Source organism: Schistocerca gregaria, chromosome 1, assembly GCF_023897955.1.
Source record: "Schistocerca gregaria isolate iqSchGreg1 chromosome 1, iqSchGreg1.2, whole genome shotgun sequence".
NCBI lineage: Eukaryota > Metazoa > Arthropoda > Insecta > Orthoptera > Acrididae > Schistocerca > Schistocerca gregaria.
Genome location: NC_064920.1, coordinates 323,021,352 through 324,174,784, shown reverse-complemented (window position 1 = coordinate 324,174,784; position 1,153,433 = coordinate 323,021,352). Strand labels below are relative to the sequence as shown.

The window sequence follows — 1,153,433 nt, the reverse complement described above, 5'->3', positions numbered from 1 at the left end:
TTTGTCATCGCATTTCCATAAATCAATGTAAGAAAAAAAAAAAGGGGTAGCGTCTTTGATTAATAATCAAAATGTCTTCGGTCCCGGGTTCGATCCCCGCCACTGCCTAAATTTTGATAAATAATCAGCATTGGCGGCCGAAGACTTCCGGCAAAAGAAATCAGCCTCATTCTGCCTTGTCAAAGAGAGCGGAGGAGTGGATAGAGGTTCAGGGCACTCTCTTATCCTAGGGGTGGGAAATTACCCCTAACGGCGGAAGAATCAGCAATGATCAACGACAAGAGGATGCAGAAGGCAATGGAAACCACTGCATTAAAGACACGTAACGTGTATTCACAGAAGTGTCATGATGATCTCTCCATTGGCAAAAGATTCCGGAATAGTCCCCCATTCGGATCTACACGAGGGGACTGCCAAGGGGGAGGTTACCATGAGAAAAAGATTGAATAATCAACGAAAGGATGATGTTCTACGAGTCGGGGCGTGGAATGTCAGAAGCTTGAACGTGGTAGGGAAACTAGAAAATCTGAAAAGGGAAATGCAAAGGCTTAATATAGATATAGTAGGGGTCAGTGAAGTGAAGTGGAAGGAAGACAAGGATTTCTGGTCAGATGAGTATCGGGTAATATCAACAGCAGCAGAAAATGGTATAACAGGTGTAGCATTCGTTATGACTAGGAAGGTAGGGCAGAGGGTCTGTTACTGTGAACAGTTCAGTGACCGGTTGGTACTAATCTGAATCGACGACAGACCAACAACGACAACGATATTTCAGGTAAACATGCCGACGTCGCAAGCTGAAGATGAACAGATAGAGAAAGTGTATGAGGATATTGAAAGGGTAATGCAGTATGTAAAGGGGGACGAAAATCTAATAGTCATGGGCGACTGGAAAGCAGTTGTAGGGGAAGGAGTAGAAGTAAAGGTTACAGGAGAATATGGCCTTGGGACAAGGAATGAAAGAGGAGAAGGACTAATTGAGTTCTATAACAAGTTTCAGCGAGTAATAGCGAATACCCTGTTCAAGAATCACAAGAGGAGGTGGTATACTTGGAAAAGGCCGGGAGATACGGGAAGATTTCAATTAGATTACATCATGGTCAGACAGAGATTCCGAAATCAGATACTGGATTGTAAGGCGTACACAAGAGCAGATGTAGACTCAGATCACAATATAGTAGTGATGAAGAGTAGGCTGAAGTTCAAGACATTTGTCAGGAAGAATCAATACTCTAAGAAGTGGGATACGGAAGTTCTAAGGAATGACAAGATACGTTTGAAGTTCTCTAACGCTGTAGCAAAAAATGGTTCAAATGGTTCTGAGCACTATGGGACTCAACTGCTAAGGTCACCAGTCCCCTAGAACTTAGAACTACTTAAACCTAACTAACCTAAGGACATCACACACATCCATGCCCGAGAAAGGATTCGAACCTGCGACCGTAGCAGTCGCACGGTTCCGGACTGCGCGCCTAGAACCGCAAGACCACCGCGGCCGGCGCGCTATAGCAATAAGGAATAGCGCAGTAGACAACACAGTTGAAGAGGAATGGACGTCTCTAAAAAGGGCCATCACAGAAGTTGGGAATGAAAACATAGGTACAAAGAAGGTAGCTGCGAAGAAACAATGGGTAACAGAAGAGATACTTCAGTTGATTGATGAAAGGAGGAAGTAGAAACAAGTTCCGGGAAAATCAGGATCACAGAAATACAAGTCGCTGAGGAATGAAATAAACAGAAAGTGCAGGGAAGCTAAGACGAAATGGCTGCAGGAAAAATGTGAAGACATCGAAAAAGATATGATTGTCGGAAGGACAGACTCAGCATACAGGAAAGTCAAAACATCCTGTGGTGAAATAAAAAGCAACGGTGGTAACATTAAGAGTGCAACGGGAATTCCACTGTTAAATGCAGAGGAGAGAGCAGATAAGTGGAAACAATACATTGAAAGCCTCTATGAGGGTGAAGATTTGTCTGATGTGATAGAAGAAGAAACAGGAATCGATATAGAAGAGATAGGGGATCCAGTATTAGAATCGGAATTTAAAAGAGGTTTGGAAGACTTACGGTCAAATAAGGCAGAAGGTATAGATAACATTCCATCAGAATTTCTAAAATCATTAGGGGAAGTGGCAACAAAACGACTATTCACCTTGGTGTGTAGAATATATGAGTCTGGCGACTTACCATCTGACTTTCGGAAAAGCATCATCCACACAATTCCGAAGACTGCAAGAGCTGACAAGTGCGAGAATTATCGCACAATCAGCTTAACAGCTCATGCATCGAAGCTGCTTACAAGAACAATATACAGAAGAATGGAAAAGAAAATTGAGAATGCGCTAGGTGACGATCAGTTTGGCTTTAGGCAAAGTAAAGGCACGAGAGAGGCATTTCTGACGTTAGGGCTAATAATGGAAGCAAGGCTCAAGAAAAATCAAGACACGTTCAGAGGATTTGTCGACCTGGAAAAAGCGTTCGACAATATAAAATGGTGCAAGCTGTTCAAGATTCTGAAAAAAGTAGGAGTAAGCTATAGGGAGAGACGGGTGATATACAATATGTACAACAACCAAGAGGGAATAATAAGAGTGGACGATCAAGAACGAAGTGCTCGTATTAAGAAGGGTGTAAGACAAGGCTGTAGCCATTCGCCCCTACTCTTCAATCTGTACATCGAGCAAGCAATGATGGAAATAAAAGTAAGGTTCAGGAGTGGAATTAAAATACAAGGTGAAAGGATATCAATGATACAATTCGCTGATGACATTGCTATGCTGAGTGAAAGTGAAGAAGAATTAAATGATCTGCTGAACGGAATGAACAGTCTAATGAGTACACAGTATGGTTTGAGAGTAAATCGGAGAAAGACGAAGGTAATGATAAGTAGTAGAAATGAGAACAGCGAGAAACTTAACATCAGGATTGAGGGTCACGAAGTCAATGAAGTTAAGGAATTCTGCTACCTAGGCAGTAAAATAACCAATGACGGACGGAGCAAGGAAGACATCAAAAACAGACTCGCTATGGCAAAAAAGGCATTTCTGGCCAAGAGAAGTCTACTAATATGCGACCTAAGGGAAGGTCGGTTAGGGTCTGAAGAAATGTAGCACACACCGGAAAGTGCTGACCCTACATCTTACATCAGATCATAGGTTAAAGGAAGGAAAATTTAAGTGTATACCATTTGTGCTAAAGGGAAAGCTTTTGGCAATATTGACTGGATTACACTTTTTCTAATTAAGGTAGTAAGGATAAAATACGGGGAGCAAAAGGTTATTCACAACTTGAACAGAAAATAGATTAGTGATGTAGTATTCGAAGGGCATGAAATGAAAGCAGAGTTTGAGGAAGAGACTTTAGACTAAACATTTATCACCAGTTAGAGAGACAAATGGGCGATTTGGAAGGGATTTTAAGTTCACGGAGAAGAAATAAAACCTCTTATATTTACCAAAGACGTTGTAGAAACAGCAAGACTTTGAAGAGCAGCTGAATGGAATGGATAGTGTCTTGAAAAAAGGTTACAAGACGAACATCAACAAATGTAAAACAAAGGCAATGGAATGTGCTCGAATTAAAGGAGACGATGTTGGTGGAAAATTGTTTAATCAAGGAGATCTTAAAAGTAGTTGATAAATTTTGCTATTTGGCCATCAAAATAGTGACGATACCAAAGTAAAGTGGATACACAATGGAGATCAGCAACAGCAAGCAAAATATTTCTATGAAAGAGAATTTTGTTATGTAATATAATTTCAACTGTTAGGAAGTCCTTTATGACGTAGTTCCTGTTGTGTGTGGGCTTCTATACTCCGAAAGCCACCCATCGGTGTGTGCCGGAGGGCACTTTACGTGCCACTGTTATTACCTCCCGTTCCTGTACCAGTCGCGTATGATCCGCGGGAAGAACGACTGCCGGAAAGCCTCCGTGCGCGCTCGAATCTCTCTAATTGGGTGATGAACATTTCATATCGAAGCTATAAGAGAAACCTTAAGATTAGATGGTTAGTTCAAGTAATTAATGTGTACTTACTGAATCGAATTGGGGAAGAATGAAATTTATGGCACAACTTGAGTAAAAGAAGTGATCGGTTGACAGAACACATCCTGAGGCATCTAGGTTCTGGCAATTTGGCAATAGTGGAAAGTGTGTGACATAAACATTGTATATGTGGAACAAAGCATGAATACAGTTAGCAGATTCAAATGGATATAGGTTATAGCAGTAATCCAGAAATATGGAGCTTGGAAGGGATAGGGTTGCGTGGAGAGCTCCATGAAACCAACACAAGAACAGGAATACCAGCCTATTTACTCTGCAGGTGCCGGTGGAGTGGAGTGTATCGGGTGTGGAGGGCATAAGTTGCTTCGTTACCTACAGGTGGCGCGCTTCTCACAGGTTGTTGTTACCTGTTGCGTCAAGTCGCAACGCTCCAACGGTGGCCGCTGCCCAGTGGAGCAGCGCGGGGGTCGCCGCTGCCAGGCGCCGCCACAGGTGAGGCGCACCTGTCGGCCAGGGCGGTCAGTCGCCACCCCCGCCTGCCACCGCTGCTTCTCCGGCCAGCCTCAAGGAACCACAAGACTACTTTGTGTTCATGCCTCATAACGTTCGACCATAAAAATAATAGACTGGCCCTGACGTCATTTTCGTGGCCCCAACATATCTGGGCTAAAGTCACGTGAATGTTGGCAAAACATGGTTGTTTCGTGTTGCGCTTACGGCTGTACTCAGGGGAAATGGCGTTACATTTCACGTGTGTTTCTAGGATAGTGCAGATGCGTTTGTTGAAATCTGCTGAAGTAACTTTTACATGTTTTTTACACTTGAGATTAGATTAGATTAGATTAATACTTGTTCCATAGATCATGAATACGACACTTCGTAATGATGTGGAACGTGTCAGGTTAATAAAAGATGTCTGTACAAGAAATTACATTACACAAAATATTGCATGACACTAATGATTAAGTTTTTTTTTATTTTTTTTTTTTTTTACTTACTTTATATCTAAAAATTCAGCCAATGAGTAGAAGGAGTTGTCATCTAGAAATTCTTTTAATTTATTTTTAAATGTTAGTTGGCTATCTGTCAGGCTTTTGATGCTGTTTGGTAGGTGCCCAAAGACTTTTGTGGCAGCATAATTTACCCCTTTCTGTGCCAAAGTCAGATTTAACCCTGCATAGTGAAGATCATCCTTTCTCCTGGTGTTATAGGTATGCACACTGCTATTACTTTTGAATTGGGTTGGATTATTATCAACAAATTTCATAAGGGAATATATATACTGTGAGGTTACTGTGAGGATCCCTAGATCCTTAAATAGATGTCTGCAGGATGACCGTGGGTGGGCTCCAGCAATTATTCTGATTACACGTTTTTGTGCAATGAATACTTTTCTACTCAACGATGAATTACCCCAGAATATGATGCCATACGAAAGCAGTGAATGAAAGTAGGCATAGTAAGCTAATTTACTGAGATTCTTATCACCAAAATTTGCAATAACCCTAATAGCATACGTAGCTGAACTCAGACGTTTCAGCAGACCATCAATGTGTTGCTTCCAGTTTAACCTCTCATCAATGGACACACCTAAAAATTTTGAAAATTCTACCTTAGCTACAGACTTCTGTTCAAATTCTATACTTATTACTGGAGTTTTGCCATTTACTGTACGGAACTGTATATACTGTGTTTTATCAAAATTTAAAGAGAGTCCGTTTGCTGAGAACCACTTAATAATTTTGTGAAAAACATCATTTACAATTACATCACTTAGTTCTTGGTTTTTGGATGTTATTACTATACTTGTATCATCAGCAAAAAGAAATAACTTTGCATCTTCATCAATGTGTAATGGTAAGTCATTAATGTATATCAAGAACAGTAAAGGACCTAAGACCGAACCCTGTGGGACCCCGTGCTTGATAGCACCCCAGTTTGAGGAATCAGCTGTTTTAACATTACACGAACCACTTATTTCAACTTTCTGCATTCTTCCAGTTAAGTATGAATTGAAATAGAGTATCACGTAAATTAAAGTGTTGAAAGTGATGCCTGTAAAGTCAGACATTTTGGAAAGTATCTGTGATAATTCGGTCCCTCGTTACCACTCGTAGGTTCCCTAAGGACGAAAACCGAAGGCAGCTTTGGATACAGGCCCTTAAACGGAAAAACTTTAAGCCATCTGCACACACGCCCTTTTTAAGTGATATAATAAGGTAAGAGCACCCAAAGTCGACACAAGAAGAGAATGATTTTCTACCTTCTAATACTATTAAATAAATGTAGGCTCCAAAATTATTTTCTGAAACTTCAGAGTCTCACCTTACATCCAAAATATCATTTTTTTAAAACTGATAGTTTAAACTTTTGTAAAAATAGTAAGAACTTAAATAGCGGCAACTATTTATTCACAACCGATACAAAATAGTGACATGTTTGCACCTGTTACTGTCCTTCAAAGTAGTCACCAACGTTGCCAGCGTTGTGGAAGGCGTAGTATACCGTTAGCGGAGCCCGTTCTGTTGGTGCGAATGGAGCGTCTGAAGCTATGGTGATTCTCGTGAATGACTGTGATGGTGTTATCCTAACGCATTACGTTCCTCCAAGGCAGACCGTCAATGCACAGTATTACTGTTCGTTTTTGGAGCATCATCTGCGACCAGCTTTCGACAGGCAGTAGACAGCTCCATTCGCACCATCAACACAACAGGCTCTGCTAATAGTATACTACGACATCCACATGGCTGGCAACGGGTTCTACACAACGCTCGTGGCTACTTTGAACGACAGTAACAGGTGCAAACATGTAACTCTTTTATCGGTTGTGAATAAGTAGTTGCTACTATTTAAGTTCCAGCCCTCGTATTTATACTAATAATCAACCCCAGTTTAATAACAGTCAAAGTTACATATATGCTGACGATTTCGCACTATGTTTCCAGAGTGAGACCATGGAACAGGAGATACTAAGGCTTATCGCTTCTTTGGAAGAATTACTGTTGTGCGATCCACTTAAAATGGAAGGAAGTGGCTTATAAGGCGCTTGTTCATGTACCTGGGATCCCTGCCAGGTGCGACTCACAGACAAGAGCTCGTCATATTCGTGTGCTCACTGACGTGGTGCTCACAAATAAATGCGCTGGCTCGCTAGAAAAGCGAAGGCACCAGGGGGCGGGACTACAATGTCATCTAGACTAATTGTAGAGCGCGGCTACATCCAGTGCACCCTCGACGGGAAAATCGCTCGCGTGGGTAGAGCATTGGCGCTCAATTAAAATGCCCACTCTCCGATCTCCCGTCTGTGTTGACTCGGATTCGTTTGTCTGCGGCCGGTGATGCCTTAGAGCCGCCGTTGCTCTTTCCCATGCCATGTCCCGCGTTTCTATCAATAAGTTTGTCACTAACACTTATTTCGACTGCTTCTTTAACGGTGGAGTCACAGTACGTGCACGTTGACTAAAGCATCTTTGTCTCTCTGTAGTTCACGCTATGTCCCGTGTCAAAACACTGTTAAGCAACAGCAGACTTCTCTGGCAGACCCAGTCTGGTGTAATGTCTATGTCCTGCACTTCTGCTTTTAACAGTGCGACAAGTCTGTCCATGTGTGATAGCTTTTACTGGCACTTTTGCCATATTCCGACAAGATGACGCATTTACTGCGATACTGAGCGTATCGTCGTCTCCAGAAGGATGCACCTGATGAAATATAACGGAACACAGCTGCACTCTCAAATCCAGCCAGTTTCCTGAACACCTAAGAAGAGCGTGAGAGTACAAGCGCCAGTTCTACCGCAGCCTTGTGGGCCGCCTAATATACGTGAAGAAAAGTTTCCACCTTGCCCCATTGTGAGCAATATAGGAGCCCCGACATATTACCTAGCAAAACATCTGGCTTCTCTTCTGAAACTTTCAGTACGAAATGGTAACATCACATTCGAAACACAGAAGATTTTACACAGTGACTGAAAACTTTTCATCTTTAACCAGCTGACGTTTTAGTGAGTTTCGATGTGTTCTATTTGTTCGCACGAATACCTCTGGTGCATTCACTACAACTTATCTAAGCTGGAGGAGAACATCTTACAACAATTCAAACATGTGCATATCTTGACTTGCTTTTTATGTGGTGAACAATATTTTGAGCAAACTGACGGTGTTAAGAGCATAAACACTGGAAGACTGAATAGTGGTGAAACGTTGTGTGAAGTGACGCATCACGGTACACGTAGTTGCTAACCTTTTATTGGAAGACTTCGAGCAAGAAGCGCTTATGTCGACGGAGTTGAACCCTAAATATTTTTCGATATAAGTGTACGACACCTTTGTAATATGGTCACAAGGAGCAATAACGGTTCTGGCATTTCTGGAACACCTTCCATCTGGAACGCCTTCCATCCGAGCATTTGTTTCACAAGGGCAGAAAAATGGAAACCTCCCGTCCTTAGATATCTTCGTCTGCAGAAGAGCAGAAGACAGTTCTTCGGATCACAACCCCACATGATCTTTTTTTTTTTTTTTTTTGGTTATCAGTCTACTGACTGGTTTGATGCGGCCCGCCACGAATTCCTTTCCTGTGCTGGCCTCTTCATCTCAGAGTAGCACTTGCAACCTACGTTCTCAATTATTTGCTTGACGTATTCCAATCTCTGTCTTCCTCTACAGTTTTTGCCCTCTACAGCTCCCTCTAGTACCATGGAAGTCATTCCCTCATGTCTTACCAGATGTCCTATCATCCTGTCCCTTCTCCTTATCAGTGTTTTCCACATATTCCTTTCCTCTCCGATTCTGCGTAGAACCTCCTCATTCCTTACCTTGTAAGTCCACCTAATTTTCAACATTCGTCTATAGCACCACATCTCAAATGCTTCGATTCTCTTCTGTTCCGGTTTTCCCACAGTCCATGTTTCACTACCATACAATGCTGTACTCCAGACGTACATCCTCAGAAATTTCTTCCTCAAATTAAGGCCGGTATTTGATATTAGTGGACTTCTCTTGGCCAGAAATGCCTTTTTTGCCATAGCGAGTCTACTTTTGATGTCCTCCTTGCTCCGTCCGTCATTGGTTATTTTACTGCCTAGGTAGCAGAATTCCTTAACTTCATTGACTTCGTGACCATCAATCCTGATGTTAAGTTTTCGCTGTACTCATTTCTACTACTTCTCATTACCTTCCTCTTTCTCCGATTTACTCTCAAACCATACTGTGTACTCATTAGACTGTTCATTCCGTTCAGCAGATCATTTAGTTCTTCTTCACTTTCACTCAGGATAGCAATGTCATCAGCGAATCGTATCATTGATATCCTTTCACTTCGTTCTTGATTGTCCACTCTTATTATTCCCTCTTGGTTGTTGTACATATTGTATATGACCCGTCTCTCCCTATAGCTTACCCCTACTTTTTTCAGTATCTTCAACAGCTTGCACCACTTTATGTTGTCGAAAGCTTTTTCAAGGTCGACAAATCCTATGAACGTGTCTTGATTTTTCTTCAGCCTTGCTTCCATTATTAGCCGTAACGTCAGAATTGCCTCTCTCGTGCCTTTACTTTTCCTAAAGCCAAACTCATCGTCACCTAGAGCATTCTCAATTTTCTTTCCATTCTTCTGTATATTGTTCTTGTAAGCAGCTTCGATGCATGAGCTGTTAGGCTGATTGTGCGATAATTCTCGCACCTGTCAGCTCTTGCCGTCTTCGGAATTGTGTGGATGATGCTTTTCCGAAATTCAGATGGTATGTCGCCAGACTCATATATTCTACACACCAAGGTGAATAGTCGTTTTGTTGCCACTTCCCCTAAAGATTTTAGAAATTCTGATGGAATGTTATCTATCCCTTCTGCCTTATTTGACCGCAAGTCCTCCAAAGCTCTTTTAAATTCCGATTCTAATACTGGATCCCCTATCTCTTCTCTATCGACTCCTGTTTCTTCTTCTATCACAACAGACAAATCTTCACCCTCATAGAGGCTATCAATGTATTCTTTCCATGTATCTGCTCTCTCCTCTATATTTGACAGTGGAATTCCCGTTGCACTCTTAATGTTACCACCGTTGCTTTTAAAGTCACCAAAGGCTGTTTTGACTTTCCTGTATGCTGAGCCTGTCCTTCCGACAATCATATCTTCTTCGATGTCTTCACATTTTTCCTGCAGCCATTTCGTCTTAGCTTCCCTGCACTTCCTATTTATTTCATTCCTCAGCGACTTTTATTTCTGTGTTCCTGATTTTCCCGGAACATGTTTGTACTTCCTCCTTTCATCAATCAACTGAAGTATTTCTTCTGTTACCCATGGTTTCTTCGCAGCTACCTTCTTTGTACCTATGTTTTCCTTCCCAACTTCTGTGATGGCCCTTTTTAGAGACGTCCATTCTTCTTCAACTGTGTTGCCTACTGCGCTTTTCCTTATTGCTGTATACTTATGAACCAAGAACTGCCATCACCCATCTCAACGCAGTGGCATTTACGGTCTCGTTCATAGGGCTACAGTGTCTCAGATGCAGTATCTGCTTATCGGTAGAGCTTAGCCATCTTCGCTCTGAGTTTGTACAAAATGAGTAATAAATTAATCTCAAGAACAACCAGTAATATAACTCAACGAGAATGGTTTTTCCACCCTAAGTTTGGTGGTGTGTCCTTGAAGATCGGCAGGCTCTTCAAGAAACATGAAAAAATATGGCTACCGCCCTTCAGTGTAATTGCAAATGATGCTGTTTTTTGTTTTCAAAAAGATAACCCATGTCTAAGGAGACGAGGGATATATACCATGTGATCGAAAGTATACAGACACCACCAAAAAACATACGTTTTTCATATTAGGTGCACTGTGCTGCCACCTACTGCCAGGTTCTCCATATCAACGACCTCAGTGGTCATTAGACATTGTGAGAGAGCAGAATGGGGCGCTCCGCGGAACTCACGGTCTTCGAATGTGGTCAGGTGATTGGGTGTCGCTTGTGTCATACGTCTATACGTGAGATTTTCACATCCCTAAACATCCCTAGGTTCACTGTTTCCGATGTGAAAGTCAAGTGGAAATGTGAAGAGTCTTGTACAGCGCATAAGCGTACAGGCCGACCTCGTCTGTTGACTGACAGAGACCGCCGACAGTTGTAGAGGATCGTAATGTGTGATAGGCAGACAACTACTTAGACCATCACACAGGAATTCCAAATTGCATCAGTATCGACTGAAAGTACTATGACAGAGCCGGGAGGCGAGAAAACTGGAATTTTATGGTTGAGAGGCTGCTCATAAGCCACACATCACGCAGGTAAATGCCAAACGACGCCTCGCTTGGTGTAAGGAGAATAAACATTGGAAGACTGAACAGTGGTAAACGTTGTGTGAAGTGAAGCATCACGGTACACAATGAGGTGATCCAAATGGCAGGGTGTGGGTATGGCAAATGCCCGGTGAACGTCATCTGACAGTGTGCGTAGTGGCAACAGTAAAATTCGGAGGCGGTGGTGTTTCGTTGTGGTCGTGTTTCTCATGCATCCCTTGTTGTTTTGCGTGGCACTATCAGAGCACAGGCCTACATTTATGTTTTAATCACCTCTTTGCTTGCCACTGCTGAAGAGTAACTCGGAGATGGCGACTGCATCTTTCAACACGATCGAGAGCCTATTCATAATTCACGGCCTGTTGCGCAGTGGTTACTTGACAATAACATTCCTGTAATGGCCTCGCCTGCACAGAGCAGTCACCTGAATCCTATAGAACACCTTTGGGATGTTTTGGAACGCCGACTTCGTGCCAGGCCTCACCGACCGACACCGATATCTCTCCTCAGTGCAGCACTCCGTGAAGAATGGGCTGTTGTTCCCCAAGAAACCTTTCAGCACCTGATTGAACGTATGCCTGCGAGAGTGGAAGCTGTCATCAAGGCCAACACCAAACTCAGTTCCAGCATTACCGATCGAGGGCGCCACGAAGTTGTAAGTTATTTTCAGCTAGGTGTCCGAATACTTCTGATCACTTAGTGTAGAAAAGCATACACTGACCGTACATGTCATACTGTTAAACATAGGTGCACTGAATATAGATGTCACACCAGATTGGGTCAGCTGAAAGGTCTGTTGAACACAGTCTTGACACGGGCCATAGAATGAACTACGGAGAGACAAAGATCCTTTCGTCCGTCACCACGTATTGGGGCTCTATCATTAATGAAGCAGTTGAAATACAGGTAACTACCTGATTCAAAGAGACACGGGATTTCACCTCAGCAAGGCGTGATAACCAGCATTGGTGGCACTAGAACAGCGGCGGCTGCAGACCAACGAATCCGAGTCAACACAGACGGGAACCGGAGTGCGGGCTCTCGCCGGTCGGAGTGGGCAGCGTTTCTAGGCGCTACAGTCTGGAACCGCGTGACCGTTACGGTTGCAGGTTCGACTCCTACCTCTGGCATGGATGTGTGTGATGCCCTTAGGTTAGTTAGGTTTAAGTAGTTCTAGGGGACTGATGACCTCAGAAGTCCAGTCCCTGGGCCGCGATTTGCTGCCGCGTCTTTCCCGCTTCGCGAATGTGAAGATCGAGGGTCGTTTCCGAGATTGGGTACTGGATGTTACCGTGCTCTACCATTCGTAGACGGCCGAGGTGGCCGAGCGGTTCTAGGCGCTTCTGTCTGGAACCGCGAGACCGTTACGATTCGAATCCTGCCCTCGGGCATGGACGTGTGTGATGGCCTTAGGTTAGTTAGGTTTAAGTAGTTCTACGTTATAGGGGACTGATGACCTCAGAAGTTAAGTCCCATAGTGCTCAGAGCCATTTTGAACCATCTACCATTCGTCTTCGATGACATTATAGCTCCACCCCTGGGCACCTGCAGTTTTCTAGCGAGACAGCACATGTATCGGCGACGCCGGGCAGCTGTCTCGTTGAAATATTGTGAAACTTTGACAACATTACCCGACGCGACCCCTTGAACCAATCGAGCATACTGCAGCTAATTGTGAGAACTGTAATAAGTAGCTCGATTCTATTTATTACACTACACAGGGCAGTCCACCTAAATGTTCTAGCCCAAAGACATCTCGAACAAAAATAGGTACTGAGGAAATGCTTTCACTGATATGAATGTAAGACAGGGGCTCATGAAAATATATATTATGAGACTTTATAAAACGGAAACAAATGTTAGTTTCAACACAAACTTACGCAATCAATAATATCAAAAACTACTTGGTTGCATCGCAATACGCCAGTTATATACCAATGAACTGCAAAGCGAAGTTGACGCTTGATATAAACGAGACACTCCACTATTGCATTACTCGAGATGCAAGTGTGACCACTATGTAGCTCACAATCGTGATGTGACTGACGTACATAATCATACGAGTGTCATAACACGGTTCCTGCCACAAAGACTAATATGTGTGGATCGCGCTTGCATCTCGGTATGTGCAACAGCGTCTTGATTCGCTTATTTCGAGCGTCAACTTCGCTTTGCAATTTATCGGGATGTAATTGACGTTTTGCGATGCAACCAACTCCATTCCTTTTATAATTTTTCGTGTTATTGATTGGGTAAGAAATACTGCGGTCTGTCTGTTTAGAAAAACGTAAGTTTGTGTTGAAACTTATATTTTCTTAACGTTTACTGTATCGGCTACTATTCATTTTCATGACCATCCGTCTTACATTCACACCTGTGAAAGTCGTTTTTGAATGTTTTTGTTCAAGAAATATTTGTCCTTAAACGTCTAAGTGGGCCATCCTGTGTTTATTGTATAGTAAAATTATAAAACACAACTTCGCTTAAAATTGTACTCTTTCATCCAGTTTAAAGCAAAGTGTAAAGGGTCCGTGAAGGACAGCAGTAGTTATGAGAATAATAGTACGTCGCTCGATATTACACTGCCTTAATGTTACATTATTGTTATTTTATGGTAACATTGTAAAAGAACTACATTTAATCAACTTGTCATTCAGTAACTACACATCTCATTATACAAGTGACGTAATCCGAATGTAGCGAGATGTGATCAAAAGAGTGAGTGATTTACTGTAAGAGGGGCTAAAAATGTATGAGAATTCATGGTAACCACATCTATCAGTGCCCATAGTGTCTACTTCTACTTAACAGAAGAGAATGAGAGACAGGTTGATCCTTACCTCAAAAGATTTTAGTTACCTGGCGAGTCATAATAGGTCGTTATAGGAACTTTCAACAATGCTACAATCTGTGCGAATGTGTAACAGCTCTTTTTTATATAAAAAAGAGGCAACCTGTGTAAGCGGAGCTGAGACGAATCAGAAATCATTGTAACAACGAATTGGCTTGCAAAAGGGGAAATCCACTAAGTAACTTTGACAAAGAGCAAGGTTCTAAGGACCGGTACCTGGACACCAGCGTACCGGAAACGACCCTTAACGTGCTAAAATGGTGAGCATATATGAAAAATGATGGAAGGATTGTGTAGTCACGAGTGGGTGACAAGGTGTTGTACGTCCTCGCCTCATCACAGAATACAGATGTCAGATACCTGTCCACACTTTAACGCATTATAGGTGGTGATTTATAATAGATCTGACAACAGAAAGCAATGCTTACGCAGGCACAAGTGTTCAGTCAGCCCACGTGGCTGTACATTGGGTTATGCAGTTGACGTCCATACATAACCGAACGAAATCTTCAGTTACGATTGGAGTGGGCTTGATATCATCGAGGCTGGCCTGTGACTCATTGGAAATTTATCGCCTTATTAGATTAACCACGTTCTTTGCTACAGTAGGTCGGTTTTCGTATTCACATGCCACATCAACCAGGTGCACTGCTGCTGAAAACATGCGGCACGCTGCAGATGCATGCTGGGCTTGCACTGGCACAGCGGTGGATTCGAAGACACTGTGGACTACGTGAACATTATTGCTGATCATCTACATCACTTCATGCTTGATATCCTCCGTGACGACAACCTTCTAGCACGACAACTGTCCGTTTCAGAAGTGTGGAATCGTGCTGCAGTGATATGAGGAGGATAACGTGAATTCACGTTGACGTCTTGGCAATCGGTTTCACCTTATATGAACCCTACGGAACACATTTCTGTGCTATTGGGCGCCACAGGCTGTAATATGCGGAAATTGCGTCACTTGTACGTTGACAAATCAGAAAATTACCTAAGAGTTGTTGAATTCAGACCACGCAGAACCACCGTGGTATTGCGTTCGAAAGAAGGACCAAGATGTTTTAGCCAGGTAATCTCAATATTTTTGTTTACAATTATTGTCGACGTTTATTGAATAAAGCTGAAAAGTCCGTGAAGCTTTTCGTGGACGACGCAGTTGTCTGTAACGCGAGAAGGCTGTTGCTAAATGCAGTAATTAATATAGAAGTGCGACAGTTGGTTTAATGACTGGCAGTTGGCACTGAACACAGATCGCAATTAATAAAATGTTCCGGGCCAGTATGCCGTTTTCGAATAGATTTCGCTTTAAAACTGGCCACGGAAGCGCAACGTTGTTTTCAATGTGACCGACTATTACAGTAAGATTAACGACTTATTAGATCCGCAAACAAATAGGAAAATAAGAAAAGACCCCACTGAGAAAGATCTTATAGCTGTTACGCGAGTGATAAAGAAGTCCTCCATCGCTCAGAGCGTTCATAAAAGTCTGTTCAATTCAGTTACGCTAGCACCAAGACTTCATGGACTGCCATAGCTGCAGAAAAAACATGTTCCTCTAAGGCCTACAGTATGTGAAACTGGTTCGCCCACCTATTCGATTGTCAAGTTCTTGACACCAATATTGCGACCGTATGTGGGCCGATCGGATGTGTATATCAAGAATTCAGAACATTTTATCAGTAAATTAAACGGCATTGTAATATAGTCGGAGGGCATATAATTTAGTTTTGATGTGGTGTCACTATTCACTATGGTTCCACTCAATGAAGTTTTGTAACAGCTGAATCGGATTTTTCCTTCCGATGTTGCAGAACGGGTAAAATATTGGTTCAGAATCACGTGTTTCAAATGGAAAGAAGAATTCTATGAACAGAATGATGGTGGAGCCCCTTAAGCCAGTTATAGCGAACTTCTTTATGGAAAAATTCGAGGAGCAGGCATTGGAAACTGCGAACAAGAAACCGAATATCTGGTTACGTTACGTAGACGATACGTTTGTCCTATGGTGACGTGGCAGGGAGAAACTAGGTCGTTTTCAGAAAAATCTGAACGGGATCAATCCGAAGATTCAGTTTACCAAAATGGAGGAGTCAGGCGGAAGATTAAATTTTCTTCCTGTACTAGTTTTCAAGAAAGAAGATATTAGCATGGGCCACGTGATTTACCGAAAACATACTTACACAGACCGTCACCTACACCAAGATTCGAACCACTACCCACAACAAAACCGAGTCACCATAAAAACGTTGGTGGATAGAGCAAGGAAAATCTGCGAACCACAGCTGTTTGACGCAGAATTAAAACATTTCACCAATGCATTGATCAAGATTGGTTCTTCGTTCACTGTGGTGGAAAGAGCGTTAATACCACCACGCAGGAATTATAGCGATGCTCAAGCGCCGGTGAAATCGAAAGTTTTCCTGCCATTCATTAAGGACGTGGCTAACCGCATAGGAAAAATCCTCCAAAGGCTTAACATCACAGTAATGTACACACCTACACGGAAGATTCAAGGTAATCTAAAATCGGCCAAAGAGGCTCGACAACCACTGGAGAAAGCTGGAATTTATAATTCCGTGTAGCTGTGGTAGCTGTGAGGAGCTGTACGTAGGTACTACAGAAAGGACTGCCAAAAAAGGACTCGAAGAGCACAAGGGCATTGCAGAAGAGGAGAGACAGACAGATCAGCTATTGAGGAACATGCCTTACAGCCAGGGGACCACTACATTCATTTTGATACGACTCAAGTACTGGCAGTCACAAACGGAAACCATGAAACGCTATAGAGAGAGGCCACAGAGATTGCGGAACACTCCAGGAATTTCAATAGGAAGGAGGAGGGCGCGAAATTGAATGACATTTGGAATCCGGTGCTGAAGAAGAAGTGTACCAGTCTTCCACCATGGGATGATAGCAAAAGCGGACGACGGCAGTCGACAATGGCAAATTGCGCTCTCGTATTCAAAGCATGTGACGTCACGCCGCTCGCGGAAGGGGAATTTCACTGTAGTCAGTAGCGAGCCAGCGTGTGGACCGGACATTCAACAAAGAAAATGACCTCCGCAGATGGCAAAGAAACGCAAGAAGAAAAAGAGATTCTAAAGTGAAGTCCATTCCACCACCGCAAAATAGCCCGGAACATTTGATTAATTTTGACATTTCCGGCCTTGAAAGCTTACATTTTACATTGGACGTAGACGTAATGCGATCGATAGCTCGCGCATGTCTGATAGAACACAATCTTGGGCGTGACCGGGGCGTGGCACTTTTTCCGCGAATGGCGTTGCGGCCTTTTTCCTGGGGAGGCAGCAGCACGGACAGTACAAGTGTGTGGTGGCTGTTTGTCCTACCTCCCGTCTGCCTACCAAGTTTGCCTGGATGAGCATATTCCGCACACGAGGGACGTGCACAGGAAACAGGAGTGGACACGTTATTGCTTTGGCCGACCAGATTTGGAAGATGGTCGTCGTCATCCACGGCCGGCCAGTGTGGCCAAGTGATTCTAGGCGCTTCAGCGTGGATCCGCTCGACCGATACGGTCGCAGGTCGCAGTTTCGAATCCTGCCTCGGACGTGGATGTGTGTCATGTCCTTAAGTTAGTTAGGTTTCAGTAGTTCTAGGTTCTAGACCTCAGATGTCAAGTCCCACAGTGCTCAGAGCTATTTGAAACGTCATCAAAGCAACTCCCAGTGGCTCAAAAGTTTTCCGCTGTTTGTCACCGCACAACGGCTTTGGATGGCCGGTGAGCTAACTTCAGTTCGTTGCTTCTGTGCTGAGACCCCGCTACGTTATTAAAGACTGATTGATATTGCTCCCCACTCTGAGCTTGATAGTTGTGACTGAGTCGGTCCCTGCAGTTTGTGTCTTGCTGCCTCTATATCGGACTCTATCGGATTGGGTTCAGCCTCCTGATGTTGTTATTCTCCGTTCCTGTGTCTGGTTCAAATGGTTCAAATGGTTCTGAGCACTATGGGACTTCACTTCTAAGGTCATCAGTCCCCTAGAATTAGAACTACTTAAACCTAACTAACCTAAGAACATCCCACACATTCATGCCTGAGACAGGATTCGAACCTGCGACCGTAGCGGTAGCGCGGTTACAGACTGTAGGGCCTATAACCGCTCGGCCCTGTGTCGGGCCAAACATTTGAGGAACGTGCCGCTCGTATGGAAACAGATTGGCTTCAATTTGGCAATTGTCATAGAGTTGTGATTTCATTGCATGTTTTAAATTATTGGTATTTTGAACTACTTGAGGTTAGGTAATTTTTTTCTTCTTTTACGTTCAATAAATCAAGTCACTTTCTTTTGTTATTTGGTGAGGTTGACGAACTGTTCGCGTCTCCCTTCCACCTATGTTTACCGGCCAGCATGACAGTTAAGTATTTACCGTTACCGCCTCGTGGCATGATTTGAAACTGGATCTCCGTTAGCTGGTGGTGGAAGGGGAGAGGAGTGGTTGCCTTGGCCAGTTACCGTATTATCTTTTCGCTACGCCGCCAGCGTGTAATTTGATGACTTAAGTTTTTACTCGTTATATTTAAAAGTTACTTCTCTGTTCATCAGGCTATCATTATTTGCTTGTGCCTTGAGGCACGTACTGGTTGCTTAGAAAAGGAGAAGTGTGGTGAGAAGCGTATCGGGCCTGCCCTGAGTAGGTTCGGGGCCGTTCATCCGGACCGCATTGCCGGATGGATGGTGATTTCTAATCAAGCAGCTTTAATTGCTTTGGTTTCCTTTCAATGATCTCCTTTTAGATAAACCTGATTTATTTTCGTATTATAGTCAAAAATATCGTTTATTGCCTGCCTGTTTTTAAGTCTGTTTTCCAATCACGTTATACTTGCTGTAAAACACTTTTATTTGGGGCAGTCTTGTGTTTTGTACTTAATCTTTTACACAGATTTTTTTACCCATTGTTAGCAATTGTTCTTATATTGCTTTAACTACGTGGGCGGCTTTGTCTTAAGGTTCTGTTGATCTACTTGGTGAAGTAACTTTTCCTGAGGAGCGTTAATAAATGTCTTAATAAGAATGATGTTCAGTCCTTATTTTGCGCTGTAACTCCACTACCAGGCAACGTTATGCCAATAGTGCGTACCACTAACCATTAATGTTCGCTTAAACAATTCGTCATGAATTGTCGGAGACAATAAAGTAGCTAAGCGTCCGATGAGACCACGTAAAATTAGTTATATGATTAGCAGATATGAGCCTGCGTTTCGTTGTAAAAATCCAAGGGAAATCCATCTACGATACACGCTGCTTACAAAATACTCGTTCAGCCGATTCTGTAATATACCAAATTATTCTGTAAACCTTACGTGGCTAAATATAGAATGACAAAGGGAAGATCCAACATAATGTGATCCACTTCGTCAGGAGATAATTTAGTAGGTGTGAGAGCATTACGGGGTTCTCCACAAACTGAAGCGGTTCATCACCTTGCGAGGCTACCGTCGATGGAGATGTTTCTTCTGCTGTACCTTTGCACGGGGTAACCTAGCAACGAGTGCTAAAGCATCCCACTAGTGTGCGCAGCATGCCCCGACTGCCTCACATGAGAGTGCTGCGTGAGTGGACTCACTCTCAGAGTGTATTCCTCGTTTAGTGGATTTGAGTCTAGCTAAGCACTGTGATTCGAATGCTCCGACGGAGACATAGTCGTCGTTTACTTATGCTGGATGTGAAGTATGATGCCTTTATCTGCCTTCTGTCAATCTGAAGCACCGTTAGAGGAGACACTCTCGTTACATTACATCAGAGGAGACCTTACCACCAACACGTCGTAAACTGAACGGTAAGGCTAGTGTACAACACCGGCGGTTACCTCCATCCATCACTGCATCGCGACTGTAACACCAAATAAAACTTAATCCGGCAGCTTAAAACTGCGTGCTTGCCCAAAACTCGAACTCGGGACCTTTGCCTTTTGCGGGCAAGTGCTCGCAGAAAAGCTTCTGTGAAGTGTGGAATGTAGGAGATGAGGTACTGCGAAAACTGAAGCTGTGGGGATGGGTCGTGAGTCGTGCTTGGGTAGTTCAGATGGCTGGCGGGCCTCTGTAATAAAAAAAGCTGAGTGAAAAGATCAACAACGAACTTCAATGGATGTCATGTGACATCCGCTACGACGAAATACAACGAACCATAACGGCAAAAAAAGATGGTAGCGCGCTTGTTTACGAAAGGCAGAGATCCCGAGTTGAAGCCTCTGTCTGGTACACAATTTTAATCTTCCAGGAAGTTTCATATCAGCGCACACTCCGCTGCAGAGTAAAAATCTCATTCTCAAAACTTAATCCGCTTCGAGAAATCGTTTTAAGTTTCTCCCGTATACCACGCCAGAGTGACTTGGATGTTTTCTGCTTGGTCATTGCAAGACTGAGTTTTTTTGTCTAAATAGCTAAGCATGACTTGCTCTCTCAGGGTCTCTGTAGCTCTGTCTGTCTCTAGTTATGTTTTAAATTGTAATGGTTATAGCTTCCGTAATAGAACGTAAAAAAACCAAATAAATTATGGAAATTCTGTTTGAGATTATGACTGGTTTTCGAAAATTGAGTACACTACCTCTTATAAGCACCTGTGATCTAAGGGTAGCACCTTTCATTAATAATCAAAACGTCCACGGTTCCAAGTTTGAATCCCACAGTCGCCTGAACTTTGAATAAAAATCATCAGCAATCCGACCGAAAACCTGCGGCGTAAGAAGTCACACTCTCTCAGCCAATAGACTTCTCAAAAGGGGGGATGAGCGAGCAGAGGTTCAGAGCACCCTGTTGCTCTTGGGGTGGGAAACTACTGTAAAGGCCGAAAAATCAGCAATTATCAAGAACATGAGGATGCAGGAGAGAACTGACATCACTACATCAAATACATACAATGTTTATCCATAGGAAATGCGGATTGCAATTGAAAAAGTGTCATGATGATCTCTCCATTGACAAAAGATTCTGAGTAGTCCCCCATTTGGAACTCCGGGAGGGGGTGGCAAAAGGCCCGTGACCATAAAAGAAAAAAACATTCAGTAGCAAACCAAAAAATAACGTTCTACAATTTGGGGCGTGAATTATCAGAACTTCGAAGGTGGTGCAGAGGCCACAAATTTGAAAAGGGAAATGCTAAGGCGCAGTCTAAATATTCTGGCAGTCACTGTAGTGAAATGGAAAGAAGATAAAGATTCCTGCTCAGATGAGTAATGGATAACATCAACAGCAGTAGATTCAAATGGCTCTAAGCACTATGGGACTGGGATCTGAGGTCATCACTCTCCTAGGCTTAGAACTACTTAAACCTAACTAACATAAGGACATCATACACATCCATGCCCAAGGCAGGATTCGAACCTGCGACCGTAGCAGCCGCGCGATTCCGGACTGAAGAGCCTAGAACCTCTCGGCCACTGTGGCCTGCCATCAGCAGCTGAATATGGTTCAACGGAGGTAGGATTCATTATGAATAGGAAGGTAGAGCAAAGACTGAGTTATCGGGAACAGTTCAGTGACGCGATTGTTCTCAACACAGCCAACAACAAACCAACACGAACAACAGTAGTTCAGGTATACATGTCGACGTTGCAAGCAGAGACAGTAGAGTTAGAGAAAGTACATGAGGATATTGAAAGATGAGAATCTAATAGTCGTGCGGGAGTGGAATGCGATTGTAGGGAAGGAAGTAGAAGAAATGATTACGGGACAATACGGGCTTGGTATCAGGAATGAGAAAGGAAACAAATTAATTGGGTTCTGATATAAATTTCAGGTAGTAATAGCGAATACCCTGTTCTACAATCGCAGGAGGAGGTATACTTCGAAAATGCCAGGAGATATGGGAAGATTTTAGTTAGATTACATCATGCTCAGACAGAGATCTCGAAATCAGGTATATGACTGTAAGAAGCAGATCTCAGATCACAATTTAGTAGTGATGAAGAGTAGGCTGAAGTTTAAGAGTCTAGTTAGCAAGAATCAATGATCAAAGAAGTGGGATACGGATTACTGTAAAATGAAGAGATACGCTAGAAATTCTCTGTTACTGCGACAAGGAAGAGCACAGTAGGCAGCTCAGTTGAAGAGGAATGGACATCTCTAAAAATGGCAATCACAGAAATGGGAAAGAAAGCTGTAAGTACGAAGAAGGTAGCAGTGAAGAGACACGGGGTAACACAAGAAATACTACGGTTGATCAACGAAAGAAGGAAGCACAAAAACTGTCTAGGAAAATTCAAGAATAGAGAGATATAGATCCCTTAGCCAGAATGAGAACCAAACTATGTTTCCTGCAGGCTCCACCGCAAGCTGTGCTTTTAATGCAAGATGACAATTCGTAGTAACTTGCTACGTTACACACCCCTCATGAACTGAAAATTATTTTCAGTTACATCGAGGTTCATATAACGGACAAATTATTACCTCAACGTAATTTTATCTAAATAGACGAAACTTAATTACCCAAGGATTCTTCAAAAAATTCTGAATGCTAAAAAGATTATTGAAAAAAGAGAATTTACGAAATAATTAAAAATGGCTCTGAGCACTATGGGACTTAACATCTATGGTCATCAGTCCTCTAGAACTTAGAACTACTTAAACCTAATTAACCTAAGGACAAACACGCAACACCCAGTCATCACGAGGCAGAGAAAATCCCTAACCCCGCCGGGAATCGAACCTAGGCACCCGGGCGCGGGAAGCGAGAACACTACCTCACGACCACGAGCTGTGGACTGCGAAACAATTAATCCTGTTACAGTAATAACATTTTTTCTACAAAATTCAATTTTTTTATTATTTTCAACAAAATAAATGTCCATTTTCTAAAAATTATTACAATTGAATTTTTTATCTCGTTCACCTTTACTTTTCCATTTTCAATGTAAAAATAAATTTGAGTAATGAAAAAAAACTACTAAATTACTGCTCTGAAACAATATTTAAAACGCACTTTGTTGGATGTCCTTTATTACAAATGTAAGCTGTTCTGAAATTTGGTATGGTGAGCATTCATTAGGAAACTTTAAGAACATTACGAAATCTACACTATGGTGAGGTCGTCTATATTTTTTAACTAAGTTCACTTTTTCACAAAATTGAGGGGAGCATTTCCCATATTTCACAAAATTTTTCGCTGTTGTGAGAGACTACAAAAATTTGTGCACTTACTTTTCGATGAAACAGCATGGGAACTTGTTTTCACTTTTACTCTTACACTATCTCCATACCTGGGCACTTTAGAAACATCAACGTCCACTCATATGTCAGGTACAAGTGGCTCTCGTATCTAGTTTACATAACGGGTGTACCCGTAAAACACAGTACCTCTAAGCCAAACAATCACTACTTCGCTTCTTGCAAAGAACAATGTTATACATGTCTCTTCCAAATACGTACACTATATGTTTCTTGACATAGTCAGTATATTTACAAAGACAATTTTCTGGATGACATTGACTTTGCCTACCCAGTAGTAACATTACTCCATTGAACTATTATTCAGTATAAATTCTTCTTCAGAAAAAATGTTTTTCAGAAAAAAGTTAACTAAGCTTTGCCAATCAAAAGTAAGTGGTACTATCCCTATATGTACCTAGCTCAGATTCCAAACCATCGATCATTAAATCCACTCAAGAAAGTTACTGATGAAAAACATCTGCCTTTACTATATAATTTCTTTGCTTCTGATCATAAATCTTTCCAGTTTTACTCTCAAATACTGGTAAACACATTTCTCAAATTTAGGAAATCTTTACATATTAAGGCTAAGCGTACATATTATATATAAATATACAATGAATGAAAAGTTACTGAAAACTGCCTCAGTTCGCAGTTTTCATAGAATACGCAACCAGTTCACCTTCATTTTGCACGAAGTCTGTTGGCTTTGTACATTGACAATCATAATAGTACTGCCTCTGTTCTGAAACTTTTAACATAGGTAGAAACACATTTTATCTCACTTACATTTTACATTATCTTATTCTACAGAACTTTCATATATTCTTCTCACTCATTCCTCATCCACTACTGAGTGTGTTAGCACAGTCCAAAGAGCTGAATTGTGTTCCAAAATAGATTGCCAATAACTCTCATCTCCCACAAAACGCTATGTACACTATATACATAAGATAGCGAAGAAAGAAAAACGAATAGGAAATAATATTGCCAACAACTCGAGATGTATGTTGTTCGTCAAACATCTGACATCTCAGAGAATGAGCGTCCTCTGAGGCCAGTTAGTTACTACTGTCCCCATCATCTTTCTGTGTACACTTCTTTAGTTAAATAACGTTGCGTAGTCCTAATGTTTTATGTGTCTTACAATACTCTAGTCTATAGGCATTTGCATGAGGCTTGTTTTTCTGTTCCGTAGCCACCTCTGTTAGCGTAGGAAATTCCGTTAGCTCGAAAAATAAATTATTAGAAATAATCCCACACACCAATCCTACAGGTGCAAATCCAGGGGTTACGTGCTTTACTGATTAACGACTTCTTCAAAATATCCAAAATAGTTGGTCCAACCTGAGCGTTTCTTATGGCAATATTTTCTGCAAAATCGGTTCACATCCTTCACTATTCGTTCACTCATATTACCTTGTGGGAAATACGCATAAATCTTTGTATGTTCAATATTTTTCTTTCTCAGATACTCTTTAAGCCTCTTAGATACAAACTGACAATATATCCATTGGTACACAAATGATCACACAATATTTTCCCGTTTACTAACCATTACTCTGGAATTCGCCTTTTTAATGAGGTAAAGTAAAATACTTGGTGAATCCATTCACTAGCACAAATACTTACTTAAACCCACCGCCTACCCCCCCCCCCCCCCTTGAAGCAGTCCAAACAGATCGACTGCCACTAAATCTATCCTGCTGGTCTACTGAATAAATTTGCCTCTGTACTGTTCTGTAACTAGCTCTCACCTTCTGAAATCTACCACAGTACTCTAAATGCTTTTGAACTCTTCTCCACATGTAGTTGAAAATTACACTTTCAATCAATTTTTGAATACAGTTTCGGTTCCCCTAATGGCCATAGTGATGTATATAATTACTAAATCGACATGTTGCTCTGCATAGCAACATCATCAGTCCTCCCTATCCTTCTTTCTTCGTCTAAACAGTACCTCGTGATGCAGTCTATAATATTCTGCTAATTTTGGAAAATTTGGATGACATAATCAGCTTTTAACTAATTTCAGCTTATCATTTTGTTTTTTTCTCTCCTAATGTCGTTAAAAATTCTCTATTGGACTTAACATATGAGTTCATCAGGTCCCTAGAACTCAGAACTACTTAAACCTACCTAACCTAAGGACGTCACACACATCCATGCCCGAGGCGGGATTCGAACTAGCGACCGTAGCGGTCTCGCTGTTCCAGACTGAAGCGCCTAGAACCGCTCGGCCACAACGACCGCCCACGATGGGTGTCCGGCACATTTTTCGCTGATGGCTAGATGTGAGTTGCAGAAACAATTCCCAAATCGTTGGATTGGACGTGGAGGAGATGTGTCGTGGCCAGCTCGTTCGCCAGACTTGGCGCCTCTGGTTTTTTGTTTGGGGGTTCGTAAAAGACATTATTTATAAAGATGTCCCATCTACACCTGAAGATATGCGACAGAGAATTGTCAGAACATTTGCTTCGATAAGTGCCGATGCGATAAGGAATACCATTCAATCCATGATAAGAATATTGCAGCAATGCATTGATACCAATGGTATCACCTTCTGTAAATGGAAATTCATTCCACCTTTGTGACCATCGTTAAACTTCAAAGAGCTTATTGTTACACGTCATCGGATTGTCTCGAGCCGGCCGGAGTGGCCGAGCGGTTCCAGGCGCTACAGTATGGAACCGCGAGATTGCTACGGTCGCAGGTTCCAATCCTGCTCGGGCTTGGATGTGTGTGATGTCCTTAGGCTAGTTAGGTTAAAGTAGTTCTAAGTTCTAGGGGACTGATGACCTCAGCAGTTAAGTCCCATAGTGCTCAGAGCCGTTTTCGCCATTTTTGATTGTCTCGATTGCCGCTATCATAAAATAAGTGCCAAACTATAGTATCCTATTTAAAAAGCAAAGTTGGCCTTCATATCTCTGACGCGACCCCATGTAGCAACAAAAACCAACGTCACACTATGGCCCCCCTTGTCCAATGAAACTTTTTCCCACAAACGTTTCAGCACCTATTCGCAGTTATTCTAGGTGGCAATTGTTAGTGACTCAGCGTGTGCATAACAGGAATGTGAAAATGCAAGACTACATATAAAACTAACCAAATGTCAGTATCTAGGTTCCTAATCCATATAAGAGTCGTATCATCAGCTTTCATGAGGTCGCTCCAATTCCCCTGGAAGGAAAGCAATGGGCATTCATCTCTAACGTGCTTGATTATCAGAAACCGGAGACTCTGTAGTATCACATTTGTAAAGTGAATCTGGACACCGTCTATGCTCAGTGAGTGTTCTGTCCAATTTGACCCATAGTTTCCTGTCGAGTTCTGCGCCAGCAGTATCGCAATTATACTTTCGGAACCACTCATGCTCTGCAGGATTTTCAATCAGTTGACAGCTCTGGTCGCACAGCTCTCTCACCCCGATATTACTGATCTCCTTGCCGTAATGGGGAGTTTCTTGAACCGAGTCTATTTCGTCGTAAACGTGGTATGTCTTCTTGTATGGGTCATTCCAGGTTCTCCTGTAGTTTGCGGTATTCCCTGAGCATGGCCTCGCTTCTACGGGTTGCGGGTGGACAGATGTTGCTCAGCAGAAGAAACGCATGAGTCGGTGTTGGTCGCACTGCCCCAGCTATTAACCGCATAGTGTGGTTCAATTGGACGTCGATCATGTAGGTGTGGCAGCTGTTCAGCCAACCCGGGGCACAAGACCCGGCTGCTGAGAAGTCCAGCGCAGTGGATAATGTTTGCAAGGTATCTGATGAAGCTCCCCATGTCATTCCACACAATTTTTTAACTATATTGTTACGAGCTTTTATCTTGGCAGTAGCATTTTTAAGATTTTTCTATATGAAAGGGCGCGGTCACTGGTGGCACCAAGGTCCTTAGGGTACTTGTTATGGCACAGAGTGCTCCGTTAAGTTTCACTCTGAGCTCCGCATTAGATTGTTTGTTTGTCATATGAAATGTACATACTTCAGTCTTACGTGTTCTGGGTTTTAGTCGCCACTTTCCAAACTAGGCGGTCATAATGGCTATATCTTCTGTGAGAATTTTCTACGCTCGTCCAAGATCCTTGGTCCTACAAGCAAGAGACATATCTTCCTCGTAGCAGAATTTTGTTGACCTGGTATTTGGGAGATCGGAGATTTATAGGTTCTATAGTAAGGAGGCTATAACCGAGTCCTGTGGCAGACCATTACTTAATTTCCTCTCTTTGCTCACATTTTCTCCCAAGCAAACACTGAAATATCTATTGTTTAGCGTGGTGTTGATGAGAGTTACAATGTTTTAGCGTCGGATTTCTTTTTAGTAATCTGTATATCATTCCTTCTCTCCAGACTGTGTCATATGCCCCGGATATGTCTACTATCACGACTGATGTCTTCACGTTTTCTGGGAAACCAGCCTCTACGAAAGTTGTTAGGGCCAATATCTGGTCGCAATGTCCTTCGCAAGTGGGAGTTGAAATTAACATCGTCCACACACGCAGTTATTCGCTGCAACAATTCGTTACCTAGTACATCGCCGTGACGAAAGCACATACACTGGTATTCAAACCAGTTGGAACTACTTTATACTAGTAACATTGTCCCTCAAACGGAAAAACTGTATACTTCCGTGATTCTTTTGCCAAAGGAATATTCCAGTAACCACAAGTTATATCAAAAGAGATGAAAAATTTAGCATATTTAAGTTTCTGTATCAGTTCCTCTGTATTTTTGAGCCTGTCACTTACTGGTATCTTTATTTTCATCAAATCTGGCGTTCTTGGAGACCATAACTAAGCGATTATTATATACACAAATGCCCTTTTCGACTACGTTACATTTCAACATTGTCTGAATCATTTCCCTTACCGCTTCTTTATCCACCTCAGAAATCACAAATGGTTATTTACAGCTGGAATATTCTTAATCTCTGACTAGTCCTGGCAGATTTGAAAATTCGTCCCGGTGTTTCCTTAAAACCTGTTTTAGCTTCTTTTCTTGGGTTTCGGTCAAATCCAATAACTCCTCTACCTTTTCTTCAATTCTGATCCTGATGTTTTCTATTTCATCGGTTCCTTTTTCCATATTTATTGTACCTCGCAATATCCTCTTTTTTCCTGCTGCAACGTATAAGTACCTCATACTGGTCACCTTCCAGATATCGCTTTCTTCCTCCAAATGGCACTGTTAAACGCGTTCCATCTATGGCAATGACAGCCTCAAAATTTCCAAAATCGTCTTCCCTTTGTATTTTTGCGATAAATCTGCCCCAATCAACATCTCCACACTTAATCCGAAAATTATCAGAAAGTTCTGGTACGGTTGCTCACACTGAATCTTTATATGTAACACGACCTCATGAGTTACTGGTTTCTTAGATTTACTTGTGGCTGCTACAGTGTTTATTCTGGAGGTGGGAATAACAACTATTTCATTCCGATAGGAGTAGCATCTACAAGATTTTTTGACACTGTGGATACATCTGAACCACTGTCAAGTAAACAAGAAACTTTTTCACCAAAACTGCAGCTCTGGTACCGGTTATAATGATGATTCTTCAACCGTTTCAGGATCTGGTTCTTCGAACAAATTCCAATGTACCTCACGTCTATCGAATCTTATACCTTCTGCGGAAATAACACACATATTTATGGGGCTTCTTCATCTTTAATTGCAGCTCCTTTAATTAATCTGTCTTCAGTGACAAGTCAAAGCTCTTCTCCAAAAAGTCACCTTCTCTAATTCTCTCAGATTCTGCAACACTTCCTTCTATGTTGTTATAATTTTCAAAATAACTCCCAGCTTGATGTACATCTGCAGTTGCGTCACTATCCAATGAGTTTTTTCCACTCTAATTACACGTTCCTCAATACATGAAACTGCTTCATCAATATCAGACAGAATCTTCTCTATCCTACCTAAAACTTCATCTGCCGCTCTACTTTCCTCCTCTGCTATACTCTCCCCACATACAATACTTTCTTCGACATTCCCTATAGGATCCTCTTTAGCGTTGTAGTTCTCCGTTAGACTAAGATCCTGCTCCACAATTCCTTGTTAACCTAGTTCATAGAATCGCGATTTTCGTCTAATTTTTCATAAAATTCTGCCTCGTTTCCGTGAAAAGTAAATCTTCTTATTTCTTACCATTCCCCTGGTATTTTATAGTACATGTACCACTATTGTGTTGTTGTGTCGGTTGCTGCCTAACAATAGGCTTTTATAGAGGATTTAAGCTACGTTATGGCAGTCTGCAAAGCTACAGGCTGCTATTAGTTTTCCTCATCGCCTACCCTGCCATTACCAGCTGTCTGGAATGCTGTCCTACTCTCTCAGATGATCGCTGTTGTAATACCTATTTAGATTAAAACCCTGTCGTCCTCTGGAAATTCTTCTGTGATTGTTATATCTGCGCACCTATTCTGTTTACTTGCACTTCATATTGCTAGTAGGAACTCTATAATCTCTATTATTATTTTCTCTTCTTTCAAAAAATTCCGTATCCTTTCCAAGTAACCAATGAACTTGTTAATGTCCTCTCTGGGCGCAGAAAACATTTAATTTCGCTAGTACTAAGGCAACTTGTTTTCTAATCCCATTATAATTTGCTCTAACTTGGTAGTCATGAAAGACAAAGTAGTTACCCAACTCTGCACAAACCTCTTAATAGTGTCTTTTTTTGGTTAAAGTTTTCACCTGACCGAAAGCTATTTAATACTTCCATCTTTTTTTTACAGTATTCCTCAAAGAAAGCCTTTTTAAACTTCCCATGCTGTCATACATGTCTACAGCTAAATTTCCCCAAACACGAACTTCTCCCATAAAGTTAAGTACCTCAAAGCCTATTTTCTGTTTTTTCATTCCTTGACCTAGGCAACATGTCCTCAAAATCACTCCAGATCTCTTTGATAAGCACGCTGTCATTGTTATTAAATCTCAAAAACTGTGTGGAGTTAACACAGGCAATTTCAGATGGTTGTGCAGCACTATTTATTATTAAATGACCACTACTGATAGTAATACTCTGCTCTACATTTATTAGTCCAATGTTATGCTCTTGCAAATTATCATTTCTTGCTGTACTAAATTCTGACAAGTTAATTTCTTAATTACTCTACACACACGCCCTCCAAACACTTTACATTTGTCAGCTTCCTCCTACATTTTATCAGCAGAATTTTATGCTCCTTATTACACTATTCTTCACCATGATCTACTTGGGCCTGTAATTTATTGAAATGAGCACTTAACTGTTCAGCTAGCTGTTTATTACCTTTAGCAACTTGCTTTATATATGTAGTTAACTCACCTTTTACTGTTACAATATCATCTTCACTCTCTCGTTTCGCATTACAAATTTGGCCTCTCACGCTTTCATTAAGCTGTGATATTTCATTTTTTTACAGCACCACTTAAGCCTGAAATTCTGTGATCCACTTCCCACTGAATTTCCTGTTTCAAATTTTCCAGTTTATTATCAAATTCTTCTGATTGTTTCATAAACCCTTGATTGATTTCAGAAACTAGACCACTTGTACTTTCCACATCAGATCCAAGTTCATTTATTTTTGTATATATATTACTTACATCCATACCAAGTCAACTTGTTTTAATTTTCATTTCATTACTCAGGCCACTTATTTTACTGTTCATTCCATTCATAATACTGCTAATATCCCCCATCTGTATCATGATGTTTTGGAACACGGTTGGAATGCTAAATTCCTGCTCACCAGCCTACAATGCCGGCTCTATTTTCGTTTCACTGACAGTAAAAGGCACTAAAATAACATTAGAACCAGGTGTCTTTTACCTATTTATTTCTTGAATAGGAGTACTTATAATTTTCTAGGAGTACTTCAAAATACGACTCCCTTTTCATTTCCTTCACAAGATCTAGTGCCAAATTAACGTCAGCATCCACCGTATTTTGCTCATTAATTTGATTGTCATTAATTTATTGTCATTAATTTGAGACACAGCAAAACTAAAGTTCCCTCTGCATGTACTGAATCATCAAAATCTACAATTTCCTTGCCTTTCACTTATCGCAGGCGTATCACTTTTCTCTATGTTGACAAGATTCTTTCCACATTCACAAAGAAAACGAAGCAAAACACTATTTAGCTTTTTCTCCACGTTATCGGCACAGCGAGATGCTATTGCGGGTCCGTCCGCAAAGGCTGCCAACTCCAATCCATTATCTGGGACTGCAGAGCACCGTCCGTGGCTGCCAACTGCTCCTGCTGCCTATCTGCTACGACTCGCTGTTCCAAGCTGCTTCCGTCGGCGTTCCTGTAATTCGCTGTCCTCCCTTCCTGCTGTGTCCTGGCCATCAGCAAATGTTGTTCACAGTACGTGCATTGAGTATAATTCCTTCTATCGCTTCAATTCAAAATTTTATCTGCACACACGTGGGTCTTTCTATCACGACTTTCGTACTGCTGCTTTTAAAGATGATTCTACACTGAACTTTACTTTTCCCGGTCGCTAGATGCACCAATGATGCGGGGCGGATCTCTCTCCCACTATCCTTTAAACAATCTGTCTACTTACCTGGATAGGCTCCAGGTTGTCTACCCCTTCACTCTGCGATGGTAGTTACTGGTTTAGCCGATAAAAGCAGCATTGACAAAAATTAGATTAAATTCTTACCACGCAAACACCTCTTAATTCCAGTCCATGAGCAGTAGCTGGAAGTTAGTTAAAAGTGTCGAGTGTTCGGGATTCTTGCATGACTCGTTTGAAAAAATGTCTGAAATTTACTTTTAGATAGTATGTTGCTCTGAAACAAAGAAAATGGCTATCAAGTCCGTACATAAAATCCAGACATTAATTATACAATGTTACTGATTGCCCCAGTAACAAGTTCACATTCAAAAACAGCCACAACATATTTATTCCGACCCGATATTTTAAAAGTCCTAAACAGTCGCTGACCGACGACTACTTGCGAGTTAACACAGTCAGTTCTTCAGTAGTTTTCTTTTACAGAAGTGCTCGCCATAATGTCCCGCAATTTTCACGAAATACGGTACGCAGAGTTTTTCTACGATTTGCAATGTTCACAGGCGAAATATCCTAAAATAAATCAGTCACAGAGGTCACGCTTTCACAAAATACTTAACACTGCAGTCGCTTTTCATCCACTTCACGAGAACCGACCAAACACGCCGATTTCTTCATTTTTGTTGAGATTTGATCAGCGCGATTTAACATAGGTGTTTATCAGAATAATGCTCCGTGCGACTATTTAGACTCGTAGATCCCAGGCACAAAGCCCTAGTCAAATGCGTGGGAAATGCTGAACTCCTATTGTCTAATGTGTTAAGCACCCAATCAGATCATCTCGAGTACTTCTATACTCGCGGTATTTGTAAGTCTAGCCAGTCAGATTAGTACCAGTAATTTAGACTAGAAATCTCGTAATTCGGAAACTCAATAAAATTTAATGAAAACAAAATAGAATTCCTATCCACAAGCCGGCCGGAGTGGCCGTGCGGTTCTAGGCGCTACAGTCTGGAACCGCGTGACCGCTACGGTAGCATGTTCAAATCCTGCCTCGGGCATGGATGTGTGTGATGTCCTTAGGTTAGTTAGGTTTAAGTAGTTCTAAGTTCTAGGTGACTGATGACCATAGCAGTTAAGTCCCATAGTGCTCAGAGCAATTTGAACCATCCTATCCACAACATAAATTATTAATAATTTTAATACTCAACACGCCTTCTGGCTGCTTTTTACAATATCAGCCTCACTCGAACGTAAGTCACAAATTCCCCTACGGCACAAAAACTTTCTCACGCTTACATTTACGTAGTTTTAATAAAATATCACATTCTCAGTTTATGCATGTCCACCATTCACTTTTTCAGTCTCTCTAAAGCACTCACACAATCAAAACACAAGGAAATAAGAATTTCAGAAAATTTCAGAAAATTAGGTTATATGAACCTGTCTTCTTGGTTGCTGATGCCGTAGCACGCTTATTATGTGTTTAGCTAAAATCCGAAAGTATTGAAGTTATTGTTTTGATATTTTAACAGTATGGTAGTGTTATCCATAGAATTTGGTGTACCAAGTATGAAAAAGTTAGATTAAAATTTTATAGTACTTCTTCAGATACGTAGACAGTGTGTAACGCATGGCAAGCTACGCTTTCAGTAAAAGATGACAACTTGTAATAATTTCCTACGCTACACTGGGTGTGTAGCAAACGGAGTATGTCAGGCTGGAGAGCCTGAGGAACCACAATACGTGGCTGGTCATTATCGGTGCGAAGAAAAATGACACCTTGGTGAACTGCAGTTGCGTGACGATGGACAAAATATCGGTGAACCAAAGACCTACGAATCTGTCTGTCTGAATGCTGCCAACCAGTGCGGATGTCGTGCAACAGATCGTGCGAATCAAGATCCCTTGCAATTTTTCGGTGATTAAGCGGAAAGGTTTGCAAAGCATCTGCATTGGCATGCGCAGAACTGGTACAATACACAATCTCATATTGGCAATTCGACAAAAGAAGACCGTTGAAGTGCCTTTGCTGTACGAGTTAGAACTGACTGAGTAGGCTAAACAAAGGTTGTAGAAGTCTACGTTTAGTTATCAAGAATAATTTTCTGCCAAAAAGATATTGGAGAATCTTAGTGACACCATAGGCAACTGAAAGAGCCTCCTTTGCAATTTGCGAAGAGTTACATTGAGCTTTGTTCAATAACTTCGAATAAAAGGTAATCGGCCTATCAATAGAACCAGATTTTTGCGACAAAACTAAACTGATGCAGTAAGTGCAAGCATCCATAGCCAATAATACGAGTTTTACTATATCAGTCGATCACTGAGCGTACTATCTTTCGAGTTCTGAAAAACGGACTAACGCTCCTGCGACCAAACAAAAGGAGCATAAGACGATACAAGGGAGCCGCTATTTGAGAAGAGTTAGGAATATATCGGATATAATAAGTGAGCTTTTCTTGCACACATTGCAAATCCTGCACACTGCGTGGAGGTGGAAGGTCACAGATACCAAGAAAATGTGATAGCAATGGCTGAACATCCTGTCTATTAATGACATGTCCTAAGGACTCAAGTTTAGTCTGAAGAAACACGAGTTTGTGTGAGACCAGCTGCAGACAACACTTGAAACTAAGTGCGAATATTACCAATGTTTTCTTCAGGAGAGCGACTTGAGATGACGATGTCATCTGAATAATTCGAACAAAAAGGAACTTTTGCAGTCAGCTGTTCCAGAAAGCGCTGAAATATAGGGTGGTGGGGAGGGGGGGGGGTGGCGGAAGGGGATGGAGGGGGAGGGAGCAGTGCCAAATGGCAGTCTCAAAAATGTGAAAAGGCCGACATGAATGTTACTGATAAAGACCTCTTGCGGTTGCTCATCGAGAGGTATTTGTAAGTAAGCGTTGCGCAAATCAGTGTTGGGAAAGTTGGGAAAGTTGCGAGCAGCACCCAATTTATCCACGAATTCTTCAGGCCGCGACAGTGGATAACTGTCAGTGACTGTTTGAGGATCGCCGTTTTTGGCAATAATGGTTTCTAAGACCGCGCTGTCTTTCGAAGCAGTAAGTTGCTGAGACACCTGCTCTCGATGAGCCTTAGGGACAGGACGAGCTCTGACAACCGTGACTTTGAAATGGCTGACATTGTGACATGGATAAGAATATTATTTGCTTCCCCTAAATCCTAAAGTTCTGCACATAACTTAACAATACTATCCCGATGATCAAAGGAAGAAACAGGAATTACATTGTCCTGAATGCCTAACTCAAACAAATCAAAAGAGTCTAGACCAAAAATATTAGTACTGCCTCGGGAGAAGAGCACCGTAAATGTTGTCACCGGCCGGTGCGGCTGAGCCTTTCTACGCGCTACAGTCTGGAACAGCGCGACTGCTACGGTCGCAGATTCAAATCATGCCTCGGGCATGAGTGTGTGTGATGTGCTTAGGTTAGTTAGGTTTAAGTAGTTCTAAGTTCTAGGGGACTGGTGAGCTCAGATGTTAAGTCACATAGTGTTCAGAGCCATTTGAACCATTTTTTATTTTCTGCAACATCCTTTACCATTACAACACTACTTGGTTGATTTTTTTGCTTCCCAAAGTTGCTTACAGTGAGTAGTATCGGGAGCGGGAGAGCAGGAGTATCTTTGAGAGACAAACATCTTCGAGAAACATAAAGGTCGTGGTCTGTGGTGCTTACGACTCGTAACAAACGTTAGGTGGACGTTGGACAGTTGCGCGATAGGTTTAATACAGTCTATGCGGCACCAAGGTTATCAATTGACTAGCCACTGGCACCGATACATTATTTGTTTCGTTCGATTCTCCATGATCATTCTAATTAAATATGCATCTACACGGACGGATCGAAAGTCAAGGACAGAGTTGGTTACACTTTTTCACATGCAAGGTGACGCGAGCAGCACTCTCTGTTGGCGACAAAAAGATTTTTGGGATAGCACAAGGATATGCCTTTTAACAAACTCATGGAGTCGCTACAGATCAGAAAGATCGTCGTGGCAAGAGATTTGACGTATCGCAAAGCCTGATGTATGAATACCAACTCTGCAGTGTATACCGAAGAGTTGCGTAGTTGGTTGCCATTCCTCACATCTCTAGCCACGACGAATTTCCTAAGTATAGCGACCCCATCTGTTGTTTAGAAGGCATTTCCTTGTGCTTCCCAAAATTTTTTGGTCACCGACTTCCAAAACACAATGGATGATCTCTACAGCTCTGAAAAAACAGTGGCCTTCATCTGGACACCGAGCCACATAGGCAATCCAGGAACTGAATTCATATTACATTCCAGCATTCGGTTTAGTCAGAGTAATAAACTGCTCCACCGACTATGCTAACTTCAATAGGATGCCATTACGAGTCTGGGAGTAAGAGACAGTGGCTGTAGTGGAAGTAATCTAATTTTTTTATTTTCTTGCGGTATCACCAGGACAGGCTGTTCCAGATAGGGGCCCCAATTTTCTTTTCAGATGGCAGGGGAGAAGGATTAACTGTCTGATGACGCGATAGAAGAACAAGGGGAAACTGAAATGAAATACATAAGGGATCCTGTGCTAGAGTCGAAGATGAACAGATAATTTGGAGAGTTTGCATCACATAAGGCGCAAGTCTTTCAGGATTTCGAAAAGCACTGGTTGTGTGACAATTAAACGATTATTCTACTTTTCTTTGAAGAATATATTTATGGAAGAATGTAACCCACATAGTTCGCAAGAAAGAGGTGGCGGGTAAGTAGGGTAACTATAGCACAGTTACCTCCTCGTAATTACAAGTTGCTGAATAGAATAGTATACGGAACAGTGGGAAGAATAATTGAAGATCTGTTAGATGACGACTGGTTTTAGAAACGATAAAGGAGCCAGAAAGGGTGTTCTGACTTAGTGCTTAATAATGGGAGAAACATTTTTAAAAAAATTAAGTCTTGATAGGACTTGTAGACCGATAATAAAGTAAAATGGTGCAAGATGCTCAAAATTATTAGGGAAGAAGGTATAAGATAAAGGGAAGGTGAGTAGTATGCAGTGCGTGTAAGACTCAATCAGAAAAAATATAAATGGAACAATGAAGTGCTCCGATCAGAAAGGATGTAAGACAGGGATGTAGTGCCTTACTCCTATTCTTCAATTTACACATCAAAGAAGCAATGATGGATGTAGCAGATATCTTCAGGAGTAGGATTAAAATTTCGGATGAAAGGATATAAATGATTCACTGGTGACATTGCTATCATCAAATAAAGTAAAGAGGAATTGCGGGAACTATTGCATGCCATGCACAATCTAGTGAGCACATACTACGGACTGAGAATGAAACGACGAGAGACGAAATTAACGACTAGCGGAATTGAGATTAATGACAAACATAATATGAAAACTGATGACCACGACGCAGAGGAAGTGAGGTAATTCTGTTACCTTGAAGCAAAATAAGAGATGAAGGACGTAGGAAGAGGATGATGGGAGATGTGTAAAAACATCAAGGAGTGGCATCCGTGCAGACTCAGGGAACTGTAGAGGGTGACAACTATGGGAGAAAACAGAGATTGGAATACGGCCAACAAATAATTAAGAACGTTGGTTGTAAAAGGTACTCTGAGATGAAGTGAGTGAGTTCAGTTGTTGTTCGAACAGTTCCGAAGTAATGTGCTCCGAGGCACCACAGATTCTTACGTGGTTGCGCTAGCTAAGCATACCCTACTGTATGCTCTTAAATGTGAGGCTATGAAATAACCATTATGAAACCTGATGTAATCTGATTTTTCCTTATTTCAAAATGACGTTTTTCGTATAACAAATTTACAGGTGACGATGTCTTGAAAAATGGTTGAAATCTACCCCAACCAATGGTATCCACAGATGCTAATAGTTCGATTGTGGCAATTTCAAAATACAAAGCAGTAGATGTACCTAAAGTATTGCCATGAAAAACTTATTAAAAGATTTTGGGGGTTTTAATAGCTACCATCAAAATATTGTACTTTTTTTCTAGTTGTTGAATCTCATATCAACTTAAAATTACTTTTTTGTTTATTATTACCAACAATGGTAAGACAGCGATTTAGGAATCAGGTTTTAAATTGTAAGACATTTCCAGGGGTAGATGTGGATTCTAACCACAATCTATTGGTTATGAACTGTAGATTAAAACTGAAGAAACTTCAAAAAGGTGGCAATTTAATGAGATAGGACCTGGATAAACTGACGAAACCAGAGGTTGTACAGAGTTTCAGGGATAGCATAAGGGGACAATTGACAGGAATGGGGGAAGGAAATACAGTAGAAGAAGAATGGGTAGCTTTGAGGGATGAAGTAGTGAAGGCGGCAGAGGATCAAGTAGATAAAAAGACAAGGGCTAGTAGAAATCCTTGGGTAACAAAAGAAATATTGAATTTAATTGATGAAAGGATACAATATAAAAACGCAGTAAATGAATCAGGCAAAAAGGAATACAAACGTCTCAAAAATGAGATTGACAGGAGTGCAAAATGACTGAGCAGGGATGGCTAGAGGACAAATGTAGGGATTTAGAGGATTATCTCACTAGGGGTAAGATAGATACTGCCCACAGGAAAATGAAAGAGACCTTTAGAGAAAAGAGAACCACTTGTATGAATATCAAGAGCTCAGATGGAAACTCAGTTCTAAGCAAAGAGGGGAAAGCAGAAAGGTGGAAGGAGTATATAGGGGGTCTATACAAGGGAGATGTACTTGAGGGCAATATTATGGAAATTGAAGAGGATGTAGATGACGCTGAAATGGGAGACACGATACTGCGTGAGGAGTTTGACAGAGCACTGAAAGACCTGAGTCGAAACAAGACCCTGGGAGTAGACAACATTCCATTGGAACTATTTACGTCCTTGGGAGAGCCAGTCCTGACAAAACTCTACCGTCTGGTGAGCAAAATGTATGAGACAGGTGAAATACCCTCAGCCTTCAAGAGGAATATAATAACTCTAATCCCAAAGAAAGCAGGTGTTGAAAGATGTGAAAATTACCGAACTATCAGCTTAATAAGTCACAGCCACGAAATACTAACGCGAATTCTTTACAGACGAATGGAAAAACTGGTAGAGGTCGACCTCGGGGAAGATCAGTTTGGATTCCGCAGAAATGTTGGAACACGTGAGACAATACTGCCCCTACGACTTATCTTAGAACATAGATTAAGGAAAGGCAAACCTACGTTTCTAGCATTTGTAGACTTAGAGAAAGCTTTTGACAATGTTGACTGGAATACTCTCTTTCAAATTCCAGAGAGACGGCAGGGGTAAAATACAGAGAGAGCGAAAGGCTATTTACAGTTTGTACAGAAACCAGATGGCAGTTATAAGAGTCGAGGGGCATGAAAGGGAAGCAGTGGTTTGGAAGGGAGTGCGACAGGGTTGTAGCCTCTCCCTGATGTTATTCAATCTGTATATTGAGCAAGCAGTAAAAGAGACAAAAGAAACAAAAGAAAGATTCGGAGTAGGTATTAAAACCCACGGAGAAGAAATAAAAATGTTGAGGTTCGCCGATGACATTGAAATTCTGTCAGAGACAGCAAAGGACTTGGAAGAGCAGTTGAACGGAGTGGACAGTGTCTTGAAAGGGGTTATAAGATGAACATCAACAAAAGCCAAATGAGGATAATGGAATGTAGTCGAAGTCGGGTGATGCTGAGGGAATTAGATTAGGAAATGAGACACTTAAAGCAGTAAAGGAATTTTGTTATTTGGGGAGCAAAATAACTGATGATGGTCGAAGTAGAGAGGATATTACCTATAGACTGGCAATGGCAAGGAAAGCGTTTCTTAAAAACAGAAATTTGTTAACATCGAGTATAGATTTAAGTGTCAGGAAGTTGTTTCTGAAAGTATTTGTATGGAGTGTGGCCATGTATGGAAGTGAAACATGGACGATAAATAGTTTGGACAAGATGAGAATAGAAGCTTTTGAAATGTGGTGCTACAGAAGAATGCTGAAGATTAGATGGGTAGATCATGTAACTAATGAGGAGGTATTGAACAGGAAGGGGGGGGGGGGGGGGGGAAGAGGAGTTTGTGGCACAACCAGAAGATGGGACCGGTTGCTAGGACATGTTCTGAGGCATAAAGGGATCACATATTTAGCATTGGATGGCAGCGTGGAGGGTAAAAATCGTAGAGGGAGACCCAGAGATGACTACACTAAGCAAATTCAGAAGGATGTAGGTTGCAGTAAATACTGGGAGATGAAGAAGTTTGCACAGGATAGAGTAGCATGGAGAACTGCATCAAACCAGTCTCAGGACTGAAGACAACAACAAACAATTACGAACCAGCACTATTAAGGTGTAGATTTAGTGAGAGATAATGATGATGAAAGATCTTTTAAGACGCCTGACATCAGGGTCTTTAGTACTCATACTGAAATCTGATGAGACGAATATGATTCAAAGGGCTATTAAAAACCTTGCTAGGGACTGATGACCCTGTAGTTTGGTCCTTTTACTCCATAAAAAACCAAGCACCAGAAATCTTATTAGAATAAAAAATATTTTTTGCAGCTTCTCATGTGACATATTCACACACAGAGTACCCTTTTCATGAATTCTTAAGATGTATTAGGCTGATGTCAACTGTACCAACTACGTGGAAGAGATAGCTGATGTAATAAAAGCATATAGGCAGTGACATTAATTGGTTTGCTAAATTTGGAAGGAGCATGATTTCTTCGAATTTTTGAGGATGATTCTTCCAAAGTCAGTAAAAAATTTTTGAGTATGTAGCTTGTTGTGTAACCTGTGTAGAGATGATCTTATTTTGTTAATATCGAGTATATCTTCCATGTGGTGTATTGAAACGCATAGTCCCCAAGTTCCACAAACTGGTGCGTTCCCTCTCCGGAATAGAATGCCATCGGCCGAATGAGAAGGACCTGTCTGTATGATGATGGATCAATGCCTTTTCATCCAGCTTCAATGAAGCAATAACAGGATGATAAAACGATGCTGCCATTCCCTAAGACACTTCATTTGTGAAACTATTTCAAGATGGTTGCATTTCCCTTCCGCCGAGAAGAAACCTTACAAAATGAGGAAGCAGTAAGGAAAATAATGCAAATTTTACACTCAACTGGAGTAAATCCGAGTTAGTTGGCACCAAGTCGCAATCCGGCGCCACGCACGTGTGCCAGGAGGGGGCCCCGCAGCCCTTAGCTCTTTTTCTCGCGGCTTCCTGCCACCCCCGGCGCTTCCGGCGTCCGGCAGCCGCCGCCGCCCGCCGCGGCCATAATGACCGCGGGAGCACTATCAATTAACGGCCGCGTCGCGATAACGGCCAATTACGCACGCCGTAACTGCGACTCTGCATATCCGCCTAATGCCGCGCGGCTCAGCCGGCTGTGCGCCACCTCCCCTCCCCCAAACCATACCCCCCACAACCCCCGTCTACAACCACCCCATCCCCTCCCCGCTGGCTTAACAAGGGAGGCAGGTCATTCATCAGCGGCAGCCATTGTTGTCGCAGAGGCTCGGCTTTATGCAAATCGCCTTTCTTTATTTTGGGCCCTCTCCTCCGCTGCGCTCTCTTCTCCTTCCCTCCCCTCGCTTCCTCCACCACTCCTCCTCCTCCTCCTGCTCCTCCTCCTACCTCGCCCACTTGGACGCTGTCTGGCGGGGCCCTTTAAATGGCTTTCCCCTTCAGCCCTGGACGGATATGCCGCGGCGGGTGAAGTGTTCGTTCCTTAGAACGCCTAAGCCCGCCCGAGGACGCTTTTCTTTCTCACAAAGGAGGAGCGCCGCGGCAGGACCGCCGCTGACTGCTCGCCTCTGACAACGCGGCGCGCCCCTAGATGCCACTTCCTTCCTTCCTTCCTTCCGTCAGCTGCAGCTCTAAAAGTTCCCGCACGACAACACTTTGATGCAGGAATCCAAATTGCTACTTGGCGGAATGACTGACTGTTCCCATAAAAAGGGAATTAAAGTCAACAGCTTAAATCGTGTACTGTCCTGAGCTCGTGGAAAGTCCTTTCTGGTCTAACTGCACCTTAACAGTCTCATCTCCTGGTGTAACCAGTGGTACCTCACCATCAACTTCGCAGTAACAGCTGTATGTCTCGTTCTCTCACAGGCCCAAAACTCAACCGGCCGCGGTTCTAGGCGCGCAGTCCGGAACCGTGCGACTGCTACGGTCGTAGGTTCGAATCCTGCCTCGGGCATGGATGTGTGTGATGTCCTTAGGTTGGTTAGGTTTAAGTAGTTCTAAGTTCTAGGGGACTGATGACCACAGCAGTTGACTCCCATAGTGTTCAGAGCCATTTTGAACCCAAAACTGAAATACCTTGGGCTACCCTACAACCCCCACCTACTAGTTGCCAATAGGCAAATACTAACCTGACGAACATTGGGGGAAAACTTTTAAGTATGCTGTCTAGGTTTTTATGATGGTAACGCCACGTAACACGTAAATACTTAACTTTAATCCATCAATGACGAACGTCGGACTGGACGGTACATATTTCACAATATCAATAGTAACGGATAATGGCGCCTTGCTAGGTCGTAGCACATACCGTAGCTGAAGGCTATGCTAACTATCGTCTCGGCAAATGAGAGCGTAGAAGTCAGTGAGCCATGGCTAGCAAAGTCGGCTGTTCAACTGGGGCGAGTGCTAGGCAGTCTCTCTAGACCTGCCGTGTGGCGGCGCTCGGTCTGCAATCACTGATAGTGGCGACACGCGGGTCCGACGTATACTGCCGGACTGCGGCCGATTTAAAGGCTACCACCTAGCAAGTGTGGTGTCTGCGGTGACACCACATAACACTCTGTATGAAAATCACTGACTGTACTGTGTGCAGTCTGTGGCTGGTTTGCATTGTTGGAATATTCGCTATTGTAATGTTGGGCTGTTTGATGTGAACAGCATGTAGCGTTGCGCAGTTGGAGGTGAGCCGCGAGCAGTGCTGGATGTGGGGAGAGAGATGGCAGAATTTTAAGAGCGGGCGATCTGGACGTGTGTCCGCCAGAAAGAGTAAATTTGTAATACTGGTTATCATTAACTACTTTATATATATATATATATATATATATATATATATATATATATTAGTCCTGGAAATTGAAATAAGAACACCGTGAATTCATTGTCCCAGGAAGGGACACATTCCTGGGGTCAGATACATCACATGATCACACTGACAGAACCGCAGGCACATAGACACAGGCAACAGAGTATGCACAATGTCGGCACTAGTACAGTGTATATCCACCTTTCGCAGCAATGCAGGCTGCTATTCTCCCATGGAGACGATCGTAGAGATGCTGGATGTAGTCCTGTGGAACGGCTTCCCATGCCATTTCCACCTGGCGCCTCAGTTCGTGCTGGACGTGCAGACCGCGTGAGACGACGCTTCATCCAGTCCCAAACATGCTCAATGGGGGACAGATCCGGAGATCTTGCTGGCCAGGGTGGTTGATTTACACCTTCTAGAGCACGTTGGGTGGCACGGGATACATGCGGACGTGCATTGTCCTGTTGGAACAGCAAGTTCCCTTGCCGGTCTACGAATGGTAGAACGATGGGTTCGATGACGGTCCTCGCCGACACCCCAGGAGCAACAGTGTCCCTAATTTGCTGGGAAGTGGCGGTGCGGTCCCCTACGGCACTGCGTAGGATCCTACGGTCTTGGCGTGCATCCGTGCGTCGCTGCGGTCTGGTCCCAGGTCGACGGGCACGTGCACCTTCCGCCGACCACTGGCGACAACATCGATGTACTGTGGAGACCTCACGCCCCACGTGTTGAGCAATTCGGCGGTACGTCCACCCGGCCTCCCGCATGCCCACTATACGCCCTCGCTCAAAGTCCGTCAACTGCACATACGGTTCACGTCCACGCTGTCGCGACATGCTACCAGTGTTAAAGACTGCGATGGAGCTCCGTATGCCACGGCAAACTGGCTGACACTGACGGCGGCGGTGCACAAATGCTGCGCAGCTAGCGCCATTCGACGGCCAACACCGCGGTTCCTGGTGTGTCCGCTGTGCCGTGCGTGTGATCACTGCTTGTACAGCCCTCTCACAGTGTCCGGAGCAAGTATGGTGGGTCTGACACACCGGTGTCAATGTGTTCTTTTTTCCATTTCCAGGAGTATATATATATATATGTGTGTATACGTGCCTTCAGTAGTTTGAATCTTTTATTTAGCTGACAGTATTGGCGCTTGCTGTAATGCAGTAGTTCGAGTAATGAAGATTTTTGTGAGGTAAGTGATTCATGAAAGGTATAGGTTATTGTTGGTCAGGGCCATATTGTTTTGTAGAGATTATTGAAAGTCAGATTGGGTTGCGCTAAAAATATTGTGTGTCAGTTTAGTGTTGATCAGAATAAACAAAGAATGAAATGTCTGAGTATGTTCAGTTCTGCTCAGCTGTTTGAAAATTAAATAATGTAAGAGGTTTATCAGCACAGTACTTCATAAATTTTTCTAAGGGGTGGTTCCAAACTCTTTGATTCTCATACGTGATTACAGTACCTGCTTCCACCTCGGCCAGTGGTGTCCATTGAGCATGCGCTGATGTGCTACACCACGCTGCAAATATCACACCACATGCCGTCTTTCTTCGGTTGGGAGCCGGAAATCGCACTAAAATTACGTCTTTTCTCTTCTAATGCTTTATGGTATGCTATCCAAATGAAGCGGAGTAAAACATGTTGCGTAGCGCTCTCTCCGTGATAACGCAAATCCAGTGTCAAATACTGAAATGATAGTCAGCCACACTACGATCAAATCTGAGTATTTCCGACTGCGCGTGAACCCATCTGACGTCCCTACTAGCACCAACGGCGCCAGGTTGATAAGAACATCAGGTCAGTATTTTTGAAACTGAGTCTACAGTATTGTGTATGTAACATGGTGAATTTTGTAGATGATCTACTAAAGAACTTTGGTAGAGAAAGTTAGAGTTAAAGAGTTCTGTAGGCTTACCCCAAATTCAGAATTAACAAGGGGACAGCGCTGATTGGGTATCACCTATTTGACTCAAATTCCGTGAGTAGAAGCGGGTAGATAACTTTTCAAGTTTGTAGCATACGTCGCATGAGTGGGACGAAGGAAAGGGTAAGATTTACGAGTAGAGTACGAGTGGTTTTTGAGCAACTCATAATGGGTCAGTGCCTTGACCCACAGGCACGCCTTCCAGACAACCAGTTATGTGTCGCCTGTGATGTTCTGGACACGTACGAGCATCACCTGGTGTACGGATCTGCGCTATATGTCTGGTTCTTTGTGCTACAGATGCTGGCCTTTATTACCCTTATGACTCCTCATAGGATACGTCTTCACCTGCTATTCTTTCCTGGCTCTAAATACTTCCCACAAACGAAGACAAACTCTGTGAAGTGGATTTGTGGAAACACACTTCAATATTTCTTTCCTGACGGCGAGAAAAATGTCCTTGATTTTTGGCACTTCCTTAGTGAACCACATTGTTCAGTCGTCCGTAGTCTGTAGTATTTTTCTTAACTCACCCCGGAGTTGGGGTGTTCATGCAATGAGAAGATGAAGCACGCTTTGGCCACTCTTAGCGCCGGTTGTTCTCTGATCATTGGAACATTCTTCTCAGAGAATCTATTCACCGATAATCCCACCGATAATGACAAATTGACGCTCCCTCATCCTCGCGATGTCGGTTTATGCTTGGTGTTGGTCAACTTCTCAATCCCTACTCTTTCCTTGGCCCCTGGACGAAGGAACGGGACACAATGGCCAGGCTTCGTGTTACGACCCCTGTCCACTTTGCCCACGTCCCTCCCATCAGGCGCCAGGAAGGCTTCATTCGAAAGAATATCATTTTACTTTTTTTTGTAATGTTACACTAATAATTATAAAAATAATATATATTTATGCAGTTCAGTTCATGTACATAAAATTTAAAAAGGTTGGATCTGCGTATCTGATTTTCGCAACGCACTTTTCTGCTTTCCATGTTTGTTAATTCGGTAACAGTGATGTGTGAGGTACAGGAGGTAGTGAAAGTTCTACGAAATATTAATGCATCAATTAGAAAAAAGAGGAACTCAGAAACATATAAACAACATTCTTGATCGTAATTTTTTTCTATTTTCCGTATTTCCCTTTATTGCTTTAAAGTCGTGGAGATATGTGCCTCTATACAACTAACTGAAGGCAGATTGTTTATTGCCATACGCGTTTCGCTTCTTTTATATGGGAAGCATCATTAGTGGCCTGCAATACATGTTTCGTTTTATACATACAATAAACGTATTATATGGTAGGTATAATATCCTGCTATATTATATTTTGTCGTGTTTTTCTCTTTTTTTTTCTTTTTTTGGTTAGAATCAGATTTTGTAGCACAAATTTCCTAATGTGAACTTAACGTTCAGTGTTATCGGTGAAATAGTAAATAACACCAAAAGATAAGTTCGGTGTTCGGTGTTATCGGTGAAATAGTAAATAACACCAAAAGATAAGTTAACATTACGAAATTTGTAGGCTACAAAAGCTGATTGTAACCTAAAAAAAGAGTAAAACACGACAACATGTAATACAGCAGCATATCATATCTACAAACATAATACGTTTATTGCATTTAAAATGTATACATATATTACAGGCCATTGATGATGCTTCCCAAATAAAAAAAGCAAAAGCGTATGGCAATAAACAAACTGCCTTGAGTTAGTTGCGTAGACAGCACATACCTCCACGAACATTCTTGATGTTAAAGAAGGCGGTACAGCTAATAGTGACACAACATTAAGTCGTGGCTTTCATGACGATATTATGAAACACAAGAGGATTATTTTTGTAATATTTTAGCAAATTAGTAAACTTGTAGCGATTCTCTTGTTTCCCAGGTTTCCCAGAGTCCATGATTCACTTCCATGTAATCAAGTATTCGAAAAGTACATTCACAGAAATTTATTCCTCAAATTAAGGCCAATGTTTGATACGAATGAACTTCCTATGGCCAGGAATGCCCTCGTTGCCTGTGCTAGGCTGCGTTTTATGTTCACCTTGCTTCGTCTCTTATGTGCTAGTTTGCCTCCACGTTATAAGAGCTCCTTCACTTCACTGATCACCCATGTAAGTTAACGTAGTTCAAATAATCTTTCAGTCCTCCCAATGAATGATTTCATGTGTTTCAAATGGTTTATTTGATGAGCGAATAGCGGTAACAGTTCCACCGACGGCCAGCCCATACTGTGGCCGTGACTCGCGTGGTTGCAACTTCATTGTACACTAGCCGTTCCTCTACCGAAGCAGGTTGCGTAGGTCTGCCTACTGACCAAGATGAGAGGAACGCTAGCTCCTTGTGCTCCTTACCACGCACGACTATCTTAAACGCCACTATTCATGTGGAACCGGGCAAACCGGCTATAAACCACGTTATGCGGCTCAACGGGATGTTCCAATTCCGCTGAGCTCAGCTCAGCTCACCTGGCGAGTAATATCGACCCATTCGCTGAAGAAATAGCCACTCATGCTGAAAACGATTCCGACAGGAAATCAGCAGCCCGTCGACAGTGAAAGACACTTCCACGGATCAGTGTCTACGGCGGTAAAGAGACAGTCGTATTTACTAATTTGGAATTGGTCTGGTGAGTGGAACATTGGCACAGACTAGCACTTTGTGTACAACTATCATATGAACTTTGAGCATTTGTATTTCTGAAAAAATCAGTGTTTTCTACGTAGGCATTTGTAGTTATTTCAGAAGCAATGTGTGATATTTATGTGTGTGTGATATTGTTTTATGGGAGCGGCTCCCCTGTTCGCACAAACATACGAGCGGCACCTCGTACGCTGTTGTCAACGTACGTAAGTCACAGTACCCATATCGAATGGTGAGGTAGTTACTAAGTCCCCGTTTGGGGGAAATACATAAATAAAAAAATTTAATTTCCTCGAATTTAGTCACAAGCCTTTTTTTTAATAAAATTTCCGACCGTTTTAAGGTCACGATATTTCAGAATCACTGTAACTGGTTTAGTTGCTAAACAGATATAAACTGATACAACCTCTAGGATAGTTAGTCGTGTGACTGAAATTGATGGCGACAAAATAGATAATATAACAGCTTTTGCTGGAATACAGTGACGTTTTTTAAATACATTCAGCCCTGACTAAAGCTCGTGCAAAATATGTACGCACTTGTAGCGCTGTCTAGTTTCTATAGAACTTACATACTGCTGTATTACGATTATTGTGGCAATTGTAACCGACGAGGCTTACTGGGCTCAAATTCAGATTTATACCTTTGTGCTGTAATGAGTCATTAACTGTGGCACTCGAATACATATCAGTCCCTGACTCGAAGAATTCTCCCGTTTTCCTGCCAACACTGCAGAAGTTCTCCCAAGACGTAATTTCTACTTATTGTCACTTCCTTACTATTGATATGTCAATGGAGTCAGGTGTTTTATAAATGTTTAACCGTTGTTCATCTGACACCATACTGAGTACTTTAACGGCGTTTACAGTTACTGTTTGAAGTGTTTCGACTTTTATAATGTGATTAATTTTCAAGATAAGTACGGCACGTTCCATCTGAGGTATCTGTCTCCTTGTAAAACTCCAGCTTTTCGAAAAAAATTCCCCTGGCGAGGAATCGATAAAAGCAAAGAGTTTTTTGGCGGAATAGCATTCCAGGTCGTCCATATAAACAAACAACGACAGCCCTAAAGAATTAGTTTAAGCGTAAGTGTTTTGCAAACCAAGATTACACTTGTCTTGTGATATTTCAGAACTACAACACATAAAACACTCTTTCCTTGATAGCAGCGCCACGCATACAGTCAGGCCGAGCAACGTTTAACCTCCTCTCGTATTTACAAAACATCGATATCTGTGAATCCGTGTCCTGACTCCTTGTTGTAAGTCAATGACAGCTAGGCTGAATACAGTAAATAAAAGCCTTGCGCCTTTGAATATTTAAAAATGAGCAATTAGCGTTCGTGGAGTCGTAGCGCATGCTCCGTTCACACCAAGGTGCGACGTCTGAATATGGTCTAAAACTGACTGAAACCTCATAAAAAGAAAGAAGTTTCTTTCGGTTGTGACTGCTCATTTTCAGTATGAAGCAATATATAGCATCTGTGTTCCACGAGAAATGTTCTCAAAAATTACGCATTGGATATGTTATGTACACTGCCATTGCGATCGTCAGTAACGTTTACGACGTATCTCGTGTCTCGTACAACCTTTGTAGGTATGGTACTGGGACTGGCGTGGATCACCGGTGTGTGTGTGTGTGTGTGTGTGTGTGTGTGTGTGTGTGTGTGTGTGTGTGTTTGTGTGTTGTGTCTGCGTGTGTGTAAAGAGAGTGAGTGAGTGAGTGAGAGAGAGAGAGAGAGAGAGAGAGAGAGAGAGAGAGAGAGAGTGAGGGAGAGACAGAGGTTGCGTGCGGATGCGTTCGGACCCGTCCTAAAGGAAAGGACGTGAGTAAGCTGCAGTCTCAGAAGTGCACTGATGCTGATTGGTGAAGCTTGTACTTGTGTCTCAGCTAGCCTACTTATTTTCTTAAGCATCTTTCATTTGGAGTCCCATCTTGGGGGAAGCCTGTCCCAAGGCAGAGTAACCCATGTGAAACATAGACCTGAAATCGGCACCAGTAGCCTAAGGAGCTAATCCCTCTCCTACAATGGCTTTTATTTCCCATTCACGTCATACAGTTGATCAGTTTCAAATGAAATGGAACATTCTCTCATGCGGTTCATGTTAATAGAGACCTTGCACCAGAGTGCATGTATGATACGCTGCACTCACGTAAGCCCTTTGTGTAGGACCTTTGTTGTTCTCAGCGTGCTGCGTAAGAGTAGTGCTGTCAATAATATCATAATGCGTTATTCCCGGGATATATATTAAGAATTTTTTTGAATTTGTAGGCTATGTACTCTCATTCTACAGTTCTCCTAATTAGCACGCTCTCGCCGAGAATTCCCCCCGCCCCTCCCCCCCCCCCCCCCCTTAAACGGTTCATTTGAAAGGCAGACCCCATTGAGTATAATTCGTGACTTACATGCATCGTCCACTGTCACGATCTGGGATATATCCTACTCATATTAAGATACACAGTAGTCATATTAGGTGGCTGCTAATTTTTTTCCAACATACGCAGTTCAATCCTGGCGATGTATTGGTGTCATAATGCCTCTTGTGAATGTCCAATGCGAAAATCTTTGATTAATGAGCGATATGGAGGAACTTTATACAGGATGACCAAAATAAAACGGAGCCAGGAGAGATATTATGAAAACTACCTAAAACGTTCCGAATGCCAGAGTACATGACTCAAGCCAAAGCCAGCCCGCAGAACTGTGATAAAACCTCGCGATACCGGTTAGCTGGAAAAGTGACACTGATAAAATTGTCACGACATTGACAAGATAGACCTGCGTCTCTAACCTTAGGTTTTTCTGTTCTTCGTGAGACAATGCACTAGTTGATATCTGGCTGTGGTTTCTGAGTGAGACCTGGTTTATGCTATCCATCTATGTGAGTTTCATAACGGGTGCGTTAAATGAGCGTTGCATAGTGTTAAGGATGTTGTCTGAGAGCAAGGAAAACTGTTTACTCGGGCCGTACGGGAGCTAACATGAGGTAGATCAGCTTGATGCCGCACGTGCGCGTACCGTGAAAGGCGGTGAAAGGTGTTAACGAAATCAAGAGAACGACTGTAAGGACAGAGGACACAACCAAATGCGAAGAGCCGAACGGAGCGATTTGTTCCAAGTAGGCCGCGGACGAGCATCACAGCTGCAATCAAATGTGAGCCTGTTCCAGTATGTAGCGCCTTTAGCGGCGACAACACGCAGCCCGCATTGCGGCTCACTGCCGCGGCACAGCCTGGCGCAGCGTGTAGGGACCGCATTCCAACAGCAGAGGCCGGGCGGTTTCATTATCCTCCCATATACACGCAGCACACCGGGCATCGTGAGATGGCGAACCACACAGTTCAACCGATGTTCAGATGCAAAAGTAAGGAACACGTTTACATGTTTATAATATAATTTTTCTCCTCTGAGTGGTCTGATGAAGGGCACTGTGAAGTCTTCTCCTGTCCCAGACTCTTCATCCAGAGCATCACTTCCACCAACGTCTTCGAAAATTCGTTGGATATATTCCAATCTCCTTTCACCTGAAGTTTTTCCCCAATTGCTTACTCTAGCACGATGATGCCTTATCACATGCTGTGTCATTCTGTCCCATTTTCAAGTCAAGTTTTTCCACGTACTCCTCTGTGACTCCGTAGAGAACCTTACTATCGCTTATTAGGAGTCAACCAGTGCTTTGGTCTAAACACTCATTCTCGCACATTTCTTTGCCTCATATGATGACCTATGTTCGTTACTCATAAACTGTTGATTACAAATGTCCTCTTTTCCTGTGTTACTCAGCATTTTATGTCCTCTTTCCTTAGCCCAGCGTACGTTACTTTGTGCCAGACCTAGAAAATTCCTTCACTTCGAGTGCTTTATTGGTCACCAACTTTGATGTTAAACTTATCGCTAATTTTACTATTCATTATTTTCATTTTCTTCGGCTTACTCTCTCTCCGTAGTGTATGCTCATTAAACTGTTCATTCCATTCAACACATCCTGCAGTTACTTCTCAGTTTCACTAAACATAGCGATTTTTAGCAAATCTTGTGATTGACATCATTTCACCCCGAATCTCAGTTCCTCTCTTGAGCCTTACTTTCATTTCCATCATTGCTTCATCGACATATACACTGAACAACATGGAGGAAGGACTAAGTTCCCATCTTACACCGTTTTTAATCCTAGCATTTCGTACTTTGTCTTCCACTCTTATTGTTACATCTTGATTCTTGTACATATTTTTTCAACTTTCCCTGTAGATTACATTAACCTTTCTCCGAATTTCGAACATAATTCACCATTTTCAACTCGAACGTATTTTCTAGGTCAACGTATCCAATTAAGATGTCTTGACTTTTCTAAAGTCTTACTTCCATGTCTGAAATGCCTTTCCAGCGCCTTTATGTTTCTAAAAGCCAAATTAATTTCTATCTATCAGATCTTTAATTTTCTTCCACATCCCTCTGCAAATTACGCTTGTCAGCTACTTGAATGCACAATCTGTTGAGCTGACTAACCGGCAGTACTCGCACTTACCGTCCTTTACTCTTTCCAGGATTGGTAGGATATTTTTTTTCAAAAGCCTTATGGCAGTTCTCCAGTCTCAAACATTCCAAACACCGACTTGAAGAGTCGTCTTTTTTGCCGTTCTCCCAATGATTTTAGAAATTCCGAAGGAATGTCGTCCATCACTTCTGCCTTATTTGATCGCAAGCCTTTCAAATCTCTGTTAATCTCTGACTGTAATACAGCATCCCCTGTGACTTCCGTGTTGAGCTCTCGTTTTTCTGTCATGTCATCAGGAGAGTTCTCCCCAGCGTAGAGAACTTCAATATATTTTTTAAGCCCATCCGCTCTCTTCTGCGCGTTTAAGCGTGAAGTTATCATTGCAATTTTAATGTTGCCGCCCTTGCTTTTAGTGTAACCAAAGATTGTTCTGACTACTAAAAATGCTGATTCGGTCCTTCCGACCGATTTCAATTTTTTCAACTTTTCCTGCGGTATTTCGTCTAGGATCCTCTACACTGCCTGTTTATTTATTTCCTAAAAACTTATATTACTGTATTCTTGACTTTCCCTGAACATCGTTGTAATTTCTCTTCTCGTCGATCAGCTGTAATACACTCCTGGAAATTGAAATAAGAACACCGTGAATTCATTGTCCCAGGAAGGGGAAACTTTATTGACACACTCCTGGGGTCAGATAAATCACATGATCACACTGACAGAACCACAGGCACATAGACACAGGCAACAGAGCATGCACAATGTCGGCACTAGTACAGTGTATATCCACCTTTTGCAGCAATGCAGGCTGCTATTGTCCCATTGAGACGATCGTAGAGATGCTGGATGTAGTACTGTGGAACAGCTTGCCATGCCATTTCCACCTGGCGCCTCAGTTGGACCAGCGTTCGTGCTGGACGTGCAGACCGCGTGAGACGACGCTTCATCCAGTCCCAAACATGCTCAATGGGGGACAGATCCGGAGATCTTGCTGGCCAGGGTAGTTGACTTACACCTTCTAGAGCACGTTGGGTGGCACGGGATACATGCGGATGTGCATTGTCCTGTTGGAACGGCAAGTTCCCTTGCCGGTCTAGCAATGGTAGAACGATGGGTTCGATGACGGTTTGAATGTACCGTGCACTATTCAGTGTCCCCTCGACGATCACCACTGGTGTACGGCCAGTGTAGGAGATCGCTCCCCACACCATGATGCCGGGTGTTAACCCTGTGTGCCTCGGTCGTATGCAGTCCTGATTGTGGCGCTCACCTGCACGGCGCCAAACACGCATACGACCATCATTGGCACCAAGGCAGAAGTGACTCTCATCGCTAAAGACGACACGTCTCCATTCGTCCCTCCATTCACGCCTGTCGCGACACCACTGGAGGCGGGCTGCACGATATTGGGGCGTGAGCGGAAGACGGCCTAACGGTGTGCGGGACCGTAGCCCAGCTTCATGGAGACGGTTGCGAATGGTCCTCGCCGATACCCCAGGAGCAACAGTGTCCCTAATTTGCTGGGAAGTGGCGATGCGGTCCCCTACGGCACTGCGTAGGATCCTACGGTCTTGGCGTGCATCCGTGCGTCGCTGCGGTCCGGTCCCAGGTCGACGGGTACGTGCACCTTCCGCCGACCACTGGCGACAACATCGATGTACTGTAGAGATATCACGCCCCACGTGTTGAGCAATTCGGCGGTACGTCCACCCGGCCTCCTGCATGCCCACTATACGCCCTCGCCCAATGTCCGTCAACTGCACATACGGTTCACGTCCACGCTGTCATGGCATGCTACCAGTGTTAAAGACTGCAATGGAGCTCCGTATGCCACGGCAAACTGGCTGACACTGACGGCGGCGGTGCACAAATGCTGCGCAGCTAGCGCCATTCGACGGCCAACACCGCGGTTTCTGGTGTGTCCGCTGTGCCGTGCGTGTGATCATTGCTTGTACAGCCCTCTCGCAGTGTCTGGAGCAAGTATGGTGGGTCTGACACACCGGTGTCAATGTGTTCTTTTTTCCATTTCCAGGAGTGTATTTATTTTGTGACGCAACGTTTCTTCGCCAATAACTTTCCTGTACCTACAAGGGTTGAACAAGAACATGTAAATACTGCGTAAAATGCGTGTTTGAACATAAATGCCGGTGCGGGCCATGTCTGCAGTTTACGTTATTGTATCTGACCACGAGCGACACCAGTGCAAAGTCCTCAAAATGTCGCGGGCATAATAGAATTCTGTTTAGTTGTGGGTGCATTATGTAGGACTCACTGCAGGCTGAATGTTGCACTCGTGAACTCCATCAGCACCAAAACAAATCCAAAGAAGCCGAGAATTTTAGATCGAGCTGGAATTCCAAAATTACTCGGCAATGATACAAATGCCAGTAACAGGAAAACGTGCTCGAGAGCCATAAGACCTTGTCTGTAGAGTAATAGAAGGAACTCATTTGGTCGGATGATTCTTGTTTCACACTGTATCCAGCTTCTTGCCGAGTGTACTTCCCAAGAGTGAAACATAGTTTGTTTATCATTTATACAACCATATCGCGCTACTCCATGGGTGCATGATAAGATCGCAGTACTGACAAGAATTGCATCACCATGACGTGGCACAGTTTTTGTTCTCCAGTGGCGATGCTGAGTTCGAAGGTGACCTATTCAGGCAACTCCCGTCTTCCGTAACTGGTTTCGTGAGGACGATGATGAATTATTACGTCTCCCTTGACCAATCCATGTCACCAGTTCTGTGACTATTAGGAGAGAAATGTGCGTGATCAGTATATATCTCTACCTGGACTTGCCATTATTTTGCAAAATTAATGGTTTAAGATTTCCTTTAAAACCATACAGGAACCTGAGATGACTGGGAGCTGGTTTGAATGCTAGCGGTGTCCTACAACGTATTACGCATCATAATGTGTTTTCGTGTTTCCATAGTTTTGTCCATCCCCGTAAATTTGTTTATGCAACTGCCGTGATTGCTTTTGTAGAGATTTCCAACCGTCTTAAATTTAAGTTCCGGCTGTGGTACTACATTCCACAGTATTTAAAGCCGTAATGAATTTCAAACGCATCTCATTCTTCTTCAGTACTTCAGTATTTAATTACTTTCCACATTTATTCTTCCTGACGATTCTCTTAAATGTCAGTGTCAGTAACATGATACAGAATTTGGGGTTGACGTCACTAACAGAAAGGCGTTTCCCATTGCGGCGGAATTTCTCACGAATCCCAATTGTCTCCTCCGAATGCGAAAATATTTGTAAACATAGAATTGTATCGTCGACTATCGACAGTCGCCTGTCTGCTGAGGGCAAAGCAACAGTGGGGAGTTGTGGCGTAGCTTTCGTGGAGCGTGGGCGGACTGTTGTCTTGATGCCGTGGCTGCAGCGCGTATCTTACAAGTTATGGTGAAGTAATTACAATGTTTGCCACACTAGTGTTGCGTTTAGTTTCAGTATTCAAGACGCAGTATCTACTTTTATTCAAAAGGTGATGTTTCTCGGTTTCGTGTGTCACGTCGGGAGAACAACAATCAAACGCGCCGCGATGGTTACGGAAAAATAATATGAACTGGCATGATCCTAATTGCAAGTTCTAGGTGAAAGAAACACACTGACTGACTGGCTGAATACCGCGAGCGCAGGTACTTTCTCGTTCGTATATCGTATCCGAAATTTTATGGAGCATCCGCGTCGCAATTCGGTCACGCGCACGCTCGTAATATAAGGTATTCAGTTGAAACTTCCTGGCAGATTAAAACTGGGTGCCCGACCGAGACTCAAACTCGGGACCTACGCCTTTCGCGGGCAAGTGCTCTACCATCTGAACTACCGAAGCACGACTCACGCCCGTAACTCACAGCTTTACTTCTGCCAGTATCTCGTATCCTACCTTCAAAACTTTACAGAAGGTCTCCTGCGAACCTTGCAGAGCAGGCACTCCTGAAAGAAATGATACTGCGGAGATATGGCTTAGTCACAGCCTGGGGGATGTTCCAGAATGAGGTATTCAGTTGTTTAGTACTGTTGGAAGAACTGTCCCAATCCTCGACTGATAAAAATCCGTTGAACAGTGATTATTTTGTGTTCCATGTAACGCGCTTTTGCATTGCATGTCATTATTGTGCAGTAATGTTAATTGTGAACAGTTCAGCCGCACATGTGCGAATTCTACCAGATCAACTTCGTATCGTTGGTTTGAATGGCTCCTATCGCTGCTAAACAAGAGTTATTGCAGGACAGGTCATAGGAGCTAGTGCACAGGGCAGAAGATGACCCTCTGCGGGGAGGACCAGGTACGTGGGTTTAGGCACACGGTCGTTAAATATCCAGCCCCATTCCTGAGTCTAGGGAGTGTTGTACAGTCACTTGTGCTAAAGGCTAGCTTTTCTTAGTACCGCATATCCACCCCCTCCCCCCCCCCCCCCTCCGGGCGTGTTAGATATTTTGTTGACGCCGACCAACACACGGAGAAATGATCGTCAAATAAATTAAAAGAAAGCACTCGCACGAAAAGATATGTGTTTATCTTTTCGTGCTGTTCTAAATTGAAATAGGGTAAACCTTGGTAACTTCGTAACAATATGCACAATGTTATTATAAGTTGATTCTACATTCTCTCCGTTATGATTTCATCAGATAAGAATTTTCTAGGTTATTTCGTGATACCCCTTGGTAAGTTCATGACATTACTTGGGTAATTTCGTGATAATGCATTAATTAAATAATGACAGCATTGTATTTCTATAAAAGATTTTATTTTGCCGTTTTACGACATTCAGGCTTATATATGATTCTAATGTTAAAGTACTGACGAAGTAATGAGCAAAAACACTGCATTGCAGTGGCGTAGCGTGAGGGGAGACTTTGAGACTTAGTCTCCCCTGTATTCGTGCTTAAAAAAGATGCAATAGTATTTCATAACAAAAATATAAACAACTCTCTACTAAGAGCACTAAATGTGCGAAGCCATCAGTTTTGTAGCCCGCGCCGCAGCATCCTGAGTATTGGTGTATCCGCCTGCTTGAGACTCGACTGCTCTCAGTCTCCTCCTCCCTTCCCCTACCTGGCTGTGTGCACCTGAGCGTTCTCGGCTCCCCTCCACTTCCCTCTTCCCCGAAGGCCTGTGCGCTGCACTTGCTAGCAGGTATCGAGACTAGTCTCTGCCGCTTCTATGCTGACTTTTAACACGGAAGTGAACAGTCACGCGGTTTGTGTTCGTAGTCATTCTTGTGTGATTTTAGTGCATATTTTCGTTGTGTCGCCAACATGTGTGAGCCATCAACTGAACACCTTATAGAATTTTTATTAAAAACGCCTTTTTCTACATTAACTTACGAAAAAAGTGCGAATTGAAGGACAAACGACCTACTCCTATACTCAGTGTAGTTTTAAATGAAGCCAAACAAAAACGCACTTTCCAGACAGCCTGCTACGAAAAGTATGCTTGGCTGACTGCGAGTGCAGTTACTAAGAGATTATATTGTTATATATGTCTTCTGTTTGGTGGCGAAAAGGAATGATGCAATGAGGGCATTTGTAAAATAAAGGAAAGCATAAAAGCATCAGATATCAAAACGTCACCGACAGAACAAAGAATCGTTTCACTTATTGAGTAAAGGTAGAATTCAGCACGCCCTTTCTGAAGCCGTTCATCTGACAGCAATAAAATAGAACAAACAAGTTGCATCCAGCAGGAGAGTATTGGCTCGTGTTATTGAGGCAATTGTATTTCCTTGTTAAACAAGAACTAGCCTTTCGCGGCCATCAAGAAAACGAATCCTCCAGCAACAAAGTTATCTGGAATGGTTTGCTTTACTAGCTCAAGGAGAGCAGTTAATCCGAGACTATTTGTCATCATCTTCAAACCTTTAAAGGAACTTCTCCAGATATACAGAATGATGTAATAGATATGATATCTCTGGCAGTTAATGAGAAAATAAGATCAGAAATTCGGAACTGCAATTTCATTTCGATTCAGGCTGATGAAACATTAGACGTCTCATGCAAGAGTCAAATGAGTATAATATTCAGGTATGCAATAAACGAAGCAGGCAAAAAGGAATACAAACGTCTCAAAAATGAGATCAACAGGAAGTGCAAAATGGCTAAGCAGGGATGGCTAGAGGACAAATGTAAGGATGTAGAGGCTTATCTCACTAGGGGTAAGATAGATACTGCCTACAGGAAAATTAAAGAGACCTTTGGAGATAAGAGAACCACTTGTATGAACATCAAGAGCTCAGACGGAAACCCAGTTCTAAGCAAAGAAGGGAAAGCAGAAAGGTGGAAGGAGTATATAGAGGGTCTGTACAAGGGCGATGTACTTGACTACAATATTATGGAAATGAATGAGGATGTAGATGAAGATGAAATGGGAGATACGATACTGCGTGAAGAGTTTGACAGAGTACTAAAACCTGAGTCGAAATAAGGCCCCCGGAGTAGACAACATTCAATTGGAACTACTGACGGCCTTGGGAGAGCCAGTCCTGACAAAACTCTACCATCTGGAGAGCAAGATGTATGAAACAGGCGAAACACCCTCAGACTTCAAGAAGAATATAATAAATCCAATCCCAAAGAAAGCAGGTGTTGACAGATGTGAAAATTACCGAACAATAAGTTTAATAAGCCATAGCTGCAAAATACTAACGCGAATTCTTTACAGACGAATGGAAAAACTAGTAGAAGCCGACCTCGGGGAAGATCAGTTTGGATTCCGTGGAAATACTGGAACACGTGAGGCAATACTGACCTTACGACTTATCTTAGAAGAAAGATTATGGAAAGGTAAACCTACGTTTCTAGCATTTGTAGACTTGGAGAAAGCTTTCGACAATGCTGACTGGAATACTCTCTTTCAAATTCCAGAGATGGCAGGGGTAAAATAAAGGGAGCGAAAGGCTATTTACAATTTGTACAGAAACCAGATGGCAGTTATAAGAGTCGAGGGACATGAGAGGGAAGCAGTGGTTGGGAAGGGAGTAAGACAAGGTTGTAGCATCTCCCCGACGTTACTCAATCTGTACACTCAGCAAGTAATAAAGGAAACAAAAGAAAAATTTGGAGTAGGTATTAAAATCCATGGAGAAGAAATAAAAACTTTGAGGTTTGCCGATGACATTGTCATTCTGTCAGAGACAGCAAGAGACTTGGAAAAGCAGTTGAATGGAATGGACAGTGTCTTGAGAGGAGTATATAAGATGAACATCAACAAAAGCAAAACGAGGATAATGGAATGTAGTCGAATTAAGTCGAATGATGCTGAGGGAATTAGATTAGGAAATGAGACACTTAAAGTAGTAAAGGAGTTTTGCTATATGGGGAGCAAAATAACTGATGACGGTCGAAGTAGAGAGGATATAAAATGTAGACTGGCAATGGCAAGGAAAGCGTTTCTGAAGAAGACACATTTTTTAACATCGAATATAGATTTAAGTATCAGGAAGTCTTTTCTGAAAGTATTTGTATGGAGTGTAGCCATGTATGGAAGTGAAACATGGACGACAAATGGTGTGGACAAAAAGAGAATAGAAGCTTTCGAAATGTGGTGCTACAGAAGAATGCTGAAGATTAGATGGGTAGATCACATAACTAATGAGGAAGTATTGAATAGGATTGGGGAGAAGAGAAGTTTGTGGCACAACTTGATAAGAAGAAGGGATCGGTTGGTAGGACATGTTCTGAGGAATCAAGGGTTTACCAATTTAATATTGGAAGGCAGCGTGGAGGGTAAAAATCGTAGAGGGAGACCAAGAAATTAATACACTAAGCAGATTCAGAAGGATGTAGGTTGCAGTAGGTCCTGGGAGATGAAGCAACTTGCAAGGGTAGAGTAGCATGGAGAGCTGCATCAAACCAGACCACAACAACAACAACAACAACAACAACAACAACAACTGTATTGCAGACAAAATTGAGGAATGATTCATTGGATTTTACGATATTTCTGGAGATAAAACTGCTGAAGATTTGTCGAACATTGTTCATGCAGTATTGTAGGAATGGAATGTGGAAGAAAAAGTGGTTAATCAAACATATGATGGTGCTTCAGTAATGGCGGGCAGAGAACGAGGATAACAACAATTGGTCACGAAGTTCTGTCCCTAATCGCTGTTTATTCATTGTTACGCACACCAACTGAATTTGGTACTGTTACATGCCTCCAAAATCATACGACAAGTACGCCTATTTGTAAATGATCTCACTGCATTCCATTCGTTTTTCACCAAATCATCAAAATGAACTGTATTGCTCACTGAGAAAGGATTTAAACTGCCACATGTAAGCAACACTCGCTGGATCTTTCGTTCCAGGGCACTTTCAAGAACATCTAGTTATTTCTCAAAGCTATATAGTGTTTTTAATTACATATTTGATGATACAGACTCTCAGTGGGACCCAGATTCTTTGAGCTGTGCTGTGGAAATGAAACGACCGATGGATGATCCTAAGTTTGTCTACTTGCTTTGCTTCTACCGAGGGTGCTTTGTTTATGTTTATCATCTCTTTAATGTTCTTCAGTCAAAATCCGTCAGTATAACTGCTTGCCACGACGAAATAAGAACTGTTTTGAGAAACGTACAACAATTAAGAACGGAAACATTCGTTGATTAATACATTAAATGCCGATTGTGTTTGAATGGCAACTTATTACTCTGTGACAGTCAAAAGACATCTCTCAGGGCACTAACTTATGAGATACTGGATTTGCAAATTGTTCAAATGGAAAGGTTTCAAGACTTTCCCCAAATTTAGTTTGTTGTACTTTTGAACGAAAAGTGTTTCCTGAACTATCAAAAGGAATTCCCAAAGTTGAAACTGCTTCAATTATTAGAACAGTACCTTTTTTTTTTAAACAAGAACAACTTGAAAAGGAACTATGTAATATAAGCGCTGATGAGAAAAAAAGCTTATCTCTAAGAATTCTCTTAAAGTACATTGTCAATAATGATTTAGACTCCGTTTACGAAGAAACAACGAAGTTCCTGCGTTTGCTTTTGACCCTACCCGCAACTACAGCAAGTAGTGAACGAAGCATGAGTGCTCTTAAACGACTGATGGATTGTTTAAGGAATTCAATGTCCAACATCCGGCTGTCACGTTTGAGCACGTTAGCAATAGAAAAGACACTACTTGGAGAGCTATCCAGTAATCAGATCTTTGTTGACTGAGTTATAGACTTATTCGCGAAAATAAAAGACAGGCGCATAACACTTGTGTACGAGAAAATATAAGTGCTTCTTCTCTTGTTGCTGGAGTTCTACAAATTTGTCATCATTTCTTGAACAAACTAGTTATTATTATTGTTAGTGGCGGTAGTAGTAATAGTAGTAGTAGTTGTTGTTGTTGTTTTATTTGGTGCATTTATTTTCATTTGCTTCATTTATTGTTTATTGTAGTATTTTGTCTCCCTGTAATAACTGCAGAGTCTCCCCAGCCTTTACAACCACGCTACGCCACTGCTAAATGGAAGTTACTGATTAAACGAAAGCCTCATTTTAGTCTTCATCAGAAAGGTTTTGACACTTATTGCACATCCTCGCTTTCTTCAAAAGTATGTTGATACCTCGAATCGTAGCACATTAAACAAAAACTACACTGAATCCATAGTGCCCCTGATTTTTCCCTCACGTCTTCTAAATAAATGTGACCACAGGATCCACAGATATTGTCAGCCTTCGTCCTCTTCTTTGTCACTCCAGAGGTCCTGAGTTGTGGATTTAACGTATGTTTCTTTCGTGGCCTGCCCATAAATCAATAAATTTCATTAAAATAGATAAACAACAACTCAAAGAAACAACAGCTCTCTTAATGAAGCACGTGAGATAATATTTTAGAAAATGCATAGGCGTACCTCTGGTTCTTTTGGGAGCTGCTTCTTCAATTGATGTCAGACATTTTGCCTTTCTCCTCCGCTTGCATTTGTTCCCATCATCTGTTAAGACAGTTAGAGCAAGAAGTTCATTCACCTCTGAATGATTTTCTGAATCATCTAATGCTGGTTCCCGATTGTCTTATGCAGGTCTGTCTGTCAGCTTTGATGTTGCTATTGCCTCATCAGTCACAGAGGCAGGATTAAATGGATATGTCCCAGTCTTCCTAAAAGCTGATATGATGGTCTCAGGACTGAAAGCACTGTAGTAAGCAGGTTTCAACCATTTTTGGAAATCAGATCTGTTGGGTCTGAGACCTGGATTCTTGACCATGTAGCTATTTAAAGATTTTCCCCATGATCTTTTAAGTTGCCTATATGCCCCCACATCCAATGGTTGCAGAATGTGAGTAGTGTGAGAAGGAAATGTCAGAAGAAAGATCTAGTTCTTCTTCGCCAGATCAATGACCTCCTCTGAAATATGGCATCTATGGGAATCCATTACTAAATTATAGGTCTTGCAGGAGGTATACATTGTATGAAATGATTGAACCATTCCAGAAAAAGTTCTCCATTTATCCACCCTTGAAGTGTTATTTGCAGAGTATCCACGTAGATGTAGATGTAGAGTTACTGCTCATCATTACTAAATTGTGATTTGATTCCATAACTGCTCCTGGGTACGCCTTACATCCCACTGTATGATTTCTCAATCTTTATCTGATCATGATGTAATCCAGAGGTTGTCTCCCTGTGTCTCCCGTGCTTTTCCAAGTATACCTCTATTTTTATTCTCTGTTACTAAACTTGGTTGCAGAACTCAGTTTCTATTTCCCCTCTCTCATTTACATTACGAAACCCGTATTCTCCAGTTACTCTTTCTCCTATTGCTTTCCGTACTACCCCAGTCAAATCCGCCCTTATATACATTGACTTACATAATGAATTTCCTCATACATTTTTTGTATCTCTTCGTCTTCTCCTTGTGACCTGATCTATTGCCGTCGGCGTTGAAATGCTTTCTATTCTTATGACAACAGATCTATCCTGTCACTGAACCGTTCACAGTAGCTCACTCTCTTCCCTAGCACCCTTATTCATAACGAATCGTTCTTCCATTACGACATTTTTTGCTGCTGTTGATATAATCTCATAACCGTCTGACCAGAAATACTAAATTTCTATCCATTTCACTTCACTAACGTGTGTATCTTCTTTTTTTTTTTTGGGGGGGGGGGGGGGGGGAAGGGTTACTAGCTTCGTTAGAGTTCAAACTTATGACATTCGGGCTAATAGAATGTTAGCCATTCGTTCGTTATTGCATCTTTTTCTCATGGTCACCACCCCACTGACAGTCCCATTCCGGATATCTGGATGGGGGTGTAATCTGGAAATGGAGGTATTGACATAGCTTTTCAATTCCAAGGGAAAAAGTGTAACCTAACCCGCCTATTTCACGAGTGAGCTAGTCGTTTAAATTTTATAACACGCGAATCGCGCTAGTCGGATTTTTTAATGTTTTCGTAATAGGGAAAGAATATTTTTAACTACGAAAACAACGATTAGTACCTAATTATGGAAAGAAAAATAGCCTTCAAATCATGATATCATCTCACAAGTTGGTTCATTTAATTCGTAATTTTATAAAGAATCATACTATCAATTTTTATAATGATCGGTTCTATTATTTTTAGTTAGACTGCACGCAAATGTGAAAAAGTCATTCCGAGATAAACGCATTTGAAAAATAAATTCTCGGAAACTAGGAATTCAAGGAAGATAACAATAATGTAAAATGCTTACCGATTAATCTGCGATTCCAGCGCCATATAGCAATCCTTCTTCTTCCTCATAGACTTCGTTTTGCGCTTGCAGCAGTGCTTTCCGAGCTTTCGAACCTTCCTTAGATTCCAATGAATTACGCCGATTCTGCCGGTTCACGCGCTGGTTATCCATTTGTTCGGAATATTTAATGTTTTACTTGCCCATTCAATTCCTGCCTCGTTCATGACCATTTCTGCATTGAATAAGCTCGCTGCTAAATAAGATATCAATTCGATGACTTTTGGTCCACAGTGCAAGTGTTTAGGAGCTAATTGCTGAATATTGGAAGGAAAACTTTCATTCGCATTTTGTGTGTCTCCAGTAATTCATCCCTTGATAAATCTCCGTATATAGGGATATATGCACTAGGTTCTATGCCTATAAAATCTAAACGAATGCGAATTTCGCTTTGAAATTTTGACAGCGTATTCTTGGATAGTTAAGCTAACGTCTTATGCAATAAAAATGGGATTTTTTAAACCACGTAACGTGATTCCCCCTTAAGTAAAAAACAAAAAATCCGCCGTATCGTCCATTTACACATCAGAACGTCGCTGCCTTGCATAGCCACGGAAAGTCCCCTATTTTACACTTTCAAATTGTTACTATTCTCCTGATTCTAAATATTTTAATTAATTTGTTGACCACGTGTAGACTACGAGAATATATTGTTAAATTTTGCGCAGTTAATTTTTGCGTGGATCTCTCTCCAAAGTCTGATGAGGATAATGGCGTTAGATTTTCGGTACTTTTGGAACGCAACAAAGGATGTTTTACTGAATGATCATTTCACTACCTACCTGGTAGTTTTATCTTTACCAAAGCAGCGAACAGATTGTATACTGGTATAATATTACCGTACTTCTCTTCCTCTGTTAAAGGTAGTGTTTCTACAAAGAGTTTTGGTCGCCAGCTGTGAAGGAACAGTTTAATACTTCAGAATAAATTTTATTGTTACTGAAATGCACAGATTTTATTGTTGAGTATTCTTGGTATCAAGACGGTTGCAGTCTGCGAAACTACTACACATCTCAATGGTTACGACCTTAAATTTGCAGTTATGAAATAACGAAAATTAAATAACTGGAAAAACTGTTAAACTAATCTCAAGATCAATATAGATTCACATCACCAATGCGACCGGTACATGTCATTAGAATACAAATGGATTTACAGCTGTTTTTTACAGCAAAATTAACATTTGCTGAAATTACAAAACCGTGTCATTGCCATGTTATACGAAAGTTAATACGATGTTCTGTCCATTTACCTTTACATAGTATTATTTAAGAAACAGTGACAAGGAAACAGGGTAGTGTTTATGATGCTAGTAGAATGAATTTAAGCAAGAATTTTAATTAACAAAATCTGTTCCATGATGGCATACGAAATTTGGAGTCAAATATTCTGTTTAGTTCTACCTAGTTAAATTAATAAAATTCCTACCTTGTTTATATCAGCTATAAATGTGCTGTAGTTGAAGATTGCAGGTTGATAATTGGCTAGGCACCTCATGTCTGCTTCTAGATGCAAATAATTAAGTAAGACCACTTTACTTGATGGACCCATTGTTCGTGATGGAGCATTGGTCGGAATTTCATAATCGATTAACGATAGATAACATTGCTTTCCAAAATCCTCAGTTTCAAGAGACAACTTAGCAATGCAAATGCCGGTACCTCACCATCTTTATCACGAATTTATATAGTTGTAGCACTTACAAAATATTAACATTGCCAGACATGTCACAGCTACGTCTGTAAACGAGGCTACCTTGCCTGCGACTGCCACTTTTTCTCTCCTTCCACACTACTCGGCGCCAAGGTCATTCTCACAAAATGGTTTTCAAACACCGTAGAGGATCTCCGTCTTTCTAATCACCTTACTCAAAAGTTTAAGTCATTTCCAAATAACCTCTGAATATTAACGTCTTTGTAAGTACTGTAAACATTCATCATTATGTTCTTAGTTTCTTCAACAAATGATTATTCACTGAATTCCTTCTAATCGATTTCAAAGACATTTAACATTGTTCGTAAAATCGGTACCACAAATATCAGTTCTTCATGGTTTCACTTTAATTAATTTTAGTCACATTTCAGCACATTACAGAAGGAAGATAGAATGTAATTTACTGTCGACAACAACGTCGTAGCAGATAGAGCAGAAGTTAGGATTACGGAGGAATGAGGAATAAACTTGTTGTGTCGTTTTCTAAGCTACCATCCTGACATTTTTTAAAAGGATTTAGGGAAATCGCGGAAGCCCCAAACCTGGATCGCCGAATGAGGATTTAAACCTTTGTCCTACCGAAGACGAGTTCAGTATGCTGGGCAATGCACCACCTGGCTCGACTTGTCACATATCATGTGAGGTCGCATTAAGTATTTTCGGGAGCAGTTTTCCCATCCGAAGGCTTTCTTTTACGCCGTTTCCAGAACGAACGCAACTTCTTACACCTGTAGTATTCGCCTAACATTGCTCATGATTTCTACTCAGAAATTAAGCAATGGCTCGTTCCAACCCGAGTACACGGAAGTTTTGATTTCCAGTCAAACATGCTGCTCCTAGACTACGAGGAAAGCTACGAACGCGACCCACATGAACGAACTGTGATTGTCGATACCGTTATGGTATGGTTACTGAGACAATTATTGGCTTGAAATAATGGACTATTTTAGTACCAATTAAAGATACTGTTGTTTTAGTCAACTGGAAAAATTAACAGTCATCCAGTTGTCAGAACTGCATTTGTTCAACTTTGACCTACGTTTCAATACACGATTTTCTTCTTCAAATGGTTCAAATGGCTCTGAGCACTATGGGACTTAACAACTATGGTTATCAGTCCCCGAGAAGTTAGAACTACTTAAACCTTACTAACCTAAGGACATCACACAACACCCAGTCATCACGAGGCAGAGAAAATCCCTGACCCCGCCGGGAATCGAAACCGGGAACCCGGGCGCGGGAAGCGAGAACGCTACCGCACTACCATTTTCTTCTTCAGAAGTACATGCTGTTACCTGTGTTATGTATATTCCTCCTGACGTCTTTATGATTCATTGTTGTTGTTGTGGTCTTCAGTACTGAGACTGGTTTGATGCACCTCTCCATGTTACTCTGTCGTGTGCAAGCTTCTTCATCTCCCAGTACTTACTGCAACATACATCCTTCTGAATCTGCTTAGTGTAGTCATCTCTTGGTCTCCCCCTACGGTTTTTACCCTCCATGCTGCCCTCCAATACTAAACGTGATCCCTTGATGCCTCAGAACAGGTCCTACCAACCGATCCCTTCTTCTGGTCAAGTTGTGCCACAAACTTCTCTTCTCCCCAATCCTATTCAATACTTCCTCATTAGTTATGCGATCTACCCATCTAATCTTCAGCATTCTTCTGTAGCACCACATTTCGAAAGGTTCTATTCTCTTCTTGTCCAAACTATTTATCGTCCATGTTTCACTTCCATACATGGCTACACTCCATACAAATACATTCAGAAATAACTTCCTGACACTTAAATCTATACCCGATGTTAACAAATTTCTCTTCTTCAGAAACGCTTTCCTTGCCATTGCCAGTTTACATTTTATATCCTCTCTACTTCGACCATCATCAGTTATTTTGCTCCTATACTAGTTTAAGCGGCTCATTTCCTAATCTAATTCCCTCAGCATCACCCGACTTAATTCGACTACATTCCATTATCCTCGTTTTGCTTTTGTTGATGTTCATCTTATATACTCCTCTCAAGACACTGTCCATTCCATCCAACTGCTCTTCCAAGTCCTTTGCTGTCTCTGACAATCACAATGTCATCGGCGAACCTCTACGTTTTTATTTCTTCTCCATGGATTTTAATACCTACTCCGAATTTTTCTTTTGTTTCCTTTATTGCTTGCTCAATATACAGATTGAATAACATCGGTGAGAGGCTACAACCCTGTCTCACTCCCTTCCCAACCACTGCTTCCCTTTCATGCCCCTCGACTCTTATAACTGCCATCTGGTTTCTGTACAAATTGTAAATAGCCTTTCGCTCCCTGTATTTTACCCCTGCCACCTTTAGAATTTGAAAGCGGGTATTCCAATCAACATTGTCAAAAGCTTCCTCTTAGTCTACAAATGCTAGAAACGTAGGTTTGACTTTCCTTAACCTTTCTTCTAAGATAAGTCGTAGGGTCAGTATTGCCTCACGTGTTCCAACATTTCCACGGAAGCCAAACTGATCTTCCCCAAGGTCGGCTTCCACAAGTTTTCCCATTCGTCTGTAAAGAATTCGTGTTAGTATTTTGCAAAGTTTTGTCAGGACTGGCTCTCCCGAGGCCGTCAGTAGTTCCAATGGAATGTTGTCCATTCCGGGGGCCTTGTTTCGATTCAGGTCTTTCAGTGCTCTGTCAAACTCTACACGCATTATCGTATCTCTCATTTCATCTTCATCTACATCCTCTTCCAATTCCATAATATTGTCCTCAAGTACATCGCCCTTGTATAGACCCTCTATATACCTCTTCCACCTTTCTGCTTTCCCTTCTTTGCTTAGAACTGGGTTTCCCTCTGAGCTCTTGATGTTCATACAAGTGGTTCTCTTATCTCCAAAGGTCTCTTTAATTTCCGTGTAGGTAGTATATATCTTACCCCTAGTGAGATAAGCCTCTACATCGTTACATTTGTCCTCTAGCCATCCCTGCTTAGCCATTTTGCACTTCCTGCCGATCTCATTTTTGAGACGTCTGTTCCTCCTGCCACCGAACTTCACTAATTCCCACTATATCTAACTTTAACCCATCCATTTCCCTTTTTAAATTTTCTAACCTACCTGCCAGATTAAGGGATCTGACATTCCACGCTCCGATTCGTAGAACACCAGTTTTCTTTCTCCTGATAACGACATCCTCTTGAGATCCGAATGGTGGACTATTTTACCTCCGGAATATTTTACCCAAGAGGACGCCATCATCATTTAATCATACAGTAAAGCTGCATGCCCTCGGGAAAAATTACGGCCGTAGTTTCCACTTGCTTTCAGCCGTTCGCAGTACCAGCACAGCAAGGCCGTTTTGGTTATTGTTACAAGGCCAGATCAGTCAATCATCCAGACTGTTGCCCTTGCAACTACTGAAAAGGCTGCTGTCCCTCTTCAGGAACCACACGTTTGTCTGGCCTCTCAGCAGATACCCCTCCGTTGTGGTTGCACCTACGGTACGGCTATCTGTATCACAGAGACACACAAGCCTCCCCACCAACGGCAATGTCCATGGTTCATGGATTCATTACAGCCTTGAATACTTGTGCACGTAGAAATTTCACAAACATGGCTGTATTCAGCAACTGTGTGTACTATCATTTGAAAAAATAAACAGTTATCAGTTGCCAAAAGTTTATATAAACTTTACCTACAGGGTATTTCAAAAATGACCGGTATATTTGAAATGGCAATACAAACTAAACCAGCAGCGATAGAAATACACCGTTTGTTGCAATATGCTTGGGACAACAGTACATTTTCAGGCAGACAAACTTTCGAAATTACAGTTGTCAACAACAGATGGCGCTGCGGTCTGGGAAACTCTATAGTACGATATTTTCCACATATCCACCATGCGTAACAATAATATGGCGTAGTGTCTGAATGAAATTACCCGAAACCTTTGACAACGTGTCTGTCGGAATGGCTTCACATGCAGATGAGATGTACTGCTTCAGCTGTTCAATTGTTTCTGGATTCTGGCGGTACACCTGGTCTTTCAAGTGTCCCCACAAAAAGAAGTCACAGGGGTTCATGTCTGGCGAATAGGGAGGCCAATCCACGTCACCTCCTGTATGTTTCGGATAGCCCAAAGTAATCACACGATCATCGAAATATTCATTCAGGAAATTAAAGACGTCGGCAGTGCGATGTGGCCGGGCACCATCTTGCATAAACCACGAGGTGTTCGCAGTGTCGTCTAAGGCAGTTTGTACCGCAACAAATTCACGAAGTATGTCCAGATAGCGTGATGCAGTAATGTTTTCGGATCTGAAAAATCGGCCAATGATTCCTTTGGAAGAAATGGCGGCCCAGACCAGTACTTTTTGAGGATGCAGGGACGATGGGACGGCAACACGGGGCAGGTTCCCCATATGCGCCAGTTCTGTTTATTGACGAAGCCGTCCAGGTAAAAATAAGCTTCGTCAGTAAACCAAATGCTGCCCACATGCATATCGCTGTCATCAATCCAGTGCACTATATCGTTAGCGAATGTCTTTCGTGCAGCAATGGTAGCGGCGCTGAGGGGTTGCCGTGTTTGAATTTTGTATGGATAGAGGTGTAAACTCTGGTGCATGAGACGATACGTGGACGTTGGCGTCATTTGGACCGCAGCTGCAACACGGCGAACGGAAACCCAAGGCCGCTGTTGGATCACCTGCTGCACTAGCTGCGTGTTGCCCTCTGTGGTTGCCGTAAGCGGTCGCCCTACCTTTCCAGCACGTTCATCCGTCACGTTCCCAGTCCGTTGAAATTTTTCAAACAGATCCTTCATTGTATCGCTTTTCGGTCCTTTGGTTACATTAAACCTCCGTTGAAAACTTCGTCTTGTTGAAACAACACTGTGTTCTAGGCGGTGGAATTCCAACACCAGAAAAATCCTCTGTTCTAAGGAATAAACCATGTTGTCCACAGCACACTTGCACGTTGTGAACAGCACACGCTTACAGCAGAAAGACGACGTTCAGAATGGCGCACCCACAGACTGCGTTGTCTTCTATATCTTTCACATCACTTGCAGCGCCATCTGTTGTTGAAAATTGTAACTACTGTAATTTCGAAAGTTTGTCCGCCAGAAAATGTACTGTTGTCCCAAGCATATTGCAACAAACGGTGTATTTCTATCGCTGCTCGTTTAATTTTTATTGCCGTTTGAAATATACCGGTCATTTTTTAAACACCCTGTATGTTTCCTTACCACTATGAATATCTTCTTCGTGTACTTCTGAGGAAAATACGCGTAGAGGTATCAAAACCTAGGTCAGTTTTAAATAAATATACATACTTCTGGCAACTGCTTGGCCCTTTATTTTATCAACTAATGTTACACACAGTTTCCGTTAATAGTCATGTTGAAAATCGTGAGTTGTTGTAGTCTCGGTCTCCACGAAAACGTACTGCTTCTACACCACGTATTTAATTGTGTTTATTTTGTGCTTTCCTCCACTATTACATACAACGTTTTACCCTTTTTGTAATTATATCAATAAGACCGTCTTCTCTCTCAGACACCGGTCGTTGTCTGGTGGAGAGAAAAGCAGAATCACTTTCAGGAAGTTGTCCCATAGATGAAATCCATTTCCTAGCATTCTTCAGCTTGACAACTGCCCTGTCTTCTTCAACATTCGATTTAGGGTTTATTTTTAATTCCCCTTTGATGATAACGGTAACAGTTTTGAAGACTTACAGGACATGTTGAATCTGATGGTTTTCCGATCATAGAATATGAATCGAGAGTAAAACAAAGATAAGAACGTTGAGGTTCATGAGAAGTTATTTTATCGATAAGCTTAACCTCAAAATTGTGGTCGGTATAGTAGAAAAGTGAAGATACTTTGCTGTCTTGGTAGCAAAATATAGCCTGTTCTATGAAATTTCGGGCCACCTACCGGATTCTAATAATTTGCTGCCACTATATTTCGGCACAGAGTCTTCTGGGCGTGGCGGAAGCACACCGAGCTTCCTTTTAGGACGCTTTTCTAGAGTGCATACGCTCCTGCTGAAAGTTTGAGGGCCTGCTGCGAGCATCCTCCGTGCTGAAAGCGCGTGTCATCGATAATGTGAGGGGTAGTCAACTGAAAACGAGACAGATACAAAAAAGTAAGTTTTATCGTTTAAAATTAATCGCTATAGCTCTTAATACATTTATTCTGATGCGAGACAAGTCGGTCCAAATGTCTCAATGGAAAAATGTTTGCACTCCTTCGTACACAGCAAATCGACGGCAAAGATTGTCTTCCTCCTGGGCTTCAAGAGCGTGAAATCGAGTGAGGACAGATTGGGGCTGTATAGAAGATGTTTAAAGGCTTCTCGGCGAAACTCCTGCAGCGAAGTCGAAATATCATTGGCAATATATTGGTGGGGCCAATATCATATTTCCGTAGGCAATCGCAATGTTTTTCCATCTACATGAAAATATTCGTTCCGATTGTAATGGCCTCAGACAATCGTATTTCTATTGATCAGTTGACAACAGGAGTTTGAAGTATGTCCAGAATTTTTGTTGCATTATACCTTACCGAAAGACCAATAGACAGTGATAGCGGATTTAATAGTTTGGAGGAGGTGAGTCTGCCGGTGGTTCAAACTGCTGTCTCCTTCTGTTCCCTAACACCGAAACCTAGAAATCCAGTGACACAATGCGGCGACCAGTTGAAGGAGCCTTAAAGGAATCATAATTTACCATCGAGAAACCGAGTCTAACAGCCCTTACTCGCTTGCTCTTATTCACTTCGACACTGAATTCCATTTTCTCTGAATTTCGGTTAACTAATTAGTATTTGTACTTAAGTTAATTAATTAGCCCCTCTCATAAATTAAAATACACGGTCGCCTTTAGAAAGTAGCGTTGAAGAAACCACTTAATTTGATAAAAGAAAAGTAATGCAGTAGATTACTTCAGGTTGCGAAAAGGATTATATATTTGAGAATTGTATTTAGTACACCTCAACTAAAGAGATAGCTACTGAACTAATTTCATTGTGCCTAGACCGTGGTCTAGATAGGCAATCTGTATCCTAAGGCACAATAATATACTCTAAATTGACGATTACTAAACGCCATGAATTCCTAACTGCTTTTCACCTCTTTTTTTATTTTATTTTTACAGTTAGTGGCAGTGCAGTACAAACGGCTAAGACAAAGGCAGTATTGCCATTAAACCATCCACCAGAAAGCTTAGTGATACTAATAACAGATTTTAATTTGAACAGCTTGAGTGTATCAGAATATGATAGTAGCAGTTAGCTTTGATTTTCTAAATTAATGAGAGTCTTTTGTAAACTAACACGAATCTGACGAACTTGGAAAGCTCTTATTGTGTCTTAAAACAGGGAAAAATAAAATTACTGTTGTCGGTGTTAAATCCCGTTCCAAACAATTGAAGAGACTATGCACATTTTACAGTTCTCTCACTCTCTCTCCATGAATTTAATAAAACGCTGACACTATTCAATTACTGACAAAAGCTTTAAATCTGCAAACAAATTTAAATTTCAAAGATCCACTAGGAATCACTACAACCTATCTTGTGGAAGCTAAAGTGAAACCATATAGTAACTTTAACATGTTGCGAGGTTTCAGTTAGATTATAAATTATATCATTTAAATAGAGTTGGGGCCCCTCCACGCCCGCACCAACGTGGTGACCAAACCAAAAGTTCTACTGTCACCTCAGTCAACATGTTAGTTATGTAGCAAGTTGATCACGGGATGTTGGGCTCTGGTGTTATCCGTGCGTCTGGGTAAGACTACGCATTAACAGGGTCCATCAGGTGAAAGATAGTGGAGGACACGTGAGTGAGGGTAGCGATTTGAAAAGCATGGGGGAAAAAAGTGCCAAAGCTCGTGCAGTGGGAAAAAACCTCTACGACAGTGGGTTCTGTACTAAGAGCAGTAGTGGCTTACTAGCTGCGATAGATCATGCAAGGTTGAATTGTTTAGTATGCATTATTACCGTGGCAAGCGGTGGCGATGTATCCCAGTTGCTGCAGCCGCTACATTCCTAGAAAAATCAAGATCGTTATATAGTAGTGGGAGATCGGCCATAGATCATCTCACTGTGTGGGGGATGTGTGGAGCTTGTCTGCATGCAGCGTACGGTACGGCTTCTCTGCGTGGTGCCAGTTATTCGGCAGTGTATTCCAGCTGGATATCCAGTAGTGGCGTCTGATTAACAGGGGCTCGCCTGTACCGTTATGTTTGCGTATGCTTGGCCATAGATGTTAGGTCCTTACAAGTATGTCTTTTGGTCTTTCATGTTTCCATCTATGGTTGTGGTCGTAGTTCCCCAGATTCAGAATAAACGGGTTCTGTGAATGTCTGGAACTTCTGTATAGTCTTGTGGTGAGTTTGTGGATTACATCCGTAAGAGTCTCAAGTCGGTATTCCCGGTGAACGTCCGCGATACGTGTGTATCGTGGAGCATTGCTTATGATTTTGAGCTTTGTTTTGTATGAGCTGGCGTTTAGGCGCAGCGTATCCCCAGACAGGAGCTGCGTACGCCATCAGGGGTCGAATAAGTGTCATGTACACGGACCTCGACATCCTTCTGTTCAGTGTGCTACGCCTGTTGAGCATAGTGTAGAGCTGTTTGAGCGTCGCACTTGCTCGGTTGGACATGTGTTGTATGTGGTCCCTCCAGAGTAATTTCCGGTCCAGCCAGACACCTAGGTATTTGGCTTTCTCACGGAAACGTATTGGGCGTGCATGTAGAGTTATTGGTCTGCCGTGTCGGTGTTTGCGCATTTGCTTCGGTCTTCTAGTGAACAGAACGGCTTCGCACTTGTCGACGATTAATCTAAAACGTCATTTCTCCAACCAAGGCTCAGCCACTCTGAGTGCAGTCTGTAAGCGTGACGTAATGTTTGAGGGTTTCCAATCTTGCGCAAAGATGGCTGTGTCATCCTTGTAGATTGCCATCGTTGTGTGTGTTTGGGAGATTGTTTATGTAGTAGTTAAACAGTAGGGGCCCTATGATGCTTGGGCACTCCCGCGTGTATACCGTGTCGTGTTGATTGTTTTCCGTGCACGTCAGTGTTGAAACACCTGTCTGTGAGGTATGAGTGTATTAGACGCACCAGCCCGTCGGGGAATCCTGCGTCGCTGAGTTTGCGAATGAGGCCGTTGTACCATAGACGGTCGAAAGCCTTTTCGATGTCCAGGAACACCGCCGCTGTTGCTTTGTTTGTGTTGAAGCCATGTGTTATATGTTCAACGATCCGTAAGAGTTGTTGTGTTGTGGAGTGGTGATTCCTGAAGCCGAATTGCTCCTGTCTCAGGATGTCATTTGTTATGCACTGCCTAGTGATGCGTTTGAGAATCACCTTCTCAACAATCTTACTGAGCGAGCTCAGAAGGCTAATGGGTCGGTAATTTTGTGGGAGGCTGTGGTCTTTACCCGGCTTCCTGAACATATCAGGACCTTCGCTGTCTTCCAAAAGGCGGGAAAGTGTTGGTGTTTTAGTATGGCATTCGTTATGTGTGTTAGGTTCTCAGTAGCTTTATCCGTGAACTCATGGAGGACACAGTTTTGATTGCCATCATGACCAGGGGCTTTCCTAGCAGCGGAATGCATTATAGCCCAGGAGACTTCGGCTGTGCTAGCATTGTAGCCTGCAACTCCGAGCAGTCTGTGAATCCCCGAGACGTTAATAAATTCTTCTTAAGTCTGTGGAATAATTCAACGCATATAAAAATCTGATTATGCCTTTGATTACAAGCGTGATTCGGAGTTAATCAGTTTGATACATCTCGTTTTGAAAAAATTAAAAGAGAATACATCATTAATCTTCTGGTTATTGGTACTCCATGACGTCATGGTAAGTGCAGAAGGTCCTTTGCTGCCTCAGATCCTCCACATGTCATGACACTAATCACCGCTTTAACGTCCCGGTATGGCACAAAGATCATGCGGAATACTAGAGACAAAAAATAACAAAACACACGAAACAAGAGCCGCTCCTTACCAAATCTTCCCACAAAATAATGAAACTTTTAACCTCTGTATAACTTTTCCAAATGAACAAGTGAAGATATCGTCTGTCAATAGAGTCTGTTCATTTACGCTTTGCAAGGCATCCCAGATATAATCAAAACTGTTCATGTCTCGAGAGTTTGGTGGCCAACGGAAGTATTTAAACTCAGAAGAGTGTTCCTGGAGCCACTCAGCAGCAATTTGGAACGTGTGGGAGTCGCATTGTTTTCCTGGAATTCTCAAAGTCCGCCGGAAAGATCAATGGACATGAATGGGTACAGCTGATCAGACAGGATGCTTACGCACGTGTCACTTGTCAGAGTCGTATCTAGACATAATAGGGGTCTCACATCACTCCAACTGCACGCGCCCCATACTATTACAGAGCCTTCACCAGCTTGAACAGTCCTCTGCTGACATGCAGGGACCATGGATTCATGAGGTTGTCTCCATACCCGTATACGTCCATCCACTCGATACGCTCTGAAATGAGATTCGTCGGACCAGGCAACAAGTTTCCAGTCATCAACAGTCCAACGACAGTGTTGACAGACCCAGGTGAGTGATAAAGCTTTGTGTCGTGCAGTCATCAAGGGGACACGAACGGGCCTTCGGCTCCGAAAGCCTATATCGGTGATGTTCCGTTGAATGGTTCGCACGTTGACCTTTCTGATGGCCCAACATCGAAATTTTCAGCAATTTGCGGAAGGGTTGCACTTCTGTCATGTTGAACGATGCTCTTCAGTCGTCGTGGTCCCGTTCTTGCAGGATATTTTTTCGGCCGCAGTGATGGAGATTTGATGTTTTACCGGATTCGTGATACTCACGGTACACTCGTGAAATGGTCGTATGGGAAAATCCCCACTTCATCCCTACCTCGGACATCCTATGTCCCTTTGTTCGTGCGCCGACTATAATACCACGTTCAAAATTCATATATGGATAACCCGCCATTGTAGCAGCAGTTAACCGATCTAACAACTGCGCCAGACACTTGTTGTCTTACATAGGCGCAGTCCATCACGGCTCCGTAATCTGCCTGTTTACATACCTCTTTATTTGAATACGCATGCCTATACCAGTTTCTCTGGCGCTTCAGTGTATATTCAAAATTGGCACGAGATTTCCTCCTCAATCAACGAAATGATTCATTTTCAAAAACCCCGGTTACAAAGCATCTAGGAAATCTCGCATCCTTACAATGTGTATATAGACTAACGTCGTTACAATACCAAACAATCTTTCGTTACTTTTACTATATTACTGCGACAACTTAAATATGTGTCTGAGGTGTATGCTTTCAGACACTAGAAACCACAATACAGATATCTTCAGTTAACTAATAATGCCTGGGTCCGTTATTACTTCATGACATTTAATAAACAGTGAAATAAACCACTTCTACTATAACAACCAAAATTCGGTGAAAACACACTTTCTGACAGACATTTTCAACGAAATACGACTTTCTATCTCAACATGTAGTAATTCCATTAAAATAGATTTACTTCCCAGTTTAATGACTTTGAATGAACGCCTTGTTATGAAGAACGGTTCAAATGGTTCAAATGGCTCTGAGCACTATGGGACTTAACTTCTGAGGTCATCAGTCCCCTAGAACTTAGAACTACTTGAACCTAGCTAACCTAAGGACATCACACACATCCATGCCGAAGGCAGGATTTGAACCTGCGACCGTAGCGGTTGCGTGGTTCCAGACTGTAGCACCTAGAACCGCCCGGCCACTCCGGCCACCTATGCAGAATGGCTGAGTGGATTTAGTATATGGACCAAACTGCATAACAGACAAAAAATATTTTTGCCCTGTATTGTTCAAATTAGCAAAACTTATTTATCTGTACCCTGTTACAAAATTAACGTATAAGTTGGATATATCCTGCCTTTCGGCGTTCGTGGCTTCCTGTAATACATATGACATACCTATATATACGTTATCTTGTTGAAATATCGCAACGTACATTTTTACTCTTTCTGCTGTACCTGATGTAGATAATCTATTAGGACCGGAAATTTCTATCTAGAGTAGGAAACCTCCTAAATAATTTCGCTCTAATAGTATTCTTTCTTCAAGTTATGGATTGGCCAAACTTTTACGAGAGCACTCGCGACCTTAACGCTAACCACCGCTTATTACAAACTGACTTTATGCAAAAAACAAAAATCACATACCACTGCTCAGTCTTTTACTGAGTTGTTGTGAAGCACTTCTTACTAAGCATTACGACCATCAGACTATTAACTACTCAAAGTTCTGACTCCGTAGAACTATCAGCTCACATCTTACTGCATCGATGACCTACTTGAGGCTGTTTATTTGTCTCTCCGTACATTCAGCGCGTGCGATACCTTTTCACGCCCTCCACATTATTCTAGGTGAGGTTATACATCAAATTTTACCTTACCATTTTCTTTCATTTATCGCCACACAATTTTATTGCTACAATGACAATAACTTGCAGCTGCACTTAGGTTGAATTTACGTGAAACAATTTCAGCAGAAGTTTTATAAAAATATGCAAGAAAAATCTGAAAACATTTTATTGTTGTGTTAATTTTAGCTACTGTAGGTTAGTTAAATGGTATTCCATGGTGTGCTCCTGAACTGTGCCCGTCGTTTGCTCTGTATATGATTTGCCACATTCACACGTTTCCTTATGAACACCTGCATTGCGAACTATGAGTCGTTTGTCACTGGTCCAAGAAGCACAGAGGTTTCTGATGGAGGACGAAATATCACTTTAATCTTATGCTTTATTAATACTCTTGCCATTTTCGAGGAAACGTTTCCAGTGTGTGGCAGTTATGCTGCTACCCTGAAGATCTCATCCTCTTCCCTCCGGTGGCGTTTGTAGGTTTCTGTTGCTATCTGGAACTGCTGAAATGGATAGCCATTTTCCAGGAAGAGAGCTGTGAGGCGTTCCAGTACTACTTAAGCAGGATTTCTATATTTCCACCGGTGCCAGTATACACCTGAAGACGGTCAGAAGATCTGGCACCCAAATATCTTACCAGGCAAGTTAATGAGTTCCAGCCGTTCAGCTGAAATACAGTGGAACTATCTGCACGCTTCGAATGTTTTAAATTTTACAAAATATCGCCTGACGCACGAAGCAGGGACAGCATACGAAGCGGTATAGCAGAGGCAAAGAGAGCGTTACTCGATACAGAAAATCTATTGTTATCAATAGTAGGAGGTTTCAATTTGAGAAAGAAATAACTGGGGGTTATAGTTTTGTGAGGAAGTGACTAATGGAGTATACGCGAACGACAGAAAAAGAGATCTGAACCGTCTAAGATATTTAACATGAGGAAGCTGAATGTTATGTGGACTGATAAGAGAGGGGGAAGTTCTCTGCAAAATTTGTGAGGAAATGTATCGCAAATACTGACTAGAAGGAGAGTAAAGATGACAGGACATGTCCTGAGACGTTAGCGACTAGCTCCCGTTGTGCTAGAGCAAGCCATTGAGTACAAACGTTGTAAAGCATGAAAATGAGTAGACTACATACAAATAACGGCTACTGATGTTGGAGGTAGATGCACATCAAAAATGAAAGGACGAGCACCAGAGAAAGAATCATGTTGGGCCGCATCCATCTAATCGGAAGACCATGGGCCTCAAAAGTGAGAGGAGGTTGTGAGCTACCTGCCAGCTAAATTCTCCGCAAACCCTAACAGCTGACGACGTTTTATGTATACACACGATGTTGTACAATGTCTGTTGCAATATTCCATTATACAGCTATCAGTATTATTGCTATTTCTTACTTAGTTAATTACGACGATCAGTACGAAAAATCTGTGGTAAGAGCCGACGCACTAGCTGAAAATCATTTGGCGTACGACGAATCTTTACTGTCACTTTCTTGCAACGAACTCTTCTTCTGACAGTAGATAGGTCTCGTAAACCATATACCTCGCGTGCCGCAGAAAGAATGGGAAAAATATGAAATGTAAAAGTCTTGGCGCCCAAGGATATGGTACAATTCTACCGGAACATTTATTCCAGGAATGACCATCTTATCGGTGGAGCCACCTGTAAACAGCGTGTAACATTAGGCTTTTATATTTTTTAAGCACTCACTTCGGACAACGTAAGATGCAGGAAAAATACGCAAACAATATCAGTACTAACACGAAGGTTACGAACGAGAGACCATTTTGTCTTCCTTGTAATACACTACTGGAGCTTTTCTTACACAAAACTTTATCGGCAATACCATTTACAAGGCAGTGACAGAAGATGGGGCAGTCCCTGTGCGTCAGACGTCTCTTCTGACGCCGTTGATTCCTAGATAATAAGGAATTTGGTTATAATTTCAAGCAACCTTCATTATAATCAACGACCTGTTCCGTTAAGTAAATAAATACAGCATCAGGCTAACCCTTGATATCTATAGCCTACTGGGTATTAACAAAATCTTCTCGGTTCTCAAGCCGCGTGAATTCGAATGAAACTCTCAATCTTGTGTACCAAAACTGGTTTAACGTGTACGGTTCTTGCGCGATTCATCTAGATGACAGAATGGTCCTTTATTGCAACTGGTGACGTTTATGGCAAGAAGTACCATCCGTAACCATTGAAACTTTTCTGCCAGTTGGGTTCACCGTGCTGAAATATCCCTTAGTGGATATAGCAGAAAGAAAGAAATGCTATCTAACTGACAAAAGATGTGTTTTACTTATTTATGTGTTGCTTTCTGAAACCTGCCCTCCTGCGTGTCAACAGAAGGTTGCACGATACATTCAGTACATTGAAAATGCACTACACAGTAGTATTCCTATTAATCTTAACAGTAACAAAAATATTAATTTATACAAGTGATCCCCCGGGGCCTGGCGCAGTAGCACTATCTGCGGCCGGATGACTTCTTTGACGTAGCGGTAACAAATTGTATCTACAAACATTGATGGTGAATAAGTTTGTCTATTAGTGGAAATCTGATCAAAATTCCGACAGCATGTACTGAGGTTAGCAATCACATCCAAACAGTGAAGAGAGAAATGTGGCATAAGTGTGTGTGTTTGTAGATTCTCGTCAATCGTCACTGCTATTCGAATTTCGAGATGTCTCTCCAAACGACAGTTAAATACAGGACAGATGAAATACATATGTAACACGTAATAATACAATTATAAATTATACACACAACCCTCTTCCATGACTCGGTCTGTTAGTGAAAACGATCTCAAACTCGTTTGAGATTAGCCTTCCCATAAAGACAGAAAAACATGCCAGAAGACTTTATAACACATAGAGATATGAATGGGTTTAACCTTTTGGCTAGCCGAGCGGTTTAACGCTCCTTTCTGAGGATTCAGGGAGCGAATTTACGACGAGTGCTTCTAAACAAGGCAGACGAGATATGGCTTTTAGTCGGCTTCCTACATCCAAATAGCTTAATATCAGGCTGGTACCTAAGTCCCGACTCAAATGTTTAGAAATCGTTCTCCGTGTTGAACATCAGATTACTCTATGCCAGGGTCGGCCACTGTGTGGCATCTACATCTACATCTACATGACTACTCTGCAATTCACATTTAAGTGCTAGGCAGAGGGTTCATCGAACCACAATCATACTATCTCTCTACTATTCCACTCCCGAACAGCGAGCGGGAAAAACGAACACCTAAACCTTTCTGTTCGAGCTCTGATTTCTCTTATTTTATTTTGATGATCATTCCTACCTATGTAGGTTGGGCTCAACAAAATATTTTCGCATTCGGAAGAGAAAGTTGGTGACTGAAATTTCGTAAGAAGGTCTCGCCGCGACGAAAAACGTCTATGCTGTAATGACTTCCATCCCAACTCGTGTATCATATCTGCCACACTCTCTCCCCTATAACGCGATAATACAAAACGAGCTGCCCTTCTTTGCACCCTCTCGATGTCCTCCGTCAATCCCACCTGGTAAGGATCCCACACCGCGCAGCAATATTCTAACAGAGGACGAACGAGTGTAGTGTAAGCTGTCTCTTTAGTGGACTTGTTGCATCTGCTAAGTGTCCTGCCAATGAAACGCAACCTTTGGCTCGCCTTCCCGACAATATTATCTATGTGGTCCTTCCAACTGAAGTTGTTCGTAATTTTAACACCCAGGTACTTAGTTGAATTGACAGCCTTGAGAATTGTACTATTTATCGAGTAATCGAATTCCAACGGATTTCTTTTGGAACTCATGTGGATCATCTCACACTTTTCGTTATTTAGCGTCAACTGCCACCTGACACACCATACAGCAATCTTTTCTAAATCGCTTTGCAGCTGATACTGGTCTTCGGATGACCTTACTAGACGGTAAATTACAGCATCATCTGCGAACAGTCTACGAGAACTGCTCAGATTGTCACCCAGGTCATTTATATAGATCAGGAACAGTAGAGGTCCCAGGACGCTTCCCTGGGGAACACCTGATATCACTTCAGTTTTACTCGATGATTTGCCGTCTATTACTACGAACTGCGACCTTCCTGACAGGAAATCACGAATCCAGTCGCACAACTGAGACGATACCCCATAGCTCCGCAGCTTGATTAGAAGTCGCTTGTGAGGAACGGTGTCAAAAGCTTTCCGGAAATCTAGAAATACGGAATCAACTTGAGATCCCCTGTCGATAGTGCCCATTACTTCGTGCGAATAAAGAGCTAGCTGCGTTGCACAAGAGCGATGTTTTCTGAAGCCATGCTGATTACATGTCAATAGATCGTTCCCTTCGAGGTGGTTCATAATGTTTGAATACAGTATATGCTCCAAAACCCTACTGCAAACCGACGTCAATGATATATGTCTGTAGTTAAATGGATTACTCCTACTACCCTTCTTGAACACTGGTGCGACCTGCGCAATTTTCCAATCTGTAGGTACAGATCTATCGGTGAGCGAGCGGTTGTATATGAGTGCTAAGTAGGGAGCTATAGTATCAGCGTAATCTGAAAGGAACCTAATCGGTATACAATCTGGACCTGAAGACTTGCCCGTATTAAGCTATTTGAGTTGCTTCGCAACCCCTAAGGTATCTACTTCTAAGAAACTCATGCTAGCAGATGTTCGTGTTTCAAATTCTGGAATATTCCATTCGTCTTCCCTGGTGAAGGAATTTCGGCTTGTGATCCTGGTATGTGGGCCGAGCTCGGCCTCTCTCGCCTTTGTCCGGTTGTGCTAGGTACAGCACGTCACTCTGTTATTATAGAGATGTGGCATGTTTCGGTCGGCACAACTCTCTTCATTTCGGCAGAATCGTGGTGCCAGCACTGTTTACCACCAACTGTTTGCTCGTGGTATGAGAGTTAGCAGGTCCAGTGGCTGTTTGCACAATCTAGCAGTCTATGGTCACAGCCCCTTGAAACCGAATGGGAATCACAGAAAAGAAGAATGGAAATTCTCAGTATCTACCGCGGAGTCACATAACCGACGGATGCTGCAGATTTGCTATGACACAACGTTAAAATGCCATGCAGAAATAATTTTAAGCTTTAGTTAATGCAAGATCAAAAATTTACGACGATCGCTAGACAGGATTCAGTCTTCAGGGACATAGCTGCCAAGAAGGGAAAGAAACCCAATGTGCACTCCGTGTGCATACCGGGTGGAGTCATTCCAAACGTGGAACTGGTCCTCCTGGATGCCATGAAGAGCACAGAGTGCAACCAACTTCAGGTGGTGACTCACGTCGATACCAATAATATGTGTCACTATGGATCCACTATACGCAGAGGCGCTACTAAGTATAGCAAGGGCTGTGTGGCGTGGACTGGTCGGTTTTTTAGGTCAGAGGGTCTCGGGAAAACACAAGAAGGGCTTCAGTCACAAAAGATGCAGACCAAAAACAAAAACTTTTCTTCTGAATCTATGCATAATTGAAAACCATGGTTAAAATCCTGAAAGCATTTTCGGAGATTTGTCTTCAAAATTGGTCAGAGAAACGTGTAGGGAACTTTAATTTAGTAATATGCGTAGATAACTTTACAGTAAGTATATATACAATTCACTGGATTGCTATTGTTTGGATAATGAATTTTGAGTCCCCTACCCATTCCAAAACTTGGAATATGAGGTAATTTCTATACTCACATACAAAGTAACCTTAAGCTATGCAATCGGTTGTGTTTCCAAATAAAGGATCTTTCATGCAGCTGTTTGCGGTTTCATTCCATAAAATAAAGATCATAATTAATTATGATGGACACAAAATATGTAAAGATTCAAAAATGAATATGAATGTATTACGTTGCTTCTAAGGTCTGTCACTGTGGATATTTCTTTTGCTGGCCTTCACTTTGTGACTATCTGTGTACGTTTTGGGGTTTTTCCTGCACTGTAAGAATAATGCAGAAAATGCGCAGGTCACTGTAGGTGTACACTATGCTGTCCCTACATAGACAACTTGCATCTATAGTATTTGTAGCGTTCTGGTTAGTATGGGACTGTGTAAATCTCGACCAGTAGGATTCCGTGTGAGTTTCTTGCATGATGTATCTGATTCCACTTGTGCTGGTCTCCGCATCGGCACTACTTGTAAACGCTGAAAATCCCCACTGATCGCAATCAGATTCAATTCTTGTATAATATCACCATACCCCGTTCCTCTATCGTTTTGCAATGCGGTAGCATTGACTTGGCATACGCTTCGTTCTCAACTACACGATATGTATCAAGCGCTCGCTCCTACACCCATCCTTCTTATCATAGCAGCTCTTAACTTGTCAAGGTATAAATCAGTCTGAGGGCCCGCATCTCGTGTTCGTGCGGTAGCGTTCTCGCTTCCCACGCCCGGGTTCCCGGGTTCGATTCCCCGCGGGGTCGGGGATTTTCTCTGCCTCGTGATGGCTGGGTGTTGTGATGTCCTTAGGTTAGTTAGGTTTAAGTAGTTATAAGTTCTAGGGGACTGATGACTATAGATGTTAAGTCCCATAGTGCTCAGAGCCATTTGAACCATTTTTTCAGTCTGAGGTGATAACACACCTTCTGTGCGGTAGACATCTCTACTGTTGCAGTACGGTTGACGCAAAGAACTTGTTTTTCGCCAGCTGAGTGCCCAGAGACGCCGCACCGCACCAGCCACGCTGGTGTCTCGCAGATATTCTGCCGCCAGCTTCCTTTGTACCCGCCAGCAGACGATACGCTCTGCTCTCGGCAGTAAAATTATTATTTTCCCCGAAGCAGCACGACTGTGAGCGTGAAGAGGCAATAAAATACAAATAAACGCATAAATTGGCAGTTCGTATGGAGGGGCGCGCGAATGCGAAGTGCTATTTCGCAGATGGTAGAACAATGGGTTCAGGCAACAACCCAACCCTGGAGGCGTCCTGTCAGATAAAATCTAAGAGCTGTGTCGTTCATGGTATTTTTTTATTTCCATTTAACTTTATCCTCTCTACTCCTGTGTTTAAGTTCATTACATAATTTTTCCGTTTAATCCGTGGGCTAAGAAAAAACGTGGGGAAAATACTGGTCTATTAGTTATTCAACGAAAAACTGAAATCTCCTCCCGAACAGGCCACGAAGGCACAACGGTACCGACCGGCCGCCGTGTCATCCTCAGTCTATAGGCGTCACTGAATGCGGATATGGAGGGGCATGTGGTTAGCACACCGCTCTCCCGGCCGTATGTCAGTTTCCGAGACCGGAGCCGCTACTTCTCAATCAAGTAGCTCCTCGTTTACCTCACAACGGCTGAGTGCACCCCGCTTGCCAACAGCGCTCGGCAGACCGGATGGTCACCCATCTTAGAGCTAGCCCAGCCCCACAGCGCTTAACTTCGGTGATCTGACGGGAACCGGTGTTACCACTGCGGCAAGGCCGTTGGCTTAGTTATTCAACACCTTAAAAAAAAGTAGCGGCCGTCTGAACATTATCCATCGTATTCTGAAACTACAAAGACTGTAGGGGCCATTCCTGTAAGGACAGTATACAACAATCCTTGGAAACAGAAGACTGGTTGTGTTTGATGCTTATGAATGTAGAATTTAGGACCGGTTCCGGTTAGGTAGAGTTTCCTGGATCCTACAGTTCACATCATGCTTGATCACTCCTTGTTCCATGTCATTAACGCTGCTTGCTTTGTCTAAGAAAGACTTGTCTGATGGAGGTAAAAGAGTTTGGTAGATAGGTTGCTAGTACATATCTCTTCCCCCCGTTATTGTATATGATTCCTGAGTGGGAGGATCTGGTAGCAATAACGTGCCTGCTGTTCAGCCACAAAGATTTCTACCTAGAACTTAGAGCTTGCAAACAAATGAAACTGACGATAAATTCAGCTTATAAACAAGTGTTCTTCCCTTTTAAATTATGACATCGATGGTAAACGTTATAGTGCTATATATTGTCAATGACATCTTCGGGTCGAACAGAGAAGCTGTATCTTCTCACGGCTAAACAGGTTGCTGGATTTGCGAGGAGGAAATTGGAAGCATTTTGTGAGACCAACGTCTTTTTCGAGGGATGGGACGCATATTGTAAGACGTGGAGCGCTTTTTAGTAAAACTGGGCTGGTTACTCTACGATAGGAAGGATGGATGTACGATTAGACAAAACAATATTTAGATAAAAAGAAAAATTGGAGACATTTTAAGAATATATGTCAATGACAGACGCAACACAAAAACAGAAAGATGTATGATCAGGGAACAGTGAGCTGTTTTCGGCAGTGGTGAATCGAAGGGCCGTGTATGGAAAGGTATGGAGGTTTAGTCGAAGTAGACTTCCATTTGCATTTTTAAAAGTAGGCAGGGTGTAGCTACTGCATAGAGATGAGGATTACAGGTTGGAGCATTGTTTTAGAGGTGGTAGCATTTTGCAGTTCAGACGCTGAGTTGATTTTACAGCCTTGGTTTACACTGTCATTAAATGTAAGACGTTTGTGGTAACGGTGAGATTGGAATCAATGACGTTTTACACAATGTCAAGGGAGATACATTAAAGATTAGATCAATATTTTATGCATGTCGTACGGTACTAAGAAACACGACTAAAGAGTTCATCTGGATTGACTTTCCACAGTTGAAACATCTCCACTGTTCTGGAAAACGAAGTACCACATGATAATGCTTCAGTGGGATGCGACGTTTTGTTTTGGCTAATGTAGGGGCGAACTACTGTGCCGTGGCGAGTGTTTCAGAACTTAAAAGTCTACCAAGACTGCACCCCTAATACCATTTTTTCTTTTGAGGAGTGTTTAAACCGGGAGAGGAAGATTTCTCTGGCGGCATATTAATTAAACCAGCAAAGACTTTTCCATTTTTTTATGACCAAAAGGCAACACATTAAAACAACCCAATTTCAATTACAGTAAAAACTCCAGTAGTATCGTGAATTGTTCCTGCTGCTGCTACTATCAAGGCAACCAGATCCTCTTCTGATGCAACAGGAGCTGCGTAAACAAGGTTGGGCGTGTCTCCTCACACAAAAAATTCAGAGGTTCATATCTGGGGATCGAGCAGGCCATGGTACAGGACCACTACCGCAATTCCACGTTTCTGGGAACCGTCGGTCGAGGAACCGACGCACACGACGACTGAAATGTACCAGAGCCCCGTTATGTTGGAACCACATGCGTTGTCTTGTAGTGAGCGGGCGTCTTCCAGCAATGCTGACAATGCTCTGTCGAGAATATTGTAATAGTGCCTGCCATTTAATGGCCTAGGTAGCAGATACGGTCCAATTAAACAATCCCCAACAACAGCGACCCACACATTAACGAAGAACCGCATTTGATGAGCGCATTTGGGTTATCCTCACTCCAAACATGCGAATTGTGCATGTTGAAGACTCCATCAAACCCGACCGTTGCTTCATCCGTAAACAACAAAGGGAATGGAAGTGTAGGGTGCATTTCGCACTGTTCCAGGTATCACTGCGAAAAGTGTGCCCTGGGTGGATAATCAACTGGTTCCAGGTTGTGGACACGCTGTAAGTGAAATGGACGTAAAAATTGCTCTCGAAGGTCTGTTCTTACATTCATCTGATTCGTCCCCATGTTACATGCAATTGCACGTGTGCTGATTGAAGGATCCCGCTCCACATACTGAAAGACAGATTCCTCAAATTGCAGCGTTATTTCCGTACGACGGCCTCCCTGTCCAGGTAATCTGCTAAATGACCCGGTCTCACGCAGACTTTTGTACACAGCAGCAAAGGTCATATGATGCGGGTACGACGATTAGGATATTGTTGTTGATAAACCCGCTGTGCAGCTCGTCCGTTGTGGTGCGCTACGTAGTATGCACCAACCATATGAGTGTACTCACACCATGTGTATCGCTCCATTAGTAAACAGAGACAATGCACTACTACACTGGTGGACAGCAGTTGCCTACAACTGAAGAGCGTAATACCCCCTCTAACAACTGAAGAGCGTAATACGGCCTCCACCGGTTTAAATAATGCTCGTAGAAAGAAATGACATTCGGCAAAAATATTTGGTTTGGTGTCCCCAACAACCTCCCACAGTTTGTCGGTTTAAATACTTTTCACCCTGTACAAATGAAGAATTAATTACGCACTTTAGTTTTCTAGGCGATAATTAAACATTTAACCCCCGGATGTTGACAAGAAATACGGACATGGAGGTGTGCACCTATGATGTGGGTGTCCCTCTTACATGAAGTTTGAAATAAGGTTCTAAAAAGCAGTGAAAATTATTTGCATGAGAAGACATTGGAGAGTTACGGAGATTCCATAAAAATGTTTATACAAATATGTTTTCTACAAGTTTCAAGGATTCGCATTTCTTCTAAAATTATACAATTTTCACTTAGGTTCAAAAAAAATGGTTCAAATGGCTCTGAGCACTATGGGACTTAACATCTTAGGTCATCAGTCCCATAGAACTTAGAACTACTTAAACCTATGTAACCTAAGGACATCACACACATCCATGCCCGAGGCAGGATTCGAACCTGCGACCGTAGCAATCCCGCGGCTCCGGACTGAGCGCCTAGAACCGCTAGACCACCGCTGCCGGCTAGGTTCAAAGTAATACTTCACCAGCGCCGTTGAGTATCGTGCTACTATTTACAGCAGGGATTTAAGCAGTGTCGCTGCTCGCAGTGAAGTGCGGTGCGCCTGGGCTCAAATACGTTCAATAAGAACTTTTCTATGCCTTCTGAAGTTGCTACTAAATGATATTTCATTCCGTTGCATTCGGCGTAACGCCCTGGCACACTTTATAGTTCAAAGTTGTTGTGTATCTGTTAGGTGAAGAAGTAGAAGACCCATACTAAGAGTTGTGGCTTCAGGAAAACCGCGAAGCACAGGAGAGGATAATGATTAACGGTTAACAGAAAACAGAGAGAGTTACAAAAACACACTGACAAGATTATGTAAGTTTCCAGCGTGCGTTAGAAAGTAAATTGAGGATAGGAACTCACCACTCCAGCGCCACAGAGCAAAGAAATTACAGGTGAACAACGTTAGTCATGGGCCATCCGTCATCCGTTCACCCCAAACGTGCGTTGTAGCGCTGACCGACTACACACTGAACTATCGTAGTAGGTTTGACATTATTCACGATTTTAGATGGCACCTGTCAAGTCCTCCACGTCGCAACAACATGGTCGGGACCGCTAAGCGCAGCAGTAGCAGAGGCGTCAGCGTTTGATGAACCTCTTACGCTGTACCTTGTCCATGTTCATTCATCTCTGCGCGAATATATCTGCGGGAGTGTATATTGTCGCAGGGCTTTGCACACACACACACACACACACACACACACACACACACATACACACACACACATAGAAGCACTCATAATAATGTCGACCCATTACAAGCGCTACATATCTGCACTCCTACTGCTTCTGCAGTTATCAAGTCAATAATCAAGTTATTCCCACGTTTGGCGCAGCATGTCCTTATCACTGTGTTCAAAAGCGCTGTTGCACACCCTCAGTTTGGAATGTTTGTTGATAGAGAAGGGGTAGACGCTAAATCTGTCATGTAATCCCACACAAAAAGTCACATGTGGTTAGGTCGACTTCTATAGGCTACTTGCGAAACTCGCTTGCGTGTAGTCAACCAGTTCCGGACTCACTACAGGGCCACCCGTTGATTTCTCCTAGGAGAAGCTTCGTGAAGCTTCAAACTTCGCTTACCATCGCCAGATGGAGTTGGCAGCTGGTGGATCTTTGTTGAATTTTGTTGACAGGCGTTATTGCACTGTTGCGGCAAACTAATGTGAATGCATTTCAAGCACAGTACACCCTTTCTCGGCGCTTGCCGCCATCTTACCTAACTGATAACTGCCACACTCTCGTGGCCGAAATATGAAGTGCGGCTGCAACAGCACGAAACTTTTTAATTTTTTTCTGTATGAGTGACTAGATTGTGACACTATGTCAGTTAATGTAGATAGAGTGAATTTATAAAATCGCTTCAGTCATTTATAATTTGTATTGCTCTTCTTTCCCCTCAAGTCACTATATCACCATATTGACGGATCATTGATGGTTTGTGCTGGGTAATATCACCGGATCCCCTCCCCCCTCCCTTTTTTAGTGAAATAGTGCCATGAACTTCTCTCCTCTCCAGTTAGATTCAGTGCCTCATCATTAGATATCCGAGCTACCAATCTAATCAGCAGTCTTCTCTTGTGCCACCTTTCAAAAATTTCCATTTTGCCGAGCGAGGTGGCGCAGTGGGTAGCACACTGGACTCGCATTCGGGAGGACGACGGTTTAATCCCGTCTCCGGCCATCCTGATTTAGGTTTTCTGTGATTTTCCTAAATCGTTTCAGGCAAATGCCGGGATGGTTCCTTTGAAAGGGCACGGCCGATTTCCTTCCCAATCCCACCCTAACCCGAGCTTGCTCTCCGTCTCTAATGACGTCGATGTCGACGGGACGTTAAACACTAACCACCACCACCACCGCTTCCATTTTCTTCCTGTCAGAACTCCCGTAGAAGACTACAATCCAAACAGAAATCATCAAAATTACTTCATGACAAAAATTTATGATATTAACAAATCTCTATTTTCGAAGAACACTTTTCATCCGATTCCCACTCTACATTTTATATCCTCTCAACTTCGGCCATCGTTAGTTATTTTGCTGATCGATAGCAAAAGCCATTTACTATTTTCAGTATCTCATTCACTAACCTACTGCCCTCAGCATTGCGTAGTTTAATTCAAACACATTCCAGTGCCCTTGCTTAACTTACATTGACATTTGTAGATTTTCAGAGTTATCAATGTTGACTGCAATAAACTCTTTCAAAGTTTGAAGAAACTAAGAATGAAATACTGGGACAAAAATTACATTTGCAACTTGTGCAGAAACCACCTCTTTCTAAGAATGTCACTTAAGGGACCCGGGTTCGATTCCCGGCTGGGTCGGAGATTTTCTCCGCTCAGGGAATGGGTGTTGTGTTGTCCCCCTTCTCATTTCATCATCGTCAGTGCAAGACAAGTAGAAACCACCACTGGAATCACTTCCCTAGACGCTCATGCGGTAGACCTCTCTGATGAGGCTTCCCAATGACACGACCTGCCGTAAGGCAGAAAACAAAGTTCTCTTTTTAATCCAAGCATAGACTGTCTATTTTGTTCTACTGATCTTCCAGGACTTCCGCCGTCACTGGCAGATTTACGAAGCCATCCCCTACGTCAAAGTTTTTATTTCTTCTTTCTGACTTTAATCCCCTTTTCAAATTTCTCCATGGTTTCGTTTAATAACTGCTGAATATACAGATTGAATAATCGTGTCTCACTCTCTTCTGAAATACTCCTTTCCTTTCTTGTCTCTCAGCTCGTATAACTGCAGCGCGGTTTCTGCACAAGTAAATCTATTCCTTGTATTAAATTCTTGGTTTCTTCAAACTTTGAAAGAGTATATTGCAGTAAACATTGATAACTTTCTGAAAAACTACAAAAGATGTAAATTTTCTGCAATCAATATTCAAAGAAACGTCGTATGATCAATATTGCCTCGTTCCTACATTTCTCAGGAAGCCAAACTGATTTTCTCCTAGGTCGGCTGCTATCAGTGTTTTCTTTCCTCCATAAGTAATTTGTGACAATATTTTGCAATCAGTCGCCTCCAAAAAGCAGCGTGCAATTCTGATGCTTCCTCTTAACGCCACCTGCGATCAACAATTAGCAGAGCAACCAACAGTTGGTACCACTTTGAGCGAGATCTTGAATGCCTTGTGGCCCACGATAGCAGCTGAACGTTCTAAAGCCGACTCTGGGTGTGTACACCAGTTTGGCGGACAAAGCCCCGTTCTAGCAACCATTGTTGCAGTAACCTGCAGGGCGCGCTCAGTCTCTGTTTGAAATGGCCCTTCGAGGCACCTTGCCAGGCTGAACAGTACACAACAAGGCACTTTGTCCCGTTCACGATTGGAGACGTAGCGCGTTAGCTGAACTACACCGAGGGCGCTCACGTACTTCTACTTACAACACAGGGATTGTTGTCCGCAGCAATTTAAAAGTATGGAATTCCGCGTGGTGTTCGGGATATACCTGGCAGAAATAACTATTAAGTACTGCGCGGCAACATAATGACACAAAACGGGCAGATCAGACACAGTCAGAAAAGTCTTAGGTGAGGAAATACACACCCTGTTGTTGTTGTTGTTGTCTTCAGTCCTGAGACTGGTTTGATGCAGCTCTCCATGCTACGCTATCCTGTGCAAGCTTCTTCATCTCCCAGTACCTACTGCAACCTACATCCTTCTGAATCTGAATCTGAATCACACCCTGAAAAATCTCAAAAATTCAGTGCAGAGTGAATTCATAGCAAAGGGAGTGGAAGAACTATGAAAAGGCTCCTGCATTGTATGAGCTTTTCCCCAACATGAGGAAGCGAGTGAAGATGAAATGGGTTGTATTGTATTGTAATGTATGTTAACCGGGGGGCTATAAACGACGGAGAGGCTCCGTCCCCGCCGCAGCCGCAGTGGTACACAATCCCTCGACGGCTACCGCAGTCCACTTCACCCCTCCGCCGGCCCACACCGACCAGGGTTATTGTGCGGTTCTGCCCCCGGTGGACCTTCCAGGGAACGTCTCGCACCAGACAAGTGTAACCCCTATGTTTGCATGGTAGAGTAATGGTGGTGTACGCGTACGTGGAGAACTTGTTTGCGCAGCAATCGCCGATATAGTACAGCTGAGGTGAAATTAGGGGAACCAGTCCGCATTCGTCGTGGCAGATGGAAAACCGCCTAAGAACCATCCACAGACTGGTCGGATCACCGGACCTCGACACAAGTCCGCAGTGAGGATTCGTGCAGGGGACCAGGCGCTTCTTGCCGCCCGGAAAGCAAACCGGGCGGTAGAAATGTATTAATCTCAGCCAGAGCATGGTTCATTTCTAACCCCCCATGGGCCTTACTCCACTCATTTGCTGCATACAAATCTCGTTCAGAAGGCTGATTGTGCCTGTAGAGAGAGAAGGGATCCCAGAACACTCATTATTGTACTCTGACCATTGGTCGCAGGAAAGCCGACTAGGGCATTCACACTATGACATGACTCACTCATTTAGACACCAGGCTGCGAGGAATGACCACATTGACCGTGCAGACGGAATATCTACAGCTTCGCATGAAGAGTACTTGCCGTGACGAGGGTACAGGCAACAACGAGCTCAAGTGAAAAATGATTCCACAGACAATACCGGCGACACAGGTGTCAGTAGTACTGGTAGAAGATCAGCAACACATGCGAAGACACACAAACATAGAATTAGGACTAAGTGTGTAGTCATAAAAACAAATGCTCATAACACATTAATATCACGTTGTAAGAGGAATGTGCAAATGTAGAACAGCACACGCGGTATGTAAAGGAACCTAGCGTAGATGTAGAATCAAGCCATCGGAGGGCGAGAGACTCAAAGTATTGCTGAGACACTCGCCCTGGGATAGCGAGTATTCAAAGTTCAGGCAGAGGCTGTCTTTCTGAGGCACTCCCTCCTCGACAGCATCAGTGGTAAAGTTCTATCTTTTTTTATGCTCTTAATACATAAATTGTTAATTCTAAATATTGCCGATTCCTAATTAGTATTAAACTGAGAAAGCCAATACCGCGTTGGTTCACCTGGGGTCCTCATGCTTGGCATTGACTAATAGGGTAGATGGATAACCTTCAGAAAGATACCGTGCCAAATTCTGTTCTGTTGGTGCGTTAGATCGTCAAAATCCTGAGCTGGTTGGCTGGTCCTTCCGATAATGCTTCAAAATCTCTCTATTGGGAAGAGATCCGCCAACCTGATGGCGAGGGAAAGGTTTGGCAAACACGAAGACAAGCAGTAGAAACACACGGATCGTGGGGGCGGGTATTATCTTGCTGAAATATGAGCCCAAGATGGCTTTCCTTGAAGGGATACGTCGACGATATTCTACACTCCGTTTTGTTGTCTTTCATGGTGAGCCGTCCTGGGTTTATATTTCACCAATGTGATGCCCGCCTGGACACGACGCGAGTCTCTACTGGTTGTCTTCGTGCTTGACAAACCCTGCCTTATTGACGAGGTTGCCGGGTCTCTCCCCAATTGAGAAGCTCTGGAACATTATGGGGCAGAGTCCTCCAATCAGCTCGGTGTCTTGACCATCTAACTCGCCAGTGGGACAGAATTGGGCGCGGTGTGTCTCAGAAGGACTTACGACAGCTGTCAGTCAATGGCAAGTCGAATAACTACTTGCATAAGGGCCAAAGATGGACCACCGAATACTGATTTGGTCAATTTGTGAAGCTCTTTCCCTTGAATAAAACATCCGATATTTCTGAAATTGCAATGTTTTGATTCCCTATACTTGGATATCACATTTACCGACATCCGTCTCATTCGGATACCTCCTTTGTGGTGTGTCTTTTTTTCTTTTCTTAGTGTGTGTATAAAGCTGCGTGACTGTTAGACTTTCTTAAAATAAGAAATCAATTACGCTTCATGTTCTGTAAACGCTGTGAAAAGATGACCTGTCTTAGTAACTAGATGTCATGTCATCTGCAAAACGCAGCAAATAAAATGAGATACATAAAATAAAAATAAATTCCGCGAGTAGGTCGTGAAGAACAGGGACTGCCAAGCTGCAGTCGTGTCATGTTCTGGTATTGATGTAATTTGGATGTGGGCGTTGGATCATCACACTTGCCACTCGGTCGCTGTCAGCTTCGAGACCTTGGAACCTCCCCATTTCATTCAAGTAATTTCTCAACTGCCTTCTGGAAGCTGAGTTCAACTCGTTCCGGTCCATTCACAGAGGAAAAGTCCCGGGAACTGAAATGGGTTACCCAGCACCGAAGTGAGAGACGCCTACGCCTGGGCTATGGAGGAGGACAAGGCTGTGATTTCCTGTGGTCGATGTCTCCGATAAAACAACTGTCTACTACGGAAGTTCGATTGTTGTTTTTAAGCAATTTTTATGATATGCAGTATAGTGACGCCTAGTATCGCATCATCTCTATCATCTGTACAGCTAACGAAAACTAAATTTTATTTATATGAATGCATGACTTCTCTTCTTTCGGACACGTATGAAAGAACACGCTCCATGCATTCATATAAACCGTCAGTGCAGATACACACTGCGTTCGACCTCTAGCGGAAGTCTAAAATTTTCGAGCTTTGAAGACATGGATAAGTGATGGCGCTAGGTGCGGAATAAAAAAAAAATGTCGTGTGACAAGGGCCTCCCGTCGGGTAGACCGCTGGCCTGGTGCAAGTCTTTCGATTTGACGCCACTTCGGCGACTTGCGCCTCGATAGGGATGAAATGATGACGATTAGGAGAACACAACACCCAGTCCCTGAGCGGAGAAAATCTCCGACCCAGCCGGGAATCAAACTCGGGCTCTTAGGTTTGACATTCTATCAGCTGACCACTTTTTGTTGTGTTTTTTAATCTCATTTAATCTCATTTTGTTCGTTTTAGTTCGTTGCATCTGCTCAGGGCGGACGTCCCAATACACCCGTTTCAGTTCGTTGTTGATCCATTAACTCAGGTTTTTTATTATTATTACTTCAGAGGGCAGCTACCCCTCTGACCGAACATACTGAGCTACCGTGCCGGCGATCACTCAGCTACCGGGGGCAGAGAGGTGTGGAATGTGATGTGGTTAGAGAGCGAGTAGAAATTGTTCGCGCATTTGCGATAGCCACTATGTCCAGGTGGCGCTGTGGTGAATGCAGCTCCCTCGTAAGCAAGAGATGCCAGGTTCGAGTCCTGGTCCGGCACATATTTTCCCTCGTCTCCGCTGATTCTGCATAAGTCCCAATTCAGCAGTTCTTTCCCTTTCCTTTTCTTTTCCCCCCCTCTCCACCAATTTACGTAAAACTAAATTCTACGCCGTGAAGAAATCACTACCCTTGTCTACTATTATTAAACAAAACTGCTGTTGTGCGTAATGTAAATCTACGCTGTACCGCTTTCTCTGTTGGTGATGCCCTGCAGACTGGCTATGTTTTGAAGTCGCCTGTATGTTGACAGTTTCGGACAGTGTAGCGTAAACTTCACGGCTCGCCAACCTAGTCTGCGCAGTGCCAAGCGCAACTTCTTCGCGCTCGAAAACACGAAAGCACTCAGCACGCAGGGCTAGGCGTCTAGTAGCAGTGGACAAGCGGGACGTGGTGTCCGCACCGGAAAACAGAACAGCGTTATAATTCGGGACGGGCCGTCACATAAAAACGGTGCCAGCAAAAACAGCGGAAGAGCCGGGTGGCAGTGGGGGAAGCCGGGGGGAGGGGCGGCGGTGTGGGGCGATGCGAGTGACAGCGGCGCGCGTCGGTGTCGGTGTCGGTGTCGGTGTCGGCGGCGCGATGAAAAGTTGCCGTGACGGCGGCCCGCGCTGCGGCTGACAGCGGCCGCCGCCGCCACAATTAGGGGCGCCGCGTCCGTCACGGCCCACTCGTGGCTGTAATTACCCTGGCACGGCCAGGCCGGGCAGGGCGCGCGCAGCGTCACACGACACGCCACGCCACGCCACGCGCCGACAACTTGGCCGCCGCGCGCTCACTATTTCCATTACTGGCGTCGCCCGGGCGCTACCTCTGAAGGGCTGCGTCGGCTGCCAGGCGAGCAGCGTGGGGCTGCGCAGACGAGCGACTACCCGTGTCGCTTCGCCGCGAGTTCCTCATCACGGAATGGACACGAATCGGCTATGCCGGCCGGTGTGTCCGAGCGGTTCTAGGCGCTTCAGTCTGGAACCGCGCGACCGCTACGGTCGCTGGTTCGAATCCTGCCTCGGGCATGTATGTGTGTGATGTCCTTCGGTTGGTTAGGTTTAAGTCGTTCTAAGTCCTAGGGGACTGATGACCTCAGATCTAAGGCCCAGAGTGCTCAGAGCCATTTGAACCATTTGAATCGGCTACTGACGGGACGGCAGCTGGGAAATGCACCTGCCTGGCCCCTAATCTGGCTATTTTTTATTTATTTATTGTTTGAGACATCAGTCCTCTGGTTTGGTGCGGCCCCCCACGAATTCCTCACTACATCTAAATCTACATCTGCATCAACATTTATACTCCGCAAGCCACCCAACGGTGTGTGGCGGAAGGCACTTTACGAGCCACTGTCATTACCTCCCTTTCCTGTTCCAGTCGCGTATGGTTCGCGGGAAGAACCACTGCCGGAAAGCCTCCGTGCTCGCTCGAATCTCTCTAATTTTACATTCGTGATCTCCTCGGGAGGTATAAGTAGGGGGAAGCAATATATTCGATACCTCATCCAGAAACGCACCCTCTCGAAACCTGGACAGCAAGCTACACCGCGATTCAGAGCGCCTCTCTTGCAGAGTCTCCCACTTTAGTTTGCTAAACACCTCCGTAACGCTATCACGCTTACCAAATAACCCTGTGACGAAACGGGCCGCTCTTCTTTGGATCTTCTCTATCTCCTCCGTCAATCCGATCTGGTACGGATCCAACAATGATCTGTAATACTCAAGTATAGGTCGAACCAGTGTTTTGTAAGCCACCTCCTTTGATTTTCTAAGGTCTCTCCCAATGAATCTCAACCTGGTACCCGCCTTACCAACAATTAATTTTATACATTGATTCCACTTCAAATCGTTCCGCACACATATTCCCAGATATTTTGCAGAAGTAACTGCTACCAGTGTTTGTTCCGCTATCATATAATCATACAATAAAGGATCCTTCTTTCTATGTATTCGCAATACATTACATTTGTCTATGTTAAGGGTCAGTTGCTTCTCCCTACACCAAGTGCCTATCCGCTGCAGATCTTACTGCATTTCGCTGCAATTTTCTAATGCTGCAACTTCTCTGTACACTACAGCCTCATGGAACTTCTGACACTATCTACTAGGTCATCTGTATATATTGTGAAAAGCAATGGTCCCATAACTCTCTCCTGTGGCACGCCAGATTTTACTCTAACGTCTGTAAACGTCTCTCCATTGAGAACAACATGCTGTGTTCTGTTTGCAAAAAACTCTTCAATCCAGCCAGACAGCAGGTCTGATATTCCGTAGGCTCTTACTTTGTTTATCAGGCGACAGTGCGGAACTGTATCGAACGCCTTCCGGAAGTAAAGGAAAATAGCATCTACCTGGGAGCCTGTATCTAATACTTTCTGGGTCTCATGAACAAATAAAGCGAGTTGGGTCTCACACGATTGCTGTTTCCGGAATCCATGTTGATTCCTACAGAGTAGATTTGGGTTTCCAAAAACGACATGATACGCGAGCAAAAAACATGTTCTAAAATTCTACAACAGATCGACGTCAGATATATAGGTCTGTAAATGTGCGCATCTGCTCGACGACCCTTCTCCTGTGCCAACCTCCTCACAGTAGTACTTGCAACCTAAGTCTCAGTTATTTGCTGGATGTATTCCAATCTCTATCTTCGTCTACAATTTTTGTCCCCTACTGCTCCCTCTAGTATGGAAGTCATTCCCTGATGTCTTAACAGATGTCTTGTCATCCTGTCCTTTTTCATTGTAACTGTGGCCTACATATTTCTTGCCTCTCCGATTCTGCGCAGTGCCTCCTCATTCCTTACCTTATCAAATGTTTAAATGTATGTGAGTTCTTGATGGACCAAACTGCTGAGGTGATCGGTCCCTAGACTTACACGCTACTTAAACTAACTTATGCTAAGAACAACACACCCACCAATGCCCAACGGAGGTCTCGAACGTCCGGCGGGAGGAGCCGAGCAGTCCGTGACATGGCGCTTCAAACCGCACGGCCACTCCATTACCTTATCACCCCACCAAATTTTCTGCATTCGTCTGTAGCATCACATCTCAAATGCTTCGATTCTTTCCTGTTCCGGTTTTTCCACAGTTCATCTTTCACTACCATACAATTCGTGCACCAAACGTACTTTCTCAGAAATTTCTTCCTCCAATTAAACCCTACGTTTGATACTAGTAGACTTGTCTTGGCCAGGAATGCGCTGTTTGCCATTGCTAGTCTGCTTTTGATGTCCGCCCTGCTCCGTCCGTCACTGGTTATTTCATGCCTAGGTAGTAGAATTCTTTAACTTCATCTATTTCGTGACCATCAGTCCTGATGTTAAGTTTCTCGCTATTCTCATTTCTGCTGTTTCTCATTACTTCCATCTCTCTTCAGTTTACACTCAAACCATATTCTGTACTCGTTATATTGTTCATTCCAATCTTCGGATAATATAATTCTTCTTCACTTTCACTCTGTATAACAATGTCATCAGCGAATCGTATCATTGATATCTTCTCACCTCGAATATAATTTCACTCCTGAACCGTTTTTTTTATTTTTTTATTTTTTTTTATCTCCACCATCGCGTCTTCAATGTACAGGTTGAACAGTAGGGGTGAAAGGGTATATCCCTGTGTTATACACTTATTAATGTGAGCACTTCCTTGTTCGTCGTCCACTCTTATTATTCCCTCTTGGTTCTTGTACATATTGTATATTACACGTCTCTCCTTAAAACAGCTAACCATTATTTTCCTCAAAATTTTGAACATATTGCACTAATTTTTCATTGTCGAACGCTTGTTCCAGGTCGACAAATTCTATGATTTTTCTTTAGTCATGCTTCCATTATCAAACGCTACGTTAGAATTGTCTTTCCCTTCCTAAAGCCTAAATGATCGTCATCTTACATACCCTCCATTTTCTCTGTACTCTGTCTCATAGTCATCAAATGTGTTGGTTACATTCCGTGATAAAACATAAATCTGTAGACTGTTATAATTAGTGGTCACGAGAATGCGCAGCGTTAATTGACATAGAACAAGGTGCCATTCCTAACAGTCGTTACGCATATTTTCTCTGAATTTCGGCAGATATCAGAACTCTGTTTTCGCTCTCTATAGGGGGTTTCTTGCGACGTTCAATGTCGACTGAAAGCGTCGGTTTCAAGAAAGAAATTTGCACTCTGCAACAGAGTATGCGCTGATATGAGATTTCCTAAGAGATTAAAACTCTGTAATAACGAGTTTCTGAACAGCGCACACTCCGCTTCCAGGGGTGGTATTCTTGCAAGTTCCGCAGGAGACCTTCTGTGAAGTATGGAAGATAGGAGATGAACTACTGCTGGAAGTGAAGCTGTGAAGACGGGTCGAGAGTCGTGCTTGAGTACTTCAGTTGCGGCGACACGGCAGCTAAGCCTATTCGGTCAGAGGGTTCGCTGCTTTCTGTAATAAAAAGCTGTGTAAAGGAATCAGCGATGTACTTGAATGAGTGTCTTGTGACCAAATGCAACGAACAATAACAAAAATAAAAGTCGATGGGCACTTGTCCGTGTAAGGCGACGGTCCCGAGTTGGAGACTCGGTCCAGCACTCAGTTTTAATCTGTCTGTAAGTATCAGGCGTCGGTTTGTTTCCCGTTATAAACGAAATTATTTTTATGGGGGATTTTAGGTGCCCATTCGACAGCGCAGTCCCCAGTCATTCTAGTGCGATGTTTTGTTTAGCAATATGTAACACCAGTGGATCGGCCCTCTACCAAAACTACTGCAACGATAATTTTGGTACACTACATAAATGATATATAAATAGTAGGTATTTCCGTAGTACTGGTGACATCGGTAAGGAAAGAAAGATAAATCAATGCGTAAGAGACAAACAGGGAGCCGACGACGACTCTTTTTTTCTTTACATAGTTACTACAAACTGCAGTTTATAAGAAATGAAAATTAACTGCTTGCGTAGCTTCTGCTGTTTTATGCATGTTGTTTTTTGAACTCAGCAGGACGTTTTTCATCATGATTAAAGACAAGAGCTTCTTTTTACTATCGATAAATGCAAAAGTTATTTATGAATAAGAGAAATATGTTTATATAAGTTCTACGAAATATGCAAGCGATATCTGATATATTTTTGCTGCAGTTCTCTTTTACTTTATCTTTTTGTTAAGGAAATTGCGTTTTCTAACGCTATATGATAAATCCTTATTCTGTTCTTTTTTTTTGCAACAACACTCCTCTCTACCACGATTCAAATTGTAAGTAGGCTGTTCAGGTTTTTTTATTGGTAACGCCAACTCTAATGAAAATCACTGGCTGTGGTGTGTGCAGTCTGTGGCTGGTTGGCATTGTTGTAATACTCGCCATTGTAGCGTTGGGAAGTTGGCTGTTAACAGCACATAGCGTTGCGCTGTTGGAGGTGAGCCGCCAGCAGTGGTGGATGTGGGGAGAGAAATGGCGGAGTTTTGAAATTTGTAAGACTGGATGTTATGAACTGCTATATATATTATGACTTTTGGTGATATTAAGGTAAATAAATTGTTTGTTCTCTATTAAAATCTTTCATTTTCTAACTATCCCTATCAGTAGTTAGTGCCTTCCGTAGTTTGAATCTTTTATTTATCTGGTAGTAGTGGCGCTCTCTGTATTGCAGTAGTTCGAGTAACCAAGATTTTTGTGAGGTAAGCGATTTGTGAAACGTATAGGTTAATGTTAGTCAGGGCCATTTTTTTGTAGGGATTTTTGAAAGTCAGATTGCGTTGCGCTAAGAATATTGTGTGTCAGTTTAAGCACAATTTTTCTAAGGGGACGTTTCAAAATGAAGTTTCTGAATAAAACCAGAATTTAACATCAACATTTCAGTATTGCAATAAAACTGTTTACTTTTAAGAACAAATATGTTCCTGTAGTGTACCCAGCCCTTTAATATCCTCAATCAGTTTCTAGACAGTTCCAGTTTTAGTAAGACACTGATCGCATTCGTAAAGAAACCAGTCGGAATGGGTTAACACCTGATAGGTATGCAACACATGTAGTGTACAAGTAATGCGAGAATGACCCTAACAGACAAACCTGCTACGAAAACTAGGGTATTCTATGGCTACTTATCATGGTCTATGATAGACTACGGTAGTTTACAACGCTAGTCAGTAGCCAGTCCTCCACAGCGGTAGAACTCCGTCCTGGCTTGTGCTGACTGCTAGCGACAGGCGGCAGCGCTACTAAGCGGCTGCTGGAGTCAGTGTCGGATGAGCCTTGCAGCAAGAGTTAGCAAATAGGGAGTCATGCGTCTGTTTCAGAAGTTTTGCAGTTTCGATATGCATGGTGTTTTACCTACCGTCCAATGGACGGACGGTGGTGTCCAGTCAACAAAGAGTAGTAACAATCTTTGTTTTGGCCACACTATACATTTTGTGTCTGAAGTTGACAACACCGCAAAGCCGACAGCGGAATTCTGTAACGTTTTCAAAGATAGCAGTAATAACCTGATCAATTAGAATAAGATTCTACTGGTTACCTATAAGAAAGTAATTAACAGATACAGTGTTTTTTAGTAAGTTTACTATCACAGTCATTTGTTCCTTCTACGGCATATTTACTTTCGCTCCAGTACTTTTGATACCAGCTGTCAAGAGCGACGGTTCGTTTCTTGTTGACCCACTGCAGATATGCCACTTGATGTGGGCCTGTGAATAGTGGCCTATTGCGAGTGAAGTGAATTGTTTTGCCATAATGTAGGCTATGATAAACAAATGAGATTGTGCGACAACAAATTACTATTCCAGTTGTCTGGTGATGAATAATAGTTTACGAAAGTACAAAAAAATGGTTCAAATGGCTCTGAGCACTATGGGACCCAATTGCTGTGGTCATCAGTCCCCTAGAACTTAGAACTACTGAATCCTAAGTAACCTAAGGACATCACACACATCCATTCCCGAGGCAGGATTCGAACCTGCGACCGTAGCAGTCGCACGGTTCCTGACTGTGCGCCTAGAACCGCGAGACCACCGCGGCCGGCACGAAAGTACATGGTACCTAAATACGCACCTCGCAGTGACTATGATTTCACGGAAATGTTACAGATATGCCTCCAATATATATCTCACTTCTGCATAGGTAACGCCATGTCCATACACAACAACACGTAAATGAAAAAAAAATAGATAAAAGGACTGTATACAAGAGCGACCGTCTTCATCCGTTAAGAAATATGAGGGCCATTCAATAATGAAAGACACAAATTGATCTGAAAAAAAAGCGTTCATTTTTACGAAACAATACTTTTTCTACTTTTCAATATAATCCCCTTGAACATTTATGCTCTTGTCCCGACAGGCTACAAGCTTTCTTATTCCGGCTACAATTAACACTTTATCTTGATGTTTGAACCAATTTCCCACAAACTTCTTCACGTCCTCGTTGTCCTGGAAGCTCTTCCCACGTAATGCCTCCTTCACTGCACAGAAAAAATGGAAATCACTAGGTGCTACATCAGGACTGTAAGGGGGATGAGTCAGTACTTCCCAGACCATCTTGTTGATGGTTTCACGGGTTAGTCGAGCAATATGAGAAAGTGCGTTATCTTGCTGGAGAATCACACGTCTCCTCTGAGACCCACGACATTTCTCTCTCTCTCTCATAGCTGGCTTCACCTTGTTTAAAAGCAAATCAGAGTAGTATAGGCTGGTGAACGTCCAATCCATGCTTCGTCTTTTTGATTCTGTCTCATAATAGGGAACCCAATTTTCATCAGAAGTTAAAATTTTGTTGAAGAAGTGCTCACCTTCTCTTTCATAACATTCCTTTAGCTCTGTGCACACTCTCAACCTTGTTTCCTTGTGTAGCGGTGTCAACTCCTTTGGGACCCATCTTGCACATGTTTTGCGATACTTCAGTTTGTTGTAGACAATGTTATGAACTGTACCAGTACTAACTTGAACCTTCTCAACTATCATTTCCACAGTCCCACGGCGGTCGGCACGAATAAAATCCGTTCGACTTTCGAGTGAGGCAGCTGAAACTCGAACTGCTCGGCCAGAACGGTGTTCGTCAGTCACTGAGTCGTGACCATTAATGAACTGCTCTACCCACGTGTAAAAATCTGCACGATTCATACTACCTTCACTAGCAACTTCAGACATTCTACAAAATACAGGGAGGTCCATTGATCGTGCCTGGGCCAAATATCTCACGAAATAAGCGTCAAACGAAAAAAAAATACAAAGAACGGAACTTGTCTAGCATGAAGGGGGAAACCAGATGGCGCTATTGTTGGCCAGCTAGATGGCGCTGCCGTAGGTCAAACGGATATCAACTGCGTTTTCTTAAATACGAACCACCATTTTTTATTACATATGCGTGTAGTACATAAAGAAATATGAATGTTTTAGTTGGACCACTTTTTTCGCTTCGTGATAGATGGCGCTGTAATAGTCACAAACATATGGCTCACAATTGCAGACGAAAAGTTGGTAATAGGTAGGTTTTTTAAAATTAAAATACAGAACTTAAGTACGTTTGAACATCTTATTTCGGTTGTCCCAATGTGGTACATATACCTTTGTGGACATATCATTTCTGAGAACGCATACTGTTACAGCGTGATTATCTGTAAATACCACATTACTGCAATAAATGCTCGGAATGATGTCCGTCAACCTCAATGCCTTTGACAATTCGTGTAACGACATTCTTCTCAACAACGAGTAGTTCGCCTTCCGTAATGTTCGCACATGCATTGACAATGCGCTGACGCATGTTGTCAGGCGTTGTCGGTGGATCACGATAGCAAATATCCTTCAATTTTCCCCACAGAAGGAAATCCTAGGACGTAAGATCCAGTGAACGTGCGGAAAATGGTATGGTGCTTCGATGACCAATCCACCTGTAATGAAATATGCTATTCAATTCCGATTCAACCGCATGCGAGCTATGTGCCGGACATCCATCATGTTGACAGTACATTCTGTCATACAGTGAAACATCTTGTAGTAACATCGGTAGAATATTACGTAGGAAATGAGCATACATTGCACCATTTAGATTGCCATCTATAAAATGGGGGCCAATTATCCTTCCTCCCATAATTCCGCACAATACGAACCCGCCAAGGCCGCTGATGTTCCACTTGTCACAGCCGTCGTGGATTTTCCGTTGGCCAATAGTGCATATTATGCCGGTTTATGTTACCGTTGTTGGTAAATGGCGCTTCGTCGCTAAATAGAACGGGTTGTAAATGACTGTGCCCAGTGGCAGAACGGTACACGACGTTCAAAGTCGTCGTCATACAATTCCTGGTGCATAGAAATATGGAACAGGTGCAATCGATGTTGTTGTAGCATTCTCAACACCGACGTTCTTCAGATTCCGGATCCTCGCGCAATTTGTCTGCTGCTGATATACGGCTTAGGCGCGACAGCAGCTAAAACACCTAGTTGGGCATCATCATTTGTTGCAGGGCGTGGTTGACGTTTCACATGTGGCTGAACACTTCCTGTTTCCTTATGTAACGTAACTATTCGGCGAACGGTGTGGACACTTGGATGATGTCGTCCAGGATACCGAGCAGCATACATAGCACACGCCGGTTGGGCAAATTGATGCCAATAGCCATACATCGGCACGATATCGACCTTTTCCGCAATTGGTAAACGGTCCATTTTAACATGGGTGATGTATCACGAAGCAAATACCGCCCGCCCTGGTGGAATGTTACGTGATGCCATGTACTTATACGTTTGTGACTATTACAGCGCCATCTATCACGAAGCGAAAAAAGTGGTCCAACTAAAACATTCATATGTCTGTACGTACTACACGAATATGTAATAAAAATGGGGGTCCCATTTGTCCCTCCTATCAACTCTGATCCTCACTCCCCCTCCTTTCCTCTGTCCTTTTCCCGAGCTCCCTCTCCCCCCTTCCATCCTCTTTTTTCCCCATCTCCCCTCTCTCTGCCCCCTTCTCTCCCTTCCCAGCAGGGTCAGGGATTTTCTCTGCCTCGTCCTTAGGTTACTTATGTTTAAGTAGTTCTAAGATCTAGGGGACTTATGACCATAGATGTTGAGTTCCATAGTGCTCGGAGCCATTTGAACCAACCTTCTCTCCCCCGACCCCCGAGTCCTTTTGCATTTCCCTCCTCTGCCTCTTCTCATTCCCTCTCACATCTGCCCTGCCCCTCTCCCCCTTTATGAGTCCTCTCCCTCCTTGGTTCCCCCTCTTTTTTCGTTTTTCCCTTCCTCCCTTCTTGTTGTTCCCCCTCCTCCAGGTCCCCCCCCCCCCCCCCAATCTGCCTTTGATTCGGTAGTGTCATCTCTGTGCCGCCATTTTCGTGCAGTGTTTTACAGTAAGTGTTCCGTGTTGTGTTTTTTGGGAAGTGTTGCGAACGGCCATTATACTGTCGCTGGGTGTGCCTTTTATCTCTTGCGAACAGAAACCAGACTGTCGCCATGTTTATTAATTGTGTGTGTACTATGTTACTTGTCTGATTCCTGTGTATATTTAACACTGCCAACCCCTTTTGCTTTCTCTTTTAACTTTCCACATTTATTCGCCATTTAAAACTTTAAGTCACCGTCTTATCGCCTGTTTTTCTTGTTTCTTTTCTTCTTACTTAAAAAAAAAAAAACGTCTGTAGGCTGTGGAGCAGCGTACTAAGCTGAAAATCAATAAAGAAAAAAAAAAAAACAGAACAATGTTGATACATCAGCTGGTCATATCTTATCCCAGTGATGCCAACATAAATCAATAAAAGTACCAAACTTGCCCTACTAACAGGTTTTCCCCCATACCAATTTGTCTCATTAATTACTGAATGACCCTCGTACTACTTAGAGGAGAAGGGGAATGAACCTCAGAGCAAGTATGGAAAAAGTGAAGGAAGAGAGACAGCTCCCTGACGATGAGAGAACTTGTGAGAGTATTGCCGAAGCGGTAGTGTGGGCACGCTACCGACGCCACGGCAGGCACGCAGGCCCGGACAGCAGCTAACTCGTCGCTGCCTGCTGATCAGAGAAGCGTCGCGCATCGCTCTCCGGCCGCCAGCCGCGCCACTGGAGCGTACGGAGGGCGACGCGCGGGCCGCGCCGATGGCCGCCAACTGGATTACGCGCGCTGCGGGATTAACGAGTTAGGCGCGCAGTCGGCCGCTCAAGTTGTGCGGGCCAGAAATTGCGTTTGCTCAGCTCCCGCGCCTGCCTCGCCCGCTGCGTCTCGTTACGTGGCCACTTGCCCGACGTGCGCGACACGTAGCTCAACTCCAGGGGCGACGTGCTCTGCAGCGGCCGCCGATCCGGGGACATTTGGAACCACATCGACAAAAGCGCTGCTTGTAAATCGTTCTCAGGATAAGAAAGCTGCCTAGTCAAATTCAAATGGCTCTGCGTACTATGGGACTTAACTGCTGAGGTCATCAGTCCCCTAGAACTTAGACCTACTTAAACCTAACTAACCTAAGGACATCACACACATCCATGCCCGAGGCAGGATTCGAACCTGCGACCGTAGCTGTCGCGCGGTTCCAGACTGTAGCAGCTAGAACCGCTCTGCCACCCCAGCCGGCGCTGCCAAGTCCTTTTCAAAGAAAACCATCCGTGCGTTTTCCTTAAGCGATATAGGGGAACGAAGGAAGAGTTAAGTCTTCATGACCAGAACAGCATTTTAAACGGGCACTGCACGTGAGTAGAATAAATACCAGTAAATGTTCTCTTTTACAAGATACAAGAGGAAGCCACGACATTGGGATCACAGGTATTTCCTCAAACTGTGAACATCTTCAGTCGGCCATTAAAGCAACATAATTTACAAGTAGTAAGACGCACTACTCTGGTAATTCCGAGAAAATCGCAAGAGGAGTTTTATGCTTCCATTATGTAACTGATATATCTGTACGTAGGTTCCGGACGTTAGGTTCGTAGTGATCAAGTGATTAGCGTTCGTGCTACGTAAGGTGAACGAGCATGAAACTACAGCTCAACTCTCTTTCAAACCTTCATTTTTGTAGTACAAGTGGAAACTCTGTGATATTCAAAAAAATTGCACCTACACTATTCGTTCATGCTACATTTGCTGCTCTCACCGCTACGCAGGTATAGTGCCAAATTCGGCCTGCCTCTGTGTCTGCAACTCGAAGCGTCGAGGTGCAAAGTAGCTCCGAGTACATCTATATACATCTACATGGATTCTCTGCAAATCACATTCAAGTGCTTGGCAGAGTGTTCATCGAACCACCTTCACAATTCTCTATTATTCCAATCTAGTACAGCGCGAGGGAAGAATGAACACATTTATCTTTCCGTACGAGCTCTGATTTCCCTTATTTTATCGTTCCTCCCTATGTATGTCGGTGTCAACAAAATATTTTCGCATTAAGAGGAGAAAGTTGGTTGTTGGGATTACGTGAGAATATTCCGTCGCAACGAAAAACATCTTTCTTTGAATGATTTCCAGCCCAAATCCTGTATCATTTCTGTGACACTCTCTCCCACATTTCGCGACAATACAAAACGAGCTGCCTTTCTTTGGACTTTTTCGTTGTACTCCGTCAGTCCTATCTGGTAAGGATCCCACACCGCGCAGCAGTATTCTAAAAGAGGGCGGACTAGCGTAGTGTAGGCAGTCTCCTTAGTAGGTCTATTACATTTTCTAAGTGCCCTGCCAATAAAACGCAATCTTTGATTAGCCTTCCCCACAAAATTTTCTATGTGTTTCTTCCAATTTAAGTAGTTCATAATTGTAATACCTAGGTATTTAGTTGAATTTATGGCTTTTAGATTAGACTCATTTATCATGTAACCGAAGTTTAACGAGTTCCTTTTAGCACTCATGTGGATGCCCTCACATTTCTCGCTATTTAGGGTCAACTGACACTTTTCGCAGCATTCAGATATCGTTTTTAAATCGTTTTGATCTTCTGATGACTTTATTAGCCGATAAACGACAGCGTCATCTGCAAACAACCGAAGACGGCTGCTCAGATTGTCTCCAAAATCGTTTACACAGGTAAGGAACAGCAAAGGGCCTATAACACTACCTAGGGGAACGCCAGAAATCACTTCTGTTTTACTCGATGACTTTCCGTCAATTACTACCTTACCAGACTGCATATAAAAGGGATTTCGCAAATCACGACTGGCATAAATTTTCAGGAAACCTTCATGCGTTTCTCCATTTACTTGCTGATTGTTATAAATACGTTTGTTTTAATAATTAAACTTAATCAAAAATAGTAATTCACTAAAACTTCACGAACATTCACGTCTGTTTTTTAATTACATTATTTCTCAAATGTTATATAAATTAAGTAATATGACTGAAATAGCATGACCGAAAACGGCCGTTCCCGTCTGACCACCGAAGATGAGCGCTGTCGGGGTGGGCTAGCAGTTAGATGGGTGACTATCCGGTATGCCGAGCGCTGTTGGCAAGCGGAATGCCCTCAGCCCTTGTGAGGCAAACTCAGGAGCTGCTCGTAAAATGACTTACGCCCGGAGAGCACATGGCCCTCCAAATACTCATCCAGTGATACCTGTGGACTGGAATGACACGGCAGCCGCTTGGTACATTTCGGGCGGAGTTAAGTTTAGTAAACAATATGACCAGTTGTGAAAAAAATATAAATTAAAAATTAATGTTGAGCGGAAGTCGAACCGGCGCCTCATACACTTTGCCTTACGAATCTTGAACGCTAGCCAATTAACCACCAGGACCTGTAACATTGAGGGCCCATGCACACATACATTCGGTAAATGACAGACACGTAAAACTTCTCTTGCGATTTTCTCGGAATTTCCAGAGCAGTGCACCTTACTACTTGCAATTTTATTGTTTTAGTCGCCTGCTAAAGGTGTACAGAGTTTGAAGTAAATCTGTGATCCCAGCGTCGTGATAGTTGCAGACAACACGATGCGGTATTGGAGCTGAATAACAGCAAAAGAATACATTCGAAAACTTAGGATAACGACACACAGGGTAATCGGGAATCCCCGTTACAATCTTTTATGACTTGTAGAAGGAATTGGATATAGACTCCTGGAAATGGAAAAAAGAACACATTGACACCGGTGTGTCAGACCCACCATACTTGCTCCGGACACTGCGAGAGGGCTGTACAAGCAATGATCACACGCACGGCACAGCGGACACACCAGGAACCGCGGTGTTGACCGTCGAATGGCGCTAGCTGCGCAGCATTTATGCACCGCCGCCGTCAGTGTCAGCCAGTTTGCCGTGGCATACGGAGCTCCATCGCAGTCTTTAACACTGGTAGCATGCCGCGACAGCGTGGACGTGAACCGTATGTGCAGTTGACGGACTTTGAGCGAGGGCGTATAGTGGGCATGCGGGAGGCCGGGTGGACGTTAAGCCGAATTGCTCAACACGTGGGGCGTGAGGTCTCCACAGTACATCGATGTTGTCGCCAGTGGTCGGCGGAAGGTGCACGTGCCCGTCGACCTGGGACCGGACCGCAGCGACGCACGGATGCACGCCAAGACAGTAGGATCCTAAGCAGTGCCGTAGGGGACCGCACCGCCACTTCCCAGCAAATTAGGGACACTGTTGCTCCTGGGGTATCGGCGAGGACCATTCGCAACCGTCTCCATGAAGCTGGGCTACGGTCCCGCACACCGTTAGGCCGTCTTCCGCTCACGCCCCAACATCGTGCAGCCCGCCTCCAGTGGTGTCGCGACAGGCGTGAATGGAGGGACGAATGGAGACGTGTCGTCTTCAGCGATGAGAGTCGCTTCTGCCTTGGTGCCAATGATGGTCGTATGTGTGTTTGGCGCCGTGCAGGTGAGCGCCAAAATCAGGACTGCATACGACCAAGGCACACAGGGCCAACACCCGGCATCATGGTGTGGGGAGCGATCTCCTACACTGCCCGTACACCTCTGGTGATCGTCGAGGGGACACTGAATAGTGCACGGTACATCCAAACCGTCATCGAACCTATCGTTCTACCATTCCTAGACCGGCAAGGGAACTTGCTGTTCCAACAGGACAATGCACGTCCGCTTGTATCCCGTGCCACCCAACGTGCTCTAGAAGGTGTAAGTCAACTACCCTGGCCAGCAAGATCTCCGGATCTGTCCCCCATTGAGCATGTTTGGGACTGGATGAAGCATCGTCTCACGCGGTCTGCACGTCCAGCACGAACGCTGGTCCAACTGAGGCGCCAGGTGGAAATGGCATGGCAAGCCGTTCCACAGGACTATATCCAGCATCTCTACGATCGTCTCCATGGGAGAATAGCAACCTGCATTGCTACGAAAGGTGTATATACACTGTACTAGTGCCGACATTGTGCATGCTCTGTTGCCTGTGTCTATGTGCCTATGGTTCTGTCAGTGTGATCATGTGATGTATCTGACCCCAGGAATGTGTCAATAAAGTTTCCCCTTCCTGGGACAATGAATTCACGGTGTTCTTATTTCAATTTCCAGGAGTGTATAATATTGTGAAAACATGTTTGCTCCAGTGGACAGCATAACTGGATACTTAAATAATCTGAAAACTTAGATGTTAGCATATTAACCACTGGCAGATTATCTGCGTATCCAGTTATCCTGGCCACTGATGTGATATATACAGGGATCGTATTCAACTTCTTCCGCCTCAAGCTGCGACTGAACATGAAGCATTGAAGCACTGAAAGTGGTTGCAACAAAATAAATAAAATCATAAGGACGGCTGTAGGCGTTTTATTGTCTCACAACAGTAAACGGCCGTCGTCCCAAAGACCTCCAACCAAGAGGATGGAAATACAATAACCTGGCGTTATTTGACATAAATCCTACCTCTCGGACCTGGTTCGTGCCTCATTGAAGTGTCTATGAGTGTTGGAGCAAGATGGTCGAGCACACGTTTGCACAATACCCCGACATGATCTTTCTGTACTGCGTATCTCACAGTAATCGAACAGATGTTTTTGGCCTTCATCAATATCTTTATCAACATTGCCCTACTACATCGCACACTCTGTAAGTAGGCTGTTTAGGTTTTTATACTGGTAACGCCACGTAGCGCTCTGCATGAAAATCAATGGCTGTGCTGTGTGCAGTCTGTGGCTGGTTTGCATTGTTGTTTGCCATTGTAGTGTTGGGCAGCGGCAGCTGGATGCTAACAGCGCGTAGCGTTGCGCAGTTGGAGGTGAGCCGCCAGCAGTGGTGGATGTGGAGAGAGAAATGACGGAGTTTTGAAATTTGTAAGACTGGATGTCATGAACTGCTATATATATATTATGACTTTTGAACACTGCTAATGTAAATACATTATTTGTTCTCTATCAAAATCTTTCATTTGCTAACTATGCCTATCAGTAGGTAGTGCCTTTAGTAGTTTGAATCTTTTATTTAGCTGGCAGTAGTGGCGCTCGCTATATAGTAGTAGTTTGAGTAACGAAGATTTTTGTGAGATAAGTGATTTGTGAAACGTATAGGTTAATTTAGTCAGGGCCATTCTCTTGTAGGGATTACTGAAAGTCAGATTGCGTTGCGCAAAAAAATATTGTATGTCAGTTTAAGCACAGTCATGTATAATTGTTCAAACGGGACGTATCATATGTCGACCCTTAGCCGAGGATACCTCACTGGAATCTTCTGATTTTTTCTTGTAGTTTCTGTAATTAGTGTAGCTATTGTTTATTGCTAGCGCGTAATTATAGAGAGAATATCCTTTGTAGTTGTAGTTTTTCATTGTTGTATAGTAAAACAGTTGTGGCATGCATGTAGATTTGCAGCAAGTATTTCGCAGCTGCGCTTGCAATTAACGAGATATTATTTTCAGTGCTATGTTAATGTGTTCTCTTATTTTTGCTCTTCAAACTGTGCTTTTCTGTGTTTCTTGTGAAACATTGTGACAGTAATGGCGTGTGAAAAACGTAATACTAGGCTCCAAAGTAAACAGAGAAATGACAGTGAAGACGAAAGCAGTGTGTTAGCGCAGCCGAGTAATGAATTAAATAATGTTCAAAGTAGTAATTTGGTAATTGTGCATAGGGAAATGGTGCGAGCGGCACATAATGGCGTAGACAGTGAAACAAATAGTGAACAGGGAAGCATTATCGATCGATCGGTCGGCAACAGCTCGCCTCAGGAATCCGAAATGACAGGGCACAATCTTGCAAATACTGTAGATTCAGGTTTTGCGTCTTCACCGTTTTCTCAAATAAGTCAAGACACATTTTCTGCTTTTCAAAATGAGAATATTGCCGGTTCAAAAGCACTGCCGAATAGCGCTGAGGAACACGTTTCAGACACCAGTGCATTGTTATTACAGTTAATGCAACAAATGGGATAAAGGCTACAAAAGTTAGACACAACGCTTGAACAAAATCAGAAACTATTGGGACAAAATCTTCAAAAGTTAGACACAATGGAACAACACCAGAGACAAACACAGCAAAAGCTTCAAAAGTTAGATACAATGGAACAAAATCTTCTGAAGTTAGACACCACGCTTGAACAACCACGTGAAGATTTAACTAATGAGTTACATAACATTGAATCAAAATGTCAAAAAGTCTGTAATGACGTAAAAACACAAATTTGTGAGCATTTTCAACCTATTTTTTCATGGCATGAAAATGCATTACAGAATCACGAAGAAGCCATAAAAGAACTGCAAACTATTGTTCATGAAAATCATGAGACCTTGCAAGCTAAAATTGACTCAGTTGCACCTACCGATTCGGTTACGCAACTTGCAAAAACTCAGGAAAACGTAAAGGACACAGTAGATAGGATTTCAACACAAATGGACACTCTGAAACTTGGTTCAGAAAAACACACAGAGGGAATAATTTCACTATCGGATAAAGTAGCCGAACTTTCAGATCGGTTCACTAGCTTATCTACAAAGGTAGATGATGATCTGAATGACACAAGACCTGTAGCCTTCACTGACACTGAAGAGTATGAACAAATTAGAAAATTCAAACAAAATCAAAATCAAATCAATACACAGCACAAAAGAGAAATCCGGGAAGTACAAGGTCAGTTGGCACAAGTAAGACATGAATTAAATATTTCAGAGGTCACTCGCGCTTCAGTAAGGGAAGAGGGACATAGAAATACGGAACAACCACAAAATAATAGCACAGGACACTTCGGAAATTATGAAAGAAATTGGCAAGGCGCATTGACTTTTGAGATGGAACCTCCGAAACGAAGTAACATTGAGCGATGTGCGACTCGCCGACCCGATGATTTTGACTATAAGCTGTTCATTACTACACATAAATTCAAAACATTTAAGAATTCTGGCAACGACATTCATCCACAAGCATGGCTTCATCAATTCTTTCATTGTTTTCCTTCCAACTGGTCATAGCAGCACAGAATAGAATTTATGTGTGGCTACTTAGAGAATGAATCAGCTGTAAGAAGAATGCGATCGGTCGTTCACGATTGTCACAATGAAGGAGAATTTTATCATGCTTTCCTCTCAGCATATTGGTCTCAAGCTACACAAGACCGAGTAAAACATAGCATCATAATGATGAAACATTTCGAATAATCTGAATTTTCCAGTCTTGTGAAATATTTTGAAGACATGTTGCACAAGAATCAGTAATCAAACTACCTGAACATTTACGACATATTGTTTTGGCAGGACGTTGCAAAGACGACATTGAAGCTTTTCAGGGACTGTTACAAGAATTGGAAATTGACATTGACAATCGCGGGACGCGATAACAGGAATACAACAATTACAGGTCACATCCGTCACAATTCCGCGATGATAGAATTAATAACTGGACACGACAAGGCTATTCTCACAACACAAATAGTGAACAAAACAGACACCACCCATATGACAACCACTGGCAGGGTAATAGTTACAGAGAAAGATCGCATTTCCATGGTAATGATTGTTACAGAGAAAATCGTAGAAACAGACAATATGGCAACCACAACTATTATTATCACGGGAGACGGAATAACTTCAGACGCAACGTCCCACTGTGCAGTGATAATTCACGGAGAAATTCTCCACCACTTAACCGACAAGAAAGAAACTACAGGAACTACCCACATGACGACAGACGATATGATTGTAACGACAGACTTGAATTGCATCAGAACTGGCGAGATTCAAACAGAGCAGGGCACTCTCGACAAGATGAATTTGTAGAAGTTAGGTCTCTTAATCCTAATATCGACGCGCGCCAACAAAGAGACAGACAATGACTCGCACCGCAGGCAGCCACGTGCGCCGGATGGCTCCGAGAAAAATAACTTAGACGCTAACCATGAAAAAAATTTTAGCATTCCTTACCGACGTACACAGCATGATAATTGCTTTTAAGTTGAAACTCTGCGCACTAGAAAGGGTAAAAGATTGCATCAAATTTCACATGTAGAACCGTTTATTGAAAGATAATCTGCTTTTTAACTTAATCGTTGCCATAAAATTTTTCACTTCGCGCTACTAGTACGCGTTCTCGCACTTTGAAACTGTTATCATGCAACCATGTTTGAAGTTAACTATCTAGCCTAGAACCTAGGGAACATTATTAACCAGAAATTACGAATGCGTTTTTATAGTGAACAGATGACACAGTGTTGTTATTTGTACATTCTTGCTTGTTAGTTGCACTATCACGTAACGACTATCAGGCTTACATACTTAGAACATATACTGCTAATGAGATTTTAATGCAACATTTTGGTTTCCTTGAAAAGACATTCCTTATTTGAAGTAGTTTCTGTGAGATTAAAGATGACTTAGTATTTGGTTTCTTTGACAGCTACACGATTATATTACGACGCTACTAATGTGTGACACAATTTACATTGTTGCTTTTGTGGTGTATCTGTTTTATATCTGCACAGTTTTTATGTATTATTCTGGAAAGTAAAACACGTTTTAGTAGTAACTTTTGTGGTATAGCTACAGTGAGACAGCCTTTTATGTAGCACAACAATACGTTACGGTGTAGTACTTTCTTGATCACGGCAATAAGCGTAACAACTACGATATCTAGACGCATAGCATTTCACTTTTGTTTATTACGAGGTAAGTACATTGACTTCCACAGACCTTTGCTTACAGACGACGATAATTACGACACTTGGCACATTTTTTTACCCTTAAGTAATGACAGATATTATGTTACAACATGACGCAAAATTTTGCGCTCCAGGACACGCATTTGAGTGATTAATATTGTACTTCAAACACTTATTTTTTTTTTAAATTTGAGTTACAAGGAAAGTTTTCCGTGATACATTTCGTTCCATTGCTGTAATCTGTAACACCTGAGGGTATAATTACATTAATCCTCAGGGAGGTACACGCTTACTTTGTGCACCATGTGTATGGCAAGCACAAGGAGCCCTAGCTAATATGGTATTTGCTTATACAACTTTACACATCGATACCATATGTCAGAATTACGCAGCTATCTGATCATTTAACTCAGACAAATATTAATTTTACTACATCAGTGACAGATGTTTACGTAATTACACAGTTGGATAACTTCACACTTATGAAATTGTATTTTGTCTGTACTTTGTGAAATGTTCATATTTTTTCGGAACAATTGTGGTACTATGAGAGCTTTGAATGATGTATTTGGTATGGGATCATGATTTTTAAAGAACGTTTAAGGTAGATGACGCTTTTGACATGAGCAGAGAATTTTTTTTAGGTTTTGAAATTATTGGAGGAAGCTACGACAATTTTGAGATTTTGCTGAGGTTTTATGATGTTATGATGACGACGTGTATTACGCTTTTGCGGTATGTTTATGATCAATAAGTTGATGCTCTATGAGGAATTTGATTATGCTACGTATTTATTATGATGAAATATTGAAGAAGTGTCTACGAATATCTATATGTGTAATAAAGGAAGGAATAATGAGTAGTGGTTAGGGACTCTGGTTTGTGAAAAAGGATGTTGGAAACCGAGAATCGTGCTTTAAGAGTTATGAAATGTGTGTATATGCGTGAATGTATCACTACGCTGGCGAAATTTTTTTGGAGACTGTTATATTTACAGGATTTTGTTTCTACAGATTTGAAACGCAAATTCTCCACCTGTGAAATTTTTATATGAGACTGTCACTGTAGTGCAAACTGGTGTCGTAAATATTGCGGTAAGAAAGTTAAGTGACCACCTGCAGGTAATGCGTCGTGGGTACCCAGCTTCGCGACAGTCACCTGGAAAAAAGCATTACTGTGTGCCTTTCAGAGGCACAGGTGGAGAAAAGAAAAGAGGCCATAATCCTCACTATTGCCATTCCTTTGTAGAAAGCATCGCAAATACACGCTCAAACTTGAAAACATATGATTACACTTTGGAGCTCTTAATTTATGATATTTACTAAAATGCCTAATGAAATAATGAGAAACATTTTTACGTCTATTGTATTTCTAGTTGAGAGATTGCTCATTTGTTTAATATCTAGTTTCTAGCTGCATTGCAGCATTGGTTAAAATAAAATTTAATACATGTAGTAATATAGATATTTTATGCCTACAGATCCAGTAAACAGTAATTATATGATCTACTTCCAAAAAAAACGAGGGAGAACAAAAAGACATTTCCCTTCACAGGAATTGCATACATAATATTTTTAAGATTCGTGCCTCTGCTTTCCACGTTTATGCCAATGCATCAACTTCTCCAGATGCTTTATAACTCTTTAGATTTCTTCTAAGATCTGGTATTTCTTTGAAATTAGAAGGTTTAGAATATGGAAAGTAGGCAGCAGTTCAAAGTTCTCTGTACTGTTCAGTGCTAATTCTCCACTTTACACTGAAGCGCCAAAGCAACTGCTATAGGCATGTGTATCCCAATACCGAGTTATGTAAACAGGCAGAATACGGCGCTCCGGTCGGCAACGCCTATGTAAAACAACGTCTGGAGTAGTTGTTAGATCGATTCCTACTGCAACAGTGGCAGGTTAACAATATTTAAGTCAGTTTGAGCATGGTGTTACAGTCGGCGCACGAGCCATGGGACTTAGCATCTCCGAGGTAGCGATGAAGTGGGGATTTTCCGTACGACCATTTCACGAGTGTATGGTGAATATCAGATATGCGGTAAAATATCAGACCTCCGACATCGCTGTGAGTGGAAAAAGTCCTCCAAGAACGGGACCAACAAATATTGAAGAGAATCGTACACGTGACACAAGTGCAACCCTTCCGCAAACTGACGAAGATTTCATTCCTGGGCCATCAAAAAGTGAAAGCGTTCGATTAAATGAACGAAACATCATTGATATGGACTTTCAGAGGCCCCAGTCGTGTACCCTTGATGACTGCACGACACAAAGCTTTGAGCCTCGTCCGGGCCCGTCAACACCGACATGGAACTGTTTATGACTGGAAACCTTGTGCCTAGTCGGACGAGTCTCGTTTCAAATTGTATCGAGCGGATGGACGTGTACGGGAATGGAGACAACCTCATGAATCCATGGACCCTGCATGTCAGCGGGGGACTTTTCAAGCTGGTAGAGGCTCTGTAATGCTGTCGGGCGTGTACAGCTGGAGTGATATGGGACCCCTCATACGTTTAGACATGCCTCCGACATGTGACACGTACGTAAGCAGCCTGTCTGATCACCTGCATCCATTCATGTCCGTTGTGCATTCTGGTGGACTTGGGCAATTCCAGCAGGACAATGCGACAGTGCACATGTCCAGAATTGCTACAGGGTTTATATACTTCCACTGACCACCAAACTCCCCAGACATGGACATTATTAAACATATCTGGGATGCTTTGCAACGTCCTGTTCAGAAGAGATCTCCACCCCTTCGTACCCTTACAGATAGATGGACAGCCCTGCAGTATTCGTGGTGTCATTTCCGTCTCGCACTACTTCAGACATTAGTCGAAGGTATGCCACGTCATGTTGCGGCACTTTTGCGTGCTGAAGGGGGCCCTGCACGATATTAGGCAAGTGTACCACTTTCTTTGGCTCTTCAGTGTATAATCTGTTATGTTTAATTTTTTTTTTTTTTTTGGTCAAATTGTATGTGTATCGGGAATCTTAGCCACAATCGATATGTGAAGGATTCTTACAGAGAATGCAGGCTTTCGCGCTTCTTCTTAAAAAATTTCTTTTATTTATATCATGCAAGGTGAGATGAAAATTCTTTACTAGACTTAGGTAGAAAATTATTAGCTCATGGAACGACCCAAAAGGAAAGGCAATGATCAGTTTTATTATTCAGAAAAGGTATGATTATTAAAGGCAGGTGAAGGCACTAGTTTTTTTCTTTTTTGTTTTATGTTTTTTTTTTTCGTCAAGTGGGTGTTCACTCCTGTGAACTAAATTTTCCCCAGTGAACTGCAGGTGAATGGCCCGTGTCCGTCAGCCGGCCCGGTCTCCACATTTCTCCGCGCTCTGCCTCAGGTGTGGTGGAACATTGTTAAATTCCCTTTGTCTTCCGTACGGAACATGGATTATTCGAACGGTGTTGAAGCAGTCCAATGCAGCAATTACAATTTCCTACTGACTCTTTTTCATGACATCGCCGTTAAATATCGCTTGGCAAACGGAGTGTTTCGCGTGTGCAGAATTGGTTTAGACTAATATTACAAACTGAGTATATTTAATAGTGCGCAACGTTAAGGATTGACTTTTGCCGTTAGCAACTTACTATACAGTTTTTCTGTTTTACGTGAACTGTGATTATGGTGAGATTTAAAATACTATTGTTAGAAAGGATATTTTGTATTATTTCAATTTTGGATCAATTCGGAAGAATGTAAAGGACTTGATCGTTACAAATGTAGCTTAACCTTTTTCAGAACAGAAGCAGCTTTTGTCAAAGAAATGTGTTATAAAATGCACTGTAGTAATTCCTATCTTTTTATTAATTTATGGACCACGCCCGGATTTTATTGTTGCCTTCTTTGTATTTGTCGGATCAATTTGCATTATTCATCGGATTTCTATTGGTGTAGCCTTCTAGAGGGTTTCGTACCCTCCCTTCGTATTCCAATGCACTCGTTTTGTTGTCATTATACTACATCTGTCTGTGCCATCCGTCACTATTACGTTCCCATGTCACTCGAGCCAATGATTCGGTCTTTTTCAAAATCTGTAAGATGACGGTAATTTGCACGTTCACATCCAAAAAGAATGCTGTGTTTTCATTTCCATTTGAAAAAGTAGAGAAACGTTTGACATATTCGTAGACATTATAATACACACACAATTCTTTGGTTGTAGGAATGGATTTCTAAAATAAATACACGGAAAATAATTGGGAACAAGAATGAAATTTTAATTAATTTAGACCACAAGTATAGTAATTATAATATGGTAACGTTCGGGCCCAGATTCTGACTGTGTAACACTTCCGATTTGTGTCGGTGTATCAGAGTAATTGTGGTGTAAATGTCAGTCATAGCACTTAGATCTCTCAATTCAGCTGTTCGCACCGAACTGAGATTTTACGTCAGAACAGGAACTATGACTCTATGCAATCTGAACGATATAAGAATTGAAAATAAGTCATATTATTCCATGCTGGAAAAGACAGACTTTTTTTTCTTCTACAAACCATTCATCCATTCATGGTGTGAGTCAACAGGTTCGTGTTACTTAAAGCCGAAAAACGTCGGAAGGTTGCATTTTGCCTGAAACAAATTTCAAATTATTCCACCAACTTACAAATACGGGATCATTCGCAACAAATGCTGGTGGTCTTGGCATTTCTTACACAGTGGAGGTGCAAGTGTTGTGGCGTGTAAAAGACGATAGCGTTACAAACGGGTGAATAGTGGCAGCTGCAGTTTGCTCGGTCTTTGCGTGAGCAATTACTTTACCGTATCACTTATACCACCCGCAAGCTCACAGCTCAGTAGGGCAATGTGCGAAACTACTCTTCTGTCAGTTGATACTGACGTAAAACGCTGAAGATTATGAGCTCACAAATTACTTTTTATTTACAGTTAAGTGTAATAATAAATTAAGATAATAAACACGCCTTATCGAGTGGTCCTAGAAGCAGTGCGTAACTATCGCTTTAGGTTCAGCTTTTCAGTTGTGTACGGGAATTACGGGATGAGTCCGGATGACCGCCCACTTTACCAAACACATTAACAGGTGCTGTTCATCACCAATTCATACGCAACAAATTAACCTCACTATTGGAGAAAGTTTCTTGTTCAGAAAGGCAACAGATGTGTGTGTAAGCCGAACGGCAAATGAGCACTGCTTTTTGTGTGACCATGGGATGAATGTTAATCCACATAACTTATAAAGTTCAGTCCCACCGGCAGGAATAGCATAACAAGTCGATACGACTGCAGCGTTTCGCACTTACCTTGGCGCTCTGAAATAAAGCACGTGTTTCTCCTTCCAGCCACTGCTCCAGTATTCTGTAATGGAACTCTGGACAGGTACCTAAGATCCGGGTACGCACTACGAGGGTCCACTACATCGCATGGTGACTTTTTGTGGGAGTGTCTGAATTATCCATCTTTGTACCTCTCTTTTCAGCAACCTGGGTGAACTGTATGCCACAATAGTAAATGCATGCAAAATACGAGACTAGTGTGACCACATTATAGGTTCCGACACGACTGGGGGCGGCGCTTTATGTAGTCTTCAAAATGGCGCGTCCCAAGCACAGAGCTGTCATTTAGTTTCCTTTGACGGAAAACCAGAGCGTCTCAGATATTTACAGGCGTCTCCAGAATTTCTGCGGATGCCTGGCAGTGAACAAAAGCACAGTGAGTCGTTGGACGTGGCGCCTGTCGCCATTGCCAGAAGTTCGCGCAAACCTGTCCGATCCCCCCTGTGCCGGCCGACTGCGCACAGCTTTAACTGCTGCAGTGCTGGAACGTGCGACACTCTCACAACCGAACACCTCGCTACTCAACTGGACATCTCTGTGGGTAGTGCTAACACACACTTCCACCAGTTGGCGTACTCAAAGGAGTGTGCCAGCTGGGTTTCTCGCAGCCTGGCACAAGTCCATAAAGAGCTCCGAAGGATCAACTGTGCGGAACTGTTTGCGCGTTACGGGGCAATTTTTTGTCGAGCATTGTCACATGCGATGAATCGTGGGTTCCTCATAAAACGGCAATCCATGGAGTGGCGCCAAACCACCTCTCCTGCGAAGAGAAGGTTCAAAGGCACTCCCTCAGCCGGTAAACCCATAGGGCTCTTAAGGAGATATTCTGTTTGATGTCCTGCTTCATGGTACAACAATCTACTCTTAAGTGCGCTGTGATACCCTCGGGGACTGAAGAAAAGATTTCAGGGTGTCCGTCGCCACAAAAGTACAAACGTACTTCCCCTTCTCCACGGCATCGTAAGGTCTCACGCAAGACTGCGCACCCGAAAGGAGCTCACCAAACTTCATTGGACTGTTCTTCCTCGTCCACCATACGGTACGGATCTCGCACCTGCCGACTTCCATCTGTCTGGCCCAATGAAGGTTGCACTTCGCGGTAAGGAGTGGATGATGGACAGGTTACTAATGCAGCAAGACGTTGGTTCCGACGCCGACCAGCAGAGTGGTACCATTCGGCCATACAGGCGCTGCTACTAAGGCCGTCGGCACACGGATCATGCATCCGAGCGTTGAGCGTTGAGCGTTCAGCGTGCCGAGTTTCTGACGGAAGAACGTGGAATAGAACGTTCGGGAGTCTTCCCGAACGTGCCTGGTAATATCTAGCAGGTCAGATATTCTGAGCGTGCGTCTGAGCGTTGACCAATGAGATGGCACAACGCCCCCTACGTCACACGCACGCCGTCGCCCTTCAGTAAAGAATTGTGATGCGCCATATTGGTACTCATATCAAGCCTATACGTATATGCCGTTTCTGAGCACCAGCAAATTGATAATCACTCAAAAACCTGTTATTAACTGTGTGATTCGTTGCAAAAGATAATGAGAAACATCTTATTCGTGGCAAAAGTGTTATTGTAACTTGCGTGTTATGAGAGTATGCCATTTGAAGGCAACGACACACTGAGGATCCACCAAAAACGCATTTTCTTGGTACAATTTGTTATAGTTTAATTTCAGTTAGTAACATAGCTATGATTTAAGGTTTTAGCTAGTGGCAATTCATGAGGATTCGCCTGGCGCAGTTTGTTGTCAGTTTAGCGTAGTGAGTAGCAATACAGACTTCTGTCGAACTGTATGAAATACCGATGGTTCGCGTCTCGACAAGTCTAATTTTTTTTCCTAACATTCGCGTAATAGGTTTCGATGCATTATTATTGGTTTAATACTATATTATGTTATGTGAATATAAGAAAAATGATACATATGGCTCTGAGCACTATGCGACTTAACTTCTGAGGTCATCAGTCGCCTAGAACTTAAAAACCTAACTTACCTAAGGACATCACACACATCCATGCCCAAGGCAGGATTCGAGCCTGCGCCCGTAGCGGTCGCTCGGTTCCAGACTGTAGCGGCTGGAACCGCAAGGCCACTCCGGCCGGCTGTGAATATAAGTTCACCTTTTATTGAGGAGAGCGTGTGTTCTATTGGCTTAATCTACAGGACAGCTTGCTCTACCTGTATAACGATATTTTGCGCCTTTTTCTTTTACGTTTCGTAATTCACATGTTGCAAAAATTCTGCTACTGAATAGGAACAGTCATCAAGTAAGAATGACCAGAGGGTTTTACTAAAATGTGGGAATGGTGTGGCCGAGTGGTTCTAGGTGCTATAGTCTGTAACCACGCTACCGCTACGGTCACAAGTTCGTATCCTGCCTCGGGCATGGATGTGTGTGATGTTCAAAAATGGTTCAAATGGCTCTGATCACTATGCGACTCAACATATGAGGTTATCAGTCCCCTAAAACGTAGGACTACTTAAACCTAACTAACCTAAGGACATCACACACATCCACGCCTGAGGCAGGATTCGAACCTGCGACCGTAGCGGTCGCGCGGTTCCAGACTGAAGCGCCAAGAACAGCTCGGTCATCGCGGCAGGCTGTGTGACATGTCCTGAGGTTAGTTAGGTTTAAGTAGTTCTAAGTTCTGGGGGACTGACGACCTCCAAAGTTACGTCCCATAGTGCTCAGAGCCATTTGAACCATTTTTGGGAATGGTGAAATAATGCTCATCTTATGTGGAGAACTACTGCAAGTTTGTGTCACACTGTTTGTAATAGAACTTTTATAAGACTGTGTCCTTACTTACTGGACATGGTACTTCCTTTTCATCTTAAAACATGTATATGGATATTGAAGATTTTAATTGTTTATATTACATATAGAACAACTTGAGTAGCCTCTAGGCAATGGAGGAAATGTGGGAATTTTACGCGCACCCGTTTAGTAAACAGTGTCTTTTAAGAGCTAGAAGCATCCCGCAACTGCCGCCGGAGTGCTCTGTGATCGTGCATAGCACGTTGGTGACCACGTTCCGTACGCACAAGTCGCGTCGTTCCTGAGCGTTCAGCAGCTTGTTGAACTCTGCACGCTCAACGTTGACGTTCTACAGCACGGTCCGTATGCCGATGGCTTAAGGTGGTGTAAGGATGTCGTATTGAACGGAGATTACGTTGGAAAAAGAGGGTTTTGTAACCGAAAGAATAGGGAATAATAATGGAATCCTGAATAAAACCAATCTTTCAGAAGAAAACGGTATTGCGTTATCATTTGACGCACCTCGTAGTTTTCTGTCTTCATTCATTTAGAAGACACGTTCTTGTGAAGTGGAACGAACCTCTTTGAAACACCCTCCGTATAACAGGAGGTATATGGATAATAAAGTGATAGCGATCCGCTCTGTCGCAATCAGAGACCAAAAACCTTGATGCAGTCTAACCAAGTGGTGCCTCACTTGCTCTATTTGTGGTCGAGGCCTGTAACGTTTTAATTTTCTTGCTTTCTTTGGGCTATGTCACGCGCCTACGCGGGGTCCACCCACTGTGTTAGTACGGTAGTTGCAGAGGGTGGCCTGATGCCCTACCTGCAACCCCCCCCCCCCACCCCCCCCCCCCCCCCCCCCACGTAAGTATTGTACCCCCAGCTGCCTGCATCGAGCGTAGACCATGAGATAGTGCGAACGTGTTCAAATGTGTGTGAGTCGTGGAACTGAGACGGAAGGTGGGGACCAGCCCGGTGTTGACCTAGCGGGATGTGGAAAACCGCCTAAAACCCACATCGAGGCTAGCCGGCTTACCGGCCCTCGTCGTTAATCAGCCGGGCGGCTTCGATCTGGGGCTGGCACGCCTTCCCAGGTCCTGAAAGCAGCGCATTAGCCCTCTCGGCTACCCTGGCGGGCTCCTGAAACGTTTTAATACTGAATGTAAAATAAAAATAAGGGTATTGCACGTCAGTCCATGCCTGATGTCGTTTTCTCTAAATGTCTGTCGACCTAAAGAGAAGAATGAGCGAGGTATTTATATGGGAGCTTCTTGTCAACTGGTTGTCCGATTTACTCTTTATGAAGCAATTAAAAACAAAGCCGTTGAGTAGTAGATCCACATTCTGGATGGAGCGCAATACCAGGCGAGGGCCGTTGGCAGCGGCGTCACTGCTACTTGGGGTAGCCAGAGTGGCGGGTCAGCACAGTGGAGGCTGCGCTGCGTGGCACGTGGGCGTAAAGGCCGCGGCCTGCGCCCCGACAGCCGCAGCCGCAGCAGCCGCCGGCAAAGCGACAATTACGCCGGCGAGGCACCGTGCGTTCAGCCGCGGCCGGCGCGTTTTCATTACGGGAAAAGTGGCAAAAATATTGGCGCTGCTGCGGCTGATTACGCTGGTCGCTGCAATTACTTCGCAGAAGAGCACCCTCTCCCCATCTCTTTCCCTCTACTTTTCCACAGAAATGCAACCGCTACTCACTACCCTCGTAACTGAAGTCCACACGAGTGGAGAGGGTAACGCCAACGTCGGTCGCCGTTTAAGCACCGTTTACCGCCCACGAGAAGTGGGTCAGGTTTTCTCGCTCGTAAACAGCACCTTAGAAGCACCACACGTAAATACACATTTTTTTGTCTTATGGTGTCAACGTGTGCTGCAGTATGGATTACTCATAGCACAGTGCTTAAAATCCACTGCAGGAACTAAAGGGCTGAAACTGAGTTTCGGAGTGTTACAAGCACGTTCTTAAGAGATGTCTGGAGTCTTGCTTCGTGATCTGCATTTCAGATTTTTCTGCATTTATGTTATTCTCTCATTAATGAAATAACCCTGTGACCATCGGCACTATCTTACTTCTGTTTCTAAACCGCATAATTTTTCTTGAATGTTTGAAAACTTTTTTTTAAACTTTAGCTTGAATAGAGAATGTTCAGCTTTTACTACTGTCGTGGATTTTGTTAGAGACATCACGACGCTTTTAATAAAGATATTATAAACATTACTTGTTGTGGAAACAGAAAGCAAATGTCATTAGAAGAAGTGCTTTACTTTTTAACACTTCGTTAGCTATACTTCTTACTCCCACAAAAATGCAAAAAGGCAAATACCATTAGAAAAACTGCTTTACTTTTTAACACCTCATTCGCCACACTTCTTATCCCCAGAAATTGTGTTTATAAGGACCTTACAAATGTCTAAGAGTAGACATGGTTTCCTATTCGTCAGGTTAAAGCGTTCAGTCGGGTGTCTTTAGCGTTGCCTTGACAGCAGTCACTGAACTAATTTTCAAGCTCTACCGTCACATCATGCCGTGGCCAGAAATTTTGTACGTACTCAAATATTTTGAAACGCCGGCCTTTTTCTTGATTAACGTCTTAGCCTGCACAATGCCTTCAAGGAGTAAGTCCATATTGTGACTTGACTTGATTCCCTTTTGCACCGCATTGTATGCGTTAGTCGTGGCAGATATTCCACTGAAATCTGAGACGAATCAATTCTATGCATTCAGTTATACACTGAAGAGCCAAAGACTCTGACACACCAGCATAATATCGAGTGAGTGCCTCGCGAGCACGCGGAAGTGCCGCAACACGACGTGGCATGGACTCGACTAATGTCTCAAGTAGTGCTAGGGGGAAGTGACATCTTGAATCCTGCATGGCTGCTCATAAACCCGTAAGAGTACGAGGAGGTGGAGATCTGTTCTGAACACCACGTTGCAAGGTATCCCAGATACGCTCAATAATATTCATGTCTCCCAGTTTCGTGACCTGCGGAAGTGTTTAAACTCAGAAGAGCGTTCCTGCAACCACTCTGTAGCAACTCTGGACGTGTAGGGTGTCGCATTGTCCTACTGGAACTGCCCAAGTCCACCGCAATGCACAATGGACATGAATGGATGCAGATGAACAGACAGGATGCTTACTGACGTGGCAGCTGTCGGAGTCGTATCTAGACTTATCAGGGGTCCCACATCACTCCAGATGCACCCACCCCAACCATTACAGAGCCTTCACCAGCTTGAACAGTCCCCTGCTGATAGGCAGAGTCAATGGATTCAGGAGGTTGTCTTCATACCCGTGCACGTCCAACCGCCCGATACAATTTGAAACGATACTCCTCCCACCAGACAACATGTTTCCAGTCATCAACAATATAACCAATGGCCCAGGCGTGGCGTAAATCTTTTTGTCGGGCAGTCATCTAGGGTACACGAGTTGGCCTTCGGCTCAGAAAGCACATATCGATGATGTTTCGTCGAATGATTCCCACGCTGACATTGTTGATGGCCCAGAGTCGAAATCTCCAAGAATTTGCGAAAGGATTGGACTTTAGTCTCGTTGAACGATTCTCTTCAGACGTCGTTGGACTCGTTCCTGCAGGTATTTTTCCGGCTGCAGCATTGTAGGAGATTTTATGTTTTACCGGATTTCTGATATTCACGGTACACTCGTGAAATGATCGCACGGCAAAGTCCCGTAGTTCGAACGTCGACCATAACACCACGTCCGAACTAACTTGATAATCTGCCTTTTTAGCAGCAGTAACCGATCTAACAACTACGCCAGGCACATGTTGTGTTATATACGAGTATGAGGACCGCAGCGCCGTATTCTTCCTGTTTATATATTCTCCGTTATTTGAATATGCATGCCACACCAGATTCTTTGGCCCTTCAGTGTATTTGACATGGGAGAAGGAAGTAAATCATTCCCATATCTTTACGTCAGAATGATTTCCAAAACAATCTTTCATTATTTTAATTTTAGACAAGACTTCCGTTGACTGATCGATTTTAACAAACTTTTCACTTTCCCTTACCGTTTTATTTTGTTATTTTACTCCAGACGCTCCTAATCCTTGAGGACATTACACCATTCGTCCCAGTCACGTCACGCTCCTGTAATTACTGTTGAACAGTTTCTTTGATTGTGCAGTGTTTACTTTCCGAGTATCCTCTTAAAATATACAATATACCATGACGTGAAACAATTCCCAACTACACTGGAGCCTCCACAGTGGCTCATGCCTTTGTTTAGCATCAGTATGAAACGAAGCGACTGGCAGGCAACATTAATGTATCCTTCTGCAGTCAGAAAATCATTTAGAAAACCATGGAATGCAGTAAGAACACGGAACAACGATGGCAGTCGGTAGGTAAGCGATCAGCAGACATCTGAGTTCGACCAATTCTTGATATCCAAACCACCGAAGTAAAAGCGATAGTACCTTGTAAGGAGGCTACAATTTCACACACTATAAACACTCATCTACATACTTTGCCATGATTTACAACCGGAATTAGGTGTCATTTGATAGGTTTTATATCGCATAAATGAATATTTAAAGAAGACTGACATTTTCACTTGTCTTTATTATCAAAACGGCGTAATGAATGAGTGCCTATACTAGTAGCGATTGGAACGCCAGTGGAAATGAAACGACAGGCGTAACTCAAGCCCAGGGTGGAAAAGTCCGCACAGGTGTGTTGGTCCTGCTTCAGAGAGGAAGTGCCAAGACGGACGACCTGGGCATCTGAGAACGAAAGCACAATACAGCGGCAGCCGGCCAGTATTGTAGTGGAGGCCAGAAGGATAACCGGATAATACTTCGGAAACTCTGAAAATCTTGGACGCAGCAGAGAGGAACGAGGAAGCGTTCTGAGGAAAACGCAGGTTGGGTTATTTCCGAGGATTTTTACTCCGATAAGCGTACCATTGTATGAGTATAGGTATTTCCTCGCAAACTTTCCGCGCTGCACGACAAAAGACTAAAATATGGTTGGTCGGCGTTCGGAAGACTCTGTAGAGAGGGAGAATATTCCGTGGTTTCGGGAATATGATGCACCTTCTGAGTTGCGAGGGAGGGGAGCCGAGCTTTGCTGGGAAGCCAGCGGTGGAGAGACGAGGTCTTCCGTTTTGAGCGCCCGGGTTTGACGGTCGCCCAGTATCAGCTTTTGTTGGTACAGGGACTTTCTGTCTTTGCTCTCAGGAGATTTTTGGTTAGAAAGGTTTGGCACTGTACTGTTGCGAACTTATACGATTCTGGACTTCTCCTCCGGCTAAGGAGTCGTCGTTGAGTACACATGGTTCAGTGATTGAGAGCACTTCCTCTGTCCATACTCACTTAGAGACGTTATCCGAATTCCGTCCTTGTGGCTGGGAGTTCGCGTTTCTTGTCTGTAGAACACAGAGAGGAGAAGACAGTATTAGGTTATAATAGAGAACCGCCTTCTGCTGTCCTAGTGTTTAAAAAGTTTTATTTTTTGACTGGGGTCTTTCTATCGTCAGAGACGTGTACGAGAACCATCACTCCGACGCAAGTGCTCTACCAGCTGAGCTACCCAAATACGACTCACGATCCGTCCTCACAGCCTTAATTCCACCAGTACCTCGTCTCCTACCTCCCAAACTTCACCGAAGCTCTTCTGCGGACCTTGCAGTACTAGCACTCCTGGAAGAAAGGATATTGCGGAGACATGGCTTAGCCACAGCCGGGGGGATGTTTCCATAATAAGATTTTCACTCTGCAGCGGAGTGTGCGCTGATTCTGGAATCTCATTCTGGAAACATCCCTCAGGCTGTGGCTGAGCCATGTCTCCGCAAAATCCTTTCTTCCAGGAGTGCTAGTACTGCAAGGTTCGCAGGAGAGCTTCTGCGAAGTTTGGACGGTAGGAGACGAGGTACTGGCGGAATTAAAGCTGTAAGGACGAGTCGCGTGTCGTGCTTGGGACGCTCAGTCGGTAGAACACTTGCCCGTGAAAGGCAATGGTCCCGAGGTCGAGTCTCGATCCGGCACACAGTTTTAATCTGCCACAATGTTTCATAGCATTGCACACTCCGCTGCAGAGTGATAATCTCAAACTGAGGACATGGGCTGCAAGTGCAAAAGATGGCAAAGAACAGGGATTCGGGGCGGGCCGCCTCACACCAGAGACGACTGAAGACTCAAAAGAGAGAGAGTGAGAGAGAGAAAGGCCCGTCAGTGACACTCTTAATCAAGGAGTGTAAGATGAAATGTTTGTTAGAAATGAGAATTTTACAAAACTAATTCCAAGAAACTCGTAGTGCTACAAATAATACATTACCCTACGAAGACTCCAAGCTACGTTATTCGTTCAAATAAACATTGTTCGAAAAGTCGAGTGTGTCACTGTGTTATCTTGAAACACACGTTTTCCACGTTCTACATACGCTCCCCCTTTGTGAGACCCCTAAGAACGCAGAGCAGTCCCTCATTCGCCTACGCAGCATTGCGGCGGGAGAGACCAGCGGCTGCTTCTTGCTGGAGGGCTGAGACCGTCATGTTCTGTCCCAAGTTGGCCGGCGCACAACTAGATCTGCCCGTGATTAGTGGCAGACTGCTGCGGCGGATCCAGAAATCATTAATCACGCAACTGAGCCGGCGCGGCGGTCTGACGTGAATGGCTCGGCGCCTTCACTTTCCGCCTCGCATATTGATAGCCTTTCCACCAAGTTCTGAAGTCTCGCCGTGCCAAATTGTTTCCTCACAACACTCGCTATTAGCAGGCAACGTCACCCACTCCTTCGGAAAGAGAGTCTGTCACCTCGATGTGAGTAACGATGGGTGGTGCTCAGGAGAGCATTATACTCCACCTCATAGTGATATGTATGGTTACAACAAATGCTTTAATTCTTCTATAAAATGTGGCAATCTCAGCGAAAGCCAACGAGGGATCAACTATGCTTAGCTCTAAATACGATAAAAAGTCATTTTTAACCAGAGAAATGCACAGGTTCCTGAACATTCATCCTAAAGAAAATTTGTGGTTTGCAACTCAAAATTAGGCTATACCAAATCTGTAATTACACTGTCAGAATATGTTAGGCCTTTAGCGTCAAGTCCCTGTCGCGCACGGAAGCTTTCCGGCAGTCGTTCTTCCCGCGAACCATACGCGACTGGAACAGGAAAGCGAGGTAATGACAGTGGCACGTAAAGTGCCCTCCGCCACACACCGTTGGGTGCCTTGCAGAGTATAAATGTTGCTGTAGATGTAGATTCATATTTTTTAGTGTTTTACTGACATTTCTCAAAGTGAATTGTTGATATATGAAATATTCTTGCTCACTCTCAGTATTCGTCCAAGTCCATACGATGTAAGCTATGGTACCATCCAACGTTAAGCCTCGCCTGAAAAGAGGAAAATGGGAAGCAGAGAGACATGCAGTCACTGCATATGATCGTTAAATTTTCCACAAAGCATATTGTTCTATGTTCATATGTCAGGCGCTTTCTGTCCGAATAGGCATGTCCATAAAAGATAATTAAAAGTAGAACATTAGTCGCTTAACACCTCAATTATTTCTGTACTTTCTTATCGCTAGAGAGTAGTATTGTACATGAAAAGCGAAATATTGCGTATTTTGTACAGTAATAATTTATTTTATTAACAAGTTATCAGCCTACAAGGAAATCACCGGAAATGAACTATCATCCTGAAAGAAGGTACAATATTTGTGAATAACATTGAGAAAGGTATTACAAACTAAGAGTGAGGTAAACGTCATTTTTCTTAGTGTAATGAAGGTGTGTTTACAAATATTAAATATATGCAGTAAATAAATAAAAAACAAAGCAGAAAAAATTGAACACTGAAGCTCCAAGACATATAACAGTTCAAATTAAATTAACAATAAAATAAAATTAACTCGAGACAAGAATAAGAACAAAGAAGAATAGCTTGACGGGGTATTACATATGTAAGGTGATACAGAAACAGAGCCAGGCTTTTAAACAGTTGTAACAGGAAACGCATAAAGTACATTACATCTCAGTGCCATGAAGAATTTCTTCACTGTAGGAAGGATGTACGTATTATAAAGCAACAGAACATATGGAGCACATAGAGAATCACATTGAAATAAATACACACAAGAAATGGAGAAATAGACTGGAAGAAGTAGTGTGGGAAGCATTGGAAAACTGTGAGAATTAAGTGAAATTTATAGGAGGGAAAATATTGAACTGTGTTTGATCGTTTTGTATTAAACCAGGACTGTGTGCCACATTGTTGATTTTCAGGGCTACCATCAGAATTTGTTCTTCCTGTTTGTTTACTAGGTGCACACCATGCAACTATGGCTGGTAGCTATGGGCCTCACTATGCGTTCAAACTAGTTACAATGTCTGTGCCTTATAGAGCAACATAAAAGTTATCGCAATTAGGACAAATAATTTTGTATATCCCACAGTTAGCTAGTAATCAGATATTATCTGTATATGTGGATATCGGGCGACCACAGGTCTAGCAATCACGCACTGCTCCCACAAACAACCTCCATTTCTTACTGTTATGTGCCCGATTCTCAAGGTGACCACAGTTCTCAAGGATACCAAGTCCTTCGCCGGGTCGTCATTCTCACGCTTGGTCGTGTTAGGGATGTCTGGTGTTTGATGTAAAACATCATCGGTATGGGCTATCGGAGCCGAAGGACCAGTCGTGTACCCTCGATGTCAGCACAACAAAAAGCTTTACGCCTTGCCTGGACGCGTCAACGCCAACATTGGACTGTTGATGACTGGAAACCTGTTGCCTGGTCGGAAGAGCCTCATTTCAAATTCTATCGGGTGGACGTGTACGAGTCTGGAGACAACCTCATGAATCCATGGATCCTGCATGGCAACAGGGGACTGTTCAAGCTGGTGGAGACTCTGTAATGGTATGGGGTCGTGTGCAGGTGGAGTGATATGGGATTCCTGATATGTCAATATACGACTCTCACAGGCGACACTTACGTAAGCATCCTGTATGATCACGTGCATCCATTTATGCCCATTGTGCATTCCGCCGGACTTGGGCAATTCCAGCAGGACAAAGCAACTCCCTGCACGTCCAGAATTCTACAGAGTCGTTTCTGGAACACTCTTCTGAGTTTGAACACCTCCGTTGGCCACCAAATTTCTCAGACATGAACATTATTGAGCATATCTGGGATGCCTTGCAACGTGCTGTTCAGAAGAGATCTCCAGTCCCTCGTACTTTTACGGATTTTTGGACAGCCCTGCAGGATTCATGGTTTCAATTCCCTCCAGAACGAATTCAGACATTAGTCGAGTCCATGCCACGTCGTGTTGCGGCGCTTATGCGTGCTCGTGGGGCCCCACGGGATATTAGGTAAGTACTTTCAGGATTGCAGGGCGTCAACAATCGTAAGTATCGAAATAATTATGAAAAATCCGCCTCGATTGCACATACTACCTGGCGTTTACCTAGGTTTCAGCGTGGGTGCAATCGAGGCGGATTTTTCATAATTATTTTCTTAGGTAAGTGTACCAGTTTCTTTGGCTCTTCCGTGTACATTTTCATCTTAGTGTTCACTGATATTGAATTGGAGCTGAGTGTCTCACCGATGGTATGCAGGCATTCCATTCCCGCTGCTGTTCTGGGTATGCTGTTGACACTGGTAAACCAAGATCGTAAGTATCAGAACTGTTGAACTTTCTTGAACTTCAATCCACCTATGTCAAGAAATTCTTCCTGTTCTTGCCTTCTTCCTAATAGCAGGAAATCGATTTATCATGATTCACCTACTGTGCGTAGATGTCCAGTTTATGGCACATTTCTTTCAGTTCATGGTGAGGTTAACTTTGCAGTATTATATCTTCTGCATTTGCAAGACAATTGCAATAACCATCTGCACTCCAACCCTCTCCTGTTGCCTTCTTTCCCTTGTTACTTTCTCTAAGATAAGATTGAACAGATCTCTTGAAAGAGCATCCCCTTATTTGTGACCTGCCTCATGTTCCGGATGTGACCTCTTCGGAAACGTACTGCTGCCCTTGAAGAATTTGTATACGTTTTCACCGTTCTCACTATCTTCTCAAGGATTCTTAAGTCAGAACTGCATTGTATAGTTTATTCCTGTGGATTCCATTATATGCACGTTGAAAATCGAAGAACTGACTATAGATATCGTCATCGTAGTACCAGCGTCTTTCAACCCATTATCCTACAGTGAAAATGAGATCTACTGTCTGTCAATGTGGCCGAAAGCTAGCTTGGTATTCCCGTACGTGGTTTTGTATGTGTGGTTGTAATTTTCTGAGGTTATTGATGACAGTACCTCGTACGTTACTGTCAGAAAGCTGATACGTCTGTAGTTATCACATACTACTTTCTTTCCCTTCTTGTACATCGAGCATATTATGCCCAATTTCCATTCTTCTGGCAATGTCTGTTTCTTCCAGTGGAAGCTCTCACCTCCATCTCTGGTTAATTCTCCTGTTGTTTTTTTCTGCCCTGGGGCGTCTTTGTTCCTGAGATTTTGGTTACAATCTCACATTTTCTTCAGTCACTTCTCAATCTTATTCATCTTTCCTTTCCACAATGGTGTCTGCAGTATATTATAATAAAAAAATAGAATAATAAAAAATAAAATGTGGCCTTTCACATACATGGAATTAAAGAGATTATTTTTTTGGCACACGGACAATGGCAATAAGCTGGGCTATGCCTGTAAACGGGGAAAGAATCCCTTCACATTAGTTCCACATAAATTATATAGTGTTTCTGTTGTGGTATATTTATGCTTACCAATTAATAATATTATGTCCAATCACCGTATCTATCTACAAAATCTTGACCATGTTGCATTAACCGGATCTTCGTAAATTTTCCGAAGTACACAGGTGGGCTTCAGTTCTTCTTATTTCATTACTACTTGCAATAATAACTCATACGATCTTTCAGTTAATAAAATAATACTATATTCTTCTGTTCGATGCACATAGAAAATACAAACTCTTCACTTATTCACATCGCCCAAAATGGTGGCCTACGATTACGCCCTAGGATAATTTTCGTCTACCTCCGTTCACTAGGAGAGCTCAAGTCTTTCCCCCAACTAAGGAACAGGAAAAATACCTTTTATTTTTATACCTTTTATATCCTTTATTTTTATATCTTATATTTTTAACATCTGAAAATCAAAAATACATGACGGTAGGAACAGGCTCTTCGCTGACCTACCGCTTCACCTTTTCTTTTTGCCTTTAATTAAACCGACAACATAAAAGAAAGAAATACAAAAGGTCCATCACAGCACATAACTGTTAATCTGGATGTGGACGATTCAAAGGTTCTAAGAACTATTCTTTACATCTTCCTACGATTATTTCCTTGCCATTTATCAAGTTACTATTCTTATCTCTAATGAAAAACGTTGGGCTCTGAAATCCACGTTTCCGACTTTTTATGCAGTTTGTCACGTTCCCTCTTTCTGTTTATTTAGGTTTGATTTGTTTGATTGTTATTCTTTATTTCTATTATTCGGAATCTTTTTTTTATTAAATTGAGCCTGAAACTTACGTAATAAATACTTGGCGTGAAGTACGATTTGCAGCATAAACAAAAATTAATTTCGGAAATGTAATCCACTGAATATTAAAAGTAAAGCTTTTGAACAACGCGCGTGACTGACTAGATACATTCAGAGGGTACGTACATTCGCGTGCGAGTGGTTGCGGTCTGATGAGAAATTTTCATTGTGAAATAATTTCGTCTTAACACACTCGGAGATTGCGAACGTACATTCAGAGTAGAGGCACGTACGTTCTATCATTCCCCGTGGCCTGGGTAAAAGAATGGCAATTATTTAAATCTAAGAGTATTTCTTTTGCATCGGACTAGTATTTTTATAAGAAAAAGAAGATTGCAGGTTCTGAATGTCTCGGCAAAACGAATCGGAAGTAATTTTAGCGGCCACGAAAGGAAAGTAGAGAGCACAATCACGTACCTCTATTGTTGAGCAGCGCCGTTTTGCAGATCTTCGGTTCCATCTAAAACTCGCCTTCTCTGCTTAACATAAATACTCCATAGGCATGGGAATAAGGCTTGTTGTGCGATGAAAATAATATAAAACACATCTTGCGTCTTTTAACTCATTCATTTACCACACACACACACACACACACACACACACACACACACTAGTAATTAGACAGTACGACATCCCACCAGCCCATCAGAAAAAAAGTAGTCGTTCAAACAAGAAATAAAAAACGAAGGGCGAAATTGTTCCTATGTCTCTCAAAGATAAAAAGTTTACCAGATATTTCTCTGGTGTGTCACTGGAACAATTTTTCAGCACCTCTGCGATTAAATCACAATATTTTCAGTTCCTTTACAAGTTCAAAAATTGCCTAGAATTCTTGTTGCGGCTCTCTGCCTCAATTTATTCTAACAATCTGTTCTCAGGTATCGATTTGTCTCCCTTCTGGTGTAGAAAAAATCATCCCTTTCCTGCTTATTTTCTTTGTCAGCCACCCATTTCTCCCCTATCTTTCTACTTTGTTCTGTAGCCTTCTGCCACGTCTAATTGAAGCATTCTCACCTCCGCTATACTTAGTACCGTGAACATTATTTCTTTCCACTTTTCCCCCCAGTTCTCTCTTGCTTTCAGGTTTTCTATTGTCTCAAAAGGTGTTTGATTTCTTCCGAAATCATACAGGTCAAGACTGAATGTGTCACATCACTATTTCAAAGTTTGCTGAAAAAAATATATGTTGAAGTTCCAAATTATACCTGTCCAGAACTACAACATTTTGATTTACGGAAGATGAGTTAAAACGTTAGCAGACCTCTATAAATGGAAGTATTTGTGAAAATGTCACAACGAAAAGGAAAATTCAAAAATTGTGTTAAAGGAACCAAAAGCGAAAGAGATCTGTAGTTCTTTCAATAAATACTTCGTTCCCATAACTGTGAGACATGATTAATACATACACAATCCTGAGGTTTTTTAGTTTTTATTTATTTATTTTAAATAATTTATGAAAATTTGTAATCCTTTGCGAATTTCAAAATTATATTATAAAAATATGAGTAGTCATAGGATGCTAACTGTTCTGTGAAATGATAAAATGGAAGTCCTGCTAGCTATAACATTAATGCGTGAAGTACTTAAACTGTCAAAATATTTGTATGTAAACAGGAAAGAATTTAAAATTTTTTGGTTATTTAGAAATTCTGTTCTAAATGTTCTAAGAATATCATGGTACGTTAGTTGGTCACTGTACCTAGGCAATGCACTATTATAGTCGGTAATACTTATTTGTCTGTACAAAATGTGAAAAACGTTTTAGGTAGACCTAACTCTACTCTCAAAGTCAATGGACACTTAAATACTGAAATTGATCGCTGATTTTAGGTGCATGTCATGCTAAACTGCTATTTTTGTATCAAAATAATTACTTTACAACACCATAACTGTGTGAGAAAACAATTCATAATTTTGTCTGAAAGCATTTTATAACAAAACAGAGATATAGAATATTTATACCTGTTTTCTTTTTATGATATTATTCACAAATTGTTATTGTCTTCTGTCATGATTTTACTTCTTTATGACTTTCCATGAATTAAAATTGCTACAATGTAACAATCAACACTGCACTGTTGAAAAGAGTTCATTTGGTTTTTCATCTTCTTCTCATTGAACTTGTACAGCCCAGGTGAATTGGTACATGCATAAGGATGATCCAACAAGAGCAGTACTTGCGAAATGTGAACTACTCACTGATATTATGATGATTGCCATTTGCAAACATTAGCAGGACTATGAGGTGTCATAAAGCAGACTGTTTTATCTTGCAGCTCTTCAGAGACACTTATTATGTGTCCGACCCACCACTGATTGTCATACACACACTGATTGTCATACACACAAGAACTGAAATGGCTCACTCTTAAGTCATCTAACGTATACTGTGGTCTCTGCATTTCATACGTGGTAACAGGCTGCATTTCGTGCAATCTATGTGCCAGCCCAGTAGTGACTTGATTGAATTCTTACCACAGACTTCATAGCAGACCACTCTTCTCTCTTTTTTTAAATGGAATTCCCTTAATGTAGTTTCACATAGAATTAAGAGTTTCATTGTTACTGATTTTGATATGATGTGTACAAATCTAGCAGTATCTCTTATAGTATCAACATCTACGTGGGGAAGGTTAAATCTTGTTGCAAAATGTTTACAGAGACCTGCTACCCCATCACATGCGCTTTTTCCATGACCTGTTGCTGAAAATAACTATTTTTTGCCTTAATTTCTGTACCACAGTGTTGACAAACTTAACGGGCTGAAAGCTGTTTTTAAAATGAGATGCTGCACCATATGTAACATGTATATGTTTAGGAAATGCATGGCCTCTAGATGCTGTGTCAGTTATTATCATGCTGAAAGCGTACTATGCACGTGCATTGTCACGAATGAGGTCATCACAGACAATAGCAAAACAGTGCGATGTTCCAAGGTAATCAGTAACACATTTGAATGTTGATACCTATGATGTGTGCCAGTGGTAAAATGGAATTTTTTTCTGCAAAGCAACAGACTAGTTACCAGCAAAGTTGAAATGAAAAACTAATGTGTCAACATTCTGGGAAGTGGCTGATTTTACTTCTGCTATGGCCTGTCTCTGAATCCTCTGGATATGATGGTGAGCTATTCCTTTGATGACCCAATGCCTAACCTGTGTAACAAACTTCTCTGGCTCTACTGTCTTATTCACAAACTGTTATCCCTCCCACAATGGAAAGCTTACGTCATTTTCAGTATCCTGAATTTGTAATGCTTCAACAGTCATCACTTCAGCACCAGGACACACTGCACACTCCTACAACCAACATTTATCTTCCGGCTCTTGACATATACACAAAAGCATCTGTGTACTTTTTTCCTGTGACATTGCTTATGGCGAAGCAAACAAATTGCAGATTATTGCTGTAAATACATGTGCTTAGTTCCTCCACTGGCTGCCATTATATCCGTTTTCGTCGTAAGGAGTAGAATTTTGTAAGAGCAATTTTTAAATTCGGTTTCCTCTTTTTTCATTCGGAGATATGCCCCTCTTACAGATATTATCAAACATATCTCTAATTTTTTAACTCTTTCACCTTTTTGCTAACAGACATAATATCAGCCTGGTTAGAACTTTACCTGCTGGAATCTTTGTCAACACTTAGGTAATATTCCAGTAAGGGTACCACCTTGCAACGAATGCCAATGTAAGAAGAACCTGGGCATGCCCAAATACCTTTCTCGTTCTTTATTTTACGAGCTTTTGAAATCAAATAATATACGGAAGTAGGTAGGTATTTCTGTACCTGCTACTTAGAGTAGCTACCTGGTATCAGTGTCAGCAACTGAACCTTCTCAGTATAGGTGGCTTCTGAGATAGCAGTATTTAGGTTTTCAAAGCACGCATCACATTTCGTGCACATATCACTATCTTCAAGTTCGGCATCAAGTGCATCTATGTTACACAGAGGTTTGAAGATTTTGTTAGTGTAGAACTTATTTCAATTTCTTCCACTTTAATTTTTACATGCTGTTTTCTTCTTCTGCTTCTTACCTTTCCTGGACGTTCAAGGGGTGTATAGTAGGGGCTACAGAAGACATGCTAAAATTCAACCCATCAACATCTTGCAGCAGCTGCACTGTCTTCTTCAATTTAACATTCTGGTGATGGTGATGCTAATACCGTTACTTGAGGACCAAAATATTTCTGCGATACCTCTGACAGACTTCCAACAACAGTGAAGTGTTTTGCTCTTTTCTTAAACACCATCCTCTTACGTCTTTTTTCATGGTCGACACACCTTACTCTTTTACAATTGTATTTCCTCACTGGAATTGTATCTAATAGAAAGTTAAAACCAAACACAAAACTGAAAACAGAATGATTTATATGCAACTTCTCACTCGTTGTAAACAGAAGAGCACTAGAAACAGTGTTTCCAACATGCATACTTCACATTAGAAATTCAGGATACGAAATATGCGGGATATAAAAAAAATTTGTATTGCATTGTATTTCCTCACTGAAATTGTATCTAATATACAGTTAAAACCAAACAAAAAAACTCCAAGCAGAATGGTTTACGTGCAACTTCTCACTCGTTATAAACAGAAGAGCACTGGAAATAGTGTTTGTAACACGCATACTTCACACTAGAAATTTAGGATACGAAATATGCAGGATGTAGAAAAATTTTTAACAGTTTACATTGAAAAATATTGTCCACTGTGTTTGCAGTGACTGCTAGCATATTAACCAAACAAAATTTTGTGTAATTCTCAAAAGTTTTCGGAATTTTACTCTCATTTCAACACATCCTTTGACGCCTCTTCAATGGAAGTTAGTACCGTGATACCCAGCGATAAAATCACGCAGGTTTCTTGTGGGTGGCCGAGGAACCCATTCCAGACACACCGCCGCTCATAATAGACACGGAAAGGTCTCAGAGTGTGGCACAAAGGGAGGCAACGAAACCACTCCTTTCCTTGTGGCGTTGATTCCCACACATTTCGCAGTCGAAAACGAAAGCTCGCAATGCTATATGCAACAATACGACGTTCTTGTAAACGTTCCACACTGTTGACACCTCCCAACAGTGGGCATTTCGAGCCTACTCTGACACCGTGGGGCAGCAACGCCATTGCTCATGATGTGACCTCTTTTTAGCGTAGTGCAACAGTCAGTTTTGTTCTAATGTAAACGATAGAACCATTACGGACCGTTCAAAACCATTCGACAAAATATAGTGCAGCAAAAGGTGTTTACGCTTTTTCAGCACTCCAGTTGCTCAGTTTTGGAGGTTGCAAGATTAACATCTACGTGAATAAAACAGCAACCGATCCATCTAAGCCCCCCCCCCCCCCCTCCGCCCCTTCCCCAGATCAGCAGCACCCTCGCTGCCACCCAAACAGGCTTCTTCAGAATCGTAAATACGTGTGCCCTTCAGAAACGTCGACACCTATTCGGGCTCGCTACTGCTCAAGCACCTGACGGTCAGGCACTCCCTATGACACCACTTAGGTGCGGTCTGCCTATTTGCTGGAGCAGCCCCGAGGCTGGTGTCCACGTTTCTGAAAGGCACACATTTTTAACGTGCTCAGCAAAGAAGGTGCATCGGGATACCGAGGTGTTGCTGATGTGGGGGTCTTAGAGGAACACTTTGCTGTTTTATTCACGTGTATGTTAATGTTCGATCACCCCATGACCACGCCATAGAAGGGCGCAAAACACGAGGGCTAAGAGGGCCTATTGTGGTGAAGTTTGACGTCAGCGTGACATAATTAATCCACCTTATATATTACATGAATTTCTTACCTGTGACCTTCTTTCCATATGTGTCAACACTTTGCTGTCTGTAGTGCCGTCGATCCCAAGAGTGATATCGCAGGGCGCCATACTTCCGCACCATTACAGAGCAAGGTTTGAGCCAAATTTTAAACTTATCCATCTCATGGGGGAACAATTACTGGCCTTCGACTGTTGTGACTCTAACGTGGAATATAATTGTGTAGTTTCTCGTTTTCTGCTAATATAAAAAGGGAGTGGTACCCCGTATAATCAAGCTGATTGCAAATTTAATAATTACTAAAATAAACAGTTCATCGCTATGAGTTTCTTACAGCCTCAAGATTACGGACAAACGATCTACATACTGTTTTCCATGCAGGGGACAAGAACAGGAGAAGACTACTGGTTGGTGAACATTTATTAGGACGTATGCGTTCCACTCAAAGCGGTGGAAGGAAATAGGCACATCGCGAGTACTGCAATCTTAGTACAAATGAGATCAGTGACACGACATCTGTGGTAACACAGAGGAGGTATGAAGGAAAGAAATGCTTTGAGGAAAGAGGTTTATCATACTCACGTATAAATCACCATATCTCTCCCTCACGCTCTCTCTTTTTCAACTTTCCTTAAAGCAGAATGACAGTTTCACTCTTCAGTGAAGTGTGCGCCGATATCAAACTCGATCCAGCATACAGTTTTGATCTGCCAGGAAGTTTCTTGCCGTAAAGCGTTTGTAGTAACCGTATGTTGATGCTACCTGTAAGCATGAAGCTATAATAAGTGGTCATTCATTTCATCCCACTCATCAGCTTGTCCAGGTCTCTCCTACCAGGCTCTAACTTGGGTTAAGGGGACCACACCCTGCTTATCTAACCCATGTTAATTTAGTAAAGTATTTGACCCATTTCTAAAAAGACTATTTTATGCATGACATTAATTATTTTTACTGTATGTTACATGATGCTAATAGAGTCAACTGTACTAAAATCTACTATATCCATTGTATACTTTTTAAGAAATACTTTTTTAAACTTATTAACAAAAAATATTACGTTTTTACTGCAGAAAATATTTTTTGTGAAGTTCCTAATGGCGAAATATTAATGAGGTGACTTTTTATGTCTCTGAAAATTTCATTCATGGTAGTTTCTGATAAAGTGGGGCATATGTAATGAAAATTTTAGTTTGCGCGAAATTGACTTTAAAGAAAAAAACTTTGAAATTTGTTACTCACAGTTAATTAAAACTGTCCTGTTGCATATGATGGCCCTTCTTTTACCTCTAGCAGGTCTTCCAGGTTGTTTTTCACCTTCCTGGATGTTTTTCTTGCTTACTTGGCCATATTAGATGCAGGCCTGTCTGCATAGCCTATCCTCATTTTATCGCAGTGTTGCAGCCCAGTGATCATATTTTCACCAGGATTAATTCCCAGCTTTTTCAGTACCCAACACTTTCCAATATTACCACAATTGAATGTAATAACAGCATCATGAACTCCTAGTTTCATTCTATGCATTCCTACAAATGACGTTTTAGGATGGTGGTTCCAAATTATGCTGTTGAAACATTCATTTGGGTTCTGTGTCTGCCCATGCAGACATTTCCTTAGAAGGTCAGGATGAGCCAAGTCTCTGAAAATAGGTTTAATTGCTGTAATAACAGCAGTAGGAAGAGAATTCTGGTGAGAATAAGATTCTCCAGTTGCCTGAGACTTTTTGTATTTGCACCACGAATTTTCCTGTGATGGAGACAATCCATGGCATGGCTTACCATCAGTAGAGGACGTATGGAAGAATATGGTCCAAACATCTCTCTTCATTGACTCCAGATTTTCTTTATTTCCCCTAACTGCGTGGCCATCGTATACCCGCAAGTTTTCTATTCCAGTTTTAGTTCACCGACTATGTGCGGTCAATAATTTTCCATCTTCTAATTTTTTTTCTTTTCATATTATCAGTTAGTTTTCTCATCCCTGTTCCCAAAAGTTTTTGAAAATGGCCTACACATTCTATTATGCTAATAATGGCATGTCCATGTGGTTTACAGTTCACCACTTCGTTGTACGCCTTACTGTCACCATCGCCCAAATATTTGGTGTGGCGTATGCCTCTTGTTTCTACGGAGCGATGAAATATTTGTTGCACTTGATGAACTTCCGTACCACCGTGCACTTGTTCCTCTAAAATTAGCCTCACAGTTGTGTTCTTTATGTTCATTGACTTTACAAGATTTGCTATACTTAGACATCATCTCCACATCGAACACATTGCCGGTGTGTACACTCGTGCGAGTCACTACTTCATTGAGAGAAGTATGTCCTCTTTTATGCCAACTTCCATCAAGTGCAACTGTAGTATCTGAACATCCATAATTTTCTTCCACTGCATCCGTAGCAGCCATACTTTCCTCACTGACCTCACCTATAGCTTTCTCTAATATTGTAGTCAGTTTTCAAATTTATTGGGTACTTGATGTAAGTTCATGACTGAACAAAACGTTCTCCCTGCAGTCATGCCCTTGTCAATGGATCGTAAGGCACAATCTAATGTAGTATTGATTTCATAAAGGCCACTTGCATCAGAAATGAAATCACAGCTAAGCATTTAGTGCGAATTAAATCGAAAGCAATTGCTAGACCTTTTCTGCCACTGGCACTCCTACAAATTTTCACACTCTGTGACTCACCACACTGTCTACATTGTACAAATTTAGAAATTACATCTGATAATATTCTCAAATTTATAATAATGTTACTGCACCCCTTGTCACTTACAATAACTTCGTTGTAACTCTCTTGAAATGCTGAGAGCTTCTTTGTTGATGCACTTGTTGAAGAATTACAATTATAAACATCGTTGCCAGGCGACATAACCTCTTGTACAGAAAGCTTTCTAAACTTGTTTCCTCTAAATTCTAGTTTCTTGAAAATGCCTTCACGTTTTGTCATCTTAAATAATCACAACAAAACACACGTAAACAAGCACTGCAAACGTAAGTATAACAACTACTCGTAATCACACTTGAAGAAAATTAACCGCGTGTTTGAAAGCGTGTTGTTTGCAAACAACAGAAACAAAAGAATACCGACCGTTGCATTCCAAGGATAGTCAACACACTCAGGAGTAAATAAAAATCCCTAACGAGCAATGTAGGGAATATAAAGATCTAAAGTATAAGCAGAAAAGTGGGTGACAGAAAAGTGGGCGTGGCACGTAAAGGCACGTGGTAGGAAAATGCTCTCTAAATGCTGGAAAAAAATTTTTTTCAGCAAGATCCTTTTCAGAGTACTTAAATAAAACCTTAATCTATCGAAATATGATTTAAACAGAAAATAGATTTCTTTCAACCTGAACCACGGTGTGGTCCCCTTAAAATGCTTCGACTCCAGTCTTTCCGCGACATCGGGGAAGCATCCAGCGTGCTTGGCGCCACAGCGGCTGGCTGGCAGCGGAGCTCCACGTAATACACTTGTCCGCCGTAACGTATCACCGACCAGCGGCCGGCGGCCGCGACTTGCTGGTGCAGTAATCAACTTGCCGCTTCATTTGAGGCGCGCGCGCCCCTGCGGCCGTGATAAATTGCTGGACGCCGGCCGGCGCCGACCAGCGACCCACGCTGCCCATGCGTGGCTGCTCGCCACTAACCGCACACCCGCCTCAGCGCGTTACGTGCGAGACGTACCAAAGCCCATCTGGGCGTCCGCAAGCAGGTACGAGGTGTGACACATAGTCACTCAAAAAGCATGCGCCCATCTTACGAACAGCTCGTAGTATAGAGAAAAGGCGCTGATTTGGAAGCAGAATGAAAAGTTTTAGAGCCTTGTGAAAGTATCGACGTTGCTAGAACGGGATCGGGCCGTAGTTATTCGGCTGGTTTTAGAGACACAAGTTAAGCAGTTGGTCTATACAGGGTGGTCCATTGATAGTGACCATGCCACATATCTCACGAACCAAGCACCAAACGAAAAAACTACAGAGAACAGAAACGCGTCTAGCTTGAAGGGGAAAACCAGATGGCGCTATGGCTGATCCGCTAGATGGCGCTGCCTTACGTCAAACGGATATCAACAGCGTTTTTCTAAATAGGAACCCCCATTTTTATTACATATTCATATAGTATGTAAAGAAATGTGAATGTTTTAGTTCGACCACTTTTTTCGCTTTTTGATAGTCACAAACGTATAAGTATGTGGTATCACGTAACATTTCGCCAGTCTTTGCTTCGTGATACATTACTCGTGTTAAAATGGACCGTTTACCAATTGCGGAAAAGGTCGATATCGTGCCGATGTATGGCTATTGGCATCAATTTGCCGAAGCGGCGTGTGCTATGTATGCTGCTCGGTATCCTGGACGACAACATCCAAGTGTCCGGACCGTTTGCCGGATAGTTACGTTATTTAAGCAAACAGGAAGTGTTGAGCCACATGTGAAACGTCAACCACGACCTGCAACAACTGATGATGCCCAAGCTGATGTTTTAGATGTCGCGGCTAATCCGCATATCAGTAGCAGACAAATTGTGCGAAAATCGGGAATCTCAAAAACGTCCTTGTTGAGAATGCTACATCAATATCGATTGTACCCGTACCATATTTCTATGCACCAGGAATTGCATGGCGACGACTTTGAACGTCGTGTACAGTTCTGCCACTTTGCACAAGAGGAATTATGGGACGATGACAGATTTTTTGCACGCGTTCTATTTAGCTACGAAGCCTCATTCACCAACAGCGGTAACGTAAAACGGCATAATATGCACTATTGGGCAATGGAAAATCCAGGATGGCTGCGACAAGTTGAACATCAGCGACCTTGGCGGGTTAATGTATTGTACGGCATTATGGGAGGGAGGAGAATTAGCCCCAATTTTATCGATGGCAATCTAAATGGTGCAATCTATGCTGATTTTCTACGTAATGTTCTATCGGTGTTACTACAAGATGTTTCATTGCATGACAGAATGGCGATGTACTTCCAACATGATGGATGTCCAGCACATAGCTCGCGTGTGGTTGAAGCGGTATTGAAAAGCATATTTCATGACACGTGGATTGGTCGTCGAAGCACGTTCACTGGATCTGACGTCCCCGGATGTCTTTCTGCGGGGGAAGTTAAAGGATATTTGCTGTCGTGATCCACCGACAACGCCTGACAACTTGCGTCAGCGCATTGTCAATGCATGTGCGAACATATCGGAAGGCGAACTACTCGCTGTTGAGAGGAATGTCGTTACACGCATTGCCAAATGCATTGAGGTTGACGGACATCATTTTGACCATTATTGCATTAATGTGGTTTTTACAGGTAATCACGCTGTAACAGCATGCGTTCTGAAAAATGATAAGTTCACAAAAGGTACATGTATGACATTGGAACAGCCGAAATAAAATGTTCAAACGTACTTACGTTCTGTATTTTAATTTAAAAAACCTACCTGTTACCAACTGTCCGTCTAAAATTGTGAGCCATATGTTTGTGACTATGATAGCGCCATCTATCGCAAAGCGAAAAAAGTTGTCCATCTAAAACATTCATATTTCTTTACGTACTACACGAATATGTAATAAAAAGTGGGGATTCCTATTTAAAGAAACGCAGTTGATATCCGTTTGACCTATGGCAGCGCCATCTAGCGGGCCAACCACAGCGCCATATGGTTTCCCCCTTCAAGCTAGATAAGTTTCGTTCTTTGTAGTTTTTTCGTTTGACTCATATTTCGTCAGATATTTGGCCCGGTCACGATCAATTGACCACCCTGTATAATCGATATGTGAGTGATGTAGAGAGAGAGCAGACGGAGATGAGTTGGACAGCGGAGTTGCGGACTGAGCGGCGAGCCCGGGGGTGGCGCGGCTGGCTTTAGGTACTTGCACTCACCAAGAGAAAACGTATCGAGCCAAGCAGTACGCAATCCCTTGGCTCCGACACACGCAGCAAGGAGAGCGGTGGAGTAGGAGCTAATGATGAGGTAAACAAAGCGGGGACGGAAGCTGTATTCGTTAGTTGCTGCTCAACTATCCTATATCACCAGCCGTGGATTGATGAGACGTCAGTGAGGGCAGGGAAATGCGTAGCTGATGTTCGACTACGAGCTGAGGCAGACGGTACGTGAATCTTGGTAATCGGCAGATTCAATAACCAGTGAAGGGGTGTTTTTGCCACGTGATTGTGCTCGTGAACGTAATTAAAGTGTATTACAGCTCTATTCAACACATGTATAATTTGACTGTCAAAGAATAGGACTGTTGCACTACTGTAGCTGACGATTGGTAATTTGATTAACTGCGTTAATTTTTGTTGTCTTGTTGACGTACAGTCAGAGAGAAAGAATAACGTCTGAAGTTTTGAGAAACAGACCGATCAAAGTGGTGAGTAATTCTACATCTACATCTATATTCATACTCTGCAAGCCACCTGACGGTGTGTGGCGGAGGGTACCTTGAGTACCTCTGTCGATTCTCCCTTCTATTCCAGTCTCGTATTGTTCGTGGAAAGAAGGATTGTCGGCATGCCTCTGTGTGGGCTTTAATCTCTCTGATTTTATCCTCATGATCTCTTCGCGAGATATACGTAGGAGGGAGCAATATACTGCTTGACTCCTCGGCGAAGGTATGTTCTCGAAACTTCAACAAAAGCCCGTACCGAGTTCCTGAGCAACTCTCATGCAGAGTCTTCCACTGGAGTTTGTCTGTCATCTCCCTAACGCTTTGGCGATTACTAAATGATCCTGTAACGAAGCGCGCTGCTCTCCGTTGGATCTTCTCTATCTCTTCTATCAACCCTATCTGGCACGGATCCCACAACGGTGAGCAGTATTCAAGCAGTGGGCGAACAAGTGTACTGTAATCTACTTCCTTTGTTTTCGTATTGCATTTCCTTAGGATTCTTCCAATGAATCTCAGTCTGGCATCTGCTTTACCGACGATCAACTTGATATGACCATTCCATTTTAAATCACTCCTAATGCGTACTCCAAGATAATTTATGGAATTAACTGCTTCGAGTTGCTGACCTGCTATATTGTAGCTAAATGATAAGGGATCTTTCTTTCTATGTATTCGCAGAACATTCACACTTGTCTACATTGTAATTCAGCTGCCATTCCCTGCACCATGCGTCAATTCGCTGCAGATCCTCCTGCATTTTAGTACAATTTTCCATTGTTACAACCTCTCGATATACCACAGGATCATCCGCAAAAAGCCTCGGTGAACTTCCGATGTCGTCCGCAAGGTCATTTATGCATATTGTAAATAGCAACAGTCCAATGACACTCCCCTGCGGCACACCTGAAATCACTCTTACTTCGGAAGACTTCTCTCCACTGAGAATGACATGCTTCGTTCTGTTATCTAGGAACTCTTCAATCCAATCACACAATTGGTCTGATAGTCCATATGCCCTTACTTTGTTCATTAAGCGACTGTGTGGAATTGTATCGAACGCATTGCGGAAGTCAAGAGACACGGCATCTACCTGGGAACCCGTGTCTACGGCACTCTGAGTCTCGTGGACGAATAGCGCGAGCTGGGTTCCACACGATCGTCATTTTCGAAACCCATGGTGATTCCTACAGAGTAGATTTCTAGTCTCCAGAAAAGTCATTATACTCGAACATAATACGTGTCCCAAAATTCTACAACTGATCCACGTTAGAGCTATAGGTCTATAGTTCTGCACATCTGTTCGACGTCCCTTCTTGAAAACGGGGTGACCTGTGCCTTTTTCCAATCCTTTGGAACGCTATGCTCTTCTAGAGACCTACGGTACACCGCTTCAAGAAGGGGGAAAGTTCCTTCGCGTACTCTGTGTAAAATCGAACTGGTATCCCATCAGATCCAGCGGCCTTTCCTCTTTTGAGCGATTTTAATTTTTTCTCTATCCCTCTGTCATCTATTTCGATATCTACCATTTTGTCATCTGTGGGACAATCTAGAGAAAGAACTACAGAGCAGTCTTCCTCTGTGATACAGCTTTGGAAAAAGACATTTAGTATTTCGATCTTTTTCTGTCATCCTCTGTTTCAGTACCATTTTGGTCACAGAGTGTCTGGAAATTGCTTTTAACCATCAAGTTTAAGTTAAATGTTGAGTATGTTTTATATAGTTTTTAAGTGGATATAAACGCTTGCTAATGACAAAAGAAGCTTTATAAATTTTGTGCTTTATTCTAAAACTAATTTGTGTATTAAGTTTTAACTTTTATTAACTGGTTTTCAATATAAAATTGAGAAGATAATTGACTTGTGTAGACAATATTCCGATAAATTAATCTTTTCGCCACGAATGAAGTAAAACGATAGAACAAGGTACAACTGTGCAGCACTGTTTGATTCGAGTTTGCGCTGTTACTGTCAAATAAATGTTTTCAATATTACTCTTGACATTCAGTAAACCTCCATTACTCTCCACATTTTTAAATTCTTTTCCAGCCATTGTTCAGTTTTATTTTTGTAAGTCATAGCATGTGAGGCGACTGGTTTATTGGTGCGTTTCGATTACAATCATCATCATAAAATCAGTGCAGGGAGAAGAACTTCATACATACAGTATGGGAGTCGTGTGAATGTGACACATCCCAAAACGTTTTCGAATGTGTCTCATTCATAGGACATAAAAACAAACATTTTTATTCAGCGTCCACGTCAGCACTGTTTATATTACCTGGCTACTAGGTCAAAAATCTCCAGAAACCTAAGTGTGTTCTCGCATACACGTTATATATGTAACCTTTACCTCGTACGCCTACCTTTCGCTGCTACCAGTTTCAGTCCAAAGATCCGCGGGTCAATCCTCAGTCATGGGATTCTTTTCAACACTTCGCGCGTCTTTCATTTCTGGGAAAGATTTGTTTCGGAAAATATCAAGTTTCTAAGGGATTCTGGATCTCACGTTAAATTTCAATTTCTTCTAAAACTAGCTTGGTAAGTCATTTGAAAAACAGCAAGGGAAGGGCACGTTGTTTCCAACCGATCAAGCCTAATGTCGAGCAGAGCTTCATTATTTTTTCTTTTTCATTTAGGTGGAAATCAGGTTGTGCAAAATCTCGTAAATACGTTAAATGTTACAAGCGGTAATACTTATTTCCCGTCCATTTTCTCACTCCAGAGCCTTCGTGAGTCCATGTGTTGTCCTGACAAATGAATTCATATTCTTCGTAGTCCAGGCACATTTCTACTCTTTTTCCTCATTTCGTCCAAAAGAAACACCCACAGTATTCATTAATTATTGTTCTACACCTTGCATCCACGCAATTACAAGAATTCACTTTATATCCTAGGAAACACTAAATAGAAATTCTACAGAAATTGACTCGGTGTCCTTCAGCGCCCGCTCTAATATTCCGAGAAATACACATTCTCTCGGCTTCTCTCAGCTCTGGGAATCTGCGTTTAATGGAATCCAGTGCGCTCTGTGAAAGACAGCAGAGTATCAAAGGGCGTAATGGACATCGGTAGCCAAACTCGGCTATAAATAGCTGCGCGAGACCCAGAATTGTTGACAGTCTAATTGGAGTCCAGACAGCGAGTGCAGTCTACATAATACTCGCAGTACCTGAAGAGGACGAATGAGTCAGTCGTTTAAATGTTGTGCTGAAAATGGAAACAATAACTCGGCAGAACACCTGGGCGCACATGATTAAACTTCAAATGTAGCTGTGCTCTCTTTTTTTTGCTTTCGGCGATCACATATAAAAGTTAACAAAGCCTGCACAAAACACACAAAGCCTTTATATTAGTCCTATACGCGAAATGTACTGATAGGGTAAGTTGCCTTGGGAAATGGTAAGGTACAGGAGATAAGGTACTTTACGATATCAGAACAAAGTTTTATTAGCTTATTCTTCAGGAAAATGACGAATATAAATAACATATTTTTATGTTTCATCATAAAATAACATTTACTGGGTTTAATAGTAGAAGGGAATATCCACGAAATTATTAAAAAATGCAACCGATTAATAATCTTTACCTTCAATGCCAGTGGTACAATTAAACAACAAAAATAATAAAAGGTTAACAAATATTAATTAGTCATTCTTGTTTCAAAACAATAAGTGAACTAAACTTCTGGTTGATTGGCGTTGGCATAATGAGCCGACTGGCGCCTTGGAATGGTAATAACAAATAGACATGATAATAAATAACGGACTACTATAACAAACAGTAAGCAACAGAATTTAAAAAATCCTTTAGACAGTTAAAAAGATGAATTTAAACACACATCAAATCTGTTCACTACTAGCAAGGGAGATACAAAACATACGTTTCTATAACTGTAAAGCATTTGAAATTACAGAAGAATGGAGACAAAAAATCAATAGTTGAATCCTGTTAGCTATATTCTGCTTTAGCACTCCCGAAATCAGCATAGCTTAAGAACAACGACCAATATTATTATAAAGATCCTACGGCTGAGGTAATATTAGAACCTGCTTTCACTCAGAGTAAATGACACTGCTGAATGAAAACACAAAATGTCCAACACTACTAACGGAATTAAACTGAACTTCAGAGCCGAATTTCCCGTGAGATCCGAAGAACAATGTTCAGTAGAATGTTGGCAGAAAAATAATTTTCCTCTGTGACAGTCCTGGAATAACGAAATTCATACCCGTCGTTGTCGTGCGCACATGTTAATGCAGTCGGGTTCGCTTCCTCTTTAAGTAGCTTCTCAGAGTTAACCGCCAGAGCTGGACTGCAGGAAGTCCGTCAGAAGCAAAGCGCCCAAGGAGAAGTCTGCCGCTAGGCGACAACAGGCAGCTATATTACCAGGTAGCATACGCCCCTTGCCCCCCTGGGCAAGGAAGGTAAACACTTAACGGCAATTCCAGCACAGATACTGCCACACACGCATTACCTATCCCACGTTCTCGCACGGGTCACTTTCTGTTCTGATACCCGTACATTAGTAGCTCTTCGACTACCATCGAAACACGGATACCGATCGAAGTGGCGCAGTGGTTATAACATTGGATTCGCATTCGTGAGGACGATGGTTCAAACTCGTGTCCGGCCATCCTAATTTAGGTTTTCGGTGATTTCCCTAAATCGCTTCAAGTAAATGCCCGGATAGTTCCTTTGAAATGGCAGGGTCGACTTCCTTCCCCATCCTTCCCTATCCAATGGGACTGATGACCTCACTGTTTGGTCTCCTCCCCAAATCGACCAACCAACCTACCACACCGATGGTCTAGTAGGACACATGCCGTTTGTCAACTGGGTGTTTCCGCAAGAGCGAGCAAAAATTTGATAGGACATAGAGGATGCTCCACGGCCGGTGTGGCCGTGCGGTTCTATGCGCTTCAGCTTTTTTTTTTTTTTTTTTTTTTTTTTTTTTTTTTTTTTTTTTGAACCTGGGTCGGAGAAGCCACCTTAAGGAGATAATAGGAATAAACGCACATTACTATGTAATTTTTTATTTACATTAGTTAACTGCAAATACCACCATTAACACAATGAACGCATCATTTGTGCAGTATCAAAAAAATGTGCTGAAACTGACGGCCATCAATCTCAGTGCAAGCATGACATCGGAGAACAAGATTCTGGCGCACACTGACAATTATCACGGTATGTTTCGAATCACAATTCTGGCAACTAATTCCATCTCCACCAGGGTCTCATACACAAGTGTCCTTAGACATCCTGACAGGAAAAATCAAGGGAATTCAGGTCAAGTGACCTCACAGACCATGGAATAGGATCTCGCGTTCCCGTCCAGGGACCAGGAAATACTGCACCGGTACTACCCCATCGTGTTGCACGGTACATCTCTGGGTAATGAAAGGTTTCGTTGATTCATAAAACTTGCTGTCATGAGACGACGTAAATACGATTCAACAGACCCAGCTTAGGCACAAATAAAGTAAACAAAACCTTCATGAATACTTCCCAGTAATCAGGCTCATCCTCCTTGTTTCCATACAGGATATAATAAATGTGCATGTAAATAAACAGAACTGTACATGTAAACTTGAACGCATATTAGTTGTAAACAAGCTCGAAAACAGTAATACTAGACAAAGCGGCAGACAAGTTTACTTCCTTATCCACTTAAGCTGGCTTCTCTGACACCAGGTTCCCTACCCTAAATTGTTTGGTGGACCATTTCCTACGTCCTGTTACTGTTTTCACACTCTTACGGAAATACCCCGTATGCATTCATGTGACTATGTAGGTTTTCATGACGTTTCAGACAAGCGTACACAGGTGTTTATTCAGTTGTCTATTTCTTGCTAAAAATGAAGCCGCACATTCGTCTTAAACGTTCAAAAATTTGGGATACGATTCAGTGGGCGATAATCTGTGCAAAACTGGGAATTTATGACAGTAAGGTTACTGTCAATATAAGGAAAACAAAATGTCATCGACAATTTCTTTCTGGGGCTTGAAACTTGATTTGGGAGAGAAATAACTGCGGGTGCAACTAGTGCTCTGGAGGGACACCACTTACACTTTATATATCGACCGCATTATCGATTTTACTCAGTATAAAGAAATTCACATTCACAAACACTATACCTTTATATTTCTGGTCTGTGACGTAGCGTCCCAGAGTTAAATTAAAAATAGATCTCATCCCTAGTACTGACCTAGGTTGTAAGGTACATGTCAGAACTTGTAACCCCTAACAACCATTCCCAGTTGGGACCCCCTCCGCCCCACTACCAGCTCGCTTGCTATTTGGTTGTGAAATTACCTGATTTTTGATTATGTTATTACTCGATCAAGCCACTCCACTTTTCAGGGTAGGGAATGATAGGTATTATTAAAATAGACGCTCTGGATCAAGGCCAACCAAGAATTCGGCCCGCCGTCCTTGCCCTGGCATGAATGCAATAGCGCTCAGCATCACTGCACATTTCCCCCAACCGCCAAGCCACGTCGTCTGAGTGCAAGGAGGGGTCAGAGGGGGAAATTGTGAACACGCCGCATTAAGTGGCAGTCCAATCACTCTCCAAGCTAATAAGTTTTGTGTTTCATGTTCACAGCAACCTAGATCACGAACAAAACAAATTTTCAGTATTATTTAGTCGTTTTTCGTGCTCTTAAGACATAATATAAAGCTGCGCGGTTCAGCAGCGCGGGCTATGAAGCCTCGCCACGGTTGGCACGGCTTCTCCCGTTGGAGGTTCGAGTCCTCTCTCTGGCATGGTTGTGTGTGTTGACCTTAGCGTAAGTTAGTTTAAGTTAGATTAAGTAGTGTGTAAGCCTAGGCACCGATGACCTCAGCAGTATGGTTCCATAGGAAGTTACCACCATCACCACCACCACCACCACCACCACCATAATATATTTTTTTATTCGTATACACATTGGCATATGGACAGATACAGACAGTTTCACAAATTTTCCGCAATCAGGTTGCAACGTAATCGTCAATTATTTACGTTCATGAACGAATAAAGGTCTTTCACACAAATATGTCGATCGAAGTACAGTATCCTTGTAATTCTGTTTTGGAAATTTGTGGTAAGGTCTTATGGGACCAAACTGCCGAGGTCATCGGTCCCTAGGCTTACAAACTACTTAATCTAACTTAAAATAACTTACGCTAAAGACAACACACACACCAATGCCCGAGGGAGGACTCGAACCCCGCTGGGGGGGCGCCTCGCGAACCGTGACAGGACGCCTCAATCCGCGCGGCTACCCCCCGCGGAAGTAATTTTTTCAGGACGACAATGAAGTCTTCACAAGTCACGTTTTCGTTGACAGCAGCGATCTTAGGAAACTTTGGTGTGTTTGTCAGAATGTCTCCCTGTTATTACATGATTTTCTTATTACGAGGTGCATTCAAGTTCTAAGGACTCCGATTTTTTTTCTAATTAACTACTCACCCGAAATGGATGAAACTGGCGTTACTTCTCGACGTAAACGCCCTGCAGACGTACACATTTCTCACAATGCTGACGCCATGATTCCATGGCAGCGGCGAAGGCTTCTTTAGGAGTCTGTTTTGACCACTGAAAAATCGCTGAGGCAATAGCAGCACTGCTGCTGAATGTGCGGCCACGGAGAGTGTCTTTCATTGTTCGAAAAAGCCAAAAGTCACTAGGAGCCAGTTCAGGTGAGTAGGGAGCATGAGCAATCACTTCAAAGTTGTTATCACAAAGAAACTGTTGCGTAACTTTAGCTCGTTGTGCGGGTGCGTTGCCTTGTTGAAACAGCACACGCGCAGCCCTTCCCGGACGTTTTTGTTGCAGTGCAGGAAGGAATTTGTTCTTCAAAACATTTTCGTAGGATGCACCTGTTACCATAGTGCCCTTTCGAACGCAATGGGTAAGGATTACGCCCTCGCTGTCCCAGAACATGGACACCATCATTTTTTCAGCACTGGCCGTTACCCGAAACGTTTTTGGTGGCGGTCCATCAGCGTCCATCAGCATTCGTGGCACCCACCTGGATGACACTTTTCGCATTTTCAGGTCGTCATGCAGGATTGTGTGCACAGAACCCACAGAAATGCCAACTCTGGAGGCGATCTGTTCAACAGTCATTCGGCGATCCCCCAAAACAATTCTCTCCACTTTCCCGATCATGTCGTCAGACCGGCTTGTGCGAGCCCGAGGTTGTTTCGGTTTGTTGTCACACGATGTTCTGCCTTCATTAAACTGTCGCACCCAGGAACGCACATTCGACACATCCATAACTGCATCACCACATGTCTCCTTCAACTGTCGATGAATTTCAATTGGTTTCACACCACGCAAATTCAGAAAACGAATGATTGCACGCTGTTCATGCAAGGAAAACGTCGCCATTTTAAGTATTTAAAACAGTTCTCATTCTCGCAGCTGGCGGTAAAATTCCATCTGCCGTATGGTGCTGCCATCTCTGGGACGTATTGACAATGAACGCGGCCTCATTTTAAAACAATGCGCATGTTTCTATCTCTTTTCAGTCCGGAGGGAAAAAAATCGGAGGCCTTAGAACTTGAATCCACCTCGTAAATGCATCGGCATAAAATCAGAAAGAAGTTGTTTCCCACCTTGCAGTGTCTTATTGTGGGCAGTGTGCAGTCCACTTAAAATGCCAGATCTACAATCCATTCCAAGTGTTCTAATTTTCAACATAATTCTCATCTTTTCTTCTGTCTCATTTGCACATTTTCAATTATATTACATGTTTCCATGCCTCTGGATCATTTTCAGATCTAGTTGCGTCAGATCCATCTTCTTTACTCAGAAGCACATACTTCTAATTTTTGTTCCTGAACTCCTTTCTCCTTGATAAATTCAACAATAGCGAGTTTTCAATGAAAATCGCTCCAGGCATGCACCTTGACTTAACCAACGTACTTTGCAGTAATACATGAGGTCTCCATACTCTTCGTCCAGTTCCATCGGAAAGTGTTGCAACTGGAAGTGCGACACTTTTTTTGTGTTGTTCTGCTCTTCAGTCCAGAGACTAGTTTAATGTAACTCTCCATGCTATCCTGTAGAATCTTCTTCATCTCCAAGTAACTACTGCAGCCTACATCCTTCTGAATCTGCTTATGGCTTCAGAAATTTCACTATTCACACCGAAAACTTGTCCCATGCTGCATATCTGAAAATTTAGCACAAAGTGCTTCTTGAGATACAGAACAATAAAACTTGTCTCTTGGTAGTTCTTTGTTTTTTCAGTGTCAATTAAATTTTTAAATTCTTTCTGCATGGTAACGTAATCTTGTTTCATGGCACTTTTACAGTACTCGTCGATTATGCGACTGCGTAATATATGACGAGATTACTAATCCCTCTGTTCTGTCACTCCCATTCATTTTTAAAGGCTTGTGTTTTTGTGTACACAGCCATTGTACTCGTGAATATCCTTCATACCACAAACAGCGATGGGTATACAGCACTGACATCACGATTCTACCGAACTCAAGAGAGATGCACCTACCGAAAAATGCTGCACCTTCGTAGTCACACGGCCTGCACACCCCGCCCGTGTGAAGTACGGCACGCTGTGCTACGGCTAGCTGCACGGTTAACGCCAGGGCCGGCCAGAAATTGTGCACGCGTGCGGTGCTCCTGCACATGTCCAACTTCCGGGTCACAGCGTGCACGCCGCAGCCGTCAACGTTCATGTAGTGCATGTTTCTAAGCACAGATGTCGCTTTGTCCACTTGCTGGGATACTCTGCACCGGCGCATTCTAGTGCTCTTTCCACAGCTTGCAAGCCAACCATGGGAAGGTATTTCGCGTATTAAACATTTAAAATACTGTGACAGTCTACTCATTGAGACGTCTACTTTTATGTTAACAGTTTAACCCAGTAAGACTTGTAATACAGTTGACAACCGTGGGTTTTTATTAAGGCAGCTTGACTTACGGCACGTAAATACGCTTAATGTTTTTCAGCTAGTATTTAAGAAAGAGAGCACTTAGCGACTTCCAACGAACCTTATTCATGATTTCAAATAACATTAAACTAATGCCAGGTTTCCTACAACTAATTCTCGGTGCCCTCAGTTACACCCACATCATTTCTGTCTCGCTGACCTCTGAACAGAATGATAACCGCAGACCTCTCGATGATCACCTGTTATTTCAATACCAATATTGCTATATCTTTAATCAGTTCGGTCTGAAATCTGCATAATAACCGACAGTTAGATGAATGTTATGTTTTATCGACTCCAGCTGAGCGTAGCACTTAAAAAAAAAAAACCTCTAAACGTAAGTATACATTGAACCAGTCGGTTTAATGACCAATTTCCCTCTTGCTTGTACCACATAAACAGGGAAGTGGAGCCACTGCCGTTCATTTAGGACACATGTCTAATAACAGATCTCGCTGTCGCTCCCTGTCGCACATGTGCAACACTTCCGCACGTCTGCACACTGTGGAGCGTTTGGACTGCCCTGGTTAACGCGATGCTTCCCGAGCGGGAAGGCGTGCCGGTCCCCGGCTATAATCCGCCTGTCGGATTAGTGTCGAGATCTGATGTGCCCGCCAGTCTGTAGATGGTTTTTAAGGCGATTTTTCCATCTGCCTCGGCGAATGCGGGCTAGTTCCCCTTGTACAGTCTCAGTTACACTATGTCGGCGATTGCTCCGCAAATACTGTCTCCATGTACGCGTACCCCATAATTACTCTACCGTGCAAATACTTGGGGTTACACTGGTATGGAATTAGGCGTACCTTGGGAGGGAAGGCGGGAGGGTGGTGTCCACTGGGGGCCGAACCGCACAATAATCTTGGGTTCGGTGTGGAGCGGTAATGGGATGAGTAGAATGCTGTAGCCTACTGTGGGGTTGTGAACCACTGAGGGCAAGGGCGGGGACGAAGCTCCTCCGTCGTTTCTAGTTCAAAGTTCAATGCACGATACACGGCACGCTGTGGCCAACGCTGCACAATATCAAAGATGAAAAACATGTCCCGGTAATAAATTACAACGCTTTCAACCACCCAAAAATCTGCCTACGTTTCTTGCAGAGTTTACCTTGGTCATCAGGCGAATATCTACACGTAGAGTTCCCTACGGGGCTACTCCCAGCTTATAGGAATTTTAGGGCGTAGAGGACGAAAAGGTTACATTAGCCCATCCCCAGCCTACTACACTCCTGGAAATTGAAATAAAAACACCGTGAATTCATTGTCCCAAGAAGGGGAAACTTTATTGACACATTCCTGGGGTCAGATACATCACATGATCACACTGACAGAACCACAGGCACATAGACACAGGCAACAGACCATGCACAATGTCGGCACTAGTACAGTGTATATCCACCTTTCGCAGAAATGCAGGCTGCTATTCTCCCATGGAGGCGATCGTAGAGATGCTGGATGTAGTCCTGTGGAACGGCTTGCCATGCCATTTCCACCTGGCGCCTCAGTTGGACCAGCGTTCGTGCTGGACGTGCAGACCGCGTGAGACGACGCTTCATCCAGTCCCAAACATGCTCAATGTGGGACAGATCCGGAGATCTTGCTGGCCAGTGTAGATGACTTACACCTTCTAGAGCACGTTGGGTGGCACGGGATACATGCGGACTTGCATTGTCCTGTTGGAACAGCAAGCTCCCTTGCCGGTCTACGAATGGTAGAACGATGGGTTCGATGACGGTTTGGATGGTCCTTGCACTATTCAGTGTCCCCTCGATGATCACCAGAGGTGTACGGCCAGTGTAGGAGATCGCTCCCCACACCATGATGCCGGGTGTTGGCCCTGTGTGCCTCGGTCGTATGCAGTCATGATTGTAACGCTCACCTGTACGGCGCCAAACACGCATACGACCATCATTGGCACCAAGGCAGAAGCGACTCTCATCGCTGAAGACGACACGTCTCCATTCGTCCCTCCATTCACGCCTGTCGCGACACCACTGGAGGCGGGCTGCACGATGTTGGGGCGTGAGCGGAAGACGGCCTAACGGTGTGCGGGACCGTAGCCCAGCTTCATGGAGACGGTTGCGAATGGTCCTCGCCGATACCCCAGGAGCAACAGTGTCCCTAATTTGCTGGGAAGTGGCGGTGCGGTCCCCTACAGCACTGCGTAGGATCCTACGGTCTTGGCGTGCATCCGTGCGTCGCTGCGGTCCGGCCCCAAGTCGACGGGCACGTGCACTTTCCGCCGACCACTGGCGACAACATCGATGTACTGTGGAGACCTCACGCCCCACGTGTTGAGCAATTCGGCGGTACGTCCACCCGGCCTCCCGCATGCCCACTATACGCCCTCGCTCAAAGTCCGTCAACTGCACATACGGTTCACGTCCACGCTGTCGCGGCATGCTACCAGTGTTAAAGACTGCGATGGAGCTCCGTATGCCACGGCAAACTGGCTGACACTGACGGCAGCGGTGCACAAATTCTGCGCAGCTAGCACCATTCGACGGCCAACACCGCGGTTCCTGGTGTGTCCGCTGTGCCGTGCGTGTGATTATTGCTTGTACAGCCCTCTCGCAGTGTCCGGAGCAAGTATGGTGGGTCTGACACACCGGTGTCAATGTGTTCTTTTTTCCATTTCCAGGAGTGCATATCTCGTGATGAACATACAAAGAAAGATATGCAAAAAAGTCATTAAAATTCTGAATGCTAAATTAAACAGAGTAGAACAGACGGTTAAAAGGTAGTAAAACGTCTGACTTGCGTTTATACTAACACCAATGTATAAACAATATTTCACTTGAATTAGGACCCTTTGCCTTGCAGAATTATTCTATTGTGATGGGATTTAACACTTCATGAATGGTAATGACTCAAGACGACTTCGGCTAACCATGAGTATTTGTGTAATTTTGGATACATTTGGCAGTTTGATCATTGCAGTTTTTTATGAGCCAAACACATTGTTTTCTCATAACGGTGTCCTATGCTTTTCATCGATTTCTTAATCACTAGACTCCCCAGTAGCCCCTCTGATATAAAAGAATAAATAGAGCCCGATAACTGCAACACAAAATCTAATGAAAAGAAAAATGGCTCTGAGCACCGTGGGACTCAACATCTGACGTCATCAGTCCCCTAGAACTTAGAACTACTAAAACCTAACTAACCTAAGGACATCGCACACATTCATACCCGAGGCAGGATTCGTACGTGCGGCCGTAGCGGTCGCGCGGTTCCAAAAATATAATGCAGAAAATATTTTGGATGTAGTTATTGTTTTCCACTACAGGGCACCGCGGAGTCAAAACGTTCAGCAGAAGATTAATAGTTAGCCCTAAAACTGCAGTGCAGCCCTGTCATAATGAAAAAAGTGTTCGGGACGGGTAATGGCGAGAGACATATATGTCTTCTGTTTAGCGATTGGTTTCAGATTCAAAACTTATTTTAATAAACTAATTCGTCATCCAATGACAAAACAGCTTCCTGCTTCCTTCGGCTCCTCTTTTGTCTCCAAGCGAATTCCGTGTACAGTTTTCAACGAGTGATGTTATAAAATCAACAGAACAAGAGACATAACCAGAATACGTTTTAAGCGCTAACTCTTTTTTCAATGTCTATGAAGCTTCCTTTAAAACACCATCGAAAGGTTATTCTAAAACTGAAAAGTGGCTGCTTTTGTTTTGCCACCTTTAAACACAACAGATATGTACAATACTTACATATGGTTACTAACAACAATAAACTGAGCAAAGACCTACATTTCGCGAATCACAGCATCGATATCTCTGTCGCTCGCCGTTACTTCTTCTTACTGTAGAGAAGTAAGAGTTTCTCTTTGGCAGCTAGAACATTTCTCACTTACACAAAGGGCTGTGCAGTTTAGAGAGAATGTGTCTTAGTCTTTCTCGAGTCAGATGGCGTGACGTCATGGACAATTGCCCCTGATTTTACATGCAGTTAGATGCACTTGACAGAGAATCATTCTTCCGAAAACGGTTGAACGTGTCTTATGCAGGCAGCAGCAAGTGGAGTCAGTACAACGTAGCCGAGTCTTTTAATGTTTCCCTAAGGTTTCAGTCAAGTAGTATAAACGTTATCGTTCAGTTACAGCGATGCTCCGTTTAACCGGTGCCATTTTTTTTATTGGGTGTATAATCTATATTTTTGCGACAAAATGTCACTGCATGGTGTATGGTACGTTGCAATCCGCTGCCACGTATTCTAATCGATGTCTCGGACGATTAACTGCAGTTTCTTGTTCGTGTAATCGCTGGCAGTAGCTCTTAGTGCTAATCGTGAGGAAGGACTTACCCAAACTCAACTTCGGCGTTTTTCAGTTAATGAGCGATAATACAATGTGGCCCGGGCAAAAGTAATATTAACGAAAGTCCCAAAATTATGTATAATGACTTTTTACAAAAGTAATCAATAATAATCCAAACAAAGAATATAGACCTCCCTATCTGTCCCTAATCTCGGATGCCAGAGAAAATACCTAGGAACTATATATTTTTTATTTATCTCTACTAAGACTAATGATTGTTTTATTACCAAGCAAATAAATTTATTCTTCATAAATCAAATCTACTCAGCAAGAAACATAAAAACTGAGATTAAATTTATAATATTCTTATCATTTTTATCCGAAGCCATGTACATTAAGATATCAGTTAACCATTATGGGACGAGAGCATTTGAATGTTTTGATTTGAAGCGGCGATTTCTTCAAGACCGGCGGCAAGACGTGATGGTTCCAAATGTCATCATTTGAACTGGTCCTCTATTCCAGGTTTTTCGTATTTCACTCTTGTATTTTTATAGCTCCTAGTGTTTGCACAGAAATTGTGTGTTCGTTACAAAATGATTTTGAAATGCACGTGCCGGTCGGTATGTAAATTCTTTCGTGGAAGATTATCTGACGTTCTATATAATTCTTAGTAGAACTTGGAACGCGCAATTTATATTAACACGAAAAAAAGAAGAGCGCAATGCCTGATATTCTTTCTGTCTTATCCACATGTAGAATAAATGAGTATGACCCTTCAGATAAACTCTGTAACACGCATGACAGCCAGATAGTTCGATTAATGTGAAGCTTCAGCTGTTGACCATTAATACTGGCCACTGTGATATGTCGTACACGGTGAACCACAACTCCAACGACAAATATTGAAAGGAAGGTAATAAGAATCAAAACAAGAAAAAGATGTCCAGTAAACATGAGTTCTAAAATGCATACCTAAACACCTATAAACAGTTGTTCATCTTTGATTCTGTGAAACATGTTTACTTTAATATAAGCTCTTTGCTTTCCATATTTTGGGAGGAGGTAGTATGAACTTCTTCAGAAGAAGAGACTGAGCTGTTACACCTTCTCTTCGTTTCTCCACTGGCCCCGGAACCGACTGCGGTCAGGCAATGCGACCATAATGGTTTCCTGTACCACCCGGAATTGAGCTAAGTCTCTTTGCAGACATAATAGGTGTTGGTCATATTTGTCAGCGACATCTCTATTTCAGTTTGTCATTTTCTGCTTGCCAGTCAATTTGTGCGACGCTAGTCACGGGTAGACGTTAAGCTTCCAAAATTTTTCATGGTTAATGCGCTTCGCACCGTTCTTGCTACTACTCGGTTCAGGCGCTAATTTTCTGACAGCATCTGTAGCACTCGCTTGACGTTTCCATATGCTTACTGACAATAGACGTGAACTTGACCCTTCATCAGTGGTTTCTGTTGAATCCAGAAACTGTCTAAACCTTCTGTAAACACATTTTATGTCCACTAACATTTCGTTAACTTGTTCCAACGTCGTGTACATCTCCACTGTACTGTTTCTGCTATTGCTAACTAAAAAAAGGGTATTTTTACATTATGTTGACCACAGTAGATAACTCTGACTTTGTAGGTTGCCTAGTGCTATATCATGCATCTCAGCTTATTTTTCCATGCACAACCGAACAAGTTACTATTTAGATAACTGTTCATTCCTCGAACTTCCACTACGCGGCTTCTTTTACGTGACAGTGTACGATTGTATCCGTATTCTATGGCGTGAAAAAAATGTCTAATTCTCTCGATGCATGTCTCCAAACATAATTCAACTTTATATTCTCCCAAACATTTTGTGGACACGAGCTTATTGTAGCCGTCTGACTGTATGATACATTTTTCTGTTTAGTTGGCTTGTTCATGGAGTGGATTGTATGTACATCGTGTTTGTCATCCAATTTGCCTTTTTTTAAAAAATATATTACAACAAGAGCGGATGTTATCTTTACGTTTCGTGTGAATGAATAATGCGGGCAGCGCGCAATGCATGCCCGAGTGGGCAGGGCTAGTATATGGCCACAGATGGCTGCGTGCCGAAGGCCATCATCGTTCCGAGGCGTGCCCGTGGCGTCCACAGAATTCACAAAATCTTTCATTGAATGTAAATTTTTTCATTGTTAGGTGATGTGTCGTTTTGACACCTAACAAGAGATTCAGTCAGTCTGCGTTACAAGTTCAAAGGTATGGTATGTAATTTATATACATTAAACAGATGTGTGGATGTTAGTCGCCGATTGCGTATTGTGAGTCAGTGGAGTTCATTTTTTCAACCATTCAATGAGGGTGACTGAGATTTGCTCTGAGCTACAATGTTGGCTGAAACATCTTGCGGTAAAAGATCTGGCGGTAAAAGATCTCTTCTTATATTGGATATGTAAGGCAACGACATGCCAAGATGAGAACATCCTGTAACGGTTAAGGAAATTACGACACCCAATGAAACCGAAGTAGTCCGAGCGAATTTTACGACGAGCAGGCATGGCCATAGTGAGTGAAAGCATTCGCTTTACACGGAGAGAGCTGAACAAAAATGTCTGTACCGTGCTCGCCTGTCACCAGCATATGGCAAATACATTCACATGAATGGCATTCAACCTTCTCTCGAAAATAATAATCTGCAATATTTGGATATTTTTAGGATGGTGCAACAGAGTCCGCAACTGTAAAATGTAGTTATATTAAATTTCAGCCTCAAGTTGCATAAGCAAATAACATTTACCTAGGTTTCGGCTATAATAATGAAGCCTTCTTCAGAAATGTCACAATATAAAATTAAATTAAAACGTGCTAGATATTGTCAAACTTCTATGTTGACATTTCTGAAGAGGGATACATTGTTATAGCCGTAACCTAGGTAAAGTTTATTTGTTTATGCAACTGGAGGCTGAAATTTAATATAACTACGTTTTACAGTTGCGGACTCTGCTGCACCATCCTAAAAATATTCAAATCTTGTAGATTATTATTTTCGAGAGAAGGTTGAATGCCATTCATGTGAATGTATTTGCCATATGCGGGTGACAGGCGAGAAGTGTACAGACATTTTTGTTTAGCTCTCTCCGTGTAAGGCGAATGCACTCACTCACTATGGCCATGCTTGCTCGTCGTAAAATTCGCTCGGACTACTTCGATTTCACTGGGTGTCGTAATTTCCTTAACCGTTACAGGATGTTCTCATCTCGGCACGTCGTTGTCTTAAATATCCAATATAAGAAGAGATCTTTTACCGCCAGAGAAGGTTATCGAAGGTTTTTAGAAGTTATACACACATAAAGAAAACAAGATAGATTTAAAACTGTGTGCCCGACCGAGACTCGAACTCGGGACCTTTGGAAGGTAGGAGACGGATACTGGCAGAAGTAAAGCTGTGAGTACCGGACGTGAGTCGTGCTTCGGTAGCTCAGTTGGTAGAGCACTTGCCCGCGAAAGGCAAAGGTCCCGAGTTCGAGTCTCGGTCGGGCACACAGTTTTAATCTGCCAGGAAGTTTCATATCAGCGCACACTCCGCTGCAGAGTGAAAATCTCATTCTGGAAGATAGATTTAGCTTTTGTACACATTCCTTTGTTCCAAAATTCCCCTAAAACATGGTGCGTGCACCAAACGTGACTGTCAGTACTGACTGCAGGTATGCACACGCACCAACATCGGTGTTAAGGTGTCTCCTTCACAAAATACGACCTTATATGGGGTGTAGTACTGTTTTAGTGGGGAAACGTCATTGTAATGTAGCTGTACTCCTAACTTGTGCTACTTGGGATTATTTTCTTGTAAGTGTGACACTGCCTGTGATATCTATCTTGGGTAAGTAGGATTCGCTAGTCAGGTATCTATCGTATTCTCAGTTAGCCCTTGCTGTAATAGTCCATTAGCTACAACAATTTGTTTACCTGACATATGGATTAGCCTTTATCCATATCTGACTGGCATAAGATGTATGAGTTTATTAGTGCTTGTTTAACTGCATTGAAATCATTCGTACTTTCTGCTGCCCATTACTATATGGCGTTTTTCTTAACTCTATTGAGTAGAGCTGGTCTGTTAATCAACTGATCAAGAACAAATCAGGGAAACAATGAGCACAGACCAAGGACAGTTTTCAATTGTATCTTTGTTTGCGGAAAAGGAACATTTTTCATTGCACTCATCTTAACTGGATCTGGAAGTATGCCTTGCGACATACTATGTCCCCCAAATTTTTCTGACGTTTTTCGCAAAATTTTAAAATCTCCTTCCCAGGTATGCGTAGTTACTAAACTGTCATCCGCATAAAACGTTACAGTCTCAACTACATCTGGGCCCAACACATTGTCAAGCCCGGTAATAAATACGCCAGAGCCAACGTTTACTGGCAACGTTAAAACGTAAAATTGTTAGTTTCTACCTGCAAAGACTCACTGAGAGCCAAATTAACACGTATAAGCATGTGAATTCAAATACAGAGATGTGTAAACAGGCAGAATACGGCGCTATGATCGGCAACGCCTATATAAGACAACAAGTGTCTGGCGCACTTGTTAGATCGGTTTCTGCTGCTATAGTGAAAGTTTATGAAGATTTAAGTCAGTCTGAACGTGATATTATAGTACGCGCATTAGCGAAGGGACATAGAATATCCGAGGTAGCATCGAAGTGCGGATTTTCCCATACGACCGTTTCACAAGTGTACCGTGAATATCATAAATCCTGTAAAACATCAAATATATGATATCGCTGCTGCCGGAAACAGATCCAGAAAAAACGGGACCAATGACGACTGAAGAGAATCGTTCAACGTGACAGAAGTGAAACCCCTGCGCAAATCGTTGCAGATTTCAACGCTGGACGATCGACAAATGTCAGCGTGCCAAACACTGAACGATACATTATCGATGTAGGGTTTCGGAGCCGAAGGCGCACTCGTGTACACTTGACGACTGCACGATAAAAAGCTGTATGCCTCGCTTGGTCCCATCGACACTGACATTGGACTGCTGACAACTGGAAACATGTGGCTTAGTTTGTAATTGTATCGAGCGGATTGTCGTGCACGAGTATGGAGACAAACGCATGAATCCTTGGACCCTGCATATCAACAGTGGATTATTCAAGCTGGTGGAGGCTCTGTAATGGTGTGGGGTGTGTACAGCTGGAGTCATGTGGGAGCCCTGATACGTCTAGATACGACTCTGACAAGTGACATGAACGTAAGCAATCCTGTCTGATCACCTGCGTTCATCCATGCCCATTGAGCATTCCGACCGACGTGAGCAATTCCAGCAGGACAATGCGACACCCCACAGTTCCAAAATTACTACAGAGTGGCCCCAGGAACAAGGTTTAAACACTTCCGCTGGCCACCATACCCCCAGACATGATAATTATTTAACATATCTGGCATGCCTTGCAACGTGCTGTTCAGAGGATATCTCCACCCCGTCGTAGTCTTACGGATCTATGGGGAGCCCCGCAGGATTCATGGTGTCAGTTCCCTCCAGCACTACTCCTGAGATTAGTCGAGTCCATGTCACATTGTGCCGCTCACGGGGGCTCTACAAGATATTAGGCAGGTGTGCTAGTTTCCTTTGCTCTTCAGTGTAAAAGCACTGTATTTCCTGGATTCAGGAATTTACTTTACTTGCCAGTAAGACCTTTTCAAATCGATGCTGGTGAGGTACTTGACACCTAGAAATTCCTGCAATTGTTCTTCCAAGGTCTACCACCTACAGCTACAATGATTTTATTTATCACACGGATGTCTAGCACGAGCTGAATGCTTCCATTAAGTTTATTCACAGCATAAAGTACGGTGAGATTGATGGTGCAGTTATTTTCAAACCAAGCACCGAGTGAGGTGTCGCTATGGTTAGCACACTGGAGACGCATTCGGAAGGAGGCCTGTTCAAAAATGCGTCCGGCCATCCTGATTTAGGTTTTCCATGGTTTCCCTAAATCGCTTGAGGCAAATGCCGGGATGGTTCCTTATAAAGGGCACAGCCGACATCCTTCCTCATCCTTCCCTAATCCGATGGGACCGATGACCTCGATATTTGGTCCTCTCCCACAAATCAACCAACCGATCAAAGGAAGCATGTGATTAATCTCGTCCCTCGCAATGTTTCGCTTAGTCCAGGATATTGTATGCGTGTTGTAACAAGAAACGTCATGAGCACGAACTTCCATTTATACATATAAGTCTTGATTATAACTGTATTCCGTGTAAAAATTTGTATATATTGTAGTGACAGATCATATAATTTACCTTTTTGTGCTCACTATCTATCGCAGTAGTTCTTTAATCTTATTGCTGAAGAGTACTTTCAGATCTGCTACTTCACTAGTTGTGAATGAACAATCAGTATAGTTGTCATCTTTGCCTAACAATTGTACTTTATAACTCAGGCGTAATTTACCATGGCTTAATTCTTGCCTGTTCTGAACCGCTTCTGTTGTGTCGCCGTGGTGCATTAAGTAACATTACGCTGATGAGAAATCAATAATTGCGTCTAATTGATCCAAAAACAATCTATCCCTATCACACAGTCTCTAAGTGATCAGTTACAATGGATGGCCACACAGTTACTGCATTTCTAAGCTACGCTGTTTCGAAAACTTGCATCCAGACGTTATTACACTCATAAGCCGGGATTTCTGAACAGTCAAATTCGGAAGTGGGCCATGTTCCATCATCCTTCTGTATAGATTATTTGACACAGTACATATGACTGCCCCCATATCTAATGTGACAGTAGCGGGCACACCACAAACAATTGCTTGGGTCTAGCCTGTATTATAACTGTTTTTAGTTCACGTTCCCCATTATTTCCATGAGATAACACGTCGCGTAAGTTTGTATCTTCACTGTATGTTAGTAGCAGTAATGGTTCTGTTTGTTAACTATTTTGCATGTACTGTTATTCTGTATTAGTGTTGCACGACAGGTTGTTGCCGTTGGCATCGTTGTTGTTGTTGTCGCCCTCTCCTCCCATCATAAAATTCCCGGTCGATATCTCGAGGTGATATGTGACCATATTTAGTTTGATGGGCCACTACTCCAGTAGCTGTGGTTCGTTTGTCAATTCAATTACACACACATCATAATATGGTTTGCATCACCACGGTTCCCAGAACTCCTAAAGATAGACATTGACTGTGGATACTGTAAAACTGACACATTCTCGTTGACACTAAACCCGCCCAAAGATGCAAACAACCATGTATGAGCAGAGCCTATTAGACGGAGGGGGGCCGACAACCGATCAGTTCCAAGTTATTCCACCAGGAAGGAGGTACACGGCTCTTGTTGTCTGTAGTTAAACAATGCCTCGACGGTCAATACGGCGGTTCTATCGCGTCCACATTGTTACTTTGTGCCAGGAAGGGCTCTCAACAAGGGAACAGAATCGGAGTGAACCAAAGCGATGTTGTTCGGACATGGAGGAGATACAGAGAGACAGGAGATGTCGATGACATTCCTCGCTCAGGCCGCCCAAGGGCTACTACTGCAGTGAATGACCACTACCTACGGATTATGGCTAGGAGTAACCCTGACAGCAGCACCACCATGTTGAATAATGCTTTTCGCGCAGCCACAGGACATCGTGTTACGATTGAAACTATGCGCAATAGGCTGCATGAAGCGCAACTTCACTCTCGACGTCCACGGCGAGGTCCATCTTTGCGACCACGACACCATGCAGCGCAGTGCAGATTGGCCATGCAACAAGCCGAATGGACAGCACAGGATTGGCATCACGTTCTCTTCACCGAAGGGTATCGCATATGCGTTCAACCAGAGAATCGTACGAGACGTGTTTGGAGGAAACCCAGTCAGGCTGAACGCCTTAGTCACACTGTGCAGGGAGTACAGAGAGATGGAGGTTCCCCGCTGTTTTGGGGTGGCGGTATGTGGGGCCGACGTACGCCGCTGGTAGTCATGGAAGACACCGTAACGGCTTTACGATATGTGAATGCCATCGTCTGACCGATAGTGCAACAATATCGGCAGCATATCGGCGGGGCATTCGTCTTCGTGGAGGACAATTCGCGCCCCCATTTTACACATCTTGTGAATGACTTCCTTCAGGATAACGACTTCGCCTGACTAGAATGGCCAGCATATTCTCCAGCCAAGAACCCTATCGGACTGCCTCGGATATATTGAAAAGGGCTGTTTATGGACGACGTGACCCATCAACCACTCAGAGAGATCTACGCCGAATCGCCGCTGAGAATGGGACAATCGGGACCAACAGTGCCCTTATGAACTTGTGGATAATATGCTACAACGAATACAGGCATGCATGAATGCAAGGGGACGCGTTCCTGCGTATTAGAGGTACCGGTGTGTACAGCGATCTCGACCACCCCCTCTGAAGGGGTCGCTGTATGGTGGTAAAACATGCAATGTGTGGTTTTCATGAGCAATAAAAGGTGCAAATCATGTTTATTTTGATCTCTATTCCAATTTCCTGTACACGTTCCGCAACTCTTGGAACCGAGCTGATGCAAAACTTTTTTAATGGGTGTGTATAATCCCCATGCCAACAGCGACTTTTTTTTGGTGGAGAAGTCTGGTGCAGATTTTATTACAAATATTCTTGTCCTGTTCTGCCACCCCTTGTGCAGTTTCCCTAAACAGTTTCCCATTTTCTCGTGATGAAAACGACGAACATGCGCCAGGCTTAATTAAAAGCCAAAGCGAAAATTCGAAGTTCTAGTATCAACGTAATGGCACAGGTTACTAATGCTGGAGTCGCTTATAGCAACTACACCTGTAAATCTAGGTCCACCTTTTAATAATAACTTTGTTGCCTATCACCATAATGCAACAAGATTGGTAGCATAAGTTTTCTGTGGCGTATATACGATAATACTTAAAACTGGAAGATTGAATGGAATAAATTGTTACACAAGTTTACAGAAAACTAACAGCTTACGCTGGATTTATCCGACCACGCCTTGTAAAATAATAAAGCCGTGATAGGCCATGTTTTTACCCAGCTAACGAAACATTGGTTCTCTTCAGGCTATTAGTTTTTCGGAATAATATATTTGTTGTCATCACAAAAGACTGTATACTGTTGCAGGAATCAGTACGTAAAACCTATAATTTAAGAAAGGCTTAATTGACCTGAACTCCACTATTGACGAACATAATCCACAACCTAACCAAACCGCAATAAGTATGTGTAGCCTCTTAATTTATAGTTCATTTAATTTTTACGTAAATCCAAGTGGAAATTTCATAGCATACAGTTATGTATATACTTATTTATTTATACATACGTTTAACCTGAGGAAATTAGGGCACTGAGGCCCTTTCCTACATCCAAGCAGACATCCTTAGTCAGCTGTCTCAACCTACACGATCAGTTATGCAGTTTTCAATACAATGTTCGTTTACAGCCATTTTAATACATTTTTGAACAAGAGATTGTGGCCTAGAGCTGTCAGAGTCCCCTCACCTCCAAAACGGTTTTGATGATCTAAACTGTAGTAGTATGACGGTGTTTGATCCTGCAGATTAGACATGTTATTCAAGTTTTGTGTGTATTGTGGCACATAGCTGCAAAATGACCAATGTTTATGATTTAAATCTGCTTTATGTTTCTGCAGTGTGCTGCTGCCTTCTTTAGAACTGATTGCTTACACTTCTCAAATAGAAATATCGGTTATGCTCACACTCTCTTCATATTTACTTTAGAGCGTGCATTGGTGAATCAGGCGCTACGCTATGGATCAAAGCCAACGGAGAGTGTTCTGCATCCTCCGTACAGCCACAGAAACAGCGAGTAACTGTATTGATATCCACTGTACAACGCTCAAAATCATTCTTCAGTGTTTCCCGAATGCGAACCGAAATTCAGCATTCTGGAGCACTCCAGACTCTCTGGAACGCTACATAACTCTCTACCACGAAAGCCGTTGTCTGCGGTTTTCTCAAACACTATAAATTTTTAACGTAAGGACAGAGTATGCTGATACTTTCATTATATGTGTAACAAAGTTGAAACATCGACTCCGACGGCAAGTATCAAGAGATTATAAATAGTACGAGACATGACTTTCTGATAACCCCTCCTGTGCTTATCTTAGTGCAGAGCACAAGATTTCCTCTTACAGCAGACCCCTTGTTTCGGTATCTTCATCCGCTTTTAGCATTTCTGTCTACCAAGCAGGAGACCCGGGTACGAGTCCCAGCTAAAGCACAAATTTCCTCCCCCCATGAACCATGGACCTTGCCGTTGGTGGGGAGGCTTGCGTGCCTCAGCGATACAGATGGCCGTACCGTAGGTGCAACCACAACCGAGGGGTATCTGTTGAGAGGCCAGACAAACGTGTGGTTCCTGAAGAGGGGCAGCAGCCTTTTCAGTAGTTGCAGGGGCAACAGTCTGGATGATTGACTGATCTGGCCTTGCAACATTAACCAAAACGGCCTTGCTGTGCTGGTACTGCGAACGGCTGAAAGCAAGGGGAAACTAGAGCCGTAATTTTTCCCGAGGACATGCAGCTTTACTGTATGATTAAATGATGATGGCATCCTCTTGGGTAAAATATTCCGGAGTTAAAATAGTCCCCCATTCGGATCTCCGGGCGGGGACTACTCAGGAGGATGTCGTTATCAGGAGAAAGAAAACTGGCGTTCTACGGATCGGAGCGTGGAATGTCAGATCCCTTAATCGGGCAGGTAGGTTAGAAAATAAAAAAGGGAAATGGATAGGTTAAAGTTAGATATAGTGGGAATTAGTGAAGTTCGGTGGCAGGAGGAACAAGACTTCTGGTCAGGTGACTACAGGGTTATAAACACAAAATCAAATAGGGGTAATGCAGGAGTAGGTTTAATAATGAATAGGAAAATAGGAATGCGGGTAAGCTACTACAAACAGCATAGTGAACGCATTATTGTGGCCAAGATAGATACGAAGCCCACACCTACTACAGTAGTACAAGTTTATATGCCAACTAGCTCTGCAGATGATGAAGAAATTGAAGAAATGTACGATGAAATAAAAGAAATTGTTCAGATAGTGAAGGGAGACGAAAATTTAATAGTAATGGGTGACTGGAATTCATCAGTAGGAAAAGGGAGAGAAGGAAACATAGTAGGTGAATATGGATTGGGGCTAAGAAATGAAAGAGGAAGCCGCCTAGTAGAATTTTGCACAGAGCACAACTTAATCATAGCTAACACTTGGTTTAAGAATCATGAAAGGAGGTTGTATACGTGGAAGAACCCTGGAGATACTAAAAGGTATCAAATAGATTATATAATGGTAAGACAGAGATTTAGGAACCAGGTTTTAAGTTGTAAGACATTTCCAGGGGCAGATGTGGACTCTGACCACAATCTATTGGTTATGACCTGTAGATTAAAACTGAAGAAACTGCAAAAAGGTGGGAAATTAAGGAGATGGGACCTGGATAAACTGAAAGAACCAGAAGTTGTACAGAGTTTCAGGGAGAGCATAAGGGGACAATTGACAGGAATAGGGGAAAGAAATACCGTAGAACAAGAATGGGTAGCTCTGAGGGATGAAGTAGTGAAGGCAGCAGAGGATAAAGTAGGTAAAAAGACGAGGGCTGCTAGAAATCCTTGGGTAACAGAAGAAATATTGAATTTAATTGATGAAAGGAGAAAATATAAAAATGCAGTAAATGAAGCAGGCAAAAAGGAATACAGACGTCTCAAAAATGAGATCGACAGGAAGTGCAAAATGGCTAAGCAGGGATGGCTAGAGGACAAATGTAAGGATGTAGAAGCTTATCTCACTAGGGGTAAGATAGATACTGCCTACAGGAAAATTAAAGAGACCTTTGGAGAGAAGAGAACCACGTGTATGAATATCAAGAGCTCAGATGGCAACCCAGTTCTAAGCAAAGAAGGGAAGGCAGAAAGGTGGAAGGAGTATATAGAAGGTTTATACAAGGGTGATGTACTTGAGGACAATATTATGGAAATAGAAGAGGATGTAGATGAAGACGAAATGGGAGATACGATACTGCGTGAAGAGTTTGACAGAGCACTGAAAGACCTGAGTCGAAACGAGGCCCCCGGAGTAGACAACATTCCATTAGAACTACTGACGGCCTTGGGAGAGCCAGTCATGACAAAACTCTACCAGCTGGTGAGCAAGATGTATGAGACAGGCGAAATACCCTCAGACTTCAAGAAGAATATAATAATTCCAATCCCAAAGAAAGCAGGTGCTGACAGATGTGAAAATTACCGAACTATCAGTTTAATAAGTCACAGCTGCAAAATACTAACGCGAATTCTTTACAGACGAATGGAAAAACTGGTAGATGCGGACCTCGGGGAGGATCAGTTTGGATTCCGTCGAAATGTTGGAACACGTGAGGCAATGCTGACCTTACGACTTATCTTAGAAGAAAGATTAAGAAACCTACGTTTCTAGCATTTGTAGACTTAGAGAAAGCTTTTGACAATGTTGACTGGAATACTCTCTTTCAAATTCTAAAGGTGGCAGGGGTAAAATACAGGGAGCGAAAGGCTATTTACAGTTTGTACAGAAATCAGATGGCAGTTATAAGAGTCGAGGGGTATGAAAGGTTGGGAAGGCAGTGAGACAGTGTTGTAGCCTCTCCCCGATGTTATTCAATGTGTATATTGAGCAAGCAGTAAAGGAAACAAAAGAACAATTCGGAGTAGGTATTAAAATCCATGGAGAAGAAATAAAAACTTTGAGGTTCGCCAATGACATTATAATTCTCTCAGAGACAGCAAAAGACTTGGAAGAGCAGCTGAACGGAATGGACAGTGTCTTGAAAGGAGGATATAAGATGAACATCAACAAAAGCAAAACGAGGATAATGGAATGTAGTCAAATTAAATTGGGTGATGCTGAGGGAATTAGATTAGGAAATGAGACACTTCAAGTAGTAAAGGAGTTTTGCTATTTAGGAAGTAAAATAACTGATGATGGTCGAAGTAGAGAGGATATAAAATGTAGACTGGCAATGGCAAGGAAAGCGTTTCTGAAGAAGAGAAATTTGTTAACATCGAATATAGATTTATGTATCAGGAAGTCGTTTCTAAAAGTATTTGTTTGGAGTGTAGCCATGTATGGAAGTGAAACATGGACGATAACTAGTTTGGACAAGAAGAGAATAGAAGCTTTCGAAATGTGGTGCTACAGAAGAATACTGAAGATAAGGTGGATAGATCACGTAACTAATGAGGAGGTATTGAATAGGATTGGGGAGAAGAGAAGTTTGTGGCACAACTTGACTAGAAGAAGGGATCGGTTGGTAGGACATGTTTTGAGGCATCAAGGGATCACAAATTTAGCGTTGGAGGGCAGCGTGGAGGGTAAAAATCGTAGAGGGAGACCGAGAGATGAGTACACTAAGCAGATTCAGAAGGATGTAGGTTGCAGTAGGTACTGGGAGATGAAGCAGCTTGCACAGGATAGAGTAGCATGGAGAGCTGCATCAAACCAGTCTTAGGACTGAAGACAACAACAACAACATCCGCTTATGGAATTCTAGGAGTAATATTTATTTCACTCGGAGTACCTACTAGATTCTGTGACGATTAATGACGACTGATGTTTGTTTTAACACTGGTATTTTTTAAAAGATGAGTCATATTGTAAAAGTATATTAACCTAGCTGTAAAAAGTATCAACAAAAACTGATATTCTTCGTAGTGTTTCAGTTTATGCTCGTGTAAGTATAGATTGATAGGATGTTGACAGACATTCGTGAGAACCATATAGGATATTGCTGACAATTATTTTAAAACGTGTATTTCTTATACCATCTACATACAATGTTTTAAGCTTGGTGTTTCCAATGTTGTAGTTAGCTCTTGCGGTGTTGAAGAAAAAAACTGATTATTTGTTGATGATGTTTTTCTGTCGGCTTACCGTCGTGACATTTTCCTGGGTGTAAATAATGTCAGTGTGCTTTGACAGCAAGTACAATTTTTGGAGTGGTGCTCCAGCAGTGGATACCGAGTGTACTCGACAAACAGATCGGTGTGCATTCTAAAGGCAAATATCACTGTTGGCGAATGAAACAAATTGCACCGCATTTTTTTATTTATTCTTTGAAGTCCAAATATTTTTATGACACACGAGAGAACTGATTACGTCACAACAGCACCGTGGGGATTTCCGGCAACAATTCATCGAAACTGTTAGTATTTCCTGCGCAGTGTGCTGATGGCATCAAATTGGCCAGACATATATCGTGGTGGTTAATGACAATAAACTAGTAATTTAGCCAGTGAGGAAAAAGGAAACTGCTGGGAAGTCTCTAACACGAACACATAGTTTTAGCGCGGAGTGTCAACCACTTGTTAACTCACAGACTGATAGAAATGACATGATATACATAAACCAATACTTTGCCGCCAGACAATAGCATGCAGTAATACCATGTGAATTCAGTGGCGTTGTATTTCGCTGTACACAGCAAATGAATACATATTTGAATGTATGACGTTAACCGGATCGATCAGAATGACAGAGGACAGCGGGGATAGACAATTTCATAGAGTGCTAATCAGGTGTCACTGTACACACTGCAGCAGAATCTATAAAACAATAGGTAGTGAGGTATTCGCTAACTGCAGGACGAGTCAGCAGAGACGGCTGTGTCGTTGACTTCTGCTTTCTTGTTCACAATCTACAGCAGTAATTTCTTGCAACAGATTCAGCCTCCTGAGACACGTGGCGAAGCCCAGGCCATACACCGCTGACTGAAACTGGGTGCGGTGCCCTCTACAGTGGTGGGTAGTGAACTGTCATCGTAACAGTGGTTCTGTACTGATGAGCAGATAAGGCCAAATGTTGGCGTGACTACTGCAGTCGTCCGCACTTATCACCAGTGGTAGGGGGTAAAGAGCATCTTCGCGAAACGACCTAGGCACAGCACAGATGGTATTGGATATTGTTCTGTGTCTTTGGGGAAATAACTGTCTTCTGCACGCATCATAGCCTTTTACAGCCATTATCGCAACAGTATATGGCCAACGGAAGAACGACCGTTCATCAATTAGTTATTCCATAGTTCGCCCACCCTCCTTCGACAAAGCTGACTATTCCATATGTCCTCTTCCACTACCGCACCAGCATCCGCCGGTTCATTCCAAAGCACGCAGTCGTCTTCACGTAGAGATGAAGCAGACGAATTACAATGCATATGGAACACCTACCGCAGATTTTTGCTTTATGGTGTACGAATCACGTTTTCCTCCTTGTGTACTGAGAAAACTAAAATTTTCCCTTTTATCAGTACACTTCCTTTTCTCTTATTTAGTGACAACGTAGTGTTCCCACACTTCAGTGACAAACAGTGAGTGGTACAAGCACAGGAATTTTTTTTTACTGTGGAACGTACTGTTTTTGGTCATGTGTCTTCTGACTGGTTTGATGCAGCCCGTCACGAATTCCTCTCCTGTGCTAAACTCTTCATCTCAGAGTAGCACTTGCAACCTACACCCTCAATTATTTGCAGGATTTATTTTCAGGCACTATGTTTCTCTGCAGTTTTTGTCCTCTACAGCTCCCTCTAGTACCATGGAAGTCATTCCCTCATGACTTAACAGACGTCCTATCATTTTCTCCCTTCTCCTCATCGGTGTTTACTACATGTTCCTTTCCTCTCCGATTATGCACAGAACCTCCTCATTCCTTAACTTACCTGTCCACCTAATTCTAAATATTCATCTATAGCACCACATCTCAAATGCTTCGATTCTCTTCTGTCCCAGTTTTCCCACAGTCCATGTTTCACTACCACACAATTCTGTAGTCCAGACGTACATTCTCAGAAATTTCTTCCTCAAATTAAGGCCGAAATTTGATATCAGAAGACTTCTCCTGCTTTTTCTGTAATTGGTTATTTTACTGCCTAGGTTCCAGCATTCCTTAGCTTTACCTACTTCGTGACCATCAATACTGATATTACGTTTCTCGCTGTTCTCATTTCTACTGCTACCTTCGTCTTTCTTCAATTTACTCTCAGTCCACATTCTGTACTCATTAGACTTCACTTTCACTCAGGATAGCAATGTCATAAACAAATCGTATCATTGATATCCTTTCACCTCGAATTTTAATTCAACTCCTGAACCTTTTTTTATTTCCATCAATTCTTCCTCGATCTACACATTGAACGGTAGGGGCGAAAGGCTACATCCTTGTCTTACACCCTTTTTAATACGAGCACTTCGTTCTTGGTCGTCCACTCTTATTATTTTCTTGTGGTTCTTTTACATTTTGTATCTTACCCGTCTCTCCTTATAGCTTACTTCTATTTTTCAGAATTTCGAATATCTTTCACCATTTTAAGTTGTCGAGCACTTTTTCTAGGTCGACAAATCCTATTAACGTGTCTTGGTTTTTCTTTAGTCTTGCCTCTGTTATTAACTGCAACGTCAGAATTGCCTCTCTCGTGCCTTTACCTTTCCTAGAGCCAAAGTGACCGTCATGTAGCGCATCTTCAATTTTTTTTTCCATTCTTCTGTACACTATGCGATCAAAAGCATCCGGACACCTGGCTGAAAATGTCTTGAAAGTCCGTGGCGCCCTCCATCAGTGCTCGTGCTTTTAATGCCACCAAACTGTGTTTTGACTTTCTTGTATGCTGAGTCTGCCCTCCCGACAATCATTTCTTTTTCGATGTCTTCACATTTTTCCTGCAGCTATTTCGTCTTAGCTTCCCTGCACTTCCTATTTATTTGGTTTCTCAGCAACTTGCATTTCTGTATTCCGGAGTGTCTCGAGCATTTTTGTACTTCCTCCTTTCATTGATCAATTGAAGTATTTTTTCTGTTACCCATAGTTTCTTCGCAGTTACCTTCTTTGTAACTATATTTCATTCTCAACTTCTGTCGTCGCCCTGTTTTATTCCTTTTCAACTGTGATGACTATTGAGCTATTCCGTATTGCTGTATCTATAGCCTTAGAGAACTTCAACCGGATCTCATCATTCCTTAGTACATCTGCATCCCACTTCTTTGCGTATTGATTCTTCCTGACTAATGTCTTAAACGTCAGCCTATTCTTCATCACTACTTTATCGCGAACTGAGTCTGCTCCAGGGTAAGCCTTACAATCCATTATCTGATTTCGGAACCTCTGTTTGACCATGATGTAATCTAACTTAAATCTTTCTGTATCACCAGGCCTTTTCCTAGTATACCTCCTCCTCTTGTGATTCTTGAACAGAGTATTCGTTATTATTAGCTGAGACTTGTTACAGAACTCAATTATGTTTCTCCTCTCTCTTCCGTTGTCCCAAGCCCATATTCTCCTGTAACCTTACTTCTACACTCTCCCCTACAACTGCGTTCCAGTCTCCCATGACTATTAGATTTTCATTTCCCTTTACGTACTGTATTACCCTTTCAATATCCTCATACAGGTTCCCTAACTCCTCATATTCAGCTTGCGTCGTCGGCATGTATACCTGCACCATCGTTGTCGGCGCTGTATTGCTGTCGTTTCTGATAAGAACAACCCTATCACTGAACTGTTCACAGTAACACACTATCTGCCCTTATAAAATGACTTTTATCTTAATAATATCAATATTTATGTATGTGTTTGGAGAGGGAGAGAGAGATTCATTATTGATTGAGATTTTTACTTCAAGTCGTAACTGGTATCTGAATTTTGACTGTTGCCTCCTTGAATGATCAGCTTCTTCACCGGTTGGTGACGTATTATAATTTGGAAAAAGTTATTGTTCTTTAAGGTATAAAATACGACTCTGTTAGTTACTTGGCCGTATTGCGGATAGCCGTGAGCCCAAGTTTTCGTAGCTATTCATACCTAAGGGACCACTGTTGTTAGTAAATAAGATCAAACAGCAATCTGCTTTTCGTGCCAAAAAGAGATTGCTTAGCACACAAACTTCCTTCAAACTACACGTCCTGCTGCATCAAAATTGGTCAGTGGAGTTCAGCACCATACTTTGATAAAAGAACATAATCCAATTACTGCAATTAAGAAATCTACATCTTCATCCATACTCCGCAAGCCACCTGACGGTGTGTGACGGTGGGAAATTATGAGAGGTTGTTACGTATCCAGTGAAAGCTATAGAGAATGCATTTCCTTTCCTGTATTTCAGTGAACTTTGTACAGTTACAGTTCTGTCAACTGATAGCCGGCGACGACAATGAAGTTCACCTTCTCCCCCCCCCCCCCCCCAAAAAAAAAAAAACAAGATATTTCTGTTCTTCACTTCCAGAAAATTTGTATACATAAATGTTTGGCAACAATTAAGCATACTTTACTCGGTTTTATGACTGAAATAGCAAATTTTCATTAAATGTAACAAAACGTTCTGAGCGAGTGCCTAGCAAAACGTCCTCTTTCTACAAGATACAGGTTAACTATTGTTACGGGAATTGCGCGCCACAGAGCCTCCCGGTGACCTGGCGCGCTTCACTTCACTTCAAGTACCCTCCGAATCAAATTTACAGTTACGGTATTTACAAACGTTAATGAACTTCTCAGAAAGAAATCAGGCATAAATTAGTTTTAAAAAAGGGCAATGAGGCTCACATAACATTACACCCTATCTTCCTATTAGCAACTCATCTGACCAGAAATCCTTGTCTTATTTCCACTTCACTTTAATAACGCCTGCTATATATATTGAGGTTGAGCCTTTCCATTTCCCTTTTCAGATTTTGTAGTTTCCCTACCACGTTCAAGCTTCTGACATCGTAGAACGTAATCCTTCTGTTAATTATTTAATCTCTTTCTCATGGTAACCTACCAGTTGGCTGTCCCCTCCAGGAGATCCGAATGAGGACTATTCCGGAATCTCTTGCCAATGGAGAGATCATCATGACACTTCTACAGGCCACACGTCCCGTGGACAGACGTCCAGTGTCTTTAATGCAGTGGTTTCCATTGCCTTCTGCATCCTGATGTTGGTTCTTCTACTTTTAGGGGCAGTTTCTCACCCCTAGGACAAGAGTGCCCTGGACCTCTGTCCGCTCCTCCGCTCTCTTTGACAAGGCTGTTAGCACAATGACGGGTGACTTCTTATGCCATAAGTCTCCATCCGCCAATGCTGATTATTAATCAAAATTTAAGCAGCGTCGGGATTAGAACGGGGGTCCTCTTGATTACGTATCAAAAGCGCTACCCCCCCTTTTTTTTTAAATCTCACTTTGTTCGTTTTCGTTCGTTGCATCTGCTCGGGGTGAACGTAGCAAGACACTTGCTTAAGCTCGTCGTTGATCCATTAACTCAATTGTTCTATTGCAGAGGGCTGACCGAACACGCTGGGCTATCGTGCCGGCTGTCCAAGACCACGGGCACAAACAAAGCATGTTCAAGGGAAAAAGCTATGAAGAGCGAATAGTCGTCTGCAAGTCATCGTGGAGCGCTGTAGTGCTTATTCTAACAGACTGAGAATCACGGCTTGGTTGTTTTTACAATAGTAAAAGATTTCGTATTTTTTGGTGGCTTATAGTTTCCCATCATCTTTAACAAGCAACATTTAGAAGGAGGAAGTTTCACTACCATAATCTAACATATTGCAAAGAAAATCAATAATGAATTACGACGGTAGAGGAAAATCCCTCATCTCGTGAAACATTTTGCGGTCGCATCTGTTCCCCAACATTTTCCATATTCCTGTTAGGAAAACCGAAAAGACCGAAGGCTGTTCAGCAGCCGGCTCTTAATCTCTCACTGCGCTTAATACCTCCGAATTAATTACTACAGCCGGCCGGGATGGCCAAGCGGTTCTAGGCACTACAGTCTGGAACCACTCGACCGCTACGGTCGCAGGTTCGAATCCTGCCTTGGGCATGGATGTATGTGATGTCCTTAGGTTTAAGTAGTTCTAAGTTCTAGGGGACTGATGACCTCTGAAGTAAAGTCCCATAGTGCTCAGAGCCATTTGAACCATTTTAATTACTACGTTTGTTGTGCATTTGCATTATGTCACGAAATACGTAACTGCTCGGGAAATGTGGTCAGTTCTAGTGGAAACTGAAGCAATGCCCACTACATTCTAAACATACTCACAACAAAAGGATACAAGCGCTGTTTAATCAGTGCAACTTGCTAGCCATTATATAGCGTCCTCAAGCGGAAAGATGTGTGAAACTGTGTAAAAAGCCATTAGAATGAATATGTATGACATGTGTACGATGTATAGTATATGTTTTGCATATTATATGACAGATGTAGTATGTGAGCCGCCTTTGTGCAAAAGTAATAATAATCATTATAGAATGTAAGAAACAATAAGACATGTACCTTTGTTATGATAATCGCAGAAATAACACTTATTATTAGTTGAGACTTTGATGCTGTTCATATTATTAAAAGCGCCATTACAAAAAAAGTTCGGCCTCTCCGTTAGTAGCTGCCTCTGTGATCGTTTGAATGTGTAGTTCGTAAAGTCTGCTATACTTGTCGATCAAAAGGTGTGTAAATTTTACAAATATCTTAATACATGTATTAAAAATACTTGTTGCAATTATTTAATATACATCAGTACCGCTCCACGTCAAATAATCCAGCCCTTTTCAGAAATTAGCTCCATTTGCTACTACAAAAGGAACATAGTTAATGATCTGCAGCCGCTGCCATTACTAGGCACATTTTAAATTATCCAAACTGGCGCGAAAGATTGAAGAGAAATAATTGAAGAGAAATAATTTAAAAACTTTCCACTCCACCACTGCGGGAGACGAGAATATATCTTTCAAATCACTTTTTTGGTTGATTAATAAGGAATAGCACAGATAGCGTTTGGCTTGAACTTGCGTCGGAAAATAGAATTTTGTTTGCCTAATGCTAATGGTTTTCTCGGTTAAAGGCGTTGACGTAAGGAAATCAGATTAACAATTGCAGAATTTCTAATATTTTCAACTTATTTAACTAGAATAATAAGTAGACGTAAGGAAATCAGATTAACAACTGTAGAATTTCTAATATTTTCAACTTATTTAACTAGAGAAATAAGTAGACGTAAGGAAATCAGATTAAAAACTGCAGATTTTCTCATATTTTCACGGCAGCCGTACATGTGCCTAGCTACTAGTCTAGAAGAGACATAAAAAAACTGAAAATGGAGAGCTAAAATGTAAAATATTAATAAAGCGTAATAGGTAATACAGTATATTTCCTAAGTGCAATAAGGGGACCTCAGCCTCATCACGGAAAAGACCCCACGCTGTAACACGATCTCCTCCGTACTTCACTGTTGGTACTACTCATGATGGCAGGTAACAGAGTCCTGGCGATTGCCAGGCCCAAACACTTCCAACGTATTTCCAAAGGCATAACGTGATTCATCACTCGAAATAAGTTTTTCCAGTCATCCACAACCCACTGGTAACGCTTTATACACCACTTGAAGCGTCGCTTGGCGTTGACTGCAAAAATATGTGACTTATGAGGAGCTGACCGACCATTGTAAGCTATTCTTTTAACCGGCAGTCACTGGGCTGGCTGGACTGATGGTAGTTACTCACAAATGATTCCTTCCACTCATTTCTTGCTATCGTCTGCATCCGAAACAGTGCTCAATGGTCCGTTATTGTCAGTAAAGAAGGTCCACCTCTCTCAACATACATGTGGATATTCTTTTGCATTCCCACTTCACAATCACATCGCCAGCAGTTGAATCAGGGAGCTTTAGAGGAGTTAAAATGTGCCGAACGGGTCTGTTTCTTAGGCGACATCAAATGACCAATCCTCATTGTAATTCACTGAGCTCTGTGGCCGACCCATTCTACAGTTATTCTGCATCTCTGCTGACAACACGGTAACCCCACCCCCTCTTATTATCCGGGTCAGTCCGCCTCTCGTGATATTAATAGTCAATTTCACTTTATACAGGGGTGTACGGATTATCAGATGGTGCACAGGTTGCATCATTAATGAGTATTTAAAGTCAGAACGGACCTTCTGCAGGACTGGTATGCATCAATACATGGAGCAATTATAAGTTTAATCATAAAGGTTATTTTTTGGTATTTTGCAAATGTTTTGTTTTCAGTACGCTATCGATAATAGTGTAATCCAGTAGCAATAGATCTTCTCACTTATTTATGCGCAATGCTTTACATTCACTTACTTTCAGGATCAACTGCCAGTCTATACATCAATCATCGGTCCTCTGTTGGTCTTCCATTGTATCCCAACAGTCATCAGCCATTCGAACCGCCATATAGATAACAGGATCGCCAGCGATAGCCTCATAGAGCTTCCTGCATTGTTCACTTCTTTATTTTTGCATGCTGCAAACAGTGTAGTTTACTTCTGGTATTAACTTTACATCTGATGAAAAAGGAATACCGACGTCAGCCGCTTGTGTGCATTGAAATAATTCACTAGCGACAAACGATAACTTCTACTGGACCGGGAATCATTCCCAAATTTCCCGCGTTACGTGAGAGGTCGCCTTAACCACTTCGACTATCCGAGTAACTTCCCAGCGAATAATATTGTCAGCTTATCGCACAATATTTCCATAGCCCAGCCCTGTCCACCATTTACATTGCTCGCAGCGTTTTGCACGATTATGACAAGAGGTCGGACCTAGGCTCCAACCACACTGGAGATATCATAAAACGCCGTCAACGTGTGTATACATTACTGTTATATTTGTGGTGTCTGTTCTTTGTGATATGTACAAAGCGATAGACACTATACAATCACTAGTATACCGCCGTATATATATATATATATATATATATATATATATGATAAAAGAGAAAAATCTACTTCAGCCGCATAAGGGCACTGAAATAATTCAATGGCGACAAGTGAAAATTCGTGCCGGATTGGAACTCGAACCTGGATTTGCTGCTTTATGCAAGCTTCGGCTATCTGCTCACAGCTCCCACCCAACCCAAATTCGCAACTTGTCGCACACTACTTCCGTAGCAGCATTTAGCACGATCCTGCAAGAGGTTGGAGTTGGGTACATCCAGAATGAAGATAACATGGAGTGCTATCAAAAATACATATTAGTAGCTTAACATCGGTTGATCGGTAGCTTAACATCGGTTGATTTCTGCCTGACAGGACGTCATGAATCCTATCACAGATCTGGTCTGAAACCCTGTAACCCTTATTCTGTTCACTAAACTACAGCACGGAACTGTATGTAATACCATCCTTACGTTAAGGAACACTGCAAACAATATGGACGCTATTATCTGTAGCCCTCTGACCTTCACAGACGAAAAGAGTGAGCCGAGTTACGCGAAGTTTCTGTATCCGACTGTTCGCAGCCCACATCGTCTCATCTACAAATATGAAAATCTTGGTAGAGACTAATGAACTCTCAATATATTCTGATGTACCCGTTTATAATAGAGCAAATTGCTGACTAATTCATCGGCTTGGGACCAGAAATCAGTTTCTTTACCTTGTGTTAGTGTTTGAGTGTAAACTATTAATAATTATTTATACCATGCGTAAATGCTTCAAATGGCTCTAAGCACTATGGGACTTAACATCTGAGGTCATCAGTCTTCCAGACGTAGAACTACTTAAACCTAACTAACCTAAGGACGTCACACACATCCATGCCCAAGGCAGGATTCGAACCTGCGACCGTAGCAGCAGTGCGGCTCCAGACTGAAGCGCCTAGAGCCGCTAGGCCACAGCAGCCGGCTCATGCGTAAATCTCTCATCAGAGTGTTTTTCTATAAGTTATGAAGTATGTTCCAAATTTTAATAGTTTTATGTGTAATGTACAAAAGTAAATTAAGAAACAAAAAAATCTGTTGAAAATCACTTATGGCCGTTAAAAAGGAGTTTGACTCCATTTGATAGCATTTTTCAAATTTGGAATCTGTAATAAGCTCACTAGATATTATCGAGTTCTTCACGGAATTAAAAAGTCGCACTGATTGGTAGCTAATCTTTTGACATTTATTCTGACCCGAATTTACGATTTTGCTGTTATCCACTGCGGTTCCTAACACTAGTGGACTTTATTACCTTTAATCACTGAGACTACTCCTGGGACCTCTCCATGGATCCCCATGTTTACTAATAAAACATTAATACTTCCTCATTCTCATCTGTAAGAATGAAACTCTTCCTCCGAGATTAATGTGGTTAGTAGTTCTCCCCGTCGTCGCGGCAGCTCCTCGTACCTGTTGCTGTTGTGTAAGTGCAACCGTGTGGATAAATGCCAAATTCGCCATAGGCTTGGAGATCTGGCACTCATATCCGAGGGAAGACAATCCGGCGAGATGTTGAGTATCGGAAGGGATTCCAATGGCACCACAGGTTTCACAGCTTTCGCCACAGAATACTCGACGTCACTACATCTTTGAGCAGTCATCTGTCCCTTTGTCGAACACAGTTTCTAGCAGTTTCCGGATAGCGACCAATTTATCTTGTGACTGCACACAGCATGCATTTCGTACTGTGTACAGCTGTCTGATATCATGAACCAGCAGGTCTCTTCTAGGCAGATCAGAGACTAATTCAGAAATTACATGCAGACCGCAACAGGGTATGGAGTTGCTCGATTGTGTCGCTACGGGCTAGGGTAAATATAAAGTGTTAAACTTAAATAACAAAACATAAACAAGAAAAATAAGAACTAGCTCTAGAAAGTCAGCTAACGTGGCAGTAACCACTTCGATACACCCAACTCTTAGAATAAAATTAATAACATTAGCAAAAACAGATATACTGTTTATATCTTCTCGTACGTACTTAAGAAGACTACGAAATCAAATGACGTACACGAACTAGGCAGGATCCTGCTGAGGGCTCCTGTTTTCTCTGCAATTGGGTTATTACTCAAAGCAGAATAATTCCGGAAGCTCTATCAATTTTATACAAAGAGAAATGCAGGAAGTGACTGTCGTAATTCTTTGGCAAACGTCCCAAAGCTCACCTGAGCTGAGAACACAGAAAAAAGGCCAAAACCAGTAAAGCTGATGCTAAGTAATCTCTTCGTAAGTAATTGTAGAGTGTCTTAAACTCTGCGTTACATCAATCGACACATACATTCAGCAACATTCGACATTGCTGTATTAACTATATTAGTTGCTTACAACGGAACCCCATAGACATTGTGATATCAGGATCATTATACACTGGGTCCAGAAGGAAAGGTCAATAGTCAGGGATAACACAGGTATGCTTACTTGAAACAAAATACTTAATGTGGACATATACTCTCATCCAAATGGTTTGACGTTTTATCGTAGCCCAACCCATCTCGTTGCTTTCAACCTGTTTGTTTGGGATGTCCTTCCGCCGTTAAACTGGCCCATTGAATGCGCAGTGGTACATGGCGTATTGTCAGTGTGGTAGAGCGAGAAACTAAGCGTGTGTTGGAGATAACCATCGGTTAACTGTGTTTGTACGGGCGTCCGCTAAATTCCACGATCCACACTAATGAAAAATATGCAGATATAGTGTATGTTTACGGATTCTGCGATGTTAGCGCTCCTACTGCCTTCCTTCGACCAAGCGGACGGCAATATACGTCCAGCGTGATGGAGCCCCTCCACTTTTTACGAGACGTGTAAGTGAACATCTCAACCGCAACTTAATCACTGGGTTGGTCGCCAAGATCACCAGAACTTACGCCATCAGGCTTTTGTTTAAGGAGTTAGATGAAACCTGATGTGTACAAAGAAGGTGAAAACGCGACATAAATTGCTCGATCGCATCGTGGGTGCTGATGCCCTCATTAGGGAAGGTGCAGACGCAGACAAGAAGCAAAATATGTTCTCCCAAGAGCACACAAATCCACTGAAGTTGAAGGGATATTCGATCTCTTGTGCATGTAGACATGTGCAGTCTGACAGTGCTGAATTTCATAGTAAGTAAATGAAAATGTACCTCGAAAACCCTTCAGAAGAAGACATATTCGTAAGTAAAGTCTTTTACTATAAATTATAATTCCCATAGTACCTCTGAATATTGACCGTATCTACTGGGACGCCCTGTATAGTGTCGTAATTAGAATCACCTCTGTACAACTTTTTCTATCAAGAACAGAGAAAATCTCAAATTTTTGCAAACCTCTACTCTCCGAGTGATAGCTTGCGTGTTTATCTTCTATTCTCACCTTCACGTAAATAAACATGGCCTCCTTTCGTTGTGCTTGTGGAGTCCACGACACAACAAGATGTTTTTTACCGCCTAACAGTTAGTCAACTATTATGATGCGTTTTGCAGTCATGTACGTACAATCGGCTTATCCTCGTATAACGAGTCCGGCCATGGCGTGCCAAACTTGACACTTGTAGCGTCTGCTGGCCGAGGGCAGGCCAAAGGCCGGCGTGTCACTCGGCTTTACTCAGTCCTTCTCGGAAGTACACGGAAGCACGACATTTCATTTACCATTACGGTGTGGTATTTTTCGGTCGGCACAACTCTCTGAGTTCGGCAGAATCGTGCTGACAGTGCTGTTTAAATTTCGCTAACTGTTTGTGGTATAAAAGACGTTCACAGGTCCAGTGGCTGTTTGCTAAAAGCCGGCCATAGTGGCCGAGCGGTTCTAGGCACTACAGTGTAGAACCACGCGAACGCTACGGTCGCAGGTTCGAATCCTGCCTCGGCCATGGAAGTGTGTGATGTCCTTAGGTTAGTTAGGTTTACGTAGTTGTAAGTTCTGATGACCTCAGAAGTTAAGTCCCATAGTGCTCAGAGCCATTTGAAGCATTTTTTTAGTTTGTTAAAAGACAGGTAGTCTAGTTATCTGTCGTCTCAATCCTTTAAAATAAATGAGAATGGCAGAAGAGAGGGATGAGTATTCTCAATTCGCATAAGAGACAGGTATTGCATATTCCTTATGAAATGACGTTACGATACCATGCAGAAATAATTGAAAGATTTAGTTGACAACGAATGACCAAAAACTTACAACGATATAAAGATTGGTTTCATTGTTCTCTACATTAAAATATGTAAGTCTTGAGCACGTAAAGAAATTTGGGGAGCGGATAGTAAAATTTCTGAAGTCGCTCCCATTGTTCCGTTGTCAGTTTCTACAGTTTTCAATAGAACTGAAAGAAAAGTATGAAGACTTCATGTATTACTGGAAAAGCACATTGCTTAAGTCAAGTGACATGGCTGGAACGATTTTTTGATTTAAAACTCACTATCGTTCAATTAATGAAGGAAGAAGGAGTGCAGGAAGGAAAATTAGAATATACATGGTGGAGTACAATATTCGAACTGCACACTGCCCACAGTAGAACACGGCAAGGTAACATCTTTTTAATTTGCTGGCGGTGCACTTAAAAAGAACGTCGCGTAGTTGAAGGGATACACGGTGACAAAGGCACTCTTGTTCACTAAGCTCACTGGTGTCAAATAAAACGCGAGACTTGAGAAATTCACTGTGGCTTTGAAAGAATTACGAGGGTAGTTCTATAAAGATTTTGTGGGTGCTGTCGATCTTGCATCTGTTCCCGAACTGTTTTCGAGACTGTTTGCCTTCACTGTTCAAATGGTTCAAATGGCTCTGAGCACTATGGGATTTAACATCGGAGGTCATCAGTCCCCTAGAACTCAGAACTACTTAAACCTGACTAACCTAAGGACATCACACACATCCATGCCCGAGGCAGGATTCGAACCTGCGACCGTAGTGGTCACGCAGTACCAGACTGAAGCGCTTAGAACCGCTCGGCCACCCCGGCTGGCCCTTCACTATTGAAAGCGCCACTGTGCACGTGCAGATGACCTGCGAGGTAATTCCAGTTTTCAAGACAAATCCTAGTATTGATGTTGACATCTTCTCGGTTATTAGGCCGCATCATATTTCTTCTAAAATGATCGACGTTTCGACCCCTCTGCTGGGATTTTCCTCAGGATCTTCTGGTGTCCGCTGCTGCTAGAACACTGTCAGAGACGAGAGTCGCGTCGTCTTATACAGGGGAGTTTTCTCGTGTTCGTGGTGGAGAAGAGATAGTATTGGTTAAAATTCATATTGCTACCATTGGTGGGTCATAGTCATAGGCAAGGGACGTGACACTCGTCTCTGACAGTGTTCTAGCAGTAGTGGACACCAGAAGGTCCTGAGGAAGATCCCAGCAGAGGGGTCGAGACGTCGAACATTTTAGAAGAAATATGAAGCGACCCAATAACCCAGAAATCTTAACTTCAGAGACAACGGCCAAGAAAGCCTGCAGACTCACATAAATCATAGTATGTTAAAATTGTCCAGGATGTCTACACTGCTTTCCCCAGGTAGAAGTTCAAACTCTCTACAATAAGGTTGCAAAAGTGCATTTCGATCGACAGATCTGTGTGAAAGAGCTTTTCGCTATTATGAAACTATATAAGTTGTAATTACTGGGCAACTTGAGTGTGGAACTATGTGAAATTGTCTCCGTCCCTTCGACAGTTTGTACCAATAAAATCTGTATTATGTCTTTGGAGTAACGTAATAATTAAATAATAGTGGAAATTTATTTTGTTGGTGACCTATGTTGTTGTGAGATGTGAAATATAAAACCAATTAGCATGCAGTGCGACGGCGCTGCCATTTATATGCGGCGGGTTGGTAGTTGTTTCCTCTTTCCCTTCCTTGCGCTAAAACAGCGTGGTCTGTCGGTGGGGGAAATGTGAAGCGAGGCTGAGCTCCTTGGCACTCGGGCCCGGGAATGGACTGGGAGCCAAAATCTTGGCAGCCGCTGGTGTATATGGTAACACACAGACATTCTGAAATATTTATGTGCCTCAACGTTCAATCCAGTCTGCTTCTCCTGGATAGGACACCTCAGCAACATTCTCATTACCCAAATAGACTAACTATAAAGAAATTCATCTGATCCAGTATCCGAATACCTCCCAGGAGATAATAATTGTTTCGGTTAAGAATTTGAGCTTACATAAGTACAAGGTACTTACCAAACGGTTTTCCAAAATGAAGCAATTGTAAAAGTAGAATGACAGCAGTGGGTACCTGCTAGAGTCACCCGTTTGCGTTTGTTTCTACACTCTACGATTACACTCCAATCAGCTCGCTTATTAATTTAATATTGTCTGCCCTATGTTAGGGACACACCAAATAGCAAAATTAATCATTTGCCAGAATTTAACTGGTGATGAAGTGTTGTTGGATGACCATCCAACGCAATCATAATCCTTAAAAATATTAAGACCATCTGAAATTTAATTTCTTGTATAGTAAAGATACCAAAACTTTTTCTCTGCCGTCACGAATGCTGAGGCAGTCCGAATCGAAATTTTGGATTCTCAACCTCCAGAATAACAAGTTCTGTTATGTCCTATGCGTTTTACGAGAATTGCAGATACTCGCTATCTAACTGATTGAATTCGTTCATCTGCCGAAAAGCTTCAGATCTTTACTGCTTTCTGTTTATGCTTTCTCACAGAGAGCAGACCATGGGAGTGGATTATTCGTTGCATTTATGAAGATTAAATTAGTCTGCAGGGCACTGGATCCTTCTTCCGCTGCAGCAAGTGAAGCGGGCGACATGCTACATTCGTATGTAAGCGCGATTTCCATTGCTCGGAAATATGAAACTGCAATAGAAGAACGTCGAGTATAGATCTGTAGCTGGAAGTCATCGCGGCGTAAGGGACAATTTGTCTTCGTTGGAACAATATACCGCTTGGAACCAGATACCTGAAAGTACATATAGACTGAAATGAATAAGACGACTAAAGCAAAATGAAAAAGGTCAGGTCATGTCGTTCAGTCGATTTACAGTCTATATCATAGAGAGTTAATTCCGATGAAAAATGCTAGGAAACATAAAAATGAGGAACATCGTACGTTGTAAAAAATACTCAAGTGCCTTGACGACTCTTCCAGCTTGACCAGTGAGAGGAATGAATAGGTGTCCCGTAGTCACAAAAAAAGATGCAATGTACTGGCTCTGTGAGTTGTGTCATTTTCAGAAGCAGAGTTGATGCGGGTCGATCCCCTGAGAAAACTGCTAGATTAATCTCGACTTGATTACGTTCCATGGTCTTGATAACAACGTTATCGATTTTTGTAATATTAATTTATACGTTATGGTCGTGACTTGTGATAAGATTATCATCATATAACCACAGGGGCTCCGTAAAAATAAATCAGGAAATAATCTGGCCAACAATGACTCTTATAAACGGGTATTCGGAATAACAGTGATCAGGATAACATACAAAAGAAAAAAAAAACAAAATTTAGGGATGTACTAGGGGAAGATCAGTTTTGGTTCGAAAACGGGGAGATACCAAGAAGCAAAACTATCGACTGAAGCATTCTACCCTGTTTACTAACTCTTATTCATGTGCTACATCTGACATGACTGTATTTGTTGTACAAAGTGTATATAACGTATTTTTTTCAAAATTAAGGGAAAGCCAATATTTAGAGAGTCACTTAATAATTCTTCCAAAAACATCTTAAACAATCTTTCTTGCTGATTTCTCTCCAACAGTATTCATTACAACACCGGTATCGTGTGCAAAAAAGACTAATTCTGTTTGACGAGTGGTAGGTGGCAGGTCATTCACACATACACAGTGACGGAAAAACCGTAGCACCAAAAAATAATTAATGTAGAGTAACGAAATTTCGGGAATAAATCTGGCTAGGTAACATACATATGTGATTAACATTGCCAGATCACAGGTTAATGTAATAGCGAGGTTAGCTATTGCAAATGTGAAATGCCGGTACATTAATAAGCGGTGTAACCACCAGAATGTTCAATGCAAGAAGTAGACGTGCATGCATTTTATTGTACAGGTGCCGGACGTCAGTTCGTGAGTGCGCGTTCGTATCTGTTGCACTTTGTCGGTCAATACAGCGATGGTTAATATTGATTGTGGATGACTGTTAATTCATCATCTGATTATGTCCCATATGCACTCTAGCAGACCAAGTCAACATGTCGACGCTCTGTAGCCTATGTTGATTTAGAACAGAGGTACGTGTGTGACCATTGTCCTGCTTCAACACATCCCCTGGAATGCTGTTTATGAGTGGAAGCACAACTGGCATACAATTTTTCAATCAGACCATAACTCGAGGTGTAGGTCTAATGTGACTAGGCCGCAAGCAGGTTGGTAACAGGTACTCAATTGGCCTCCTTCTAATCAACACATGGCCATCCCTGGCACCGAGGAAGAAGACGTTTCCATCAGGAAACACAACAGACCTCCACCATGCCCTTAAATGAGCTCTCCCATCACTGGAGTCGCAAATGGCAGTGGTTTTGTGTCAGTGGAAATCACGCTACCGGGCGCCTGGCTCGGAGCTGTCCTTAAAGTAACAGATGTTTAACAGTTCGTTATGTCACTGTGGTGCCAACTGCTGCTCAAATTGCTGCTGCAGATGCAGTATGATGCACTAGAGTCATACGCTGAACATGATGGTCTTCCCTCTCGGTAATGCCACGTACGTTTTCGAGATTACTGCGGCCAGAAATCATGTCCGCTGGCTACATTCCTGCCAAGCCTTTGTGCAGTATCGCAGAAGGAAGATACAGCTTCTCGTAGCCATATTACACGATCTTTTTAAAATTCAATGAGGTGTTGATATGAGTTGTTATGCCGGAGCCAAAGTAGCCTCTAAAGGCCGGCAACCCATATTACACCACAGAGGAGTGGGTTGTCTATGTCCAAGGCATCCCAAAAGCACCATCATATACACCGACTATTTACATGCAACATAATGGAAACAGACATTCGGATCACTACTTCCTGCAGGGGGAGCTAGAGCCACGGCATGCAGGAAGCATCACTACGCCAAAACCTGATTGGCTGCAGACAGCTATTTAGGGGCTAGAACCAGCCCTGAAGTTCACTTCACTCCGGATGCCGACCTCGTGGACTTCGTCTCTGAACTGGACTTTTAGTCGTGTGCCTGTTACCACGAACCACTGTGAAAAATTGCGAATTTTTAGTCGCAACAGGAGTAATAGCGTGTTTTCTACTTAAAGGCATTCTTGAGTAACATCAGCCCACCATCTTCAATCTCAAAGGTAACTAACGACCACGGCCATTATAGCGTGCACTATAGCGAACCTGATTTGCATCCTCATAGCGGCGCTACTACCTTGTGGGACTTCCTTCGTTATATCTCCCCTTTCGGCTTTATTTGAATTATTAAGCACAACTGTTTACATTCTTTTTGTTGAACGTGTGTACAGTAACCACTGCGCCATCCGGGACACAGTGTTATCAGAACTGCACGGACCGTCTCGGTAGGCCACACGGCCGATTCACACTCACACGGAGCACCACCTATCTGCATTCGCTAGTCGCCGCTGATTCCAAAAATATGTTCAAATGTCTGTGAAATCTTATGGGACTTAACTGCTAAAGTCATCAGTACCTAAGCTTACAGACTACTTAGCCTAAATTATCCTACGGTCAAACAAACACACCCATCCCCGAGGACTCGAACCTCCGATGATTCCACTTAATGTCCAGCTGCAGCTGATAGCAGTCATCCCCGTCAATTTACATTTAGTATTTCACAGATGCGGGATCTGCCTGGTGTTTGGTGTTTCGAAGGAACAGACACGATGCATTCAAATAATTCCATGAAATACATGGTATTACAAAAAGGTACGGTCAAACTTTCAGGAAACATTCCTCTCACACAAAGAAAGAAAATATGTTATGTGGACATGTGTCCGGAAACGCTTACTTTCAATGTTAGAGTTCATTTTGTTGTTGTTGTGGCCTTCAGTCCTGAGACTGGTTTGATACAGCTCTCCCTGCTACTCTATCCTGTGCAAGCTTCTTCATCTTCTTCATCTCCCAGTACCTACTGCAACCTACATCATTCTGAATGTGCTTAGTGTATTCAGCTCTTGGTCTCCCTCTACGATTTTTACCCTCCACGCTACCCTCCAACACTAAATTGGTGATCCCTTGATGCCTCAGAACATGTCCTACCAACCGATCCCTTCTTCTGGTCAAGTTGTGCAACAAACTTCACTTCTCCCCAATCCTATTCAATACTTCCTCACTAGTTATGTGATCTACCCATCTAATTTTCAGCATTCTTCTGTAGCACCACATTTCGAAAGCTCATTTTATTACTTCTCTTCAAATCGCATTAATCATGGAATGGAAACACACTTCAACAGAACGTACCAGCCTGACTTCAAACACTTTGTTAGAGGAAATGTTTAAAATATCCTCCGTTAGCGAGGATACATGCATTCACCCTCCGGCGCATGAAATCCCTCATGCGCTGATGCAGCACTGGAGAATGGCGTATTGTATCACAGCCGTCCACAATACGAGCACGAAGAGTCTCTACTTTTGGACCGGGGTTGCGTAGACAAGAGCTTTTAAATGCCCCAATAAATGAAAGTCAAGAGGGTTGAGATCAGGAGAGCGTGGAGGCCATGTAATTGGTCCGCCTCTGCCAATCCATCGGTCACCGAATCTCTTGTTCTGTTGTTGAGAAGCGTACGAACACTTCGACTGAAATGTGAAGGAGCTCCAGCGTGCATGAACCACATGTTGTGTCCTACTTGTAAAGGCACATATTCTAGCAGCACAGGTAGAGTATCCCGTATGAAATCATGATAACGTGCTCCATTGAGCGTAGGTGGAAGAACAAGGGGCCCAATCAAGACATCGCCAAAATGCCTGCCCAAACGTTCACAGAAAATCTGTGTTGATGACGTGTTCACACAATTAATTGCGGATTCTCGTCAGGCCACACATGTTGATTGTGAAAATTTACAATTTGATCACGTTGGAATGAAGCCTCATCCGTAAAGAGAACATTTGCACTGAAATGAGGATTGACACATTGTTGGATGAACCATTCGCAGAAGTGTACCCGTGGAGGCCAATCAGCTGCTGATAATGCCTGCACACGCTGTACATGGTACGGAAACAACTGGTTCTCCCGTAGCACTCTCCATACAGTGACGTGGTCAACGTTACCTTGTACAGCAGTAACTTCTCTGACGCTGACATTAGGGTTATCGTCAACTGCACGAAGAATTGCCTCGTCCATTGCAGGTATCCTCGTCGTTCTAGGTCTTCCGCAGTCGCGAGTCATAGGCTGGAATGTTCCGTGCTCCCTAAGACGCCGATCAATTGCTTCGAACGTTTTCCCGTCGGGAAATCTGTCTCGATACACACGTACCGAGCCACGGCTATTGTCCCGTGCTAATATATACATCAAATGGGCATCTGCCAACCCCGCATTTCTAAACATTGCACTGACTGCAAAACCACGTTTGTGATGAACACTAACATGTTGATGCTACGTACTGTAGAGCAATGAGTCGCATGTCAACACAAGCACCGAAGTCAACATTACCTTCCTTCAATTGGGCCAACTGGCGGTAAATCGAGGAAGTACAGTACATACTGACGAAACTAAAACGAGCTCTAACATGGAAATTAAGCGTTTCCGGACACATGTCCGCATAACATGTTTTCTTTATTTGTGTGTGAGCAATATTTCCTGAAAGTTTGGCCGTACCTTCTTGCGACACCCTGTATAATTCAGCTAAGAGAGTAACATGAAACATACACGATGTGAAACGCCTTGGAAAGATCACAAAAAATTACCAGTTGGTGATATTTCATTATTTAAGGCTTGCAATATTTTGCTAGGCGCTCGAAACTGTTTCCCCAGTTTCAGGAAATGTTATGCATTGCTGTTGGGGAAGCGGCAGTGTTGGAGACATTACCGAGGCCACTAAGTCAGCATGGAGGGCCGTGGGCGGCCTTGTATGCCGGCCAGTTGCAGCAGGGGCAGTCGGTGGCGCAGCTGCGGTGCCATCCCGCGTAATGAGAGGACGCGGCCATCGGGACACAGTCCGCCCTGCGCCCCCCCCCCCCCCACCCCCTTTCCCCATCCCCACGCGACGAGGCCGAGATTTAGCGGCCGCCTGAAATACTGTGACGTGGAGCGGCCGGGCCCGGGCCGCGGGCTTTAATCAGGTTTCCCGGAGTAATGGCGACAAGACATTTCTCCTCCGCCCGGCCCGGCTCGGCAGCCCCGTAAAGCACGATCTGGCGCGGCGACGCCCTGCTGCGCCGTGCGGCTGCACTGCTGCTAACAGCGGCGTCCCGCGTGCAGCGCTGCCGGGGCTTATTCTCGCGACGCACAGTAACAGCCTAATCACGTGGCGCCCGGCCAAGCCGGCGCCCGGCCTGCTGTTGACATAACACAGAGGCAAGGACTGCCAATCACATCAGTTTCACAAGAAGAACACGCCAAGTTCCATAACCACATTTGACAGATGTTTGTTATTCCAGATCATCAGCACAGCATCGTCACATACATTAAAAATAAGGTATAGAATAGGCCATCTTATTTTTCATCTGTGTGACGAAGCTCTGCTGATTATATTTACATGTTTTGACGGTGCCATTAAGGCCTTTTCACTTTAGGACATGGTGTAGAAACCTGAGGATGGTCACTACGAACTGAAACTGGTCATCGTCAAAAGAATTGATTTTGTGATCAAAGACTGGAATAAAAAACATTTGACAGTATTGGATCACTGTTCGTATACCCGACTATGTCGCAGCTGGTGAAACATTTCACAGAAACGTCGCTCAGTCGAAGAGGAATCAGAAGTGGCTAACACACGTCTCCGACTATCCGTAGATACTGACCGTTTATGAAGAAAACATTGGTCAAAGTTTTCCATGTAATTTAGACGCGTTTTGGCGCGTGTTAGCTTCACGTAGAAGATTTTTCCCCCTCTTTTTTCAGTCCTCGGTCTTCTGACTGGTTTGATGCGAACCACGTCGAATTCCTTTCCTGTGCCAACCGGTTCATCTCAGAGTAGCACTTGCAACTTGCGTCCTCAATTATTTGCCGAGTGTATTCCAATCTATGTCTTCCTCTACAGTTTTTGCCTTCTACAGCTCCTTCTAGTAACTTGGAAGTCATTCCCTGATGTCTTAATAGATGTCCTATCATCCTGTCCCATCTCCTTGACGGTATTTTCCACATATTCCTTTCCTCTCCGATTCTGTACAGAACTTGCTTATTCCTTACGCTATCAGTCCATCTGATTTTCAACATTCGTCTGTAGCACCACATCTCAAACGTTTACATGACGTTAACTTTTTCGCTGTTCTCATTTCTACTACTTCTCATTATTTTCGTCTGTTCCGCTTTTCCCACAGTCTATGTTTCACAACCACAAAACGTTGTGCTCCAAATGTACATTCTCAGAAATTTCTCCCTCAAATTAAGGCCTCTGATGCCTTATTTCGTCTGTGCTAGTCTGTTTTTGAAGTCCTCCTTCCTCCATCGTTATTATTTATTTTGCTGCCTACGTAGCAGAATTCCTTTACTTCATCTACTTCGTGACCATCATTCGTGACGTTAACTTTTTCGCTGTTCTCATTTCTACTACTTCTCATTATTTTAATCTTTCTTCGATGTACTCAAAATTTATATTCTGTACTCATTAGACTGTTATTTCCATTCAGCAGATCTGTAATTCTTCTTCACTTTCACTCAGGATAGCAACGTCATCAGCAAATCTATGGTTGACATCCTTTAACTTTGAATTCGAATTTCACTCCTTTACCTTCCTTTTATTTCCACCATTGTTTCTTCGCTGTACAGATTGAGCAGTAGACGGTGAAGGACTACATTCCTCTCTGACAACCTTCTTAATACGAGAACTTCCTTCTTGCCGTCCACTCTTATTTTCCCTCTTGGCTCTTTCACATATTATATATAACCCGTCTCTCGTTATTGCTAATCCCAATTCTTCTCAAAATTTCGAACATCTTGCACCATCGTATATTGTCGAACGCTTTTTCCAAGTCGACAAATTCCATGAAGGGTTCTTGATTCTGCTTTAGCCCTGCTTCCATTATCAACTATAACGTCAGAATTGCCTCTAAGGTGCCTTTACCTATCCTAAAGTCAAACTGATCGTCATCTAACATATCATCAATTTTCCATTCTTCTGTATATTACTCTTCTAAGCAACATTGAGGTATGAGCTGTTAAGTTGATTATGCTATAATTCTTCCGCATGTCAGCTCTTGCACTCTTCGGAATAGTGTGGATGATATTTTTCCGAAAGTCATATAGTATGTTGTCAAACTCATACATTCTACACACCAGCGTGAATAGTCGTTTTGTAGCAACTTCCCCCGCAGTGATTTGAGAAATTCTGATGGAATGTTATCGGTCTCTTCTGTTATTTCATCTTAAGTCTTCCAAAGCTCTTTTCACTTCTGATACTAATACTGATCCTCTGTCTCTTCTAAATCAATTCCTGTTTCGCCTTTTATCGCGTCAGGTAAATCTACCCTTTCATAGAGACCTTCAACGTATTTTTTCCACCTATCAGATATCTATTCTCCATTTAGCAGTGGAATTCCCGTTGCACGCTTTATCTTTCCACCCTTGGTTTTAACTTTCTACATGCTGAGTCAGTCGTTTCTTTTTCGATTCTTCGCACTTTTCACACAGAAATTTCGTCTTAGCTCCCCTACGCATCCCATTTATTTCATTTGTCAGTGACTTGCATTTGTGTATTCCTCAATTTCCCTGAACATTTTTATGCCTCCTTCCTTCATCAATCAACTAAAATATTTCTTCTGTTACCTATGGTTCTCTTGCAGTTACCTTCTTTGTACGTATGTTTTTCTTTCCGGCTTCTTCAGCTGTACTGCCTTCTGAGCTACTCCTTATTACTGTATCTGTAGCCTTCAAGCGTATCTCTTTATTCCGTCGTACTTCCATGTCCCATTTCTTTGCGTATTGATTTTTCCTGACTAGTCTCTTAAACTTCAGCCTACTCTTTATAACTACTACATTGTGATCTGAGTCTATATCTAATCCTGGTTACGCCTTACAATTCAGTATCTGATTTCAGAATCTCTGTCTGATGCAGAATAACTGAAATCTCCCTGTAGCTCCCTGCGTTTTCCAAGTATTCCTCCTCTTAACGTGATCCTTGAACCGAGTATTCGCTATTACTAGCTGAAATTTATCATAGAACTCAATCCTCCTCTCTGATTCCATGTACCAAGCCCATATTCTTCTGTAACCATTTCTTCTACTCCTTCCCCTACGACCGCATTCCAGTCGCCCGATGACTATTAGTTTTTCTCTCCGTTCACGTACTGTGTGACGCTTTCAGTATCCTCATATACTTTCTCCACCTCTTCATCGTCGACTTGCGACGTCGGCTTGTATACCTGAACTATCGTTGATGTTGTTGGTTTGCTGCGCATTCTGATAAGAGCAACCCTATCAGTAATGCACTCTCTTCCCTGCCTTCCTATTCATAACGAATCCTCCTCCCGTTATACCATTTTCTGCCGCTATTGATATTAGTCTTCTTCCCATTTCACTTCACTTACCCTTACTATATCTATACTGGACCTTTCATTTCCCTTTTCATATTTTATAGCTGCCCTACCACGTTCAAGCTTCTGACATTCCACGACCCGACCCGTAGCACATTATCCTTTCGTTAGTTATTCCACCTTATTCTCCTGATCTCACCCCCCCCCCCCCCCCCCCGCAGCCTTGGCAGTCCCCTCCTGGAGATTATTAGACGAATGTATGTTTCTTATCAAGACAGCTGGTGAAGGGCCGTTACATTAATTGTAAAATTATAGCTGGGTTTCACAGTGTCATACATTTGCTACACTGAGGTGACAAATGTGGGATACCCACCAACATCGTGTCGATCTTCCTTTTTCAAGGTGTAGTGCACCAACTCGACGTGGGATGGATTCAACAAATCTTTGGAAGACACCTGCTGAAGTACTGAGACTCTATAGCCCACCATTAATGCGAAATTGTTGCCTGTGCAGGATACAGTACACGAAGTGACCTCTCAATTATGCCCCGTAAATGTTCGATTGGATTCATGTCAGGCGATCTCGGTGGCCAAATCATTCACTCCAATTATCCAGAATGTCCTCGAAACCAGTCGCGAACAGTTGTGGCCCAGTGACATGACATAATTGTTTGGCGGCACGAAGTCCATGAATGGCTTCAAAAGGTCTCCAAGAAGCCGACCATAACTATTTCTAGTTAATGATCGGTTCAGTTGGATCAGAGTAGCCAGTGCATTCCATGTAACACAGCCCACGTCATTATGGAGCCACCACCAGCTTGCACAGTGGCTTGGCGATGACTTCGTGGGATCTTGCTGACACTCAAACTCTATCATCGGCTCTTACTAGTTGAAATCAGGAGTCATCTGACCAGTCCATGGTTTCCCAGTCGTCTGGGATCCAACCGATGTGGCCATGAGCCCACTAGAGGCGTTGCAGACGGTTTCGTGCTGTTAGCAAAGGCGTCGGTCGTCTACTGCTATAGCCCATTAGCTGCCAATCTCGCCGCACTGGCCCGACGCATAGTTCGTCGCACGTCCCACATTGATTTCTGTGGTGATTTCATGCAGTGATGCTGGTCTGCTAGCAATGACAACTCTACGTGAACGCCGCTGTTCTTGATCGTTAAGTGAAGGCGGCCAGCTACTGTGTTGTGGTGAGAGCTAATTGAAGCGCCAGCTGAACCCGCTGGGCAGAACAGGTGATTAGGATTGTGGAAAGGTCCAATTAAGGTTGGGGTCAGTTTCACGTTAAAACTGTAATTTATTGTAATTTAATAACACATTTACAACAAAAGCGGCACATAGCCGAACTTTTACAACTACGAGTTTTAAATTCCAAATCTTTCATGGCTGAAGGCCTCCCAACAAGAAATCTTAAAACTCAACAAGGTAAATTTCATGTGAATGAAAACAGACAGTTACAATTACAAATAAAATTTTATATATATATATATATATATATATATATATATATATATATATATATATATATATATATATACGAGATGCAATACAAACGGCTGAAAGCCCATAGTAAAATTTTTTCGAAATTTTAAAATAAATTACCATAACCTTTCAATGGCAGAGGGCCGCAATGTTTAAACATGGAAGGTAATTTTAAGAATAAGGTTCCAAGCCGCAATATTTAAGCTTGAAAGGTAATTTTAAGAACAAGGTTGCAAAGCTCAAGACCCACAATTAAATTTCCAAAATTTAAAAAAGTATAACCATAAGCCTTAAGTTTTATGTATCTGAAAGCGGACTAAAAGAAAAGACAACGGCAATAACGGCAAATATCCACTTCCTGGAATTCAAACTTACTTACATAAAACACAGTAAAACCAAGAATTTTTCTTTTATCATTGGCTTTGATAGACTATAAAAAGATAATTAATCACCGGTGAGAAATACAGTAAAGACAACAGCACTCAGAAGCCTTCAGGGGGTCGGCCTTCACTTAGGTGAGACAGGTGGTGAAGCCAACTACACTTGATACTACGGAACCAGATCAAGGGACAGCCACGGACCGACCGACAAACGACTTGCTTGCCACCAATCAATACATGAGAATTCAAACACAAAATGTTACGGGCGTAATTATTCACCATCAAATATGTATATGTAGTAAGCTGTCAAAACTACACACCGTGTTTGACAATGACAACAGTTGAGGAAAGGACACACTGCCTGAAATTACGTTAGTGTCCTGGGTCAGTAACCGGAACAGGGTGTAAAATACATGACGGCGGGAACACGAGCCACGCACGGCTCACCAATGTTGAAATTTGATGTTCTCGGGACACTCTTGACACTGTGGATCTTTTAATAGTGAATTCCCTAACGATTTCGGAAATGGAATGTCCCATGCGTCTAGCTCCAACTACCAATCCACGTCTGTTAATTACCGTCGTGCGGTCATAATATTGTCGGAAACGTTTACACATAAATCACCAGAGTACGAATGACCGCTTCGTCAATGCACTGCCCTTTTATTCCTCGTATACCATATACTTCCACCATTTTTCTATATGAATGTGGCTTTTGCCACCTCACTGCATGCAAGATATGTCTGTGTGATATTTTCAGATCTTGCAATCTTTTTAAATTCTCGTAATCTCGTGTTTCATTCTTACATAAATTATTATATTATTTCTTATATTTTACTGTTAAGTTTACTCTTCAGACAGTTTTGGTACATTTCCCTGGATGATACCGATCGTTAAATAGTTGTAACACAGTAATTCTGAACATCACGAGCATCGCACGATGTCATATTCGCCACAGTGACTTTTCTTCGCATGAATCATAGTCAGAAAAGAAACGTCATTATCATTGATTAAGATTTCACGCAATGGTTATAACTTTGCAGCGAACAGCACATAACGAATCAGTTTACCAAAAACTATTGTTTGCAGTTGATTATGAATCAAGATACACCACAGGAGTTTCACAGAAAACTATTTCAAATATTTTTCTCATTAATTTCTTTTTAATTCATTCAACAGTCATACATTCAGTAGAAAAATAAGGACAATATTATTTCAGTACAAATGGGGGAGCATTCGTTTAGTAATCTTCTACGGACATGGGTAAATAAATGAAGAGTAAAATTAAAGTAATAATCGGGTTTCGTACACGGAGCTCAAAACTGTGAAGCCGTGACACTAGCCACTACGCCACCACTTCTGCCTTACCATTTACCATGTAAAAGGCACATAAAGTAACTTACCTCGAAAACGTTGATCGCCGTTTTCCCACACATGGTCGGATAAATAGCCGTATAAGCCGAAACAGGTATTCGCTTATTCTGACTGACCTCCGACGCGAAATTTCTGGGCAATCGTGCTATGGCGCTTGCTGTATTCTCTTCAACGACTGTAACTCCAAACATTAACAAAATGTTGGAAAATGAAAGGCTGGCCTTTCTACATTAAATAGAAAATTGTTTTTTTTAAGGAATGAAGTAGTATAGAGGTATCTCATTGAACATGCTTTCTGCTCTGAAGTTCTCAAATGATTCAGAAGACGCAGCTGGTTAACATAAAAATTACAGGAGGAACAAAGTCGACCAAAAAAAGTGTCATGGTTTTACAATGCAGATCAGTTCTCTAAAATCATAATTTGGTACAACAGCTGTATGTCACTTCTTTATTGAAACCGAGAGCCCTTCCTCGGACCTTAAGAACGCCATAAATTACAGATCATATATCTAAACATGAGCATTTGTACCCATAACCCCCTTATTCACATGTTCTAAAAAAATTTAAAAAAAACTGAAACTAGGAATTAGGAAAACAGCTGACTTACACATGATCCACTACTGTCATTTTTTGGATCTTTCAGCAGCGTCTGGTGGTTGAATATCCACAAACTACATAACATTTTAAAGAGACACGGACTTAAAATAGGATACAAAACAGAAAACTCAGCAAAGAAGAAACTCAGAGTACAGGAAACACCCAGACTGGAGAACTATTCTTATTCCATGGACGAATTTTCATTTACGCACTGGTATCTTGTAAACAAAGAAAAAAACTAATTTTTAAATGAAATTTCGTTACTATAACTAAAATAACTAAAATATTGAAATTTTGATTGCTTTTAACACTGGTCACTTATACTGTCATTCAATCTGATTCGTTCCACATAACTTCGATAAATCGCTCAAATGAACTATGTAACGTGTAACTATGAGAGACTTTCAATAAATAATGTAATATCAGTTGAAAAAATGTGGAATATGTTGTGGGACATCGTGGAATATTCCCGCTTCAGCACCTATTATTTCATGATGTTCCGATAAGTGGCGGTGCTATACGTAGCCTTCAAATTGGCGTCTGTAGCGAGGTGCGTTCTAAGCAGAAGACTGTCATTGAATTTCTTTTGGCGGAAAACCAGAGCACTGCAGATATTCATAATCAGTTACCTATGGGATCTGACACCGTTCCTCACAAGCGACTTCTAATCAAGCTGCGGAGCTATGGGGTATCGTCTCAGTTGTGCGACTGGATTCGTGATTTCCTGTCAGGAAGGTCGCAGTTCGTAGTAATAGACGGCAAATCATCGAGTAAAACTGAAGTGATATCAGGTGTTCCCCAGGGAAGCGTCCTGGGACCTCTGCTGTTCCTGATCTATATAAATGACCTGGGTGACAATTTGAGCAGTTCTCTTAGTATGTTCGCAGATGATGCTGTAATTTACCGTCTAGTAAGGTCATCCGAAGACCAGTATCAGTTGCAAAGCGATTTAGAAGAGATTGCTGTATGGTGTGTCAGGTGGCAGTTGACGCTAAATAACGAAAAGTGTGAGATGATCCAAATGAGTTCCAAAAGAAATCCGTTGGAATTCGATTACTCGATAAATAGTACAATTCTCAAGGCTGTCAATTCAACTAAGTACCTGGGTGTTAAAATTACGAACAACTTCAGTTGGAAGGACCACATAGATAATATTGTCGGGAAGGCGAGCCAAAGGTTGCATTTCATTGGCAGGACACTTAGAAGATGCAACAAGTCCACTAAAGAGACAGCTTACACTACCACTCGTTCGTCCTCTGTTAGAATATTGCTGCGCGGTGTGGGATCCTTACCAGGTGGGATTGACGGAGGACACCGAAAGGGTGCAAAAAAGGGAAGCTCGTTTTGTATTATCACGTTATAGGGGAGAGAGTGTGGCAGATATGATAAACGAGTTGGGGTGGAAGTCATTACAGCATAGACGCTTTTCGTCGCGGCGAGACCTTTTTACGAAATTTCAGTCACCAACTTTCTCTTCCGAATGCGAAAATATTTTGTTGAGCCCTACCTACATAGGTAGGAATGATCATCAAAATAAAATAAGAGAAATCAGAGCTCGAACAGAAAGGTTTAGGTGTTCGTTTTTTCCGCTCGCTGTTCGGGAGTGGAATAGTAAAGAGATAGTATGATTGTGGTTCGATGAACCCTCTGCCAAGCACTTAAATGTGAATTGCAGAGTAGTCATGTAGATGTAGATGTGGCAGTGGACAAAACGACGGTCAGTCACTGAGTGAGGTTCTGTCATTATAGATAGAAGGTCACGCAAATCTGTCCAATCACCCACGTACTGGCCGGCTGCACACAGCTGTGAATCCTACAATATTGCAACATGTGTACTAACTCATCTGAAGTTACTTACGGATCATAATAAGACACCTCGGTGATCAACTAGAAGTCTCTGTTGGTAGTGCTGTCACACTCGTTCACCAATTGGACTACTTTAATGTGTGTGCTTGCTGGTTTCCACGCAACCTAAATAAGACCATATAGAACAACGAAAGACCACATGTGAGAAATTTCTTGCGTGTCATGAGGCTGATGATGAAAAGTCTGTGCACCCTATAGGAGTGTAAAAACATTCATTGGACAGTTCCTCCTCATCTATCCTACAGCTCGGATCTCACACCTTCCAACTTCTGTCTGTTTGGCCCAATGAAGGATGCACTTGGTGGAAAGCAATATGTGGGTGATGAGAAGGCTATTGATTCATAAAGATGTTGCCTCCATCGTGGATCAGTAGTGTGGTACCATGCCGGCATGCTGACCCTGCCAGTAACGTGGCATAAGGTAGATGCATTGAATGGAGATTACGCTGAAAAATAGGCTTTTGTAGTCAGAAGAGTGGGAGATAGCATTGTGTATTGAAATGCTGAATAAAACCAACCTGCCCTCAAGGAAAAAAATGTTGCATTACTTATTGAACATCTCTCATAACCAAGTAACTCGCACCTATTTCTTGTATTGGTTACAGTGTCATTTTCGTACCATAGATATGTAATATACCTTCTTTCTGTCTTGTATTGGTTACAGTGTCATTTTCGTACCATAGATATGTAATATACCTTCTTTCTGTCTTGTATAAAGTCTTGTACATGCATTATCACCTACACAGGTAATGCCCCTGGTATGATAGCGAGTTTATTGTGTGTAAGTCAAAAAGGTATAACGATGTGTATCAGCCGTGCGGACTAGCCGAGCGGTCAGAGGCGCTGCAAATGGTTCAAATGGCTCTGAGCACTATGGGAGTTAACTACTGAGGTCATCAGTCGCCTAGTATTTAGAACTAATTAAACCTAAGTTATCCTAAGGACATCACACACATCCATGCCCGAGGCAGGATTCGAACCTGCGACCGTAGCAGTCGCACGGTTGGGGCCTGCGCGCCTAGAACCGCGAGACCACCGCGGCCGGCTGAGGCGCTGCAGTCATGGACTGTGCGGCTGGTCCCGGTGGAAGTTCGAATCCTCCCTCGGGCAGGGGTGAGTGTGTTTGTCCTTAGGATAACTTAGGTTAAGTAGTGTGTAAGCTTAGGGACTGATGATCTTAGCAGTTAAGTCCCATAAGATTTCACACACATTTGAATTTTTTCAATTCTGATCTGTATTAAGAGTTTCATTTAATGTATTCATGCCGTGGAAACAACAAGACTCTATGTTTTTTTTCTGTCATTCTTATGCTTGGTTTGATAAGAGCCATAATGATGTAGGCCCACTCTCCCATGCCAGTCCGTTCATCTCACGGTAGCGCTTGTACCAAACGTCCTCAGTTTTTGTTTGATGTATTCTAACACCTATCTTCCCATAAATCTTTGGCTCTCTTGGCTCCCTCCAGTACCACGATAGTAATTCCATCATGTCAGACATCCACTCTCCTTTTTCTCCTTCTAGAACGTGGCTTCACATGTTCAAATGACTTATGTGAAAGCGGATGGATGAGCATCGACTGTCGCAGATATTTAGAGAGGTGTCCATGTCCACCCTGTCATTTTTAACGTAAAACTGCAGCAAGTAGGCTCTCTGCAAGGGAATTTAAAACCTCGTTTTTCAGAACACACACACACACACACACACACACACACACTCTGAAAGCACTAGCACCAGCAAACAACCAAGATAAACGACGCCAGTCGTTACCGATAGAGAAAATTACTAAGCAACAGTTGAGACAGCAATCTGTTCTTCTGTTTTTGACGAGTGATAGAGCACGATTGCTCACAGAATGTGAGCAGTAACCTCCATCTCTATGTACATGGTTGCTTGCTTAATAACACTATCCTATAGCTGGAAGCACATGCCAGTATAACTGTATGGTTACATCGCATAAGGTGACTGCTGCAAAGACCATGTTCTACAACAGCGGATATGCTGGGCTGTTGTAAGCATGTGTGACTCTTGCGGAAGGACTACGGCAGGCACAGGCCTTACGCAAATCAAGATCAGTCGTGACGGAACCTAAACAAACCGTGGTCTTAGATATAGATCAGAAAATGCATTTCGCATCACATTTCTGTACAATAAGACAAATCAACTTGGAGATGCTCCCTGCGTAAGATACAAAGCCTGTAGACCTTGGAGCCAATTCGGTGCTATCTTCACTCAATGTGAAATGTACAAAACTGAAGCTGTACGGTCTGGTATGGGACGTACCTGGATAGCTCAGTCGGTAAGACCATTTCCCACTACAGGTTAAGACTTTTGTCCGGCACGCAGGTTTATCCAACCACAAAGTTTCTAATTACATATGTTTGGAATTTTTCATACAGCTGCCTTGATGTATGATGCTCACATTTACTTCAAGTAAATTGGTGGTCTTTCATTCACAGTGAGAGTTTGACTCATTTTGTCGCCAGTACTTTTGTTTCCCATTCATCTATATTTCCATGTGCGTATGGAATGTAAACTGCTGCGAAGTGCATGACAGAGAGTACTTAGTGTTGTAGCACAGAGGGAGTACTGTGATGCCAATTAATTATGAACAGTGTGTTCAAAGGTGAGCACTGACACAACAGCTGACCTCCGAAGCGGCCCACACTTTGCGCCAACTTGTTGCAAGGTGCTCATAACGGCACGTCGACGCACCATTGCGCCAGTCAGCGGTGCATGCATTCGCCGCCAGGCAGCCAAAGTCACCGGGACGTTATTTATACTCGCTGATCCAGTCGTCAGGCAGGTTGGGTTGGAGCCAGCCACCGTAACCGGATGGTTAGTTGTGCTGTTGGATCCTCCAGCACCCACTGGGTATCCATCATCATCGCCAGCCCATTACCCCCACATGAAGATTCGAAATCCATTGCCAGCACAACAGGGACACTGTGGGTCGGCGCCAAGAAGGTGCGCCATTGGACGAAGACGTGCACCAGTATCTCCCCTAGCTTGCTCGAAGTATAAAGAGTTTTCCTGAACGTCGTACGTCTTGGTGCAGCCACCCTCTCCTCCAAAGGATTCTTGTCTATCTCCGCCAGCACATCGAACCCAAAACGCTCAGGTGGGAGAGCGGAAGGCCGTCTTGAAAAAAACCGAAGAACTGCTGTCTTTCCACCTCTCTGTACATGCCATTGCTCATCAGGCCACAACATTAGCACCGTACCACATGTGAGAGTTTATTTCCGTTCCAATCGCCTATGTAGCGATGGAAGAATGACTGCTTAAATGCCTCTGTTTACACTGTAATCAGTTCAATGTGGGCTTTGCAGTACCTCAGTTGTATAACCACAATGGATTTTGTTTCTCCTGCAATTTGTACGTTCACGAGCCGTCCTTCAATGATACATTGATACTATTTGTCTGCTTGATGATGTTGTAAGATCGAAACCAGCCGAAAATAATGTGGTGGTTTCTAAGATGTCATCTGAAAACATTTTCAGTAAGAAACCTTTCTAATTCTGGAATCTTTTAAAGCAACAGTTTTTAAGGTTAAGGGTCTGAAGTATATTTCTAAATTCTTTATATAAAACTGGTTTTTGAAAGACTGTAAGTAGGTCTTCAGTGAACGATCAGCGTATGTCTTGAGACGTATGTCATTTCACATTTTTCAGAATTCTTATCTAATTGCCTTGATCTATGGCTTTCAGGAAATCATGTGCAAATATTACCAGATGAGTTTCGCAAAATCTGATTTTTTTCCGGAACGTATACTGGGTGGCATGGAGGAGCCATTCTCTTCGAGACATCTGATTACATTGAAGCTCTGAGTATATTATAAGATACTATAACACATGGACTTCAGTGAGATTGGACAATAATTTCGTGGACCTGCTACCATTCGTTTGTAGAGATAAGTCACCAGTGATTTCTTCACATTGCGACATGAGCATCCGTTGGACTGTATTGGTTGTGGCGTCACACTCACAATACGCCGTGGGTATTGTCTGTTGATAGAAGGAAATCTTTGGCCTAGAGATGGTACGAGGGTGAGTCAAATGAAAACCGTAAAAAAAATTTTAATTTTATTTATTGTGCAGAAGTGGTACAAAGCTGTATCACTTTTCAACATAATCTCCCCCACTTTCAATGCAAGTCCACCAGCGCTTACGAAATGCATAAATTCCTTTAGAAAAAAAAGACCGGTTCTAAGCTGCTTCGTCTGTATCCACACACCGAGGTGATGCATTGCTCTGGTAGAATTTTTCTTTTTACATGGGAGTGTGTTGTTATGATAGTGTTTTGTCTTCCTGTATAATGCATGCTGGAATGTACTCTTAGTGCAACATAGTCGTTGCTCACTTTTTTTAAAAGTAATAGTAGATTGATTATAAGGGAATTATACATCTCTCTCCTCCTAAGACCTACTGATACCACTTGCAAGAAATACACATCATCCATTTGCTCAGTTTGGTTATCGTGTTGTTGTTCAGCTGTATCAACATTACATTATTAGCGAAGTCTCGCAGTCACCATAGTGTGTGGAACTTGCTAGCTGAATGTGTCTTTAAGGACTGTTGGATGGCGTTAAGTGTTTATTTTGTAGTATATTCAATGAAATAATCAACGTTCTTATTTCAATATTCATTGTAGCAAGCATACATTCATACTTATTTACTTGGAGACTTCACTGATTCTAGTACTATATCCACTACTTGCATTGTTGCCATCAGAGTATTCATTTTAAAGGTAAGTCCACATAAAGTCGACGCACTATGCTTGATGTTAGGTAAGGTCTATCAGTACAATATTCACTACAGCAAGCGTAACAATCACACCTGGAGAGGGAGTTTATACTTACTTAGCTGGAGGTATCACTGATTTTCGTACTATACCCACTATTCACACTGACACAGTATTTGTTTTAAAAGCATAAGACTACATCCTTTACATGAGGTGAGGTGAGGTCTGTTGGTACAACATTCTTTGTAGCAAGCATCAGCATCATACCTGTGGAATACACGGTGGTAATACTTCATGCAGCAGATGAGTGTTCATGTTTATTCAATCAATTTTTTTGAAATAAATGAGCTGACATTACAGCAGTTGAGCTGTTAAAAACGGTAAAGTTTTAGGCAGGCACACATTGCAAGTAGCAAGTGACCTGTCTAAAATTCCTCCACCGTCTAGTCCTTTGCCAGCTGTACAGCAGGAACTCATCCTTCCATAGTATATGAGAAAATACACACACACACGAAGGTGGTATTCAGTACAGTGGAGCATCTGGAACATCTACCAGACAGCCTTCAGACAACTCACCTGAAGCAATGTCTGTTATAGCCGCAAGCAGTGGTTGAGGCTAGCTAGTGCAGGCACTGCTCTCCACCTGTGGCAGGGGCAGAGCGGGCCAATAGGCGCACAGTGGGACGACTAGTATAGAGATCCATGTGTATCTCATTTATGAGGAATGTATTATTGGATGTATTATTTCAGTGCTGTTCCTGCATGAGACTGGTTAGCCAAGGACCATTTTCAGACAGCGCCAGTATATCCACAACGTTTGAATGCGCAGTGCTACTGACCGTTCAGTTCTTGGATGATGGATTGTCAGGTACTCCGCTATTACTCCACGGGGGCCCAGTCTTTCCAATCAATCCGTTGAACGGCTTTAGGGAAGCGTTTTGAATCTTTTGTCCTTCTGCGACTGATTTATTGCACACAGGAAACAATATACCACTGTCAGCTGATGGGTCTTTTTGAGTACCATCAGTGAGTACATGTCTGGAAAACCGTTATCCCTACGTACAGTGGGGAGGAGAAGAAGGGAGGATAGAAGGTAGGAGGAGAGGTAAGACTGGTTCTAAGCTGCTTAGTCAGTGAACACACATGCAGCAGCCACAACTCTCTCCTGACGAGATCTTTTTGGGTCGGTTTTTGTAGTACTTGTGTTATTAAAATGATTTTTCTCAAGTCGCAGTGCATATGATGCATAATTATCTGTTGTTTACAAGTGACAGTTTTTTTACGATTTCGATGTGTAACTAGAGCGGTAAAATACACTCCTGGAAATGGAAAAAGAACACATTGACACCGGTGTGTCAGACCCACCATACTTGCTCCGGACACTGCGAGAGGGCTGTACAAGCAATGATCACACGCACGGCACAGCGGACACACCAGGAACCGCGGTGTTGGCCGTCGAATGACGCTAGCTGCGCACCATTTGTGCACCGCCGCCGTCAGTGTCAGCCAGTTTGCCGTGTCATACGGAGCTCCATCGCAGTCTTTAACACTGGTAGCATGCCGCGACAGCGTGGACGTGAACCGTATGTGCACTTGACGGACTTCGAGCGAGGGCGTATAGTGGGCATGCGGGAGGCCGGGTGGACGTACCGCCGAATTGCTCAACACGTGGGGCGTGAGGTCTCCACAGTACATCGATGTTGTCGCCATTGGTCGGCGGAAGGTGTACGTGCCCGTCGACCTTGGGACCGGACCGCAGCAACGCACGGATGCACGCCAAGACCCTAGGATCCTACGCAGTGCCGTAAGGGACCGCACCGCCACTTCCCAGCAAATTAGGGACACTGTTGTTCCTGGGGTATCGGCGAGGACCATTCGCAACCGTCTCCATGAAGCTGGGCTACGATCCCGCACACCGTTAGGCCATCTTCCGCTCACGCCCCAACATCGTGCAGCCCGCCTCCAGTGGTGTCGCGAAAGGCATGAATGGAGGGACGAATGGAGACGTTTCGTCTTCAGCGATGAGAGTCGCTTCTGCCTTGGTGCCAATGATGGTCGTATGCGTGTTTGGCGCCGTGCAGGTGAGCGCCACAATCAGGACTGCATACGACCGAGGCACACAGGGCCAACACCCGGCATCATGGTGTGGGGAGCGATCTCCTACACTGGCCGTACACCTCTGGTGATCGTCGAGGGGAGACTGAATAGTGCACGGTACGTCCAAACCGTCATCGAACCCATCGTTCTACCATTCCTAGACCGGCAAGGGAACTTGCTGTTCCAACAGGACAATGCACGTCCGCATGTATCCCGTGCCACCCAACGTGCTCTAGAAGGTGGAAGTCAACTACCCTGGCCAGCAAGATCTCCGGATCCGTCCCCCATTGAGCATGTTTGGATGAAGCGTCGTCTCACGCGGTCTGCACGTCCAGCGCGAACGCTGGTCCAACTGAGGCGCCAGGTGGAAATGGCATGGCAAGCCGTTCCACAGGACTACATCCAGCATCTCTACGATCGTCTCCATGGGAGAATAGCAGCCTGCATTGCTGCGAAAGGTGGATAAACACTGTACTAGTGCCGACATTGTGCATGCTCTGTTGCCTGTGTCTATGTGCCTGTGGTTCTGTCAGTGTGATCATGTGATGTATCTGACCCCAGGAATGTGTCAATAAAGTTTCTCCTTCCTGGGACAATGAATTCACGGTGTTCTTATTTCAATTTCCAGGAGCGTATTTTCTGTCAGTTGTGGTAGTGTGTACACACTAGCGATAGTTTACTGTCCCATGCCTTCTCATCATGTGTCTGTGTACAAGTTCCTTAGCTGCTATACGCTTGTAGATCGGTAGGATGTACACTTCAGAGAAATACAGATAAAAATTTATCCGGAGAGGCCCTTAATGACTAATTAAAAGACTTTTCAAAAACTTTAACAAATATTCACTGTGCTAAAAATACAGTGAACCATCCTACTTAGGGGGAATTAAACCCTTCAAACGTATAATGAAATGCTTAGAATTTGACAATAGTAAAGCTACACCTAGCTGCCTTTAAAGAAATTTTAAAATAGAGTTCACAGTAGTAAGATTACACTGACCTATTCTAAAACTGAATATACAATCTTCCAGATCAATTTCAGTTCAGGAACAGAACATTCAGACTTACAATTTCCAACTTTTAATCAGCAAGCAGTAAGTTCCATAGAACACGACGTGCTGGAGAGGACTAAGAACCTGGGCACAACCAATCCTAATCAGATAACAACTATACCGACGTGGTGTAGGAAAATGTAGTACACTGCGGGCAGTGGAGCTTTTACAGCAACCACTAATGTTGAGGACCGAAGAGCAACCTCTAAATCTGTAACGTTCGAATAAAGCTACTCACCAATGTGGATAGTAGCCACCAGAGCAGCTCACATGTTCTCAGTACTAACAGCAGTTTCGTGAGACGCCGCACATTGCCCCGATGAAATCCAGTTCCGCCATGCGAAGCGCTGCTCCTGCGCAGCATTCGCACAGCAACTGGCCGCTCCAGAGTCACCACTGCTTTCCGGGCACGCTCTTCGCCCGCGACGCTCCGCCCAGCCCCACGCCTGCCCGCTGTGTGCCAAGGGTGAACGCCGACTGTCCACTGGCTCCCTCTCCAGACTCTCCTCACGACCCTGCGATGGCTCCCCCTTGAGACCCAGTCAGACCAAACAGCCCACTGACAGACGCATACCCACGAGGTAAAATCTGTGGCCAACGTTATGGACGTAACGTACCTGGAGTGCGCGTATCAGTTTTGTGTTTCATGTGTTGTGACTTTCATGTGGAAATTTGAAACTAAATGTGAAATTTTGTTTCTGACAGAATAGCTGTTAACGCCAAGCCGCGTCATTTAACATCCTAGGTATCAAATATGATATTATCCAACATATCAACGCTTCTGGACACTGACGCCATCTTAAAAGGCCAAGTGAACTTCTGCAGTTTGTTTATTGTCACCTACCTTGTTCCTGAATTTACTCTGAAGAGTCAAAGAAACTGGTATAGGCATGCGTATTCAAATGCAGAGATAAGTATACAGGCAGAATACGGCGCTGCGGTCGCATAGTGTATTTAAGACAGCAAGTGTCTGACGCTGTTGTTAGAGCGCTTACTGCTGCTAGAATGGCAGGTTATCAAAATTTAAGTGATTTAAGTGGTTTTGAACCTGGTCGTTACAGTCTTCGCACGAGCGATGAGACACAGCATCTCCGAGCCATGAAATGGAACATCAAATCTCCGACATCGCTGCGGCCAGAAAAAGATCCTCCTAGAACGGGATCAACGACGACTGAAGAGAATCGTTTAACGTAACAGAAGTGCAACCCTTCCACAAATTGCTGCGGATTTCAATGCTGGACCATCAATAAGTGTCAGCGTGCAAACCTATGGGCTCCCGTATCCTTGACGACTCCTAGACACAAAGTTTTACGCTTCGCCTGGGCCCGTAAACATCGACACTGCACTTTTGATAACTGGAAACATGTTGCTAGGTAGGACTAGTCTCGTTTCAGATTGTATCGAGCGGATGGACGTGTACGGCTATGGAGACAATCTGACGAATCCATGGACCCTGCATGTCAACAAGGGACTGATCAACCTGGTGGAGGCTCTGGAATGGCGTAGGGCGTATGCAGTTGTCTGACAGGTGACACGTACGTACGAATCCTGTCATATCGCCTCGTCCATTCACTTCCATTGTACATTCCGACAGACTTGCGCAGCTCCAGCAGGACAATGCGACACCCCTCACGTCTAGAATCGCAACAAAGTGGCTACAGGAATACTCTTCTGAGTTTAAACACTCCCGGTAGCCACCAAACTCTACGGACGTGAACACTGTTGAGCATATTCGGCTTACCTTGCAACATGATCTTCTTGTGCAAGCGCACACACTATGCCCGAAGTCGTACGGGACTTGGTAGATTAATCTGCCACGAGTAATGAGTATGATGGGCAAACATCTCTTAGGCGCACTACGAATGTAGTGGTATGTACATGTTGGGAATGTGCGTCTCACGGGGAGCGTGCAAGGGATAAGTCCTTGCAGTCGCGCTTTCCTCTGTGCCCTCGGTGGCTCAGATGGATTCTAGACCCACTTGATGAATTTTAAATGCGTAACTCTATGATTCAGATTATTATTATTTGTTATTTCTTTTCAGTTTGTTTAGTTAACTTAAGAAGTGGACCATTATTTTCACTTCGCTTATCAGTTATTTCAAAAAATTTTGTAGTATCTTGCATTTGTAAAAATTTGTCTTTAACTTCCAAATTAAGTAAATTAAAACCTAAAAAAAAAAGATGGATAGAGCGTCTGCCATGTATGCAGGAGATCCCGGGTTCGAGTCCCGGTCGGGGCACACATTTTCAACATGTCCCTAATGAAGTACATCAACACCTGTTGGCAGCTAGGGTGTCCATTTAATTATCGTTTCATTTCTAGCAAACCAGCATGGTCATCTACGGTAACTGTTCTTTCGGGAATATATACTATCGTCATGTACAGTGAGAGATTCTTTTAACGAATTTGAAAGCACTATTGTATCTGCAGATTCTAGAAATAACCCCTAAAAATTTTGGTCGCACGTAAAATCTATGAACGCTAGAAATAATTCAATACCTTTTCTTGCTGACAGTACGGGTAATGTAACTGGTGATGATAAACAGAAGGCCGAAATTCTGAACCTAGCTTGTATCTGGGATTTTTCTATCCGATGACACATGCGGTTGGATAGAAAGTTTTCTAACAGGCAGGGAGCAGTATGTCGTCCTAAACAGGGTGACTTCAACAGAAACAAATGTAACTTCAGGTGTGCCCCAGTGCACCGTAATAGGTCGTCTGCTTTTTAAGATACACATAAACTATCAGGTTGATGGTATTGACAGCGACATTAGACTGTTTGCCGATGATGCTGTGTTCTACAAGAACGTGGTATCACATGAAAGTTGAGAACAAATCAATGAGGATTTGCAGAAAATAAATGCGTGGTGTAATGACTGGCAGTTACCTCTCAATATTAGCAAGTGTAACTTACTGCGTATAACAAGACGAAAATCCCCACTAATCTACGAGTACAGAATAAATGCCCAGTCTTTGGAAGCGGTAACATCAGTGAAGCATCTGGGTGTGACTATTCAAAGTGATCTCAAATGGAATGATCAGATTACAAAATGGTTCAAATGGCTCTGAGCACTATGGGACTTAACATCTGTGGTCATCAGTCCCCTAGAACATAGAACTACTTAAACCTAACTAACCTAAGGACATCACACACACCGATGCCCGAGGCAGGATTCGAAGCTGCGACCGCAGCGGTCACGCGCTTCCAGACTGAAGCGCCTAGAACCGTACGGCAACACCGGCCGGCCCGATCAGATTACACAATTAATGGGTAAGGCGAACTCTAGATTGCAGTTTATTGGCAGAATCCTGAAGCAATGCAGCACTTCAGCAGAGGAAATAGCTTACAATACGTTAGTTCGTCCAGTCTTGGAGTATTGTTCGTCAGTATAGGACCCTTACCAGTTGGGTCTTATTCAAGAGATTGAGAAGGTCCAAAGAAGAGCGCCAAGATTCGTGGCTCGTACATTAAGCCATCGCGAGAGCGCTACAGATCTCATAGAAAGTTTGAAGTGGGACACACTGGCAGATGGACAGCGCGCTAAACAGAAGGGACTGCTCACTAAATTCCGAAATCTTATCTTCACCGAGGATGTAGTGCATACGAGGAGGGACCCAAAAGAGACCGGGTTGTTGTCATAAAAATGTTATTGATGAACCTTATTACAAAATAATTTCGGTCACCTTCAAAATACTCTCCATTACTTTGCACTTGTCAAGTCTCTTTTCCCATTGTTGGAAGCATGTTTGGAACTCTTCAAGTATGTTATTGTCCAGTGCCCTTTGCGAAGCTGTTTTTACCGCCTCCACATCGTCATAAAGCTCCCATTTAAGCGTTTTTTTCATTCGTGTAAATAGGAAAAAGTCACACGGGGCTAGGTCCGGCGAATACGGAGCGTGGGGAACGACAGGCCGCCTCTGAGATGCCAAATAGTGGGTCACTCTTAAGGCCGTGTCTGCTGGAGCGTTGTCGTGATGCAGAAACCAGTCAACTGATCGCCAAAGTTCCGGGCGTTTCCTCCTCACATCCTCTCGCAGACGCCTAAAAACATCCAAGTAAAAGTGCTGGTTAATAGTCTGGTCAGGGGGTACGAATTCCCTATGCACAATTCTACTAACATAAAAAACAATGATCATCGTTTTCACATTTGACCTCACTTGCCTTGCTTTTTTTGGTCTGGAAGAGTTGGGAGTCCTCCACTGGCTTGACGCTTGCTTGGTTTCTGGGTCATACCCGTAACACCAACTCTCATCCCCTGTAATGACTTTGTTCAAGAAGTTTGGATCACGTGCAGTCTCTGTTTTCAAGTCCTGACAGACATTCATGCGGATGGTTTTTTGCTCCAATATGAGAAGGCGCGGAACAAATTTAGCAACAACACGTCTAATGTGCAAACCCTCACTCAAAATCCGCTGGCACGAGCTCCAACTGATTCCTGTCTCAGCTGAAATTTGGTATATCGTTTGGCGACGATCCTCGTTGATCTTTTGGCTGACCTTTTCAATGTTCTCCTCATTTCGCGATGTTGAAGGGCGTCCAGAACGAGCTTGGTCTTCAACACACATCTCACCACGTTTAAAGCGCCCAAACCACTCGAAAACCTCTGTGCGGCTCATAGCGTCCTCCTGGAAACCTTCCTGAAGCATTTGGTGTGTCTCCGTTGCAGTTTTTTTAAGCAGGAAACAAAATTTCACACACATTCTTTGTTCTTTTAAAGTTGCCAAAACGATTCCGCAGAGGTAACCCGACAACAGTCAGAGAAACACAATACCACACTTGCACGTTCAGCTCTACACTGAGCCGTCTGCACAGAGCGGGGGGGGGGGGGGGGGGGGGGGGAATAGGATTTTGGCGCGAATTGTGCCCACCGCCATACACCGCTTGGTGGTTTGCGGAGTATATATGTAGAGTGGGATTCCAAACTACCTGCTGACTACCTGCGCTCCCACCAGAGGCGTCGCGTGGCCGCGCCCCGGCTCCGTTCACGATTCGTGTGGCCGCCGCGCGGGCTGGCCTGTTCTTCCGCGGACGGCCTTGCTGCGCTGTCCCCGCAGACGGGAGCGGCGGTGAGCCCCTTATCACGGGGAGGCAGGGCGCGCTTCGCCCACGCGATGAATATTAACGGCCGCCCTCGCCCTCGCCCTGGTAAACCGTCCACCCCGGCCAGATATATTTCCTGCGTAATATACATCGCTATTTATTCGCCCATCTAGCGTACTCGTAACTACAGCTTATGGAGCCGTCTCGGTGCCGGAATTTTTCGTATCAGCAGCCGCAAGCAAACATGTCGGCTGTTTGGTTGCCAGCGCCCCGTAGGGGAAAACGCGAGTAAAACAAGTTATCGCGTCTCCTCTCGCGGCAGTAAAACAGCCTCTGACTATCGGCGGCTGAAGAGTACTGACAAACACAGCAATGTTTTAGAACTGTCTCTTACCACTAAAATCTCCATGTTTGTCGATGCATCTACAACCGAATAAATGTTACTGTCAGTTATAAATAAAATCTGCATTCACATCCATATTCGACGAATCACTGTAAAGTGTGTGGCGTTGAGTTTCAATGTATCGTAATTTATAGATTTTCGTATATGGAGTGTACTGTCTGCCATCGGTTCCCCCTAAATGGCAGGCAGCATGCAGAGGTCGCCGCGACATATCCGGCCATGGATTCCCACTCCGGATTTCTGTTAGCTCCAGCTCACTATATAGGCCCGGCCGGTCGAAGGCAGACCAGTCTTCGTCCGCTGCTAATGGCAACCGCTATAGCAGAGTCTACGAGAAGATGTCACCGAAGCCGCTGTACTGCACCGCCGATCGAAGTACCAACCGACCGAGAGGAACCACATCTCCGGCTAGATCGACGGACGTCTACATCTATTGTACAGCCAGCTATTGTATTGTACAAGAAGTTACGTTCAATAAACTGTTGGAGAATACAACATGGAGTGTGGCCAGCCACAATTTGCCTAACTTTACCACAGAGATTTCCACAAAATTACGGATAATTATAACTATACTTTACCTATTTAATACGTTAACCACGTAAACTAATTACCGTATGAGTGCCAAACTTGGTAGCATTAAAGTCCACTGTATGTGGTGCATGATTTCCATGCGTCACAGCGCCACCGTGCAGGTACAACTATGGCTACCAGGTTCCGTCATCGCGATTCATAGTCTCACACATCTAACCAGTCGCAGTGCACTTTTTGACGTGTCAACGTGAGCTTGGACAGAATGAGCGGGGCATCATTAGTGAAGCTCTATTATCAAAACAACAGTAATGCTGCAGCTGCACTTCGACAGTAACAATGGCTGAAAAGATTAGGGGAAGGGTCCTCTTTTTCCAACTGCTGCGTGGAGCATGGTGAAGAAGTTCGAATCAAATAGAGAACTGTGCGTCGATCCGTGCAGAGGCCGACGACCGGTTGCAACACAGGTGGTTGACGAAGCCGCCGTTGCTGTGGCAGACAACGGTGCGCGCAATTCCTGATCGTCAGGCAGTGCGCATGCTATTTCACAACAGTTGAACATCCCGTGATCTCCTGTACGGAAGGTGCTTCGACCCATTCTCAAATGGTATCCGTACAAGATCCATATCGTACAGTAATCTGCACCTCATGTCGCACAACTACGTGTTGACTTCGCTCTCCACTTTCTCGCGAGGACTGAAGTTAATGAGGAATGGCCCTAGACCATCCCGTGGTCTGAAGGGCGAGTTGAACACACAGAATGTCCTAGTGTGGGGTTCTTCATCTCCAGACACAGTACATGAGGTTCCTCTACATGATGAAAGTGTCACTGTAGGGTATGGCTTCGCAACTGCGTTCGTCTTTGGTCCTTTCTTTTTTGAACAGGTTGGTACTCAAGGACCAAAGACCTGCAGTGTGACAGACCAGCATTACTGCAATTTGCTTCGTCAGCATTTTATACGCGCCCTACAGGAGAGAGAGGCATTGAACTCAACAGATGGGGCACATCTGGAAACGATTAAATTAACAGCCGATCGTTTGCAAATGCTTCGCCGGCACGATCATCTGATCTCACTCCCTGTGATTTCTGGTTGTGGGGCTACCTGAAGGAGAACATTCCATTCACACATGTGCCGATATGAATCGAAGCATATCAACATAAGTAGCCAGCATACCTATGCACATGGTTCGTTCTGCTGTGCAAAATGCAATCCTGCGCTTTAAGAGTCTTCTGCACACTGAAGGGCGCCATATTGAGCCCCTTTTGTAGCAGTAACGTTAGCGGTATGTTATGGTATGGTGTACCGTAGTAGCACATTAAAAGTGTTTGATTGAATTGATTCTGCATCATTTCTCTTCCTCATGTCCCCGATGTTAATGCTATCAAGTTTGGTACTCGTAGGCTAATTAGTTTCCATGTTGTACTGTGTTAAATAGGGAAACTTTCATTATAACCACCCAGCAGATAAGTAGAAGGATGACCAATATTGTTATTTATTGTCTTGAAAGAAAGTTCCTGAAGTTTGATTAGCATTATTCACCTGGCATTCGGTGTCACTCTTCGAGTGTAAGTCAGTCAAGAGTTTACACCGTTTCTGTTGCATTATGTCTCAAGTTAAGGAAGTCTGTTATCGCTCACAATCATTGTAGACGCTCGATGGCTTCCGTTACTTCGACATGATGAGGGTCACATCGACCCTACATATACTACATACACATGACTTCATTCAAATGTGAGGGCGATCTAGAGTAATGTGAAATGTAGAAGTAAAAATCTAAACTGTCAAGCTCTCTAATTATAATTTTACTTTGTGACGACCAGTTTCGGCAAATCTGAATTGTCCTCATCAGATGTTAAGCAAATACATCAACATATACATCAGTGCTGTGTGTTCTTTCGGAAAAGTTAGAAATAACAGACACCACAACGGTATGTACAATTATAGCGACGACTGCAAATGATCCCCTCAGTGCAGATGTACAGTGTGAGGTAACGGGCGTGTTGTGGCGCCCTGAAAATATTCTAAGTTCAGAGTTGGCGTGGCCGTGCTGGGGCCTCTCGGCGGGCCGGACACAGCTCGTCGGCGGCCACATGATGCCCAACGTTAGCCGGGGTCCATCAGCTGCATGGCTGGGAATTCCATGGTGATGCTGTGTCGATGAAGGAGACATGTAGGGAGTGGCAGAAATAGTGGGCTTTGTGAAACCTTAGCGGCAGACATTTCATACTTCATATAGAAATTAACAGTAGCCAGAGGAATCATGATACCTCAAAAAGAAACATATGGGTGCATTGCCATTATTTGCACTACGATTCTGATGATGTAATCAGTTTTTCAAAATCTTTGTTAGTTTAAAATTTAGAATCTGACAATAAATTATACAAGTAACACCCAGCAACCAGTTTCCAAAATATAAACGGTTCATCCGATGTTGCCGATCGACATGTCTTCAGAAAGCTGTTAATGTAAACTTAAATTGGTATAAATTACAGGAATGTGACTTGAATAGTACATGAGTTATTGGAGGTCAAAGTGGCCGATTACTATCGATCGCGTCAGGCCATAAGCACTCCACAGTTACACGAAAAAATGTTGGCAGCGTGCTTATAAATATAGTTATTCATGTATGTCTTTGTTTATAGCCGATATATACTATTCATGAAGAAATTGGTCGAACATTTACTGTGTTTTAGAAAGCACAGGGTCATTAGGCTACTGGCCTACTTATGCTTGCTATTCCTTTAATATATATTTACTTGATTTGTTTATGTATTTATGTGTTAGAGCGTGTTTATGGTCCAGCCGTAGGAACATTTTTTTTTTAAATTTCAAGTTATTTAAATGTAAGTCCAATATTTCGAATGTGTTTCAAAATGTTTGTGAGTTTGCGTTGGCTTGGAGACATGACGGGAGCACTATTGCCAATGACATCGTTGGAAGGGAGTGCGGCGCGAAGGTCAGTAAGGCACAGGAAGCGGAAAGACTAGAACAGTCGCACAGGACGCGACGGACGCACAGTCGCGGGAAAGACTTGGAGAGTGGAACAGTTGGCGCGTGGTCGCGCGAGATAGAAACATTTCGTAGTGCCGACTCAGCTCTTGTGTGATCTCCGTGGCTTCAACAATGAAGACGTAGTATGTGTTTATAAGTGAATATCTCGCGAGCTATGTTGTTCATAACTAATTACGTGCAGTAGGAATCTACTGTTTCCTTGTTATTCAACTTATATTTAATTTAATTGCTTGACCATCAACACCAATAAGTGTTTCGCAGAAATATACCGCATTCTCAGAAGTACTTCTACTATCGTACTCATCATTTAAAGTCGTTAAGATAGTACCTGCAGATTTTATTTAATTGCAATCTTTCATTTATAAATTTCTGTGTTACATTCACAGTTGCCGAGTGATAGGAACTTTCGACCATGCAGTTCATGGTATATTCACATTGTATACTGTAGACTCAGCAGTATTTTGCCTGTAATGCGGCAACTACGTATCCCAGCCCCTAGACAACGAAACCAGCCAAAACTTTTAATATTTCAACCCTGGGTCTGCGGGTGCATAGTTGCGGACCACGTCATTTTTTTTATTTTTTATTTATGTCCTTGAGGCTGTAGTGACCACAGACTGAATGGCATACGGTCAGTGCAGCTGCGTAGTAAGGAAAAGACCTGACTTCGAATGCAGGTCTGAGAAATTTTCAACTTCTCCCATTGATATAAATCAACGCCCAGGGGCAACTAATGTCTTTAATTCCTTTATGTCGTAAATACATATGCAATGAGATATATTTGCAGGAGACCCGATGACTATAAATTAGATTTGCCGAAACTGGTCATCAAAAATAAAATTGTTATTAGCGATCTTGACTGGTGAAGCTTTTACTTCTATATTTCACATACATGTATATATCTATACTTTGGAGTCATCTTCCAGTGCACAATGTAGCTTAACACTATTCATTCACACCCTTTTCCGTCCCAGGGCGAATGGTGCGTGGGAAGAACGATTGTCAATAAATCTCTGTACAAACACTAATTTCTCTGCACTGTAATTCTTAAGGATTTTTTGCCCCATTAGGTCGCAGTATGTGCGCGATACTTTAGAAGGGTTACTCTCTCTTACCATATTCTGGGGAAACTATTGATACGAGATATGTGTAAATGTCAAAATGATTAAAAATGAAAGGAAACAACAATAGCGACAAAGCGGTTTGAACAGGAGCGTTCATCCAATAAATATACTGCCACTTAACATAATTCGCATCGAGCATGATATCGCAACGAATGCATACCACAATTATAAGTTGTTCCATACGAGTTCTTTTCTACAGCTGGTCCAGTTACAAAGCAGTGTTACACACCTTCCAGTGGCTGTACAGACATTAGACAATCTCAAATCGACTATTTGTAGAGCAATAAAACCACCTCGGTAAACCTTTGCAGTGATAATCATAGTTCCTTTACACATGAAGCGTCATGGTGGTACGGTCTAAAACACGAATCTTCCCTTTTTTGTATTTGACGTTAACCAAGAAATGCCACGAGCAATTGTACTATGTTTCTCCCCTTTTGTGATATGTCACTTTCTTTTAAGAGAATAAAATAACAAAACTGTTTTCAAACAATATTTTAACACTATATATACACTCATCCTCGACGAACGGTATGTTTGCGTCTTTCCTCCTGATATTTGGAGGGAACCCATACCATCGTGGTAGTGCGAGAAACCGACTCTCTAAATTATGGTTAACTAATGATGAGTTTAACATACAACTTATATACCTAAAAGTAAATACACGTTCAACCGAAAACTGAAGATTCATATTATAAGGAATATAGAAGTGAGGACAACTTCCCTTTTACACTGAAGCGCCAAAGAAATCGGTATACGTGTGCGTATTCAAATACAGATATATAAACAGGCAGAATACTTCGCTGCGGTCGGCAACGCCTATATAACACAACAAGGGTCTGGCGCAGTTGTTACATCGGTTACTGCCGCTTAAGTGGCAGGTTATCATGATTTAAGTGAGTTTGAACGTGGTGTTATAGCCGGCGTACAAGTAATGGGACACAGCATCTCCGAGGTAGCGGTGAAGGGGGATTTTCCCGTACGACCAGTTTGCGAGTCTACCGTGAATATCCGGAGTCCGGTAAAGCATCAAATCTCTGCGGCTGGAAAAAAATGCTGCAAGAACGGGACCAACGACGACTGAAGAGAATCGTTCAGCGTGACAGAAGTCCAATCCCTCAGCAAACTGTTGCAAATTTCAATGCTGAGCCATCAATAAATTTCAGCTTGCGTACCATCAAGGAAACATATGGGCTTTCGGAACCGGAGGCCCACTCGGCACTTCATGACTGAACGACACAAAGCTTTACGCCTCGCCTGGGTCCGTGAACACCGACATTGGACTGTTGATGACTGAAAACATGTTGCCTGATAGTAAGTGTCTCGTTTCACATTGTATCGAGGGGATGGACGTGTACGGGTATGGAGACATCCTCATGAACCCATGAACGCTGCATTTCGGCAGGAGCCTGTTCAAGCTGGTGGAGGCTCTCTAATGGTGAGGAGCGTGTGCGGTTGGAGAGATATGGGATCCCCTGATACGTCTAGATACGAGTCTGACAGGTGACACGTACGTATGCATCCTGTCTGATCACCTGCATTCATTCACGCCCATTGTGCTTTCCGACGGACTAGGTCAATTCCAGCAGGACAATGCGACACTGCGTATGTCCCGAATTGCTGCAAAAGGGGCTCCAGGTACATTCCTGAGAGTTTAAACACTTTCGTTGGCCACCAAACTCCCCAGACATGTACATTATTGAGCACATCTAGGATGCTTTGCAACGTGTTGTTCAGAAGAGATCATCACCTCCTCGTACCCTTACGAATTTATGGACAGCCCCTGAAGGGTTCATGGTGTCAATTCGCTCCAACGCTACTTCAGACCTTAGTCGAGTCCATGTCACGTTGTGTTGCGGCACTTCTGCCTGATACGGGGGCGCTACTTGATATTATGCAGGTGTACCAGTTTCTTTGGCTCTTCAGTGTAGAACACTCTGCGAAACTAGTAGCTTCAATTGAATTCCTAGTGAAGAGATTTACATACACCCCAGCTACCGAGGGTCAGATACATAGCTGCTACTAACTGCTGTATAAATTTTGTAGTGGAACACACCCACATGGTCGGTGACGTTGAGGAAACAACAGAGTAGCCACAGTCTGCGTGTTCACCTCAGTACCGAGAGAAATTAGCACCAGCATTGTCTGCCGGATTCCCTACAGCGACCATCAGGATTGATATATAATATTTGAATACGCGATGTATTTTCCAGACTTTTCAGTTACACTACTGTTTCGATGCTGACTAACGGCCGGTGCGAGGGATTTTCTGTGTGTCAAATCGGTTAAATTGTTTCAGGATTCTGTGACTGCTCGACTTATGCTGCCAAATGACTTGAGCGATGCAGCAGCAGTATGCAACCATTGGCAACGGGCTGCCCGACAGCATGGCGAAAATGAACCGGCGGTCAAGGAACGCCACATTGCGCGCGTTGATGAAGGACATTACTTTAACAAAACAAAAAATAAAACATTCGTATTGTACTGTCATGTATGACGTACAGAATATCCATAACTGAATTTCCAGTTTCCAAACGCTGTAGAAAAAGAACCACTGCTCACAATGACGTCAAATTTGAACAGCATATTATTGGCGCAGGGGGAAACGCTATGGAACAAAAATAAACTTTAACAACAGCTGGCACTGTAAGTGCGTTAACGTAAATGGGGTCGGCTACAAATGACAGCAGCGCGGAGTGGTCGCGCGGTTTGGGGCTGCATGAAACGCACCGCGTGGCCCCTCCCGCCGTAGGTTCGAGACCTCCCTCGGGCATGGCTCTGTGTATTGTTCTAAGCTTACGTTAGTTGAAGACCTCAGCAGTTTGGTCCCTTAGAAGATGGCACACATTTGAACATTTTTGAACAAATGACAGATGAATCGCAATACGAAGTTATGACATTACACCATCTGCACTGTTCAATGTGCGTGCATTCCTAAGCTTCGGCATTCAATAGCTGTGGTACTGTTCGCCCCCCACGGCAAGGCCGTACCACATGGATGGGAAAAATCATTTTTTGTCCTGAGGCCAGAAGCTGCAAGAAAAAAAATGACATCGGTTTTTAATTGTCCTGTGGCCAAAAACCGCATAAAAATCAAAATGACGTCGGTTTCCAAGTTACTTGAGACGGGCGCAAGACATGTTCAATACGCTGTCCACCGTTTTCTGACACAAACCAAAATCGAGAAACAGCATGTTCTATAACAGATCGCTGTGTCTCGGGGATCACGTTCAGAATGCGTTGCGAAATGTGTGACTTCATTTCAGCTATGTTCGTAACTAAAGCACGGAACACAACATCTTTTAGATAACCCCCCAGCCAGAAGTCATATGGAGTACGACCAGGTGATCTGGACGGCCAGGCTGCAGGGAAATGATGCCTGATAATTCTAGCAGTTCCGAATTGCTTCTGCAGCAGCCGCTTCACTGGCTGTGCAATGCGAGGAGGAGCGCCTTCTTGCACAAAAATGCTACCCAAACATCCAAGCTGTTGAAGGGTTGGAACGAAGTCGCTGCACTAAGGACTCTCATAGCGTTTAATAGTGACGATGCAGGAGACAGAACCCGCAGGACTCATCGGCTCAAAAAAAAAAAAAAAAAAAAAAATTGGCCCTATAATAAACGAGGCCATCAAACCACATCACACCGGCACCTACTCAGAATGAAGTGGTAACGATTTATATGCGTGCGAATTTTCCGTTGCCCATATTCTGTGATCCTGTTTATTGAGATGTCCTTGGAGATGGAAATGGGATTCGTCTGTTCAGAGGAAGTTCCATAGTCAATCATAGTATCGTTCCATGCGAGCAATAAATTCACAGTGAACGTTTGTCTTGCTGGCAGTTGAGCAGAAAGCGACTCCTGAATGTGGGTGATTTTGTCTGGACAGCACTGCAGGATGTTTCATAGGATTTTGTGCAGTATGCTCGCAGGCATGTCCCACTTTCGGACAATTCCTCGTGCACGGCATGTTTGCACACCACCGCTTGAACCAACCTGCAATGCTGCGACGTATCCTTGACTGCCCCCATTCATAAGAACCTGTCTTTTTGAATTTTGTAATCTTTTCACCCTTAGCAGACATCGGATCCTCGACGGTCCGAAAATTCTGCAGTTCAGGGCTACTGACGCACAGTCATCTTTCTTGTAAAAGAACTTCACCAGGAGCGCGTGGTAGTCTTGATGGGCGTCTCGGGCGAAACCTGAGCAACAGCTATGAGCCACGTGTCAATTGGCGTGCATATTCTGACGCTTACAGCGCCAGCTATTGGTCAAATTTTTCGCTTTTCCTTTCCATGACTTTCCCCCCCTTCGTCAATAACATTCTGTGCAAATTGGACTCCATTCTGAGCAGTAGTCCTGCTTCTAAATTGTTTTGAAACTGGAATCTTAATTATGGACAGCCTGCATTGTACTGCATGTACATACCAGGCCAGAACGAATGATATGAGTATGAATTGGTTTTAATAGCAATAGATATACGGGGAGTCAACGGCAATGTAACAAGAAGAACAAGATTGAGTTGGTTTATTCGAAGTTTAATACTGGTGAGCTATGTTCTTACACTGCAAGGGAATATTTGCATGAAAGTGAAAGTTCGTTTTTTTCTGAGAGTAGAAATTTGAAAACAGTCGTAGTGGTCGCGATTTCTCTCTCATGAGAAACCGAGTCAGAAAATTCAATCATATCAGGGCTTGTTGTTATTGTTGTGGCTGTTGTGGCCTTCAGTCCGAAATCAGGTTTGATGCAGCTCTAAATGGTACTCTATCCCGTGCAACCTCTTCATCTCCGAATTACTGCGACGTACATTCTTCTGAATCTGCTTAGCGTATTCATCCCTTTTTCTCTCTACGATTTTTACCCTCCACCCTTCCGTCCCTTGATGCCTCAGAAGATATCCTACCAACCGAGCCCTTCTTCTAGTCAGGTCGTGCCACACGTTCCTCTTCTCCCCAGTTCTGTTCAGAATCTCCTCATTAGTCAAGTGATATATCCGTCTCTGTAGCACCACAAGAGCTTCTATTCTCTTCTTGTCTAAGCTACACGTATTTATCGTCCATGTTTCACTTCCATATATATGGCTACATTTCATACAAATACTTTCAGAAAAGACTTCCTGACACTAAAATGTATACTCGATGTTAACAAATTTCTCTTCTTCTAGAACGCTTTCCTTTCCATCGCCGGTCTACATTTTAGATCCTCTCTACTTCGACTATCCTTTATTTTGCTGCTCAAGTAGAAAAACTCATTTACTACTCTCAGTGTCTCGTTTCCTACTCTAATTCCGTGAGCATCACTTGAATTAATTCGACTAGATTCCTTTATCCTCGTTTAGTTTTGTTGATGTTCATCTTATATCCTCCTTTCAAGACACTGTCTGTTCCATTCAACTGTTCTTCCAGGTCCTTTGCTGTCTCTGCCAGAAGTACAATGTCATCGCCAAACCTCAAGGTCTTTATCTCTTCTCCCTAATTTTAATTACTGCTCCAAATTCTTATCTGTTTTCCTTTACTGCTTTCTCAGTGTACAAATTGAATAACTTCGGGGATAGGCGACAAGTCTTTCTCACTCCCTCCTCAACCACTGTTTCCTTTTCGTGCTCCTCGACTCTTAAAACTGCCTACTGGTTTCTGTACACATTGTGAATAGCCTTTGGCTCCCTGTATCTTACAACTGCTACTTACAGCACCTGAAAGTATACCAGTCAAAATTTACAAAACCAATCTCTAAGTCTACAAATGCTATAATCGTAGGTTTGCCTTTCCATAACCTAGCTTCTAAGGTAAGTCTTAGGGTGAGTATAGCCTCACACATTTCCACGGAATCCAAACTGATCTTCCTCAAGGTCGGCTTCTACCAGTTTTTTCATTCGTCTGTAAGGGATTCATGTTAGTATTTTGCTACCGTGACTTATTATACTGATAGTTCGGTAATTTTCACACCTGTCACTACCTACTTTCCTTTGAATCGGTTTTATTGTATTCTTCTTGACGTCTGAGCCATGGCTGGCTCTCCCAAGGTTATCAGTAGTTCCAACGGAATGTTGTCTACTGGCGGGGCCTTGTTTCAACTTAGGTCTTTCAGTGCTCTGTCAAATTCTTCACACAGTATCATATCTACCATCTCATCTTTATCTACGTCCTCTTCCATTTCCATAACATTGCTCTTAAGTACATCTCCCTTGTACAGAACCTCTAAATACTCCTTCCGCCTTTCGGCTTTCCTTTCTTTGCTTAGGACTGGTTTGGCTCTGAGCACTATGGGACTTAACATCTATGGTCATCAGTCCCCTTGGACTTAGAACTACTTAAACCTAACTAACCTAAGGGCATCACACAACACCCAGTCATCACGAGGCAGAGAAAATCCCTGACGCCGCCGGTAATCGAACCCGGGAACCCGGGCGTGGGAAGCGAGAACGCTACCGCACGATCACGAGATGCGGACAGACTGGTTTAGCATCTGGGGCTTGTTATAAAGTTAGTGATTACTAAGGGATGTAGTTGGGCACTCATGAGTTGTATCTTCTTGGATCGATCATAATATCTTGATTCAATGGAGTTCATGCAGGCCGTTGGTTACGTTGATGCATTACAGGCCTAATCACCCAGAATAAGCTACAGCCACTGGATACGAAATTCGCCACACTGGCGACCCTGTCCTGGGTCTTGGCTATCTTTACGAGAGAGCGCGGGTTAGGAAATCACTAGGCGGCCAGCGGCAGCGTGGCAGATCCAGTCGGTTACGGAGTGCGCAGCAGGCGCTGCTCAACTCATATCTGTACAGGGGGCAGACCAGGCATACCTCGGTACGGCTGCGGCAGCGCCTGGCGAGACTGGGGCGGCTGCGGCGGCGTGGCGATCCAAGCCTAGGTCGGAGCTCTGGCTTTAGCGAGTTGACGAGTCACGGTTGGTGCGGCTGCAGTGTTGATAAGGGGCAATATTCAAAGTTTCTGGGTGTGAGCATTGATGATAAATTGAATTGGAACAAACACATTGATGATCTGCTGAAACAGGTTCAACTACTTGTGCTATTAGGGTTATTGCTAATTTTTGTGATAAACATACCCCTAAATTTGCCTACTATGAGTATTTTCCTTCACTATTTTGATATGGCATCATATTTTTGGTTTTTCATCATCAAGAGAAAAAGTATTCATTGCACAAAAGCGTGTAATGTAATCAGAATAATAACTGGAGCCCATCCAAGATCACCCTGAAGACATTTATTTAAAGAACTCGGGATATTCACAGTAACTTCGCAATATATATATATATATATATATATATATATATATATATATATATATATTCATTTACTGAATTTGTTATTAATGACCCATCGCAATTACAAAGTAATAGTGAAGTGCACAGTTAAAAAACTGGAACAAAGTATGATATTCACTATACTGGGTTAAATCTTGGCACAAGCTGCCATTAAAATCTTCGGTCATTTGCCAAATAGCATTAAAAAACCTGACAGATAGCCAACCAATATTTAAAAACAAATTAAAACAATTTCTTAATGATAACTCCTTTTATTCAACACATGAATTATTAGATATGAAGTAGTCACTGAAAAAAAATTATATTGTGTAATGACAGGTACCATATCATTACGAAATGTCGTATTCTTGATCTATGGAACAAGTGTTAATGTAATGTAATAATGTACTCAAGGTGACTGCCGAAGAGCAATAAATGAATAAAAAATAAATGAATAAAAAAAATTACTTAATCTTTGACAGGCTGAAGCATTACGACGTGTTAATCTAAGCAAATACTGGTTTGAAATGCACATTAATGAAGTTTTAGAGGTTACAGAAATATTTTACAGCGTATTCGCAGCATATTGTATACGGGAACGTGCACCAATGCTAGTTAATAATGTGTTAAAGGACGTCAGTAATGAAGCTGAATTTAGGTGAAGCACGTCCGAGATCTTATTGTATGTTTTAAATAGAAGTAATGCTCTAATTCAGTTCAAACATTTAGGGAGGATGGAGAATGTATCATAGTTACATTGTTTTCAGATTACAGCTGATTCCAATGTAAGGTTATCGTTGAATTGGCGTTAGCACACCTGAACATCAGTTGGCGTAATGTGGAAAAACGATTTAATGTCATTATGTGATACATATTGGTCATAGCTGCTTGGGAGGTGATTATTGAGTGCATAAATCTCACGTGGTATTACCTTGATGAAACATGGGTTAATCAGCATATTCCACGAACACCTGCTGGAAAATGAGTGATGGTACTGGCGGTTTTAAAGTTCCCACAGGAAAAGGTTCCCGGATACTTACTCTGCATGCTGGCTCTTCTTCTGATTTGGTTCGGGAGAGTAAACTTGTATTTAGGTGTAAGAAAAACGGTAGTGACTATCATTCGGAAATGAACGCTTTCCTTTCAAGTAGCGCATCAGTGAACAATTATCGCCATGCCATGCTTCGAAGGCGATCATTGTAATTACCATGCCAGTTATCATTCAGCTGTTACAGAGAAAAGACCAAGTACGAAGACCAGGAAAAGGGATATTGTGCTCTGGCTAAAAATTAAAAATATTCCGTTCAGAATAAGCCAGACACGTGCTGAACTCCTGCATCTCGTTAATTTATAAAAGTCATGCGACAGAATGTAAAAATTTCACTTTCTTGCAGGTGAACGTGGTCTCACAATTTTGAAACGGTTGTGCAAGAAGCAATAAACAGTGCCCCCTTCAGCGTTGCCACACTGTGTGCGACACACTGAAAAGTTTCAGAAAGAAGATTTTGACAGTGAGATGAAGATGTATAAAAGACTTGAACCTGTCATCCTAAATTTACAATCAGATGGTTCGGAAATGGTGTCGGAAATCACATGATATTACGATGTAGACTTTGAAACAAAGTAAAGTAGTAATCTTTCTTGGTTTTAAAAATTCATGGATTAAAAATGTTTTCGTCAGTGTGTCAGTGGCGTACATAGCACACGATGACTTCCAAGCTTTCATTCATTAGGAATATGTAGCCTATAAAGTATTCAGACTGTAATGTCCAACGCATTGCCCAAGGAGGAGTTCAGCGTTTTCCAGTGTGTTGTATGTTCTAATTACTCGCAAATTTGTGGCCAAATAACTTCGTCAAAAACTTCAATACTTCGACAATTAAATCCCTGTAATTTTCAAGGTACGAATTGGAAAATGGCTTAAAATGAAAGGGCGTGTTACAAGTCGAGATATCGGTGGTTTTCCACATTATCGATCATTCCATCGAGTCATTCACAGAAGATATTTAATTGTTTGTTTGGGCAATGGACCATAAATGCATACTGCCTGTTGACACCGCAAAATATGATAACATAGTGATAATTTTTACGATAGTCTTCTGCACTAGACTTTCCTACCAGTATTTCTTTTTTACAGGTAGTGATTTACACTCAACTGCAATGAAATACACCCACATACGCGCATAATACACTTTAAGAAAAGTTATATGGTGCAGAAGCAGTTGTCAAACAAATACAATGATTTCGGTTGTATTTTGAAGTTTATTTTGTTGTGTATTACATTTTCAATTATAATATACTTCAAATGGCAATCAATGAAAATTATAATCTTCTCGTTAGACAATCACCGTTTTGAAAAAAAAATTGCAGTTAACGTCTTCACGTAGCTGGGTCAGCTGTTCCTTCGTCTCACAGACGACTGCTGTGGAACAGTGGATGCAACCTCAAACATATGAAGTAAGATTTCTCTCCTGTAGAAGACTGATCGGAATCGGTTTTAAAATGTATTACTCCCTGATAGATTTGAACCTATAATGCGATGTTCAAGTGGTTCAAATGGCTCTGAGCACTATGTGACTTAAATGCTCAGGTCCCCTAGAACTTAGAACTACTTAAACCTAACTAACCTAAGGACATCACACACATCAATGCCCGAGGCAGGATTCGAACTTGCGACCGCAGCGGTCGCACGGTTCGAGACTGAAGCGCCTAGAACCGCTCGGCCACTTCGGCAGGCTTATAATACGATGTACCGAAAGTAAATGAACCTGATTGTTGCCCACAGCAACACAATGCGGCAACACTGATTTTCTGCACGCTCTCTGCCGCCACACACGTGGAGACCTCATCCCCTCCACGCTTCCCAATCGCTACGCCTTTACGCGCGAAAGCGCCACCCTGCGTGATGCGTGCTATAGTAAGTATTAAGTTTACAACCAGTCTAGATACTGTTTGCCAATACCAGATGTTCGTGTGTGTGACTGATGTATCAGATCCTGGCTAAGGCAGCACAGATAAAAGGCTACAAAAAAAAATGTGATAAGCATGTTTAGCTCCTGTTAAAGCATTCATATTGTAAAGCTTAACACTCCCTGTGATGCATTGTTGAGGTTCATTGTCACAATTCTTTGTAGTGGACTCTTTATGGCAGATTTCTTCCCCATACCATGCAAAAAATCGTGTCAGCATCTATGTTTGATTCAAGGATGGTGGGCGAGGGGGGGGGGGGGCGGGGGAGGGGGGCTTAATATGAGTCGTCTGGTGCGTCTGCTGAAAAAACGAATCAAAGTTGCTGTAATTACAGAAGGTGTTTTTCGGAATACGTTTTACTTGTAGCATAAGAACTGAAACACCACATATTTTGGATTTGCAGTTATTTCGCTCTACAATTTCTCTCAGACGATTGCAGGGAACCTCTGGTTAAAAATGTTTGATTTTTCCAAACCGTAAGTCTCCGTGGTCCAGGGATAGCGTCTTTAATTCATAATCAAAACGACTTCGGTCCCGGGTTCGATGCCCGTCACTGCCTAAATTTTGATAAATAATCAGCATTGGGGGCCGAAAGACTTCCGGCATAAGAAATCAGCCTCATTCTGCCAACGGCCTTGTCAAAGAGGGCGGAGGAGCGGATAGAGGTTCAGGGCACTCGTTTGTCCTAGGGGTGGGAAATTGCCCCTAGAGGCGGAAGAATCAGCAATGATCAACGACATGAGGATGCACAAGGCAAAGGAAACAACTGCATTAAAGACACGTAACGTGTATCCACAGTCCTCCATTCGGATCTCCGGGAGGGGACTGCCAAGGGGGAGGTTACCATGAGAAAAAGATTTAATAATCAACGAAAGGATAATGTTCTACGAGTCGGGAGTGGAATGTCAGAAGCTTGAACGTGGTAGGGAAACTAGAACATCTGAAAAGGGAAATGGAAAGGCTCAATCTAGATACAGTAGGGGTCAGTGAAGTGAAGTGGAAGGAAGACAAGGATTTCTGGTCAGATGAGTATCGGGTAAAATCAACAGCAGCAGAAAATTGTATAACAGGTGTAGGATTCGTTATGAATAGGAAGGTAAGGCAGAGGGTGTGTTACTGTGAACAGTTCAGTGACCGGGTTGTTCTAATCAGAATCGACAGCAGACCAACACCGACAACGATAGTTCAGGTATACTTGCCGACGTCGCAAGTTGAAGATGAACAGATAGAAAAAATGTGTATGAGGATATTGAATGGGTAATGCAGTATGTAAAGGGGGACGAAAATCTAATACTAATAGTCATGGGCACTTGGAATGCAGTTGTAGGGGAAGGAGTAGAAGAAAAGGTTACAGGAGAATATGGCCTTGGGACAAGGAATGAAAGAGGAGAAAGACTAATTGTATTCTGTAACAAGTTTCAGCTAGTAATAGCGAATACCCTGTTCAAGAATCACAAGAGGAGGAGGTATACTTGGAAAAGGCCGGGAGATACGGCAAGATTTCAATTAGATTACATCATGGTCAGACAGAGATTCCGAAATCAGATACTGGATTGTAAGGCGTATCCAGGAGCAGATGTAGACTCAGATCACAATATAGTAGTGATGAAGAGTAGGCTAAAGTTCAAGACATTAGTCAGGAAGAATCAACACGCTAAGAAGTGGGATACGGAAGTTCTAAGGAATGACAAGATACGTTTGAAGTTCTCTAACGCTATAGCAATAAGGAATAGCGCAGTAGACAACACAGTCGAAGAGGAATGGACGTCTCTAAAAAGGGCCATCACAGAAGTTGGGAAGGAAAACATAGGTACAAAGAAGGTAGCTGCGAAGAAATACTTCAGTTGATTGATGAAAGGAGGAAGTACAAACATGTTCCGGGAAAATCAGGAATATAGAAATACAAGTCGCTGAGGAATGAAATAAATAGAAAGTGCAGGGAAGCTAAGACGAAATGGCTGCAGGAAAAATGTGAAGACATCGAAAAAGATATGATTGTCGGAAGGACAGACTCAGCATACAGGAAAGTCAAAACAACCTTTGGTGACATTAAAAGCAACGGTGGTAACATTAACAGAGCAACGGGAATTCCACTGTTAAATGCAGAGGAGAGAGCAGATAGGTGGAAAGAATACATTGAAAGCCTCTATGAGGGTAAAGATTTGTCTGATGTGATAGAAGAAGAAACAGGAGTCGGTTTAGAAACAGGGGATCCAGCATTAGAATCGGAATTTAAAAGAGCTTTGGAGGCCTTACGGTCAAATAAGCTAGAAGGGATAGATAACATTCCATCAGAATTTCTAAAATCATTAGGGGAAGTGGCAACAAAGCGACTATTCACGTTGGTGTGTAGAATATATGAGTCTGGCGACATACCATCTGACTTTCGGAAAAGCATCATCCACACAATTCCGAAGACGGCAAGAGCTGACAAGTGCGAGAATTATCGCACAATCAGCTTAACAGCTCATGCATCGAAGCTGCTTACAAGAATAATATACAGAAGAACGGAAAAGAAAATTGAGAATGCGCTAGGTGACGATCAGTTTGGCTTTAAGAATAGTAAAGGCACGAGACAGGCAATTCTGACGTTACGGCTAATAATGGAAGCAAGGCTAAAGAAAAATCAAGACACGTTCATAGGATTTGTCGACCTGGAAAAAGCGGTCGATAACATAAAATAGTGCAAGCTCTTCAATATTCTGAAAAAAGTAGGGGTAAGCTATAGGTAGAGATGGGTCATATACCATATGTACAACAGCCAAGAGGGAATAATAAGAGTGGAAGATCAAGAACTAAGTGCCCGTATTAAGAAGGGAGTAAGACAAGGCAGTAGCCTTTCGCCCCTACTCTTCAATTTGTACATCGAGGAAGCAATGATGGAAATAAAAGAAAGGTTCAGGAGTGGAATTAAAAACAAGGTGAAAGGATATCAATGATACGATTCGCTGATGACATTGGTATCCTGAGTGAAAGGGAAGAAGAATTAAATGAACTGCTGAACGGAATGACCAGTCTAATGAGAACACAGTATGGTTTGAGAGTAAATCGGAGAAAGACGAAGGTAATGAGAAGTAGTAGAAATGAGAACAGCGAGAAACTTAACATCAGGATTGATGGTCACGAAGTCAATGAAGTTAAGGAATTCTGCTACATAGGCAGTAAAATAACCAATGACGGACGGAGCAAAGAGGACATCAAAAGCAGACTCGCTATGGCAAAAAAGCATTTCTGGCCAAGACAAGTCTACTAATATCAAATACCGGCCATAATTTGACGAAGAAATTCCTGAGGATGTACGTCTGGAGTACAGCATTGTATGGTAGTGAAATATGGACTGTGGGAAAACAGGAACAGAAGAGAATCGAAGCATTTGAGATGTGGTGCTATAGACGAATGTTGAAAATTTGGTAGACTGATAAGGTAAGGAACGAGGAGGTTCTACGCAGAATCGGAGAGGAAAGGAATATGTGGAAAACACTGATAAGGAGAAGGAACAGGATGTTAGGACATCTGCTAAGACATGAGGGAATGACTTCCGTGGTACTAGAGGGAACTGTAGAGGGCAAAGACTGTAGAGGAAGACAGAGATTGGAATACGTCAAGCAAATAATTGAGGACGTAGGTTGCAAGTGCTACTCTGAGATGAAGAGGTTGGCACAGGAAAGGAATTCGTGGCGGGCCGCATCAAACCAGTCAGTAGACTGATGACCAAAAAAAAAAAGTATCACATCACAGCCCGATGATGAGGTGGTTATCTTGTCATTATTGGTCATATTTATTACGATATTTGAATTTCTCACTGGCTGTTGATCGAAGAATATGCAGTGAATTAAGAGAGCGAATTGCGACTGATAATCCGAAGGAAGCAGATATCGGCAGCCTGAAATCTCTTCACATCGAAATTTATTTCCACATCACACAGATGAATGCTGTTAAAAAAGCGAACGAGACTTGGTACTATTAGATGAAAGTCTTCTGGAACACCGCCAGTTCCAAGTATTCATCCAGGAAAGGAAGACCGTGTACCTGATCGTTTTTCTTAAATTGTTTAAGACTGCTTTACCTAGAACCTGGATCGATGGGCAAAAGATCAACCACATAGTAGGTTGCATTCAAGTTAAAGCTTCCGGATGGGCAGCTCAGACAGTAGAGTATTGTAATGATTATGAGCAATTTGAACACGCATTTTAAACAAAAACAGGTTTACGACCCAAAATTTTTCGACCACCGCCAAGTAAATAACTAAACATGGCCCCCTGCTGAGACGGCACAGTTTCGAGGCGAGATGTTTTGCGCATATTAAAGGCGAAGTTTCCGTACGAGGTACTCGTAAAGCTGGTGCAAGTAACCGAGACGGGCACTGAGTACTTCAGGAGTCTGGTCTCGATACTTAAGATCTGATACAAGAAAATACGTGCTGTTCGCGGAACGATAACAGCGGCCATTCGGCTCACGCGATGCCGCCTCGCCAGTATGACGAACACAACTCGCACCGCGAGAATTTTATCATTTACGTAGCGCTGGCGAATCAGTAGTCGCAAGCGAATTCGGCACAGCAAAATTACGATCCGAACTCGCCCAACCACAAAAGAAACAAGAATAGAAGTAGATTTCATCTTGGTTACAATGGCAGTAATAACAGACGAAATGGTTGGCATGGAAACGGCCACGACAAGTTAAACCATAATTACGTAATCGACGGACTGATTTTTCAAATAGAAATGACAACTAATGAAACGGACAATAGCGATGGAATGCGCCGAATAATGATTCAGCTAACACAGGGAACCCGCCTACATTTAATGTCAAAAACAGCAGAAAACCAAACGACGCACTGAACCACACAAGTCGTACAGCACGGGAAGACTGCCAAAGACATGTAAATATAATTGAAGTGACAAACTAATCACGCTATTGAGGTAGTGGCCCATCAAACTACATACGGTCAGATCTCACCTCCAGATGTCGATCGCGGATTTTAGGGCGGGAGGAGGGAGCGACGACAACAACAATAATACCAATGGTAACAACCTGTCGTGCAACACCGATACAAAAACACAGTACAACCAGTGCTGCTACTAACATACAATGAAGACACCGACTTACTCGACGAGTTGCGAAAATACTGGGTAACGTGAACCAAAAACAGTAATAATAGCCCGGTTCTAGGCGCTTCAGTATGGAACCGCGCTAACGCTACGGTCGCAGGTTCGAATCCTGCCTCGGGCATGGATGTGAGTGATGTACTTAGGTTAATTAGGTTTAAGTAGCTCTAAGTTCTCGGGGGCTGATGACCTCAGATATTAAGTCTCAGAGTGCTCAGAGCCATTTGCTCCAGACGTAAGACAGGCCATGTCCAAAGCAAAAGTGTGCCCGTTACTGTCACGTTAGATATGTGGGCAGCCATATGTTCTGTGTCACATAATCTGCACAAAAGGGTGATGGAATGTGGCCCACTTCCGAACTTACCTGTTTAGAAATGGTGGATTATAACCACCGTTGGCGCTGAGTGTAACAATGCCTGGATGCAAGTTTTCGCGACAGCGCAGCTTATAAATTGAGTAATGGTATGCTCATCCATTGTAACTGATCACTAGTCAGAGACTGTTTGATAGGGGTAGATTTTTTGGGTCAGAACGACGCAACTGCTGATTTCTCATCAGCAAATGTTACATCATTGCACCACGACGAGACAACTGAAGCTATGCAGAACAGGCAATAATTGACCCATGGTAAATTACGCCAGAGTTATAACATACAATCGTTAGGCAATGATTACAACTGTACTGATTGTCCATCCACAACTAGTGAAGTAGCAGACTTGAAAGTACTCATCAGCATTAAGATTAAAGAATCACTGCGATTGATAACGATAAGGTAAGTTATATGATCTGTTACTACAATATATACAAGTTTTTACACGGAAAACAGGTATAATCACGACTTATGTGTATAAATGGAAGTTCGTCCCCATGACGTTTCTTGCTACAACACACATACAATATCTCGGACTAAAGGAAACATAGAGAGGGACGAGATTAATCATATGACTGCTTTCGTTGATTGGTTGATTTGAGGGAGGAGACCAAACAGCAAGTTCATCTGTCAGATCCGATTAGGGGAGGATGGGGAAGGAAGTCGGCCGTGCCCTTTATAAGGAACCATCTCGGCATTTGCCTGAAGAAACTTAGGAAAAAAAGAGAAAACCTAAATCAGCATAACCGGTCGCGGTTTTCAACCGTCGTCCTCCCGAATGCGTGTCATCTGCGCTAACCACTGCGCCACCTCGCTTTGGAATTTGTTTGAAAATAATTGAAACATCAATGCAGCGTACTGCAGTCCACTTCATGCTGTGAATAAACCTAATGGAAGCATAAAATCTTTGTAGCTGTATGTACTAGACTTGGGAACAATTGCAAACGTTTCTTGGTGTCAAGTACCTCACGAGCATCAGGAAATACAGTGTTTTTACTCTGAAGAGCCAAAGAAACTATCACATCTGCCTAACATCGTGTAGAGCACCCGTGAGCTCGCAGAAGTGCCGCAGCACGACGTGGCATGGACTCGACTAACGTCTCAAGTACTGCTGCAGGGAACTGACACTATGAACCCTGTAGGGCTGTCCATAAATCCGTAAGAGATCTCTGAACAGCGAGTTGCAAGGCATCCCAGATATTCTCCATAATGTTCATGTCTAGGGAGTTTGGTGGACAGCGGAAGAGTGTTCCTGGAGCCATTCTGTAGCAAATGTGTGGGGTATCGCATTGTCCTACTGAAATTGCCCTCCGTAAGAATGAACAATGAGCATGAATGGAGGAAGTTGATCAGACTGGATGCTTACGTACGTGTCACTCGTCTTAGTCGTACCTAGACGTATCAGGACTCCCACATCACTCCAGTTGCACACGCCCCGCACCATTACATAGCCTCTATCAGCTTGAACAGTCCACTGCTGACATACAGGTTCCATGGATTCATGAGGTTGTCTCAATACCCGTACACGTCCCAACCGCTCGATACAATTTGAAACGAGACTCGTCCGACCTGGCAACAGGTTTCTAGTCATCAACAGCCCAATGTCAGTGTTGGTGGGTCTAGGCGGGGAGTAAAGCTACTTGTCCAGTCATCAAGGGTACACAAGTGCGCCTTCTGCTCCTGAGACCTATATCCATGATGTTTCGTTCAATGGTTGGCACGCTGCATTTGTAGGTAACCCAGCGTTGAAATGTGCAGCAATCTGCGGAAGATTTTCACTTCTATCAAGTTGAACGATTCTCTTCAGTCGTCGTTCGTCCCGTTCTTAGAGGATCTTTTCCGGCCGCAGCGATGTCGGCAAATTGATGTGTTACCGGATTCCTCATATTAACGGTACACTTGTGAATGGTCGTGCTGGAAAATACCCACTTTTCCGCTATCCCGGAGATGCTGTGTCCCACCGCTCATGCGCCTACTATAACACCACGTTCAAACTCACTTAAATCTTCATAACCTGTCTCTGTAGCAGCATTTACATATCTCTGTATTTGATAAGATATGTCTACACCAGTTTCTTTGGCGCTCAGGGTATCTTTGAAGGTAGAAATTAACAATTTTGATTTTTAACTTTAGCAATAATCGTAAGCTTATCACCGGCCTTGACAATCTTTAGGACCCAGACCTACTTGAGACTGTAACATTGTATGCTGATGACATTCTAATAACCACGCATACCTGGGAAGAACATTTACACATTTTGGGAAAAACTTTAGAAAAATTTGCTTGGGCAGGAGTTATGAAAAACTTGGAAAAGTCTCAATTCGGTAGAGAAGAAATCAAGTTCTTGGGACATATTACATCGCATGGCATACTTCCATATACAAACAAAGAAACAACTGAAAGCTGTCCTCGGTCTGTACTGTTTCATCGATTTGCTCTTGAACAGTTAATTAATAGTCCACCTCTACTCACAATGGTTAAGAAAAACGCTGTATAGTTACGGACAGCAGAATGTACGAATGATTTCAATTCAATTAAACAAGCACTAATAAACTCGGACATCTTATGCTATCCAGATATGGATAAAGACTAATCTATATTACGGGTAAACAGGGTATTGTAGCTAACGTAGGATTACCGGAAGGACGAACTGAGAACCCTGAAGCAATACGACAGATACCCGTCTACGAATCCTACTTATGCAAGATAGATATCACAGTCAATATCACAGTAGCAGGAAAGTGATCCCAAGTAGCACACGTTAAAAGTACAGTTACAATATAATGACACTACCCCACTAAAATAGTACTGCTCCCTCTATAAAGTCGTATTATGTTGAAGGAGACGTGTGTGGGTAGCTCTAGACAGTACTAATAGGCGCATTTGGGACTCACATCATGTTTTGGGGCAATTTTGGAACAAAGAAATGTGTACAAAACCTGAATCTTTTCTGTACATGCAACGCACCATTCATCGATTTCTGCGCACATGTATAATCTGTCAGAAAACTAAACCAGTCATTGTGAGTAGCAACAATTAATTACATGCCATTTTACCAATGGCACTTAATGATGTATTTTCAAAATTCATGAAGTTGTACGCATCTCTGATTACTACATTCCTGTAATAGGAGAACCTAAAGCCTTACAGTCAGACAATTCATTTTATTTTACATGGTAGAAAGGAGAGAATTTCCACGACAGAGTGATATAAAAATAATCTTCATAGTGCGATTCAGCTCGCAAGCCAATCCTAGTGAAACAGTGTTTCGCGGACTTAAACCGATTCATGCGGCCCTACATACCAAAAAATAGGATATTGGTACAATATTTAGAATTATTTTTAGAATTATTTGAACAGGTAGTAATTCATCTTCGAATATAGGACACGCAATACACTTCTACAGACATAATGTTAAATGATAGATAAGAAAACGAGTGCTAGTATCCTCTTCCGAAATTTCATAGGAAATCGGAAAGTACGAAGAAAAAATTACAACTGTTTTAATTGTACTCTCTCGGGATTCACATCTTTGAAAGCTACAATATGATTTAAATCTGAAAAACGTACAGAAGTACGAAAAAGGAAATTATGGTCTGCTTAAAACTCGCCCAAAAATCATCAAAGGTTTTGCGACGAAACACCAAGTGAGCATTACTATACAAAGGACCATATATTATTACTCTCATACCTCATACCTGTATTGTCAAACACTAGAAACAACAAAATTCAACAAATTTCTCCATATTGAGAATCAGTGAACAGCAATATCGGAAGGTAAGTACGTCCACACAAATATGCTTCATAGCACTCTCCGAACAAAACAAACGCACTGAACACTCTGAGTATTCATGTCATTACAAACAAGTAAATTTCTTAGAGCACGGACAGGTATCCGCAATATTGAGGCTTAACGAAGGTGAATTGTATTTATTGTTCTACGAATACACATGTATTTTCACTTTAGAAATATGTACTGCGGCACAATCAAAACTTAACATATGTTTTCTTTTTACGTTTATTTGATTAATTAGATGCTTTTTAACTGTCAAAGTTTAAAGCTTATCTTCCTGAATGCAGAGATGCATTTCAGAATGAAACAAGGATACATCGTACGCTATATACACTCCTGGAAATGGAAAAAAGAACACATTGACACCGGTGTGTCACACCCACCATACTTGCTCCGGACACTGCGAGAGGGCTGTACAAGCAATGATCACACGCACGGCACAGCGGACACACCAGGAACCGCGGTGTTGGCCGTCGAATGGCGCTAGCTGCGCAGCATTTGTGCACCGCCGCCGTCAGTGTCAGCCATTTTGCCGTGGCATACGGAGCTCCATCGCAGTCTTTAACACTGGTAGCATGCCGCGACAGCGTGGACGTGAACCGTATGTGCAGTTGACGGACTTTGGGCGAGGGCGTATAGTGGGCATGCGGGAGGCCGGGTGGACGTACCGCCGAATTGCTCAACACGTGGGGCGTGAGGTCTCCACGGTACATCGATGTTGTTGCCAGTGGTCGGCGGAAGGTGCACGTGCCCGTCGACATGGGACCGGACCGCAGCGACGCACGGATGCACGCCAAGACCGTAGGATCCTACGCAGTGCCGTAGGGGACCGCACCGCCACTTCCAAGAAAATTAGGGACACTGTTGCTCCTGGGGTATCGGCGAGGCCCATTCGCAACCGTCTCCACGAAGCTGGGCTACGGTCCCGCACACTGTTAGGCCGTCTTCCGCTCACGCCCCAACATCGTGCAGCCCGCCTCCAGTGGTGTCACGACAGGCGTGAATGGAGGGACGAATGGAGACGTGTCGTCTTCAGCGATGAGAGTCGCTTCTGCCTTGGTGCCAATGATGGTCGTATGCGTGTTTGGTGCCGTGCAGGTGAGCGCCACAATCAGGACTGCATACGACCGAGGCACACAGGGCCAACACCCGGCATCATGGTGTGGGTAGCGATCTCCTACACTGGCCGTACACCTCTAGTGATCGTCGAGGGGACACTGAATATTGCACAGTACATCCAAACCGTAATCGAACCCATCGTTCTGCCATTCCTAGACCAGCAAGGGAACTTGCTGTTCCAACAGGACAATGCACGTCCGCATGTATCCCGATCGACCCAACGTACTCTAGAAGGTGTAAGTGAACTACCCTGGCCAGCAAGATCTCCGGATCTGTTCCCCATTGAGCATGTTTGGGACTGGATTAAGCGTCGTCTCACGCGGTCTGCACGTCCAGCACGAACGCTGGTCCAACTGAGGCGCCAGGTGGAAATGGCATGGCAAGCCGTTCCACAGGACTACATCCAGCATCTCTACGATCGTCTCCATGGGAGAATAGCAGCCTGCATTGCTGCGAAAGGTGGATATACACTGTACTAGTGCCGACAATGTGCATGCTCTGTTGCCTGTGTCGATGTGCCTGTGGTTCTGTCAGTGTGATCATGTGATGTATCTGAGCCCAGGAATGTGTCAATAAAGTTTCCCCTTCCTGGGACAATGAATTCACGGTGTTCTTATTTCAATTACCAGGAGTGTATAACACGTATTTCAACTCAGAACACTGATTAATGGCAAAATAATCTGCCAGCTTTGAGAAGCAAACGAAATGACAAAGTCGTATAGTGCAACCCACTGCTGTTTCATTAGTGTATCTACTGCACTCACATGTTACACTATGGACTGCTCATCACTCTGGTACGAGAACAAAAGCACGTGTGCACACCTTGCACGATTTGGACTGCACTACCAGTAATAGTAGTACACTCACGCTAAGATAATATTAAGCAATAAAACTGTAGTGTATTGTTGATATGCGATGATTTTCTTCTACTCTTTCAGTTGAACTGTTTAGTATTCTGTACTTTGTCGCTTTGGTATAGGATGATGTGCGAGTATGTTCAAGCACTCATGCACTTTAAGTAGATTTGTGTACCAGTGATTATCTGTGACCTATCTGCAAAAATAGTGAGCTCATGATAGTAAATCTCATTTTAAGAAATGTGAATACTATTTCCAGATAACTCAGTGTAAGAAACTTACTTAAAGCTTGTCAGTGGCAAACGTAAGGCAGATGACTGGGAAAATTAGTTAACAGTATGGTAAAATGACTTGGACCAGAAAATTTGTGAGTTAAAAGCCATAAGATAAAGGACAATAAATAAATGTCTAGTGAATAAATGTATTCAGTATAAAGAAACGGTGATCAGCAAACAAATAAAGAACAACACGTCGTTAACTGTGCTCGAAGAACTGAAAGCTCTTCAATAGGGCATGACTCTGAAGGAATCCATGAATTTGCCTGCACGAAAATTTCACAGAAGGAACCAACACAAACTATGACAAAGAGAAACTTCACGTGAATGATTTACTTTGTTTCCAACAGTAACGCGGCAGCCAAGCTGCCGGTGTGTCGAAAACAAACTTAGCATTCTCGATCGCCAGTGAAGCGACAGACATTATTGTACGTATAAATGACTACATTAACATGCGACTTTGGAAGATGGGTTATGATTCAAAGACACTTATGTGGCTCACTAACCTTTAACTACTATCGATAGAATAAAGACTGTCACATTCCAGTGGCCGCGATTTTAACTACTATCGATAGAATAAAGACTGTCACATTCCAGTGGCCGCGAGGGGTAGCCGCGCGGCCAGAAACGCCGTGCCACGGTTCGCGCTGCTGCTCCCGTCGGAGGTTCGAGTCCGCGCTCGGGCATGGGTGTGTGGGTTGTCTTTGGCATAAGTTAGTTTCAATCAGATTAAGTAGTTTGTAAGCGTAGAGGCTGATGAAAATGGTTCAAATGGCTCTGAGCACTATGGGACTTAACATCTGAGGTCATCAGTCCCCTAGAACTTAGAACTACTTAAACCTAACTAAACTAAGGACATCACACACATCCATGCCCCACGCAGGATGCGAACCTGCGACCGTAGCAGTCGTGCGGTTCCGTATTGAAGCGCCTAGAACCGCTCGGCCACCGCGGCTGGCTGGGACCGATGACCTCAGCAGTTTGGCTCCATAGGAATTTACCAACATTTCCAAAAAACGTCCCAGTAGTCAGAATCTTAAATTCCACCGAAGTAAAGATGTACTTGTACAATGGGTGAGGTTCAAGTTTTGAAAATCAACTGCGTAAGATAAAAAAAAAACATTTGAAGACATTTTGATTATTTTTCGACCATGACTGTCTCAAGAAATATTTAAAGGTTTTTTAAATTACCGCTACCAGTCACAGACTTTGTCAAATACTGTATTACTTATTTATTTAGCGACCTCAGAACGAGACTGCCACGCCAAAAGAGCAAAAGGCTATGTAGCCTCAGTATGACCTTATGGTAAAATTGTTTTTGTAATGCCATTTAGCCTGAAGATGAGCTATTCCCTCGAAACATGTCGCTAAATAAATAAGTAATACAATAGTTGACCAAGTTTGTGACTGTTAGCGGTAATTTAAAAAAGCTTTACAAAAGTAACATTGCATTATTGCGAATAATATAACAAATTTTAAACTTATAGTAACTGTAATAGTAAAGAAATCTTTGTATGATTTACCCATATTTATGTTAATAATTTTAGGTGTTTCAGTTTATTGTATACACTGAATCTTGCAACCCCTTCAGAGAGACTGATGCAGTGGTACAATTGTTTCAGGTACTCCTGGAATCTGGAACAACAACGTGAGAGCACATGACAACTGGTAAACAAATCTACGGGACGACACTTACCGCGCGGACGCGGAATCAGTAACGAGGCATGCACACTGGACAGCTGCCCGTCGTCTGACAGACCAGACGAGACTGACCTCACGCCCCGCCACACTTTGCACTGTGCTGCGTCTTGCGGCGAAAGCTGACTAGTACTTAGTCTTCGATACGGACGAAAAAAAAAGAAAAGAAAAGACGAACATTGCACCGTAATTCGGAATAACACAGGCGTGCAATATCGGATGATGTCTTGAGCATCCGTCAAGGGATGTTGAATTCGTTGCAACATGGCGATTTGCAAAGCAACAACGCTGACACATTGTAGTTGCACAACCACTTCGAATGCCCATTTGTTGTTTACAGTTGTTAGTTCAAGCGGCCACTGCGCTCACGTCGCTTATACGCCAGGAATAAAATCAGTCTCGGAGCTCTTTGGATGGAATGTGTATATTGAAGACTGTAGTGACGTCATATTAATTTTTATCGACTTCAAGTGTAAATAATTTGAATACCGCATTTATGTGAATTAAAGATGTAGGTCATGTTCTTCCAAAATTTCAGCTTAATCGATCAGCAACTTTTCAGTGAGTGACTAAGATACAAAAGCAGACATACCAACACCTCATTTTCGTGTACTGACAAGGGAACCATCAGACGTGTTCATCGCGTATCCGATGAATCTTAGATATGCAGTAGACGGACTTGCCCTGAGTACGTGGATGGGAAGTTTTCATACGACGGTCCCTAGTTTCCGAGAACATGAATGTTGAAATTTTATACATACAGCTCCTATGTCCGAAACTTCAAACATGTTTCGACCGAGTCAGCGTAGTACAGTGGCTACGGATTGTGGCTACTGCGAGGCAATACGGGCTCAAACCCTGCCCATGTACCTTTTCTTTATTCTTCTTTCAGTTTATCATACAGAACATATTTAAATAGCAAATGCTACACGAAGTTATTCAAAACTAATCATTTTCGCCATATTAATTTCATTAATAAGTCACGGCGGCAAAATAATAACACGAATACTTTACAGATGAATAGAAGAACTGGTAGAAGCCGACCTCAGTGAAGACCAGTTCAGTGTGAATTCCGTAGAAATATTGGAACAGGTGAGGCAATACTGGCCCTACGACTTATTTTAGAAGATCAAGGAAAGGCAAACCTACGTTTCTAGCGTTTGTAGACCTAGGGAAAGCATTTGACAATGATAACTGGAAACTTTCTTTCAAATTCTGACGGTGGTATGGGTCAAATGCAGGGAACGAAAGGCTATTTACGATTTCTACAGAAACCAGATAGCAGTTATAAGAGTGGAGGGGCATGAAAGGGAAGCAGTGGTTAGAAAGGGAGCGAGACAGGGTTCTAGCCTATCTTTTATGTTATTCAATCTATATATTGAGCAAGCAGCTTTGCGGCATGCCAATGACGCTGTAATTCTGTCAGAGACAGCAAAGGACGTGGAAGAGTAGTTGAACGGAATGGACAGTGTCTTGAAAGGAGAGTATAAGATGAACATCGACAAAAGCAAATCGAGGATAATGGAGTGTAGTCGAATTAAATCAGGTGATGCTGGGGGAATTAGATTAGAAAAGGAGACACTTAAAGTAGTAAATGAGTTGTGCTACTTGGGGAGCAAAATACCTGATGATGGTCGAAGTAGAGAGGATATAAAATGTAAACTGGCGATGGCAAAGAAACTGTTTCGAAAGCAGAGAAATTTGTTAACATCGAGTATAGATTTAAGTGTCAGGAAGTCTTTTCTGAAACTATTTGTATGGAGTGAAACATGGGCGATAAATAGTTTAGACAAGAAGAGAATAGAGGATTTCGAAATGTGGTGCTACAGAAGAATGCTGAACATCAGACGGATAGATCACGCAACTAGTGAGCAGGTACTGTACAGAATTGGGGAGAAGAGGAATCTGTGGCACAATTTGACTAGAAGAAGGGATACGTAGGTACGGAATGTTCTGAGGCATCAAGGTATCACCAATTTAGTCCTGGAGGGCGGTGTGGAGGGTAAAAGTTGTAGAGGGAGACCAAGAGATGAATACACGAAGCAGATTCAGAAGGATGTAGGATAGAGTAGGTGCTTGGCGATGAAGCAGCTTGCACAGGATAGGGTAACGCGGAGAGCTGCATCAAACCAGTCTCTGGACTCAAGACCACAACAACAAGAACAATTTCATTAATACGAGTAAATAAATTTGAGCCGTAGCGGCTCATTTCAGCTTCTCACTGTCGATAGCTTCTAGCTGGTGTCTCACCATCTGGCGCGTATAACTGCCTCGTGCGGTTGTCGTTGCCCTGGCTAGACTTCTAAAGCGGCGTCGGAGAGAAAGCCCTTCCAATAGCACAACAAAGGCAGCTGACGTGTAGCTTTCGCACAGTGTGGATTTGGGGCCAGCAGCAGTGTTTGGTGTAACAGACACCCGGGCCGGATCGGCACTTCTTTGCCGGGTCGTCGTTCACTCTTCTTCGCCAGGACTGGGTAGAAGGCAAAAGGTTTGTTTCGACTATGCTGTGCTTTGTGCACCGATTTCCAGCTCCGCAAGTTGTTTGAGCTGATGTTTCGCGTTGATATTCACTGAGCCGTCACGAAAGCCTTTGTTACTTTTCTCTATGTGATTCTAGGACAAATTTATTACTCTGCCTTCTCTGTGTGTACCGAAGTGACTTATCTGCTGACCAGGGTTCTCTCCTATATCAGGGGTTTATGAAATTATAGTTTTGTTTTAAATTTTGGGTATTGTTTTTGAATTGTATTATTGGCGAGAATGAACTTCTTCTGAATTTTACTATTTCTTTTAACTGTGTTTTAGAAGCTGGTGTGCTGTCCAGTATTATTATCCAGCCCTTTAAGTATTTTGTGTTATGACCTCCAACTAACGGCAACACCTTAGCGAGTTGTTATTTATATTCCTTCCTGGAAGAAATTACAGCTCACTTTGAGTAATTCTCTTTTACAACTTACATTTTCAGCGGGGCCTATCTCCTAGAAGATATGACGTTATTGGAAGGGTTATGTGAGTGCAATCGTGGTTAAAAATAACTCTCAGTTGTAGTGTTGTAGTGCGTGATTTAGAGAGACATTTATGTTCGGTGTTTGTTGAAAACACCAACTAAGTTGCCGGGAGAGCTTTCCGTGATGGCGGCTTCCTGTCACGTGGACCTGGCTTGCGTGGGGCCGTGTGGACGGGTCTCGAGCATATACGAGCGCAGCTTGCTATTTGTCTGCAGTGGCGTGTCCTGACTGTCTGTGCTCAAGTTCAGTACCTTATGTTGCCTGATTAGTACTGTAAATGAAATTTTGCTCTCGGTCAATAGACCTTAATCTGATTAACTAACCTTGCACAGGGAATGTCCCCTATAATGTTATTGTTCTGTTTAATACATATTGTAAATTTAATCTAAATTTTATTCTTAATTATATGGCGTAAACACTTCGGGTAAGCCCTAAAGACTATCTGCTATGTCTTATTAATAAGTTAATTTTTATGTTTTGGTGGTTTGCTTAATGTATTGGTTATGATCTCGCTTGCAGATATTTATCTACAGGTCAGTTTTAAATGTTTGCTGGTTTATTTAAAAAAAAATATTTAAATTTTGTTAAAGACCAATATCGTTAAAGTCTTGTCTTCTTGGATCTTGATTGAGGTCAGTAAAAGATTATTATTGTAATTCTCAGTAACTGTAGTTATTCACTATTTTGAACGCTTTTCAAAAGTGTAAATTTAGCATCGCGAATTAACTTGGAATTTTTTTACCTGTTTTGCTTCAAGGGGCTTGTTGTTACTTTGAAAAATAAATGTTTCTTGTCAAAAGAACAAATGATGTTAGTTAAAGGGGCCTAGTCCTTACATGTCATTTTCCGGATGCTGGTAATTCCCGATCTCACAATCATTACACCAAATTTTCTTCTAATGCGTATTACGATGTGGTTCGCGTTTAAAATTCCCAATATTTGGACAGCTCCAAAGAGTCCTCGGAGATGGACGAACTGGAAGCAGTTACGGAAAGATTCCAGATACCGACGAAAGTACTCATCCCTAGCTTTGACCTTGACTGTAATTAATAGCTGACCAAATCCGCTGCCAGTACCACTCGATGCACAACTTATCGCTTGTGGAACAAGGAGCGAAATCGGAGGGGAACAAGATTAGTCCTTCCTTCACAGCACAGTATACTGTTACCGATTCGGGAAATATATTCCGTTAAGTTTTCTCATGCATGCGGGTACCATCGGTTAAATTTGTTCGGTTTTCTCAAAAAAGAGTGGACGATTTGGCTCACAAATAAAAAAAAATCTAATTGTAATTTGCACGGAATCGGGGAAGCACACAATAATGCTGTACGAAGAGTTTTTCAAATGTATCATTCTTCTGTACGTGGGAGAAGAAAAATTTCTTTACATTACTAACCTGTGGAGAGGGTACACTGATTAGACTCTTAACTATCGAATCTTTGTAGAGTGTAGACTAAAGAGAATCATGTATTTGCATTTGCACCGTAATATTTATCCCAGCCAAATGTACTCCACTTTTCCAGGACTGTGATGTTTATTTATACAGCCAGGTAAAGTTTTTCGCAAAAAAAAACAAATTACTTCCCGACTTGCTAAAGGCTAATAGAGAAATCGGTTTGAGGAAATATGCGGTAAAAATATGTTCTACAATTCTGCATAAATGTAATGCAACTGCTTTCTCAGAAATGATTAAACACCAGTGGATTGAATCGCACTTGATCGAAGACAGAAAAATCTTTTTTTAAATTTAACCGAACTGTGTTCTCCGGTTCCGCTTCTGAAAAACCCGCGCGTATACCAATTAAATATGTCTGGTTCTATACGAATTCACGTTTGTCTTGCTTTTGCGAGTAATATCATCCGACATTATGTTGGAGCACAGCAACGGTTCTGCAACCTATACTGCAACAAATGGTGTCACAGCTGAAGAAAGTGCGCTGTGATGATTGCTTTATTAATGAAACCGCCAGCGTGGTACCTGCTAACCTTAGCTCTTGCATTATGCTCTCGCGGTTGAAACACAGTTTACGTTTCGGAATTCGTAGGTGTGGATAAAACTTCTTCTTCTTCTTTCATAATTATCTAGGCCATAGGCCTGTTCCGTCTTCTAAGTATCCAGCCAACTTTTTCTTGGTCTTCCTATGAATCATGTACTAAAGATTTAAAATTTGAGGCTTGTTTTGGTGCTCTTGAACCTTGCATTCTTGGCACATGGTCTAACTGGCTTTCTCGATTAGACTTCCCATTTGTAGCTTATAACCCGAACTATGCTCTTACATCTTCGTTTCTTAGTCTGTCTAATCTTGTACTGCCCGCAACTGCCGCTTGAATTCTATTGTCTTGCATTTTATCAGTCGTCCAGATTTCACTTCCTAATAGCAATGAGTGGGTGTCTTTTCTCACTTTATTTCTGTATGTTCTATTGATTGTTTCGCATATCATTTGATATTTGTGTAGTTTTTTGTTAATGTCGAGTTCATTGCGGTAGCTTATAACATTTCCGTAATAGCTGAAGTGACTAAATTGTTCAGTGGATTTGTTTCCAAGTATAATCCATTTGAAATCCACCAATTTCGTTCTTGGAACGGATATTTTCACATTATTCTCTTTAGATATCTGGTTCGGTCTACAGGTGGATATTTGAAGCGAACTGTACAATGGCAAGGACGTCTGCGAGAAGCATCCTGTTATAAAATATTTTATGTGACAATCTGAAGCCCAGATCAATTTTTTTGTTTCTATGTTTCAATCATATCGTCAATGTATACATTAAGAAGTGTGGGTGATAACCTACACACTTATCGAATCCCTTGGTTTATCAGTATGTCTTCTCATGTAGCATTGTTAGTCTTTAGTCTTCATTTTGTACCTTCATACAGGCTTTCTATCACCTTTACTATTTACTGGGATATCAATTTCTGTGTAGTATGTTCCATAAGATGTTCTATTTACATGGCGAAGGCTTTTTGTAAGTCTATAAATGAGGTTTGCGTTTCCCTATTGAACTCTCCTCTTTTTAGGACAGGATCTTGCTTTTCTGAAACAATTTTGTGCTTCAGATGATAGCTTTTCGCCGATAATTTGTAGTCGTTGATTTACTATCTTCATCTAAATCTTATACGCTGTGTCAACTAATGTTATACCACAATGATTACTGCATTCATTTTGTTTGCCTTTTTAAAAAATTGAAATGACGTCTACAATTGTTCATGGTATTGGGAGACGTCTTTGTTAACACATATTGTATAAGTGAGTAAGTCTCAGTTTTAAAAATAGTTCCCGGTATTTACGTAATTTGGCGTTTATTCCTTCGTGACCTATGGCGATTATGCCTTCGGGTTCTGTTGCTTTCCGTCTTTTTTTTTTTTTGTTTTATTTACGGCCTCGTTTGCTTCTTCGATCGTTATGAGATCGTCGTCGTATGATTCATCCATTTCAGAAGGGTCTCTCTCTAAAGCTTTGTTTTCATTACACTAGAGTTGTTTATAATGTGCAGCCCATTTATATTATGGTACTATATTTAGATTTTAGTTTTATGGAGGTGCTGTATCATCTTGAAGGTTACGGACGGTCTTCCTTGGATGTCATATTCAGTTCTGCTCACGAACCTATGCCACGATTCTTCTTTTGTTTTCTGACGATGGTTTTTACTTTATTTCTTTTGTCTTCATATTCCTGTTTCGCAGATTCCGATTTCACCTATAGACTTAACTGATACTCTCGCTTCCTTTCCTGGACTGCTTTTGCCATATATTCATTCCCTACTCTAAGTCTCTTCTTTCTTTTTTTTCGTCCTTTCTTCCGTGACTTATTTCCAAAAGTTCCCACTGTTAGACGTACTGGATCATTTTCTCTTCTGGCACTTAAATCTTCGTAGATTAACAGGTTGTTCGTTTTGTCGTATTCATCTACTTGTCTTTGTAGGGTTTTATAAAAAGCCTTAGCATTTTTTTTCCATGAGCATCCTCCCTAATCATAGATGCTCGCGATCACTTGTGAACTTCGACGTTACGATTCTGACGTTTATGAAAGTATAATTTTTGATTATAGGTTACCGTTTTGTATCACTAATATAGCTACTCCACTACTTGTTCTTTTGCAACTTCCTACACCGCTGCAAATCATTAGGTATCCACCTAAATTTTCTTGATTTCTGTTGCAATGTTAATGTTTCTTTCAAAATGGTTCAAATGGCTCTGAGCTCTATGGGTCTTAACTTCTCAGGTCATCAGTCCTCTAGACCAAGAATTACTTAAACCTAACTAACCTAAGGACATCACACACATCCATTCCCGAGGCAGGATTCGAAGCTGCGACCGTAGCGGTCGCGCGGTTCCAGACTGTAGTGCCTAGAACCTCTCGGCCACCCTGGCCGGCAACGTTTCTTTGTTTCAGTTGTTTTCATAGCTATTTTCCTCATAAACCCAGGCTTCTGACATTCCATGTCGCAATGTTGAGCTTTGCCATTGTTACAAACGGTTTTTCCTTTTTATGCTGAAGTCCCAGGTATGGGATGTCACCCCGTAGCCAGCCTAGAAATGTGATGGCGCTGCTACCTTTTCATGACTGACTAGTAATTTTTGATAAAGGTTTAGTTCCTCTAGTCTTGGTCAGCCAATTATCTACCATCAAGGCAGCATCTGTTTAATTTTTCTTTGAGATTATTTACTTTAAGGAGGCTGGCTTCAGCATGTCTGAGTTGTTTCTGTACTTGACTGAGTCCTCGCAGAGGTCGTCTAATCTGAAGCCTTCTCTTCGTTTGGTTCAAGATCTTTCTGGCTTGGGCGACCGTCTCATGGTATAATGGGACAAGCAAACCTTGCAAGATACCTCGTGTCGGAGGGAGAAAGAGGTGTGAATTTTGATTTAAATTCTATAAATGAAATGCAGGGAGTGCTGTTCAACATATAAGTGGTTTATTTAATGAAACTGCATTAAACGGCACATGCAATAATTATTGAAATTTTATCAAATTCAATTAACAATCACTGACAAATTATTAAAATAATGATAAACAAAAATAGAAAATTTGGGTCGCCAGATACTGTAGAAAGTATAAAAAAACAACAAATAGAATTGAATTGGCACCAACAGCTCACAACAAGTGAATTATATAAGGTGCCTGCCCTGGTATTTGCCTTTTAACATGAGCATTGTATGCCTTCATTCTAATTTAACACATAAATAAATTACGCGAGACGGGTTGACCTAGTGTATTAAATGAGGAAGGAATAATAAAAAAACAGCTGAACATATGACTCTCTTAACGCGCAAACGGTGAATACTATGCCTTGCGTCTGTATGAGCATCTAACACATTGCAAAGAAATTGAAGGAAGCGAAAAAGAACGCGCAGCTAGGAAGGCGGGCGTTTTCTGCATTACCATGTTCATAGCGTGGTCGGCGTGGAGGTGGAGTCGGCAGATTGCGTGTGGCTGCATCAAGACTCTACCGGCGTCGTAGTTGATAGCGTGTAACATGCCCTACGCAGAAAATAGTGACCACTGGAAGTTCACATTACTGGACGACGGTATGCGTCCATCTGCAAGTGCAAACCTACGTGAAACTGCATTAAACAAAGCACAAAACTGTTGTAACAGCACTACCGTCATAGGACTTGTAGTAAGCCAAAATGATCCTGAGTTAAACTCTTGATAACGCGCACAGTGAGTGAAGCTCGCCTACTTCGATCTAACAGACTTTGCTCTCTAGGCTGTTTGCGACGAATGCAAAGCGCCTTGTCTCCTGAAAAGCGATAAGAGAATCGTTGCGACTTATCGCAAGCAGTCAAGACTGAACTCGTGCCTCCTCAGATGCAAAATTCGGAATGCCCAATACTATTGACCTCCTCGCACCTGGAGAGAGAGAGCCGCTCCCCTCCAGCGTCTCGTCTCCGCCCTTCCGCAAATTATGTAGCTCGTACTATTTTTCAAAGCGAACATGAGATTCTTGCCAATGAAGAGGTACCTTTCAAAATTTCCTCCCTCCTTGCCGTCGCTCTCCGCGAGGAAAAGAGAGCGATACCCGGTGTGAGACAGAGTATACAAATAAACCAAGACTTCTCCCTTTGAGTATTGCCTCTACGTTCCCTGGTGTTCTGCTCGCGGGAAACGGCCAAAATTCCTCGAGCCACCTGAGATACTTGGACACCCAAGTCGTGCTGTTGTATTCAACTCGCCGCTCTGTCCGCGTTACCTAGAATCGTGACAAAACTGTTTTTCGCTCTTGGTTTGTAGTTTCCGCTGCCTCAGGCACACGCGCGAATTTCCAGGGCCTCCCTTGGCAGCGTGTTGATGTATGCACCGTCTTCGCCTGCCGCTAACCCTCTGGGGGCCTGCCCTCTGTAAAGCGTGCCGATATGGGCGCGCGACCGCCGCTCGCCCGTGGGCACTACCTGTGTCCACCTGGTCGCCGGGCTTCCCATCCAGGAACGCATCAGAAGAATTCCTTTCATGCACAAAGTGAACCAATTTTCTAAAGAGAAGAATCATAGCCCTTTGCCGATGATTAATGAGACAATAATTCACCTCCATCACACTTCATATATTACAATAAACTAATGACTGATTTTAAAAGCAGTTATCTCCTTTAATTATAAACATGAAAACCTTTGGCGCTTTTCAACCTCCTCACCACAGTATGGTGGCAGCTCTCGAGTTCAACATCGATTTCCTTGGAAACTATGGGCCGTCACATAAACCCTCGATGGCCAATCACTCAGGACAGGTTTCTCTACAACAAAAAGAAAACTCATTAAAATCTGTGAGGTGTGATCGTCCCCTCGTAAGGACAGAGGGACTTGACTAAAACCTGGAAAGAAGAGATTCAAACAGTTTCGGACATGATTTTTCTGAAGGGTGATGGACATCATGTGGACAGATAAGAAATGAGATCATCTGCAGAACTGGCGAGGAAAGGACAACCATAATCAGGAGAAGGGACAGTGTGAAAGTATACGCGTTTTGACATCAGAAAATAACTTGCATTGTGTTGGTGAGATTAGAGGAGCGGAGATTAGAATAGAGATAGTAAATAAGTGAGGGCTTTGGGTGTAAGATCTACTCTGTGATAAAGAGACTGGTGCATTAAGGAAATCATGGTGGATCGCACCAGACCGGTCAAAATTCTGATGACACAGAAATGAAAGAGGAGCTCAGTAGATTCCTTTTTAAAAAACCCTCTGCATGGGCGGTCTGCTGCTGTACTGAAAAGGCAAGCATCTAGCCAACAGATCGTCGATACCGCTCATCATTTTCACAACTGCACTAAGTACTTAATTGCTGCTCCAGTACGATGCGCTTCTCAAGCGTTTTCGAGAAATGGAAATGAAAGATTTTTCAAATCTGTTGAAAACTATACGAAAACGCCGCCTATCAAGCATCAACCTTAACCATTACTGCTTTCGAGAGATCAAAAAACAAAGTCTTCTACCAAACGCTTGTTTCACAACAACGAACCATGTTTCTTGGAAAAGGAACAATAGTAAATTTAATGATTATCATAGTGTATCATCTACGTATAAGTATAACAAAGAATCGTGATGAAATAACTTATTTATCGATATACTCACACGCACGTAAGAAATATATCACAATGAAGTCATTACTGTTACAGCTGATGACAGTTCTACACACATAGCATAAAACAAGCACATTTTTTGCTTCTCACTTGCAGACACAACCATTTGATTTTTAATCAAGACAGAGGGAAAAACGCTTTAGTAACATTTAAAGAAAGGCAGCTTAGGCATTTATTCTCTGTCACAAACGATGTGTATTTCAATACTGGTATGAATACAGAATATTTCAGGTGATGCAGTACCGGGAAGTCATTTCAATACTGTTGTGCATACATGAAATTTCAGGTGATGCAGTACCGGGAAGTCAAGAGTAGTGTAATCTCCAAGAGACCGGACTGTACTGGGTGACCATAAAGTCTTTCTCTGATTACAGAAAATGTTTTCGAGGAACTATGGCAGATGCAGCTATGTGGTTTGTCGTAGTTGCTTAACCCATGTGGTTCTTGTAAGTCTACTTCTACACATACTCTTATAGCATATGATTTCTTGTTACAACCGTTGGTAGTATTTCAAAAAATGGTTCAAATGGCTCTGAGCACTATGGAACTCAACATCTTAGGTCATACATCCCCTAGAACTTAGAACTACTTAAACCTAACTAACATAAGAACATCACACACACCCATGCCCGAGGCAGGATTCGAACCTGCGACCGTAGCACTCCCGCGGTTCCGAACTGCAGCGCCAGAACCGCTCGGCCACCGCGGGCGGCGTTGGTAGTACTTCAACAAGATTATGCGTCACCGCACAAGGACTATTTGTTCGTCAGTTCTTGGATTAAAAGTTTCCAGGCAGATGGATCGGTAAAGGCGGTTCGTCACCGTGGCCACCACGTTAGCCGAGCACACACCTCCTGTCATTTTGTGCGGTTACCTTGATGATAAAGTGCTCATTTCGACAGTTCCGATGTGCAAATTCTTACAAAGAGAATACGAGATGCTGCAGAGTCACTAAAAGAAGAGATGTTCTCAAAGACATGAAGGAAAATTCAGTATCACTCAGCCGTTCTATGGGCAAAAAAATAGAGCGCATATAGAATAGTGTTCATAAAAAGTCTGGAGTTAAGCAGTCAAATGCGACAAACTGCATGTGCTAACACTGGATTCCTCTTTGACCTGCAACATTAGATACATTCTGCAGTGACTTCGAAAAATTTTTGAGTTATCATTATTATTATTATTATTATTATTATTATTATTATTATTGCTTGTCATAAAATCATGATCTGGTGTAGCGAGAAATAAATGGTATATATAGAAGGTTAGCTAAGACCGATGCTCCACCGGCCAGTGTGGCCGCGCGGTTCTAGGCGCTTCAGTGCGGCACCGCCCTCCTGCTACGGTCGCAGGTACGAATCCTGCCTCAGGCATGGATGTCTGTGATGTCCTTAGGTTAGTTAGGTTTAAGTAGTTAGTTCTAGGTCTAGGGGACTGATGACCTCAGATGTTAAGTCCCATAGTGCTCAGAGCCATTTGAACTATCTAGGGGACTGATGACTTCAGATGTTAAGTCCCATAGTGCTTAGAGCCATTTGAACCACTTGAACCGATCGATGCTCCCTGGCTTGCGCACTCGTCCAGTCTTCAACAAGCTTGCAAAACTTTGAACTTCGATTTCAGAAAAATACTTGATGATCATTACATTTTTCACATCTAAGAAGTTACTACAATAGTGCTAAATATGATGCAAAGCAGTGACCCATTGTAAGTGGCCTTGCTTACAACACAAAAGTGCACAAATTTGCACTACAGTCCATTTAAGTGCAGTTGGCATTTGACAGCTAGCGAGATGATTCCATGTGCCAGCAGCAGCACAACCAATTGGAGACAGGCACTGTCAGCTAGCAGTACGCGAATCGTGTAACATTTAGTGTTGCGTACCTTACGACGTATGACGGATGAATGTAGTCAGAACATCCCCACTGCATACTACTAACAAAGGGATTATTTCTTAAATATGTGAGTATCTCGAAGAGATCTTACATAATAGAAACTACGATGTTGTCGTCATTGGTAAATGTTCATCACAAACAAGGACATAACTGAAGGGAACTGTCATGGTTCAAAATGGTTCAAATGACTCTCAGCACTATAGGGACTTAACATCTGACATCAGTCCCCTAGACTTAGAACTACTTAAATCTAACTAACCTAAGGACGCTACACACATCCATGCCCGAGGTAGGATTCGAACCTGCGACCATATCAGCAGCGCGGCTGAGTGTGATGGGATTGCACTTGTTTTCTGTTCATGCTGTCGCAGAAACATAGCAACAAACTTATAGGCATTGAGAGGATGTCTTGAGGAATAAATCGGGGATAGGGAACCATATCCAGAAACGTCATCCAACGACACTACATAGCGTGGAAGTTACAGGCGCCTGCCACTAGGTCACCCCTTCGGCAGTAAATGTGACTTTGTACACTGATGGGCCGTAGGCGGAACGTCTCGCAATGCTTTTTGTTAATCGACTGCGACTGATTACCACGATAGCCAGTGGAGAAGATGGATCCAGCAGCTGCATAGACAGCCTTGACTCCTAATAATGCGATAATCTGTTGCCTCAGTGGATGGTGGTTTCAGACATAAGCCGGCAACTGCAGTTCATTTTTCTCCTGAAACCATCTAAAATGTGCAGTATTTGTCGGTATAAAGGAGAAAATCACTGCAGATGGAAACCTGTGTCCGAAACCGACATTCATTAAGGCTACAGAGCATGGTATTCCCTGGAGACAAGGCTATCTATGCAGCAACCAGCTCCATCTTCTCCACTGGAGATCATGTCAATCACTGATTACTAACATTGCGAGATATTCGACCCATGGTCCGTAACTGCATAAGGTCACGTTTGTCGCTGAAGGGGTGCCCTAGTGGCAGGCGGAGACGCCTATAATTTCGATGCTCTGTAGCACCATTAGATGAAGTTTCTACACCTGGTTTCCTATCCTTTTTTTGTTGGTCAAGCCACACTGTACAACCCGTCGAAGTTTGTATCAACATTTATGGGACACCTGGTGTTGAAAAACGATTTTACAGGGAGAATTAGCAGCGATCTGTAACTGGTTGCTGATGATTAGTGTAAGGAACGGGGGTTGGGGGGTTGACTAGTGTTAACGTTGAGTTACTGTAGATATATATAGAGTGAGACAATTTCTCTTTAGTGTGATGAATTGCTCCTTTCGTTGAAAGCAGAAAACTTTCTTTTCGTGTACGGCAAGAAAAAGGAATAAAAGTGAGATAGTGTTAATATTTTATTTTTCTTTACCTCCTCTGCATTAATGCAGATGACGTGACACAGAGCACATTTGCACTGTGCATGCAGTACACATGAGATGCATAGTTGTTTCCACTGTCATGTGTGGAATACATAAGTTCTTGTACATCTCACTAACGTGCTGTCTTCATGATGATGATGTCCCCAGCGCAGAAAACAGCATGCAGGTCGTGGATTCGTTTTCTTGGCGCTGAAATTAACTTCGCGAGGAACTGCTGCTACGAATAAACTATAACTCATTTCGGATGCCACTCGCGTTTTTATTGATATAGACACGAGAAACTATTCTTGATCACAACGTATTGAACACATCTGTCTAAAATAACAAGAAATAATCGGCAGTAATATCTTCAGTCTTTTGTTTCAGTAATACTTTGATTTTAATAATTTTGAAATTACTGATTGATAGCTTGCTGTTGAGAGAGGTTTATTTTAAAAAATGAAGTAATTTGGATGACTGGTTTAATTAATAACAGCAACTACAGTTTAACATTTTGGGGCGCTACTGCCGAACACAGCAGCCAGTCACAGACCAGCAGCATCATGCAGGCGGTCTTTCTCACGGGAATGGTACCGAATCTAACATCTGTCACCGGTCACACACACTGCGTCATCTCTATGCTTCTTGCAGCTCCACTGCCCTGGGAATAGCTTCATGGAGCCTAATGTGATGGCTGAATAAGCCAGAAGTATTACACGTGACACACAGTTGTGAAAATTTAGTGAACCGGCATTTGCGGCTGTTTGCAGTTCTATCTATGGCTGCCAACGTACAATTCGCGTAAGGACCGTGCAGGCAAGACTAGAGAAATTAGAATTCGTATGGAACCTTATAGATAGTTGGTTAATGCTTCCTTCGATTTCCGAGTGCAACGGGGAGGGGATTGACTAATAGTAATAGGAGGTACCTTCCGCCATACACCGTGTGTTGGTTTGTGAAATACGAGTATGTACGTAGATTTAGACAGGAGATATGTTGAGATTTATGTCATACATGAATTTTGGAATATACAGGGTGAGCACAAAGTCTTACCCTCATTATAACAATTTATTACAGACCGTTTGACCTAATAATTTACATTTGATGCCGTTACTTAGGTTAGTGGAGAGGGGAGTAATGTCCGGATCGGTGGATTGAAAGGATCTTTATTTTACAATTGCCATTACCAACTTTGGCCCATATAAAGAGGTACTCATCAGCATTTAATTTCTTCTTCTTCCTAGTACTCAAAACAAATGGCATGCTTGGAACTAGAGTACCATAAGGCTGTTTAGCCAACAGTCCTGTAGTCTCCGAAATACTCCATGTCTTCCAAGTCAGAATGTTAACATCAGGAAAAGCTTCAAGGCCACCATAATCTGCTTGATTGCCCCACGCAACAGCAAGTGTGAGCCAAGTACTACCTTCAAACAATGCTTGTACGTCACAGGTAAATTTCAGATGGAGTCCACGAAATACATTCGGACCTCCAATCAACTGCTGTTTATTAAATTGACCAGCAAGGTCAATATCAATAACCTTCAAACTGCGATAGACAGGTACACTGCGCCGCCAGCGACGACCCCAATGCACGTCGCAGAGGTATTGCTGTGGCACGTTAACACCTTATGGTACTCTAGTTCCAAGCATGCCATTTGTTTTGAGTACTAGAAAGAAGAAGAAATTAAATGCTGATGAGTACCTCTTTATATGGGCCAAAGTTGGTAATGGCAATTGTAAAATAAAGATCAACACCCTGGCCACCCCGTTCTCCAGACATTACGCCTCTTGACTCTTTTATGGGGATATATTAAGGACAGAGTCTTCGTCGTACCAGTTGCTGACGTCGACGAATTGAAGGCTGGGATAAAAGCTGGTGTGGGTACTGTGCGCGAACTGGAATACCGCCTCGACATTCTCCGAGCTACCAAGGGAGCACACGTTTTTACTAACGTAAGCGGCCTTAAGGAAAATAGTAACACTAACCTATGTAACAGCATCTAATGTAACTTATTATGTCAAATTTTTACAGTCAGGGCACGACTTTGTACTCATCCTGTAAGTTGATTCTCGTAGTAGATATGGTCTTGTTACAATACAAATATTGATGTAAAGTGCAAAACACCATCGTCTTCAGAAGCAAATATATATCAAATAAGATGTAATATGCCTCTTTGGAAAGGTCCATCATTGTATATCAAAGAAATTATTTGTATTTCATTGGGATGAATATGTATGTAGTATGGAGTGTTAAGTTTGAACCTGTTTCCCCGCAAGCGGAAATTTTCACCTGTTCCAAAAACAAATAATAAAACTCATGCTCTAATTAAAATAAGGAACAGATTTTTGGCTTACGTAGAGGTACTATAGAGATTTATACAGTTCGTGAATGTCATAATTTTTACGTGAGTTTTAGAGTAGATGAAGTGAACCGTGAATTTACTTTCAAATTCTTTAAGAAAAGAATTTACTTTATTTACTAGCGATTCATCAAGAACATTAACAGACTATGTGAGCGTGGAAGTAATTGCTAAGGAGTAATTGAAGGAAACAAATTAAATTTCAACCAATGGAAATTTTATTCATAAAAGCCTTTTCAAAAACAGATTTAAAATTTATAAGCATGAAAGCACCCTCGAAATATCAAGTTACAATTATTCAGAGGCCGAATAAATTTTTTTGTTACAGTAGGAGCCTTCGGGCTGAGAAGCTTCCGCTCCCTTTCAACGCGGCCGTAGTCACGTCGGCTCACAACGGCCTCTGAAAGACTACACTGGTGCAAATCTGCAACACACCAGATTACTTTAAACTAAAAATTTTAACATCTCACACAAACACATTACGTATGCACTCCGTAAGAGGAATGGAAATGGTACTAAAACTCACATTTAAAAAACTTTATTTGCCACCGAAAGTGCAATTTGTTTTTATAAAAGATTTGTACGGTGGAAGGGTGGCAACTTTACAAAAACGATTATTTAAATAAAACCCATGAAATTCAGACTTACATAAAATGTACAACATGCTCTACATTACACATACAGCGCCTCGCAAGATGATAGGCAAGATAAAACATATTTCAGGAATTCGGCCTTTAATTCTATAAATTCGTTAACACCGAATCCGACAAACATGACAGAGGCAGCTAGTAACGTATGGCAGACCGACAGACAGACACTAACTGCCTGACAAATGCGGAGGAGAGAGACGAGCAAGCTGGGGACGAGAGACTGGCCAAGAAACAAGTAAAGTTAAACAAGTGAAATGAAACAGCATATCTCGAATCACTTAACTTCTAATAACTGCCATATCTGGGGAAGAACTGGTGCAGCACCCCTTAAACGTTCTCCCGAACCGTCGGCTGCCAGCCGCTTCCACGAACGCAGTGTAAGTAGGCCACTGCCACTTAGCGCTCTGTATGAAAATCACTGGCTGTGCTGTGTGCAGTCTGTGGCTGGGTGGCACTGTTGGAATTTGCTACTGTAGTGTTGGGCAGTTGGCTGTTGTAATGACACATTCCGACGCAGAGACATACAATACCTTAAAGGCTGCGCCAAAGATTAAACTGAGAGGCATGTAGATTATAGTCTTTGTAATGTTCACGTTGAATTCTCTTTTGTTTCATACTCCAAGAAGGAGCTAAGAAACACTTTCGATTGTTGCCTTGTGGAGGACGGACGTAATTTTGGAGTGTGCGGAAAGGCAGCCATATTGTTAGCAAATTATGGTTTGTGCGACGAGCAGAGCAAGTCTTATTGTCTTGTGAATAAGTGAGAAGTATCGAAGTGCTACGAAAATTATTTAAAGCGACGTAGCATTATATTCCTTGGTTTCCACCGTCTTCGTGAAGTGAACCGATGCCGACTTAGGAAGATACACACGGTCAACAAAGAGAAGAACACCGATGGCGACTAATGAATTAATATTGTGGCAGAAGAACTAATTCTACGTCTAAGGTGAGAACTCTGATTAAATCAACAGTGACGTATAATTCAAAAAATGTAATTAATCGGAATGGTAAATTATATTACAGGCAAATTTCACGCAGCACTGAATTTGTCCGCATTCAAGCCGGCCAATACAGTCCGTAAAAAAAAAGGCCTTTCAAAAATTCTGAAGTCACAATTTCATGTCCATAACTTTTCCTCTTTTCAAAAAACCAATAAAATTTTACTTTTTTTATTTATTTCGCCACACTCGCGACCGCTGACAGGGACAGTGCTGGTGGAGCAAAGAGTTAGTACTTGATTGTTGTACTACAAAATAAGGTGAAACAATATTAACTGTATAAACGGATGGCACAATAACCAGAAGGAACAAGGACAAGGATTTACAAAACTAACGTAATCGTGAGTGACGCAGCTCAGTCGGAATTAAGGTAGGAAAGCGCAAACGCATGCAGCGGCTGCACCATGGCTTAGCTCCACTTAAAGTAGAACCTTTTCCTTTTCATATTAAAATCCTGGTCGTGTTCTTGGCAACACACAATTACACTTTGATAATTACTTTTTTATGTTCAACAATAGCAGAATTAGAAGACGTAGTGCGCCATCTTGTAAATTTCCGACGCGCAACAAATAACGATCTTGAGATACTTTTATTAATTCGAGAGAATTTGAAGATTCAGATAAACAGTAAAGTACAGATAAAAATATCTTCACAATGGAATCGCAGAATTTTAATTTGACAAATGTTCATGGACACGGCACCGATTCTGACAATAGTGACGTAAATGATGACACAATTAGTTTTTCAGCACAACATAATGTAGAAGTAAATACAATTCAATTGCACTCCACAGGGATTAACAATAACGAAACACTTGCAAATGAAACCTTGTACACAGTCGATGAAGCATCGATTACCAGATCAGATGAAAATATTTCGCGTGAAATCAGTGAACCTAGCCCGGTTTCGATTCAATCAGACTGTGGTAGAGAAACAATGGTTACATATAATGGCATAAATACAAACACACAACCTTCGCCAGTTACACTTGAGGCATTATACAGTCTGATGTCAAACGTGAGCGAGCAATTATCTGATTTAAAGATCAATCACAACACAACGAACACAAAACTGGCGAATCTAGAAATCAGCCACAACACAACGATCACAAAACTGTCGAATCTAGAAATCAGCCACAACATGACAAACACAAAATTGTCAAATATGGAAATTGGGTTCCAACAGCAGTTTTCAAGTGTAAACACGCAATTTAAAAATATGCACAAACATTTTGATCAACGCTTAAATAAACTCATCAATGAAACCGATCAAAAGATCGATGACAAAGTCATCAAAACAGTCAATAATGTATACAATGTATTGGCAAATGATTTAGAAAAGAAATTGCCAGATCTTGCAAACAGGAACAGGAACTGTCAGAAATTGTAGAAACACACAATCAAACACAAACGGTACAAAAAGAAATACATGAAAATGTACAGGCTATTCAATTAAATTTAACCAGAGTACAGTCCGCATGTGAAGAAACACCTGACCAAGTCAATAAAGTTAACGAAGAAGTCGATCTTCTGAAACAGGAGACTGGACGTATAAAGGCGGACATTATCAAAATAAATGAAACTTTAGAAACCGGTAATGTAAATGAATCAATAACTGACCAGGAAACAAAACTTTCTGAAAAATTAGGTAATGAAATCAAAGTAGCCGAAGACAGAATACGCAAGAAAATTGCTGGTAGACTGAATGTTTCAAATGACTTGCCTGCGTCAAGCAACAGGCAGCGCGACACTTATTCGCCCGCGCCAGATCACGATGTCCATAACGCAGAACATCACACACCCAGTCCGGCGTATGTGCACGCACCGGCGCAGGCAAACAATGGCTATTCGCCAAACGCGGTGCTACGACACGCAGTAGGCGTGCCGCCTTGCATCTCAACGATTCTAGTCGATGAGAGCCTATTGAAACATAGACAGTTTTCTCCACAGAATCCAGAAAAACTCATCCAGTCGTATTCGTAAGAGCATTTAAAAATGTCTTACCAAGAAACTGGACTGAGGCACAGAAGATTAGATATGTAGTAGGCTTCACACAAGGCGACGCACTTTTGTGAGCCACAGACATGGCTGAACAGTGCGTCACCTACGAACAATTTGAATGGGCTTTCTTGGAGAAATATTGGTCAACTGCGGTCCAAGAAAGACTGTGACGTGAGGTATTCAACCCACAGCCGTTCAACCTAAAAAACGGCGGGTTGAGAAAGTATTTCGAAAAGTATTTGAATAAGACGAGCTATTGGAACAATCCAATACCGCAAGTAGATATTCTCAAATTTCTGAAAAACAGACTACCCGCGAACTTACGCGAAAAATTAGTAACCATATCGGAGAACGACCTTGAATACTTTCCTTCTGTGCTTGACTCAATTGATCTAATATATGAAGAAGAGCCGAGCACAAATAATCGGAATGAACACTCCGTAAACAATAAAAACAACGGTAACGGGAATGATTTTAATGGCAATGGACAAAACCAACACAGTCGGCATCCGTATGCGACAAGGCCAAATAATGGAAACTGGAATTACGGAAATCGGAGGAATTCGGCGCCACAGAGACGTGAAGACCGAAGATATAGTACAGATTACGGTCCACGCCGGTATGGAAATGATAGAAATCACGTGAATGATTGGTCAGGTCCGCGTTATGAAAGGCGGCACACAAATGAAAATTACAATAGTTACGGTAATAGGAATGACCGACTAAGGAGAAACAGCAACGGCCAGTCGCAAGAAAATGTTGCACGCAGCGACCCGGAAACTAATTGGTGACAGAATAACCACTCAGTACACTTCGTAGAGGTAACGGACAGTAATGAAGCAACGCCGTTGTCTCCCCCGGTAAACAACAATCGGTCGTAATGAGCCCCCACCGGCCGATCGATTTGACAACAGGGGGCACAAATAACCACACATTACATCTTCAACAATTATTTTTAAGATATGGTCAGGATGCTACCGTAGAAGAAGATCTATGTGAAGAAGAGATGAAAGCACTGAAGAAAAGTGACCTCGTGCAGGCTGTAATAACAGCAAAGATAGGAACTATAATTACCAACGTAATTTTAGATACAGGCGCATCTACGAATATTATTTCTAACAGTTTATTTAAAGAAGTTTCGAAAGCATTAAAAGTACTAGTGTTGCCAAGGGAAAATTGTAAAACCTTGACAGCTGTAGGTAACAAGTCAAAAAGTATTAAGTGGCAGACGCAAATACCTGTTACCATTAGCGATGTCACGATAAACTGTACATTCTTAATCGTTGACAAATTAATATTCAATTGTATTTTAGGTATGGAAGTTTTCCGGCAGTATAAAGTAAACATCGACGTAGGCAGTGGATTTTGCTGTTTCCGAGTGGGCAGTCGTAGTGTCGAGGTCAATCTTATAAAGTCAACAACAGAGCGTAATGGCCAATTACAGAAACAAGCTGAAGTAAAATTAGTTTACCCAAAAGTGTTATTGATAGATATTCCTTTCCCCGAACAATTAGACACGGAAATAATTAACGAACAGGCCGCCAACGAGAAGGTAAGAAAATCCACTTCTCTTTCAGAAACTCAACAAAATGAACTAGCAGATCTTATTTATGAATACCGAGGCATTTTTAGAAAACATACTTGAAATTTCAGTTAAACATCGAAACTAGTAATCAACTGGGGGCATATGCCAGCTAAAAAACGCATAGTTAAGCACACCTAAGGAAACATGTGTTACTGTGAGTCTTAACACTATAAAATAAACCATACGGTACTTTTGTAGTCTAACTCAGTTTACTTTTGTAGTCTAACTCAGTTATTTAAGAGACAGGAACAAAGACAAATTAGCGCGAAGGTCAGAGTTTGTTCGTTTGAGACGAGCAACAAACCACGCGTTAAAGTTGCAATACAACGCTCAGTTGGCGAGCACGCGATAGCGGCAACGCAAGACGAGGGCATTGGCCGCGCTGTAGGCAGCGAGCCGGGGAGAAATCTTTCCCCCCTTCCCTGACCGATCAGCTGAGTGTATACAAAGCGCGAAGGCGCATGCGCGGTCGAGTCCAGACGACACGTGACTCATATTACACGATGGCGGCTATCACAAATAATGTTCACCAACAATGCAGAGTTTTCTCCGCGCTTGCAGTCCAGTCATGGTACATAAGTGCGCATGCGCGGAACGTTGAAGAGTTTTGAGACCATGCTTACTATGAGACACAGTGACGAGAGCCATTCAAAAATAAGAAAGAAAAGGATACACAAGTCTTGTAAATAGTAGCTTAGAAAATTAAATTATAAGCTGGTATTACGTAATAAAAGTGAACATACAAGTACATACTGGTCATGGACGGTATTGTCATATTATATTATGTTGAGTAAAATCTTAGCTTCTACGGAAGGAGAAAGAAAATAGCACAATAGAAAATAAATAAATAATGCAGATATATAACCGGAAGAAAGGCTATGTACACGAGAACAACACACAATTACATATAGGGAAAAAGCAGCAAAGAGGAAAGCAAAGAGATAACGCATACGTTTACGTTACACAGTAGCTAGCGATTTTCAGAATGAACAACAAGGTAAACGCGTAAAATTTTGTGACTAAGGAAAAGAATGACACAAGCTATAAAATAGGAAAATAATAAACAGATCTATGCAGGTGAGTAATGAACTGAATCGCTCTCAAAACAAATACCTAGGATTTATAGAGAGAGAAACACATTAACTTTAGGAAACACCTAAAGCACTCAGCAAACAACTTTATAGAATATATAAGCTATACACGAGGTTGCATGTAGGAAAGCTAAAGTGTAAAGGACGAAAATATGGAATGATTGCGCATTAATGGACCGTAAGGCAGTTATGTATGTAAGAAGAAATATTTAGTTGTAAGTATTATTAGTATGAGGGGACGATGCTCAGCACACGCTGAATTATTTTGGAATATTAGGGGAATGGTGCAGGGTACAGAAAAAGGGCCCCACCAGCAAAGTATATTATAGTGGTAGTTATTTTTTGTGTGTATAAACGTATGTATGAATGTGTGGAAAGCGAAAGAAGCTCTTACATGTACGGAACCTAAACAACATAGAAGTGTATGAGGAAAATGAAACTCTAAGACAACCTCGTATAAACATGTATACCTAACGTCAAGAAACATCTTACTTAAAACCGTAAGACTCTACGAGTTTACGAGAAAATACGAAAAACCTGATACACAGTGCAACATAGCGATGCTTCACTCATGTATGCAGAAGGAAGGTATGAATTACTTTACACGCTTGACATATGAAATGATAAATCATGTCAAAATTATATCTTTCATACATATAACGATTTACAGTCACAAAGAAAGAAAATGATATCACCGCTATACGAGAAACAGGTAAGTAGTGTGATCGACGACCTGTAAGCAATGAAATCGTCTATAAAATGAATTATGAACAAAAACTTCATACAGAATTTTATGCTGCACTGAAGCTATGAAAGTCGGATTATTCGTGTACATAGATTTTCATGACAACCGATGCATTAAAATGTCTGTATTTTTTCTCCCATGATAACACAAGACGCATTTAGTGCACTTTAATTGAAGATGATACACGCACACAAGGGCGTGCCGCTACTATGAAACACTGTATATAGTAATAGTAGTTACACCCTGAACTTCAAAATTTTATGTTTATATGTACATGTTAACGTAGGGCGTTTTATTAGAGGTAATGATTTACAAGCACACCAGAACGTGCTTAAGCACAACACACTGTACATATTAGGGTTATGCTGCATATAAATGATTACTTCGTGCATTTTCAGATTTTATACGTAAAAACCGTAGCATACACTAAGTCGTTGCCACTACCCTGAGTAGAAGGTAGAAAATTCCCATCCCAAGCTTCAGTGGAGCGGCTACAGGTGTGTTCTCTGCACGCTGTGGCATGTCGTTGTGTATGAAGAACACGTAACGGAGGTAAACCTTAACTTATACTCGAGTTCAAGAAGGAAAACAAAGGACTTGTTCCTTCTAACAGATTAATGGAAAAAGGTGTGTGGTTCAGTAAAATCCAAGACGAAGAAGCCACTATGAGTGGTCAAAAATTTTTCAATTTTAGTCGATAGTTTTTTCCTGTAATTAATGTAACCAATGTATTGTATGTGTTATATGTTATACCATTGTATTTCATGCCAAGTCCCGTGACTTACAAATTTGTGAATACTTATGTACATTGACCAGAAGTATTGAGGGGAATGAATCTCGGTACAATAAGTAAACGGGGTTAATGCGAAGAATTAAGTGTGGTGATAAAAAAGTTTCGATCGCAATACTCACAGTTAAAGTGGTGTGTGTAGAAATTAAAATTGTGCAAAGTAGTGCTACGTTGCAAGTGTCAGCGAGCCTAAACAAGTGACATCGAAAATTGAGGCTTGTATCGTCAAACGACCCATGGCGTCACAATAAGAAAGGGCAATGCCAAACAAGTTTGACATGGTACGCTTCTTACCTGGAGCAGCATCGACGGGATCGTCCTCCGCCTCGCACAGAGTGTGGTGTGTTCTTCGGGGCACATATTCCAATGTACCTCGTCGTATGCAGTGTAAGTACTGGAAGAAACTACAAAAAGCACACGCACACTGAGGTTCGGAAGTCTCCACGGTACCCGCACGTCGGTGTATATTAAGTGCACTGGCGCGCGTATTCAACCATCGTCGCCCGCTAACGGACGACCAATCAATCATGCGCGCTTATCACCCGCCCATATTCAACACTGGGGCTAGCGAACAAAGCTCGTCGCCCCAGAATAAATACAGAAAGCAATACGAGGACTTAATTTTCACCTCTGATGAGGAGGGAAACATTTGTAAATAACGTTGTATTCATTGTATATTTTATTGTACAAACTCTACTACATGACGTCGTTTTCTCAGTATTAACCAGAACTTTGTATAGTAGGATTAAGGTTTGTAAATATTAGCGTAAGTATAAAAAAAACTGACACACATCCAGTAATACCAAAGAATTCACAGTGCCATGAAAATGAGACAATAACAATTAAGTTTGTAAATAAAAGATCCCAAACCTATCAATTGCAAGGTCGACTACTGTATCCTGTCAACCAAATAAAATTTTCTAGCGACAGTATACAGTAGGGGGGGGGGGGAGGCACTTGTAATGACACATTCCGACGCAGAGACATACAATACCTTAAAGGCTGCGCCAAAGATTAAACTGAGAGACATGTAGATTATAGTCTTTGTAATGTTCATGTTGGATTCTCTTTTGTTTCATACTCCAAGAAGGAGCTAGGAGACACTTTCGATTGTTGCCTTGTGGAGGACGGGCGTAATTTTGGAGTGTGCGGAAAGGCAGCCATATTGTTAGTAATTATGGTTTGTGCGACGAGCAGAGCAAGTCTTATTGTCTTGTGAACAAATAGTAGAGAGAAGTATCGAAGTGTTACGAAAATTATTGAAAGCGACGTAGCATTGTATTCCTTGGTTTCCACCGTCTACGTGAAGTGAACCGATGCCGACTTAGGAAGATACACTCGGTCAACAAAGAGAAGAACACCGATGGCGACTAATGAATTAATATTGTGGCAGAAGAACTAATTCTACGTCTAAGGTGAGAACTCTGATTAAATCAACAGTGACGTAGAATTCAAAAAATGTAATTAATCGGAATGGTAAATTATATTACAGGCAAATTTTACGCAGCACTGAATTTGTCCGCATTCAAGCCGGTCAATACAGTCCGTAAAAAAAGGCCTTTCAAAAATTCTGAAGTCACAATTCCATGTCCGTAACTTTTCCTCTTTTCAAAAAACCAATAAAATATATTTTTATTTATTTATTTCGCCACACTGTTAACAGCGCGTAGAGTTGCGCAGTTGGAGGTGAGCCGCCAGCAGTGGTGGATGTGGGGAAGTGAGATGGAGGAGTTTTGAGAGCGGATGATCTTACATTTGTAAGAATGGATGTCATGAACTGCTATATATATTATGACCTTTGAACACTATTAAGGTAAACACATTGTTTGTTCTCTATCAAAATCTTTCATCTGCTAACTATGCCTATCAGTAGTTAGTGCCTTCAGTAGGATGAATCTTTTATTTAGCTGGCAGTATTGGCGCTCGCTGTATTGCAGTAGTTCGAGTAACGAAGATTTTTGTGAGGCAAATGATTTGTGAAAGGTATAGGTTAATGTTAGTCAGGTCCATTCTTTTGTAGGGATTATTGAAAGCCAGATGGCGTTGCGCTAAAAAATATTGTGTGTCAGTTTAGTGTTGATCAGAATACGTAAAGAGACAAATGTCTGAGTATGTTCAGTTTTGCTCAGCTGTTTGAAAATCAAGTAATGTAAAAGATTTATCAGCACGGTAATTCAATAATTTTTCTAAGGGGACGTTTCAGCAGGAAGGCGCGCCGATCTCCCGTCTCACGGCGTCGCAGCTAGCGCCGGCCACACCGACGTCGTGGGTGACTCCTGTTGCTCTCGTGGCCGCCGCGAAACCACTACGCCTCGCTAGACGGCGCGGCCACTGGACTCACGTGGCGACCTCTCACGTGACGACGCTCAAGACGGACTAGTCATCTTGTGTCCCAGTGCGCGAACGACCAACCGATCGATCCGACCGCCAGTGCCCATTGCCTTAACAAACTCGAGCAGACTGGCGGCCTTACACATACTAGCACTCAGGACGACAGACATACTAACCGCCTCACTAATGCGGACGAGAGACAGACCAACTTGGCTGACCAACTCACCAGACTCGCCCAGACTGACAGACTGCCCTAGCTGACCAACTGCCTCCGACTGACTGACTCCGAGCTCATAGCGCCCCTTAAATGCACGTGAACAGGCAGCCTTTCCCCTTTCCCTGAACAGGGAGACACCAAAGCTGCGATTGCCACAGCAGCGCCACCGCCAGAAACGGAAGCCGACGGCTTTATACTACGCGCTGCGGCGCGCTCTTCAAACCAGCAAATTTTACTACGGCTCATGGAGACTTCAAAGCAATTTTCTATCACCTCGGAGAGCGGAGCGCTATTTGGGGCTGCCTGCAGGCAGTAAATAGTCCTGCGTTTCGCAAGAGGATATAAACTCTAAACCTCAATTGTCGTGTTGTTGTTGTTGTCTTCAGTACTGAGACTGGTTTGATGCAGCTCTCCATGCTACTCTGTCCTGTGCAAGCTTTTTCATCTCCCAGTACTTACTGCAACCTACAACCTTCTGAATCTGCTTAGTGTATTCATCTCTTGGTCTCCCTCTACGATATTTACCCTCCACGCTGCCTCTAATGCTAAATTTGTGATCCCTTCATGCCTCAAAACATGTCCTACCAACCGGTCCCTTCTTCTTGTCAAGTTGTGCCACAAACTCCTCTTCTCCCCAATTCTATTCAATACCTCCTCATTAGTTATGTGATCTACCCATCTAATCTTCAGCATTCTTCTGTAGCACCACATTTCGAAAGCTTCTATTCTCTTCTTGGCCAAACTATTTATCGTCCATGTTTCACTTCCACACATGGCTACACTTCATACAAATACTTTCAGAAACGACTTCCTGACACTTAACTATATACTCGATGTTAACAAATTTCCTAGCCATTGACAGTCTACATTTTATATCCTCTCTACTTCGACCATGGTCAGTTATTTTGCTCCCCAAATAGCAAAACACCTTTACTACTTTAAGTGTCTCATTTCCTAATCTAAGTCCCTCAGCATCACCCGACTTAATTCGACTACATTCCGTTATCTTCGTTTTGCTTTTGTTGATGTTCATCTTATATTCTCCTTTCAAGACACTGTCCATTCCGTTCAACTGCTCTTCCAAGTCCTTTTCTGTCTCTGACAGAATTACAATGTCATCGGCGAACCTCAACGTTTTTATTTCTTCTCCATGGACTTTAATACCTACTCCGATTTTTTCTTTTGTTTCCTTTACTGATTGCTCAATATACAGATTGAATAACATCGGGGAGAGGCTACAACCCTGTCGCACTCCCTTCCCAACCACTGTTTCCCTTTGATGCCCCTCGACTCTTATAACTGCCATCTGGTTTCTGTACAAATTGTAAATAGCCTTTCGCCCCCTGTATTTTACCCCTGCCACCTTCAGAATTTGAAAGAGAGTATTCCAGTCAACATTGTCAAAAGCTTTCTGTAAGTCTACAAGTGCTAGAAACGTAGGTTTGTCTTTCCTTAATTTTTCTTCTAAGATAAGTCGTAGCGTCAGTATTGCCTCACGTGTTCCAACATTCCTGCGGAATCCAAAGTGATCTTCGCCGAGGTCGCCTTCTACCAGTTTTTCCATTCGTCTGTAAAGAATTCGCGTTAGTATCTTGCAGCTGTGACTTATTAAACTGATAGTTCGGTAATTTTCACATCTGTCAACACCTGCTTTCTTTGGGATTAGAATTATTATATTCTTCTTGAAGTCAGAGGGTATATCGCCTGTCTCATACATCTTGCTCACCAGATAGTAGAGTTTTGTCAGGACTGGCTCTCCCAAGGCCGTCAGTAGTTACAATGGAATGTTGTCTACTCTCGGGGCCGTGTCCCGACTCAGATCATTCAGTGCTCTGTCAAACTTTTCACGCAGTGTCGTATCTCCCATTTCATCTTCATCTACATCCTCTTCTATTTCCATAATATTGTCCTCAAGTACTTCGCCCTTGTGTAGACCCTCTATATAATCCTTCCACCTTTCTGCTTTCCCTTCTTTGCTTAGAACTGGGTTTCCATCTGAGCTCTTGATATTCATACATGTGGATCTCTTTTCTCCAAAGGTCTCTTTAATTTTCCTGTAGGCAGTATCTATCTTACCCCCAGTGAGATAAGCCTCTACATCCTACATTTGTCCTCTAGTCATCCCTGCTTAGCCACTTTGCACTTCCTGTCGATCTTATTTTTGAGACGTTTGTGTTCCCTTTTGCCTGCTTCATTTACTGCGATTTTATATTTTCTCCTGTCATCAATTATATTCAATATTTCTTCTGTTACCCAAGGATTTCTACTAGCCCTCGTCTTTTTACCTACTTGATCCTCTGCTGCCTTCACTACTTCATCCCGCAGAGCTACCCATTCTTCTTCTACTGTATTTCTTTCCCCCCTTACTATCAATTGTTCCCTTATGCCCACCCTGAAACTCTGTACAACCTCTCGTTCTTTCATTTTATCCAGGTCCCATTTCCTTAATTTCCCACCTTTTTGCAGTTTCTTCAGTTTTAATCTACAGTTCATAACCAATAGATTGTGGTCAGAGTCCACATCTGCCCCTGGAAAAGTCTTACAATTTAAACCCTGCTTCCTAAATCTCCGTCTTACCATTATATGATCTATCTGAAACCTGTCAGTATCTCCAGGCTTCTTCCATGTATACAGCCATCTTTTATGATTCTTGAACAAAGTGTTAGCTATGATTAAATTACGCTCTGTGCAAAACTCTACCAGCCGGCTTCCTCTTTCATTTCTTAGCCCCGATCCATATTCACCTACTGTGTTTCCTTCTCCCCCTTTTCCTACTCTCGAATTCCAGTCACCCATGACTATTAAATTTTCGCCTCATATGCCAACGAATTTAAACTCGAATACAATTATGCGGGTCTGTAAACAAAACGAGCGTCAAAACGAAAAACGGTATCATCGAAGAAGATTATTGATTGGATTAGCGATGCCTAGAAATCATCGCGGAGGTATTAAGCTAAAGGAGGTGACGATCGTGGGGCTGGCAGTCCACTTGAAACAGTGTGTGCCATAAAGAAGGAGAATCCGCCAAGACGCCGTTGGGGCCTGCTGGTGTGCGGCGCCGGCCAGAGGCGGGCAGTTAGTTGGCCGTGGAAAATGCGGCCCGCCACGCCACGCCGCTCCGCCCCACGCAGCCGGCCGGCTACCTGTTGATTTGCACTCAACAGGTACGAGCCCGCGGGCTCCGCTCCCACACGGCGGCAGTCGGCCGGCGCTCTGTGGCGCGTCGCTGGTGGAAATAGCAGGCGGGCCGGCCGCGACGCCTCTCCCGCCGAATATAACTTTCTGCACTTTTTTATTTATTTATTCATTTTTATTTTGGGTAATTAGATTTCTGGTTTGTTTGATGCCACCTGCCACGAATTATTGTCTTGTGCCAAGCTGATCATGTTATAGCAGCTCTACCACTACGCGTCTTCAACTATTTCTTATCCATGCAACAGCTGTTAGTTTGTTATAAGATGTGGCTGCATTATGTTCTGCAATCTACACTACTAGACATTAAAATTGCTACAGCAAGAAGAAATGCAGATGGTAAATGGGTATTCATTGGACAAATACCGAGTGATCAAAAAGTCAGTATAAATTTGAAAACTTAGTAAACCACGGAATAATGTAGATAGAGAGGTAAAAATTGACACATATGTTTGGAATGACTTGCGGGTTGAAGTTATCGGGCCTTTTTTCTTCGAGGAATTGCGTGATTCTGATTTTGTAACTGCTACCGTGACGGGTGAGAGGTAAGCCGATATGTTACAGAAACGCGTCATACTCAGCTTGGCTGATAAACACCTGCTGGAACGTACGACGTTTATCCAGGATGGCGCTCCACCCCTTATTGCTAGACACGTTAAAGATATCTTGCGCGCGTCGTTTGGTGATGATCGTCTGCTCAGCCGCCACCTACGTCATGCTTGGCCTCCTAGGTCCCCAGACCTCTCTACGTACGATTATTGGCTTTGGAGTTACCTGAAACTGCAGCTGTATCGTGATCGACCGACATCTCTAGGCATGCTGAAAGACAACATTTGACGCCAATGTCTCACCATAACTCCGGACATGCTTTACAGTGCTGTTCACAACATTATTCCCCGACTTCATCTATTGTTGAGGAATGATCGTGGACATATTGACCATTTCCGGTAACGAACATCATCTTTGCTTTGTCTTACATTGTTATGCTAATTATAGCTATTCTGATCAGATGAAGCGCCATCTATCGGACATTTTTTGAACATTTGTATTTTTTTTTTTTTTTGGTTCTAATAAAACCCCATGGCATTCCATGCATGTGTGTCAATTTATACCTCTCTATCTATCTACATTATTCTGTGATTTATTCAGTTTTCAAATTTATACTGACTTTTTGATCACCCGGTATATTATACTACAAAAAAAATGGTTCAAATGGCTCTGAGCACTATGGGACTCAACTTCTGAGGTAATCAGTCCCCTAGAAGTTAGAACTACTTAAACCTAACTAACCTAAGGACATCACACACATCCATGACCGTGGCAGGATTCGAACCTGCGACCTTAGTGGTCGGCCTATTATACTACAACTGACATGTGATTACATTCTAATGCAATTTGGGTGCATAGATCCTGAGAAATCAGTACCCAGAACAACCACCTCTGGCCGCAATAACAGCCTTGATACGCCTGGGCATTGAGTCAAACAGAGCTTGGCTGGCATGTACTGGTACAGCTGACCATGCAGCTTCAACACGATACCATAGTTCATCAAGAGTCGTGACTGTCATATTGTGACCAGCCAGTTGCTCGGCCACCATTGACCAGACGTTTCCAATTGGTGAGACATCTGGAGAATGTGCTGGCCAGGACAGCAGTCGAATATTTTCTCTATCCAGAAAAGACTGTACAGGACCTGCAACATGCGGTCGTGCATTATCCTGCTGAAATGTAGGGTGTCGCAGGGATCGAATGAAGGGTAGAGCCATGGGTCGTAACACATCAGTAACTTTCACTGTTCAAAGTGCCGTCAGTGCGAAGAAGAGGTGACCGAGACCTGTAACCAATGTCACCCCATATCATCACGCCAGGTGATACGCCAGTATAGCGATGACGATACACGCTTCCAATGTGCGTTCACAGCGATTCCAGAAAAGACTGTACAGGACCTGCAACATGCGGTCGTGCATTATCCTGCTGAAATGTAGGGTGTCGCAGGGATCGAATGAAGGGTAGAGCCATGGGTTGTAACACATCAGTAACTTTCACTGTTCAAAGTGCCGTCAGTGCGAAGAAGAGGTGACCGAGACCTGTAACCAATGTCACCCCATATCATCACGCCAGGTGATACGCCAGTATAGCGATGACGAATACACGCTTCCAATGTGCGTTCACAGCGATTCCGCCAAACACGTATGATACTGTGAACAGAACCTGCATTCAACCATAAAAATGACGTTTTACCATTCGTGCACCCAGGTTCGTCGTTGAGTACACCATCGAAGGCGCTCCTGTCTGTGATGGAGCGTCAAGGGTAACCGCAGCCATGGTCTATGCTGCTGCAAACGTCTTCGAACTGTTCGTGCATATGGTTTTTGCCTTGCAAACGTCCCTATCTGTTGACTCAGGGATCGAGACGTGGCTGCACGACCCGTTACAGCCATGCGGATAAGATGCCTGTCATCTCGACCGCTAGTGATACGAGGCCGTTCGGATCCAGAAGGCGTTCCGTGTGACCGACTTGAACCCACCAATTCCATATTCTGCTAATAGTCATTGGATCTCGACCAACGCGAGCAGCAATGTCGCAATACGATAAACTGCAATCGCGATAGGCCACAATCCGACCTTTATCAAAGTCGGAAACGTGATGGTACTCATTTCTCCTCCTTACACGAGGCATCACAACAACATCTCACCAGGCATCGCCTGTTAACTCCTTTGTGTATGAGAAATCGGTTAGAAACTTTCCTCATGTCAGCACGTTGTAGGTGTCGCCACCGGCGTCAACCTTGTGTGAATGCTCTGAAAAGCTAAACATTTGCATAGCACAGCATCATCTTCCTGTCGGTTAAATTTCTCTTCTGTAGCACGTCATCTTCGTGGTGTAGCAATTTTAATGGCCAGTAGTGAACATCTACGAGGGGCGTCAGTAAGTAATGCAGCACATCTTTTCCTAGAAGCGGGTTCGGTTCATTTAGAATTCCAATTAGTCATGTTATTCCAACCTCTTTTGGCTACAATCTCCTACTTTTTAACACAATCACCTTTCATTGCGACCGCCTTACGCTACCTTACTGGGTGGGCCTGCGTCACTCCATTGGCCGATATCGGAGTCAGCGTCTTGCTGCATCAATCTCATCCTGATCATCCATGTACTGCTTCCCTCGGAGTGCATCCTTCATTGGACCAAGCAAATAGTAGTCGGAAGGTTCGAGATGCGGGCTATAGAGTGGATGAGGGAAATTTATCCAATGAAGTTCTGTGACCTCCTCTCGGGTGTGCAGACTTGTCAGGCCTTGCGTTGTCGTGGAAAAGGGGAAGTTCGTTTGCGGCTTTGTAGCGACGAACAAGCTGAACTCTTTTCTTCAATTTCCTGAGGGTAGCGCAACACGCTTGAGAGTTGATCGTTGCACCGTGATGGAGGACATCAATCATAATAACCCCTTCAGAGTCTCAAAAGACCATCGCCAGAATTTTACCGGCCCGGCATTTTTCGGAGTAGAGGCGGGATAGCACCACTCCATTGATTGCCGTTTTGTTTCTGGTTCTATGTGGTGAACCCATGTTTCACCGCCTCTGACGATGTTCGAAAAAAACTTGTTATGATTAGCCTCTTTATGCGCAAGCAGTGTTGCACAGATGGTCCTTCATTGCTCGTTATGGTCTTCTGTTAGGTGACGAGAAATCTAGCAGGCAGACACCTTGAAGTACCCCAAATAATGGACGAGTGTGTCATCACTGTCAACAGAGACGTCCAGCTGAGCAGCAAGATGTCTGATTGTGATTCGTCGACCACCTCGAACGAGAGTGCCCGCTCGTTCCAAGACTGCAGCAGTCTCAGCTGTGTGTAGTCTGCTGGCACACGTGAGATCGGACAGGTTCACCTGATCTTGTTGCGATGATGACAGACGCCTTGCGCAACGACTCACCGTGCTTTTGTTCACTGCCAGGTCACCATAGACATTCTGCAAACCGATATGAGTATCTCCGATGCTCTGCTTTTACGCGAAAACAAAATGACAGCTCTGTGCTTGGAATGCACCTCAGTTACAGAGGCCATTTTGAAAGCAATATATAGGAACGCCACCCAGTTAAACATGAAGCTACAGGTACTGCCACCGGAATGTTCCACGATGTCCCAAAACAAATTCCGTATTTTATCAACCGACACTGGCCGAGTAAATATGTCTCCCATTGTTATTCAACGTCCCTCGTACATCTACACCTATACATCTTGGCGGAGGGTATTTTGTGCGCCAGTGCCACAGTTCTCTGTTCGTTTTCCAGTCGCTTATGGTTCGCGGGAAGAACGATTACTGGTAAGGCCCCGTATTGGTCTCTTCTAAGAACACACGCTCTTGGGACTTTAACAGTAGACTACACCGTGATGCAGAATGCCTCTTTTGCAGCGTCTGCCCTGGAGTTTGCTGAGCATCTCAGTGACGCTTTCGCGCTTCCTGAATAAACCAGTAACGAAATATGCTCCTCTTCTTTGGATGTTCTCTTACTCTTCTATCAATCCTATCTGGTACGGATCGTATACTGAAGAGCAATGTTCAACTATTGGCTTAACGAGTGGTTTATCAGCTACTTCTTTTGTTGATGGAGTACATCTTCTGAGGATACTTCCAATGTATCTCAGTCTGAGGTCAACCATTGTTGTTGTAGTCTTCAGTCCTGAGACTGATCTGATGCAGCTCTCCATGTTACTCTATCCTGTGCAAGCTTCTTCATCTCCCACTGTAGTCTACATCCTTCTGAATCTGCTTAGTGTATTCATCTCTTGGTCTCCCTCTACGATTTTTACCCTCCACGCTACCCTCCAATACTAAATTGGTGATCCCTTGATGTCTCAGAACATGTCGTACCAACCGATCCCTTCTTCTAGTCAAGTTGTGTCACAAGATCCTCTTTTCATGGGAAGTAGTGATCCTGCAGCACTTCCCAACGACATCCCCGAAGTTACTTTTACATCGGCTACCTGCGTTCAAAAAGACATGGTATAATATGTTTTCTAGAAGCTTTTCAATTAAGTGACTCAGCTTGGATGATTTTCCGAACCCTCGCATTTTGTACATTAGGCGGCAGAGCAGAAATGTGTCGAAAGCCTTCCGGAAGTCGAGGAACACCATTTCTATCCAAGCGAATGTATCCACTACTTTCTGGGTTTCGTGGACTAACAGAGAGAGGTGGGTGCCCACGATCGTTGTTTTCGCAACTCGCGTTGGCTCCTACTTAATCTGAACACACAGTCTTCTCATGTAGACTGTTTGTCACCGAACATTGTATAGACCTGCAGCTTTCAGTGTACCCGTCTTCTCTACTATCTCGCCGGAGCAGTGATGACTGCCGCATATATTCTGCCAATAATACTACAATCAAGACATGTGTTGCGTGACACTCTCGCTGAAATTAGGCGTGTGTGTGGGAACCTTAGTTGTGTGGAAATTCACGTGAAACATGGACTGTGGGAAAACCGGAACAGAAGAGAATCGAAGCATGTGAGATGTGGTGTTTTAGATTACTTTTGAAATTAGATGGACATCTCTTCAGAATCAGCGAGGAAAGGAAAATATGGGAAACACAGACAAGAAAAAGGTACAGGATGATAGCATATCTGTTCAGCCATCAAGAAATAACTTCGGTGGTACTGCAGGAAGCTGCAGAGGGTAATAACCGTAGAGGAAGGCAGAGATTAGATAGAACAGATCCAGCAAATAATTGAGGACGTTGGTTGCAACTGCCACTGTGAGATGAAAAGCTTGGCACATGAGATGAATCCGTGGCGCGTCGCATCAAACCAATCAGAAGACAGATGAATAAAAAAGAAAAGAAACAGAAACAGTATCGGGAAATCACTCAGCACCCACACTAGCGTTTTTACGGCACTCAACAGTGCATTACGCATTGTATTCTAACAACGCTAAGGCCGCAGATTCACGCTCGACCACCCGATCAACTGAAGATGGCAAAGAATAAAAATGAGGTCATAGAATAAACAGGATTCAGCACTAACACTGCAGCACAAACGAAATAACGTCTTTATCACACAGTAGATATGTTCCAAACTCAAGCTTCCCCTGCTGATTTTGCCAGCTGCAGCTCCCCCTAACCATGCAAGTAATTTCCTGATGTTTCAACACATCTCCTATCGTCTTATTTCTTCTTCTTGTCAGTGATTTCCATGTGTTCCTTTCATCGCCGAGTCTGCGAAGAATCTCCTCACTCCTAATTTTCTCAGTCCAACTGATTTTCTACATCTTGCTTCGCTTCTTTTCTGTCCCTCTGACCATGGTTCACCGCCACACAATGCTGTACTTCAAACGTACATTTTCAGAAATTATTCCCTCAAATAAAGCCCACAGTTTGATGCTAGTTGACTCCTTTTGGCCAAAATGCTCTATTAGCCTTTGCTGGTCTGTGTTGTTTTGCTTCCAAGGTACCACATTTTCTTCACTTTGTGTACTTGGGTGTCACCAATTTTAAATTTAATTTAATCGCTAATTTCATTTCCATTACTCCTGATCACTTTCGCCAATCTTCGTTCTACTCTAAATCCATAGCTTGTGCTCACATGGCCGTTCGTCCAATTGTAGTGGATACAATCGTAATTTCACATTGTTATCATTTTCAGAATACATAATGTTCTAGTAGCATATTCAACGTAGGCCGTGAACGAACACTTCTAAAAATACGAAGCTCATCGTCCTCGCAATTAGTTTCACATTTACAGAAGACAATTAAAAACTGGCGCACACTCCAGTGTAGCTTGAAAGTTTCCTGTTCATTCAGGAATTTCATTTTTGCGAGCAATATTTTGCGTTTTGCAGATCGCGGCAATTACCTTGCGTATCTCTACTATACTACTCTTCGATTGATCGAAATAAGCTCTTTGAGTAACCTGTTTCTGTGTACACCGGAACATTTTCGCATCTGTGTAAGACGTGTTTATCTATTAGCCAATGGTAAGCTTTCGCGGATTGAAATCTTCGTTCTTTGAACGGTCTCCCGCCATCCATCTGTTTCTTGTGCTGTTCGTTGTTCTGTGTCGACTCGAGATAATTTTGCTCTGGGAGGAAGACTGCCTTTGTCTCGTGTCGATTTGATCTGGATTGGATGTGCGACAATAATGAAGAAATTTGGTGACGTTGTTTCAGTTGCTTGCCGTGGAGAAAGCTCAGTTGAAGTCGTTAAGTATTTCGGAAATGTTTGCTAAATTGCTGGACAGTTTTCTCGCGATCACTCCACAATCAGGATTGCGGCAGTATTTTTCCGCACGGTGAAATGAAACCTCGCAGGTTGCTCAGTGTCGACTAAATAGAAGATAATTATAGTGAGGAACGTTATCTTTTCAATTCATCATGCCGTACACTTAAAGTTTTCATCCTCTACAGAATTGCAAAAAAAATTACTGTCTTAAACGACGTGTAACGAGAACTTAGTATTGGATTGCTCATGTGAAATTCACGCATGTTTGTTTTGCCTTGAGGACCCATGTGGATTTGCAAATTAGTTCCATCCTTTGGTAACTACATAAGCCTACATAGAAATCAATGAAATCCCTTTGGAATTAATTCTACCTGAATCTTGTCATTCCTTTGCCACTTGCATGTTATTCAGTGTCATGCTACTTCACCACCATGTTGCTTTTAACTTCAGTTTGTCAGCCTATAGCTGTATGGCTGCCTGCACTACCTATTTACACCTGCATCTACGTATACATGAATACTGTGAAATTCACACCTATGTGTTTGGCAGAGGATGCTTCCAACAACTTAGAGATTACTTCTCTACGCTGCTTAAGCAAGATATCTTTATCGTGTGAAAAGTGGTACCTGAACCTGAACAATAAAATATGTGAGACCCTCCACGTGAGTACTGAAAAACTCTGTTAAATATCAATTACAGGATAAATCGCACGAATTTTATGATTGTTGCTTTCCAGCATCACGTTACCTCGCAAGACATAAGATTTCCCCCCCTAGTTTGTTTCGTTCGCGTGTTTTATACACTCCTGGAAATGGAAAAAAGAACACATTGACACCGGTGTGTCAGACCCGCCATACTTGCTCCGGACACTGCGAGAGGGCTGTACAAGCAATGATCACACGCACGGCACAGAGGACACACCAGGAACCGCGGTGTTGGCCGTCGAATGGCGCTAGCTGCGCAGCATTTGTGCACCGCCGCCGTCAGTGTCAGCCAGTTTGCCGTGGCATACGGAGCTCCATCGCAGTCTTTAACACTGGTAGCATGCCGCGACACCGTGGACGTGAACCGTGTGTGCAGTTGACGGACTTTGAGCGAGGGCGTATAGTGGGCATGCGGGAGGCCTGGTGGACGTACCGCCGAATTGCTCAACACGTGGGGCGTGAGGTCTCCACAGTACATCGATGTTGTCGCCAGTGGTCGGCGGAAGGTGGACGTGCCCGTCGACCTGGGACCGGACCGCAGCGACGCACGGATGCACGCCAAGACCGTAGCATCCTACGCAGTGCCGTAGGGGACCGCACCGCCACTTCCCAGCAAATTAGGGACACTGTTGCTCCTGGGGTATCGGCGAGGACCATTCGCAACCGTCTCCATGAAGCTGGGCTACGGTCCCGCACACCGTTAGGCCGTCTTCCGCTCACGCCCCAACATCGTGCAGCCCGCCTCCAGTGGTGTCGCGACAGGCGTGAATGGAGGGACGAATGGAGACGTGTCGTCTTCAGCGATGAGAGTGGCTTCTGCCTTGGTGCCAATGATGGTCGTATGCGTGTTTGGCGCCGTGCAGGTGAGCGCCACAATCAGGACTGCATACGACCGAGGCGCACAGGGCCAACACCCGGCATCATGATGTGGGGAGCGATCTCCTACACTGGCCGTACATCTCTGGTGATCGTCGAGGGGACACTGAATAGTGCACGGTACATCCAAACCGTCATCGAATCCATCGTTCTACCATTCCTAGACCGGCAAGGGAACTTGCTGTTCCAACAGGACGATGCACGTCCGCATGTATCCCGCGCCACCCAACGTGCTCTAGAAGGTGTAAGTCAACTACCCTGGCCAGCAAGATCTCCGGATCTGTCCCCCATTGAGCATGTTTGGGACTGGATGAAGCGTCGTCTCACGCGGTCTGCACGTCCAGCACGAACGCTGGTCCAACTGAGGCGCCAGGTGGAAATGGCATGGCAAGCCGTTCCACAGGACTACATGCAGCATCTCTACGATCGTCTCTATGGGAGAATAGCAGCCTGCATTGCTGCGAAAGGTGGATATACACTGTACTAGTGCCGACATTGTGCATGCTCTGTTGCCTGTGTCTATGTGCCTGTGGTTCTGTCAGTGTGATCATGTGATGTATCTGACCCAAGGAATGTGTGAATAAAGTTTCCCCTTCCTGGGACAATGAATTCACGGTGTTCATATTTCAATTTCCAGGAGTGTATTTTGTCTAATAACTCCACATATCACCTTCTCACTTAACTGTTCACGTGTCATCGTAACTTGTATTTCAACTGTCTTTATTTTCTTGAACTCTACCTTCCCATAACTAGTATGTAGAGTCTGCGAAGACATTGTTGGAACCGAAACGCTGTGTACCCACGTAGACGAGACAGTGGTTGTTTCAAGCCATATTTCACTCTCGTGACTTTAGTTTTTAGTGACTTGCGTAATTAAGCTATGGTGGACGAGGCGATGGTTCCCAGAATTGACACTGGCTCATTTTCAACAACATATTTGTCCAATTCATACTAATGTTCCATTTATAAAGAACACGAAGTTGATGGAACAACGGGAGTTCCTTCAGCAACTTAATGATCCATTGTCACTGAATTTCATGCATCGTACTAAAGAAGAGGTACTACCCTCTCCTTCGCTTAACATGGTGAGTTACTTTTATTGGCGGTGGTTGTGGTTCAGACAAATGCTTAAGAATATAGAGTTCCGTTTGTGTTCTGATGCACGCCTCTGAAAATTAAAAGGGGCAACACCATGAAAAGCAGGGCTAGATGCATGGTGTAGTAATCGTCGTAATTCTTACTTATTTTATCTCCCCCAGTTTTGTCAACCACCACATAACATTTCAGATAATACATAATCTCAATAAGTGTTTTGTGTTCTCTGCTGTATACCAAGTTTCTTCACTGACTAGGAATATTAATTTCAATTTTTAGGTTTGGATGTTCTTTGTTGTACAGAATGAGGAGGAAACGATAATAGGATACGTAAAGCAGGGATGATGATTGTGACAAATGTGTAACACATCTGTCGTCAATAACATTCATGATATTTGAAATACAGAAGTAGAAACTTCAATGGCCAACATTCGTTATTATAGTTTTATCTTTGATGACAAGTTTCGACAAAGTTGCCGTCGTCGGATCTGTAAAGAATATAGGTTGAAAATGACAAGCATAATAAGATCAGACATAATGAGGTGGCGCACATATTTTCGCGAATGAATGTATACATCACACCTTATGCCAACGTACCTCAATGAACCTCTGTCATGTGTAAAGTACATCATATAAAGCTGTAGCACCTCATATCAGGAACATGCAGAAAGTGATACATACCCATGTCAATAATAAAACAAACTTACATAAGATTCATGCATGCAAAACAGACTGCACAAGGTCTTATTCACGCAACAGATAAAAGAAGACTAAAGATCACAAGTCAAGAGTAAAGACGTTGCAAACTATCAACAGTCCGCACTGTCGTGATAAACATAGAGAAGTATAGTCGTAACATAAGTCAAAAGTTACACCCAAGGAATACATAAACAATACAATTTATATTTTTGGTGTGCAATTTTATAAATAAGTAATTCAAACCAGAGTATATTGGAATAAGAAGCCATTTTTTAAAATCTTTTTCTAAAAACTATTTAATTTAATGCTTATTTTATTAAAAAAATTTGGAATCAAAAGCACTATAAAATCAGTCAGTATTGTATATCAACTGAACTAACCTACTGCACATATAGTGAAAACAGCTATGAGGCATAAAATTACCAAATATGCAGCAAACAGCCTCAAAATCATGTTTTATTTATTCACTTTTGCAAATCGATTTCAACTGGTTAACAGGCATCATCGGTGCTTTCAACCAATATGTGCCCTGAGTAGTAACACTGTATTAAGCAGAAGTCAAACAAAGTGATATATCGAGAATGTATCACTTTATGTTTGACCTCTGCTTAAGACAATATTACTATTCAGGGCACATATTGGTTGAAAGCACCGATGATGGCTGTTAATCAGTTGAAAGCGATTTGCAAAAGCGAATATATAAAACACGAATTTGCGGCTGGTTGCTGCATATTTGGTAATTTTATGGTTTACGGTCACTGCATGGCATGGGAATTACATGGAGCCGGTGGGCTCACACGCTATGAGGCGGCTACGCTTTGAAACTTATATCGGCACTGAATAAGCATACAGAAGATAATTCGAGGTCCATTTGTGAAGAATACAGAAACATTGAGTGGTGTACGTCAGTGTTATAGACAAACAGCAGGACAATACAACATCTAGATGCTAAAGTAACATGGTGCTCGAACTTTAAGCTTGGTGTAATAAGTGTCTAGTATAAGATCATAAGTTAAATAATTAGTAACTGTACACAATAATTTGCGGTATAGTGACAGAAGTGTAATATCAACGTAACTGCAGTCAAACTATACGCAGGTACATTAGAACAACCGTAAAAGTTCTAGATGTACGAATGTATAGAGCCATTAAGACAAGGAAGGATATCAATAATGTAAAATATACCTGTAAGTTACACTGTTCAATTGACATAGCATCCAAAAAAAAAGGGGAACATGTAATACTGTAACAAAGAGTGCATACAAGATGTCGATGCTACCGTAACGCAAACTTAGACCTTGAGCACCATCTTTCCTGTCGTTCGAGAAAACTTAGATCCTTGCTTTATACATAAACCGTTTCCAGAGTGCATAAATTAGATTGTAATGTCTGTCAAATGTTTTACTTAGAGCAAACCAGCAGGATGTTCAAGACTAGATTTAACAAAGGCTTGTTAACAAAAGGTGAAACAGCGTTTCGCCTTTGGTTAATCTTCTCGAAGAGTTATCAATTCTTAAACATACATGCACGATCAGTCATCAACTGCTTGATAATCAACTGATTAATAAAAATTAGAATTATTTCGATTCCATGAAGACAATTTCCAAAATTTTTAGTTTTTAATTTTAATTGATGAAGTTATTTGGTGTATTTAGGTTCGCATGGTTTATGCTACCTACTTGCTACTGCATTTTTATTGAGGGCAGGTTTAACTGTCGTTATGGCTGCTACGTGCACGGCCTACTGGTTTTCTATGGAAACTTTCTTCCAGTTTTTGTATGGTATATCCCACTAAGATTAGTTATTTAGTACTGTAATTTCTTCTTTTTGTAGATTGTCGTGTTCAGTTGCCTGATTTTTAATTTCTCTCGTATGCTTTTATTTAGATCTATATTTTAAAATTACCCATACACGCCATCTGTGTGACTTTCCGGCATTAAGCAGCACGAGGCACCTAGCCCATTGTATAACTGTTAACATGCTTGACGTCTTCAACTGTCACACAACTTTGAAATTTAGAAAGACCTGAAAGTTATCTAAATAAGTAAAAATATGAAATGTAGTACTCTGTTTCTGATTCTAAGCTCTCAACTGTAATAATAAATCAAATCCTGTGTTGTGAAAGCAAAGCTGCACTGTAATAACAATTAACTTTTACATACTGTAAAAGATAGCCATCTGACTGCAAAAATTTTGAACAGTATAAACTGCCTGAGTTATTAACTTGGACATGAAACCTAGAGTAATTGGCTTTGCAAAATCTGACCACAAAAACTCTCTCTGACTAACATAAGTTGGATCTGACTGAATAAACAAAAAAAATCATAATATTCTCTTCTTACCTCTGGATAACGCGTTGCACTACTGCTCTGTCTTGCACGCCGCTATGGTAAAGCTGCAAATTACTGTATCTACACGGAGACACTCCTGAGGTGCTATGAGTTCTCTGTTAATTGCAAATCGAACTGTTTTTCGAACATACTTGGTTTGATGATCCTTTAAAAAATTATAAGAGAAAGGTTGGTAAGAAAATGAAATAAGCGCATAAATGACGACACCAAGATTTTTGTATACTGTGAAAGGTGCTCGACGCACTTTTTAAATTTAATGAACTGCTTAATATCCAAACAATACATTTTTCTGTCTCTTAAATCTAGCAACTTTCAGTACAATAACGAAGTTAGTTTGAAGACGCAGCAGTAGTAAAAAAAAAAAAGTAACATCATTATTGTATTTACCTGATAGTCCATTAGACCTCTTCCCACACAAATCAGTTTCATAATCAGGTTTATTGATAAATTGAGTCATTAAATTTGAATCATAATATTGCCGTAGCTTCCTCACTGCAACACTGCTTAATATTATCAGCCTAACTCTAACACAGCTTAACTTTGATTGCCTCGCTCTACCAAAGATTAACATTGGCTGCTCCTCTGTGACCTTGCGCGGCTCAGCGATACTAGTTTAACTTTTGCGATACAGCTTGCAACATCACTGCTCGCTCACATTCGATTCAGATAACAAATTATACATGACAACTATCAGACCTTGATCCCGCACTTCTTTATTTAGCGTTACGAGTTTTAGAATTTCATCAGACAGAAGTTGTAGTACAAAGAAATTAAAAGTACCAGTTACATACATAAGTATGCACATTAGTGATCAGTATATCGAATTTTTAATTTTCACAATTAATATCAGACTTACATTTAAATCAAGCGTTAGTAAAAGGCGAAAGTGAGCACATAGACTGAATATAATACAGATATATTTTACAGAGTTGTCGATTCGAAACGACCAGTACCAAACTGTTTGTGGCGTATAAGCTATCTGCGAAATAAATGCCAGTAGGTGGCGCTAACATTGACCGTGAAAATGAAATCAAAGAGCAACTTTACCAAGTAACCATTCTGTGATATGTCACCATACTGACAACTCCTTCAGTACAATGTAGTATATTAAAAGCCATTTAAGTTGTTAGTAAAAGGAAAAGCTTGTTGACAACGGACAATTTTTCATGCAATGCGACAAACTACACGTCATAACATTGCTTCATGGACAGCTTGGCAGAGCTAAATTTACGCCATTTTTTAGGAAAGAAACTCATATGTTGACATTACTTCTAATTTTCGTCGTCACGTACTACTATGCACGACGTGGAAGAGATATTCTTTAGTCAGTATTTACAACAGAAGACGCATTTGCGACCATTAATTAAACATACAACCGATATAATTACAAAATAAAAATAAGATATAAGTTGGAAACAACTAAATTTACAGCCACCGCATGCCAAAATGTTACTTAAGTTGACCGAATGTAGTCATATTAAAATAGTCAACTACACAATAAATAATACAGAAAAGGACCATTCAAGTAAGCCTAGATGAGTAGCAACAACTTGAAATAAAGCAAAAGCCAGTATTATAATTAATTGTTTTAATCTTTTAAAGTGTAATGGCATAATAATGTTATTTGAGTAAGTGGTGGCTGTTCCTTCGAATGGACAGACATCAGGCATATCCCGCAACTGTGAAACACTATATTTAAACTGAAGGGGAATTACTGCTTTCAACTGCAGCGGGGCATTGAGCGGAATCAGCGGCGACGAGCGGAAATTTATACCAGACCAGGGCTCAAACCTGGGATCTTGTGCTGAGTAACCAGTGTGGTAACCTCTGTGCAGTGCTATTACACAGCGTCATCGCATCTGCACGGAATAAGGGAGTATGAATTGGCCATGAGGGGGACAGAGACAGCCCTTGCAGTTGTGATAAACAAATATCTTAATTTTGTATGTTTACAGTCATCAGTAATATCATACTAATGAATATGTATTTTCTTTTCATGTTCTTCGACATTTGAATTAATTGAGAGGATGAAAAGTGAAAGAAAGAAATTCAAATCATCTAAAAAATTGGAGCTGGCCAGTTATACTAAACTATATCACGGTATTATTCAGAGAAACTTTTAAAGGTAAGGATGTATATGCATGTGTTCACTTTCAGGTCCTTTACCAGCAAGCTTACGCTACATGCGTACAGAATATTTTTTGAACTGGCTATAGATAGACGCAGCGCGAGTACGTGCTGTACAAATATTTGTGTGTTTAGTTATATGTTCTTTTTTAATTTTGTGTATTTTATGTGACGTTTAACAATAGCTTTGCAAAATGTTCAGGCCAGAGCGAATGGATATTCCTGACGCTGAGCAGAAAGTGTGCAAGACATAGATATTACAGTGATTCAGACTGTACTGACAACTGCAATTCCCACGCGGGATGCAGAAACCCAAAGCACGTATAAATGAAAGTATTCCGGATTCGGAGCAGGATGCAGTACACAGTAGAGATATGTTTACTACTTCCAGTAGTGAAAATGTTATCAATACTTCTGTGCAGCGGGCATCGCCAGCTGCTCCTCTAACACAGAATGTACCAGGAACAGATTTAATTACTAGCCTTTTACAAAAACTGTATGTAAGAGTGAAAGGGCGCGAAGACAAGCTGGGTTTATTAGAAAAAGAGCGTGAAGCCAAACAGGCTTTATTACGAAAAGAGCATGAAGAGCGACAGGCTCTTAAGGAAAAACAACTCCTAATCGAGTCTGAAAAGGAACAAGATTGAAAACAGGCTGCATCAGAAAAACAGCCTGAAGCCCGACAGGCTGCATTAGAAAAAGAGCGAGACGCTTAGTAGGAGCTTAGGGAGAAGGAAATGATCAAACAATTAAAACCAAGCACTAGATGTAGTCGTAGATGCTCGCGATAAAGCTGTCGTGGAGAATATTAAGGAGGGTATAGATAGTATTGGCGAAGACATCACTACTTTGCAGTCTAACTGCAAAGACTTGCCGGATGAAGCAAAAAAACTGACGGCGGATCTGTAGGGAATAAAAAATCTCTCAGAAGGTCAATTTGAAAAAAAGTTACTTCAACTGTGGGAGAAATGAGTGCACAGTTGAGGGAGACAATCCGGAGGGAAGTAAAGGAGGACATAGAAAGTGCTAGAACAGAGGTAGCTTTTGTCAATGGTGAAACTTTCCAATGTTTAAGTGAAGAGCTAATATTTGGGAAATCACACAGTCTGCATTCCCCATGTGGCCAGGTACACTACAGATGCGGATCGGAGAACCTCACAGGCAAATGCGTAATGAAAACAACACAGAGCGAAATGATGTAAGCCACACTGTTCCTCAGTATGTTAATATATCAATAGTACCGCCTATGTATGAATCCGTAAGTAGGAATGAAAGAATTCCGTGTAATAACACCGGCTATGAAACGAACCGAACTATGTTTAACACGGAACCAGGCATACAAACTTTGACAAACTTTATGCAAGTAGGAAAGTTTAATCAAACATCGCCAGTTCCAAACTTTCAATGATGACAAATTAATATCCACCCAGTGGTATTCATGAAGAATTTCCGAAGTGTTCTGCCAAGATCATGGACAGAAAGGCAGTAAATGCAGTTTCTCATCTCACATGTAACTGGAGATGCATCACTATGGACACTCCAAGTTGCAGAGATGTGAAACACATTTACGGATTTTGAGAAATGCATTTTAGGACGGTTCTGGTCTACATGTGTGCAGGAAAATCTTAGGAAACATGTATACAGCCCAGAATTATACAATCCCAAAGGGGGAAATCTCAGCAGATACTTCGAGAATTGTATTAACATTAGCTGATACTGGGATGAACCTATTTCTCTTAGAGACGTTCTCAGACCATTAAAGGCTCGTCTTCCCAAAAATATACGAGAGAAATTAGACAATGTTCCTGATACTGACATGGAGAACGTCCTGTCAGTAACCGATTCATTGAAACTCATACAGCAGGACGCAAAGAAATCGGACGACAACTGGAGTACTAATAGTTACCGTAATGATAATAACAGCAGAAACGGCGGTTTTAGGCAAACACCGGAAACAAAGGTCAGAACAATAACGGTAGGCCAGAATCTAGTGACAATGTTAGTAACTACCAAGCTTCCAATAACAACAATGGAAACTACCAGAACGGTAGCAACAACAACTATAATAGAAAATGACAAAGTAATAAAAATATGAAGATTGCAAATGGGTCGCGGCAGAATCCCGGAACCTGTGATTGTATGCAAAATGTAGCGCCGCCACCGTAGCAGCCACAAAACGTCCACATAAATCAGATGTCGGCGATACCGATGCCAGACTGTGACCAACTGCAACACAGGCAGTCGCCGAAAACATGTGCATCACCGAATCAAACGCAGTCACACGGTGTACGCATTGCTGATGTGACGGAAACTGAGCAAAGTTCGCATTCGCAGGCATAAAACTGTGGGCGTCGTCAGTCGGTCCGCGGCACAGAATGGATGCACAACATAACGGCACTTTGCCACGTTGCGATATAATGAGAGGGATGGCATGAAGCAGGAGTTCTCTCAGGAAAACCGTAATTGTACGAAAGACCAAGGGGGGGGGGGGGTGGTACAAGTCGCTGTTAACGGTTGCATCAACGGTGTTGATATACAGTTAACTATAGGTAAAGGAGCGTCTATTTCAGTCACTGATTTTTCGCTGTCTGCTTGTTATTGCTCGCGTAACAACTAGTATATCGATAAATGGATGAGACAACATATATTTCTACGAAAAGAACCCTGAAATACTTTTTAGGCATGCTGTGCTGTGACTTTCTTTGGATCATTACTTTCCAACAAAAAAAAATATATTATGATCTCATTATTCTGGATCTGGCTTTCTATAAAGGGAACATTGTTTCGTTACTGTGGCTTCCTATAAACTTTAACATATCTTTCTTACTTTACTGTTATTGAAAAGGTTACCGAAAATTATTTCGTTATCAATACTGGTGTTACAGTACGCAGTGTTTGTTCAACATCAAAATTTTGCAGTGGAGTTTTGTTAACAGTAAAACACCAATAAGTACCACGACTAACACGAGAACATGAGACTATTATCAGAGAAAAAATGTTTTTAATATTATGTTTGCCAGACCAGAACTACGCAGAGCAAGATTTCTTTTATGTCATGAAGGTAAATTATCTGTTTGCACTGTTAATACAATATCATCCGCTGCCCGTGTCCACCTGTAAAACATCATAAAATCTGCTGCTCTGACCTGCAGCCCCGAATGCTGAATGAAATAATTTTAGTTTATTATTACCTCTCCGCTTCTTTGCGGTATGATTGGATTCATTTAATGCAGTTTGAATGCGCCGGGGTAACGGCTCGTTCGTTCGCAGCGCAGCTCTGCACCACTAATAATATTTAAATAGCTAAAAATGTCTTAAAAGGATAGGATAAAATACCAGGCAACCTTATTACAAACCATAATGCAAGTTTTCGCTAAGTAACTCTATTCAAAACATTTAGACAGATTGAATTCTTACACACCTTTACAAATCAATGCCTAATGGCGTCCTTCTCTCAATCTTGACACATGAATGCTACACAAACATACAATATAGCGTCACAGGCTCTTCCTACTCACGGAACTCCAAAAAGACGACAGAGAAATTAATGCTCGGTCAGTACTATTTGTAGTCGGTGTGATATATTTTCATCTTTGTTTGATATTTAATATGTTGTGTTGGCAGAAGAGCCAATACCGTGTTACTAGAGGAGGCCAAAATGCACGCGTTTTAGCTCACGCATGCTGGCGTGAGGAGGGAAGAACTATACTGACGTGAGGTCTGGAACATGACAAGGAATTCAGAAAGAGGACGTAATTAGTTTGATACTTAACTTTAATCCATTAATGATGAACGTCGCTCTTGACGGCACGATTCACAATAGTATCTGTTAAGAATACATTCATAGTAACTGAATACGGCGCCTTGCTAGGTGGTAGCAAATGACGTAGCTGAAGGCTATGCTAAACTGTCGTCTCTGCAAGTGAGAGCGTATGTAGACAGTGAGCCATCGCTAGCAAAGTCAGCTGTACAACTGGGGCGAGTGCTAGGGAGTCTAGACTAGACCTGCCGTGTGGCGGCTCTCGGTCTGCAATCACTGATAGTGGCGACAAGCGGGTCCGACGTATGCTAACGGACCGCGGCCGATTTAAAGGCTACCAACTAAAACGTGTGGTGTCTGGCGGCGACACCACATAGTAAGTATCGTCTGTGGTGGTTTCAGTACTCCCCGACACAGATATTATCTTTAAAAAATATCGTTACAATAATTATATACAAGTATAAAATATGATACATAATGCTTTCTCTTTATTACATAAAGTTCACAAAATCATTGTCCACGCAATTACAATCATCCAATCCAATTATTCTTTTTTTTTACCACATATAATATGTGTTTTGCCAGGAGACTACAGATTACTGCTTCTTCAAGCGTATCAATCACATCAAAAATTTGCTATATTCCACGTACAAAATTGTAAGGTTGTGGCGGCTATTATTGCTAAAAGTCAAATGTTTAAACACCAAGTCCAGGCTGACGTCATTGCCAGAAAGGGAGCCATTTGTTGCACTTTTCTATTAGCAAATAATTTGTCAGTTGCTATGGACCAGGGATGGGACTTTGTGCGCAAGAGGGACCCGCAGATCGATCTCTCACAAAAGTATAAATCAAAAGCTCAATGTACTGGCATGGCGTCAAGGTGAAATGCGTACAAGCGGATGTTTTACTTCACACAACAGCCGAGCAGAGGAAGGTTATTGTGATACGTATAAACGTATCCCATAACGAAGAAGCGCGTAATGTGGATAATTTAGCTAAAGTAGTAGTGTCAGATTACCTAAGCGCCGAGCAACAGCGTGAGCTAGTAAGCTTACTCCGCTGCTACAGTGCAGTATTCTCGGAAAAACCAGTGGTGTAGTGCACGAACATCAGACCTACTGTTGTGCAGCTTATTCTGTGCCGTGGTCTCAGAAAGAGGCAGTGATGAAGGAGCTACGGAAAATGCTGGACAAAGTGGCACTTACTGCATACAGGGTCACATAAGATAGTAAACATGTCACATGAAGAATGTTTTGTCCTCGCAAATCCAGACACATTGAAGGTAAAATGACTTTACCCTCACGCTGACTTAAAACGATTTGTAGTTTAATAATCAACATTTCGCTGTGATCCATGTAAATAGTAATTAGTGGTTATTCTCTTGTTGTTAGAAAGTAAGTTTTATATTTATTATGTACATAGTAGGTGTAAACACAAGTGCAAACACTCTTCAAGTGTGCAAAACTTTGTGTACTAGAAATATTCTTGTCCGTCAGACTCTTTAAAGAACCTTGATTAAATGAATATATTTGCCTCTCTTCGTGAATTTAATATCCAACTTTGTTTCTGTAAGTAATTGTGTCTCTCTTTTACCTTTGTGTGTGTATGTGATGATTTGAACGTGTTTTGTAAGAAACCCAGTACCTGAATAACTGACGAAAGTATACTGAATTCGTACTATGACTATGAATGTGCATACCACGTACGCTAGGCGCATTTGCGGCAGACTTGCGGATACCGGTACATGTTTACCGCTTTGTAGAGGCACAATTCGGGAAGATTTTTGTATGGTTGTTGTTTGGAGTCGTGTTTAGAATCGTTTAAGACGTACGTGTTTTTCATTTTTTGCTCGCGCATATGGGTCCTCTTTTTATCACGTCAAAGGATGAGGCCGAAGATATGAGTCTGCATGAATGAAAGCAACATTGTACAGCATACTCGAAACTTATAGCCCGTTCGACCAAGTGATCTTACGTTCTGCCGAGGACACGTTTCTTTGACGCCAATTCTAATTGTAATTGACTACGAAGGCTTTCCCGACGTAATAATTGATAATATCCACTCAGGTGTGCAGAGGGATCATAATGTCATCTTGACACAATATTTCAGCGGTCCATCTCCTCTTCAGGTGAGAGTGCTGATATAAGATCTCGCCACTAATTGTAATTGATAGTGTAAGAGTGCTTCAACTGTTAATTTTGACAAGATGTGTTTCACTCGCCAACTAGAAAATGTGACTAATGAAATTGGACACTGATTGTACTAACATGTGATAGTGCCCACGTTAAAGTACGTAAAAAGGAGAGTGATTACTTGATTTATGCTAAGCATGAACTGTATATGACCGATGCTTACAGCGCAAATCTGTAAGTGGAATGATAAAACATTTCGTATAAATGTGATCAGTGATGAAAAGAGACGCCCTGTGAGTGCCTTTCAGACTCTTTACGTGAATGAAAATACATTTATTTATTAAGTAACTTTACACCTAAGTAAAATAACAACCAAAACTTGTGTAGGAATGAAGTTGCGTAGGTAAGCGTGTGCAGTGTCAAACCTTATGGAACGGACTGTATCAGTGCAGCGGGCAACAATCAATGTTTTGAAATCGTCGCACCGTAGCGGTGCGCAGTAACTATAACGGAATGTAGACGTAATTAAATTCAGTCACGTGCATCGCTGATAGACACCACAAACAATGAGCTGTGGTGCTGTGTGCATTATCAATTACAGCACTTCTGCCGGAATTAAGCTGGACTACGTAGTGAAAATACAGACACACACAATCATTAAAATACTAGAGACTACGAGCGAGTAAAGTGTGTATCGGAACAAATACTAATTCCCTTCCATGCAGGCTAGTAAAGTATTAGCTGTGTGAACTGATTACGTTTGCTCGTTGTTTCACGCAGTTTGATGGTACGAGCTCCAGAGTAAGTTGCAGCTGGACTTCATAGCACGGAGAGCGGCGCGGGTTCCATCCTGCCTTGCTTTCTCGCAGCCGGACCGGTGAGCAGCGTGAGCTGTCTACCATCGCGTAATAATGTAAAGCAAGAATGAAGACTAAATGCGAACATTTTAGGTTGGGCTTTACCATGATTGTTATTGACATTAAATGAAACAACAAAATTTCTGTTACCAGTCAGTGTTTATTTATCTCCACGATGCGTTTCAAAGGTTTAAACCTTCATCATCAGGTGGACTTGCATTTGTTAATATGGCATTTGTGTATGTGTTGTGTTGCGACTTTTTCGAGGAACTTGTGGCACTGTCTCCAGTGGTCACAGGTTCCTTTCACTGTCGCAACACATCACATGTATATTGTAATTTTTTTGCTTACAAAATCAGATCCACCTGATGATGGAGGTTTAAACCTTTGAAACGCGTCGTGGAGATAAATAAACAGTGAATGGTAACAGTAACTGTTACTTCGACGAAAGAATTGCTAATTTGCTATACAAACTTGGCATTTATTTTCAGTCATACTTGGGTTTTATCCAAAACATTATAAAGGATCTGATTTTTAACAACAAGTGTACTATTTTTCAAATTGAAACGATAACTGGTTGTCTCGTTCCATATTTTTCTCAATAAATTCCGGTACAGGAGAATTATAGCGAGAGCTTTTATTCTGCAGAATTAAGACTGTGGGTAACAAGCAGAAGAGGATGGACCAAGCGGTGTTTGTTTATTTATTTATTCATTGATTTTTATTAAGTGTGTGCCACGTTTTCCTGCATCTTTTGCCTTAAGCGACCTTGGACTGTAAGAATCAGATATTATGTGAAGTAGCAGAAAGCTTTGGTCACAGGTCGTAGCATTACACGAGTACAGTGGTTCTGTGGTAGGATAGTACCAGCCCCTAAACGCGAACAAGTTGGGCAGAGAAGGTGAGCAAGTCAGGTAGGAGAGGTGACAGAGACATGAGTATTGGCTCTGTTAGGTTGGCGAACCACCCTCTCCACCACCTTTTGAACGAACAAGGGCGGGCGAGGTGTCCGCAGATGCACTTGTTCCTGGGTAGCGGCGCTGGACAGCCGTGGAGACCCAGCTCTCGATTTTGGTAATGTTAATAAAGGTATCAGAATATCTCAAAACTCCTCATTAATATGGTCCAGATGTTGAAATCAGGTGTGATATTACCACGAACCCCCCCCCACATAAGGGAGTTTATTTTCATAATTTAGTCAAACTTCAGTTGAAGTTAGGGTTTGTGCCTTGGTCAGGCCACGCACAATGGGCCTTAAGCTCGCGGTCGGTGTTTAACGGAACTCACGTCATGTATTTTAATGTGGTATTTCTCTTACAGTAATATTTTGGGGGATTTTTATTTATTTTTTATATGTTTCCTTTGTGTACTTGCTTTCCCGCCACATGGCCATTTGGAGAAACCGCCACATTGGTAAACTGCAGTTTCGGTCTGAAAATGTACAGTAGTCGAGGGAATAACCATACGATAGTGGGCGAGTGTAAGATAAAGGAGGAATAATCTTGTGCATCCATATTTTTTTTTGCATGTCTGTTGGCTACCGCTACTTGGCCACATATGTGGAATAGTATTGATGTGATAGTTAGTTAATGTTCCTTGTGCCCCCCCCATAATCATTTGATTCGCCTACAGTGAAGTGAGTTACGTATAATACACGGTTTAGACTCCATTATCTAGGTAAGTTCAGTTTTGTTGTCCATTGATGGAGTAAAGACTTGCAAAATTTTCCCGCCATATGATAGTAAATGTTCTCTCCCTCGAGTTCAGTAACGTGGTGTTGTTTCTGAAAGCAAGACTCAGTCATAGTTAAGTCCACCACTTGCTACCCTTTCATCAGAGTACTTTTTAACGAAAACTGAAATATTTAGGCAAATACCCTTACGCCCTGACAGAGTTTGCTTATAGTGTCTTTACTGAACTTGTTCTGCGTGAACTATAGTAACTCATTGTAATAAGCTTGGGTTTAAGTATAATTGTGTGCCTGTATAAAATAACATTGAATCCAGGTCTGCGCTCCCCCTCTCCCTTTCCATAATTACGTGGCGAAAGTAAATCATGTTAACTAGGACCAGTTGTGATGATATACACTCCTGGAAATGGAAAAAAGAACACATTGACACCGCCGCTCCGGACACTGCGAGAGGGCTGTACAAGCAATGATCACACGCACGGCACAGCGGACACACCAGGAACCACGGTGTTGGCCGTCGAATGGCGCTAGCTGCGCAGCATTTGTGCACCGCCGCCGTCAGTGTCAGCCAGTTTGCCTTGGCATACGGAGCTCCATCGCAGTCTTTAACACTGGTAGCATGCCGCGACAGCGTGGACGTGAACCGTATGTGCAGTTGATGGACTTTGAGCGAGGGCGTATAGTGGGCATGCGGGAGGCCGGGTGGACGTACCGCCGAATTGCTCAACACGTGGGGCGTGAGGTCTCCACAGTACATCGATGTTGTCGCCAGTGGTCGGCGGAAGGTGCACGTGCCCGTCGACCTGGGACCGGACCGCAGCGACGCACGGATGCACGCCAAGACCGTAGGATCCTACGCAGTGCCGTAGGGGACCGCACCGCCACTTCCCAGCAAATTAGGGACACTGTTGCTCCTGGGGTATCGGCGAAGACCATTCGCAACCGTCTCCATGAAGCTGTTCTACGGTCCCGCACACCGTTAGGCCGTCTTTCGCTCACGCCCCAACATCGTGCAGCCCGCCTCCAGTGGTGTCGCGACAGGCGTGAATGGAGGGACGAATGGAGACGTGTCGTCTTCAGCGATGAGAGTGGTTTCTGCCTTGTTGCCAATGATGGTCGTATGCATGTTTGGCGCCGTGCAGGTGAGCGCCACAATCAGGACTGCATACGACCGAGGCACACAGGGCCAACACCCGGCATCATGGTGTGGAGAGCGATCTCCTACACTGGCCGTACACCTCTGGTGATTGTCGAGGGGACACTGAATAGTGCACGGTACATCCAAACCGTCATCGAACCCATCGTTCTACCATTCCTAGACCGGCAAGGGAACTTGCTGTTCCAACAGGACGATGCACGTCCGCATGTATCCCGTGCCACCCAACGTGCTCTAGAAGGTGTAAGTCAACTACCCTGGCCAGCAAGATCTCCTGATCTGTCCCCCATTGAGCATGTTTGGGACTGGATGAAGCGTCGTCTCACGCGGTCTGCACGTCCATCACGAACGCTGGTCCAACTGAGGCGCCAGGTGGAAATGGCATGGCAAGCCGTTCCACAGGACTACATGCAGCATCTCTACGATCGTCTCCATGGAAGAATAGCAGCCTGCATTTCTGCGAAAGGTGGATATACACTGTACTAGTGCCGACATTGTGCATGCTCTGTTGCCTGTGTCTATGTGCCTGTGGTTCTGTCAGTGTGATCATGTAATGTATCTGACCCCAGGAATGTGTCAATAAAGTTTCCCCTTCCTGGGACAATGAATTCACGGTGTTCTTATCTCAATTTCCAGGAGTGTATATTCCAACAGACACACGGCTAGTTATTGAAATGCCATCTGTATTGAATAAATATCAATTAACCTATACCCTCTACGGATTATTTCCTCCCTTCATCATAAAGAATAGGTGAAAGTCAGCACCAAAGTTGAATGCTGGGTCACGAATGTAAATAACGGCTCTACGCTCTCTATTAAGCCCTGCATAGGTGCCTTCTGTAGTTGTTCTATAAAAATATAGCGTTATCCGTTGCTTTCAAATTTTTACCGGTGGATAGATTTGACAGTGTCTAGCAAGAAAATTAGGATTGTGTCAGTATATTCGCATTGTGAAGGGACAGATCAAGATAAGATGGATAGTTTTTATGAGGCACTCAGTGATGTAGTTGTTAGAGTAAAGGACAAGGACAGTGTTCTGCTCCTGGGTGATTTTAATGCCAGGATTGGAAATCGAAAAGAAGAGTATGAAAAGTTTATGGGTAAATTTGGAGAGGATATGGAGGCCAACAGGAACGGGAAACAACTCTTGGATTTCTGTGCCAGTAAGGGCTTAGTAATCACAAACTCCTTTTTTAAACATAAGAACATTCACCGGTATACCTGGGAAGGCAGGGGAACCAGATCTGTCATTGACTATATAATAACAGATCAGGAATTCAGGAAGACTGTGAGGGACACACGTGTACTCAGGGGATTCTTTGATGACACTGATCATTATTTAATCTGCAGTGAAATTGGAATTGTGAGGCCGAAAGTGCAGGAGGTCAGGTCCATATGTAGGAGGATAAGAGTGTAGAAACTTCAGGATAAGGAAATCAGGAACAAGTACATAACAGCGATCTCTGAAAGGTACCAGTTAGTTGAATGTAGTCAATTATAGTCATTGGAAAAGTAATGGACAACGTACAGGGACACAGTACCAGAAGTGGCTAAAGAATGTCTTGGAACAGTAGTGTGTAAAAGTAAGATGAAACAAACAGCTTGGTGGAATGACAGAGTAAAGGCAGCCTGTAAAAGGAAAAAGATGGCGTATCAAAAATGGCTACATACTAGAACTGAGGTAGACAGAGAAAGTTATGTTGAAGAAAGAAGCAAAGCAAAAGAGATAATTGCAGCATCCAAGAAGAAATCTTGGGAAGACTTTGGAAACCGGTTCGAGACTATGGGTCAAGCTGCTGGAAAACCATTCTGGAGTGTAATTGGCAGTCTTCGAAAGGGAGGTAAGAAGGAAATGACAAGTATTTTGGACAGGTCAGGGAAACTGCTGGTGAATCCTGTGGATGCCTTGGGCAGATGGAGGGAATATTTTCAAGAGATGCTCAATGTAGGTGAAAATACGATCAGTAATGTTTCAGATTTTGAGGTAGAATGGGATAGGAATGATGATGGAAGTAGGATCCCATTTGAGGGAGTGGAGAAAATAGTCAATAGATTGCAGTTCAATAAAGCAGCTGGGGTGGATGAAATTAAGTCTTAGCTCACCAAATACAGTGGAATGTCGGGTCTTAAATGGCTGCACAGGATAATTGGAATGGCCTGGGAGACGGGGCAGGTTCCATCAGACTGGACAAAAGCAGTAATCACACCAATCTTTAAACATGGAACAACTAAAGAGGTATCTCTTTAATCAGCGTTGTGGGTAAAATCTTCTCAGGTATTGTTGAAAGCAAAGTGCGAGTATTAGTTGAGGACCAATTGGATGAAAACAGTGTGGGTTTAGGCCCCTTAGAGGTTGTCAGGACCAGATCTTTAGCTTACGGCAAATAATGGAGAAGTGTTATGAGTAGAACAGGGAATTGTATCTATGCTTTATAGATCTAGAAAAGGCATATGACCGGGTTCCTAGGAGGAATTTATTGTTTGTTCTACTAGATTATGGAATAGGAGGCAAACTTTTGCAAGCAATTAAAGGTCTTTACATGGATAGTCAGGCAGCAGTTAGTTGATGGTAAATTGAGTTCATGGTTCAGAGTAGTTTCAGGGGTAAGACAAGGCTGTAACCTGTCTCCACTGTTGTTCATATTATTTATGGATCATATGTTGAAAACAATATACTGGCTGGGTGAGATTAAGATATGTGAACACAAATTAAGCAGTCTTGCATATGCGGATGACTTTGTGATGGCAGATTCAATTGAAAGTTTTCAAAGTAATATTTCAGAGCTAGATCAGAAATGTAAGGACTATGGTATGAAGATTAGCATCTCCAAAACGAAAGCAATGTCGGTGGGAAATAAATATAAACGGATTGAGTGCCAAATAGGAGGAACAAAGTTAGAACAGGTGGACGGTTTCAAGTACTTGGGATGCATATTCTCACAGGATGACAACATAGTGAAAGAACTGGAAGCGAGGTGTAGCAAAGCTAATGCAGTAAGCGCTCAGCTACGATCTACTCTCTTCTGCAAGAAGGTAGTCAGTACCAAGACTAAGTTATCTGTGCACCGTTCAATCTTTCGACCAACTTTGTTGTATGGGAGCGAAATCTGGGTGGATTCAGGTTACCTTATCAACAAGGTTGAGGTTACGGATATGAAAGTAGCTAGGATGATTGCAGGTACTAGTAGATGGGAACAATGGCAGGAGGGTGTCCACAATGAGGAAATCAAAGAAAAACTGGGAATGAACTCTATAGATGTAGCAGTCAGGGCGAACAGGCTTAGATGGTGGGGTCATGTTACACGTATGGGAGAAGCAAAGTTACCCAAGAGACTCGTGGGTTCAGCAGTAGACGGTAGGAGGAGTTGGGGTAGACCAAGTAGAAGGTACATGGATTCGGTTAAGAATGATTTTGAAGTAATAGGTTTAACATCAGAAGAGGCACCAATGTTAGCACTGAATAGGGGATCATGGAGGAATTTTATAAGGGGGCTATGCTCCAGACTGAACGCTGAAAGGCATAATCAGTCTTAAATGATGGTGATAGTTAAACCCTCCCGATAGAAATTATTAATACCCAGCAATAACTCGCAGGGGCCTGTAAGTTCTTGGACCGCACGAATCTGTTAAACCATTATTAAAGAGAGTAGCTTGCAGGAGCTGTAGGACACGACAAGCGACGGTAATCTTTCTACCAGGTAAAGTTATAACTTTAACAATACCACCACCAGTACGAAGGTTACATTGCAAATTGTATGACAATTTTTACGAAAAACATTGGATTGAATTTATGATCTTCAATGAACTTTGTAAATTTCGTTAAAAAACTGTTGTATTTTAATGAATTTTTGTAAACATTACAAAGAATCCTATACATTCAGAGCCTGTTGACCTTTGTGAAAAAGTACAGACACATATAAAATAGTTTGCTCAACACAAGTCAGGTGACGTAGTATGTAGGTTGGGAGGTGGTTTTAACCCTGGGTTTTCCACAGTCCCGAAACCCATATGGGGGAGCAAAGACAAATATAGTTCCAGGAAGTCTACAAAGTATTTTCCAGACTACATCATAATAAAATACACCACTAGTAACACAGCAATAACACAAATATTTTCTGCAATGACCACAAGCTGTTTTACACTAAATGAAATACAGAATTTATGTGATCTTGCAGCCTCAAGTAATGTAAAACCTGCAATTGCAATTCAGTGTCCTCATGTATGAAAACTGCTGCGACTGTTAGTAATATAATAAATGAACTTGTGACATTTCGAATTACGTGGCCTTTTAAGACATATTTTTTCATGTAAATGTCTTAACGACTACAATGTGTACAAACGTGCTGAATATGGATTCTCACGATAATGTGCCATTATTGATAGGGAAAATTTGTTTGTGTATCTATGGGTACATACTTATCACAGGAAATGTTACGCGAGGTTGAGCCGCAGGAGAAAAACGAGCATTTGGATACAATGCACTGTTTCGTACACAGGGATATGGTCAGCATTAGTAAAGTAAATGGAGAATTTATGGTTCCAGTTAGCCTGGATAATTTCGGAATGGAGAACGCGACTCTGGCATTGGGCTTAGTGATTGCTGTATTGGATATTTTGGATACACAGGTCGTATATCAATCACAGAAACAAGCACACCGTTAAGGTGAGTCATCTCGAAGGCAGAGACTGGCGAGCTATGAAAGCAGTGTTATTAGAGTTTGAGGTTTTTCTTAAAGAACAGGGTCCATTACTCATGATTCCTATTACCCAACATTGCATACCAACAGGGACTAAGCTCAAGCTTGTAAGAAGTTGTACCACATACTGAAGCATTTACAACTGGTCATGGAAGAATTTATCGACCAGCCACTCCCTAAGGAGCTCACCCAGTTAGCCGTGCGGACTAACGCGCTGCCTGCTGAGCGGATTAAGTATCGAGTCCGGTGTGCCGGCCAGCCTGTGGGTGGTTTTTAAAGCGGTTTTCCATCTGACTCTCGCGAATGCAGGCTGGTTCCCCTTATTCCACCTCAGTTACAATATGTCGGTGATTGCTGCACAAACACTGTCTCCACGTACACGTACACCATAATTACTCCCACCTAAACCTTCGGGAGTTACGCTCGTCTAGTATGAGACGTTCCGACTAGAGGAGGAAGGGGGGGGGGGGGGGAGGGAGAAGGGAGGGTCCACTGGGGGCCAAACCGCACAATACCCCTGGGTTGGGTGTGGGCGGCGGTGGGGTAGGTGGACTACTGTGGGCTGTTGTGGGGTTGTGAACCAAGGTGGACTACGGCAGGACGATGCCTCTCCGCCGTTTCTATGTCCCGGTTCAATGCACACAATACACTCTCAGAAGGTATTATAGAAACCACTGATAGTGCATAGGGAGCACCTGCGGCCATGGTCCCGAAAAGGTAGACGGATGGCAACAAGAAATATCGCTTTTGTTGCGACTACAAATATTTAAATGTGTGAACATCAACCAGCGCATATCCTATACTGAATGTCACAGAGATACCTGGCAATTTGGGCAGATGCAAATGCTTCTCTACAGTGGGTTTGCATAGTGGATACCTCCCGACGGAGGTAAAAGCAAAACATAGACCTAAAACAGCATTTCCAGTCCTATAGGAATTTTCAGTCCATTCGATGCTACTTCCGCTTAAAAACGAACTAGCGACATTTCAAAGATCGATAGATGGAGATTTCTGTGGCGTGAAATCTGGAAGGTACATAGTGTTCCTTAATGATTTAAAAGCTTTTTCGCAATATATGCACAAACATATGAAGCGTTCGGAAAAAGTATTCGATACCCTAAGAGCAGTGTGACTTTTGCGAAATAGTGACAAATGGAAATTGCCCCGACTCAAGTTAAGTACATTGGTCATGTAGTTGGTGAGGAGAGTGTATGAACTGATACCCGTTTAGTATCAGGAATTTCGGTGTTTGCAAGTCCACAAACTGCCAAACAGTTATAATCTTCTATGAACCTCTGTAATTCTCTCCAGTTATAGACTTTCTGTAAATTACTCAACTACTAAATCATATGTTAAGGAAAAGGATCAAATCTGAGAGTGAGTGAGTCGGGATAGTGGTTTATTTATTTATTCATTTATTTACACGTCAAGTTCCGTAGGACCAAATTGAGGAGCAAATCTCCAAGGTCATGTAACGTGTCAGTACAGGAAATTACAACATAAAAGTGGTAATAGATAAAAATGAAATCTTTATGAACCCGAAAAAAAAAATCAGTCCATACGTTTAAGTAAACGCAGTCAACAATACAACAAGAATCAGCTTAATTTTTCAAGGAACTCCTCGACAGGAGTGGCCCATGAGGAAACTCTTCAGTTTCGATTTGAAAGCGCGTAGATTAGTGCTAAGATTTTTGAATTCGAGTGGTAGCTTATTGAAAATGGATGCTGCAGTATACTGCACGCCTTTCTGCACAAGAGTTAAAGAATTCCGAACCAAATGTAGGTTTGATATGTGCACAGTATTAACTGAATGAAAGTCGCTTGGGAAGAAGCTAATACTCTTAACAAGAAATGGCAGTAAGGAATACATATATTGAGAGGCCAATGTCAAAATACCCAGACTCGTGAACAGGGGTCGACAAGAGTTTCGTGAACTTACACCACTTATTGCTTGAACTGCCCGTTTCTGAGCCAAAAATATTCTTTTAGAAAGGGAAGAGTTACCTCAAAGTATAATACCGTACGACATAAGCGAATGAAAATAAGCAAAGTAGACTAATTTTCGTGTTGAACTATCACTCACTTCTCATACCGTTGGAATAGTAAAAACGGCACCATTTAGGTCTTTGAACAAGATTCTGAACGTGGGCTTTCCACGACAGTTTACTATCTGAACACCTAGAAATTTGAACTGTTCAGTTTAACTAAACATATGCCCATTCTGTGAAATTAAAACGTCATGTTTTGTTGAATTGTGTCTTAGAAACTTTATTTTCTACAAGCCATGAACTTAGGTCATTCACTGCACTATTTGAAACCGAGCCAATGTTCCACACAACATCCTTTACTACCAAGCTAGTGTCATCAGCAAACAGAAAAATTTTAGAGTTACCCATAATACTGGAGGGCATATCATTTATATAAATAAGGAACATGGAGTGGCCCCAACACTAATTCCTGGGGCACCCCCCATTTGACTGTACCCCATTCAGACCCCACATCACAGCCATTCTCAACATTGTGAATAATAACCTTTTTCTGTCTTTTGCTATAGTAAGAGGTGGACCTGTTCTGAGCTACTCCCCGTATTCCGTAATGGTCCATCGTCTGGGGCAATATTTTGTGATCAACAAAATCAAACGCATTAGTTAAATCAAAAAATTTGCCTAACGTGGGAAACCTTTTTTGTAACCCTATCAGTACCTCACAGAGAAAAGAGAAATAGGATTTTCAGTTGTTAAACGACTTCTAAATCCTAACTGTACATTTGATAGCAAATCATGTGTTATAAAATGATCAATTAAATTACATACATAGTCTTTCAATAACTTTACCAAACACTGATGGCATAGAAATAAGTCTAAAATTGTCTACATGACCCCTTTCTCCTTTTTTATAAAGTGGCTTTACTACTGAGTACTTTAATCGTTCATGAAACTGACCATTCCTAAAGGAAAAATTATAAATATGGCTAAATACAGGGCTACCATGTGCAGCACAGTACTTTAATATTCGGCTAGGCACTCCATCATAGCCATGAGTCTTTAGTCTTCAGTGATTTAATTATTGACTCAATCTCTCCTTGTCAGTATCGCAGAGGAGAATTTCCGACATCAATCTCGGAAAGGCATTCAACAAGAAAGTTACATGATTCCCTGTAGAAACTAAATTTTTATTTAATTCACCAGCAATGTTCAGAAAATGATTCTTAAATACTGTACATATATCTGATTTATCAGTAACAGAAATAGTTTTACTTCGATCTGACTTTATATCGTCGACCTTGTGATGCTGGCCGCACACTTCCTTCACAGCTGACCATATGGTTTTAAATTTATCCTGTGAATTACTTATTTTGTTCGCATACCACATACTCTTTGCCTCCCTAATAACATTTTAAGCACCTTACAATACTGCTTGGGAAAGAGCATCCTATGGCATACGTTAAACAGAACAGGAAGCAATTACTCTACTACAGACAAGGAAATGTTATTGCTGATCCATGGGAGCATATACATTAGATGTTATTATAGAGGAAAACTTCGAAGTAGTAATGGATCACCCTTCCTCAAAGCAGCTATTGGTCTTCAAACATCCCTCTATCAGATTAATCAGATGGATACTTAAATTGGGCGACTTCTATTACACAGTTGTTCACAAAGTTGGGATAAAACATACAACAGCCGAAAGGTTGCACTATTACAATCTCTTCGAAAAAGGGTGAGGGCTGGAGGACTCACTGAGTGAGAATGGTCAGATGATGTGACTAGGGCTGTTGATAAGATAAAGATATATCCGTAGTTATCAAGAAGTATTGATATATACCAGTGCTGTGTTTTCACCAGTATATCGATATCGAAATAGCATTTTTGCGAGTACCGGTACCTTTATTTTATATTATACTTTTTGCAATTATCGATAAATATTTGAAGTTTCTCTTTTAAATTGTAGCAGAACATTATTTCACTTCCACTGTGTGTAGGTGTATTACTACTTTTTGAGCTTTCATCACGTCCAGTCTTTCTCTTTGACTGCGTGAAGCAAGTACAGATGGCACAAAATAAAAGTCCGATTGCACTGGGGAGTGGCGGTGTGAATCGAATAACAAGATATCCGATGTGAAAAAAATTGCACACCAGGTGCTAGTGCGCTATTTCTTCATTTCGACATTCTTCAAAAACAGTTGCTGAAATTGATGAACAAAAATCTAAATAACAAGATTGCTCTTTGCTGTGGGCGCCGGCCGGGGTGGCCGAGCGGTTCTAGGCGCTTCAGTCTGGAACCATGCGACCGCTACGGACCCAGGTTCGAATCCTGCCTCGGGCATGGATGTGTGTGATGTCCTTAGGTTAGTTAGATTTAAGTAGTTCTAAGTTCTAGGGGACTGATGACTTCAGATGTTAAGTCCCATAGTGCTCAGAGCCATTTGAACCATTTTTGCTATGGGCGGAGACGTAAGGGGAAATGCTGACGTTATCGACTTTTCATACTACCAACAGAAACTGCAACGTTTATCTTTAGCACGCAATTTTGATACTACAACTGCTACGTTGCTGACGTTTGCAGAAATGTAACACCAGGGAAGTCGCATGATGTGCTCCATCCATCGAAACCTGGTATATGACGAAACTGAACGGTGGAGTACAGGTCATCTTTTACTGTTCCACTTACCTGCAGTTACTGTTGTTAACAAAGTGGTTGTCGCCAAGCGTGAAACGTGCATCGTTTCCTTTCAATTCTTGCTCTAAGAGGGATACGAAAATTGCTAGCTTGTTGATGTTCAACATATCCAACAATAAATTAATATTTAAATTAAAGCCTGGATGTATATTTACAAACTGCAGCCGATTTATTGTTTTGGCCCTTACGTCGGTATTTCTCCCATCGATATATCTAGATGTCGACAATTTATTATCGATATATCAAATGCTACCATGAGGTGTTTTTAAATATCGATATATCGGATTCCCGAAATTTTTAAAAATATCAACAGCCCTAATGTAGACTGCAAGAAATTTACACGCAGCTGCAGTTCACAGAGGAGGAAGGCTTACTTTGCAGAACTACGAAATACTGATCACGTATGGTAGTTCCGTTGTTGCTAAAGAACATCATGTTTTGTCATGTCGTGGGTACCGAAGAGCGACTTACAGGATAGTCGCGAAAATGTTTTGGCGAAATACAAGGAAATCTTACGTGCATAAGTGTGTGTAACATTGTAAAGTATGCGCATTTTGGTCAGACATCGTCTAAAAATTAACACCCACAGTCACTGACCATTTTTCGAGATTGTATCTACGACTTTCTTTCTTGATTGGCTTGAAAGGGGAGGGGAAGGGATCAAACTGCTTGGTCATCGGTCTCTCCACCGTCAATGGCTAACATGTTTGACTAATAATCACAAGGTCCTAAGTCTCAGGATCAAACCTCACCACTGCTTAAATTTTAAATCAAAATCATAAGCGATGGCGGCCGAAGGCTTCCGGCATAAGAAGTCACCCTCGTTCTGCCAACGGACATTGAAAGAGGGTGGAGCGGTGGAGAATCTGCAGTGAGGAACGCTGGAGTTGTCATCCGATGATGTCCCATATGTGTTCGATTGGAGACGGGTCTGGCCAAAGCAACATGTCGACACTCTTTAGAACATTTTGGGTTACAAGAGCGGTATGTGGGTGAGCGATTGGAAAACACTCTCTGGAATGCTTTTCATGAATGGCAGCACAACGGGTCGCATTAACAGACTGATGTACAGTTCTGCAGTCAGAGCGTGTGAGAAGACCGCGGGATTTCTCTTGTTGCAATACGAAATAGCACCGCAGGGCATAACTGCCGGTGTAGGTCCAGTGTGTCTAGGCAGCAAACAGGTTCAAACGGGCGATCACCTGGCTCTTTCTAAGCAGCACACGGCCATCACTTGAACCGAGGCAGAACCAGCTTTCATCAAAAAATGCAGACTTCCACCCTGCCCTCCAATGAGGTCTCGCTTGACACCACTGAAGTTGCAACTGGTGGTTGTCTGCGATTAGTGGAACGCACGCCACGGTTCTGTCCTTGAAGTAACCGATCTGTAACAGTTCGTTGTGTCACTATGGTACCAACTGCCGCTCATATCACTCCTACAGATACAGTACGATGCGGCAGACCCACCTGCTGAACACGATGGTCTCGCCTCTCGGTAGTGTAACGTGGCTTTCTCGAGTCCGGTCACCGTGCGACAGTACATTCTCGTGACCCACCTCTGCCAGTAACCTTGTACAGTGGCTAAATTCCTGGCAAGTCCTTCTGCAATATCGCAGAGGAACATTCAACTTCTGGTAGCCCTATTACACGACATGTTAAAACTCAGTGGAGTGGTTGCAAAGCCATTTTTGTCGCCTCAAAGGCATTCTTGACTAACATCGATCTACCACGTCCAATTTCGAAGATAACTAGGCTTACAGTGTATATTTAAAGCAAACGTTGTGCCACTCTTTATGCGGCTGGTACGGAACTTGAACAGAAATCTTTCAGATGTAGAAACACGCCTGCTAACTACTGACTTAAGTTCTACCTCTACATATGTATTCCTCTAGCCACCAAGGGGTGTGGGGCTGAGGGCACAATTAGCGTCAAAGTCATATATCCCCCCACTGTTCCACTCGCGGGGAAAAACGACTGTCTGAACGCCTCTGTACGAGCTCTAATTTCCCTTATCTTTGTATGGTGATCATTGTGCGATTTGAAGTTGGTGGTAAAAATATATGCTCTATATCCTCGGGGAAGAACGGATTTCGGAATTTAGTGAGCAGCCCCTTACGTTTAGCGCATCGTCTATCTGCAAGTGTGTCCCACTTCAAACTTTCTATGAGATTTGTAACGTTTTCTGATGGCAAAATGTATCAGTGACGAATCTTGCCACTCTTTTTTGGACCTTCTCAATCTCTTGAATCAGAACCAACTGGTAAGACTAGACGAACTAACTTTTTGTAAGCAAATTCCTGTGTTGAAAGACTGTATCGCTTCAGGATTCTACCAACAAACCACAATCTAGAGTTCGCCTTGCTCGTTACTTGTGTAACCTGATCACTCCAATTGAGATCATTTCGAATAGTCACACCCAGGTACTTGACGGATGATACCGCTTCCAAAGACTGGGCATTTATGTTGTACATTAATGTGGATTTTAGCCTTGTTATATACAGTAGGTTACACTTACAAATATTGAGAGATAACTGCCAGTCATTACACCACGCATCTATTTTCTGCAAATCCTCAATGATTTGCTCACAACTTTCGTGTGATACTACTTTCCTGTATACTTCAGCATCATGGGCAAACAGTCTAACGCCACTGTCAGTACCATCAACCAGATCGTTTATGTAAATCGTAAAAAGAGTGGACCTATTACGCTGCCCTGGGGCACACCTAAAGTTACGCTTGTTTCTGTTGAAGTCACCCCGTTCAGGACGACATACTGCTCCCTGCCTGTTAGAAAACTTCCTATCCAACCTCATATGTCATCGGACAGATCGTAAGCGCGCACATTTTGGAGCAAGCGACAGTGCGGAACTGAGTCAAGTGCCTTTTGAAAGTCGAGAAATAAGGCATCAACCTGGGAGTCAGTATCTAGAGCCTGTTGTATATCATGCACAAAGAGGGCCATCTGTGTGCGGGTTTCTGCAGATGAGCTTCTCAGAGTCTAGAAAGGTCATTATATCTGAACACAAAATATGTTCCATGATGCTACATCAAATCGATGTCAAAGAAATTGGCCGGTAATTATGTGCATTCGATTTTCTATGACCTGAGCTATCTTCCAGTCCCGTGGAACTTTCCACTGTTCCAATGACCTCTGATAGATGAGGGATAAGAATTGTGCTATATTTGTAGCAAAGTCAACATATAATCTTTCAGGGATACCGTCTGGGCCAGATGTCTTCTTGGCGTCTAAGGATCTTAACTGTTTTACAATCCCAGATACACTAAACACTATGTGAGCCATCCTTGCGTTTGTTCGATAATTGAAAGGGGGAATAGTGCTGTTGTCCTCTACTGTCAACGAGTTTTTGAAATCTAGGTTTAGAATTTCGGCCTTCTGTTTATCATCATCCGTTACATTACCCGTACTGTCAGCAGGAGAAGGTATTGAATTATTTGTAGCATTAATAGATTTTACGTACTACCAAAATTTTTTGAGGTTATTTATAGAATCTGCAGATACAATATTGCTTTCAAATTCGTTAAAAGTATCTCACATTGACCTTTTGACAGCTACTTTCATTTCGCATAATTTCTGTTTGTCAGCTGGGCAGTGACTACGTTTGAAATGACTGTGCAAAATTCTCTGCTTTCTCAGCAACTTCCTAATATGTTTGTTGTACCAAGGTGGATCCTTCCCCTCCCCTATATTTTAGATAGGCACATACTTCTGTAGCACACGGTCGACAATACCTTTAAATTCCAACCAAAGATGCTCAATATCTTTGTGTCCCGCGGTGAATGTTTGGAGCTGACTATGAAGATATTCATTAATACCACCTTTTATTTTTATTTTATTTTTTTGCTACTTCCACTGACATAGAAGCCACAACGACATTATGGTCGCTAATACCTTCCTCTACATTAACATTCTCAAAAAGATTAGGTCTGTTTCTCACCAAGATATCTAATATGTCGTAAGACGTGTATATTTCTATTGTCTATTGTCAAACCACAATTTATGAAAGATTATATTTTATTAATAGGATTAAGTAGGAATAATTAATATTTGTCATGTTGGAAATAATTGTGGTAGCAGGGAATGTCTGCACCAAAGTATTGTTGGCAAGAGAGACCGCAAATTGATACAATTTTAAAAAGGGCGGGAGAGAACGCTTATGGATACATTTTAAGAAAAGAGCGGGAAAGACCGCGCATTGATACATTTTGTAATGGTAGCAGGGATTGTCTGAACCAGAGAGCATTGTTGGCAGGAGAGACCGCACTTTAGCGTTCGTAGGAAGTCAGTAGTAAGCGAGAACTGGAGCGAGTTGGTAGCAGGTCTGAAGCGAGAGGTTGAGAGAAGCGGTGTTCGTGCCAACCACCAGCTATGATTTACAAGAGATTATAAACGGATGTGCAAAGGCATCAGCTATTATCACAAGAGGAACTAACATTATTGAATAAATTTTTTGAGAAACTCAAGACCACTGAAAGTATGTTTGCACAATGCTAGTTGTAAGATAACTGTAAAAAGTAAGTCCCATTTGAACGCTGGTAAAATCATTTCATTCAGAATATATTAATTTTTGCCAGCACTATTGCATTACAGATTATAATCCATTCCAAAAACTATCAACGTAAAACTTTGCAAAATTTTATTGTTGTCAAGAAAAAGTTTAAGTATGAATTACGTAACTTCAGTCAAAGTAATTAAAGAATAACGTCAGCTTTGCTATTAAAGAATAACACCAGCTTTGATAATAAATACAGCCACTTATTATGACAGCCCACCAGCAGCTGATAGAGTATAGTAAAACAGAGTAAGTGTATTCATGTCGCAGTTCGATGTAGCAGCCAGATGGCGATCCAGTAACAGTAAAAAAGGTGAGGAACAGTTTTGGGTTATTGCAGGTAACGACTGAGGGTCACGACGGCGACACATTCAATGTTTCGTCGAAATAATCAGCAAACCACTTTTAATAAGCAGCATTTAAATTTGTATGCAAAGATTGAGAAAGAGAATTAATTTCAAAGGGAAGATTTCATTTGATATTATTAAGCACGAGATAGAAATGCTAAGGAAAGGTTTCATAGGTTATTGTAGAAGGAAGGTTGTTTAACAAAAGAGATAGAGAGTAGACGGTTGATGAGTAAACGAAAGAGATATAGAGGAGTCGGGAAAGTTTCAATGTTCTAACCAAATGCTCAAGGTTGTATGTTGAGAGCGCTCCTACAATAACTTCACTCCTAGAATAACTTCATAATACTAATATTTTGGATATTTATTTCCTATGTTCAAGACTTTCCCTGAAACCTTCTGTGACGTTTATTGCGGATGCTGGTAGTCTATAAAAACATCCTAATATAACGGTTTATGTCGCACATCTCCTGCTTGGTTTTGCGATTTTTTTCCGTCAGTGTACGAATGTATGGAAAACACTGACAAGAAGAAGGGACAGAATAACAGGACAATTGTTAAGTCATCAGGGAGCAACTTCCATGGTAGTAGAGGGAGCTGTTGAAGGTAAAATGGTAGGGTAAGACAGAAATTATGATACATACAGCAAATAACTATAGACAGAAGTGTCAGCCGCTACTCTGAGATGGAATGGTTGGCACCGGAGAGGAATTCGTGGCGCAACGCATAACACCTGTCAGAAATCTTTTGACTTAAGAAAAAAATAAACAGCAAGATAAGAAACTCATGTGGTGGAGGATACGAATTCGACTATCCATAGGCACACAAAATGGTTCGTATCATCTGTCACTAACCCAAAACCCATAGTCACACATCACCTCCATCTCTTAGCCACTGTTTTACAAAATATCTACCGATTCTTAATACCACAGACCTGTTTTCAGTCACCTCAGCATTTAGTTCTAACCTCATCTAGTAATCTCCTGCTCTCAAACTACTTCCTAACCGCCAATACATTAAATAAATATTTCGTAAAGACGCATCACTGCTCACAGATGCACATGCCAGCATTACCTACAGTACCTGACAAACTCTATCCTTTCAAGTGTTTGTTCTTGTCGTTTATAATCCATCACACATTTTATATTCCTCAGCAATGCTAACCTCCTGAATCCATCTTCTTTTCAGTGACCTTCTGTGTTCATTAAGAATTTTATATCTATCCTCTTCCAAAACATCTACGAGTCTTAAATCAGCACATTCCGTTCTCTCTTCCAACTTGTTTCCTGATTATCCGTTTATGTGCTAGACACATCTTTTATAAGATTTAACTATCTTCTATGATATACCCAAACGCCTGAAATTAAGGCTCCACTATTAATTAATACAGAAAACCTACGCGAAAACAATCTTCCTGTCCAACGAATGCCTCTTCAGACCTATTTCATCTTAAGATAAAGTCTATCGCTCTATCTGGTCTTTGAAAGAACTCTACTCCATTTTACTTTCACATCCACTTAGACTCTCTTGCGCGAATCATTTGCCGTACACTCGTACACTGAAGGGGGAAAAAAATCGCAACACCAAGCAGGAGATGTGCGACATAAACTTACGTTAGTAGTTAACAGGTGTGTTTCTACATCTGAAAAATGATGTCTATTCAAGTTCCGTACCAGCCGCATAAAGAGTGGCACAACGTTTGCTTTAAATATACACTGTAACGGTCGTAAGCCTAGTTATCTTCGAAATTGGACGTGGTAGGTCGATGTTAGTCAAGAATGCCTTTGAGGCGACAAAAATGGCTTTGCCACCACTCCACTGAGTTTTAACATGTCGTGTAATAGGGCTACCAGAAGTTGAATGTTCCTCTGCGATATTGCAGAACGACTCGCCAGGAATGTAGCCACTGTACAAGATTACCGGCAGAGGTGGTCACGAGAATGTACTGTCGCACGGTGACCGGAATCTAGACAGCCACGTTACACTATCGAGAGGCGAGACCATCGTGTTCAGCAGGTGGGTCTGCCGCATCGTACTGTATCTGCAGGAGTAATATGAGCGGCAGTTGGTACCATAGTGACACAACGAACTGTTACAGATCGGTTACTTCAAGGACAGAACCGTGGCGTGCGTTCCACTAATCGCAGACAACCACCAGTTGCAACTTCAGTGGTGTCAAGCGAGACCTCATTGGAGGGCAGGGTGGAAGTCTGCATTTTTTGATGAAAGCTGGTTCTGCCTCGGTTCAAGCGATGGCCGTGTGCTGCTTAGAAAGAGCCAGGTGATCGCCCGTTTGAACCTGTTTGCTGCCTAGACACACTGGACCTACACCGGCAGTTATGCCCTGCGGTGCTATTTCGTATTGCAACAAGAGAAATCCCTCGGTCTTCTCACACGCTCTGACTGCAGAACTGTACATCTGTCTGTTCATGAAACCCGTTGTGCTGCCATTCATCAACAGCATTCCAGAGAGTGTTTTCCAACAGGATCCCGCTCACCCACATACCGCTCTTGTAACCCAAAATGTTCTAAAGAGTGTCGACATGTTGCCTTTGTCAGAACCGTCTCCAATCGAGCACATATGGGACATCATCGGATGACAACTCCAGCGTTCCTCACTGCTGATTCTCCACCGCTCCACCCTCTTTCATAGTCGGTTGGCAGAACGAGGGTCACTTCATCTGCCGGAAGCCTTCGGCCGCCATCGCTTATGATTTTGATTTAAAATTTAAGCAGTGGTGAGGTTTGATCCTGAGACTTAGGACCTTGTGATTATTAGTCAAACATGTTAGCCCTTGACGGTGGAGAGACCGATGACCAAGCAGTTTGATCCCTTCCCCTCCCCTTTCAGGCCAACCCACCTTGACGGTGATGTAAGAAAGTCATAGATACAATCTCGAAAAATGGTCAATGGATGTCTGCCCAAAATGCGCATAGTTTGCAATTTTACACACACTTATGCACATCACATTTCCTTGTATTCCGCCAAAACTTTTCCACAACTATCCTATAAGTCGCTCTTCTGTTCCCACGACATGACAAAACATGATGTCTGTACTTCGTAGAGCTACAAAGTAAGCCTTCCGCCTCTGAGAACTGCAGCTGCGAGTAAATTCCTTACAATCTGCATTTGGACTGTTGATATTTTTAAAAGTTTCGGTTATCCGGTATATCGATATTTAATTATACACAAAGTCAACGTTCGATACATCTGAAATACATTTTTCGACACATAGAGATACCGACGGGGAAAATATCGACGCAAAGGCCAAAAGAATAAATCGACCGCACATTCTAAATACTCAACTGGCCATTAAAATTGCTACACCACGAAGATGACGTGCTGCAGACGCGAAATTTAACCGACAGGAAGAAGATGCTGTGATATGCAAATGATAAGCTTTTCAGAGTATTCACATAAGGTTGGCGGCGGTGGTGACACCTACAAAGTGCTCACATGAGGAAAGTTTCCAACCGATTTCTCATACACAAATAGCACTTGACCGGCGTTGCCTGGTGAAACGTTGTTGTGACGCCTTGTGTAAGGAGGAGAAATGCGTACCATCACGTTTCCGACTTTGATAAAGGTCGGATTGTAGCCTATCGGGACTGCGGTTTACCCTATCGCGACATTGCTACTCGCGTTGGTCGAGATTCAAGGACTGTTAGCAGAATATGGTATCGCTGGGTACAGGAGGGTAATACGGAACACCATACTGGAACCCAATGGCCTCGTATCACTAGCAATCGATGACAGGCATCTTGTCCGCATGGCTGTAACGGATCGTGAAGCGACGTCTCGATCCCTGAGTCAACAGATGGGGATTTTTGCGAGTCAGAAACCATCTGCAGGAACAGTACGACGACGTTTGCAGCAGCGTGGACTATCAGCTCGGAGACCATGGCTGTGTTTACCCTTGGCGCTGCATCAAAGACAGGAGTGCCTGCGGTGGTGTACTCAACGACGAACCTGGGTGCACGAATGACAAAACGTCATTTTTTTTAGGATGAATCCAGATTCTGTTTACAGCATCATGATGGTCGCATCCGCGTTTGGCGACATCGCGGTGAACGCACATTGGAAGTGTGTATTCGTCATCGCCATACTGGTGTATCACCTGGCGTGATGATATGGGGTGTCATTGGTTACACATCTCAGTCACCTCTTGTTCGCATGTACGGCACTTTGAACAGGGGACGTTACATTAAAGTCGTTTTACGACCCGTGGCTCTACCCTTCATTCGATCTCTGCAAAACCGTACATTTCAGCAAGATAATGCAAGGCCGCAGGTTGCAGATCTTGTAGGGACTTTTTTGGATACAGAAAATGTTCGACTGCTGCCCTGTTCAGCATATTCTCCAGATCTCTCACCTATTGAAAACCCCTGGTCAATAGTGGCCGAGCAACTGGCTCGTCACAATACGCCGGTCACTACTCTTGATTAACTGTGGTATCGTGTTGAAGCTGCGTGGGCAGCTATACCTGTACACGCCATCCAAGCTCTGTTAGACTAAATGCCCAGGCGTATCAAGGCCGTTATTACGGCCAGAGGTGGTTGTTCTGGGTACTGATTTCTCAGGATCTATGCACCCACATTGCGTGAAATTGTAATCACATGCCAGTTCTGGTGTAATATATTTGTCCAATGAATACCCGTTTATCACCTGCATTTGTTCTTGGTGCAGAAATTTTAATGGCCAGTAGTGTACACTTCCATATTTTTATTTATGTATTATTTTTATTGTTAGATATTTTATAACATCAACAAGCTATCAGCCTTCTTATCCCCCTTAGAGCAAGAATTGAAAGGATAACGATGCACTTTTACGTTTAGCGACAACCACTTTGTTAACTAAGGTAACTGCAGGTAAGTTGAACAGTAAAAGATTACTTGTAGTCCATCGTTTAGTTTCGTCAAGTTTTCAGATGAGGGTTTCACTCTGCATGGCCAAAGCCACTGGCTGACATGGGCAGAAGAAATCACCTTTCTTTCGAGGCTCTCACTGTCTGCAGCAATGATAACGGTAATCTTCTCGGTTTCCTTTATGATTCACTTCTTCGGAATGTTTTATACATTTTATGCTTAACGTTAGTGGTAAATTTACTTTATTTTCACTAGCAGGTCACATAGTATTATGTGAAATTATTTTCACGCGTGCGATCTGTTTGAGAATAACGAGACATCAGATCATGAAAGAGCGCCCATTCGCTTATGACACAAATTTTCCAGCAATCGGCATATGATTCAAAATTACGCAGCAGTTAAGAGGAGAATAAAGCTTTTTCTTTTTCCATATGTGTAGTTTCCCTTCAAAACTGAGTACCACTTACTAGACGAAGTGAAAAAATTCCTTTACCTTGGAATCAAACTAAAGACTGAGGGGCAAAGAAAGGAGACCTTAAGGAGTAGATTATAAGAGACTAAAGGAAGTCTACCGTTATCAGATGTACGCCTCAAATTGAGTAAGAAATCACTGACAGTTTACGTCAGGAGCACAGTATCGTATTGTTAAGCAGCTTAGGCAGAAACTTAAAGGGACGATAGTGACTGGAATTTTTGCAACAGTTAAACGAGGACATTGATTGTAATTGCCATTGGAGATGGAGAGATGTATGAGGCTACGAAAAGAAACGTGCATAGTCCCGCTTTTGGAAAACCAGTCCCTCGTCCTAATACATATACTATATTTCTGTTACTCTTCAGCTCAATCGCGCTTATCAGTAATCTTACGCTCGTCACTATAGGTTTAAGTATTTGATTTCGGAGAATTCCAGCCTCTGTTAAGAAGAACTTGTCTATAACATAAGACTTTTTGTTCGACGTTCCACGTTTCCCAAAACACTATTACTAATCTAACTTGTTCAGAAATAAAAAGCTAGTGTCATCGTCACCTTAAACCTGTACTTAACACGTGAGAACAAAGCTCAGTCTCTTCAGGCGCTGGCGTAGCACAAAATCCCACTGATATTGTCGTAGATTGTGGCAAACGACACCTTGTTCACTTGAGAGAATAATGACGTTCTTTGTGTTTCAATCAATGGATCCTCCTGTAACTAGCTGATCCCGTTCTCATCTGGGGCAGACCAAAACTGTCTGTCCACAATTACACTTCGTAATTGCAATTAGATGGATTCTGTTAAACAGTAAGCTTGTCTTCGAGTCGACTTATTCTACTGAAGATTTCTTGTAGTAGCTAACAAAAACACCGGAATCCACGCAACTACTTTGGAGTGTTCTGAGTAGTATTACCCTCCACAAAAAAAATGGCACCAAATCGGAGTAAAGCCGTTTCCTAAATCAGTCATAAATACCAGACAATAATGCGTTCAATGATATCTAATCAAACCAACAATCTGAGGCTAAATTCCACCAGAACACAGGCCATCTCTTTACACCCCAGCGTTTAATGGGTGTGAACAAAATCACAGAATTTTATTCACTACTGGCCATTAAAATTGCTACACCAAGAAGAAATGCAGATGATAAACAGGTATTCATTGGACTAATGCATTATACTAGAACTGACATGGGATCACATTTTCACACAATTTGAGTGCATAGATCCTGAGAAATCAGTACCCAGATCAACCACCTCTGGCCGTAATAAAGGCCTTGATACGCCTGGGCATTGAGTCTAACAGAGCTTGGATGGCGCGTACAGGTACAGCTGCCCATGCAGCTTCAACACGATACCACAGTTCATCAAGAGTAGTGATTGGCGTATTGTGACTAGCCAGATGCTCGGCCACCATTGACCAGACGTTTTCAGTTGTGAGAGATCTGGAGAATGTGCTGGCCAGGACAGCAGTCGAATATTTTCTCTATCCAGAAATGACTGTACAGGACCTGCAACATGCGGTCGTGCATTATCCTGCTGAAATGTAGAGTGTCGCAGGGATCGAATGAAGGGTAGAGCCATGGGTCGTAACACATCAGTAACTTCCACTGTTCAAAGTGCCGTCAGTGCGAACATGAGGTGACCGAGACCTGTAACCAATGGCACCCCATACCATCACGCCAGGAGATACGCCAGTATGGCGATGACGAATACACGCTTCCAATGTGCGTTCACCGCGATGCCGCCAAACACGGCTGCGACCATCATGGTGTTGTAAATAGAACCTGGAGTCAGCCGCAAAAAAAAAAAAAAAAAAAAAAACCGTTCTTCCATTCGTGCACTCAGGTTCGTCGTTGAGTACACCACCGCAGGCGCTCCTGTCTGTGATGCAGCGTCAAGGGTAACCGCAGCCATGGTCCATGCTGCTGCAAACGTCGTCGAACTGTTCGTGCATATGGTTATTGTCTTGCAAACGTCCCCATCTGTTGACTCAGGGATCGAGACGTAGCTACACGATCCGCTACAGCAATGCGGATAAGATTCCTGGCATCTCGACTGCTAGTGATACGAGGCCGTTGGGTCCAGCATAGCGTTCCGTATTACCTTCCTGAACCCAACAATTCCAAATTCTGCTAACAGTCCTTGGATCTCGACTAACGCGAGCAGCAATGTCGCAATACGCTAAACCGCAATCCGACCTTTATCAAAGTCGGAAACGAGTTGGTACGCATTTCTCCTCCTTACACAAGGCATTACAACAACGTTTCACCAGGCAACGCCAGTCAACTGCTGTTTGTGTATGAGAAATCGGTTGGAAACTTTCCTCATGTCAGCACGTTGTAGGTGTCGCCACCGGCGCTTACCTGGTGTGAATGCTCTGAAAAGCTAATCATTTGCATATCACAGCATCTTCTTCCTGTCGGTTAAATTTCGTGTCTTTAGCACATCATCTTCGTGATGTAGCAATTTTAATGGCCAGTAGCGTACGATACACCATCCTTCGCGGACTCTCGAACTTCGACACTAAACTAGCGCAAACCAGACGATGACTCGCCGCCCAGTAATCTTACAGCCGATTATCCGCGGAGCAAACAGTCCCTCGGCCAGTTATCTAAATTGGTACAACCCCTAACTTGCTTCTCAGTCAGACTGGTACGATAATAATACACAAAACACACATGATTAGGCCATAATTGAAGTTCAGTTACGGAAGTCCGTTGTGGACTGTAATTATCATATGGCAGAGAAACTTGGTAGATATTCTAGTGCATTAAAGTGGAACCCGTTTAAGCCGGAAAATAAATTAGTTCCAGTTTCTGCTATCAAGTGCATATCTGGTACTGTGAATGCAAAAAACGCATAGAGAAATGTTTCCAGATGTAATAGATTAGGAATGGGACATGGGCAGAAAAGGTGAAACAAGTGAGAAAGGCATAATTTTGTGTCTACTACGAACCGCCGCTTACACAATTTGGTGAATATGAACACTAGCGACGTCGACGAGATGCTGCATTCGTAAAACGAAGTGATGAACAGTTGCTTGCAGCATTTCCGGTGGTATTTGAGCAACGCGTTCCAGTATACTTGCGTTCAGGTCAGCTAGAGACCGAACGTGTCTCTGGTAAACGTGTACTTATCCCTAGAGCCAAACGTCACATGGATTAGATCAGGTGATCTTGCCATGTATCTCGAAAATCTCTGGAGATAACACGTTCGTGGGAGGTTGCATTAAGCAGATCTTTGACTGAGCGAGCAACATAAGGTGTTATCCCATCTTGCATTAAAAAAAAATGATTTCCACACAGTTGCGCTCTTCCAAAGCACGAATCACTTCCGATCGATAACGTGCAGATGTTACGGTACAGCCGACAGGTTTCCTTGGATGTATTCTCTTCAAAGAAGAAAAGGTCGAACATAAAGGTTCTTGTGGAAACACACCACACAGTCGCATACGGCGACTGCAGTGACTCTTCGTGCAGAACACGTGGTTTAACAGTAACCCTAATTCGGCTGTTCTGTGAGTTCACTGCACCCTGTAGTGTAAAATGTGCCCCTCACTCCACAGAATGTCGCCCAGCTATCATCAAACTCGACCTCGAGAGAGCAGATTCAGAGCGCAGCTGCGGATCATCAGATTTCAGTCGCGGCAAAGTATGGATTTTCAAGGGTCGGTGTAAAACAGGCAGAGAAACTTTCCGTATTGTTTACCATGGGATGGACAATTTTCGAGACATTGCATGGCGCTAGCACTGCCTGGGGCATGTGCTGCGTGGTCAGTTGCAGCAACGGTAACCCCTGGTCAGTTACAGCAACAGCTACCTCGTCAGTAAGTTCCACCGGGGTATAACCCCTTCCTCTTCCAGGTGCCACACCAAGCTCACCAGTGTTTTCGAATTTCATTACCATCTTCTTTAAACCATTTAATGACGTGGGGCCTTTCCTCAGACCTTTGAGATGGCGATAGTCTCAGAATGCAGTACTCTAATTGCTGCCGTTCACATAAACATTTGCACTAACAGTGAACCGTCTCCTTTCGCGACAGCTATACAGTTCCCTCACGTTATGGCTTGTCAAATGACAACGTCGATGTCAGCGCTAGATTTGCACCTGGTGGCCATAATTGCAAATAATATTTTTTGCGCAGTAAATCAGTCCCGCACTAACGCATTAGACAACGCACCCGCACATTGAGCTAACGTTACGCAACAGTTTCTTCGTGATAACAACTTTGAAGTGATTCCTCATGCTCCCTACTCACCTGACCTGGCTCCTAGTGACTTTTGCCTTTTTCCAACAATGAAAAACACTCTCTGTGGCCGCACATTCACTAGCCGTGCTGCTATTGCCTCAGCGATTTTCCAGTGGTCAAAACAGACTCCTAAAGAAGCCTTCGCCGCTGCCATGGAATCATGGCGTCAGCGTTGTGAAAAATGTGTACGTCTGCAGGGTGATTACGTTGAGAAGTAACGCCAGTTTCATCGATTTCGGGTGAGTAGTTAATTAGAAAAAAAAAATCGAAGGCCTTATAACTTGAATGCACCTCGTACACTTCACTGCATTTCACATGCGGCAACCTCGAGCGAACCTAACAACATTCTAAAGGATAATAATTCAAGTTGAGTAGGTGCGCCTCTCAGCCACTCTACCAAGTCTTAAACTTTGTATAGAAATTTCATTAGCGAATCCTATCCTTGAGAGGTAACTTCACTTTCCGAAAAGAACCAGGATATAACGTGTTCAATTCATAACTGAAAGTGCCATTGTGATTTCTCAGAATTTTTGCAAAATAAATAATAATTTTCGTTAGTTTCATATTTTTCTTACACTAAGTAGCACTACTCCAGTACCCAAGTATCCCATTAGTTACGTAAGAAATTTTGTGAATTTTTATGTCATTTCCTTACAGCGGACGACTCCAGAAGATATTTACTGCTGAAAGATTTTCAGCCATTTCTCCTTAGAACGTTAGGAGCGTCTGTCTGACTTCTGTAGTAATGTGGGGGTGGAAATTGCATCTTGCAGGAGCCACAGGGTAAAGGGTTCATCTCAGATTAATGCATTGCGCAGAATAACAGAATCTCAGATCAACCCCATGTTCACGTTCTAAAATGACGACAACCCTCGTAGAGGGAAACACAGTAAGGTGTGAGTAGCATTTCGATTGGGTGGGGAGCATCAGGTGGCGCGTGCGAGTTCAGAGGGTGTGAGATGGAGCAGGGCGAGCCCGCAGCCGCAGCCGGGGCTGGAGCCGGCTGTACAGTAGCCGCGGCGGCAGTGGGAGCGCGTGCCGGGGGCGCCCGCGGCATCTGGCGCCGTAATGAAACTTGCATTTTCATTAGACTTGCACGAGGCCTGCCACCGACGCCGCCCCGCCAACTGCGTCCCTGCGCAGCCCGAGGGTATCCCCCCTACACTCAGACCTCCTAGCTTATACGAACTCTGCGTCGCGGCGGCCTGGGATCTGTACTGTGGCTCCAGTCATCCGCGTGAGTCTCACTTCGGTCTTTTTCGACGAAAACCGTAACTAATTTCAAGAAATAAAGAACAAAAAAAGACACGGTGTCTCACACCTGTTGGGTCAGATTGGAACAGGTGATAGTGAGTCCACAATGGATAATACTGACACAAGGAACCATTGGTCGTAAATGATGTTTCATTGTGTTACTGATACATACAGCGTGCACTGCATAAGAACAACAGAACTCACTGTAATTATTCAAAGCGACGGCCACTAAAGTGCGCGTCATTTACGACGCCGGCCGAGTTCAGCTTCGTTCTGCTCACCTGACGTCACAAAACAGTCAGCCAATGAACAGAGAACGACGTTGCCAGAGCTCGACTGCACTGCAGAGCATGGACGAGTGTCTTCAGTTTTAGAAACGTTCAGTCATAAATAAAGCAATTGAATAAAAGCAATGTCTTAATAGTAGACTTTCCATAAAAGAAAGTTTGGACAAATCATTCTTTATACCAATTGCTTCATATTCTATTAATTAATTAAACCAAACAAGCAATAAGCCTCCTAATTCAGGAGATAGCAAGGAAATTCATTCTCACTAACCGCTTTTTCGCAATAAAGAACAGCTGTAATTGTTTATCTCCTATTGTACTTCGGCGAAACGTGAATAATTCATAGTCATACCAACAGTGTTTGTCGATATTTTACGTAATCCTTTAAAGTCCTCCATGAATTACGTTGAATGATGAGCTGCGTTAGCGTAATGGTGAAGGTGCTTGGCTGCTATGCGAAAGGTTCTGAGTTCAAACTTCGTGCGGTGTTTAATATTTTCTTTATTTAAAAACAATATCGAAGCGTCTTCATGAATTTTATTCGTTTGAATGTAATTATTTGAAATTTCTAGTGGCAACTAAAATCGACCATACGGAAAGTATACGCTGTGGAATTTTACTTCGGCAAACTCTTGAAAATTTCGTGCAATGGTTCACTACATTTAATAATGCACAATAACTGCGTTGAACATCGAAACAAAATGAAGTCATTTATGGGGAGGGGGGGGGGGGGAGGTATCAGTCAAGATGATGTGTAAAAATCAAATTTTTGGGCCAAATAGTTTTTGTGAAATCGAATAAGTTTGTCAAAGCAGTGGGAGGACCATGTGTCTGTACAGGCGAGCAGTGCGCGGAATGCGGGGAGCACGTCTCTGTAGCAGCGAAAGGGTTAATGCGGCCGTGGTGGCTTTACTTCATAAACTGCCCGCTCCCCCCTAAACGTAAATTTGCGAACTGTACTATACTATGGCGCTGCTTCTCTTAGTGCGTGCAACTGGCAACGGAGCAATCTCCAGCGGGCATGCGCGAGCCGCCAAGATAAAAGAATTGAACTATAGTCCCAGTGCATGTATGGCAATTGGACATGAAATTCCGCTGCCCATTCTCAAAGATACCTGGTGTCTTTGTACCAGGGGACAGGCAGCTTTGGCCCTGGACAGCATGTCTTCATCTCTTTCTATGGGGTTTGCATACACCAGCGTCTTGACATAACCCCAAAGGAAAATGCCCGGAAATGTAAGATCTGCCGATCATGCTGGCAGAGGTACAGATTCTCTCCCTTCCAAACCAACGATCGGAGTATATGATGTTCAGATGCTCATGGACATTAACATCCAAATGGGCTGGAGCACCATCTTCTTGAAACCACATCCTTTTGTGGAAAATAAGGCGTACTGCCTCCAAGAACTGTGGCAGTAAGTCTCGCAGGAACACCATCCAAACGGTGTTGCAGCAAATATGGTATAATTAGGTGGTTTTAGAAAGAGAATCGTTGCTGGTGGCCACCGACGGGGGTGATGCTGGGATTATCCTCACCTCTGACATGGTTGATACACTTGTTAAAATGACCGTCACGTGCGAATGATGCCTCATCTGTGAACAATAAAAACCGTACAAGTTTCGGCACTACAGCACTGTGGCGAAGTGAAATCGTGGCTCAAAATCTGTTGGTTCCAGTTCTTGCATCCCTCCTTTATGATACCTGTTCCAACAGCACTCTCCACACCTTGTGCTTCGAAGTGTACCTTTCATGGGCAGCTTGAAGAGTGCTTATTGCTAGGTGGTTGGCCACAAGACCCACCAATATCTCCTCAAAATCTGATGCTCGGACATGTCTTTGACGGGAACCTCGGCCGGCTGTCTGTGTCATGAACGACTCCATCTCTCGTAAGCTGGTGTCAAACCGTCTTCCAGCTAGGATTACGCCTATTGGGAAAGCGTTCTCTGTACGACAGTGATGCTTTACAGACACTACATCCAGTCGCCAACCCTCGTCACGCGAGACGTTCCATTTTTGACTGCGTGTCTTGCACTGTACACAGTAACACACATCATCATGAACACATCACAAGCTGTCTTAACCAATGAACAACTGAATCCACGGATAGTGGTGTGCTTGTGACACAGGCTAATGCGCCGGGGCGATGCATGAGGTCGTCACATGATGAAACGCCTGATTAAATCCGCAGGAGAGAACAGGTAGTTGAAATTGTGGAAAGGGACCAAAAATGAGCGGCTGTCAGATACACTCGAACACATATAACTTTATTTAGTTGCTCAAACATTACAGCGCAAATTTCCGAGCTTAAGTATCGGCTGAATATGTCACACAACTTAAAGCTTAACCTCTTTAATTTTTAAAACGGCTGAAGGCCCATGATTGAAAAACACAACTACAATAAATTTTCAAAAGGCAGAAGGCCCAAAGCTTTATCCAAAAGTATCTGAAATGTGGCTGAAGGCGCAAACAATTGCAAGACTTGGCGAGTAAAGAACTTTCTATTTTAAACCGGGTGAAGGCCTATTATTTAAAACCCAACTAAAAGCATACAAATTCAAACCACCGGATATGAGCCATTAAAATACACACTCAAACACCAATAGGAAAAGGCAGTACAGCCAGCGGCGCTCAGAGGTTTCCGGGGAGTCGGTCTGCACTTGATATATTAACGTTCGCTTAGGGGAGACAAGTAGTCAGCTCAACTATATCCGATCCGCCGGCAACCCAACCAAGAGATAGTCAACGGACCCACCGACAAGACGACTTGCTTTCCATCCGACCAGTACACGAGGAACTGCATAGCCAGAACATAAAAGGCGTAGCAGACCACAACCAAGTATGCATAAGCTGACAAAACTACACACACGTGTTGGACAGCGAAAATGCGGCGAGGAAAGGACACTGCCTGAATTTTACGGCAGCGGCCAGCGCAGATAACCGGAACGCTAAGGCCACAAGGCAGAAAATTCCGCTGGTGCACTTGGACTTCAAATAACCAAATTAGAGTTAAACTCCACGGGATGGTGGCCATAATTTCGTCAACTCGAACACTCGCTCTTGCTCACGGGAATACCCCCAACAGACAACCATTAAAATCAACGGCACAATGTGAACGGACTGGCTTCGGTAATTAAATCACCACTCAACTTTGATGTGCTGGGTCGGTAAGCCACGAACCTCGTAGCCATGGGAACAGCTCCCACACACTCCGACACTGCGTAGAGACAGCCAGCGGAACCGGCCCACTGCGCATCGCGGATATTTCCTGGCTGATCCACAGAAATAAAGTAACTGAACAGTCGACATCACCAGCTACACACAATTTCACAAACACAAGGACGAAGAGCACAACTAATGCTAAAAGCAGTGACCGAGCAATGACACAGCCGAACCACGAGTTGAGACATAAACCACCTACTCATAAGCGATCGGCGAGCAAATACACGTCTTCGGGTAAGACGACCAACCGACGATCAACCAAGACCGTCCCCAGTTTAAGTCATGTGTGCCGGCAACGGTCCTCACTACTGCTCCAGCCCAACCGACTCGCGCCGCGTCCCAACTCTACAACTGCCAGGTCCGAACTGCACTACAGGCGAGTTCCAACTCGCTGCACGACAGACGTCAACAAAAGCAAAGATAATACGGCAGAGCTATATCGATAAGCGGTGCTGCTGCCGCTCACGGGCAGGCAAAGCAACAACTCGGCGAGAACAGAAATTGAAACTAACATAACAAGGTGGCGGCGTGGTATAAAAAAGGACGTAAAATAAGAGATGGCGCGAACACAAGCCACGCACGGCTCACGTGACACACGTGCTGTGGGCTAATTTGTGTACAGTACGTCTGTTTGGTAGTCAGGGTTATACGCTGCCTGTTCCAACAGACACCCGCTATCTTTGCGAGAGTGCACTAGAACTGAAAAAGCATTTGCAATACGTGCGTCGAGACTGGCGGTTGTCCCTTTGAACAGTCTCTATGAGCTACGTTGTTCTTATGTGGTGCATGCTGGGTACACCCAAAAGGTTTGAGAGTCCCTATACAGGGATTCCTGACTGGAAATGGAGGAAGAAAAGCCTATCAACGTGTATCCGGAAATGGATGGTGCGCGTGCAACAACAATAAATCGTCCCGGAACACAGTAGAGAGCTCCTTCGCACCCTCCACAGGACACAGTGTCCTACAGGATACGCGCAGTTGCACTTTGGCTTACACCATGTTAGCCATGTTGCCCGGAACTCGTAGTATCGTTTGCCTCAGTATCCTGTAGAACTCGGTCCTCCAGATCTGGTGTACGTACAGTCAACTGCCTCCCTACAAGATCGTCTATGCTGAAAGAACCCATGATCACACAAACGCCCGAAAAGCACTGCAAATGTTGTGTGCTGCGGTTGGTGTCTGCGAGCATAATTGTTTAGTTATACACTCCTGGAAATTGAAATAAGAACACCGTGAATTCATTGTCCCAGGAAGGGGAAAATTTATTGACACATTCCTAGGGTCAGATGCATCACATGATCACACTGACAGAACCACAGGCACATAGACACAGGCAACAGAGCATGCACAATGTCGGCACTAGTACAGTGTATATCCACCTTTCGCAGAAATGCAGGCTGCTATTCTCCCATGGAGACGATCGTAGAGATGCTGGATGTAGTCCTGTGGAACGGCTTGCCATGCCATTTCCACCTGGCGCCTCAGTTGGACCAGCGTTCGTGCTGGACGTGCAGACCGCGTGAGACGACGCTTCATCCAGTCCCAAACATGCTCAATGGGGGACAGATCCGGAGATCTTGCTGGCCAGGGTAGATGACTTACACCTTCTAGAGCACGTTGGATGGGACGGGATACATGCGGACGTGCATTGTCCTGTTGGAACAGCTAGTTCCCTTGCCGGTCTAGGAAGGGTAGAACGATGAGTTCGATGACGGTTTGGATGTACCGTGCACTATTCAGTGTCCCCTCGACGATCACCAGAGGTGTACGGCCAGTGTAGGAGATCGCTCCCCACACCATGATGCCGGGTGTTGGCCCTGTGTGCCTCGGTCGTATGCAGTCCTGATTGTAGCGCTCACCTGAACGGCGCCAAACACGCATACGACCATCACTGGCACCAAGGCAGAAGCGACTCTCATCGCTGAAGACGACATGTCTCCATTCGTCCCTCCATTCACGCCTGTCGCGACACCACTGGAGGTGGGCTGCACGATGTTGGGGCGTGAGCGGAAGATGGCCTAACGGTGTGCGGGACCGTAGCCCAGCTTCTTGGAGACGGTTGCGAATGGTCCTCGCCGATACCCCAGGAGCAACAGTGTCCCTAATTTGCTGGGAAGTGGCGGTGCGGTCCCCTACGGCACTGCATAGGATCCTACGGTCTTGGCGTACATCCGTGCGTCGTTGCGGTCCGGTCCCAGGTCGACGGGCACGTGCACCTTCCGCCGACCACTGGCGACAACATCGATGTACTGTGGAGACCTCACGCCCCACGTGTTAAGCAATTCGGCGGTACGTCCCCCCGGCCTCCCGCATGCCCACTATACGCCCTCGCTCAAAGTCCGTCAACTGCACATACGGTTCACGTCCACGCTGTCGCGGCTTGCTACCAGCGTTAAAGACTGCGATGGAGCTCCGTATGCCACGGCAAACTGGCTGACACTGACGGCGGCGGTGCACAAATGCTGCGCAGCTAGCGCCATTCGACGGCCAACACCGCGGTTCCTGGTGTGTCCGCTGTGCCGTGCGTGTGATCATTGCTTGTACAGCCCTCTCGCAGTGTCCGGAGCAAGTATGGTGGGACTGACACACCGGTGTCAATGTGTTCTTTTTTCCATTTCCAGGAGTGTAGTCATGCCGAATCTGGATCATTTCCATTTGCTTGGCCATACACAAACACCATCTTTACTTGTTCCCAACATGAATACCGGATCATTCTGCTGCGTACAGTGGGCTGAGGCAATTACACAGTTTGCAATACACAAGGAACACACGGCACGTGGTCGGAGGAACTGCAGTCGTCAGCAGTTGACGTAAAGGTTTTCAGAGTATCGTACCGCGTCATAATGTAAAACGCTATAATGGAGAAATTAACGTTTCGGCCACTGTTGCAGTGGCATTCTCATGGAACTTCTGGGTCTAGTCTCTACACACCAGTCTCAACAGTCATGTGGCAGAAACTTCCCTCCAGTGATTTTCTTAATTCCGAGTTGATGTTACCTGTTTCTGCAGCCTTACTACATTGAGTCTCCTACAACTATATTAGACTCTTACAACACTTACTCTATTACAGGATCCCTGTGTCTTCCATGTCGACTCCCACTGTTCTCCTATTAAGTCATCAGACAGTTCCTCCTCATCGTAGAGATTATGAGTGTATACCTGCCTCCTACATGCTCTCTCTCTCTCTCTCTCTCTCTCTCTCTCTCTCTCTCTCTCTCTCGCTCTTTCCACAGAACAAATAGATCAAATGGCTCCAAGCACCGTGGGACTTAACATCTGAGGTGATCAGTCCGCTAGACTTACAACTACTTAAACCTAACTAACCTAAGGACATCACACACATCCATGCCCGAGGCAGGATTCGAAACTGCGACCGTAGCAGCAGCGCGGATCTGGATTGAAGCGCCTAGATCCGCTCGGCCACAGCGGCCGGCTTCTCAGAACAAACAAATTCTTTAATAATCACCTAGAGATGACACGCAGGCGGATCGTCGGAATATTTTGTAAACTTGAAGAGCTGTGCGCAAATACATGAAGAGTTTCATTAGCTATTGCCCCGTGACGCTTAAGCAGACACATCAGATACCTCCAAGGGAGGAAACGTAACTCATGACAGACCTCTTGCCTGAGCCTCTTCGAAAATGCCCACCGATTGTTCTACAGAACAAATAAATTCCATAATAAGAATACTCTTCATACTTTTCCGGTATAGACCCAGTGGCGTCGTCCGCCTCCCTCTTGGTAACTAATAACAATGCCTCGATGTGTGACGTCATCTAGGTCGTCGAACATGAAATAAGACGCCCAAGATTAGAGGACTGTGTAGTAACAACGGTCTCGTGCACCCAGTCCAACCGTTAGCAGTATAGTGCCCTCCACCCAATCCCAAGGAGCCGCGGAAAGCAACGATGAAACTTCAAAATGGAATAAAAATAAATGTTTGGAAATGATATCCAACTGTCATGCGATTCCGCACCAGTGCCTGACCATCAGGCTTCTTAACAGAAAAAGGTAGCCCTACCGTTAAGAAAAAGAACAAATAGTCCAAAGTTGGAATAATATCTTAATTACGGCACCTCAACAAGAACGCAGATACTCTCAACGCCGCCCCTATCTTCGTCCGAAGTTTGTCAACCTTCCACATACTTTCATCCATCTCTTTCGTAGAGGTATTTGATGTGGCTTCTTAAGCTTCTAGGCGCAAAGCTCTTCACGGGTTTGCACACGGATCTTCATGTTTACTCAATATTTCGACGATCCGCCTGGGTGTCATCTTTAGGTGAAACAGTTGAGTCTCGTCGAAATGATGCTACGCTGGAGATACAAGTGCAGACACAAGTTCTTAGGAGCACGCCGTTCCCCGCACAATGTTACACATGGGGCTCCGCCTGCTCCTATGACGCTCCTATGATGTTGAGCAAATGACGTCGACAATTACGACTTCAATTGACAAGGTATCATCGAGACTGGACCATGAACAAATGGCAACGTGTCGCCTGGACGGAAGAATCAGGCTTCCTCTTACAGAAGGTCGACGTTCGCGTCCATACAGCCGTCATCCAGACTAACAGCTGCCCGAAACATGCACCACGCCTCTTGATAGTGAATTCAAGTAGATTTCTTCGTCACCACTTCCGTCTGACCTGAACCCGATGGAACATTCTTGGGACGCTATCGGGCGCCAGGTCTACGTCCACAAACCATTGGCCCGTAATTTGTCGGAAATGTGTGTCCTGTGCGTAGACATCTGCTGCCGTCCAACTGCGAAGTTGAATGCATGCCACGCAGAGTCGCTGCTGCATTGCGTTCCAAAGGTGGACCAACACGGTATTAAGCAGGTGGCCAACGTTTTGGCTTATATGAGCACATTACCGGAACAAGGATCTGCAAGGCAAAAATTGCCCCTTCCCTCCAGTTACGTTCCACTAGGGCATAGACAAAGTGTAGACGGAGGGATAATACCGTGGTTACAACATGAAAGAAGACCTTACTGCAACTGGCATTTAACCCGCAATACAAGCAAATTTAATTTACAGCTCAAAAGACTCTAGTCAGTTTTAATAAAGCGTCGTTGAACGGTCACATCCACCCGTTATCTATACTTGTCCTTTCACAGTTATTGAAGATGTAATGACCATCTAAGTGTAGTTTCAGGGACGACAGGTGGTAGAATTCTCGTTGAAGAGTCATACATAAAGCTTTCATTTTATAGATTCTAGTGTATTTTTTGTTGTTATGAGAGACTTAGCTACGTTATTAGCAGAAGAAGTCATTCACAGAAAATCTGAGCCATTGCTCGTGAATTAGCAAGGAACAAGCTAAATTCCGAGGAAGCCAGATTTATGCAGGGCATATAGGAAGATAATTACCATAACTGGTTTTGTGGTTTTGCAGTACGTAAGCTTGATAACTCTTGAAGAAAAAAGTTCTGAATATACTCATTATCGAGCGTCTGCGATAGGTTTCCTTGATAGATAACTGCCTTCATGAAGCATACATCAACCTATTTAATCAAAATTATTAGCTAGACGAATTTAAAGCAACCGCCCGCTACACCAGCCACTGTAGGTGCGTCTGTTACGTCATTTTTTCACACCAGTTTTTTGGGAATGCGGAACTAGCTACCCATCCCCGCCACAGGACGACAATTCGTTAACAGTTAACACAAGAAAACACGGCGAAAGAATTTCACGCCATTCGCAGACAAGACATTCCTTCTCTCACTTGGAAGGGGCGCTGTGGTGTCAGGAGATACATTTGTCAACAAAATCAAACGTGGCAATGTAACACTTATTCTGATATCAAGCAGTGAGACACATGCCATCGCGATGAATGCTCAAAGTTTCAAATGCTTTATAACAACCAACGATAACGTTGTGCGCATGTGTTGAATAATTATTGTAGACTGCATGGACTTTAAAGTGTAAAACAAGACTATTTTCACACTGTAAGAGCGAGGGTGAGTCAATCGGCAACTACTGCTTGGTACATCGCATCAGCTGTGTTGCCTGCGTACCAGTGGTTGTTGTACGTTAGAATCGAACAGTGTGACTGCTATCACTTAGCAAACTGTAGCCTTTGCTGTGTGTATCCTGCAACCGAAGAGTCTACCCTTGCGATAACGGAGATAACCAACATCAACAGTACCACAGACATACAGACGTCAGCATAAACGGGACCTGCATATCGACTTTGACTTAATTTGCTGCACCATTATCTGCGTCGGTTCTCGCAAGTAAACGGACATATATATTTACTACGCATATAAGACGATCGTCGTCATCCTCCATATCAGAGGTCCTATTATCTTAATTGCAAACTAGACATACGGTTACTCGAAAAGTCACACAAATCTGAAGGCTGTAAATTCAACTAAATACTTAGGAATTACAATTACAAATACCCTAAATTGGAAGGTTCACATAGATAATGATGTGGGTAGAGCAGATTCACTGGCAGAACACTTAGAAGGTGCAACAGGTCTACTAAAGAGACTGCTTACACTGCGCTTGTCCGCCCTATTCTGGAGTATTGCTGTGCAGTGTAGGATCCGCATCAGATGGGACTGCGGACGCCTTCGAATAAGTACGAAGTGCAGCTCGTTTTGTATTATCGCTAAGTACGGGAGATAGTCTCACAGACATGATACGTAAATTGGAGTGGCTGTCATTAAAACAAGGGCGTTTTCCGTTGCTACGGGATCTTCTCATGAAATTTCAATCACCAGTTTTCTCCTCCTACGGCGAAAACATTCTGTTAGCACCCATCTACATAGAGAGAAATGATCATCACGATAAAAAAAAGAAATCAGGGCTCGCACATAAAAATTTAAGTGCTCGTTTTTCCCGCGCTCCGTTTGAGAGTGGAAAGGTAGAGAGACAGCTTGGAGGTGGTTCATTGAACCCTCTGCTAGGCACTTGATTGTGAATAGCGGAGTAATCACGTAGATGTAGATGTGGTACTTAAAAATACATAGTTCCGAAACTGGATAAGTTATCCGAGACACCACTTATGTACGTATCTTACGCAATAAAAACAATGATTTGGTGAATGCTTAGGTTCTTCGATTTCCAAAAGGAACCAGCTGCGCGATTTTATGGAATGTTTCGTATTGTCGGCAAAGGTAACTCTTGTTATTCAGTTCCAGTAACAAAGAAACGAATGAAGCAATTGTCGTTACATGAAGTACATGCTCGAATCCTATTAAGAATTAGACTAAGGCGTGACGCACTGTTTTGCTCGATTTCCCGTATTCTTGTAAACAGTGTCCGCACAATTCCTCTAGATCCCTTTCAGACATTATATTCAAAACTATGCCTCTGTTTCGCACAAAAAATTATTTTTCATAAATTATGATTTGTGACAGTAGCCTATGCCACTTCTTTGTTAAACCACCACCAGTTTCACTTAAACAAAGGACCATCTGCACGCATTAAGAACTGCATTAACTAAAGATCATGCGTCCAAAAGTGATCGTTTGTATGAAATCCTCTTCATCCTTTTACTGTACCAAGCATTTAACATTTTCGAAAGCAACAGAGTGTAACATATCGCCTCATGTAGTTTAATAATAGATATTTCGATGCATTGCACTTGTTACCACTCGAGGCTAGTGCAGGCTTTGTGCAACCAGAATGATTCTAATATTCCACTGCATGTAGTATCTTTATAAGAGGTTTAGCTACAGCATCTCTGTTACCGATATATTGTTTATGTTTTCAGGGCGCCTTACTGGTAGTGATTCATACAGCTGATGAAGTGTTGGCTATTGCTCAGACGAAACAACATAATGTGATGGGTGGGACACACCAACTGAACTGCATTCCCCAGCAGCGCCTACACGTGCCAGTTCGCTTTCAAGTCGACACAGGTGGAACGGCATTCTTCATACACCCAGAATCTCACCACAGTCAGTTGCACACCACACTGCTCCCGCTCAAGGTACAAGTTACAGCCACGTCAATCGCTCCGTGACTTTCATCTCTGTAAACATTTCTATCTTCAAAAATGCCTTTGCACTGGATAGATCCAACCTGTTCGTATCTGCAATTAAGAATCAATCAGTGTAGTTCCCTGGAAAACAGCTGTCCATGTATTCCGTTCCTGAAGTTCATCTTTTCTCGAAAATTAGGTTGCTTGTCAGAAGACTCCATAGATTGCTCACCAGCGATCTTACAAAGATATTTAGAACAGTTCATGTTATCATTTCCATCTTCTGCAGATTCCCTTATAGATGCCACTCCAATAATCGAGATTACAGAGGAATACGCCACGAATCTAAGAACGTCCATTACAAAGATAAAAGCAGTGCATCCTGCAGAAATTTCATTTGTTTCTAAATGAATATCAAATGCTTGGGGAACATAACGTTCAAAGAACGAACGAAAAATGTAAACAAATAAAAAAATAATACTCGACAACATTTGTCTGCAAGTCGCGAAGTGTTGAGCAGCTATAGTCATTTTTAGAATAAAGTATATCTTTTTCCAAAAGCTTATGTGTGTACGAAGTCTCCTGTTTTCATGAGTTGGAAAATTCATTTTGTTTAACTTCGTAGTCAGGCGGTCTTCTTTTCGCCACAGGAAGTTAATCTAACGCAGGGAAGTGATGGTCGCGGTCTCTCTCTCTCTCTCTCTCTCTCTCTCTCTATGAATCACGGCAAATGTATTCCTTGTGTGATCATATTTTAACAGTTTGTGTACCGTATTTTCTGCAATTGGAGATTGAGGACCAGTCCAGCATTTTCCTAAAATGCGTAGAGCACCTCCTGTAAACCACACTGAGGCAGACCATGCTACCAGACCAATGATCTTTAAGTCTCAACGCGAATCTGAACTGATTTATTACAAACCTATAGAACATCACCTGACCACAGACGCTCTATCAGGAGTCCCCATTGACTCAAAGCCGTCTTTCGTCATTCAAGAGATCTTTGACATGCAACTAAACAAGAAGTATTTTAAAAAATTAACACTAATGTCCAGAACGTGCAGTAGAAGCCATCCCAGAAGTAGCGCACTGTGTCCAAACTGGATGAACCCAACATTAATCTAGCACACAGAAAGTCTCAATCACGATTTACGGAATTCAGTGCCACACGCACACTCCTCTTCATTTCGAGAAGAGGCGAATAAGATGGCTTGAATGCCTTGGCAGCATGTGTAATACCTCGCAACAGACACAGATATAGACCGTCGACAAATGCAAATGTAGTAGATGGTCTCATCAGCGCTAGTAATTTCTCAGTAGCCTGCCATCAACGCAGAGATTGATACAGCTACCTACAAATATGAACTGTTTACAGAGTTTAGGAGTGAACGAAATCCTTCTGGGTGTTAGGGTCTGGCATTATCAATCATTAAAATTACTCCTAAACCGACGTTTCGACAATTCTTTACAGGCTACTGTCCAGGGCGACTATAGTTTATTTGCTCTGAACAGGCAGTCGAAAGGTCTGTTTCATAGTGATTTTAGTGTTGAACAGTGACGTAGCTGACAGAAGGATTTTGTTCAGAACGGCATCGGCTGAAGAAGTTTCACGATATGTGTGTTCATCATCAGGTAGCAAGGCACACAGATGTCTTAAACATGATTTATACTACTGATATTGTTAACTAGATTTTCGGTAGTTCTTCGGTCGCCAGTGTCTTATTAGATCACCGAGCGAAGTGATGCAGTCGTTAGCACACTGGACTCGCATTCGAGAGGACGACGGTTCAATCCCGCATCTGGCCATCCTGATTTAGGTTTTCCGTAATTTCCCTAAATCGCTCCAGGCAAACGCAGGGATGGTTTCTTTGAAAGGGCACGGCCGACTTCCTTCCCCGTCCTTCCCCAATCCGATGAGACCGATGACCTCGCTGTTTGGTCTCTTCCACAAAACAGTCCAACCCAACCCTTATTAGACACCGAGCGTATGCCTTCCTGCACATCAATGAAAAACACTATTTATTTCTTTACAAAAAACGTGATGTCATGTAACTGTTTATGGTGATACTATGGCGATGGTACAGAGGCCAAACAAGTGTCTTCGTTTATTTGTTGATAGACTAACAAATAAACGGAAAGAAGATTTAACTGGATAGAGAATGTTTATCATAAGCAAAGATACCATAGCCTTTGCCCAAGAAAGAGTATTAGTTCCACAAATGTTCTAAATATAGAACCTATATAAAATATTCGCAGGGAGCTACTTGACACTCTAACATCGATTACATATCCAGGCGTAACGTTGCAAAGAGGAATGAAATGTAATGTGTGCGTCATATTCGTAGTAGGAAAAACAAATCCTCGACTCCATTGTACTGGGAGAATTGTGAACAAGCGTGGCTCTCCTTAAGAAAAAAAGCATACAAAATGCTAGTGCGACCGATTCTTAAATAGTGCCCTAGTGTTTGGGATACACACCATGTCGCATTAAAGGGAGGCATCGAAGCAATTCAGAGGCGTGCTGCTAGATTTCTTAGCGGTTATAAGGTTTAGCTACTCGGCGAAAATGAATGTGCACGTTGTCAAAGGTCTCTCAGTCGTCCACAGAAAGTTAAACGTCATATGCCGTGAGATGAGCGTGGCCATAGCGCCAAATGCGGCTGGCCCCTCAACACGAGGCAGTTGAAGGAACGGCAAACGGCTGTATGAGTCTATCACCCGGCAGTGCGATGGACTGTGGAGGTGTTCTTCATTACAGCCTGCCTCAGATACAACATTTGGATGACCTTGCACGGAGATTCGAGCGCGCACGGAGGCTTTCAGACAGTCGTTCTTCCCGCAAACCATACGCGAGTGGAACAGAAAAGGGAGGTAATGAAAGTGGCACATAAAGTGCTCTCCGCCACACACCGTTGGGTGGCTTGCGGAGTATAGATGTAGATGTAGAAATTGGAAGAAGGACGAAGTACGACGTGTGAAGCCCAGAAGTTTAGTATTGCTCACAGTAATGTTTCACGTGCATGGGAACTTTCTGCTGCACGAAGGAGAGGAGGTGGCCAACCACGGTCAATTACAGCAGCAGATGACTGCCATATTGTGCTACTGGCAAGACACCCACATCAAACAGCAGGTGCAGTTGCAACCAGATACAACAGGACAGCAAGGCACACAATCTCAAACTCCATAGTGGCACAGTGGCATGGGGATCGTCCCTCTGACCGAATACCGGAACGTTGTGTTCCACAGACACCCGCACATTGGCGGTACTGTCTGCTATGTTGCCTCGAGCATAGAGACGGGGCAAACAAGGAATGGATTAGCGTGCTCTTCTCGGCTGAAAGCTGATTCAGTCTGAGTTGAGATTTTCGTCGTACTTTACCCTCATGAGTGCGAGAAGAAATGCTTTAAACTTCGGCTACACGATAAATCAGTCAAATCTAAAGGTCATAAATTCCAGTAAATACCTAGGTATTACAATTACGAACAACTTAAATTGGAAGGAAGGCACAGAAAATGCTGTGGGGGAGGCTAACCAAACCCTGCGTTTATTGACACTTACAAAATGTCACAGATCAACTAAAGAGGCTGTCTATACAACGCTTGCCCATCCTCTTTTAGAATACTGCCGCGCGGTTTGGGATCCTTACCAGATAGGATCGACGGAGTACATCGAAAAAGTTCATATAAGTCTAACACGTTTTGTATTATCGCGAAATAGGGGGGAGAGTGTCACTGAAATGATGTAGGGTTTGGGGTGGACATCATTAAAAGAAAGGCGTTTTTCGTTGCGACGGAACCTTCTCACGAAATTCCAATCAACAACTTTCTCCTCCGAATGCGAAAATATTTTGTTGACGCCGACCTACATAGGGAGAAACGATCACCGTGATAAAATAAAGGAAATAAGAGCTCTACGGAAAATATAGGTGTTCGTTGTTTCTGGGCGCTCTCCGAGATTGAAACAATATACACTCCTGGAAATTGAAATAAGAACACCGTGAATTCATTGTCCCAGGAAGGGGAAACTTTATTGACACATTCCTGGGGTCAGATACATCACATGATCACACTGACAGAACCACAGGCACATAGACACAGGCAACAGAGCATGCACAATGTCGGCACTAGTACAGTGTATATCCACCTTTCGCAGAAATGCAGGCTGCTATTCTCCCATGGAGACGATCGTAGAGATGCTGGATGTAGTCCTGTGGAACGGCTTGCCATGCCATTTCCACCTGGCGCCTCAGTTGGACCAGCGTTCGTGCTGGACGTGCAGACCGCGTGAGACGACGCTTCATCCAGTCCCAAACATGCTCAATGGGGGACAGATTCGAAGATCTTGCTGGCCAGGGTAGTTGACTTACACCTTCTAGAGCACGTTGGGTGGCACGGGATACATGCGGACGTGCATTGTCCTGTTGGAACAGCAAGTTCCCTTGCCGGTCTAGGAATGGGAGAACGATGGGTTCGATGACGGTTTGGATGTACCGTGCACTATTCAGTGTCCCCTCGACGATCACCAGAGGTGTACGGCCAGTGTAGGAGATCGCTCCCCACACCATGATGCCGAGTGTTGGCCCTGTGTGCCTCGGTCGTATGCAGTCCTGATTGTGGCGCTCACCTGCACGGCGCCAAACACGCATACGACCATCATTGGCACCAAGGAAGAAGCGACTCTCATCGCTGAAGACGACACATCTCCATTCGTCCCTCCATTCACGCCTGTCGCGACACCACTGGAGGCGGGCAGCACGATGTTGGGGCGTGAGCGGAAGACGGCCTAACGGTGTGCGGGACCGTAGCCCAGTTTCATGGAGACGGTTGCGAATGGTCCTCGTCGATACCCCAGTGTTCCTAATTTGCTGGGAAGTGGCGGTGCGGTCCCCTACGGCACTGCGTAGGATCCTACGGTCTTGGCGTGCATCCGTGCGTCGCTGCGGTCCGGTCCCAGGTCGACGGGCACGTGCACCTTCCGCCGACCACTGGCGACAACATCGATGTATTGTGGAGACCTCACGCCCCACGTGTTGAGCAATTCGGCGGTACGTCCACCCGGCCTCCCGCATGCCCACTATACGCCCTCGCTCAAAGTCCGTCAACTGCACATACGGTTCATGTCCACGTTGTCGCGGCATGCTACCAGTGTTAAAGACTACGATGGAGCTCCGTATGCCACGGCAAACTGGCTGACACTGACGGCGGCGGTGCACAAATGCTGCGCAGCTAGCGCCATTCGATGGCCAACACCGCGCTTCCTGGTGTGTCCGCTGTGCCGTGCGTGTGATCATTGCTTGTACAGCCCTCTCGCAGTGTCCGGAGCAAGTATTGTGTGTCTGACACACCGGTGTCAATGTGTTCTTTTTTCCATTTCCAGGAGTGTAGAATTGTGAAGGTGGTTCGATAAACCCTCCGCCAGGCACTTAAATGTGATTTGCATAGTATCCATGCAGATGTAGATATAATGACAGGTGCGAATACATAACGCACCCAGGAACATGGTCAAGCATAATGCTTTTGGTGATCCATCCGTTATGGCGTGGGGAGGCAATAATGTTGCATGGTAGTGCTGACCACCAAATCTTTTAATGCGGTACACTCGCTGGTCAATGTTCTTGCGACATTGTACTCCTTTCGCATGAGAGTCTTTTCGGCGGTGCATTCATTTTTATGAATGACAGTACGCGACCGCATCTAACAGCGCAGGTGGAACGAGAGCATGTTCGGTGAATGGACTAGCCTGAGATAAATCCCATCGAGTACGAGTGGGATGCGGTGTGGAGACGTGTTGCTGTACATCCACATGCCCCAGAGGCGATAAAGGAGTTAGCAATAGCGCTGACGGAGGAAAGAACGCCTTACCATAAGAACTCTCTATGAACCTTGTGACCAGGATGGGAACATGTTGCAGAATTTGCACTGCGACCCGTGGTGATTACACATCCTACTAAGAAGCATGTCTCGGCTTTTGTTATGTCCAGGGGCCATTGTAAATCGCGGTAACTTCAGTGCAGTTACTGTCTTTTAATAAACTCATTACTTATTTCTTTCAGTTGCCTTCCTTAATACCTTCTATGTACGGTCTAAGTTTCATGGAACTTGGCAGTGACAAATCATGCGAAAGTTACTTACGTCCACAAGTTTCGCACATCATCGTATTTCTAAGTCTGCCTACAAACGTTCTACCAAACGTAGGCGTTTTGAAATGGCTGAAACATTACGCTGTCAAACAGCTTTGGAAAGTGTTCGAAATAACACATAGCTAAAAAAATCTGCTTCATACGGCATGCTACCACCCAGCTGTTGCGCTAATGAAGAGTATTATAAAATTTTGCATTTTTCTGTAATGGTTCTACTACAGATAATAGCTGTTCCGCATCCGGCTAATTGCGTTATCAATTTGTGGCGTGCATCTTCAGTTTAATAATTCTTCTTACTCTCTTCCGTCGTTATACGCAACTGGTCTGGTTGTCTAATTGCTTTTATAAAGGCTTGAATTAACGATGAACGAGTTGCTGAAATTTTTTGATAGCGGGATAAAGACGGTAATTGTAAAATCTCATGACGGTTTTTTACTTTATTCACACATATAACAAAGAAAGCATGGGCTATCCAAGATGAAACTCACACGGAATGTTTCAAAATTATACTGAAAATTCTGAGATATTATCATGTCTGTGTAATTAGGACACTGAAGTACTTCATTAGTTTTCAGTCTCTCAGTTACACAGTTACAGAATTGTTGAAGAAAATCTTAGTAGCTTATAAGAAAGTGCTATTTCTGTCCCGTTCGCTGATACTTTGTTCACGGAGATCACACTTGGCAGTTAGGATTTAATTTATTTTTAGTGCTCTTGATTAATGAAAAGTATTCAGCATCTCTAATTATGAAATTATAATTCAAACGGTGTTAATTTATGTATCAGCTTATCCATCATTTAGACTTTTAAATGACGCTATTCACTTCTCGGCTGTATAGATCCTTTTGTATTTACTAAGATGGTATCTGTTCTTTCGGACATGCCCGAAAGAACAGATACCATTGGTGACCAAGCAGCTCGTTAGAATGAAATTACAATGCAATGAACAAACACCCTTAGCTGCTTACAGCGTTGACATACGTCAACGGGGACAGATGACGTCACAGCCAAGGCCAAACTTGATTTTTGCCCGGCGCGCGACTGGCAAGCATAGAGACACGCGGCACGCCGGGCAACGTGCCAACAGCGGCATCTTGATTTTTCCCCGGCGAGAAACAGAGAGCAACCCATGAGGTGCCTCACACCGAGTGCATCCCAGAGTGTCCCTGAGAGCTAAAACACCAACAAGAATCGCTTCTCGGCTTTTGGCAAGATCAATGTGTAGTTTTTTTTATAAAGGTAAGGATGTAAATCTTTATTAGTATCAAACATTACAATAATAAAACATAACATCTCCTTGGACACTAGTGGTGCTAAGAAGAGTTCTTTGGATCCCTTTCCAACTCGTGATGTAATTGCGTGGAAGACATTTAATATTGTACACCAATCTAATAGCGCATATGGAGGAAGTTATCTGTCTAGTGATGACATCAGGGCGTGGCAGAGCTATAAATAGCGTGATTCAGGAAGATGACGTCAGTCAGCCTGCAGCCGCACGAGCAGCTGCATGAGCAGCCGCACGATGCCTCATTGACGTTATGTTAGAAGGCGCTTTAGGCCCTCTGTTTTCAAAGTTTGTAAGAGTATCAATCTTTCTCCAAAAGCTACCGACGAGGCTTCTATATTTACCGGTGCCCACAGGTGGATGGGTTTCGTTGCAAGATTTAGTTTGGCTATGTCCGTGCAAGGAACGGGTAATGGTTGGATTACTATTGCCTTTGTTCGATCTAGTGATGCTAAGAAGAGTTCGTTAGATTCCTTTCCAACTCGTGATGTAATTGCGTGGAAGACATTTAATTTTGTACACCAGTCTAATAGCGCATATGGAGGAAGTTATCTGTCTAGTGATGAGGCTCTAGTTTTAAGAAGTCGTGTTTGCCGTAAACTTGAAAGTTCAGAATCTGTGTATGTATGGTGTAAGACTGGTGGTTCCTTGGGTAATGATTGTAGTGTCCAAGGAGATGTTATGTTTTATTATTGTAATGTTTGATACTAATAAAGATTTATATCCTTACCTTTATTAAAAAAAAACTACACATTGATCTTGCCAAAAGCCGAGAAGCGATTCTTCTTGGTGTTTTAGCTCTCAGGGGCACTCTGGGATGCACTCTGTGTGAGGCACCTCATGGGTTGCTCTCTGTTTCTCGCCGGGCAAAAATCAAGTTGCCGCTGTTGGCACGTTGCCCGGCGTGGCGCGCGACTCTATGCTTACCAGTCTTCGAGTGTTGTACTGACATCACATGTATATGTAAATGAGAGCCAAGTCATCCTCTAGACGTGCATGCGTTTACCATTTCTGGCACAATGCCTATCTACCTGTGGTCCAGTGAAGGCCTATGTACTGAGGAACTCTGCCTCACACACGCAACTAAAGGGATCTCGATGCTATTCTGACGCCACAGGTCGCGCTATAGAAATCTGAATACACTTGCTGTAGCCAGGATTGGCAGTCATAAAAAATTTTTGAAGGACATAATCTTTATGCCGGTGACTGTTATAAGTTTTTATTGCATTTCCGGCTTTAGGCCATTATCAAATACTGCTGAGAAATACAGTGCGTTTAAGAAAATTATTTTACAGACTCATTATGTATCTCGACGTTATGCCAATTATACAAAGTATTTTAACTGTATAGGCATGTTACTTACATATTATGGTTTTAAGTCATGTAACCATAATGTAAGCTGGCACATTTGTGTGCCATTCTCATTCCCGTTAAATACATTTGTGTCATTGTACACAGTGTGAGCACACATATACAAACATAGTAAAACAACATAATCTGTAAATGGACGTGTTCATTAACCCATCACTAGTCACACATGCATTACACAACAGTCGGTTCGGTCATTTAGAAGATTATCAGGATGATTTTTGAGATGCTTGTGTATTTCCATGTCTTCAAGGACGCTCTAAGTTTGCTGTGATGTAGCTGTACGCCAAGTTTGGGAAATATTAAGTCGACGTGTTACACAATAAAAAGAAGTTATACCACAATTCATGGAATACAGTTTTGAAGAGTTAAAATGAGGAGTCTCTTCGGTTAAACCGCGCCGTAACTTTAATTGCGATGTCAAGCATAATCTGTTAACGGCGTGGCTGCCCGCCCTCGGAACATTACGAGCCCACCTGCCGCTGTGTTCTCACACAACAGCAGCGACGTGGTAAACACAAACAGCCCTGCCTCGACGCTCCCCATAAAGCCACTAGCGTAGTAGCAGGGCTAACACCACCCTCGGTTCGTGGTGACATAATGCACTGGGAAGATAAGTGGAAAGTTTCATTTTCGGCAAATGCGCATTTTGTGACACAGTAAAGAAATAGAAAAGAAAAGCAAATAATTTACAAACATCAAGACAGTTTTCACTTAAGAAAGGATCAAAGGCACAGCTCAACTATGACGTAGCCTAGTCAACATATGAAATTGTTGAAACAAGCTAATTATATAGTGAGAAAAACATGTGATCATTCTAACCACAACTTCGTTCACAAATGTAAGAACTTGATGCCTCTAGCTACATAACATGAAGCAAACAAAAGATCATCATTAGTAAAATAGGTGTGGCTTGGGAAGGTGTTCATTAGTTAACTGTTTATTCATCCAATTACTATTTGCAAAATTATATTAGACATGTCATCATCTTAGTTGAAACAGACATCAATTTCTTAGAAACTAGCTAATTCATACATACAGTAATACTACATAAGATGAATTTATATTGAGATGCTGTGTTTTTAATTTTGATTCGTTGCATATAGTGTTTTTATACTGCATATTTATATACAAGTTTATAATTAATATGAAAAAAGTCATTGCACATTATTCATTTTTATCAAGTCACTATTATCCGCTCTACACACAAATACACATTAGTCTGCACTATTAACTCACACTACACTATTCACAAACACAGACTACCCTACATTATACCCATGCTTACTTCCGCACAGACCCACACACATACACACCCGTACAAGCCCCTTACTATTAAATTCATCGTTTTGTTCCTTAGCCTGTATGAGGAACATGAGTAAGTACCTCACGACAATAATTACAGACGTTGAATTCAGGAAAATGATAAAAGGTTGGAATTATCCCTGAAAGACCTAAGTATAAAATTTCAAAATGTATTCATTAAACTACGACAGTTTGCTGTGAGAAGACATTTCCTTGTTATTGAATTACCTTAACACTTTACCACACCCCAACTAAATGACAATTGTCTTTGTATACTCTTGTATGAGGTGTGTTTTTTGTTCTTTTACTCTTGGATGGACAGAGTAAACAATGAAGAGATACTGAGAAGAGTGGGAGAGAAAAGACAGTTACTAGATGTAATAAAATGAAGAAAAAGAAATTCTATTGGGTGTATATTAAGAAAGAATGACGGACTGATAAAACGGTTTTAGAAGGTAATGTAGAAGGGAAAAGGAAGCGAGGAAGGAAGAGATTTCAGATACTGGATGACGTGATGGACGGTGCAACATATAGCAGCCTTAAGAGGGAAGCAATGGATCGCAGAAAATGGAGAGGCAAAGGACCTGCTAATATAGCAGAAAACTGATGACGACTCTTGCTAAACGTAAATTTAGTCCGACTCTTGTTTCACGATCATGAATACCTTCGTTTGTGAGATAACTGTTGCTGATTTTCTTGCTGTGTATAAGAATTGGAAGATGGAGTCACATGGTGCAATTAGAATCCACATCTTTAACGGAAGTTCGATTAAGACTCTTAGTCGCTACGCTAATGGTCCTGGTTGTTGCTTGAAGACTGTTTTCACATTTTGTGTACAGGACAGCCAAAAACAGAATGCACATAGGAATAGTACGTAAATATAAACCGTTGGATTTTAGACAGCGATGGCAGGACTCTGCTGATAACATTTTCTTTGCTGGTAGGTACATTTCACCTCAGGTAACAGTCAACGTAAATTGCTAAAAATTTTGTATCGGCTATACGATCTATAAAAATTTATTCACATTTAATTTTCCCTTTTTAAACAGAAATATATGCTGTTTATACTGTTTGTGATCATTGTAGATTTATTGCTTGCTGAATATTTGTACATGGCTCTGAGCACTATGGCACTTAACTTCTGAGGTCATCAGTCCCCTAGAACTTAGAACTACTTAATCCTAACTAACCTAAGGACATCACGCACATGCCCGAGGCAGGATTCGAACCTGCGACCGTAGCGGTCGCGCGGTTCCAGACTGTAGCGCCTAGAACCGCTCGGCCACAACGGCCGGCAAAATATGTACATCTCCTATAGAGTTTCATTTGCTTCCTGTACAAGAATTTCTGATGTTTTATATGTAATTACAGTGTTTGATGTTATTCCCCCCCCCCTCCCCCCATCTAACACCTGGAATATCACTGGTGTATATCAAAAACAATCCTGGGCCTGCGGGAGTTGTATGTCTTTATGCTTGAAGCCTGATAATTGTTTCTCGGAACTAGTCATTGGTAGTTCGTCTAATGCCTCACGAACTCAGTTTTCTTTTTTTATAAGAATTTCACGATCACCAATATCAAAAGCCTTTGGTAGATCTAAAAATATACCTCTGGCATGTTAATCCTTGAGTACCACTTTTCTAAATTTTACGATGTTTCACTTCACATATCTCGTACTCCAGAAACCAAACTGTGCTCCATTGAGTAGGTTATATTTATGTAAGTAACTCATTAGTCGGTCTTTCATAATGGAATCTACTATCTTTGACAACGATGATACCAGAGAAAGGGGCCAGTAATTTTCAATACGCTCTGCATCACCCTTCCTTAGTAGAGCCACAACCCTTGCCTGTTTCATGTACTATGGAAAGTAATTTGGCAAGGGGAGGGCAGGCCCTTGGCATCTCGTATTTAGCAGACCTTTCAAACAAAATAAGTGTTAAGGTGAACTACTCTGACAATTCCGAGAAAATCGCGACAGAAGGTTTATGCGTTTATTGTGCAACAGATGTATGTGTGCGTAGAGTACATGGTGGTCAAGTGGTTTGTGATCGAGCTACGTATGACTAACATGTGAGAGGTGAGGGTTCGACTCCCGCTTTGTTTCTTTTAAGCCATGCGTTCCTGAAACTGTCTAAAACTACAGCAGAAAGGAATGCTAATGACACCATAAATTTTTCCATGAATATTTAATAAGCCCCAAAAGATAAGCTCCACCATTTTGATGTGTGTGTGTGTGTGTGTGTGTGTGTGTGTGTGTGTGTGTGTGTGTGTTTGTGTATGTGTGGGTGGGTGGGTGGGTGGGTGGGCGGGTGGGAAGGTGGGTGGATGTGTGGGTGTCAGTTCCTAAGGGACCAAACTGCTGAGGTCATCGGTCCCTAAGCTTACACACTACTTTAACTTAAACTAACTTACGCTAAGGACAAAACACACACACACACACACACACACACACACACATGCCCGAGGGAGGGCTCGAACCTCCGACAGGGGGAGCGGAAGTGTGTAGGATTAATCGTTTAGGGGTTCTAATCTGCAAAATGGGAAAGGGGACGTATGTCAGATGCTCCTTCGCTGGAGGATCCAGGTGCGAGGAGGTTGTGGAAAGCGTCCCGGTGAAAGTTCGAGAAGTATTGTTGGCTCTTTGGTTTCTTGACAACTACACAATTTCGGTCGTTAATGTATTTCTAGAAATCGAGGGGTGATTTGGCACCACCACCAAACTGATAGCGGACTGCGTGCTGGCTAATCCGAGTCACCGAGCAGGTCTTTTCACGCTGGAAATAGTTCAAGCCCGGGAAGAGAATCACTTGTGAGGTGATGCTGTCAGGAGTCGTGCGTGTGATGAACGCCAGCATGTGGCGGAAAAGGAGTCACACATTACTCGACTCACTGCACACAAGCCTATGGCTATCGTCGTCGTGCACGCCACGCGTGGCACATAACCGTGATGGTGGCGCCAGGTGGATCCGGTGGAGACGCGACTGCAAGAACTACTTTCCATTAACCACCACGTAGCAGGTGGACTGGACATCCGACGCAAGATTAGGAGCGTGAACTGCCAGCCACACGGCATTCCACCGGACGAGGGGATTTTTTTTTTTTCTTTTCGTTTTCAATCTCATTTGGCGGAAGCTGCGAATGCAGGGAGGCATACGCTGTCTTGGCTATTGGTAAACATGGAGGGAGAAGCACAGTCCTTATGTAGCTACATTCAAGGGATAAATTGCTCAAGTACAAAAAGGCGATGGGAGGTTTGTCAGCGGCACTCTTAGTGATCTCGGGTAAGGACCCTCATCAGTAAGCTGGTGAGACATGTCGGCGTGCGTCGCCACGTCTTGTGCGTCCTCACAAAGAGGGCTGTTGCTTGATGGCAGACATGACAGAGATTGAGGCCTCCTGTGCTCTTCGGGAGGGTGATGGGCTCATAGCTGACTTTAAATAACAAGCCTTGACTCACAAATGAACCCAATGCAGCCAAAATGCGTCTGGCCATTGATGGCGGGATGGGAACAAATTGAGCCACTGTGGGATTCGCGACGTGACATAAACATTATCAGAAGCGGTTCACTGAATCATGTGCAGGGTTCGGAGTCGATGGCCAGGTCTGCTCGGATTCGGCGTAATAAGCGCCTACTATTAAGGGAAACTGGTCGCAGCAAGTAGATTGCAAAATCAATACCCATACATGGTACTACGTCGTGCTTTTGCAGTGAAGATGGTGATTAGTGTTTTAGGGCGCACAACAACGGGGTTATCAGCGCCTGCTTACGCAGTGGAGTGACGCATTCACCGGGCAGCCCACAGCTTATAGGTAATGAGCGAAATTTTTGAACATTAAGGACGCTGGCCGAAGCAGCGCCATAGGAATTTACCCTCTCCAGCACTGCCTGAACATCGTTGCCGTTGCGCAGGAGGAGTTCCAGGTAGTCCGCATAGGCCGTGCAGCAAAAGTCTGTCCGCCAAGAGGCATCCCCAGAGACCACAGAGTAACGGTTCCATGGTGAGAGCGTACTGGATCACGGACAGAGGGCATTCTTCCTGTACCGTGACAGGCGGTGTAAGACGATCATTGTACAGAAATCCAGAAGTCTCTCCCCGGAGTAGATGCATTATGCCCTCCACGAATCTGTCTGGGATCCCATCTTCCGCATCACTACTGTGAGATAGGAGTGATGAGCCCTATCGAAGGGCTGACTAAAATCAAGGGAGGCCAGGGTCCCTGAGGTGGGCAGCGTCCGCGCGAGCGCTGTCATCTCACGATATTGACATAAGGCAGTCCGAGTGTTGTGATCGCCCTCTAAAGGGGCATGATCATGGGACACCCCGTATCGGACCACCCTCCAGAATGTGCTGCCAAAAGCCGGATCAAGATGTTCATGCCTCAGGTCAGGAGCGTCAGGGGATGACAGTCACAGTGCGGTTTATGCACAGGAATGCGCAATCTTGCATGGAAGTCTCCAGGAAGGTGTACTTCTTGGGCCGTCAAGTTACGGCAGATGTACATTCAGACAGGCGTCAGTAGCTGGCGTAGGTCATGTAAAAGGCCGAAGGGGTCCTGGCGACTTGTGGGGAGGGCCGGCCAGTATAGCCTCAGCCACGTCCTCAATTAATCTCATCTGCACGTCTTGCGATAATGTGCCATAAGTAAGAAGAGATATTTTGTCAGTCACGTCTGGGGGACGATGATGGCCCGCAAACCGTTGACTTTAGTGAGCGTGTAGTACATTTCTGATCGTACGTTGTGTTGTGACACAGCGACCGTCGGCTGAAGTTACAGCATGAATTAGCGTTCCGCGATGATATGACTCATCGAGGGCCCTTCGTGTTTTATTCTATCCATAGAGCGAGATGCTGCCGAGTGACAACCGCGATCGGCGCTTTTGAAGAATGCGGTAGTAAAAATTTAGTGAGTGCCGCCTGCAGGCTGCGATATCCCTGCATGACTAGTCAACGCCTTCCTGAGAGCCGGCTTGGTGCGTAGCAGCCACCAAGAGAGTGCCATTAGGTAAGCCCCTCGTCGACGGGTACATGACGTCCACCTTGCCTCTGCGAGCTGTCGGCATTCGACCGAATGTAGATGTGTCACGTTTAATTTCCAGGGGCCTTGCCCACGCCATACCATCTGGCGGCACTAGGTGACTGTGCATATATAGGAAAAAGCAACGGGACGTATTTCAGAGGAGCGTGAAAGGCAGGTGCGGTCTATATGGCTAGTGCTACCAAAAGCCACCGTAGCGCCTATCGTGTCTACGAGTCGGAGGTTGGTTAAGACGGTGAGAGCGCCGGACTTGGAGTGTAGTGAGGAACTTGGTCCTTCGGCGCCTGGCTGGAGTTAAAATCCCCACCGAAGATTAAGGGATCCTGGTCCCATAACGAGTGGCGCGACCGCATCTGCAGCAAAAGCGGATCGCTCAGGGCGTCGTTCCGTTCCGGAGAGGGCATATAAACGATTTGGACGTCATGAAGAGGGCGATCTACGCCTCTAGCGCTCCGGCGGCGGCCGTCAGAGGCGGTCCAACCGCAGCATCCATCGCATTTTCAGTCACTGTGTCGCAACTGTCCCGAAACCTCCAACGCGACGTCCATTTCTGCGGTACCAGGCAGTAGCACTGTGTCATTCCCGACGTCATCACCCCGAGAACTCGTCAGTACAGTTGTGTCGTCCGCTGTGCACGTAGGTGGAGTCGGTAGAGCGGGAGAGACGCCAGTCTGGACGCTTGCGCAAAAGTTCGACGCCAACGCGTCATTACGACGTGAAGCGGTCTTGTGGTGAGGTGGCGGAACGTTACGATCCTAATCAGTGGACTTTGCGTCATCAGACATGTTGTCGTCATCTTGTGGCGCCATTCTTTGAAGAGAATCTTCCGAGGGCACAAGTTGCCGCTTCCGGCGCTTCCGTGGGGCCGTTTCTTTGCGTACATGCTATTCTGTGTCGCAGTGGGAGCGGTTGTCCATCGCCTCCGTGCCAGAAGGAGGGAAGGCAGACGTCAGTACAACGCCAGGCGTCAGATCCATCTCCGCGTCGCGATCAGTGGTACGAGGTAGGCGAGAGTGTCCTTCCGCCATTGCCTCTTGTTGCCGTGATGTGGAAAGTGTCCATTAGTCTACACGACGGTAGTCATCATCTGCGACGGGTCGCGTGGGCCCTACAGAAGATAGGCAGGTGGTGCGGTGATAGCGGGAAAGGTGACAGGAAGAACTGTGGGCGGCGCAGTGGGGTGTCTGTGATGTCTGTACAAGCCGGCGCTGAAAACAGTTTTGGCGGACATGCCCTTCCTGGCCGTAGCCAGGCAAGGTACGACGCTGTCCGTCATACGTAACGTTCGCCCTGCTTCCTCCTATAACCAAGTAAGACGGCACATACTTCATCGACACAATTTTCACTTGACGGACGCCATTGAGTACAGGGTAGGTCTGAAACATTTTCTGTTTTTCGGCCATATAACTGAGTAAATTGCCATACGACTTAAAAGCCGACATGGCGACGTCTGGCGTGACCTTGAATGTGAGTTCGAAAACCCTGATCGTACACATGTCGAAACCCGCGTGGTCAATCACTACGTCAACTGTGTGTCTGCCGGGGTGCTCAAACCTGAGGTTTCGCACGTGGCGGCTCACAATTTCGGTACACTGTTCTTCGGAGCGTATCTTGATTTGTACAACGTTTCCAGTGATGGAAAAATGAATGCCAATGTCATCCTGCGGATCCAGATGCAGATCATCTCGTATAAAGTTCTCAATTTCTTAAGGTCTCGGTCGTGCGTATTCTGCTAGGAATGTGATCTTGATCGTTGTCCTGCAGTAAGAGTTTGCCGTGGCTTGCTCGTAAGAACGACTCAATACACGAAACCGCGGCGAGAAGTAAACAAGGCACGTTCGAACTCCACTACAGGCGGGAAGCAGAAGTGCACGCCTCACGGTTGCGCGAGCCGAACTGAAAAAAAAAGAAAGAAATCTCGCTCAAACCTTCATTTTGGTTGTAAATGTATAAATTCTGTGACATTGAAAAGCCGTCCATTGTGGCCGAGCTGTTCCAGGCGCTTCAGCCTGGAACCGCGCGACCGCTACGGTCGCAGGTTCGAATCCTGCCTCGGGCATGGATGTGTGTGACGTCCTTAGGTTAGTTAGGTTTAAGTAGTTCTAAGTTCTAGGGGACTGATGACTTCAGATGTTAAGTCCCATAGTGCTCAGAGCCATTTGAACCATTTTTTATATATTCAAATAATTTGCACTTACGCTTGACATTCTTGCTACATTAGCAACGTCTCGCCGCTACGCAGGTTGATTGCCAAATGGGGCCTGCCTCTGTGTCTGCAACTCGAAGCGTTGCGAGATTGCAAGTATAAGAGATTTCACAAATCACGACAGACATATATTTACAGGAAATCTCTACACGTTTCTTCAATTACTTGTCAATACTTATAAATATGTTTGTTCTCATAAATAAATTTATTTATAATTAGTTACAAGTCAAATAACGTGGAATTCACTAAAACGTCATGCAAATACACGTTTTTTTAATCATGTTAACTCACAAATGCAATATAAATTAAATAATACGACCAGTTATGAATAAAAAAATAGATTAAGTTTGAGCGGGAGTCAAATCTTCACTTCATCCACATTCTTCTTACGCAGTTCGTACGCTAACCACATGAACTCTACAACAACCAGCACCTACGCACAGGTACATACATTACATAATAGACGCGTTAATCTTCTCTTCCGATTTTCTCGAAATTGTGAGTATAGTACACCTTGCTGCTTGTGCATCGTGTCGTTTTAATTGCCTACTAAAAGTGAGAAAGTTTGCAGTAAATCAGTGAGCCAAACGTCGTGGCTTCCCTTTGTGGGTTAAAGGACTCATTTATTATGGCAGATAATGGAGACTGTAACAGCTCGTATATCCTTTAAGTACACATATTCACACTTCATCTGTGCCTGCGGAATCATTAATTTAATTTCTGTTCTGTTTTCCTGGGTAACAACATCATTGTCCTTTTCACATAAGTGTGTACTGGAATAACGACATTTTTGTTGATTCTCTGCTGTTCTCTCACGAGATGTACTATCGAATTCAAGAATGTGAATCACTCAGAAAGTAAGTACAGCAGTCACAACGAAAAACTAGATGTTCGAGAGGAGCAGGGCACAAGTGACTTTCTGCTTAATTTATTTTTTCTGTGTTTTCCCTTAATCACGTAAGAACGTTACCGTACACGCTGAACTAAACAATTTTAGTACGTAGAACGAAAACCAAACACTAGTCACATTTCAATCAGTTCTTTTTTTAAATAAATGAGAACTGTTTGAAATATGGCTGTTATTTGGTTTTTGTTCTACATACTGTCTGGTCAGCCGTTTTCTCGTGGCTACGATGGATCCAAGAAGATTAAATAATTTTATGTTACACGATTATGCTCGGTTAAAACCGGTAGTGAATGAAGATTAATTTTCAGCTGCTCTTGCTGGTTCTTATATGTGACTTCCTTCAGCTTACTTGGGCACGACATTCGCTCCTTATGACCTACACTCCTTATAAATGTAATTTCTGCCGACGATTTCTGTACGATGTCTACGTCTACAGATGTAGCGCTGCAGAACTTCGTCTTAACGAGGCGACACTTTCTAGCGCGGCACGTACAGATGTCCTCCCGCGCCAAAATATTCCGCGACTTGTTGCTTCGGCTCTTTTTATGGCGATGATTACTATAATAAGCCGTGAAGTAGATCAACCCTTTACTGCCGAGTTTCGCTTGGCAGTGCTCAAGTGCCTCATTAGACGACCTTCCCGCAGTATATGCGATTCTAAACGTGTCACGGTCTGAGTTAAAGAAGCCACTAGGCGCACAAACTCTGGGTGCATCATTAGCACGGCGAATCTGGTGGCAGCCGTGTCAAGTGAGTATTTATGGAGGCAGACAGGATACCTGCTAAACATTCGGCTCCGCCTAATGACGAGACAGAGTTCAGAGTCCCTGCTGCGACTTTCTAAAAAGCTAAGCCTGCGAACCTGAAAACCTAAAGGCGCTTCGAACGCTGCTTCGAATTAGTGTAAATTACTAAGATATTAAGGTAAATACTACTCTACAGTTTCTCTCTAAAAGTCTTTTGGAGATTCTACTAAGAGTCATTAAAAAGTAATAATTTCCATAAAAGAATGCTGTCGATCAGCCATTACTCAGTAACCTGACTTTAACTTGCTGTCTGATCCTGTATGGCAATATCTGGAGAAAAAGCTTGTGCAATACGACGAAAATCCTTTGTAAAAATCCGTGACCAACTCGTCGATATTTTGTACAATTGTAGCACTTATATCTCCTCAGTCTGCCCTGTTTATGGATGATATTAGCATGTTTGCCTTTAAAAGTCTTGTGTGTTATATAGGAATTCATGACATGCTCTACGCATGAGCTCTGGCCATTATTTAAGTAATGACGGATGTGATGTTGTCTCCTAACCTGTTATAGCCCGAGCTTCGTTGGAAAAGATTTTGTAACATTTCCTGTAAACTACATGTATCGTTTGTTTCTTTGAATAGAATCCGTGAAGATGGTATGTGACTGAAGCTGCTCGATATTTGGATCTTAAATTTTAAAAAAATCAGCTGATACTCAAACATGCATTTTATATATTGAAAAAATGCCCTATTAACAGGCTGAACCAAACAAATGTAGCGCTGTGTTAAAGTAAGAGATGAGGCAAGGGAGTGGGTTAAGAAGAGAAGGCTGTACAACACTCGGACGCCCAGACTGTGCCTGCCCCTCGAACGCCGAGAGGGGTCATTTTGACCCCTACCATTTAAAAAACTTTTCTGAATTATTATTTCGAAATTTTAAGCAATTATTAAAAGAAAGGCGTATTTCGTTGGGACGGAATCTTCCCACGAAATTCCAATCACCAACTTTCTTCTCCGAATGTGAAAGTATTTTGTTGACACCGACCTACATAGGGCGGAACGATCACCACGATAAAATAAGGGAAATCAGAGCTCGTACGGAAGGATATAGGTGTTCATTCTGTTCGTGCGCTATACGAGATTGGAACAATAGAGAATTGTGAAGGTGGTTCGATGAACCCTCTGCCAAGCACTTAAATGTGATTTGCACAGTATCCATGTAGATGTAGATGTAGATATTATATTTTAAGATTTATATCCAGTTCAGAACATAGTTGTGAAAAAAAGAACAGACACAAATTATATTATTTATTGACATATAAACAAATTTCACTGAAATGTTTTAAATTCATAAAAAATTGAACTTTTCATGTGTACAGAAATTTCATCTACATCATTGTTTAACGTGACTGACACATTTGTATTCAGTTTACTCTGTACATTTTCCACAAACCATCTTCTTACAAACACTGCACTTGGGAATAGTTTTATTACATTTACAGAAGTTGCGAACGTGACATTTAATGGCGCTTCTGTGGCATTTCGTCTTCATCTTCATTTTCATTCTTTTCATACTTGTCTGTGGTCATACGAGGAAAGCAACTCTTCACGTACTCAGAGCGTAGTTCATCTGCAAGCTGCTTTATAAAATGTCTTCTTTTGATCCTCTTCCCAATAACAGCCCTAATTCTACATATGCATTTGTTCCTGCTAGGTCAAGGATATTGTAGATGGAGTGCACTGGCCACCTTGTCGAGGACGCCTTGACTGAATACTGACTCGCCGTTGTGTCTACTATGTCAACCTAAAATTTTGTTTTGTCGTAATAACATACAGTTCATATAGTTTTTTTCTCATTTGTATTTATGGTAACAATAGGGTGAAGGGAAGACATTACTAGAACACTTCTTGCTTTCTTTCTTTGATAGACTGTCAAGGAAATATCATCATGTTTTAAAACTTTTGTGGAATACAGAGGACCCTTCAAGGACTTCAGAACATGTGGCATTTCTCTTCTTGCTCTACTTATTGTTCCTGCAATAGAGGTTGATTTGTCTTTAAATTTTTAGGCTAGTTTGGGTCTGTAGTGACATTTCTACCTTTGCTCAGAACTGGTTCCATAAGACGCATCAGTGCATAATCTGAAACCCTTTGGTCTTGGGATCGTGCAGTATCCTTACCAACATAAGGGAAACCATTGAGTATATACTTGCTTTCAACATCTACAGCTAACCGGTATTTTTGCCCATACTTGTCAGGCTTTGAAGCCATGAACTGCGTAAATGGGCACCTAGGTTTTCTTGGGAAGAGTTGCTCGTTTACTGTTATGTCACTTCCAGGTTTGTAACACATTGTACAGTTTTCTATGAATTTGTTCGAGACAGCAGAAACCACTTATCATTCTGTAATCGTACAGTGTGTGTACACTTTGCGTCGAACCTCAGGAACCTCATAATCTTGTAGACTCTATTTCTACTCATGGTTTCCTCACAAAATGGTAGCCCCCAGGAATCTGACCATAAGCTGTGAAGGTTTGTACTTCGACAACCACTCACACCACGAGCGTAAATATTTGCAATAAATGCTGCCAGTTCTTCAGTGTCATTGTCACTCCAACCGTAACTTCGGCGAGTTCAAATATATATTTCAAACTGCTGATATACACGTAATACTTTTGTCACAGACTTGGCTCAAACCAAGTGTTCCTCCAACTTCCGTAAACTTAGATGGCTATATCTTTCTCAGGCACGACAGATGCAACAGACGAGGGGGCGGAGTAGGGGCGTACATACGCTCTGATTTGTCACCTACAGTACTACACACATCTGGCAACAATGTAGATAAACAAGTGGGATATATGTTCACAGAGATCAAATCACTTAACAAAAAGTGCTTAATATGTGTCCTTTACAAACCTCCTAAAGTAGGTGGGTTCACCTGCTTCGAAACTGCCCTCTCTAGTCTCGAATCGTCATATGAACTTGTAGTTATAGCAGGTGACACTAACATTAATTTTCCGTGCAATAGTCCTTCCACTGGGAAATTTAAGAGGATGCTTTCTTCCTCAAATATGACGCTAATTCAGATGGCACCTACTCATCACACGACTACCAGTCACACTTTCATAGATATATTCGCAACGAAATCTCCGAACAGAATAATCCGAACCTCTCAAATATCTGCGCCTGGCATGTCTGCCCATGACATCATTTCCATGACGTATTCACTAGAATGCACTAGAAAGAAACAAAAACTGTCTACATACCGAGACCTCAAACGCATAAATTTGCCTGAACTCGAAACTGAGGCACAAGAAATAGTTTGGGGGATGACCTCTACTCCCCTCATGGACATAAACGACAAACTCCAGGATTTCACTAACAAAATTACTCAACTATATGACAAATATGCTCCAATAAAGACCGGAAAAGTAAAAAGGCAACCTGCACCTTGGCTGACTGATGAACTAAAACAGCTCATGAATCTCAGAGATGCTGCACATCGAGCATACAAGATACACCCTACACCTGAAAATCATGCTGTATACAAGCAGAAACGAAACAAAGTCAGTCAAGCGGTGAGAAACGCTAAGCTCAGACATGCCCGTACATTAGCTGACAATAGATGTAGACCAGCTATCCTGTGGAAAAATCTCCGTAGTCTCGGTTTAGGCAAAATAAAAGTTGCAGAAAATCCCATGGTTCCAGCTGAAGAACTAAACCGATTCTTCACATTACCTACAACCAAAACTTAACACCCCCCCCCCCCCCCCAAAAAAAAAACAGAGAACCATTGATGAAATCATGGGGATGAACGACTGTAGCAAAGAAAAATTCTATCTACAGCACGTCACTTGCAGTACTGTCAAAAAAGCCATAATGCGGATTAGATCAGCGTCTACTGGACATGATGGTATCACTATCCAGATGGTAAAACTTATTATTGACCAACTACTGCCCTATAAACAGACATCTTCAACTATTCATTAATCACAAGTGTTTTCCCTGAAGCCTGGAAACTGGGACAAATTAAGCCACTGTCTAAAAAGGACATCGCCACAGCACCCTCTGACTACCGCCCCATCTTCCTTCTTCCTGGACTATCAAAGGCCTTAGAATATATAGTTCGTGAACAGCTCACCAACTACCTAACTACTAACAATCTACTATACAAATACCAATCTGATTTCCGTAAACATCGAAGCACAACATCCGTTCTGATAAAGGTGACAGATGACGTGAAACTTGAAATGGACAGACAAGAAGCGACTATCATTTGCTTCTTAGATTTCAGCAAAGCATCTGATACTGCCGACTTCGACATCTTACTAGCCAAACTTAGCGGTCTAAATTTCTCATCAAGTGCAGTGCAATGATTTCACTCATACATGACGTCTCGTCAGCAACGCGTCCTGTCCGGGAATATAAAATCACAATGGCGGCAGGTAGTGTCAGGCGTTCCCCAAGGCTCAGTATTAGGTCCTATACTCTTCTCTCTGTATGTCAATGATGTGTCATCGGTTCTGACCTGTTGCAAATATAATATGTATGCTGATGACCTTCAGTTGTATCTATGTGCGAAACCAAGCAATCTCAAGGAAGTTATTGAAAATTTCAATACTGACCTCGATGCACTGTCAGAATGGGCACAGGACATAGGTCTGAAACTAAACCCATCTGATACCCAAGCGGTACTTGTTGGTCACTCTAAGCTCATTAGCCCAAAACATCAGGAATCCGTACCACCTCTTATCCTAAATGGAACAAATATTAACTTCTCTCCCTCAGCAAAGAGTTTGGTAGTAATAATAGATGAAAATCTAAATTAGACAGAGCACGTAACCGCATTGTGCAAAAAAGCATCAGCATCCCTTCATGTCCTACAAAAATATAAAAACTCTTCCCTTTCGATCTGAAAAAGAAATTAGTACAAACACTTATACTCCCAATCATTGACTACAGCGATATTATCCTACAAGGCCTCTCTCAGGAAAATTCCCGACGTCTAGAACTGGTCATGAATGCCTGCGTCCGACATATCTGTGACGTTCGACTTTTTGATCACATTTCACCAGCATATGCAAAATTGTCCTGGCTGCGTGCAGACAAACGTAGAGATTTCCATACACTCTGTCTCATCTACTCCCTTATAAATGAACACTGTTCCTCATATCTCTCCTCGTCCCTAACGCTCATGTCGGAACAACATGACAGAAACACACGTTCCCATTATAATAAAATCCTCTCCGTTCCACTGCATCGCTCAGTCACCTTCTCCAAGTCCTTTACAGTAGCGGGAACCCGACTCGTTATGTTACAGAACTTAAAAACATGTCCGGCTTCAAGAAACAGTTAATGACGTATCTACTTAAGCAACAGTAATGCCTTCCTCTGTACATGAATGCATTTCACCTCATTACTTCCCTTTTTCCCCCTGCTTAAATCTCCCTTCCTCAAAACTCGCTATACTAGTAAACATCTACTTTACACATCAAGATATTAATATACATCTGCACAAACCTTCATTACTATTGCCAATCTTTCTCATGTTTGTCATTATTATGTACGATCAAATCACTTGGAACTGATTTTTATACTTTTCCACTACCTGAAGCCCCTGAGTCGCCCACTTCCTCATTTTCGTTCATGACCAGAAAATCTCTTGTTGCTCTTTCTTACCTTTACTGTTATTGTTATTGCTTTTATCATAATTTGTATGTATAGCACCTGTTGTAAAAATACTGCCGCATTTACTTTATTAGCTCTTAGTCACTACTCTTTATTCATATTGTCACAAGAGTAAGCTAATTTTCTCATTTTAAACTATGGTCCTGATGTAACTCTGATGTGTGAAACGCTGCATGTGTGGAACACTGGTCCGATGTAAGAGAGGGCCTGATGGCCCTAATCTGAACAGGTTAAATAAATAAATAAATAAACAATTGAACAAGCACTGCAGCACGTTCCACTATCTAACAGATACTCAAAGGAGAGTTCATTTAAATGCACATGCACTTCAAAGTAATATTTTCTAACTCTCATACTAACTTTTTGTGGTGGTCATGGAAGAAATAGTGCAAAAGTGAGAGAAGGGATAGGTTAAGAAGCAATTAGGTGTATGGACAGAGGTGGTTGGATTATCTGGTATGAAAGTTATTGTGAGGCAGAGTGAATTCCTAATCGTGACCACGAAAAGGGAGAGGACCATCCCAGGGCACATGCTGGCAGGGGAAGTGCTGAAGACATCTGCAGACATCTTGAGAGTCTAGTGGAGCAAAACAGAGGAATTTGTGAGAAGTAAATCAGAAAGGAAGGCAAGAAGCAGCATTGCTAACAAGTGTCAGGATCTTGATTTGGAATAAAGTTGTCCAGTCCGTACTTATGATACCTGATCAATGAAGAATACGCATTTAAGCGAGATACAGGCGTGCGAAACGAAATTTTACACAAGCAAATAAACTTTCTCTGCTTTTATCGCTACAGTTCTTTTTGTACTCTTCAAAGTGATACCAGTCCTTTGAAATTCTGTGGAGGCTACTTGAAATTTTCTATATGCCACATTGCAAATATTTCAGTGTGTTGCACTTGGTACGGTATTCATACAAACTTACTAATCAGTCCTTGTCTATGCATGCACACAGATTCTCTGTTAATTTGCGCTAATGGTCCTTCAGATCTATAGCTTGGGGATTATCACTGGTTCGTAAGTGACTATTGGGAGAAAGAATTCCGTCTCTGCTGAAACAGTCTTTCTCAGAGGGAAAAACATACCCAGTTGAATGAGGATAAAATTACAACGTTGCGAGCTCGGGGAAACTGATGAGCCAAAACATTACTACCATCTACTTCATAGGGTGTCGGTCACCTTCGGAACGCACAGATGTTTACGCACAGGTCACACGATTTCCACAAATTACGAACCGGTGGTCTGCGGGAGCTAAGTGCCGCCTATAACGTCCCGGATGTGCACCATAGGATTAAAATAAGGCGAATTTGACAGCTAAGACAACAACATGAATACACTATTAAGTTCCTCAAACTGCTGTTGGACGACTTTTGCTTTGTGACAGACTCAGTTATCCTGACAGAAGCTGCCATCGGAGAAGACATCAAGCATGAACAGATGCATGTTATCTGCAGCTGTCATGGTGCCTAGCATTACTACCACAGATTTCATGGAAGCCCAGGCAAATGCTGTGCATACGTCAGTACTGCGTAGGACTAAGTCCCTGTTGGGGTGCACGTTTCGAACAACCGTTCGCCTGCATTACTGCGTATCCGATCACGAGGCCATCGACCTAGTGGAACAAGAAATGTTGAAGGAAAGTGGAAGGAGGGAGAGTAAGAAAGGGCAACAAGAGATTTTCTGGTCATGAAATGTATGAAAATGAGGAAGTGGGCGACTCAGAGGCTACAGTCAGTGGAAAAGTATAAAAATCAGTTCCAAGTGATTTGATCGTAAAGGCAGTGACGTAATTCTTGGGACCAACACATGCATCACACATACAAAGCACAAGAACAGAACTCTTTAGCTAGCAACAAGCTACAAGGAATGGCGAAATCTTTTACCATTAATCCCACATGACACAAAGCTACCGTGCTTTCGGTATCCGTTTGACATATTCTTTATTACAGTCCCAGTGTCAAAGATAAAATGGCACAGATGTCCGCTTACTAGTGATAAAGAACATCATGGAATTTTACACAAATGGTCGATCACCTAGCAATGTGGAGCATTACTGAAGTACACTTAATCACACTAACACGAGTCCCTCACACTGATTTGAGATCTACGAACATGAAAGCTGTTTATCATGACAGGAACAGTGAATGTCATGTACCTCAGGATTATATGGGCATCATGCAACCAGACATTTCTTCTCGACCGCTTCTTCAAGTAATTATTCATTCTAACCACAACTTCGTTCACAAATGTAAGAACTTGATGCCTCTAGCTACATAACAAGGAGAAAACAAAAGATCATCATTGGTAAAATAGGAGTGGCTTGGGAAGGTGTTCATTAGTTAATAGTTTATTCATGCACTTACCATTTACAAAATGATATTAGACATGTCATCATCTTAGTTGAAACAGGCATCAGTTTCTTAGAAACAAGCTAATTCATCTATACAGTAATATTACATCAAGTGAATTTATATTAAGATGCTCTGTTGCTTAGCCGGCCGGGGTGGCCGAGCGGTTCTAGGCGCTACAGCCTGGAACCTACGGTCGTAGGTTCGAATCCTGTCAAGGGCATGGATGTGTGTGATGTTCTTAGGTTAGTTAGGTTTAAGTAGTTTTAAGTTCTAGGGGACTGATGACCTCATAAGCTGAGTCCTATAGTGCTCAGAGCCTTTTGCTGTGTTGTTAATTTTGATTCGTTGCATATAGTGTTTTTATACTGTATATTTATATACAAGTTTATAATTAATATGAAAAAAGTCATTGCACATTATTCATTTTTATCAAGTCACTTACTATTATCCGCACTATACACAAATACACATTAGTCTGCACTACTAACTCACACTACACTACGCACAAACACACACTATCCTACATTATACCCACGCTTACTTCCGCACACACCACACACATACACACACGTACAAGCCCCTTTCTATTAAATTCATCGTTTTGTTCCTTAGCCTGTATGAGGAACATGAGTAAGTACCTCACGACAACAATTAGAGATGTTGAGTTCAGAAAAATGATAAAAGGTTGGAATTATCCCTGGAAGACCTAAGCATAAAATTTCAAAATATATTCATTAAACTACGACAGTTTGCTGTGAGAAGACATTTCCTCGTTATTGAGTTATCTTAACACTTTACCGCACCCCAACTAAATGACAATCGACTTTCTATACTCTTGTATGAGGTGTGTTTATTGTTCTTTTACTCTTGGATGGACAGAGTAAAAAAATGAAGAGATACTGAGAAGAGTGGGAGAGAAAAGACAGTTATTAGATGTAATAAAAAGAAGAAAAAGAAATTGGATTCGATATATATTAAGAAAGATAGAAGGACTGATAAAAACTGTTTTAGAAGGTTATGAAAAAGGTTAAAAGAAGCGAGGAAGGAGGAGATTTCAGATACTGGATGACGTGATGGACGGCACAACATACAGCAGGCTTTAAAGGAAGCAACGGATTGCAGAAAATGGAGAGGCAAAGGACCTGTGAATATAGCAGAAAACAGATGATGACTCTTGGTAAACGTAAATTTAGTCCGACTCTTGTTTCACGATCATGAATACCTCCGTTTGTGACATAACTGCTGCTGATTTTCTTCATGTGCATAAGAACTGGAAGACAGACTCACATGGTGCAATTAGAATCCACGTCTTTAAAGGAAGCTCGTTTAAGACACTCAGTCACTACACTAATGGCCCTGTTTGTAGTTTCAAGACTGTGTCCATATTTTGTGTACAGGCCCCAAAAAATAACAGTGACTGTCGTGTACCTCAGAAACATATGGGCATCATGCAACCGGACATCTCTTCCCGCTGTTCGACTATGTGAAGCTAAGTAAACGTCATGTGGCGTCCGTAATTCATATGAGGCTGGACGCGGATGTTATTCTGCACACTTTCATGGAACAAAAATTGTATTTTCTGGAAGTTATGATAAGGAGCAAATTGGTCGAGTTGTATCACATAACACTGACATTCACAAAGTACATACCGACAATCACAAAAAGTACTCTATAGGAAACTGGTTGATCTGCATCAACATCTACAAGATTACTCAGAAATTCACAGTTAAGTGTCTGGCAGAGGGTCCACCGAACCACCTTTAAGCTGTATCTGCCGTTTCCCTCGAAACGTAGCAAATTATTACGAGTCGTCACCATGTACTGAAAGCGTAGTTTGTCGTGGAGCCGGGAGGAGACCTGATTTTGGTTCTCACGCTCGCACATCTGACGCTCGCTGTTGGGGCGGGTGAGCTGTGTTCTTGCTTAATGTTGCGTGCGTGCAATATATTACACGTACTCTCTCCTATGAATTTGAAGAAGTCCTATTAAACATTAACCGATCTTTTTCATACTCTGTATACCATATTCTATGGATAACTCAATATACCGTTAAAATATCAAATCAATAACTTCCATACTTTTGAAGATACAATTTTTTACCTAAAACAGTTAATAACAGTGCTGGCATTGTAAAATTGAGTTACACACTGTGAGGTATTCGTCTACAGTATTAACTGAAATTATACCTAAGAGGATAGGTTCATATAATCTAATTTCGTGAAGTTTTCTTTAGTTTCACTACCAAAGATGTCTGATGCAATGAAAAGTAGTTTGGAAAATTATTATTTCATAATGTTTTGGTTGTGTGAGTGTTTTTGGAGAGACTGAGAGAGTGAATGGAGGACAAACGTAAAGTGATAATGTGATATTATATTAAAACTATGTAAATGTATTCATGATACAGTCGTTCAATAGGGGACTTAGTGACGTATCTCCGAGTGAGTTTGGCTTAGTACAAGGCAGTCAGAAGGGGTGTTCAGTATTAATTTATTAGCAATTTATTTTGTGGGAAGGAATCGTATTTTGTTTTCATTATATTTAATTTAGTTTCGGAATTACGAGATTTCTAGTCTGTATTACTTGTGCTAATCTGATTGGCTGGCATTAAAAATACCGGCAATATAGAAGTGCTTGAGAAGACGTGATTAGCTGCTTACAATACTAGCCAATAGGAATTCAGCATTTCCCGCGAATTGGAGTAGGGCTTTGTACCTGAGATCTATGAATCGAGATAGCCGCCCGATAGCCTTCGTTTGGTAAACACCTATAATATTTTAAATCACGCTGATCAAATTTGAACCAAAATGAAGAAATCCGCGCTTCGATCGGTTCTCGTGAAGTTGATGCAAAGCGACTACAGTGTTGAGTAATTTGTGAAAGTTTGAGCTTTGTGATTTATATTAGAAGATTTCGCCTGTGAATATTTCATGTTGTACGTAAACTCTGCTTGGCGTGTTTCGTTGGCGAGCACTTCTGAACATGAAGACTGCTGAACGACTGACTGCTAACTCGCAAGTAGTAGTGGGTCAGTGACTGTTCAGGACGTTTCAAATATCGGGTCGGACTAAATATCTTCTGACTGCTTTTCGGATGTGAACTTGTTCCTGAGAGTCAGTGACATTGCATATTTAATGACGGTATATTAAATACACTTATAATAGCCATTTTCCTTGTTTTAGAGACAGTAAACCAACTAAAAGGAATTATAGACTTTTTTTTAAACGAGTGGTGCATGAATCCCGAACACTCGATAGTATAACTAACTTTTTGCTACTGCCCATGGACTGGAGATATGTGGCCTTTGCGTGTTAGGTATTTAGTTGAATTTCTGTCAACGCAGTTTTTATCGGCTAAACCAGTATCTACCACCGCAGAGTGAAAGGGTACACAACCAGAAGCCTATCCAGGGAGTTAGAAACATTGTTTGAAGGATATGAGAGAGAAACCCGCCCACTTTATTTGGTGCATCTAGAGGCCGGGAAAAATAAAATTCATTGTCGAATGACCTTTAGAAGCAGCTGTGCAAAACCCGTGTTAGAAAGTGTAAGTAGGCTGTTTAGGCTGTTTAGGTTTTTTTATTGGTAACACCACGTAGCGCTCTACAGATCACTGGCTGTGCTGTGTGCAGTCTGTGGCTGGTTGGCATTGTTGTAATACTCGCCATTGTGGCGTTGGGCAGATGGATGTGAACAGCGCATAGCGTTGTGCAGTTGGAGGTGAGCCGCCAGCAGTGGTGGATGTGGGGAGAGAGATGGCGGAGTTTTGAAATTTGTGAGACTGGATGTCATGAACCGCTATATATATTATTACTTTTGAACACTATTGAGGTAAATACATTGTTTGTTCTCTATCAAAATATTTCATTTGCTAACTGTGCCTATCAGTAGTTAGTGCCTTCCGTAGTTTGAATCTTTTATTTAACTGGCAGTAGTGGCGCTCGCTGTATTGCAGTAGTTCAAGTAAAGAAGATTTTTGTGAGGTAAGTGATTTGTGATACGTATAGGTTAATGTTAGTCAGGGCCATTTTTTGTAGGGATTTTTGAAAGTCAGATTGCGTTGCGCTAAAATTATTGTGTGTCAGTTTAAGCACAGTCATGTATAATTGTTCTAAGGGGACGTTTCATATGTCGACCCTTAGCCGAGGATACCTCACTGGAATCTTCTGATATTTTCTTGTAGTTTGTGTAATTAGTGTAGCTATTGTTTATTGCTAGCGAGTAATTGTAGAGAGAATCTCCTTTGTAGTTGCAGTCTTTCATTGTTGTACAATAAAACAGTTGTGGCATGCATGTAGATTTGCACCAAGTATTTCGCAGCTGCGCTTGCAATTAACTAGACATTATTTTCAGTGCTATGTTAATGTGTTATCTTGTTTTTGCTCTTCAAGTTGTGCTTTTCTGTGTTATCGTGTGAAATATTGTGACAATAATGGCGTGTGAAAAACGTAACACTAGGCTCCAAAGTAAGCTGAGAAATAATAGTGACGACGAGCGTAACTTATCAGCACCACTGTGTAGTGAATTAAAACACATTCGAAGTGTTAATTTGCTAATTGTGCATAGGGAAATGGAGCGGGCGGCAAATAATGGCGTAGACAGTGAAACAAATAGTAAACAGGGAAGCATTATCGATCGATCGGTCGGCAACAGGTCGCCTCAGGAATCCGAAACGACAGGGCACAATCTTGCAAATACTGTAGATTCAGGTTTTGCGTCCTCACCGTTTTCTCAAATAAATCAAGACATATTTTCTGCTTTTCAAAATGCGAATATCGCCGGTTCACATGAACTGCCGAATAGCACTGAGGAACATGTTTCAGACACCAGTGCACTGTTATTACAGTTAATGCAACAAATGGGACAAAGGCTACAAAAGTTAGACACAACACTTCAACAAAATTAGAAACAAATGGGACAAAATATTCAAAAGTTAGACACAATGGAACAAAATCTTCAAAAGTTAGAGACAGTGGAACAAAATCTTAAAAAGTTAGACACAATGGAACAAAAGCTTGAAAAGTTAGACTCAGTGGAACTTACGTTTGAACAAACACGTGAAGATTTAACTACTGAGTTGCGTAAAATCGAATCTAAATGTCAAAAAGTTTGTAATGACGTAAAAATACAAATTTATGAGCATTTTCAACCTATTTTTTCGCGACATGAAAATACATTACACAATCATGAATCAGCCATAAAAGAACTGCAAATTATTGTTCATGAAAATCATGAGACCTTGCAAGCTAAAACTGACTCAGTTGCATCTACCGATTCGGTTAAGCAACTTGCAAAAACTCAGGAAAACTTCAAGGACACAGTAGATACGATTTCAACACAAATGGACATCTGAAATTTGGTTCAGAATAACACACTGAGGAAATAAGTACACTATCGGAGAAAGTAGCCGAACTTTCGGATCAGTTCATTAACTTATCTGCAAAGGTAGATGATGATCTGAATGACACAGAAGAGTGCGAAAAATTAGGAAATTCAAACAAAATCAGAATCAAATTAATACGCAACACCACAGAGAAATCCGGGAAGTACAAGATCAGCTGACACAGGTAATACAAGAATTACGTATTTCAGAGGACACTCGCGCTCCAACACGGGAAGAGGGACTTAGAAATCCGGAAAATCCGCAAAATAACACAGGGCATTTCGGAAATTATGAAAGAAATTGGCAAGGTGCACCGAATTTTGAGATGGAACCGCCGACATGACGTAACAATGACCGATATGCTACTCGCCGACACGATGATTTTGACTATAAGCTGTTCATTACTACTCGTAAATTCAAAATATTTAAGAATTCTGACAACGACATTCATCCACAAGCATGGCTTCATCAATTCTCTCATTGTTTTCCTCCCAACTGGTCATTGGTGCACAGGTTAGGATTTATGTGTGGCTACTTAGAGAATGAACCAGCTGTAAGAATGGGATCGGTCATTCACGATTGCCACAGTGAAAGAGAATTTTACCATGCCTTCCTCTCAGCTTATTGGTCTCAAGCTACACAAGACCGAGTAAAACATAGCAACATAATGATGAAACATTTCGAACAATCTGAATTCTCCAGTCTTGTGAAATATTTTGAAGACATGTTGCTCAAGAATCAGTACTTGTCAAACCCTTACAGCTCCTCAGAACTCATCCGCATTTGCCTAATCAAACTGCCTGAACATTTTCGACATATTATTTTGGCAGGACGTTGCAAAGATGACATTGAAGCTTTTCAGGGATTGTTACAAGAATTGGAAATTGACACTGACAATCGCGGAACGGGAAAACAGGAGCACAACAATTACAGGTAACATCCGTCACAATTCTGCGATGACAGAAATAATAACTGGAGACGACAAGGCTATTCTTACAACGCAAATCGTGAACAAAACAGACACCACCCACATGACAACCACTGGCAGAGTAATAGTTACAGAGAAAGATCGCATTTCCATAGTAATGAATATGACAGAGTCAATCATAGAAACAGACAATATGGCAACCAGAACTATTATTATCACGGGAGACAGAATAGCTTCAGACCCAACGGTCTACCGTGCAGTGATAATTCAAGGAGAAATTCTCCACCACCTAACCGACAAGCAAGAAACTACAGGAACTATCAACATGACGACAGACGATATGATCGTTACGACAGACCTGAATTGCATCAGAACTGGCGGGATTCAAACAGGGCGGGGCCCTCTCGACAAGGTGAATTTGTAGAAGCTAGGTCTCCTAATCCCAATAACGATGCACGCCAACAAAGAGATAGCAGACAATGACTCGCACCGCAGGCAGCCACGTGCGCCGGCTGGCTCACAGGAAAATAACATAGACGCTAACCTTGAGAAAAAATTTTAGCATTCCTTACCGACAGTACACGCATTTGAGTGATTAAATTTGTACATTCTTGCTTGTTAGTTGCACGATTACGTAACGACTATAAGGCTTACATACTTAGAACATGTACTGGTACTGCTAATGAGATTTTAATGCAACGTTTTGGTTTACTTGAAAATACATTCTAGATTTAAAGTACTTTCTGAGAGATACCAGATGTCACAGTGGTTAGGTTATTTGACAGCTGCATGATTATATCATGACGCTACTAATATGTGACACAATTTACATTGTTACTCTTGCGGTGAATCTGTTTTATATCTGCACAGTTTTTCTGTATTATTTTGGAAAGTAAAACATGTTTTAGTAGTAACTTTTGTGGTATAGCTATAATGAAACAGCCTTTTTCGTAACACAACAATACGTTACAGCACAGTACTTTCTTGATCACGGTAAGGTACGTAATAACTACGATATGTATACGCAAAGCATTTTACTTTCGTTTATGATGAGGTAAGTACATTGACTTCAGCAGAACTTTGCTTACAGAGGACGATAGCTACGACACTTCCACAGAATTATCTTACAACAAGACGCACATTTAGCGCTACAGGACACGCATTTGAGATATTAATTTTGTACTTAAGCCATTTATTTTTCAAGATTTTTGAATTACAAAGAAAGTTTTCCATGATACATTCCATTCCATTTCTGTAATCTGTAACACCTGAGGGTAAAATTACATTAATCCTCAGGGGGGTACACGCTTACTTTGTGTACCATGTGTATAGCAAGCACAAGGAGCCCTAGCTAATATGGTATTTGCTTATACAACTTCACACATCGGTACCATATTTCTCTAACATAGAATTACACAGCTATCTGATCATTTAACTGAGAAAGACAAATTTTATTTTACTACATCAGTGACAGATGTTTACATAATTACACAGTTGGATAACTTTACACTTATGAAATTGTATTCTGTCTGTACTTTGTGAAATGTTCTTATTTTTTTTTTTGGAACCATTGTGATACTATGAGAGCTTTGAATGATGTATTTGGTATCGGATCATGATTTTTAAAGTGCGTTTGAGGTAGATGACAATGTTGAAATGAGCAGAGAATTTTTAAGGTTTTGAAATTATTGCAGAAAGCTACGACGTTTTTGAGATTTGACTGAGGTGTTATGATGTTATTATTACGACGACGATGTGTATTATGCTGTTGAAGTATGTTTACGATCAATAAGCTGATGTTATATAGGGAATTTGATTATACTACGTATCTGTTGTGATGAAATATTGAACAAGTGTCGACAAATATGTATATGTGTAATAAGGTAAGGAATAATAAGTAGTGGTTATAGGACTCTGAATTGTGAAAAAGGATGTTGGAAACCAACAATCGTACTTTAAGAGTTATGAAATGTGCGTAAATGCGTGAATGTATCACAATGCCGCCGAAAATTTTTTGGACACTGTTATGTCAATAGGATTTTGTTTCTACAGATTTGTAACGCAGATTCTTGACCTGTGAAATTTTTTATATGAGACTGCCACTGTAGCGGAAACTGCTGTCGTAAATATTTCAGTAAGAAAGGTAAGTGACCTTGACGTAACGCGTTTTGGGCGCCCAGCTGACAGGTAGTCTTCTGACAAAAGAAAGTCATTAGGTGAAAAAAAGAGGCTATTATCGTCGCTATTGACATTCCTTTGTAGAAAGCATCGCAAATACAACACGCTAATTACTTGGAAACATACTTACATCTGCACACCTGATTATGACAAGCGTCTTTCTACGAGAATTGAGAGAATTCCTACTAACTTATTGAAATGCCACATGACTATTGAATGATATTTTTATGCTTTGTACATAGTTGCTTATTTCATTTGATATCTGTTTTCCAGATGTGTTGCAGCATTTGTTTTATAAAATAAAATTAAATGCATTTGCTAGTGTGGAAACTTTCTGTCAACAGATCTATTAAATAATAATTTTATGATCCACGTTCTTCGAAAAAGGAGCACTTGGTAAGGAAAGAACAATAAGAAGGGATTAATAACAGTAACTGCATACATAATTATCTTTTCAACTACTTGGTAATTTTTTTGGTAGAGTAACCTATCGTGATGCATCACTCTAGTGTTAAGATGTGACATAGGTATTAAACATGACCATTTTTACTGTCATATTATTTCTGCTTGAGCTTTGTCATGTTTAGATATAGGTCATAGCATTTGCTGCTGTTTTTTTTTTTTTTTGCCAGTCATAGTGTCACTGACTCTGTTAAGCCAGTTTTATTGTTTGCTGCACATTGCCTTATATTACTTGTAATATTGCAATTGCTCTGCTAATTTAGATTGAATGCTGCTTGCTTTGCCAATTTTCATTTTTTTGTTATTGCTGCTTGTGTTAATTGTTTTGTGCTGCTGCATTGCCTCGTCCCTTAGTTTAGCATCTGAGCTCAGTAAATTTAAGTTAGCTTAAGAGGGGGTAGACTATATAAGAAACTAACTATGATGAATTGCAAGAAATGCATTGAGAAGCTATAAGGAAATGGTTTGGCCAAAAAAAGTAGTGTACAGTGGAGAAAAACTATTTTTGAAAGAGGATATGAACAGAATACAGAAAGCATGCTTGGATAGGATTTTTTTTTTTTGGCTGTAGCAAATGTTGAAATAAGAGGGACGATCTATGGAATGAAGTTTTGGGGTTAACTGCAGTATCAAATGTTACACTGAAAACAAACCCTGTCCTTTCCTTTTGTGTTATCCCACTATGTGTTTGTGTACCCTTGTGTATTTGTTTTCTTCCCGTCTCTGTGTACTGTTTCATAGAATTTTTTCTCTTCTAATACTAAGCTACATTCACTATGATTAATTTGCATTAATAATATGTTATTTACTTCGTAAAGATGTTTAGCCATTATTTGGTCTGTTTTGTTTTAATGCTCATGTGTGAAGTTGATGTTTCAAAAGTTATTCTGATCTTTTATGTATTTACTTATTTCATAATTCTTGTAACACTGATGTATATGTTAGTTCAATTCTTTTGTAAAGCCTGTGTTACTACAAATGTTATCTTATTATTATGTTTTTAATGATGTTTTCCATATCTTTGTAATTATATTCTTATGTTATAAAATTGTAATTGACACCAGTTCATCAAATTAAGTAACTTGTAAGTTACATTTCACTGCACACGTTTCTGTTGGTCATAGTATATGGACAATATGTGAGAAGTAGGGACTGATAGTGTTTTCACGTGTGTTAATAAATCAGCAAGGGACTGGTTAACAGCATTGCTGGTTCTACGGACAATTCCAAAAACTTTGTGAGTACACAAGTGATGGTTTATGGACTTGCCATATTCTCCGCAAGACTCTTCGATGGTGATTGTGCACCTGCACAGTTGCAACAGTTGGCTGCTGGCCATCTCTACAAGGACTACAGTGGGTCTGCACCTTTGATGACCCACCAATACCATTATTTCTACAAGGACTGTAGTGGGTATGCACCTTTGATGACCCACTAATACCATTATTTCTACAAGGACTGCAGTGGGTCTACACCTCTGGTGGCCCGCCAATACCGCAACCTCTACCAGGAATACAGTGGGTCTGCTCTGTGACAACCTACCTACCAATATTCTTCTACTTCGTCTGACTCTGCTGTGGGTTTGCTCTGTTGTGGCCCATTACCTGTCTGCATGTCAAGAGTCAGCACTGTCTTTCCATTGGAAGGACAACACTGCTTCTTCAAGACTGCATGGAAATCCACTACTTCCATGTGCATTTTCGTTTACTGCTCAGACTTTGAGAAAAAAAATCTGCAATTTTACTGTGATGAATGATCAGGACTGTGAGAAAATTTTAGCTTTTGATCAACATTGTATCAATAAGTGTGTGCATTTGATATCTTTGATATTGTAATTATGAAAAAATTTTTCAAATCTGTCTTGGCCACTGCCCAAAACAATTTGTAAAATTTTTTGTGGGGAGTATGGGGGCTATGTAAGTAGGCTGTTTAGGTTTTTTTATTGGTAACACCACGTAGCCCTCTGTATGAAGATCACTGGCTGTGCTGTGTGCAGTCTGTGGCTGGTTGGCATTGTTGTAATACTCGCCATTGTAGCGTTTGGCAGATGGATGTGAACAGTACGTAGTGTTGTGCAGTTGGAGGTGAGCCGCCAGCAGTGGTGGATGTGGGGAGAGAGATAGCGGAGTTTTGAAATTTGTAAGACTGGATGTCATGAACTGCTATATATATGATCACTTTCTAACACTATTGAGGTAAATACATTGTTTGTTCTCTATCAAAATATTTCATTTGCTAACTGTGCCTATCAGTAGTTAGTGCCTTCAGTAGTTTGAATCTTTTATTTAACTGGCAGTAGTGGCGCTCGCTGTATTGCAGTAGTTCGAGTAAAGAAGATTTTTGTGAGGTAAGTGATTTGTAAAACGTATAGGTTAATGTTAGTCAGGGCCATTCTTTTGTAGGGATTTTTGAAAGTCAGATTGCGTTGCGCTAAACATATTGTGTGTCAGTTTAAGCACAGTCATGTATAATTGTTCTAAGGGGATGTTTCAAAAGAGCCACACATGTGCCAATTAACTTCTGAACTGAAGCAATAGAAGGAGAGCTTAAACCCAGTGCAGAACTTTTGAACAATATTAGCGGTTGTTCAGGACACAGCAGGAAGAGAGGTCAGCGAACTTCAGGAAGGCCGACGGAAGGGGCTGGAAGCAGCACCCGTTGCAGATGGGCAGTAGGAGCAACTGTGATTCAATTCTTTTATCTTGGCGGCTCGCAAATGACCGCCCAGACGCGGCAGATTGCTGCGTTGCCAGTTGCACACGACACACTCTCCAATAGAAGCAGCGCCATTGTGTAGCATAGTTCGCCAGCTTACGTTTAGGGGGGAGCGTGCAGTTCATGAAGTAAAGCCACCATGGCCGCATTAACCCTTTTGCTGCTACAAAGACGTGCTCCCTGCATTCCGCGCTCTTCGCGACTTTGTCACTGCATTGCTCGCCTGTGCAGACATATCGTGCTCCGACTGCTTTGACACTCTTATCATTCGATTCCACAAAAACTATTTGGCCCAAAAATTAGATTTTTACACATCTTCTTGACTGATACCTTCCCCCCATAAATGACTTAATTTTGTTTCGATGTTCAACGCAGTTGTTATGCAGCATTAAATATAGTAAACCATTGCACGAAATTTTGAAGAGTTTGCAGAGGTAAAAGTCCATAGAGTATACTTTCTGTGTGGTCGATTTTAGTTGCCACAATGTTGAGAATGAAATTTGGACAAGATACCTAAATTTCATATAAAATTTACTGTATAACAATATCTCATTGAAGTACCACATAGGTGTCTATGTAATATTGAGAAATATTCCGTCTTTCGCGACTGTAACAAAAGTTTTATTTACACTGAGCATATTTGGCTTTATTTTAAAGCATTTCAATCAATCAAAAGTAAGTAGACAAAATACATTAAACAAAACTGTGGACTTACAAAAACATCAGGACTTGAATATACCGTCTATCAGTGAAGTGCTCTGGGCTATGTCAAATATAATTTTTGTGTGTGGCACACACAAACATCATTTATTTACTAAAACACTGATCAGCCAACACAAACGTTGAATATTGTGTTATCGGAGCACAAAATTACGAAAGGTGACTTGGCAATGGAGGAGACAAAATACTGTCCACTGAAGATGCTTCAAAAGAGAGCAGTGCGTCTCGTCTAAATAAGTCGCTTATTACAGTTGCAGAAGAGGAATATATTTCAGTACCATTGGTAAAACTGTAACTGTGGAACAAATCCAAGAAAGAGAACATGAGTACCATTGTGTATGTGCCATACCTTTCATTGATTGAAGTGCTTTAAAATAAAGCCAAACGCGTCCGATTTAAATAAGACTTTTATTACAGTCGCGAAAGACGGAATATTTCTCAATATCACATACGACACCTATGCGGTACGTAAATTAAATGAGATGTTGTTATACAGTAAATTTTATACGGAATTTAGGTATCTTGTACACATTTCATTCTCAAAATTGTGGCAACTAAAACTGACCATACGGAAAGCATACGCTATGAACGTCTACCTCTGAAAACTCTTCAAAATTTCGTGCAATGGTTTACTGCATAATAACTGCATTGAACATCGAAACAAAATTAAGTCATTTATGAGGGAAAGGTATCAGTCAAGAAGACGTGTTAAAATCAAATTTTTGGGCCAAACAGTTTTTGTGAAATCGAATGAAAAGTGTGTAGAACAGTGGGAACACCATGTGTCTGCACAGGCGAGCAGTGCAGTGATGACAAAATCGCACACAGTGCAGAATGCCGTGAGCACGTGTCTGCAGCAGCGAAAGGATTAATGAAGAGACAAAGCACCAGAAATTTCATAAAACTGCATTCAAACGGATATAATTCGTGAAGTAAAGCACTTCGATATTGCTTTTAAATAATGAAAATATTAAGCACCACACAAGGTTTGAACTCACAACCTTCCACATAGAAACTCAACACCTTAACCGTTACGCTAACGCAGCTCATGTGACTACAGCTTGCAATGAAGCCTCTAACGTAACGCAAAATACTGAAAAAACACTGTTGGTATGACTATGAATTACTCACGCTTCGTCGAAATACAATAGGAAATAAACAATTATCGCTGTTCTTTATTGCGAAAAAGCGGTTCGTGAGATTGATACAAACACCTTTCCTTGCTATTGCCTGAATTAGGAGTCTTATTGCTTGTTTGGTTTAATTAATTAGTAGAATATGAAGCAATTGGTATAAATATTGTTCTTTCCAAACTTCCCATAAAAGAAAGTTTTCTATCAAGACATTGCTTTTGTTCTATTACTTTATTTATGACTGAACGTTTCTAAAACTGAAGACACTCGTCCATGCTCTGCACTGCAGTCGAGATCTGGCAACGTAATTCTCTGTTCATTGGCTGACTGTGTTTTGTGACGTCAGATGCGCAGAACGAACCCAAACTCGGCCGCCAACATAAATGACGCGCACTTTAGCTGCCGAGGACGGTACAATGGGGTCCCAGGGCCTGGACTGAAGTTAGCAGCCCTTGGAAGACGGACTCGCAGCAGCATCTGGCTGTACTGTCAACGTTGAGAAAACGCTAAGTAGTATGTTGCTTTGTTTGGTGTGTGAGTGCTAGCCGATGTGGCCGAGCGGTTCTACGCACGTCAGTCTAGAACCGCGCGCCCGCTATGGTCGCAGGTTCGAATCCTGCCTCGGGCATGGATGTGTGTGATGTCCTTAGGTTAGTTAGGTTTAAGTAGTTCTGAGTTCTAGGGGACTGATGACCTCAGAAGTTAAGGCCCATAGTGCTCAGAGCCATTTGAACCATTTTTGGTGTGTGAGTGTGGAAAGAAACTTGTCAACGTGGCGAAAAGTGCAAGGAAGGTGGGTGTACATTTTGACAATGCAGTACCTGCAAAAATTTTAGTTTTGATGTGTCTCCAATTAATTACAGTGGTTACCCATATTCAATTTCTGATGCTTATGGGTCAATTAATGAGCAAGACACGGTGGAAGCTGATGTTAAGTTGTCACCAGGTCTTGAGAAACAAGAAAGAAGGAACAATAATGAGATTTTCACTCTGCAGCAGAGTTTGCGCTGATATGAAACTTACTGGCAGATTAAAACTGTGTACTGGACCGAGACACGAACTCTGGACCTTTGCCTTTCGCAGGCAAGTGCTCTACCAACTTTCAGGAGTGCTAGTTCTGCAAGGTTCGCAGGAGAGCTTCTGCAAAATTTGGAAGGTAGGAGACGAGGTACTGGCGGAAGTAAAGCTGCGAGGACGGGGCGTGAGTCGTGCTTGGGTAGCTCAGTTGGTGGAGCACTTGTCCACGAAAGACAAAGGTCCCGAGTTTGAGTCTCGGTCCGGCACACAGTTTTAATTTGCCAGGAAGTATCAAGAAGGGACCATGTTTTGGTATTGGAGAAAAAAAATATAATACTCCTATTCAAGAAATAAGTAGGGAACAGACACCTGATCGTAATACTAAACGTGTACCACTTACTGTTACTGTAGCGAAACTAGAGCCAGCACTGGAGGCTGGTGAGCAGGAAGTTAGCACGGTAGCCATGATCCAGAACATTATGAAACAAGATGGGGGTATTAATAGTAGAATAAATGGATGGATAATGAAATGGATGGTAAAATAAGTGGATTAGTTCCTGAAATCAATCAAAGGTTTACAAAACAATCAGAACAGTTTGATAACAAACTAAAAAATTTTATAGAGGAAGTTAAAGGGGAATGAATCACACAATTTCATAGTGTCTATGTATAAAATGAGACGTGAAAAGGCGAATTTGGTATGAAAAACGAGAATGTAAGAATGAAATTGTAAGAGTTTCAGATGACCCAACTACCTATGTGAAGCAAATTGCTGAGGATAGTAAACAGCTAGGTTACAGGGCCAAATAGATCAGGCGGGAAATCACTGTAATTAGAAGCATAGAATTCTGGCTGACAAAATTAAGGACAAAATAGACAAATGTAAATTGTTTGGAGGACATGTGTGTGCAAAATAACTGATTTCGACATTAACTTGTCAGAATTCATACAGCAGTAAGTGGTAACGTACAAGAGCATGAAATCAGACTAACTAATCTAGAACAGAAAACTACAAACACTAGTCTTCATGCAATAATAAATAATGTTAGAGAGTCCTCTGTAATTTCCTATGTTAACCACAGTCAGTTTTGAGATTTGATCCCAAAAGGTGGGTATATCCCATTCTGGAGTGATTTTGGAGATATGTTACCTATAACATGGAATGGTAAACAGAAAATAGGTTTTGTGGAGTGTACATTCCATTCTGGAGTGATTTTGAGAATGTGTTACCTGGGTCAAGGAATGATAAACAGAAAATAGGTTTTGTGGTATCTAATCTAATGGAGAAGCTTGTATTTGGGGAAATTTAGCTGTAGACAAGTATGACAACATGAAATGTTTTAAACAGGCCTTATTTGAGGAATACTGGGGAAAAAATTTATAATAATAACAGCTTTTGGTCAGGTGTGAAAATTAACCGAGAGAAAGACTGTTATGATGTTTGTGCAGAAGTAAATAAGTATTTCGTCTGGCATGAATCCCATGTTAAAAAAAGAACAAATTATAATGCGGTTAAAAAACAAGCTACCTTTGTGCCTCCGAAATAAAATAATTTCTGCACCCAGGGAGGACATTAACAAGTTCATTAGTTACTTGGGAAGGGCAGAGAATCTTTTGAAAGAAAGGGAAACACTAATAGAGATTATAGGTCTCCTACTAGGCAAAATGAAATGCAAGTAAACAGGACAGGTGTGGACTGAGCTAACCATCGCACAGGGTGGTCGACAGGACGAGAGGGTTTTACTGGATATGGAAATTACGACAGGAACAGGAATGACAGTTATCAAAATCAGCATTCAGCTGAGAGAGTAGAACAGCATTCCGGGCAGCCGAATGAACGGGGCGCTACGCCTAATGGCAGAGTAAGCGATGGGGAAAACTAATAGCAGTTTGTAAGGGTGCTATCGTTTGCAGACTGCCAAAACGTAGGTTAAGTCTGCTAGCAAAGTCCTATCTAAGCCAGCAAACAACACAACAACACTGTAGTGGTACGGAGACTACCTACCGGAGGCAAAAGAGGAATTGAAAATATTTACTTTTCAGGGGAACGTGGCAGAATTTTGTGAAAGATGAGATGATAATCGCGAACCTAGGAATCCAGTTTAGCAAGGAATTGGAGTTATGTGATGAGACTGTGGAGCAGGATCCTAGTCTAAGTGAGCACTGCTATACTAAAGAGGATCCTATAGGGAACGTGGAGAAAGCGCTGCATGTGGGACAAGCTTAGCAGAGAAGAAAGATACACTGGCGAATGAAGTTTTAGGTAGAGTAGAGAAGAGTCTATCTGATAGTGATGGAGCAGTTTCAGATGTCGAAAAAGTTGTAAGTAGAGTGGGAAAAAACTCATTGGATAGTGATGCAGATACAGATGTATATGAAGATTGGAGTTATTTTGAAAATTCTGACATCATAAAGGAAAGAGTTGCAAAATCTGAGAGGGTTAGACAAGGTGAATTTTTGGAGAAATCTTTTTATTTGTCACTAATAGATTAATGAATTTTTGGAGAAATATTTTGACTTGTTACGAATAGAAAGATTAATTAAAGCTGCCACATTTAAAGAGGAAGAAGATCCCATAAATATGTGTGTGTTATTTTCGCAGAAGGTATGGGATTCGAGAGATGTGATGTAATGCGGGATTTATTTTGAAGAACCAGATCCTGAAATTGTCATCATTAGTGCAAGCGATAATGGTGGTTGCGTTTGTGGTAAAACAGTTCCTTGCCTGCTTGACAGTGGTTCAGATGTATGTGCAGTGTCAAAAAATTTTATAGATGCTGTTCCCAATCGGAAAGAAACAGTTATTATGCCCGTCTCCAGAATAAACATTGTAGTATCCACAGGTAAATGTAAGAAAGCAATAACTCATGAGGTCATGTTACCTGTAAAGATTCAGTGTTAGCAGCTGTACCGGAAGTTTCTCATAATTTTCGGGATAAGTGTGGAAATGTTGTCGGGGCAGATCTTTTACAAAAATACAAAGGGAACGTCGATGTTTGGAATAACAAAGCTGTCATTACAGTACATGAAAAGCGCCTGAGGAAAAGGGAGCCTACCGTCGGGTACAATGAATGTGGAGAAAGTAAGGAAACAGGTACCGATGAAATACAACCCATCAGGGTCATAATTGAATAAGAAGCAGAGGAGTTACCGGATTTGATAGAAACTCAGAAAAATGGGATTAAAAGGGTTTTATGTAAACACCAGGATGTATTTCTGAACCAACCATAACTAGTCAAAGATTAAGAATCTTATCTAACAATAAAATATGATGCACTCATTTTCAATAAACCGCTTGTGACTGCGGAGGTGCATAAAGAAGCGGTAAGGGAAATGATTCAGAAAATGCTTAAATGGGACGAATCGAAAAGCGCATTACTGTATAAAACACAATGGCCCCCAAAAAAGTGGATCGATTAGGCTCGTGTTGTATGTAAGAGCTTTGAACAAAAAATATTGCCAGAAAGCGACAGACCCGAAAATATAGAGCAATTATTATAGGAATTTAAAGGTGCAAAATTCTTCAGCTCTATTTATGTAACTTGTGGATACTGAAATCTTTCGTTTGCAAAAGAATCGCGGAAGAATACAGCTTTCCTATTTGAGGGACGTTGTTGCCAGTATTAAATAGTTGTCTTTGGTTTTAATATTAGTGTTTGCGCTTTCGTCCCAAATATTCGGCGACGAATTATTGAAGCGAATAACTGTGTAGTGGTCGATGTTGACCTGCAGACGTACGCTATTCGTCGGACAAAAGTAGAACAAGATTAGAAGAGAAATTCTTGCAAAACTCAAAAAGTGCACTATTATTAGTTAAGAGTGAAAAATGATTTTTGTCACTGATCAGTTCTTAAATATGAGCCATGCGACTTCGACGTTTAGACGCCTACTGTGCGGTGCATACTTTTTTTTGTTAATTTTGCGTCATACGCTAAACTAATAGAGTGATCCAGGACAGATGAATCTGCTGAATACATTAGAAAATAGCACTCTTATAAAGCTATCTTCAGTACTCAAATCCCCGTCGGGCTATCAAGATTTAGGTTTTCCGTGATTTTCCTAAATCGCTCCAGGGAAATAATGAGATGGTTCCTTTCAGTGAGCACGGCCAATTTCCTACGTTACCCTTACAAAAAAACGATTCGAGCTTGTGCGCCGTCACTGATGACCTCGTTGTCGGCGGAATATCAAACCATTATCCTCCTTGCTTCGTTTTTCTAATGTTTGACGCTAATCAATTTTTAAAATCGCGTTCTGTTCAATTTATCCCTGTACAAGTACATGACTGAGATACTTTTTTGGTAAATTAATCTAAATTTTTCCGCCATTCCACCCAAGGATGTAACGTCGAGAGAATGCACCTTTGGATTAATAGCGTAACTATGCTCTAACGGTTTCGTAAGAAACTGTGTTTCGTAGACTGAAGAATATTCGTATGTATTAGGCTCAATACAGATTATTAAAGTGATAATTATTTTTCGAATGTTTATCATTTCAGACGTTTTAGCATCTCTGGACACAAAGTAGGCCGGCCGGGTTGGCCGAGCGGTTCTAGCCGCTACAGTCTGGAACCGCACGGCCGCTGCGGCCGCAGGTTCAAGTCATGCCTCGGCCATGGATGTGTGTGATGTCCTTAGGTTAGTTACGTTTAACTAGTTCTAAGTTCTAGGGGACTGATGACCTCAGAAGTTAAGTCCCATAGTGCTCAGAGCCATTTGAACCATTTTTGAACACAAAGTAGTCGAGTTTGTTATCGTTGGAGTACCGCTGTATCTGAATCCTTATTCTTTTATGTTAACACGACCTGACACTGATCTCAATGAACGGACCAGTTGGTATAACAGTGTATGTTCTACTTCTTCTGTTGCGTTTCCCTATGACTTCTTGAATATGTATTATCGGCCGTTCCTCTCACATGATTCAAACTTATTATCTGATGTACTCCAGTGTCTTCTAATTTACTCTTTATACTTAAATCTACATTTTCATGTCAGATGCGACCAGTTCTCATGCATTAGAAAGATAAACGCAAAAAAATTTGTTACGTGAAGTCTACTTTTTTCCTGTAGTTTCAAACACTCTGCTCCATACAGAACTGCCATGTTTCTGTAGAATTTTACCTTTAACTGAACAGTGCCCTCTCCATTTAAGGTTGTTCCGAATGAACTGCAGAAACGAGAGAATGAATTAATTTTGGAGTTAATGACACTGAAATAGTTTAAAGCTGTAACGAAGTACTGAAAAACGTGAACCTGTTCCACGATATTGTCTCCTATTAAGAGTTTTGTTCTTGTCAACTGTTTACCAGTGAATGTTTGTGCCTCAGTTTCATGTGCAGATATTTCAGAGCCATAATTTTAATCTATTAGGTTTAATTCGAAAACTGAATTTTGTACATCTTCGTTTGAATCTCTTACAGTTGCTTAATCATCTGAAAAAATAATATAATTTCCATCTTCTTCCTTAATTGTTATCCAGTTTATATACTAATAATCCATTTAATACATGTTCTCTGCACCTTTACGCATTCTTAAGACACGCATTACCTGTGGGCTTCTCAGTGTTTCATATCTGACAATCGCTATTCGTTTGGGATAACATTCCGATATTTTCTTCTTCACCTTTCTTGTGTATAGATGGAGAAGGAATTATTTCTTGATCAAATGAAACTAGGTGGTTCCAGACACCTTTGAAAGTCTCAAACAACTATGACGTATATATGCAGAGTGAAGCGGCGGATGAAAACTTATACCAATGCCGGGATTTGAACCCAGGTTTTCTGCTCACAAGGCTGATGCGCTAACCACCATATAGTGGCTTTGCCCAAATGCACAGAGTATCCCAGCATGCCTCGTTCCAAATTCCCATTCACCATACCAAGTGGACTCAATCGAGAACGGGGATTTCGACTAAGGAGAGAAGCAAGCTATGATAGCTATTTTGCCAGCAAGGCGTTGTACTTAGCTAATCTCCGTAGTGAGGGGGGGGTGGGGGGTGGTGACACGGGTGCAGTTCTGGTCTTGGTACAACTTTTTATTGTTTCTTTAGTCTGAATTATTTATTGGCTCGATTTTCATTTAATTACACAATAAAGTACCACCTAAGTTCTGTTTAAATTTCTGAGTGTTCCTCACACTACATGTGAGACGTGTGGTGCGTTGCTGCTGCCACGTGGGCACCACATACAGTCCGCGACTACCGAACAGCAGTGCGATCAGTCGATGTTTGTGTTGTTGCGCATATTAGCGAGTAATGCGGAGTTTATATGCTCACACAAGTCTGTATGCCGTGTTTACGCACGCAGTTGCCTGTTGGCCGACAGTGGGCCGCTACGTTTTCCTCGTCGGCACCCTCCCAGCAGCTTCCTCGCGCTCTATTTGGACAGTAAGCTGGAACGCACTTTCATCACTGCCCTCAGCGTCTTACGAGTGGCCTTATCTCCTCCTGTATTTACAGGACTCACATACTCATCGGGGCTTCTAGTATCAGCATTAGCAGGTGAACATCTTCTCAGCTGATGAATCCTCGTGTGATAAAAATATTTATTTACCTCCCGGTTTTTAATTCTGCCGGGTGTAGTAAAGGAACACAAGTCATTAACAAAATGGTATCCAAGTAACCACCGCATTAAACATCATTAGTCTGGAAAGCAGGTATCTTTCCTGGCATGTAGACCAATAGAAGCAGTTCTCCGATATGAAGGTAACTGCTAATTGGGATATTGTTCATCAGACGATATGTCCTTGTAGAAACAACGAGTCTAGTGCTAACAGTCGAAATTGTGAGATTGGCCGTGAACTCAGCGATAATTCTCTGGACAACTAAAGCGTATTGCTAAACGGTGGGGTTCCGCTTCGTCCTGGCAATGTTTGACATTTTCACGTTTCCAGCTAATAAATCAAGAATATTCCTGTAAAAGCTGTTAGTAAAATTCCTTTTTTATGTTTTCAGACATGTACAACGTGACAAAGTAGGCAACCAACGGAACTACTCCAACTCTACAATTAGGACAGAAAATACTGGATGACAGCTGTCCATCTTGTAACACTGCCCACTGGCTTTCTGAAGTTGTTAATTTAAAAATACGTCGGCGAAGAGTTAGTTCGAAACCAAGATTAATGGACAAGGACGTTCGTTTCTGGAACGGAAATCTTGCAGCGCCATTGCAGGATTGCGTACTAATACTGGAGTGAACAAAAGTTCCACTGCAGTCAGAGTTACCGTTGAACTTTAATATACGCAAACGCAATCTCTCACAAGCCCCACAGATGCCGTGCAGTCCAATGGAAAGGAGACAGTTGGAAAAAGTAAACTCTTTTTTATTTCAGAAGTAACTGCCACTACTTTTAATACTCTTACCTCCTGAGAGACAAGACGGTCAATGCCTTCATGGAAAACTGTTTGTCGTTGTCTACGGAGCCATGTTTGCGCCCAACATGTATCTCTTAGTCCAAAGCAAATCGAAAAACATGCCGAAAAAGCTTTGGCAACTTGCGGGCTCGCAGATGTTGCCAATGGTGTTTCGACTACGTCGCAAAAGTTTCGCTGGGAACCCCTTACACAATTTCCATATATCCCCCTTGCGATTTCAGTACTTTTGGTGCCGTCAAGAAAGACATTTACAGCCCTTGTCTTTCTTCGGTCGAAGAGGTGCACATATGGGTAGAATCATGGTTCCGTAGGCAACTGCAAACATGTTCCCATGAAAGTATTGACCGTCTTGTCTCATAGTGGAATAAATGTAGGAATCGTTATGGCCATTACTTTTGTAATAGCCAGTTTACTTTTTTCCATTTTTCTCATTTTCATTTGACTATCACTTTTACTAATCGTCACGCACCACTATGCTAACACAAACATATCGAATACTGCACCATGCACCAGTGACCTTGTCTCGTTGAATACAGCTGTTCCCGACAGATCACAGAATTAAAGCGATCTTGGACGAAGTCGGTAATTGGAAAGGTAACCGCCTCGGTATACCACTAACTGTGGGCTACTTTCTTTTTGCCCTTCCAACATAGTAGAAGAGAGGTAATGGCGTAAACACTCCAGACGTCGTGCTAATGTTCCGCATTAAATTCCAAAACTTTCCGCAGTGTCTCATGAAGTTGCGGCCTGTGGCACTGTTGACGGTGATCGGACCGTCGGGTGGGGACGTTAAGGTCGGCGGCTTTTTTGGTGCTGTCGAGGCTATGTGCCGAATCGGGGTTTCACCCTCTCCATTCTCTCATCCTCATATAACGCAAACGTGTCACCACACCACACACACAAACATACACACATACAAACACGCACGCACACACACACACACACACACACACACACACGGTGATGTACACGAATCAGACACAACGTACAGCTAGCGTAAGAAAGATGCTGGTGTGAACGAAGAAAAACCTTTGCAATTAGGCACTTTATCCTGCTCCTCGTGGTCCTCCAGCCAATAATGCCATACGGCTGTACTCTTACTGCAGTCTACAATACACTGCAATGGGATTTGACAGGGGCGGTGGACGCGAAAGCTCCCGTAATATTATCTGAAGCAGCATCCACACAATTCTCCTTTCCTAACCGCGCTCATAATAAAAAAAAAAATACTTTCGCGCCTGTCATTGGAATTACGCATGTTCTTCAGGGTATACTAGCGACGAAGCCAACACGCTCGACAAATGCCTTTCAAGAACAGCCAGTGGAAAAATTAGCAATTACGCAGTCCACTCAGTGGGAAAGAAAACAGCAGTTACGCAGTCCACTCGGTGCTTCGACTTCGACAATAGATACCTGTAAGTACTCCTGAGCTGTGTGAATGAAGAAATAGTTGCTCTACGTAAGCGATCGTGGGTCCCTTGCAGTCTACAAGGATATATGAGAACAAATGGTCAAACAATTACTACGAAACATGAATACGCCCTGTAATTCACCCTCCAAATATCACAGAGACGTGTGCGTGATTAAACTGGACAACAGTAAATAATATGCCGCAGACTATTAGTGAGTGAATTAAAACACTTTATTTCAAATGAATTAAATACACTGTAGCGAAATCAGTGGATGAATGGCGACGTAGACTACACTCCTGAAAATGGAAAAAAGAACACATTGACACCGGTGTGTCAGACCCACCATACTTGCTCCGGACACTGCGAGAAGGCTGTACAAGCAATGATCACACGCACGGCACAGCCGACACACCAGGAACCGCGGTGTTGGCCGTCGAATGGCGCTAGCTGAACAGCATTTGTGCACCGCCGCCGTCAGTGTCAGCCATTTTGCCGTGGCATACGGAGCTCTATAGCAGTCTTTAACACTGGTAGCATGCCGCGACAGCGTGGACGTGAACCGTATGTGCAGTTGACGGACTTTGAGCGAGGGCGTATAGTGGGCATGCGGGAGGTCGGGTGGACGTACCGCCGAATTGCTCAACACGTGGGGCGTGAGGTCTCCACAGTACATCAATGTTGTCGCCAGTGGTCGGCTGAAGGTGCACGTGCCCGTCGACCTGGGACCGGACCGCAGCGACGCACGGATGCACGCCAAGACCGTAGGATCCTACGCAGTGCCGTAGGGGACCGCACCGCCACTTCCCAGCAAATTAGGGACACTGTTGCTCCTGGGGTATCGGCGAGGACCATTCGCAACCGTCTCCATGAAGCTGGGCTACGGTCCCGCACACCGTTAGGCCGTCTTCCGCTCACGCCCCAACATCGTGCTGCCCGCCTCCAGTGGTGTCGCGACAGGCGTGAATGGAGGGACGAATGGAGACGTGTCGCCTTCAGCGGTGAGAGTCGCTTCTGCCTTGGTGCCAATGATGGTCGTATGCGTGTTTGGCGCCGTGCAGGTGAGCGCCACAATCAGGACTGCATACGACCAAGGCACACAGGGCCAACACCCGCCATCATGGTGTGGGGAGCGATCTCCTACACTGGCCGTACACCTCTGGTGATCGTCGAGGGGACACTGAATAGTGCACGGTACATCCAAACCGTCATCGAACCCATCGTTCTACCATTCCTAGACCGGCAAGGGAACTTGCTGTTCCAACAGGACAATGCACGTCCGCATGTATCCCGTGCCACCCAACGTGCTCTAGAAGGTGTAAGTCAACTACCCTGGCCAGCAAGATCTCCGGATCTGTCCCCCATTGAGCATGTTTGGGACTGGATGAAGCGTCGTCTCACGCGGTCTGCACGTCCAGCACGAACGCTGGTCCAACTGAGGCGCCCGGTGGAAATGGCATGGCAAGCCGTTCCACAGGACTACATCCAGCATCTCTACGATCGTCTCCATGGGAGAATAGCAGCCTGCATTGCTGCGAAAGGTGGATATACACTGTACTAGTGCCGACATTGTGCATGCTGTGTTGCCTGTGTCTATGTGCCTGTGGTTCTGTCAGTGTGATCATGTGATGTATCTGACCCCAGGAATGTGTCAATAAAGTTTCCCCTTCCTGGGACAATGAATTCACGGTGTTCTTATTTCAATTTCCAGGAGTGTATAAAGATGCAGTGATATGTAGCGATATCGATCGAAACAGTTCACAGAGGTTCAAACAGCTGTGTAGTAAACCCTGTGTAGTAAATCTGTAATGACAGTTGAAGAAGTATGCAAAATCTGAAGTCTAACACTGATTTCCTGCTTATCTCTAGCGTTTCTCTAATCATAAGGCACAGCATACCCTCGACCATGAGTAAGAAGGCACCCTCCATACTGTAACTCACTGATTTTGATGGGCTTCAGCTATGTTGTAGAGGGCCCTACCCTGAGTACCTGGCTAACCGTTTTTTTAGCGACGGGCCTTGATTTTTGAGAAAATCGATTTTGAAGTTCATTTCGTGTTTTTTATAGTGTAACAATACATATAATCCGAGCAAGACAGGGTAGCGCAGCGGTAAAGGATCACAGTTACCGTGTTGAAGGTACCATGTTCGAATCCTGTTCGTGTACTTTTTTTCTTCAAATTCGACGGAATTTTTCAATTTTATTTCAAAGAATATAAACAAACAGTGTAAGCTGTGCGAAATTATAAGGATATATTCAGTTATTTTTTTAAATATTCATTCCGGTTGTTGTTCGCATCTTATTCTCCCAATTCATCTTCTTCGTTGAAATCTATCAACTCATCACAAATAATGGTCTGTCTTTCGGCCAAGAGATCCTGTATTGTGATACATATCTCATCGTCATTGCAACGAAATTGGCAGAGATCACGCTACAGGGTGTCGGTGTATTCGTTACGACATTCAAATCGTGGTGTAGATTTTCGTCGTATTTAATGGCATTTCTGATTTCGCCTTTTGATTATTCGTTCAACTCCCCTACTTGTGGATCTCTTCCGGCTGCACTACTGTAAAAACATTTAATTCTTCCATTTCATAGAATTTTTCTAACTCACGGTTCTAGAGAGGCTTTGCGGGCAATTGACGCTGTAGTTAGATACGAACGTAGAGGAATGCAACTCGCATCCTCACTGGCCTAGGAGCTGGAATTCTCGTTACGGCTAACGGTATTTACGATAATGGGCGGAGATCGATTTCAGATAATACAAGAATCGACCGTTGTACGATCATTTGGAACGCCAAATGCGAACCACAAGCAGAATGAATATTTGAAAAACTAATATCTGAATAGACGAGTATCTTTATAGCCGGCCGGAGTGGCCTAGCGGTTCTAGGCAATTCAGTGTGGAACCGCGGGACCGCTACGAATCCTGCTTCGGGCATGGATGTGTGTGATGTCCTTAGATTAGTTAGGTTTAAGTAGTTCTAAGTTCTAGGGGACTGATGACCTCAGAAGTTAAGTCTCATAGTGCTCAGAGCCATTTGAACCATATATCTTTATAATTTCGCACCCCTTACACTGTTTTTTTATATTCTTTGAAATAAAATTGAAAGATTCGGTCGATTTTGAAAAAAAGTACACGAGTTGTATTCGAACACGGTACCTCCAACGCGGGAGCCGTGAACCTTTACCGCTGCGCTGCACTGACTTGCTCGGAACAGGTGTAATGTATAAACAACACGCAATGAACTTCAAAATCAATTTTCTCAAAAACCAACGCCTATCGCTCAAAAACCGGATATCCAGGTACTCAGGGTAAGTGCATCAAAGTCCGTGATTTACGGTATGGAGGGTCCTCTTGTCAGAGTGAGTGATGATGTCAAGTATAATTTTAGAACTCTCTCACAGAGCACTTCTCCCACAGATTACGCGGGAAAAGCACCACAAGGAACATATGTAAAATTAATTAACAACAAAATGAAGTGGTAGGATTGGTGGGGGAAAATCAGAGAACGTGCAGTGGCATGGAGTGCTGTCAGTAGAAATCGGTTTGAACTACTGAACCCGAAATCTAGTATGGGTGAGGTCTAGGGGCGTGTGCAAGTATAATAGTTTCGAATCCAAGTGTGATACAACTTTTCATTTGTGACTAAATATTCGCAAAAGCATATCACAATTCAAGGTAGATACGATACCTACACAAAAACTGAATCAGATGAGAGTAATTTAAGACATAGCTTATACCTGGAGGTGATATCGCAAGACCTGCATCTAAATCCGCATACCTATTCCGCAAACAACAACACGGTGCTTGGTGGAAAGTGCCTTTCCTGCTCCACCCGCAAATAGAGAGAGCGGGGAAAACGACTTTTTATTTGCCTCCATGTGAAGCCTAATTTCTCGTATCTTCGAGGTCCTTACGCGGAATGTATGATGACGGCAGTAAAACCGTTCCGCAGTCTGGTTCAAATGCTGATTATCTAAATTTTCTCAATAGTGTTCCTCGAATATAATGTTGCCTTCCCTCCAGGAATTCCTATTTGAGTTCCCGAAGCATGTCCATAATACTTGCGTGTTCTGCGTACCTACCGGTAACAAATCAAGCACCTCGCCTGTTAACTGCTTTGATGTCCTTCTTTAATATGACCTGGCGCGGATCCTCTCGAGCAGTACTGAAGAGTTCGTGGCACTAAGGTCCTACATGCAGTTTCCTTTACAGATAAACCATACTTTTCTACAACTCTCCTAATAAACCGCAGTCGACAATTCGTACTACAGTCCTCACATGCTTGTTTCGTTTGATATCGCTTTGAAGAGTTACTCCTTAATATTTAATCGACGTGACTGTGTCAAAGAGCATACTACTAATGTTACGGGCTTGTCTTTCCTTATCAGAGCTAGCTGCCATTCATGATACCAACTAGAAATTTTGTTTAAGTCATTTTGTATCCTCCTGTAGCCAGCCAACGACGACACTTCCCAGTACAAGTGGCGCACTGCACCCCATTTTGTTCTAAAGCTAAGTTTAAGTGGACAAATGTATGTCATTTGTCTTTCTGGTATTTTAACTGTATACATCATTGCACATTTTGAATTGTACTGGATTATTTACAACTTGATGAGAAAATAAATATAGTGTAGCAGTCAAAATATATAATTCTTTACACGGCTGTCTACGGGATGATAGTGTTATTCTTAAAGAGCGTTTTTGAGCAACGAAAACTTTCTTTCTTATAGATGAGTTATTCTTTATGACATTATTGAAAGAAAACATTTGAAATATGTCATCTTACTGAATTGTCTGTTCCCAAGATTTGCAATGATTTTAAGTGCAGATGCGGCAAACTAAGTTGTTTTAGATGTTGTAAAATACGCATTTTACAGGTTAAATTGTCATCGATAGGGCTACCTAAAAGTTTTAAAGTTTCACCTTATTTGTTATATCTTCAACTTGTGCTACATTTATTGGTGTAGTACCTCTATGTCCAGAACTGCATTAGTTGAATCATTTTGAAACTTCAGAGTGAGATCATTCGCGGAAAACACTCGACAGTACTTTTGAGAACATTGATTAGCATTTCCTGTTCCTCTGCGTATGCTTGGATTGATGTCATACGCTAAAAGACCGATTTCTGCTTTTTATTAGTAGATGGAAAGTCGCTTCCATATACAGTATGAGGAACGATAGGGGACCTAAGGTTGGGGGGTTGGGGTTGTTTTGGGGAGGAGACCAAACAACGAAATCATCGGTCTCATTGGATTAGGGTAGGATGAGGAAGGAAGTCGGCCGTGCCCTTTCCAAAGAACCATCCCAGCATTTGCCTGGAGCGATTTAGGGAAAACATGGGAAACCTAAATCAGGATGACCGGACGCGGGATTGAAGCGTCGTACCCCGGAATGGGAGTCCAGTGTGCTAACGACTGCGCCACTTCGCTCGGTACCTAACATTGAGCCTTGAGGAACCACATAAAGGATTTCTCTCCAGTCGGAAGAATCTCTCGTTGGTTATGTATGGCATTATTCAGTGGTGGACCGTACGATCAGTTCCATAAAACCTCAGTTTTGTCTAGGAGAATACATTGATCAATTCTGTTGGATGTTTTAGATATGTCACAGAAAATATTAGGAGGTGCCGCTTTGTTATTTACTGCTTGTAAAATTTAGTGATTGAACCTATAATGGCGTTATCAGTTTACCAACTCTTCTGCAATCGAAACCTAAGACACTATATAAGAATAATCACCTTCTCAAAAAATTTCGAAAATTATGTCAGTAGTGAAATGAGCTGGTAGGTATGGACATCTCTTCTACCAATAGTGTGCTTTCGTATGTTCTGCCGAGTTGTTATTTTATGCACAATCTATAATTAAGGAATCAATCGAAATAACGTTCCCAGAAAACCTAATAAAGAGGGACGGCGGTTTCAATGTAAATAGTACTTGGTATCCAGCACTCAGTTCATTAAAATCTCGCACCGTGTGAAGGAAACGACTGGATTGGTGGTGGAGAGTTGCTTTTTCAATAAATTTCTCTGATTTTCTCTTGAACTGTTTGTCCATATATTTTGTACTACGTTAAGAAAATTACCAATAAACATGTTGGCTACTGCTGACATCATTTATAGTGCTCCCATTTCATTAAACAGTGACGTGACTTGTTTCCTGTCTCTCATCTCACTACATTCTGTATATACTTAAATCTGTTCTCAGTGTTACTGATTTCTGATGTAACGTGCATAAATAACTTTTGCCAGAATGAAATTTTCCCTCTGCAGCAGAGTGTGCACTTATATGAAACTTCCTGGCAGATTAAACCTGTCTGCCGGACCGAGACTCGATCTCGGGTCCTTAGCCTTTCGCGGCCGAGTGCTCTTCCAGCTGAGCTACCCAGGACAACTTTTGTGAAGTTTGGAAGGTAGCAGACAAAGTACTGGTGGAAGTGAAGCTGTGAGGACGGGTCGTGAGTCGTGCTTGGATAGCTCAGTTGGTCGGTGGCACAATACATCAGCGTGTTCGGTCATAGAGCTGCTTGCCGTATGTAATAAAAAGTAAGCAAAGGAATCACTGATCAACTTAAACGGATGTAATGTGACGTCCGCATAGACCAAAAGCAACGAACAATTCAGAAAAAAAGGATGGTAGAGCACTTGCACGCGAAAGACAAAGGTCTCAAGTTCGAGTCTCGGTCCAGCACACAAATTTAATCTTCCAAAAAGTTTGCATAACTTTTCTAACTAATTTCGAGTTTTTTTTTTTACAGTGAGAAACTACAGTAGGACTTTTATTTATTCTAGTCAACAGATTAATTTTCCTTTTCCTTTCACAATATACTTCAATCCTACAATGAGCTGTGGGTTTTTGTGTGGCTGCTTAATGTTCTTTCCTGATTAGTTTATGCGAAAAAGAATAGTCCCAGGTACGTGCAGTCCGTGTAAGATGAGGTGACTTAGCGAATCAGTCAGGTCGCGATATGATGCCGGAGCGTTTGTCAATCGTGGAACGTAATTGTGCCGCCTTGGAAGATGGGAATATCTACATTTCACTTATCGTCAGTATGTGGAAGAAAGAGCAACACTTGGTCATCGAGAATGCTGAAATAAACATCTTAGTACATGAAAGATTGTGGCAGAATACAACTGTGTGCCGGACCTGGACGCAAACTCCATATCTTGGCCTTGATGTCATTCATGCGACAGGCCTGAAAACGAGACTGGAACGTCAAATCAGCTTGCCTCATGAAACGATATCAAAATAACGACTGTTGGTATAATCTTTTAGACTTTCTTTTTTCTTTGGCGCACTAGAAACATGCAGCTCAGAGTGCTGTGGCAACTTCATTCAAAGTTCTACAATCTTGAACATGACTACAAACAGCAACTGTAAAGCGACTGTCTTGGAAAACATGGAAGGAATCAGTCAACCAGCTGCATAGAGAAGGAAAGGGTCAGAAGAGAATTTCGGATTTTTTAAAAATATTTAGCTAGTAAAGATGATCTTATAATGAACGAACAGCTGTAGCTTATTAATAAGAATTTCCTCGATAACTTTAAACTGCGCTTTCAGTGTCGACAATGTCATTTGCTTCAACCACACTTCCGTATGGCGGTTATCCAGCATTGGATATTTTAGGTTACAGTCCAGTTTTCACACCAGAGGAGAGAAATTCAATATGCTGCGCTATTTTAGACATCATGTTTTATTTTACATCATCAGTGTTTTCATTCGAATGTAAAAAAATTTTTTTTGCCTTACATTTTCATTTGCGTGAAGCAACAGTCTCTGTAGTTAGAAAAGGAAGATTTGTCCAATGCGCCTGTGATAATTTTTTTATGAATTCATATTTTTGAATAATTTTTCTGTAATAATGAGTTCCAAGACAACAGTTTTTAAATAACATTTTTAGCATCATTTATTTTGCAATATATTTTATGAACAATATTGCACTGTTAAAAGTAGGGCTATGATGTTCGATAATCAGGGGCTATATTTTTTCTATTTGACTTAAGCTACTCATCATTACTATTCGCACCTAATCACCGCAATTTTGATTTGGCAACGGGTATTATGTAATCAACACAGCATGCTTATTTGTGCATTTCTTGTGCTTTAGACATGTATTACCCTATATACGGAAGAGACTAGTACGTTAGTCAGTTGACAAGTGTTATCCGTGAAGTTCACACTGATGTCATCTGATGATCATGACTTGCTATTTTATTGTTTTTCTTCTAAAGTACCTACATAATTAATAAAAACAGAGACGCTCCACAAAAGAATTATTCCAATGGGACGGAAATCGTTAGATGTGATGTATATGTACAGATAAACAAATGATTACAAATTTCAGAAAAAATGGATGATTTATCAAAGAGAAAGAGCTCCACAAACTGAACAAGTCAGTAATGAGTTGATCCATTTCTGACCCATATGCAAACAGTCATTCGCGCCTAACTCTTATGCAGGCAGTCATTCGGCTTGACATTGATTGATGGAGTTGTTGAATATCCTCGTGAGGGATTTTGTACCAAATTCTAAGCATCTGATGCATTAGGTCGTCAAAATTCCGAGCTGGTTGGAAGGCCCTGCCCGTCCATTATGCTCCCAATTTTCTCTGTTGGGGAGAGATGCGGCGACCTTGATGGCCAAGGCAGTGATTGGCATGCACGAAGACAAGCTGTGCTATAAGGGTGCCGCAGATGACATCCAAAGGGGTCCAGATATGGAAAGAAATGGAACTGCCGGTTGTCGAAGACAGTTGTATTCCATTCAATGAGATTCCAGGCCGGAGACGTGTCTGCAGACGCACGGACAACGTTGGGATACTGATACGACAGTCGCCCGACAGCGAGGAGTGATGGTCAGGGACGCCACTTCTTTTCATAGCAAGACAAGTGAATGTGTAATCTTGGTTCTAGTATTATGTCAGAATTTACTGTTTCTGTTCTACTTGAAGCTTCTATAACTAATGTGTATTTTGTAGGCGTCCCAATCTGCTTTTAAAGAAGAAAATTTTATAATTACAGAAACCTAGGTCAAAGGTTCTTATAAATGAGTGGTACGCAACTGGTTGCCCGATTTTTTCATTCTTTCCAAGACTTTCATTCATGTTGTTGTCATCGGGACGTCCAAACATTTAGCTACTTTCTACTCCTACGTATGTAGCGTCTCCATGTGGAACCACTTCTGATTCTGTAATGAAGATTGTCGCATACACACCATTCATTTACGTCAGTCGTGGAGGATCGTATGACCTCCTGGTACCAGTTCCACAACTTTCAGTTCGCTTACGGCAAGAAAGGAAGAATGAATTGATTGCTGGTGTTAATAACGATCATCCACCTTTACCTCCTCTGCATTACTGTAGATGACGTGTCACTGCGCACATTTGATTAGAGATTAGATTAGATTAGATTAAATTAATACTAGTTTCATGGATCATGAATACGATATTTCGTAATGATGTGGAACGAGTCAAATTTTCCAATATATGACATAATTAAGTTAATTTAACAACATAATTAAGTTAATATAACAAATTTATTATTTTTTCTTAATTTAAATCAAAAAATTCCTCTATGGAGTAGAAGGAGTTATCATTCAGAAATTCTTTTAATTTCTTCTTAAATACTTGTTGGTTATCTGTCAGACTATACTATTTGGTAAGTGTCCACAGACTTTAGTGGCAGTATAATTCACCCCTTTCTGTGCCAAAGTTAGATTTAATCTTGAATAGTGAAGATCATCCTTTCTCCTAGTATTGTAGTTATGCACACTGCTATTACTTTTGAATTGGGTTTGGTTGTTAATAACAAATTTCATAAGAGATTATATATACTGAGAAACTACTGCAAATATCCCTACATCCTTCAATAAATGTCTGCAGGGTGATCTTGGGTGGACTCCAGCTATTATTCTGATTACATGCTTTTATTCCTCAGTGATGAATTACCCCAAAATACGATTCCATATGCAAGCAATGAGTGAAAATAGGCGTAGTAAGCTGATTTACTAAGATGTTTATCACCAAAATTTGCAATGACCCTTATTGAATAAGTAGCTGAAGTCAAACGTTTCAGCAGATCATCAATGCATTTCTTCCAATTTAATCTCTCATCAATGGACACACCTAAAAATTTTGAATATTCTACCTTAGGTATATGCTTCTGATTAAGGTCTATATTTATTAATGGCATCATACCATTTACTGTACGGACCTGTATGTACTTTGTCTTATCAAAATTCAGTGAGAGTCCGTTTACAAGCAATCACTTAGTAATTTTCTGAAAGACATTATTGACAATTTCATCAGTTAATTCTTGTTTGTCAGGTGTGATTACTATACCTGTATCATCAGCAAAGAGAACTAACTTTGCCTCTTCATGAATATAGAATGGCAAGTCATAAATATATATTAAGAACAACAAAGGACCCAATACCAACCCTTGCGGAACCCCATTCTTGAAAGTTCCCCAGTTTGAGAAATGTGCTGATCTTTGCATATTATGTGAACTGCTTATTTGAACTTTCTTCCAGTGAGGTACGAATTAAACCATTTGTGCACTGTCCCACTCATGCCACAATACTTGAGCTTGTTTAGCAAAATTTTCATGATTTACACAATCAAAATCCTTTGAGAGATTACAAAAAATACCAATGGGTGGTGTTCGGTTATTTAGATCATTCAACATTTGATTGGTGAAAGCATATATGGTATTTTCTGTTGAAAAAACCTTCTGGAAACCAAACTGACATTTTGTTAGTACTTCATTTTTAGAGATATGTGAAGCTACTCTTGAATACATTACTTTCTCAAAAAAATTGGATAAAGCTATTAGAAGGGAGATTGGACGGTAATTGTTGACATCAGATCTATTCCCTTTTTTATGCAAAGGTATAACAATAGTATATTTCAGTCTATCAGGGAAAATGCCTTATTCCAGAGAGCTATTACAAAGGTGGCTGAGAATCTTACTTATCATTTGACAACAAGCTTTTAGTATTTTGCTGGAAATGCCATCAGTTCTATGTGAGTTTTTGCTTTTAAGCAAGTTTATAATTTTCCTAATTTCAGAGGGAGAAGTGGGTGACATTTCAATTGTATCAAATTGCATAGGTATGGCCTCTTCCATTAACAGCCTAGCATCTTCCAATGAACACCTGGATCCTACTATATCCTCAACATTTAGAAAATGATTATTAAAAATATTTTCAACTTCTGACTTTTTGTTCATAAAGTTTTCATTCAATTTGATGGTAATACTGTCTTCCTGTGCTCTTCGTTGACCTGTTTCTCTTTTAATTATATCCCAAATTGTTTTAATTTTATTATCAGAGTTGCTGATTTCAGACATGATACACATACTTCTGCACTTTTTAATAACTTTTCTTAATATAGGCCAGTAGCTTTTATAATGTTTGATAGTTTCTGGGTCATTAGTCTTTCTTGCTATCAGATACATTTCCCTTTTCCGGTTGCAAGATATTTTATAGCCATGGTTTGTTACATGGTTTCCTATGAGAATATTTAACTATTTTCTTGGGGAAGCGGTTTTCAAATGCATTTACAAAAGTGTCATGAAATAAATTATTTTTTAAATTGGCATCAGGTTCACAATACACCTCATTCCAGTCGAACTGCTGTAGGCTTTCCCTGAAATTTGCAATTGTTAAATCGTTGACTGAACGTACTACTTTGGAGGACTGTTTAGTATTGCTGAATGGAGCTATGTCATATATTGTAACTAGTTGTGCACCATGATCAGAAAGACCATTCTCAACAGGCAGAGCATTTATCTGGTTACACTTATCTTGGTCTATAAAGAAGTTATCTACCAGTGAGCTGCTATCCTTTACCACACGAGCAGGAAAATCAATAACAGGTGTCAAATTGGAAGAACCGAGTAATACTTCAAGGTCATTTTTCCTATTACCCTCTTTCTGAGAATCTACATTGAAGTCCCCACAAATAATAATTTGCTCCCCCCTATCTGACAGATACCACAACAAGGAGTCCAAATGTTTCAGAAATAGATGAAAATTTCCCGATGGGGACCTATATACAGTTACAATTACAAATGTGCCTTTATTTAATTTAAGGCATGTACTTTTATATGTTTCTCTACACAAAACATTTTTGTTTTTATACTTTTAGCACAATGATAACTTTTGACATATGTGGCAACTCCTCCTTTCTCCATATTTTCTCTAATTACAGGTGCGGAGAGCTTGTATTCACTTACATTTACCTTATCCATATCAGTAACAATGTGATGCTCAGACAGGCATAGTATATCTATTTCATCCGCAGCTTCTAAATCTTCTAAACAAACCAGAAGGTCATCTATTTTATTCTTTAAACTCCCAATATTTTGATGAAATATACTTACATTATTTTTAATTATACTTTTATGAGAACCTTCCCTTATTCTAACATTTGCAGTACTCTCCTGTCTGAGTTTCTCATTGTGCTTAGGCCTAGTTCCTATACCAGTGGTCACATGGTGTTCAGAGAGGCAGATTATGTCAACTGGGTTCGGTGACTTTAATTCATCAATGCAATTACCTGGGACTGAGATACAACTTGGTGGAGATAAAATTTCTGGTGACTGGTGAAAATTTTTAATTGACAGCTGTGATTGGGAATACAAAGTGCTAGAATTGTGCTGTTTAATTTCTTTCCTAAACTGAAGATTTGTTTCAATCCTGACCTCTCGTAGAACTTGACATCTTTCTGTCTTACCTATGCTAAAAAAGGTGCTGCTCCAACGCCTGCAACCATTGGTATTTTACCATTTATGGCAGTGCCTCCCCCCCTTAAATTTCCTGCTATTATCCTAGCCTGTTTACCCTTCCCTTTCCTGTTGAGATGTAGGCAGTGCCTGGTATAGTCTCACCTACTGAGAGAATCAACAGGAACCACACCAACTACACCAATATGAGCCCCCGCACCCGACCCAAGCAGCCGTTCCAACTCCAAATTAACTCTCCCAACAGAAGAGTTCAAATGAAGACGGTCATGGCGTCTCAGGATAGATGCTAATTCAACATTGGTGTGTCTCGATGCCGACGCAATCTTTACCAGGTCACACTCTACACTGTACCCAGGATCTCTGTTGATACTGTTCCCTGACACTCCCACAATAACCACGGTGTCTTCCCGGGTAAAACCTTTACAGAGTGAACCTAAATGCTCTGTCACCTGATCCAGACTAGCACTTGATTTGAAAAAATTTGTGACCTGGTATTCTGGTCCTAATTCCTCCTGCAGAAGTTGTCCTACACCTCTGGCATCACAACTAACTAACAACAAAACATTCTTCCTTTTCGATGACTTTAATATATTCTTTTTCAATTTCCTATTGATAGTTTGTTATGTCCTATCTACACCTACCTCTGCTTGAGGCTCACCAGTTTCTAACTGAAGCAACAGGTCAAACTTATTTTTGCGATTCACCACAAAACTGTCAGAGTTCTAGGCCTGTTCCTTCTGTTACCTGTTACCACTTCCCACCTCTCTTTGCCCTCCACCCCCCATTAACGTGTCCAGAGCTTACCTAGCCTTATCTAGCTCAGCCTGAAGGGCAGCAACTTTCCCATCCTGTTCCACTATCTTCCTATCTCTGCTGCAAATCCTACATAACCACTAACGAGCCTGATCCGCTTTCCCGACACCCACGCCACTGCAGTCCCCCCAATGAAACAAAACTACAGCATCCATTACACCAAATCCTGGAACTAACAATTCTAGGGCAAGTCAGGCACTTCTCACTCAAGGCAAAAATAATACTTTAGCTAGAATAAATCAATTAAATTACCGAAAATCAAAAAAGGCGTTACAAGAATTAAGCCTATTCACAAATGTATATAAGCAATTTCTGATTTAAAATTCCGCTGTTTTTCTGAGATCTGTATTAAAACAATGAAGGATACGCTATTTATTATATATTTCACTGGATGGAATGAAAAAAAGGACAATTAAACTAAATACTTTAAGTTTGATTCTCCAAAAACGTTACGGGAATTAGGCCTATAAACAAATGTATATAAGCAAGTTTCTGATATAAAGTTATGGCGTTTTTCTGAAATCTGTATTAAAACAATGAAGTTATACGCTATTTACGGTAGTTTATTTATTTGTTACCGAGAAACTAGTCAAATTACCGTGAAACAAGAAACAAACACGTTTACAAAATTTAAGCCTAAACGCGACTTCGCGAAGTTACGATCTTTTCGTGTTTTCTGAAAATATACGCAAAGAAAAGTGAAACCTTTAACGGCAAGACTAAACAATACACTAATGCACGTATTTAATTTGTTTTCGGTGTTAAACTAAATTATATTCCTGTCTAAATCACTTAACTTTCTGGAAATAGTTTCTGGCGTCACTTAGTCGGCGGCCATCGTGGTATCCATGTAGTACACGTGATGCGCCTAGTTGTTTCCGCTACACTGTGTAGAATACGAAGGTTCTGTTATAGTTCACTAACCTGCTGTCTTCAAGTTGATGTCCCCATCGCAGAAAACAGCTCGCAGGTCGTAAGTTCTGTATCTTGAGGCTGAAACTGACTTTTAATGAGGTTCTGTTCTAAAATAATACATCACTTCTTTGGGATGCCACTCGCGTATTTTAATGTAGCCACACGAGAAGACTACATGATCTTAATACAACACCTTCTGATACAACAAAGTACATAATCAAACACTATGTTTACGAACATGTATCTTTACACTATTTGTGGAACGTGTCTGTGCCTCATGACTACCGGAGTGAATCTTTTAATACTGAATACTGGCAAACACATCCTGCCACAGACAACATGACTGTACGTCTAGACTGCCTAATCCAGAGTGACGAACAGGAACTTAAATAAAAATTGAAAAGACATCCTACGACCGACAACGTCTGTTCTTCTCAACTGCCTAATCCAGTGGCGAACAGCCCGAAACACTTCGCGGGCCATACCAGAAAAGGCGTGACCCGAACGCTTCCAAAGTGCTTCGTCTTTCTCACGGGAATGGTACCTCACACCACTTTTCATCATCTATATACTTCTTGCATCTCCACTGCGGGAACAGATTCTTGGAGTCTAATATGATGGCTGACTAAGCCAGAAATATTACATGCTCTTTTAGCGGAGTGTCTAATATTTTGTCCTGTGCCTTTACCTGCAGTTAACTACAGAACGTGCAAAGTGGTTGAGATCCGCTTGCTGGCCCGGACGCCACATCTCCGTCGCGCCACGGTTGGGCGACGCAGAAAGCGAGCGCATCACGCCTGTGACGCAGCGCGCGGTATTTACATAACGAGTGTGCGCCGGTAATGAGGCATCGGCCGGCCCCTGTGTGTGTGTCTGTGTGTGTGCGCCGCTCAGTCAATATGCGCCACGCCAGCTGGTCCGCGCGCTGCCGCCTGCCACCTGTCAGTCCGCTGCGATCACCGTAGCTCGCTCAAGTGAGTACAGCGCGAGTGGCGTACAGCTGAAATCGGCCCTTTTGGATTCGGTGACTGATGTTGTTGTTGTTGTTGTCGTCTTCAGTCCTGAGACGGGTTTGATGCAGCTCACCATGCTACTCTATCCTGTCCAAGCTTCTTCATCTCCCGGTACCTGTTGCAACATACATCCTACTGAATCTGCTTAGTGTATTCATCTCTCGGTCTCCCTCTACGATTTTTACCCTCCACGGTGCCCTCCAATGCTAAATTTGTGATTCCATGATGCCTCAGAACATGTCCTAGCACCTGGTCCCTTCGTCTAGTCAAGTTGTGCCACAAACTCCTCTTCTCCCCAATTCTATTCAATATCTCCTCATTAGTTATGTGATCTACCCATCGAATCTTCAGCATTCTTCTGTAGCACCGCATTTCGAAAGCTTCTATTCTCTCCTTGTCCAAACTATTTATCGTCCATGTTTCACTTCCATATATGGCTACACTCCATACAAATACTTTCAGAAACGGCTTCCTGACACTTAAATCAATACTCGATGTTAACAAATTTCTTTTCTTCAGAAACACTTTCCTTGCCACTCCAGAATGCTGTCCCCAAAGTGCTCCTTCCGGACATCAAACAGTCTCCTGCTTCGATGGGGCCGAGCTCCGTCTTGCATGAACCACATATTGTCGAAAGCAGGGTCACTGTGGATAATGGTGATGAGATCATCTCCCATAATGTTCACGTACCATTAGGTAGCCACCGTGCCGTCAAGGAACATCGAGCCAATCTTTCCATGACTGGACATTGCACGCCACACAGTCACCCACTGATGGTGAAGAGGCTTCTCCAACGCAACGCAGAATGAGGATTCTACAGTCCACCAAACTCGGCAATTTTGCTTGTTGACGAACCCATCCAAATGAAACTGGGCATCGTCTCTAAAGCAAACCATACATGAGCATTCTAATTTCCATCATGCCCCGCGACCAACCGTGCAGTTTCAACGTCCTAACCAAATCATTCAGAAGTTATGACGATTTTATTTCGTATAGTTCAATAATTGTCACCCTGTATGTAGAGTGGCCCGACATCCAGGCTGAGATGAAGGTGATAATTTAGTTGTGAGTTGGCGAAGTCAACGAAAATGAATGCCAAATAAAGGTTATGTTAACAGACAGGTCTATAGCGCAGCGGGGTCTAATCGACCAAACGTCAGTTGTTGCGTGCTCATTTTAGTCGGTCGTTGATCTCCAGCAGTCGCCTCACGGCTCGGGTTGTCAGATCCAGAAGCAGAAAAACCAGACATGGCGCTATATTTAGTCGGACATTATGCTCTAAAAGCTGGGCCAAGTATTTATAAAAAGAAATAAAGTTGGGTAATTTTAATCGTTTATGAGTAATCGATTATAGCCACTCTTTTTGGCGAGGTCAGAGTTAAACATCCTCAAACTGAATTCAACCAAGCGCTCAGTCTTCTTGCTAAGAGAAGATTACTTCGAAATAAATTAAAAGTTCATGATTAAACAAAATAAACAGTTATGACCGCCGCTCACTGACGAAACAAAACCTGTTGCGTATGAAAGCAGATACGACACGCTTTGCTGGCTAAGGCGCAGCAAAGATTCTCTCCCGTTCGCACTTGCGTCTCTTAACACGGCTTGGAATGACGAGCTAGCTTGGCGGAGCTGTTTGGCATGGCCGAACGGCACATTCTACGAGGGTCACTCCAAAAGAAATGCATACTTTTTTTTTAAATCCATCTTTTATTCTACATGTTTCAAAGTTTACCGTGTGTAGATGCATCCTTTAGGAACAATATTTTCATTTCTCCACATAATTTCCATCCCTCTCAACTGCCATACGCCATCTTGGAACCAGCGACTGTGTACCCGACCGGTAAAATTCTGGACCAACCTGTTGGAGCCACTGTATGGCAGCGTGCACAAGGTAGTCATCATCTTCACACCTTGTTCCACGAAGAGAGTCTTTTAGTTTCCCAAAGAGATGATGGTCACATGGAGCCAGATCAGGACTGGAAGGCGAGGGTTTCGGTGTTGTCCATCCGAGTTTTGTGATCGCTTCCATGGTTTTTTTACTGATATGTGGCCGTACATTGTCGTGCAACAGCAAAACATCCTACTTTTGCCGATGTGGTCGAACACGACTCAGTCGAGCTTGAAGTTTCTTCAGTGTCGTCACATATGCATCAGAATTTATGGTGGTTCCACTTGACATGATGTCCACAAGCAAGAGCCTTTCAGAATCGAAATTTTCCAGTAGTAGGTGTGGTTTTAAATTTTTTTTCTTGGGTGAATTTGCATGATGCCACTCCATTGATTGTCTCTTCGCCTGGTGAAAATTGATGGAACCATGTTTCATCACCTGTCACAAAGTGAAAGGAAAATTATGTTGTTGTTGTTGTTGTGGTCTTCAGTCCTGAGACTGGTTTGATGCTTCTCTCCATGCCACTCTATTCTGTGCAAGCTGCTTCATCTTCCAGTACGTACTGCAGCCTACATCCTTCTGAATCTGCTTAGCGTATTTATCTCTTGGTCTCCCTTTACAATTTTTACCCTCCACGCTGCCCTCCAATACCGAATTGGTGATCCAGGAAAATTATGTTCTACTACAATTTCAAAAGAAAGGTTTCAAATTTTTACCGAAAATTGGGAAAAAATTATGTAAAATAAACATATTAGCCCTCGATATTGCCATTTCGATATCTACATGTAGTGGAGAAAGATCTCCCCGAGACATATTTTTATGGAAGGGTACCGTGGATACATACCGATTATTTCGGAGAAATTTTTATCGATATCTTATCATCAGGCTCACTAGGGACAGCTGCATCGTCCGGTATATATCCTTATGGTGTAATGTCCTTATTCCTCCTTAAACTTACTCCCGGTACTTGTGTCATTAGCTTGGAATGTGCGTTAGTGTTCACCGCGAGAAAGCCTAACAGAATATGGACAGGCCGGACTTACAAATACTGTATTTGGCAAGATATCTCCGGCTAAAGCCTCATTTAGACCCCTCACTGAAAGTGTCTATAGCAGAGCTGAAGTCGTTATAATGGTGAAAGTAGAGCACATCCCAACTAATGTTCATATATAGATGTTAGGATACTTTCGATCATATGGCCTATTTTGGCTGGCCCGTTATTGGTGTGTCACATATTAATAGTGTCTGGGCAAATAACGATCTAAATTTCAATGGTTGTGCCCTAGATCTTATTACTGGTATGTATATACATTTATGTGTTTATATGTGTTATTTTCAGCTTGCCGCCAATAAAATCTATTTTCTAGAAGCATGGAGAAGAAAAAGCGACAAAAATATCGTTTATGACAACCATAGACGACTTTTTTAACATTTTCCGGGATTCGGCGTTCTGGCTCATTCAAATAGCGCGCAGTTGTATCTCGTGTAACTTCTCCATTAAGTATGTGATATTGTAAATTACGAATAAAATAAAAAATGTCAATAGTGGAGAGTGTTGTACTTTGAGGTTACTGTGCCTAGGAGAACATTGTATTTCCCGGTCGCTGTTCAAATCCAGTGATTTTAGAATCTCATGAAAGAATGCTTATTAGACACTGCCGTAAGCAATTTCCGGCATTTTCTTCTGTTAATGTTGTTGCGAGACAAGAGGTTGTGTTTTGTGCAGCATTTGAGAATATGTTTATCTGTACACATTTACGTACCATATAATGTATTAAAGCTATTTGGAAGACACAGCTAATCCTTCAGTTACAGAATATTATGCTGAACAAAATTCTGTGTATTTTAAAACTAGTTACACATAGTATGAACGGTTAAACTATACCTCGTCTGCCATCCTTCATCAAGTACCTTGAAATACCTTGAAACGGCAGGACGTCGTCTACCAAGGAATATGAGATATTTGCAAATATACTGAATTTATTTAATGTCTTAACAGCAACATGTCTTGGAAATGGAAATTTGTGTTAATTTTCAATAGCTTTCAACTGAAAATATTTTAAGCCTGCAACTGGTTTTTAATAACACTGCCACTTAATTTCCTTTCACTTATTGATTATTGGTAATTAGTAGAGTACTAATTAATCGCATAATCATAAATACAGTACTGACAAGATTTTCTCGATCGGAACCCTCTTAAATTTGAAGTAAATATTTATTCCTATGTACACGAACATATTGTACCTTGGAAACATTTTGCTATTTGGAACAACTTTACTTTTACGTGTCGATTTACATAACTCCAGAAAGAGATTGTAACACACACCAAGTGAAGTCCTAAAAGATAACAACAGGTAATCAATAGTCGCGGCAATCCGGACACACTTCAGAGTTCTGCTGAGTTTGCCAGTGCATATTGAGAGATAAAGGCTCTTCATGGGCACTGAAGAACGCTATGACTGTGTGTCTTCTGGTAAGAAGTTTCTTGCACAGATAGCCTGTCTAATCTTAGTTCACTCAGAATATGTTTCCTTTCCGCTGGCGGAACATCTGGACCAAGGAGCGACCCCTTGCGATGGCAAGTACGAGCCGGCTTCAAGCTACAGATCATTTTGGCAAGCCAAATAAGTTTTATTGAACTGTGCACTACAGTTCAAAACTGACGCAGGTACATGACACTAGTTTTCGTCACCAAGTCTCAAGTCAAAAACGCTCGGAACGTTCTACAATCCTACAGTTCCTCGATGCCACAAATCCGCTCCTTGGTCAAGGAGCGATTCGAACAATGGAAGCAAAATCGACGGCCGCTGTGACCGAGCGGTTCTATGCGCTTCAGTCCGGAACCGCGCTTCTGCTACGGTCGCAGGTTCAAATCCTGCCTCGGGCAGGGATGTGTGTGATGTCCTTAGGTTAGTTAGGTTTAAGTAGTTCTAAGTCTAGGGAACTGATGACCTCAGATGTTCAAATAGTGTTTAGAGCCATTTGAAGGATTTTTAGAATTATTCAGACCATAAGCGCTTCGCTTTATTTTAAAGCATCTCCACTGGTCAGAATTTTTGTTTCTTGCTTCATTCCAAAGTACGTCTCCGTAGCCCAGAGGTCAGCGTGTGAGGCTGCTATGCGGTTGATCCGTTTTCCATCCCCGGAACTGCCAGGGACTTTTCCGCGGTAAGAGAACTGAAACTAGGTACACTCAGCCTCGTGAAGCAACATAAGTGTTTAATGTCCCGCCGACATCGAGGTTGAGCCCGAGCTCGGAATGTTGCAAGGATGTGGAAGAAAGCCCGTCGTGTCTTTTCAAAGCAACCATCCCAACAATTGCTTGGAGTGATTTAGAGAAAGCTCAGAAAACGATGCCAGGACACGGATTTGAACCGTCGCCCTCTAGAATGTTAGTCCACCTCGTTCTGTGAAGTCATTTGCGAACTGCTCCAAGTTTTAATCTGTTGCTACCGTGAACATCTGAGAGGTACATATTGACGTATAATTCATTGGGAAAGTGTTATATTTCGCTCTCACCCCGTAGAAGGCTGCAAGTTTCACAACCGAAAAATTAAAAGGAGAGGGGTATTTGCTAAGCCCGTATCTTCATCGAACAGCTTCTCACCCCATTGCATTGTATCATCTGTCCTGTATAATGCAACTTGTTAACGGTAATGGCCACACATGAAACCGGTATATTAGTAACTACAGTATTTTCTTTGGACGTGTACCTGGAGTAGTGCACAAAGATTAATGAGACAACATGTTCTACAGTCTACACAAATGAATACCGAAACTTGATGTGGAACGTGTCGAAAGTAAGAGTTTGCTTTGATGCCATTTGCAAATTAAAGGTTCATGTAGTTGCCTCTGCCTGGTGCACACACCTCGCTCACTCGTCCATTACCCAATGGCCGTAATACAGCATCACAAAACATTTTATGTTCTTCCTTTCAACAGGTGCAATTCAATTATATATGTAGGGCATGATTTTTGTCGACAGCTTAAATCCTTACTTCATCGCTGCGTTAACGATAGAGCGGGTGCAAGGGATAGACGGATCTGTCATTGCAGCATTAACCTCCAATGTCGATTGACCTCGCGTATGTGACATTTTAGTTGGTTTTTCGAAGATTTCATATATGTGCTCCCCTAACAACAACTCTGGATCAACTGCAACGTCGCAAGAGAACAGTAGCGAATATAGTAGGCTAGCGCCGGAAATGCTAACAAAACTATAGGATGGGTTTGACTATTTTCGCAATCTTAGTCGTACGCTCGGTGGAGAACTCACTGAATATTTATGAAATGTAAATGAAATCTTTGATCCTAAGCAGGGCTGGAATAAGTACCCTCAGATTTTACGTGAATGTATGTAAAAAATACACACTTGTAATGTAAAATCTCGTGGTTATTTTCAAAAGGAAAATTTCCTTGTTCCTTGCGTCCGCAAAAATTGATCCCAAATTTCTGTCTCAATTCGTGTGGAGGACAAAGTCTTGTGAAATTTATTTTCCAGATACGCGATACATCATCACGGTACGCTGAGGCAGCCTGATTCGACCATAGCGTGTGCATTTTGACCGTATACATCTTGAAATACGGCGAGCCGATACGGTACTTACACAAGATCCCCTCACATCAGCATGTGAACCACAATTCGACGCTTGTGCACTTGCTAGTAATACCTCGCGTCTGTGTGTTTTACACTCCTCCATTAAGGATGAAATGGTGGCTGCAAGGACGACGTTTTGAGCATGGTGCAGCTTGTGACTCTTAAGAGTTACGACCCACGCGTTTCCCGTTTTAAAGCAGAATTATGGGCATTAAACATTTTATAACGAGACGTAATTCTTATTCGCAGTAAAAGATGCGCCTCTCCGCCAGCAAATGATCCACGCATTTAATTTGTGGCACGCTATTGTCCTCTGAAGTGTCAGCTGCAGTGGCATTATGAGGATAGTCTGTTCGTTCAGTATTATGGGAGTCTAACTGTAAAGTTCGGCTTTAGATGCAAGATACCACCATGTCTTTGAGAAATGGCAACATCTTCTATGGTCCTTGATAATACAGAACATACACGTGAATATTAGACCTAGCCTCATGTTGGGAAGGCTGAAGACATGAACGTTTAATTAAAATTCAGTATTTTGGGAGTCTAACTGTGAAGTACGGCTTTAGATGCACGATACCGCCATGTCTTCGAGAAATGACAACATCTTCTATGGTCCTTGAGAATACAGAATATAGTCGTGAATATTAGACCTAGCGTCATGGTGAGAAGGGTGAAGACATAACAGTTTAATTAAAATCAATTTGGGTATTCCAAGATCGTGGGGTATATTCGCAGAAACTTGATAGATCTGAGTGATAAAAAGACATTTTTTTCTCGTAAACAATATTAGATGCCGCTGTAGTTTTATAAAGACTTGTATATATATCCCACATTGCCTGGTTTCTACGAGCTAGGATCATCAGAAATGACTCTACATGTAACATATTTCTTTCCACTGTATGCAAGCTGCTTTTATTGTTTGGAAAATTTATCCTTCTCTGAAACAAAATGTATTTGTTAAGAATGAAACTGGAAAAATCCATTTGTTTCTTTTTTGACTTACAATTCCTATAGACTACAGGCTATAGGAAGTGATATTAAAGATAAGGAAAACAAATTCTCCATGTAACATACTGAACAATCGCTCATAAGTAATTTCCAACAAGGGCAAATTATTGATGCTCATGTGGTCGCTGCCTCCACCACCAAGGTAGCTGAAGTTTTTTGCTTTTTCAGGAGGTAGCATAGTAGCAAGGTAATGGGGCTTCGTTCCTAATTTTGATATCAAATTGATATCTAAATTAATTCAATTGATCAATTAATTACCCCTCAACCATGACCCACAACCACCCCTGGATGACATCATGTGTTTTCATCAGCATACAAGTGGTCTCAGCCCCTCCACACTCCCCCTTTCCGTCACCTTCCTATTGGCAGGAATTTCGAATTATGTTGGCAATTTCTTTCTCCCAGGTCTGTGCTGATGTCCCATCACACCCCCCCATCCCTCAACCCAGGAACTGGTGAAAATTAAAACTGATGGTGCTGTTTCCAGGACTTGAACCCAGGTTGTTCTGGACAGAATGCTCTAGTACAGCCTCCCACACATGTAACCTGCCAATATGTAGTAGAGGAAGGTTAGGTTAGTGTATTTTATTTCTTTTTGATGGAAAACAAGTGAATATCAGTCCTAATTATGTAATAAGTCATAAAGGTCCGGTCTAATTACACGAATACTTACATAGCTCTACAAAGGACTGCCCAAAATCGCAATACAGCTCAAAAACTGACGACGCCATACAATAGGCGTTATTCTGCTAGGAAAAAATTTCACAATACCACTCGAAACTAGCAGAGGAAGCACTCAAACTCTATCCTCTACCTACAAGTTGGCGGGAAAAAGACAGGAGTGTAAGGTACTATCTTTATTTATTTATTTATTTGACAGGAAATATATTCAAATGACGAGATGTAGGTGTTGAGAAGAGAGGAGTTTAATAAGTGTATTACTTGGAAACATACAGCTGAGGACTGTACCTATCGCTGTTTGACGTCAAGTTCGCTACAGTTGCCTGCTCGACGATCACCCTGCTGTCCGAGTAATCGAAGCCAGTACACTCTACCACAACTGATGGAAAATGCATCACTGTTAGAATTACACATCCAAATTGTCGTGAAGAAAAACAGTACTCGTAATCAGTGCAACATTTGACTGGGGATTGGAAAAGGAACATCGTATTAAGACAACTATCACAAAAACCGATCCCAGAAGATTGCAGAGGGGGTAGCAGTTGCAGCTGTGTCCTTCTCGATGGGCACACACAAATTAAACAACTTTGAAGTTGTCCTACCCCCTCTTTCATCCCTCCCTCCCCCCTTCTGCTAATAGAGGCATAGAGGCCTGTTCTGTCTTGCCGCTTGTGGTCCACAAAGAGATCCTTCTGCTGGCATTGATATACTGTCTCCAGTCTGCGGAAATCTGTCATAGATGAAAATAAGACAAGAACAAAACGCTTCATGCAATCTTGGAAAGACCGGACCCCCAATGGAACAACAACGAACTGGAAAACAGAATTCCCTCCACCTAAAGAGACCGCCGACCCAGTATTTGGCCGTACAGTCTTCCTTAACTGCAGGGCATGGTACAAGTGTGCAGTCTCCTTGAGGAGATTGCCGTTCACCAATACAAATAGGAAATTTAGCTTCCCCACCCACCCCACAGACCGCACCCTGGTCAGGCCACAGCTGCATAGGCGACATCACACACTGTCTAGGCACGTCTCCATGCCTCCAATAGGCGTCTCGTTTTGCGATGGAGTTTTATTTAAGGTCAATGCATGTCTGATAATCAAGCATCTATTAAAAAGGGAAACACAATTGAGGTGTTAATAAACGTTTTCTTTCCACGAAAATAGGCTCAAATGGCTCTGAGAACTACGGGACTTAACATCTGTGGTCATCAGTCCCCTAGAACTTAGAACTACTTAAACCTAAGTAACCTAAGGACGTCACACACATCCATGCCCGAGGTAGGATTCGAACCTGCGGCCGCAGCAGTCGCGCGGTTCCGGACTGAGCGCCTAGAACCGCTCGGTCACCGTGGCCCGCACGAAAATAGGTTCACACCATTATCTTTTAGTTTTATGAGCAAAGTCGGTATAGTTTTTTTACGTTTGACTGCAGAATACGATTCGCATGTCATTATTTAGCGACTTCCATGGAAGTATACCACCGCTGATTACAAATGAGACCTACACCCGTCTACCTTGCGTAAGTTTGGGAACAAATACTTCTATTGTTTTGCTGCGAAAGCTAGCGATCACCACAAAATGTCCTCGTTATTTCAAAACCATCATCGAAGCAAATAAAAAGCGAGAATTTAAACTCTGAAGAAAAAACATCTACGTTACACAATTTCACACCTGAGAGCATCCCTTCAAATCAAATCAGTGTTGGGAACTAAACTGCCATGCAAATGTGTTTTACAAACATTTCAGACAAGTGAAATAACATTAAAGAATACAATGTTTCACGCCATGGCTCACATGGCGGAAAAAACACCATCATTTGAAGTTTGACAACAGAAAGCTATATTTCCATAGGACATTGCTCTTTTGTACACTATAGGAAGTCCCATTTTACCAGTGCATTTATGAAAGAAATCGTGAAAGCCTGTCTTGTAATAGAACCTCCTATAAGATTTTACCACATTTCTCTCTCCTGACATGTCAAAAAAATAGATACGTCTGCTTGTTGACGCCCCACTGGAACATGTGGGCAGTGGTCAAAGTAGCTCGCACAGATCTGGGCAAGGTTTTGTCGACTGTACTAGAAGAAGACCACATTTAACAATCACAAGAGAGGGTTCCTCTACTGGTCCTTCATAAGCAGTTTAATACATTGTTTTTTTCGGTTGTAGCACATCGAAGCAGTGTACATAGCCATGCACTTTGTTTTCCTAGCATGACTTTGAGGTCCGTCTTAGTTTTTAAACCGACATTAACGTGTTTTGATCATTTGGCTCGCGCAGAAAGCTCAACATCACATGGTGTAAAGAATGCAGCCCCCATAACACACAGGTTGGTAGAAATAAAGCATAGAGGCGATGTTTCTCATTGTCAAAAACGTGGAAGACATCGCAACATAGGGGAACTGGAGTAGCTTTCGGAATGGAAGAGCGCTTTAGGAGCTATCCTAAGGTGATGACCTATACAGTTGATCTCATATTCCATAGCAAAGGGGTAGCAGGTGTCTCAGTGTTACATTTTGAAGAGCATTGTTACCTCATTTTGCAGTGACGTACATGATTACTGTTCCGGTGCGGGACATCGCCTGAAGGTGCCATTCACAACACACACTAGGTAACAGAAATAAAAAGACGTACTGTTATCACATAGGCGAAAAAATAAAAAAGATGAAAAGCATGTGATAGGCATTGCAGCATATGGAAATAGGACCAGTCTGCAACATTGAGGAACACTTCCAAACACCTGTCTGAAGGGCTACATTTACTCCCATGTTGGACTGTGACAAGTAGCAGACATCCAGTTTTCCGCCAAGGCTCCCTGCATCTCAGTCAAATGATGTCAGTCAGTCATTATGCTGTAATCAACAGCGTACCAGTGGACAGACGGGTTGGTAAAGACGCTCTTCATGTTGGTGACGCAGTGCAATACGCACCGCAGTTGGTAGTACCAACAGTTTTAGCAATTTGACCAGTTGTTCCGTAATTTCAAAACCAGCCAATGACATGGCAAATGCTTCCCTACTACTTCGGCTAAATCACCCCTATATTACTTTGCAAGCATCATATACTAGATTGCGAGTGCAGATAGATGACTGCAGTACATGCATTCAGTCATATGCATCAAAGTATACCAGTCGCTCCGTAATTTCAGCGGCAGCCAGTGACAGAGTAGAACATTTCCCAGTTTCTGTGTCATCGCTAAATGCCCCTCCACTATTTTGCAGCGACAGTATACTAGATTTGCGAATGCAACTAGATGACTGTGCTGTACATCCATTCGACCACATACACCAAAGAACAACAGACAGCGTCTTATACAGAAGCAATTGGGTTATCGACATGTTTTCAGTGCAGTGATCATAACGCAGAATTTACGAGTGCGACTGGCCATCTTGCTCTGTGTGGATGGGCTCCAAAGAGTACTCTCGTATTTGTAGGATAAATTCTGAGATTGACGGATCCCTCCCATATTCTCCTTGGTGAACCCTCCCTGCAACACCAACCTATCCTATGGCACCCATCCAATAGCACAAGATCACTCCAAATGCATGTGTATCAAGCAGGGTGGCAACCAGCCAATGACATGGCAAATGCTTCCCTACTACTGCATCACGGCTAAATCACCCCTATATTACTTTGCAAGCATCATATACTAGATTGCGAGTGCAGATAGATGACTGCAGTACATGCATTCAGTCATATGCATCAAAGTATACCAGTCGCTCCGTAATTTCTGCGACAGCCAGTGACAGAGTAGAACATTTCCCAGTTTCTGTGTCATCGCTAAATGACCCCTCCACTATTTTGCAGCGACAGTATACTAGATTTGCGAATGCAACTAGATGACTGTGCTGTACATCCATTCGACCACATACACCAAAGAACAACAGACAGCGTCTTATACAGAAGCAATTGGGTTATCGACATGTTTTCAGTGCAGTGATCATAACGCAGAATTTACGAGTGCGACTGGCCATCTTTCTCTGTGTGGATGGGCTCCAAAGAGTACTCTCGTATTTGTAGGATAAATTCTGAGATTGACGGATCCCTCCCATATTCTCCTTGGTGAACCCTCCCTGCAACACCAACCTATCCTATGGCACCCATCCAATAGCACAAGATCACTCCAAATGCGTGTGTATCAAGCAGGGTGGCACCTTGTATCAGTATGTAGTAGAGATGAGAGTGTTGCACTGATATAACAAACGGTTAAGAAGAAATGTGTGGTTTATTCCTGACAGATCTCCAGACAGATGGAGTTCGAAACATTTTACATAAATCAACCGTGCTATCAATTCTAAAGCATTATTCCACTGTCTGGAGTCAGTACCAGGACGGTACGGGCATGAGAGAAATGATTGTACGGCATAAACACACACTTCGATGATTACATAGTTCTGCACCTAAAAATGCTGTATTGGTAATGCCATACGGTTTCCGAAGTATTAGTCATGCGGAATGCAACACTCTTGATGTTCTAATGCAGGATCTATCTGTCCAACGTCAGACACACAGGTTGTTTCTAAAATGACCGGTATATTTGAAACGGCAATACAAACTAAACGAGCAGCGATAGAAATACACCGTTTGTTGCAATATGCTTGGGACAACAGTACATTTTCAGGCAGACAAACTTTCGAAATTGCAGTAGTTACAATTGTCAACAACAGATGGTGCTGCGGTCTGGGAAACTCTATAGTACGATATTTTCCACATATCCACCATGCGTAGCAATAATACGGCGTAGTCTCTGAATGAAATTACCCGAAACCTTTGACAACGTGTCTGCCGGAATGGCTTCACATGCAGGTGAGATGTACTGCTTCAGCTGTTCAATTGTTTCTGGATTCTGGCGGTACACCTGGTCTTTCAAGTGTCCCCACAGAAAGAAGTCACAGGGGTTCATATCTGGCGAATAGCGAGGCCAATCCACTCCGCCTCCTGTGTGTTTAGGATAGCCCAAAGCAATCACACGATCATCGAAATATTCATTCCGGAAATTTACGACGTCGGCCGTGCGATGTGGCCGGGCACCATCTTGCATAAACCACGAGGTGTTTGCAGTGTCGTCTAAGGCAGTTTGTACAAATTCACGAAGAATATCCAGATAGCGTGATGCAGTAATCGTTTCGGATCTGAAAAATAGGCCAATGATTCTTTTCGAAGAAATGGCGGCCCAGACCAGTACTTTTTGAGGATTCAGTGACGATGGGACTGCAACATGGGGCAGGTTCCCCATATGCACCAGTTCTGTTTATTGACGAAGCCGTCCAGGTAAAAATAAGCTACGTCAGTAAACCAAATGCTGCCCACATGCATATCGCCGTCATCAATCCTGTGCACTATATCGTTAGCGAATGTCTCTCGTGCAGCAATGGTAGCGGCGCTGAGGGGTTGCCGTGTTTGAATTTTGTATGGATAGAGGTCTAAACTCTGGCGCATGAGACGATACGTGGACGTTGGCGTCATTTGGACCGCAGCTGCAACACGGCGAACGGAAACCCAAGGCCGCTGTTGGATCACCTGCTGCACTAGCTGCGCGTTGCCCTCTGTGGTTGCCGTACGCGGTCGCCCTACCTTTCCAGCACGTTCATCCGTCACGTTCCCAGTCCGTTGAAATTTTTCAAACAGATCCTTCATTGTATCGCTTTTCGGTCCTTTGGTTACATTAAACCTCCGTTGAAAACTTCGTCTTGTTGCAAGAACACTGTGTTCTAGGCGGTGGAATTCCAACACCAGAAAAATCCTCTGTTCTAAGGAATAAACCATGTTGTCAACAGCACACTTGCACGTTGTGAACAGCCCACGCTTACAGCAGAAAGACGACGAACAGAATGGCGCACCCACAGACTGCGTTGTCTTCTATATCTTTCACATCACTTGCAGCACCATCTGTTGAAAATTGTAACTACTGTAATTTCGAAAGTTTGTCCGCCTGAAAATGTACTGTTGTCCCAAGCATATTGCAACAAACGGTGTATTTCTTTCGCTGCTCGTTTAGTTTTTATTGCCGTTTCAAATATACCGGTCATTTTTGAAACACCCTGTACAACCACCCTGCAAATTTCTACCACAATCACTACGGTGACAAACTTTCAATTGATAAAACTACTCCCTCATAAACTATTCTATTGTCCTAGGATGCACTGTCAGTGTATATCCACTGCTCTAGCTGCTTATAAGTCAACTAGAATGATGTCTGGAGGCAGCTGTCCTGTCTGCGGAAATTAATGCATTTTATATATCTTTTTAAAATACGTACCCTCAATCACACTTCTAGCGTCAGTCGTACATATCAATAGTAGTAGTAGTAGTAGTAGTAGTATTGGTTATGACGGATACAGCTATGTCTCACTGGGAAACAGAGCAAAGAAAAACCGACGTGAAAGTTTTCGATAGCTGATACATTGAGGTATCACACACATCCTGCTGCACAAAAATGAACACAAAGAAGCAGTAACTTCTTACAAGGGAGTAATCACCATGATCAATACCCAAAGAGATGTAACAGTCTTATTGCTGTTTACAGTGGCATCACCACAGCTCTGGTAGCATTCTCCTTGCACAAAAATGTCCAGGTCTGATGAAAAAGAGTTTAGCTCATGTGTATGATAATACAGCAGTTTCGTCTTAGCACCACATCTCTTGAGTACATACGCCTCACGCTATTTAAGGTGATACATGTGACATCAGCCCTGTCTGCTTCGGAACACTCTAGGGAATGGCTTGACTCTGATAAACGCGTTGATTCTTCTCCTCTATACTGAGCTGGTCGTTTCTGGCGCAAGTTTCATCGATCGTCATTTTGATCTTTGAGTCGACTTAGATGCTTATTTTTCTTCTGCTCATCTTTGGCGGCACGGGATTTAACGGCAGCGCGTGCGCTCTGCTGGGGAGGTGTGTCGGGTTCGGCGGTGAGCGAGACTCACGTGGGACTGTGTACGTAGGCAGGACGGCAAGAGGCCGAGTCGGACAACGAAGGAGCAGGGCCAGCGGCTACGACGTGTTAAGTCGTGAGGGCAGATCCACCGACCATGGTGATTTGGTTTTCCTAGAGGTCGGAAGGACAAGCTTCTTCGAGTCTGTTATAAGCTACACCGGTCGATTGAATTGGAGTCGCCGAGTTGCTTCGGTAGGTTGCGTACGGTTTAATTGAATATATCAGTGTACTAAAAATCTTTTGGAATTGTTTTAGTTGTTTATCACTTACCTCGGTGTCGTGACTAACTATCTTGACGGCAGTTGAGGAAGTGTGGCTATGCCCAACCAACCGACATGAAGCGTGCTTAAAGACTTAGCTACAAGAGCAACGAGTAGTGAGTAAGTCCGGCTCTGGCGTTTCAAGACAGACCGAGTGACGTCCTCTATTCTACCTTATAGTTCATTCGGTAGTTGGGCGTGTAAATGTGCTCCGAGATCATTCTTGTCATCTTAACTTTAGGGCATGATTTTTAGCGAACTTATAAATTAAAATTTAAGGGCTTGCACTGGCCAAGTAACTCACGGAGGCTAATTTGGTTTTGTTCAGTTGTATTGATCACCTATTCTCTAGATGAGATTGTGTAATTTATGTCTCAGAATATTGTCTGCCGTTGATGTGTGTTGTGTTACAGATAACTGGCAGCGGTCGATGCGAGCATACTGGGAGCAGAGCACCACGGGGGAGAGATATTTGAGGCCCTGATCTCTCCTTTACATCTTGGATTATGTTGGCACTGTTGCGTGATTCCATCTTTCCGGTGGAGAGTTATAGCATTTGAAGTTCAATTGCAGTGCAAAGTTGAGGACATTTCTATGTCGTTTCCTGTCTCGTGGATCTCTCGAATTGATTTGAATCCTTAGTCTGCTCGCGTCTATCGCTAATTCACACACAATATTGAAGAAACCTCATTTTAGGGGTATTGTCATATGGTCATGCTCTAGTTGTAATCATTCTAAGAATATTGTTGATTAATCAGCTAAGTAACTTTGAAGATTGGTTTGGTCAAAATTAAAGCACCTCCTTAATTGTTTTAGTCATTTGTATATAGTTTTGTTTAGGATAGTTGCCTAGCAGAACCTTAAGAGATCTGTGTTCTTATCCTTAATCTGTTCCTCAGCTGATGGGAAGCAATGAGAGTTCTGATCGGAATTGTATGGACATTTGTACTGTTGAAGTAAAGCTTTACCTGAGTATATTTACGTAGTCATATTCAGATTTGGGTCTTGTTCCGGTTAAAGAAATTTATTTCTTATTTGTCCACGTGATCTGGCCTTGCAATGCACTCTCCTGTATTATTGTGATTGTGATTTTATAATGCTTTCGATTGTAATGAAATATGTAGTAACTACAACGGATTACTATTGTGATTTTGATGTGTCACTACCATTATACATTTCAATACTTCAGAAATAACATTGTTTGTTAGAGCCGGCCGTAATTCGGTAATATATACATTCGATTACATGTGTGAGAACACAGTTATCGATTGGGATACAAATGTTTGCCTGCTTTAATATGGCGCCTCTCTGTAATACTGAAGTCGCGTTTGTTGGAGTATGTGTTACGAAAACTATACCGTCTGACTAATGTGATGTTCTGTACCATACATAAGAATAATACTCACGAAGGGACTGTCTTCCTCCATCCGGCTGACGTCTAGCACACAAAATAGCGGAATTTTTATGATTATGTGCTGCCGTCGCGTATTTTTAAGAGTACAAAAGCAGGACGACGTTGTTACGAAATGTCGGTAATATAACTTGCATCTTAAATGTTATGCTTATTAGCAGGATGAATTTAAATATTCTTACATCCCCTACAGAGTCGTTTTGAGTAGGTTTTTTTTGGTACTTATAGGGCTGCAGCATTGTCGAAAATAACGTACAAGCAGATGAAATCGAGACTCTGCTAATGGTAATATGCACTTTCCTTTTTAATTGATGCTTGATTATAAGAGATGCGTCGACTTTAAATAAAATTGTTCTCAATTGCAGAACGACAGGCCTCTTGAAGGCTTTGGGTGCGAGCATAGTCAGTGGGTGAGGTCGTCGACGCCCTGACGGGGGCGCCGGTTGTGGGGCGGTGTGGTGCCACTAAATTTCCTCTTCGTATTGGTGAAGGGGCATCGCCTTGAGGGGGCCATGTGCTCATAACACGCGCTGCAGGCTGCTCCGTCCGCAGCTGAGGAAGGCTGTGCAGCCAAATATGGCGAGGTCTGCGGTCACTTTAGGTGGAGGGCATCCTGTTTTCCAAGTCCTTATTCTTCCATGGTGGGTCTAGTATTTCCCAGAAATATGTTTTAACATGAGTGCATGAAGCGCCTTGTTCTTGTCTTTTGTCTATCTTTGACTGATTTCCGCAGACTGGAGACAGTATATCAATGCAACCAGAAGGATCTCTTTGTGGAGTGCCAGAGACAAGACAGAAAAGGCCTCTATCCATACCTGTGGTGATGAGAGGGAGGGAGGGATGGGATGAGGGGTGGAAGAGGGGGAGGGGATAAGACTACATCCGAGTTGTTTAGTTTGTAAGCACACATCGAGGAGGACACATGTGCAACTGCTGCACCTCTGCAATCTTCTGGTGTCGGTTTTTCCAGTAGTTGTGTTATTATGATGATTTTTTCCCAATCGCCAGTGTGCGTGTTGCATTATCATCCGTTGGTTGCTAGTGCTGGTTTTTTTTTCACGACAATTTCGATGTGTAATTAGAACAGTGATGTATTTTTCATCAGCTGTGGTAGTGTGCATTGGTTTCGATTACCTGGGCTGCAGGGTGATTGTCGAACAGGAATCTGTAGCGGATTTTGGCTTCAAACAGCGATAGATACAGTCCTCAGCTGTATGCTTGCAGGTAATGCCATTATTAAGCTCCTCGTTGTCTAAGACCAGCATCTCGTCAGTTGAAGATATTTCCTGCCAAAAAAATAGATAAATATAGATAGTACCTTACACCTCTGCCTTTCTCCCGCCATCTTGTAGGTGTAGGATAGAGTTTGAGTGCATCAACCACTAGTTTCGAGTGGCAGTGTAAATGTTTTTCCTTGTTTTATGGCGTCGTCAGTTTTTGAGCTGTATTGCGATTTTAGCGGTTCTTGTGTAGCCCTTTGCATATAGTTCTGTAATTAGGCCCAATTTTTAATGCAATAGTTAGGACTGGTCTTTAGTTCAGTTTCCCAACAAAAATAAATACACTGACCTAACCTTCCTCTCTTGCATCTGGAAGTTTCCATATGTTGGGGGTTGTACTAGGGCTTTCCGTCCAAAAGGACCAAGGTTCGATTCCCGCAAAGTGCACCGCCATTTTTAACTTTCCGCCCATTTCTGGGTGGGAGGAAGTGGGGTGGGACAGCAGAGTCCCGGGACAAAGAAATTCCCAACAAAATTCGAAGTTCCTGCCAATAGAATAGGTGGGGGAAGGGGATGGGGGGGGGGTTGCGTTGGGAGAGGGGGCTGTAATCCACTTGCAGGCTGACGAAAACAAATGACGACATCTAGTGCTGGGGATGGGCGTGCTTGTGGTAATTAATTGATGAACTTAATTTTTTGTTTATCAATTTGATATGAAAATTGGTTTGGAGCCCACTTACTCTTTATTCAAGATTTATACCTCATTAAGAGAAAGAGGAAACAGCATCATCTGGTACGTCACAAGCGGATACGAGTGTGTGTAATGTGTGATTGTAACGGATGATTACTGAACATAAAAAGAAGAAAGGTGCAAAAGTCACTGCAGAACAGAATGTCGTACTTGTGAACCATTTCACTACCAAAGCAACACGAAATGAGCTCCATAATCTAGGAATAGCATGGTGAGTCCGCCTCCATACTTGATTAGTCAGCGTGGCAGATTCCCAAGAGAGAGGCCCAGGTTCAACTCTCGGCTGGGTCAGAGATCGTCTCTGCTAGGGGATTGAGCGTTGTGTTCTCTTCATCATTTTATACACATCGACTTGCAAGTTGCTGAAGCGATGTTAGTTAAAAAGACCTTCTCCAGGCGGCCAGTCTACCCGACGGTAGGCCTTTGTCACACGCACATTACATTACATTATCGCAGGGTGAGCTGGAATTCCAAAACGACCCATCAGTGATGCAAATGCTCGTAACTGGAAAATGTGGTGCCGAAGCCGTAAGACCTGGAGTATGGAGCAATAGAAGAGAGTCATTTGGTCGTACCAGCCTGCTTCCCGTTGTTTTCAACTTCTGATCGAGTTTACCTCCCAAGTGTGGAACATGGCTGGGCTTCAGTGATGATTCGGGTACACATATATGATATTCTATGGGCCACATGGCTGCACTATATACTCCCTTTACTGCCAAGGATTATGTACATGGATTATATTTTTTGTAATAGTGTTTCTGCCACAGCAAATCTCCCGTTCACTGTACATGTCTTTTTCGATGTTGATAAACTTGTTGGAATGAGTGTATGGACGGAAATTATGTCAAATGATATTAATGTTTTTATATCTGTTGTGTTTTCATTTTGTATTAATCCTATTACGGCGCCTGAGATCCTTAAGCTTCCAGTTTCTGTGTATTTCTGTATTGTCTGTCGTACAGTGTCTGTCTGTCTGACAAAATGATAGGTTGATGCACTGACGAAATATAGAATGTTTCTGAACTAGAAATTCTGGTTATGAAGTTTCTGCAATGATTTCAGAGAGGTAGCATTGTTTTTTTTTTTTTTCGTTCTTTTATCCTATGCCTCTACTCATATCATCATCCGTTCTCTGTTGCTTCGCCATAAGCATTTCACTTCTTTTATCTTTGAAGCATCTTCAGTGGCCTGCAATACATGTTTCCTTTCTTACATCTAGTAAATGTATTGTGTAGTATTTACACTGTGTTACAACATTACATTATCTCATGTTTTTCTCTTGCTTTTCAGATTAGAAAGCTTTTGTAGCACCAATTTCCCGAGGTTAAATTATTTTTTAGGGGTTACTTACGATTTCCAGTGTTGTTAGCCCATATCTGTGGCCTGGAGATGTGTTCATCCTATCCCCATTCTCCAGCTGGCCCATTTCCGGCGTTTTTGCACCCACATTTATTACTACACATTACTTGCACTGTTTCTTTTGTGATCAACATGTGTGTGTTTACAGTGTGTAGTGTTGCCATCTGTCGCCGTGTGTTTATCTTTCGTCTTGTGTGTGTGTATATGTGTGTGTGTGTGTGTGTGTGTGTGTGTGTGTGTGTGTGTGAGAGAGAGAGAGAGAGAGAGAGAGAGAGAGAGAGAGAGAGAGAGAGAGAGAGGGAGAAGGCGAGGGAGGGAGGGAGAGGAAGAAAGGTGGAGAGGAATATTCATTAATTATTTGGTTAATTTCAGATTACCGTTTGTTACTGTTTTCGTGGCTTTCATGATTAGTGAGTTATTGTTTCTATTTACTTAGTCAATCACTTTCTTATGTGAAAGATTTCTTGTGATGGCAAGAGTTATTTGTTGTGATTGTTCAATGTAATAATTTTCATGTCTTGTTCGCTGTCAGACAGATCAGAACAGAGATAGAATGGTACACATGGAAACACAAAACTGTAACGCTCATGACATGAATAACACAAATCAACACATAGGACTGCAATTATATTAAAGAAACAGGGATTACACAATGCTTGCAGAACAAGAAAACACTCCAGTCACATTTACTAATTACAGCAGATAAACCAGATAAAAATCAAAGTGCAGGTATATACCAGTTAGAATGCCAAGAATGTGTTTCAGTATATCTGGGGATCACAGATAGGAATTTCGAAATTAGATATAAAGAACATACATGGGTCACTCCAAAAGAAATGCACACTATTTTTGTAAAAATACAGTTTACATTCTTCATGTGTGAGAGTTTTACAGTGTGTAGAAACATCCTTCCCACTTGTTTTCAAACTTAGTTCAACGTGTTGCCGTGAGTGGCGCCGTTACAGCATGTCTTCAAGGTGGCTGCTACACTTGACATTCGTCAGAAGCAACGTGCTGTCATGGAATTCCTATGCTGTGAAAACGAGACATTGGGAAACATCCACAAGAGGTTGAAAAATGTGTATGGAGATGCTGCCGTCGATCGCAGTACAGTTAGTTGGTGGGCAAGCAGGTTACGTGGTGAAAGAGGGCATGGCAATATTGAGGATTGTCCTCGTAGCGGCAGGCCTCGTACTGCACACACTTCAGACAATGTGCACAGAGTTGGCAAATTGGTGACTGCTCACAGAGGCAGCACAGTGAACGAATTGTCATGCTACGTTGGGATAGGGGAAGGAAGGAAGTGTTTGCAGAATACTGAAAGTGTTGGCGTTAAAAAAAGGTTTGTGCCAGGTGGGTTCCATGGATGTTGACAGTGGCTCACAAAGAAACAAGAAAAACGGTATGTAGAGAACTTTTGGAACAGTACGAGAATGGTGGAAATGAATTTCTGGTAAGAATTGTGACAGGTGATGAAACATGGTTCCATCAATTTTCACCAGACGAAGAGACAATCAATGGAGTGGCATCATGCAAATTCACCCAAGAAAAAAAAATTTAAAACCACACCTACTACTGGAAAATTTCGATTCTGAAAGGCTCTTGCTTGTGGACATCATGTCAAGTGGAACCACCATAAATTCTGATGCATATGTGACAACACTGAAGAAACTTCAAGCTCGACTGAGTCGTGTTCGACCACATCGGAAAAAGTAGGATGTTTTGCTGTTGCCCGACAATGCACGGCCACATATCAGTCAAAAACCATGGAAGCGATCAGAAAACTCGGCTGGACAACACCGAAACCCTCGCCTTACAGTCATGACCTGGCTCCATGTGACCATCATCTCTTTGGGAAACTGAAAGACTCTCTTCGTGGAACAAGGATTGAAGATGATGACTACCTTGTGCACGCTGCTATACAGTGGCTCCAACAGGTTGGCCCAGAATTTTACCGGTCGGGTACACAGTCGCTGGTTCCAAGATGGCGCGTCCGCATCTCGTGGTCGTGCGGTAGTGTTCGCGCTTCCACGCCCAGGTTCCCGGGTTCCATTCCCGGCGGGGTCAGGGATTTTCTCTGCATCGTGATGACTGGGTGTTGTGCTGTCCTTAGGTTAGTTAGGTTTAAGTGGTTCTAATTTCTAGGGGACTGATGACCGTAGATGTTAAGTCCCATAGTGCTCAGAGCCATTTTTTTATAAAGACACAAGGCGATAGTTGGCAAGACTACACACTGTAAACAGGCTCATGTTGATCACAAAATAGAAAAATGGTTCAAATGGCTCTGAGCACTATGGGACTTAACTGTTGTGGTCATCAGTCCCCTAGAACTTAGAAGTACTTTAACCTAACTAACCTAAGGACATCACACACATCCATGCCCGAGGCAGGATTCGAACATGCGACCGTAGCGGTCGCGCGGTTCCAAACTGTAGCGCCTAGAACCGCTCGGCCACTCCGGCCGGCACACAAAATAGAAAGTGCAAGTGAAGTGAAGTCATGGCGTGGCATTGGCGGCCGGGAGGCACCATGCGGGGAAGTTCGGCTGCCGTATTGCAAGTCCTTTTTAGTTGACGCCACTTCGGCGACTTGCGAGTCAATGATAATGAACTGATGATGAAGAACACACAACACCCAGTCATCACGAGGCAGAGAAAATCCCTGACCCCGCCGGGAATCGAACCCGGGATCCCGTGCGCCGGAAGCGAGAACGCTACCGCAAGACCTCGAGCCGCGTTGTAACAAATTTTGGTGAAAAAACGCCGAAAATCGGCTAGCTGGAGCATGGGGACCAAATGAACACGTCTCTAGGAGTACACATACGGAGTAACAACACTGGAAATCATAACACCAAAACGATAATTTAACATCACAAAATTTGTGCTACAAAAGATGTTTTTAATCTGAAAAACAAGAAAAAGTGTAACATTGTAACATATTATAACTACTACATAATACAAACTACTTGACGAGAAGAAGGGATCGGTTGGTAGGACATGTTCTGAGCCATAAGGGGATCACCAATTTAGTATTGGAGGGCAGTGTGGACGGTATAAATCCTAGAGGGATAACAAGAGGTGAATACACTAAGCAGATTCAGAAGGATGTAGGTTGCAGTAGGTACTGGGAGATGAAGAAGCTTGCACAGGATAGAGTAGAATGGAGAGTTGCATCAAACTAGTCTGAGGACTAAAGACCTCAACAGCAACATCATAACACGTTTATTGCATGTAGAAAAGGAAACATGTATGACAGGTCAGTGAATATACTACATAAATAAAAGTGGAACATGTTTGCAAAAAAAAAAAAATGGCTTCCATTTAGTTGCACAGATCGAACAAATGTCAGTGAAAATTTTATCTATGTCTTTCAAAGTTTCGTGTATATCTGTGGTACCACTGTGTTTGATTTGTTGTAAGTTTTAAAATGTTGTTGGTCTGAATGAGTTCCAATGGTTTTTCAATGCACTTCCTTCCATTCATTATAACAATTCAGATTCCCTGGACAGCTGTTGTAATAGTGACATTTTATTGTTTTAGTTTCATCTGTAGTTTCCTGTAGATCTTTTTATATGATGTGTTTGTGTTTTTGTGCAAGATGTTTTTTTTTCTTTTAGTATGTTCTTTATTTCTTCAAGAACTAGTTCTATGGTTAGATGTGCATTGAATTCAGGTATGTTCAACTTTTTGTATTTTTTATGATGACTTCAGTTTATGTTGTTTTCTATTGATTTGTGAGGTAGCATTATATTATATTTAAGACTCGTTTTAAGAGCAGTATTGTCTTGTTCGATCAGTCTCGTGTCTTTCAGATTAGTTAGTCATTTGCGAAAAATGTGTCGATCATGATAATGTTCTATTGCAGAAACATGCAGTATCTCATGTATTGGTTAGGTGACATGTGTCACCAACCACATACATAAACCAATTTAAAAAAAAATGAGTCTTAGTCGTTATTCCTTTATATGTGTGTAAATAGCTTCAAGCTGCATTTCAATTGATACAACATTCAGACAGAAAATTAAAAGAGCAAATAAAGAAATTAAAATAATTGCAAAAAAGTGCTGAAACATGATTGGGAAAAGTGAAAGAAACAAACAGTCTTGCACAAGGGAGAATATCTCTCCAAATTTTCTTAGGGCTAACATGTAAAAAGATGTTTATTGGTGTGGTATTTAGCGTCATAATGGTTTACTTTGAATCAGGTACTAAATTTTCGGGACACTGTGAAAACAAAAAATGCTAAGGAAGCAAATGAGATGGCAATACTATGGTGCTTTCTGATAAAAAGTAGAAAATAAAGAAATCGCTCAGTCGTTTTATGAATTATTTTGTCTAAAACTAAGAAATAAAAAAGGTTAGACAAACATTTGACACGCTTTTGAATGATGCTGGAAATTTTGTACAGCAAATGTTTCTCTAATCTACTTTATTTTTTACCTTTAGACAAAGTATTTCACAAAACAATTTGACCATTTTTTTTGGTAAGTTTTATTGCTTTCTCTTCAGTAAAAGCTCACCCTACACCATATGAAAAACTGTAACCTCGCAGGAAGCATGCTGCTCCTCGCAACAGTCGATACTGCACGAACTCTAAGCGGATACGTTTTGATTACACGTTTTCATATTCCTTTTTGACAGACTGCGGTTAATTAAGGGCGCGGGATTTGCGCCGCGCTCCTTGCGGAGTGGCGCGGCCGCCCGCTTTATCAGTGACCCGCGGTCAGGTCGCCGCGGCTTCCCGTGTGCGCCGCCGGGCCGGCCGGCTCGGCCAGATAAACGCCAACAGCGGCGCGCGTGCGTTTCTTTGTTTCCTTCCGGCCGTGATCCGCTTGCGGCTCACAATGCGCTGTCCCTCTGGCCGTGCCGCGCACACGCCGCTGGCGGGGATTATCCGCGCCGCGCCGTCCTCAGGATCTATTTTCACAGCACCGGCTTAAAGTTGAGAAGCCCCCGCCCGCCACCGGCGCTTAGTCTACATTACAGACGCGATCGACTGCTTCCCCAGCAGAACAACAGCAGCACTAGTCTCTCGTAACGACAATATTAGCTGCAAGTTGTCCGCGGCGGAATAAAAAGCTCGATAAACGCTTGTACTAAATTAAATATTTTCGCGATTCACGAAATTAAACGCTGTAATTCGTTGAAATGAACCCAGCACTACTAGCAGCTGAGTCGCATTGTCGATTGGAGGGAGTGGCACGGGGGAAGGCGGCGGGTAACGAGACGACAGAAAATTTTGGAAGAAAGTAGCATTTTCGGTTTGAGCGGGTGCGACAGGCCTCGTGACTGACGCGAGGGGGGTGAGGGGCAGGGGATGAAAAGAGTTGTGCTAGGAGGTTGTCTGTCTCTCCAGAGAAACCTGCACCCCTCGGCAGGCACATTCTAGCAACGATAAGGCGTGTTCTTGTCGTTGAGGGAAGCGCTACAAAATGGACGTTCCGCTTCTCTCCCCACCCCTACTCACAAACACCGTCGTCAAAAGCAGGGAGATTTTGAATGAACAGTGAAACCTTGGGAAGAGGCAATGGCGCACAATAGTGAAATACAAATTACGAATTGTTAGCGCATTGAACAGTCTAAAGTAATAAGAAGTTTAAAACCTAGAAGGAAGAAACTGAACTCCGCCCGAACAGGCCATGAAGGTCCAGCGCTACCGACCGGCCGCCGTGTCATCCTCAGCTCACAGGCGTCACTGGATGCACACCGCTCTCCCTGCAGTTCTGTCAGTTTACGAGACCGGAGTCGCTACTTCTCAATCACGTAGATTCTCAGTTTGCCTCACAAGGGCTGAGGGCACCCCACTTACCAACAGCGCTGGACAGACCGTATGTTCACCCATCCAAGTGCTAACGCAACCCGTCAGCGCTTAACTTCGGTGATCTGACGGAAACCGTTGGCTTAAAGCCTAAAACAACTCCTAATAAAACACATATTTTGTACGAATGTTACATAATAAGTAGTACTTGCAAATAGGAGAGGTGGAATGACTTGTAGTGGTAATGGGGCTAAGGCAGATTGGCTCATTTTAGAAACGTGTAGTTAAAGTGAGATGCGAACGCCTTCCCACAGGGCAGGACCTTTATGGAAGTGCAGAAAGTGCAGTAATACAGCCTCATGATATGAAAATATCATCACAACTTGTGAATAAGTTCCGCTATTAGACAGAACGAGAGTCGTTCAGTAAGTGCTGCAACTTCGGTTGAGAAAAACGCGAAATCAGTTGTGGGATGCCGTGGAATATTCCCGCTTCACTCGTGTAATTTCATGAAGTTCTGATACGGGACGGTATTATAAGCAGTATTCAAAATGGCGTCTTTAACGGAGGTGCGATCGCCCGCATCTCGTGGTCGTGCGATAGCGTTCTCGCTTCCCACGCCCGGGTTCCCGGGTTCGATTCCCGGCGGGGTCAGGGATTTTCTCTGCCTCGTGATGGCTGGATGTTGTGTGATGTCCTTAGGTTAGTTAGGTTTAAGTAGTTCTAAGTTCTAGGGGACTGATGACCATAGATGTTAAGTCCCATAGTGCTCAGAGCCATTTGAACCATATGGAGGTGCGATCCAAACAAAGAGCTCTTATTGAGTTCCTTTTGCCGGAAAATCAGAGCATCGCAGATATTCATAGGCGCTTGTATAATGTCTTCGAAGCCATCGCATTGAACAAAAGCACGGCGAGTCGCTGGGCGATGAGTCTGTCATCATAGCAATAAGATCGCGCAAACCTGTCCGATCTTCGGCGTACTAGCTGGCAGCTCACAGGTGTGATTTCTGCAGCGTTGGGACGCGTGGATACACTCATTCGAGGTGATCGACAGATCACAAACACACACCTCGCTAATCAGCCGTACTTCTCTGTTGGTAGAGCAGTTGGATTTGCTATCACTGCCCAGGAAACGCCTCAAATCTAGAAGACCAGCATATGAAATGGGAGTCAAATGCTATCCACAGGATTAGATCAGGACGCAGAGTGGAAACGTGAGTGGCAAGCTACAAGAACCAGGAACCACGAACTTGTAGACAATCCAACAGTTCCAGTTCCAGGCTTCCACCAACCAAGGGAGGTGTGGGTGCAGTTATTCAGATGTCGGACTGAAGAGGGTAGGTGCAAATACAACATGCACAAGTGGGGCTTTTCAAGTGATAGTGTGTGTGACTGTGGTGACACCCAAACAACGAGCCACATTGTGAATGAACATCTAATCAGACGCTTCCCTGGTGGCATTGAGAAGCTCCATCAAGCATCCCACGAGGCGCTCCGCTGGATCGAGTCCATCAACATCCGAGTGTAGTCCGAGCCGTTTAAAACTTGTGTACTATATATAATTTCACATGTTCATTTTTATATATATTTCTTTGTTTTGCTAAATGTGTATTACTATAATTGATGCACACGATAATAATAATAGTAGTAATAATAATAATAATAATAATCACAACAAAAATGCAAACGAACATCTGCTTCTCCATGACAACGCAAGGCCTCACACAAATCTGCACAACCAAAAGGACCTCACGAAACTTCTTTGGACTGTTCTTCCTCATCTCTCCTTTCGACTTCTATTTCTTTGTTCCAATTAAGGATGCACTCCGCGGAAAGCAGTACGTGGGTGAGGTGGAGGTTATTGATGCATCAAGACGTTGGTTCCGACAGAATAGCGTGGTAGCAAGCGGACATACAGGCTCTCCCAGCAAGTTTGAGGGAGATGATGTAGAAAAAAAGGATTTTATAGCAAAAAGAGTGTTTGAATCCTGAATAAAGCCAACCTACTTTCAGGAAGGAGTGTATTGCATTTCTTATACAGCTAGCAAAGTTGACTCGCTGCTACTTTCTTTTCTAGGCAGTAATGCCTAGGTTACCTTGTTACGCAATACTTCATTTGTTTATGTCATTTTTCGGAATTACAAGTTGTCTTCCAAAAGAGCCTTACTCAAGTCGTACAACACCAAAGTGTACCGCAGCATGGAAATGAAAGGGAGGTGCGAAGGTAGTGAATGCGTTGATACTGTGAAAGATAATTCACAGCCAAACTAACCACAAAATTCATATAAGCTGGTTATCTGAAACGTGGCGAACCACAAGCTCTTCATTGCCCGACGCAAGACAGCAAATAAAGTGACACCATGGCATATATGCAAAACCCGTGCTCAATATCAATGCCACCCATGTTGCCAGCCATGCAAGCAGTCTACAGAACAATTCAAAATGAATGTAGCGCTTACAACTATCTAATGCGTAAGAGTATATCAATAAAAATGAAGAAGGGTGTAACAGATAATGCTGTTTTTCTATAGACTTTTAACAAGTTACATATGCCCTCCGCCATTATGTAAGCGATAATCCGTTCTATTACATGCATTCTGAAGCATATCTGGAGTCATCCACGTGAGTGATTATAAATGTGCATTTTTCTGTTCTGGAATTTGTTTTCGGTGCAAGGGGTAAGGATATCTAGGTGGTCAAGAAGAACACATGGCGCCACCATGTCCAGTGTGAGAGATCAACAGTTAAAAAAATGTTGCTTTAAGATATTGACTTAGAAGTAAATATGTGCAGACCTCCATACTACATAAACTTTCCGCAAACCCCCATATGGTACACGGCGTAAGGCACCTAGCACCACTACCAGTCACTTCCTTTCCCATTTCACTCGCAGATGGCTTCTTACTAGCCTTAATTTCTCATTATGGTACTTATGAGGGGTGCAATCAGCCGCAAAAACGGATACATTGACTTCCTCCTATTGTTTCATGAAAAAAACGTCGTATTTCCTCCAGCAATTCTTATCTGAGCTGACGAATCATTTCCGTAAAACTCGTGTGTTGACTGAACCAATTGGTTACAAATTTAGCAGCACCCTCTGAATTGCTTCAATGTTGGTATGGTGGTGGATTGGTAAGCAGGGCACATGGGCAGCTGGAGTGGAATGCTGAACCCATTTTAGAATACAAAATTTTATTTTCATCACGATAATTAAAACAGAGCACTGGTAACAACACAATGATCTACACCGATTATTCAATTGTACAAAAGCAATGAGAACAATGCAAAAAATTAAATAAAACAGCCTGTTGGCCCCAACTTTAAATTAATAAAAAATTTAATTTACATAAATATAACTTTTAACATAACTGCAGATCTGAGCTCATTAGTTCTGAATATGAAAAACAAAATATTGTAAAAGCTATTAGGTTTCAAAAATACTCAAATAGCAAGATCTCACAAATAATTGAATTAACTATTATGGAAAACATTCGGTAATATGTTATCATAGCGTGAAAGATCTACACAGCAATCAGCAAATTCTCGACGTTTGGCATTCACATCGGCCGCGCGTCTGTATTCCGGCTAGTGAGCTCAAGTGACAATAACCGGCAGGAGGGCTTGCGCTCACCAACAACGGCTTCTAGAAAGGCTTCTAGAACACACAAACCCAGTTTTAATACACAGTCCACCAAAATACTAAAACCAACAACCAAGCACTGGGTAGTGCTATATGCAGGAAGAGATGTTAGACGTGATAATGTGACAACCGCAGTAACTATTAAAGCAATAGTTCGTTAAACCATCTCCAATGACGTGAAATTTATAAACCACAACTAGCTCAATGTGTTAATGACCAGACAATCCGCAAGCAACCTTAAATATCAAAGCACCCTTTGACGGCGCCAAATTGTTGCTATGATAGTTGACAACAAGAAGTTTGCAATTCCAGTTTAAATTGGCGGCTGTAGTTTTATACAGAGAATAAACTTTGATTCATAAAATTCACCATTAACAATAACAAATAAAAAATGATCGCTCAGTATTGGTCCCACTTATGATGCAACGGAACTAGGGCACAGCGCAGTTAGATGGACTTGTAACACCAAGTATCCCAGACTCACGTCCAACAGGGTTAGGAATGACTAGCGAAAATCAAAGTGACTACACAGAGCAGAGACATCCCAAGGTTCCACCACAAATTGCTCACCATTTAAAGTTAGTCCAGGAGATCGCCGTTAACATGAACGTCAGGGTAAACTCCCGCTCTCTCCTCAGGATTGCAGACAGACACGACTCTTAAACAGGGCCTATGTTGATCGGTGACTGCTTCCGGACTCCAGTTCCGCTCGCCGCCAGACCCAGGCGCCGGAACGTCAACACCTTGCGTCCTCGCAGTACACTAAAGAGCCGACTGACTACTCGCTTTGCTCCGTGCACTCTCTGTCACTTGCCCGACCAAGTCTCTGTAACTGCCACCGACCAAGTCTCTTCGCGGCAGTTCTAAATAGAGGGTGCTAGCCAACCGCCGGCCGCGGTGGTCTCGCGGTTCTAGGCGCGCAGTCCGGAACCGTACAATTGCTACGGTCGCAGGTTCGAATACTGCCTCGGGCATGGATGTGTGTGATGGCCTTAGGTTAGTTAGGTTTAAGTAGTTCTAAGTTCTAGGGGACTGATAACCACAGCAGTTGAGTCCCATAGTGCTCAGAGCCATTTAAACCCCCTTTTTTTTTCTCTAGCTAACCAAGACGCTGCAAAGCAAGTAACTTGGACAGAGAAACTTATCCTGCCAAGAGCATAGCAGGCAGTCACGGCTCAAATGTCTTCATCTGGTGGGAATCCTAAGCAGTCGCACTAGTGTTCCATACGCTATCACCTTTATGGATGAACTAAACTTTTCGATACTTCTCGATATAAATCAAGGTCGACCATTCGCCTTTCTTACTATCGATCTTAGGTGCCTGTTCCATTTCAATGCTTTTAAGTGTTACGACTATGTATTTAATCGACGTGACTGTGTCAAGTAGCACACCACTAATGCTCTATTCGAACAGTACAAGATTGTGTTTCGTTACCATACGCAAAAACTTACTTTTTTACATTTAAAGAAAGCTGCCATTCCTCACACCAAGTAAAAATTCTGTTTAACTCGTCCGGTTTCCAGCTATACTCAATGACAACATATTTCCGTACTCTACAGCGTCATCAGCGAACAGTCACAGATTGATGCTCATCCTATCTGTCAGATTGTCTATGTAAGGGTCTACAGATTGCGCGCAGCAGTACAGTACGCAACACGCGCTCGCTAGCTGGCCTATCTGGAATGCTGACAATTTGCTTGGTCAATACACGTGTGTCCGACCGGAGTGCGATGCTGCGAGTGCGCCACTGCCCGCCGGCCGCAGCGTGCAGTATTAACTAGTGCGGCCCCAGGCGCGAATATCTCTCTTTTCTTAGCTCACCATGGAGCCTTTCGATACGACCGTAATTAGCTGGTGTTAGGATGTCAGATACAGTGATGACCGGTACGTGCAGCGTGCGTGTTTTATAATCTGTCTTTGTATATAAAACTGTTTAAACTTACTTCTCGTGTTCACGTATTGTCGTACCTCAAGGAGCCACTGCTTACAAATCCTGACAAACAACTCAAACTACCCCCAGCCCTCGTCCCACCTGCACAGCAAGAGCGGTCGTATCACCTTACCCTGGAGTATTCATGAAGACACCCTTGCTCTGACAAACACTCGCTGTCTAGCACAACATATTACAGATATTGGGCAAAATATGGAAAGACCACAAGACAGGCACGCTCGAACATAAATGCTGTCAGCCGTAGTCAGAACTGTGCTTTGTGTAGTTGTGAGTTCATTACGTAGGAGCCGAGTGAAGCCGACCAAAGGCAAATTGTTGATGCTGGTATGAGGGGTGCTCTCGTGACCAAGGTAGCCGAAGTGTCTAGCGTTGCGAGAGGCACTGCATGGAAGGAAAACGGATGAACGTTATCCGCTAAGTCACAACAGGGAAGAAAATGTCTTAGCTGATAGCGACGGAGAGGATCCTGACGATAAAAAAAGAGGACGGCAGCTACAAGTGTCGCTGCAGAACTGAACATCACACTCGCAAATCCTTTCAACACCTAAACAACAGGAAGAGAGTTCCATGAGCACGGAATTTTAGGATGATAGGGCGATCTGGAGTTCCAGAACAACTCATCAGTGATGCAAATGCAACAGGAAAAAAATGGCGCCGAAGCCATAAACCTTGGCGGTGTAGCAATGAAAGAATGTCTTGTTTCACACTGTTTCAAACCTATGACTGGAAGTACCTCCTAGGAGTGACACACAGCAGGGTCTGTGTGATGATTTTGGCATCAATATCGTGGTATTCCACGGACCCATAGTTACTCTGCAAGTCTGCATTACTGCCTATAACGTGAGCATTCTGGCTGTTTAAGGCCGTCCATGGTACAATGTTTGTTAACGAATGGCGATGCTGTGTTCCAAGGCAACAACACCCAGCTCGCGTCGTCCAGGACTGGTTTTGTGAGCACGAGGGTGAATTGTCACACATCCTGTGGACACCACAATCACAAGGTCTTTGTGGTCTACGTTGGAGGGAAAAGTCCGAGATCGATATCGCCTCCATCATTGTTACCTGAACTTGCCAACATTTCGCAGAAAGACTAGTATAAGATTCCGTTGAAAAACGACGAAAAGATTGAAGAGATGTATGATGAGATAGTAGAAAAAGGAAGAGAAGGATAAATTGTCGGCAATATAGAATGCGGATAGGGAGTGAAACAAGAAGCCACCTGGTAGAATTTTGCACAGAGCATAACTTACTCATAGCTAAAGCGTGGTTTAAAAATCATGAAGGAAGGTTGTATACGTGGAAGAGGCCTGGAGACACTGTAAGGTTTCATATAGATTTTATAATGGTAAGACAGAGATTTAGGTTTTAATTTGTAAGACATTTCTAAGGGCAAATGTGGACTCTGACCACAATATATTGGTTATGAACTGTAAATTAAAACTCAAGAAACTGCGAAAAGGTGGGAATTTAAGGAGATGCGATCTGGATAAACTGAAACAGCCAGAGGCTGTAGAGAGTTTCAGAGAGAGCATTAGGGAAGAATTGACAAGAACGGGGATAAGAAATACAGTGGAAGAAGAGTGTGTAGTTTTGAAAGATGAAATTGTAAAGGCAGCAGAGGATAAAGTAGGTAAAGAGACGAGGACTAGTAGAAATCCTTGGGTGACAGAAGAGATATTGAACTTAACTGATGAAAGGAGAAAATATAAAAATGCAGTTAATGAAGTAGGCAAAAGGAATACAAACGTCTCGAAAATGAAATCGACAGGAAGGTCAAAATGGCTAAACAGGGATGGCTAGAGGACAAATGTAAGGATGTTTAGGCATATATCACTAGGGGTAAGATAGATACTGCATACGGGAGAATTAAAGAGACCTTTGTAGAAAAGAGAACCACCTATATTAATATGAAGAGCTCAAATGGATAACCAGTTCTAAGCAAAGAAGGGAACACGGAGAGCTGGAAGGACTATACAAGGGCGATATACTTGAGGGCGATATTATGGAAATGGGAGAGAACGTAGATGAAGATGAAATGGGAGATATGACACTGCGTAAAGGCCACTGCAAGACCTAAGTATAAACAAGGCCCCAGGAGTAGACAACATTCCATCAGAGGATAACCTTGGGAGAGCCAGCCCTGACAAAACTCTATCAACTGGTGAGTAAGATGTATGAGACAGGCGAAATACTCTCAGACTACAAGAAGAATATAATAATTCCATTCCCAAACAAAGCAGGTGCTGACATGTGAAAGTCACCGAACTATCAGTTTAAAAAGTCACGGCTATAAAATACTAACACGAATTCTTTACAGACGAATGGAAAAACTGGTAGAAACCGACCTCGGAGAAGATCAGTTAGGATTCCGTAGAAATGTCGGAACATGTGAGGCAATACTGACCCTACGACTTATCTTAGGAGATAGATTAAGGAAAGGCAAACCTACGTTTCTAGCATTTGTAGACTTAGAGAAGGCTTTTGACAATGTTGATTGGAATACTCTCCTTCAAATTCTGTGGGGACTCGTAAAAGACATTGTTAAAAAGACGTTTGAACTATACCTGAAGATATGCGAGAGAGAGAATTGTCAGAGCATGTGCTTCGATAAACGCCGATGTGATAAGGAATACCACCCAATCCATGATAAGAAGATTGCAGCACTGCATTGTTACCAATGGTCATCACTTCGAACACCTTCTGTAAATGGACGCTCAAGCCACTTTTGTGACCTTCGTTGACTTTCAAAGACGTTACTGTTACACATCACTGAATTCGTCTCGATAGCCACTATCAGAAAAGTACCGAACTATAGCACCCCATTTAAAAAAGCAAAGTTGACCTTCATAGCTCTGAAGCGACCCCACCAAGCAACAAAAACCATTGTCCCATGCAACTTTTGTCCCACAAACTTTTCACCTCCTGTCATACTTTCGGAGTTATTCTTGGTGGCAATAGTGACTCACCCTGTATATAATGACGCACTGGGTTACATTAGGAGATCATGGGTCTGTTTGCGGATGATGCCGTTATATATGGAAAAGGCATAACACTAGGAAACTGTTGCCAAATGCAAGACGATAAACGCTTGGCATAGGAATTAGCAGGTGACCCAGAACATAAACAAATGTAACATACTGCGTACGTACGTGGGCCGCGCGGGATTAGCCGAGCGGTCTAGGGCGCTGCAGTCAAAGACTGTGCGGCTGGTATTGGCGGAGGTTCGAGTCCTCTCTCGGGCATGGGTGTGTGTGTTTGTCCTTAGGATAATTTAGGTTAAGTAGCGTGTAAGCTTAGCAATTAAGTCCCATAACATTTCACACACATTTGAACACTTCTGAACGCACATGGGAAGAGGCCAGTTGCTGCATATGGCGGTTATAATTAAACTTTCGTCACTTGAGCCATTGAAGAGGGAAAATTACTTGCGTATGGGTACTCAACCATATACTCAAAGTGCGCCCTGAGGATTTGTGTTGTTAGTAGTGCTGGTAGCATGTCTTGCCATTAGACGTGGGGATGAAATACAGGCATCAGTGTGTATTAAAACTGCAGACAGTCAGCATGGGTCTGGAGAAGTCGAGCAGGGCTTTACTAGTAAACCTGTTTCACCAAAACAACAGCAACAGTGCTGCTGATCTTCTCGAAAACCGACGCGTCAAAGATACACTGAGAGGCCCCCTTTACGCAGCGCGGTTGAAGAATATGATTCGGAAGTTAGAATTACCTGGCGATTTGGGAATTCCTCCTTGGAGAGGCCGATGGCCAATTGCACCACAAATTGCTGAAAAAAGTTACTGTTGCCATGCCTGCGCATTTTGGACGCGATGTGCGATCTCCAAGCTGTCCACGAACTGTGTCACGACGTCTGAATGTTACAAGCTCCACCGTTCGAAAAGTGCTGCAAACATTTACGAAACAGTGTGCCTAGCGCGGTTCCAGGCTGTCGTACATGCAGATGGTCGTCGTTTGTAACCTGGAACTAAGAATGTTACCAGCTTGTTTGTAAATTAAAATGTGTTTCTTTCGATGCTTTATTCATCATTTCTCTTCGGCATATCCTTGCAAGTGAGTCCATAAAGTTTAATTGCCCTACCATCACTGATTTTTCTTGGGGGGCCCTTTCAAGTAGCGGAAGTTCAATCATAACTGCCTTATGTAATTACACGATTGTCGAACAAGCACTAGAAGCAGTTATATCTATTAACTGTCTGGGAACATGCGTATGGAGCGATTAAAAGTGGAACGGCCACAAAAAACTAACCACAGGGAAGTCGGTTGCGAGACTGAGATTCATTGCAAGATTCACAGGGAGCACAGTCTATCCACGTAGGATGTAACATACAAAAGTCATTTGAAATTCACTTAAGTACTCCTTGTCAATCTGGGACCCTAATCAAATAGGATTGATATTGAAAATATAGAAGAGCCAAAGGGGGGCAGTGCGTTTAGTTACCGGTTCGCTTAGTAAGAGCGGAACGTTACGAAGATACCTACGCTCCTACACGTTAGAGGCAGGCTTCTGTGGTGTGTGTGTGTGTGTGTGTTTGTGTGTGTGTGTGTGTGTGTGTCGGCTCGATGGGGATGGTGCTTCAACTCTGGTTGACACAGGTCGGCGTCCGTCGATCGCGACAACTGCGTTCTGTAACTTATGAAACAAACTCCACGCTTTGTTTGGTTAGTTTCAGAGACTATCTCCCTTTAACAGATATCCGCGTATCGATGGAGCATCACGCCGGCATGTATAAGCGGTCCTAGCTTATAACTGAAGCAATGGTGTTCGAAGGATGTCTGTCTTCTTTACTGTCACACACAACGACTCCACCACTTGGTACCGCAACAACTCCCTTTATCTGAAACAATAAACCAAATATCCTTTTCGTGTTCTCGATGGACTTATAAGCTTACGCGAAACTTGATAACAATAATTATTTATGCCCGGTTTGCAAATGAATGTTCATACATAGACAATAAGATATCTCGAATTATAAGTTCCACCACTTAAGCAGATGCCACGTTCTAGTTTTGCGAGGATGCTGATTTGTGAAGTATTATAGCGTCGTTAAGGCGTCGCTACGGTACTAATTCAACAACTCCTACGTCGTAAATCCAGAGATAAGGTATTCTCTAAACAATGTACTGAACTCGTCGTATTTCATGTAAACTTACTGTTCCCTGTCAATAATGTCACTAAATCACCTTTAACTTCGGCGTTCTCTCAGGAAATTATTATTTCACAATTATACAGTGAAGTTCCATTAAATGAAGTAGCCGACATGAAGCATTAAAGTTATGTCTCAGTTTATTGATCTTCTGAATTATTTAACCACTTTACTTGAGAGCACACCGATCTGTCATTCAGGGAGTTGAAGCTATTTGCATCAACAGTTCTGACATTGACTACAGCTTCCGACAACACGTCGTACCTGTGAATTCTTCATGATCGCGTGTAGATCTTTCCTGCTCAAGGCTAGTTGTAGAGTTTATGTCGGCGGTTGGTATGTTGCTACATACTTCAATATTCGTGACTATCACAGATCACAACGAATAAGACCCAGAATTCATTAAGCAACATACCACTTATTTTTCATTCACGTATAATAACTGTTCCGTTGTCTGGCTAAACGGTAGCTGTTATCTTACATCTGTTCAGAATTCTGACTAGTACGTCAATGCGATACTGATAAGCTTTAAAACTCCAGATCGCTCTGAAACAATCTAGTAGGGGTCAATAGGAGTACTATTATAGCATCAAGAGAGGGAATTAACATCTTCATTGAAGTTTTACAATGTAGTCGCAGCGAACTTAAAGCTCTTCTTGGATAAATGTTATCTCTAATCACTTTATCTTGTCTGGGTGTTAATCTTCGTAAGGCATATATTCTGAATTCTTTATTTACAGTTTCATGCTTCGTATCATCTGATAGTCTTTCATTTAGTTTTTCTCCCTTGTAATAAACGTTGTTAGTTACATAGTAGACGACTGGCCATTAAAATTGCTACACCACGAAGATAACGTGTTACAGACGCGAAATATAACCGGCAGGAAGAAGATGCTGTGATATACAAGTGATTAGCTTTTCAGAGCTATCACACAAGGCTGACGCCGGTGGCGACACCTACAACGTGCTGACATGAGGAAAGTTTCCAACCGATTTCTCAAAAACAAACAGAAGCTGACCGGCGTTGCCTGGTGAAACGTTGTCGTGATGCCTCGTGTAAGGAGGAGAAACGCGTACATTCACGCTTTCGACTTTGATAAAGATCGGATTGTAGCCTATCGCGATTGCGGTTTATCGTATCGCGACTTTGCTGCTCGCATTGGTCGAGATCCAATGACTGTTTGCAGCATATGGAATCGGAGGGTTCAGGAGGGTAATACGGAAGGCCCTGCTGGACCCCAACGGCCTCGTATCACTAGCAATCGAGATGACAGGCATCTTATCCGCATTGCTGTAACGGATCATGCAGCTACGTCTCGATCCATGAGTCAACAGATGGGGACGTTTGCAAGACTACAACCATCCGCACGAACAGTTCCACAACGTTTGCAGCAACATGGACTATCAGCTCGGAGGCCACGGCTGCGGTTACCCTTGATGTTGCGTCACATACAGGAGCGCCTGCGATGGTGTACTCAGCGACGAACCTGGGTGCTCGAATGGCAAAATGTCATTTTTTCGGATGAATCCAGGTTCTGTTTACAACATACTGATTGTCGCATCCGCGTTTGGCAACATCGCGGTGAACGCACATTGGAAGCGTGTATTCGTCACCGCGATACTGGCGTATCACCCGGCGTGATGGTGTGGGGTGCCATTGGTTACACGTCTCGGTAACCTCTTGTTCGCATTGACGGCACTTTGAACAGTGAACGTTACATTTCAGATGTATTACGACCCGTGGCTCTACCCTTCATTCGATCCCTGAGAAACCCTCCATTTCAGCAGAATAATGCACGACCGCATGGATACAGAAAATTTTCGACTGGTGTCCTGGTCAGCACATTCTCCAGATCTCTCACCAATTGAAAACGTCTGGTCAATGGTGGCCGAGCAACTGCCTTATCACAATATGCCAGTCACTACTCCTGATGAACTGTGGTATCGTGTTGAAGCTTCATAGGCAGATGTACCTATACATGCCATCCAAGCTCTGTTTGACTCAATGCCCAGGCGTATCAAGGTTGTTATTAGAGACAGATGTGATTGTTCTTGGTACTGATTTCTCAGGATCTATGCACCGAAATTGCGTGAGAATGTAATCACATGGCAGTTCTTGTATAATATATTTGTCCAATGAATACCCGTTTATCATACGCATTTCTTCTTGGTGTAGCAATGTTAATGGCCAGTAGTGTATTTCTGTTAGTCAAACTTTCAATGGTGTTAACATTTTGTTGCCAGTAGCTCCCGTCAAGGTCAGAATAACTATTTTTTTAATATCTTTTGCTACCAAGGGGATGTCATTAGGGGTTCTAATTATTTGGGGTGTTATACTTTGTACATAACATTACCCTTCATATTCCCACAAGTGTCAATTACTTTATTACTTCCTCCTGAGTACATCTCTTGAAAATATCGTGAACGAAAAATTAGAGAGATTCGAGCTCACACGTTCTTTCTTCCCGCGGTCCATTCGCAACTAGTAAAGGAAATTGGGGACGGAACAACAGCACTCAACATAACCTCCGCTACACATCTGACTTGCGGAATATAGGTGTAGCGAATTTACTGATGGGTAAGCAGGAGGGACTGTGAAGTTCGGTAAGTACGAGAGAGATATTAGCAGACACAGGATCTGTGGGCGGTGTTTAAGTTGTGATTGGGTATCTCTATACCTCTACAAGGACACTACCCGCGATACAAAAGGTCCAAGTTCAAACCCTTGTCTGGCGCACCGTTTAAGCCCGTCAGTAAGTATCGAATCGGTACACACTCCGCTTCAGATGGAAATATTCATTCACGTAACCTTAAATATATCACGGATCTTGACATAGTGCTCTGAACACATACGAAATAGATACTTCCAAGGATTTCAGTATGAGAAACCTAGTAACCGATTCTGCTTATTCAAAACTCCTTGAATGCATTATTTCAGCTGGGTTCCCCACCACAGACTTAGTATGAACCATGGACCTTGCCGTTGGTGGGGAGGCTTGCGTGCCTCGGTTATACAGATAGCCGTACCGTAGGTACAACCACAACGGAGGGGTATCTGTTGAGAGGCCAGACAAACGTGTGGTACCTGAAGAGGGGCAACAGCCTTTTTGTAGTTGCAAGGGCAACAGTCTGTAACAATAACCAAAACGGCCTTGCTGTGCTGCTACTGCGAACGGCTGAAAGCAAGGGGAAACTACTGCCGTAATTTTTCCCGAGGGCATGCAGCTTTACTGTATGATTAAATGATGATACCGTCCTCTTGGGTAAAATATTCCGGAGGTAAAATAGTCCCCCATTCGGATCTCCGGGCGAGGACTACTCAAGAGGATGCCGTTATCAGGAGAAAGAAAACTGGCGTTCTACGGATCGGAGCGTGGAATGTCAGATCCCTCAATCGGGCACGTAGGTTAGAAAATTTAAAAAGGGAAATGGACAGGTTAAAGTTAGATATAGGGTTGTAATCACAAAATCAAATAGGGGTAATGCAGGAGAAGGTTTAATAATGAATAGGAAAATAGGAATGCGGGTAAGCTACTTTACACAGCATAGTGAACGCATTATTGTGGCTAAGATAGATACGAAGCCCACACCTACTACAGTAGTACAAGTTTATATGCTAACTAGCTCTGCAGATGACGACGAAATTGAAGAAATGTATGATGAAATAAAAGAAATTATTCAGACAGTGAAGGGAGACGAAAATTTAATAGTCATGGGTGACTGGAATTCGAGTGTAGGAAAAGGGAGAGAAGGAAACGTAGTAAGTGAATATGGATTGGGGCTAAGAAATGAAAGAGGAAGCCGCCTGGTAGAATTATGCACAGAACACAACTTAATTATAGCTAACACTTGGTTTAAGAATCATGAAAGAAGGTTGTATACACGGAAGAACCCTGGAGATACTAAAAGGTATCAGATAGATTATATAATGGTAACAGAGAGATTTAGGAACCAGGTTTTAATTTGTAAGACATTTCCAGGGTCAGATGTAGACTCTGACCACAATCGATTGGTTCTGAACTGTAGATTAAAAGTGAAGAAACTCCAAAAAGGTGGGAATTTAAGGAGATGGGACCTGGATAAACTGAAAGAACCAGAGGTTGTACATAGTTTCGGGGAGAGCATAAGGGAGCAATTGACAGGTATGGGGGAAAGAAATACAGTAGAAGAATGGATAGCTTTGACGGATGAAGTAGTGAAGGCAGCAGAGGATCAAGTAGGTAAAAAGACGAGGGCTAGTAGAAATCCTTGGGTAACAGAAGAAATTTTGAATTTAATTGATGAAAGGAGAAAATATAAAAATGCAGTAAATGAAGCAGGCAAAAAGGAATACAAACGTCTCAAAAATGAGATCGACAGGAAGTGCAAAACCCCTAAGCAGGGATGGCTAGAGGAAAAATGTAAGGATGTAGAGGCTTATCTCACTAGGGGTAAGATAGATACTGCCTACAGGAACATTAAACAGACCTTTGGAGAAAAGAGAACCACTTGTATGAATATCAAGAGCTCAGATGGAAACCCAATTGTAAGCAAAGAAGGGAAAGCAGAAAGGTGGAAGGACTATATAGAGGGTCTATACAAGGGCGATGTACTTGAGGACAATATTATGGAAATGGAAGAGGATGTAGATGAAGATGAAATGGAAGATACGATACTGCGTGAAGAGTTTGACAGAGCACTGAAAGACCTGAGTCGAAACAAGGCCCCTGGAGTAGACAACATTCCATTGGAACTACTGACGGCCTTGGGAGAGCCAATCCTGACAATACTCCAGCATCTGGTGAGGAAGATGTATGAGACAGGCGAAATACCCTCAGACTTCAAGAAGAATATAATAATTCCAATCCCAAAGAAAGCAGGTGTTGACAGATGTGAAAATTACCGAACAATCAGTTTAATAAGCCACTGCTGCAAAATACTAACACGAATTCTTTACAGACGAATGGAAAAACTAGTAGAAGCCGACCTCGGGGAAGATCAGTTTGGATTTCGTAGAAATACTGGAACACGTGAGACAATACTGACCTTACAACTTATGTTAGAAGAAAGATTAAGGAAGGACAAACCTACGTCTCTAGCATTTGTAGACTTAGAGAAAGCTTTTGACAATGTTGACTGGATTACTCTCTTTCAAATTCTAAAGGTGGCAGGGTAAAATACAGGGAGCGAAGGGCTGTTTGCAATTTGTACAGAAGCCAGATGGCAGTTATAAGAGTCGACGGACATGAAAGGGAATCATTGGTTGGGAAGGGAGTAAGACAGGGTTGTATCCTCTCCCCGATGTTATTCAATCTGTATAGTGCGCAAGCAGTAAAGGAAACAAAAGAAAAATTCGGAGTAGGTATTAAAATCCATGGAGAAGAAATAGAAACTTTGAGGTTCGCGATGACATTGTAAATCTGTCAGACACAGCACAGGACTTGGATGAGCAGTTGAATGGAATGGACAGTGTCTTGAAAGGAGGATGAATATCAACAAAAGCAAAACGAGGATAATGGAATGTAGTCGAATTAAGTCGGGTGATGCTGTGGAAATTAGATTAGAAAATGAAACGCTTAAAGTAGTAAAGGAGTTTTGCTATTTGGGGAGCAAAATGACTGATGGTCGAAGTAGAGAGGATATAAAATGTAGACTGGCAATGGGAAGGAAAGCGTTTCTGAAGAAGAGAAATTTGTTAACATCGAGTATAGATTTAAGTGTCAGGAAGTCGTTTCTGAAAGTATTTGTATGGAGTGTAGCCATGTATGGAAGTGTAACATGGACGATAAATAGTGTGGACAAGAAGAGAATAGAAGCTTTCGAAATGTGGTGCTACAGAAGAATGCTGAAGATAAGATGGGTATATCACATAACTAATGAGGAAGTATTGAATAGGATTGGGGAGAAGAGATGTTTGTGGCACAACTTGACCAGAAGAAGGGATCGGTTGGTAGGACATGTTCTGAGGCATCAAGGGGTCACCAATTTAGTATTGGAGGGCAGCGTGGAGGGTAAAAATCGTAGAGGGAGACCAAGAGATGAATACACTAAGCAGATTCAGAAGGATGTAGGTTGCAGTAGGTACTGGGAGAAGAAGAAGCTTGCACAGGATAGAGTAGCATGGAGAGCTGCATCAAACCAGTCTCAGGACTGAGGACAACAACAACAACAACAGTTGCAGAGGGTGACTGGATGCCCTTCTGGCTGCCACCCCGAGCCCCCCAGGACGTAAGTTGTGTACCCCAGCTGTCTGCATCTAGTATAAGCCATCACATAGTGCGAACGTTTTCAAATGTCTGAGAGTCGTGTAACTGAGGCAGAAAGTAGGGACCAGCCCGGTATTCACCTAGCGGGATGTGGAAAATCGCCTAAAAACTACATGAAGGCCGGCCGGCATACCGGCCGTTGACGTTAATCCGCCGGGCGGATTCGACCCGGGGGCCGGTGCGCCTTACCCGAGTAGCAACGCATTAGCGCTCTCGGCTACCCTGGCGGGTCCTGCTACCTCTTAGACCTGCCAACTAAAAGTTCTTTTGTGCTTACTTATTAAGTTTTCCTACAATGAAATTCCTATATTTTTCTGTAATGCTACAGACGGCATGGAAATATTGTTATCAGGTTAATACAAAATTTTCTGATTGGTTACTACAATAACTATATTAAAACATGACTAGCATGGCTAAAAGAAAGGATTTGTTCCGTGTTTATACTAAAAGCTCCACACAGTCTGAACGACGTAAGTAATTTTATGTACCTCATGATGATGAGATGATCGAAACTGGTGTTTAACAAAGGTTTATTTCATCAGAGGCAGTTGGTGGTTATGAAATACGCATTTCTTTGGTGATCTGCGAGATGTTTGGTTCAACCTGAACAACATGTACTGCGGGCTCTAATGCAAGTGCATGCTCGGATGCGTATGGAAGAGGCTGGAAAAGAAACAGACTTCACTGCTGCCGGAGAGCACCTACCCGTTATACAGCGCAACTGCTGTCTCAGCTGGCGATGGAACGCGCCGCGGGATCCTCGGCATAAAATCAAAGGGCGGACGCCCCACCGGCTTTTCAATTAGCGATAACGCAGCCGGCGGATCCTGACAGAGGCTCGCAGCGAAACTGCGGCCCCTGTACTGCGCCCTCGTCTCTTCCTCTGCTCCTCAATTCTTGTACACCACTCTTCCCGTCCCGTCTTTTCCTACGCATGCCGTCTCTTCCTTCTCCTCCTCCGCTCAGTCACAGTGACGTTGGAGTGTCGACGGCCGTGAGTTTCCCTCCGTCCTGTTATTGGTTTCCAATTTTTAATCACCGCCGTATGCGGGTCCTGAGCGACACCAGTCCGGATGCTCTCCCGCTCTTCAGATCCTGGGTTCGCTGCCACAGACTTAGTTACCAAACGTACCACAAACGCCCTGGTACCCCTCATATCTGCCAACGAACAACTATCTTGTCCTTACTTATTATGTTTTACTACAGTGCGATTCAGTGACACTGGAAAACTAGCCCTACTCACCGCACCAATTATCGTTTAACATGCTCACTTATGACAGACCCGTACTGAGTCATATATTCTCTTTATTGAACACAAAGGCCTCACGCTAACAGGAACATACACTCATGCTTATCAATTAAGGATAATTGCAGAATGCAAAACTGGCGCTAATAGCATAGGCACATAGGGAACACACACGATCTGTAAGTCCACGGTATTGGTGACATGTTGAGAAAACCGTCCCGAAACACATGTGGTACAAAACGCCACTGATTCCTGCGCATGTACCCCGACATCAGTATGGGATATGATCACCATGCACACGTACACTGGCCGCACACTCCCAGACGTGCTCGATCGGGTTTAGATCTGGAGAACAGGCAGGCCACTCTATTCGCCTGATATCTTCTGTTTCAAGGTGCTCCTCCACGATGGCAGTTCGGAGAGGCCGTGCGGTAACATCCATCAGGAGGAAGGTGGGGCCCACTGCACCCCTGAAAAGGCGGACATACTGGTGCAAATTGATGTCCCGATACACCCGACCCGTCACAGTTCTTCTGTCAAAGACATGCAGGAGTGTACGTGCACCAGTCATAATCCCACCCCACACCGTCAAACGACGACCTCCATACAGGTGCCTTTCAAGGACATTAAGCGGTTGGTATCTGGTTCCTGGTTCACGCCAGATGAAAATCCGGCGAGAATCACTGTTCAACTATACCTGGACTCGTCTGTGACCAGCCTGGGACCACTGTTCCAATGACTATGTTCAGTCGTCTGTAGACTGTGTGTCTGGAGACAAGTGTTCCAGTGGCTGCGGTAAGGTCCTGAGCAAGGCTACCTGCAGTACTCCGTGGCCGTCTGCGGGCACTCAGTGAGATATCGGTCTTCTTGTGGTGTTTGACTCTGTGGACGTCCCGTACTGTAGCGCCTGAACACGTTTCCTGTCTGCTGGTATCTTTTCCACAATCTTGAGATCACACTTTGTGGCACATGGAGGGCCCGTGCTATGACCTGCTGTATTTGATCAGCCTTCAGTCGCCCTAGTATTCTACTCCTCATAACGTCATCAGTATGTGTTCTTTGAGCCATTTTCAACAGACAGTCACCATTAGCACGTCTGAGAACGTCTGCACACTCACTCGCTGCACCGTACTCTGACATGCACCAACACACCTCTGCGTATGTGGACTGCTGCCAGCGCCACCGTGAGACGACCGCAGGTCAAATGCACCGCATGGTGATACCCCGAGGTGATTTATATCACCAAACCGCCCACCAGAGCTTTGTTTCACCATGTATCAGCATTATCCTTAATTTATGAGCATGAGTGTAGTTACTGTATTGTATGTTAACCGGGGGCCTAGAACACAACCCCACTACGACTACCACAGTCCACTTCACCCCTCCGCCGCCCCACACCGAACCACTCTTTCAGGGTTATTGTGCGGTTCGGCCCCTGGTGGACGTCTCCAGGGAAAGTCTCACACCAGATGACCGTAACTCAAAAATGGTTCAAATGGCTCTGAGCACTATGGGACTTAACATCTATGGTCATCAGTCCCCTAGAACTTAGAACTACTTAAACCTAACTAACCTAAGGACAACACACAACACCCAGCCATCACGAGGCAGAGAAAATCCCTGACCCCGCCGGGAATCGAACCCGGGAACCCGGGCGCGGGAAGCGAGAACGCTACCGCACGACCACGAGATGCGAGATGACCGTAGCCCCTATGTTTGCGTGGTAGAGTAATGGTGGTGTACGCGTACGTAGAAAAGTTGTTTGCGCAGCAAACGCCGACATAGTGTAGGTGAGACGGAATAAGGGGAACCAGTCCTCATTCGCCGAGGCAGATGGAACACCGCCTAGAAACCATCCACAGACTGGCCGGCTCACCGGACCTCGACGCAAGCCCGCCGGGCGGTTTCGTGCCGGGGACCGGGCGCTCCTTCCCACTCCGGAAAGCCGTGCGTTAGACCGCACGGCTAATCGGGCAGGCTAACATAGTTATCTTCCTTTAGCGAGAGGGCAGTTCTGCAGTTCTAAAGTAGTCCAGAATCATCTGATAATTGTAAGTGCAAACATCCGATAGACCTAGTGGACTAATTGTTTGATATCTAATTATTTCTAGGTCCACCCACAAAAGGAACAGGAATAGGAACGCTTCGTCGCCTCGAAAAGGTGTATCCTGGCAAAAAAGCTGCTACAATGGACCAGACGTTTCAGTTTTGGCACTCGCAAGATTCACTGAGAAGGCGGTAGTTTGTTCGCCGTCGCTTAAATAGTTATGAAAGTAAAATGTGTAGATACATACATCACCACAGACATGCACATTTTTTCTAATTTATTGCCCGAAACAGTGGAGAACATACTATTCGCCCATTATATAATTCAAAAATATGTCCAGTCCTCCGCTTCCGATTAAGGTTTTCAGGCGGCTACCGTTAGTCATCAAACGAATGCCGGATTCAGAAATTACATTTCAAATATTTCTATTTGGGACCCGCTCACACTTTCTCCACCACTCTCCTCCCCCCCTCCCCCCCCTTACGTACTGTCAAGGTGCGGATCTCTGGCTGAAAAGAACAAGGTTCTACAATGAGACGCCTCGTTCTCATGACCAGGGAATAAAGGATGTAAAAACATTTCGTCTGGGACAATGAACAAAATGGTAAGAAATTGTTCCAATCCCTGGATGCCGACAACGTCTCCACGATGCTTACCTCCGATGTAAGGCAGTTCCTGGAACTGGACTTTTCCTTCGTCTTATTTCCGGTATGGAACCCCTCTATCCCACCACCAACTATCTGGGATTCCGCTGAAAAGAACCGACCTGTTGGATATCAAGCAGTCCGCTGTAGTCTACCTGATGGTGAAATGAAACAGTTATTGGTGACTCATAGAACGCAAGCTACGACATATGTCAGGCATTTTATAAAAGACATATTTATGCCAGTGACTGTAATACTTTCTTTACTTCACGATTGCAATTTCGGCCTTAGGCCATTATCAAGTGCAAATTTTTGTGGCTTTACGCCATGTCAACTTCAAATGAGTCGACACATTTATATGTCGTTGTCATTACTATCAAATACATTCGTGACACTGTTACATATTGCGAGCACACATATCCACATGTCATAAAACAACATAGCCTGTGTATACTCGTGTTCGTTAGCCCATCACTAGTCACTTTGATAACACTATGTTGTTTTGTGACATATGCATATGTGTGCTCTTAATATGTAACAGCGTCACGAATGTATTTAATAGTAATGACAACGACATAAAAATGTGTCGACTCATTTTAAGTTGACATGGCGTAAAGCCACAAAAATCTGCACTTGATAATGGTCTAAGGCCGAAATTGCAGTCGTGAAATAAAGAAAGTGTTACAATCACTGGCGTAAATATGATGTCATTTATAAAGTTCTAAATGACTGTGAATCCCAAATATAACAATTTATTTAATATGTCAGGCAATTCATCAACTAATAGGTTACCCCGATGCCGGCCAACATGCAGATTAGTATCGAAGGACAACTTTTTGAGCAACTGATATGATATAGTAACAGGCAAGGCACCATGCCCAAGTTGTTTGTTTACATTTATCACAGTAGAGTAGACATTTGCCAACGGCCTTGCCGCAGTGGTAACACAGGTTCCCGTCAGATCACCGAAGTTAAGCGCTGTCGGGCTGGGCTAGTACTTCAATGGGTGACCGTCCGGTCTGCCGAGCGCTGTTGGCAAGCGGGGTGCACTCAGCCCTTGTGAGGCAAACTGAGGAGCTACTTGATTGAGAAGCAGCGGCTCCGGTCTGGTAAACTAACATACGGCCGGGAGAGCGGTGCTGAACACGTGCCTCTCCATATCAGTATCCAGTGACGCCTGTGGTCTGAGGATGACACGGCGGCTGGTCGGTCCCGTCGGACCTTCCAAGGCCTGTTTGAACGGAGTTTAGATTAGTTTTAGTTTTAGACATTTACAGTATCTCTTCCCCTGGGGGCGACAAGGTTGTTTGCGGTTCTATTATCTCGCTAATGTTTCGACATGCACTACCATGTTATGTCGCTGAAGTCGCCCAGTTACACCGAGGTGGTAAAGTCATGCGATAGCGATAAACACATAACACAGACGGCGGTAGTATCACATAGAAAATATAATAGGGTCGTCCATTGGTGGAGCTGTCATTTGTACTCAAGTGGTTCATCTGACAAGATTTCCTACGTCATTATAGTCACAAGCCGGGAATTAACAGCCTTTGGACGCATGGGACATTCCATTTCGGAAACTGTTCAGGAATTTAATATTCCGACATCCATAGTGTCGTGAATCTGCAGACATTATCTCTCACCACTATCAACGCAGTGGCCGACAGCCTTCACATAACGAGCGAGAGCAACAGCTTTTGCGCAGAGTTGCCAGTGCTAGCAGACAAGCAACACTGCGTGACATAACCGCACAAATCAATGTAGGACGTACGACGAACCTATCCGTTAGCACAGTGCGGAAAAATTTGGCGTTAACAGGCTGTGTCAGCAACGACCGACGAGAGGGTCTTTGACAACAGCGCGTTATCGCCTGCTGCGTCTCTCCTTGATTGGGCCCTATACGACCGGAAAACCGAGGCCTGATCGGATGAGTTCCTGTTTCATACGGTAAGAGCTTATGTTGGGGTTCTGGTGGGACACAGACCCCGCGAAGCCATGGACCCTACTTGTCAAAAACGCGCTGTATACCTTGGTGGTGGTTCCACAACGATGTGGGCCGTGTTTACATGTATGGACTGGGTCCTCTGCTCCAACTGAACAGATCATTGGTTGTAAATGGTTATATTCAGCTACCTGCAGACCGTAGCTACCATTCATGGACTGCATGTTCCCAAGCAACGATGGAATTTTTATGTTACCCGCCCACAAATGTTCGCGACTGGTTTGAAGAACTTTCTGGACAATTCGAGCGAGTGATTTTACCGTCCGGACCGTCATATATGAATCCCATTGAAAATTTACGGTACATAATCGAGAGGTCAGTTCATGCATAAAATCCTGCAACGGCGATACTCTCGTAATTATGGACAGCTAAAGAAGCAGTACGGCTCATTATTTCTGCAGGGGACTTCATACGACTTTAGTCCATGCCACAGAGAGTTGCTGCACAACACTGGGCAAAAGGAGATCAACACGATATCGGGTGGTTTTACATGACTTTTGTCATATAAGTATCAGTGAATACTATTTTTGAGAGACAAGCGATTGAATGTTACCCAGTGTCTTAAAATTCTACTGTTTCACTTTTAGAATTCGATTTGCTTCTTATTTATTGTTACCACATTTAAAAATATTAGGAGATTCTACATTCATTGTTCAGAAATAACCAAGGAGTACTGAATTATCGTGTAAATGTTGTAAGTAAATCAAATATATCAGATGTCAATTTCAATTTTATGGCTACCACAGACATCAGGAACTACAAACCAAAACCTGTAAACAGACAATACTCTCCAGTTTCTGTTTCAGCCAGCGCCTCAGATACCGAGCGAGGTGGCGCAGTGGCTAGCACACTGGACTCGCATTCGGGAGGACGACGGTTCAATCCCGTCTCCGGCCGTCCTGATTTAGGTTTTCCGTGATTTCCCTAAATCGTTTCAGGCAAATGCCGGGATGGTTCCTTTGAAAGGGCACGGCCGATTTCCTTCCCAATCCTTCCCTAACCCGAGCTTGCGCTCCGTCTCTAATGACCTCGTTGTCGACGGGACGTTAAACACTAATCACCACCACCAACGCCTCAGATACAGTATTTTCGCTCAACAAACTGCGGTAGTTGTCATGGTAATCCCGAGAATCATCTACTTCTCACACACTATGAGCTGATCCTGTTTGTTATTTTCTTAGTGGCGTTGGCAAACATTGTACACAAATACTTTGGGGACGTCTTTCTGGTTATATTTGAAGTTCATAAAATCGTCGTACAGCACAGTGCAGTCGACGATAGAACGAGAATTCTTCCTGTAACTTCAAACCATTTGTACCCATCGGTCAAGGTAGTACACAGACACTATTTCTCCCTGTCTTGGAATAGAGTCACACTCTACTTCTGTGTGATCATGTTTCTTGTACAGAGCTAGACACGTAGAGTCACAGACTTCTGCTGACACCCGCATCCAGCTGACATTATCCTTAGTCGTATAATTTCTAGTAGTGCCATCATGTAACCATAGACACATGTGACGATTTAAGTCGATCTTCTTTTATCTTGGGTCTCGTTCCACGAGTAACAACTACCTTCTTAACTCCCCAGATTATTTGTGGCCAAATTACACACTACCAGTTTTATTATGTGAATATTTGGTTATAAGGTTCCTTTCGAGTGTTCAACACGACTTGTGAATCAAAATTTACAGCCAGAATACTTGGGTCGCTTTGTGCAGGCATTTTATCTTCATTTCACTTCTTTCGAGAGGTCTCTTCTCTGCAAATATTTGAGAAAATCATCTTGCTCCCACAGATTCTCGTTCTCGATCAGCAAATGAAATGCGGCACATTTGCTACACTGATCTCTCTTCCGTCTAAAGAAATCTAAATTGTATTCGTGGAATATCTGTCCGTGTATTGGAAGAGACGTTGTCTTACAATTATCCTCGTCACATTTGACTTTATAGTCATTACACATTAATGTTATATTCCAGTTCGACTCAAGGCACCTTCTTGAAACCTGATGTCTACAGCAGTGCGATTCAGCGAAAGGATAATTCAATGTGCGCCACATTACGCAATCTTCATCCCTCTTTATCAGTTTTTCAAGTGTTATATGTCTGCCACGTGTGTATTGCTCGCCAATACTATCACAGCTTTCTGCGCAGTTTTTGTAACCTCTTATTCCGGTTACACTGTTGAAATACACGTGCAGCGATAACACTATGCATAAAGAGCTGTAAAGGGGCAGCAGAAGTGTTATCAGTCACATTGTCACGCGCGAAGTGATTTAAATAGTAAGGAAACACACGATCATAATGGTATGTAAAAACATTTGTTAGGATATACACTGAAGGGCCAAAGAAACTTGTACACCTGGCCTATATCGCCTAGGGCCCCGGCGAGCACATAGAAGTCCGCAACACGACGTGGCATGGACTCAACTAGTGTTGGATGGAATTGACACCATGAATGTTGCAGAGCTACGCATAAATCCGTAAGAGTACGAGGGGGTGGAGATCTCTTCTGAACAGCACGTTGCAAGGTATCCCAGATATGTTCAATAATGTTCACGTCTGGAGAGTTTGGTGGCCAGCGGAAGTGTTTAAATTCAGAAGAACGTTCTTGGAGCCACTCTGTAGCAATTCTAGAGATATGGGGTATCGCATTGTCCTGCTGGAATTTCCCAGGTCCATTGGAATCCACAATGGACATGAATGGATGTAGGTGATCAGACAGCATGCTTACGTACGTTTCATCTGTCAGATTCGTATCTAGGCGTATCAGGGGCCCCATTTCACTCCAACTGCACACGCCCCACACAATTACAGGGCCTCCTCCAGCTCGAATAGCCCCTGCCGACATGGGAACCATTGATCCATGAGGTTATCTCCATATCAGTACACGTCAGTCCGCTCGACACAATTTGAAACGAGGTTCGACTGACCAGGCAACATGTGTCCAGTCATCAACAGTCGGTGTTGACGGCCCAGGCGAGCCGAGGCGAAGAATAAGGGGTGTTGGGTCGTGCAGTCATCAAGGGCACACGAGTGGCCCTTCGGCTCCCAAATCCCATATATATGATGTTTCGTTGAATAGTTCGCACGCTGACACTTGCTGATAGCCCAGAATTGAAACCCGCCACCTTGAACGATTCTCTTCCGTCGTCGTTGGTCCCATTCTTGCAGGATCTTTGTTCGACCGCAAGGACGCCAGAGATTTGATGTTGTACCGGGTTCCTGATATTCGCGGTACAATAGTGAAATGGTCGTGCGGGAAAATCTCCACTTCATTGCTACCGCTATAATACCATGTTCAAACTCTCTTAAATCTTAATAACCTGCCATTTTAGCAGCAGTAAGCCATCTAACAACCGTTCCAGACGTTGTCTCATATAGGCGATGCCGACCATGAAGCCTGTAGAACTACCCATAAATCCGAAAGAGAACGAAGAGGTAGAGTTCTCTTCTGAACAGCACATTCCGAGGTATCCCAGATATACTCCATAATGTTCATGACTGGGAAATTTGTTGGCCAGCGAAAGTGCTTAAATTCAGAAGAGTGTTCTTGGAGCCACGGATATGTAAAGAGATTTGTATGGATGCATATCTATGTAATTAGATAGGCATGCGGATACAAGTTTCTTTGGCGCTTCAGTGTATAATCAATGTATGTAGCATATTCACTTTTGCACAGCGCAGTGAGGACTCTTAACAGTACGCCAAAATTGCGAATATGTTCTGGAAATACGTAGTACGCTCATTTTACACTTTCACAATAACGGACCTTGTGCTCTTCGCTACAGTACCATGGCAACTCATTCGAGGTTTTGCCGCAACAAGGAAGTATAAAAATGTTACTCACCAATGCACATAAGTCAAAATTGTCATTTTTCGTCATTTGTGGATTTGGCACGCCAAACATGCAGCACACTGGCGAGAGGGGGGGGGGGGGGGGGGTAATTTTCTACAACTTTTCAAAGTAGTACTTTGGGTACTTCCGTAACCAAGTTAGCCGAAGTGTTTGGTGTTTCAAGACACATCGTATCGAAGATTTATATGACGTACAGGGAAAGAGGAAAAGCGTCCTCCGCTAAGTAACATAGCGAACGAAAATGTTTGATGAGTGGTCGTGACGGACTGTCATTGGAGAGGATTGTGACAACAGGTAAGAGGAAGACAGCTGCAAAACTCTCTACAGAACTGAATGTCGCACTGATGAATCCTGTGAGCATCAAATCAAATGACTCCAAGCTCTATGGGAGTTAACATCTGAAGTCACCAGTCTCCTAGACTTAGAACTACTTAAACCTAACTAACCTAAGGACATCACACACATCCACGCCCGAGGCAGGACCCGAACCTGCGACCGTAGTAGCAGCGTGGTTCCGGACTGAAGCGCCTAGAACACAGCGGCCGGTCTGTGAGCATCAAAACAACGCGAAAGGAGCTCCATATGCAGGGAACAGCAGGGCGAGCTGGAATTTCAAAACCACTCACCAGTGATGTGGATGTACCGTAACAGGAAAACATGGTGTGGAACAGTGAAAGAATGTTATTTGATCGGATGAACCATCTTTTAAACTGTTTCCAACTTCCTGCTGATATTACTTCCTGAAAGTGTAACATGGTGATATTTCGATGATAATTTGTCCACCATGGTTACTGTGCAAAGACGCATTACTGCAAGGGATCTTGTGACCAATCGGGCTGATTAGCTTCATCCCATGGTACATGTTCCCCAATGGTGATTCTGTAATCCAAGATGACGGAGTTCCTATTCAAGCAGCTCTCGTCTTCCAGGAATACTTTTATGAATACAGGGATTAATTATCGCATCTGTCCTGGCCAACACAGTCACTAGATCTCAACACTACTGAGCCTTTGTGGTCTACGTAAGTAGGCTATGAGATCGACACCACCTCAAACGCCGTTAGCTGAAGTTGCTACTATTTAGGAGGAAGAATGGAATAAGATTTTGTTGAAAACCATACAGGACCTATATTTCTTTTTCATTCAGAAGCGATTGGAAGCTGTTTTTGAAGCCAATGGTTTTGCTACATCGTATGAGACGTGTCCTTATGTTGTGTTCGTTGAGTTTCCATTCCAAAAATACGGAAACCCAACGAACATAACACACTGCCACGCTCATACGATGTAGCAAAAACATTGGCATTCAAAACAGCTTCCAATCTCTTTTGAATAATTAAATATATATCCTGTATGGTTTGCAACAGAATCGTAGCGTATACCTGAGTCCTGTCCTTGCAGGAGCGTAATGTCTCCTGGACCTTGCAGGTGCTATAGAAGGGCTAGACAGCAACCCAGCGAAGGAGTTCAGCAGTTCGGTCAGTGATATTCGTCACATAATGTCAGAGCGCTGCTCGCTGCAGTTTGTCGATGTACTGGTCGAAACCACTGACCAAACACGAGGCTATATTGTAGTTTCATCACAAATAGATGTTTTCAATATGACGCGAGTGCCTGCTCAGAAAACTTTCCGGCCGCGAAAGCCTACACGAATATGTGGCTGTGTCTGTTGCCAATAAAGTTTTTTTTCATGTGACTAAGCTTTCCCTTAAGAAAAGTTTATGAAAGTTACACTGCTGGCCATTAAAATTGCTACACCACGAAGATGACGTGCTAGAGACGTGAAATTTCTCCGACAGGAAGAAGATGCTGAGATATGCAAATGATTAGCTTTTCAGAGCATTCAGACAAACGTGGCGACACCTAGAACGTGCTGACATGAGGGAAGTTTCCAACCGATTTCTCATACACAAACAGCAGTTGACCAGCGTTGCCTGGTGAACGTTTTCGGATTGTAGCCTATCGCGATTGCAGTTTATCGTATCGCGACACTGCTGCTCGCATTGGTCGAGATCCAATGACTGTTAGCAGAATATGGAATCGATGGGTTCAGGAGGGTAATACGGAACACAGTATTGGATCCCAACGGCGTCATATCACTAGCAGTCGAGATGACAGGCATCAAATCCGCATAGCTGTAACGGATCGTGCAGCCATTTCTCGATCCCTGAGTCAACAGATGGGGACGTTTGCAAGACGACAACCATCTGCACGAATAGTTCGACGACTTTTGCAGCACCGTGGACTATGAGCTCGGAGACCATGGCTGCGGTTATCTTTGACGTTGCGTCGCGGACAGGAGCGCCTGCGATGGTGTACTAAACGACGAACCTGGCTGCGAGAATGGCAAAGCGTCATTTTTTCGAATGAATCCAAGTTCTGTTTATAGCATCACGATGGTCGCATCCGTGTTTGGCAACATCGCAGTGAACGCACATTGGAAGCGTGTATTCGTCATCGCCATACTGGGGTATCACCCGGTGTGATGGTATGGGGTGCCATTGGTTACACGACTCGGTCAGCTCTTGTTCGCATTGACGGCACTTTGAACAGTGAACGTTACATTTCAGATTTGTTACGACCCGTGGCTCTACCCTTCATTCGATCCCTGCAGAATCCTACATTTCAGCAGGTTAATGCACGACCGAATGTTGCAGGTCATGTACGGGCCTTTCTGGATACAGAAAATGCAGCACATTCTCCAGATCTCTCACCAATCGAAAACGTCTGGTCAATGGTGGCTGAGCAACTGGCTTGTCATAATACTCCAGTCACTACTCTTGATTAACTGTGGTATTGTGTTGAAGCTGCATGGGCAGCTGTACCCGTACACGCCATCTAATCTCTGTTTGATTCAATGCCTAAGCGTATCAAGGCCGTTATTACGGCCAGAGGTGGTTGTTCTGGGTACTGATTTCTCAGGATCTACGCACCCAAATTGCGTGAAAATGTAATCACACTTCAGTTCCAGTATAATATATTTGTCTAATGAATACCCGTTTATCATCTGTATTTCTTCTTGGTGTAGCAATTTTAATGGCCAGTAGTGTAGTTTGGGATGGCCATCGTTTGACAAACTGTGGCGGTTGTTGCTGTGTCACGCCTGAGCAGGTAACCTGTTGTGTAGACCGGTGTTTTATGGGACGTGGAGGTGCTGGCCGGCGGACCAGGCCGGCAGCGCGCCGCCGGCGGCCACACGCACAGTGGTGGGCGCCTGCTCACGCATCGCTGGCGGTTCCGGACGCGGCGCCGCGTCAGCGCTGCCGCCCGCACGCACTGCGCCATGCCACGCCACGCCAGACCACGCGGCGCCGCGCTGCCAGATAAATTTGATGGATTACAAATTGGCCGGTGGCCGGCTTGCGCGGCGTTTGCAGGGCCATTGCGCGCTGCGGGCCGCGCCGTGCGGTCCAGCGGAGCGCGACACACCACGGCTCGCCTCGCCCCACCACGCCACGCTGCCCGTCTGCTCCTCCGCTGCAACCGACCACCAGGGTGCACGTGTCCTCGCTCTAACCCGTCCACCACACCGGGTAGCTGCATCACTGAAAGGTTAGGCTGGGGCACGCTCTCAGTTGAAGTCGGCTGGCTAACGGCTTCCATTGATTCTCACTGTTTCACAGAGTTATTTACCGAACACAAAAAATTATAATCCTGTCATAAGCTACTTACTAAGAGCTATAATCTGGTCTAAAGATTGAACACTATAACTCAAGTACTACGGGCGGACACTGTGATTACCAGGTGTTAGGAAATTCCTTGCACAAACTTCAATGACTATTATGGGAAGTGACACATAATAATATGAATGTCTGGAAACGTACCATTTTCGTGTTACAGCCATTTGAAAAGATGTGTAGTGGGTAGGTACGCAAGAGAGTAATCATGGCTGCGCTTGTCCGCCCCGTAGCTGAGTGGTCAGCCCTACAGAATGTCGATCCTCCGGGCCCGGGTTCGATTACCGGCTGGGTTGGAGATTTTATCCGCTCAGCGACTGGGTGTTGTGTTGTCCTAATCATCATCATTTCATCCCCATCGACGCTCAAGTCGCCGAAAGACTTGCACCAGGCGAGCGGTCTACCCGACGGAAGGCCCTAGTCACACAACATTTTGTATTTATGGTAGAGGGTGGTTACGTTGGAATTGTTCAAATGGCTCTGAGCACTATAGGATTGTAGCGCCTAGAACCGCTCGGCCACTCCGGCCGGCCTACGTCGGAATGGCTGATGTTCAAAAATGGTTAAAATGGCTCTGAGCACTATGGGACTTAACTTCTGAGGTCATCAGTCCCGGAGAACTTAGAACTACTTAAACCCAACACACATCCATGCCCGAGGAAGGATTCGAACCTGAGACTGTAGCGCCTAGAACCGCTCGGCCACCACATCCGGCAATGGCTGATGTTATTCGACGTTTATCCTGCCTTTCTGGCGTGGTCCGGGCCCCGTTCAAGTGTCTGTGAGTGTTAGACCAACATGGCTAAGTACACGTTTACATAATACACCGACGTATTCCTTCTGAATGGCGAAGCTCATGGTAATGGAACACCTGCTCGTCACCTTTATTAAGATCGCTCTCCACAACGATTACATCGCATACCCTTTTCGCCACATTTTTTCGAGAATGGTTACCTTTAGCGTCAGCAGACGTGGCTTTGGTGCTCCGTGGAAACGCCGCACACCCGTATTGGAACAGGCCGAACTGCATCACGTTGAACAGAAAGTACACGAGCAATTTATTTGGCAATTAATGAGTAGAACTGTAAAAGAAGTGATGTACTGGGCCACTACTAATTAGTTACTTGTAAAAGTGTTCACGTTACCAGCATGTTTTCAAATGATTCTAGCACGGAAACAGTACGTTTCCAGACACGTATTCTGAACCGTTGTGCGATCGATAGCTCACGCCACGTCTCCTGAAACACAGTCTTTGGCGTGAAGGGAGCGCGGCACTTTTGCCGTTTGGCGTTGGGAGCAGCACAGAACGCGGGACTGCAGGTCAACGGGCGGGCTGTTTGTTCTATCTGCCATGTGACTTCCAACTTCGTGCGGCTGAGCATCTTCGAAATGGTTCAAATGACTCTGAGCACTTGTAAGTAGGCTGTTTAGGTTTTTTTATTGGTAACGCCGTCGCCGCGTAGCGCTCTGTATGAAAATCACTGGTTGTGCCGTGTGCAGTCTGTGGCTGGTTTGCATTGTTGTCTGCCATTGTTGTGTTGGGCAGCGGCAGCTGGATGCTAACAGCGCGTAGCGTTGTGCAGTTGGAGGTGAGCCGCCAGCAGTGGTGGACGTGGGGAGAGAGATGGCGGAGTTTTGAAATTTGTAAGAATTGGTGTCATGAACTGATATATATATTATTACTTTTGAACACTATTGAGGTAAATACATTGTTTGTTCTCTATCAAAATATTTCATTTGCTAACTGTGCCTATCAGTAGTTAGTGCCTTCCGTAGTTTGAATCTTTTATTTAACTGGCAGTAGTGGCGCTCGCTGTATTGCAGTAGTTCAAGTAAAGAAGATTTTTGTGAGGTAAGTGATTTGTGAGACGTATAGGTTAATGTTAGTCAGGGCCATTTTTTGTAGGGATTTTTTAAAGTCTGATTGCGTTGCGCTAAAATTATTGTGTGTCAGTTTAAGCACAGTCATGTATAATTGTTCTAAGGGGACGTTTCATATGTCGACCCTTAGCCGAGGATACCTCACTGGAATCTTCTGATATTTTCTTGTAGTTTGTGTAATTAGTGTAGCTATTGTTTATATATATATTATGACTATAAAGGTAAATGCATTGTTTGTTCTCTATTAAAATCATTCATTTGCTAACTGTACCTATCAGTAGTTAGTGACTTCCGAAGTTTGAATCTTTTAGTTAGCTGGCAGTAGTGGCGCTCGCTGTATTGCAGTAGCTTGAGTAACAAAGATTTTTGTGAGGTAAGTGATTTGTGAAACGTATAGGTTAATGTTAGTCAGGGCCATTCTTTCGTAGGGATTTTTGGAAGTCAGACTGCGTTGCGCTAAAAAAAATTGTGTGTCAGTTTAAGCACTGTCTTGTATAATTGTTCTAAGGGGACTTTTCACACTATGGGACTTAACTCCTGAGGTCATCAGTCCCCTAGAACTTAGAACTACTTAAGCCTAACTAACCTAAGGACATCACACACATCCATGCCCAAGGCAGGATTCCAACCTGCGACTGTAGCGGTCTCTAATTTTTCTGTTTTACTGTACACTTCCTTGTCGGATCTGCTTTGATGGATGCCATTCTTGGATCCTAGGATTTTTCTAATGATTCTGCGTTCTTTTTTCTCCAGTTCTTCGAGGAGTCTTTTATCGGCATTTATACACAAATCAAAAAAGTTTTGCATCACCCCGGTTGCCAGAACTGAAGACACACGTAGGCTGTGGATATTGTCTCACACATACAGTCCCTTTGACTGTTCAGATATGTCACTAAACACGCGAAAAGATGTAAACAACCACGCATGAGCAGCGCCTATTAGATGGAGGGCGTCCGACAGCCCATCAATTTCAGTCATTCCACTGGGAAGGAGGTACACGGCCCATGTTGTCTGTAGTTCAACCATGCCTAGACGGTCAACACTGCGGTACGATCGTTACTTTGTGCCAGGAACAAGGCAAGCGTCCAGGGGTCTCAGAGTGAAGCAAAACGATCTTGTTCGGACAGGAACTGTCGACGATATGCCTTGCTCAGGCCGCCCGAGGTGTACCACTGCAGTGGGTGACCGCTACCTACGGAGGAACCCTGTCAGCAACGCCACCATGTTGAACAACGACTCAAACTGTGGGTAATAGGCTGCATGATGTGCAACTTCACCCCAGACATCCATGGCGAGGACCATCTTTGCAACCACGACACCATGTAGGGCGATACAAATGGGCCCAACAACATGCCGAATTGACCGCTCAGGATGGCATCACGTTCGCTTCACCGATGAGTGTCGCATATACCTTCTACCAAACAATCGTCAGAGACGCGTTTGGGTGCAATCCGGTCAGGCTAAACGACTTAGACACACTATCCAGCGAGTTCAGCAAGGTGGAGGTTCCCCGATGTTTAGGGGTGGCATTATGTGGGGCCGACGTACACCGCTGGTGGTCATGGAAGGCGCCGTAGTGGCTGTACGATACGTGAAAGCCATTCTCCGACTGATAGTGTAACCATATCGGCAGCATATTGGCGAGGCATTAGTCTTCATGGACGACAATTCGCGCACCCATAGAGCACATCTTGTGAATGACTTCCTTCAGAATAACGTCATTGCTCGACTAGAGTGGCCAGCACGTTCTCAAGACGTGAACCCTATCGAACATGCCTGGGATGGATTGAAAAGGCTGTTTATGGACGACGTGACCCACCAACCACTCAGAGAGATATACGCCGAATCGCCGTTGAAGAGTGGGGCAATATCGACCAACAGTGCCTTAATAAACTTGAGGATAGTATGCCACGACGAATACAGGCATGCGTGCTACTGGGTAATAGACGTACTGGTGTTACAGCAGTCTGGTCAAATGGCTCTGAGCACTATGGGACTCAACTTCTGAGGTCATTAGTCCCCTAGAAGTTAGAACTAGTTAAACCTAACTAACCTAAGGACATCACACACATCCATGCCCTAGGCAGGATTCGAACCTGCGACCGTAGCGGTCTCGCGGTTCCAGACTGCAGCGCCTAGAACCGCACGGCCACTTCGGCCGGCTACAGCAGTCTGGGCCGGCCGCGGTGGTCTCGCGGTTCTAGGCGCGCAGTCCGGAACCGTGCGACTGCTACGGTCGCAGATTCGATTCCTGTCTCGGGCATGGATGTGTGTGGTGCCTTTAGGTTAGTTAGGTTTAAGTAGTTCTAACTTCTAGGGGACTAATGACCACAGCAGTTGAGTCCCATAGTGCTCAGAGCCATTTGAACCATTTTGAACAGCAGTCTGGACCACCACCTCTGAAGGTCTCGCTGTATTGTGGTACAGCATGCAATGTGTGGTTTTCATGAACAATAAAAGGGCGGAAGTGATGTTCATGCTGGTCTCTATTCCAATTTTCTGTACAGGTTCCGGAACTCTCGGAACCGAGGTAATGCATTTTTACGCTATGCACAACATATCCAGTTCTCTACTTTCTTTAGTTATTTGGTGCCATATCTTGTTGCATGTGTTTTGGTGGGTAATACTTCCAAGCCAGGCTTTTGTTTAACGTGGGTGAGGTTGGCGAAACAACCATTTGTCTTCTTTGCACCTATGTTTTCTGCGCGAGGGCTAAGTATTTGACGTTTTCGCCTCGTGGCATGATTTGAAGTTGAATCCCGGTTGGCCACTGAACTTCTTTACAATGAGGCGTTAGTAGAGGTGGTTGAATTGGCCCGTTGCCTTATCATCTTCTAGCGACTTATCACAACTGTTTTCTCTACGCAGCCAGTGTGTAGCCTGATCACTTATGTTTTCACAAGTTTTACTTAAATTTACTACTCTGTTCATCAGGCTATCATCGTGCATTGTGCCTTGAGGCGTGTATTGGTTGCGTAGAAAACGAGGAGTGTACTGAGCAGCGTATCAGGCCTGCCCTAAGGAAGTTCGTGGCCATTCGTCCGTGCCACATTGCACGATGCGTGGTGCTTTCATAACAAACGGCTATAATTGTTTTGGCTTCCTTTTAATAAACTTCTTTTAAATATACCTGAATTATTTTTTGCATTTTAGTCAAACATTCTAAAGACGTTTATTGCCTCCATGTGTTGAAGACTGCTTCCTTATCAAGTTACAGTCGTTATAAAACACAGTTATTTGGGACATTCTTCAGTTGTGTGCTTAAACCTTTAAAGAGATTGTTTATACAGCATCAGTAATTTTTCATAAATTTTTATCTAATTGCATTGTTTATGTGTTGATCTAATTAGTAAAGTTACTTTTCCTTATGACAGAACATGGTTGTTTCTGCAAGTTGAAGGATTGAATTGTATTTAATATCATGTGTACACATATATCTTATTGCATCTGGCTAGGCACAATCTCTTGTATTTTGGCTTTGTTTTTCAGTGTAATGTCGCCGGTTTTTCTAGTTGGTAGTTGATAGATAAGTATTGATCGGCCCTGGCTAAAACTCGGCGAAGTCGGTAGAGCGAATGATACAGTTATTAGGTAAAGACGACATTGCAAAAAACAATGCTGAACTCTCGACGTGTGCGTGATATTTATTTCACTAATTGTGACCAATATTACGCCACTCGTCGTAATTAACTCGTTTATATTCGATGGTTTAACAATTGCTATAAAAATATTAATGATAAGTTCAATTTAGCTCCACCGATACCAACCTACCCATAGTTTGGTTCTAATTTCAAGTCTCTAATAAGTTTTACATTGCAATTGCTTCCTAACGTCAAAGAGTTCCTATATATGCGCCGAGCACTTCAGTCAAATATTATAGCAGCACACAAAAGATCAGTTATGTCTCTAAACAATTTTGTAATTTGGAATCACAAATGCGTAAATTGGCACGAAAGGGTGGTTTATTTCACAATAACAATCACTTCCTAACAAGGCCGTGAGGAAGAAGCTTTCCCAGACGGTGGCGGTGGAGGAGGCGGGGGGGGGGGGGGGGGGGAGGGATTTATAAATTATCTGCTTTAAAACTACTGCCAAGTTCCAGAGTCCATTTGCTATTACGAATGAAGTTAATTGTCTATCACTGTTCAATGCCTAACTAGAGTTATCTAATTAAAAAGTTCAGTCTAATATAAGGCAGTCCTCTATCTGAATTCTAAATGATGTTATAGTCAATGTTTCGTTTCAATGCGTCATAGCAGATGGCAATTATCAGTCCTCGAAAAACAATCTAACCACGCCTACATATACGAGTATTCAAATAAGTCTGACCAACTTCGGCTAACTCTCGTACCGTAGTGACAATGGGTCAAATTTTCCTTAGCCATTACTCACGATTCTCAGAGAGTACTCACACGAAGTATTCTTTGAGATCGTTGGTTTCTACTTTGCTACTTTTAATTATAATGATTTTGCGATTTACTATGATTTTGAGGTTGAGTTAATGAGATTCTATCTTTCTTTTGTAAGTTGATAAATTACTAAGTATAAGGTTCTTGTTTCAATTACTGGTTATTATCCAAATAATAGTGATAAATGGAACTTTGATTAATTGTTCACTTTTCATGGAATTTGAACTTGTTTTGGGGAAATTTTTGGAGTATTGGTTACTATTTTTTTTTCTTTTTCGTCCAAGGAAGTGGCATTACAAGGGGCATTCGTCTGTTATGGAGCCTTGAGTCGTTGTAGGAGGTGGCTGCCTTCTCTGCTGAGATACGAGGATAAAGCCCGAGGACTGACGGAGGATGGGGACGTCACAGAGCCAGTGGCGCATCTTAGTGCAGCTAGGGAGGCTGCGATGCAGGTGACAGTGGAGCGCATTGGTTAGGTGAGGGTTGCCGTCGAGGAGTGCGTCTCTGCCCTGTCAGGTATTGAGAAGAACTTATGCTTCAGTTTAGTGCCCCATAATGCGCTCAGCTTTACTACATGAAGGGCAGCTTACGCACTGATTGCGGAGAGCTAAAGATCTGGCTTCGGTGGTCTTGGATTCCCAGTTCCAAAATAGAGCAATAAATCTCCAAATAAGAGTGCTTTAGAGTGGGAGAGTGATCAGTGGCTTAGTGAACTGCAAAATCCGGTGGTTGCCTAAAACGAAACCGTCTCTCTGGGACCTAGAATATGTGATATAGAGAATCAGCAGTCTCGTTTTGCTAAATTATCTAACCCCTTCTTGAATGCGTTGCACGGGATAGAATACCTTGCTATGGAAACTCAACAGGAGTTTGCTTAATTTTTGTGGTTTACTGTTAACTCAGTAGAACGTGGTAATATTTTTAAACTCTCCTGGAAAACCGATTTAGTTTATGTAGCCTTTGTGTTAAGGTTCTTTGACCAAAATGGTGGTCGGAGAGATCTTAACAAGGAAAGAATTGCATGCCCGATTGCTAAGGAAGCGCCTGTCTGCCAGGGTTATGAGCGACCTCGTTAAATAATATTTCTTTTCGTGTCCAACGTAAGTGCTCGAACCTAGATGAGTATATTCGTGAAGTATGCTTGGTAGTAGGGGCCTTTTATCTAGAGTTGGCTGGGTATGAGATTGTTGCCACCATTTTCCAAGGGATTAAACCGGGGGATAGTTCAAAGTCTTGCTTGCTGAGAGACCGACTAGCTATCACTCAACAAACTGTTCAAAACAGAGGCTGTCAGAAAGGCGTCATCTCAGTCTTTCGCCAAATCCACCTTCGGCTTGGTTTCTGCTAGTAAGATGAGTTTCTCCCAAGGTAGATTTATCGCTGTGTTCGGCATGGACATTTTTGCTCGCCAGTGCGAGGTCAATGAAAAACGGCGTTTCGACAGCTGACGCTATGGCAGAGTCGGCATGACACCTTCTTCACGTTGTCGAGTGCATCTAATCAAGTAAAAGCGGTGACTTATAATCCTCCTCCGTCAATCACGAAGCACCCTGGCACTATTAGATTCTGGCAGCAGACTTTCCTTAATGAGTCATTGTGGTACTCCCAATACCAGATCATTTGTAAGTTTCCCAATTTAAAACCCGCGGGTAGAACTTCCAGAAGAGTTAATGGTCAAGTCCTTGCTTCTATGCGATCCATGTGCATATCTTGTCATGTCGATGAATTTTCTTGGCCCATGAAGGTGGTGGTGGAGGGTTTAAGCACCGACCTCCTCTTGGGGTGTGATTTTGTGATTAAAATGGGATTAGTTTCGTATTACGCCCTTCGGAAATTTTAATTTGGGTTCGGCCTGACGTGTAGTTTCGCTTGTGCTGCCATTCCATTGCGGGTCTCTGTAAGACGTTAGTAGGGCAGTGTTTGACGTTGCGCATATACCTCCTGATCAGACTGAGGCTCTCCGTCAGATGTTGCGTGGTTTCTGCAAAATGTTGACAGATAATCGTATTGAATATCGGATTTTGTTTTCCAACCATCTTCCAGTCAGGCAATCACCCTACCGGCTGTCTCCAGTGAAGTTAAAGCTATTGCGTGAATTGGTAGAGAAAATGATCGCTGGTCCTAAGTATAATTGGGGCGTTTCAGACTCTTTGTGGACTGTCGTGTCCTTAACCGTAAAATGTATTGGAATCTGTCCCTCTTCCTGGTCTACATGGATGTTTTCATGGTTTTCCACGGCCCATGATTTTTCCATTTTCGATGTTAACGAGTTGTATTACCACATTCTACTTGCTAATGAATGCCCACTACCTTATACCAATTCAGCCGGGAACCTTTCGGCCTTTGTATCGGAATGGCACTTTTTTCTAGGTCACTGTATTCCGTGGTCAGAGATCTGAAGCTCAAGTGTGTATAACTACCCGAACAATGCCATCATTTACAGTGCCACTTTCTCTGAGCATTTGAAGCATTTGCGACAGGTTTTGGAGCGTCTGAGACAAGCGGATCTAACTGTGAAACTGTCTAAGGTTATCTTAGTTCACCGTGAGCTATCTCTTTCTAGTCTTCGCCGACAGGGTCAGAATTGATCGGTCTAGGACCCGAGCTATTTATAATTTTCACCCTCCTAAGATAAAAAAAACCGGTGGCCTGTTTCGTTGAAATGACTAACTTTTTCTGAAAAATCGTTCTGAAGTTCGTTGAGCTAGCCGCTCAGTTAAACCCATTGTGAAGAAATGGTGAGCCGTGTTTCTGGTCTGACAGCCAGATAGCTGAATTTAATACGCTCAAGATCGGTTAGAGTAATGCTCCTGCTCTGCTCGTTCCTCGCTTCAATTGACCCTTCATGATTCAAGCCAATGCCTCTAACTCAGGCATTGCCGCCGTGTTGCTTCAGGAGCAAGTTGGCGACCGGAGGACGTTTGCCTTGCCACCAGGTGTCTGTCTCCAGACGAGAAGAAGTACTCTACCTATGAGTTGGAAGTGCTGGCTGTCCTCTCAGCGCTAGAGAAATTTAAGTACTACCTCGAACACCAGGAATCACACTGGAGACAGACAACTTAGTGTGATTCTATCTCGCCTGTGTAAAACTGGGCACATTACAAAGTGGGCTGTCCGAAACTCCACCTTCCATTTTAACGTGTGCTACATTAGGGGGTGTGATAACGTTGTAGTGGATACCTTGAGCAAAATGTTCTGAGAGGAGGAGGAGGGTTTTCTCCTCATGATGCTAAGTTGCTAGAATGTCTTGTTAATTCAGTGCGTACCGAGATTCCCGTGTTGTTTGCTGACTTCGCGCAGCAGCAAGAGCAGGACCCCGAGTTGGGCTTCATTTGGGCAGTTGAGAGCCAGTCAGCAAGTTTCCGGGTAGGAACTGCGGAACGACATTCTCTGCCGTTGTGGGCACTGGAGTGAGGAGCATAAAATCTGTCTGCCTGACGCATTTGTCCCGACTGTTTTCAAATATTATCACAATTCTGTTGTGGTGAGTCATGAGGAGGATATAACCCATTCACGAGATCCATGAGTCCCTAACCTGGCCCACCCTGTATCGTGATGTTAGAAAAATGGTTAGTCAGTGTCGGGAATTCAAGACGGCTAAACCGTATTTCAATGGGCGTAACGGTTGCTTTAGATCACCCGGGCGGAAGTCCCCAAGGAACGTTTTTTATTGCTTACATCAGTCCTCTTCTGCGGACCCAAGGTGAGCAGCACTATATATTTACGGCGGTTAATGGCTTTACTCGGTTCAGCTGGTTTCTCCCCATTGCTTTCCACTCTGAGGCTCAAGGTAAAGACTGTCTCTCTTTATTGTCTCTGAACCAAAGTAGGACAAAGCTGGTTCAAGTGTAGTTTTGATTTGAAACTGATGCCAAATTAATTAATTGATCAATTAATTATCTCCACTGCAGATGAAATCAATGGTTTTCCACTTTTGGCACATGAATCCCCAATCCCTACCCCTCTCCCTCCCCTTACCTCCCCTCCCCCTCCGCCTCTCCTGCCTGTTCTATTGGCAGGAATTACGAATATTGGTGGGAATTTGAAATAAAAGTGGAAATTTCAAAATGGCGCAAATTTCTTTGTCCAAAGGCTGTTCTGACACCACACCCAACTCATTCCGCCGGAAATTGGCGGGAAACTCAAATCTGGGTGTGATTTTTTTCTCCATTCACATGACCAGCATTGGTGGGAGAGGTTCAGTCTATGCTGAGCTGTCGTTGTGAAAATATCGCGATGTGTTCGACCAAAAAGATGAATATGAAGGTTCAAAAATGTCTCTGAGCACTATAGGACTTAACATCTGTGGTCATCAGTCCCCTAGAACTTCGAACTACTTAAACCTAACTAACTTAAGAACATCACACACATCCATGCCCGAGACAGGATTCGACCCTGCGACCGTAGCGGTCGTGCGGTTCCAGACTAATGCGCCTAGAACCGCTCGGCCACACCGGCCGGAAAATGTGAAGGATAGAATGGCTTTCAATAGCTGTATTACACGTATGCATTCGAGGGGTGAGTGTAACCGCAGCTCACTAAACGAAGGGTTGGAAACTATGACAATGGGAGAGTGCAGGAGAAAGAAGCAGAAGAATTCGATTCAACATTGTGGGAATACACAGGGATGGAACTGAGATGCATGTTACAACTGATATATCATGTGATCAAAACTATCCTTACACCCCCAAAAACATACATTTTCATATTAAGTTCATTGTGCTGCCATCTACTGCCAGGTATTCCATATCAGCGACATCAGTAGTCATCCCGAGAGAGCACAATGGGGCGCTCCGCGGAACTCACGGACTTCGAACGTGGTCAGGTGATTGGGTGTCACTTGTTTCACACGGCTGTATGCGTGATTTCTACATTCCTTAACATCCCTAGGTCCACTGTTTCCGACGTGATAGTGAAGTGGAAACGTGAAGGGACACGTACAGCACACAAGCGTACAGGCCGATCTGCCGACCACGTCTGTTGACTGACAGATACCGCCGACAGTTGAAAAGGGTTGTTATGTGTAATAGGCAAACATCTATCCAGACCAGTACACAGGAATTCCAAACTACATCAGGATCCACTGCAAGTACTATGACAGTTAGTTGGGAGGTGAGAAAACTTGGATTTCATGGTCGAGAGGCTGCTCATAACCCACACATCACGCCGGTAAGTGCCAAACGACGCCTCGCTTGGTGTAAGGAGCGTAAAAATTGGACGACTGAACAGTGGAAAAACGTTATGTAGAGTGACGAATCACGGTACACTATGTGGCGATCTGATGACAGGTTGGGGGTATGGCGAACGCTCGGTGAACGTCATCTGCCAGCGTGTGTAGTGCCAACAGTAAAATTCGGAGGCGGTGGTGTTATGGTGTGGTCGTGTTTTTCATGGAGGGGCCTTGCACCCCTTGTTGTTGTGCGTGGCACTATCACAGCACAAGTCTACATTGATGTTTTAAGCACCGTCTTGCTTCCCAATGTTGAAGAGCAATTCGAGGATAGCGATTGCATCTTTCAAACATTGATGTTTTAAGCACCGTCTTGCTTCCCAATGTTGAAGAGCAATTCGAGGACAGCGATTGCATCTTTCAACACGATCGAGCACCTGTTCATAATGCACGGCCTGTGGCGGAGTGGTTACACGACAATAACATCCCTGTATTGCACTGGCCTGCATAGAGTCCTGACCTGAATCCTATAGAACACCCTTTGGATGTTTTGGAACACTGACTTCGTGCCAGGCCTCACCGACCGACATCGATACCTCTCCTCAGTGCAGCACTCCGTGAAGAATGGACTGTCATTCCCCAAGAAACCATAGAGCACCTGATTGAACGTATGCATGCGATAGTGGAAGCTGTCATAAAGGCTAAGGTTTGGCCAACACCAAATTGAATTCCAGAATTAACGATAGAGGGCGCCACGAACTTGTAAGTCATTTTCAGCCAGGTGTCCAGATACTTTTGATCACATAATGTATACGCTCAAGTGCATGCGCAACCTGCTGAGATGTTCCATATCAAGCATTCCAAACTGGAGGAGGCGGGCAGTTGATGCAAATTAGCTTCAGTGGAAGCATATTCGTGTATGTCGTATACACCATTGAAGAGCATCAACTGCTCACCCCCATCCATTTCCCCTCCACCAATCCATCCTCTCATCCCATCATCAGTCGCTCGCCATTGTCGGTGCTGTGTAGAACGGGTTCAGTCTAAGAGCTGCTGTGTCTGACTGGGAGCTGTTTAACAGTCATGTTGCCTATAAGCAGAAAGCCAAATGTGGTGCCCATAGCCTTCCATGCAGGGTGAAAAGGAGTTATATTGGAAGAGTGCCTGAAGAAGAATACTGTCCAGCAGATAATGGAAATGCAGCAGAATGGCATCAAGATACATTTTGCAAGTCAACCAGATCAACGCTGTTGTTATAGCTGCTTCCCATTTTTGAAATGCACGATCAGTTTTTCACTACACAATAGATGTCTACCTCTGGTACAGAGGACCAAAAACTGATCTAATTCACAAAAAGATTAAATGATCATAAGGCATTGTTGGCCGGCAGACCCCTCTCCAGAGAAGTTCGGCTGCCGTGTCACATGTCTTATTTCATGTGACGCCACGTTGGGCGACTTGCATGTCGATGATGATGAGAAAATGATAAGGAAAACACAACAATCAGTCCATGGGTGGAGGAGAAAATCTCCAACCTGGCCGGGAATCGAACGCAGGGCCGCTGCATGGGAGGTAAGCACGTTACCACTTAGTTAAGCGGGTGGACGTTATATTCACAATTATGCCACCAGAGACGTTCTAAATTGCGAGTAGACAATAGGAACTTGGCGTGTAATCATATCAGGGATATAAAACAGGTCCCAGCAACTCTGCAGCCTCAGTTACAGTCAGTCATTCAGCATGAATCGCCAACCGAGATCGTCCAGCATTGTCCAGCCTCAGCAGCAGCGAAATAGGAAGAAGCTTGGAATAGTAAGTACCGTTTGCTTAACGTCTCTGTTTATTGTCGTGAGATATAGGAAATCTTTGTGCTGCTGTTATTGTTTGTAACGGTTTTTCTTCTTTGTTGTGGATGTGGCATCCTCCAGCCTGTCGGGAGTTGCAGCAGGAACATGCCCAAGCCTGTCAGGATCTGTAGCAGTGACAACATCTGGCGTGCCAGGAGCCGCAGCACTGGCAGCGCCGTGGGATCCTGTCTCGCACCTGGTCAGCTTGTTGAGGCAGTACAGTGAGCTGTTATTGTCCGTTGAAGACACCCAGCAAGTCCCTGCCTCGCAGAAGTATGCCGACGGTTCTAAACCTCATGACCCAAGTAGGTACTGCACCCCATCATATGAGCCATCGCTGAATATTCGAGTGATACTTCATCGACGAAGTGAGTATATAGTGGATGAGAAGATACCAATTATGCCCTCTGCAATGCTACAGTTCACTTCAGTGTGCAATGTAACCACTAGTGGTTCGAAACATTTACATATTTGTAACTGACCACAGTACGATGACTCCACACACCATCTAAAATTTGAGCGACACAGCCATTTATCTATAACCTTCCACCGTTACCAAAATTGTTCGGTCTGCCGATGGAACTACCCACTGTGTTGGAAAGACTGAGCATATGGCTGCCTTGTGTTAAAGCTGTGTATAGGAACATTGCGGAGTTTCTCTGTAGGAAGAGTGTGCATGTAGACGATTTCGAACAGTGGGTCAATATTGTGCCAACAATAACTGATGTACTGCTAATAAGCTTGAGAGAAATACATGCTACAGTCTGTGCTTACAAGAAGGCTTTATTTTGTACTGGTGTTAAGATAAAGAAAGAACCTTTTGATGTGGCACAACCCATGTATGATTACTGAATAAAAGTGTATATAACAAGGTATGTGTCTTGTTTCTTACCTCTTATTATATTGCAAGTACTAAATCTGCTGCTTTCATTGCAAAGATGCAACAACAGAAAATTATGTCATATGACTAAATCTGCTGTAAAAGCCCATTGCACGCCAGTACCTGACATAGTTGTATCATTGCAGGGTCGGTGAAATATCAAGACTGTGCTGTAGACGAATGGAGCTGTGCTTGCGTGTGAGAAGACCGGAATGAATGGCGTACTCATTCCCGACAACACAGCGTGCAATAACTGTAGGTCCATCCAACTGCGGCAAGACTAAGGTTCTCATATCGCTGCTAACACACACAGATGGAGTCTACTTTCAGCATGTATGTGTATTTTGAAAAACTCTGTTTCAGCCCAAATATCAGTTATTACAGGAGATATTGCAAGGTGTCGATGATGTGAAATGCACGAAATTCAGGGATAGCAGTATAGCAGTGTCATCCCCTCACTGGAAAAAGTAATGCCAAACACAGTGTTCATATTTGACGATCTAGCGGTTGAAAATCGAGATCAGATTCGACGATATGTATGGATTCTGATGTATTTTACCTGTGTCAGACATATTCCAGAATCCCTAAACATTTGGAGATGGACAATGCAAACCTAATTATAGCATTCGAGCAGGACACTCTGAATTTAAAAAGCATTTATCAGGCTCATGTAGGAACCGATATATCGTTCAATGCTGCAGATTGCTGGAATCACTCACAGTTTGGATTCCTCGCTGTGCAGAAGTCTTATTAGTATACAACGAGATGTTGACTAAATATAAAGTCATTGAGGCAAAAATTGCCATTCGAGAGAAATCATGGCTGCTGAGGTTAGCGCATTTGAAATGGGAGCAAACACTAAGAGAAATCTTTGAGCTGGTTAAAAAATCTCTCAGTCAGTTCTCAGCATTACAAAAATGTAAATTATTCACCTAAAGATCTGGAAATGTGTCATGAAATAGTGCATTTGACTGATTTGAATAAGAACGAAAAAAGCCAAAGCAGTGTGAAATATAAATCCATTATAAAACCTACACTGGACGGTGAAGAAAATAGCAGCAGTTTTGGTACTGGCATTCAGCTTAAAAGAGTTAGCCATCGACTCCTGCGAATTATACATTACGACCACCCCAAAAGCTAATAGATGGATTACAATTGCTCATGGCTTCAGCTGCCGCTGATAATGTAGCTCATTCGAATGAAGTTGTTTCAATAATATCTGAGTTTAGAGAGTGTGGTATCCTTGAATAAGTATGGAGACTGTAGTTTGAGAACTGCACAAAACAGCACACAGAGCATACCTTCGTAGATACGTCATGATGTAAGGTTTGGATGGCCTGTGGCACGCAGATCTTGTAGCGATGAGGGAATATTTACTGGCGAATAATGGTTTCAAATATATTTTAATGGTTTCGATACTAATCTAAATTTATCTGGGCATTATCAATTAAAACGAAAAGGGGGAAGTTTCAGTGCTTATTGTTAACGGGGATGAACCAAAGCCCAGACAGCCTTCAATCATATCATGGTGGCGAGTTTTACAGTAGCTATATCAGGACCGTGATGTGGCTCGCACAAATGGACCGACGTCCTCGTGCAAATAATGGAGCAGTATAATCGAGACAAACATCACACAATAAAAATGAGACCAGTCGATGTTCGTTAAAATAGACTTCTGGATAAAGTATACAATAGTATTAAAATACTAGATAATGCATACAGCAATTTATGTGATTTAGTACATATTTCAGATCACAAGACAGCATTTGAGGAGTCTTATATTTCAAACAGGTCAGCTTCGGTAGTGCAGAGAACGAATCCTAGAACCTATCTCTTAAGGGACAAAAGTGATACTGAAATTGCAGGATGCTTTTACACAGAAGTGTTACAGAACCGCTCGGAGTCAGATGTGTATCTTGTAGGGAGGGTCATAAGACGTCGAGGGAACATAGCATCAGTCAAATTTCTTGGTTTTTCTGCATCACAAAATATCTGGATTGATGCTGCGATTTGCTGTATAACAGGGTGCACAGACCACAACCACCGCAGTAGCATAACATGCGTGATAGGAGACGCATTACAGAAGGACGTGGTGTTCTTGACAAACTACCAATCCAATTACACATTTCTGGATATAACTACTGTGGACCTGGCAGAAAACTTCAAAAACAATTGGAAGACGATGGTAAGAGGATAAATCTGCTCGACAAAACGTGTATGGAACACGAAGCAAATAAAAATCGTCAGAGTGCAGATTGAATTTTAACTGATAAGGCTAAGGCAATGCGTGCGAGAAGGGATACTGGGATAGATCAACGCTTTGCAGCATTTGCAATTGAAAAAAACAAGCATGGTAAAATTAAGTTTGGCTTGAGTGTGAAGACTTTCAGCCATACTATGAGTGCTGCATGTAGGACGCTAAGAAATGAGACAGCCAAACGGTGCATGAGAAACTACATCCTGACAGCGATGTATGTATCTAAAAGCGCCCTGAAGCAGAAAGGAGCGAGCGAGAAATGAAGCCTTCCTCAGTCCTCTGCCCAAGCCAGTCTCGCGGCGGAAGATTCATTGGCTGGGGTTCTGCGCAATTGCCACAACAGTCGAAACTGCACAAAACTCCCTGAAGCAGCTGCAGGAGGCATGAAGACATTACCACATATGGAGGTAACAGCCATTGGATAGGACTATAATTGAAACTATAGAGGAAAGGACTATGTATTAATAAATAAAAAAAAGGCCCCCTAACAGTCCTATCAGACAGGGCGCATAAAAATACAGATCTGGTTAAGTTTAAAAAGAAATTCAACATTCCGAGATTTCGAGGTATATTTATGTGGAATAAATTACGGAAGACTATGTAGAAATCTGGGGAATGTGAAATTGTGAATCTAGATACAGCAGGAGGACCTAGAACTCACGGGGATGTTAAGAAAAGGAATACAAATAACGTCTACTATTTGGAGTCATTCGGCGACCTGCTACCTGTAGCAGAGTTATAACGATAAATCACAATTTTCAACTCTACCAAGCCTTAAATATATTTCTGTTCGTCAGCCCGCATCTCGTGGTCGTGCGGTAGCGTTCTCGCTTCCAACTCCCGGGTTCCCGGGTTCGATTCCCGGCGGGTTCAGAGATTTTCTCTGCCTCGTGATGGCTGGGTGTTGTGTGATGTCCTTAGGTTAGTTAGGTTTAAGTAGTTCTAAGTTCCAGAGGACTGATGACCATAGATGTTAAGTCCCATAGTGCTCAGAGTCATTTGAACCATCTGTTCGTCATCTTCATTACGTTCCTCCTGGAGTTTATGAAGGAGGCGCATTAAGTATTCATTCACCAGCTGAGTTTTAGATCCAATATATTACACTCTGAATTTAAAAGAACGATCATCTATATTACTTCCAATCAGTTGATTTGCATTGGAGATTGCAGTATGGCACTGCTTAGTCTGGATACATACAACACAATCCAAAAGGTCACACAGGCTAACAATAAACTGCATCCGGAAATTAATGGTAAAAATGAAATTGTGGAAACTGAACCTTTTGCATACGATACTGACGTTTTAAACGAACTTTTAAAACAGTCTGGGAAAGGGTTTGGCGTCCATGAAAATATCAGAACACTTAAATCTGAAATAAGGACGGTGAATTCACCGACCTAAGAGGAAAAGTTCTGCAGGCGCACTACTGGGTTTACAAAGTAAGGGTTTTGATGTCATATGCCAGTAGTTTTTCCAAATCTGATCAGACAGTGAATATTCTCCCTGTCAGTACAATGCGTGTTGAGTGTAACATTTCAACGGACTCATATCTCAACAATAGACCGTTTCATTCAATTTATGCATTCTTCCCATCAGTTGAAAAAGGGTAAAAGATTACTGGAACTCCAACGGACGCTATATACCTACCAGTGACAGTTCCGACACTGGGCTATCTGGAGTTGCGTATTGTAGAACAGAATAAGCAACATGATGAGATCATTGTACGACTATCTCTACGACAAGATGGGCGTAAGGTATAAAACCGGGGCATACAGCGCACAGCGCAGCATTTCGCAGCAGAACCACAAAGCGATAACACATGCGAACTAGGAATTTCTTAAATGAGTAGGCTTGAAACCTCGCGATAACGTCGTCCCTCTGTATCACATTGTGACGTATATATATATATATATATATATATTCGGTGCCTACAGTGTCGCGTCTTTCAGTGTTACACAATTTTTTTATTTTTAAAGGGGATCACTTAAGACCATTTACATGGGTTGGCCCCTCAAATTTCTCCCTCATATCACAAAAATTGTCGTCTGATGTGGTACAAACTGAAAAAATAAATTCCTTTTAAAGCACAGTTTCGTATATAATTTATATTCAAAACCTTACACCTGTGTCACAGAACAAATTCTACATCGAGAATACTTTACACAAGTTTAAGGGAAGAAATGCTTCCGATAATTATTACAGTATTTAAAGAACATCAAAATATTAAAAGGCTGAAATGAACAAACAGTACATGAACCTATGTTAATCAATTCAACTGTAAAAAGCTAAAGAGCATATTATTAGCAAAATGAGAAGTATGCACTTCTCAATTGGGAGTAAATCAAAACAATCAGAATGGCGGAAAGAGAGCACAGTAACATGAGCCATAAAGGAATAAGAGCTAAGAAACTAAGCAAATAAGAGAATAGGCATAAATGAGATGCCAACAAAATGAGAGATAGCCTTACTCCGTCGGCACTTACATACGGTTGCGCTCGTGTCGGCACCTTGAGACCCGTACGCAACACGCGCGCCTGCGACCGCAATGCACTCTCAGCGCTCGCGGCGGCGTCTAGCTGCCCGTACGCAAGGTTTGCGACTGCTGCCGCAGGTCGACCCTTAATCTTTGATGTTACATCACCCAGTGGAATACGATGAGTGAAACATACTCCAGGAATGCTTCTCACATAAACTTTAGGCTTCAACGACAATTAACGAAAAAAATGGTTCAAATGGCTCTGAGCACTATGGGACTCAACATCTTAGGTCATAAGTCCCCTAGAACTTAGAACTACTTAAACCTAACTAACCTAAGGACATCACACACACCCATGCACGAGGCAGGATTCGAACCTGCGACCGTAGCAGTCCCGCGGTTCCGGACTGCAGCGCCAGAACCGCACGGCCACCGCGGCCGGCCGGTATTTAACAAGAACGACGAATTTAGAATTGTCATTCAGAACCAAGAGTTTTATATATTTCGGTGGATCATTTAAGAAAACTAATAGTAGTCATAAAGAGGGATCAAAGCTTATACGTAATGCTTTGGCACTCCTTTTCCAGGAAATACGATACGAACTTAATGGCGGCAGAGCATCAACCCTTAAAACCCATGTCTCATCGTCACCTTGGGATTTTAATTGTTTATAAATGCAGGACAGTTCATACACGAGCCTGTTTTCAGCACAACAGAAGAGTACCACCGATTTACTGTATGCATAAGTCTAAATATGCTAATGGGGTACTTTGAGAACATGCAGCGAATTATTATGAAAGCTAAACAGAAACTTTTTCTGGTGCAGAATACAACAGATAGCAACTCGTACAGTCAAGGAGCTCAAGAGAAGAATCAGATCAATAACAGAATCATATGGAAAGTGCCATACATCTCTGTAGCAGACGAGGAGCATTTGAAGTTTTTAAAAATTTTGAATACCAGTACATATGTGCCATTAACTTTCCGCTCATGGTAGCTGTTTGAGTATCCAGTGCTACCGACACCGAGCAGACAGTCATGGGTTATTAAAACCTCCATGCAGCTGGAGATACCGAGATCCATCGTACTTGTATTTCACACCAACCGAAGGGGGAAGTTATCAAATGATTCCACCGTATCTTACAACTGTAATTTAACTAATGCCAGAGTCTACTTGATTTCAGAATACTATCTGTATGACAATTTAATGGTGCAGTGCGACCAGAATGTAGGCAGACTAGCATTTGACATGTACGCAAGGTTCCGTGCTTCTTACTATGAAGATGCTGAAGAGAAAGGATGTCTACTCAGTCAACTGAAATTCAAGGAGCTTGACACCAATCATCATAACAGATCGGTCTAAGCACTGTGAGATAGTTAAATCACAACCACTAGATGTACAAATCGAATTTTAATCCGCATCTAATCTCCCAGAACACACTCCAGCGTATGCTCTAGTTCTACGTGACCGTGTGATTAACTATTGTCCCCTTACTAGTGCTGTGCAGAGTGCTGCATAAACGACCAAATGCTGTATCATACCTAGAGGATTTCACAATGGCAACGTGGAGTGTGGACATCTTTGCTGACATTCAAGGTTTCTATGACAATGAGTGCACACGATTCATGTTTAAAGATATCGCATTAATAGCATACACAGAAGATGCTGTTATACCAGAGACATTCTGAGCAAGCATCGTGTGCAGAGGCCTTTCAGTGATGCAAACTGTGCTAAAACATGGAGTAGTGCAAAGTGGCTAATACATTTCTTCCATGGATTCCACAGGGACGATCCTGGTATACCTTATAAAGGTGTGATGACGTCGTTCCGAATATTCGATCATCCTGATACCATCATCTACGGTAAAGGCGAGGAGAAGATCACATGGATGCGTCGAATCTTCATGTTTGCGACCATTGAAGACCTGGAATTATATAGGTGCCCTGCTCTCTATCAACTCATGAAAAAGAAGATGAGTGAAAATAGGCTCGTGTCTGCTTATGAAAGTACCATGCAATTATTATCCTTACTTTGGTTTCCTCCAACTTAAACACCACCTCTTTCTTATTCATTCCTCCTCCTCTGCACTCATGTTGTCGTTCATCATAAATGCGCTACTACAGACACTAAGCTCAAGGAGTGATATGTATAAATTTCAGTTAGGTGTAAATGTGACCATTCTGACAGAAAGGACACAAGCAATGCACATTTTAAGAAAACACATATTTGCTTATTTTGCGAAATAGTAACAAAAAAGGGGTATGGTAACAAATTTCATTTGTTCATTTTCCATAAAGATCGACGTTAAATTTGACTCACAATTTCAGTGATGCAATTTTTGGTTACAATTTCTGTTATACAGTTTGATTAACTTTTTCAGGATGGATACTTGAAATCCACAGTTACACTGTTTTTATTATAGGCTAAAACTAATGCAGAGATACATTTTTAACACTATTACTAGTATTTCAGGAGAGATAAATTAAATCCACAGTCCACTTAGCACTTCCACAGTCTAGAATTGATACAGCAGCATTGGCTGAATGAATTGACAGTTTACAATTGAAACAGTATCACTTTCACAGTTTTCTTTGGACTGGAAACTAGATCTACACTAACAACTAATGTGACTGGGTGATTAGAAGCGGGTGAAATTTAAAAACTGGAAACTATTTGCAAATGTGCAAGGTTGCTATTTTTTGTCACTATCACAAGAATGGCGTTTCTTTTATTTTTACACACATTAATACAGACAGTGAGTGTAAACATTTACAGGTGTACATTGCATATGTGGTAAACATACTTACACACATACACAAACGCACGCACGCACGCACGCACACACACACACACACACACACACACACACACACACACACACACACACATACAACCACACATAATAGTTATACTACAACAAACAGGTCATACTATTACAGATACATACACTATTTACAGTACCCCCCCCCCTCTCTCTCTCTCTTCTCTCTCTCTCTCTCTCTCTCTCTCTCTCTCTCTCTCTCTCTCTCTCTCTCTCTCAATTACTCAATTAGAGTCACTCACACCCCCATTCTCAGCAGCAAGTGAACAGTTCGAATTTCAAGAATTTCTATCCTGTCCTTACAAATGACCCACTTACCATCATGTGGCGACAGGTCAACTCTAGATTGCAGCACAGAGTACACTTCATGTCCTCGAGACTGAATTCTGATTTGCTGCACGATGTGTGGCAGATGCAGTGGAGCATCACGAGCACCACCATACGAGAACTGCAAATAATCTTCGATTCTAAGGACCTCTGCCCGCCTCTGGTTGTCTCCTTCCAATGTGTGATATGAATACATATTGGAACGCAGACCTACAAACTCCACAGTCGGAGAGCCATCCACCTGATCTTTCATTCGGCTGATAACCTTCCTGTTCTGTGGTACAACCTCATAAGAATTATTAACTAAGTATGAGGACGTGTCGAATTCTTCACCATAGTACCTCATTACTTTATATCGATTATAGTTCTTCACCCAATAGGTAAAGTTATCTGTATCCATATAAAATAACTTAGGATACATGAAATGAGTTTTTGCAAACTCTTAGTGGAATCGGTACATGTGGAATTTGGATAGGTCTAGCATGCACTTCCCCACATAAATAGGTTTCGTGAACTCTGCTCCAACCTTCCTTATCTCCACAGCTACAAAGTTCTTATTGAAAATAGTTGTTGTTGTGGTCTTCAGTCCTGAGACTGGTTTGATGCGGCTCTCCTTGCTACTTTATCCTGTGCAAGCTTCTTCATCTCCCAGTACCTACCTTACTTGAAAATAGTAACCTGCTTAAATAGAAACCTGGTTAAACACGTCCATAACGGCCATTCCATTTGGCTCTGATACGAATTTCATGGTGTTTATCAAGTTTCCATTTTTTCCTAAACTTTCACTATTCATTAATTTAAAAAAAATCTTTATCAAGTTCACACGTCGCGGAAGCCGTCTTTGCGTATTCAGATCAATGTATTCCTTCAACCAGGGAGACTACATGAAAGAGATAGCCCGAGTGATTCTATACAGCTTCGCCCCAAACTGAGACACTGCTGGAGATTGTGGTAGTGAATGATGCATCTCTGTTTATTCTTCAGCTATGTCAACAGCTTGGAGGTGGAGCCTCTTCGCGGGACTAGTTGCTGTGGACAAAGCGGCAGGTTGTTATGTACATCATGCGGAGTAATAGTGTATGTGAGTTCTGCCTCAGCAACATACACTACAAAGGAATCATCTTCAACACGTTGGACTTCTCCACATAATCCCTCACATTCAGGCTGGGACAGCCATCGAAAGTAGCCAGTCGGCAGCGAATGTTGCATGGCATGCCCATATAAGTTATTCACTTCTAAGTACACGATATAACTAGAATTGAGGGTTGCACCAAACCTCGTACCCGTCCATGGGTTATCCGCCTTTGCGTGCCTATGGACTCATTGACCAAGTCCTGCACGGATCCCACATTCAGAGAAAAGAACCATATCAACATTAGTCCATAGTTGCATGCGGCATTTCGTTTTTTGGAGCATAGCATCCGAAAACCATGTGCCACGTAATAAATGGCGGTGTCTAGGTCATAGGGGGTCATGCACACACTGTGAAACTTCTCGAATACATGATTAACCAAGCGCATATCAGTCTCCAGGTAAAGTCTTACATACTCTACCAGACTCGGGGCGGTGGATTCCTGCCAGACATTCACAGCATGCTCATACCCTGCAATCGCAAAGGCCTTGCCTTTGAGGTTACTCGAGAGTGCAGTTATGTCGAGTAGCCTGGTTTCGTCGATATTTTCCTTACTATTCAGATACTCGCACGTGAAAACACCATTCCTAGTTACAAACTGAAATTTTGCATCATTGGGGTACGCACCTTGAGTGATGTGCATGTTATCCTGAAGTAGAGTTTCAACAAGTTTCTGGGGCCTCACGTGCATAAAACCTAGAGAGTCAAGGAAGCGGAGCATAATTCTAGGTGTCAATCATTTGGAGAAGGTGATGTATTTCTTGACGCTGTCAGCCAGATTTTTCTTCATAATGATTTTTTTTCAAATGCTCAACAAGTAAGAGAGAATTATACCAGCTTTAAATTATGGAAGAAAACGGGCATGTGTCTTGGAAACTGATTCTTCAAATTGCATACATGATGAGCTGGGCCACGGAACCTCCCTCTAAGAAGACATTGGTCCCTACGAGGGGTTTTTGCTTTTCGATCTAAAGTAGATTAAAACTGAAGAAACGGCAAAAAGGTGGAAATTTAAGGAGATGGGACATGGATAAACTGAAAGAACAAGAGGTTGTACAGAGTTTCAGGCAGAGCATAAGGGAACAATTGACAGTAATGGGGGAAAGAAATACAGTAGAAGAAGAATGGGTAGCTTTGAGGGATGAAGTAGTGAAGGCAGCAGAGGATCAAGTATGTAGAAAGGCGAGGGCTAGTAGAAATCCTTGGGTAACAGAAGAAATATTAAATTTAATTGATGAAAGGAGAAAAGATAAAAGTGCAGTAAATGAAGCAGGCAAAAAGGAATACAAACGTCTCAAAAATGAGATCAACAGGAAGTGCAAAATGGCTAAGAGGGGATGGCTAGAGGACAAATGTAAGGATGTAGAGGCTTATCTCACTAGGGGTAAGATAGATACTGCCCACAGGAAAATTAAAGAGACCTTTGGAGATAAGAGAACCACTTGTATGAACATCAAGAGCTCAGATGGAAACCCAGTTCTAAGCAAAGAAGGGAAAGCAGAAGGGTGGAAGGAGTATATAGAGGGTCTATAAAAGGGCGATGTACTTGAGGACAATATTATGGAAATGGAGGAGGATGTGGATGAGGATGAGATGGGAGATGCGATACTGCGTGAAGAGTTTGACAGAGCATTGAAAGACCTGAGTCGAAACAAGGCCCCCGGAGTAGACAAAATTCCATTGGAACTACTGACGGCCTTGGGAGAGCCAGTCCTAACAAAACTCTACCGTCTGGTGAGCACGGTGTATGAAACAGGCGAAATACCCTCAGACTTCAAGAAGAAGATAATAATTCCAATCCCAAAGAAAGCAGGTGTTGACAGATGTGAAAATTACCGAACTATCAATCTAATAAGCCACAGCTGCAAAATACTAACACGAATTCTTTACAGACTAATGGAAAAACTAGTAGAAGCCGACCTCGGGGAAGATCAGTTTGGATTCCGTAGAAATACTGGAACACGTGAGGCAATACAGACCTTACGACTTATCTTAGAACAAAGATTTAGGAAAGGCAAACCTACGTTTCTAGGATTTGAAGACTTAGATAAAGCGTTTGACAATGTTGACTGGAATACTCTCTTTCAAATTCTAAAGGTGGCAGGGGTAAAATACAGGGAGCGAAAGGCTATTTACAATTTGTACAGTAACCAGATGGCAGTTATAAGAGTCGAGGGACATGAAAGGGAAGCAGTTGTTGGGAAGGGAGTAAGACAGGGCTGTAGTCTCTCCCCGATGTTATTCAATCTGCGTATTGAGCAAGCAGTAAAGGAAACAAAAGAAAAAATCGGAGTAGGTATTAAAATCCAGGGAGTAGAAATAAAAACTTTGAGGTTCGGCGATGACATTGTAATTCTGTCAGAGACAGCAAAGGACTTGGAAGAGCAGTTGAACGGAATGGACAGTGTCTTGAAAGGAGGGTATAAGATGAACATCAACAAAAGCAAAACGAGGATAATGGAATGCAGTCGAATTAAGTCGGCTGATCCTGAGGGAATAAGATTAGGAAATGAGACACTTAAAGTAGTAAAGGAGTTTTGCTATTTGGGGAGCAAAATAACTGATGATGGTCGAAGTAGAGAGGATATAAAATGTAGACTGGCAATGGGAAGGAAAGCGTTTCTGAAGAAGAGAAATTTGTTAACATCGAGTATAGATTTGTCAGGAAGTCGTTTCTGAAAGTATTTGTTTGGAGTGTAGCCATGTATGGAAGTGAAACATGGACAATAAATAGTTTGGACAAGGAGAGAATAGAAGCTTTCGAAATGTGGCGCTACAGAAGAATACTGAAGATTAGATGGGTAGATCACATAACTAACGAGGAGGTATTGAATAGGAATGGGGAGAAGAGAAGTTTGTGGCACAACTTGATGAGAAGAAGGGATCGGTTGGTAGGACATGTTCTGAGGCATCAAGGGATCATCAATTTTATATTGGAGGGCAGCATGGAGGGTAAAAATCGTAGAGGGAGACCAAGAGATGAATACACTAAGCAGATTCAGAAGGATGTAGGTTGCAGTAGGTACTGGGAGATGAAGAGGTTTGCACAGGATACAGTAGCATGGAGAGATGCATCAAACCAGTCTCAGGACTGAAGATCACAACAACAACAATCTAACATCACCCACAAATATAGCAGTCTATTGCGTTTTGCACAAATGATCGATCTCCTTTGATTTGGTCATGGAAACATTGTGGCTGAAAACCCATTAATCTCCCATGGAAGTTTTTTGAGCTCAGTGAGCAGCCAAACTGCAGGATTATCCCCTAAAAATGATTTGTTGCGGTTAAGACTCGAATCAAACAAGCACACCACCTGGTAAGCAACCGCATACGGCACGTGTTTCTCTATGAAGGTTGTATGTGTGGCTGTGGGATCGCCTTCACAGCATGTCATGGAAGCCAGGAGGCACTCGACGTTATCGTACACTAAAAAAGGACACCGCTTCTGGTGGTGTGCATTCTGAAACCTTAAGAATTTACTCTCCTTGGTGGGCATCTCAACACCTACCGTGTCTTGTGCAGAACAATTGACAAGACGCTTTACTAATAACTTGCGAGTGATAAAGGCATTGAGGCATCTGAAACAAAAATACTTTTTATGCCCATGTTTTTTTCAAAGATTGCTACCATCAACGCAAGGTACGTGTGGCTCGGTGCCTACCCCTGTCCCCATTTGTTCCAAACATAATGAAGATTGTCTCCATTCTGATAAATGGAGGGGTCCGACAACTTTATGTGGACTTTACTATAGTCGTAACTATGATCTGGCTTATTCGTCTTCAGAACATACACGTTAATCGAAGTACCCTCATTCTGCCTCTCTAATACGGTTATATCCTGGAGTTTCACGTTGAACTCAATATCGTCAAAGTTGTAAAACCCACGAACATCAAACCCTGTTGTATCAAGATTGGTCATTAATAGGACACTGGAGGGAACCGCCATTGGTCACAGCTTCTTCACTATCACTAACACTTCTACTACAACTAGCTGCAGGGATCCATACAGTAGATGATGGAGACAGGGGTAGGCACCGAGGCACACATACCTTGCGTTGATGGTGGCTATCTTTTAGTTAAACCTGAATTATTTGCTGTATTTAAATCAAACACATTCTAAGGATATCTACTGCCTGCCTGTTTTGAAGACTGTTTTCCTATCATGCTATACTTGATATAAAACACTGTTATTTGGAACATCCTTGAGTTGTGTACTTAAACCTTTGAAGAGATTGTTTATCGACGGTCAGAAAATGTTCTTAAATCGTGTTATCTAATTGGATGGTTTTGTCTTGATATTTTAAGGTCCAGAGACCTAATTGGTAAAGCTACTTTTCCGTAGGAGTAGTAATAAAATCTTGATACAAATGATGTTCAGTCCTTATTTGCCCTGTACTTCCACCCCCACGCAGACTCACGAGAATAGTGGTGCGTAGCAGGTTCCATTCAAAATATTATCTACTCATTTCCCACTACAAGTCCTAAAGTTCGTAGCGGATACTTGCGAATACCAAGTGTGTCCTGAGGCAGCATAACTCACAGCGCGCTAACTATCCCGAATACATTGATCCAGTATTCCAGAATGAAATCACTTAGCGACTTCCAACAAACTTAAAAAATAATTTCAAATTAGGAAACGTTTTCTCGCTGAGGTCACACAGAATATAATGAAAGGAAAACGTTTATTGCTTACCGCATGCTCGTTTTTCAAGCAGTGAAACTGCAGATCAGGTATTATGTTTTAATTTATTAAATCCTTACTGGTAAGTCTATTACGAAGAAAATCTGCAGACAGTACCCATATGTACCAATGAATTTACTTGAAAAACTATATCATTCTGCGAAATATATTTCTGGTGACATGATGCTTTATTCCTGGTAGTTTGAAACATCAAAGAATCAAAAATGAGCATTAACTACTATTTCCTACAGTAATTTTAAATACGGTGGTGGTCGTCTTCAATCCGAGGAATATTCTCTTGCAGTTCTCTACTCTTTTCTCTACCCTTGAATCTCTGAATAACCACTGCACCCATTGCACCCCAAATCCATTTCAAGCTGTTTACCGTGGTCAACACTTATTCTCAATCCACAATCCTCCCCGTCCCCTTCTCCCACCTCCAGCGTCACCCCCACCCATTACTAAACTGACGATTCCTTTGTACACTAAAGTGCATCCTATTCTACCTATCCCTTCCGTTAGTAAAATTCCACGATAGATTTCATTTCTACTAACTTGTGAGGACCAATTCAATTAGTGAAGAAAAACATTTTTTTGCACTGCCAGTTTCGGTCGAAAAAATGCAGAATTTGTTTGCGAAAAATTGTGGAAAATTTGCCCTTCAGCCCATACATTTTCGAGAAGTTCCGGTAGGTAGCAGCGTTATACGCAGCCTTCAAAACGGTGTCTGTAGAGGGAGTGCGTTTCAAGCAGAGAGCTTTCATTGAGTTTCTTTTTGAGCAAAACCAGAGCAGCGCAAATATTCCTAGGGTCTTGTGGACGGCGACTTTATTGTGAACAAAAGCACAGCGAGTCGTTGGGTGAGGCGTCTGTCGTTATTGCAACAAGATCGTTCAAACTTGTCCGATTTCCCAAGTGCCGGGCTGCCGCACACAGCTTGGATCCTACAATGTGGGAACGCCGACACAAAAACGCAAACGAACTTTTCCTTCTTCGTTACAACGGAATGCGTCACAAAAATCAACGGAACCGAGAGAGCTCACAAAACTTCACTAGACTGTTTTTCATCATCCACCCCACACCCCTGATCTCGCACCTTCCGACTCCCATCGCTTTGTCCCAATGACGGATGCACTCCGCAGGAAACAGTACATGGATGATGAGGAGGTTATCGATGCAGCAAGACTTTGGTTTTATCGTCGGCCAGGAGAATGATACCACGCAGGCAAAAAGACATTCCCAGAAAAGTGGCGTAAGGATATTACGGATATTACGTTGAGAAATAGGGTCTTGTGGTCAAAAGAGTTGGGAATGATATAAAATACTAGAATCTTGAAGTGAATCAACATGTTTTCAGGTAAAAAGCTGTGATGCATTGTTTACTGAATTACTGAATGCCCCTGTTTATTCTGTTCTCCCAGTTCTTCTTTAGTCATCACTAACTGTTGCACACTGCTGCGTTCGCATGTCAGTAGTTTGTTATGATGAGTGATGATGATTAAGTAAGCTAATAATTTTACGAGGTGTCTTTATGTATATTGGTATAGAAACGTATGTACAAGAAATGCATACAGTCTAGTATGTAGGTACATAATACATAATGCAGGTATTTCTGTTATTTTGCTGTATGTTGAATCTGAAAGCATGTAGTATATTCCTTTTTTTTTTTTTTTTTTTTTTTTTTTTTTTTTTTTTTTTTTGACAATCGTATTGACCAACTAGGATCACGTTAACAACTTCAGTTCCTCTTCTTCCTTTGTTGTTGTTTCCTATTTTGCCAGTATTCCCTCATTTTCTCCCCATGAAGTCTCTTCCTTTCTTCTGTCCATGTTGTTCCAGATTTTTTATTTCTTCTGCTTTGAAAGCCTTCAAAATTTAGTATTTCGTTTTTAAAACGGTTTTTTCTGCTATTTCTAATTCTTTGATGTTGTTTCTTTCAAGATCTTTTCTTACTTCTATAATCCATGCTATTGTCGATTTCTTCTTCCAGAAATATAGGAGTATTTGTTTTGTTAGTCTATCCATTCGGTATAGAAGTTTGGTTTGGTTGTTCGGGGAAGGAGACCAGACAGCGTGGTCATCGGTCTCACCGGATTGGGGAAGGATGGGGAAGGAAGTCGGCCGTGCCCTTTCAGAGGAACCAACCCCGGCATTTGCCTGGAGTGATTTAGGGAAATCACGGAAAACCTAAATCAGGATGGCCGGGATTGAACCGTCGTCCTTCCGAATGCGAGTACAGCGTCTAACCATTTCGCCAACCCGCTCGGTAGGTAGAGATGTCCAAAAAAAGGTTAATCTTCGTTTGGCCATTACTTCAGATATTTTCTCTATATTTTTGTAGATCTCCTCATTAATTCTTATTTTCCAACCATCTGCAGTTTTCATTGCACCCATTATTTTTCTAATATTTTCTGATTATTTTTTGAAAAATGTCTGAATTCATTACATTCGTACAGAAGTAGAGTTTTTAGGGATTGCTCTGACTCACCTAGTATTGAATGTGAGATTTTACCACCAGAGCTACTTATACCAAGCCTTTCTCCCATTTTAATACGTTGTATTGTTTACATTTTTGATCCATCCCCCTATGATGACTAATTCATATTCGGTTAACAGACTATAACCAAATGCAGCCTCACCAAAAGCCTCCCCCATCCATACGTGCGGGTAGGCCTCACCCTGTGTCGAGCAGTTTTTAATGAGTCTTGGAAGCTGTACGAGACGACTGACGCTCAGCGTCTGAAATGCGATGGGCTTGTGTCTGTACTAACGTCTCTGCAGCAATTAAGAACTCCTGACGTCCCTCATCCAAGTTCCGGCGGGCATGAAATTGCTCTGAGGTTTCTTGGATTCGAGTAAGTTTCGCAGTTTGAGCTCTCTTAGAACTAAGCGCTACGTTTGCGAGGCATCTAGTAACTGTTTTAAAAATGGCACTCGGGATTACTGTCCGATTTTATGTTGTATCTCCACCAAAATTCTCCAGCAATGCCAGGTGATGCAGGAAATCAATATCGTAAACCACGAGCATAATGACATTGGATTTGCATACCGTCACTTAAGAGTCACCGACAATCACGCTAACGTCGTCTGCATGCTACTCATGTATACAATATTTAAAAATGTGAATAATACTAAAGAGCTTCAACTTTCGCAAGCAGCCTGTGGTCTTCCTCAGGCTCCCAGCTACCTCCATACCAAATGCCATCGGAATCGGTTCAGTCGTAGAGTCATGAAACGTAAGAGAGTGACTTATTTCCACAATTAACAATATTGGTATTAGTGTGCAAGTATGGATTACATGCGTTGAGAACTGAATAAGCATTGTACTGACTGCGTTAAATCATACTATGTAGCACGTAAGCCAATAAAAGTGTTTTCACTAATGCGATAAAGTTCAAAAAAAGGAGTAAATAACTTTCTCAAAGAGAGAATATTTTTAATTAATTACTTAATTACTTTGAAAAGTAGCTTATCTTCCTCATCGTAGTTCTAGCTATCTCGTGCAAAATTTAATAAATATCGGTTCAGTGGTTCAGTCGTGAAAACGTACGACAGTTACTTAAAACTTCCGCGGCGAGAGGCCAACATCTTCAGAGGTGAGTCAGACGTTGACTCTCGTCGGAAGATGTTGTCCGCAGATGCCAACGAAACGTCAGGAAGAAGAAGTTTTACAGATTGACCACGGCCTCTCAGCCCGGAAGTTATAAATAATGAAGACGCCGACTGTGAAAGCCTACAGTGAAAGCTTACACGTTATGAGTAGCAGAGTTGCATTCGAATTTATAATAGTTGTGTGGCAAGATGGACTGACATATATTAAACATGTTGAGGAGTGTTTAAATACCCACCGCTGCCTTCGCGTCTGAAGCAGTCTTCCCGACGATCATTCCTTTTTTGTTTTCTTCACGGTTTTCATGTAGACATTTCGCATTCGCTTCCCTAAACCTTCTATTTATTTAATTTCCTAAGTGATTTATATTACCGTATTCCTGTCTGTCCCTGAGCATTTTTGTACTTCCTTCTCTCATGGATCATTTGTGTTTCCTCAGTAATCCATGGTTTCTTCGCACTTACCTTCCTTCTAAATATGTCTGCCTGTGCAAAATATATGACTACCCTTTCAGAGATGTCCACTCCTCTTCAACTGATCCGCCTTCTGTGGTATCCACATGTTCAGATAACTTCGAACGCGTCTCATCATTCCTCGGTGTTTCAGTGTCCCACTTCCTTCCGCACTGAGTTTTCGGGGCGACTCTCTTAACTACTGTCTACTCTTCAATACTACTAAATTATGATCTGGGCAATGTCTGATCTTGGGTACATCGTACAGTCCACCGAACTTCTGGCTGGCCATTATGTAATCCAGCTGGGAAGTCCCCGTATCCCTAGGTCTTTTCCATGTGTAGGTTTTGCGTGATTTCCCTAAATCGTTCCAAGAACATGCCTTGATAGTTCCTCTGAAAGGGCACGGCCGATTTCCTTCCCCATCCTTGGTCCAATCCGAGCTCGTGCTCTTCCTCTAATGACCTCGATGTCGACGGGACGTTAAACCCAATCTTCCTTTTCCTTTTTACCAAGCATACCTCGTTCACTTGAGATTCTTGAACAGAGTATAAACCGCTAGTAACTGAAAGTTATGGCAGAACTCAATTACCCTTTCTCCTCTCTCATGCCGACTGGCAAGCCCATATTCTCCCGTAAACCTTTCTTCTACTTCTTCCACTACAACGGCATTCCAGTTACATATGATTACTAAATTTTCATGTTCTTTACACACTGAACAACAATTTCAGTATCCTCATACCTTACTCTATATTCGTCTGACCATAAATTCGTATTTTTTTCCGTTTCAGCTCACTGACCCCCCAGTGTATCTATATTTGGCCTTAACATTTCCCTTTCAGATTTTGTACCTGTCCTGCCACGTTACAACTTGAGAGGTCCCGCACTCTTATTCGTAGTTTATTATTTCGTCGTTGATTATTCCATCCTTTTTTATTGTCACCCCCTTCGTGGCAGTCCCCTCACGGAGGTCCGAATAGGGGACTAATCCGGAATCTTTTGCCAATGAAGAGATGATTTTGACACTTTTCAATTATAGACCGAATGTCCTTGGGATACATTTTATGTGTCATTAACGCCCTTGTTTCTATTGCCTTCTGCATTCACATTGAGTTGGTCATGTTTTGATACGTTCTTATACGAGTCAACTAACATAGGGATCCCGTCTATACGTACTTCGCGAAAACGTAAACATCCTTTGAGATTCACGCTCGTACAGAGGATAAGAAATAGACATTCTTTTCCTACACTGTTCACAACCTGGGCGGGAAAAGACGGAAACTAACACTTTTGTTGATATTATCCATACTTATTTAATTTCTTTGCCTGTTTTTACTTAATATGACATCTCTGTCACAACCTCTTTGATGTAATATCTATGTAAATGTTTTATTCATTATTTATGTCACTGTAATTAATATATGGACATTAAATTAAGATTACTGTTATGTAAAAGAGTGGAAATGGTAAAACTATACTTATAATACTGGTTCATACACAGAGAACTTAGCATCATAATAATGTAAAAGATGGAAGAAAGCCCCTCTGCAACGAAACTGAGTTGCCGGGAATAGAAAAGGCGGATCTGGCGGTAGAATTTCAAAGCTTTTTTGTGTGCAAGGATTAGTTGGTGGCTAGAGTGCAAAGTCTTCGCATCTTCTGTGCTAAGCGAGGCAAAAAGAGCAGAAGATTACTTAATGGAGCCTAGGATGTGGAAGATATTTGACTCACTATTCATGGCTCTCATTGATTAACATCGTATGCTAAGAAGGGAATTTTCAGTGCCTGTTATACAGCAAGAGTCATGGATACTTTTTCCGCCCTTTTTGAGTAGCCATAGGAAATCACCACAGTCACCACCTTCGTCTCAAAGAATGAGTTGAGTGATGTAAAATTGCATGGACCAGTTTCGATTTTTATTATCCAGCAATACGTTTGTGCTATGTAAACTTGTGTTGAACACCCATATTTTATCCACACTCATTTCCCCAGGCAGAGCCCTATTCCAAGTGCTGCAACATTTCCAAGTACACTATTTTATTGAAATTAAAATAATTGATATCTGTAACAACATTTAATAACATAAACAACTTGTAACACGTCAGCCTCAGTTGCAAATAGAAACCAAACTTTACCCATATTTTAGCCAAAATAATTTGGCCTTCTTCAGAAGCTAGTGTCACTAAACTACTGCATGCCAAAGTTTGGCCATGTCAAGTATACAACTGTAGCACCATAGTAACCAGTCATAGTATACATTACTTGGGCTGAAGAGAAACAGCAGGCCTGGCAACTTATTTTGGCTGAAACCTGGGTAAAGTTTGCTTTCTATTTGCAACCGAAGCTGACGTGTTACATGTTCAAGTATCACAGTTGCTGACAGGTCTGCACAATGTTAAAAATGGTTACGTTTAATAACATTTGTGGAGTAGTATATTTCTGTACCATTCAGAGGAATCTGGTTTCTGAGGCATTCCACGTGGTTTCCACAGCATGTCAGTTAAAATTGCAATAAAGTGTAATTGCCAAGACAGGTTTTAAGTGTTTAGCTTAAAGATTGTTCTTACTGAAATCAGTTACGTAAAAAGGAACTGTTTTGATTCATAATATTTAGTTACTGGCTAGTAGATTTTAAGGGCCAGCATAAGGATTAATTACTGTATGGATTCGGAAGTAATAGTGTTTATAATTTCAGATGTATACAGTTAGTAGTGTTTTTCATATTGTGCTATGACTAAAGTGTTTGGCCTAGTTCTGTATCTACTGATGTATTAGTTTCTGGGTTTCCATGCAAATTGTTGAGCCAGCTTTAAATTTCATATTACAACTACAGCATAAATGAATTGCACTTGCCAGTTCTTTAACATTTGTGTGCTATAATAAGCAACTGGCTACAACTATACAAACTACACTACAGCAGAGTACTACATGTCTCATAGTATTGTCAAATAATTAAACTGATAAAAGAATCTCATGTCCAAGTCAGAAGTGCTCCATCATCAGTAAATCATTTACTCATAACGCTCACTAGTTTTCCGCTTTATTATACAGATAGTAACTGTTACTGAGAGTCAATCGTCTACAAAATGTTTTAATACCCCTCATGTGTTGTTCATGCCAGATCACTGTTACATTGCCTGCTACAGTGTCCTACTGCCTTGTTTCTTGTTTGCAAAACTGATTTCACTAGCAAGTATAGTAAGTACCCATAGGTAACTGTCTTTATAATCAGTGCTAATATTTGGTAGAACTTTTCTTGATTAAGCTGGTACAATCTTCTTTTTCGCAACTTTAATTTACTCTATAGCTATTATTGGTTACAGTAGATATCTTTAGAGAAACGAAAAATAGTCCGACACTTTAACCATTGGTACATAGTCACAGTGAAATCTGATTCCTTTCGTATGTGTGATGTTGTCGTTGCGCTGCTAATTTAGTTGTAGACGATAGTGTTATCCTCGGCCTTTTCCGTGACAGGACTAACAGTACTGTTAGGGAAGAGTTATGAAATGACAGTGGTACGCGAAGAACCTTCCGCCACACGCCATAAGATGGCTTATAGGGTATAGATGTAGACATAAATTACATGAAGGCTCTCGTAAGTTTCCCAAATCGGCGAGATACAATGCTAGGAGAGACCAAAATATTGCTTGTGACTGTATAGTCACATTTCTTAACACATTATAGTGTCTGACCATTGTGGCCAAGGGATACATACGTTATGCCCCAGAATACGAGGAGCTTACTTACTAGCCTTGAAAATGTATGAATGTTTCATTTATGAATATTACGTCACGAAGTATTGTGCACAATAAGTATCATTATTCGGCTGGGGCCGATGAGAACAGCAACAATTGTTGTCCATAAAATGTAGAATTTACGTTACGTTGCTTTCCAGTCAGACAGATACGTACTCGTACTCCTCAACTGCGGAAGGCTGATGACATTTTTCATTAAAATTTCCAACTCTTTATTTACGGCCTGTGAACCTATTTAAAATTATGGACGTCTAAGACCTAGCCATTCGAGCGTAATATTCCCGAGAAAATTTAATAAAGGAAATAAGAAGATTACGGAAACGAGTTTCTTACGGCGAGAACAAATTACGCGTCAGCTGATTGAGCGTGAGCTAGAGTAGCTATCAGTGCCAATTAATCGGGTCTGAAAAAAAGAATTCTTAGAGAGAACACACACTCCAAGTAGCACAATGGCCGCAGCATTTTTCTCAGATACAGCAAGCTGAACGTCTTACGAACTTATTACCAAAGTCAGCTCGTCGCCTGTATGCGTTTTGCAGAAAACAACGTCTGTGTATATAACAATAATGTTTATTTAGATTCACTCCACTGTTGTTTCAGTGAAACGTTTACACCACAAAAGTAAAATATGAGCCGCCCTTCCCCTTCATATTTCTGTTTACTTTCAGTGCGGACAGTAAACAGTGTGTCTCGTAATCGGACTGTTATGCTACGAAGCTGCGTAGTCGCAGTTTTTGTTTATTTGTTTGCTTCTTCTTACCTACAATCATAAGTTCGACTGCTTTCTCGAAGCTAAACGGGATGCTTAAAGTTTGCACATGCACGGTAGCAGAACAAGAGTGGTATTTTCAGAACACATCATTTTTAGCAAAGAGGAGGAATTCCACAATCCTGGTATGCCACTGCAGCAACGAGATTCCGCTGTTGAATTACCATCACTTATTCTGTTTTGTGCATCAATTACTATAAAATCTGAAATAGATTACGGTACTATTTTTGTGTTCTCATCGAAAGGTTATAATTTCGTACGTAATTAGCCACCATGAACTTGTTAACAAGTTCTATAATGCACTGATAAAAACACATGATATACAGTTATGACCCTAGTCAGTACAATCCTATAATTTTATCATGAGTGAATATCTAAAATCAACCATCTACCTGAAATACTATAGGGATTTTATCATGAACCAATAAAATTGAGGAAGTTGTCTTTTATTACGGAAAATGAATATTTTCCTCCGTACTCCTCTCTTAGGAGCATAAGAATAACTCAGATGCCTGAAATGAAAAGAGCAAGTTTGTATTTTTATAGTAACTAGAATACCAAGTGTTTAATGCGTAACACATTTCATGGACGCCAAGTACTTCTGGCAATAGAAGTTTAAGAGTAGTAAATTGCATAGTGACAACATTGTTTTAGTATAGATTTCTTCAATGGACGTTACACCAGAATGTCTGTAAAATAGTCTTCAATATGAAACAAAGCAGAATTAACACACCTCTTCCATCCAGCCATCATTATCTGTTTCCTACTGTCTGCACTGTTCGGTTGCGACTGACGAAGTTCGCTTCTCTGATATACATTGCAAGACTCTTCTACACGTGCTCCTTTTTTGTTACCAAGACGTTTATTTCTAAGAGTCTCTTCACGAATTTCTTTTGCCAAATTAGGTGCCTAATTAATTTATTTTATTCCCCATGCTGGTTGTACTCAAAGATCTTTTTCGTTTATTTCTTTTAATACTTGGTCACTGGGTTTTTTATTTCTTTTAGTGCTTGGTCACTGGGTTTGCTTTGGATCTAGGATGTTTTTGAAACAGATCTCTGTATGCACATAGCTTCTTAAAGATGGTGGAAAAATTGAAATGTTTTTACGTCATTAAATACTATAGCCTTTCCTGATTACATTTATATATACATTATAGGGTTTCAAATGAAGAATGACCTATATATGTCAAATTTAAAAGTTACAGTCATGTATGGCACCACGCACCATTTATTTCTGTTACAGATACCAATATTATTTCGAAAAGAACTGTGAACTATCTGTTTCCAGAGATTAGACGTGTGATACATTGTATGTGTTGGTAACAGTGCGGGTTTCTAGTGTCTGTAAATCATTATCTTTGCTACTATTTACATTTGTTCCGCTGAAACAGTTTGTTCAGGTGTTGCTGAATGTTCGTTGACCAAGTGCTACATATGTTTGTGGAAGTATATATCCTTTAGTGTGCAATAAATACGGACTATGCCACACATCAATAAATCATATAAAAGTTCACAAACAAAGCAAGCCACACTGTTGAAAGTAACCTATGTATCAGTTCTTCAGGGAAGAAACCCCCACATAGCATGCCTCCTGGTGATTCAAATTTTTGTCTTAACAATGACGCTGTTTCTTGTGGATTTGTTGTTGCTTATCTTCTTTGATAAATAAAGTGGCGAAATGGAAACAATATGATGGTGTAGGCTGTCTGGAATTAACTGAATAATGAAGTAGCAAGAAGGGTTTAGCGTCAATATTAGCTATTCTCTGTAGATCCTGCAGTAAATTCACCTCAAAAATGACCTCGAACATTGTGCATAATTCATATGATGTGAATTTTAAGTTATTGCATGCAACGTGTGCAGTAGCAAAAGGACAAAAGGTTGCTCAAACGCTTTGTGGTTTGATGGACCATTGTCCTCCTCCCTGTAGGTTCAGCAAGTATTTAAAAATACTTTAAGGTGCCTTGATAATTGTGTCTAAAGCATCTGTGAAACGGGCAGTCGAAGAAACTGTAAATATTATTAAACCAGGTACTTTGCCGTTGCACTTGATGGGACATAGCAACGTCGAGGACATCGTTCGCTGAGTGGTGTTGTAAGTGCTACTCCTCCGGAAACGGGAAAAGTTGTTGATGTTGAGGGCTTATCTAAGTACTGATACACCTTCCGTGGCAACACTGAAGGGCATATTGACCATCAGCGTTCTAAGAATTATGATGGTTACAGTACAAGTACGGAGTGTGATGGAGCTCTAAAAATATTTCAGGGATCGTTGCCCGTTTAAACGTTAGATATACGAAGTGCCTAGGCGATGGGGACTCTAAAGCCTTCAATAAAATTAATGAATTCAATGTTTATGGTGGTACCTGCATTACCTGATATCAACAAAAAATCTGTAAAACATATACACTATAAACAGGGACTAAAAGAAATAGGTGTTGATTTTTACATAATATTGAGCCAGATACGTACCCTGTATCCTTAATGTTGACTTCCATGTTTCTCTAGGCTCCACTTAAAACGGTTTAATAGTTGTCTTCATAAACAATCTTCCATATTTCAGTATTAAAGAAGAAGTTTGTTAAAAATTAGTTTTATTTATGAACGCTTGTTGGATCACTGCCATTCTTCTTCTGATATACATCAGACTTACATCAGTGTACTATCCAAGTAGCAACACTTGTTCACTTACTTTAGTGTTACATTGCCTGCCTGATTTATCCAATATTTATGTCTGGGCCTTCTTTCTCTTGCCCTTAACATGTAGTTCAACAAGACATTATGTAAATTCTTAACATTCGAGAGCTCGGGAATTGAGTTGCGATCCAGGAGGACGAGTGGATACATTGCTGAGCAGAAGAATTTTATTGATCTTTCATCACAAATTGTGTCACTGGATCCAAGAGGTGAACAAGTCTCACTCTGTTGAACTTGGGCAGCGCTTGCTAGTGGCCTGTTACTACCATCTGCCAAAGATATAGTCATATAGGCACCCCACTATACCTGGACGCTGGAAAGCATCTTATTTGTGATGTACGCAGGGTAGACCAGTTGTTCATAAGCCGTGTGCCTCGTGGTGTGTTGCTCAACTTGTTAAACTTCGTACTGACTTGTGGATTAAGTACTAGTTGCTACAATATTCTATTTACAAAGAAAAGTTGATGAATTCGCAGTTCTGTGAACAGTAAGTACTTCATAAATATTAATATAATTACTTTTTTTGACTGTTCAATAAGCAGAGAACATTTGTGTTTGATTGAGAGGTTATGCCGAAAGTTGCGTTGTAAACTAGCTAGCCGGCTGCTTTAGCCGAGCTTTTCTAGGCACGTCAGTCTGGAACCACGCGGCTGCTACGGTCGCAGGTTAGAATCCTGCCTCGGGCATGGATGTGTGTGATGTCCTTAGGTTAGTTAGGTTTAAGTAGTTCTAAGTTTAGGGGACTGATGACCTCAGCTGTTAAGTCCCATAGTGCTCAAAGCCATTTGAACCATTTAAATTAGCTAAATGTGTACAAATACGATTTGAAATGTGTACACCTATTTTCGTAAGCTACAATGAATTTTTGTTTTCAGACACCAGTACTAGATATGCCAATGTGCTGTAGTGTGTCTGGGTGTAAAAGAAATTACAGATCTCAAAACGAAGCTGTCATCTCATTTTCTTTACCAAGAGATGAGTAACTAAAGAAAAGTGACTAAAGAAAATTCCCACCGTTTGATAAAACTGAAGAAACCAGTAATATGCATAAAACATTTTACTGAATAGTGCATAATCAAGACATAAAAGACTGTGGTTGATGGAGAAACAAAGGCATTTAAAAGCAGGCATCTCAAGCTGAGACCAAGTAAGTGCCTTCAATTTTTCCACATTTACCAGAATGCTTGATAACAACTGGAACCTCAAGTAGAAAATTACGTGATTCAGAATGTGACAATCTTGTGAAAGTAGTGGCAAGAAGATTGGAAGATCACAGGCAATATGACGAACAAATTGCTATTAAAATTTGGAACTCTCATACAATTAATTTTCATGTGCAGCCCATATTAACAAGAAACAGTGGTGCTCTATAGAGTGTGAACAGAAGACAGTGCTGTGTTTTATTGACGTTAGTAATGAATTACCAGTATTTTAGGTTGTGTAACTATTAATACTGATTTAAGTGCCCTGCTTACTCTCAACAAAACACAGAATTCTCCAGCATAAAGTGCTCACTGAACATAAGTCTGTACAATCGAAGCATGTGTTTGATAGAATATTGAAAAATATTGAGTCAGTAGTGTCTGAAGGAGACAATTTAAACAAATGTTTGGTGGTTGAAAATATAGTTAAGGTTCTTGAGACAAATTTTCAGTTGATACATGTTCACAGCTGCAGCTGACAACCGAGGAAATTCGGTTCATAACAAAAAATGATAACAGTCGTAGATATTGTTGAAATGCATTATTACTGGCAACTTCTCTGTATCTTCATTTATCCTCAGCATACACAGCTGTGCACAATAGTGGTTACCTATATTTTCCACACCCATGGAATATCAGAAACCTGATGTAAGTTCGTTTTAAATAGTATATATGTACATGGCAATGCAGAGTATTTGAAAGTTAAGAAAACATTTTTGAAAGATCATGAAATTATGGTAAATGTGCTCATTGACGAAATTTACATCGAGCTTCATTTGATCTTTAAGGTAGGTACGATTCATGGTGCCTGTAACAGTGATGGCAATTATCTTACCAAAACAGCTCAGGCTTTCATGATATCCTGTGTATTTTCAAAATTTAGTTGTGAATATCAAACCAATTAATAATTTAACTGCTTAACAGCTAAGAAATGTGTTATTACATATAATTACTGGGTTGGGTTTACTATTTTAGCTTCAAATTCAGATAATAATGCTGCAAATGGACAAGCTTATGGGTTGTTTAACCCTAGTGATATTTTGCAGCTTTGTATTCAACATTCTAATGACAGTACTAGATAGCTGTTCTAATTTTTGACACAGTGCGTATACCGAAATATGTCCATAATAACCGGATTACTAAAGATAAGATAATATTGAGGTTTCCAGATTTTGACAATTTTGAAGTTGTTGTGATGACTGGCTTTCAGTTTTTATAATTTATGTACAAAAAGGAAAAATGTTCGTTAGCAAAATACGGTCATTTATTGTCATTTAAGGCCTTATTTCCTTCCAATATTCAGAAGCAAAATCTTATTCTTGCAGTCAAGGTTTTCGATGATAGAAATGTTATTGTTTTAAAGATCTTCGCTACAAGAGAGACAAATTTGGCACACTCTGAACATACGTCATCTTTCATACAAATATTTTGTAACTGGTGGCACACTGTTCATGGGAAACGTGCATATGACGGAGAAAGGTTTAATGATCAATATAGGTAGCCTGTTAGGGTAAAGAGCTTTTTACAGTTACGTTTTTTTAAGAAAAATGTCTGTATGGTTAAAAAAATTGGAGGCAGAGTGTTCATGATTCCCATACTTAAAGCTCCCAAACTCTTCAGGCACTAATATACATCTTAAAGGGTTTTTACTAATGATTCCGTATGTATTCGAACATTCGAAGTCAGAGTGTATATTACCGAGCAAGATTCAGAATGATAATCTGGAAGACAGATTTAGTCATAACTGTCAAATGAGTGGGGCAATTTATTATGTAAGCTATTTTCAGACACTTGAAAGTGAAAAGAAATTAAAATTCAAAGATTGGTACTACTAAATTCCTTGGATAAAAATATTTCTCTGTGTACATTCCTTCCTCGTTCTGGAATAGCTTGCCGCTGTGGACAGCGGTTCTAGGCACTTCAGTCTGGAACCGCGCGGCCGCTACGGTCGCAGGTTCTAATCCTGCCTCGGGCATAGATATGAGTGATGTCCCTAGGTTAGTTAGGTTTATTTAGTTAGGTTTAAGTAGTTCTAAGTTCTAGGCTCAGAGCCATTTGGAATATTCGATAAATGTGTGGATGCTGACAAATATTCCGCAGTATACAGAAGAATTTTGAAGTGGCACAGATACAAGAAAATTTCGTGCGAGTGCTGATACATTTATGGCTATGCTGTAAATAATTAGCTAAAATTTTCGAGATTTGCGCCTCTTGGGTGCTGTCTGATAAGGAAACTAAACATCCATCCCAAATTACTTGACTAATGACCTCACAAGTCGAGTCCCATAGTGCTCAGAGCCACTTGAGCCAAATTACTTCATAACAGAATATGACAGTGGAAAGTCGTCAGTTCCCACTGAAACTGCCTTTACGGAGACTGGCCTTGCATGGTTCATGCTGAAAGCAATATCAGATTTGTATTCAGATAGTTTCATTGGTGATTCACACCAGCTTTCTGTCTTGCACAAAATATGTTGCTTAAAGCTGGAGATCTGTGATATTACTGAGGCTCACTTAAATGATGTTTACAAATGTCAGAGAACTTTGATGTGCATACTGCGAAAAATTATCCTCTCATTCTGTAAAATAATGATACACAATCTCACTAAAATGTCAAAAAGTCTCTTACAGTAATAAATGTGGCAGGCAGTTAAGATATTGAGGACAACAGGGAATATTTTGTGTACAATTTTTTTAATTTGTTAAGCCTCTGTAACACTGGAGAAGTGTCAACTGTTAATTAATATGTGGCACAAAAATACAATTTGCTAAAATGGACACTATACTTTTCACCACAAAATGAATTTTATACACTACTGGACATCAAAATTGCTACACAACGAAGATGACGTGCTACAGACGCGAAATTCAATCGACAGGAAGAAGATGCTGTGATATGCAAATGATTAGCTTTTCAGAGCATTCAAACAAGGTTGACGAGGTGGCGACACCTACAACGTGCTGACGTGAGGAAAGTTTCCAACCGATTTCTCATACACAAACAGCAGTTGACCGGCGTTGCCTGGTGAAACGTTGTTGTGATGCCTCGTGTAAGAACGAGAAAAGCGTACCATCACGTTTCCGACTTTGATGAAGGTCGGATTTTAGCCTATCACGACTGCGGTTTACTGTATCGTGACATTGCTACTCGCGTCGGTCGACATCCAATGACTGTTAGAAGAATAAGGAATCGGTGGGTTCAGGAGGGTAATACGGTACGCCGTGCTGGATCCCAACGGCCTCGTATCACTAGCAGTCGAGATGACAGGTATCTTATCCGCATGGCTGTAACGGATCGTGCAGCCACGTCTCGATCCCTGAGTCAAAAGATGGGGTCGTTTGCAAGACAACAACCATCTTCACGAACAGTTCGACGACGTTTGCAGCAGCATAGACTATCAGCTCGGAGACCATGGCTGCGGTTACCCTTGACGCTGCATCACAGACAGGAGCGCCTTCGATGGTGTACTCAACGACGAACCTGGGTGTACGAATGGTAAATCGTCATTTTTATGGTAGAATGCAGGTTCTGTTCACAGTATCATGATGGTCGCATACGTGTTTGGCGACATCGCGGTGAACGCACATTGGAAGCGTATATTCGTCATCGCTATACTGGCATATCACCCGGCGTGATGATATGGGGTGCCATTGGTTACACGTCTCGGTCACCTGTTGTTCGCATTGACGGCACTTTGAACAGTGGACGTTACATTTCAGATGTGTTACGACCCGTTATCAGGAGAAAGAAAACTGGCGTTCTACGGATCGGAGCGTGGAATGTCAGATCCCTTAATCGGGCAGGTAGGTTAGAAAATTTAAAAAGGGAAATGGATAGGTTAAAGTTAGATATAGTGGGAATTAGTGAAGTTCGGTGGCAGGAGGAACAAGACTTCTGGTCAGGTGACTACAGGGTTATAAACACAAAATCAAATAGGGGTAATGCAGGAGTAGGTTTAATAATGAATAGGAAAATAGGAATGCGGGTAAGCTACTACAAACAGCATAGTGAACGCATTATTGTGGCCAAGATAGATACGAAGCCCACACCTACTACAGTAGTACAAGTTTATATGCCAACTAGCTCTGCAGATGATGAAGAAATTGAAGAAATGTACGATGAAATAAAAGAAATTATTCAGATAGTGAAGGGAGACGAAAATTTAATAGTAACGGGTGACTGGAATTCGAGTGTAGGAAAAGGAAGAGAAGGAAACATAGTAGGTGAATATGGATTGGGGCTAAGAAATGAAAGAGGAAGCCGCCTAGTAGAATTTTGCACGGAGCACAACTTAATCGTAGCTAACACTTGGTTTAAGAATCATGAAAGAAGGTTGTATACGTGGAAGAACCCTGGAGATACTAAAAGGTATCAGATAGATTATATAATGGTAAGCCAGAGATTTAGGAACCAGGTTTTAAGTTGTAAGACATTTCCAGGGGCAGATGTGGACTCTGACCACAATCTATTGGTTATGACCTGTAGATTAAAACTGAAGAAACTGCAAAAATGTGGGAAATTAAGGAGATGGGACCTGGATAAACTGAAAGAACCAGAGGTTGTACAGAGTTTCAGAGAGAGCATAAGGGAACAATTGACAGGAATAGGGGAAAGAAGTACAGTAGAAGAAGAATGGGTAGCTCTGAGGGATGTAGTAGTGAAGACAGCAGAGGATAAAGTAGGTACAAAGACGAGGGCTGCTAGAAATCCTTGGGTAACAGAAGAAATATTGAATTTAATTGATGAAAGGAGAAAATATAAAAATGCAGTAAATGAAGGAGGCAAAAAGGAAAACAAACGTCTCAAAAATGAGATCGACAGGAAGTGCAAAATGGCTAAACAGGGATGGCTAGAGGACAAATGTAAGGATGTAGAAGCTTATCTCACTAGGGGTAAGATAGATACTGCCTACAGGAAAATTAAAGAGACCTTTGGAGAGAAGAGAACCACGTGTATGAATATCAAGAGCTCAGATGGCAGCCCAGTTCTAAGCAAAGAAGGGAAGGCAGAAAGGTGGAAGGAGTATATAGAAGGTTTATACAAGGGCGATGTACTTGAGGACAATATTATGGAAATAGAAGAGGATGTAGATGAAGACGAAATGGGAGATACGATACTGCGTGAAGAGTTTGACAGAGCACTGAAAGACCTGAGTCGAAACAAGGCCCCCGGAGTAGACAACATTCCGTTAGAACTACTGACGGCCTTGGGAGAGCCAGTCATGACAAAACTCTACCAGCTGGTGAGCAAGATGTATGAGACAGGCGAAATACCCTCAGACTTCAAGAAGAATATCATAATTCCAATCCCAAAGAAAGCAGGTGCTGACAGATGTGAAAATTACCGAACTATCAGTTTAATAAGCCACGGCTGCAAAATACTAACGCGAATTCTTTACAGACGAATGGAAAAACTGGTAGATGCGGACCTCGGGGAGGATCAGTTTGGATTCCGTCGAAATGTTGGAACACGTGAGGCAATACTGACCTTACGACTTATCTTAGAAGAAAGATTAAGAAAAGGCAAACCTACGTTTCTAGCATTTGTAGACTTAGAGAAAGCTTTTGACAATGTTGACTGGAATACTCTTTTTCAAATTCTAAAGGTGGCAGGGGTAAAATACAGGGAGCGAAAGGCTATTTATAATTTGTACAGAAACCAGATGGCAGTAATAAGAGTCGAGGGGCATGAAAGGGAAGCAGTGGTTGAGAAAGGAGTGAGACAGTGTTGTAGCCTCTCCCCGATGTTATTCAATCTGTATATTGAGCAAGCAGTAAGGGAAACAAAAGAAAAATTTGGAGTAGGTATTAAAATTCATGGAGACGAAGTAAAAACTTTGAGGTTCGCCGATGACATTGTAATTCTGTCAGAGACGGCAAAGGACTTGGAAGAGCAGTTGAACGGAATGGACAGTGTCTTGAAAGGAGGATATAAGATGAACATTAACAAAAGCAAAACGAGGATAATGGAATGTAGTCAAATTAAATCGTGTGATGCTGAGGGAATTAGATTAGGAAATGAGACACTTAAAGTAGTAAAGGAGTTTTGCTATTTAGGAAGTAAAATAACTGATGATGGTCGAAGTAGAGAGGATATAAAATGTAGACTGGCAATGGCAAGGAAAGCGTTTCTGAAGAAGAGAAATTTGTTAACATCGAATATAGATTTATGTATCAGGAAATCGTTTCTGAAAGTATTTGTTTGGAGTGTAGCCATGTATGGAAGTGAAACATGGACGATAACTAGTTTGGACAAGAAGAGAATAGAAGCTTTCGAAATGTGGTGCTACAGAAGAATACTGAAGATAAGGTGGATAGATCACGTATCTAATGAGGAGGTATTGAATAGGATTGGGGAGAAGAGAAGTTTGTGGCACAACTTGACTAGAAGAAGAGATCGGTTGGTAGGACATGTTTTGAGGCATCAAGGGATCACAAATTTAGCATTGGAGGGCAGCGTGGAGGGTAAAAATCGTAGAGGGAGACCGAGAGATGAGTACACTAAGCAGATTCAGAAGGATGTAGGTTGCAGTAGGTACTGGGAGATGAAGCAGCTTGCGCAGGATAGAGTAGCATGGAGAGCTGCATCAAACCAGTCTCAGGACTGAAGACAACAACAACAACAACGACCCGTGGCTCTGCCCTTCATTCGATCCCTGCGAAACCCGACATTTCCGCAGGATAATGCACAACCGCACGTTGCAGGTCCTGTACGGGCCTTTCTAGATACAGAAAATGTTCGACTGCTGCCATGGGCAGCACATTCTCCAGATCTCTCACCATATGAAAATGTCTATTCAATGGTGGCCGAGCAACTGGCTCGTCACAATACGACAGTCACCACTCGTGATGAATTGTGGTATCGTGTTCAAGCTGCATGGGCAGCTATACCTGTACACGCCATCCAAGCTCTGTTTGACTCAATGCCCAGGCGTATCAAGGCCGTAATTACCGCTAGAGGTGGTTGTTGTGGGTAATGATCTCTCAGGATCTATGCACCCAAATTTCGTGAAAATGTAATCACATGTCAGTTCAAGTATAATATATTTCTCCAATGAATACCCGTTTATCATCTGCATTTCTTCTTGGTGTAGCAATTTTAATGGTCAGTAGTGTAGCTAGCAAAGTAATGCTGATGAAAGTGGAAAAATGTCAATGACAGATGTAGGTAATTCATTATGCTACTTTAAAAATGATGGAATGCGTAGTTCTTCAGTAAATTACTATGTAAATAATAAACACTTTTCTTTAAAAAATAATTCAGTTCCTCTTGTCCTTTACGATAAGCTTCTAACTTAAATTTTGAGGCAGTGTCTGCTAAGGAAAGACGGAAGATTCTTCTTTAAGCGTTGTATGTTCGGCTTGCACAGTTTTTGGGGGTAGTTCATTTAATATTTGGTGTTGAACACTCTAATCCCTCAGTGTATGAGTGAAATTCAGTGGTGAGACAGAAAGTGAAGTGCAGTGGTTTACGCTAAATATATTACAGTTAGATATGTATAAAACAAGAAACATTTATGAACATATACAAATGACACAATTTTTTTGCACTGGTATCCTGTTATCTAACGCTCTCTCTCTCTTTCTCGCTCACTGTGTGTGTGTGTGTGTGTGTGTGTGTGTGTGTGTGTGTGTGTGTGAGAGAGAGAGAGAGAGAGAGAGAGAAAGAGAGAGAGAGAGAGAGAGGGAGAGAGAGAGAGAGACAGAGAGAGAGAGACAGAGAGAGAGAGAGACAGAGAGTAGAGGAGACTAATTGAAAACGAATACCGTATGTGCACTGAAGAGCCAAAACGACTGTGGCTAAGCCATGTCTCCACAATATCCTGTCTTCCAGGATTGCTAATCCTGCAAGGTTCGCCGAAGAGCTTCTATGAAATTTGGAAGATAGGAGATGACATACTAGTAGAATTAAAACTGTGAGGAGGGACATGAGTCATGCTTGGGTAGCTCAGTCCGTAGAGCTCTTGCCCGCGAAAGGCAAAGGTCCCGAGTTAGAGTCTCGGTCCGGCTGGGCCAGGAAGTTTCAGTCTGAAGGTGGCCCGATTAATCCTCTGCCAAACACATAAGTGTGCATTGCAGAGTAGGGTTGTAGATGTAAATGTAACCTACACTTCTTGAGAATTCTTTCAATGAATCTCAGTCTGGTATCCCCCTTTCCTGCAATTAGTTTTATGCGGTCATTCCAGTTTAAATTGCTGTGTTTGTCAGCTTCAAGATATGTAACGTATGTGACTGCCTCCACTGTTCTGCAATTGTCGATTCATAAAATAATGCTCCTTTCTACAAATTTGTGAGCAATACTTTACAACTGGGAATACTGATGATCAGCTGCCAGTCCCTGTACCAAGCACTGCGGTATAATTTTCTAGCGTTGCGACTTCCATGTGTGGAACAGCATCACCCCCGAACGGCCTCATATAACTGCCGACATCATCCGCATGAACGGTATGCTAGGAGCTCTTGAATCCAATGAGAAAGCTGGTCTGATTTGCGTATTTTCTTATTTTGCTCATTTGTCGACAGTGCGGAACTGTACTGAACGTCTTTCCCTAAGTAAAGGAACACGGTATTAAACTAGATACCGGTACCTACTGCCTTCTGGATCTTATGGACAATGAGAGAAAGGTTTCACACAATCTCTGTTCGCGGAATCCATGTTCATTCTCACAGAGAAGATTTTCGATCTCGCGAAATGTGATATTACGCTAGCATAAAACATGTTCCAAAATTCTAAGGCAGTCAGACGTCAGAGACATGTGCCTAGAGTTTTGTGAGTCTGTTGGAAGACTCTTCTTGAAAACTGGAATGACACACCAATTTTTTCGATCACGAGGTTCACTTCGCTCCTCCAGCGACCTGTGGTAGACAGTTCAAAAATGGTTCAAATGGCTCTGAGCAGTATTGGACTTAACATATGAGGTCATCAGTCCACTAGAACTTAGAACTACTTAAACCTAACTAACCTAAGGACATCACACACATCCATGCCAGAGGCAGGATTCAATCCTGCGACCGTAGTGGTAGCGCGGCTCCAGACTGAAACGCCTAGAACCGCTTGGCCACAACGGCCGGCGGTAGACAGTTGTCAGCAGAGAAGAAGTAAATTCCTTCACATAACCAATTCAGAATCGGATAGACATTCGATCAGACCCAGTCGCCTTTCTTCTGTTTGGTGACTGTAGTCATTTTTCTACACCGCGAATACACGTTTCGACGTTATCTTGGCCTTTGCATATCGATTCAGGAACACAATTAGTGAAACAATTGTGCAGAAGGAATTCAGTAATTCGCCCCTCTTTCTGTCATTCCCTGTTTCGATGTCATATGATCAGACTGTATACATGTTTCTGATCATTTTCATGATTTAACATGAGACAAAAAGTTCGTAGGATTTCACTTCAGATCGGAAGATAGAATTTTACTTTCGAATTCGTTGAACATGAGGCGCGTGGTTCTCCTTACAGTGATTTCCAGCTCTTTCCTTAACCGAAGCTCAATTCGTTACAGTCAAGAAGATGCAGGGTGTTCAGGACAAATAAAAATATTTTAGGAGGTTATAGTACGGACTAGTTCGAATAAAATAGTCCATTTAAAGTGTATTCAAGAGTGTAACCCAAACAAATACGTAAGTGTTAAGCAGGTTGACAACAGGTTGCGTAGCTCTTATAGGGTCGTCTTGGCTTTCTTTAATAAAGCAGGCCTTCCAACCATCCCCACTGAGCCGTCCACGGCTTTTTGTAGCAAATCGTGTTTCGTTTTCGCTGCGCCTTCTACTTCCTTGGTTGGTTCGTTGTTCTGCCGAAACTTCCCGTCAGTGGGTTCCTTGTGCAGAGAGCGAGAGGCTTCGTGGGCGCGAGCGCGTCGGCGTTGGAGGGACGGACTGCAGCGCCTGGGTTGCATAGCGGCTCCCTGCTAGGTGAAGGGTGACGGGCCGGAGTAGCCGGCTGTGGTGTGTTCAACGTGGCTGTCGACTGAGTAATAGTGCGGGACACTTTGCTATTGCTAGGGGCACGTGAGTCTCAATGTGCTCTGTCAGCTTCCTGAAGGACAAGCCGAAGTGCTGCTTGGTAGTCTGGAGTTCAGTAGTACGGCCTGTTGTAGAGCCGATAATGAGTTGGTAACATTGTGGCGGACAACTACGGGACCTTGTGAGATCTTCTTCACTATGGAAACCTTTAGCCAAGATGTTATTTCTAGATGGTCTTGAGGACTACGCTATGGCGCGTTGGTTCTCTTTACGCTGGTTCTCCAGTTTTTACTATACTAGTTACATATGAAATCCGAGTAATGTGTTTACTCTCTGGTCAAGTTTGGAACGGCGTACGTGACCTCTAGTTTATCGCATTTTGTTAAATTTTATGTCAGTAGTTATTGTCTGTGACGGATACCACTAATCCGGTCTTTGTTTAGCTTTCAAGTGCCTTTCATTATGTTTTATGTGTCTGGATTCATTGTGGAAACAAATTTGTGCTTCAGGTATTTGTTGCGTCTGCTGAATGCATTGTTAAAAAACGCACGGAGCAGCCATCTAACCTGTGCTAAGTTAAGCAATCTGGTCTTTTTAATTTGTCATCTTGTAGTAAATTAACCAATTATTGTTATTACTTCGCTTTTCAGATTCTTAGTTACACAAATTTGATATTTGGTTCCAAGCTGTCATTACTGTTTTTTTGTTTTTTAACTGTTTGATCGAAGTGAGTGCGTTTCAATACAGTAAATCGGTTCCTATAAGTAGATATCATTTTGGAAAGGCTGTTTGCCTGCGACTAACGTTATTTCGTATTTTTGTACTCAGGCTTTACAACTTACGAACTGTTCAGTAAATAAAGTTATGTAATTACTCTTATGGTCCTTTTTAAATCTGTTCACTGCACGGAACTTTGGAATAACACCACTTACAAACTTTAATAAGTTAAAATCCAGTTGCAGGTTCATGTTACCTTCATCAGGTGGGAATATTGTAATCGCATTACGTCAGAATTTGGCAAGCACAGTTACGTACTCAGGGTTTAACTTGTACATCAAGGGGATCTTTTATTTTACAGTTGTTACCTAAATTCTTGAGTTCTGAAACCTCTTTTCCTGAGCTATAGTCAGTGCGTAAAATTTGTGGTTACAGCTTGGTTTCATGTGAATCACCATCAAATTGTTGAACTGTTATTTCTTGTAACTTGATGTCATCAGAAATAAAAGCATGTGTTTTTCATTCTGTGAAATTTAAAACAAGGTTTTTCGGTGTTAATACTGAAGTATGAATTTCTGTGTAATAAATTATTTTAGGCCATACGCGTAATTTAATTTCGGCCCTGCCACTTACTACTACCTCCTCGCTCCTGCTACTTCACCCACAAGTAAAATTCTAATGGAGTAACATCCGGGGATCTTATTAGCCAACAAATGTCCCATTTTTGCCGACCCATGGTCCGGTCAACATTAAATTCATATGATGTGTTGACTGAAGACTAGAATGTGCTGGAAGAACATACTCGTCTTAGCAGCCAACGAAACCTCTTCCAATACTTCTAGAAGCTTGTTTTCATATTAAGCATTTGCAAACATGTATGGCATTCCTAAACGAGTCGGCAGATTAGCCAGGTAATCACAACCACAGTTAAAAATTATAATTTCACAGCTTGAACTTCAAAATACAAACGAGAGCTGATAAATAAACCCACAGCAACCAAGACAGGAAATGAAAACGTGTTTCTGTAATAAGTGGTATCTTTGTAAGACGTAACAACCATACATATGTTACGTGGAAATCTTATTCTAATTAGTCTATACTAGTAGGTCCTAAAATATTTACTATTCCTCCTGTAACACCTCATAGCATCGTGGACACAATGGTACATGCGACGAAACTTGGAAGCCAAAACTTTTAATGTTTAAGCACGATTCACAAATATTAATTTTGGATCATATGACTTGGCTTGCTCGAATTTCAGGTACTATATAATAACAGGTTGGCTATTCTGTTCCTTTCTGTATGCTCAAACATAGCATTTGTCCTAAATATCTCTTACTGTATTTATGGGCCGGCCGTAGTGGCCGAGCGGCTCCAGGCGCTACATTCTGGAACAGCGCGACCGCTACTGTCGCTAGTTCGAATCGTGCCTCTGGCATGGATGTGTGTGATATCCTTAGGTTAGTTAGGTTTAAGTAGTTCTAAGTGCTAGGGGACTGATGACCTCAGAAGTTATGTCCCATAGTGCTCAGAGCCATTTGAACCATTTTGTATTTATGGATCATTGTGTATTGTTGAACATGTGACGCATCTTGTAGTGTACTTGTTAAATGGCAAAAACAAACCACAGTAGTGTTACCTACCTAATGAGCGTCTACGACATTGACGCAGCACAGCTGTATCATGTTATTAGGTGTGTGAGTTAGAATTCTTGCGAAAGTGTTGTGTTCTAGGCGTTGTGCATTATTCATTTGCTCAAAAGCTAGTATATTTTAGTGTGTTATCTATATCCCAGAACAGACCAAATATTCCACTAAATACCTATATATGAACGTAACACGTAATATATTGACAAAAAGTTTCAAACCTCTTACTACATCTCATTTATTTCTGGATTATTATCCCTAGCTCGCTGGGTATAGCTCTGAAGTCTCATGGACCCTGCTGCTGTGCCAGCCAAAGTTTTGAGATGGCTCTCAGTAAAAGCCTTCCTTGAGTACCCCAAGTTTCATCTCTCAGCTTCTGGAAGCGTTGGTACTGCGTGTTCTGCTGTGTTGCGTGTTTTAGTTCAGTCTGTCTCTTGCTTAGGTAGACTTGTTCTACATGAGCAAATATTTTGCCTATCAGCAACTTCAGGTTTTGTGACGTCCCCTCATTTCTTTATTATGTTATAGGATGAGGAATTACCAAGGACATTCTTGTCATTGTCTGTAAGATCTTATTTGATGGTAAATTACAGACGATGTGGTCTGGGCTCCACATGTAAAGGAACGTCTCGTAATTTTTTTTATTTATTTATTTATTTATTTTATTTTTTAGCAAATGGAATGTATACCGACTGATCTCGACCAGATGGAGTTTTATATAAGTCTTCAGGCTTTCACGGGCGTTCTCATTGACGTTTACTCTTCTGACTTGCTAGGCTATGTCATACTCCTCACCAGACTCCTCCTTCTGCTGAGATACTACTGGTGTCCCCATGAGACCGAACACTGTCGAAAACCGTTGCCACCTCTTTATCATGGTTACTCGCCGTCAAGGAAGGAAGCACCCAGCCACGGCATGCGAGGATAGTAGAGTGAGAAGTAAGAGAGATAGACTTTATCTCTCTCACTTCTTGATATCAATATATACCCAATGACGACGAATCACCAATGGCAGTAACAAAATTTTTACCCAGTTGCTGCATTTCTTCGAAAAAGCTCGCGGAAGTGGCCGTGGTGTACACAACACTGTTTGTAAACAGTGTTTAGCGACCTGGGGACGCCAGAAAAATGCTGGAGATGGTCTTAGCTATAGAGTCAGGACGTCGAGAGAAGTTTGGAGAGGAAGATAACGCTGCCTAATAACTCAGAAGATTGGCATCATGATAGTGTATTGTTGGCTCGTTCGCGATAAGTACGACATTCTTAAACTTGCAAACTCTTTTTTTTTAACTCAGTGAGAACAGTAGCTTGATATGTGAAGCACTGATGTACAAAGGCATCCAGCCGCCTCAGAAATAGGGACTGAAAGTCACAGGGGGCAGCAGTAGCTATCTCTGTTGTCACAGCTAAGACACACATTGGTGCTTTTGGTAGCCCAGAGTCTCCGTTTGTGCTGCGGCTAGACGCCCGCCCGGTACATCATCAACGATCAGCTTCAGACAAGCGGCCAGAAGATGTACGTAGCAGCGAGCCGGCCGTTGTCGGGGTTGGGCCGGCGGCGCGTGTCTCTAGCGGCAGGCAGGCGGACCGTGGCCTGGCGTGGCGTGGCGTGCCGTGGCATCCCGTGATTTGTCGGCGGGCAGCGGCCGGCGGCGGGCGCGCTTTTAGCCGGCGCTGCCGCCGCTGACAAATGTGCCGGCCAGGGCGAGGGCACGCGAGCGGCTGACGCAGCGCTCCGCTGACGTTGCTGCTGCTGCCCACAGCTCTCTGCTTCGGCTCTGCCGTCTGCTGGAAAGGTTAAAAGAAAAGCCTCGCCCTAAACAATGTTACTACGGTCCCCAAGGTACTCCGTGTAAGGGTCGCAGGTGGATTTCAAAGCACCGGAAAGATGACGGAACACTGCAAGGTCTACTGATCTGGCGCCGCAAACTAAGTACCATATTGCAGTACCTGTCTCGATCGAAAGTACACAACCGGCCATTAAAATTGCTAAACCAGGAAGAAATGCACAAGATAAACCGGTATTTATTGGACAAATATATTATACTAGAACTGACAAGTGATTACATTTTCGTGCAATTTGGGTGCATGCACCTGGAGAAATCAGTACCCAGAACAACCACCTCTGGCCGTAATAACGGCCTTGATACGCCTAGGCATTGAGTCAGACAGAGCTTGATGGCGTGTACAGGTACAGCTGCTCATGCAGCTTCAACACGATACCACAGTTCATCAAGAGTAGTGACTGCCGTATTGTGACGAGCCAGTTGCTCGGCCACCATTGACCAGACGTTTTCAACTGGTGAGAGATCTGGAGAATGTGTTTTCCGGGCTGCAGTCGAACATTTTCTGTATCCAGAAAGGCCCGTACAGGACCTGCAACGTGCAGTCGTGCATTATACTGCTGAAACGTAGCGTCTCGCAGGGATCGAATGAAGGGTAGCGCCACGGGTCGTAACACATCTGAAATGTAACGTCCACTGTTCAAAGTGCCGTCAATATGAACAAGAGGTGAACGAGACGTGTAACCAGTGGCACCCCATACCATCGCGCCAGGTGATACGCCAGTACGGCGATTACGAATACACTACTCCAATGTGCGTTCACCGCGATGTCGCCAAACACGGATGGGACCATCATGATGCTGTAAACGGAGCCTGAATTCAGCCGAAAAAATGACGTTTTGCCATTCGTGCACCTAGGTTCGTCGTTGAGTACACCATCGCACGCGCTCCTGTCTGTGATTCAGCGTCAAGGGTAACTGCAGCCATGGTCTCCGAGCTGGTAGTCCATGCTGCTGCAAACGTCGTCGAACTATTCGTGCACATGGTTGTTGTCTTGCAATCGTCCCCATCTGTTGACTCAGGCTGCACGATCCGTTACAGACCTGCGGATAAGATGCTGTGATCTCGACTGCTAGTGATATGAGGCCGTTGGGATCCAGCATGGCGTTCCGTATTGCCCTCCTGAACCCACAGATTCCATATTCTGCTAACATTCATTGGACCTCGACCAACGCGAGCAGCAAAGTCACGATACGATAAACCACAATCGCGATAGGCTACAATCCGACCTTAATCAAAGCCGGAAACGTAATGGTACGCATTTCTTCTCCTTACACTAGACATCACAACAATGTTTCACCAGCCAACGGCGGTCAACTGCTGTTTGTGTATGAGAAATCGTTTGGAAATCTTCCTCATGTCAGCACGTTGTAGGTGTCGCCACCGGTGCCAACCTTATGTGAATGCTCTGAAAAGATAATCATTTGCATATCAAAGCATTTTCTCCCTGTCAGTTAAATTTCGCATCTGTAGCACGTCATCTTCGTGGTGTAGCAATTTTAATGGCCAGTAGTGTATGATGCAATGTTTCCTTTTCCTTGGGCATGCATGCGTTATGAAACACATGAAAGGTACTCTCAGCTGCGGGAATGGGCTACACTCAGCTGTATAATGGGATGACGAAAATGAAAATTTGTGCCGGACCGTGACTCAAACGCCGATTTCCCGCTTATCGTGATCGGTCACCTTATTATTAGGCTATCCGAGCACACTTCACGGCCAGACTCAAACTTCCCTACGTCGTCCACCTTCAGTCTACAACTTGCGGTCCAACACCCATTACGTTTATTCCCATGCAGGCGAGACATTTTAATTGAAAGTCACTTGCCGGGTGTCAGCAGATAAATACGTTATTGCAGTGCCTTGTTCAGAAGTACGGCGCAATGTTCCTTGTGTCGACACCGGGAAAACAACTTTCTCCACCGTATGGCAAAATACATATCGGATGTACGGGTTCAGGTTGTAGGCACATGGTAAGCGACATATGGGAAATTTGGTCTGGCCATGAAATGTGCTCGGATAGCCGAATGGCAAGGCGCCCGCACGCATTAAGAGGAAAATCGGAGTTCGAAGTCCAGTTCACACAAATTTTCATTGTTGTCATCCACTACGCAGTCTATGCTTGTCCATATTCGCAACTGCGAATAAATTATACATATTTCGTAATGGCTGCAGCCGCCGCAGTACTTGTTTCTTGAGACGTGTATGCATGTCCAAAGAAACTTTGCTCGTACTTCTCAACAAGGCACTGCACTATAGTATTTAACCGCCAACACCTGGCAAGCAACCTTCAACTACAATGTCTGCCCTGTACAGAAATATAATTAATGGATGTAAGAGTACAGGTTTCAGACACGTGGTAGATGACATATCGAAGTTATGGCTCTGAAGCGTGCTATGATAGCCTACTGCTAAGGCTAGGGTCAATTTCAAGCACATATTTAAGCTCCACATCAGATCAGCAAAGAATTCTTTTAGGCAATCCCAGTGAATTTCACTGAAGAAAGTGAATAACACCGCTAGTAACATATAATTCCAACACCTCGATCTTGTCATTAACTTCATTTATTGTTAGCTGAACTAGGATCCTGAAACTTTCATACTGTACTATAACCGAGCACCGTTTATGAATTTCTGATTTACCACTTATGAAGGTTATGGCAGATTAGTTTTGTTCGAAAACGATTTAAATTGTTCGTTTATAAAATTTCAGTTAGTCAGCCTCTTTGCTCAGTATTTATACCAGAGATAGCGCAACTCATTACAATTTGAATAAAACTGCTTTTTGAATAAAACTGCTTTTAAAGTAACAGTAAAATATTTTAAAAGCAATAACACTGACAAACTAAATTCATATATTTTTTTTGTTTGCTTCATGACTGATTTTGTGAATGTGTTTTCGATTTATTTTTGCTGGTTTTCCTTTAGGCGTTGCAACTGATTCTAAATGTTTGTTTTTATTAATTGATTCAAATATTTCTAATTATTGAAAATTGGGAAAATTATATTATTTTCGTTTGGGAAATTGGTTTGTTTTGCTTGTGAGGGTAAAAGTTGCTGTGATGTAACATAATTTTCTCTGTAATAGAGAGAGTACACCATTTAACTATTTCTCTGATGACTATTTGCATCTTTGATGAACTGGTTAATGTGTTTTCTCAGGTAATTTCAAACCGTAATTAAAACTTCTGTTTCTTATTTGCCTTGTGTTTTTAAAAACCTCTTCCTAACCTAGGGTGGAAAGTATGAGTGGGTGACTGATATATAAATTTTTATTACTGTTAAAAAATTTTCAATCTGTGCAATAATTATCAAAACTATCAGATCATTTTTATCGTCTTATTATTATTTTAAGTAAACAGATGATAGGAAAAACTAGATTCAAGGAAAGTAGAGTAAGTTTAAACTTTCATATTTATTTTAAAATTCATCAGCGTTCAATAAAACGGATAACATATGCTAAGTCTGTCTCAAGGCTGGTGCCTTATTTACTGTGCTAATTTAATTAATAAAAGTGCTACTCAGAGGGGGTTCAATTAGAATATAATGAGATTTCCAAAGAATAGGAAACCGAAAGACAAGGAAACAGGATGGGATGCCGCATTCAAACAAGCACACAAAGGTAGTTCAAGGGTAAACAAAAAGGAACTGAATCCTAACCAATCGATTCTATTTAACAGGATGGGATACCGCATTCAAACAAGCACACAAAGATAGTTCAAGGGTAAACAAAAAAAGAGCTGAATCATAACCAATCGATTTTATTTAAGCAAAGAAATTCAGCTCCTTCCGTAGTCGTGTTCCCAATGGATAACCACAGACTGGTATTGGAAGTTACCAAAATGCTCCATAGAATTTTTTCTAGAAGTTGTGAACTAGGGAAACTGCTCGGGATAGCGATTACTTAAGTTTCAATATGCGAAACATTATACAAAAGAGTAGCTGAGGGCTGGTTTTGTTACTACAGCACATGTTCCACGTGTACAAGTACACTTACAGAAAATATGTAATTCCACAACGATTTTAATGAAGAAATCAAATCCAAACATATTACTTATAGAAGACATTCCAAACGGCGTTAATACCGCCGTAGTACTGACCTGATGGCCCATTAAACAATTTTTACGAGCACGTGGTACTGTTACTACAAAGCACACACCCTGTGGGTTGAAGACAAAGAGAAATATTTAATTTGAAGAATTTCAATGAGAGAAAACCTTACAATCACAGGCAGATTCACACTAAAGCGGCATGATTTTAATTAGAATTACACGCATCATCACTTAACGTGCTTCCACTTTCCTTTATTGGAGTGGAAACAAAGCAGCTACCGCAATACACTCCGAAACCAACACTGAAATCGCACTGCCTTGCAGTTTAAAATAATATAAAAACATTTTCGTTACAAATCCGTAAGAAAATTAATTAATATTTCAGTTAGGCAGAAACCTTAAGAATTTCATTGTGCTTCGGACCCACCAAACACGCACTTACCCGACGATGTTATCACATGAGAAACTGCCCGCAGATTAGCTAGCGTGGGCCCCGTCCAAGGATATCCCACAGATACAATAGGAAGCGACTAGAGAGTAGCGTCCTTTACCAACTTGACAAGGAAAGGACAGAATCACACCAAGGAGATAAACGTCTTTGCCTTAGGAAGTCGTATCTACCTACTCAGACGTTGGTACTATTGTTCTCTAGCAGACTGGAGTTTTCTGCTACTACCGAGCATGCAACTACAAAAACTCATACTCCTTCATCCTTCCACACCAAAAGTGAAGGAGATGACAATATCTTGAAAACATCACATATGCTACGTAAAGGAAGCGGATGTGGGTTTCATAGGAAACGCTGTATGATGAGAATTACACATAAAAATTTGTTTGAAAGTGTTGTATGACAAGTTGTTCGTGTTTATATGTCAGCATAACATATTCCACTGCTCAGTCTCCTCCGCGATAAATTTAAAAATACCACAGTAAATTTAAAGATGCCAATGTATGACGTAAACAACAATAAAACTATCAAAATAGCATGAAAGGAATCTAACAGAGACCTTTAAAGTGATTCTGTTGATTTTGTATGTAAACTATTTTCATCAGGACATACTTTCTTGGATAAATTACATAATAAACATTGTTCTAGTAACCAACAGGTTAACGAACAGAGTTTATCCAACTAGATTGTGACCGAATTTAAAAGTAATTTTATTGGTTTACTGTGGGTTACTCAAAATTTTCCTCTACTTTTTCCTTGATATGTATGCGATGTGGACTTCTTTATAACGACCATTTAAAATTTACGTATGAAGAAGGTAGACTAAGTCATTTGTAAAAATAACTTGTCATATACTTTCCCCACTAGTCAGGTATTACTTCGGATACCATCGCCTTAATTTTCTGATACGAATAGGGTCAAGCGAACAAGCCGATTACAGAGGGGAAAGATTACAATATGACCAGATCTGTGACTGGATTCAGAGAATTCCTACCAGTTTAAACTCAAGTCGTTCCTAACGGAACGAAATCGACAGTTGTAAAAGTAGCTTCGGGAATAGCCAAACAATGTTTTCTAAGATTGCTCCGATTAAAACACGTATAAATGATCACTGTTTTGTCTGAAGGCGCTAGAACTGCCATATTTATAGACTAAATTACAGGCATTCATGTCCGTCAATATTCTAAAAACCACGCGAAACCCATAGCAGAGCGTACTACCCATTGTGCCACTTACTTGGGATTCTCCTTCTTTCTTTTGCATTTTGAGCGTGTTGAGAATGACTGTTTAAAATAATCTATGCACGCTGTAATTAGTTTAGCCTTCATAATACATACGGGAGTCTTACTAAGAGTACTGTATGAAGTATATTCCACGATTCCTCATTTAGTACTAGTTCTTGTTTTAAGCAGGCTCCAGCTGGATGGTTGGCATTTGTCCTCAACCGTTTGCCCATTCACGATTTTCAGTATATTCCTAACTATCTCAAATGGATCAAACTAACGTGTGACCATATGAGCCTTCTTTCTTTGTACATGTTAATACCACCTATTAGTCCCATATACCTAAACAATATTGAAGGATGGGTCACACTAGTGTTTCGTAAGTAATCTCCTCTTCAAATTCATTGCAGTTTCTCGGGAATCTACCAATGAATCGAAGGATGTCACCACCTATTTTACCAATGTGGTCATTCAAGACTGTTACACACAGGTATTCATAAGAGTAGATTGATTCCAGTTGGGAATTATTGATACTATTGCCTCAGGATACCACTTTTTTTCGTGTGGTGGACACAGTTTTACTTGTCTGAATATTTAAAGCTAGCTGTAATTTTACACTGCTTTGAAATCGTTTCCATATCTCACTTAACGTTGCTTTAGCTTTATTTTCAGACGGTATTTATTGCAGATAACTGCATCGCCATCAACAGGTCGAGTCAGAAGTTTCGTTTGATAATCCACATAATAGTACTTTTATTAATAAGAATTGTGATGGTAGCAAATGAATGGTTTTCGGAATCTGAGGAATACAGCGGCGACTTGACTGCCGCAGTCCGCGGCTTTCCTGACGTCATGTGAGAAAAGCCCTCAGACAAACAAAATAATAATGAATAATGCTTTTTATCTAACAGCTACTGCGGAAAACGACCCTCCCAAGAGACACCATGTTTTAGTGATTCTGTATTTAACGGAAATTGTGGTTTTTACTTTTTCTAAAACAAGCAGAGTACGGCCGCAACGTAAGACTGAAATACGGAAATAATTGTGCATAATCAGACCTGCACCTCTTTATCTATATTTTATGAGACTGCTCGTTTTAATCCCAATGCAACCCATGAAAACATTTACAAAACTTGTTTGGTGCTCTCGATCTCACGAATACGTTATGAAAAAATATCTACAGCAATACCAGACACTTGAAATCTGTTCTAGGTTTATTTATCAGTTGAATAGTAACCTCATTAGTAGAGTGATGCTGTAACGTCGTTCTGTTACTAGTTCTTGTAAGCGCTCACTCACAAATTCTTCAGTATCTTAGAGTGCGTTTCGGACATCAAGTTCTCTTCATCAGATAATATAAATTTTAGAATTATGTGCACACGTACATAAGGGAAAGTATGCGTTGATGCTTTGTGAGACAATCGGTAAAGCATTTATCAGATTGTCTTCCACGCTGTATGCACATGTAATTCTAGAACTGGATGATGAGCACACATAGGTGCACGGTAGAAATTATTATGTCATGCACGCAAGAAGTATAATGTATTCCGATTAATTGTTGACCGTGTAATTCCACGAGTACGCTACCACTTCTTCGGAAATTCAATTTTCTGATCGTATTTCATTAATTCAGCAATAGCTTCGAGCTTCTTTTGAGACAGAGCAGGGCGAGAAAAACCAATGTTCCTTGTTATAATCACCACCAGAATTCATCATCATATAGTTGTTAATTCGGTTTGTCGGTTAGACAGCTACCGATAATATTTAATCTGGCGCTCAGCTAATTTCGGCGAATCACTGGTTTTAGCGTTGTCAGTGAAACATAAAATTAGGTTTTTACACCTGAATGTGCTTTGTGACTACTTTCAGTTAATCGGAGTAATGTATTTTTTCCATTCACATTCAATTAATATCTCACTGGCTTTAGAGAAGAGAAGCTACTACTTCTGAAGTGTTTCTTTGCGGACTGTAAAAAAAGCAGAGATCTCAGTTCTTACTTTCCATGCTATTCACCCTTTAAAGACCTTTTTCAAATCCAGTAATCATTTTACTGAACATTCGTAAGGACGCCGTTGAAAATAAGCTTCTACGCACACACATACAAGACTCAATGACACATTTTTATCTTTGCAGTATTCTCATTTGGGTTTACACCGCGCCAAAGAATAAAATACGAGAACCATGCCGCATATTAAACTGTTTTAAGTAATTAGAACTGATTACAGAGTCAACTTTCAATCACGCAGACATTATCCATTTCGTTGCTTTGTTCGAAGGGTGCTCGATAATGTTGGCCAATTTCGGTTTAAAAATACGCAATTTGTTGTGGATCATCGTGAAATATTCCCGTTTCAACCCGTATAGTTTCGTGAACTTCCGATAGGTGACGCCGTTGTTGTAGCCTTCGAAATGGCGTCAGTAACGCAGGTTCGTTCCAAGTAGAGAGCAGCCATTGAGTTTATTTTGGTGGAAAATCGGAGCGTCGCACTTATTCCTAGGAATTTGCAGAATGCTACGGGACCTGGCAGTGAACAAAGTTACTGTGAGCAATTGGGCGAGGCAGTTTTCATGATCGCACAAGGTCACGCAAATTGTCCGATCTGCGTGACGACTAGCCGCACGCAGTTTTGACTCCTGCGATAATGGAACGTGCCCACACTCTCACTCGACGTGATCGACGGATCCCAGACACACACACGCTGCTCAACTATCCGTCTCTGTTGGTAGTGCTGAAATACTAGTCCACCGGCTGGGGTATGCCAATGAATGTTCTTCGTTGTCCATCGTTCAGCTCGGATCTCGCCCTTCCGACCTCCATCGGCTCAGAACAATGAAATATGCACTCCACGGGAAACAGCACGTGGATGGCGGGGACGTTATTGATGCAGCGAGACGGCGACCAGTAGAGTGGTACCATGCAGACAGGACTTCCAGTCACGTGGCGTAAGGCCGTCGCAGTCAACGGAGGTTGTTGCAAACTAGTGATGTGTAGCCAAAAGAGTGAGGAGTAGTATGGTGTATCCGAATCCTGCATAAAACCAACTTGCTTTTTGAACAATCAGCGCTCGCCACATCTCCGCGACGAATGTGCATTAAAACCTGAAAAGAACAATTTCTATCACTACGATAAAACCATTGACTTTCTTACGTGTAAATATCGTAATCATTTCTTACATTAAACTTTGTCCATAAACTATGCAGTGATGAAGATTATTTGCTGTACCATCTAGTATGAACAGATGGATGGAAGGATTTTAAATGCTGGACGGCGTGGTCATTTACGCCCTTTGTCAAACAGCACCTCTATGAGTCGTGGAGTGCCGTGCTGTTACAATGTGGTGCAGTTTTGTGTAAGGGTGTGAGTCGCCATCTCTAATTGTTACCATCGCCAGCAGCCAAGAACAGGCAAGTCTTCACGTTCGACAATGGGGCCATACGTGGAGGGCCGACTGAGAATTGTTTATAGACCTGCGTGGCTGGCTCAGGTAGATGTCCGTGATAGTGGCCCCAAGGATGGGGGATGACGCAGCTGCTGTCGTCACCAGACGAGAGCCAGTGTTCCTGTGTGCATTACATTTTCCCACGTCTCGCCATATGACAGCATAGTTGAACAGGTCCGGTTTGGTGGTCCAGGTGTAACGGTGGGGGGAGGCATAATGCTGCACAAGCATTTGGACTTCCATATCTTTGAACACGGTATTTTCACCAGTTGACTTTATAGTGGCACTGTTGTGATCCTTTACCGTGTGCGTCTATTCATGGGTGTATTCCACGCTGACTACATTTTTATACACTAGCTGGCCGTTAAAACTGCAACACCACGAAGATGACGTGCTACAGACGCGAAATTTAACTGACAGGAAGAAGATGCTGTGATATGCAAATGATTAGCTATTCAGAGCATTCACACAAGGTTGGCGCCGGTGGCGACACCTACAACGTGCTGACATGAGGAAAGTTTCCAACAGATTTCTCATACACAAACAGCAGGTGACGACGTTGCCTGGTAAAACGTTGTTGTGATGTCTCGTGTAAGGAGGAGAAATGCGTACCATCAAGTTTCCGACTTTGATAAAGGTCGGATTGTCGCCTATCGCGATTGCGGTTTATCGTATCGCTACATTGCTGCTCGCGTTGGTCAATATTCAATGACTGTTAACAAAATATGGAATCGGTGGGTTCAGGAGCGTAATACGGAACGTCGTGCTGGATCCCAACGGCCTCGTATCACTAGCAGTCGAGTTGACAGGCGTCTTATCCTCTGGGCTGCAACGGATCGTGCAGCCACGTCTCGATCCCTGAGTCAAAAGATGAGGACGTTTGCAAGACAACAACCATCTGCACGAACAGTCCGACGACGTTTGCAGCAGCGTGGACTATCGGGTCGGATGCCATGGCTGCGGTTACCCTTGACGCCGCATCAAAGGCAGGAGCGCCAGTGATGGTGTACTCAGCGACGAACCTGAGTGCACGAATGGCAAATCGTCAATTTTTTCGATGAATCCAGGTTCTGTTTACAGCATCATTATGGTCCCATCCGTGTTTGGCGACATCGCGGTGAACGCACATTGGAGTAGTGTATTCGTCATCGACATACTGGCGTATCACCGGGCGTGATTGTATGGGGTACCATTGGTTACACGTCTCGGTCACCTCTTGTTCGCATTGACGGCACTTTGAATAGTGGACGCTACATTTCAGATGTGTTACGATCCGTGGCTCTACCCTCCATTCGATCCCTCCGAAACCATACATTTCAGCAGGATAATGCACGACCGCATGTTGCAGGCCCTGTACGGGCCTTTCTGGATCTCTTATCAACTGAAAATGTCTGGTTAATAGTGGCCGAGCAACTGGCTCGTCACAATACGCCAGTCACCACTCGTGATGAACTGTGGTATCGTGTTGAAGCTGCATGGGCAGCTATATCTATACACGCCATCCAAACTCTGTTTGACTCAATGTCCAGGAGTATCAAGGCCGTTATTACGGTCAGAGGTGGTTGTTCTGGATACTGATTTCTCAGGATCTATGCACCCAAATTGCGTGAAAATGTAATCGCATATCAGTTCTAGTATAATATATTTGTCCAATGAATACCCGGCTATCATCTGCATTTCTTCTTGGTGTAGCAATTTTAATGGCCAGTAGTGTAGATGAAAGTTCGCGACTGCATTGTACACTTCAGCTAGAGGAGTTCTTGGAACGACAAGATATCCGGCGGATGGACTGCCCCGTTCGTTCCTCGGACATAAACCTTAAGAATAGTAAGACTTCCGGTCGAGACTGTGTACCACTCAGGATCGTATCAGGTGTATGCTGATACAATAATCCTTACTCGGCGATCATATACAGATGCTCAATTGTAGAAAGATCCGTACCCAAAGTCTGGAATGTTGCACAAGTCACACCAGAGCCCAAGAAACAGGGGCAATCTGCTAAATTACAGGCCCATATCACTTCTATTTGCAATCATATCAGAGTAAACGAATTATTGGCAAATCGCCAACACTTTTCAGAAAATACCGTTATTGTGAAACACAATTAGCTCTACATTCTCACGTGGTAATAAGTGCTATCGACACGAGATTTCAGTTTGATGCCATATTTTTGGATTTCCATAAGGTTTCTCACACCGTTCCTCAAAAGCGATTTCCAATTAAATAGCGTGTCTATGTAGTATCGTCTCGGTTCTGTGACAAGGTTCGTGAATTCCAGTCAGATTTCTAAACAATTGTCGAAAAGTCATCGAGTAAAATATAATTAATATCTGGCGTTCCCCAAGAAAGTGTTATAGACCCTCTGTTGTTCCTGAAGTACCTAACCGATTTACAAAACTGTCTTAGCAGCTCTCTTAGATCGTTTGCAGATGATGCTATCGTTTATCATCAAGCTACGTCATCAGATGATCAAAACGAAATTCAAACAAATTTAGACATTATATCTGTTTGGTGTAAAAAGTAGCAATTGACTCTAAATCATAAACAAATGTTAAATTGTTCATGTTGTTGTTGTGGTCTTCAATCCTGAGACTGGTTTGATGCAGCTCTCCATGGTACTCTATCGCGTGCAAGTTTTTTCATCTCCCAGTACCTAGTGCAACCTACATCCCTTTGAATCTGCTTAGTGTATTCATCTCTTGGTCTCCCTCTACGATTTTTACCCCCCACGCTGCCCTCCAATACTAAATTGGTGATCCCTTGATGCCTCAGAACATGTCCTACCAACCGATCCCTTCTTCTAGTCAAATTGTGCCACAAACTTCTCTTCTCCCCAATCCTATTCAATACCTCCTCATTAGTTATGTGATCTACCCATCTAATCCTCAGCATTCTTCTGTAGCACCACATTTCGAAAGCTTTTATTCTCTTCTTGTCCAAACTATTTATCGTCCATGATTCACTTCCATACATGGCTGCACTCCATACAAATACTTTCAGAAACGACTTCCTGACAATTAAATCTAGACTCGATGTTAACAAATTCCTCTTCTTGAGAAACGTTCATATGAGCACTAAAGATAATCCACTAAATTTCAGTTAAACGATAAATCACATAAGTCTAAAGGCTGTAAATTAAACTGAATACTTAGGGATTACAGTTACGAATACCTTAAGTGGGAACGCTCACAGAATTTTGTGGGACAGCAAGCCAACGACGTAGGGAAAGATTTGTTATTGTCTTTCCAACGAACTGTGCGAGAGTGGAACGGTAGAGAAGTAACTTAAAAGTGGTTCGATGAACCCTCTGTCAGCCACTTAATTGTGAATTGCAGACTAATCATGCAGACGTAGATATAAAGAGCACGTGTGGATTGCGTTGGGTTCACGTGCGCCCACGACCATCCAATTTGCTAACCGCGCGGGTGGACTGATAGAGCGCCTTAGCTTAAAATCGCCGTACCGAACTTGTGTGCAACATGATAGTATGCTACAGATGATGCAGTGCCGGCCATTGTGATCTCACATCACATTTAAAATCATGTGTTGTCTTTTTTAATGTCCAGGGGACCATCATAAATAGCGGTGACTTCAGTGTAGTTGTTGTCTTGGAATAAAAGTGTCTTGCAATATTTGTTTCAGTTACCTTGTATACTATGTTGTAGCAGTTCTTTCTATGTATGGTGCAAGTTTCATAACGTTATGTTGCTTGGTAGTGACGCATTAGAAGAAAACTACCTTCGCCCTTAAGTTTTGGACAGCAGTGTAGAAACTCCGTTTTTTTTCTTTTTTTTGTTACTGTTTTTAATTGTAATCACGAAAAATAACAGATACTTTAGCAGTTGTTCATCTTACACTCTTTAAACCTCCGGGAAGTGGATGGCATGCAGTAGTGCAAATCGGTATAAAGACAGAGCGCCTATGTCTGCAACATACATGTATCTAATTTATCATGAAAGTAATAGATTCCTAAATATCATAAATATTCATCACAGAATTACATATTTTCTTCCATTATACGAGAAACAAACTATGGCCTTCCTATTTTCTTGATGGAAATTAGTATCACTCACTGTCCTGTTGTGTTATTGTATTATTAGTACTCGTACTTTGTCGAACTTCCGTACTTTCTAATTACCTCAAATAATCTATACTGCGTTTATTTTGCTAGGGATTTCTGTTCTTGCAGTGAAATTGTCACCCACTGTTCTCGTATCGCTCTCCAGCTCACATACGGAGTCAAATTGCCTTCCATTGAGACAAATATGCTTTGCCAGTATTCCCAAAAGTTTTACACGGTTCATATCCAGGCCAAGTGCAAGTTAGGGCATGTTATTGACATCTTTATCTTCAACCTGTTTTGTGGTTGCAGACGGAACATGCACAATGCATTATCTTGTAGAAACATTAGACTTACGTTCCCTAGTTTCTCTTATATTCTAACCAATTTTGTCCCTAGCGTCTCAGGGTATCCGATAAGAGTTCATTCTAGTATTCAGCCAAGTAAAGCGTGATTTACCTTCGGTACAGACGTCTGCCCAAATCATAGCACTTCCACCACAAAAACTTGTGATAATTCTTACCCACGGCTTTGTTCTCGGATGATGCCAACAATACTGAAATCCATTTGGTTCACCTAAATTAAACTTTGTCTCATAACTGAAGATCACTTTATCCTGTTCTGAAGTCCACGATGTATGTTTTTAAGCAAACTCGCGTCTACCCTGTTTAGGTCTGGGTGTAAGAGCAAGTTTCTGCAGTCATTTCTTGAATTCAGGATGTTTACCATTTGACACAAATTATCTTGCACGTCTGGCACTTATGGCAACAGTAATTCAGCGACAAGTTGAGAAGAATAACGGTTTCTTAACCCTGCTTTGCGCAAAAGTGACCATTCCGATGTCTCAGGAAAATTTCTACTTCGTATTTTCCATTCTATCCACATCGTGCACCCAGTCTAATCATATTATCAATCACAGTGCTTGAGCGGTTCAAATTCTTCGCGATTTGACGGTTGGAGAGTCCCGTTGCCTTGTACGAACAGATTTTTCCTTCTTCATCTCATGATATTTACAAGGGTGGCTCAAATGAAAAAGTTAAATTTGTAATAACAAATCGAAATTTCGCGCCGTTACCCTGTAAGTTGGTAAGCGTGCTACAAACAGCGTGCAGAACGGCCTGTAGGAGGCAGCATAGTGCAGATGCACTCTTACCGTCGCAGTATCAGTACAAAGATGGCCGCCCAACTTGCGACTTGCACCAGGGAAGAACAGCGTTCTGTTATTCGGTTTTTACGTAGTGAACTTATTGCAGTTGATCAACGAATGAAGGTTCAGTACGGTGATGCATGTTTGTCACAGCAGCAAGTCTACAAATGGAATAGGAAGTTCGCAGATGGTGTGACATCAGTGGAAGAAGCTCCTCGTCCAGGTCAGGCACAACGAGTTGTGTCTCCACAGAACATTGCAGCAATTGAAGGCATAGTGAAGGAAAACCGCCGAGTGACACTGAATGACATTGCAGCATGTTTACAGATTAGTCATGGGTCAGCACACCACACTGTTCATGAAGTGCTCCAGTTTTACAAAGTTTCTGGAAGATGGGTGCCACGGCAGATGACTCCTGAAGTGAGAGAACGACGTATTGATGCTTGTGAAGAAGTTCTTTGAACGAGAAAGTGATGTCTTCCTTGCAAGAATCGCTACTCGGGACGAAACCTGGGTTCACTTCCACCAATCGGAAACGAAGAGAGCGAGCAAGGAATGGCGCCATTCCTCATCACCAAACCAAAGAAGTTTCGAACAGAACCATCATCAGGGAAGGTTATGCTAACCCTCTTTTGGGACGAAAAAGGCGTCATTTTGGAGCATTACATGCCTAGATGGACCATTGTCACCAGTGCATCATACACAGATCTCCTAAAAAATCATCTGCGGCCGGCAATCAAATCAAAGGGACGTGGATTGCTGTCAGCAGGTGTCCTTTTGCAACATGACAATGCAAGGCCCCACACTGGCCGTACAATAGTTGAAACAATCATAGACCTGCATTTTGAGTCTCTTCCTCATCCACCACACTCACCAGACCTTGCCTCAAGTGATTTCCATACGTTTGGACCACTCAGAGATGCAATGGGAGGAAAGAAGTTCCGTTCTGATGAAGAGGTATGCCACGCGGTGCATGAGTGGTTGCGCGGACTACCAAAAGAATTTTTTTCTAAAGGAATTTATGCACTTTGTAATCGCTGGAGGACTTGCATTGAGCGTGGGGAAGATTATGTTGAAAAGTAATACAGCTTTGTACCACTTCTGCACAATAAATAATATTTAAAAAATATTTAAGGTTTTCATTTGACTCACCCTAGTATTTTCCGGGTGGCATTGTCACAACTGTGGTTTATGTGTACAAAACGCCTTGTCACTAATTGTGTCTGTTTCCTCCCTGCAGCAAAGAATCGTACTCACACACTGACACCGCGCATAGAAGACCGTGCCCCACCTGAATCGTTGAAGTCTGGTTATACACTATACTACTGTATTGCAGAGCGATATGAAGTGGGACAAGCAGTTGTGGGGGAGGCGGATAGTTGTCTTTGGTTCATTGGTAGAATTTTGGGAAGATGTGGTTCATCAGTAAAGGATACCGCCTATAAAACACTAATACGACCTATTCTGGAGTACTGCTCGAGCGTTTGGGATCCTTATCAGGTTGGATTGAGGGAGGACATAGAAGCAATTCAGAGGCGGGCTGCTATATTTGTTTTGATCATCACGCGAGTGTTACGGAAACGCTTCAGGAACTCGGGTGGGAATCTCTAAAGGAAAGTAGGCGTTCATTTCGTGAATCACTACTGAGGAAATTTAGAGAACCGGCATTTGAGGCTGACTGCAGTACAATTTTACTGCCGCCAACTTGCAATTCGCGGAAAGACCACCAAGATAAGATAAGGGAGATTAGGGCTCGTACAGAGGCATATAGGCGGTCATTTTTCCCTCGTTCTGTTTGGGAGTGTAACGGGGAGAGAAGATGTTATTTGTGGTACGAGGTACCCTCCGCCACGCACTATATGGTGGATTGCGGAGTATGTATGTAGTTGTAGATGTACTACTCATATCAAATGCGATACCATTTGAATGCATTTGTCTGTGTACTGGATCTGATACTATTGCATACGTACTGCGTTAGTTCTCCTATAAATATCTACGCCTTTATACTGATTTCCGCTGTTGTAGAGCGTTATCCAGTGCACCAATTATTCCCGTTCCATTCACATACTGATCGTGGGTAGAATGGGTGCTTTTACACCTTTGTGCGTGCTGTAATTAGTTGACTCTTATCTTCTCGATCCGATTGGTAGCAATACGCAGGGAGCTGTAATATATTCCTAGCTTCGGTTCTTGGCTCGTAAGCATTACGTTTTGCAATACAGTAATTATCTTGTCATGAACAAGTTGGCTCCTTTACTTTGCAGAGCTGTTCGTTTCCGTTTAAAAGCGCGCTAAGAACGAGAAGGACAGAGGAAGGGGAGAGGAGAAGGAGCGGAGTCCGCAACGTGTGCTCAGGGACCAGTGGCGCGACAGCGGGGACCAGAGGGCGGGCCGAGCTGCTAATTAAACGGCCAGCAGCGGCCCCCTGTGTCCGCCAAAAAGTTACCCCGCCACACTCGCCGCCTAATCCGGTTCTCCTCCGCTTTCATAACAACTTACAGCCTACACTGGGCGTAACAAAAGCTGTTATTGTTCCGCTGCCGAGCACCAAAATTTTGTCGTTAATTTCAGCTTGCGTTACCTCTCCGAAACAAAAACGTTATTTTAACTTTGGGGCTTCTACAGCTCTGACTGGCGACGGGCGACCGCTGTAGTCACACCAGCTGAAGCGAAGTGGATCTTCTAAGTGCCGGCCGTGGTGGCCGAGCGGTTCTAGGCACTTTAGTCTGGAACCGCGCGACCGCTACGGTCGCAGGTTCGAATCCTGCCTCGGGCATGGATGTGTGTGATGTCCTTAGGTTAGTTAGGTTTAAGTAGTTCTAAGTTCTAGGGGACTAATGACCTCAGATGTTAAGTCCCATAGTGCTCAGAGCCATCTGAACCATTTTTTGATCTTCTAAGTAAAGACGTTTACTTGAGTGCTGTTTCAAATAAACTCATGGGCTACGAGACTCGTAAGTGAAGACAGGATGTCTAAGAGCATCGCGACCACTTGCAATGTAAGACTGTTTACGTTTATTAAGATTACCAGTTTCGACCTTTAGCACAGGTCATCGTATGGATCTGAAGGTGGCATGCAACAAAGGTGGAATCCTGCAATCTCAATAAACAAACGCATTCCATCGTTAGGCTACGAGTTTCCTACCGGGACCATCCGACCGCCGTGTCATCCTCGGTGGAGGATGTTGATAGGAGGGGCGTGGGGTCAGCACACCGCTCACCCGGTCGTTAATGATGGTATTCTTGACCGAAGCCGCTACTATTCGGCCGAGTAGCTCCTCAATTGGCATCACGAGGCTGAGTGCACTCCGAAAAATGGTCACCCATCCAAGTGCCGACCACGCTCGACCGCGCTTAACTTCGGTGATCTCACGGGAACCGGTGTATCCACTGCGGCAAGGCCGTTGCCTAATAAACATAAACAATATCTATTTTTTCAGTGTGATGCGAGTTTCAGAAATGATGTGCAGAACTGCTTGCGTGTAAAACTCTGTAAACTCTGATCCAGAAAGTTAATTAAATTCTTCAAAAAAGCTGTCGCTTTTTGCCCGTGTGTCTAACGTCATAAACATTTATACCAATCACAAAGTATATTATATTCTGGGTGTCTGCAGCTGTTGAAAGGTATGATGTCAGGAAGAATACCGCCAATTGTTTATTAAGACAAAACCTGTTTCGCCGTGCAATCATCAGGCGCAACAAAGTTAAAAGATCATAGGCACGCCCGTCGCTTCTAGTCAAAATTTACTATTCAGTGAATATTGTCAGTACTATGGCAAGTGAAAGATAAAGAAGACGTGCTCCATTCGTTTAGGACAAATTACTGATAGATGAAACTTGCGGTTTTAAAATTTGAGTGCACCAGTTTGACGGCACGGCAACCCCATGTTGGGCAACTGAAAAATGTCCCGGCCGAACTACTGGAGTCTCTCTTAGTCGTTCGCCAAGTTGTTCCATAAATTTCCAATTCAGTTTAGTACGACATCATTAATCGAACAATGCACCCACCCAATTTTCAGCGTTATTTTGTCGCACATTCCAAAATACTTTATTCTCGTCTTTTCTGAAAGGTTTATCCTCCAAATTTCACTTGCTTACAAGACAACACTCGGACAAATACCTTCAGAAAAAACTGCATCACATTTGCATTTCTAAATAAATTGGAGTCCATTAGACTTTAAATTTTGTAACAACTTTTCCTTTTTCGGAAACCTTTTTGATGCAATTACTAGTCTGCCTTTTGTATGCACTCTGCCAACTGCAGTGCCTTATGGATACACTGTTGCACGTCAGATCACTGAAGTTAAGCGCTGTTGGGATCATCCAGCCCGCCATGTGCTCTTGAGCTCTCAGGGTGCACTCAGCTTCTTCATGCCAGCTGAAGAGCTACTTGACCGAGTAGTACCAGAAAACTGATAACGGCGGTGTTCTGATTCCGCGGCCCTGCATATACACAACCGATGACACGAGTCGGCTAAGAATGATACGGCCGTCGGTCGGTACAGTTGGGCCTTCGGAGGACTGTTCAGCCGGAGCGAGTTTATATCCACTCCGCTTCGGCCATCGTCATTTATTTTCCTGCCACAAATAGCAAATATCACATACAACTTTAATGTCACGTTTCCCAATACACAGTGTTTATAAATGAATATCGTAGTTTTAACGCTTCATAATAGTTATTATATTAAACTCACAGTTATAAATGATATATCAGATGACAGAGCAACTCAAACAGTTTTACCAACAACCTTATAAATGTTCAGTTTGAGCGCCATTTGTCACAAGGGCAAACACCAAGTCTATAGCCGAGTTTTTCCCAAACGTTGATAAGTGTGTCTTGAGTGACTGTAGCAACAGCTTCTTCAATCCAGTTTCATAATTCAGGGAGGTCTGCTGGTAGCGGAGGCACATACACATGATCCTTCATGAAGCCCCAAAGGAAAAAAATCGCATGGCGTTAGATCAGGTGAACGTGGAGGCCATGCAAAGCAAGCCCTGTCATTGGGTCCCTTGCAGCCTATCCAGAGCTTGCGTACAGTGAAGTTCAACCAATCGCGTACTTTGCTATGCCAGTGAGGTGGCGCACCATCTTGCTGGGAAATGAAGTTCTTTGGCTCATCTTCTTCCAAATGAGGGAACAGCCATTGCTCTAGTGTATCAAGGTAAGAAGTGCTAGTTACAGTAGGTTCACGAAAATAAAAGGCCCATAAACTTTCCGCCGGGATATGGCACAAAAACAGTCACTTGAGGGGAATCTCGTTGCAGTTGTACCACCTTGTGAGGATATTCTGCGCCCCAGATGCGCACATTGTGAGTGTTAACATGTCCACTAAGGTGAAAGGTCGATTCATCACTGAAGACAACATGATCCAGAAAATCTTCATCGTCACGAAACAACATTTCGTTTGCGAAGTTGGCACTTAATCCATGGTCTGCCAGCTTTAGAGCCTCTGATAACTGTAATCGGTAAGGATGTAGTTATACGCGTTTTCTTAAGACTTTCCAAACAGTCCACATGGGAACTTGTAATTCACGACTATCCTTCTGGACTGATTTCTTTGGGCTACGAGTGAACTACTCTCTCACTCGCTCAACAGTCTCTTCACTAACTCTTTGTCGTCCTGTGCTCTTCCCTTTACAAAGGCAGCTGGTTTTTTAAAATTGATAATACCATCTACGAATGTTATTATCACTTGGAGGATCACAGCCGGACTTAAGCCGGAATGCACGTTGCACAGCAACTACATAATCGGTCTTTGCAAACTGCAAAACACGAAACGCTTTCTATTCACTAGTCGCTATCTTCGCTACTACCGCTATCTAACGGATTGCGGCGGAAACATTGCGCGCTGCGCATGGGCACTGGTGCCAAACGCAACTGTATGAGTTGCTCTTTTGTTTTAGGTATCATTTATAACTGTAAGTTTAATGTAATATACACTAAAAAACGTTAAAACCCCGATATTCATTTATAAACACCCTGTATAATTCTCTCAACATCGCGCGATTTACTTCAACTGTATTTCTTTACCCTCGCGTTATTACCTCTTCGGAGTTCTGGAGTAAGTGATCCTCCGAGACCAACGATGCTACTTCTCCGTCCTGGAAAGCACACACAACGTATGAAAGTTGGTTCCCCTACGCCGGTGCCGAATGCTGCTTAGGATTTGCAGACGATCGACGCTTGGCGCTGTAAATTGTAGTTCTCCTTCAACATAAATCACTGTAACGTACTGCGAACGCGTTCACAGAAAGAACCCTTTATTCTAGGATTACACAATTGTGGAACAATCGTTGAAAGGAGTTACTTCCATAAAATATCTAACAGTACGCATACAGAGTGACTTGAATTGGAACGAACACGTAAAATTAATCGCGAGTGGGCAGATGCCAGACTATGATTCATTGGAAGAATCTTCAGGACATGTAGTTCATCAACAAAGGAACTAGCTTACAAAATACTCATTCGGCCAATATGTGACTATTGCTTGTCAGAATGGGATCTGAGCCAGATATAACTGATAGAGGATAGTGTGTGTGTCGTCCTTAGCGTAAGTTAGTTTATGTTAGATTAAGTAGTGACTAAGCTTAGGGACCGATGACCTCAGCAGTTTGGTCCCGTAAGACCTTATGACAAATTTCATTTTTTGATAGAGGATATAGACAAGATACAAATGAAAAAAATAGACTAGCTTCACTCGGAAATCAACAAAGCACATCAGAACATAAAATTCACACTTGAAAAATAAAATAAAATAAATGTTCTTGACATAACAATAATAAAAGATAATGGCAAACATGCATTTAACATCTTTAGAAAACCAACAGCCAGAGACACAATAATACGTTCAACTCCAATCATCCCGACAACCAGAAGTTTGCAGCACTAAGACCTATGTTATATAGGTTAAATAGGGTCCCATTCAACAAGAGCAACTATGAAAAAGAAATGAGTATAATCACACAAATAGCTAGGAACAGTGAGTATGACACACGTGTAGTTCACAGACTCAATCAAAAAATAAACACAGAAATTCAAAACAAACACGGCGCTTCCAGAATACAAGATAACTCATAAGCTGCAAACTCACAAACATACTCAATAAACACACACAATGACAACATCACACAGAAAAGAAGCAAATGGTACACTATGACTCACACAGATGAATTAACACGCAGAGTGTCAAACATACTAAAGAGACAGGGCTTACAAATAGCATAAGACTGTGAAAACCCTCCAATCACACTTCAGCAAACCAACTGCCAAGAGGGATAAATTCCAGGGAGCAAGAATATATAAACTCGAGTGTCAAAGTTGTGATGCAGTATACATAGGCATGACACACGGGGATTATAAAACGGGGTACAAGGAACATATTAGGTGTTGGAAGTACCAAACAAAGTATTCCAATTTTGCAGAACATTTAAAACACCATAACCACAATCCTACAAACATGGAACAAGAAATGAAAATAATGAGAATAAATACTCATGACAAATACCTGGTACAAATGCAAGAAAATTTACACATTTAGAAAGCTATTGCTGAAAACAAACATGAGATAAATGTGACTTCTGCACTTTTCCCGGCGTATTTCTTCTTCCAGTAATTTTCAGGTTTGCAGCCGGGTCCCATCAACATTCTGCCACGATATTTCGTCCCAGAGACGTCCGGCCATCCTCAGGTGGTAGACGAAGTACTGAGGAGACCTCATACAATTATGGTATTTATAGCGAATTCCGCGCATGCGAATCGTACTGGCGGCTTACGGTGAATGCGTTAGGAGGTGACATGGGCGAAGCAGCCAAGTTGTGTGTGCTGCCCTCGGTGGTGAAGTAAGAACAAACTAATCGCTGGGTATCGACTGAGCATGCCGATTCCTTTGTGACCGAATAATTTTAATAATTTGATTCCAATTTTTATCCAGCTCAAAGCCGTTATGCCGACTCATTAAATTATCAGCAAGACGTATTTCCACGGATTCTTTAATTACATAGTCCCAGAAGCTGGAAACCGGTGCTAAAATTTTGATATTATTGTACTCCATTGAGTGTCCTATGGAAATGTAATGTTGTGTCACTGCTGATTTTAAAGGTTGCCGCAGACGCGTGTGTCTTTCGCGTTCTACACAGCGTTTCTGGACCATTCCTGTCCTCTGGCCTATATATGCAGAGCCACACTCACAGGGAATTTTATGAAATAAATACCATGACTGCATCAGGTCTCTTCAGCACTTCGGCTTCTCACCTGTGGATGGCCGGACGTCTCTGGGCCGAAATACCGTGGCAGAATGTTGATGGGATCCGGCTGAAAACCCGAAAATTGCTGGAACATGGAATAATGAGCAAACACACATCACGTCAGACTCCCTACTACACTTAATAAAAGAAATGGTAAGATAAGAACCATTCCTCTCGCACATGCTGCCACAAAGAAAAAAATAACATCTCTATCTCTCCCCTCCCCCCCTTCACCTTCTGGTCATGTACACACACACACACATTAATATTAAAAAGAACCTCAGCAAAACAAATACTATTTCACACAAAAACACGCACAAACATACACACAAATGCACACACAAACAGATCACAGTTATCGCAAAAATTACACTTGAAAGTTGGCAATAACATTCGATCTTTGGCACTAACACTCCACAGTCGGCAACAAAAAACAAAAAAACCGCATCAATACAAGTGTTCAGGTCCTAGTGGTGCGAAATGTGGAAAACAGCCGACCGGAGTGGCCGTGCGGTTCTAGGCGCTACAGTCTGGAACCGCGTGACAGCTACGGTCGCAGGTTAGAATCCTGCCTCGGGGCCCTCATCTCGTGGTCGTGCGGTAGCGTTCTCGCTTCCCACGCCCGGGTTCCCGGGTTCGATTCCCGGCGGCGTCAGGGATTTTCTCTGCCTCGTGATGGCTGGGTGTTGTGTGATGTCCTTAGGTAAGTTCGGTTTAAGTAGTTCTAAGATCTAGGGGACTGATGACCATATATGTTAAGTCCCATAGTGCTCAGAGCCATTTGAACCTGCCTCGGGCACGGATGTGTGTGATGTCCTTAGGTTAGTTAGGTTTAAGTAGTTCTAAGTTCTAGGGGGCTGATGACCACAGCAGTTAAGTCCCATAATGCTCAGACCCATTTGGACCAATTTGTGGAAAATAGAAACCCCAAGTGGCAATCATAAGAAGAGGAACAGCAGCGAAAATGGAACAGAAGCATAATGTGTAGAAAAGCGTTCATGCAATCTGTGAGCAGAATTTAATATTACTGCATGACAGAAAAAAATCAACCACTAGAACTGCTTATAATCTTAGGTACATTGCCCCAAAATGTAAACTAAATAGTAAAAATATATACGTATTCCAGGCCACTGACGGTGCCTTGCAAAGAAGACTCATTTAATAAGCGCGCAAGCGTCACGAAGATGCTCAGCCCTTTCCTGTGGCAGACGCTATTGGGGAGGCCTCCTGCATCACGGCATGGTCTACTGTTAAAGTTCAGGAAGCGTACGTTTCTAGTAGGGCTAACCAACATACTGCTTTCACCCCCTTGTATCTGGCTAAGAAAACATCAAGATAAAATTAGATTCGAGCTCTCATGAAGACTTACCCTCCGCTACACACCGTAATATGACTTGTGCAGTATAATTTTAGATGTAGGTGTAGAACTTGTTCGGAAAGGGGGGTCGGAATAGACCGTGGGGACTTTAGCTAGCTGGAAGTGTTGTCGGTTAAAAGCAATAGATTTCTGTAAAATTCACTGATAAAAAGAGATTTCCGTGCAGATTTGAGCATTGTGGTTTTGGGTGACCTTTTCCTTCTTTTGTAGCTAAGGCAGTTACCACGGCAATATTGGTAGTAGCCATTGAAGGTGGTGTGTTGAAGCACTGAACGGTTAGCGGTGAACCTTTCCTGTCTAACGGGTGGATCTCGGAATCTTTCCTGTCAGCAGTTACGAGGGTTGCTCGAAAAGTTAGGCTCAATCGGTCACGGGATGGAAACCTCTGTGAAAAATCAAAAATTTTTCATTTGTAACATAGTCGCAGCTCCAACTTAGATATCTGTCATAGCGTTGGACCAACTTTCCGATATCCTCGTCGCAGAAGGCAGCCACCTGTGCTCTCCGCCAATTCTCTAAGCTGGTCTGGAGCTCGTTTTCTGTGCCAAATGTCATCTTCACAGCCAACGGTTCACGTGAGAAGAGATGACATTCAAGGGGAGCCAATTATGGTATGTACCGTGGGTAATCAGACACTTCCCATCGAAAACGCTGCACGAGCGTCTTCACCGACCCTGCAGAGTGCGGCCTAGAACTGGCATGAAGAAAGAAACACATGACAGTTGCCTTATGTGGGCTGCATGACATCAGGCGAAATCGCTCACCAGGCTATCACACTGAGCGGGAGACACTATTCTCTAGGGGTCTTTACTTGCTTAGTGTGCGCTCAGAGCTGAAAAGGGCGATGGGACACGATCGACGGGCATACTAGAGACACTGCCCAACGCATTTGTGCAAAGCTTCATCGGATTTTCACTGTGGTTTCCATTTCGCGCCTGGTCGGACCTTACTTTCCAAATAGCCCACGTACGTAGCTATGGGCTCTTAATGATTGACTTTTGTGTTTAACCTTGTGTCACCGGTTAAAGCGAACCTAGAAACCGTCATTTCTGGTACAGGAAATCAACTGCCTAGAATTCTTCCAGGTCTGAAAATCGGTTGAACGTCATGTTTCCTTAAAATCTTACCGATTAAGGAAACATAACGTTCAACCGATTTTCAGGCCAACTAAGAAAATAGGCCAAGCACTTCGTTCCATTAAGGATAAACGTCCCCCTTTGTCTGCAATTGGAGTATACAAGATTGCATGCATACGTGGTAGGGTCTACATGGGAACTACAAAGAGAAGTGTGAATACACGGTTGAAGCAACATAAAAGTCTCTGCCGACTAGGTAAAACAGAAAAGTCAGCCTTGGCGGAACATGCTCTTCAGTCGATTGATCATGTAGTGAAATTTTCGGAAACTAAAGTTTTATCTACTATGACGAACTATCCATGGTTATATAGTGAAGCCATCGAAATATATAAACGTGGGGATAATTTTAACATAAAAGAAGAAGCTATGAAACTCAGCGATATATGGACAGTGGCGCTTCAGAATCGATGAGAAGCTTTTATCTTTGGCGTACTTTGATCGATAGTTATATTTTATCATTGACAAGGTTTATCTTTGCTATCACGTGCAATCCAATCACAGTATTTAGGCAGTTCTTCGACGTCCGACTCGTCAGTCGACAAGACTCAGCACAACCAGGAGCACCTCCGAAGATGTCCAAAGTAGCTTTAGACGAAACGTCGGAGATTGAAGAATTTCATGGACCATGGCCATACAACCCGGAAGAATTCTCTGGAACTGAAACATCCGGTAGTGAAAGCCTTCATTGTACGACAGGAAATCAAGCCACGCCCACTCACGAAAGTCTCCGATTAAATCTGTGGAGCAGTACGTCGTGTGACTTGTCTCGCGCCGCACACCGCCAAGAGGGCGTCGATTCCGCCCGCCACTATCCGTCTAGAACGCAATGGATGCTTCGAGGACGGACGTAACGTAAGTATCATCTTCACTAAGTGAACAGTGCACAAAAGCTGCTTGCTTCGGGTCACGATTTGAGACATAGGGCGATCTATCGAAAAATGCGGTCAAAATAAATTTTGATAAAAGGGTTTCCGATTTAAAAACACAGGCTACGCAAGTCGTGAAGACCGTGCATTAGGATAGTTTTGAAATTAGAATTATATATTAATACCTTCAGCTGCTGACGGGCGTTGATACATGTCAACGGGGACAGGTGAAAATGTGTGCCCCGACCGATATGAATCAACGCCCGTCGGCAGCTGAGGGTATTAATAAATAATTCTAATTTCGTTCTACACGGCTGCAGGTCATCAATGTCCGAAAGAACAGACACCATATCTATAATATAAGTATATACACTACTGGCCATTAAAATTGCTACACCACGAAGATGACGTGCTACAGACGAGAAATTTAACCGACAGGACGAAGATGCTGTGATATGAAAGTGATTAACTTTCCAAAGCATTCACACAAGTTTGGCAATGGTGGTGGCACCTACAACGTGCTGACATGAGGAAGGTTTCCAACCGATTTATTATACACAAACAGCAGTTCCCCGGCGTTGCCTGGTGAAACGTTGTTGTGATGCCTCGTGTAAGGAGGAGAAATGCGGAACATCACGTTTCCGACTTTGATGAAAGTCGGATTGTAGCCTATCGCGATTGCGGTTTATCGTATCGCGACATTGCTGCTCGCGATGGTCGAGATCGAATGACTGTTAGCAGAAAACGGAATCGGTGGATTCAGGAGGGTAATACGGAACGCCATGCTGCATCCCAACGGCCTAGCAGTCGAGATGACAGGCATATTATCCGCATGGCTGTAACGGATCGTGTAGCCACGTCTCGATCCCTGAGTAAGCAGATAAGGACATTTGCAAGACAACAACCATCTGCACGATCAGTTCGATGACGTTTGCAGTAGCGCAGACTGTCAGCTCGGAGACTATAACTGTGGTTACCCTTGACGCTGAATCACAGTCAGGAGAGCCTGTGATGGTGTACTCAACGACGAACCTAGGTGCACGAATGGCAAAACGTTATTTCTTCGGATGAATCCAGGTTGTGTTTACAGCATCATGATGGTCGTATCCGTGTTTGGGGACATCGCGGTGATCGCATATTGGAAGCGTGTATTCGACATCACCGTATTGGCGTATCACCCGGCGTGATGACATGGGGTGCCAATGATTACACGTCTCGGTCACCTCTTCTTCCTATTGACGGCACTTTGAACAGTGGACGTTATATTTCAGATGTGTTACGACCTGTGGCTCTACCCTTCATTCGATCCCTGCGAAACCCTACATTTCCGCAGGATAAAGCACGACCGCATGTTGCATGCCCTGTACGGGCCTTCCTGGATACAGAAAATGTTCGACTGGTGCCATCGCCAGCATATTCTCCAGGTCTCTCAGCAATTGAAAACGTCCGGTCAATGGTGGCCGAGCAACTGGTTCGTCACAATACGCCAGTCACTACTCTTGATGAACTGTGCTATCGTGTTGAAGCTGCATGAGCAGCTGTACCTGTACACGCAATGCAAGCTGTGTTTGTCTCAATGCCCAGGCGTATCAAGGCCGTTATTACGGCCAGAGGTGGTTGTTCTGGGTACTGATTTCTCAGCATGTGTGCACCCAAATTGCGTGAAAATGTATTCACATGTCAGTTCTAGTATAATATATTTGTCCAATGAATACCAGTTTATCATCTGCATTCTTCTTGGTGTAGCAATTTTAATGTTTAGTAGTGTAGTTTTGAAAGCTTATTTCACACTATCTCCGCCATTTTTATCGTTGATAAATGCGAGTGACGTGTTTGCGCAGCCTATTTTGTGCGCGATTCACTTAGTGGCCCAACAGCGCAGGTCAGAGATCCCCGCAGGAAGGATAAACCTCGCGCGGTCGAGAGGACGAGACCGCCAACAGTCGCAGGAGCGACGCTACGCGACGTAAGCTGGCTGCGAAAGACGTCCCGACGACTCTCGAGCGCCTGCGGGGGAAACACAATCCCACAAGTACCGGCGGAGGGCGGAGGGCAGAGGGCGGCCAGTTTGCGGAAAGGCTCCCGGCTGCGCACGTGGCCGTTCCCAGGGCTGGTCAAGTGGTAACGCTAGCGCTGCGCAAACACCCACATCCATTTAACAGCGGGCCACCCCCGCCGACCTGCCGCGTCCCTTGCTCACGTGTAGTACCGCGTCGCACGGCACAGAGTTCCCCGCATTCTTTATCGCGATAAGGATCTAACAGGTCTAGCTGTTGCAAAAGGACCGTCATACCTCCTTATATTAACTAAACTTAGCGGTTAAGTTGCAGAGATGAACAAAATTTGTGAGTCATGGCCACTAAACAATTGAATCAAATTAGAGCTGCTTAATAAAAGCAGGTAAAATAACCAGCAGAGTGTCTTTACATTGAACTTTGGAAGTGCTATCAGCTGACGAAGCGCTCTTCTAAATTACATATTTCTTTACACATCAGCCGGCCGCAGTGGCCATATGTTTGTGACTATTACAGCGCCATCAGTCACACAGCGAGAAAAGTGGTCCAACTAAAACATTCATATTTCTTTACGTACTACACCAATATGTAATAAAAAATGGGGTTCTTATTTTAAAAAAACGCTACGGTCGCAGGTTCGAATCCTGCCTCGGGCATGCATGTGTGTGATGTCCTTAGGTTAACGAGGTTTAAGTAGTTCTAACTTCCGGGGATTGGTGACCTCAGATGTTAAGTCCCATACAGCTCAGAGCCATTTGAACCATTTTTTTTGTTTACACATCAAAGTTAAAAACAATATCAAAGCAATAGTAACGATGTCATAACGACTGTGTAATATTAACAAACAAATGTAGCACACGCCACTGCACGTAGTTAAAGACACACTTTTCATTTCATCCTTATATTTCCACAGACTGGATGGTCAGCAACAGTTTGAAAAGCTTGTAAGGGTGTTGCAGGGTAAGTCGTACTGAGAAACAACTGTTGAGAAAAAAATTCGATGCGTTGCGCCGTTTCAGAGCTAATCAGCGCTGGCGTCAGCCATTCAGGCCGTTGCACACGAAAATTCGTGTCCCACCAGAGAGAGTGCCGCAAAACCTGTTCTTCGTTTGGTTTCCTAGCACCGAACAAGAAAGCTATTCAAAAATTGGACACGGGAAAATAGTAGGGATCGAACCCGAGCTAAAGGCTGAGCAGTGTAGTGTGCTATCATGTATGTGCTATCATGTACACTATAAGAGCACTTCATAGAATTGTAAGTGGTGGGCCACTTGAATTTGTTCGTCCAACGACCTGGTTGGCGCAGTGGTAACACGGGTTCCCGTCAAATCATCGAAGTTTAGCGCTGCCGGGCTGGGCTAGCACTTGGATGGGCTACCATCCGATCTGCCGAGCGCTGCTGGCAAGCGGGGTGCACTCTTGTGAGGCAAACTGAGTAGGACTTTGATTGAGAAGTAGCGGCTCCGAACTCGTAAACTGACACACGGCCGGAAGAGCGGTGTGCTGACTACTTGCCCCTCCATACCCACATCCGGTGACGCCTTTGGGCTGAGGATGACACGGCGGCCGGTCGGTACCATAGGGCCTTCATGGTCCGTTCGGACGGAGTTAAGTTAACGACCTGATTGGCTAACTTCAGTATTAATTATCTCGGAAATGGCGTGATGTATGGATTTTTTTCTTAACAGTTACTTACCAGTACAATCTACCCTGCGACACCTGTACAAGCTTTTCGGACTGTATCTGACCACCTGTATTCGCAAATATGCAGAGCTACGATTTTAACTTCCATTATCCTAATGTAGTAAGAAGCAAATATTGCAGTAACATTTTCCTAGCAGCCTTGATATATACTGAACTTACCCACACTTTGGTTCCTTATCAAAATTTTACCTAGTAAGAAAATGTGCGTCTGGAGCACAGCATCGTATGGTAGTGTAACATGGACTGTGGGAAATCGGAACAGAAGAGAATCGAAGCATTTGAGAAGTGGCACTACAGGCGTATGTTCAAAAAATGGTTCAAATGGCTCTGAACATTATGGGACTTAACGTCTGAGGTCATCAGTCCCCTAGAAGTTATAACTACTTAAACCTAACTAACCTAAGGACATCACACATATCCATGCTCGAGGCAGGAGTCTAACCTGGCACCGTAGTGGCCGCGCGGTTCCAGACTGTAGCACCTAGAAGTGCTCGGCCACAATGGCCTGCGTGGATGTTGAAAATTGCGTGGACTGCTAAGGTAAGGAATGAGAAGGTTCGGCGCAGAATCGGAGAGGAAAGGAATGTGTGGAAAACACTGACAAGTAGAAGGGACAGGATGATGGTACGTCTCTTAAGACATCAGGGAAAGACTTCTATGGTACTAGAGGGAGCTGTAGAGAGCAAAAACTGTAGAGGAAAACACGGACTGGAATACATCAGCAAATAATTGAGGACGTAGGTTGCAAGTGCTACTCTGAGATAAAGAGGTTGGCACAGAAGAGGAATTCGTGGGGGGCCGCATCAAACTCGTCAGAGGACGGATGATCCGGCCAAAAAAGTCCCTTCTACAGCATCTAGAAGCTGATATTAGGAGCTATGAAGTGCCCTGTACATTTGTAAGACAATTTTTGTAAAAGATTACATTAGTGATCCATTCTGTGAAAAACTGTAAGTACTAGATACACTGTTCCATCAATAAGAATTTAGCTAACTCTACCGTGTTTTTATCAAAATCCTCAATGCACTGACTCAAGTTTAATGATTTATTTTAATTTTAAATAGGGTAATCATTTGATACTAGTGTCTTCGTGTAACTTGTAACAACTGGCGTCACAAATGGCGACAGTGGGTAGGAGGCGAGCAATGGAATTTGCATCCAATGGGAAGCGAGCTCCAGTGTGGGACTTGCGTCTGGGACGCTGCGAATGAAGGCTTCGGTTTGGTCAAGGGAAGGAAGGACTTTCCTCTACGTCAGGGCACAGTGATCACCTTTTAGAGTCATACAATACATAAATTTTTAGTTTTTTTTCTTTTATCTTAAAAAACCTTTCATGTTTCCTTCTCCTGCCGTGAAACAAACACTCATAGTATTCAATAAGACAAAGACCATCAGCTATTACTAATGATATTAGGCAAAACAACAAAACCAGTTACATAAGCCTCATATACACAAAATTATGACTTTATGTGCCTTTTGATTATAACAAATCATTTCTTGGTCACATACTCCCTTATTCGTCCTCCCCGATAGCTGTGGTCAGCACGGTGGTCTGTCACGCCAAGGGGCACGGGTTCGATTCCCAGCTGTGCCTTAGATTTTCTCCACTCAGGCACTGGGTGTTGTGTTGTCCTCATTATCATCACCAGTGGAAGACAACGGGAAACCACCACTGGAATCACTTCTCAAGACGCTCATGCGGTGGACCTCTCTGACGGGGCTTCCCCCATGACAAGACCTACCGTAAGGCAGAACACAAAGTTAGTTATTCCCTTATTAAAGCTCAATGGGCTTGGCTTTGCAGCCATCATCAGACTTAATAATGAGAAAACTAAAAAAAAGGTCATATCAGTAGATTTACGAAACTATAAAATTCACATTAAATGTGCGAACAAAGTGACCAATTTACCTAAAAATTACAGCAGTGAGTTGTAGGGGGTAGTCCGTACACAGAAGAAGAAGAGCAGCTAGTGCATATGTGACGGTACTAGTAGTCACAACAAGCGCATCGGTTTAAAAATCCCACGTGCTGCCAGAAAGCACACAGCTGGAGCCAAAGCCTGAGCCACTGAAACGACTGGGGCAGCTGTGGCGCCTGAGGAGCGGCCTCGCTGTGGCAGTGGACACCGTTAGTGAACAGCAGCGAATGAGAAAATATCGCCGTCGAAGGCAGAGGTCGCCAGAGGCAGCTCGGCAGGCAGCGACAGGGTGCTGATACAATCTGCTGTATATAGATACTAAATTTAATATATGTGAAATCTATAAATCATCTCGTTTCAGGTGTGATAATAGTGCGTAGTATATTATGTAAGGTAGAAGCTTAGAGCATGTCCATGACTACCACCGTGCCAATTGGGATGCCTACTGGGAATCCATTGCCTTACAGGTCGAAAGCCACCCCCTCACCTTTCACCACCCTGATGACATCACCCATGCCTCTTCCTTCCTTCAGGAGACCGTCACTGACGCTGTGGAGGCTCATGTCCCTAACAAACTCATCCACCCTCATCGCTCTACACTTCCGCCACAGGCCGTCCCTCTTCTGCGTGAATCCCACAGGCTCTACCGCTCCTTCCTCCGCACTAGTGACCAGGATACTCTCACCCGCCACCGTCAATTACAGCAACATATCCGGAACCTCATTACAGCAAAGAAATGCCGGGACTGGCGCCAGACATGCACCCGCCTCAACTCCACCCTCCCTGTCAACTCTTCAACGTACTGGTCAGCCTTCCACCGCCTTACTGGTAGCCATCCCACCCGGCATTACCCCATCCTCCATGACGATCGACCCTTTCCTGACAACCTCAGTAAGGCCACCATTTTGCTTCCCACCTATCTGAGGTCTTCTCCATTGCTGACGACCCCATTTTGATTACTCCCTCTTCCCCACTGTCCTTGACCGCACTGGTACCTCTATCCCATCGCTTGCCCCCAACTTCCAGTACTTGGATCGGTTACCCCGCTCAGACATCAACATTCCCATCACTGCACCGGATATCACACTTGTCCTCTGCTCCAAAAGCAACACGACCCCTAGTCATGATGGCGTCACCTACCCTCACCTCAAGGAATCCCCTCCATCCTTCCTGTCTGTCCTTGCTACCCTGTACAATGTGCTCCTTTCCACTGGATTTTACCCCGACCTGTGGAAGACTTCCCATGTCCTGCTGTTCCCTAAACCTAACAAGCCCCCCTCTGATACCTCTTTCTATCGTCCAATCTTCCTCACCTCCATGTTCAGTAAGGTCTTCGAGGCCAACCTCTCTCGCCATATTCACTGCCACCTTAACCAGCACCGCCACCTTCCTATTACCCAATGTGGCTTCTGGCCTCCCTTCTCCGCTGACGACCAGCTTCTTAACCTTACCAATCTTCTTTCCCTCCAACTTAACTCCCGTCACTCTGCTATCTTTGTTTCCTTTGATGTCTAGAACGCCTATGACCGTGTCTGGCACCCCGGGCTCCTCTTCAAACTCCAGAAAATGCTCTTCCCATCAGCTTCGTTCATCTTGTTGCTTCCTTCCTCTCCCATCGTCCCTCCTATGTGACTATCCACAATTCCAACTCCCGTACTTTCTGTCCCCCTGCCAGCGTGCCCCAAACTTCTGTCCTTTCCCATCTCCTCTATCTCCTGTACACTGCTGATATGCCCAAACCTCCTCCTACTGTTCATCTTCTCCAGTTCGCTGATGACACCACCTTCTTAACTCTTTATCCTAACCTTCAACGGTCCCAACGTACCCTCCAAACCCATCTTGACCAATTCACTGCTTGGTGCAACCAGTGGTTCCTCCGTATTAATACCTTCAAGACCCAGGCGATCATCATAGCCTGCACCACCTGCTCCTTCCGCCACCATTATTTCTACCTCACCTAACACCTACCCTCAAATACCTTGGCCTCACACTCGACCGCCACCTCACCTGGACTCCCCATCTCCTTACCATCCAAAACAAAGCTCACAACTACCTCCGCCTCCTGAAACTCCTGTCTGGCCAGAAGTGGGGTCTGCATCCTTCCACCATCTTTCACACCTACAAATCCTTGAACTGCCCCATCCTCTGTTATTCCAGCGTTGCTTGGATTTCCGCCCCTCCCCGGTTCTATAACGCCCTCCAAATCCTCGAACGCCATGAGCTCCGCCTCACCTTCCGCATCCGCCTTGTGTCCCCTACATGCATCCTCTACGACCTCATCCCCTTCCCCCACCTTCTCAGTTTCCTTGGACCCATCCGCACACTATATATTGTCCGCCGCCTTGATCTACCTCACCCCTGGTGTCTCCCTTCCTCTCCACCCCCAACCAGATGCTGCACCTTTACCATTGTGTCCCATCCTCTCTCCATCTCCACACACTTCATCTCCTTTCCCAATGCAACTTCGACGGTCTACCTCTCCCGGATGATGATCTTCGCCCTGACATCTACCCTTCCTACCAACTCTAACCCTGTCTTCCTGCCTTCTCCTCAGGGCTCCCTTTCCTCCCCCTTCCCTCCTCCTTCCCTCCTACTCCTCCTCCATCTCTTGCGCCTCCTTTCAGTGTCTCTGCACTCCCTACTGCCCTGTCTTCCCTCTTCATCTCCCACCCCACATGTCTCCCGCCTCTTCGTGTACCCACTGATGCCCCTCCTCTCTTCATCCCACTGCTTCCCCTGCTGCCCCTTTTCCAGCCTCTCTGCCCTTTCCCTCGGCAGGTCCCACCTGGCAGTTTTATTCTTCGTCATGTGTGCTCCAAGTGGGTTTTAAGTGTGTTGTTCCGGAGTGTTTTTACTACTGTGGCCGATTTTTAACATGTGCATGTCCATTCAGTGCCTTCTTTGAGTTTTGAAGAATCGCCAATCATGTTTTTCATCTTTTTGGTGACTTTTTTTAACTGTCCTCCATGAACGTCTCTGTGTTAATCTATATTTCTTACCTCCATTTTCTCCCATTTTTCTGTTTTAAGTTCCCCTTTATCGGCTTATGTATGCAACATTTTATTCTTATTTTAAGTTGTCATGTCACTTGGATGAAGAGCGGCGGATTGTGCCGCTGACAGCCCTCCCCAGCCCATATGGGGCAGGGGAATGAAATCACAATAAAGAAAGAAATAGCTTAGAGCATAAAAACAATTTAAAATGAGCTTGATGGCCGTATCTGTGCAGTAAGATCACAAAAGTATTGCAAAACAGGTCATGAGCGCTTCCATGGCTTCTTTTGCATGTCACCTCCAATTTTCATCAATTTTGTTAATGTTTTATATCATTCCACGGTGGGAAAGGAACGAATAAGGTTATTTTGATGAATTTGTACTGACAACTCAAATTACTTTTCACTTGATTGCTATGCGTGTTGGGAACTTTATGTGGTCTTTCTTTTAGTTTTCTGTGTTACTTTCCTGGGTGCCTTGTTGCGAGGCAAGCACCGGAGGAGGCTACACACTGCGTTTTCGTGGGGTCTGCACTTCCACGAATATGGAGAGGGTCGTTCGTCACTGGACTTGAGCGCCTGGTGGGGCGACTGACCTCAGTCGAGTTTCGCCTATTGTATGGATGGCGAAACGACCTGCAAGCAATCTGAGTTTCGCCACAGTTTATCTTGCGACTAAGTAGCACTTTCTTGGAATCGTTGAGGAGCATGACTTGGGTCATCCTCCAGTTTCGTTCTCCGACTTAGGACCCAGTTTTTTATTGTGCATTTTCACACCAGTGTGACTTGAATGAAGACTGCTTGACTGCTGGGTCGATTGACAGTATTTTCTTAACGATTCTGAGGAATCTTATGGACGGTGCCTGCCGGGTGCGGCCGGCTGGTGCGAGATGGCCAGTGGTCTCGGCATGCTGTTGTCATAGCTGGTCAAACGGCAAATTCAGTGCCGCCAGCTAAATAGCAGAGGCATGACTGGTCAACTTAAACTGAGGCAGTCATAAAGCCCTGCACGAAATTGGAGGGCACGATCGCTGTTGGTGCAGATGGTGTTCTGAGATAGTGCAGGGGAATTTTAGAGGGTGGTGGCTTCGCTCTTGCGTTGTGCGGTCGCTGGGCATTCGGGACTAATCTTCGTCTGAATGTCCGAATCTCGTGGTCGTGCGGTAGCGTTCTCGTTTCCCGCGCCCGGGTTCGATTCCCGGCGGGGTCAGGGATTTTCTCTGCCTCGTGATGACTGGATGTTGTGTGATGTCCTTAGGTTAGTTAGGTTTAAGTAGTTCTAAGTTCTAGGGGACTGATGATCATAGATGTTAGTCTCATAGTGTGCAGAGCCAGTTCTTTTTTTTTCGTCGGATTCGAACAGTCTTGCGACTTAGTCACACGTTTTTCGGAATCGTTGTAGAACATGACTTCGGTCATATTGCAGTTTCATTCTGCGACTTAACACCCAGTTTCTTTCTCTGCGTTTTCGCACCTGTATCGACAGGGAGAGTTTAGGCGATTTTTGCTGTGTCTCTTCCTGGAGATACGTCCTCGTGCATGCAGGAGTTCCTCTGCTGCGGCCACACGGGCAGAATCCCCGGACAGCATTTGAAGCCACAGTTTGAAACAGAGTTTCTGCACAGCAGGAGTCGCGCCTACGTCATCAGAACGCTGCCTACCGACGACGTGCGGCAGGTTTCAGGACTGGTGAAGTATTTTGCGGCTCCGGCATTGTAGGACCTATCATTTGTATACAGAAATTCTCAGCAGCATGCGCCCTCGCTTTGCTACAAGTCCACCTTGTTTGTTACTCCATGTGTTTCTATTTGAGCGCTCACTACTAATTGCTATACTGCATTACAGTCGGGGATCTAATGATTGATTCATTAGGACCTCCAGTCATTATCATCCATCTGTTGCATCACAGAGAGTAGGAGCCCCTTGTTCTCGAGCCAACTCCTATTCTCATAATAGTTCTGTGTATCCTTTCCTTTAGTCTACTGCTTGTATTGACAATCTAGTATCTTTGTGTTCTGATTTATAATAAATCTCATTGTAATATGTAATCTGCACATCATTTCGTAGGCAGATGCAGGATTCCATTTGCTGTCGTTTATTATGATAAAATTCCCTTTTTTACTGAAGAGATTACAATTTTTATTTATTCTGAGTGTTCACTTCTTACTTTACAAACGAACAGGATCCAGCATCAATTCGTTTCGCTCCAGTGTGCACATAATTACGAGTAAGTAGGTCCTAGGTGGGAGGGGGGGGGGGGGGGGGTGGGGGTGGCGGGTGCGTCGGTTCATGTCTAGTTCTCATTTAAAATTCACCATAATTAAAGAGGTACAAACACTTCACCACCCTGGCACCTCGCATTGGGCCACTTCATACGTGACACCATATAGCGTAAGATGACACTATATAGTGTAAGAAATTACATAAAAAAACAAAGATAAGCTTGAAAAATGAACGTAAGGTGTTTTGAAGAAAAACATAAGAAAGCAAATAGGGAACTAAAAAACATTGTTCAAATGGCCCTGAGCACTATGGGACTTAACTTCTGAGGTCATCAGTCCCCTAGAACTTAGAACTACTTAAACCTAACTAACCTATGGACCTCACACACATCCATGCCCACAGCAGGATTCGAACCTGCGACCTTAGCGGTCCTGCGGTTCCAGACTGTAGCGCCTAGAATTGCACGGCCACTCCGGCCGGCACGGAACTAAAAGTTGACGACTCTAAATTTAGGAGTAGGTGCAGCAGTCTGGGTGACGTAAGCATTCAGACGAACTCAGGTTGACCATCAGCGACGGTAGTGGTACGTCAGCTGCCTGATCACTGGTGGTCAGATCAGCCGTCCGATCTATCGATGTTGCCGCCAATGGATGGTGGTGATGATGACGATGATGATCAGGGACATTACGATGATAATGAAAAAAATGAAGTACTATGCCTGAAACAAATAAACGGATGTTTTCAAGATCGGATGTACAGCTGTTATTGTCAACCAAATAAAGCGGAGAAAAAAAGGAATATTAGTGATTAACGTTCTGTCGAGATAATAAATTTATTAGAGACGGAGCACAAGCTCGGATTAAGGAAATATGGGGAAGGAAATCGGTCGTGCCCTTAAAAGAACTTTCCTGGCATTTATCTTAAGTGATGTAGGGAAATCATAGAAAGTCTACTAGCATAGCCGGACATACTCCCTTATGTAAGTTCTGCGTGCTAACCATTGCGTTGCCTCGCTCGCTCAGTGAAAAAGAAAAAAAAAAAAAAAAAAAAAAAAGACAGCTTGCTCAGCCCTTAGTACTGTAGGCTCAGTTATTCCATACAGGGTGTGTCACATCCAAGTGTAGATATCTCTGTAAGTGACAGTACGGTGTACTAAACAACTTTACATCAGTTTTTACTTCATTTGCAGACTATTAATTAAAGCTATTATTAGTCGGATGTTTTTTTATTTTTTTATTTTTTAGATTGCATATTACCTCCTGTCTCTTGGGCAGCACTTCAGGTGTTCCACTGTGGACGCATAGACGCGTAACATTGAGTCTATAACGGTACGCATGTAATGAGGCCCAGGTACGGCCATGCAGAAAACATCAGATAATAAATTTTGTGTCATGCTTATAGGAAAATTGTTGATAGAGAGAAAAACAACCAGCCCACTGATGTGTGTAAATATTAAGATACCACACATAAAAATATCTGCATCTACGCCCATTACCACTTGCATGTTTTTAATCACGGTCAATCGATTCAAACAATATCGTCATCGCATCAACATCATTTCCTCTGGCAGATGTGATGAAGACGAAAATCTAAACCGCATTCCTTACGCTGCATATACCGGAAGTACTTGTCAACAGATTACTAAGAAACACTAATTGGCTGAAACATCGGTAGTCAACCTCACAATATTCTGAGGGGATCGAATTTCAAAAAATTCCCGCAAAAATAACTCTGTACAACGTAACGTTGTACAAAACTGCAAACTACCAACCTAGGACTTGAAAAATCAGCAATTTACAAGACTTTGTGACGACTGACCCAGCTGACATCCTGTTCAGACGGGCAGAAGCTTTCATGTAAGATACGGTGAAAAAGTGGATGCCTTCAGACTAAAAAAGTTAAGCACATCTGAAATTGTCACTCGCACGGATCAACGTGGACACTATTTGTAACATTGAAGATAACTTACAGATACTTCATGCCATTAAAAAAGGCAAGAAAATTGACCTTCTAGAAGAACTGAGACTACACATCCACATCCTCATTTAACCGCAACAATTTGTAAATGAGCAACTAGAGCTTACTACCAAACGATTTTTATATAATTTATTAGGCTCTTCACTCAAATTAAATACAATGTCGACATCCAACAGCCAGGTATATGAACAAGAATATCTTCACTGCAATAGGGAAACACTTACACTACATAACGTTTTACATTGTCTTGGAAAACTATTAGACCATAGCAGGAGAAAGTGCCATGCACTTGAATATTTGTAACTGTGTACTGCTCTTTCGTCTTACATCTAAATAAATTCAAAGATATTAACGCATCTTTTCTGTAGAAAGAACGTGCAAAGTGGTCGTAACAAGGGAATGTTCTGACATGTGGGTCACTGACTTTCATTAAGTTTCGCAAAGACGTTCCGTACCAACAATAAATGGACACGTGTTTCGGCTTTTAGGTAGACAGTGCCGAGATCTTGAAAATAATCGAGGTCAGAGTTCATTACGAAATATCGTTTTTTAATTGCTGCACATCAACGGATCGCCTAATACTAAACATTTTTATTGATATAGTATAGGGGTCCAAAATAATAATTTTCTAGTTATTGACGTTTTTGCGTTTACATGCTGTGGTTTCGGTGCTTGTTATTGCACGTGTGTAGCAGAGCGAGGTCACCAGTCAACCAGTCAGACCGTTTAGACTACCAAACTGTTCATCTGTGTTCATTTCTGTATCTGACAATTTTATGACAATGGGAATGCCTTTTATTCCCTTTTTTTAAGTGATACATCGGGAGGTGTGACTAATAAACAATATATATATATAGTGTACTGACAATTATTTTCATCGCGATGCATTACGCGCTACGTTAGGACTTTCGTAGCTGATGATGCGCAACCGACGTGCACCGCGAGAGTGATACCAGCAATATATACCTCTCTTTTTCAACCACGTGACGTTTAAGTTTTTGGACAGGTAAATAATTTCATCATACGGTTTCAAAATCATGGGTTATCACAGCACAGCAGATAATTACAAGATAAAGCGGATGCTATCGAAATTCATTCGTTGGTCCATAATCAGTTTCCACGCCTGTCTTTCAAGTTATGCTTTTATACACTTGGTATGCGTCCAAACAGATATCTGATATACCCGTTTTCAGCAACGCAAACCAGATATGTTTTTCACGAACAATATACCGGAAAACATGTCAATGCAGCGAAATTTCTTTCATGTGTTGCACATGACGCAAGGAATATTTATGTTTTGCTTGGTTCTGTGACAAGTATTACCCCACCGATTGAGAGAGGGCTCAGGAATGGACGACCAATTAGGAATGGGTGTATTTTTTTACTATGTATCACGATGAAAATTGCGGTCAATATATGATATACAGTAATTTTATTATAAATCACGCCTCCGGATATTTACATAAAAAAGGAAAAGAAAAATATTTCGATTATCAGAATATTACCAGACATCGAAAAAATGTTGAATGCGAAAAAGCCACGACCAAAAATCGAACAAAAACCAGGAGTGTGGTACCTCAACACTTTGACCGCTTGACTACCGACCACACTCTGCTGCAGCCGTAGTATAAGCGGTACCCAAGCTACAGCATGAAATCTCAGAAACGGTAATAACTCAAAGATTGTAAACTTTGAAGTTAAAATCTGGGTTATTAGGCCGCGTCATTTTCTTGTTCAGATACCTGGCTGTTGGATGTCCACGTTGTTTAATTTGAGTGAAGAGCCTAAGAAATTATACTGAAATTGTTTTGCAGTAAGCTCTAGTTGCTCATTTACAAATTTTTGCTGTTAACTGAGGTAGTGGATGTGTATTCCTAGTTATTCTAGAAGGTCCATTTTCTTGCCTTTTTTAATAGCCTGAAATCTTTAATGTTAGAAATAGTGTCCACGTTGATCCGTGCGAGTGACAATTTCAGATGTTGTTAACTTTTTTAGTCTGAAGTCACGCACTGTACAGGATGAAAGCTGTTACAATCGTCAGAAACAGTCTTGCAAATTGCTGACTCCATGCGTCCAGCTACTATAGAATTCAGCATTACAACTACTGCCAGCCGTTGCTAACAATGCCAGTGACCATAGAACGTGCGGTTGTCAGCTCGACTGAGCCAATAAAGTGGAGAAAAGGACCTCCTCTCCTTCATCCGCTTGAATTAATCGAGATCACAGGGAAGCCTAAAGTCGATAGTATATAGTATCGAGAGAAAAAGAGAAAGCTTATCTTGTTGCTTTCAGGTTTACTCCGTTAGATGGTAAATCAGAGATCAGTCAACCGAAAGTCGAACATTGATTACATGTTATCGATTCCGACGCACTGACAGCTTAATACGCTATCTAAGAATTTTTGGATGGTCAGATGCGTTAATGCGTGTTGTTGTTAGTACATTCAAAAAAAAATGTTCAAATGTGTGTGAAATCTTATGTGACTTAACTGCTAAGGTCATCAGTCCCTAAGCTTACACACTACTTAACCTAAATTATCCTAAGGGCAAACACACACGCCCATGCCCGAGTGAGGACTCAAACCTCCGCCGGGATCAGCCGCACAGTGCATGACTGCAGCGTCTTAGAGAAAAGTTCAACAAGGAACTTGCCTAGAAAAGTGTGTTGGATACACAAAGCACAGCATCGACAAATACGCACTCGCTACATAAGCAAAATAACACTGCCAAAGGTGGATGTAGAGACTTTCTCTGATTTCTGTGCATAGAAGTAACATAATAACAACCGTATACTACGCCGGCACACAACAGCCTATAGTGTCACGTGTTGTGATGCACGCAACACGCCCCGCATATCTCGCTGGCGCCGGTGTTTGGGACACGGACGTCATGTCGCCTCTTCAGTCATACGAGACAATGGACAATCTGCTGCAAGTCATATCGCCGCAAATTTGAGTTCGGGGTGCGTTGAACCCATTTGTACCAGTATTTTACGAAGACAAATAGACTTCAGTAGCAACGACCGACTTCACATCCAGTGCCTTCGCATCACTTCCGGCTGATCTGTGTAAAAAGCAATAGTACCAGTACGGGATTTTCACTCTGCAGCGGAGTGTGCGCTGATATGAAACTTCCTGGCAGATTAAAACTGTGTGCCCGACTTGTACTCGAACTCGGGACCTTTGCCATTCGCGGGCAAGTGCTCTACCAACTTTTTTTTTTCTTTTTTTATTATCAGATTGACTTGGTATATTTCACGAGAATTCTGACAACCATAGTCAAATCATCATTTAATATTAGCTGCAAAAAGAAAATCAAAAAATTAGGTGAAACACAAATAAAACATTTCTTCTGAAGGGGAAGACCAACCCGTTACCCCACCCGTATGAATTTTGGGTGTATATATATACATGCAAAAGAGAGAGAGAAAAAAAAATTACGAAAAAATACAACAAGGGAGGGGACTCGAGCTCAGGGAAGAAACAGGAATCACAGGGGAACTTAACCAACACCTTGACGGTTAAACACAAGAAAAAGCATATTCGCAAAAAGCGTTCGGTATTGTGGTAACCGCTGCCATTTCCAATGCGCAGTTGACAAATAATGGTGAAAAACGCGGGGATCTGGGTCCTTACCACCTTCAATGACGTAATGGGCATACACTCCTGGAAATTGAAATAAGAACACCGTGAATTCATTGTCCCAGGAAGGGGAAACTTTATTGACACATTCCTGGGGTCAGATACATCACATGATCACACTGACAAAACCACAGGCACGTAGACACAGGCAACAGAGCATGCACAATGTCGGCACTAGTACAGTGTATATCCACCTTTCGCAGCAATGCAGGCTGCTATTCTCCCATCCAGACGATCGTAGAGATGCTGGATGTAGTCCTGTGGAACGGCTTGCCATGCCATTTCCACCTGGCGCCTCAGTTGGACCAGCGTTCGTGCTGGACGTGGAGACCGCGTGAGAGGACCCTTCATCCAGTCCCAAACACGCTCAATGGGGGACAGATCCGGAGATGTTGCTGGCCAGGGTAGTTGACTTACACCTTCTAGAGCACGTTGGGTGGCACGGGATACATGCGGACGTGCATTGTCCTGTTGTAACAGCAAGTTCCCTTGCCGGTCTAGGAATGGTAGAACGATGGGTTCGATGACGGTTTGGATGTACCGTGCACTATTCAGTGTCCCCTCGACGATCACCAGAGGTGTACGGCCAGTGTAGGAGATCGCTCCCCACACCATGATGCCGGGTGTTGGCCCTGTATGCCTCGGTCGTATGCAGTCCTGATTGTGGCGTTCACCTGCACGGCGCCAAACACGCATACGACCATAATTGGCACCAAGGCAGAAGCGACTCTCATCGCTGAAGACGACACGTCTCCATTCGTCCCTCCATTCACGCCTGTCGCCACACCACTGGAGGCGGGCTGCACGATGTTGGGGCGTGAGCGGAAGACGGCCTAACGGTGTGCGGGACCGTAGCCCAGCTTCATGGAGACGGTTGCGAATGGTCCTCGCCGATACCCCAGGAGCAACAGTGTCCCTAATTTGCTGGGAAGTGGCGGTGCGGTCCCCTACGGCACTGCGTAGGATCCTACGGTCTTGGCGTGCATCCGTGCGTCGCTGCGGTCCGGTCCCAGGTCGACGGGCACGTGCACCTTCCACCGACCATTGGCGACAACATCGATGTACTGTGGAGACCTCACGCCCCACGTGTTGAGCAATTCGGCGGTACGTCCACCCGGCCTCCCGCATGCCCACTATACGCCCTCGCTCAAAGTCCGTCAACTGCACATACGGTTCACGTCCACGCTGTCGTGGCATGCTACCAGTGTTAAAGACTGCGATGGAGCTCCGTATGCCACGGCAAACTGGCTGACACTGACGGCGGCGGTGCACAAATGCTGCGTAGCTAGCGCCATTCGACGGCCAACACCGCGGTTCCTTGTGCGTCCGCTGTGCCGTGCGTGTGATCATTGCTTGTACAGCCCTCTCGCAGTGTCCGGAGCAAGTATGGTGGGTCTGACACACCGGTGTCAATGTGTTCTTTTTTCCATTTCCAGGAGTTTAGTAACCCATGAGCCAGACAATCGTGTTCGTTTTCGTCTGAGGAAAATAAGAGATGTCCGGATGTAAGAAGATGTCGTCTGGGAATGCGGTTTCAGGCCTTCTAGTAAGAAAAGCTAATTGACGGCGGACCCAGAGCCAATGATCCCGTCCGCAAGCAACTAGCCTGTGAAGTAAGGTGTCAGTTTGATGACATTCCTCACACTGATCAGTCGGACGAAGACCAATACGAAAAAGACGATCACCAGTAGGTATCACACGGTAAATGACCTTATACCACGTTGAAACAATCTCCATCGGCAAAATGGGAAGACTAAGATGAGACCAGACCGTTTTCCATGATGTTGACGGGGAAGCAAGTTCAACAGAAGAAGGGAAACATGCTGTACCCCAACGGATTTGTAGCATGTTGGTAGTAATATGCGTCATAGAAAGTATATCAGCACCCAGAATACCGACAAGTACAAAGTATTCACGAATGTGCCGCAATTTAGGATTAATCCGTCCAACATCAACAGGAGGGGTCAGACTGGCCGGCCGGAGGTGGGAAAGTAAACGAGAGGTGACTGAATGCGGAGCCCGCGTACAGGTTAAAACATTGCGGCGGGCAAATAAGATGGACGTCTTCACTTTGATATCTGAAAGACCCAATCCTCCAAGCTTCCGAGGCCTGGCCACAACTTCATACCGGACACGGAAGACATGGCGGCGCCACAGAAATCGACTAGACAGCTGTTTCAGCCTGCGGGCCATCATCGCGGGAAGCGGGAAGACCTGCGCAACGTAGTATATTTTACTGAAGACATAGGTCTCTAAAACCCGTGCTTTGTGAAGGGGGCTAAGGGAACGGCGGTCATGTTCAAGGATCGCCCCGTGAACACGACTCGTAACCTCACGCCAATTTAGTGCCGCCATTTTGATCGGATTACGATCCACTATGATCTCCAAGGTCTTATGGCGATCGACAACCGTCGCCCAAGGAATGACGACATGATCAAAGCCTCTCAACGGCAGGAACGTGCATTTGCGATCATTAATGCGAGCACCAGCAAGACCACAAAATGAATCCAAGGTATCCTTAAGCCGCGGTATGTCCTCGGCATGTCGTACTAAAACCATGACGTCATCGGCGTATGCACGGACTGCAAAAATTTCCCCCAATATATTCCAGCCACGTAAGTGCATGGTGAGATGGCGAAGTAAGGGCTCTAAGGATAGAACAAAAAGTGACATGGATAAGGGGCTTCCCTGGGGTACCCCCGTCTGATCGATATCCGGGGGGTAGGGTGACCGTTCACAATCACCGAGACACTGATACCGGTAAAAAGATTAGTTAAGACTTGTCGAGCATCATTATTAAAGCCGACAGCGGTGAGCACTCTCGATAAAAAATCATGGCTGACGCGATCGAACGCTTTTTGGAAATCAAGAAAAAGCAAAGCCCCTGGGATATTAGCGGCAGCCGCCACCGAGATTACATCGCGACATTCGAGAACGGAAGTCAGTATCGTGCGTCCAGGCACACAGCTTTGGTGGGCGGCAATAATGGTATCGAGCAGCTTAGAGAGACGGATATTAATTGCTCGAGCGACAAGTTTATAATCAAAGTTAAGGAGAGTAATAGGACGGAGGGAATCAATTGCAGGTCGACCTGTGGATTTCGGGAGGAGGACCATTCTGCCTTCCTGAAAAGGAGCAGGAAGTGAGACTCCCCGCATCACTTCATTTACCATTGACGTTAAGGTGTCACCAATGAGCGGCCAAAATTGAACATAGAACTCCTTAGGAATACCATCTAATCCAGGCGACTTGCGGGACTGCGATCCTGCAACAACATCATATATGTCATCCTTCTGAAAGGGACGCAGAAAGGCGTCGTTTAATTGAGGAGTGACGACGCGAGGCAGCAAGGAGGTAAAGTCGTCAAGAGAGGTTTCCGCCGGGACATGAGTATCGTACAGATCAGTAAAATAGGTGTAAACGAAGTCAGAAATGTCACGGTGAGAGGTGAACACGCGGCCGTCAGCGGTTGTGAGGGAGGCAAGGCACCCACGTTTCCGGCGCGACCGTAAACGGACTAGATGGTAGAGTGACGTCAGTTCCTCTTGTAGAAGGGAACGTGGTTGAGACCTCGTCCGCAGGCCCTCCATTTGAATGCGTTTGAGCTGCAGCAATTTGGCTTTGATGCGCTGTATATCAGTAACCCGGAGGGGAGCATGCGTAGCACTATCGTACAGTTGACGTAAGACAGAATAGTAAAATTCTTGCGTTCGTCGATCTTCTGCCACCTTCGCAGCCCCAAAACGCATGAGAGCCCTACGGATGTGTGGTTTTGCATACAGTGTCCACCATGCCACGATAGACGGGTACCGGTCCATAGTACGAGAACAACGAGTCCAAATGTCCTCCAGGACGATACCAAGGGAGGTATCTTGCAAATACGCGATATTGAGCATCCAAGGAGGACGAAACAATTTTACCGGTTGTCGCTCGTAATTAAACGTAACGGCTACAGCGCAATGATCAGTAAAACAGGCTGGTATCACATCAACAGCCAGAAGTTGCCCACACAAGGAATCGGAAAGGTAAAAGCGATCGAGGCGACTGCTAGACGTGGGAGTAAAGTAGGTATGTCGCACAAGTGTAGGATAGCGAGAAACCCACACGTCACGCAGGTGCAAGGAGCGCACAAGGTCGTCGAGTTCTTTACTGAAATTAAAATCAGGAGACTGATCTACCGGCCGTAGAACACAATTGAAGTCCCCACCTAAAATTATCTTTGTCGGGGATTTACGAAGCAGGTAAATGACTTCTTCTTTATAGAAACTCGAGCGTGCGGTAGTACAACCCGAACCAGAAGGGGCATAAAGAAGGAGTAAACTGAGATCATAAAACGTGCACCCGATCCCCCTTCCACTCTCGAGTACTTCGAAATTCATCAACGGAATGCCTTCTCTATAAAACAAGGCAGTGCCCGTAGAAAGTTCGGAAGCGACATTAAAAAACGTCGAGAACCCAGGAATCGAAAACTGGTCGAATAGGACTTCCTGTAAAAAAACAACATCTGCCCCAGACTGATAGATAAACTGTCGCAAAGCGGCGAGCCGAAGCTCAGAACATATTCTGTTAATATTCAGAGTAAGAAATGTATATGCTTGCATGGAACTTCAACCTAGAAAGAAAAACAAAGATCGGTAGAGAGCCGTCAGCTGACGGAGCAGCATACAAGTAATCATACCAGAAACAAGCGCTGAACCACAGAGAGAAAAACTACGAAACAGAACCCTCATCTTCCCACTGCTTTTTCTTCGGCCGTGACGCGGCTCTCCGTGGCTGTTTACGGATTCGACTGCGGCTCCGCGGTGCCGACGCTGCAGCGTTCGGCTGCGTAGGAGCATCATGTAGACATTCCGTGTCAGATTGCGAGAGAGAGGCCTCTACATCCCACTCGTCCGCAGACATGGGTTCACGGTGGGACAGTTGGTGAATAACAACGGGATCCACTGGCTCTGGAGAATCAATCAGTTGTTTGATGGGAGGAGGCTGTGATCCAGAGGGGGCGACAGAAATTCCAGAAGGGGGTTGCGAAACAGAGTCAATAGGAGAAGTGTCAGAGAGCACCGGAGAAGACACGTGGCAACCAGAAGCAGGTTCCGTCACGGGCGTCTCCGAAGAGGCTGCCGCGGTAGCAGGAACAACGTCAGATAAGGTGTCAGGGAGCTTCTGCAAAGGCGTGATAGCACCTGTGGCTTCCTCATCCACGATTTCCGACTGAGAAAGAGAGTCCTTTACCGGAGGCCCATCGGAAGGGCGAGCCAATAAGGAAGATTCATCAGCCGCATCATCCTGTGTTCGCCGACGCTTGTTGTGAGAAATCAGCGCGGGAACATCGGAATTAAGGGCAGCAACATCCCTACTCAAGGACAACGGGGGAAAATCACGGCCGTTGTCGGGCAACGGATCACTGCGTCCCTCAGTAACAGTGAGCGATTCAGTCCGAGATCCTTGCGGGAGAAGATCAGCTAAAGTCAATTTTTTACGCTGTTCGTATGTAGGTTTTAATACCACCACACGCCGCGGACAATTAGTACGGAAATGACCAGTTTCATTACAATAATAACATGTTCCTTCCTGGCCACTGTACGTGATATGGACCCTATAACCACATACCTGTAGGTGAGAAGGAATAGGTTTTTTGACCACCATTTCCACCGACCGAATACCACTATATACCTGTAAGCGGTGCTGAGCAGACCAGCGTTCCTTTCGAATATGGCGTACGTCCCCATAAGGAAGCAGAAGCAAAACGGACTTCAGAAAACAGTCGTCAACCTCGGGCGGAAGGTTAAATACCCGAACATTCGTATATATCACTTCTGCATTTGCCAAGAGAACCATACTAGTGGAACCATCACGGTGCGTAAAGGGTACCTGAGAACCATGACGAGAAAGTAGCCTATCAACCTGGAGCGGGTCAAGAAACTTAACAAAAAACACATATAATTCGCTGTCGAAATATGCGGTATGCACCTGATCAGTAGTGACCTTAACTGTATCGACTAACCAGTCATGTATCTCCAAAGAACCGGGCTGGACGTGACGCGTGGATTTGTCAAAGGTAAAACTGACTGTACCTGTACGCGGAACTTTCGTGGGAACCATGGTGGACATCACGGCGAGAGACGACGCCGCGACAGGAAGGGCCGCACGAACACCAAACACCAGCCGACAACCAGCGATGCGACGCGCACGGAGACCAACACGGCACTAAACTGACAGGAGGAAAACACGCTGCGCTACGGTAGAGGCGGAACTAAGAGCACGACCTAGTCGCCTGACGCGCGAAGCGAGAATGTCCAACTGAGCTACCCAAGCACGACTCACGCCCCGTCCTCACAGCTGTACTTCCGCCAGTACCTCGTCTCCTACCTTACAAACTTTACAGAAACTCTCCTGCGCAGGAGAGCTTCTGTCCCCTTCCGTCTCGGAGACGCAACCCGCCCGACTCGGCTGGGCGCTAGGCCAGCCCACAAGGTAGGCGTGCAGCTAGTGAGACTAGACTACAGCACGCGGACAGGATAACTCCCGCCTGCTGGTGCCTGCAGAGTCTGTTATCAGCGCGTTACGTAATCAAGGTCGGCAGCTCTCTATATAAGCGGGCAGTGCACGCCAGCGGAAAAAGCCCACAACTGCCTCCGTCTGCTCAAACTCCTCTCTGGCCGGACATGGGGGTTGCACCCCTCTACCATCCTACAAACCTACAAACCCTTAATCCGTCCCATCCTCTGTTATGCCAGTCCCGCCTGGATATCTGCCCCCCCCCCCCCCCCAATTCTATAAGTCCCTCCAGATCCTTGAGCATCATGCACTCCTCCTTGCCTTCCATATACGCCTCCCGTCCCCCATGCGGATCCTCTATGACGTCATTCCTTTCCCCCATCTGCTCCTATTCCTCGAACATATCCGCATACTCTACACCTCCCGCCTCCTTGATCTCCCTCACCCCTGGTTGCTCCTCTCCCATCCCCGCCCCCTGCCATGTCTTCACTGTTGTGTCCTCCCCACCCTCCATCTCTCCACCCTTCATCTCCTTTCCCACAGTGACTTCCATCAACTTCCCCTCCTGGATGATGCCCTCTCTCCCCCCATGAATCCCTCCCCCTGATCCTCAGCCCCTCCTTTCTTCCATCCTTTTCTTGGGCTCCCTCTCCCCACTTCCATCCTCTTTTTTCCCCACCTACCCTCTCTCTGCCCCCCTTCTCTCCCCTGAGTCCTTTTGCCTTTCCCTCCTCTGCCTTTCCCCATTCCCTCTCGTGTCTGCCCTGCCCCTCTCCCCCCTTATGAGTGCCCCCTTTTGTATTTTCCTCTCCTCCCTCCTTGTTTTCCACCTGATCTGTCCAGGTCCCCCCCCAATCTGCCCCTGGCTAGGGAGTGTCATCTTTGTGCCGACATTTTAGTGCAGTGTTTTACTGTGAGTGTTCAGTGTTGTGTGTCTTTTGGGAAGTGTTGCGAACGGCCATCATACTGTCGCTGGGTGCGATTTTTTATCTCTTGAGAACAGCAACCAGATTGTCGCCGTACTTTTTTAATTGTGTGTCTACTGTGTTACTTGTCTGATTCCTGTGTATTCTATTAGTATTGCCAACCCCTTTGCTTTATGTTTTCACTTTCCCCCATTTTCTGCCATTTTACAATTTAAGCCACCGTTTTATCGCCTGCTTTTATTGTTTCTTTCCTTCTTCCTTTTTTCAAAAGTCTGTAGGCTGTAGAGCAGCGTACTAAGCCGCTGCCAGCTCGCCCCCTTCGGAGGGAATCGAAATTCAATAAAGGGGAAAAAAACCAGCGGAACCATTCCGCTGTGAGCAGCAGCATTGAAGAACTATGCCCCGTCGACGCGTGTATCGTCAACGCCATCACCGCCCGCCTCTCTACAAACACATTATTAGCCTCGAGGAGCCGGTCGGAGTGGACGTGCGATTCTAGGCGCTGCAGTCTGGAACCGAGAGACCGCTGCTGTCACAGGTTCGAATCCTGCCTCGGGCATGGATGTGTGTGATGTCCTTAGGTTAGTTAGGTTTAATTAGTTCTATGTTCTAGGCGACTGATGACCTCAGAAGTTAAGTCGCATAGTGCTCAGAGCCATTTGAACCAATTTAGCTTCGAGGATAAACTGTGCAGGAGAGCTTCTGTAAAGTTTGGAAGGTAGGAGACGAGGTACTGGCGGCGCCGGAACGGTAACTCAGCGTGTTCGGTCAAAGGGTTAGCTGCCCTCTGCAATAAACTGAGTTAATGGATCAACGACGAACTGAAAAGGGTGTCTTGCGACGTTCACCTCGAGTAGATACAACGAACAAAATGAGACTCAAAGATAAAAAAAGTTGGTACAGCATTTGCCCGCGAAAGGCAAAGGTCCCGAGTTCGAGTCGCGGTCCCATACACCGTTTTAATATGCCAGGAAGTTTCTGTAATACCAGTGATGAAAATTGAAATTACAGTCGCTACAGTTTTGTACTGATTGTAGGTTAATAACTATATTTCCTTCAGGTCTATTATGAACGTAGGTGGTTGCGTAGGGTCACTCTAAACACAATAAAACTATGAAAAAGGTAATGAACATAAAAGGAAATCGTGGTATATCTGAACAGATGTACGAGTACTCATATTGTCGCTGTTAAAGACAACAGCAGACAAATATCCATATGGATGCGCTGCCTCAGACAGACCTACATCTACATCTACATCCATACTCCGCAAGCCACCTGAAGGTGTGTGGCGGAGGGTACCTTGAGTACCTCTATCGGTTCTCCCTTCTATTCCGGTCTCGTATTGTTCGTGGAAAGAAGGATTGTCGGTATAACTCTGTGTGGGCTCTAATCTCTCTCATTTTATCCCCATGCTCTCTTCGCAAGATATATGTAGGAGGGAGAAATATACCGCTTGACTCCTCAGTGAAGGTATGTTCTCGAAACTTCAACAAAAGTCCGTACTGAGCTACTAAACGTCTCTCCTGCAGAGTCTTCCACTGCAGTTTATCTATCATCTCCGTAACGCTTTCGCGATTAGTAATTGATCTTGTAACGAAGCGCGCTGCTCTCCATTCGATCTTCTCTATCTCTTCTATCAACCCTATCTGGTACGGGTACCACACCGCTGAGCAGTATTCAAGCAGTGGGCAAACAAGCGTACTGTAACCTCCTTCCTTTGTTTTCGGGTTGCATTTCCTTAGGATTCTTCCAATGAATCCGAGTCTGGCATCTGCTTTACCGACGATCAACTTAATGTGATCATTCCATTTTAAATCACTCGTAATGAGAACTCTGAGATAATTTATGGAATTATTTGCTTCCAGTTGCTGACCTGCTATATTGTAGCTAAATGATAAGTGATATATCCTTCTATGTATTCGCAGCTCATTACACTTGTCTGCATTGAGATTCAATTGCCATGTGTTCGACGTCCCTTCTTGGAAACGGGGATGACCTGTGCCCTTTTCCAATCCTTTGGAACGCTACGCTCTTCTAGAGACCTACGATACACCGCTGCAAGAAGGGGGACACGTTCCTTCGCGTACTCTGTGTAAAAGCGAACTGGTATCCCATCAGGTCCAGCGACCTTTCCTCTTTTGAGTGATTTTAATTGTTCTCTATCCCTCTGTCATCTATTTCGATATCTACCATTTTGTCATCTGTGCGACAATCTAGAGAAGGAACTAGAGTGCAGTCTTCCTCTGGCAAAGAAAGAAAACTATCTACGTGCAAAGACAAAAAAATTGATAATTCCAAGGTAAATGGCTCCAGCATGTAATACGAATCTGTCAAAATACTGTATGAATATTACAAACACGTTGGCGCTGCGAGAAGCTAGGATACGGAACTGTTACAACAGATAAGCTTGATGAGGACCAATAACAATACGATTAGTGTGCAGTACAGCTATTTCGTAGTTTAAGGGTTACATACCAAAGAGGTAAGGACTGTTCTGTCGCATTGGCGCAGTTGCCATTCAGAGGAACGAGATAAAATGTAGGTCCGGAATTTGAGTGCAAGGTGAGAGTAAGCGGTGCGCGTAATGTTACGGGCGCTCAGGCGGAAGGAGACGGATTTCTGTGTCGGCTACGTGTGTGGGGGCGGGGCAGGGTGTGTGGCGGCGAGCGCGCCTAATGGAGCGTTATAACGGTCGCGATAATCCGCGTCCATTCATTAGGGCGACACGCTCCGCCGGACACCAAAACGGCCGCCGGTGGCGCCTGTCCCGGCGTGGCGCGGCCTGCTGCGGACGCTATTGATCCCGGCCGATAGCCGCCACCAAAACGCGGGCCACGGCCGCTGATCAAAGGCCGAGCCGCCGCGCCGCCGCTTCCCAGGCACGCTCAAACGCCGCCGCCGCCGCCGCCGCCGCCGCCGCCGCCACCGCCGCCGGCCGCCGGGGTCCTGCTCCCTTCTCCCGTCCAGCGCGGCGTCTTCCTGCAAACTGCCGCGTGCGTCAGAGCCGTCGTTCCCGCTACACGTACAGAATTATATGATTAATGAATTCTCCGCTCACTCGTCGCTGAATTTGTCATTCCTTATCCCTTTTCATCTCTGATGTACGTGACATTTCCCCGTATTCAAATATCGGAGAAGTACACTACTAGCCGTTAAAATGGATACACCAAAAAGAAATGCACATGATAAACGGGTATTCATTGGACAAATATATTATACTAGAACTGACAAGTGATTACATTTTCGTGCAATTTGCACGAGAAATCAGAACCCATAACAACAACCTCTGGCCGTAATAGCGGCCTTGATACGCCTGGGCATTGAGTCAAACATACCTTCGATGGCGTGTACAGGTACAGCTGCCCACGCAGCTTCAACACGATACCACAGTTCATCAAGAGTAGTGACTGGCGTGTTGTGACGAACCAGTTGCTCGGGCACCATTGACAGGACGTTTTCAATTGGTGAGAGATCTGGAGAATGGCGAGGGCAGTAGTCGAACATTTTCTGTATCCAGGAAGGCCCGTACAGGACCTGCAACATGCGGTCGTGCATTATCCTGCTGAAATGTAGGGTTTCGGAGGGATCGAATGAAGGGTAGAAAATCCGAAGAAATTCTGCTCGTATGTAAAGTACACAAGCGGCAAGACGCAGTCAATACCTTCGCTGCGTAGTGCCGATGGTACTGTTATCGACGACTGTGCCACTAAAGCGGAGTTATTGAACGCAGTTTTCCGAAATTCCTTCACCAGGGAAGACGAATGGAATATTCCAGAATTTGAAACACGAACATCTGCTAGCATGAGTTTCTTAGAAGTAGATACCTTAGGGGTTGCGAAGCAACTCAAATCGCTTGATACGGGCAAGTCTTCAGGTCCAGATTGTATACCGATTAGGTTCCTTTCAGATTACGCTGATACTATAGCTCCCTACTTAGAACTCATATACAACCGCTCGCTCACCGATAGATCTGTACCTACAGATTGGAAAATTGCGCAGGTCGCACCAGTCTTCAAGAAGGGTAGTAGGAGTAATCCATCTAACTACAGACCTATATCATTGACATCGGTTTGCAGTAGGGTTTTGGAGCATATACTGTATTCAAACATTATGAATCACCTCGAAGGGAACGATCTATTGACACGTAATCAGCATGGCTTCAGAAAACATCGCTCTTGTGCAACGCAGCTCGCTCATTATTCGCACAAAGTAGTAGCCGGTATCGACAGGGGAACTCAAGTTGATTCCGTATTTCTAGATTTCCGGAAAGCTTTTGACACCGTTCCTCATAAGCGACTTCTAATCAAGCTGCGGAGCTATGGGGTATCGTCTCAGTTGTGCGACTGGATTCGTGATTTCCTGTCAGGAAGGTCGCAGTTCGTAGTAATAGACGGCAAATCATCGAGTAAAACTGAAGTGATATCAGGTGTTCCCCAGGGAAGCGTCCTGGGACCTCTGCTGTTCCTGATCTATATAAATGACCTGGGTGACAATCTGAGCAGTTCTCTTAGACTGTTCGCAGATGATGCTGTAATTTACCGTCTAGTAAGGTCATCCGAAGACCAGTATCAGTTGCAAAGCGATTTAGAAAAGATTGCTGTATGGTGTGTCAGGTGGCAGTTGACGCTAAATAACGAAAAGTGTGAGATGATCCACATGAGTTCCAAAAGAAATCCGTTGGAATGCGATTACTCGATAAATAGTACAATTCTCAAGGCTGGGTGTTAAAATTACGAACAACTTCAGTTGGAAGGACCACATAGATAATATTGTCGGGAAGGCGAGCCAAAGGTTGCGTTTCATTGGCAGGACACTTAGAAGACGCAACAAGTCCACTAAAGACACAGCTTACACTACACTCGTTCGTCCTCTGTTAGAATATTGCTGCGCGGTGTGGGATCCTTGCCAGGTGGGATAGACGGAGGACATCGAAAGGGTGCAAAAAAGGGCAACTCGTTTTGTATTATCGCGTTATAGGGGAGAGAGTGTGGCAGATATGATACACGAGTTGGGATGGAAGTCATTACAGCATAGACGTGTTTCGTCGCGGCGAGACCTTTTTAAGAAATTTCAGTCACCAACTTTCTCTTCCGAATGCGAAAATATTTTGTTGAGCCCAACCTACATAGGTAGGAATGATCATCAAAATAAAATAAGAGAAATCAGAGCTCGAACAGAAAGGTTTAGGTGTTCGTTTTTCCCGCTCGCTGTTCGGGAGTGGAATAGTAGAGAGATAGTATGATTGTGGTTCGATGAACCCTCTGCCAAGCACTTAAATGTGAATTGCAGAGTAGTCATGTAGATGTAGATGTAGACCACGGGTCGTAACAAATCTGAAATGTAACGTCCAATGTTCAAAGTGCTGTCACTACGAACAAGAGGTGATCGAGACGCGTAACCAATGGCACCCCATACCATCACGCCAGTCTGGTGATGACGAATACACGCTTCCAATGTGCGTTCACCGCGATGTCGCCAAACACGGATGCGACTATCGTGATGCTGTAAACAGATTCTGGATTCATCCGAATAAAAAAAAAAAAAAAAAGTTTTGCCATCCGTTCACCCAGGTTCGTCGATGAGTACACCATCGCAGGCGCTCCTGTCTGTGATGCAACGTAAAGGGTAACCGCAGCCATGGTCTCCGAGCTAATAGTCCAAGCTACTGCAAACTTCGTCGAAGTGTTCCTGCAGATGGTTGTTGTCATGCAAATGGCCTCATGTGTTCACTCAGGGATCGAGACGTGGCTGCACGATCCGTTACAGCTATGCGGATAAGATGCCTGTCATCTCGACTGCTAGTGATACGAGGCCGTTGGGATCCAGCACAGCGTTCCGTATTACACTCGTGGACCCATCGTTGCCATATTCTTCTAACAGTCATGGGATCCCGACCAACACGAGCAGCAATGTCGCGATACGATAAACTGCAATCGCGATAGGCTACAATCCGACCTTTAGCAAAGTCGGAAACGTGATGGTACGCATTTCTCCTCCTTACACGAGGCATCACAACGACGTTTCACCAGGCAACGCCGGTCAATTGCTGTTTGTGTATGAGAAATCGGTTGGAAACCTTCCTCATGTCAGCACGTTGTAGGTGTCGATACCGGCACCAACCTTGTGTGAATGCTCTGAAAAACTAATCATTTGCATACCATAGCATCTTCTTACTGTCAGTTAAATTTCGTGTCTGTAGCACGTCATCTTCGTGGTGTAGCAATTTTAATGGCCAGTAGCGTATTAAGCTGCAATACAGCATCCATTCAAGCTAATCGTATAAAAAGAAACGTTTATACTGTTTATTTTATCCGTCTCAATTACACATTTTCTTACCGTATGATTAGCTAATGTCACACTTGAGTATCTTCAGTTCGGTGTTGTACCCATGCGTGTAGTTGCTGCATAGAAATGATGGATTTTTTACGCGTCTACATGAATCTGAAGATGGTCAAGGGTGATAGAAACCATAGTTGAATCGACGTTAAGTTGATCCCTGACAGTTGCAGTGGGCTGGGCGCTGCAGTCCTCCCTCAGTTAATAACGATTTTGTAAACGTCTCTATGTCAAGGAATCGCTGTAGTCAAAGCTCTCTGTAGACGGCTACTGGCTGCGTCTGTCGTTAGCACTTGTGAGCTGAAAGCAGCCAACAGCGCTACCACCTGTCGGGGAATGACCTTACGCCGTCTCGACTGCAAAAAATGGTTCAAATGGCTCTGAACACTATGGGACTTAACGTCTGAAGTCATCAGTCCCCTAGAATTTAGAACTACTTAAACCTAACTAACCAAAGGACATCACATACATCCATGCCCGAGGCAGAATTCGAACCTGCGACCGTAGCGGTCGCGCGGTTCCGGACTAAAGTGCCTAGAACCGCTCGACAACAGCGGCCGGCGCACTGCAAGGTTTTCATTGTTATTAGGGTTGGAGAGGGCTGATCGAGATCCAACCCATTTCTGATTGCAGTTAGTGTCAAACAAATACCAGGCAATCTGGCTGAAGAGTGGAAATGATCCTAAGATGGGCATCTGGAAAGCGTATACACTATTTTCTAAAATAATGTCATTACAGTCGTACCGCGCTACAATATGTTGATACTGTAGTGCAGAAAGTAGCAGCAGTTTCTTTTTGGTTTCCTTACTGAAAATGCTCTGTTACTGCTTGCGAACGTATGCATTAAGTATCAGACTGTTCGAATGTCAAGTTTACGAAATCAGACCGATCGCAGATCCCGTCCTACTGCTTGAGCAATGTATTCTGAATATAACCTATACGGGGTACGGTTAGTTTTGCTGCCACTATTTGAGGTAGGCTCAAAAATGGTGCAAATGGCTTTGAGCACTACGGGACTTGACATCTGAGGTCATCAGTCCCCTAGAACTTAGAACTACTTAAACCTAACGAACCTAAGGACATCACACACATCCTTGCCCGAGGCAGGATTCGAGCCCGCGATCTTTACGGTCGCTCGGTTCTGGACTGAAGCGCCTAGAACCGCATGGCCACAGCGGCCGTAATTTGAGGTAGAAATTGAAGTAAGATTATTCACGTTCAGTCTGCTAATCAGAAAATGGTACGTCCATCAGCACCCGTGGCATGATACACTCACCACTCTGTAAGCGATGTTGTTGTTGTTGTCGTCTTCAGTCCTGAGACTGGTTTATGTAGCTCTCCATGCTACACTATCCTGTGCAAGCTTCTTCATCTCCCAGTACCTACTGCAACCTACATCCTTCTGAATATGCTTAGTGTATTCATCTCTTGGTTTCCCTCTACGATTGTTACCCTCCACACTGCCTTTTCAATGCTACAAATGTGATCCCTTGATGCCTCAGAACATGTCCTACCAACCGGTCCCTTCCTCTTGTCAAGCTGTGCCACAAACTTCTCTTCTCCCCAATTCTGTTCAATACCTCCTCATTAGTTATGTGACCTTCTCATCTAATCTTCAGCATTCTTCTGTAGCACATTTCGAAAGCTTCTATTTCCTTTTTGTCCAAAGTATTTATCGTCCATGTTTCACTTCCATACATTGTTACAATCCATACAAATACTTTCAGAAACGACTTCCTGACACTTTAATCTATACTCGATGTTAACAAATTTCTCTTCTTCAGAAACGCTTTCCTTGCCACTGCCAGTCTACATTTTATATCTTCTCTACTTCGACCAGCAAGAGTTATTTTGCTTCCCAAATAAAGAAACTGCTTTACTACTTTAATTGTCTCATTTCCTAATCTACTTCCCTCAGCATCACCCGACTTAATTCGACTACATTCCATTATCCTCGTTTTGCTTTTGTTGATGTTCATCTTATATCCTCCTTTCAAGACACTGTCCATTCCTCAACTGCTCTTCTAAGTCCTTTGCTTTCTCTGACAGAATTACGATGTCATCGGTGAACCTCAAAGTTTTTATTTCGTTTCCATGGATTTTAATACCTACTCCAAATTTTTCTTTAATTTCCTTTACTGCTTGGTCAATATACAGATTGAATAACATCGGGGATAGGCTATAACCCTGTTTCACTCCCTTCCCAACCACTGTTTCCCTTTCATGCCCCTCGACTCTCATAACTGCCATCTGGTTTCTGTACAAATTGTAGATAACCTTTCGCTCTCTGTATTTTAGCCCTGCCACTCTTAGAATTTGAAAGAGAGTATGCCAGTCAACGTTGTCAAAAGCTTTCTCTAAGTCTACAAATGCTAGAAAAGTTGGTTTACCTTTCCTTAATCTTTCTTCTAAGGTAAGTCAGTATTGCCTTACGTGTTCCAACATTTCTACGGAATCCAAATTGATCTTCCCAGAGGTAAGTTTCTACCAGTTTTTCCATTCGTCTGTAAAGAGCGATAGTGATTTCATTTTTTATTACAGGATCTCAATACCCAATTAGATAATTTGTGTTTTCAGTTATTTAGATGCAAATCCAATACGACATGCTGTCGCTTCTGTGATGTGTTCTTCCGATGGTACACCTTTAATTCACGCATTGTACACTGTTGAGCAGATTCATTTACCTTTATCATTTTCATATTTTCTCACTGCTACTCGACAAAAGATATAAGGGGCATTCAAATGAACCCCGGTCACTAGTGTAAAGTAACGGTAACCATTTTATTAACTCAAAAATGTAGTTATACTTAGTGCACACACTCAAAAATAGTTGCCAAAACTGTTGGTACACTTATCCCATTGTGATACTAGCCGGTCAATTCCCAACAATGAAGATTCTAGTAGGCTGCTGTCGGATCCAGGCCCGGACCTACTCCGTCGTCCGTTGCGAATAGATGTCCGCGATTCGATAGTTTTAGAGGTCCATACACATGTCAGGACCGTACGGTGGATGTTCCAGCGTTTCCCACCGAAACTGCTACAAAGTCGTCTTCACCGCATTGGACGTGTGTGGGCGGGCATTACCATGCAGGAGGATGACACCATTAGACAACATGCCCCCGCTAATACCCCGTAACCGATGGATATCGTCCACGGTGATTCTCCGGTTGTCCAAGACTAAAGCATTAACTTCTGCAACCGCTTCCGGTGTGGCGAGATGATGAACTTTTCCTGGATGAGCATCGTCTTTCGGTGACTCGCACACCTCAAGGAATCGTTTGCGCCATTCCACAAAACTTGAACGACTGAGACAGTACTCACCACACACAGCCTTCATCTGTCGATGCATTTCACGGCCAAAAATCGAATCACTCCTCTTTGTTCCTGCTTACTCGCCTTCATGTTCGGTAGTGGACGATAACTTGTGTGACCACCTTCTCTTGGGCGTGAAATCACACTGGCAGTTACGTGGTGCTATCTTACGTGTAAGCAAGATAGACGCACTGACCATGTTTCATTTGAATGAACCTCATACATCACACGTGCTCTCATCAGAGCACGTGGTACGCTGGTTTACAGGTGGGTTATCTTGAGATGACAGTCTGTAACACATATTTTCAGTGTCTTCCTCCAACGAATAATACCCATGTACACTGATAAGACAAAAAATTATGACCACTGTCCACTACGACGTTGAACGCCACCCAGTGGCGTTGCGGGTAACCAAAGTATATAAACGGAGTAGACAAGGAGAGAGGATCACCCTAGCAAAGATATGGGCTGCAAAAGGGAAATCCACTGAGATGAGCGACTTTGACAAAGGGCAGATTACTATTACGCAGAACCTGTGAAAGAGTACCTCGAAAATGGTGAAGCTGGTCGATTGTTCACGCGCTGTCGGCCTGCTTAGCTGCGTGGTAACGTTCTTGCCCCCTCCCCCTCCCCCCCTCCTCCCCCCTCTCCCCGTGCAGAGGCCCCGGGTTCGATTCCCGGCCAGGTTGGAGATTTGGCTGTTGTGTTGTCCTCATCATCATTTCATCCCCATCACCGGCGAGCAAGTCGGCCGAATGTGGCGTCCACTGAAATAAGAGTTGCACGTGGCTGCCGAACTTCCCCAGATGGGGTCTCCCGGCCAACGACGTCATTCGCTCATTACATTTTTTGTTCACAAGCTACTGCCATATCTGCGGAAAGTGTTAGAAGGACAGTGAAACTACCACTAGGCACTATATGGCTGGAAGTCCACGACACTTCACAAAATTTGGAGTTCGGAGGCTTGTGTGCTTTTTAAAGTAGGGTAGGTGGTGATCTGTGGCATCTCTGCCAAAGAGCATAATGCTGGTGTACGCACAAGTGTTTCGGAGAACACCGTTCATAGTATATTGCTGAACATGGAGCTCTACGTGTTCAAATGTTGACCCAGCGACATCGTCAATCACGATTGCTCGTATAGTGAAGTCACGTTGATGTCTAGGCGACCGAATTCGCCTGACGTAAACCCTATGGGACCCATCTCGGTTATTACCGGGCGCCATCACTAAGTACCCAAAGAAGCGAACCTATACGTAGACATCTGATGCCACACACCTTCACAAACCTACCAACGAACTGTCGGATCCCTGATACGCAGAATCAGTGATGTATTTCGTTGGAAAGACGAAAAACAAGCTATTAAGCAGGTGGTCATAATGTTTTGGCGCATGAGTGTACGTGGTAACACGAAGAACAGCATGAGTGTTATTCTTTCGGCAGAGGCGATGGAAACAAATATATCGGATTTTGTCTCACAAGCAATGAGTGGATGGGCAAATATCTATTACGTACACTACGTATGTAGATTGTGGACAGTCGGGAAACTGGGTCTCACGTGAACCGTGCAAGGGATAAGTCCCTCCAGTCACGCTATTCATCTGTGTCCTCGGTGACTCAGATGGACAGAGCGTCTGCCATGTAAGCAGGAGATCCCGGGTTCGAGTCCCAGTCGGGGCGCACACTTTCAGCTGTCCCCATCGAGGCGTATCAACAACACCTGTCGGTAGCTGAGGGTTTCAATTAATTATCATTTACAACCAATCGATACCTCCCCGAACCCTTGGTTAGAACGGAGTCAGCGCCGGACACTAATACTAGAAGTGCCGCCCCACACAACTTCCGGCTACGGTCGCGCTACTGGCTGTATTACGAAATGCACAAAGGCACTCATTAGATTACACAGTTATAATAAATGTATGTGAGAACGACTGCTGTTTCTCCGGTGATTCTCAAGCTCTGATGAGTAAAAAAATGTGAACAGCTTCGAACACCAGCAATACAAAGAACTTTTCAAGAATACTAATGAAAGAAACAAATGAGTTTAAAATTGGCTTTCGGGATTTGTCCGTACAGCCATCTCAACAGTGGATTGTCAGTTATGACAGTAAGAACGTAAGGAAAACACAACACCCAGTTGTCGAGTGGAGTAAATCTCCGAGCTGGCCCGGAAACGAACCCAGACCCCTTCGCTTAGCAATCTACTGAGCTGACCTATCAGCTCAGACATGCAAGAACTTTGTGAAGGCCGTAAATAAGATTAAGCGAAACAGAATAATTGGCTATCAAAGATCCTCAGAACTCAGAATTTCAATAACAACAACAATCTTAAAACCTTGGAGAGGGGCGCGACAATCTTAGTCACAGAAGTGACAATATAAGATAGAATAAATTAAAAGTAGTTTTTAAACATAAAAATAAATAACGTGACCCTAAAACTTTGAGCGACAAACAACGCACAGAAAATTCTAGATTTCAGATTTGCGTTACGACACGACGATTGCAAAATATATCCGCAACGGTCCTCCCCTAAACTTGCTGACAAAAGGAGCCAAGCAAACTGACGTAGCCATAGGCGTACTTCACAGAACACACAGATGTTGTAGGCGAATATTCAGAGAGATGCTAACCAAATTCCGTATCTCCCTATATCGGCCTGGGTTAAACAAGGTGAATCCTGCACACTTCCACCCCCAGTGCACCAGTATATCGAACGACTGCTTGTGACTGATCTTGGCACTTAGGCCACTGCGTACTGCTGCCAGACGGTCTCCAGGCAACACACACACACTTTCTCTTGTACTTCGGTACCCGCCACAGTACAACTTCCGTATGCTCCAACGCGAGGCCGAAAACAGACTGAATCCAACTGGGACGGCAAGCGTCTTCAAGCTTCACAGGCGGACTGGACGCGCCCTCTCAGGAGACGCTCCCGAACCTGTTGACGAGCAACCAGCTTGAATAAGTTCTAGAGAAATATCGATATGAGCCAACATGGCTCAATAGTCTACGTCGTAAATCGCACTCAACAACTAAAAGCACCCTACCGCTCATGCACAATTAATATCGAATGAGCTAATTATGTAGCATACGATTCTGTTATCGAAGCAGAGAAAAGAAAAGTACAGACAGTAGATAGTCTTTTGCAGCAGCGGGTTACACAGCTACATTCCAAAAATGAAGAGTATGTTCAGTGCAAAGAGCTGATCAAACGATTCGCACAGTGTGATAAGGGTTCAGAGAACGCCTGAATCATGTTGGCCAGAACGGCTTTCGCAGACCTCAGCAATTCGTTACACACAGAGGTAACAAATGTCATAGGATACCACCTTATATCGTGTCTGACCTCCTTTTTCCCGCCGTAGTGCAGCAACTCGACGTGGCATTGGCTCAACAAGTCGTTGGAGGTCCACTGCAGAAATACTGAGTCATGCTGCCTCTATAGCTGTCCATGATTGGGAAAGTGTTGCCGGTGCATGATTTTGTGCTCGAACCGCCCTCTCGATTATGTCCCATGATGAGAATCATATCGGGCGATCTGGGTGACAAAATCGTTCGCTACAATTGTCCAGGACGTTCTTCAAACCAATCGCGAACAATTTAGGTCAGGTTACATGGCACATTGCCGTCAGTAATAGTTCCATGGTTGTTTGGGAAAATGAAGTCCATGAATAGCTGCAGATTACCTCCAGGCCGAAAATAGTCGTTTCCAGTCAATGATGGTTCAGTTGGACCAGAGGACCCAGTCTGTTCCGTATAAACACAGTGGACACCATTATGGAGCCACCAATCGCTTGTGCACAGTGCCTTGTTAACAACCTGGGTTCATAGCTTGGTGGTATCTGCGTCTGCACCACACTCGACTCATAACCTCAGCTCTTACCAACTCAGATCGGGACTCATCTGATCAGGAAATGGTTTTCCAATTGTCAAGGGTCCAACCGATATGGTTTCGAGCAGAGGCTCTGCAAGCGATGTCGTGTAAGGCACTCGCGCCGGTCGTCTGCTGGCATAGCCCATTTACGCCAAATTTCGTCGCACTGTCCTAAGTAATACATTCGTCGTACGTCGTACGTCCCACGGCTGTTTCAGGCAGTGCTGTCTGTTAGCAGTGGCAGCTTTACGCAAATGCCGCTACACTCGGTCGTTAAGTGAAGGCCGTCGGTCACTGCTTTATCCGTGGTGAGAGATAATGACTGAAATTCAGTATTCTCGAAGGTCTTATCACGGTATAAGTGTATATTTTTATTTTTATATTTATATATTCTATGATTTTGATTGGGGTGGCTTTAAATATTGTGGGCTAGCATGAGACTTTTAATTAACTTATACTGCGATAACAATCGTACGGACATCGACTGCCCCGATGTACGTACGATATAGTATTTTTTTTAACACAACGTTCGACTCACCGCCTTGTAATAAATAGTTTGCGTGTGCGCTGCTATTTAGAAAAGAAAATATGCTTATTATTACGCAAACTGTGATTATTAATGTGGGTCTCAGGGGCTACTGGTTAGTCATGTACCAAATTACACAAAGATAGACTGAGATATTACGGAATGTAATGCTGTTCAATATTATAGTTCATTTATTTGCAAGGCAAAACTGGAGAGAATCTCGTCTGGCATTAGGCGGCCAAAATGAAACATACTGAACTCACTCAGTATTCTAAATATTAATGAACGAAATCTATTTTCACTTTTTTTAACTTTGAAATTAATGAAAGATCAAAACTGAGAAGTCTCTCGTATTTACATTTAATATTAGGACATGATATTTTAATTAAATAATACAGTCAGCGTAATGGCCGACTAAATCCTGCTAAGGGAGTTGAACTCGCGGCACTACGAAGTTCTGTAAAATTTTTGTTAATTATAATTAATGGTTGCAATCATGAGAGGTGACAACTAATTCAATAATACACACCTTCTAATGAAAATTTCTATTATATTTTTCAAAATACAGATAAAACGTACGTTAATTATCAGACAGCACTACAATGGCGGCCTACTGTTTGACGTAACAAAACAGGAGATCTGGTTCAATCAAAGCATTGTCTCTGATCTTTGTTTTGTTAATTACAGCGATATTTGTGTTTTGATAATAATAACTTACGTTCTTTACTATTTGTTATACACTCCTGGAAATTGAAATAAGAACACCGTGAATTCATTGTCCCAGGAAGGGGAAACATTATTGACACATTCCTGGGGTCAGAATCATCACATGATCACACTGACAGAACCACAGGCACATAGACACAGGCAACAGAGCATGCACAATGTCGGCACTAGTACAGTGTATATCCACCTTTCGCAGTAATGCAGGCTGCTATTCTCCCATGGAGACGATCGTAGAGATGCTGGATGTAGTCCTGTGGAACGGCTTGCCATGCCATTTCCACCTGGCGCCTCAGTTGGACCAGCGTTCGTGCTGGACGTGCAGACCGCGTGAGACGACGCTTCATCCAGTCCCAAACATGCTCAATGGGGGACAGATCCGGAGATCTTGCTGGCCAGGGTAGTTGACATACACAATCTAGAGCACGTTGGGTGGCACGGAATACATGCGGACGTGCATTGTCCTGTTGGAACAGCAAGTTCCCTTGCCGGTCTAGGAATGGTAGAACGATGGGTTCGATGACGGTTTGGATGTACCGTGCACTATTCAGTGTCCCCTCGACGATCACCAGAGGTGTACGGCCATTGTAGGAGATCGCTCCCCACACCATGATGCCGGGTGTTGGCCCTGTGTGCCTCGGTCGTATGCAGTCCTGATTGTGGCCCTCACCTGCACGGCGCCAAACACGCATACGACCATCATTGGCACCAAGGCAGAAGCGACTCTCATCGCTGAAGACGACACGTCTCCATTCGTCCCTCCATTCACGCTTGTCGCGACACCACTGGAGGCGGGCTGCACAATGTTGGGGCGTGAGCGGAAGACGGCCTAACGGTGTGCGGGACCGTAGCCCAGCTTCATGGATACGGTTGCGAATGGTCCTCGCCGATACCCCAGGAGCAACAGTGTTCCTAATTTGCTGGGAAGTGGCGGTGCGGTCCCCTACGGCACTGCGTAGGATCCTACGGTCTTGGCGTGCATCCGTGCGTCGCTGCGGTCCGGTCCCAGGTCGACGGGCACGTGCACCTTCCGCCGACCACTGGCGACAACATCGATGTACTGTGGAGACCTCACGCCCCACGTGTTGAGCAATTCGGCGGTACGTCCACCCGGCCTCCCGCATGCCCACTATACGCCCTCGCTCAAAGTCCGTCAACTGCACATACGGTTCACGTCCACGCTGTCGCGGCATGCTACCAGTGTGAAAGACTGCGATGGAGCTCCGTATGCCACGGCAAACTGGCTGACACTGACGGCAGCGGTGCAGAAATGCTGCGCAGCTAGCGCCATTCGACGGCCAACACCGCTGTTCCTGGTGTGTCCGCTGTGCCGTGCGTGTGATCATTGCTTGTACAGCCCTCTCTCAGTGTCCGGAGCAAGTATGGTGGGTCTGACACACCGGTGTCAATGTGTTCTTTTTTCCATTTCCAGGAGTGTACATCGCGCACACGTACACAGTCTTGAAATAATTTATAATTCAAACGTCTCATAACAAAAACTTCCTTTCCCTCTCTCCAAATGTCATTATGTGACGTACCGTCACAGACTCTTGAGACTGTGGATCTCGGAACATTAAATTTTCTAACGATTTCCGAAATTGAACGTCTCATGTCGAACTACAATTCGGCGTTCAAAGTCTGTTAGTTACCATCGTGCGGCTATAATCGAGTCGGAAACCTTTTCGTATGAATCACACGAGTACCAATGATAGCTCCGCCAGTGCACTGCCCTTGCATACCTTGTATACGCGATACTGCCGCCATCTGTATATGTGCTCACCGCTATCAAATTACTTCCGTCTCGCCGGTGTATTGCGGTTAGTGCTAATGGCACACTTGTTTCTCACGTGGCGCTAAGTAGAAGAGGTGCGGCAGGCTAATCGCATTTGATAGACCGACTAGTATCACGAGAAAGCGAGGCAGGTCTCTGGCGCAGCATATAGTGCGCTATTTTGTTAGGTGTGCATACCGTAGCTGCGACTATAGACTAGTTCGCTAATGGAGGCAGTGACACTCTGCCTAAAGGCAGCCTATTCGGATTTTCGTACATGAAAACAATCTCATACATCAAAGTGGGCAGCAATAGTAGGAGAGGTTTCACCATGGTTTTGCTGAGGCCAGCAACAAATTCCTAGGTTAAATCAAAATTTCAGACTGAGTAATAGTGTTGGCAGCGATTCATCGACAGAACGGGGAGTTAAAATTTGTCGTACCCTTGGTGCTGAGCCAGAGGGGGAGTCTGTGCCAGCACTGCCTTTCATGCTTCTACTTCGTGGGTAGAATAAAACTCTACTGTACAATGAACATTGCAAGGCATCGCTCCTGTAATGGTATATGTACGTTCGTAATGTGCGGTATGAAAGTATTCACAGTACTCGCATTTTTTTCACTCAAAGCAGAAAATAGAACCACTTTTTTTGCACCCCAGTTTCATTTATTTAAGTAGTATTTGAAATATAATTGTAGCACAGACCGATGCTAGTCTACACAAAAAGTTTGCCTGACCAAGGAGGCAGTAAACATTGTATTCGCCAAACAAAATGGAAAGGCTGCTACAGGGAGAACTCCATCAAAGAGTTATTAACTTCCTCACAGGGCTATGAGTTATGCGTTTGAATGATGTGTAATTTAATATACCGAAGCCAACTCGTTTGTTATTTGTAGTTATTCAATTTGCGTTACCATTTACTATTGATGAGACCTGAGTTACCGGATCGACCACGCATGTCGGCGGGGGAAGGAGACATGAAATGAGATTTGGTGCAGGCCATTGTGGCCGAGCTGTTCTAGGCACTTGAGTATGTTCGAATCCTGACTCGGGCATGGATGTCCATAAGTTACTCAGGTTTAAGTAGTTCTAAGTTCTAGGGAACTGATGACCTCAGATGTAAAGTCCGATAGCTCTCAGAGCCATTTGAGATTTGATAATGTTTACAAGCATAGGTTGTCAAACAGAACACAACTGCACCATCGGAGCATTGTCGCTCTTTACCAGATTGACAAAGCGCCTTCGTCCTGAGTACGCTGGATGTGCAAGCCGAGATGCGAGAACAATTTATGTATTACTGTTACAGCTGATTCTATCTTCTTGTGACTTTAAAGAGGAACGTTGTATTCAATAAATTCTATGTTTCTTTCAGCATGATACTGAACATACAATGTCAAACATTTGCAACTCTGTTACTAAATTGTACAGCCTTCTTCACAGAAAAAACGTAGAAATGAAAGAAAAACACCATCATAGGACCCCCTGCTCCTATTCTGTGTCAACGGTAATTGGTAATTAGCAATCTTGCAATTGCTCAAGACTGGTGGCCATTTTGTTCTCGACACCTATGTCCACCCTGTACTAAATTACTGCCAAATTATTTGACAACACCGGTTTAAAAGACTTATTGAAATCTTTGACCACGGTTTCGGTATATCTAAACATACCTTCATCAGAAGCAAAAATACACCTGAAGAGGAAGATAGCTTCATTAGCAGAAAACTTAGCAATGTAACTGAGAGAAAACATAAATCAAAGCCGTCTGTAATTTCTTCGTTTAGTTTATCTTTCTTCTAATACAGGTAGTAGACGGAACTTTGTCGCACTGTTTCACATTAATAAATGACTTCACGTAATTCGGTGTCAAATGGCGTATATCACACTGTTTAGCGAAGGACAGGTTTCAACAGTCGCTGCTTCAGCCATGTTTAAAATTTAGAAACATGTACCTGAAAGGCTTCAAAGGCTGTTTAGAAATATATGGACATCTCATTTAAAATCCTGAAAACAGGTATCGCTATTGAATTCACTAAACAGTGTGGTAGACACCATTTGACACCGAATTACGTGAAGGCATTTATTAATATGAAACAGTGTGACAAGGTTCCGTCTACAACCTTTATATGAATAAAGATAAACTAAATGAAGAAGCTTACCGACGGTTTAGATTTATAAGTGTTCTATCTCAGTTATTTTGCTAATTTTTTTGTAATGAAGGTGTCTTCTTGTTCAGGTGTATTTTTGCTTCTGATGAAGGTATATTTAGATATACCGAAACCGTGGTCGAGGATTTCAATAAATCATTATTCTGCAACTTGTTGGCCGTTATCATTTACCATCGAGATTTTCAACAGTTGCTGCTTTAGCGATGTTAAAAATTTTGACTTATAGGACCACTTTATTGTCCGTCTGTCTGTCTCTTCATCGGTCCATCTGCCCGAATTTTCGAAATCCATTTTCTCAGGAACGAATAGACAAATCAAACTGAAATTCAGTTTGCATATTGAGATCCACGGTCTCTCGGTGACCTAAAAAGTGAAGCATCTGTGTCAATCTAATCTAAAGATACAGCCATTTTGAAACCAGCAAACTCACTCATCAAAACCTACAGGATACTTCCCGGTGACCTAGAATCATTAAATTTGCCAAGAAGGTAGATTTCACACTACAACCACAGGAACAAATCCGAAATTGTTACCCTGTAATTACATCACATAACTTTGTTCTATAATACAAACTGCACTCAATTATTAACTGGGTTCCTTATTCATAAACAAAGAGCTACTTAACTTAACCTTCCATGTGCTGTAACCTCTATGTAACCTCTATGTAGTATGGTGTGCTGGCTCCAGCTTAGCCAGCACAAACCTGTAGGACCCTTACCATTAGTCTAGAATCATGAAATTTGATAAAAGACAAGGTTTCACTGTACAATTAAGGGAAAACGTCCTAAAATTGTAAAATAGTAATTATATCACATAAAAATGTCATTTTTAATCATATTCCAATTTTGTCAATAACTGCTAGACGTATCAAGTTGGAATATAATATATTGAGGTATATAGTGATTTGGTGTCTTGAAAGGAGGATATAATATGAACATCAACAAAAGCAAAATGCGGATAATGGAATGTAGTCGAATTAAATCCGGAGATGCTGAGGGAATTAGATTAGGAAAATGAGACACTTGAAGTAGTAAAGGAGTTTTGCTATTTGAGGCTCAAAATAACTGATGATGGTCGAAGTAGAGAGGATATAAAATGTAGACTAGCAATGGCAAGGAAAGCATCGAATATAGATTTAAGAGTCAGGAAGTCGTTTCTGAAAGTATTTGTATGGAGTGTAGCCTTGTATGGAAGTAAAACGTGGACGATAAATAGCTTAGACAAGAAGAGAATAGAAGCTTTCGAAATGTGGTGCTACAGAAGAATGGTGAAGATTATCACATAACTAATGAGGAGGTATTGAATATAATTGGAGAGTAGAGAAATTTGTGCCATAACTTGACAAGAAGAAGGCATCGGTTGGTAGGGCATATTCTGAGGCATCAAGGGATCACCAACTTAGCATTGGTGGGCAGCGTGGAGGGTAAAAATCGCAGAGCGAGACCAAGAGATAAATACGCTAAGCAGATTCAGAAGGATATAGGTTGCAGTAGGTACTGAGAGATGAAAAAGCTTGCATGGGATAGAGTAGAATGGAGAGCTGCATCAAACCAGTCTCTGGACTGAAGACCACAACAAAAACAACAGTGCTTTGGTGGTGTCAAAATGTCGGTCTTGTAAGTCAATGCAATCAAAAGTTACGGCCATAAACGTCACATATTTTAACACTCACGAACTTACTCATTGAAACCTATAGGGTACTTCTGCATGACGTAGAACCATCAAATTTGCAAGAAAAAAGGTTTCACAGTAGAAGTGAAGGAATGAATCAGAAAACCGTTAATCTGCAACTATATCACAAGAAGCAATATTTCTTTTGGCATTTGTTATCCGTCTTCAAACCTGAACTTTAAACATTCCCGAAAGACTTGGTATCCACTGGACCGATATCTTGCCAGTATAAAAGTCAATAACAGGCAAAAATCTTCGAGATTCGCGATTCACGGGATGGTTGAGGTCTCAATTCATAAGTCTTACTCACACCTGGACAATTTTTGTTTGATTTTGGCTCGGGACCTTACCATAACCAGATCCAAGCTCTGTAAAATGTAATCTTTTCATTGTCGTTATTACGAGGGTAATCCCAAAAGTAAAGTCTCCTATTTTATTAAGTACATAGACCTGTCTATTTCTACAATGGTTTACATCAGTTTGCAACGTGAACATTTAGCTATTTTTTTTACATAATCACCATTTCTATCGATGGATTTTTGTAGACTCTGTGGCAGTTTTTGTATGCCCATGTCATACCAGCTCGCCGCCATGCCGTTCAGAAAATTATGAGCCTCTTCTTTCACCTCGCTGTCGGAGCTGAATCGCTGGGACGACAATTTTCGTTGATAGGTACTGTGAGACTCTGAAAAAAAACTCAAACGGGCAAACTGAAACCGGAGAAGAGGACTATTAAGCAAGGGCGTACACATTTTCTATGACAACGTTCGCCCACACATCGCTCGGGAAACGGTTGCTTTCCTGCAACAGTTTCAGTGGGATATAATCACCCACCCACCCTATAGTCCTGACTTGGCGCCCAGTGACTATCACCTGTTCCCTAGGTTCAGAGAACATTTGGCCTAAAGCGATTCATCTCTGACGATGAGGTGAAACAAGAGGTTCATAACTTTCTGAACAGCATGGCGGCGACCTAGTATGACATGGACATACAAAAACTATCACAGCGTCTACAAAAATCCATAGAGAGAAATGGCGATTACATCGAAAAATAGCTAAATGTTCAAGCTGTACCTGATGTAAACCACTGTAGAAATAAACAGGTCTATGTACTTACAAAAATAGGAGACATTACTTTTGGGATTACCCTTGTAAAAGACTGTCGGTAGTACGTAGTCATTGTTCTACATCTACATCCGTACTCCGCAAGCCACCTGACGGTGTGTGGCGTAGGGTATTTTCAGTACCTCTATCGGTTCTCCCTTCTATTCCAGTCTCGTATTGTTCGTGGAAAGAAAGATTGTCGGTATGCCTCTGTGTGGGCTCTAATCTCTCTGATTTTATCCTCATGGTCTCTTTGCGAGATATACGTAGGAAGGAGCAATATGACTCCTCGGGAGATATACGTAGGAAGGAGCAATATGACTCCTCGGTGAAGGCATGTTCTCGAAACTTCAACAAAAGCCCGTACCGAGATACTCAGCGTCTCTCCTGTAAAGTCTTCCACTGGATTTTATTTATCATCTCCGTAAAGCTTTCGCGATTACTAATTGATCCTGTAACGAAGCGCGCTGCTCTCCATTGGATCTACTCTATCTCTTCTATCAACCCTATTTGGTACGGTTCCAACACTGGTGAGCAACATTCAAGCAGTGCGCGAACAAGTGTACTGTAACCTACTTCCTTTGTTTTCGGGTTGCTTTTCTTTATGGTTCCTCCAATGAATCTCAGTCTGGCATCTGCTTCACCGACGATGAACTTTATATGATCATTCCATTTTAAATCACTCCTAATGCGTACTCCCAGATAATTTATGGGATTAACTGTTTCCAGTTGCTGACCTGCTATTTTGTAGCTAAATGATAAGGGATCTATCTTTCTATGTATTCGCAGCACATTACACTTTATTGTGATTCAATTTCCATTTCCTGAACCATGCGTCAATTCGTTGCAGATCCTCCTGCAATTCAGTACAATTTTACATTGTTACAACCTCTCGATATACCAAAACATCATGTGCAAAAAGCCTCAGTGAACTTCCGATGTCATCCACAAGGTCATTTATGTATATTGTGAATAGCAACGGTCCTACGACACTCCCCTGCGGCACACCTGAAATCACTCTTACTTCGGAAGACTTCTCTCCATTGAGAATGACATCCTGCGTTCTGTTATCTAGGAACTCTTCAATCCAATCACACAATTGGTCTGATAGTCCATATGCCCTTACTTTGTTCATTAAACGGCTGTGGGGAACTGTATCGAACGCCTTGCGGAAGTCGAGAAACACGGCATCGACCTGGGAATCCGTGTCTACGGCCCTCTGAGTCTCGTGGACGAATAGCGCTAGCTGGGTTTCACACGATAGTCTTTTTCGAAACCCACGCTGATTGCTACAGAGTAGATTTCTAGTCTCTAGAAAAGTCCGCATGGTTTCTGCATTTTGGAAATTCCCTTTCTTTCTCCGTCTGTATTTCTTTCGGTTGCATCTCGAACCTTGCTCCTGAAGTCGCAGTTAACAAAGGACGTCGCCTGGGCGGCAGTCCCGTGACATTCTCGCAACAGACGTAGAGCCGCCGGCACACTTCTAGAGAGACACGTCCGGCCGCCGATAGCGCACGCACGCGAGCCGCCCGCTGTGCAGAGGGCCCTCGTGAGCAGCTTGCACCCTCTGGCACCTCTGAAGAACGGCGCCGCCTCGAAGCAGCCTCGGCCCACGTCGGCTGCGTGGAATACTGTCGGTGTGGTAGGGGCAGCCCTTCCAGCTACCCGGATTAGCTCATTGAGGCGCGCTCAATGCAGACCGCAGCGCCAAATTAGGACGGCAAACACGGCTGTCCGCGAACCCCCTACGTCCGACGACTATCGAATTAAAGGTACAATCGAAATTTCTATAACCGTGCGCCCATAATTGTGACGGACCGGTAATTGGATCACATTATACGCACCTGTTGCCAAAGGACATTCTTTTGTCGGCGCCGCTTCATTATCAAGTAATTGTCAATTATTGGTAATGGAGGACCCCGAATTATTGTCGCGCTGTGCGAGGCGGCCGTATAAAGTTCCGTCCTCTCCCGGAGAGGGGTTAATCGATACTCGGATTCTCCCCCCGTCAAAGGACAGCCGAGCCGCCGAATCCGTGCCGCCCGCGCCGGTATTATCACAATATTTTGTGACCGTATGTAATGTGTCCCTGATAACTGCAATAACGCGAAACGTTATTACCGCACCTCTAATGTAATTACTCCAATAATGACCTGTGCATAATTTGGCAATGGGCCCGTGACGTTGTGTATCCGCGTAGTTTAGAACTTTGATGGAAATGATTTGCATAAATCTACGGAAAATTGGTCGATAACTGTTCCATTAAGGGTCTCTTGGTGACGACCTCGTGTTCGCCCAATTCTCATTCCCTGTTAAGCATTTACAACAGAAAAACGACTGCTCTGGAAAACAACGAATTGCGATTTGTCAGATGGTTCGATTGGAACGCTTACATCGGCTTATACGCCTGTCGCTCTCCAATTTCTGTAGTTTTGTTTCGAATTTAAGCTATGAGAGGACGACAGAGAGGGTGAAACTGAGAGAGAGATGGTGGGGGGAGGGGCAGAGATTGGCGGGAGGAGGCGGCTATGGCGAGAAAGAGGAAGGGTAAGTGACGGAGGAAGAGAGAGAAAGAGGGAACGAAAAGGATGGGGAGAGAGTGAGGGAGGAGAGAGGGAAGGAGGGAGGAAGGAACAGAGAGAGACAGAGAGAGAGAGAGAGAGAGAGAGAGAGAGAGAGAGAGACAGATAGACAGAGACAGAGAGAGACTGTAGTACTTTATTCAGGCAATGATTTGTTATAGATTTGTATTTAGTTTTCTTATTTGTATTTATATAGTGCGAATGAAAACTACTGAGAGCCAGGCCTGTTTATAACAGAAGACACAGCATGTAGTTAGCCAAAAGTGTATGTACGAATCTTTATATGGCAATACTATTAGTCTTTCATTTAGATTCGTCTTTTACTCATATTATCTCTAGAATGTCAATTGAGTATTAAGTGTGCCCCATGTGGAAATGTGACATTAGTAATATGACATAGAGGGTGAATCGAAATTCGTGCACTCGGGCTTCGCAGCGCTACTCCTCACATGCCAGTGATTAAAAAGTGTCCTCTGCCAAATTTCCAAATTTCGTCCAGTGAGTACATCTGGCAGGAAAACGACGTCAAAGTCTGGAAATGTGGCAACACTGTAACTATATGTATGGTAAATACCTGAGTCGCTTCTGTGCTCTGTGGTTGGTGCAGTGGATAGACTTTTGGGTTAGCGTGCAGGAGGTCGAGTGTTCGATCCTGGGTTGGGGCGCATTTTTGACTTGCTAATTTCATTCTGACATTTCATACGGTAATTTATACCACTTCGTAGGTCACATGTATTACATTTTGTAACTTTTAACATAACAAATACGTGGTTAGACAAATAAGAACTAGACACCTGAAACAAATGACCTGTCATAGGACAGAATAACTACAAAAACGATATCAGTTTCGAGATGGTAACGACGATAGCACAGTATAATAGCACAACATCTACTTGTCATTTATACTACATGTAATATAAGCGCTCAGATGTCGCACGTTAACAACCAGTGACAGTAATAATGTCCATATTAATGACCGCGTAACCTTCACAACAGAATACCTTCACAACCGATGCTGAAAGTGACCTCCGCACATTGCGCAACCCGCCGTCTCATACAGCTCTGGACCCTTCGCAGCAAAGCTGTGTCCACAGTAACAAGATCAGCATGAACACATGCTTCCAATTCTTCCACATTCGTCATCGGAGTAGAGTACAAATGCTGCTTCAGGTGTTCCTACAGGAAGAAATCCAGGGGATTTAGGTGAGGTGAACGCGGTCGCCATACAACTGGACCTCTACGTCCGAGCCATTTCACTGAAATGTTCTGTCCAAATATTGTCGAACATTAATTCCAGAGTGTGGAGGTGCATCATAATGTTGGAACAATATCCTCTGCTGAACATGTAGTGGATGGTTCAAATGGCTCTGAGCACTATGGGACTTACATGCAGTGGTCATCAGTCCCCTACTTAGAACTACTAAAACCTAACTAACCTAAGGACATCACACACAACCATGCCCAAGGCAGGATTCGAACCTGCGACCGTAGCGGTCGCGCGGTTCCAGACTGAAGCGCCTAGAACCGATTGGCCCTGTGGCCGGCCGAACATGTAGTGGAACATCTTCCAGCGCATCAGGTAGATAGTTTGAGAGGAATGCATGATACCTTCATGCAGTCAACCGGTCAGGCAAGATGTACAGGCCCAAAGACCTGTCGCCCAATATTCTGGCCCAGACGTTGATACCAAAGCGAACTTGACATCCACGGTCGCGGGCGACGTCCGGGTTAACCTCACACCAATGGTGGGCATTGTGCGTATTGAAGACAGCCTCATGAGTAAACGCTGCTTCATCCGACCATATAATGATGTTCACGAAGTCATCGTTGGCTTATTATTGTTGTTAGAACCATTCATAGAATTGCATCCGCTGAGGGTGTTCTGCAGGATGCAGGTGTTGCGAGAAGCATAATGATAGGGGTGCACCCCATGCTTGTGCAGCACGTTACCGACCGTGTGTTGCAAGACATGTGGCTGCCTTGCTAAGCTACCTATACATCGCTGATGTTCTTGGTGTATGGCCTCCAGAATAGCTTCCACAGTAGTGGAGTACGGCGAGTCCGTGGACGACCTCTGCCACGTGATGGTGGAAGGAGAGAAACTGACTTCCGAAGGCGCAGTGCCAGACGATAAAACACATCATTACCTGGATGGCGTCAACGAAAATATCTAGCAGCATTTTCACGAGTGGCAACATCAGCCCAGTTATCAGATGCACCAAGGGGCAGAAGCAAATCCACATATTCGTCGTTTGTGTATGTCTGCAACACTGGTTTAGAGATTTACAGTGAGAATTCGATACATGTACGCATGTACACTGGACTCTGTCACGGGTGCGTTAGTCTGCTCGCAAATAGTCCCTGTCTGGTGGACAGCGCATACAGTATAAACACGTAGTCAGTCCTGCGTGCTATTCCACCTAATGCGCATTACCCCTCTGACAGATATTTTTCTTCATGGTCCATCCCGACACCGCTAATTGTGAAATGTTCGGTTTCGAAATACACTGTTTCCCTAACGGTAGCAGACGTAATGTTTCCACAATCCCGTCGATAGAATAATAACAATAATAATACTGCATTGAGATATGCACTAAAGAGCATACGGTTACCAGGCTCAGTGTTGAGAGGCATCATTAGTGGGACCATGGTGATAACAGATACAAATAGTAGCGGAGTTTGGACATTATTCGCTAAGCACGTTGCTACTCCTGGTAACATAAGGCCCTAACAAAATGTAATGGATGTAGCAGATGAAGTGGTGCGAATAAATTCACGCCCACGACGTGAAAACGACTTCTTTCAAAGCTGACTAATCTTCCATTTCTACGATTATAGTATGTAAGTGTAAATGTTTTACGGAGGACCCACTGAAATCGCTGTTGACGATTAAGATGCCAGATACCGTACCACCAGGACGACATTTACCAAATGAAAAACATATCCCTCAACCCAGGATCGAACCATAGACCTCCTGCATGCTAACCCAAAACTCTATCGACGGCACCAACTGTACAGCATGGCAAAAACATGCTGACAGAGATACTTACCATACATGTGGTTACAGTGTTGCCAGATTGGCACTCTTTAAAGTCCTTTTTCTGCTGGATGCACTCACCGGACGAAATTTGGCGGGAGACTTTTATCGCTGGCGCTGTGAAACCCAAGTGCGGGAATTTCGTTTCACCCTGTATATCAGAATGATAACTAACAGAAACATCTGCCGTGAGAAGATTTATTGATCTCCTATTGGTTCACAACTGGTTTCGTAACTTAAATGTCACATCCTCAGGTGGAAAACAGCTGATCTGTTTTGTACATGGAAGATGTCCCTCAATAAGACATGGATCTCCCCTATCGTTATGCTGATCGCATGGTAAGAAACGCAACAGTCCAAACCTTGAAGAGTGGATTACATGGGAGATGCCACACAAGCAGCAGTGAGAGGACCTATGCGGAGCGGAACGAACCACACTATGGCGTGTACTGTTGATGCTCAGTGCTGCTTGTGTTTCATCTCGCGTGTAGTCCACTCCTAAGTTTTGGACGGTAGCGTCTTTTATGGTGTGATCAGCATACGGATAGGGGACATCTACGTATTATTGACGGTCGGCTTCTATGTACAAAAAGGTCAACTTTTTACTCCTGAGGACTTGACTTTTAAATCACGAAACTAGATGTGAATACATTTATGGAACACGAAACAGTCAAGAAGACATTATTCTAGCTTGTCGTTAAAGCTATTTTAATTGTCTGCCATTCATTTCAGTTCACAGGAGAGATAAGTAAGTATTTTAAACTCTGCATAATTTGCATCTTTTCATGCAAAAGTAAGATTAAGTTGTGAACACTGAAAGCAACTTTTGTTCCTAGAGCAAAGCTTGTGAATCATACAGTTATTTTCAAATTGATACTAGTTCTTCGCAAAAAACTCCGTAGGAGAGTGAATGTATTCTGAGGTTGTTACTGTGCCTAACTTTTTAAACAGTTGGCCATATGAGACTCGGCAATGGAGAGCTTAAGTATCTAATGCATGCGCTGAGATCATAGGGGACAGTGCAACGCATGAACTTCACTACAAACTGCCACGCAAAGCTCTGCACAGACACGTGTTTACTGCTATATGATTTGAAGCTAATTTACTCGTCGTACGTATTCTGGACTGCGCTAATTGTACTATGTGGCATTAACGATTGTAAATGTGCAAAATAATATACCTTTCTGCGTTTTTCATCACAAAATTGAACAAATACTTTTAACGCAATTAAAAGCTATAAGACCTACGTTCTAAGTCCATATACACACTAAAGAATATTGAAAATTCAGTTTTAAATATTAAGAAATCCGCCTTTCCACGATGATAAATCCTCCATTGTATAGAATGAATGAACTGTGATTTTCTATTATATAAACGATTTTGCTCATTGTCTTGCCGGAAGCAACCTTCTGCAAATTACACTCACATGGATTCTTATTTTCGCACTCTGTAATCCAACACATTAAGAAACGAAAGAAAGGGAGCGAGAGAGACAGAGAGAGAGAGAGAGAGAGAGAGAGAGAGAGAGAGAGAGAGAGAGAGAGAGAGAGAGAGACAGAGAAAGAGAGACACAGAGAGATGCTCCAGAGCTCCAGACATATCAGAAAAGAAATCAAGGGTTTAAAAATTCTGATTTGACTATAAATGTGAGAGCCGTGAGGAAACATGGTTTTAATTTTAACGACGTTCATACATGGGCGGAACTGTGATAAAATGTCAATAAATCATCGAAAGTCAAAAACGTTGTCACTCATGTCAATTTACGGAGATTTTACAAATCTGTCACGTCGACCAAACATCCATTTGCGTGCGACGAGATTCAACATGTCAATGTCAGATGTTTGACAGCGTGCAAAGCAAAATAGAAGTTATTACAAACAAAAAGCAGATATTCTGAAGTCTAATGCCGCTTGCACATTACACACGTATATTGTCTCTTAAAGCAGTAGCAGAGACTGTACGAGATGCGAACCTTCAAAGAGCACATGTGTGCAGACAGAGGGTATTTGAACGAAAAATTAAGTCAAAAGACTTGGGTAGCACTGATGTACTAATAAATGCGAAAAGATCAAAATATCGCAGTTTTGAACATACGTACTAAATTTCTTATATGTCTGCGCATGTAGTGAAACTAGCGTGTAACAGTAAATGTTTCTCCGTTCCTAATGAAGAAAATTAAAAGTCGCGATACATAATTCCTACTATTTTATGACTAGAACTGCCATAACGTGACTAAAAGCATTTTACCTAGCCAAAATAGTACCTTTCAAGATTACTGTCGCCATTTAATAGTAACAGTATGTATAACGTCCTATTTTTACTATTTCAGCATTTCAGTTTCGGAAAGAATTTCCATTTAAATCTGAAATTAGAATCTGTGTTCAATACTCCACATCTACATCTGCGTGATTGCTCTCCTGTTCATATTAAAGCGCCTGCCAGAGAGTTCAATGAGCCAAATTCAAGTTGTCTCTCTACCGTTCCACTCTCGAAAGGCGCGCGGGAAAAACGAAAACTTAATTTTCTTCTGTGCGAGCCCTGATTTCTCTAATTTTATAGTGATGATCATTTCTCCCTATGTAGGTGGGTGCCAACAGAATGTTTTCGCAGTCGGAGGAGAAAACTGGTGTCTGAAGTGTCATTAGAAGGTCCCGCGCAACGAAAAATGCCTTTGTTTTAATGATTGTCATTCCAATTCACGTATCATGTCTGTGTCTCTATCTCACCTATTTCGCGATAATACAAGACGAGCCGCCCTTCTTTGAACTCATCAGTCAGTCCCATCTGATGCGGATCTCACACCACACAGCAATACTCCAGAATAGGGCGGACAGTCATGGTGTAATCAGTATCTGTAGTACACCTGTTGCACATTCTAAGTGTTTTGCCAATGAATCGCAGTCTTTGGTTTTCTCTACCCAAACCATTATGTATGTGATCGTTCCAATTTAGGTTATTTGTAAATGTAATCCCCAAGAATTTAGTTGAACTTACAGCCTTCAGATTTGTGTGAATAATCGCGTAGTCGAAATTTAGCGGATTTCTTTTAGTACTCATGTGAATAACTTCACACTTTTCTTTATTCGGGGTCAATTGCCACTTTCCGCACCATTCAGATATATCTTCTAAATCAGTTTGCAATCCGTTTTGATCATGTGATGACTTTACGAGACGGTAAATGACAGCACCATCTGCAATCAGTCTTAAGACGGCTACCGAGATTGCCTCCTATGTCATTAATATTGATAAGGAACAACAGAGGTCCCACAACACTTCCTCGGTGAACGCGGAATATTACTCTTGTTTTCCTCGATAACTTTCGGTCTGTTACTAAGAACTGTGAACCTTCTGACAGGAAATCGCGAATCCAGTCGTGATGATATTCCATAGGCACCGAGTTTGGTTGGAAGACACTTCTGAGGAACGGTGTCGAAAGCCTTCTGGAAATCTATAAATATGGAATCAATTTGACATCCCCTGTCGATAGCACTCATTACGTCATGAGTATAAAGAGTTAGTTGTGTTTCACAAGAACGATATTTTCTGAATCAGTGCTGATTATGTGTCTACGGAATCCAAACTGATCTTCCCCGCGGTCGGCTTCTACCAGTTTTCCCATTTCTCTGTAAAGAATTCGTGTTAGTATTTTGCAGCTGTGACTTATTAAACTGATAGTTCGGTAACTTTCACATCTGTCAACACCTGCTTTCTTTGGGATTGGAATTATTATGTTCTTCTTGACGTCTGATGGTATTTCGCCTGTCTCATACATCTTGCTCACCAGATGGTAGAGTTTTGTCAGGACTGGCTCTCCCAAGGCCGTCAGTAGTTCTAATGGAATGTTGTCTACTCCCGGGGCCTTGTTTCGACTCTGGTCTTTCAGTGCGCTGTCCAACTCTTCACGCATTATCGTATCTCATATTTCATCTTCATCTACATTCTCTCAATTTCCATAATATCGTCCTCAAGTACATTGCTCTTGTATAGACCCTCTATATACTCCTTCCACCTTTCTGCTTTCCCTTCTTTGCCTAGAACTGGGTTTCCATCTGAGCTCTTGATATTCATACAAGTGGTTCTCTTTTCTCCAAAGGTCTCTTTAATTTTCCTGTAGGCAGTATCTACCTTACCCTTCGTGTGATAAGCCTCTACATCCTTACATTTGTCTTCTATCCCTCCCAGCTTAGCCATTTTGCACTTCCTGTCGATCTCATTTTTGAGACGTTTGTATTCGTTTTTGCCTGCTTCATTTACGGCATTTTTATATTTTCACCTTCAGCAATTCAATATTTCTTCTGTTACTCAAGGATTTCTACTAGCCCTCGTCTTTTTACCTACTTGATCCTCTGCTGCCATCACTACTTCATCCCTCAGAGCTATCCATTCTTCTTCTACTGTATTTCTTTCCCCCATTCCTGTCAATTGTTCCCTTATGTTCTCCCTGAAACTCTGTACAACCTCTGGTTTAGTCAGTTTATCCAGGTCCCATCTCCTTAAATTCCCACCTTTTTGGAGTTTCTTCACTTTTAATCTACAGTTCAGAACCAATCGATTGTGGTCAGAGTCCACATCTGTCGCTGGAAATGTCTTCACAATTTAAAACCTGGTTCCTAAATCTCCGTCTTACCATTATATTATATAATATCTGATGCCCTCTAGTATCTCCAGGATTCTTCCATGTATACAACCTTCTTTTATAATTCTTGAACCAAGTGTTAGCTATTAAGTTATGCTCTGTGCAAAATTCTACCAGACGGTTTCCTCTTTCATTTCTTAGCCCGAAGCCATATTCACCTACTATGTTTCCTTCTCTCCATTTTCCTACTCTCCACCATTACATTTTCGTCTCCCTTCACTGCCTGAATAATTTCTTTTATCTCATCATACATTTCATCAATTTCTTCATCATCTGCATCGCTAGTTGGCATATAAACTTGTACTACTGTAATAGGCGTGGACTTCGTATCTATATTGGCCACAATAAAGTGTTCACTATGCTGTTTGTAGTAGCTTACCCGCACTCCAATTTTTTTATTCATTATTAAACCTACTCCTGCATTGCCCCTATTTGATTTTGTATTTATAATCCTTTATTCACCTGACCAGAAGTCTTGTTCCTCCTGCCACCGAACTTCACTAATTCCCACTATATCTAACTTTAACCTATCCATTTCCCTTTTTAAATTTTCTAACTTACCTGCCCGATTAAGGGATCTGACATTCCACGCTCCGATCCGTAGAACGCCAGTTTTCTTTCTCCTGATAACGACGTCCTCTTGAGTAGTCCCCGCCCGGAGATCCGAATGAGGGACTATTTTATCTCCGGAATATTTTACCCAAAAGGATGCCATCACATTTAACCATATAGTAAAGATGTACCCATGGTCTAGGGGTAGCGTCTTCGATTCATAATCAAAATCGATCCCCGCCAGTGCCTAAATATTGATAAGTAATCAGCATTGGCGGCCGAAGACTTCCGGCATAAGAAGTCAGCCTCATTCTGCCAATGGCCTTGTCAAAAAGGCGGAGGAGCGGATAGAGGTTCAGGGCACTCTCTTGTCCTAGGGGGTGGGAAATTGCCCCTAAAGGCGGAAGAATCAGCAATGATCAACGACACGAGGATGCAGAAGACAAAGACCACTGCATTAAAGACACGTAACGTGTATCCGCAGGACATGTGGCCTGTAGTTGAAGAAGTGTCATGATGATCTCTCCATTGGCAAAAGATTCCGGAATAGTCCCCCATTCGGATCTCCGGGAGGGGCCTGCCAAGGGAGAGGTTACCATGAGAAAAAGATTGAATAATCAACGAAAGGATAATGTTCTACGAGTCGGGGCGTGGAATGTCAAAAGCTTAAACGTCGTAGGGAAACTAGAAAATCTGAAAAGGGAAATGCAAAGGCTCAATCTAGATATAGTAGGGGCCAGTGAAGTGAAGTGGATGGAAGACAAGGATTTCTGATCAGATGAGTATCGGGTAATATCAACAGCAGCAGAAAATGGTATAACAGGTGTAGGATTCGTTATGAATGGGAAGGTAGGGCAGAGGGTGTGTTACTGTGAACAGTTCAGTGACCGGGTTGTTCTAATCAGAATCGACAGCAGACCAACACCGACAACGATAGTTCAGGTATACATGCCGACGTCGCAAGCTGAAGATGAACAGATAGAGAAAGTGTATTAGGATATTGAAAGGGTAATGCAGTATGTAAAGGGGACGAAAACCTAATACTCATGGGAGACTGGAATGCAGTTGTAGGGGAAGGAGTAGAAGAAAAGGATACAGGAGAGTATGGGCTTAGGACAAGGAATGAAAGAGGAGAAAGACTAATTGAGTTCTGTAACAAGTTTCAGGCCGGGAGATGCGGGAAGATTTCAATTAGATTACATCATGGTCAGACAGAGATTCCGAAATCAGATACTGGATTGTAAGGCGTACCCAGGAGCAGATATAGACTCAGATCACAATATAGTAGTGATGAAGAGTAGGCTGAAGTTCAAGACATTAGTCAGGAAGAATCAATACGCAAAGAAGTGGGATACGGAAGTTCTAAGGAATGACGAGATACGTTTGAAGTTCTCTAACGCTATAGATACAGCAATAAGGAATAGCGCAGTAGCAGCACAGTTAAAGAGGAATGGACATCTCTAAAAAGGGACATCACAGAAGTTGGGAAGGAAAACATAGGTACAAAGAAGGTAGCTGCGAAGAAACCATGGGTAACAGAAGAAATACTTCAGTTGATTGATGAAAGGAGGAAGTACAAACATGTTCCGGGAAAATCAGGAATACAGAAATACAAGTCGCTGAGGAATGAAATAAATAGGAAGTGCAGGGAAGCTAAGACGAAATGGCTGCAGGAAAAATGTGAAGACATCGAAAAAGATATGATTGTCGGAAGGACAGACTCAGAATACAGGAAAGTCAAAACAACCTTTGGTGACATTAAAAGCGACGGTGGTAACATTAAGAGTGCAACGGGAATTCCACTGTTAAATGCAAAGGAGAGAGCAGATAGGTGGAAAGAATACATTGAAAGCCTCTATGAGGGTGAAGATTTGTCTGATATGATAGAAGAAGAAACAGAAGTCGATTTAGAAGAGATAGGGGATCCAGTATTAGAATCGGAATTTAAAAGAGCTTTGGAGGACTTGCGGTCAAATAAGGCAGAAGGGATAGATAACATTCCATCAGAATGTCTAAAATCATTAGGGGAAGTGGCAACAAAACGACTATTCACATTGGTGTGTAGAATATATGAGTCTGGCGACATAGCATCTGACTTTCGGAAAAGCATCATCCACACAATTCCGAAGACGGCAAGAGCTGACAAGTGCGAGAATTATCGCACAATCAGCTTAACAGCTCATGCATCGAAGCTGCTTACAAGAATAATACACAGAAGAATGGAAAAGAAAATTGAGAATCCGCTAGGTGACGATCAGTTTGACTTTAGGAAAAGTAAAGTCACGAGAGAGGCAATTCTGATGGAACGGCTAATAATGGAAGCAAGGCTGAAGAAAAATCAAGACACGTTCATAGGATTTGTCGATCTGGAAAAAAGCGTTCGACAATATAAAATGGTGCAAGCTGTTCGAGATTCTGAAAAAAAGTAGGGGTAAGCTATGGGGAGAGACGGGTCATATACAATATGTACAACAACCAAGAGGGAATAATAAGAGTGGACGATCAAGAACGAAGTGCTCGTATTGAGAAGGGTGTAAGACAAGGCTGTAGCCTTTCACCCCTACTCTTCAATCTGTACATCGAGGAAGCAATGATGGAAATAAAAGAAAGGTTCAGGAGTGGAATTAAAATACATGGTGAAAGGATATCAATGATACGATTTGCTGATGACATTGCTATCCTGAGTGAAAGTGAAGAAGAATTAAACGATCTGCTGAACGGAATGAACAGTCTAATGAGTACACAGTATGGTTTGAGAGTAAATCGGAGAAAGACGAAGGTAATGAGAAGTAGTAGAAATGAGAACAGCGAGAAACTTAACATAAGGATTTATGGTCACGAAGTCAATGAAGTTAAGGAATTCTGCTACCTAGGCAGTAAAATAACCAATGACGGACGGAGCAAGGAGGACATCAAAAGCAGACTCGCTATGGCAAAAAAGGTATTTCTGGCCAATAGAAGTCTACTAACATCAAATACCGGCCTTAATTTGAGGAAGAAATTTCTGAGGATGTACGTCTGGAGCACAGCATTCTATGATAGTGAAACATGGACTGTGGGAAAACCGGAACAGAAGAGAATCGAAGCATTTGAGATGTGGTGCTATAGACGAATGTTGAAAATTAGGTGGACTGATAAGGTAAGGAATGAGGAGGTTCTACGCAGAATCGGAGAGGAAAGGAATATGTGGAAAACACTGATAAGGAGAAGGGACAGGATGATAGGAGATCTGCTAAGACATGAGGGAATGACTTCCATGGTACTAGAGGGAGCTGTAGAGGGCAAAAACTGTAGAGGAAGACAGAGATTGGAATACGTCAAGCAAATAATTGAGGACGTAGGTTGCAAGTGCTACTCTGACATGAAGAGGTTAGCACAGGGGCAGGCCGCATCAAACCAGTCAGTAGACTGATGACCCTCCCCCACCCCCCCCCCCCCTCCGCCCAACAAAAAAAAAAAAAATAGCTGCATGCCCTCGGGAAAAGTTACGGCTGTAGTTTCCCCTTCCTTTCAGCCGTTCGTAGTACCAGCACAGAAAGGCTGTTTTGGTTAGTGCTACAAGGCCAGATCAGTCAATCATCCAAATCATCCAGACTGTTGCCCCTGCAACTACTGAAAAGGCTGCTGCCCCTCTTGAGGAACCACACGTTTGTCTGGCCTCTCAACAGATACCCCTCCGTTGTGGTTGCACCTACGGTGCGGCCATGCGGCCATCTGTATCGCTGAGGCACACAAGCCTCCTCACCAACGGCAAGGTCCATGGTTCATGGGGGGAGGGTTATACTGATCATATGTCGGCCATTGTTGCAAGCGACCTTAGTTAATATCGGGTTCATTCACAGTCACAGCTTACATTTTGAAAAATATAATCTATGCTGTTCGAAGACTACCGGCTTAAAGAGCGGTGGGAAATGTCCTAAAAATCCGACGAATCGGCAATCATCGGCTTGAGGATGCAGAAGCAATGGAAAACGCTGCATTGAATTCACTTAACTTGTATCAATATGGCGTGTGGCCTGTAAATGAAAAAGTGTCTTGATCACCACTCCACTAGCAAAACATTACTGATTAGTTCCTGTCCCATCCCCTGATAATTCGATAAATATTTATATCAAATACAGTGTAAAGTGTTGTGCTAAAAAGGGCGAGTGACTGTGACAGTAGTATCACAGAGCATCGAAAGTAATGTCAGAAATTATTATAAACCTTCTCATTTATGTGTTAACATTCTTTCATTCTGATTCTTCTGCTGCTAGCGAGAGAGAACATCTCTGTACTAGCGTATCTGATTAAACGATGGGATTATCGTCTTGTTGAAGCTATATCATGTAAATGTGTTACAATAATACATCAACTGTTAATTTCAAATTGTCATTTCCCTATTGTAATATGGAGTTGAATAATAAGAATTTTTCTTTCTTTGCAGAGTTCTGCCTTTCTAAGCATTGTTGGTTACCGACCATTAGCCGCCTTTACGCCAGAACAACTTCGTATCAAATCACCCGATAAATAAGGAAGCACTATTTATGATATTTAAGGGATAAAGCTATACCGATCGTTACTTGACAAACAGAGTATCAACTGAAGTAGTTTCTTTGATGAGAATACGTAATGCTCCGGTCTGATTAGACTTGCTACGAAACAAATTTATAGAATAATCTCTGAAAGAACCTATGTGATAAACTAATGGATCAACGACCCATCTGAAAGCGTACAGTAATATTTTCAGTCAAACGTCGGCGTATGTTCGCTATAAACATAACGTAGGTTTTCTATACTGGTGGCTGCTCCCGTAGCGCGGAAGTTTATGCCAGGTAAAGCGTAGTAATTATTGCGCTCTGCGATTAATAGCAGTGGGCAAGAAGCAACTTACTTGCAAATAGTGTCGCACATATTGACAAGCTTAAGGAATTTTCTTTGGCTATGTAATGAACGATTATTATGTTGATAACTGTCCATTGCTAAGAAAACTTTCACACATAATCTGATGCCGAGCAGTAGGTGCAAGCATGAAATCGAATAACCTTACAGAATCGGCTATTTGTCGCCGTCAGTAAGAAGAAGCGGAAAGCGGCCCGTACATCCCCCACTCGGAACTTCGGGGGGACTGCCAAGGGGGAGGTGACCATAAGCAAAAAACTGAATAAACAATGGAGTAGGAGTGTGAAATCTCAGAAGTCTGAATGTGGTAGAGAAACTAGAAAAGCTCAAAATGGACACGCGAATACTCAGTCTAGATATAGTGGGTGTCGGAGAAGCTAAACGGAAAGCAGACTTTGTCGACCGCAAGGGTACATTCACATTGGATTTATGTAACAATCCCTCAGCAGAAGAAATCTTTCCATCTATTAAAGCTTGTGATTTTGTTGTTCAACCTAAAAATCCTTTTTCTCGCTACTGATAAAATTCTTCAGCTGTTTTCTGGATTAAATTTATGCTTTATTTCATCGTCTCAGTTACAAAATTCGTTATTATGACCACTAGTTTCGGTCAGTATTTGACCATATTCAAATTTAAAAATAAAACAACTTAAATAAAAAAAATGGCTCTGAGCACTATGGGACTTAACATCTTAGGTCATCAGTCCCCTAGAACTTAGAACTACTTAAACGTAACTAACCTAAAGACATCACACACCTTCATGCCCGAGGCAGGATTCGAACGTGCGACGGCAGCGGTCACGCGGTTCCAGACTGAAGGGCCTAGAACCGCTCGGCCACACAGGCCGGCAAACAACTTAAATAACAAAGTACCTTTTTCCCAATACTTCACAATAGGTACAAAAGTATTACAGATAACTATTACATTTAGCTATGTAGTTGCATAAGCAACCTGTAGTATTTATGCAGAGCTGTACATTAAAATGCTAGAAACAGTGTGTTTCCGTAAGAGCGTGCAAAAATGTAAGGCATAGAGAATGCTCCATTAGACTGGGGTCGGAGAAGCCAGCTTAAGGAGATATGGAACTGGTCTACAGCTTTGGTCTAGGATTACTGTTTTCCAGCCGCGTGGTCAAGGCGTCTTGTCACGGTCCGCGCGGCTGCCCCCGTCGGAGGTTCGAGTCCTCCCTCGGACATGGGTGTGTGTGTTGTCCTGAGTGTAAGTTAGTAGCATGGTTGTGGTTGTTTTGTCTTCTTCTCGTATTGGCTGGCGCCACTCGGTTTCGCAAGCGTTGCCCGGCTGCTAGTGGCAGCAGCGCAGGTTATCGATATGTAGTAGCTGTTGCCTATCTTTGGGGCAACGTCGTTGTTTTTCCGGGTCCAGTTCGGTTGGGGACTCAGGAGGAGCCAGGTCCGCGCAGTGCCAGAACACGCCAGGACCGCTGGCGGCACGCATGGACTGCCGGATGGAAGGACTGTGGTCACGAGGGTGCACGACCTCGTCGTAAACCGGATCCAGCAAGCTTTAAGATGAGTGCATTTCAATCCAACTAGAGAAACCTCCACCATTGTGGTACCTCGCGATTCTCCAGTGACTTGTGCTACGACGGATCTGATTAGCTTTCCTTGCCTTCTTATTACTGGTCACTGCGTTCTACTTGTTACATCTTGTTAAGTTCAACCAGCGGTAATTTTCCTTGCCTGGTGGCCGCTAACGCCCCAGTTACCTGCCCTGTGGGTTAGTGCATGTAACGGCAGTGTAAGTTTCCTGGCCTTGCCGCTGCTGTCCGGTAAGGCGTGTAGTTTTGGCAGCTTTCTTGATTGTAGGCCGGTTGGTTATTCAACTCTGTTGGTAGTGATTCCTTTCTCGTTCTGGGCGCTCTAAACACAGTGTTCTGGGGACGTAGTGCAGACCGCCGGTTCCAGCTTTAGCGTATTGTACCATGGTTGCATTTGGTTAATTGGACGCTAGCTAGCTTCAGCAAGATTATCATTAGTCATTCGTTAGACTGCCACTAGTCTGAGTTACCACTTTGTGAAGTGAATGCAACTCTTGTCTGCCTATCTCATCGCTCGCGGAAGTGTTTGTTGCTGGACCTTCTCAGAGGTCGATTCCTGGAGCACCGTCTGTGGCCCCTTGGTTCTTGTAAGACATGTGTGTTCTAAAAGGAGGTCGGATGACCAGTAGTTCGGTGTAACGCTCCGTCAGCCCACGCATTCTTCGGGTATAATCTACCTCAGTACCCGTAAGGATCTTATGTACTGGTCCTTGTGTTTTATTATTGTATTATTTATTCCAATACCTTGTAATGCCTACATTAAAGGTTATGTATGTCTAGTTAATAGTTCTGGTCTCCTTCTGGAATAAATCTAGCAGTGTAGTATTCAGTGAATGTTAAGGATTGTGTTACAAAGCTTACCATCATCTTATTTCACCCGTTTAGTGATCAGTTGCTTGCTTTTTAATTAACCTTTGCTATTGTATTTGCTGTTTTACAGCAGGTTTCTAAATTTTTTATATTATTGCAGTTCCTGGAATTTAAGGCCTTCAGCCGCGATTGTGGTCATTTGCCTTAAAAATCTAATTTCGTATTTGTATTTTATCAGTAAGCCTTAAAACCTTATTTCCCGCCATTCTTGGCGTCTGATGCTGTCTGCTGTGTTTGTGGCGACTTACATTTAATATTTCAATACCTGTAAGATGTAAATTGCAGCGAGTTCTTAAACATTCTTAATTTATAGTCATTCCTGATGGGTAAGGTCTTCTGCTCAGAACACAGTGGCTTGCTTTTAAAGCGTTATCTGCTGTATGTGTATTTAATGGTGATTTGTTAAATTGTAACTCACTGAAAACACTATTATTTACACAGCTGTTTATTCCTTCATTAATAACGTGTGGTATTTTTATTTATTGTTGAGTCTGAAATTACTGGTTTAAAATAAATTGTGTATAACTGTAAAAGGCAAACAATAGTAACTGATTGCGGCCCTGTCCACAATCGTAACCGAATCCTGCATTCCCGTGACTACCAGGTTTCAGCTAGTTTGAATTAGGTTAAGTAGTGAATAAGCTTAGGGATCGATGACCTCAACCGTTTGGTCCCATAAGACCTTACGATAAATTTCCAAACTGTTTTACAGTTTACTGACAACTAACATGCGTACAAGTTTACATCCACTGTCCTGTTTATTTACATGTACATTCTGCCTACAGGAAAATTAAAGAGACCTTTGGAGAAAAGAGAGCCACTTGTATGAATGTTAAGAGCTCAGATGGAAACCCAGTTCTAAGGAAAGAAGGAAAAGCAGAAAGGTGGAAGGAGTATATAGAGAGTCTATACAAGGGCGATGTACTTGAGGACAATATTATGGAAATGGAAGAGGATGTAGATGAAGATGAAATTGGAGATACGATAATGCGTGAAGAGTTTTACAGAGCACTGAAAGACCAGAGTTGAAACAAGGCCCCCGGAATAGACAATATTCCATTGGAACTACTGTCGGCCTTTGGAGAGCCAGTCCTGACAAAACTCTACCATCTGGTGAGCAAGATGTATGAAACAGGCGAAATACCTTCAGACTTCAAGAAGAATATAATAATTCCAATCGCAAAGAAAGCAGGTGTTGACAGATGTGAAAATTACCGAACTATCAGTTTAAGAAGTCACGGCTGCAAAATACTAATGCGAATTATTTACAGACGAATGGAAAAACTAGTAGAAGCCGACCTCAGGGAAGATCAGTTTGGATTCCGTAGAAATATTGGAACACGTGAGGCAACACTGACCCTACGACTTATCTTAGAAGCTAGATTAAGGAAAGGCAAATCTACGTTTCTAGCATTTGTAAACATAAGGAAACCTTTGGACAATGTTGACTGGTATACTGTCTTTCAAAGGTGGCAGGGGTAAAATACAGGGAGCGAAAGACTATTTACAATTTGTATAGAAGCCAAAGGGCAGTTATAAGAGTTGAGGCGTATGAAAGGGAAGCAGTGGTTGGGAAGGGATTGAGGCAGGGTTGTAGCCTCTCCCCGATGTTATTCAATCTGTATATTGAGGAAGCAGTGAAGGAAACAAAAGAAAAATTCGGTGTTGGTATTAAAATCCATGGAGAAGAAATAAAAACTTTGAGGTTCGCCGATGACATTGTAATTCTGTCAGAGACAGCAAAGGACTTGTAAGAGCAGTTGAACGGAATGGATAGTGTCTTGAAAGGAGGATATAAGATGAACATCAACAAAAGCAAAACGAGGATAATGGAATGTAGTCGAATTAAGTCGGGTGATGCTGAGGGTATTAGATTAGGAAATGAGACACTTAAAGTAGTAAAGGAGTTTTGCTATTTGGGGAGCAAAATAACTGATCATGGTCGAAGTAGAGAGGATATAAAATGTAGACTAGCAATGGGAAGGAAAGCGTTTCTTAAGAAGAGAAATTTGCTAACATCGAGTATAGATTGAAGTATGAGGAAGTCGTTTCTGAAAGTATTTGCATGGAGTGTAGCCTTGTATGGAAGTGAAACATGGGCGATAAATAGCTTGGACAAGAAGAGAATAAAACCTTTCGAAATGTGGTGCTACAGAAGAATGCTGAAGATTAGATGGGTAGATCACATAACTAATGAGGAGGTGTTGAATAGTGGAGAGAAGAGAAGTTTGTGGCGCAACTTGACAAGAAGAAGGGACCGGTTGGTAGGAAACGTTCTGAGGCACCAGGGGATCACAAATTTAGTATTGGAGGGCACCGTGGAAGGTAAAAATCGTAGAGGGAGGCCAAGAGATGAATACACCAAGCAAGTTCAGAAGGATGTAGGTTGCAGTAGGTACTGAGAGATGAAGAAGTTTGCACAGGATAGAGTAGCATGGAGAGCTGCAACAAACCAGTCTCAGGACTGAAGACCACAACAACTACAACAACATTCTTTATTCCCTCCATGGAAACGAGGAGGACGAACCTGATTATCTGAAGGTCACAGTGCAGGTTTTGTTTACTTTACATGTCCATGAGGTGGCTCTGTTGTATCGTATTCACATTGTCCCATGACAGAACGTGCTATGAATCAACAACATCACAGAGCACCGCCTCACTTCAGTGTGGGTGTTTGCAACCGTCTGAATGTTGTATTTCCTGGTTGCTGGATTCGAAGGGGAGGTCTCATTCCATGGCTTGCGAGATCACCTGACCTGCATCCCCTTGATTATTCATATGTGGAAATCTAAAGTCACATGTGTATGAGACCCCAGTGGATACGGAGATGGAATCACGCTAGTGTCCAAATTTAAAGGAACAAACCCCTATTTCCTCATCCTGTGTCTGATTCACGATATAATCATAGAAACTGTCAATCGGAGTCCGTACGATCGTGTTCTGCACGGACGATGGCGTGTCGGTCAACGGAAAACCACGTCAGCGATGACGTCAGGACACCTATCAAACTGTGTAGTGTTTGCAGGGTAGTCCCACACCCACAACTGCTGTGAACACAGTCACAGACTGCAGTACGGCACAGGAGAAGACGCCCACCAGACCATCTACAGTGGAGGGCCATAGCAAGAATAGAAACAGGACAGTCGCAAACTCTTGAGGCACGGTGGCTTAAGGTGAATCGATCTGTTGTTTCTTGGATGTGTCGAAGTGACTGATACCGACCAGGATCACTAATGGTGTGGGCAGGGATTATGTTCACCATTCGAACGTATCTTCATGAAGTTGCACGGGTGAAACGTAAAGGTTTAACTGCTGTCAGGTATCGTGACGAGATCTTGGGACCCCATGCGCGATTATTGCGAGCCGCGCGGAGTGACCGCGCGGTTTGAGGTGCCATGCCACGGACCGCGCGGCCCCTCCCGCCGGAGGTTGTTCTTAGCATAAGTTATTTTACGTAGTGTGTAAGACTAGGGACCGATGATCTAAGCAGTTTGGCTCCTTAGAAATTCACACACATATGAGCTTTTGATTATTTCGAGGTGCTGTGCGCCCAGACTTCATACTAATGGACGATAATGGTCGACCTCGTAGAGCACGATTGGTTGATGTTCTCTTGAAAACGGAAGTTACTGCACTCATGGCCTGCTCGCTCTTCCGATTTGAATACCGTAGAACATGTCTGGGATGCACTAGGGAAACGGATTGTATCACGTCATCATCCACCAACCACTCTACAAGACTTGCGAGCAGCTCTGCAGGCATCCACCAACCACTCTCCACGACTTGCGAGCAGCTACACAGGAAGAACGGACGTTATTTCCTCAACATGACACTGATGACGTTATTCAGAGAATGCTCCGTCGTTGTCTGGCCAGTATTGTTACCAGAAGTGGTCAAACTCCATAGTGAGCATATTAACCAGTTGTCGCAATCTGTTAAGTTGGAAAAAAGAAGAACATCTTCATCTACTGTTATGTATGTCGCAATTGTTTACGTTCTGTGTTCTTTACGTTGTTCCTACATTGCTATCACCTGTTTACACTGTTTTGTGTCAAAATAAACGAAACCTTGCAAAAATTCCGTTTGTGGCTTTAATTTTGGACACGTGTGTAGTACCTGTGTAGTTGCTAGACTTGCATCCGCACGTTACATTGTATTTGTCAGGGTTCGTCAGAATCTTTTTCGCCGATGTCATCGTTCCATTGAGGTTGCTAGCTATCAGTTTTAGCACATTTTTTGAGGAACAGCACAAATGGTACGTTCGTTGTGTCAGTGATGGTATTTGTAATTAATTCGAACTAACGAATATAAAAAGTATTCAGTAACGTGATTTAATTCCAATTATCTTCTTAAGCTGGCTGCTCCAACCCAAGCTTCCCTAGCTCAGATTTTTTAGTGGAGTATCCTCTACGTCCTGTTAATTTTTTCATTCTCTTACGGAAACACCCTGTATGATGACTGTGCACTGTTTTTGGGAAATTTAGTGAGTGACTTGTAATACGAAGTTCCGTATGAATGTGACTGGTTCAGTGCGCAGTACCCTGCATAGGTAACCGCAATAGCTACCTTTGATACTTTTATACCTATTGTAAAATAATGGATTTCAGACACTCAGCTTTTGTTTTATTTTTACGTCCTTAGCAAAAACAGACACAATGTCTTATGGGATAACAGCAATCAGTGATTTTATAATGTTACTTAAAAACCGTCTTGATTGCAAATTTTTTTTTATTCATATGACCGGTTTCGGTTCATTCAGAACTATCTTCAGATCTGATATTTCAGTTACAGGAGTAACCCCCTCCAAATCCAGCAGTTTTCACATGCTACTTAAACCTAACTAACCTAAGGACATCACAGACATCCATGCTCGAGGCAGGATTCGAGCCTGCGACCGTAGCAGTTGCACGGTTCCGGACCCAGAAAAAGGAAATTTGTAAAGATGGTTGTCATTAATTGATATATATATATATATGATGACTTTTGAACATTATTAAGGTAAATACATTGTTTGTTCTCTATCAAAATCTTTCGTTTGCTAACTATGCTAATCAGTAGTTAGTGCCTTCAGTAGTTAGAATGTTTTATTTAGCTGGCAGTATTGGCGCTCGCTGTATTGCTGAAGTTCGAGTAACGAAGGTTATTGTTAGTCAGGGCCATTCTTTTGTAGGGATTGTTGAAAGTCAGATTGCGTTGCAGTAAAAAAATATTGTGCGTCAGTTTAGTGATGATCAGAATAAGTAAAGAGAAATCTATATGAGTACGTTCAGTTTTGCTCATCTGTTTGAAAATCAAATAACGTAAGAGGTTTTCCAGCAGCGTCATTTTCAATTTTTTGTAAGAGGACGTTTCAATATTTATGCTCAGCAGGATCCGATGGCAAGTTTTATATTTAAATTCCATATATTTGCAACTCTTTCAAGTGGCACACTACAAGCTGACCGCTGTCGGATCCCTTGTCAAATGTGTGGTATTTTTAAAAAGTTGTAAGACAGTCCTTATAATAGAGAGCTACTACTTTTAAATCAAATACTTTAAATGGTGATTAACTGGACGACATGCAAATGTACTACAAAGATTCAACGACTCCCACATCCTATATAGACAGTTCGAGACTCTACGTGAGTATGCTTCGCCAAATTATTTGTAAACATTTCCTTTAATTTAGTTTACTGTAATGATACCTTGTCTGTTCCAATATTAGTTAATAGCTACAATAGCTTCTGAAGAAAACAGTTTTAAAAGTGTCGAAACCATGCTCAAAGTTTGTGAACTAGAAGATCACTAACTGAAAAGAAAACAAGGACCTTGTGGAACTTTTAAACTGCCACTGAAACAAATTAAACAACATAATAAAGTTTAGGAAAGCACGAAAACGCAAAATCAGTTTCTGTAATAGGAGTGAGCTAGACCATACAGGGTTATCACTTCCAAAGTTAGCACACGTAGCCATAGGCCCTTGCCTCTGCGCGTTCGCATTGTGCAGTATACTAGGAAATTTTGAACTCCACACTCGTCGCTGTCGACAGATCATTGATGTCATAGAAACATTTGCGACGTGTTTGGTTACTGTTTTAGATGCAGGGACGAAAGGGGCACGCGCTTCGAATAGTCGATTTTGACCAGGAACACTGTCGTGTAAAACGGGCTTTAGAGCCCGCGAGCCTGGACCGGCAAGAGTGCGTGCGGCCTGGCTGGCCGTGGCTCGCTGCCCGCGGCCTGCAGCGGTGGCCGGCCGGAATACAAAGGCGGCCGGCGCGGAACCTCGTTAGCAGCAGAGGCGCGCAAACAGCGGACCGCGGGTCCCGGCGTCGCATTGGCGTCACCGTCGTCTCTCCTGGGAGGCGGAGGAACAGGCGGAGGCGGAGGCAGAGGCGGAGGAGGAGGTGGAGGTGGAGACGCCATCGGCCCGTAATCCGCACCGGCAGCTCCTCGCCAAATCCGGGATTCCACGCTGGCTGATTAATGAGGACGGCCGGGATTCAATTTCCAGATTAAGTTACGCTGCAGCGGCCACGCCGCTCAAGAATTTGCATCGTCAACGCAGGAATCATTTTAAGTTAATGAGTGCAGCTCCACTGCACCTTAGGCGGGATTCACCCGAAGATTAAAAAAAAAAAAAAAAAAAAGCTTTTATACTTGAGTGAGAGGTCTTTAGCGCGCCTGTGCAGATGTCTGCTTTCCTTGCTACAGAAAGTACGCCACAAGGAAAATCATCCAAATCGGCAGTCGCGGTCGTAGTACCAGCTCTGCGAAACTTCTTTTCTGGTGCGTAGATCTTCACCGAGCGAAGTGGCGCAGCGAGAACACACTGGGTTCGCATTCGCGAGGATGGCGCTTTATAGGCGAATACCTGGACAGTTCCCTCGATAGGGCATGGCATTCCACGTCCTTCCCGAAGTTTGCTTGTGCTTTGGCGGTATCTACGCTTCGGGTCGATAAAAACGTTTGAGCCCCTGTAACACTCTCCCCTAACAGTACTAATAATCCTGTCACGGAAAATACCAAATGTAACACTGTAGGCTCCTATTGCATTAGGAATACACCGGTAAAGTTGTTACTGTAAAAGTATTTTAATTTTACCGTAATTGTGTATTATGAATAAGGTATGGGACTATTTTTCGTTTCTCAAAAGATTGCCAGTGAATGGAAATAAACGAGATTCGAAGCGAGATTCCATAAGCTGTAAAGTAAGCTATCATTACGTGGAAGAAAAATGGTCAACAGCCTTGTTAGACAAGTTTATACCATCTACATCTACATCTACATACATACTACGCAATATGCCTCTGTACGAGCCCTAATCTCTCTTATCTTATGTTTGTGGTTAGTTGGCGGCAGTAAAATTATACTGTATTCAACCTCAAATGCTGGTTCTCTAAATTTCCTCAGTAGCGATTCACGAAAAGAACGCCTCCTATCCTCTAGAGACTCCCCCACCCGAGTTCCTGAAGTATTTCCGTAACCCTCGCGTGATGATCAACCCTACCAGTAACAAATCCAGCAGCCCGCCTCTGAATTTCTTCTATGTCCTCCCTCAATCCGACCTGACAGGGATCCCAAAGGCTCGAGCAGTACTCCAGAATAGGTCGTATTAGTGTTTTATAAGCGGTCTCCTTTATAGATGAACCACATCTTCCCAAAATTCTACCAATGAACCGAAGACGACTATCCGCCTTCCCCACAACTGCCATTACATGCTTGTCCCACTTCATATTGCTCTGCAATGTTACGCCCAAACCCAAATATTAAATCGACGTGACTGTGTCAAGCGCTACACTACTAATGGACTATGCAAACGTTACAGGATTTTTTTCCTATTTATCTGCATTAATTTACATTTATCTATATTTAGAGTTAGCTGCCATTCTTTACCCCAATCACAAATCCTGTCCAAGTCATCTTGTATCCTCTACAGTCACTCAACGACGATACCTTCCCGTACACCACAGCATCGTCAGCAAACAGCCGCACATTGCTATCCACCCCATCCAAAATATCATTTATGTAGATAGAAAACAACAGCTCATAAAGTTAACTATTGGTACCTACTTTACTTGATACTGAAATACTATTTTTGCTTCTGGGACATGAGACAGTAATACCCTTTATTAAGCAGTATACCTGTTGTTTTCCATGAATAACTCAGAAGGATTATTAAAACGTTTGGTCAACAACAGGCTCACAGTAGCACTTAATGCCTGCTTAATAAAGCAGCAAGGTAATGACCAATTCTAGTAGATATTTTGCTAATGGCGGAGCGCTACTGACTTGGATATGAGGTTCTTTCATTGATTTAATTATTGAAATACTCTCTTTAAAGTGATTTTCAGGTAAGTACATCATTTTTACTGATCATTATTTGTATTCTCAAGGACCATTAACTTCCTCAAACTATTTAGCTCAAACGGGACGTGTGATAACTGGATCCAGTATGCTCTGAATAATTATAGCTATTTGCTTACTATAATGCAAACAAGTTATAATAATGAAACTTGTACTTCCGAGTAATTTAAATCTAGTTCAACTATTAGCGTAGAGACTCATAACTAATATATCAGCAGAGTCGAATTTAGGTTCAACATTTTAGTCACAACACAGTATAAGAAACACCGTTAACTATATCCACATGAAATGTTATAGATACCGTTATTTCCAAAACTGCACAATAATTAATTCTTATGCTATCCCTTCAAGTCTATTAGCTAGTAACTAACCATTCTGAATCAACGCAGCTTCTATTTAGCTAATTGTAGTACTGTATTGAGATTTCAATAAGCAGAATCCCTAAAGTGAATAATTTAAATCTTCTCTGTATAAATGTATTTTGGTGAAACTTTAACTACACCTTTATAAAAATTATGTGGAGTATTTCCAAAATAAGGCATACTAAATAATTAACTACTTTACTACGCCACAAAATTTATTAGCTTTCATTAAGGAAGGTAACTGTTTTTGAGTTCAATAAAACGGGGTGTTTGTTTCGTTACTGAGGGATTCCCCGCCAAGTTTCACATGATTGCAAACCTACTTTCCCTACGCCTGAACCAGTATTACAGGATATATTTTAACATTTCCACCCTTTTCCAGCTCTTTACTTTTTAAATTACATCCATAATTAACTACAGTTACATAATTGTTATAAATAATGAATGAAACATTTAAACATGAAATGCAACATTTACATCAAATCACATTAAGTAATAACAAACATAGATGTTAGATAAAACAAACATAGGTAATATAAACAATAGTGGTACATCCACATACAGGATAGCACAAGTACTCCACAAATTCAGCTTTGGATTTCATGCATACAATGTGATTAATATGATGACTATAGTCATCCAAGTCTCAAATGTCGTCAACCCAAAATCTCTTTAAAGACATCCGACTCCCTACTAGTTTAAGGGATTTTGTGCCAAAAAACGAAGTATAAAAATTTGTTTAACAAGAAAACTAAGCTGCCTGAAAGTTAACTCTCTTTTCATTTATATAGGCTAATATTGTTGGCAGCAGAAAACACTTTTCTGTGACATATTAAAATTGTTTGACAGTGTTTTGATGCCGTAGCAGCCATACGTCAGTGCACTATTACTTCCTCAAACCTGTTTGACATCTTAGCAAAGTAAAATAAGTCAATTTTTTACAAAATTTAAAAGGATAGAGAAGCAATGTGTAAAGTGTCTCATCTTAAAGAAATTTTAGTACTGATTCCAAAACTGATCTTACACTCTGTGAATCTGTAATATTTCTGAAGTTACGCAGAATTGAATATTCTGAGTTCTATTTGGCAATATTAATTCAGGTGATGCCTTTGAATTACTAATGTATGTGTAAAACACGATGTTTTCTCCACCAACATCTAAATAACTGTTACATTACAAGGTAGACTTTCAATTGAATTTGAATATTATGCAAAAGCTTCCTATTTCATAAGTCTTGCAGCTTTATAATAACGTAAATGATTTGGTTTTTCATAAGGCTTATTATTCTATTATGGTCTTTAGTTGCCACATATCTCAGCTCATGGTAACAGAATGTGAGGTAAGGTATTTATGTGTTTTCGACGTTCGAAACATAAAATTCTCACTAGAATCCTAAAGTACACAAAGATTGTATGGTCTCAGTGGAATCACCGAGTAATCTGCAAAAATGGAATTTATTTGATATAAATTTTTTATCAGATTCTAAACAAATCGTGGCGAGGTGCCTCGTCGCCGATGCCATAATCCTCCTTCCATAACCTTCGTTTGTAGCCTGTACTGCGTTTTTAGTTATTCTTGTCATAATGTTCTAAGACATTTGAGGGATCACAAACACAGAATACTATGAACAAGGCTGTCTTCGAATTTATTAGTAACTTACAAAAGCAGGCGGAGAGTTTAAATCTTTCTCTTCTGCTGAGATGCTTTACCCTTACATCTGCTGGGTTTTGCAGCTAGAAATCCAGATATAAAAGATTCCTATTACGAATAAGTTATATCAGATAGTCTTCTCCTTCTCCGTCTTCTCTTTCTTTCATCACAGTCTAGACTATATGCCTGTTCCATCTTCTAGGTATTTAGCTGTCGTTTTCTTTGTCATCCTACGGACCCGAAACTATTTGGAAAGAAACGCAAATTAGTTACAAACTACGACGGCCACACACTTTATTCAACATGTAAACGTCACTACAGATAATCGGATTTAAAATATGACATGTTCGATATGTCTGCCATCATTGACAATGATGTGGCGCGGAGTAACGAAATTCTGCATGACCACCTGAAGTGTCGGAACACCAATGCTGTCGATGACCTCCTAAATTACTGTTTTCAGCTGAGAAATGGTTTTGGGATTATTGCTGTACACCTTATCTTTAATATAGCCCACAGAAAGGAATCGCATGTGTTGGGATCCGGAGAATATGGCGGCCGAACGAGGCCCACGCCAGTGGCCTCTGGGTACCCCAGAGTCAGAATGCGGTCCCCAAAGTGCTTCTCCAGGACAGCAAACACTCTCCTGCTTCGATGGGGTCGAGCTCCGCCTTGCATGAACCACTTCTTGCCGAAATCAGGGTCAATTTGGATTATGAGGATAAAATCATCTTCCAAAACCTTCACGTACCGTTCGGTAGTCCCCGTGCCATCAAAGACTATCGCACCGATTATTCCGTGATTGGAAATTGTATACTACACTGTCATCCTTGAGGATGAAGAGCCTTCTCGATCGCGAAATGCGGATTCTCAATCCCCCAAATGCACCAATTATGCTTATTGATGAACTCATCCAAATGAAATTGGGCTTCGTCGCTAAACCAAATCATGCATGCGCGTACTAATTCCCAACACGTGCAGTTTGAACGTTCTAATGCAAACCGTTCGGCAGTTATGACGATTTTATTTCACACAGTTCAGTAGTTATCATCCTGTACCTAAAGTTGTCAAGTTTAAGGACTGTTTTGGTAGTGACAAATCTGACATTCTTCGTAGACGTTGTAACCACATTCGTCATTTAGACTTGATCTTCTCTTTTATAGCACATATCCCAAGTTCTACTCTTATATCATCGTTACGTAGTCTATGTAAACTTGTGCACCCCCCCCCCCACCCCCATTTCGAATCTTTTCTTGCCTTTTAATACTTTTGCCCGCATCTCGTGGTCGTGCGGTAGCGTTCTCGCTTCCCACGTCCGGGTTCCCGGGTTCGATTCCCGGCGGGGTCAGGGATTTTCTCTGCCTCGTGATGGCTGGGTGTTGTGTGATGTCCTTAGGTTAGTTAGGTTTAAGTAGTTCTAAGTTCTAGGGAACTGATGACCATAGATGTTAAGTCTCATAGTGCTCAGAGCCATTTGAACCATTTTTTAACACTTTTCCAAGTTTCACTTCCAATTAAGAATGCAGATCCGACAATTACCCCATAACAACTGATTTTTCTGTCTTCCCTAACTTTATTTCTTAATGTTAAATTGACTGCTCCACATATATTTTAAATTTTTGCAGTTTCTTGTGACCGAAAAGTTCACTCGGGCACACACCAAATATTCCTACAAGACTATGTCAACTAGTATCGTAAAAAGCTCTGAGGAGATCTATTTGGCCAACTCGTTTTCACAATGAAATTTTCACTCTGCAGCGGAGTTTGCGATGATATGAAACTTCCAGGCAGATTTAATCTGCCAGCAAGTTTCAGCCTTATTTTCTCACTTTCCTGGGGAGGGCTGGTTGAGATGATCTCAGATAATATTTACCAAATATTGTGCAATCTCGCTGTCGCAGTTGACTGCAGCAGTAAAGATAGAATGACAGAAATGACGCGGAGCACAGAAATGGAGTGGTTCCTGACGCGGATTTTCCCTGAAACAATAAGGAGTACTGCTATCAACAGTGATATGGTGCAGTAAATTGAACTCCTTACACATCGTTGGTTTCTGAAACTTTCAGAGCCGAGCACGTCTTTTTCTAACGGCGGTGCTGTCTTGTTGTTAACAATATCAATGCCGAAGTGCTACAGGCCACACGCTAGTATTTGTCTGAAGAGATTTTGTATGGAGCTGCCACAACAGTCGGTCTTGCAGAAATTGTCTAAAGAGTTTCCTAAGACGACAAATTACGAGTTTAAAGGTATTAAGTTATCTGGTAGTGTATAAGTAATTAATGGCTCGGTTCATCCGCGAAAGGTGTAATTATTTATCACATTTGTAGAACAAACAGTATCGTCGTAGTTGCGCAGTAGATTACGTTGATGGGTCTTTCTATTACCTGTACAGCTATGAAAGACGTCTGTGAAACGTGATAAATTAATTCGGGAACGCCATGCAGTAATGACTAATTCAGCAAGAATGGTTCAGCATTGTCAGGTAGTGGGGCTGTGGGAATTCTTGTGAAGTCTGTATTTTTAACAGATTTCTGATGATTTCAACATTCAATGTTGCCACATTTCAACCCCTTCCCTTCCCCCATCCCTCTAACAACATGTGTCAACTGCCCTACATAAAAAATGGTGGGAAATTCAAATATTGACACGAAATTCAAAATAACCTAATTGTGCATGGTTTAAAACGGCGCAACTTTTAAACATCGACATGACATAAGAATTCAGGTGGCAGACAAGGTGTACTGGTATAGCCTACGTGGTTGTCAAATTTCTTCTGCCCTATGATTTCAGAATTCAATATGGCAGACATGGAATACTGGTACAGCCTGCATGGGCGTTATATTTCGTATGTTCTAAGTTTAGAATCAAAGATGACTACTGGACTTTCCCTTAATGTCAAAGACCACTTGTCCTAAACTCAAAATTGTAGAAAATTCAGACAATCCAAGTATAGAATCTAGTCCTCAGTGTAAAATGGCAGAATATTAAAAAATCATTGATTTTTTGCACTCCTATATTGAAGCTCACTTGCCCTAATTTGCTATACATTACAGCCTGTACGTTTACCTAATTACGCCATCCAAATTCCTGTAAGTTTAGAACCCTAGAGATGACTTGTTCTAAGTTTAAAATAGAGGGCTACTCAAAAAATCGCAAGAAACTACAAAATCACCATATGTTTCAATTGAACTAGATCACCTGTCTTAATTTTAAGATCGGTTAGCTCATTAGTGCATCCAGTATGGTTGTCACACACTTGCCACTGTCGCGTGTGGTAGGACAGGAATGGGAGAGGTATGCAGTCGCGTTTTGTTTGTTTAAATACGCCATGCCAATCCACTCAGAGAACTTGCAAGGAAGATCCCGCATCGCCACTACCATGTCATGTAAAATTTACACGACCCCTTCCTGTGTCGACGCAGGTTGACTCACAATTTCACAACACCCCGCGGAAGCTGCTGAGGCGCAACAGCACACACAGTCAACTGGATGTTGCCTATCCAGTATGGAATGGCTGAGGGACTGTGGCAACAGCTGATGCATAATGTGATGTCTGACGGTGTATCCTGCTGGCTTCGTGCCTCAAACTCAACACATAAACCCACTCTCATCATGCTTGTCAAGTTATCAAGATGTTTGCGTCCCTATGCCACTTCATGAACAATATTGTATTGTACTGTGTCATCTAACATGAGGCTGGGACTGTTATGACCCACACACCATCAATGTTCATAGCCACACAAGGCCAACACTATAGAGATTACCATGCCACTGTTAGATGGTATAACAATCAGTACAGTAATGTATGAACAAACCTCTACATTTGGAACAACACGCTATTTGCTAGCAACTGTTAAATCCAATTACAAATGACGTCTGAAAGTTCGATCAAATGTTCAAATGTGTGTGAATTCCGAATGCCGGCCGTTGTGGCTGAGCGGTTCTAGGCGCTTCAGTCTGGAACCGCAAAACCACTACGGTCGCAGGTTCGAATCCTACCTTTCCATGGATGGGTGTGACGTCCTTAGGTTAGTTAGGTTTAACTAGTTCTAAGTTCTAGGGTACTTATGATCTCAGATTTCAAGTCCCATAGTGCTCAGAGCCATTTGAACCATTTGAATTCCGAAGGGACCAATCTGCTGAGGTCATCGGTCCCTAGACTTACACACTACTTAAACTAACTTATGCTAAGAACAACACATACACCCATGACCGAGGGAGGATTCGAACCTCCGGCGGGAGGAGCCGCGCAGTCCGTGGAGGGCGCCTCAAACGCCGAGGCCACTCCGCGGGGCGGTACTTCGCATTTTGTTCATGTATCGACTGTGTGGAACTGTATCAAACATATCAACCTAGATGCCGATATCTGCTGACTTCCAGATCTCGTGGGCAGAGTGACCTCAGGTCCACACATTTACCGTTTATGGAATGCACGTTGATATTCCGTCTCCATAAAGATCATAAGACGTGGTCCAAATTGCCACAGCTGACTGATTTTCAGCGACATAGACCTACAGCTGTGTTCATCAACTCAATGACAGTTTTTGAAGATGGGACTGACTGCTTAAAATACACTCCTGGAAGTTGAAATAAGAACACCGTGAATTCATTGTCCCAGGAAGGGGAAACTTTATTGACACATTCCTGGGGTCAGGTACATCACATGATCACACTGACAGAACCACAGGCACATAGACACAGGCAACAGAGCATGCACAATGTCGGCACTAGTACAGTGTATATCCACCTTTCGCAGCAATGCAGGCTGCTATTCTCCCATGGAGGCGATCGTAGAGATGCTGGATGTAGTCCTGTGGAACGGCTTGCCATGCCATTTCCACCTGGCGCCTCAGTTGGACCAGCGTTCGTGATGGACGTGCAGACCGCGTGAGACGACGCTTCATCCAGTCCCAAACATGCTCAATGGGGGACAGATCCGGAGATCTTGCTGGCCAGGGTAGTTGACTTACACCTTCTAGAGCACGTTGGGTGGCACGGGATACATGCGGACGTGCATTGTCCTGTTGGAACACCAAGTTCCCTTGCCGGTCTAGGAATGGTAGAACGATGGTTTCGATGACGGTTTGGATGTACCGTGCACTATTCAGTGTCCCCTCGACGATCACCAGAGGTGTACGGCCAGTGTAGGAGATCGCTCCCCACACCATGATGCCGGGTGTTGGCCCTGTGTGCCTCGGTCGTATGCAGTCCTGATTGTGGCGCTCACCTGCACGGCGCCAAACACGCATACGACCATCATTGGCACCAAGGCAGAAGCGACTCTCATCGCCGAAGACGACACGTCTCCATTCGTCCCTCCATTCACGCCTGTCGCGACACCACTGGAGGCGGGCTGCACGATGTTAGGGCGTGAGCAGAAGACGGCCTAACGGTGTGCGGGACCGTAGCCCAGCTTCATGGAGACGGTTGCGAATGGTCCTCGCCGATACCCCAGGAGCAACAGTGTCCCTAATTTGCTGGGAAGTGGCGGTGCGGTCCCCTACGGCACTGCATAGGATCCTACGGTCTTGGCGTGCATCCGTGCGTCGCTGCGGTCCGGTCCCAGGTCGACGGGCACGTGCACCTTCCGCCGACCACTGGCGACAACATCGATGTACTGTGGAGACCTCACGCCCCACGTGTTGAGCAATTCGGCGGTACGTCCACCCGGCCTCCCGCATGCCCACTATACGGCCTCGCTCAAAGTCCGTCAACTGCACATACGGTTCACGTCCACGCTGTCGCGGCATGCTACCAGTCTTAAAGACTGCGATGGAGCTCCGTATGCCACGGCAAACTGGCTGACACTGACGGCGGCGGTGCACAAATGCTGCGCAGCTAGCGCCATTCGACGGCCAACACCGCGGTTCCTGGTGTGTCCGCTGTGCCGTGCGTGTGATCATTGCTTGTACAGCCCTCTCGCAGTGTCCGGAGCAAGTATGGTGGGTCTGACACACCGGTGTCAATGTGTTCTTTTTTCCATTTCCAGGAGTGTATGTTGGTACCCAACACAGCGTCCATTTTGTATTACGTAAAACGTAGACTCCATCATGTAAAGTGCAGTATATCCCGATTTGTGCTATACTATGCGAAGTCAAAGATTCATTCCACTGTAGCTGTGAAAGGTTTCCGTCATCATATTCATTTGAAGGGGTGTGGAACTTCTATCGGAAGGCACAGTTCGATTGGGCGTGAGGTGAACTGTTTCACAAGAACACAAGTGCCAAATTTCATAGTAATTTATAATAACAATCATCACTTCGATATCTAAAAGTGTAGATGACATCTTCAGATGTGCTTAATCCACAATAAACTTCGGACACATGAACAAAAATACTTAGGCAATTCGAACGTCTTTAAGTCATTTAGCATTTCAATGAATGTACGTATCATCATATCTTAAAAGACTGACAATTCAATAACGTCCTGCGCTGTTATGTACCGATATGGAAGAGAGAGAGAGAGAGAGAGAGAGAGAGAGAGAGAGAAAGAGAGAGAGAGACAGAGAGAAGGGGAGGGGAGGGAACTGCAGACTGAAGTGAGAAAAAAACAACACACTCTGCAACTACGTATGTTTCCTATTGTCAAGCTACTTAGAAGAAAAAACATTTTTCTTAATGTTTAAAGGTAATATGAAAACGTAAAACCGTGTGAAAATATCAAAGACTCATATCTTAGAATCGTATGTAAGTGTAGAATTTGCACACCTTATTTAGCATTCAAAGCCATTTCTAAAATTTGTACTCGTAAAAACCCCTGCATATCTATAACAAAATGATTACCAGAACCACTTTGTAAAAACATGCATCGTTAATGAAAAAATATGGAAGTAAAGTTCATTACCGTAAAAAATTATTAACGTTGTCCTTATGATGTAAAGAGTGAAAACTGTTAAAATTAAATTACAATAAAATGCAATGATGTTACGATAGCAGTGCCCTTTGTTGGGCCGTTCGACAGTGTTGCGTTGCTGGTGGACGCCTCGTTCCATATTGTCGTTGCGTTCGTCATCTGCCCCTTGTCGTCAAGTCTATCTTCGTTCGTTTCACTGGGGTAACAGACCGTCGAAAACACGAAAAAAGAAACTCCAGGAGGAACCATTCTGATCATTTAGCACATTTACGGGATCCAGCATGTTGAGTATATGAATTTCAACTTCTTCCAATACTTTATATCTAGTATCTGTATCTTATCTGCTCCATGCAAAATTGCAAGATTGTAAACACGTTCCTGTTAATGTTAATATTGGGCCAGAGATATATTTTAAGCTGCTTTTCTGTGCGGATATATACGAGGGGAAAGTAGGTTCGGATCGACCGCGAAATGTAAACCGCTGTTAAAATCAAAAATGTTTTATAGTTACCGCTCCGGCTTAGATATTTGTCGTAGCATTGTACCAAATTTCCAGTATGCTTGTAATATGCTAATCTACACTTCGTTGTCTTTTCCAAGACGTTGTCTACATATGAGCAGAGATAGCCGGAGCTAACTGCGGGCTCTACTGCAGGTGATCAAACACTTCCCATCGAAAACGCAGCAGGAACATCTTCATTGTCCCTGCAAAGTGCAGACGGTAGTCACGAAGAATGAACCGTACGACAGTGGCGTTATGTGGGCTACATAACATCAGATGAAATCTCTCCTGAAACCCTCATACTTGGCGAAGACACTGTTCTGTTGGATCTCTTGTATGTTGGCCGTCGCGCACAGCTGTGACTTGTGCCATGTTGGCACGTGTAGACACTCTCGTACGAGGTGATCGACATATTACAGTTAAATACCTCGCTGTTTAGCTGGACATTTCTGTTGGTAGTGAAGACCCACTCGTGCACTCGTCCAGTTGATATACTCAAAGGAATGTGCAAGCTGATCGTGACAATTTTTTGCGGACCATCGTCACAGGCGATGAGCCATGGGTTTACCACTTTGGACCGGAAAAAAAGGCAGTCCATGGAGTGGCGCCATACTACCTCTCTCCCAAAGAAAAGATTCAAAGCCGCACCCTCGGCCAGTAAAGTCATGGTGACGGCCTTTTCTTGGACTAACTCGGTTTGCTGTCTTCCTTCATGGTTCAAAGATCAACTCTGAAGTGTACTGTGCTACCCTCAGAAAGTTGAAGAAACGGCTTCAGCGTATTCGTCGCCATGGAAATGCAAGGCCTCACACACGCCTGCACAACCAAGAGGAGCTCACAAACCTTCATTGGACTGTTCTTCCTCATCCATCCTACAGCACCTTCCGACTTCCACCTGTTTGGCCCACTGAAGGTTGTACTCCGTGCGAAGCAGCACGTGAATGACGGTGAGGTTACTATGCAGCAAGATGTTGACTCCAACGTCGACCAGTGGAAATGTCTATATAAGCCCTCCCATTGAGGTGGAGTCAGGCCTTTACACTGAACGGAGATTACGGTGAAAAATAAGGTTTTAGAGAAAGTTGTGAGATATAATAGGGTGTACTGAAATATTGAGTAAAACAAAGTTGCTTTCAGGACGACCCTCGTAAAATACGCACGGGATGCAATAGAAGATTTTGTTAGCATTTAATATAAACCTATTGTTACAAAGTCATCTTTGAAGAGAGCTGCGTAGAGTACAGCCTAGCACGGGACGTGAAGAATAAGCAGTTCAGACAATCAGGGAATAGAAGTATTCGAAATGTCGTACTACAGAAGAATGTTGAAAATTGTTGGTTTGGCAGGATAATTAATGAAAACGTACTGAATCTAATGGGGGAAAATTGTCGCACAAATTGACTAAAACAAGAGATGAAGAACTTTTTACTATGGTAATGCAGGCAAATGTGGAGATAAAAACTGGAGAGGGATACGAATAGGAAAAAGGTCTAAATGGACGAAGGTTGCAACAAGTATTTGCTGATAGAGAGGATTGCAAGGGATAGAATAGCGTGCAGAGCTGCATCAAACCAGTCTTTGGACTGGACAACCACAGAAATAACAACAGTTTCAATGTGTTAAGGTAAAGTCGCCCAATATGGAAAGGTGTTTCTGTGAATAATCAGGCTATGCTACAGAGCAATAAAACGTCAGATCAGTCAGTGTACTGGTGGCGTGTGCAACGCGCCGAGAAGCGAACAGAGCGCCGTATCGCAGCAGTCGCCGTTTTCCTCTTTTTTCTCTCTTTTTCCGTCCCCGGTCGCAGAGTGAGCGAGAGAGGGAAAGAGAGAGCAAGAGAGAGAGAGAGAGGGGTGGGGGGAGAGGGAGGTCGCGGTGCGTCACACGAGCCAAGTTAGAGTGGCCATTGGGCGGCGATCAGCGTTATCTGCGAGATACGGGCCCCTGGGGATACGGGCCTCCAGCCGTGTTATCTGCGGCCACATAAAGAGCGGCCCACACACACACGCACGCGCACACACACACACTTCGAGGTGCACGGTGCACGTGCTCGCTGGTGGCAGAGATATGCGGCGCTGCATAATGCTCTCCACCTACTGCACTACTGCCAACTGAGCAACTGATATAGCATTTCTAAGAGCACTCTTTTGTGCGATTGCGAGAAAGGATTGATGTAAGAGACAAGGCGTTACTTTACCACTGTAGGAGAACGGGCTTTCTTCATGAACGATAAAATAAAAATCAGGAATAACTTCACGTTTCTATTGTCCTGATATACAGGGAGTAAATTTTAAGTTAACAAACCAGAGTAACTAGAAAAATAAGCTTCACACGAACAAATGTGTAGAATTCAAAGTGATTATTTTCGAGGAGGACATTTGCTGGTGCTAAATTTAGCTGCCATCCTAGCCCTCTGGGGGTGGGGTGAGAGGCAACTTTAAAATTTCAAATGGAAACCCTCATATTTATTGTAGAATCAGATTCTACATAAAAACATTTTTTCTTAAACATTTGTTTTGGTTCTTGGTAGTTGGCGCTGTAATTCAAGGAAATCCATGTTCTCATTTTTGCGTGGAAAAAGATTATCGATAAATAAAAAATACCTATTTACTCCATAAATTTTGATTCGCTAAAACTAAAACTCTCCCTCTCTCCCTATAGGGTTGGGTTTGAGAGAGATGAACCAGAGTTTTACTAATGTTCACCCAAATACTAATTTTTCCGCAGATTCGGATAAGTTTCGTTTGTTTCGTGGTCATGAGGCCGCACAACTTTTAATTATCAAACAAATCACCTGACTAGCTAACTAAGTAACCAAACATCCTACTTACTAACGAGTGAACTCATTAACTCACAGAATAAACAAAGTAAAAGCCAACCTGAGGAACAGACTAACCCACTCGCAAACTAATTAGGAACGTATTCCAGTTTAAGATTTGGTGATCCTCAAAAGGAACGACTGCTTTCGTTTTATTGTTGATTATTTCCAAATACTTGCAAATAAATGAATTTTTTATTTATCCGTAACCATTTTCCACTCAAAAATGAGAACATGGGTTGTCTTGAATTACGGAGCCAACTACCAAGAATCAAAACAAATGTTTAAGACAAAATGTATGTAGTTTTTTATGTAGAATCTGATTCTGCAATCAAAAATGGGGGTTCCTATTTCAAATTTTAAAGTTGCATGCCGCAGGGGGCCTGGGGTGGAGGCCTAATTTTAGCACCAGCAGATGAACCCCTCCAAAATAATCAACCTTGTAGTCTACACTTTTTTTCGTGTGACGCTCATTTTTCGGGTTATTCTGGTTTGTCAACTTAAAATTTATTCACTGTGTATTGATCAAAAGCATAAGTGACGCGTCAAATTTACCAGCGGAGTAGTTTTGGTAACAGGAGTTTTTAAGGTAGACTTGTTCCTCATTTCTCTTCAAAGAAGATAAATTGGAATACCATGAAATCATTAAACTACTTTTGGGCTGCATATGAGGTTTATGAGAGAACTGAACTTAACTTCAACAGTTGAATAAAGGACGACTATATTCAAGTAGAACAAAGAACGTTTGGGTTCAGACATTAAATCGTAGATAATTTTTGCGAAGAACCTAACGGTGTTGCAAAAGGATAGGCTAAACACGGTTGGCGGTGGCGTGTTAGTTGCTGTGAGAAATAGTCTATCTCGTCGCGAAGTAGATAGTTCCTGTGAGTTAGTATGGGTAGAGGTCATTGTCGGTAACCGGAATAAAATAATAATCGGATCCTTTACTGATCTCCCAATTCAGACGACATAGTTGCTGAAAGGATCAAAGAAAACTTTATTTCAAACACGTATCTGCCTCATACGATTATAGTTGGTGGTGATTTTAATTTACCCTCGATATGTTGGCGAAAATGCATGTTTAATCCCGGAGATATGCATAAAACATCATCCGAAGTTGTGCTAAATGCTTACTCTGAAAGTTATTTCGAGCAGTTAGTCCATGAGCTCATGTGAATAGTAAACGGTTGTGAAAACACATTTGATCTCTTAGCAAACAAATAATCCTGAGTTAATAACAAGCATCAAAACGGATAGAGGGATTAGTGAACACAGGGTTGGCGTAGCGAGATTGAATATTGTAAATCCCAAATCTTCCAAAAAATAAACGAAAAATATAACTATTCAAAGAAAGGAGATAAAAATTCACTCGACGCCTTCCTGAAAGAATCTCCACTCCCCCCAAATTAATAGTATAAGTGTAGACCAGATGTGGCTTGAATCCAAAGAAATAGTATTGGCAGCAATTGAGAGATTTACACCAAATAAATTAACAAACGACGGAGCTGATCCTCCTTGGTACCCAAAACGGATGAGAACACTGTTTCAGAAAGAACGAAACAAACATGCCAAATTTAAACAGACACAAAATCCCCAAGAGTGGCGTTCTTTTACAGAAGTTAGAAATTTAGCGCGGATTTCAATGCGAGATGCTTATAACAGTTTCCACAACGAAAGTTTTTCTCGAAACCTGGCAGAAAATCCAAAGAGATTATGGTCGTATGTAAAGGATGTTAGCGGCAAGAAACAATCAATGCTTTCTCTGTGCGACAGCAATGGAGATACTATCGAAGACATTGCTGCCAAAGAAGAGTTACTAAACACAGTCTTCTGAAATGCTCTGTTATGTATATGTACTGTGTATATAAAACTTATGGAAAAACGCTACGAACTTATGCACCAATATATCCAGATGGGACAAGTGCTTAAAACTGCGTATTTGATATGATTCGGGGAACCTGAAAACGGATAAGGTCCTGAAAAAGATAATGTGACACAAAGTACACAAAAGTTACTGTGCCTCAGTGTTTCAGTTATCCATCCATTTCCTTTTTTAAGGATAGAGTACACTGATACCTAAAGGTAAGCACACTTCGTTAGTCTATGCAAAGTGCGTGCCGCATGTCCTCCTTGCCGGCGATTCGAATTCGCACGTCTGCTTGCTGGCGCCGTCCTCGGGCAGCGCTGAACCGCAGCTAGCCACTACGCTGCTGCTTGAGCGCCCTCTCTGGCGGGCATGCGCTGCACGGTGGAAGGCGGGGAGCTCTGTCAGTCGCCTCTGACCTTAAGCCGACGGCACACGGACCGTGCTTTTGAACGCCAACGTTGAGTGTGCCGAGCACAGCGATCTGCTGAGCGCCCAGAACCAACGAGACTTGTGCATACGGTGCCTGGGCACCAACGTGGTATACGCGATAGCAACGCGAACCAGCGGCAATTGTCGTCTGTAAGTGGTTAGTAAGTCACACTGTTTACGAAATTGATGGTGCGTAAAACTGCTATATTAGCTCTATTAAAACATACGTTTCTTTCCTTGTCCAAATGATAGAAAGATTTTTCTGTTTGCAGTATATGTAAAAAAAAAGTTAAATAAACTCCTGGAAATGGAAAAAAGAACACATTGACACCGGTGTGTCAGACCCACCATACTTGCTCCGGACACTGCGAGAGGGCTGTACAAGCAATGATCACACGCACGGCACAGCGGACACACCAGGAACCGTGGTGTTGGCCGTCGAATGGCGCTAGCTGCGCAGCATTTGTGCACCGCCGCCGTCAGTGTCAGCCAGTTTGCCGTGGCATACGGAGCTCCATCGCAGTCTTTCAAACTGGTAGCATGCCGCGACAGCGTGGACGTGAACCGTATGTGCAGTTGACGGACTTTGAGCGAGGCCGTATAGTGGGCATGCGGGAGGCCGGGTGGACGTACCGCCGAATTGCTCAACACGTGGGGCGTGAGGTCTCCACAGTACATCTATGTTGTCGCCAGTGGTCGGCGGAAGGTGCACGTGCCCGTCGACCTGGGACCGGACCGCAGCGACGCACGGATGCACGCCAAGACCGTAGGATCCTACGCAGTGCCGTAGGGGACCGCACCGCGACTTCCCAGCAAATTAGGGACACTGTTGCTCCTGGGGTATCGGCGAGGACCATTCGCAACCGTCTCCATGAAGCTGGGCTACGGTCCCGCACACCGTTAGGCCGTCTTCCGCTCACGCCCCAACATCGCGCAGCCCGCCTCCAGTGGTGTCGCGACAGGCGTGAATGGAGGGACGAATGGTGACGTGTCGTCTTCAGCGACGAGAGTCGCTTCTGCCATGGTGCCAATGATGGTCGTATGCGTTTTTGGCGCCGTGCAGGTGAGCGCCACAATCAGGACTGCCTACGACCGAGGCACACAGGGCCAACACCCGGCATCATGTTGTGGGGAGCGATCTCCTACACTGGCCGTACACCTCTGGTGATCGTCGAGGGGACACTGAATAGTGCACGGTACATCCAAACCGTCATCGAACCCATCGTTCTACCATTCCTAGACCGGCAAGGGAACTTGCTGTTCCAACAGGACAATGCACGTCCGCATGTATCCCGTGCCACCCAACGTGCTCTAGAAGGTGTAAGTCAACTACCCTGCCCAGCAAGATCTCCGGATCTGTCCCCCGTTGAGCATGTTTGGGACTGGATGAAGCGTCGTCTCACGCGGTCTGCACGTCCAGCACGAACGCTGGTCCAACTGAGGCGCCAGGTGGAAATGGCATGGCAAGCCGTTCCACAGGACTACATCCAGCATCTCTACGATCGTCTCCATGGGAGAATAGCAGCCTGCATTGCTGCGAAAGGTGGATATACACTGTACTAGTGCCGACATTGTGCATGCTCTGTTGCCTGTGTTTATGTGCCTGTGGTTCTGTCAGTGTGATCATGTGATGTATCTGACCCCAGGAATGTGTCTATAAAGTTTCCCCTTCCTGGGACAATGAATTCACGGTGTTCTTATTTCAATTTCCAGGAGTGAATATGTGAAAATGTTATAAGGCAAAAAGGAAAGTATCTTGTCCAGTCAGTAAGGGTATCATCTTAAATAAGTTCCGTCACGAATGCAACGATAGAACTTTGCAATAGTTATTGGCATCAGGTAAAAATTATTCATCATTCTCACTTTTTAGTAAAACACTAAAGGTCATTCTTACTTGGTCACTGTTCCTACTCAGTAGCAGACTCTTTGTAAGATATGAAATGAGCCTTGGCGGATCCATATCGATCTCTCGATAGTATTACGGGTCGCTTATCTTTGGTTTGGCATGATGGTGGCGTCCTCTGCTGTCTGTGGCGGATCCTTTGAGCGTGGCAGAAGTGAGTTGGTTTTGGCCGGCCGATGAATACAGAGGAGAGACCGGCGGCAACAAGACATCTTCATGCGCAGAACCGTGTGGGAGTTCTACCTTACGCTTTTCTGCGACCTGCTGGCCGTTTTGGCACAATGGCAGGACTTGGTGTTTCGAAAGGCTGAGGCTGTCAGGAGCTGTTGCGAGAGAATTAAAGGCGAGGTTTGTTCCGTATGTTATGTGGTCCCATTCTCGTCTCCATGTCAGTTTGTGTCTGCCGCGGAGTCCTTCATTCTTGAGAATGTTTAATTATTTATCTGACAGTGTTCGCGACAGTTCTGGTAGCAGATGTGTACTCCGTTTGTACCATGATATTTCTTAAATTTCTTTCGCCAGGCGATTCAGAATTACGTCAGTTGATATACGTTCTCCTACACTATCCACAAGGAGAAAATATAAAAATACAATAAATGAAGCAGGCAAAAAGGAATACAAACGTCTCAAAAATGAGATCGACAGGTACCCCAAAATGGCTAAGCAAGGATGGCTAGAGGACAAATGTAAGGATGTAGAGGCTTCTCTCACACTAGGGGTAAGATAGATACTGCCTACAAGAAAATTAAAGAGACCTTTAGAGAAAAGAGAGCCACTTGTATGAATATCAAGAGCTCAGATGGAAAGAAGGGAAAGTAGAAAAGTGGAAGGAGTATATAGAGGGTCTATACGAGGGCGATGTACTTGAGGACAACATTCTGACAATGGAAGAGAGTGTAGATGAAATGGGAGATACGATACTGCGTGAACAGTTTGACAGAGCACTGAAAGACCTGAGTCGAAACAAGGCCCCGGGAGTAGACAACATTCCAGTCCTGACAAAACTCTACCATCTGGTGAGCAAGATGAGACACAGGCGAAATACCGTAATACGTCAAGAAGAATATAATAATTCCAATACCAAAGAAAGCAGGTGTTGACAGATGTGAAAATTACACTGATACTAGTGAAAGTCACAGCTGCAAAATACTAACAAACTAGTAGAAGCCGACCTGGGGGAAGATCAGTTTCGATTCCGTAGAAATATTGGTATACGTGAGGCAATACTGATCTTAAGACTTATCTTAGAAGAAAGATTAAGGAAAGGCAAACCTACGTTTCTCGCATTTGTAGACTTGGAGAAAGCTTTTGACAATGTTGACCAGAATACCCTCTTTCAAATTCTAAAGGTGGCAGGGGTAAAATACAGGGAGCTAAAGGCTATTTACAATTTGTACAGAAACCAGATGGCAGTGATAAGATTCGAGGGACATTGAAGGGAAGCAGTGGTTGGGAAGGGAGTGAGACAGGGTTGCAGCCTCTCCCCGATGTTATTCAATCTGTATATTGAGCAAGCAGTAAAGGAAACATAAGAAAAATTCGGAGTAGCTATTAAAATCCATGGAGAAGAAATAAAAACTTTGAGGTTCGCCGATGACATTGTAATTCTGTCAGAGACAGCAAAGGACTTGTAAGAGCAGTTGAACGGAATGGACAGTTTCTTGAAAGGAGGATATAACATGAACAACAATAAAAGCAAAACGAGAATAATGTAATGTAGTCGAATTAAGTCGGATGATGCTGAGGGAATTAGATTAGGAAATGAGACACTTAAAGTAGTAAAGTAGTTTTACTATTTGGGGAGCAAAATAACTGATGATGGTCGAAGTAGGGAGGATATAAAATGTAGACTGGCAATGACAAGGAAAGCGTTTATGAAGAAGACAAATTTGTTAACATCGAGTACAGATTTAAGTGTTTGGAAGTCGTTTCTGAAAGTATTTGTATGGAGTGTAGCCATGTATGGAAGTGAAACATGGACGATAAATAGTTTGGATAAGAAGAGAATAGAAGCTTTCGAAATGTGATGCTACAGAAGAATGCTGAAGGTTAAATGGGTAAATCACATAACTAATGAGGATGTATTGAATAGGATTGGGGAGAAGAGGAGTTTGTGACACAACTTGACAAGAAGGAGGGACCGGTTGGTAGGAAACGTTCTGAGGCACCAGGGGATCACAAATTTAGCATTGGACGGCAGCGTGGAGGGTAAAAATCGTAGAGGCAGACCAAGAGATGAATACACTAAGCAGATTGAGAAGGATTTAGGTTGCAGTAAGTAGTGGGAGATGAAGAAGCTTGCACAGGATAGAGTAGCATGGAGAGCTGCATCAAACCAGTCTCAGGACTGAAGACCACACAACAACAACACTATCTACAACAGTCTGCCAAAGTCGGGATAACTGTCCGATTCCACGACTGTAGAAATCAAGTTGTTTTGAGGCGAAGAACTCGTCAAGCCATTTTCGGAGCGCATTTTCATCCGGAAAGGAAGTTCCTTGAATGTTGTTCGATAGGGAGCGGAAAAGGTGAAAATGTGGTGGCACAAGGTAAGATGAATAAGGTTGGTGCAGAATGACTTCCGAAATCAACTTATGTATAGTGTTTTTATCAGTGTAGTACAATGCGGTGGGCGTTATCGCGTAGTAGCATCACTTCACACAGCATCCCTGGACTTTGTTCTTGGACTGCGTCTGCAAGACGTCTCAGATGTTGACGATAAATATCAGCAGTGATGGTTACATCCCGGGAAAACAATTTGTAGTAGACAACACAGTATTTTCCATCAGATGCATAACCTTGTCTTTTGTGGATGCAAGCAGGGGATTATATGGGAGGTGCTGCTTCGTTTGGGCTCAACCATTTCTTTCTCGTCACCAGTAACGATACAGGATAGGAATGGGCAGCGTTGTACACATGCCAATTGACGACGAGCAACCAGAGCTGTACAAATGGCCATCCGCTGATTTCTGTAATTTGAACATGCGACAGTCATACACCCGAATTTTCAACTTTCTCAGCTGCATGCAATGACTTGGATCGTTGTGGGTTAATGCGTTTAAACGATCATCATGAAACCCCCAAAGACTTCCTGAATCCCAAGCGAAGAATATGTCGTAGATGTTCCTATTTCTTCACTTCAACTGGCATCCACAACTCCACTCGTTATCTCCAAATGACAAAATAACAATACGTAAACTCAAATAGTGTAATGTTGATGCATTAAGTTGTTCTGAGCGCGGTGCTGATATTCAAGACAATAAAATCGGGTTAAAAGCTGTGAGCTATCTGGGGAAGTTAACCTTGCATTACTGAGCAACTGTTTCACCAGGTATGCTGTCTAGCTTACCAAATTCCCAACCAGACTAACATTGATTATAATCTTTTAATAGTCATCTTACGACAACCGGTGATATATATGTAAAGAAAATTTAAATAAAAGGAAATAAATCAGTTTATGTTTGGACATTTATTTTAACATTGATCATTGTTCCGTTAAAATTTCAGCATACTAAACTTGATTGGTAACTAAACTGGTGCCTTATTTATGATTGTGAAAATGTGAGTTTGTAATCTTATGGAACAAATCAAATATGCAGCCAAGATTGGGAGACTGCATACAACACTGCACTGCATTCATAAAATAACACACGAAAATGTGGAAACTTATGCAAGAGGAAATTTACCACAACCAACCGATTCAATTTTCACCCAAAGAAGTTACGGTCGTAGCGCAATCCTGTCCGTCATGAAATTACCACACACAAGTATGCTAAATTCATACTAACACAATAATTTTGATAATTAAAATAAGTTACATCGAAACGCAATTTACAAAAGAAAAACCTCGAACAAAAACCTCGAACTGATTACTATCGTCTTACTATTAACCTGATGGGTCAAACAATTGTATAAGCACTTGGTACTGGTCTCACAAAGTACAGGGTGTGGTAGATAAGTAATGAGATTGGCCGCCGCGCGGCGCCCCAGTCTCTCGCAGGGCGGTCTCCACCTGTACGTCACGTGGTGGGGGATCTGCGCTACCAATAGAACCGGTTCGCAGTCGCGTCGGAGCTCTGGTGCAGTGAGGCTCGAACTTCGCGTATTACGTTGTTTGTGTGCCCGTGACACTTGTGAAAACGCTGAAGATGGATCGCTCGATAGAACAGCGGTATGCAATCAAATTTTTCTTTCGCTTGGGTGAAACTCCTTCGGAAAGTTTTGCTATGATTACGGAGGCCTACAAAGAAGACTCCCTATCAAGAGCTCAAGTGTTCCGGTGGGTTAATGAATTTAAAAACGGGAGGGAATCCGTTGAAGACATGGAACGATCTAGACGCCCTTCAACGAGTCGTGTGGATGAAACGGTGGCCAAAGTGAAAGAACTCCTGGACTCCGACCGTCGTTTAAGTCTCAAAATGATCGCCGATGAGGTCTCCGTGAATAAATTTACGGTTCACCAAATTGTTACGCAAGATTTGATGATGAGGAAAGTTTGCGCAAAATTGGTTCCCCGAGTGCTCACCGCCGAACAAAAGCAACAACGAGTGGATGTTTGCCGTGAGATATTGAATGATTAGGAAAATAATCCAGACTTTTTAGACAACGTAGTAACAGGCGACGAATCGTGGACATTCCAGTACGATCCGGAGACGAAAGCCCAGAGCTCGGAGTGGCACACACCGGCATCCCCCCGGACGAAGAAAGCAAGAATGTCAAAGTCCCACATCAAGACAATGCTGATTGTGTTTTTCGACAAGCGGGGGTTAATTCACAAAGAGTTTGTCCCTCAGGGGAAGACTGTCAATGCCGAATTCTACAAAGAAGTCCTTCAGCGATTGCACAGAGCCGTCAAATGGAAGTGACAGGACCTTGCTCAACGCTGGCGTCTCCACCACGACAACACTCCGGCGCACACAGTGTTCTTCGTGACCTCCTACTTGACCCGAATTGGAGTTGAAGTTCTGCCACAGCCACCATACAGCCCTGACTTGATTCCTCCTGATTTCTTCCTATTTCCGAAGGTCAAAAGATGGCTGAAGGGTCATCGTTTCGACGATATTCCGAACATCCAACGTGCTGTCACGAAGGCATTAACTGGGATAACTGAAACGGACTACAGTGGGGCCTATGAAGCTTGGAAAACGCGCCGCAACGTTGTGTCGACGCCCAAGGCGAGTACTTTGAAGAATATTAACGTTTTGTACAAATAGGATCAATAAATTTGTTTTTCTAGACTGAGTCCCATTACTTATCTACCACACCCTGTACACCCCACATGAGTTAAACGTAAAGAAAAGTTGCTATATTGAAAAATATTGTCAAGATGAGACGTTATAATCTCACGCGCATTCGCATTTAAGATCGATGGTCTTAGTTAGAGTAACGGATCCTCAACACATGATTCTACTTTACTCACAAAGTAGTGACAAAGCTACTACTGGAAGATATTCTGAACTTCACACTCGAATTACACTGCGTTGCAATTTAAGATAACATATTTTAAATCTAAACCTGAAATAAAGGTAATTAAATTTTCAGTTAGGCTGAACTTAAGAAATCCATTGTCGTACGGACTTAGCAGAGACGCGCTTAGCCCGAGATCTTACCACTTCAGACGCTCGCCGCGGACAGACTGCTGTGGGGCCCTACCGAGGGTGCTTCACAGATACAACCGGAAGTGACCAGAGAGGCAGCTTCCTATACCAACATGACAAGGGACGGACAGGACCATACCAAGAATAGAAACCTCTTTGCTTTTAGAAAGTGTAGCCACCTGCTCCGACGTTGGTCCTACTGTTCTCTAGCAGACAGGCTTGTCTGCTACCATCAAGCATGCAATTACAAATACATTTGCTCATTCATCCTTTAACACAAAAGAGAAGAGGAATGACAGTATCTTATGATATACAGTATATAAAAGAAAGCGGATGTAGGTTCCGTATGAGACTGTGTGACATGAATTACATATAAACTGTGTTTTAAAGTGTAGTAGTGTGACAGATCGTAAATTTAGAAGAGGAATTTATGCCGTAAATGACAACAGATTTAAGAAATTAACATGAAAGGAATCCAACAGCGAGCTTTCAATAGCAACGGTAAACTACTAATAAAAATGTTCATCTATAAATAAATGCAAGCGCAATAGGAACATGGGAATAGAAACGCGGCGAACTTCTGCACCAACCTAATAGTTCTGTGGACGCCCGTACACAGACGTAATATTGCTGCACCCTGGCTGGCATCGCTCTGACGGCGGCACTTTTAAATGGTCGTTGTGAGGACATGACAGCAGGCTGGGAGCGAGTCTGCCCAGCCCCGGGGTGGCAGGGAATTTGCGTTGGAGCGGGCCGGGACTCCAGCCTGCGCTGCCGCTGCAGAACTCGGGCCGGGCGCTCCAAATCCCCGTAATAAATGGCTGCAACTCGACTAGAAAATTGGAGCCCGGCTGACCTCCACCTCCACTGCCGCTACCGCCCCCCCCCCCCCCCCCTCTCCAGCTTGGGGTCGCCTCGGCTGTCACTCCATGTGCGTCCAGCACATCGCTTGCACCGCGCGTGACGCCGTCCTGTCCGTTTACATTTACGAGCCGCTCACAGCTGGTGAGCAGGAAAATTCTTTACACCTTCCTTACCAACTAGCGCATTCGGTTTACTCTGACAAGGAACCCCTTCAGGGCGAGGACACAAGAGGCCACTGATATTTACGGAATTCTAGGCCTACGTATTGTCTATCATGCAACGACAAAAATATTAGCTGCTAATGGCAACAGGGGGTATATAATGGTGAGCACAGCAAGAGGTTACGGAGCATAGTTGAGCTGTTTAGTAGACTAGTAAATCACAACAATGCTACAGAGCTACTGGTGTTGATAAAAAGGCAGAGCAATGGCAATGGTGAACAAAGCACTGCGGTGGGCGGTTTGCGGATATAAATCACCTCGGTGTATGACCATGTTGTGCATCTGACCTGCAGTCGTCGCACGGTGGCGCTGGCAGCAGTCCACATACGCAGAGGGGTGTTGTGCATGTCAGAGTACAGTGCAGCGTGTAAGTATGAAGACCTTTTCAGACGTGCTAATGGTGACTGTGTGTTGAAAATGGTTCAAAGAACATTTATTGATGACGTTTGAGGGGTAGAATACTAGGGCGACTGGAGGCTGGTGAAACACAGCAGGTCGTAGCACAGGCGCACCGTGTGCCACAAAGTGATCTTAAAATTATGGCAACGATTCCAGCAGACCGGCGCTACAGCACGGGACGTTCACAGTGTACGACAACACAAGGACACCGATATCTCACCATCAGTACTGCAGGTAGTCTTGCTCGGGACCTTACCACAGCCATTGGAACAGTTGTCTCCAGACGCACAGTCTACAGACGACTGAACAGACATGGCTGATTCGCCCGGAGACCTGCAAGGTGCATTCCACTGACCCCTGGTCACAGGAGAGAGCGTAAAGCCTGGTGTCAAGAACACAGTGTACAGTCATTGGAACAGAGGTCGCAGATTATGTTCACAGACGAGTCCAGGTATTGTGATTCTCGCCGGGTTTTCATCTGGCGTGAACCAGGAACCAGATACCAAACCCTTAATGTCCTTGAAAGGGACCTGTGTGGAGGTGGTGGTTTGATGGTGTGCGGTGGGATTGTGAGTGGTGCACGTAGACCCCGGCATGTCTTTGACAGAGAAACTGTAACAGGTCAGTTGTATCGGGACGTCATTTTGCAACAGTATGTCCGCCTTATCAGGGGTGCAGTGGGTCCCACCTTCCTCCTGATGGATGATAACGCACGGCCCCACCGAGCTGCCATCGTGGAGAAATACCTCGAATCAGAAGATATCAGGTGAATGGAGTGGCCTGCCTGTTCAGACCTAAACCCCGTCGAGAACGTCTGGGATGCTCTCGGTCGACGTTACGACACTTCAGGAGCTCCGACAGGCACTGGTGCAAGAATGGGAGGCTATACCCTAGGAGCAGCTCGACCACGTGATCCAGAGTATGCCAACCCGTTGTGCGACCTGTGTACGTGTGCATGGTAAGCATATCCCATATTTATGTCGGGGTAAATGCGCAGGAAACAGAGGCGTTTTGTAGCACATATGTTCCGGGACAGTTTTCTCAACTTATCACTAATACCGTGGACTTGCAGATCTGTGCATTGTGTGTTCCCTATGTTCCTATGCTATTAGCGCCAGTTTAGTGCAGTGCCAAGTTGTGTGGCACCACATTCTGCAATTATCCTTAATTTATGAGCATGAATGTAGAACAACAGTTGCCGAAGTTGGCATTTCGTCAGAAATGAACACAATGGAAGGAATGAAATATTAACCTTTCTGCAAGATGAGTTAGTGGAATGTGTGGTGACGTATATACTGGACTGTGTGGACAATAAATATGAGGAGTACGAATGATGACGTTACGTGTTTAACAAGAGAAAGTGTTACTGAAATAGCCATGTGGTTTATCATCCTTGACGGACCTGGAGCCACAAATCCCGCCTCCAGTGAGACGTAGTAAATGACAGTCGTTATCCAAGGAGTGGGTACTAAACATAATTACATACATGGAACATCATCCGGAGCAAAGTAAAGAAAAATTATGAATAGATTTCGAGTAAGTGCCCAGCAATATGATTGTGTAATGCATAAAAAGCTACGGGTATTCAAGGGAAGAAAACACGCACTCGTTACAAAAACTGCTGTTTGTGCGTTTCAAGAATGCTCGATACAATTTACGTGATGTGTATGATTGTGACGTACTACGTTATGCACACCGAGCTGCCCGCGACATAGATCACAGTGATTTCAGGGGAAGCAGTTGATGACTGCATAGCAAACAGTGATACAGAATTGAAAGACGTAACATACGAAATTTCAAACAAAGCGGCAACCAGACAATGCGCAGCAAACTGCGGAATCGGCCTTAAAATTTGTAGACGAGACGAACAAAATTTTCCCATCGTTCAATAATGATTTTGTCTTCATCTCTGACCAAGCAGGATTTGAAGAGGAAATGCATATGAAAGGAACCCTAGGAATTAGAGGTACCAAGGGAGTTGTATCAAGATTAACTAACATCAATTCCTTAAAGCATTCGTATACAACTATGCTGACTGCTCATCTGGATAGTAATTTGGCTGGAAGGTTATTTACTGCTCTGCGAGAATCTGGTGGTTCTCTGTTCCCTATGATTCTTTCTCGAGTGCGTGATCTTGCAAGGGCAGTAGGGAATATTTATGTCACAGCAAGCAAGAGTGGGAAAATGGCCGTGAGGGAACTACAAATATGCTAAGAGCACTACTTCTGGCCAACAGCTAGTCAAAATACATTACTTTTACTTGCCTGATCTGTGTATAAAAATGATACTTCCTTAGTGCAAAATATCCTCCTGAAAAGTGTATAACATTGCATTTCATACCGCCTGGAAGCACTAGACAAATTCAGCCTCTGGATCTTTGTTTATTTTGTATCTACAAAACGTATTGTTGCACTATCTGTAGCTACGCTTTAAAGGATAGCCAGTTTCACGATAAGCTTCACGATAGACTGTTTCACATTCGGTTGCATGCCATCACATCAGTTCTCATCACCACGTTTCACCAACATGATTCGATATGCATTCCTTACGAGTGTGTACCTAGCTGAACACCCTGCGTGGTTTGTAAATCCGAAGGATTCGCCTTCGATCTTGATGGTGCGAATCTCTGTGATCACCCTGGCTCACCATTTTTCATTTGGTGTTCGTAGTGCAAGATAATGGTTTGTTGTTGACGTTTCTTGAATATCGATGATGTCCATTTTGTGGAATGTAATACATACATGTTATAGAAGATTGATCTCTGTATCTGCCGCACACTCATCATCTGTCGCCCTCCTGATGCACATGGTGAGTCATTAGCAGCTAATATTATTCCTGTCATTGTTTCTAACACAACACTTTCAAATTAGCCTTACTAAGGATTGAACTTCCGGCCTCGCACTCAGGGGGTTCCTTGTGAGTCAGTATGAAAGACAAAAAAGTTCATACGTTGTTTGAATGCACCTTCACGTACCATTGCCTGAAATCAGAACTACCCATAAAATATCGACGACCCCTTAACACTACGGCGACAGTACAACAAGTAGATACTGGATAGGAGCCTAGGAAAGACGTAGCTGCTGCGTTTATCTCGTACAATGCACAGTCCGTTGACAGTGAAAATTCATTGTACAGACAGTCCCGTAGACTGTGATCAGCCCATGTCTCTGCAATATCTTTTCTTTGAGGAGTACTTCTCCCACAAAGGATGCAAGAGGATTTCTGTACGGTTTGGAAGGTTCTAGAAGGTGTATTGGTGGGAGTAAAACTATGAGGGCGGATCTTCAGTCCTGTTTGGGTAGCTCATTTGAAATAAGACGTCCACGAAATGCATAGCTACCAGCTTCGAGTCCTCGCCCTGGACAAAGTTTTAATCTAGCAGTACTTTCAGGCTTTCGTGTTTAATAGTCGGTTACAATTATCCATTATGGGTACTGTTTAACATTGCGAGTGTACATTAATTGACTATAAATTCAGATAAATGTTCCCAAAAATTACTGCAACCTGTCGCCTTTTGTTTTATTATTCAGTTTTTATTTTCCATTACCGTTTTCAAATCGCCAAGCGATTCATCATCAGATCGTACAAATTTTTTGTCTATTTGAAGCATTGTGGGAGTCGTGAGCTGTGGAAAGATGTAAAAAGGAAACATGTGAGCACTGAATGTGGCGACAACTATTTTCATTATGAGATCGATTTAGATATATTACTTATTAGTATCTATTGGTTTTTTTCTTGGCGCGCACATTGTTCTGGAAAACATAACGTATGCTTCATAACGACGCTAATTTTACAACAGTTCATAAATATTGTCACAGTTAACGGTGTCTCCGTGCTTGATAAAATGTAAATAAATCACAGAGCATGACTAAGACGGGGTTATGTTCAAAGAGTTTAAGTTGCGGCAGAGAGTCTCTTGGTTCAGCACCCGCAGTGCGCATAGCTGACAGTAACAGTATATAGCTACTTATATTATATTTATTACTATAAAAATAATAGGCATTTCCGTTGCACATTATTACCTGTGGCAAAGTTTGTGATGTGCTATAACATTAAAGTCACTGGAAAACATAAGTTATGTCTTCCAGAACAATGTGCACACAAAGAACAGACCAAAAGTAATAGTAATTGGAAGTAATAGAAACTGAAAATAATGCACCTAAATCGACATCGTAAAGTGAATGATTCTCGTCACATTCAGCGCTTACACGTTTCGTTTTTACATCTTGCCACAACTACATAACACCTATAATGCTGCAAATGTGTAACAGACTTGTATCGTCCGATGATGAATCACTAGGCTATCCGAAACCAGTAATGGAAAATAAAGATTTCAGAATAAAACAAGAGGTAACTGGTTGCAGTAATTTCTAGAAACCTTTATTAATCAGAGTCGCAGCGTTCCGTATTCGTGATGGATAAAAGTTTTAAATTCGGATAACTGCGTCCAGTAATACATTAAAACGTGCACGTACTGGATGCTCGCTACTGAGTATGAACAATGAATGACAGCAGAAATCCACCAAGCACATGATCTAAGCTGGCGGATTCGTGGTCACATCTCATCCTCTGTGGATGAGCCAGAAAAGACTCGAAAGCTACCTAGTGGAAGTAAAAAAATATTTCATAAGTGGCTGGTGACGTTTATCTGTATTTACATGCAGTGTTTAACACATGTATCTCTGAAACAATGTGTTTACCTCTGAGTTCTGTATAGAACACCTGTTGCAAATCTGATTGGGCTTACATGTGGGTGTTTTTACGGTGAGGTCAATAGCATTTGTAAAAACTGAAAAGTCATACAGGACACATTAAACGAAAATATTAGTTAACGTAACAGCGTCCTGTTCGATTATTGCCATTAAAGCTCGAAAGAGGCCACAAAGGTAAATTTCTCCGTCAGATCAGGACTGTCACATGAATTACAGCTTGGTAAATGGAGAACCGCAACAGATGTTAAACGATACCTCATCGCAACGACCGGTTTCGCAGCTTATGGCTCCATCCTCAGGTGAAATTCTGAGTAGGAAAATGGGATACAGCTATATACTGCGAAGTTGGTCGTTTTAATACGAGATCGTTTTACGAATTATTAAAAAGCAGTGTAAATACCTGCACAATATACATTACGTACAAAATCCTAAGGCGGCTATATACTTACCGACATCAGACGAGTACAACGCTCTTTGACGATGCAAAGATTCTATTGTACTAAAAAGGCTTACGAAATTAATAGTCAAAAATAACAGTAACTGAAAAGCAAGTTCATCATGACGAGTATTGAATCTTTGCCGCCCACTGTTCGTTGGACAAAGGAGCACCGCAACACACGTGATGCAGGGGGGAGGCGCTGCCTACTACAGCCGCTGAAAAATGGTCCCGCGCCATGGCTGAGGCGGATTACACGGAAACCGCGTCCAGCAAACACGAAATCGCTTTAATAAAGACTTTTTGTTCCAGAATTTTGATAAACAGCTTTGCTTGTTGCTGCAGTGCGGCGCCGGCGCCCGCCCGCGGCGTATAATGGAACAATAATACCATAAATCAAGGCTCGATACAAAGCGGTTCACAACTTTAAGTAATGGCTGCAAATATTTCAAGCGTTAACTGTAAATACAATCTGCAGTCACATATTAAACCAATATTTAATCTTGGCGCACAGTTCAGCGAGCAATGTGGTCGTGTCGGACTTTTCCTTTTTTGTTTGTTTTGCGACAAAAGAAATGTTACATAGATTTCAAAACATATGGCGTCCTGTGGGAGGCAGAAGGCAACCATAGGACGGTACCATATTTCCTTAGTCTTTTTTATAACCTGTAACAGCCGAAGAGAGACTGTAGCGTCTATACAGTCGATCAATCCTGATGGTATCGATACGTTTACTACGCCGAGCAGGGAGATTGGATTGAAGTTTTACGGTAGTGAGCATAAGCTTATCTAAGAGGATTGCGTGCCGGTGGTCAGAACGGAATCAATACGGGGCGTCGGGAAACGAAGAGTCGAGAACGGCACCGGAGACGACTCGACAGCCGCCGTCACACGAATAGGAAGGTCACGTTTACAGCCACTTCATTCGTTAAATCATTGTTTGTATACACAAGTATAGCCCCTGTTCTGAGGCGTACACAGATATGATGAATAGAATTTTCCACACTGACTATTAAAACACTTTTATTAAAAAGTCTCTTCTGGTTTCGCATCAGTAGTGGTGCATCTTCAGTGGTAGGTTTTTTAAACAGTCATTGCACGGCAAAGTGACTGCTTAGAGCCAAGTCCCATCGTTCAAGAGTGTTATCTGTTTCCATCTTGACGATAAACGGTGTGACTTGGGTTCAAACAATCACTTTGCCGCACCGTGACTGTTTAAAAAACATATCACCTGGAGATGAATTTCTACAGATGCGAAACCGGTAGTGGCTTTTCCGTAAAAGCATTGTGACAGCCAGTGCGAAAGATTTTATTCACGATGCGGAATTATCTCTGCAGTTTCCCGACCTCCAAATTATATCTACACGGGTATGTACTTCCACAGGTGTTATACCCGGTGGAGGATCCGTTCAGAGATGAATCATAGTGCCTTTTGCCCTTCCCTACGGAGAGAGAAACCATTACACACTGATCATTGTAACCAAGGTTAGTTGCCCCATCCTGCAAAAACTGCAGTCGGAGTTAGTCAGTTCTCACCAACATCTAAAACCATCACCCAATCTTCCTCCCTCTCTCCACCAAAGACACATACCAATACGGGGTGTTAGGGGTATAGGGACAGAGATTTTGATAATTGGTCCTTTAATATATACCCCTTTTGATGTGTCAGTTGATTTTCTCTGTGTCTGTCTTCCCGCAAACATATCATTTAATTCACTACCTGACATTTTCTCACGGTCGTAACTGCACCATAAAGTGTACTATGCCTGTCCATACAGAGTTTCTGTTTTGTGCCCATGGGTCCATACTTCAATACCTGACTTTCTGTTTAGGGGAAAATACACTCCTGGAAATTGAAATAAGAACACCGTGAATTCATTGTCCCAGGAAGGGGAAACTTTATTGACACATTCCTGGGGTCAGATACATCACATGATCACACTGACAGAACCACAGGCACATAGACACAGGCAACAGAGCATGCACAATGTCGGCACTAGTACAGTGTATATCCACCTTTCGCAGCAATGCAGGCTGCTATTCTCCCATGGAGACGATCGTAGAGAAGCTGGATGTAGTCCTGTGGAACGGCTTACCATGCCATTTCCACCTGGCGCCTCAGTTAGACCAGCGTTCGTGCTGGACATGCAGACCGCGTGAGACGACGCTTCATCCAGTCCCAAACATGCTCAATGGCGGACAGATCCGGAGATCTTGCTGGCCAGGGTAGTTGACTTACACCTTCTAGAGCACGTTGGGTGGCACGGGATACATGCGGACGTGCATTGTCCTGTTGGAACAGCAAGTTCCCTTGCCGGTCTAGGAATGGTAGAACGATGGGTTCGATGACGGTTTGGATGTACCGTGCACTATTCAGTGTCCCCTCGACGATCACCAGAGGTGTACGGCCAGTGTAGGAGATCGCTCCCCACACCATGATGCCGGGTGTTGGCCCTGTGTGCCTCGGTCGTATGCAGTCCTGATTGTGGAGCTCACCTGCAAGGCGCCAAACACGCATACGACCATCATTGGCACCAAGGCAGAAGCCCAGCTTCATGGAGACGGTTGCGAATGGTCCTCGCCGATACCCCAGGAGCAACAGTGTCCCGAATTTGGTGGGAAGTGGCGGTGCGGTCCCCTACGGCACTGCGTAGGATCCTACGGTCTTGGCGTGCATCCGTGCGTCGCTGCGGTCCGGTCCCATGTCGATGGGCACGTGCACCTTCCGCCGACCACTGGCGACAACATCGATGTACTGTGGAGACCTCACGCCCCACGTGTTGAGCAATTCGGCGGTACGTCCACCCGGCCTCTCGCATGCCCACTATACGCCCTCGCTCGAAGTCCATCAACTGCACATACGGTTCACGTCCACGCTGTCGCGGCATGCTACCAGTGTTAAAGACTGCGATGGAGCTCCATATGCCACGGCAAACTGGCTGACACTGACGGCGGCGGTGCACAAATGCTGCGCAGCTAGCGCCATTCGACGGCCAACACCGCGGTTCCTGGTGTGTCCGCTGTGCCGTGCGTGTGATCATTGCTTGTACAGCCCTCTCTCAGTGTCCGGAGCAAGTATGGTGGGTCTGACACACCGGTGTCAATGTGTTCTTTTTTCCATTTCCAGGAGTGTAAATATTAATGGCTTGCTTTTGCCACCTGTACTTGGAGGTAGTAAGCAATCTACGACATACTACTCACAGTAGCAGTAATTATCAGTCTTCACGTTACTAAATACTGATGTAATGTTGTTCAGTACACTGTCCTTATAAGCAGAAATATCTTAAGCCCCTAACACCCTGTATATAACATTTACTCGTGACAATTAAAATCAGAGCGCCCGGAAGGAAAGCAACTAACGAATGATTAATTATTGTGTCTAAAAGCTAAAGTAGCTAGACTGCATGATTTAATTTGTAGATGATTTAGCTAAAACAGGGAACGAATTTTAAGAAATTTGCCACACATAGCCACCACTTCTGTCAGCAACAGTTACTCTAACCCAGCATTTTATCACGTAACTTTGATGACAGATTTAGGTACATCGTTCCACTCCACTTGAACTCTATCGTAGGGAGTGGAGTGGCGGTATGCCAGTCTTTCGGCAACTGTGTGAGAATATGTTTTGGATTCGTGAGAGATCTGGAGAACATATTGGCCAGAGCAACAATCTGACACCGAATGAAGTGAGGTAGGTCAGGACAGCAAAGGCAAAATACAGTCTTGTGTTATCTTTCTGAAGATGTCACAGACACCTCAGTCACAGGGCTCAGGCATCAGCCTTAAAATCTCAGAAAAGTATGAGTTTCTATCTGAATAACTACCTCTGGTAAACGTGTTGTGTTCAAAGGCACCCCATACCATCATGCCAAGTGCTCGACCTATATAACGATGGCTAATGCAATTTGACTTTCTTCTCAGATCTTGCAAATACAGATACGTCCACCGTGAAGATGTATGCACTGGGGCTTGCCTGAAAAGACGACATGGTATCACTCCTGTCTTCAATATCGTTGTTGGCACACTTCATGTCTGAATAACTGCCGCCGTTCTGACAGTCGCTGGTACATTTGTCTTCCTGAAACCAAGCTCATCTCTTGATTCTAGTTATGTGACTCCACTGTATGATCCTGCGTGGCCAAGTGAAAGTTTATGTGCCATGTATCGATACCACCCCACGTGCGTCATAGCAGTGGAATGGCAAGTTTCTATCTGACGTCGATAGCGGTCACAATGGATCTCGCAAACTCAATGGTGTGCGTCCCCTGAGCCACCCCTCCATCAGATCTGTACTTCGAGCGTTCACTGTCGCTGCATTATGAACAGACAACCGCAGCCACACACTCCATTCGCGTTTGGGTTCACTTCGATTTGGGACGCTACACAGAAGTCGCCTAGTCACTGCTCCGGCTCCATGGTTGTTACTGTTGTGATAGCTGGACTCTGTTTCTTGTTGTGTTATTCGTACTGAGTCTTCGTATGCTTGGGGAGATACAAGGTAAGTAAACCTTTGTTTGTTGTGTTCGCTAATCATTCCTACGATGACAGTTGCCGCACCACTTTGGACGCCTCCTCTCCTTCCCATTGTGTATGAAGTCGTATACAATAAAGCGTTTGTCCTCTCTGGCGCTAGTCGCATGTGGCATTTGAGATCCTGCATGACACTGACTGGAGCCCTCCTGAGTCAATGATTTCGCAGCAATATCTCGTAACGATAAACTGGAGTATCGATAGGCTAAGAACTTATTGCTGTCGAAAACAACAGGTGTTGGTAGACGTTTCTCGTTCTTACACGAGATGTCGCGCAATCATCTCACAAATAAAAAACCTTCAAAACTGAGCGAGAAATCCACTAAGTACCCTTTCGTTGTACACAAAATGTGGACGGCATTATTTCTATTTACTTCATACCATTGTGCTGAAATGCAATCATTTGCGTATACAAGCTGTAGTACACTCAATGCCAAACTGACATTTCTTTTATGGCTGAATAGTTGTTTTACAGTTTTAATGGCCAGTAGTATATATGTGGTTTGACAGTGTGTCTGACAGTGTGTCTGACTGCTATGTGGAGTATCCAGGTCCGATTCCCGGTAAAGCCATGGACATTTCTTGATGGGAGGACTGGAACGGGGTGCACTCAGCCTCGTGATGCCAACTGAGGAGCTGCTTGAGAGAGAAGTAGCTGCTCCAAAGTCTGGAAAGCTGCCAACAGCTGGGAAAGTGCTGCACATCGCATGCAAATGATGACATTGGATGACATGGTGGTCGGTCGGCGCTGAATGGTCCGACAGGATGAATTGACATTTAGTGTAGCATTTATACGCTGCACACGGAATTCTTCGATGTATCTACGTACGTAACTCTGCAGGTGACATGCACCATGGACAAATCCGAATAGTTTAAAGGTGGATGTCAGAGTCACTGCTCAGCTCTCGACATACCCATCTGGGGATCCCAGAAAGAGCTGTAATGGGTGACATTACCGATAATCAACTCGCTCCCCATAGACTCACGTGAATATAATTACAGGTGATGCTCAATGGACAACTTAATGAATTTCATGCAGTAAACGGGGTTGGCCCTAGCATACGTGACACATGGATTTTATAACTCATAAGCTGATAAAATAGGGTTTCATCAAACTACTGACAGAAAAACGGTCACTATAAAACTCTATTTATTACCATTTCTTTTAGATTTCCAGTTACACACAGGTACACAAGGACACAAAATCATTATGTTCATTACTGAATGGCATCATATTTCCTGAACTATATGTAGGACCATGATATGATATAGTAGGTGCATTTACTGGTATCTGTGGATACAGCTTGTGAATAGAGTTAGTAGCACAGAAGTAGTAAATTTAAATGTCATGCATGATGCCGCAGTTTTTCAAGCGTCTCAGTTTTTATGACGTTGTATCTCCTGAACTGTGATATGTAGGTGGTTCTTGGCCTCAAGGCAGTTTTTCTGGCAGTAAAGAATATGTGTACCAAGTTTCGTTCAAATTGGTCCAGTGGTTTAGGAGAAAATGCGGAAAACATACACACACACACACACACACACATACCCGCATATATACATACATACAGTTTTCATAAAATGTTTCGCAAAACCGCATAACATTTTAAACTAACTTTTACACTGAAAAAAATCAAATATTGACAAAAGTAGCAGACTCATCACAAAGCTGAGGACAGTCTGCCTGTCGGCGGCAAGAATTCAGACTTCACAGTTCTCTGTATAGATGCAGATACAGACAATATTTGAAGCCCAGTGCTACATTAAATGCAGTGAGACGTTGAGCGTGAAGACAACAACGGTGGCCACTATTTAAATTTACACAGGTGCAGAGAACTACATAGTATAATGTGCCATCGATGAATATTTTGTAAAGATACTCGATAATGATCTAAGACTGAAATTCTGTAATAGTGCAATGAATAAAATAAAGACATTTTTGGCCGCCACTAAGTCAATTAACCAATTCCTCGCATCTGCGGAGAGAGTCTCAATACAGATCAACAAGGACAAGGATACTTCACCCAAGTTTCTTTAGCGTTGTACAAGTGTAAAGTGACATTGTTCATATACGTTACGGAAATTTTATCACCTTCTGGACTACTTGATACTCTTCTCATAATATTCAGATACCGAATAATCTATTACAGATGGCGGAAAACTTACATTAAAGTCCTATTCAGCCATGTCACACAAAACATGCAATGTATGTTTTGAAAAACAGGAACTACCTGCAGCGCTGAGGAATGCATTTGTTAGCAATACTATTTAAATAACGACTCATAAATCGTAAAATGTGTGTGCAATTTAAAGTCGCGTAATGTAAGCTGAGAATATGACGATATGGATCCCAGAACAGGCGACAAGAGCGCACATGTAAGTGGACAAAAACGTGTAAACTATATCGCAGGAGCATTGAACGAAGGTAACGAGTGAACGGATGTACGGCGCAGCCACCTCAAATATAACTAAGAACTACTCCCAACATCTGAAACCTTCCTCCTTATTTGCACTAAGTAACGATGATATAGCCAACATTACACCGTAGGAAGTATCATTCTGTGCTGCGTTTAGTAACGGAGTTGTTATTGCCAACAGTGTAGTTAGGTATTGGTTCTTTAAGAAGCATCTTCTGAGTTACACTTAGTGATGCTGGTGCTGTGACCAATATTGTACATAGACAGTGAGCCTTTAGTATGCTCGATGTGAAGACAGTCCTCTATCAGAAAAGCAAATTTAAAAAAAAGGTAAGAAGTGTACTTCTCTTGAAGACTTTCCAATTGAAGAATCTTGCGAATATTACTACCACAAATAAAAGGTCAAGAAAATGCAAAATATGGTGTTGGACCAGTGGAGAGCCAGTCTTGGGGCCGAGCGGTTCTAGGTGCTACAGTCTGGAACCGCGCGACCGCTGTGGTGGCAGGTTCGAATCCTGCCTCGGGCATGGATGTGTGTGATGTCCTTAGGTTAGTTAGGTTTAACTAGTGCTAAGTTGTAGGGGACTGGTGACCTCAGAAGTTAAGTCCTATAGTGTTCAGAGCCATTTGAACCAGCGGAGATCAAAGATGTTCGACACAGTGTAAACCACACGCATAACAGAAAAATTGTTTACCGCGCGTTTTACATGAAGAATCAACAATGACAAAGCTTTGTGTATGGTAAATGTCGTATCTGTTCACAAAATCAGGTATAAACCGAATTTAACAATGGTTCAGTAGCAATACAGCGATACAGCAATACACTGGTCCACCACTTCGCGCCGGTAGTGAAACTGAAATTAAAGCGTAGCTGTAAGCTGAAGGGCTACACCAAAAATTATGAAGCCGATTGGCTTTTCCAGAAAGATTATGGGCACTGTTATTGGAGATGTAACGATATTTCTCTCATCGATTACCTTCTAAAGGAGGAATTCTGCACTGAATGTCTAGTGCAAAGTACGTCAGATGCGTAGAGTACATAGGAAAAATAGCCCTAATACAGGAGAACATTCACCTGCTGAAACAGATTCTTCGAGAAAGGTATGGAGTGGGAATTCAAAACTTATAATTTTTGAAAATCCACCTACTTTATCTGATTTGGCTCTGTGCAGCTCATATGAAATTTAAACTGTGGAAACTCCGGATAGGAATATCAACAGGGTAGGAAAGATAGATTACTGCTTACCGTAAAGATGACATGTAAAGTTGCAGACAGGCGCAATTAAAAGACACTTATACATAAGCTTATAGACACAGCTTTCGTCAGAAAGAGATTCTGGCCCGAGCTGCTGGAATTGGCAGTCATGAGGTTTGCTAGTTTGTGTGAACGAGTGGTGTGTGTTCCTCTTTTTCTGACGAAGTCTGTGGCAGAAAGCTTATGTGTAAGTGTCTTTTAAACGTGCCTGTCTGCATCAAAACGTATCGTCTTTACGATAAGTAGTAATGTAACTTTTCCTTCATTGTTCATGTAAGCCGGCCAGTGTGGCCGAGCGATTCTGGGCGCTTCAGTCTGGCACCGCGCGACCGCTACGCTCGCAGGTTCGAATCCTGCCTCGGGCATGGATGTGTGATGTCCTTAGGTTAGTTATGTTTAAGTAGTTCTATGTTTTAGGGGACTGATGACCTCAGATGTTAATTACCATAGTGCTCCGAGCCATTTGAACCATTTTTTGTTCATGTGAACTTCATTACGAGTGGAAAAAAGCCCTTGTATGTTTCCATCTATGAAGAATTTTCTGCACCTATGGGTGTGTATTATGTAGAGCTTCCCCAAGCATCGATTCTTGTTACTGAAAAACCGTCAGGAAAAGTGGTTAGACATGAAAGGTGACTGCGTCACATAGAAAGCTCGTGTTCGATACAAGAAGTGTTTCACTACAAGACCAATACATTTTTTTCTTGTCCCAGTAACATGCAAAACCGGAGCACACTAATTCACAGTCACCGTTGCAGGCGTATCAGAGGTGGCTCACACATTTCGTCGGGCAGCAGTGTGTGGCTGTGAAACCGGACAGGTGTGCGCTCGCTGTAGCGTGCGGCGAGACATGGGCGCCCAGAGCTCCTGTGGCCGCGGCAGCCCGCAACACAATCCTGCTATGCGTGGCACACCCACCTGCTAGCCGTCCTCAGTAAGGCGTCTATCATGAAGCGGCAGCCGGACACACCGCTTAGATATGTTTCATTCTCGCTATACGAATTATGGTATCCTACCAGGAAGAAGAAGGGAGCAGAGGCCAAATAGCTACAGGAAAAAAATCGAGAAACTGGAAAAACAAGTTATGGAAAGTGCAATCTTTGCCCGAGCTAAAAGGGACATTCAATAAATAAATGCCCGACAATTTTTTTCTCAAAAGTAAATTATTCTAAAATGTTTGAGTGTGACGACATCGTTAATCAACATTTCTTCTATAAGGGGCGTTCAAAAGGAAACGAGCTGGAGGCATAATTACAGAAACCAGTATCTGTATGTTAGAAGTATTGACCCTGGCTTTTGAGACTCTTGAACCACTGAGATACGAGGCGGTGAATGGCTTCCTCATAAAATTCCCGGGACTGCGATGTTAACCAGTTCCGCACGTACAGTTGGACGTCGTCATCTGAGGTGATTGGTTTGCCCCTCAGAGCCTTTTAAGGGGACCAAAAATGAAGTAATCACAGGGAGAGAGGTCCGAACTGTATGCAGGGTGGCCGAGACGCTCCCATTTGAATTTCTGATGGAGTGCCGTGACTGTGTTGCCCTTATGAGGCTTTGCATTGTTGTGGAACAGAATGACCCCACGGGCGAGACTGCCTGGTCGTTTTGATCTGATCCCTTGGCGAAGGTCGACCGGTGTGGCCGTGCGTTTCTAGGCGCTTCAGTCTGGAACCGCGTGACCGTTACGGTCGCAGGTTCGAATCCTGCCTCGGGCATGAATGTGTGTGATGTCCTTAGGTTAGTTAGGTTTAAGTAGCTCTAAGTTCTAGGAGACTGATGACCAAAGATGTTAAGTCCCATAGTGCTCAGAGCCATTTTTGAACGTTGGCGAAGGGTGGTGAAGGTTTGCGAGTAACGCTGGGCATTCACTGTTGTCCCTCTGATTACGCCATTTTTTTTCTCCTTAAGAAGGCTCTGCGGGGCAAACGATTCACCTCTGATGAAGACGTCCAGCTGTAAGTGCGGAACTAGTTAACATCGCAGCCACGGGATTTTATGAGACAGCCATTCACCGCCTTGTGTCTCAGTGGGACAAGTGTCTCAACAGCCAGGGTCAATACTTCTAACATACAGGTACTGGTGCTTGTAATTATGCCTCCGGCTCCTTTCGTTTTGAACGGCCCTTATACATGTAACTTTTTCTGCATAGTCTCCATCACGTTCTATGACCTTAAACCAGAGTTGTTTAAGAGAGCGTATTTCGCTTTGGTAAAAGCTCTTGCCCTGTGCTCGTAACCATATTTAGACTGCGTGAATTGCGTTCTTCACAGTCAATAGGTATACCTCGTACAGAATTCTTAAGCTGATGAAACAGATGGAAGTGGGAGGGCGTCATGTCTGGGTAAATATTCTCTGTAGAATTGGCGGGTAGAGCATAAAGTTGGAAACACTACCTATAAGTAGCGCAATGTGGTATTACAAGAGTTAAGGTATCAGGGAATATCTTCCACAGTACTAGAGGGACCAACAGAGAGCGGGCCGAGGTGGCCGAGCGGTTCTAGGCGCTACAGTCTGGAACCGCGCGACCGCTACGGTCGCAGGTTCGAATCTGCCTCGGGCATGGATGTGTGTGATGTCCTTAGGTTAGTTAGGGTTAAATAATTCTAAGTTCTAGGGGACTGATGACCTCAGAAGTTAAGTCCTATAGTGATCAGAACCATTTCAACCATTTTGAACCAACAGAGAGAAAAATTAGTAGGAGAAGACAGTCTGGAAAATATCCAAAGCTTAATTGAGGAAGATGTGCGAAAATCCTGCTCTGACATAACAAAGATTTGCCGTTTTCTCGTGCTTCACGTTGTCAGCGTTTGGCACCAGCAGAGCTTCAATATCTAATACCATTAGAGTTATTTTCCTAATTAAAGGAGTTTTCTTAATTAAAATCCGATTTTAATGACAAAATTTTTTTTAATGATGCACGATAACATTAGGGACCTTTTGGATACATTTTTGAGAGTTTTCACTTGAACAGCGTAGACATATGTCATTTCGTTTGCTTTCGTGAATCAGTATGGCATCATAAATGAGCTTAATAAAGTGTTACACAGCTCTAAACACTACACTTATCTTTGGTTTGTTATCATACAAAGTCTATAATGTAGGGTCCTTACTTTCATTGTTGTCCCGGACTACGTCACCTTGGACTGCTATAGGTATTTATGGAGCTCATTTATATTAACATACTGATATAGAAAATCACATAAAATACATAGGTATGACGCTGTAAAGTCACACTGTCTGAAACGGCACAGTGCATTATTTGACGTTATTTTTGTCACTTGAATTATCACAGTCGCAGTTATCCTAACATTAGCTGCTGAGATGAAATAATTTTACCAGGCAAAATTATTCTGCTCCTAATGTGTTCCTTGCACCATTTACTGTAGTCTTGCCTCATAAATCTTTTCGTATCATGTACCATCACCTTACCAAATCACTATTCTCCTTTGTACTCCTATTTATGACTTAGTTTATTTCCTTTAACATATATTACGTTCTCATCGATCAGTCTCTCCCATTTAACAGACTGTCTTAGTATTCCTTACTTTTGGTCAGCATAACTATTCCTTCCACTAAGTTTATCATTGGAATACAAACTTCAGTCCTTATCCTAAAATTCTCTGCTATCTCCTTCATTGCATCTTCAGCATACAATGTGAACAGCAGTGGCAATAAGATGCAATTATGCATTACTTCATACGTAACATTATGTTTTCTGTCTATTAATGTGTTTCACATTCAGCTGGTTCAAATTTAGAACGCTACTTAAAAGGCTTATCCATATTCACAGTATGTTGGAGACGTTATGTAAGATTTTAGGTCAGATAAGAGCAGCACGGGGAAGCATTAATCAGACTACATTGTGCTCAGAAAAATATTTACAAATGTAAATCTGGGCTATAATGGATACCCATCTGTGTCCATAGAGTCACGACATAGCCAAGTAAAGTGATGGAACCATACAGGATGAACAACAAGGAGTTTATGATGAAATGGAATACTGAAAATTTAGGATGGATTGAGATAAAATGGAAACTGTCTGAGGACGTCACTGTAGATATAGGAAAAGCAGAGACGAAGAGACCATGGATTGCTCGTGTTTAAAGATGGGAGAATAAAATATGGATGAAACTTAGGAAATACATAGAATTACAAACAGACTAATATACATTTGATGAAAGACGTACGTAGTGATGCTGATAATGATAAGACTACAGGAAAATTATGTGGTGTACAGAAGGTCGAACATTTCGAAATGTAAAGGTGTAAGGCCAAAAGTTTCAGATGAAAAAACCTCTCTTAAATGCAGAAGAAAGTGTATACAAGTAGAAGGAGTACATCGAAGACCTCAACTATGGAGAGGGCTTGTCCCACAGTATGGTAGCAGAGGAAGATGAAAATGATAAAAAGGTAGGTGACGTCACATATATCACAGTACTGATTGATCAGAGAACGAATGTATCAGCGTAGTAAATGTGTGGGAGGTGCAGAAACTGAGAGACTATTTAAGTTAGTATTATAAATCTCTGAAATAGTAGCCTTATCTTCATATTTCGAAAAAAACATTATTTCCACGTTTTCAGAGAAGGCACATGTGGATAAAACAGAAATCTGTCGGGAGATTGGCCTGACAAGTCGCGTTTGTATTGCGGTGACCAGAATAAGATACGAAAAACAGATATTGTAGACAAAGGTTGTATCTATCTTGTTAGATGGCAGTGAATCCTGAATAGGAAACAAGAAAAATAAAAGAAGCATAGAATCAGATGAGATTTCTAAGAGCTGTTTAACACTGTTCAAGGAAGGATCTCATAAGAAATGAGAATAGATAAGGAGAATTAGTTGTATTTAACTTAGAGGATAAAATGGAAAAATATAGGAAGAAATGGAGGCAACATCTTAAATGTATGGATGAAGACAAAATTGCAGTGGTTGTGAACAAGTACAGACGCTCAGGAGTAGGAGACGTTGGAACACCGAGAGAAAAATGGTCCTAAAAGCGTGAATTTGGAATAGGCATATTGCCTAAACCCTGATGTGAACAATAAGAAGGACAGATAAGTCGAATAGCTAGTTCACTTTTGTTTGGTCCCTGACTTTCCCCATGACTTACTCGCCTTTTTTGGCGCTATGATAAGAGAATACTTTATTCTGGTTCCCAACCATAATTTTGACATTAGACCACCGTAGACTGGGAACCAATGTATATTTTTATTGACTCGGGCTACCATTGATCCCTGTTTTTTTTTATTTTCTTTCAAACCATGTTTCCTGTATCATGGTGACGGATACAACTCTAACAAAACAACATGGCGACCATTAAAAACATGCATTTGTCTATCTTCTTACAAAGTTTAAACCTATTTTCACAAGTCTGAAACACAGAAATGGAGCGTGTAAGAAAAGTCACAATAATACGTGTTTTTTTGCACGTAACATAGTTACAGTAAAACAAATGTTCGAATGGATATACAAACTGCCGCTAGTTCGGGCTAAACCAAACATTTTTGTTCCATTTTCATAGCTGAAATACGAAACGAGCACCAAGACACCCCGATCGCCAAATCCCAAATCGCTACTCTGCGCGCGGTCTTCTCACACATATTTGTTACAGCACTCCCGCAAGGGGAGAGGGACGCTCTTTCGCTGCCGCCGTATTATCGCATCGCAGTCGGAGAATTCCAAGCCAGAGACCAGCTATTATTGGTACACCGACCACGTCGGGGATAGTATCAGTCGACCAAGTGACAGGCAACACTTTCATACATACAGGGTGTTACAAAAAGGTACGGCCAAACTTTCAGGAAACATTCCTCACACACAAAGAAAGAAAATTTGTAATGTGGATATGTGACCGGAAACGCTTACTTTCCATGTTAGAGCTCATTTTATTACTTCTATTCAAATCACATTAATCATGGAATGGAAACACACAGCAACAGAGCGTATCAGAGTGACTTCACTTTGTTACAGGAAATGCTCAAAATGTCCTCCGTTAGCGAGGATACATGCATCCACCCTCCGTCACATGGAATCCCTGATGCGCTGATGCAGCCCTGGAGAATTGCGTATTGTATCACAGCCGTCCACAATACGAGCACGAAGAGTCTCTACATTTGGTACCGGGGTTGCGTAGACAGGAGCTTTCAAACGCCCCCATAAATGAAAGTCAAGAGGGTTGAGGTCAGCAGAGCGTGGAGGACATGGAATTGGTCCGCCTCTATCAATCCATCGGTCACCGATTCTGTTGTTGAGAAGCGTACGAACACTTCGACTGAAATGTGCAGGAGCTCCATCGTGCGTGAACCACATGTTGTGTCGTACTTGTAAAGGCACATGTTCTAGCAGCACAGGCAGAGCATCCCGTATGAAATAATGATAAAATGCTCCTTTGAGCGTAGGTGGAAGAACATGGGGCCCAATCAAGACATCACCAACAATGCCTGCCCAAACGTTCACAGAAAATCTGTGTCGATGACGTGATTGCACAATTGCGTGCGGATTCTCGTCAGCAAACACATGTTGATTGTGAAAATTTACAATTTGATCACGTTGGAATGAAGCCTCACCGTAAAGAGAACATTTGCACTGAAATGAGGATTGACACATTGTTGGATGAACCATTCGCAGAAGTGTACCCGTGGAGGCCAATCAGCTGCTGATAGTGCCTGCACACGCTGTACATGGCACGGAAACAACTGGTTCTCCCGTAGCACTCTCCATACAATGAAGTGGTCAACGTTACCTTGTACAGCAGCAACTTCTCTGACGCTGACATTAGGGTTATCGTCAACTGCACGAAGAATTACTTCGTCCATTGCAGGTGTCCTCATCGTTCTAGGTCTTCCCCAGTCGCGAGTCATAGGCTGGAATGTTCCGTGCTCCCTAAGACGCCGATCAATTGCTTCGAACGTCTTCCTGTCGGGACACCTTCGTTCTGGACATCTGTCTCGATACAAACGTACCGCGCTACGGCTATTGCCCCGTGCTAATCCATACATCAAATGGGCATCTGCCAACTCCGGATTTGTAAACATTGCACTGACTGCAAAACCACGTTCGTGATGAACACTAACCTGTTGATGCTACGTACTGATGTGCTTGATGCTAGTACTGTAGAGCAATGAGTCGCATGTCAACACAAGCACCGAAGTCAACATTACCTTCCTTCAATTGGGCCAACTGGTGGTGAATCGAGGAAGTACAGTACATACTGACGGAACTAAAATGAGCTCTAATACGGAAATTAAGCGTTTTCGGACACGTGTCCACATAATATCTTTTCTTTATTTGTGTGTGAGGAATGTTTCCTGAAAGTTTGGCCGTACCTTTTTGTAACACCCTGAATAAACTTACATAAAATTCTCCGCCACCGGTAGCAGTAATGCCACATAAAAATCCTAGTATCTAGTACGCGTACAAACACATGGTCAAGTCACATTAATATGACCACCATCTATTTTGGACGTCAACGTGCAATAACCATTCATGACGAAGCTGACAGAAGTAGTGGTGAATGCTATATAAAGCATGGCAGGGGACGTGCAAAACAGAGCAATCGTTCTCGTAATGCTGAAACGGAGAAATTTATCTGACGGCCAAGAGGGCTTTTAGGCCAAGGATGAAACCAATTCCAAAACGGCTAAGACTGTAAACTGTTCACTTTCCGCCGTGGTCAAAATATACCGTGGATGGCAAAACTGGCGAAACCCAAAAGCACCGTCAAGGCTCCTATGCTGTACTACAGCCCGTAGCTGACAAGGGTGTATGACGGCCGCAGAGATGTTTCGGGCCAATAGAAGTGCAACTGTCGAGAAACTGATCGTCCAGATAAATCAAGTTTCTATCAACATGTCTCCTCAACGACTGTTCACCGAACGTTGCCGGAGATGGACATCCGCTGCAAGCGCGAGGTTTATGCATCTGTACTAATTGCTGCTCATCGGCAACGAAGACTGGAGTTTGCACTCCACTACCCTAAAGCACATAACGTGTATGAACAGGACATGTCGTCAGTAACTGAAAAAGCGTCATGGTGATTTCTCCATTGGCAAAGTATTCCAGAACAGTCCCCCTTATAGAGCGAGGTGGCGTGATGGTTAGCACGCTCGATTCGCATTCGGGAGGACGAAGGCCATCCTGATTTAGGTTTCCGCGATTTTCCTAAATTGCTCCACGCAAATACTGGGATGGTTCCTTTGAAAGGACACGGCCGACTTTCTTCCCCATCCTTCCCTAATCACGCTCGCTGTTTGGTCTCTTCCCCCCAAACAACCCAACCCAATAGTCCCCCATTAGGATCTCAGGGAACAGACTGCCAAGGGATGGCACCCATGAGAAAAAGATTGAAGAACCGACGAAAGGATAACGTTGTACGAGTCGAGGCGAGGAATGTCACAAGCTTGAACGTGGTAGGGAAGTTGTAAAATCTGAAAATGGAAATGCAAAGGCTCAATCTAGATATAGTAGGGGTCAGTGAGGTGAAATGGAAAGAAGACAAGGATTTCTGGTCAGGTGAGTACAGGGTAATATCAGCAGCAACAGGAAACGGTATAATGGGAGTAGGACGTGTTATGAATAGGACAGTAGGGCAGAGCGTGAACTCTGAAAGGTTCAGTGAAAGGGTTGTTCCTATCAGAATCGACAGCAAACCAATAACAACAGTCTAGGTATACATGGCGATATCGTAAGCTGAAGATGAAGACATAGAGAAATTATATGAGGATATTGAAAGGCTAATGCAGTACATGATGGGAGATGAGAATCTTATATTCATGGGGGACTGGAATGCAGTTGTAGGGAAAGGAGTGGAAGAAAAGGTTAGCGGAGAATATGGGCTTAAAGCAAGGAATGAGAGAGGAGAAAGACTAATTCAGTTCTGTAACAAATTTCAGCTAGTAATAGCAAATACTCTCTCCAAGAATCAGAAGAGGAGGAGGTATACTTGGAAAAGGCCAGGTGATACGGGGAGACTTCAGATAGATTACAGTATGATCAGACAGAGATTCCGAAATCTGATACTGGATTGTAAGGCGTACCCAGGAGCAGACATAGACTCAAATCACAATGTAGTAGTGGTGAAGAGAAGGCCAAATTTCAAGAGATTAATCAAGAAGAACCAATATGCAAAGAACTGGAACACGGAAGTACTAAGTAATAACGACATACGCTTAAAGTTCTCGAAGGTTATACATACAGAAATGAAGAATAGGCCAGTAGGCAATATAGTTGAAGAAGAATAGACATCTCCTAGAAGGACCACCGCAGGAGTTGGAAAGGAAAATTTAGGTACGTAGAAGTTAACTACGAAGAAACCATGGGCAACAAAAGTTGACCATGAAAGAAAGAAGAGCAAAAATGTTTAGGGAAATTCAAGAATACAGAAATATAAGTAGTTGAGAAATGAAACAAATAGGAAGCGCAGGAAAGCTAAGACGAAATGGCTACAGGAAAAGTGTGAAGAAATCGAAAAAGAAATTATTCTCGGAGGGACTGACTCAGCATATAGCAAAAGTCAAACACCCTTCGGTGACATTAAAAGCAAGAGTGGTAACATTAAGAGTACAACTGGAATCGCAACATTAAATGCAGAGAAAAGAGCGAATAGGTAGAAAGAGTAAATAGAAGGCCTGTATGAGGGGGAAGATTTGTCTGATGTGATAGAAGAAGAAACAGGAGTGTATTTAGAAGTGATAGGGGATCCACTATTAGAATCAGAATTTAAAAGAGCTTTGGAGGACTTAAGAGCGAATAAGACGGTACGGATACATAATACTCCATCAGAATTTCTGCAATCATGGAGGGAAGTGGCAACAAAATGATTATTCACTTTGGTGTGTAGAATGAGTGAGTCTGGCTACAATTTCGAAGACCGCAAGAACTGACAAGTGCCAGAATTATCGCACAATCAGCTAAATAGCTCAAGCATCCAAGCTGCTTACAAGAACAATAGACAGAAGAACAGAAAAGGAAACTGAGGACGTGTTAGATGATGATCAGTTCGCTTTAGGAAAGGTAAAGGCACCAGAGAGACAATTCTCACTTTGCTGTTGTTAATGGAAGCAAGAGTGAACAGAAATCAAGACACGTTCATAGGATTTGTCGACATGGAAAAAGTGAGGGAGAAGCTACAGGGAGAGACGGGTAATATACAAAAGTAGAATTCGGAAAGGGAATAATAAGAGTGGACTACCAAGAACGAAGTGCTCGGACTAAAGAGCGTGTAAGACAGGGATGTAGTCTTTCGCCGATACTTTCAGTCTCTACACCGAAGAAGCAATGATGGAAATATAAGGAAAGTTAAGGAGCGGAATTAAAATTGAAGGTGAATTGATATCAATGAAACTATTGGAAGATAACATTGCTATCCTGACTGAAAGTGAAGAAGAATTACGTGATCTGCTGAATGGAATGAACAGTCTAATGAGTCCAGAATATAGATGCGGAGTAAACGGGAGAAAGACGAAAGTAATGAGAAGTAGCACAAATGAGAACAGCGGGAAACTTAACATCACGATTGATGGTCACGGAGTAGATGAAGTTAACCAAGGCAGAAAAATAACCAGTGACGGACGGAGCAAGGAGAACATCAATAGCAGACTGTCACTGGCTAAAAGGGCATTCCTGGCCAAAAAACGTCTACTAGTATCAAACATAGATCTTAATTTGAGGAAGAAATATCTGAGGGTGTACGTTTGGAACACAGCATTTTATGGTAGTGAAACACGGACTGTGGTAAAAGCGGAACGGAAGAGAATCGAAGCATTCGAAATGTGGTGCTATAGACGAATGTGGACTGATAAGATGAGGAATGAGGAGGTTCTGCGCAGAATGTGACAGGAAAGGAATATGTGGAAAACTCTGACAAGGAGAAATGACAGAATGATAGGACATCTGGTAAGCCATCAGGGAATGACTTCCATTATAATAGAGGGAGGTGTAAAAGGCAAAAACTATAGAGGAAAACGAGATTGGAATACATTCAGCAAATAATTGAGGACATAGGTAGCATGTGGGGTTCTGGGATGAAGAGGTTGGCACAAGAGGTGAATTCGCAGGTAGGTCGTATCAAACCAGCCAGAAGACTGATGACTCAAAAAAAAAAAAATTTAAAAAGATAAAAATGAACGCTGGACGTCCACTGAGTGGCGACAGGCAGCCTTTTGAAATGAATCACCTTTATGTTCACCGTAGGACAGACGGCCGTTGACGTGTATGGCGTCAAACGTCCGAAAGAAAACATTTTGCAACCGGGAGTGGGCGTCATGGAGTGGGGATGTTTTCGTGGCACTACCTCGCTGTTCTCGTCATTCTGGAAAGCACAATGGATCAACACAAGTATGCATCTATCCTTGGAGTCCTTATCCACCCCTGCATGCATTTTGTTTTCTCTCGGCATGATGGCATCGACCAGCACGACAATGCAACGTGTCACGCAGCTCGAAAAACTGGCCACCAGACCCGCCGGATTTAAAGCCAATCGACAAACTGTGGGCCCGGGTGCTGTCGCGCCAAGAAAGCTCGACAGAGAAACGAATTGCAGCTGTTCGCAGTACGGGAGTCGGCATTGCTCCATATCCTTGCAGGTACCTTTCAGAACCTCACTGACTCTCTTGCTGCACACTTCACAACGCAAACGGTGTTTATTCAGGCTTCTGACAGGAGGCCACATTAATATGACTGGACAGTATAAACCTTCACGGGTGCCATAGACAAGTAGATACAACTTGCTCCATATCCTTGCAGGTACCTTTCAGAACCTCATTGACTCTCTTGCTGCATACCTCACAACGCAAACGGTGTTTATTCAGGCTTCTGACAGGAGGCCACATTAATATGACTGGACAGTATAAACCTTCACGGGTGCCATAGACAAGTAGGTACAACTTGCCACAGAGTTGCATTAAATGTTGTGCGTTTGGCTCTGATAAAATTTAGGCCTGTGATAGTAATTCTGAGAAAAGGTACAGCTATTCACATACCCTACATGACACTATGAGTTACTCGTTTAGGTTGTTTCATGTCTACCATCTACGGTACAGTAGTCATCTACAAACAAGAAAACGTTTTGTGTTTTTCTGCTTCAGCCAGAAAAACGCTGCTCTTCTTTTAGATTTATTTCCTTTTTCTATTGGCGTTCCTGTTTCAAACGTATTTCGTAGCTCCTATCAGAAGGAAGCAAGGTTTCTGCCTTCAATTCACATGTAATTATAGTCGTCTGATGTTCATGTGCCAAGTTGCGTATCTGTTTGGCATGTTTCTGCAAATAGAAGATGCTGACAGAGTCGTATGTTGTGTGAACAACTGTATGTGACTTTCAAACAGTATCATAGATTTAATGTTAGCATTAACTTACCAGATTTAATGCTTCAGTTCTGTGATATGTGCGTTTTAGCTGTACTTGTAACCTAATGTAAAATATAACAACTAGTTGTCCCTCCCTTTTATACATGTAAATAGCTTTAAACAGAAAGTCATGTAAAAATGGTTCAAATGGCTCGAAGCACTATGGGACTTGACATCTGAGGTCCCCTAGACTTAGAACTACTTGAACCTAACTAACTTAAGGACATCACACACATCCACGCCCGAGGCAGGATTCGAACCTGGGACCGTAGCAGCAGCGCGGTTCCGGACTGAAGAGCTTAGAACTGCTCGGCCACAGCTGCCGGCAAAGTCATGTAAACTCTACAACATGTTATCGTAATGGTTACCAGAAATAATAACAAGTAAAACTCACTTAAGATAGCACAACAAGTGCTAAAACATATTTATGTAGAACAAAACGAGTCAAACGATATCCTACATAAAACGGAGTTTCTTTCCAATTTTCCTTAGGAAGCAGGAAAGTAAAAAGAGCTGCAACATCGAGAAGTCGATTATCCAAAACTGTTGTTGTCCATCTAGGTACCTATGTGTGTTGATCGAAGCATTCTACCTGTGAGCTACAGTGTGTCCGTTTTCAAAGTGAGCGTTCCTTATGGCGAAAACTGTTGGGAGTGTTAGCGACGTGCCGCAGTGCTTTTTTTCCCCCTGTAGATGCGAAAGCTCTGTGGAAGTGGAACGTGTTTCTGCTTCGCAAAGCGACACGTAACTTCTACAAATAAACAAAGGACGATGTTTTATGTCGTCCATTAACTCGGCCTTTTTTATTCTATTTCGTTTTATAGCGAAAAGCTGGAGATCATTAATCTTAATTCAGTCGACGCTGAAATTACTTTTGTGCGACAGTTAAACGCTTGTCAAGGGGCGGTGAGGATGGCGGAAAATTGTTTGGGCCCAACTTTAAGGCTGCTGGCGACACACGCGGAGCGCCGGCCGCCGCTGCTGGCCTGCTACGCCAACCGCTGTTGTTCAGCCGCGCCGCTGCGAGATTCCTCGTCTGTAAAACCGCCCTCCCACCCGGAATAATAAAGAGAGCAATTTTACGCTGCAGCAGACCTAATTAAACTATCTTAAATTATGAGAGTTAAACACGAATTTTGTCGCAGCCGTCGGCGTTTGTGGAAAAGCGGGCTACCGTTTACAGCTTAAAGACAAACGAACGCAAAGAAGCGTTTTGCCCTAGAGACTCAAGTCGCAAGACGGCGAAGCTATTGTACCGAGTGGCTTTAGCTAGTGGGCGGTCAGGATAGGAGGAGGATCTAGTCTGTAGGAAAGCGTATTTATCACACAATTTGTTTCTTCGAAGAGGTGGGCTCTACATAGGTGCGGGTGTAACGGAGAACTTCATTCTCTTGGATAGCAGGATTTAAGGTCGGCCCATCGCGGGTCGTGGCCAGAAACAGAGAGAAGGAGTAGCCTCCCAAGCTCACTACTATTTGACTACAGTATTGGTGGTCTGTGCATCGTCGCACCATCAACACTGACACCGCATGGCCAGCACTGGGGCTAGGGTACCTGGACCCTGATTTTCTGCCCTGGTCTGTGCGGAACGATTGAAGGTATCGAGACTGTCAAAATTTTGTTATTAATATCTAGCCTTCCCCCTCAATGGTTCAAATGGCTCTAAGGGCTATGGGACTTAACATCTGAGGTCTAGACTTAGAACTACTTAAACCTAACTAACCTAAGGACATCACACACATCCATGCCCGAGGCAGGATTCGAACCTACGACCGTAGCAGCCTCGTGGTTCCGGTCTGGAGCGCCTAGAACCGTTCGGCCACAGCGACCGGCCCTTCCCCTTCAGGAAAGCCCACATGACATGGGCATTCAGCTCTGATTGTGTTACACTCGAGCACATTATAAATTCTGAGAAGGCCATTAGAAAGAAAAAAATGGTTCAAATGGCTCTGAGCAGTTTGGGACTTAACATCTATGGTCATCAGTCCCCTAGAACTACTTAAACCTAACTAACCTGAGGACAACACACAACACCCAGCCATCACGACGCAGAGAAAATCCCTGACCCCGCCGGGAATCGTGGGACTTAACATCTGAGGTAGAACGTAGAACTACTTAAATGTAACTAACCTAAGGACATCACAAACATCCATGCCCGAGGCAGGATGCGAACCTGCGACGATAGCGGTGGCGCGGTTCCAAACTGAAGGGCCTAGAACCGCTCGGCCACTCTGGCCGGCCATTAGAAAGATTAGTAACAGCAGCATTTAGGTAAATGGCCTCCCGATGAGTAACGTTTGTGGTTTCTCGGCGTGACGGAGCAGGTGTGTGGGGCACAGTTGCCGCCGGAACGGTGGTGGCGAATAAATAGAGATGAACTGGAACTCGTATGAGCACAGTAATTAGGAAGCTACCAGGTTATCTTTTTAAAAAAAGAACACATCATGTTCACCGTTGGCAGCAGAAAATTATTTACTTCACCTCACTATTCCAATTTCGGCCTCTGGGCCACTATCAAGTAGTACTGTAAAAGATATTAACTCAGCACGTCAAACTTTTAAAAATCCTCCGACATGTATACATGTCATTGTCAAAGCTACGTTTTTCACTGTAGAAATACAGTAACGTCAAACGATCGGACAGCTCTGTACACGGTAGCCCCGCGGGGTAGCCGCGTGGTCTCCGGTGCATTGTCACGGTTCACGCAGCTACCCCCGTTGGCGGCTCGAGTCCTCCCTCGGGCATGGGTGTGTCTGTTAGCGTAAGGTAGTTTAAGTTAGATTAAGTAGTGCGTAGGCTAAACCTAACTAACCTAAGGACATCGCCCACATCCATGCCCGAGGCAGGATTCGAACCTGCGACCGTTACGGTCATGCGGTTCCAGACTGAAGCGCCTAGAACGCACGGCCATACCGGCCGGCCTCACCTCAGCAGTTTGATTCCATAAATTACATTCACTCACTTTACATGTAAACTGTGTGATAGAACGTTGATTCATAGTGATTTATGTTAAGGATGTTAACATCTGCAATAGTTTACGACTACGTGTTTTACATAATTTCACGATGTACAGAGCTTCGTGCTCGTTTGATGTTACTGCATTCCTTCAAAGAAAACGCTTAGTTCTGACGCTAACATGTGTAAATGCCGGACGATTTTAGAAGTATGACGTTTGCCGAAGCAAAATCTTTTGCAGTACCACTTGATAACGGCCCAAAGGCCGAAATTATAATAGTGAAGTCAACGATGAACACAGTGCCTTTCATAAATTCTACATGGTTGAATCCCAACCATGAGACATTACTACATCGTCATTATACAGGCAGGGCTAAAACAAGTACTAGTGATCACTTGCGTCACTTTATTGTTGATGTCGTGTACATGCTGGATACATTTTCAAAAGTATTGTTGCCAGTCATAAACCACTGCTATGGCCTAAGTACCCCAGATACGAATTTCCGATTACTTGGATGGCAAAAAATTAAGGAATTTGGTGGCGGGGTCTTCTGAAGCGGAGTTTCGGTACATGGCTTTTATTGCAAATGGGGAAAAAATATTGAGAACATTTTACACTCGACGGATGTTTGTCGTGACAGATGAATCTCTATTAGGTAGTTTAAGGGGAAGTAGTGTAGTTCCATTATTGCTATGCATTTCACGTTGATGCAGGAAAATGCACAAAATCGAAGTAAAATACTTTGAATAAAAAACATTTAGCACAAGTGAGCTTCTAACCATGTTTTCTTGGAAACATGGAGATCAAGAAAACCGTAAATACGTATTTTAAGATACACAGATATACAACTTCTATTAAGTTTTCTTCGTAGATTCGTACCTTCTACAAACACTTTCTATATCGTGGAAGAAACTGCGTCCTAGGTTCCAAACAATCCAGAAATGACGAGTTAAACATAAATATCCTCGACGCCCTTAGAAGGAAGTCATTTTGTGACGTTAACGAAGAGGTAATTGGTTGTTTACTACCTGTAATGTTGGTTTTACAATCATGGAGTGGTTTCATAGCACTGAGTGTAACTACGAATAGTCGTAGCTTTGACTGTGATCGTGAAATAAAACCAGCTGTTCGCTCTTAGCTAATCTCGATGATGGAGTGATATTACTAATTGTTCACCATACCTTCAGGAAGAGAATCAATATGCACATGGAAATAGTGTCCACGTGGTCGGCCCACGCAAATATTATCTCTCTCTTCACAAGCTCTTTATAGATGTGGACGACGCAGGATAACATGACATGTCCCGGCGGTTGTAATTAAACTGTAGCTAATCACAGAGGTCCAGACTGGTCTCTAATTCTCGAACTACAGCGAAACTTTGAAGGTATGCCAATGCATTAGCGCGGAACCGATTTACACTGGAAAAAGTTAATTCTGATTTTAGCTACCAGATTCTGATATTGGCTACCAAGTACAAATTAGGCGCTGTGACTCCAAGAAAGACGTATAGAAATGTTTCCGTATGTAATGGATCAGGAACGGGATCACGGCAGAAAAAGTCAAAGAAGTGAGGAAGACATAATGTGATTTCATTATTAATCGCCGCTTACGCAATTTGTTCAACAGTTCTTCACAGCAGTTCAGGTGGAACTGAGCAACATGTTCCTCTATATCGGCCTTCAGATCAGGTAGAGACCGAATGTGTTCCTGGTACACCTTACAGGCCCAATGAGTGTATTCTGTTCAAAGAACGGACCGAGAATAAGGGCGCTTGTGAATCCAACAGTAGAGTCACATACTGTGAGTACAACGGCTTTTAGTGCACAACACGCTGTTTTCCGGTACCCCATATTCGGCAATTCTATGTATTCACTGTACCCAGTAGAGCAAAATGCGCCTTGTGACTACAAAGAATATTGCAGGGCCATAGCATCAAGTTCGATCCGTGCCACGCACTGAAAGGCAAATTCAGAATGTTGCTGCGGATCATGAGTTTACAGTTGCTGCACCATTAGCATCTCTTGCGGGTACTCGTGTAATATAGACCGCAAAACTTTCTGTATTGTTGATCTTGGGATACCACACGAGCAGTAGTACTATTGGGGCACCAACAGCATGATCAGTTACAACAACAGAAACGTCATCAGTTATTTACAACGAGACAGGACACCTTCCTCTTGCAGATGCCACACCATGTTTACGAATTTCATTTTCTTCTTCTTTAAGCGTCGGGCCTTCCCTAGATCTCTCTCTCAGCCGCACAGTCCCATGACTGCAGCGCCTAAGACCGCTCGGCTAATCCCGCGCGGCTCAGCAGTGTACTTGCTGCCGCAAACATAAAGCAGATTCAGTAAAAGCGCTCGTTTGCCGAACTGTTCACTCACGTTCACAGCGTGGATGTCACACAGTCACCCAAACTGTGTACAGCGCCAGATTTGTACCTAGTCACCACAACTGCATCTATTTTTTCCAGCGTAAATCGATTCTGCGTTTACACGTTGCCATACCTACTAAGTTTCGCAGCCATATCATAATTACAGCCTATACTTTAGTTATAACCATCCGGTATCTTACCATAGACAAGTGAACAACACACAATCGTAGGAGTTCGATGACAATCTGATAACAAGCCAAAGTATTTTCGATACGGTATTGCTCATGTGGGACTACAGTTTTATTTAAAAATTTGGAAATTTGTGGTAAGGTCTTATGGGACCAAACTGCTGAGGTCATCGGTCCCTAAGCTTACACACTACTTAATCTTAGACTAACTTACCCTAAGGATGACACACACACACACACCCATGCCCGAGGGAGGACTCGAACCTCCGACGAGGGAAGCCTCGGGGACCCTGACAAGACGCCTCAGACCGCTCGGCTACACCGCGCGGCACAATTTTATTAGAGATAATTTCTTTTATACTCGTACTATTAATTCGCAAACACTTGAGATGGAGTGGGCTGTTCAAGTTCTGTTAGACTGCAGAACCAAAGTTTTGATCCAATTGCCAGGCGAACTCGTTTTCGAATAGCGGCAGCCCCAGTTTCCAGTAATTGAGACGGTGTTTCCATTTCTGGCTGTTGCCTTACAAACAAGAGAAATCTTCCGAAAAAGCTTGGTCATGATCAGGGGAGTTCCGCTATAGACGAATGCGATATAGTCTTACAAGTCACATGATGGTGGCTTTAGTCACTAATAGCTTCCTACTAGGAAGCTCATACTGTGTGTTTACGCCCTTACAATTTTACTGCTCTTGTACGCCAGCCGAAATTCTGGCTACACGAGCGATTCGTTTCTGCGTGTGTTGTGAACGAAGTTTTTATTTTCATGTAACTGGAACGCTGTTTTTGAGTTCATCACATCGCTCGTGCTGACATGGTATGTGGGAGCGCGGGCATACTTATACCAGCATACGTTTATCCAAGTAGATTGCTGGAAAGTGTTTCAGGATGTCACAGCTTAACGTTTTAGAGTGAGCTGTAACATCCTCCTCTGATCGAAAATTTCAAGTCGAAATTTCAGTCGTAATGAATATTTTTAACGGACTAAGAGAAATGGTACATTCAGCATTTTTAATCTATTGAATCGATTTGAAAGTCTAGTATAGGTCTAAGCGTATTTGTTTGTACTATTTAATTAAAATCGGTGTGTAGTGCACCTATCTTGCTGCCGATATATATTCTATTTGTCATTATCTATTCCAAAGGGTACGGCAGCGTGATTGAGATCCGACCAATTATAGAGCCTTGCTTCTTTGCAGCAAAGCTTCAGCTGAGTTCGTAGTGGGCCAGAGGATTGCGGAAGGGTTCCCAATTCGAATATATGGGAGGAATTTACTACTAAGGCATAAAAATCAAAATATCTTCGTTTACGTGTGTGTGCACTTTATACATGTACATTTAATGTTCAATTTCGTTTATTTGAAGGAATTATCTTTCTGATTTTGAAGCTTTAAGCCAATGGCCACGAGAACTGGTAGTTGGGCATCGGAAGTCCTACTTGGAATTATTTAGAAGGCTTTCAGGCTCGTCATTTGCCGTACAACCAAGAAAACCGCAATGAAAACCTAAGAGAATGGTAATTATTTTCAATTCAATAGCGAGACGCTATATTTCGGACACAAAGTATGAAAGCGAAAAATATGTGAAAATTTAATTGTTTATAAGTATACACATTAAAGGCGATGTCTCGTTCCACATGTTTAGTGTGTTGTAGCGACTAGAGGAGAGAGATGAGAGAGAAAGAGAGAGAGAGATGCAGATAGCTATTGTACCTTCTGTTTAATCACGTCTGTGGCGACAGTGGATAAAAACTGAGGAGTGTGTCACTGTGTCTCTGTCAAAGAGGAAGTTGCACTAACCTGCTAATCTTCTGTCCTTGGACAAAGGGGATGTCGGGCTCCTTCATCTACTGCAAGTGACTGGTCGATTAAATTGATAGTGTAATTAAAGTGACAGTGGGAATGTTTCAGATCAGCAATAACCATTAAATGTCATTTCGAATAAATATAGTGCAGAAAAAGACACTAATGTGAGGTAGCCCCCTCACAATGATTTAACAGGTGTACTTGTGATTCTGAGATACTTTGCGTGTTACTACCTTGCTGTAGGACACAATGGAACCTAAACAAGAATTGGTCCAGACGTTGGAGTGAGCGAGTATTGTTTAACCGAGATGAATCTAGATCATGAGAGATGTTAGGTAACAGATCAGAAATACGATCACAGAGATAGGGGACGAACGACAAAGTATACTGCGTACTCGCGGTGCAAACGGCGTGACTGCACCGCAGCAACGTAGCTGCTGCAAGCTGACCAGAACCGGCAGGTCTTTCCATATGGCTACTTCCAAGGTAATGGAGAACTATACTGCGTATTGAAACGGCGTAACTACCGCGACGTCCAGAATCTGCAATTGAATGTGGCTGGAGTGCAGCTCTCCACACTGTTCGTAAACTCGGGCGTCACATCGTCGTCTGCATCCGCGGTAAATGAAATGGTTCCCAGAGCCAACATGACACGGGGTGGGGGGGAATCGTCGTTGCTGCCTCGGCCAGGTGGGGTGGTATGGACACTATGTGCTTATGTTGGGACATCTCTCTGGGTACCAGTTCTCCAACCAAGGGAGGAAATATTGTGCCCCCATCACAGCTTGGGTTCAGCTAAAGTTAAAACGTAAAAGCCCCGGAGATTTACCGAATTCCGCCATTCTGTGTGCATTCTAAATTAATTAAATTGTGTGTGTGAAAATTAGTGAAGTGACAGAGGTCGTGGAATACCTCCCAGTATTGTGTCTGACCTCCTCTTGCCCGGCGTAGTGCAGCAACTCGACCTAGCACGGACTCAACAAGTCATTGGAAGTCCCCTGCAGAAATATTGAGGCATACTGCGTCTGTAGCGGTCCATAATTGCTTCAGTGTTGCCGGTACACGATAGTGTGCAACAGCTGACCTCCTCATTATGAGCCGTAAATGTTGGATGAGATTCATATCGAGTGATCTGGATGGCCAAATCATTCACTCGAACTGTGCAGTAAGTTTTTCAAAGCAATCGCGAACAACTGTGCCACGGTGACGTCTGGAAACATAAAATCTATGAATGGCTACAAATGGCCACCAAGTAGCTGAATATAAACATTTCTGTATGTAAACATTTCCAGTTAATAACCGGTTTGCCTTGATTAGAGGACCCAGTCCACACTTTTCTGGTGTCACCAGCAGGCTGCACAGTACGTTGTTGAGCACCTAGGTCCAGGTCTCCGTGAGATCTGCGCCACACTGGCTCTTACCAACTGAAATCGGGATTCATCTGACCAGGACACTGCTTTACAATCGACTAAGGTCCAACCAATATGGTCACAAGCCGAGGCGCTGTTAGCAAATCCACTCGCGTCGTTCTTCTGCTGCCATACCCCATTAACGCCAAATTTCGTCGCACCATCCTAAAACATACGTTCGTCGTAGGTTCAAAATGGCTCTGAGCACTATGGGACGTAACATCTGAGGTCATGTCCCCTAGAACTTAGAACTACTTAAACCTAACTAACCTAAGGACATCACACACACCGATGCCCGTGGCAGGATTCGAACCTGCGACCGTAGCGGTCGCGCGGTTCCAGACTGAAGAGCCTAGAACGGCTCGGCCACACCGGCCGGTTCATCATAACTTACAAACCAACTTCATCATCAGCTGACGAATGCATTCCATCTGTAGGGGGCATATCAAATAAACATTTTTTCCTGTTTATGGTGTTTTCGGTAAAAGTTTTCTAATAGAACGTGATGATGTCTTATGCAGCCTTTCGTTTTCCCGAAAAATATGGTAAAGAAATGTTTCGTTCAAGAGCTAAAGAAAATAAAAATACAAAAATATTTGCGGACACATTTTTGTAGATGAAGTCAATGAAGTTAAGGCTGAAGTTAAGATGTGATATCGTTACCGAAAAAACGCGAAGGGTCTTCGTTTCAGAATATGTGTGAAAAGTATATAGGTTATTACACTAGAGAGCCAAAGAAACTGCCTAATATCGTGTGGGACCCACGCAGGCACGCAGAAGTGCGCAATACGACGTGACATGGACTCGACTAATATTTGAAGTAGTGCTGGAGGGAACTGACACCATGAATCCTGCAGGGTTGTCCATAAATCCGTCAGAGCACGAGGGGGTGGAGATCTCTTCTGAATTGCTCGTTGCAAGGCATCCCAGATGTGCTCAACAGCGTTCATGTTAGGGGAGTTTGAGAGCTATGGGAAGTGTTTTAACTCAGGAGAGTGTTCGTGGAGCCATTCTGTAGCACTTCTGGACGTGTGTGGTGCCGCATTGTCCCGCTGGAATTGACCACGTCCGTCGTAATGCACATTGGACGTGAATGGATGCAAATGATCTAACAGGATGTTTACGTATATGTCACTTATCTAGCAAGGCGTAACGGTCCCACATCATTCCAACCGCACATCCCCCACACCATTACAGAGCCTCCACCAGCTTGAACAGTCTGCTGCTGTCATGCAGGATCCATGGATTCATGAGGTTGTCTCCATATCCGTACATTTCCATCCGCTCGATACAATTTGAAACGAAACTTGTCCGACCAGGCAACATGTTTCCAGTTATCAATAGTACACGAGTGGGCCTTCAGCTCCGAAAGTTCATATTGATGATACTTCTTTGAATGCAATGTTTCGATGAATGGTTCGCACGCTGATACTTGTTTATGGCCCAGAATTGAAATCTACAGCAGTTTGCGGAAGGGTTTGCAATTCTGTCACGTTGAACGATTCTCTTCAGTCGTCGCTGGTCCCATCCAGGTTCTTTCTCCGGCCTCAGCGATGTAGGAGATTTAATGTTTTACCGGGTCCTGATATTTACGGTTCACTCGCGAAATGGTCGTACGGAAAATCCCCACTTCATCGCTTCCTCAGAAATGCTATGTCTCATCTCTCGTACGCCGACTATAACACCACATTCAAACTCACTTAGACGGCCGCGGTGGTCTCGCGGTTCTAGGCGCGCAGTCCGGAACCGTTCGACTGCTACGGTCGCAGGTTCGAGTGCTGCTTCGGGCATGGATGTGTGTGATGTCCTTAGGTTAGTTAGGTTTAAGTAGTTCTAAGTTCTAGGGGACTGATGACTACAGCAGTTGAGTCCCATAGTGCTCAGAGCCATTTGAACCATGTTTTCAAACTCACTTAAATCTTGATAGCTTGCAGCTGTAGCAGGAGAAACCAGTCTAACAACTACGCCAGACGCCTGTTGTCTTATATAGGCGTTGCCGACCGCAACGCCGTATTCTGCCTGTTTACACATCTCTGTATTTGAATTACGCATGCCTATTACCAGTTTCTTTGGCGCTTCAGTGTATATACCTGTCTCACATAAATTCGTATGGTAATATTTTAAGTATTAAAATTGCTTTTTTCTGTTCATGTCACGAAAATGACATTTTTTTACTTAATGCTAGGAATAGTTGTGCGGCTGGTGAAGTTTCCTTACATTGAAAAGAAATCAGGCGACCACATAAACTCACGCAGACGAAAAAAATGAAACCTCCAAATCAGAGATATACATAAGAAGCGACATCTGCATTCCAAAATGAAGCACAGGGTACACTTACTGTAAAGTAAATATTACCAATAAGAAAATAGTTAATTGGACAGTTTCATTCGAGTTGAAATAACACTTAGCTGAAATTTTGTTTTAATATGTATAAAAATGTGAAACACACCGTGACAACTGTTGTTGGATAAAGGTTGCTATTTTCATAGCCCTAATAGTAAGGTGTATAGAGAAAAGTTTCAGCGTCAAGGTTTTCCACTGATCGTGATCGGGCCAAATATCTCACGAAATAAGCATCAAACGAAAAACTACAAAGTATGAAACACTTCGATCTTGAAAGGGGAAACTAGATGGCGCTATGGTTGGCCTGCTAGATGGCGCTGCCATAGGTCAAACGGATATCAGCTGCGTTTTTTAAAATAGGAACCCCCATTTTTTATTACATATTCCTGTAGTACGTAAATAAATATACTCCTGGAAATGGAAAAAAGAACACATTGACATCGGTGTGTCAGACCCACCATACTTGCTCCGGACACTGCGAGAGGGCTGTACAAGCAATGATCACAGCGGACACACCAGGAACCACGGTGTTGGCCGTCGAATGGCGCTAGCTGCGCAGCATTTGTGCACCGCCGCCGTCAGTGTCAGCCAGTTTGCCGTGGCATACGGAGCACCATCGCAGTCTTTAACACTGGTAGCATGCCGCGACAGCAACAGCGTGGACGTGAACCGTATGTGCAATTGACGGACTTTGAGCGAGGGCGTATAGTGGGCATGCGGGAGGCCGGGTGGACGTACCGCCGAATTGCTCAACACGTGGGGCTTGAGATCTCCACAGTACATCGATGTTGTCGCCAGTGGTCGGCGGAAGGTGCACGTGCCCGTCGACCTGGGACCGGACCGCAGCGACGCACGGATGCACGCCAAGACCGTAGGATCCTATGCAGTGCCGTAGGGGACTGCACCGCCACTTCCCAGCAAATTAGGGACACTGTTGCTCCTGGAGTATCGGCAAGGACCATTCGCAACCGTCTCCATGAAGCTGGGCTACGGTCCCGCACATCGTTAGGCCGTCTTCCGCTCACGCCCCAACATCGTGCAGCCCGCCTCCAGTGGTGTCGCGACAGGCGTGAATGGAGGGACGAATGGAGACGTGTCGTCTTCAGCGATGAGAGGCTTCTGCCTTGGTGCCAATGATGGTCGTATGCGTGTTTGGCGCCGTGCAGGCGAGCGCCACAATCAGGACTGCATACGACCGAGGCACACAGGGCCAACACCCGACATCATGGTGTGGGGAGCGATCTCCTACACTGGCCGTACACCTCTGGTGATTGTCGAGGGGACACTGAATAGTGCACGGTACATCCAAACCGTCATCGAACCCATCATTCTACCATTCCTAGACCGGCAAGGGAACTTGCTGTTCCAACAGGACAATGCACGTCCGTATGTATCCCGTGCCACCCAGCGTGCTGTAGAAGGTGTAAGTCAATTACCCTGGCCAGCAAGATCTCCGGATCTGTCCCCCATTGAGCATGTTTGGGACTGGATGAAGCGTCGCCTCACGCGGTCTGCACCTCCAGCACGAACGCTGGTCCAACTGAGGCGCCAGGTGGAAATGGCATGGCAAGCCGTTCCACAGGACTACATCCAGCATCTCTACGATCGTCTCCATGGGAGAATAGCAGCCTGCATTGCTGCGAAAGGTGGATATACACTGTACTAGTGTCGACATTGTGCATGCTCTGTTGCTTGTGTCTATGTGCCTGTGGTTCTGTCAGTGTGATCATGTGATGTATCTGACCCCAGGAATGTGTCAATAAAGTTTCTTCTTCCTGGGACAATGAATTCACGGTGTTCTTATTTCAATTTCCAGGAGTGTATGAATGTTTTAGTTGGACCACTTTTTTCGCTTCTTGATATATGACGCTGTAACAGTCACAAACGTATAAGTACCACGTAACATTCCGCCAGTGCGGACGGTATTTGCTTCGTGATACATTCCCCCTGTTAAAATGGACCGTTTACCAATTGCGGGAAAGGTCGGTATCGTGTTGATGTATGGCTATTGTGATCAAAATGCCCAACGGGCGTGTGCTATGTATGCTGCTCGGTATCCTGGACGACATCATCCAAGTGTCCGGACCGTTCGCCGGATAGATACGTTATTTAAGGAAACAGGAACTGTTCAGATCATTGTGAAACGTCAACCACGACCTGCAACAAATGATGATGCCCAGGTAGGTGTCTTAACTGCTGTCGCGGCTAATCCGCACATCAGTGGCAGACAAATTGCGCAAAAATCGGGAATCTAAAAAACGTCGGTGTTGAGAATGCTACATCAACATCGATTGCACCCGTAGCATATTTCTATGCCCCAAGAATTGCAATGGCGACGACTTTGATCGTCGTTTACAGTTCTGCCACTGGGCGCAAGAGAAATTGCGAGACGATGACAGATTTTTTGCACGCGTTCTATTTACCAACGAAGCGTCATTCACCAACAGCGGTAACATAAACCGGCGTAATATGCACTATTCGGCATCGGAAAATCCACGATGACTGCGACAAGTGAAACATCAGCGACCTTGGCGGGTTAATGTATGGTGCGGTTAATGTATGGTCGTCGAAGCACCATACCATGGCCACCACGTTCACCGGATCTGACGCTCCCAGATTTCTTCCTGTGGGGCAAGTTGAAGGATATTTGCTATCGTGATCCGCCGACAACATCTGACAACATGCGTCAGCGCATTGCCAATGCATGTTCGAACATTACGGAAGACGAACTACTCGCTGTTGAAAGGAATGTCGTTACATGTATTGCCAAATGCATCGAGGTTGACGGACGTCATTTTCAGCATTTATTGCGTTAATGTGGTATTTACAGGTAATCACGCTGTAACATCATGCGTTCTCAGAAATGATAAGTTCACAAAGATACATGTATCACATTGGAACACCGAAATAAAATTTTCAAATGTATCTACTTTCTGTATTTTAATTTAAAAAACCTACCTCTTACCAACTGTTCGTCTAAAATGAGCCATATGTTTGTGACTATCACAGCGCCATCTATTACAAAGTGAAAAATTGGTCTAGCTTAAACATTCATATTTCTTTACGTACTACACGAATATGTAATGAAAAATGGGGTTCCTAATTAAAAAAACGCGGTTGATATCCGTGTGACCAATAGCACCGCCATATAGCGCGCCAACCATAGCGCCATCTGGTTTCCCCCTTCAAGCTAGACAAGTTTCGTTCTTTGAAGTTTTTCGTTTGACGCTTATTTCGTGAGATATTTGCCCGGTCACGATCCATGGACCACCTTGTATATTTCTGATATTCGAAGCAGCACGTTTTCATTATTTGGAAAAATTTGATAGATGTTTACAATGACTACTCACCTTTACTCTTTTTGTTTCTGTTTAATCCATGATGTAATGCTTATCGCTTTTCGAACATGCCGAAACAAAATGGTCTGATTCGAAAATAGCACCAAAGATTGAGAAGCGTGTTATCGTCTAAAATGTTTCCAAAACAAGCTTCGATCAGCGGCTAAACCAGCAGTGCGTGCTCTGGAGAGTGTTGAACTATGTCCCTGTGACTTGGCATTGTTTAATGGAATGGCCTTGGCCGTTTGTTGTCGACTGTGCCTACTAGAAAGAGCCGGCCGTGGTGACCGTAAACTTTTATTGGCGATACGGCCGGGTGATATATGTGGCACTTGCGTGTCCGACTGGTGCAACCGACGGAACTCACAGGCTCTTCATTGACTAGGTGCCTATGGTGATGTCTGGCTGATGAAATTTAAAGCCGGCTGTTGTTCAACACCTCAGTGCATGAAAAGGTGACGATGGTGTCCGATTGTCAAACGATTTAAATTTTGTCTGAACAAACGCCTCAGTAGTTCGACTGAACTGTGGTACTTAACTGTGACTTTTAGATTCAGAGAGCTGGAAATGTCGTGTGACTAGGGCCTCCTGTCGAGCAGACCGTTCGCTGGGTGGAAGTCTTTCGATATGACGCTACCTCGGCGACTTGCGCGTCGATCAGGACGAGATGATGATAATTTGGGCAATACCCAGTCCCTGAGCTGAGAAATCTCTAACCCAACCGGGAATCTAACCCGGGACCTTAGGATTGACATTCTGTCGCGCTGACCACTCAACCAGTGGGGGCAGACATTTAGAGGGCTGAAGGCTCCTGCTTGTTTAGCACCCTTGTTTAGCGATTAATATTTTTTTCTTCGTAATATTTAGCTTGTTTATGTGTTGACCCATCTTCTTAGTTAAGGGAAACTTATTCGGGAGCCGACTCGTGTCGTAATAGGGTGCCTAAATGATGCTGCGTTCTCGAAATGCCGTACAACAACTCAAGAAATAACATTAGTAGTTTTATTTCAATAAAGCAGATTGACAATACTAGACTTGGAATTTACAATGATGTCGCAAGCGATGAGCGACATGCACCATAAATCCGAGTCCTTTGCTATATACAATGATCATGCAAGTTTCACACACAGTTTGTCGATCACTAATAACTGCTGTTATAGCGTTCTCTGCTAGGCCTGTCCGTTTACTGTCCGAATACCGAGCTGATACTGAGCGAATACTGAGCGGCCGACGCTGGCAGGAGCGGCGCTTACGTTCTTCTCTTGTAGAGGCCGCTCCTGCCGTGGTGCGATCGTAATCAGCGCATCATTGGCCGACGTCGCTTCACCGTCTTCTCTTCTCTTGCATTTTTCATCTTCGTTCCGGCGCTTGTGGTTACGCCAGAGTTTTTTAAAAGTGCTGGTCTTTTAAGATTTATGTAAAGGTAGCTTCCTCAGAATTTTTCTGGTTAAACATTTTAAAGTTCCTTAAAGATGGGGCTCTTGGAGCCGCTGTGACGTTTATATGATACTGTTAGTCATAGCTGAGTTCAGTTGATTGAAGTTTCTTTAATTATGGCAACAGCCGCCGACTAATTTACTTTCTTGAATTTTTACTACTTAAATATTTGAAACTTCTTTTTAAGGATACGGCTCTTTTACACACTGTTCTCTGAGCTATTACTACAATGAAATTCCTGGTTGCAGCAACACTCGCCGACCAATGGTAACACGTTATCTTCTGTACTGTCGGAGTGTGATTGACGGGTTGTTTGCTAGAACCATATGTGTAATTATTTAAATATGTTTTCGATTTTCCCTGAGCGTTGTTTGTCAATCGGTTTGTGAAGGCAGCTGGCAGTGAGGCCCTAAGGCGCTATTATGTTTTCGAAGTCACGCCGTCCATCACATTGCCTATCTGGCGTAATGTGAATATTTTTTAGTTTTCTGATCCAGCAAATAGTAGATGTTGCACAGCTTTGGAAATTTGTAATTATTGTTTAAATAAATGTGTATTATTTACTGTATTGTCTAAGGGTTTGTGTACACAATCTTCCACTGAGAATTGAGCGTAGGTAACTTCGTTATTTGTTTTTACTAGTTAGATACCTATGGTCTAAGCTCTGATCTACAGACGATCTGGATTACAACTATGGTAAGCACAAAGACTCTAAAGCTTCAACATTAATTTGAATCAAAATTAGTAAACGAAGCGTATCACGCATTTTGCATTTTAAATACAGCTTCTAAGTGACAGATAACGTGACACCTGTTCTGTTTCAGAATTATCCTTGGTAACTGTGATGAGACCTAGGAAAAGCAGTCAAATGGCTCTGAGCACTATGGGACTAAACATCTGAGGTCATCAGTCCCCTAGAACTTAGAACTATTTAAACCTAACTAACCTTAGAACATCACACACATATCCATGACTGAGGCAGGATTCGAACCTGCGACCATAGCAGTCGCGTGGTTTCGGACTGAAGCGCCTAGAACCGCTCAGCCACGGCGGCCGGCGAAAATGAGTCAATTAAATAGATAATACAGCACTGTTATTGGGCTCTTGCTACATACTACGTTGTTGAATGCAGTCAGTTTTAAGTGTGATACTTTTCCACACACTATGAAGTCGTATCCTAAATTTTTTTCAGTTGCACTGAACTTCTTACAATTTTGCTAAGACTGTGGCAATATCTTTCCCACGCATGCAATCAAATTTTCTGTGTACTTGCAACAAGTTATGGAGTACTTATGGTAGTATCTTAATCCAAAGTTGTCTTAATAGAAAAATTCTGTGCAAACGATCTACCATCATAGCGATTAACATTATTGAAGTGACACCGGTTTACCATATTAAAGCCATATTAAATTTTCTATTATGAATTTGAAACACCAGTACTTGCGTCCCTTGTTATTACTAAATAAGCAGTGCACTGAAATTCTGTGTTCAAAATATTTAGGTTCTATTTGTATAAAAATTCTGGTGTAACGTTTAAATTTTTACTTACTCATGCAGAGTTCCGTCGGGTGGACGATGGCTTGCACGAGATCATCTAGCTAACTTTAGAACTCAGTGTTTATATGTTCTGAAACGTAGTGAACTATTGGGACCATCTGATTTGCTATTGAGATTTGTCGGTTACACAGTTCGGTGCGCGGTAAAACCAGTTTCCCCAGCTGAAAGACGGACCAGGATTAGGCCTGCGCAGCTGTCCTGGTTTCACTCGCCTCTGTGAATACATCTCACACGGGCTGTTGACGGCAGCATAAAATCATCTGCAGACCCGTGGTTACTGTGCTCTGCTATTGAAGTGCGAACACCGTCGTATCACATTGTCTTTCGCTTCACTGGACTTCGCTGGCCCTGGGGTGGACCGCTACCGAGACGGTAGAAACTTTGGTTCTATAGTTGTTTCGGTTTTCATAATGACACGTCATGACTGCCAACAGAATTTATACAATATCATTTCCTGTTCTACAGCCATTTTACGTTTAATATTAGTGTTACACATTCCACATGTAAATATATAACACATTCATATTATTTCCCAAACAATTAACAGCTCAATGCAATATTTAGCATGTGTGATTATTGTAATAGTATAATGCATTCGATTCTGTCACAGACGAGAAAAAGCGGTAGGGTGGAGAATATCTTGAAAGTTGCCGTCAGATGCTTCGACAGAGCGGATGGCAGTATGTGGGCGTACTTTGCATGAGTAAAGACAAATAAGGTCCCAACATTCTGTGACATCGACTACGGATGCATGTCAGATGCTACTGATGTTCATTTCTCCATAAAATCCACCAAGAGTATTCTCTTTTCTTTATCTAAACCATATGTCATGATTGTTCATGGATATTATATATTTTTCTTTTTTTATATTCGACATTGACAAAACACGCATGTGCAAAGGGTTCCTTCCCACCAATCCCAAATCGCTTGGTTGGTTGATATGGGGAAGGGGACCAAACAGTGGAGGATCGGTCCCGTCGCATTAGGGAAGGATGGGGAAGGAAATCAGCCGTGCCCTTTCAAACGAACCATCACGACATTCGCCTGAAGCGATTTGGGGAAATCACGGAATCCTTAAATGAGAATGGTCGGACGCGGTTTTTAACAGTCCCTAATCGGTTTGAAATTGTTTGCGTAAACGACTCATACGTTTCCGAGAGGAAAGTTGGATATTTTTGCTAAAATGATTGCACATGGTCTTTAATCATTCTTTTTCTCGGTAACATTTCGTCACCACGTTATCCTGGGAATTACGGACTGATTCTCCAGCAGAAGGAGGTTGTTACTCATTTTTATGAAGATGACCACAGTAGTGGTCGAAACCGGTCACCATAAAAAATAAATTGTGATCAAGACTGTTTTTGATAGTAAAAATTACGCAGTCAGCCGCTTATTTACAATATGTTCCAGGTTAGTCGTCGTAGACAAATACAAGGCATGACAACAACTGGATTACTCGGATCTGTGTGCATCGCAAACTGATCGCCACACTCCATTTCCTAGTATACATACTTAATTTTAATACACAGCGTTCTTTCATATTTACTCTTAGCCATAAAGCGGAAATTACAGAGAAGCGGCTTTAAGCCATGGATCCACAACATACTTTCTTCCAGGAGTGTTTGTCCGGCAAGCTGTGAAGGAGAACCTCTTTGAAATTTTGAAAAGGTAAAGCTGTGAAAGCGGATCGTGCGTCGTTGGATAACTCAGTTGGTAGAGATGTTGGCCCGCGGAAAGCAAAGGGTTGAGGTTCGAGTCCCGGTGCGACACACAGTTTTAATCTATTAAAGCGACTTTATGGGAACATATTCACTGATCATTTGGATTATCAAATGGCTCTAAGCACTATGGGACTAAATAACTGAGGTCATCAGTTCTCTAGACTTAGAACTACTTAAACCTAACCAACCTAAAGGACATCACACACATCCATGCCCGAAGCAGGATCCGAACCTACGACCGTAGCAGCAGCGGGGTTCCGGACTGGAGGGCCTAGAACCACTCGACCACAGCGGCCAGCCCCGGATTATCGTCTGAAATTATAGTATCTTACTAACGCTTGCAAATACAAATAGTCGCACAACGCGTTATAAAGAAGCTTTATATTCGACACTGCTGGGCATACCCTAACACCGGAAGAGGGGGAAACACATAATGCACATAGGAACACTGTGTCGAGACTGACCGATCTGGTGGACTAAATGTTATGCCGCAGGGGATCAAGGGACCACCCTGTATATGTTATGGTGCAGGGAGTCATAATGTTGCCCAGGCGAACTGGCTCGAGAGCTTTGAACACGCTACACTGAACGCTCAACGTTATTGTGGCACTGTACTCAGTACACGTGTACGTTTTATCAAGGGTGTATTCGTCCCTTACTTCACTTCCACGAATGTCAATAGGCGACAGCATCGAACAGCGTAGATGGAGGAGCTGTTAAAACGAGAGGATATTCGACGAATGGACTGGCCTGCCTGTTCCCCTGACTTAAATCCCATTGAACGCGTGTACGGTGCGTTGGGGAGACCTACTGCAGCACCCCCATGCACCAACGACCATCAAGCAGTTGTCAGCCGCACTAGTGATGGAATGGAACAGTCTACCACAAGAACGCATTACCAACTTTGTGGTTAACGTCGCAGTACGTTGCAGAACATGCATTTCTGTCCGCTGCCATCACACACCCGATTAAGAACCATGCAGTGTCGAGGGGATCATCATGATTCGCGGTGACTTCAGTGTATTTATTGTCTTTGTGTCATTTCTCGTTACTTTGTGTACTAAATTGTACCAATTCTTTTATGCATGGTCGACGTTTCTTCGATCTACACTCATGCTCATAAATTAAGGATAATTGCAAAATGTGATGCCACACAACGCGGCGCTGTACAAAACTGGCACCAGTACCATAGGCACATAGGGAACACACACGACATATATCAACAAGTCCACGGTATTGGTGATAAGTTGAGAAAACTGTTCCGAAACACATTTGCTACAAAACGCCACTGTTTCCTTCGCATGTATCCCGACATCAATATGGGCTACGTTCACCATGCACACATACACAGGCCGCATAAAGGGCTGGCATACTCTGGATCAAATAATCGAGCATCTGCTGAGGAAAAGTCTCCCATTCTTGCACCAGTGCCTGTCGGAGCTCCTGAAGTGTTGTAGGGGTTTGAAGACGAGCAGCGATTCATCGACTGGGAGGATCCCAGACGTGCTCGATGGGGTCTGGGTCTGGAGAATAGGCAGGCCACTCCATTCGCCTGATATCTTCTGTTTCAATGGCACCTCGGTTGAGCCTTGCGTTATCATCCATCTAGAGGAAGGTGGGGCCCACTGCACCCCTGAAAAGCCGGACATACTGGTGCAAAATGACGTCCTGGTACACCTGACCTGTTACAGTTCCTCTGTCAAAGACATACAGGGGTGTACGTGCACCAATCATAATCCCACCCTACACCATCAAACCACCACCTCCATACAGGTCCCTTTCAACGACAGTAAGGGGTTGGTATCTGGTTCCTGGTTCATGCCAGATAAAAATCCGGCGATAATCACTGTTCAGATTATACCTGGACTCGTCCGCGAACATAACCTGGGACCACTGTTCCAATGACACTGTACTGCGTTCTTGACACCAGGCTTTACGGCCTCTTCTGTGAGCAGGGGTCAGTGGAATGCACCTCATAGGTCTCCGGGCGAATAAAAGATGTCTGATCACTCGTCTCTAGATTATGTGTCTGGAGACAACTGTTCCAGTGGCTGCAGTAAGGTCGCAAGCAAGGCTAGCTGCAGTACTCCGTGGCCGTCTACGGGCACTGATGGTGAGATATCGGTCTTGTTGTGGTGTTGTACACTGTGGACATCCCGTACTATAGCACGTTTCCAGTCTGCTGGAATCGTTAACATAACCGTGAGATCACACTTTGTGGCACACGGGGGGGGGCTCGTGCTGCGACCGGCTGTGTTTGACCAGCCTCCAGTCGCCCTAGTACTCTCTCTACTCCTCATATTGTCGTCAATATGTGTTCTTTGCGCCATTTTCAACACACATACACCATTAGCACGTCTGAAAACGTCTGCACGCTAACTCGCTGCACCGTACTCTGACATGCAGCAACACACCTCTGCGTATGTGGAGTGCTGCCATCGCCACCGTGGGACGACCGCAGGTCAAATGAACTGCATTGTCATTCCCCGAGGTGATGTAAACCCTCAAACCCCCCACCAGTGCGTTGTTTCACCATGTACCACCATTATCCTCTATTTAAGAGAATGAGTGTGTGTTGGCAGTGATACAACATGCAAAAGTTCTTGCGTCCTTAAGTTTTGCCCACCAGCGCATTTAGCGAGAAGAAATTTTCGGGCAAAGTTAACTTAGTTTGTGAGTAACAGCGTGCGAACCGTCGGCCCGTGCACGTCGTCGTGAGGGTCGCGGCTGTGAAGAGCGAGGCACGCAGTACGTAAACCAGCAGCCGCGGCTTGTGGCGAGAAGAGGGAACCACAGCAAAAGTTGTGAGGGCCAGTGCGCAAGTTGGCCGCCCTGCGCCCCCCACCCACCGCCCCGCCCCGCCCAGACGGAATACGGAATACTTGCGGAGAACAGCGCGACCCGCCGGCCGCAACTTGCAGCCACAGACGCAGACGCAAGCTGCAGCCCGGGCCACAACACAGGCACTTGCCGCCCTCGGCAATCGCCGCAGGCAGGCCACGACTGGCATAAATTCCACTTACAGAAGGTTTAGTCCGTCGTTTTTCATCTCGTGCCGTACCAGCAGTTAAGGTGGGGAGAGGAATGTTGCATGGAAGGAGCTCAGCAGAGCCTTCCCTGTCTCCACGGGATTTCGTCGTAGAGGACAAATGGTGCAAGATCGGCGTAGTGAGTTTGTTTGCTGAGTTGATGAGTGACTTTCACCGCTAGCAGAGATAGTGACTTTTTACCAACATACGAGGGGCATTTGAAAAGTGCATGTAAAGTCCGAGATATGGCACCACCGGCGCGTATCGAGGTCATGTCTTCGACCATAAATATAATAGACTGGCCCTGACGTCATTTTCGTGGCTCCAACATCTCTGGGCTGAAGTCACGAGAATGTTGGCAAAACATGGTTGTTTCGTGTTGCACTTATGGCTGTACTCAGCTTTTTGTCGGGGGAAATGGCATTACATTTCACGTGTAAGTGTTTGTATGATAGTGCAGATGCGTTTATTGAAATCTGCTGAAGTCACTTTTATATATTTTTTATACTTGAAATAGAGTAAGTATCCTGTAAATTAAAGTGTTGAAAGTGATGCCTGTAAAGTCAGACTCATATTACGTTTTGGAAAGTATCGCTGATAATTCGGTTACAGAAGTAAGTATAACTGTTTCTCGTTCCTACTCATAGGTTCCCTAAGGATGAAAACCGAAGGGAGCTTTGGATACAGGCCCTGAAAAGGAAAAACTTTAAGCCATCTGCACATACGCGCCTTTGCTCGAAGCACTTCGAGGAGAAGTGTTTTGATAGGTTAGTTATTATTTACAATGTATATTTATAATTTATATTTAGAGTGTCTGTCATTTTTAAACCTGATGTTTTTGTAGGGCTGAGACTGGACGGAATTGGCTAAGTACTGATGCTATCCCGAAACTTTTCGATTTTCCGGAGGATATGAAATCGAAGAGGCCTAAGCTCCGTAAATCACACACTAGTAGGCGTTCGTTAGATGATGCCTCGTCTTCTGAAATCTGTGCTTCCAATGCCTGTAAGCCTGAATGTTGTTAGAATGTGTGTGATAACTGCGAGTTAGTAAAATATTGTATTAGAATAGAACTGTAGCACGTTACGTTAACTGCCATTCCGGACATGCTTCGCCCACAAATTATACCTCAAAACATGCATTTTTGTTTTGTTTACAGTGATGTTACGCGATATGGAACCGAACACCCCGAAAAACAAAAGTTTCAGGTATATTGGGCACTGTGAACAAATACAGATCAAATGTAGTTCTGGCATAATTTTTCACAAATAAAAAAGTAATTTTTGTTGGAAGCGTTTGTCAGTCAGTTGAGAAATGTGGGGAAAATACGATACAAACATAGGACGGCAGACCGCTGATTTGAAATCCCGTCACGTTTTGCCAACAGTCAAGTGGACTATGTTGGAGCCACACCAGCCCTATAGCTTCTGCACAGCAAGGCCAGTCTACTAGTATCTATGGTCGAAGGGTCATGTTTAGTTAGTAACATCTTTTGAAAGAACTCTCACCAAGTTTCAGCCATATTGGTCTGTTTCTTTGTGATTGGCATTTGTGTGAATCAAGGAAGTCGAGTGATTGTCAAAAAATGGACGAAAAAGAATTTCGTATCGTGATTAAACATTACTTTCTGAAAGGCAAAACGCCTCAAGAGACCATAGAGCAGCTTGATAAACATTACGGTGACTCTGCACCTTCGAATAGAACAGTTTATAAGTGATTTCAAAATTTTCGGAGTGGCCATATGGACACAACTGATGCTGAACGTTCTGGACGCCCTGTGGAGGTTACGACTCCAGGAATTCGTTCTCGCTTCCCGCGCCCGGGTTCGATTCCCGGCGGGGTCAGGGATTTTCTCTGCCTCGTGATGGCTGCGTGTTGTGTGTTGTCCTTAGGTTAGTTAGGTTTAAGTAGTTCTAAGTTCTAGGGGACTGATGACCATAGATATTAAGTCCCATAGTGCTCAGAGCCAGCCTCCAGGAATCATTTATAAAATCCATGATATGGTGATGGATGACAGAAGAGTTAAGGTGCGTGAGATTGATAGTGCTGTGGGCATCTCGAATGAATGGGTACATAATATTTTGCATACACATTTGGACATGAGAAAGCTATCCGCAAGATGAGTTCCACGATTGCTCACGCATTACTAAAAACGGAATAGTGTGAAGACTTGCAGGAATGGTTTGCAGCTGTTCAAGAAGAATCCGCAGGACTTCAAGCGTCGTTTCGTCATTGTGGATGACACGTGGATACATTACTGTACTCCTGAGATCAAACAACAGTCTAAATAATGGGCTACCAAGGGAGAATCTGCACCAAAAAAGGAGACAGTCTTTTCGGATTCGCAAGGGATAGTCCTCATCGACTATCTGGAAAAGGGTAAAATTATTACAGCTGAATATTATTCATAGTTATTGAACCGTTTGAAAACCGAGATGCAAGAAAAAAAGTCCTGTTCCATCACGACAGTGCACCAGCACTCACCTCAGCAGTTGCAAAATTAATGGAAATAGAGTTCCAACTCGTTTCACATTCCTTCTGTTCTCCAGACTTGGTTCCCTCGGACTACTATTTGTTCCCGAATTTGAAGAAATGGCTGGTGGGACAACGACTTTATTCAAACGAGGAGGTGACTGCAGCAACTAATAGCTACTTTGGAGACTTGGACAATTCCTATTATTCGGAAGGGATCAACAAATTATAACAGCGTTGGACGAAGTGTATAAGTCTAGAAGGAGGCTATGTCGAAAAATAAAAAACTTTTACCCCAAACATGGAAGTAGTTTTCATTTTTGCACGGACATTTCAAACGCCCCTCGTAAAACCCACTTGCGCTCCAAGCTAACCAACTTTGTTCGAGGCAGGATGGTTGAGCGACGGTTCGCTTTCCTAACAGCACATCCAGTAATCAGTGCAGTTAGCCTTGTTTCAGCAATCTGAGCTATCCACACGAATGTGATTTCAATTTCTACTCTGAGAGGCGTAAGTGTCACTCGAGGTAGGCTTCTGGTGGTGTCCAGCAGTGATGTTAAGATCATACCCTCCGACTTTTGAACATGGAAGCTTAGGGAGGAATATTATAAGCAGTTTGGCGTATTACCAATTAACATTAATTCACAAGCTATACACTGTCCATTCAGATTAATGTGGCCTCCTATTACAGCTTGAGTAACTACCTTTTGCGCCTGCCGGAATGACAGAGCGTTCTACGCGCTACAGTCTGGAAGCGCGTGATCGCTACAGTCGCAGGTTCGAATCCTGCCTCGGGCATGGATGTGTGTGATGTTAGGTTTAAGTAGTTCTAAGCTCTAGGGGACTGATGACCTCAGACGCTAAGTCCCCTAGTGCTCAGAGCCATTTTTTGAACTACATTTTGCAGCGCGGACCGCTGTCAGACGTGCAAGAAGAGTCAGTGAGCTACTGGAAGGTAACGAGAGGGCTATGGAACCAGGTCGATTCCATAGCTGTGGCCAGCTGCGTTAGGTTTCTCCGTTGAAGATCCATGGCACGAACAACCCGGTCGAGATGGATCCACAGATTCTGGACTGGGCTTAAATATGGGGAGTTGGTGGCCAGAGGGTACGGTAAACTCGTCCTCGTGCTCTTCGAACCACGCACGTACATTCTGATCTGCGTGACACGATACACGTTACATTGTCCTGCTGGTAGTTGCTGTCCTGACGAGTAAAAATGAACCGCACGTAGGGTGGACGTGGTCCCTAAAGATATATGTATGTTTGTGTTGATTCATTATACGTTCCAGAATGACGAAACCACCCGGTGAATGCTACGGATACATTCCCTGGACCCTAACGCTCTGTCATGGATGCAGCGCTTTTGCTTTGAGATGTTTCACATCGTACACGTCTATGGCCATCTATCCGATGAAGAATAAAACTTGATTCATCTGGAAATGCCACATGTCGTCACTCATTGGACGTCCAGTCGCGATAGCGGTGTGCAAATTCTAGCCTTCGTCGCCGGTGGACAGCACTTCGTATATGTGCATGAACCTGCTCTGGAGTCCCATACGCATCAACGTTCGCTGAGCGGTCGTTGAGAACACTGTTAGTAGCCCTCTGATTCACCTGGGCAGTCAGTTGCTAAACAGTGTCACGTTGTTTTCCTGTACAATCTCTGCAGCAGTCGTTCAGACCTGTCATTTATGGCTCGTCGTGCAACACAGTAGCCCGGGTTCCGGTTTTGGATAATGCCATTTTGCCGGCTTCTAGGCTTTTCAGTCCGGAACCGCGCTGCTGCTACGGTCGCAGGTTCGAATCCTGCCTCGGGCATGAATGTGTGTGTTGTCCTTAGGTTAGTTAGATTTAAGTAGCTCCAAGTTCTAGAGGACTTATCGCCTCATATGTTAAGTCCAATAGAGCTTAGAGCCATTTGAACCATTTTGCCATTCATGGTTTACTGTTATCACGGCAACACGTGAACAGTTTATAAACTTGGCCGTTTAAGAAATGTTTTTACCCTTGGCGCGAAAGCCATGATCATGTCCTTTTGTACCACAGATAAACCGCTCTGTTTCCGCATTACGACAACGGCTCCAATGTTATGCAGGCCCTCCCCCTGATAAGCTTTATATACTCTCCATAGCTGGAGCTGCCACCTGCCGTCTGTGAGTGGTTCTTCAAAGATGACGTAGGCAATGATTACGTAAATATGACTGGATCGTGTTTGTCCTTTAGAAACCATATCTTTGTTGACAATCCTACCATCCCACGGAGGAACTCTAATTATGCTGCACGCACCTTCTTTTATTGCAGTCATTTGTCGATAAGACTTCGTAATGGGCGTTTTAAGTCGTTATTTTATTGCATTGATAACGCCAATATTTCCGTACACCTGTATCATTATTTCTGCGTTAAATTATGCAGTTGAGGTAATCACTATAGTCTTGACATAGATTGCACAGGAGTCGAAAATAAATTGTAATATGTCCGTAGGGAAATATTGAAAGTGTATTGTGATTACTATTATTCGTCAGTGTATGAAATAAGAATGGTTTCGTGATTGTTCAAGAGCGCTAGTAAGCTTTCCCATTGTTAAGTATTTCCACGGAAATAGATAAAGTAAATCCATTGTGTTTGCTGGCATGTGCGAACATGCTCCAAAGGAAAACTCTTTATACGTGCGCGTGCGAGGTGCTAAGTGGCAGCTGTAATAGACCAAAAGTCAGTATATTCACAACATGCTTCACAGAGACACACAAAGTAGTTTTTGTATGTCCATCCTTTTAGCAGGAGTTCTCTGGGACGACGGTCGTTTACTATCGTGGCAAATAAGAACACCTACAACCGTCCTTATGACTTTATCTTATTTTGTCACTACCAGTTTCAACGCTTCAGTGCGTTAACTTCAGGCTGTTTTTGATGCAGTACAGATTGATATGACCCCCATGCATAACACATCAGTTGCCAGCATTACTGGATGCCGCAGAAGAATATAAGCAACAAATGACTGTGGACATTGAGTAAAACTATTATTTTGAAACAAATATTTTGACCCAAGAGAGAAATTTACGGCGAGTTGCATCAAACCTATCTGAAGACCTAACACCCAAAATAAAGGGTTGCTATTTCAGTAGCAATGTTTTCTATGTACGTAGAGAGAAACCTCAGAAGATGCGAGTTGCTCCACGTAAATTACCGATACAGATGTCAAAGCCCATCTGTGAACAAGGGAGCAACTGAGCGTCCGTGTGGAATTTTGCGCGTCGTGAAATGTTTCTAGACCCGTTTGCGACATATACAATAATTTCAAGGCACCATACGTATTAGGTCAATACATCTTAGACATATTATCTTGAACTGCGGGAAAATGCAGTCAAATATCCACCTTTTTATACAAACGCAACAAACACCGCTCTGGCTGCAGAAAGTTTATTGAAGCCACGATCGGTTTTAAGCATCCTCAGATGATATAACTGTGTCTACAGCATTATTTAACATTTTTCTTGAAGCGAGTGTTAATTTTATCAATGAAGTGAAGGACGAGGAGAGGCTTCAAGAAAAACGTCAAATGATGAAGACAGTTTTATCACCAGAGAATGCACCAAAACTGGCGTAAAACTGGTCGTAATGTCATAAACGTTCTACAGCCAGAGAGTTGGTTATTGTCTTTGCACAAAAAATGTATCTTAGTTTCTCTATGACATGCGATTAGTGATAAAACTATAAAAATTACAATAATGGTATTAAATTACGAACTACAGTAGTCGTTGCAATATTTTAAACACTAGTAACAGTTCTATTAGTACGTCAGTTTATATGTATTTATTGAAGATAAGCCCTTTGTTATGTTCGGGAGTTAACCATTTGACAAGATTTATTTACGGAATTTTACTACAGTTAATCATTATTTATAATTATCAAACGTTTTAATCCCACATTTGATTGCGTATTTTCACAGTTATTCTTAGTAAATATTTGTTTATTAAATATCTGTCACCAGTCCTGCCAACAGCATCACTAGCGCAACGTTTTCAATTTTTATCCATTTTTAAATATGACTCAATTTAAAACCATGAATCCTCTCTGTCACTGCTTTAAAGAAATTGTCTTACATGTTTATCAAACGCACGTAACCGATTCATGTTCATAAACCACTAATTTTGATAATCCTTTGATTTCCCTCTTCATGATCCGCAACCGCTTATTTGTTCAAATAAGACTGTGAATTTTACTGTTAATTTAGTTATGAAGATAATGGGACCGCTCTAAAAGCCATTTACTACAATATTCTCCTCTGTATCTGCAGTGGCCTCCTTACCTCTAATGAATTAACGATTAGGGAATCCATTTTCACAGCTTTACTGCAAGAACATGACAACACGAGCGGAAGACATTGTGAATTTTCCAAAGGAGCTGAGTGATCATTGCGACTCTTAGTGACGTGACGTGAGACTGGTAAAGACTTTTGAACTCTGAATCTTTTCTATTCAGATTAGAAAATTAGGATGTCTCCTTTTATCATGATATTGATTTAAAGTTTTTTATGACCAACTGTGCGTGCCTGGCACCTATGGAACCATACCTAACTAAACACTGCTAACCGAATTGGACAATCAGTTTTCGATCTCTTTCCTCGATAAACAAAGAAATCATTATTCAGTTTAAAATTGGATTTGGCGCATATACTTGCAGCTGCACTTCACAAATCCTACCCTAGTGTTTGAGGAAATAATTTATCCAGTTGTCGTTCTGTAGTACTGAAAACTGGTAATTAAAGAATAACGTATTTTTCACTATCTCGTAGTAACTGCAGAAGCGCCGCTAATTGGGTGGAATCGGTATATCCTGCTATTTAGCGTAAATCCGATGAAAATGTGCAGTTTGAGTGAACTAATTAGCATCTACTAAAAAATAATGATCTAGATTTTTTTTTCTGTTCGTAATAACAGCTTACTTACTTTATAGGACTTCAGTTGTAATTCGATTAGCTTGTACTTCAAGAGTGCCTACTCCTTCCACAATGAAAACAGCTATAGAGATAAAACTTTCAGTCCACTTTCTCTTTTCTGGGAAATAAAAACGGAATATCGTTTTTTTCTTTCTTATTATCTTTCATCAGTAGTCCCTTTTCTGTCTACGTACAATGTTTTGCGCATTTTCCTACATCGTTTTGAGCAGAAAATACAGAAAGAGTGATTCAGATTCCAGTTCGAAAACCAGTCTAACGACTACGTGCAAATGTATCACAGTTCATTCTTATAATTTCTATGCCCATGCTCGTCGATAAATTACGAATAAATGTTCTTATTTAGCCAGACTTTTGAGGAAAAGTCTTTCTTTAAATTGAACATTATATAAAAATTCCGCTTTCAAAATTAAAAAATACGTTGATTCTGATGTCCTACTCGCCTTAGCCCTGGCGATAATTACGTTCTTCTCGCTTGTGTCAGTCCACTACAATGTACACACCCTGCGCTTCCATCGGTTATGGGATGTTTCGCAGGTTCACACTCAGCTACTGAAATTCAAACAAAGAGAAATTTCGGGTCGTATTTTAAATAGTCTCCTATTCCTAACTCCTGCAACTTTATTCTGTTACCATTACGATGTTTTATTTGTAACTCACGGTGACACCCGACGTTGCCCAGATACTTATAGTTGTGTGGCCACGGTCGTACTACGCAGTCTGGCCTTGTGCTTAATGTCTGTGACGTCACGTTTCCCGCACAATGTGTCGTGCGATATATGTAGGTTCAGAGATATATGTGGATACTGTATGCAAAATGCGTTGCGAATTGAGTCAGTAACAAGGACGTAATAAATTTAAACGTTTTTCACGCATCTCATTGTTGACGTCGTCATATCTCCTGAACAATGGTCCGTACAGTCATGTAACATTGTAGTTACATTCAGTGGCATATTGTCTACAATATTTATTGCGATTAGAGCTAGTAGCAAAGCAGTAATACATTTAAACAGTATGCATGATCCAGCAGCTTGTCACTCTTCTCGTTGTTTATGACGTCATATCTTCTGATCTATGCGTCGTACAATGATTCAATTTTGTTCTAGAATTCAGTGCATAGTGTATGTAAAATGTGTCGTGAATACAGTTAATAGTAAAGAAGTGATAAATTATAATGTCATGTCTTATGCGGTACTTTTACTGAATGATCAGGTGAAACGCAGTGAACAATAAACAACTTTCCTTTCATGATTTTGTGGGGCCTGTCACCGAGAAAAAATTTCAAAAATGTCTGAAATTATGTGTAAAGTTTGTTTCTAGTCATTAAGTGCTCTCATTCTCAAATACTGGGTAAATAAAGTCTAGGAATTCATGTGTCGAGCTACACTTTCTTTTCACTCCGATGATAGTTTGGTGGTTCTTGCTCCCACAGCGAGTGCTATGTGACAGTAAGGTATATGTGTACTAAGATCGGTTAAAATAAGTCCAGTGATTAAGGAGGAGACTGCGACACACACACATACAGACTGAAACCTCCCCTTAGAAAAATCTATGAATGATTATGCTGATAAACCCCATACGTTATTTGATTTTCAAACAGCTGAGCAAAACTGAAAGCGCACAGACATTTCTCTCTTTACTTATTCAGATCATCAATAAACTAACACACAATATTTTTAGCACAATGCAATCTGACTTTCAATAATCCCTACAAAAGAATGGCCCTGACTAATAATATTCAATACCTTTCGTGAATCACTTACCTCACAAAAATCTTCGTTACCCGAACTACTGCAATACAGCGAGCGCCAATACTGCCAGCTAAATAAAATATTCTAACTACTGAAGGCACTAACTACTGATAGGCATAGTTAGCAAATGAAAGATTTTGATAGAGAACAAACAATGTATTTACCTTAATAATGTTCAAAAGTATTCATGATATCCAGTGTTACTGTCTCTGATGGACACACGTCCAGATCATCCGCTCTCAAAACTCCGCCATCTCTCTCTCCCCACATCCACCATTGCTGGCCGCTCACCTCCAACTGCGCAACGCTACGCGCTGTTCACAGCCAAGTGCCCAACACTACAATAGCGAATATTACAACAATGCCAACCAGCCACAGACTGCACACAGCACAGCCAGTGATTTTCATAGAGAGCGCTACGTGGCGTTACTAATACAAAAACCTAAACAGCGTACTTACAAAAATGGTTCTAATGGCTCTGAGCACTATGGGACTCAACTGCTGTGGTCGTCAGTCTCCTAGAACTTAGAACTACTTTAACCTGACTAACCTAAGGACATCACACACATCCCCCCCCCCCCTCCCCGAGGCACGATTCGTACCTGCGACCGTAGCGTCGCGCGATTCCAGACTGAAGCGCCTAGAACCGCTCGGTCACAACGGCCGGCGCCTACTTACAACACACACACACACACACACACACACAGAGATACATCGATTTTTATAATATTTTTGGATACGTCAGTATAACAGTCGTAAGATATTCCTATTCGTTGCAACATGCTTTGCAAAATTAACTTTACGCCTCTTAAGACAAAAATAGTACATGTTGTCGGGATAAAGTGTTCCTGGACTGCAACGGAATAACCACTGTTGGAAGAAGAAGATTAGTAATTTACGTAGAGTCCAGTGCCTTTCCGGAAACGTGGCAGAAGAGCCTCCTAAACTTCGTACTCGTAACAGTGCTTTCTCGGAAATATGAGAGCGCTGACTTCTAAATATAGGTACTCGCTACAGTACGTTCTCTGAAATACGGCAGCACCGCCTCCTAAATGTTCGTATTCGTAACACGTGAAAGCACTAAGAACAAACAGCACCTTTGTCGTCAGAGGCGCTTGAGAGCAACAGGATGAGTGTTTGGCCGGACACGCGGCGCCTGCGTCAGCGCGCGATGGAGGCGCGGTCGCTTGTAGCAGCGGCGGGAGGACCCAAGCGGCGCGCCGGGAGGGGCGGCTACTTCTGGGTGAAGGCTTTTCCCTGTCCATCAGCCGGTTTACGAGAGCCCGCCGGCGGCGGTGGCGGCGTTGCTGTAGAGGAGGATGCGTCGTGGGGGCGTGCGAGCTTTATGTGGGGCCGTGCTTGTGTGTGTGTACGTGTGGCCAGGCTTCGTTACGCCGCCCACCGCTGCAGATGAGATGCGCGCCCCGGCGTCGCAGATAGCTTCATCCCGAGCGCCCGTTGCCGACGCGTTTCCTTTCAACTGGCCGTGTTCTCCCAAACAAGCCTGCTACTTTGACGCAGCAACTTTCCTTTTCTCCCGCATAAAGGCGCTTACTTTACTCGCACTGGCAATTTTGTGTGGCTTACTCGCTTCATTTTCGCACAGATATACCAGTCTATGGAATACAAAATTTATCCAGATCCTATGTTGATTAACGTGCACGGTCTTAACAAGTTATCAGAGCGTATTTAGTGGATTATTAAACTCTGGCTCAATTATATTTGATTATTGATAACTCACATGTCAAAAAACGAGTCTCGAAAGGGCAAATGTAGAAGTGATTCCTTTAAAACGGCCACAGACTATTTCTTTTCATATTCTTCCCCAATCCGCACTCGAACTCCGCTGTTATCAAGGGAACTTTAAAGCCCAATCTTCTTTTTTATTGACTTGTTTTTTTATATGACCTGGCACTAATTACATGTCTAACCGGCTATCAAATGAAAACGAGGCAGATGGAAAGAATTAGCAAACTGTGTTGAAATATTTATGTATAATGAAGATCGTAAATTTTAACGTATTATCCAAGAGCATAAGCGATATATCGATTACAAAGATGTACGTGTGAAAGAACGCAGCGAGGTAGCTATCGCTGAGGCAGAATATGTATAACAAACGAGCTTGTGTTACGTCACGCAGTAGTACGCAGTATCAGCAGGAAAAGCACGCCAGAGGCTGGTAGTGTCTGTTGCGATGCTCCGGAGTGAGTATTTGCTTAGTGTTAAATACTGAGTGTAATAATTTCAGTGTTGTGTATTAGTGATAATATTATTATTAAATTTTGATGAACAATATTTCTACACATTGTTACAGCAATCTACAATAAGGTAATCAGTATTCATGTATTTATGCGCTTTTGCTGTAGAACGAACTTGACTGAGACAAGCTTTGCACGTAACCTCAAGTTTTTTATTGTATTCTTCTTTTTTTTGCAGAGATCATTTGTTTGCGTAAATGTGATATGTAATTTTTATGATATGGCTTAACAGTCGCAAGTCAGTTTCTCAACATTGTAAGATTTTAAAGTGACATATTACAGTCACTATCCTCACTCATGTTCCGCCTCCCATTTTCAAGTCGTTTTTATTTAAACAAATTCTAAATGTGTCTCACTCAAATATCTTGTAGTTAGTTTAGTAGTACTGAGAGCAGCACAACGAGTTATCAAAGGCGACACCAATACGAGGTAAGAAATTTATTTCACACAGTTTATGGATTTTCGCACACGGACCACTTTTGTTCAAAAATGGCTCTGAGCACTATGAGACTTAACGTCTGTGGTCATCAGTCCCCTAGAACTTAGAACTACTTAAACTTAACTAACCTAAGGACATCACACACATCCATGCCCGAGACGGGATTCGAACCTGCGACTGTAGCGGTCACGCGGCGACCACATTTGCACTTATTCAGATTTACAGGCCTGTAGTAAGGTCGGGTAGATCTGAATGTTCTTTAATTTGTCATTATCGTGCACCGTAACTGTTAATGCATTTATCGCACTATGAGACAACATGGTCAACGTCTTCATGAAAATAATGTTTGCGGTTGCCTACGGAAGCATGACTGTGCCAAGGGGTGTACCTCTTCGTCCGAAGCGAATCCACGGGCACGAATGTCTTTCTTCAGGGCTCCAAAAATACAGACATCACATGGGCAAACACATTGCCTGAACTCTTACGGGACTCGGTAAAGCAGCGAGAAATGAGTGTAATGGGCAGGGGCTCTACGAATACAGTGTGGGACAATAAGCTGCAAATGTGGGTCTCACGGGTACGGGAGGCGGGATATATATATATATATATATATATATATATATATATATATATATATATATATATATATGTGTGTGTGTGTGTGTGTGTGTGTTCGCATATAGGCGTTGATATACGTCAACGGGGACAGTTGAAAATGTGTGCTCCGACCGGGACTCGAACCCGGGATCTCCTGCTTACATGGCAGATGCTGTACCATTCTGAGCCACCGAGGACACGGAGAATAGTGGGACTGCAGTGACGTATCCCTGGCACGCCTCCCGTGACATCCACATTCCCTACTTATTGTCCCTCACTCTATTCGTAGTGACCCTGCCCACTATACTGATTACTCGCGGCTTTACCGATGCCTGTAAGAGTTCAGGAAATGTGTGTGCATCCACACAGAAGATGGTCACAATGGCCGGTGAGTCATAACTATATATGTTCTTCCAGACATGTCTGAAAGAACAGATTCCATCAACATATTTATATGTTTTTCATACTTTACGTAAGTGTATAGATAAGGTTTTAATATCTATAATGTCCCTAATTTCGCAAGACTTCTGAAGATGACTAATTTATCAAAACTGGTAAAGAGAAATAGAAATGTATTTGCAACTTTTAAAGGCACATTTGCAGGATGGGCGTTGATATTTTGCAAAAATGTAGAAATAAGTTCAGAATATAAATAAAGAATTACTTTAGATATTAATTAATATAAGCAGTTGTATCGATTGTGGCGTGCAACCGCTGAAACATTAGGATAATTACGCAATTCAGTTGTCTTGCCAAAAAGACGGCACCTATTTTGCTCAGAAAGTTGTCCAGATCGGACGCATATGTGCCATCGCTGCAGATAATTATTAGGCCCATCCCCGTTATTCTATTTTGTTGAGACGCAATCTCACTGGCCGTAGTGCACAAAAAAAAGAATTAATGTAAGTGTCTATGTAATTTAATTTAGTTTAATATTTTGGTAATACAGTGATATTATTTATTCCTGTGTTTCATTTATGTTGCAAGCTATTGTTCCAATTAAACGGAGAACTGCCAAGGCACGAACCAAATCTTTGGAATTATTCAATGTACGAAGTCCGATAAAGAAATGTTTTCAGAAAAATCACGCACCGCCAAACTTATAATGCACAGGCCTTTCGCAAAAGCCGTTGTGAAGCGTCCAAAGTTTGTATAAACTATCACATGCCATCATCATTATCTGTTATTATTCGACTGTTCTCTGATATTCTCAAACCAGACAGGAAAAGCCAAGATAAATCAAAAACTGATGACTGAATTTCATTCTGAAATTATGATACTAATTGTATGAATCAAGAGCTTGTGCAGTCACATGTATTTAATGATGGTGTTCAGCAGTTGACTGATGACAACGAAATACACTCCTGGAAATTGAAATAAGAACACCGTGAATTCATTGTCCCAGGAAGGGGACATAGATTTTTTTATCTCTCTTTCGTCATTACCATTCGCGCTGTTATTAAAATTATGAAACTGATTTGCATTACTCACTTCATTAACCATGTACAAAGTTTCCTCATCATATAATTCTTTCCTCAACAAAAATTTAAAATCATTACCCCTAGCAAATACACTCCTGGAAATGGAAAAAAGAACACATTGACACCGGTGTGTCAGACCCACCATACTTGCTCCGGACACTGCGAGAGGGCTGTACAAGCAATGATCACACCCACGGCACAGCGAACACACCAGGAACCGCGGTGTTGACCGTCGAATGGCGCTAGCTGCGCAGCATTTGTGCACCGCCGCCGTCAGTGTCAGCCAGTTTGCCGTGGCATACGGAGCTCCATCGCAGTCTTTAACACTGGTAGCATGCCGCGACAGCGTGGATGTGAACCGTGTGTGCAGTTGACGGACTTTGAGCGAGGGCGTATAGTGGGCATGCGGGAGGCCGGGTGGACGTACCGCCGAATTGCTCAACACGTGGGGCTTGAGGTCTCCACAGTACATCGATGTTGTCGCCAGTGGTCGGCGGAAGGTGCACGTGCCCGTCGACCTGGGACCGGACCGCAGCGACGCACGGATGCACGCCAAGACTGTAGGATCCTACGCAGTGCCGTAGGGGACCGCACCGCCACTTCCCAGCAAATTAGGGACACTGTTGCCCCTGGGGTATCGGCGAGGACCATTCGCAACCGTCTCCATGACGCTGGGCTACGGTCCCGCACACCGTTAGGCCGTCTTCCGCTCACGCCCCAACATCGTGCAGCCCGCCTCCAGTGGTGTCGCGACAGGCGTGAATGGAGGGACGAATGGAGACGTGTCGTCTTCAGCGATGAGAGTCGCTTCTGCCTTGGTGCCAATGATGGTCGTATGCGTGTTTGGCACCGTGCAGGTGAGTGCCACAATCAGGACTGCATACGACCGAGGCACACAGGGCCAACACCCGGCATCATGGTGTGGGGAGCGATCTCCTACACTGGCCCTACACCTCTGGTGATCGTCGAGGGGACACTGAATAGTGCACGGTACATCCAAACCGTCATCGAACCCATCGTTCTACCATTCCTAGACCGGCAAGGGAACTTGCTGTTCCAACAGGACAATGCACGTCCGCATGTACCCCGTGCCACCCAACGTGCTCTAGAAGGTGTAAGTCAACTACCCTGGCCAGCAAGATCTCCGGATCTGTCCCCCATTGAGCATGTTTGGGACTGGATGAAGCGTCGTCTCACGCGGTCTGCACGTCCAGCACGAACGCTGGTCCAACTGAGGCGCCAGATGGAAATGGCATGGCAAGCCGTTCCACAGGACTACATCCAGCATTTCTACGATCGTCTCCATGGGAGAATAGCATCCTGCATTGCTGCGAAAGGTGGATATACGCTGTACTAGTGCCGACATTGTGCATGCTCTGTTGCCTGTGTCTATGTGCCTGTGGTTCTGTCAGTGTGATCATGTGTTGTATCTGACCCCAGGAATGTGTCAATAAAGTTTCCCCTTCCTGGGACAATGAATTCACGGTGTTCTTATTTCAATTTCTAGGAGTATATATCTAGTCATTTCTATTTTATTTGCATTATATATTGTCTTTTTTTGGCATGCGTAAGGAAACAATCGTTTAAATATGTTTGGAATAATATTACATCGAACATATGGATGACACTGACAAGGAGAAGGAACAGGATGACATCTGCTAAGGGAATAATGCCCATGGTCCCTATCGAGCGAGGTGGCGCAATAGTTAGAGCACTGGAGTCGCTTCTGGGAGGATGATGGTTGAATCCCGCGTCGGGCCATCCGGATTTAGGTTTTCCGTGATTTCCCTAAATCATTTCAGGCAAATGCCGGGGTGGTTCCTCTGAAAGGGCACGGCCGACTTCCTTCCCCATCCTTCCGTACACCGATGAGACCGATGACCTTGCTGTTTGGTCTCCTCTACCCAAATCAACCCAACCAACTAACCCCAACCCAACCAGCCCATGGTTCTAGAGGGAGCTGTGTAGAGTAAAAACTGTAGAGGACGACAGAGATTGGAATACATGCAGTAAATAATTGACGATGTATGTTGCGAATATTACTCTGAGACGAAAAGGTTGGCACAGGAGAGAAACTCATGGCGGGCTGCTTCAAACCATTAAGAAAACTGATGACTCAAAAAGAAAAAGGATAATGTTTAGGGTAAGAGATCCTGATGCATCAATTAGATGATAAGTTTTTCTACAATTTTTGTGGTTAAAGATACGAAAGTAATTGTTTTGTGGGTATATCATAATTTTTCGTGCTAACTGCAACATCATTCACTACATGAATGGAGGAGCAAGCGTGGGTACTGAGATGGTACATCCAAAAAATAGTGACGAGAAATTTTGAAAACAGAAGCGGATGCCCGTTCTGTTTGTGACGAGAGAAAGATTCGGCCGAGCCGGAGCGAGTAGTTTGACAGCTGAAGAGGATCGTCGACCGAAGACAGTCAGAGCCCGGTAGCCGCCCTAGTCTCGCGCTGTCATCAATAGATTGTGGCACCTTTTGATGCGCAGTTGTTCGCAATTCGCAATTTTAGACCGTAGGTCAACTAAACGGTGTCTCTGTTCGCGTAGTCAAAAAACTCTAGTCGCGTAGTCAAAAAAAAAAAAAGGCCGTAGCCTGGTACTAGGAAGGGTCATAGCCGAATTGACCAGAATAAAGTAGCAAATATGGCTAAATTTAATAAAAACCAAACCCAAGCAACGACAGAGAAGCCAGTAACATTATTTCAAAGAAAAAATTAAGACGTGTGAGTGGGTGAAAATGCGCCCTCGATACGAAGTATAGTTTCTAACTTACTTCATGTAAAGTGTTTTATGTATAGAATGAACTTTAAAAATTAATATCTGGGTAACACCCTAAGCGGTTTTTAAAAACGAAGAGTCTACGGATAAGTACCAATGAGGCCTATTGGACGATCATAGTAGATATCTTTAAAAACGATACCTATTTTGAGTTACAGGTCGGAAGGGTATATTCCACGCATAAATAACTAAATCTTTCATAAGATACGCAGAATGGAAATGAGCTTACGGCATTGTGGGCCGCGAGTCCCCCATTCGGGGAAGATCGGCCGCCGAGGGCAGGTACTTCGGCGCCACAGTGAGCGACTTGCGCGTCGGAGATGGGGATGAAATGACGACGAGGACAACACAACACCCAGTCCCTGAGCGGAGAAAATCTCCTGCCCCAACCGGGAATCGAACCCGGGCCCCTTGGCGATGCAGTTCGCCGCGCTGACCACTCAGCTAATGGGGGCGGACATAGTATACGCAGAATTGAAGGTAGCTGTAGTATTACTAAAAGGACATAATTAAACATGAGAGGTGGCATGAGCTCCCTCTCATATTTGTCTGAGTAATTCGACCTTCCTCTCTAATTACTTGCGGTGAAAAGTCGCTATTCCTTCACAAGCGGACTTTCCACACGGCGTCTCTCATCACCAGGGTGGTCCGGTGACAGGCGAGCTCTGCTGATCTTGAAAGGGTTAAGCCGACGGGTGTGAGGGAGTAAGAAGGAGAAGGAAGAAGCTGACGAACAGCGTAAGAAGGACAAGGAAGAAGCTGACGAACAGCGTAAGAAGGACACTCAGACAATAATTTCGAATATAGGGGAAATTCGTGGGGAATTGCTAACAATAAAGAAAGAATGTGGAGAAGCAAAACAAATTTCAATGGTAGCACAAAAAGTAGCAGGCCTGGCCAAAACGGCAGCAACAGGGGCAATGAAAATCGCAAAAGTAACTTCGCAACTCGCAGGGCGCTTGCGACGTGCGACACAATCCCACTCAAAATCCCTAGCGTTCTTAAAAACTCAGGGTAATATTGCGGTTACGAACATCACGAAACGAATGAAAGAAGTAGAGAGTCGGATAGCAAAACTAGAGCGAAACGGGCACACGAGCACTGCGCGTTCGGATACCAATTTTGGAGTACACAGAATCGTTTCTCCGAGAAAAAGCCCGCCGCGCTCTAGCCCAGTGACAGAGTGCGGAACTAACAATGCACACGCAGAAACAGCGGGTAATAGCTCCAATAATTGCAGCCCATATAGGAGAGTGAATTCGGAGTGCCACTTCCACTGTGATACAGAGGTAGCACATCACAATTATCAGCAAGATAGATCAGGACACTCAGCAGACTTGCAAGTATCGGAAACGAGTGACAACACCGGTGCGAGGATCGGACAGGATTTTGATCAGAATCACTTCCTGTCAATACTAAAATTCCAGAAGTTCAAAGATTATGGAGGGTCGATGCATCCGAAGAGCTGGGTGGTGCAGTTTACAAATTCACTACCGTCGTCATGGCCAACGCAGGCAAAATTAGAATTCATGTGTGGACACAGCGAAGACCAAGCTGCGGAAAAGATGCGGGGTGTGGGCAGCGATGTGTCGGACTTGTCAGGAATTTGTTGGTGCATTCCTGCGGACCTACTGGTCAAAGGAAACGCAAGACAGGATTAAAAAGGAAATCATATTTTGTCCTGAACTGGAAGTGTTCGGGCATAGGAGCGCAACCAAGTTTTTGATGATTTACTCAAGAAGAATCAGTTTTTAGATAGTCCATATAGCAACGGAGAAATCATTAAATTTTGCTTTTCCAAATTGCCAGTCCGGTATCAACAGACACTTGTCGGGAAGTGTGGATCTGACATAGAAGCATTCAAGAGTCGTAGTAGCCTTTCATAAACAAGACGCAAAGGACAGGAAGAAGGCACAAAAGAACAAATACCACGGACCAGCAAGAGAAGACGACAACAGATCGTATAATCGCACTGGTCAGTTAGAAAACCAGGGTTACGGAAATCAAGGTTATGGAAACCAGAGACACAGAAACCAGAACGTCAGGGAACAGGGTCAATCTAGACAAGGAATCTGGGACAGGAGGAATAAGGAATGGCAAAGCGACCGTAGTTGGAAAGAGCGAAACCAAGGACAACAAGATAACCAGGAAATTGAAATTAGACCTGCAAATCCTAATGCACGTCAGAGGAGGGGGAGTCTGGCAAGGGATTGGCGCTAGTCCATAGGACTCCACCACATCTCTCACACAAAGAAGTTTGTGGAATAATAGTAGTTTAAGTGGTGTACATAGTAGAATAGGCAAATATATGAACCTTTCTTCGGGGAACAATAATCGTTGCATTAATAGATTAAGATTGGTAAAGTATTAACACGCTACGTTTTCTCTCATAAGAATTTACTGCTGCTAACTTTTTGTTTTGTTTATGTTCGCGACTTCCAGTGTCGATGGAGTAGGAGACACTACCTTTCCATGAGCAATGTTTTTGTCCTTTCCTGGTTCAAATGGACTTAACATCTATGGTCATCAGTCCCCTAGAACTTACAACTACTTAAACCTAACTAATTTAAGGAAGTCACACAACACTCAGTCATCACGAGGCAGAGAAAATCCCTGACGCCACTGGGAATCGAACCCGGGAACCCGGGCGTGGGAAGCGAGAACGCTACCGCACGACCACGAGCTGCGGACTGTCCGTTCCTCTCTGGTGCCATGTTGAGGGATAATGATGAGTGAGGAGATGTCGCAGAAACGGGTGCATACTAGAATGTGCTCTTAGAAGCGTTCTGAGAAGTCGTGATACGCTCCATAGCGGCCACAACCAGTTCGTGAGACGTTCATACCGATGCTTGCAAGCACTCATCAGTGCACTGCAAGTTTGAGGTATATTGCGTGATTTCGAGGATGAATAGGGGCAGTATAGTTTCTACAGTGGTGCGTCAGCGTCGTTGTCTTGCAAGTCGGGGTGAACCTGTGAGCGTTTGACTCCAATGGTGCCCTAGACGGTAGAAATGCGGGCATAAAGCCTACCATGCCAATGTGCTGGATTCGGATTTAGCGGGCTGCTCGTGACTGTCACAGATGAATAGCCAAGGAATTATACTTGGAGATTCGTGACATACCGTGTAGCTGTCGTGTGGTGGGCGACTGAATCCTCAACAGGAACCAGTCCTGGCTTGGTCATATTACATTGCCTCCGGAAAGGTGCCCTTTGATCGCTAAAAACAGAATCACATAGAAAAAGAAGTTGCAACTGTAAATTTATTAGCCATGGCTAACCAAGGCCCTGGAGTTTCAGTGAGGCGTAGTGAGAACTCGGAGGCCGTGTCGTACGGCGCGCACATCACTGCCGTCGTCAATAGCGGCGAGCAGCGAGACATCTCAGCGTAACAGGAATTATGTAAGAGTATTTTATAAGGTAAAAAAAATAAAAAAAGGAGAGTACCATATACCAGGATAAGTTAAACTTTAGGATTTAACAATAACTACATTCTTAATATTGTGGGGGTTTTCTACCACAAGTGTTTGGCGCACGCCTGTTGGGATGCTTTTTTTCAGGTCACCAAACCACAGAACCCGAGATGGAGGGACGACGGGCGAGCGAACGTAGAATAGTCGCATGTCCTTTATAACTCAGTAAAACTTCCACCTGCATAATAACATAATTTATTCAAAAGACATAGAATGTAGATCGTTGGCAAATGGTAGTTAACTCTTGAGTATGTCTACTGTTGTTCTATACAAGTAATAGTAAAATTAGTGCGGGCCCGCACATTTTGTTGTTCATCCAATATAGCGTGACACACCATATACAGTAGTGAGATCGGTCTCTACACAAATAGCAAGATAGATTATTTCCATGTCTAGATTAGATACACCAAGATTTCGTTATAATGATAGCCATAGATTGAAAACTATAAAATTGAAATAAGAGTGTCTGAAATGACAGACCATCAATTTATCGTTATGTAATTTTATTACAACATAGACGGTCATGGGAAAAAGGTAGGCATAAGATTTTTGTCAGAACTGTGCAGATGACGGGAATCGTGGCAATGCAGAGGCCAGCAGGAGCAAAAACAAGAGGTCATCGGCTATCTGCAAGATGGGGAGCTACGTGACGAGAAGGGCGCGGGAGCGTCCGGTCCTACAAGCTGACAGCCACCGCCCTTATACCTTAGGGATTCGGCGGCAGAAAGCCCTCTCCTGGCCACAAGCGAAAGTGTGGCTGTCCGTTGACACTGACACGCGACCAGCACGTAACAGCTAGCTAGCTCTCCGGACGCGGCAGCCGTTTGGAGGGATTCCCTGCGGCAGACCACGTTGTCGTGCGTACACGAAGAAGATCACATAAGGTGTCAGAACCTGCCCTCATGTGCCTCAGGACAGAAAGGGACGCTATCTAATCACCTGTTTGAGTTTTTACATCTCACTAGCATTGGCGAATCTGCATACACAAAGCAGTATCGTGCCACAAACTCAAATGAATTGTCTCATTTCTAACTTCTCTTCTCACTTAGAGAGCAGTTGTAGCAATCGTCGGTCCTAGTTCGATCCTGTCTGGATGACCTCACACACTTGTGGAGTCAATCCACGTGCCATCATCCCTCGTCGAACTGCAATATTGGGAAACGTAAAGTACTGTCCAGGGAGGAAGAGACCTGGACTAGTGATGTATCCCAACAAGTAGACCTCAGAGACAATTACTCGACGTGAGGAGAGCCTATCACTATGTCTTCCTACCGTACTGCCGTGATCATATGCGTTGGTGTTGCTGCAATCTCAACAGCGTACTGCAGATGCTCCAGCACACTCTATTGCTGTTGCAACAACGTAGCAACAACACCCGACGTTTGGCCCTATGTGATGTCAGTACTGTGGCCTCATCCCAAAAGCCCCCCTCCGATGCCCAAGACATGGAACCACGTGCATCAGTGCATATGACTCAACATACCAACCCCCTCAGAGAAACTAACGAATTTGAGAAGTGCTCCGAATGTTTCTAATAATGTGATTTAGTGCCTCATTCTCAGTACAGTCGTGAACATTGTGCAACGTGCAAGCATAACTTGAAACCCCATGAACCTTGTTTCTTTTCTTAAATTTCTTTCTCTAGTGTTGTTTTTGTAATGTATGTTATACCTTGTATGTGTTTGTGTTTTGCATTGTAATTCTTATGTAAGTAATAGAGTAGGGCGCACAAATTACTGTATTGTTCTCTACATCATGTTTTTTTGTATTTATTGTTGTGTGTATGCAGTGTGCCTGAAGTCCCCATAAACTGAGGCAGATCCCACCACTGTCATTGTGAGTGGACCATCAGTTCAGGGACCATTTTGTAAACGTTATTCTTGCTGCAGGGAGACAGAATGAATCGGAGGTTGTAATTAGATTCTGAAACCTCACAAAGAGATTGTTAACTTAAATAGTAACATGTGTGATTGAGTTCAGGTTAGTTTAATGATTGAAATTGTTGTAACATCTTGGGCATTTAATTGTGGAGCACTCCAACTCTGATTGTAAAGAATAACTGCTCCATATTTGACTCACATGCCCGGGCCGTATTTAGAGCGTGAATGTCTGTGTGAATCGGTGTTTGGAAGAGGCTCGCCTTTATGAGCTGCATTTTCTGTTACAGTGATTTTTGTATAGAGTGCGGCATGTGGAGTCAGTTTGCAAGACTGTTCTTGGGCAATTGACTCACTACCTTGCTCCTAAGTGAGCCAACCGCTCACCAATTACAATATAAAATGGCGTAGGGGCTATGAGAGGTGGCATGAGCCCCCTCTCATGTTTCTCTGCGTATTTCGATCTTCCTCTCTAATTGCATACAGTGAAAAGTCGCTATTCCTTCACATGCGGACTTCCCACATAGCGTCTCTCGTCGCTCGGGTGGTCCAGTGACAGGCGGGCTCTGCTGATCTTGAAAGGGTTAAGCCGACTGGTGTGAGGGAGTCGAGTGAATGCTTTCCAGACGTCGACATTGTCATAAGAGCTTCGGCAACACGCCCACAGAGGCCTGACGGAGCGGCTGGGCTAGAGATTCCGTTACTTCGCAGAAACTTAGTGAAAACCGTTTCTGGCGGGCTACAAGCGAGGTGTGGGAAAGACTTGTGTCCCCAGGCAGTCTTGGCGGGCAAATTCCCGCGTTTCCTGCAAAATCGTAACTGTGATTGGCTTGCTCAGAGCATAGCTCCGTGACGTAGCAAAATCGGGGCAGAAATTGGCGCCAAAAATCTCCATTGGCGGAAAGGTAGTGCTTCGGCAATAGAGTGTAATTTTCTGCCGGTTTTCGAGTTGCTGATTGGAACGTTTAACCACGGCTGCTGTCGTGGGGGCGGGAATGTTCTGTGTTCGTTTTGTACGGGTGCTCTTGAGGGAGTCGGCTCTCGCCTTTCGGTCGGAGTAGGTTACAAGACTGAGCTCTCGCTGCTCTGGACAGACTGCCTTCCGTTGGCTGTGTAATATACTTTTATTTGATTGTAACTGTTTGACGAAGTTGCTGCAGTTTCGACTTCAACGTAACTTTCGAGTACAGTTGGCAATTGAGCGTTCTGCGTACAAGCGGCCTATGTTGTCTGTCTTGGGCAGTTTTGGCTAAAGTTGACTGTATCGGAGTTACTGTGTGACTTCGCTTGTTAAAATCAATCACTGTACCGTCAGTGATTGTGTGGCGAGCCTTCTTCGTCTCCTTCAGAGGCGCATTTGTATTGATAAGAAGTCTTTAGTCTGGAACAACCAGACCAGAACAATTTGTTTCGGGCTATACTCGCGACATTATCACCACCACGACGGGACGTCGAAGCAACCAGCCATCGCTTCCGGTACGACAGATCGTGTTCTTGCAGTTAGGAAGACAGCTTGGTAATGTATGTCCGCAGCACCGACAGACTAGGGAATTTGCACTGTGATAATCAGAGCTCAGTAGAGCGCGGCTATTCGTCTTTTCTAACTTTGTTCTGACTTGGGTGTTCATTGTCTGAGTTATCACTACCGTAGCAGCAATTAATGTTGGCTGGGTGTTTCTCTTAAGATTTGAGTTGCAAGGAATTAGTTCCACATACCACTTCGTCATAAATGTCACAATCTAGTTTATGGACAGCTTCACCTTCACAGCATTTATTTGAGTATCCAGTTATATCCAATTTGATGTATTTTAAATGTTTCATGTGTTTTGTTTATGATTTTGAGTTAAGTCATAATAAATCAAATTGTTATTTTGGACAGAACTTTCATTCTGTTAATCAGTAGAGCAACCCTTTCATTTCTCACTACGTTAATGTAACTTTCCTTTATTTAATTAATGTCTATCAAATTAAATTATTGCAAGTGCCAAACTCTTTTCTACTCCACTGGCAGGGTCGATTATAGTCAGTTCGCGTTTCTTCTTAATTCACGTGCAACAGCAAACGTAGGAGTTAGAAAAGGGGGGGCCTTACAGCATCATTTCCATATGAAGAGTAGAGAAGAATTTAGTGTTAAATACACTGCTAGCCCCGGCACCTCGCAAACATGCACGAGTGTTCTTAGTTTTAATTGTTTATGTTTATTAGCAACTTCACAATACTAAGTAGCGTTCATTTAGATGATATCATTGTTTGTGAACAGAGAAAAACTAAAATCAGCGGTGTACAGCTGAAGAAATTTATGTGCAAATTCCGATATTTTACACGTATTTAAAATTAATTTCATAAGTATGGCTAGTACGTAGAGAGTACATGTACTTGACTGACGTCAATGTTAGAGTTTAAGTAGTGGTGGCCATTTTCGTGCGATTTTACTCTTCGGATTCGCCCTTTGATAGTCAGTAGAGGCTGAGAGGTGGAACAGACAGCACAGAACGTATGTGCGGTTGTAGGTCGCCTCGCTAGTGAATAGGAATATTTGGTCGTGAATCTGTGATATTCATTTGTGGCGATGCTGAACACAATGAAACATTTTCTATTTGGGGACAGTGAATATTTCACATTAGGCGATCTAGTATGAATTTGGAAATTTTTTCTGCAATTAATTTTGAGAATGAACTGCACACGGAATTTATTTAGTTCACAGTTGCTGAAATTTAACTGTAGACTTGTACTTAATGAACACAAATCATTTTCTGGTAACTTTTCAGTTTATTTGAATGTATGATATTATCTGTTTCATTTAAGCCCAAGCTCATACCATCGTTACTCCTATGATGAACCATTATAAATTGTGGTAAGTGCTACTTTATTTGAAATAAACTCAGTTTCGTTAGAATTAAAAAGGTCGAGATAAGTGGAAATCATTTTCATTGCAAATTGCTGTCTGACTGTATCTGAACATGTGGTGATCTTTCTAAATTTTTTTTTATTGCCACAGATGCGTTGGTTAGAGCATAGCCAATACTTAAAACTACAACCACATGTTTTGGAGTCACAGTAATCGGTGACTTGTTGATTCACAATTTATTATTCGTGTTAATGCACCTGCGGGATCACAAGCTATTGAATGGACTTATTTTGTGGAATCAACAACAGTTAGCAAAGAGCATTTTGATCTGTTTAGTCACACATTAGAGCAACCTGATTTGGCAAGTGCTGATTGTTTCACAAGCTGCGATCTTTTTGCCAAATGATATTTTAAATACTGCCCGGCTACCAAAAGCATCTAAAAAAAAGTATCATCAAGTTGAAGGAAGAAGAAGAAAATAACCATAAAGGTCCTTAAAATGGCTTGAAACCGGCACTTATTCACATTTTCTCCAATGTTGCTACTGTCATTACTCTTCAACTCCGAGGCTGTTGAGACAGGACTGCAGTCTCCACCATTGATTCTGGCACTACTTGTAATGTGGGGCGCGTTCTCTGGTGGTGAATCGTGGTGAATCGCTAGGAGACCTCAGTTCGACCCTTGGGCGTAATAAAATATTATTTGCAAATGTTATATTTTGTCATTTATTTTATGTCATACATGTAACACCCACTTCTAACAAAACTTTGTACTGCAAAATATCCTCTGACTGAAAGTTGCCGTACAGTTAAAGTTATGTTATACAGGGTGAGTCAGCTAACGTTACCGCTGGATATATTTCGTAAACCACATCAAATACTGACGAACCGATTCCACAGACCGAGCGTGAGGAGAGGGGCTAGTGTAATTGTTTAATACAAACCATACAAAAATGTACGGAAGTATGTTTTTTAACACAAACCTACGTTTTTTTATATAGAACCACGTTAGTTTTGTTAGCACTTCTGAACATATAAACAAATACTTAATCAGTGCCGTTTGTTGCACTGTAAAATGTTGATTACATCAGGAGATATTGTAACCTAAAGTTGAAGCTTGAAACCTCCGACGTTGTAACAAACACGGGCCACGGTCGGCGAGCAGCATCTGCAGGGACATGTTTACGACGACGACCGTGTTTACGAGTGCGGCTGTAGTGCACTGTTGTGGTTTGGTCTAGCTGTCGCAGTGTCCGCATGTAGCGCTTGCTGCTATTGTTATTCTGCATTCGTCTCCGCACGCAGACCAACTATAGTACACCATGTTACCAGACGTCTGTGATAGTGTAGTGTAGTAGGAACTGTGACCATGGTGTATACTCATCTATGGCGAGTGTTGACGAAATGCAGCTGAAGCCTGCAGGGTGTATGCAGAACGGTACCCGGACAGAGAGCATCCAACGTGCCGCACATTGCAAAACATCTACCGCCAACTGTATGCAACAGGTATGGTCGTAGCACGCAAACGGGTCCGTAACAGGCCCGTCACAGGAGAAGCGGGTGCAGTTGGTGTGTTAGCTGTTGTTGCCATGAACCCACACATGAGTACACGGGACATTGCGAGAGCCGGTGGACTGAGTCAAAGTAGTGTCATGCGCTTACTGCATCGTCACCGCTTTCACCCCTTTCATGTGTCGCTACATCAGAAATTACATGGTGATGACTTTAATCATCGAGTGCAATTCTCTCAATGGGCATTAACACAGAATGCGTTGCAGTTCTACCTGTTTACCGACGATGAAGCGGGTTTCACAAAGCACGGGGCAGTGAATCTACGGAACATACATTACTGGTCCGTGGACAATCCTCTCTGGCTCAGACAGGTAGAGCGACAGCGACCGTGGACTGTGAATGTATGGTGCAAATTCATTGGCGACCACCTCATTGGTTCTCACTTCATTGCAGGGGCCCAAACAGCTGCAACATACATCGCGTTTCTACAGAATGATCTGCCAACGTTGCTCGAAAATGTCCCACTGGAAACGCGTCGACGTATGTGGTATCAGCATGATGGTGCACCTGCACATTCCGCAATTAACTCTAGGCTGACCCTTGCCAGGATGTTCGACGGGCGTTTCATAGGGCGTGGAGGACGCATAAATTGGCCAGCCCGTTCTCCTGATCTTACACCTCTGGACTTCTTTCTGTGGGGTACGTTAAAGGAGAATGTGTACCGTGATGTGCCTACAACCCCAGAAGATATGAAACAACGTATTATGGCAGCCTGCGGCGACATTACACAAGATGTACTGTGGCGTGTACGACATTCGTTACGCCAGAGATTGCAATTGTGTGCAGCAAATGATGGTCACCACATTGAACATCTATTGGCCTGACATGTCGGGACACACACTATTCCACTCCGTAATTGGAAACGGAAACCACGTGTGTACGTGTACCTCACCCCTCATGGTAATGTACATGTGCGTCAGTGAAAAAGACCAATAAAAAGGTATTAGCCTGTGGACGTAATGTGCTGTTGCAGTCTCTTCTGTACCTAAGGTCCATCACCGTTCCCTTTGGATCCCTACGTAATTCGGTGCTCTCCGATACACACGATCGAACAGCGGAGGAGTGGTACTCAAGCGTCAACTTTAGGTTACAATATCTCTGGATGTAGTTAACACTTAACAATGCAACAAACGGCACTAATTACGTATTTGTTTATATGTTCAGATGTGCTAACAAAACTAACGTGGTTCAATTTAAAAAAAAAGGTTGGTTTGTGTTAAAAAACATTCTTCCGTACATTTTTTATGGTTTGTATTAACCAATTACACTAGCCCCTCTCCTCACGTTCAGTCTGTGGAATCGATTCGTCAGTATTTGATGTGGTTTACGAAATATATCCAGCGGTAATGTTAGATGACTCACCCTATATAGTAGCTTTAATCGTTACTTTTGTAGGAAGAAAGGTCTAAGAATGGCTTGAAAACTATCAATTCCGAGACAACTGTAAGGTGTTAGTACGTATGCAGATTTACGCCATTTATCAGAAATGTGTAGCACAGGCAACGAAAACTATAGTGTCCTGAGCAGTTTTGAGTACCCTATATCGGGGCTCAGTACATTTTTCGAACATGGGCTAATTGTTGGCGCTCGTGCGGTAGGTGCATCCGTAACCACGGCAGGCCAAGTGTGTTTTGAAAGGCACTGTATCGAAGATTTATACCGTGTACGGGGAAAGAGGAAAAACAACAACCGCTGGGTCACAACGCGGACACGGACGAGAGTGTGAGTCGAGTCATCGTCATGGTCGGTCATTGGCGAGGACTGTGACGAAGAATGAGACAACGATAGCTGCAAAAGTCACTGCAGAAATCAACGTCGCACTCGCGAACCCTGTCAGCACCAAAATAACAGGAAAAGAGCTCCATAAGCAAGGAGCTACAGGGTGAGCTCGAATTCTAAAACCACTACCCGCAACAGGAAAACATGGTGCCGAAACCATAAAACCTGGAATGTAAAGCAATGGAACAATGTCATTGATCGAAGGAGTCTTTTTCCTTCTAAATTCTGACCGAGTCTGCGTCCCAAGAATGAAACATGGAGGAGGATCGGTGATGATTCGGGCAGTCGTATTGTAGCATACCATGCGCCACTTGGTTACTCTACGACGTCACATTTTTACCATATATGATGTGATTATTTAGGCTGACCAGTCCCGCCCACGGTGCAATACTTGTTTCCCCTATCGTGATTCTGTGTTCAAAGACGATAGGGTACACGTTCACACAACTCGCATCATCCCGGAACGGTACTGTGACCACGAGAATGAATAGTGGCGTGTCCCATGGCCACCGTACACAGCAGACCTGAATATTATTGAGAAGGGTGCGTCACCACCACCCATGACCATCATTGTTACCTTAACTTACCAAGATTTTGTAGAAAGAAAGGTCTAAGATTGGCTTGAAAACTATCAATTCCGAGACGACTGTAAGATGTTAGTACGTATGCAGATGGCGGTAGTACCACAAACACAAGGTGTAAAGGGCAGTACATTGGTGGAGCTGTCATTTGTACTCAGGTGATTCATGTGGAAGCGTTTCCGACGTAATTATGGCCGCAAGACGGGGATTAATAGAATTTAGACGCGGCACGGTAGTTCGAGGTAGAAGCATGGGCATTCCATTTGGAAAATCGTTACCGCAATCAATACTCGCAGATCTACAGTGTCATGAGTGTGTCGAGAATACCAAATTTGAGACATTACCTCTCAGGACGGCCAACGCAGTGGCCGGCAGACTTCACTTAACGGCCTAGAGCAGCGGCGTTTTAGTAGAGTTGTCAATCTAGCTGACAAGCTACAATGCGTGAAATAACCTCGGAAATCAATTGCGACGAATCTATCCTGAAGCGCTTCTGCTGGGCTGGTGACCATATCGGACCCAAAACGGCCAGTAAGCCGTCGGGGTTGGAGTTGGGTTGTTTCGGGGAGGAGACCAGACAACGAGGTCATCGGTCTCATCGGATTAGAGAAGGATGGGGAAGTATGTTGGCCATGCCCTTTCGAAGGAACCATCCCAGCATTTGCCTGGATCGATTTCGGGAATTCACAGAAAACCTAAATCAGGATGGCTGGACGCGGGATTGAACCGTCGTCCTCCCGAATGCGAGTCCATTGTGAAACTGGGTGCTGATCAGATTTCAGTTGGTGAGATCTGACGGTTGGGGTCGAGTGTGGCGCAGACCCCACGAAACCAAGTACCCAGACTGTCAACAAGACAGTGGTGGTGGTTCCATAATGGTGTGGACCGTGTTTACATTGAATGAACTCGTTCCTCTGGTCCAACTGAGCCGAATATTGACTGGAAATGGCTTTGTTCGGATACTTAGAGTTCATTTGCAGCTACTCGTGAATTTTCTGCTCCCAGAGAGCGATAGAATTTTTATGGATAACAATGCGGCTCACAACTGTTCACGATTGGTTTGAAGAACATTCTGGAGAATATCTACATCTACATGGCTACTCTGCAGTTCACACTTAAGTGCCTGGCAGAGGGTTCATCGAACCATTTTCATACTACTTCTCTACCATTCCACTCCAGAATGGCGGGTGGGAAAAAGGACGACCTCGCATTTTCTTTTTTAGTGACAATTACCACTTTTCGTACCATACAGAAATTCTCTCTAGATCATTTTGTAATTGGAATTGATCGTCTGATGATTTTACTAGACGGTAAATTACAGCGTCATCGGAGGGGGCTGCTCAGATTATCACCTAGATAATTTGTGTAAATCAGGAACAGCAGAGGGCCTATCACACTACCTTGCGGAACGCCAGATATCACTTCTGTTCTACCTGATGATTTACCATCTATCACTACGAATTGTGACCTCTCTGACAGGAAATCACGAATCCATTCAAACAACTGAGACGATACTCCATATGCACGCAATTTGATTAATAGTCCAGAATGAGATTTTCACTCTGCGGAGTGTACGCTGATATGAAACTTCCTGGCAGATTAAAACTGTGTGCCGGACCGAGACTGGAACTCGGGACCTTTGCCTTAATAGTTCCTTGTGAGGAACGATATCAAAAGCCTTCTGGAAATATAGGAATATGGAATCGATCTGAGATCCCTTGTCGACAGCACTCATTACTTCATAGAAATAAAGAGCTAGACATGATGCACTACAACAATTTGAAGCGAACGATATGGGCACAAGTAACGCCCGGCATGACTGCCATCGAAATTTATGAGATACACTCGAGAGGTCAGTTTGTGCACAAAATCCTGCAGTGGCAACACTTTCGCGATTATGGAAGGCTATAGACGCAGAACGGTTCAGTATTTCTGCAGGGGACTTCCAAGGAGTTGTTGAGTCTATGCCACATCGAGTTACTGCACACCTCGGACAATACGGGGTATCCCACGACTTTTGTCACTTCAGCGTCGCCGGTGGGAATGGTATTATATTTGATTTTGCCGAAACACGTGTTTATTTCCGTTCACAAGTGATATGCATCCTTCGGAGGCGTGAGACTGCTTCGCACGCTGAAGGGTGCCCTGCGACATGTTAAGTGGCTGTCGCATTATTTTGTCACACCAGTGTAGCTTGAAATATGGGTGCGCGGCACGGAACTAGGGAGCCGCGACGCCCCCGCAGGCAGCCCCCCGCCAGCGCGGCGGCGCGTCGCCAACTTGCGCCCCGGTGCTCCAAGCCACAGAAGAGTTCCGCGCCGCGCCGCGCGCTGAAAATTCCCGCAAGTTGTCGGCGCGGCTGGGAGTTTATCACGTGCCGGCAGGGCGCCCCGCTCCGCCGCCGTATAAATCGAGGCGGCGACGCCGGGGGCAGAGCGGCCCTTATCTCGATCGCAGACGGATATAGCGCCAGCTGAGCAGCCCCGGGGCTCGCGCCTGGTATCCCTGATGGTTTACCAGATAACGGGCAGGATTCAACACAGCTCCTCGCCCCACAGGCGAGAGGTCTCGTCTTTATTTTAACCCGGGCTAGAAGGATCGTTCGTTACCGTGGAACGATTTATTCAGTAGATGTTATATGGTCTCAATCTGTAATTTACATCTACATACGAACATTTGTGATAATGCTTTAATTCATCTTTCCCTCGCAAAATGCTAAGTCTTTTCTATGCAGTCACATTTTCCTCTCTTCTGCTGTCCTCTTCATCTCCATGTACGAAAAACAGTACCTCTCACTTTTCTTTTTAATATAATGTTCTCAGTCGTCCCCTCAATTTCTTCCCTACGCTCTTGCCTTCGAAAATGCTTTGTACAAAAAAATCACGGGTAATTTGCCGCTCGGGATTAACCGAGCGATCTGAGGCACTGCAGTCATGGACTGTGCGGCTGGTCCCGGCGGGGATTCGACTCCTCCCTCGGGGATGGGTGTGTGTGTGTTTGTCCTTAAGATAATTTAGGTTAAGTAGTGTGTAAGCTGATGAAAAAAAAAAATGGTTCAAATGGCTCTGAGCACTATGGGACTTAACATCTATGGTCATCAGTCCCCTAGAACTTAGAACTACTTAAACCTAACTAACCTAAGGACATCACACGCATCCATGCCCGAGGCAGGATTCGAACTTGCGACGGTAGCGGTCGCGCGGTTTCAGACTGAAGCGCCTAGAACCGTTCGGCCACAGTGGCCGGCTTTCTTGCTGCCGTTAAAATCCAGTTCACTACCTCGATATTTGAATGTGCTCAAAAGTAATCATCTGCCCTTCCAGTCAAGCTCCACATCGCGCATTGCTTTAAATAATAACTTTCAATCAACTCGTTGAAATGCTTCATCTAGGTCAATAAATGCTATGTATATTTTTTTGTTTACTTATAATCTGTTTTCCAAGTACTGACGCAATGCCAATATTGCTTCTCTCGTTCCATTCCGTGAGCCGAATCCAAACTGATAGTTGGCTACGTCAAGTCCTACTTTCTTTTTAATCATCTCTTTAACTGTTGGCAGTAATAGTTTTGATGGTTGTGGCAGAAGCGCTAGTCTTCTATAATTTGTTCTAATTATCACCTCTAAAAGAATCTCGATGTGACCATCAAGCTTGGTGACTGCCTTAAACCTGCTCCACATGTTCCTGACCTCAATAAGACAAATATTTTCCCAACGCCGAAAAATTTGACAGCGACTTTAGTTGTAGAGATCTGCATCTTAGCTGTTTATAAGACGTTCCATCTGGAAAAGCAATCCTTCATCAATTTTGAAATGCCTAATCCACTAGAAGCTAACAGGAAGTTAGCTTCTAGTCTCCCACTCCATTCTTAAGAGCGCTCTCTAAAATTTCTTATATTTCCTTCATTGCTTCATCGATGTATTGATTGAATAGTAGGGGCAAACGAATGCAACCCTGCCTTACACAATAAGAATGTCTGCCGCCTTTTGGTGGAAGGAAGCCTTACACTACCATCCATGGCGTCAACTTGGAGCAGCTTGCTTTCTCCTTGAAACCGAAAAAACGGCAGACAATGAAGAACGGCGTCGCTTCGTTCGGAGCAGCAGGAGATAGTAATCTGTTGAAACTGTTTCGCATTCCACCTGCTTTCCGATAAGTCACTGGTCTCAGTAACATGCCCTCTGCGAAGTGTGCTTCGTCCAACCTGGGCCTTGGTTGCAAAACGGCCGTTTACATGTAACAGTTGATTGACTGCACAGTTCCTTAATGTTGCGTTTTTAGCGGGATCCTTGCTTCCTGCGCTGTCTTCCTGCATGTCACAGAATAATATTTGCAGATCCACCGGAGCGGCGGCCGGCAGAACGATGCTGGTCGGCAGAGAAACTGTGTCCCGGATGACCAGAGTCACTGTCTCTCCTTCTGTTGACACGAGTCTCAGAAGTCAGCCTCCGTACCTTGAAAAGTATCTATGCAGTGCTGTCAGCCCATAGCCCCTGCTGTGGCATACTGCTGACTCCCCAATCCAAGGCTCATAAGGCTCATTTGGTATTCTGAATGCAAAAGTTTCCAGTCAGAAGGGGGAGGCTAATATAGTTGAAGTTGGCTTGAACTTTACAATTACTGACATCATTATTGTAATTACTAACTAGTATAAAACGAGTGGTAGAAACTTGAGTATAATTGTGATTAATGGAAAGTTCGAGTTCTAGTGTGCATCTAGCTGCTGCTGTTCGGAGACGTCGAGTAAACGTTTTGCCGACTTCGCGTCAGTTTACTGAGTGCTGCGTTGTTTTATGCAGACGAGTGTTATAAGTGATAGTAGCGCATAGTAAATTCAGAGTTCAGTGTCATGCTGCACAATGTTTACTGCTTCATCTTGATATATTTGTGCCAAGTTAAGAGTTACCTAGTGCAACGCTTGTCATATACAGTCACGGCAGATTGGAGAGCAACAAAAGATAAGTGTCCGGTCAGAGTTAACAAAGAAAAAATATAACGTAGAGGATGTCAATGATAAAATTCCTTTTCTCAGTGAAGGAGAATTACAGGATCTATCGACTGCAATGGTATAATGACTACAGAATATGGACTGAGAGAAAACCAAAGAAAAAAGAAAGTAATTAAAAATAGCAAAAATGGGAATAGTAGCAAACTTAACATGAATGTTGGTGATCACGAAGTAGACGATGTTAAGGAACGCTGCTGCCTTGGAAGAGAAATAGCCCATGATGGACGAAGCAAGGACATAGAAAGCACATTAGCATGGGCAATAAGAGCATTCCTGGTCATGAAAATTTACTATAATCAAAAATAGGCCTTAATTTGAGGAAGAAATTTCTGAGTATGTGTGTTTGGAGCATAGCTTTGTATGGCACTGGGAATACTGGAACAGCAGAAAATCGAGGCATTAAGGATGTGGTGCACTGAAAAGATAAGGAATGATCGCTGTATCGCCAAAGAAAGAAACACACAGAAATCACTGACAATTAGACTACATGCAAACAATAATTATGAAAAAATATATTAAGGTATCTTCCAGTACATTTGTGCAATAGAACGTTTTGTCACAAGACGTCTGATATATCTCAGTGTTTTGCCAGAGGATACATAGTGATATTATCTATCGAGTCTTAGGGTGAACGCCGCACCACAAACAGTGTTTCAAATAAGACTATCTAAGACAGTAGCAGGAAATGCCATGGACTGATATTTTTATTATGACGTAGTTTTAATTGTGGTGTAGCTTAATAAGGCCCAAAAGGACGAAATTAGGCAATAGATCTGAAATAAGGTATTTTTAAATAAAATAACAGCCTATGCAGAAAACAGACTTCCATTAACAAATTTTACAGTGGCTGCGTAACCAAGTATAGAAAAGAGGCAAAGAAATGCTACAAGTATATGTGTAGTTGTAAAGTGGCAGCTTGCAGCTTGAATGAATATCAATTTTGCACTGTATGTGAGATTTTATATGTCGTAACAAATAGATGAATATGTCACCTAACATACTTCGGCGGTGATGAACAGATTTGCCTATCAGAATGTACAGTATGTAATGCAAAGGAATGACACTCAGTCCACAGCTCGTGGTCGTGCGGTAGCGTTCTCGCTTCCTGCGCCCGGGTTCCCGAGTTCGATTCCCGGCGGGGTCAGGGATTTTCTCTGCCTAGTGATGACTGGGTGTTGTGTGATGTCCTTAGGTTAGTTAGGTTTAAGTAGTTTTAAGTTCTAGGGGACTGATGACCATAGTGCTCAGAGACATTTGAACCTTTTTTTATGACAGCCAATTCGACGGTACTAACACACCGAACCCAAAACTTGCAAGTCAATGAGCAAAAGGTTCAAAAAGCTGCTGCAAGAACCGTTTTAGTTTGGGGGCAGATACGAGTTGTACCATCATTGCCCGCATACAACGGAAGGCTTCTAACAGGGGTGGTGACCCGCATTGAGACGGACAATGAACGCGCCGGGGGATACATCGAGGGAGGGGGAAGGGGTGGGTGGGCAGGTAGCGGCGCAGCTTTGCTTGCAACGGAGAAATTCTTTAGAAAACTGCGTTGGGGAATTTCTAGATGGATACAAACAGACCAGCGACGCAGTTCACTACGTGAAATGCCCGTGGTATGCTCGTGATGTACGTGTGTAAGTTTTAGGAGTCAGGAGAGGGCACAAAATGTTCGATTGACTGAAATAAACTCAGAAGGAGTAAAAAAAAAAGAGCGACATGTCGACGGAGTTTAAAGGCAGGCCCTTTCTGTCTCGAGAAGTTGCTTGGCCCTCCTTGGACCAGTTTTCAACACCTGAGAAAGGCTTTTAACCTGATTAATAGTATTACCAAACGTGGAGGTTCATAAATGTAGACCTAGCATCCGAATCAAAAGGTGTTGGCGCCTAATAATGTAACTGCTTCTGCAAAAGCGATATTACATTTGGATAAAACAGACAGAAAGTGGAAGTCACAGCCATTTGGTGTTTTGAATGCAGTTATTTCATTTACGCCTAGTTTACAGAAGTTTGAAAGGGTAAGGGTCAGTTACTACCCCTTATTCCGACACCAGAGACTATTTGGGAACTAAGATAAATATTTCAGTTACACATGTTACAATAAATGTTAATACTGAATGATGATTATGTCTGGAAGAAAAAGTACGTACGTTGAGCAACTGAGTCAAGTTGTATAAAAGTTCCTTGGACTTCCTACCGTATCAACTGACGCGGCAAGAAGACTAAGAATGTTCTATGTAATGGCGTCGCCGCGAAGGACTTAATTCTCAGTTGAATCAATTGTCAGAAAATGTCTTTACTGGGCATAATTATCTCTACCGGTATCTTGCTCCGAATTGTGAGAGAAAACGAAATACTAACATTATTACACTCTAACACAAAAAAGACGACGTACCACGAAGGAGCTCCATTATATAAGAATCCTTTTAAATACACATTGCGAAAAATCGAATGAACCGTGACATTGGTTACCAGATGGATAATCGATAACTGCGGCGGACGGCAACGCCGAAGACAGCTGATCCTTGTAGTTCCACCAGCGAGGGCTCTGCCGCCGGGTGGTGTGGTCCTTCTGTCACCATGACTCTGACGCATGTGCGGTAATATTATCAGCGTGCTGTATAAGGTGGATTGGAGAATATCTTCGTCAGTATTCATTGGCACACCTGAAGATGACTGGTAGGTCTCCAGTTGAAAAAAAGTGAAGTTTACGATGACAAGCTGTAATCCAGAAATCTTTTCAAACAACTGATAATTTCTTATACCGCCATCAGCTTTCTTTTAGTGAAAGTGGGTAAGAAATTATGATCAGTTGACTGAGCAGTCTAATGAGCACAGTAAATGAACTGAGAGACAATCAACTAAAGACAAAATGAGGAGTAGTAGAAAGGAGATAGATTGTAGATGAAATGAGAGAATTTTGGCAACTCAGAAAAAGAATTATGACGGACCAAGCATGGCGAATAGAGGAACCGGACTAGTACAGTAACGGAAATCGTTCCTCTCTAAAAATGAGTCCATTAGTCATATAAATAGACCCTAATCTGGGGAAGAAATGTCTGTGATCGTACGTCTGGAGTACAGCATTTTATGGTAGTTATGGAAAATCTGGAAAATAAGAGGATCGAAGCGTTTCAGCTGTAGTGTTACAGAGGTACGCTTAAAATTTAGTGGACTGACAGGATGAACAATGGTGACTTCCTTCGCAGCATCGGCGAGGAAAGGATTATGTAAAAAAACTGATTACATGAAGTGATTTGGAACATTTGTTAAGACATCTGAGTAATAGAGGGAGCCTTAGAAGCCAAAAACTGTAGCATCAGTTATGTATGGACGACTGGGAAACATAGTGGTGTATGTCAAGATGTCGCGTTTGACACTATAGAAAAATCAGTGAAGCACGGAGAGTAACTTTACTGAAAGTTTTAAAGAGTTGACTTACACCACTGTGCGCCGTAACACACTGGTTATGTTTGATGCCGGTCATCTGGATATTTCAAAACTGTAAAACATTGACTTACATCACTGTATTTCTCAGCCATCCATCTATTGGAGTGCATCCAACAAATAACAGAGGACGCTGACTGTAAGTGCTAATCTGACGTGAAGAGGTAGGCACTGAAGATGAAGTCGCGGCGGACCACATCAGACCGAACAGAAGACAGATAAATCACACAAAAAACGATTCTTCTCATGTCATTACATTTGCTAGCTTCGGCACCTTACAATTAAACTGTCCCCTTCCAGCTTACGCTGGACTTCGGCTAACAGCACGGATCAGTGTGTCCCCCACAACCGACTTTCCATGTAATAATATGGAAACAAAATAAATATTGTTGCTTAAATGTTTCATCCCGTTTGTACACGTTCGCCACATCATTAAGTTGCATGCTCATCCAAAACGAAATACTACGTTTAAATTTGTGGTAACTGGTAAGTTCCTATGGAACCAAACTCCTGAGGTCATCAGTCCCTAGGCTTACACACTACTTAATCTAACTTAAACTAACTTACCCTAAGGACAACACACACATTCATGACCAAGGGAGGACTCGAACCTCCGATGGAGGAAGCCACACGAACTGTGACAGGGTTGCCCAGACCACGAGGCAAAATGTTACGTTTCATTTAATTTGAAGGCAATCGGATCTTAAGAAGGAAAACAGCTCCCAACGAGATCACTCCCGGCAAAATGATGCAACTGTGTGTCCACGGTCCGGGATACGCCTTTTATTAAAACCCACACAAAATAACGAGTTATGACAAGGTTCCTCTACATTATAACACGATGTACACCATCTTAGTTTATTAATGTTCAAACGATAGACACACATAACTATATTATTCTCATTCGCAATGATGTAATTCACATATCAAAGTCCATTTACTCCAGAGAAATCACAGCTCATTTCTGTAAGTTATTCCACTTGCCGGTATCCGCACTAACAACTGGCATTCATACGAGTTGTGTAAGTTGACGCCCGGTCCTGAATCCAGTTTATATCTTCTAATTAATTTTTAGAAATCAGACAGTACATAGCTCGATAAAACTGCTTAAATACTTCGCATATTAGCTTTCACGTATCTATGTTCCACTACCTTAGGTCCAGATGTTACAGTAGCCGTTTGAACTTCTAACTCGATACCACTCTTAGCTCCGTATGCTCGTAACTCAAGCATTATCGGCGCGAACCGACGATGCCCCAGCTGCCAGCAAAGATGTGTAATTATAATGAAAAGTTGAAGGTAAGACTCATCAGCAAACGCATATTACGTCCAAGAGTACAATATCCTGTTCTGTTACAGAGTCCCCGATAAAATGTCTGGTATTCGGAGCCGGGCCGATTCGAGACATTTTTCCACACAAGTGACTTATCATTTGGCTGTCCATCTCCCTTCACCTCCATCCTTCCCGCTCGTACTATTTCAATGCAGACAGTTTTCGATACTAATTTTGATAGAGAATTTACACAGATTTTGCACCTGGACGCGTCCCAAGAGGTTGTTACTAACTGTGACACGTCCTCTATAGAAATTCGCACCCCAAGCGACGGCTTGTGGTGATTGGACCTTAAACCGGAGCTGATCATTGATTCCAATCGACTCATATGTTTTATTTAACGCACGACCCTGAAATGGTTAAGTCACACAGGCTCGTAAGGCCGTTTATATTATTGTAAGCATTCGTGGCATAATGTTTCATTTTTAGTGTCAGCGGTCGAATAATTGCATTTATTATTAAGAGATAAAATCTTCATCATCATCGTCATCATCATCATCATCTCTTTCAATTCCGGGTTAGGTCCCTCGCTTGTTTGGTGTGAGTCAAGCGACCTTTACCGTGATCTTTCTCGAATCTCTATTTCCAGTAACTGTTTTGTTAGTCTTCCTTTTGGAACCGTGCCGATATGTTCCGGCATTTGCTCTATTTCGCTTTCCTAATTCCTTAATTCATCAAATTCCCGACCAAAATCTGATCTCTTTATTTCTTACCTGCTCCCTCAGATGGAAAATGCAGTTCACTGTCTTCCAAATAATTTTTCAAGACAGCAATAACGATCTGCAAAGGGAGATATATTGCTTATCCTAGATATGCAAGAAATGCCAGTTTTACTTGGAAAGTAAGGTCCGATTAGGTTCAAATTGGAAACCACTGTGAAAATCCGATGTAACTTTGCACAGATGTGTTGGGCAGTGTCTTTAGGGTACCTGTCGGTCGCTCTATTCAGTTCATAGCGCAAACTGATCACGTGGAAATGCCTAAAACAACAGTGTCTTCCACAAGTATGTGGATCTGGTGAATGATTTCGTCTGAAGCTATGGAGCCCACATAACAAGACTGTCATGTGTTCCTTTCTTCAAGACAATTTTCAGCCGTATTCTGCAGGGACAATGAAGACGCTCCTGCAGCGTTTTCGATGGAAAGTGTTTGATCACCCACGATACAGCCCTCTGTTATTCATCTCTGCTCATATGAACCACTTGCTACGAAGACAACGTTTTGGCACAAACAACGAAAGGCAGACCAGCGTAGAGAACTGGCGGAAAGCACAGGTAGCTGCTTTCTGTGACGAGGGTACGGGAAAGTTTGTACAACGTCACGACATATGTCTAAGTCGAAGCGGCGACTATTCACAACAGTAAGTCGAAGCTGTGGCCAACTGTTGTGAATAAATAATTTTTTATTTTCCCTGTGGATCTCATTCCGCGACCGATCAGACCTTACTTCCCGAAGAGCCCTTGTAAAAATTTTAATGTCCCATAAGCAGACTAATATATTGGGTTTTGAAGGAAGAGAACCTGAACGTTCTAAAATTGCGTTAAACGATCATGTTTTAGAACAAAATGGTTCAAATGGCTCCGAGCACTATGGGACTTAACATCAGGGGTCATCAGTCCCCTAGAACTACCTAAACCTAACTAACCTAAGGACATCACACACATCCACGCCCGAGGCAGGATTCAAACCTGCGACCGTAGCAGTCGCGCGGTTCCGGACTGACGGTACAATATTTCTGGCTTTTTCAGCCATCATATTAGGCTCCAGGAAGCTATTTCTAGGGTAGTGGAGATGCAAGAAGCATAGAGATGACGCAATGTGGGACGAGGTACCGGTGACAGATATTAGATTCGGTACCATTCCCGTGAGAAAGACCGCCTGCATGATGCTGCTGCTCTGTGATTGGCTGCTGTGTTGGCCGGTAGGGCGCCAAAACGTTAAACTTTAGTTGCTATTATTAATTAAACCTGTCATCCAAATTACTTCACTTTTTAAATAATCATCTCTCAACAGCCAGCTATCAATCAGTTATTTCAAAATTATTAAAATCAAAGTATTACTAAAACAAAAGACTGACGATATTACTGCCGATGCGCGAAGTTTCTCGGGCAGTCCGGCTCTCTAGTTCTGACCGTTCCAGTTGTTGTTTTTATTTTTTTTGTTTTTTTTGGGGGGGGGGGGGAGGAGAACAGACAGCGTGGTCATCGGTCTCATAGGATTAGGGAAGGATGGGGAAGGACGTCGGCCGTGCCCTTTCAGAGGAACCATCCCGGCATTTACCTGGAGTGATTTAGGGAAATCACGGAAAACCCAAATCAGGATGGCCGGACGCGTTATTGAACCGTCGTCCTCCCGAATGCGAGTCCAGTGTCTAACCACAGCGCTACCTCGCTCGGTACCGTTCCAGTAGACAGACATGCTGTCTGTGGCAGGATGTATTTCATTTTATTTTAGCCAAATATAATGACTGTGGAAAGATATGTTCAATACGTTGTGATCAAGAATAGTTCCTCGTCTCAAAATCAATAAAAACGCAAGTGGCATCCCAAATGAGTTATAGTTTATTCGTAGCAGCAGTTACTTGCGAAGTTAACTTCAGCCTCAAGAAAAAGAATCCACGACCTGCGTGCTGTTTTCTTCGCTGGGGACATCATAATCATGAAGACAGCAGGTTAGTGGAGTGTACAAGAACTTATGTACTCCAGACAGCGCAGTGAAAACAACTAGGCACCTCACGTGTACTGCATGCCCAGTACAAATGTGCTCAGTGACACGTCATCTGCAGTAATGAAGAGAAGGTAAAGAAGGATGAAAGTATTAACACTATCTCACTTTCATTCCTTTTTTCTTGCCGTAACGGACTGAAACGCCTAGAACCGCTCCGCTACCGCGGCCGGCTTTTAGAACAAGATTCAGAATTTAAAAGATAATGTTTCGCATTTAATTATTTCGATCATTTCATCAGTTGTACTCTACATTTGGCTGTAATTACGGAGTACACCTTTCATGTCACGTCCTTTGAATAGGACCGCAGAAACGAAGCATCGCTATGCCTCTGGCCTACTGTGGCCTAGCGGCCTGGCGTTCAGCTGCATTGGGCGGTTGTGGAGGCGGCGCTGCGCCGCACAGCGAGCAGTTCCGGCAACAAGTTAGGCGCAGCGGGGTCGGCGCGCCGCTATGCTAATCGACAATTAATTTGGGGCCGCGGGAGTTGGAAGCGGCGCCGCCTTCGCCTCGCCCCGCGCCTGCCGCCTGCACAACCGGCCACCCGCAGCGCACTGCGACACTGCCACCGAGGCACGACGCACTCTGCCGCCGCCCAGCACTCCTGTGGTGTGTACGCCATGACGACAAGCGCTTCCACTCATTTCCCAGCTACGATTAGCGCGTAGTTTGCCTAAAAATTCTCTAATTCCAGTAAAAGAAACAATGACTCCAAAAAAAAAGAGGAAATGACACCAATGTTCAATGCGTCGTTGTTGTTGTTGTCTTTGTGGTTTGAATGGCTCTGAGCAGTGTGGGGCTTAACATCTGAGGTCATCAGTCCCCTAGAACTTAGAACTACTTGAACCTAACCAACCTAAGGACATCACACACGTCCATGCCCGAGGCAGGATTCGAACCTCCGACCGTAGCGGTCGCACGGTTCCAGACTGAAGCGTCTAGAACCGCTTGGCCACACCGGCCGGCGAAACTTGTTCCATGTAGCGCTCGATGCCAGTCTATCCTCTGCAGTCAGCCTCATCCCTGCGCCGTAACTGCAGACTACATACACTTGAAACTTCTCACAGTAGTCTATCTTCGTTTTCCGTAATTCTTTAAGTTGAATGAGCTCTGTTTTGAGTGGCTGGGACATAGCGGAGCGTGCTGCAATGTTCGACTGTGCAGGTAGTTGGAAAAGATAAAATTTTAGGATACTTACTACGAATAATACGATTAACTAGTCACCCACTTCAGGCTCTCTCCACTTCGGTGATAAAGGTCATTCATAGCGATATGCATATGTACATATGGCGATAGTCTCGTGCACACACGGCGTAAAAGGGTAGTGCAATGGCGGAGCGCCTCTTCTGAACTCGTGACCGTATTGGTTGGACCCTAGACGACTGGTCATATGGGTCCCGACTTCCTTTGGTAAGAGCAGACGGTAACGTTCGAGTTCGGAGCATACGCGACGGATCCATGCGCCCAAGTTGTCAAGAAGGCACTGTGAAAGATGGTGGTCGCTCCTTAATATTATGGGATGTGGTTACATGGAATGAACTGGGTCCTCTAGTCTAACTGAACTTGTAAACCATTTGGAGTCAACAACTATGGAGTTTTTATTGATGTCAACGAACCAAGTCACCGGCCAACAATTTTTCTCGAATCGTTTGAAGAATTTTCTTGGACAATGCGAGCGCGCCGGCCACGGTAGTCTAGCGCTTCTAGGGGCTTCAGTCTGGAACCACGCGAGACTGCTACGGTCGCAGGTTCGAATCCTGCCTCGGGCATGGATGTGTGTGAAGACCTTAGGTTAGTTAGTTTTAAGTCTAGGAGACTGATGACCACAGATGTTAAGTCCCATAGTGTTCAGAGCCATTTGAACCATTTGAACAATGCGAGAGAACGATTTTCCCACCCAGATCTCTAGACAAGAACCCCATCGAACATCTATGGGACATAATTGAGCTCAGTTCGAGCACAAAATCCTGCATCGTCTACACTTTCCAATTATGGACCGTTATATAGGCAATAAGGCTCAATATGTTTCCTGGTGACTTCCAACGACTTGTTGAGTTCATACCACGTCGACTTTCTGCACTACACCGTGAAAGAGGAGTTCCGACACGATATTGAAAGGTATCCCATGACCTTAGTCACTTCAGTGTATATTACGCAGGTCTCATTGCTGGCACAACACGAACTGTGCTCAACTGTGCCACGGTTTGCAACTTGTACTGGACGGCAACATGGAAGTTTGACACATCATGCGAAGTTTGACTATAAAATAACCAGAATATTGCTGTAAAATATTTTATTCCAAAAACATACATATTTAGTTACTGCGACACTGAATACAATCCCCTCCACTATCTCTACAAAGCTCCATGCGAATTTTCTTTTGATACAAAAGGTGCTGGAAGTCTTTCCATGTGAGCTCCTTGATGACGTGTGCCGCTTTTCCTTACACCCGTTTAACGAATTAAAAACTTGTTCCTTTTAATGCTGATTTGACCTTGAGGAGTAGATACAAATCAGCTGGTGCTAGGTCAGGCGCGAAAGGTGGGTCGTCTAGCAGTGGGATGCTGTACGTCGCTAGAAAACTGTTAACAGACAATGCGGTATGAACCGGTGCGTTATCTTACAGAACCCATGACTTGTTCTTCCACAGTTCGGGTCGTTTTTTCCTCTTTTGTCACGAATATGAGCAAGAACCTCAAGTTAGTAACGTTTATTAATAGTTTGATGTTTAGGAGACCAGTGAAGATATACAGTTCCATAAATAACGAAGAAAATATCATTATCACTTTTAATCTTGTTTTCCTCATTCCAGCTTTTTCCGCTCTCGGTGAAGTTGGGTCATTACAGTGCATGGAGTGGCGCTAGTTTCTGGATCGTAAGTGAAAAATCGACGTTAGTTACTTGTTATCACTCTTTCCAAGAACTTAGGATCATTATCTATGGTATTCAATGTGATAGTACTAACATTTTCGCGAGCACCGTTTTGTTCGATCTTGACGATTTTCGCCACCAGTTTCGCACGCACTTTCCTCATGATAAATTTTGCCTTACGCATTCTTTCCAATTTCTGCGTTTCAGCAATCGCTCATTGCATCAGAATCCGATGTTGACGGGCGTCCCATTCGTGAAACACCTTTAGCGTCTTATAGGGTATCTTGGAAACGCTTGAATCACTCAATAATTCGAATGCGTGATAAACAGTCTTCGCTATACACTTCCTGTAACTCCGAAAGTATGATAGGAGCTGAAAAGTTTATGGGACAAAAGTTGCATGGGACAACGGGGGCCATAATATGACGTCTGTTTTTTGTTGCTAGGTGTGGTTGCTTCAGAGGTATGATGATCGTTTTTTTTAATGGGATGCTATAGTTTGGTACTTATTTTTTGATAACGGCTATGGAGACGAATCCAATGATGTGTAAAAGTAAGGTATTTCAAGGTCAACGAAGGTCAAAAAGGAGGCATGAAGGTCCATTTACAGAAGGTGTTCGAAGTGACGACCATCGGTGTCAATGCAGTGCTGTAATTTTCTTATCATGGATTGAGTGATATTCCTTATCACATCGGCACTTATCGAAACTTGTCTATGGAAATTCCGGAAGTTTCAAGATCTGTCGTACACTCTATCTTTGCTGAACGTTTAGGCTACAAAAGGCTTTGTGCTCGTTGTGTTCCAAAAATGTTGATGAACGCCCACAAAAGTCACCGAATGGCGTCAGCTTTGAATTCCCTTGACCGTTATCATGATGAAGGAGAGAACTTTTTTAAATCAATTGTTACTGAAGACGAAACTTGGATCCAATACTACACACCGGAATCAAAACGACAATCACAACAATGGATGAATCAGATTCACCAAACAAACTAAAAAATTTCAAACAAACATTCTACAACAGAAAGGTTATGGCTACCGTGTTTTGGGACTAAAAAGGTGTGTTGCTTGTAGAGTTTAAGCAGCCCAGAATCACTATCATGCAGCTACTTATTGCGAAAGTTTATGACGTTTTCGGAGAGCCATTCAAAACAAACGAAGAGGAATGCTGAATTCAGGATTTGTGTTGATCCATGACAACGTTCGACCACACACTGCTGTCACGTCTCAACGGCTCCTTGAACAACTTCAGTGGGACATTTTCGATCATCCGTCGTACAATCCTGACCTGGCACCCAGCGACTTTCACCTTCCCCTGAACTGAAGACGTGGCTAGGAGGGTATCACTTTCAAACCAACGAAGATGTTCAAAACAACGCCAATGCTCATTTGAAATCATTGGCGGCAAATTTTTTTGAAGAGGATATTGCAAAGCTTGTCCACAGGTACGACAAATGTCTCAATCTTTTCTCTGAAAAGTAATCATAAGTGTACAGAACTTTTGGTAATAAAATAATTGTTGTTTTGTCTTTTATTTATAGCCTGTCGGAGGATATTCAAATACACATGTGTGTGTGTGTGTGTGTGTGTGTGTGAGTGTGTGTGTGTGTGTGTGTGTGTGTGTGTGTGTTTGTGTGTGTGTGTAGGTGGGTGGGTGGGTAGTGGTGTCTGTTGTGTTGGATATATCCTAGACAACAGACAGCACACATCTATGTATCTACGAGCAGGGACGGCACTTGGTACTTTCACTGAAGATGCCAAATCTCTTTCCGCAGCTCGTGGTCGTGAAGTAGCGTTCTCGCTTCCAGCGCCCGGGTTCCCGGGTTCGTTTCCCGGCGGGGTCAGGGATTCTCTCTATCTCGTGATGACAGGGTGTTGTGTGCTGTCCTTAGGTTAGGTTTAAGCAGTTCTAACTTCTAGGGGACTGATGACCATAGATGTTAAGTCGCATAGTGCTCAGAGCCATTTGAACCATTTTTTGCGCCACATCCCTGCGGGACTTACCGGAAGCTACGACAAGTAGAGCCAATGAATGGGGGCGTTACTTGCATGTAACAGACTGAGAGTTTGGTTGGGACTGGGAGTGTGTCTGGACGGCCAAGGCGGCTCAAGCAATCATTCCAGAGAATCGGAGTATCCAGATCTGAGTCCCAGCCGAACCAAATTTACTAACCTCACCGTTGATTTATTTCAATGCCTGTAGTCGGCTAATTGTCTTGATCTCTCTTAATCATGTACTATCAATACAGTCTGCCTGAACATGAACTGGAAAGATCCCAACACACTTGGGGCACCTTTGAAGTTATATCTACGCCTGCCGATAACTTTCCTTAATACCTAACATGCTGCGTATTCTCTACCAAGAAATTCTAAATCCAGTCACAAATTTCGTTTAATATTACATATTATCTTTCTTTCGTTAATACGTTTTGGAGTATTGCTGAATTAAATGCTTTCCGTAACTAAAGAAGATCTGAATTTACTCAATTATCTCGATCTGAAGTTTTCAAGACGTTAGAAAAGCCCGAGTAGTCATTCGCATGATTTAAGTTTTGGAACCTACGATAGTGTGAATCCAAAACAAGTTCTAGGATTCTGAAAAACAGATGGTTGTTTGTGGATGCCTCCTGCTCCTTTTTGTGTGGACAGCTAACGTGTGATTCTTTTGCTACTGGCCACAGTTCGAGGAATCTATACGTGTTATAGCTGAAAGAGGGATTTTACAGTCTCTAATTCGGCATATAATCTGGCAGCGATCCCAATGTCTATTTTAGCCGTGTCAGATATATCTCAACGCCACTGACACTATTAAGTGTATCACTCACCTTTGCAGTGGTGCGAGAATTAAATCAAAGCAGTACTGCTGGATACTCTTCTGTAAAGAAACATTTGAAAATGAAGGTCCACATTTCTGCAACCAGTTTCAGTTCTCGCAACATTCAAGACTATCTGGGTGCTAGCTTAGGTACTTCTGACAGCCTTTACATTGAACAGCTGAGTTTGATATTAAAGTCAGCTGCCAGCAGTCAATAGCAGCCTACTGGTTTGGTTGCTGCTGTCTACGTAACGAACACAGCTTACACCTTCTGCCCGATACGATAAAGCACATCGACTGTTAATGACTGAGAATGGTTAATAAATGAATGACATTATACCGCTGAACGGAATGGGATATGTGTTTCTGTTATACGAATGGAATCACAGTTTTTTCAGCTGTTTCAACAACAAAGAAATCCGAAGTTCATCATCATATTACTAATCCAAAATTAGTTTCAAATTCCTGACAACCATCTAACTGATGCTCGTAAACTAAATCACTTTCTGGAATTTGTAAATTGTATTCGTCTGTCTTTTAACTGGACATATATTTCGTTTCCGATAATGTTTTCCTCCAGAAAGGGAACTTTGGCTCAGGAAGATAGTATTGGAATTTCATTTTCGTGTTCTATTTGTAGTTAAGTTTAATTTAGAGACAACAATAACACGAAAAACAGATATACACCAATCATATAATTTCAACTTTCAAATGAATGGGTACTTCTTTACAATCTGACGTATTAAAATAGTACATAAAATGTACTGATTGTGAGGACTATTTCACAACAGGCTAAGTAAAGATTAATAGCGCAGAAATTACGGATTCCAGCATCCGTAAAAATTGGAGAATGTGTGATCTACAGTGAAACATATGTGCCTTTTATAGATAAAGACAGATGTTATACTAAAGATAAGCTTAGGAAGGTATGAATAATTGGAAAGGGATCGAATGCCACTGCTTTTTAACATGGTCTAGAAACGTAAAAATGATGCTGTCTCGTTCTGTCTCTCAACGTTGTTAAGCTACTGTTTCCGTAACGATCACTTGCCATTCAAAACGGGCCGCCAACACACATAACATAAGACTGTTTTTGTGTCCCGAGATCAATAAATCTGACTCATATATGAAATTTTCCGCGACCTTACGATTTGTTTGTTTCGAACGAAGGGAAAGCTGCAAGACGTGAAGCAGATGTATTAGGAGTACACACAATGTGCAGAAAAAGGGATTAACATAGTTGAAAAGTAAAGGGACTGCGAATCTGGTAAAAGACCAGAATAGTGGACGAAGAAATTCAGTGAATTTCGTTCAGTTCAGTTCCGAGAAAAATATAAGCTGTCCATATCTGGTGTTCATCTCTGAACAAAGTACTCGTATTTACATCAACAGAGTGCTCCCGCTACACTGATTGACTCGGAACATAAAAGTCCAGTTTTAATTAGATTCTCAGTAAGGCGGAGCAAATAAATCGGTAGCGCTGCAGTTGTGCAAATATCAGTCCGTATTGCTGAGGAGCTTGGCTGTTTCTACCTGTGAGATAGCCAGTAAATACGATACAGTCCCAGAGGAGGGGCGGGACTCGTGCTGACGTCGGTTTTCCAGCAGAAAGCAGCTGTTTGTTTTCGCAGCGCAAACACGCACATTTGTTGCGTATTTCGTGTTTCCGGCATTCTGCATGAGAAACATGGACAAACATTTATTCAGACCGCTGTTCATATAAAACTCTCACTGTAAACATTCCCTTTTTGAAGTGTTCTGTCGGCAGATAACGCAATTTGCACCGCCCTGGAAGGTATTCTACGGTTTAAGACATACTGCGGTAAATTCTCGGTCTAACTAACTTTTGAGCTTTCTTTCAGTCTTCTAACGGTCAGAAACAAAAAATTTCCTTGAATTTCTCATACTGGTTATGTTTTAAAGCTCCTTGTGGTCTGTACGTAGACGTTTGTATTACATTCCTAGATTCCTTACTTAATGCTGGCTCTTAAAATTTTAAAAGTATATTTAGCTGGTTAGTTGACGCCTGTCTTTAAGTGTCCACGTTTACGTGATGTTCCCTTGTGAGTCGAACCAACCTGTGACCATTCTTATTGCCCTTCTTTACATACATACAGTACCCTCTGTAAATACTACACTCATGCTCATATATTAAGGATAATTGCAAAATGTGCTGCCACACAACGTATCACTACGCAAAACTGTCGGTAATAGCATAGGAACATAGGGAATACACACGACACAGATCTGTAAGTCCACGGTATTGGTGATAAGTTGAGAAAACCGTCCCTAAACAAATGTGCAACAAAACGCCACTGATGGCTGCGCATGTACCACGACATCAATATGGGATATGATCACCAGATCACCATGCACACGTACACAGGCCGCACAACGGATTGACATACTCTGGAGCAGGTGCTTGGGTATAGCCTCCCATTCTTGCACCAGTGCCTGTCGGAGCTCCTGAAGTGTCGTAGGGATTTGAAGACGTGCAGCAATTCGTCGACCGAGAGCATCCCAGACATACTCAATGGGGTTTAGGTCTGGAGAACAGGCACTCCATTCACCTGATATCTTCTGTTTCGGGGTATTCCTCCACGATGGCAGCTCGGTGGAGCCGTGCGTTATCATCCATCAGGAGGAAGGTGGAACCCACTGCATCCCTGAAAAGACAGACATACTGTTGCAAAATGACGTCCCGATTCACCTAGCCTGTTACAGTTCCTCTGCAGAAGCGTACGTGCACCAATCATAATCCCACTCCACACCGTCAAACCACGACCTCCATACAAATCTCTTTCAAGGACATTAAGGGATTGGTATTTGGTTCCTGGTTCACGCCAGATGAAAACCCGGCGAGAATCACTGTTCAGACTATACCTAGACTCGTCCGTGAACATAACCTGGGACCTCTGTTCCAATGACCATGTACTGTGTTCTTCACACCAGGCTTTACGGGCTCTCCTGTGACCAGGGGTCAGTGGAATGCACCTTGCAGGTCTCCGGGCGAATAAACCATGTCTGCTCAGTCGTCTGTAGACTGTTTGTCTGGACACAACTGTTGCAGTGGCTGCGGTAAGGTCCAGAGCAAGGCTACGTGCAATACTCCGTGGCCGTCTGCGCGCACTGAAGGTGAGATATCGATCTTCTTGTGGTGTTGTACACTGTGGACGTCCCGTGATGTAGCGCCTGGACACGTTTCCTGTCTGCTGGAATCGTTACCATAATCTTGGGATCACAGTTTGTGGCACACGGAGGGCCCGTACTGCGATCTGCTGTGTTTGACCAGCCTCCAGTCGCCCTAGTACTCTACCCCTCATATTGTCGTCAATATGTGTTCCTTGAGCCATTTTCAACACACAGTCACTATTAGAACGTCTGAAAACGTCTACACACTTACTCGCTGCACCGTACTCTCACATGCACTGACACACCTCTACGTATGTGGACTGCTGCCAGCGCCATTGTGCGACGACCGCAGGTCAAATGCACCCCATGGTCAAATCCCGAGGAGATTAAAACCCGCAAACCGCCCACCAGAGCCTTCTTTCACCATGTATCACTATTATCCTTAATTTATGAGCTTGAGTGTACTTGGTATTGGTCTCTGGCGAAGAATATTCTAGAATGGGTCGGCGAAGTGTCACGACATCAAATATTCATTGAGAGAATGAATGTCTTACGAGTTGTCAGTATCCTTTATATGACTTTATACTTGTCTTGGCAAGATATCGTTTGCACATTATCAAACATTCATGCCTCCTGAGAAGAAATCGGTGAGCATTTCACTGGAACGTTACACTGCATATGTCCTTCAAAAAACCCCAAATCCACGTAATTTCGACATGCTCTCCTTAGCAGAAAAGACTGTATCAGGTGGACCAGACAAAATGGACCTCACGATGTCTGCTCGATATAAACTTAAGCTTAGTGAAAATAAAGGGACTATGTCCTGCGGATGAAACTCTATGAGCTGGACTCCATCACTATGGGAAAATTTATAAGACACTGTATCAGCTAGGAAGTGATAGCGATGAGCCCAAGGCAAACTCAAAAAATGGAGCCATCTGGAAGAGCAAACTGACCATTGTAACAGGAAGGATTTATGGACTACCGTACAAACGCGTCTATTTCTATGGCGAATTTTACAGCTGTTCACAGTCAAATAATAGTTGTCGAAAGAGAAGCATAACTCGTGATTGTAACATTCAGTGGTACTTTTAACGTGTGGTTGAGCTGGATACAGTGCCTGAAAATTCGCGTGAAAGAACAGAGAGAAAAAAATCAAATGCCTCTAAGCACTATGGGACTTAACATCTGAGGTCATCAGTCCCCTAGACTTAGAACTACTTAAACGTAACTAACCTAAGGACATCACACACATCCATTCCCGAGGCAGGATTCGAACCTGCTACCGTGGCAGCAGCGCATTTCCGGACTGAAGCTCGTTCACAGCAGCCGGCAACAGAGAAAAGTTTAGCAAAAGGCGTAATAGGAAGAAATGTATTACCGAGAAATGGGAGATCCATGCAACATGGTGCATTCCAAGGTCCTCGACAAAGAACTGCGGAGATGATGTCGGATCGTATGGAAGATGGTTCATCAATTAGCAAAGACCAACACCCTCGTGAAGTGGACAGGTCGAAGAATACACTGCCAACAGTTCATGTGAAGCAACAATTGCACATCATTCGTAAACAACGTGTGTAAGGAGAAACTGAGTTTGATTCCAGAGTTGAATTTTCAGGTAATGCTTTCACTAAGCCTGGTGGGCGCCACTTAGAACAGTTACTGTAAGCTAAAGTGTTGCTATAACGTGTGAGTTTCTTTTGTAAAAATAAAAACAGATATTCATTTCCGGTCATTGGTTCCTATCTGATCCTCTAGCATCAACGTAATTTGACCATTAAGGTTTTGAACACCTTGTTCGTTTTTTCTTATTGTTGTTCAGCACTGTCGGACAAAAATTTAATAATTGATAGTCTACGTTAGCGCTGACCTATAATAAGGGTATTCATCAAAGTTTGCATTTTGTAATATTCCTCAAGATACTGGAAAAACAAGAAATGCTGTCTTTAAACGTTACATCTGAGATTATGTGGCTCACAGCCTTATTCTCTAGGTACAGGTACACTGGCGTCTTAGAATCCCTGTCCTAGCCACAAGGTAACGGCTTCAGTTTTTTAACACCTACTTTGGAAAGGGTTAACTTCCATCAGTTATGCATAACAGATTAATCTGATATCTACTTGAGTAGCCTTTGAAATCTTCATCGTAAACCAGGGAAGGTGTTTTCAAAACGCATTATCACTTGGAACCACAGGTGACGACATTTTTAAATAGCTATTACCCAATTATTACTGGCATTTTGTCCTGAATTATAATAGACACATCAGTGACAATATTCACTGCTGACATTGCAGTTAGTGAAAGCGAAGTAGGTTGACAGGAACTGTTTACGTGAATGAACATTTTTCTGAGCACAGAATATGGACTGGAAGTACCTAAAAAGACGGAAGTAATGGAGAGTAAAAGAAATGAGATTCAATGTAGCATCAAAATTGATAACAAGGGAATAAATGCACCGAAGGAATTCTATCTTGGAAGAGAGATTAAATGTAGCATCAAAATTGATAACAAGGGAATATATGACCCGAAAGAATTCTATCTTGGAAGAATAATAACACAGGACTGAGGAAACAAGGAGAACATGAAAAGCAGACTAACACAGGTAAAGAATGCATCCACGGCAAAAAGAAATTTACGACTATCAAACATAGGCCTTACTTGGAGGAAGAAATTACTCAGATTGCAGTTTTGGAGCTGAACATTCTATGGGAATTGATAATGGACACCGTAAGATCTAGAAAAGAAGAGATCGAAAGGTCCGAGATGTGACGTTTCAGAAAGACATTAAATGTGAAGTGGACTGTTAAAATATGAAACGAGGTGGTTCTTCGCAGAGACAGTCAAGAAGGAGGGGCAGGATGATACGATGTATGTTAAATCATCAGAGAATGACGTCCATGGTGCTAGAGAAGGCTGTAAGAGGTACACACTGTAGGGGAAGCGTACATCCAACAAATAACTGAGAATGTTGAGTACAAGTGCTACTTGAGAAAGAGGTGGACACGGGAGAGAAAGTCATGACGATCCGCCTCAAACAAGCCAAAAGACTGGCAGCACAAAAAATATGGGTATTGCTTGGCTTCCCGACCGAGGTAAGGTTGATTAAGTTTAGAAGTTCGATCGATAAGTTCAAGAAATGCAGTGAAAATGAAATGAAATAATAGTATGGCAACGATGGCAGGGAGTTCCTACTTGGAAAAGCTCACCTGCCAAATTGCAAATCTTTGCAGTTGTCGCCATACTGGGCCACTTACTTGTCTATGATGATGATGAGGACAACACAACATCCAGTCCCCGCACGGAGAAAATCTCCGTTGTGGCTAAGAATCGAACCCGGGCCCTCTGCAGCGCAGTCAGAAGCTCTGACTTCTCAGCTAAAGACATGGACAAGGACTGCAAAATGGTTCAAATGGCTCTGAGCACTATGGGACTTAACTTCTGAGGTGATCAGTCTCCTAGAACTTAGAATTACTTAAACCTAACTAACCTAAGAACATCACATACATCCATGCCCGAGGCAGGATTCGAACCTGCGACCGTAGCGGTCGCGCAGTTCCAGACTGTAGCGCCTAGAACCGCTCGGCCACTCCGGCCGGCCAAGGACTGCAATAATAGAGCAAAATAAAGTTATACGAGCACAAGATATGAGGACGAGCTCCATTGAAAGAAATTCTGAGACGAGAAGCTGCGACAGTCAGGAAATCAATTGTTGTCAGCGATCCGCAGTAGGCGAAAACTCAAGGCAGAAAAACAAAGTGTTTGAATTTTTCGGTCAGTGCTAGCGGCCGGCTTGCGTAACAGCAGCAGCAGTTTGTAGTACGGGGAGGCTGTTGCGTTGTTCCGTCGGCCTACACACAGGCGTACACTTGATGGCGGCGCTCTTTTACGGCCTCCGGGAGAGTAGTTTGTATTCGAAAGCGGCTTCTGCCCAACGGCGCCAGTTCATTCAGCGGCAGCGATACGGCGCAGTCGGCAAGCGCGCTAAATCAAAGGCTGCGGGCCGCGGCCGTCTTCTGCTGATAGACCGTGCCACCAGTTTATTGTCCCGAGATAAGAACCGTCAACATTCATAGCCGCTGTATTTTCTCTCCTCATTTTTTCCCTTCTCCCGGCCTCCTTGGCGGCGAGCGTAAAATGGATCTGGAAAGCTTTAGCAGTAAAGAAAGCGGGATATCCGCGTCATTAATTTTTAACCTTTATCTGGATACCGGCTTTTATGTGTAGCTGTGCAACTACATTTTGTTAGAATTTCAAATGAGGCTTTCGCGCATTTGCATACAGGGATTGGCCCCAGGCCAAGACTTCTCAATTCAATTTAGTGCGAGCCGCCGGCTGCTCGTCCCGCTGCTGTTCCTCTTGCTGCTCCTTCGCCGCCTCCCTCCATTTAATTCGGCGGAGGAATGGCGACCGTGATTCGGCGCGTCCCACGCATCGCGCGGGCGTATACATCACGTCCGCAGTGTGCCGCTGCTTCCGCACTGGGCCAGGAGAACGAGGCACCCCAAGCTGTCTTCCTCGGAGTAAGCTTCAGCTACCAACCCACAGAGTTGTACTCTGGGACGCAGGCTATGTGGATCTCTGTTTAACCTCTGTTTATACCTTCAGATATTTTATCACTATCTGGGAATCTGGATAAAATAGTTACCTTTCCAGGCGAGTGTACCGAATTCGAACGGAACCGAATAGTTGAAGGAAACAAGAAAGGACAAGGTCATTGCTATGCTTCCATCTCGGCCCTTGTAATACACGTATTTACTTGATTTAGTTTAGCACGACTGTCTCTGCAGACCACTCTCAGGTGCTGTAGGTGCCAACATATCGCAATATGCTGAAGTGACAAAAGTTATCGGATAGCGAAAGTTACATATACAGATGGCGTTAGTAACGCACACGCGAGATAAAGAAGGGTAGTGATTGTAAACGGCGAGAGCGGGAGCGGAGGGCAGCGCACCGACAGAGAAAAGCTGCCAGCGCAGCGCATAGCAATTCTACGGAAGTTCATGTTCCGGTGAGTTGTAGGGTGAGCGGATGTCGCCTTTTCAGAGTTGGATTGCTTGTTCTTCTCGTTTCTAATCGTCATCTGGGTTGCTTAGCTGCTATGTGTTCGTCTCTTCTCGTGGTGCAGCAGGCCGCAGTGGCCGAGTGGTTCTAGGCACTTCAGTCCGGAACCGCGCAACTGCTACGGTCGCAGGTTCGAATCCGGCCTCGGGCATGGATGTGTGTGATGTCCTAAGGACTAAGTTCTAGGAAACTGATGACCTCAGATGTTAAGTCCCATTTGAGCGATTTCTCGTGGTGCGGCGTTCTGTTACGCAAACAGCAGGTGTGGCCATCTTGTGATGGGGCGCCAGTGGATTTGGTTGCCCAAGTCGTGGATGAGTGCGTTCTCCTATGTGAGCGCGCCGCGTAAAAACGTTGCCCCGCTTGCCGGAATCGCTGTTCTAGCAGCGGGTTTCCTGCCATTCTGTGGAGTACTCCGGTGATAAAGTCTCGTGGTAAGTGCAGCACAAACCTAAGGGCCTTGTTCTGGACCATCTGTAGGCTTCTAATCGACGAGTCGGCCGCCTTACCACACTTCACAACAGCATACTCCAACACTGGCCGGATTAGTGCCAGGTACAGATTGTGCCGCATTGTGGTGAAGGGTCGTCGCTGACTTCAGTAGGAGTACAATAAGCGCTATCCGACTAGCGCTTTACCCTTTACTTCCCTGACATGCACCTTCCACGGTCCAGAGTGACACCTAGGTAGCATCCGGTGGTTGTCCACGGGACGGGGCCTCTCACAAAGCTGACTGGCTGCAGGTCCATAGAAAATCCCCGCCTTGCTTCTGGCTGCGTTTAACTTGAACCGCCATTTAGTGGCCCAAGCTCCCAGGATGTCGCGAGCCGATTGCAGGCCGTTATGCATCAATCTGGCGTTGGTGCTGCGTCTCTATAATGCCGTGTCGTCGGCGGAGAGCGCAACGTGCACATCCTGCCTCTTCGGGGCGAAGGCTGTGCAAAGTGAGTACAGCAAGGGGCCGAGGACGGACCCTTGCGGTACTCCGGCTGCAATGGGACGCGCTGTTGACGTCCCGTCGTCGGCGCACACGTGGAAGGTGCGTCCAGTCAGGTAGGATTGGAGCAGGCGGGCGTGCGTCACCGGTAGCCCTGTGTAAGCAGTTTATACACAAGGCCCTCGTGCCACACGCTGTCGAAGGTCTTGGAAACACCAAGACTGCCGCCCCAAGATACTAGCAACGCTGCAACGGCCCCATCCCCTGCTCCACCAATTGGAGAAGTTGCTGCTCCCCTAAAACCAAATAGCTCGTCAGGGAGCAGGCCTTCCTCCCTGACGTGCCGCCACAGCCTCTTGGCGTACGAGGTAAAGACGGGCACTGCATCAGCGGAGCCGTCATTTGTGCTCTGGAGATTCAAGTGAGAAGGTGTCCGACATGATTACGACCCCACGACGGGAATTAAAAGACGTTGAATGCGGAATGGTAGTTTGAGCTAGACGAATGGGACATTCCGTTTCCGAAATTGTTAGGGAATTCAGTATTCCGAGATGTCAATACTGACCCGAGAATACCACATTTCAGGCATTATCTCTCAGCAGCTTTTGTGTAGAATTTTCAGTGCTAACAGACAAGCAACACTGCCTGAAAAACAGCAGAAATCAATGTGGGACTGACGACGAATGTATTAGTTAGGAAAGTGCTGCGAAATTTGGCGTTAGTGGGCTATGGCGGCAGATGAACAACGCCAGTGCCTTTGCTAACAGCACGACACCGCCTACAGCGTCTCTTCTACATTCGTGACCATGTCGGTTATATCCCCGAAGACTGGAAAACCGTAGTCTGGTCATATGGTGTCAAGCACTGTTCATCTCATTGAACATATAACTGACGATAAGCGGAAAAATTGAGCGTTCGAGTTCCAACTATATGCACAGACGAAAGTGTTGAGAAAACTTATGAACGTGCGTTTGACGTTCGACGGACCACTGAATTAAGTGAGTGGTCCTGAAGTTCGGTTCACTTAATTTCAACCTGAAACTAAAGTCGGTGCGCATTTTGGTCCTGCTTCCATTTTTTTCTGTAGATCCAGCAAGTGGACGAATCATGTTACCCCAGGTACATTCACTGTGTGCTACTACATAAGACTGAAAGTCAATTTTTGAAATGTTTTGGATCAGGTGTTGAGGAGAGGATGTGGATTACTAAATAAAATACATAGTTTGATGTTTATCAAACCTGTACTACATTCTAACGAATAATGATGAAAAAAAGAAAACTTGATTGATTTCTGAATAAATCCTTTGTCGATCTATGGTACAAATACACACACAAACACACACGCACACACCTGTGTCACTGTATTGTGTCTGCTGGACACACAACGTGTACGTTTTGTGTATGTATTTGCACTCTTGCTCGATAAGGGATTCATTCCGAAAGCTATGAAGATTTCTTTCTCTTATGTGTGTGCTCGTCGACGACTCAACGCTTCTGCTATTTGGTGATCGGTCTACTTCACTCCTAAATCACTTACATTGTACCATAAGTGTCCTAGTGTACTTATAAACGCACAAGGGAGTCAGTCGTGCTGGTTAAGGGCCCCTGGTGTGAATGCCATTGTTAAAGAAACGATCCGGAGGCTGCAAAATGAAACTAGTTGAGAGGATCACAATTCATTTGGTTACGGAGGAAGGTCTGTTCCCTGTAATAGCGCTGACTGGCATGCGAGCTCTTCCACTTGACGACAGAGAGAGAGCGGGAACGGTCCGACCGTCCACTTCACTCAGTAATGTCCAAAATAGAGAAATGGTAGCTTCACTAGAAGAGCAAACGGGTGTAGTGCGTTCCCTAACAGCGGAAAGAGTACGGGGAACGGAAATTCAGCCGCGTGGTGTAGCCGATTCCGTATTCTGCTAACAGTCGTTGGATCTCGACCAACGCGAGCAGCAATGTCGCGATACGATAAACCGCAATCGCGAGAGGCTACAATCCAACCTTTATCAAAGTCGGAAACGTGATGGTACGCATTTCTCCTCCTTGCAAGAGGCAACACAACAACGTTTCACCAGGCAACGCAGGTCAACTGGTGTTTGTGTATGAGAGATGATAAGATGACGCAGATGACGATTCGAAAAGAGAAGAACAAGGTAGGAAAGGTGACATCCGCTCACCCTACAACACACCAGAACATGAAGTTCCGTATAATTATAATGCGCTGCACTGGCGGCTTAGGTGCCTTGCCAGGGTCCACGCGGCTCCCCCCGTCAGAGGTTCGAGTCCTCCCTCGGGCGTAGGTGTGTGTGTTGTCCTTAGCGTAAGTTAGCTTAAGCTACAGTAAGTAGTGTGTACGCCTAGGAACCGATGACCTCAGCAGTTTGGTCCCATAGGAACTTACCACAAATTTACAAACGGAAGTTCACCGAAGAGTGGCCCATGTGTATGGAGACATAGCATAGCCTGGCGCAAGCGATTCAAGGAAGGGCGGGTGTCATTGGCCCATGACGCACGATCTGGAACTCCAACCAGCAATACCGATACCATAGTCCAGCAGGTAAATGCTAACATTATTAAAGACTTGTAAGTTATGGTAGAAGCCATTGCCCCAGACCTTAGACTGAGCGTCGGAATTCCAACAGACGTGGAATGCTCTCCGTACACCCGAGCCATTCTTCTGTGGACTTCCGTTCCCCACACTCCTTCCGCTGTAGGGAACACAGTACATCTCTTTGCTCTTCTAGTGAAGCCTCCATTTCTCTGCTTTGTGCACTACTGACGATTAGAGCACGCCAAGTGAAATAAGCCGATTTCCCATAAACTTGACTCAGGGTCAAAATAAGCGAATATGGGTCTCGGCTTATACATTGATACTCAACCACTTCTGTCAGCGTTTTCCAAGTACTTGATGTGCCTTTTAGCGAGCAGATAGTTCAACCAAACCGGTGGGACAGTGGCTGGGGTCGCAAATCCACACTTTTGAGCTTCGTGTTCGAAACCTGGTTGTTATTTTTATTTCTGTTTTTCATTTATCTGCCCATGTAAGCAGAAGATTACTACACGAATATCTTCCAATGTCTACTAATTTTATTATGGTCAGTCAATTTAAAAATGCAATAAATGAATAAGAAAATTAACTGAGATTGTTTTAGGTGCAATTCTCGTACTGCATCTTGATTCATTACAAGCGCCAATTTGCAGAAATTTGGTCCATTATGCGTAATTTACCGTGCAGCTATGTTAACGATGTGAAACGTCCCCTTTGAACAATTATACACGAATGTGCTTAAACTGACACACAATATTTTTAGCGCAAGGCAATCTGACTTCCAAAAATCCCTACGAAAGAATGACCCTGACTAACATTAACCTATATGTTTCACAAATCACTTACCTCACAAAAATCTTCGTTACTCGAACTACTGCAATACAGCGAGCGCCACTACCGCCAGCTAACTAAAAGATTCAAACTACGGAAGTCACTAACTACTGAGGCACAGTTAGCAAATGAAAGATTTTAATAGAGAACAAACAATGTATTTACCTTAATAGTCATAATATATATATCAGTTCATGACACCAATTCTTACAAATTTCAAAACTCCGCCATCTCTCTCCCCACGTCCACCACTGCTGGCGGCTCACCTCCAACTGCGCAACGCTACGCGCTGTTAGCATCCAGCTGCCGCTGCCCAACACTACAATGGCAGACAACAATGCAAACTAGCCACAGACTGCACACAGCACAGCCAGTGATTTTTCATACAGAGCGCTACGTGGCGTTACCAATAAGAAAACGTAAACAGCCTACTTACATAGCCCCCATGCTCCCCACAAAAAAAATTACAAATTGTTTTGGGCAGTGGCCAATACAGATTTGAAATTTTTTTTATAATTATGATTACAATAGCAAAGAAATCAAATGCACACACTTATTGATACAATGTTGGTCAAAAGCTAAAATTTTCTCACTGTCCATATAGACAGTATTGATCATTCATCACAGTAAAATAGCAGTGTTTTTCTCAAAGTCTGAGCAGTAAAATAAAATGAACACGAAAGTAGTGGATTTGCATGCAGTCTTGAAGTAGTGTTGTCCTTCCAACGGAAAGACATGCTGACAGGTAATAGAACACAACAGAGCAAACCCACAGCAGAGTCAGTCGAAGTTTTAAAGAATATTGGTAGGTAGGTCGTCACACAGTAGACCCATTGTAGTCCTGGTAGAGATTACAGTATTGGTGGGCCACCAGAGGTGCAGACCCACTGCAGTCCTTGTAGAAATAATGGTATTGGTGAGTCATCAAAGGTGTAGACCCACTGTAGTCCTTGTAGAGATGGCCAGCAGCCATCTGTTTGACTGTGCAGGCGCACAATCATCATTGGAGGGTCTTGCGGATAATATAGCAAGTCCATAACCCACGAGTTGTCCACTCACAAAGTTTTTGGAATTGTCCTTAGAACCAGCAGTGCTGTTAACCAGTCCCTTGCTGTATTATCAACACAATTGCAAACACTATCAGTCCCTACTTCTCACATATTGTCCATATACTATGACCAACAGAAATGTTTACAGTGAAATGTAACTTACAAGTTACTTAATTTGATCAACTGGTGTCAATTACAATTTTATAACATGAGAATACAATAACAAAGGTACAAAATATATCACTAAAGAACATAATAGTACAGATAGCATTTGCAGTAATACAGGCTTTACAAAAGAATAGAAATAAACATGCACATCTGTCTTACAAAAATTATGACATAAGTACATACATAAAAGATCAGAATAACTTTTGAAACAACAACTTCACACATGAGCATTAGAACAAAACAGAATAAATAATGTGTAAACATCTTTACAAAGTAAATAACATGTTATTAATGCAAATTATATTTGAGGATAACAGTATTCCTCATCATAGTGAATGTAGCTTAGTATTAGAAAAATTCTGCAACATAAGTCTTATCAGATAAACATATAAAGACCGGTAGAACATAAATACACAAGGGTACACAAACACATAGTGGGATAACAGAAGGAAAGGACAGGGTTTGTTTTCAGTGTAACATTTGGTACTGCAGTCCAACCCAAAACTTCATTCTGTAGATCTTTCGTCATATCTCAACATTTGTTTCCACCAAAAATATCCTATCCAAACATGCTTTCTGTATTTTGTTCACATCCTCTTTCAAAAATAGTTTTTATCCACTGTACACAACTTTTTTTTGGCCAAACCATTTCTTATAGCTTCTCAATGCATTTCTTCCAATTCATCACAACTCGTTCTCTTTCATAACCTACCCCATCACCAGGTTCGACTCCTGGCAGGGTCGCCATATGAAACGTCCCCTTAGAAAAATTATACAAGACTGGTCTATGTGAAACGTCCTCTTTGAACAATTATACACGAATGTGCTTAAACTGACACACAATATTTTTAGCGCAAGGCAATCTGACTTCCAAAAATCCCTACGAAAGAATGACCCTGACTAACATTAACCTATATGTTTCACAAATCACTTACCTCACAAAAATCTTCGTTACTCGAACTACCGCAATACAGCGAGCGCCACTACCACCAGCTAACTAAAAGATTCAAACTATGGAAGTCACTAACTACTGAGGCACAGTTAGCAAATGAAAGATTTTAATAGAGAACAAACAATGTATTTACCTTAATAGTCATAATATATATATCAGTTCATGACACCAATTCTTACAAATTTCAAAACTCCGCCATCTCTCTCCCCACGTCCACCACTGCTGGCGGCTCACCTCCAACTGCGCAACGCTACGCGCTGTTAGCATCCAGCTGCCGCTGCCCAACACTACAATGGCAGACAACAATGCAAACTAGCCACAGACTGCACACAGCACAGCCAGTGATTTTTCATACAGAGCGCTACGTGGCGTTACCAATAAGAAAACGTAAACAGCCTACTTACAGATGTTTCTTAATCGAGTGAGATTCATAGGAAGAAGTATTGGTGTGGCAAACCTGCCTTCACACACTTGACGTCTTCGGGATTTCTATGTTACGAATGTTTCCACGATCGGTATCATACAAGGGAATGCATCAAATCTTCCAGTAGAGTACACAGAAGAATAAAATACAAGAATCAGTATAAGAATTGATACAAGAACGAAGATAAGAGGACGAGAATTTAAAAAGACTGTAACCACTGAAAATACCATACACACTTAATAATAAATGTATGATATTGTGAAACCAACGAGTAATTTCACAATTAATATAATGCTCTTGTATCGCCCATAATGGTGATAAACATACGTGCAGTAACGCCTCACAGGATGCTGGTAGATAAATGAAACAAACAAATGAAAACAATAATCGAGTTTCGTACACGTGGTGCGAAAGTGAGAGGCCGTGACCGTAGCCACGGTGCCACCATTCCAGGTGAAATCAACGCCCTGTAAAAGGCATCTAAATTACGCCGAAAACTATGATCGTCGTTTCCTCAGAAAGCCGAGACCATGTTCGCTTATTGTGACTTCTCTTCCACCGATCGAAGTGTCTGTGAAATCAGGTGATGACACTTGCCGTATTGACGGCCGGAGTGGCCGAGCGGTTCTAGGCGCTACAGTCAGCAACCGCGCGGCTGCTACGGTCGCAGGTTCGAATCCTGCCTTGGGCATGGATATGTGTGAGGTCCTTAGGTTAGTTAGGCTTAAGTAGTTCTAAGTTCTAGGGGACTGATGACCTCAGAAGTTAGGTCCCATAGTGCTCAGAGCCATTTTTGAACCATTTTTGAGCATGTGGTGTCCTCCTCGTGAGTACAGTGGAAGGTCGCACAGTACATATGCTCACTTTGTCATCACGTCGGTGAGCGTGTCGATCAAGCGGTTAGTATCCGTAGGAGCCACACCTTCCTGCATAGGCAGTGGCATTACGGTCACTTGAGGGGGTTTCATTTTACAGCCTCCGAATCGTTTCTTTTTGAATGGCCTATACGCCTAAACAACATTTGTTATTTCCATTTTATTTATGGGACACCTGATGTAGCCAGCTATTAAGTTTTGTAAAGGTGTGATATGTACTCTACTTCCAGAATGAGATGTTCACTCTGCTGCGGAGTGTGCGCAGATATGACACTTCCTGGCAAATTAAAACTGTGTGCCAGACCGAGACTCGAACTCGTGAACTTTGCCTTTCGTGGGCAAGTGCCCCACCAACTGAGTTATCCAAGCACGATTCACGACCCGTCCTCACAGCTTCAATTCTGCCAATACCTACCAGGTACTAGCAGAATTGAAGCTGTGAAGAGGGGTCGTGAGTCGTCCTTGGGTAGCTCACTTGGTAGAGCAGTTGCCCGCGAAAGGCAAAGGTTCCGAGTTCGAGTCTCGGTCGAGCACATAGTTTTAATCTGTCAGGATGTTTCATGTACACTACTGTTTGTAAAAATTGTAACACCCAGGGTTTATGGTACGAATCACTGCAAAATTGGAGAATGTGTAAAACAGTGTAATCCTAATAAGTGATCAAGATTCCAGAGAGATGACATGCGCATAGGTCCAGCAGTGCCCCCTTCTGTATGTCCAGACAGGTCAGTGTAACGACATGTCCAGTTGATTAAAGCTGTCAGACAAAGAGGAAAGTGTCAGCAAGTTCCAGAAGCCTCAGCAGTATCAAATGGTGTAGTATCAGCGGTTGGTCTCAGTAAAACGAGTTTGTCGCACAGTGATATTGCAGCTCACACTGGGCACGCTTCTATGACAGTGATGCATGTGTGGTATCAGTGGACAGAGGAGGGTCGCGCACAGTAACAAGTGGGCACTGTACCACAAACAAAGTGACTACAACGCAAGATGACCGCCATCTTGTCCGTGTGGCCGTAACTGACAAAACAGCTTCATCCACACTACTGACTCGATGTTGGAGCGCTGCAGCGGGAGCGGCCATGCAGCGTCCCAATTCAACACAATCTGGTGACAACTGGACTGGTGTCATCGGCTTCCATTGTCCGGAAATCACCAATGCCTCAGACTTCTACGGGCACGTAAACGCTGTCGCTGGCGTGCTGTGCTGTGAGTCCCGCTCCAACTTGTCCTACCACTGGTGGTGGCATATGTGTTAGATGCTACCGCGTAGGCAGCTGCCTGTTAGACGGCATCGTTCAGGTACATAGCCGACAAAGATCGAATGCGATGGTTTGGGGCGTCATTGACTATAACGTGAAATCTCGCTTCCTACGTACTTAAGAGGATCTGAACAGCAAATTTTGCGCCAGAGACGTCTTAGGGCCTGAGGCACTGCCCGTCCTTCGGGCAGCTTCGTTACCATACTCAAACAGGACAGAGCTTGGTTACATGTGGCGAGGAATGTGCAAGTCTTCTTCAAACAATTACGTGCAAGATTGATTGGCTGGTCTGCACGCACCTCTGGCAAGTCGTCCACCAAACAAGTCTCCCAACAGCTTGTTCCTGCCGATGCTTTATGGGCGCTCCTACAAAACACGTGGCCGTGTGTTCCCCAGCAACATATCCAGGCCCTCATTGATTGACATGTCTCGATATTTAGAGGCTCTGATCGCAGAATGTGGATCTGGTACCGCGCGCCGCGGAATTTCAATCCCTGCGAGACGTCATGGACGTTGAAGAACCCTCCACCATCGCGCCGTAAGCTGTGGCGGCGCACGCGTCCTGGCCCGCATTTAGTGTGAGGGCGCCACAGTGGAACACGTGGTTCCAGCGCCCCCGATAGAATATTTACGCGCCTGCCTCTCGCTCAGCCAACGAGTCTAATCGTTGCGTGAGTCTTGACACATCGCCTCGACAACAGACAGCGTGTTTACCGTTCTTTGTTTTCACTGCTAGTGGAAGCGTTGGATTCGTTTGGTTGTCTCAGTCACTCCGTTGCTTCTTGCGTGTTGTCGTCGTAGGATCTCTCTCCATCGTCGGTCGCTATTTCGTGTCCGTCCTTTCCATTCGTTCGTTTGCTCGCGGGCCGCTCTCCGTTTGGTCCCGCCACGCTTTCTCGGCCACCCAGCGACCGTCCCGGTCGCGGTTACAATAAGTTACAACAGTGGAAGTTTCACATCATAATGCATGTACAGTTTTGTAATTCTAATCATTTGCGTGTTGTTGTGTCCCTGACGTGTCGAATAAATTTCACTCTAATCAAATGCCTCCTTCGTGGTCCGACATAAGACTGGCTCCTGTCGTTATGGAAGTGTGCCAAAGAGAAGCAGTAGCTGTGCGCTGACACTGAAGCAGCTTTTACACGCAGCAGCAGCTCGCAGGTGTCGCCCACAAGCCAACTGCATCCCGCCCTCGTGCAGCCAGCAGGCTGAGGCGGACCCTTTGTTGCGGCGGCGCCAGCCGTGGCTCCCTCTGCAGCGGCCGTTTGGCGTTAATGAGGGCGGCGTGGGTCCCCGGGACATGTTTCCTCCGCACGCGGCGGATATTAAAACCGCGTCGCGCGGCGCCACTTTGCGATGCGACCGCCGCGCCGCTCTGCCCTGCCCCGTACCGCCCGAAACTGCTTCTCCCGTCACACGTTCTCTGCGCTGATATCGGGCGACACCAGGACAAAAAGGCGACTACCACGCCACAGTACTCTGCTGTTTCCACGCCTCGCAAAATTATTAAACATCGGCTTTTATCGTTTGTAAGCGGCCTTGCTTCTACGATGGAATTAAATGTCCTGAGAGAGAGAGAGAACCGTAACAGAGACTATTCTGTCATCTAGGTGAAATCTTATGGGACTCAACTGCAGTCCCTAAGCTTACACACTACTTAACCTAAGTTATCTTAAGGAACACGCACACCCATGCCCGAGGGAGGACCCGAACCTCCGACGGGACCAGCCGCACAGTCCATGACTGCAGCGCCCAAAGACCGCTCGGCTAATCCCTCGCAGCTCTAAGTGACTAAAGATATTGTAAAGTCTGATGGTGTGCAAGGGGAGAGAGAGAACATTCGTGACTTAGTGAAGACTTACTTTTTAAAAGTTTTTTTTTCGATGTTTATCCTCCCTCGTTCTAAATAATCTCACAGAAAACACTTTGGATTTGTGTAATTTCTATATAACTTTTCAAGGCTGTGTGACTGCGTCGCCATGAGCCATGATTTTGTCATTTTGTTGTATATCAACGTGTAGGTCAGTGGTGCAACTGGCTTTCACCAGGATGATGTATTCAGTATTAGACCGCTAGCAAAGAATGAACAGTCTCGCCAGTCAGTCCTTGTCACAACCTTTTACAGTAACTATTCATCTCTTGCGCTTACAAATACATTTGTTTTTGAATAGTTTCCGTCTTTAGCAAACATATATTTTTTCTCTTTTTTACCCAGACATGTTTCCCTCAAGTTACAGAATCATGTGAGTTTTTTATTTTCTTTCTGTTAAATAACAGAAAAACTTCAGTTCTTTGAGTGTTCACAACATCAATATACATATATATGCCTTGTTACCGCATGTTGTGGTCTTTGTGGTTTCCTGTACTTTCCGTCACATCTGCTTTTCTGTCACAGTTTGTCGTCTGCAACCACGGAGACCTTAATAGAGAAAGTTATTTACATGGAAAAGTTTCAATTGGGAATAATACGGTAACTTTATTTTTTACTATATGGAAAACTGTGCGTATGTGCGTGTTTGTTTGTGTCTGTGTATGAGGTATTTTTCCGCTTACTTTTTCTGGTTTTCACATTATGCACGTCTAATCTTCCTCTGTGACACTGTTTACAAGATACGAAAAGAAGATGGTGCACAGTCGAAAGTGTTCTATCCAGGATACTTTTCGACGGAGTCTTTGAGAGATTGGCAAAAATGGCTCTGAGCACTATGCGATTTAACTCCTGAGGTCATCAGTCACCTAGAACTTAGAACTAATTAAACCTAACTAACCTAAGGACATCACACACATCCATGACCGAAGCAGGATTCGAACCTGCGACCGGAGGGGTCGCTCGGATCCAGACTGTAGCGCCTAGAACCGCACTGCCACTCCGGCCGGTTTTTGTGTGTGTGTGTGTGTGTGTGTGTATTTATGGGTTCGGGTCGTCTTTATTAGTTTTTCTAGGCGGCTGTTGGGGCATTTGAGAATTTTAGGTCGGTTTTGATGTCTGTTGATCTGCAGTTCACACCCGTAAGGTGTTCTCCGAATATAGAAACACATTTGTCATTTTGTGTTCTTTTGCTAATACTGATATTTCTGCTTGTCTTCCAGATATAAATTGAACAGCAGTTCTATCTTTTAATAAATACCAGATGTGTTTGTCTGTATTGGTACTGGTTATCCTTTGTTGTTTCTGCACTGAGTTTTCTGTTCTGCTGGCACAGTCCCTGTTTTCTAAGTATGTTGCCTTTCCTGCGAGCTGTTTTGTTGCTGTAAATAAGAGTGTACCATTTGTTTGTTGTTGTGGGTGCTCTTTATTCATATTTGTTTGTGTGCGTGTTTGTGTTCTTTATGTGTATGTTCTCAAGGCTGAATCTATACAGAAAGAAAAAGTAGAATAGCGATTATTAACAAACAGTCCTATGTTGCATAACGTACTTTATTGGTCCATAAGATTTTTTATTATAAGTATTCCCATTTATATGCTTTCTAACTCGCGCCCCGGTGCACGGTTTCGCTAAATTTTTTGTCAGAAAGGATTCTGTTTAGATTGTTTTGATGCATTTTTTTACGTTACCTTCTTATTGTTTGTCAGCTCTTTGACTCTGTTTATTGCATTACGTGTCTTTGCCGCATTTCTTTTTTCATTTCTTGATTTTTTTTCTGTTTAATTATACTGTGTTAGCATACTCGAACCAAAGCCTCTGTTAGTAGGCACTAAGGTTTTTGTTTGGATGTTGTATTTTCTTTTTTACGTTACCTTAGTAGTGTATGCCAGCTGTCTGGCTCTGTTTATTGTATTACGTATCTTTGCTGCATTTCTTTTTTCATTTATTTATTTATTTTTTGTTTAATTGTAGTACATTCTCATACTTGAACCCATGCCTCTGTTAGTGGGCAATATTTTGTAATAATATTTATATAATTTATTTCCTATTATATGTGCATGTAGCTCCTTTATGATACTTTCTTTCTCTCTATTATAATGATTTTTTATTGATAGCGCAATCATTTATGTATTTCGTTTTCACTTTTGAGTATAGTAGAGCAGGATAGGGGTACGCCCTGGTATCTATTATGTCCATTTTCCATTGTACTTCGAGATATCCTAACGATGTTCTGCCTCGGTGAAACGCGTTGTTTTTGAACCAATAAAGAACTATTTTTTTATTATCAATCTCATTACAAGCTTGTTATACCAGCGCAACACAATGGATTGAAATACATTTTGGATATACAATAATCTATACACACCCACACACACACGCACACACACAATAGCTTTAACATCTCCTTTTCCCTCGATAACGGCCTCAGTTTAGCGTGTAACAGGTAAGCCATATAGATATGAAGGCATTCATCGATTAAAAGATCCCCCGGTGACGCCACATTTCGCGCGTGTTCATTTCTATATGTCACCCACTGCTGCAAATACTCCCAGGCATTTTCTATAGGACCGGGTAATTTAGCTGGCCAGTGGAGGCACGATAGGGTGCTGGAGTGTTCATGAAAACAAGAACGCATGTATCCAACCCTGTCTAGAATGCTGCTGAAATCGTAGAAGGTGAGAGTGCCCGCAGCCAATTTATCAGAAAAATTTACTAGAAAAGACAACACTTGGTCACTGATAATATTGAAATAAAAATCCTGGTTCATGTTTACGGTAAGCTGAACGAGGAGGCCAAGTCATGATACAAAAGCACCTCGAAAACATCCCAGAACGATCTCCAGCCTAAACTACACTTTCCATATACTGCAGACTGATCGCCTCATTGAGCCTTCTGTGCAACCGACATCTTGCTTCATTTGAAAAGAGGCAAAATGGCGACTTGTCGGACCTCATTACATCCAACCAGCCAGATACTGCCCAGTTTCTGTGTTACTTGTCCCACTGAAGCAGTGGAAGTTTATGTGCCACTGTGAGCAATGGACTTTTACAAAGAAATCCGATTCCAAGTCACTGAATGCAGTTCCTTCATAACATTTGCTGGAAACTGGTTTAGATGTTTCTGAACTTTTTCAAGTGTTTTTGTTATAGAAGAAACTCGAGTGACGTTTAATCAGTCGTTCTTCAGGTACAGACTGAAAACTACGTTCATTTATGTTTAAGTTACTTTGTAAGTTCAGGTGGAGTTCAGTGTGTATGTGAAGGTTCTTGTGAAAGTGTTGTGCTAGGAAAGTTAAGCCATTTGGTGAGTTTATCAGGATTTTTCATTGAATATGTTGTATGAAAATATAAAAAAAAACTTGTTATGGTTGTATGAGACAGCTGCAGCCTGCACACTCGATAGCCATCTCGGACGAGACCCCCCGCGAGACGTACCAAGTGCACACTGGCGTTCTTTCCTGACCTGCCTTCTATTTCCCTACACTGAGTACCACTTTGCATCTGTTGTTAAGGCATAAGGAGACAACCATGTGGCCAGTTGCCACTCCCGTCTTCTACCCAGCGGCACACAAGGCCACCACCATCCGCCACTCACTCTTGAGAAAAGAGAGACATGTCGGAAATCGCACTGACAACCAGGTAGCCAGAGAGTTCCAGTGTCACAAAGGAGTCACACAGACAACCATGTCCCAGAGGAGTTCAAGATCACAAGACAACCAGGCCATGAGAAGATTCCAATGTCACAAAGGTGTCACAGCAGCACCAGGTCACCAGAGGATTGCAAGATCGCAAGACAACCAGGTGACGAGAGGATTCCAATGTCACAAAGGAGTTACAGAGACAACCAGGTCACCAGAGGATTCCAACGTCACAAAGGACTCGCAGAGCTCGTCACCGGAAGGATCGGTTGATAAGTCACATTCTGAGACACCAAGGGATAGTCGGTTTGGCATCTAAGCGATGTGTTGGCCAGCCCAAAGCCTGGCTAGAGAAAGCAGTTTAATTGGAATGTAGGTTATAGGTAGCCGTTCAGACATGAAAAGAGTTGCACAGAGTAGACTACCACGTAGAGCTTCGTCTAAGCAGTCTCCGAACGGAAGACCACAACAACAGCAAGATGGCTCCACACATCGTTAGGATCCGTTGTGCAGTTGAGACTACTTATGGATAATTTTGACTGAAAGTTTCTTTCTGCTCTGTGAGGAACAATTCTTGCTTTTCAGAACCATCACTAAATCTCTGAAATGACACTTTGTGGCTTCCACAGCACTGCTGCAACTTTTGTCAAGGTCTGACCTTCAAAAACGGGATCCAGATGACAAGTATGTGACATTATGTTGCAAAATTTACAAAGAGTTCGCACTGCTCTCAAGTGTAAACGGAATTGGGTCATTATGGGTATGTGGCACATGTATTTCTGATATTCGAATCAGCACGTTTTCATTATTTGGAAAAATTTGGCTGGCATTTACAATGACTATTCACGCTTTCTCTTCCTGTATTCCTTTGCTTTGGGGACGTTAGTGCAACCCTTGTCAGGTTTTGGAGAGTTGATCTGACTTGCAGCCGACGCTCAAGATCATGCCACAAAATTTCATCTCATTGTTGATTGCGGGTGGGGAGGGATTGGGAAGGAGTAAGGTTCCCACGATAATTTTAAACAGGGTATCTGGGCAGACTTTTTATTTAACTAAATGACAAAACTAAAATTCTGTTGCAGACATATTTACACATTTCGTCATAAAAACTTCTACTGAATTCGGTAGCAAAACTTAAAGATCCTTGGAATGAACAACAAGTACTACCAGCCGTTAGCTGAACTTTTTAACAACCATTACTTCGAAACATCTGTGAGAGTATTACATAATAAAGACTTTAACTGGATGTAAAAATCAATCACTCTTTTTTCAAAATAATAATTTTTTTTTGTGAGTTCCTATGGGACCAAACTGCTTATGTCATCGGTCCTTAGGCTTACACACTACTTAAACTAATGAAACTAACTTACGCTAAGGACAACACGCACACCCGTGCCCGAGGGAGGACTCGAACTTCAGACGGCAGGGGCCGCGCGAACCGTGGCAAAGGCGTCTAAGACCACGCTGACACGAATTAAAGAACGGAAAAACTGGTAGAAGCCAACCTCAGGGAAAATTAGTTTGGTTTCCCGAAAGACACTATGTGATCAAAAGTATCCGGACACCTGGTTGAAAATGATTTACAAGATCATTGCGCCCTCCATCGGTAATGCTGGAATTCAGTATGGTGTTGGCCCACCCTTAGTCTTGATGACAGCTTCCACTCTCGCAGGCACACGTTCAATCAGATGTTGGAAGGTTTCTTGGGGAATGGCAGCCCATTCTTCACGGAGTGATGCACTGAGGAGACGTATCGATGTGGGTCCGTGAGGCCTGGCAGGAAATCGGAGTTCCAAAACATCCCAAAAGTGTTATATAGGATTCAGGTTACGACTCTGTACATGCCAGCCCATTACAGGGATGTTATTGTCGTGTAACCACTCCGCCACAGATCACGTACTATGAACAGCTGCTCGATAGTGTTGAAAGATGCAGTCGCCTCCACACAATGTTTTTCCCCTGTTCAATCGTCCAATGTTTATGCTCCTTACAAAAAGCGAGGCGTCATTTGGCATTTACTGTCGTGGTGTGTCTCTTATGAGCAGCCGACCGACCATGAAATCCAAGTTTTCTCACCTCCCGTCTAACTGTCATAGTACTTGCAGTGGATCCTGATGCAGTTTGGAATTCCTGTGTGATGGTCTGGATAGATGTCTGCCTATTACACATTACGACCCTCTTCAACTGTCGGCGGTCTCTGTTAGTCAACAGACTAGGTCGGCCTGTACACTTTTGTGCTGTACGTTTTCACTTCACTATCACATAAAATGTTTAGGAGGGATGTTTAGGAGTGTGGAAATTTCTCGTACAGTCGTATGACACAAGTGACACCCAATCACCTGACCACGTTCGAAGTCCGTGAGATCCGCGGAGCACCCCATTCTGCTCTCTCACGATGTCTAATGCACCTAATACGAAAAAGTATGTTTTTGGGGGAGGGGGTCCAGATAATTTTGATCACATAATGTATGTAGGAACATGTAGGCAATACTGATCCTATGTTTGATCTAATAAGTTACATAAAGGCAAAGCTACCTTTATAACATATTTTGATTCACAGTAAGTTTTTGACAACGTTGACTGGAATACTCTCCTTGAAGTTATTGAGAAAGCAGGAAGATATTACAGAGAAGCGAAAGTTTATACAAAGCTTATTGAAAAACAAGGCTGCAGTTATAAGAGTCAAGGGGCGTTAAAGGGAAACAGAGGTTGAGAAGGGAATGATACGGGGTTGTAGCCTAGCACCTACATTATTCAATCTGTACATTTACAAGCAGTAAAAGAAACCAATTTGGGAAGCGGATAAAGTTCAGAGAGAATAAATAAAAAATGTTTGAGTCGCCGAAACAGGAAAGGACCTGGGTGAGCTGTTGAATGGAATGGACACGGTTATTAGATGAACGTCCACAAAAGTAATGCAACGGTAATGAAATGTACTCTAATTATATCAGGCGACGCTGAGGGAAGTAGATTACGATATGAGACACTAGGAGTAGTGTACAAGTTTTTCTATTTGAGCAGACAAATAACTGATGATGTGCGAAGTACACGAGTTATGAAATGCAAACTGCAGAGCAGAGAAAGCGTTTCTTATAAGGAGGATTTTGGGTAACATCGAATGGGAACTGAAATATTAGGAAGCATTTCCGTAAGTTTTTGTATTAAGGGCAGTTTTGCACGGAAGTCAAACGTGGACGATAAGTATTTCCGACAAAGAGAGAACACAGTCTTCAGTAATGTGGTGCTACAGCTGAATACTGAAGATTAGATTCGTAGATTTGGTAACTAATGATCAGATACTGAATCTGTAGCACCTATTTTTGACCTATTTTGTATCTGTATCGATATTTCTATGTCATTTTGTAGTAATGCTTATGAATAATGTTGTATCTGTCATGGAAGTTCTTTGAATATGTATACATGTTTCAGTTATGTGAAATTTTTGAACGATGTTGTTTAAATTATGCTTGTGAATTTAAATATCTAATGAAATGATTGTTATATAATGTATTATAAAAGACTTGGTCCATGATAAGGGGACGTAGGGTTAAATGTAAAAGATGTGGGGAAGCGCCACGGCTATGGAAGTAGCATGGTGGAGTGGAAGAGGTGTGGTTGGTGCGCAAGTGGCAACTAGTCCTTTGTGACAGGCAAGGAGTCTGGGCTGAACAGTTCTGTGATTAACACCTATCTAGCAGTAGCGGATCATTATGGCTCATATTCCTGGAGTTTTGCCGCCAGAAGAGCTTAAGGGTTGTATTTATGGGCCTCGGATTCTGCATTTGGTGATAGCATTATCGTGGCATGGTTTTTGGCCCTATCAGTATGTTTCTGACGCCGAGATATGTAACAGGGCGAAGCGAACAGTATTGCCATGACTGCATCGCCGCCAGATTAATAGCGACTGCAAATTATGCCACCACTGCCACCAGCCTTCCACTAAATTGTTTGTATTTGACACTCTGTAAACGGACCAGGTATTTGTGTAATTTGGTTGATTTTAATAACAATCGTGATGCTGCTAAAAACTCCATCTTACACCCGTGATCATCCCAAATCACAAACCTGGACAGTAATCCCATCCCAGTCAATTTAATTTCGAGTGTCCTAGTTTATTATGAGAATTTAATGTTGTGTTGTCATTTGCACACCCAGTCATACTTTTGAGTTGGTTGGTTCAAATGGCTCTGAGCACTATGGGACTTAACATCTATGGTCATCAGTCCCCTAGAACTTAGAACTACTTAAACCTAACTAACCTAAGGACATCACACAACACCCTGTCATCACGAGGCAGAGAAAATCACTGACCCCGCCGGGAATCGAACCCGGGAACCCGGGCGCGGGAAGCGGGAACGCTACCGCACGACCACCAGCTGCTGACTTTTGAGTTGGTCAAAAGACTGCTTATGAAAGCACATCTGTTTTTTAAAGGATTTTAGTTTGTTGTGCTTTAATTAATTAATAATTAATGATAATAATACTTATCTTTTCTCATACATACTGGTGTAGTTTTGTTAATGAGCATGGTTCCTCAAACCATGAGAGTTTAAGGGTCCTCATGCACCTACCTAGTTATTTAATGAAGCAATGCAAAGGATCCTTCAGAGCCAGTGGAGTTAGATTTGCTTTCTGGTTAGTTGCTTCGATACGAGTTTAAGAAAGAACTATTTACTGCTTTATCTATTCTAATGCAAGTTGGTTAATGGACTGGCACAGGTAGTCCCAGTCTTCAAGAAGGGTCGTCGAGCAGATGCGCAAAACTATAGACCTATATCTCTGACGTCGACCTGTTGTAGAATTTTAGAACATGTTTTTTGCTCGAGTATCATGTCGTTTTTGGAAACCCAGAATGTACTCTGTAGGAATCAACATGGATTCCGGAAACAGCGATCGTGTGAGACCCAACGCGCTTTATTTGTTCATGAGATCCAGAAAATATTAGATACATTCTCCCAGGTAGATGCTATTTTCCTTCACTTCCAGAAGGCGTTCGATACAGTTCCGCACTGTCGCCAGATAAACAAAGTAAGAGCCTGCGGAATATCAGACCAGCTGTGTGGCTGGATTGAAGAGTTTTTAGCAAACAGAACACAGCATGTTGTTATCAATGGAGAGACGTCTACAGACGTTAAAGTAACCACTGGCGTGCCACAGGGGAGTGTTATGCGACCATTGCTTTTCACAATATATATATAAATGACCTAGTAGATAGTGTCGGAAGTTCCATGCGGCTTTTCGCGGATGATGCTGTAGTATACAGAGAAGTTGCAGCATTAGAAAATTGTAGCGAAATGCAGGAAGATCTGCAGCGGATATGCACTTGGTGCAGGGAGTGGAAACTGACCCTTAACATAGACAAATATAATGTATTGCGAATATATAGAAAGAAGGATACTTTATTGTATGATTATATGATAGCGGAACAAACACTGGTAGCAGTTACTTCTGTAAAATATCTGGGAGTATGCGTAAGGTACGATTTGAAGTGGAATGATCATACAGAATTAATTGTTGGTAAGGCGGGTATCAAGTTGAGATTCATTGGGAGAGTCCTTAGAAAATGTAGTCCATCAACAAAGGAGGTGGCTTACAAAACACTCGTTCGACCTGTATTTGAATATTGCTCATCAGTGTGGGGTCCGTACCAGATCGGGTTGACGGAGGAGATAGAGAAGACCCAAAGAAGGGCGGCGCGATTCGTCACAGGGTTATTTGGTAACCGTGATAGCGTTACGGAGATGTTTAGAAACTCAAGTGGCAGACTCTGCAAGAGAGGCGCTCTGCATCGCGATGTAGCTTGCTCGCCAGGTTTCGAGAGGGTGCGGTTTTGGATGAGGTATCGAATATATTGCTTCCTCCTACTTATACCTCCCGAGGAGATCACGAATGTAAAATTAGAGAGATTAGAGCGCGCACGGAGTCTTTCAGACAGTCATTCTTCCCGCGAACCATACGCGACTGGAACAGAAAAGGGAGGTAATGACAGTGGCACGTAAAGTGCCCTCCGCCACATACCGTTGGGTGGCTTGCGGAGTATAAATGTAGATGTAGATGTAGTCCCTGAACTACGCTATGAAGTTATAGATTAGGATCATTAGCAGACCTCCTGATTTAAAGTCAGAATCATTTCAAGCTTTTCCCTGTTCAGTATTGCTACCAGTTTCATGTTTGTCGGTAATTGGGTTTTATAAACTGTTGCACCTGGTTCTTAAGGTACGTATTGTTGAGAGGAATCTGTTGCTGTTTACTACCTCATTGACCATTTGTTTATCTGACTTACAAGTTAGTAGCACATGTATCTGCAAGGTTAGGTTACTTTGTTGCAGCGTGAACACATATGAGGAAAGAGTTTAGTGTGTGTGTCAAGGAAGGTTAGGATAGCCTTAGCACTGCCTTCTGCTTTATCATTTTACTAGACACAAGAATGCCTACTTAGGCTGCCGATCTGTTTTAATATGTGATGTTACACCTTTTGCGGTGGGAAAACTTATGTTCTAGACCACCATTTACTATTGTTTATACTCTGCTGGAGTGTTTCGGAAACAAATCGCATTTTGATTGCTCTGTTTCCATTGGGTTGCATCAGTATCAACTTTCTCAAAAATTCCTCGAAAAGGTATAAAGTTAGCATCGATTACCGTTTTAAGGCGTTCGGTGGTAGCGTTACAGGAAGAAAAAGAATTTCCGGCACAACTTGACTAGAAGAAGGGATTGGTTGATAGGACATATCCTGAAACATTAATGAATTGCCAGTTTGGTATTATATGGAAGTGGGGGGGGGGGATGGGGCGGGGGGAAGGGTAAAAATTGTAGAGGGAGACGAAAAGATGAAAATGGTAAGCAGTTTCCGAAGGACGTAGATTGCAATAGTTATTCGTAGATGCGGAGAGTACCACAAGATAGCTTAGCGTGGAGGGATGCATGTCACCAGCCTTCGGACTGACAACAACAACAACAACCAGTATGGAATCTTAGTCACAGAACTCCAGACCTTGTGGACCTGTAGAATCCGTGCTCTCCTCTCTCTGACTTTGTACAGGGTTTGAAGCTTTTAAGGTCAAACTTTTATGAATGGTAGAGGATCCTAGACTGAGTTTTTTGAGATAAGGAATCAATGGTTTCATAACAAATAACGGGGGATGGCGCAACTATCTTCAGAACATGCGTTGGAACAGGAGCTTGCAGACAAGCATTTAACATTTTATACGTCAGGCCGTAGTGCGGGGAAAGCCGCCCTAATGTGCAAGGAACACGCGTGATGGCTAATGTTCGTCGTAAAAACGTTGTTGTACAGTAGAATTTGAGAAGATGATTTGGAAGATTCATCAATACGCATCCGTTAACATGAGGGTCGTCCATTAGGAACAGTTGCTAAGAATTTGAGTTGTTGGTGCAAGGTGAAAGTTTCCGTATTTATTTCCGAGAAAGTTCCTTATCTTAAAGTATTTAGTTTATGTTCATCCACCACATGTACAACTCTGACAATGAAAGTGTTAGATATCGTGTGTAGCCTCGAATAAAAATCCCGACGCAATACAGAATGCGGTCATTGTCAGACCGCGTACTGCACAGAAAAACTGTGTGTGGCTGCATGGTTCTACGAGACGATCACCAGCATCGGTAGCATATTCGACAGTCTGAAAACAGAAATTCTCTATTACAAAGTAACCGTGAGAACTGACATTGAGTAGTCAAACATTATTTTGTGTCGAAAGCAGTCGAGACATGAAAGCGAAAAATTATTAATTTCTCTCGGAAAATTTATCGATTCTCGAATTACTATCGTCGTAACGAAAAGATAGCCAGTTCATTTATCAAGTGGGAACTAGAGACTATATTAAGCGAAAGAATTATTATTATTATTTTGCCGATAGGTATCCTTAAAACTGAATCAGGAAGACTGCATAGCAAAGAAACAACAATGTTTTGTTATCCGAAAAACTATAAAAAACATAAAGCTTTGTTTTCATTTACAAATATCCATATGTCTAAGTCCCAACAGACGACATGAATTTTCACTTTACCGACGCACGCATATCCGAGAACCGAGCACTTAACGAATACAGATCACTGATTGGCCGAATCGTGCACCTTTTCGTGGTAACTTTTGGTTCTCGATCCTAAGAAATTCTGGATTTTGTTCACTACACCGGCGGTAATTCATATATTTAGTTCCAGGATGCAGCACACATTACGGAAGACCAGTCTTCCTAAGAAACTGGTTCCAGAACTCGATGCGCTACGTACTGCGAGCGGAGGCAAGTATTTGAAATTTCTCTCTCGTGCCTGGGATCCGCCCGTTCATTAGGGACCGAGTTAATGATAGGGAGAGCTTCTGCAACGCGGCATTAAGAATACGACGTGAGCGGAACATCAAAGTCGGGCCCGCATTTCCATTTGCCAGCATAAAATTTATCCTTGACTACATCTTCCACCATTTAGTAGCGGTAAATAGCTCGATATATTTTAACGTTCCATCGCGTTAACGTACTATTTGCTCCAAGACAACAGGCTTTAGCGTAACGTATAATAGTCACGTATCTCCAACAACGAACGATGCAGCAAATTGTTTTAATCATGTGCCATTACTATATTGCAGCTCCTGCGGTTCAGACACGCTTATAAGAAGCTCAAATATTTTCATTATTCTGCTATCAGTGAGAAGTTCCGTACGATATTCAATTGCACACCTGGTGATTCAGCGGCTAGCATTGTTGCCTCTGAATCGCGGGGTACCGGGTACGATTCATGGCAGGGTCGGGGGTTTCTCTCCACCTGGGGACTCGGTTTTGTGTTGTCCTCATCAATTGATCATAGTTTGTGAATGTGGCAAGACTGTGTGAAGCTTATGAATTTTTATGGTCACTGATAACCACACAGTTGAGCGCCCCACACAAACCACGTATCATCATCATTGGTACGTCCGCGACAGCATGTGCTACCAATATGTTCCAAAACGCCGCACGTAAAAACGAAATTTTTCCGGGGGTCATGCGTTATGCATGATCATACGGCAGCGTCAAGTGTTTTGGATAGCCCTTTGGTTTAGAGACCATTTGCATATCCAACTAAAAGATCGTCTTAATGTAATTATCCTACAGTACAGAGTCAAAATCTGAATTTAAAGCACTTCCTCCAGCTCAGGAAAATGGAGCAAACATCTACACGGTCGACGGTGTGCACCAAGAAGCTTGTGGTGGCACCATTTAGTTGATGGACGGTTCCTGAGAAAACCCGAAAAAAGCGTTTTTCACCATTTTGGGTCGTTAGCAGCGGGTATCTAGATAACTAATCGCAGCAAATTGCTCAAATTTTAAGAGTGTATTATATAGCCATTAATCTAAAAGAGCCATTTTCCTTTTTCGAAAATATCTATCTGTTATGGAGTAACACTCTAAAACCATGCTTTTGCATACCAAAACCAAGCCGTGGATTCCAAAACGGCTATACACAGCAAATGGCTGCGATCCTGAACAACCTAGAAAATTTTCTTGATATCTTTATCTGTTTCCCAAACACAGGGAGTCAATGTGATCCTATTTGTACAAGTAAAATACGCACGAAATATCTGGTTTGAGGTGAAAATGTATTTTATAATTTGATGTAGCCCGAAGAAATATGTTGTAAAATGTCGTCGTTATCATAAGAGGGTTTCTGCCTACCCCATGTTGTAGTACTGAAGCACCTCCAAAATTTTTGTCCTCGTAAAATCCGTTCTGATGTGTAAAATTTGTTTCGTGCTATTTCAGCTTCACAGAAGCAAACTATCAAAATTTTATTGAACTATAAAGTTCTTTTCATATGAGTGATACGCCCTGCTGAGCAGGGGAAGGGACCAACGAAAATACTCTCGTATCTACCAGCTGCCTTCTGTCTTACTGAGCATCGTTTTCCCAAAAATTTTGACCTGCGAACATATTCGCGCTATTTTATGCTGAGAGATAAGGAGACAGTGGCAGTAGGAAATAGAAGGAAAAATAATAAATATTGGAAGATAGTAGATAGTGACTGTAGTGTGGACAGAGCGAAGGAGACGATGTCAGTGTGAGAGCAAGATTGAGACACCGAGGCTGTGGAATGTAGTTGACGGAGATAGAACAATGTTAGTGAAAGAGTGAAGGAGAATGTGGGAGAGGAAGAAAGTGGAATTGAGCCAGAACCAGTGATAGTGAGAGACGGAGTCTATAAGAACGTGGAAGAGGGAGATAGTGACCGTGAGAAGGGACAGCAGCTTGGGAAGGAATGGATTTGATGTTAGCAGTAAGAGAGAGCAAGATGAGGACAGTGTCAGTGAAAGCAGACAGTAGTAACAGGACAGAACGCAGTAGACTGTGGCTGTGAGACTGGAGACAGTGACATTTAGAGAGACACAAATAGATAATGGCAATGAGTTGGGTTGAATGAGTGAGTGAGAAGGGCAGATGGATGTGGATGTGCGTCAGCGACTTACAGCGATGAACTAGTGGGTGTGAGCGAGTTACCGTTAGAGGAACTTATGCGAGTGTCAAGTGAGCTGCATGTTAAAAAGAGCGCGAATGTGTTCGCATGCTAAAACTTTAATCTGCCAGGAAGTTTCAAATATGATCCTTCATGCGGATTTTTATCAACTTTGAATGGACCATTGTACCATTATTGCCATTTTCTGTTCTTGCTTTTATATATAGATGGTTTGGGATGACTTATAAGTAGGACCAGATATCCTACACAGTATTTTTCGATGCTACCTAGCTGTTCGTCATAAGTATTTTTCTTGTTTGTGCATATGCTATTGAGTGATGTATTTTTTCTTGTGAAGATATATTGTTGTTTGGTATTTCGGAAAACAGAAGTACCCATTCATATAGCACCTGTTTTACTGCATCCTTCTTTGCCCGCGGAATGGAACAGGTTTGTCGAGTAAAAGTCTAATGGAGAACGGAGTTTTTATTGTGTACATAACCTTTGATGACTCCCGGTCTACGGGAAAACATATTTATAAATGACAAAAATAATTCAGACAGCTAAGTTTTCTGCTGTTCTCTGAGGCATAGAGATTCTTGTGCTTTAGGAAAAACTTCAAGTAAATCTGAATTTACGTCAGCTGACACTAGTTCGTCATTACTCTACACAACAAGATCACCGTCCGGCACAGCACGTAGCTGGCTATTATCTTTAATTTCAAGTTCTGACAAAATTTACATTGAAAGGCCTTAGTGCGTATCAAATTCAAAGTAATTTCTTTCTCCCCAACATTTAAACGGCATGTTCCACTAGGGAGGTCGACCTTTGCATTCCTCCTCCGCAGAAATTGCGTACCGAGTGCAAAGGCACAGACAAACACTTAACTATGAAAGATGTACATTCTATGATACAGCTTTCAAACAACACATCAATTTGTGCCTGCTTTTCAACCCTTGTTTCCGTGCACCAATGGCTCCTCAGACAACACAATTTTGCACTGGTAAAACAGGCACCTTTATTCACATACCTTATTAAAAATGCAGAGCATGAACATTTAATTTCATCCCCGAGTCAATAATTATAATGGTTAGTATTCCTCTCACTATTGCATTTACAGCTACCTGAGCAAGTTTTTCATAACATTCTATAGTTGGCGTTGGATCGTTGCATAATTGGTCTCCAATATCCATCCTTTTGTTGTAACGAATTATGTTCGTCACAACGTCATTCGTATCGCCCCCATTCTATTCCGCTGTCGATATATGGGAGCAGGATAGAACCGCTTTTAGCTTAATGCTCTTCCGTTTGCACAGGTAAACTTACTGGTTCAGATTTTTTCTCTCATGATTTTTGCCACCCAGAAGATGGCCGAGAATAATTTGGCAGTCATGGACTGTGCTGCTGGTCCCGGCGAAGGTTCGAGTTCTCCCTCGGCCATGGACGTGTGTGTTTGTCCTTGGGATAATTTAGGTTAAGTAGTGTGTAAGCTTAGGGACTGATGACCGTAGCAGTTAAGTCCCATTAGACTTCATACACATCTGAACATCAATAATTTGGCTGCCACGTGAACCCCGTTACTGTGTTGTTGTTTGTTCCAGTACCTCTGATTACTCTTACGTCTATTATTGTGGTAACCACGGAGATAACGATTATGATTATTCTTGTTTCTATGTGCAAAACCAGAACCGTTTTACTGATGATTTTGCGCGTTCTCATTTCTATGATCTGCAGGAGGTGTGGCACCGGCGCTGTTATCAGCGTGAGTCCGTCCTTTACTGTATCGTTTCCGCTGTGTTCCGTTGTGTGAATGAGCTTTCCTCTAATAGTAATTTGCTTTCTAGTATTCCAATTACGTCATTTATGCTATAGGATTACCCCAAAAGCATGTTTTCCTTGTATATTTTTTTAAAAGTATTTCCTGAGATTCCCTTGTTTCGTATTAAAAGCTTCAGCATTGAATACTTATTTTCTCAGACGCGCCTGAATATGAGGCGACCAGTATCTTTTTAAGAATGCCTATTCAAATTGTTCAAATGCTGAACAGAATTCTGCAGCAACTTCTGCCCACAGTGCGGGTTTCCTTTGCATGTAAGAGGCTGGAAACTGAATCTTTGCGCCTCATTCGATGTCTTAGGCAATATTCCTCGGAAACTGCGAATGAAAATTACAGGATGTGGAAATTTCTTTTCCAATATATATACTTCAAATTTCCAGTGCTTCAGAAGAATCTCTTCTAGACTCTTGTATGGTGGAGCATTTCCGTATGTTTGTGTCATGTGAGTGTGCATCGGTATTGTTATTTCACGTAGTGTGTTCTTTATTTGTTCAGCCTGTGGTATTAGGTCTGTTACCTGGATGTCAGCCTCTCTAAGCCACTCAGATAATTCATCTCACAAAATCTGTTTTATATTACCAAGTTCTGTGAGGATACTTCCACCTACAATTCCTGGTACTTCAGCACTCACTGCTTGGACCGTTGCACGTATCATGTTTTCGGGCTATAAAACGCTTTTTTTTTTTTTTTTGGGTCATCAGTCTACTGACTGGTTTGATGCGGCCGGCCACGAATTCCTCCCCTGCGCTAACCTCTTCATCTCAGAGTAGCACTTGCAACCTACGTCTTCAATTATTTGCTTGACGTATTCCAATCTCTGTCTTCCTCTACAGTTTTTGCCCTCTACAGCTCCCTCTAGTACCATGGAAGTCATTCCCTCATGTTTTAGCAGATGTCCTATCATCCTGTCCCTTCTCCTTATCAGTGTTTTCTACATATTCTTTTCCTCTCCGATTCTGCGTAGAACCTCCTCATTCCTTACCTTATCAGTCCACCTAATTTTCAACATTCATCTATAGCACCACATCTCAAATGCTTCGATTCTCTTCTGTTCCGGTTTCCCCACAGTCCATGTGAAACTACCATAGAATGCTGTACTCCAGACGTACATCCTCAGAAATTTCTTCCGCAGATGTCCTATCATCCTGTCCCTTCTCCTTATCAGTGTTTTCTACATATTCTTTTCCTCTCCGATTCTGCGCAGAACTTCCTCATTCCTTACCTTATCAGTCCACCTAATTTTCAACATTCATCTATAGCACAACATCTCAAATGCTTCGATTCTCTTCTGTTCTGGTTTCCCCACAGTCCATGTGAAACTACCATAGAATGCTGTACTCCAGACGTACATCCTCAGAAATTTCTTCCTCAAATTAAGGCCGGTATTTGATATTAGTAGACTTCTCTTGGTCAGAAATGTCTTTTTTGCCATAGCGAGTCTGCTTTTGATGTCCTCCTTGCTCCGTCCGTCATTGGTTATTTTACTGCCTAGGTAGCAGAATTCCTTAACTTCATTGACTTCGTGACCATCAATCCTGATGTTAAGTTTCTCGCTGTTCTCATTTCTACTACTTCTCATTACCTTCGTCTTTCTCCGATTTACTCTCAAACCATACTGTGTACTCATTAGACTGTTCATTCCGTTCAGCAGATCATTCAATTCTCCTTCACTTTCACTCAGGATAGCAATGTCATCAGCGAATCGTATCATTGATATCCTTTCACCTTGTATTTTAATTCCACTCCTGAACCTTTCTTTTATTTCCATCATTGCTTCCTCGATGTACAGATTGAAGAGTAGGGGCGAAAGGCTACAGCCTTGTCTTACTCCCTTCTTAATACGAGCACTTCTCTCCCTATAGCTTACCCCTACTTTTTTCAGAATCTCGTACAACTTGCACCATTTTATATTGTCGAACGCTTTTTCCAGATCGACAAATCCTATGAACGTGTCTTGATTTTTCTTCAGCCTTGCTTCCATTATCAGCCGTAACATCAGAATTGCCTCTTTCGTGCATTTACTTTTCCTAAAGCCAAACTGATCGTCACCTAGCGCATTCTCAATTTACTTTTCCATTCTCCTGTATATTATTCTTGTAAGCAGCTTCGATGCATGAGCTGTTAAGCTGATTGTACGATAATTCTCGCACTTGTCAGCTCTTGCCGTCTTCGGAATTGTGAGGATGATGCTTTTCCGAAAGTCATATGGTATGTCGCCAGACTCATATATTTTACACACCAACGTGAATAGTCGTTTTGTTGCCACTTCCCCTAATGATTTTAGAAATTCTGATGGAATTTTATCTATCCCTTCTGCCTTATTTGACCGTAAGTCCTCCAAAGCTCTTTTAAATTCCGATTATAATACTGGATCCCCAATCTCTTCTAAATCGACTCCTGTTTCTTCTTCTATCACATCAGACAAATCTTCACCCTCATAGAGGCTTTCAATGTATTCTTTCCACCTATCTGCTCTCTCCTCTGCATTTAACAGTGGAATTCCCGTTGCACTCTTAATGTTACCACCGTTGCTTTTAATGTCACCAAAGGTTGTTTTGACTTTCCTGTATGCTGAGTCTGTCCTTCCGACAGTCATATCTTTTTCGATGTCTTCACATTTTCCCTGCACCCATTTCGTCTTAGCTTCCCTGCACTTCCTATTTATTTCATTCCTCAGCGACTTGTATTTATGTATTCCTGATTTTCCCGGAACATGTTTGTACTTCCTCCTTTCATCAACCAACTGAAATATTTCTTCTGTTACCATGGTTTCTTCGCAGCTAACTTCTTTGTACCTATGTTTTCCTTCCCAACTTCTGTGATGGCCCTTTTTGGTGATGTCCATTCCTCTTCACCTGTGCTGCCTACTGCGCTATTCCTTATTGCTGTATCTATAGCGTTAGAGAACTTCAAACGTATCTCGTCATTCCTTAGAACTTCCGTATCCCACTTCTTTGCGTATTGATTCTTCCTGACTAACGTCTTGAACTTCAGCCTACTCTTCATCACTACTATATTGTGATCTGAGTCTATATCTGCTCCTGGGTACGCCTTACAATCCAGTATCTGATTTCGGAATCTCTGTCTGACCATGATGTAATCTAATTGAAATCTTCCCGTATCTCCCGGTCTTTTCCAAGTATACCTCCTCCTCTTGTGACTCTTGAACAGGGTATTCGCTATTACTAGCTGAAACTTGTTACAGAACTCAATTAGTCTTTCTCCTCTTTCGTTCCTTGTCCCAAGCCCATATTCTCCTGTAACCTTTCCTTCTACTCCTTCCCCTACAACTGCATTCCAGTCGCCCATGACTGTAAGATTTTCGTCCCGCTTTACATACTGCAATGCCTTTTCAATATCCTCATACACTTTCTCTATCTGTTCATCTTCAGCTTGCGACGTCGGCATGTATACCTGAACTATCGTTGTCGGTGTTGGTCTGCTGTCGATTCTGATTAGAACAACCCGGTCACTGAACCGTTCACAGTAACACACCCTCTGCCCTACCTTCCTATTCATAACGAATCCTACACCTGTTATACCATTTTCTGCTGCTGTTGATATTACCCGATACTCATCTGACCAGAAATCCTTGTCTTCCTTCCACTTCACTTCACTGACCCCTACTATATCTAGATTGAGCCTTTGGATTTCCCTTTTCAGATTTTCTAGTTTCCCTACCACGTTCAAGCTTCTGACATTCCACGCCCCGACTCGTAGAACATTATCCTTTCGTCGACTATTCAATCTTTTTCTCAAGGTAACCTCCCCCTTGGCAGTCCCCTCCCGGAGATCCGAATGGGGGACTATTCCGTAATCTTTTGCCAATGGAGAGATCATCATGTCACTTCTTCAACTACAGGCCACATGTCCTGTGGGTACACGTTACGTGTCTTTAATGCAGTGGTTCCCATTGGCTTCTGCATCCTCATGTCGTTGATCATTGCTGATTCTTCCGCCTTTAGGGGCAATTTACCACCCCTAGGACAAACGAGTGCCCTGAGCCTCTATCCGCTGCTCCGCCCTCTTTGACAAGGCCGTTAGCAGAATGAGGCTGACTTCTTATGCCGGAAGTCTTCGGCCGCCAAATCTGATTATTTATCAAAATTTAGGCAGTGGCGGGGATCGAACCCGGGACCGAAGACGTTTTGATTATAAATCAAAGACGCTACCCTTTTTTTTAATCTCATTTTGTTCGTTATTGTTCGTTTCAATTGTTCGTGGCGGACGTCACCTGATGCCCATTGAAGTTCGTTGCTGAGCTACCGTGCCGGCTACCCCGAGACCACAGGTCTGTACGCTACAGACTATAAAAGAATGACCCTTCCAATCCCTGAAAATCGTTAGTTACTTAGTAACATGTTGCACGGATCATTTTGGACGATAGATCGTAATGATGTGGGACGAGTCTTTATACATTGACATTGCAAATCAATTTGTACATGCAGTTGTATTCTGAAGGTTTTCATTTCTTTTTTTAAGAAAAAAAAAATAAAAAAAGATGTGCAGATGTGAGTTAATAATTCCTACCCACCACCTTTTACACACTGCAATTATAGACATTATTCTACAGAATAGAAGGAGTTGTCAAGAATAACCTTTCTCAGTTTGTTATTAAATTTTGGTTTACAATCTGTCAGACATTTAATATCACTGGGTAAATTATCAAAAATTTTTGATTGCAACATTGTGCACCCCTTTTCTTGTACAAAAGACAACCTTAATATGGGATAATGACTACATTTTTTCCTTCTGTTATTGTAATTATGTACCTCATAGTTCCTTTTGAATTGTAGTGGCTTATTTACAACAAACTTCATGAGGGAATAAATATACAGTAGTCAGAATACACAACTCCTTAAACAGATGTCTACAAGATGATTGTGAGTGAGCACACAAATCGGACGTGTCTCATGTGATCCTCGCACTTTTTCGAGATGCAGAGCTGCGTTTGTCCAGTGTACTGTACACCATATTCGCAGTCAATGCTATGTATGCCAGGTGTGTTGAGTTTGAGTGAGTCGTTAGCTGAGCCCAGAAGCTCTTTAGTCTTCGGCGGTGGTCGGAAGACAGTATTTATGTTCGATGTTCTCAGTAGCTTGCTGATTTTGGCTGACAGGGGCCACAAATATGGCAGAAAGGCGAGTCTCTTGTTATCTTCCTCTTCTTCTTCTTCTTCTTCTTCTTCTTCCTCTTCCCGAAATTTGTCAGCCTGCCTCGTCTTGAAAGCCCTACCTATCTGTGTTTCACTGTACCCATTTTTTCCGAAATACCTCTCTTGGGTGGCTTAATTCGTCTGAGAGGCTTTCTTTGTCACGGGTTACGTGCGCCCTATGTACAAAGGTGGTCAGTACGTCAGGCGTTGCGCCGAATGGTGGCAGATGGTTGAATGGAGGTACAGGTCTGTGTGTGTCTTCTTTCCATACATTGAATGGCACAGTATGCTTCTTCATAAGCACTATGTTCAGGAATGGAATTCAGCCAATCTCCTCTACTTCTATCGTGAAGGAGATATTCTCATGTATGCTGCTTAGGCGGTGTCGGTGGTATACTGTCGTTACTGTGCTAGAATATTAGGGGACTCAAGTAACTGGCACTGGTGCATTAAGTGACTTTGTCAGAGACAAAAACAAATTATACCTGGTGAACGAAGTAACAAGAAAGATACCTGGGAAATAACTTAGGAAAAATTTAGAGGTTAAGCGAGAACCAATCGTAAGTGATAATGCTGAAGTGAATACTGTTATTGAATGAATGAAGATCACTGAAGATTCAAACGAGAACAGTGGATCTATGACCAGCAACTTGGCAGCTAGGCAGAGTAATGGGAACTTTTACAGTGTTAACATTAATAAAACAAACTGCTGGGACGAACTGCTCACCGAAATGGAACATGTGTATGGAAATGCATTGTTGCCACGCTAGATGGCGCTGTCGAATAAAAGTTCCTCTGTCCACTTAACGTGTTTTGCTTGTGTGATACAGGCTGTATGATTGAAGCAACGTACTGTAAAGACCAGAGTGTTCCGGTATTCATGTCGTAAATAAGGGGAGATGATGTTTGTGTACGGCCACGCAGGTGGAAACGGTCGACAGACAGCACGACTATACCAAAATGAGTACCCTCAAAGACGCCAATCACACCCACGTTCTTTTTGGACCTTCGTGTGATCATGGGTCCTTTCAGACAGATGAAGGTGCAGGGAGCTGGCAGACTGTGCATACACCAGATCTGGAGGACCGTGTTCTGCAGGCTATTGAGATGAACTCTAGTACAATCTCCTGGTAAGTGGTCCACCAACGTGGTGTAAGCCAAAGTTCGATTGAGCATATGTATATCTGCATGACGACAGTTACTATCCCTATCACTTGAAATGAGTGCAAGGATTATCACCAGCGGATTTCCCTCTACACGAAGGATTTTGTCGGTGGTTTAGGGACCAGACCACCACAATTGTGAATATCTGTCATGTGTCCTTTTTACCGACGAAGCAGCCTTTACAATAACTGGCATCATCAATCTGCATAATCGCCATGTGTGGGCTACAGACACGACATATGGTGAGAGGAACTTTAATTCGTCAGCGTTATCTACCGTGGCAATAATGCTTTGCCGGACACATGTTCATAGGACTTTTTTTCTGCCATTTCCAACCAGGAATCCATCTCTGCAGTTTGTCGGTTTTATTACTGTTCACCCTGTACGTGCAAGAGCTGGCTATGGGGGTTGATGTGGTGAATCCGCTGGGTTCCATTGTCTGATTCCACTGGAACTGCCGACGATGGCATTAGATCACATGTGGCCCCGTCTCATTGATGACGCGCTGTGGGTTTTTCTGGAACTCCGGTTCTAGAGATTTAGCGCACTGTCTCTAGCAATGGGGGATTCAGTCGTTTAGAAGTAACTAACAGCAGTATGAGTCATGAATGAAGAATTCCGGAACAGGGCTTTCCCGAGGAAAATGTTTCCAAACCCTGACGTTTGCCGGTGCTTAAGTTTAGGAACTGCCAGTAAGCCATCTCTTGGTGTGGCAATGTAGATGATTAACAAGATTACTATCTTGGTTTATGGGATTTGGGTATTTATCCTTATCATTTAATCTGTATTTTCTATACTAATAATAAAGCATGTGTCTGTTTGCATTTGAACACGCTAAACTCCAAAACAACAAGACGAATGTTCATTTGGTTTTAGCAAGTAACTTGAGCGTAGTTTGGGGCACCATACAGGCTTTAGTTTGTCAAAATCGGATCATGAGGAAAAATATATTGTTATATAAAGTTTTACTAAAACTTTCTTGTCTGCCTGTCTGAACATGCTAATTTCAAAAACTACTAGACAGATTGTTATGGAGTTTGCACTGGTAACTTCAGCGTAGCTAGGGGTACAGCACAGGGTATATTTCATCGAAATCGGATCACGGAATAAGAGATATTCACACATGTTCGTTTCACATCTGCTCCGAAACCGCTGGACCGATGTCAATCAAACTTAGTACACATAACACTTATTTCTGGGAAGAACTGCTGTGGAGGGAGGATAACAACCTACCTGTCAAAGCTGTGGGCTGAAAAGAAGTGTAACCCACGAAGCGCGAATTCCCAGATTTTTATCATCCAATGTTTGAGAACTGGAGCATTTAGTGACTTGCAATAAACTTTACACATAATTTCAAACCTTTACGAATCTTTTTCTCTCTGACAACACCCACAAAAGATGAAAGGAAAAGTTTATCGCTTTCTACATTTTTGCTGTTCATGCCGTACAACTGTCGCATCGGCCGTGACGCTTTACGTTTACAGAGAGTTGGGGGTGGAGGAGGTGGGCAGAAAGAAGGGAGAGAAGGAGATGGACAGTGAGCGGCGAGAGGAGATGAACGGAGAGAGGGGGAAGAATGAGGTGGACTAACACAGCTGAAAATAAATACATAGCAGGACAACGCAGGCTACTCAGCCAGTATTTATTAAAGTTTTACTTCCTTTATAATTTATTTCAACAATCATTGAAAATTTTTAAATCATAATTTTTGAAGTGAATGCTAATTATATTAGTAGACGGCGTTTGTAGCTATGTGAAAATACGACCCGTATTGGCTTCTATGTGGTGGGTGGCGAAACTGTAAGGAATAATAAATAAAAAGATAAAAATACCAGAGTGACAAGTAAAGGCTCAAAGATGTGGAAAGTCTACAACGGCTGGGAGAGCGGCGTGCTGATCCATGTCCCTTCATACCACATCCGCATGACGTCACATGTAGGAGGACGACGCGGTGGCCGGTCCATATCGCGTAGTCTTCATAGCCTGATCATTGGATTCAGTTTGTTTTTGGGTAGCTAATCAAGGTCTCATTTAAAGTAATTATAGGTTAATCACAGTGTCACTTCGAATTCACGCGAAAAACAAAGCTAGAGGTTTACAGTAGTTCATAATTTTTTTTATGTTATGGCCAAAAATTGGAATTTGTGTACCCCACTTGCCTGAGAGCAGCGTTTTCAAGTGTTAAAGTATGAGAACTGTTGTGGTTGGCAGGAGAGCCAACACCGTGTTACTAGAGGAGGCCGAAAGGCACGCGATTCAGCTCACGCAGGCTGGAGTGAGGTCTGGGACAGGACAAGGAAGTTAGAATTTAGAAAACGGACGTAGCTGGTGCAATACTTAACTTTAATCCATTAATGACGAACATCGGTCTTGACGGTACATGATTCAATATCAATAATAACTGATAATGGCGCCTTGCTAGGTCGTAGCAAATAACGTAGCTGAAGGCTCTGCTAACTATCGTCTCGGCAAATGAGAGCGTATTTTGTCAGTGGACCATCGCTAGCAAAGTCGGTTGTACAACTGGGGCGAGTGCTAGGAAGTCTCTCTCTAGACCTGTCGTGTGGCGGCGCTCGGTCTGCAATCACTGACAGTGGCGACATGCGGGTCCGACGTATACTAACGGACCGCGGCCGATTTAAAGGCTACCACCTAGCAAGTGTTGTGTCTGGCGGTGTCACCACAAGAACATTTTCGAAATGTTTGCGAATCGTGTAACTGAGGCTCGTCGGATATGGAAAACTGGCTAGAAACCACATTCAGGCTGCCCGGCACACCGGCCCCTGTCAGTCCGGAGCGCCGATTTGATACCGGTCCGACTTCCTGGATCTCGGAAGCGGCACGGTAAATCGTATGGCTCTATGGGTGGGTCTCGGTGAAGGCCGTACAATGTCATAAAGATTTCACCACGGTAACACCGCCCGTTACAAAAAAATGGCTCTGAGCACTATGGTACTTAACGTCTGAGGTCATCAGTCCCCTAGAACTCAGAACTACTTAAACCTAACTTACCTAAGGACATCACACACATCCATGTCCGAGGCAGGTTTCGAACCTGCGACCGTAGCGGTCGCGCGGCTCCAGACTGAAGTGCCTAGAACCGCTCGGCCACACCGGCCGGCTTCCGTTAAAAATCCACCGTTCATGTTGACTGGAAATCCTAGAAAACATAACATCGAACTTATCGGCTGTTTCGCACCTTTCATCAATGTAATCCGGGGTGCCTTTCTCAGGCAATTCTCTTACCTACTGAAGAGCTCACGCACGACATAAGGACCGTTCCCGCTGCATTAGATCCCTCCTACATTTCAAACTTCGCCCAATCTGTCCTGCGTATCTCACAGGACTAGAAGTCCTAGAGGAAAGCACGTCTTGGATAAAAGATTTAAACACAGCCTAGCAGATATTTCTGGAATATTACACTCTGCAGGAGGATGTGCGACGTGTTGAAACTTCTCAACAGATTGAAACCATACAGACCCTCGAATCCGCCACCACGACTGAGTCAAACTATTCTCTTGAGTTCGAATATGCCACAGACTTTTCCGTTTTACGTTTGCAACAGTTTTGGTCTCATCGGCAGCTAATGACTCTCGGTACTTACAGTAGATCGTTGGCGAAGGTGAGAGCCCGCAGGTTAACGACGAAAACAATTACTGTTTACTTTTATGCAGCCCCCAGTGGCGGCTGCTGTGGAAGAGCAAAAGAGCACGTGAACACCCTAACTTTTGACTCTTTCAGAATTTTTTGGTTATTTTTCTTTGAATGCTGTTAAACGTAATATAGATGCGGTAATCTCTAATACACGGCACTAGATCTACAGCGCTGTGCTACATATTGTTCCTCTAGACTCGGTGAAATTTGGCATCAGGGTTTCGAGCACACCTTCACTTGTACACGTTTTAAGGATCTCCTGCGCATAGGCCACTGGCATGACGTAATTGCCTTGAGGGCCAAATACTGGGAGGTTATAATTAAACTTTCCCTATTTAGTACCAATGTCAGGTACATGGGGAAGAGAAATAATGCAGAATCAGTTTAATTGAAACACTCTTAATGTGCCGCTACGGTACATCATACCAATACATACCGGTACCATTACTACTGCAAAAGGGGCTCAATATGGTGCCGGTTGGTGTCCAGGAGAGTATGAAAGCGCAGGCTGCATTCTGCACTTCAGAACGAAGCATGTCCGTAGGTATGCTGGCTATCTCTCTTGATACGCGGCGCTTGAGATCAGCACAGGTGTGAATGTTCCTCTGGTACACCCCGTCCTTCAGGTAGCCCCACAACCAGAAATCAGAGGGAATGGGATCAGGTGATCGTGTAGGCCAAGCACTGGAAATGATCGGCTCATAATTCGCTCGTTTCCAAAGGTGTTTCGGAGAAGCTTGTGAACTTCACGAGCGATGGGCGGTGGGGTCCCATCTTGCATGAAAACTCTTGAGTTCGGTGCGTCTCTCTGCTGTAGCGCGGGTATGACATGCAGGGGAAGCATATCACAGTAACGCTGGCCACTCACGCTGAAGGTATTTGGTCGTTGGCCGCCAACCTGATCTAAAGTGTGTGGGCCAATGACGAACATAGAGGTGAAGTCACACCATATGGTGAGATGTTCACCATACAGAGGAACTTCATGCACAGTCACTGAAGGTGAAGATCCCCGCACTCGGAAATTGTGTGTGTTGACCTCACCCCTGTGACTGTCGTGACACAGCATGCGCTCTGCCTGACTGTCGCGAGTTGCGCGCAGCCTTGTCTGCCCTAGCAACAGCGATTTCATCAACCACCTGTGGTGCAACCGGTCGTCGGCCTGTTCCCGCAGCGACTCCCAGTTCTCCAGCTTATTCAAGCTTCTTCATCATGCTCCACACAGCAAGCAGAGAAAGAGGACCCTACCCTAATCCTTCCAGCTGGCGATATACTCGCAGTGCATCTGCAGCATTACTATTGGTTGATGCTCGTAATAGAGCTTCACCAATAATGCACTACTGCTTTTGTCCAAGCTCATGTTGACACGTCAACAAGTGCAGTGTGACTGGTCAGGTTCGAATCCTGCCTCGGTCAGGGATGTGTATGATGTCCTTAGGTTTAAATAGTTCTAAATCTGCGGGACTGATGACCTCAGATGTTAAGTCTCACAGCGCTTAGAGCCATTTGAACCATTTTGAACTGGTCAGGCGTGTGATATTGTGTATGAGACTATGAATCATGACGACTAACTGTACCTGGTGGCCATAGTTGGAATCGGATATTGGCTCATCGACGCATGGAAATCGTACACCACATACTCTGCACATTAATGCTACCAAGTTTCATCATAGTGCAGTAATTAAATTCCGTCTTGTAATTTGTTAAATAGAAAAAGTTTAATTATAACCAACTGCTAAATACAGATTTGATAAGGAATGTGCACAATTCACTGCATGCCCTTACCATTCAACTACAAGTTTACGTCAACGCCCGCCCGTGCCTTATGATTAGACGAATTGAATTGTTTATTCAACAACAGGAGGGACACTTTCAACATTTAATGTGAAAATTTGTAAGTAAAAATGACTATTCATTAAATTAATAACTTGTATTTCAGTCAGTTTCATTTCGGTATATTTACTGTGGGATACGGCACTCGCGGCTAACAATCATACGGCATTGCGGAGAGACGTTATGAACACCCCGTACAAACAGGCAGAATACATCGCAGCGGTCGGCAGCGCCTATACAGGGCGCATCACATAACATTACCACTGGAAACAACTCCCAAATAACAACAAACACTGAATAACCAATTGTGCAGACCGAAAGTGAGGAGTGGGGCTGTGATAATTGGTTAATACAAACCATTGAGAAATGCACGGAAGTATGATTTTCAAACATAATTCTGTTTTTTAATGGAAACTTGTTATTATTTTTAGCACAGCTGAAAATAGAAAAAATACTTTGTCAATGCTGTTTCTTACATTGTAAAATGTTAATTACATACAGTGTAATTTGTAACATAAAGTTGATGTTTGAGTAACTCCTCAGCAGTTCAGTCGTGTGCATCGGAGAGAACCGAATTAATTAGGGGTACAAAAAGAACAGTGATGCAACGTAGGTACAGAAGAGACTTGAGCAGCATGTTACGTCCACGTGCTAACATTTTCATTAGTCTTTTTCTCTGAAGAATACTGTAAGGCACTGACTTGTTAGAACAAAATGTACATTAACATGAGAATTCATTAAACTTACAAATTTGCTTTTTTTTGTTTTCAATTACAGACTGTAAAAGAGTGAGTCCTAACATTTCAGGCCAATAAATGTTCAAAGTGGTATCCATTATTTGCTGCACACATTTGCAATCTACAGCTCAATGAATGCCTTACACGATACTGATAGGGATAGTTAGCAAATGAAAGATTTTAATAGAGAACAAACAATGTATTTACCTTAATAGTCATAATATATATATCAGTTCATGACATCCATTCTTACAAATTTCAAAAATCCGCCATCTCTCTCCCCACATCCACCACTGCTGGCGGCTCACCTCCAACTGCGCAACGCTACGCGCTGTTAGCATCCAGCTGCCGCTGCCCGACACTACAATGGCAGACAACAATGAAAACTAGCCACAGACTGCGCACAGCACAGCCAGTGATTTTTCATACAGAGCGCTATGTGGCGTCGGCGTTACCAATAAAAAAACCTAAACAGCCTACTTACAATACGTACGTAAGCATCCTGTCTGATCACCTGCATCTATTCATCTCCATTGTGCATTTCGAGGGACTTGGGACCAACAGGACAATGCGACACTCCACTCGCCCAGAATTGCTACAGAGTGGCTCCAGAAACACTCTTCTAAGTTTAAGCATTTCTGTTCACCAAACTCCCGAGACATGAACATTATTAAGCATATCTGGGTTGCCTCGCGACGTGCTGTTCAGAAGGGATCTCCACCCCCTCGTGCTCTTACGGATTTAATGATAGCCCTGCAGGATTCATGCTGTTAATTCCCTCCAGCACTACTTCAAACTCCAGTCGAGTCAATGCCGCGTCGTGTTGCGCCACTTCTACTTGCTCTCGGGGGGCTCTACACGATATTAGGCAGATGTATCTGTTTCTTTTGTAGTAAAATTAGACCGGACATCAGTATATGTTGTAGTTATACTGATAGAAAAACATACTTTGTAGGAATCTGAATGACATATAGGACATTAAAGGTTGGATTTTATCCTAGAGTAATCCATTTGAGACGCTGAGTATCATAAAATACATCATCGTCGATTGTGAGACCAGTATTTATTCCTGCTTCTGACATGTGTTGATCTTACGGTAGGACGGTTTGTCTGTATTATCGGCTCACATTGTACGTGTATCTGAGTATTCACAAAATCAGTCTCACTGGTTTCTCTCATATTCATTTAAATATGGGGTCTCGAGGACGCTGTCCTTTTGGCCCTTATGGCTCTCAGCGCCTCATTTGTATTCTACTCAAGTGACCTTGTCGGGACTGTATGGACGACAATCAATGACAGGTGAACTAAAGGCACTGGAGTGTTGCATGGCTCCTGTGGGATGCCAAATTGTGCCCAGTTGGCGCGTTAGATCGTCACAATCCCGAGCTAATTGCAGGGCCTTGCCCATAATGCCCCATTCAGTGATCTCGCAGGCCAAGATAAAGGTTAGCAAGCACGCAGGAAAGCAGTGCAAACTTTCGCCGTGTGCAGGCGAGCGTTAACTTGGTGAAACGTAAGCCCAGGATGGGATGGCTTTCCATGAAGGGCAACAAAACGGAGCGTAGAATATCGTCGACGTAGCGCTGTGCTGTAAAGATTGCTTGCAAGAGGCCAGATATGGACCAATGCGTTATTGACATGCAAGACTTGCTCGATAGGTGAAATTCTTTTTCTTGAATCTTTGATCGTTTTGAGCCGTTCAGAGATCGTGTTCATCCCATTAATTGTTTGTCATCTTCTATTACGGCAGTGCCGCCTCGTTTTGTTATTGCATTTAGAGGCGTCTCTAACTTCCTGCCTTACTAGTCACTGACTGGCAGCAGCAGCGCCTATCGATAAGCGCACTGTCGTACCATCTCTGGAGAGACCGATAGCATTTTCGGGTCGTCGTGTGTCGGGTAGTCAGTGAGTGGGTGACGTAGCAGCAGTGCAATCGCGACGGAGTAGCAATCGCGGACGGACCAGTAGTCCAGTCGGTCGGTTGGCGTGGAGCAGCAAGCAAGCCAACATCGCGCGGAGTCGGGCTGCAGCCGCTGGCAGCGTGCACGTGCGATTGTAGTGTGAGGTGCTGCTTTCAAGTGCTACGAAGTTCGTCGCCCACCGATCATGGACATGAAAGTTGAGTCCTCACTTACTATCGGGCCTCAACTGTTTACATTTCTTCGTTTGATCTTGGATGTCGCATTTGGGACATTCCCGCGAGCAACAACGTGTGTGTTTATAAGTTACCTAAGATTCCAACCACCTTCCTGTGAAATTTAACTTAATTTATTTCCTGTTATAGAAGTTCTCCAGTGGTATCTTCTGCCTTGTGGCCGTTGACGTACCGGTTACCTATCCTGGTCGTTGTCGTAATTTTTGGGCAGTGTATTTTCCTCATCGCGTTGTTGCTGTCCAGCGCGGCGTCTAGTTCGACAGCTGAGGTGTTGTTGGTCGTTGTGGGTGCCAAAAATTTGTGTGTCGTGCATTAAAATTCAAATGGCTCTGAGCACTATGGCCGGCCAGAGTGGCAGTGCTGTTCTAGGCGCTTCAGTTTGGAACCGCGTGACCGCTACGGTCGCAGGTTCGAATCCTGCATCGGCCATGGATGTGTGTGATGTCCTTAGGTTAGTTAGGTTTAAGTAGTTCTAAGTTCTAGGGGACTGATGACCGCAGATGTTAAGTCCCATAGTGCTCAGAGCCATTTGAACCATTGATGTTTGCTAATAACGTTTGTTCTATTTAAAAAGCTTTAAGAGTTTTCGCATAAAATATGCGGAGTACTTTTCAGCCTCACTCGTAGTTGCATTAGATATAAAATGTAGCAGATTAATACATGACAGTAAGCCTTCGGCTTATAGCATTTCTGTAGTAATAGAGTGACTTCCTTGAGCCATAATATTCGTAGTATTCGAACATCGTTGTACTAGCAGTAATAAAAATAATGCAGTGAAATGGCGGCAGTACCATCATTTTAAAAATTTCTACTCGTTTAAACAGTGTTAATTGTACATTCCGACGCTCAAGGAATGTAATGAAGCTCTTCGCTGAGCACATTCGGCTGCTCCGGTCGTAACTGGCCAGTTCTGTTAAAACATAGGGCGGGCAGTGGCGATGGGGGTGCACCGCGGGAAGACGGCAGCGCGCGCTCGCCATGCCGGCCACGTACCTGCTGCGGGCTGCGGTCGGCTTCATTAGAACACCTGCCTCCGCCGCCGGCCGGGACCTTTGTCTGACCGGCGCCGCGCACAAATTAAAACTTCCCACCGCAGCGGCTACGCGCTCGTTGTTATTTTACAGCCCGACGCCGAGACAAGCCCCGAATTTTTCCAGCAAAGTAAAAAGAAAAGGCGAAAAGCGCAGGCGCAAAAAGAGGGGGTGTGGCGTGAGAGGGAATGGCCTCAATTCCCGTCCCTCTTATGTCTCCCCCCCCCCTCCCCCTACCCCATCACCTCTAAACCCCTCCCCTTCCTTTTTTCGTTGCACCTACGCGTCCCTCCCACAGCCGTCAGCACCGTCGGTACCACCACAGCGACTTACGAGTAAACCCTTTGCCGACACAAAAGAAACAAGCGCCAAACGAGCTTGCCTTTTTTGTTCCTTTTGTACGCATTTCTCATTCCCGGTCCTCCCTCTCTCTCTCCCTCTCGCGCTCTCTCGCCCTCTCTCTCACGCCTCCCACTTCTTTTCAAAGTCCTCTGTGTCACACACCTGCGTGTGAGCGCGCCTAGTGAGACCGGGCCTCACGGGGAACCGTAGGCGCGCCCGCTGTTCATTTAGCGGCAAGTGGTTGCGGGGCTGGGGCAAGCACCCTCGGCCCGCCACTTGCACTAGGCGACAATGCTAGCGCCGCAGCCACAATGGCGTGACCCGTGCGGCCGCTCTGTCGCGCCTTTTGTCGCCGCCTGACAGACAGCCCGCGGCTTCGAAGCGTGCAGGCCGCAGTACGATACGCTGAGCAACCTGAGCAAGCGGCTCCACGGTGACGCGTGCCTCAGTTACCGCACACCTGTCATAACTCCTATGGATGTTGCTGCATCTGCAGCGGTCTTTAGAACGTCTTGCTCTGTAATAAACTGAAAAGCCAAACAAACTGTACAATTTTGGAAGCCGGCCGGGGTGGCCGTGCGGTTCTAGGTGCTACAGTCTGGAAGCGCGTGACCGCTACGGTCGCAGGTTCGAACCCTGCCTCCGGCATGGATGAGTGTGATGTCCTTAGGTTAGTTAGGTTTAAGTAGTTCTACGTTCTAGGTGATGGTGACCACAGCAGTTAAGTCCCATAGTCCTCAGAGCCATTTGAACCAATTTTGGTAAACATTTTTGGAACAGTGATCAATAAAGTATTATATTTTAACTAAAGTTGAGTCTTGATCACAAAACTTATGTCTCAATAACATAGGTGACCGGTTTTAGGTTATATTTATACAACCATCTTCTGACCCATGGCTTCCTTGGAGGATGGTAGGCGGAGCTCTCCTAGTTGACTTCGTAGCAGCTGAGGAGAGCTCCGCCTGCCACCCCCCAAGGAAGCCATGGGTCTGAAGATGGTTATATAAATATAACCGAAACCGGTCACATATGTTATTGAGACAAATGGAGGCTAATTTCTAAAATGTCAGGAGATTCAAAATAGCCCAATTGTACTGTTTTGAATTTATTTCTCAGCATTTCCCTCACTCCTATGACACACTGCAGAAGTAGGACAGTTGTAGTAACATCTATATCTACATCTATACTCCGCAGGCCACCTGATGGTGTGTGGCGGTTCTCAAAAAAAAAAAAAAAAAAATGTTCAAATGGCTCTGAACACTATGGGACTGAACTGTTGAGGTCATCAATCCCCTAGAACTTAGAACTACTTAAACCTAACTAACATAAGGACATCACAAACATCCATGCCCGAGGCAGGATTCGAAACTGCGACTGTAGCGGTCGCACGGTTCCAGACTGTAGCCCCTAGAACCGCTCGGCCACTCCGGCCGGCTCTGTCGGTTCTACCTTCTATTCCAGTTCGTATTGTTCGTGGAAAGAAAGATTGTCTGTATGCCTCTGTGTGGGCTCTAATCTCTCTGATTTTATCCTCATCGTCTCTCCGCGAGATATATGTAGCAGGAAACAATATGCTGCTTGACTCCTTGGTGAAGGTATGTTCTCGAAACTTGAACAAAAGCCCGTACCGAGCTACTGAGCGTCTCTCTTGCAGAGTCTTCCACTGTTGTTTATCTATCATCTCTGTAACACTTTCGCGATTACTAAATGATAGTGTAAAGAAGCGTGCTGCTCTCCGTTGGATCTTCCCTATCTCTTCTGTCAACCCTATCTGGTACGGATCCCTCACCGGTGAGCAGTATTCAAGCAGTGGGTGAACAAGTGTACTGTACTCCTACTTCCTTTGTTTTCGGATTGCATTTCCTTAGGATTCTTCCAATGAATCTCAGTCTGGCATCTGCTTTACCGAAGATTAATTTTATATGATCATTCCACTTTAAATTACTCCTAATTCCTACTCCCAGATAATTTATGGAATTAACTGCTTCCAGTTGCTGACCTGCTATATTGTAGCTAAATGATAAAGTATCTTTCTTTCTATGTATTCGCAGCACATTACACTTGTCTACATTGAGATTCAATTGCCATTCCCTGCACCATGCGTCAGTTCGTTGCAGATCCTCCTGCATTTCAAAAAAATCCAAGTTTACAAATCGACCTGTTGCTGTACAGTTAAAAACTCCAACCTGGCGATCCAAAATGGCGGGCCTGAGAATACAATTGCAGCCCTATGACGTCACAATCTAAGATGGAGGACGTGGGAGTATATGTGCAGCCCTAAGGAATGTCAATCATACCCGGTGGTTATAGTTAAATTTCCCCTATTTAATACGTTATAATGCGGAAACTAATTACCGTACGAGGACCAAACTTGGTAGCATTAATGTCAATGATAGGGGAAGTGAAACAATGCAAAATCAATTCAATTGTGCTGCTGCGATACATCATACCATTACATACCGGTACCATTACTGCTACAAAAGGGGCTGCGTTTGGCGCCCATCAGCGTCCAAAAGAGGCTGAAAGCGCAGGATTGCATTCCTCACAGCAGAACGAAGCATGTCCATAGGTATGCTGGATACCTCTTTTGATATGTTGCGCTTCAGACCAGCACGTGTGTGAATATTCCCCTGGTAACTCTGTCCTTCAGGTAGCCCCACAACCAGAAATCACAGGGAGTGAGATCAGGTGATAATGCCAGCCATGCATTTGGAAAAGATCGGCTGATAATTCGTTAGTTTCCAAATGTGTTTCGGAGAAGCAGGTGAACTTCACGAGCGATGTTCATGAAAAGTGTTGTTCAATCTGTCGCTCTCCTGTGGGGAGGATATGACATGCTGGCGAAGCATATCGCAATAACGCTGGACACTCAAGCAGTACGTTGTTGGTCCTTGAGCGCCAACCTGTTCAAAACAGAATGAGCCAATGATGAACGTGAAGCCACACCACACGGTGACACATTCACCATACAGAGGAACTTCAAGCACAGTTACTGGAAGTGAAGATCGTCACACTCTGCAATCCTGTGTATTCACGTCAGCTGTTAGAGAAAAATGAGCTTCGTCTGTCGATAGGATAGTCCAGGGCAAGCTCTGGTCAACTACAGTTCGTGCGAGAAAGTGGAGAGCGAAGTCAAGACGTTGTTGTGCGTCTCGTGGTGCAAGCTGTTGTACGTTATGGATCTTGTACGGCTACCATTTCAAAGTGGACGACGGGATGTTCAACTGTCGTGACACAGCACGCGATCGGGAATTGCGCACGGTGTTGTCTGCGATAGCAACAGCGATTTAATCAACCACCTGTGGTGCAACCGATCGTCGGCCTCTTGGCTGAACTAAGCCCAGTTCTTTAGTCGACTCGAAATTATTCATCATGTTCCGCACAGCAGGTGGAGAGAGAGGACGCTTCCGTAATCCTTCCAGCAGGCGATATTCTGGAAGTACATCTGCAACATTACTCTTATTTTGATAACAGAGTTTCACTAATAATGCCCTTGCCCTTTTGTCCAAGCTCATGTTGACACGTAGACAACTGCTCTGCGGCTCACCAGGTCAAGATGACTGACCACAGCAATTGGTAACCATAGTTGGAACTGGCCATTAATGCTACCAAATTTGGTATTTGTACGGTAATTATTTTCCATGTTATAACGTGTTAAAAATGGAAAATTAATTATAACCACCCTGTATATGACGGACCTGAGGGATCCGAATGGAGGCTACATAATTGCCAGGTCATTTGTGCTAAGTAAAACATCTAGTACTGTCTGAAATGACGGAATATGCAAAATATCCAAGCTGGAGCACTGTCCTGATGGTACAAAATTCAACTCCGAGATGGGGAACCAATATGGGGGGACCTAGGAGTATGAGTACAGCATGCACGGTTATTAAGTTTTCCAACTCCCTATGACATCTCATTCCAACATGGTGGACCTGACAATACTGGATCAGTCTGCATGGTTATCAGATTTCCCAGGTTACTTGTGCAGCCTGCATGGCTCTAAGGTCACTTGTACTATATACGGAATACTATCCTAAGTGTAAATGGCGGAAAATATCTCAGGGCTTGTGTCACACAAAATCGACGATGTATTGCGTGTATAGGGTAGACAAATACATTATTAATCATATGGTTGCAAATTTTTGGTTTGTGTGTATTGATAGGCTTGAAGCACCTGTTTTGATCTTGACTGCATGTTAATCAGCCTGACTTATAGATTCATTAGATACCTCCGCGGTCGCTTGATTACGCCACACTCTTAAATTTTATACTTGCTATTCAGTGGGAATATTTTGTTGCAAGATGCAGAATCTGTGCTGCTTTTGTTGACAATATCTGTTGAGACAGTAAATCTTCCACTGCATTAATGTGCAGGTGTAGAAAACTTCAGTCTACACCGTCAGATTTTATCATTTCCTATCATTATTTCTAAGAGTTTTCATTGCAGAAACATTAACAAGTAATTGTATCTCTGCAAGTTTCTTAGAATGTCTTATCTAAGGTTTAACCACTAAAGATTATAGGCTGTGGAGGTATCGATCCAATGTGATCTACTTTGGTGATTGTGGCGCCGCGTGGGACATGCTGATAGGGTGGTTGCACACCACCTCTCACAGCTGCTTGTAGATGGCTTCTGGGCCAACAGGGGACATTGCATGACTCTTGTCTCTGGAGTCTGTTTACGGACATACCGGATGCTTCAGTGTACCCGCCACATTTCACTGTGGGTAAAAGTAAGAGAGTGCTTCTTCTATTTTAAAATCCCCGTCCCCCATTTTGACTTAAGTCAAATGGGCTGCGACTGCAGTGCCATTACAACTAACACACTAGAGATTGGAATTGGAACTACTATCGTGCGCTTTGCGTTAGGCAGTCAACTTGACAATATGTGTGGCATGCCTGTGTGTGAAGCTGTCAGTAGCGCATGGTGGCATGACTTCCAGGCGAGTTGGCTGGTACTGTACTGAACTTGTATACAGCGCACGAGCGAGACATGTTGCTTTCACTACATATGTCTCTTGATACATGATGCGGTAGTGGCGCCTCTTAGCCGAACTACTGAGGACTGTACATGGTGGCAGATGGACGACACTCAAAAACTTTGTGACTGTGGATGAAACCTAAAATTATGGATAAAGGGATGTAAGGCGAAAGTCTACGGCTCATGTACCATCATGTGTCATTTCCTCTTACTACCTTATTGACTTATTGACATAAATATCTCTGAAACAGGCAGGCCTTTGGCAATCACGATCTCAGTTACATATAAGACATAAAGAGTAAGATACCAGATCTCAATAATAGTTCAATAAAAACAGGTAAGCCTTGATTAATAAGAGTTTCAGCTAACCCAAATCACGAAAAAGATCTTAATTTAATTTAAAAGGAACTGGAAGGCCGTCAATAATAATGGCTACAGTTAAGAAAATTACCAAATATAAAACAGGCAGCCCTTAATGATAACAGCTTCAGTTAAGTAAGATTACCAACTAGAGAACCGGCAGGCCTCCAGGATAACAGCTTCAGTTAACGGAAATTTCCAAATAGCAAACACGCAGGCCTTTAATAATAACAGCTTCAGTTAAGAAAAATTACCAAACACCATCAGGCAGGCATTCTTTAATGTCAGTTTCGTTAAGTAAGACTACCAAATCTAAAACAGTTAGGCCTTCATGAATAACTACTTCAGTTAAGTAACCAAGAATCTGAACTGCCTCCTCAAAGGTGTGCACCAGGAGGCTTATAAGCAAGAAGCACCTGACTTCACCAAACAGGATGGCCAAGAAAGGTTACAATGCAAGGACCTTCCTTCCAAGGCCTTTTCATTAGGTACACACCTGCAAAAGAAATATTAACACAGCAAGGTTAGTTGCGTGAAAGCAACACTAGCCAACCAAACGTTACCGCCTCTACAACGACGACGCAACGCACGAAAGGAAACTAGGCTGCCAAATCTAATTAAATAGCCTCAGCAATTGTAAATGTTGAGAGGCAGGCACCTCCTAAACCAATATTATTAACAGAGCGATGACGTCTGCAGTGCCCGAAGGTATCTCAAAACCGGCATCTGGTCGTATTGCAAGAGAAAGGTACTTATCTAGCGTTGGAAGACGTTTGGCAAGGAGGTCGGCTAATAGCCAACCATCTAGGTACTGCGTGACGAGGGCGGGCAGGGGGGGTCCCGCCACACCATAGAAGAAACACGTTATCGCTCCGGCTCAGAAAACACCATCGGCTAACACAGTTTAAGATATCCTGTTATCAAATAACCAAAGACAGTATCGACTCTGGAAAAGCAAACAACAGCCACAATTCAATACCTAGAGGTATCAATAAGAAAATAACAGATAAGACCTCAAAATTAGAAACTTAAGTTCAGAATCGAAGCTGAAGCTTGACGATTCCAAAAGGTGTCCAGAATTCAGCATAGCGGAACTGGCTTCAACTCTCTCATCGGTAGGCCACGTCCCAGTGCTGGCTGGCCACATTACGCACGAAGACATCACTCGAAGACAGCCACTGATTCAAATCGGCCCACAAATACACTCAGCAACCTCTCGCTAGACTCCGTGCCCAAGACGGTTGCCCAAGTGCTCTTCTTAGTCGCTGGGCGAACCTCTCACAACGCTCTCCTCGCTCCGTTACCACTCTCTCCAAATCCCCATCCCACAACAAGCTCCATGCCCCACCAATAACATCGAGCAATGATATTATTGATCTCAAACCAGAGGGACGTCACACAACAGATCTAGCTAATGGTGCCAAGAATTCTAAAGGCGACGGTAGCAACACTGCCACAGCTCAGAGGATGCAGTATTTGTTTAAACAAAAACGGAAACTTTTCTATTCTGTTCTTATCATGAGTGTTTAAACAGCGCTTAGTTTTAATTTGGGGCCAGTGGCCTCTGAACAGTTACGTCGCAGAAGTGGGGAAAACTGGTGATTTGTGAATTTCCTGCTATTTACACTTACAATAGGATTTTAAGCCTAGCATAAGTGACCTGATAACGATGCAACCTTTGCCAGTGCCCTTGGAGATAAACTCCATGCAGGCTGCACCAGTATCCTTATATCAACCACTCTGGGTTGTGAAAGATTAGGGGAAAATCTGAAAACCATGCTGGTTGCACCAGTATTTCCAAGTTCTCCATCTTTGATCGCCATCTTGGACTCTGACACCACAAGGCTGCACTCATATTCTCTTGTCCGCGATCTTGGATTGACATCTTGAGGTTTTTTTTTAATTTAACGCCAACTGGATAATGCACCGCCCTTTATTTTTTTTAATTTTCCACCATTTTACATATACATGGCACAGTTAACCTGGCAACCTTGCAGCCTGTGTCCATATCCCTCCACAAAATTGGACTGTAACGCCAAAGAGCCGCTCCCATATTCCGTCATTCTTCATCATGGATTGTGGTGTCTTTCGACTGTGGTCGTTTTCCATAGGTAATAATCTTGGATTAGCATCTTCGATTTCTTTTTAATTTGCACCAACGGGACACTCCCCATTTCGGATTTTTTTTTAATTTCCTGCAATTTTATACTTAGGAGAACTGCCCTACTCCCACAGTGACACCACAGAAATGGAAAAAAATCCTGAATACAGTTGCGCTATTTTGAATTTTGCATGATTTTTTAATTTCCCTCCATTTTATAAACATCGCAACGGGCCTATAAAGTCAGAGGGGGAAGGCGAGGGAGGAATGTGGCTATAATGCAATCTGAGCCAACTGGATATCCTACCCTACTGTTCATGTGCTCATAATAATCGTAACATTTAATTTTAAAGCTTAGGGTGGTGAGTTTTTGGGATAGATTATTTTAGCGCTACTAAATTTGCTCAGTACCAAACAAGGATTGTATGAAAGCATGCTGTAATAATTCCAATTGGTGTCATACCATTTTTGTTCTAGATAAGTTTTTCAGCAGTCCATAAATACGAGGGTCGGTCAAAAAGTAATGCCTCCCATTTTTTTTCTACTTAAAAAAATTAAATTAAGTGAAAAATTTGAATTTGGCGCCATTCCTCAAACCTTCTTCTGCAATCCATTGCAGTAGTAACTTTCTGTGTCAACAGGTGGCAGCACAGCAGAAGTTTGTAAGATGGCCGACATCGATGTTCGTTTGAGACAGCGTTGTGTGATTGAATTCTTGAATGCAGAAGGTGAAACGCCCATACGCATTCATGAAAGACTGAAGATGGTGTTGTGACAGTGGATGTCAGCACTGTTAGACGATGGGTTCGTCGTTGTAAGGAAGCTGAAGGGCAAACACCGTTGACTGACGAAAAGCGGAGCGGCAGGCCGGTGAGTGCAGTGACTCCACACAACATTCAGCAAGTTGATGACATCATTCGTGGTGACCGTCGGGTGACTGCAGATGAAGTGTGTCGCATTATTTCTCTTAGTAAAGGCAGTGTGATCACGATTATTAAACAATTGGGGTACTCAAAAGTTTGTGCACGGTGGGTTCCAAGAATGTTAACCGATCAGAATAAAGAGGCAAGGAAAACAATAGCCTCCCAACACTTGCAGCGCTTCCGTTTGGAGGGAGATGAGTTTCTGAAAAAAATTGTGACCGGGGACGAAACATGGGTGCATTTTTTTGAACCCGAATCAAAGAGGCAGTCAATGGAGTGGCGTCACACAAGCTCGCCGAGGAAGAAAAAATTCAAAACTGTGCGATCGGCAGGGAAAGTTATGGCAACAGTTTTCTGGGATACAGAGGGTGTGATTCTGGTTGATTTTTTGGAGCAGGGAAGCACAATAAATTCTGTTCACCCTCAAAAAACTTAAAGCACGTCTTCAGCGAGTTCGCCCAACAAAATCAATGGCAGATGTTCTTCTTTTGCATGACAATGCAAGACCACACACCAGTCGTCACACCTCTGACGAGATTGTCAAAATTGGATGGGAAGTTTTGCCTCATCCCCCATACAGCCCTGACCTGGCACCATCAGACTTCCATCTGTTCGGGCCACTAAAAGAAGCTCATCGTGGGATTCATTTTGAAGATGAGGAGGCCGTCAAAACATCCGTGCGTCAATGGCTTAGGAAGCAGAGCTGTGATTTTTACCGTGCTGGGATACATGCCCTTGTTCAAAGATGGACCAAAACTGTAGAGATGGGCGGAGATTACATTGAAAAATGACAAAATGATCCTCAATGTTGTGGTTTTCAACCTATGTAATTGCATTTAAATTTCCTGACAATTAAACGTAGAAAAAAAATTGGAGGCATTACTTTTTGACTGACCCTCGTAAATATTCCCATAGTCGCTGCTTGCACAGGGAATATCAAACTTTTTTTCATTTCGAATAAAACACAATGGATTTATTAAAAGGCATTTCCGTTTTCTACCATGGCTTTGTTATGATCATATTCATTTATTTCACACGATCAGTTGATTTCGGTGATTTCCCATTTTCAGATACTTACCACGTAAGATTACGAGGATAGGAGTAATCAGTTGTAAATACACATCACCGAAATCAGCTTCTCGTGTGTTATAAGCGACTGATCATGAACAGCCAATGTCGAAATGGAAGTGTCCTTTTAATATAGTGTCAAAGCTCTCTGGTGGGAAAAGATGTTTGAAATCATAATAGTGCATATGTACAACAAAAATTAACTTCCTGCACTTTGCATTTTTGTCATCATTCAAGATTTAGTAACTCATTTTTCCCTGCATCCGTGTGGCTCCCCAAGTTGCTCACTAGAATAACATTGGGAAAAAAATTAAGGAGCTATTAGTTAACAATCTCTATGGCTTTAGGCACCTTTTTTATTCGTGTCGGAAGCTAACCATTAGAGTACGCAGCTATAGACAGTATATACATAATTACAAAAGAATGGAACGTTCAGAAATATCGTCTATCACATTTGCAACTCAGATAGCATTTGTCTAAAACTGGGCCATGTATAGGGCACTATCGTTTGCAAGAATATGATCCTGTGTTGAGCAAAAGGGTTTTCGCACAGTTTGTTGTTCTCCACACTCAGTACTTGCTATCCTCCGATGTTAAATGTCTTAGTTAAAGGGAGGACTTCGCACTACTGACATCAGCTCTTAAGCAACCAAGGTAACCCCGGAAACCCCACTAATCGTTGCGGCCAGGAGGAAGCTGTTCTCGCGGTTCCATCCAGTCTTCTTTATATTTGCATCGATAAAGATTTGCCTTGTCTAGAGGGAGTTTCAAACGTTCAGCTGCTTAAATAAAGCCCTATTTTAGCCTAGGATGAGGTAGTTCACGGCCAAACATTGGATGAGCTTCAATTTTATCAGACATGAGTCATTCATGATCGGTGACGATTTTCTTGATAGGAATTTCCTCAACATGCACCCTGTAATCACAAGTTTGTTTGTGTGGCCATCCTCTGCAGTAAGCATATAAATACTCGTTTTGTAAAAAAAACTGTCTTTTCCTGCTACTAGTTACTAATCTATAACTAACAAAACTGTATCGTTATAGATCCCACTGATGACACCTTAGAACAGGAGAAGGCGAAACGCGTATGGGATTAATAAAGTAATTAGCAGCAGGAAAGGGCAGTTTTATTCACAAAACAAGTACCCTGTAATCAGCCTACAAGTTTTGTTTTGAGCAGTGTCCACAGTTTTGGCATCTGGTGATTAATATCAAATATGGGAAGCATAGTCTGCTGCAGAATAGGATATGACCAATACAGTGTTTCTACGAACATGTGGTTTAGTTCTCAAGCGTGCGTCCTGAACTTTCTCAAGACGTTGTTCCGAGTATTGGTTTTCTATTTGACGTTGGAGCAGTGTTGTCGTAAGGCGAGGGAGCAGTCGATTGTTACTGATATTATTTGTGGCAATGTTCCAAGGGGATGCCATTTCAAGACTCATTCAAGTTGCTTGAGGCCTCCCTGTTCCTGAAATGGAAATCATAAAGTAGAACTTTTGAGGTTGGCTACTGTTGGTTAGCCTTATAGCATGTGCTAGTTCTTTCAGAGTACCACCGAGAGTGAGTTCTTTGTTTTTAAATGTTTCGCCTTGGACGTTCAGAGACGGTAGAGACACCAGACCGACAGTTTTGATTTGCGTATGTTAATGGAAACAAGATTCAAGAAAAATCAAGACACTTTCACAGGGTTTGTGAAGCTTCCGAGAATGTAGAGCAAGATTTCGAAATCCAAAGAAAAAAGCAAAAACCAGCAAATAATCAGAACGAAAGAGTAATACAGAGGAGCTCCGTTTAATAATGGCTTAAGACTAGTATGTAGTCTCTCTCCTCTACTAATCAGTCTACAGACTTTTCCTTTATTATCTGTTTCCGTGGAGCGTAGTCTCAGTCTTGTTGCTAACATTAGTAACATAAATTACACTTCTTACTCTCCTTGCCAATGGAGAACATTATAGTAAACGGTCTAGAACATTTAGAAAGGGGTCTGTCTGTAGTCTTAAAGAAAGAAATGTGTTGTGCATATAATAAACATCTACATGGTAAATTTTGCACGTCCAACTCTTCGAGACGTAGCCTGAAGGCGAAGCTACCGTTTCTACTACATGGGAACGATAATGTCACGGCAGTAGGCATATTAGAGGAACTTTTTAGGAATCACTGAAAACCATTTCGAAGAAATATAAAAATTCCTGTGGCTATACCATTATACCATATACAGTGGAATTGTTTGACAATAAAATGATGGATATACTAATGCAAGATTTTCAGGGACACTGCAGCAGCTTTGTGTAGATGACTATTAACGTATGGATATGGATACACCGAGATGACAAAATTCATGGAATATGGATATGCTTAATTGCAGATGGCGTTGGTATCACGCACATGGGATATAAAATGGTAGTGCATTGCATTGTGCTCAGGTTGAGAGAGGACAAGTTACTCTCTCACCTATTTTTCGCATGCGGAAAATTATTAAAGATTTCATTACAACCTGATGCACCTTAAGTGAGACTCTTAATGGCCTGAGCAGACGTTGATGGAGCCTGGTAGGGCGCTAATAGCATGAGGTATTTTTGTGATTCTTAGCTCGTAGAAACGGCTTGTTGGGAGTTGAAAGCAATTGGGTTTGAGCCCATCCATTAGTAAATCTTACCAGAAAGGCCCACAACCATACAGAGCGCAAAGGGCAGCCCCTCGTCGAGATGGGGCTCCAGCAGAACAATGCCACAATATCTGCCGCTGCACCAGCAGAAGCCTGGGCTGGGGTAATGGTCTAAAGGAGCACGTCTATGCAGTGGAGTTGAAAACCACTGTGTGTGAAGCCATAAGTAGTAAAAATTCACGTTTTCGTGTTTGCCGACAGTGCCAAGAAAACTACGGTGTCTGAGAACCGTTTAGAGATCTTAGCTAGGACTAACAAGCTCCAAGGCACAGGCGACTTAGATAAATATCTTTGAGATTGTATCCGTTCGCTTGTTGCGGTGGGAAGAGACATGACTTCAGAAAAAAATCATCTCTTCCCCCTCTGCGGAAACTTAAAAAAGCCAGCAATTGCCGGGTTCTTTTTTTTTTCAGAGACTCAGGTTTCTTAACTCTTGCCCTGGTTCGACATGAGTTTGTGCTGTCGTGTGGGAGGTGAGATTCGGCGCCTCTAAAGTCTTGTAATTGGCTCAAGACAGGGTTAAGGCGGTGTCGTTCATGCACTTTGGGGGAAAACGGGAATTTTTTTCTGGAGAGGTGCAAAGCAATTTTGTCCGCTACTTCGGTCTGGTAAGCACTTCTGGTCGAAGCTCTGGCATGTTTGGTTGGTACTTGAGACTGACTTCACTTGTGAGTAGTTTAGACTGGACAGCCTGTGGTGAAGTTCTTACTGTACAGACAGTGTGACTTCAAACGTCTCGGGCTACTTGTTTGCCATGCACTCTGTCATATAAGTGAGCCAAATTAGTCCTTGGTATGCCTAGCGAATGAGTGAGACACACACTGAAATCTACCATGATTTCAGGGCTCTGGTAGAGAGTAAATTGCGATCAATTTGCCTGACTGCTAGACTGTGAGATTTTTCAATTTCTTTCATGGCCATGATCGATTCACAGGTGCCGCCTCCATGTGTCACCTCCTCTGCCACACACATCTCGCCAGCTGCAAGTCACATCACCGCTCGAAGCAAACAGGGTAACGTACTGATGATCCAATATTGTCAGGGAATACGGATCTCAATCGCCACTTGCTCTCAGCTGCACCTATTTAGAGAAATTTCAGTAGATTTGATCAATCAAAGTCTGCTCAGCGTCAGATCAATTCAGCTTGCGTTATACACTTTTTTAGGGTCACAGTACTTTACTTACTTGTCACCTAGTTAAACTCTCTTTGCCAACCAGGATCCACCCAGTGGAGTAGTAAATAGCCTGTTAGTTGCTTAGGGTATTCAATGTATAACTTGTTTAGTATAATTTATGTCTTGTTTAAAAATATTAATGTTGGTAGGACACAACATTTTTCCCAACATTCTCTAACATTAAATAGTCCCACCAGAGTTAGCTTTCAAGGTTATTCGCGAGGTCTCTGATGTGATGTGGCTGCATGACAGGAATTAACAGATTTTGAATGCGGAATGGTAGTTGGAGCTAGATGCATGGGTCACTCCGTTTCATAAATCGTTTGGGAATCCACAGCGTCAAGAGTCATCATGATTCGCTGTCTCACTGCAATGTGGGGTCGGCCTTGTTACTATGGATGTGGTGAAGCTAGTGTCGGAGGGTGTCGAGTTGTGTAACTCAGGCGGAACATGGCAACTAGCCCAGTATTCACCGAATGGGATGTGGAAAACAGCCTAAAAACCACGTCCATGCTGGCCAGGACATCAGCCCTCGTCGTTAATCCGCCAGGCGGATTCAATCCCGGGCCAGCACACCTAGCCGAGTCCAGGAAGCAGCACATTAGCACTCTCAGCTAACCTGGCGGATGTCCACAGCGTCAAGATTGTGCCGAGAATATCACATTTCAGGCATTACCTCTCACGACGGACAACACAGTGGTTGATGGCCTTCACTTAATGACCGAGAGCATCGACGTCTGCGTAGGATTGTCAGTGCTAATAGACAAGCAACACCGTGTGAAATAATCACAGAGATCAATGTGGGACGTAAGATTAAATTATCCGTTAGCACATTGTGGCGACATTTGGCGCTAGTGGGATACGGCAGCAGACGACCAATGTTAGTGTCTTTGCTAACGCACGACATCGCTTGCAGCGCCTTTCCTGTCTGGCGACCATGTCGGTTGGAACCTAGACGACTGGATTACTTTAGGTACAGTGTATGGAGAAATCTGCCTATGATCGAGGAACATAAAGTTTCAGCGCTGGAAATTGGCCACGTGCTGGGATACTCGCAGAAATCAGTGCAGATGGACGTTTACTATAGACAGGGATGCACGAAAAATGTTTTTACAAACGTCTTTTCCTGTTTGGAGCAACGTACAAGGATGGTTACGTTGTATCTAAATGTTATTTACTGGAACATTGTGCATCTAATAGCACAACTGTTTGTGGAGTTTAAAACTGATGGAATAACTACATCTAAAGAGCACTCATTTGCCAAAGTTGTAAACTTTAACTTCTATACAGAAATTTTGCAGGAATACGGAGCAGAAGAGGTGCCAGCATACACCCAAGAAGAGTTGAACACTTTAAGATGGACATAGGACAAATTTGAACAACTACAGAGGAACCTCCCTGCTACAAGTCACCTACAAAATTTTCTCAGAATGGTTACTCCAGAGAACACGAGACCAGTTAGAACACAAACTTGATGAATAGCAGGCAGGCTTTCAATCCGGTCGTTCATGCACAGAACAAATACTTAATCTGAAAATAATACTAAAATAAAAGGCCATCTGTAATGTTGACTGACAGTCCTTGTTCAACGTCTTAAAAGAACAGGGACTCGGTCCAAAAACACTAAGATTAATCAGACGGACATTAGCTGTCACTACATTGATAGTTAAATTCATGAGTGAAATTTCTGATCCCTTCATGATCAAAACTGGAGTGCGCCAAGGTGACGGATTATCCCCACTATTATTCAACCTAGTCCTGGACAAAGCAATGAGGGGATGGGTAAAAGAACTGAAAACTCAAGAGCACTGGGAGAAACACGACTAGGAAGACGCCGGTACGAAACAGAAATATCAAACCTAGCTTTCGCAGACGACCTGGCCATACTCTCAGACAACGGGGCAACAGCAACCAAACAAGTAGAGGTACTGAAAGAATGCGCAGAAAAAGTTAGGCTGCAAATGTCTTTCGAGAAATCTGAATTTTTCTGCTCAAAATTAAATATAACAAAACTAGACACAAAATACGGCAAAATAAACAAGGTTGCTCATTTCAAATATCTAGGTGAAATCCTCGAACCTACAGAAGAAGAAAAGATCGTACACACAAAAGTCAGACATTACGACACGGTGATCAAGTCTCAAATACTGTAAGCAAGTGAGACGCTAACACTCCATACGAAAAGTTACATGGAAAGCATACTGATGGAAGAAAGGAAAATCATGAGGAAAATTCTCGGCCCAAAGCTGACAGAAGAGGGATACAGATTACACTCTAGGAAAACTACAAACAACATGCCAAACAAAGCAGCAGACGTTAGATAAAAAGGTTGAAGTTTATGGGCACATCATCAGGCTATCACCAAAACGACTCATCAAGAAAATTCTAACATACATACAAGGGGTCAAATCAACAATACCGTAGATCACACAAGTCAAACTGGACCTAGAAGGAGAAAAACTCGATCCAACAGGAACTGAAGACAGAAATGTTTACAGGGACAAGATACACAAGTGGAATAAGAGGTCAGAGAATGAGGTCCCAAAGAAATCAAGGACAAATTGAAATGAACACAGAAAGAGACTCCATGGAGAAAAAATTGAGAATCGCGGAAGATCAGAGAGAACGCTCAAATGAGGCAGAACGCTTTGCGTGATCCTACAGGGTCTCGATGCAAATAATGATAATAAATAAAAATTAAGTTCTAAGTCAATAAACTGATCTATTTGTGAGATCAGGTCACCAAGCTTTGTTCTCATATCAACATTTTTAAAGGTAAGTTATTTGCGCCAGTGTTGTTATTATTATTTGTTCATGTGTAAATGCTCTTATCATGTTTATACCTAAACTATGTTTCGATTTACTTTCGGTACAACAACTCTTGAAAATAGACTTTGGTCCGATAGACATTCACTGCGAGATATAAAAAAAAAAACGTAACGCAGCAGCAGGTGTGGGAAGATGTTGTCATTTAAATATTTTCATGTATGTTGTTAACAGATGAACCTAGAAATCATTTCTGGAAATGATTACCTACTTATCGTGAAAGACAACTTTTCTCCTGTCTTCCAGTGCAAACGGTTCTAATAACGATGTGGATGAGCTCTCTTGCGCATTACAGTGGGAGTACACCTACAGCTGCAGAACGATGCATACGGAGAGCAGATATCTTGAACCTCAGTTGCGAAAAGTTTCAAAAAATCGGATCCACTGGGGCACGTGGAAGGTAAGGAGACAGACATATAATAGAAACAGCAGTGTTTTATTGAGCAGTTTAAGCAGTTGTTAGTCCTGTACCACGTATTACTGACTTGTGATTAAGTTACCGAGTATCTGAATCACCACAGTGCTTAAACACACAGTACATTCAGGGCAGTTGTGGCTTAGATCGGTGGCTGTCGTGCTTCCTGTGTAAAACAATGGCTAACTGAAACATTTGCGTCTTATGTTCTCACTACACGTTACACAGATTAACAGAGAAAATCCTCCAAAAACTGTCCCGTATTCTCTTCTCGTAGCATTCCTACCTGACCTGCAACCCCCCACCGTGCGCTGATCTTGCAGCGCTCTATTTTTGTCCTTAAGTCAATATGCTGAACTATTTACGGTAGACATAAAACTGCTTGTTATGCGCGTGTCGTTCATTTTGTTTAAGTAATCTGCACGTAGCAATACCTCCAGCTAAGAGACACACTAGCAACCACACCGTCGCATAAAGCTACACTGGAGCGCCAAAAATAAATTGTTATAGGCATGCGTTTTCCAATACAAATAAAAATAATATGGCGCTACGGTCGGCAACGCCTATGTAAGATAACAGGTGTACAGGGCAGGTGTTAGATCGGTTACAGCTGCTGCAATGACAGGTTAACACGATTTAAGTGAGTTTGAACGTGGTGATTTTGCCGGTGCACGAGCGAGGAAGTACACCATCTCCGAGGCTGCGATGAAGTGGGGATTTTCCCGTACGACCATTTCACGAGTGTACCGTGAATATCAGGAATCCAGTAAAACATCAAATCTCCGATATCGCTGCGGTCGGTAAAAGATCCTGCAAGAACGGGACCAACCACGGTCGAATAGAATCGTTCATCGTGATAGAAGTGCAACCCTTCCTCAAATTGCAGCAGATTTCAATTCTGGCCCCTCAACAAGTGTGAGCGTGTGAACTATTCAAGCCGGCCGTGGTGGCCGAGCGGTTCTAGGCGTTCAGTTCGGAACCGCGCGACTGCTACGGTCGCAGGTTCGAATCCTGCCTCGGGCATGGAGGTGTGTGATGTCCTTAGGTTAGTTAGGTTTAAGTAGTTCTAAGTTCTAGGGGACTGATGACCACAGCTGTTAAGTCCCATAGTGCTCAGAGCCATTTGAACCATTTGAACTATTCAACGAAACACCATGGATAAGGGCTTTCCGAGCCGAAGGCCCACTCGTGATGGCTGCATGACACAAAGTTTTACACCTCGCCTGGGCCCGTCAACACCAACATTGGACTGTTGCCTGGTTGGTCGGGCGAGTCTCCTTTCAAATTGTATTGTGCGGATGGACGTGTATGGGTATGGAGACAACCTCATGAATCCATGGATCCTACATGTCAGCAGGGGGCTGTTCGAGCTGGTGGAAGCTCTGTAGTGGTGTAAAGGTGCAGGATTCATGTTGTCAGTTCCCTCCTGCAGTACTTCAGACACAGGCGAGTCTATGCCATGTCATGTTACAGCACTTCTGCGTGCTCACGGGGCCCTACACCATATTATGCAGTTGTGCCAGTTTCTTTGACTCTTCATTGTATATGATCCATGCAAAAGCTCGGGCCACAATTAGATTTCAGCTACAAAAAGACAGATCTATATAAATTCCGAATTTATTACTTACTCAATAAGTCAAACAACGCGAACAAAGCAGCAAAAGAACATATTCTCCAATCACATTTTCTAGCAAATACAGCCACGCAATTGTCATTTTCGTATGGATGCGACACGCTTCGTTTCAATTTGAGACACATTTCTTGATGGCGCGTACCTTTGTATCTGCTAAAACACATCATTTTCGTCGTTTTTTGGGACCATTCAGAGCGAGTACATCATAAAGGACTCGCCATTCGGATTTGTGAATGGAATGAAGTGTGGATACTGAAGCGCGGCTCGAAGGTAGCCAATTCGAATCCTAGTGGCGGAAAGAATTTTTGCCATCACTATTTGCCGGCAAGGGAGAGAGGATGTGGTGGCACGAAGATCCTGATCACCAGAGGTTGCGCCAATGTCCTGGATGAAATTACAGTCCCTACTGATAGAGTACAAACTGGTAGCCAAATAAAAAACAACGGTGAAGTGACACTGATGGCAGTTATAGTCAGTCGACTGGTGACGTTAAGCTTGAACATCCTCTTGGTGCTAAAGACTGTCTCTCAAATGAAGAGCGAGCAGCGATTGTAGTAGAGAAAGCGGAATTTCCCGGAAGAAAGCTAAAGCAGCCGTGCCGGATGAGAGAATCAATTACCCGTCTAGCAGTGTACTGCAGAAAATTTTTTAACTGTCTAAGACAAAAATCCGTTAAAAAAATTGACTATAGATGATTATGTTTTCTTCGTAGCTGCTGTAAGGAGAGAACGGGTTAGGTACAGGACGAGTTGGCGGTCAAAGGTTTCCATTTCTCCGGTTCTCAGAGAACGCCAGGCAAAGTTGGAGAAAACTGCTACAACTCACGATGAAGACTCCGTCTCTCTTGGCGGGTAAAATACAGTCGCTGTAAGATTTTCTGGAAACTCTTTCACAATGAGAAGGTTGAACAACATCGGCAGTATGGTGTCTTCTGAATAACAAACTGGTCGCTTATGGAACGTCTTGAACACACAAGCTGACGGCGAAATTTTGCGCGTCGTTAGGACCGTGATAATAGCCGATTCGCCCAGTATTGTTAACTCGCGAAGAAATCACTATGCACTGTATTGCTAAACACACTAATCGTTTTATGGCGGTCCGGGTATCTAACACCTAACTAAAGTTCATAAGCGATATTTACCTTATTTTTCACAATTTTTTTATTGTTGAAAACTGCGAGTACAAATTGTATCTCCTTTGAACTTCAAAATTACTTCTATGTGCAAACTTGTCTGACCTCAAAAAAAACACCATGTCCTGTCGGCATTCTTTATCTTCAACAATTGCCACAAAAGCTAGATGCTCTTTTTTCTTCCACACCAAAGAGCGTTGTCGTCACAGCAAAGGGCGTTGTCGTTTCAATTATGGTAGCGTATCATCGCTACTACTCGCAGCGCGAATATTACAGTCGTATTACATTAGGTAGGGACATTCGAAAAGAAACTAATCCCTGCGCAAACAACTCTTTGCAGGTAAGTGATTGAGTAGTACGTCTAAGTTCGTTTACATCGACACAAGGGATCTACATAATTATTTAGTAATTGCCCATTAACCTGCCCACAGTTCTTGAGATTCAGTCAGTTGTATCGATAACTCTAAACAATGATAAGTTTCAGAGGATGTTTGCAGACAATGCGGTTCCGTATGAAGACTGCAGCGAAGTGCAGGAGGATTTGCAGAGGACTGGTGAATGGTGTAGGGACTGGCAGTTGACCCTGGACTTAAATAAATGCAAAACATTGCACGTACATAGAAGAAGAAATTCACTACTCTACAATTACATATATGGAGGAAAACTGCTGCCATAAAATACCTAGGAGTAACATCCGGAGCTATCTCATGTGAAATGACTGTATAAAGCAAATAGAAACAGAAGTACGAGGGGCGTGCAATCCAATTTTTCCTCGGCCAATTTCGGTTGAAACAATGCGGTATTTGTTGCACCCGTAGAATACTTCGGCTTCAGCCTCTATAGATTCACGAAGTCCCGATAGGTGACGGCGCTACACGTAGCCTTCGAAATGGTGTCTGTAAAGGTGGTCCGTTCCAAGCAGAAAGCTGTAACTGAGTTTCTTTTGTCGGAAAGCAAAGCATCGCAGATATTCGTAGCACCTCTCAGAATGTCTATGAAGACGTTGCAGTGAATGAAAGCACGGTGAATCGCTGTGCGAGGCGTCTGCCAAAGTGACAACAAGGTCGGGCAAACCTGTACGATCTCTTGCGCACTGTTGAAACGTGCGGACATCTCATTCGAGGTTATCGACGGATTACAATCAAACTCCTCGCTGCACATCTGGACGAGAAGCAGTATATGGATGATGGGGAGGTTATTGATGTAACAACAACGTTGACTCCGAGTCGACCAGTACAGTGTGCACATACAGGCTCACCTAGTAAGGCGGCGTAAAGTCGTCGCATTGAACGAAGATGCCGAAAAATAGTATTTTGTAGCCAAAAGAGTGGGAAATAATAAAGTATTCTGGAATCCTAAATAAAACTAACCTGCTTTCAGAAAAAAAAATTGTACTGCAATTCTTACTGAACTCCCATCGTAAAAACCAGGCAAATACATATGAAGAATTTACGAAAGAAGTGGCTTCCCAACATTGTTCGACAGATTCTTGAGTACTGTTCGTCAGTCTGGGATCATCATCAGGTTGATTTAATGGAAGAGGTGGATAAGAAGCAACGAACAAAGACGCTTCGTCACGGGATCGTTTAGTCGGCACGAGAGCGGTAAGCAGATGCTCAAGGCACTGTAGTGACAGACGCTACAAGGGAGGCGTTATGCATCATGGAGAGTATCACTACCAAAATTCGCAGAGAGTACCTTCCGGAAACAGTCGGACAACACATTACTTTCCGCTGCGTACGTCTCAGGAGACGACCGCAACAAAAAATCCAAGAAATTAGAGCTAACGTGCAGATTTCCCGTCAGTCACTATTTCCACGTGACTCTCACGGTTGGCACAGGGAAGGGGTGATCAGATAGTGGTACCACAAGTACCTTCTGCCTCACCCGTCGGATAGCTTGCTGCGTTTGGAGGCTGATGTAGATTTCGGGCCTAGTCTCGATGTTAACAAATTTTTCTTCTTCAGAAATGCTTTCTTTGCAGTTGCCTGTGCCTGTGCCTGTGCCTGTGCCTCCACTTCGGCTATCATCAGTTATTTTGCCCCCCAAATAGCAAAACTCCTTTACTACTTTAAGTATCTCAAGTGCTAGCATCGTCGTCGTTATCTTCAGTCCTGAGACTGGTTTGATGCAGCTCAAAATGGCTCAAATGGCTCTGAGCACTATGGGACTTAACATCTGTGGTCATCAGTCCCCTAGAACTTAGAACTACTTAAACCAAACTAACCTAAGGACATCACACACATTCATGCCCGAGGCAGGATTCGAACCTGCGACCGTAGCGGTCACGCGGTTCCAGACTGCAGTTGATGCAGCTCTCCATGCTACTCTATCCTGTGCAAGCTTCTTCATCTCCCAGTACCTACTGCAACCTACATCCTTCTGAATTTGCTTAGTGTACTGATCTCTTGGTCTTCCTCTACGATTTTTACCCTCCACGCTGCCCTTCAATACTAAATTGGTGATCCCTCGATGTCTCAGAACACGTCCTACCAACCGATCCCTTCTTCTAGTCAGGTTGTGCCACAAACTCCTCTTTTCCCCAATTCTATTCAATACCTACTCATTAATTGTGTGATCTACCCATCTAACCTTCAGCATTCTTCTGTAGCACCACATTTCGAAAGCTTCTATTGTCTTCATGTCCAAACTATTTATCGTCCATGTTTCACTTCCATACATGGCTACACTCCATACAAATACTTTCAGGAACGACTTCCTGACATTTAAATCTATACTCGATGTTAACATATTTTTCTTCTTCAGAAAAGCTTTCCTTGCGATTTCATTCTATATTTTATATCCTCTCTACTTCGACCATCATCAGTTATTTTGCTCCCCAAATAGCAAACCTCCTTTACTACTTTATGTGTCTCAAGTGCTAGCATATGATTATACTAAAGGGCACAACCATCTTCAAAAATGGTTCAAATGGCTCTGAGCACTATGGGACTTAACCATCTGAGGTCATCAGTCCCCTAGAACTTAGGACTACTTAAACCTATCTAACCTACGAACATCACACACATCCATGCCCGAGGCAGGATTCGAACCTGCGACCGTAGCGGACGCGCGGTTCCAGACTGAAACGCCTAGAACCACTCGGCCACACTGGCCGGCCATCCATCTTCAGTGAACAGTTTGGCGTAAGTTGTTTGAGTCACTAAGAATGGTCTAATTAGCTGATTTATCGTATTTAATAATGTACAAAAGCTGGAGTACGGCGAAGGACATTTTTCGACCTCATAATATTCATTTTCCACCGCGAGATAAAAAGGCAGTATGAAAATTGAAATTTAAGAATGAGGATGGTACTCTAACCTAATCCCTGGAAACGATCCATCCATCTTCCTAAGCGCCTTTCGTCGTTAGATCGCGATCTTCGGGGATAAGCGACATTACCAGAAGAACAGATGGGCGTGAAGTGGCTGTAAAATGATCTCACGGCAGGCTCCGCACTTATCTCGCGGCACCGTAACGACCCGAGCGCGAAGAGCCAGTGTACGGTTGAAGTGGTTACGGGGAGGGATTGAGGGGGGGGGGGGGGGGCAGAAGAAGGGGGTGCAAGGGGGCGTGAGGATTTGGAAAACGCGACGCGCCAGAGCATCGGCAGGGAGTGCCGGTGGAGTTGGAGGGGAACGGGGGCAGGGCGACGCACAGTATAAAATCTCTCTCTCTCGAAGTGTCGATAAAAGAAGCGCGCTCGCGAAGAGGCTCCGGCATAGATGTGGGGCCGGGCCCAGCGATAATGAAACAACATTTATCGTGGCCGGGCGTATAATGGCGGCTGGCCCGGGCTGCCAGCGGCAGCGCGCCGCCTCCGGCGACGTACGGCGAGCCCAGCCCTGCACCGGCCTGGGCCGCGCCGAGCCGCGCCGAGCCGAGCCGCGAGTAATGGCCCCCGGGCCGTTTAAAACTGCCAGCAACCTCCGCTCCAGCCCACCAGCTCCTCCGCTCTGAAAAGAAAATCCATCCCATTCACACAAATTTATATTCCGCCTGTCCTTCCGCGCCGCCCTCCGCTGAGCCGAGTCGACCCCTGGGGCACACACCCCGCCCACGCTGCGCCTGCACGCCCACACATGTGTTCGCGCGAGTGCACACACACACATACACACACACACACACACACACTTGCATATTCGTGCGTCCTCCTCCGAAAAGATTTACACTACCGTGCTTAAGCTTCCCCAACCCGTTCTCACTTGCGCACATTTTCAGTAGCGTATTTATTCCTGTCTTTCTCCTTTTTTTTGCCACTTTTATTTCTGTTTTTACTCTCCCGTATCGCGGATGTCTTTGGGTTTTTAGCTGTCGTCGCAACCCTAACAGTCTACCTGTCGCCCCACCGGCGCTGTCCTCACTACTTAATTTCTCGTTCCTATTCAACAGGCGACACCCTCCCGCGTGACACCCTCCCACGCGGATGTTTTGCCTAGTGTATTTCCACAGGGCTCTGTTTCAGCACAGCCGGCAGCGGTACCAAGTGGTTCTAGGCGCTTCAGTCCGGAACCGCGTGACTGCTACGGTCGCAGGTTCGAAACCTGCCTCGGGCAAGGTGTGTGATGTCCTTACGTTAGTTAGGTTTAAGTAGTTCTAGGTGACTGATGACCTCAGGTATTAAGTCCCATAGTACTCAGAGCCACTTAAACTTTTTTTTTGTTGCAGCTCATATGTACCAATGTACACTCATGGAAATTGAAATAAGAACACCGTGAATTCATTGTCCCAGGAAGGGGAAACTTAATTGACACATTTCTGGGGTCAGATACATCACATGATCACACTGACAGAACCACAGGCACATAGACACAGGCAACAGAGCATGCACAATGTCGGCACTAGTACAGAGTATATCCACCTTTCGCAGCAATGCAGGCTGCTATTCTCCCATGGAGACGATCGTAGAGATGCTGGATGTAGTCCTGCGGAACGGCTTGCCATGCCATTTCCACCTGGCGCCTCAGTTGGACCAGCGTTCGTGCTGGACGTGCAGACCGCGTGAGACGAAGCTTCATCCTGTCCCAATCATGCTCAATGGGGGACAGATCCTGAGATCTTGCTGGCCAGGGTAGTTGACTTACACCTTCTAGAGCACGTTGGGAGGCACGGGATACATGCGGACGTGCATTGTCCTGTTGGAACAGCAAGTTCCCTTGCCGGTCTAGGAATGGTAGAACGATGGGTTCGATGACGATTTGGATGTACCGTGCACGATTCAGTGTCCCCTCGACGATCAGCAGAGGTGTACGGCCAGTGCAGGAGATCGCTCCCCACACCATGATGCCGGGTGTTTTCCCTGTGTGCCTCGGTCGTATGCAGTCCTGATTGTGGCGCTCACCTGCACGGCGCCAAACACGCATAAGACCATCATTGGCACCAAGGCAGAAGCGACCCTCATCGCTGAAGACGACACGTCTCCATTCGTCCCTCCATTCACGCCTGTCGCGACACCACTGGAGGCGGGCTGCACGATGTTGGGGCGTGAGCGGAAGACGGCCTAACGGTGTGCGGGACCGTAGCCCAGCTTCATGGAGACGGTTGCGAATGGTCCTCGCCGATACCCCAGGAGCAACAGTGTCCCTAATTTGCTGGGAAGTGGCGGTGCGGTCCCCTACAGCACTGCGTAGGATCCTACGGTCTTGGCGTGCATCCGTGCGTCGCTGCCGTCCGGTCCCAGGTCGACGGGCGCGTGCACCTTCCGCCGACCACTGGCGACAACATCGATGTACTGTGGAGACCTCACGCCCCTCACGCCCCACCCGGCCTCCCGCATGCCCACTATACGCCCTCGCTCAAAGTCCGTCAACTGCACATACGGTTCACGTCCACGCTGTCGCGGCATGCTACCAGTGTTAAAGACTGCGATGGAGCTCCGTATGCCACGGCAAACGGGCTGACACTGACGGCGGCGGTGCACAAATGCTGCGCAGCTAGCGCCATTCGACGGCCAACACCGCGGTTCCTGGTGTGTCCGCTGTGCCGTGCGTGTGATCATTGCTTGTACGGCCCTCTCGCAGTGTCCGGAGCGAGTATGGTGGGTCTGACACACTGGTGTCAATGTGTTCTTTTTTCCATTTCCAGGAGTGTAGATCTCTTTTATCTCCTTATTCTCACTGGTTTTTTTTTCGATGAAAGCTGTAAGGTATCCAGGCTATTTTCGTCATTCAAGGAAAATGATGTCATATTTCTTATATGTAAGCTAAACATTTTTCAGACAGTAGTTCTCGATAGTCGACATGTTACTGCACAGAGGTTCTGAGCTCAAGCACTGTGATCTTTGGTTGTCAGTAGCATTGTCGTTGCAGTAACTGTTCTGGGAGACACTCCTGAGAGAGTCGAGTGTTGGCTACGCTACTGAGAGGTCTTGAGAGAGAGAAAATAACGGAGGATGATTACGATTTTGTGAAGATTAACTGGACAAAAGAAGATTTTTTGAATTGAGGTGTTGCTGGACTGCTTGCTTGTGCGTAATTGTGATATATTTCGATAACAGAAAATTTTAACTTCAAAAATGGTTCAAATGGCTCTGAGCACTGTGGGACTTAACTGCTGTGGTCATCAGTACCCTAGAACTTAGAACTATTCAAGCCTAACTAACCTAAGGACATCACACACATCCATGCCCGAGGCAGGATTCGAACCTGCGACCGTAGCGGTCGCGCGGTTCCAGACTGTAGCGCCTAGAACCGCTCGGCCACTCCCGCCAGAGAAGATTTTAACTGATTTTTTTCTCTAATGGTTTGGATTACACAATTTCATTGTTCAGAAGTAAGTAAAACTGTCAGTTCACGTGGCACTCAGAGGTTATAATTTACCACTCCTTTACCATTTTCAGTAATTTAAATACTTGACCGAGAAATGTTTGTTATAAATAAACATCAGTTCGAAAATGCATACCTTAAGAGCTAGATGTAATTTTTCATTTTCGATACTGTAAAACAAATCACTTCTACTGCAAGTTCTTTGCTTCCCATATTTTGGGAAGTGATAGTATGGACCAAAATAAGGAAAAAATGTCCAGTATACATGTGCTCTAAAATGCATATATTAAAAGTTACGACCACTTGATCATTAGAAGAGGTGTATTTCAGCCGCGCAGGATTAGCCGAGCGGTCTCAGTCGCTGCAGTCATGGACTGTGCTGCTGGTCCCGGCGGAGGTTCGAGTCCTCCCTAGGGCATGGGTGTGTGTGTTTGTCCTTAGGATAATTTAGATTACGTAATGTGTCAGCTTAGGGACTGATGACCTTAGCAGTTAAGTCCCATAAGATTTCACACGCATCTGAACATTTTGTAGTTGTGTTTCAAAGCAGCAAGGCTGAACAAGTGCTCACAGCTCTTAAGGTATGCATTTTAGAGCACATGTTTAATGGACCTTTTTCCTTGTTTTGGTCCATACTATCACTTTCCAAAATAAGGGAGGCAAAGAACTTGTACTAGAAGAGATTTGTTTCACAGTATCGAAATGAAAAATTTTTTGTACCTCTTAAGGCATGCATTTTCGACCACATGTTTACTGAGACGCTTTTGCTTCTAGTATCGTACTTTCAACTGTATGCGTTTACGCCATTAATTATGGCACACCCTGTATATAGGCTGCAGTAGTATGGTGTACGCAAGGTACAAAAAGGGAACTGCATAGGTAGAGCTATCATTTGTATGCGAGTGCTTCATGTGCAAAGGTTTGCGACGTGATGTTGGCACCACGACGGGTTTTAAGGGACTTTGAACGAGGACTGGTAGTTGGAGCTAAGCGCATGGGAATTCCATTTTAGAAATCGTTAGGGAATTCAGTATTCCGTGATCCATTATGTCAAAACTAATCCGGGAATACCAGATTCCAGGCATTACCTCACACCACGGCAAAGCAATGACCGGTGCACCTAACGACCGAGAGCAGATGCGTTTGCGTAGAGTTGTCAGTGCAAACAGACAAGCAACAATGCGTGAAATGGCTGCAGAAATGACTGTGGGACGTACGACAAACGTATCCCTTGGGCCAGTGCGGCGAAAATTCGTGTTAGTGGGCTGTGACACCAGACGACAGACGTGCGTGCCTATGCTAACAGCACGATATCACCTGCAGCGCCTCTCCTGCGCTATCGACCGTATCGGTTGGATCCTAGAAGACTAGAAAGCCGTGGCCTGTTCATATGAATCCTGATTTCATTTGATTAGAGCTGTTGGTAATGCTTAGAGTGTGGACTAGACCCCACGAAGCCATGGACCCTGGTTGTCAACAAGGTATTGTGCACGTTAGTAGTGGTTCTACACTCCTGGAAATGGAAAAAAGAACACATTGACACCAGTGTGTCAGACCCACCATACTTGCTCCGGACACTGCGAGAGGGCCGTACAAGCAATGATCACACGCACGGCACAGCGGACACACCAGGAACCGCGGTGTTGGCCGTCGAATGGCGCTAGCTGCGCAGCATTTGTGCACCGCCGCCGTCAGTGTCAGCCCGTTTGCCGTGGCATACGGAGCTCCATCGCAGTCTTTCACACTGGTAGCATGCCGCGACAGCGTGGACGTGAACCGTATGTGCAGTTGACGGACTTTGAGCGAGGGCGTATAGTGGGCATGCGGGAGGCCGGGTGGACGTACCGCCGAATTGCTCAACACGTGGGGCGTGAGGTCTCCACAGTACATCGATGTTGTCGCCAGTGGTCGGCGGAAGGTGCACGTGCCCGTCGACCTGGGACCGGACCGCAGCGACGCACGGATGCACGCCACGACCGTAGGATCCTACGCAGTGCCGTAGGGGACCGCACCGCCACTTCCCAGCAAATTAGGGACACTGTTGCTCCTGGGGTATCGGCGAGGACCATTCGCAACCGTCTCCATGAAGCTGGGCTACGGTCCCGCACACCGTTAGGCCGTCTTCCACTCACGCCCCAACATCGTGCAGCCCGCCTCCAGTGGTGGCGCGACAGGCGTGAATGGAGGGACGAATGGAGACGTGTCGTCTTCAGCGATGAGAGTCGCTTCTGCCTTGGTGCCAATGATGGTCGTATGCGTGTTTGGCGCCGTGAAGGAGAGCGCCACAATCAGGACTGCATACGACCGAGGCACACAGGGCCAACACCCGGCATCATGGTGTGGGGAGCGATCTCCTACACTCGCCGTACACCTCTGGTGATCGTCGAGGGGACACTGAATAGTGCACGGTACATGCAAACCGTCATCGAACCCATCGTTCTACCATTCCTAGACCGGCAAGGGAACTTGCTGTTCCAACAGGACAATGCACGTCCGCATGTATCCCGTGCCACCCAACGTGCTCTAGAAGGTGTAAGTCAACTACCCTGGCCAGCAAGATCTCCGGATCTGTCCCCCATTGTGCATGTTTGGGACTGGATGAAGCGTCGTCTCACGCGGTCTGCACGTCCAGCACGAACGCTGGTCCAACTGAGGCGCCAGGTGGGAATGGCATGGCAAGCCGTTCCACAGGACTACATGCAGCATCTCTACGATCGTCTCCATGGGAGAATAGCAGCCTGCATTGCTGCGAAAGGTGGATATACACTGTACTAGTGCCGACATTGTGCATGCTCTGTTGCCTGTGTCTATGTGGATGTGGTTCTGTCAGTGTGATCATGTGATGTATCTGACCCCACGAATGTGTCAATAAAGTTTCCCCTTCCTGGGACAATGAATTCACGGTTTTCTTATTTCAATTTCCAGGAGTGTATAATGGTGTAAGCTATGTTTACATGGACTGGGTCCTTTGGTTACAGAGATCTGATCATTGACTATTTGCAGCTTTTCATGGACCTCATGTGCCCAAACAACGATGGAAATTTTATTAATGACAACGCACCATGTCACCGGGTCACAGTGGTTCGCGATTGGGGTGAAGAACAGTCTGGACAATTCAAGCAAACGATGTGGCCACCCAAATCGCTCAACACAATTCCCATCCAACAGTTATGGGACATAATAGAAAGGTCAGTTCGTGCGTAAAATCATACACAGGCAACACTTTCACAATTATGGACGTTTATGGAGGCAGCGTGGCTCAATATTTGTGCAGGGAACTTCCAACGACTTGTTGGGTCCTTACGAAGTCGGGTTGCTGCACTACTCCGGGCAAAAGGAGATCAGACAAGGAGGTATCCGATGACTTTTATCACTTCAGCGTAATTGTTGAGGAATGAGTATCACTTACGGAGCACAGTTTCTTAAAGAATGGCATGCTTTCAATCACTTACCAGTTCAAATTCCACCACCGTCTGCCCACGACAGAATTTCATATTTTCTGTTAATGTGTGTCGCTGCATTGCTGTCTGCAGAACACAGTGGCTAAAACTGATACCTGATCCCTTTAGAATAATTGCACGTCCTTGCATTGCAATGCGCAAGGCTTTTCTTTTACATAGCTTTCGTGCTGCAGCGCTGCAAATTTTATGTTCATCACTTAGAGCAGTACCGACTTCCCGTTGCTTAGGTTAGCCATAAAAATTCGTTACAACCAGTTTTACTGTACATTTATGTTACATTTACCTCATCCATAGGCAACTTATTTAAAAAAATTCTTATCAGATTCAGTTTAGCTAAAGACCACTTCAAATTTCATTTCATATACAGGCTGTCTTATTCTCACAGCGCAACATTATATTTGCGTGTGTGTCAATTAGTGTTTTGGAAGTTTGCTTCGTCAAACTGCATACGTAATTTCACGGGAGAAACATTTTGAATATTTACTCTTTCAAAATTCGATATGTACTTTACATAAACCTTTTATCCCGTTAGTTTGTGAGTTGTAATTATAACCCACGTATTGTGACATCACGCATTGCATCAATGCTCACTACAAGGCGCAGCACAGTTTCACGGGACAGGTTATTTAGCTTATAGTTTTGGCTTTCTAGGCACTTTGGTAAAATTAATTAAAAGTACAGCTATACGGTTTCAGAGAGATTTGGCCACTCGTTTTGTCAGATAGCGTTTTCGCAATTACACCACTTGCATTGCTCAGAATTACAACACAGATTCACGAGTTATAAAGGTAGTTTAGTTTACTTCTGTTTCAGTACACAAGATTAAACACGGAAAAGTTACAAAGAGTAATTCTGATATGAAAATAACTTCGACGATCAGGTGAACTGATGGACAGTGTCTCGAAAAACAAAATACTAAAGGTAGCGGATGCGTTTTGCCAGTTGGGCAGCAGAATAACGACAGTGGTAAAAAATGTGGTTCGGTGGTTCAGAGGTCTTTAATGTAGTTCAGAGAAACACAGTTTTTCCATTTATTTGCTACCACAACCATTTAGCATTGTTTTAAGAGAATTTCCTCATGTGAAGTAAATTCACGACATTAACAAAATGTACGAGTATTACACAGAATTCACACGTAAAGTCCTTTTGATACTTGGCTCTGAGCACAATGGGACCTAACTTCTGAGGTCGTCAGTCCCCTAGAACTTACAACTACTTAAACCTAACTAACCGAAGGACATCACACACACCCGTGCCCGAGGCAGGATTCGAAACTGCGACCGTAGCGGTCGCGTGGTTCCAGATCGTAGCGCCTAGAACGACTCGGCCACCCTGGCTGGCCCTTTTCATACTTGTCAATAATTGTAGTGTATCATAAAACTGTGATCATTACGTGTATAGATAAGTAAAAATTTTGGTGTGAAACAAATTACATCGATATATTCAGAAACATGTAAAGCGCTTGAGAGTAAAGTTAGTGACATTGGTAAAACGTATGTTTTTGTACAAAATACATGTGTTGGATAAAACACAGTGGCAACAGCACCGCGTGATGAAGAATATGTGTCAAATGGCATGTGCGCTGCCTGTATCTGATAGCAGAAAGTCAGTGGAATTAGAGCAGTGACTGGCGAGGTCTGTGTTTGAGTTACTTCCAGTGTGTACTGTCTGGAAGTGTGGGAGGCCAGTTCAGGCGCCCTTACAGTATATTTAGGAACCTTACCACTGTAGTTTCTGGCGACGACACCTTTGTCCCCCACTTAGAAGAAGGCAACTTTCCCTTCTAACACTGCATCCCGTCATCCTTCTGAATGCACGATGCCACACTCGGTATGAGTCCTTGCGATTGCTACCTGCTCTGGAGAATGAACGAACCTCTGCGTGATGCGCACTACAACGCAAGAGGAGATATCATTCGTGCCATAGGGCGGTCCTAGGGAAATGTCGACGGAGATGAACGCACTGGCAGTGTACGACGGCTTCCATGTGCGTGGAGGAAGATGGTCAGATACTAGATGATCATATTGAGGGCATGTAATAAGTGAACGTCTGCCAATAGAGTTTGGTACGAATTGTAACAGGCTGTCAATACTTTTTATCCAACAATATAAAACCTCTCGTCGGATACATCTACCAGCTACGGATCCAGTTGTCGCCGGTTCGTTAGTCCTGCGATTTTTATCTGTCGATTACCACTTCTTTCACCTCTGGCAATGTTTCATAATGTTGCACAGTGGTCCACGCGTCACTGGCTGGGAAAATCAGTTCAAAGGTCAAATTGAACCATGGCATATGTAACGCTCCGAAGACAGAAAACCTCAATTAACAAACTTTATGGAAACTTAAAGCAGAGAAGTCATCTTGACAGTGGCAGCAACTACTGACGATAAAATCTACACTTGTAGTATTTTGATTAACACCTATATCATTCAAATACTGAGAATAACATACAAAAAGGGGAGATAAAAGGGAAGGATTATCATAGATTCTTCGACAAACATCTATAGAATAAATTCAAAATCATATGAACGAAGGTTATATCCACAAAAGTAATTCAGTCAAAGATAACATTTACCATAGAAGAGAGTTGTAGCCGCATCGACAAGGAAATTCAATGTGACGAGAATGCAACTCGGACATGCAAATATTCAGTTAGTTAGTTACTCTTGAGTCGCTCTAGAGTACTTTTGCGATAGTTGTCTGGATGAAACGCTATTAGTTTGTTTCTGTTTTGGAAGTTTGATAATTCGTGAGGTAAAGACTGAAGTATTGCTCAGTCGTTCGACTGAGGAAAGTTAATTTTTACCGTTCTCAACGCGACGGTATAGCAAGATGAGTATTAGACTTCAATTGGTTGATATTGGTTTATCGGACTTAGCCTTCGTGCTGATGAACAGGTAGAAACTTTGAGAGAGATGGATCAACGACACAAAAAACAAATCGCAGTCTTGAATAGGACACAAGAAAACGAAGACACGAAAAACACAAGTTCGCCTATTAGTCAAGAGTTGTCGTCAGCGTCACGATTACTGAACTGAAGTTAATCTTGAATGACATACCGGTGCGCGTGTGTTGTAGCGACAAACAATTGATCACCGAAAGAACAATAAAATCTGAGTCAAAAAATAAATCTTACGTGGCGCCTAACTCACTAAATGGACAATACAATGTGTATTAATGCAAGATGATTGACTCTTTAAACATTTAAGTGACTAAGTGGTTACATGAATAATGGACAGTGAAAAGTTATTAGTTTAAAGCAGTATTATGGCGTATTAAAAAAACATTTACACCAACATAAGTTATCTCTAGAGTTATGTCGGACCGTTGTTAATAACTGGACGTAGCAACGCCATAGCAATGGAACAGTAAACAGCAAAATTTCATACTTGCTATGCATGACGTGAAAAACGACCGTAATGATGAAATCAGGCATCAAGATTTTATTTCATCACGGAACTAGCCGGGTATAAAATAAAAGTAAACGATTGCAGTTTAACAGTTCGCACAAGCTGAGAATACTGCTGCGGACAGATAACAGAATAATTCTAAACCACGCGAGGCGTTGTGTCCTTACGAGAGTTACAGGTGCTGTTCCACGTCATACCGACGGGGACGAACATTGTCACGAGTCGCGTCACCTCCCGGCGAGTGAAGAAGAAGGCAAGGGACGTCACACATACTAACTGTAATAGGATGATATCTAGCAAAGCACTGTTGCTTTCAAATCATTCTCTGAGTTGATGGCAGTTGTACCTTTATAAGAAGTGGAGAACGACAAGGGCGACAGCCGGCCGCGGTGGCCTCGCGGTTCTAGGCGCAGTCCGGAACCGTGCGACTGCTACGGTCGCAGGTTCGAATCCTGCCCCGGGCATGGATGTGTGTGATGTCCTTAGGTTAGTTAGGTTTAAGTAGTTCTAAGTTCTAGGGGACTAATGACCACAGCAGTTGAGTCCCATAGTGCTCAGAGCCATTTGAACCATTTTTGACAAGGGCGACAAAACAATTTTCCAAAATGATGAATTTGTTGAGTTCGACTCTACAATACCTGACACGAAATGTGAATCACCCAGAAGTGGAGGAGGGAACGAAATGAAACTTTCAGAATTGTGGGGGGATGTGATGTTATTTCAGTGGTTACAAAATCGCATGAAATTAGCAAAGAATTTGCCAGTCAAAACCCACTTATCAGTATGGCGTTGCACCCTCTCTGGTCTAGATACATGAACTAGTTCCGTTGGTAAAGGTGTCATAAAACCGTTGAAAGACGTGCACTTCATTCACCATTCAGTGCTCGTATTTCATATTTCTAATCCCAGCATTCTGATACTCGGTAAAATAATAATTCAGGTAATATTAATAATTTCTATGGCTTGCCTGATTTATTTGACGATTTTTACAGCTTCTCCCACACTGATCTGTGAGAGGAGCTTGGCGCTAGAAATTTTGTTTATTTATGGGCGAGGGCAGCAGTCTTCCTAGCAGCCATGATGGCTTCCCGTTTCCCATCCTTTTTCCGATCGCCAGGGTAGCACGTGGTGTCGTTTGAACGTTCAGTAGCGGCCAAAGTTTGTCCCGTTCTCAGCTCCCCAACTTGCCTTACCAACCTTGTAACTGCTATTTCTGATCGATTTTAACGTCGCGAGGTCCCCTCCCTGTGAGATTCCGGCCCTATGATTGGCCAGTTCAGGTGCGCGGCCGTTTTTCGCGAGTAGGCACCAACCGCCCTCCACGGCTGGACAGCGGACAAAGGGGCAGTGGGCAGGCTGCAGGTGCTGCTTCCAGAAGATGAAGTTTCTATAAGCATGAGCGCCGACGTGCACTATAGCTTAGCATCTTGCGGCCCAGGTCATTTTACTGATGTGCGTCTCTTAAATTACGGTTTACGCAATTTTTCCGGGTTATAAGACTGTAGGTTTTCCGTGTAAAGTTGGCCATGATGTGTGCAATGTGTTGGTTAGTCACAGTAGCTTGCAGTTCGCCCCTAAAGTGTATATTTTCATGCTCACTTTTCCGCTTCGTCTGGCAGTAGCTCTTTCAGATCTCCCGTGCAAAATTTGTCTCAGGATTTAGCTCTTCCTAGCATGAAAACCTGTGCCCATGTCTTACGCCACGTGGTGAGTGCCTGGCGCCCCTTCATGTTTCGTTAACGTAGTCGGACCGCGAGCCAAAGTTATATGAATAGTTTCGCGTCTCGCTGGTCTTATTCCTGTAGTACAGGAGGCTACCTAGCTGCTCACCCCAGTAGCATCTGTCTTAGTCTTTGGCTAATTCATGGCGGTGGTCGTTGCATACCTGCAACCCCTTCCTTTAGTAAATTGAACTCCATTTGATAATACGGCGATCGTTCCTAGAATTACTTTTCTCCTGCCATCGTGTCTTATTATGAAAATATATTGGGACAGGCTGCTGAACTCAATTCTTTCTCACCCCACCCCCATTTGATTGTGTAATTGTTCAATATTCTACTGTTAAATAAATGAGCCCTTTATTCTTTACATTCTCCCTTTCGTTACGTGAAATCACCCTTATTGTCACACTAGAATAATGCAGAACTATTCTCATCATAACAGTTGCTATAAGGTCATGCAGGTCTCGCGCCTTTAACGATAGAATAAAGATTCAATATCGCGCCTGGCGCGACCATTGCACACATGGTACCGATAATAGTAATAATAATTTTCAATTCTTCCCCCCATGAACCATGGACCATGCCGTTGGTGGGGAAGCTTGCGTGCCTCAACGATACAGATAGCCGTAGCGTAGGTGCAACCACAAAGGATAGGTATCTGTTGAGAAGCCAGACAAACGTGTGGTTCCTGAAGAGGGGCAGCAGCCTTTTCAGTAGTTGCAGGGGCAACAGTCTGGATGATTGACTGATCTGACCTTGTAACACTAACCAAAACGGCCTTGCTGTGGTGGTACTGCGAACGGCTGAAAGCAAGGGGAAACTACAGCCGTAATTTTTCCCTAGGACATGCAGCTTTACTGTATGGTTAAATGATGATGGCGTCCTCTTGGGTAAAATATTCCGGAGGTAAAATAGTCCCCCATTTGGATCTCCGGGCGGGACCTACTCAGGAGGACGTCGTTATCAGGAGAAAGAAAACTGGCGTTCTACGAATCGGAGCGTGGAATGTCAGATCCTTTAATCGGGCAGGTAGGTTAGAAAATTTAAAAAGGGAAATGGATAGGTTAAAGTTAGACATAGTGGGAATTAGTGAAATTCGGTGGCATGAGGAACAAGACAACTGGTCAGGTGAATACAGGGTTATAAATACTAAATCAAATAGGGGTAATACAGGAGTAAGTTTAATAATGAATACAAAATAGGAGTGCCGGTAAGCTACTACAAAAAGCATAGTGAACGTATTATCGTGGCCAGGATAGACACGAAGCCCACGCCTACTACAGTAGTACAAGTTTATATGCCAACTAGCTCTGCAGATGACGAAGGAATTGAAGAAATGTGTGATGAGATAAAAGAAATATTCAGGTAGTGAAGGGAGACGAAAATTTAATAGTCATGGGTGACTGGAATTCGACAGTAGGAAAAGGGAGAGAGGGAAACACAGTAGGTGAATATGGGTTGCGGCTAAGAAATGAAAGAGGAAGCCGTCTAGTGGAATTTTGCACAGAGCATAACTTGATCATAGCTAACACTTGGTTCAAGAATCATAAAAGAAGAACACTACCGCACAACCACGAGCTGCGGACTAGATGCCATTCGTCGGCAGTCTATGCTTCGCGGTGATGGCACCGTTCCAAACGTAGGTGTTTCTGTTGTGGTGTAAGTGGCAGCCTAAGCTTAGGACGGTAATTTCCTAGTGCAGCTGATGCTAGGACGACACACAATGTTGCAGGGAGTCAGTCAGTTGTCCTCAGATGGCAGGCGCTGATCTGAAGGCGTTACGATGTGGCTGGTGCACAATACGCGATCCTCCCTTGTGGTCGTCACGACATGGACGACTGTATCCTTGTATGCCTGCCTCACGTTCTCACGCAGTCCAAGGTCTGGCCACTACCACATCCGAAAACCCCACAAACCTAGATAATGCACGATTCGGTCAGCCAGCCACACGGAGGCGTACAGTGAGTTCCGTTTCAAACAGTCAGGTTCCGATAGCACTGTCTCACTAAGATATGCAGCATCTCCGTCTCATTCATAGTCATCACTCAACATCTGAAGCTCCTCCCGCTTCGTATATATCCTACCAGAGCTGTTAACGGCACTGAACACCTGTCACAGAGAATTACGACTATAATTATTTACTTAGTCGCAACGTGTCTACGTGTACTGTACCAAGTAACATTGACATCCGATTATGTCTTCTGGGTGCATGTAGCAGACATGATAATCGGTCACCTGATAAAATGGCTTTCTTTTCTTCACACACTTCCACTAGTATAAAGCCAGTGTATGATCGACACTATGTCCCTTTGATGTAAAACGTAAACTTGTGAAGTCTTCGTTCTACCGAACCCCCACTATTGCGATTGTAATCCAACACCACACGAGTAGTGAGAACACTAAACAGTTAAAAATAACAATGGATTTTTGTGTGCACTACGTCTGCAACATCCGTCTATTTGAACGCGTCAGTGCTTCATATGTTGAGGTAGGTGGGTTGCAGACATACAAATTAAATGAGTACCATACCTTACATCTACTTCGTTGTCTCCTTAGCGCACATACCCCAGTGCTTAGCGTCAGACATTAAGTGCCCGTCATTTCATCGTAATCACAACAAGGCAAAACTACAGCAAGTATGTGCTGTTCAAGGGAATTTAGAACGTCGGTTTGCAGAGAAACTCCAGAAAGATAAAACATACACACACACACACACACACACCACACACACTGAAAACAGTAGCGCCTTCACAATGAAAGTCTGTCTTTCAGGTTTTTTTAACAAAAAAGAGAGCAGGATTCCAGGCGGAATTTAAATAAAAGCCACCCGCTCTGCTTATAACTTTACTTGCTAATTTAATTTGAACTGCTTTCTTAATAATACTGTCCCAAATAGCTGGAAGTGCATGCCAGGATCTCCGTGTTGTTATATTCCATAGATATTCTGCAATGTTGGATTTGCTCAGTACACTGGCCCTCCACAGTCCTGAAAGTCTGACCAGTATACGACTTGTCACAACTGCAAGGAATGCTGCAGATGTCTCATCATTCCTTAGTACTTCCATACCTTACTTATTTGCATATTGATTTTTCCTGACTAATCTCTTAAACTTCATCCCACTCTTCATTACTACCACATTGTATCTGAATATACAGGGTGATTCAAAAAGAATACCACAACTTTAGGAATTTATTAGTTGTACATTTGTTCGCTTGAGGCGTTGTTGACTAGGCGTCAGCGTCAGTTGATGCTAAGACGGCGACCGCTCAACAGAAAGGTTTTTGTGTTATTGAGTACGGCAGAAGTGAATCGACGACAGTTGTTCAGCGTGCATTTCGAACGAAGTATGGTGTTAAACCTCCTGATAGGTGGTGTATTAAACGTTGGTATAAACAGTTTACAGAGAATGGGTGTTTGTGCAAAGGGAAAAGTTCTGGACGGCCGAGAACGAGTGATGAAAATGTAGCACGCATCCAGTATCTGGAGATGTTAGAGAATTGGCTGTTCCCTCAGCTCGAACAAGAAGCACAACAATTCATATTTCAGCAGGATGGAGTGCCACCACATTGGCACTTATCTGTCCGTAACTACCTGAACGTCAACTACCCGAGGCGATGGATCGGCCGCCAGGCAGCCCGTGACAGAGCACTTCATCACTGGCCTCCAAGAAGCCCTGATCTTACCCCCTGCGATTTTTTCTTATGGGGGTATGTTATGGATATGGTGTTTCGGCCACCTCTCCCAGCCACCATTGATGATTTGAAACGAGAAATAACAGCAGCTATCCAAACTGTTACGCCTGATATGCTACAGAGAGTGTGGAACGAGTTGATATTGCTTGAGTGTCTGGAGGGGGGCCATATTGATCATCTCGAGACTTGTTTTTGAGTGAAAAAAAACCTTTTTAAATACTCTTTGTAATGATGTATAACAGAAGGTTATATTATGTTTCTTTCATTAAATACACATTTTTAACGTTGTGGTATTCTTTTTGAATCACCCTGTATATCTGCTCCTGGGTATGCCTTACAACCAATTATGTGATTTCGGAATCTCTGTCTGACCATCATATAACCTGAGATGATTTTGTATCACCTGGCCTTTTCCAGTTATGCCATTACTAGCTGAAATTTATTACCGAAATCAATAGTCCCACTCCTCTCTCATTCGTTGTTGCAAGCCCATATTCTCATTTAATCTTCCACTCCTTTCCTTACAACTGCATTCCAGTCCCCCATGAATATTAGATTTTCATCTCCCTTTGCCGGCCGCTGTGGCCAAATTGTTCTAGGCGCTCCAGTCTGGACAGGAGCGACCGCTACGGTTGCAGGTTCGAATACTGCCTCGGACATGGATGTGTGTGATGTCCTTAGGTTAGTTACGTTTAAGTAGTTCTAAGTTCTAGAGGACTGATGACCTCATATGTTAAGTCCCATATTGCTCAGAGCCGTTTGAGCCATATCCCTTTGCGTACTGTATTACCCTTTCAATATCCTCATATACTTTCTCTATCTCTTCATCTTCAGCTTGAGACATTGGCATGTACACCTGAGCCATCGTTGTCGGTGTTGGTTTGTTGTAGATTCTAATAAGAACGACCCTATCACTGTACTGTTCACAGTGACAAACTCTCAGCCCTACCTTCCTATACATAACAAATCCTACGGCCATTATACCATTTTCTGCTGTGGTTGATGTTATCCTAGACTCGTCTGCCCACAAATCCTTGTCTTCTTTCCGTCTGATTTCACTGACACCTACAATATCTATATTGAGCCTTCGCATTTCCCTTTTCAGATTTTCTAGCTTCCCTACCACGTTCAAGCTTCTGACATTCGACACCCCGACTCATAGAATTTTGTCCTTTCACTGGCTAGTTTTTTCTTACTGTCACTTCTCCCTCAGCAGTCCCCTCCCAGAGATCTGAATGAGGACTATTCCGGAAACTTTTGCCAAAGAAGAGATCATCATGACGCTTTCTCAGTTACAGACTACATGTCCTGTGGATACACGTTATGTGTCTTTAATTCAGTGGTTTCCATTGCCTTCTGTACCCTCATGCCATTGACCGTTGCTGATTCTTCCACCTTTGGGGGCAGTTTCCCATCCCGAGTATAAGAGAGTGCCCTGAACTTCTACGCACTCCTCTGCCCCCTTTTACAAGGCCATTAGCAGAATGACAGTGACTTCCTATGCCAAAAGTCTTTGGCCGCCAATGCTGATTATTAATCATAATTTAAGTGGTGGCGAGTTTCGAACCCGGGACTAATGATGTTTTGATTACTAAGCAAAAATGTACTACCTCTACAACACGGTGCTCCTAGGGCTGATGATATCCAGGTTAAAAACTATACTAGCTTTATATATCGATATGGTATCGCCTCTGAATGAAGTGGTCTTCCACACAAATACTTAGGACACTGAATATAGACAGTGATCGCTGGTATATATATGAACAGACCGAAAGCGTGGGTGCACGTCACCAGCAGTGTAAGCTTGTGATAAAATCATCCTTCTCACTCAACTTAGAAAGTGATTCGGCTTAGTAATGTGGTGTTAAGTCCATATTTGTAGCTCCCTCATGCCTCCGCTATATATTTCTCACACTAACAAATTGTGTTTGTAATGGATTCTATCTTGGCTCAGTGCCATATCGGAGGTTGTGCGATATATTCACCGGGTTGTAAGTGAGGGGGGATTATGGTTGGTTGAGAATGATCACATACAGTGGATGGTATGCTAAGTGGCATATCAATTTAAAAAAATGCAACACTAGATTGAGGTCTTAAGAAATGTACAAAATTCTATGACCAGTAAACTGGCTTTTCAGACCTATAGCACTACACTTTCTGGTAGATGTGTTGTCTGCAAATTGGAATCAAGTATCTCCATTCAACCACACAATTGCTTTGGATCCTGTGGAGGTGTATTTTAATGATTACAGCCACTAGTGATCATATTTTTGGCTCTCTCATAGCTCGAAACAAGTTACCTTTTTCGACCGTATCTGCTAGGAATCCCATACAGAAAAACTCCAATGTGGATGTGGACACTCCGTATGCATCTCGTAATTATTCCTCAGTCTCTGCCCCATCCTTCCTTCAGCTTTGTCCATGTGATCGTCCCAATTTAAGTCGAAACCGAAGTAGAAGTGCGCAATATCTATGACCTTCTGCAACCATTGGAGGAACAGGGTGAGCTGAGTTAATGCAACATGACATGTTTTGCCTACTCGGTGGAAACGGGAAAACGTTGTCACAGGTGCACCAGCCATGTACAATGTGTAAGGCCAGCACTAAACGAAGCTTTTTCCTGCAACATGAGGTAGTAAAAAAGACAGTACGAGCAGTGATACAAACTAGAAGAAGGACACAGTTTTGTTACTGCATTTGGATTCATCTGCAAACTACATGCAAGTACTGCAGTCTAAAGGGAATCTGCGTCGCCCATGGTACATTCGTGTCTGTCGCCCTAACATTCTCTCTGTCATTGTTATTTTGTACCATCCAAGAGAGAAAAACTACGAACTATAAAAACTCCGCTAATGTCATCTTATAGAGGACTCAAGTAGATTTTATCATGCTCTCTCTTCCAGTATATCTGGAAACAAATACCGTCTGCAGTGTTGTGATCCCATTAAATATACATGTACCAGTCCACTGGAGCAGGTGGCCAGTGATCGAAGTCACTTGCACAGATGTTTGTAAAGTTTCATCAGCTTTACTCTAGGAGGACCAAATCCCAAAAACTATCAGTCGCAAGATAGTGTGCCTTTGTTGTTATCTGATATTTGTTTTTTCTGCTGTAACATGTCCAAGCAGTGTATAACTACAGATTTGTATACTACAACGGATTTTGTTTCTCTACCAAGACTTCGAGGCCGGTGTCAGGTGCTAAACTTACATTTTCATGTCTTCATCCATTGGCCCTCACAGAAAACTGGATATCACATGCTGAAAATTATGGCACTGCTCCCACAACACACAGGATGATTGAAATTAAAGGCACAGTTTCATACTGACAAATGAGGAAGACATCGCAACATATGGTAACTGGAAGAGTTTTGCATCATGATGGAGTATTTCCAAACAGCTGTTCATTGGTGATGCCCTCTACATTTAAACTCATCTTTCACAGTGACAAGGTAGTAGATGTCTCGGTGTTCTGTTTTGATTGATTCCTCACATTGCAGCCATGTATGCAATCACTGTTTCAGTGCTAGCCATCCATGGAAGATGTTGCTGCAACCAGGACTCCCTCTCCATCTCACACAAGTGATTCAGTCAACCATTATGAGGTAATCAACAATTTACCAGTGCGCAGATGGAAAACACACCGTCAGTATGGGATAATATATTGTAATAAGCATTGCAATTGATAGTGCAATCAATATCTGTGTCATCGCTATGCCACCCCTCCACTACTTTGCTAGTAACATATACCAGCTCTATGAATGTAGATAGATGACTGTGCCATACATCCATTCATTGTTAATTCTGAATATATATATATATATATATATATATATATATATATATATATATATATATATATATATATTTTATTCCTGGAAATGGAACACATTGACACTGGTGTTGGCCGTCGAATGGCGCTAGCTGCGCAGCATTTGTGCACCGCCGCCGTCAGTGTCAGCCAGTTTGCCGTGGCATACGGAGCTCCATCGCAGTCTTTAACAATGGTAGCATGCCGCGACAGCGTGGACGTGAACAGTATGTGCAGTTGACGGACTTTGAGCGAGGGCGTATAGTGGGCATGCGGGAGGCCGGGTGGACGTACCGCCGAATTGCTCAACACGTGGGGCTTGAGGTCTCCACAGTACATCGATGTTGTCGCCAGTGGTCGGCGGAAGATACACGTGCCCGTCGACCTGGGACCGGACCGCAGCGACGCACGCATGCACGCCAAGACCGTAGGATCCTACGCAGTGCCGTAGGGGACCGCACCGCCACTTCCCAGCAAATTAGGGACACTGTTGCTCCTGGGGTATCGGCGAGGACCATTCGCAACCGTCTCCATGAAGCTGGGCTACGGTCCCGCACACCGTTAAGCCGTCTTCCGCTCACGCCCCAACATCGTGCAGCCCGCCTCCAGTGGTGTCGCGACAGGCCTGAATGGAGGGACGAATGGAGACGTGTCGTCTTCAGCGATGAGAGTCGCTTCTGCCTTGGTGCCAATGATGGTCGTATGCGTGTTTGGCGCCGTGCAGGTGAGCGCCACAATCAGGACTGCATACGACCGAGGCACACAGGGCCAACACCCGGCATCATGGTGTGGGGAGCGATCTCCTACACTGGCCGTACACCTCTGGTGATCGTCGAGGGGACACTGAATAGTGCACGGTACATCCAAACCGTCATCGAACCCACCGTTCTACCATTCCTAGACCGGCAAAGGAAACTTGCTGTTCCAACAGGACAATGCACGTCCGCATGTATCCCGTGCCACCCAACGTGCTCTAGAAGGTGTAAGTCAAGTACCCTGGCCAGCAAGATCTCCGGATCTGTCCCCCATTGAGCATGTTTGGGACTGGATGAAGCGTCGTCTCACGCAGTCTGCACGTCCAGCACGAACGCTGGTCCAACTGAGGCGCCAGGTGGAAATGGCATGGCAAGCCGTTCCACAGGACTACATCCAGCATCTCTACGATCGTCTCCATGGGAGAATAGCAGCCTGCATTGCTGCGAAAGGTGGATATACACTGTACTAGTGCCGACATTGTGCATGCTCTGTTGCCTGTGTCTATGTGCCTGTGGTTCTGTCAGTGTGATCATGTGATGTATCTGACCCTGGGACAATGAATTCACGGTGTTCTTATTTCAATTTCCAGGAGTATATATATGATTACAATTGCATGTTTTTTCCTCTGGGGATGGGAGTCACGGAGCATTGTCACATTGTTAGGATAAAGTTAGAGACTGAAGAGTCTCCCTGCACTGTCTTTGACCAATCTGCCTTTCAACATTGTCACCAATTTTATTTGAAGCTGAACAGAAGTATGAGGTTGCTATATGTGCTACATTCATATCTTGTGAAGGAACAGAGCGAGCTGAGTTCATAACTGCTCTTCAGTGAAGACTGTTCTGCACCAGTGTTACTTATGGCATCGATCCACGTGCACAAGATCTCTCCAGACGCGCGCATGTCGAAGAGGGTAGCACCCGTTACCAGTGTATAGCTGATACGAGACTGTTATGGTGATAACACAGACAGTTAAGAAGAAACTTGTTGTATTGTGCATGCTGAAGCTCTATACGTACGGAGTTTGACCCATTTTACGTAAATCAACTGCCCTATCAATTCTAAAGTATTGTTCTAGTGTGTGGGGTCAGTAGCAAGAAGGTACTGGTAAGGGAGAAATGGTTGTAGAACATAAACACATGCACTCATATGCAGTACATAAGTTCACAATACCTTTTCTATCACGCTCACTACAGAGACAAACTTTAGGAAGTTAAAAGTACTTTCTTCTACACCATAGAAGAAACATAGTCTTTGTAATACATGCATAGTATAGCTTTCCAGAGGTGTATAGCACTGATCACATCCGATCACGGTTAAGTGTTTATACTATGCTCACATCAGTCCTATAATACGATTGACAGCAACAGAGACTGCATCTTACAAGGAAACAGACAAATGCATAGAAGCAGTGTTTGACATGTGAAATTACACGCCATACCATCGATAACTCCATAAACAGGACATCTCTCAAGAATATATATACATAGGGATTGCAGTACCTCACAAACATCTGAACTGAAAACTCGATTTATGCCCAAGAATCGGCTGGAGAATGGAGTACGTCACATAAATCTCCACTCGTCTAGAAGAGGGTACCGAAACAGGCTTTCCATCAATGGATATGTTTCATCATCACACGTGAGTTGGGAGTCCTCTGATGGCTGAAGTATGGAGAGGTTTGCTGTTAACGATCACAGCTAGATAGTGCTCTAAGTCACACACAAATGTATATGAGTCAAACGCAGGTTATACCACAAAATTCGTACACCACAAGAGCCCGAGAGAACAACGGAAAAATTGGTTAAATGGGCGACAAATGGCCTACACCAACATCTCCCTCTCCTTAGAATGCATCATCAATCTACCATTAAATCCTACCTCGTTACAAACCCTCTCAACCGATCACTCCATCCACTCTCTGTCATTTCTTAAAGCAGGTGCAAATCAATTTAGAGGCAGATGGTTCTATTTTCCAGGAAAACATCAAAGACAGCAGTCAACTAGCATGTACCACTATCACCTGAAGAGATATAAAATAGAAGTTTAAAAAAGCCATGCAGCACATATTTGTGAGGTATTTGTTAGCTGACACAGCAAGGTTGTAATTTGGGGAGAGTACAGAGAAGCACATTGTAAATACTGTTTGTTAGGGTTTAAAACACCATATCAGTCCTGCACAGCATCAAACACGTGATCCATTCTGTAGGTGTCTGTTGCAGTCCCCCGGCTGAATTTTTATAGACGAATATGGCAACCACTGCCTCACATCCAAAAACTGGATCACAGAAAATGTGAAGCATACCCTTTCGTTTGCAGGGTAGATCGCTTTATTTTCGACTTTGCCCTGCGGTTATATATAACACAGAAGAGAAGTACCATCGTAAAACATTACGACACAGTTAGCTCTGGTCTGACACTAAGACTGTCACTCCGTCAATGTTCTTCGTCTCCAGACAGCTTGCTTTGACCTTAACAGGTTCTTTATGCTGTGAGATTTAGACAATCGTATGTCTGTTCTCACTCTTGTTGGTTTTTCGTCTCCACTCACATATGTCCTACCCTGTACACATTTGTATGATTACAGATATATTACAATGATTATATTGCAGTATTTAATTTTATTTTTAATATACCTGCATTTTTTCTTTAACGTTATTATTACTAACACTCTCATGTCAAGTCGATACAGTCATTGACCTGTGAACATGAATGAGGTACAGACAATAATGAGCCCCATTCGCTATTATTAGTTCCTGAACTACGTAATTGCTAAATTTACTTTCAATGTAAAGTAGAAGTATATTTAGTATCACTCGACCAAGTGGCATACATCTCGGTTGACGGATGAACGATGTTGCCACGAGACAAGAATCCGTCTCCACTAAAGTTGAGAAATTGCAGGTCTGGACATGGCGCATGCAAGTTGTGTAACTCAGATGGATGACACTGTGTTCATATGAAGACAATGCTAAATGGTAAAGCGTAAGTATTTATTCATAATGATCTTCGATTTGTCAGCCTACGTATTTAGATGCTATTTAGATGCATGGTGGCTTGTAAAACATGTCAAAGAACTAATAAGTGACGATAATGTACAAGGAGACCCCAGTGTGTGTGTAATGTGTGTGTGTGTGTGTGTGTGTGTGTGTGTGTGTGTGTGTGTGCTACCATTACATTTAAGATACTGGAGCAGAAAAATAATTTAAAACAAGAATGGTGCGAAGACAATTGGTCAATACAACTTACGTTTTCTTATCGTCGGAATGATAACCAAACACAGGAGCAGACAGTGAGGTCAGGAAAAACGAACGCTGCTTCTGTGGATTGAAAACTAATGAACTTAGACTAAAAGACAAACAACTGTTCGGAGAACGCGAAACCCTGAAAAATCAGAACCGGAGAAAATATCTGGCAAGCGGAGCAAAAGAGAAAGAGAAAAGTATAACCTAAATAACTGCTCTGTGCCACAGTCGGATCGAGCGTTGAAAAATGGGGCTTTAACAGAGCGTGTGAGAACGCAGATGAGAGCGGGTATTAATAAAGTAGATATCGTTATATTGCTAGGTCCACTGACTTTCGTGCATAATAGAGCGATTACATAGCCAAGATCCATAAATGACTGATTCCAGTCTTTGGGTCATAACTTCAAGTTATGTAAGATTCCAGTTAACATAAGCAAGGTAAATAAAAAATGAGTCAAATGGCGACGTGTACCTTTAAAAAAAAAGTTAAATTTCTATTTTACACACGGAAGCTTTGACAATTACAGACTTTTACTTGTAATGTTTCTGATTTATGTGACACCAGATTCAGTACATAGATTTACTGATGTGGATATTTATGGACGGATCCAGTATACATACTCAGATGTTAAACAATTATTTTAATAATTTTTCGAAGAGAGAACATATATTTCACAGTGCCAAGATAAGCGTTGTAGACGACTGTTTCATTAAAGAGCTCCATCAACACCTAATATTTTGTGATTTGAGTAGCTTGTATGGCATCATTTCAATTACATACCATGTTAATGTGATTGTGCTGTAGTAAATGATGTGTGCTGTCAAACTGTCAGTTTCAATCAGTAATGAATACATCAATATTACATTGTAATTACTTTATTAACATAGATCATAGGAAGCTTTTAATACTAGAAGCAATAAGCAAAATGCAAGTTAATGTCATGCATCATCGAATGATGTTCGCAATTTTATATTTTATATGACAAAACATTTACTTTAGTTTTAAAATACCACCTGCGTTGTCTTCTTGCATACCTTATGCAATCAAGTAATTCCAATAGTGATTCCAAACTAAACGAATTGTCTTTCACCAAAGACACTACTGAAAGTTATAATCTACTTATTTACGTTTGAATGCCTAGAAGATTGCATTTTGGCTCATGATTGATAGTGTAGATAGTGCTGGTTTTTAATAGAATTACCCAGACAGAGCGGCAGTTGCCAAGCCGTCGGCTGTATGATTTTTCTTAGAAATTTTAGATTGGTAACATGTTATCCAAGTGTTCTTGTAGCGCTAATTTAAATTTTTTTATTTTTTTTTTATTTTTTTTTTAAAGAAGTGAACAACCCACAAATTAAGTAGCTACATATTCACTAACGAATATTTCTCAGTGAACCGTTGGACTTTCATCAATGCCCAATGCAGCGGAGCACAACATTGTCATCTGTTGTGCATATGGACATTCCATACTTTCACAAAAATGGTCGTAAGAGCACTTTGCACTTCACCAAAACACACTGAAATTCTGGTTTTGTGTGTCCCAGACCAGTCAGTGGAATATTTACATGTGCTTCACAACATCTCATCAGGATTCTGAGAAAAAAAGGCTTTGCACACAAAAAAGTGAGTAAAAACGAATACAGCAGCGAAATATCGTGACAAACTACATTACGTTTAAAGCATAAAATGATATGTTAACTCCCAACAAAATTTCTCGTGAATATCGTTTGGTTGCAGATGACAAGCTACCTGTAATAAATAATACGCAAGTGGTCCTGAAAAACCATGCAAACCAGGTTGTAAAGGTATTAACTGAAATAAACAAATTCGTTGTTTGAACTAAATATTCCCGTTAGTTTGTAGTCATTTAGTAAAAATGTTCGCATTGCAAATTAAATAAAACAGAAACCCACTCGTGATGACACAGAGGTGCTGAAACATATTTGGGAACTTGGAGAAAACGATGTTTTGCATAACCGGCGGACCTTACGTCCAACAAGATCTTCAATTTTTCTGACGGCGGTTTACTGTTTAAATGACGTCGCTGTTACGTACGGTAGTTCAGCACTCTAGTCTACGCTTGGCCCGTCGCTTTGGGTGGTCAGACCGAGCAGAGTACACAAGCGGCATTCTCCAGTTTATGGCTGGAGACGATGCGCACTCTAGTGAACTGTACTGAGAATGCAGGTTAATTTTAACTCCATTATACACGTGGCTGTAAGTAGCAATTTCATATAAAGAAAGGAAAACATTCTAAATGGCCATTTTCATAAAACCCCTATTTCCAGTGCTGTTGTATTCTTGGTGCTTTGTGACATCTCCTTAGACTTGATCCCGTTGCCAAACCACGGCGAAAGGTTTTCGAACATGCTTTTATAGAAGGCGCGAAGTCATTGGAACAAGCTGTGCTACCCTCTTGAGTTCCCAAGTTTTAAAAGATAAAAGAAGTGCGTTTTGTTGACGGCAGTTCTTCTAGTTAAAAACCTAATGCTGCATTTCTGTACTTACCACAAATAAAACTCTGTGCCTCAATATTAATGGCACTTCCTTCTGCCATTTTTCAGACCGTGGTTGGCTGTGTAGGAAATGCACGGTGATTCGTGCAAGGCGGAAAACAGCAATCAGCTACTCTTAATAACGCTACATATTTCCACAAATAGTTTTGATTCGACAGGTTTGTCTTCAGAGGGTTGTTCTCCCTGTTTTTACATTCTTGTTGTTTAATTTAGTTATTTGTTGTCTCTTTTTCTAGCAACTAATTTGACGCAAATATACAGCGTTATTAACAGTGGCTCGTTGCTGTTTTCTTCTTTGCAAAAGGCATCTTGTACAAACTTCCTTACTGGCACTTATAACAAATCAGTTTCCTGGTGTGCCACTAAGAACGACCTTAATAAAGTATTTATTTTCCAAAATCAAAAGGTTCAAATGGCTCTAAGTACTATGGGACTTAACATCTCAGGTCATCAGTCCCCTAGACTTAGGACTACTTAAATCTAACTAACTAAGGACATGACACACATCCATGCCCGAGGCAGGATTCTGACCTGCGACTGCAGCGGACTGAAGCGCCTAGAACCGTTCGACCACAGAGGCTGGCATTTATTTTCCAGTTTGTCTCATTACTTTTTGCTTTGATGAGGCGAGCGACATAATTCTGTGCTATCAGAATACATTCTCATTGTTTGGATACAAATCAGTTACATACAAAAAGAGAGATAATTATTTTTATTCTTCTGACAAATTTCAGTTCTGGTACCTATACGTTTTCAGTTTTCACTCTTTATAAGGCTAAAAGACGAGGAAAAGGTTTCTGAAACAAAAGAAAAAGAGGCCGACACACACACACACACACACACACACACACACACACACACACACACACACACACACACACACAAACTACGCAATTCATGAGGATGGTACAAAACTTCATTTGAGTAGTTTAATTGAACTCCATTGGACAACAACAGGTTCTGTAGCCTAACATCTCGATTGTTTGGATCATATTAAGATACACGCCTGGCCATTAAAATAGGAGTACCGTGAAGGATGCATGCAACAGATGACAAGTTGTCATCAGGTGAACTAAATGCTTGGACACAATGAGGTGACAAACGTTTTGGGGTAGAGATATACACTTATACAGAAGGCGGCAGTACCGCGTACACAGGATATAAAAGGGTGCTGCATTGGCGGAGCTGTTATTTGTACTCAGGTGCTTCATGTGAAACGGGTTACGATGTGATTATGGCCGCACAACGGGAATTGGCAGACTTTGAACACGTAATGGTAGTTGGAGCTAGACGCATGAAACGTTCCTTTTCGGAAATCGTAACGGAATTCAATATTCCGAGATCTACGGTGTCAACAGTTTGCGGAGAATTTCAAGCATTACCACGGACAACGTAGTGGCCGACAGGCTTCGCTTAACGACCGAGAGAAGCGGCGTTTTGGTAGAGTTGTCGGTGCAAATAGACAAGCAACACTGCGTGAAATACTCACGGAAATCAATGCGGCACGTACGACGGACGTATTCGTTAGGATAATGCGGCGAATTTCGCGTTAAGAAGCTATGGCAGCAGACGACCGACGCGAGTGCCTTTGCACGACATGGCCTGCAGCGCCTCTCTTGGGTCTGGAAAACAGTGGCCTGTTCGAGTGAGACCCGATTTCATTTGGTAAGAACCGATGGTAGAGTTCGAGTGTGGCATGGTCCAGGGCGTCTTGTCACGGTTCTCGTGGCTCTCCCGGGCATGGGTATGTGTTGTCCTTAGCATCATTTAGTTTAAGTATAGTGTAGGCTTATGGACCGATGACCTCAGCAGTTTGGTCCCAAAAGACCTTACCAAAACTTTCCAAAAATTTTTTCAGCAATGCAATGTGCAATCTGGTGGTGGATCGATAAGGGTGTCGGCAGTGTTTACATGGAATAGACTAGGTCCCCAACTGATTGAAAATGGTTATGTTCGGCTTCTAGGAGACCATTTGAGGATGTTCCATGTCACCGGTCCACAATTGTTAGCGCTTGGTTTGAAGAACATTCTGAGCAGTTCGAGAGAATGATTTGGCCACTCAGATCGCCCGACATCAATTCCATCGAACATGAGAAGGGCTTATTTCAATAGTGGTACAAGTCCAGTACCTCCACTTTTCTGTCTATAATGCCTCTGAAATTAATGATCCAAACAAACAGAAAGAAAATTTCATCTCTAGCAAGAAGCCATATGCTTGCATATTTCTGATATCTCAACTGCAGATTTTTCAGCGCCCACTTAACTTTAGGACTCTCACAATGAACAAAAATGGACTTGTACCACTATTGAAATAAGCCCTTCATTTATCGAACGGAATGGAGAGGCTACTTCGTATCAAAATCTTACGGCGTCAACACTTCCGTAATTATGGATGGATATAGGGGTAGCATAGCTCAGTATTTCTGCAGGGGACTTCCTACGATTCATTTGAATACATGGTGTCTGTTCTTTCGGACATGTTAGAAAGAACAAATACCACGCAGAATCCGCAGGTTCTTATACATTATATGTAAACTGGAGGTGGAGAGTGGAAGAAAGGTAAGGAAAGCGAAGGGATCACTGCTGTCAGCTGCATAGGAACATTGCGCGGAACCAGCAGCGACGAGTGTGTGTGTACCACACCGGGCTTCGAACCCGGAATCTCCTACTAAACAGGTGCGTCAGCCACTGTGCCATCCGTAGCGCAGATTGTGCCTGATGCCTGTTCTTTAATGGATAAGTACGAAAGAACAGACACTATGCATTCATATAATTTGATTTACCTAGCTTGGCAATGGCTCCACTTCTTCAGTGCGGATGCACCTATTCGTCCAGTCTCCTGTCAGAATCTCAGAGAGCGAATATAGAGGAAATGGACAGGGGCCGCGGTAGGTGGCTCTGGATGGGAAAGTGGATCGGCTATGAGACGTCCCGAGAAAGTCCGCGCATTTGCCATAACGCCATGTCCTGATGGCCCAGTGGTTAACTCAGATGCCTGGTAAGCAGAAGGTCCCTGGAGCGAATCCTAGTCTGCTACGTATTTTCACTCGCCGCTTTTACTGCGTAATGTCACATATGCAGCTGCCAGCAATGATCCCCTCCCTTTCCTTTCTTTCTTCCCCTCTCCATCTTCAATTTACATACGAAATATAACAGCTGCGGAGTCTGCGTGGTGTCTGTTCTTTCTCACATGTCGGAAAGAATAGACACCACACATTGATGTAATTTGACGGCCCTAGCTGAGCAATGGTTCCACCTTCTTCAGTGCGATGCACAAATACGTCTGACCTCCTCCAGGAAGTTGTTCAGTCCATGCCACGTCGAGTTGCTGCGCTATTCCTGGCAAAAGCAGGTCTAACACGATATTAGGAAGTATCCCACGACTTTTGTCATCTCAGCGCATAATTTATTGGCAATTCAGTGTAACGGCACAAAGGAAGAATGACGCCATTCACATTCCGTACGTAAGGATATTACGCAGCGGTTTATTCGTTAAGAAATAACATTTGAACATTGTTTGTTCGTGAGAAGACGGTGTTGTGACTTGTGTGAAAAGAAACTACTACCGCGTAATTTGACAGTGCCACGATAGTGACCTATCGATATAGTGGTTTATCGTTCTGCAATATTGCTGGTAGAGTTGGTCAGGATTCGACTTCTATCGTGCAAATACGGAGTCGACAGTTCAAGTGGACCAGAGGTAACGCAATCTAGGACGTCGACGTCCTCATTCTACTAGTGTCAGAGAGGACTCACATATCGTTCACACAGCCCTGTGGCATCGCATAGCCAAGTCAGGAATTTGGCTATGCTTCCTGATGTACCAGTTTTAATGGCCAGCAGTTTCTGCCTCCAATATGCTTCATAAGTGTCTGAAATACGAAAACATGCACAGTAGAGAATGTGTTATTCGTAGACAAATGGCTCAACAACTCCATTCGTCTTATAAGGTTCAGATGGCTCTGAGCACTATGGGACTTAACTTCCAAGGTCATCAGTCCTTAGAATTACTTAAACCTAACTAACCGAAGGACATTACACACATCCATGCCTGAGGCAGGTTTCGAACCTCCGACCGTAGCGGTCGCTCGGTTCCAGACTGTAGCGCCTAGAACCGCTCGGCCACCACAGTCGGCCCATATTATAAGGAAACACTGATGTAAATCGTGAGACATTCGATCACAGCAATATTCCCCACTTCTAGGATCATTAAATGTCCATCAAGTACGGACATCAGAAATGGAATACGGAGACGACAGAAAAGTAAGAAAAAGTTAAAAATTATGTGTACAACTTCAGTGGTCTAGAAGTTTCTTGAAACATCCGACTCTGCTTCCTGAAATCATTCACGAAGACATATCCTTGTAGATACAACTGCTACATTAACCCCACAGTATTTGCGTCCAAACATTTTTTAAAGAATTATCTACTCCCGGAAGCGTCCCGTGTGCCAGACAGCTCACGCGTAATCCGCACCAGGAAATCGGGCTAATGGGTTGGCGAGACGTTTCAGCAAAGAACACAGCGAGCTATTGAAGAAGCAAGTATAATTGCTTCTTCGGCGCCAATACTCGGTTTATTTGGCAAAAGCTATTCAGAAGCGAGCGACGCCGAAACTTAAACGGCGTTATAAGATACCAGAAGCTATAAATTACTTTTATCGGAGAACTTGAAGTCGAGCTTCCGCCCTCGCAGACCCGTCAGGATTCGCGGCTTCTCCTGCAGTTAGGCCAGCAAACACCAGAACAAGTTCTGACGCTGCAGCCCAGTTCCCTTCTATCGATACCTCGCAGTCTAACTTTACTCAAACTGATAATATTTTGCGCTATGTATAGGATAGGGCAAAACACAGCAAGACACTCACAGCTTGCGAGGCGTACATCCGCAACTCCAGGGCCTAATTTAAATGATGTCAGAAAATAAGAACCGATAATTCCTGTCAACGACGGCCACCCGGAAAGTAAATTCTGTTGGCCAACTAAAAGACCATAAAATCTGATTGAAAAAATCCCTTTTTTATAAACTTGGCTACATTTGAACATAATTTTCCCAGTAGAAACTGAAAGGTGCCTGTTTATTCAGCTTTCCTCACGTTGTATCTTGATTTCTTTGGATCTCGATACTTATATTTCACATACTCCTTGCGAATATGTCCGAACCAATCGATACAAGCTCAACACCAACATCTCTGACAATCTTTGCGAATCGGTTAGTTCTCGACCAACAAAATCCGTTCGAAGGCTGCTAACCATGTAGGCTTCCTTGTTTCAAGGCATTCTGTCACTTGGTATGTTCTGATCTCTTTAGTTACTTGTTCTGACTCTGGATGGAGAAGTCTGAGAGGGAAGTTACCTTTTTCTGAGGGATGTTTATACTGTTAAGATAATACAAGGCATAAGTATGAAATAATTACATTGTATATAGTGTGGTGAAGTTCAGTTTTCATGGCGAAATTAGTTTGGTGCTATTTAGTGAAGATTTTTTCGCGGCAAGCTATCGGGTCATGTGGTTGCACACAGTGAAATAGGGGCTCATAGACTACTTTTGGGTAACTGTTTGGAAGCAGACCATTTCTCTCTCATACATTAATTTTCTTCGTGAAACTGGAAATTTTAATATATTACTCTCTCCTGAAATATAAAGATTGGATTCCTCGATCAGAATTGTATGTCGCGAAGGAGAAGACTTCTTATTCGTACTTCAAATCTTGGAATTGGAGGTTGAAATATTTATTTCTGTTAACCGATAATATATTACTTTCTGATTCACTTCTCTCTTTTTCATTTGAAAACGAAGCTTGTATTGCTAACAGAAAATACGTATAACTTGAGTGGATATACACCAAAATGTGGGGATATTGAGGAAGTACTTGCATGCCTTCTGGTTGGCCCAGGACAATTTATACATGAGAATAAGTATGCGACAGCAAGAGGAACGTGAGAAAATGTCGACATCGAAGTAAAGGGAACCAGGGAAATAGTCACTTTTTTCATCCTTTTTGTATTTTCTATAATGACGTTTTTGTGCTTCTAAGCTCTGATATAGAAAAAATGCTACTTTACCTGTCACTGTTAAACAAAATATTGCCTTTTACATTATGTACTGAATAATATTCATTATAATTTTCGTCTGTCTACGATTGAATGTTGCGGACACTAGATGGCACTCTTGATGCAACGCCATGTACACCTGCCCGCGCTTGTCAAAGCGGGCGCCTCAGTCCGTTGCAACCTGTGGCTGTATAGGTATGAGCAGCCCATGGTGGCTCGCCTTCATGCATTCTTTTTTTAAAAAATTGTAAGTAAAGCCCTTCTGGGATGTTATTTACTTTATACGTGACATTTATGTACTGCCTCTGTCTGTATTGTTAGTCAGTACTTACTCTTTTATACAAAAAACTTCTTTTCCTATAAATTTGTAATTACGTCATAGGCCACTTTAAACATTTAAACTCTGATGAAGGCACTCTTAGAAGTGTTGAAACCTGGTCAATAAGACTAAAAATTGTGACTGAGGGCTCTTTGGTTCCAAATTTAATTTATTAACGGTCACTGAACCAAGCAGCAATGTTTAAAACTTTGAGATTGAAAAGGGCTGTTTATGACCCACCAACCACTCTGAGGGATCCACGCTGAATCGCCGTTGGCGAGCGGCAGAATCTGGACCAACAATGCCTTGATGAAGCTGTGGATAGTATGCCACGACAAATACAGGCATGTATCAATGCAAGAGGACGTGCTACTGGGTATAAGAAGTAGCGGTGTGTACAGCAATCTGGACCACCACCACTGAAGGTCCCGCTATACGGTGGTACAATATGCAATATGTGGTTTTCATGAGCAATAAAAAGGGCGGAAATAATTTTTATGTTGATCTATATTCCAGTTTTCTATAGAGGTTCTGGAACTCTCAGAACCGAGGCGAAGCAAAACTTTTTTTGATGTTTGCATTATGTTCACTATGTATGAAATTAGCTATGCAGGCCCATTTCTATTGGTTTCATTAAATTTCTGATATGATGAGTGTTGTGTGTCTATTGTTTTAATCAACTCACAAGCCAGATTGCTCCAAAAATATTCATTCTTCATTACGCACACCGCTTTCAGTATATTTCTTAAAATGAGATGCCTCATTTTATGTACCCACATCGAGGGACGATGGTGCAGACCCTTGGCGGCTCGTTTTGAATCGATCCACCGCTGCTTGTGTATCTTTGGTCCACTGCCTTGTGGTGTGGCTAGGTGGCTCTCTGGGGCTGGGAAGCGAGCAAAGCGGGGGAAAGTTAGTGTCGTGGCTGTAAGGCGAGTGCACCAAGCATGGCGACACTGTTTAGGAGTAGGTGTGGCACTACTGACCGTGCTGCATGCCGGTGGTAGCTTTGCAGACTGCAGTGGTCGCTACCCTGGTGGTCGTGCCATATATTGGCCGATAGACAGGTCAGTCACTAAACGAACATTTTGCAGCTATGCATCAGCCACAGCAAACACATGTGTCGCCGCAGGCGTCTCACATGTCCCATTAGGATCGATAGGAAGAATGCACCCTGGGATGTGGCTCTGAGCACTATGGGACTTAACATCTATGGTCATAGGTCCCCTAGAACTTAGAACTTCTTAAACCTAACTGACCTAAGGACACCACACAACACCCAGTCATCACGAGGCAGAAAAAATCCTTGACCCCGCCGGGAATCGAACCCGGGAACCCGGGCGCGGGAAGCGAGAACGCTACCGCAAGACCACGAGCTGCGGACACTACTCTGGGATGCATTGCGACACATTTCTATAGCACATTCAGAGGGGAGACTTTGGTCTTATTTACATAGACCAGTGACGTTAGTCCAACACTCGAAGAATTAGCAGTGTATACCCAAAAACAGATGTGACTCTTACCTGCTGGCTGTAAACAGTAGTGAGTGAGAGCAATAGCTTGCACCCTGGCGTTCATCTCTCCGGCGCTGGCTTGCGTCCGGCTGGCCTTGCAAAGAGCATGTGCGGCATCAGCATGTATGTGTGTTGGAGACTCTGATACATTGCGGTTGACGATAGTTTGAAAGCGTTTTTTTATTTGCGATGAGTGTTTGCGCAGTGCATTATTTTCGGCTGTTTAAGCATTATGAGCGTGTTTTCAGAGCCTTTAAACTCATTACTTTGTCAATTCGTGAGTTGTTTTCGTGTATGTTGCATTATTTTGGTAGTTTACGAGTAGTTTGCAGGTCTGTATGATGTGCACTGCGTTATATGGACAGTTATAATTAGTGAGCGTGTCTGCAGAGCGTTTTAAATGTGTTATTTTGATAATTTACATGTTGTTTGCGTGTCTACACATCAGTACACTGCAGATTTATTGTGTACAATAGAACACACAGTCACCAGTGATCTTTATTTTACAATTACCATTCCCTACTTTAGCCCATATGAACACATACTCGTCTGCATTGGGCTCCTACCTTCTTCTTGTAGACAGAGTAAACGGCTTCTCTGGCTCCAAAGTCCCATAAGGGACCTTAGCAGGCAGTCCTGTACTCTCTGCTATACTCCATGACTTCCAACTCAAGATGTTAGAATCTGGAAAAGCTTCAAGGCCACAATAGTCTGAGTGGTTGCCCAGCACAACTGCCAAGGTCAGCCATGTACTGCCTCCAAAATCAGCTTCAACATCACACGTGAAATGCAATCGTAGTCCACGAAACACATTAGAACCTCCCATCAGTTCTTGCTTATTAAACTGTCCAGCATGATCAATTTCAATCGCCTTGAATGTCTTGTATATTGGCGCACTGAACCGCCACCGACGACGGTAACCACGTCGCAGTGGCATTCCTGAGGCACTTTTACACACAGTGAACGTAGCAAGCCAACACCCAGTGAATGCCCTCACTCCTCGACGTTCGCAGAGCGAATGATGCTCCCTGCTGCGACGCAGGCTGCTTCCGCCGCTTATCGCTGATATCACGCCTCTTATCACTTGTTATTTCATTAACTTCGTCAGGGTACAGTTTCGTAAGTTACTTAAGGAAATTTATTTTTTTCAAGACGTACCTTACATGTTATGACGGAATTTTCTTATTTAAAAAAATTATAACTGTCAAATTTCTGCAGGTGTATTCTGATTCTTCAGTTAACAGTTCCACCTCATAGTTAAGTGACGTATATTTCAGATTAACAGCTAGCATACTAAGATTAATAAGACAAGGTTTTCACTTGTCAAGTTCATTACGCAAGTAGTCGGACAACGCCAATCCTAATCTAATGAATACGATATTAAGATTTTAATGTTATGTATAGATAAACGCTTTGCAGCAACCAGTTGCAGTGTATTGCTGCTTTGCCATTAGTATATAAACAGGTTTAGTTTAACATGATAAATTCACTGTATTGTTTCCTATAACAAAGGTGTTGTGGTTAGGTGTTACTTTTATTTCAGCTTCTCATAATTAATAGCAGACTTATTTCACATTTGTTACATTTGCCAATGGTGACTGAGATTCATCGACACTAATCATGTAAACTTTCTGTAATTTACTATGACTATGGCTGGGCTACTGCACTAAAGTCAAATAAATCTGAAAAAGAATTTAGCGCTGTTTTAAACAGTTAATCAAAACAGAATTCTATTACTTGTATTTTCCAATTAACTTCACCTTTTAAAGTAAGTTTATTCATGAGATATATGCCTCCGTGTTTTGTTTCTGTTTTACCATCTACAAGAGAGACATTTTCAGCTGGCTGAAGAGCGGGTTGTTTGTACTGCTGCCAACCCTCATGGGGCGAGGGGGAATAACAATAAAAAAAGCATACACTCTGTCTTCCTTTCCACGTCCATTTACCTTCACCCACCTATGTCCTCTATACATCATCAAATCCCCATCCCTTTTTACCCACATCAAATACCTGTGCATCTCCTATTCCTTCTACAAACTTGGGTGCAATTACTCCATTACCTCCCCCCTGATCCCTAACCCCAGTATGCTGCCATGCCTTCACAAAAACATCCCTCTGTCACAACACGTACACATGATCCATATCCTATCCAAACATAACTTCCACCAACTCCCTCTTCCTAACAATGAGATCTGCCTCAATATTTATTCCTCCTACTGACTTTGACTCTTTCCCATCCATTCCACTCTTCATCAGGACTCCTCTCTCCTTATTCCTCTCCATCTATCTCCATCCCTTTCGCCTTCTAACCACTGCCCAACCAACACTCCACACTGCTCCTCACCCTCTGTCTTTCCCACTGACTGGCTTTCCCACTATTCACCTCAACCCCTACCTGTCATCGTAGTATTCCTTTTTAACAGTCTTTCTAACACCCCCCCCCCCCCCCCCGCCCTCCTCAAGTCTATGGAGAACAGTTTCTTCTTTGTCAATACTGTTTACCCAGTGCAGGTCCTTTATTTTTTATCAGAAGGATTTTACCTTCGTGCTATTTGTTTTTAAACTGTATATACTTCTTTTTTTTTTACTGTCAGTCTCTGCTTTTTAATTTAAAATAGAAAAACAGCGCCAAATTTTGTTTCTATTCCTCATTATAAATGGTACTGTTGACTGTCCCCCACCATTAGGGGCGTGGGGTGAAATAACTATAAAGGAAAAAACTGGTTCCACTCTAAAGTAAACTCCATTATATTAACTCAGTTTCCCCATTTTGATCCGTCAATTTTCACCCCTCGGCCAATCTTATGATGCCTCAAAAGGTGACATGCGTCATTTCCTGTAAATAAAAAGGATTTTGTAATGGAATCTGTCGGATTTCAAGAAAGAAAGAAAATATAGTGGTTGGATTAGGATGTTAAGACCCTCACTTACATCAGCCAAAATGTCTAATGTTTTACAGAATAAAACCTATAAACTAGCCACGCGTGGTAGCCGCGCCGTCTGAGGCGCCTTGTCACGGTCCGCGCGGCTCCCCCCATCGGAGGTTCGAGTCCTCCCTCGGGCATGGATGTGTGTGTTGTCCTTAACGTAAGTTAGTTGAAGTTAGATTAAGTAGTGCCTAGGCTTACGGACTGATGACCTCAGCAGTTTTGTCTCATAAGACCTTACCACAAATTTGCAATTTCCTACAAACTGGTACATAATAATCAGCGATAATATTCATAAGAAGATTTATATTATAAAAGCCTGAATTTAGAACGCTATTCTGCGGTGTTTCAAGTTTTCATGTCATCACAGGCCAGAGTACATTGTCACACGCTTCTGCGGTGCGCCGCGCTGTTTAGACTTGCAACGTTTGGCAATAAGAATTGGCTGAACTGTATTTCAAGAGACCTCGGCGTGTACTTGCAATAATCTGGAGGGTCGCCCAAGTGACAGACTGAGGCCAGCTATGACTAAAGCCGCCGTCGCAAGTACCGTGCCTTCGTACGTCAACGTTGAGCGTACCACGTTTCCTATGTCGTAGCGGGGGAAAGTCACGCTGTGAAGCCTTTCCGAACGCGCACAGCAATATCAAGCAAAAATAGATACCGTCTGGATCACCACCTCTTTATTTACCGGCAACGGTTGCAATCTCCACTGCAGATCATCTTCAGTTCTGGCGTTACAAAGTGCAGTTTCTCAATGCTGTGTGAAGCTAACATGCATCGTGTTGTGCAGGTGTCGGAAGTCAGTCTGTGGAACGGAGCTCCATACCTGTTGCACTTGGTCAGTCAGTAGAGGGTTAATGCTGCTTGCGGATAACGCTGGAGTTGTCGTTCGATTACGTCCCATATGTGCTCGATTGGAGAGAAGTCTGTTGATCGAACAGGCCAAGGTAGAGAGCATGTAGAGCACGTTGAGTTACAACAGCGTTGTATGGGCGAGAGTTATTCTTTTGGAAAACATCTCCTGGGATGCTATTCATGAATGGCAGCACAACTTTGAATAACCAGATTGACGTAGAAATTTGCATACAGGTTGCGTGCGATAACTACGAAAGTGTTCCTGCGGTCACACGAAATCGCACCTCAAGCCTAGGTCAGTGTGTATAGGCCGCAGACAGATAAGTAGCAAGCCCACAACACACAGAGGCAGGACAGACTTTCATCAGAAAACATAACAAACCTCCACCGTACCCTCCAGTGAGCTCTCGATTGACACCACTGAAGTCACAAATGGCAGTGGTTTGGGGACAGTGGAGCTGTCTTTGATGTAACCGATTTGTAACAGTTTGTTGAGTCGCTGTGGTGCCAACTGCCTCTCAGATTTACGTTGCAGATGAAGTACGATGCGCCAGAACCATACGTCGTACACGATGGTTTTTTCCCTTCTCGATAGTTCCTTGTTGCCGCCCATAGCCCAGTCTTCTTGCGACCGTACATTCTCGAGACCACCGCTTCCAATTATCATGTACAGAGGTTACATGTTGCTAAGTCTGTCCTTAATATCGCAGAAAGATCATCCAGCTTCTAATAGCCCTGTCACACGACCTCATTCAAACTCAGCGCGGTGTTGGTAATGCCGTCTCTGTCTCAAAGGCATTCCTAACTAATATCAACTCACCACGTCCAAAGTAACTAACGCTCACGAAATTTACGACGTGCCTTAAAAGCAACCTGATTCACATCCTCATAGTGGCGCCACTAGCACAACTCTTATGCAACTGGTGCGAAATCTGAATAGATGCTATGTTTCAGATGTAGAAACACGCCTACCAAATTTCGTTTATGCCGCACAACTCCTTCTTGGTGTTGCGATTTTTTTCCGATAGGCATATTTGCGAGTGCAGTTGCGTTTGATGTTGTTCTGATAATTGACTCGTAAACATCTTCGTTAACAGAGCTTAAGGTTACCTTTAGATTATAGGTGCCAACGGCCTTGCCGCAGTGCTAACACCGGTTCCCGTCAGATCACCGAAGTTAAGCGCTGTCGGGCCGGCCTAGCACTTGGTCGGCGAGTGCTGTTGCCAAGAGGGGTTCACTCAGCCCTTGTGAGGCAAACTGAGGAGCTACTTGATAGAGAAGTAGCGGCTCCGGTCTCGCAAACTGACATACGGCCGGGAGAGCGGTATTCTGACCACGTGCCCCTCCATATCCACATCCAGTATCGCCTTGGGCTGAGGATGACACGGCGGCCGGTCGGTAACATTGGGCTTTCATGGCTCGTGCGGGAGGAGTCTTTTTTTTAGTTTTAGTTTAGATTATAGGAAATGGCTCCCAGTTAAGGTTGCAAGCAAACAAAAATTGAGAGAGTAAAGAAATTATGTCGTTTATATACATACAGCATACCAGTGGCTCTAGATATTATTTTTGAATGACAATTGTTGTAACAGCTATCCTCTGTATGTCGCAAAAATGTAATTTTGACTGAAATATACGTATCGAAGTCACCGCTATCCTCCTCGATAACGTAGATTTTCGTTAACAAATGGAACCAGGATTCTCGTTTTCTGCTCGTCTCCACCTATTAAAAGAAATAAAAAGAGAGCGCGGAATTTGCAGTTCAAACCTGCAATCAGCAGCGTAAAAATAATGACTCTGTAAAGAACTGCTCGCTCTAATCACGAATCGATTGCGAATCCGGCGGCGGGCTGGCGCGGCCCACGCTTCGTTCGCTGTTACCGGATTGGGCGAGCAGGAGAGAACAAATGAAACGCAAATTTGCACGGCGGGAAAATCTGCTGTAAAATATGTTTCTGGTCGCCGGCCGCTGCCTGCGCGCTAATGACCCTGCCGCGCGCTGTACTGGGGTGCGACTGCGAAACGGAAAATGTGAACGGCGGGAAGCGGCCGCGCACGGACGAGCCGCCGGAAAAACGCGAAAAAGGTGGCTGAAATGTATAAACTTTAATACTGACGCTTGCGAGCGCTCGCCTCATAATGACTAGCAATTAAACGCACGGATAATTTAGCAGCGCTGGCAGGGGTAGTAGCCATCGGAACTCCCGCTACCTGTTGGATGCGAAAGAATGCTGCGCACCACACCACGGCAGCCTCGGACATATGGAGTCAGGGCGACGATGGAAACCGTTAGCGAATGTGATCAAAGGCCAGTCGTCCCCTAAGACAATGAGACCGTGTTTCAATCAAAGTGCCAAAGCAATGGGAGTTTATTACAAGCTGGAATTCGAAAATTGTTTCGTGACATTATGAGCAGCAGACTATAATTACGCGGGACGTTCAATAAGTAATGCTCCACATTTTTTTTCTCAGAACATATTTATTGCTAAGAGTCAGAATTTGGTGATAATATGCATCAACATGTCTTGTCCATGTCCTATTTTTCTACGTAGTCTCCATCACGTTTACGGCCGTACGCCAACGTTGTGGAAGAGTATGCATTCCCTGATGGTAAAAGCTCTTGTCCTGCAGGCATAGCCATATTTTCACTGCATGACTGACAGTCTCGTCATCTTTAAAGTGTGTTCCCCGTAGAGAATCGTTAAGCGGCCCAAAGAGATGGAAGTGCGACTGTGCCAGGTCTGGACTGTACGGTGGATGAGGCAGTGACGTCCAATGCAATTTGGCGGTGTAGTACCGCGTTCTCAGACTTATATGTGGGCGTGGATTATCATGTTGGAACAAGATTTATCCTGGATTCTTATGCGATCGAACACGTCGGAAACGGTTCTCGAGTTGATTCAGAGTCTTCACGTATGCCTCTGAATTCATGGTTGACCCTCTGGGTATCACATCCACGAGAATGACACCGTCACAATTCCAGAACACCGTCACCATGACTTTTCCGGCAGAGGGGGTTGTCTTCAATTTCTTCTTTTGTGGTGAATGAGGATGATGCCACTCCACGGACTGCTATCGGTGCAAAGTGGTGCACCCAGCTTTCGTCTCCCGTGACGATCCGTGACAGAAAGGCCTCTCCGTCGGTCTCTTAACGCTGCAACAACTCAGATGAAATGGTCTTTCTTTGAATGTTATGGTCCGTTGTGAGCATTCGTGGAACCCATCGTCAGCATCTCTTTGGAATATCCGGAAATCTCGATCATTGCAGACGCACTTCCAATGCTGACCGACAACTGTAGAGCCAAGTGTCGAGTTGTGATGCGCCGGTCGGCACGGATAATGGCACCCGCACGATTCAGCACGTCTGGAGCAGTGGCTGTGACAGGACGTCCGGAGCGTGGCTGACCATGGAGCTCTGTTTCTGCATTTTTTGAGGCTGTAACTTCGTTTACCCATCGCCCAAATGTATTTCTATCATCTGCAGCATCGCCATACACTGCACAAAAACGTTTATGGATATTCACAACGGTTTCTTTTTCTGCACACAAGAATTTAATAACAGCACGTTACTCATAACGTGAGTCGTATGTAGAGGCCATTTTGACGCTGTACTACGGCTCTGCCATCTGCCAGAACGATGCGAAACTTTGCCGGCGCACAAAACGGACATCAGAGAGAACAAACATAAAAGGCGAAGCACAAACAACGTATAATAATGGCTTTTTAAATAAATGTGGGGCATTATTTATTGAACGACCCTAGTACACTGAATGACAAGAAATAAACAGCACTAAACTTTGATTCTGTCTTACAATTCCTTTGAAAAACAAACAGCTTCCTTAACTAGAATGCACTCATTAAAATAATGAACAAACTATTTCGAGAATAAATGATTGACCAGGCTTGGATATGGATGCAACGAGTTCGAGGTTCCTCCAGCCTGGATCCGTCTGGCAATTGCTGTAGGGTGTTTGCTTTCAGAACTTTCACGCGTAAAAGCCAGCAGCCGTCTCTCACCTGAAAAGGCCACTCAGCCGACGTTCAGTTGCGATAGAGGCATGCAAATTCCAGCCTTCGTCGCCAACGAACAGCAGTCAGCATTGGCGCATGTATCAGGTGACTGCTGCGAAGGTCCTTAGTTCCTCTAAGCATTCAGTTGCTCAGCTGTTATACATCTGTTCGTCCGCACACATCAATTCAGTCGTCGTTTTAGCTCTGTCGTCTATGGCCCGTGATGCACCAAAGTTCCTCATCCATATGAATAGAGTCATTTGGCCATCCACGGTATATTTTAACTACAGCGGCACGCGAACAGTTTTCAAACTTAGCTGCTTCGGAAATATACATCGACACCTACTCTGCAAATCAATTTAAGTGCCTGGCAGAGGGTTCATCGAACCACCTTCACAATTCTCTATTATTACAATCTCGTATAGCGCACGGAAAGAATGAACACCTATATCTTTCCGTACGAGCTCTGATTTTCCTTATTTCATCATGATGATCGTTCCTCCCCTATGTAGGTCGGTGTCAACCAAATATTTTCGCATTCGGAAGAGAAAGTTGTTGATTGGAATTTCGTGAGAAGATTCCGTCCAACGAAAAACGCCTTACTTTTAATGACGTCCAGCCCAAATCCTGTATCATTCCCGTGACACTCTCACATATTTCGCGGTAATAGAAAACGTGCTGCCTTTCTTTGAACTTTTTCGATGTACTCCGTCAGTCCTATCTGGTAAGAGTCCCACACCGCGCAGCAGTATTCTAAAAGAGGACGGACAAGCCTAGTGTAGGCAGTCTCCTTAGTAGGTCTGTTACATTTTCTAAGTGTCCTGCCAATAAAACGCAGTCTTTGGTTAGCCTTCCCCAAAACATTTTCTGTGTGTTCCTTCCAACTTAAGTTGTTCGTAATATTAATATCTAGGTATTTAGTTGAATTTACGGCTTTTAGATTAGACTGATTTATCGTGTAACTGAAGTTTAACGAGTTCCTTTTAGCACTCATGTGGATGACCTCACACTTTTCGTTATTTAGGGTCAACTGCCAATTTTAGCACCATTCAGATCTCTTTTATAAATCGATTTTCAGTTTGATTAGATCTTCTGATGACTTTATTAGTCGATAAACGACAGCGTCATCTGCAAACAACCGAAGGCGGCTGCTCAGATTGTCTCCTAAATCGTTTATATAGATAGATAAGGAACAGCAAAGCGCCTATAACACTACCTTGGGGAACGCCAGAAATAACTTCTGTTTTACTCGATTACTTTCCGTCAGTTATTACGAACTGTGACCTCTCTGACAGCAAATCATAAATCCAATCACTTAACTGAGACGATATTCTATAAGCACGCAATTTGACTACGAGCCGCTTGTGTGGTACAGTGTCAAAAGCCTTCCGGAAAAACCAGAAATACGGAACCGATCTGAAATCCTTTGTCAATAACACTCGACACTTCATGTGAATAAAGAGCTGCTTGTGTTTCATAGGAACGATGTTTTCTAAACCCATGTTGACTGTGTGTCAAATGGTTCAAAGGGCTCTGAGCACTGTGCGACTTAACTTCTGAGGTTATCAGTCGCCTAGAACTTAGAACTAATTAAACCTAACTAACCTAAGGACATCACACACATCTATGGCGAAAATAGGATTCGAAGCTGCGACCGTAGCGGTCGCTCGGCTCCAGAGTGTAGCGCCTAGAACCGCACGGCCACTGCGGCCGGCGACTGTGTGTCAATAGACCGTTTTCTTCGAGGTAATTCATAATGTTCGAACACAATATATGTTCTAAAATCCTGCTGCATATCGACGTTAACGATATGGGCTTGTAGTTTAGTGGATTACTCCTGCTACCTTTCTTGAATATTGGTGTGACCTACGCAACTTTTCAGTCTTTGGGTACCGATCTTTCGTCGAGCGAACGGTCGTATATGATTGTTAAGTATGGAGCTAATGCATCAGCGTACTCCGAAAGGAACCTGACTGGTATACAGTCAGGATCAGAAGACTTGTTTTTATTAAGTGATTTTAGTTGCTTCACTACTCCGAGGATATTTACTTCTACGTTACTCATGTTGGCAGATGTTCTCGATTCGAATTCTGGAATATTTACTTCGTCTTCTTTTATGAAGGCATTTCGGAAGGCCGTGTTTAGTAACTTTGCTTTGTCAGCACTGTCTTCGATAGTATCTCCATGGCTATTGCGCAGAGAAGGCACTGATTGTTTCTTGCCGCCTACATACTTCACATACGACCAGAATCTCTTTGAATTTTCTGCCAGGTTTCGAGACAAAGTTTCGTTGTGAAAACTGTTATAAGCATCTCCCATTGAAGTCCGCGCTAAATTTCGAGCATCTGTAAAAGATCGCCGATGTTGGGGATTTTGCGTCTATTTAAATTTCGCATATTTGTATCGTTGTTTCTGTTCTGATCCGTTTTGTGTACCAAGGAGGATCAGCTCCGTCGTTTGTTAATTTATTTGCTATAAATCTCTTAATTGCTGCCGATACAATTTCTTTGAATTTAAGCCACATCTTGTCTACACTTATATTATTAATTTGGAATCAGTGTACATTGTCTCTTAGGAAGGCGTCAAGTGAATTTTTATCTGTTTTTTGTTGTTGTTTTTTTGAATAGGTATATTTTTCACTTATTTTTCGAGGATTTGGGGATTGCAAGATTCAATCTCCCTACCACAACCCTGTGTTCACTAACAGCTGAATCGGTTTTGATACTCGTTATTATCTCTGGATTATTTGTTGCTAAGAGGTCAAGAGGGTCTTCACAACCGTTTACTATTCGCGTGGGCTCATGAACTAACTGCTCGAAATAATTTTCAGAAAATGCGATAAGCACAATTTCGGATGATATTTCATGGGTAGCTCCGGAATTAAACATGTATTTTCGCCAACATATCGAGGGTAAATTAAAGTCACCACCAACTATTATCGTATGAGTCGGATACGTGTATCAAATGAAACTCAAGTTTTCTTTGAACCTTTCAGCAAGTGTATCTTCTGAATTGGGAGGTCGGTAAAAGGATTCAATTATAATTTTATTCCGGTTGCCAATAGTGACCTCTGCCCATGCTAACTCACAGGAAGTGTGTACTTCAATTTAGTCACAAGTTAAAGTACTTCTAACAGTATCTACGTTCTTCCTGGGTGACCTCTGCCCATGCTAACTCACAGGAAGTGTGTACTTCAATTTCGTCACAAGTTAAAGTACTTCTAACAGTATCTACGTTCTTCATGGGTGACCTCTGCCCATGCTAACTCACAGGAAGTGTGTACTTCAATTTCGTCACAAGTTAAGGTACTTCTAACAGTATCTACGTTCTTCCTGGGTTCACCCTTTGTGACTGAAGCCCTTCTTGTGTTTTCCCGAGACCCTCCACCCTAAAACACCGCTCAGTCCACGCCACACAGCCCCTGCTACCGGTGTAGCCGCCTCCTGCGTATAGTGGACACCTGACCTATTCAACGGAATCCGAAACCCAACCACCCTTTGGCGCAAGTCGAGGAATCTGCAGCCTACACGGTCGCAGAACCGTCTGAGCCTCTGATTCAGACCCTCCACTCGGCTCTGTACCAGAGGTCCGCAATCGGTCCTGTCGACTATGCTGCAAATGGTCAGCTCTGCTTTCATCTTGCAAGCAAGACTGGCAGTCTTTACCACTTCTGTTAACCACTCGAAACCAGAGAGAATCTTTTCTGATCCAAAGTAACACACATTACTGGTACCGACGTGAGCAACCACCTGCAGTTGGCTGCGCCCCATGCTCTTCATGGCATCCGGGAGGACTCTTCCCAAATCTGGAATGACTCCACCCGGTATGCAAACGGAGTGCACATTGGTTTTCTTACCCTTTTTGGGAGCCAAGTCCCTAAGGGGACCCATAACGCGCCTAACGTCGAAGCTCCCAACTACCAATAATCCCTCCCTCTGTGACTGCCCGGAACTTGCAGGCTGAGTGGTTTCCTCTGAAACAGGACATGCGACAGCATCCGGCTCAGCGACAGTATCAGCCACAGACAGCACCTGGAACCTGTTTGTCAGACAAACCTGGGAAGTCTTCCGCCGCGTGCTGTGCCCCGGGGCTACCTCCAACTCGAACACAGGTGAGGGGTCAGCGTCAGTGCTTGCAGTAACTGGTTTGGCCACCGGTGAGGACCGATCGGAGGACTCGGACGTGCAGGACGCCCGTTGGATCCACACCGTCGGCCCACAACAGTGGTACCCACCCACTGCAGCCTCAAACTGTGTAACCGAAGTCATCACAGCCTCAAGCTGAGAGCGAAGTGTCACCAACTCGGCTCGCATCCCCACACAACAATCGCAGTCCAGGTGCTTACCAAGACCGTGGAAAACTAAAATATGCAGATAAACAGACTATCGGCACGTGCTGTGCAAATCCACTATAGACACTGACGAAAGCGCAGGAACTGTCTAATAATACGCATCTATTCAACAACCTAACGAAGCACTCACGTGAAACTAAATAATTCGCCCCTGATTAGGAACTTGTAATATGTCACAAAATCGGTTTATTTTCCAACGCAAACGAAAACGGGAGAACAGTGACTATTAAATATTAAATTTACACGCAAAAACTCAAGGAACTAAACTATTAAAGGACATAGATGATATAATAAAATTCGCTCCTGGTTAGGAACTCGTAAATGTCACAAAAGTGGTTACTTCGCTGTTGCTACGTCTGTCTCGGTCGACTACTACTGCCTGCCTGAAATGTATCCACCAATGGGGTCACAGCCAATGATCAGATCTTTTTGTTCATTAGAGAAGTCGCTTCGTTTCCACATTGCGAGGACGATTGCACTGCTTTCCGCGTCCCACCCCGACGCCCTTTATACGCTAAAGAGCGAAAGAAACTGGTACATCTGCCTAATCTAATACCGACTACGGCGGCAGCGAGCACGCAGAAGTGCCGCAACACGACATGGCATGGACTCAACTAATGTCTGAAGTAGTTCTGGAGGGAGCTGACACCTTGAATCCTGTAGGGCTGTCCATAAATCCGTAGGAGTACGAGAGGGTCGAGATTTCTTCTGAACAGCACGTTCCAAGACATCCCAGATATGCTCAATAATGTTCATGTCTAGGGAGTTAGATAGCCAACGGAAGCGTTTAAACTCAGTAGAGTGATCCTGGAGTCTCTCTGTAGCAATTCTGGGCGTGTGGTGTGTCGCATTGTCCTGCTGGAATTGTCCAAGTCGTCGGAATGCATCATGGACGTGAATGGATGCAGTTTATCATACAGGATGCGTACGTACGTGTCACCTATCGGAGTCGTATATAGAAGTATCAGAGGTCCCATATCACTCCAACTGCACACGCCCCGCACCATTACAGAGCCTCCACCAACTTGAACAGTCCCCTTCTGACATGCAAGGTCCATGAATTCACGAGGTCGTCTCCATACAGGTACACGTTAATCCGCTCGATGCAATTTGAAACGAGGCTTGTCCGACCAGGCAACGTGTTGCCAATCATCAACTGTCCAATGTCGGTGTTGATGGGTCCAGGCGAGACCTAAAGCTTTGTGTCCTGCAGTCATCAAGGGTACACGAGTGGGCCTTCAGCTCGAAAGCCCATATCGATTACGTTTTGTTGAATAGTTCTCACGCTGACACTTGTCGATGACCCAGCATTGAAATCTGCAGCAATTTTCAGAAGGGCTGCACTTCTGTCTCGTTGAACGATTCTCTTCAGTTGTCGTTGGTCCCATTCTTGCGGGATCTTTTCCGGTCGCAGCGATGTCGGAGATTTGATGATTTACCGGATTCCTGATATTCAGGGCACACTCTTGGAATGGTGGTAAGGGGAAAATCCGCATTTCATTGCTAATTCGGAGATGCTGTTTCCCATCGCTCGTTCGCCGACTATAACACCTTGTTCAAACTCACTTAAATGTTGATAACCTGCCACTGTAGTAGCAGTAACCGATCTAACAACTGCCCCAGACACTTGTTGTCTTATATAGGTGATGCCTGCCGCAGCGCCGTAATATGCTGGTTTACAATCTCTATATTTGAATACCAGTTTCTTTGGTGCTTCAGTGTATATCCTCCAGTGCTAGTGCTGAGAGGCGCTGTCTGTGAGTGGTAATTTCCCGTTGACGTCGAATCTAGGTGGTAGTCACATTAATGTTTCTTCACAGTGTACCTCTGACACTGTTACATGGGAACGTGTGTTATACCCTCCCGAGAGAAGGCGCATTGAGCACCGCCTGCACTGCGCCGCAGGCTAGAGCGGAAGGTGTTCCTCGTGTGTTTGCATTAGTCGAACCTTGGCTACACTTCATTTCTATAGTGTCGTTGAAACGTGTTCTGGCTCTAGACGTGTTTCTAATACACATGGGCTAGTTAAAACGTAGTGGCAACACGGTTATAAGTCATGCCAGACTTTACTGACATGTGTTCACTGTATCACAAGCCCTGAATATAGTCACCCCGTATCTCGATCACCTTCGCACGCAGAGATGGAAAGCGTCGTACGCCATCATCGCATCTATCGACGTCTCCAAAGCACCACTCTATGGCACGGATGATGTTTTCTCTTCTGTTTCATTGCGTGCCACTGAGAGGTTCCTTTGGAGAGCTGATCGTAATCGCACGGATTGATATCGGGTGAATACGGTGGGTGTTCCAGTGTCTTCCACCCTCACGTAAGCATGAGCTACTGCAGGAGGTTTGCGTGTGGCGTCGTGCGTTCTCATGAAGGATGATGGAATGCAGAGTCAGACGGAAACATTGTTGTGTTCTCCGATTAGGGCCATGCACGTTGTTCGACTTTCCTCGACATACTTCTAGAGCGCTGAAAATGCCCTCCGCACTTTCATGCAGTACACACAGCAACTGGCTCAAACACAGCCGTTGCCGCTCATTGCACTAGTTCAGCTGACTTGCTATCAACTACAGACAGCGAGCATGCCGTCCTTCATGTTACGACAGTGTTGCTACTACTTTTTATTTCTTAAGTTGCAAATTATTTTGACATTGTGTCCAATATATGTATTGTGTTTTGGTATCGGCTTTAATTATTGCCTGTCCGACGGTTTTTAGATGTTAATGGTTCTTTTATTTTGGTGAATATCTATTCGGAGATCTAATATTTTTTTAGATTTTTAGGCTCTATGTAAAATCTAAAGTTGTCTGTTTTCGCATATTACTATTCTGCGTTTTATCATTTCATATTTTATGAGTTTTTTTTCTAAATGTTGTAGTTACCATGTATGGCCAACTAACTGCGTCAAAGTTTCGAGTTTTTCTATGTGGAGCGCGCGTCCTGACTTAGTGACAGTCCGCTGATGGTAAATTACCGTGGATTAAAACACGTTTTTGTGAAGTCTTTAATTGCCGGTGTAGCACGTGATTAACTCTTTATATGTATTTTTAAGCCTAACGGCAATGAACTTGTGCATATTTTAATGTTTTGGTGCAGTACTGGCATCAAAAATAAAATAATTAGTTTCTTTAGAACAAATATTTTCTTTATTGACTACTTTCAGTCCCAGCTCCTCACTCCCAGCTTCTCAAAATCCTGTTGCTTCTATAGCGGTTGTAGATGTGAGTTACTGTATAGCCGTACAGGATGATGTATCTCATGGCCGGGATTGTCTAACACATCGATTTATTTAATCGTTTGGCTAGGACCCCCCGTCGGGCAGACCGTTCACCGGATGCCGGTCTTCCAATTTGACGCAACTTCGGCGACCTGCAGTCGATGAGGATGATAGGACGATGATGAGAACAGCACAATACCCCGTCCCAGGGCGGAAAAAATTCCCCCACTCAGCAGGGAATCGAACCCGGGCCCAGAGGATTGACAATCCGTCACGCTGACCATTCAGCTACCGGGAGCGCACAACAAATCGATTATTTGTTCACATGATGGTTTTCTGAGTATAGCACCGCGTCGTAATGTAAGAAATTATGCTGGAGAAACCAAAATTTCGGTCTCGGTTACAGTGGCCTTCTTCTGGGTCTGGGAAAGCCTCTGTAATTGTGGCCTAAACGTTGGTTTCTCCAGTACAATTTTTTTTACATTATAACGCGGTATGATACTCAGAAAACTAGGCCATGGAAGCCTACGCAATTATACATCGATTATCGTTGTGTGTGCCGCAGGATGAAGATTTTACTGGTTCGAAACCAACTGTAAATACCCGAAATCAATAACTACAGCTGGTTGGAGATAAAGACCATGATAAAAAAAAGTTTTTCTCTGTACTAGTATGCTCAAAATGCCGATGCTATTGCTATGATCTATCGATCTGGTTCGACTTGAGCAAGCAAAATTGCCAATTACGTTTGTCCTATAGCTTCTGAACTGCTTTAGCGATATCCAAGTAGCCCCCATGATGCTATACTCCCTGGTTGTTTCTTTTCGATCTTCTCTTGACTTCTACCAGGTCGCTGTAATTAAAGATCAGATACTAAGGTCCAGAGTGGGCTGTAATTTTCGTATGGCAGCGAAACTTGGTAGATATGCTACTACGTTAATGCGAAACCAATGTACTATACAAAAAATTAGTTCCTATTCTGGGGCAAATCTGGCGCTGTGAATGTTAATGTTAATGCAACAAAGACGTATAGAAATGTTTCTATATGTAATGGATTGGGAAAAGGACGTGGGCAGAAAACGTCAAACAAACGAGAAACGCGTGATGTTCGTTTTGTTACTAACCGTCTTACAGGAAAATAATGGTATAGAGTTGGGCTCATATAAAGCAGAGATCATATGTCTTAGAAGCAAGGTCCGATAACGTGTGACATCATGCTGCACCTGACATGTCCTCTGAGTGTATCCTTTTCAAAAAAGAACGGACCGGTAATAAAGGTGCTTGTGAACCAGTACCCCACAGCCACATGCGGCGAGTGCAACGGATATTCGCGCACAACACGCAGTTGAATAGTACCCCAAATTCGGCAGTTATGTGGATTCACTGCACACTGTAGTGTAAAACGTGCCTCATTCCTCCACAGAATACAGCACGGCTTCATGTTATCAATTTCGATTCCTGCCAGCAACCGAAGAGCAAATTCAGAACGTTGCTACGGATCATGAGATTTCAGTTGCCGCACCGTCAGGATGTTGTATGATTGCCAGCGCAATACAGACCGCACGAGTCCTAGCACCACCCAGGGTATGCGGTGCGTGGTCAGTCATAGCAACAGAGACCTCGTCAATAATTTCCACCGGGACAGGACGATTTCCTCTTCCAGGCGTCATACCAAGATCACCCGTGTTTTCGAACTTCATTTATCATCTTCTTTAAACCACTTAATGACGTCAGGGATTTCCACAGACCTTTCAGACTGCGATACCCTCTCAATGGAGTACTGTAATTTCTGCCGTTTGCATAAAACAGACTCACCAACAGCGCACGGTCTCTCCTTGCGATAACCATACTGTTCACTCACCTCTTTTCTTTTCTCTCTCTCTCTCTCTTTCTCTCTTTTTTACGGTCTTCTGACTGGTACGATGCGGCCTGTCCTCCCCGATTCTGCACAGACCCTCCCGATTCCTTACCTTACCAGACCATTTAATTTTCAACATTCGTCTGTAGTACGGCATCTCAACTGTTTCTATTCTCTTCTGTTACGGTTTTCGCACAGTCCATATTTCACTACCACACAATGCTGTGCTCCAAACGAATGTTTTCAGAAATTTCTTCCTTAAATTAAGGCCTATGTATGATACTAGTATACTTCTCTAGGCCACGAATGCCCTCCTTGCTATTGCTAGTCTGCTTTTGATGTCCTCCTTGCTCCGTTCGACATTGGTTATTTTGTTGCCTAGGCAGCAGGATTCCTTACGTTGCTAAGTTTCTCGCTGTTATAATTTCTGCTAGTTCTCATTACTTTTGTCTTTCTTCAATTCACCCTGAATCCATATTGTGTAGTCATTAGGCTGTCCATACCATTCCGCAAATCGTGTAATTCTTCTTCGCCTTCACTCAGGATAGCAATGTCATCAGCGAATCGGATCATTGGTACCCTTCCACCTTGAATTTTAATTCCGCTCCTGAACCTTTCTTCTATTTCCATCATTGTTCCTTCGATGTACAGACTGAACAGTAGGGCGAAAGACTACATCCATGTCTAACACCCTTTTTAATCCGAGCATTTCGTTCTTGGTCGTCCACTTCTATTATTTCCTCTTTATTCTTGTACATACTTTATATTACCCGTCTCTCCCTATAGCTTACCCCCATTTTTCTCAGAATTTCGAACATCATGCGCCATTTTGCATTGTCGAACGCTTTTTCTATGTCGACAAATGTCTTTATTTGTCTTTAGTCTTCCTTTGATTATCAACCGCGACGTCAGAACTGCATCTCTCGCGCCTTTACCTTTCCTAAACCGAAACTGATCGTCGTCTAACACATCCTCAATTTTATTTTCCATTCTTCTGCATATTATTCTTGTCAGCAACTTGGATGCATGAGCTGTGAAAGTGACTTTGCTATAATTCGCGCACTTGGCAAGTGTTGCAGTCTTCGGAATTGTGAGTACGATATTTTTCCGAAAATCAGACGGAATATTGCCAGACTCATACATTCTACACACAACCTGAATAGTCGTTTTGTTGACACTTCCCCTAATTATTTTTGAATACATTACGGGAAAGGCAGTGATCAGTTCCTTCCAAATATTTACTATTAAAAACTGCCTTGATCACGATTTATTTATCAAGGTGACTGGTTTCGACCACTACTGTGGTCACCTTCAGACCATTGAGTAGGAACCTCTTTCTGTTGGAGAATCACTACTCAATTCTCCAACAGATAGAGCTTCCTACTCAATGGTCTGGAGATGACCACAGTAGTGGTCGAAACCAGTCACCTTGATAAATAAATCGTGATCAAGACTGCTTTTAATAGTAAAACTTTCCCTAATGATTTTCGAAATTCTGATGGGATGTTATCGGTCCCTTCTGCCTTATTTGATCTTAATTCTTCCAAAGCTCTTCTAAATTCTGATTCTATTACTGGATCCCCTACCGCTTCTAAATCGATTCCTGTTTCTTCTTCTGTCATCACACAACTCTTCTCCCTCATATTAATTTTACCAAAGATTGTTTTGACTTTTCTCTGTGCCGATTCAGTTCTACCGAATATCATTTCTTTTTCGATGTCTTCACAGTTTTCATGCAGCTATTTCGTCTTAGCTTCCCTGCATCTCTATTTATTTCATTCCTTACCTACTTCTATTTTTGCATTCCTGCATTTCCCTGAATATTTTTGTACTTCCTTCTTGTATCGATCAGCTGAAGAATTTCTTCTGTTACCCATGGTTTCTCTACAGTTACCTTCTTTGTACCTATGTTTCTCTCTCCAGCTTCTGTGCTTGCCCTTTTTAGAGATGCCTGTTCCTTTTCAATTGTACTGGTTACTGAACTATTTATTCTTGCTATATCTACTGTTCAAGCTTATCTCGTCATTCCTTAGTACTTCAGCATCTCACATCTTTGCATATTGATCCTTCCTCACTAATATCTTAAATTTCAGCCTACTTTTCATCACTAATCTGTTGTGATCTAAGTCTATATCTGCTGCTGGGTACGCCTTACATTCCAGAATATGATGTCGGAATTGTGCAGCGTTGTAGATTGCATTAATATCTCTGACAGAGCTGTGCGCCCTCTGTAAGAGACTCTGTGGGTGGTCGGACTCGCAGGTTGAAGTTAATAGTTAGCAGTAATGGAGGTTAGTAGTGTTAGAGCGAGCGGACGGTCTTGACGTGTCTCCATCATGGAAATTTAATATTGGTTGGACATGGATTGTAAAATGTGGGTAATGAAATTATCGACGATTATATAATTTTTGGAACTGGATGTCACGGACGATTATTTAATTTTTGGAACTGGATGTCACATGATTAAGGTAAAATCTGTTAAATACATTGTTTGCTCGGCAACAATATCTTTCCTTTGCTAACCACATGCCTATTAGTAGTTAGAGCCTACAGTAGTTATGTAAGTAGGCTGTTTAGGTTTTCTTATTGGTAACGCCGCTTAGCGCTCGGTATGAAAAATCACTGGCTGTGCTGTGCGCAGTGTGTGTTTAGTTTGCATTGTTGTCTGCCCTTGTAGTGTTGAGCAGAGGCAGCTGGATGCTAACAGCGCGTAGCGTTGCGCAGTTGGAGGTGAGCCGCCAGCAGTGGTGGACGTGGGGAGAGAGATGGCGGAGTTTTGAAATTTGTAAGAATTGGTGTCATGAACTGCTATATATATTATGACTAGTGAGCTGGCAGTAGTGGCGCTCGCTGTATTGCAGTAGCTTGAGTAACGAAGATTTTTGTGAGGTAAGTGATTTGTGAAACGTATACGTTAATGTTAATCAGGGCCATTCTTTCGTAGGGATTTTTGGAAGTCAGATTGCGTTGCGCTAAAAATATTGTGTGTCAGTTTAAGCACAGTCTTGTATAATTTTTCTAAGGGGACGTTTCATATGTCGACCCTTAGCCAAGGATACCTCACTGGAATCTTCTGATTTTTTTTCTTGTAGTTTGTGTAATTAGTGTAGCTTTTGTTTATTGCTAGTGCGTAATCATAGAGAGAATTTCCTTTGTAGTTGCAGTCTTTCATTGTTGTACAGTAAAATAGTTGTGGCATGCATGTAGTTTTGCACGAAGTATTTCGCAGCTGCGCTTGCAATTAACTAGATATTATTTTCAGTGCTATGTTAATGTGTTCTCTTATTATTGCTCTTCAAATTGTGCTTTTATGTGTTATCGTGTGAAAAATTGTGACAATAATGGCGTGTGAAAAACGTAATACTAGGCTACAAAGTAAACTGAGAAATGACAGTGAAGACGAAAGCAATGTGTTAGCGCCACCATGTAATGAATTCACAAATGTTCAAAGTAGTAATTTGGTAATAGTGCATAGGGAAATGGAGCGGGCTGCAAATAATGGTGTAGGAAGTGAAACAGTTAATGAACAGGGAAGCATTATCGATCGATTGGTCGGCAACAGCTCGCGTCAGGAATCCGATATGACAGGACACAATCTTGCAAATACTGTACATTCAGGTTTTGCGTCCTCACCGTTTTCTCAAATGAGCCGAGACACATTTTCTGCTTGTCAAACTGTGAATGTTGCCAGTGCAAATGCACTGCCGAAAAGCATAGATGATCAGATTCCAGACACTAATACATTATTATTGCAATTAATGCAACAAATGAAACAAAACCAGAGACAAACACAGCAACAGTTGGACACAATGGAACATAATCTTCAAAAGTTAGACACAATGGAGCAAAATCAGAGACAAACACAGCAACAGTTGGACACAATGGAACATAATCTTCGGAAGTTAGACACCACACTTGAACAAACACGTGAAGATTTAACTACTGAGTTACATAACTTTGAATCGAAATGTCAAAAAATCTGTAATGACGTAAAAACACAAATTTGTGAGCATTTTCAACCTATTTTTTCGCGGCATGAAAACTCATTACAGAATCACGAAGCACCCATAAAAGAATTGCAAACTGTTGTTCGTGAAAATCACGACACCATGCTAGCTAAAATAGACTCAGTTGCATCCACCGATTCGGTTACGCAACTTGCAAGAACTCAGGAAAACTTAAAGGACACAGTAGATTCGATTTCAACACAAATGGACACTCTGAAACTTGGTTCAGAAAAACACACTGAGGAAATGTGTTCACTATCGAATAAAGTAGCCGAACTTTCAGATCAGTTCACTAATTTATCTACGAAGGTAGATGATAATTTGAATGACACAAAACCGGTAGTCTTTAATGACACAGAAGAGTGCGAACAAATTAGGAAATTCAAACAAAGTCTGAATCAAATTAGTACGCAACACCAAAGAGAAATCCGGGAAGTACAAGATCAGCTGACACAGGTATTACAACAATTACGTATTTCAGAGGACACTCGCGCTCCAATACGGGAAGAGGGACATAGAAATACGGAACAGCCACAAAATAATAACACAGGGCACTTCGGAAATTATGAAAGAAATTGGCAAGGTACACCGAATTCTGAGATGGAACCGCCGACACGACGTAACAATGACCGATATGCTACCCGCCGAGACGATGATTTTGACTATAAGCTGTTCATTACTACACGTAAATTCAAAACATTTAAGAATTCTGGCAACGACATTCAACCACAAGCGTGGCTCCATCAATTCTTTCATTGTTTTCCTCCCAACTGGTCACTAGAGCACAGATTAGAATTTATGTGTGGCTACTTAGAGAATGAACCAGCTGTAAGAATGCGATCGGTCATTCACGATTGCCACAGTGAAGGAAAATTTTACCATGCCTTCCTCTCAGCATATTGGTCCCAAGCCACACAAGACCGAGTAAAACATGGCATCATAATGATGAAACATTTCGAACAATCTGAATTTTCCAGTCTTGTGAAATATTTTGAAGACATGTTGCACAAGAATAAGTACCTGTCAAACCCATACAGCCCGTCAGAACTCATCCGCATTTGCTTAATCAAATTGCCTGAACATTTACAGCATATTATTTTGGCAGGCCGTTGCAAAGACGACATTGAAGCTTTTCAGGGACTCTTACAAGAATTAGAAATTGACACTGACAATCGCGGAACGCGAAAACAGGAACACAACAATTACAGGTCACATCCGTAGCAATTCCACGATGAAAGAAATAATAACTGGACACGACAAGGCTATTCTCACAATACAAATCGTGACCAAAACAGACACCACCCGTATGACAACCGTTGGCAGAGTAGTAATAATTACAGGGAAAGGTCACCTCTCCGCGGTAATGACTATCACAGAGACAATCAGAGAAACAGACAATATGGGAACCAAAATAATTACTATCAAGGGAGACAGAATAACTTTAGACGCAACGGTCTAGCGCGCAGTTACGATTCAGAGAGAAATTCTCCACCACGTGACCGACAAGAAAGAAACTACAGGAACTACCGACATGACGACAGACGATATAATCATAACGACAGACAGGAATTTCATCAGAACTGGCGGGATCCAAACAGAGCTGGGCCCTCTCGGCAAGTTAGGTCTCCTAATCCCAATAACGGCGAGCGCCAACAAAGAGACAGACAATGACTCACACCGCAGGCAGCCATGTGCGCCGGCTGGCTCCGAGAAAAATAACATAAGCTAAACTTGAGCAAAATTCCAGTGTTCCTTACCGACGTAACCACATGATAATTGCTTTTCAGTTGACAGTCTACATACTAGGAAGAGTAAAGGATTACACCACATTTCACATGTAAAACCATTTATTGAAAGATAATCTGCTTTTTAAATTTGTCTTTGCCATAAAACTTTTCACCTCATATTTCTAGTATGCTTTGTCAGACATAAGAATCTGTTAACATGCAACAATGTTTGATGTTAAATATCCAATCAAGAACCAAGAGAACTTATTTAAACAGAAATTACGAATGCATTGTTTTAGTGAACAGACGACACAGTGTTGTTGTTGTGTGTGTGTGTGTGTGTGTGTGTGTGTGTGTGTGTGTGTGTGCACAGTCTTGCTTGTTAGTGGCACGATTACGTAACGACTATAAGGCTGACATACTTAGAACATTTACCAGTACTGCTAATGAGATTTTAATGCAACATTTTGGTTTACTTGAAAATACATTCTGGGTTTAAAGTACTTTCTGTGAGATACCAGATGATACAGTGGTTAGTTTATGTGACAGCTACACGATTTTATCACGACGCTACTAATGAGTGACAATTTACAATGTTGCTTTTGCAGTTTATCTGTTTTATATCTGCACAGTTTTTCTGAATTTTTCTGGAAAGTAAAACATGTTTTAGTAGTAACGTTTGTGGTATAGCTACAATGAGACAGCCTTTTCTGTAGCACAACAATACGTACAGTACAGTACTTACTTCATCACGGCAAAAAGCGTAGTAACTACGATATCTATACGCAAAGCATTTCACTTTTGTTTATCATGAGGTAAGTACATTGACTTCAGCAGAACTTTGCTTACAGAGGACGATAACTACGACAGTTCCACAGAATTATCTTACAGCAAAACGCACATTTAGCACTACAGGGCACGCATTTGAGTGATTAATTTGGTACTTAAACCATTTATTTATCAATATTGTTGAATTAAAAAGAAAGTTTTTTGTTATACATTTCATTCCATTGCTGTAATCTGCAACACCTGAGGATACAATTGCATTAATCCTCAGGGGGGTACACGCTTACTTTGTGTATCATGTGTTTGGCAAGCACAAGGAGCCCTAGCTAATATGGTATTTGTTTATGCAACTTTACACGTCGGTACCACATTTCTCTAACACATAAATTACACAGCTATCTGATCATTTAACTGAGAGAGACAAACATTTACTTTACTACATCAGTGACAGATGTTTACGTAGTTACACCATTGAATAACTTCACACTTATGAAATTTTATTTTGTTTGTACTTTGTGAAATTTTCATACTTTTTCAGAACCATTGTGATACTATGAGAGCTTTGAATGATGTATTTGGTATGGGATCATGATTTTTAAAGTACGTTTGAGGCAGATGACACTTGACATGAGCAGAGAAATTTTTTTAAGGTTTTGAAATTATTGGAGGAAACTACAACGTTTTTGAGAATTGACTGAGATGTTATGATATTATTACGACGACGATGTGTATTATGCTGTTGCGCTATGTTTATGATAAATAAACTGATGCTATTTGATTATGCTACGTATCTGTTATGATGAAAAATTTAAGAAGTGTCTACGAATATGTGTATATGTAATAAAGGTAAGGAATAACGAGTAGTGGTTAGGGACTCTGGTTTGTGAAAAAGGTTGTTGGAAACCAAGAATCGTACTTTAAGAGTTATGAAATGTATGTAAATGCGTGAATGTATTACAATGCCGATAAAAATTTTTTGGACACTATTATATTTAAAGGATTTTGGTTTTACAGATTTGTAACGCAAATTCTCAACCTGTGAAAATATTTTTATATGTGACTGTCACTGTAGCGGAAACTGACGTCGTAAATTTTTCAGTAAGAAAGGTAAGTGACCACCTGCACGTAATGCGTCATGGGCACCCAGCTGCGCGACAGGCGCCTGAAAAAAAAAGCCATTAGTGTGTGCCTGTCAGAGGCACAGGTGGAGAGAAAAAAAAGGGTCTCATTATCCTCGCTGTTGACATTTCTTTGTAGAAAGCGTCGCAAATACGACACGCTCCAACTTGAAAACATATGATTACACTGTGGAGCTCTTAATTTATGATATTTACTAAAATGCCTAATGAAACGACGAGAAACATTTCATGGCTATTGTCCTGCTAATTGAGAGAAATGCCATGTGGCTTGCTTTATGCATTTATTTACTCATTTTGTTTAATATCTAGTTTCTAACTGCACTGAAGCATTGGTTAAAATAAATTTTATGGATGTACTAATATAAATATTTTATGCCTACAGATCCAGTAAATAATAACTTTATGATGTACTTAAAAAAAAACGAAGTAGCACAAAAAGACATTTCCCTTCACAGAAATTGCATACAGAATTGTCTTTTCAAGTACATGGTAATATTTTTTTACAATAATTTTTTGTGGTGCACCACTTTAATTGCATAGACATTAAGATGTGAATAGACATTGTCCTTATCTGCATTGTTGTCTTTAGTGTAACATTTTTTCTGATTGAGCTTTGTCATGTTTAGTTATAAGTTATAGCATTTGCTGCGGCTGTTTGCCATGCATGGTGCTACTGAATGTCACTTTGTATTAGTGGGTTAAGCCAATTTTATTACTGATTTATTTTTCTTGTTTGCTGCACATTGCCTTATATTAGCTGTAATATTGCTGCCTTTTTTTTGCCAATTTCCATTTTTTTATCATTGCTTTTTGTGTAAATTGTTTTGTGCTGCTGCTGCCGCTGCTGCCTTGTCCCTTAGTTAAGCATCTGAGCTCAGTAGATTCAAGTTAGCTTAAGAGGGGGTAGCGTATATAAGAAACTAACTATGATGAATTGGAAGAAAAGCATTGAGAAGCTATAAGAAAATGGTTTGGCCCAAAATGTAGTGTACAGTGGAGAAAAACTATTTTTGAAAGAGGATGTGACAGAATACAGAAAGCAGGTTTAGATAGGACTTTTTGGGAATAATGATGAACTAAGGGAGGTCTCTATGCAAAATACTGCAGTAAAACAAACCCTGTCCTTTCCTTTCGTATTATCCCTCTATGTGTTTATGTACCCTTGTGTATTTGTCTTTTTCCTGTCTTTATGTGTTTAACTAATAAGATTTATGTTGTAGAATTTTTCAAATACTATGTTATTTTCTTTGTAAATATGTTCAGACATTATTTATTGTGTTTTGTTTTAATGCTCATGTGTGAAGTTGATGTTTCAAAAGTTATTCTAATCTTTTATGTATGTACTTATGGCGTAATTTTCGTAACACTGATGTATTTGCTATTTCGATTCTTTTGTAAAGCCTGTACTACTGCAAATGTTATCTGTATTGTTATGTTCTTTAAAGATGTATTTTGTACCTTTGTTATTGCATTCTTATGTTATAAAACTGTAATTGACACCAGTTCATCAAATTAAGTAACTTGTAAATTACATTTCGCTGCACACATTTCTGTTGGTCATTGTATATGGACAATATGTGAGAAGTAGGGACTGATAGTGTTTGCACGTGTGTTAATAATTCAGTAAGGGACTGGATAACAGCATTGCTGGTTGTAAGGACATTTCAAAAACAATTTTTGTGAGTGCACAAGTGGTGGTTATGGACTTGCTATATTACCCGCAAGACTCTTCAATGGTGATTTGTTGTAACCGCAGAAAAGCCAAGTCTAAATGCAGTTGTTCTCAGACGATACACCAGAAATCATACGGGGAGATAGAGTTAACAGGGGACGCCAGGCGTGTCAGAGGGGTCACAAAAGATAACGATGCAGCCAGATAGCCGAGGCGGCGGTCCAAGCGGCCAGGCAGCTGCGAGTGATAAGCAAGGAAGCAGACTCAGCTATTAAGATAAACAGGGCGCTCTGGGCAGGTCCCTTAATAAACAATAACTTGCAGTATCAACACTCTTGGCTAGAGGGAGAAGTCTGGGAGCGGAGAGAGAAAGAAAGAGGGCCCTAGGTGGGGACCAAACTACGTCATGAGGAGCCAATGAAGGGCTCAGGACGCAGTGCGTGACCATATAGGGACACGAAACGTTACTGAAGTTTGTTAAAGCCAAAATAACCGGAGAGGCCAGATCGAGGCTGCAAGTAAGGGAACGCACGGGGACATGGCAGGAAGTAAAACATGTTCTAGAGGAAAATTATGCGAGTAAGCGTACCATTGACTACTACGCGTGCAAGATATTTCAATCGAGACAGGGACAAGGAGAGCCAATTGCGACATGGGCAAGCCGAATAGATGAAATGCAAAGGGATTTCAGGGAAGCAGTAAGCAGAGTTACGGCTAGGGAGAACTTAAAGGGCGCAATAGAACTGGTTGATTCACTAGGAAGAGCATGCTTTATACAAGGGTTAAGCAATGATAGAATACAGACGATAGTAAGAAGTAGAGGCGATGAAATCACGCTAGCAGCGGCCGTGGAACTAGCATTGCAAGAAGAAAGTGCAATACTGTCAATGAAAGAGCGGGGACTAGCCCCAAGAGTAACTTTCAACCGGGGAAAGGAAACGGTGAAGAATACCAGAGATATTAGAGATTTGAAATGTTTCAATTGTGGATTGAGAGGGCACATGGCAAGCAAGTGTAGAAAGAATAGGCCAGAGGGAAGAGTACGGATAATGACGGGCAAAGAGTTTACGAATTTTTGTTACGGGTGCGACAAGCCAGGACATACAGACGCGGAATGCCGGGTAAGATTAAGAAAAATTCAGCCGATAGATACAAGAGACTTTAGAGGAAATCATAGGGAAGCTGATGGAGGGTTACGAGAGTGGAGGTGCCCACAATGTAATCTACCAGGGAACTGTGGAGTTCCGTGTACGAGGGTAAAAGACGTTGCTTGTTTCGAGTGTAAGCAGCCGGGACATTACGCGAAAGATTGTCACGCAGGGCCCTGGCACGCATGGAGAAAAGGCAGGGTGCCAGTATCGAGCAAAACCGGTAAAGTGGTGCAGGGAAACTAAGAGGCGGCAAGGCCGCACAGTCGGGCCTTGTTGCGATAGGTAAACCCTCAGTTAGGGTAATCGACTGTGCAACAGAAAATGACGTTTTGGTTTTATACTGCATAGAATTAAAAAGATATTTGAAGTTGCTAATAGACACTGGAGCACAGTTGTGTCTGCTCAAGAGAACGAGTATTCCGATAAATAGTACACTTGCAATTAATGAAGCGGAAAGGCTTCGGCTAAAAGGTGTAACCAGTGAGGCCGTCAGCACAATAGGTACGGTACAGGTACACTTAAGTGTGGACGGTTCTGAGCAAGTAGGGCAAAAATTTCACGTGTACGGGAGAGGATTAGATATTCCGTACGACGGACTGATAGGCAGAAATTTCTTAACAGAGCATAGAGTTAAGTTAGACTATGCAGGTAAAATAGTGAGACTAAAAGGGCGAGATATACCCCTAGTAGTAGAGGAAGAGCCAAAGGGACATGAGAACGAACAAGATTCAGAAGTAGGCGGGGAAATAGGGCCCCGAGAGGAAAAAATAATGTTATTAAAGGTGGAAGGAAATGTAAAAAGGGGAATCGAAAAGGAAATGATTATTCCTAGGCAGGAGATTGCACAAGGGGTACATGTACCTGAAGTGTTAGTAAAAGTGCGAAATGGGAAATGCATAGTAAGTGCATTAAACTTGTCAGAAGACAGAGTGCAGTTAGGAAACGTCAGGTTAATGACGGAAGAATTAGAAAAAGTAGGGAAAATACGCGAAGTAAAATGTTGTACTAATGTCATAGGAAAGACAGAAAGTCGTACTAGTGTGTTGCGAAGGCAATTAAGAATGGATCATTTGAACGCTGAAGAGAAAAGCGCTCTAGCAGAGGTTTGCGCGGAATACGGAGATGTATTTCATCTACCAGGGGACAACCTGTCCTATACTTCCGCAGTGAAGCACAGAATACCGATTGCACCGGAACACGCGGGAAAGGTAGTAAACGCTAGACCGTACAGGATCCCGGAAGCGCAAAAGGAAGTGCTAAGGGAGCAAATAGAGCAGATGCTAAGAGATGACATAATTGTCGAGAGTAAGAGCGCTTGGAACGCACCGTTACTGTTAGTTCCAAAGAAGCTAGACGCTAGTGGCAAACAGAAATGGAGAATCGTAGTGGACTACAGACGATTAAATGATATCACTGTAGGCGATGCATTTCCACTACCGAATATCTCCGAGATACTGGATCAGTTAGGGCAAGCTAAGTACTTCTCGACGCTTGACCTCGCAAGCGGGTACCATCAAATATTGACGGACGAGAAGGACAGAGAGAAAACGGCATTTAGCTCAAACTATCAGCATTACGAATACAAACGAATGCCGATGGGACTGAAGGGAGCCCCAGGATGTTTTCAGAGACTGATGAATACAGTCTTGGCAGGTTTACAAGGAGTGAAATGCTTTGTATATCTAGACGACATAGTATGCTATGGGAAAAACCTGCAGGAGCATAATGAAAAGCTCCGGGAAATATTTGACAGGTTGCGAGAGCACAATTTGAAGCTGCAACCAGACAAGTGTGAATTCCTGAGGAAGGAAGTAATCTTCCTAGGTCATTGCATCACTGACAAAGGAATATCACCAGATATGGCGAAGGTGGAGAAGGTGAAGTTCTTCCCACAGCCAAAGACAACTAAGGAACTAAAAGGGTTTCTCGGATTGATAGGTTACTACCGCCGTTTCATTGCTAACTTCAGCAAGATTGCGAAACCTCTCCATGAGCTCTTAAAAAAGGGAGTGGAGTACCGATGGAGCGAACATCAGAACAATGCGTTCGAAGAACTAAAAGAGAAATTAATAAACCCTCCGTTACTTCAGTACCCTGATTTTACGAAACCGTTCATCATTACAACGGATGCGAGTAACGCAGCCTTGGGTGCAGTGTTATAGCAAGGTAAGAAGATTGGCGAAGACTTGCCCATCGCATATGCATCCAGAGCATTGAACAAAGCCGAACTAAATTATAGCAGAACGGAAAAAGAGTTGTTGGCTATAGTTTACGCAGTAAAACAGTTCAGACCATATGTATATGGCAGAAAGTTCACTGTAGTGACAGACCATAAGCCACTAACGTGGATATTTAGTGTCAAAGATCCGAGTTCGAGACTCCTGAAGTGGAGACTGAAACTCGAGGAGTATGATTATGAAGTAATATACAAGCCAGGAAAGTTAAATAGTAATGCGGATGCGCTGAGTAGAATAAGGCATGAAGGGAAGGAAGAGATAGATGCGAAGCAGAAGGTGGAGACAGAGATCTCGGCAGCAAAAGCAAATGGGGAAGAAAGTTCCGTAAACGTGCGGCAAGCACAAGTGTCGAGTGAAATAGAACAGGAAAGGGATAGTGGTGAGGAAATTAGTCCCGAAGAAAAAGAAAATATACTAAAGGAAATGCATGACAATCCCTTGGGAGGTCACCAAGGAATGCACAGGACACTCGAAAGAATTAAAGCATACAAGCAGTGGCGCGGAATGAAGAGTGACATTGAAAATTACATTAGGAAATGCCCATCGTGTCAAAAGAATAAAAACACGCAAATGAAAACTAGGATGCCCTTAGAAATTACAGACACAGCAGAAACAGTATTCGGAAAGTGTGCGATGGATATAGTGGGTCCACTAGATGTATCTAATACAGGAAAAAGGTACATGTTAACATTCCAAGACGATCTGAGTAAATTTACCTTAGCAATCCCAATTGACAAACAAGATGCCGAAACAGTAGCTGAGGCATTTGTGGAAAACGTAGTATTAAGGTATGGAATTCCATCAGTATTATTAACAGATCAAGGGTCTAACTTTCTGAGTGACGTATTTAAAAGTGTATGTAAATTGTTGAAGGTAAAGCGTATAAATACTACAGCGTACCACCCTGAATCAAATGGTGCACTAGAAAGAAGTCATAAAACTATTGTAGAGTATCTCAGACACTTTGTAACAGGAGATCAAAGTTCTTGGGACAAATGGGTACCGTATGCAATTTTTGTGTTCAACACTACACCACACAGCAGCACAGGATACACACCATTTGAATTACTATACGGAAGAAAGGTTAACATACCAGGAGTACTGCAGCAAGAAACACAGCAGGTAAGTTACAATTATGAAATGTATGTAAATAAACTCAGAGCGAGAATGCAGGAAGCCCACAGAGTGGCCAGAGACTCGATTATAAGAAGTAAGAAAATCAGTAAGGAACAGTATGACATGAAACAAAATCCAAAAAACTTCAAGGTAGGAGATAAAGTATTACTGCACGATGAGTCGGTGAGACGGGGTAGATCTCGGAAATTAGATTCACAATGGAGAGGTCCATTTGAAGTAGTAAAAGTGGAAGGTCCTAACGTAGTAATAAAAGTTAAAAGAAATAAGGAAACAAAAGTACATGCCAACAGGCTGAAACAATTCTTTTAAATTTCAGGTATGGCACTCAAGTGGCAGGTCGTGAAATTCGTCATAGTGATAACAGCATACTACATCACTGCATCAGAGCATGCAACAAATGAGTACCAAGTGACGCCATTTCCGAGTTCATCAGGACTATATTACGATAATAGAGGACAGGTAGAAATATACAGTACCACATGGAGAATAGTCACATACGTAAATCTAGATATAATAACAGAAAGGTTTCAGAATGCAGAGAGGTATGGTAGGGCAGCGGTACAAAGGTGCCGAGAAACACTAACACAATTAAATGTAGGATTAATAGAATGCAGGGTACTAGACCAACAAGTAACCCATCATGTGGAAAAAATCACAGGATTGCAACTTTTAGTACAGCAGCTAACGAAACACGAGACCAGAAGGAAGAGAGGAGTATTCAACTTCGTCGGGCAGGTAAGTAAAATACTGTTCGGGACGTTGGACGAAGCAGATGCAGCATACTATAAGGAAAGAATAGACGCTATGGAGAAAAACTCAGAAGGGTTGTTGAGGCTAACAAAGGAACAGGTGGCAGTGGTAAGAGCCACACTGGCGGCAGTAAACAGGACGGTATATACACTAGAGTCAAATGAGCACGTTCTGAAGACAGGTATGCAAAGACTAGAACGATTCATGAAGGAATACGTGAAGGAAACCGATATAGGGTTTAAACGTGTAGCGTCCTTCGCCACAGTAACAGAGCAAGTATTACAACTATCGGCAGTGTTTGGTCAGATCGAAGAGGAATACGAACAAGGGAATACTACAGCCTCATATAATTAATCCAGTCCAAATTGTAAAATACCTAAGTTTAATACGGGAAGAACTAAAAGATGTAAAGTTTCCTGTTCCTCTTACGGAGTCCTCAGGTTATCTATTGTTAAGAATAATTGATTTAGATGTTTTCATCTCGGGTAGCATACTAGGATATGTAATTAATATTCCATTAATAAATAATAATTTCAATTTGTATAGAGTACTCCCACTACCAAAAGAAATTCCAAACATGAAAGGTAAATATGTGTACATACAGCCAGAGAAAGAATTCTTACTAATAGATGAATCCAAAAGGCAGTACGCGAAACTTTCTGCGGAGGAACTAAAATGCAAGGAGCTAAGTAAAAATAGGAGACTGTGCAAACAAGCATTCGCCTTGCTGTCAACATTCGACCACGAAGAGTGCGAAGCCAAATTGTTGCAACCGGTAAGAGAAATTCCGGAAGATTGTGTGCGAAAAATAGTCGCACTGAATCAGAGCCTTTGGACTCATCTAAACAGTAACGAATGGCTATATGTAGCACCGAAGGAAGAAGGCTTAACAGTATTGTGTGGAAGGGAATCACCAAAGGACCTAGTAATAAAAGGGGTAGGAAAAATTAGTTTTTACAGTAAATGTAAGGGGTATGGCACTAGAGTGTTCATACAAACAGATAGAGTGATCCAGAGTAATGTGACGAAGAAAGACATAGTTCCGCAGATCAATCTAGAATTCGATTGTTGCGTGGTAAACAAGGAAAAAAGGAATGTCTCAACGTTAGCATTAGATTTGCCATTGGACCAGGTAATAACACAGTTAGACGACTTGAAAGTCGCAAGAAAAAGACTGGATTATGTCCAGAAGATGGTAGAGAGACAAGAGGAGGAAATGAAGTACTCCAGGTACTTCACACATTACTCCATAACTACGTATGTAGCCAAATCAATAGTTATTCTAATCCTAATAACATGCTGTTGTAAAAACTGTAAATGTTGTAAAGACTGTTTTAAAAGTATATGGAAATATTTTGAAGACAGTGATTGTTGTGGAAAAGTATGTATAAGAAATACCATAGTGAACCAATACCCAGAGACTAGTTCAGCTAGAAGACACAGTAATAAAGAAACTGAAGAGATAGTAATTTATGAAAATATGTGGAAAAGACCAAGGTGATACGGTCGCTTTCAGAAACAGACGTTAAATAACTGTATTTGAAATGTGTAATTGAAATGTAACTGTATTTGAAATATGTAATTGAAATGTAACTGTATTTGAAATGTAATTCTAATTGAAATGTGAAGGTATGTATCAATGAAAGTGTCTTTTGATTTTAATGCAAATGCTTTTGACATAACTGAATGTTAGGCATGTATAATGTAATTGTATTATTGTGTGTTTAATGAATTTGACTTTACTAAATGAAAATGAAAAATATAACATATCAGATGCTAATGTAATAAACAAATCTGTAAAGCATGTAATGGAAAAAAAAACAAAAGAGTCACAATTGACGCTACTCTGAGGAGTAACGCCAATTTCCCTGGCGGGGGAGGTGTTGTAACCGCAGAAAAGCCAAGTCTAAATGCAGTTGTTCTCAGACGATACACCAGAAATCATACGGGGTGATAGAGTTAACAGGAGACGCCAGGCGTGCCAGAGGGGTCACAAAAGATAACGACGCAGCCAGATAGCCGAGGCGGCGGTCCAAGCGGCCAGGCAGCTGCGAGTGATAAGCAAGGAAGCAGACTCAGCTATTAAGATAAACAGGGCGCTCTGGGCAGGTCCCTTAATAAACAATAACTTGCAGTATCAACACTCTTGGCTAGAGGAAGAAGTCTGGGAGCGGAGAGAGAAAGAAAGAGGGCCCTAGGTGGGGACCGCACTACGTCATGAGGAGCCAATGAAGGGCTCAGGACGCAGTGCGTGACCATATAGGGAGAGGCCCCTCTACCCCTCCACCCAGCTTCTGAAGAAAAGTACTGAAGTTAATACTAAAACAATCCCTAATAAGGAAAAGTTGCACTCGACGCTACGTCATGCCAAGCGCTGGCGGGGTCGAAGGGGAAGAGCTAACAAAACTCGGAGGCACGCCGCTCCGGTGATCTCTCTTTCTCTCGGGTTTAGGCAGCGACGGTAGTCAGCGTGAGTAGCAGCCGACTTGGGCTGAGGGCGGGCTGCAGGCAGACAGTTGGAGATAGTCGCCGATGAGCGTTTAGGCAGCGACCGCGGGACTCTGACGTAGGGTGCTAGTGTGGGCAGCGAAGTGCTGGAAAGTTCTATCAGGCAGCCAGAACGGTGGAAGTCAGTCACCGTCTCTGTAATGGGCTTGGCTATTCTGTAGGTACAATCACTACGCAGTTAGGGTGATCTGTATTCTTTATGAATAAATTAGAACTTTTATAACGTCCATACGAGTTTACTTCTACCAACATCCTAGCCTTGTACCTTCACACCAGGGAATTTAACATCTTAGCCAGATCAAAAGTCTCCCTCTCAATTAGGTCAACAGGCTAATTCCCGTTTACGAACCGTGTCTACAAGGACTGCAGTGGGTCTGCACTTCTGGTGGCCCACCAATACCGTAATCTGTACCAGGACTACAATGGGTCTACTCTGTGACTACCTATGTACCAATATTCTTTAAAACTTCGACTCACTCTGCTGTGGGTTTGCTCTGTTGTGGCCCATTACCTGTCTGCATATCAAGAGTCAGCACTGTCTTTCCGTTGGAAGGACAACACTACTTCTTCAAGATTGCATGGAAATACACTACTTCCATGTGCATTTTCTTTTACTACTCAGACTTTGAGAAAAACACTGCAATTTTACTTTGATGAATGATCATGACTGTCTTTATGGACTGTGAGAAAATTTTAGCTTTTGACCAACATTGTATCGATAAGTGTGTGCATTTCATTTCTTTGTTACTGTAATTATGAAAAAAATTTTCAAATCTGTATTGGCCACTGCCCAAAACAATTTGTAAATTTTTTGTGGGGAGCATGGGGGCTATGTAAGTAGGCTGTTTAGGTTTTCTTATTGGTAACGCCGCTTAGCGCTCGGTATGAAAAATCACTGGCTGTGCTGTGCGCAGTGTGTGTTTAGTTTGCATTGTTGTCTGCCCTTGTAGTGTTGAGCAGAGGCAGCTGGATGCTAACAGCGCGTAGCTTTGCGCAGTTGGAGGTGAGCCGCCAGCAGTGGTGGACGTGGGGAGAGAGATGGCGGAGTTTTGAAATTTGTAAGAATTGGTGTCATGAACTGCTATATATATTATGACTAGTGAGCTGGCAGTAGTGGCGCTCGCTGTATTGCAGTAGCTTGAGTAACGAAGATTTTTGTGAGATAAGTGATTTGTGAAACGTATACGTTAATGTTAATCAGGGCCATTCTTTCGTAGGGATTTTTGGAAGTCAGATTGCATTGCGCTAAAAGTATTGTGTGTCAGTTTAAGCACAGTCGTGTATAATTGTTCAAAGAGGACGTTTCACATAGACCAGTCGTGTAAAATTCTTCTAAGGGGACGTTTCAGTTAGAATCGTCTTATTTAGCTGGCTGTATATTTGCTGTATCTGCTGTAGTTCGTGTCATGACGATCTTCTGTGAGGTAAGTGACTAATGAAATGTATGGGTTATTGTTAGGATTTCTTCTGATTCAGGGCCATTCTTTTGTGTTAATTAATAAGATTGCGTTATCCTTGTATACGGTGCGTCATAAATGGTTAGAATCTTCTTATTTAGCTGGCTGTATATTTGCTGTATCTGCTGTAGTTCGTGTCATGATGATCTTCTGTGAAGTAAGTGACTAATGAAATGTATGGGTTATTGTTAGGATTTCTTCTGATTCAGGGCCATTCTTTTGTGTTAATTAATAAGATTGCGTTATCCTTATATACTGTGCGTCGTAAATGAATAGAATAACTTTAAGCTCAATTTGTTAGGGAAAATTCTGCAGTTCAGTGTTGAAATGATAAAGACAAGCAAAGTAACAGTACTTCAGTTTCACTCAGAAGTTTCAGAAATGAATAAAGTAGTTTCGAGGTACCTGATTGTGATCCATCGATCATCTCGAATGAGAGTGTCCACACGTTCCAACCTTGCAGAGCCACAGATGTGTGCGCCTGCCGGCACACGGAAGATCGGACAAGTTTGTGCACCTACTTTACAGAAGCCGTTTTGAAGACTACATATAGCGCCGACATCTAGTGAAACTTCATGAAACTATAGGAGCTGAAGTGGGAATATTCCACGACGCCCACAACAAAATTCCGCATAGTTTCAACCGACTCCCCCCCCCTCCCCCCGTCGGAGGTTAGAGTTCTCCCTCGAGTATGGGTGCTTGTGTTGTCCTTAGTGTAAGTTAGATTAAGTAGTGCGTAAGATTAGGGACCAATGACCACAGCAGTTTGGCCCCATAAGACCTTACCACAAATTTCCAATTTTCCAACCGAACTGTGCAGCATCATTTATTAAACACCCCTCATGCGTCACACATTTGTGTTTTTCCAGAAAATGAAATCGGAAGCGCGTTAACTATTCCGTCCACACAGGCTGTCTGGTACGAGTGTTCAAACCAAGTGTTCCTACTTCAGCCAAAAGTGCTAATTACTGTACAGTATTAATGGATCGCATCAGAGAAAAGAAAAGGAAACCCCTGGGTTTACTGATTGTAAAACATTTGAGATCAGGATTATTTATGGGAAGCCATAGAAATAGTCAGCAGTATGTTTTTTTTTTTTATATTGCGTCACTTAATAGTTTATCTTCCTCGAAATTTAAACGCACTTAAAGTTTTTTAGCACAGTTTGCAACTATTTTTCAACTGTACTAGACTTGCAGCATCTGCTTCACCAGAGCGCAGCGCACAGCACGTTATACTCGTCCAGAACCAGATGGCGTGTCAGACCGACGTAGAGCGCCTTCACCGCTATAGCCAGGTTTTCCTAGCAGCAGAGAATTCGCGCCGTGCCAATCGGACAGGGCTTCTTGCACCAACAGGGCCTTAAAAAAAATCTGAGGTCATCAGTCCCTTAGAACTTAGAACTACTTAAACCTAACTAAACTAAGTACATCACACACATCCATGCCCGAGGTAGGATTCGAACCTGCGACCGTAGCGGTCGGGCAGTTCCGGACTGGAGCGCCTAGAACCGCTCGGACACTCCGGCCGGCGGGCCTCAACACCTAAATATGTTGCGCATTTGTGTTTTCCCAGAAAATGAAATCGCAAGCACAGTAAATTCACACGTGCTATCTACGAAAAGTGTGCAAAGTGTTGCTACTTTAACCAAAGTGTAACTATTCAGTATGGTATTGATGGATTTATTGGCAAGAAAGCGAAGGAAACATCTACGTTTGCTGATAGCTTTACATACAATGGACGATGAAGGATTGACTATCACGTAGTGTACAATGCATTAGACTCGTCCAGAATCAGTTGGCCTGTCACGCGTGATGTAAAACGCTGAGGCAATACGCATTACGCTCCGTTGGAAAACACGTTTACTATTTTGTCACTGTCGACGGATGGACACATTGTAATGGGCACATTAAGTACTACACGGCGGAAAATTTCTGCTCCCAGGAAAACCCTGCATTGGTAACTGTCGCGAGAAAGCCGCGCCCTGCTGTTGTGTTTTTAAATGGCCAACCGCTATCAACGATTTATTTACAGCGCTCTAAAGCGATCAGCGTGCTCTTTCAACGAGGCATTTTACTCGATGAGGTTATTATACTGTATTATTTTCCTAGTGCCATATTGCAGTGCTCGTGTTGTTTCTATCTACTCTGCAATGTGCTGCACACATGCTTGCATGCACTGTTGCGATAGTCATGAAGCCTACAATTATAGATAAAGGAATGTAAGGCGAAAGGTTATGGAGCATGTACCATCGTGCGTCATTTCCTATTACTTCCTTATTGACTTAAGCACCTTTGAAAAAGACAGGCAGGCTTTCAGTAACAATTTCAGTTAAGCAAAATTACCAAATAGAAAACAGGCAGACCTTCAATGATAACAGCCTCAGATAAATAAGATTACCAAATAGAGAACAGTCAGGCCTGCTTCAGTTAAGTGAAATTAGCAAACAGAGAACAGGCAGGCCTTCCTTAATAACAGCTTCAGTTAAATGAAATTACCAAATAGAAAACAGGCAGGCCTTCAATAACAGCTTCAGTTAAGTAAGATTACCAAATAGAGAACAAGTAGGCCTCCTATGATAACAGCTACAGTTAAGTGAAATTACCAAACAGAAAACAGGAAGCCCTTCAATAACAGCTTCAGTTAAGTAAAATTACCAAATAGAGAACAGTCAGGCCTCCAATGATGACAGCTTCAGTTAAGTGAAATTACCGAATACCAACAGCAGGCCTTCAATAACAACACCTTCAGGCAAGTAAAATTACCAAATAGAAAACATTCACAGTTAATGATAACAGCCAAATAGTTGTAGGACAAAGATTTTTTGAAATCCTTGACCACGGTTTCGGTATATCTAAATATACCTTCATCAGAAGCAAGAATACACAGCCGGCCAAAGTGACCGAGCGGTTCTAGGAACTGCATTCTGGAACCGCGAGATCGCTACGGTCGCAGGATCGAATCCTGCCTCGGGCATGGATGTGTATGATGTCCTTAGGTTAGTTAGGTGTAATTAGTTCTAAGTTCTAGGGGACTGATGACCTCAGAAGTTAAGTCCCGTAGTGCTCAGAGCAATTTGAACCAATTGAACACCTGGACAGGAAGACTCCTTCATTAGCAAAAAACATAGCAAAATAACTGAGGAAAAAACCGCTTATAGCTTTAAGTAAACATAAAAATTACCGAAATATTACAAGCACAAAAACTTTAAGTCACTTACCAAAATCACATGCCGCAGTGGAGATGCATAAAACAATGGTGCCAAAGGCGGCACCAATAGTTAAAATTAAAAGATCACCTCCATCTGTGTAGCATAATTCTGAAGAGATAGTCTATGCGAACACGGCATACTATCAGTACTTAACCTGTGAACTAGCTGAAGAGGGTGTGAAAGCACTGGGGCAGACAGTTTCACCGATAGAGAGCACTTGTGGTATGCGCGAGACACATGCGCACGTTAAAACCTCGGATACATACATACTCATGTGCATCAAAATTTTAAAGGTTTTTCTAATTCAAACCCTCTGTCCTAATAAATAAAACATATCAGAACCATTGAAAACACCTGCATACAATATAAAATATGAACACCAACTTGCCTGTGTCCTAGTGTCAGTGTGTCATAATGTGCACGAGTGTCTCGCGCATACCACAAGTGCTCTCTCTGGGTGAAACTGTCTACCATAGTGCTTCCCCATCACGCTAGTTCCCAGGATAACTACTGATAGTAAGTTGCGTTCGCTTTCACTATCTCTTCATAATTATGCTGTACAGATGGAAGTGATGTTTTAAATTTAACTACTGGTGCCGCCTTTCGCACGATTGTTTTATACATCTCCACTGTAGGATGTGATTTTAATAGGTGACTAAAAGTTTTTATGCTTGTAATACCTTGGTAATTTTCATGGTTACTTAAAGCTATAAGCGTTTTTTTTCTTCTATCTCAGTTCTGTTGCTAAGTTTTTTCCTAATGAAGGTGTCTTCCTGTACAGGTGTATTTTTGCTTATGATGAAGATATATCTAGATATACCGAAACCGTGGTCAAGGATTTCAATAAATCGTTATCCTGCAACTGTTTGGCTGTTATCATTTACTGTTAAGATTTTTAACAGTCGCGGCTTCAGCCATGTTTAAAATTTTGAAATAGAAAACAGTTATGTCTTCTTTAGCAACAGCTTCAGCTAAGTAAAGTTACCAAATAGAAAACAGGCAGTCATTCAGTGGCAATAGCTTCAGTTATGTAAGATTACCAAATAGAGAACAGGCAAGCCTCCAATGATAACAGCTTCAGTCAAATGAAATTAAAAAAATAAATAAATAAAAATCTGGCTGGTTTTTTTAACGACAGCTACAGTTAAATAAAATCAGCAATAGAAAACAGGCAAGCCTTCTTTAATAACAATCAAACCCAAAAATGTAAAACTTGACTGAAGTTCACAAATCGAAGTTGATCCTTGCCGATGCAAAGGGGGCCCAGAATTCAATCCAGGGAAACTGGTTTCAACTCCCTCATCGGTGTGGCACGTCGCAAAGTTGACTGGCCAGGCTAAGCACGAAGACGGTACTCAGAGTCAGTCGCGGATTCGCATCGGCCCACAGATACACCCAGCAACCTGCCGCTAGACTCCGTGCCCACGACGCTTGCCCAAGTGGTCGCCTTAGTCGCCGGGTGGACCTCCCACGCCGTCCCCTTCGGTCCGTGACGCCACCTCGCCACCCCACAACACGCCATCAGCGACCTCGAGAAAAAGTACTCGTAGCGTCAAACCAGAGCGACATCACACGACAGATCGAGCTAGTGGCGCCAGGAGTTTGAAAGGTGACGCCAGCAACACCGCCACGTCTCAAGGCACCTGTATGAAATACAACAACCATATTAGTATTAGTGAAACTCCAGCTCCACAATGTACCGGTGACAACGAAAATTTGTGCTGGCCTGGATCTCGAAGCCGGATTTTCCATTTTACTCGAGCAGTCACCTTAGTCACCTTCTGCCTCGGTTTTCCGAGCACGCTCGCCAGGTCGACCTAAACTTCCATACGTCACCGTTTTGTCTACATCCGATACTCACACAGATACTGTGAATCGCGTACAGAGAGAGGCGTGTGTTTAAAGTCGCAGACTCGTCTTCAGGCATAAAATAGTGCAGTAATGACAGTGAACTCTGAGTTCCACATTCGACAAATTACTCTGTCTGAAGATGGGCATCTGGCCCGAAAGCGATCATCTACACTACTGGCCATTAAAAGTGCTAGACCAAGAAGAAATGAAGCTGATAAACGGGTATTCATTGAACAAATATATTATACTATAACTGACGTGATTACATTTTCACGCAAACTGGGTGCATATAGATCCAGAGAAATCAGTACCCAGAACAACCAAATATGGCCGTAATAACGGCCTTTATACGCCTGGACATTGAGTCAAACAGAGCTCGGATGGCGTGTACAGGTACAGCTGAACATGCAGCATCAACACGATACGACTGTTCATCAATAGCAGTGACTGGCGTATTGTGACGAGACAGTTGCTCGGCCACAATTGACCAGACGTTTTCAATTGGTCAGAGATCTGGAGAATGTGCTGGCCAGGGCAGCAGTCGAACATTTTCTGTATCCAGAAAGGCCCGTACAGGACCTGCAACATGCGGTCGTGCATTATCCTGTTTATATGTAGGGTTTCGCAGGGATCGAATGAAGGGTAGAGCCACGGGTCGTAACACATCTGAAATGTAACGTCCACTATTCAAACTGCCGTCAATGCGAACAAGAGGTGACCGAGACGTGTAACCAATGGCACCCCATACCATCAAGCCGGGTGATACGCCAGTATAGCGAAGACGGATACACGCTTCCAATGTGCGTTCACCGCAATGTCGCCAAACACTGATGCGGCCATCATGATGCTGTAAACAGAACCTGGATTCATCCGAAAAAATGACGTTTTGCCATTCATGCACCCAGGTTCGTCGTTGAGTACAAAATCGCCGGCGCTCCTGTCTGTGAAGCAGCGTCAAAGGTAACCGCAACTATGGTTTCCAAGCTGATAGTCCATGCTGCTGCAACCGTCGTCGAACTGTTCGTGCAGATGGTTGTTGTCTTGCAAACGTCCCCATGTCTTGACTCATGGATCGAGACGTGGCTGCACGATCCGTTACAGCCATGCGGATAAGATGCCTGACATCTCGACTGCTAGTAATACGAGGCCGTTGGGATCCAGCGCTGAGTTCTGTATTACCCTCCTGAACACATCAATTCAATATCCTGCTAACAGTCATTGGATATCGACCAACGCGGGCAGCCGTGTCGCGATACGATAAACCGCAATCGCGATAAGCTACAATCCGACCTTTATCAAAGTCGGAAACGTGATGGTACGCATGTCTCCTCCTTACACGAGGCATCACAACAACGTTTCCCCAGGCAACGCTGGTCAACTGCTGTTTGTGTATGAGAAATCGGGTGGAAACTTTCCTCATGTCAGCACGTTGTAGGTATCGACACCGGCGCCAACCTTGTGTGAATGCTCTGAAAAGCTAATGATTTGCATATCACAGCATCTTCTTCCTGACTGTTAAATTTCGCGTCTGTAGCACGTCATCTTCGTGGTGCAGCAATTTTAATGGCCAGAAGTATGGATTAATAATACTAAAGACTGTTATCATTAATGCTCTCTGGTGTCCGTTCTACTTATCACAGAGAACTGCATCTCTGCACATTTACATACACACGAACTGTGGATACATGTTACAGTGACATCCGACCATGTCTTTACTTCTCTTGTCGGGCAGTGTATGTAGCGGTGACTTATTTTAGACAACGTGACGACAGTTTCCCTTTGGCTGCAGCAGCGTTAAAGCCCTAACCACTTCTACGGTCGCGAGCGTTATTCATGGCGAAGAACGCCAGCAACAGCGTACTCACAGCCGGGAACGGCCGCAGGGTCCGCGCAGCGCGAGTCTCGCAGCCAGCAACAAGCCGACATTGTTTCGCATGCGCTCCGCTCCGCGACCGTCGAGCCAGCCTTTGTCTCCCGGCGCCGGCTGACAATGTAATTTATGTGGCGCATTATGCGCGCTAACAATGACTGCCGCGCGTCTTCTTTCGGATTTGCATTCCGGCGCACCTTAAGCCTTCCGCAGCGGCAGCGGCAGGTGCTCCCCGCCCCCGCTATCCCCCCTTTCTCTCTCGCTGCTTCCGGTCCCTCGGAGACCTCTCCTCTCTCTCTCTCTCTTTCTCTCCCTCTCTCTCTCTCTCTCTCCCTCCTTCCAGCGGACGCATGCGTTACGAGCGCGCAGAAATCAAAACGATGGAACTCCGCGTTTCCGCGCTACAAATCCCATTTGCTATCGCGCATATGAAAAGCTTATTAAGTTAATGGCCACTCGATATCTGCATTCTCCGGGCGCTCTTTATTTTTTCCTGTTTTGTGATTCGAGCGCGCGCCGCTTGTGGCGCGGCTCGCTGGGACGGGCGGACTCCCTTTGTCCCCCCCGCTGCCGCGCGGATGGAGCCGTTACACTTAGTGGACACAGATTTTTAAATTGCATTTGTAACGGTACGCTTTGCATTAGCGCTCGCGCGTTCGGATTACGCCCCCCCCCCCCTCCCCCGCAACCCACCCCACGCACGCACGTACACACGCAGTGGCGCAGTGGCCATCCGCCCACGTGCTGCCAGCAGTTGCCGACTGCTCCCTTCTCTGGCGGTTTTAAATTTCCGAAAGCGTCATTTACAGTTATAATTTAAACAGATATAACCAGATGCCACCTATGGCGCAATTCGCTATAAACCAAGTCGCCACTGATTAACACTTGCATACCGTACGTTTTCATAACGCGGCGCTATTTAACCGGTCTGCCGCTGATGCGGAAGCGACGCTCAGATGTTCCTGTTCCGATTCTCAGGTGCTCCGTGCATAAAAGAAAACGGTGATATTACCATAATTCATCTAGTAGCCATGGAAAAAAAACTACGTTCTTTTCTCGTCCACCACAAAGTGTTCCAGCAACAAAAATTACGGTAATGGAAATATTGGCTATTCCGAAAGTGAGTTCCGATCGGTCGCGGAATGGAAACCACTGTGAAAGTCAGAAATGTTTTATTTACAACGGTTAGCTATACCTTCCAGCTTCTACAATACCCTCGTCGTAGAAGGCAGCCGAATAGGGTTCCCGCCAATGCTGCTCGTTGTCTGTGTCAAAACGTTATCTTCATAACCAGCGGTTCATGTGCGCAGAGATGAAACTAAGAGGGAGTCAATTGTGGGCTGTATTGGACGTGATCAAACACTTCCCATCGAAAACGCCGCAGAAGCGCCTTCTTTTCCCCTGCAAACTTCGGAGGAGAATTGTCATGAGGGTAACACATGAGAGTTGTGTTATGTGGGTTGCACGACATCGGGCGACATCTCTTACAGAGTCCTCATACTTGGCGGGAGACACTACTGTTCTAGCCATATTTACATGCTCACTCACGCTCAGAACTGAAAAGAACTACATGACGCTATCGACAGCCATACTACAGACACTGGCCAACACATCTTTGCAAAACTTCATCGGATTTTCACTGTGGTTTCCATTTTGCAACCGAGGAGCATACTAATGTACTATCTCATCAAAAGTATCTCATTACCTCTTATTGGGCATTAAGACGGGACGTTCCCTTCGCTATTATGACGTTTGGAACTCTACTAGGGACACTCTCAGTGACGTGGATGAATGGCCGTGGAAGAATGGTAGCCCATTCTTCCACAAGAGCTGAAATCAGAGAACACTGCATGTTGGGGTCTGGAGCGACGTCCACGTTCTAACTCGTCCCAAGCGTGTTCGATCATCTGAGCAGGGCGTCCCATTTCAGGAACGTTATTGTCAACAAACCATTCCTTGACAATGAACCCTGTCATAGTCATAATGATACAATCATCGCCTCTTAACTTCTCCTACACTGCACACAGTACACACTGTTATAAAATTTAACCACAGTCTTCTTCATCCGGCGTTTTCTTAACCACAATAAGGGGGGGGGGGGATCCATAAATACGATAACACTCCCATACTGTAACACCACTTTCGTCCGTAGGGGAGACCGGGGCTAGTTGTTACACGGGGCAAGTTGTTACTTGACAATAAAAATTTCCGCGCTACAGCAGTTTACTCGTTGCTCCGCCAGATGGTAGCACTAAGACACACCCTCCTCCCATCCTACCTATATCAGCCGTCAGTTGGTAATAAGGCGCTAGTGACATAAAACGTGTTTTTCCTGTGCTGGAGTAATTTTTTTACCCTGAGTGACTTTTTTCATAGTTCACAGGAAATTGGTGATTTCATTTTAAATTTTGCAACATATCAGCGTCCAACATTCAGGTACGTAGTAGTATACGTTAAACTTCCAAACAAAAAGTTTATATTGTTGATTTCGACAATAAGAGAAAATGGCGTAGCATGGGGTCAGTTGTTACAAAGGCGCAGGGGCAAGTTGTTAGGGTGTAACAACTTGCCCCAAAGAGTTTTTGTTTCCTTTAATGTAAGCAATTATGTCTATCTACAGGTATAATGCGTAATTATAAGAAGAAGACTGACAGAGGCACTGTTCCCAAGGAAACATATGCTGAAGCGGCAAATAAAGTTCTAAGTGGCTTTTCTTCACTGCAGAAATCTGCCCAAAAGTACAATATAAATTTTATGACGCTGCAGAGGTTTTTGTAAGCGAATGGAATCAACAAAGGGAGGTAGGTAGCTTATTTTTCATTGTCAGCGTCGCCAACTGTGGCGTTGTAGATTATTTGTGTTATATAACGTTCAAGTACATCAATATATCTAAGCAAATTAATATCTTCTGACATAACAGATACACGCAGGAAAACGAAGCCTATAACAGCCTATTATAATTTTTCTTGTCTGCTTACTTTCAGAATCGGGAGAGATGCTTGTGCAAAACGTTGGTTATAAGCGATCTCGGTAGGTTTTCTCAGACGAACAAGAAGCAGAGCTGGAAGAATACATTCAGAAAGCTGCTAAGCTCTACTATGGACTTTCTGCGAAGGAAGTGAGGAGTCTAGCATTTCAATATGCCGTGAACAATAATGTAAAGTTTCCCGTTGGTTGGAGCGATGTAGAACTAGCTTCCACTGACTGGTTTGGAGGATTCCTCAAACGAAAGAAAACGCTTTCCATCCGCACACCAGAAGCTACCAGCCTAAGCAGGGCTACAAGTTTCAATAAACACAATGTAGGTAGATTTTTTACAAATCTGAGTGAAGTTTATGATCGATACAAATTTCAATGTCAAGAAGTGTATAATGTAGACGAGACTGCTGTCGCCAAGGTACAAACGCCTGCCAAAATTGTAGCAAGGAAAGGAATTAAACAAGTCGGTGCTAGAACGTCTGCTGAAAGAGGAACTCTAGTTACTGTTGCCTTGGCAGTAAGTGCGTTTGGAAGCTCAATCCCGCCTTTCTTTGTGTTTCCAGGAAAGAACTTCAGGGATTATTTCCTTCGAAATAGGCCAGAAGGTAGCGCAGGGTCTGCAAATAAGTCAGGGGGGATGACAGGGCAAGATTTTCGCTCGTTCATGTTTCATTTCATTCATCATTCCAGGACTACAAGAGAGCGACCGGTTCTCCTTCTTTTGGACAACCATCAATCGCACCTTGATATTTGAGTGTTGGACGTAGCCAAAGAAAACGTGGTTGTCCTCTCTTTTCCGCCACATACGCCTCATAAATTGCAACGTTTAGACAGTGCTATGTTTGGCCCATTTAGAAATATATTAACTCTACATCAGATGCGTGTATGAAAAACAATGCTGGAAACATTATGACAATATATGACATTCCATTTATAGTTAAACAACCTTTGCTTAGCGCTGCTACGCCAAGGAACATCAAGGTTGGATTTCAAGTGACTGGAATATGGCCATTTAACAGAGACATTTTTACTGACGATGAATTTTTGCCCTCTGCCGTGACGGACCGCCCATACAGGGAAGATGAAACTGCTTGCTATGACCCTTACGAACTCAATAGGGGATGGCGTTCCCAGCACATCAACAAGTGTGGAATCAAGTCCGACGCCTTGCACCTCAACAGTTGGGTCTGCAAACTCCATACACAGACATGTGCCGCCTGAAGAACTGAGGCCTTTCCCGAAAGCTCCTGCCCGCAAGAAAACAGTAAGAAGGAATAAACGAGTGATTGCTATCCTGACTGATTCACCAGTAAAGGCAGCATTGACAGTTGAGGCAAATAGACAAAAGAAACCTGCAAGACGATGACTGGTGTTGGCGCCGAAAAATAAAAACAAGAAAGCAAAAACGGGGAAACGAAAATGTGAGATCGTAGAGTCATCTGATGAGGAAGACGATTGCGTGTGTATTGAGTGTATGGAACCAGACTCTCTGTCAAGACCACCAACCACGTGGCTACAGTGCATAAAATGTAAAAGGTGGGCACACGATAGGTGTGCCAAGCATGACAGTTTCTTTATTTGTAAAAGCTGTAGCTCTGATAATGAACTAGATATTTCTTCATCAGATTAATGATGACCGTATGTCAATATTAGTACTGTGTTTCAAGTTTTATGATTTGTTACCACCTCTTGCATTAAAACTAATGATTAAATAAATCTGTGTTATGGAACCAAAAATATATTTTTTCTTAATTATTATGTAACAACTAACCCCATATAGTGTAACAAAATGCCTCACAGTGGGGTAGGTTGTTACATCATACAAGTTAGCAAAAACGTTCATATAGAGCTTAAGAATCTGAGCTTACATTTATGACAAAAATATCATTGCGAAGAGTAAATAAAGGGCTAACTTTTGGTATCTGTCCAATCGACATACGTGTTTTGTGTCGAGGTATACGAGATCCCAAAAAAATTTGTAACAACTAGCCCCGGTCTCCCCCTACTTCACTTTTGGCGCTATACAGGATGGCAGGTAATGCTCTCCTGACACTCGACAAACCAAAACCCTGATATCAGATTGCCACAGACTATAGTGTGATTGATTACTCCAAATCACTCGTTTTCAGTGATACACTGTCTTATGGCGCCACTGTTTACACCACCCCAAGTGTCGTTTGGTGGTGACTGCAGAAATGTGTGGTTTATGAAAGTTGCTCGACCATTGTTCCCCAATTCTTTTCCACTTGCTATGCACATTCATTGCGCTATGTGGATTGCTATTAGCTATGATGTTCATAACGAAAGTATATCTTATGCACTACAAGTATACACATTTAAACTCCTACCTGTGTTCCAAATGAAATATCGTTACTGTAAACATGTTAGTTGCAAATACGCAACGTCTTCACCAAATAATTAATGGCAAAGGTAAATGAAATGAGAGATGGTATCATACACTATGTGATCAAAAGTATCCGGACACTCCAAAGAACATACGTTTTTCATATTAGATGCATTGTGGTGCCACCTACTGCCAGGTACTTCATATCAGTGACTCCAGTAGTCATCAGACATCGTGAGATAGAAAAATGGGGCGCACGAATTTCGAACGTGGTCAGGTGATTGGGTGTCACTTGTGTCATACGTCTGTACGCCACATTTCCACACTCCTAACCATCCGTAGGTCCACTGTTCCCGATGTGATACTGAAGTGCAAACGTCAGGGGACAACTACAGCAAAAAAGCGTACAGGCCGACCTCGTCTCTTGACTGACAGACAGCCGCCAGTTGAAGAGGGTCGTAATATAAAATAGGCAGACATCTATCCAGACCATCACACAGGAATTCCAAAGTGCATCAGGAGCCATTGCAAGTACTATGACGGTTAGGCGGAAGGCGAGAAAACTTCGATTTCATGGTCGGGCGGCTGATCAGAAGCCACACATCACGCCGGTAAATGCCAAACGACGCCTCGCTTGGTGTAAGCAGCGTAAACATTGGACGATTGAACAGTGGAAAAACGTTGTGTGTAATGACGAATCGCGGTACACAATGTGGTGATCTAATGGCAGCGTGTGGGTATGGTGAATTCCCAGTGAAAGTCATCTGCCAACTTGTGTAGTGCCAAAAAGTAAAATTCGGAGGTGGTCGTGTTGTGGTGTGCTTGTGTTGTTCATGGAGGGGGTTTGCAACCCTTGTTGGTTTGCGTGGTACTATCACAGTTATGGCCCCACTGATGTTTTAAGCACCTCCTTGCTTCCCACAGTTGAAGAGCAGTCCAGGGATGGCGATTGCATCTTTCAACACGATCGAGCACCTGTTCAGAATGCATTGCATGTGGCGTAGTGATTACACGACAATAACATCCCTGTAATAGACTGGCCTGCACAGAGTCCTGACCTGCATACTATAGAACACCATTGGCATGTTTTTGAATGCCGACTTAGCGCCAGGCCTCACCGACCGACATCGATACCTGTCCTCGGTGCAGCACTCCGTGAAGAATGGGCTGCCATTCGCCAAGAAATCTTCCAGCACCTGATTGAGCGTATACCTGCGAGAGTGGAAGGTGTCACCAAGGCTAAGTGTGGGTCAACACCATACTGAATTCCAGCTTTATCGATGGAGGACGCCACGAACTTGTAAGTTATTTTCCACCAGATGTACGGATAATTTTGAGCACGTAGTGGATTTAAAATATGTTTGTTTTTATGGTTTTCAATCCGGAGACCTGTTTGATGCCGCTCTCTACGTTAGCCTGTGCATGCCTCTTCAACCCCGCGTATCTACTGCAACTCACATCCACTTGAACCTGCTTATTATAATGAAGCCTTGGTTTTCCTCCACAATTTTCAGTCGTCACACTTTATCACCAGTTGTTTCCTTGGTGCGTTAGGATGTGCCCTATCGACCGATTCCCTCCTTCTGTTTCCATAAACGTCTTTTCTCAGCAGTTCGATTCAGAACTACTTCATTACCCGATCTACCCATCTAACCTAAGCAGCCATCACTAACACCATATTTCGAAAGCTTCTGTTCTCTTCTAGTCTCGTTTTTGTATGGACATTAAGATTTAGAAATACATTCTACAGATCGCATGTCGCTGATAATAACTATAGTGGGAAAAATACCACACAAGTGTCAGAGATATAACTACAGTGATGCCCACTGTGAAGGACGTCGCGTCACAAATTCTGGTCGACCGGGGGATCAGAATCGTCTGTGAGCGCTAACTAGAGAGAGGGCCAAATAGTGATGTTCAATCGAATGAAAATAATCGATTTATTCGGTTGTTGGAAAACAATCGACTCATTCAGTTGTAGTTGCATGTATCGGTTGAATTATTCATTGGTTCTTTCGAGTGAAACTGGTCTGCGGAAGCAACCGAATGAAAACAGTCGTGTCAGTCATAGTTTTACCTATCTGCCGGATCATTATTCATTTACTTTTTTCACGTGATTGCAGACAGTGGTGGCAATCAGATGAAAAGATTCGGTGCCGTTGTAGCTTTGCGTATTGACTGAAAGCAATCAGCCGTTTTTCTGTCGGTTGAAGCTATTGGTTCATTCCTCTAACTGAAACCACTGTTTGGTGTTTTAGATGACAGAACTATCCGTTCATTCTTTTGAGTGAAACCAGTCTTCTAAAACGTAATTCGTTGAACTAAAGCAATGCTACGCTATACTGACAGAGGGTAGTCCTATGTGAAGACTATCTCAGGGGTACGCCAGAGTTTAAAAAAAAAGCAGTACACATGTTCATTTAACAATGTAATGAATGGAGTAATTTTTCTTTTCATAATTTAAAACTGATTCGTGTACTTTTGTGGATTACATTGTTCAAGGTGTCATTAGCGCGTAGCTAATTAACATGACGTATTGCTGGGTTAGGCCTGCCATCGCTTAAATTGCCGACCCTAGACAAAAAATTCGGAAAGCCCGGGCGTCTGAGACAAATTGGATTATTTTTCCGGTCAGAAACAGTCTGTAGACGATAAGTTGGTCGACGTCTATGACGTTGCGCGAGGAGCAGGGAGCATGAGAGGGGGAATGCTTTGCCGCTTGCGTTTCAGTGCCGGTCCATGTCTCCGTCGAATCGGCTGATATAAATTGCACCAGAGAATGACAAGCTCATTATAGAGATATTCAGACGTAGTACTAATTTTCAGTAAGGAACATCAACATAAATGAAATCAGTTTTATACAGCTCAATGAGTAGAAAGCAAATGACATTTAAAATATTCGTTTGTCTGGCGGGCGGAACGGCCCCTCGGTGTATGCGATCGCCCACAGTCGGCGGCTTCTCATCGTTTCAACAAAGAAGTATGGAAAATACAGGGTCTTCTAAAATTGTTTTTACAACTTTGATCACATATATTTCAGAAATGGGAATAGGCAGAAAAGCGCAGTTTTGCGGCATTATGTTCATACATACAATAAGCTTCTAGTAGCCGCTTAACAGAGTTCAGTGTTTTAAGCTGACCGTATTTTCTAGATCCAAATACGAGACAATTAAAAGTTTTGATACTGCAAAGAGACTATTAATTGAATGTAATAAATTCACTTTAATTCGTTACAAAAAAGAACATTGATTTATATTTTATTAGCACCTTCTAAGATACAGGAGTGCGAGCAGACATACAGTATTCATCAGTGCTGCAAATTTTCTTCATCAACTCTGTATTCTTCAAAAGTATTGTGAAAACATTCAACTCAAGTTTCATCATAATTCACACTATTCACTAACACTGCTTTCATAGTTTCTACAGCAATTTGTGTTTTGTCACTGCTCCAAACATTACTCATTTGGGAAAATATCCCTACACTCACAGTATGATATGTGTGTGAATTTCTAACGGATCAAACTGCTGAGGTCCTCGGTCCCTAGACTTACACACTACTAAAACTAACTTATACTAAGAACACCACCCACACCCATACCTGAGGGAGGACTCGAACCTGCGGCGGGAGGGGCGGCGCAGTCCGTGACATGGCGCCCTAAACCGCGGGGCCACTCCGCTCGGTAGTAACAGTATACTGATACAGGCGAAGTGAACATATAATTCGGGATAAATCGTTTCATAATTGGTAGATCCAGGATTAATAGATTTACTGAATTACTTTCGAAAAAAATTCGGGACAGAGCTACGAAAGTGTGAGTGGTCACCTCAAATGTGTGCTCCGTCTATCTAAATGACATTCCAGTACCATGTTCGGTCTAGAATGTCCTCATTAAAATGGGCTATTGCGTCTCTGATGCGAGCTGAAGGTTGGTTCAAGTGTCACCCGCAGAAAAAAAAAGTAATGGGGTTCCGCAGGGCCTGGGTGTCAGATCTGGTCTGTACCAACCATTCCACACATTGTGCCAACTGCTGGAGGGTGGTCAGTCAATAACTAACATAGGAAAATAAGTGAAAAAAATTATGCCGTAAATCGAACTTTTCTATTTACATGTCTGAAATATACGTGAGCAAATTTGTAAAGATTATTTTCGAAGATAATGCATGCGTATAGGAGAGCGTCTAAGCGTGTTTGTCACTGCGTTTTTAACAGACTAAAACGAAGAAACTATCTATGTTTCGGTCCCCCATTAATGAATATTTGAATATTAACTATGATAATCTATTTCCAGACGACCGAATTTCAAAAGACACGAAAAAAGATCCAGTTTTACCACGGACAGTTGTATAAAAATCCCTCCACCACGCCTCTAGACGCTCTCAAAATTAGGACCGATCCGGGAAAATCTGAAAGTATTGAAGCCCTTATTGTGGGTACAAAAATGAGCGCATTGGTTTCCTTAATAATATATAATGAGAAAAGGAATCTTGCACCGTTTTAGCGACGATTTGCATTCCGTTTTATAGGCAATGTGTGATGATGTCCACAAATGCAAAATCATTTGGATAGTCAGCCCTTTATTTGCGTGGAAGGTAAGTATTTTGTACAGAAAATTACGCCACCAGCTACATACGTGCCCCTGACGTTTTCAGTTCTATAGGTAGTGTCATAGCTATTAAAAATTTACAACCACAAATTTTCAGAACTATCTGTATGGGGCTAGGAGAGATTATTTAATATTTATTAGTCTGTTTTAAAACAGTTTTATATTAAAAAGTTTCACTGTTTAAACAGTTCTTTTCTGCTTTGTAGTCTTGTGTGTTTGAATGTTTTCAGCTGATTTAAAACGTTTTAATGAGTTTAAAATAGAGACATGTGACTCAGGTGTATTTCAGTTTCTCTTCAATTGAGTCAATAAATATATTGCTTCCTCATAAGCATATCTCGCGAAAAGACCGCGATTTAAAAAAGAGAATTGACCTCACAGGGAAGCTTAGCGGCAATCGTTTATAATTGCGAAACCTTCGCGACTGAAAAAAAAAGCAAGGAAATAGCAGTGGTACACTAACTACCTATCCTCCGTCACACACCAGAAGAGAAGACGAGTAATATTACATTGTAATCCAGTTCTAAGCTAATCTGAAAGTTTCAAGTCTGTAGGTTATCGGGAAGTTAGTTTAAAATCAACTGCGAAATTTGTACCGAACAGACAACAGACAGATCGAAAAACAAAGTACCCTTCGCCACACACCAGATTGAAAAGCAGATTAATATTACAGCGTCGTTCAGTTCTCAGATAAGTTGAATGGTCAAGTCTGTAGCTTATAGGGAAGTTAGTTTAAAATCAATTGCAAAATTTGTACCGAAAAAAGTTAAGAAACTGATCTAATAAAAATGTATTAAAAAGTGATTGTTTATTTATATATTCACATATTTACACTGCAGAACAGATATTAAACTATGGAAACCAATAAAAAGTTTATATTTAATGCCACATGTATAAAAATTCGTCTATCAGTAAATAAACACATACAATTGGAATATACAGGGTGTATCAAAGGGGATCATCCAATTTGGCACGTCTATATTTCTGAAACGAATAAACATAGGTGTTCAATATCCCCCCTTGAGATGCACGGCATATGTCAATGAGGTATTCAAATTGTTCCTATAGTGCAGCAAGCATGTCTTGAGTTACAGTTTCCACAGCTGCTATTATGCGATGTCCCAATTCATAGATTGTTACTGGTAACGGAGGCACATAAACAAAGTCTTTTATAAAGCCCCACAAGAAATAACCACATACAGCCAGGTCCGGTACCTTGGAAACCAGTAATGCAAGGCCGAATCATTTGGTCCAGTGCGCCCGATGCATCTTTCAGTAATCATTTGATTTAAAAATTACAGCACGTTCCAGATGCCAATATGGCGGTGCCCCATCCATGGCATCCACACGGCAGACGTATCGGGGACATGTTGAGCTGTCGAGCTGCACGGCGAACGGATTTTTGCCGACTCCTTTTGAAACTATGGCGGATGCGTTCGACGTTTTGTATAAGCTTGTTCTGAAAATAAAAAACAGAGACTTTCATATCAACAAGATTTCACAACGATTATGCGTTTTTTCAAAGCTTTCGCATCGATTACACACTGGTATACATTTTGGTTTATTCTAACAAGGGAAAGACCTCCTACACGTCTTCAGTTTGGCAAGACTTTTGTGAACCACCTAGAACGAAACCTCTAAGATATTTTGACTCACTACCCCCCCCCCCCCCCTTCTTCCCTGTGAGGAAATCATCCGCAAAGTTCATGCCACGAAGTCGACTGAAAGTTGAAGGAAAACACAGATTTTTCATCTTCAAATAACGGATCCACAAACACAAATTTTCAGAGAAATTGAAAAAACAAACTTTTATCACTGCCCATTAAGCTATCGCCCTACAACGAAAGTGGCGCAGACCGAGCGAACAAGGTGCCTGATAGGGAGGCGGAAGACCTGTGTTCGATTCCTACAGACATTCTGTAGTATTTTTTTGTTTCAGATGTAATTCTCTCCACATTGACATAATTGCTCCTGGTCTCTTCGAAACGGAACACCAAAACATCTACTATCACGTAAGTTTAATTGTAGAGGTCATTAGTCATCTTTGGAAGGCTGTTTGGAAAAGCTCCACAATGCTGCAAATTCTTCCAGTTTCCATATGTCGAGATGTCTTCCATATTTGTGTCGATAAGAAACATCTCCTCTGTCTCTTATTTCAACCATTGTGTGTGTTGTGGGAGCAGCAGTATAGTTTACCCCATGTGATGTCCAGGGTTCAGTGAGAGCCAGTTGATCAGTTGAGCACCAGGCACAGACCTTGAAGTTATGGTAGAAAAAACAAAATGTATGGCGGTGTACAAAGTTGTACTCATACACTGCTCACATGTTTTACAGGAGAAGAAAACAATGCTTGAAACTGAATATGAAAGAACAATACAGGAACATTCTCTTGCGATTGGTACTGCGGGATAAGGCCCTACTACAGTACAGGTGACGCAACTTTACACTGCTCCTTTTGGTCATTTTCATCACAGGCCACTGCGCCTATGAACCAATACCCGTATATTTAATACATTTTCGATGCCAGCACATATACAGAATTTTTTTTCATATATTGGAAAACAGGAGCATGTGTTACTACCTTATAGAGTTCTCTACCAGTTGACGTTAGTGGAGCTTTCATAGCTATTAGTTCTTCTCTGTTCGCTGGTACAAAATAACGAGGAGAGACAGAATGTTTGGGTGACAGACATGAACGCACCCTGGGAGAGACGCAGATCCCTTCGGCCTACAGTACCTTTATGTAGTTTGGAGACGCACCACGGTGTACTAGCAAAATCCCCGTCCTTCTGTCTTTTCCTATCTAAAGTAGAGTCTTCCTAATTTTCCTAATAAGAACCACCATTCTAACTGCTTGTACTTTCTTCCCTATTACCTCGTGTTGCAGGAGAAAGCTTCGTTTGCCACTGGTTGTACACATTCTACACAGTTGCATAGCTACGGTAGCATGTTCCCTTTCCACCGAGTCGTCAAAACATGGTCCTGTCGCATTTACAGAGCTCTTCCTGTTTCTCCACAGGATGCAGAAGTTCCTGTCACATTAACTCAGCTTGCCCTGTTTCTCTACCAGAAGCAGAAGGTGCTGCACTCTGACTTCCGTTCAGTTCTAACATATATTGGAATGATCACATAGACAAAGCTGCAAGGAGGATGGAACAGTTATCAGATGAAGAGGGACTGTCTAATAAAGCACACTGTTGTTTTGTTGTATATGGTCCTTATCAGTTCGCTTCGAAAATTGTGATTCGTTTCGAGATACGAGAGTGCCATGACTATGATTCACCAGTGGCTGTAGTCTTTAAAATACGTCTCCGTAGGATGCAACCCAGGTACGTGGTTGAACGGAGAACTTCATTCCAAATCGCAGACACCATTTCTACCAGAAAGTGTAACACTATCAGCGGCTCTTGTGTGCCTGTAGAGCCAAGTCCGTCTTTTAAGCAGTGTGACAGTAACATATTCATTGTGACTGTGTTTTTAGTAGCGTGGTCCTGACGTAAAATGTATGTTGCGGGCCGTAGAATGCTTCTGTAGTCAGCTTCAGATGTCGGTTCTCAATAGTGTTCCTCGAAAAGAACATCATCTTCCCTGCAGGGATTCCCATTTCGGTCACATGATTAATACACTCTTACTATTTAAAGAAAAGTAGTTACTCGCCATGGAAAGTGACCCTCATCATCAATTTACTTAATTAGATTTCAAGTTTGATATACATGAAATTTGATATACATGGTGGGTGGCAGTGATGGCTAGTCGGAGTGGGAGTAGTATTAAGGCGCTTTTTTTGTTCTGGCGATATCTTTTAAGAAAATTTCAATCTCCCACCTAAAGAGGGAAAGACGACCATCGCGGTAAAATCAGGTGTATTACTGAATTTAAGAACCGATGCATAGTATAAATCTGATATTTACAACATTTCTGTGCTGTTACCTTAAGAGACATCGTATGTGATGAAGCATTTGTTTACTTTAAGAGAGAGTTAGAAAGCGAGGAGGCATCCTGTGGCAGAGATATCTCTTAGCACTCCGTCATGAGCCAAAAATGAGTTTATTCTAGTCCAGTGATGCAGGACGTAAGAGTTAAGAAGAGGTATATTTTTACCTGATTAGAGAATACTTAGAGGTAATAAAGCCAATGACATACTGTTATATGATGTTCAGAACGAGTAACGATACTTCACCGACGCGGAAACTCGTGTATGCTCTGATCTCTTCTGTCTTCGGAAATAACTAGTACAAAAAGGAGAAATCTATATTTCGCCTGAGGAATTGGAGGTATAATAATGTGGTGTGAGTAGGGCCTACCGTAGGGTACACCGTTCTCTGGGTGTAAGTCTTTCAATTCGACGCCACTTCGGCAACTTGCGCGTCGATGGGGATGAAATGATAATGATTAGGACAACACAACACCCACTCTATGAGCAGAGAAAATCTCCAACCCAGCTGGGTATCGAACTCAGATCCTTAGGATTGACATTACGTCACGCTGACAACTCAACTACCGGAGGTGGATGGAATTGGAGGCGATGTTCAACAACATCGCTGTCTCGGATTGGGTAAAGTGTATTTTTTAAACTAGATGTATCCGTGGCGGTGGAATGGCCAAGAGCTGCTGTATACATCCAAGCCGCTGATGTTTGGCTCACAGTGGGCTGCAGCAGGAGTGTTCACGGAGAGTCAGCTACAGGAAGTAATGGATTAGCTCAGCCTATGACAGGCGGTTAGCAACAACGACCTCGCGGCTCTTGCCCGCGGCAGTCGGGGCTAGCAAAGTGCAAAGTGGTCAGTGTGTTGGGTGAGCGGCGGCAGAAGCGAGCTTGTATGTTGACTGAGAAGACTCAAAATGGGGGGTGTTTGCGCTGGACAATTGTTCTACCCATGTAAACTGATCGGCTGGCTGCTTGGTGACAGCCTGTCTCCGACCTCTAAGCGTTCGGCACGTCGCATTACTGGACTGTGTGCAGTTGCAGCGTGGCTGATACGTGTGCGGGTCCCTCCTAACAGGCATTGGCAAGACGATGGTATGTCCCTGCCAGCAACCGGTGGCGTTAGCAGCGGCGCCCAGAAGTCGGTGGATGCTGCGCTCTTCGCGATCGCGAGTTTGTGTGATCAGTGAGATCGATTTTCACCTGATATGTTTTGTGTAAACGTTGAGGTGGAGAAGGGTGTTTGTGTCACTACGATCTATTTGTGACGGAAATTTCATTTCTTGATTTGCATAATGTTTGCATGTGATACTCAAACGCTGAAAATATGTTCTATTACGCAGAAAGATCTTCGTACATTGGAAGTAATGTTTTAAGCAATCTGTTTGACTCACGTGAATTGTTAAACAGTTAATTTGATAGGGTAGTACAAATAGACTATTTCATACTACACTATTGGCCATTAAAATTGCTGCACCACGAAGATGACGTGATACAGACGCGAAAATTAACCGACAGGAACAAGACACTGTGATATGCAAATGATTAGCTTTTCAGAGCATTCACACCATGTTGGCGCCGTTGGCGACACCTACAACGTACTGACATGAGGAAAGTTCCCAACCGATTTCTCATACACAAACAGCAGTTGACCGGCGTTGCCTGGTGAAACGTTGTTGCGATGCCTCGTGTAAGGAGGAGAAATACGTAAAATCACGTTTCCGACTTTGATATAGGTCGAATTATAGCCTATCGCGATTGCAGTTTACCGTATCGCGACATTGCTGCTCGCGTTGGTTGAGAACCAATGGCTTTCAGAAGAATATGGAATCGGAGGGTTCAGGACTGTAATAAGGAACGCCGTGCTGGATCCCAACGGCCTCGTATCACTAGCAGTCGAGATGACAGGTATCTTATCCGCATGGCTGTAACGGATCGTGCAGCTACGTCTCGATCTTTGAGTCAACAGATGGGGACGTTTGCAAGACAACAACCATCTGCACAAACAGTTCGACTACGTTTGCAGCAGCATGGCCTATCAGCTCGGAGACCAGGGCTGCTGTTACCCTTAACGCTGCATCACAAACAAGATCGCCTGCGATGCTGTACTCAACGACGAACTTGGGTGCACGAATGGAAAAAGTCATTTTTTCGGGTGATTCCATGTTCTGTTAACAGCATCATGATGGCCGCATCAGTGTTAGGCAACATCGTGTTGAACGCACATTGGAAGCGTGTATCCATCTTCGCGATACTGGCGTATCACCCGGCTTGATGGTATGGGGTGCCATTGGTTACACGTCTCGGTCACCTCTTGTTCGCATTGACGGCACTTTGAACAGTGGACGTTACATTTTAGATGTGTTACGACTCGTTGCTCTACCCTTCATTCGACCCCTGCGAAACCCTACATTTCAGCAGGATAATGCACGACCACATGTTGCAGGTCCTGTACGGGCCTTTCTGAATACAGAAAATGTTCCACTGCTGCCCTGGCCAGCAGATTCTCCAGCTCTCTGACCAATTGAAAACGTCTGGTCAATTGTGGCAGTGCAACTGGCTCGTCACAATACGCCAGTCACTACTCTTGATCAACTGTCGTATCGTGTTGATGCTGCATGGGCAGCTGTGCCTGTACACGCCATCCAAGCTCTGTTTGACTCAATGCCCAGACGTATCAAGGCCGTTATTACGGCCAGAGTTGGTTGTTCTGGGTACTGATTTCTCTGGATCTATGCACCCAAATTGCGTGAAAATGTAATCACATGTCAGTTGTAGTATATTATATTTGTCCAATGCATACCCGTTTATAATCTGCATTTCTTCTTGGTTATAGCAATTTTAATGGCCAGTATCGTATATTTTTATATTAGAATTGCGTCAGCTCTCAATTTATCTCCAGTATTAGCCGACAGGAACACAGTATTTTGAGGAGAGACTGAAACCACCATCAGCATATTTGGAGATGTCGGTTCACACAGACAAACGGAGGGTGGTCTCTTGAGAGAGACAGAGACAGGAAGCGAGTCTGGAATTCCCCGATCAACAGAATGACGCCACTTGATGCTTGGGTTGGGAACGAGGAGATCAGAGGAGGCCGATATCTGTTCCGTAATGTGATCTGTAATTAGCACACTGGGCGGCGCCCTGACGATAGAGACAGACGCGGCAGACTCCAAACGGTTGGAATACCAGTTCTGTTTTACACAGAGTATGCAAAGGAACGTGCCCCCTTCTTGCAGCGGTGTACCGTAGGTCTCTAGAAGAGCGCAGCGTTTCAAAGAATTGGAAAAGAGTACAGGTCATCCCCATTTTCAAGAAAGGACGTCGAACAGATGTGCAGAACTATAGACCTATATCTCTAACGTCGATCTGTTGTAGAATTTTGGAACACGTATTATGTTCGAGTATAATGACTTTCTGGAGACTAGAAATCTACTCTGTAGGAATCAGCATGGGTTTCGAGAAAGATGATCGTGTGAAACCCAGTCCACGAGACTCAGAGGGCCACAGACGGGTTCCCAGGTAGATGCCGTGTTTCTTGACTTTCGCAAGGCGTTCGATACAGTTCCCCACAGCCGTTTAATGAACAAAGTAAAAGCATACGGACTATCAGACCAATTGTGCGATTGGATTGAAGAGTTCCTAGATAACAGAATACAGCATGTCGTTCTCAGTGTAGAGAAGTCTTCAGAAGTAAGAGTGATTTCAGGTGTGCCGAAGGCGAGTTTCGTAGGACCGTTGCTATTCACAATATACATAAATGACCTTGCGGATAACATCGGAAGTTAACTGAGGCTTTTTGCGCATGATGCTGTAGTATATCGAGAGGTTGTAACAATGGAAAATTGTACTGAAATAACACGAGGATCTGCAACGAATTGACGCATGGTGCAGGGAATGCCAATTGAATCTTAATGTAGACAAGTGTAATGTGCTGTGAATACACAGAAAGAAAGATCCTTTATCATTTAGCTACAATATAGCAGGACAGCAACTGGAAGTAGTTAATTCCATAAATTATCTGGGAGTAGGCATTAGGAGTGATTTAAAATGGAATGATCATAAAAAGTTGATCGTCGGTAAAGCAGATGCCAGACTGAGATTCATTGGAAGAATCCTAAGGAAATGCAATCCGAAAACAAAGGAAGTAGGTTACAGTACACTTGTTCGCCCACTGCTTGAATATTGCTCACCTGTGTGGGATCCGTACCAGATAGGGTTGATAGAAGAGATAGAGAAGATCCAACGGAGAACAGCGCGCTTTGTTACAGTATCACTTAGTAATCGTGAAAGTGGTACGGAGATGATAGATAAACTACAGTGGAAGACTCTGCAGGAGAGACGCTCAGTAGCTCGGTACGGGCTTTTGGTGAAGTTTCGAGAACATACCTTCACCGAGGAGTCTACATCTACATTATTATTCTGCAATTCACATTTAAGTGACTGGCAGAGGGTTCATCAAACCACAATCATACTATCTCTCTACCATTCCACTCCCGAACAGTGCACGAGAAAAACGAACACCTAAACCTTTCTGTTCGAGCTCTGATCTCTCTTATTTTATTTTGATGATCATTCCTACCTATGTAGGTTGGGCTCAACAAAATATTTTCGCATTCGTAAGAGAAAGTTTGTGACTGAAAGTTCGTAAATTCATCTCGCCGCAACGAAAAACGTCTTTGGTTTAATGATTTCCATCCCAACTCGCGTATCATATCTGCCACACTCTCTCCCCTATTACGTGATAATACAAAACGAACTGCCCTTTTTTGCACCCTTTCGATGTCCTCCGTCAATCCCACCTGGTAAGGATCCCACACCGCGCAGCAATATTCTAACAGAGGACGAACGAGTGTAGTGTAAGCTGTCTCTTTAGTGGACTTGTTGCATCTTCTAAGTGTCCTGCCAATGAACCGCAACCTTTGGCTCGCCTTCCCCACAATATTATCTATGTGGTCTTTCCAACTGAAGTTGTTCGTAATTTTAACACCCAGGTACTTAGTTGAATTGATAGCCTTGAAAATTGTACTATTTATCGAATTTCAACGGATTTCTTTTGGAACTCATGTGGATCACTTCACACTTTTCGTTATTTAGCGTCAACTGCCACCTGCCACATCATACAGCAATCTTTTCTAAATCGCTTTGCAACTGATAGTGGTCTTCGGATGACCTTACTAGACGGTAAATTACAGCATCATCTGCGAACAACCTAAGAGAACTGCTCAGATTGTCACCCAGGTCATTTATAAAGATCAGGAACAGCAGAGGTCTCAGGACGCTTCCCTGGGAAACACCTGATATCACTTCAGTTTTACTCGATGATTTGCCGTCTATTACTACGAACTGCGACCTTCGTGACAGGAAATCACGATTCCAGTCGCACAACTGAGACGATACCCCATAGGTAGGTAGTCAAGCAGTATATTGCTCCCTCCTACGTATATCTCGCGAAGAGACCATGAGGATAAAATCAGAGAGATTAGAGTCCACACACAGGTATATCGACAATCTTTCTTTCCTCGAACAATACGAGACTGGAATAGAAGGGAGAACCGATAGAGGTACTCAAAGTACCCTCCGCCACACACCGTCAGGTGGCTTGCGGAGTATGGATGTAGATGTAGAGGTGGCTAATATACCACATTTCATTATATTCAAGACGTGCAGACCAGTTTTGCAGGATTTAGAAGTCAGTGGTATATGACTGCTGTAGGTTTCTTGACCTGAACAAAATAGTTAGCCGCTGAAATTCTCGTAAGTTGCGCATCTACAGAAAATGGCTGACAGTGCTCCCGCGTTAGCAGCTGCAGGAGTATCAATCAGAATGCTCTGTTAACAGTGTATCTACAGAATGTTCCATGATCTCAGACAGTCACGGGATGTCTTCTTTGTTCGAGTGTTCAGAGACAAATGCAAGAAGCGCAGCCTCCTCTGGTTCAGACAGGTTGGTGCTGTCCCCGCCAGCGCCACTGAGGTCTAGAGCACCTCGAGACTAGCATATGTAGAGCATTGTAAACTCAGAGAAAATACTAGCCATTTCTCTTGTCTGTATGACAGTGCTTCAATTTTTTTCACAACCTGTTGCAGGTTTCGAAATATGTCATGAACTTGTAGATATGTAGTTTTTCCTATTTTCCAGTCTGTGCTTAGACACCAGTGTGCTTCAGAAAGTGAGAAAAATGGAAAAGTAAATGCCTTAATATTCCTGACTGCAGCAGCGAACATAAACGACGCCCACTCAGCGTTTGCATGCGCGATTGGAATAAAAAAGCGCCACAATTGTTTAAGTATTCCATACTGCCTTGTGACCCAGTAATGGTTTAAATGAACAGTGTTCCATACACTGCAGTCAATGTCCCGACAAATTCTTTAAAAAAATGAATAATCTATATGCCAAACACTGTTTTGCATCCCATAACTCGTTTAAATAGACAATATTCCACATATTGCCCTATCTACCACAAATTATTTAAACAATATTCCATGCACTGTAGTCGATTTCCACGCCAAATTCTTTAAATAAATAAATCTTTATCCCACACGCCATCTTGTATCCAATTCACTAAGTTCTACAAATTGTCTAAATTCTAAACAATATTTCATACACTGCAATAGATTTCCCGCCAAATGGCCAGTTAGCTCTGTCTTTTTTCCTGCCAGTTGCCTGCTGGGGAACAGTAGGGCTGTGGGTTTCCCAGAGGCAGTATGGTTATGTATTTGCTCGATTTAATTAATTAGTCAATCAAACTGATATTAGAAATGTGCTTGTATCAGTGAGAGGAGTTCCCTTGGGGATGGGAGAGGAGGAGAGTGAGGAGGAGGAGCAGGGCAGAGCAGTTTCTCACATGGCAGGACTACCCCAGGGGGTCGTAATCCACTTAGCAGAACAATAGGTTAAGGACCTACCAATCAAAGGAGAACAATAGGTTCGCCCCTGAATGTGTAGTTTCCCCTGATGTAGGCAACCCACACTAACAAATTGTCCTGATTCTGCTATTGCCCTACTACTGATGTTAACACTTTGAGGTTTGCAGTTGACACTGTAATTCTATTAGAGATGGTAAAGGATTTCGGAGATCATTTGAACAGATTTTGAGAAGAGGTTATAAGATGAATATTTAAAACAGTGAAATAACTGCAACAGGACAGAATCAAATTAAGTCAGACCATACTGAGGGAATTAGCTTAGGATATGAGACAGTTAAGGTAACAGATGAGTTGCTGTGTAACTTACGGTGACTGTAATAGGCCACAAAATGCAGACTGGCATTAGGGAGAAGGCTGGAACAAAGAAATCTGTGAAAAACTAATACATTTTAACTGTTATGAGGTTTCTTCTGAAGGTCTTTGCCTTGTGCATAGCCTTCTATGGAAGTGAAATGTGGGTGATAAACAGTTCAGGCAAGAAGCAAATATAAGTCTTTGAAATGCAGCACTGCGAAACAATACTCAAGATTATGTGAACAGATCAGATAAATAATGAAGAGATATTTGTGAAAAAATAAATTTATGACAGGAGTTAACTGAAAGATGGGCTGTGAGGCATCTGAGAGTTATGGATTTGGTAATAAACGGAAGTTTGGGAAGTAAAGAAGGGGGGAGCGTAAAAATTGTAAAGACATGATAATTTTTGGCAACTGTAAGAAGGTTCGAATGCTTGTCAATTTGTAGCTGTTACACAAACATGAATACTCTTGAAACTTCCTGGCAGACTTAATACTGTGTGCTGGACTGAGACTCGATCTCGTGACCTTTGCCTTTTGCTGGCAAGTGCTCTACTGTACGAGCTTCCCAAGCAAGACTTACGACCTGTCCTCACAGCTTCAATCCTGCCAGTATCTCATCTGCCACCTTCCAAACTTCACAGAAGCTCTTCTGCAGTGTATGGAACACTGGTCAGTTAAACCATTACTGGGTGACAAGGCAGTAGGGAATACTTAATCAATTGTGGTGCTTTTTTATTCCAATCGTGCATGGAAACGCTGAGTGGGCATAGTTTATGTTTGCCGTTGCAGTCAGGGATGTTAAAGCTCAAAATGGTTCAAATGGCTCTGAGCACTATGGGACTTAACTTCTGAGGTCATCAGTCCCCTAGAAATTAGAACTACTTAAACCTAACTAACCTAAGCACATCACACACATCCATGCCCGAGGCAGGATTCGAAATGCGACCGTAGAGGTAGCGCAGTTCCAGACTGTAGCACCTAGAACCTCACAGGCACCCCGGCCAGCCGGATGTTAAGGCACTTACTTTTTATTTTTTCTCACTTTTTGTAGCACTCTGGTGTCTAAGCATAGTTTGGAAATAGGAAAAATTACATATCTACAAGTATGTCTCGTGGTCTTATCTTGGAATGTTTATCTTCTGCCATTAGGTCAGACGATAGAAATGCCACTTGCACGCTTAGAGTAGCAAATTGACGGTGACCAACTATAAACAGAACTTGATTAATATTCACACACATTTATTAAAATAATAACAATGATAAACCTTACTTAACTTGATTCTGGATGCTATTTACAATTGACAATCTGAAGTTCCTTTGGTCTTGGTACGTTAATCTTATTCTCATATATCTCTGATACTTGACAAAGTGTCTATACATTTCTCTTAATATGATAATTTTATTAGGCGCAGACTGAAACTTGACTGCAGACTAATGCAGACTAACTAATCGGAGGTCTGTATACTAGTTATAATACCTCGAGCGTTCAGGTATCACTGCGTGAGCGTGATCCGCGAGGAGAAAATATTCTACGTTAGCACCAGTCTCATTGGGTGCATTACATATTAATACACGGATAGGCGGAAGCAGAATTTGGTCCGTGTCTAAGGCAGTGCCATCTCGTAGTGCGGAGACAGACGAGCGCTGCGCCTGCGCTGTTGTGCTTAGCGTCGCGCGCTCTAGTGGGAAAGTTGTGTACGCACTGACTGGGCGGAACTATGTTCACAACATCACGACATATTTCAAAACCCACAACAGGTTGTGGAAAAAAAAAACGAAACACTCTTGCACATGATTGGCTTTCATGGAGCGCTGCAAGGAAGCAGCCTTTGGACTGAAGAGCACAACAACAAAATTATTCCAGGGCCGCTTTTGAGCAGTAACTATTCTTCGTGCATGAGCTGAGTTGCCTCAAAATATTATCTCAAATGATGTCAAGGAATGGAAGTAAGCGAAGTAAACAAGTTTCAGTGTGCGACTGTGGACATTTCAGATGCGACACACGTCCGGAACGGGCGCGGTATTGTTGGCGTTTTCCATTCTGAAGTAGGGCGCAATTGCCGCAGCAGGTCCCAGGCCGGTCACGAGCCGTGCCGGCCGCGGTGGGCGCGCTCACGTAGCGGCAGGGTCTGCCGGCGCGCCGCCATCAGCAATTCAAATCGCGGGCCCCGGAATAAATGGCGGCCCGTGCCGCAGCGCCAGCCACCGCGCCGGGGGTTCCCCGAGCCGCGCCGCGCCTCAGTTCGGACGTGCGGCGCACTGCCTCCGCCATCTTAATTTGCCATAGCGCTGCTCTGCGACCCCCTCCCTTTACCATAACCGGCACTCCGCGCTGCAGCATCACAATCAGCCGTACCTAATCACCAAAAATACGCTGGATCGGCTCCAAGTGATCGGCACGCTCTCTCTCTCTCTCTCTCTCTCTCTCTCTCTCTCTCTCTCCCTCTCTCCCTCTCTCAAACAGCCGGCCACTGTGTGCCGACCGTTCAGACCACTGTGCGGCAACACCACTTCTCGACATCGAGCTCTAGTCAATTAAAACTAATGCCGCGCCAGAGGGTCGAAAGAGGGAGAGCACCGTCCCATGAATATACATAAGGCGATAGGAGGGCAATTTTTGCGACTTCTCCCGCGTGTGGAACTTAGCTCCCGCTCTTGCCGCTTTTATATAAATCCAATCTCGCAGCTGTGCCACAGACATATTCAGTTTCTTCTGGACAATGCGAAGAAGAAAAAAAAGAACCCTCTGTAGGCGCGAGCGCGCTGGAAAACTCCACAGGAGATGGCACTCTGGTTTCCAGTGTCATTTTCTGCGGGGGGTGAAAAAGAAATTAATTAAAGTGCCAGATGATACGTTGCCATAAAAATGCATGGTTTCAGGGAGCGAAAGCTTTTACAATGAAAGCGAAAAGTGCGAATTTGCATGTGGAGCTGCTGTTACAGCCGGCCCCCAGTTTGAATTCGTCTGTCCGAAACGCAACTGTTGCAGAGTCCAGGTGCATCAGCGCCATTCCAGGTGTAGCCGAAATAACAGAATTTCAAATAAGGCCACGTAACTTGCGGGATTATCAAGCGCTTACGTCCCTGTTGTCTGAAGCATTACTACTGAGCAAGTCACATTTTAATGCGGAACATCATGAGTGTCTCCACTTCGAAATGTGGTCTCCGTTACGTTCTCTAGTTTTCTGCAGTTTGTAATTTGATGGACTGACATCATCTGTTTTCTGTCATCTACTCTACACAGTTTTGTACCAGCCTATAGGCGGGTTCCAAAAATAGTACTGTATTACAATAACTGCCTATCTTCAAATGAGTCTGGATTTACATTGAAAGAGAGCAGAAATCTACAAAATTAAACTAAACTGACTAATAAACAGGAAATAACGACGAAAACAGTGGACGTTTATAGGAAAGGGTGTATCTGTTTCTTGCGCGATTATCCTCGCCGATTCTGCGAAGACTCTCCTTTTACTTGCAATCAGTTCACCCAATTTTCAGCATCATATTTCAAACGTTTCGATTCTCTTCTTTCTCGGTTTTCGACCGTCTGTGATTCTCTTCCATTCAATACTTTACTCCAGACGAGCATTCTGAACAATTGATTCCTCGTGTTAAGGCAAAGCAGAGTTCTTTTCGCCAGAAATGTCCTCTTCCCTGTGCTCTTCTACTTTCTGCGTCGATCTTGCTTCGTCTATCATACTTTATTTTGCATCCAAGATGGCAGAATCGCTACATTTTGTCTGCTTTGTGTTGCCCAATTATGATTTTAAGTCTATTGCTAATCCCATGGCTCCTAATCCTCATTTCGTCGCTCTTTCTTCGCTTTACTTTCCCTCCATATTCTGTGGTCAATAGTGTGGTCACTTCGTTGGTACGTCCTGTAACTCCTTCTGGCTTTCGCAGAGGAGAGTAATATTGGCATGAATATTATAATTGTTATTTTATCACCATGAATTTCTGTCCCACTCTTGAATTTATCCTCTTATTTCCGTCATTACTTTTTCGATGTGCAGATTGAACAGTAGCAGAGAAAGACTGAATTGTTGTTTTAAGCCGTTTTTAATGCGAGCATGTACATCATGGTCTTCCACTTTCATGGTTCCTTCCTCATTCTTACTGTGCATTACCTGTCTTTCCCTGTAGCTTGCATCTCATTTCCTCCACCCGGCCCGTGTGGCCGAGCGGTTCTAGATGCTTCAGTCTGGAACTGCGTGACCGCAGGTTCGAATCCTGCCGCGGGCATGGATGTGTGTGATGTCCTTAGGTTAGTTAGGTCTAAGTGGTTCTAAGTCTACAGGGCTGATGACCTCATATGTTAAGTCCCATAGTGCTCAGAGCCATTTGACCCGTTTTTTTCCCCCAATTTCGAACATCTCATACGATTTTATATTCTCGAACCAATTTCTATGAAGGTGTCTTGATTTGTCCTAAGTCTGGCTTCCACATTCAAGGGCAGCCCCTCTCATTCTTTTACCTCTTCTAAAACGATACAGATCGTATTGTAATATATCCTCATTTCCCTTTCCCGCCGGCCAGTGTGACCGATCGGTTCTAGGGGCTTCAATCTGGAACCCCGCGACCGCTACGGTCGCAGGTTCGAATCCTGCCTCGGGCATAGATGTGTGCGATGTCCTTAGGTTATTATTTACATAGTTTACGCACACATTGGAGCACTAAAATCAATAATAATAGATCAGAGTCTACAATAATTAAGTTTAACTCTTAGCAGTCAGCAATTTCTTCGTTTCCCAAAACTTCTTCATTCGCTGTGATCTGGCTGCTCGTTCTTCTGCAGATATGACATACTTCCGTTCTGATGGTTTGAATGCCAGCCATGTGTATTTGATCTTCAGAAGCAGTTTCTCTTCTCTTTGTTGAGTTTGGTTTGTGGTCATGATCAGTTCATCCAGATCACTTGGTACTTCTTTAAACCAGATGTTTTTGGTTTTACTGTTCCAGAAGTAGTCAAAAGCTGCTTCAGGATTATAGTATTTTGTAGGCGAGATATGTGGCCGATAAATGCAATCCTTCTTTTCCGCATTGTATCAATAATGTGTGTGAAATCTTATGGGATTTAATGTATCAATAATAGATTCAAAATCTTTGTACACTTCTGAATTGGGCAAAAGTCTCCACTGCTCATTAACTTGCTGTTTCTTACTGATAATTGTTCGAAGTATTCTTCTATCAACTTTCTGCAATTTGTCAGTTGTTGCTTGAGTATTTAGTCTGAATAGTGTTTCACTTGCATATGTTGCTTCCAGTTTAACGACGGAGGAGTAATGTCGAAATTTAGCATTGATACAGATCGTTTTTTGTAGGATGGCACGTGGTTCTCTGCGCTCGCTGAAGTTTAAATGTTCTACTATCTGTTGATGCTCTTTCATTAACATTCCAAGGTATTTAAACTTTTTTACTACCTAAATTTTTTGATCATTATGGAATATGATATGGGATGTGCCAACTGGGAAGCTGGGCATCATGTCTGTCTTCTCAAACGAAATTTGCAGTCCGACCTTTGCCGCTAATTGTTCTAGTTGTTCTAGCTGAACCTTTGCTTCATCAATATTGTTTGCCAACAGCGCCAAATCATCTGCGAATGCAAGATAGTTAAGTTGAATCTTTCCTCCAATCTTAACAGATGGTGGGCATATCTTGTTCCATTCACGCATGATTTTCTCCAGCTCACAATTGAACAATAATGGAGACAATCAATAGCCTTTTCGAAGGCCAGTATGAATCTCAAAAGGTTCAGAGAATTCATTTTTGAACCTTATTCTGACTTTAGTATTTCGAAGGATGACTGCAACGAGGTTGACAAGTTTCTGATGTAAACCAAATTCTTTAAGAATTGACAGTAGAGATTCACGATAGATACTATCGTAGGCTTTTTTAAAATCGACAAAGTTGATCACTAGCTTCTTGTCCCTGACCCTTTGAGGTTTCATTATCCATTTGAGACTAATAATTTGATCAGGACAGCTTCGCCCTGGACGAAAGCCTCCTTGACACTCGCCTAGTTCACAGTCAAGCTGTTCATGAATTCTGAAATACAGAAACTTGGAAATTTTTTTATAAATGATATCCAGCAGGGATGTACCCCTATAATTATTTGGATCCAGTCTATCTCCTTTTTTGTGTAGTGGATGGATTATTGTAACATTCCATTCCTCTGGTGACTTCTCAGTATTCCAAATGTCAGGAAGATGTATATGTAAGTTCAGAATAATTTGTACATTTGCATATTTCCAAAATTCTGCCACTAGTGTGTTGTCACCTGCTGCTTTATAATTCCGAAGTGAGTTAATCGCTGCTTCTACTTCATCTGGTTGTGGTAGTATAACTTTTTCTAAATTCGTTTTGTTTCTTGGATAGGGGTCAAATTCCAAATGATGTTCATGTTCCGCACTATTTAGTAACTGTTTGAAATATTTAACCAGTATCATTGAATTCTCATAATTGTTATGTGCTACCTTTCCGTTTGTATCATTCATCATAGGAGTAGGTGGACTGTATTTCGGCTAGTACTATTTGAATGTCTGATAGTAATCTCTTGTCTTGTGGCAATTTAAGGCATCCTCGATAGATTTTAGCGAGTCCTTATGAAATTGCCTTTTGACCCTTCTAATTTCTTTGGCGGTTGATCGTCTAGCATTTATTAATTCATCCTTAGAGCTCTTAGTTCTCTTTTGTTGGTCATTTAACCAGGCCTTATGTCTACGTTGAATCGCTACATCACATTCCTCATTCTACCAAGCATGTTTCCTGCGTTTCCGTACAGGAGCTACTTCTTCAGCCAAGGCTTTTAATCGATTGACAGTGGCTTCTAGATTGTCAAAGATATTCTTGACCTCTCGTAATATATCTGATTATTAATATTATAACTAGGGTCATTTGTTCTCTTTGTATCTAACTTTTGAGGTTTGTTTTTTCTTTTAGGTGTCAGTTTGATTTTAAACTTTGAAATGTAGTGGTCTGAATCAACATCGACGCCACGCAGCACTTTAACTTTATAGATTTCCTTATGGGATTTCTGATCCATGGCCACATGATCTATCTGGAACTCTCCTAGCATGTCATTAACTTATGTGGTCTTCTCTTAAACCTGGTTGTCTTCAAAACCAATCCGTTTGTAGTACAAAATTCAATTAACCGTTCCCCATTCTTGTTTGTAAGTTTATGCGCTGGCCATCGACCCACCACACCTCGAAATTTCTTGTCTCGTCCTATCTTCGCATTACAGTCTCCAAGCAGAATTTTAATGTTAGATTCCGGTGTGGTCCTATCTAGTTGATCAAGTTCATCCCAGAATTTTTCTGTTCCATCCTTGTCAGTTCTATTTTTAACATTAGTCGGAGCATGAATATTTATCCAGTGTGTATCTTTTGTTTTCCATCTTAATTGTTAACAATGCAATTCTTGAGGAATTCGATGAAAAATCCTCAGTGGAATCCAATATTCTATTGTGTACCAAGAAACCCACACAGAATTGGGGAAGATTTTCTATTACCGTTTCTCCTGGTGGTCCTTTATAAACTCAATATCCTCCTGATTCGATCGTGTCCTGGTCAGTATTGCGTAACTCTTGAAGGGCTGTGATAACTATGTTCTGTTGATGTAAGACATCTGTTAAGTGTTTCAATTTACCAACTTTTGTTAAAGAATTAATATTTACTGTTTCAAAATAAGATAATCTTCCTGGTTTGTTAAATTTTAGCACTTCCTTATGTGGAATATGTTGCATGTTTGTTGGTTCGTTTAGTGCATCACTAGGCGCTCCGACTCGCCTTTGTTCTCTATGTGACACCCCACCGTATCCGAATGGTGTCTTCGCCTGGATAATCTCGTCGTGACTGTCCAAACCGGTGGATTCTTTCAATAGAAGACTCCTCATATTTGTTTGATTATCTGATCAATGATCAAATGTCTGACCAAGGTCAGGGTTTAAAATTCAAGATGTGATCTGGAAATGTGATGGGTGAATTAAGGATGGTGAAAACTGATGTCCTTAGGTTAGTTAGGTTTAAGTAGTTCTAAGTTCTAGGGGACTGACGACCTCAGATGTTAAGTCCCATAGTACTCAGAGCCATTTGAACCATTTTTCCTTTCCCACTGGACTGAGTATTATGCTTGTCAGCAACTATGATGGATGAGCTATTCAACTGACGGTATGATTGTATTCGCACTTATCCACCCTTGCCCTCTTCGATATCGTGTGGATTACAATTTTATGAAAGTCGTATGGTGTGTTTCCAATCCCACATATTCCACACACAAACCTGAAGGTTTTTCCACTCACTTCCACCAATGATTTCAGAAATTCTGAAGGAATATTTTCTGTTCCTTCCGACTTACTTGGCTGCAAGTCCTCTAGAATTCAGCCACTGAGTGCGGTAGTACTGCATCACTTATGTCATCTACATCAACTCCCCGTTTTTTTCTATGGCATCAACAGGCAGTTCTATCCCTCTTAGAGGCCTCTTAAGTGATCTTAGCACTTAACCACTCCTCTGCGTTTAAGAGGTGAATTCCTGTTGCCCTCTAATGCTCACTCCTTTGTTTTTGCTTCACCACATGTTGTTTTAGTGTTCCCATGTGCTGAATCGGTCCTTACGAAAACCATTACTTTTTCGATTTCTTCACATTTTTCCTGTACTAAATTCGCCTTAATTTTCCTGTACTTCCTGTTTATATCGCGGATAAGAGACATATATTGCTTTATTCATGTTTTTCGCTGGCGATTTAGTACTCTGTTGTAATAGGCTTAGCTCCTCCTTGATTTAACGTCCACAAGATCGCTGGGACGGTCTTTGACGGCAGCCTTCCTCAGGTCATCCGCTGTGAGAGGAGGTTGCTTGCGATGACACATTGCACACTGCAAATTCGACCGATCCCAAACACGTTCGTACACGTCAGCAGATAGCGCAAGCGTCCCATTCGTTGGTTCCTGCCGCCTGGATGAATAAAGCACGATATGGGCATGGTTTCGTCACGTGTCCCGTAGGTCTCGGCGGGTGATTTAAACATTTTGTCTTGACTGCACAGCTTTCAAGTTATTCTCACTATCTCACTAGCGATCAGAGGCGGCCGGATCCGTACGTAACACCAATCCCATTGTATGCACACTGGAGACCCAAAGAAACTGGTACACCTGCCTAATTTCGTGTAGGGCCCCAGCCAGTGCAGCATCACGGCATGGCATGTGCTCGACTAATGTCTGGAGTAGTGCTGGAGGGAACAGACACCTTGAATCCTGCAGTGTTGTCCCCATATCCGTAAGAGTACGAGAGGGTGGAGATCTCTTCTGGGCAGCGCGTTCCAAGGCTTCCTAGAAATACTCCATAATGTTCATTTCTGGAGAGTTTGGTGGACAGCGGAAGTGTTTAAAGTCAGAAGGTTTCTGGAGTCATTCTGCAGCAATGTTGGACGTGTGGGGCGTCGCATTGTGCTGCTGAATTGTCCAAGTCCCTCAAAATGCACAATGGGCATGAATGGATGCAGGTTACCAGACGTGTCACCTGTCATAGACGTATCTGGACGTATCACATCACTCCAACTGCACACGTCCCACACCATAACAGAGGCTCTACCAGCTTGAACAATCCATTGCTGACATGCAGGACCCATGGATTCATGAGGTTTTCTCCATACCCGTACGTGTTCATTCGCTTGATAGAATTTGAAATGAGACTCATCCTACCAGGTAACATGTTTCCATCATCAAAAGTCCGATATCGGTGCTGTCGGGCCCAGGTGAGGGGTAAAGGGTTGTGTCGTGAGTCATCAAGGGTACACGAGTGGACCTTCGGCTCCGAAAGCCCATTTGGATGATGTTTCATTCAATGGTTCGCAGGCTGACACTTGTTGGTGGCCCAACATTGAAATCTGAAGCAATCTGCGGAGTGGTTGCAGTTCTGTCACGTCGATCGATTTTCTTGAGTCGTCGTTGGACCCGTTCTTACAGGATCTTTTTCTGGCCGCAGCGATCTCAGAGATTTGATGTTTTATCGGATTCCCGATATTCACTCTACACTCGTGAAATGGTCGTACGGGAGAATCCCAACTTCATCGCTATCTCGGAGATCCTGTCTCCCGCCGCTCGTGCTCCGACTATAACATCAGGTTCAAAATTATTTAAATGTTGATAACCTGCTATTGTATCAGCAATAGCTGATCTAACAACTGCGCCAGACACTTGTTACCTTACATAAGCGTTGCCGCCCACAGCACCGCATCCTGCCTGTTTACATATCTCAGCATTTGAAAACGCATGCCTACACCAGTTTCTTTGGCGCTTCAGTGTATTTAGATGCCGGTGCAGAAAAATGTATAGTAAAGGAGACATGTAAAACTGTCATCCACCTATAAATGCTGAGAACAGAAGAAATCTGGAGAAAGAAAATCAATTCTGGGATCTTTTAGAATCTCAAATTTCTATCGTACCTAAAAAGAACGTTCAAATATTTCTCGGTGACTTCAGTGTACAAATTGGGAGGGAAAAGAAACGTAGGACTATTGTAGGTGAATATTCAGCACACTCAAGAACAAACAGAAACGGTGAAAGACTGATCAATATGTGTAAAATGTTACAGTTAAAACTCATGTCCACACATTTACGCAAACGGCAACAAAAGCCAAAACTTGGAGACATGCAAATCCAAAGGTAGGAGAATTTCAACTGGATCACCTAGCTATATTCGAAAGGTATATCACGGAAATCATCAATGTGAAACTAGTCAGAAATGAGGAATTCAATTCAGATCATTATCTCTCTAAGATTAAAATAAAATTTCTCCCATCTAAAACAAAAAAGGCGACCAAGAAAGTGGTGAGATACAAGACCACTACAGCTAATATTACAAAACAAAATGTAGAAAAAATTAGAGAAGAAATTAAGACGAGTAAAGCAGGTGATCGGCATGAACACCAGATGCAAATAACTCAAGCAACAGAGAATTGGCCAAGAATAAAAAGAAGGGATGGTGGAATAAGGAGTGTGAAGAAGCACTAATACAAAAAGCTCAAAAATGGAGAAAACGGAGATGTTCGAAAAGAGAGGAAGACCTTGAACAATTCAGACAACAAAGAAAATAAACATAAAAAATAATCCGGAAAATCAAATGGAGCTCAGAAAATTCTCAGTTTATTGAAAGAGAAGAAAATTTCACCAAAAATAATACTAGAAATTTTTACCAAACTTTTGAACACATACTTAAAGGATAGCAGGCACCAAGTATTTGTTTTAAAGATGAAAATGCCAAAATGGGATTAAATAACAAAGAAAATTGTGAAATTTAAGCAAAGTTTTTTGAAAAGCTCTTAAACTGTCCAGTTCCAACATATAAATTAGAATTTCCAATGACACCTCAAAGTCTAGAGGAAAAAGTAATAAAGCAAGTGGTGAATACTCCAGTACAGCAGAATTACTGAAGTGGTCAGAACCAAAAATCGTAAAGGATAATTACAGAGGAGTGTCACTTCTGCCAATGGCATACCACATATTATCAAAATTTTTCCTGATCGAGGTGGTAGATACTTTAGACAAACAGCTGGGACAATATCAGGGTGGTTTTCGAAAGGGAAGGTCCTGTGCACAACAAATTTTTAACTTAAAGTCAATAATTCGCCATAGAATGTTAACCAGCAAACCAATAATAGTGTCATTTATTGATTTCGAGAAAGCATTTGATTGTATGCACAGAGAAAGCATAGATAAGGTCATTAGAGAATTTGGTGTTAAATTAAAATTAGAAAATATAATTCGTGAAACACTAACAGGTACAACATCTAAAGTCAAATTTATGGGAGAAGTATCTCAGCCATTTGAATTAAAAACTGGTGGGACAAGGTGATGGTTTATCACTTTTACTGTTTAATCATGTTCTAGAAAAAATTGTAAGGATCCGGAATTCGGAGCTAAAAAATCACAAACCTGAACCAATAACTCTGACAAGGAAAACAAATGGAATTAAATTAAAGTGCTTGGATTTTGCAGATGATTTTGCAATACTTTCAGAAAACTTGACAGAAGCATTTATTTATTCAAATAAACCTTCTGGAAAAAATAGCAAACAGAACTGTTAACAAAATTTGAGTTGAAAAAAATTCATGGCAAATATAAACAATGCGCCAAAATTGATAGAAACACAAATAGATAAAATAAAGCGAGTAGATAAATTTAAATATCTTGGGGAAACTATACAACAGAATGGACTAGAAAAATCTGCAGTAGATGTAAGATGTAACAAAATGGAAATAGCATGTGGTCTGAACAAAAATATGTACAAGAAATGTATATCCAGAAAATCAAAACTAAAACACTAAACCACAGTCGCACGACCAGAATGTTTCCATGGATCTGAATGCCTAACGATGAACTGTAAGATGGACAAACTAAAGGTATTGGAGAGAAGGTTTATCAGAAAAATAATGGGTGCAATGAAAACTGCAGATGGTTGGAAAATAAGAACTAATGAGGAGATCTAGAAAAATATAGAGAGAATATCTGAAATAATGGCCAAATGAAGATTATCCTTTTTCGGACTCCTCTACCGTATGGATAGAAACAAACTAACAAAACAAATACTCCTATATTTCTGGAAGAAGAAATCGACAATAGCATGGATTACAGAAGTAAGGAAAGATATAGAAAGAAACAACATCAAAGAATCAGAAACAGCAAAAAGAAACCGTTTTAAAAATAAAGTACTAAATTTGGAAGTCTTTCAAAGCAGAAGAAATAAAAAATCGGGAACAACATGGACAGAAGAAAGGAAGAGACTTCATGGAGAGAAAATGAGGGAATATTGGAAAAATAGGAAACAACAACAAAGGAAGAAGAGAAACTGAATTTGTCAACATGATCCTTGTTAGTCAATACGATTGGGAAGAAAAAGGAGACAGGTATGAAAAGTGTAGAAGCCTGCTTCAAATTACTATCACGTATCACTATGCGATATTATTTGACTTTCTCTCACTATTTCAGGTTAAAAAAAAAGAATAGGCAGCCTTGCTGAAGATGCAGCCTTGCGCCTGCGCGCTGGGGCGGTGTCCCGCCGGAAACGTCTCTACGGCATTTTTTGTTAGCAGATGGCAGTCTGTGCATCTCATTAGGTAATGAGGGCTTTCCCCTATTTTTTATTAATTTAGCCACAATTCTCGGCCACCCTATTGGCAAAGGACGGAGTCGTCCCCTCTATGTAGAGTGTTTTGAAAGTGGGGAGTCGAGGGCTGTGAACTGAGATTCTGTACATTCTGCTCCATGCCGTCGTGTAACAGAAATGGGGTCATCCCGGCCACCGTCTGCTGCTGATCTGTGCACGCCATCTGTTTAGGGGAATGTGAGTGTCGCAATTGCGAAAATACCACCCATATTGAGGACTGGCTTTCCAGTCTCTGTGGAACTCATGAGCAGATGTTTTCAGTGGGCGAGATGCATACAGTAAGACCTAGCCAGAGCCATAGAAGAACACCATTTAGAGTTCTCTTGTAGCAGTGTTGGTGAAATGTTTATTTCCAGCATATTTTGATCCAGTAACTGGCCATAACTATGTAGTACATATTTTCATTCTAAGTACAACTTTGCTTTTGATGTCATATTGTTGCTCATGTAGCTCCTTTTGTATTACTTTTAGGGTCTTCCGATAATGAAGTTATCATTAAAGCCGGTTGCCAATAAATTGGCACTGGAATTACAGCTGATGGTATTTTGAAAATTGTAATATTCCAATCCCCCGTGGTCGTCTCCTACTATTTAAAAATGATGGTCATGCCGAAATTAGCCAGTCGGGAATTTGATACTTCAGTATGCTGATGAGCAGATGGTTAATAGTTTGCATGTAAATGACAGATTATTCCTTTTCTTTAAAACTCAAAAATTAATTTTGCGTTAATAGCAATAGAGTGGTATAGTGTACATTACTGTTAGATATATCGAAAAATAGATAATTTCATATGAAACTTTTCCTATTCAGAAAAAGTATGTGGTACACGATAAAGAAACAATGTTTAATCACTAAACAAATATGGTTTGTCAAAATTCAAAGGAAGTACTAATTTTTATTGAAGAAATGAATATCTGCGCTCATTAAAAAAAATCATAAATATGTGCCTAAAAAGTCAGATTAAAAGATTATAATGTTATTAGATATAAAATAACTATGAGAAAATGCATTAAATATGACGCATTAGTAAATAAATCATTTAAGTAATCAAACAATTTCGTTTGGTCATTTAATAATGAAAATTATTAAGTAAATTGTCAAAGATACGTATAGTGTATATTTGAATGGTGGCGATTGTATGGTCTGCTTTTATGTCTTTGAATTTGTCTCACAGTTTATGGCACAGAGAATTTGGTCGTGCTCAATAAAACACATTTGCTTCAAAAAGTGCTTAATTTAAGAATTTACCAATTCCAGGACTAAGTAAGTACTTTTCAAGACAAGCGGTCAGTATTTGATCGATTTAATGCGATGCTCGAGAATGATAATATAATGTACGTCCAAAAATAACAAGTAACGCTACTTTCACTTCGCAATTACAGCGCAGAATATGCATCTTGCAATAATTACTTGATACTTATCTTTTTAATGCACTCGTATGAACTGTTTATATTGAGGAAGTGAGGTACATTATAGATAGCAAACGGTACAAATTACAATGTAGCGAGTCACCAGAGAGCAACGGTTCCTGATTTGGACACTCGCAGCAGACAACCGTCATCAGCTTATGAATGAACATACCAAATGGCGCCGTGAGTGAGATTCTAGGCTTGTACTTATTGAGATGGCGGTTCCACTCCCCATCCGACCATACAAATTTAGGTTTCGCATGATTTCTCTAAAGCCAAAATTGTTCCTTTGAAACAGCATGGCCAAATTTCTTCACTATCCTTCCCCAGTCTGAGCTTCTGTTCTGTCTCTAATGACCTTGTCATCGACGGGACGTCACGTCCTAAACTTTCTTCCTGCATTGAGGGAAGTTTCAGGTCGAGAGGACGAAAATTGGGTAAGTTAGATTTTTTCATACAAAGATTGTTTTATTAAAAAGGAGCTTTTCCACTTTATTATATATACATTTTTCACGAAATTCTTTTGCAAATATTTACATCCATTGTAACAGCAAGTGTCTAATTATTTCAGAATAAAAATAGTCTTGGTTGATTGGTTTAATGTCGCTGACGAGGTCCAAAACACTGAAACTCATCATGTATATTAAACAACTTCGCAACCAATGCGGTTTTCATTCTGAAATGTCTTTATCTGACAACCAGTTAAAAATGGCGACTGCAGCACTTGTTAGAATATGTGCCTCGCAGCGCCTCCTGATTTGCGCGAAGCGTTGTATAGGTTCATTGCTATTTCTGAAGTCTTTAAAAATAGAAAATTCTTGAATTAGAAGAATCTGGGATGAGGGAGCGGGGGGCGCCATCACGACTGGTTTTAAGAAATACCTCAAAAAGTGGCAGCTGTTTGAAAAACATGTCAGTTTTTTGGCATGTTTTTCTGAGTTCAAATGTTTAAATAAGTAAATAAAATTCGAATAAAGGAAGTTCTCGCTAAAGCTATTTAATTTTTTTTTAAATCAATAGTTTAATCTGTCGAGGCTCTGGAATACTTTGTGTGCTGCGAAAAGTGGTTTCGAGAAAAACGCGTTGAAAGTTTCCAGTAACAAAAAAAATTTGTTGCAAAACTTACGGTAAATCTGCGATTCTAGAACCACAGAGACGTCCTTGCTCTTTCTCAAACGTGCTCTGGTTCTGCATTTCGTGCTGTACTGTATCAATCCGGGCTCCTTTGTTCTTTTAACAAACTGAAACATTTCTTCCTCTGCGACGACCACGCGTTTCCTGTCAGACAACTCCGCAAAATTTTTGCTGTTCGCCCCTCTGACGGCTCCTCACACGTTCGTCGTCTCCAGACTAGATTAATACTCTGCAGCTGTATGAAAAATGAAATGATCGTATGGCATTGCTGGCTGGAAGGCCCCATTCGGGAAGTTCGGCCGCCGAGTTTTATTTCAGTTTAGCCCACATTGGGCGACTCGCGTGCCGGTGAAGAGGATGATATGATGATGAGGACGACAGAGCACCCAATCCACGATAATCTCCAACACGGCCGGGAATCCAACCCGGGCCCGCTGCATCTGAGGAAAGCACGTTACCGTTCAGCTAAAGAAGCGGACTCTGCACCTACATCTGCTGCTATTTCAACGCTTTGTGCCTCACAATAAAGATGTTTCAGTACCATTTCCCATATACACGCCTTAAAGCTCTGGTTGTCATTTTGCGTATTGGCACCAGTGCATTTTTAAAACACATATTCATTGGACAGAACTTCGTATACTGGTCGAATATTTGCTTGAACTAATTCACCCCCGAGCACCTACGGCTGCCTCTGTTTAGGTTGGCGCATGGTTTCATTCAAGACGCTGTAACTTCTAAAATACTTACACAATCAAAAATTCTTTTGCATACCTGAGAGATACAAATTCTATAAGAAAGAATCAATTTTTTCATCGTTCCCCCACCCCCCCACCCCCCGACCCTTCCCTAATCTTTGTCTTTGAATATTTGTCAGTGCAACATGAAGTCATGCCTTAGCGTCTACAAACTGCCGTCAATCACTCCTCAGTGCTGAGTGGCTGTATAGTCACCCATCAACCGCGTTCAACACTCCTCAGTGTTTTGCTCGCAAGGTTGCCACAGACGATGAATTTATCATATTTTCGCATAAAGAAGTGATGGCTTTGCACGAACTATTATAACTGCACTGAGTTGCCAAGAAATTGACGACAGCCAGAATGGCAAACAAAATTGAACGGGCAACAGATCATACTATAATTGTACCGTATACGAAACCAGCCAAATGTAAAGTCCATACTGTTCTTGTCCTGAGCAAATAGATCGCCGTTAACTTCTTGGTTATAATTTATGCATTAATAATTTAAAGGAAACTTGAAAGTCGGAAGTTAGATGCGAAAATCATTCTGATATACCTAGATGTGGAGTAGACTTACATGTAATGGTACTGTGGTTGCTAAATGGTACTGTGGTTGCTCACAGTGTAGAGTATGGAGCATTCAGAGGTGGTAGTATGGACTAAAACAACATCGGCTCTAAAACGCATATCTGAGGAGCTATCTTCCCCAGTGTGAAACACATCTCCTCTATTAAACAAGTGCTCATATGTTCTTAAGGTATGTATTTTGAAGCCCGTGTTTACTAACTTTTTTTTCTTTAAAATCGCTCAACTCCATAACCAACGCTGTGGCACTGGTACAGCAACCGTAATAGATCTTTAGGTACAGAAAAAAAACAGTCTTGGTTGCACAAGACACATTTATTTAATCTTCACAAATGACGCGTTTCGCCTGTTCTAGGCATCATCAGACAATCGATAAAAAGTCTTGCTAATCGTGACCGGGGCGTCGAACATAATTAAAATTCCCATAGAACCGGGAGGTAATAGCCAGACACCGATAAAATTCTTTCCACTCGTGTCTGTGTCGTCCTACGTGATTAAGAGTTCCGAAGAACAGTGGCTATCTGGCTGTTTCCACCCAGTTTTTGGGACTCCTAAAGCCTCGGATACGAGTAGAAAGAATTTTATCGTTGATGTAACGAAGTATCGACTGTGGCTATTTGCCTGTTACCTACTGGTTCTGTGGGACTTTTAATTACGTTCGAAAATTTGGAAATTTGTGATAAGGTCTTGTGGGACCAAACTGCTGATGTCATCGGTCCCTGAGCCTAACATTACTTAATCTAACTTGAGCTAACTTACGCTGAAAACGACACACACAACCTAAGCCCGAGGGAGGACTCGAACCTCCGACGGAGGGAGCTGCGCGGACCGTGACAGGACGCCTACCCCGAGCGGCAATTACGTTCGATGTCTCGGTCACTTTTAGCAAGAGCTTTTATCGATTGTTGCCTAGAACATGCGAAACGCGTCACATGTAAAGATTGAATAAACATATCTTATGCAGTCAAGACTGTTTTTTTCTGTATTAAGGTTTTTCTTGTTTTGGTCCAAACTACTACTTCTGAAACTTACCTACCCTAAAATATTAGCAATACAGTACCGGTACATGTATTCCACTGTCGGAGATATCCGAATGGTTTTTGCTTATAACTTTCAACTCGTTCGTTTCCGATCCAGAGACCCTTACCTCAAATTACATTTATCCTTCTACAACATACTTGAAAGCTTGTAACATCATCACGGAATTACCCTGCATATACATACATTTACAGGAGCCGGCGCCTATAACATCGAAGCTCTGTAACGTCGTTGGATGACGTTTCCTGACATGACTTCCTACGAAAAAGTCCTCTCTACATCCTCTAGAAGTATGTAGCATCAGCTATGAAACATCCTGTGTATTTGCCCTGGCCGGACGTGTTGTGGCATCAGTTCCGTTCCCATCACGTATTTGGCTGGAAACGTAGCTCTACGCTACGGTATGCAGAAATCCAGGCCACAGTTAAGGTAGAAGGCTGAATTACAAAACGCTAATCCAGCATTGCTGCGGCGCCAGACTGCAAAACATTGCACCTGACTGGCCCACATATCCCTCGGCTGGCAGCTGTGGCCTGCATGAGATCGACACCACATCACAGTGCTCCATAGTAACCACGCACCTTGCACTCGAAAGTCCACTTCGACCGCTCCGTAATGATAATGCGAAAAATCACGCTAGCTCTACGGCAGCGCAGAGATGACCAGCAGTGAAAGATATTACGCATGAATACATGTTGAATGAGCATAGCGTACTGGGTATGTGGCCAACATTAAACGGAAATCTCTATTGATAAATCGTGGATACAGGACAGCGGCTGGTCAGATGTCTGCCAAAGAAAAATGACGCATGAACCTGTGTTCAGTGTATGCCGCCTTTAGAATCTAAAGATGTTCATTGTATAGCCGAAACCGGTTATGACTGTGTCATAAGAATGTGATTGCGTCTGTAAATAAACAAAAACTTTTTTACAAATTAATCGCTCACTCCATTGTCAAAATGTCGTTTTTTTTTTTTTCAAAAGAAAAATCACCAAACAGTCATATGTTTTTAGAAGTTGTTATTTAATGCTATCTTTAGGCCTTTATGCACCCCATGTACACAGATTCAGATACCTTGACGCATGCGTAACAGGAGCCATCAATACGTGGATTCCCTAAATATTCTGAAAACATACAGCAGCTTGATGATCTTTGTTTGGTAAATACCAAACGAAAATAGTCACCTGACGCTGGTATGACACTATTGTTTATATTTTGCGCTAAGAATTGAACTTCAATACTTCACACGTTTACTCTCGTTTCACACTTATATTTATTAGTAGCAGCGGTGGTGCTGAAGCGTTGCTGCTAATAATGCAATTCTAAATTGACACAGGAGGAGAAGACATCGCATACATAATCACCACAAATGTCTAACCACAGTTATTGTGCTAGTAAGAGGCGCCTTTATGTATTGATATCGAGGCACAGTGTAATGAAAGCATAAAATCGTAGGCCTATGAAACTGAATAAATGTACAGACTACCTGATTAAAAGTGTCCGGACACCTATTAGGGGATATTACACTGAAGAGCCAAAGGGGCTCGGACACCTGCCTAATATCGTGTTGGGTCCCACGAGCACGCAGAAATGCCGCGACACGACGTGACAAGGAATCGCCTAAGGTCTGAAGTTGTGCTGGAGGGAACTGACAACATGAATACTGCAGAGCTGTCCCCAAATCAGTAAGAGTGCGAGGGAGTGGAGATCTCTTCTGAACAGCTCGTTTCAGGCATCCATGATATGCTCAATCATGTTCATGTCGGCGTAGTCCGGTGGCGAGCTAAAGTGTTTAAACTCGATAGAGTGTTCCTGGAGCCTTTTTGTAGCAATTCTGGACGTGTGGGGTATCGCATTGTGCTGCTGGAATTTCCCAAATCCGTCGGAATGCACAACGGACATGAATGGATGGAAGTACGTGTCACCTGTCACACTCGTATCTAGGCGTATCAGGGATCCCATATCACTCCAACTGTAAACGCCCCACACCATTACACAGCCTCCACCAGCTTGAACAGTACGCTGCTGCCGTGCAGGGCCCATGGATTCATGGAGTTGTCCCCATATCCGTACATGTCCATCCGCTCAATAGAATTTAGAACGAGACTCGCCCGCCCAGGCACCATGTTTCCAGTCATCAACGGTCCGATATCGGTGTTGGTGGGCCCAGGCGAGGGATAAAGCTTCGTTTCCTGCAGTCATCAAGGATAGACGAGTGTGCCTTCAGCTCGAAAGCCCATATCGATGACGTTTTCTTGAATGGTTCGCAGGCTGACGCTTGTTGAGGGTCCAGCATTGAAATCTGCAGCAATTTGCAGAAGGATTGTACCTCTGTCACGTTGAACGATTCTCTTCAGTCGTCGTTGGTCCCGTTCTTGCAGGATCTTTTTCCAGCAGTGCGAGAATTATCGCACAATCAGCTTAATAGCTCATGCATCGAAGCTGCTTACAAGAATAATATACAGGAGAATGGAAAAGAAAATTGAGAATGCGCTAGGTGACGATCTGTTTGGCTTTAGGAAAAGTAGAGGCACGAGAGAGGCAATTCTGACGTTACGGCTAATAATGGAAGCAAGGCTAAAGGAAAATCAAGACACGTTCATAGGATTTGTCGATCTGGAAAAAGCGTTCGACAATATAAAATGGTGCAAGATGTTCGAGATTCTGAAAAAAAGTAGGGCTAAGCTATAGGGATAGACGGGTCATATACAATATGTACAACAACCAAGAGGGAATAATAAGAGTGGACGATCAAGAACGAAGTGCTGGTATTAAGAAGGGTGTAAGACAAGGCTGTAGCCTTTCGCCCCTACTCTTCAATCCGTACATCGAGGAAGCAATGATGGAAATAAAAGAAAGGTTCAGGAGTGGAATTAAAATACAAGGTGAAAGGATATCAATGATACGATTCGCTGATGACATTGCTATCCTGAGTGAAAGTAAAGAAGAATTAAATGATCTGGTGAACGGAATGAACAGTCTAATGAGTACACAGTATGGTTTGAGAATAAATCGGAGAAAGACGAAGGTAATGAGAAGTAGTAGAAACGAGAACAGCGAGAAACTAAACATTAAGATTGATGGTCACGAAGTCAATGAAGTTAAGGAATTCTGTTACCTAGGCAGTAAAATAACCAATGACGGACGGAGCAAGGAGGACATCAAAAGCAGACTCGCTATGGCAAAAAAGGCATTTCTGGCCAAGAGAAGTCTACTAATATCAAATACCGGCCTTAATTTGAGGAAGAAATTTCTGGGGATGTACGTCTGGAGTACAGCATTGTATGGTAGTGAAACATGGACTGTGGGAAAACAGGAACAGAAGAGAATCGAAGCACTCGAGATGTGGTGCTATAGACGAATGTTGAAAATTAGGTGGACGCAGAATCGGAGAGGAAAGGAATATGTGGAAAACACTGATAAGGAGAAGGGACAGGATGATAGGGCATCTGCTAAGACATGAGGGAATGACTTCCGTGGTACTAGAGGGAGCTGTAGAGGGCAAAAGCTGTAGAGGAAGACAGAGATTGGAATACGTCAAGCAAATAATTGAGAACGTAGGTTGCAAGTGCTACTCTGAGATGAAGAGGTTAGCACAGGAAAGGAATTCGTGGCGGGCGGCGTCAAACCAGTCAGTAGACTGACGACAAAAAAAAAAAAAAAAAAAAAGCGATGTCGGAGATCTGATGTTATACCGGATTCCTGACATTCACGGTACACTCGTGAAATGGTCATACCGGGAAATCCCCACTTCATCGCTACCTTGGAGATGCTATGTTCCATCGCTCGTGCACCGCCTATAACAAGACGTTCGAACTCACTTAAATCTTGATAACCTGCCATTGTAGCAGTAGTAACCCATCTAATAACTGCGCCAGACACTTGTAGTCTGATGTAGGCGTTACCGACCACAGTGCCGTATTATGCCTGTTTACACATCTCTGTATTTGAATACGCATGGCTATACCAGTTTCTTTGGCACTTCTGTGTAATTTGAGCTGGGTCAAATCTTCGCCTTTGTGATGGCTTTATCTCTGCTGTGGATGCTTTCAATGACGTGTCAAAAGTTTGTGGAGGAATAGCAGCCCATTTCTTCACCAGCAACAGGAAACAGTAGGTAGTGATGTTAGACGCTGGGATCTGGAACAAAGTCGATGATCCAACTCATTCCCAAAGGGTCCCCAAAGGATTCAGGTCGGGACCTTGGTCTGGCAGTCCATTTAAGGAATGCTGCTGTCCACAAGACATTGCCTGACAAATGCTACTTTATGACAGGATGCACTGTCATGCATACTGTAGGTAGGCTGTTAAGGTTTTTATGTTGGTAACGCTACGTAGTGCTCCGTATGAAACTCACTGATTGCGCTGTGTGCAGTCTGTGGCTGGTTGGACTCATTGTTGGAATATTCGCTATTGTAGCGATGGGCAGTTGGATGTGAACAGCGCGTGGCGTTGGTTAGTTGGAGGTGAGCCGCCAGCAGTGGTGGATGTTGGGAGAGAGACGCCATAGTTTTGAAAGGTTACTATGGGCAGACGATCTGGATTTATGTCCATCATAAAAACGAAATTTGTAAGACTGGATGTCATGAACAGCTCGTTTCAGGCATCCCTGATATGCTCAATCATGTTCATATCCGCGGAGTCCGGTGGCGAGCGGAAGTGTTTAAATTCGGTAGAGTGTTCCTGGAGTTTTTCGTTACTCGAACTACTGCAATACAGCGAGCGCCAGTACTGCCAGCTAAATAAAAGAATCTAACTACTGAAGGCACTAACTACTGATAGGCATAGTTAGCAAATGAAAGATTTGGTAGAGAACCAACAATGTATTTACCTTCATAGTGTTTTTGGCTGGCAGTATTGACGCTCGCTGTATTGCAGTAGTTCGAGTAACGAAGATCTTTGTGAGGTAAGTGATTCATGAGAGGTATAGGTCATAGTTATTCAGGGCCATTCTTTTGTAGGGATTATTGAAAGTCAGACTGTGTTGCGTTAAAAATATTGTGTGTCAGTTTAGTGACGATCAGAATAAGTAAAGAGAGAACTCTCTGACTACGTTCATTTTTGCTCAGCTATTTGAAAATCAAATGACGTAATCGTTTTTCCAGCACTGTTATTCTTTACATACAAAGGGGAAGTTTCATGTGGCGACCCTGCCAGGATTCGAAGATGGCTATCAGCAGTTAGTGTCTTCAGTAGTTAGAATCTTTTCTTTAGCTGGCAGTATTGGCGCTTGCTGTATTGCAGTAGTTTGAGTATTGAAGATTTTTGTGAGGTAAATGATTCATGAAAGGTATAGGTTATTGTTGGTCAGGGCCATTCTTTTGTAGGGTTTATTGAAAGTCAGATTGTGTTGCGCTAAAAACATTGTGTCAGCTAAGTGATGATCAGAATAAGTAAAGAGAGAACTGTCTGAGTACGTTCAGTTTTGCTCAGTGCTTGAAAATCAAATAACGGAAGAGTTTTTCCGGCACTTTCATTCTTTATGTACAAAGGGGAAGTTTCAGTACAATCATCGTCTCCCAACTGGTCTTTTGTAGTACGCAGTGCACAACACCGTAAAATGTGTTTAAATCCTAGCGTTTTCTTGAGTGTATTAAGGAGAACACACCTTAACCATGTAAGTCACACCCATTACGTAACACCACTTACTCTGTACTCCACCGTTGCTACTACACATGATAGCAGATCACGTTCTCCACGCATGGGCGAAACCCAAATCCATCCATCGGATTGCCACAGGGTACAGTGTGATTCCTCATTCCAAGTAACTCGTTTTTCCCAGTCATCCATTGTTAAGAGCGGTCACTCGTTACACCATTTCTTGTGTCACTTACCACTGACAACAGAAATGTGTGGCTGATTAAGAGGTGCTTCGCTGCTGTACACCATTGTATTTAAATCTCTGCGAACAGTTATTGTACTGGCTGCACTCTTCAAAGATTCCTTCCGCTCTTTAAGTGAGATTTTTTTTACAACGACCCTCCACAATGCTCGCCGGTCCTTATCCGCCAGTACATGGTATGTGTCTCGTCTCGGACTGGCTATGTCCGTTCCTTCGAGTTTATACTTTATAGTCACATCATCAGCAGTCATATTGGACACCTTAAGAAGGGTTGAAATGTCGCTGATGGATTTACTACTTAGGCGGCATCCAATGATTAGTCATGTTGTTAGACACGGAGCTCTCCTGAACGATATATTCTGCTGTTGCTACTTTTTTACTGACGACACAACACTGTCACCGTCTCCGTTTACACCGGACGGTCCTCCTCACAGTGACACCTAGAGGTCAGCTATGAATTACATAGGAGTGTCCGGACACGTCTGATGCGGCTCACCACAAGCTGCTCTCCTCTACCAATCTTTCCATCTCATAGTAGCACTTGCAACCTACGTCCTCAGTTATCTGCTGTATACATTCCATCCACTGTCGTCCTCTCCAGTTTTTATCCTCTAAAAGTACCCCCTAGTACTATTCTCTGTAGCTCAACAGATATCCTGTCATGCTATTCCTTCTTCTTGTCAGTGTTATCCAAGTATTCCTTTCCTCGACAGTTCTGCTGAGAACCTTCTGATTCGTTACTCTGTCAGTCCAATATTTTCGACATCCTTTTGTTGCACCACATCTTAAATATCTTTATGCAATAATTTACAGCCAATCTGTATCACCTGGCCACCAAGAGCTGTTGCAGGACGATTTGATTCACGGTTCCAGTTATATGGCTCCTTCCGTGTATAGTGATTTTACGACTATGACGAGTGGGGTCTGAAGATTGCATCAATGTAATGCCGAAACTGGTAGCACATACAAGTTCATAAAATAAAATAAATTTCTACAATACATATGACTGTTGGTAAATTATTGCATCAAGAATTTCATGCCATCCCTCGTCCCACGATCCATAATGGATCAACGAAGACATCTTAAGCACTTCGATTCTCTTTTGTTCCGGTTTTCGCACAGTCCATGTCTCACAACAATATAATGCTGTATCTCGAAAGCACATTCTCAGAAATTTCTTCTTCAAATTAAGGCGTATTTTTTATACTAGTATACCTCTCTTCGCCGGGAATGCCCTTTTAGCGTGTGGTAGTCTGGTTTTTATGCCCTCCTTCCTCCGTCTATCATGGTTATTCTGTTGCCTAGGTGTAGAATTGCTTAACTTCATTTACTTCGTGATAACGTATTCTGATGTTAAGTTCCTCGCTGTTGGTATTTCTGCTGCTACTCATTACTTTGGTCTTTCTTCTATTTACTCTCATTAGATTGTTCATTCTATTCAACAGATCCTGTAATTCCTTTTCTCTTTCAGTAAGGAGAGCAGCGTTAGCGACGAATCTTGTCATTGATATCCTTCCACCTTGATTTTAATCTCAATCTTAAACATTTCTTTTACTTTCGTCGTTGCTTCTTTGATGTATAGATTGGACAGTAGGGGCGAAAGACTGTATCCATGCCTTACACCCTTTTTATTCAGAGCACTTCCATATTGGTTTGCCAGTCTTATTGCCCCGTCTAGATTCTTGTTTAAGTCGTACACAATCGTGGAAATCAGAATAAAGGCGTGGATATTGTAGGAAAATTAATATTGTCGGCTGGAATAGCTATACAAGTATATACATTTTTTGTGAAAGCCAAGATCGCTTGATTTTAACACCTTTATTCCAATTACTAGTTCCCACAGAATCCTGCTGTCATCTTCAGATTGGCATTACAGTTTGCGTATATGTTCACATACGAGTGTCGCTGGCATTTTCAGAACACATATCGTGAACATGTACGCAAAATGTAATGCCAGTCTCAAGATTAGTAGTAATTGGAATGAAGATGTTGAAAACAAGAGAGCTTGGCTTTCACAAGAATGTATATAAATAGAGATGGCTCCAACAACATGTGTAAAAATGGTTCAAATGGCTCTGAGCACTATGCGACTTAACATCTGTGGTCATCAGTCGCCTAGAACTTAGAACTAATTAAACCTAACTAACCTAAGGACATCACACACATCCATGCCCGAGGCAGGATTCGAACCTGCGACCGTAGCAGTCGCGCGGTTCCGGACTGAGCGCCTAGAACCGCGAGACCACCGCGGCTGGCAAACATGTGTAATTTATATAGGTGTGTACAGAGTGTATGCAGTAGTATTAGATCCAGTACACCGAAAAATGCATTCAAATGGTATCGTATTTGATGTGAGTAGTACAGTGTACAACAAGACGTCAAAGATTCAGGTGGTAGAGGGCGAACTCAGTATGAAGGCAGTGGACTCTTTGTGGAGTTAGTGTGTGCTTATGTGGCTCTACTGCAGGCAGGAAACAGGCCCCATTGGTGACAGTGCGTATTCTGTACATAAACCACGATTGCGATAATGCCACGCGTAAAACAATTAGCATGAGATGAAAAAGCAAGAATCCGTGCGTACATGGAAATGGCACTCTTTAATCGTCAAATAATCAAGAAGTTAAACTGTTAGGACTCTCTAATCGTCAGATCGTCAAGAAGTTGAACTGTTCAAGTATAGTTACTGATAATATCGTTAGAGTGGGTGAAAGATACGGACAAAACATAAAACAGGGGCTACATAGAAAAGTATATGACGCATCGCAATGGTTCGTTTCGGGCAAAGCAAAGGCCACAAACTGTAATTCTTGCCATCTTGTTGCTGATTTTCAATTGTCACTAACTGCCAGAGGTGTACGACGAGTTTTGTCACATGAGAAACATATTGCGTTCAAGAAACGACTGCAGAAACCTGCTGTAGCACCGAGAAGCACCATGTGGATAAGCAGTCTGTTGGCAGCGTTAAGAAGACCTCTCTTCCGCCAACTCAGCGGGAGAAAGAAATCACGGCCTCAGTGGCGCTCATCCCCCCCTAGTCTCTGAGATGGTGGGTGGGGTGAGGGAGGGAGGAGAAGAGGGGAACTGCGTTCCCCGCAGCCGGCTCCCGCTGTCCCAGCAGGGAGACTGTCCGGAGACGCCACCGAGAAAAAAGGTACGGTTGGGGGAGGAGTCTGCTGTCCGGGCGGCCGCCAAGATATTTATGGCGCCAAATATTGACAGAGTTTTAATTTCCGCGGCGCTTCCTCGTGCGGGCAGCCCCGGGAGGCGCGCTCCATTATTCAGCGGTGTGTGCCCTCCCTCTCAGGGTCAACAGCGGTCCGGTCCGGTCGTGAGGCCGGACGGTGCCGGGGCTCAGGCTGCGGCCCCAGATAATACTGAGCTGCATAACAACCAGCCCGGCCCGGCCCGGCCCACACAATGGCGCGGCGCGCGGACCTCTCCGTCCGCGACGCTGTGCTGCCCGGCGCTGCGCCGTCCTGGACGCGCCTGCCGGCCGCTGCCGCTGCCGCACCCGCTGACTTTCGCTGCAAGGTTCCAGGCGGTCTCACCAGCGCTCGGTCTAGCGTCATAGTAACACTGTACTGCTGTAGTGCGAAAGACACGTAGCTACGGTAACAGGTATCTTACCTCGGGCAAAGCATGAGGGGAAGATTGCTAGATACAAGCTGTAAGTGGTGCAGAGTACCGAACTCGGTGAGCATAATTAAGGAATCAGGGTAGAAATTCTGCGTGCTCGCACTTGCTACGTTTCATTAGAAACTCCTCTGGTACTACCTCCCGATCTAACTTCTTATCAGTAGCCCATACGCTGCTCTGAAACCTTATCTCCTGACCAACAGCTGGTGCCGAGGCTAGTAAAATAATAATGTAAGTCGAAGTCCGGTGACAAGTGACACAGAAACATTTGCTCACGTCTGGAGACTCCTTCTGTTACTGATTGCGTTTTGGCATGCAGCCAGTCATATATCACTGAGTGTAACTCTCTTTGTGTCCGCCCCCGGTAGCTGAGTGGTCAGCGCGACAGACTGTCAATCCTAAGGGCCCGGGTTCGATTACCGGCTGGGTCGGAGCATTTCTCCGCTCAGGGAGTGGGTGTTGTCATCATCATCATCATCATCATTTCTTCCTCATCGACACGCAAGTCGCCGAAGTGGCGTCAAATCGAAAGACTTGCACCCGGCAAGCGGTCTACCCGACGGGAGGCCTTGTCACACGACATTATTATGCTCTCTTTGTCACATCCACATCTACGTGGTTACTCATCTATTCACAATAAAGTGCCTGGCAGACGGTTCAATGAACCACCTTCAAGCTGTCTCTCTACCGTTCCACTCTGGAACGGCACGGCCGGTCAGAGTAGCCGAGCGGTTCTACGCGCTTCAATCTGGAACCGCGCGACCGCTACGGTCGCAGGTTCGAATCCTGCCTCGAGCATTTATATCTGTGCTGTCCGCAGCTTAATTAGGTTTAAGTAGTTCTAAGTTCTAGGAGACTGATGACCTCAGAAATTAAGTCCCATAGTGCTCACAGCAATTTGAACCATTTTTTCGAACGGCACGCGGGAAAAACGAGCACTTAAATTTTTCTGTGCGAGTCCTGATTTCTCTTATTTTATCGTGATGATCATATCTCCCTATGTAGATGGGTGGCAACAGAATGTTTTCGCAATCGGAGGAGATAACTGGTGATTGAAATTTCATGAGAAGCTCCCGTCGCAACGAAAAACGCCTTTGTTTTAATGATTGCCACTCCAATTCACGTATGATGTCTGTGACACTATCTCCCCTATTTCACGATAATACAAATCGAGCTCCCCTTCTTTGTACTTTTTCGATGTCATCCGTCAGTCCCACCTGATGCGGATCCCACAGCGCACAACAATACTCCAGAATAGGACGGACAAGCGTGGTGTAAGCAGTCTTTATTAGACCTGTTGCACCTTCTAAGTGTTCTGCCAATGAATCGCAATATTTGGTTTGGTATACCCACAATATTAACTATGTGATCGTTCCAATTTAGGTTATTTGTAATTACAGTCCCTAAGTATTTAGCTGAATTTACAGCCTTCAGAACTGTGTGATTTATCGCGTAATCGAAATTAGGTGATTTATTTTAGTACTCATGTGAATGATTTCACACTTTTCTTTATTTGGGGTCAATTGCCACTTTTCGCACCATACGGATATCTTATCTAAATCATTTTGCAAGTCGTTTTGATCATCTGATGACTTTACAAGACGGTAAATGACAGAATCATCAGCAAACCATCTAAGACGGCTACAGATTGTCTCCTATGTCGTTAATATAGATCAGGAACAATAGAGGTCTGAGATCGTCCAATGGAGGAGACGAACAATTTGCACGTGTTCGATCAAAAGGCAAAGATTTTTACGTTTTCGGAGTTTACGGCGTTGGCTAAAGTGTTTTCCATCATGTTTTGAGGTAGTGAAACTAGAAGCTCACAGTTCACAGTTCGTGTTTAATGTTCGGTAAGATGGCACAATACATGTTTTCCTCTTGTTTGTTGCACTAATGCGTAAGGCTGCAAACCCTATCACTGTTCTAATGAACTCGGTTTATGCTTTATAATTTTTTGTTATATTTGGTGGTGAACGACAGGGCATACTTAATTATTCTAGGCTCATATCTATACGTCAGTTATAGTAAGATAGGAGGCAGCTTATAATTTTGGGACAGGAAATAAGGATCCCACTGGGTCCATCAAGAAGCGCACTTTTTTGTCTGTGTACCAGTGTCGAGTACTATCAGGAACAGCATGCTCTTTAAAGTCATCAGTGACTCAACTAGTTTGACGACGGCCCTACCAATTCTTTCTCATTCCTATTAATCTTTTCATCTGGATGTCACTACTTCACAGAACAACCTGTATAATTTGTTTCGCATTTTATACTCTCTGTCCAGTCCTACTGTGTTCCCCTCCTACCGACACTAAGTTGTCTTTTTCTGCACACCATAGGAGCTTGCACATCGACCTGTTACGTCTTCTGGTAAGGATTTTTTTCGCAGACTCCTTTCCTCACGGTTTACAATGCCACACACTCGACGGATTAAGACGCTACATGCTATGTGCTATGTCAAATCTTTAACACCAAGTATGATGCAAATTAAAAATTAAGAGATTACATTCACTTGCCCAAAGTTCTTACCATCTTTTATATTGTTCTCCTCAGGATGCTGCATTTGCCGGCCGGAGTGGAAGAGCGGTTCTAGGCGCTTCAGTCTGGAACTGCGCAACAGCTACGGTCGCAGGTTCGAATCCTGCTTCGGGCATGGATGTGTGTGTCGTCCTTAGGTTAGTTAGGTTTAAATAGTTTTAAGTTCTACGGGACTGACGACCTCCAATGTTAAGTCCCATAGCGAGCAGAGCCATTTGATGCTGCATTTAGTCGTAGTTCAGTGGTGTTTTTACTGTTAAATTGAAGTTTGAAGTGATCCACATCGGGTTCGAAGAAGAAAGTGAAGATCATGTACACAACGAAAATCACGTTTACTGAAATGAACAAAAAAATCCCCTCCTTTGAAGCGCAATTACACAACAAAAGAAAAAGTGGATAAGATACGTAAGCTCAGTGGACTGTCAGCAACTTTACGAGAGTAAAAATATTGGTTCACAAGGGATTGCTCGTCTCTTATGACATAACCACTACGGCAAACCAAGTCTCGGTGTAGCTTGGGGACAACTGCTAGCGACTCCACGTAGCATCGGAGACAAAGCTCCCAGGCAGGCAGACTTCCATCAGACGAGAGGTCATGGAAGGATTGCAAAGAGAGCTGGTGACTGAGGAACCACGTTGACAGCGACGTTAAGCCCAGAGAGCACGTCTGTGGAGAACTCATTAGCCATAGTCATGCGCTCGCCTAAATACGTTTGAGGTGCCAGAATAGGGTGAGACCTATTTTAGAACACATGATACTACGATATGACCGCGTATATTGCCTACCAGCGAGGCCTAAGCACGGAGCTGTAGTGGCGGCGTTCCTGGAGGGTTACGAACCCCGGCATAGCATCCCTCACCCTCTTAGGGATGGTCACACATCTCGGTGTCCAAGAAGGTGGTAGTATTGCTGCCGGTATCCTAGATAAACGGATAACCTGGGAGCTGCTGTCGAATCCATGGGCGTGGGCAACTGATGTAACAGAAGGTTGGTATCTACAGGAGCTGTGGCTTGTGGTTCCCATGGCTGAGGCAAGTCGCAGCTGTAGTCAACATTCCTGGGGGTAAAAGGACAACCTCTCGAGCAGAAAATTGTGGTAATTGTTCTGTCTGGACAGCCGACGCTCTGTGATAGCACTCCGGGTTAATACGCGTTCTGCTGTTTGGTTGGCTGATTTCAGGAAGAGGACCAAACGGCGAGGTGACTGATTTCGAAGAATTATGGAAAGATGGGGAAGGAAGTCGGCTGTGCCCTTTCAAAGAAACCATCCTGGCGTTTGCCTAAAGCAATTTAGGGAAATCACGGAAAAGTTAAATCTGGATGGCTGGACGCAGGTTTGAACTGTCGTCCTCCCGAATGCGAGTCCAGTGTGCCGAGCGCTGCGCCACCTCGCTCGGTACGCTTTCTGCAGCGGGAATCGTAAGGTAATTGGACATCGATCATTGCTCTGCCATAACGGTGTGTGACATGAGCCTGTACGCAGTGTTTGGGCCACTGGAACTTGTGCTGAAAGGTATAACGATGATGGCGCAAACGCCGGATGTGGAATGGGAGACTAGTGGGAAGGATGATACACAGTTATGATCGATCCTTCCTGTGGAGACGACCGGTAGTAGACAAGAAATTAACTGAGTGGTTTGTCGAGATTGTGGTGTTGGTGCAAATCCGCCAGTTGAGCTTCAAAATTGAGGACGAGCCTTTTCGCCAGTCCATTGGAAGGTGGGTGGAACGGCGCTGAATGTCCCAAAGCTATGCTGTTCTCCACACAAAAACTGAATTTCTGCTGAGATGAACTGAGAGTCATTATCAGCCATAATAGTTTTTGGTAGCCCTTCAATTGAGAAGATGTAGGGTTAGTCCTCGTTGGTTTTTGTAGTCAACGTTGAGCGCATCCATGAAATTACTGGAAACTGCTAAGGCATCTGTCATGATCAACCAAGAGTAGCCCAGAAAGAGCTCTGCGAAATCAACGCGAATGCAAGACTATGAGCATGTCTTGTGAGGCCAAGGAAAATACCGACAGGCTGGTGTTACCTGTTTGCTTTACAGTGTCGTGCATGTTGCAATCACGTGTTCACTATCTTTGTCGATGCCCCTCTAAAGACAACCACTTAGTGAGGACAATACACCAATGACATTGGTAAAATAATGTCAAGGTGCGGTGTTGGAGTGCTTGTGGAATGAACACTCTGATCTAGCCACTATCTCGTTGGCTTAGGAGGAAGTAATCGAGAGTTTCTGTGATCCCACGTTATTTAAATGGAAGGACGTGACTGTCCCCAGTCGTTGACTTGCAGAAAAAAGGTATTCAACAGCCGTAAATGTATGGAATAACTTTATGATGCTACCAGCGTTGGTGCCTCACTGGCACAGCCTTCAGGCTCCTATACACAAAACTAGATAAGCCAGGCAGTTGAAGGTGCTTACCAAAGGAACCACTCTAATAAGTTGTAAGTTGTGAAGTGTCCATTTCTGTTGCGGAGATGTCTACGAAAACCAGTTTGATATAGGGATTCCTTTAGTAAGCACAAACGACTAGATGGCGTATCTCGATTCGTGATTAGAGGCCTGAAAATGGCGCCAACGAGGCACTAAAACTGGTAGCACAACAAAATTATTCTATAAATTTTCTGCTGTTGGATATCTGTTTTCTGCAGGCCATTGACAGGTAGCCTGAAGGTCCAGATGCTCATGACTTTTGCAATCCTCTTGTGAGCCATTCTTCACCAATCAAATGACTTCCCAGAGGACAGGATCCTCCAGCGACTGGCGGGCAATTACTGTGTAAGCTGGCCACCACGGCCTCAGCTTCTGTGACAGTACGGACTCAGATTTCAGGGGAAGAATAAAAGCCAGGGTCTTGCTCCAATGGAAAACATGATAAGATGTCCACGTTAGCATGTTGCGCTGTAGACGGATAATAGTTGTAGTGATAGCCCGAAAGCAACAGTGCCTATCTCTGCAGACATCGGTTGGTCCTAGTCGGAATATTATCATGGGCGTTGAATGGTGGTAACAGAGGCTTATCACCCGTTAACACGAAAAATTGCGTCCTTACACTTCGCAAACTTTCTTCGATCCAGGAATGATAGCTAAGGCAATCTTTTCTATTTGATTGCTATTTCCCTGTGCTTGCCTTAATGTCGTGGAAACAAATCCAATCTAGCTTTCATCTGCATCGACTTTGTGAGAGAAAAAGTCTCCAAGCCATAGTCGGATGCATCTGCGGCTACTATGAGAAGCCCGGAAGTGTTGTATGCCATGAAGTACATTCGGTGGAGCCCAGCTTGTTTGACGTCGCGAAAAGCGTTGTCGCTAGTGGAGAACCATTGCCACTCAACATTCTTGTGAAGGAGCTGACGCAGTACCTTGGTGATACAGGAGGAATATATTTTCGGTAATAATTTAGTTGACCTAACATAGATTTGAGTTGTTTTTGCATCTATAGGAACTGGTAAGTTTTGTATGGCCTGAGTTTGACATGGCGTGAGGCATACACCTGAAGCACTCTAAACATGACCCAGATATTCCACTTACTTCATGAGGAGACAAAATGTTTCTTACTGCATTTCAAATCAGCCTGATGGAGCACACTGCCCTCCCCAGAATGTTCAGCATGAGGTATAATAACAATGTTGGAATATGGTCAGTGTGCTTGCGATGCCAGAAGAGCTGGCAACTATACCGAGAAGAACCAAATGGTGTGTTGGTGACAAGGATGCTTTTAGAGGCTTCGTCCAAGAGGAGATGCAATTAAGCACACCATAGGTCAATTTTTCCAAAAACATTGTCTCCATCAGGTATTGGATATGCATAGATGTCGGACTAGGAATGGAAAATTATAATCCTCGCAAGTCCTCAATGATACTTAGTTTTTCGATTACCGCAACAGGCGTGGCCAGCAGACTCTTTGTGATGGGAGTCAGAATTCTTTCCTCCTGTATGCATTGTAGGTCGACACAAAGTTTTTCACACAGAGAACACTGAACATTCTGTGAATTTAAGAAACCAAAGGCAATAAAAAGACGTGTGCTTCAAAGTTCGTGACGCCAGTTCACCATAGTTGGCCTGTGCCGAAAGTCGCAGGAAAACAATGGAGAGGCGGCACAATCATTCCACGTGGGCACATTTAGCGCAGACCCACATGCTTCTGCAGAAGCATGTGCTCGAAAATTATTAGATCTCGCTGTATCCTGGTGTCAAGTATTTAGGCTAGCAAGTGACTACGGCTAGTTAGTTCTCTCTGGGCTTCATATCGACTTCTGCCGTGGTTCCTCGATCACAAATTCTCCTGGAATCCTCCCATGTCTGACATCAGTCTAACTGCCTGCGATCTTCACCTCTGATGCTACGTGGAGTCGCCCCCACTTGCCCCTGAGCTACACTGAGACATATTTTGAACAAAGGTGCCGCAGGCAGGAACGTGGGACGAGAGATTTGATGCAATTCGTTGAATCATGAATTTCTAAACCAAGGAAAGTGACCAGGTCCAAAACCAAAATGTTTACGGACCACGTCTCATCGACCACGATGATGGCGCCTAACAGGGACACTGCTTATCACTGGAAAACTGAACTGGTCCTTTACCTCGATGGTGTTTGCTTAGGAAAAGGTTTTGGTATCCTACTGAGTGTTACACCTCACAGTCCACAATAGTCGCTGAAGATCAAGTGTTAATTAGAAAAACAAATGGGGCGGTGGCGGTGGCCACTTCTTATCTTAATGATGTATCAGAGATACGTAGGATAGCCTGGACACCGAGGACGTCGCCCAGTGTCACCCTAATTAGCATCCCTGGAGTCCAGACAGGCACAATCGACATTCATCTTCACGGGTAAACACCACAATTCTGCTTTGTCTCCATTTTTTCATAGGCTGTGCGTTTTCCCTACGAAAGTACGACTGATGTGTTACAAAACATTAGTGCATTAAGGTTATTGCTGGGTGGACCATCCACCCACGGCGACAACGAAGCAAACCGACTTGAGGCTGAGCAACAAATCTGATGGGCTGTTCACGACCGTAGATGAGGAGAAGGCACGTACACGATGTGATCAAAAGTATCCGGACACCCCCACAAGCGTACGTTTTTCATATTAGGTGCATTGTGCTGCCACCTGCTGCCAGGTACTCCATATCAGTCACCTCAGTAGTCATTGGCCATCTTGAGACAGTAGAATGGGGCGCTCTGGGGAACTCACGAACTTCGAAAGTGGTCAGGTGATTGGGCGTCACTTGTGTCTGTAAGCGAGATTTAAACACTCCTAAACATCCCTTGGTCAACTGTTTTCGATGTGACAGTGAAGTGGAAATGTGAAGGGACACGTACAACACAAAAGCGTATAGCCCGACCTCGTCTGTTGACTGACAGAGACCGCCAACAGTTGAAGAGGGTCGTAATGTGTAATAGGCAGACATCTATCCAGACCATCACACAGGATTTCCAAACTGCATCAGGATCCTCTGCAAGTACTATGACAGTTATGCGGGAGTTGAGAAAACATGGATTTCATGGTCGAACGACTGCTCATAAGTCAAACGTCATGCCCGTAAATGCCAAACGACACCTCGCTTGGTGTAAGTAGCGTAGACATTGGACGGTTGAACAGTGGAGAAACGTTGTGTGCAGTGACGAATCACGGTTCACTATGTGGCGATCCGATGACAGCGTGTGGGTATGGCGAATACCCGATGAACGTTATCTACCAGCGCGTGTAGTGCCAATAGTAAAATTTGGAGGCGATGGTGTTATGATGTTGATAGCTGGGTCTTGCACCCCTTGTTGTTTTGCGTGGCACTATCACAGCACAGGCCTACATTGATGTTTTAAGCACCTACTTGCTTCCCACCGTTGAAGAGCAATTCGGGGATGGTGACTGCACCTTTCAACACGATCGAGCACCCGTTCATAACGCACCACCTGTGGCTGTGTGGTTACACCACAGTAACACCCCTGTAATAGACTAGCTTTCACAGAGTCCTGACTTGAATCCTATGCAACACTTTTGGAATGTTTTGGAACGCCGACCTTGTGTCTGTGAGAGTGGAAGCTGTCATCAAGAAAAGGTGGGCCAACACCATATCGAATTGCAGAATTACTGATAGAGGGTGCTACGAACCTGTAAGTCATTTTCAGCTAGGTTTCCGGATACTTTTGATCACATTGTGTAACTAAAGGTGGGTCATTGCGCTTTAAGAAGTTGTTCCGGAGACGTTTATCTGATGTCTGGACCGGGAACACACCCTTACCCAGCAATTTGTCATAAGACTCTTTAGACTGAGGATCATAACATTGGAGAGTGCAAATCCTAGAGAGATCTTGAAAACGGCTACCCACTGCCTGTATGACTGTTCTTTTTTGTATGACAGCTAATTAACGTATTGTGAGCAGATGACACGTGTAGGTGGGCATAGAAATAGCCCATCAAGTAGGATTTTAAATGTTCATAAACCAAATAACGAGAATCGACCACAGATTAAGCTGCTGCAAGAGGTGACAAATTCTGTTCCTGCGTGCGTAAAAAACAATGCACGCTGCCTGATATCATTCGAGTCACATGAGCAAAGAAATGCTGTTAAGGCAATGAAACGCTCATAAAACTTCTGTTCTCCTTCAGAATGTTGCTGCAGAAGACAAGAAATACACTCCTGGAAATGGAAAAAAGAACACATTGACACCGGTGTGTCAGACCCACCATACTTGCTCCGGACACTGCGAGAGGGCTGCACAAGCAGTGATCACACACACGGCACAGCGGACACACCAGGAACCGCGGTGTTGGCCGTCGAATGGCGCTAGCTGCGCAGCATTTGTGCACCGCCGCCGTCAGTGTCAGCCAGTTTGCCGTGGCATACGGCCCTCCATCGCAGTCTTTAACAGTGGTAGCATGCCGCGACAGCGTGGACGTGAACCGTATGTGCAGTTGACGGACTTTGAGCGAGGGCGTATAGTGGGAATGCGGGAGGCCGGGTGGACGTACCGCCGAATTGCTCAACACGTGGGGCGTGAGGTCTCCACAGTACATCGATGTTGTCGCCAGTGGTCGGCGGAAGGTGCACGTGCCCGTCGACCTGGGACCGGACCGCACGACGCACGGATGCACGCCAAGACCGTAGGATCCTACGCAGTGCCGTAGGGGACCGCACCGCCACTTCCCAGCAAATTAGGGACACTGTTGCTCCTGGGGTATCGGCGAGGACCATTCGCAATCGTCTCCATAAAGCTGGGCTACAGTCCCGCACACCGTTAGGCCGTCTTCCGCTCACGCCCCAACATCGTGCAGCCCGCCTGCAGTGGTGTCGCGAGAGCCGTGAATGGAGGGACGAATGGAGACGTGTCATCTTCAGCGATGAGAGTCGCTTCTGCCTTGGTGCCAATGATGGTCGTATGCGTGTTTGGCGCCGTGCAGGTGAGCGCCACAATCAGGACTGCATACGACCGAGGCACACAGGGCCAACACCCGGCATCATGGTGTGGGGAGCGATCTCCTACACTGGCCGTACACCTCTGGTGATCGTCGAGGAGACACTGAATAGTGCACGGTACATCCAAACCGTCATCGAACCCATCGTTCTACCATTCCTAGACCGGCAAGGGAACTTGCTGTTCCAACAGGACAATGCACGTCCGCATGTATCCCGTGCCACCCAACATGCTCTAGAAGGTGTAAGTCAACTACCCTGGCCAGCAAGATCTCCGGATCTGTCCCCCATTGAGCATGTTTGGGACTGGATGAAGCGTCGTCTCACGCGGTCTGCACGTCCAACACGAACGCTGGTCCAACTGAGGCGCCAGGTGGAAATGGCATGGCAAGCCGTTCCACAGGACTACATCCAGCATCTCTACGATCGTCTCCATGGGAGAATAGCAGCCTGCATTGCTGCGAAAGGTGGATACACACTGTACTAGTGCCGACATTGTGCATGCTCTGTTGCCTGTGTCTATGTGCCTGTGGTTCTGTCAGTGTGATCCTGTGATGTATCTGACCCCAGGAATGTGTCAATAAAGTTTCCCCTTCCTGGGACAATGAATTCACGGTGTTCTTATTTCAATTTCCAGGAGTGTAGTTCACCATTTAGTCTCTGTCTTTGAAGTGGGTGAGACACGTAAGTGCCGTGGACTGGCAGCTGTTGAAACCTCAACTACAATGACTATAGGTTCACGAGGAACTAATTTCACTAATTACACCAACACTGCGTCGGGCCACAATACCAGACTAGCAGATACCCACGCTCTCCAGGTCACGTCTCGACGTATCTCGATGACGACTGTAGTCACCTCGATGTAGCGCTGGAGGCGATGATCTCAGGTACATAGACTGGCGTGACGACAGGTCTTGGGACCATTCCACGAGAGCTTGTCACTGAGAAACGCGAAAGCGGTCACTGGAAAGCCCAAAAAGCTTCCGGCTAAATACTAAAGTGGTGCCAAGACTCCATGAGTATTTTCGAGCACTTGATGCTGCCCTCGAAGCGAGTTAGTCGGATCTGACTGCGATCTGTTGGAGCGTCGTCGCTGCTGCCTGTCTCCGCGGTGTCCGTTCGCAACTGCAGTAGCAGTTATCACTGTTGTATCCCCTGCGACTTTTGGCAAAGGCCATCGGTGGCGCAGCGCTGTTACGCTGGAGAGCTACTAGCGCTGACATAGCAAGACAGTTACCCGTAATGTCACTAAATTTCTCTCCAGTACGTCATAAACTATGACCAAAGAGACTCAAGTCTTCTCCACAGACAAGATTTTTGAGACAGGATGGTGATGGTAAGTTCCTATTACACCAAACTGATGAGGTCATTGGTCCCTAGGCTTACACATTACTTAATCTAACTTACGCTAAGCAGAACACATACATCCATATCCGAGGGAGGACTCGAACCTCCTACGGGGGGAGCTGCGCGAACCGTGGCAAGGTGCGTTAGACCACGAGGCGGAGACAGGGTGTCATTGTCAAGTTCCTAACCGCAGGCCATAAGACTGTTCATCAGTAAAGACACTTTACGCTACTTGTACAAGCGTTTCTTTCATTGTTGTACACAGAGCTGACTGAAGTGTAGGAATAGCGATAAGTACATTTACAGATGACGGTAGTATCGCGTACACGAGGGAAATGCATTGCCGAGATTGCCATTTGTACTCAGGTGATCCGTGTGAAAACGTTTATGATGCGATTATGACCGGAAGCTGGGAATTAACATTGAACGCGGAATGATAGTTCGAGCTAGACGCATGGGACATTCAAGTTCGAAAATCGCTAGGTTATTCAATATTCCGGGATCAACAACGCCAAGAGTGAGCCGAGAATACCAAATGTCAGGCATTTCATCTGACCACGAACAACGCAGTGACCGACGGCCTTCACTTAACGGCCGAGAGCATCGGCGTTTGCTTGGAGTTGTCAGTGTTAACAGGCAACTAGCACTATGTGAATTAACCATAGAAATCAATGTGGCTCGTACGACGAACATATCCGTTAGAACAGTGTGATGTAATTTGGCGTTAATGGGCAATAGCAGCTATGGAAACAGAAGACAGAAGCGAGTGCCTTTGTTAACAACACGATACCGCATGTAGCGCCCCTCCTGGGATTGTGACCACATCATGGAAAACCGTGGCCTGGTCAGATGAGCCGCGATTTCAATTGGTGACAGCTGATGGTAGAGTTCGAATGTGGCGCAGAACCCCTTGAAGCCATGGACCCAAGTTGTCAACAGGACACTGTACAAGCTGGCGGTGGCTCCACAATAGCTGTGTTCACATTGAATGGACTGGGTTCTGTGGTCCTGTTGAACCGATCAGTAAATGGAAATGGGTATGTTCGGCTACTTAAAGACCATCTGAAGCCATTCGAATGGGTCCATCTTCCAAAACAACGATGGACTTTCCCAATGTGAATCCCATCGAACAATTATGGGACATAATATAAGAGTTCAGTTGAGCACAAAATCCTGCATGACCAACATTTTCGCAGTTATGGACAGGTAGAGAGGCAGCATGGCTCAATATTTCTGCAGGAAACTTCCAACAACATGCTGAGTCCATGCCACATGGAGTTGCTCCACTGAGGCGGCCTCAGGTAATCCTACACGGTATTAGGAGGTATCCCAAGACTTTTGTCATCTCAGTTAATGCAGTTCAGGCAGAAACTGATCAAACAACGTTTATTAACTAAAGTAATATTATGTAGACTATAAAAAAAAATCGTGACTGCACTGGTAATTTACTGTTGGGAACGATATAGTATGTTATCTTGTATGGAAACAGATCGACAGAAGTGGGACTAGTAGTAGTTCTGAACACGTTTTTAGAAAACTCACTTGAGCAGCTAGTTTGACAACGACAAGCAATCGAAATATTGTTCACCTTGTAGTTTACAGTGCCAGTATTGAGGCAGAGATTAGTAATCATGATGTTATAACAGCGACGATGGTTACTAAATAAAGCAAGCAGAGTGTTTTTTTCCGATAACAACAGATAATCAGTTGTTAGAATCCTACTCAGACAACGAATGGACATACCTTAGTTCCAATATGATGGACGTAGTGGAATTATGGGCAAAGATTAAACTGACTGTAATTTTCGGTCTGAAGAGTTATGTGCTGAGTAGGTGGAATATGGACGGAAATACCCAACGTGATTTAATAAAGAAGTTCGGAAATCACAGAGGAAGCATAGGTCGTTGCACTTTCGGTTCTAAAATGAAGTTAGTAGAAAATGGTGCATCTATAAAGAGCTCGATGTTTGAAACATACAACAACATCCCCTATCGTACTTTAGCGAAAGTTCTTGCTGAGAACCAGAGAAAATTCTGGTTTCTACGTAAAATCACTAAGCGGCTCAATGGCTTCTACGCAGTCATTCATCGACTAATCTAGTGTGGCTATAGAAGACACCAAAAGGAAAACTGAAGTTTTAAATTGCGCGCTTAGGAAATCGTTGACGCTGGAGGATTGAGAAGACATACTGAGTTTTAACGTCCCACAGATTCCACGATAGAGGGTTCAGTAATAGGTATCCCTGGCATACAGAAGCAACTGAAAGATCCGAAAACAACTGAGTCGCCAGGTCCACATGGAATCCCAAATCCATTTTACGGAGAGTGCACTAAGGCATTGGCCACTTACGTATTCTGTAATTACTGCGGATACTTCGCGCAGCGCTATCTCCCAAGCGACTGAAAAGAAGCGAAGGTGACTGTTGTACATAAGGAGGATAAAAGAGCGAACCCACAAAATTACAGACCAATAACGTTAATGTCAGTTTGCTGCAGAATTCTTATACATATCCTAAGTTAGAATATAATAAATTTCCTGGAGACATAAAAGCGTCTTGCATGTATCAGCACGGATTTAGAAAGCATTGCTCGTGTAAAACTGAGCGTTCCCTTTTCTCTCATGATATCCTGCAAAACCACGGACGTGGGGAAACAAACAGGTGCCCCATTCCTCGATTTTCGGAAAACATTTGACACGGTGCCCCACTTTTAACAAAGGTCCCAGCATATCGTTTAGATTCCCCGTTATGTGGATGGCTCGATGACCTCTTAAGTAACAGAACCCAGTATGTTGTTCTCGGCGGCGAATTTTCATCAGAGAAGGGTAGTGCTCCAAACAAGTCCATTGTCCCCTACACACAAACATGATCTGACGTACATGTCGGGCAGCAATCTGCGGATGTTTGCTGATACACTGTGGTGTACAAAGAGGTGTCGTTGAGTGACAGTGGAAGGATGCAAGGTAACTTAGACAGAATTTTTAGTCGATGTGCTGAATATCAGCTTGCTCCGAGTGTAGAAAAATGTGTGTCGTTGCAGATGAACGAGAAAAAACAATCCCATATTGTTAGGGTACAGTATTAATAGCGTACTGTGATTAAATATTTGGTCGTAACGTTGAAAAGCGATATGAAATCGAATGACCACGTATGGCCAGTACTATTGTTATTATTACTTTATTGTTACTATTATTTGCTAGATTATCACAGTATCCGTCTTCCTCTGTAGTTTTTATCCTCTGCAGCACCCTCTAGTACCATGGGAGTTATTCCCTGATGTCTTAATAGGTGTCCTATCATCCTGTCCCTGCTTATCGTCAGTGTTTCTTTCTTCGCCGATCCTGCGGAAACCTTCTCATTCCTTACCTTATTAGTCCACAGAATTTTCAGCATTCTCCAGTAGGACCACATCTCATACGGTTCGGTTCTCGTTAGTTCCGGTTTTCCCACACTCCATGTTTCGCTGCAACACGAAGCTATGCTCCAGAGGCACGTGCTTAGCAATTTTTTCTTCAAATTTAGGTCTATGTTCCAAATTAGTAGACTTTTCTAGTATGCTTTTTATGTCTTCCTTACTAGATTCATCATGGGTTATTTTGCTACCTAGATAACAGAATTTCTTAACTTTATGTACTTCATGATGACCAATCTGACGTTAAATTTCTCGCTGTTCTCATTTCTACTACTTCTCATTACTTTCGTCTTTCTTCGATTTACTCTCAGTATATATTCTGTGTTCATTAGACTGCCCATTCCATTCAACAGATCCTCTAATCCTTTTTCAATTTCACTAAGGACAGCAATATCATCAGCGAACCTGAACACTGATACCCTTTCACCTTGAATTTCAATCCCCCTCTTGAATCTTTCATTTAGTTCCATCAGTGCTTCATTTTATGTACAGATCGAACAGCAGGGGCTAAAAATTGAATTCCTGTCTCACACCCATTTTTATCTGTGCATTTCGTTCTTGGTTTTCCACTCTTATTGTTCCCTCTTGGTCCTAGCACATATTGCATATTACCCGCCTTTCCCTATAGGTTACAGTTACTTTTCTCAAGATTTCGAACATCTTGCACTATTTTACATTATCGAACCCTTTTTTTAGGTCGATAAACCCTACGAACGTGCCTTGATTTTTCTTCAGTCTTGCTTCCATCATCAACCGCAACTTCAGAACTGCCTCTCTGGACATTGGTTTTTTGTGAGAATTCTAGGAAAGTGTAGATATATAATGGAGGCCGCTTTTAGGACACGAGTATGACACATTCTTGAGTACTGCTTGAGCGTTTGATATTACCGTCAGGTCGGATTAAAGGAAGACATCTGATATTTGGGGCCAGTCGCGTCTTTGTATTCATTCAAGATCTCTGCGATCAACTCTGTAACGCGTGGCAAAGGTTTTCCTCTTTTGCCGCTTTTCGACTATTTAAGCGCACGACGCTGTGGGGAGTGGGCTGGTTTTGGTCTGTCGGTTGGCGCTCCGGCGTGCAGTCTCGTTGTCGGCGGTCGCTCTTCGCACATGCTCTGCTTCCTCCTACCACGTGGGCAGTGGGGCGCGTCTAGTGAGAGCGCGATGGTCTCCTCTGTGCTGCTAAACGATGTGAACATTTAAAAGTGGCTTTGGAATGTACCAGCCTACAGCCGGATGCGCTACAGAATCAATTGGTGGGAATTATTCAGGCTCTTAAAGTCCTGCTGTATATATGTAGGCTATATTGAATTTCGTGGTGTTTGCAGCTAACGGCTCTCACAGTATTTGGACACTGTTATCTGTTTCGTATTGACCACTGGAGCACAACTTATTGAACAGTGGTTACCTGTGTGAACGAGGTTTGTCTGTTTTGGATGCACTTGAGACACGGGCAAGGAGTGTATATCCAAGTGCGTGTCTGTGCACTCCGAAATAAGCACAGGTTCGATTTTCTGGCTGTCTGCTGGTATTTAGGTAATGTGTTCAGAGGTAAACAAGCAGGGGCTTAATGATGAAAAAATTGTTGTATGCTAGAGTTCTGTTGTATTATAATTGTTGATTGTGTGTTGATCGAATATATAATATAATTTATCGGCTGTGAGGTTATGTTATGAATTAAGTTACGAAGGCGAGGTTTAGCACTAGGACCAGCTTCTTATATATTTCGGTATATAATCACTTCCTGCTCTGACAGAAATAATCCTGTCTGCACATGTTATTAATGACAAAGTAGTACAGATATTTAAAATTGTTTGATTCTGAATGTGAATGGCTTGTGGGTCCCTTGTAGCCGTATTCCTGTTTTCAGATTTTTCTAATGTTTTGAGGATTGTGCTACTCCGGATACTGCCAAGTTGCTGTGTGGTTTTATGTTGTTGCTTCAGTGGTACAATCAGCGGTGCGCGTCGCCCGTAGGAGCTGGTCGTTTAACTGGGGGATGACACCTTGTCCGCAGCCAGCTTGAATTCTAACCGATAGCGCGGTCGCTATGTTTGTCAGTGGTCTCCAGTTCTTCGGCGAATTTGAGTATTTCATTTTTTGTTCCTGGTGACGCCGAGGCGTCCGTCTTTCCTTCTTCGCCGTTCCTTTCTGCTTTCATTCAGCCTCGATCTGAAAGGTAGTTTCCTCGCATCTTTGATGTACCATTGCTTATCACTGAAATTTTGTAATACCTGAAATATACCTTTCATTGTACTGGGTTTTTAATATTTTTTTTAGAAAGAGAACTTCTGAGTTGATTCTGCTGTTATTTCTTAAAAGGTGTCCTGCTTCGTGGGAGTTTTCCTAAGTAAAACATTTATTTTTTGTATGGTTCTTAAGATTTATGTAAAGAGGGTTTTAAAATTATTGATTGTTTGGGGTAGGCTTAACGCCCGTAGACATTTTGTCTGTATAGTAATGTTTCGAATACTGGGGCAATTATGCATGCTGGGGTAACAGCAGTTTGCTGTTGTCATGCAGTTGTTAAATAAAATCTGCTGGAAATTACAAGCCACAGTTTGTGTTTGATTGTTAAGTATTGTCTTGTCTTTATTGAGCTGAAGTATCCTTGAGCGTGTGTTCCACGTACCAGCATCTACGCAATTCAGAGGCTCGATCAACACGCAAATGTAATAGTGATCTTTCGTGATTTCCAATCCGACTGGGTGCAAGACAGCACTCTTTTCGCGAAGAATTCTTCAGAAGATTTAGAGAACCGGTATTTACAGCTGACTGCAGAATGGTTCTATTGCCGCTAAAGGACCGCGTAAAGACTGCGAAGGCTATCTAGGAAAAAAAAAGGAAAGGTTAGGGTTCGTGCGAAGGCCTAAAGACAACAGTTTTTTCCTCGCTTCATTTGCGAGTGGAACAAGAAAGGGAATTAGTAGCAGTAGTACAAGGTACCCTCAGCCATGCGTATTATGTATCTTGATGTAGAAGTAATTTCAAGTGGGCCGCATAGAAATGCGTTGACTCTTCGTTGTTGTATGTTATTGACCTGACGGGCACAGTTATAGTAACCTCAAACTTTTTGTAGGTGCTACAGTTATTCATAATGAAGTAATATACAGGGTGATCCATCTGAAGTTTCGGATGAGATTATCTCGAAAACTTTACATCGGGTAAAAATAGTGGGTAAGACAAGTTCGTAAGATCAAAGGCGGATATCAAATGATACTACACGTGACCAAGAGCCCCTCCCCCTTGGGTGGGGCGGGGGGAAACTTAAATCTTAAATGGAAACACTCATTTTTTATTGCAGATTCGGATTCTCCATAAAAAAGTAATCAAGTTTTGTCTGAAACATTTTTTAAACCATGGCACTGAAAACAAGAAAAAAGTAAAATTGGGGAAGAACTCTGATTTATTTAGAATTATCCAAGAAAGACTCATCTATACAATAAAAAAAATGTGCACCAATTCTTTCGTTACGCCAAATTAAGCTATTTTTGTACAAAATGTACTGTATCCTGCTTTTAGCGTTACCCAGGAGCAGCAACATGGACGTAGTAGAATGATGTTTCCAAGAGGTGCTTCACTAGTGTGAGTCCCAATGCCTCTCACATATTGGGGTGCTTCATTAGTGTGAGTCCCCTTGCGTCTCACAATTTGGGGTGCTTAATTAATGAAATAAGCCACGAAGAAATTGTTCAAAATTATCCCCATTTGCTTCAATGCATAAAGTCAATCGTCTGCGAAAATTGTGCACAGTTTTGAACACCACATCCCGTGGTATGGTTGCACACGCGCTTTGAATGCATTTCTCCACATCGTTTCTGGTTCTGTTCTGTCTTTCATAAACAATATTTTTTTTAAATAACCCCAAAAGAAAAAATCAGGAGATGTTAGGCCTGGTGAAAGTGGAGACCACTGAATTGGTCCGCCGCGTCCTATACACGACCAGCGTACCGTAAATTTAAAACATTCCGCACATTTTTAGCATAATGGGAAGCTGCTCCGTCCTGTTGGAACCACATTCGTTGCCTAGTTCCTAAATCAATTTCTTCCATTAGCTCGAACAAATCATCGAGGAGAAGTTGTAAATAAGATTCCCCAGTAACATTTCGGTAAAAAAAAATGCGGCCCTATCAAGTAATCGTTTAAAATTCCACACCAGACCATTAACGACCATTTGTGTTGATTGTCAACGGGTCTGTGCCAGTGTGCGTTGACAGGGGACCAATAATGACAATCATGGCAATTCATTCACCATTGTTTTTGAATGTGGCTTCATTGTTGATCATAACGTATCTAAAAAAATCATTGTCACCTCTTATCATTCCCAAGGCCCATTGGCAGAAATGCACTAGTATTTACATATCTTTCGGCGTTAATGCCTGTGTCAGTGTGATATGATACGCAAGATATTTATGAGCCTTAAAAATCCTCGAAACAGTTGATTTTGGTATTCTGATTTGTCTCTGAATCGCACGACTACTAATTTCGGGATCCAGTTGAACGCAGGCCAGAACTGAAGGGGTATGGTATTCGCGCTGACGAGGTGGACGGTGCATGTATCCCTTTCTAGCTTGTTCAGTGCAATTTCGAATAATGTTTTCGCTTGGATGTCGTCTGTTTGGGAAACGATCCACATACAATTGCGCAGATGAAGCGTAATTGTTATGGCATTCACCTAAAATTAACATCATATCAACAATCTCTGTTGGAGGATAGTGAGCCATGTTTCGCTAAAGAATAATTTACTGTCGTCAGATGATGTTTACGGTTCACAATCTGAAAGTGAAGAGACGTCTGATCGCAATGCTTGGACCTTTATACTGTGTCATACTTTGCAGTTTGGCCACGTTAGCGCCACAGTCGGGTGAGTAATGCAGTTGTGAAGAGCCCCCTAACGAGATTTTAATACCATTCCGACTCCCTCCATCACAAACTGTGGCAGATAGGATACATTGAACTTGTCGTAACCACTATTTTTACCCGATGTATATTTTCCGAGATAATCTCATCCGAAACTTCAGATGGACCATCCTGTATTAAAAAATTCTGTTAGAAATATCCAGTCAGTTCTTGGTAATATTTCAAAGTGGCAGCCTGATTTGAACGTACAGAGATGTAAAAGTGTGCACTTCACAAAATACGGAAAAGTAGGGTCCTAGTTAACTTCTTACATAGTGAATGTAACAGTTTATATTGGTATGAAATAGCTTCGGTCTTACATGAGGCATGTGTTACCCTGCGGTTCAGTGCAGTCAGTCCGCAAATAGTACCGTACTGCTTAAAATCTTATTGTGCGACACTTTTTTAAAACATTGTCCAAGATTGTGAGGACCATACCAAATAGGGTTAATAGACGATACTGCATGCATGCAAATAAGAGGAACACCAATGGTCACAGGTTTGCTTGACACTTGGGAGAGTATCAAGAGAATTCTGAGGAGTATGAATTGGTAGACGCTTCAAGACTGACGTCAGTTATTCCACTGGAGCCTACTTACAGAGTTTCAATATCCAGTAGTAAGTGACCTGAAAATAGTTTTATTAAATCGCAGAACTAGTTGCATCAAAATTTCTCTACATCAAGTTTCGGCACAGAGACCATTTTCTACATATACATGTAAATTTATACTCCACCTTCCACCTTACGGTGTGTGGCGCGGAGAACTTTGTGACCAAGTGTCACTTCCCCGATTTCTGTTCCAATACCGTATGGTTCGCGGGAAGAACGATTGCTGGTAACTCTCCGCGTGGGCTCGAATCTGCCTATTTTTTTTTTATTGTCTTCTCGCCAGAAATACATAGAAGGAAGCAATATATTGCTTGACTCTTCTATAGGCGTACGTTCTCGGTACTTTAATAGTAGATTATACCATGATGCAGAATGGCTCTCTTAATCGTCTGCCAATGGAGTTGGCTGAGCATCTGCGTGACGCTTTCACGCTCACTTTTCTTTGGGTCTTTTCGATTTCGTTTATCAGTGCTATCTGGTACGGATTCCATACTGACGAGCAGCATTCAAGTATTTGTCGAACGAGCGTTTTGTAAGATACTTCTTTTGCTGATGCATAGCATCTCCTGAAGATTCTTCCAATGAATCTCAATCTGGCATCTGCCATACTCGCAATTTATTTCATGTCGTCGTTCTATTTCAGATTTCTTCTCACGTAAACTTCTTGATATTTTCTTCGCCACAGAAGCCGCTTTGTCATTTGGAAAGCAGTACGATATCCGCTGCACTCAAACTGACAGAGAGCCTCCTGCTATTCAGTAATGCATACTTAAAAATGGCCTAAGGACCGAAACCGGCCTTTGAGAAGTTTTGGAGGTACTCTTGCTGCGATTCAATAACAGAATTATTGGCAGTTGTGTATTCCCTGTGCCCGAAGAAAAATGTTTGTCAAAATAACGTCTAGAGATCTAATATGTTATACCACGTGTCGTTCTCATATGGACTGAGATTACAAAATTAGAGTAATTACAACGTGGAAGGAGACCTTTAACAAATCATTCTTCCGACACTCAGTGCGCTATTGGAGAAGCCTGCTCCTTCCCAACCTCCATACAGTGGTCTGCAGAGCAGTATAACATTATAACCGAGAAACTCCTAACTGGAAATTAAATACAAATAAACAAAGTAATATTAACACTCGACAGGGAAAGTCACACACGGTTTTGAAACAATGAATGTCTTGGTTTCATTTCTTCGCTCTGTAAACTGCCGTGGTCGCTGTATAGCTATTTCCGCGAGGCAGCCGGCAGCATGCTCATTACTCCGTTTCGTCTTCATCTTCGGTGCCCGCGCTTTCAAACGAGAGCAAAGCTGTCCTGTTAAGCGGGAAGCTGGAGAAATGCCCGGCCGCCGTTTCGGAGGCGTCTCGCGTCAGCATCTTCAGGAGGAGGCGGCGCGCAATATTTGCTCCTCTGCACCGCGCCGCGCCGGCCCGTCAGTCAAGTCGCGCCACTGCGGCGTTATTAAGCACGCCGCTGTCTGTCTCCGGGGCGCAAGTCAAACTCCCGCCAGATGAGCACACATACTTCAAGTCTGTGTACACGTGATAAACTTTACACATCCCGCCTAAGTGCTCTCCGCCCCGCCGTCAGCGCCAAGTTGGGAGCGGCGCGGCACCGTCTTCCCTCTCCTTTCGCCGGCGCTTCGGTTCTCTTTCTACTTGTTGATTCAAGCCAATTCCTTCCCCCCACGGCCGCGCTCTGCCGACACCATTGTTTAGGAGCAGTTCCTCGGCAGCAGCAGGAAATCGGCGAAGCGGAGGACGGGACAGAGGGGAACGGCGGCGGCAGACGGAGGACACGGAAGAACGGAGGCGGGAAGGGGGGAGCACGGCCGGAAGAAAGTGCCCGTAACGGTCAGGGCGAACACGGAGCTTGATGGCATGCGTTAAAGGGAGATGAGTCGGTAACAGGTTTCATTAATCCGACAGGAGACCCCTAGCAGGTCAGAGCTGCGAGATGCCTTACTAATGCCGTTAGCAGCGTCACGATAGTCTCCATCTGTGGCAGCCAATAATACCCATCTAACGCGCATAGTGGTCAGCGCTCCATACCACCTCTTATAGTTTGCAACTTATTTAACCTTGTACGCTGATGAAATACTGGGTTAATCATCACTGTCTTATATACAGGGTGGTCCACTGATAGTGATCGGGCCAAATATCTCACGAAATAAGCATCAAACGAAAAAACTACAAAGAAACAAACTCGTCTAGCTTGAAGGGGGAAACCAGATGGCGCTATGGTTGGCCCGCTAGATGGCGCTTCCATAGGTCAAACGATATCAACTGCGCTTTTAAAATAGGAACCCCCCACTTTTTATTACATATTCGTGTAGTACGTAAAGAAACGTGAATGTTTTAGTTGTACCACTTTTTTCGCTTTGTGATAGATGGCGCTGTAATAGTCACAAACGTGTAAGTACGTGGTAACACGTAACATTCCGCCAGTGCGCACGATATTTGCTTCGTGATACATTACCCGTGTTAAAATGGACCGTTTACCAATTGCGGAAAAGGTCGATATTGTGTTGATGTATGGCTATTGTGATTAAAATGCCCAACGGGCTATGTATGCTGCTCGGTATCCTGAACGGCATCATCCATTTGTCCGGACTGTTCGCCCTATAGTTACGTTATTTAAGAAAACGGGAAGCGTTCAGAAGCATGTGAAACGTCAACCACGACCTGCAACAAATGATGATGCCCAAGTAGGTGTTTTGGCTGCTGTCGCGGCTAATCCGCACATCAGTAGCAGACAAATTGCGCGAGAATCGTGAATCTCAAAAACGTCGGTGTTGAGAATGCTACATCAACATCGATTGCACCCGTACCATATTTCTATGCACCAGGAATTGGATGGCGATGACTTTAATCGTCGTGTACAGTTCTGCCATTGGGCACAAGAGAAATTACGAGACGATGACAGATTTTTTGCACGCGTTCTATTTACCAACGAAGCGTCATTCACCAACAGCGGTAACGTAAACCTGCACAATATGTACTCTTGGACAACGGAAAATCCACGATGGCTGCGGCAAGTGGAACATCAGCGACCTTGGCGGGTTAATGTATGGTGCGGCATTATGAGTGGAAGGATAATTGGCCCCCATTTTATCGATGGCAATCTAAATGGTGCAATGTATGCTGATTTCCTACGAATGTTCTACCGATGTTACTACAAGATGTTTCACTGCATGACAGAATGGCAATGTACTTCCAACATTATGGATGTCCGGCACATAGCTCGGGTGCGGTTGAAGCGGTATTGAATAGCATATTTCATGACAGGTGGACTGGTCGTCGAAACACCATACTATGGCCCGCACGTTCACAGAATCTGACGTCCCGGGATTTCTTTCTGAGGGGAAAGTTGAAAGTTATTTGCTATCGTCATCCACCGACAACGCCTGACAACATGCGTCAGCGCATTGTCAATGCATGTGCGAACATTACGGAAGGCGAACTGCTCGCTGTTGAGAGGAATGTCGTTACACGTATTGCCAAATTCATTGAGGTTGACGGACATCATTTTGAGCATTGATTGCATTAATGTGGTATTTACAGGTAATCACACTGTAACAGCATGCGTTCTCAGAAATGGTAAGTTCACGAAGGTAGATGTACCACAATGGAACAACTGAAATAAAATGTTCAAACGTACCTACATTCTGTATTTTAATTTAAAAAACTTAGCTGTTACCAACTGTTCGTCTAAAATTGTGAGCCATATGTTTGTGACTATTACAGCGCCATCTATCACAAAGTCAAAAAAGTGGTCCAACTAAAACATATTTCTTTACGTACTACACGAATATGTAATAAAAAATGGGGGTTCCTATTTAAAAGAAAACGTTGCTTATAACCATTTGACCTATGGCAGCGCCATCTAGCGGGCCAACCATAGCACCATTTGGTTTTCCCCTTCAAACTAAACAAGTTTCGTTCTTTGTAGTTTTTTCGTTTGACGCTTATTTCGTGAGATATTTGTCCCGGTTACGATCAATGGACCACTCTGTATAGTGTAAAATAGCTACATACATAGATCTGTAGAGTTTTAAGAGGAGATAAAAATAAACATTTTTTCTACGCGATACATATTTCATAGGTGCACCCGTTTACCCGACAGAGGTCCTTGAAGGATGTGACACTGGACTTTCCCAACTCCAGCATTCACACTTGTCTCAACTGTTTCGTATGCAACACGTTGACAGTGGAATTACGTCTTACTGCTAGGAAGACTAAGTTTTCCTTACTGCTAACAGTGTTCAGGCGCCGGGAAAAACAGTTGCATAATTACTGTTTATGTGATGTGATGTTTGCAAAGACGTTTCTTCTGATTCTTACTGGATCTTGATGGCTAATTACACCATAACGGAATTAGCTGAAATGCATCTCATTTTTGACAAGACTCGGTGTAACAGTCGAGGAACAAGGCGCCTCGATGCAGAATGATTGCCACGGAGGAGACTACCAAACTGTCACATTTCGAACACTTGATGACTGCCTGCGTGAAACAGGATTCCTTGGCCAGACCGATGAGAAACTGGTAGAGCAAGCAGTATGTGAACTGTTCAGTTTGAGGAAGCTGTGTTACAGAGAACAGAGGACAACCCCAGAACCAGCACACGATCCTCAGCCAAGCAACTAAATATCTTTTGCACAACTGTGTGGAACGTGCTGCACGAGACGGGCACCCGTTGCTTCGAGTATTAGAAGGTGCAACATCGATCAACTGATGACTTTCCTCTGTGCATGCGATTACGCCAATGGCATCTACACCAAAATGAAAATATCTCAGACTTCTAAAAGTTGTTTAGTTTAATGACGAGTCTGCCCTCACGAGGGAAGTAATAATCAACAATCACAATAGACATGTCTGCGAGTTGGAAAAACCGAAGGCAACTCGTGTGTACCACCACCAACAGAGATGTACCATAAATGTTTAGGCTGGTATTGTTCACAACCGTCTGATTGGGCCGTATCTTCGGCAACGATTGTGGGTCCAGATTGACTGGTCCCTACCACACTTTCACACTGATGTCAGAAAACATTTAGTAATGTGTTTCCCAATTGCTGGATTGTGAAGGGCAGGCCGGTCCCCTCCACCGCCATCAGTCTTCCTGTTATGGATCTGTGGGAGACGAAGCGTATGCTGTACGAGACACTGACAGACATTCTAGAAGAGCTGATCTTTATAAAATTATTCCTCAAACGGTAGTAGTAAAATCGTTTCTGAACATCACTAGCATCAAAACCTTCTTGGACCCTAGTGTGGAAGCGGTGCACTTGTGACATTTTTGTCACACACAGTAAGTTTCTTTGCTTCTCCTCTAAATACTCTTCAATTACTTATAAGTAGTTATTTCACACTTTACAGAAGAATTTACAACCATCTTCTGATGGCTACAGTCACAAATATTGCACCACCACGATGGGTAGAAAATAATGATAATTCAATCATTGTGCGTACACTTTATAGCAGGAACAATACATGGTTAAATTTATCGGTGATTTCAGAATGTAAGTGGCACTAAATTCATATCACGGAACTCACCTCTGGCAGCATTAGCGTCTCTAATACAGCCTCACATTAAGTCTAACTGAGCTTGAGCTCTAAGCCATAGGTCGTCAATTGCAATGGCTTGTTAATGGTGGTGTGACATTCTGTGGTCAATCAACGGCTGGATTTTAATAGGATATCTGTGGGCATTCTGGACGATCTTCAAATGACCTTTGGCGTCATATTACAGATCATTCAGTTGCGCACGTCATATTCAACGACACCTCCCTACACATCCCCTATTCTTCCCATCCCCTCCTCTCCCCTACACCACTTTGCTCTCGCCCAGTAGGGACCATTCGAGATGTGAACACAGTAGTGAAAGGATCGTTATGAAGTTCTATCACCAGAGATCGTACTAAAAGCAGAACGACACTGAAACAAAGTATTCATACTTCAGTTATTAGAATTAGTGTTTTTATGTATTCGGTTATACTTGCGTTGAGGTGACAAAAGCCTCCTCCTAATATCGTGTCGGTTCTCCTTTTTTCCCGGCGTAGTGCAACAACTAGATGGGACATGGACTCACCAATTCGGCGGCAATTCCCTACTGAAATACTAAGCCATGCTGCCTCTATAACTGCCCATAATTGCGAATGTGTTTCCAGTGCAGGATTTTGTGCGCGAACTCAGCTCTCGATTATGTCACATAAATGTTCGATGGGATTCATGTCAGGTGATGTGGATGGCCAAATCATTCGCTCGAGTCGTCCAGAATGTCCTTCAATTGCAAGCATTCATGGCCCAGTGACATGGTGTATTGCCATCCATTAAAATGTCATCATTTTTGGGAACATAAAGTCCAGGAATGGGTGCAAATGGTCTCCAAGCAGCATGATCTCTATTTCTAGCCAATAATCGGTTCAGTTGGAGCAGAGGACCCAGTCCATTCAATATAAACACCGCCCACACCATTCTGGAGCCATCACTAGCGCGCACAATTTGGGTTTATGGTTTCGTACAATCTGCACCACACTCGAACCCTGCCATCAGCTCTTATGAAATTAATTGAGATTCGTTTGACCAGACCGCGGCGTTCCAGTTGTCTAGGGTCCAGCCGATGCTGTCACGAGCCCAGGAGAGGCGTTGCAGGCGATGTCGTGCTGTTACCAAAGGCACTCGCGTTGGTTGTCGGCCGACATGGCCCTTTGACGGCAAATTCCGCCGCACCGCACTATGCTAACGGGTCCGTTCGTCGTACGTCCCAAACTGATTTCTGAGGCTATTTCAACGCAGTGTTGGTTGCTTGTTAGCACTGACAACTCTATGCAAACGCCGCTGCTCTTAGTAGTTAAATGTGGGCCGTCGGCCACTACATTGGCCATGGTGGAACGTAACGCCTGAAATTAGGTATCTTCGGAGATTTCTGGAACGGAATGTCCCATGCGTCTCGCTCCAACTACAGCTCCGTGTTCAAAGTCTGTTGATTCCCGTCGTCCGGCCATATCGGGAACATTTTAACATCTATCAACTGAGTACAAATCATAGCTCCGCAAGTGCGCTGCCATTTTAGACCTTGCGTACGCGATAGTCCCAGCATCTGTATGTGCACATCGTTATACCACCATTTTTGTCGCCTCAGTGCATTGAAGTGCAATGAACTTGATGAAATTCAGCAGCAACCCACAGCTGTCCTTCAAGGTTCAGCTGACCCGCTGTAGTGTGAATGTTCAGTACAGCCACCGCACTTTTCTCAACTCGCCGATAGTCAGTTGACTCCAGCAAGAATTCTGCTATTTGCAAATACTCTTATAATTTGACAGCTAGTGGATCTAAATGTATGGATGTAGGCTTTGTATCCAACAGTGATTTTCAGTGGTAACAGGAATAGAAAACGTTCTACGTTTTGGTGCTGTAGTGCAGTATTCATGTTATGAGTGAGTCTACCTGTGCAACATAAGGGAGAACATGGAGAAGACGATGACTGCAGCTTATGGTCCATCTCATACACCAACTGACATTCATACGGTTATGAGACAAGTTAAAGTAGCGGGTATGTACCGTGAAGCTGCACACGCATTTACATAAAACATTCGAGCGTTGTTAATTCGTTTGATTTATTGTATGATAACCATAATTCAGCATTTGGTGTTCACCACGTGTCGCCACCTGACGGGCTCGATATCAACAGAGCGACTGCAGTCAGTATTCAAAACGTCAATAAAAAATAATTAGTCACATTAGCTCAGTCATACTGTGTTACTCACAGGATGCTGTGACTACATGTATTGTTATTATTACTAATAATTTATTTATTCCTTTTTACAGTGCAGTTTAATAACGAACAAACTTTTTTCCGATGAATAAACGCCTCTATTCCTGTAAGAAAGATGCGTGCAGTGCAAATGTAACAGCATATTGTGAATAATTATCCACCTCTAATTATTTCATTATATCAAATTATTTCCATCTCCTCCTTCTTAGCAAATTACATCAGACTAGTCTTTTGTAGGTTCTTTTGTAGATAATAACAATGATATAGCAAAATAACGAATGATTTTATTAACATTCTTTTTGTAAGAAGAAAAGTTGGTCTATGTAAGTTTTTTGAATTTATATCAATTCCATACAATCACATGAAATGTTTTTACATTAATTTCTGCAAACATTTTTCGAGGGGGCACATTCATGAAACTGACCAAAAATGTGAATTTTCAATTTAATTTTTTAGTTATTAGTAGAACTCATGAACAAGACGTTCCCATAGGCTCAAGACGAAATCGCATTTGAAGTTCCTGAAAAATAACTAAACGTGTGATGCGATCTTACTGCCAAGTCCGCTTTTTTAAGCAAGACTTCAATTCTAGCTCAGTGAACAAAGATTCTAGGGATTACTTTCAAACAAACTCGCATGGCATACATCTAAAAAGCTCTGATTTATTCTCTGATTTTGTAGATCATATGTAATCCTGCTCCATATCACCATGTCTCTAAATTCATCTGCTAGAATAGCAACTTATGAAGCAGTTCTTGTATTCTTTTAGTTAATAATGGGAACTTAGGGAGGGTTAAGGTATTAGAGAGAAAGGGCTATAACACAGAAAATTTCTGTCAAGACATTTTGAAAAAAGTTGATTTGAGATATATCTACAGGTGAAAGGGCACTTGAAGACCATGTAAAGGAAATAAAGCAGAAGAAATGTAACCAGGAGAGAAACCCAGATGGGAAAAAGGACTCGCAGTACAAATCTGGTACCTTCTAAGAAGGTGACGTAAGAGAAAGTGGTTAGTCGAATTTTGAAATGCACGAAGAAAAAACAACAGATACTGTGAATAATATTATCTTACAATTTGCATGCATAGTGTAGCTACCGACGCACATACAAACATATACACATCTATGCCAAAGCTTCATGTACCTATTTCACACATACACACACACACATACACACATATATATATATATATATATATATATATATATATATATATATATATATATATATATATATATATGGTCATACAGTGTGTCCTTGAGCAAGTCCAACTCTTGTGTGGTTGTCACATCATACAGATCAGTTGTGTAAAATTATATCTCATTTCTTAATCAATTACTATGGTGGTAACTGAGGATGAATTACTATGGTGGTATCTGAGGATGGGAAAATACACTCCTGGAAATGGAAAAAAGAACACATTGACACCGGTGTGTCAGACCCACCATACTTGCTCCGGACACTGCGAGAGGGCTGTACAAGCAATGATCACACGCACGGCACAGCGGACACACCAGGAACCGCGGTGTTGGCCGTCGAATGGCGCTAGCTGCGCAGCATTTGCGCACCGCCGCCGTCAGTGTCAGCCAGTTTGCCGTGGCATACGGAGCTCCATCGCAGTCTTTAACACTGGTAGCATGCCGCGACAGCGTGGACGTGAACCGTATGTGCAGTTGACGGACTTTGAGCGAGGGCGTATAGTGGGAATGCGGGAGGCCGGGTGGACGTACCGCCGCATTGCTCAACACGTGGGGCGTGAGGTCTCCACAGTACATCGATGTTGTCGCCAGTGGTCGGCGGAAGGAGCGATCTCCTACACTGGCCGTACACCTCTGGTGATCGTCGAGGGGACACTGAATAGTGCTCTAGAAGGTGTAAGTCAACTACCCTGGCCAGCAAGATCTCCCGATCTGTCCCCCATTGAGCATGTTTGGGACTGGATGAAGCGTCGTCTCACGCGGTCTGCACGTCCAGCACGAACGCTGGTCTAACTGAGGCGCCAGGTGGAAATGACATGGCAAGCCGTTCCACAGGACTACATCCAGCATCTCTACGATCGTCTCCATGGAAGAATAGCAGCCTGCGTTGCTACGAAAGGTGGATATACACTGTACTAGTGCCGACATTGTGCATGCTCTGTTGCCCGTGGCTATGTGCCTGTGGTTCTGTCAGTGTGATCATGTGATGTATCTGACCCCAGGAATGTGTCAATAAAGTTTCCCCTTCCTGGGGCAATGAATTCACGGTGTTCTTATTTCAATTTCCAGGAGTGTATATATGGGAAACTGAATAAATAACTACATAGTTTTAAAAGACAAGATCATTTATTGATAATTCAGCTTAAAAGTATTTGAACATTATGTAAAGCACAGTTATAACTGCTGCTCTTGTCGCCATACATTAGTTTGAGTCTTCAGATTGATGGACAGTTGTATTCCTCAAGATTCCTTATTGATGCACTCTTGAAGATGTCATGCAGGCAGAACACTTTTTGACGGAATGTGATGTGTACTAAGCTATCTCTATGATCATAGGTTCGGAGCGATGCCGCTGTATTTTCATACGATAGTTCCTTATATTCCTAGGTTTGCAGGCATGCAGTAGTTTGACAAGTCTCAAAGCAATCTACTGTACTTAACACTTTTGGCAAATGACGATTGTGAAATACTAGATTGGAAATGAAGGCAACATCTTTAAACACATAATTGTCCACACTCGTCGTAAAATCCCTGCATATATGCAACAATGTTTGCACTCTGAGATGTCATTGTGAAATATGCTGCATGTGGTGCAATACATTTACATTTGTACTACGCATTGTACGATTCCTGGGAGCAGCGGGTAATTAACCAGACCACTAGGCAGCAGTAGAGAATTTTTGAGATGGTTCAAATTCAGGATATATGTCTACAATTTCAGTTTTCACCGCCTCATTTTGCTTTGAGGCCTCATAGTAAACATAGCGAAACCTTGTGTACATATCGCACAGTAGACCAACATTAATATTGTCCCAGTCAAATTGTTATATACTCTATGGATAATATTCAGAATTCAAGTACACTCTACTATTGCTTACTTGTCAGCTGTTAAATATGCTCGAATCCTTTTTCAGATTCCCCTTCCTTGTCTGTCTGCACTGACAGAATACTAAATCAAGATGTTTTTATTAATTTTACTGGTTGCTGGGATACCTCTGAAGGAATTGTATCCCCATAAAGTTCCCCTGGACGGAAAATTAATGATAGCAAAGCACATGCATTAAGTACATGTGGAAGTTTCAGATTAATGATAGCTAAACACATGCATTCAACATATGTTAAATTTTCAGACACACTTTATCCTATACAGATATATGAGCCACTTTCCACAACATTTAATCCAGCACGGTTTTATTCTCTTTTCCTGGCGTTCCTTGAATGTATGAGTTATTATCTGTAGAACTTCGAAATAGAATCAGTTCCTGTTTGGCGTTCATAATGATGCCTTTATTATCCTCAAGGAAGCCCAAAAACGTTTAGGGTGGGCACAGGCACTAAAGCGACTACCTACCGATTCATTCATGAACTATCTTGCGTTGTATAATGTAATTCAGGTCCAGAGTTGATACAGATGCGTAGATATGATTCCAACATTTCTTGTGTGGTCGAGCTGGATATCATTAAGTCTGTATCCTATGTTTTGAAACAGAAAGATTAATAAGTTGCAGGAAAGTCGTGATGTTGTTGCTGTTGGTGGAGAGTTCCAACTTTCTTCTTGATCACAAATCTTCCTTCCAAATATGGGAAATTGTTGCTTGGAAGTGACAAGCCGTAGCTCATGAGGCTTGGTCTGTCAGACTGCGCGAAATGATTGAACACAGTCTCCAAGGTTATTCCCAGTGGAATCCTTCTATAACTTCACCCCCTTCCCTCCTTAAATCAATAACCCTACAATGTTTTACCGTCCGTTGCACTATCGCCTTCTTCGTCTGTAATTGACATGCATTTGGATTTACTAGATTGCAACTCATGAACTACATAGCTTTTTTCCTCTGTATAGTATAAAATGTCTTCGCAGGACCATGTCAGTTTTAGCGAACCTAAGTTTGATGAAACTGTTTGCGGTGGATTGGAAGAAGACATTAGTGATATAGATAAAAAAGTGGTCGAAAAAGACCAGCCAGTGATCACAGTTCTGTTACTGGAAGACCATTGAGAGGACGAACTTCAGGGTAGTTGTGGTGGTGACCTACATTCTTTTTCGATAAAATACTTGAAGTGTTACTTAAAATCAAATGTGTTCTGAAAAGTGATCAAGAAAAATGTAGATCCCTAGTTTTGTACAGATTCTTTTTGTACTTATTGATGGCAATAGTTATGTGTAAGTTTCAGCCCTGCAATTTAGTTTCATGTGAAAATGTACTTGTTACAGAGATATTACAACTTTTTGTAATGTAAATTTCAGTTCTCTAATAGTTCGTTTATGTGTACCAGCTAGCAAAACAGCAAAAAAGTATATAATTTTATCGGACAAAAAGTGAAAACTTCAGGTTTATTTAATGCAATAAAATCCATAAATATTTAAACAACACTTACATAATTGTGAAAATAAATGTTAAAAACTTTAAATTTAAAAAAAAATGTGATTCCCATGTCAAATCTTGGTCTAAACATAGGGGCCCCAGAGACTACACCTAGTGGTATACGCTATAGAAAAGTCAGCTCGTGAGTAAATAGTTAACTCATCTTCATTTTGCATGAAAATTCTTATCACTGAATTATTATTATAGATCATTAAAGCAAAAGCTTTGTGGGAGAAGTGTTCCTGACTAAGGATCCAGTTGTTATATTGAACTGGAGGTGTTACATAGAGTGTCGTGACATCGATTTAAGAAACTTATTATTCCCACATGTAATCGTGTTTCACTTCTGAAGTGAAATGGTATTCTCACAACTATGTGACCAAAGCTACGCTTTTGATAAGGTGTACTACAATTTCCTCACCACAAACAATCGACTAGATCACTGTTCTGATCTATGATATTCATCTAGAAATGGTCTGGTTTGTGAACAGCCAAGGTAAGGTTTATTGGATTGCCAGGCTCTTTCCAATTTTGTAGCCTCGACCCACAGTGTTAAAACATCTGTAGACTATATGAATTAACATGTTGTTAATGTATGAATTCGTTGTGATATTGCATTCAACAATGACATCGCTAACAGAAAGAATATTCCCTTATTTTTTCAACTCATTGTTTCAACTCATAAATTTTAACAGTATTATTCTTCAACACTTGGCTCCTCGAGAAATCTAGGAAGTCTTGTGCCTCTTCTGTTGTTCGGATATTTGTTTTAAGACTTTCAACTTTTATACTGACCTCAAAGCCTTGAACAAATCATTTTAAATACGCATTCAAATTGACAATATTATATGAGCCAGGAGTTATATGCACAACTTTACAGCTTCCTAGACATAGTTTATTGTCTGTCATCGTGGTACTAGGTATGCTGTTGTATATTTCCAGAACGATCAATGCAATACTCCGTTCCTCTTACTTAGATCTATTGGGGGAAAGTAGTTCGCTCTTACTATCGACGAAAGTCATTTTAAAATAAGAGTGTACGACATCAAATCTAAATCTCAGGTGATGAAGTTATGTGTGTGTTGCTTGTTTTTATGCAACTGCCAGGAACAGAAATGGCCACTGACATACGAATCGAAGTCTTAGTAGTGTTGAAAATTGCGGAACACTTTTTCTTATCGGAAAGGTATCGGTGCAGTTCTTCAGGTGGCGTTAAATCGTCATATGAGTCAAAATAGTATACGGTATTTCCTTTTTTTTTAACTATGCAACCTAGTGAGTGCCATATCAACCTGCAAAATGTAAGCTGACAATTCCATCTTCCACTTCCACGTCACCTTTTTCTATGTATTTCACATAAACACTCCACAAATTTTTGGGAATTTGCGTTTTCTGACGAATTTAAGCAGTTTTGCATTTGTAAGTGATCTCTACAGCAGTAGCAATATTAGCTGTTTTTGTGAACAGTCAAGTCCTTTCCTGTGTGGTTTTAAATATAGTCCTTTACTTATAGCGACGGCCTTCATTAACCTATTTTGCCTTTATTCTCCTGTAGTTGCTCCTCTGTGTATTGTGCACCCTTCAATTTTCGATGTATGGCAGCAGCACCTACTGCCAAAGAACTGGCTGGTGACAGCACAATAAGAGCTGGAATTAGAGATAGGATGATTCCACCAGATGCTTAGGTGTTGGTAGAACCCTAGGAATTTAACATGACTTCCCCTTCCTACTCCTTTCTACTTCAAAGCACTTTACGTCGTTGACACCGCTGATTGGACTCAATTTTTTAAACATCCTATGGGTTTTTTCTTCTACTTTTTTGTGTACGACAATCTGTGTTCATAATTTGTTGGAAATTTATCGGTGCATCCAATTTAAATTTGGTATGCGTCGTTTGTGAATTCAGCAATATGTTGTCGTATGCCTAAGTCCGTTCTTCTGTGTATATTTGCTTGGTTTTACCCATTAACATTAGATCTGCAGCATGACATTCTGCAAACCTTTATTTTTCTGTGTATGCTGAATCGTGTTTCTAGCAGGCTTTTCTAGATTTCCAGCGCTTTTCTAGCTTCGTCTCACGTCCATAGAGCTGTATCCAGGGATGCAATTCATCTCGTAAATTATAGAGAATACTGCTGTCACCTCTGCTGATGCATTTACTGGCATTCATGTCATGCTGCTGCGTGTTTTTTGGCATATGTGTCCTGCTTATATAGAAAATTGTCAACTTTCACCCATCTGTTGTGATTTAATGGAAAGCCAAGCCATTTAACTAAATCCTTGCTCCCTCAACATCTTATGACATGGTGTACGAGAAATACATCCACTTAAGAGCTTTTCTGTAATTCCTGTGTATAAAAGTTCTGGCTATTTCTTCACTTTTGCTGTTATTTAAGTTTTAGTTCTCGGGTTCGTGTGTTGTGTTTCGGGAAACATGTCTCTCTTGTCTGGTTCAGCAGGTAAGACTTCTCAAATGCAGTTTTGTATTTCGAAATACATACCAAATTTACTGAATTTCTGCCCGTGTGGATCCACCTTCTTAATGCAAGTGTTCAGAAGCATATTATTTCAAACATGAATCGGCCTATTTTTTATTGCGCTATATACAGCCTGGCTACACTCTTCAGTTATTTGTGGGAGAATGTGTACACTTCTGATACATAAATACTTCATAATACTCATGACAGTATATGACAAGGGTGTTTCTAGTACTATTAAGTGATACTCCCTTCCCTGTTCCATTTGAAAGTGGTGTGAGCCATTCGCATGAACCTCAAAGATATTAAGTGCAACCAGGATGTAGGCTGCAGTAGTTACTGGGAGATGAAGAAGCTTGCACAGGATAGAGTAGCATGGAGAGCTGCATCAAACCAGTCTCAGGACTCAAGACCACAACAACAACAACAACAACATACAAAAAACAAAAACCCATAAGAAAAAGAACATATATAAGTTAAGTAAGGGAAAATTACTCAAACAGCCAAAGAAATCATTAAATTAAAAACAAGAGAAAAATAATAAAGTAAATAATTAGATATAATAGATCTCATCCACAATTGGCTTTATATCATCCTGATCAAATACTACACAACACTCGCTATTATGTAGGAGGATGTAAAGTAGTGGTTTATTTCGTAACTTTCCATTACCAATTTAACATATCTACTGTAAAATTCACCCCCATGGTCGGTTTGAAGATTGCAGGACGCAGATTTGTCGGCATCTGCAGCAATTGTTCAAGCATATGAGCAGCTTCAACCACTGTCTTTGTCTTCACATGCAGGGCCCACTTGAATTTGAAATATGTATCTACGACAATTAAAGTATATTTGAAACCTTTATCCTGTCGTGAATATTGTTTCATATCTACGTGATCAGCCTGATATAAACCATCCAAAACTTGTAATATGATGCATCTATGTGCGAATGTTTTGTGTGTAATTTTTAGGAGCTCACTAACAGCTCTCCATCTTATTACGCAATGACACCTCTTTCTCGAAGTTCCAAAATGACTCATATAATTTCATTCACATGAGCTGTATTCCGCACAGCAACTGATGCTGCAGCAGCAACTAGCCGAGACACTAGCAGCAACAGTGAAGTAACCGATTTTGTGATGTTTTGCAGCAGGGTGTCAAGCCGTGAAAGACTTCCCAGGATGTAGCACGTAAGGCCTCCCCGTTTAGTCTGACAAACAGGTTCCAACTGCTGTCTGCAGCTGACACTTCCACTCGCCAAGATGCAGTCGCTTGTCCTGTTTCAGAGGCAACTTCTCAGGCTGTAACATCCGAGCAGTCACAGAAGGTGGGATTATGGGTAGCTGCGAGCTGCAATGTTAGGCAGATCATGGGGGCCTTTAAGAACATGGCTGTCTAGGATGGGAAGAAAGCCAACGCACACTCCATGCGCATACCATGTGGAGTCATTCTAGATGTAAGAGTCCTTACGGATGCCATGAAGAGTATAGCGTGCAGTGATGTGCGTTGCTTTGGATCGGAGGAAATTCTCTCTGATTTCGAGTCTAACGGAAGTGGTAAAGATTACCAGTCTTAGTTGCGAGATGAAAGCAGAGCTCACCACTTGCAGCATAGTCGACAGGACGGTTTGCGGACCTCTGGTCTGAAGATGAGTGAAGGGTCTGAATCGGAGGCTCAGGCGGTTTGCGACCGTGTAGGCTGCAGATTCCTCGACTTGTGCAACGGGGTGATTAGGTTTCGGATTCTGCTGAATGGGTCAGGAGTCAACTACTTGCAGGAGGCGGCTGCATGGATATCATGGGCTGTATGGTGTGAACTGGGTGGTTAGAGGGTCTCGGGGTAACACCAAAAAGAGCTCCAGTCTCAAAGGGTGCAGGCCGAACATAGAAAGAACATACACAACTGGCCATTAATATTGCTACACCACGAGGATGACGTGCTACAGACTCGAAATTTAAACGACAGGAAGAAGATGCTGTGATATGCAAATGTTTAGCTTTTCATGGTATTCACACAAGGTTGGCGCCGGTGGCGACAACTAAAACGTGCTGACATGAGGAAAGTTTCCAGCCGATTTCTCATACACAAACAACTGTCGACCGGCGTTGCCTGGTGAAAGGTTGTTGTGATGCCTCCTGTAAGGAGGAGAAATGCGTACCATCAAGTTTCCGACCTTGATTAAGGTCGGATTGTAGCCTATCGCGAATGAGGTTTATCGTATCGCGACATTGCTGCTCGCGTTGGTCGAGATCCAATTACTATTAGCAGAATATGGAATCGATGGATTCAGGAGGGTAACACGGTACGCCGTGCTGGATCCCAACGGCCTCCTATCACTAGCAGACGAGATAACAAGCACCTTATCCGCAAGGCTGCAACGGATCGTGCAGCCACGTCTGGATCCCTGAGTCAACATATGGGGACGTTTGCAAGACAACAACCATCTGCACGAACAGACATGAGCGCCTGCGATAGTGTACTCAACGACGAACCTGGGTGCACGATTGGCAAAACCTCATTTTTTCGGATGAATCCAGGTTCTGTTTACACCATCATGATGGTCGCATCCGTGTTTGGCGACATCGCGGTGAACGCACATTGGAAGCGTGTATCCGTCATCGCCGTACTGACGTATCACCCGGCGTGATGGTATGGGGTGCCACTGGTTACACGTCTCGGTCACCTCTTGTTCTCCTTGACGGCTCTTTGAACAGTGGACGTTACATTTCAGATGTGTGGCACTACCTGTGGCACTACCCTTCATTCGATCCCTGCGAACCCCTACATTTCAGGAGGATAATGCACGACCGCATGTTGCAGGTCTTGTACGAGCCTTTCTGGGTACAGAAAATGTTCGACTCCTGCCCTGGCCAGCATATTCTCCAGATCTCTCATCAATTGAAAACGTCTGGTCAATGGTGGCCGAGCAACTGGCTCGTCATAATGCGCCAGTCACTACTCTTGATGAACTGTGGTATCGTGTTGAAGGTGCATGGGCAGCTGTACCTGTACACGCCATCCAAGCTCTGTTTGACTCAATGCCCAGGCGTATAAAGGCCGTTATTACGGCCAGAGGTGGTTGTTCTGGGTACTGATTTCTCAGGATCTATGGACCCAAATTGCCTGAAAATGTAATCACATGTCAGTTGTAGTATAATATATTTGTCCAATGAATACCCGTTTATCATCTGCATATTTTTTTGGTGTAGCAATTTTAATGGCCAGTGGTGTAGATCCAGAACCATCAGTACAACAGTTGTAAATTGTAAATTGTCGTAGCTCTGTTGGTAAAGGAACAGATCTCCAAGCGCTAATAGAAAACACTGACACCCAAATCGTCTTAGGAACTGAAAGCTGGCTAAAGCTGGAGATAATTTCAGCGGAAATTTTTGCTGAATACATAACGGATTTCAGAAAGGATAGGCTAAACACAATTGGCAGTGGCGTGTTCGGTGCTGTTAGTAGTAGTTTATCTTGTAGAGAAACTGAAGTAGATAGTTCCAGTGAGTTAGTATGGGCAGGGGTCGTACTTGGCAACCGGAATAAAATAATAATTGGAACCTTTTACTGGCCTCCCAGCTCAGATCACTCACCTGCTGAAAGGTTCAAAGAAAACTTGTGTTTAATTTTGGACACGTACCCGACTCATACAATTATAGTTGATGGTGGCTTTAATTTATCCTCTACATGGTGGCGAAAATGTTTAAATCCGGAGGTACGCTTTAAACATCATCCCACATTGCGCTAAAAGCATTTTCTGAAAATTATTCGAGCAATTAGTTCATGAGCCCACGCGAGTAGTAAACAGTTGTGAAAACTCACTTGTCCTCTTAGCTACAAATAATTCTCAGCATCAAAACGGATACATGGATTAGTTAACACAGGATTGGCATAGCGATATTGAAAACTGTATCCTTTAAATCCTCCAAAAATAAACGAAAAATATACGTATTCAAAAAAGCAGATAAAAACTGACTTGATTCCTTTCTGAGAGACATTCTCCACTCCCCCCAAATTAACAATATAAGTGTAGACCACATGTGGTTGAATTCAAAGAAACGGTATCGACAGAAACTGGGATATTTATACCAAATAAATTAACAAATGACGGAGCTGATCCCCCTTTGTACACAAAATGGGTCAGAGCACTGTTTCAGAAACAACGAAAGTAGCAATTCAAATTTAAACAAACGCAAAAATCTCCAAGATCGGCGATCTATTACAGAAGCTCGAAATTTAGTGCATAAATCAATGTGAGATGCTTACACTAGTTTCCACATCGAAACGTTGTCTCGAAACCTGACAGAAAATGCAAAGAGTTTCTGGTCGTATGTGAAATACGCAAGTGGCAAGACACAATCGATGTTTTTTCTGCGCGATGTAACGGAAATACTATAGCTGGCAGTGCTGCTAAAGCAGAGTTACCAAACACAGCCTTCCGAAATTCCTTCAGCAAAGAAGACGAAGTAAATATTCCAGAACTCGAATCAAGAACAGCTGCCAACATGAGTAACTTATAAGTAGATATCCTCGGAGTAGCGAAGCGATCTAAAGTACTTAATAAAGGCAAGTCTTCCGGCCCAGACCTTATACCAATTAGGTTCCTTTCAGAGCATAGTGATACAGTAACTCCATACTTAACATTCATCTCCTACGCTTCACAGCCAGACAAAAATAATTATCACATAGATATGCACATACATTTTTTCTGGCTACATTTTCAGTACTCACAGGGCGGCTGTCTCTCATTGGGTACTGTTAAGACCTCACAGTAGGTGCCACACAATACACTGATTCTTTGGTCATGAGTAGTAATACTGTTTTTTTTCTCAAATATATTCTCTATGCCACGTTGTAGGTCCAAAATTAGGGAGGCAGTGTACATAATTTAATGAATGCCGCTACTCGCGAAGGCAGCGTTTTACAAATATGCTATGACATCACTAATTTATAATGGCAGAGTGTCTTATTTTATTATCATTTACAAAAGAATCCAATCCCTTCACGACAGAGTGTAAATGCATGCGCTCAAAAGAAGATGTATGAATTAACTCGCCGTCTTAACATCAGGCAGCTAATTATTTACACACATACGAATTTTTTGGTATATTCTCCTAATTTCACACCAATTTTGTGACCAGTTTGCCAGTTTTACGACAGTTTGTCAATTTTAAAGCCAATTTACCAATTTTTATGGCCAGTTTCCAATTTTATAGCCGATTTACCAATTTCCTGCATATGGTCAAACTGCGAATTTTACAGCAAATTTATCAATTTTATGCACAATTTCTTGCCAATTTCTACAACCAGTTTGACAATTTAATTACCTATGGTACCTATTGGTTATTCTGATCCAATGTAGGTTCCAGATAGTTCTCTAAAGAAATAGGGATGGAGATGTTAATATATATTGTTATTTAGAAGTAAATATACAACGAAGCTCATCCTTACACTAAAGACCTGTTGGTCTTTCACTATAGAGGACAGACCTCGTATGATTTCTGTTGTCTGAGAGCAGTAATTACATCGATCACAAAACATGACTTACTGTAGAAAAGATGGATACTCCATTGCACACTTACCGAAGGCTGGCCTTCTGTTTCTGGATCCTGTATTCTAGATTTTCTGGAGAAATTTTTCCGACATCGATTGTGCGATAGATGACGTCCATTCCAGTTATTAGAGATAGTAGACTCGCATTCAGACAGAAGTAAGCCTCTGGAAATGAGTTACGCAAAATACGAGTTAGATGCTTGCTGAGCATCGGCACAACGAAAAACCAGACAAAGTTGCAAATTCCATTTTTTTTATTTACTGGGTGACTAGTTTCGGGTTGGGACCCATTTTCAAATCATCGTCATAGACAGTCAAAATGGTAGTTCCGAAAATTATGAAGTGTTACAAAGTGCAAATGAACAGTCATCTGTAGGCTCCGGAACTTTTCATTTCCACTTCATAATATTTATACATTTTTAATGTGGTTTTTGTATTTTTGGAAATACCAGTTTGATTTGTAACTGGGTTCCGCCCCGAAACTAGTTACCAAGTAAATAAAGAAATAGAATTAGCAACTTTAGCTGATTTTTCGTCGTACTGATAACAGATATTGCTGCCCTGCAATTATTACAGCATGCTTAAGTTCGTAAACGTGCTGAATATGTCATACTCTTGCAGTTACCAAACTTATTTGTGCTAGATAACTGGACGTCCTCGAATCACTAGTACTTGATGTTAGCACGTGGTAGGCGGCCGCTGTGGCCGAGCGGTTGTAGGCGCTTCAGTCTGGAACCGCGCGACCGCTACGGTCGCAGGTTCGAATCCTGCCTCGGGCATGGATGTGTGTGGTGTCCTTAGGTTGGTTAGGTTTAAGTAGTTCTAAGTTCTAGGGGGCTGATGACCTCAGATTTTAAGCCCCAAAGTGCTCAGAGACATTTGAACCATTTTTGAGCATGTGGTGTGTTCCCGATAACAATAAGAAGCGGTGATGATGAAAGACAAGAGTGTAACAGAATCTTTGAGCACCTGTGTGTGTGTGTGTGTGTGTGTGGCTCCAATTCTTAGCAACAGCGAAGAGACTATGAGGTATGACAAGCAATTATCTACCGGAGTGAGAAGTGTTTAGCTGACTCAAGTGACTGTTCGAGATGACACAGAGCAGCTCTGCTGAAGTCACTGTCCAGCCTTCCGATATTTTGAGGGTGACTGAATGACGCTCACTTTTCCCTACGGAGTAGCGCGGAGTTCACCTTTACCACAGACCTTTACCTTGTCCAAACACAGTGACTAATGCAACGCTGTTGATAATACAAATACAGCTACATGATTACTCTGCAATTCACAATTAGTGCCTTTCAGAGGATTTATCGAACAACTTTCAAACTATTTCTCTACCGTTCCATGTTCGAAACATACATTTCCCCGTGTCAGATCTGATTTCTCTTATTTTATTATGATGATCATGGGCGCTAACAAAATATATTCACGGCTCTGAGGAAAAAACTGATTATTGAAATTTCATGAGAAGACTCTGCCGCAACGAAAAACGCATTTGTTTTAATGATTGCTACCCCAATATTATATCACTGGCATTCTCTCCCCTTTTCCGCGACGATACAAAACGAGCTGAACTTCTTTGAACTTTTTTCGACGTCCTCCGTCAATATTATCTGATGTGGATCCCACACCGCACAGCAGTACTGCAGAAGAGGGGGGAGGGGCAAGAGTAGTGGGAGCAGTCTCTTTAGTAGAACCTGTTACATTTTCTGAGTGTTCTGGCAATCCCCACGACGTTGTTTATGTGATCGTACAAAGTTAAGTTATTAGTCATTGTAATCTGTAAGTACAGAGCTATTCAAAATCACTGGATGTGAGGTCGGGAGACCTGCAAAGCCACCGGCGATGAAGCTTCTTCCAATACATCGTCGTGGAATAGTGTCTTTCAGGTAACGTCGGACGTGCTTAGAGAATTTCTCTAAGTAGAAAATAACCATCATCGTTGGTGGCCTTCCAAGTCTCCAGACCTCACACCTTGTGATTTTTGTCTGCAGGGTCACGTAAAAGATCGCGCTTTTACCCCTTCCCCTCTTTCCTGACACTCTTGAAAGTCTGCTACATCGCATTGTTGAAGCTGTGAATTCGATAAGGAGAGATCAGCTGCTTCGTGTGTGGCAGGAAATGAGCCACCGTTTCGATATTTGTCCTGCTCACATTGGTTTCTCACATTGAATGCATAAAAATTGGAGCTTTTCCCTTTCCCGTGTAACACATTGTGCTCACATCAAATGCATAAAAATTGGAGCTTTTCTCTTACCAGGAACGTTGGAACTGTGTTTCTTATCTTTTGTGGTTTGGAAGCAATAAATGTTTGAAATGTGTTCCTTCGTTTTGAATAACCCCGTATTTAGTTCAATTTATATCCTGTAGATTTGCGTGATTTATCATGTAACCGAATAGAACGGATTCCTTTAGTACTCGTGTGGATGAGTTCACACTTTCTTTTATTTAGAGCCAATCACCATTTCTCTCACCGTACAATTATCTTGTCTAAATCATTTAGCACTTTGTTTTGATCATCTATAACTTTACAAGACTTTGATGACAGTATCATCTGCAAACAATCTCAGAGGGTTTTTCAGATTGTCTGCTAAATCTTTTATATAGAACGGGAACAGCAGACGGCCTATAGTACGTCTTTGAGGAACGTCAGATATCACTTGTATTTTACTCGAAGTCTTTCCGTCAGTTATTACTAACTGTGATCTTTCGGACAGAAAGTCGCGAATCCGGTCGCACAACTGAGACGACTCTTCATAAGGGCGCAGTTATATCAGAAGTCACTTGTATGGAACGATGTCAAAAAGCCTTCTGAAAACGTAAAAACATGGAATTAATTCGATATCCCCTGTCGACAGCTCTCATTATTTCGTGAGAATAAAGACCTATTTGTCTTTCACAAGAACAGTGTTTCGTGAATCCGCGTTGGCTACTTGTAAATAAATCGTTTACTTTGAGGTAATTCATAACGTTCAAACACAGAGTACGTTCCAAAAACCTGCTGGAGACCGATGTTTGTGATATGGGTCTTTAAGTCAGCGTATTACACTTATTTCCTTTCTCGGGTATTGGTGTGACTTGTGCAACTTTCCGTTTTTTGGGAATGGATCTTTCTTGGTTGTGGAAACTATTAAAAGCATCTCGAATTGAAGTCCGCGCTAAGTTTCGAGCTTCTGCAACATTTCTCCAACCTTTTGGATATTGTGTTCCTTTAAATTTGTCATGTTTTTTTTTAGTTGCTTCTGCAACAGTGTGCTGACATCTTTTGTGTACCAAGGTGAATCAGTGACATCTCTTATTAATTTATTTGGTATAGGAATATATCTCAATTGCCGTCGATACTATCTCTTTGAATTCAAACTACATCTGGTCTACGCTTACGTAGTCAGATATATATATTAAAAGTATGTGTTGTGTGTCTGTGGGTGCCGCAAAAACATCGCAAGCAAATTTAGCAGCTCCATTGAGGTTAGATGGTGTGGTAGACCTCCATCTCCCATCCATGAAGAAAGTTTTGTTTCGGAACTGCAAGGGTTAGTTATGAAGACAAGAGTATCAAAAGACGGCATTTCTTCGCGACGACGTAATAAATTTAAGCGTGGTATGTTCGTGCGTACATCTATAACTCCGCCTCACAATCTCACAATCCCACATATGGTACGGTTGTCTCTGTCCCTCATCCATAAAAGTGTTTTGTTTTGGGAGTGCAGGAGTTGTGTTCGAAGTTACTGATGTCAAAAGGTGGCATCGCATCAATAGATCTCTTGTGGGAACGCAGTGAAGCAGGCTGGAATGGACTGCTGAAGTGCCCGATGCTGGCCAGAATATTCCTTCTAGAATGTTCGGAAATGTTAGAGAATGTTGTAGAATGCTCCAAAATGTTATAGAATTTTCCAGAAGATTCGAGAACGTTTTAGGTCTCCCAAGTAATTCGGCATTAACTGGAGGTGCATTACTTACACATTCTGGATATTTTCGGCATTCGCTTCCAGTTATTCCAAAATAAATTCCAGCATATGAAATCAATGCATAAATAGATAAACTTCCTCATAACGCTGTTGGAAGCTACTGAATTTGGTTATTTGAAAGAGTCGTTTTAGCGATAAGAAATGATTAATACTGCTATAATCATAAAGATATGTATGCTAAATGTTATGATCTTTACATAAAGAAAAGTATATCGTGAGGTACACCCGTAATTTTTATGTATGAAGTAGTGAGTTTACTGATGGCACTTTTGTTGCCTAAGACTCCTCTCACTTTCAGATTCAGATGGTTCAAATGGCTCTGAGCACTGTGGGACTTAACTTTTAAGGTCATCAGTCCCCTATAACTTAGAACTACTTAAATCTAACTAACCTAAGGACATCATACACATCCATGCCCGAGGCAGGATTCGAAACTGCGACTGTAGCGGTCGCGCGGTTCCACCTAGAACCACTCGGGCACCCCGGCCGGCTCACTTTCAGAATTCAAATTAATAATCCAATTAATTTAATAAAACTTTACCTTAAATTACCATGCATCACCACAATAAAATAAAAACAGTGAGTAGTTGAGGGGGTATGAATGAGAACAATGACGTATTTCAGTTTGAAAAATAAAGACAAGTTTTATTAAACTACAACGAGCTGAAAAATGTTACAAAAAATGACAAACACGAATCAAAAAGGGATGGTGTTTGATTGGCAAAGCATACACTGGGGTGAAAGCTATACAAATTCTCCCCCGAAATTAATCCCTTTCAGAACGCTATCTGACTTTGTTTACATGAATCCACTGTGAGGCCCAACTCTATTCAGATGGAATCAACAACGACCAAGTGCACCAAAAACTATGGTTCACCTGAGAACAGGGAGCTGTAAATATCATTTAACAGCGCGGTGCCGGAGCAGCAGTATTTTACCCTTTCATGTTGATTCAGGCTGGAGCAGAAAACAGCCCGTTCTCTGCGAGGAGCGGCGCACTGCAGCAGCAGTAATGTTCTCACGCGTCCAGGAAAATTTGCAAACTACGCGGGCTGGCGTCCTGATAATCAGAACGCGGGAAACTTCCATCTCAGAGCATTGAAATCTGTCAGATTTCAGTGAGAGTTTAACCCGTTCGCTGGTCTGGCGAAAACAATCTGACTTACAGGCACGACGGCACTGTCAAACATCAGATGGCCGACTTAGGACGAATATGTGCGATACGTCCGAGGTGATATTCAGTTGGAAACTGTCACTGGCTCTTAGTCCACCACTAGGGAAAAGTCTGAAGTTATCCACCAGGGAGGATAAGAAAACCAAGAGGTCGAAGACTCGCAACCACGTTTCACCAAGCCTCGGAGCCGAATTAGTAAAAACTAAATTGCCACCACATTGCACAAATCAATCAGACTTTCCTCCACTCATTGGATCTGCCACATTTTCAATTGTGTATTTCTATCTATCACGCCATTTTTTCGTAATGTTTTCTATTGTGAGGTTCTGCTTTGTTTTGTTGACTGATGGCCCATTTGTGCAGAGCCTCACACATGTTAAACATCACTCACAACCGTCAGTGCACGGTACACATCAAGAATAACTTACATTTATAAACAAAACAATTATTCTCACAGTCACAGGCTTTCGAAAAAAATCATTTGTAATTGACAAAATCAGACTCTGACCGACAAGTAAATCACTAATACACAATAAGAACCTGAACTGTAAGTGACGTGTCAGATTGTCTTCATCTTGTAAGCTCTGCAGCTTTTCCATTGGATTGTTGTGATTTGCGTGCTTCCAAGTGTCATAAAAGTAAACTTTTGCTATCTATTCCACATCTTTGATACAGTCATTTACAGTTCGTTGTGAAAATATCTTATCGACAAGATTTGCTTCTCGAACCCGTCCGAGTGTCTGAACACGTGCTTCTGGGTGTTCAGCCGGGGCGTAGTTTCCATTTTATTCACAGCAGTTCGACGTGCGACCCTAGTCGTCTTCTGAGACGTTGCAAGTTGCACCCCAGACAGCAGGTGCACACAGCAGCAAAACTCCGTTAAGTACTCAGAAGCAGACTATCAGTTATTAATTCTTGAGTTTTCCGAATGCCGACAGTAGAAGTCACACTTCTAGATTCAAACATAATACGCTAGGCCTGTTTCTGAAGCTCACCACATCTACTACTAGTTATAGAACGCACTAGCACATTATTTTACAGACACACCTTAACAGCTATACAGCTACCACAATATATCACCGACATTTTCAGCAGTAATTAATGCTTCGGTCGCTCTATGAATTAAATTGTATCGTCATTAATTGTATCAAAAATCCAATCTGTAGAAGAGTAAATATCGCATTATAGAGCTAATTCTTGGCAAGGTGTTCCGAAGAAGTATAGTTCCTACTGGATCCACCGTGGTTAGAGGAGGATAATTCGCAGAACGGGTGACAACTAGGCGGTCTTCTGCAGTAACGCGTAATGAGACAGAGATATCCACATATGCAATGGCGGTAATATCGCTGAGACCCAAGGGAAGGATCGGGATTAAGCTAAGGAAAACACTTGGAAGGTTGGCCGAACTTGATGCGTCATTTATTATTCCCAAACAAATAGTTTTATTTAATAACAATTTTATCATAAGCCAACTAACAGTTACCAAGATTCTTGCCAAATACATATAAATAGTTGAGATATTAAAATTGAAATCACTGTGCATAAGGACATTTGCATTTTACAAAAAATTACAAATGGTACACGAAGAACATGTAAACTTTATAATATATGGCGACCCTATTACAAACAGTTTGAAACGTCCCCTTAGAACAATTATACAGGACTGGGCTTAAACTGACACACAATATTTTTTTGCGCAACGCAATCAGACTTTCAGTAATCCCTGCAAGAGAGTGGCCCTGACTAACATTAATCTATCTATTTCACAAATCACTTACCTCACAAAAATCTTCGTTACTCGAACTACTGCAATACAGCGAGCGCCACTACTGCCAGCTAACTAAAAGATTCAAACTACGGAAGTCACTAACTACTGATAGGCACAGTTAGCAAATGAAAGATTTTGATAGAGAACAAACAATGTATTTACCTTAATAGTCATAATATATATAGCAGTTCATGACACCAATTCTTACAAATTTCAAAACTCCGCCATCTCTCTCCCCACGTCCACCACTGCTGGCGGCTCACCTCCAACTGCGCAACGCTACGCGCTGTTAGCATCCAGCTGCCGCCGCCCAACAATACAATGGCAGACAACAATGCAAACCAGCCACAGACTGCACACAGCACAGCCAGTGATTTTCATACAGAGCGCTACGTGGCGGCGGCGTTACCAATATGAGAACCTAAACAGCCTACTTACAAGTTAACTGATTAAATGAACCTGAAGCAACAGTCTCTGGGTGCGACTAGCATCACAACTGTAGAATATACCACAACGGAACTTGAAAATAAGTACAACAAACGTTAAATAAAAAACATCAAAATGCATGTATCTCGACCGGCTATTCTGCTCTCATATAGACAAGATACCGCCAAACTGGCAAAACACTACCAAATGTAAAAACGGGAACAATCTGCACTACTTCATTGACTGGCCACAAGCCTGTTACACATATATCAAAGTAAGTGCCCCTAATACACTAGTAAATTGGTAATGACGATTAAACCCAACCTTTTCCTTTAGAAATCAAGAAACTAAGTGCTTAGTTTCCTAGAGGGTTTCATGACACACCCACAAAGACTTTACAATAATAGAATCAGTGAGTTAATCAGGTGACATCCCCGCCGGAGCACGGTACCTAAAGAATGACAATAAATTACTCAACTTGAGCTGTCAACATCTACCAAACAACAACAGCGAACAACTGTAATAGAAATGATCATACACATCAATATTTAAGCGGCTAATGAAATATCATTTTCAACAACCAAATCTTCTGCAAGGGGCGCCCTGCTCATAAATATTTACAAGTTAACCTTATTCGCAATGACGAGAAACAATATACAAAGTCATTCCAACAAGATTAAATAACTCAAAGTACCTCTATGGGGCCTCTTAGGGACGAATAGAAACGCACCAAATGGCAGGCAGGTGGCCTGTCAAAATGTATACCTGTAACCTGAAGGGCACCTCAACATTGGGCAATAGAGTGTGCAAAAACAAACACGTACACACTTATGACCCTCACGTGCGTACCTTCAGGCAAAGCTCACACTACTTTAGTTACAGGCCAAATCCAAAAATTCGCCTCAGGGAGGGCCATAAGGTCTACAACAAACAGAAATTACAATCAGTAATATCAAACAATGATAACAAACAATGGTTTCAAGCACCAGATTAAAAATGGCAAAGTACTATCTTTGTGCTTACAGAAGGCTCCAGACTGACACACACAGGGTCCCAAAAGGGGTCACTGAAAGGGCTTAAGGAACCGGATTCCTGGCCAGCTCATAAAGAGACAGAATTAACAGTCTTTAAGTATAGTACTTACGGAAAATTTCAAACAAATGCCAAGGATGCCAATAGCTCAGGATACCAGGAAGGCGCAGGATGATGCTGCTCTCCTGCTAGTAGCTGCTGACGAGTTGCCCACTACATCTCTGTGTATTTAGCACACCACCGTTGGCTAATGCGCTTCCTTACCAGGTTTTATGCGACGAGAGACGCTCCTTCGCCGCTAAACTCGCCATTACCAACGGTCAATGCTTCAGAAAAACGCGGTCCCCCACAGCCCAATGATCAATGGTTTCAGCTGGCTGTAATCGCCCGGACGCCGAGTACTCAGGTACACCCGTCCAGCTCCGTGTCACACACGCCACACACTACCACACAGCCCCATAGTGAACCCATAATCAAGGAAAGATGACGTGATGAGGGCCAGAATCGCTGGAACAAAGGTAGATTAATTAACGTGCTTCACTTGACTAAGTGAAATCGGAAATTATTCCCAGTCGTCTACACGTTGACTAGCAAATTAACCAGCCAATTGGCCCCTAACCTTGATAACAGGACACGGGCCCACAAACTGGGATATCAATGTACCAACATTAGCACCATACCGCGCTCGTCCCACGAAGTCTCTGACGAAAACCTTATCTTCCACCTTACCCCGAAAGGATCGTTCAAAATGGTTCAATTGCCTCTGAGCACTATGGGACTTCTAAGGTCATCAATCTCCTAGAACTTAGAACTACTTAAACCTAACTAACCTAAGGACATCACAGACATCCATATCCGAGGCAAGATTCGAACCTGCTAACGTAGCGGTCGAGCGGTTCCAGACTGTAGCGCCTAGAACTCTCGGCCACCTTGGCCGGTGAAAGGGTCGTCCGCTGCGAATGTAGCGCCTTGTCTGACAGTGGTGAGTCAGTTCAATATTCTGCCTAGTCCGCTGCCAATTCTCCTTGAGGAGACCCAGCGTGATCTATGTGGCTAAAACGTCATTAGTGCACCACAAGCTGGAGAGTGGAGAATTAAGGGGATACGCTAACGTAAGAGCGGGAGGAACAGCCTTGGATGTCTCATGCTGTGCGGAATTAAGCGTGGAATTGAGCCAGAGGAGGGTGTCATCTCCTTTGCTCGAAGACTTAGTATGGTATATGAATAAGGTCGCCCTAAGTTTACGATTGACTCTCTCCGCAAAGGACGCTTGAGTGTAATACGGCTTGGTGGTAATATCCCCGTTGGCATTGTGGAAACAGAACCGTCTAAACTGCCTGAGACAAAGCCCGGAGCGGTATCTTTCACAAGGGCCTAGGATGGGGGGAAAGGGGGGAGGGGGCAAACCACGAAAAGACATTGGTTACATGATGGATGGTAATGAACCCAGTAGCCCCTCGGCTATGGAGCAGCCAAAGCAGCCGGGAGAACGCATCGACAACAATCAAAATTTAACGGTCGCCTCTCTTAGGCGGGGAAAGGGTCATACGAAAGCGAAGAAGAGTTTATCCATAGGATGCTGCTCTTGCTCTGGCTGCGCAACAACCCGGGGGAGTTAGTCTTCTTTTTACCTCTCTTAGAAGACTCGCACTCATTAACCAAACAGCGCAGCGGATACCCCCGTACAATGAAGGTCAAGGTTTTGTAAAGCCCTAAATGAGTACCCACAAGAGTTATGGAAATAATGAAATACGGAGCGAACTAACAGTGAGTTCACCGAGTTCACCTGCTTGTTTATACAGTCCCATCCTCAACAAATACTTCGGAACTAACTGTCTGGATAATAATTGCCTGCTGATGGGCCCTCACAACGGATCTTCACCACGCTTGGCCATAAGCCTGCCAAACAATTACGGTACTTCGGCTAACAAACCGCACACAATATCATGAGGTTCTCCAGCTTCATTTTCAGCTCCTAGATCCTCCTCCTCAAATATGCGACTAAGTGAGTCTGTACCTGGCTGTCGGAGTGCCTCGAAACGGAAGGCTGATGTGCGGCCAGCCCATCTAGCAGTCTTGGAAAACTTGTGGTAAGATCCTGTGGGAGCAAACTGCTGAGGTCATCGGTCCCTAAGCTTACACACTACGTAATCTGATTCAAACTAACTGACGCTAAGGACAACACACACACCCATGCCCGACGGAGGACTCGAACCTAAGACAGGGGGAGCCGCGCGAACCGTGACAAGGCGCCCCAGATCGTGCGGCTACCACGCGCCATCTCGCAATCCTACCATTTTTCCTAGGCCTAACCAGAACCGAAGTCAAAGCGTGATCGTCGGTTTCTAAATCAAATTCTGTGTGTTCAAGGTAAAATTTGAACTTTTCAAGGGCGAATAGAACGGCTTCGTCCTGACACTCATACATCGAATACCTAAGTACAGGACTCGTCATTCTTCTCGAGGCAAAAGCTATAGGACGTCTTTCACGCAGATTCTCCTGGATGGTGCCTACGTTCGAAGCGTCAGTCTGGACAATTAGTCTCTTATCGAAATCAGACGCAGCCAATACCGGAGGATTAGTGACGGCGGTCTTAATACCCTCAAAAGCACCCTGCTGTCTTTCTCCCCACACAAAGCTCTCTCCTTTCCTGCACAAATTATTAAAGAAAGCAGCAATCTGCTCGAAACTGGGAACGAATTTACGAAAAAGCCATTCCTATAAACCTGGCCACCTCTTTTTTGCTCATAAGTGGAGAAAAGTTTTTCACGTCCGCCGTTCGTTCCTGGTAGTTCCTAATGCCATTACCTTATACCAGGTGACCAAAATATGAGATCTGGCGCCTATCGAGGGCAGTCGTGGACTATTTCACTGTTAACACAGCAGAACGATGTGTGGACAACACTTGACCAAGATGAGAAAGGTGTTCCTCGAACGAATCAGTAAGGTGCTGATAATGGCGCCTTGGTGGCTAAAGGCATTCTTGATTAACATCAGCTCACCACGTCCGATCTCAAAGGTGACAACGCTCACGATCGATACAGCGACTATATATAGCAAACGTGGTTTGCATCGTGATCTACATCTACATCTACATCTACATCTACATGACTACTCTGCAATTCACATTTAAGTGCTTGGCAGAGGGTTCATCGAACCACAATCATACTATTTCTCTACTATTCCACTCCCGAACAGCGAGCGGGAAAAACGAACACCTAAACCTATCTGTTCGAGCTCTGATTTCTCTTATTTTATTTTGATGATCATTCCTACCTATGTAGGTTGGGCTCAACAAAATATTTTCGCATTCGGAAGAGAAAGTTGGTGACTGAAATTTCGTAAAAAGGTCTCGCCACGACGAAAAACGTCTATGCTGTAATGACTTCCATCCCAACTCGTGTATCATATCTGCCACACTCTCTCCCCTATAACGTGATAATACAAAACGAGCTGCCCTTTTTTGCACCCTTTCGATATCCTCCGTCAATCCCACCTGGTAAGGATCCCACACCGCGCAGCAATATTCTAACACAGGACGAACGAGTGTAGTGTAAGCTGTCTCTTTAGTGGACTTGTTGCACCTTCTTAGTGTCCTGCCAATGAAACGCAACCTTTGGCTCACCTTCCCGACAATATTATCTATGTGGTCCTTCCAACTGAAGTTGTTCGTAATTTTAACACCCAGGTGATGCTAGCAGCGCCACTCTTATGCGACTGGTGCAAAATCTGAACGGACATCATCTTTCAGATGTAGAAACACGCCTGGTACCTTTCCTTTTCGTCGCACAATCCCTTCTCGGTGTTGCATATATGAATGTGGCGGGAAGTTAATGATTTTTATAAAAAGTCTTTCAGCAGTTACCAACATCACCAATACGACCAAAATGTTCTCTCCAGAACCGTCATCCTTGACGATCCCAGTAGTCCGACCGGCAGTAACAGAAGCAAGAACTGATATTTAGGGGTACGCAACACGTCTCAGTACAAATGACCTCCCTCGGGAAAGTTGTTTCGTCCTCCGGAAAGGGGCAGGCGCAGTGAGATTTAGCTGATGGTAAGAAGATGGTGGCGCCTAAGTTATGTGGAGCAGCGGCGGCGGCGGACCCCCTGCGTCATGCGGCAGCGGCCGTTTATCTTTATTTAATGGCCGCGGCTTCCGCACAAGTATTCGCAATCTGCCTGATGGCTGCGCGGTTTCTTACCGCCGCCGCCGGCCACGCATTTCTCAGCGGGCGCTCCGCGCAGCCACCCACGTGCGGGCAAAAACCTCGCTCCGCAAAAAAATGCGTCGCCAGCGAATAGAAATCTTCGCTAAGCTCTCTGGGCTCAACGAATGGCAACACAACAACAGCATTCCCCGTTTGGGCTCTGGACAGCTCACCAAAGGCTCCGTAAATCACCTTTCCGTAAGTACACTGCCCTCCTCGGTGCTATTTACGGAACACGCTTTCCCTCTATCGTTTACGCAGCTATTGTGTTATTTGGGGAGCAGAAAAATTCGACTACAGCATAAAAAGTCAAAATTTGGGAAAACTTTACGCCCAGTCCAGCACGACGTAATTATAAGTCTGAGGCGACGCTAGACTACTTGGTGCTGTCAGAGTGAGAAAGACAACTGAGATATAGTGAACATAATAAACAACTCACTGTTTACACATACTGATTTCATAGTAGACAATCATCTCTGCAGGTGATCGCTGAAACATATCATTGCTGATATAAGTGAAAAAAAATCTCTTATATTTGTACACACACACAAACACATGCACACACACACACACACACACACACACACATATATATATATATATATATATATATATATATATATATATATATATATTCAATAATTAAGGGCAAGTTTGGTACTTTTATGGCTTTAAGTTGGCATCACTGGGAGGACCCCTGATCAGCTGATATATCAACACTGTTTTGTTTATAACCTCAATAACACAGTTCAAGTGGCGTGTCAGCTTGGAACGTCGACATTAGTTGAACAAAGTTCAGTTACGCGTTTTTTAATTGCTGAAGGCGAGAAAGCAGTAAATATGTACTGTAGAATGTCTAAAGTTTATGGTGAAGGTTGTATGAATCGTGCAAATTTTTACAAGTGGGTAGAGCAGTCCAAAAATGGTCGCGACTCAATGACTGACGAACACCGTTCTGGCCGACCAGTTGCAGTTTCAACTCACTCACTTGAAAGTCGAATTGATGACATTATTCGTGCCGACCGCCGTGTGACAGTGGCAATGACAGATGATAAGGTTCAAGTCAGTACTGGTACAGTTCATAACATTATCTGTAACAATCTGAATTACTGCAAAACAAGTGCAAAACGTGTCTCAAAGGAGTTGACGCGTCTACACAAGGAAACAAGGTAGAGAGTGTGCACAGAGCTAAAGGAATGTCATGGAAGAGAAGTTAAGCACTTCATCAACAAAATCTTAACTTGTGATGAAACTTGGGTTCACTGTTATGAGCCAGAATCGAAAAGACGAAGCATGGAGTGGAATCACACCAACGCACATGTCAAGAAAAATTCAAAACCCAAGCATCAGCAGGAAAAGTCACGTTGACGGTGTTTTGGGATGCTGAAGGTCCAGTCAATACTACTGGGATTTGCTTTTAAACAAGGTGAAGCCAGCCGAGAAAGAGAGACGTCGTGCGTCTCAGGGGAAAGGTGTGATTCTCCATTTCTCAACTAACCCATGAAACCATCAACAAGATGGTCTGGGAAGTACTGCCTCATCCCCGTTACAGTCCTGATTTAGCACCTAGTGATTTCCATTTGTTCTGTGCAGTGAAGGAGGCATTACGTGGGAAGAGGTTCCAGGACAACGAGGACGTGAAGAAGTTTGTGCGAAATTGGTTCAAACATCAAGATGAAGAGTTCTTTGCAGCCGGAATAAAAAAGGTTGTAGCCCGTTGGAACAAGTGTATAAATGTTCAAGGAAATTATTTTGAAAAGTAGAAAAAGTATTGTTTTGTAAAAAATAAACGCTTTTTTCTCCAGACCAATATGTCTAATTATTGAATGGCATATATATGCCATTACTTACTAGAGCTATACACAGAAAATCTTACTTAGTACAAGCTATACGCAGAAAATGATAGTTGACATACTGTGTTACTAATTTACAGCCACTACACGAAAAAGTGGAGACTTTCAAGCAATTTTTCACATTAACGACAACTGCGTGACTTTCAAATAATGACTTGAAAGTTTTAATGTAAGTAAGTCACCTTTTCATTTTATTACAAAATAATTCCATGAAATATATTTATTCTAAAAATAATATGTCGAAGATAAAATTATGTAATATTCGTGGACTGTTAAAACGGCGAAACGCGTCTAGATATATAAATAAAATAAAATAGTAACGTGTAACTGGCACAAAAAGCATCATCGCAGTTTACGAGGGCGTGTTGAAAAGCAATTATTAGTGCTTTTTAAATAAAACAAACTTTATTAACATTCTGCATCTTTGTTATTTATGTCTATGTATTTATTTCTTAATGTTGTTACCCTGGCGACGAACACATTTCTACCTTTGAGAGACCAGTTTGTTGATACCGTCACTGTAGACTGACTTCCTTGGCGGAGCCACAACCTCACCTCTCCTAGCACCGCTCCATCACTGTCAAAGCGAAGTCCTCTGTTTTGGAAACAGATGAAAATCGGATGGCGCCAAGTCGGTACTGTATTGTGGATGATCTATCACAGTGAATCCAAGGCGCCGGATTGTTGCAGATGCCGCGCCACTCGTGTGTCATCTCGCATTGTCATGTTCAAAAAATGGCTCTGAGCACTATGGGACTTAACATCTGAGGTCATCAGTCCCCTAGAACTTTGACCTACTTAAACCTAACTAACCTAAGGACGTCACACAACACACAGTCATCACGAGGCACAGAAAAATCCCTGACCCCGCAGGGAATCGCATTGTCATGAGGAAGGAGAGGGTGGTCCATGTGTGGACGCTCATATCGAATTCGAAAGTCGATTACCGCAAGCTATTTCTCAGACAACGACATAGTTATGCTACACACTGACATGTTACACGCCTTCTAGCGGCTGATGGTTGCAAATATGTAGACATGAAGAATAAAAATATAGCACGTTAATAACGTTTGTTTTATTTACAAAGCTTTAAGAGATTTAACATAAAAATTTGGAATATGTTGTAGCACCCCCATATATATATATATATATATATATATATATATATATATATATATATATATGTGTGTGTGTGTGTGTGTGTGTGTGTGTGTGTGTGTGTGTGTGTGTGTGTGTGTGTGTCTTTGATTTTATAGATAAAAACGAATGGGGCGAGTATAGAACAAGCAAATTATCCTGATAAACATAGGCTTGGAAACCAATGATTTCCGAGATACAATGTAGTGCGACTTAGTAGAAAAACTCCTTGTAACGGAGTCCCCGATCCACAATGCAGAATTCCCGGCGGGGTCAGTGATTTTGTCTGCCTCGTGATGACTGGGTATCGTGTGATGTCCGTAGGTTAGTTAGGTTTAAGTAGTTCTAAGTTCTAGGGGACTGATGACCATAGCTGTTAAGTCCCATAGTGCTCAGAGCCATTTGAACCACAATGCAGACATGCACAAGAGGTCAAACACTCCGCTCCGTGCAAGTTCAGAAATCCCAGTCATGTTCCAAATTAATTGACAACCATCCACAATGCATTTCCAGAGCACGTCGACACAATCAACAGGGCTAGTATGCATTAAGATTTAAAATATCCCCAAAGGGTTGACGTCGGGAGGCCATGATATTGGCAAAGCACGACAAATACAGTTGTAGAAAATTCGTGTCAGCCACATGAAAGTGTGTCGGTGCACCACAACGCATGTCCACATACATATTCTTTCATCATAGGGAACATCATCAAGAATGTAGACTTAGGTATTAACAGTGTTTTAACGTTAGCATGAGCGCACTTATAGATACATAGTACTGGAAGGGGCAAACCATTGGTTGTTTGTAAGAATTATTTGCTCTCACAGAACGGATAGGCTCGTAGACAATTAATAAGAAACACTATATTAATAATAACATAAACGGAGACACTTATTAACCACAAGGGTTTCAGTTAAGTAAATCACAGAAAAACACAGCGTGACTTCTGGATGGTAATCGATGAACAGTCTTAATCACAGTTTGCCATTAAACACTCTCATTATATATATCTGACAGAATAAATTTCTATGTCACGACCAGTTTGCACGGCTGTTCCAAGTTGTACAATCGCAAGACAACACTGCCTGTCTTGGATACCAGTATTGGAGTCCGTGAAGGTCAAGATCGTCGAGTCTTGCACATGTGGAACTGCTGGTAGCCTGTAAAGGACCCGAAAGGTGAGTTGGCTTCAACTGGGTCCGGCGCTGGAACTGTTGGCTGTGTGTACAGTTTGTACAGAGGATCCAAAATAAAGTTACCCACTGAAAGTATATCTTCACGTTCCTCAGAGGTCGCTTATCTCGCAAACAGTGCTTGCGACTGCAACGTTGTAGTCAGCGATACTCGCACCATTGGTGGCTAGGCTGGCATCTCTCCTGGCGAGTCAGCATCACGCGTTACTACTGCGAGTGCTGGGGGTTCCTTTGACAATGAATTGGCTTGTTGTTTTTGTTGTTGTCCCGAATGTTTCAGTATATACGGTGAGGGCGTCGGGCAGTACTTCGATTGTCGGCGGTTGAATTGGCTCCGGTAGAATATACTTGCAGCAGTGGTGCGTTCACCACCCGCCAGCTGCACATGTGCAGCTGGAAGCTGTAGTGGCAGGCGAATAGCTGGGATATAGCACCTTATTCACTATCCTCTACTCGCCCCTTTCGTGTGTACCTAAAATACTCAAACTAGCTTTATAACTTCTGCAAATAATTGGCACCACAATCTCCCAAAAGAACCCGTAAGTGTGCCCATGTTATGCTCAAAGCAATTATCTTCAGTGTGGCGAAGTGAAGCGGTTCCTGCGTTAGTTAAAAGCTAGCCGGGAGGCACTCCTGTAACCCGCCCTAGCTAGATGGGGCCCCATGATAATGAGTACTCGCGGAGCTGAGGGAGCAAGTTGAGTCTGGTCTCCTGGAGGGGAGGGAGACAGGGCTGTCCGAGGAGGAAACAGGTGGTAGCAAGGGAGCCGTCTCCAGGGCCCGGCGCACGTGGAGCGTGGATAATTAGTGGACGGCGATCCCCGGCAAGTTGCCGTTAATAATCGGCAAGTTGGTGCGCAGCGGCCGACGTCAAGTTGGCCCCGGGGGAGTGGCACAAAGATGCGCTCCGCTTCTGTCTCATTAGGTGCGCGCCGCCGGTCACAAGCCACGCCACCAGCTCCCTCCTCCCTGCTCCACTGTCGCTGCGGCGGTAACGCAATAAGCGCCAGCAGCGGGGACCCTCCACCTGCTGCCACCGGCGTCACACGCGGTAATGCACCGTACACTCGGCCTGTATCTGCATCAGAAGGAGAAAGTGACTGACAGCTAACAACCATTCACAGAAAGCGAGAGATCACATTTTTGCTCAGTTCACCCTCATCATAGCTTGACAGTCAGTCGTCTAGGTAAGGAGAGAGCATTGTGCCCATTTTGTCCACTGTCCGTGAGAAATTAATGATGATTTCAGATCTTTACCTGATCGCGAGACGCAATCGAGTTCCTCCCTACTACACTACTGGCCATTAAAATTGCTACACCACGAAGATGGCGTGCTACAGACACGAAATTTGACCGACAGGAAGATGATGCTGTGATACGCAAATGATTAGCTTTCATAGCCGTCACACAAGGTTGGCGCCGGTGGCGACACCTACAACTTACTCACATGAGGGAAGTTTCCAACACATTTCTCATACACGAACAGCAGATGACCGGCGTTGCCTGGTGAAACGTTGTTGCGATGCCTCGTGTAAGGAGGGGAAATGCGTACCATCACGTTTCCGACTTTGATAAAAGTCGGATTGTAGCCTACCGCGATTGCGGTTTACCGTATTGCGACATTGCTGCTTGCGTTGGTCGAGACCCAATGACTGTTAGCAGAATATGGAATCGGTGGGTTCAGGAGGGTAATAAGGAACGCCTTGCTGGATCCCAATGGCCTCGTATCACTAGCAGTCGAGATAACAGGCATCTTATCCGCATGGCTGTAACGGATCGCGCAGCCACGTCTCGATCCCTGAGTCAACAGATGGGGACGTTTGCAAGACAACAACCATCTGCACGAACAGTTCGACGATGTTTGCAGCAGCATGATACTATCAGCTCGGAGACCATGGCTGCGGTTATCCTTGACAAGAGCGCCAGCGATGGTGTACTCAACGACGAACCTGGGTGCACGAATGGTAAAACGTCATTTTTTTCAGATGATCCAGGATCTGTTTACAGCATCATGATGGAAGCATCCGTGTTTGTCGACGTCGCGGTGAACGCACATTGGAAGCGTGTATTCGTCATCGCCATTCTGGCGTATCACCCGGCGTGATGGTATGGGGTGCCACTGGTTACACGTCTCGGTCACCTCTTGTTCGCACTGACGGCACTTTGAACAGTGGACGTTACGTTTCAGTTGTGTTACGACCCGTGGCTCTACCCTTTGTTCGATCCCTGCGAAACCCTACATGTCAGCAGGATAATGCACGACCGCATGTTGCAGGTCCTGTACGGACCTTTCTGGGTACAGAAAACGTTAGACTGCTGCCCTGGCCAGCACATTCTCCAGATCTCTCACCAATTGAAAACGTATGGTCAATGGTGGCCGAGGAACTTGGTCGTCACAACACGCCAGCCACTACTGTTGATAAACTGTGGTATCGTGTTGAAGCTCATGGGCAGCTGTACCTGTACACGCCATCGAAGCCCTGACTCAATGCCCAGGCGTATCAAGGCCGTTATTATGGCCAGAGGTGGTTGTTCTGGGTACTCATTTCTCAGGATCTGGGCACCCATATTGTGTGAAAATGTAATGACGTGTCAGTTCTAGTATAACATATTTGTCCAACGAATACCCGATTATCATCTGCATTTCTTCTTGGTGTAGCAGTTTTAATGGCCAGTAGTGCAGCAGCAGGTTCGCAATTGATTAATTAAAATGCTGAGGAGGTGAATACTGAAAAATATTATTATTAAAATATACGTAAACAGACTGTGGCTAATTAATGTATATGCTCCTGGAAGAGGTATATCTCTTTAATTAAAGCAGATAGAAAAGAACATTTTTTGATGTCACACATTAAGGTGTAACTTAAGGTTACATACGCTCAAAACGGCCATCTTCCACCGCAATGCATCGTCGACGAGGATTTGGAATGGAGCGACATACCAGTTGCATTGTTTCTGTTTGGAATGGCATCGCAGGATTCTTGAGTTGCTACAATGTTAGTAGTTTTGCGGTATACACCGCATTCTTTACAGTAGACAGAAGTCCCGGTGGTTAATCTGGATATTCCACAGCACTTCTTTTTGTCCAAAATCTCAAAGGGACTGTGAGACTGAAAACTTCCCTCACATCAAATTGAAGGTGATGTGGGGCGCCAGTTTGTTGAAAGTAAGAATCTTCATTGTAAAAAATGATCTGGAGTCATCACGTGCAACATTTCTAGGTAACAGTCACCTATGACAGCCTCTTCAAACAAAAACTGCGTGATAAACCCTCCACAGGACAGGTCACACAAGACATACATCTGCAACCTTCAGTTTACCTACAGCTTTTCCTTAGCCCAGTACAAGCACTTACGGCGGTTAATTGTTTCGTTAACTTTAAAAATTGCCTCACCCAACCGAAGAATTGGGTCTTGAAAAATAGCGTCTCATTCACATGTATTGAAGATCCACTCATAAAATTAAATGTCTGAAGGCGATGCTTCCGCACACAGCGAAAAGTCATGCTGTGACCAATGAAGATATCGTCCCTCATTGAGTGCCCGCTGAGGCCGCGGTGTTACCCTGTCTTACTTATGGACTCCGCTAAACTAAAGTTTTGGGGAGGAGAGTGGAATGCGCCACCTGTCAACGAATTCTGTAAACTTTGTTCTGTGTAGGATCTTTCCGTGCGAGGTTTGATTTCTCTTACTTTGTTCTGATTGCCCCTCCCTATGCAATTGGGAGCCAACAAGATATTTTCAGAATCTGAGGAGTAAGTTCGTGATTAAAATTTCCCTGGCACAATCTCCCTTATTTCGCGATAGCACAAAACGGGGTACTCTTCTTTGAACTTTTTCGATGTCCTTCGTCGATCCTGCCTGATGCGGATTCCACATCCACAGCAATACTCTGTAGTATTGCTGCATGATAGCTGACAAGCGTAGTGTCAGCAGTCTCTTTAGAACCCCTCAATATTTTCTAAGTGTTCTGACAATAAATATTTGGTTTGCTTTACCCCCAGTATTATCTGTGTGATCGTCCCAGTTGACATTATTCGTAATTGTAACCCTCATCTTTTCATTATTTAGGGTCACCTGCCATTTGTTCGGCCCATACGGATATCTTGTTTGAATCGTTTTGCAATTTCGTATGATAATCTGATAACTTTATGAGCCGGTAAATGGCAGCCTCATCTACAAACAATATAAGAGAGCTGCTCAGATTTTCTACTAAATCATTTATACAGGTCAGGAACAGCAGATATGAACGCCAGATATTTCTTCTGTTTTACTTGACGACTTTCCGTCAGTTACGACGAACAGTGGCCCTTCTGACAGGAAATTACGTATCCAGTCGCACAACTGAGGCGATACTCCATAGTCACACAATTTGAGTAGAGGGCGCTTGGGAGGAAATGTATCAAACGCATTCTGAAAATCTAAAAACATAGAATCAGTTTGACATCCCTTGTCAATAGCACTCATTACTCGTGAGAATAAAGAGTTAATCGTCTTTCACAAGAGCGATACATTCTGAATCCGTGTTGGCTGTTCGTCAATAAATCGTTTTCTTCGAGACAGCTCACAATGTTCAACCACAGTTTATTTTCCAAAATCCTACTGCAAATCGATGATTGCGATATGGATCTGTAATTCAGCGGATCACTCGTATTTCCTTTCTTTGGTATCGGTGTGAACTGCGCAACTTTCCTGTCTTAAGGTACCGATCTTTCGACGAGCGAACTTTGTATACGATTGTTAAATTGGGACCTATTGCATCAGCATACGTTGAAAGGAACCTGACTCGTATACAATCTGGACCGGCGGCTTTCTATTTATTAAGTGATTTAAGGTGCTTAGCTACATCGCTTCAGAATAATTTTCGTACTATAGCCAGTCTGTTTACATCCCCTCTACTTTCAATATCATCGGTTACTTTCCTACGCAAATAGCAAACCTTACACTTTTATTGTCTCTTTTCCTAATCTAATTCGTTCAGCATAGCCAGATTTAATTCAATCACATTCCATCACTCTTCGTTTACTTCTGTCAACGGTCATCTTACAACTTCTTTTCCAAACGCTATTCATTACATTCAGCTCCTGCCTTTTGGTGTCTTGCCTGCCACCGTTACAGTTTCAAGATTTTTCTTTGTTCTCTTTGAAATTTAATTCCCTCCCCAGATTTCTTCTTGGTTTCTACTATTGCTTTTTCAATGTACAGGTTTAATAACATCAACTATGGGCTACAACCATATCTCACTTCCTTTTCATTGATAGATATACAGTATTACGGAAGAATTTTAAGACGAATCTTCCCCTCCACCAATTAAAGCAATGATAACGACCACGTTGAGAAAGGGTCTGATTCAGAAATGCTGTAATTCCTATTTTTATAGGGTTTGTCGTATGTATGTCTCCACAGGGTTTTGGGTTTAACAGTGGAAATTACTCCCTCCAGGCGATACCCTAAATTATGACACTGTTTCACCAGATGACACTGTCTCCAGATATTAATAGTTTCCCAGGTAATTAGGAGGCCCTCAGGTGACTGGAAGTTAGGTACTGCATAAAGTTTGTGATGTCTCAGCTAGCTAAACATTTACTATGTGTTCAAACATTCAAATGTGTGTGAAATCTTGTGGGACTTAACTGCTAATGTCATCAGTCCCTAAGCTTACAAACTACTTAACCTAAATTATTCTAACGACAAACACACACAGCCCGCATCTCGTGGTCGTGCGGTAGCGTTCACGCTTCCCACGCCCGGGTTCCCGGGTTCGATTCCCGGCGGGGTCAGGGATTTTCTCTGCCTCGTGATGGCTGGGTGTTGTGTGTTGTCCTTAGGTTAGTTAGGCTTAAGTAGTTAAAAGTTCTAGGGGACAGATGACCATAGATGTTAAGTCCCATAGTGCTCATAGCCATTTGAACGATTTGAACAAACACACACCCATGCCCGAGGGTGGACTCGAACCTCCGCTGGGACCGGACGGAACATTTACTATCAAAACCTCTTCTTTTTTTAAGGGAATGTGCAGTTGCTACTGTAATAACTACTGTAGATCCAAATCTAAGGCCGGGAACACACTTCGCATTTTTGTCGGATCAGAATTTTTACCGTCGCCGCTCTAACATTAAGTAGCGTTTACACACTGGGTGGTAACATTCTCAATTTCGCCGCCCCATCAGTCGATCACTGACCACCGTGCAACAACTGATTACAAAACCTTGTATTTATGTACAGATTAAGGTACTGTATTTTATTACGCGTTTGGCAATATTTAATCACTAAGAATCACAGTTCAGCAAAGTCAATATTGCTCGTTGAAGATAACGAAGTTACTCAAGGGGGCATGATTGAATATTATCATCCCTGATAATTTGAGAACTATTTTCGTAATGCTGACCAGCAGAACATTCCTGCAGCGCGTTTGAAATTGGATGGAAATTTGTGATTGGAGAGCAGGTCATTTGTTGTAATGGAACTGGTGTGCTTGTAAACTGCTGTGAACGTATGTTAGTCGTCAACGCATGTTGAGGTATCTGAGGAACAGTGAAAGGTTATATAAACTTAATATTTAATGGTTGATTAAACTGCTGGATCTGGGAATTAGATGGTTCTATGCATTATTGGTTTGAGGTACGGAGGGGTATGAACTTTTTAATTTCCGAAATGACTTTATAACCCTACCACTACTATTCTTTAAGTTAGTATGCTTTTATCTAAATAACAGTCTGCCCCGGTAGCTTAGTAGACGCCGGCACGGTAGACCAGCGTGTTCGGTCAGAGAGCTGGTTGGCCTCTTTAATAATAACTGAGTGGAAGGATCAACAAACGAACTTTAACGGATGTCAGGTGACGTCCGCAACGACCAAATACAACGATCAACATCAAACAAAATGAAAAAAAAAGTGGTCAGTGTGACAGACTGTCAGTACTAAGGCCCAGGTTCGATTCCCGGCAGGGTCCGAGATTTCTCTGCTCAGGTACTGGGTGTTGTGTTGTCCTAATCATCATCATTTCATCCCCATTGACGCGCAAGTCACCGAAATGGCGTCAAATCGAAAGACTTGCACCCGGCGAACGGTCTACCCGACGGGAGGCTCTAGTCACACGACATTTTATATGTACCTAAATAACAGAGAACCCTGTCTCTATGTTGCCACGTACAACCCTCTACTAAACTTTAGTTTACTTTCCAAATAAAGTACACTATGGGAGGATAAACCTGTTTATAGGAAAAGCTAATCAACAGATTTCCTTAAAGTCAGTACCGCCATTAGACTGTTGTTAATTTACAGATTTACATTTACACTTACACAGTCATGATTTCGGCTTCAAAGTGCGATTATCAAGGGTTTTAAGTGTTATAAATTGCCTGGGATGGCATACTGTCGTATTAAAATACGCTATTAGACACACTGTCTAAGAGCAGATATTTCTGGAAGAGCCTACTGCTTTGTTTCATTAATGTGTGCACCATCTTGACGGAATTAGTAATGAAACAAAGCAGGAGGCTCTTCCAGAATTATCGAATCTTAGACAATGTGTCCAATAGCGTGTTTTAATACGACAGTATGCCACCCCAGGCAATTTATAACACTTAAAAAATTGATAATGGCACTTTGCAGCCGAAATCATGATTATGCAGGTGCAAATGTAACACTGTAAATAAACAACAGTCTAATGGCGGTACTGACTTTAAAGAAATGTATTATGACTGTGGCGCCGCATTATGAAAAAATTATTACTAATCAATAAAGTTATTCTTCTACAGGATTTGAAATTGTGTAGGTCTAATGGATAAGTAACTCAGACGATTGAGTTCTCTTCCTGAGATCTTACCCAGCGATTAGATAGAAAGGCAGTATAAACAATATTATACTGAAGCTAGGACAACTCAGTTCCAAGTTCATTTCGTGGTTTAAAACATGTACTAGAGGTCGCCAGCCCATCCAGGCAATGAACAGTGAAGTATTGGAAAAGCAAAAGTTTGTCTACTTTCTTGTTATTGTTTAATTTGGTTCTTCAGATAAATATTACTCCATTTAAGCAGTATTGGACTCTATCCCCATACATTACATTTCTTCAAAGAGAAAAAGTCCAGTAGATAACTTCAAGGAAGCTAGCAAAAATTTGGCCAGGGGGGACCTTTAGAAAAGCATTTTCTGTAATCGGGCAGGTAGATTAGAAAACTGAAAAAGGGAAATGGATAGGTTAAAGTTAGATATAGTGGGAATTAGTGAAGTTCGATGGCAGGAGGAACAAGAATTTGGGTCAGGCGAATACAGGGTTGTAAATACAAAATCAAATAGGTGTAATGCAGGAGTAGGTTTAATAATAAATAAAAAAAATTGGAGTGCCGGTAAGCTATTACTAACAGCAGAGTGAACGCATTATTGTGGCCAAGATAGACACGAAGCCCACGCCTACTACAGTAGTACAAGTTTATACGCCAACTAGCTCTGCAGATGATGAAGAAATTGATGAAATGTATGATGAGATAAAAGAAATTATTCAGGTAGTGAAGGGAGGCGAAAATTTAATAGTCATGCGTGATTGGAATTCGAGAGTAGGAAAAGAGAGAGAAGGAAACATTTGTTGTTGTTGTGGTCTTCAGTCCTGAGACTGGTTTGATGCAGCTCTCCATGCTACTCTATCTTGTGCAAGTTTCTTCATCTCCCAGTACCTACTGCAACCTACATCCTTCTGAATCTCCTTAGCGCATTCATCTCTTGGTCTCCCTCTACGATTTTTACCCTCCACGCTGCCCTCTAATACTAAATAGGTGATACCTTGATGCCTCAGAACATGTCCTACCAACCGATCCCTTTTACTGGTCAAGTTGTGCCACAAACTTCGCTTCTCTCCAATCCTATTCAATACTTCCTCATTAGTTATGTGATCTACCCATCTAATCTTCAGCATTCTTCTGTAGCACCACATTTCGACTTATGATAAGGAAAGATATTAGGTGAATATGGATTGGGGGTAAGAAATGAAAGAGGAAGCCGTCTGGTAGAATTTTGCACAGAGCATAATTTAATCGTAGCTAACACTTGGTTCAAGAATCATACAAGAAGGTTGTATACATGGAAGAATCCGGGAGATACTAGAAGGTATCAGATAGATTATATAATGGTAACAGAGATTTCGGAACCAGGTTTTAAATTGTAAGATATTTCCAGGGCCAGATGTGGGCTCTGACCACAATCTATTGGTTAAGATCTGTAGATTAAAACTGAAGAAACTGCAAAAAGGTGGGAATTTTAGGAGATGGGACCTGGATAAACTGACTAAACCAGAGGTTGTACAGAGTTTCAGGGAGAGTATAAGAGAACAATTGGCAGGAATTGGGGAAAGAAATACGGTAGAAGAAGAATGGGTAGCTTTGAGGGATGAAGTAGTGAAGGCAGCAGAGGATCAAGTAGGTAAAAAGACGAGGGCTCGTAGAAATCCTTGGGTAACAGAAGAAATATTGAATTTAATTGATAAAAGGAGAAAATATAAAAACGCAATAAATGAAGCAGGCAAAAAAGAATACAAACGTCTCAAAAATGAGATCGACAGGAACTGCAAAATGGCTAAGCATGGATGGCTAGAGGACAAATGTAAGAGTGTAGAGGCTTATCTCACTAGGGTAAGATAGGTACTGCCTACAAGAAAATTAAAGAGACCTTTGGAGAAAAGAGAGCCACTTGTATGAATATCAAGGGCTCAGATGGAAACTCAGTTCTAAGCAAAGAAAGGAAAGCAGAAAGGTGGAAGGAGTATATAGAGGGTCTATACAAGCACGATGTACTTGAGGACAATATTATGGAAATGGAAGAGGATGTAGATGAAGATGAAATGGGACATACGATAATGCGTGAAGAGTTTGACAGAGCACTGAAAGACATGAGTCGAAACAAGGCCCCGGGACGAGGGCTCGTAGAAATCCTTGGGTAACAGAAGAAATATTGAATTTAATTGATAAAAGGAGAAAATATAAAAACGCAATAAATGAAGCAGGCAAAAAAGAATACAAACGTCTCAAAAATGAGATCGACAGGAACTGCAAAATGGCTAAGCATGGATGGCTAGAGGACAAATGTAAGAGTGTAGAGGCTTATCTCACTAGGGTAAGATAGGTACTGCCTACAAGAAAATTAAAGAGACCTTTGGAGAAAAGAGAGCCACTTGTATGAATATCAAGGGCTCAGATGGAAACTCAGTTCTAAGCAAAGAAAGGAAAGCAGAAAGGTGGAAGGAGTATATAGAGGGTCTATACAAGCACGATGTACTTGAGGACAATATTATGGAAATGGAAGAGGATGTAGATGAAGATGAAATGGGACATACGATAATGCGTGAAGAGTTTGACAGAGCACTGAAAGACATGAGTCGAAACAAGGCCCCGGGACTAGACTACATTCCATTGGAACTACTGACGGCCTTGGGACAGCCAGTCCTGACAAAACTCTACTATCTGGTCAGCAATATGTATGAGACAGGCGAAATACCCTCAGACTTCAAGAAGAATATAATAATTCCAGCCCCAAAGAAAACAGGTGTTGACAGATGTTAAAATTACCGAACTATCAGTTTAATAAGTCACAGCTGCAAAATACTAACGTGAATTCTTTACAGACTAATGGAAAAACTGGTATTAGGCGACCTCGGGGAAGATCAGTTTGGATTCCGTAGATATGTTGCAACACGTGAGGCAGTAATGACCCGTCGATTTATCTTAGAAAGTAGATTAAAGAAAGGCAAACCTACATTTCTAGCATTTGTAGACTTAGAGAAAGCTTTTGACAATGTTGACTGGAATACTCTCTTTCAAATTCTAAAGGTGGCGGGGGTAAAATATAGGGAGCGAAAGGCTGTTTACAATTTGTACAGAAACCACATGGCCGTTATAAGAGAAAAGGGGCAGGAAAGGGAAGCAGCGGTTGGAAAGGGAGTGAGACAGGGTTGTAGCCTCTCCCCGATGTTATTCAATCTGTATATTGAGCAAGCAGTAAAGGAAACAAAAAAAAAATTCGGAGTAGGTATTAAAATCCATGGAGAAGAAATAAAAACTTTGAGGTTCGCCGATGATATCGTAATTCTGTCAGGGAAAGCAAAGGACTTGAAAGAGCAGTTGAACGGAATTGACAGTGTCTTGAAAGGAGGATATAAGATGAACATCAACAAAAGCAAAACGAGGATAATGGAATGTAGTCGAATTAAGTCGGGTGATGCTGGGGGAATTAGATTAGGAAACGAGTAGTAACAGAGTTTTGATATTTGGGGAGCAAAATAACTGATGATGGTCGAAGTAGAGAGGATATAAAATGTAGACTGTCAATGGCAAGGAAAGCATTTCTGAAGAAGAGAAATTTGTTAACATCGAGTATAGATTTAAGTGTCAGGAAGTAGTTTCTGAAAGTATTTGTGTGGAGTGTAGCCATGTATTGAAGTGAAACATGGACAATAAATACACTCCTGGAAATTGAAATAAGAACACCGTGAATTCATTGTCCCAGGAAGGGGAAACTTTATTGACACATTCCTGGCGTCAGATACATCACATGATCACACTGACAGAACCACATCCACATAGACACAGGCAACAGAGCATGCACAATGTCGGCACTAGTACAGTGTATATCCACCTTTCGAAGCAATGCAGTCTTCTATTCTCCCATGGAGACGATCGTAGAGATGCTGGATGTAGTCCTGTGGAACGGCTTGCCATGCCATTTCCACCTGGCGCCTCAGTTGGACCAGCGTTCGTGCAGGACGTGCAGACCGCGTGAGACGACGCTTCATCCAGTCCCAAAAATGCTCAATGGGGGACAGATCCGGAGATCTTGCAGGCCAGGGTAGTTGACTTACACCTTCTAGAGCACGTTGGGTGCCACGGGATACATGCGGACGTGCATTGTCCTGTTGGAACAGCAAGTTCTCTTGCCGGTCTAGGAATGGTAGAACGATGGGTTCGATGACGGTTTAGATGTACCGTGCACTATTCAGTGTCCCCTCGACGATCACCAGAGGTGTACGGCCAGCTGCTTTAAGTACTGGGAGATCAAGAACCTTGCACAGGATAGAGTAGCATGGAGAGTTGCATCAAACCAGTCTCAGGACTGAAGACCACAACAACAACAACAACATAATCAATAAACTTAAATGCTAAAATACTTAGATACTAAAGCACACACTTTTTATACTGAACATTTCACTTCAAGAAAATCTCTTTCTTACTGGAATTCTAAAGCTATTACTCTTTTAACTAATTCTGTAGTCATTTAACAGATTCTAGTAACTTGCCAATACTCTAATTGAATTTTACGTAAGCAAACTTTTACTGTAATACTTTGCAATAGTTACGAAAACACAAAAACAATTTAAATGGCGCCTCTTTATATTAACTTCGCACTTTATAAGTCTGTAAAAGAGGATACTCGGATTAATCAAACACCAGGAAGGAACCCTATATAGGGGTATGATTAGAATGAGATAACACGATGAAGCAGTTTCTTTAAAGTTCAAGAATGATTATTAATAGTTCACGCTGTATAAAATTAAAATACAAATCAGGTGGCTGTAGACTTGGGTGTGGCGAACAATTATGACGGCTACACTACCCACAGTAGGGCCTGCAAGTATCTTGCTCTACGGGCTCAATTTCTCTTCCTGGCGTCGGTCAGTCGACTCACAGCTATGCTGTAAGCCGCTTGCAGTATTCATCTGAGTCAATTTTCTGCAAATTTGCGGGCAAATCTTCTCCTGCTCCACAACGGTGTTGCCTCAATCACTGCTGCCTAAAGACTATATGACTTACTCCCGCGCATGCTCTCGGTAACGAGTCAATTAACTCTTGTTACCTTTTCAACTCCCCAGAGCCACTTTCCATTCAAACAAAAGCACACTGGCTTTTACATAATACCTATATCTTACATCGTTTCTAAGCGTGACCATTTCTTAAACTGTCAAATTTACATCAACATGAACAATTTATACACACAAATATTTTTAAATACAAAATGTCATCAGAAAATTATTTTACGTCATAAGCAATTTACATAGTATTTTACATACAATACTCACATACAACGCAAAGGACTTCGCACCCCAGTACGGCACACTTTACTTTACCTCTATAGAAAATATAGCGCAAATATGCGAACATTCTAAAGCAAAAAAAAATTACAGAAAAATTTAAATGAACCATAAACAAATAATTCTATAACTTGAAATTTCATTTGACATTGAAGCCAGCGAGTGGCATCAAACTTGTCTACACGAGCAAAAAAATTTCAAAGAATGGAATTTTTTCTCAGATTCTTTTTTCTCTAATGTCCGTAAAATTTTAAGTCGCCTCATCCATTTTTTTATGGATCCTTGTAGATTTTGCTTTTGAAACGCCTGTTTCGGTTGTTCCTCCACTTGTAGTCACTACCGGTGGTCCTGTTAGAGCACTTAGTTCTATACTATTGTAGTTTTCATCTCCATTGTTATGGCTTTCTTCTGTTTTTCTTTCCTCATATATTTTTCGCAAAGATTGTAACTTATCGTTGAATGTGCACTTTTTTTTCTTGGAGGCATGTGAACCACTTGCTTGGTTCTTTATATTTCTTTTGTGATTTGATGAAAGCATCGCGTGGGTTTTTCGACCTTTTCATGACTTCTCTACCAGAAAATAAAATACTTGTAAGGCGAAATAAATAAGCACATTTAATAAATACAACTTGCTAGCTATAATAATTGTGTTGCATTGACATTAGAGTAATGTTTTTATATTTAGGCATATGGCCAATGGACGCACATTTACAGGTCTCCATTATTCGTACAGATTTGTTTGCATGTTTGTAGCCAGGAAATCATATACGCGGTCTGGTTGCCTCTTCGTTCTCGCTCATTTAGAGTTACCCGGGGTGCAAGCGTAGTTTTCCACTACGGACGTGAACTTGGCGCTCTCATCTACCTAAAGTGCTAATTAAACAGTTTACGTAAATCATTCTTGGTTAATGTGATGTTTCTATCGGGTGTGGGCCAGCCGTTCTAGGTGTTTCAGTACGGAACAGAGCTGCTACTACTGTCGCAGGCTCGAATCCTGCATCGGGCATGGATGTGTGTGATGTCCTTAGGTAAGTTAGGTTTAAGCAGTTCTAAGTCTAAGGGACTGACGACCTCAGATTTGTAGTCCCATAGTGCTTAGAGCCATTTGAACCATCGTTACAAGGTTGGTGCTTGACACATACATATCGATTATACATCTAAGCGTATCTTGAGTACTGTCCATTTTTTTGGGATTCGCAACATGTCGAAATTAACCCCAGTACAAGTAAAACTGAAGTATGGACATTCTATGTGACAAAGAAACAAGCTAACAAGGAGCTCAGAGTGAACCTTGACGCAAACACTCTTTGCTGTAACAAGTACCCCAAGTATCTTGGTGTTACCCTTGACAGCACCCTTTCATATAGAAAACATCTTGAAAATACTGCTGCCAAGATAAAAACTCGTAACAATATTGTTCAAAAATTGTGTGGAATGACATGGGGAACTTCATCAGGTACCGTGTGCACATAATCCATTCCGCTGGTCTTCTCAGCAGCTGAGTATTGTGACCTGGAGTGGCTAACAGCTGCTGCACCAACTTCATTCACGTCCAATTGAACCACACTATGCAGTTAATAACTAGGACAATTCGAGCAACACCCACTTATTGGCTTGCCGGCCAGGGCGGCCGAGCGGTTCTAGGCGCTACAGTCTGTATGATGCCCTTAGGTTAGTTAGGTTTAAGTAGTTCTAAGTTCTAGGGGACTAATGACCTCAGAAGTTAAGTCCCATAGTGCTCAGAGCCATTTGAACCATTTACTGGCTTACTCTTCAGATTCGACACGCTGGCGAACAGGCACTAGAGCAGTAGTGTACCACCATACACCTGCACGGTGTCAAAGGAGTTGTCGTTTCGACTTTGAAAAGAACACCCCAAGGGAGCTTCATAGACGTTCTTTAAGTCACCTCCTGGAACATTTCTGTATCGATCCTGATCGGCGATGTGCCTGATATGTTTTCCTCTGACACCCTGAAAACTGCATGAATTCAATGCTGTGTGTCACTTTTCTGCCCTCCATGGCAGAGGCGTCTAGAGAAGGGGTGAGATGCAGTTAGGGGTGTGTCACATCCATGACGACGTTGGACGGAATGGCGGTGAAACTTCATGGCCGGTCTCGTCCAACCAATAAGAAAACTGATGACACACACAAAAAAGGCAATAAATGCAGCACATGGTATGTAGTGTTTACAACGTCTTAGTACCATGTAGTCCTTTTGCTTTGGTTGTCACTTCTGCAGAGATGTGTGAAGGCATCTTCTATAGATACTATTAATTCAAGCTCTTCTATGTTTGGAAGCGAAGCATCATTTCCTAGGCTGAAGTGGAGAAAGAATTTTCTTCAAATAACTGAAGCTATTACATCATCACCTCCCGCTCGCTGAATAGAACTGTGACGAAGCAAGACAACTGGAAGTAATAACCGAAACCTAAAGGAAGACCTGCTGCTGGTTTTCGACTACCATACCAGGCTTGGGAGATTGAACACACTGCAAACTGTACGGCACAGTGCAAACTAAACTTGAAGCTGTGGGGCTAGTTAATCAGAGAAGCAACATGCGAATGTGGAGAACTTCAAGATGCTAAGCAACTCCTGGTCCACTCTAAGTTGCCTGCGGCCTGCACACTGGAGGACCTGTTTTCAGCAGCCCACATCCGGAAACGCATGGCTTGAACACTGGAGAGCATAGAAATATGAGATGGGTGTGCGTCCCACATTACGTCACTAAATGCACCATGAGCAAAACATCGCACTGTCTACAATACAAACAGGCTTTAACTGCATACCTTCCGCCTCAGTGTAGAGCCTACATTACGTAATCCATACTCAGCGCGCGAATTGCATACTATTTAACCCGTGGCTTCACAGCCATCAGTCACAGTGTACGATCTTGGTATCACGAGAAAACCGAGGATCCGCTAGCACTAGCCATAGGGGGCCAAAAATTGTGAAGATAGCTTTAACGTAAGCCGAAACCAGTAAACAAACAAACATTATTGCTATCTCGACTGTAGATTTTAATCTAAACCCTACCAGTTCGTCGACTGACATATGTGACATTGAGGTGATCTCACACATCGACTTCAAAGTCAATTAGAACTCCGTCGTGTCTCAGCCACATGTCTATCTGAACATTTAGTGGCGCTGCATCTAACAGGTTACGCAAAACATTTCTATCAAATGTGACGTAGATCGGTTCATTTAATCTGTCTGACATTAGATATGGCCCAATGATACGGCCAATAATTATGCTGACGCAAAAGTTGGTACTGAAACTGCGTTGGTGGTTTTGAATCAGCTACGCACGTGGATTTTCGTCTACTCAAACACGCACGTTACCCAAGTGTAATATGCCGTCTCTAGTAAACGTCCATTCATCTGTGAATAGCACACACCTCGGGAATCGTGGCGAGAGTATGCATCGTTGTAAATACCACTTTGCAAACTGTATCTATCATGGGTGGTCCTCCTGTATTGCACGGACTTTCCGCTGATGGAGCCAGTGGTCATGAACATCGTGCCACATGGCGCTTTTACCCGTGTGCAGCGCCTACGCCATCTCCCAAATGTCGGTGGCTCGGTCCTCTTCAAAAACTGTCAGCACATCCTCCTCCAGCTGTTGTATTTGAGCCAAGTCTGGACGACCCGCATCACATTTTGGCACCTACCAGAGGACAAACAGTACTCGCAAGTACCAAGAACAAAGTGCTACTACTTCACTATACTGTGAACACACTTCAGACACCTCCTATGTTACCATCCAAAACGCCGATTCCTGCACCCTCTGCCCCTCCGCATGTTTGCCCCAGGGCTCTGTCCTCTCCCCTCTCCTCTACCTCCTGTACATGGCAGATATGCTTCAACCCCCCCCCCCCCTTCAGTACACCTCCTGCAGTATGCCAATGACACCACATTCCTTGCCCTCGCTCTTACCCTCCCACGGTCCCAACGCCTTCTCCAGAATCACCTTGACCTTTTTTCTGCATGGTGTAACCAGTGGCTCCTGATAATCAATCCTTCCAAGATCCGGGTAATCATCCTATGTCGTACCACTCACTCCTTCCAGCTCCTTGATTTCTCCCTTACCAGCCGCACCCGTTCTGTCTGCCTCTCCCCCACCCTCACCTACCTTGGCCTCACCTGGATCCCTCATACCTGCTCGATCCAATCCAAAGCCCACAACTGCCTCCAACTCCTCAAACTCTTCTCTGGCTGGACATGGAGGTTGAACCCATCTACCACACTCCACACCTACAAATCCTTACCCCATCCCATTCTCTGTTATACCATTCCCACCTGGATATCCGCCCCCTCCCCCAAATTCTATGTCCAACCTCAAACACCATGCACTCCACCTCGCCTTCCGTATACACCTCCCATCCCCCATACGAATCCTCTACAGTCTGATTCCTTTCCCCCATCTGCACCTTTTCCTCCAATATATCTGCGTCCTCTACACTCCTCTGCCTTGATCCCCCTCATCCCCTGGTTGCTCCTCTCCTCTCCAACCACCACTCTCTGCTGCACCTTCACTGTTATGTCACCGCTACCCTTCACTTCTACACCCTTCATCTCCTTTCCCAAGGTGGCATCCATCGACCCCCTTCCAGATGATGCCCCCTCTCCCTCTATGTATCCCTCCTCTCAACTGTGATCCTCACCTCCCCCTCCCTTCCTCTGTCCTTTCCCCGGGCTCCCTCTTCCCCTCTACTTCCATCCTGTTTTTTCTCTGCCTACCCTCTCTCTGCGTCTCTTTTCTCCCCTGAGTCATTTCTGTACTCCCCTCCACTGCCTTTCCCACGCCTTCTCACGTCTGCCCAGCCCCCCTTTTCTATGTCCCCTCCCTCCATCATCTCCCCCTTTTTTCTTTTCCTCTCCTCACCCTTTTTCCCCCTTAACAGCCTGGGTCCTCCCCCTCCCCTCCCCCCCATCTGTCGCCATGTCACCTGTACAGCGCTGTTTTAAGTGAGTGTTCAGTGTTGTGTGTTCCCTGTCAGTGTTGCGAATAGCAACCATACTGTCACTAGTTGTGTTTTTTTATCTCTTGTGAATGGAAACCAGACTGTCGCCTTGTTTTTTTAACTGTGACTGTCTACTTACTGTGTGTCTTCATCCGCATCGTCACTGCAGTGGTTTTATCTTTTAAATTCCACAACTTTCCGCTATTTTACAGTTTTTTATAATGTCACCGTTTTATTGCCTTTTTTCTTGGTTGTTTATATTCTCATTATGTTTTTTAACTTTTCTGTAGGTTGTAGACCAGCATCTTACGCTGCCGGCAACCCGCCCCCACCCCTCGGCGGCCGAAGGGGGGGAGGGGGAATCGAAAAACAATAAAGGAAAAAAAAACACCTCAGGCATAAAATATCTACGTGCATCTTTCCGGCTTCTTTGAAGGGTTTCTATAGGGCTGCAAACGTGTAGTGATGTGGGGTATGTCTGATTGGAAAATGTTTCACATACAAATTTGCAGAAGTTTTCTCATAGCAACCCACTTTGTCATATGCAAGCACCATGTTGGTTATTTCCTCAGCTGCTTACTGGTACATGTTGCACTGCTGTCAACAACGTTACTGCACCCGCATACCACACAAGATCGACAGCACTACGGGCACAGGGACCGTGTGCACGAATGTAGCGATTCCCAGAAATGTTATTAGGCTCTGGTCATCCATCTGCAGTCACAGATTGCTAAAGAGTTGCATACCTTCTGTACTTTCTCAGATTTCGATTCTCTTCAACGTCCAAGCCATGCAAGATGTGGGTTCGTTCTTGGAAAGTGATCCGTTTGCCTTCCTGCAAAAGAATATCTTTGCGGTTAATTAATCCATAATGATACAAGTCAGTGTACACAAGTAATGGAAAAAGTGGTGTGCTGTGATCACTCTACCATCGTGCGACATTCGCATGTAATGGGGAAGGTACGGGTACCGCATGCTCTAAGTCAAAATCACAAATAATTAGACGGTGGGCTTCTTTTGGGACTATTTGTATATTGTAATGTTTTGAATTGTAAAAAGAAGATACCCCTGCTGTACTGTCTTGGACTGTACTGTCCTGGATGCGAAAATTATAATAAAAACAATAATAATCCAAACTGGAGAGCGACAGGGTGACGGAATTTCACCATTACTCTCTAATGTCATCATTATTAGCAGGACATGGGAAAAAGAAGTGAAAGGAATCCAAATTGGCATTAGAAAAGATAATCGTTGTGAAGTGTTTAGCTTTTGCGGATGACATTGCAATCCTCAAAAATAACAGAAAAGAATCCACTAACGCCATAGGGAAGTTACACGAAATTACACAAAGAATTGGCCGCCAACTCTCGTATGAGAAAACCCAGAACAGGACATAGAAAGAGTGCCACAAGACAAACTGCCTATTGTGACAACCCGTGGGAAAATCGTACAAGAACCACATTTTAAGTTCCTGGGAGAAATCATCCAGCCATCAGAGATCAACCTAAAGGCCAATGAGGAAAGAATGAAAAAACACAGAAGGCATATAAACTCACGTGGAACTATTATAACAAAAAGTCCATATCCATCAATGCAAAATTGAGGCACTACAACACTGTCTTACTTCCGGAGGTACTGTATGCATCTGAAACGACACAAATAGGTGGGCAAACTAAAATCAAAGAAATAGAGAAACAAGAAAAGAAAATTCTCAGGAAAATTTTTGGCCCGATACAAGCGCAAGGAATCTGGAAGAAGAGACCAACCACAGAATTATATACATACACAGACAAGATTACGGATACAATAAGGAAAGGAGAATGCAGTTCTACGGACATATCCACAGGATGAATGAAAACAGAATTTCAAAGTGAATTCTTAAAGTCTTCAACACAGGCAGGGGAATAACAAAATGGATAAAAGAAGTTGAAGAGGACCTCAGACAAGCACACATAATAGTAAAAGATGCAGAAAATAGAACTGAAATCAGGAACGTCATCAAAAAACATAAATTTGACACCGCAACACAGAAGAGAGCAGGATGCAAATGGACAGCGGAGCTAAAGAAACAACACAGTGAAGACATGAAGAAAATTTGGGCTCAGAAAAAAACATAAACAATCATCATAAAGAAATTCAAGTTCAAACGCTCTCCTTACATGGGGATAATCGAAAATAATAATAATAATAATAATAATAATAATAATAATAATAATAATAATATAGAAATTATGGTCAATAATAGTTTTTCTTAGCAAATAAGTAATTTGACTTGGAAATTGTCTACATTTCGATACAAGAGCACGATAATTTCTTTGTAATTTCGTTCAGGAAGAAAGGAGAAACGAAATACATGAATGAAACGTCGGCAGGCAGTACTAGAGCGAGGGAGACCCTAGTTCCGGCAGAGCCGTCGGGGGGCGTTAGGAAGCGCTCGTCGCGCCGGCGAGTGCTGAGCGAGTGCAGGCGCGCGGCCGGGGTCCCCGAGCACACGGACAGCCGCTGTTGTCTCCGCCCACTCAAACGCTTCCTCCCGCGCGCTCCCTCTTCGCCCGCCTCATCCGCCAGTCGACAAGAAAAACGCGCCCCGGGCCAATCCCGCCTTCTGCTAATGAGGTTCAATATTTTCCCTTAATTATGGACGAGTCCTTACTCGGCAGTTGGCTGGCTATATTTGCTCAAGTTTTCTTAATTCCGGCGGAACGCCAGCGCGCCTCCTGCTCCCAGCTCCCAGCTCCCCGGGCGCGCCCCCACGCCAGTCTGCGGGGTCGGCCCTTTTACGCCTGGCGCAGCAAGTTAATTGTCAGCCAACTCCACAACTCTGGCTCCTCTAGGAGGGCACTTTTTTTTAACATAGATTCTCTATCAGATCTGACCTCCAGGCTAGCGCCATCTCTACAAGTCTCTACGTTAACGAGAAGTTCTGACTTTCCATCATTTTCTTGTGAGCTACAGCATGTTTTTGTATACACAAATCCTCTACGTTTACAACACGCCTGTTTCTGCGTTGCTGAACTGGTTTCGACGAATCAGTTGGAAGTTCAGTTGTAGAAACAGTCTTGTGCCTATGCAGATTCTATTAGGTTGATCCGTAAATGTTTTTGTTTTGTATTTTGATGTTCCGGTTACTATGAGCTTATTTATAAACTGTAAATTTTTATTTGTAGCTCACTGTTGCTATCTGAGTTTACATGACGGCCGACTGCTGCGGTCGCAGGTTCGAATCCTGCCTTGGGCATGGATGTGTGTGATGTCCTTAGGTTAGTTAGGTGTAAGTAGTTCTAAGTTCTAGGGGACTGATGACCTCAGATGTTAAGTCCCATAGTGCTCAGAGCCATTTGAACCTTTTTTTTACATGACGGCCGCTGTCGGTTCTAGGCGCTTCCGTCCGGAACCGCGCTGCTGCTACGGTCGCAGGTTCGAATCCTGCCTCAGTCATTGATGTGTGTGATGTCCTTAGGTTAGTTAGGTTTAAGTAGTTCTAAGTATAGGGACTGATGATCTCAGATGTGAAGTCCCATAGTGCTTAGAGTCATTTGAAACATTTGAATTTACATGCTGGAATTTTGTCATTTGGAAATAGTGAGTGGAGCTGTGCACGCTAGAAAATGGAGTGCCAAGTGGAGAAATCAGAACATATCTGACATATCTTCTGTTTGAGTTCAGTAGAGTTCTTGATAATTCCCCATTTAGTACGCTCTGTACTGTTAATTTCAACCTTTTGCAGTGTTCCAGTTAAATTTGAATTAAACCATTTGTACAGTGTCCCACTCATTCCACAATACTTAAGCATATCTAGCAGAATTTCATGATTCACACAATCAAAAGCCTTTAAGAGATCACAGGAAATCCCAAAGGGTGATGTTCGGTTGTTCAGAGCATTCAATATTTGATCAGTGAAAGCATATATAGCATTTTCTATTGAAAAGCCATTCTGAAAACCAAACTGACATTTTGTTAGTACTTGATCTTTAAAAAAAAAGTGAAACTACTATTGAACATATTACTTTTTCAAGAATATTGGATGAAGCTGTCAATAGAGAGATTGGGTGGCAGTTGTTAGCATCAAACCTATCTCCTTTTTACACAGTGGTTAAACAGTACCATATTTCAGTCTATGCACTGTTTCAGTGAGCTAATGCGTATGTGCCTGAGACTTCTACTTATTTGTTGGGAATATGCTTTTAGTACTCTGTTGGAAATGCCTTGCGAGATTTTACTTTTGAGTGAATTTATTATTCCAATAGGAGAGTTGTGTTGCATTTTCTAATGAATCCTATTTTCTCTACATCACTCAAGAAATGATTATTAAAAATATTTCCTACTTCTGACCTTTTGTTAACCAATTTTTCATTGAGTTTGATGGAAGTACAGTCTTCCTGTGTTCTTGGTTGTCCTGTTTCCCTTTTATCAATATTCCAAACTGTTTCGGTTTGATTATCAGAGGTGCTAATCTCCGACGTAATGCACACACTTCTGGACTTTCTAATAACTTTTCTTAATTCACGGCAGTAGTTTTCATAATGTTTGACTGTTTCTGGAGCGCTACCCCTTCTAGCCATAAGATCATTCGTCTCCTGATGTTTTTATCCCTGTAGTAAGCCACGACTTTTTTGGCAACTCCTTACAATTATGTTTCACTGTTTTCTTAGGGAACCTGTTTTCTAATATACTCACAAAGGTATCATGAAATAGATAAAATTTTAAATTAGCATTATCCCATTCTAACTGCTGCAAGCTTTCCCTAAAATTTACAGCTGTTAAACTGTGAATTGGGTGCGCTATTTTGGAGGACTGTTTTGCATTATCAGAAAGACTATTCTTAACAGGAATAGTTTTTTTTATTAAATTTATCGTGGTCCATAAAAAATTTACACTAGTCTGGATTTTAAAGCTTTTTGTCAGATGATTTGTTGGAAGTAGGTGTTCTTGAATGAAATTTTTATACTGATTCTAGAAATAACTTCCGTTTTTGTCTACCACATAAGGTTTTTACGAAAAAATAAGAAGTAATATTATGACCATTTTAACTTCTGATCCCACAAATATATAGAAACACATTTTCACCAAAGGCGAATTTTTATTCAGAACACTTTTAAAAAATAAAATACATTTAAAAAATATTCTACAGAACATCTCAAATTTATTTCGTGACGACCGTTTCATAAAAATTTAAGTCAACAGTGTTCCATTAATTTTTAAACCTTCTATCCTATGCCATCTGTTAAGATCCTGGTACACGATGACAGCCTCTCTTCAAAATCTAACTATAGTCGGCCACCATAGACGCATTTCAGTTCCTCTGGTACCTCTCACCATCTCCTGAGTAACTTGGTGAAAACGTTCATCCTGCTCTTCACAATAATGTCCCAAATTTTCCAGAAATTAGTCGACTTGTGAATGTAGAAAGTGGACTTTCACACTCCTATTACAACCCATCTTCTTGCAATTTTGCAACTTTTTTTTGCAATGGCTTTATAACTAGGATCTTTGTTATTCCCTAGAAACTTCTCAGCAATTGATTAGAGGGAGGGGCCATGCGTATTTTTCTCTCTTCTTCATTGTCTTATCAAAATCTTCATCCTTCATCAGTATCTTTATTTGAGCAACAACAAAAATTCCAGCTTTCGATTTGCCTTGTGTGATGAAGGGAAATTTTTTGGAGAGAAGTTTTCGGTTCTACAAGTGGGTCGTACAGGATATTTTTAGGTCCAGCCACAAAATTTCTCAGCTGTGGCAGAACTCTCACACTCCAATGTCTCTACCTTGTCCGAATGTCCCATTCCGGTAGAAAGCAAGGGATTTTTGTGAACCCAGCTTGTTGTCCTAATAGTATTGCGATAACTGTGAAGTCACCGCAGATAATCCATTTGTGTTGCTCATACCGGATACTTATGAAGAGTATCTTGATGTTCTCATCCGTCTCTTTCATTTGAAGTGAACGGGCCCCAAGAATGGACTCATACACACACCCATTATGCAGTAACACGCCTTTCAGGCTAATCGTTGAAAGTCTCCACTAAGTAGGATCATGTTCATCGTCACAGAAGTGCATTACCTCGATTATGTTACTGAAGTAAACCAGCGACATATTCTGTGAGAATGAAGGGACTAGGTCTTTATGTCTGTACCATGAGTAATGTGTTCTTGGTTCCAGAAGATCCTTATTTTTAACTGGGAGCCAATTGCTTCTGCAGACTCCTTAGCCAAATTTAAATCTCGTATGAGATCATTAAGTTCACTCTGAAAGTACAGTTGTGGAGTAAAGTCGCATTAGGGCTGGTAGACATCACTATGGTCTTCGGTAATTGCATCAACTTTATTCTCGTCCTCATCTTCTGTCACACTCTCTAAAGCTGCTGGAGGAAAGCAGCAAAGAAATCTTCTCCACGTGCAACTCGTCTAATGGCTCCAACAATTCCTGAATACACAATTCGTTTCTTATTTTCGAATTGTACCTCTAAATATCAACTAAACAGAAGGAACAGTCGTGAAGGTGATTTTTAGACTCCCTCCACACCAATGGAATCGCAAATGGCATGCTTGTTTTCTTTCCTATTGTCCACTGTCTAAACCTCTCAACACAATAGTGGCACACTGTCTTTGGTGCCCATCCCTTGTCCTGGTTACCAAGTTTCATTTTAAAATAAGCATGATAAACTTTTTCAGAATGTCTGTTATAACCATTCCCTGCTTATGCACTATATAATTTCCACAAATGAAACAGAAATTATTACGTTGCCCACACACTTGCATGTTGACAGTGTAGTAAATACAAACAATAGGCGAAATGTTTTATTAATACTTTTTAAATATACAGAATAATCATAATATAGCACTGGTAATGCAAGCCTGTGAGATAAATAGCACTTTCAAGCTCACAAAATAACAACTAGAATCAACAGATGTTACAACCTAATGGTATACAGCACCGTATTGAGAAATTTTCCTCAATAATTTGTATAACATACTGTCATAGCAATATAGCTGTGAAATCAAAGTGCGGAAAAACGGTACGAGATAGTAAAAAAACTGAAAACAGACTTGGAATCAACACAAAAAGTTGAGGTAGTATTACATATTAATTTTCAGTCATATGGAACCATGCAGACAAGTGTTATTTATCATTGTACTACTTTCCTATACTACTCGAGTCGGAAAATCAATAACTGATATCAAAGTGAAAGAACTAAATAATACTTCAAAGTCTTGCTTTTTATCAGACGCTTTCAAAAAATCTTCTAGTGGGGGCCTATACACAGTTACCGTCATAAAAGTACCTTTATTTAGTTTAAGCTCACAGGCACATGCTTTTGTCTGTTAGTCTACAAAAAATTTTTTTAGTTTCTAAATTTTTCACAGTGTGGTAAGTTTTCACACGTATGGCAGCTCCTCCTCTCTCCATAGTGTCTCTACTTACATTAGCTGAAAGCTTGTATCCATCTAATTTACCTTTTCCACACCTGTGATCATATGATGTTCAGTGAGACATAGTACATCTGTTCCACCCTCCATTTCTAAATCTTCTTAACATACTAGAAGCTCATCTACGTCATTTTTAATCACCTGAAAATTTTATGCAATATGCTAACATTATTTTTCACTGCACTTTTATAAGAATCTAGTTATATACTAACACGATTTTTTACCGTTCTTTTATGAGAATCTCGTGATATTTTAACTTCTTTAGTACATGCCTGTATGAACTTCTCATTAAGCTAATTTCATTCAATGTTGAATCACTGGACACTGTTCTAGCCTAAAAAAGGTGTACTTCCATGGGTTTCAATACCCCCCCCCCCCTCTTCCCTTTTAAATGTTTGATATCATCCTGGCCAGTTCACACTTTCCTTTTTGTACTGAGATGCAAGTTATGCCTTGTGAATTCCCACGTACCAACAGCGTCAATAGGAAACAAACCTATGCCTGACAAAGTAGCCACCCGTAGCAGCTGATCTAACTCCATATTGACTCTCCTGACAGAGCTGTTCATTTGGGGCTAATCAGACCACATGAAAGCAAGAACGAACCCAACATTTTTATGATTCGTTGCAGAGGCAATTTTTATCAGATCAGCCACAATATTGTAGTCCTGATCCGTATCAACACTGTTTTCTGGTACACCCAATATCATAACATGATCCTGCTTTGTAAAACTCTTGCACAAGGATCCCACATCCTCTATCACTTGGCTAAGACATGCACTGGGCTTGTAAACACTTGTGACTTGTTACCTGTCACTTAATTTTTCCTGCAAGTTCTGTCCGACATCTTTTCCATAGCTAGTACCTAAAACAGTAGTTTTATCCCACTTTCTACTTTTTTTGAAACACTTAGTTTCCTGGGGAAAGTCTGTAAGGCATTAACTACTTTTGCATCTACCTCAGGCTCTTAACTGAGGGAGTAAGTCAAATCTGTTCTTTGTGCCAATGATGAAACTGTCAGATACTATTCTCTTTGTGTGGTCCCTGTTCCTTGACACCTCTTCCCACCTGTCCTCACCCTTCTCCCCCTTTAACCTAATCAGTTCCTTCCAAGCACTTTCCAGTTCAGCCTTAAGAGCTCTAATCTTCTCTTCCTGTTCAGCTATTTTCCTATCCGTCGAACATACTTTGCAATACCGTGGAAGAGACCCATTTACTTACCCAAATCCCACACCAGTACATCCCCCCCCCCCCCAAGTAACCATCAGACACAACAGCAGCAAGAACCGCAGAACTAAGTTTCCTAGGGCCACTGAAATTGTCCTTCATGGTTGTTTACCATCTTTTTACAAAATTAAGTAATTAACTACAGATCACAAGAGTCACTAAAGTTATATGTAACACTAATATACAATGAAGCGCCAAAGAAACCGGTATAGGCGTGCCTATTCAAATACAGAGATTTGAAAACAGGCAGAATACGGCGCTGCGGTTGGCAACGCCTGTATAAGACAAAAAGCGTCTAAATCAGTTGTTAGATCGGTTACTGCTGCTACAATCGCAGCTTGTCAAGATTAAAGTGAATTTGGGGGTGGTGTTATAGTCTGCGCACGAGCGATGGAACACAGCATCTCCGATGTAGATATATTCCCGTACGACCATTTCACGAGTGTACCGCGAATATCAGGAATCCAGTAAAACATCAAATCGTCGACGTCGCTGCGGCAGGAAAAAGATCCTGCAATAACGGACCAACGACGAGAAATAGAATCGTTCAATAAAAAGATATGTCGATGACTCGATTATTCTTTATAGAGGTAGTAAAATGCAAATAGAAGATGTGGCACAGAAGTTTAGCAGTATTCATTCCAAGATAAAATTCACGACATAAATTGAAGTAGCCAAAAAGATAAATTTCCTAGATCTGACGACCCATAACAAAAATGGTAGACATGCGTTCCAAACATTTATGAAACCAACACGCACGGACGTGACTATCAATGCCCACTCCAATCACCCACTTTGTCAGAAACATGCATATTTTTATTCAATGCTACTCAGAATAATAAGACTTCCATTATGTCAAATTGAAGTGAAAAACGAACTTGACATATTAATACAGATCGCCCTCGCAAATGATTATGACCCAGATATAGTTAACTCCATAAATAGCAAAATTAAAAAGAAGATAAAAGGAGCGAGAAACAGCGGGTAAAACCGATATCCGAATAGGATAAGTACGCCGCTATGAAATATATAGGCAAAACATCAGACAAAATCGAACATATATTCCGAAGAAACGGGGTTAAACTTGCATTTAGAACTTCCGACAATTTTAAAAGACCAGTGCCTCATAACTTGTCACGGAAAAGTAATAAATACAGTAAATCGGGGATCTACAAAGTATCGTGTCATGAATGCGAAAAAGGTATATCGGACAGATAGGTATGACCTTTGATGTAAGGTTTACAGAACACAAGTATCCCAGTAATAAGACAGCGCTAGGCTTGCATATGCAAGAGGAGGGTCATAATATTGGTAAGATCCACGAACAGCTTCAAATTCTACATGAAGTTACAAAAAGTAAACGATTAGACATTTCAGAACAACTAGAGATTTACGTTATGAGACGCAGAGAACGTGACCAACTCGTCAATGAACAGAGAAGGAGGAGATTAGTGTTTACCGTCCCGTCGACAACGAAGTCATTAGAGACGGAGCGCAAGCTCGGGTGAGGGAAGGATGGGGAAGGAAATCGGCCGTGCCCTTTCAAAGGAACCATCCCAGCATTTGCCTAAAGCGGTTTAGGGAAGTCACAGAAAACCTAAATCAGGATGGCCGGAGACGGGATTGAACCGTCGTCCTCCCGAATGCAAGTCCAGTGTGCTAACCACTGCGCCATCTCGCTCGGTCAGTGAACAGAATGAATTTGCAACAGACGCATGCTTCAACATTATAGACGATCCGTTCACCTGAGCGAATCTTTTTTACAACATACTTGCTTCATCTGAGGATGGAGCCTTCCGGCGGTCGAGTACTGCACTGTCTAGTGCGGGCCGCAGCAGATGTCAACAACCTCTAAGGCGGAGGAGCGCGCCAGCCACCTGCAGCAGAGCACCACACTCGCCGTCCTGTCCCTATCGTCCCTGCCGTCTTAATGGACAACGGCATGAACAGGCAATAGACGGGAATACAGCGCCATCGGGCGTCAGAACTACACTTTACAAGTGCTACTAATATTTTCACCTGTAGCAATGTTTTCTCTTTGTTCTGAAATGTTATGTCACTGATTTAACGACCTGTTGTATAATTTTAAATTTTATATACCGGTACATTTGACCTAAATATTAACAGTAAATTTGTCATATTTTTAGGCTTTTGAAAAATAAAATAACATCTTGCAGAGGACGCACGCATCTACCTGTAGCACAGAGAGGAGGACCAAAATCTAACAAATTTTTATATCTATATAAGACCGGGTTTTCACATTTTATGGCTAGTTTGACAACGCATGAACCTGTGTTCAGTGTATGCCGCATTTGGGTATGAACTATATGTATTTCGCATAAATTCAGTACAGTACTAATAAGCCTGGTTAAATATTGCACTTCTTTTCAGGTTTTAATACAAATTTTCTTTTGTATTGTTATAGAACCTGAAGATGGTCACTGTATGGCCGAAACAGGTTATGACTGTGTCATAAGAATTTGATTGCGTCTATAAATAAACAAAAAAAAATTAGAAAGTAATCAATCACTAACTCCACTGACAAAATGTCGTTTCTTTCCAGAATCGTTCAACGTGACAGAAGTGCAGCCCTTCTTACAATTTCTGCAGATTTCAATGCTGGGTCATCGACAAGTGTCAATATGCGAAGCATTCTACGAAACATCATCGATATGGCCTTTCGGAGCCGAAGGCCAGCCCGAATACCCTTGATGACTGCACGACACAAAGCCTTACGCTTTGCCTGGGACCGTCAACACTGACATTGGACTGTTGATGACTGGTAACATGTTGCCTTTGTCTGACGAGTCCGAGTCTCGTTTCAAACTATCGGGCGGATGGACGTGTACAGACAACTTCGTGCATCCATCGAACCTTCACGTCAGCAGGGGACTGTTCCACATGGTGGAGGCTGTGGAGAGTATGCAGCTGGAGTGATATGGGACCCCTGACACGTCTAGGTGCGCTCTGATGGGTGACACGTACGTAAGCATCCTATCTGATCACCTGCATCCATTCACGTCCATTGTGCATTCCGACGGACTTCGGCAATTCCAGCAGGACAATGCAGCACTCCACACGTTCAGAATTGGTACAGAGTGGCTCCAGGAGCACTCTTCTGAGTTAAAAAAACTTCCGCTGCCCAGAAAACGCACCAGACATGAAGAGTTTTGAGCATATCAGGGGACGTCCTGCAACGTGCTCTTCGAAAGAGACATCCACCCCGTCTTACTCATACGGATTTATGGACAGCGCTGCAGGATTTATGGTGTCAGTTCCCTCCAGCACTACTTCAGACATAAGTCGCGTCCATGATAGGTCGTGTTTCGGTACTTCCACGTGCTCGCGGGGACCCTAAACGACATTAGGCAGGTGTAACAGTTTCTTTGGCTCTGCAGTGTATGTGTGTATTATTTTTAATATACTAACGCAACGCACTTAAAATAACGTTAAAACTAAAAAATTGTATTCCCAAAAAATCGGGCCTAAGTTGGCGTACGTCTTTTGAAAAGGAATAAAAGATGCAACTTGAAACCTTTAATTCCCCGAAATATATTTGTCCCGAAGTTATTCAATCTGTTTATTGAGCAAGCAGTAAAGGAAACAAACGAAAAATTTGGAGTAGGAATTAAAATCCATGGAGCAGAAATAAAAACTATGAGGTTCGCCGATGACATTGTAATTCTGTCAGAGACAGCAAAGGACCTGGAAGAGCAGCTGAACGGAATGGACAGTGTCTTGAAAGGAGGATATAAGATGAACATCAACTAAAGCAAAACGAGGATAATGGAATACAGTCGAATTAAGTCGGGCAATGCTGATCGAATTAGATTGGCAAATGAGTCACTTAAAGTAGTAAAGGAGTTTTGCTATTTGGGGAGCAAAGTAACTGTGGATGGTCGAAGTAGAGAGGACATATAATGTAGACTGGCACTGGCAAGGAAAACGTTTGTGCAGAAGCGAAATTTGTTAACATCATGTATAGATTTAAGGGTCAGGAAGTCGTTTCTGAAAGTATTTGTATGGAGTGTAGCCATCTATGGAAGTGAAACATGGAAGATAAATAGTTTAGACAACAAGAGAATAGAAGCTTTCGAATTGTGGTGCTACAGAAGAATGCTGAAGATTAGATGGGTAGATCACATAACAAATGAGGAGGTACTGAACAGAATTGGGGGAGAAGAGGAGGTTGTGGCACAACTTGTCTAGAAGAAGGGATCGGTTGGTAGGGCATATTCTGAGGCATCAAGGGATCACCAATTTAGTATTGGAGGGCAGCGTAGAGGGTAAAAATCGTAGAGGGAGACCAAGAGATGAAATAAACAGATTCAGAAGGATGTAGGTTGCAGTAGGTACTGGGAGATGAATGACCTTGCACAGGATAGAGTAGCATGGAGAGCTGCATCAAACCATCTCAGGACTGAAGACCACAACAACAACATACATTTGTAGGGATAACAACCTTAATTCTTCACTTAACACTTACACAAACGTCTTAAATTTCTATGAAAACCTACGTCTAAGGCATGCGGAAGGCGGTCCTTAGGATGTTTCTTTTCGAGAAATACGTTGAAACAAGTGAGGGGTTGCAATCAATAGGCTCCAATTAAATTCCCTACGGTGTAATATTTACTTAATTCACAGTTATTACACATCTCTTCACCATCTCAGCATGCAAGCGTGTGCGGTATACACCAGGGACCACAACGGTCGAACTCCGACCTGTGATTATTTGGAAAATTTTTCACTATTCGACGATCCCTACCCTTCTCCCTCCTCATAATCAGGTTGCTTTTCTCCGTTCTGTACAAAACTGGACCCGACATAGTTGGTTACTTACCTCGTGGAAAGCTGTAACAGTGTATGGGTTGAAGGGTTGACCTAGTAGATAGTGTCGGACCTAGTAGATAGTGTCGGAAGTTCCAAGCGGCTTTTCGCGGATGATGCTGTAGTATACAGAGAAGTTGCAGCATTAGAAAATTGCAGCGAAATGCAGGAAGATCTGTAGCAGATAGGCACTTGGTGCAGGGAGTGGCAACTGACCCTTAACATACACAAATGTAATGTATTGCGATTATATAGAACGAAGGACCCTTTATTGAATGATTATATGATAGCGGAAGAAACATTGGCAGCAGGTACTTCCGTAAAATATCTGGGCGTATGCGTACGGAACGATTTGAAGTGGAATTATCATATAAAATTAATTGTTGGTAAGGCGGGTGCCAGGTTGAGATTCATTGGGAGGGTACTTAGAAAATGTAGTCCATCAACAAAGGAGGTGGCTTACAAAACACTCGTTCGGCCCATACTTGAGTATTGCTCATCACTGTGGGATCCGTACCAGGTCGGGTTGACAGAGGAGATAGAGAAGATCCAAAGAAGAGCGGCGCGTTCCGTCACAGGATTATTTGGTAAGCGTGATAGCGTTACGGAGATGTTTAGCAAACTCAAGTGGCAGACTCTTTAAGAGAGGCGCTCTGCATCGCGGTGTAGCTTGATGTCCAGCTTTCGAGAGGGTGCGTTTCTGGATGAGGTATCGAATATATTGCTTCCCCCCTTCTTATACCTCCCGAAGAGATCACGAATGTAAAATTAGAGAGATTCGAGCGCCCACGGAGGCTTCCGGGAAGTCGTTCTTCCCGCGAACCATACACGAGTGGAACAGGAAAGGGAGGTAGTGACAGTGGCACGTAAAGTGCCCTCCGCCACACACCGTTGGGTGGCTTGCGGAGTATAAATTTAGATGTAGATGTAGAAGGTCTGAACATTGGGGGGGGGGGGGGGGGGGATCTATCCCAGCTGGCGGTCTGCACGCCGTCAGGGGGGGGGGGGGGGGGGAGCGCAGCGGCCGTTGCTTGCGGGGGTGGCCGATGCAGACGCCGGGCAGGGCTGCAGACGGCGACGGCGACGGCGGCAGCGACGGCGGCTCAGCGTCAAACAATTGGCGAGCGCTCCATTTGCCGTCACATTGCGCTGATCCCGGATGGCTCAGGCACTGCTCGTGCCGGTCGTCTGATTTCGTCCCCTTGTTGGCGCCGGACAAACTCGTGGAACTGGAGTTGCCTTCCCGCATTCTCGACACGGACCAGGCGGACACACACACACAGGTGGCTTTGTGAAATGACACGTGAGCGCGGCGCTACGTGAGGTACTTGTCCAAGCAGAAGCCGTGCAGCCGAGGCAGCGACGGCCAGGTCGCCGGCGCAAATGCTGGTCGCCTGGCTTCCCAGCTGCGAAATTGAATTCCGTCTGCGCGTCGGTCGCTGTCCACCGTCTCTGGGGCCTCCATTGTGACGCAGCGTTCTCGTACACTCCAACTCTCTCTCCCTCGTTACCACCGGCATACCAGGCAATGAATTAACAACTTGCCAGAGATATTATTAACTGATAGAACTACTTCATTTAATACTATTTCTTGTTGTGTACTTGAGGGCTTAAGCAAGCTAAGTGCCTGGAGTGGTTAGATGCCAGGCCACAAAAATCATTTCATCCAGAAAACTATTAATTTCATTTATCTAGTTGTCCAAATGGTTATTACGAATTTTTAATACGTAAAGTTTCATAAGCTCAAATGTATGAAATTATAATAAAGGTTTTGGCCGTGCGGTTCTAGGCGCTGCAGTCTGGAACCGCGAGCCCGCTACGGTCGCAGGTTCGAATCCTGCCTCGGGCATGGATGTGTATTATGTCCATAGGTTAGTTAGGTTTAAGTAGTTCTAATTTCTAGGGGACTGATGACCTCAGCAGTTAAGTCAGATAGTGCTCAGAGCCATTTGAACCGTACGATTTGCATAATACAGCCACCAAGTTGCAACAAGATTTTACTTTAATGTGGTTTGGGCACAGACTGTGGGTGCTTCCATCAGAAAGTCCTACACAATTACATGTAGTAACAGACGGACAGATTTACGAGCAAAATTCTCCCTTCATATGAAATAACTTCATAAGAATATCGTACGTAAGTCATATAAACCATGTTAATTGGTTCCCCACATAACATACTCTGACAACATACAGTTTCTCTTCGTTAGTGATTTCCACATCCCTTCAACCATTTCACCTAGTAAGAAGCTGATAATAGGTCTCATCTCCACACTGGTACTCGTTGCAGCATTGTAGTCCCTTTGATTACACTTACGTGCTGATTACTTCTCATACCGAGTTATCGATGGACACTCGGTAAATCGATGCAGTAACGTTTACATACAATGTGCATCAGTTGCTTAAATCGTGACCAGTCACAGAGCTCCACCTCGAATCCTTCAAATGACTCTGAGCGCTATGGGACTTAACTGCTGAGGTCATCAGTTCCCTAGAACATAGAAATACTTAAACCTAACTAACCTAAGGACATCACACGCATCCATGCCCGAGGCAGAATTAGAACCTGCGACCATAGCGGTCGCGCGGTTCCAGACTGTTGCGTCTAGATCCGCTGGGGCACTTCGGCCGGCGCTTCACCTCTCTCAGTAAGTTTGGTCTCAAAATAAATTCAATAAAGCACAGAATGAATTCGTAAGTCTTAAACTAAAACAGCAGGTATTAAAATGAACTCACATATCTTGACTACACAATCCATCCTTTCCAAGGCTAATTCCCCTGCTGGACGCTGGATGCTCATCCGCTATTACAGCTTCACCAGAGCCCCGTTAACGGCTACTTTTCAGAATGAAAATAAGCTCCGAGCAAGTAGGATATGTGTACCACAGAGAGATAGGATGAGGAACGAAAGGATAAGGGAAATATTGCCAGAGGAACTCTTGCAGGGCAAGATGGTAGCAGCACTTAAAGGGAATGGAAAACAAGACGGTTCCCAAGAAGATACACTACTGGCCATTAAAATTGCTACAACAAGAAGAAATGCAGATAATAAACGGGTATTCATTGGACAAATATAATATACTAGCACTGACATCTGATTACATTTTCACGCAGTTTGGGTGCATGGATCGTGAGAAATCAGTACCCAGAACAGCCACTTGCGGCTGTAATAACGGCCTTAATACGTCGTGGAATTGAGTCAAACAGAGCTTGGACGGCGTGTACAGGTACAGCTGCCCATGCAGCTTGAAGACGATACACAGTTCATCAACAGTAGTGACTGGCGCATTGTGACGACCCAGTTGCTCGGCCACCATTGACCGGACGTTTTGAATTGGTGAGAGATCTGGATAATGTAGTGGCCAGGGCAGCAGTCGAACATTTTCTGTATCCAGAAAGGCCCGTTCAAGACCTGCAACATGCGGTTGTGCATTATCCTTCTGAAATGGAGGGTTTCGCAGGGATCGAACGAAGGGTAGAGCCACGCGTCGTAACACATTTGAAATTTAACGTCCAAAGTGCCGTCAATGCGAACAAGAGGTGACCGAGACGTGTAACCAATGGCACCCCGTACCATCACGCCAGGTGATAACGCCAGTATGGCGATGACGAATACTCGCTTCCAATGTGCGTTCACCGCGATGTCGCCAAACACGGATGCGACCATCATGATGCTGTAAACAGAACCTGGATTCATCCGAAAAAATGACGTTTCGCCATTCTTGCACCCAGGTAGACCATCGCAGGCGCTGCTGTCTGTGACGCAGAGTCTAGGGTAACCGCAGCCATGGTCTCCGAGCTGATAGTCCATGCTGCTGCACACATCGTCGAACTGTTCGTCCGGATGTTTGTTGTCTTGCAAACGTCCCCATCTGTTGACTAAGCGATCGAGACGTGGCTGCACGATCCGTTACAGCCATGATGATAAGATACCTGTTATCTCGACTGCTAGTGATACGAGGCCATTGGGATCCAGCAAGGCATTCCTTATTACCCTCCTGAACCCACCGATTCCATATTCTGCTAACAGTCATTGGATCTCGACCAACGCGAGCAGCAATGTCGCGATACGGTGAAATGCGAAATTTAACCTTTACGTAAATCAGAGGAAGGCTACATGAACTTTCATAAATAGGTAGGGAACGTACCAAGAGAGGTAGCTTGGTTTCAAAATGTGATAACTCAGACTTGTTCTATAAAAGAACGTATAAATAAAATATAAACAGCAATACCCACATGGCTTAAACTAAAACAGCAGGTATTAAAATGAACTCACATAAATCTTGACTACCAAATAAATTACACATAATCATCACAAATAATATTTGTAAATTGCCAACAGGGATAAAATACGATAGAGAGAAACAAGACAACTCACACCAAACAATGTGGCATAAACAATTTTATATTCAATAAAGCAATATAACACATATAGTGTAAGAAATTCAACAGCACAGCGAATAGCTCAGAGTAATTGTTCGTACAGACTACACGCTCAAGTACTTACCAGATAAGTCCAACAAATATTCATGACTATGCCTCACTAGTCCAACATTGTCCATGAATTCTGTAGCCACAAATAATAAGGTTCCAGTTCTGTCTCTAACCAAATCCGAACGACGTCCTTCTCGGGCATCTGCGTTGGTAGAATAGAGAATCACACCCCCGCTCAAAATCACATTCCACTTCAGTAAATGATCATAGCATTTGTATGCCATGTGACTGACAGCAAATCTCCTTGGGCGGCCAACCTGCAGTTGTCAATGATAAATGACTCGGAGCGAGCCCATGCGCAACGCCGGTAAGTCAGCAAAATGGAGAGCACACAAGCCCCCGGGCGGAATGCAAAGGAGGCTACTGCTTAGCTGCAGAGTTCATATCGAGTCAGTGCACGGGTCAATCACCCCCCCCCCCTCCCCGCCCATCCCACTGCCCCCAAAAGTTAGACCCGTGGGTGGGGGGGGGGGGGCAGTAATCAGCTTGGGCCCCTTCTCCTTTTTTTAACGGAACTCCGCTGGTCTTACAATCATTAAAAAGAATACTAACATTGACCTGAGTAAGATAAACCCTATGGCGTTTACCGGTAGCCAAATTTTTAACTAGGAAACTAATCAGGGTGGGCATCTTTATAAACTGACATAGCTCGTCACAACGTGGCCATAGCTTAGCAGAAACATTCTATGATACCATGTACTGGGCAAGTCTCGGACAGCAGACGTGCTCAGTTGTTGTCAAGTTCGTCAAAAAATTCGCGGAAGCCAGGTATTGGTAGCTCCAGTTATGCATGTATCGATCTATCTGATTCTGTATTCATTGAGTGCGTGGGGACTGAAGATGGCATTAGAGAGATGCCGAAACTGGTTGTCAAAGTAAAACAATTTCTAAAAATATACGGCTCTTTGGCGACTTTCCTGTGGTAAGTATCTGACGAGCCACTATTCCTTATCCACGATGGATCAACAAGAGTTGCAGTAGGTGCGGGTACAATTCATAACGTTATCAACAACAGGCACAAGTACAGCAACACAACTGCAACGTCGGTCCGAAAGAGTTAACGCAACATCCCAAGGAAACAAGACTCAAAGCGTGTACAGACTTGAAATAATGCCGTGAAAGAGAAGGATGTCTCTTTTCTAAGCACGATTTTCATTTGTCTTGTCCATTCAAGAAAGCATTACGTGAAATACAGTTCAGGAGCAGTGAGGAACTCAAAGAGTTTGTAGAAAGTGGCTCAAAAAGAAGACAAAGGCTTCTTTGCATCAAGTATTAATGTTAGTGGCATTATGTTGAGAAGTAGCTAAAGGTTGATTTAGAAAAATACGCAGCTTTTTGTACATCAGTTTGACTTATTAATTACTGAACGTTCCTCGTATTAGAAGGTAGATTAAAGAAAGTCAAACGTACATTTATAGCATTTGTAGATTTAGAGAAGGCTTTTGGCGATGTTGACTGGAATACACTCTTTGAAATTCTGAAGGAAACAGGGATAAAATACAAGCAGCGAGAAGTTATTTGCCTGTTACAGAAACCAGATGGCAGTTATAAAAATCAGAAGATATGAAATGATGCACTGGTTGAGAAGAGAGTAAAACAGGATTGTAGCCTACCACCGATTGAGCAAGTAGTAAAGGAAACCAAAAAGAAATTTGAAAACGGAATTAAAATAAATTTAAGTGATAGATACTCTTTTCTGAAGTATTTACCCGAAATGTAGCCTTGTGCAGAATTGAATCGTAGACGATAAACAGTTCAGAAAGAAGAGATCGGAAGCTTCTGTAATAAGGTGCTCCAGAAGAGTGCTGTAGATTAGATGGGTAGATCGAATAAGTATTGAGGAGACAGGAATAGAATCAGGAAAAAAACGTGACTAAAAGAAGGTGTTGGTCGAGGTATCAAGTGATCTTCAGTTTGATAATAGAGGAAAATGTTGCTAGGGAGAGGAGCAGGATGTAAAAGTAATAGAGACCGAGTATAGTAAGGAGGTTCAGACGAGTATAGGCAGCAGTAGTTATTCAGAGATGAAGAGATTTACACAAGTCAGATTAGCGTGGAAAGCTCCAAGAAACCAGTATTTGGAGCAAAGACCACAACTACAAAAATAAAACTCTTAGACGCCAGCACAAAACACACCCTGTCGTCGAATAGAGCAAAATATCAGGAATCAGATGCGATGCAAAACATTAATGTCATTTGATTCACATTACTCCGTGTATCTTCGTCACAGAACAGCATACGCATTTAGTTTTGAGAGTGAAATCATTACTAGTACGAGATGTAGAGTGAAAGTGATTTTACGCATTAAGTAAAATGAAAAATAATATGTGTTCAAAGTGCACGTTAATGCCGTTTGACAGCACAATGTTGTAGCTAAAAAAAATATTTTTCCATGCAGTCACATCGTTTACCGACATATTTTGACTAGCAAATACCTGAATGTGATGCAGATTCTGTTGCCATGACAACGCATCTAGAAGCTCTCTTCCTGTCAAAATGTGCACTTGCTCGACATTTATACACGCAAAACCATCTTACAGGGGATTTTTCGCGTCGCTACCTTTTCCTGCCAGTAAGGTTCCGTATCAGCGTTAATTACAGGTACAGCAAAATTGCATATTTTATTCAACAGAAAGAGCTTCATAAGTTGAGCAAGTCAATAAGACGTTGTTTCACATCAGGCCTTTGCGCCAGTCGTTATTCTGGCATTGACTGACAGAGTTGTCGGATGTTCACCTGAGGGGCATCGCGTAGAATTCTGTCCAATTTGCGCGTTAGGTCCCCAAATGTTCAAGTGTGTGTGAAATCTTATGGGACTTAACTGCTAAGGTCATCAGTCCCTAAGTTTACACACAACTTAACGTAAATTGTCCTAAGGACAAACACACACACCCATGCCCGAGGGAGGACTCGAACCTCCGCCAGGACCAGCCGCACAGTCCATGACTGCAGCGCCTTGGACCACTCGGCTAATCCCGCGCAGCTAGGTCCCCAAAATGCCGAGCTGATTAGAAGGTCCTGCCGATAATGTTCCAACGCTCTCAACTGTAAAGAGATCCTTGCGAACTTGCTGGCCAATCTCTTTGGAGTAGAATTGACTTCAGTGATAAGTCACGCTTCGAACTGAGCCACATGGGCAGTAAAGATGGCCTAGAGAAGCCCGAGACTGTGATAGGATATCACTCTATCGGCCATCATACGGCCTGTCATCCAGGAGTGTTGGTACGCTGTGCCATTTTCTTCTTCTTCTTTTTTTTTTTTCGTTGCAGGACCCATTTGGTTGTCACCTGCGGCAACTTTACAGGACAATGGTACGACGACGAGATTCTACGCCCCGTTTCGTCACCCTTCATGGCTAGCCCTCCTGTGTTTGGATTTCAGCAAGATAATGCCCACATGCACATGGCGAGAGTTTCTACTGTCTGTCTTCGTACATGCCAAACAATAACTTGGCCAGCAAGGACTCCGGATCTCTCCTTAATTGAGAATGTTTGGAGCATTGTGGCTGACCGCAAATATGTCGGCGACTTGAGGATAGGACCCGTTCTTCCAAGATTTTTGAGAGCATAGCGACGTCATTGTTTCGGGAGCCACCGGGTATGACTTTGGGTTATGGCTGGTAGTCAGTGAGGGAACTTGAGGCACTATGGTACATCCTTCGCCCTCATGCTACACTATTGTCGTGCCGTTTTTCAACAGGGAAATGCTCGTCGACACATGACACGTGTCTCTGTAAACTAAGTGATATTGTATTATGCCTGTGGGTACCAATATTCCCAAAGCTTTCTCCAACAGAACATGTGTAGGACCAGCTAGCATATCGTCACAGTGCCGTTATCCAAAATATCAAGGATCTGTTACAGCAGTTATGGGCCAGCTTGCCTCAGGAGAGAATCAAATGGCCTTATAGGCCAGAGCAGGTGCAACGTCATACTTATTTAGTGGCTTCATATTGCCAAGTTATTTGGAAGTTTGACTCGATTTTGTAATGAATGAAATAGCATGAGAGACTCTCATGAGGGATATCGTGCCAAGCAAGTTCTGTCCACTTGGTGCGTTAGATCTTAAAAATCCGAGCTGCTTGGAGGAACCTGGCCACAATGTTCCAAATCTTCTCAACTGAGGACGGACCTCACTGGCCACAGTTGGGTTTGGCAAGCACAAAGAAAAGCACTAGAAACCCTCGCCGTAGGCAGGCGAGCATTATCTTGCTGAAATCTAATCCCAGAATGGCTAGTCATGAAGGGTGAAGAAACGGAGCAGAGAATATTGTCGACTCACCACCATTCTGTAAGGGCGCCGCGGATGACAACCAAATTGGTAGTGCTATGAAACGAAATGGCACCCCAGACCATCACTCCTGGCTGTTTGGCCACATGGCGAGTGACAATCAGGTTGGTATTGCATGTCTTCGCTCGTCATCAGGGCTTGGTTCCAAGCGGTACTCGTCGCTGAAGGCCATTCTATCCGATCGATGGCATTCCAGGCCGAATGTGGCCAACTCCACTGCAAATGGACTTGTTGGTGTTCAGAGGTCAATGGTAGTCAGCGCGACGGGCCACTTGATCTCAGACCCTTTTCTGTGCACCAGTTGCATGTTGGACTGATGATAACGATGAATCCAGATCCCTGAGTGCCTCTCTGACCATTGCTTCGTCTTCACGTTCTGTCGTCTCTCTAGGTCGACATCTTTCTTTTTGACGCTGTATTTGGCCATTGTTCACCCATTCCTGCTTTTATTTAAATGTTGATAGAGTTCCCGGTCGAAACCTTTATGAATATCAGTTCGTGACCAGTTTGCATAATTCCTCCATGGTGCGCATTTCTTTTTTTCCATGTGTATTGTTGTTTCATTTTACGGCACTTCAAACGGATAGTCCTAGTCAGACGACACTGAATGTCTTAATTATTTTCTTTGATCCTACGACCGATGGAATGGCAGCAAAATTAAGTAATATAGTCAGATTTTCAGATGTATCTATATAGCCAATCTCAGTTGACGATAAAATGGGATACTCAGCAAAAAGAGGTAAGATTTGCCTTTGGACAATTCTTGGCACTTGCACGATGATAATGTTTGCTAATTTTATGTACCTCAGTGACACATCCACGCTACCAGTCAGCAGCTCTGTCAGATCTTTCATTTACCGTCCAGAGCTATTGGCCCTTTCGCACGCCTCGTTTCTCTGCACGCTTTTTCTCTGCTCTGTGAGAGCTATAAATCACTCGACTCCACAGTGTAATAATTCTTCTGTTTGCTACCGCTACAGCGCTCTCTCTCCGGTAACAGTATTAGCAGCGTATATAGCTCAAACACGCGTCGCTCTTTGTACACAAATATTAAAAAAAAGATCTATGTGTATTAAATAATTGCATCATCCGGACTCAAAAAAGTGTTATTCCTGCCAAATCTGTTCGATGTTTATTTCATTAACTCTAGCTCTGTGTGTAATATAATTCAGTGTACCTGAAATCCAAAATTAAATTCTACTGCATGAAACTCATTTTTTTAAAGAGTGGCTGACACTAGTATAATTTTAGCGTAGGAAGAGCGCTACTTTTTATTAGAACCCTGTGAGCTATGTAAACACAGAAATAAAAAGAAGTAAAAGAAACACGATTGTTATTTACAAGAAACTGTGTAGATGCCTCATACTGTGCAAAAATAAAAAGGTGGCGTGAAATACTGAGATATTCACACCCTATAGTCAGTTTTGTTGCTCATAACACAGGATGGCTACGAGTCATTGTATTTTATCAAATGTTAGGGCTCTGTCGTCAATCTGCAAAAACGGAACCCTTAAACGGTAGCTTTGTTGTTCGTGTGTCCAGCCGTTACGAACTCTTTTTTTCTCAGGGACGAGTAAACGTATCAAGTTCAGATTTTTATCACGTATTAAGGTCTGTGGTATCTCTGTGGTGTAAAAATTTAAAGATTCTAAGTTCATTCATTGAAAAGATAGGGCTATTTATATCATACGGCCATTTATGTCACTTATTTTGATGCAACATCACTCATAAAAACATGTATGGTACACCCTGTTAACCTAGAATCATGAAATATAGCAAGAAGGAAGGTTTCACAGCACGAGTAAAGGAAAGAATTCTAAATTGTAATTTTTTTATTATATCACACGAAGAAAATATTTCTTTTGTCATGTGTTATCCAACTTCAAACTTGAAATTACAACGTTCTCCGAAGTCTTGGAACCCCTGTTACGACATCTTGCCAGTGTGAATGTAGATAACAGGCAAGAATCGGCAGTACCCTCGATCCCCGGATTGAATAACATGTCTATGTACGTAACTATGTTTGTAGCGGAACCATCACAAGGAAACCCTTTAATGCGAGGTCGCAAGTTCAATCGTTATTAAGGTTCATTAGAAACTGTTGTGTTAATAATTATGACAGGAAAAATATTAGCTGCTAATGACTCAGCATCAAGGGATAGAGACAGAAAATGGGTGTACCGGAGTTTCACAGATCAACCCTCTATGGGATGAATGTATACCTCACAAAATGGACATCACCAACATTCAAAAAATGTTCAGAACAAACCATTAACAAGCACCATGAACAACGAACGAAAAGTTACTATTATTTAATGCAGCCCGCCACAAATTCTTCTCCTGTACCAATCTCTTCATCTCAGAATAGCGCTTGCAAACTACGTCCTCAATTATTTGCTTTATATATTCCATTCTCAGTCTGTCTGTACAGTTTTTACCTTCTGTAGCTCCATCCAGTACAACGGCAGTTATTTCATGATGACTTAACAGACATCCTACCATCTTGTCCCTTCTCTTCGATATTGTTATCATATATTTCTTTCCTCATCGATTCTCCCAAGAACCTCCTCTTTCCTTACATCTGTATCACCCCATTTTAAATGATTTTTAGTTCCAGATTTCCTACAATCCATGTTTTACTACCGGACGATGCTGTGCTGCAATCGTACATTCTGAGAAATTTCTTCCTCAAGTTAAATCCTATGTTTGACCCCAGCAGACTTCTCTCGCACCACCTGTCATGGGTTATTTTGCTATATAGGTAGCAGAATTCCTTAATTTCATCTATTTCGTGACCACAAATCCTGATTTTAAGTTCCTCCTTGTTCTCATTTGTGCTAATTCTTATTAGTTCCGTCTTTCTTCGATTTACTATCAATCCACTTTCTGTATTCTTTAGACTGCTCATTCCATTCAACAGATCTTGTAGTTCTTCTTTACTTTCACTGAGGAAAGCAATGTCACCGCGCATCTTATCATTGATATCCATTCACCTAGAATTTTAATTTCACTTTTGAACCTTTCTTTAATTTCCGTCATTGCTTCTTCGATGTATGAATTGAATAGTACGGACGAAAGACTACACAACCGCTCATACAACCTTTTTAATCGGAGCATTTCGTTCTTGGTCTTCGATTCTTACTGTTCCCTATTGACTCTTGTACATATTGTGTATTACCGGTCTTTCCCTATAGCTTACCCCTATTTTTCTCAGTATTTCGAACATCTTGCGTCATTTGACATTGTCGAACGCTTTTCCCAGGTCGACAAATCTTATGAAGGTTTCTTGATTTTTTTTTTCTTTTTTAATCTTGCTCCCTTTATAAATTGGAGCGCTAGAGCTGCCTCTATGGTGCCATTACCGTTCCTAAAGACACACTGATCGTCATCTAACACAGACTCAATTTTCTTTTCCATTCGTCTTTGTACTATTCTTGTCAACAACTTGGCTGCATCAGCAGTTAAGCTGATTGTGCGATAATTCTCGCATTTGTCGGCTCTTGCAATTTTCGGAATTGTGTGCATGTTTTTGCGAAACTGAAATGGTATACCACCAGATTCATACTTTCTATATACCAACGTGAATAATCGTTATGTTCCCATTTCCCCCAATGATTTTTGAAATTTTGACGGAATGTTATCTAACCCTTCTGCTTTATTCGATCTTATGTCGACTCCTGTTTCTTCTTCTATCGCATCATCAGATAAGTCTTTCCCGTCATAGAGGCCTTCAACGTACTCTTCCTACCCATCCGCTCTCTCCTCTGCATTTAACAATGGAATTCTCATTCCACTCTTAATTTTATAACCCTTGCTTTTAATTTCAAGGAAGGTTCAAAAAAATGGCTCTGAGCACTATGGGACTCAACTGCTGTGGTCATTAGTCCCCTAGAACTTAGAACTACTTAAACCTAACTAACCTAAGGACATCACACACATCCATGCCCGAGGCAGGATTCGAACCTGCGACCGTAGCAGTCGCACGGCTCCGGACTGCGCGCCTAGAACCGCGAGACCACCACGGCCGGCTTCAAGGAAGGTTCTCTTGACTTTTCTAGATGCTGATTCAGTAGTTTCTACAATCATTCCTTTTACCATTTCTTCACATTATTTATGCAACCATTTCACCTTAGCCTGCAATTCCTATTTATTTCATTCCTAAGTTGCTTATATTTCTATATTCCCGAAATCCCCTGAACATGTTTGTACTTACGTCTTTCGTTGATTAACTGAAGTATGTTTTCTGTTATCCACTGTTCCTTCGCAGATACCTCCTTTGTATCCATGTTTTCCTTTCCAGCTTCTGTGATTGCCCTCTTTAGAGATGTATATTCCTCTTCAACTGAACTGCCTACTGAGCTATTTCGTATCGCTGTATCTGTAGCCTCAGAGTACTTCAGGCGTATCTCTTCATTCCTTAGTACTTCCTAATCACATTTCCTTGCACTTTGGTTCTTCCTGACTATTAATATTCGGCCTACTGTTCATCGCTACTAGACTCTCATCTGAGACTATATCCGCTCCTGGGTACGCCGTATAATCCATTTCATTTCGGAATCTCTACCTAACCATTATGTAATCTAACTCCCGTATTTCCCAGTATTCTCCAAGTATACCTCCTCCTCTTATGATTCTTGAACAGAAAATTCGCTTTTAATAGCTGAAATTTGTTGCAGAACTCAATCTTTCTCCTCTCTCATTTCTACTACCACGAACAAATTCTCTCGTAACCCTTTCTTGTGCTCCTTCCCCTACAAAACCATTTCTTGTACTCTTTTCCCTACAACCGTATTCCAGTGCAGCATGACTATTAGATTTTGATCTCCATCTGCGAACTGAGTTATCACTTCAGTAACTTCATAAGCTTTCTCCATCCCTTCGTCATCTGCTAGCGACGTCGGCCTGTATTCCTTAACTATCATTGTCGATGTTGGTTTGCTATCGATTCAGATGAGAGCAGCCCAATCACTGAACTGTTCACAGTGACTCACTCTCTGTGCTATCTTCCTACTCTTAACTAATGCTGCTCCCATTATACCATTTTCTGCTACTATACTATACTCTCTGACCAGAAGCCTTTGTCTTCTTTCCATTTCATTTCACTGACACCCAGTATATCTAGATTGAACCTTACCATCTCCCTTTTCAGATTTTCTACCATCCCTATCACATTCAGACTTCTGACATTCCACGCCCCGACTCGTAGAACGTTATCCTATCGTTGATTCTTCAATCTTTTTCTCGTTCTCACCTCCCCCTTGGCAGTCCCCTACTGGAGATCCAGACGGGGGCTAGTCCGTAAATTTTAGCCAGTGGAGAGGTCATCATGACAATCTTTTCACTTACAGGCCACATGTCCTGTGGATACACATTATGTGTCTTTAATGCAGTGGTTTCCATTGCCTTCTGCATCCACATGGCGGTGATCATTGCTCATTCTTCCGCCTTTAGGCGCAGTTTCCCACCCACAGCCCTCTTTGACAAGGCCTTTGGCGGAATGAGGGAGACTTCTTAGGCCGGAAGCTAGGTATCGACTCTTAAAGGGTGGATACAGAATCTTATCGGCGTAACGGGATGATGAGAATTGTTAGTGTGTTATGGTATGAAATGGAATGCGAAATAGACTGTCGTGGAGCTTATCGTGAAACTGGCTGTCCTTCAGTGTGTAGCTACCTGCAGTGCGATGATAGATTCGTATTTTATAGGCACGGTAAAAAAATCCAGAGGCTGAATTTATCTAGAGATTTCAGACGGCATGAATTGCAACGTCACACGCTTTTCAGGATGAGTAGTTTGTTCTAATGAAGTATGATTTTTATAAGCAGACCAGGAAGCAAGAAAACGCAAGTTTTTTTTTACTAGTTGTTGGCCAAAAGCAGTCTCGTACCATCGTTGCAGTTCTCTTACGCCCAGTTCCCCGTTCTTGCTTTCTGTGACGTAAATATTCCCTACTGCCCTTGCAAGATCACGAACACGAGAAAGAATCAGTCCGGATTAATAGTCGGCATAATTGTGTAAGAATGCGTTCAGGCATTGACGTCAGCTGATACAACAGTCTTGGTACTTCTAATTTGCATTTCTTCTTCATATGCATTTCTTCTTCAAATCCCGACTGGTCGAAGTTGAAAACAAATTCCTTACTGGAGGAAAGGATACATTTGTTTACCTCATCTTCAGTTTTTGGGCCGATTCTGCAGTTTGCTGTGAATCGTGAAGCTGACGCTTTATTTGAAATTTCGTTACCTTACGTCTTTCAATCCTGTAGCGCTGTTTGAAGTTATACAACCATCCTCTATTTCCCTTGACTGCATGTTGCGCACAATTTGATGCGCATAACGTAATAGGTCACTGTCATGCACATCCTGTAAATTGTATCGGGCATCCATGAAACGCACAAACACCACTTTTTGTAACAAGTACGCCTTGTCCTTCGTTGAATATCCGTAGTTTTTCTTACGCACTGCACGATCATATTGCTGTGGATTTATTCGAAATCTATTCGTAATTGTTTTTTACTATGCAGAAGAAGATCTACCATGCACAGAAGTAGGTTTTAGAACCCGCTACATGGACAAAGATTGTCTTTTACTACATTTCACTGGTGACGGGGTTTGTCGCTTCCTGTCCGACAAGGATGATGAACCACATGGCTCGGCCCCTGTTTCAGTATCACTTTCACTTGTTAAGCACGTATCATCATCATTGTACTCCTAATGCACTCTGTCCGCAGAGTCGAGCATATACGACACCACAGATTCATATGATTCATTTTGCAGAAATTTTAATACTTCAACTGTCACTTCTTTGTCACTCTGCGAAATTCCTTGGCTTCCTTATGGATGAAATTCACCGTCACCAAAGGTTGTTGTAGATATAACGTAATTTTTGCTTTGTTTACCGTTGCCATTGCTCTGCTTTTTATCCCGTCGACTATGTAGTTCTACTATTCTCCACAGCCTCATGCTGTGTCACCGTTGGATACCTCCAGTCCCTCCCCTGTTGCCACAGGCAGCCAATATTCTTGTGGTCGCGTGATGGACAATATGTGGGGCGTCGAATGCCGTAAGCATCATTGGCCTTTTGCGACCTCGCACTTATAGGGTTCCGTGTCAGTACGCCAGTCCTACTCGGACCATGCCAATTTTTAGCTACTAGACTGTTATTTCACATCGATTTTGTGAGGTAGTGGATACTCATTTGTTGTTGATAAACATATACAGTACCGCAATTAGCTCACATTTTTACTCGCAACAAGAGAATCAATCTACAATTAATGAAAAGTCTTTTATTGCAACATAATGTCGCATTTTTATACACTGAATCTCAGTTGTTACGGGTTTCTCCACATGACAGTATCTCAGCCCTTCGTAAATCTGTGGTTCAATACTAAAGTTATGTGATAATGAAACGTTGGAATTCAGTACAGCATAGCATTTCAATCTGTTAAGAAGTTTTACAACAACGCAAGAAAGCTTACTTCCATTCCTAGGAAAACACAGAAAGTGCGTTATTAACATTAATTCTCCAATAGATTCACAACAATGTTATGGTAATAATGGCTCGGTGTGAACTGGTTTAAAGCACGTCAGCTTGATCTCTGCTTTCATGTCACTGTAGTGTCTCTCATACGAAAAGAACGAATTATCTCAATAGTTAAAAGAATGTAAGCAAATCACTGCGTAGTCATCCATATTTTGGGATTCTGTGGTTTCAGCAGTCAGGCCTGTGGCGAAGAGACAATTTCCTCATCTTTCTACAGCTGAGCAAGGGTTTCATCAGTAGAGATCGCATTGTGGACGAGCCCTTAACGTTTATGCCTGCTTTCTTTGAATAGAAACGACAAGCCAAATAGTTGCACACCGTAGAAAACAGCTGTATGTTGATGCATTGTATCACCATAGCTAGTGTTGCAAAGGAGCCGCCAGTAACTTCTGTTACGGCATTATATCACAAACATCTTTCTCGTAACATTAACTACATATCTGTCATACACTATGCTGTAGTTTTCCCGATAAAGTACTTTTGCTTTAAGTTCAAAGTTCAGATCAAATGAACGAATTACGAATTAACGTCGTCGTTGCAGTAAACTGAGAGCACTTAAGCTTTAAGTGGTTCAAATGGCTCTGATCACTATGGGACTCAGCTGCTGTGGTCATCAGTCCCCTATAACTTAGAACTACTTAAACCTAACTAACCTAAAGACATCACACTCACCCATGCCCGAGGCAGGATCGAACCTGGGACCGTTGCGGTCGTGCGGTTCCAGACTGTAGCGCCTATAACCGCTCTGCCACACCGGCCGGCACTTAAGCTTCAACCCTGCGTTCTGTGCAACGAATAACTTAATTCCAAGAGTCGACGCATTCATTCTCGTAAGAAGATATTATTCCACAGAATCTGAAGCGCTTATCGTACTTATCCCAATACGCACCAAGCAGATGTCCAAAACTTCTCACGTGAGATCTGATTAACGACTGTAGACTGTGCCAGAAAAATGCAGAGAACTCCGTCAGTGCATTTCCATTCGAGATTCCGTTTGTTTCGCTATTTGAGGTCGGGCAACGTAAACAGTTTTGCTTCATCTGCACTTAATTAGATACCGCCTCTCCTGTTTAAACACTGTACTCTGCCTACATAACATTTCGTAACATGCAACTCTACTACTCGTAATGTTGTTTTTATCCGAGGAAACCTATGCTGGATTACATCTGCCGTACATAGCCGTACTTTCTCACTACAAAACTACCAGCGAATTAACTTTTCGCACTCTCATGATAATATGGATTTTCAGTTGAAACAGCCGTTCAGTTAATCCTTTTAATGTGCTTCCCAACTAACATTTTCGTAATATGTTTAACATGTAGTTCTGAGAAGTTTAAAATTAAGATTATTTAACGGACATTTTTCGAACGGGTACAAATTCAACGTTCTAAATTCTGCTACCGCGCCCCGATTGTGAGAATTTCAGAAACAGTATTAATATCTTTAAGGTGCTAGACTTGATGTTATGAAAATTCACATTGTCCACTTGCAGATTAATAAATATAAACTGAAGGTACCCTGAAACATATACTGCCTTTTACTTGCTAGATCAAAAAGTCCTGTAAAATTCTTTGATGTCGATGTATATAAGCATAAATGAATTCATAAAATAATTAAAAACTCCTAGGATGACCCTTTTGCGCTTAGACGAAGATATATGTACTTTTCACCTCCAGACGAAACGCTAGGAAATTATGCAGTCCTTTAGTCCCTGCTGTCGTCTGGAGAAAGTCCAGTTAATTCCAGTGAAATATTTATTATCCTGGAATCAGCTGTAAGAGTAGTATACACAGCTGAAACTTTTGCATAAGCCTCTCCAACGAGTCTAGAATTCCTACACTTATATGCCATTAATTTATCCTTTTATGTGATCACTGGCAGTTATTAAACGTCAGCTTCAAATTAAATGTGATCACAACAGAAAATATTAAACTAATTTCCATAAAAATTGTATTTGTAATGTTGCCCACAAAGGAGATTTTCTGTATTTTGCTAATAACATTTTTAACATACTGTACAAAGATATAAGATGGGAATTGAAAGCCTCCAAAATTTAAAATTAATTTGAAAGCACATAGTGCGAACCATTCCCTCTATTAATTATCTAAATATAGAGATTGTGGGCTTGCAGATTTCTGTATTAAATAATTGTAAGCAAGCCTCCATCATATAAAATATAAACCCTCAATAAAAAAAAATTGTGCATTGTACAAAATGTACAACGCTTGACAGGTATAATTAGAAAAGTAGCAACTATTCTCCTAATTTTGCTAGACACTAATTTGAAAATTTTTAAGTGTAACAGGAGTGTGGAGAACTGATTTGGACAAGTAAAGCAGACGCCTTTGCTGTATGTTATGATAGTTATTGATCTAATTTTACAACCTCTAAATCCTATCTGCATCTCAGTGTCAATCCAAAGATTGAAGTTCCAAATGCCCGAGGAATCTCCCTCAGGACGGCATCTAGGATCGTAATCTTTGAATAAATGAAAGAATACGTGATCTGTTGTAACTACCATATTGCAGTTTTAAACGTGGCTGTGAGCAAGGAATCGTACGATTTGCGCCGGCCGGAGTGGCCGTACGGTTCTAGGCGCTACAGCCTGGAACCGCGTGACCGCTACGTCCGCAGGTTCGAATCCTGCCTCGAACATGGATGTGTGTGATGTCCTTACGTCAGTTAGGCTTAAGTAGTTCTAAGTTCTAGGGGACTGATGACCACAGCAGTTAAGTCCCATAGTGCTCAGAGCCATTTGAACCGTACGATTTGCATAGTACAGCCACCAAGTTGCAACAAGATTTTACTTTAATGTGATTTGGGCACAGACTATGGGTCCTTCCATCAGGAAGTCCTACACAATTACATGTAGTAACAGACGGACAGATTTACGAGCAAAATTCTCCCTTCATATGAAATAACTTCATAAGAATATCGTACGTAAGTCATATAAACCATGTTAATTGGTTCCCAACATAAGACACTCTGACAACATACAGTTTCTCTTAGTTAATGATTTCCACGTCCCTTCAACCATTTCACCTAGTAAGAAGTTGATAATAGATCTCATCTCCACATTGGTACTCGTTGCAGCATTGTAGTCTCTTTGATTACACTTATGTGCTGATTACTTCTCATATCGAGTTATCGATGGACACTCGGTAAATCGATGCAGTAACGTTTACATACAACGCGCATTAGTTGCTTAAATTTGGGGTTCATCTACAATGTCCAAGTTCTTCAACAGATAATGCCAAGTGACAAGTATAGCGCCAGTTTCAATTAACTAGTTCGTTCAACGATATAGCAACAACTGACAATATCTAGCGAGAAGTACACTGTGAAAGTTTTCCCCGTATGCAGCTGCGTAGGACTTGGCAAACGGGTTTTCGAATAAAATTTATCCCCGTGACTGAGGTAACAAATGCGGAACGTTATCCGACGTGAGTTCGTTGTCTGCCGAACAACGCCACAAATAATTCCATTAACGGCAGCATCGAAACACGAGTTAATTTCCAGCAGGAAGTCAATGTTAAATTAAGAGTGGGTGGATGGGGGCGGGGAGGGGGAGGAGAAGGGGGGATTGGGGGAGGGGGGAGGGGGGGGGACTGGACACGCAGTCGGAACAGCAATAGCAACGCGCTGTGGCGTCAGCTTTCCACAGGTGTAACCGGACTTGATTCCCTTTCCGGTGAAAGCTCGTAAAAATAAATTTTACGATTACTGCGCTCCATTTATATTTTAACACGTCGTTCCAGAAACGAAGTTATTCGCTCTTTTACGGCCAGGTGTGATCCGGCTGATATTTTCTGCTCGATAAACCGATCCCCTATGCATATAAAGTGCCGCGTAAAATCTCTGAACCGAGTCCGAATGTCTATATATTGGAGGATATTGTTTGGCGAGGCTGGTCAGCCCGCATGCGGGATCAGCAGTGGTCGAGCGTTTGCGCGTGCACTTACACACTTGCTTTTTCACCAGCGTGCGTGCCGCCACGGTTGGACCACATGTGGAGAAGTTCGTTGACAGTACGCTTCACCTTGCCTTTACATTTCAAAATTTAAATCTCTCCTCAACTGGAAAGCTTCTTTCAACACAGTTCTTCACTGTGGTTTTAATGAAGGTGGTACGCAAGGGCCTCTACCTGACCTGTGAACCACCAAACACAGCCAGTTATATAGCAGTCCTACGAGTTATGACGTTATGGTCGCACAGAGGTAAACAATACAAGGTGTATCAGAAAGAAGCATCCGATTTTAAAATAACCTAACCATTATGTTGTTCGCGATATGTGCATGAACAACGTACTATTGGAAAGAGCAAACTGTCGAGTTTTACACGGTTCGCGCTAGGTAGCAGCAATGCGCGTCCTCTTCAGTTCTAGTAAAAACGGTGTCGGGACAAAGGACGTTTTGCGCAGTGCGGTCCAGCTTGACTTTCGTACTAGGTATGGTGTGGATCCTCCTACAGCATAATGCATTCGACGGTGGCATGAACAATTCCGAGAGACAGGTTGTTTGTGCAAATGCAAATCGTCGGGCCGTCCCCGAGTGTCTGACACAGACGTCGAACGCATCCGCCATAGTTTCACAAGGGGTCCGCAGAAATCGGTTCGCCGTACAGCTCGACAGCTCAACATGCCCCCGATGTATATCTGATGCCTGTTGCGTTGACGTTTACACATTAAACCATACAAAACTTAACTACTGCAAGCTCTTCGTGAAGGTGACAAACAGCAATATGTAGAGTTCTGTAATTTCTTTGCCAGCTGCTGTGGCCGAGCAGTTCTAGGCGCTTCAGACCGGAACCACGCGGGTGCTACGGTCGCAGGTTCGAATCCTGCCTCGGGAATGTATGTGTGTGATGTCCTTAGGTTAGTTAGGTTTACGTACTGTAGTTCTAAGTTTAGGGGACTGATGATTGCAGATGTTAAGTCTCATAGGGCTTAGAACCATTTGAATCAATTTCGTGATTTCGTTCTTGGCAAGACGGTGGGTGACAGTTTTTCTTCACAGTTAGTGTTTAGTGACGAAACAACATTCCATTTTAATGGAAAGGTGAAAGTTCATAGTGTGAGAATATGGGGTACGGAATAACCACATGAAGATGTACAACGTGAGAGGGATTCCCCCAAATTTAATGTGTTTTGTGTAGTTTCACGGGAAAAGGTGTATGATCCATTTTTATCTGCCGAGAACACTGTTACAGCAAGCAAATATCTTGATATTATTGAGAACTTTCTTTTTCCATAGTTGGAGACTGATTCTAATGACTTAATTTACCAACAGGATGGGGCATCGACGCACTGGCATGTGGAAGTGGGGGGGATTTTAAATCAAAGGATTACTGAAAGATGAATCGGTCGCACTGGACCAGATGATTTAGCCTTACATTACTTGCCTCCAAGATCACCGGACCTGTTTATATGTGATTATTTCTTCTGGGGGATTTATAAAAGACTGTGTTTATGTGCCTCCATTACCAACCTCAATGAATGAGCTGAGATATGGCATAACAGCAGCTGCGAAAGCTTATTGCTCGCTGCAGTGTGGGAACAATTTTAATACCGCATTGACATATGCCGTGCATCTCAAGGAGGGGGGAGGGGGGGGGGGGGGCATATTGAACACCTATCAAAATGTACGAAAAAAAACACTGAGTTTTCCTTTCATCAAAAAACAAAATTAATTGTGTATGTTCATTAGTTTCAGAAATACAGGGTGTTACAAAAAGATACGGTCAAACTTTCAGGAAACATTCCTCACACACAAAGAAAGAAAATATGTTATGTGGACATGTGTCCGGAAACGCTTACTTTCCATGTTAGAGCTCATTTTATTACTTCTCTTCAAATCACATTAATCATGGAATCTAAACACACAGCAACAGAACGTACCAGCGTGACTTCAAACACTTTGTTACAGGAAATGTTCAAAATGTCCTCCGTTAGCGAGGATACATGCATCCACCTTCCGTTGCATGGAATCCCTGATGCGCTGATGCAGCCCTGGAGAATGGGGTATTGTATCACAGCCGTCCACAATACGAGCACGAAGAGTCTCTACATTTGGTACCGGGGTTGCGTAGACAAGAGCTTTCAAATGCCCCCATAAATGAAAGTCAAGAGGGTTGAGGTAAGGAGAGCGTGGAGGCCATGGAATTGGTCCGCCTCTACCAATCCATCGGTCACCGAATCTGTTGTTGAGAAGCGTACGAACACTTCGACTGAAATGTGTAGGAGCTCCATCGTGCATGAACCACATGTTGTGTCGTAATTGTAAAGGCACATGTTCTAGCACCACAGGTCGAGTATCCCATATGAAATCATGATAACGTGCTCCATTGAGCGTAGGTGGAAGAACACAGGGACCAATCAAGACATCATCAACAATGCCTGCCCAAACGTTCACAGAAAATCTGTGTTGATGACGTGATTACACAATTGCGTGCGGACTCTCGTCAGCCCACACATGTTCATTGCGAAATTTTACAATTTGATCACGTTGGAATGAAGCCTCATCCGTAAAGAGAACATTTGCACTGAAATGAGGATTGACACATTGTTAGTTGAACCATTCGCAGAAGTGTACCCGTGGAGGCCAATCAGCTGCTGATAGTGCCTGCACACGCTGTACATGGTACGGAAACAACTGGTTCTCCCGTAGCACTCTCCATACAGTGACGTAGTCAACGTTACCTTGTACAGCAGCAACTTCTCTGACGCTGACATTTGGGCTATCGTCAACTGCACGATGAATTGCCTCGTCCATTGCAGGTGTCCTCGTCGTTCTAGGCCTTCCGCAGTCGCGAGTCATAGGCTGGAATATTCCGTGCTCCCTAAGACGCAGATCAATTGCTTCGAACGTCTTCCTGTCGGGACACCGTTCTGGAAATCTGTCTCGACACAAACGTACCGCGTCACGGCTATAGCCCCGTGTTAATCCATACATCAAAAGTGCATCTGCCAACTCCGCATTTGCAAACATTGCACTGACTGCAAAACCACGTTCGTGATGAACACTAAGCTGTTGATGCTACGTACTGATGTGCTTGATGCTAGTACTGTAGAGCAATGAGTCGCATGTCAACACAAGCACCGAAGGCAACATTACCTTCTTTCAGTTGGGCCAACAGGCGGTGAATCGAGGAAGTACAGTACATACTGACGAAACTAAAATGAGCTCTAACAGGGAAATTAAGCGTTTCCGGACACATGTCCACGTAACATTTTTTCTTTACTTGTGTGTGAGGAATGTTTCCTGAAAGTTTTGCCGTACCTTTTAGTAACACCCTGTATAGACGTGGCAAGATGGAAGATTCTTTTGGATACACCTTGTATTTTTCTTTCTTATTTGTTTCACCTTATCATCATTAGTCTGACTGTGTGTGTGAATGGAAGTGTCATCTGTTGGCCATCGGGATAATTTCAAAGGCTACAGTAATTATCAGTAATAATAGTGCTCTGAGCACACTGACCGGTGTGTGGTTCCACTTGCTGGCCGTTGTGATAACTATTTATGGTATGCACACTTCAGTTATATAAATTTCCAAGTTTTACACTTTGTTTATTGCGAATATGTGGTTCCAGTCATTTGTGAGAGCAGTATTGTATTGCAGTGGAAGTATGTATGTTCGTAAATGTTGTAAACGACAAATGATTATGAGAGGCTCTGTGAGCCCATCTTTGTACAAGATGTGAGCCGAGGCGCCGTTGTGCTATCTTTGGTTCCTCTGACTGCCGGTAGGAAGCGCGATTCCAGCACCGATTCGCTCGTTTATCGCCGTTCGACCGTTCCACGAGGAAAAGACGGGACCCGTGCCGCGCTTGGGGAGTTATTGTTGGTTAGAGGCAGCAGCAGGCATCGACTGAGGAACCAGTCTGTTGACGTGGTGGCCTCTAGAGCCTCTTGCTGTATTCGGAGTCGTAGGCTCAATAGCATCCATTGTGGCTGATTTCTGAGTTTTCAAGACAGAGTGCACCATCAGACTGCCTTCTGGAATGTTCTCGCCGTTTGCAGTGTGGATGGTGGTGGCCGGGAACAATAATTTGAATGATGCAGTATTAGAGAAGTTATGGTGTGTATTGTGTTTATTCCCTCACTGAACGTCTCCTGTGGAGATTGAAAGATGAGGTTTTCTTACTTCTACTGTAACCTATTTGAAGCCGCGAGTGTAACTTTGTTAATTTGATAAGTGATTTCTGTTTATGTGTATATAAGATATGTGTACGGCCAGATGGTCTGTAATAATCTCCGAGTTAGTCTCGAGTTGCGTGAATGTTAACTTAGATGGGCAGCTGTCTGAAATCCTAAATTTGTCTTTGAACGGTTCTGCTTTGATTCTGCCGACGGTAATTAATGTGCACTGATGTTTCCATTTGCTGTTGTTCAGCTTTAAGTCATTCTTTATCTTATAGTGTATATTAAACTACGGTAACAAACCTGGCTAGAAGCGAAGTGTGAAAAATGTTCCAAGGTCCTAAGTGTCGACACCACTTCTGCAAAATCCAAATTACGGTATTTTGAACATGTAACTAAAGTCTTCATCGCGGAAATTATATATTAGTATTTTACATCCGGGTCAACGGCTCAGTCAGTAGCAATGAGTTATTTAAAAAGGGCAAATGCCGAATCCGTGTTCCGTGGAGCGGGACAAACAACAATCAGGCGCGTCGCAATGGTTGCGGCTCCAACAGGCTGGTCTTTTAAATTGGAGTGATTCATTCTAAGTGAACGAGAGACGTATCAGTTTAACTAATTTTCCCGATTCTAGCTGCTTCTCGTTCTAATATCGTGCTCAGAGTGAACGGTCAGTATACGCTCGTCAAAATTACAAGTAATACAGTCAGGATGAATTGGCCTTAACTACGAGATTCCAGAGCAAGTAATTAGAGAGCGAATTTCTGCGGCTCTGTGAGGCTAGTAGTCAACTAGAGTGTTTTATTAGCAGGACGAAAGGGTTAATTACACCTACAGCAGACTACATGTTTGTGGTGGCAATTAAAACTTGTACAGGGTGATTGAGCTGCCCCTACCGATCGGTTTTATGCAACCTGCAACGCTTTTAAATAACACGAGCAAGATTTTCATATTCTCTTCCTCAGTACATGAAAACTACAGAAAAATGAATATGACTCTTTGAAGGAATTTTGATGTAGTTAAGTTTTTTACTGAGATATGTTTTGGCTAGATGTCATGGTTTTCCAACTTTTCAAGATAAAAGTGTAAAAGTTACTTTCAAGCGCATTTCTCTCGAATGACTCGAAAACACTACCCTCCACTGGAAACGTATCCCTATACAAAATTTAACTACATCAAATTTCCTACAAAAAGGCCCTGTTCACTTTCTCTGTAGGACTAGTAGTTTGTTTGTAGCGAGCGAGAGACTATGAAAATCTCTCATATGGTATCAGCCGTGCGTGGCTCATGGTCCCACCATCATGTATTTTACACCTGTTTGTAACTTACTTCCACTTCACTACGTTAATTTAAATTACTGGTGTCACTGAGTTGCTGCTTTGCGTGACAGTGAGCAGCTCTAGCACCGCGTATCAATATATCCCCTCTCGTAGTATCTTTGCTCGACTGCTATACCTTCCCCGTCGTTGTCTGTCGTAAGCCAGTTCGGGTCGCAAGTTCGGGCTGCCAGTCAGCTGGAACACTTCTGGAACGCAGTCCGGACCTGCCAGTAGGGGAGTTGCAATGCGGCACTAGTGCAGTCGGGTTGGAGCAGTGAGGTCTGCGTCGACATGGCTCGCCCGACCACTGCCGCCACGCATCACTTGAGCCGGGGCAAGGTCTTGGTGGATCGTCGGTCAATCGTCCTTACCGGACGACGCGTTTTAGCTCTCTGATCGTTCATGAGTCGGCTGTGTGTGTGTTTGTGTGTGTGTGTGCATCAACTCTAAATTTGTGTTCGTGCATGCTTAGTTACTGTTTGGTATCGTTCAGGTCATCGTGTAAGTGTTTGTCTGGTTGTGTGAGTAGTTGGCGTTATTTACACTGACGACTATTTTAGAAGTTGTCGGTATTCTGAAGGCAGTCCGTCGGTTGGTGCGGACCAGGGAGGAGATCTCCATGCGGTGCAGTCGGCTGGGTCCGTTGGTGGTCCCTGCGCAGTGTCGGAGCGTGTCTGGAGCTGTCCGATATCCACGATCGTCGTGGCTCACCGACCCAGGACGTCAAAGTTGAGTGGTGTGTTAAGTACCCAAGCCACGTCCGTTAATGTTGTGTCGTTCGTTCCGGTGGTTCGCTGTTGAGGAGATTTACCTGTGAGCAACACCGGGTGTTCGTAGTGGTGAAATCTAGCCGCCGTGTGGTGGAATTACTACACTCCTGGAAATGGAAAAAAGAACACATTGACACCGGTGTGTCAGACCCACCATACTTGCTCCGGACACTGCGAGAGGGCTGTACAAGCAATGATCACACGCACGGCACAGCGGACACACCAGGAACCGCGGTGTTGGCCGTCGAATGGCGCTAGCTGCGCAGCATTTGTGCACCGCCGCCGTCAATGTCAGCCAGTTTGCCGTGGCATACGGAGCTCCATCGCAGTCTTTAACACTGGTAGCATGCCGCGACAGCGTGGACGTGAACCGTATGTGCAGTTGACGGACTTTGAGCGAGGGCGTATAGTGGGCATGCAGGAGGCCGGGTGGACGTACCGCCGAATTGCTCAACACGTGGGGCGTGAGGTCTCCACAGTACATCGATGTTGTCGCCAGTGGTCGGCGGAAGGTGCACGTGCCCGTCGACCTGGGACCGGACCGCAGCGACGCACGGATGCACGCCAAGACCGTAGGATCCTACGCAGTGCCGTAGAGGACCGCACCGCCACTTCCCAGCAAATTAGGGACACTGTTGCTCCTGGGGTATCGGCGAGGACCATTCGCAACCGTCTCCATGAAGCTCGGCTACGGTCCCGCACACCGTTAGGCCGTCTTCTGCTCACGCCCCAACATCGTGCAGCCCGCCTCCAGTGGTGTCGCGACAGGCGTGAATGGAGGGACGAATGGAGACGTGTCGTCTTCAGCGATGAGAGTCGCTTCTTCCTTGGTGCGATTGATGGTCGTATGCGTCTTTGGCGCCGTGCAGGTGAGTGCCACAATCAGGACTGCATACGACCGAGGCACACAGTGCCAACACCCGGCATCATGGTGTGGGGAGCGATCTCCTACACTGGCCGTACACCTCTGGTGATCGTCGAGGGGACACTGAATAGTGCACGGTACATCCAAACCGTCATCGAACCCATCGTTCTACCATTCCTAGTCCGGCAAGGGAACTTGCTGTTCCAACAGAACAAAGCACGTCCGCATGTATCCCGTGCCACCCAACGTGCTCCAGAAGGTGTAAGTCAACTACCCTGGCCAGCAAGATCTCCGGATCTGTCCCCCATTGAGCATGTTTGGGACTGGATGAAGCGTCGTCTCACGCGGTCTGCACGTCCAGCACGAACGCTGGTCCAACTGAGGCGCCAGGTGGAAATGGCATGGCAAGCCTTTCCACAGGACTACATCCAGCATCTCTACGATCGTCTCCATGGGAGAATAGCAGCTTTCATTGCTGCGAAAGGTGGATATACGCTGTACTAGTGTCGACATTGTGCATGCTCTGTTGCCTGTGTCTATGTGCCTGTGGTTCTGTCAGTGTGATCATGTGACGTATCTGACCCCAGGAATGTGTCAATAAAGTTTCCCCTTCCTGGGACAATGAATTCACGGCGTTCTTATTTCAATTTCCAGGGGTGTATATTGGTTCAATGCAATTTAAGTGCACCAGCGGAATTTTCTGCCTTATGGCCGTTAGTGTTCCGGTTACCTGCCCTGGCCACTAACGTAATTTCAGGCAGCGTCCTTTCCTCGCCTGTTGTCGCTATCCAACATGGTGTGTAGTTTTTACAGCTTAGCACATGTGTTTCATTGTGGATAATAATGTCCGTAGCAGTTTGGTCTTTGAGTTTTTATGTACCGATTGGTGGCTAGCAAGTCGTTTGGCCGGTCGGTCTCTTGGTTGGGTTACCGGCGCATCAAGTGTAGTCGGGCCCACCCCTGTCTCACCTAAGTGAACGTTAGTGTTTCGAGGGCAGTGCCCCCCCCCCCCTCCCACCCCTTGGAGGCGTCTGAGTGCCGTTGTCTGTACTGTCCTTTTCATGGGTGTTTCATGGTCTGTTGGTAATCTAGTATAGCCAGTGCATTAAATCAAAAAAAATTGATTCAAACCAAAAGTGAAGTTTAGAGGAGAAATTTCGGAATCACTCCTCATAAAAACAGGCTTAAGACGAGATGACTGCCTATCACCATTACTGTTTGACTTTGCACTGGAATACGTAATGAGAGAATGGTACAAGGACAATCCAAAGATGATCAGAATTGGAAGTATAAAAGATGATATTACCTTAAACTGCGTGGGATTCGCTGATGATCTTGCTCTCCTAGCCAGCACCATTCCAGAAACCAGGCAACAAGGAAATCACTACAAGAAATAGCAGAGAAAGTAGGCCTTAGAATATCATTTGAAAAAACGTAGATCATGCTAACTGATCCACTACTTTCAAACAAAATTACAATAGGAGAACAGGAAATCAAAATTGCCGATAAATTTAAATATTTAGGCGAAATAATAACATACAATCTAAATGAGAAGCCATCATGGCAGAATAGAATAAAAAAACTGAACTACGCAAATTACATTACCAAAACAACATACAACAACAAAAGCCTATCTATAGATGCAAAATTAAAACACTATAAAACAGTTACACAACCAGAAATAACGTATGCGGCTGAAACTATATTCAAAACATCTAATACAGCAGAAATTGATAGAATACTAAAAATAGAAAGAAGAATAATTAGGACATGTATAAATAAACAGTATAAAATAAATGGACATTGGAGAATAGCATCAAATGAAACAGTATATAAGAAAATAGAACCAGTCATGAGCACAATTAGGAATCTTTGGACATCTGATGAGAACTCCAGAAAACAGAATTTGTAAAAAAAAAATACAAAAATTGTGGATTAGCAAGAGCGACATTAAATGGATCACAGAAATTAAGGAAGATATAAAAGAACTTCAAATTACAGTAGATGACCCAAAAAACAAGACAGAGAAAACCACAATACTGCAAGACCCGCAAACCAGACTACAAATGAAAATCAATAAAAGGAGTACAGGAAGAGTGGTCTGAGATGAAGAAATAAAGAAAATATCTGAAAGAATGAAGAAATATTGGGCTACAGAAGAGAAAAACACCTTTCATATAAGAATAGACTCTAATAATTATATTACCTAAATATCATATTAAGTTACTGTTGAACCAAATTGTATCCCTGTGTAACAACTTGTTTACAACTTTGTATTTTTGACTAGAGTGGTCCTATGAAGGCCATAAAATAAATAATAATAATAATAAATCAATTGTGGGCCATCAGCCGCTTAAATCCTTATTCTTAAATTTAGATATTGTCATTGCGTTGCTTTTCATTTAGTGTGCGTTCGACCATTGAAAACTTAAAGGTTAAAGTATTTTGAATTTTTTGAAAAATCAGCTGTGGGCCTTCAGCCGCTTAAAGCCTTATTCTCAAAATTTCCACTTAAGTGAAAACATTGCGGCCTTCTGCCTTAAAAGATTATGGTAGCATATTTTAAAATTTTGTGGCCTTCAGTCGTTTGCATTCCTCCTTGTACATATTATATATTACTAGCAATTTTAACCGCATGTCTTAAGTCACTTGAAATTTATCTTGTTGCTTTTTAAGATTTCTTGTTTGGAGGCCAACAGCCATGAATGAATTGGATTTTGAAAAGCGTAGTTGTAAAGGTTCGCTTATGTGCCGTTTTGGTTCAAAGGTGTTGATAAATAACAATAAATTACAGTTTTGAAGTGAAACTGGCCGACATCTTATTTTGCGCTTTCCACAATGCTAATCACCTGTTCTGCCCTGCGGTAGAAGGCATTGTGGATTGTATAAAGCCGATGGCTAGCGGCAGCCTGAATCAGATTGCATAAAAAAAATAATAATCAAATCCTTTGTGAACAGTGCAGCCCAACTATCAGAATTTACACATTATCTACCGCTTGCTCGTGGCTACCAACCTGATACTGTCTAAGGAGCATTATTTTAAATTAATCTGGCGGTGGGAGCAGCAAGAGGACGACTATTTAGGAGCAATGTCGTAGTTAACCAATCCAAGGGCCTGCATTTTACGTAACATTGCATGCTGAAAAAGTGACTCTATTTAGAGTGTGTCTTAGACTGTTAATCTCGTCTTTTATATGTCGGTATTCCCTTTCAACAGCATAATATGCTACGCCCTTGCATTTTTGCACGAGGTACGGAAGCTAAACAAACACCACACTGGTCTCAACATCTGTACATTAAGACGTGCAGTCATCAAACTACGGAATACACTTGGGAGTAGTTGTATTTGAGCTACTGGACCCTACACGGTCCGGTGCTGTTGTGCCTCGCCGCTCGTGTGGAAACACGGCCGCACTCAATCTGAAAGCCTGGCGGCCTCATAACACGGGGCAGGCCGCGTGCCATTTGTTATTCCAAGACAGGCGGCGCGAACTCGGCCGTGACAAATGATGCGATCGCAAGTGCATCACTCATCTGGCGGGCGCGCGCGCGCGAGCAGAGCGGGGTCGCCGCCTGCACTCCACAGACAGATGGATCCGGCAGCTCTCCGCTGATTCCAGATAAATTGCTCGGAAACGCGCTTCTCTCAGCGGCGCCTCCCGCGACTGTGCCGCCTAGCGGAGCACGTCTTAAGGAGGACCGAAATCTTCCTCCGTACTGCCTCTTGCGCTCACCACTTTGCAGAAACACTCGGCGCTACACAATAAACTGGTTGCTAGCTGAAAATGAATCGCGCAGTTTGATATGTCGGAGGATGCGAAAGCGAATAAGAAGTAATTACTAGGTGTAGTCATAGAGTTTTAATTATCACCATGAAAAAAGAAGTTAGGTACACTACAAGATAAAAAAAAAACAGCTATATAGGGTGTCCGGAAAGACTTTCCCTGATTACATAAATTGATTACTCAGACTAGAAGTAAGATATGAAACTTGTGTCTAATTCTTTACAGCTATCAAAGTTTTTTTTTCTGTTTTAGGTTCGCAGTACGTAAGTAGTGGATGAGGTGCAGTGCCCAACAAGCCATATTAACCAATCAGGAGAAGGCACAGTGTGTCCTGTGGTACCATGAGACACGATCACCAACCAGACAACATCTGGAAGGAATCCACCTGATGTCAAGTGCATTAAAGCCTGGTATGAGAAGTTCAAGAACACAGAATCGGTTGCTGACCTTCCGAGGTCTGGTCGACTAAGAACCTCAGCAGACAGGGTGGAAGCTGTAAGGCAGTCTTTTCTGCGAAGTCCGAAGAAATTGGTGCGCAGGGCCTCACATGAATTACAGATGCTAAAAAGCTCCCTCCATGACATTTTACACAAACGTTTATTGTTTCGTGCATACGAAGTGCAAATCGTTCGGGCCTTGCTGCCCAATGACAGTACACATCGATTTGACTTTGAGGTCGAAATGTGATCACGTATTGAGGACGATGACGGTTATCTCAGGCGAATTGCCTTTTCCGACGAAGTGACCTTTTTTGTCAGTGGAGTAGTGAATCGCCATTGCGATTGTGCATTTGGGGTTCACAACCCCCTGGCGAGGTCATGGAATGCACCAGAGGCGGTCCAAAGGTGAATGTTTGGTGCGCGCTATTGCACGATCGAATTATCGGGCCATTCTTCTTCGATGAGGCTACCATTACATCTGCAGTGTACCTGGACATGTTGCAACTGTATGCTGTTCCTCAGCTGCTTCAGTATAACCCCGATGTCCTGTTTCAGCAAGACGGCACACCGCCTCGATATGACCTTTCCTGGGCGATGGATTGGTCGTTATGGGCCAACGGTTTGGCCTCCACGCTCTCCTGACATAACTCCATTAGACTTCTTTTTATGGGGTTATGTCAAGGACGAGGTCTACCGAACACGTGTACCAGATCTTGAAACCCTGCGGCAACGGATAACCACAGTCGTTGAATCGATCCCTCCAGTGATGTTGGCTATTGTGTGGATGGAAATTGAATACCGCCTAGATGTGCTACGTACTACCAAGGGTACTCATGTGGAAGTTTAGGTGATGTGTGAAAAAAACTTTGATAGTTTGTAGACAATTAGACACCAGTTTCATATTTGTATCTCACTCCTAGCCTGAGTTATCAATTAATGTAATCAGGGAAAGACTTTTCGGACACCCTGTATATAGAGGACGGCCGCGGTCCATCAACACTTTGCCAGAAGACAATGAGAATTCACTCATCGAAACGTCGAGGATTTTCGACGCTGCTACCTGGATGGAAGCCCGAGAAGATTTCATCAGCACTATACACCGAGAAAGCCTACATTCACAAAAAAAAGGAATTATCTTCATGGCACAGAAATCGGTAGATGTGATGTACATGCGCAGACAAGCATATAATTACAATTTTAGAAAAATTGGATGATTTATTGGACAGGAGGAGCTCCACAAATTCAGCAAGTCAACAACGTATTAGTCCTCTCTGGCCCTCATAAAAGCTGTTATTCGGCTTGGCATTGATTAATACAGTTGTTGGATGTGCTCCTGAGCGATAAGTTGCCAAATTCTGTCCAACTGGCGCGTTACATCGTCAAAATAACGTTGGAGGGTCCTGTCCATACCGTTCCAAATGGTTGGCAGGCGCGAAGACAAGTAGTAGAAAATCTCCACATGTGCGGGCGTGCATTATCTTGCTGAAATGTAAGCCCGGGATGGCTTGCCATGAAGGGCATCGAAACGAGGCTTAAAATATCGTTGGCTTACTGCTGTGCTGTGAGGTTGTCGGGGATGATAACCAAAGAGATTCTGCTATGAAAAGAAATGATACCCCAGGGCTGGTCGTCGGGCTGAATGGCGGGCGACATTCAGGTTGGTATCCCCCTATAACAGCTGACAAGTGCAGAATTATCGCACAATCAACTTAACAGCTCATGCTGACAATAATAACACACATAGAAATGCAAAAGAAAATTGAGGATGTATTAGATGGCGATCAGCTTGGCTTCAGGAAAGGTAAAGGCACCAGAGAGGACATTCTGACGTTGTGGTTGACAATGGAAGGAAGATTTAAGAAAAAAACAAGACCCTTTTATGGGATTGGTCGACCTAGAAAAAGATTTCGACAATGTAAAATGGTGCAAGAAGTCCGAAATCTTGAGAAAAATAGGGGTAAGCTATAGGGAGAGACGGGTGTTTGGATTTGGGTTGGATTGTTTGGGAGAAGAGACCAAATAGCGAGGTCATCGGTCTCATCGGATTAGGGAAGTACGGGGAAGGAAGTCAGCAGTGCCCTTTCAAAGGAACCATCCCGGCATTTGCCTAGAGCGATTTAGGGAAATCACGGAAAACCTAAATCAGGATGGCCGGACGCAGAGACGGGTGGTACACAATATGTACAAGAACCAAGAGGGAATAATACGAGTGGACGACCAATAGCGAAGTGCTCGGATTAAAAAGGGTGTAAGACAGGGATGCAGTCTTTCACCCCTACTATGGAATCTGTACATCAGAGAAGCCCCCGCATCTCGTGGTGGTGCGGTAGCGTTCTCGCTTCTCGTTCCCGGGTTCGATTCCCGGCGGGGTCACGGATTTTTTCTGCCTCGTGATGGCTGGGTGTTGGGTGTTGTCCTTAGGTTAGTTAGGTTTAAGTAGTTCTAAGTTCTAGGGGACTGATGACCATAGATGTTAAGTCCCATAGTGCTCAGAGCCATTTGAACCATTCAGAGAAGCAATGATGGAAATAAAAGAAAGGTTGGGGAGTGGAATTAAAACTTAAGGTGAAAGGATATAAATGATAAGATTCGCTGATAACATCGCTATCATGAGTGAAAATGAAGAATTATATGATCTGCGGAATGGAATGAATAATCTAATGAGTAGAGCGAGAAACTTAACATCAGGATTGATGATCATGAAGTAGGTGAGGTTAAGGAATTCTACTACCGAGGCTGCAAAATAACCAGTGACGGACGGATCAAGGAGGACATCAAAAGCAGACTAGCACCGGCGAAAAGGGCATTCCTGGCCAAGAGAAATCTATTAGTATCTAATAGAGGCCTTAATTTGAGGAAGAAATGTGTGGGAATGTACGTTTGGTAAACAGTATTATATGGTAGTGAAACATGGACTGTGGGGAAACCGGAACAGAAGGGAATCGAAGCATCTGAGATGAGGTGCTACAGACGAATGTTGAAAATTAGGTGGGGTGGGTTGATAACGTAAGGAATGAGAAGGTTCTGCACAGATCGACCTGGAAAAAAGCTTCAATTTCCAATAGAGACTTCAAATTCCTTACTACAGATTCAGTGTATAATGGTTAAGTTTGACTGCCACGTTTAAAAAAAATCTAATTCGTTTGCCTAGAATGAAGCTGAAGCGTACAGAGCATCTCTGCCGAAGATTCTGACGTGAAAAAATCTGTAATGATGCATGAATCCTTCACAAAACACACCATATCTTGCAATTATACATTTACTAGAAAACTGCTCGTAAAGGAAAATGTTTGGCTTTGACAGTGCACATACATGAACAGTAGACAAAAAGTTTCGTTCTTCCACTCGTTACTGTATCAGCCCCATAGTAAGAGAAAATTTCGGTATGGAAGAGGAAGGATGAATGCAGTCTAGAGAACTGAGATTACTATCCGTTTTCATTAGATAGAAATTAGTTAGGCGTATGACCATCTGGAAGGTCTCATTCACGTGAAGAGCGTGTTGATACAACAATAATGCTGACAGCAGTATTGAATAAACAATGTTATTATCTTCGTCCTTTTCTAATTTTAAGATCATGATTATTATGGTACCCACTTCGGTATTCAAGGTCAGTACGCACACCTGTGCAGTGGCTTCGACTAGGATGCAGTCGGTTCTAATCCTGGTATCATCATTATTTGATCCGTATGAGATGGTGGTGAATAGTTGCTCTAGCCATGAGCTGTATTCCAAACCACTCCGTAGTGTCCCTTGGTTTGACGGCACGTGGCACTGTGACGGTGATCCGTCCGTCGGATGTGGACTTCAAGCTCAGTGGGCTCCTTGGTTCTATTCGAGAGGATTATGCTATGTGTTGGCACCGGACTTCAGGCTCTCCCTTTCCTTCAACCATAACATCACGAACACTTCAAGTGGAAGCATTCACCACAGTCAGCCAATCGACACAAATACACTCTTGAGACTTCATAACACGTCTGAGAAAGGAAACAGCGAACCACCTCCCACCCGGATCTTTCTCAGGGTGGCAACGCGCTATTCCGCATCTGCTTCCAGAACTCATTTCCTGAGTTGTAGTAATAAATACTCAGTTTCTTTTCATTTGCTACATGCTATTATTCGTCTGCTATAACGGAAAATAATTGTGAAATATAACAATCCATATTTATCAGAAATCTAGTTCCTTTTTTCACTTTCTAAAACGAATAACATTTCATTATTATCTATCATGATTTGGAAGCACTATCAGCCGGAAAGCATTAAATATTGTAATTGTTTTCAGCCTTCCAATTACGGTATTAGTTAATAAGGCTAAATTAACTTTACCAATATCTCAAAGAGTTGAAGTTTCTACCATGGTTTTCAATTGTAGACGCAGTCAACTGTGCGCTGTTGTTGTAGTTATTATTGTTGTTACTACTGTGAATGATCTCAGCTAGTGAGTGCAGCACAATGAGACACTGTTGCAGTTTCACGAGTACTGGCATATGAACGTCATACTTTTTCCTATGACCGCAACTCAAAGGCAATAGGTAAAGCATCCATCATTAAGGCAAAAGACATAGCGTGCCACTATATGTCAATACATGTACAGTCAGTAAAGTACAAACAGTTTTCCCGAGACACCCTCATAAATCGGTTCAGAGAACCAACCATCAGTAATCATCAGCAAGAGGATTCTGTTATCGCACTCCTGTCGCTCCATTTCCAACTGCACAAATTGTTCTTGTGCAGTAAAGAGACGGCGTTTTGTGAGAAATTTACGCCCATTACTGGAGTCGAAGATAGTCAGAACCGAAGCTGTGTTTTAGAATTATTTAAATTAATTATGACATTATTGGAGAATGGAAATTTTATCCAAAGACATCTCAGTGAATTCCGCAAATAGAATTCTTTAAGATCCTAGGTTCAGAGATAACGGCGTCCTGGTTGATGCACAGTTCTTTCCGTTCTCGAAGACATTTCGACGCACTTCCGCACTGTGAAGAAAATGCAGTACTGAACATCAGACGAGCTTTGTGACTGGAGTCAGAGCTTCCTACCAGGCAGAGCTCAGCACGCTGTTCTTAACTGGGGAAAATACGCACATGTAATTTGTGAAGTACTACAGCGACGCGCGCGTTCCAAAAATGTTCGTAAGTGTAACGTCGGAAGCTTCATGAGGGTGTTCGCCGATCGTGCAGTTGTATTTAAGATATCATCAATTCTACAAAACTGTAACAAAATGCAGGAAGACCTGCAGAGGCCATGCAGGCACTATCACTTGGCCCTAAACGTAAATAAATGGAGCATTTTTCGCAAAACAAGCGGAAAAACTTGTGTCGTGTTCGATTGTTGTACAATGGAAGTAACATCAATTACACATCGATGCACGGACATCCAGAGACACCTAAAAGTGATGTGGTCACACTAAATGAATGTTTGTTCATTGGATGAATCCTAAGGGAATTCACCCACGAAAAAAATGGTCACAAGCCTTCTATCAACCGACTCTTGAGTACTGCATCTCAGTCTAAAACCACTGCCAAGCGGAATTAATAGAGAAGATAGAAAATATCCAGAGAATAACAACGCTTTCCGTGACAGTTCGCATAGTAAGCGCTAGGGCGTGTAATGTCTCTTTCTGCTGTAAGTTATACGAGGATTCTATTAAGTTCGTGAAGTTAAATTTCGTAAAGCTATTTTTCATAAAACCTCGTAACATAAATAACCAATATTAAATTTGCAGGTTGCCAAATTAAACTTTAAATTCTGATTGAAAAGGAGCGTCATGCTCGCTACAAATAATATCAGATGCGTTAGCGTAATAAAATTTATGGGAAGAGCCACCTGACCTCTAATAAATTGTATCACTGAAAATAGTCACTTTATGATAAAATAAATCTTGTGATTTGATGCTAATTAATTTTGATAGTATTTTAAAATAAGTTCTTCTGCTCCGGCTTCGTCGTATTTCCTGTGGAAATAAAAAGTTTAAATGCGCCGCGTAATGGCGGCCAACTTACTGAGTCAAAGATGATCGCAGCTAGCTCCACAGCAGCTGCAAAAAATTCTACACAAACTCTTGCGCTATAACAAATGTGGCGTGGGTTCCTTAAATGATTACTCTGCACTCCAGATTAGCTTATTATATTTTCGTAACTCTTTTATACATCAGTTATGTTCAAGCAATTGAACGAGAGCAAGACAAAAGCTATCGCAATACAGTCATACCTTGTGTACTCAAACAATAGCTAAGACACAAGAAAACGATTCAAGACGACTAAGTTCATTGCTTTCCAGTCCTTTTATAATATAACAAAGATTACAGTGTTCACTTCTTTAGTTTACACATATGATCTTATATCACGGAGAATAATGTCTTTTTTCTATTATCAGAATCGATAAATTGTCTTTAAAGTTATTTCGTCACTTTGTCCGTATCACGATTAGGTAGAATGTGGAGTGACGAAGGCGGAAAAAACAGACAAATTCGACTTCACTGAAAGGCAAGCTTACTGACAATCTTTCTTCGCATATGTGAATCTGCAATTGAAGAAGAAAGGGGAGCGGGAGGGGAAATGTCTTTAGGAATATTGATGGAAATATGCTGATGAAACTAAGGTCAATAGGCGCAGTGTCTGGGCATGCGGATATAGAACCTGTTTGCAGAAAACTAAGTATTCGATCACCTTTCAAATCAATGTCTGGAGTACATGCCCAAAGATGAGAAACGTATCATAGGAGATTTGCATCATGGTCAAAGAAAGTTATTAATATCATAAGCGGAATGACAGGCAAGAAGGAGGGGTCTGATTTGGTTTTGGAACAATACAGAAACAGACGATTGAAGCATATGAAAGCCGAGAGTTCGTAAATTGTAGCCTGTTAGTTTGTTTGATTGGTGGCGTCCTGCAGCTAATTTAAGAATACTTCTACAAAAGACATCGTGGACATTCATTCACAATTGTTTTGAAATACGCATTGCTGTAAATTTAGAAGCTGCACAACACACATTCCACGAAGTGTTGCTGTAAAGAAGCGTGTCATAATTAAGTGCGAAAACTGACACAGATGAAAGTGTACGACAATCTAAGCTAAAACGTCAAGTTAAAGATATATCCGCAAACAATCAGTATCCGAGAGAATTGCGCATGACTGGCTACGAGCGACCATTGACTTTAATTTAAAAAGTAATCTTTTCGATTAAGTTCCCAACTAATTGGCATGAAATTTCATCCATGGCCTATCTTAGCGAGAAATGGAACACTGATTCAGCACTTAACATGTTACAATTTATTCTACAACCGTGTCGCTTAAAGGAGATGCCCAACGCGTCATCCTTGCATTTGGATGCGACACAGCACTATGTCTAATGTTAGTCTCAAACAGCCCCGGATCATCTCGGAGATTTTGACGAGACTCTAAAAATCGCTGCTCCAGTTCTTCATCTGTATCAACGGTAGTAATGTACAATTTACACACATAAAAGAAAAATTGCATCACCGCAGTTCTCAGAACTTCTAAAGATAAACGTTGACTATGGATATTGTATCACATACACAGTCCCTTTAACTGTTCAGAGGTGTCATTAAACCCAGAGAAGGTTGTAAATAACCATGCATGAGCAGCGCCTGTTAGACGGAGGGAGTCCGACAGCCGATCAGTTCCAGTCATTCCACACGGAGGTACACGGCTCGTGATGTCTGTAGTTCAACCATATCTAGACGGTCAGTATCGCGGTTCGATCGCGTCCGCATTGTTACTTTGTGCCAGGAAGGGCTATCTACAAGGGAAGTTTCCAGGCGTCTCGGAGTGAACCAAAGCAATGTTGTTCGGACATGGAGGAGATACAGAGACAAAGGAACCGTCCATGACATGCCTCGCTCAGGCCACCCAAGGGCTAGTACTGCAGTGGATGACCGCTACCTACGGATTATGGCTCGGAGGAAACCTGACAGCAACGCCACCTTGTTGAATAATGCTTTACGTGCAGCCACAGGGCGTTTTATGTCTCAAACTGTGCGCAATAGGCTTCATGATGCGCAATTTCACTCCCGACGTCCATGTCGAGGTCCATCTTTGCAACCACGACAGCATGCATCGAGGTACAGATGGGCCCAACAACATGCAGAATGGACCGCTCAGGATTGGCATCACGTTCTCATTGACATCGCGTTCCGATGAGTGTCGCATATGCCTTCAACCAGACAATCGTCGAGACGTGTTTGGAGGCAACCCGGTCAGGCTGAACGCTCTAGACACACTGTCAAGCGAGTGGAGCAAGGTGGAAGTTGCCTGATGTTTGGGGTGGATGTGAGGCCGAAGTACGCCGCTGGTGGTCATGGAAGGCGCCGTAGTGGCTGTACGATACGTGAATGCCATTCTCCGATTGATAGTGCAACGATATCGGCAGCATATTGGCGAGGCATTCGTCTTCATGCATATCTTGTGAATGACTTCCTTCAGGATAATGACATCGCTCGACTGGAGTGGCCAACATGTTCTCCAGACATGAACCCTGTCGAACATGCCTGGGATAGGTCGAAAAGGGCTGTTAGTGGACGACGAGACCCACCAACTGAGGGATCTACTCAGAATTGCCGTTGAGGAGTGGGACAATCTGAACCAACAGTGCCTTGATGAACTTGTGGACAGTATGCCACGAGGAATACAGGCGTGCATCAATGCGAGTGGACATGCTACTGGGTATTAGAGGTACCGGTGTGTACAGCAATATGAACCACTACCTCTGAAGGTCTCGCTGTATAGTGGTACAACATGCAGTGTGTGGTTTTGTTGAACAATATAAATGGCGTAAATTTTGTTTATGTTGATCACTATTCCAATTTTCTGTACAGGCTCCGGAAATCTCGGAACCGAGGTGATGCAAAACTTTTTATATGTGTATTTTTCAGGCGACTCCCGGATGAAAAACAGAGATATCTGAGGTCCAGTGATCTAGTATTCCAAGGTACAGACTGTGGTCGGCTTATACATCTTGACGCGATCGAGATCCTACAAGAAGTTGTACTTAGTAATTCAACCAATGTAATTAGGTGAGATTCTTGTGACTTGGGCGAAAACATATATCAGGTTTTCGAAGGCTCAACTTAGGTCAGCTATTGTTCCTAGTATTGTGTCTAATATACAATACAACAAACAGAATTAGTTCTTGTTGCTGATGATACTAGTGTTGTAATCAGTCCAAGCATACATACAGCAAGAGAAAATATGGTAAACAATGTTCCTAACCGTGTCATTGACCGATTTTCTCTGAATGACCTCACTCTCAATTTTAAAAAGACACAAAGTTTTCATTTCTGCATTTCTAGAGGTACTGCACCAATGATAACCGTGTCAAATGGTGAGGAAATAATAAATAGGGTGGAAATGCCAAAATTTTTGGGTTTCCATATTGATAATAATTTAAACTGGAAGAATCACATTTTGGAACTTCGGAAACAACTTCCTTCAGCCACATTTGCTCTTAGAATGATTGTAAATCTTGGGGAGAGAGAAATCAGTAATCTGACATTTTGCACATTTCCATTCAATATATATTATTCCATTCAAATGGAATAATATTCTGAGGTAACTCATCTTTAAGAAAGAAAGTCGTCATTGTTCAAAAACGCACTCTACGAATAACATGTGGTGCTCATCCACCATCAGCATGTAGATACCTGACTAAGGAATTTGGTACTCCGACTACTGCTTCGAAGTACATTTATTCTCTCATGAAATTTGTTGTAAATAATCCATTGCAGTTCAAAAGGAACAATCATGTGCATAATTAAAATGCCAGAAGGGGAAAAGACGTTCATTACTATACTATAAGGAGCGCAACATTTCAACAAAAAAATTTTGATCACTTAGCCAGTGATATAAAATGTCTGAAAGACAAAAAAGTTGAAATTTGAAAACAAACTAGAAATCTTTCTGCAAGACATTTGCTCATACTCGTAGAAGAATATTTACTATTGTAATGTGTAAAAGTTGGCGGGCAGGAGTTTGTATCTCACATCTGTATAATAAAAAATTGAAAAAATCCCGATAAGTACGAGTAGGACTAGACCACCGAGGGATCCGTACAAGCATAGTTATGGATACAGACAGTTCATCCATCCAAGGGATCGAGAATTTCGATGATTTTTGCCTGTCAATATCGGAGAGACATCAAAATACGGGGTATAATGGATGTGCCTTTTGATTGCACTGATGTGGAATCTTAAACTTTTTACACCGTCAAGAGACCATAGATCTTAGTATGTGACGTAAATTCCAACTTGATACACCCACATGTTCCTGAGAAATACGGTTCTTAACAGGTGGACAGGCAGTCGGATAACGAATAAAAATGTATTTTTAATGTGATATAATTACAAATTAACAATGTTTTGATTTTTTTCGTTTACTTCTACTGTGGATTCTTGCTTCCTGCCAAAATTCGTGATTATAGGTCACCGGGAAGTACTCAATAGGTGTTGATGAGTGATTTAGTGGGTCTCAAAGAATGTGACACAGACGGCAGTAGCTTTTGTCTGCATTTACGGAGAAACTTATTTTTTTTGGTATTGCCGAGTGACATACATTTCACCCTGATACGTCTGCCCGTTCCTAAGAAAGAGATCGCTAGTATCCGGGCAGACAGGTAGACAGACGGACGGACGGACAACAAAGCTGTTCTGTGATGATTCCTTTTCTACCAGTAGTGGCAAGGAACCCTATAAAAGGACTTTCTAATGTTCAGAATGTAGTCATATTAACAAAATGGTTTGCTATGTGAATATAAAATGATTCGTTCCACATCATTAGAATTTATCGTGCAAATGAGCAAATGATTCATGGTACATCTAACATCAGCAAACAAAATGTGTCAGTGCCCCATCATGCTTGCACAACCTTTCCCAGCCACGCGCAGTGGATGAAATTTCAGCCCAATTTGACAAAAACGTAATTCACATTTTCATTTCAAATACATGCACGAACAAGAATGAATAATATTTTGCCTCCACGCATTCGCAATTACCTCACAAACGGCTTGCTTTCGAACCCTTGTTTGCTTGAAAGTTTTTGCTTTTGTCATCGCTCTGTTCAATTTGATTCCCTAGACATGATGTCTGTCTGTCTGGCAATCACCAGAAAACGATACGCGAAGGCGGTAGCAGCAGGTTCAGCGGCGCCTGCGAATGCTCCTGCTGCCATGATCAGGAGCACTGACAAACGGCGGACTACTTAGTCGCGCAGGCGTTTTACGAGGCTTATTTACGGCGGGTGGAGCACACCGTACTCCGCAGAGCGCGCGGTGCCCGCAGCAAGAATTTAAGGACTGCCTTGTGTTTACATTACCGCTTTGTATCTCGGATTCGAAGAGGAATGCGTTACGCAGCCCACCTCGACAACTTGGCACACCTCCTTAAAGCTCTTCTAAAACGCTCTTTACGTTTATTTACTTGCAGCCTCGCCAGCAAAGATTCGAACTTAAGTTGTCGTCTCCTGCTGGAGAAGAGCAGTAGGTTATGCAGTGACTATGGACACCTGTTATTTCAAAAATTAAATCTTTTCCCAGGAAAAGTGTCGTGAGTCTCCTCCTTGATGGTTATTTATAACACATTCAATCATTATGTTATTAGATTACCCGAATCTTGTACTGTAAAAGGACATTTCGGAAAGAAAAATTACGAGGATCACTCCAAAAGAAAGGCACGCTACTTTTTTTAAAAAAAATCCATCTTTTATTCTACACGTGTGAAAGTTTTACAGTGTATAGATACATCCTTTAGGAACAATATTTTCATTTCTCCACATAATTTCCATCCCTCTCAAGTGCCTTACGCCATCTTGGAACCAGCACCTGTATACCCACACGGTAAGATTCTGGACCAACCTGTTGGAGCCACTGTTTGGCAACGTGCACAAGGAAGTCATCATCTTCAAACCTTGTTCCATGAAGAGAGTCTTTCAGTTTCACATGATAGTCACATGGAGCCAGGTCAGTACTGTAAGGCAGGTGTTTCAGTGTTGTCCATCCTAGTTTTGTGATCGCTTCCATGGTTTTTTGACTGACACGTGGCCGTGCATTGTCGTGCAACAGCAAAACATCCTGCTTTTGCCGATGTGGTCGAACACGACTCAGTCGAGCTTGAAGTTTCTTCAGCGTCGTCACATATGCATCAGAATTTATGGTCGTTCCACTTGGCATGATGTCCACAAGCAAGAGTCCTTCGAAATCGAAAAACACGGTAGCCATAACTTTTCCAGCAAAAGGTGTGGCTTTGATTTTTTTTTCTCAGGTGAATTTGCATGATGCCACTCCATTGATTGCCTCTTCGTCTCTGGTAAAAAATGATGGAGCCATGTTTCATCACCTGTCACAATTCTTCCAAGGAATTCATCTCCATCATTCTCGTACTGTTCCAAAGGTTCGCTCCATACCGTTCTTATTGTTTCTTTGTGAGCCACTATCCTGGGAACCCACCTGGCACAAACCTTTTTTAACGCCAACACTTTCGGTATTCTGTACACACTTCCTCCCCCTATCTCAAGGTAGCCTGACAAATCGTTCACTGTGATGCGTCTGTCAGCAGTCACCAATTCGTTAACTCTCTACACATTGTCTGGAGTGCGTGCAGTACGAGGCCTGCCGCTGCGAGGACAAACCTCAATATTGCCGTGCCCGCTTTCATCACGTAACCTGCGTGCCCACCGACTAAGTGTACTGCGATCGACAGCATCATCTCCATACACCTTTTTCAACCTCTTCTGGATGTTTCCCACTGTCTCGTTTTCACAGCACAGGAATGCTATGACAGCACGTTGCTTCTGACGAACTTCAAGTGTAGCAGCCATCTTGAAGACATGCTGTGACGGCGCCACTCACGGGTAGAGGTTGAACTAAGTTTGAAAACAAGCGGGAAGGATGTGTCTACACACTGTAAAACTTTCACACATGCAGAATGAAAACTGTATTTTTACAAAAATAGGTGCAGAGTGGGAGGCATCCAAAGAGCGTATTCGAAATAAAATGGAAAAAGCATGCCAAATTTAAAAGAACATAAAGTCTCCAAGAGTCGCGCTGTTTTACTGAAGCTCAAAACTTAGCACGGACGTAAATGCGAGATGTTTTGATTATGTCTCGCAACGAAACTGTCTCAAAACCTGGCAGAAAATGTAAACATATTGTTGTCGAATGTAAAGTACACCATCGAAAAGGCACAATGTGCGATACCGATGGTAATCTACATCTACGTGATTAGTCTGCAATTCACAATTTAGTGTCTGGCAGATGGTTCATCAGACCACCTTTAAGCTACTTCTCTACCGTTCCACTATCGAATTACGTGCGGGGAAAACCAGCATTTAATTTTTCCGCGCAAGCTCGAATTTCTCTTAATTTATTGTGATGATGATTTCTCGCTGTGTAGATGGGAGGCAACAAAATATTTTCACACTTTGAGGAAAAAGTTGGTCATTGAAATTTCATGAGAACGTCCTGCCAAAACAAAAAACGCCTTTGTTTTAATGATTGCCAATCCAATATTCTTGGCACTCTCTCCCCTATTCGCGATGGTGAAAAACGGTCTGACATAATTTGAACTTTTCCGATATTCTCCGTCAGTCCTATCTGACGCAGATCCCACACCGCACGGCAGTACTGGAAAAGAGGGCGGACAAGCGTAGTGTAAGAAGTCTCTTTAGTAGACCTGTTACATTTTGTAAGCGTTCTGCCAATATATCGCAGTTTTTGGTTTGCTTTCCCCACTTCATTATCCTTAGTATCTTTCCAAATTAAGTTATTAGCAACTGTAATCCTCAAGTATTTAGTTGAATTTACAGCCTTTACATTTGTGTGGACTGTCCTGTAACTAAAGTTCAGTGGATTAGTTTTGGTGCTTAGGTGGAGTCATTTGCCACTTTTTGAACCATACAAATATCTTGCCTAAATCATTTTAAAATTCGTTTTGATCATATCATGACTTTACACGACGGTAAATGACAGCCTCGTCTGCAAAAAATCTAAGAGTACTGCTCAGATTGTCTCCTAAATCATTTGTATAGATCAGGAACAATAGAGGGCCTATAACACTTCCTTGGAGAACGCCAGATACTATTTGTGGTATACTCGATGACTTTCCGTCAGTTATCACGAACTGTGCCTTTTTTTGGCCTGAAATTGCGAATCCTGTACTCAGCTGAGACGACTCTCCATAGGCAAGCAATTTAGAATTCGCTTCTAAGTAACGTCGAAATCCTTCTGTAAATCTAAAAGTATGAAATCAATTTAACATTCCCTGTCGATAGCACTGATTACTTCATGTGAATAAAGAGTTAATTGTGTTCTATAAGAACATTTTCTGAATGTATGTTGGTTATTTGTCAATAAAGCATTTACTTCGAGGTGATTCATGATGTTCGAGCATAGTATACTCGTATATTCCAAAATCCTACTGTAAATCGACCTTAATTATATGGGTTCGTAATTCAACGGATTACTCCTATTTTCTTTCTTGGCTATTGGTGTGATATGCGCAACTTTCCTGTCTTTGGCTATGGATCTTCCGTCGAGCGAGATGTTGTATGATTACTGTATCGACCTATTGTATCAGCATACTCTGAAAGGAAGCTGACTGGTATACAATCTGAAGCGGAAGCCTTGCCAAAGTGTTTTAAGCTGCCTCACTACACCGAGGAGATCTACTAAGTTACTCCTGTTGACAATTGTTCTGGAGTATTTACTTTTTCTTTTGTGAAGGAATTTCGGAAAACAGTGCATAGCAACTCGCCTTTATGGCGCTGTGATCAGTAACATCACCATTGTAAACCCGCAGTGAAGGTATTGATTGCGCCTTGGCGCTGGTGTACTTTATATACAACCAGAATCTCTTTGGATTGTCTGCCATATTTCGAGACCGTGGACACTATAAGCATCTCGCATTGAAGTTCGCGCTAAATTTCGAGCGTCTGTAAAACTTGGCCAATCTTGGGAATTTTGATTTCTTTTAAATTTGGCATACTTTTTTTCGTTGCTTCTGCAATAGGCTTCCAACCTGTTTTGTGTATCATTGTGGATCAGTCCATTTCTCATTAATTTATTTGTTGTATCTCTCACAATTACCATCGACAACATCTCTTTGAATCCAAACCATATCTGCTCTACTCTTTTAGTCCGATTGGAAGGAGTGAACACTGTCTTTTAGGAATGTGCCACGTTAAACTTTAGCTGACTTCTTGAATAGATGTATTTTGCGTTTATTATTGGTGAGGTCCCCAAAGCTGTGAGGACCGGGCGTGAGTCGCGCTTCGGAAGCTCAGATGGTAGAGCACTTGCCCGCGAAAGGCAAAGGTCCCGAGTTCGAGTCTCGGTCGGGCACACAGTTTTAATCTACCAGGAAGTTTTATATCAGCGCACACTCCGCTGCAGAGTGACAAACTCATTCAGTATCATATGAGTCGGGGGTCTGTAAAAGGAACCAATAATTAATTTATTCCGGTACTCATGTATAACCTCTACCCACGCTGACTCACAGAAATTTTCTTCAATTTAAGACATGCCCAAATAAACGGGCTAACCCTCAAACATAAAATCTTAGAGGTAAGTATAGTCATTTATGCTGGGTACGGGAACTAGAAAAATTGGCAATGGTTTCGTCCCTAAATGATATTTAGGGGTAAGACCAATTGCAGTTTTGATAGTTCCCGTACCCAGCAACAGATGCCAACACTTATTTCTAAGCTTTTACATTTGAGGGTTGGCCCGTTTTTCGGCGCCTGTCTTAAATTTCGCTACAAGGTAAACTTCTCACTTCTGAGTCCACTACCAACTGAGTTTACTCTTTCTTTTCTGAATGCAGTTATCCCCTTTGTAAAAAATTAGGTAGAACTTATTTCCGGCTTTGGCCAACTTTCCGTACCTACAACGATTTCAGATTCAGTGTTTTCTATTAGCGTCTGAACCTGTGGTTCCTTTCCAACACATTACGGATGGCAGTGCCACTAAAGCCAAGTTACTAAACACGATTTTCCGAAATGCCTTCGCCTCGTGATGACTGGGTGTTGTGTGATGTCCTTAGGTTAGTTGGGTTTAAGTAGTTCTAAGTTCTAAGGGACTGATGACCATGGATGTTGAGCCCCATAGTGCTCAGAGCCATTTTGAACCGAAATGCCTTCGCCAAAGAAGACAAAGTAAATACATTCAGAACTCGAATCGAGAACTGGTGCCAACATGACTGGTTTAGTAGATATCCTCGGTGCAGAGAAGCAGCTAAAAGCAGAGCTAGAGGCAAGTCTTCTGGCCCATTTAGCATAACAATAAGGTTCCTTTCAGAGCAGGCTTATACAATAGATCAATACTAAGCAGAAATACAACCGCTATCTTGACGAAACGCCCACACAAAAAAAATTGGAGACTTGTGCAGGTCACACCAATACTCAACAAAGAAAATAAGGGTAATCCGCTAAATTACACACCCATTCACTAACATCGATTCCAGTATGATTTTGGAATATATACTATGTTCGAACATTATGAACTACCTCGAAGGTAACGGTCTATTGACACAGAGTGAGCACGGATTGGAAAATATCGTTCCTGTGAATCAGCTAGCTCTTTATTCGTACAAAGTAATGAGTGCTAACGGCACGAGCTCTCAAATTGATTCCATATTTCTAGATTGCCAGTCGACTTTTGACATAGTTCCTCGCAAGAGGCTTCTAATAAGATTGCGTGCCTCTGAGTACAGCTTCAGTTGTGCAGCTGGATTCGTTATTTCTTGCCATTAAAGTACGTACTAATCGACGGAAAATGATCGAGTAAGACTGAAATGATATGTGTCGTTCCCCATGGAAGCGTTTTGCCCCTCTGCTGTTCCTAACCTACATAAGCGATTTAGGAAACAATCTCAGCAGACCTCTCAGATAGTTTGCACATGATTTCCGTCAAGTAAAGTCATCGGAAGATCGAAAGACATTGCAAAATGACATAGACACAATATCTGTATAGTGGGAAAAGTAGTAATTGTCTCCGAATAAGGAAAAGTGTCAGGACATCCACATGTTCCACGATAAATCAGACGAATTTAAGACCTGTTAGTTTAACTGAACACCTAAGTAACCTAAGAATTACAACGGCGAACAACTTAAAGTGGAACGGTCACGTAGATAAAGCTCAGGAGGGGGGAGGGGGAAGGAAGGCAAACCAAGGCCTACGTTTTACTGATAAAACACTTACAAGATGTAAGAGGTCTACTAAAGAGACTGCCTACGCTGAGCTCGTTCGTCCTCTTCTTGAGCGCAGCTGCACTGCATGGGCGGAGGACGTCGAAAAAGTTCAGAAAAGGGTAGCTCGTTCTGTATTATCGCGAAAATGGGGGAGAGGGTGTCACAGATATGGTAAGTGAGCTGGGATGGCAATCATTAAAACAAAGGGCGTTTTTCGTTTGCGGCGCGACCTTTTCACGAAATTTCAATCTCCACTCTCTCTTCTCTGAATGTGACAATATTTTATTGTTGCCAACGTACATAGGGAAAAATTATCATCATGATCACACTGTTCGAGAGTGGAGCGGCAGAGAAATAGTCGGAAGGTGGTTAAGAACCCTCTGCCAGGCAGCTAAGCGTGAGTTGCAGAGTAGTCATGCAGATGCAGATGTAAAAGGAGGAAGTTTTAAAAACGCTGTGAGACGTATTCTGAAACTTCGGTATACTACTGAGCCCGTCAAGGAGGGATTGTGCGGCCATCGGCCGGCCTATGTGGTGATAGGCGGTAGTTAGGGATAAGAGAGAGGAAAGTCAGTTATGCGCCGCAAATAATCATCACTTGCAGCTGGTGGCTGGTTGAAGAGACAAGGAACCCAGCCTGGCTCTGCACATCAAGAGGCGGCCAGCAGCCCAAACGACATGCCTGTTCCACGCTCCTTATCGGTTGACAACAGTGGCGCGTGTAGCTTGCTTGTCGGCAGATCACCGGGAACAACAGCCTCTGCTGAGGCTACGGTTCTGCTTGGCACTTAGTTAATGAAGATGTACTGTAAGGATTATTGAAAAACACGACGCAAAAAGTCTCAATATAATTTTGTATTAAAATCCTAAAACACCCACAGACTAACTAGGCAACCTGTGCAGTTCAGTAAAGAAACTGTTTATTACTAAGACGCCTTCTGTCACAAGTGGCGAAAACGACAAATCATGTATGTCCTGCAAGATAGATGAAGTAACATAACATATTAACAACTCGGTGGAAAACAAGAAAAGTGCGGGAGCAAGGTGCCAGAGGTCTCTCAGTCGGGCACAGAAAGCAGTACATCACATGAAGCGAGGTTACTGTGACTATAGCGCAAAATTGCGTTGGACGGACAACAGTTAAAGTAACGGGAAAAAGGAGGGTGGCTCAATCACCCAGCAGTTATCGTTCACTGTGGTGGCGTTCTTCATTAAAACATGGTCCGGAGACAACATTCGGATAACTCCATACGGTGAAGAATCGTCGGGAAGTGGATGAATGACGAAGCGCCACGAGTCTAATCCCGCTGAGGGTTTGGATTACTCAAAATGGTTCAAATGGCTCTGAGCACTATGGGACTTAACATCTGTGGTCATCAGTCCCCTAGAACTTAGAACTACTTAAACCTAACTAACCTAAGGAGATCACACACATCCATGCCCGAGGCAGGTGTCGAACCAAAGACCGTAGCAGTCACGCGGTTCCGGACTGAGCGTCTTAATCGCGTGACAACCGCGGCCACCTTGGATTATTATCATTTCTTTCTAGAGAAGCTTTGTGGTCATCATTGGTATCTGTTCTTTCGGAACAGTTACTATCTTCATATAGTTAAAGGCTACCCGCCCATTGGCGTTTTTCTATGCGAACGCGCACACTATTCCCGAGCTCTTACGGAAATCGTCACCTTAGTTGGCGCGAGTAATTAGTGAATGGGTAAATATCCTTTAGGAACATTCCCGGGTCGAGGCATACATTTTACCGGCCGGAGTAGCCGAGCGGTTCTAGGCGCTGCAGTCAGGAACCGCGCGACCGCTACGGTCGCAGGTTCGAATCCTGCCTCGGGCATTGATGTGTGTGATGTCCGTAGCTTAGTTAGGTTTAAGTAGTTCAAAGTTCTGGGTGACTGATGACCTCAGAAGTTAGGTCCCATAGTGCTCAGAGCCATTTGAACCATTTTTTTGAGGCACACATTTTCAGCTGTCCCCATTGAGGTATATCAACAACACCTGTGGCAGCTGAGGGTTTCGATTCATTATCATTTCTAATCCAGGAGTTTGGTATTACTCACGGCATTGTTCCAGGTGCATGGGGGGCGTTCCGAACCACTGGTACTGTTGCACGATGGAGAGAAGCTCGCCGACCACGGTCACCTACAGCAGTAGATGACCGATAAGTTGCGCAGTAGGTAAGAAGGGACGCACGTCAAACAGCGGGTGCAACTGCAATCACATTTAACTTGTCTGCAGGACACACAGTCTCACGCTCCACAGTGGAGCCAACGACCAGTACCGTACGTTGTTTCCCTTTGACACCCACGCGTCGGCTGCACAGTGTTTATGGTGCCAAGAGCATAGGGACTGGACCAGTGAGGAGTGCGGACGCGTGCTCTTCCTTGGATGAGAGTAGTGTTATGATTCTCGTCGTCAGTTGTTATGATGACAGGTAGCCAATGCTAAATAGAAACATACGTTGCATGTTTGGCAGTAAAGTCGGTAAGGAGCTGGCTCCATAGTCTGTGTCTGCAACGACTGAAATAATTAGTAGTCATTGGGAAAAAAATAATATATATTGTGTTACAGGCTTCTTCATATGGTGCACACATATAATTACAAACATATCTAGAGAGGCTTTGCTTATGCCATACTTGTCTAAGCGCCTTGTTAGAGGTTGCTTCCTATCAGCTGAAGGCTATGCTACATTCCTAGTTGACGTCCCGAGCATGAGTGGACGAGAGCTCGTTAGAAACTTGTCACAAGCCGCGGAGCGGCGCTAGCGGCTCCAGTCGCGACTCGCGGGTCCAGCGATATCTATCACGGACCGCGATCGATATCTGCAACCCCTAACAAGTGTGGTATCGAACGTTGATACCACAAGAAGAATCAGTGTGAGTAGTGATTTTGGGCGTATCCTCATATGGGAAAAAAACTGAGAACACCTAACACAAACGGGAACATATTTCTGCTGGTTCAGGCGTTAGGGTGTGGGGAGGTATAATGTTGCATGGGCGTACTAACCTCCAAATCTTTGAACACGGCACACTTGCCAGTCAACGATATTGTCACAATGTACACCTTCCTCATGTGCATCTTTGCCGGCCGTTGTGACCGAGCGGTTCTAGGTGCTTCAGTCCGGAACCACGCATCTGCTACGGTCGCAGGTTCGAATCCTGCCTCGGGCATGGATATGTGTGATATCCTTAGGTTAGCTAGGTTTAAGTAGTTCTAAGTTATAGGGGACTGATGACCTCAGATGTTAAGTCCCATAGTGCTCAGAGCCATTTGAACCATTTGTCCATCTTTTCAGGGGCGCAATCAGTCCTGACGGCATTTTTACGAATGACAATGCGCGACCGTATTGAACTGTGCAGGCAGAGAAGCTCTTGGAACGACAGGATATTCGCCGAATGGAATAGCCTCATTGATCCCCCGATTCAAATCCCATCGAGCACGTGTGGGATGCTTTGGTGACAGTTATTTGCAGCACCTCTACAGGCACCAACAACCATTCAGCAGTTGTCAATCGCGCTGGTAGAGGAATGTAACGCCCCGCCAAAACAATTCCTTACCAGCCTTGAGAACAGCATGGCAGCACGTTGCAATGCATGCAGTGTCGTTCGTGTTTGTTTTTTTTTCACAAAATTACGAATTTTCCGTTTGGACCGACTGAGATTAGAACCCAGATCTCCCTCGTCGCAGTCCAACAAATGGTTCAAATGGCTCTGAGCACTATGGTATTTAACATCTGGGGTCATCAGTCCCCTATAACTTCGAACTACTTAAACCTAACTAACCTAAGGACATCACACACATCCATGCCCTACGCAGCATTCGAAACTGCGACCGTAGCGGTCGACCGGATCCAGACTGAAGCGCCTAGACCCGCTCGGCCACTGCGGCCGGCAGTCCTTGACCACACAACCACGACATGAGCGTAAGAGACGCCACTCAACGTTGGGTATATTGATTTTAGACCGTTCACTGTTTCTGTTTTTCGCCTTTTTTCAACAGTTCAGTACACCCGCTTCCCGTTTTCATGCTTGATCTGCGTCCAGTTTTTGAGGGCTATCCAGGGGGCCAACTTATCACTAAATCTGAGGGGTGTGCGGTGGGGAATTTCCCTTTGAAGAACCTTGTCCCGCCTTTTATAACGACCAGTAGTTGCTTTTATGCAATTATTATCTTTGAATAAAAGTTTGATTTGTGTATTTCTTTCAGCTACCTTCTGTACTCTACTGTAGCAGTTGTTTCTATGCATGACTCAAGTTTCATCGAACTACATCACTTGCCAGTGACACGTCATGCAAATATTACTTTCGTTCTGAAGTTCTGAACACCAGTTCATTGACTAGAGCTTGTTTTGAACGTTTTGAGTTCCATAGTGCACTACCGGAAAATTGAAAATGTTCAGCTTGGTGTAATAACCTCATACCAGTGTTGTGCATCGGATATCATACGCCTTTGGATACAGTGTGTTGAACAACAACTTCACTATCTTACCTACCAGTTACAATGCAGTCGTGCAATGCTGTGTCCAGGAAATCATATAGGTAACGGATGCCCACTCCTTTCTTCCACCTATTATCGCAGACAGCCAATGGGTATTAGTGGTAATCATGTTTGTATCAGACGTCGGCCCCATCACGTCCAACGAATGCTCACTGGAGCCAGATTTTGTGATCATACTGACTAGTGAAGTTGACTGTTCTCTTGTAAAACATAATAATATTAGAATTTTGTACACGTGTAATTGACCTTCTGATGGAAGGACAGAGCTAGCTGAAGATATGGGAACAGCAATAGGAAGAATTTGTGTTTTGAGTGTATCGTGGTCAAAATTCTCCCAACAGTATTAGTGATGATAATGACTACAGCACCCCTCGCCATGACACTAATAATTGAGCCTGTACATGGTTGTCTGATGTATTTTTGTACCCGCCGCTCTCCTGGTGGACCCCACACTCGTAAATGCACATCACTGACCCAAAGCAGAATTTTATGGTCATTTTCTACGTCCTTAATCCCTCCAGCTGTGCCTTTCACAACACTTAAGGGGAAACGGACTGCGTGGAGATGTGTGAGAACAGCGTGGTGAACACGAAGCGTATGAGCAGTGCTACTTCCTGCAGAACGATACCTATGTGATCCTACAATTGGACCGCGATTAGCATTAGTGGCCCAAGCTTCGATATCACTAACCTAGCTACTGATCCATTTGTAAACTTTCTCAATGTAAAATCTGTAATACCTATCATTTAAAAAATGGTGGTAATGTAGACAATTACGTACTCTGTATTAAATATATGTTAGTTTTGATACATGTTGTATGCTTATGCAGTGTTGTGTTACAAATGACACTTGAATCATTTTGGTTTGATTAGCAAAATAATATTCTGGGCTCAGCAACAATGAATCACCCCATAAATTTTGAATATTTTTATGTCGTTAATATGGTTACAACAAGCACGTGTATGATAATACATTTTTGAAGCACTGTCTGCTTATTTCGTATTACATATACAATATGGAGAGAGGTAATATGAATCATGCATTCAACCCAATGTTCTGTTTTGCACATTAAGCAACTTTTTTGGCTTCGTTATGCAACTTCTTCAAATTCTACTACATCATTAAATCCTTGGACGTCATTGACGACTTCATCTCGAGATAGAAGTGCTTGGCATTCCTGGGTATAAAATGCAACACAGATGTCAGATCTTCAAGTTTAGGTCTAGATCTGGCATTGCGTTGAGGCGCCAGTGGTTAAAATAATGCATAAAAGTTTGAGTAAAAAGGTCTTCCCCACCGTTCTTTTTGTAGTCCACACTGACATAGGCCTTAAGGCTAAGATCTGCTTTTATGTACAGCTTGAATGGATCTTCCTGTTCGAATATTATTTCTCGTTTTGCGTCCATTTAATTTTGTTTCCTGTGGTATCCACCTAACGGTGCATAACGTGGTTCTCCGTTTTACAACTTCCGACAAAATCGCTGGTCTGTATTAAAGTTACAACAAGAGAACCTCTTTTCTTACAAGATTTGATAACATTAGATAGTAACTTTGTAGTTACATGCCTTGCTGAATATTCAGAGCTCGTTCAACATCACTGAAATTGACACCTTTTGGTAGAAATGTGTGCCTAGGAATAAACAACCTTAAAGGAGCTGAAATAAGAGATGGATGGTTTTCCATAATAGCTTTAACATCAAGATTATTTTAATATTTGGATTTTGACTACCGCATGAATCGGGTCAAAATTAGCTCAGTAACGTTTCCTTTCACATTGTTTTCAATATCCTTCTTGAGACACGAACCTATTTGTTGGGCACCTCGAACTGTGGCGTCTTCGGCGCAAACAAAGAAAAGTACTTGTCCAGTTATACTAGAGTGAACCAGACAGCTACACGTCGACAACAGGCTTTCATAGAATGCAATGCTGTTTGGAATTCCCGGCAGCGGAAATGTCTTCTCAAAGTCAAGTGTGATCTTTTCAAATCCATAAGCTTCTTTTGCCCTTTTGTTCATTTCTCCTTTCCTATGTAACTGTAGTCCTCGGCAGGTCTGTGATTATTATTGTCTGAGATTGTAAGACACTAGAAACAACAAAACAGTGTTTTATTATTGTCAGTGATGTTACATAGTGACTAACATCTTTACTGCAAAACAAATGGCGCTTGGTCCATTTTCGCTGAAACGGACAGGGGATATGGCGCTTGACTAAAATTGCCGTTAGATGGTGCACATTGGAGATGTTGCTCGGATCTTTTGTACTAAACTAGAAGAGACTTGTCCGGAACCAATGAGGTGGTAATCTCACGATTTCCGTTTTGGCGCTTGGATCACTGTTGCCAACCGTTGTTCAGTTGTTCCTAGTGTCTTGTATAGCCTCCTGGAATTATGATGCTTGTCGTGCAATGGTCCACGTGGACAACCATGGAGATGTCGGATGTAATCTTGGGAGACCGTCCCACGCTACTTACTCCTGTTGTCGGAAGTGACAGACAGATTTTGGTGGTAATGTTCTACAAAAATTCCACTGTTTCACCTATCATCATTCCAGATACATCTGTTGTACAAAAATCAGTCATGATATGGCATAATTCTCAAGTCCCTCTTCTCTAATACAAGTGCCGATTAACTTAAAGGCACATAAAGTGAAAATACACTCCTGGAAATGGAAAAAAGAACACATTGACACCGGTGTGTCAGACCTACCATACTTGCTCCGGATACTGCGAGAGGGCTGTACAAGCAATGATCACACGCACGGCACAGCATACACACCAGGAACCGCCGTGTTGGCCGTCGAATGGCGCTAGCTGCGCAGCATTTGTGCACCGCCGCCGTCAGTGTCAGCCAGTTTGCCGTGGCATACGGAGCTCCATCGCAGTCTTTAACACTTGCAGCATGCCGCGACAGCGTGGACGTGAACCGTATGTACAGTTGACGGACTTTGAGCGAGGGCGTATAGTGGGCATGCGGGAGGCCGGGTGGACGTACCGCCGAATTACTCAACACGTGGGGCGTGAGGTCTCCACAGTACATCGATGTTGTCGCCAGTGGTCGGCGGAAGGTGCACGTGCCCGTCGACCTGGGACCGGACCGCAGCGACGCACGGATGCACGCCAAGACCGTAGGATCCTACGCAGTGCCGTAGGGGACCGCACCGCCACTTCCCAGCAAATTAGGGACACTGTTGCTCCTGGGGTATCGACGAGGACCATTCGCAACCGGCTCCATGAAGCTGGGCTACGGTCCCGCACACCGTTAGGCCGTCTTCCGCTCACGCCCCAACATCGTGCAGCCCGCCTCCAGTGGTGTCGCGACAGGCGTGAATGGAGGGACGAATGGAGACGTGTCGTCTTCAGCGATGAGAGTCGCTTCTGCCTTGGTGCCAATGATGGTCGTATGCGTGTTTGGCGCCGTGCAGGTGAGCGCCACAATCAGGACTGCATACGACCGAGGCACACAGGGCCAACACCCGGCATTATGGTGTGGGGAGCGATCTCCTACACTGGCCGTACACCTCTGGTGATCGTCGAGGGGACACTGAATAGTGCACGGTACATCCAAACCGTCATCGAACCCATCGTTCTACCATTCCTAGACCGGCAAGGGAACTTGCTGTTCCAACAGGACAATGCACGTCCGCATGTATCCCGTGCCACCCAACGTGCTCTAGAAGGTGTAAGTCAACTACCCTGGCCAGCAAGATCTCCGGATCTGTCCCCCATTGAGCATGTTTGGGACTGGATGAAGCGTCGTCTCACGCGGTCTGCACGTCCAGCACGAACGCTGGTCCAACTGAGGCGCCAAGTGGAAATGGCATGGCAAGCCGTTCCACAGGACTACATCCAGCACCTCGTCTCCATGGGAGAATAGCAGCCTGCATTGCTGCGAAAGGTGGATATACACTGTACTAGTGCCGACACTGTGCATGCTCTGTTGCCTGTGTCTATGTGCCTGTGGTTCTGTCAGTGTGATCATGTGATGTATCTGACCCCAGGAATGTGTCAAAGTTTCCCCTTCCTGGGACAATGAATTCACAGTGTTCTTATTTCAATTTCCAGGAGTGTATAATCATAAATTCATCCTAAGTGACATGTGATGTGTTCCAGACTAAACTTTATCTAAGACTAGCTTGCTAGGACTCTAAATTTAACTCCTCAAAATACTCCAACGGCTGCTGCCTGGAATGATGATAGGCGAAACAGTGGAATTTTTGTAGAACATTACCACCAAAATCTGTCTGTCACTTCCGACAACAGGAGTAAGTAGCGTGGGACGGCCTCCCAAGATAACATCCGACAATAGTTTCATGTATCTGTAACTTTAAGATATTTAAAATCAGAATTAATAATGAAAATTTTTAAGGATGTTCTTCCAATAATCCACATCTGCTGCCTCTGATTTTGTTTAATATTTGTTTTTCTTTCTCGTACTCAAACTACGGACACCATATCCTTAGTAGCTCCAATAAATCTTCCTACAGCGATACAGTCCTCGCTCCACTATGTTCCTCTACCGTGACATGTTGTGCATCAGATGGAACCGGTGCTTGACTGTCTGTGGGAATGGCCACTTGCTCTCTCTCTCTCTTAGTTAAGGTCAAAATTTGAAGGTACTCCACTGGACAAATCAGCAATCCTCACGCAACCACAACAACAACTCCTCATACTAAAATTTATACAGAGGGGCTCCCAAATGCCGTCTCCTGCCTCGTTTTTGAGGGTGATGCAGTTATCTGTTATGAAGATCTGGAAAAAAAGCTGCATAAATTTTCAGTGAGGTCTTGACATGCTTTCAATGTTGTGGAAAGATTAGCAACTTACTTTCACGCTTAAGAAATGTAATTGTGCACTACACGAAGCGCAGAAACGTATTATTCTACGTCTAGTCACAACTGGTGCCACTTATCTTATACAAACACTTTAGTGTAATAATTTATGGGGATATGAAATAAAATGATCACATAGGCCTAGTGTCAGGCGGCCTACAAAAGAGGTTTTTTTTTAAATACTCTATTGTGAGTCATCCTAAAAAATTTATCTAATGCCTGGGACCCATACCAAGTAACATCAAAAAGGGGTACCGTACTGGACATTAAAAATCAACTGCATTGGTAGGTTTATTTGTCTCATGGGAGAGCGCCACGGAAATGCTGAATAAGCTGAACTGCCACGCGTTTGAGAACAGACGTCAACAGTCTCGCCAAAGCCTGCTTATCAAGTGAGGAATCTAGACGGCAAAAAAAGAATTTTTCGTAAGGGACCCAACTTTTGAATGCATAAAACATGGTGAAATCTGTAATTTACATATTATTGCAGTGTACGTTACCTGTGATTATATATGAAGCATGATATTACTCAAATGCCCGCCACGACTCTGCAGGCACACCCAGGTTCGTTCGTTGAAATTTTCCATAACTTTTCTGCATACTTGAACCTCTAGACCTGAAATCACACGCTGAACCTCGGACGTAATCATATTTCTTGGCGTACACCATTGCTTAATGTCGCCGGAACAGCGTTCCGGCACATCCTAGGGAATGTATTTTTAACTAACTGCGAACAAGTCAGCACAGGAGATTTGAAACAGAACATATCTATTAAATCACAACTTAACTATAATTTGCCTCTCCACTAGCACTAGTTGGTTCAAAATGGCTCTGAGCACTATGGGACGTAACGTATGAGGTCATCAGTTCCCTAGAACGTAGAACTACTTAAACCTAACTAACGTAAACCTAACTAACCTAAGGACATCACCCAACACCCAGTCACGCTGGCACTAGTGAACGTGACATTGGATGACCAACGTGTTGCGATAGACAGGGCGTGGGCCGAGTACTTTCTCTCTCTCTCTCTCTCTCTCTCTCTCTCTCTCTCTCTCTCTGTGTGTGTGTGTGTGTGTGTGTGTGTGTGTGTGTGTGTGTGTGTCCAAGACAAGATGTGCTTCGTTCCGAAGTTGTGATCGGTAAACAAAACATCGCCTTTTGCTTACGACCGCCAACAACCTCAGCGATATAGCAGCATGGCGACGTCTCATGTTATGCGTGTCAATGAGAAATAAACAACGTACGGAGGGTTGGAACATGGGAGCCTGTACAACGTGCTTTCAATAAATCTTTTTTCTTCTGTGACGTAATCAACGCCATAGCTGCTGACATTTAAAGCATTTACTAAACATCTAACTCCGTGTCTCATGTCGCATCGTACTTTGCTTCTTTTGATTCTTTGGGAAGGCCGAAGGACCAGGGATATCTTCATCGTTAAATGCTTTATTAATACACGACACACGTTCACCGAGCAGCTACAACGCAACTGTTTGAACAGCGTACCTGGAAGCAGCTGAAAACATGACGTCATAGTCGCGACGACTACCGACTTATGTCGATATGTATCGAGTAAACTAAGGCGTCAAAGTGGTACTGTTTGCAGGGAGAGACAGTAGCACCTGTTATTTATATTAAATCTTGTGGTTTTACTGTTTCTATTATAAGAAATCATGTTTTAAAAACCTGAATTTCAGAAAAGTATTTTGTAAAAGTTATTTCTCATGATAAGTTTCATCACAAGTTTTCAAAAATTGAATCTTTTTTTTATAAGTCGTGGGGGGGGGGGGGCGGGAGGGGGGCGGGGGGGGGCGGGGGGGGCGGGGGGGGGGGTGGAGGGTTTATAGCTAAGGAGGTGCGTTCAGATCTTAGAAATTAACCACTGGCGTACACATGATATTTCAGATACCCACAGAATGAAATCCAATAGTGATTAATCAAAATATCTGGGTGGCCAATTCACATTACCCTTTCGAGAACTCATCTCTCTCATAACAAGGCGATTGTTACAGTCGGCGTGACAAGTTGCACAATCTTGTTGAAACCAAATCTCTTCGGCATTCACGCGATCCAATTCAGACGCAATAAACTCTCTTTATATTGCGGCCGTCCACTGTTAGCACATTTCCGGTACCATCTTCGAAGAAGTAAGGCGCAGTTATGGCCCCAGACCAAATGCCACACCAAAGAGTTATGTTGCGGATGTCATGGCTTCTCCATAACTACTCACAGGTTTTCTGTGCTCCAAATCCTGCTGTTTCGGCTTTTCACGAAGCTATTCAGCAGGAAGTGCGCCTCATCAGCAAACATTGTTTTCTTGATGAAGTTGTTGTCCGCTCTTTGTTTCGCAAATACTCAATGTGTAAATGCTCGACGCATTTCATGGTCGTTTTACTTCAAATCTTGCGTCAACTGAATGCAGGTGCCGGTGCAGATCGTTTTTCAGAATTCGCAATACGCTGGTTCTGGAAGTACCAGTTGTAAACCTCAACAAACAGATATCTCTGTACTTACAGCAGCTCTATGGCTCACGACGGCGATGATTTCCGCAGAACGACTAACACGAGGACGCCCGAAGCTATAATGTCTAAACCCAACCGATTTTCTCAGATTTTGCCATCAGTCTCTTCACAGTCAACCTATTCGTTGCCTTACGTGTCCAAAAATTCCACGGAATTTACGAACAGTCTCTGTACAACATTCACCATATTTGTAACACGTTTTCGCTATGACAACATGCTGTTCCATTATGAGGCGCTCCTTTACTATCCGCAAAGAAATTCGTGCTTCGTTCAGTGCTGTTGTCGAGCGGATGTAAATGTAGGTAATTAGATATGTGTGTGTGTGTGTATCGATATATGTAGGTGTAGATACAAAGTTGCGTGTAGGCTAGTATATGTAGAAGAGAAGGACGTACAGACTTTCATATATCGTGTCAAAATACTTTTGTTTTCAAACCCAGCGACCCTCACTGACGCCGAGACATAGCTGCTCTCATCACTGAATGCAACATTGCACCATTCAGCCACCTGTAACGCAGCTTAGATGAAAGCAAATGGTTTCTAATGCTCTCAGGAAATATTACGATTTGTGCAGCAGTCACTCTGATGCTGCGTTATTCCACGCGCCCGCGCGCGAGAGTGAGTGAGAGATTGAGTGAGTGACTGAGCGAGTGAGTGTGTGTGTGTGTGTGTGTGTGTGTGTGTGTGTGTGAGTGTGTGTGTGTGTGTGTGTGTGTGTGTGTGTGTGTGTGTGTGTGTAGGTGTTTGTGTATGTGTAGGTGTTTGTGTGTGTGTGCGTGCCACGGCATTTCAGAATAAAGTCTACGAGATGTTCTCTGAAACACCGCACCGACAGCAATGCGCAACTGCCACAGCGCCTATTACGTTAGGCAGTTCTAGCGAATAATAAGCCAGCATACTCCAAGTTCATAATTGTCCCTCGCTGATATTCATTTAATATTCAAAGTCTGCCTGCCAAATTTTTCTTGGAAAGCCTAGTATAATTTCTGCACTAGTATAATGCTTGAAACAACACTCCACTGAAATGGCGAATTGACCGAATATCCTACAGAAATCTGGCACGGCAAAATTCCTCGAAATTGTGTTTCTACAGGCAAAAGTCTGTCATTCTCTTTGTGATCTTGAAAATAAGGGGGAAATTGCTTCTCAGAATGTCGGCTTAGTCTGAATGCTTTACTCGGTCACATAGCCATAAAGTTATCATAAAGTGGAACGTAAAAGTTGCTGGTCGAACATTTCCTTGCTTGGTATATTATGTTCCCTACACAGCTTTGCGCTTTTTTTTATCTCTTTCACTGCCCCATAGTAACGATCTGTACAATAAAAATCTTTCTATTCCATGTCCTCACAAGTGTTAATTTTTGATTTCCCACCAGTCTACGCTAATGCAAAACAGCACACGTGACTGTTATTGGCATACTGACCATAATACGAAGACCATGGAACTTTCCGTATCATAATGTTTCGCTTTAGATAAGTGGGTACATTGCTGTTTCACAAACCGTCTGCAGTTGAATTTAATCAAATGAAGTGGTTCACTAATCAGTGTTCGAGTAAAGAGGACTCCAGACGTGCATACCACGAAGTATAAGGAGACATTTACCTCAATGTGGTACCGCAATGTGTAAAGATACCGGTTGCAGACAACGAGCCCCCTCGTCAAACTACATATGGAATTTATATAGGGGCTCTGTTTCTAAACTAATCCTCTTTGTTACTACATTGTAAACCATGGTCTCATGCTGACTAGTGAACTTTCAGAATGCACTGTAATCCCGAATTACTTTTTCTAAGAAAAGGTTTGAAACGTCCCCTTAGAAAAATTATACAAGACTGTGCTTAAACTGACACACAATATTTTTGGCGCAACGCAATCTGACTTTCAATAATCCCTACAAGAGAATGGCCCTAACTAAATTAACCTATACGTTTCACAAATCACTTACCTCACAAAAATCTTCGTTACTCAAACTACTGCAATACAGCGAGCGCCACTACTGCCAGCTAAATAAAAGATTCAAACTACTGAAGGCACTAACTACTGATAGGCATAGTTAGCAAATGAAAGATTTTAATACAGAACAAACAAAGTATTTACCTTAAAAGTCATTATATATATATATATATATATATATATATATATATATATATATATATATATATCAGTTCATGACACCAATTCTTACAAATTTCAAAACTCTGCCATCTCTCTCCCCACATCCACCACTGCTGGCGGCTCACCTCCAACTGCGCAACGCTACGCGCCGCTAACAGCCAGCTGCCGCTGCCCAACACTACAATGGCAGACAACAATGCAAACCAGCCACAGACTGCACACAGCACAACCAGCGATTTTCATACAGAGCGCTACGTGGCGGCGGCGTTACCAATAAAAAAACCTAAACATCCTACTTACAGGTTGTCCTTTTAAAAGTACTGAATTCAGGCACATTTCTGTCACCGACATTTCGCTCGTGGAAGATTTTCGAGTAGCCAGTGATACCGACTGCGAGCAGGCAAACATGGGCTATTAAAACCTCCAGCCATCTAGAGACACCCAGACTCATCATACTTGCGTTTAAGACTGACAGAAGAGGTAATATAGCAAATGATTCCACCGTATTCGACAACTGCAAGTTTACTAATGCCGAAGTCTTCCTCAATTCAGAATGTCTACGCTCACCATCGTAGAAACCCTGAGCGTCCGCAATGATGTTCACACTATGACACATCATGCTGAAATTCTCTAGGTACAGAGCAGTACATAATCATTTATGCAGTTCGCTGCACAATACCTGTGAGCGGGCAGCAATTGATCACACGGTCAAGTAGAACTAAAGCATACGCAAAAGTGTGTTCTGGGAAATTTGTCGATGATTCAAATTCAATCCGCACATCTATAGGTCCAGACTTAATTATCTCATTCAGTTTCGAGCAGTCTATTACAATGATCAGTGAAAGCTCCTTGAACTTAGGCGGACCGAGTAGACTCCCTCCTCCCTCTCCTTCAGCAATTTCATAGTAAGAAGGGCGAGACCTTGCATACATTTCATACGCTAGACTGTATAGATACCACTGAAAATGTAGATTGTCATATGGGTAGAATTCAGGAATTACACAGGAAAAAAATCGACTCATTTCTTTACATCATACAGATATTTACCTCAACTCGATATTAACGACCACAATGTTTATTGCACAATATGTATCTGCGCTTTAAGTTTGAGTCATCTGACCAGAAATACCCGCTAAATGGCTAACCATTTCTGCCACTCTCACAAACAGTGCAAAGAGAAGCCTTCCTTTTGAAAATGTGTCTCGTACACAAGACGCCTCATACCGCACTACAGTGTAAAGCTTGATCCATGAAACTGTTCGCCCAGATAGCTGAGTGCTCAGCGTGACGGATTTCCGTCCTACGAGTACGGGTTCGATTCACAGCTGGGTCGGGGATTTTCTATGCTCAGGGACTGGGTGTTGTGTTCTCTTCGTCATCATTTCATCCCCATCCGGCGAGCAGGTCGCCCAATGTGGCGTCGAATGTAATGAGACCTGCACCAAGGCGGCCTCCCGGCCAATGACGCCAAACGCTCATTTCTATTTTTTCCGTGAAACTGAAATCCACGGCACACTTATCGCTTGCCAGCTAAGCCGGTCGTGACTGCGTGAGGCTAGTGTTCTGTTCCAGCCAGAGGGTGCCAGTGGCAACGCAGTGGCAGACACAGTGCCACTCCGAGGTTTGCTGGGATGGAGCGGCGCACCGGAGTGCCAGCGGTAGCGTTGACTAGAGTCATCGCTGGAGGCCGCTGCGTCCTGCGACAAAGCAGTCGTGGGACAGTGCTGCGTCTTTTGTGGTGTTTTGATTTGGCGTTGCTGGCCTGAGCGGTCACCATAGACTGCAGTTCGGACCAGAAGAGAGAGAGGGACAAGGAACTCGCGGCTAGGCAGGCTGGACAGAGGAGCGCCGTGAAACCAAGCAGCGAGATATTTCAGCAGTTTCAACAGTCAACGCATGGCATGGCCAGCTGCACGCGGACAAGTCAAGCTGGGCAGCGGATGCTGTCTTTTGTTTGTGTCCTGAGGAAGACAGCAGGTTACAGCCACAGAGGAGGAATTGGGAAGAAGTTTAGAAAACAGAGCAGAGCATAAACTGAAGTCTGCTTTTCTTTAGTGAACTACATCTGTTAGTGGCAGATACTGAGAGTATTTCACCAGGAAAGCTACAGTGGTGCAGAGTGTGTAACATCATAGAATAAGGGTCGACCTGCGACAGCAATCGCAACAACTTGCGTACGGGCAGCTGGACGCCGCCGCGAGCGCTGAGAGTGCACTGCGATCGCAGGCGCGCGTGTTGCTTAAGGGCCGCGAGGTGCCGCCACGAGCGCAACCGTATGTAAGTGCCGACGGAGTTCGGCCAGCTCTAGGAACTAAACATCTGTGGTCCATAGAACGCTAACACGACAGCACTGGCGACCCCTGCAACACAGTTATTACTGGGAACCCAGATGTGCAACCAGCTGAAAATCAGGCAACCGCAGGGAAACCGTACTGTACACAGCACTCAAACCAGCCACACACACCCCCTACACCGTCTGTGAGCCGATCTATGACCGATCGCCCACTAATCTACAACGACCTTGAACTGTTGCAGGGACGCAGCAACCGCAGTAAGCGGCGCAACGAGCTCCAATAACGACAAAGGTAACGATGCACGATACCTCGAACTAACACAACCACACCTTGCGTGCACTGTCGCAGATAGCAAGCCGCTACTGCCCTTACTACCCGTCCTACTGTTGCAGAGGTTTTTTTACCTTGGCTCTTGCCTAGGCACTTTTTTTTCCTCTGCCCTTACAATCGCTACCCTTCAATCGTTTTCGACCACTTCTATCTCCCGATGGACCATGTTAATGAGTAATCTTACCCAGACGCATGGACAACATCACAGCCCGCATCCTGTGACGCCTGATTCAAAAAAACTAACATGTTTACGGAGGTGACAGTAGAACTTTTGGCCTGGTCACCACGTTGGTGTGGGCGTGGAGGGGCCCCATCCTTGTGAAAAAACGGCCAGCTCTCATTTTGTTGGCATTTCATTTTTGCCTATTCTCTTATTTGCTTGGTTGCTTAGCTCTTATTCGTTTATGGCTCATGTTATTGTGCTCTCTTTCAGCCATTCTGATTGTTTTGATTTACTCCCATTTGAGAAGTGCTCGTTTTGCCATTTCACTTTTGCATATTTCTCATTTTGCTAATAATATGCTCCTTAGCTTCTTACAGTTGAATTGATTAACATAGTCTCATATACTGTTTATTGATTTCAGCCTGTTCATATTTTGATGTCCTTTAAATATTGTAATAATTATCGGAAGCATTTCTTCCCTTAAACTTGTGTAAAGTATTCTCCATGTAGGATTTGTTCTGTGACACAGGTATAAGGTTTTGAATATAAATTATATACGAAACTGTGCTTTAAAAGGAATTTATTTTTTCTCTTGTACTACATCAGACAACAATTTTGTGACATGAGGGAGAAATTTGAGGGGCGAACCCATGGAAATAGTCTTAAGTGATCCCCATTAAAAAAAATTGTGACACTGAAAGACTTGACACTGTAGGGACCGAAAATTTATATACATAAAATTATACGTCACAAGTGATAAAATTGGCCTGTGTCTGTTGCGATGGTACTGGAGCCCAGCAAAGCCTGCAGGAGTTCCGTCAAGTGAATTTTCGAATTGTACGCTGGGGCCTTGGTGGATAACAGTGTTATATCTTATTATGAAAATACTATATTCGGGACAACGTGATTCAGTCGTTGTGTACTAGTGAAAAGCTATTGTATATTATGTTATATTTGTTTTTCCTATGTCATAGCTAGCTCTGTGTAGTTCTGTTGCCTTTCGGGATGAGTTTGGTAGAGGACGATGGTTAATAATGTAGAGAGTAGATTTTCTACAGAGGCGGTTGCTTGTCTCATCTGTTCAGTGTGCTTTTGTGTGTCCATTTCTGAAGTTTATGTGGGCCAAAATTAGTTCTCATCTTAGTTGGTGTCCACTTGCTAAGTCACATACGTTGAGTTAGATTTTTGTCTAACATATATAACCCAATACATACAGGGTGTTCAAAAGCGTCTCGAATACTTTGAGAGGTGGTAGTACTCATCGGAATAAGAACTATAAGTCCAATAAACTTGGTTTCGGAAATGAAAACTTTCTTAGATAAGTTCAAATGGTTCTAAGCACTATGGGACTAAACATCTGAGGTCATCAGTCCCCTAGACTTAGAACTACTTAAAAATAACTAACCTAAGGACAGTACTCACATCCATGCCCAAGGCAGGATTTGAACCTTCGACCGTAGCAGCAGCGCAGTTCCGGACTGAAGCGCCTAGAACCGCTCGTCTTAGATAAGTCCGATAATTATGGGTCCAGAAATGAATACCCAAAAAGATAATGGGGAAAAGTAATGATAATCAAATTCAATAACGAAAATAATAATCAATATAAATAAAGAAACAACAACGTATTGTAATCCCACCAAAACCATCAATAAGCAATTGCTGCGATAAACTCGTGTTTACAGGAGATCTTCAATGTGGCGTCCATTCATGAAAATGGACCCCTCTACTGTCCAGTATAAGGAACGACGCACACTTTGAAATATACCCGGTTGTTGTACCTACTGGCACACATTGAAGGCGAAAACCCTGCAGTGTCCACACATCGTTAATTGGCGTGACATAGACCAATTCCTTCAAGTGTCCCTATAAAAAAAAGTCTAGTGGATTGAGGTCTAGGGAACGAGCAGGCCAAGATGTGCCCCCCCCCCCCCCCCCCCCCAATCAATCCAGCAGTTCTGAAATGTTTGCGTCAGATGTTCGCGCATATTGCGACGAAAGTGTGCTGGTGCTCCATCATGTATGAACCACACTTGTATTCGTTGTGGCAATGGCACAGCCTCCAGCAAGGTAGGCAATATATTAATGAGGAAGTCTACGTAACCCGCCCCAGCCCAGTTAACCTTTGTGGTAGCACGTATGGCCCCATCAATCTATCGCCAATTACGCCATTTCAACATTGATTGAGAATCGGTGTTGACGCCCTCTTTCCCGAATTGCTTGGGGATTTACATCAGCCCATACACAGTGGTTGTGGAAATTTACTTCACTATTTCTTATGCCTCAGAGGCAAATAAAATGCTGGATGTGAACAGTGCATCTGCGTCGCACTTCTGCAACAGCCATTGACAGAACCGCCGTCTGTCTCAATGATCGTGTGGCCTTAGGGCCTGAACGCACTGGAAACGATATGGGTACAGCAATTGTATCCCCCATATAAGAGAGTTAGGCACGCCTTCTGCTGCTGCTAATTGTCATCCACTAGTCCCACGAGTTTTTTCCACCGAACGTAGCACACGTTCGTCCACATCAGGCGTGCTGACTGTGTGGGGCTTTCCACTGTCTGTCTTCCGAGTTTCAAGGGTACCGAACAGCTTATCAGAGGGCACTCTGCGCTGTGGCTGTTTTTCAGCGAAGAGAGCAAGGCTCACAGGCTACGTCCATTTGCTAAACCGCAGCAGAACATCACGTCCGCCATTTCACTTGTCGAGTAGTAGAGTCCTATTGCAAACAAGCGATGGAAGAGAGAAAATGTAAATTTACTACACCATTTGTACGTACAAACAACACAAAAACAGTACACACGTAAGTGAATCCGAACTTGGGTCAACCTATGGTTGACACTACTGTAAAATAAGATGCACAAACACGACGAAAACTAACGTAGCCTACAACACGACTCGAACTACACAAGTGACTGCAGACCACCCGGTTTTAGGTAGAGCACTGTGAGTACGACTTTATGATGCCCTGCCGACAATTTGACGGAGTGTTATTGTCGGTGGCTGTCTTCTATGACGATGCTGTTGGAAATTCGATATAACGCTCCGACAAATGTCTAAGTTGGAGCGGCGACTGTGTAGAGAAGTATCTGGAATGTGTAGCTAACTCCTGCAAATGGTGCAACGATAAACTCTGAATTGTGTTGTCCTACCTTTAGAAAATTGAAGAAACTACTTCAGAATGTTTTTCGTGACAAAAATGCAAACGAACTTCTTCTCCGTGACAACGCAAGACCTCACACAAGTCTGAGCACTCAAAAGAAGCTCACAAAACTTCATTGGACAGTTCTTCTTCATCCACCCATCTGTATGGCCCAATGAAGAATGCACTCTGCGGAAATCAGACGTGAATGACCAGATTGTTGACGTCGACCAGATAAGGAGTACCATGCGGACGTACGGGCCCTCCCAGGAAGGTGCCGTAAGGCCCCCGCACCTAAGGAAGATTACATTGAAAAATAATGTTTTTTAGCCAGAAGAGTAAGGAATAATATGGTGTATCAGTTCTGAACAAAGCCAACCTGCTTACTGACAGAATGCCTCTCGTATTTATTTTCAAATGTCTATCGGCACATCTTCTAGGAACTCTGCCGCTGCTTCTAGGGGGAAATGAAGGAACCTCTGACTCATTTTCTGGGTGGAAAAGATTATAATTTACTGAAAGTAGTGTTCTTCGGCAGCTACAGCCTTTCCTCTCTTTTCCCATAACAGATGGATTCTGCGATTAAATAATTTACTTTCCTTTGAAGTGACGCACTCGTGCAGCTAGTGTTTGAGATCGTTAAAAGATGTGGTGTGACTTGTCACTGAGAAAGGCCATGATGAATGGACCGAAACAAACGGTAATCTGAAGGGACGATGTATGGCGAATATGATGCGTGGAGTAAAACTTCTTATCGGAATTCCATCACGGTTTCCTTTCCTCGGTTTGCAATGTACGGTTTGGCATCGTACTGAAGCAGAATGACTTCTTTTAAGTGCGTGTCTCACATTGAGCAATTGTTCTTCATTGCGTTCAACGTTAACCGTTTGCCCCGGATGCAGCAAGTTTTAGTGTACCACATTGACCATTTTGTCACACACCTCCAGATCGCTGTCTTTGAATCCTCGAAACCAATCAGTGCACATTATTTCCGACAGATCATGTTCCACATAGGCCTACGCTTCCACTAGCAAACAAAGGCTTTCCGCAGCTGATTTCTTCAAATGAAAGCATAAGACTAACACTTCCCACAAATGCTGTTTTGTATATATGAAACCTCGTAGGTTCAAGGCAATAAATAGGAATGTCCTTTCCGCTCCACTTGAAAGTCACACACAGGTCTGAGAGCCTAATGTTTCTACTGTTAAAAAGGTTTATCGCTGTCTGGTATGCTTCACTGCTAAAACTACCACCCTCATTTCGTCAACAGAGGGGATTAATTTAAACTCCGAATAGAACATTAAAAAATCTTGGACAAACAGTCGAACAAAACCAATCTGGAACCCACACCATCCAAATGCAAGCTCGCGATAGCTCAAACTACTAACGGAGCGAACATGAGAATTAAATCCCGTGACATCATCCATTCATACAATCCCCTCATCCTCTCCATCCTTATGCCAATATAGCATCGACTCCCGCTACTCAATTTAATAGCTCGCTCGGAATCCTGGTACGACATGCACACCGCCTCGCTTTTCGTATTCGACTAACCTTCCACTGCATCTTGTATCAGCTTATAAAGTTCCTCAAACATATATAACACCGTCACCTTTCCTGCATTTTCAGTAAACTTTAATCTCAACACCCTCTAGTCTCCTCCATTCTGGAGAACCATGATTCTACATACCGTCGTGTGCTTGGTTGGCACCTACATACGTTACAATCAAGTTTACTCCAGTACTGATTAGTGAAACATTTCATTTGATTGAATTTAACTCTACGTGGTCTATGAAACCACACTGAGCGCACTTTTATTTGCCGTCTCAGTTCAAAAATGGTTCAAATGGCTCTGAGCATTATGGGACTTAATTTCTGAGCTCATCATTCCAAACCTAACTAACCTAAGGACGTCACACACATCCATGCCCAAGGCAGGATGCGAACCTGCGACTGTAGAGGCCGCGCGGTTTCAGACTGTAGCGCCTAGAACCGCTCGGACACCCCGGCCGGAGGCGTCTCAGTCTTGTGAGTTGTGTTATGTGGACCATCACCTCTTGGTTAACCTCTTCATCTCAGAGGACCACTTGCACTCAACGTGCTTAATTATTTAATGGACATGTTCCGATGTTTGTCTTCCCCTTACAGTTTTTATCCTCTATAGCTTCCTGAAGTATCACGAGAGTTATTCCTTGATGTCCTAACACACTTCCTATCTTCGTTACCGTTCTTCTTGTAACTGTTTTCTACACGGACTGCTCTTCAGTTGGGTATATCCACAATTCACGGTTCACTTCCGCGCCCCAGACGTACAGTCTCGCAAATTTATTGCTTAGATGAAGATCTTTGTTATTAATAGCAGATTTCGTTTTTGCCAGGACGCCCTCTTTGCCTGTGCTAGACTGCTTTATGCGTCCTCCTTGCTTCGTCCAACGTTTTATCTTACTTCTAAGACAGCATGATTCCTTCATTCCGACTGCTTCCTCAGCCACAGTTTTGATGATAAATATATTACTAATCTCACTTTTGCGGTTCCTCGTTACTTTCGTCTTTCTTCGGTTTACTTTTAATCCACAGTTTGTACTTATGAAACGGTTCATTCCATTCAACAGGTCTTGTAACTCAACCTCAGTTTCACAAAGGAAAGCATTGCTATCAGTGAAACTTATCACTGATATTTTCTTTTAGCTTTCTTTTATTTCGTCAGTTGCCTCTTCGATGTATAGATTGAACGGTAGGGGCGAACGACAGTATTCTCGTCTTATACTTTTTCTAATCTGAACATTTCGTTCTTGCTGTTTGATTCTTATTTTTTCTCTTTTGGTTCTTGTAAATGTTTTATGTTACCCGAGTCTCCCTATAAAAATATCTCCCTATAAAAATGAATACTGCCAGTGGTTTCTTGCTAATTGAATTGCAGCCTCACTGTGACGTTGTTTCCAATGTGCCACGATGAGACACATTGTTTTTTTCGGCATTTAAGGTTAGGTGGGTCATTTGTAACTATACGAGTTTAATTAAATTATTATTTCGCTGGTATTGAAATTTCAGCTGCATTAGTAAATAGCAGTGTGAATGATTAGCAAGTTAACAGTTGTGGTCTCGTAGAATCGGGGGTCCGCGTCTTCCCAACACGATATTTCGACGTCGTAACTCGGTGTCTTCAGCAGGTGTTCGCTGAGACTGGTTGACGAGCTTAACTTCTCCCATATTTATGCCTGGGTGGTGTGTCGCGCTCCCTATGCCGTCCGCGCTCACTGTGGCCATTTCTGGCGCTCTCTCTTCGGTCCGCACCCGTTGCGGCTCTCTTCTGAGATATCGGACATCCCAAGGCGTTCCCTATTGGGTCCGCTCCCAATTTGCGCGATCCTAGCACTATTATGGCTCTGCGTCAGTTCCTTAAGCTGCCCGCGACCGCGGCGAGTTTCTCTCGTGGCCGAGCCATTCTCCTGGCCATCTGAACCCGATGTGCGCCTGTGAGGTGCGCTTCCTGCGGCATCCGACTGCTGTTGGAGCTGCATATAATGATGGCCATCCTCCAAGGATCTTGCTGCCACCTGGTATCGCGTATGCCGTTCTGTTCCGTTACTTACGCCCTTGGACGTCTGTAGTTCATTCCTGGAGGAGAGAACTTTCTTCAGTTGTCTCTGTAGTAGTTCCAAAGCAGGATTCCACGCAGTACTGATATCCTGCTTCCCGGTTGATCAAGTTTTCAATTGATTCATTAATGACACTAGCCTAGAATTGGGGGAGGGGGGGGGGCTGAGCCAGGATCCTGGTTTTGTCATAATTCATGGTGTGCTCAAGGTCCAGGCAATGTTCTGCTGTTGCAGATTATGTTACCCGTCGTAGCCTGGTATCTCTCTGGTGTTCTTTACATCTTATTATAACTGTTATGGTAGCTTGAACGATGTAAGACATTCCACATTGTGATTTACCTACTTAGGTACCCAGGCACGATTCAGAGAGGCAGGGAACGAGTTACTGGCGGAAGTAAAGCTGTGAGTAGGGGTCGTGAGTCCTGCTTAGGTAGTTCAGTCGGTAGAGCACTTGCCAGCGAAAGGCAAAAGTTCCAAGTTCGAATCGCGGTCCGACTCACAGTTTCAATCTACAAACATGTTTCATATCAGCGCAGAGCGAAAAAATCATTCTTAATTTTATAATCAGAGGTTGAGTAGAAGAGGACTGGAACCCTCTGCAAGTTTTATGAACGCAATCTGATACGAGGGCCGGCCGGGGTGGCCGAGCAGTTCTACGCGCTACAGCCTCAAACCGCGCGACCGCTACGTCGCAGGTTCGAATCCTGCCTCGGGCATGGACGTGTGTGATGTCCTTAGGTTAGTTAGGTTTAAGTAGATCTAAGTTCTAGGTGACTGATGACCTTAGAAGTTAAGTCCCATAGCGCTCACAGCCATTTGAACAATTTTTTGTGATACGAGGGCTATTCGGAAAGTAAAGTCCAATACGTCGCGGAACGGAAACGGCAACGACAATCCGATAAAGCTATGAACATATTCTTTGGGCAGTGTCCCTAATATGTCTGTCTGAGCACGCAAAGATGCGTAGAACAATAGCGTTTCCCGCCAAGTATAGATGTCCGCTGCGAGTTTCGCATGATTTCATGCATCCCCACATAACGTATCTTGTCATGCATTTCCTTCTTCATGACAATTCTCGGCCACGCATTGCAAGGCAAGTGATGACGCCCATGCAGAGTTTTCGATGCGAAGTGTTTGATCACCAACCATACAGCCCAGAACTGGCTTCCTCTTATGTTCTTCTCTGCTCACATGAACCGCTGGCTATAAAGGTATACCTTATGGCACAGCAAACGAACTGCAGGCCAGCGTGAGATGTGGCAAAAACACAGGCGACTTCCTTCTATGACGAGGGAATTGGAAAGTTGGTACAGCACTATAAAAAATGACAAATTATTTTATATTATATCGGTATTTTACAGCGATCCGTACACCAATGATGTTTTAACGTTGTTGCAACTGATGTTGCGGCTTTAAGCCACGAAAGTTTTTATGTTTTAATGAACAATTTTACCAGCTGTTAGAGGAGTTCTTCCTAATGCCATGCTACGACAAATGTCTAAGTCGGTGCGGCGACTACGTAGCGAAGTAGCTGGAAGGCGTAGCAAACTGTTGCAACTAAAACATTTTCGGTTTCCATTGTGTATTCCATTTCGCGACCAATTGGACCTTACTTTCCAAACAGCCCTCGCATTTTCGAGGTGACGGTTGATCCTTTGCCCCTCGCATGTATCCTCCGCAGAGCTGCCGGTGTTAGGGCGGCACGCCCGACAGCCAGTGGCTGGGTGTAGCCGCCGCACCCAGCCCTGCTGTTGCGTGATTCCAGGCGCTGCGCAGACCCCATCCGTTAACTGCAGCGGCTTTGCAGGGCGCCGGCTGGACTTAAAGTAACGACCGCGGCCGAGCTCCCGAACAACGCACCACTTCCCGCTCAACTGCAGTTATTATGCCCGGCACTCGGAATTAAACACTGATCCGATTAATGAAGGTCGAGAGGATGGTCGTACCACCAGCGGCGCCGGCAACGGCGGAGCTGCTGGGCGGCCGTACGGAGCAGGAGTGGGAGAGGAAGGATTTGGCAACGCCGGACTAACGAAGTATCCGCAGCGCAATATTGCACGTGCGTATAAAAACAGTGCGGTCAGATTAGGCGGTCCTGTGCCTCCCCCAGTTAAAGCCGCAGCCACAGCAGCAGCAGATGGTAAGGGGAGGGGGATGGAGCACTCCAGCCCCACGGACAGATGGCGCGCCTTATTGCTGCACCAGCGCCAACCCGCTGCCCTTCCCCACCTCTCCCATCCCAACTCTTGTTTTCCTAAACGAACTCCTTGCGCTTACGCCCGTAGACTGAAAAACAACGATCCCTACCACAAGAATGCCAGGTTTACTCGGAGACGTGAAGAGAGCCGCGGCTGAAATAAATATATTTATGAATGGTGGGCTCCATGTGGTTCCCAAGTCGTGCAGCGACCGTAAACCATAAAATTATCAAACATGCACCAACCAGTTGCAAAATCACGTTTTATTTATTCACTTTTGCAAATCGATTTCAACTGATTAACAGCCATCATCGGTGCTACAAATACAAGAATAAAAATAATTAATAACCGTGACCAAATGAATAAATGTACATAAAGCAACGTAAACCAATTAAATGCGTATAGTCGCATTAAACCATTTAAAATGAAAATACAAATTTACCTTTCAACCAATATGTGCTCTGAGTAGTAATTCTGTCTTAAGCAGAGGTCAAACATAAAGTGATACACCGAGATTTGACTATGACAACGAGAAACCATAAGGGGGCGCTGCAAAGCAATCCTGCCCTCTATGCGAAAAGATACAGCTAACATAAAAATGAGAAGAAGAAGAAAGAGGTATGACATACAAAGTGAGGTAAAATATAATGATATAATACTAAAATATTTACATGAAATGGATATATTGACAAAGATTTTGTCAACCAAATGGTATAGTTATATACGCCAAAAAGTGATTGTACAAATTAGTAAAAAGGAACAAACATAGAAGCAAACCATCGAAAAAAATTTACAAACTTTTAAATTTTTTTTTAAATTATTTATCATATTTTTATCCAAGAGCAAAAGTTAATCTTAATGCCAAAACGTAAAACGGTGTTGGCATCCATCTAGCGTAAGTTAATTACATTCAGGAACATCGGACTTTTTTCCGGCAGATGGCGCCACATTGCTGAATGCACATGTAATGTAAACTAAGTTGAGATAAGAAAATTACAGACACGAACGAAACAAACGTATTAACGAAACAAGGCCAAATGCAAAAATAAAGTGCTTGCACACTTCATACATGGGAAAATTAACACTGCCTCGATAGGATATATTGAGAACTCGTATGGGCTCTTACGGTGTGCATTTAATTGGTTTACGTTGCTTTATGTACATTAATTCATCTTGTCACTGTTATTAATTATTTTTATTCATTGTATTTGTAGCACCGATGATGGCTGTTAATCAGTTGAAGTCTATTTGCAAAAGTGTATAAATAAAACATGATTTTGCGACTGGTTGCTGCACATTTGGTAATTTTATAAACATATTTGTTTCTGGTATCGTAATAGTCTTTCGATTACAGGTTCCGATTTCGGGAGAAACTCGTCTTCAGACCTAATACAATAGCAAAGGATTACAAACTACAGGAAATTTGAGCAGTAACACATTCAGTCCCAAAAGTAGTATTTAATTGAACTACACTATGTTTCCGGACCCAGCGGGTCCATTATCAGGTGCGAAACTTTAATATATTAATTCGGCCGCTCTTGAGGAAAAACTTACGTGAAATAAACGTTCCTGTATTGACAAGCTTAGACGTTAAATTTCGAAATTCACGAGTCAAACAGCATAAAAGAAGAGAAAATCAATGAAAAATTACCAAAATGAAGAAACGTTTTAACTCTGTAATGTCGACAAATGTTGATTTATCCATTACATATTTCCACAAGGGTAAATCAAAGTTTACATATCAAATGTTCTTCCTGGATCTCTTAGTATGTTTCCCTTTTCAGATTTTCAAGCTTCTTCATCACATTCAGACTTCTCACGTTCCACGCTTCAACTCGTACAGTGTTACATTTTTGTTCATTACTCAATCTTCTTCTCATGGTTACCTCCCCGTTGGCAGTACTCCCCCGGAGTTCCGAACGGCAGATTAATCCAGAATCTTTTGCTAATGGTGAAATGATAATGGTACTTTTTCAAGAACAGGCCACATGCAGATATCAAGTGTCTTCATTTCAGTGTTTTCCATTGACTTCTGCATTCTCAAGCCGTTGATGCGTTGTTAATTTCGCCTTTTACTTTCAGTTTCCCACTCCTAACACAAGAAGGTGCCTCTCTTCTGTCCTCTTTGGCAAGACCATTCGCAGAATGAGGATCACTTCTTATACTGGAAGTCTTCGGTCGGCGTTTCTGCTGATTTGCTGAATATGATATTGAATGTGTAATTCAGAATGTAAAGGCAAATGAAAATCAAATTATGATGGGTGACTGGAATACTGTTGTAGGGGAAGAAATCGAAGATAGAGTTACAGGTGAATGTGGGTACATACTGAGACTAACTGAGGAGACAAAGAGTAATAGAATTGTGAAATAAATAATCAGTTGGTAACCGCAAATGCACTATTCAAAATCACAAAAGGACGGGACGCGCTAGGAGAAGGCCTAGAAGTACGAGAAGATCCAACTTGCCGAAGACTTGCAAAAGCCACATCTCACCACATTCCACGGACTGGGGAAAACAAGAGCTAATATGCCAGATTTCATAGGATTTGCTTTTTCAATCAGAAAGTTTAACAGAATACAACATACAATGATTATATATAGCGTCGCTTAGCGACATATGACCAACCATTGCCACCACAGCTCATCTTGAGTCGTTGTTGGGTAGCTAAGGCGGTAGAGCAAGCCAAATTCTAGGTCCACCATACAATGTTAATTTGGCCAGGAAGCTCAGTTATGGAATTTTACAGTACTGACTGGCTTGGTGAATACCTTGATTGTAGGTCACCATTCTGACCTCTAAAGCCACGGTGGCATACTAACACCTGCAGGTTACTCAAAGGACCTGGACTAAGGGTATCATAAACGAGTAGCAGCCTGATGGACTGGCAACCCTGTAGATGTAAAAGCATCGCCTGCATGTATAACTCCAAGGCAAATCACATCCACGGAAGTACACCTCCACGCACCAGCTATTTATTGCATTAGTAGTTCTCCGCCGACGCTCTGGGCCAACTCATGTGCTGGCTAATACTTGCCCTTCAATCAGAGTCCAGATGGAACCACAACAGTGTGCTTAGGACCTGTCCTATGTCACCTCAGAGAAGTATCTTCAGCCATCTGGTGCTGCATACATTCTCGTTCCTTCCAGTGGGAAACTTCGTTGGAGTAGTCTTTACATCCACTCATTTTAATTAACTTCGTTGTTCTCTAGGCGAATGCCTGAATGATATCTGTGAGAGTTTTGTATTAAGTTTGAATGAAGAAGTTTTTCGTCTAACTAACATCCTGTTGGGTTGTAATAAACTTTTCTCTTGTTGATTTGGAGTATGTTGTTTCTCAGGCATCTCACTACGTGAGACAGAAGCATGGCGACGAAGTTTTCAATGGACACAGCTGGTCGCGTGTGTGTTCTTTTGTCCTTTACTCCCTGCAGGCCAATAGATAGGTCTGATCTTCTTGCTTTCCTACTGCAGAACACTCTTGACGTGACGCAACAAATGTTTCTCTTCCTGCGATATATGCTGCACGTCATGCAGCTGCTGGTAAACATGATGGCGGACGTTACCGCAGCATCCGCTGATACATCGCAGCGCTCTTCTCGAATGGAATCCGTTGCAAAACAGCTCCATGGAGTTCTTCCACCATGTCCGGTCTTTGACAAGAAAGTTGAACCTTGTGCAAATTATATGGCCCGCCTCAGACAGCATTTAATGGCTTATAGCATCTCCGGCGACACCCATCGTCGGGTGTTCCTCCTCGCCTACTTTGGACTGAAGGTCTACTGCCTTCTTCAGCAATTAAATCCTGAGTTGTGCATTCATGCCCTGCCATAAGAGGAATTGAAAATTTTGCTTTCAGGTGCACATTGTGGTGGCGTGGCAGAAATTCCTTAGTTGCTATAAGCAACAGGGACAATCTTACTTGGAGTGGATAGCAATGCTCTAAGGTATCTCTCGGGAGTGCCGTTTTTGGTGTTCAAATAGCAACTGTCAAGTGTCATCAGCCGCATCATTCATTCGAGACATCTATGCCCTACAGAGGAGCTTTGGATGGATTTACTGAAGTTGAGAGACACGCACATTGATGTCTTTCAGTCATTAGGAATTGGAGGAGGAATCAGCCTCCCTGCACAATCCATCTCACGTCCAAGCCGCCCATCCCACATGCTGACTGCCGACTCAGCATCCTCTCCACTCTGCAGAGTCTTCTCCTCCCAGTAAACCAGCATTCTCAGCCGGCTACCGTCAGCAGTTGCACTCTTGCATTCGCTGTTTCTTCGTGCATCCTAGGCATCAGTGCCAGTTTGGCATCCCAAATATTCTATGTGTGCATAAACAGGTCACAAAGCAGAGGTCTGCCGAGCTTCCTCCAAATTGCACGTGGACTACGTTCAGGTGGACCCCTTCCCATTAGAGCAATTGGTCATGGCGGATCCAGAGGTCCTCCATGTTCATGTGATACTCCCTGTCAAGGATCGACAACTGTCCCTGCAAGTCTTTGTCAATGATCATCCAGTCGACTTCCAGGTGAACACAGAATCTACCTCGACAGTCGTCATGTGGAACACCTACTAGAGGTTGGGCTCTCCACCCCTAAAAATGTTCAGTCAGTGCCTTCACAGTTACAGCAACAACATAGTGATGGTGAAAATACAGGTCACAGCCCTCATCCAGCATGGTGTCACAATGTGCAGGAGGCATCTGCTTAATACTCATGGGGTGATAGACTTTTTGGGACTTGATCTCTGATGATTTGGTTCTAGAAGTGCACTATGTAACCAACAGCATCCCGCCAGGCCAGATGTTCCCTATGTCCTCAACACATCCAATCCAAGTCTTGACACGATTTGCAATTGAAGATCTTTTTGCAGATCCTCCTGAAACAATCGTCACAGACAAAGGGACTAAAGTTACGTATGCCAAGTTTGGATCCTTTTGTGCTTCCAATGGAATCCCCCTTGTCAACATGGCGCCATCCCAGCCCATGTCCAATGGTCTGGAAGTGTTTCGTCTGAATGCTTAAATTTATTTATTCCTTTATTCATATGGCTCAAGTGCACTTTAAAAATACAAGTAAATATCATTATTATATGTGTATAACAAGAATACACAAAGGCAAAACTACATATAAAACTAGCTAAATGTCAACATTTACTTTCCTAATCCATAAAAGAGATATATCGTCAGCTTCTATGAGGCCGCTCCAACTCCCCTGATAGGAACACAAGGAGCATTCATCTCTGTAGTGCTTGATTGCCTGGCTTGAAAACCCACAGTCACACCAGAGACTCTGTAGCGCCTCATTTGTAAAGCGAGTTTGCGCATCGACTTGTCTGTTCAGTTTGATCGATAGTTACCTGTCGACCTCTGTGCCAGCAGTATCACAGCTATATTTTCAGAACCACTCAAGCTCTTCAGGATTTTCAGTAAGTCGATAGTTTTGATCCCAAAGGTCTCTCACCTTGATGTTTATGGCAGCTAGCTGTTTTGCTTGCCTTAACGGTGGTTTTTTTTTTAATGGAATCTGTTTCGTCGTAGACTTGATGTGTCTTCCTCTACAGACAGTTCCATGTTCCCTTGTAGCTTGCGGTATCCGTAAGCAACGGCTTGCTTCTACCGATTGTGGATGGATGGATGTTGCTGATCAGAGGATGCCAATAAATGGGCGTTGGCCTGATTGTTCCAGTTATTAACCGCATAGTGTGGTTGAACTGAATGTCGATCAAGCTGGTGTGGCAACTGTTTAGCCACACTGGAGCACAATATCCAGCTCCTGAAAAGACCAGCGCAATGGGTGATGTGCGTTAGATATCGGCTGAAGCTATCCACGACATTCCACTCAATTTTCAATAACATTGTCACGAGTTCTTATCTTGGCAGTGGTATTTCCAAGATGTTTTTTATACGAAAGGGTGCAGTCAAGGGTGACACCAAGGTACTTAGGGTACTTGTCAAGGCAAAGAGTGTTTCCATTAAGTTTCACTCTGAGCTCTGTATTAGCTTGTTTGTTGTTCAGATGGAATGTACATACTTCAGTTTCACTTGTACTGGGCTTAAATCGACACTTTCTGAAATAGGAGCCCATACAGTTAGATCTTCTATGAGAACTGTCTCAAGCTTGTCCGAGATCTTTGGTTCTAAAAGCAAGAGAGATATCGTCCAAGTAGCAGAATTTTTTTGACAGTGATATTGGGGAGATCGTAGATATATAGGTTTAGTAATAAGGGGGCTAGGATGGTGTCCTGTGGTAGACCATTACTTAGTTTCCTCTCCTTGCTCACGTTTTCTCCGAAATAAACATAGAAATATCTAGTGTTTATCATGATGTTGATGGGAATTACAGTCTTTCAGCATTGAATTGTTTTTTGTAGTATGTATACCATCTGTCCTCTCCAGACTGTGTCATATGCCGCGGTTAGGTCTACGAACGCGACAGATGTCTTCACGTTTGTTTGGAAACCAGCCTCTATCAAAGTTGTTAAGGCCAGTATCTGGTCGCAGCAACTTCTCTCTGGCCTGAAACCTGCTTGCTCAGCTGGGATTTGTTTCACGACGAAGCCACTAATTGTATTATAAATGAGCCTCTCCAAGAGCTTATAAGTAGAACTCAAAAGGGCAAATTGTCTGAAACTTGGAGAGTGGTTAGCTGGTTCACTTGGTTTCAAAATTATCACTATTTTGTTCTCTTTAGCTCGTTGGGCGGTGATCCATTACCAAGTATGTTGGAGAAGAAACGGACCAGACACTTTTTTCCACCATTACCAATGTATATCAAAAATTCCAGTGTATATTAATGAGACCAGGTGGTTTACTATGATTAGTTAGTTTTAAGGCCTCATCCAATTCAGTCTGCGTAAATCGTGAAGATAAACGTGATTCGTTTGGCTCTAAGCCGTTAGAGAGGTGATTTCTCGTTTTATTTTGGATGTTTCAGCTATATGGTTAGCAATCTGTTTACGTGAAGTACCAGGCTTGTGGATGGGTTTGCTGCAGGCTCCGCCAAGTTCGTGTTGAAGGTTCCATGCCTTTATATTTGAATATCTGAAGTTTACATTTTCTACCATCTCGCACCACCGTATTGTTCTAGCAGCGTCAACACTTTGGCGGAGATCGTCTGCAACGTTACTGTCGACATATATTCTTCACAAAGTTGTTTGCAATTTTCATTCCCCCTGGTATACACTCTTTTCTGTATCCAAGAGGGGTAAACTTCGTAGTAGCAGGAAGAACAGCCCAAACAGAACAGCCCAGAACATCCAGTGGCCACAGCACATTTGGTGGTTTTAAATATTATTTATAATGGTGTCCTCCATTTGTATCGAGACATAATGGTCTCATTGTCTGCTTTGTTGAAATGAGAAAAGCATGCTTGATATTACTCCTTAGATAGGTGCAACATCGTACACAGTGATACATAGCACCCATAAAATAATAGCCATGGCTCCTACGTCTTTTACGCAGGTCTTCCATACTGGGAGCATGTGTTTCCTTGATTATAACTACGTCAGTACATAATTTACAAGGAATTTACGTAGGTACTCGTTTTTAGCTCGGCTCATGCCTTCTGTATTTAAATGGCATACTCAGACTGAAGGGCCAAGCGTTTTAATGAGTTGATTCTAAGAAGGTCCGTTTTTAAAGCTGTTTTATTTTGATTTGTCCGGATGTTCATAGCTAATAAATCCAATATTTGGTCTGGCTGCCAATTCGTTCTGGCAGATTTAGCGTTAGCTTGAAGATCAGCTGTCCTCCGCCATCACCACTCACTGGATGATGCACTCTCCATCTATCTGGCCTCTTTCGGGCAACCCTGTAGGAGGTGGCCCAGTCTGGCTGAATGCCTCTTCAGACGGCTACAGCGATCACACCCCTCATTTCTTCACCCATGCCAGCCACCGGCGCCTCCTTCATGGCATCGTTGGCACCATTTTTCTGCATTTACTGACTTCTGGGTCCTGAATTTCTCCTGGCGTGGCCGCCATTGGACTCTGACAGTAGTCACAAAACTGTTGAGATAAGAAATGGTGGAGATCAAACTCTCCAATTGTTCCTGTGCTCTGACCCAAGTCCGCCCCAGACACCCACCATCGGCTTCCGACGTTTTTTGTTCATGACTGACCTGCTGCATAGCCAGAAGCATTCTCCAGCAGCCCGTACGCCTTCACCAGCATCTGGTGGCTGTCCAGCTCCCACATCCAGATCAACCCCTATCAACATCGACCTGTCCTAGACCAACACCTACCGAGGGGTTCGACGGCTGCCATGTCTTTCCCCTTCTTGAGTGGTGGTAAGTCATATACCAACAGTTTGTCTGATAGACGGACAACTCTGCAGACAGAGAAGCATTGCGTACAAACATAACTCCAAGGTGTCGCCTCTCTGAACTCAGGCTGCATGTGAGTGTTATATCGCAGTCAATAGACGGTGGGGAAAATGCAAGTAGAGGTCCTCCTCGTTGAGGATATATTTTCCTCTGCCGAGTCACGTGTGCAGAAGTAAATCCAGAAGTACACCTCCAGACACCGGCTATCTGTAGTGGCGCAGCTCCACTCAATGGTAGTTCTCTGTCAACTCTCTGGGCCAGCTCATGTGCAAGATAACACTAGCCCTTCAATCAAAGACCAGTTGGAGATACCGCAGCAGGACTTCAGACCTATCCAACGTCACCTCTGAGAAATATCTTCAACCAGGTGCTGCCGAGTATACTCTTCTTCTTGACAAAGTGAAACTTTGTTGCAGGAGTCTTTACGTCCATTCATCTTAAGTAACCTTGTAGTTCTCTAGGAGAACGCCTGATATATTTCTGTGAGAGTTTTGCATTAAATTTGTAAAATGAAGTATTTTGTTTAGCTAATATCAGGTTGTGTTGTAATAAACCTTTCTCTGTTGATTTAGAGCATGTTGTTTCTCAGGTATCTCAAAATGTGAAACAAAGCAAAGGGTAGTCGTAAGAGCATAATCATCACCTCACAAACATCAATCTCTAAACATGAAACTTGATGTTGTTAGTCCTTCTCTAAATATTCACCTCTTCAGTGTGATACATTTTTCCCAGTTGTGGATAAATTGGTGGATTCATCGGTTATGAAAGCCTGCAGTTTGGCTGTTCAGGGAACGTTCCACCTCAAAAATCAAACTGTCGTCTCTCTAAAAGTGTGTGTCACTTGCTAATTTCATTGTTCGAGGAAAAAGAAAGAAGACGCAGGATACCATGTGAGGAGAACAAGAGTGTGGGGCAAATTCTGATAGTGGAAAGAAGCAACACGTAGGGCAAGGTCCTGCACAGTGTGAGTTTCGTCGTGATCCTTGAGTGGAAACATTCCTTTGGACAGCTTTACGCGATGCTTCACCCTGACAGCCTCCCTCAATCTGTTTAGGATTTTGGTAGTATGCTCCTGTGATGGTTTGCCCTTGTCAGCATAATCTTTTAGCACCACACTGTGGCAGTCCCAAAAAGCACTGAGAAAATCCTTGCCTAATGATGGTTGGGTCTTTCCTCTTTCGGCGGTGGTTGTCTCAGTGTCACAGTGAAACACCCAGAACTCTTTCAAAGCAACTAGGTGCATAAAGAAGTCATCTCGACTGGCCTAACAAGCAGCAACATCTCTACTATTGTCTCAATTCGGAGAGATTTTTTGAATGGGAGTTAGCACACATCGTACACATCGGATGGCGAGCTTTGTCATGTTCGAAACGTTGTACATGACGTTAAAAACTGGCCCACAACTGAATTCCACTTTTTTCACTAACGTCCTGATTGTGATGCGCCAGTCTTAGAGCACCAGGTCCTCCAGCTCTTTTGCGAATTGCGGTTCTTCACATAGGGATGGTTCACCAGTTCATTCTTCATCGTTCAAGAGTGTTTGACATCACTGGAAGGATTTGCGCCCCCTAACTATTGTCTCATATAATTCTGTTACATTGCCATGTACTACCGCCAATTCAGGATGGACTGCAAGCCTTGCTGTCCTTCAAATGCAGAAAATTAATTATATTGCGATAGTCTAGAAACGTGCTACAATACTGTGACGTGGGTATTTAATAGTACACCAGGTCTGCGAACATGTATGGTATCTACAAACAAACAGAAAATTTATGAACTTTCAGGATGCTGGAGTAGCTGTTGCTCAGTCCAAAGTGGCAAAATTTACTTTTTTAAAACAGTCCGAAGTTGCGAATTTTGCTTCTTTTATTTTTAAAAAGTAAAATTTCCAACTTTGGACTGGTTTTTCGTTGTACTAAACAGCAAATTAATTACGTGTCTACATTTTTTTGAGGTGATACTTAAAACTGTTTGAGAGGGCTCTGTACAAAGAAATTTATTAGTACGTAATACAGAAAAACATTCTTACAATTACGAACAAACAATTTGTTTTCTCATTCACAGATGACACAGCAGCATCAATAAATCAGAAATGATTGCTGTATGAAAAATTTAACTACTCTGTTTAGCTTTTTGATTGTGAGAATCGCGCTATCCTTGTGTGAAAGTTAACAATACTGCTATGTAGTCAACACAGCAGGTTTATTTTAATTTTATTAGGCCTGTTATGGAAAAAAGAAATTTTCTCAGCCTAGTTTAAAGCTAATGTTCATATCGATGGAATTTTTCTCCCACATATTACATAATAACTTGAGTCATTCAACAGCATGATCTGCACAATAATATACCTTTTTTATTCGCATTTTGTAGATCTCGTGCTGTGTGTGTGTGTTTCACTGAAATGAAAAGAGTAGGATGCTGTGGTATCCCAAAAATACTGCTTTTTTTAATATTTTAAGGTGTCAGACAAATAACACACCTTACATGGAATTCCTGAAACAATTCTGGTTAAATCGATATGTCACACGACATAGTTACATGAAAAGGCACGAAATTATTGATAGACAAAACGAATAAAAAAGCCAGAATTTCACGAATATAAACTATTGACATTCACACTAGTAATTGCATGCAAGTATTTTCCCAGACATAAGCTATGGGAGGCACGTCTGAGGGAAGGAGAATTTTATAACAGCAGCACCATCCCAATGTTATGCCGAAACCCACAAGCAAGAGCCACTGCACATGCTGTCGGCAAAAGACGCCCTCGTCCCTGCTTTTAACAATGACCCTTCAGAAAGCCTTGCTACGGAAACACGGCTGGTGATGGCAGATAAACGTCTGGAGAAACCCAATTCAAAACATTGGTGTTAAAACCTGCATGAAAGAAAAAGCTATTTATCTCAGGATTACATAGCAAAAGTTCGCTCTTTCTCTTGAAGCAAATAGTCGAGTGTTTGAGCAAGGCGACTCACACCGCGCTGAAACCATTGCGAGAGTCATTATGTGATGATGTGTTTATAGGCTCGCCTTGATTCGTCTCCCAGTGCAGAGAATGGCACTGAGCACTGACAGTTAACGCTTGCGAGTGATTTGAGAGCAACGACAAACGCACTCTTCCAGCCAAATAGCGTGTACAGTGCCAATTAGCTAGGGAACAACTAGGAGTCACAGCTTCACTGAAGACGTAGGAAATCTATCCAACTGGAGTTTATCAGTCGAGAGAGATTTAGAACAGGTTCACAGCTTGCGCCGACAGCCGCCACTGCCACCGCCAATGAAAGGTTCAAAAATAATTCTAAGCACTGTGGACTTAACATCTGAGGTCATCAGTCCCCTAGACTTAGAACTACTTAAACCTAACTAATCTAAGGACATCACACAGATCGATGCCCGAGGCAGGATTCGAACCTGCGACTGTAGCAACAGCACGGTTCCAGACTGAAGCGCCTGAACCGCTCGGCCACAACGGCCGGCCCAATGAAAGGTAAACACGTACGCTCACACTACACCAGCAAATGATACTCAATTGATACTCAGAAGTGCGGTTCTCTACATCTCTCCCATTTTTTCGTATATTCAACCATATTCACTATTGTTGGGCTTAATTGAAGCAGAAACTTGACATACCTGATTTAACGGAAAGAATTGATCAGCCACTGTAGCATGCTTTGTACCCTAACGTTATTGAAGTGTTTTAATTGTGTACTTATTTCTGATTGCTGTTTACTAATCTCCTCATTAATTGGTTATTTTAATGTAATTGATATATCTGACCCATATTGTATTTAATTTGTATTTTATCGACCCCCAAACATTTACAATAGTTAGAAATTTCACGTCACAGTTGGGAACACCCAATATCAATATTTTACCCTCCTGTACGTACTATAATGATGATATTATGAAGTCATACATAGAGAAAAAATATACCTTGATAACGAAAATCTAAGATTTTAATTTTTTGCTAACATATAGTTGCTCCTTTCTGTTAGTTGCTTATTTCTGTTAGTGATAACGTTTCCTGTACAGGAAGTTTAGTGGAGCCGACATTGAGATCATTGTCTGATTGCATCACTATAGAACTGCTGTACTCTTCTGAACTCTGCATGCATGATATGGTATCTTACTACCTTGCAGGCCGCAGGTTCAACACCAAACTCCTAAAACACTCACAGAGAGTCCTTGTGCAACTGTGGTACGAAGATATATCAGAGCCAGTCTGTTTTGTGATGGCTTATTGAGTTTGTTGTCACTAAGCAGATTAAGAAAGATTTTGAAGAAATCTCCCCAAAATAATCCAAGAGGCAGCCATCCCAAACTGGAACCAAAGATGCATCGAATGTACCACGTGGTTATAATTAAACTGCTTACAGAGATCCAGTGTGGGCTGTAATTATCATGTGGCAGCAAAACTACGTAGATATTCCGATGCGATAATGTGGAACAAATTTATGATAGAAAAATTTAGTTTCAATTTCGGCAATAATGTGAAAATCTCACGCTATAGATGCAAGAAAGGCGTACAGCAATGTCTTCATATGAAATGGATTGGGAAGGGGACATGATCAGAAAAAATCCAACAAGTGAGAGAGGCTTCGTAATTATTTTATTATTGACTACTGTTTACACAATTTGTTCACTATGAGCACCAGAGATGAGATGCAGTACAGCGCCAGATTTGCACGTGGTGCTCAGAATTGGGACTACTTTTTTTCCAGCATAACGCAGGACCATAATAATGCATTAGTATATCTACCAAACTTCGTTGTCATCTGATAATTACACACATTGTCTAAGCATAGCGGCTCGGATTAGTAATCAGAACGTCCTCAGCCCTGGGTTCAAAACCCACCACTGCATAAATTTTGATTTATAATCAGTATTGGTGGCCAAAGACTTCCAGCATAAGAAGTCACCTTCAATCTGCCAATGGCCTTGTCAAAGTGGGCGGAGGAGCGGAGAGTGGTGTAACCACAGAACATGTGGCCTGTAATTGAAAAAGTGTCATGACGATCTCTCCATTGGAAAAGATTCCTGAATAGTCCCCCATCAGGATCTCCAGGAGGGGATTGCCAAGGGGGAGGTGACAAAGGAAAAAGATTGAAAATCCGACCAAACGACAACACTCTATGGATTGAGACATGGAATGTAAGAAGCTAGAACATGGTAGAGAAGCTAGAAAATCTGAGAATGTAAATGGTAAGGCTCAGTTTAGATATAGTAGAGGTCAGAGAAGTGAAATGTTCACACTTGATTGCATTTATCATAATATTCGATCCTTGTCTTTCTGGCAGAGTTTCGGAGCGGGTCGTCTCCGAAACTTGGCCTAGTTTAACTGTTCAGAATGTTGCTGACTGTGATCGAGCCTTCATGCACGCTTTGGCTACCAATACTGTCCTCTGCCTGTCATTGTGTGGCCTGTTCGGCGGATGATTTGATCTGAACTCGTCTTGTACACTGTATCCGTTTCTTCTGTGTCTATCATTGTCTCGGCGATCAAGTACTATCAGTCGTACGTATCTTGGAATTTCTTCCCGCGATGGCCGTTATGACGATTCGGGTAATTATTATTACTGTTTCGCTCACGTCGTTCCCGTTTGGCACTGAGCCCTTCCATTCGCTGGATTACCCATTGTTAACTGTGGCGTGAGTGCTAACTTCTCACTCACCAAAAATGGTAATTTCTGGATTAAAATAATCATCAGCTCTTCTTCTTTCACGGGATCGTCCAAGTATGCATTGTCGTTCCAGTACCGATGCATAAATTCACGCATTGTACCGTAATGCCTTGCATAATTCGGCGGTGTAAGGATTTTTGATTTTACATCGCAATGTTTTTCTTTCGAACAAAATTTGTTCAAAAACGCTGTTTCAAATTCTTTATACATTGTTTAATTGTTAGATGCACTTATACCCCAAATATGTGCGCCACCCTTCATGTGGCTGACGCAAGTATCTATTTCAGCACGTTGCGTAAATGACCTGGAAACGAACGTTTGAATTGTTTAATGAATGCAACTGCGTGGATGCCTTGTTTCGGTTCATAGTCATGAAATTTTCGACCACTCAGTCCATTGTCAACGAATACTTGCGTCAAACCAGCAATACTGCTATCTGGTTCACGTAATACTGCATTAATTTCATCATGAAAAATTTCTTTCCTAATTCCTTTTGGCAGTGTGTCGATGTTTGTTACTTTTTGTCGTATATCATCTATATCATGACTTCGTTCATCACATTGCATTTGTACGCCTTAACCATCTTAATTGTCGACTCTATGTTGGCTTTACAATAACTTTTAATGTTGACGATTTCGTCATTTTGAGCCTTCCTTTTGTCATTAACTTTTATAACAGAATTTTCCGTTCGCCTCAACCGTCCATTAACTTGTATTTTAATATCTGTAATTTCGCTGCCAAATGGCCGCATGTTTGTCTTGACATTCTTTTCGGAGCTCAAAAAAAATTGTTCAAATGGAAATACTTGAACCAAACTAACCTAATGACACCACACACATCCATGCCCGAGGCAGAATTAGAACCTGCCACCGTAACAGCCGCGTGGTTCCGAAGTGAAGCGCCTACAGCTGCTCGACCATAGCGGCCAGCCTTTCGGAGCTCATCGTGCTTTTGTTCAAATGAGCTGGTGAGTTCCGTTTGCCGGCCACGGTGGCCGTGCGGTTCTGGCTCTGCAGTCCGGAACCGCGGGGCTGCTACGGTCGCAGGTTCGAATCCTGCCTCGGGCATGGGTGTGTGTGATGTCCTTAGGTTAGTTAGGTTTAAGTAGTTCTAAGTTCTAGGGGACTTATGACCTGAGATGTAGTGCTCAGATCCATTTGAACCATTTGTGTTCCGTTCGCAAATTACTAATCGCATTAGTTAGAATCTGATAATCATTTTTCATTTCCTGATAGAACTCTTTTGTTTCCTCATAAAATTTTGAATTTTCCTCACACGCCTTCTTATTTTCCTTATGAGAAGCTCTTGTTTCTACGCGCGACTGTCTGTTTTCCTTATGTACATTTTTGATTGCTTCTAACAATTGAGACATAAAGTCCTTACAGACAATGGCAGTTTCTGTTTGTGGGATAACCATCGGTATTGAACTTGTTTTAGGTAAATCAAAACTAACACTACCACTGTCCTCTGCCGAATTAACTGTAGTATTTTCCATCACATTAATTTATTCTACGTTAACCACGTTGTTAAACTGTCCTCCCTCGTCTTTAGTAACACTATCGTTTTGTACTGAATTATCCATATCAACACCGTTCACTGTTAGTTACAACTTATGGCTGCTCTTAACTGAAAAGTTCACTCTCAACTTAGAAGTCAGTAACACTATTGATTGTTCCTATTCCTGTTCATTCCTACACAACGTTGAATTCAATCAATTGCGAAGCGCTGCTGTGATAAAATGCCGTGGACTCACCGTTTTCTGTGTGTTGTCTTCTCCGTCGTCTCTGAAGGTTGGTGGGAATCGAAGTGTGACACCTTCCACAGTTTCGCACCGAACTTTTATTATTGGAATATGCTGAAGATGAACTTATATTTAATTAATTTAGCATAATCAGTAGTAGCTCCTTTGCAACCAACTCATTGTTGTCCCCTTCTATTATTGTGAAATCTAAGGAAAACTACTAAATGGTAACATGTCCTTCCTCAAATACTGGATTTTATTAATTAAAAATGCCAATCACGTAAAATTTCCCTAGTATCGAGTCAATCGTCCCACCGACATACTAGGTTCGGTAAAACATCGTGTCCAGCTGCATGAAAAGCCTTCACATTCTCTTCCGAAAGGAATCGTCAACTCTTCAAGACCTTTCCTAAGGGCCTGAAGGCGTGATTATTACATCCTGAGATCACAGGACAATTGAGCCGGTGCTGGACTGTCTCCCACTTGAGTTTAACTTCTGTGTAACAACATTTGCAACATGCGGCGTCTTGTGTCTAAACGTTAACAGCACGGAACCAGGAGCACCATTCTACAACGGTGGTTTTTCGACAGACATGCTGTCCGATACACATTCTTCACTCTCCGACAGATGTCTACAGATGTTTGCTGCGGCAGCGAAGAAAAGAATAACAGCACGTTGTTCCTGTTTGGGTGCATTTGGTAATAGATCGTCACAGTTAACGCGTCCGCATTTACTGCAGGCACGTTGGAAAGGCACGAAGACCACACTAATCTGCTGCCTAAAGATCGGTGCTTACATAGCCACAGATGCAGCAGCGCCATCAGACGGAAACTTTCTGACTGCCCTTTGTACTTTAGCCAGCAGCGCCCAAAACGAACGACACTACAAACCTCCAACAACGTGATGTTGGAGAAGGTGAGCTATGGAACACCTCGAACTGAACCAGGACCAGTGGGGTCGAGCTCTTCACTGTAATTGCAGAATTCGTCTGACACCTTATGAACGTCAGATTATGGATGTAGTCAGGTACCAATATACCAGTCAAGGATGCAGTCTCATTAGTTTTTCAGGGAAGTGGTTCTGTCATGTTTCACACTGTTATCGTGTTGGTGTCCGACGCCTGTCATTGGTATCGAGGCTGATTTGAGAGCTGTGCAGTATCGGGAGGGGATCCTCCATCCAATCGTCGAACATTACAGGCGATGCGTTCGTCTTTCAACACGATAATGCACGACCACACCGCATTCACCTAGGAAACACCTTCCTAAACGTGGCTAGTCACAAGAGTAAAAGAACACATCCAGTGGAGCTGAAATCATGTTCACAATAAATGTATTCTCGTAATTTTTACAACTGTAGCACCTAGACGTAAGGACACAAGTATGCTCAAAACTGTCGCTACGATGTTACATTGTTTCCTATACGTTGAGATCCCCAACACCATCATCGGGCGTCACACGTGCTTTATTATGATTGATTAAGTACCTTTATGATGTCTTAGGTTATAATTTTATCTTATCCCATTCCATTACAATAAACGTCTGTCTTTAATTAGGTGTATTGGACGATTTTGTATTTCGAGATATGAGTCTGCGGCAGCAAATACATGGATGGTTTACCCTACAATTTTGCCCGATTTTTTACGGGAAAAGGTACCATTGTTTACACTAGGAGATAAAGCTGTCGAGTTGCAGTTGGAGGTGTGTTTGGGACGAAGAGAGGGTAGAATGTATCGCAAGCGTATTGGAGGAGTTACGCAAGAGTGGATGGTTTTGGAACGTCGGCGTGTAAAAGAGATAGGGAAGCAACGGTAGGAAGGAACCTTTGGGAACGGTTGCACATGTTTCGAAAATTCTGGGATGCGTGTTGTTGACTGTTACATGAGATGGACTATTAGAAAGGGTGCAAGTAGGTGTATGTAACTGACTAAAAGCTAGTGCCAATCTGGAGAATGAGTAAGTAACTACAATGCTAGGCCAGAACGTAAGCATTTCCGATGTCTACGGAGAGGGAAATGGAGGGACGGCATTTGTTGCAAAGTTGTTATATGAAATGAACTGCCGGCCGCGGTGGTCTCGCGGTTAAGGCGCTCAGTCCGGAACCGCGTGACTGCTACGGTCGCAGGTTCGAATCCTGCCTCGGGCATGGATGTGTGTGATGTCCTTAGGTTAGTTAGGTTTAAGTAGTTCTAAGTTCTAGGGGACTGATGACCACAGATGTTAAGTCCCATAGTGCTCAGAGCCATTTGAACCATTTTTGAAATGAACTAAACAAAGGCGTTTATCACTGTCGGAGAAGTTAAGGTGGAAGCCACATTCTCTGACAGGGAGTGATTATTTAAGGTGCTTTTAGATGCGTTTAGAGAAGACGGATTCAAGGACCTTGCTATTCACTTAAGGCTAATAGGTCGGCCAGAACAGTTACCACTGCAAGGTTTTTGTTTTTTGGGGAGCGGAGAATTCTCGAGTTTTTCTTTAGCCCAGGACCAAAAATCATTATAAAGGGTAGTGTTATGTAGGGGTTTCTACAAAGGGGCTTTAAATGATGGAATCACAACAGGGGCTGTGCCGTGTTTGTTTGCAATAGTAGTTTTTACATTGTGTCAATGGCTGGGGTGCTCAGACCAGTTCGTAATGTGGAGCAAGAGGAATAACGGGTGTCTTTACACATTCATGAACATATAGTGCCAAATAGCAGAGAAAGTTAAGGTTTTCGGGAATGAGCAGTACCTTTGACGTAGGAAGGAAAAGATTTACTTTACTCAGAGTAGGTGATATGGAGGAATGGGTAAGATTGTGTCCGGTAAGACAGTGAAAAGTGTTCCAGCATTTACTGGAATTTAGTGCGCATCTCTCGCTGATGCCGGTGTCCTGTTCCATTCAGTTAATTACAGATATGCTTGTATAATTATTGGTGGCGTGTTAGCTTGTCCCGGTTGTGGGTGCTGAGAAAAGAGAGATAGAGGCGGCTGGATGGTTTTAAGTAGTTCAAGATCTCGTTGTCATTTCATTCTGACCGTGAAGATAACAATTTCGTTTCACATTTAGTGTTCGATGATGGTGCTAGTTCCATTTAAATGGACTAGTGAACCTCCACAACACAATAATACACTACTGGCCATTAAAACTGCTACACCAAGAAGATAACGTGCTACAGACGCGAAGTTTAACCGGAAGGAAGAAGATGCTGTGATATGGAAATGATTAGCTTTTCAAAGCATTCACACAAGGTTGGCGCGGGTGGCGGCACCTATAACGTGCTGACATGAGGAAAGTTTCCAACCGATTTCTCATACACAAACAGCAGTTGACCGGCGTTGCCTGGTGAAACGTTGTTGTGAAGCCTCGTGTAAGGAGAAGAAATGCGTACCATCACGTTTCTGACTTTGATAAAGGTCAGGAGTAGCCTATCGCGATTGCGGTTTATCGTACCGCGACATTGCTGCTCGCGTGTGTCGAGATCCAATGACTGTTAGCAGAATATGGAATCGGTGGGTTCAGGAGGGTAATACGAAATGCCGTGCTGGATCCCAACGGCCTCGTACCACTAGCAGTCGAGATGACAGGCATCTTATCCGCATGACTGTAACGGATCGTGCAACCACGTCTCGATCCCTGAGTCAACAGATGGTGACGTTTGCAAGACAGGAATCATCTGCATTAACAGTTCGACGTCGTTTGCAGCAGCATGGAGTATCAGCTCGGAGAGCGTGGCTACGGTTACCCATGACGCTGCATCACAGACAGGAGCGCCTGCTATAGTGTACTCAACGACGAACGCGGGTGCACGAATGGCAAAACGTCATTTTTTAGGATGAATCCAGGTTCTGTTTACAGTATCATGATGGTCGCATTCGTGCTTGGCGACATTGCGGTGAATGCACACTGCAATCGTGTACTCGTCATCGCCATACTGGCGTATCACCTGGCGTGATGGTATGGGTTTACACGTCTGTCACGTCTTGTTCACAATGACGGCACTTTGAACAGTGGACGTTACATTTCAGATGTTTTACGACCCGTAGCTCTACCCTTCATTCGATCCCTGCGAAACCCTACATTTCTGCAGGATAATCACGACCGCATGTTGCAGGTCCTGTACTGGCCTTTCTGGATACAGAAAATGTTCGACTGCTACCCTGGCCAGCACGTTCTCCAGATCTCTCACCAACTGAAAACGTCTGGTCAATGGTGGCCGAGCAACTGGCTCGTCATAATGCGCCAGTCACTACTCTTGATGAACTGTGGTATCGTGTTGAAGCTGCATGAGCAGCTGTACCTGAACACGCCATCTAAGCTCTGTTTGTTTCAATGCCCAGGCGTATCAGGGCCGTTAATGCGGCCAGAGGTGGTTGCTCTGGGTACTGATTTCTCAGGATCCATGCACCCAAATTGCGTGAAAATGTAATTACATGTCAGTTCTAGTATAATATATTTGTCCAATGAATACCCATTTATCATCTGCATTTCTTATTGGTATAGTAATTTTAATGGCCAGTAGTATATAAGGAAGACCGCAGTCATATACCACAGTCGAGCTCCGAAGCTACGTATATTTTACGTCGTTTCACGAGAACATATTTACGCCCTTTGTTGTGTTAATCACGCACCTGGCTTTTTCCATAATTACAAAAGACTTCCACAGCGTAATGGATGTACGGGTCTCATGTTACACCAGTGATCTCCAAGGCCGCAAGGTAAACAATTCTTTCTTTTACTTGGCATGGGGGGAGGGAAGGGGGGCGGAATGAGACTGCGTCTATGCTTCTCCCCATCCGAAAACTTTGGGTGAACTCGGCGACACTACAATGGAAACAGCAGTGAGAACTGCAAAAATTTTTCGTTATAGTATGCGATGATTTTGACTATAATCAGTATGTTTTTTGTGAGTCAGATGGAATGCACGCTGAAAATTTCTAAAAGAGGAATGAAAATTTTTATCCTAAACTTAATCTAAAAAGTACTCCAAGCTCATGTATGTAAATGATGTGCCCTTGTAAAAATATAGTGGCTCTTTCGAAAATAAAAACTTTTTAGTGCAATGCGTAATTTCGCCGCTAGTTTCTATCTTCATTCGTGTAGACGTCTCGTGGAATCGAATGAATCTATTTGAAAACCCCTATAGACTGACGAAACCTGAAGACTACAAAGTTGATAAAATCCAATACAGTTTGCGAAACTATAGCAATGAATAAAATCAGGTAAAAAATTAATCAGAGAAAGTTGGCAGGACTTCTGAAGCGTCTGTTTGAAAACTGTTCGTTAGATAAAATCACAGCATATAATCTACATCTACGTGCAATGTACACCTAAGTGCTTTACAGAACACTATTTTCTTTAGCAGACGTATTGCATCTTCTAAGTGTTCTTCCAATAAAACGTATGCCTTGATTTGCATTCACCACAATATTATTCGCACAATGTGATCAAAAGATCCGGACACCAGGCTGAAAATGACTTACAAGTTCGTGGCGCCCTCCATCGGTAATGCTGGAATTCAATATGGTGTTGGCCCACCCTTAGCCCTGATGACAGTTTCCACTCTCGCAGGCATACCTTCAATCAGAAGCTGGAAGGTTTCTTTGGGAATGGCAGCCCATTCTTCACCGAGCGCTGCACTCAGGAGAGGTATCGCTGTCGGTCGGTGAGGCCTACCACGGATTGGGCGTTCCAGAACACGCCAAAGGTGTTCTATAGGATTCAGGTCAGGACTCTGTGCATGCCAGTCCATTACAGAGATGTTATTGTAGTGTAACCACTCCGCCACAGGCCGTGTATTATGCTTCATAGTGTTGAAAGATGCAATCGCCATCCCCGAATTGCTCTTCAACGGTGGGAAGCAAGAAGGTGCTTGAAACACCAGCAAAGGTCTGTACTGTGATAGCGCCGCGCAAAACAACAAGGGATGCAAGCCCCGTCCATGAAAAATAGGACCACACCATATCACCATCGCCTCCGAATTTTACGCTGGCAGATTACGTTCACCGGGAATTCGCCATACCCACACCCTGCCATCGGATCGCCACATTGTGTACCATGATTCGTCACTCCACACAAAGTTTTTCCACTGTTCAATCGTCCAGTGTTTACGTTCCTTACACTAAGCTAGGCGTTGTATGGCATTTACCGGCGTGATGTGTGGCTGATGAGCAGCCGCTCGACCATGAAATCAAAGTTTTGTCACCTCCCGCCTAACTGTCATAGTACTTCCAATGGATCCTGATGCAATTTGGAATTCCTATGTGATGATCTGGATAGATGTCTGCCTATTATACATTACGACCCTCTTCAATTGTCAGTGGTATCTGTCAGTCAACAGACGAGGTCGTCCTGTACACTTTTGTGCTGTACATGTCCCTTCACGTTTCCACTTCAGTATCACATCGGGACCGTGGACCTTGGGATAAGTCTTGTGGATGCGTCGTGTGGAAATCTCGCGTACAAACATATTACACAAGTGACACCCAATCACCTGACCACGTTTGAAGTCCGTGAGTTTCGCGGAGCGCTCCATTCTGCTCTTTCATGATGTCTAATGACTACTGATATGGAATACCTGACAGTAGGTGGCAGCACAATGCACCTAATATGAAAAACTTATATTGTTGGGGGTGTCCGGATACTATTGATCACATGCTATATGTAAATGACAGTATCATTGAAAACAATGTAAGATATCTGCTCAGTTTGTCTCCTATGTCGTTTATGTATATCAGGAACAGCTAAGGGTCTATAACATTGGCTTGGGGATCGCCAGATATCACTTCCGTTTTTTTTTTTTTTTCCTTAGATGAATTTTCGTCAGTTACTTCGAACTGTGGCCTTACTGCAAGAAAATCACGAATGCAAACGCTCAACTAGGACGAGATTCCATATGCACGCAATTTGATAACAGTCACTTCTGAGAAACGGTATCAAAAGCGTTCTGGAAATTTAGAAATAATTTGAAATCCCATGTCGACAGCACTCACTAAGTCATGAGAATAAGGAGCTAATTGTGTTGGACAAGAACTATATTTTCTGAATCCGTGCTTACTTTGTGTCAATAAGTCATTTTCATCGGGATAATTCGTAATATTAGAACACGGTATATGTTCCAAAATCCTACTGCAATAAAGGTAACCTCTTCAAGTGACCTGAGATTTAATATAGCAGCCTGTACTACTGCAGAGTCTCCTGCAGCTTATATCATCCCCCTGCTATGTGGCTCAGTAATTCCGTGCTTGTAGCTGGCCGAGGATTTCGCCAAGCTGACCGCCACGCTGGTATATCGCGCAGCACGGTAGACAAACACTGTGGGCTCTAGGAGGTATAATATCTGCCGCTCGTGGAACAAATACTACACAAGCCCTCCTACAAAGCTCACCATTGTCTCGCCCGAATATCTCGACGGGGCGTCTGTGAAGCGAGCGTGTCACGTGTTCTCCACAACGCCGCTGATTTATCACCACGTGGCTGCAGGAGGCCTCTGTGCAAAGCGGTGGCGCCGTGAAAGGGACTCTGAACCACGAAATGCGTGATGGGGGCGCTGCAGCTCCGCGAAGTGCGCGCCGTGGGCCGAAATACAATCCTGAAGAAAGTGAGCTATCCGTATCGTTCGACAGGCATACAGGTGTCGATGGGGTGTTGTTACATATAGCATTAATAGCGGGGACACCAATGACAGACTGAAAAATCCGTTCATAACAATGATACCTTCGTGATTTCCTGTCAGTTAGTTCTAATATAGCTGTTGATTCCACTTAGGAAATGTAGTGTTGTCATTTCTATCAGTGGAATCCCTCTCTATGTGTAGTCTTATAAAATACTTAAAATGCTAAAATATTAAAATACCCGATGGTTCGCCCACTGAAACAAGGCCTAGAAACCGGTTACTTTAGCATTTTAAGTGCTATATTCATCCAATCTATTGTAATACCCAACATCCAACGTAGAAAGGAGCGAACCCTCTACTACCCCAGAAAAATTAAATCTGTGAAACTACCGTGTAAAATTTTTATACATTAAGTCCGACACTTCTGTTGAAGTATATTTGTACCTTTATTTATGTTTGTGCCACTACACCACTGTTGATCTTAATGTTGCTATCTTGCTCTTCCATCGTTTCCTTTAAATTACCAAAACCTTTGCACAAAATCTTACGTACATGTCAGTCAACAGCCGGTCATTGTGGCCCAACGGTTGTAGGCACTTCAGTGCGGAACCACGCGGCTGCTACGGTCGCACGTTCGAATCCTGCCTCGGGCATAGATGTGTGTGATGTCCTTAAGTTGGTTAGGTTTACGTAGTTCTAAGTCTAGGGGACTGATGACCTCAGATGTTCAGCCCCATAGAGCCATTTGAACCATTTTGTCAGTCAACAGCAAATTCTAAAGCCGTATGTTGCACACGGATCACTGTTATATCATCAATTTATGTGTGTAATCTACGTCAGTTATTTACCTTTTAGCTGGCTAGTCCACAATCTATTGGTTATGACCTGTGGATTAAAACTGAAGAAACTGCAAGAAGGTGGGAATTTAAGGAGATGGAACCTGGATAAACTGAAAGAACTAGCGGTTGCACAGAGTTTCAGGGAGAGCATAAGGGAACAATTGACAGGAATGGGGGAAAGAAATACAGTAGAAGAAGAATGGGTAGCTTTGAGGGATGAAGTAGTGAAGGCAGCAGAGGATCAAGTAGGTAAAAAGACGAGGGCTAGTAGAAATCCTTGAGTAACAGAAGAAATATTGAATTTAATTGATGAAAGGAGAAAATATAAAAATGCAATAAATGAAGCAGGCAAAAACCAATTCAAACGTCTCAAAAATGAGATCGACAGCAAGTGCAAAATGGCTAAGCAGGGATGGCTCGAGGACAAATGTAAGGATGTAGAGGCTTATCTCACTAGGGGTAAGATAGATACTGCCTACAGGAAAATTAAGGAGACCTTTGGAGATAAGAGAACCACTTGTATGAACATCAAGAGCTCAGATGGAAACCCAGTTCTAAGCAAAGAAGGGAAAGCAGAAAGGTGGAGGTGTATATAGAGCGTCTATACAAGGGCGATGTACTTGAGGACAATATTATGGAAATGGAAGAGGATGTAGATGAAGATGAAATGCGTGATACGATACTGCGTGAAGAGTTTGAAAGAGCACTGAAAGACATGAGTCGAAACAAGGCCCCCGGAGTAGACAACATTCCATTGGAACTACTGACGGCCTTGGGAGAGCCAGTCCTGATAAAACTCCACCATCTGGTGAGCAAGATGTATGAAACAGGCGAAATACCCTCAGACTTCAAGAAGAATATAATAATTCCAATCCCAAAGAAAGCAGGTGTTGACAGATGTGAAAATTACCGAACTATCAGTTTTATAAGTCACAGCTGCAAAATACTAACACGAGTTCTTTACAGACGAATGGAAAAACTAGTAGAAGCCGACCTCGGGGAAGATCAGTTTGGATTCCGTAGAAATACTGGAACACGTGAGGCAATACTGATCTTACGACTTATATTAGAAGAAAGATTAAGGAAAGGCAAACCTACGTTTCTAGCATTTGTAGACTTGGAGAAAGCTTTTGACAATGTTGTCTGGAGTACGCTCTTTCAAATTCTAAAGGTGGCAGGGGTAAAATACAGGGAGCGAAAGGCTATTTACAATTTCTACAGAAACCAGATGGCAGTTATAAGAGTCGAGGGACATGAAGGGGAAGCAGTGGTTGGGAATGGAGTAAGACAGGGTTGTAGCCTCTCCCCGGTATTATTCAATCTGTATATTGAGCAAGCAGTAAAGGAAACAAAAGAAAAATTCAGAGTAGGTATTAAAATCCATGGAGAAGATATTAAAACTTTGAGGTTCGCCGATGACATTGTAATTATGTCAGAGACAGCAAAGGACTTGGAAGAGCAGTTGAATGGAATGGACAGTGTCTTGAGAGGAGTATATAAGATGAACATCAACAAAAGCAAAACAAGGTTAATGGAATGTAGTCGAATTAAGTCGGGTGATGCTGAGGGAATTAGATTAGGAAATGAAACACTTAAAGTAGTAAAGGAGTTTTGCTATTTGGGGAGCAAAATAACAGATGATGGTCGAAGTAGAGAGGATATAAAATGTAGACTGGCAATGGCAAGGAAAGCGTTTCTGAAGAAGAGAAATTTGTTTACATCGAGTATCGATTTTTTTAAGTGTCAGGAAGTCTTTTCTGAAAGTATTTGTATGGAGTGTAGCCATGTATGGAGGTGAAACATGGACGATAAATAGTTTGGACAAGAAGAGAATAGAAGCTTTCGAAATGTGGTGCTACAGAAGAATGCTGAAGATTAGATGGGTAGATCATATAACTAATGAGGAAGTATTGAATAGGATTGGGGAGAAGAGAAGTTTGTGGCACAACTTGACTATAAGATGAGATCGGTTGTTTGGACATGTTCTGAGGCATCGAGGGAACACCAATTTAGTATTGGAGAGCAGCGTGGAGGGTAAAAATCGTATAGGGAGACCAAGAGATGAATACACTAAGCAGATTCAGAAGGATGTAGGTTGCAGTAGGTACTGGGAGATGAAGAAGCTTGCACAGGATAGAGTAGCATGGAGAGCTGCAGAAAACCAGTCTCAGGACTGAAGACCACAACAACAACAGATGGCCATTAGCTGCCGAAGGCCAAATAAGTACGTATATAAATACACAATAATTTTTGTTGTACAAGATAACTAGTAAGATGTACTCACAGTAGTTTATATCTTAAACAAGTAATATGAGCAACACAAAATTTAAAAAAAATATACTCTTATTAACGCTGTGTACAGTGAAAAAACAGGTTAGAGCGATATACGATGCGTCTCTCTGTATTCCAAGTACTACATGTTAACCTAAGGTAAGACACTGAAAGCGAACTATCTAATCCATAGAAGTTCATCCTGGACTGAGTGCGGTATCTAACAGTTTATAAGTATGGCTTTGGTTTGGATATCGCATAGATACTCGGCGTTACTATCTGTCTATCACAGGCTGGCTATCTACAGTGGCAACAGATTACAGGCGTCGCTGGAAGTGTAATGCAATTGTTGTACTGAGAGAACTGGAACTGTGCGAACTGATCTATAGTGTGTGGCGCACCTGCATTTATCACAGACTAGTGGAATGATGCCCACGTGAGCTCTGTTTTGCCAGAGGGAAGTAGTTCCACGTCTCAGCGTCCTCTGTGGCGGTCGACATAACTATAGGCGGATGTATCGAACTATGTATGTGAAGGCGTTCGACTCAGTTCTGCACTGTCGTTTGCTCCAAAAAGTGCGCGCTTACGGTCTATCCGATGACATATGCGGTTGGATAGATAGCTTTCTACCGAACAGGGAGCAGTTTGTCGTCCTGAACGGGGTGACTTCAACAAGCGTAACTTTAGGTGTGCCGCAGGGCAGCGTAATAGATCTGCTGCTTTTTACGATTTACATAAATGGTCTGCTTGATGATATTGGCAGCGGCATTAGGCTGTTTGGCGATGATGCTGTAGTCTACAGGAAAGTAGTATCACAAGGAAGTTGTGAACAAATCAAGGAGGATTTGCAGAAAATAAATGCGTGGTGCAATGTCTGGCAGTTTTATCTCAATATTAGTAAGTGTAACCTACTGCGTATAACAAGGCGAAAATTCCCATTAATGTACGAGCACAAAATAAATGTCCATCTTTGGAAGCGGTAGCATCCGTCAAGCATCTGGGTGTGACTATTCGAAATGGTCTCAAATTGAATGATCAGATTATACAAGTAACGGACGAGGCGAACTCTAAATTGCGGTTTATTGGTCGAATCCTGAAGCGATGCAGTCCTTCAACAAAGGAAATTGCTTACAATACATTAGTTCGTCCAGTCTTAGAGTATTGTTCGTCTGTATGGGACCCTTACCAGTTGGGTCTGCTTCAAGAGATTGAGAAGGTCCAAAGAAGAGCGGCAATATTCGTGACTGGTACATTTAGCCATCGAGAGAGCCTTACAAATGTCATTGAAAGTTTGAAGTGGGGCACACTTGCAGATAGACGACTCGCTAAACGGAAGGGTCTGCTTACTAAATTCCGAAATCGGATCTTCGCCGAGGATGTAGAGTATATATTACTACCACCAACTTTCTAATCGTGCAATGGTCACCATTCAAAGATAAGGGAAATTAGAGCTCGTACTGGGGCTTTCAGACAGTCGTTTTTCCCCCGTGCGATCCGCGAGTGGAATAGCGGGGGGAAATATGATTTTGGCTTGAATTGTGCCCTCCGCCACACACCGCTTGGTGGCTAGCGGAGTATATATGTAGATGCAGAAGGTTTCGACGGTACCTATCGGTTATTGCTAATGTAGTTGCCCTTCTAAACGGCATCCTATACGAGCAAACCAGTTGCGTCTTTACGTGCGGTTACTCGTTCTTTAGGTACTTGGTCTAAGCACGGCTCTGTTTAAAAAGAATACCTCGATGTAGTCATAGTGTCGAGCCACACACGTTTGCTTTCATCACCTGCAGCTAATTCGCTGCAAATAATAAGCTGTGATCCTGCAATCAAATAGTCTATCCAACGACCAGGATTACGAGTTAATGAAATACACAGAAATACAAAATAAAATTTAATAGTTTGATAAGAAGGGTTCTATTCTATCGTCTTTAATTGATATAGACGACAGAGCATTGTGTTGGATACTGTTTATTCAAGGAAGTATATCTCAAATAATAAGGAAGTGACCTGCGAAATTCATTCACAATACAGACAGAAAACACCCTTATCAAATGCAGCAAAGTTACGTTACAAGAATGGTAGGAAAAACCTCAAACTAAACTGTTATCAAGGACATGTGAAAGCTTAGTCCATTTGGTGATCACAGTACATGAAATATTCATCAGCTCAAAACAGTTCAGAGTTCAACATGATGATTCACAAAATTAATACATGTAATACAAAGAACAGCAATTCATACTCTGTCTATTCCCGTATACATGCGCAAAAAGCTAGAGTCCTATATTGATGCACATTCAGACCTTCAAAAGTTGGAATTTCGCAGCGACCGTTCACCGCCTAGAGTCTATCACCTTTCTGCCAGCAGATCTCCAAGTAAAATGCCCTTAAAAATTAAAGTCTCATAGCGGCCGTTCACCGCCCAGAATCTGTCACCCACTCGATCAAATGTCACCCGGTATCGCAGTCAGATTAGCCTTCTTCCAGCGCGAGCATCCAACTGTCCAGAATCACTCTCTTGAGGCCTTCATTCGAAAAGTCAAAGGCACCGTTTGACTCCTTTAGAGGTCCGCTACAGGCTACCTTTCCATTGGTTGAAGGCCATCCCAAGAAAAAAATACATCGTTCTAAGTTCTACAAAATGATTTACTCAACTAGACCACTTCATGGTCTGAACTAATGGAACTGTCGTTAAATACTCTTCAGGCAAGTATTTATGGCCTCATGTCAGAAGCGTCTTCCGGCATTTTTTTTTTTAAGAAGCGTCTTTTGGCATTCTTTTAAATAGTCATGTCAGCTAATACATGCAACTGACCATTTCTTAAATCACCACGACTTTTCATAGCACTTACAATCAACATTTAAACGAACTGGCAAAACAGAAAACTGGAAAAATAGCAATGGGAATTTATAGTAAGGACTATGGGACCAAACTGCTGAGGTCATAGGTTCCTAGGCTTACGCACTACTTAACCTAACTTAAACTAACTTACGCTAAGGACAACACACTGTAACATTACAGGACATATTGGGACACATTGAAGTATTCGATGCTGTAGACTTTTAGGGGATATCGATACAGATATGCAAAATGTAAAGGGAAACTTTGGTGATGTTTAAATATTGTACTGTGTCAATATCAGGACATTTTGCACAGAAAGAACAAAAATAGAATTAATGTAAATATATATTAGTGTTAGTAACCTATTTTCATTCAATTTTGTAATTATATTTCATTTTGTAAAAGAAAGACTCACTGTTTGCTGTAGCTCTGATTAATTGTATAAATTATCAGTTTTGAGCTAAATTATTTCGTATAATATGGACAAGATACTCTTAAAAACTCACCAGCTAAAGAGAAAGTCTGTAAATGAACGTTTAATGCACACTTCTGGAACTTTCTATGGAGAAATTCTATATTATGATCGCAAAAATACGAAAACTTGTGAAAACTGTTTCATAACCTAATTTCGAAAGACGATTTGTATCAAGAAATATTGCTAAAAAGATTTATTTACGTTTTGAAACACGATTTAAATCATTTTACATATAAATAGTTGTTCTAAATCACTCAAGAAATATCCAGATTCAAATGTCAAGATATTTCTAGAAACATCGGTACAAGGTTATCCAGAAGCTGGTAGAAAAATGTTATAAAATCTATTTGGAAATTATGCTTGTAAGAATTTATATGTACTGATCCTTTTACTTACTTTAATCTGTACTAAAATTCTTTAATGTCTAATTTAGTTTTAAGTCGTGAATTGCTATCGTATTGTAAACAAAACATTGTCAAAGACTCTCATTGTTTGGAAGGATATTAATACACCTAGGAGTTGTCAGTTGCCAGTTCAGTTCGGATATGCAGTGCGGTTGGCTCGGAGAGTCGGTTGTTGAGTCTGTGAAGTCTGTCAGTTCTGTTTGTAAATAAACGTCTGTAATGAAGAATTACTTGTTGTCGTCAATATGAACTCAAGACCTTTTGCACGAAGCAGACACCTCGTAATGCAAACGTTTTAATTTGGTGTTGAGGAGCTGAAATGTTATAACATACACCCATGTCCGAGGGAGGACTCGAACCTCCGACGGGGGGAGCCGCGCGAACCGCGACAAGGCGCCCTACACCGCAGGCTATCCCGAGCGGCTTCAGAATAGTAAACTGTTCATTAAATGACTGCACGAGCATTACACTATGTAAGGCAATCATGCTGTATTCATTTGCTGTGTAACTGTAGAAAATACGATGTTCTGACAAAAAAAGATATAAAAGACGTCATAAGACAATAAATGAAGCAGATACAGATGAGTGGCTTTCAGGAATGATAGCTATTATGCAATGCTATAATCGGAGATATCGGTTGTTGAAATCGAGAGAAGCGTTTAAAAGTTGTTGATTCAGAGTTTCACAGTGAGCATGTTTATTCAGTATAAAATATTAAATCCTGCAGTTTTAAAGATATTGAAAATATTGTGTCATTGGAGGTGCTTCATTCTTTTGAAATCGCAAATACATACAAATTTCCAGAATTAAATTTTCACCCTGCAGTGGCGTTTGCTCTGATATGAAACTTCCTAGTAGACTCAAACTCGGGATCTTTGCCTTTCGCGCGGGCAAGTGCTCTACCAGCTGAGCTACACGCGCACCAATGACGAGCCCTCATGAGAGCTGTAATTCATGCATTACCTCGTCTTCTACCTTCCAAACTTCGAAGATGCACTCCTGTGAAACTTGCAGAACTAGTACTCCTGGAAGAAAGGATATGAAACTTCCTGGCAGACTGTGTGCCGGACCGATACTCGAACTCTGGACATTTGCCTTTCGCGGGCAAGTGCACACTCTGCTGCAGAGCGAAAATTTCATTCTGGAAACATCGTCCAGGCTGTGGCTTCGCAATATCCTCTCCTAAAGGAGTTATAGTTCTGCAAGTTTCGCAGGAGAGCTTATGTGAAGTTTGGAAGGTATGAGACGAATCTTGGATAAATTACAGCTGTCAGGACGAGACGTGAGAAGTGCTTGGGTAGCTCAGCTGGTAGAGCACTTGCCTGCGAAAGGCAAACGTCTCGAGTTCGAGTCTTGGTCCGGCACACAGTTTTAACATGCCAGAAAGTTTCACATCAGCGCACACTCCACTGCAGAGTGAAAATTTCATTCTGGAAACATGCCCTAGGCTCTGGCTAAGCCATGGCTCCGCAACATCCTTTCTTCCAGGAGTGCTAGTTTTGCAAGTTTCGCAGGAGAGCTTCTGTGAAGTTTGGAAGGTAGGAGACGAGGTATTGGCAGAATTAAAGCTGTCAGGACGAGTTGTGAGTCGTTCTTGGGTGGCTTAATTGGTAGAGCACTTGCCCACGAAAGTCAAAGGTCCAGATTTCGAGTCTTGGTTCGGCACACCGTTTAAACCTGCCAGGAGGTTTCAAAGTCAGATTTGCTTTAATATTTGTAAATTCTTACAGACGCCCACAGAGCTGTAAGAAGCCATCTTTCAGGTTTCGTGATCTTCCGCCGTTTTTGGTGCGTCTCTCACACAAAAGCCATGTGAGCAACAGCGGTCCAAATTTCCAGCTTTGGGGCTTATCCATTTCTGACGCTTCTGCTCGTCGTTGTACCTGGACTGGCCTGTACCGGGCACCTAGCCGGACCTGCTACGGCACACTCTCAGCCCTGGGCCCGCTAGGGTGCATCTATATAACAAATTCATCTTGCCTCGTACCAGTACTGGGCGGGCGACTAGCTCGCCTACATACGCGTAACATTACAAGGTCTGGCGGCGGAAGCGTAGACAGTTTGCAGTGGTGACCAAAACTGAGTGGCGTCTAGCGAGGAGAGTGCCTAATAGTATCACGGTCCGATAATGATCGCTGTGTACCAAATTACTGCCAACACAATATTATTTTAATCCTCGTACACACCTAGCGACAGAGTAGGGGCACACCACTCGCGGAACAAGTTTCAGGGCTGCCCACGACATTTTTTTCATGTTCCACGAACGTCGCGACGCAGTTGTCACATTTCTCAGGTTCCCCGTCGAAACGGTGAACATGCGACAACGTCAAGCGAGTTATTGTCGTCTGCCTGTTTTCTGAACCAGTCTCTGATTGTTTACCATGAAGATAACATTGCAAATAATTCAAGATTTTTAGCTCCTCCCGTGTCTTTGAGATGTGACATCCCAAGATTGCGCAAACGGAGGCATCCTAAGGAGCATTTGTCCAAAAAATACGAAATGTCGCAACACGACATACAATAAATACAAAGATTAAAATCACGTTTTAGGAGATAACACAGGAAGCTGTGCGAAAAAATGTGGTTCTTCTCTAAAGATATGGAACTGGTTTGGTTACCATCTACACTACTGGCCATTAAAATTGCTACTCCACGAAGATGACGTGCTACAGACGAGAAATTTAACCGAAAGGAAGAAGATGCTGTGATATGGAAATTATTAGCTTTTCAGAGCATTCACAAAAGGTTGGCGCCGTTGGCGACACCTACACGTGCTGACATGAGGAAAGTTTCCAAACGATTTCTCATACACAAACAGCAGTTGCCCGGCTTTGCCTGGTTAAACGTTGTTGTGAAACCTCGTGTAAGGAGAAGAAATGCGTACCATCACGTTTCCGACTTTGATAAAGGTCAGGAGTAGCCTATCGCGATTGCGCTTTATCGTAGCGTGACATTGCTGCTCGCGTGTGTCGAGATCCAATGACTGTTAGCAGAATATGGAATCGGTGGGTTCAGGAGGAAAATACTGAACACCGTGCTGAAACCCAACGGTCTCGTATCACTAGCAATCGAGATGACAGGCATCTTATCCATATGGCTGTAACGGATCGTGCATCCATGTCTCGATCCCTGATTCAACAGATGGTGACGTTTGCAAGACAGGAATCATCTGCACCAACAGTTCGACGAAATTTGCAGCAGCATGGAGTATCAGCTCGGAGACCATAGCTGCGGTTACCCTTGACGCTGCATCACAGACAGGAGCGCCTACGATAGTGTACTCAACGACGAACCTGCGTGCACGAATGGCAAAACGTCATTTTTTCGGATGAATCCAGGTTCTGTTCATAGCATCATGATAGTCGCATCCGTGTTTGGCCATATCGCGGTGAATGCACACTGCAATCGTGTATTCGTCATCGCCATACTGGCGTATCACCTGGCGTGATGGTATGGGGTTACACGTCTGTCACCTCTTGTTCACATTGACGGCACTTTAAACAGTGGACGTTACGTTTCAGATGTGTTACGACCCGTAGCTCTACCCTAGATTCGATCCCTGCGAAACCCTATATTTCAGCAGGATAATGCACGACCACATGTTACAGGTCCTGTACGGGCCTTTCTAGATACAGAAAATGTTCGACCACTGCCCTGGCCAGCACATTCTCCAGATCTCTCGCCAATTGGAAACGTCTGGTCAATGGTGGGCGAGCAACTGGCTCGTCACAATACGCCAGTCACTACCCTTGATGAATATCGTGCTGAAGCTGCATGGGCAGCTGTATCCGTACCCGCCATCCAAGCTCTGTTTGACTGAATGCCCAGGCGTATCAATGCCATTATTACGGCCAGAGGTGGTTGTTCTGGGTACTGATTTCTCAGAATCTATGCACTCAAATTGCGTGAAAATGTAATCACATGTCAGTTCTAGTATAATATATTTGTCCAATGAATACCCGTTTATCATCAGCATTTCTTCTGGGTGTAGCAATTTTAATGATTAGTAGTGTATTACAATTTTCACTACAAGGCATGGAATCTCGGGAAAGATGGCATAAGACAGCGATGAAGACGGAAAACTCTCAGCAAAGTAAGTACGTTTTATTTCAGAATTGATATAGGACCGTTCACAGATTTTTACCTTAGTAAATTAGAAATATTAATTATGTATGTACACATAGGTAAGGTACATTTCTAATTCTTGATGAAACTTATATGTATACATATTCAGCAAAGTAATATTCACTCATCCACATATTACTACATGTTATAATAGATAATTTTGTGATTTTGTTCAGACGTGTAGTTCAGCAGCTGTTGAATATCACCATAAAGATAAAAAGTCAGTCGTCAGCTACACAAGAAAAACTTGATTTGGCTCATTTCACCGGTTTCGACAGTTTATACAGTCATCTTCAAAAGTGAGATAGGCTCTAATCATTGGAAATCCAACGTCGAAATAAGAAAATTTTGGTGACTGACTTTTCTCGCACGTACTGTTTACGATGTGAAATTTGACAGATAATTGTATGTCACTCAACGGACGTATGGTACATTTTTAGACATTTCACATTATTTTATTGACTCTGTAGCAAAGGACACTACCGTCCGATTCTTATTTTGACGTTCTGAGCCTATCTCACTTCTGAAGATGACAGTATTAACTGTCGAACCCGGTGAATTGAACCAAATAAACACTTCCTTTTGCAGCTGACGACTAACTTGTTATCTTTGTGTGCTGTCATTGTTGTTGTTTATCTTATCTTTGCCATATGATCCCAGTTATAGCCCGTTTCTTTTAACATTTTCTGATTTCTGTAGTGCAACTGACTCCGAAAGTGAGGATGTGCGACTTTGTAAAGAGACTGTCGCGATACAATGTACCGGTACTGTCAGTACCCGTAGGTAATATCGCGCGACTATGTATGAACCATCCTCGAGATGACGTAACAGGCCATTAGGGCCTACGTATTTATGTGTATCCATATCTGTTTTTACGTTATGGATATCGCAAGATATCAATGTTCATGGAGAAATGAAAAAAATTTCAGCATGCTTCTGGATTTTAAACCCGTTTCCCAGAGTCGACATTACTTCCAATTACAAAAATACACTTGTCTAACTCAATTTTTCCTTTATCAGCACGTCGCTTGCAGACATAACAGAATAAATTACAGACATCAACAGATACTATGCTGTTATATTGCTTTTTGTTTGATAAGAACGTAATTACCCCGATAGCTGTCGGCAAGGTAGCTCAGCGTGTCGCCCTCTGAAAAAAAAAACCTGAGTAAATGAATCAACGATCAACTTGAACGGATGTCTTGTGACGTCCGCCTACACCAAACGCAACGAACAATACCGAAAAAAAAGTGGTCAGCGTGACGGATTGCCGTCCTACGGGCCCGGGTTCGATTCCCGGCTGGGGGTTGTGTTGTCTTGAACATCATTTCATCCCCATCCGACGCGCAGGTCGCCCAATGTGGCGTCGAATGTAACGAGACCTGCACCAAGGCGGCCGGATATGCCCCGCAAGGGGCCTCCCGGCCAATGACGCCAAACGCTCATTTCCATTTTTTCCATAATCACATAGTTTTGTGGACACTGAATCCATAAATAACTTCAAAGTTTATCAGTAGCATAAAGTTTTTTCGAAAACTGACTTAGTTATAAACGATCAATATAGCAAAGCACATTAGAAAGAAAAAAAAATGTGCCTTATGTTCCCTTCCTCTCTTCTCTTTATAGCATATAACACAGCTTCTTCTGTGATGATTTGCCCGCTGTACGTCTCGATGTAGTGAACAGCAGTCGTCTCCCATCATACTGGTATTCCAGCGGCCCTGAAACTGTCTTGCTATCCCTTTGAAGTCACGATGAAAGGGCCGATCTTGTTCCTCAATGGCAGCACCCAAGTTTCCAGGCACAAATATCACTGTCACTGTTCAAAAACTAAATCTTGAGGCACATCGCACAATCTACATCTGCATCTATACATCGCAAGCCACCTTACAGTGTACTTTGTGTACCAACGTCAATTCCCTCTTTTCCTGTTCCAGTAGCGAATGGATCGCGGGAAGAAAAATCAACGCTGGTTAATATCTGTGTGGGTTCGAATTCCTCTGATTTTATCTTCATGGTATTTCCGCGAGATATGAGTAGGAGGAAGCAAAACATTGGTTGACTCTTCTAGGAAAATATGCTCTCGAAACTTTAATAGTAGACCACACCGTAATGCAGAACACCTCTCTTGCAATGTCTGGCACTGTAGTTGGCTGGACATCTCCACGACACTTTCGCGTTAACTAATAGAAACTGCTGCTCTTCTCTGATTCCTCTATCGATCTGGTAGGATGAAGACACATCCATGTATCAGATGGCCGAATAGTAGTTAGTACAATTCAATTTTTCTCCCTTCTTGCTTCTAAAATCTGATATTTTGAGTAGATTTTTCCCCTTAACACCATAATGCTTAGCCGTACTAATTTATTTGGAATTAATTGTCAGCCGGTACGGCTCGCTATTTAAATTTTTTGTTTTGAAATCACCCCCCTTGTCAGTACTCGCCGCGGTGTCAATATCGAGATCGGAGTCTCTGATCGGTGCTTATCTTTGGCCAGTCGGCTTCCTGCGTGTCGCGAGACGAGAGAACGAGGAAGAACGGGGCGTTGCTGGGAGTTAGCTCTGGACAGTGCGTCAGGAGCGACGACGGTGTCGGAGGGCAAGGCCGCTTCGTTGGTGGGCCCTGCGATAGGAGTCGTTTGGGGACGGAACACCATGGGCTGGAAGATCCTATTGTGGAAGGCTGGTGTTGTCCCGATGGCGGTCATCGTGTGGTCATTCAAGGGTTGAGAAGTGATTTCTTGGTTCTGCCTTTGGATTCCGACGAAGAATTACGGCAAGCTTGGTGTATGAGATGAACATAAGTATTCTAAAAAGGTGGACGTTTCTGGTGCGTATATCAGAGTTGTGAGTGGTATAAGCTTCGCTTCGGTACTGCAGACTCCAGTTAGAGAGCTGCTTGGGAGGAGAGCGTTGATATCGACTTTGTCATCTATTTAGTTGCTTTAAAGTAAATGACTGTTTTGGATCGAAGATGGATCCAAGTAAGGAACCGAAACATTGCTTGTCTTAATAAGAAACCTAAATCGGTCGCCAGCGTGTAAAACTCTGTTATCTACAGTTATAACGAGTAATTTGACGCTCTGGTAGTGTCCACTAGTGAACTTTGGAGATACTGTTAAGTGTTTGTGGTAACGGAAAGATTGACTTTTCAGTCTTACGCTTATGAATCGTGTTAATTGCAGTTCACTTCTTATGGTATTTTACCGTTCTACGTGTCGTGGCGAAATCGCCGATAATATTTTCATAATCCTAGAGTTTCAGTCCCAAATACTTTCTTACTGCCTTCACTGAGATTGCCTTGTAACAGTTGTTGATTTGTACTGCAGTTCGGTACGGTGCGCTGTAGTCAAAGTGTTCAATAGTACGGCATCTACTCCCTTGACCTTTTTAAGATTTGCAAGCCGCATCCATATTGACGTATAGTCACAGAATGCAGTTTGTGTAAGATGGTTGCACCCTATTAACGTTTTGTATATCGTGGAAAATCTTTCCCGTGCCGCATGCGATCCTGAAGGACAGCACGGTGCACAACAGCGGATGACCACGACGAAATTAAAATATATGTATTGTTTATTTTTTTAATGAATGTAAGCACCGAGCATAAGAGTTGATTTGTGTTTTCTTATTTATTTTGAAAGGAAAAGATGTACATACCTGCTTAATTGTAACATCTATTTGTCATAAAGCGTTTGGTATAGTATGCATCACATGGTGTAAAGTGTTTAAAAGGAAGAAAAATAATTTGTGATACGGTACGCATCGTAGAGACTACAGGTTTGAGTGTACATTGACTCTCATTTTATTCATTTAATTTGTTGTTTTAGTTAAAATTTTGTGATTAATATTTTATTGCCTTTAGAGATCACATTTGATATCCAGGAAAATTTTGGTATTGCCATGTGGCGTTAGAATCTCTTATTTAACTTTGCATTATGAAATTTGTATTTTTTTTCTTTGCTTGAAAAGGTATTTTGCGTTTTAAGCGTTGTAAACTGATTTTGAGAGATGTTCTTTGTGCTGTTATTATTCAAAAGATTGTTGGTTAAATAACGCTTCATGTACATTCATTAAGAAACTATATTGAGGATCTTGCTGGTAACGAATGTTCACTTACTATTTTAAAATCAAGTTAATAAAGTTGTAAAATTTTAAAAGTAAAAAAACTTGTATTAGAGGAACGGTGCGTGCCCGTACTCCCCACAACTTCCACGTATTCGAGGCATTGGCCTTCTGCCGTGGTCTGAGGCTTTCCCCAGTAACTATCCCAGCTAACGCCTGCGGGGCCATGTCAAATTTTACGTTATACCCACGCCCACTCATGCGTAATATTTGGTCTGTGCTTGTATCTAGATAACAGACTAAAAGCAAATAGCAAATAAATATAAACCCTGTCTGATACTCGTCCCAGACTTACAAGAAATATTCAAATACTGTTCGAACGAGTGTTTTGTAAGCTACTTTCTTTGAAGGGTTCATTTCCTTATGACTCTTGCAATGAATCCCAGTATGGCGTCTGCCTTGCGCGACATTAATTCTATGTGATTATGTAGTTTCAGAGCACCGTTTGTATGATTCCGTACGATGAAATACGAATGCACCAGGAATTCAGCACAAAATTTCGACATCCTGGGAAATCGTCGTTAGAGAGGTCATCGAAATATGTCCTAGGAACAATCTCATCAACGGAGATTGCAGCTATAGTCTTAGCAAGAGTTGTGACCCAGCACTCGGTCACGAGTTGGCGACTGGGGCTGACGGAAAGCCTACATCCACATTTGGTGGGCGCCCCACCAAACGCCGCCGGGCACACTCAAGAAGCAACTCACGAGGACAGGGGATGTGTTAGTCGTTTACCCATACGAGGTCAGTTCGTCAGCGCACCTGACGACGGCGATCATCGAAATATTTTGCACTTTTGGTCCGGCAGTACACCCGTGGATTGTTTGATCAGTTTCTGCTTAGTTTATTACATATTTTCGTGATTTTATATAGTTTTACATAGGAAATAGGGCACTTGCTTGTTAGTGTGGACCCAAGGTTATTTGTCCGCTGTCTGCAAACAGCTATATTCTGTATTGGCGACGGTTATCAGGCTGCTGCCCTAAGATGCAGCGACTTTGCACCAGTTGTGACGAAAGTTGTAACACCTGTTGTGCCATTGGTATCCCTCGTTAACCCCATTGTCGCTGAGTTTTACAATCTGTTTGTCCTCACTCAGATATGAGTTGTTGACAATGCCAAAACCGCTTATATCTCTAGAGAAGATGATAGTGGGAATTGGCCACATGTCTGCTCACTTACGTCTTAGCATCTGGTACGAAGTACTGTCCAGTGTTGATTACACGCCTGAGCCAGTGACCGACGGGCATTCCAGATAAGAGAAGAGAATGGGTGTGTTTGTCGCTGGTTGCCCCAGTGTCAGGCAAAGCAAGGAGCGCATCAAGGAAATAGCTCCTCTTGGGGGTCCAGGGGTTGGAATAGACTCGAGGTATCCCTGACTGTCGTAAGAGGCGTCTAAAAGGAGTCTCACACTTTTTGGCCCTATAAGTTCAGGTCCCATTTTATGATTTTACCTGTCACTAACCAAATTCTACAGAAGTGCGGACAACATGGGGAAGGACGCCTTACGTGGTGCATAAGTTATCCATAGTGCCATTAGATTCGATTACCTGAACCTCTTTTCATAGCTTTGCATCTACACCTGCGATTCAACTTTGTGTGAGGACACTTTCTGGGGTATGTTATCTTCTTATGTTGTCTCCTGTCCTCTTTCGCCCCTATGACAGTACTGGATTTCTCTGCGCCCAATATCCAGTAAGGTAGACAGTCCGTTGTGGTGGGGCCATTATGTAACCATTTGGTGGTAACCCCTGACAGCACAGACACTGCACTGCTGATGCCTAAGCTGTTAACTCCCCACGTATGCCAGGGAGTAGATGTTTGTCTTCCTGGGGCATCAGGACTCCCGGCAACGGCCATCATGCAAGGTGGTCTTTGCTGTAACTGGGTGGCGCCCATGGGGAGAGCCCCTGCTCAGAGTGGGTGGCATTAGGGCGGATGAACCGCAATGAAGCTGACTACGTCATCTCTTGCTAGTGACCATATGGTGCCAGCAGTCTCTAAGAAGGGCAAGATCGAGTACAATGCTGATAAATATGACCATAAATCGTTTCCCTCCTTCGCTACACCATGGGAGGAACGTAGGGCTACAGAAAGAAGTGCGCCATATTCGTCTGTAGCAGTAGTCTGTAGCAGTCTACCTATGAAACCTCAATTTTTCGTTGAATATCTTGAGGATAAGTTTGAGGAAGTGACAGCGCTGTCCAAGATGAGAAGCGTTGCACTCTTGATTCAGACAGAATCCCCAGCGCGATCTCGGGTGTTACTCGCTTGTGACTGGTTGGGTTATATTCCTTTTTCTGTCACTCCGCATGAAAGCCTCAACATGGTCCAGGGGATTATTTTCCATCGTGACCTCCTCTTGCAGTCTGAGGACGAGCTCCGCCCCAGTCTAGAACGGCGGGATGTTCACTTCATCTGGCGCATTTACAGGGACCCAAAGATAAATGGGTTGCTATTGGTGCCTTCATCTTGGACTTTGAGAGTGAATCATTGCCTGAAAAGGTCAAGGTGGTGGTTTACTGCTGTGACGTTAAACCATACATCCCTCCCCTGTGGGATGCTTTAAGTGCTGGTAATTCGGACACATGTCTACCTGCTCCACTTCCAGCACCACATGTCAAGGCCACGGACATCCAGATATTCCATGTCCGCCTCCTCCCACTTGTATGAACTCCCCCTGCTCGCCAGAATAGACAGTACTCAAAGAAGCGGAAAATCATGGAGTACAAGACCCTGGAACAGTTGACTTACCAAGAGGCTAAACGTAAATTTGAACGATTACATTCCGTTTGGTTGATGTCCACATATGCTGCAGATACATTACCATCACTGTCACATGTACCAGTAGTACAACACTCTGTGCCATGAACAGTGGGTCCTCTGGGCCTCCAGAATACGTCTTCCCCCTTGGTGGTATGGGAAAAATCTCCTTCCGTTGCTCCCAGAGTACCTACTTCGGGAGCTAAGCCCCCCCAGTCGCAAGGGACATCGGTCTATTCCTATCAGCTGGAGAAGCAACAGCCTCCTCCAGCTTCTCTCGTGTGGAAGGGGTCCCTTGGGACCCATTCTCTCAAGGTCTCCACTAATGCCAAAACGGACACTCGCCAGTGGCTAAAGGAGCCAAAAGCTGCTGGAGAAAGAGCTTCACGATCTTCCTCTGTGCCTGAAGCTACTTCACAGAAGTCGTACCAGGAAGCCCTAGAGAAGCGAGAGGGCAAGTAAACAAAGAAGTCTGCTAAGAAAAAGGAGCCTCTGGTGGCCCCAACACCGCCACTTCCCAACAATTCTGCATCTGAGGATGAGGTGGAGATATTAGCGTCCCTGAGGACCTGTATCTGACTGATGCCTCATCCACAATAGCAATGGTTACAAATAATCAGTGGCAGCAGGTGACCCTGAAGCATAACCTGCCTCCTTGCATGCGTCATGCCTTCCCAGCCTCACGATAACGTCACCCTCAAGCGGAATTGCTGCGGTTTTATCCACTGTCTGGTTGAGCTATGGTAACTGTTAAGCTTTGCACCTGCTTTCTGCATTGCCCTCCAGGAAACCTGGTTCCCAGAAATGTGGACCCCAGCCCTCTGTGGCTATAGGGGATATTACAAGAACCGTAGTGACTATAATAGAGTTTCAGGTGGATTTTGTGCTATGTATTGAATTCTGTATGCTGTGAACATGTTCTCCTTCAAACCCCTCTTGAAGTTGTGGCTGTCAGGAGAAGTACGACACAGGAAATAACTGTCTGGAATGTAAATCTTTCTCGAGACCGAGGGAGGTGGCACAGTGGTTAGTACACTGGATTCGGGAGGGCGATGGGTCAATCCCACGTCCGACCATCCTGATTTAGGTTTCCCATGATTTCCCTAAACCGCACCAGGCAAATGCCGGTATGGTTCCTTTGAAAGGCCATGGCCAACTGCCTTCCCTGTCCTTCCATAATCTGATGAGACTGATGACCTCGCTGTTTGGTCTCTTACCATCGTAATGGCGAGAGAGCACCCTCATTCCAGTACTCAAACCCGGCAAATACCCTCTTGATGTAGATAGCTATCGCCCCATCAGCCTCACCAACGTTTTTTGTAAGCTGTTAGATCGTATGGTAAGTCAGCGGTTGTGTTGGGTGCTGGAGTCACGTAGCCTTGTGGCTCCATGCCAAGTCGGTTTCCGCGAGGGTCATTCTACTACTGTTAATCTAGTTTCCCTCAACTCTGCCATCCAAACAGCTTTTCCGGACACTACTACCTAGTTGCTGTCGTTTTTTATTTACGAAAAGCTTACGACACGACCTGGAGACAACATAAAAAAGGCTCTGAGCACTATGCGACTTAACTTCTGAGGTCACCAGTCGCCTAGAACTTAGAACTAATTAAACCTAACTAACCTAGGGACATCACACACATCCATGCCCGAGGCAAGATTCGAACGTGCGACCTTACCGGTCGCTCGGTTCCAGACTGTAGAGCCTAGAACCGCACGGCCACTCCGGCGGGCTGAACATCATATCCTTGCCACATTTTATGAGTGGGGGTCTCCAGGGACCGCTCCCGATTTTTATACAAAATTTCCTATCGCTCCGTACTTTCCGTTTCAGAGTTGGTGCCTCCCATAGTTCCCCCCATATCCAGGAGAATGGGGTACCGCAAGGGTCTGTATTGAGTGCATCTCCATTTTTAGTGGCCATTAACAGTCTAGCAGTAGCTATTGGGCCGTACGTCTCACTTTCTCTAGACGACTTCTGCATTTCGTACTGCTCCTCCAGAACTGTTGTTGCTGAGCGGCGATTGCAGGGAGCCATCCACAAGGCGCAGTCATGGGCTCTAGCCCCCGGCTTCCAGTTTTTAGCTGTAAACTCGTGTGTCAGGCTCTTTTGTTGGCATCGTACCATTCATCCGGAAACAGAACTTTACCTTAATGACGATCCACTCACAGCAGTGGAGACATATCGATTCTTATGACTGGTTTTCGACTCCCAATTGACTTGGCTTCCTCACCTTTGTCAGCTTAAGCAGAAGTGCTAGCAGCACCTAAGTGCCCTCCGTTGCCTGAGCAACACCAATTGGGGTGCCAATCGCTCTACGCTGCTACATAGGCCTTGCTGAATCCCGCCTTGACTATGGGAGTTTGGTTTATGGTTCTGCGGCGCTCTCAGCGATTCATTTTCTTGATCCAGTGTTTGACTGAAAACAGCAGCCTTTAGGACGAGTCCGGCGACCAGCTCCCAGGTGGAGGCCAGAGTCTCTCTATTGAACGTTAGGCGTGCACAACTGCTCGCCAGTTATGTTGCACACATTCGTAGTTCTCCTGATGATCGAAATTACAGTCTCCTTTTTCCACTCAGAGCGGTTCATCTCCCACATTGAAGGCCCAGGTCAAGGCTTACGATTCAGGTTCGCGTCCGATCTGTTCTGTCTGGTGTCCTTGCCTTTACCATCTATAGTCGAGGTCCATTCACGAACACCTCTATGGTGTACATCTAGAGCGAAGTTTCGCCTGGACGTTATAAGTCGTAAGGACTCAGTTAACACAGCGGCTCTCTGCTGTCACTTCCTCCTGATTCTTGACATTTACCACGATCATGAAATGGTTTACACCGACGGCTCGGTGGCTGGTGGTCACATTGGCTTCGCGTATATTCATGGAGGACATATTGAACAGCACTCCTTGCCAGATGGCTGCAGTGTTTTCACTGAAGAGCTAGCGGCCATTTCTCGTGCTCTTGAGCGCATCTGAGTCGTTTCTTGACTGTACTGACTCCTTGAGCAGCCTACAAGCTACTGACTGGTTTTACTCCCGCCTTCCTTTGGTACCGACCACCCAGGAGTCCTTCTATGCCGTGGAACAGTCCAATCGTTCCTTGGTGTTTGTGTAGACCCCAGGCCACGTCGGAATTCCAGGAAATGAACTTGAGGACAGCGTGTCCAAACAGGCTGCACGGAAACCGCTTCTGGAGATGGGGATTCCCGTAACTGACCTCCGATCATTATAACCCCACAAGGTTTCTCAGCTTTGGGAGACAGAATGGCATAATCTCAGTACGCAAAACAAACTGCGTATCATTAAGGAGACTACAAATGAGTGGAAGCCCTCCATGCGGGCCTTTCACAGGGACTCTGTAGATCTCTGTTGGCTCCGCATTGGCCATACGTGGCTAACACACGGCCACTTCCTCCGTCACGAGGATCCACCTCGGTGTCACTGTGGCTCATAGATGAGTGTCATCGTCCGCCCCGATAGCTGAATGGTCAGCGTAACGGACTGCCGTCCTAAGGGGGCCCGGGTTCGATTCCCGGCTGGGTCGTGGGTTTTCTCTGCTCAGGGACTGGCTGTTGTGTTGTCTTCACCATCATTTCAGCCGCATCCGGCGCGCAGGTCGCCCATTGTGGCATCGAATGAGACCTGCACGAGGGCCGCCGGACCTGCCATGTAAGGGGCCTCCCAGCCAATGACGTCAAACGCTCATTTCAATTTCCATTTTCCGTGACTGTCATCCAGATCTTGTTGGATTGCTCAATGTTAGTCCCTCTGCGGCGGACTTTTAACCTTCCCAGCACCCTACCTTCGGTGTTGGGCGACAATGCCTCAACAACAGATTTAGTTTTACGTTTTATTCGTGAGGAGGGTTTTCATCGTACCATTTAGCCCTCTCTCAAAGGCCGCCATCCTACCTCCATTATAACTCTGTCGCTATTTCATTGCATTTGTTTGTGTTGGTGGTCATCTTTTCCCTACATGTGTTCATCTCGCCTTGTCTTTTTGGGGTGGACGTTTTAATGTGTTACAGAGTGACTGGCTCTTCCTCTTTTATTATTGCGATCAGCCAGCCCAGACCATCAGCTCTAAGGTTTTAATACCTTCATCTACTTTTCCTTGTGGTGTATGTTTTCCCCGTTTTTTTGTTCGTTCCATTCGTTTTCTTTTTAGGTGTGGTCCCCAATTACTTTCCCTCTTTTACTTTCACAAACGCACTTTGGGTGTTTCAGTAACTTGAAAAGGGACTGATGGCACTGTAGTTTGCTCCCTTTATACCAAATGGCTCTGAGCACTATGGGACTTAACATCTGAGGTCATCAGTCCCCTAGAACTTAGAACTACTTAAACCTAACTAACCTAAGGACATCACACACATCCATGCCCGAGGCAGGATTCGAACCTGCGACCGTTACGGTCGTGCGGTTCCAGAATGAAGCGCCTAGAACCGCTCGGCCACTGGTCCCTTTATACCCCAAACCAACCAACCAACATAGGAAATAACAAGCAAGTCGAGTCAGAAGACAAGTGTGCACTTAGTATACTTGTTGGGAGGTCTCGTTTGAGATATGCCGACGACTTTGCCTGTGGTTATCGAACGTCATCCATCTGAATATTGTAGTTCAAATCAACAGAAAAGAGTCTTCCCATCTTGCTTTCAAGACTATCGGCGGTTCCTTTAGACAGTTGTCTGAATTGACGAAGAAAGATAGCTTCCCATGCGAAGCGGATGTACAGCTTACTATTTGCACCACAGCAGGCAAGAGTCCGTAACGATCCTCTGATTTCGAGAGGAAAAGGGGCAAACCAGGGGCTCATACGGCTCTGCAACGATGTCGAATGGAAATTTCTCAACATTCGCTGTCGGGTGGAGGATTATAGAACCCCCTTCCATAGATCTGGTGAGCAAAACACAAAACGATCGGGTGCTATGGTGTGAGTGTGTGTTGCGTGCACAGTGGACGTTTATAGATTAGAGGAACCCTTCGATAATTGTAGGGAGATCGAACACGTTGCTCTCGGTGGAGAACTTTCGTCTTTGGAGATAAAAAAGAGAAATTATTCGTGTGATTTTCGTAAGTTGCAAGAGTGTACATGGTAAGGTCCCAGGCTTAGACCCACTTATTAAAGTTAATAAAGGCCATATAGTTTTAAGATAGAAATTCCACTGAGACCGGACTAAATAATGGCGAAATATTACATTCAGACTGAAAAAAAGATTCCTTTACTCCGCCACCCAAAGTAAAATTTTCGCAGAAGCGAAACTCAAAACGTATCAGGCCAATGTTGTTTAGCTAACAGGGGGGCATCAACCAACATGTTTGCCTTTCTTTTCTTTTTGTTCGTCACGAAGGTATGAAGTCAAGTATGTCTATTCTAAATAGCATACTACATTTTTTATTCAGAATTCCACTTGCTCTTCTCAAAAAGTGTTAAAACATATCTCAGTCGACCATTCATGTAAACATGAAGTTATTAAAAACGTAACGTAGGGCTGACTTTGGCTCTCATGTATTAGTACACAGTGCAGGTACCACAGGTAAAGTAACTCGTCCATTTGTTGACAGCAAACAGATGAGAACACAAGTAAAAAGTACAACGGCCATGCACTCAATCGTCTTGAGTTGAAGGTCTGTGTGAGTAGAATGTGCACCAACGAATAGAGGGCGGAAATAATACTCAACTATGGAGAATGTACACTACTGGTCATTAAAATTGCTACACCAAGAAGAAATGCAAATGATAAACGGGTATTCATTGGACAAATATATTATACTAGAACTGACATGTGATTACATTTTCAGGCAATGTGGGTGTATAGATCCTGAGAAATCAGTACCCAGAACAACCACCTCTGGCCGTAATAACGGCCTTGATACGCCTGAGCATTGAGTCAAACAGAGTTTGGATGGCGTGTTCAGGTACAGCTGCCCATGCAGCTTTAACACGATACCACAGTTCTACAAGAGTAGTGTCGGGCATATTGTGACGAGCCAGTTGCTCGCCCACCATTGACCAGACGTTTTCAATTTGTGAGAGGTCTGGAGAATGTGCTGGCCAGGGCAGCAGTCGAACATTTTCTGGATCCAGAAGGGCCCGTACAGGACCTGCAATATGCGGTCGTGCATTATCCTGCTGAATTGTAGGGTTTCGCAGGGACTGAATGAAGGGTACAGCCACGAGTCGTAACACATCTGAACGTACACTGTTCAAAGTGCCGTCAATGCGAACAAGAGGTGACGGAGGCGTGTAACCAATGGCACCCTATATCATCACGCCGGGTGATACGCCAGTATGCCGAATACGAATACACGCTTCCAATGTGCTTTCACCGCGATGTCGCCAAACACGGATGCGACCATCATGATGCTGTAAAAAGAACCTGGATTCATCCTAAAAAATGTTTCGCCATTCGTGCACCCAGGTTCGTAGTTGAGTACACCATCGCAGGCGCTCCTGTCTGTGATGCAGCGTCAAGGGTAACCGCATCCATGGTCTCCGACCTGATAGTCCATGCTGCTGCAAACTTCGTGCAGATGGTTGTTGTCTTTCAAACGTCCTCATCTGTTGACTCAGGGATTGAGACGTGGCTGCACGTTCCGTTACAGCCATGCGGATAAGATGCCTGTCATCTCGACTGCTAGTGCTACGAGGCCGTTGGGATCCAGCACAGCGTTCCGTATTACCCTCCTGAACCCACCGATTCCATATTCTGCTAACAGTCATTGGATCTCGACCAACGCGAGCAAAAATTTCACGATACGATAAACCGTAATTGCGATAGGCTACAATCCGACCTTTATCAAAGTCGGAAACGTGATGGTACGCATTTATCCTCCTTACACGACGCATCACAACGTTTCACCAGGCAACGCCCGTCAACTGCTATTTGTGTATGTGAAATCGGTTGGAAACTTTCCTCATGTGAGCACGTTGTAGGTGTTGCCACCGGCGCCAACCTTGTGTGAATGCTCTGAAAAGCCTCTCATTTGCATATCACAGCATCTTCGTCCTGTCGGTTAAATTTCGCGTCTGTAGCACGTCATCTTCAAGGTGTAGCAATTTTAATAACCAGTAGTGTAATAAGAACGGAACTGGTGACGCATTACAAAGCGATGTGCACTGGTTATGGAAATGCCAATCTCGTTTCAAGCGGTTGTGTGGTCACATGTGGATTCAGTGCAACAGAAACTTGAGCAGTAAGTTCTGCGGCTTCGTCTGTGCGAGTTCTGCAACGATTCCATTGCCTTGGGTTGAGACGCTTCGTTTCCCGAAGTATCACAACACGAGAAAACATCCGCGGGGTCCTGTCAGGATTTCGCTATTGTAAAATTCTTGTACCTGAGTATCATTACGTCTACCTTAAGTAATGGTGATGCAGTCTTGATAAAGGACGACCTTTACTGTGAACAACATATTGTTTCAAAGTACTATAGTAATATACTGTACGTACCTACATTGTAAATAAGAAAACATTACTGCAATTAATGTTCTGCTAACTTACATTCTCCGTAGATGAGTACCATTTCTGTGTTCTCTTCGTTGACGTACACTGTAGTCTCACAAACCTTTAACTGCAGACGTTTGACTGAATGATCGGTATGAATTTTCCTTCTGTTTCCATTTGTTTGCTGTCAAACCCAACAATTCGACGAGTTACAGTCCCCAGTGTACTAGCGCTACTGTGTTGTAGTACAAGAGATTAAAAGTTTTGTCTTGCGTTTGTTCTCGTGAATGGTACACTACGATATCTTTTTGAACAGTTCTTGGGCAGATGAAGTGAATTACCGAATAAAAATTATAGTGTTTGTTTTAAAAAAGACGTACTACTCTTTTTTTAAGGAGGTGGAGGAGGGCGGGGAAGGCAGAGCGATCAGGGCTCGTAACCCGAGGCCTGGTCACAGTATCCCCCTCGTCCCTCAAGGAATCAAGGAATCAGGGATGGGAAGGGGAAATCTTTTGTGGGAATTATTATTTATTTATTTATATTTACTTACTGTTTTTAATACATTCTTAATTTGTTTTTACTTTATACCACAACAAAAATAACTGTATCTAGCACCTCATAATGCTCTGAGTAAAGAAAACAATATCTCGGCACGTATTTGATGTGGTTTACGAAATATATCCAGCGGTAACGTTAGGTGACTCACCCTGTATACACTCCCTCGGTGTAGGAACGTGCCGAGATATTGTTTTCTTTACTCAGAGCACGACGAGGTGCTAGATACAGTTATTTTTGTTGTGGTATAAAGTAAAAACAAATTAAGAATGTATTAAAAACAGTAAGTAAATATAAATAAATAAATAATAATTCCCACAAAAGATTTCCCCTTCCCATCCCTGATTCCTTGATTCCTTGAGGGACGAGGGGGACACTGTGACCAGGCCTCGGGTTACGACCCCTGATCGCTCTGCCTTCCCCGCCGTCCTCCACCTCCTTAAAAAAAGAGTAATGCGTCTTTTTTAAAACAAACACTATAATTTTTATTCTGTAATTCACTTCATCTGGCCAAGAACTGTTCAAAAAGTTATCGTAGTGTACCATTCACGAGAATATGCTACTATTAAAATCCGGAAATAGTAGAAACCGAGGTGTAATGTGTTCCGGAGTCACTCGTAGAAAATACGACAAAATTTGTCGCACCAAGCGCCATACGTCTTCTGCTGCGCCACATGTCGAACGGTGTTCGTCCGTATCGGCATCCCGCAGTCGACGCATAGAGGCGATTCCGCCATGTTTATCTTGTGGAAGCGTGATCGGGTGATCTGTTTACCATTGACTATGATGTACCATGTGGATCGGACGGCTGTGTCCAGTGTAACCGTGTGAATCGTCTTCCACGCCACCTTCCAATTAACCTGAGGGCTTTTGGTCTCCACGATGTTTGGTGGGCGCCTCTGCTGTAGGATATGATATATATCCCGCGCCGACGCCTGTTTCGTCGGTGGTACTGCGATACGGACATAGCTGAGTTCAATGTAAAAGTTTCCGAAGTAGTAGAAGGGTGGAGGTATGTCTTGCGTCGTCAGTGGGGGCATAAGGGAGGGTGGAGCTAAAGACTCCAACAGCAAACCTGTCAAACTTTCCGTGTAGTGGCGCCACAGCTTGATGTGTAAGCTAACATGCAGGGCCACAGCTCTGTCGTGGACATGGACAAGATCAAGTCCTCCCCTTTCTGGGGGAAGGGTCAGTGACTCACAACTGACTTTGAAGAGCATGCCTGTACTGACGTAGGCTCCGAATGCCGCTAATAGACGTCGAGCCATCACTAATGGTATTGGAAGACCACGCGCTATGTGTGGAAGGCGCGATGCGAGGTAAACATTGACAAAGTGTGTCCTTTGGAGAATGTCGAGGGTCCGCAGACGAAGGTTGAAGATCTGGACCCGAATTTGTTGTAATAAGCGGCGGTAGTTAAGAGCCGCCGTGCGCTGTATGTCGTCGTGAAACTCTATTCTGAGACATTTGATAGTGCCACGAAACTGTAGGGGTTCGACACACGCTGGGTCAACTCGTCTCCTATGGCCACGGCGACCGATTTGGCAACGTTGAGACAGCTGCCGGAAGCCACACCGTACGTGGTAATCCATTCTAGTGCTCTGATGACATCGTCGCGATTGCGGAACACGAGAACCAGGTCGTCTGCATATGCTGTACAGCGAAATGAGACATCACGTACGGTAAGACCGGTGAGGCGTTGACAGAGGCCACAGAGGAACGGTTCCAGTACCAGAGCATATAGTAACGTCGACAAGGGGCACCCTTGACGCACGGAGCGGAAAATCGCAAGGGACTGCGAGAGACGCCCGTTAACGAGCACTTTGGAAGTCGCCCCTCGGAAGAGGCGCATCCCGACGTCTGTGAATTGCTGTGGGTACTGCATGTGTTGGATAACGGACGTTAGGTACGTGTGATCCACTCGATCAAAAGCTTGGCTAAAATCTGGTGATGCCAGGGCTCCCGGGATGCGGCGTGCCCTGGCTAGAGCTATCAAGTCACGGTATCAACACAGTGCTGTGTAGATGTTGTTGATACCCTCTAGGGAAGTCTGATCTGGTGAGGTGACATAAGGTAGGGTCGGTCGTAGACGGTTTGCTAATAGTCTGATGAATATCTTCATGTCGCAGTTGACGAGTGTTAACGGGCTGTAATCTTGTATTCGATCCCCACCTTTAGGTTTGTGAACCGTTATAATTATTCCTTCTACGAAGGTCGCAGGGAGCGGCACCACGGGGGACAGATGTCTGTCAACATGGGAGCCAGTAAATACTGGAAAGTTCTATAAAACTCCACAGGAAGCCCGTCGGGGCCAGGAGACTTATTCGCCGCTCCTTTAACGATGGCGTCGATAACTTTGTCTTACGTAATGTCGTAAAATAATTCAGTTTGTAAATCCTGTGGGACAATGCCGTAAACCAGTTGTGAGACTGCTGTCACCGTCGTCGGGTCGGAACATTGAGCAGAATAAAGTCGTGCGTAATGGTCGAAGAAGGCTGCAGCAATATCGCGTTGTGTGGTGTGATGATGACCGTCCTCAGTGGTGATGGCATGTATCAGCGCCCGTCTTCGCAGTGTACGTTCTCGGATGACGTGCTACATGGTGGGTCGTTCCGTTGCCAGTCTGTCTTGTGTTCACGCTCGGACGATCCTCCCTTCGAGCTGTCGGCGCACATGGCTACGATCTGTGCTTTCACACGCTTAACTGTCAACTGTCGTTCCGGTGTGGGTGGCAAGGAGGCGCATTCGCGAAGAACGGTGAAATAAAAATCAAGGGTCTGCCGCCTCCAAGCAGCAGTCTCACGACCATACGTAATAAAGGTTCGCCGTAGGGCCGGCTTGGCGCAGGTTAACCATCAACTAATCACCGTAGGATACGTTGGGAGGCGGCGGACGCACAAACTCCACGTGTCTTCGATGGCGCGTCGACAAACCGGAGAAACGAGATGAGCAAGGTTTAATTTCCAGGGATGTCGGCTGCGCCACACCCGTTGGCGTCGAAGGGTGACGGCACATATATAGGCCTCGTGATCAGAAAAGGCTACTGGCCACACCTCCGCGTCACTCAGCGTTGCCGGGAGAGAACGGGAGACGTAAATCCTATCGATGCGACTAGACGAGTGACTCGTAAAATGGGTGTATCCTGGTCTATTTCCTCGGACATGTTCCCATGTGTCTACCAGCTGGAGATCGCCGATAAGTGTCCCAAGTTCGGGGCACGGTGAATGGCGTGGCAGCTGATCTTTAGCTGCTTGGGTGCAATTGAAATCGCCCCCTAATATCAAGTCATCGTACCTGCCCTGAAAAAGCGGTGCTATTCCTTCTACGAAAAAGAGCGATCGGGCACGACGGCAATTCGTTCCGGAAGGGGCGTACACAATGATCAACCGGACGCCTTGCACCGTTACGGCCATTCCTCTAGCGTCGGGGAGATATCGGACTTCGTCCGCCTCGAGGCCCTCTCTGAGGAAAACTGCGACTCAACTGTTAGTTGGCGAGGCGTGGGACACATGAGCCGTATAACCATACATACCCGGGAAATCGGCGACGAAGACTTCTTGGAGGAAGACAATGTCAACGTCTGCTGCATTGAGCATGCCTTGGAGCAGTGACAACTTCGTACGTGTCCGAATGGTGTTAATGTTGGTGGTCGTTAAGCGATAGGTCTGTAGATCGTCTCCTGCGGTGGGGGCCGCCGTCAGTGTCGCCGTAAAAGGTGGGGCCTGTGATCTGCTGGCCGTGTCCGCGCCGTCATCTGTTGCTACTCGGGAGGGGCCGATGTGTGGGAGGAGAGACCCCTCTCCTCATCCACCACAGCGGCCGTAGAATCGTCTTCAATGCCATCCGCCCAAGGTCCCTAAGTAAACAGTGGCTGCGATAGAACACTTGTGGGCTGAGTGACTAAGGGTGAAACCGCAGTTGTTTCCGGTTGTGTATCAACGGCGGGCGTTGTGCTGGCCATCTGTTTGCCCGAGAGAGCGGAATCGGGTTTGTCAAAATGAGACAAAGTAAAAGGTGAGGGCGATCTCGTGTCATCCATTTTCCTCGGTGTTTCGTCGGCCGTCCGGTCCTCAACTGGAGAAGACGTCAGCTGCAGGCAATTGTTTGCGGGTGTGCGACGTCGCTTTTTATGTTTTCTCGGTGACCTTTGTTTGCGGACGTGGGTTTCTGTGTCCGAAAGAGTTTGTGGTTCCCGTATCGCATCCCCATCAGGTAGAAAGGCAGAGGTTGGTACAACACTAGCGTCGAGTTCCATTCTCTCGTCTGAATCATAATGTGGTGTCGATGGGCGGCGTTCTTCAATCTCTGCAGACACCGTAATGGTGTTGGTCAATCCAGGACTGGAGACAGGTGTGCATTCTAACGCTTCCTGTCTTCCAAGGGGTTTGTCGTCTGTCATGACGGTCGATCGTGTCACCTCTGCGTAATTGAGGGGGAGGGCCGTGAGCGTAGGAGGTAGTGTCGTGTCATGTAATGGAAGTTGGTTAGCCCGACGTTGAATACACGCCGAGCGCACATGACCCTCCTGGCCGCAACCAGAACAAGTACGAGGTTATCCGTCGTACATTACTATTGCTCGACAGCCACCTATGACTAATTAGGATGGCACATGTTTCTTTAATTCAATTTTCACCTGTCGGACGCCGTTGAGGACCTGGTACGTCTCGAAGGTGTTCCATTTTTCGGCCACGTGGCTAATTACCGTCCCATAAGGGCGGAAAGCTGAGGTAACGACGTCCGGTGGCACTTCGAAAGGGAGTTGGAAGACTCTTAGTGTGCGTAATCCTAGTCCAGCATGGTCAACAGTAACCTCTCCGATGTGACCAACGGAGTGGTTGAACTTGAGAGTGTTCGCGCATCTGTTCACAACTGCGTGACATAACTCGTCATCGACCATCTTGACGTAAACGATGCTACTTGTAACGGATAGGTGGATACCGATGATGTGCTGTGTTGGTATTTGAACTTCGTCGCGGATGAATCGTTCGACTTCAAAGGCTCGTGGTCGTGCGTAGTCGGGCTGGGAGCTGATCTTGATGGTAGCTTTTCTGTACGAATGAGTCATGGCGAGTTAATGTTAACGGACGCGAGTGTTAGCTGCGGCGAGGAAGTAAACAAACTAGGCGCGCTCGCGACTCCGCGGACGGGACGTAAACAAGACGTCCTCGCCGCTCACCGGCCGAAAGCGGACTGTTCTTAAATGATAATGAGCGTATGGCATTGGTGGCCCCTCGCGGGGCGGTTCGGCCGCCGCTCCTCAAGTTCTTTAACGCCACTACGGCGACTTGCGAGTAAATGAGGATGAAATGATGATGAAAGACACACAACACCCAGTCATCTCGAGGCACAGAAAATCAGTGACCCCGCCGGTAATCGAAACCCGGGACCCCGTGCGTGGGAAGCGTGAACACTACCGCAAGAGCACGGCACACTCTTAATAGCTTCGTAATGAACAACCATACAAAAAAGGCAATCATCCTGATTAATTTCCCCCTGATAGCTCCACAGTACTTGTTAGAACATTCTATATTGTGGTTCTTTACAAAAGCTTATGAGTTTCTCAAGATAAATGGTGTCGTATCAGTTTTCCACCACCTACAGTGATCCAGTGTGATCAGTTTGCTCATTTAAGGAGATGGAAGATATTATTTTAGAGGTGCTCATATTACTTACGCAACACGTTATAATAGTTTATGCAGGCACTTCAATATAATAACAATAGTTCTGACTGCACATTTTCAGCAGATTTTAAAAACCGTGTGTCGGAGTAAAATATAAAACAAATTAACATCAAAGCAAATATCTGTTTTTCGAAATCTAATTAAAAAAATAAATTTAAGGACGGAAATACTTACAGCTAAGGCAGAAAGTAAAACAATAAATGAGATACTGTAATAATTCTGATCATATTTAGTAATACTATTTGACATTTTTGTAATAACACCGCCGTTCATCATCTTCTCTTTGGTTTTTAAGAAATTACGACGTTATTCGAAGTCTAAAGTCTCAACTGTCAGTATTACTCTCAGAAAGCCGATTTCAGCTACCTGATCGTCAGAACTAATGAAATAAAATAATCTAAAAATGTTATACAGCACTGCGTTTGTAGAAACATTACATTCATTTGGTCCAGGAGGGGGAAGAGATTAGCGCTTCACGTCTCGTCAACAACGGGATCATTGGAGAAGAAGCACAAGTTCGGATTAGAGAAGGATGGGGGAGGAAATTCGGCCGTGTCTTCTCCGGCATTCGACTGAAGCGATTTAGGGAAATCACGGGCAGTCTAAATCAGGATAGCCCACTAGGGCTTGAACCGTCGTCCTCCCTACTGTGAATCCACTGTACTAATCACTGCGCCACGTAACTCGGTTTCACATGATCCTGTGTTAAAATGTTCGTCAACGCAGGTGAGTAAGAAAAACAAACCTGCAGTATTCGGATACAGCATTAATGGCGTGCTACTTGACACAGTCAAGGCGATTAAATAGGTGAGGGTAACGATGTGAAGCGATACGGGACGAGCATGTAAGGAGGATTTAACAGGGAAGGAGAATGCTCGAGTCCGGTTTATTGGGAGCGTTTTGGAAAAGTTTGTTTCATCTGTAAAGGAGATCGCATATAGGACGCTAGTACGACCCATTATTGTGTATCGCTCAAGTGTTTGAGATACACACCAGATCGGATTAAAGGGAAGCACCGAACCAATTCAAGAAGCGGGCTGCCAGATTTGTTACCCGTAGCTGCAAACAACGCGCAAGTATTACGGAGATGCTTCAGGGAGTCAAATGGGAACCCTGGAGGGAAAGCGGCATGCTTTTCGAGGAACAGTACTGAGAAAATTTAGAGAACCGGCATTTGAAGCTGAGTGCAGAACGATTCTACTACCTCCAACGTACAGATCGCGTTATTAAATCAGAGAGATTAGGTCTCGTGCAGAGGCATATAGGCATTGTATTTCCCTCGCTCTATTTGCGAGTGGAACAGGAACGGAAATGACTAGTCGTGATACAGGATACGCTACGCGAGGCATCGTATGCTGCCTTGTGGAGAATGTACGTAGAAATAGACGATACCATCAGCGTGCTACCAACATGGATTGCTGGTAAATTAGTATCTAGGTAGACACACGTCGACTTTTACTGTCATGGTATTCTATTATACATTTTTTTTAAAAATAAGTTTCTTTTACGTCTGATGATGGATTAATACTCATAAGTAGTTACCATTGAATAAGTTGACACTTGGATGCTAGTCTCTAATTACCTCGTGTTTAAACACAGTCTGTTGTTCCATTGACAATATGTCAAAATGTATGTAAGCAATATGGCCGTTTTCTTGGTTTCTGCAATCTTCACGGCCTTTATATGCATAGAGACGGTGTGTCGCTATTTACGTTACCTGTTCTATGTTCGTCTCTTCTCTTACATCTTCCGCTACAGATACGTCCTTCTCTACCATTTCTCATTTTGTTTTTTATCTTCTACATATTTTTGCAGTACACCTCAATTCTGATGCTTCAGTTTGACTTGTGCAGAATGTATCATAATCAGTAGCGAAAATTGGCATGGGTGTAACAATGGACGCAACCATAGATCCGCAAAACGAACCGTTTGCGAATAATTTTCAATGTATAATTACCAGCCACCACTGACAGCAGTACGAAATACTGTCCTGGTTTAGCGTGTCCATTTCATTTTTATTAAAATCGGGACTTTTAGGAAGTTTAGAATAACTTAGAACAGTTAAGAAAAAAATAAGAATCAGTCGGTACCAACAGAATTTAAGGACATAGTCTGTATCATACACTCAGATGATCCCAAATTACTTTTTACAGCTATTCTCCTGTCTGTTTTTTTTTATCAAGAAGTGCATTTTCTTCTGACGTTTTGTCATAAAAGTGAGCATATGATATCCCATTACAGTGTGTTTTGACAGTAATCAAGATCTTTACTACTAGAACTTTCGTTCTGTTTGGTTTTTTATTTTATTTTATTTTTTTTTTTTTTTCATCCGACCACAAAGAGTACATTGAAGAAAATATACATTTCATAGTTTGTTCACTACTAGTGATAAAAACATGCTCACATTTTAGATACCGGTTGCAGTTAAAATTATACTTACGTTTGGCATGATGAAACACTGTTTCATTGATTTAAAATTGTCATGTACTCACTATAACGTCTTCATACTGCTTAGTACAACGGTGACGGAAATTCCTGCTATCTGAACCACTAGAAAATTCAACTTAATATGACTCAGTACTATCAATACAGCATTAACAGCGAATAAACAATGTTGAGCAAGTTGAAAAAGAGGCACTTCCTAGCGTATGAACTTACGCGGTAAACTGCTAGCGTAAAATATAAGAGGTGATCAAAACGTTTCCGAGGGCCATACAGTCCAAAACCGATATGCCAATCAAGAAAAATCGCCGTGAGGATTGAGGCAATCGTCCATCAATGCACCAGGTTGAAGGTACCCGTTTGGTAAAACTCAATGTCCTGCTACATCAGTGCCTGTTGTGCATCCTCGCATCCTCATCGGACAGAAACCGTTGAGACGGAAGGTGTAATAATCGCTTGGGGAGAGATCAGGACTATAGGGCGGGTCCCCCACTTAGAAGAAGCTGGCCTCATAGATCGACCAGCGTCTAGTGTCGATTCGCGACCAGCACGGAAATTGGCGCACCTTTGCAGAATGCTTGTTTTCGACAGACATGCAGCGCCATACACTTTCTTCATTCTCCGGTGGATGTCTATCGTTGTTTGTCCTTCAGCACCCAAGAAAACAACAACACGTTGGTCCTGTTTGGGAGCATTTGGTAATAATGTCGCCATAGTTCACGTTCCCGCATTTACCGCATGCACAAAAGAAAGACACGAATACCTACATCTTGAAGCTTAGATACTCGCATCAAAGTCGCGCTACATTACATATACGCTGCAGCAACGCCCTCAAAATGTAACTTTTTGATCGCCCTTTATGCTTTAGCCAAGTGGAATCTCAAAAAGGAGGGACCTATGAGCTCCCCAAGAAAACTATCGGAACAGCGGCACATTGTGGAAGAAAGAGGAATGTTCCGGGAAAAACGGGATGAATGGACGTCCTATCCTAGTTAGTACACGCCAATATCGTCCAAGGTGGATAGCTGGGGTTTCCAAAACCCCTAACCTCAATCTTATGGATTTTTTTTATCAAGAGTCATCTCAAAAGAACATCACACCCGTTGACAAAGCTGAAGAATTGAAGCAGCGAATTGTATATAGTTTTTTCAAGCTTCAGATGATGCGGGGGTGTTTAAAAGAATTGGTATCTTACTGCAGAAAAAGATGCAGCAATGCATCCAAACGCAAGATTGACTAGGGAACATCTCCTTTGACAGGCACTAGAGTGCACTAAATTGAAACATGTGAGCCCCTGAAGCAGTATTCTATTCCTTCTTAGAGTTGAGTCAAGTTAAATGGGGACTTAATCGAATATTTTATGTTTCAGGTATGAGTGTACTAACAAGGGCACTATTTCATACTGAAGTCAGTGTGGGCTCGTAACCATGCGTCAGTAACTTTTTCTCAAACGGTTCGTTTGCGGAATCATTTTTACTGGGATGTTCTTCCATGTACACTCCTGGAAATGGAAAAAAGAACACATTGACACCGGTGTGTCAGACCCACCATACTTGCTCCGGACACTGCGAGAGGGCCGTACAAGCAATGATCACACGCACGGCACAGCGGACACACCAGGAACCGCGGTGTTGGCCGTCGAATGGCGCTAGCTGCGCAGCATTTGTGCACCGCCGCCGTCAGTGTCAGCCAGTTTGCCGTGGCATACGGAGCTCCATCGCAGTCTTTTAACACTGGTAGCATGCCGCGACAGCGTGGACGTGAACCGTATGTGCAGTTGACGGACTTTGAGCGAGGGCGTATAGTGGGCATGCGGGAGGCCGGGTGGACGTACCGCCGAATTGCTCAACACGTGGGGCGTGAGGTCTCCACAGTACATCGATGTTGTCCCCAGTGGTCGGCGGAAGGTGCACGTGCCCGTCGACCTGGGACCGGACCGCAACGACGCACGGATGCACGCCAAGACCGTAGGATCCTACGCAGTGCCGTAGGGGATCGCACCACCACTTCCCAGCAAATTAGGGACACTGTTGCTCCTGGGGTATCGGCGAGGACCATTCGCAACCGTCTCCATGAAGCTGGGCTACGGTCCCGCACACCGTTAGGCCGTCTTCCTCTCACGCCCCAACATCGTGCACCCCGCTTCCAGTGGTGTCGCGACAGGCGTGAATGGAGGGACGAATGGAGACGTGTCGTCTTCAGCGACGAGAGTCGCTTCTGCCTTGGTGCCAATGATGTTCGTATGCGTGTTTGGCGCCGTGCAGGTGAGCGCCACAATCAGGACTGCATACGACCGAGTCACACAGGGCCAACACCCGGCATCATGGTGTGGGGAGCGATCTCCTACACCGGCAGTACACCTCTGGTGATCGTCGAGCAGACACTGAATAGTGCACGGTACATCCAAACCGTCATCGAACCCATCGTTCTACCATTCCTAGACCGGCAAGGGAACTTGCTGTTCCAACAGGACAATGCACGTCCGCTTGTATCCCGTGCCACCCAACGTGCTCTAGAAGGTGTAAGTCAACTACCCTGGCCAGCAAGATCTCAGGATCTGTCCCCCATTGAGCATTTTTGGGACTGGATGAAGCGTCGTCTCACGCGGTCTGCACGTCCAGCACGAACGCTGGTCCAACTGAGGCGCCAGGTGGAAATGGCATGGCAAGCCGTTCCACAGGACTACATCCAGCATCTCTACGATCGTCTCCATGGGATAATAGCAGCCTGCATTGCTGCGAAAGCTGGATATACACTGTACTAGTGCCGACATTGTGCATGCTCTGTTGCCTGTGTCT

At 43.1% G+C, this 1,153,433-nt stretch overlaps 2 pseudogenes; one reads left to right on the top strand and one right to left on the bottom strand.

Moving 5' to 3' along the window:
• Positions 1–85,080: 85,080 nt before the first annotated feature.
• On the bottom strand, positions 85,081–85,198 carry LOC126288091 (5S ribosomal RNA; annotated as a pseudogene).
• Positions 85,199–451,596: 366,398 nt separating this feature from the next.
• LOC126288180 (5S ribosomal RNA) lies at positions 451,597–451,714 on the top strand (annotated as a pseudogene).
• Positions 451,715–1,153,433: the final 701,719 nt, after the last annotated feature.